Source organism: Triturus cristatus, chromosome 8, assembly GCF_964204655.1.
Source record: "Triturus cristatus chromosome 8, aTriCri1.1, whole genome shotgun sequence".
In the NCBI taxonomy this organism is placed as follows: Eukaryota; Metazoa; Chordata; class Amphibia; order Caudata; family Salamandridae; genus Triturus; species Triturus cristatus.
This window is the reverse complement of record NC_140591.1, coordinates 1,408,060,169-1,409,177,643: the sequence shown is the minus strand read 5'-3', so window position 1 is coordinate 1,409,177,643 and position 1,117,475 is coordinate 1,408,060,169. Positions and strand designations below refer to the sequence as shown.

At 45.4% G+C, this 1,117,475-nt stretch overlaps 2 protein-coding genes across 6 annotated transcripts; one reads left to right on the top strand and one right to left on the bottom strand.

The window, feature by feature from the left end:
* The first annotated feature begins 149,475 nt into the window (after positions 1–149,475).
* LOC146805832 (N-acetylated-alpha-linked acidic dipeptidase 2-like) lies at positions 149,476–918,218 on the top strand. 4 transcript variants are annotated; one of them, XM_085623135.1, is made up of 21 exons: positions 149,476–149,618; positions 173,780–174,100; positions 341,655–341,779; positions 395,689–395,806; positions 515,209–515,395; positions 619,072–619,173; positions 635,218–635,343; positions 638,121–638,307; positions 642,010–642,103; positions 679,289–679,387; positions 710,537–710,622; positions 751,469–751,588; positions 769,556–769,638; positions 811,891–811,954; positions 823,475–823,542; positions 840,514–840,605; positions 841,903–841,993; positions 852,191–852,455; positions 852,755–852,836; positions 884,296–884,388; positions 914,890–918,218. In XM_085623135.1, exons 2-21 carry the CDS (start codon positions 174,000–174,002, stop codon positions 915,077–915,079), a joined length of 2,373 nt encoding a protein of 790 aa, XP_085479261.1. In that variant the 5' UTR covers positions 149,476–149,618; positions 173,780–173,999; the 3' UTR covers positions 915,080–918,218. The 4 variants fall into 4 exon arrangements, with proteins under 4 accessions (XP_085479261.1, XP_085479259.1, XP_085479262.1 ...); XM_085623133.1 differs by lacking the exon at positions 149,476–149,618 and adding an exon at positions 173,503–173,635; XM_085623136.1 differs by lacking the exons at positions 149,476–149,618; positions 173,780–174,100 and adding an exon at positions 174,181–174,305.
* A 64,448-nt stretch (positions 918,219–982,666) lies between these two features.
* Positions 982,667–1,117,051, bottom strand: CHORDC1 (cysteine and histidine rich domain containing 1). 2 transcript variants are annotated; one of them, XM_085623132.1, is made up of 12 exons: positions 1,116,832–1,117,051; positions 1,091,160–1,091,209; positions 1,082,732–1,082,833; positions 1,073,518–1,073,574; positions 1,068,147–1,068,307; positions 1,066,026–1,066,129; positions 1,064,316–1,064,374; positions 1,044,188–1,044,258; positions 1,037,859–1,037,964; positions 1,031,760–1,031,879; positions 1,026,378–1,026,440; positions 982,667–983,714 (listed from the first exon to the last, which is right to left on the bottom strand). In XM_085623132.1, the coding sequence occupies exons 3-12, from the start codon at positions 1,082,750–1,082,752 to the stop codon at positions 983,556–983,558; spliced, it is 921 nt and encodes a 306-aa protein (XP_085479258.1). In that variant the 5' UTR covers positions 1,082,753–1,082,833; positions 1,091,160–1,091,209; positions 1,116,832–1,117,051; the 3' UTR covers positions 982,667–983,555. The 2 variants fall into 2 exon arrangements, with proteins under 2 accessions (XP_085479258.1, XP_085479257.1); XM_085623131.1 differs by lacking the exon at positions 1,082,732–1,082,833 and having other exon boundaries at positions 1,116,832–1,117,034.
* Between the last annotated feature and the right edge of the window lie 424 nt (positions 1,117,052–1,117,475).

Below are 1,117,475 nucleotides of genomic sequence, written 5' to 3'. Positions count from 1 at the left end.
AGTGGTTAGACATCGGTAGCAGCCACCACGTCCTCTCAAGTAACGAGTCAAGTACTGAGAGCTCCGAGACACTCCTACCCCTCTGCGGTCTCGGTGGTGACTGCTGGAGGGTGGACAGCATCACTCACACGCTTTATCACTGAGGCCTTGTGAGAACCACTTGATGGGGATAGTGAAATGCTACTTTGGGACAGAAAGTGGCAAGTGTTCTTTCAAAAAACTAGCCCGCTTGGCCCATAACCAGCCCACCCACAGAACCTTCCTTCTTCCCCTCGCCTATTTATGCAGCTTTCTGAAGAGATTTGCCTTCGGTAATTATCAAGTGCAGTTAAAGGAAATGTAAATGTGTGGGGGCGGGGCTGTGGTCTTTCTTCCTAAGTGGTGCTGAGCAGCCAGGCTGTTAATTTTAAAATTGTTAAAAGGCACTGAGCTACCTCTCTGTTAAAGGAAGAGGGAAGGTTTGTGCTCCACACCCCCCAGCACCATTCAAAGGGATAGCATAGGAGACAGAATTTTGAAACCAAGCTGTGTACATAAAGGCAAAATGTGCGTGTGAAATGGGTCCACGGTTGCAGCTTGACAGCCACCTGCCCCATAATGCCCTTCCTGTAAGCAATAAAGTGGCCCTTTTGTGACTTTCCCTATATTTGAATGTACCCCTTTTCAGTGCCCTTATATAGAATGTGCCGCTTTTGAGGTTTTCTCTTTAGCTATGAAACAGCTAGTTTTGTGCTCTGCTTGCGTGTTATAAAGATCTTCTTTTGGGGTTGCCAGCATATTGTTTAGCACTCCTATTATGACCTAGCCATATTTCACAACTAACCCCCCAATTGTTATTTACGTGGATATTGTGAGGTACTCCCTTTTGTGACGTGCCTCGATGCTACAATGCTCGCCTAAGTGACTTGCTTATATGTTGCACTACACCCCTATTTTCTGACTTGCGTGTTTATTATTTTTTTGTAGTAGGGATTCACTTCCCTGCTGTGTTTGTATGCTTGGCTTGTGTGTATACTCTGAGGCCAATGCGGCTACCTGCTTAATGTGGCCCTGAGGACGCCTCAAGGTACTGTAGAATGTACAGATGTCAACTTAAATGTACCAAAGCTCTGCCTGCACTCGTTATGAATATTTCCTAACCTCAGGTTTTTATTCACGCGGCAAAAACAGGCGAGGTTTATATTGAATTCTATTTATATGAGAGGCAGGGGATAAAAACAAAATACAAAGAATGTTGAAATACTGAGCCAACCAGTATTAACCGTACATGCCAACCCTCCCGATTCAGGCGGGAGACTACCGATTTCAAGGCTAGTCTCCCGCCTCCCGATTCCTGCAAGCAAAACCCCGATTCCTCTGGGTTTCAGCAGACAGGGCTTGGTATTGTGTAACTTGTTAATTCTTCCAGCAATAGTCAGAGTGGCGATGCAGGGGCTCTAGAAGGGGTGAAAAACCAACTAAGCCCCATTAACAAGTGAATGGTCTTTTAAAGACCTGTGAAGTACTCGGGGCGGCTGTGTGTGTGCCTGGGCTGCCACACGGGTGGGGGTTGGTATATGCACTGCCAGCAACCTGCCAGGCCAGTGAGTACAGAACACTTGCATCACCCTCTCTCTGCCTGTCATTGCGCTCCATACTTCTGAAAGGGAAGAAAAAAACGTGCATTTGCGTTTCAAATGTCCAGTCCTGCAGCAGCACACTTCCAAAGCCCGTACATGACAGTATCCCGATTCAAGGCCCCATTCTCCCGATTTTCTTAATAAAATCTCCCACTTTGCGCCTCTGAAATGTTGGCATGTATGGTATTAACAAACATGTTAAACCCTCCGTCTTGTAAAACGTACATAAGATTGATGAAATGCTGAGCTAACCATTACCAACTAAAACATGCTTTGCCTTCCTGGAAGACGTAGATAGACTGCTGAAATGCTGATCCCACGATGCATAACTAAAAGGACCCATCCATACCGCAGGACGAGCATAAGCAGCTGAAATGTTGAGCCAGTTTTAAACCACTGAATCACGTTGCACCTCCCACAAGACGCACTAGTGCTTCAGCTGTCTTTGCCTCGAGCCAGCAGCCCAAAGAAGTATCCTGGCCAGTGAGGCGAGCCGAGGGATTCCTTAAATTATCTGATTAATTTAATGACCTTGTCACCTTCACTTAAGGTTGCATGCCTCTGTGTAACATGAGCCCCGATTTCAGTAAATGCCCCAAGGGATTAACTGAACCGAAGCCATCGTGCTGCGTACGGTTCCTTTCCTAACACCAACACGGAGCCAGCAGCGATTCCAAATGAAAAATTTGCAAACTAGCCCCAGAGCTTAAATGTTGCACAAATAAAAATAAAAAAAAGAGTAGTGAATACGATTGTTGCATCAACAAAGAAATAGAGTGGTTTTAATTTGTAACAGAGCCATCAGTCGGGGGTTCAATCAAGTACCTTTCCTCAGATGTTAACGTTGAGGACTTTGCTCCCAGCAGAGAATGGACCCCCTGGAGGGACAAATGCGCCTCTCGTAAATGAAACTGGGGGCAGGAGATGAGGAGACTCATTGCACAGCTAGAAGCACTCCAATTAAGTGACCAGAAAGCAGAGCTGAATTGTGATCAAGGCACCTGCTGCAGTTATGTGTGCATCCGGCAGGCCCGATTCGAGTTAGGCGAATGCATAGATTTTCTTTTGCCAAAGGTGAGATTAGTCGGCATAGGACGGGAGCGGAATGGTGAGCAGCAAAGCTACGGACACTGGGAGGGGGGCGGTATGAGCAAGCATGGCCAGGGATAGCAGGAGGAGGGGGGAAGGGAGCAAAGAACACCATGAACAGCGGGAGGAGGGTGAGATAGTACATTGGAATTACCGATGCGTAGCTTGGGTGCTGTTTTGTACTGCTTTGGCAACCTCAAGTGGCCAAGCAGTGCAACAAATGTAAAAAATCAGCGATACTCGGTTTAAACCGGGTCAGCTGATTTGCAGCCGGTAGGGTAATGTCGAGCACAATCGGTTTTAACCGACTTCCGGACAGCCTACTTACAATACATCCATTTTGAACATCCTAGACTCGATTGCACTCTTACAACTAAAAAGCATATCCATCAAATAATTCTAAACCATGATTCAATGACAGCCTTATAACAGAAAAGAAGCAATCTGAGACTAGCTGAATGAGCATGGAGATTCTCTACGTCCATCAAACAACTAAAACGCTTAAGGCCGGTGAGAAACATGTATAATAAACGTATCAGGAGTTTGAAAGCTTTCATTTTTGAAATACGAAGATATTATAAGAACTCAACTAGATTTAGCCAGAAACCAACCTAAAAGACTTTTTGAGCTTGTCAAACAACAATCGAATAATCAACCTAACCTATCAATAAATGGAGTCAATGTAGTATCAAACTAAGAGGATTTTGCCTCCTTCTTCCTGGAAACAATAGAGGTAATCTAAAATGAGGTGTGGACAGAAAGGGATCTCCTGGTTCTACTGCATATCAGCCCCCCACATTTACGGTTAGGTGCACTTCCTGATCTCCGAGGGCACACCCCAAAAAACTATGTTTCTTGGAATACATTCAGAACCTTCAGTGAAAGCAACATTCACAACATCCTTACAGTGCTGAAACCCTCAAACCACTTCAACGACCTGTTACCTTTGAATATTTTAAGGGAGATCATATCTTCTATACTCCCACTTTGGACCAAGATAGAAAATACCTCGTTTTGGCAAGGCACTATCCCGGGCTACCTAAAAGTAGGGCAGGTTACCCCTATTCTTAAAAAAAAAAAACACTGCAGATCGCTCGGACCTTAACAACTTCCGCCCACTCTCCAACATTCTGACTTTGGTAGCACCTTGAAAAAAGTGTCCAGGTCCAACTTTGCAACCATATAGAACAGTTCCATCTTCTAGACCAATTCCATTCTGGCTTCCGTCAAGGCCACAGCACTGAATCGGCTCTCATACACATAGTGGACGACGCACGAAAAATGCTAGATCAGAACAAATCCTGCCTTCTTATCCTCCTAGACTTATCGTCCTTATTCGATATGGTTAAATATGACTGACTCGAACAGAGAATGGGGCTTTCAGGGTCTGTCCAAAATTGGTTCACCTCGTTTCTCGACAACAGAACTCAAAGAATCAAGGTTAACCAGTCCCTGTCCAATGCCACCCCGGTCATGTTAAAGGTCCTCTCTTTCACCAATTCTCTTCAACCATTTCATGGAGCCTCTTGCTGAAGTCTTGAATCCCTCCAACACACATTATCACATGTACACCCAATTATACGTGAACACTTCTTCTCCAAAAGATATAAGGGCCCTCAACACAAATCTACAAAAAAAAATGTGGCTCACCCACAACCACCTCAAACTAAAAGCCATCAAAATGTAATTCCTCCTAATCATCCCTCATCCAAGATTGACTTATGAATAAAGAATCTTAACTGCTCTTAACTGCTCACCACACATTATAGACTCCACAAGATCTCTGGGAATAACCCAGTAAGAACCAGAACATGAAGGAGCACATCAGTACTGCCATCAAAGGAGCAAACTACCAAATGAAGATTTTAAGGAACTTAAAACCCTTCCTCCCCCGGGATGACTTCAAATCAGTGGTCCAAGCCTTAGTTATTCCCAGGTTGGACTATGGAAGTACAACCCTCTGTGGCCTTCCCGGATCCAAGTTGGTGACTAAGGGCCTCTCTTCACGCTGCTGCTAGGCTCATCACAGGAACAAAAAGAAACAAGCACATCACTCCAGATCTAAAACCCTTAAACTGGCTCCCATATGAGGCAAGGATACAGTTGCAGGACCCATAGAGCATTACATTACAATACACCAAGGTACTTGGCACAAAAACTAGAATTATCTGGTGGATGCAGATTCTCTAGAAGCACCAGCACCTTGGTACTGAAACCACATAAATTCCATTAAAAGAAAGCCTGCAAGAGACCCTTTTTGGGTAATTCCCTGAGAATTTTGGACTCCCTGCCACCTGAATTCAGAATGATGCCCTAAATTGCATATTTAAAAAAAATAAGTTAAAATACTACTTATGTACAAATTTCTGATCTGGGTCACACAATTTGACTCCTGATCTACACCCTTGATTATTACTCAATTGCTTGACTATGTATAGTGCTTCATTGTCTTGCCCTAGGGAGGTAACTATCCTCAATTTGCGAAATTACACAGTCTGTACCGCTTGATTATGTTGTGGTTTGCTTTCTTGTTTCTTACTACCGATCATCTGTAAAGCGCTTTGATACACTCACGGGTCATATTTGCGCTATATAAAACTTTATAAATAAATGAATCCAATGCCTCAAACACTGTCTGCTCATTATCCAGACATGGGTTTCCAGTGTCTAGCTCAAGCTCAACCAACCAAAACACAATTCCTATTGTTTGCCAGGAATAACAAACAAAAACAGTACAAATATGGCTTAATGGCATGAACCTTGATGGCGTTGTACCCCAAATTTTGCAGACTGCCAAATCACATGGATTCACCCTGGATACCAACCACACCCACAAGGAATACATAGCCAAAAAAAGTACAAAGACAGCCTGGTAGCAGTTCTTCCTTCTAAAGAATGTGAAACTATATCTTTCAACTTCAGAACTGCTGTTCAGACCCTCCGCTTGCATCTGGATGGTGGTAACACCTTGATTCATGTTCTCCTAGTCTCTACACTGGCACCTCTTAAGGGCATCCTGCACGCCGCAGCATGTCTCATCAAGGGCCTGGAAAGACATGATCACTTCAACCTCATCCTGATCGAACTCCAGCACGATCTACAAAACCAACAGCATCATTTATAAGGCCATCACAAGCAGCACTTCGCAGCAAGGACTCCATCAGTCTGCCGACTAAGAGGTGGAAAACAAAAATAAAAACAAGGCAGCAGGACTTTTCGATCTATGCAACCACAATCTAGAAGAGCATCCCTGTATCCATCAGGACCAACCCACTGCTGCTCCAATTTAGGAAAGAGTGAAGGCTCGCCTCTTTAAAGAATGTTACATTCCATGCATTAACTGTCCACATCCTAGCTACCTTTCTGAAGACTCGTCTTTCTACATGATTGTCGTTATCCCTGTACAGTGCTCTGCTGACTTTACGCTAGGTTTGCACTATAGAAATTTTATGTACACCCATACATACACCTGAGAAAGTAACCAGGAAACAGAAGATACCCAGAGGAATCACAACCAACCATACAGACAACAGTAGGGAAAGAGGAAAGGAACCTAGGATGTGAGGGAACCGAAAGGGAAAAAAAAAAACAAGGGTGATGTGGTAACTTGTGCGTACTACTACGACTTGAAGATTAACATCAACAAATAAAATGTTACCAGGCATCGTCTGCATATTTGTTAGTCCTTTAAATACTGCTGTCTGCACTGAAAGTGTCTTGAATCTAGGATATGAATACAACCTATAAACCAGCACCGGGTTAGTGTCCTAGCATAGTGTAGGCAGCTACCATAGATTGAGACATTAAACCAAGATGCAAATAAATTAATAGACCTGTGAACTTTTACAGTTAGAAGGCACACAGGCAGGGTTCTTTCTAAAGGAAATTACAAGTTGGATAAAATTATATCTCCACAATGCCCTGTTCTCCAAACTCAACAACCACCATTTGTCCTATGCCTGATCTCATGTCCACAATCACCTTAAGATACACAGTTCCCTGGATCAGAACTGCAGACCCAATCTTATGACAAATTTGTTTGTTTGTAGTAACTTTACACTACTGATCTATCCATTACCGGATGAGTGACCACCATGGACCGGCTTATGTTTAGAATTGTTTAATCTAAACATTTATTACATTAATTCATAAATTGTTATTTTGCCTCCTTAACCATACTTTTTATGCAATTTCTTCAACAGAAATAAAGCATTTTAATATTGTGCAACATCATGCTTCTAATTCCTGTGCTCTCACACCGGATGAAAGTTCAGAATGAACATCAAAAAGACATAAAACCCAGACTGTGACATGGCACACACATAGGGGCATATATATGAAAGAGCTGTGTCGCCTTTGCGCCACGCAACAGGGCACAAGAGTGACACAACTCTTAAGTTTGATTTATCAAGCCATGCAAGGTCACCTTACGTGACTTGATAAATCTACAGTAACGCAGTGCAAATCGCTGTGGTGCATTACTGTGTCCCAAGGAGACATTCCATGGATGGAGAGTGGGTGTTCCTGCGCATCCACATGGATGTTGGCGCATTCCCAGATTTACCATTACTGTTAAACCTGGGAATGTGTCAAATGCTACAGCTCCCCAGGGAAGGTGTAATGAGGAGTTAAATCTTTATTTCTACCTGTCACTTCCTCTTTCAATGCATTCTGCAGCACAAATAAAAAGAGGAAAATGCCTCAGGGGTTTGTTTTTGTGCAGGAAGGTGTCCCTTTCTGCAACCCCTGAGGCATTTCCCAGGTGGTGTCCCTTCCTGCACAAAAACATTCTGCTTGCAACGCAGGCACCATTGCACCATGATGCCCAGGTGCCTGCGCTGGCGCTTGGCAGCGCATTGTGCTCCAGTGCTGGAAAATTACAGGAATGAGCTGTATATTAAGTACGGCGCATTCATGCCCTTTCTCTATCACGCAGCACAGCAAGGTGTCCTGCTGCACTGCGTGATTGTATGTTATATATGCCCCATAGTACAGAAACAAGAATTTCAAATATAGTTCCCATTTTTTAAACCTGGCCACTGGCGAGAGTGGGGACACAGCGGCTAGAATCACTGTGAATTATGGAAAAATAATCAGTTTGAAGAACTTCAGCGACCTGGGGTCTGGTTTCCAGGGGATGGTGTAGCTCATTCTAGCTTTTGGGTGTTATCGATATAAAATAGGCAACTGGTATGTTCCCCTAAACAGAGCATTTTGCTTGCCCGATAACCAAAACATTAGTGTCAAAGGCTTTATATAAGGAACTGCTCATCAAGACTCGATTGACAATAAACAGACAGGACCGGACTGGCCATAGCGGGCACCAGGCATTTTGCCGGTAGGGCGGCAGGGAGGGGCCGTTTTTGTTTCTGGGGGCCAGTTTTGCAGCAGTGCTGCAATATCTGCTCCCTGTAGCAAAAGCGTAGGAGCAGTGTTTCCCACCAGCTACCCCCCTCCCGTCTGCCATAATTGCCAGGGCTGGGTTGCATTCCCAGTCCGACCCTGTAAACAGACAGTTAGTAATGACTACCTTGTACTGCACATAGCACAATGTATTGCCCGGGGAGTACAGGAACAGGATTGTTAACAGTGTGCACTGGAGTATTTGCTTTATTTGATGGGATGGATAATGGTTTGACGGAACTAGAAATAGAGCAACAATGTTAAATATTGATTAAAAAAAGATGAATTGCTTTTGTAAACATCACAGAGAACACACCTGAAAAGGTGCTGAGAGGACAAAATGATTTATACACATTCTGAACACAAATCTGAAACCAGCATTTGCAATGCAGTAGGTCTCGCATTTGCTAGAGTTTGAGCAATTGGCACTGTAAATGACAATGCCTTTTATTTATGTGTTTTGAACACCTACAAGCGGTGTTTAAACACTCACTTTGTACTTATAGTCCTTACTTACGAGAAGCAACGATGGCATTAAAAGAGGTGCAGTTTCTGCCAGCCTCGCTTCTCGTAAGCAACGACTATGAGTCTATAGTCTGCACCCCTGGTCACCTTTCGGGGCTCCACCACTAGAGTTACCAAGACCTCTGAGAGACTCCACCTCTTCTCGCATCTGACCATTAGGATATGTCATGTATAGCTACATTTAGCAGTCAGTTTGTATAAAAGTTCAAGGCCCCCAAAGTTTTTCTTAGGTGCCAACTCTGCAGAACACAAGGCAGTATAGTTCTGATTCCACATCATGCCTTTTCTTCACCACCGTTTAGTTCCTTCTTGATTTCTTTTTTGCAGGTTTTTCATACCTATTTTTTCTCCATTTGTCACTGTTTCCAATATTTCTCATGCACTCTTTTTAAACTTTCCCCTGTGCTGTGGGCCAAAGCCTAATGATAAATAAACATGTCCTGTTCCCCACTAATTGCAACCGCCGGCAAACGAACACCAACTACACCCTAATCACGGTTTCCAAAGATTACTCCAGCCTGGCTTACCCTCAACTAGAGGACCATAATCCCTCTGAGCCTCCCTGTGTGTTCACACAAGCTCTCACACACCTTTCATGCAGATAACTTAGTTGTCTGGTTCAAAGTTATATACAGCCCCCCGTCTTGGAGACTGTCTTCACCAAGGGGGCAGTGGGGGCACAGCAGCGGACTCATTAACACCCAATGTGTGTTGCCATCACCTTCGGTGGTACGCGTGGAGATCCTAGAGAGGGCACATGCAGGCTAACAAACATCATATACACCCACAATACTATTCAACAATAAATTAACAAATCCTCCAGTATATTTGTGAATTGATCTGTCTAATAATAAACTGCGCACCTATTACCGCAAAAAAGCAGACGTGTTATTTTTTACCATTTATAACATATAAATAAATGAACCTCAATAGTTCTATCAATGATAGTTTAATTTATTTTAATTAATAAGATAATAAACATTTACATTAATTTAACAGTTGTTTTCCTTTTAATCAATGTTATTCACATAAACCACTAATCACCCAACTCCCGATAAACCCATAATCGGAAGCATACTGCGTATGTAGAATTATTAACACATTGCAAAGAATGAATTTACTATACAAATAAAGTTTAATTTAAAATTATAGATCTAATCAAAATAATATTTTTTTCATAAGGATTATTATATTTTATAAAACACTTCCCCAATGCACCTACAGTACTACACATCTAAAAAACAAAGTATAACATAAAGTGTAACATGTTGATAAAATGATACTTTTATAATTTTTACATATTTATTTGAAATTAGTTAATATGCCTTTAAAATAAAATACTACCGACCTCATCTCCAGCAAAACCTCAATCCCCCAAAAATAATGTATAAGCAAAAACTACATTGTTTAAAAACAATATTTTAACATATTTTTATGTTTAAAATGATAGCAGCATCTTTGCCATTTCCTTGCTCGGTGAGCCACGCAAAACATCGGAAAGGTTATTGGAAGGTTTGTCCTTATTTATAGTTTCAAGAGTGATTACTCATTAAACTTTACTGGCAACTGCCAAAATTAGAGACAGTTACATTAGACAATGAACAACAGGTTTCGACCTGGGGACCTATAGAAGTGTCTTGGCCTTCATCAGGTTCAAGTGAAAAGCTACTACAGAAGGTGAGTAACAACAAAGACGTGTGAAATTAACAAATAGCGGTGTGTAATACTGAACCATTGGTCCTGTAGTTCAGTGAGTACACCGCTGGAATCTACAAAAGTTAGGAAATTAGCTGCATCTGTCCTGGGCAATTTGCCAAAGGTACATACGCCAACCAGCCCGTCCTGGAGGGCGTGGATGCTGTGGGCATGTGTCGGTGGGACACAGCATTGTCTAATGTAACTGTCTCTAATGTTGGCAGTTGCATTACTAGCTTTCTGATTTTAACCCTGGCCCGTGGTAGCTGAATAAAGCTTGCCATAGCTAACCTCGTAGCCAGTTTTAACTCACAATTCCCTCCAGCACTGCACTCCTTCCTCTACACACCATGCTCACATAGGGTTTTAGAGTAACCCGCTCTTCCATAGAACATCCCTGTGCTCCTCCCTCGCAGCGAGGGGGTGTAGCCCGCATTGAGACTAAGCTCCCAACGCGAGGAGGAACCCCAAGATGAAGCATGACACCCTTGGTGTGTGAGGGGAACTGTCCTTAAAAGGGAACCCCCTCCTTTAGCGTGGCTGTCACATTTCACATGCCCCTCAGACTGACGTTCTGGACCCGTGAGCTCTTTTTGTGATGTTTTTTTTGGCTACATTAAACTTCCAATCGTTTTTAATAGGTGGACTAAGGTTATTATCATTCAGTGTGAGAATTGTTTTGTTGTATCTAGGTTCACAGTTGCTTTTAGGTAGATTGGCACCCTAGGGGTTGTTCTTCAGAGAGTGAGCCCTCTTTGCCGATTATGGGGTGAACAGTAGTTGAGTGTGAATAATGAAGTTGAGAAACTGCTTGTGACAGGGAGTCACATTTCCTAGATAGAAATGTCAAAGATGCTAGAAGTTCAGGTGAGGAAGGCAGGGGAGGTATAGCCGGAGGTGGTGCACTAGCTAAGGGGGTTATTACATTGCTACTAGAGGGTAAAGAGTGAGGTTGGTGGGTGAGCAGTAAGCAGGGGAGACAGAGTTTACAACGCAGGCAATACCATGCGGGTTGATAACGCGTCGTTACAACAACCGCGTTGTTACCATGCATGGCATTACTTCGTAAGTCATTTCAACAACTTGCGCTAGGTGGCGTGCAACACCAGGGAATGGTGTTGCACAACCCCTTCCCTCCTGTTGCACTAACTGGAGTAGGAATAGCAATTTATACTATTCCTAAGTCCAGCGCGCCACCTAGCACAAGTCGTTGAAATGACTTGCGATGTAATGCCACGCGTGGTAACAACGCGGGCGTTGTAACGACCACTTTGTTACCAACCGCATGGTAACAGCACGCGTTGTAACATCATACATTCAGTAAGCAGATGAGTAAAGGTTAGGCAGGGAGGAGGAGGAGTGTGGAAGGTAATCTGCATTTATAGGAGGAAGAGTGGGAGGGGATAGGAGCTAAAAGTGGAAGGAAATATGCTAGAAGCCTGCTGGGTAGAGTAGTGGATGAAATGGAGTAATTAATTGGGGGATGGCCGGTAGGAATATCAGGATGAGGTGGGATGAAGAGCGCGATGCGGCAGAGAAGAGTGTTCTAAGCATGGAGGGTTGCGGGATGGTTGATCAGGGGAATGTTTAAGGGAGAGGTAGGCAGAACAGTTGCTGGTGGAGTAAGTTAAGCAATGATGGGGTAGAGGTAGAGCAGTGGCTTTTGCTGGGTAAGAGTGATGCTAATTAGGAGGTAAAAGAGGAGGACATATTTGAAGTGGTGGAGAGAAATGAGGGTCCAGGCAATGTTGGGTGTACTGAGAGCAGGCAGAATTGATCAATGTAGAAGAAAATAGCCAGTAGGGATCATGTTGGTAAAGTGTGTTCCACTGAAATCAGGAATGACATTGATCTGAACACAGACCTCAGAGATTCAAATCAATGCTTTTCAGGAATACATTTTCTTTTTGTATCGAAGAGCAAATAAGCCAGTGATGATTTTAAAATTCCTGTGACAGTATCTGACGTTGTTGACAAAGGGCTGGGTAAAAAGACAAAGTCATTAAAACTTTGCAACTCTGCGAAGAGCATAATCGAATACAGAATTTCAGTCGGCTGATCAGATGTTTTATGGAAGTCTTGTAAACATGTATTTTCCATAACAATGAAAAGGTTCTTCAGTCGTACATCGATTTATCTATCCTCTAAAAGGAGAATTATACGAATTTAGTAAGGTTCTCTCAGTATTCAAATGAACAGGAAGCACAAAAATATAGACTCGACAATGTTGTGCACCACCAAACCATTATAAGAAAATTAGCAACTGAGTGTGTTTTAACACATCATATGCTAGACACATAGAAGAAAGCACTAATAGGTATTATGGGCCACGTTACAAACGCACGATATAATTGCGATATATGCGGCAACCTCTGTTACCGCATGCAAGCTACTTATGAGGTGTGGGGACTTTATCACATCTGGTAAATACCAGTTGTGAACAAATCCACATCCCCGGATAAAAAGGTAAAGTCTACTGAAATTCTCCAGGGGAAACCGAGATATGCAGATGCTTGTGCTGTAAACACCAAAATCTGCATGTCATGCCCCATTTTGCAGGCAGAGCTTGTAATGGGCTTTAATTATAGCTCTTGATGAATTCAGAACACCTTGGAGTCAGATCTTATTATGTGGGATAATTATCACACAGAACAGCTGGGCACTCATAATGAGACCCTTAGCAGTTAATCCCAGAGTGACAACATGTGACAATGTTGAATTTAACAATGAAATATCAGAAAGTCAAATACATCACAACAATGGTAGAAAATCAACGAAAGGTGTCTCTAGATGTGCTGCCAGCTTCAACGCTAATCGCAGTACATCCGTGTAGAAATATTAGAAACATATTCATAGTGACAAATTGCCATAGAGTGTTTGCAAACAGCAAGACAGGCAACATTGACTGAAATGTACTGAAGGTAAAGGAGTTCTTACTTGAATGCATTAGAACTATGGAACAACATTATTTGCAATGTCACAGATTAATGTAGTAGACATCATGACATTTTTGGACATGTTATCGATTGCAAAAACCAGACTTCTCTATCTCAACTTCCATGTGAATTGTGTCTAATGTCAGAAACTAATGGTCACAGCTGCCTAATCTACACATGGTGCAATTTACACACTGCGGACATCACTGCTTAGGTGCAACAGCATGCTTATGGGCTTACTTGAGACGAAAGAATTAAACAAAAATAGCCAATAAAGAGTGTTAAGTAAGTTTTTGCTACCTCTTTTAGTAATATACCTGCAAAAAGAAGTGCAAAGTCTAAAGGCCGGACAACCTCTTTTTGACTGCCGCTGTTTTCTTTCCTTCTTAGTGGAAAACAGTGCTTGCTCCAAACACGTTTTACCACTGTATTATGAAAATAGGACTTAGCAGGTGGTAATGTGTAACTACAACGTTAGGTGTTCAGCATTTATTTTGATTTTGGAGTGGTGTGTTCTGCTGTATTTTTTGCTGCATTGTTGTAATGTCATTGTCACACCTAATATTAGTTCTTTTGTAACTCTTTGTTATGATATGCCATGTTGTGTTTTAATTTGGTTTTTCAGGGTTGCTTTGTATATGTTAATATGTCATGTTCTTTGGCTAACTTTAAATATGACGTCAGAGGCTGCCATATATCCAGCCACTTAGCTCTCTCAGTGCTCACATTATGTGATACGACCCTTTATGTTTTGAACAGCACACCGGCAAGCAGTGTAGAGGGGCGTAAGAACACATATGCTTCAAGCAATTATATGTCTAAAGTGGAAGATTTGTTTGAGTGTTGTATCATATGCAGGAGGGATGAGGAATTTGCTGCACTGTAGAAAATGTAGACACCCTTGAGGCAGATGGACTGACGTGTTGACAATTGTTCTTGTAAAGAGACTTCAAATTAGAAAACGCAAAACTTCATATGAGTGGGCTATTCAATTTTTACAATAAACAATTCCTATGTAGAACTGGGATGCAAACCTGGGATAACGCTCATGGGATCCAGGGTATATGTATCAGACGGGGTTTCAGGGTTGGTACGCATCCCGCTTGTTGGTATGTCTGTGGGCTACTGCTGGCATTTATCAGGGGGGAGCATGAAGGACAATTGATAAACATCTTCCAACTCTCTATAACAGACCATTCCATGTTTGCTCTTACAGCTTTGCACATTCTTGAAGCCCCCCACCCTTCGTTTAAGTTTCAGACTGGTACAATTTGCGTGAAGAACCTGAGGACACTTTCAGTCCAGAGGCTTCAGGTCATTCACTTGAGCAGACAACAAACCAACATTCAAAACATGGAGAAGACTTCATGCAAAAGGACAAAAAAAAAAAAGTAATGTTTATCATTGAAGGCCACTTTCGAATCAGATGAAATGTGCAACGGATACAGTATTACATTCGTTTTGTGGACTAATCATCACATTCAGTCTTAGAAGTTTGTGTTAAACATACCGAAATGTTAACAGTACAGTGGAAAAAGATGAGTCTGGTCACATAATTGTATATATTTACAGGTCAAATTAAACAATGAACCCAAAAAGTTTAAAGTAAGTTTCGTAATTTTACCCGACAGTTTACATATGAACATAGTAACCAATGGGTTGCTGGGTTTTAATGTAAACTACCCAAGTCTCCTTTGCAGATTTCCCAGCCATTACAATGACCCAGCCAGTCGGCCATCTCCCTAAGAGGAACAACAAATGCAACATAGTGTGCAGTCGATAGCAAAACAGCTCACATGCTCAAAACAACTAAAATACATTCGTTCACATTGATAGGCTCTTTTTAAACAACCGTCAGTATGAATAGACTTCTGGTACTTACAAAATATGTTATTGACTCTGAAGGTGCAATGATTGTTTTGCATCGAAGTGGTGTGTATTTTGCATGGCGTTTATCTGTATACCATATAAGATATTTTTCACTGCTTCATTTTCATCCACCCAGCATAATACGACGGAAAAGGTGAAACAAATATTAATTTTATGTCAAAAATATTTTTGTTAAATTGTACAGCTACAGTGAATGTTTTAGGAGTGTAAATTATGGGTTTTTTAATATCTATGAAGCAAACGCAAGGATATGATGGACAGAGTGCTGAAACATTTTAGACACACACCTCGAGTCATAGATATGGGTTGAATCCATCATCCTTCTTTAGTTCACTTCCCCACCCCAGTTCATACACAGCTATATGCAAATCAGTCTTGACCCTGTGCCTCATGGGAACAGTCCAGCCCGAACTGCCAAGCCAGATCTTCCCTGAACCCGAACCAAGCATCCTGGGGCCGATTTCAGGGTAACACCCCTCATAAGCCAGGCTAGCTTGAACCCAGTGACAAAGTGAGCAACGGACTGACGTCTGGGCATACCCTGCCAACTTAGTGCAAACAAAGCAAACACAAGGAGATAATGGACGGAACGCTAAAACTTTTCAGACACTCACCCCCAGTCACAGATCAGACCTGGCTTGGCAGTTCGGTCTGCACGGCTCCCATGAGGCACGGGGTCAAGACTGATTTGCATATAGCTGGGTCTGAACTGGGGTGGCAAAGTGAGCTAAAGAATGATGATGGATTCAACCCAGATCTGTGACTGGGGTGAGTGCCTGAAAAGTTTCAGCGCTCCGTCCATCATCCCTTTGTGTTTGCTTTATTTAATTTGTATGCACTGTCCAGTTTACATGAAAATCTCTATAATCATCCCAATGTGTATATATTGAATAATTTACACCCAATGGTATGCTATAATAGTAAATTATGAATTTGAATTGCAAAACCAAGATCCACTTTACCTACACAATGCTGATTTATGATGTAATTGCTTGCTCTCCTTAAAAGAATGGTTTTAACAATTGCACCCTATGGGATTAGTATCTAGGATGAGATAATGGGCTCTATTACTTAAATATCAATCGTGAGCAGGACTGTCATACTCTATAAGAAATGCATTGAATACATCCTTTTCAAAAGATACAGAGAGAGATGCTCTTCTGGATGATGACTTATAATATTAGGTGTGACAATGAATACACAATAATAATTGAAAAGTATGACATTATTTAAATAAACACATAATTGCTACTAAATAGTTCGAATTAATAAAATGCTATGAGTGTGTCCCAAGCCTACATCTAACCTGCCTATAGTTGGTTCACGCATGCCATACATTTTTGAAGTTACTTCTATCATATTTTGATTTATTATAGGCGCTCCTTTCTTAAGTGTGTTGTCTCTTTTTCCTTACCCTATTGCAGAACACACCTCTTTCCAGTTGTATATTCAGATTTGTTATATTACGTAGCATTTGTATATTTGAACGTACACCCGCAGGTTTCTTGATGCTGAAAGTTAGAGAATTTTTTTTGGGGGGGAAACCATGGTCTATTATGTGTACATAAAAATTTTGAGCTTTTTTATTAAAAGTGATGTATGATCCGGATGCCACCAGAGCATCAGGAAGGGAGTTCCAGAGACATGCTGACAGTACAACACATTTACATCCAATTGAAGTTTTATGGAAGTGAACCTTGGAATATCGACAAGGTTAGAGGATGAAGAATTCAGGTTACTAGTAGGTGCGCATTTTGAAAACATAGAGCTGAAAAAAAGAGGAGCAGTTCCATTCAGACACCTAACGACAAAATATAAGGCGTTAAGTTGAATCCTTTGTGACTAAGCAATAAAATGGATTTTGCTGAAGACAATTTGGGTGCAGAAACAACCATTGCAGTGGCCTGATTTCAAATGACTTGAAGCTTCTGTATTGCTTCTTAGAGATTCCTAAATATAGAGAATTAAAATAATCTGTTCGCAAACCTACAATGGCCAAGATTACAATTCGCCTACCCTCTTCAGAGAGGAGAGGAAGAATAGGTGTCAATTTACGGAGATGTAATGAACAAGATGTTATGTTATGCTATGCTATGCTATGCTATGTTATGTTATGTTATATATATATATTTCTAGAGCACAACTGTGACCTGAAAGGTATGCTGTTCCTGAGTTAATAGACTACTTGCAACACCAACCACAATATCCGTCTATGTTGAATAGAGCCATGGTTTCAAGGCTTTCCTGAATAAAAGCACATCTTTTGTCTTGCGCAGAGAGGGAGGGATGGAATTCAAGGGAGAGGCAGTTCCATCTGAGAAGCTCTTATATCCACCAACGACGAGTCCTTTTGCCAAGACATAACCGATTGTGAGTGGTTCCTCAGAGTGGTCCTGAGTGAGTGATTTGTATATGATGAATGCAAGTTGAGGCAGTGACTTTTAACTCCTCCCAGAGGACAATTCCATATATAGCATTGAAGCATCATACCAAGGGGCAGAGTTACAAAAACGTTAAAGTTGAGGTGCTGATAAAGGAAGCACAGTGTCTATAGCAAAGTAATCCACTCAGTATAACTCTTGTGGTCAGTGTGCACCAAACCATCTTCTATTAAAACGTTTGTGATTTTTAAGGTGTTCATAAAATTGACATTGACAATTTTGGCCATGAGCGAGCCAACAAAATCATCCATTAGCTGTGATGGAACCAGACTCAACTGTACAGGCCTTGACGGTACATCGGATCATAAAGTGATTAGACCACACTAGGGGAATAATATTACCACAAGCTCCTCAAGAGCACAAATAAGATTAATTATGTGACCACTCTGGTGTGCAAGAACTGACATGCAAAGGAGACTGATAAGATTCTTTTCCTGACAATTGTTAGTGAGTTTAGCCAAGATGTTAAAATCTCCCAATATACATACGGTGCTGTAAGTCCCAATAAAAGCTCAAAAAAGGTCGCAGGTGCATCCGCAAAGCTAGAAGATGCACCGGGAGGACAATAACATAAGATACCTCTAATGGAGACTATGGGCGAGAGTGAGATAGAGAATCCTTACAATTTTGACAATGGAAAAGGACTTAAATTAATCTTCAAGCATTCTTTAAGGACCACTGATAGCATGCCACCTCTCCTATGAGGTCAGGTAGATGAAAGATTTTACAACCTGCAGGGCAAGCAGTAGCCAGATGTGGTGTTCACTGCTTTGAAGTCCAGGATTCTGTAATGAACAGCATGACTATATTCTCAGCATTTATCGTATTTTCACTGCATATTTAACCAGCCAAGTATCTGAGTATCTTTTCTTGAAAATCTACTCACTTTTTTGTGAACATCTTGGTTTTAAAAGAAATCTTGAAAGCAGCTTATTTTTCTAAAATTGGTGTGGAACTCCTTTTTGAGATGGGTGTCATTTATTAGTCACTGTGCTCATAGCAAATGTTCTACACTCCTCTGAGTTAGGCCTAAGTCTGTTTGCCCACACTACCACAAATAGAGCAGTAGTGTGGGCGAACAGTTTAGGTTTACATTGAACCCTGTACACTTCTGGGTGAATCTCTGGACTCTGTGCATGGTATAACTACCTAATGGTATACCATATACAGGGCCAGCTTCCTAAAACCACCCGTCCCAAACCAAAAAGAAGAGACAACTCAAAGCCCCTCCCAAACCCCCAAAAAACCCTTCCAGGGTAAAGTCCACCCCTACCAAGCCCCTCCTCCCAGCTGATATCATTGAGGTGCCTGGCATGCCCACTAGGTGCCCCTTCCTGGGGAGTCTTCCCTGGCAAGTTTGGGGCCCCCCCTACTGGTCACCATCCCCCAACAGCATGCATGTAAACTGGCCAATGGCCAAGCAAACACAAATCTTTTTTTAAAGTTTGGTATTGATCTTTTTTTAAATTTTTTTATTTAATCATTTTTATGATTAAAAAAACATACAATACAAACAGTTAAAACAAAAGATAAACAGAACCACAGTTAGTCACAGCGATTATGAGTATACACCAAAGAATATTACTGGGAGGGCAATGCATGATGCAGTGATTGATTTACCAGAGTGATACATATGCACTTTTGGAAACTAATTTTCTCATAGGGCTCCTACTGTTATGCCCAGTAGGAATGAACAGTGGAACCCGATATGCTGATAATAATTCAAAATGGTGCAGGAAAGGACACATAGTGCCTTGTGCGTACATGATGTTACCTTCCCGACATAACCTATAGTATCTGATGTGATTACCCACCTCTTCTGACACACACCCTATATGGGAATTGCACTCCTAGTGGATAATTTCTGGTTTTCTAAGTAGCTCTTGTGTAAGCCCCAAAAGTTCTTGGGGTGGTTTCGTGGGGGGAGCAGTTTGCTGTATAATTCAGACTGCGTATTGCAAAACAACATATCTCTAGACCATTGCGTCAGGGTTAGGGGTGGACCTCGTGCCCAGTGCATAGCCACCACTCGCATCGCAATCAATAACCCAATGTCTATTAGGCATCTTATATCCTTACGAACCCGTTAAGAAAAGCCCAAGAGATCTAACAGTGGATCTGGGGTCAGGGGTTCTCCGGTTATATCACTTAATTGTGAGAATATTGAAATCCTGAAGTTAGCTGTTGAGGGGCATAGCCATGCTAAGTGTATGGAGCCAGCTGACTCTTCACCACACCTTTCGCACTTATCAGAATCCCGCAGACTGAACCTATACAAACGGGCAGGAGTATGGTATATTCTATTAAGTAATTTAACCTGAATGAGACGATGTTGACCGTTCAGAGAAATGTGTTGTGTTGCCTGGCAGCCGTACTTCCAAGTGTCATCGTCTAACAGGACTTCTAAGTCTTATTGCCACTCTGGCCTGGCCTTAGTGTAGTGGTTCCTACAAAGTTCCTGCACTTTGCTGTACATAAGTGAGACTAGCCTACTCGGAGAGTCTGTATGTAGCATTGTAAAGAGGGGCACAACTTCCGGAGGTTCCAACAACTTCTTGCTCAGCAACTCCCGAAGTGCGCATCTGACTATATAAAAATGAAATATTGTTAGCGGTGAAATATCCTGCTTATTGGCAATTAGTTCTTCCCAGTCCTATCCCATCCCATCAACAAATAAATCTCCTATTACAGATATATCAAGGGTTTGTAAGGCGCGCACCACCTCTGGTTCTATAATGGTTGGGAGCCAGGCACACCACTCGATAGGTGTTAAGGGGGAGTATAGGATGGTGACAGCTTGTCGGTTTGTTAAATTATGCCAGGGGTGCGTGGTAGCATTTATTGAGACTAGAGTGCCAGTGCGTCGCTCCGCCGCACGTAACAGTGCCGTAGCCAAGTGGGAAGAAGATACCACTCCACTTTCTATGTGTAGATGGGGAGGGGAGGGTGTTGTTGTAACCAGTAGAAAGCAGGGGTGTAACACAGGCCCCCGCATCCCCTGCAGTGCGGGGGAGCCCCCAAGCTCCAGAGGGCCCCCTCAGCACTGCACTTTGGTCGGGAAGCTCCTGATAGAGTCCGGCGGGGGTCCCTCCACGTACCTTGCAGGGGGGCCCCCTCAATTATCGTTACGCCTCTGGTAGAAAGCATGCGAGCATTGTGCCACCCGATAATAGAGATCCATATACGGGGCGCCCAGCCCACCCATAGAGTAGGGGAGAGTCAGGACATCCCATCTTGCCCGTGGGTGTTTACCGGCCCAAGCTGATTTGACCTGTAGGGACTTAAGATGTTGGAAAAAAAGAGCTGGTAGGCCAATTGGTATGTTTAAAAACAGGAAGAGAAGTCTAGCTAACATCACCATCTTCATAAGGGATATCCATCCCAGGAGCGATAAGGGAAGCCAAATCCATCTATTTATATCTTCTTCTAGTCCAGCAATCGCTCAGCCATAATTCTCCTTAAATACTGTTTCTGAGCATGTATGCACTTGGATCCCCAGGTATCGTATCGGGTCTGTGGAGAGGGGAAGTAACTTTGTTTCCCACTCTCACTCGGGCCATTGGGGAGGTATAAAGGACTTCCACCAGACAAATAAAAAGGCCACCTAAACCCATGCGCTCTAGCACCAGCAGCATAAAATTCCACTCAACGGATTTGAAAGCTTTTTCAGCGTCTAGGAAGCTCGCTGCAGCTTTAATATCTGGCTAAGTGAGCTGGATAGCATCAAGCACTGTGCGTAGGTTGTGAGTTAATGTACACTCAGGGACGAATCTTACCTGTTCAGGGCCAACCAAAGACGGGATAAGGGGGGCCAATCGGTTTGCGAGGACCTTGGCAAATATTTTAGTGTCCACATTTAATAGGGACAATGGCCTACATGAAGCACAATCATGTGGAGACTTGCCAGGCTTTAAAAGTGTGACTAGCATGGCTTCACGCATCAAGGGTGGCATGGATTCGCACTCACCTATCTCCTCAAATAAGGAAATCATGTGAGGGGCCAGCTGCTCTCTAAACTCTTTATAGAAGGCCACCGTGAGACCATCTTGACCTGGTGCACTATTGGCACGCATTGATTGTAGCTCATCGAAGACTTCCCAGGCCTCTAGGGGTCTCATTAGGTACTGTCTGTGTTCGTCTGACAACCAAGGCAGTTTAATGTAGTCCAAGTATTCCAACATATTAGTATTTGTACCGTGGGATTTGGTGCTATATAATTCGGAGTAATAGCTCCTGAAGCGGTGAGCCACAAAGTCTGGGTCACTAGACTTCTCATCGGAGTCCAAACACATCTCCGTAGGGCCTGAGTTCTCTTGTCTGCATCTCATTATAGTCGCCAACGCAGTGCCGGGACATTCCCCTCGCCATATGTTCTCCCTAGGGCGTATTTCCCCAGGAGTTTAACCTCCCTGTCAGCCTCTTCATGGTATTCCTCCAGTGTGATTTTGAGTTCGTGCATAGCCTGTTTGCTACCTCCCTCAAGGGCCTCTCACTCCAAATCTGCCAGTTTCCTCTCTAGCGATGCTAGGCACCCTCTAATAGATCGCAAAACCCCAGAGTGTTTAGCAATAGCAATCCCCCTGATATAAACCTTAAAGGTTTCCCAGATGGTAGCGAATTGTGGGACTGACCCTATATTACTATAAAATAAAACTTCAATGGCTTCTGATATCTCAACCTGAAAGGCGTCATCTAATAGAGCATTTGGGGGGAATCTCCAGGTGAACGGTAGTGGGCGCTTTTGTGGACACTCAAGGTCCAGCAGAATTGGTGAGGGGTCTGAGTACGAGCGAGGGAACACCTCGCAGCTCCGTATGGCATGCCTCAGTGAGCCAGCCAGAAACCAATGATTAATTCTGGTGTATAGATTACAAGGGGCAGCATAGTGTGTATATCCCCCATGTCCTTAAACTGGGATCGCCATATGTCTACCAAACCCAATTCAACTATCGCATCTTCAATCGCCTTAGCTGCTAATGACTGGCGCCTAACAGGGCCCCCGGATCGGTCAATAGCTGCGTTTAATACACAGTTAAAGTCACCTCCCCAGATTTGCGGCAGAGAGGGTAGCTGGCGCACTATGTCAAGAAGATTTCGATAGAATTGTGGGTGATCAAAGTTAGGGCCGTATACATTTATGATGATAAATTCCATACCTTTTCCCTTGTATTTAGAGATAGTATATCTGGCCTCAGCGTCTGTATAGAGTTCTTCTAAGGATAAACCAGCCCTAGGGTTTTCCCATGTAAGTACCCCCGTGCATGTGTAGAGAAATCTGCAGCATGGAACGTGCCGTGTAACTTCCTGCGCGTTAACACTGGGTTGTCTAGAGGAAGGTGAGTTTTTTGCAGTAAAGCAATATCTATATTATGCCTGGCAAAGTACACCAATACTTTCCTGGTTTTATGATGGTCATTCAATCCCCTTACATTCCAGGTTAACAATTGCACTCTAGGAGGAGGAGCCTAGCGCGCAACCAAGATGGCCGCGTAGGTGCGAGGCTCCCGAGGACCTCCGTGACCTCCTACATAAATCCTGAAAATATCCTGTCCTAGACGAGGGGACTGTGTTGGTGAGCCCGAGCTGAGGTGTCACCCGTTTTCCGCTTCCAAATTGGACCTCGGACACCGGCGGGAGCACCGATTGAGCTTTGCGGCCTTCTCCACGCCGGCCCCCCGGATTGGAGTTGCGGGGCGATCCGGAGACAAAGTGATCAACAGCGGCGGGCAGGGCTGGGCGACTCGCGTACCCCGCACTTTCACTTTCGCTTTTGCACCCTCCTTGCTGTGTAGGCGAGGTTGGGTTGCGAGGCGGTGTGCGGTGGTGTGGCCTCGTTGGGGTGCCCTGCTGGCCCGCCAGCTGTGATCCGTCCTGCGGACCTGTGGTTGCCCCCCCCCGGAGCCCGTGAACTGATTTGTCGGCCTTTTCCGAGGTGATTGGCACGATTTGGGGACTGAAACCATGTCCACAAAGCAAGATGGCGACCGGGCAAAGGTGAAATCGACCCGTCGTGGCGCAGTCCATCAGTCCAACAGCATGGACCGCTACACCCTCCAGAAGGGATCTCCCGAGGTGCCGCGTGGGTCCCCTGAGGGCCCGACTGATGCTCCGGCGCTGCCCGCGGATCTGACCCTGCGAGATGTCATGGGAGCTATCGCCGAGATGAAGGCCTCGGTGGACCAGCGCTTTGACACACTGGCGCAAAAGATTGACTCGGTCCACGTGGATGTTGGCCTGGTGAGGGCTGATTTATCCAAGACCAACGACCGGGTCGATTCTTTGGCCCACACCACCTCGGGCCTTACAGCGGACGTGGCGGCCCTCCAAAAGGAGGTGCGCCGGCTTGGCCAGGCGAGCGCCCTGATGGATCGTCGACTGGAGGATTCTGAGGGTCGGGCCCGGAGGAACAATGTCCGCATTGTCGGGGTGCCGGAGGGACGTGAGGAGGCGGCGGCGGACCTGTTTGTGGAGGACCTGATTCTCACCCATCTCCAGCCCCGGGGGCTGAGCAAATTCTTTGCGGTGGAACGTGCCCACAGGGTTCCTGGAGGAAGACCTAAGGCCGGAGCCCCTCCGAGGCCTCTCATTGCCCGGATTTTCAACTTTCGGGACAGAGACGCTATCCTTCAGACTTCTAGGCAACAAGGACCGGTCAGACTTGACAATATGGACGTAAACTTCTATCCTGATTTCACCCCAGCGGTCCAGAAGCAGAGACTGAGCTTTCTCGGAGTCAAACGTCGTCTACGGGACTTGAACCTCAAGTATGCGATGCTTTTTCCAGCTAAGTTGCGGGTGGAGGTGGATGGCCGCACGCACTTTTTTGATCGTCCCGAGGCGGCCGGGGACTGGTTGGACTCCTTGCCCGGGGATCGGGGCCGGGGGGGTGGGGGGGGGGCGCGGTTGGAGGGGAGGGCTCGCCGGATCAGGACTGAGGGACTAATAGTGGGCCTCGCTCTGGACAACATTGTCGTCATTTTTGACTGTTCGTTAAGTCTCCCTCCTGTGGAGGTGGTACGGGGTCTCTTGGGGGCTCTCCCTCCTCCTCTGGGGGACTAGTTAGTTTAATCACTCATGGGGCGACAGGCACACTGCACTTTGGGGGGGCTGTTTGGGCTCATGCAGGGGTGCAGGGAGGGGGGAGTTCTGTTGGGATGGGTGGGTTGGGGTGGGGTGTTGTTCGTTTTTACCGCAAGGCAAACCCTTTATTGTATTGGTGTTTTTAAGGTGCTCTCGGGGGGACGAATGATGGCTTCTGTATGTGATGGGGGGTAGGGACCTGACTTTATTGTCCTGGAACGTTAACGGACTGGGGGATAGGATTAAGCGAGGTGTGGTCCTGCAGTATTTGAAACAACTTTCGCCAGATGTGGTCTTTCTGCAGGAGACACACCTTATTGGTAATTCCTTTTGTGCCATGAATCGGCGTGGCTATCGCTTGGTGGCCCACTCGGGCTTCACGTCGGGCTCGCGGGGGGTGGGCATCATGGTGAAGAACTCGCTCCCGTTGGAAATAGACGAGGTGCGCCATGATGAGAGGGGACGCTACACTGTCTTAGTGGGGAGAATGGAGGGTAAAGTAGTTGTCTTTGTATCAGTGTACGTCCCACCGGGGTTACAGTCTACGACTTTTGCAGACCTAGGGCGCCTCCTCCTTGACCTTCCGGGGGGGCTTCTGGTGGTTGGGGGGACTTCAATGCGGTGGTTTCTGGGACCGTGGATCGTCACCCCCCTAGGGACCTCCCTCGGGCGCAGGCGTGGCTGTCCGGCTTCTTAGATACACTGGGATTGGTGGACTGCTGGCGCTTAAAACATCCCACGCAGCTGCAGTACACTTTCCACTCGGGTGCCCATGGTAGCCTCTCACGGCTTGATTATGTCCTTGTCCCTGCGGCCTATGTTGGGAGGGTAGGAGAGGTGCGCCATTTGGCGCGGGGTATTTCAGATCACTCCCCGCTCCTGTTGCACGTTGATGTCTTCCCGAGGGGGGAAGGCAGGGTAGCTCCAATCAATGCCTGGTACCTGCGCGACCCCACTATTCGCGCTGATTTGATTAAATCCTTGCAGCGGTATTTCGATGAGAATGTGGGGTCCGTCCCTTCGGCTATCTCCCTGTGGGAAGCCTTCAAAACAGTTCTTAGAGGGGAGGCCCTCTCCTTTATTTCCCATGCCCGGAGGCGCGAGCAGGAGGAGGTGACCCGGGTGGAGGCCGAAATCGCTGAATTGGAGGGTGATCTAGAGGGTGGGGTGACGGATGCTGCACTACATGTCCTACAACTTAAGCAGGCGGCCTACAGGGCCCTCGTCACGGAGGCGGCCAGGGGCCTCTATAGAGAGCAACAGGGGCGACTGTATGATGTGGGTGATAAGGCTGGTAAACTGCTTGCATGGTTGGATAAAAAGGAGAGAGCGAGTCGTGTGGTCCCGCTGATTGAGAGGATGGATGGTGTGCGTGTCACCGAGCCAGAAGACATTGTCTCTTGTTTCGCGGATTATCTCCGCAAGGTGTATTCCCCGGTTTCTCCGTGCTCGGAGGAGGATTCCCATGCCCTGCTTAGGGATATCGCGCTGCCTTCCCTTTCGGTGGAAGACAGGGTGTCGTTAGATGCCGCTCCTACCTCCGACGAAATTGCCCTCGCCATACGCTCGGTCGCATCCGGCAAGGCCATGGGCCCGAACGGCATCCCTATCGAGTTGTATAAGCTGCGACCAGATGTACTGGCACCCCACCTCCGTGCGATGTTCCTGGCGGCCCACTCGCTGGGCTCCCTCCCGCCGGACCAACGTCTGGCTACAATCGTGGTGATCCACAAGGAAGGGAGACCTCGAGACCGGGTTACATCCTACCGGCCTATCTCGCTCTTGAATGCGGAGCCCAAAATCCTCGCCAGGGTGCTAGCCAACCGGCTGGTCGGCGTGGTGGGCGATTTGGTCCACCAAGACCAGTCCGGCTTTATTCCCCATCGCAACACGGCCCTTAATCTGCGGCGCTTGCACGGGGTGCTCGCGCGTGTCCCGTTTGTGCGGGAGCCGGCCATATTGGCGTCCTTAGACGCCACCATGGCGTTTGACACGCTCGAGTGGCCATACATCTGGGCTATGCTGGCGAAGTTTGGATTTGGCCCGGGGTTCATCAGCTGGGTCAAATTGTTGTATTCGGGCCCATTGGCGCAGGTGGTGGTGAATGGAAGAGTATCGGTCCCATTCGAGCTGGGACGGGGCACGCGACAGGGCTGTCCCTTGTCGCCGCTCCTGTTCGCGCTGGCCTTGGAACCCCTGGCGGAGTGGCTGCGGTGGCACCCTTCCATCCGTGGTCTCCGTTGGACCCCCGAGTATGAGGACCGCGTGTCCCTCTACGCTGACGATATCCTTTTGTACCTAGCCTCCCCGCGTAAATCACTGATTGTCCTGGTTGATGTTTTGCGCTCATTCGGCCGCAACTCAGGCCTTGTCATCAACTGGGCTAAATCATGTGTGTATGTGCTTTCCGGGGAGGCTCCCGTCCTCCCGCGGGGCTGTCCGATCCAGATTGCCTCACAGGGGTTTCGGTACCTGGGGGTTTACATTACTCTGGACCCGGAGGCCCGCTACGAGCGGAATTTGCTTCCCCCCCTCCAGCGCTTGAAGGAGGACGTCGCGCGCTGGCGGCGCCTGCCGCTTTCGCCGCTCGGCCGGGCGGCATTGTTTAAGATGATGTCGTTGCCACGCTTCCTGTACGCTCTCCAGAATACTATGGACTTAGTCCCGGCGCGCTACTTCCGTGAGGTGGAGAGTCTACAGCGCCGCCTGTTCTGGGACGGGAGGCCGCGTATTGCCCTGGCGAAGTTGACGCTCCCATGGTACGACGGGGGGATTGCCCTCCCGGATATTAAACGGTATTACTGGGCCTCCCAGCTAGCTGCAATTAATCATGGCCTTTACGGGCCCGCCTTAAACCCGGCATTTGAAATGGACAAGATGCTCCTGCCTGGTGGCGACTACAATCGAGCGCTCTACTCTGGCGCGCCCGGACCCCGCCTGACGGGACCTACGCGTGTCATGGTACGAGTATGGCACGCGGCTAACGCAGCTATGGGGTGGAAGGACCGTTTGACCCGGGCATCACCGTTGTACGCGTCTGAGAGATTGGGCTCCCTGTGGACCTCGAAGGGCTTCGAGAAGTGGGACACGATCGGCATCAGTAAAGTGGGGGACCTCTGGACGAGGGGGGGATTTAAAACATTCGAGACGCTGCAGACGGAGTTTCAGCTGCAGGGCAGTGAATACTTTCGGTACTTGCAGGTCCGTCACGCGCTGGGCTCAGTCTTCCCAGACGTCGCCTCCATCCCCGAGTCTTCCCCCCTGGAGGATAGAGTGCTGGATGGCCACGTTCCGGACAGCACGATTTCCCTTATTTACAAAAAATTGATTAATGACCGCTCGAGCTTGCTGACTGGCCTCCGCGAGGCTTGGGTTGCCGACGGGCTGGAGTTGGACGACGAAGACTGGATTTCCGCGGTGGCCTCTCCGAAGGAGGTGGCCATACCGGCTCGCCTTCGCTTCGTCCAGCTTAAGATACTCCATCGGGTTTACATGACGGGGCCAAGGCTTCTGCGTATGGGCTATGCTGAGGATGGGTTGTGTAAGCGTGGGTGTGGTGCTTTGGCGACTTTTTTGCATATTTTGTGGGAATGCCCGAAGGTGGAGCGATTCTGGCGTGGTGTGCATGAGGTCCTGCGAGTGGTTACGCATGTCGCGCTGCTGCCTGAAGCGAGGAGATGCCTGCTGAATGTGTGGGAACCAACTGACTACTCGGTTCCGCAGACGCGATGGGTGACTCTGGGATATATGATAGCTAAGCGTGACATTGCTCAACTGTGGGGATCCCAGAGGCCCCCGGCGGTGTCGGCCTGGAAAGAACACATGGATTGGTGCATGTTCCGAGAAAAGGTGGTGTATGTGGCGAGGGGTAAGCCTGGGGCATGGGTGAAAGTATGGGGCCCCTGGAACGCCTACCGCGGGGGTATCTGCGCACCACCACTGCTGCCTGCGGCCTCACCAGCCCCGTCCCCTTAGTTGACTCCTTTCCCTAGCCCCGAGCACGGAGTTCCCCCAGTCCTCGATCTGTTCCCCTTCCCCTCTTTAGACTCCTGTGGATGGCTGGGGTCCCCCATTCGGGGAGCACGTGCTGCTACTTTCGATTGCGGGTTGCCTTGCGGGTGTGGTTTTTGTGTTGTTTGTATAAAATGAAACCGTATTGTGGGGTCAGAGTGATGTGGCCCACGACGCTGATACCTCCTGATCTTGCTTCTCTGCAACGCCAAGTGTTTTTGTACGTATGTCATATGCTCCTGTCATTCTAGCGGCCGGCCGGAAGGTTGTAGGCCCATACTTGTATATTCTTGAGATTGCAATAAACGGTTTAAAAAAAAAACAAACAAAAAAAAAAAACAATTGCACTCTATGGCCTAGAGGTCGTGAAAGAGGGGGTCGGTTTCCCAGCTAAGTTCCTCTGGTGCCCACTGGCATAAATACTTGTGAGATTAGCATAAATACAATGAGATTCTCCTGGCCTGGTAAGGATGTCAGGCACCATACTCTCACTGTGACCAATTTAAAACAAACAAAAAAGAACGACACCGAGAGGAGGAGCCTAGCGCGCAACCAAGATGGCCGCGTAGGTGCGAGGCTCCCGAGGACCTCCGCAACCTCCTACGACTATCCTGAATTTATCCTGTCTCTGATGAGGGGACTGTGTTGGTGAGCCTGAGCTGAGGTGGCACCCGTTTCCCGTTTTCAAATCGGACCTCGGACACCGGAGTGAGCACCGATTGAAGTTTGCGGCCTTCTCCTCGCCAGACCCCGGATTTGCGCTGAGGGGTGACCCAGTGACAAAGTGAATAACAGCGGCGGGCCGGGCCTGGTGAGTCGCGTACCCCGCACTTTCGCTTTCGCACCCCCTTGCCGTCTCTGCAGGGTTGGGTCGCGGGGCTCTTTGTGTTGGTGTGGCCTCGCTGGGAGACTCAGCCTGCCCGCCGGCTGTGACCCACCCCGCCGATCTGGGGTGGCCCCCCCGGAGCTCGTGGCCCTGATTGCCTGCCCTTCACGACGTGGCTGGTGCGACTGGGAGACTGGTGGCCATGGCCACGAAACAAGATGGAGACCGGGCAAAGACCAAGTCGACCCGGCGTGGCACCGTCCATCAGGCCAACAGTATGGACCGCTATACCCTCCAGAAGGGATCTCCCGGCGGACCGCACAAGTCCCCTGAGGGCCCTCCTGATGCCCCGGACCTGCCCACGGATCTGACTCTGCGGGATGTCATGGGCGCCATTGCCGAGATGAAGGCCTCGGTGGGCCAGCGGTTCGACACACTGGCACAGAAGAACGACTCGGTCCTCGTGGATGTTGGCCTGGTGAGGGCCGATCTTTCCAAGACCAACGACCGAGTTGATTCTTTGGCCCACACCGCATCGGGCCTTACGACTGAGGTGGCGGCACTACAAACAGAGGTGCGCCGGCTTAGTCAGGCGAGCGCGCTTATGGATCGGCGCCTGGAGGACTCCGAGAGTCGGGCCCGGAGGAACAACATCCGCATCATCGGGGTGCCCGAGGGACGGGAGGAAGCGGCGGCGGACCTATTTGTGGAGGACCTGATCGCTACCCATCTCCAACCACGGGGGCTGAGTAAATTCTTCGCTGTGGAGAGGGCCCACAGGGTTCCCGGGGGAAGGCCGAAGGTCGGAGCCCCTCCGCGACCCCTCATTGCCCGGATTTTCAACTTTCGGGACAGGGACGCTATCCTGCAAGCCTCCAGACTGCATGGGCCGGTTAAGCTTGACAATATGGAGGTGAACTTTTACCCTGATTTCACCCCGGCGGTCCAGAAGCAGAGACTGAGCTTCCTAGGCGTCAAACGCCGTCTTCGGGACCTAAACCTTAAATACGCTATGCTCTTCCCAGCCAAGCTGCGAGTGGAGGTAGAGGGTCGCACTCACTTTTTTGATCGTCCCGAGGCGGCCGGGGACTGGCTGGACACTCTGTCTGGGGATCGTGATCGAGGGGGCGGGGGGTGGCGGCGGGGGGAGACGGCACACTGGATCGGGACTGAGGGGTTAATATTGGGCCTCACTCTGGACGAAAATGATGCCACTTTCGATTAAGCGTCTGTCTGTATAATTTCCCCTCCTATGGAGGTTGTGTGGGGTCTACTGGGGGTTCTCCTTCCTCCTCTAGGGGGTTTAGCTAGTTTTACTATATATGGGGCGACAGTCACACTGCACGTTGGGGGGGCTGTCCGGGCTCATGCAGGGGTGCAGGGAGGGGGGAGTTTTGTTGGGGCGGGTGGGTAGGGATGGGATGTTGTTCGTTTTCACCACAAGGCAAAAGTATCATTGTGTTAGCTCTATAGTGCTCTCGGGGGGACAAATGATGGCTTCTGTCTATGATGGGGGGTAGGGAACTAACTTTGTTGTCCTGGAACGTGAATGGACTGGGGGACAGGATTAAACGAGGTGTGGTCCTGCAGTTCTTGAAGCGAATCTCGCCCGATATAGTTTTTCTGCAGGAGACACACCTCATTGGCAACTCCTTCTGCGCCATGAATCGGCGTGGCTATCGCCTAGTGGCCCATTCGGGCTTCACGTCTGGCTCAAGGGGTGTGGGCATCATGGTTAAGAACTCGCTCCCGTTGGAGATTGATGAGGTGCTCCATGACGACAGGGGACGTTACACGGTCTTGGTGGGAAGAATGGAGGGCAAAGTGGTCGTTTTGTGTCAGTATACGTCCCGCCGGGGCTGCAGTCGACTACCTTTGCGGACCTGGGGCGCCTCCTCCTTGGCCTTCCGGGGGGGATTCTAGTGGTGGGGGGGGATTTCAATGCGGTGGTTTCCGGGACTGTGGATCGTCACCCCCCTAGGGACCTCCCCCGGGCCCAAGCGTGGCTATCTGGCCTCTTGGATACTTTGGGATTGGTGTATTGCTGGCGTTTAAAACATCCCACGCAGCTACAGTATACCTTCCATTCGGGGGCCCATGGTAGTCTCTCACGACTAGATTATGTCCTGGTCCCGGCGGCCTATGTTGGGAGGGTGGGAGAGGTGCGCCATTTGGCACGGGGTATCTCGGACCACTCCCCGCTCTTGTTACACTTTGATATTTTTCCGAGGGGTGAGGGTAGGGTGGTCCCGATCAATCCCTGGTACCTGCGCGACCACACCATTCGCGCTGAATTGATTAAATCCCTCCAGCGCTATTTTGACGAGAATGTGGGGTCCGTGCCTTCGGCTGTCTCACTGTGGGAGTCATTCAAGACAGTACTACGAGGAGAGGCCCTGTCCCTTATTTCCCACACCCGGAGGCGCGAGCGGGAGGAGGTGACCCGGGTGGAAGCTGAGATAGCCGAGTTGGAGGGTAATCTAGAATGTGGGGTGACGGATGCCGCATTACATGTTCTCCAACTCAAGCAAGCGGCCTATAGGGCCCTCGTCACGGAGGCGGCCAGGGGCCTCAGTAGAGAGCAACAGGGGAGACTGTATGATGTGGGTGATAAGGCTGGTAAATTGATTGCGTGGCTGGACAAAAAAGAGAGAGCTAGTCGTGTAGTCCCGCTGATTGAGAAAACGGATGGTGTGTGTGTCACTGAGCCAGAAGAAATTGTCTCCTGCTTCGCGGATTATTTCCGTGGGGTGTATTCCCCGGTGTCTTCCCGCTCTGAAGAGGATTCCCGTGCCCTGCTCAGGGATATCGCGCTGCCTTCCCTTTCGGAGGAGGACAGAGTGTCGTTGGACGCCGCTCCAACCTCCGACGAAATCGCCCTCGCCATACGTTCGGTCGCTTCCGGCAAGGCCATGGGTCCTAATGGTCTCCCCATCGAGTTGTACAAGTTGCGACCGGATACGCTGGCACCACATCTCCGAGCTATGTTCCTGGCGGCCCACTCGGTGGGCTCCCTCCCGCTGGACCAGCGTCTGGCTACAATCGTGGTTATCCACAAGGAGGGGAGACCTCGGGACCGGGTTACATCCTATCGGCCCATTTCCCTACTGAACGCGGAGCCCAAAATTCTCGCCAAGGTACTGGCCAATCGGCTGGTCGGCGTAGTGGGCGACTTGGTTCACCAGGACCAGTCCGGCTTTATTCCCCATCGCAACACAGCCCTTAACTTGCGGCGTTTGCATGGGGTGCTCGCACGTGTCCCGTTCATACGGGAGCCGGCAATTTTGGCGTCCTTGGACGCCACCATGGCGTTTGACACGCTTGAATGGCCATACATCTGGGCGATGCTTGCGAAGTTTGGATTTGGCGCAGGGTTCGTCAGTTGGGTCAAATTGCTGTATTCAGGCCCATTGGCGCAGGTGGTGGTGAACGGTAGAGTATCGGCTCCGTTCGAGTTGGGCCGGGGCACGCGGCAGGGCTGCCCCTTATCGCCGCTCCTTTTTGCGCTTGCCTTGGAGCCCCTGGCGGAGTGGCTGCGGTGGCATCCTTCTATCCGTGGTCTCCGTTGGACCCCTGAGTATGAGGACCGCGTATCCCTATACGCTGATGACATCCTCTTGTACCTAGCTTCCCCACGTAAATCACTGATAGTACTGGTTGATGTTTTGCATTCATTTGGTCGTAACTCCGGCCTTGTCATCAACTGGGCTAAATCGTGCGTGTATGTTCTCTCTGGGGAGGCTCCTATCCTCCCGCGGGGCTGTCCGATCCAGATCGCCCTGCAGGGATTTAGGTACCTGGGTGTCTTCATTACTCTGGACCCGGAGGCCCGGTATGATCGGAACTTGCTTCCCCCCCTCCAGCGCCTGAAGGAGGATGTCGCGCGCTGGCGGCACTTGCCGCTTTCGCCGCTCGGCCGGGCGGCATTGTTTAAGATGATGTCGCTGCCGCGTTTCCTGTACGCTTTGCAGAACACTATGGACCTCGTCCCAGCGCGCTATTTCCGTGAGGTGGAGAGTTTGCAACGCCGCCTGTTCTGGGACGGGAGGCCGCGTATCGCCCTGGCGAAGCTGACGCTCCCATGGTATGACGGAGGGATTGCTTTCCCGGATATCAAACGGTACTATTGGGCCTCCCAGCTGGCTGCGATTAATCACGGCCTATACGGGCCCGCCTTAAACCCGGCATTCGAAATGGATAAGATGCTACTCCCGGGTGGGGACTATAATCGAGCGCTCTACTCTAGCGTGCCCGACGCTCGGCTAACGGGCCCCACGCGTGTCATGGTGCGAGTGTGGCACGCGGCTAATGTGGCGATGGGGTGGAAGGACCGTTTGACCCGGGCGTCACCACTATACGCGTCCGAGCAGTTGGGCTCCCTGTGGACCTCGAAGGGCTTCGAGAAGTGGGACATGATAGGCATCAGCAAAGTGGGGGATCTCTGGATGAGGGGAGGATTTAAAACATTCGAGATGCTGCAGACGGAATTCCAGTTGCAGGACAGGGAGTACTTTCGGTATTTGCAGATCCGTCATGCACTATGCTCCGTCTTCCCGGACGTTGCCTCCATCCCGGAGTATTCCCCCCTGGAGGATAGAGTGCTGGATGGACACGTTCCGGACAGCACGATCTCACTGATCTACAAAAAACTGATCAATGACCGCTCGGGATTGCTGACTGCCCTTCGTGAGGCTTGGGTTGCCGATGGACTGGAGCTGGACGACGAGGACTGGACCTCTGCGGTGGCCTCCCCGAAAGAGGTGGCCATACCGGCCCGCCTTCGCTTCGTCCAGCTCAAGATACTCCACAGGGTCTACATGACGGGGCCAAGGCTCCTGCGTATGGGCTATGCTGTGGACGGATTGTGTAAGCGTGGGTGTGGTGCTTTGGGGACCTTTCTGCATATCTTGTGGGAATGCCCGGAGGTGGAGCGATTCTGGCGTGGTGTGCATGAGGCCCTGCGAGTGGTTACACATGTGGCGCTGCTGCCCGAAGCGAGGAGATGCCTGTTGAATGTGTGGGAGCCTACCGACTACTCGGCGCCACAGACGTGGTGGGTGACTCTGGGATATATGGTAGCCAAGCGCGATATTGCTCAACTGTGGGGATCCCAGAGGTCCCCGACTGTCTCGGCCTGGAAGGAACATATGGATTGGTGCATGTTTCGGGAAAAGGTGGTGTATGTGGCGAGAGGTAAGCCTGGGACATGGGTGAAAGTATGGGGCCCCTGGAACGCCTACCGCGGGGGAATCTGTGCTCCGCCGTTATTGCCCGATCCGTCGCCTGCCCCGTCCCCTTAGCCGACTCATCTCCCCGGTACCGGGCATTGAGTTTACCCAGCCCTAGTCCTGATCTCTTCCCCTTCTTGATACTCCTATGGACTGGTAGGGTCCCCCTTCCAGGGGAGCACATGCTGCTATTTCCAATTGTGGATTGCCTTGTGGGTTTGTTTTTCTGGTTGTTCTTTAAGTTTAAAATTAAACCGTACAGTGGGGTCCGGATGGTGTGGCTATCAACGCTGCTAACTCCTGTGCATCTTCCTCAGCCGCAACACACGCTCTACAATGTGTATCATATGCTCCTTTTGTCTGCTAGCGGCCGGCCGGAAGGTTGTAGGCCCATCTTTGTATATTTTTTGAGTTTTGTAATAAACGGTTTCAAAAAAAAAAAAAAGAATGACACCCAAAACAAAGATATCACCCCCCCCACCCACGCCATGAAAACCCAAACTCAGCATAGTCGATATCCCCCTTTCCCCCACCCATCACCCTTAAGAGAATAAGGCAACAGGCCATTTAGTGTGTAACACTCGGGGGCAGATGTTACCAAAGCACCACAAGTTACACCAGAAAGAACAGGCAGTATGCCATGCCATCAGAACTAATATGGCACATCAGAGACTAACAGATCTAACATTATTTCTCATTCCAGGTGAAGGAAACTATAACACTACTATCCATGTCGACCATGTATCCCCCAGAGGAGCAAAATGATCAATGACATTAAAAAAAAACCTCGGTGGCCCTCCCACGAGCCGCAGATACAGTCAGTAACCATACTTGCGAGAGTTCAAGTTGCTTCACTCCGCTGCACCATTCTTCGTAGGTCCGTTCAGTGAACACTGCCAGCAGGGGATCACCATTGCGCACCCCTCACAAATGGAGGACCCACCGACACTCCCAGGCAGCCGAAGATTAGGAGGCTCAGCAAATAGAGGCCCGCTCAGTCCTGTTCGTCCAGGCCCCCGCCAGACACCCCACCAGCTGCCTCATCGCGTTTTTCTGCTTCTGTATTCCGCTCCTCCTTTTTAGAAAAGTCTTTCAGAGCTTTTTGCTGGGATTTGGGGCCCGAGAAGATTCTGGCCTTGCCATTCAGTATACCTCTCAGCCTGGCAGGGTAAAGCATAGCGTATTCTATATTTTGATCACGGAGGCGGCGCTTCAGTGGGATAAATTGACGCCTGGCTTCCTGGACCTTCATGGTAAAGTTTGGATACAGGGAGACCGCGGAGCCCTAGTATTGCAGCTCCCCGGCCCGCTTTAGGGCAGCGTCCCTGTAGTTTAACAGTTTCACAATCATCGGACGTGGAGGGGCCCCCGAGGCGGCCGAGGGAGCGATGGGTGCCCTCTACTATAAACATTTCCGAGAAGGTTTTGCAGCCTTGCAGAGAGGTTAAACAATTCTCTGTAAACTGTTCCATATTGCCCATCGAGGTGGATTCTGGTATGCCTGTGATACGGATGTTGCTCATCCTAGACCTGGCCTCTAGGTCTTCTGCTTTCTACTGTAGTGCCACAAGCTCTTTAGCCATTTGTTTTTGGATCGAGTCGGTCTCCGATTGAACCTCTTCCACCTCAGACACTCGGCGCTCGGTCGTGTCAACCCGCTCTGCTTGTTTGTCTAGGCGCTCCAACATTCTGTCCATTCGGAAAATGAGAGAGTCTATTTTGCCATCGATAGTAAACTCTTTTGTACCATGGCGAACATCTGCTTAATATCACTGGGCTCTTCTTCTGGGGCATCTGCTTGGTCCTCCAAAGAGTGGGACCCCCCCTGTCTCTCTGGTTCTAGACCTCTTCTGGTCAAAGAGCAATATCATTTAAGTCTGGTCTACCTTGGCCATTATGCCACCTTTAGGGGTACAACCATCAGCTGGAGCTCTCTTGTGTTTTGATTTGAGGTATGTAGCACTCTTGAGGCCCACAACGCTAAACGCTGATTACCGTGTCAGTTGCTATCTCAGGCTGCGTCAGAGTTAGCTGTCCCCTTCCTGTTATCGCCAGTTAGAGTCCACTACACTAGTTCTCTTACTGCATTCACAAGGGGCCCTTGACTGGAGAGCGCCACCAGAGTAGATATGGTATGCTGTGCAGGGGTGAGTGAAATAGGTAATTACCTCCTCATCGTCTGGGCCGCCCACGGGCAGCGTTTAGCAAGAATCCGACTCCCCTACTAGCAGCAATTGGGCCCGTTGCAGATGGCTCTCAGAGTCACACAGGGTCCTGCCGGAGCAATGGTGCCATTCTCCTGGGGCAACCGGCCGCCTCCTCCACTGGTGCTAGGGCGAGAAAACTCAGCTGCAATTAGGGGCAAAGGGCTCGGTCTCAAGGGCGCTGCAGCATTGAAGTAGTTGCTGGTGACCGGGGCCCCCCAGCTCTTCTCAGCGCTCACACACCGATGGAGCTCACCTCTGAAGCGGTGGTGTGCAGCCCTCACCGTCCTGTCATCCGCTCACAGTGTGGTGCCAAAGGGAGCACAGAAGAGCCACCCTGAAGCGTGCCTCCACCCCGCACACTCAGACATGTGGCCAGCACCAATCATATATCGGGGGAGGCCTCAGGGAGAGTGTCGCACTGCAAGGAGCGGCCGACGGTGGCAGGAGCACGCCGCATCCGCCGCAGGTCGCAATGTCCTCGGCACGGGTACGGCAAGCTTTTATGGGCCAGGAGCTTCCAAAGCTGCGACTTCCAGCAGCTCTGGTTCCAGGTATCGGGCCAATGGGCGCGTCTGGGGTTAATGAGGTGCCGTATGTCAGGCGGCGGTGCAGGCTGTGATTGTGTTCTTCCCTCTATCCACGGGCACCCCTACAGCCGTGGCACCGGAGGAAAGCATGAGCTTTGCTCTTCTATCTCCACCCATTTGGCTTTGGGTTCCTGTGGCCAAGATCTCTCTTGGCACCTCGCTCAGGACCGCGCTGGTCGCGCGCTTGTTTGCTCTGTATTTTTAAAAAAACCTTCGTTTTTTGGATTTTGTTTCTTTTACTTTTTAGCCTGCTTCCCTGCCTCTAAACCATTTCTGGCCCTTACTTGCACTCTAACTTTGGTGAACTCCACCGCTGTTGGGCGGATCCGGGTTACCGGGAGGGTTTGGGCTGAGCGCCATCTTGGAGTGGGGAGTAGTGCGAGCGCCATCTTTGAGCGTCCAGGTCACCTGGGACGCCGAGACGACGCTATTTAGGGCGAGCCAGCTGCAAGGTGAGCCTGCTTTGGGTTCCTGTGGCCAAGATCTCTCTTGGCACCTCGCTTAGGACCGCGCTGGTCGCGCGCTTGTTTGCTCTGTATTTTTAAAAAAACCTTCGTTTTTTGGATTTTGTTTCTTTTACTTTTTAGCCTGCTTCCCTGCCTCTAAACCATTTCTGGCCCTTACTTGCACTCTAACTTTGGTGAACTCCACCGCTGTTGGGCGGATCCGGGTTACCGGGAGGGTTTGGGCTGAGCGCCATCTTGGAGTGGGGAGTAGTGCGAGCGCCATCTTTGAGCGTCCAGGTCACCTGGGACGCCGAGACGACGCTATTTAAAGCTCGCCAGACTAGCGCAGCGGTGACGCGCAGCGGTTGCGCCATCCCTGCGCCTGAGTCGTGCCAGAGTCCTGCCCGTCTGCGCTCGTCAGCGTCTCGGAGGCGGCCGAGGCGGGACTCTGGCATCTTGGGTAGGTGTGTAGGATGATTAGGTATAGTGCGGCCGCTTTATGTGCGCTCCGTCCCCCCAAGAGCGGTTGTATTTGTCTTTTCCCTGGTGGTCGACACCTGGCTAAAGGGTGCCCTGGATGTTCTTGGCGTCCCATATCATCTCCATCTCGCGCTCCCCTCTCCCTCCCCTTGGAATGTCAGTGTGCCTTGTTAAATACCAGATCCTTGGCGCGTCATTCCATGGAAATTTGGGACCTCCTTACGCTCTCGAAAATCTCCTGTCTTTTTTTGACAGAGACTTGGTTGGGGGCTGGCTCGGAACCTGACATCGCTAGTGCCCTTCCCCCCAACTTCACCATCTTAAGGAGGGATAGAACTGGAGGCAGAGGTGGTGGGGTGGCCTTAGTTGTTGACAAGTCCCTTGTCTGCACCTCTTATCCTGTAGATAATATCGCTGGTTGTGAAGCTCTGGGCTTTAGTCTCCAGCTGTCGGCTTCACATACCTGCACAGGAATTTTGATCTATAGACCTCCAGGGCCTCTAGGCTCGTTTTTCGAGGATTTACAGGTGGCACTGTCAGTACCCTGTGTGCGCTCGGCACACTGTGTACTGCTGGGCGACTTAAATCTGCACATGGACTCGACAACTGACGCCGATGCATCTAAATTACGGGACATTACCGAGATGCTCGGACTGACCTCTTTCATCGATAGTCCAACCGCACGTGAAAGGGCATACGTTGGATTTAATCTTTTCCACTGTGCCAATTAAGGTGTCCTCCCCTTTGCCGGTTCTATGGTCCGACCATTATTTAATTAATTTCGTGTTGTTAGCTGAGCACCAGACGAGTCAAAGAGCTCATAAGGACGGGTCTCGTCAAGCTAGAGCCTTTCACCTGGTGTCAGCTGATATGCTCGCTGACGCACTCCATGCACATCCTTGCATTACGACTGGGAACTTAGAAGTCGACCTGCCGCTAGTCCAGGACTGGCTTCGGACAAGATTCGAGGAGCTTGCCCCTCGGAAACCGGTCAGGACAGCCCCCTGCCAGGATTCCGCTCCTTGGTTCACTGCTACTCTGCGAAAAGCGCGCCAGGACTGCAAAAGATCTGAAAGGCTCTGGCGGCGCAGATATGCGCCTGAGGAGAAACTGAAGTACAGGGGTGCGATAAAATCCTATCACAGACAGATTGCCGAAGCTAAAAAGATCTACTTCGAGCATAGAATAGACCAGGCTGATAACACGAGCCGGGAACTATTCCGAATTGTGAAGGAATTCGTAGAGCCGGTGGCGGCCGCTAGGGTTCACTCCCATACTGAGGAGTGGATCAAGCAGCTTGCTGACTTCTTTGTGGACAAGATCCGTAGGATTCAGGACTCTTTCGATCGGGTGGGGTCCCTGGAAGTGGCTGCAGCTGTGGAAAGTGATCTGAAGGTCCTTCCATCCGCTGCAGCCGAGCTGGCGCCCACTCTTTCGACGTTCCCCCCGTTATCCTGCGAGTCCTCTCTGGAACTGCTTTCCCGGCTGAAATCTGGATCCCCCTTGGATGCGTGTCCGGCTAAATGCCTGAGCTCGGTGGCACCAGCTATTAACAACTTGCTGAACCCCTTGCTCAACATGTCTCTGAGTTCTGGAGTGGTCCCTAAAGAATGGAAGCATGCTCTTATTCTCCCGCTCATTAAGAAACCTCTGCTCGAACCTTTACAGTGGGCCAACTATAGACCAATCTCCCTCCTCCCTGCTCTGGCGAAGGTGGCCGAGAAACATGTTCAGCATACTCTTACCACCTTTATAGAGAATAACAAACTGCTGCATGACTCCCAATCTGGTTTCCGTGCCAATTACAGTACGGAGACAGCTCTTGTGGAGGTGACCGACGCCATCAGGGAAACGCTTGATCTTGGGGGAAAGGCTATGTTGGTCTTGCTGGACCTGTCGGCGGCATTCGACACCGTCCCACACGCCGGCCTCCTCCTAAGACTCAGGGAGGTAGGTCTGCGGGGGACGGTGTTGGACTGGTTTCAATCCTTCTTAACCGACCGTCGGCAGGTGATCTGGGCTCCTCCGTTCTCCGCGGAAATGCCTTCGCTAGAGGTGGGGGTGCCTCAAGGATCCATCCTGAGCCCCACCATATTTAACATTTATGTGGCCCCTTTGGCGAAGGTCGCTGAGGCATTTGGAGCCCGGGTCATCTCATACGCTGATGACACCCAGCTCCTGTTTACCTGCAGGAAGGGAGAGGTTTTTAATGGCGACAGAATCAGAGACTGCCTGAGTGCTGTTTTTGCATGGTTTCAGCACCAGAACCTGAAATGTAACTCGGATAAGTCCGCGTTGCTCTTTTTTGGCTGCGCTGAGGACCCTGGCTGGAAATCGTGGTGGCCTTCCGACATGTTCCCCCCTGAGAAACCATCTGCCCAAGTAAAAAATCTGGGTGTGGTATTTGACGACAGTCTTTCTTTTCGTCCCCACATCACGGGCCTGGTGGGGAAATGTTTCGGTATCTTGAAGATGGTGAGGAAATTTCTCCCACTGCTTTCCCTTCAATATCGCAAGAACATCGTGCAAGCACTTGTGGGCTCGCGTTTAGACTACGCTAACGCACTTTTCTCTGGTCTGCCTAAATATCTGGTATCCAGATTGCAAGTTGTCCAAAACTCGGCGGCCAGAGCCATCTTTGGCCTTCCACGGAGAGCCAGTGCCTCTCTACTGCGCGGTAGGCTGCATTGGCTGTCTATCCCTAGCAGAATTAGTTTCAAGGTCCTCACGTTGGCGTTTAAAGCCCTCCACTGCATTGGCCCAGCTTACCTCAGGAAGCGGATTGCTCTCTACGTTCCCCGGAGGAGTTTGAGATCTGCTGACCTGGCTAAAGTGGAGGTACCAGTGATCAAACGCGTGCGGATGGGAGGCCGGTCTTTCCAGTTTATGGCGGCCAGTTTGTGGAATGAGCTCCCTCTGTCACTCCGCAAGGCTAACAATCTTCTGGCCTTTAGAAAGGAGCTCAAGACGCTCCTCTTCTCCGCCTAACCAGTGGGCCTACAGTGTTTCTGCCGCTGGGTTTTTCTTGGTTGTGTTCAGGACTCTCTGTCAAAGCGCCGGGACACCCGTTCTGGGTAGCCGTGCGCTCAAGAAATATAGTTCTAACATAACATAACATAACATTTTGAGACAGGTAGCTACGTCGGATGTGATGATTCTTGATGAGTTGATATGATGGCTCGCGGAGCTCTTCGTTCACGCGGCCATCTTGTGCTTTGGCAAGCTCCGCCCCCCAAGTTTGGTATTGATCTGAATAAATCAGATCCTTTTGTTTGACAACACATGAACCGTGCCACTTTTTCTGTTATCATTGTGAAGTTACCATGTACTTTGTAATGTATGACTACAGGTTTGGCTTTTACATCTAGTTTGCTGGGCAATTAGCAGAGGTTTGTAAATCCTGTAAACGGCACTGGTGATGGTATGGCACAGGAGAAGGCTAGACATGTTGGATGACATGGAATTAGGTGGGATGTCATGTGGCTGGTATGTATACTTCTCTGGGGCAATGTTGCCCTCATTTGTGTTGATGATCTCGCAATGATGTAGGTTGGATATGTGTTTGATGTGTAACAAACGTGATTCCACCACACATGGAGGGAATTATGTAGGCCTAATGTTCTATGATTTGTAATGGGTAAATAACAACATATGTGTTTTGGACTTTCACCTAAATCATCACCTGTGTCACACAATCAGTGCCTGCTGTGTTTGCTTAGCCAACTTGCACTTCCACATTTCCCTGATTTGCATGGCTGTTGTTTAAGTTAATGTTAGTCCCTGATATACTTCAGTCATCTGCTAGTGTTCACATGGGGATATGGAGTCATGTGCTATGTTGACTGTGGACCAGGCCCTCAGGCTGTCAGGAGCCCACATGGTACAGTGAGTACTATCATGTGTGGGTATTTTATAATCAGACAGAACTTCTTCGAGATATCGGTCTTCTATAGTTTGAAGGTCTGGGAATGGCAGGTACACTGGAGCCTAGCATCTTCTTACTGTCCCAGATTATCTATATGTGTGGTGTTCATACATTTGGTATAGGGTCACAGTATCTGCAGTAACAATTGTGAGGAGAAAGCCAGATTAATCATGTGAACAAACAGTACTGGATATGCAAACAGTACACATCCATCCACGTATGTACTGACTGTCATCAATGTTTACCAATAAATACTCATACTGGACTCCGCATGTGTGAATTTCAGCTATGTACACATTGTACGATCTCAAATTGTATCATATACACCGACCTAATCTATACCTGCCGATAGGAGCATCTTATTTCCATCATCGCTGGGGTCAAAATTCAAAGCAGTAATCGTGGGGTCATCAACAGGAATGCTGTACAATCTCATTAATGAAGTGGTAGTTACAGAGCATTGGTTCACAAACACTGTAGACGTGGGCCAACATACTTGTAGTGATGGTGACACTGTAGAACTTTTGAGGAATACACTAATTTTAAACGCCAATATGGCGATTGCCTGACCTTGCTTATCAGATATTCGGAATCAACTACCGCCGACAGAAGTAGACCGCACGGTGTCACCTACGGCGGCACAGCCATTGGCTAACATTGTTGCATATGACAGTCGTGATCCAATGGCTGTGTCCGTGTATGCAGAAGACCGCTTATGTGGTGTACATGTACGTCATGGTGCGCAAAACTATTCACTTTTCTACTAACACTGCTGCTATCTACATCTCCTCAACTTAAGCTGCTGTTTGCCATCTCTGGGCGCTGTCATGGCACACGCTAAAGAGGTGAGGGCCCTAGCCTTCGCTCCAGAGGAGTTGGGGGAGCTTGTTGATGAGGCCCTTCCCCTATATGGCCAGCTCTATGGCTCACCAGAGAAGCAGGTAACTTCCTAACATACATACTTCTCTCTGGTAGACGGCATTGCTTCCTGTCTCACAGGCTATGATGGGGCTTTGGTTTCCAGTGTGTCATATGATAGTAATGAAGTACATTTTTGGTGTCCCTACATAGGACATATATGTAAGGGATTGTGAAGCACTGTACTCTGTTACTTCATGTCATCATTATGCCGTTTGTTAAGCTTTAGATCATTCCTGGGTAGCATGCACATTTCAATGCATGTGTTCAGTTGGTGGTGCCAAGTAAACCTTGTGTTACCAAATAATGGTAAAGGGTGTTAAATATTTAGAGGTTTACAGTTTGAACTGTGTATGTATACTATTAGGAGCAGGTAAGGATGATGTGAGGCACATGGACAGTCAAAATACTTACTCAGGCCAGATCTGTATGAGTCAGACTCTGCTTTTGGAGCAAGTATACCGCAATGGCCCCCTCAGAGTGCCATACAACTGTCATGTCACGTATAGCATGGCCCAAAGATGTACATTTCTGTATTGAAGTGCTGAGAATATGTTGTACATGTGGGATGAGTCTGCACTGCCTGCAGAGGCAAGGGATGATGAAGAATTGTGCCCATCATTGGCCACGGCAGAGGCTGAGAGGCATAGTCACTTTGGGCTGCACTTGTGAGTCACAGGTTTACCTCCCTGTAGTTCTGCTGATCCTTGGATGTTCTCAAAATGAGTCCCTTGCCCCTCTATTTATCCAGATTGCCTTTGCATGTTGTAAATTCTGTATGTTGTCAGAGGTCACCCCCTGACCTAATACTTCTTTCCATTGGTCCACATTGTGGATGTGTGATTGAATTAGGTCAGGCCATAAACTTCCATAGGTGTGTTGTAACTCTTCCCAACGTTATGCTTGCATTGTAGAGGCCTAATGCTCATGTGAAATATTGACTGTCCTGGAAGTTGCTTATGTGTGAGACAATCAACTTTTGTGGTTTTGCAGCTTGTTAGAAGGCAAAATATCCAACTAGGTATTCAAAATGTTATAGGTGTCATCCCTGTGTCAGTGCCACATATGGCAGGAGGTATGTCCTGTGATGCTAGTACCAACCACCCAAACTCTGTCACACATTGTATGGTATGCCTTTCTGTTTTCCACATAGCCATGCAGTACCAGAGTGGTATCTGTCAGTGTGACACATGCGAGCCCTTTCATTGTGACCTTAGTGTTTCTTATCAATCTGTAATATGGTGTCAGGCTGTATGTACTGTATGCATTTTGTAAATGGGCCTGGTGATTACTGGGTGTGTGCAAACATGCACAATTAGGTTTTTGCATTCCTCCCATTTTTTCTGTGTCTCTATCCTGTTACATCTCTATTTGATGGGCACGGGGAGACTGAGTGGTTTGCCCAGTGTCACGGGAAACCGGTTACACTGTCGGCAGCTCTGGACATAATGCCACATCCGCTCCACGTCATCTAGAAGTGTTAAACTGTGCGGCCATTCTGTTTTCTCGCTGATGCCTCACCCTTCACACTCAAAGAGTACATCTCTTTCAATTTCACAGGCCTTTAAGGGACAGTGCATGGAAGGAGGGGGATTTGCCGGGAAGAAGTGAACTTTTATCCTACTGAGGTGTCTGGCGCTATTTAACCAGGAGCCTGATGGATACATACTGGGCATTTTATCTGTCCACCACATAAATCACATTGTTTAAAAAAATTGCCTTCTCTACAAGATGGGCTTTGCACTACTTCCTCAGCTGCCTGATGAATTAGAAAGGCATTGCACTGTCTGTCCATTTGCCTAATCCACAGGTGGGTATTTACACTATTTGCCAAGATGGCCCGAAAATGTGATGGACTTTGCACTTTGTATATTTTATTAGATGATAAGTAAGAAGATGTTGCACGCAGGGATTTAAGTGGGCCGGGTCTCATCGGTGCTGAGCACCGGCAGTTTTTTAAAGGAGGCCTCGAAACATGTCCCTATCCGGCTCTGTTTTGTGCCCTGGCACAGGCTGTCCATTTTAAGTGGAAGCCTTTTCAATATTATATACAAGACATAGTTGCTGCTTATTTATCTTATGCAACTAACAACCATTGACAAAGCCAATAGTCATGACTTGTTGTAGGTATGATGTCACTTGTTGTATCATATATCTGGATGCAATAACAGAAACAGCAAAAAACAAGTTGGGCTGCACACTATGCTAAGCACAGATTTTGAGCTTACATGCTTTAAGCCACGCCCTTAATTACATTGGCCACGGCCCTTGGAGAGACCCCCCTGTTTTTTCATCCCACTTAAACCCCTGGTTGCACGGTTTTCACAAGTGGCTTGAAAAATGTGACAGACTTTCTACTTTCGATCTGCTCGGTAAGAGGACCTTAGCACTATCTCCGAAGTGGCCTTAAATATGTGAACAATTTGTATTTGCTACCTGCCTGTTAAGTAAGATAGTCTTTACACTGTTTCACAAGTGGCCTGAAAAAATGTGAAGGCCTTTGTACTTTCTATCTGTGAGTGCCTGCAGTCGGGATACTGACACAGATAGAGGCAGTGGCCCAGCGGGTAAGGGGGGTCCTCTTGAGGCCCATGATTTGACATCACCTTCATCTCAGTTGACCTCCAGTGGCAACTACCTGGGGTGTGGCAGACCCCACAGGACCTGTGTCCACAACATCCTTGTCCGCCACCCCCAGTTCCCTATCAACCCTCCCTAATGGTCCCCAAAAAGTTGTCCAACTCCTCTCCCACGTTTGTTTTGGTCCAGGCACCTCAGTCCCTCCCCCTATGCCCTCAGCTGCCCTTATTGAGGAGGCTATTGACCTCCTGAGAGACATCTCTGTTGGTCAGATTGCACTGCAGAATGCCATCCAGTGGAAGTCCAGCCAGATGAAGCAGATGTTAGACTACCGGGAGGGCATTCACAGTAGTGTATCTGGCCTACAGAGGTAATGTCAGGCTCTGTCCTTTTCACTAACCACAGCCATCCACCCACCCTAGTGTTCCACCTCACCTTCTGCTTTTTCCCCATCCCAAATCCCTTTACCCATGCTTGTCCAGAGCACACGCAGACTGAAGCACGCACTCACAACAGCATCAACATGCAACAAACACAAACCAAAACACAGCAAGAAGTCCAGGCATCCAACCGGTCAACAGACATTCACCAGCCCCACCACAAATATACCCACAGACCCCTCACCAACAGACACAGCCCAACATACCCACCACATCCACAGCATTTACCAACAAAACATGCAAATGCTAAATCTCACTCAAACAACAGACACCTACAACACAGACACAACATACATCAGACCCACACACACCTGCACCAACAACAGGCTCACCCAAACATCTACCTCCAAAAGCCCACCTCCTCAGGCTCCTAAGGAAAGCCCTATGTTCGACCTTGACCTTACCTCTGCCACAGCCACTCCCCCCACCCCCTAAAGTCATCCCAACCCCTCCCAATATGGACCCCAGCCCTCTCGTATAACATCATTGAAGTGCCTGGTCTCCCTGGCACCAAGGGTACATTTTGTGGTACAGCATTGCGCTGTAGCACATGGACATTTAATGGACTGGCCATTGGCCTTTAGTTTTGTTTTGGATTTCTTTAAGTCCTTTCAGTAAACTATTTCACAGTTTGGAAGACATGAGTTTTGCTAATACTTTGGTATTTATTTGATTTTCTTGAATAGTTAGTGCTGTGTGAGTACAGGTGTGTTTTTTTAACTTTGTTTTCATTATTATAATTGTTATATGTGCAGTATACATTACATTTGAACGCAACTGTGACACAATTCAATTTGAATTTTAGCTTGTACAACTAATGCAATTATGGCATTATCATCTTTTACAGACCCCATGCATTGACAATTGGCGTGTCATCGTAACTAACCCTGGGCGTAGTTCGCGTAGTAGCGCTACACGTAGCTACGCGAAGTGCACTTCGCACAACGCGAGATACGCGTAGCACTATGCGATCTGCGTAGTGCGCTGTTCGTGATGATTGCACAGTGCCGGATGCTTGTCCGCACTGTGCAATCATTGAAAACGGCATCTTGCACAGTGCGAGCTGTCATTTTCTGCCGCTCGAGTAGATTTTTACTCGAGCGGCAGCTTTCTCAACGTGGACTGGTAGTTTCTCATCGCGAGCGGTCGCGAGCATACACGACCACTCGCAATGAGAAACCTGACCTCCCCGCGTTGAGAATCTCGCCGGGAGGTTTATTTTCCACGCTCGTGATTGGCAACTTGATGTTACTGATCGAGAACGAGGAAAAAGTCTCGCCGGGATGTCATTTTGCTCGCTCGCGGTCGCCAACTTGATGTTGAGGACCACGAGCGAGCAAAAACTGCCAACTATGCTACGCTATGCGATTTTGCACTGTGCTACATGCAATTCGCGTAGCGCAAAGTAGTAGAAACTACGCAAACTTCACGAGCGTAGCATAGTTGACCACCCAGGGTTAATCGTAACTTACATGTATAATCTATAAACAGTTTGATGAAAACATAACTCAAAACAGTTTATCCTACCACCTGGAGCATTTACAGTAGATCTATCCGTCGCTACATGCATCGCACCCGTGACCTCACATTCGCACCGCATCAGCCCGTCTATCCATTTAGGCTGCGTGTAGTGTGTACCCAGTTTCCCATACCTTCCAATGTACAACGTTCACAGTTCAGATGGTGCATCATTATGTTTGGGGGCTGAATATATATCCGAAGAGTGAGCAGGAAAGGCATAGGGGAGGGAGGGGAAGGAGTGCATCACGTCATGAGAGGCAGGGGGAATGGATGCACACCACTCTGGGGGAGAGGGGCGGCAGTGGAAGGGGGAGGGGTGAGAGAAATAGTGTTTCTGCCATAGACATGTACAGGCTATCTTGGTAGAGAGCTGAGCGCCTCCCTTCTGTCCATGTACTGTAGGTTATCTACTATTGCCTATTCGTTATCATCCACAGGTTCGTCCGCCAGTGCCTCCAAGTGGTCTCCCCAGGCCGCGCGGAAGTCTGCTAACATTGTGTCCCAAGCCACCGCTATTGGCTGTTTTCGCAGCCCTATGACGTCTTCTCGGTGAAGCGCCACACTTCCCACTTCCGCTCAACACAGTAGGGATTGATACAGAGCTACTGCTACTGGGGGGGGGCAGGAGACTTCCAACGGCGCGTAAGTAGACGCTTGGCGACTATGAGGACCAAATCTATGTATCTAGACAGTCACAAGGCCTCATGGTAGCTGTAGTCACATCAATGTCACTTTAGCAACACTTGAGGAATGGTAACCTGCATGAGTAGTGTAGAACAGTGGTCGCATGGCAAACGAGTGAGAAAGAGCAAAAGGAGTACAGCATTTTGGTCAGAGTTTCAACCACAAGGCCTCATGGTCGTTGTAGCCAGTTCAATGTCATTTTAGCAACACTTGATAAATGTTAAGCTACATGACTAGTTTATATCAGTGGTGACATAGGAGACAAGTGAGAAAGGGCACGAGTTATGTGTGATAGAGATTAATAGGTGTGATATTGATGAGGAGGTGGTGTTTGAGAACACAGCTTAATGCACGCATCAATATCGCTTTAAATAATTTACAAACAAATGTCCATTTGTATACAGTGTGCCTGTGCAGTACCAATGGTTTTGCCTAGGAGGGCATCCTACAGATGTGTTTCGGATACTTGTTAAGAAACAATCCCAGCCAGAGTCGCTGTGTACGTGCAATTTACTTAGGGACCCCACCTCCTTAGCCTCGTCCATGACGGTACATCGTTTTGATAGGGAGTCAATTGCAACAGGTAGTTGTATGACTTACCACTGATTTAATGCACCTCAGTCTGGGTTTTGAAGGTAGTCAAGAAGGTAGAGCAGTGGCAGGATGTGCATGATGAACTCCATGTCGCTGGAAGACAAGTAGAGGTGAGTTTCAGCAATTTATCACTCACTTTTTCAGATGTGGTGGTTGGATCACCACGGTCACGCCGGCTGAAAAACAACTTGTATTTGGGCGAACGGTTTTACTGGTGGTACGAACCTCCCACAGACTCATAGGCCCACTACACAGCTGCCGTGCTCGGTGTTGGTTGGCGGTGTTAGCAGTTTGACAGCGTTCTTCAGAAAGCCAATAAGCCCATCTCGTAATACATATAAGAAAACGAATCATTGTATCAGCACTGGTTACTCAATACAGTGTCTGAGTGTACTTAAGAATTATAAATGGTCGTTTTCTGAATGTTGGAAACCAAGCTGTAAATGTCACAATTTTCACCAGTTCGTCTTTTGGTTCCATTACACACTGGGGACACTAAGCACTACTTGTTTGTATATATTTGGAAAGTCTCTTTAAAATTGATATAAACTGTGAATACTCAATCATATTGTACTCGGCCTCCTTTCTGTCTGAAATCCATATGACCCATTATTATTGCCATTGTGCTTTTCATTATCAACATAGTTCATTATTGTTTCCACAAGAACCTTTGTTTCTTGACATACAATATTTATCCTGGTTCGTTGTGAGTAGGGTTTCCCTTGTGTTTTTTATTACATCTCGTAATACGGCGGTTGAACCGCAGAGCTCACCGTGCTTGAACCGCCACCGTCGGTACGACGGTCCATGGGACTGCCAAACTCGTAATAAGCCCCTTAGTGCCTTAACGCAGTAATTGTATTCCCTGAATCATCTAATAGAGCTCTAATAAGGATTACTTTGGAAAGAAACCAGGCAACCCTATAGCATACTGTCACGTTCCCTAGTTCATGCAAAAGTTTAAAGGCCACCTGTTGATGGGTAATAGATACTTAGGTTGTGCATTATTGGTTAGGTACAATTACCATCCAGGGACCATAAGTCAAACAAAATACCTATATATGTGAAATGAAACATCAACATTTAAAATAAAGTTTTGATCACTACTTAAAAATAATATTTCTTTAATTATTTATTGATATTCCTACATTTTGATACATAACATAAAAACATTCATACATAATCCACATTAAAAAAAAATCATTGAATCTATTAAAACACATAAACAAGTTTTATAATTATAAAATAAATATAAATTCGATTACATTTAAATTGATAAATGTTAGAATTCATACTCCCAACAAAAGATGTCATTCCAATAATATAAATAATAAAATTGTCATCATTATTTTTTTATCATTGAAATAAATAAACCTAGAACATATAAATATACAAATAAACCTTAGTAATGCATCATAATACATATTTATTCTATTTTCATAATTTAATTATACATAATTTTGAATATTTTTATGTGAAATGTAAATTTAAAATAAAATGAAACAACTTATGAATAATGACAATATCCTTTTCAACACTAAAAGAACATAAACAATTATAAAATCCCCAAGAAAATGTTAATAACAATAAATGCATTCAATTAAAAATATGTAATACAATTAAATTGGAAAAATGTTAACAGTATTCAATTTAAATTTAATATATTTCCAAAATCTGTATAATTAAAATAATACTTTTAATATGTACAATAAACTATCAATATGTTAATATCCGTGGTAAATGAATTTAGTTTATCATTACATTAAATGATGTATGAAATATTTTTAAAACAATAATTTAATCAAATATATGTCCTTGTTTTACAGCATATCATAAAAATATACATTACATTTCAATGAAAATATTCACTTTTTAAAAGTTTCCCCACCCTGCTACTACAAAAAAATGACATATACATTATTTTTACACATTAATACAACTGAAGATAAAAAAATCAAATATTTCTAAACTAATAAATAATCTTACTAAACAAACAAATTAAAATAAATTGCTAAACACATAAAATCAAACACTCTACAATACAGCAATATTAAAAACAACACTTAAAATGATATTCTTAACTTTGATATTCCTGTCCACATTTTTTCATTTAACCCTTTCGATGCTCATGACGGAATGGTTCCGTCATGAGCATCGGTGCCCCTGTGCTAATGACGTAACCATTCCGTCATGAGGCCAGGGGCACGAAATTCCTCTACTGCAGACAGCAGAGGGATTTCTATGTCTACCCTGTGACCTCGGGAGCTGGGTAAGAGCTTCCCCAGCACCCGAGGGCCCCTCCCTGGTTTCTGTGCAATGACGATCAGTGCGCACGTCGCGCTGTCGTCATTGCACAGAAACCGAAACTTAAATGAGCCTTTAGGCTCATTTCAGTTTCACTTTCTACGTGCTCAGGGGGCTATCTCAGCCCCTTGAGCACATAGAAAGACGGAAGTGGATCGCTGCATGGGGATTGCCCCGGGAGGGCGATCCCCAAGCAGGGATCCACCCACTAGACACCAGTTAGGGGGGAGCGGCCCCTTGGGCAAGGGCCTTCGCTCCCCCATAAAGAAATGGGCAAAATTCAGTCTTTCTGCCCCCCCCGGGGGCATATGGGGCTGTAGCCCCCAATCTGCCCCCGGGGGGGTAGAAAGCCCACTAAACGCCAGGGAGTTTTTTTGGTGCATTTTTTTTTAGGGTGGGAGCTGCTCGAAACGGGCAAGCCAATGCCCCCACCCCCACCACCATTACAACCTTTCTGCCCCCCCTGGGGGGCAGATGGGGGCAGTAGCCCCCAATCTGCCCCCTTGGGGGGCAGAAAGCCCACTAAACGCTAGAGATTTTTTATGCACCTTTTTTTAGGGTGGCGGCTGCCAGAAACAGGCACACCAATGCCCCCACCCCCTGCCACCATTACAGCCTTTCTGCCTCCCCGGGGGGCAGATGGGGCAGTCGCCCCCAATCTGCCTCCCCGGGGGGGCAGAAAGCCCACTTGACGCCAGGGATTTTTTGGGGCAAATTTTTATTAGGGTGTGGGCATTGGCATGCCCATTTTGGGCAACCCCCACCCTAATTAAAATTTGCTCCAAAAACTCGCTGGTATCTAGTACGCATTCTGCCCCCCTGGGGGGAAGATGGGGGAATTAGCCCCCAATCTGCTCCGCCGGGGGGGGGGCAAAAAGCCCACTAGACGCCAGGGATTCTTTTGGGGCAAATTTGAATTAGGGTGGGGCTGTCCAAAACGAGCATGCTCATGCCCCCAGCCCTCCCCCCACAAAAATTACCGCCTTCCTGCCCCCCCGGGGGGCAGATGGGGCAGTAGCCCCCAATCTACCCTTCTTGGGGCAAAAAGCCCACTAGACGCCAGGGATTTTTTTGGGCAAATTTTTATTAGGGTGTGGGCATTGGCATGTCCATTTTGGGCTACCCCCACCCTAATTAAAATGTGCTCCAAAAAATAGCTGGTGTCTAGTATGCGTTCTGCCCCCTGGGGGGAAGATGGGGCATTAGCCCCCAATCTGTACCCCCTCAGGGGGCAAAAAGCCCACTAGTCGCCAGGGATTTTTTGGGGCAAATTTGAATTAGGGTGGGGGCTGCCAAAACGGGCATGCCCATGCCCCCACCCCCTCCCCTGCACAAATCACAGCCTTCCTACCCTCCCTGAGGGGCAGATGGGGCAGTAGCCCCCAATCTGCCCCCTCGGGGGGCAAAAAACCCACTAGATGCCAGGGATTTTTTGGGGCAAATTTTTATTAGGGTGTGGGCATTGGCATGCCCATTTTGGGCAACCCCCACCCTAATTAAAATTTGCTCCAAAAACTCGCTGGTATCTAGTACGCATTCTGCCCCCCTGGGGGGAAGATGGGGGAATTAGCCCCCAATCTGTACCCCCTAGGGGGACAAAAAGCCCACTAGACGCCAGGGATTTCTTTGGGCAAATTTTAATTAGGGTGGGGGCTGCCCAAAACGGGCATGCCAATGCCCCCACCCCCCACCCGCAACAATTACAGCCGTTTTGCCCCCCTGGGGGGAAGATGGGGGCAGTAGCCTCCAATCTGCACCCCCCACGGGGGGGCAAAAAGCCCACTAGATGCCAACGATTACGCTGGCTTTTTATGTGTGGAGGTGGGGGCTGCCCATTCTGTGGGGGTGGGGGCTGCCCAGAATGGGCATACCAATGCCCCCACCCCCCAAAAAAATAGCCACAGTGTTTCTGCCCCACTTGGGGGCATATCGGGGCAACCCCATCCCCCGATATTCCCCTCCAGGGCGACAGAAAGCCGACTAGGCACAGATTTGTTTTTAGCAATATGCCTACCTATGGATTTTGGGCCCTAGTTCAGCCGGCACATAGGGAAACCTAGCAGACCTGTACATTTTCTGCCCCACTTGGGGGCATATCGGGGCAACCCCATCCCCCGATATTCCCCTCCAAGGCGACAGAAAGCCGACTAGGCACAGATTTGTTTTTAGTAATATGCCTACCTATGGATTTTGGGCCCTAGTTCAGCCGGCACATAGGGAAACCTAGCAGACCTGTACATTTTTTAAAACTAGACACCCAGGGGAATCAAGGATGGGGTGACTTGACTGGCTCCCACCAATATCTGTTACCCAGAATCCCTTGCAAACCTAACAATTTGTCCCAAAAAACATATTTTCCTCACATTTATGTGGTGGAAAGTTCTGGAATCTGCGTGGATCCACAAAATTCCACCCACCACACGTTTTCAGAAATGTGTGAGTTTGGTAGGTTTCTCTAGAAGGCCGCCGAGCCCCGGGCCAAAAACTCTTGGGACCCCCCTTGCAAAACCATGTTGTTTTGTAATAGGTAATTTTGATGTCGCCTCAATAGGTTTTGGGCCCTTGCCTGTCGTGGGTACTTGACCCACCCACGCGAGTGAGGTATCATTTTTATTGGGAGACCTTGGGGAATGCTGGGTGGGAGGAAGTTTGTGGATCCACGTAGATTCCAGAACTTTCCAACACAGGAATTTCACAAAAAAGTGATTTTTTCAGCTAAATTTGAGGTTTGCAGGGGATTGTGGGTAGGAAAGCTATGGGGGGCCCACGCAAGCCATACCTCGCTGGACTCCCCCGGATGTCTAGTTTCCAGAAATGTGTGGGTTTGGTAGGTTTCCCTAGATGGTCGCCGAGTCCAGGGCCAAAAACTCATGGGACCCCCCTTGCAAAACCAGGTTGGTTTGTGATAGGTAATTTTGATGTCGCCTCAATAGGTTTTGGGCCATTGCCTGTCACGGGTCCTTGACCCACACATGCAAGTGAGGTGCCAATTTTTCTCAGAAGACTTTGGGGAACGCGGGGTGAGTGGAAATTTGTGGATCCACGCAGATTCCGGAACTTTTCACCACAGAAATGTGAGGGAAATGTGCTTTTTTTGAGGTTTGCAAGGGATTCTAGGTAACAGAACCTGGTGAGAGGCAGTCAAGTCACCCCACCCTGTATTCCCCTGGGTGTCTAGTTTTTAAAAATGTATAGAATTGCCAGGTTTCCCTAGGTGCCGGCAGAGCTAGGGTTAAAAAACTACAGCTAGGCACTTTGCCAAAAAAGGGTCATTTTTCACTGTGAAATTGTGGTGTGTCCACGTTGCGTTTTGCGCCGTTTCCTGTTGCGGGCACTAGGCCTACCCACACAAGTGAGGTACAGTTTTTCTCGGATGACTTTGGGAAACGCGGGGTGGGTGGAAATTTGTGGATCCACGCAGATTCCAGAACTTTCCACCACAGAAATGTGAGGAAAATGTGGTTTTTTGGACAAATTTTTAGGTATTGCAAGGGCTTCTGGGTAACAGAACCTGGTGAGAGGCAGTCAAGTCACCCCATCCTTGATTCCCCTGGGTGTCTAGTTTTTAAAAATGTATAGGATTGCCAGGTTTCCCTAGGTGCCGGCAGAGCTAGGGTTCAAAAACTACAGCTAGGCACTTTGCCAAAAAAGGGTAATTTTTCACTGCGAAATTGTGGTGTGTCCACGGTGCGTTTTGGGCCATTTCCTGTCACGGGCACTAGGCCTACCCATGCAAGTGAGGTACCATTTTTCGGAAAACTTTGGAGAACACGAGGTGGGTGGAATTTTGTGGATCCACGCAGATTCCAGAACTTTCCACCACAGAAATGTGAGGAAAATGTGTTTTTTTGGACACATTTTTAGGTTTGCAAGGGCTTCTGGGTAACAGAACCTGGTGAGAGGCAGTCAAGTCACCCCATCCTTGATTCCCCTGGGTGTCTAGTTTTTAAAAATGTATAGGATTGCCAGGTTTCCCTAGGTGCCGGCAGAGCTAGGGTTAAAAAACTACAGCTAGGCACTTTGCCAAAAAAGGGTCATTTTTCACTGTGAAATTGTGGTGTGTCCACGTTGCGTTTTGCGACGTTTCCTATAGCGGGCACTAGGCCTACCCACACAAGTAAGGTACTGTTTTTCTCGGAAGACTTTGGGGCATGCGGGATGGTTGGAAATTTGTGGAGCCACGTAGGTTCCAGAACTTTCCACCACAGAAATGTGAGGAAAATGTGGTTTTTTAGACAATTTTTTAGGTTTGCAAGGGATTCTGGGTAACAGAACCTGGTGAGAGCCAGTCAAGTCACCCCATCCTGGATTACTCTGGGAGTATAGTTTTAAAAAATGTATAGGTTTGCTAGGTTTGCCTAGGTGCCGGCAGAGTTAGGGTTCAAAATCTACAACTAGGCACTTTGCCAAAAAAGGATAATTTTTCACTGCGAAATTGTGGTGTGTCCATGGTGTGTTTTGGGCCATTTCCTGTCGCGGGCACTAGCCCTACCCATGGAAGTGAGGTACCAAATTTTTCAGAAAACGTTGGAGAACATGGGGTGGGTGGAATTTTGTGGATCCACGCAGATTCCAGAACTTTCCACCACAGAAATGTGAGGAAAATGTGTTTTTTTGACACTTTTTTAGGTTTGCAAGGGATTCTGGGTAACAGAACCTGGTGAGTGGCAGTCAAGTCACCCCATCCTGTATTCCCCTTGGTGTCTAGTTTTAGAAAATGTATAGGTTTGCTAGGTTTCCTTAGGTGCCGGCAGAGCTAGGGTTCAAAAACTACAGCTAGGCACTTTGCCAAAAAAGGGTCATTTTTCACTGTGAAATTGTGGTGTGTCCACGTTGTGTTTTGCGCCATTTCCTGTCGCAGGCACTAGGCCTACCCACACAAGTGAGGTACCGTTTTTCTTGTAAAACATTGGGGAACGTGGGGTGTGTGGAAATTTGTGGATCCATGCAGATTCCAGAACTTTCCACCACAGAAATGTGAGGAAAATGTGGTTTTTTTGGACAATTCTTTAGGTTTGCAAGGGATTCTGGGTAACAGTACCTGGTGAGAGGCAGTCAAGTCACCCCATACTGTATTCCCCTGGGTGTCTAGTTTTCAAAAATGTATAGGTTTGCTAGGTTTCCCTAGGTGCTGGCAGAGCTAGGGTTCAATAACAACAGCTAGGCACTTTGCCAAAAAAGGGTAATTTTTCACTGTGAAATTGTGGTGTGTCCATGTTGCGTTTTGTGCCGTTTCCTGTTGCGGGCTCTAGGACTACCCACACAAGTGAGGTACTGGTTTTCTTGTAAGACTTTGGGGAACGCGGGATGGGCAGAAATTTGTGGATCCACGCAGATTCCAGAACTTTCTACCACAGAAATGTGAGGAAAATGTGTTTTTAAAAAAAATATTTTAGGTTTGCAAGAGATTCTGGGTAACAGAACCTGGTGAGAGTCAGTCAAGTCACCCCATCCTGGATTCCCCTGGGTGTCTAGTTTTAACTAATGTATAGGTTTGCTAGGTTTTCCTAGGTGCCGGCAGAGCTAGGGTTAAAAAACTACAGCTAGGCACTTTGCAAAAATAGGGTAATTTTTCATTGTGAAATTGGAGTGTGTTCACGTTGTGTTTTGAGCCATTTCCTGATGTGGGCACTATGCCTACCCACACAAGTGAGGTACCATTTTTATCGGGAGACTTAGAGTAATTCAGATTTGTAAAGCAAATTACCTATTGACTTTCGATGCATTTCTGCCTTCCAAATGAATGAGAATATGTAAAAAAGAAGTCATTTTGAAAAATGACCGATAATTCTCATGCTAGTATGAGTATTCCCAATTTCGGAAATGTGCAAATGTCTACTGTTCCTAAACTCTATATTTTGTTTCCATTTCAGAAATACATAGGTGTCTTTCATACCGATTTTTCCATGTATACATTTTCCAAGAATAATTGCTATATACCCGGTACATAATAAAAAACCATTGCAAGTCGCTGCTCAGTTTTTGGCTCTGGGTTGGTCGGGTTCTTGGTGAACCTACAAGTCCTACATATCCCCACAACCAGCAACGTTCTAGCGGATGTAACGGTATATTGCTTTCAAAGATCTATCATAATTAGAAAAAGTTACAGGTGAAAACGTTGACACAAAAGGCTGTTTTTTTCAACTAATTTTGAATTTTTCCTATATTTAACTGTTAGTTTCTATAAAGAAACCTTGAAGGATCTACACAAATGACCCCTTGCTGAATTTAGAATGTTATCTACTTTTAAAAAATGTATAGCTTTCCAGGCTCCATTATTGCTTTCATATGTATTTCTACCATTAACTGGAAGGAGGTTGAAAGCGCACAAAATAGCAAGAATAGGCTGTGTCCCAGAAAAATGGCAAAACTGTGTAAAACATGTTGGTTTTCTGGCAAAAGTTTGTAATTCCCTTAACGCTGAGAAAATTGTGATTTCAGCCCCACAAACCCTTTTTTGATACCATTTGCAGGGAAAAACCCAGACGCTTTCACTTGCAGCAGTTTTTTCCCCATTTTTCCCCCAAAAAACAAAATGTAGCTGTATTTTGTCTAATTTCTGGGTCCCCACCAGAGGAATCCACAAACCGTTGATTCCTTTAGAATCCCCATGATGTTGGAAGAAAAGGACGCAAATTTGGCGTGAATGCCTTATGTGGTCAAAAAGTTACAGGGGCCTAAGCACAAACTCTCTCAAATAGCCAAAAAAAGGCTTAGCACGGGGGGGAAAGGCAGAGCAGTGAAGGGGTTGAAACTCAATATTCTTGGCACAATATTTTTGTATCACAATGCAAACACCCTCAAAATGCTTGCATATTGATGATCCTTCTTCAAATGGTTTGAATCCTTTCTATAAGACTTGGGAGCCTGAAACCCCTGCTGTAAAGCTTGTCTCTAATTTCCTTATTAGAGGCAAACTGTGATGCTCCTAGTCACCTGTAATGAAGAAATGATATAGCTGCTCAACTGTAAACCCTTATTACAGTTGAGTTCTGATATCATAATGCCTGTTTTCAGAGCCAAGGCAAAACCAAAGGGGGTGATGGACGTAGTGTTGAACATTGCAAGCACTCACCCCCAGTCAACTGATCTGGGTTTAATGCATCATCATTCTTTAGCTCACTCCGCCACCCCAGTTCCGACATGGCCATACGCAAATTAGTCTGACCCTGTGCCTCATGGGAACAGTCCAGCCAGAACTGCCAAGCCATGTCTTCGCTGGACCGGAAACAAGCATCCTAGGACCGGTTTCGGGTTCATAACCCTCATCAGCCAGGCTATCTTGAATCCAGTGGCAAAGTGAGCAAGGGACCCATGTCTGGGCATACACTGCCAACTTAGGGCGAACAAAGCAAAACCAAAGGGGATGATGGACGTAGTGTTGAACATTGCAAGCACTCACCCCCAGTCAACTGATCTGGGTTTAATCCATCATCATTCTTTAGCTCACTTTGCCACTGGATTCAAGATAGCCTGGTTGATGAGGGTTATGAACCCGACACCGGTCCTAGGATGCTTGTTTCCGGTCCAGGGAAGACATGGCTTGGCAGTTGGGGCTGGACTGTTCCCATGAGGCACAGGGTCAGACTGATTTGCATATGGCCATGTCTGAACTGCGGTAGCGGAGTGAGCTAAAGAGTGATGATGGATTAAACCCAGATCAGTTGACTGGGGGCGAGTGTTTGCATTGTTCAACACGCCGTCCATCATCCCCTTTGGTTTTGTTTTCAGAGCCAGCAGCCCAGTTACAATTACAATTACAGAAATGACAGAATCTCTCTGTAAGTTTCTACTCTTCTGAGCTACAGAATTTTTTTAATGTGACTAATACTAAACTGATTCTAATATATTTTTGCGACAAATATCTAACTGCTTTTAGTGTGTTTAATTTTGCACTAAAGATTTTAATTTCTTTTTCATGTTTACAAAAATATTAAGAGCACCACACCAAAGCTATAAGTGGTTTGTGGGAAGGGTCACTCTGTGTAAATCATCAAATATAGACAGGATGCACACCTTTTCCTTTTTACTTTCAAAACTTTTTCACTATTTTATCTGTTTTCTTTTCTTTGCGTGCAGACTGGGGAGTGCAATGCCCAAAAAGCACTCTTCGAACATGACACCATTTCAATGGGGCGACATCTCACCCCAACCATTCGCACAGCTTCATTGTGCCTACCTCGGCAACTAGTTCAAGAACATACTCCTTTTGAATTCCAACTTTATACTCCTTAATCTTACTCATTATTCTTCATTTCAACTGTGACCATGTAGTATAAGAGATAATGTAACCCCTGCCATACATTATAAGGATATTACAATCTACATCAGATTTCCATGACCATAGAAAGCAACTCTGCATTGATAGCACAAGGTGGATGAGAAAAGGTTGATAATGGTGGGTTTGGTATAGTATATTCAACAGAAAAGAACACCTCATTCATGCCCCCCCCTCCCCCTCCGCATGTCAGCACTAGCAGGTGAGCTTTGCAAGTAGTCGCAACCCAAACAAACCCTCCTGCTTTGAAGGGAAACCTACAATGAAAGAGACAATTTATTCTAAAAGCATGAGAAAATGAAGCAGTTCCCCTAAGAACGATCAACAGATCCATACCGCTTCCAATCAAATTAATTCTGCAACTGCCCACAAACGCAGCTGGCATCCAGAACAGTTTTCACCTCATAAGTGAAGTTACCAGAGATGAAAAAAATAATGGAGTGGTAAGCCAGGATATGTCTGTAACAAAGAAATGGGAGAAAGGCGATGGACTGTCTAGTGTACAGGCAAGTCCAGACAAGCTGCTGAAGGATTACATATTGCATTGACATGAAAAGAGCTGATCCAATGAGGAGGGAATTTTGGATGGTAGCCTGGGACATGAAAAAACAAGTGGAATGCTAGACAAAATCACATATTTGACATACGGGGGCTGGCTGACATTTCTTATCAGTGAATCTGTTCTATGTTGTTTTTGTATTGTTTTGGTCCTAGGTTTGTAGATAGAAATTGTGAACACTAAAGAGACCTATGGATATAATTTCTTGTTTATAAATTCAGTAAGAGAAATCCACTTCACCCAATCTTTTTGTTACTGAGTTAGAAAGCATTGTAAGTATTGCTCTTTACTTGGTCTGATAATCCGTTTGTGTACAATAACTGCAGGATATATTTGAAGGTACTCCAAGAGATGTCAAAAGATCTTTCCAGAATTTAGGGGCATATTTACAAGCCCCTATCGCCACCAGAGCGTCACTCTTTGCGACGTTCTGGTTGGGATACGGGCTTCGCCTTATTACAAGGCAGCATTAAGCCACTAAAAAGTGGCTTAACACTGCCTTGTAAATAAGGCACCCTTTCATGCTAAACTTAGCATGAAAGGGGAGTGCAATGGGTGTTGCTGTTGGCGTTCCACCGCAACACCCATTGATTTTGACACTATCCCATATTTACTAGGGTGGCGTAAATATGGGGCAGCCCCAAAAATAAGACGAAAAAAAACCTGGTCTTACCCTGGTGGAAGGAGGAGAAATGCTTTATTTCACCTCTTTTTTGCTGTTTCTATGTGTACTGCATTGTGCAGCACACACAGAAGCAACAAAACGCCATTGATTGGTAATGTGCAGGAAGGTGTGCCTTCCTGCACATAAACAACCTTTTTTAAAATGACACATTGCAACTTCTATGTGCGCTGCATTCCTGCAGCACACATAACAGTTACAAAACGCCATTGGTGATTGTTTATGTGCAGAAAGGGACACCTTCCTGCACATAAACAATATTTCCCTGCAACACAGGCACCCTTGCCCAATGCTACAGGAGTGCCAGCTTTGGCGCTACGCAGCTGCAAATAGTGCCAGCGCAGGGTGAAATGTAGAGCTGCAGTGTATCCTTGTAAATACAGAGCGTGCACTACTGCGTTTCTGAAGTGGTGAAGCATGGCGTTAAGCCAACAAAGCTAACACCGAGATCTGTCACTTCATTGTGAATATGCCACTAAGTGTTATATTACCGGGTTAGACCCATGTAGCAAAGCAGCTTATTTTCGTACATTGTCCTGTTTTACAACAGTGACCTTTTGCACATATTTGCGTGTGCGACAATGTTGGATTAATTTTCAGAAACTAACCTTGTTTACACATCTAGCAACGCATAACATAATCACAATGCCCTGAACATCATGTACAAGGCCTCTTCTCGCACTATATACAAATGTATTCTGTCTTTCACCCATGGGGCGACAGGGCTATCTACATATCCATAAATTCACTAATCTATACGCACATCGCAAGACTGCTTTCTATCTATAAAAAGATGAGCATCCCGATAGATTAGGAGAGGAGGCACTTCAGTTGACACCGAGGGTCCTTGCATGCTGATAATTTACCAAGCAACGGTCTGACATCTCGCAAGGGGCGTCCAGTTCATGACCAAGACAGGGTCCTTTGTTCTCTCCCATCAGGTAATGGGGTTGGATCATACCTAGATGGAATTCTTGCCTCCACATTGACACACACTCTTGGTACACTTAGGAGCTTATTTTGATGTCAGGCGGGCACACCGTTGCGGAAACGGGACTGACTGACCTCCGGTTGGCGATCCTAACTGCCTAATCACAATGCAACTGCACATGGTGTGGTAGCATACTCCTATTCCTCTATGGGAGTCCGTGCTACAGCCGTAAACCAGCCGTAACACAAGCTCCCATAGAGGAATGGGAGTCTGTGTTCATCCATGCACCCCATGGGAGGCCCTCATGTTGCCTGTCACAAGGTGCAGGGATCAACAAGGGGGCACCGCCCCCCAACCGGATGCAAAAAACAGAAGGAAGCCCTGCTAGGGGGCCCCAAACATGCTTTCTGACAGGGTTTCCATGTCGGAAAGGCCAGCAAGAAAATCCTGACGGAAATCGTGCATAACAATCCAGAAGGCGGAAATGCCTTCCATTTGGATTACGGGCCGGTTTCCGACTGGCAGACGGGCTCCTGGAGCCCGTTGGAAGCCAAGCGGAATGACCGGCCAGTTTCAATTCCGACCGGCTGTAACATAATCAGCCGGTCGGAATTAAAACCGACGATGAGTGTCAGAAAGCTTTCGACCTGAGGTCAAAGGTTTTCCGACAGTCATCGTATTCGGCCCTTTAGAGTAGGGTTTGCACAGTAGGAGTAAGTTTGGTTACTGCCTAGTTTTATATGCCTGCAAATATACATTGTTTTAGCACCATAGTTTAACTATATCTACTATTTATGCTTTTGGTACTTGTAATCAGTTTTAACTACTTCTGTCTATTATTCATTGCAGTACACTATTTTATACAAGAATAACAAACCACTGTGTATTCTCTGTTTACGTCTCTGAGAATACGTGAAAACGAGTGACTGAGCGAAAGGTTCTGGACTGTTTCCACAATATCTGACAAGGAAAAAGATGACGAACATGAAGAGGACGATGTAGACCGTGATGAAGCAGCTGGAAAAAAGAAGGTTGTGAGGTTTGGGGATTGCCCGAAACCATTTGTTTCCTGGTAAGGTTAGGGGGGCTTACGGCGGCACTGTGAGCTAACTGGTTTCTAATCCAACATATCCTATGGTGGTGTCCAGAATCAGTCTAGGCACCAAGCCCTTAGTTTATGTTGCCCAACAAATGTGCAGATCCTACAGATTAGTAGGAACTACACGGCATTTGGGGTAAATTGAGAACCACGTTCTGAGATGATCCCTTTTGGAATTTGCAGTGATTGGGTCACAATTGCAAATCATGTATATATTAAACTAGAGTGTCATTTTTTTTTTAAATCTTCAATTTTTGAAAATGTGCTTACATTCCGTTGGCAATGATACATCCAAAAAATATTATGAAATGAAGACGTAATATAGGACCAGAAGTATGTACATTGGATTTTCCAAAGGTGGTTGCTATTTGGGCACAGACTTTTAGTGAATCCAGTGGTATTTTAAGAACCGACCTATGTACAAATATGTCTGTTCACAAAGTACTGTTTTGCAGTGGGATGCAATTCAACCTACCTCATTATTATATATGAGGTTGGTCGCAAACTGTGACCCACTTTAAATCACTGCCATCACTGGTATGTGATTGCTTTTAAATAAAGCATTATTCTAAAACATGCATAGGGAAAACAGGATGTGTTAATAAAGATATGTGTGTAAAACAATTTTTTAAGAGAAGACATTGGTCCCATGGACCACTTACTACTCATATAAAAAGTATTTTTGGACCATTCACAAAGAAGACCCCCCTACCTATTTGCGAACGGGTTAATTATTATCTCCTTAGAGGTGTCGTTAAAATATGAATGTTTTGAGACCGTATTTCAGTCATAAAACATTAATACTTATTGTGTGCATGGGGTACCCAGCAATTTTGACACCCCAAAATTTATCTCAACAAAACACCCACCGTTTTGATGAATTGGAGACGGTATTAAGCCCTAATTTCAGGAGGCAATCTTTCCCCGATTTAAGGCACCACAAAACACAAGTCTTAAGAGGGCAGCAAAATCAAGGAAAAAATGGAGAGCATCCCTAATAGAATAGGAAAGGTCAGTGGGTTAGCCCCCAAATCAGAGGTTTTTATAAAAAAATTTTGCATATGAAATTAACAGAACTACAAAAGCACAGAAATACTAAACTTTATATTCCCTCAATACCTCAGCACTACATGAATATTTATTCTGGCTTCTCCATGCCAGCCCAAGATGGTGATACAAACTAGATACATGAACAACAGCAAACTATTAAGAATGAACAGGGTACAGTAAACTAACAAAAGAACTGTGAAAAGGTCGCTACAGTTTGAGCTGGGTAAAGTTAATCGAATTCAGCTTGAACAATGACATGAGCTCTGCTTGAATGTGAGCTGCAGAAGTAATAAACAGCAAGATGCGCAGGGGGAGAACAAGAGTGACAAGGGTGACATCCATTTTGATTAACATGGCTGCTAGGACCAAACCGAGGCCTACTGTAGTGATCAAGTCCACGCTGGTTGAGATGATTCAGAGAGGTTTTATTGATAGTTACAAGATCACAGGGAGTCCATAAGAAGATGAGATAGAGATCAGAGTAAGACCCCACCAGGAGCAGCAAGCAGGCAGCTCAGCCCAGTCAACTGTGACTCATTTGACTGACAACATTCCAAGCCATGTCATTACTGTAGGATTCTACAGGCAGAGCATGCATAACCATGAAGTCAGAATATAACATACCCCCTTTTCTCCCAAATAAACGAAAGAACAAGCATGACAGAAACAGGAAGAAGAAACCAGAAAAAGGAAAAACAGAAGAAATAAATGGAAAGAAAAGGAAAGGGGAGAGCGAGCGAGAATAGAACATATCAAAGTAAAGAGAAGAATGAAGCGAAGAAAATAGTCACAACCCATCCTCCCTTTTACAAAGAAAAGGAAGAACAAAGGAACAAGTTACAATAACAAAAAAACAACTTCGTCAATGTCAAGACAGTAAATGGATCATGACCAAAGAATCTTTGAACAGCATGTGAAAAACGTTAACAACAATATACCAAAATAATGCACAAATGTGCTAAAGGGACTAAGACCCAAAAGGTGAAAACAGACTGTAATGTGAAAATACTTATGACCAATGGACTCCAAAAGTGAGAACTTCAGGTCCTTGAACTCACAATGTAAAACCAAGAAAATCATTGTACAACTGAAACACAATACAGAGCTAGAGTAGAGAAGCAACACTATACCACCCCACACAATACACTTCTTAATATAAATGTTAAGATAATACTGAATAGACAGAATACTCGGTTGCTGTCTTTCAATCACCTATTTACTAAATAAGACATGTACGTGTGACTTTTCCTAACTTGGACATTACATTACATGATGTATACATTCACCACAATGCATGTTCTTGTTTTACTTAAGGTGATGTTTTTTAAGCTGATTGACAGTTTGTATTGGTTTATAAGTTAGGAAAAGTCACACGTACATGTCTTATTTAGTAAATAGGTGATTGAAAGACAGCAACCGAGTATTCTGTCTATTCAGTATTATCTTAACATTTATATTAAGAAGTGTATTGTGTGGGGTGGTATAGTGTTTATATCATCTTCGCAAAGTCCTCATGCATTTTTGTAATATTTTATGCATAGGTCAATGTCCCTTTGCAACTCATGTGTTTTACTGTCACTAGAGATATGTTTTGGGTGTACAGTTTACAGTCCAATTTGCTCCACGCAGAGTGTACGTTACGGGCGTCAATCCCATCCTCGTCGCCAAAAATTGTAGTGATCAAGTCCACGCTGGTTGAGATGATTCAGAGAGGTTTTATTGATAGTTACAAGATCACAGGGAGTCCATAAGAAGATGAGATAGAGATCAGAGTAAGACCCCACCAGGAGCAGCAAGCAGGCAGCTCAGCCCAGTCAACTGTGACTCATTTGACTGACAACATTCCAAGCCATGTCATTACTGTAGGATTCTACAGGCAGAGCATGCATAACCATGAAGTCAGAATATAACACCTACTTAACAAGAATCAGGGAAACAGCCTGAGGGGGCCTGATCTAAGAGCAGGGATGTGCTGGCGATTCATGCAGCCGACCCCCCCCCACCCCCATCTACGCCACTGAGAAAATACCAGTACTATTTTAAAGTTTATATGTGTAATTGAGTGGGATAATGCATTCTGCACATTGTTAATAATGCGCAAAAATATAATCACACAAAAATCTCTAAAAATACCATAAAGAATCCCTATTTGGAGAGGTCGCCCTAAACATGCCCCTTCTAGTAGTGATTCCTTATGGTTTCCTAAACCCATTTATCAATTCAATAACATGTTACTGAATCGCTAAATGGGTTTAGTACATTCGAAAACCACATTTTCTTGGTGCAAACTCTGCAATTTACTGACTCGCAGGATTGGCGACAAGAAAAGGCATTCGCAAACCCGCCTCATAGAATCCTGTCTTAACTGCATTCTGTTCCAGTTTGCTTCAAAGACTTCACTCAAAACCCAGTAGATTGGTGGTCGAGATATTCCGGCAACCATTATATCTGTTTATTGGAAAGACGCAGTCGCACAAAAATGTGACCAATGGAGGTGCAGCGGTTTTGCTATTGTTGAATGGTCCGAGGTCTGAATTAATTCACTAAAATATTTCTAAATAACCTGTTCTGAAGTAATTTTAAACAGGTTATCTTGTGAACTGTTGATTCTCTCTTACCACCGCACCTCTTGTGTCCCACCATTACTTTGCCGAAGTCTGTTTTCACTTCTCCGCATGCACATGCAAATTTCTCCGTCACCTGCACCGCACCACAGCAACATTGTCTTTAATTAATGACACGTTTTAGTACTAATGGGCCATCAAAATAAACACATATCTAGATATCGTAAACCGCCTTAAGCAATAGAAAATCGAAACTGTCATTCAATTTCAAAATGAACCTTATCGCCATGGTAACAGTAATTGGCAAATGCATTTGTTGTAAAACGCGGTAACGTTGGTGTAGAATAGGGAACGTGATGAAAGTATAGACTACAGTGCACAACACACCCAGAATAAGGGCACTGGGAACCACGTTTGTGTCAGGACACGAGAGAGAAACTGATTCTAAGATGCACGTCTTTCCATACACAAAAGAAAGAAAAGTAGACATCCGAGCCAAACAAGATGTTCTAGCATGACTGAGTGTGGGGCCGTTTAATCACATTAGTTATTTCTCCTTAACTGATTTATGAGTGTCATCGTCTGATAAGGGTGCATATGGATATAAGGACCAATAACTAGCATTATTGATTGCTTCCAAGGTCAATAGTGTTATTAGCACAGCCACATACCAGCTCTGTCACCACTGCCTTCTCATGTGTCTCTAAAAATTCAGGAGCCTTCTATTTTATATTTTTATTTGTAGCACCATCCCTCAAGGGTCCCTTGGCGCTAGGCTGCAACAAGTAATATAAGCTATGGAAACAAACGTGTTTTAAAGCCCTTTCTAAGCTGTAGGAAGTTTGTCATATGGGGGGGGGGCAGGCCTAGTGTAATGCGGCGCCGCCAACATGAGGGACACATCAGTCAGTGTTACTAGCGTGGGCCAAAGACCTCGAGCGGTCTTGCGCCCGTTTATTTATACCTTCGGGCGTGCCCGCCCTCCGGGTGCGTGGATGCGTGTCCTGCATAGCGGAACGGGCCGGATGGCTCCGTTACCACATCCCGCCAATCTTTCAGATATAGAGATCACTCGCTACGGAACAGTTCGGCTCTCTTGCGCACACCACGCAAAGTCCCTCAGTCTCTGATTAGGGGCCGGATTCGGCCGGAGGCCATACTGCTGGCTCCGAGGGACGTCTCCTCGTCCGGTCCCACAGGTTCCTTTTCCACTGGGTACCCCCGCACCTTCGGAGGACCCGTTCTCCCGTTCTTCCACGCCAGACGGTGGGGGCGTGCTCCGCTGTGGGCTCGCCTGCCCTCCGGACGAGCTACCCCCTTCTCCGGCATCCAGTTCCTCCTCCTGCGGGTCAGTCTCTCGTGGGGCCGTGGTGACCGGCTTGAACCAGGATGTGTTTCGGGTCACTACTCGTGTTCCTCTCTGGACCGACACCATGGTGCCCTGCACCCTGACTACCTCCCATACTTCCGGTTCAAACGGGGTGCGATACTTCCAGTTTGGATAACGGTCATTCATGATGACCTTGTCCCCCACCCGGAGACTCCTCGCCTGGGCCCTCTGAGCCCGACTGGCGTTCTCATTGGAGGTCTGCCTCCTGTCCTGAGCCGCACCTTGGTCCAGCGGCCGAGGCTGCCACGCCTGACTCGCCGGGATGTTGTCTTTGGGGGCCTTCCTGAACAGGAGGTGCGCAGGCGCGCACCGAGTGGTACAGTGAGGTGTCCGGCGGTACGCACTGAGGAACTGTGAGAGGCATTGATCCGCATCTTCCCCTTGGTCCACTCCTATCTTCAGCGCCCGGTTCATCGTGCGCATGAACCGTTCTACCTCTCCGTTGGCCTGGGGCCATTGCGGGGTGATCTTCCGATGCCGGACTCCTCGGGCTGCCAGGTATTCTTGGAACTCTCTTCCCTGAAAGGGCGGCCCATTGTCCGACCGGACTTCCTCGGGCAGGCCCATCATGGCGAATATGCGGTCCAGCGCCGCTCTCACCTGGCTGAACGCTGTGGAGGACACCACTTCCACCACCGGGAATTTGGAGTGCGAGTCCACTACCACCAAGGTGTGTCGCCCATCTGGGAAAGATCCGAAGTCCACACACAGCTTGGACCAGGGTTCTAGACACGGGTCTTCCGTGATCACCGGATGTGGTGCCGGCTCGCCCCCCGTGATGTTACACGAGTGACAGTTGCGGACGACTTCCTCTACCATGGCATCCATCCGAGGAAACCACACTTTGCTCCGTAGCCTGGCCTTGGTCTTGGAGACGCCTTGATGCCCTTGGTGAGCCAGGCGAACCACCTCTCCTTGGAGACTCCTCGGAATGATGAGCGAGGCCCCTCTCATGACCACTCCCTGTGGCCCCTCGCTGAGCTCACTCTGCGCCTTCCACACCTGTTGCCGAAAAACTCTCTCGTCTTCAGTGAGGGCTTGCACCCCGTCCAGGAAATTCCGCCAATTGCGGTTCACCAGCGTTTGCTTCACCTTGATGAGGCACTCGTCCAACTCCGTGGCTTTGCCAATGTCCTCCAGCGTGAGTGCCACCGGGCACGCCGCTTGTGACACCATCCGGACGAACTCTTCCGTGCAGCTCGCATCCGACGGATCTGGACCCGATTGGGCTGGGCCCGGGTGTCTTGACAGAAAGTCAGCAGGGTTATTGGCCCCGGGTCGGAAGACCACCTCGAACCGGTAGGCCTGCAGCTGGACTGCCCATCTCTCGATCCGTGGTGGGCCCAGTCGTGCGGTGCCAGCGAAGAGCGGGACAAGGGGCTTGTGGTCAGTGACCACCCGGAAGTCGTGACCATACAGGTAGAGGTGAAAATGCTGGCAGGCCCACTTGATGGCCAGCGCCTCTCGCTCGATTTGCGCATACCGCATTTCGGTGGCCGTCAGGGCCCTGCTGGCATATGCGGTGGGGACCCACTCCCGCGCTTCCGTCTCCTGCATCAGGACTGCACCCAGCCCGACGGGGCTCGCATCCACTACCACCTCTGTTTGCCTATGTGGCCGGAAATACGCCATGACCTTGTCGTCGATGAGCGCGTCCTTGACCGCCTGGAATGCTAGATCTTCCTTCGCTGCCCAGGTCCAGGGCTGGCCGCTCTTCGTGAGGAGTCGGAGTGGCTCCGACAAGGACGCGAGATTAGGGATAAATCGTCCGCAGTAGGTTGCCATCCCTAGAAAACTCCTGACCTCGGTGGCAGATGTGGGCCTCGGGGCTGCTCGGATCGTTTCCGCCTTCTTTGGATCGACTCTCAACCCTTCCCTGGACAAGACGTAGCCAAAGAACTCGACCGACTCCTGGTAGAAGGAGCACTTGGCCTCGTGCAGGGTAAGGCCACTGTCCGCCAGCCGCTGCAGTGTGTCTCGAAGATGCCGGTGATGCTCTTCCAAAGTCTTCGAGAATACCAGTATATCGGAGTCCAGAGAGAGTTTCCCGTATGGCATTCTGGAACACCTCCGCAGCTGACGAGATCCCGAAACTCAGCCGCTTGTACCTCCGTAGGCCAACGTGGGTGGAGAAAGTGGTGATGTTGCGGCTGTCCGGGTGGAGCTCTAGCTGATGGTATCCTGCGTTGAGATCCAGTTTTGTGAACCACTGGGCGCCGTTGAGGTTGGCCACAATATCGTCCATGGTGGGTGTGAGGTGTCTTTCGCGCTTCACTGCCTTGTTCGGGAGGCGCATGTCGACGCACAAGCGGATGGCGCCTGGCTGCTTGGGTTTGGGCGCCACAACGAGGGGGGACACCCACGGGGTGGGGCCCGACACCTTTTCGATCACCCCCAGGTCCTCCAACTTCTTCAACTCCTCCTCCACTCGTGGTCTCAGGAGGAATGGTATCCTCCGATGCCGGAGCGCCATGGGCCGGACCGTAGGGTCCACGTGGAGTTTGAACTGTTTCCCGCGCAGGCATCCAAGACCTCGGAACAGCATGGGGAAGTCCTTCAACATCTCCCTGGCGTGCAGGTCGTGCACCTGGTTCGCGAAGAACACCAGCGCCAGATCTTCAGCGGTGTGACAGCTCAGCAGGGTGCCCCGCTTTCCTTCCGCCACGTGGAACGTCGTGGCCAGTTTCCTGCCGTCACTAACGACTTCAACTTCGATCACCCCTCGCAGGGACAGTGGCTTGTCGCTGTCATATGTGAAGATCTGGGCCTTGGAGGGTCGCAGGGGTGGTCGTGGCGACAGCCTCTCGTACTGGCAGCTATCCATTACGTTCACCGACGCCCCAGTGTCGATGAGAGCGCTCACCGTAGACCCGGCCACCGTGATGTCACACATGGGCGGCGGCCTGCGCCTCGTGCCTTCTCTGCCAACGAACGAGACGAAGAACACTTCGTCATCCTCCGCCTCGCCCTCGAATTCCAGCTTGGTGTTGTCTCCTTGGGCGGTGGATTCCTCCAACGTCAGTTGGCGCACACTCGCCGCTGCACCTCGCGTGCCCCCAGCACTGCTTCGCACTCTTCCGCCTCTACAGACCTTCGCGAAATGGTTCGCCCGTCCACACTTCAGACACGTCTGTCCTCTCGCGATGCACCTTCCGCCTGGTGGGTGGTCTAGGCCGCAGTTACCGCAGGCGTCCCTCTGGGGAGCCCTCGTGGCTTCGCGCTGCTGGGTCGGTCGCCTCTGTAGTACATCCACTCTCTCCTCCTTGACTGCAGGCGCTTTCGGGGCCGCAGCCGGCCGGTTGAGGGCCGCTTCCATCGCGTCCGCGCGTGCATTGGATAGCTCGTGGGACCGGCCCAGAATCAAGATCTCGTCAAGGGAGATGCCCGGCTGCCGTAGGATGAGGCGCCGCAGTGGGACCGACCGGCAACCCTGGATGAGCTGCGCCCGAATCTCTGCTCTCTGGTCCGGTAGCGTGCACGATAGCGAGAGTTTGCGAAGGCGGGCATAGAAGACGTCGATGGTTTCCGTTTCTTCTTGTCGCGCCTGGCGGAGCTTGAACCACTCGAAGTCGGGGTTAGTCTGGGGGTCAAAGTGGCGATTTAGGGCCCTTATAGCACCCGCATAGTCGTTGGCGTTCCCTCTGTCTGGTAGGGTCTCGAAGAGGTCGTACAGCTCCTCGCCACCGTAGCACATGAGGAGAGATCTCTTGACTGTTTCATCCGTTTCCCGCACCCCAACAAAGTAGTGCTCCAACCGTCCGATCCATGAGCGCCATCGCACTGCCGCCGTAGAGGGGTCCGAAAGCTCGCTAAACGGAGGCAGCGGGGCTACTGCGCCATGTCCAGGCGCGGCGGGCGCTGGCTGCGCGGCCCGCTGCGGTGGCGGTTGCGGGGTGCCTCCTCCACTGGTGCTGGGGGTGGTCATGCCTGCTGCACCTCTCCATCACCACCCTCCTCTCTGGCCGTGGCTGCAGGTCCGCTCTCCGGGCGAGACCACTGTCTCTATCCTCCCCCGCCTGGGATGACTGTAGCTGCCTGGCTGGCGCTGCGCGCAGGCGAGACCACTGGCTGCTCCCTTCAATACAGCCTGTTCCGGTGGGCTGAGCTTCTCAGGCAGGCACTGCCGAGGACGCCCCTGCAGCTCTCTTCCCTCGCGCACACTTTCTCAGGGCAGGTGGGGGCCTTGCACAGCAGACGACCAAAAGGGCACTCCCCACCCCAGCCAGACACAGCCCGGGCTCGCGAGGGTCGATTTCCCCTCCGGGGCGAGCTTACCGGCAGTGGGCGGGCCGATGATCCTCCCCCAGGGCTCCAGAGCTTCACGAGCGGCCCTGACAGTCAGCACGAGGGCGCGTGTGACGAAACGCGGACTGTCCCGCCTCCGCGGACTGCTCGGAACGCCGACAGTGGGATCGCCGCACTGCAGGTACTCGGGAGGGGCGATGCGCGGGTGGGCTCCGCTCTCGTCGCCAATGTAGAATATGGGGGGGGGGCAGGCCTAGTGTAATGCGGCGCCGCCAACATGAGGGACACATCAGTCAGTGTTACTAGCGTGGGCCAAAGACCTCGAGCGGTCTTGCGCCCGTTTATTTATACCTTCGGGCGTGCCCGCCCTCCGGGTGCGTGGATGCGTGTCCTGCATAGCGGAACGGGCCGGATGGCTCCGTTACCACAGTACTGTGAATCATGTGTGTTAGGGAGTTGTAAATGTGAGGGGCTTGCACCTCGAATGCTCTGCCACAAAGAGATGGTTGGTTTAAAGAATTGAAGATGTGGAGCAAAGATATCTGGGTGGACTGTATCTGAGAAGTCTGCCTGAGATGGAATCAGGGACTTTCCCATAAAGGGAACAGTTCACTGTGGAGAGAGAGAGCCATACGCCTGTAGTTAAGAAGAGCATTCTCAGAAATGTGATTGGGCGACCCTCCCCCTCCATACCATAAAAGAGTTAGGGGCATATTATCCAGCACTGCGTTAGAATTATCGCCGCTTTAGCGGCAGAAAACTGTCGCTAGAGCGGCGATAATGGGCTTGATAATATGACACAGAGGATTCCCATAGAAGCCCATGTTGACACCAGAACATGGGCTTCTAGTGGAATTCTCAAGGGCATATTATCAAGCCCATTATCGCCGCTTTAACTGCCGCTAAAGCAGCGATCATTTTAACGCCGTTTCTTGATAATATGCCCCTTAATTCTTCAGTGCTGAATCTGAATACGTTCTCCTGCACGACTCTGGGCCATCCATGGAAATAACCTTCACCAAGTGTGAGAAAGCAGAACGCCACAAAGCAGAAATAGCTGGGTATTAATTCCGGCTAAGGGAAGTAGCAGTTAGGTCTGTGCTAATACGTACTTGTGGGGTTTTCAATTCACTTCTTCTTTGCCTCTTTAGCGATAAGCCCAGAGTGACGCCGCCAGACTGTGGCTGCTTGTTTCTGCAACCCTTAATGCTGGTGTAATTAAAGGCCTGCCCGTGAGCCCTACAGATACCTAATGAGATGGTGTCATGTAAGTGGTGGGTTGAAAGGTCATGTGGAGCGTCATCGAGTTCACAGAACTTCAGAAGACACACTTCTTTGGATCTCATGCTGGCACTTGAGTTCTCTTCTGCCACTACTTTTTGTGAAACTTTGAAAATAGCACTTTAACCACTGCATTCTGAATATATTGTAATCCTTCAGTGGAGTGTCCTGGAAACACTAAATAGTCTCTGGGGCCCAAATCCAGTCGTGAAGATAGGAAGGGGTTAACTTCTTTGTTGTCTGAGAGGACGACAGAAATGGAAGAAATTCACCTTCATTGTTTTATTTGGAAGAAAACCATCTTTTAGTGGGTGCTGCGATTCAGTGGTGTCAATCAAGTGTGGCGTCCGTAGAGGTGCAAAGGTTCCCAATCACTGTAGTTGGAGGGGTGCACAGTAGGATATAAGATTGCCATATTTGGGACCCCCCTTATGAGTTAAAATAATCTCTGCTGTGGTAGGGTTTGGTTTAAGAACGTTTCTAGTTAGCCAACTGAGAACTGTGAACAATGTTGCTATAATGTTTGCTGATTAAACCCCATCTCTAATCCTTAAACTGAAGTTGCTCTAGATGTTATTAGGATAAATAAAACATGTTCGTCAGTATGAAGCAGAGAAGACACTGGCCGAAGATAGGGGCATATCAGCAACACCCGGCGATAATTATCGCTCAGCGCTCTTAGCGTGAGGATAATTATCGCCGGGTAACGTGGATTTTTATCGCTGAGATAGCGTGCTATTAGCAACGCTTATCTCTTCAGCGATAAAAATCCTCATGCTAACTGCCTAATGTGAGATTATCGCTGGAAACCCAGCGATAATCTCACGCAATGTGGCGTTAGCTTGCTGATAGGGACTCACCAACTTAGCCATGGTATCCATCTTCCATAGGATATCATGGCTAAGTCAGTCCTGAAGCAGGCGTAAGGAAAGTAGCGATAACCAAGGAAAGTAGCGATAACAGGGGTTAACGCTACTTTTCCTGACGCTATGCTTCATAGCGTGGGGCTTGATGATAGGAGAAATGTCGCTTAGCGACATTTCTCCTGTCATGTTAGGTCAGGAACGCCCACTTTGCATCTCATTAGAGATGCATAGCTGGGCGTTAGGAATCCTGACGCTAAAGCAAGGTTTCACATGTTAGCGTGGCCTTGCTAATTAGGCGAGAAAATTATCGCCGCTTTTCGGCTGAAAACGGCCACAAAAGCGGCGATAATTTTTTACCGCCTGCTTGTAAATATGCCCCTTAGTAATGAATGAGGAATGCCCTGCCCAAGCCCTGAAGGGCTCCCCATCACACTTGCTCTGCGGAGACCAGTGTCAAACAATGACATACGTGTGCCTACCTTGACTTCTCACTTTCAATAATGATAGTACTGGACAGCTGGCAGATCTGCAAGTACAATATGGCAGGTGCTGGGCAAATTCTTAGATGCCTCCAGCGAGTCAGACGGCTCATTCAGTGTTGAGGAATCAGCAAATCTGCTAATTTCGAACAACAGAAAATAAATGTGTCTGCAGTGCAGAGGCATTTGAGTGACTTCTAATTGCCTGCTGGGTGGATTTACAACATTCCAAAAACGGGGAACAACCTTTACAACGCAACTTTTACAACGCACTACCTTTACAACGCATTTTTTACAACGCATAATCCATTACAACGCATGACATTACAACGCATACCATTACAACGCATTTTTAAAAACTACCTTTACAACGCATTCCATTACAACGCATACTACCATTACAACGCATACCATTACAACGCATAATATTACACTACACTATCCAACACTTACCCTACTGTTGCACCCCCTGGAGTTAGAATAGTAATTTTTACCCCTATACTATCCAACACTTACCCTACTGATGCACCCCCTGGAGTTAGAATAGTAATTTTTACCCCTATACTATCCAACACTTACCCTACTGATGCACCCCCTGGAGTTAGAATAGTAATTTTTACCCCTATACTATCCAACACTTACCCTACTGATGCACCCCCTGGAGTTAGAATAGTAATTTTTACCCCTATACTATCCAACACTTACCCTACTGATGCACCCCCTGGAGTTAGAATAGTAATTTTTACCCCTATACTATCCAACACTTACCCTACTGATGCACCCCCTGGAGTTAGAATAGTAATTTTTACCCCTATACTATCCAACACTTACCCTACTGATGCACCCCCTGGAGTTAGAATAGTAATTTTTACCCCTATACTATCCAACACTTACCCTACTGATGCACCCCCTGGAGTTAGAATAGTAATTTTTACCCCTATACTATCCAACACTTACCCTACTGATGCACCCCCTGGAGTTAGAATAGTAATTTTTACCCCTATACTATCCAACACTTACCCTACTGATGCACCCCCTGGAGTTAGAATAGTAATTTTTACCCCTACACTATCCAACACTTACCCTACTGTTGCACCCCCTGGAGTTAGAATAGTAATTTTAACCCCTATACTATCCAACACTTACCCTACTGTTGCACCCCCTGGAGTTAGAATAGTAATTTTTACCCCTATACTATCCAACACTTACCCTACTGATGCACCCCCTGGAGTTAGAATAGTAATTTTTACCCCTATACTATCCAACACTTACCCTACTGATGCACCCCCTGGAGTTAGAATAGTAATTTTTACCCCTATACTATCCAACACTTACCCTACTGATGCACCCCCTGGAGTTAGAATAGTAATTTTTACCCCTATACTATCCAACACTTACCCTACTGATGCACCCCCTGGAGTTAGAATAGTAATTTTTACCCCTATACTATCCAACACTTACCCTACTGATGCACCCCCTGGAGTTAGAATAGTAATTTTTACCCCTATACTATCCAACACTTACCCTACTGATGCACCCCCTGGAGTTAGAATAGTAATTTTTACCCCTATACTATCCAACACTTACCCTACTGATGCACCCCCTGGAGTTAGAATAGTAATTTTAACCCCTATACTATCTAATACTTACCTTAAATGTAATTTAATATAATGCGTTGTAATGGTATGCGTTGTAAAGGTAGTATGCGTTGTAATGGCAATGCGTTGTAAAGGTATTTTTTAAAAATGCGTTGTAGTGTCATGCGTTGTAATGTCATGCGTTGTAATGGATTATGCGTTGTAAAAAATGCGTTGTAAGTGCATGCGTTGTAAAAGTGTGCGTTGTAACGTCATACATCCTCCAAAAACGGCTTTAAGTTAGAGCAACCCCTGACTGTTTGCGAAATTTGCTGTGGGACTCTATGCGCAGTTTTTCTTTAGGGATTAGTTGGCAAAAAAAGATCTAAGGAACGACCCACAGGTCTATTGTCCCACCATCTACTTTGGCCAACTTGTCTCATCTTCAGCAAACACGGCATAAACATTGTTTTTTGGCCATTTTCGCTCAGGTTGTAAAAGAAGGGGCAAAAGAAGCAAATATTTTGTTAAAATGTGGCTTTCAACACCAGACGTAGCTTGGTCAAGAATGTATCTACTGGAACAAGGGCACCTCATGGACAGACTTGCTTTTCTGTAGAACTTCAGGAGAAAATGTTACAGACATTTGGCAGATGTTGTCTCCAGTACTTGAACGATTGACTTCATTCTGGTGATCAAAGACTAGGCAAAGACTTCTCTGGCTGCCAAGCACTCATGTCGATAATAACCTGTTTTCATATTATCTGAGATGCAAATTAGAAACGGAGGGCCAGATGTACGAAGATGTACGCAGTTTTTAGCAGACACAATTTGAAAATCGTCCAGTTTGCAACCATTAAAAAGGCTTGTAACATGTACCGAACTATTTTGTGAGTTGGTAACCTCTTACTGCCTCACAAAATAGGCTTTGTGGGTCGCTATTAGGAAGGCGCGTTTCAAGGGCGTCCCTTCCTAATGGCATGTCGAAGGGGGATGTAAGATTGTTTTGCGCCCGCAATTGCATTTACCACCAATTTTAAATTGGTGGCAAGGCAGTCACAAACAGGAAGAGTTCCCCAGGGGACCCCTTATTCTTTGTGATTGAAACTAAAATGCTTAATTTTTCTATTCTAAATGCATCCCGTTTTTCTTTCAGCAAAACGGGCTGCATAAAAAAAAATGCTTTTTGAGCAGTCACTGACATGGTGGTCTGTTGACCCCAGCAGGCCACCATCCCTGTGAGTGCCGGCCATTCCCAATGAGTCGAAAAATGAGATCTGTCTCATGAATATTAATGAAGCAGGTCCTTTGCAACCCATTTGGGAGTGTGTAGATGACCTAGAGAGTCAAATAATTAACTATATGTTTGTCACTGTGAAGCCTGTTTCAAGGTTCCCATTATCTGGCTGGTTTAGAAAGCATTTTGAGGATTAAATTGATAGCTTATTAAGCAAGGAAAGATAGAGACAGTCATGGCTAGACACGCTAAATACATTTGTTGGACTGGCCGGGAAATATGCCTCTAATGACAAATAGAGAGGTTGAAGTTCGAAATAAGCAGACGCTATAACAACATAGCAGGATGAGCCCTCTTTCAGCTGAGGTACACATATTGGGATTCAAGGAATCTGTGTGCTTCTTGCTCCTTGGGTGCAATAAATAAAAATAACAAAACAAGGAGTTCTGTCTTCACCATATTGAATGAAGAGCATACTGTACCCGTCTCATGGATAATGCGATCATATGCACTATTTTCAAGAGTATTAAAGAAAATGTATTTGTTGGCCATGTTTGTGGCAAGAAGAGATGTCCGCAATTGTGAAGCTATAGCTGCATGATGATGTGTACATGGCATTTGCCTTATTTTTATTAATCCTTGCTTGTAATGAGAGACATGAACAAGGGCTTTTTGTCAGGCAGGTAAGAGATTGCAGTGTTTTTTTTTTAATACAAAAAAAAGCTGACACTATTTTTCAGCAGCTACAGGCCTTTATGAAGTGTGGGATTTCAAACTGAGACAGGTGCTGGGAAAATATGTTGAGAAAGAACAAAATGGTTTTATTAAAAGCAGGATAGGATCTCAAGATGTTGCATGATGCAATTCAACTGGCTTGCTGAAATGGGGCACTAGTGGCTGTACCTAATCGTGATGCCAGACAGCTTTTGCTAATGTATATTATTTTAAATATGTGCTGCCATTAAGTTTGTAACTATTCTTAAGATGACCTACACTTACATACTCCAGCAAGGGGGTTTCACTTACTCTGGGTCCTTCTTTGGTTTGTTCTCCTTTTTACTTTGAATCCCAGTGAAAGTACAATTCAGACTTCTGAGCCAGTGCCAAGTTCTGACACCTCCGCGTCTGTTGCCTCACACAGGCAATGTGTGAACTTACTGATGTGTTTGTGGTCTATCGACACCAACTTATCTACATCCTCTCAGGGTATGCATTTCATAACTTAGTCTCTGCGTAGCCAGCCGAGCATGTCAATGTTCTCATCATTGCATAGCCACAGTGGAATGGACTTTGTCCCAGTGACTGTAGACAGGCACAAGAATATTCCGAGTGCGTGGACCACCACAAGAAAAACATTGATCACCCTTAGGAACACAGCAATAGTATGGAAGCCAGTAATGCAGACAGCCAGGCCCTCTGAGACACCTGTGCTTCCTTTCCCTCTTGTTCTAAGGCTTCTTACACATCCACCAATACTTGCCTCACTTATACAACAATGGTATCAGTGACTCTTTTTCTAGGCACAAATTCCCACCGCTGCAGTTTTCCCTGTTTAGAACATGAGGCCCGCATCCTTTCACTGTTAATAGCTTACTGGAAATTTTGGACGTACCAAGTATTTTTCAGTCTGACCACAGGATTGTAGCGTAACCGACAATATCAAATTTAATGCGGAATTGATGTCCAGATATGGCCGTGGATACTGTTCTTTTCAGGGAATCAGCAACGCCATGTAAAGGTGTGTGGAACCACCAATAGAACTCCCAGACTCATTCCACGATCCCTCTCACCTCAGGGGACATGTGACCAATACTTGTGTCATTGTTTGACACACAACAGTACAAGAAGGGGTCTGCCTCATAATTACTACCATGGCCCTCGTGAGTGAGTTGTTTGGAACTACCATAATACATCTGTTCATTGTCAAATCCAGTCTTCTTTTGCATCCTTACTATGCCAAAGATCGTCCTTTGCAACAGTGGATACGGTAAACTTGTGGGGAGAACATGGCGACCGCGTTCTGAGTTGCCGCTTGCACCCGGAGCTCCCCTCTCCTGTCCCGTAGCAGAATACCGCCTTACCTGGTCTCGTTGAGGTTTTGAGAGGTCGGAGGGTTTTTGGGGTCGCTTCTTTGCCCTTTTGTTGTTGGGGGTGCACCAGCCTGGAATGTGTTACGGTGCCTCTGGCTCTGGCTGCTCCTCCCGCCTGTCACGCTGAGACGAGGCTGCCCTGGAGCTTCAGAGGGGCTGCAGAGCGGCGGCGTGCGGGCTCCTCTGGGTCGGCGGAGGCAACGCCAGCAACAGCAGCTTGCTTGATCCGGTGAAGCAGGGCGGTAGAAAGCTGGAGTCTGTCTTCAAGGAGCTTGTTCCTCCGCTGTTGCTGTCATCTCTGCCTCCCCTGTCTCCTCTTCACCGGAGGGGATACTTTCAGAGACAGCGCCTGTGTCAGCGAAGGAGGCAAGACAGCTTGCGGGAGTACAGGAGAAACAGGTTTGCTCCCCTGAGCAGGGAAGAGCGATTTTGGAAGTTTTTTGGGGCTCAGTGATGGCCACAAGTGGGGGGGAAAAGAAAAGCAGTCTAAAATTCAAGCATCAGAAGGCTCCCCTAAATCTGTAACCTCCATTAACTGTACGGCTTTACAAACTTACCAATTAAAGGAAGAAGTATAAAACCTGGAAAGGTTAAAAGCAACTCCCTTGATAGTAAAATTAGGGTAAACCCGTCTTTAAGGTAGTATTTTTAAGTACTACCTGAAGTTCTTGATATCACGAAGAAGGGTAGCGCACTTAGTGCTCTGAGAGGGGGATCTAGTGGGCATTTTACGGCAAAACTATCAACTGTCAATATGGAGCCGGTAAACCCTCTACCCCCTCCCCCCCGGTGGATCCTCAGGTGGAACCTGTATCTTCAGCCTCTGATAATACATTTGAGATAGTTTTAGAAAAAGAGATCGATTTGGTGGCTCAGAGTTTTGTTGGAGCTGCTGGATTAGAGAGTGGAGGGGCAGAAAAAAGTCTTAAACTCCCAGAGACGGGCTGGCCCTCAGTAACCTCGCTGGAATCTCTTTTCGCTACACTGTCGGATGACATTAAGAAAGGCTTTTCTGTCTCGGTCTCAAACCAAGGTGAGATAAGGAGTTCCTGTGAGTCCCTGGAAAGGAAGGTGGACCTCTTAAACATCAGGACTGAGATGTTAGAGAAGACGGTTGGAGAATTGAAAAATAATCTCAGGGTTGCGGAGGTTGAGATCCAGGTACTCAAACGGGAGGAGACAGCTATCCGGGACCGAATGGAGATGCTAGAGAACAATTCTCGCAGGAACAACCTCCGTCTACTAAATATTCCAGAAGGGAAAGAAGGGTCTGACCTCAAATCATATATTATCTCACTGCTCAAAGAAGTTTTGCAATTTGAGGAGTCAGAGGTAACCCTAGGAATGGATATACAGAGGATTAATAGAGTTCCATTTAGAAAGAATCCTAATAGAGCCAAGCCAAGAAAATTTCTTGTCAATTTCCTTACTTATTCCTTTGAAAGCAAAAACATTAAGGGCCGGGGATTTCTCCTTCGAAATTCGCTCGGATCTTGCCAAGGTTACCCTTGAAAGACAATGGGAACTAGGCAGGAGGATGGACGATTTCAAGAAGCTCGGTGCAGTTGCACAGTTGAAATTTCCTGCCTTCTTAAAAGTTATGCACAACAATAAAATGCACAACATAAGATCAGTTCAGGAGGCAGATGAGCTGCTTGGTTCCATCAGTAAGGCAGTCCCATAGGAAAGTGCTATCTACTCTTTGGCCATGATCAGGCTGGGGCATAGGTGGGGCATACGGTTGACTCCGTTACTCGTGTCTTCCTCCTCTTTCTTCGGGTTAGGTGTAAGATAAGCCAAATAGAGAAGTATGAGTGGTGTGTGGAGTAAAAGTGGGGTGATTATTGCCTAGTTTTTTTCTGGTATATATATATTCCTCTTTTTTCTTCTTGGTAAGGGCTTAAGTATGTAATATTTGAATTTTTTACACGGCATCGGGACGAGATGGGTTGGGCAGCTTCGGGGTGCAACACCTGGACTACATCTGTCCAGATCTATGGGGGAAGGGTTCTCAAGGGGGGTCAGCTGTGTGGGTGGAGGGAGGGGGAGCACTGGGGCATAAAAAACAAAAATACCTCATTTGCTATATTTATACCAGGATTAGCTCAAATAGCTGTGATTCGATTCCGAGGGATTAGGTGTCGGTCTTTCCTTGGCTTACTGTTGGACGAGGGCCTCAGACTTAAGTTACCATGAAAGCACTCCAGATATTATCCTGGAATGTCAATGGCTTGCGTGTGAAGTCTAGAAGAGCTAGGATTTTGCAATATTTTAGGGACTCCCCAGCGCAGGTCATTGTCATCCATGAGACACATCTATTTAAGGAAGAGACTAATGAAATTTTTAAAAACCAAAAATGGGTGGACTCCTTTATCTGCACTAACCAGACAGCTAATATTAGAGGGGTTTTGATCATCTTTAAAAAACAAGTCAATGCCCAGATTATACAGCACAGGGTAGACCCATGCGGTAGATGGGTGATATAAAAGCTGATTTTAATGGGCATTCCTCTTACTTTGGTTGGCTAATATGGACCAAACCAAGGCGATCCTTCATCCCTCAAAACAATTTTTACGCATCTTTTAGACTTCCCAGAACCGGTTATTATGACTGGAGACTATAATATCGTTCTCAATCCTAAACTTGACAAATCTGCTGTTAGCAGAGCGGCCACCCCCTCTAGGTTCAGGGCGTATCTCCAGAAAATGATGGCACAGATGAGTATATGTGATATTTGGAGGGAGAGATCGGGCCAGCAGTCGGGGGTCTTATATTGAAACCTCAAATATCGGCACAAGTCAAGAATTGACTATATTCTGTTCAGTTATAGCCTAAGGAGCTAGGTCAAAGACATCACCTATCTGTCGTCCCATCTGTCAGATCATTCGGGAGCAGTATTAGATCTTGATTGGGAGCAGGCCTAGCAGTCGAAAATCTGGACTTTTGACCGAACACTGCTTCTGGAGGAAGAAGAGATTTCCTTTTTGGGCCAAGAAACTGCAATCTTCCTCAAAATCAACCTAGGTACAGCAAATATTACGGTGGTCTGGGATTCCCTTAAGGCCTTCTTGAGGGGTATTATCACTAGCAGGACAAGTTTAAGAAACAAAAAGTATAGGGAAGAGATTGCTTTTTTGGAGGCAGAAATGAAGGACTCCGAGGGTATACTAGAAAGAGTGGCCACCTTGGACAGATTACCAGTAAATTAAGAGAGCAGTTGGAGGGTCCCCTCAAATAAAGGCTTATGCTCAGATGGGAGGCAAGCAAGAGCGCTCATTTTGAGTATGGGGAAGGGGCTGGAAAGCTGTTGGCGTGGAGGACAAAGCAGATAGACTTCGTAACCAGATAAAGGAAATTGCTGCAGGGCATGGAGTAGCTGCTCTATCTTCGGATGAAGACATTGGTGAGGCCTTCTTTAAGTATTTCCAGGGTATATATCAAGAACATTTGATAGAGGACAGGTCTAAAATCAAGGACTGGCTGAATAGGACTACTTTAGTATCTATAAGTTCTGTACAACAGGAGGGCTTAGAACAGAATATTACTCAAGAGGAAGTGAGGAAGGCTATAGCTGCTTGTAAGAGAGCCAAAGCAGCGGCACCCGATGGGTTACCCGCTGAGGTATATTGGTCTCTGGGTGAAGCTATTATTCCTATATTGACACAGCTATTTAATAAGATTCTAGCAGAAGGTCTAAAGCCTCCCGAGTCTTGGGAAGATGCCACAGTCGTCTTGATCTTGAAACCTGGTAAAGATCCAGCAAGCTGTGGGTCATATAGGCCCATTTTGCTTTTAAATGCGGATTATAAAATCTTTGCCTCAATCCTGGCGGCTAGTGTGGGGTCAGTTGCCGGGGATATCCTTCACCCAGATTAGAAGGGGTTCGTTAAAGGCAGACAGTTGTCAGACCTCACTTATGGTCTCATAGGAGCTATTGACATCGCCTCCGCTTACTCACTTCCTCTCGCTGCCTTGACTCTTGATGTCACCAAGGCCTTCGACAGGGTCAATTGGGTTTACCTGACGGAAGACATGGGGAAATTTAACTTGGGCAAAACGTTTTGCCACACCATCCAATTGCTATATCAAGTTCCATCAGCAAGGCTGCTGGTCAATGGTAAACTGACGAAATCATTTAGAATCACTAGGGGTACTAGGCAGAGTTGCCCCCTTTCCCCTCTCCTTTTTGATATGTACATTGAGCCTTTTGCGCAGTGGCTTAGAGAAGATCCCAGTATCGTGCCTTTCAGGCATGGAGAGTGGGAAAGGAAGGTGGCCCTGTATGCTGATGACATTTTGGTTTTCTCTGCAGACCTAGAAACAACTCTCCCGGCAGTGATCGGTCTGGCACAGGAGTTTGGGCAGGTTTCAGGGTACGAGGTGAATGCCGGGAAGACGGAGATTATGGTATGGAACCTTGGGGGCAATCAACATCAGGTCAGCGCTAGTATGCGATACCTGTGGGTCAGAATTGTCCAGCACATAGCCAAAATTGCAGAAGTCAATTTAGCACGAGTGTCAAGGGAGTGCCAAAAACAAATGAAAGCCTGGGTTCACTTCCTTTTATCTATTCTTGGGAGGGTTAATCTAGTAAAAATAGTGGTGCTGCCAAAAATAACCTTTCTTTTTAACACTATTCTCCTACACTTTGACAAATCAGCTGTTGATAAATTACAGCAGGCTGTAAATTCTTTTATCTGGTCATATATAGAACTATCAGAATAGCCTGGAAGAAGCTGAGGCATAGGAGAGAGAAAGGGGGTCTTGCGCTTTCTGACCTACAATATTATGCCTGAGCTTTTCAGTTTTCGCACTCTCGAATGCTCTTAAAAATGCCTGTAAACACAGGGGTGGGAGGCATGTTGTTGGCTATGTTAAGGGGGGCCAATTTACCGGTGGAGGGATTTTTCTTTAAATTTGGGGAGCCAAAATCTTTCAAAAAGGTTCAATTAAAAGTCCTCCAAGCATTGGCTAAATCATGGGCCAGAGTAAAGCGCCTTGTTGGTCTTAACTACTTCTCTAGCCTAGCGCCACTTTGGGATTCACTAGGCGCACCGGAATGTCTTCAGGACAGGCTTGCTTTACCACTCAGAGAAGCAGGGTTGAAAGTATGGGGTGAGTTGGTGGTAGGGGGCATACCAATCTCATGGGAACAATTAAGAGATAGAGTGGGAGCGGGTCTCTCAAAATTTAAATACATCCAGCTGCAGAGCTGGGTCCCAGCACAGCAAAGCCAGAAAAACTCGATAGGCTGGGGCAATACTTTAAAACAACAGCTAGTGGACCGGCCAGCGGGGAGGAGGGAGGTTTCTTACTGGTATTGGACAGTGGAGGAGGCCGTGTATGGTGATTTTAAACTTGCAGACGAAACATGGAGCGAACATCTTCCAAATCAACAGTGTGAGCAACTCTAGCAGAATTAATTCAAGACTCTTTTCAGCATAGTAAGACGTGCTTGGTTGAGGAGAAACCATCTATTCACTCTCCACAGGGCCTATCATTCCCCTTTAAAGCTGTCTAAATTTTCAAATGGGTCCCAGGTTAGCTGCAGGAAGTGTGGACTGGTCGAAGTCTTAGATGTACATATGTTTAAAGACTGCCCGGTTATCGCTTTGTTTTGGGAAGAAGTTCGGAGGTCAGTGGAGGGTATTTTGGGAGTCCCAATCCAAATAGACTTGGCCCTTATAATTTTTGGACTTACCAACCAAGTCATTGGGTCTGCTAAATCTCTCTTATTTTATGCCATTTTGTTAGCTAGGAGGCAAATATGCAAACGTTGAATTGAACCCTCCCCTCCCTTGCATTCTGACTGGCTGACGTTGATGGTTGTGATATCTAAGATGGACCTGTCTAGAGGTTGTAGTGTGAAAAAGACTGCCTTTTGGGACTTGCTGTTGAAATGGGTTAGGGCTTGACCAACATAGGGATACATCAGGTCCTATGATTATGCCTCCTTGGCACTCTTCAGACTGTGTTGGGCACCCCCCCCCCCCTTACATATATGCCAACGAAGGTGTCCATCAGGCTCTTGTGAGCTTAGCAGAAGAGTAACCTCTTCCCCTCTTTTCTGGGAGTAATAACATCTATGTCTGTCAATGTACCTATAGGCTGAAAGTACCGTGAGTTTCCAACCTAATGCCTATTTCTCTTGGCTTGCTAAGTACTGGTACGGAAAGCTTGTTTGTTTATAAGTGGTCTGAGGCGAATGAGGACACAAAAAAAACTAGTGGATACGGTGTTCACCTCCTCACACTTTGCATCTGTTCTTACACTTGAATTCATTCATCGTAGATCATTGCAATACAATTTTACCTGTGGTAGATGCATTTACCTCCCTCTACATCACCTTGTCCACAGATTGCTTCCAGTTCAAAGGCCAGGTTGCTTTAATGACAGTATGAATCACCAGCTGTTCTTAGAAGAGCATTATAAGTTCTCCAATTTTCATGCACCTGCAAATAGGCATTTGGATGCCTTTACTCCACTCTTAGCCCCATCATCCACTATTAACAATCTACTTTTACTCTTTCTAAGCAGGCATTTGAATAACAGACTAATTGTGCATAGAACAATCTTAAACTGTTCCCATTGTCTCACCTGAACCCCTTGTTACATTGCAACATGTGGCAAAATCCACATCTGGAAGGATTTCTGTTCGTGATATCTTCTCACACTGTCCTGCATGTTATTGCGCTCTTATTACCAGCTTATCATCCTATTATATCGGAATTGGGTATTGTGCATAGAACAATCCTAATCACCCATCCTCATAACTTTGGAGAGACTGTAGGAACACTAACATTGACCTGTTTTTGTTCATCCCAACCCAAAAGGAACCAATAGTTGTACAGTGCGGCCTCTGTTACCACTACCACCTGATAATTTGTAGCTACCATGGTGACTATTTGTGTGTGTATCATGTGCTTTCAGATGTCATTAATGGAAGAGCTGTAAATTGTGCTCCCCTACCCTTATCCAGTTTATCTTACTATAGTAATGTATTTAAAATATAGAACTGTGAAAATGTGCATTGTGAACAATTATTGAAATTTGGTAGTTTTAATGATGCATAGAGTCATAACTGATGAAATAATGATATACTTGAAACTAATTTACTGAGTCATTTAGAAATGTATTTCACACAATGAAATAGTTGTGCCACATTTTTATTATGAGATGCCATTTTCTTTAGTATGAATGCAGTTTTAAGGTGTTCTGCTCATTCTGTTCAACTTTCTCCTGTTCATTTCCCCCTCCCAATCAGTGTCCCCCCATAGGCCATCTCTCCTCTTCTTTCTGTGGAACATCGAGTGAATGGCATCAAAGGTTCAAATGAAGCTTCCATCGTGTACCCAAAGTATCATATTCAAGGACTTCCACTGGAAGTTCCCCTGAAGAAGTGTTGGTGTTAATACAATGAGCTATTGTTTGTGCTGATCATCTCCGAAGAACCGCTGCTGTAAGAGTAGGTGGAAGATTTCTTACCATAAAAAATGGGTTATTGTAAATAATTACACAGTTTTAAAATATTACATTGCTGTTTCTGATTTGCCAATTTGCCCTAAGCCATGACAATACCATGCCAAAATCTCTATTAATTAATAGAAATATGATTTTCTTTGGTCTTGGTATTTGTGGGCTTATGCTTTTTATTTTTTTGGAGCTTATTCTGCTACTCTGGGATTATTATATGTTCATGGGGCTCATTAAATTTCTCTAGGGCATTTGCTACCTGTATTTGACTCAATACTTATTCTGCTGCTGCTGGGTTAATTTTATGAGACTTTGTCCATTTATCTTAGTTTATTCCTAGACTGCTAAATTGTAATATTCTGTATTTCTGGTTTTGTACCTTCATGGCTTTTTCATATGTTTTCCTCTGTGCCACATTTACTACACTTTCTGCAACAAATGTATTTTGCCCTATTTTTTTATCTTCAACTCAGTTATTAGAATTTCTCTTATTTATTATGTTTTACTCTGCTAAACGATATGTGTTTTCATGAGGGGTGTAGTCTGTAACCACTAGATCTATTGGAGAAACTGGAGCCGGGCTAATTAGGTAAAAATCGAGGAGGTCAAAATATTGGGGCGCAGATGATTATTGGGGTTCCGCTCCCACATTACCACTGCTACCTTAACCTTGAATATCTCTAACTTTTTTACTGAGGTGCATAAGAATTGTTGCATCACCCCTTTTCCGTTACCCTGCATTCTTCACTGGGAGTTTGGAAAACCTCTAACATGTCTCAAATGGTCCCATCATGCATGTTAAATGGGGACTCTGATACCGGATTAAAAAGAAGTCTGCCCCATCATGCCCTTGAAATGGACATTGTGGGCATCAAAGCTTCTTCATTCACTGGTTACTGCTAGGAATAATACACCTACAATGCACCATCATAGCCAGTGAAGTTTGTTCCTACCCACACCTGTGCAACCCACAGCTCCAAGTCAGATATTCTTTCCATCTTATCTTTTTTGTTCGTAAGTATGCCGTGGCCTGTAAAAGGATAGAAAGGGTAGTTGGATTAACATGTCTGAGTCTACTTTGTTTATTTCTTACCTACCCTTTAATGCCTTTTCTAGCCATTCCACATTTGAATTCTTCCCATTAGCAGTTAGTGCCTTCAGCTGCCCAATCCGCATCCACCTCACACTTTTTATCCTAGCATGAATATTTCATATGTTGTTAATGATCTCATAGTGTTCGCCATCTTCTCTGCGGCCATGGGATGGATTTGTAAGAGGGGTATGCCATCACCCTGCCCCCATTTGCAATTATCCAGTGGCACCTTCCTTTCTTCCTTCCCCTTTTACTTCCACTCCTTCTTGTATGATGTCAAAGCCTTATGGCTATCCCAGGGTGTCTTGCCAAGGACGAGAATATACTCCACATTGGTAAGTTACAGTCCTTGGGGCACCGCTCATCCAAACACAATGCAAAATTCTGCCATCTTTGAATTTCCCAAATGAATGGATCTTTATAGAGAATCACAGAAGGATGTGCTAATGGGACAGTATTTCTGCAATCTCAGCGCTTTAACCACAAATAGCAAACCCTTGTATTATGTAATCAATCATTTTTTATTATTTCCTAATTCAAATCATGATTTAACCTTTCCAAAGAAATGTGACTGGTATGCAAGGTACTGCTTTAGGTCAGTTTACAGTGCCAGAGTTCATCCATCAATCTGTTGAGAAAGTTATTGTTATGTTAAGTTATGTTATTGTATTCTATTACGTGCTGGCATCACCCTCAAAGGGATATCTCGGCGCTCAGAGAATACTATGGGCCTCATGTAGGTAGCCAAATACCGGTCGGTAACGGCCGATTTTCGGTAAATATGCCGTTACCGACCGGTAGTCAGACAAGTGAGATGTAGGAGTCCAAAAACGACTTTTCGGTAAATATGAGGCGGTAAATACCGAAAAATATTTACCGAATTCTAAAATACCGAATCAGATTTACCGAATACATACTTAACGAATCGGTAAATATGAAGTGGTAAATATGAAGTGGTAAAAATTAAAATGACATGTAGGAGCACTCGGTAATTAAGAAATCCAAGAAAATCGGTAAATAAGAGTCGGTAATTAACACGGATTGAAAGCAGGTGGTAACCATCAACAGTGCATATAAGCAATCCCAAAATGCAACTGCGTGGACAACATGGCCGCTATGTATGTCATTGCAAGGCGCCTACGTCTACAGGCAGCAGGACTGAGGGTTTGGCGACGGGAGGAACGCATCTACAGACAGCGCATCACACTATTCCAGCTGACTGATGCAGAGATACATGAGAGGTACAGGCTACACCCCGAAACCATCATGGACTTAATCAGGGACCTTCACCCACTCCTGGACGAGCCAATAAGAAGGGCGCACGCCATACCCCCACATGTGCAGGTGCTCTGCAGCCTACATCTGCTGGCATCCGGCAGTTATCAGGTGGTGATAGCTGCGGTGGGTGGTGTATCCCAGAGTTGCCTGTCACGTTTCTTCAGGAAGTTCCTGGATGCCATGATGCAGAGAATGCACCACTACATCAGCTTCCCCAACACACAGGCTGCACTGCAGAAAACAAACACAGACTTTTATCACATGGCACAGTTCCCCCATGTCATCGGCTGTATTGATGGTACACACATCCCAATCTGTCCACCAGCTGACACAGAGCACATCTACAGGAACAGGAAGTCCACCCACTCCATCAATGTGCATACCGATTTGAATGATTTTGTTAAGGGTCCTGTGGGTGGCAGAACCAAAAGGTGGGCGTATGCTATTAACAACGAAGTCAGGAAGTTGTCGCAGATTGAGGCGGCTTCCAGATTGAGAGCTATTGACCGAGCAAACATGGAGAAGGTTTTAGCCGTTATAGATAATAGCATTAGCACTCTCTATTCTAGGATTTATACATTAGACAATATTGTGTCTTCGGTTGTTGATATTGTGCATGATGATATGTCTGTGTTATATCATGGTCAAAACCAGTTGCGTTCTGTTATGCAGTTTGCATGGACGTTGCAGACGTTAAAGGCAGGGAGGGTCCCTTGGGACTATCTGAACACTACATCGTTATTCCTTCCGTTTAACCTTACTGACAAGCAGCGATTTATGTCCATGAAGGATGCTACATATTCATTGTTACATATTGAAAAGTTAGAACCGTTGCCTTTCTCTGTAGCGGAGATCAATTCAGCTACGTGGTTAGTACACGGATTGATAACTCTCCCTTTTGCGCTTTTTAAGTTTACGTCTTGTCTGAAACATTATGCTTTGGGTAGGTATGAACCGCTGGGCACCGCTTTCATACATGAGGTTTGGTCCCTCCCCTTTACGTATAGATGTACTAGGGACGGAACTGAGGTTTATTTGAAAGGCGAGGAATGTACCACAACACCAGACCATTCCTTGGTATGTAGGCACATTCAATTACACGGCGCATGCAATGTACAAGCCCCGAATTTGGCGTGCGTCCTACGAGGTATCCCAGTGCCTGTGATTACACCTTCTTTCACGCTGCTTGCAAACGGTAGTTATTTAATTTTGAATAATGAAGCTTGCTGCGGGATGTTAGTGGGAATCCCGTACATAGTAACTGTCTCGCAGAAAGTTGTCTGCTGCAATAATGTTCTTTTTCCACCCCCGCATGGGCGGCTGGATGTTTCCATCTGGCCTTCTATTCCAACCTTGAAAGCAGAGTTCAACAAGTTGAGCAGAATAAGAGCGCTATTGTCCCAAAAAGAGGTGCCTTTGACTTCCTCTCGTGAAACATTTGTCCTTCACGTTGCTAATACGCGCACTGAGGTACAGGCGCTTCTGAATACTGACCTCCCCCTGCATTTCGGCTCTTTGATCCAAACTATTTGCAATGCCTCGTCCACGACCGGCCTGGCTCATTTTTTTAAACTTGTGGGCTCGGGTCTCGTGACCTCTTTCCAAACTATTTTTGGTGTGATTCCGGCATTTTTTCATTCACTTTTCTCGAGCATCTTTGGAGGTGTCCCGCTGCTTCTGGCGCTAGTGGCAGGTGTGCTGCTTTTCCTTTCTATACTCCGGAATGGCTGCTCCTTCTGTGCCACACGAGCACCTGTGCCGTCTGCATCTTCTTCGTGATAGGATGCTTGACTTTTATGGTACTTTGCCATTGGCGACTTTGAGCCTGGCTTATGGATTATCCTTCAGGTATTCCTACTTCACCTGCGTACAACCTGTATTTCACTGCCTGGATTGTCCCTTTGAATGGCCTCTGGATTTGTGCTTGACCAACATGGTGTCTCCGGTGCCGGATTTCGATCGACTGATGAGGCCCTTAGTGTCTCACGAGTTGGCCTGTTCTGGTGTCCGGATTATGGCCTGTGGTGCGGCGCATGGTATCCTGGGTAATTGGGACATCTCTGCGGCCGCCTACGACTTCTTGGCTATGAGCTATTTGGAGGAACATTCCGGGTGCCCTCTGATTGTGCTAGAGGCTCCGATGGTTGGAGAACACGTATGTTCCTTTTCTTTACTTAATTGGATGGCTGAGACTTTTAGTGGCCCTGCAAACGATTTTTTGTTGGAAGCAGTGGCCACATATGCTGCCTATACATTCATGGATTAACTGGACTGTCGTCCATTGCGCCTGTGCTACTGGACAGCACCCTGGCGCAACGTTTATTTCTTTTATTTCTCTTTTTTCTCTTCCTGATGGTCGTTTTGAGTTTTTTTATATACTTGCATTTTTTTAAAGAATTCTATGCTGCTATTTTTTGTAGTTTCGGACTTTGGCGCAGCATTGGTTACGCCTTGTTCTGCTCTGACGAAAATGGACTCTGCGTTCTCTCTTTTCTTGCCTATTAAATAGTGCTTCGATCAAGGGGGCGTGTAGTGAGTTCTCCCTGAATACGTACATACATTGTTAAGTTAGCATAACCACGTTAAATGTTAGAAAGCCATCTTTTTGTCTTTGCACACGACACTGCGTTTACATGTTATTTCTTGAATAAACTACTGACTCGAGACTTGCTTCACACGAGAGCAATCTGTTGTTACCATCCCAAGCTCTGCGCAGCGACCTTGGTCTGTACATGGTGTGACAAACAGTCTGGAATATTACACAATGCATGTTTTCCACTCTAGGTTGATCGACCCACTATTTAGCCATTACACACGCGCAGCTGCAAATACCTGAAAGTTGTTGCTTTTAATATCACAGACATCATGTTTATTATTCAGACCGAAGACGAGCCTTCCTGCGAGAAGACTCCTGATGCTCCTGTGATGTGATTTCACTAAGCTGATCTTTGAGGTATGGGGTCCCCTATTCAAGCCTAAGAGACCTTCTATTGGCATAATAATAATATTAGCTTCTTAGTAAAGGGAAGGTGGTAGTATCCTCGGTATTTTCCGATTCGGTAAATACCACCTCGGTATTTACCGATTCGGTGAATTCCGATTCGTGATTACCGAATGTTACCGAATCGGTAACTGTTACCGAATTTTTACCTACATATAACTTACCGATTCTAATTTACCGATTCGGTACGGCTCGGTATTTAAGAAACGGTAAAATTTATTTACCTACATGAGGCCCTATATCTCATGAAGTTATCATTCACCAGCACATACATAGTTCGTGACCAAACAGACTATCTCTTAATAGCAAATGCCTCAAGGCACCTAGGAAACATCATTTCCCATCTCCCACAGATATATTTGCCAATGCTAGCCTGTGTTGGGGAATTCAATCAAATCAAACTTTATTCGGCTGAGATAAGACCCATAAAAGTGCATGTCAAACACAATTCATTAAAAGAAAACACTCATTAAGATTAAAAACACAATTAACATGTGCAAAGGCTGCTTGCTTTTAAATAAAATAGGCAGTTACAATAATCATAAAATCATTAGAAATGTATTAATCTATATCAACATCACTTTCTAGTGATTAGTGAGCATTTAATAAAATTGATCATAGCGTAGCACACCTCGGGGCTGCCTAATTGTTGTAAAAAGAAAAAAGCTTCCTTATGAGATCTGATATTAGTTCTGTGTAATGTTGGGATCAGGAAGCGTTTTCTATGGGCAGTGTAAAGCATGCAGAAGAAAATGTAAAGTGCATATAGTGCTCCGTCTAGACCTGTCATCACAGGGGCATATGGCAAGGGATTTAAACCACGATCCTTGGGCAGGAAAAGCCAACACGAAGGGGACTAGATTAAAGCGCAGCCTTATAAGGGGGGAGGGGGGGTCTATTCTGTTGCACTCAAATGTATAATATGCCAAGATAGCAGACAATAGACACAAGGTTTGCAATATCTTCGTCATACCTGTTTCTCCCTTTGAATGAGTGTTCCTGCACGCTACATGGACTGAGTCACCACTCCCACTGGTCTCGTCTCTCTCAGAGGTATACATTCTCCCTTTTGTCAACACCTGAAGTGTCCAAAAATTGTCCTGTGCCAATTTCCACCCACTAAGGAAATTCTCCTTGAGCTGTTTTTTTTTCTGTTTCATCTGCCTTTCTGTGCTCATGTACCCATCTTTGTGCTTCTGGCCTGTTCTCATCTACAGCAAGGAGACCTGCTTCATTCTTGGAATCTTTTTTTTCCATTGTCTAACATAAAGGTAGGACTTTTACATCACTCCCATTGAAACGTTGTTAACTGTTCTGTGCCCACTGTTTTAATGGACGTACTGGGGATGGCTTGAGAGAAATATTCGAAACATAACACAAGATTGGTCCTCAAGTGTATCTCCTTGTCATTTCTGAGGACACTTCTGTTCCTACCTATTGTGCCATACTGTAAAGACCTACTCCTCATAGGGATCTGATTTATTTTCTGCAGTTACTCCATCCATCAGGTAGGTGCCTTGGCATCTTGGTACTTCATCTTGGGCACATGTATGAACATTGGGTGTATTCAATTAGACTTGGCAATCTGGCAGCATGTACTGTTCAGACAAAAGTCTATCGAGGCATCATTGATTAATCACAAGAGTTTTTTCCTGCTCTGAAAGTGTGCTCCCTCTGCAACTGCATGGCATTTGGCTAACCCAGTGCCTCTCGCATTATACATGTTCAACTGCCCATTCAACATATTTGTGCTAGCGTGTGGTGAGATTTTAAGATCTTCACATCCTGGTTCCACACCAGGTATAGGCACTTCTTCGGGACTCAGACCAACAATGGGCTTACACAGAATGTTCTTTTTGTACCATACGCCCTAACTATGACATAAAACCATTATCATATATGTGAGGGTCAAGCAGTTTTGGACATGTTGACAGCTATAGAAAAGCCAGGGACCAAGGGCCACAGGTACAAGGGTACTGGCATAACAGAATTCAAAAGTTGACGGTACCTGGACCACCGCCTCTTTCAGGCAGTGAAATACTGCAGTGGGCTTTTCCCTCCACCATCAGTGCCACAAAGGCATAAAGGAGCTCCGGAAGCCTAGAACTCTCAGAGCAATTTAAAGGTCAGCTACATTTTGGTATGGGTAAGTTTATCATCAGATGTCCCTCAGAATTACTTTCAAGCCTAGCAATGAATCCTCTTCTTGTTAGCTGCACCGTCACACTGTTGAACTTTAGCTCTCTTCCATCTAAGACCTGGAGAAAATTGTATACTAGCTGCATGGTCAGTAATGTACTCCAAGGCCACTAGTGCATCAATCATTTTCTAGTTTTGTCTTCCTAACGTGTGATCCCCTTTCTTGAGTCTTTCTTAGCCATTCCTTGGTACCTGAAAGGGAGCTTGTGGTTCAGTATCAAGCCACTTTAATGAGAGTAAGACTAAAATCGGGTTGCTCTCTCTCACTTAATTTATTTAACATATTATAAACGTAATGAGCTTGGTAGGAATACTATTTCTTTTTGCTGTTATTGCCAGCATGTGCAATACAAATAACAAGAAAAAAGAAAACATGTTGATACTTTAACAGGCAGTCAAATTTTGAATCAAAAATATTAACCATTGGGGGCGTGGCTTGGCCCCCGAGCCGGATGGCGGCATACGGGTGAAGCTCCCGGCTCACCGTAGGGATTCGTTGTTTCGCGGTGCCTTGCCGCTCGGCAGAAGGACGGAACAGCTGCCTGAGAGTCGGCAGTATGTCGGAGAATGCCTGTGGACCTCAAAGAGACCCGTCTTTATGCGGTTCTTGAGCTGTAAGTCGCTGTAGCGGACCTCTCTTCAGCGCGGCCGCCATTTTGTTTTTTCGCGCGTATGCGCGCGTCCTGGCAAGAACTATGCCTATGCTTTTTACATGCCCATATGCCCCTTGTGACCGTTTTTAGATGTCTTTGGGCTGGTTTGTTTTGTTTGGAGGCTCATTCCATCGAGGCTGCATTTATTTTATTGACTGACTTATGAGCAAATTCTCTGTTCCTCCCTTGGCGGCCATTTTGAGCCTTCTTCATTATCACTATTGGTCTTACCCTTGAAGCCTTGAGGACTCAATAATGCAGTGCTTATCTGCCTCCATAGTTGATGCCATGTTTTGCGCTGTGCTCTTCTGAAAGTCTCTACGCCCTCCTCTTGGTTTTTTTTATATCACCCCTGCCTCTCGGCCTCTTGGAGTATGTCTGGGAATTCTCTATTTTTTTTTTTTTTTTGGACGGGTGCTTCTGCATTAGTCTGTTGATGCACTTTTTTGCTCAGCACCTCGCATTAACTACCGGTGCCGCCATCTTCCCTTTGGATACATTTTTTCCACTGTGTTTTGTTCTCCAATTCGTCTGAATCACTGCGAAGCGCGCAGAGTGTGTTTTATGGGCAGAACGAAGCCGACTCGGTCCTTTTGTTCTAAGCCAAAACGCATTTTTGTCAAGAATTCGAAAGTTTTTTCGAGTTCGCTAAACTGATAGATTCTTCTGTCTCTGATTCTAAAGACCCGGACTTTGCCATGGAGCCTCCGTCTGCTTCCTCCGGGAAGTCTAACACCAAACGCTTGAAAAAAGACCCTCCAACACCTCCCAAGCCGAATTCGCCAGTGTCTTTGGAGCTACTTCTGGAGGAAATAAGAGCTCTTCGTCCTTTCATGGAAGAGACTAACACTAAATTACAAACTTTAACAGATAATTGGTCTCAGCTTGAGACAAGAGTCTCCTCGGTTGAACAAAACATTTCCTCCTTCAAGGATACTTGCGTCACTGTTTCTCATCTTCGGTCTCAAGTCACTGTGCTTCAAAAACAAGTCGAGGACTTGGAAAACCGTAATAGGCGGAACAACCTTCGCATTTACGGCCTGGGAGAAGGTCTTGAGGGTGTAGACTCTATTTCTTTCTTCAGATCATTTCTTCCAAAGGTGCTCAACATGCCAGACGGAACAGTGCTCAACATCCAACGGGCGCATCGCTTAGGCAGTCTCCCATCACAGGCTTCATCCTCGTCAAGACCTAGAGGTGTTATCTTATATTTCTTGGAATACATGGATCTGTTAAAAGTCCTCTCGGCAGTACGAGCTTCATCGAAGATCACGTGGTCTGGTTCGTCCTTATTTTTTGCTCAGGACTATGCCAAGGCTACTGCAAATCGTCGTAAAGCATTCTTGAATATGCGGGCACACCTGCGCTCAATTGGAGCCAGATATGGTCTTTTCCACCCTTGTTTGTTCAAAGTTACCCACAAAAATAAAACAATTGCTTATGAAGATCCTCTGCGGCTACAAAGTTACATCAATTCCTGTAAACCGATGAATATGGATTCCTCAGGACATGCCTCCGGTTTCAAGGCCTGATATGACTATTTGCTACACCTATTATTTAAATTGTTGCCTCACATAATAGGCCCTGTCACTTCTTAGAATGTTCTTTTATCAGGTTTTTGGGTTCTGCTATTGTTGACCGTTTATAGATCTTAATTATAGATCGTATCTCCTGATTTGTTTTTTCTCATTACTGTTATGGATTTGTCTACTTATATTTATGCCAATGCTGATTCCAATGTTTCTTTTTCTGTTTTGCCTCTGCAGATATTACTTTCGTTCTTGTGAAGTCCTTCCGGTTGTCCGTCTAGCTGACCCCTGGATATGTCGTCCATCCCATGTGGTTCCACCCCCTCCCTCGTCTTTCACTTGGTCTTTTCATGTGTAGGTATGTTGCCATCCCATTGTTTCCAGTGCTTTTACGTCTTAGCTTCATCTTCTCTATTCCTTTCACATTTCCTTTTCCCTTTTACCCTCTGCGTTGTTTTTCTTTCTGCTTCTCGTATCTCACGTTTTAATTCCTTTTGTATTTCACTCATTCTCATTCTTGAGGTGGTTTATTCTCAGCTTCATGTGTTACTTATCTATCTCACTTCCTGTTTGCTTTCATCTTCTCTTATCATATCGCAGCTCCAGCTTTATTTCTTCCAATTTTCCTTATTATTATTCATCTGTATTATGCTCTCATTTTTCTCTCCTTATGATGGGACCTTGGTTTGTTTTGTTCTTTCTTAGTTTCTTTCATGACTTCTTCGCTGTATCTCACAGTTATTTCCGTATGTTCCACTTGTCAATACTCTGTTATGATGCTGAAATTGGTATCTTGGAATGTTAGAGGACTGAATTCCCCCATTAAAAGGCAAAGAGTTTTGACTCATTTAGCGAAATTAAATGCAGATATAGTTTTCCTACAGGAGACCCATCTCACGGAGATTGAGTCTTTAAAGCTAAAAAAGGGTTGGGTGGGGGAGGTATTCTATTCCATAGGCGATGGCAAGCGTAATGGAGTCATGATACTCTGCCGTAAATCACTTAATTTCACGCTTCTTTCAAAGGAATCCGATGCAGATGGTCTTTGGCTTAATGTTAAGTTATTGTTGAAGGATGCTCCAGTCTCTCTCTTTAATATTTATGGCCCTACTGGTGGTAATTCCTCCTTTTGGCTTTCAATTGCCCAACAGCTCACTCTCTGTATGGAGGATAATTTCATAATGGCAGGGGACTGTAACCAGGCTTTTGACCCTTTTGTGGATCGTAACTCTAAAGTCTCATTTGTTCCCAACAAACCACATAAATCTTTTGTTCACGCTATTACTCAACATACATTGCTGGATGCGTGGAGGCTGTGCAATCCTACTGCAAGAGAATACACCTTCTATTCCCCGGTACATCATTCTCAATCACGGATTGATTACTTTTTTATTTCTCATAATTTATCACAAGTACTCACAAAGGCAGAGATAGGACCTATACTATTATCGGATCATGCCCCTATTTTAATTGATTTAGATGTTTTACCTAAAGCTAACGGTCCTAGACGATGGAGATTTAACAACTCCCTTTTATTGGATCCGACATTTTCTTCTGCCTTCACTGCCTTTGTCGAGGAATATTTTTCCATGAACAATACTAATTCTTTGCCTTTTTCCACTATATGGGATGCTTTTAAAGCTTCAGCAAGGGATTTTATTTTACGGTTCATTGCCCGTAAGCGTAACAGTGCGCGCAAATGCGCGTGTTCTTTATTACAACACATCAAGAGACTGGAGCATTCTTTCTATACATCCAATTCAAAAGTTGCTCTTGATACTCTTATAAAAGCAAAATTACTTTTTAATAAGGAATCAACTGAAAATGCTTCATTGTATTTATTGAAGTCCAGTGCAAAATATTATGGTGGGAAGAATAAGGCAGGGAAACTCTTAGCTAATTACTTGAAAACCAAACACAACAAATTGAATATTAACTCCATTTATGATAGTAATTCTATTTTAAAACTTAAGGATGCAGAAATTGTGGATGAATTTGCCCTTTTTTTACCAATCATTATATGCTTTTGAAATAGATCCCTCCAATCAAATATTATCAACGTTTTTTGCCTCGTTACATACACCTCGTCATCACTCTATTGATTTGGCTTCATTAGACATAGATTTAACACAACAAGAACTGCTGTTCGCACTCCAACTTTTAAAAAAGGACAAAGCACCTGGATCCGATGGTTTCACTGTTGAATTCTATCTCCATTTCTCTAAATTGTTACTGCCTAAATTGTTCGCTTTGATGAACTCCTTTGCCACCAGGGGGCAATCGGAGGGTTCCTTCTTAGATGCTCACATATGTTTAATCCCTAAGGAAGGTAAAGATCCACATTTTTGTAAAAATTACAGGCCCATTTCACTTGTTAACATAGACTATAAGATTTTTTCTAAGGCACTCGCCTTACGCTTGGACCCCATTTTGCCATCCCTCTTGGGCAGGGAGCAGTCTGGTTTCGTGAAAGGCCGCGTCATTAGTGATAATACAAGATTGTTTTTCAATATTTTATCTAAAGCCCCGAAACTAAAGTGCTCTCTTGCAGCTATAGCTCTGGATGCGGAGAAGGCTTTCGACAGAGTGGAGTGGCAAAATCTTTTTTACACACTTAAGTGGTTTGGTTGTGGCCCTAAATTCATCTCCTTAGTATCCCTTCTATATTCAAATCCGCGTGCTGCTGTATGTGCAAATGGTCTCATATCTCCCTTCTTTAATCTGGGTAGAGAAGTGCGTCAGGGGTGTCCCCTTTCCCCTTTTCTTTTCAACTTAGCTCTTGAGCCCTTCCTCTCGAAAATACGTCAGAATCCACACATACAGGGGTTTCAAAGGCCAGACATTAATAATAAACTTGCGGCTTATGCAGATGACATTTTGCTTTTCATCTCCAATCCTACTGAATCCATCCCCGCTTTTTTGCAAGAAGTATATGCCTTTTCGCTGATCTCAGGTTATAAATTAAATAGGGATAAATGTGAAATCTTGCCTTTGACTAAATTCACTTTTAAGGCTGATTTTACTTCAACCAATTTTGCTTGGAGATCTTCCCATATCAAATATTTAGGCCTATACTTTAAGTCCACCATAAAAGACACTGTAACCCGTTGTATGACTAACTGTTTTAAAAAAATCTCAGAGCTTACGGCTAAGTGGCATCCCCTCTATCTCTCCTGGTGGAGATGATTAGACACTATAAAGATGATGCTATCCCCTATGGTTCTCTATACCATCTCCAACATCCCGGTTCCAATTCCAACTAAACTATTTAAATCCATTAACTCAGCATTATCTGCTTTTCTGTGGAATAATAAAAAACCCTGACTATCGACCTACAAGTTAACACGTCCTAAAACTGAAGGAGGAGTTAATTTTCCTAATTTTTCTTCCTACCATAAAGCATTTTTATTACGACAGGCTTCATACTGGCTACTTGATTCCACGGTTGATTGTCCTTTATGGACATCAGTTGAGCGTTCGCTCCTGGCCCCATACTCGTTCAAGGAATATCTTTCTTTTTCTCGCAAACCCCAAACACTTTCTACTCCCCTTTTTAAATTCACTTCTAAACTTCTTGGTCCTTTATATCCTCTGATGTATGACACTTTTGAATCTTTCTTAGCCTCCACTATTTGGCATAATAAAATCTTATTAATCCATAACAAGCCTTTCTATTGGAAAACATGGAGACAACGTGGTTTACTATGGACTCATCAGTTATTTTCAGAAACTGGCTTCGTCTCGTTCTCCTCGCTCCAGCAGTCTTATAATCTGCCCAACTTCTTTTTGCCTAAATATTATAAACTCCGTACCGCAATACTTGATGTATACACTCACCTTGACAATAACTCTACTGATTCTTCAACTAGCAGCCCTTCCGCAGGATTGTCTATTGTCCTGCGCACCAAACCCAAAGCCTCTGCTCTGTATTCTTTTCTCCAATCCGCAGACACACCAAGGCAAAAAATCCAAGATTGAATCCGCTTGGGAAATAGATTTTAATGAAATCTGGTCCTTACCAACATGGAACAAGATTTGGATTAAAATACGCAAAACTTCACGAACGGCTACTTTAACACAAACATTGTTTTATATTTATAACAGGATTTTGCTTTCTCCACACTCTTTACATAAAAGGCTTCCCACAGTACAAGCTACCTGTTGGTCCTGTACATCTCCTGACGCCACCCTTTTTCACATGCTCTTTCTTTGCCCTTTGGTGCGTGAATTCTGGATTCAGGTTTGGTCTTAAATTAACTTGATTTTTTGAACTAATTTCCCGTTTCTTATAAGGGACATTTTCCTGGGGAGCCTCTCATCAATATGGGACAGTTGTGAAACTAATGTTAAAATTGTGGATTTGTTAATAGCCGTTGCTTTTCGGCAGATTACGAGAAATTGGAAAGACTCTGCAAAAGTTTCTTATAAAGCATGGTGGAATGATGTATGTTGCCATCACAGACTAGATACATTTTTGCTTTTTCCATTTCATATGGCTACGAAAAGACTTCAGTTATGGTCACCTGTTATTGCCTTTTTTGACAAATGTGCTCTACAACATGTTTTGCCACTCCCATCTCAGCAAGAAGTGCTTAAACCTCCGTGATTCTTATTATCGTTTTTCTATTGTTCCCACAAAGTGTATGCTGTTTTACTCCTAAAATTTATTATGATGTATTTTTGTTTTATATTCTTATTGATGTATTTATGCTGGACGCCTCCACACTCTACTGTTTTGCTGGACACTTGTATCGTTTTTTGACACCTCTCTATTCTTCTCTTTAATAAAATTTTCTAAACTAATAAATATTAATCATTGTACATATTTTTATAGAATAGTAAGGGTGCATGTAAGCAGGCAGGTGTACTTGGAACAGATAGAAAGACCATTTTTTTATTTGAATGCACATTACAGGAAAATATTACTCTTGTTGATGCAAAGAAAAACTACTGTTGGCTTTGAATTACTTTAACCTGAATACATACTTTAAATAAATAAGGATGACAAAAAAAATTAAAAAGTAAAGAATGGAAATATTATTGAAGTTGTTATTCATATTAATAGGAAATGCCAATATACCTCAGCAAATTAAGTAATTACTCCTGGGAGGTGCATGAAATTCCAGATCACAGTTTAGAATCATGGAAGGCCTGACTCACACCTTATCTCTCCTGTGTGTTGAAATATTGAGTTTCATCAAGTTGGGTACGAGTAAGGCCTGTCGTTTAAATAGCTATGATTCTGCATAAATAAGAATTATATTAAAACTACTTATAATTTTGCTTTTACAATTTTTTTTAAAACTGATTCTCTGCCCAATGGTTGTACAATGGCTATCCCAGCCAGTGCCATCTTAAAGATTTTGGGCCCCCAAGGCAAGACATATTTTGTGGTCCCATGTTTGGAACAACTTTCAATTTTTTAAACCATTTCCTGCTAATTTAAGCAAACAATACTTAATTATATGTCAAACTTTCAGCAATAGGGTCTTACAAAAACAGTTGAAATATGTCATCCCAGGTACTCCAAAAATCTTTAAGATGACACTGGGTAGCGAGAGACAGAGTCAGAGGTAGAAGCAGGCTGAGAGAGGGACAGAGGTTTAGGTAGAGACAGAAAATACAGAGGTCAAATAGAATGTTCACTTTACCAGGGGAGGCCTTGGAAGGCGGGGCCCTGGGAAATTGTCGAACTTGCTCTAGTCTTAAACGTCTCTGGTCCCAGCATTCATTTTCTATATATTAAAGAGATCCTTTATCCAGAGGAAATCACTATTGGCTTATTTTAGAGTAATATTCAATGAAACACTGAAAGAGTGAATGTAATAGAATCCCGTTATCTAAGTTAATTCAATATTTGTGATATTTACCTAATGTGTTGTAAAAAAAAGGTAGCCCGAGAAGTATATTGATTAATACTCAGTTCAGCTAAAATGAGTAATATATTTATTTATAATTACAGAAGTCTTCATAAAACACTCGCTCACACACCACAAAGTATATTTATAATGCATACACAATAATTAAAGAATTTAAAATTAGTTACATTTGTGGCGCCAGTGAAGTGACCATAACCACCTTGTATTAAAACATGAAGTGACTGTATTTTTAAAAATAAAAAACGGGTTATTGGAATAAAAAGGATTTCTTTTGGGATTCTGATTCACTGTTTCAGATCAAGGACCTGAGTCTTTTCTATTGCTTTCAAGACTATCCCTAATGGTTGTCAATGACGTTTCTACCCCACTATGGATTCGGGGGTCTCCTCAGGACAGTCAATTCATGGGGCCTAGGGTCACTGGAGCCCCTGTAGTAAGCGCTGAATCACTTAAGCATAAATCTTCTTAATCACCAATAGCCATCACCCTTTCTTCCAGTAAATCAGGGTGAATATATATATGCAATAGAATCAATATCATGTAGAATGAAAATTCATTGTTTGATCCGCTGGGCCTCAAGATAGTGCTTCTGAAGGTGAACCCTTGGACAGGAATTCATCTGGTGTGAATTAATCAGTTATGTACTCTTAGGGTTCACAACCATGTTAATCGGATTGTCATTAATTATCAGGATCGCTTCTAGATAAGAACCTGATCCGTGTATACCAATGCGGTCCTACGGATGCATCAGATGCAACTTCCTTTCAAATATGAAACCCAACATGCGGAGTACCTAAATAAGTGGCTCGCCGCAGTTCCGGCGAAGCAGAGGCTCGTGATCGGAGAATTTGAATCACAAAGCCGTCGGAGAATTCCAATCTGCAGTGTCTGAGGAGAGTCACTGCTCTGACCCTTCCGGTTTTTAGAGGAAGTTACATCTGAGAAGCAAAACATTCTGTACTGTATTGCATGAAAAGTAGCGAGTATAACAGCACCATATCTACTAATGTATGGATCTGTGTCCCTCTCCCTGCGCCAGCATATTTTAAGCATCCTTTCACCACACACATACACTTGCACCATGGTGCCAAAGTGTGTGCATGATGTGTAGCATATATTTTGTACTATAAGGCTACTACTATTCATAGGCATACTTTACAACTGTTTCAATATTGTATGTGCGTGTTAGAATTGGGGTTTCTGGTTGTCAGAGTATGCACCCTGTACAAGCAAGAACCACCACTCTAATCAGTGAAAAGATAACCTGTGCTCATCCTCTGGTTGCTTGGCACAGAGTAGTCAGGGTTATCTAAAGAGGCAATGTTTAAAGTAGTAATAGCAACTCCAAGATAGCCTTCTTGGACCTAAACATCGAGGCAACAGAGGGCAAACTACAGACTACCACAAATCACAAACATACATCACGTAATTCCTTACTGCAGTTCGGTAGCTTCCACCCGAGGCCCTTCAGAGAAAACCTGCCTTACGGCCAATTTCTATGGATATGGCGTAACTGCAGTCTCACCAGAGACTACAAACAGCAATCCTATGAACTGGCAGATAAACTATGAGCACGCGGGTACCTGGAGAAGATAACCACTACCACCAAGAAGAGGGCCCACAACCAGCAGAGGGACGCCCTCCTAGAGGACACCACACGGGACAACACCATGACACGTTTGACCTGCGTCACCACCTACATTGTGGCCTCTAATCAAGTAGCCAAGATACTTAACAAGAACTGGCACATAATAAACAGTGGCACCATGAAATGGGAACGCCTACTATTGGCATACAAAAAATCAGGTAGCCTTTGAGACCGCCTCGTCTCCACCAGACCACCCATACCCAGAACGCCAGCACCTAACACTTTACTTAAAGCTTGGGGGTTCCCCGGCATTAAAGGTCACTACCACTGCGGTGACTGCAGTGTCTGTCACCTTACAAAAACAACTAAAAACTTGAGTCTGGAGAAAGGATAAACATGGCGAAAGCTCCATCACACTAACTGCAACTCCAATAATGTCATCTATTTGATCACCTGCACATGCTGCCTACTTTATGTAGGCATGACGAGTCGCAAAGTCAGAATCCGAATTGTGGAACATCGCAGCACCATACGGTGTAGAAAAAACATAAGTAAACTGACAGACCACTTCATCCAAGCAAACCACACCCCAAATGACCTAAACTGGACTGTAATAGAACATATCAATAGCCAGACCCATTCAAATGACAGGATCCTACTACTTAAGGAGCAGCGTTGGATCTATCGCCTTTCTACGAACGTCACAGGGTTAAATGACAACATACCCTGGAATAGCCTGAATCCAACCTGAACCAAAGCACCTTGCGTAAAATCTTCCTGCCTTACAAAAAGGCTAACCTGCACATCATATAATCACCTCAGTGTGAGCAACACTCCCTGTTTTAACTTCCAAATAGGCCACCCATAAATGAGAAATTACATAACCACCTTAGTGTCAAGAGCACCACTTGACCTAATAAAAGAAACATATTTTTTTCACACGACAGTACTAATCCAAGTGAATGTCTGCAATACACTCAACCTTTGTTCTCTTTTGTGATATGTTCCAAATTAACACGAAACATTCTCAGATTTGTTTCAAGCTACGATTAGTAGGCACACTTAAATTGAGAATAACAACACCTGCTGAATTTGGCTGTGCCTCTGGGTCTTTTATGAGTTAAACTTTAGTTTATTTTATTTTTTCTGCACACACAAGCACTCAACACTCCCACAGGGGTGTGTCTTTTCTCTATGTCTACACTCCCACCGGGGCGTGTCTTTTCTCTATGCCTATTCTCTCCTGCAGACTCTTCAGAAGACAGCCTAAACCAGCACCTGAACCCCATTGAACCAGTCACAGCGATTTCCAATTAACCGAACTCTCTGACACCTGCTGGAACCAGCAGAGTATTTAAACCACCTCCCAGTTCCACTCAGTCTACCACGGAGCTCCATGGCGGCTGAAGCAGGTACCGAGAAGGGTCCCAAACCTTGATGAAGTAAGTGGGATCATCCTAAGGGGGGTATGCTTTAACACTGCCTCTCCACCCCGCTGCTGGCATTCTCTCACAGCCAAGCATGCGGGTACATTTTAAATCGCTTTTGTCTCCTCTTTTAATTTTTGTCACATAGAGTGATACTACAGGTCGGGCCCCCACATGGAACTCATGAGGCACTTTCCGGATATTGTCTGAGTAAGATACTTTGCTTTTTTCGTGTTTCGTTTTTAAGTTACACGATGCACCGCGTTAAGCGCATCTTGATTACCACTTGGTACCGCGTAAATTACCAGGAGTCTATTATAACTAATTGCGCCACACCCCGTCTTCACTGTGCCTTTGACCGCATAAGAGCACGGACACTCTGCTCCTGAAACAAATATACCAGTATGTTAAATGTTTCTCTGTATGTTTGTTTGTCTTTTCTTCCCCACAGGAAAGCGCCACTAGAGGAAATTCTCCTCTCCCACATATCACACCTTAGTGCGTGTGTCACATATATGGTCTTTTAACAACACGTTTTTAGACCACTCACTTTGCACTACACATAGGTCCTGAAGAAAGCCATACCACTAAGAGAGCATGGCTGAAACATGTTGACCGACTAGGATATTGGAGTTACCTTAAGATCTCCTTAAATATCCGACTCGTGTTTTTATTAACTGCCAAGGGCCCACTCATTAAAATAGTAATTTTTTATACCAGGGACCTTTAGGACAGCTTTTTTAACATTCACTCACCTCCTTTCACTGCACTCTCATGGCACAATACCAGCTCCGCTGTATCCAGGTGTCGTAGCACACCCAAGTTGCACTCGGTGCCTTGGGTGGGGTCCGATGATGAAGCATGTCACCAACTAGGTTGGTGAGTGAGGGCCTGTTCTGCTTGGGTTTTCGGATCAGATAGAACTCGCTCATCAGAGCCTCACTAACCCAGCCAGAACGTTACCCCCTCCCTAGAACCTATTTACAATCCTACAACCACATATATCTATCACCTAAGGACAGGGGATTCCTACTATGCATACCAAGATCTCACAATCGGCGGCCTCGCGATCCCATACGGATCCAGACCTTTCTGCCCATACGACAGTATCACAAGTGGCGGCCTCGCGGTCCCATACGAACCCAGACCTCTCTGCCCATACGACAGTATCAGCACAATCGGCGGCCTCGCGATCCCCTACGAATCCAGAACTCTCTGCCCATACGACAGTATCACCAATGGCGGCCTCGCGGTCCCATACGAACCCAGACCTCTCTGCCCATACGACAGTATCAGCACAATCGGCGGCCTCGCGATCCCCTACGAATCCAGACCTCTCTGCCCGTACGACAGTATCACAAGTGGCGGCCTCGCGGTCCCATACGAACCCAGACCTCTCTGCCCATACGACAGTATCAGCACAAGTGGCGGCCTCGCGGTCCCATACGAACCCAGACCTCTTTGCCCATACGACAGTATCAGCACAATCGGCGGCCTCGCGATCCCCTACGAATCCAGACCTCTCTGCCCATACGACAGTATCACAAGTGGCGGCCTCGCGGTCCCATACGAACCCAGACCTCTCTGCCCATACGACAGTATCAGCACAATCGGCGGCCTCGCGATCCCCTACGAATCCAGACCTCTCTGCCCGTACGACAGTATCACAAGTGGCGGCCTCGCGGTCCCATACGAACCCAGACCTCTCTGCCCATACGACAGTATCAGAAGTGGCGGCCTCGCGGTCCCATACGAACCCAGACCTCTCTGCCCATACGACAGTATCAGCACAATCGGCGGCCTCGCGATCCCCTACGAATCCAGACCTCTCTACCTAGACGGCAGTCTCATACGACAGTTCATCCTATGATCACCATAACATACAAAAAGGGAATCAGTCTCACTATTCATCAGATCACACAAGGATTACCAGTTCGGGCATAGCCTGTTCTCAGGTTTGAGGGGCTCCTCTTTCCCTTATTCAGTTACCACTTACCTGATCAGGGTTAACATCTGTTCATGTAGCCACAGCTGACTAGAAGAATAGGCTACCCTCTTATACAAGAACACGCAGCACATGTTGGTTCACTACGAACTGGATACTTTATTACTCATTGCATACACAATCACATAACATTACGATATGACACATAACCTGCAAAGAAAAGTGAAAGATTAAGTTGTACACTCTAATAAGAAAGGGTCGACATCACCTTAGTAGTATGTAGCCTGCACTCAGTGGTCATCTAGGTTCCCTTCTCGTCTGTGCCTCGGCTCGCCTGGAATCACCCTTCTCCGAGTCACTGGGACCTCTTCCTTATCGGCTACTCTCTCCTCTCTGGCTATTCTGTTAGGAAAGCATCTGTCTCTCAGTTCTTCTCCGCCTTCAAGATGGCGTCTGTCTTCCCTGGAATAAGTAGTAGCTTTACTGCTAACGGCTAGATGCCGCCTACGGACTGAACGTGTAACTGCCTCCGACTTTCACTAATATAGAGGTGCATTTCCTCATGGAAAATTCCGGCCCGTAACCTGCCGCCCACCAAATTCTTGTACCTCCCCGTACCAAGGACACGTTCCCAGCCGGCCAGCCTGATGTAGTGTCTTCGGCATGAAGAAAATACAATCCTTCGATAAGGGCCGGCCTGAACCGGTTCTCTCCAAGCGAATAACACCTCATAACTAAAACATTACTCTTGACCTAGAAGAATCCCAAGCTGCCGGAGCAGAAAGAAAGATGGAGTCTCTCCCGTTTGAGGCCTACCAGGCCTGAATTCAGCACGGCTCCATGAAATACCCTCACTACAGGACAGGTTATCCCTAATACTAACGAATCTATCCCCTAGGCTATGTGTGCAAGCCCTGATCTATGGGGAAGAGCACAGAATCATGTCGAAGTGCCTAGTAAATAGGCTCCATTCACTACTCTAACCCCTAGGCTTGAATGGTAAGAGACTGAAGTCACATTCAATCATTTGTTAACACAAGAAGGCCAGGAAAATCGAGCAGAACATTTCACCCTTGACTTCAGTCTATTATACATTCATTAAACAGAACTAACATCTGTGGAAGAATAATATGAAACAAAACTAACTGATCTATGTCTAGTACCAGGTGTGCAGAATTGAAGTAGTGAAGGAATACACTGAATAAAGCAACAGATGGAAATCAAAATGGCGATAGTAATCAGAATACCTCCTAATATTTGACGTAAGAAATGCAAATCAGGTAACCAATTAAAGAGCCAGTCAAACCAGCCCTGGTCAATGTGTTTTCTAACTTCTTCTGTCAAGTCATGTAGCTTATTAATGTGAGCTCGAATGGATTGTGTATGATCAGACAAGTTAAAACAACAAAGACCCTCAAAATCAGAACAATCGTGTCCATGTTTAAGCAAAAGATAATCAATGGCCGCTCGATTTTGCAAGATAGCCCTTCGTTCACCCTGGGCGTCTAATAGCATGTCCGACAGGACTGTAGAAGTATTATTAATGGATTTCACCATCCAGCAGGCCATTTTCTCAATAGATTTTGCATTATAAACTGCCAAAGCAGGAACACCAATAATTGAAATAGCCAGGCTAAGGTATTCGGACTTAGAATATAAATGCAAAGATGAGTCACAATCCTCCTGTAACCTCACTGTATCTCGAATCACACGAGAGTTGGCATTCGGATGTGATGAAAACATGAGCAAGCTTAGTCTAGTAATGGCACAAGGGCCTCCAGAAATATTTGCGGGGACATATGGCCAGGAAGTATTACCACATGAGAAAAGCCATCCGGCAGGTAGTAACATCGTGCGATAATGACTGGGGGCAACTACCATACTCTTGCAAGTCATGTTATTCTGAACAGAAGTACATATTTTCGGTGTCCTTTGAAGGCACAAAGTTCGTTCATGAGTGGTGAATGAGGTGGCACCTTTCAATTTTAAACGCATACATTCCGAAATTGCACTAGGATTACACGTAAGGAAAAAACACAAATCACCTTGTGTGATATTATAGGTAACTATTTGGGACTGGATGGGGGGTATCGGGTCTGACAATTCAGTACACAAGGGGCAATACTGATGGGTAGCGAAATCGCCCAGAAGAACATTGGGGCGAGCGGTTGATATATTGAAAATGTGAGTCAGAGTCTCCAACGAAGCAGGGACAGCAACCAAACAAGTTGCCAAAATGTCATTCACTGATCTCATCGGTGTCAAGCAGAAATGAGGGGCGTTAGTCACCCGTTTCGCTAGTGAAGTCCAAAAGTTCGACGACGAATCCCACGCAGCGAAGGAACGCGACACTCGGGTTCTCAACTCATCCCGGGTTGATGGGATCCCTCCTCTCTCGTCGTAGCAGCCCAAAAACAGTCCAACGCCGACACATCCTGCAGCAACAGTCCAAAGAATGATCTGAAAGAGAATCAAATACAGGCATTATTCATTCTCGTAAGTAACATTTGTCAGCCGGGACTGCTTCCCAGCTATCTTTCCCTGGTCTCATAACTAAAATGGTATTATCTTGACCGGTTGCAATGACCTCTGCTTGTTCAGGGGGATTCTTAGGCGACTGCACCCAAACTCTGGCCCCAGGATTATCTGTGGAGCCAAAACCTTTCTGGCCTCGTACAGTTAGCAACGTTGGGGCAGTGCCTTTTACCATCTCACCACTGAAGACAGGCATTATTAGCAATTGAGCCACTCGGTCAGTTTTATGTATCAGTAAGTCAACCTCACTGCTATTCAGCAGGAGCACCTTAATCTCTCCCTGATAATCACTATCAATTATTCCTCCAAGCACCTGAATACCTTTTACAGCCAGCCCCGATCTAGGGGCAATTAATCCGAAATTTCCAGGTGGTATCTGAACACCAACACCTGTTTCAATGATGACTCGATCTTTACTTTTTATAATGGTGTCATCCATGGCATGCAAGTCTAAACCTGCCGACCCTGGGGTCGCTCTGCATGGAGCTAAAGCTCCGGGAGTAATCTCCCAGTACATCACAGTCTCTCTGATCTCATTAGGCTTTGCATCAACATTCGGAGGAAACAAACGCATAAGTGGGGATTCAGCATTTAGAAAAGGACGGTTATTCAAAATCAATAGCGCTTGAGGCAAAAAATCTCGCCAATTCTTATACTTGTCATCTGTTAATTTGCGCAGTTGGTCTTTTAGCAGGCCATTCAACCTCTCCACAAGACCCGAGGCCTGTGGATAATATGGTATATGAAACACCCATTCAATATTGTTTTCCACACAGAATTCCTGTACCAATCTTCCACGAAAATGGGATGCATTATCAGATTGAATTTGGAATGGCACACCATAATACATCATAATCAATTCCAATGTTTTAATAGTATTCAATTGGGTAGCTTGCTTACAGGGAAGGGCCACCAACAGGCCACTGTATGTATCAACAATGGTGCAAACATATTGACAATTCCTACTCATAGGAAGTGGACCAATGTAATCAATCTGCCAAATTTGAGCGGGCAATTTCCCGCGATGTAAATGACCTTTAACAATTTGGGGCACTTTGCGCTGCCTGATATGCTGACAAATGGGACAATGTAGAATAACATTTTTAATTAAATCTAAGGGAATATAAATTCCTCGATCAGCAGCCCACCTGCTAGTGGCTTTTTCTCCAAAGTGTCCTGCTTTCTGGTGGGCCCATTTCGCCAATCCCGCAATATCAGAATCTTGCGTGTCCACCACTGCCTCAGCAATTTTAGATTTCTCATCTGCAATGTTATGAAAGAATTTGTCAAGAGAGTCTATCGGGGTATGAGCATCCACATGGAAGATTGTAACAGTACTCTGTGGGAGCATTTCCCAAATATCCTGCCATAATTCTTTTCCCCACAATTCTTTGGAATGGATTTTCCAACTATGGGAATGCCAAGTCGGTAACCAAACTGCCAGTCCATTGGCAGTAGACCAAGAATCGGTAAAAATATGACATGTGCCAGGTAACTCTTGTTTCAGAACTTGATAAACAGCATAGAGTTCAGCAAATTGACTGGTAAATATTCTTTTTACCGAAACTGAATTTCATACGGAATCTTAAAAAATACAGTAAAATAGCTCAGAATAACAAGAGGCAGAATCCGTGGTATAAGAGGTTTCTAAATGGGCTTTATTCCATCCAAAATGGCCGACTCGAGTCGCGGCCTTCAGGTTCCGTCACCACGAGGGTTCAGGAAGTGAAGTACAATACTTTATTGACAAGAAGTAACTTTTATAGGTCATACATTTACAATGAAACAAGTGCAAAAAGGCGTAACAATTGATAAGATAAATTAACATAGTGATACGTAATTGAAACTAGGCGTAATAAGGAGCAAAAAAGAAACATGATTGGCTCTCATTATCTTACATAGGTGGATCTATACGATAATACTTAACATGGATGCGTGCGCAGCAGCATGACGTGTGATTGACGTGCAACTAGGGGGTGAAGGGGACTTGACATTTAGCTCTACATGTGGAGACGAGAAGTCTAGGGGGTCATGTCAACCTAATCCCAAATCATATCTAACATCCTATGTTTAGAGAACTATGTTATCCACAAGGAAGGACTCTCGGACAGAATCTATTCTATACTAACTGTATGTGCGTGTACAAGCGTCTAAGTGTCTATATGAGAAGCGAGGGGCAGAAAACTTTCCATGGCAACAGGGCTATGAATCACTTGCAGGAGGACGGAAAGGCTGAGTCCTTTGCTTGTGAGCTAAAGGAAATGTTTACCTAAATCACTAGACAGGAATGCATCGGCTGAAGAGCAAAATAGATAATTCGAAGGTGAAATACAGCTTCTTGGCAGGCAGGCGAAAACTGGCCGAGGCAGGCACCGTTAGCTGCACAGGGAGTAGGACAAAGTTCATGGATACAGATGCGAGCTCAAGCTGAAACTGTCAGAGACAGAGAGCAGGGAAAGGCTTTGAGGAAAGAATCGGGCCTACTTGCCTGAACTGTAAAAATGGAGTACCTTAGCCATATAAAGTCGGTGGCTTTTCATACTTAGGAATTGAATATCCAGCCCATTGATGGCGGATCTGACAGAGAACATGTCGACGGTAGACACACATATGTTTGCGTCTTGGAAACTGGAACTGGAGGGAACATACATGTACTTGTGACATGCACATAGAATCGTTGGGGTCCAAGATAGGGGACATAACTGATCAGGAAAATCCACATTTCCACATTCCCTCCTTGTCCCCTACTTGCCCTTCAAGAGATATCAATCTTCATTATTCCATCGATTTGCTCATGGAGCATCATTTCTTCTTCCTTCTTTTTCCGGCATTTTGAACGAGAACTTTGATATGGAATGCATGATGTGGCACACAGACCACAAATCGCTGGTCCACATTGCAGGCATAAACAACAACTGAAGAGCATAAGAAGGCCAATACCTAGGAAGGATAGAACTCTCCATCCCCAGGCTATCACACTCCAAAACCACCCGGACCACGTCCAAGTGCCTGGATTCTCGTGTATCTGGCTTACAATCTTATGAAGGCGTGTTATAGCTTTATATACAGATTGCGAATTTTCTGGTATGAATATGCAGCAGCTGGATCCGATGACCCTGCAAGCTCCGCCCCTATCGGCCAGGATGACGTCAAGGACAAGACGATTCTGGAGAACAACAATTCTCATCACTGATTGTTCCTCTGTCAGATTGCCTAGGGCGGTTATAGTCTCGTTTACTACAGCTTCAAGAGTCTTGGTGAGTCTGCGTATCAGCTTACTATTTGATATTGTACCTATATAGGGGAAGATACCTTTATTGAAATCTACATACTTGTCCCATGCCGTCTCAGTATAATCGACAACTGGGAGATCTCTACGCTCTCTTTTGTGTACTAAATGAACATTTCGATAATAATCAGGGGGAGCTAGGAAAACAGGTGGCAAAAGGAATGCTATGTAACAGGTACCATCCCAATCTAGAGGCAGACGCATATATGCCGTCTGACCACATATAAAGTAAGAATGGCGAGAAGCTCTAAATGAAGATTTCCCTTGATCACTATATTCTACTGTAGTAACGCATTTGCTATGGCCCATGTGTATGGAACCAACTTTTCTCACACATAATTCACCCTTAACTGGAAATACTGACATAGTGGGCAGAATTAATTCAACTTCAGATTTGACGTTCAAAATCATGAGGTTAGGCGTAAAATTACCTAATTTATACACTTCATTTTCTAAATCAGTTCCTGTTCTACTGGGGTGACCCTCCTTATTAGGGTGACAGACTTTGAATAAAACTAGATTCAGATTTCCCCATATTCAATGTTGTTGATAAACTGCTGTGTCTGGGTCTATGGAATTTAGTAAACTAAACCATGCTCCACAGGAGCCATTGTGTGTGAACGGATGTGGAAAGAAAGGCAGAACTCCTTTGTTATTCTGATAGGGAGGGAGTCGGCCACACACCCAACAATTGGTGGCATTACTAGTCTGATGGGAATGATGTAACATACTAATGAAGGTGTTATTGCGCAGCGCAAGTCTATAAGATAATTCATGTGGCGGTAGGTCACTAAAAGAATGTTCAGCAGTAATATTATAAACATGTCTAGAAATAGGATGATATATGTGCAAAATCACACTCGTAATGATTATTAAAACACTCAATAAAAACAGAATTAATAATGTCCTCACACAGTAGCTACGCAGTGATTTACAATACGCCTGTCGTTTCAACATTTCTCTGGTATTTTCTCTACTCAGGTCCAAGGGATACATGTCAGAGACAATTCAACCGCTTCACCTTGGAGAGGACTTAAACAATCAAATTGCTCGACTGTTTGGGCCTAAGTTTTAATTTATAGTTCTGAGAGTCATTCCTTTCAACAAAGGGAAGTTTTGAATCAGTCTGTGAGGGAGTGCAGGGCACAGTGTCTATATCCGAGGATAGTCCATGAAATTTCTTAACGTGACTGGAATGTATCCATCCTTTGCGGCCCTCCACTTTCACGGCTGTTCTTGTGGTCAGCAGGACTAGCTTCGGTGTTTTCCACCTGGGCTCCAATTGGGTTTTCCGATCGAAATTCCTCACAAACACCAGATCCCCCGGAGCAACGTCATGGGGTTTCACCTCAGTGTTGTCAGGAAAAGCTGCAGCTACCTGTGAACGACAAGATTGTAGTGCAGACATCAAGGAAGCCAGGTAATCTGTCAGCATATTACAATTAACATCAGTTATTTTACGTGGTACAGGCGTCCCCCACATATTTGGTGGTCTTCCGAAGATCACCTCATACGGGGATAGCCCTGTTCGAGAGTGTGCTACCATTCTTATGTAAAATAGTGCAACTGGTAAGGCTACTATCCAATCAACACCTTTCTCCTTACATATTTTAGACAATCTGATTTTCAAAATTTGATTATGTCGTTCCACGAGACCTGCTGCCTCGGGGTGTCGGACACAGTGGAACTTCCACTGATATCCCAACAGAAGTGAGACATGTTTCATTAATTCGGATGAGAAAGGCTGGCCGTTATCTGAATATACAACACGTGGTAGCCCGTACCGTGGGAAGAATTCTCGAACTAACTGTTTGGCAGTAGTCGGGGCCGTGTAATCTGATACTGGGTACGCCTCAGTCCATCGGGAGAGAGCGCAGACAACTACAAGAACATATTTGAATCCTCGACATCGTTCCATCTGGATATAATCCATTTGGAGCACTTCAAAAGGATGATCAGGGGTCTGGAATCCACCCTGTTCTACGGGAACACTTTTTCCCGGGTTGAACTGACAACATATCATACAGGTACGGACCTTTTGTTTAGCTGCTGCTCGTAGATGTTTATTGAACCAAATGTGTTGAATGCTATCTTAGCATAGCTTTTTCTCCTAAATGCGCCGGGTTGTGAATTGTAGCTATAATGGCTTGGACCATAGAGTCAGGAAGAAACCATACAGATTTCTCCTTCGTCATCCATCCCTGATCTGTCTGGATCCCTCCTAGTTCAGTCCATTTCTTTAATTCTTCTGCAGTAGCATGTGTCTGTATGTCAATTACGTCAAGTGCGGGATCCTTAATTGTCATACACTGTGTTGGTGTCTGAACTATTGGCTTTGTCATGTCTAATGTGCGATTCTGAGCAGTCTGTTTAGCTGTTCTGTCAGCTAAATCATTGCCTTGAGAAATGATATCAGTAACCTTCGTGTGTGCTTTACATTTCATAATCGATATAGCAGTAGGTAGATGTATTGCGTCTAACAAGGCATGAATGAGGGGTCCGTGCTGAATGTGGGCACCATGGGAGGTTAAATAACCTCTCTCTCGCCACAGTACGCCGAAGTCGTGTACAACTCCGAATGCATAACGTGAGTCAGTGTATACATTAACTTTCTTATTAGTGGCTTGAATACAGGCTTGTGTTAGAGCAATAAGTTCTGCTGCTTGGGCTGACAAAGTATCTATACAATTTGTCTCAATAACTTCAGTGTCTGTTGTGACTGCATACGCGGCCACTAAATCTCCTGTACTTGTTCTCATGCACGATCCGTCTACATACAACGTCAGGTCTGGATCTAACAATGGAACGTCTGTCAAGTCTTGTCTAGGTTTCGTCTTTATTTCAATGATTTCAACACAATCATGAGCTAGTGGGTCTGTTCCAATTACAGGTAATAGTGTAGCAGGATTCAATGTATTACACCGTCGGATCTCTATGTGTGGTTGAAACAATGTCAGTTCATAACCGGTAAGTCTTGCTATGGTCAAGTGTTGTGTTTGTGTTCGGTTCACAAGAACCTCTACTGCATGTGGTACTTGTACTGTCAATGGATGTCCTAATACTATGGCATCGCTTTGTCTGATTGCTAAAGCTGTCGCCGCCACTGATTTCAGGCATGCAGGCAAAGCCTGAGCTACGGGATCTAATGTACTGGAAAAATAAGCACATGGCTTGCGTGATCCTGCTTGATCCTGAGTGAGTACTGACAAGGCAGTACCTTCACGTTCTGTAACAAAAAGTGTAAAATGTTTGCTATAACATGGTGTTGCTAAAACAGGTGCTTGACATAAAGCTTCCTTTAGGCTTTCAAAAGCTTGTGTATGTTCCTGAGTCCAAGGGAGAACAGTCGATGTGGCTGCCTCCTGTGTGGTTAGCTGAATGAGTGGTTTTGCTAGAAATGCGTACTGAGGGATCCACTGCCTACAATATGAAGTGAGGCCTATAAAAGCCCGCACTTCCTTTTGTGTCTGGGGTATTGACATGTTAGCAATTAACTGGATGCGATCTGGTGTAAGCTGCCTTCCCTCCTTGGACAGCGAGTGACCAAGATAAATAACTCGCTGGACACAGAATTGCAGCTTAGAAGGAGACACCTTGTGCCCCTTGTCGGCTAGAAAATGTAAAACTGTCAGAGAAGCCTTTTCACATTCAGGTTCGCTTCTCGCGGTGATCAGCAGATCATCGACATATTGAAGCAGTGCAGTATTGACTGGCATGTGGATACTGTCAAGTTCTCGTTTCAGTGCTTGGCTGTAGATGCTGGGGCTTTCTGTGAATCCTTGGGGAGCGCGTGAGAATTTAAAGCTGCGCCCATTTAAACTGAATCCGAACAAATATTGGCTTTCCGGATCTATTGGGACGCTGAAAAAGGCATTCTTGAGATCAATTACAGTAAAGAATGTTGCTTCGGAATCAATTGCTGTCAATAATGATGATATATCAGGGACCACAGGAAATTGTGGTACAATGCACTTGTTTAGTTCACGCAAATCAATAACCAATCGGTATACTGGTGGGGCAGTAGGATCAGTTCGTTTAAGAATCGGAATTATCGGTGAATTACATACATTGGAGTCTGTTTCTACAACTACTCCCTGGGCAATTAGCTCATCAATGATTTTCAGCAAAGCCACTACAGCATCATGTGGTAACTTGTATTGTCGCATTCGTGGTAGTACCACTCCTGCTTTCAATGTGACTCGGTATGGTGTAATGTTCATGCAGCCAACATCCGTAGGGCCTTGTGCCCATAGATGTACTGGTAAAGTCTGTAGTCGGGGATCCATGTCCCTAGACACATAGTGACCTTTAAAATCACGTAGAAACAACCTTACTCCTTCCGGAGAACAACATATTATGGCTCCTAGTGCTTTCAGAGTTTTAATTCCTAACAGATTTTCTGGGCATGATTTAGTAAGCAATAAATCTGTAGTTCGTGTCAAAGGTCCTATCGTAAGTGGGAGAGGCTGTGATACTTCATTAACAATAGGTTTTCCTGAAAAACCAAGGGAAACATTTTGAGAGCCTGAGAGGGGTGCCCCTGGAACTTCACTACGTTTTATAGTTGTTCGACTTGCCCCTGTATCGAGTAAGAATTTTCTATCTTGACCTAATAATTCACTATGTACATACGGTCCTTCTTGATCTACAGGAATCTCGATGAGCGGTAAGTCAACTTCCCTCTCTAGGCTTGTTCATGCGTAACGCTGATACTCAGGATATTCATATTGTGCAGTCTGATACATTTGTCGTGTTGTGGTTTGTGTGGCAGTAGCAGGCAACGGTGGTGCAGCTGGCACAAACTGTATGGGCTGCTGTGAGGCTGGCATGGACTGTTGCTGAACTGGCATGGACTGTTGCTGAACTGGCATGGACTGTCCATGCTGCATAGCTCCTTGTTCATTCTGATCTTGTCTAACTAATCGTGGTCTCTCTTTTGCAATACCTGTAGCTATATTACGTTTCAGGACTGGACAATCGTGTACATAATGGCCTAGTTGTTTACAGTAATTGCAGGTTCCTTTTACGGGAGCTGCAGAATCACCAGAATGTGTCACACCCTTTTTGTGACCCTCTGCTGGTACTGTCTGAGAAACTAGCATTTTCATTTTTGTATCCTTCATGCGTCTATGCTCGTGTTCTTGTTCATCCCTAATTCTATTGTGATGATACTGTAACATTTGTAGCATTTGTGACGGAGTGTTACTTTGCCAGGTACTCTCGAATTTCAATATTCTATTCTTCACTGGAGGCAATGCATTTTCCACTAATTTTGTCACAAATAAATGTGGATATGAGTCACTACTTGCTTTTATACCACTGTTTATACCAAAACATTTTTCAAATCGAGCATAATAATCGCTTTTGTCTTCATCTTGCTTTTGTTTGCAGGCTGTGATTGCACCCCAATCTTCCTTTTTTGTAGTTAATAGACGTGGCAGTACCTGTACTAGTAAACCTGGTAACAGTTTAACTTTATCCCCGAGCCCTGAACCTGCAGTTCGGGCCCTTTCTTCCTCTGCTAATGCTGTCCAGTCTATCTTTTGGTCTCCCACTTCCCACTCTTTTTCTTTCAGTTTTTCATAGATGCCAGCAGGCAAAAGCACCTTTAATATCGTCATAATATCAGGAAAGGTGTACTCTCCCATTAGTAACATGTCCTTAATTTCTCGGTGGAAACCCGCTGGGTCTTTGTCATGACTAGGTACTACTTTCTTCATTTCTAATAATTCCATTTTTGATATGGGTGTGTAAACAAATACACGGTGAAACTCATTGTCTTCGCCTTTTATTGGGTGCACTTCTCGTAAAGGATTTTGTCTATCCATATAGTACGGCGTTCTTTCTCTGTGGGGCAGCGAGAGAGAATCCGGATTTACAAAAAGGACATACTGTTTACGTGACACTAATATCTCTTTAATTAGCTTGTTACTAGAACCTCTCCATCTGTTCGTGAGTAGTTCCGTTAATATATCAGGTAAAGGACCAGGGTCAGCATGTTGGCTCTTATATAATATAAGGAGTTGCTGAATCATATAGATTCCAGCTAAACGTTGTTCATCTGCACTGAGATTAAAAAACGTGTGTGCTACGGTCTCATCACCGTATATTTCAGGACTGTCAATCCAGTGAACAGCTGATCTGGCTAATTCTTGCTCATCCATGGAATCGAGGAGGTGGTAACCCCTTCGTTCTCGTAGTATTTTATCTGCGGCTTGAAACAAATGTTCAGGAGACTTCAGATTTATTACAGGCGTCGGATACGTTCTGCTATTATTTGGGCATACAGAGTGTATGGGATCAGAAAAACATCTAGCATTATTACAGGATCTTCCTCTGCCTACATAGGCTATGGTCTCTGACTGTCTTGCGGAATTCCCTGATTCGGACACTTCATCTTGCTCGAACTCGTCTGTTCCCAATCTTTCTTCATGAATACGCTCTATTTCTCTACGGATTTTTCGGCACATGGCTATTATACAATTTTGCTTATCGTGTCTCCCTTCTGATATATTCTGGCTCCATCTTGTAAGAATAAGCATTGCATTCGGGTCTACCCCCGGACGGTCTTGATTTCTGATCACACAGTTTATGAGGAAACGTAACAGTTCCCCCTGTATCTCTACTTTCTGGAATTCCATAGCTCTGTTAATACATCCTGGATCTCGTCCTGTTTGAACAAAATGGTATATGTTATCTAGATGCGTAGTCATTCCTGGTAACCTTGCTAAATACTCTGCGGCTCGCCTGATGCGTAATGATGCCAGGACCATTTCGTCCTCTTTACCAACCACCGGGTCATATCTACAATTTACAAGGAGTTCCTTAAGCGTACGTTCACTTACGAATTTAGGAGTACGTGAATGCGCTGATTCTTGAAAGACAAGTTTATTTATTCTGGGTGGTGTAAAGGTATTGCTAGCACCTCCCGTGGCCCCATCTGGGGCATCGGGTGTGAATGGGTTCGTTGAACGTGACACAGCAACTATGGGTGTCGATACCACTGTAGAATCGACTGCGGGGACAGATGTGCTTGCCGAAGCTTGTATCGGGACTTGCTGTTGCACGGGGTCGGATACCTGATCCTGACGTTGAACCCCTCCGCCAGACGGTCTATGTAGTGTGGCGTTAGTATACTCGGGAGCTGTGTCGTCTAGATATGAGGAAAGAAAAACATCTTCTGCGGTTCTGGGATGCCCCTTTTGATGTACCTTAATTGGAAATAACGGGGGTGGCAAGTCTTTTGGCATCCCTGGAACAGCCTTTGGTAGTCCTTCGGTTAGAAGGGGATACATACCATTCATAAGAGCATTTCTTCGTCTATTTACTTGTTCTGACTTCACTCGGATACCTTCCTCAATTAATAGATCTTCTTGAACTTTATTTGAACTTTCTTTACTCCTCTCTTCTTGTCTACGTGCTTTTTCTGTACGTCTATGAGATTCTTTACGCCATAACTCAACAGCGTCTTTCTGTGACTGTCTGACCTTTCTTTTCCATAACTCTTCCTCCACTTTCATGATGCACTCTGCATCCCAGGTTCCCGCTGCGGGCCACCTTTGACTTTCCGGCAATCCCTTGGTATAATCTACCCATAGATCAAGAAACAATATGGCATCTAAGCCATGCTTGTGGTACATAAAATGCCCTGGAGTGTCCCTAGGAGGAATAGGAACTGCTTCTTCAAGCACCCCTTTTCTGGTAGTAATCTGTCTTAACTTCGAGAAGAGCGGCATATTGACAACTGATCTGATACTTACTCTTGAATTCACTTAATACGAAAAACACAATAATGAACAGTGAACAAAGAACAATCATTCATACCACAATATGCAAGACATTTGAACACTTTAAACATTGAATATTAAACATTTTAACAATAACCGACAATGATGACAGTCTGCCTAACTAATCACCACGCTGAATTCTTGACAATAACTAAATACTTCGGAATACTTGATATACTGCTAAACAGTACATATACACTGCTAAACAGTGCAGACCGGATTTGTGTACCCAAATCCGTCTTGACCGGCACAACCTATGTGCGCGTCAACACGCCTCCTCGGCGATGGTACTCACCGAGTAGCTCCTTGAAACGGAAGGCCTCAGAGAATGGACAGGACTCGATAACTGCGGATAGCGGACCCTCTGGACATCGGGATTTCGAAAAACCTGGTGGGCTTCTGTATACCTCGGATCTTGCTCTCTCAGCTAGGCTCTGGTCGGGATACTTCGCACTTCTCACCGCCTCGTCTGGGTTGATCGCAGCCTCAGTCGCCCCCGCTTGACCGGAGGGAGCTTACAGGAAATCCTGCTGGTACGCGTTTATGGTCCGTCCAGCTGTGGCAGGAGACCGGGCCTGCAACGCACCGCCGGCGCGTGAGATGAGAAAGTGTCCCTATTCGGGCGCCATTATGTGGTAAATATTCTTTTTACCGAAACTGAATTTCATACGGAATCTTAAAAAATACAGTAAAATAGCTCAGAATAACAAGAGGCAGAATCCGTGGTATAAGAGGTTTCTAAATGGGCTTTATTCCATCCAAAATGGCCGACTCGAGTCGCGGCCTTCAGGTTCCGTCACCACGAGGGTTCAGGAAGTGAAGTACAATACTTTATTGACAAGAAGTAACTTTTATAGGTCATACATTTACAATGAAACAAGTGCAAAAAGGCGTAACAATTGATAAGATAAATTAACATAGTGATACGTAATTGAAACTAGGCGTAATAAGGAGCAAAAAAGAAACATGATTGGCTCTCATTATCTTACATAGGTGGATCTATACGATAATACTTAACATGGATGCGTGCGCAGCAGCATGACGTGTGATTGACGTGCAACTAGGGGGTGAAGGGGACTTGACATTTAGCTCTACATGTGGAGACGAGAAGTCTAGGGGGTCATGTCAACCTAATCCCAAATCATATCTAACATCCTATGTTTAGAGAACTATGTTATCCACAAGGAAGGACTCTCGGACAGAATCTATTCTATACTAACTGTATGTGCGTGTACAAGCGTCTAAGTGTCTATATGAGAAGCGAGGGGCAGAAAACTTTCCATGGCAACAGGGCTATGAATCACTTGCAGGAGGACGGAAAGGCTGAGTCCTTTGCTTGTGAGCTAAAGGAAATGTTTACCTAAATCACTAGACAGGAATGCATCGGCTGAAGAGCAAAATAGATAATTCGAAGGTGAAATACAGCTTCTTGGCAGGCAGGCGAAAACTGGCCGAGGCAGGCACCGTTAGCTGCACAGGGAGTAGGACAAAGTTCATGGATACAGATGCGAGCTCAAGCTGAAACTGTCAGAGACAGAGAGCAGGGAAAGGCTTTGAGGAAAGAATCGGGCCTACTTGCCTGAACTGTAAAAATGGAGTACCTTAGCCATATAAAGTCGGTGGCTTTTCATACTTAGGAATTGAATATCCAGCCCATTGATGGCGGATCTGACAGAGAACATGTCGACGGTAGACACACATATGTTTGCGTCTTGGAAACTGGAACTGGAGGGAACATACATGTACTTGTGACATGCACATAGAATCGTTGGGGTCCAAGATAGGGGACATAACTGATCAGGAAAATCCACATTTCCACATTACCCTCACCAGTTGTACTCAGCAATTTTTGTGTGATCGGATTATAGGACACTGCCTTCCAATGCCGTTTCGTCCCTATGAACCTTGCTGAACCATCCGTAAACCAGACATGGTTTCTGTCCTCTGCGGACAAATCATCAAAAGGTTTACCCCACTTAACAGGAGACTCCTGTACTAAAGGTACGGAACATTCACTCTCAGTTTCAGTTGATGGCGCCCGTGCCACCTGCTCATGCAAAGATGCAACTCCTTTTTGTCCCACACGTGCCCTGTCTTGTATATACCATTTCCATTTAATCACACTCGCCTCTTGAGCGTGTCCAATCCGGTGAGTTTTCGGCGAACTCATAACCCACTGCATGATAGGAATTTCAGGTCGCAAAACTATATCATGTCCCAAAGTCAATTGCTCTGTATCCACCAGAGCCCAATAACATGCAAGTAACTGTTTCTCAAAAGGTGTATAACGCTCACCAGCATCAGGTAACTTTTTGGTCCAGAAACCTAACGGTACTCTACTCTTGCCTTGTTTCTGCCACAAACTCCAATTCGCATAAAGGCCTTGTACAGACACATTCAAATCCACATCACCATCACATACAGGCCATAAATCCAGAGCATGCTGAATTGCTTCTTTTGCCAGACTGAACGCATCTTGCTGTGGTTTACCCCATTCAAATGCATTCTTTTTACGAGTGACCTGGTACAAAGGGGCCAATATTTGACTCAAATGAGGAATATGCTGGCGCCAAAAACCAAACAAACCAATGAAGCTTTGGGCTTCTTTCCTATTTCTCGGAACTGCAAAATCAAGAATTTTCTGTTTAACCTGAGGGATCATTTCTCGGTGCCCTTCATGCCAATTAATACCCAAAAATTTCACAGCCTGGGACGGACCTTGTAATTCATCCGGGTTGATTTCCCAACCTTTCTCACGCAAGCACTCAATGACTCTATCCAATTGGGTCTGAACTTCCTCTTGTGATTCACCTTGGATCAAAATATCATCAATATAGTGACATATCTGAATTTGTGGATGAACTGGTACCTCAGCCAGATGCTCTGCCACCAGCCGGTGACATATCGTAGGACTATGCACATAGCCCTGAGGAAGACTTCTAAACGTCATCTGACGCCCGTTCCACGTAAAACTGAATTGTTCCTGACACTCAGGGGCAATCGGAATCGAAAAGAAAGCATTAGCAATATCAATGGACGCATACCATGTACCTGGATGTTTCTGAATTCTTTCAATTAGGGTAATAACATCCGGTACTGCAACAGTCAAAGAGGGTGTATGTCTATTCAATTCTCGATAATCAACAGTCATGCGCCAAGAATTATCACTCTTACGTACAGGCCAAACAGGATTATTCCAAGCAGAAGTAACTGGGGTTATAACTCCTGCATCCACCAACTCCTGAATAGTGGTACTAATCTCTTCATGACCACCTGGAATACGATACTTCTTCTGACGAACCACTTTTGTCGCCTGAGGAACTTTTATGGGGGGCATTCTTAAACGACCAACCCGTACAGGCCTGGACGATATATAATGTTTAGTTCCAAATTGGTAACATCCATCATCTAAGTGCAAAGTCATTCCTTTCAAAATATCAATTCCAATTATGAATTCTAAGAGTGGCACCACTAATACAGAGTATTCTTTTCTAGGAATTCTACCTATTCTCATTTCAAGTAAGGTTTGAACTGCGGGAGTTTCCTTTCCACCTAATCCGGTAATTGTAAAAGGCTGACCTTTAAACTTCTTTGATTTTCCATGAATAAGAGTGGCCTCCGCTCCTGTATCTACCAATGCTCGGGCCCTTTGGATATTACGATGTCTCCAATAAATATCAATATCTACATAGGGTCTATTATCTCTGTGAGCCCATCTGTGTACTGGAGCTTGACCTATTTCCTAGTCCTTTTTATTGTGTTCTGTGTACCAGGATAAATCAGGATAAAGACTCTCACGGTTCCTAGGTATCGATACCTCCTGTTCATATCCATCTCCATTACGAAATGGATTACTGTTCCCTGCATTGTACTGCGGGTTTCGATCGGCCAATATGTGTCGATCCTCTCTCCTTCTCAACTCAGGGGATTGATCCCTATCATCTCTACGTCTGCTGTTAACATAATCATCTCTCCCCCTCTCTCTTTCCCCCTCTCTCTCCCTGTCTCTCTCACGACGGGGGGACAAATCGCGCACATAACGTCGATCATCACGACGATCAGAGCGCCCACGGCGGTCGTCATCACCGCTACCGTCAGAAAAACCACGATCACACTCAGTTATCCGAACACGCCGGGCACCCTCCTTTCGATCCAAGCCACGTTTGCGAAACATTTCCCACAAACGAGAAGTAGTCTCACCATCAATGTCCTCCTTCCGCACACCATCGGCCATAAGAGCAAAAAACATATCACGTCTAGTAAATTTATTTTCACCAGGAGTACGAGTGTCAGGCCGGGACTGCCGTTCAGGTTTAAACCACTCACCCAACTCACCGAGTTGGCGTACCGATTCCAGCACCACAGATAACATGTTACCAGTCTGATTAATCAATAAAGTCATCATGACCTGCTTATAAACCACAGGGGAAGAACGAATAATACGATTCCGCACAGAAGATGTCAAGAAAGCATCAAGCAACCGGTCAGCAGTATTCAGAAAAATTGCCGTTTTCATCACCTCCTCTTTGAGACGTTGCGCAGCATCGCGCAAAGTATACCACGGTTTGTCGTTCACAGGCCAGTCAGACTCAGTAGGATATTTTTGATTACAACCCTCAGTCGCCAATTGAAGCAAAGAAATTTGACCACCACCATTAAAGTTACGAAAATGATCCTGTACAGTAGAATCCGAACTCAAGGAACAAAACTTCAAACAATCGCCAGCATCCAACATAATGCCAGCAGCGCCCAGTTCATAAAGGCGCACCATCCATGTGAGCAAGGGCTCACCAACTCGCTGCCGAAATCGCTGCAAAATATCACTAATTTCTTGTTGAGTAAAATCCTCCAAAGAGTCTAAAGCAATACCATTCGGAGCACCGGGAGCCTGCTGCACCTTCCGTCGAAAAACTGGATGCGCCGAGACCGCGGGATGAGCATCACAAGGAGCTCGACCAGTACACGTAGAGGAACAATTAGTGGAAGAAGCATCGACCCCGCTCGAAGGACGAGCGCAATCACGGGGTGCACCATCAGAGGCGCAAGAAGCAGATTTACAAGCACGGCCGGAGCGAGAGGACTCGCGCTTGACAGACTCCTCACCCGAGGAAGGAGAATCACTCGAGTTCCAGATATTACCATCCCATTCATCAGGATTCCAATCCAGTCCGGCTTTCGCCACGACCAGACGCACCTTCCGCGTCGAAACTCGACCATGCCGATTCTTGTATTTATAACGAGCAATTCGCACAGCCGCCCTCTCGGCAATAGTTTGGTACGTCTCAAGTTTATCAGCAAGCAACTTATTTTGACACCGCAACAAAGTATGAGCATTCTGAATCTCAACAAAGTTCGCTTCCAAATCCTTATGCAAGTTCTGCAACTTCAACAACCTCTCATGGAGAATCCTGTACGCAGACAGAACAATCCAACCTCTGCGCCCTAAAACGGGAAGCTCATCACCCTTAGATACCGGCGCCTTCTGTAAGCAAGTAATCACATTAGCCGGCTCCGCCAGCTCCAAAAAAGAATTCCAATTCTCACTCAAACCAGTAGAATCAGCCCACTCACGGGCTAAGGCTTCATAAGGCATTGAATCCCAGCCGGGAATATCAACGGGCAACTTAAAAGTAGATTTCGACTTTCTAGAAAACATTTTTGAAAAGAAAGAAAAAGAGAAAAAGAAAAAGAAGAAAGAGAAAAGAAAATTACACGCAGGTAGATACAAATAATATACAAACAAAACCACGCACGCGCCGAAGGCAAACACAATACAACCACAACGCACACAGGTTTCGTAAACGGTTCGTGACGCCAAATGTTCTGCTTGGGTTTTCGGATCAGATAGAACTCGCTCATCAGAGCCTCACTAACCCAGCCAGAACGTTACCCCCTCCCTAGAACCTATTTACAATCCTACAACCACATATATCTATCACCTAAGGACAGGGGATTCCTACTATGCATACCAAGATCTCACAATCGGCGGCCTCGCGATCCCATACGGATCCAGACCTTTCTGCCCATACGACAGTATCACAAGTGGCGGCCTCGCGGTCCCATACGAACCCAGACCTCTCTGCCCATACGACAGTATCAGCACAATCGGCGGCCTCGCGATCCCCTACGAATCCAGACCTCTCTGCCCATACGACAGTATCACCAATGGCGGCCTCGCGGTCCCATACGAACCCAGACCTCTCTGCCCATACGACAGTATCAGCACAATCGGCGGCCTCGCGATCCCCTACGAATCCAGACCTCTCTGCCCGTACGACAGTATAACAAGTGGCGGCCTCGCGGTCCCATACGAACCCAGACCTCTCTGCCCATACGACAGTATCAGCACAAGTGGCGGCCTCGCGGTCCCATACGAACCCAGACCTCTCTGCCCATACGACAGTATCAGCACAATCGGCGGCCTCGCGATCCCCTACGAATCCAGACCTCTCTGCCCATACGACAGTATCACAAGTGGCGGCCTCGCGGTCCCATACGAACCCAGACCTCTCTGCCCATACGACAGTATCAGCACAATCGGCGGCCTCGCGATCCCCTACGAATCCAGACCTCTCTGCCCGTACGACAGTATCACAAGTGGCGGCCTCGCGGTCCCATACGAACCCAGACCTCTCTGCCCATACGACAGTATCAGAAGTGGCGGCCTCGCGGTCCCATACGAACCCAGACCTCTCTGCCCATACGACAGTATCAGCACAATCGGCGGCCTCGCGATCCCCTACGAATCCAGACCTCTCTACCTAGACGGCAGTCTCATACGACAGTTCATCCTATGATCACCATAACATACAAAAAGGGAATCAGTCTCACTATTCATCAGATCACACAAGGATTACCAGTTCGGGCATAGCCTGTTCTCAGGTTTGAGGGGCTCCTCTTTCCCTTATTCAGTTACCACTTACCTGATCAGGGTTAACATCTGTTCATGTAGCCACAGCTGACTAGAAGAATAGGCTACCCTCTTATACAAGAACACGCAGCACATGTTGGTTCACTACGAACTGGATACTTTATTACTCATTGCATACACAATCACATAACATTACGATATGACACATAACCTGCAAAGAAAAGTGAAAGATTAAGTTGTACACTCTAATAAGAAAGGGTCGACATCACCTTAGTAGTATGTAGCCTGCACTCAGTGGTCATCTAGGTTCCCTTCTCGTCTGTGCCTCGGCTCGCCTGGAATCACCCTTCTCCGAGTCACTGGGACCTCTTCCTTATCGGCTACTCTCTCCTCTCTGGCTATTCTGTTAGGAAAGCATCTGTCTCTCAGTTCTTCTCCGCCTTCAAGATGGCGTCTGTCTTCCCTGGAATAAGTAGTAGCTTTACTGCTAACGGCTAGATGCCGCCTACGGACTGAACGTGTAACTGCCTCCGACTTTCACTAATATAGAGGTGCATTTCCTCATGGAAAATTCCGGCCCGTAACCTGCCGCCCACCAAATTCTTGTACCTCCCCGTACCAAGGACACGTTCCCAGCCGGCCGGCCTGATGTAGTGTCTTCGGCATGAAGAAAAATACAATCCTTCGATAAGGGCCGGCCTGAACCGGTTCTCTCCAAGCGAATAACACCTCATAACTAAAACATTACTCTTGACCTAGAAGAATCCCAAGCTGCCGGAGCAGAAACAAAGATGGAGTCTCTCCCGTTTGAGGCCTACCAGGCCTGAATTCAGCACGGCTCCATGAAATACCCTCACTACAGGACAGGTTATCCCTAATACTAACAAATCTATCCCCTAGGCTATGTGTGCAAGCCCTGATCTATGGGGAAGAGCACAGAATCATGTCGAAGTGCCTAGTAAATAGGCTCCATTCACTACTCTAACCCTTAGGCTTGAATGGTAAGAGACTGAAGTCACATTCAATCATTTGTTAACACAAGAAGGCCAGGAAAATCGAGCAGAACATTTCACCCTTGACTTCAGTCTATTATACATTCATTAAACAGAACTAACATCTGTGGAAGAATAATATGAAACAAAACTAACTGATCTATGTCTAGTACCAGGTGTGCAGAATTGAAGTAGTGAAGGAATACACTGAATAAAGCAACAGATGGAAATCAAAATGGCGATAGTAATCAGAATACCTCCTAATATTTGACGTAAGAAATGCAAATCAGGTAACCAATTAAAGAGCCAGTCAAACCAGCCCTGGTCAATGTGTTTTCTAACTTCTTCTGTCAAGTCATGTAGCTTATTAATGTGAGCTCGAATGGATTGTGTATGATCAGACAAGTTAAAACAACAAAGACCCTCAAAATCAGAACAATCGTGTCCATGTTTAAGCAAAAGATAATCAATGGCCGCTCGATTTTGCAAGATAGCCCTTCGTTCACCCTGGGCGTCTAATAGCATGTCCGACAGGACTGTAGAAGTATTATTAATGGATTTCACCATCCAGCAGGCCATTTTCTCAATAGATTTTGCATTATAAACTGCCAAAGCAGGAACACCAATAATTGAAATAGCCAGGCTAAGGTATTCGGACTTAGAATATAAATGCAAAGATGAGTCACAATCCTCCTGTAACCTCACTGTATCTCGAATCACACGAGAGTTGGCATTCGGATGTGATGAAAACATGAGCAAGCTTAGTCTAGTAATGGCACAAGGGCCTCCAGAAATATTTGCGGGGACATATGGCCAGGAAGTATTACCACATGAGAAAAGCCATCCGGCAGGTAGTAACATCGTGCGATAATGACTGGGGGCAACTACCATACTCTTGCAAGTCATGTTATTCTGAACAGAAGTACATATTTTCGGTGTCCTTTGAAGGCACAAAGTTCGTTCATGAGTGGTGAATGAGGTGGCACCTTTCAATTTTAAACGCATACATTCCGAAATTGCACTAGGATTACACGTAAGGAAAAAACACAAATCACCTTGTGTGATATTATAGGTAACTATTTGGGACTGGATGGGGGGTATCGGGTCTGACAATTCAGTACACAAGGGGCAATACTGATGGGTAGCGAAATCGCCCAGAAGAACATTGGGGCGAGCGGTTGATATATTGAAAATGTGAGTCAGAGTCTCCAACGAAGCAGGGACAGCAACCAAACAAGTTGCCAAAATGTCATTCACTGATCTCATCGGTGTCAAGCAGAAATGAGGGGCGTTAGTCACCCGTTTCGCTAGTGAAGTCCAAAAGTTCGACGACGAATCCCACGCAGCGAAGGAACGCGACACTCGGGTTCTCAACTCATCCCGGGTTGATGGGATCCCTCCTCTCTCGTCGTAGCAGCCCAAAAACAGTCCAACGCCGACACATCCTGCAGCAACAGTCCAAAGAATGATCTGAAAGAGAATCAAATACAGGCATTATTCATTCTCGTAAGTAACATTTGTCAGCCGGGACTGCTTCCCAGCTATCTTTCCCTGGTCTCATAACTAAAATGGTATTATCTTGACCGGTTGCAATGACCTCTGCTTGTTCAGGGGGATTCTTAGGCGACTGCACCCAAACTCTGGCCCCAGGATTATCTGTGGAGCCAAAACCTTTCTGGCCTCGTACAGTTAGCAACGTTGGGGCAGTGCCTTTTACCATCTCACCACTGAAGACAGGCATTATTAGCAATTGAGCCACTCGGTCAGTTTTATGTATCAGTAAGTCAACCTCACTGCTATTCAGCAGGAGCACCTTAATCTCTCCCTGATAATCACTATCAATTATTCCTCCAAGCACCTGAATACCTTTTACAGCCAGCCCCGATCTAGGGGCAATTAATCCGAAATTTCCAGGTGGTATCTGAACACCAACACCTGTTTCAATGATGACTCGATCTTTACTTTTTATAATGGTGTCATCCATGGCATGCAAGTCTAAACCTGCCGACCCTGGGGTCGCTCTGCATGGAGCTAAAGCTCCGGGAGTAATCTCCCAGTACATCACAGTCTCTCTGATCTCATTAGGCTTTGCATCAACATTCGGAGGAAACAAACGCATAAGTGGGGATTCAGCATTTAGAAAAGGACGGTTATTCAAAATCAATAGCGCTTGAGGCAAAAAATCTCGCCAATTCTTATACTTGTCATCTGTTAATTTGCGCAGTTGGTCTTTTAGCAGGCCATTCAACCTCTCCACAAGACCCGAGGCCTGTGGATAATATGGTATATGAAACACCCATTCAATATTGTTTTCCACACAGAATTCCTGTACCAATCTTCCACAAAAATGGGATGCATTATCAGATTGAATTTGGAATGGCACACCATAATACATCATAATCAATTCCAATGTTTTAATAGTATTCAATTGGGTAGCTTGCTTACAGGGAAGGGCCACCAACAGGCCACTGTATGTATCAACAATGGTGCAAACATATTGACAATTCCTACTCATAGGAAGTGGACCAATGTAATCAATCTGCCAAATTTGAGCGGGCAATTTCCCGCGATGTAAATGACCTTTAACAATTTGGGGCACTTTGCGCTGCCTGATATGCTGACAAATGGTACAATGTAGAATAACATTTTTAATTAAATCTAAGGGAATATAAATTCCTCGATCAGCAGCCCACCTGCTAGTGGCTTTTTCTCCAAAGTGTCCTGCTTTCTGGTGGGCCCATTTCGCCAATCCCGCAATATCAGAATCTTGCGTGTCCACCACTGCCTCAGCAATTTTAGATTTCTCATCTGCAATGTTATGAAAGAATTTGTCAAGAGAGTCTATCGGGGTATGAGCATCCACATGGAAGATTGTAACAGTACTCTGTGGGAGCATTTCCCAAATCTCCTGCCATAATTCTTTTCCCCACAATTCTTTGGAATGGATTTTCCAACTATGGGAATGCCAAGTCGGTAACCAAACTGCCAGTCCATTGGCAGTAGACCAAGAATCGGTAAAAATATGACATGTGCCAGGTAACTCTTGTTTCAGAACTTGATAAACAGCATAGAGTTCAGCAAATTGACTGCTCTTACCCTCACCAGTTGTACTCAGCAATTTTTGTGTGATCGGATTATAGGACACTGCCTTCCAATGCCGTTTCGTCCCTATGAACCTTGCTGAACCATCCGTAAACCAGACATGGTTTCTGTCCTCTGCGGACAAATCATCAAAAGGTTTACCCCACTTAACAGGAGACTCCTGTACTAAAGGTACGGAACATTCACTCTCAGTTTCAGTTGATGGCGCCCGTGCCACCTGCTCATGCAAAGATGCAACTCCTTTTTGTCCCACACGTGCCCTGTCTTGTATATACCATTTCCATTTAATCACACTCGCCTCTTGAGCGTGTCCAATCCGGTGAGTTTTCGGCGAACTCATAACCCACTGCATGATAGGAATTTCAGGTCGCAAAACTATATCATGTCCCAAAGTCAATTGCTCGGTATCCACCAGAGCCCAATAACATGCAAGTAACTGTTTCTCAAAAGGTGTATAACACTCACCAGCATCAGGTAACTTTTTGGTCCAGAAACCTAACGGTACTCTACTCTTGCCTTGTTTCTGCCACAAACTCCAATTCGCATAAAGGCCTTGTACAGACACATTCAAATCCACATCACCATCACATACAGGCCATAAATCCAGAGCATGCTGAATTGCTTCTTTTGCCAGACTGAACGCATCTTGCTGTGGTTTACCCCATTCAAATGCATTCTTTTTACGAGTGACCTGGTACAAAGGGGCCAATATTTGACTCAAATGAGGAATATGCTGGCGCCAAAAACCAAACAAACCAATGAAGCTTTGGGCTTCTTTCCTATTTCTGGGAACTGCAAAATCAAGAATTTTCTGTTTAACCTGAGGGATCATTTCTCGGTGCCCTTCATGCCAATTAATACCCAAAAATTTCACAGCCTGGGACGGACCTTGTAATTCATCCGGGTTGATTTCCCAACCTTTCTCACGCAAGCACTCAATGACTCTATCCAATTGGGTCTGAACTTCCTCTTGTGATTCACCTTGGATCAAAATATCATCAATATAGTGACATATCTGAATTTGTGGATGAACTGGTACCTCAGCCAGATGCTCTGCCACCAGCCGGTGACATATCGTAGGACTATGCACATAGCCCTGAGGAAGACTTCTAAACGTCATCTGACGCCCGTTCCACGTAAAACTGAATTGTTCCTGACACTCAGGGGCAATCGGAATCGAAAAGAAAGCACTGCAACAGTCAAAGAGGGTGTATGTCTATTCAATTCTCGATAATCAACAGTCATGCGCCAAGAATTATCACTCTTACGTACAGGCCAAACAGGATTATTCCAAGCAGAAGTAACTGGGGTTATAACTCCTGCATCCACCAACTCCTGAATAGTGGTACTAATCTCTTCATGACCACCTGGAATACGATACTTCTTCTGACGAACCACTTTTGTCGCCTGAGGAACTTTTATGGGGGGCATTCTTAAACGACCAACCCGTACAGGCCTGGACGATATATAATGTTTAGTTCCAAATTGGTAACATCCATCATCTAAGTGCAAAGTCATTCCTTTCAAAATATCAATTCCAATTATGAATTCTAAGAGTGGCACCACTAATACAGAGTATTCTTTTCTAGGAATTCTACCTATTCTCATTTCAAGTAAGGTTTGAACTGCGGGAGTTTCCTTTCCACCTAATCCGGTAATTGTAAAAGGCTGACCTTTAAACTTCTTTGATTTTCCATGAATAAGAGTGGCCTCCGCTCCTGTATCTACCAATGCTCGGGCCCTTTGGATATTACGATGTCTCCAATAAATATCAATATCTACATAGGGTCTATTATCTCTGTGAGCCCATCTGTGTACTGGAGCTTGACCTATTTCCTAGTCCTTTTTATTGTGTTCTGTGTACCAGGATAAATCAGGATAAAGACTCTCACGGTTCCTAGGTATCGATACCTCCTGTTCATATCCATCTCCATTACGAAATGGATTACTGTTCCCTGCATTGTACTGCGGGTTTCGATCGGCCAATATGTGTCGATCCTCTCTCCTTCTCAACTCAGGGGATTGATCCCTATCATCTCTACGTCTGCTGTTAACATAATCATCTCTCCCCCTCTCTCTTTCCCCCTCTCTCTTTCCCCCTCTCTCTCCCTGTCTCTCTCACGACGGGGGGACAAATCGCGCACATAACGTCGATCATCACGACGATCAGAGCGCCCACGGCGGTCGTAATCACCGCTACCGTCAGAAAAATCACGATCACACTCAGTTGTCCGAACACGCCGGGCACCCTCCTTTCGATCCAAGCCACGTTTGCGAACATTTCCCACAAACGAGAAGTAGTCTCACCATCAATGTCCTCCTTCCGCACACCATCGGCCATAAGAGCAAAAAACATATCACGTCTAGTAAATTTATTTTCACCAGGAGTACGAGTGTCAGGCCGGGACTGCCGTTCAGGTTTAAACCACTCACCCAACTCACCGAGTTGGCGTACCGATTCCAGCACCACAGATAACATGTTACCAGTCTGATTAATCAATAAAGTCATCATGACCTGCTTATAAGCAACAGGGGAAGAACGAATAATACGATTCCGCACAGAAGATGTCAAGAAAGCATCAAGCAACCGGTCAGCAGTATTCAGAAAAATTGCCGTTTTCATCACCTCCTCTTTGAGACGTTGCGCAGCATCGCGCAAAGTATACCACGGTTTGTCATTCACAGGCCAGTCAGACTCAGTAGGATATTTTTGATTACAACCCTCAGTCGCCAATTGAAGCAAAGAAATTTGACCACCACCATTAAAGTTACGAAAATGATCCTGTACAGTAGAATCCGAACTCAAGGAACAAAACTTCAAACAATCGCCAGCATCCAACATAATGCCAGCAGCGCCCAGTTCATAAAGGCGCACCATCCATGTGAGCAAGGGCTCACCAACTCGCTGCCGAAATCGCTGCAAAATATCACTAATTTCTTGTTGAGTAAAATCCTCCTAAGAGTCTAAAGCAATACCATTCGGAGCACCGGGAGCCTGCTGCACCTTCCGTCGAAAAACTGGATGCGCCGAGACCGCGGGATGAGCATCACAAGGAGCTCGACCAGTACACGTAGAGGAACAATTAGTGGAAGAAGCATCGACCCCGCTCGAAGGACGAGCGCAATCACGGGGTGCACCATCAGAGGCGCAAGAAGCAGATTTACAAGCACGGCCGGAGCGAGAGGACTCGCGCTTGACAGACTCCTCACCCGAGGAAGGAGAATCACTCGAGTTCCAGATATTACCATCCCATTCATCAGGATTCCAATCCAGTCCGGCTTTCGCCACGACCAGACGCACCTTCCGCGTCGAAACTCGACCACGCCGATTCTTGTATTTATAACGAGCAATTCGCACAGCCGCCCTCTCGGCAATAGTTTGGTACGTCTCAAGTTTATCAGCAAGCAACTTATTTTGACACCGCAACAAAGTATGAGCATTCTGAATCTCAACAAAGTTCGCTTCCAAATCCTTATGCAAGTTCTGCAACTTCAACAACCTCTCATGGAGAATCCTGTACGCAGACAGAACAATCCAACCTCTGCGCCCTAAAACAGGAAGCTCATCACCCTTAGATACCGGCGCCTTCTGTAAGCAAGTAATCACATTAGCCGGCTCCGCCAGCTCCAAAAAAGAATTCCAATTCTCACTCAAACCAGTAGAATCAGCCCACTCACGGGCTAAGGCTTCATAAGGCGTTGAATCCCAGCCGGGAATATCAACGGGCAACTTAAAAGTAGATTTCGACTTTCTAGAAAACATTTTTGAAAAGAAAGAAAAAGAGAAAAAGAAAAAGAAGAAAGAGAAAAGAAAATTACACGCAGGTAGATACAAATAATATACAAACAAAACCACGCACGCGCCGAAGGCAAACACAATACAACCACAACGCACACAGGTTTCGTAAACGGTTCGTGACGCCAAATGTTCTGCTTGGGTTTTCGGATCAGATAGAACTCGCTCATCAGAGCCTCACTAACACAGCCAGAACGTTACCCCCTCCCTAGAACCTATTTACAATCCTACAACCACATATATCTATCACCTGGAGAGGTGTGGCTCACTGGTTAGAGGCGGCAGATCCGTAAGCAGAGAATCGGCCAGGGACCAGGGTTCAATTCCCGACGCAGCAGGGTCGTGGACCAGGGTCAAAACGGACTCGATAATTCTCGCCTCGGTACCTACTCTAACCAGGAACACACTCGGCAACTCTGGGCATTAGCTTGCCTCATCTCCACAACGGCCCCCCACATTCGCCGGGGATGCCTGGTTTCACCTTGGAGATACCCTGGAGGGACCATCTCACAGGGATAGCCAGGACGGGTTCCCCAGCGGTCTACAGCGCCAGGACGCCTCAGGGCAGCAGTGCGCTTTACAAGACACATACATACATACATACATACCTAAGGACAGGGGATTCCTACTATGCATACCAAGATCTCACAATCGGCGGCCTGGCGATCCCATACGGATCCAGACCTTTCTGCCCATACGACAGTATCACAAGTGGCGGCCTCGCGGTCCCATACGAACCCAGACCTCTCTGCCCATACGACAGTATCAGCACAATCGGCGGCCTCGCGATCCCTTACGAATCCAGACCTCTCTGCCCATACGACAGTATCACCAATGGCGGCCTCGCGGTCCCATACGAACCCAGACCTCTCTGCCCATACGACAGTATCAGCACAATCGGCGGCCTCGCGATCCCCTACGAATCCAGACCTCTCTGCCCGTACGACAGTATCAGCACAAGTGGCGGCCTCGCGGTCCCATACGAACCCAGACCTCTCTGCCCATACGACAGTATCAGCACAATCGGCGGCCTCGCGGTCCCATACGAACCCAGACCTCTCTGCCCATACGACAGTATCAGCACAAGTGGCGGCCTCGCGGTCCCATACGAACCCAGACCTCTCTGCCCATACGACAGTATCAGCACAATCGGCGGCCTCGCGATCCCCTACGAATCCAGACCTCTCTGCCCATACGACAGTATCACAAGTGGCGGCCTCGCGGTCCCATACGAACCCAGACCTCTCTGCCCATACAACAGTATCAGCACAATCGGCGGCCTCGCGATCCCCTACGAATCCAGACCTCTCTGCCCGTACGACAGTATCACAAGTGGCGGCCTCGCGGTCCCATACGAACCCAGACCTCTCTGCCCATACGACAGTATCAGAAGTGGCGGCCTCGCGGTCCCATACGAACCCAGACCTCTCTGCCCATACGACAGTATCAGCACAATCGGCGGCCTCGCGATCCCCTACGAATCCAGACCTCTCTACCTAGACGGCAGTCTCATACGACAGTTCATCCTATGATCACCATACCATACAAAAAGGGAATCAGTCTCACTATTCATCAGATCACACAAGGATTACCAGTTCGGGCATAGCCTGTTCTCAGGTTTGAGGGGCTCCTCTTTCCCTTATTCAGTTACCACTTACCTGATCAGGGTTAACATCTGTTCATGTAGCCACAGCTGACTAGAAGAATAGGCTACCCTCTTATACAAGAACACGCAGCACATGTTGGTTCACTACGAACTGGATACTTTATTACTCATTGCATACACAATCACATAACATTACGATATGACACATAACCTGCAAAGAAAAGTGAAAGATTAAGTTGTACACTCTAATAAGAAAGGGTCGACATCACCTTAGTAGTATGTAGCCTGCACTCAGTGGTCATCTAGGTTCCCTTCTCGTCTGTGCCTCGGCTCGCCTGGAATCACCCTTCTCCGAGTCACTGGGACCTCTTCCTTATCGGCTACTCTCTCCTCTCTGGCTATTCTGTTAGGAAAGCATCTGTCTCTCAGTTCTTCTCCGCCTTCAAGATGGCGTCTGTCTTCCCTGGAATAAGTAGTAGCTTTACTGCTAACGGCTAGATGCTGCCTACGGACTGAACGTGTAACTGCCTCCGACTTTCACTAATATAGAGGTGCATTTCCTCATGGAAAATTCCGGCCCGTAACCTGCCGCCCACCAAATTCTTGTACCTCCCCGTACCAAGGACACGTTCCCAGCCGGCCGGCCTGATGTAGTGTCTTCGGCATGAAGAAAAATACAATCCTTCGATAAGGGCCGGCCTGAACCGGTTCTCTCCAAGCGAATAACACCTCATAACTAAAACATTACTCTTGACCTAGAAGAATCCCAAGCTGCCGGAGCAGAAAGAAAGATGGAGTCTCTCCCGTTTGAGGCCTACCAGGCCTGAATTCAGCACGGCTCCATGAAATACCCTCACTACAGGACAGGTTATCCCTAATACTAACGAATCTATCCCCTAGGCTATGTGTGCAAGCCCTGATCTATGGGGAAGAGCACAGAATCATGTCGAAGTGCCTAGTAAATAGGCTCCATTCACTACTCTAACCCTTAGGCTTGAATGGTAAGAGACTGAAGTCACATTCAATCATTTGTTAACACAAGAAGGCCAGGAAAATCGAGCAGAACAGGGCCTTACTATAAACATAATGTGTTTCCCTTTCAAAACAAACATACGCTAGGAGCACCCACTCCAGAGCTAGTTCTCTTTGATAGAACATAAAGTATTTGTGCAACACACACACACAGTAACACAATGACAACACCACAAAAATACTCCACACAGGGTTAGAGAAATAGATGACATTTTTATGAGTAAGTACAAAACGACAAAAATCCAAAAGGTAGAACAAGAGTTTTAAAGAATAAATCAAACAGTAGTGCTTAGAAGCAAATAGTGCTTAGGGGTTACTTGAGGTCGGGCTTGATCGGGTTAAATCCATAGTTCAAGCGGACCGCGATGGAGGGCAGGTCATCTACAAGACTCACACAGGTCCTTCTGAAAAAGTACCTTGGATGGAGCAAGCTTCGACCATGAAGACTCAATGCATCAGTTCCGATGCACACAGGCAATAAAAGCTTTGTCAACGTACCCCTTTAGGATGTAGGTGCTGTGTCTTTGTCAGGCCGCGCTGTCTGTCATCGTCGAGCTGCGCATTCCATCAAAGCGAGGTCGTAGATTATCTCCTGTGTCTCCATCAAGAGGCAATGTGTTGGGTCCTATCAGGGCAAAGTAGTCACTGCATCCATTTTGATGGTTCTGGATAGCAGAAGTCACATTTCAAAGGCCCAGGACTGGATTAGTGCCACTTGGCAGGACAGGGCTGACAGATGTCGGGTCCTATTGGTGCAAAGTCATCTCTGCATCGAAATTTTGATGGTTATATACAGAAGAAGTCACCTTTCAAAGGCCCAGGACTGGATTGGCACTATTTGGCAGGGCAGGACTCAGAGATGGCAGAGTCTGTGTGCTATTGCAGGGTTGAAGAAAGTCTTTGATGGCTCTGAGACTTCAAAACAGAGGGCAAGCCAGTTTAGAAAAATAGCGGCAATGGGCTATGTTGATCTCTCCAGCTGCGGTCCCACAATGTGCCAGTTCTTGCAGTTGCACAGCAAGACCTACGTCGGAATCGGTGCTGTGATCTCGGAGTTCAGGGATCGGTGCACGAGACTCTGTGTGCGCCGATTTCTCCAGCCCCGGGCAGGCGCTGCGTCGGATTCTTCGGCAGTGCAATGACGATGCGTGGGAATTCTTCCCTCACTGCGGTGTTGCGTCAGAAATGGGTGCGGATGTATCACGCTTCGTTAGATGCCTCTCTTTTCCCATCTCCCAGCAGCAGGAACAACCTCCAGATGCCCAACACAGGAACAGGCACCTCTTGGCAGGTCAGTACTCCCAGCATGGAAGTTCAGGGGAGCTGGTGGTGAAGTCTTTCCGTCCCTGAGACTTCAGAACAGGAGGCAAGCTCTACTTCAAGCCCTTGGAGATCTTCTTCAAGTAAGATACACAGCACACAGATGTCCTCTCCTTGTCAGAAACAGCCACTGCAGGCCACCCCCAGATAGCACACAGCTATGGATCAGTTCTTCTCCTTCGCTTTCCCGGCTCTTTTCTTGGCAGAGGTTTTCTTAAGTTCATAGGTATTTTGAAGTTCTGGGCCCCATTATTTATTCCACATTTTCCTTTGTTCTCTTGTTGCAGAGAAACTCTTACCTCAGTCCAAACCAGTTCTATCCTCTCTGGCCCAGCTTCCTGGCAGAAAGTGGAGACAACATTGTCCAAGGCAGAGAAGGATTTTTCAGGTTCAGGGAAATCTCCTCCCACTACTATAAATGCAGCCCAGGTCTATTCTGCCCAGTCCAGACGCATTCAGGAAAGGCAGGATGCACATCAACCCCCCTGCTGTCTAAAGAGAATGCACATCCCCAGCCCCGGTCACTCGAAAGCCAGACTGTCAATCCACCAACCAGCAAAGGCACACAGGATGGCTAAGAAAGAAAATACCCACTTTCTAAAAGTGGTATGTTAAAACACACAATATAAAAATAATCTTTACTAAAAGATGCATTGTTATGTTCTGAGTTCAGGCATACTAAACTCAATCTTTCTATCTTGTCCCAATGAGATGTTATAAATAAACTCCCATTCTATCCTATGGAACAGATTGGCTTTCCAAAGTAAAAAACGAAATACACTGTATTTCACTATGAGGACATGGCACACACACCAGTACATATCCTACCTTTCACATACACTGTACCCTGCCCACAGGGGTACCTTGGGCCTACCTTAGGGGTGACTCACATGTAATAAAAGAGATCAACATGGCAGTAGAGACTGCACACAGACACTGCAATGGTAGGTTTGAAACCCCTTTGAAAGGCTGCTTGTGTGGGTAGCACAATCAGTGCTACAGGCCCACTAGCGGCATTTGACTTACAAGCCCTGGGCGCACACAGTGCATGGTACTAGGGACCTAGTAGTAAGTCAAACAAGCCAATCATGGAAACACCAATCCATATTCACAATTTACACAGCTAGCACATGCACATTAGCACTGATCAGCAGTGGTAAAGTGCCCAGAGTCATAAAACCAACACAACTGGTTCAAAAACAAGAGGCCCAAAAGCATAAAGTCTGGGGATAAACCCCAAACCAGTAGGGGCACTGATAAAAGTCACCCTGTCCTCCAGGTCAGGGGGGATACCCTGGACCTAGCCCTCCAACCTAGGGTCTGTGCCTGGCGACCCAGGATTTCTGGGGGAGTACACCAACCCCCTCCTTCCCTCCAAGGGAAACACACTCCTCAGGAGTTGTGCAAGAGTCTGACTGGTGCAGGTCTCCAGCCTCCTGTCCACCTGACAGAGCATGAAGACCCACCAGGCTAGAAGTGGCTCATCAGGGTCAGTCCTGGGGTACTCTAACCTCAGAGCTGGCAACCCCTGACCCACTGGTGCTTCCACTGGGGACTGCATCCCCCCTCACCCCTCTCTCTCCACCAGGCTTTGGGACTGGGTTTTCAGGCACCCGGGGCACGGCCCACTCACACTACTCTGGGACCTATCTGGGCTACCATAAACCTCTACTACCTCACTTGGTTGGGGAAAACCTAACCCGCCTCCTTCAGGATCACCCACTGATGCTTCCTCTGACTCTCTGGAATCCAGAAAAAGGTCTACCTCCATTGCAAGCTCCCTGGGGTCAGAGAACTCCCTCTCCACCAGGTGTTGGCATAGCTCTGGAAAACAGGGACTTAAATTATGCTCTCCAACAAATGAATCACACAGCCCCACACAGGTGTTAACCAAGCTACTCTTTGCCTCACCATCCAGTGCCTCGCACAAGTACCCCACATCACTCTCCTGAGACTGGCAAGACAGTGTCTGACTGTCTCAACCCACACTCCTTCGGATGTCTCCACACTCACATACCAGTACTTCTACCATGGGGGAACACCTCTCCCTGCACCTCCCATCTAGAGTCAGTAGAGTGTGCCTCCCATCACTAGGAATATGATCCCCTGTGCCAGTTCCCAAATCCACCACTGGAGCCACCTCATAAACCTAAACCCCCTGGTGTATGTTAATCCCCTCCGTGAAGTCTCTGGGTGTGTGTACTTCTCTCTCAGCACTAGATAATACCTTTTTGCTGCCACCATCTGAGCTGGAGTCCTCCTTGAGCCCAGCTACGCTCACTTCCTGAGTTACACACATTTCTTTTTCAGCTAAGGCTCGCTCTATCTCTTCGCACTCCTGGTCTAGCTATCCCAGCCTATGGTCATGAGCGCAAATCCGATTCATCCCCTCACGAGCCAATCTTTCCCATGTTTCCTCCTCGGGGCCACTGCCCTCTTGGTATTCTGGCTGGGGATCCCTCCCCCTCAGATACCTCCTCAGAGTCATCTGACAGTGTTTCTTACCAGCCTAGTACCTCATAGCTATGCAGGGCTGCCTCACGATCCTACCTTTAGGATCTCCTCTTCACAGGTAGCCCCCTCTCCTTGAAAACTACTTTTAGTTCCCTCATGTTGTAGATGTGCAGGTGCCAAAAGTTGATTCCCATTTTGACAAGGGCCCACAGGTGCAACAACTAACCAGAGTTCCAACAACTGAATTCCGAAGGGAAACTGGGAAAAATAGTATGTGGTTGTGTAATGGTCTGCACTGTACTAGTAGTGTACACCAATCACTGTATGTTAGGCACAAATGCAAGTCTTAATCCTCACCGCTGACCACCAATGTTAGAAATGGGGGTCTCTCTTTGGCAATGGTTTGCACCTTTGTCCAAGTAGGGACCCTTCTTCCTAGTCAGGGTAAGGGGAATACAGCAGTGGTAAAGTGCCCAGAGTCATAAAACCAACACAATAGGGTCAAAAACAGGAGGCCCAAAAACAAAACCTATGGGGATAAACCAGCTGGAAAAGCCAGGTCTAATGTTAAATCCAACTTTATTAGTGAAGAGGATTTATCATTACCATTCTACAGGTATCACACATGATGCTGCTACACCTTTCTAATCAGGAATTACATCTTAAAAGTGTCTTAGGACAATCCCAATGCTAGCATATGAGAGGAATAGGCCTCACAGTAGTGAAAATCAACTTTGGGTGTTTGCCAATACCAGGACATGCAAAACATAAACATACATGTCCTACCTTTTACGTACACAGCATCCTGCCATTAGAAGGCCTACCTTAGGGGTGACTCATGTGTAAGAAAAGAGGAGTTTAAGGCTTGGCAAGTGGTTTTAAATGCAAAGTTGAAGTGACAGTAAACTGTACACACAGGCCTTGCAATAGTAGGCCTTAGACAGGTTTGAAAGGCTACTTGTGTGGGTGGCACAATCAGTGCTGCAGGTCCACTTCATTTACAGGCCATGGGTATATGGTACACCACTGTACAAGCTACTTACAAGGAAACTTAGTACACCAATCATGTATACACCAATGTCACCATGTTTAGGGGAGAACTACATGCACTTTAGCACTGGTTAGCAGTGGTGAAGTGCTCCGAGTCCTTAGGTCAACAAAAAGATACAGCAAAAAGAGCAGCAGGCAAAATATTTGGGGGAAGACCAACATAAGGATGACAGGTCTAACAATGTGCTTTACAGTATAGCACACAAGCAAAGTAGGTAACAGGAGAAAAGAAAACTTTTTTCTAACGTTACGCCTGTCTCATGAAGGTGCAATTCTTTGGCACAAAGCCTTGTCTACCTTTCTTAGTAGATAGGGCTTTGCATCAAAGTTCATGGTTGACTGGACGGGAACGCCATCGTAGGCTCCCTTGGTACTAATTTCCGGGGTAGAACAGGTGTTTCCCTGGAAAGTAAATTGCATTTTACACTTTGAACTGGTTTGTGTCACACTTGTGATGCAAAACCGGCACAAAGGGTCAGAAAAACTAGGCCCAAGTTAACAATTGATCTACTGGACCAATTTTCAAATATTTGCTTCCCCTGAGTCATTCCCTGTTGTGCATCTATAGCCTTCTCAACTGCTCCAATCACTGGTTCAGAAACCAAGGGTCATATGTACAAGCCCCAATCGCCACGGGAACGTCACTTTTTGTGACGTTCCCATGGCGATAGGGGCCTTGCCTTATGTACAAGGCAATGTTAAGCCACTTAACGTGGCTTAACGCTGCCTTGTACATAAGGCCCCCTTTCACGCTATGGTTAGTGTGAAAGGGGCATGCATTGGGGGTTGCGGTGGGCGTTCCCCCGCAACACCCATTGTATTTGACGCTGCCCCCTATGTACAAGGTGTGCTGCCTTGTGCAGCACATATGGAAAAAGCAAAATGACATGGTTTCTTCATGTACAGGAAGGTGTCCCTTCCTTTACATCATCAAACCTTTAAAAAAATGCCATTTTGTCACTTTCATGTGTGCTGCATGAAGCAGCACACATGAAAGTGACAGAATGGCATTTTAGTATTGTTTATGTGCAGGAAGGGACACCTTCCTACACATAAACAATCCTCCCCTGCAAGCAGACACCCTTGTACTCTGGTGCAAGTGTGCCTGCGTTGGCGCTAAGTTGATAATCTTAGCGCCATCGTGGGGGGGAATCGCAAGGCTACCCCACATTCTTGTAAATATGGTGCAGGCTTGCGTTTCAGAAGTAGCGGAACGTGTTGTTAAGCCAAGGAGACTAACGACATGCTCCGCCACTTCCTTGTACATATCCCCCCCAGACTCTTGATCTGTGAAAGAAATATAGATCTTAATTTCTTCCATGGTTCCCTCCAATGAGGCTATCCTTGTATCTACATAGTACATTGAAAGTCTTTCAAAGCGGCCATAATCAGCTATTCTTTATAAGCACAGGTTGTAGTTTGGAATTTTGAGTACGGAATATCGATTTAACACATTTTCATTAGCAATAAATCTAGGTCCGCAATATCAATGAGGCATGCAAATATATGCAATAATTGATTTTCTATGCTGAACTCCATATCTACATACATTGAAGATGTATTTAAAATCAAGGTGCATATGCGTAGAGTTAAGTGATGGAACCCTATACCTACCTACACACACTTACCTCTCGATATTTTGGCTATGATATTGCAGTGACTCAATAATCCCTCTCTCTACTCAATATTTCATACCTCCACCAATATGGACACCTTCTGAGACCGAAGAGTGGCCTTTTCTCTCCTTGACAGCCCCTTGTAGAATGGACCATTAGGGAGAAGAAGTCCTCTTTATTCTTAACTCTTAAAAGTGTTTATTACATTTGGATGGCATGTCTGTGCAAAAGGGCAGTGAGCATTTTACTCTGTGTTCAGCAATATGGGCCCTGTCATCAAAAAGCGAGGGAAACAACACACTCTTACCTGGGTGTCCCATCCTTCTCTGTGTTGTCACTCTCATTCTGGAATTTGGCACCACAACACAGCAGAACTCCTGAGTTTACCTTGTAACTGTGTCTCCTCTGAGGATCTTGAACACACCTCCAGGGGCTTTCTGACACACCTATAACCCGTCAACACCCCAGAAGCTAAGTAGAGCCAGGCGATATCTAACCAGCACCGCCATTTTGATTGCCTCAGGAGCATGCTGTTTTTGTGTTGGTGTAAGACTTTGAAGTATAGGGGACACACCATGCCAGCCATCTAGGTATGGGCATAGTAACTGGAGGCGGATGTGACAGGTCCCCCCCCCCCCCCCCCCAAAAAAGAAAAAACTTTGAAGAGGAAACCATGAAACTGAACATTAAACAGTGGCAAACCGAACATGTCTCTCTGAAGCCTTGCTGCACATCATTTATTGGTTCTTGAAGTGCTGTAACCTGAGGAGTGAACTCTGAAGGCGCTCTATCAAACCTGCCACCTCACCTTGAGCCACCGTGGACACACAGTTTTGCAAATCATCACACGGACACCTGAAGACAAGGAATGATCACACAGTGAACCAAAAGATAATCTGGAAGCCATTGCCTCAGGTAAGTTTCCAGCTTGTGCATGCTTGATTCGCAGAGCAAGAATTAATTGAAGATTTTCAAATCATACAGGACTAAGAAAGCGGCTTAAAAGGAGTTCATTTTTGGAGATGGAAGGTTGGGGGAGTAGGGTAAGTGTGACAGTCCAGATGTTTAAAACCCCACACCCTTTCCATGGTACCTCCCGCTAGAAGGCACCATCTCACGTCTCTCGTGGAATCAAAGGGTGGACATTATGTTAAAGTTGGAAGGCCTGCTCTATGGCTTCTTTGTTTAGTTAATGATTTAATTGCAGTAAATAGGTTGTTGAGCTTCTCCTATATCGTATTGTTTTTCTTTGTCATTCCAGATGAGCCAGCAGAGTAAGAGAAAACGGGAAATGTTATTTCATGTTTATGTTATTGCTGGCTCAGCTGATTTGAGGAAAAGAACAATTTTAGGACAGACTCATCCCCCAATGACTGCAATCAAATAATTTACAAAATTAATATGTGTGGGAGTCCCTACAGAGTTTGCTCCTTAAATTACAGCTCTTCAGCAGGACGCTTTTGTGAAGTTCAGTATGATTTCATACAGGCATGTTCTGTTGCTTCAGTGTCAATAGAAACATTCTAAACTGAAAAGTGCACCCTTAATGATTACGCACATGTTTATGGATTCAGTTTGATGTAAGGTGAGATAAGTGTATTATTAACCTCCATATGTTGACACTAATTGAATATTAATAAATAAAAAACTGAACACAAATGACTGACTATTGGTGTTAAATTAAGTGAGAAAGATGTTCATGTTTTTTAATATAGTTTGAACATTTTTTTAGTTTTTTAATTTAATTTAATAGTTTTTTTACTTTTGTAGTACTTTAGCAGGTTGTGGGTTTATAGGGGAACAGGGTGCTTAATTAATTTTTAATTGATATTAATTATTTAATTGATAATTATTTGTGTTAATTGTATAAATAAAAACATTTTAATGTAAGAATTAGGTGTGGGTGGTGGGTTTTGTCTGTCTGTGCATGTCTATGAATTAAAATTATACTTTATACATTGATGAGATGTATAAGGTGTAATTCTAATTCACAGACATGTAAATAGGTTTCATGAATTGTCAATGTCTACGTACATACGTTTTTTGTTAAATGGCAGTGAAAAACAATGTATGTATATAGTTCCAAGATGGCCGAACTTTTTAGATCTTACCGGCACCGCTTCAACGAGTATTGTATCATTTTCTGATGGGTTTGAAATCGGGGGACCATTGTTATTTAAACACAGTTTGGACTTTGGAGGTTTATTACCTGACCCCGGGACAAATGAGACTAGCTCACCGAAACGTGTCGGACGTTTTTTGCTACGACATGTATTGCACAGAATAAATCCTGAAATTTGCAAATTGAAGATTGCGGTCTCTCTCTTCCTTACCCCAGGAAAACTGGGGTGGGAGTGAGGAGTAGAGTGTTGGTATATTAATATATATATGTGTTCAATTTTTAAAAATAAGTATAATAGTTATGTATATTTTTGCATTAATTAAATACATTTAATTTAAATTAGAATACAGTATCTTTTTAATATATTTAATGTTCATTATTTATGTTTATATATACATATATATAAAAATGATATTTTAGACAATGATATTAGTTACAACAATATTTGTTTTCGATATTTCTGTCATTTCCTTGATAAGTATAGGAAATCGATATTTTTGACTCCATATTTTTGTAGCACGAGTTTAGTGTTGTCGATAATATGTTGGTAAACCATACTCTCTCCTCCCTGAAGGCCCTCATCCACATAGCCACCTACCTCATTACCATCACCTTCCATGATGTTACCCGCCTAACTGCTGTCCAATAGAAGTATGAACACATCACCTTCAGTGATGGCACCGGCTCCCATTTTCCCATTGTGACATGTCTCAAGTTCAGAAAGCTTTGAATGGTACTGAGATCAGCCATCCCAGTAAACTAAACTTCCCAGCTCAAAACGCCCTCACTGGTCACAGGCTCAGCAAGCAACACCAACCCAATGCCTATGAAGATCCTTAGACAAATAAACAGGAAATCATAAAACAGGCCTTCTGCTACCCCTCTTCATCTGGAGCAGGCTGCCATTTCATCTGACATTAGCCCCCACACTCCTAACCTTCACAGAAGGACTGTACTTTTATGTGTCTGTTGCTCACCTCTGACCCACCGCTCCCTTTCCCTCTACTCGCAACCAACTTTTCTATATGTGTCTCCCAAGGCATATCACCCCACTCACTAACGCAAATTCAAGATTCAAGACTGACCGGTTCTAACCCCCAAAACCATACTTTCACTGACCCCTTCTGTGCCCCGATTCTCCATGTTTGTACTTTAGTGCCCCTCACCAGTATGCTGTCAGCTGCCTGAGCCTAAATAGGTTTAGATTCTGTATTTTATTAGGAGACTTGGAAATGCCCACGGCAATGACAAGGAAACCACGACGACCGTCCAGGTACCGCCACACAGGAACTGTGCCCTGACCCATGTAGCCACCCTCAGACACATCCACATGCCTTGAGAAGCACAACTCAGTTATTGCAACCCAACCTACCGCTGCATCAATCAAATCTTAGCACAGTCACTGTGAGTACCAGCTCGAGGACTCGGTGCCTATTAGCAAGTCAGCTCCGCAGTGTGCTAAATATAAGCAAAAATAAAAAAAACATAACCGTAAACATGTATGTATGTTATACTTGGTGGCTCGGTGGACTACTGCAGATGCAGCCTATACAGGGACCTGTGTTTCACATTAAGGTCAAAGGTTCAAACCTAGATGGCTCCTCTCAGCCTTTCATCCTTCCAAGGTCGAATAGATAGGTGAGCACCATTAAGTTGGTTCACAATAAACTGCTACTCAGAGCCAAGATGCCCTAAGGGGTGAACTTGTGCTTTAAATGCATTACGTGAGGTCACCGTACATTATTTGTAAAGTGGTGCGTGTTATCTTATATTTTCCTGAGTTATGTTATGCCACGCCATGTTACGTAACGTTATGCCATGTCATGCCATACTATGTTATGCCATGCCACGTTATGTTTATGCAGCAGTGAATTGCGATCTTTGAGAGGGCACATCAGTTAGAAGGAGAGCTGCCGCTGTTATTCATGAATTTTATTTTGTTTGACATTTGAGGAACAAGTCGGGCTGGCGTGACAATCAGAGGGCCTATCTCTGTCACAATCAGGTTCCGCAGCACTGAGGTAACAGCCTGCGGTCTGTCCCGTGAATGCATGAGGTGACAGCTGACTACACACCCGGATATATTTCCAGGCAGCGGAGGGCATGCGTGCTCACACTTGCGGCATCACCCCCTCTCTACGACCAGCTCCCACGAGAGAGTGTGTCACAGCGACCCTTCGTCTAGCACAAACTACTCCGCGATCCACCTCTTGGCGCTTACAAGGTATGCTGAATCTCAGAATGTCTGTGAAGCAACATTTAAACTGTTAGTAATCGATTGTAAATAGCTGGTTTGGCTTCTGACAGGACTCATATACTTTGTTCTCTTTGCGGGTGCGCCGACTTTTAACTCTGCGCTAGATAGCGTTTAAATGACACCGGCGCTTTCTTAAGTATTCACAACCCGCGGAGACGTAGTAAATGCACCGTGGGATCTAACGCAAGCAATGAAATTGGGATGATAGACACTTGGTTTCGCAGTTAAAACAGCCACTCCCTAGTGTGACGTGGGTCCCTCACAACCTTGAGCTCCGGTGCCACTGCACCTGCTGCTCTGTTGATAGCTGCGCCCCTGGGAGCACGCCTAGCAAAGAGGATGTTCCGCAGCACTAGAGCGAAACGTTATGTATAGCGCACCGCCACAAACTGCATTTTCTGGGCGCTTTGTGACTGAAAAGTATGGCAGTCGGAAGGGAAGGAGGGTGGCACTGTTCCATTTCTACATGGCAGGAAAACCGCTGAGGGGCCCCGGCAGCTCTGCCAGTTTGTCATTGCTTTTTTTCACAGCTTTTTAACAGTTTTTATAGCGCGAACTCGGCCGGAAGGTAATTGGAGGACTTTACATGAGCACCAGTTACATTACACAAGGACACATTCATTTCTTGGAAAGCACGGGGAGATTAAGTGATTTGCCCAGAATCACAGGATGTTGAGCAGAGGCCGAGACTCGAACCTGGTTCCCAAGCTCTAAAGTCGGCAGCTCTAACCCTTGCGCCACATCCTCGAGGAATTGTATTTATATCATATCAATCGAGGAAATTGTGCTCCATGAAAGTCTGAGCATTACTTGTGAGTAGTTGGGTCATCCTAGTCTAAGCCTTGTGTGTGCAGTGCACATACAGGCACAGGCACGTGGGCACACCGACACACCCACACATATAGACACACCAAATGATACACTGAGACACACCGATAACTACCCAAACACCCAAGTTTGGCTGAAGTCTGAGCGGGGACGAAGAAGGCGCAGGGAGGCAGAGTAGCACATTAAAGCCAAAAGGGGACAAAACAAAAAGGTACGTGTTATACTATTGTGTAGATTTAGGAAGGCAAATCGGTGCTGCTCGATTTTCAAGAATTAAAATACCGGTATACAATTACTAGCCCACTACTTGCTCAAATGGGCTGTGGACACGCCCTTCGGAACACTCAAAGACCGGTTTCTATGGAAATGCCTTGTAGCCGTGATCCGTAAAGAAGTAATCTGACAAACCAGTTAAACTACATTTTCCAGTTTTCTCGGGTCCAAACTGGAATGGGTAACACTGAGCCGGACCGAGCGATGGAGATAAAAACAGACCAATAGGCAGCGCTTGCGAATGCTTCATGCATTCATCACCGACAGAGTCACTGGCAACCCAGTTCTCTCCAAGGGACATTCATTGGAAGTCAACTTCAAGTCCTCAACTGGACTGGCCTACAGGGACGTCAGGCAGTGCCCCGAAGGTCTGGTCTGACGGGGCAGTGTGTGGGCCTTTTTTATGGTCCGGTTTTTAATGTTGATTTCCCTGGTATTTAAACAAACATTGCATGCAGCAAACTCACATCCATGCAGTGTTCCATACTTTGCAAAACACTTACACAGTGTCTATACACGTACTAAGCTGCCCTGATTTGCAAACATGCGCCACTTTTTAGCTACCTAATTCTCTAATTGGTAGGGTGACCACATCTTGAGAACCAAACACCGGGACATTTTGGTGTCTGGACCTATTTTCCGTCCGAGACCGACCTTGGCAGGAGATATGAAGGGGTGGGCCGGGGGGGGGATGAATTTCCCCAGCACTCTAGCAACCAGTGTCCAGATGTACTAAGGGTTGGTCCCGCCGCAAAAGTGTGATATGGAGGGAAGGGGGAGGGGGGGGGGGGTGTGTGAATTGGGCAGATAGAAGAAGGAGCGAGCAGCCTGAGGCGTAGCGACGTACAGACACTGCACCGTGAGTCGCGAGAGCCGCCCAGAGTCACAAGCGGAGGGATCCGTATATGCACCGCAGAAAGCACACCTCCCGTGCTGCCGTGCAGTTGTGTGGCTTTGGAGGGCAGCTGATTGTGGAGGGAGGATGCAGTGATGACATATGATACACCTCTTGTATTGTCGCTGGGGGCAGGGCAGAAAAAAAGGTCAGGCTAAAAATAAAACGGGGACGTGATATAGGTTAATTTGGGAAAAGGGAGTAAACAAGGGTGTAAACCGAGGGAGTCAGGAACATTGTCTGCCCTTGTCTAAGTGCAGTCAGGCTAGCTTAGACACGGTACCTCCGATATGAGGTTGTAATCAGGGCTTTAAGTGGGCCGGGTCTTACGGGGACTGAGCACCGGCAGTTTTTTTGAGGGGGCCTCGAAATGGGTCTCTATCGGGCTCTGTTTTGTGCCCTGCCACTGGCGGGCCGTTTTTTTTTCCGGACTGCAGTGACAGGCACATTGATGTGCGCGTGAGGAGCGTAGTAGAGGAAGGGAAATCTTTTATAGAGAGTCACTTTCTCTCTGGATTTCCCTTCTCTTTTTGAAACTCAGGAGCAGCAGCATTGTCGTGGTGTCACCAGGGCTTTAAGTGGACTTTTTAAAATATTATATACAAGCCATAGTTCCTGCTTATTTATCTTATGCAACTAGCAACCATTGACAAAGCCAATAGTCCTGACTTGTAGGTATGATGTGACTACTTGTATCATATATCTGGATCCCTTGACAGGAACAGCAAAATACAAGTTGGGCGGCACACTGTGCTAAACACAGATATTTAGCTTAAGTGTTTTTAAGCCACGCCCTTAATTACATTGACCACGCCCCTTTGAGAGACCCCCCCCCCGTTTTTTCATCCCACTTAAAGCCCTGGTTGGAATGAAACTGCTGAAGAATAGTAGGCGCCTGTTAGAACTGGGGGTCTCTAGTTGGCTGAGGTAGGTACCTTAGTCCAAATAGGGACCCTTGCTTCTAAGTCAGGGAAAGGAAGGACACCTTCTCAGATAGCCCCTGCTCACTCCCTCGGTAGCTTAGCACGAGCAGCCAGGCTTATCTCCAAGGCAAATGTGTAAAGTATTTACAACCACGCTCTCAGTAACCCAGTGATAACATCACAAATGGACTCTACACGAGTTTCATGAAAAAAACAATAATATGTTTATAAAAAAGACATACGATGAGACCACACGATAAAAATCCAACATATTCGTAATCGTAATATTTCACCTTGCCGGTTATTAGGCCAGCAAGCCCTTGTAGGTTCTTGCAATATTAATGAGGGATTCTCGATGATCCAATGCAGTCCTAATGAAATGCTATGCAGTTCGTAATGCAAGAATCAGGCACTTCGTAATGCAAAAATAGTGCAGTTTGTAATGCCAAAATAATGCAATTAGTAATGCAACAATCAGGCAGTTCATAATGCCAAAATAATGCAATTCATACTGCAACAATCAGGCAGTTCGTAATGCAAAAATCATGCAATTCGTAATGCAACAATCAGGCAGTTCGTAATCCAAAAATAATGCAATTCGTAATGCAACAATCAGGCAGTTCGTAATGCAACAATCAGGCAGTTCTTAATGCCAAAATAATAGACTCTGGCACTGATAGCGGTGCTCTGGATGGTCTCTATGCCACTCTTACTGACTCGCGGTCAGCTACTGCCAAAATATTCCCCCAACACTGTTATGGTGGAAAACATAGTGCAGCTCCACACTCCGGACCCGGTACTGCTGCTCCTCGGCAAGTACGGGCCGTGAAACGGACTTGAGCGGAGGCTCGCGCTGCAAAGATGGGAAAGGCAGAAAGTGTTTCTCTCTTAGCCCGCACCCCACGCCAGGCGGCGACACACGCACGCTCGCTGAGCGTTACCTGGGGGATACGATCTCACTCTCCTCTCCTCGGGGCTTGGGCCTCCGATGCGACTTCGTTGATCTTGGGCAGTGGAACTCGGACCCCCAATGATGATGGTTCGAGGTCTCTTCTTGGCAAAGGCAGGCTCAGGCCGGCGGCAGTGAAATCTCACAGCTCCTCTGGGGATGCCGGTCCGGGCCGATGGCAATGACGATTGCAGCACTTCTGGTCACGCTGTCAACTAAAGCAGAGAACAAGACTGCTCCAGGACACACAGTCATGGGGCAATTTCTCATGAAGGTCTCATACTGCAACAGGGCACACGCACACAGCGTCGCTGAGACTCACTTGAGCTCCGGGTGCACACGATAACAGGACAATCCTCACGAAGGTCTCAGGCTGCACAAAGCATACGCACACAGCCTCGCTGAGACTCACTTGGACTCCGGGTGTACACGATCAGGGGGCAGTTCTTACGAACGTCTCAGGCTGCAAAGAACATGCACACAGCGTCGCTGAGACACACTTGGAAACTTTTATGTTCCTCAGTTTCCACAACAGGGAGCCAGCTCTCCTCGGGCCCTTGGGGACAAGATACTTCAGGACACAGCACACTGCAAAGTCCTTTCAAGTAGGGGGACACAGCACACAGCAAAGTCCCTTAGCCTCTCCTTAGTTAAATCAGCAAACTGCAGGCCAGCCCCAGAGCACACAGCAATGGTCAGTCCTTCTCTTCAGTCTCTTCAGCTGTTCTTCTTTTGGCAGAGGTTCCTCTTGACCAGGAAGTATTTTCAATCCTTTTCAGTTTTGATCATTCCAACGTTCAGGGGTTTCAGCTCTCATAGTTATACCTCTAAATGTCTTTGAAGTCTTTGTGTTCAGGGGGGCACTGACCCCTGTCCAATCCAGTTCTGGGTGTCTCCCTGCCAGTGACACCTTCTTCCTTTGATCAGTGGGGGTCTGGATCCTCAATCACTCAGCAGGAGATGGAGCCATTGTTTTATGGCAGCAGCCCAGGCCTCTTCACCTCCAGGGGCTACTCCTCCCCTCTACACTCCAGATGCAGGTCAGCCTGTTGCTGTCTCACCTCCTCCCCTGGGTTAAGACATTCCCCAGAGCCTATCACATTCAAATCCAGAAAGTCAATCACAACCAGGCAGAGACACACAGAATTGTTAGAACAAAGAAACCAGCCACTTCTAAAAGCGCGGTTTCTAAACACACTATGCAAAAACCACCTTCACAGAAATATGTGTTATTAAATTGTGAGTTCAGGCACTCTAAACTTCACCTCTCCATCTTAAGCCTATGGGAAAATAGGCTGGAAACATATTACACAGCCTTCCCCATTCTGTCCTATGGGAAAGATGGCCTTGCAACAGTGAAAAACGAAATGGAGAGTATTTCACTGTCAGAACATGGTACACACCTCAGTACATGTCCTACCTTTCACATACACTGCACCCTGCCCAGGGGGCACCTTTGGCCTATCACAGGGGTATCTGCTGTGCATAAAGAGGGAAGGGTAAGGCCTAGCAAGTGGGTGCACTTGTCAGGACAACAAGGCAGTTAGCAAACTCCGCGCAGGCACTGCAGTGGCAGGCCTGAGTTCTCTCTTTAGGGCTACTTGTGTGGGTGGCACAATTAGTGCTGCAGGCCCACTAGTAGCATTTGCATTACCAGTCCTGGCAAACATAGTGCACTTTACTAGGGACTTTACTAGTAAGGCAAACATACCAATTATGGACAACCAATTACCATAACACTTTATACAGGGAGCACTTGCACTTTGACACTGGTCAGCAGTGGTAAAGTGCCCAAAGCATCTAAGTTGGCAACACCATGTCAGAAAAAAGGTCTAGGGGAAAGGCAAAAAGGTTTAGGGAACTTTAGCCAAAAAGGGCCACGTCCAACAGTGCCACTAGGCCTAGATACTGGTAGGTCTCCTTTTATGAAAGAATGGGTGCCAGTATCACTCCAAGCTTTGGAAAATGATGCATGATATTTTCATTCTGGAGCAAATGATTGTTTTTCACTGAAACAGTTATGTTATATTAATGTAGCTTATATAGCACACAAATCACCCCGGAGGGGAATCTCGGCGCACAGAAAGATTGCTGGCAAAGGAGACAACCATTTCTGTTTTGAGCAGTTTCCCGAATTTCAGGTGATGAGAGCATGTGCGCATGTGATAGGGTAATATTTTTCCAATACAGCGGAGCTAAGTAGGAAAAAGACCAACCTCCTATTCGGGCTTTTCTGATACGCGACCGATGACAAGTAATGCATTGCCGTAATCCAACCTGCCTATTATAAGTGCCTGTACCAATGCCTTTCTTGCTGAGAGCAGAAGAAAGAGAAGAGTTTTCCTCAGAAAGCGGCTAATGTGATAACAGGTGCCTGTAGTGGCCCTTTTCCCAGAGCAAAAGCCTTGCACTGCTTAGCACCATTTTGCATCCACTAGACGTTAATATGGCAGATCAGTGCAAATGCCCATAGGTTTTTGTCCCAAAGCCCAATCTACTAAGGGAGCCAGAGTGGGCTTTGCATCAAAAGGAATGCTTATTTGAAGGAGGTATAAACAAGGGGGAAAATGTGTTAATTTATCCCCCAAAAACACAATGAATGTGTGCTCAGCAACGGTGTGGGATCCTTCTCAGTGTGTCTATTGTAGGATTTGTACTGGAAGAGTATGCTTCCTGTTCAAGTCCGATACTCGATAGCGCACACTTACCTCTGCAGCATGGTACAAGGCTGCATGTCGCACAAGGCAGCTTTGCTAGAGCGCCAGAGCAGGTGATGACAGTTGCAGCAAGCCATCTTGGTATCCATTGTTCTGTTCTGTGCTTCCATCTTTGTGCAATGCAGTGTAGCAACTTTGGTTGCTGCACTCGGTTCTGTGAACATTTTTAAAATCTGGGCCTAAGTCTTGCTACTGGTGATTGGACCCTCGATCACTGCCGCCAGTTGGTTTTGCCACATTCCTTGGCTGGGGGAAGAGACTACACCCCCCAGCGTTCCCTGAACGTCCTGTAGGGCCCAACATACCTGGAGGGCGCCAGAGCACCATACATTGTAGAGAGGTGTCCTGCAGCGCAGGAAGAGGTGGGGTGGGGCCACCCCCTTTGGCTCGTTTTTCACTGTGCATCAGGTTGGAGGCTACCTGCCCCAACGTAATACACCACCCAGGACATGGTCAAGGTACTTTCTTTCTGTGACCTATTTTTCTGTGACTGCCACGTTTGACCGTTCCGCCTGGCTGTTCACTGGTGTTCTCTACCTGGCAACATTGTTCTGACATTTAGCCTGTTAAGGGGTTAAATGGTGCTTAAGGGTGCTATGACTATGGAAAAAAGAAAGGACCTTCCATCAAACCTCCGTCCCATTCTGCCGCCCCCATGTATCTACCAAAGAAGGTTTTCTCCATCGGGCGTCGGGGGCTGTATCTACAGAAATAGAACTTGTCAAAAGGAGGCTCTCACTGGACAGGGACATTTCCCATGCACCCCCTCATAGGTTACCCACTTGCGCCAGTTTGGAGGGGCCCCCTCATGACAGGGTAAAATGGGGGTTTGTGAGGAAGATCTTGGGGGGCACGAGGCAGAAGCAAAAACGGAAGGCTTGTGTATCCGCCCAGCCTCCTGCAGAGGCTCTGCTGGCAGCTCAACCTATTTCTAACTCATCTTGAGAGGAGGGGGGCTCTTCCCTCAGAAATGTTTCGATCAGGGACATCGAGACATTGTTATATTATAAGTTGGATCCAATCCTGGTGAGAATTTCCCACATTGAAGACAGGGCTTCTGAGTTATTTTCCCTGATGGTCAAGGGGAGGGTGGGGTGCGGGATAGGCCAGGAGCGGGGCTCATCTGCAGAGCTTCGGGGGTCAATTGATTCTGTCAGCCCTTTGAGGGATCCTGTGTGAACTTATGACCTCGGGTGCGCAGGCTCCATCCCAGCTGTATCAAAGCCAGGGCATGTGGGGGAGAATCGTAGGATAGGTGCTCCCCCCACCCTTTGGGCGATAAAAGGGGTAGTTTGAGCCCCGTGTCTCCTACCAACCTTGGGCAGTACAGAACTTTCCCCCGGAAGCAACCCCATATGTTATTGTCCTGGGAAATGTCCCCTTCCCCTCCAGCTCAATTGGGGAATCCTATCAGGAACTTAAGAACAAGGCTTAGCACTGGCTTAGCTCTCATCTCTCTCATAGGAGGGAGCTTGCAGTGTCGACTGACATCAGGTACACCAGGGATAGTTGCCCTACCTCTGTTTTTTTTTTTAGAGACCGGGTAGTTTAGCTCGCCCACCAGATTTTCATCACTCTGTCAGGGGGTCTTGCTCAGACATTGACCACCTTGCAGTTAGGCCGTCCCCCTTTGTGTCCACCACCAACAGATTTCTCCCCTTGAGAAGTGTGGAGTCCTGCAATTGACTGGATTTATATGATCCTTCCCAGTCTCGTAGGGCCCACAGTGCTCCCCTGGTAGCTCCAGCTCAGCACCCAAAGGGCCTTATGATGCTGTCTTGGAATATTGCAGCTCTTTCCTCGAAGTTTAATCATTCCAGGTGGGTGCAATGTGTTGAATCTTTTCACATAATTTGTCTCCAAGAAACTTTGGAAACTGATAACAGCTTCTTCCTTGAGAGATACATGACCTACTTTGAACCTGCTGTACCCTCAACGGCAGGAAGGGCGAAGTGGGCCTTAATTATGTTTTTTAGAATTGATCGAAGTGCTTATATTTTGGACTTCAATTGGCATGCCGACACAGTGCAGGGAGTACAGCTCTCACTGCCTTGCTGTTTTCCAATGGTTCTAATCAATTTTTATAACAGTAAGCAGGGGAGCTCAGAGTCCTTTGGAGATTCTTATCTGGATCATGTTTTGAGCTCTATCTCAGCTGTGGGTGATGGCCAAGCCCAAATTGTTCTTGTTGGAAATTTTAATTGTCATTTATGTAATCCTCCCCTAGACAGTGGTACCCCAACTTGCAGTTGTTTGTTGAAAGACTGTCTACAGTTTGTACACTCACAGGAAGGTAGGGAGCTAAATGAGCTCTTAGATTCTCACAATTTGTTTTTTAGTATGGAGAAACTGGGGAATTATTTTAACCCCGTGATTTGTCTGACTTATAAAGGGCGGTCTGTAGCTTGTTTATTGACTTATATTTGTTTCAGCGCCATTATACTTGCTTATCTCTCATTTTAATATTATTTTTAGCCCTTTTAGTGACCCCATCCCATTATTCTTAACCTTGGATAATGCCATGGGACCAAATCCACAGTCAAGGGGGGCCCTAATGAGGCGATCTTCTGTTGGATAGGGGTGATGGTTGAAATGGTCTCTGGTGGACCCTTAGCACCTTCAAGCTTCCATCTTTTCAACTTGTCTGTGTGAGATCAATATTTGTCTTGATAGTGATGCGGGGGTATTGGAAGCTCTTAAAGGCATAGCTGTGGGGGTTTGTAAATTTATGACTGTTACAGCTTCTAGCACCTGGGTGTCACAAAACCATAATTGGTTTAATAGGGTCTGCTCGAGACCCCTGGGCCACATGAAGGCGACTTTGAAGCAGTCACAGAGGGATGGGCATCTGATCAGAGATTGTAGGCGGGCTTACAAGCAGGCTCAAATGGCATGCAAACATAACCTACAGGAATCAGCCTCTGTGGAGCTCTGTCAAGCTTGTGAAACAGGGAACAGCTCTCTTTTTGGAGAGTTGTTAATAGGCCTTGCTTTGCTGAGGGCTCTGCTCCGCTCCTATGCCATCAGATCAACAGTGGGTGGATCATTTTGAGGGTATTTATAATCAGGGGGCTGGTGGGGGTGTTAAAACCTATGTTCTGCCCATCACCGTTAGTAACTGAGTGGTCTTGACTTTAGATGAAGGCACACAAGGCATTCTTGCCTTGTCTAGCAACAAGGCCCTGGGCCTTGACAGTATATCGCCAGATCTGTTCAAAGCAAATACAGAGGTCTGTGTGCCTATTTTAATGCGGGTCCTGAACGCAGCTGCACAGGAGGTGTCATTACCCTAATGGTCCACTGCCGTGATTGTTTCCATTTTCAAAAAGGGGATAAAGAGAAGCTGCAAAATTATCGGCCAATACCTTTATTGGATGCAACGATCAAGGTGTTGGGGAGGCACAGATGGTTGCATGATTGGGCAGAAGAAAATAATATTCTGAGCAACGTCCAGTATGGCTTTACGGCGGGGAGGTCGACTTCAGACCAATGTTTGAATCTCCATCGAATTATTAATAAATACGCCGTGGCCCGGTGTGAATTTGATAGGGTGAACTGAGTGAAACTCTGGGCCTTGCTCACTGAGATGGGATTTGATCCTAGTATTGTGGCACTCTTAGCTGATCCCCACTCAAAGACCTCAGCCTCAGTGCGTTTTTCTCAAGGTGCAGCATGTACTCGCTCATTCTTGATGAGCTGTGGGGTTCGTCAGGGGTGCATACTTGCCCCCTTTTTGTTCACCTTGTATGTGAACGGGCTAGAGTCTGCGCCTTTATCAGTTTCGGCTGACTGCCCTAAGGCCGGTGACAGATTTCTCCCTGTTTTATTAAATGCGGATGACGCGGTCCTTATGGCTCGTACTGCACATGGGTTGGATTTGCAACTGTCAAGTCTTTCATGGGGCAACTTGAATGTCCGTTAACTTTTCGAAGTCATACGTAATGGTAGTGGGCCCCAAATCAACAAGCATTAAGACTTTTAAGGTATCCAATTTTTCCCTGAGCAAAGTCAAGGCTTTACATTACTTGGTTTTTTTATTTGATGTTAATAATTGTTGGAAACCCTTGGTCGAGGCAAAAAGATCCGAGTCTGTAAAAACAATGGGGGAGGTTTTTAGTTTTGCATACAGGCTTGGCTCCAGGGTACAAAGGGATCTCCTAAAAATATATCAGGCCAAGGGCATTGAACAACTTCGTAATGGTACTGAGGTCTCGGGGTATGTCAAGTTGGATCGGATCCAAATGATGGAGAACAATTTTTTAGGTAAGTTGGTCCAAGTCTCCCAGTCTACCCCAGCATTTTCCATGCATGTGGAGCTTGGGCTAGATCAAATTTCAGACCTGATATTTTTAAGTCCACTCCTGGGCTAGATTAAGATCTGGAGCAGGGCAGAACTGAACTGAAGCTAAGCCAGTTGATTCTTGTGGACCGTTTTGCTCTGGATCAGGTAAATAGTATACCGTGTATAGCTTATGTTAAGGCAGACTTTTCTTCCGTAGGTAGGTCTGATATGTTTATGGACCCTACCTCTCTCTCTGTCCACAAGCTGGGGAATGGCAAAAAGATTTTTTCTGGAACACTCTTGTTTGGAGAGAGAAGGCTTAGAACTCCAGAAGCCATCAGTTAGAGGTCACGTGCTTTTAAAAACTGTGCAGGGGGTGGAGCCATATCTGGTCTTGGTTCGCTCACAGCATGACAGGTTTTTACTGGCCAGGTTTAGGTTCAATAAATTGCACCATTTCTTGGCAACCCCATGTGGGTGGGTTCGTTCTGAGGTAAGGGCATCCTGCGGCTGCGAAAATGTGTTTTTGCAGGATGTGCTGCATTTTATAATGTTTTGCTCTTATTTCAGCTGGCTGAGGAAGCATTTTTTAATCCCCTTGTTGAAATCTACTTCTAGAAATATGGAATGTTTCTGCTCTTAGCCCTGTATGCCTGCAGCTTGTCTCCAATACACATCTGGGGTGGGTGCCAGCTAGACTTTGTGCACTCCCTCTAGACAGCCATACACAAAGGGAGCTTAGGTGCGACTGAGTGGCCATCCACATCCTGATGGGCCATCCTGGGCAGGATGGCAGGGAGGAGCTGACACTTACACCTGAACAGGCTGTGTCATGTCCCCACACAAAGGGCTGCATACTCCATTGGAGTGAGTCTGGAACCAGAGCTGGGAAGGAGGACCTCTGTGCACTTCCAAGCCCCTCTTTGAAGTCACATCCACTTTAAAGGCACAACTGGGTATAAGCACTGGTTCTCTGACTTCACCAAATCAGACCCTACTGGACTTGTGAAGAAACTCTGTCAGGAGGAAGGACTGCTGCACTACTACCAGGACTCCCACTCTGCTGGACGGCTGCTCTGGACGAACTGCTATTCTGCTGTACTGCTCTGCTGCCTGCTACCCTCTGCCTTGCTGAGGAAGAACTGGACTCCTTGACTTGAACCCAGAGTGATCTCCAAAGGCATGCTAGCTTGCCTCCTGTTTTAAGACTCATGGATATCAAAGTCCTACCCCTGCTCCTGTGCCTGGTCCATTGGAAGTGGATCCAGGTGCTTGCTCTAGTGCAACCGACGCATCCTCTGCTGCGTGAAGCAGAATCGATGCATCGCCGCTGTTGCAGAAAGGCTGCCAACTAAGAACTGTTCTAAGATCCAACTGCAGCAAGAGCGCCCCAGTGATCTAAAAAAGCTGAAGGCCCTACTCTGAACATTGCAGTGCAAACAGTAACACTCTGAATAGGAGCACATCCAAGACTTCTTCCAAAGCTGGTCAAATCTGAGTATGTTCTAGTTCTGTGTTTAACACTTGGCATGGACCTAACACATGCCACCCTTCATAAGCTATGGCACTATCCAAATGCCTTTTGGAAAAAAACATAGGATCAACACTGGGGCATGAAACAAAGAAGCATCTTCCCAGTAACACTTACTTGGAGGTTAAGCCTTCCAGTGGATCAGAAGCTAAAGTCTTCCTTGAAATTTTCAGGAATCACAAATATCTTGAACCTTAGATTCAGGTTGTCCATATTCTGTGATTGGAGGAGGTTCAGGTGGTATTTAATGGTAAGGATCAGGCACATATGTCTTTGTCTGAGAGGAATGAAATTATATAAAAAAAGAGAGAGACCCCTTGTAATACTCAAGGGAATAGGGTACTCTTATAAGTATCAACTAGCAGTCCCTTGTGTCTAATATCGTTATTTGACAATTATCTTCCAACACATTTATACAGAAATCATTAATATTTATTATTTAAAAAACATGGTATACATCACATTTAAAAACACAATCTAAAATGGTCCCTTCCTGACAGTTAATCTAAACAGTAAATGTTTCCTTAGCAGCACAAAAAGGAACCAATTGGGAATATATAGGGAAGACCCAAATGCACAAATTACATTTTTACACAATAATCAAATGATACCATCATCCCGTTATGAGCCCGCATAACCGATAAAACACAACATAAAAAGACAGTACACTTTGTCATATATTGCACATCCTCTTGAACAAGATGTTTCCTCGTTATAATCGAAAATAACGAGTAAACATCTCTGCACGATAGTATCACCTGCACGCCACAGGAGAAGGCGGTCCATAGAACAGGGAGGAGCACCGTATACGTGGACTTGTTCCCCTGTGTCTGGACTAAAACACAAACAAGAATAAACACGAAGGAAGACGGTTGTAATACCGATATCAATTTTAAGATTCCAGTAATACGAGTAGAAAATTTGGATGGTTCTTCACAATCATAAAGGAAGAGCGAGCATAGATTCATAGCAGACTTACCCAGGATAAGAAACAATTGAGAGCATAAGAAGGATCGAAATATTGAACATTGAGTTGAGAAAACCCTCATCAATGGTCGTGAGGAAGATAGTGGCAAATAAATGAGCCCATCGAAACGCGTCGACACAAAAAAGGCACAATTCAAGGAATGGGTACCGACCTATAGAGATGAATGTATGAGTATCTCATAAGTGGTACAATTTTAGCTTTGTTCAAGAGGATGTGCAATATATGACAAAGTGTACTGTCTTTTTATGTTGTGTTTTCTCGGTTATGCGGGCTCATAACGGGATGATGTTATCATTTGATTATTGTGTAAAAATTTAATTTGTGCATTTGGGTCTTCCCTATATATTCCCAATTGGTTCCTTTTTGTGCTGCTAAGGAAACATTTACTGTTTAGATTAACTGTCAGGAAGGGACCATTTTAGATTGTGTTTTTAAATGTGATGTATAACATGTTTTTTAAATAATAAATATTAATGATTTCTGTATAAATGTGTTGTAAGATAATTGTCAAATAACGATATTAGACACAAGGGACTGCTAGTTGATACTTATGAGAGGAATGAAAGACAGGATGATTCTTCCAAGTGCAAGGTAACTTCAACTGAAAACCCACAGGGTTAACTTAGTGCATTATCACCAATGGCCCAAAACAATCATGGCTAATGGTTTACTGGTGATGTGTGAACTGGAAGAAACTGGGCAGACAACCAAACTTTCTTCTCAGCACAAAAAGAATGGGAATTTTTAATTTTGAAATGTCAGCAGGTTTATCATGACTTTGGAATCATATAAACTTTCTGGAATTAGTTGCATGTTCTTTCAATTTGCTCAAGAATTCTGTAGCCAAAGGAACAAAAGAATCCATTTAGGAAGAAAAAATGCAAAAGAATAATGATACTTTAATAGCAGTATGGGCAGCATTGTTATAAGACAACTTACAACTGGAAGATAGTAAAGCCAGTCATCCTGGGAAGTCCTACCGTAACATCACAAACAGTGTTACAGACTTTGATTAAATTGGTCTGTGTGGCCATCAGATTGAGGAAGTTATAAATTGTTTATTTTCTGATGTCTTGCATATTTTCTTCAAAAACTGTTACAGATTTATGAGTACCTCTTACAGAAATGATTGTGTGATATAATCAACGAAGGCAAAATATATCTTCAGAAAAACACGACATAATTTTTCAGTTGTGGTAATTGTCTACAGTGACAATTTTGATGTCATGTTTTAAAATTAGGGGAGAGGATGTGGCATTATGGCTAGGGCGGTCGACCTCAACACTGGGTAACCAGGTTCGAGTCTCGGCAAGGACGCTCAACAGCCTGTGAATCTGGGCAAATCACTTAATCTCCTTGTGCCCAACAAAAAAATGAATGTATCCTTCTGTAAGCAACTGGTGCTCATGTAAAGTGCTCTGATACCTTCCGTCAAGTTCCCGCTATATGAAACTCTGGCAAAAAAAAAAATGTAATGCTATTGGTAGAGTGCAATGGGTATTCAAAATGTTTCTTGGAGCTTTGGGATTTTGAGAGAAGAGTGAAAGACTAGTTGATGAATAACCACGTTTCAGGGCTTTCCCTAACATAAGATGGTCAAAGTTCTGAGGAAGAGAATTACATATTTTAGCTCCATTACTGAGATTGCTTAACCACGAGTTCTAGAAGTGTTAAATCTAAGAATGATAAGGAGACACGCATCTGAAGAGTGAAGACAACATATTGGGCTGTAGTGATTACATTTTTCTTGCAGGTAAATTAGGCCAAATCGATGGAAGGGACACTTGACTATACATATGGACTTAAACATGATCATTTGGCAACAATTAGCCAAAGCAACCTAGAATGCGCAGAGGGCGAAAATGTTCGATTAGACAGCTGCAAGGAGAAGAGCAGCTGAGTTTTGAACACGCTGGAGTTGGCTGTTTTTTTTTTTTCAGTTTGAAATGCTTTATTGAGAGAATTATGAAAAAGCAAAACAAAGAGACATCGACCAATACAAATGAGATTAACAATGTTGAGTTAAAGGTACAATAGGCCAATACTATCTAGTGGATAGACCAAAGAGCATTTGATAGATAGACCAAAAAGCATTTTTTAAGATTTTATAGGTAAGACGGGAGGGAATGAAGGAAGAAAAAGAAAAAAGAAGGGGGAAGAAAGAGAACATAGGAAAGGAAGAAAAGGAGACATTATAAGAGAGGTAGGAAGCAAATATGGCAAATAGAACAAACAAATAAGAAAATCAGAAATAGATTATCAGTGGAGTGGGGGAAGAGGTAAGCACTATAAGAGATATGATAAGGAGGACAGAGCAAAAAAGCACTCATGGAGGTTTGAAATTCTCAGAGGATAAATGTGAAGTGCGCGTTGAAGCCATGCGATTAAGGTATGTTGTGAGGGGTAACCAAAACAAATCTCTATTAAGGGAGGGAGTGGAGGAGGCAGCAAAACGCACATCAAGCCTATGGTGGTGACAAAGAGAGTTCCACCAGCAGTTTATGGATAGGCTATTGAGAGATTTCCAGTTAAAGGCTATGTGTTGAAATGCCAGAGCAAGCATAAGGTCTAATAGACCAGAACAGTCCGAAGGGATATCTAAAGAATCAGAAAGGCTGCCTAAGAAAAGAAGAGGAATAGAGTAGGGAATAGAAATGGAGAATAGGCGAGAAACATAAGACCAGACCTCACCCCATAGCTTAACAACAGGAGGGCAGAGAAATAAAAGGTGAAGAAGGTCAGCATCAGAGGATCCACATGTCCAACAATTAGTGTCATGAGTAAGGGAAAAACGAGAAATAGAAACTGGGGAGAGATATAATCTGTGGTATAGAAAAAACAAAGATTGAGTCAGGGAGGCAGAGCGGGAAGTTTTTAAAGATCTGGACCAAATCTTATCCCAAAGAGCAATTGACCAGTCACATCCTAGATCTAACTCCCAAGCACATTCCAATTTAGATTTAGAGCGGCTCGGAGAAGGGGACGAGAAAAATTTATAAATAAGAGAGGCTTTGGGAAGGGTGAGCAAAATTTGAAGGAGAGGAGGTTGGGAGATAGGAGATGACGACGAAGGCAGGGAATAGTAAACGTCGAGAATAAGAGTCATAAGAACAGTGAACTTATGCAAGAAAGATTGAGGGCAGTGAAATAAGAGACGGAACCTAGGAAATGAGCATGGAAGAAACCCATCAAAGAGCTGTTTAACCCATATGAGACCCTTTGTTCTCCAAGAAGACCAATAAATAGGTCTATTGTTTAGGAGGATGAGCGAATTATACCAAATAGGGGATTCTAAAAAGGATTCACGAGTAATAGGGGTAGAACGGACCAAAGAATTTAGAAGGGAGGAGGTATATCTAAATAGAGGAAGAGAAGTAGATGAACTCTTGGCAGAGAAATGTGTGGTTTCAAGGAGAGAAAACGGGGAGAGTAGCGAGCGTTCAATAGAAAGCCAAAGAGGATCAAAAGGAGAAGGTTGTGAGACAAGCTATCTAGAGGCTTGACGTAAAGAGAAGGCCTTATGATAGAGACGAAAATCTGGGAAATTGACTCCACCATTCGATTTCGGTTTTCGAAGAATGGATAAAGCAACCCTGGACTTTTTATTATTCCATAGAAAGACAGGAGTCAATGCGTTTAAAGTAAATATCTGGAATGTGTACGGGAAGCATGGAAAGAATGTATATGAGGATAGGGGATATCATCATCTTGATCGAATCAAGCCGACCCCACCACGAAAGATAAAGAGGATTCCAAGAGGATAATAATTTATCAATACGGGAAAGAGCTATAGACATATTCAATTGAATGGATGAGGAGATAGAATTAGAGAACCATATACCGAGATATTTAATTTTAGAGGAATTCCATGCAAAGCCAGTGGAGGAGAACTGATGGGAGAAACAGAATTTTGTAAGAGGAAGAATCTCAGTTTTGTCAGAGTTAATCTTATATCCAGAGACCTGCGAGAAGGAATCAAACTCAATTAATAGAGCCGGAATAGATTGCTCAGGGGCAGAAATAAATAAAAGAATGTCATCGGCATATGCAGAGAGTTTCAAATGTGTTTTTCCATACAGAAAACCGGAAATAGATGCATTGTTTTGAATAGACGTCAGAAATGGTTCAAGGGCGAGAACAAAAAGAAGTGGAGATAAAGGACAACCTTGACGGACACCACGCTGGAGAGGAAAATACGAGGATACATGACCGTTGACTAGTACTGATGCTTTGGGGGCCGAATAAAGTAAAGAGATAAGGGAGATAAATTCAGAACCAAAGCCATGCCAGCGCAAAGCAGCAAATAGAAAGGACCAATCCACTCTATCAAATGCTTTCTCAGCATCAACAGAAATAGCAGGAAGAGGAATGGAAAGAGATGTGACTTTATTTAAAACATTGAGGAAAAGACGAGAGTTGTCCGAAGTGAGTCTGCCCTTAACAAAACCGCATTGTTCCTTACCAATAAGGTGGGGCATAAGAGGGTCCAAACGTAGAGCAAGGAGTTTGGCAAATAATTTATAATCCACGTTGACTAAAGATATCGGACGCTGGTTTTTACAGAATTGAGGGTCACGACCTTCCTTGGGGAAAAGGCAAATCGTAGCTTCATGAAAAGTGCCAGCCGCAGAACCGAAAAGAAAGAAAGATTGAAAAAGAGATAGAAGTTTAGGGAGCAAAAGGTCAGAGAAATGCATGTAAAATTCCACAGAGAAGCCGTCAGGACCCGGTGCTTTACCCTTAGTAAGAGTCCTTAAGGCGCTATCAAGTTCAGTAATAGAAAGGTCATGCTCAAGATCAGGAAAATTAAGGTGGGGGGTGGAGGGGGCAGGGAGCCTATCAAAATAGGATTGAAGAAGTGAAGCGGAAGGAGGAGATTCAGGGGTATAGAGGGACTGATAGAAAAGTTGGAATTGGGTAAGAATGTCCTGTTCTGTATGAAGAAGTAGGCCATCTGAAGAGTAAATGGAGTCTATAGAGGTGCGCTCCTTACGAGTTTTAAGATAGTTAGCTAAAAGCTTACCCGACTTATTGCGACCCCCATAGTAATGAGCACTACTCCGAAGCAAAACTAAAGAGGCATTATCAGTAGTGGTTTTATTAAAGTCAAGTTTAGCACGTATAAGATCTGGCAAAACAGAATTGTTAGAGGAAGTATAGAATTTATGCTCTAAAGATTTAATATGAGCCAACAAGCCTTTCTGTTTATTAAGAAAGTGCTTCTTTTTTTTAGAAACGAAATCAATAACAAAACCACGGGCGGTTGCTTTAAAAGAGTCCCAAATAACATGAGGAGCCAAAGAGGGGTCAGAGTTAAGTAAGAAGAATTCCTTAGCAAAGGAGAGAAAAGAAGAAGAGAAAAGAGGGTCAGTAAGGAGAGAATTATTAAATCGCCAGCGAGAGGACTTAGGAGGTGCAGGAAGAAGATCGAGGGTCGTGACAATAGGGGCATGGTCAGAAATAACTATGGGTTCGATAGAAGAGGATAAGAGGTTCTGAGAAAGGGGTTGAGAAAGAAAGATATAATCAAGGCGGGAGAGAGAGGCATGAGGAGGTGAGAAAAAGGAGTAATCAAGAGTAGCAGGGTGTGAAAGTCTCCATGAATCAATGAGATGTGAGTGTGAAATGGTGTCGAGAAATTGTTTGTGTGATTTGTGAGGAGTAAAACGGACGGAAGATTTGCGACCAAGAAACGGATCAACAATCTGATTACAATCACCTCCTAAAATAAACATGGTATCTCTATGCTGAAAACATTTCGAGGTAATTAAAGGCCAAAAATTACAGTCAGGGTGAGTAGGGCCATAAACATTAAGAACAGTTAAAGATACAGAATTGATTAATAACTTAACTAATACCCATCGACCTTCAGTGTCAGTCTCTTGGGAAACAACCTTACATTTTAGTTTTTTGTGACATAAAATAGCAACACCATTTTTTTTATTAGAAGAGGGAGAGAACAAAACCGTACCCACCCAGCCTCTCTTCAACTTAAGCGATTCAGCCTCAGTAAGATGGGTTTCCTGTAAAAGGACTAAATCTGGGTTATAAGAAGCTAGGTGGGAAAGGATTCTCTGTCTCTTAATCGGGTTAATACAACCTTTTACATTCCATGAAATAACTTTGAAGGCAAAAACTGTAAAATCATGAACACAGAAAACAAGCCATAACAACAAGAGTTAAAAAAGAAGTGCCAATAAATACGTGAGAGGAAAGTACGAAAAAAAAGAAAAGCAAAAGGTACGTTTAAAAGGGAATAGGAAAAAAGATACAGTAATAGTACAAGCAGAGAAAAGGTAGAAATAGACAATAAGGGAAGCAAAAGAGAAAGGGAAGAAGAGGAAGGACAGGAAGAAAGAAATACAAGAAAAGACAGTGCATATCCAAAAAGGACGACTGAACGAAACATACCTGAGGGGGAGAAAAGGAAGATGACGGGGTTATGGAAGGATTCGACAAGAGAATGACCACCCAAAGCCAGGAGAGCCAGCCGCACCAGGGCGGGAAACGAACAAAACGAACCACATGGGATGGAGCGAAGTACACCAGCCAGTCTAGATAAGAGAGAAGATAATGCAAACAATTATACTAAAAGCATCAATATAAAAGCAAAAAATAAGTGCAAGAAGGAATACATATCAGCAACTAATGAAGAACAACGACAAGAGGGACAAACGGATGCCAATACAAGAACATTAACCGCAAGACCTGCAAGAAAAGGGGGAAAGAAAAAAAAAATAATCAACCATTAGCAGAATTGGAGGTATCCATGCCAGCATTAATTTGGATATGAATAACATTTTTGAGTTCGGCAGGATCATGAAAAGTCCAGGTCTGATTTTGATGGGTCACCTTGAAGAGACAGGGATGGAATAAACCATATCTAGCACCAAGAGAACGAAGAGGAGGCCGAAGATTCAAAAATTCTTTCCTTCTTGCGGCAGTGACATTAGAGACATCCTGAGAGAAGAACACCCTCTGGCCCATCCAGGAGACTTGGCGCTTGGAACGAGCTGCAGAAAGGACCAGAAGGAGGTCAGTGAACTTCAAAAATAGAATGATGACACCTCGTGGCTTAGTTGAAGATGAGGAATGAGGGCCAAGTCTGTGGGCTCTTTGGATACTTAGAGAAGTAGTAGTAGGGATGTCCAAAAGTTTCAAAAGAAAAGAGGAGAAAAACGCAACAGGGTCATCTCCTTCCAAAGATTCCGGCAGACCATAAATACGTAGATTATTCCTCTGATTTCTATTTTCCAAGTCCTCGGTATGTTGTTGAAGTGCGAGAACAGACTTTTCCAGTGAGGAAATACGTTGAGAGTTAGTGTGAATATCCGTAACCTGCTGTTCCATGGAAGACACCCGGCTGTCCATAGTCGCCCATTTCGCCTCAAAAAGCTGCATCTTTGTATTAGTCTCCTCCACAAATGGACGTAGAGCGCGAATTTCCTCCAGCAGTAGCTCCATAGAGATAGGAGACGGCGGCTTATCAGGAGGAGGAGAGTCTTGCTTCAAGCGCTTAGACGATGTAGCAGAGGGAGACGGCTTATTTAAGGCTGATTGTGGCGGAGAGGAGCGATTGGAAGCCGCTGTCGCCATTTGATCTGTGGATGAAGATTGTTCTGCTGTTGGGGAAGAAGAGGATGAGGGCGTAGAAGAGGTCTTCGATGGAACAAAGACGAACTTTGGGTTACGCAGCATGCTCATAGAGACCTGAGCGTGCAGAAAGTGTGAAACAGGACAAAAACACCTGTGCACCCAGGTAGAATGGAACACAGGGACCAGGTGGCCGTCTTAATCGGCAGGTGATTTAGCTGATACCCTCCACACTGGTCTAACTGCACTGCGCCTCAATGACATACAAAATAGTGATGATACTATGAGGTTCTTACTGATCTCCAACCAAATCCATAAAGACTTCCAGTGCTTCAGTAAAGAACAAGAGGCTCCAAAGGAGCTGATACCAGGAAAGGCATCGTATGGTGTTTAAGGACATGTTCCCCTATCATATATACCAGTAGTAACTCATTCCAGGGTGGTGTCACAACAACATTGCCCAATAGCAAGAATGGCTCCGTTGGAAGCTGGCTTGACAGGTAAAGTAAGCTCTGTGGTGCCTCAGGAGATTTACACAAGCGCCACAGCAAAGGAGTCCACACAGTAAAATCTATCGCAGTGTCCAAAAAACAGATTATTTACTTCTCAGGACCATCAGCGCAGACGGGGAGGACTCAGGGAGAAAGCAACGAGCAGCAGCAGAAGTGTTTCACTCAAGCGCGCTGGCATCGTGAGAGCGTCGCGAGAGAAACAAAATGGCGGACGCGCTGAGGCGTTTAGAAAATACGCCGAAAATAAAACGTGCTCCCAGACCTCACCAGATGCGCCTCACATTCCGACTCTGAATACTGCCGTGGAAGCCGGTAGCGGAGTAGAAAAAACCTCCGTAAATCATGCAGGTTCGCCCCGGTACGACGGAGCTCCGGATCTAAGCGGCCATCTCCGCCGGCGTCCAAGCCACGCCCCCCGGAGTTGGCTGGTTTTAACGGGACAGTTGTTCTTTTAATTGATGAGATGATCTATTCTTATTCCATGTGTTTTTAACTTGATGTGGATTTTAGGTACACATTGCATTGAATGTTGGGAGATTTGGGATATCGATTTTTTTATATTGCATGAAGTATTTTCGATGTACTTTTATGATTTGAAAGAAAATCGAATAAAGTTATAACTAGCCAACTGACTCATACAATCTGCAACCAAGATCCTGCAATTTTGAAAATTCTGATGTTCATCACTGTAAAGGTTTAGATATCATCGACACAGCTCATGAACTCCAAAACATAAAATAAAATCAGCTGAGCAAGCAGGCTGACAGAAAGATTAAAAAGAGCGGGGCCCTGAGGATCACCAGATGAAGGTGAAGCCGAAATGCACTAAATAGATTGCTTGATATATATTTGCTACATAGGGCTTTACACAATATTTTTCAGAAGATTGAAAATGTGTAACAAAACCTGTCCCGGTTGTAAGCAACAGATCAGGGGCCATCTATAGCTAAGGCTGCACAGCTCTAGAAGGCTTAAAATGCAAGGGTTTATTTTGAGCACAGATGAAGCTGACAAGAGCTATTCTTGGGAAACCATATGCTTGGATTGTAAAACCAAAGCCAAAGTAGCCTTCGCTCCTCCATGACCTGAAAGAGCAGAATCATGATACAGCTTCATAACACAGACAGAATAAACTTGGGGGCATATATTATCAAGAAACGGCGTTAAAATTATCGCCGCTTTAGCGGCAGAAAACTGCCGCTAAAGCGGCGATAATGGGCTTGATAATATGCCCTTGGGAATTCCAATAGAAGCCCATGTTATGGTGTCAACATGGGCTTCTATTGGAATTCTCAAGGGCATATTATCAAGCCCATTATCGCCGCTTTAGCTGCAGTTTTCTGCCGCTAAAGCGGGGATAATTTTAACTTCGTTTCTTGATAATATGCCCCATAGCTTGTTGGCTGAAATACTACCATTAATTTTGCTGAACGAAGGGGCATATTATCAAGGACGGCGTTAAAAATTATCGCCGGTTTAGCGGCAGAAATCTGCCGCTAAAGCGGCGATAATGGGCTTGATAATATGCCCTTGGGAATTCCAATAGAAATCTATGTTCTGGTGTCAACATGGGCTTCTATTGGAATTCTCTAGGGCATTTTATCAAGCCCATTATCGTCGCTTTAGCGGCAGTTTTCTGCCGCTAAACCGGCAATAATTTTAACGCTGTCCTTGATAATATGCCCCAAAATGAGTCTTCAAACAAAGATCTTCCAATTCACTTGTTTCAACTATTCTTGTACCATCTTGACAGAACCGATCCAAGGACGCATTCTGGAATGTAAGTAATAATGAAATCATAGTCCTGGCCACTTGAATTACACAGCAGGGAAGATCAAATTATGTGGCAAGAAATGGCAAATTATGCGGCGTAATGAAGCACATTTTTTATATTATTCCTTCCTTATTTGATTCAATGTTTTTACCAGGTTAGCACTGTCTGGGCAAAGGTTTCAACTCAGTATGAGTTTTAACAGCCAAATACACAGTAAGCATCAGAATGGACCAGTCAACTTTAACATAAGGTCTTTCGCTGCGCAACAACACGTGTCATTGTCTTTTTAGTAAATTTTGATCTGGTTGATCTAGGAACCTTTTTTAGGTAAAATCGGTAGATTATGCAGCAGATGATGGATTATGCGGCAAATCCATAATTATGCGGAAAACACAACGGCCGCAAAATCGCATAATTCCCGTGGCCCTGCTTGTAGGTGAGTCAGATCCTGCATCCCAGAGACAGAGACGTGGATGATTGCGCGAGGGAGCGTCACAAAACGAAGTCGAATGACCTAGATTATTTCCTGGTAGGGTGTTGTTTTTCGTGAACAAATTACTCAACTCGTTTTACAACATCGGTATGGATTTAAGGTAACGTCGTGTGTCGTTGGTGGCTCTTAGAAAACCTATTTGACCATTATCACACACCTCACACGCAGAGCAACAGCACGGAAACCTTCGTGCCGCGAAATATTTAAAACGTATCATCAGCTACATGTGAGTAGTTATTCGCTTTATTTTATTGGTCTTTAATGTCAGTGCACGGCGTGCAACGATTGTGAAGTGTGTGTACTCACAAGGGGAAGGTTGGTGAGCATCTGTTAACGAGTATACTTTCTAATCTCTTGTTTTGATTTCCAGGAGCAGAGATAACGCGACCTTTGCTTGGCAAGGGTGTAGCGCCTCTGAGAACTCGACGGAACGGGGCGCGAAGGGGCTTTACAAGCAAGGATCCGTCAATGATTGGCAAGCACGTCTCCCCTTGCGAAAACAACTGCACGGAGCGGACGAGTGCTGTCCTGCGCCGCAAACATTTACACAAGAGACATCAAGAAAGCTAGCATTCCACGTCAGAAGCGGCATGGGCAGCACGCACGAGGACGGCGTGGTCTACACAAACGCCTATCACGATACGGACTCCCCAGGCAGTTCTCTAAGACATCGCGAGACTCACTGTTCCAGGTAACACCTTTTGCTGAACTTTTTTTTTGTGGTTTCCGGGTCTGAAACCTATGGTGTGTTGCAGTGTCTGGCCGGTACAGCAAATAGGCCCGGGCAGCAATGTAAAAGTGGCCCCATTACAAATCGGATGGCTAAAAAATTGGCCCACTTTTGCAAATCAGACAGTTTTGAACCTGTAAAGACATGATGTGCGGGCTTTTGCAAGGTAAGGAAAACTGCATGCATCGGGGCTGGCTGCAGAGAATGTTTGTGACAGGATCAAGGGAATCAACAGTGAAAACTAGCCCCCCCCCCCCGCCCCCGGCCATAAAACAGGCCCACAAATATTCAGTAAGGCCAACACACTGACCAAAGCCTGCCCTTCTGGCACTGCCAGGTTGCCCTGTAAGCCAGTAATGCCCTGGTGTATGGGTGCCACTCAGGCATATTCTGACAGACCACTAGCAGAGATTATCGGGTTCATAGATTAAACACTTCTGGTTGAACATAACTAATGTGCAGACTGAATCTGGTTGGACTCTGGTGGACTTCTTTTCTACAGAAGTCCAGAACACCTAAGGGGGTTAGTTAGAATGTGTTTGATTAACATAAATGGAGAAGTGTAGCTCACTGGTTAGAGCAGGCATACCCTGAAGCAGAGGTCAGACCCGGGACCAGGGTTCGATTCCCGACGCGGCAGGGTCTGGAGCCCAATTGTCCACGGACTTGATAATTCTCGCTTCGGTGCCCACTCTAAGCATGAGTTCACACTAGGCAGCTCTGGGCAACTAGCTTGCTTAATCTCCACAACGGCCCCCCCGCGGCGGGATGCCTGGCTTTCACCTTGGGGATGCCCAGTATGGATTATCTCACAGGGAAAAACCAGGACGGGTTCCCAATGCAAGCGCTGGGATGCCCAAGGGTAACCGTGCGCGATATAAAACTCCTAATAATAATAATAATAATAAATGCAAAGAATGGTTACAATGGGAGTCTGCCCCCCTTTGAAATTGAACTCTCAAACCTAGAAAATGGTAATTAAGGGAGCACTGTATGGTGGACTAGTTATTCCTTAAGAAACTAGTCATTTGTGTAACACTGATCTCAAAATCTATCAATGATCCAAACTCCAAAAATTGAACATCAGTAATGATCCCAAAAAGAGCATCAGATTGTCATGTGTATTATTTTTGTTCTTTCTTTTATTGCTTTATTTCTTTTCACATTTGTGATGTATAAAGATTCAACCAACACGTTTCAACCCACAACCTGGGGACTTCTTCAGGTCTGTTAAAAAACATACAAAACAGCAACTTAAAAATCATGTAAACAACATAAGTACAAAAACATTTTTATGATACTCAAAGACAAAACATCCTCCAAGACAGTATGCCCAATGCACAATCTAAATAACAGTTAAGACAAATATTAAAACAATATAGAACAGTATATAAATGCTCACTACATGTATCAATAAAGTTTGTGAAGACACCAGAAAAAGAAAGACAATTGTACATTACACCCTTCATTCAAATGTTGCGCTCAGGAACCATACAATCAAATCAAAGGTACAGACAAAACTCACTTATTTCTTTTTTGTTTGTCCAATGCCACATTGATAGTTACAACTTGACTTGATGCTCAAATAGTGGAACAAATTTTTGTTTGTCGATATGATTATTATCTTTCAAATATAACAAGCCTGTGCTGAATTTAAATCAGAGAATGCCTTATACATGCTTCCATTTTAGTAATCTCATAAATTTAGCAGGTACCATAAAAACAGAAAACCAATGGACTCCTCAAAATGTGTTATTTGTGAAATCTCTAACCTAAGTCGGCTCTCAGCAACATCATCTCTTGCTTTATACGAGTTAAAGTTTACCCACAAACCATAGTATCCAGAAGGCTTCTTTTTTGAGCCTCCATTGATTTCTTTCACGTATTATCTGTTGACTTGTCACCTTTGCGTGTGCTGTGATGTGGTTGGACTGTGTACGCTTAGCAAATACGTTTTATATACCTGAGATGGCACTGCTGGTGTCTTGGATCACATGACTTTGGGATGACTTATTACTAATATTATTACCTTGATGCCAGAGGCATTTAAGCTATGGCTGTCTTGTATCACCTATGTAAGGACCTTCCAAATTGATAAATACTTTTTCTATATTACTTCTGGCATCGCGGTATGATGCACTAATGCTGGTAATCTTGCATGGTGTGGCCACTAATGTAATCTTGCCTTACTTGGTCACTACAAAAAACCTAAAAATATTAGTTGCTCTGGATGTTTTTCATTGAGCATAAGTAGTCCATATAATGAAAAAGGTCAGAGACCCCCTGCTCTAGAAAGTGCTAATGCAGATATTAGATAATTAGATGACGTGGCAGATATGAATTACATTGTGTTGTATTGTATTGTAATTGCATTTATATAGCGCCTACTACCCCTGACGAGGCGCTTCAATTTATTCTGCTGAAGATTTAACAAATTATCTGAAAAGAGACGCATGTTCTCCATGTGCCTAAAGAGAGCAGATTAATTTTATTTTTTATACACTTTTCTCCATTCATCATAATCCCAGCAAGAGTAGTGGTGATCCATGGGAAGTTAAATTAAAACATTTTGCAACTTTTCAGATCTCGTTCTAGGGAAGGAAGACAAAAACATTGCTTACTGGTTTAAACAATGCTGTATCAGCCTTTTAGTGAGATTTCAACCACATCTATATCAGAAGGCACTAAGCCTACACCTTGGATTCATTTGGAGTGATGCACACTTCCACCCCTCACCACAACCAGCACTGACTACATATAGTACAATATGTAAGACAAATAGCAGAAATGTAGAATGGCTCATGAGATAAGAGTGAAAATGGAAATACTGGATATCTCTCTTGATAACTTTATTTCGGTCAAAGACCATAAAAGTGCAAATAAAATACATACAGAGCACAAGAGATTAAAACAATACAAAACAACAATTGTTAGGAACAAGAATTAAACTCAAAAGTTATCAGAAGAAAAAATAAAAACAACCATACTCAATCACATATGTTATACAAAGATTTGCCTTCTGCGCCACATGCCATGTAGGAAGCGGGATACCGAAAAGACAACAAGGGGATGAGTATCGAAAGTCAAGACCCGACTGGCCTGCGCACAATGGCGAAATCCAAAGTTCCTACATTGTTGGATTAACCAACATTTCCTTATTTTAACATATGCAGGACAAAAAAACATAACGTGGGGAACGTCTTCACGTTTATGGTTACATACAGGGCAAGCTTCCCCATATGATTTGGACCATTTAGAGGTAAAAGACCTAATGGGCAGGCTACCATACCTTAGTTGGAGATACAACTTCCTCGCTAGGGGAGGTTGTATTGCATCTAGGAATTCCTCGAATCAGAGTTCCATTTTTACTAGGAGGAACTCAGCGGACAGCCTGCCCAGGGTTACCGATGTCTGCAGGGCTAACAGGTTCTGCCTCCTCAACTGGGTTTGGAATTCCAATTTCGGCAACCCCGGACAAGACAGCTCAGGTGTCTCCCAAAGTTGTGGGATACCTACCCGCTTACTAAGAGCCCTAATATGGAGCAACCATTGGATGTTTTTACTTTTTAGCAAGGGCCAAATCTCCAAAAACTCTGCTCTATAGGGAGCCAATTCAGGGACAGACCACAGACTCTTCCAATAGAGCATAGGTCTTGCAGCTACAAGCTCCTCTATCGACTCCAGCCCCAGATCGAATCGCAGAGGAATGAGTGGTGTGCTTAGAGGTAATCCTACCAAATTCCTCATAACATTCTGCTCCACCCTCAATAGATTAGATGTATTTTTATGGCCCCAAAATTCAGCGCCGTAGATTGAGGCCATTCTAGCTTGAAGTCGATAGATTTCAAGGGCCGGGGCAACCGGTTTAAGGTCAGATATTCTACGAACTTGGCTAATGCCCCCAATTATTTGTGTTAGCTTGAGGGCCAATTTGGAAATTTGAAAACCCCAATCAAAATTCTCCGTTATGGTTATGCCAAGGTAAACAAAGGTTTTGACCCTCTCCAGGGAACTACCATTGAGGACAGGGTTCGGGCGTGTTTGCCTCGGGGGATTGAAGATCATAAACTTTGTTTTATCCAAGTTAATCTCCAATCCCCGTGAAGCACAGAACGCCGCGAAGCCGTGCAGAATACGCTGAATGCCCGATGATGTTTTGGATAACAACAGAGTGTCATCCGCAAACATCAGAGCGGGCACTCTCCCGGTCACTAGTCTAGGAGCATCATTGTCGATTATACCAGACAAATGATCTACAAGACCATTGATATACAGACTAAATAGTGTTGGGGCCAAAACGCAACCCTGGCGTACTCCCTTCAGAACAAGGAAACGTTTTGAAAGGTCCCCATGCCTCCCACACCTAACCCGGGCATAATTACCTGTATGTAGTCTAATTAGTACGGCCAAGAGGTAGGGTGGGAGACCCAGATCTGTCAGGACCTTCCCTGGGCACAAGATCGAAAGCAGCCCGCAGGTCAACAAAGACAAGGTAGAGGCTGCCACCCTCCACACTTGCCGTTTTCCAAAATAAAACCTGCAGACGAAATATTTGGTCCAGGGTGGAAATGCCTGGCCTAAAACCTGCCTGGAGAATTGTCAATACTTCATTCTCCTCCATCCAAACCAAAATCCGATCCAGAATAATCCTGCCCATTAGTTTTTGAGTTGTATCTATAAGGCTAATGGGCCTATAGTTGGATGGGGATAACGGACAACCTTTCTTATAAATGGGAACGATCTCAGCTCCGAGCCATGTCCCCGGCAAATCAGTCCCTGATAGAATCTCATTGAACAAGACAACCAAATATGGAGCCCATATTTTGGGCTGGGTACGAAATAGGTCTCCTGGCAGTTTGTCCAAACCAGGGGCCTTATTGGGAGATAACCTTCCTATTGCTAACTCAACCTCCTTCAGGGTAATAACATCATGCCATTGAAGATGGCACACTTCCCCAACCTCTTTATGTTCCCTCCTCCGCCGGCCGCCCAAGGCCCCTATCAGTCGATACTCATAGCGGGAGCCCGGGGAGGCCGGCGGGTGAGGCACCCCGTCCTCCCCATGTTCCAAAACAGCCAACCCCATCAATCCTGATTCCTTAGGGAGTTTACTACTTGGGTCTGATATAATCTCTAATTCGACGCTAGCATATAGAGCTTCAAAGTGTGCCTCCCACACTGTGGATGCTATATTAGGGGCGCATACCCGGTCGCCCCCGCTAGTGCCTGTAGCAACAATGGTCCAAAAGGATTTGGTGTCCCTGCGCTTAAGTGCAGATCCGAGCTCCTCCCACATCTTATCCACCCAATCCTTCTTACCCCCTATAATTGCTTTTTTATAGAGAAGTCGAGAATTATTTATACCTACTTTATCTTGGGATTTAATTGATGCTAATAGCTCTTTTTTTGCCTTTCTACAGACGGCATCGTACATGGGGTGTGTCTTAGCCCGCGGTGGGTTTCCCACAACCGCGGAGCAAAGCACATCCACTAGCTCGTCTGCCAATTGCTTGTGAATTTTCACAGCTCTGCCCTTAGAGACATCATCCCCCATTTCGGAAATCAATGGTATGGCTATATTATATATTTTAGCCAGTTTAGTGGGGGACTCCTGTAGATATGGCCATTTTACCCTACGTCTATTGTTAGCCATAATGTAGGGCGGGATTACACTGGTTGCTTTGGGCATCAAATTTGTCAGCCCAAAACTTCCAACTTTCAATGTTAGTACGAGGGCATTGTGGTCACTATCATATCTGGGTACCACCCTGAACTCCAGCAGCCTATCCCAATATTTTACTTCCATCATTATATAATCGATGATGGAAGTTTGGCGTAGCCTGTTAAACGTAGCTGTCCCGGGTCTATCAGGCTCCATCCGCCCATTGCACGCCCGCATTGACATTATGAGAGAGAATGATTGTAATTGTTGGACCAATGGGGACCATGCCTTAACAGGGGGGATCTGTGGATCAGGAACATGCCAGAACTGATCTTCATCATCCTGTTCATCGCCAGGGGCTCAAATTGGCAATTGAAGTATCCTCCAATGACCAAAACCGTTGTTGGGTCAAGTGACTGTATAAAATGTTTTAGTGCATCCAATGCAACAGACTCCTGCCCACTCTTAACTGGTCTTAAATAAATATTCAGTATAGCCACCTGGGGCCTATTTTCTGGGGTTAGAAGTACACATTGGACGTCTGGGGAGTTGGTAGGCATTTGTACAGCCCTGACACCCAGGTACGTGGCCACCCATATTGTAAGCCCATCCGATGGTATCCCCCTACCCCCTGTTGTAGCCAGGATATCAAAGGTGGCAAAACCAGACATAGCGCTCTCCTCCAAAGCCCAGGTTTCCTGCATTAAACAGATATCATGCAAAGCCATGAAGGAACCCCACTCGGGCAAAAGCAATTTATTTTTCAGCCCAGCCACATTCCAGGACAACATTTTTATATTACCATCAGGTCTCACAGGATCGGATGGTGCTCGTTCCAAGCCTGGGTGAATCCCGACACCTGGAATTAGATTTCTAGGGTCAGATATCCTTTCCTTGGTCTCACCACAAAATGGTGGATCGTTAGGGGCACTAGACTCCACAAGTTGTTTTGGTGCCCCCAATTGCATCCCATCTTCGGGGATACGAAGATGGTGTATTCTTGTGTTCACTAGATCAGTGCTAGAATCCTTTCCCTCCACTTCATTGACTTGTTTATAAGTACTGTTAGCCATAGAAGGTATAGAGTAATGCCCCACGGGGCATCAATCCACCAACTCCAAGGTGCTGAACCTATTTTTTTGAGGGAATAGGGAAAGTAAGGGGATATGTGGGCTTGTGCCCTCCCAAAATGAAATTCCCTGATGGGTACTACAAGAAGGTTCGTTGTAAGCGCCCTGTTGCCTAGAACTCAGATCCCAACCTATTCTTCTCTGGGCAGTGGGATAAAAAGATGAAAGAGGCAGGGGGAAGATTTGAGTATTCGACCAGATTGGCGATCCATTACATATGTGTTCTACGGCACATTTGTGCCTAAAATTTATAACCACACAATTTCCTGTCAGAGTTTTAGGTCCTGACCCAATCCAGTCGACTCTTCTAACAAATACAATTTCTCCTGAAGAGCTAGGGGGAGAAGGCCTGTTGGATATCACTCTATACCTTGACACACAACTGGGTACCGATGTCTGCAGACCAACCTGATTACCTAAATACAAATGGAAGAACTTTTAGTCGCCTGCCATTAAATATGAGAAATCTAACTTCTGCAGTGAGAGGATATACCTTTAGATTATGTCTGTGTATCCAACGCTCTGTGTCTTCAGCATGAAGCCGACCTTTCTGAAACTGAAATAAAAGATATAAGTGATCTCTGAAATGCTGATTAAACTCCCTCTCTATTGACAAGATAACTTCCCCTAATATTATTTACAAGTGCCTCCTGATATGGAATAGTGTAATTTCTGAAATCCCTTAGACTCAACTGAAAGTAATTCATTTTTGTTAGTACTGTCTGATTCATATTCTGGGTGACATAGGTATCACCTACTGAACACCATTTGTGCGTTATATGGACATTCAATACAATATAATGATCTATGGTGATTTAACCATTTTAGTTCAGCTGTTGAGATTTTACCAACTGCCGGGTTACCTTTACAGTGCGGCTGTCAGGAACATACATGAGAAGAAAATGCTTCTGGTGAATTCATTGGAAGCATTTACCAAAAAAAATCTAACTTTTAGTATTTTTTGTTTTGCTATACCACCAGCATAGGCTAATGGTGCGAACAACTTTCACATTTGATCGGTGCCAGGAGGCATAACTCTCCCCTCCTCCTCCCAAGCACTGACCTCTCCAGGAGAGGCAACCCTCGAACGGGGACAATATCCCCTTTCCAGTGCTGTCTCTTCTTTGTGGATCCCTGCTTTGGGATCACCCTCAGAGTATGATCCCCAAGCAGGGATTCACCGTACTAGTCACAAGGGAGAAGTTCATGGCAAGTGGAACAGACACTTGTGCAAGGGTCCACACATCTCCTCACCAAGAGCAAATCTTGCTGCCCTCCCAGGGGGCCAATTCAGGGTTTTGCTCCCAAATTGCTCCCGGGGAGGGGTGGGGTAGAAAGCTCACTAGACACCAAGGACTTTCACTGGCAGTAAATAAAGGGAATGGTGCTACCTAGCCTGACATCACAGCATGCACCCACCCCAGCAGGAGCATAGATTCTTATTTGTAAAGCGCCAACATATCAACCCTAAGGCACCGGGGGGTCGTCAGGGAGATTAGGTGAGCTACTTCCCAGAGTCAAATGATGCTGAGCTGCCCCTGTCACTGGGGATCGAGCTCTGGAGTCAGCCGCACTGGCTGCTGCGCCACACCTCTCCTTCTAGGCATAAAGTCTTTCAGCTTCTCCAGGTAGGGCAAACAGGTAGGGTGTTTGATCCAAGTCTGTCCTCCTGGTTATAAAGCCCATTAGATATCAGCAATTTCTTTTTTCGGGGGCAGCCTCCTGGGCACAGCCAGTGCACCACACCCAGGGTAACACAGTCTTTCGGCCTCCCAGGGGTGGGGGGAATGCTAGGTGGTTGGAAGTTTGTGGCTCCCCACAGATTCTATTAGTTTCTACCACGTAAATATGAGTAATAGGCATGATTCCAGCCGCAGTTTGAGATTTGCAGGGCATTGTTGGTAAGAAAGTGTCATGAGATTCGCAGACATCACACCATCATGAACTCAACTAGGTGTCTAGTTTTCAGACATGTCTGGGTTTGGTAGATTTCCCTTGGTGGCAGCTGAGCCTGGGCCTAAATACCAGAGCTCCCCTATCGCCAAAACAAGTAATTTGTTTGACAGCAAATATTGATGTTTTTTGTGTCACGAGTGCTAGGCACTTGCCACACAAGTGGGGTAATGTTTTTCTCTGGAGAAATGTGTTAACAACGGATTTTAGGAATTTTGTAGACTCCTGCAGAATCCAGAATTTTCGGACATGGAAATGTGAAGAGAATGCATGCTTTATCTAAAGTTTGAGGTTTGCAGGCTTTGTGGGGGTAAAAAAACGTTGGGGATCCACACAAGTCTCGCCCCTCTGGTCTCCCCTGTGTGTCTAGTTTTCTGAAATATCAGGGTTCAGTAACTTTACCTGGATGGCAGCCGAGCCCAGGCCCAAACACTTCCCCATCCCCATCCCCAAATCATGTCATTTTTTACAGGAGATGCGGATGTCTCCACATTGGGAGGTTTTTGAGGCCTTTTGTGAGCACTAGGCCCAGCCCCACAAGTGGGGTAGCATTTTTATTGAGAGAAGTATGGACATACTGGGTGGTAGGAATTTTGTGGATCCCAGCAGATTTCAGAAGTTTATGTCACAGAAATGTGAGGAAAATGCATAACGTTGGCCAAAGGTTGAGGTTTGCAGAACATTGTTGGTAAGAAAATGTTGTAATATTCATGCAAGAAATACCTCCCTGGACTTCCTGGATGTCTAGGTTTCAGAAATGTCTGAGTTTGGTCTATTTCTCTGGATGGTGGCAGAGCTCAGACCCAAAAACTGCACCTATCTCTATCACAAAATGACATCATTGATTTGACAGGAAATGGTGATGTCTTTGTGTTTCGGTTTTGGGCATTTTGTGTCACAGGCACCAGTCCCAGCTGCACAAGAGGGGACGAATGTGAGAATGGCCGGTAGTAGGAATTTTGGGCATCCTTGCATTATGAGTAAGAACACCTCGTGGAGTCCACACAAGTCAGATCACCCTGGACTCCTCTGGCTGTCCAGTTTTTAGAAATGTCTAGTTTGGGAGGTTTCTTTGGGGGCCTGCTGAGCCCAGGCCCAAGTAACACAGCTACCCCTATTGCCATAACAGGTCACTTTTTACCAGGAACTATTGATGTCTCCACGTTACATTTTGAGGGTGTTAAGGCCCAAGTAACACAGCTACCCCTTTTGCCATAACAGGTCACTTTTTACCAGGAAATATTGATGTCTCCACGTTACATTTTGAGGGTGCTAGGTCATAGGGGCACTAGGCCTAGCAGCTCAAGTGATTTACTGTGTTTATTGGGAGGAGTACAAAAACACAGATTTGTCTAGCATTTGTTATTAAAAATGAAATTTCTCTCCGATACTGGTTTCCAAATGTAAACATGTGAGCAAGAAAGATCAGATTCTGCCAATTGCCCTCTGAAGTACATGATAGCATTGGTAAACCCAAATTCAGAGCTGCAAAAATATCCATTATTCCAAGTGTCGGCATCGAGAGTGCATTAAAAACATTCCTAGGTTTTTAAAAAATCCAATTTTTTCATTCATTACATGTTACCTTATTGTTGCATGGTCATTACAGAATAAAATGTAATTAGAATCTGCAGATTAGTTGTTGGCTTAGGATACCACATGTTTTTGGACAACCAACAAACACTGCAGATCCTCGTGGCCAGAAATATCTGATGGACGTAACAGTATATTGATTTTGTAAATTAGACATCTGGACAAAACATTTTTACTTTTCACCAACAGCGCGCTGTCAGGAAAGCTAGTGTCCTTCCACTTACCACAGACAGGCTCCTTCAGGTACTCTTTCTTTCACTTTTCGTCCCTCTCCTTTAACCTGCCGTCCCTCCTCATTCTTTTTAAAACATCCCCCCTACCACCGCCCTACTTCTCTTTAATACTCCTGCCACTCTCCTCCCAGTACAATGCTTATTTTTCGTTGCTATTGCTTGTTAGGTCGAGCTTGGTCAGTGCTTGCGCTGCTCTGCAAGGCATGCTGTATTGAGGTAGGGACTTGAAGCTCAGCCCACTCTCTTATCTCAGTTTGTAACCTCCCATGGCTACACCCCCTGTTACGTGTGTTGTTACTCGGTAGGCTTTAAATACAGCCTCTGAGCACTATTTTCTCAAATAGCGTTGTCCTGCCTGCTGTTGCAGGCAGGACATGCTCTCTCCTAATGCTTTTTTTATTTTTATAGCACGTATTTGCAATGCAATAGGTCATGCCTTTGGGAGAGTTTAAGCTATTGGCATTGTAAATAACCCTAGAGATTTTCTTTATTTACAATTGTACCTAGAGATTTTCTACATTTGCAATTGTACCTAGAGATTTTCTATATTTACAATTGTAAATGACAATGCCTTTTATTTATCTATTTTAAAAACAACACATAATTAAAAGGCATTGTCATTTACAATGCCAATAGTTGAAACTCTCAAAAATGCGAGACCTATTGCATTGCAAAGGCTTGTTTTTAGTTGTGGTCACTCTTCCTTACAGTTGCTTTTTTGGGCCCTCTGTTCTGCTCTACTTTCGCTCTCTTCTGTGAACAAACCTGTCCTCAGCAACCCTAGAAGAACTTTTTCCTTTCCCTGCACCAGCCACGGCCCGTATAGCACTTGGCGGGGCAGCGCGCGCAACAAAATTCGTTTTTTTTCCCCGTTACTTACCTGAAATCGTCCGTATGCCGCATTTTACAACCCCCCACCCTGCCCCTTCCCCGCCACACGTCACCGCCCCGGTAGCACGCCCTATACGGGCCATGGCTGCCCTGCACTGCAGCATTAACCTATTTGACATCGTGACCGAGTGGTACTTCTAAAACCCATACATCACAGTAGACAGAATGATGCCTACCTGTCCGTGAGATGCCTCGTTTCTCCTGTTACACTCCTAAAAAGCATGCATTGGCCTGCTGCTGGCGATCTGATGGTATTGGAACACTAAAACAATAACATGTTCCTTTTTCTGTAGCACCGGGGAGATTAGGTGATTTGCCCAGAATAACAGGATGTTGAGGCGACACCGAGACTCAAATCTGGTTCCCCAGCTCCAAAGTGGGTAGCTCTGGCTGCTATGCCACATCCTCGGCCCTCTGTTGCCATTAAGCAGGGTTCTGCAAAGTCAGTCGTGGAGGGCCGGATTCATGCCAGATTTTTAGCATATGTCCGTTTAGATCCATTTAGTTATTTTAAACTGGCATGGATACGGCCAGCCAGGACCGGCTTTGGAGAACCTGGCCATAAAAGACACTAAGCGTAGATAATCTGTGCTGCCACTGCCTGCCACTCACCGGGCTGTGAGCACCCTTGAATTTCCAGGTCACCCAAAAAACAAAAGACTTATTGTGAACTTACAATGAGTAGTCTTTAATTTTACAAGAAAGTTAGAACTTCAAGTTAAACACCAAAAATATGGGGCGAGACTTTTAACAATCTAAGCACAAACTCTAATAGGAAAAAAGGGTTTCATGTTTGACACCTGATATTCCTATTATGAATTTTCACTTTGAACACACAAGTACACCAATTCCCAATACACATTTAATTTTGTTTTGATGTTAATACATAATTTGCAATGATGTTGTTAATTTGTTTTAGATTCATCATATGCGTCCATCTTAAATTATTCATATCCACCTTGCTGGTGCAATAGGGCATATCTTTGGCTCAACAGCAGAGTCGTAGATACAGACTTACTTTTTAAATCACATTCAGCCCCTGGAGTGTGGACAAGTTAATAGTAAAATAAATTGAACTTCAGCCATTACGAATGAAAAATAATGCCATAATGCACCATTATCACTTAGAAAGTCTACCAGGCAAACTATGGGTGGTTTGCTACAGTCAAATGCACTGTCCATTCAATATTTCGTTTATCTTTTCACAATTGCACCCACTTTTTGCTCTCTAAATTTAATTACTGTTTATGTATTTGAAAGGTTAAAGGAACCCCCTGTACCTAAGTGTATGGAGTTTGTTTCAATGCGGTATTTTAATTCAAAAGCCTGTCCTTAAAACACCCAACCCCCAAAAGTATATTGGTGTTCGAACGGTTTTAAAATTGGATAGAATTTTATACTGGAAGTCATTTTTGGCATTGATTAGGTCTGCTCAGCATTATGAGAATTAAAATGAGAACAACGGCTTTTGTCCAGTCTTTTCCGAAAGAACGTGGTGTTCGAGTTCAAAACAAAAAAGATCGCAAACCATAGACAAGCCTACAAACCAAACATTCATCTTGGGGCATAAAAGGATGACAAAATAATGCTTTATTTAAATTTGTCACATTTTGTGTGCGCATTCGTAACAAACTAACAATTCTGCACAACAGCACTTAAGACGTGCTGTACTGTTCAACTGGCGAGTTTTCCAGTCCTGGCTTTCTCCTTTGAACAAAATAAGGGGCATATGAGCAAAAACCGGCGTTAATTATCGCTAAGCGCACTTAGCGCTAGGATACTTTTCGCCGGCTAGCGTGGATTTTTATCACTGAGATAGCGTGCTATTAGCAACGCTTATCTCAAAAGCGATAAAAATCCTCACGCTAACTGCCTAACGTGAGATTATCGCTGGAAACCCAGCGATAATCTCACGCAATGTGGAGTTAGCTTGATGATAGGGACTCACAAACTTAGCCATGATATCCACCTTCCATAGGATATCATGGCTAAGTCAGTCCTGAAGCAGGCGTAAGGAAAGTAGCGATAACAGGGGTTTCCCTACTTTTCTTGCCGCTATGCTTCATAGCGTGGGGCTTGATGATAGGAGAAATGTCGCTTAGCGAAATTTCTCCTGTCATGTTAGGTCAGGAACGCCAACTTTGTATCTCATTAGAGATGCAGAGCTGGGCGTTAGGAATCCCTACGCTAACGCAAGTTTTCACTCGTTAGCGTGAGCTTGCTAATTAGGTGATAAAATTATCGCCGCTTTTCGGCCGAAAACGGCCGCAAAAACGGCGATAATTCTATCGCCTCGCCTTGCTGAAATGCCCCTAAGAGATTTTCAGCAAATCACGTCTGTTTTTTATTGAGCTTCAGTTTCTTCGTGTACATATGTTGTGAGCACTTAGAAGCCCCGAGCACTTTCATTTTTAAGTTTTTCCTACTGTGCGCATGCACTGTCAGTGAAAGCTATTGTTCTTTAACAAGCTTTGTAGCCTGTAGGTTTCGCCTATGTGACATCTATTGGGTTTGTAAATTTTTTTTAGACTTGTTGCACATCAATGCAGACATTGACTTCGTTATATTGCTTTTTTTCTTTACGCCATGTAGCCCAGTGCTGCTGTGCAACATGTCTAAAATTACATCGACAAACCCAATAGATGTCGTATAGGCGAAACCTATTGGCTTTGACAGTGCTTGTTTTCACAGTTTTTCTTTCATTGTCTAGTTTCTTTAGCGAAATCATGAGCTATTCATACAAATCACTGCTTTCTGAATTTAGACTTTTGTATAGTATGCATAGTTTTCTAAATTCACCCATGAGCTTCATTCACAACTGTTTCCATCAATAACTGCACGCAGGTTAAAGTCAAAATAAATAATAGGAAAAATGAACTAGCAGTTCAAAAAAAGTGTAAAAAATGAATGTTTTTACAGCTCTGCTTGTTCCTGAAATCTGAAAAATTTGTATTTAACCACTACAAACCTTTTGTTGCCATTTTCTTAAAAATATGCTTTGTTGCACAGCACTCTTTTCCTATTTTTTTTTAATCACGGACAATTCAGCTATTTTTGTTTTTTCCCCCCTATTCCCTCCAAGGAAATCCACAAACCCTGCATACCTCTAAAATCCACAGGACCTGGAGTAAAAAAGACACAAATCTGGTGTTTATATGAGGACTTAAGCACAAAGGACCTGGAATATCAAAATAAGGGCTTAGCACCAAGGGTACAAAAGTGTCAGCAGGCAACGGGTTAAATATACAATACTTTCAGTTTCTTCACAAAAATCATTCAAATTCAAAACAATCTGAAAACAGTCCCTAAATTATTTGGCAAAAAAACTCTACTTTAAGAAATATTTCAGAGGTTGTCTTTTCCCAAATGACATTGCTTCCAAAATACTTCTTTGCAGAAAGACATATTCTCTCCAACATTAATTGCAAATCCAAGAATCAAGCACAAAGCAGTGGCTGGTAAAACATTGAACACCCACAAACGTGAAGCTTCTTGCCAAGCTGCACCAGCAGTAAATGTACCCCATCATTCTCGGAGAGTACTCAGTGCAGATGGACTTTAATCACTATGGGGCAAATGTACAAGGGGTTAACGCCGCTTTAGCGGCACTTTTCCAACGGTTTTGCGGCGATATTTTTATTGCCGTATGTACAAGCTGTTGCTAACCTCTGTTAGTGGCATTTTCCCAGCAAAAACGTTCATTCTAAAGATTGCCACGTCTGTTAGCGATAATGACATGCAAGGGAGGCGTTCCCGTGCAAAAACAGACGCTAACCTCACTTCGTGATATTTACAAGGGGATTCCTGAAGTTTGGAAGACCAAAAAAACTGCCTCTAACTGCAGTTAGAGGTCGTTTTTTAAGACCAGAAAATAGCTGGTCTTAAAAAGGGAGATTACACTTGGGGCCTCTTTCCAGCAGGTTTTGGTGCTGGACAGCGCTGCAAGCAATGTTGCAGCGCTGCCCTGCGACAAAACTACAGGGCAGGAATTCACACCTTTAATAATTTAGTGTGCATTCCTGGGCCTCAGTCATTCGCAACACTTTTCACTACGCCCTTCTTGCGACACCACGGATGTGCAGTATTCACTGGACAGTGCTCCATAACGCAAGTAATGGCAGATATGTCTGGAATCCTAACGTATCTGTCTGCGCTAAAGTAACGCATTGCTGCAGTCGTCACATGCATGACTCAAATCCAGCAATGCATGGGGCCAGCCTATACCTGTGGCACTGCTCCACCTTTACACCTGCCATAAGGCAGGTGTAAGGTACTGACGTAGTGCCGTCCTAAAATTGTCGCAGTGAAATCTGAGGGATTTCACTGTGCCACTCTTATGAGGCCTTGTTGCGTGGGAACGTACACCCTGGGTACATCATATCTGATGCAGGTATGATGTGGCACAGGGCTGCACAAGGTCACACATATCCCTACATACGTGACTTTGCAAATACGGCGCAATGTGGGGCTAGTTTTGCCTGGTCCATTCTCGAGGGGTGCCAGGGTGTCGGCGCAGTTGGAGATCCATCGGTGGCGGTTGCGCACTGTGGTGTATATCGTTTGTAAGCGTTGGTGGAGTGGTGGTGCTGAGGGAGTTGACAAGACGTTCTTCGGTGACCTTGATCCAGCTGCGAGGGGGGGCAATGATTGGGATAGTGTATGGTGGGCATGGTGAAGACGTGATGTACACTTAACGTAATGGGTGTGCTTTCAGAAGAACGCCAAGTGTTGCTTAGGGGTCTGACAAAGTTCTTGTTGTCCCTGATGGTTTTATCTCCAGTGGGGTGCACTGAGAGATCCTAAGTAGAATGTATACCCAACCAGTGTCTATGGGTGGGAAGGGAGAAATACCCTTTTCTTTATAGAGCCCTCAGTCACTCAAGTAGTGACATGCTTCATCATCGGGCACTCCCCAAACTCCTAAAGGTCGGGGTGGGCTCTACCATGTTTCAGATTGCACTTATGAAAAGGTGTTTGGGGCCATAAATTTAAAGATAAATTCCTCACCCACTCCTAAAGTGGGAATAGTAACATTTACATCGCCGCTATCCAACACCTGCCCTACTGTTGCAATATGCCTAGTATTAGTATGCATGTAATGTAATGCGATGTAATGGTATGTGTCGTAACTTCATATATTCCTTTGGCACACTAATGGTAAGCCTGCTGCGGGGGGGGGGGGAGGGGGAAACTGGACAGCTGGAAGATGGGAAACGCCGAAAATGACATTGGATGCGGTGGTGTGTTTCTAAGAGGTTGTCGTTAATATTTGAATGAGAGAAATCTTACCTCGAGGCCGGGTCCCTTGTCTTCTTTGCTCCTGCTCTCTTGAGTCTGCTTCCAGGAACAGGAAGTAGGCAGCCAGGCTCCCTCCCTGAAGCCAATCACAGTGCTGCAATGTGGCGTAGGGATTGGTCATTGGCACCGGGGCAAGGCGTTCAGCCAGGGTCTTGAGGGGACGGGCATGTTCTTCATGCATTCTGAACAGGACAGTGCGCATGACTGCTTTGGGTGGCCTGAGTGGGCCGATGCACTTGAGTGGGCATGCCACTCCACCCCTGCCCTGCTCCGTGAATGGAGCAGAACTACCCACCCTCCCGCCCGCAACGGTAACATAGCACGATTACATCCTGAAGTCATCATCATGTGATGATTTTTCCTCTTCTTGCACTGCTTGAAAGCAGTGGGGCGACGCTCTTCCTCCATAGCAGATGAGCCGCCACTGGAGGTGTGTCATCTACAGGTGCTAGGCCTGTGCGACTCGACCCCCGGACCCCCTCCGCTACGCGTGCCACCTTTTCCTTACCTGGAAATTGACACCGTGGCACAATCCGCTGCACTCTCTCCAAATCTGTGAATCAGCCAGCAGAAGCCTCAGCCAGGTGGGATTTCACATGCCTGGGTACAGCAGTCACCGACAAGTCCGCTGGTGAACCTCCCAATGCAGTTGATGCAGCAGGGCCCCCTTAGGTGTGAAGTTGCAGCGCTTCCGCCACACAAGTTTGGCGCAGCTCAGGGGTCTCACCCTACACAGCGTCTGGTCAGCGCAACATCATCCGGCCTGTGATGCAGAGAGGCGCCATCCCTCTATTGGTAATCCCCTTTGTGCACCCCAGTGTAGTGGTGGATCGTAGTATGCGATGCAGAACTCCCTTCATTGGTGCACAAGGGCGACTTCACAATTCACAGCTACAAGGGGCTCAAGGCGGTCTTCTCACACAGGTCAGCAACGTGTCTCTATGCGACCTGCCAGACTTCACCACCAGGCACGGGCGATCTCCATGCCTCAATGTCTACCGCCACGGCTCATCGACTCCACAGCTCCTTCGCATCCCACTGCAGGCTCCAGACACAGGTGAAGCGAGGCATCCAGGCTCCAGACGCAGGTCCAGGGAGGCATCCAGTCTCCAGACGCAGGTCCAGCGAGGCATCCAGATGCAGGTCCAGTGAGGCATCCAGGCTCCAGACGCAGTTCCAGCGACGCATCCAGGCTCCAGACGCAGGTCCAATGAGGCATCCAGGCTCCAGACGCAGGTCCAGCGAGTCATCCAGGTTCCAGACGCATGTCCAGCGAGGCATCCAGGCTCCAGATGCAGGTCCTGCAAGGCATCCAGGCTCTCATCCTGGTCATCCTGGATGTTGGCTGGCTTGAGGGGGTTGTTGATGTGTGCTGCACTTGGCCCTGGCTGCTACATTCTGCATTTCATTGTTTTTTTTGCCTATTTTCTATTGGAGGTCGACAATTTTTTCCAATAGAGGCAAAAAACCCTCATGTTGGGCCTACTAATGTGCGTTTTTTTGCCGCTAATAGGCCTTTAGTTGGTTTTCTCCCGCTAACGCCGGAATTCCTATCGCCATCACGCTAATGTTGGCGGCAGTTTTCACTGATGATCCCTGAAGCTATTGCCATGTAGCGACGTCTTGTACATATGTCGCTAAGAAGGCAATGTTTCTAAATTCTCGTTTGAAAACTAATATTTAAAGAAAAATACCTCTCAATGCAGCGGTATGGTACAACGCCCCTGAATGTTAATGAAATACACTTTTTTTGCATTTTGAAGAAATATAATCCTATTTTTACACATTTGTTGCACGATGTCCTTAAAAATGAAGGTGTTTGTTCCTACAGTTAAGTGATTCCACCTTAGTTAGTTCATAACTTCAGTTCTCCTGCAAGTAAATACTTGTCTGTTTATTTAACATTTTTTTCTGAATATTTGGCAGGCCGTGCTTCTGTTCACCAGAGGGGCACCATGCGTACTTTGAGTATCACTGTTCTAGCTCATCGTGTACCTTTTGCCATTGTAAACATTATTTCCTCGGGTAGTGGTTCGATTTATTTATTTTGCTGCGGACAGTTGTCTCCATCATATTCCCTTGCTTGCTATGTGGTCAAACAAATTCCCTGCTAAATCAACAGGAAAGTCATTGATAAAATGATGGATGTCTTTAAAATATGCCCTTAGGGTTCTTTTGTGTTAGGAAAGTAACCCAACCCAGCTGAGCCACACATCGAACCAGAGCCTTCCCGTCCTTTAAGGCCAGTTTGTTAACCTTACCAGAAGAGCAAACAAGCATTTGCAATGCAATAGGTCTCACATTTACGAGAGTTTCGTAAACGTGAGACATATTGCAAAGCAAATGCTTTTTTTTCTGTAAACTCACATTCTGTGTGCTGACTCATAGATCTGATGGTGAATTCACATGGTTGTTAGAATCCCGACCAATGGCCCTGTATATGGACCTGTAGATGATAAGGTGGGGAGCCCTTCTTACAAGGAAATGATAACATGTGTAGTCAAGAAGAGAGACTTTTGGGAATGACAAAATATCCATTTTATGTCACAGCTTATGAAAATATTGAGAAATTCAGCAAAAGTAAGCATTCCTCCCTCATACATAAACCTAAAATAGCAAATACTTGAAAAAAAAGTGTAAAAGTATTTTACTGATGTCTAAACTAGTCCCACACAATTACTGAAGCAAGTAGAATCAGAGTTGTCATGTTTAAGAATAATACAGAGGATTTAAAACAAGACTTAATTCAATGACTAGCTTGTGGCCCTTTGGGAATTTCAAAACATAAACAAATGTCCAGTATTTTTGTCTGGGAACTATGGAAACCCTACTCTCCTCGACAAGATGAAGAAGGAAAGTAATGGTCACCAACCCTTGTCTTTTAAGTTGTAAAGAACTTTTCTCGCGCTGTTTAGCCATGTTATCTTGTGACCAGCTTCGTGGCTTGAATTCCTAGAGAGGGCTTATCTGTATTACATTTGCATAGGACTCAAGTTTTGCATAGGACTAAAGTTTCCCAGGTTCATGCATGAGAAGCTCGTCCTGCCCAGGTTTCTGATTTGTACTTTTGGACTCGCAGAGTCCATTTATCCCTTTTAAGATCAGGACTACATGTTGCAGAAAACCAAAGGAAAAACTTTTTTATCATCATGGTGAGTAGTAATTTGAAACCAAGCAGGATTCATATCTGGGTGGCCCTATTGATTCTACAATGGACACACATGCCTGTTAACTTACTCTCAGAGAGCAGGTGTTTTCCCCTCTTTTTTAATGATATGCACCCTTTTAAAAAGGAACGTGCCTTCAAAGAATTCCATAATCGCACCATCTTTGCAAACATGCATCACGCTCTCCAAACTTTTTTTCTCCGTTCTGATGGGATCAGCCTCTTGCACATCTAGCTTCGCCCTCTATTGAGCTGCAGTAGGTTGACAGTTATGATTACCAGTTTTCCCATTGAAAAATACCACCAATTGTACCATTTTAAGATTTTATAAAGGCCTGCGCAGTATTGCTGAGAGCTTTGCATGAAATTGTTTGTTGTCATTCTTAACTTGGTCTTTCTGAATTTGTTTACTTTAATTATCAGTCAGGTCATTATGGCAGCGGTAGACTACATTTTAAAGTGTTTAACTCTTACATTTGCTGTTTTAAGTATGTACCAGTAGAGGGAAAAATATTGGCTTGGGTGATTGTGAAATTCAAGAGGAATCCATGTGGGCATGAAACATCACAGGGAAATGTGGATAATCTCAGATGAGAGCTTTATTGTTCTTGACAGCAATTAACCTCAGCGACAGCTCACATCACCGGTGCCTGCCGTCTCCAATCAGGGAGCTCGACCTTCAGTGCGGCAGCATTCTAAATCATCTCAAAGTGGGCGAGAACATATGACCTGAGGGGGAGGGTACAATCATCCCCTACAACAGAAGATACCACACCCCCCCCCCCTCCTCTACAATTAAAACAGAAGAGAATTAGCAAGACACAGAACAGGAAAACTCTGGATTACTTATTAACATACTGATCCAAATATTTGGGACGAAGGGCACCCCTACCACTCAACCTTTGGTGAGTGTTGATCCTCCCAGCAGCTGTTGACTCACAAGACATGGCAGAATCCGACTTGCATGACTCCACACTTTTGGGCGTGTCCCCATGCACCGTGGGAACAGTGCAACTTGCCACTCTGCCCAGATCCACCCAACCTGTATCTTGACAGTATTTCTGAACAGCTTCACAATTCTTGTGGGTTCCGCAAACTGTGACCAGTTTGGTCTCCCTGTCGGGACTCTGATCTTAACTAGGTCACCTACTTTGAATCGAATCTCTTTTACTGCGTGAGTTTTGTCAACCCTCCTCTTCCTATCCGCCATGGCCTTCCTTTCTCTGTCCCTCCATGGTGTCTCTTTGATTAGAGTGATCCACCCCTTGTACCATTTCACCACCCTGGTACCAATCTAGAGTTGGGTTTTCTAGCTCTCAATAGCTCAAATGGTCTCATGCCCGTGGTTTGATGGGGAATCAACCTGTAGGCCTCCAGACGTTTGACAACCTCGTCCTTCCAGCTCAACCCACTGGCCTTAGCTAACTGGATGCTTTCTTTGATGGTCTTGTTGAATCTTTCAACCATCCCGTTACTCTCAGGATAGTAGAGAGCACACAATTTGTGTATGATCCCATTGCACTCAAGGAATTCCCTCATATCTTTAGAGCAGAGTTGTACCCCATTATCCGTCAGAATGCTACTGGGTAAACCCTCACGAAGGAACACCTCCAGTAGAAACTCGACGACAGACTTGGTTGTGATTTCTGACACAAACTTTACATCAGGCCACTTGGAGTATAAATCCATGAGTAGTATGTATGGAGTGCGGTTTTCCCATGTCTATGGTCCTACTATATCTAAAGCTACATCAGCCCACTGACCTTCCGCCGGTGACCTGCATTGCATGGGAGGTGTGTGTTGTTTAAGTACCTTATCACTGGCGAATCAAGGTACACACTCCCTTATTTTCCTCTCTATCTCCAAATCCATATTTGTCCACCAATAATCCAGGCGTAACCTCTACCTTGTTTTGGTAAGGCCCAGGTGGCCCTCATGAGCCAAGTTAACTAAAACCTCTTTCAGGTTTCCTGGAGGAACTAACTTTGTACCACGGAAGACACATTTGTCCATGACGGAAAGCTCATCTCTGACCATCCAGTATGGCACGAGAGACTCTTCCCTTTTGTCTAGATCAGACCAGCCAACCTTGATCTTCTCACAAACTCTTTGAAGAAGTACATCTGCACTCAACTCCTCCTTCCATAGTTCTTCATCCACCGCCCCTTATGACACACACGTTCTCATTCCTCATCTCATAGTCCTCTTCCCCTTGCCTGTTTCCATCCTTGATCCATACAGGAGTTTCCTCCACAAGCCACGAGAGACAGTCAGCGGCTTAATTCCTCACCCCTGGTACATATTTGACCCCAAAGGTTTATTCTTGTAGGCTCACTACCCACCTCCTGATCCTGCTCGAGATGGCATCCAACCCTTTCTTGGTAAAGACTTCGACCAGGGGTTTGTGGTCTGTCCTTACGTCGAACTTCGTCCCCCACATAAAATCTCTGAATTTGTTAGTGGCCCAATGTACAGCAAGAACCTCTTTCTCGATAACCGAGTAGTTGTACTCTGCCTGGCGTAGAGAACGGGATGCGAACGCTATGGTCTCTACCCCCTTTTCACCCTCTTGGGTGAGAACCGCACACAACCCTTTTGAGCTAGCGTCAGTAGTTAGGATGGTCCTCCTACCGGTCATCGAACTCCCTTTGGCATGCCTCACTCCAGTCAACCATTACCCCTTTTCTGAGAAGATTACTAATCTGATAGGTGCATCTGGAAATGTTCTGAACAAATTTACTGTACAATTCAATCATACCCATAAAGGATTTGATCTCATCTTTGCTTCTGGGAGGGGTTAGATTAAGAATGGTGTTTTGCAACTATGTCTTAGGAAGAATCCATTCCTCCGTTACCTTATGACCCAGAAATTCTATCTCTGCGCACCCAATCCTACATTTCTCCCTCTTCACGGTAAGGCCTTGCTCTAGGAATCTCCCTTAGGGCTTGTCTGAGCCTACGTTCATGCTGTGCGTTTTCTTCTCCAAAGATCAGAACATCATCCTGGTAGCATATAACTCCCAGAATCCCTTTTAGAAGGTTGCTCATGATCTTTTGGAAAACGGCCACGGTCCAATAAAGTCCAAAAGGCATACGTTTGAACTTGTAGGCCCCCATAGGTGTGACAAAGGCTGTGAGGTCTTGTGACTCTGGGTGTAGTCTGACCTGATAATAGGCTGATGTTAGGTCCAGAGTAGAGAAGACCTTGGCACCAGCTAGTCTGCTCACCATTTGAGAGATGTTGGGGAGGGGATACTTGTCTACAATCACTTCTCTGTTTAACGCCCTAAGGTCTATGCATAAGCGCACCGCCCTATCTCATTTCTTAGCTGTCACTATGGATGCCGACCACTATGTAGCCTCCACCGGTTCGATCATTCCAAACAACACAGTTTCTCCAATTCCTCTCTCACAGGTTCCTGCATGGAAATAGGCAGACTTCTGACCTTGTCTGTCACTGGTTTTGCGTTCTCTTTGACTCTGATTTTGTGCACATAGTTCTTAAGAAAGCCCAAACATTCAGAGAACACCTCTTTGAACTCATCTTCAATTCCCTCACATGTTTTGCCCACCTCTTGTACCAAAATTTGCTGGTTCTTAATAGGATTGAGATAGATGCCCAGATCCTTCTGCGCTTGCCACCCGAATATGTTGTCTCCTTTACTTGACACATAGACCTTGGTTACAGCAACTTTATCCTTATAGCTAACTGTAACCCAAAAGAAACCTCTCATATATATGGTTTGGCCTCCATAGCCCCCCGGCCTGACATCCATTCTTTGCAGTTCCAACTTGCCTCTTGACACCTTCTCAAATTCCTCTGCGGAAATAATGGTCAGTTTTCAGCAAGAGTCAAACATGGCTTTAATCTCTGTCTCATCAATAGCTATGAAGTCTTTCGGGTCACTCACAGCCCCATTCTCAACTTGCTACACAATTTCATCACAGACTCGTGTTGTGTCAGCTCTACTTCTTCTTTTGTAGTTTGCATTACTCCTGCAGCAGGTTCTAAAATGTCCTCTCCTTCCATACTTGTTGCAGGTTGCCTTGAGCGCAGGGCACTCCCTACTATTTGCCCAATGGCCTACTTTGCCACACCAGTAGCAATTGCCTTTTGAATTCCAACCACCTTCGTTTTCCTTCTGATCACTTTTGGCACCTTTAACCACTAGTACACTTTCACTCTTACTCGTTATTTCATTTAGCTTTTTCTTCCCTTCGCTATCTAGTTTAATTTCACTGATACACTTCATCATGTGCTCAAATTGTTTAGCAACAATTAACACATCCCCCAGAGGTGGGTCATCTTTCAGCCAAACCTCTTTGCGTATTCTCTCTATCTTACACGTTAATAGAAACTGATCTCTTATTCTTTCTTCACTCCCCCCCCCCGAATTTGCAACTCGGGGTCAGTTTTCTTAGCTCAGACACAAATTCTTCTACTGTCTCGCCCTCTTTCTGTCCTCTTTTTCCAAAATGGTACCGCTCCATGATGGTGCTGATTTTTGGCAAGAAATGTATTTCTAGTTTATTTAAGCTTATTTCATATTTGTTTAACCCTATGGCATCGTTAGCATTCAATTCAGTGAGATGTTCTAGAATTTCTTGACCTTCTGCCTCTAGGTAGTGTAATAGCAATGCACTTTCCTTTCCAAACCCAGATTTGGACCACATACCACAGCATAGTTTTTAAAAACCTTTTCCACTTGATCCACTTCAGAGTAGGCTCCCCTGGCGTGACCAAGAAGAATGATGGAGGTGTAACATTCTGCATGTTATATATGAATGGTTAAACGTTTCTACCATGAAATAATTCAGAAACGATCTCCCTTCGTTGTCCCTTAGTTTTCAACACCAGCCACCGGTTACAATGCACACACCAACCCAATTTTACCAAAGTAAGTCATCCAGTGATAATGCGAAGACAATAGGCCTGCAGCAATGAAACAGCGAGTTAAACAAAAAAAAAATCCACTAGATGACGGTGTTGTACAATATCTGCACCGTGAGAGTTAAAATTTGCTCTTTGTTGTATTAGTTGAAATTAATGATTCTTATTCACCAACAAACACCTTTGCTGAGATGAAGAATTGTCTGTACGTTAGCACAATTTCCAGGAGACCGTAGACTCAAAGAAACAGGAAAGCAAAAGCAGAAAGGGAGGAATGCGTGCTCCTTAGGGGGAAAGGTTAACACTAAAAGTTCAAAAAATATTCTCAGGCTTAAAGCAAAACACGCTGTGCCAGTCAGAGTGACTGGCTTAGATCTTCTGTGGTGCCGTGCAAGTGTGCTCTGAAAACCGAAAAGATGCACAGCTGTGCCAGTCCAACACTCACTCCATGCGCACTATGGTGTAGAAGGCTCCTCACCGATGACACAAATGAAGTCCTGTGACAGGCAAAAAAAATCTTCCTCCACACAGCTGCACAAAACGTAGTGATTCTCTTAATTGTTGTACCCGCAGGGTACGTGTGAAGCAAAAGAAAAGAAAAGAAGATCTGAGCCTCAGGCCCCTTCTGCGAGGAGAAGCCGGGTCGGGCAGAGAGGTCGTGCATGCACGTCTGTTTATCTAGAAAGACACCTTAAGCGTAGCTTCCAGTTATGTGACTTAACCACATCTGGAGTGACTTTAACCCCACGTCTCACCAAACACGTGCTTTTCTTAGGGTTTTTTAGGTCTCGCCTGACCCAGCGCATGCGCTGGTCTGGCGAGACTTATTGAGAGGGCTCCAAAAAGTGCTACCAGGCCAGCCTAGAGCTACAGTGCATGTGCGCGGGCGCACGCGCCACGCTTTACCGCGATTACTTTCACTTTCGCGGCAGCAAGGCCGCTTTGATGTTTGATTGCGATCACTTTCGCGGCCGCACATAGCCAATAAGTCTCGCTTTTGGGACCTTATAAGTATTTAGTTATGCAACTGTTGCATGGCTATATACTTATAAGGTCCCAAAGGCGAGACCTATTGGCTATGCCAATGCTTGTTTATTTTGGGCCCTCTCTTGGGAGACTGCTGTGGAAGTTGTCACCCTGCTGGAACATCTGTCGTGCACACAAGCACTTCATATCTGTGTACACAAGTGTCCGGGATCTCTTTTGCTACCAGAATGTAAAAGCTCGTAATTTATGGCTCAAACATGTTGATATTTCTTCGAACTGTCTAAAAGCGGATCCACATACGGCCACTCAGTGTTTTTTCTCGCACCTTCATTAATAGTGTAACACTGCGTAGACTAGAGATAAACCTAACGCTACCCGACCGTATTTCCCTTCTTTAGAAATAGTTGTATTTCTTTAAAACGGGTAAACTGTCTTAGCAGGTTCTGTACCTGCCTAAACGCGGTATACATCAGGAACTGGTTGCTTACTTTCTCTCGTCCCCCGGCTCCTGTCCTTTGGGGTCACCGCACAGGCAGGAAGGTCAGCCATTGTGCCCTAGAAAGAGAATAAAAGCCCAGTTTATGCCTACGTCCTTCCTCTCTTGTTCCTCGACACCGGTTTCTCCAAAGCAAATCCATACCAAAAATTCCTCAACAAGCGACGTGGATAGCGGAAGTGGCTGCTAAATCTACCCCCACTGGTGTGACAGAGGGATGGTGGTGCTGCCCAGAGGCAGCGAGGTGGGGGAGAATGCTGCCGGCCTGTGCATTGATAAGACCCCAGGCCTCGCCATCTGGAGCGACAGCTCCCTGGTTCCTTTTCACGGTACCCATGCAGATGGGATCCCAGTCCTACCTCTGGAAAGGGAAAGCAGCAGGGAGAAAGAACAAGCACGATCTCGGTGTTTGAAAGAAAACAGATGCTCTTATCTGACGAGATGAGTTTGAAACTCGAAAATTGAAATGAAGTGAGTCCCGGTGCACTGGGACGGCAGACCATCTGTGCAGTGAAGAGATAGCTTGTGACTTGGCTCTGCCATTGTTTCAATTTACGCCATTCAATACAGTCAGCATTCCTTGGTGTGTGTGTATAGGGCGGGGCAGGTGACGCTGAGAGCTTGGAAGTTAGAGAGCAAGGAGGGGCCATCACACGCTCTATAGTGTGATGGCCAACCAATGTGTTCTCTGAGTGAAATCGCCGGGAGGGAACTAAGAACACAAAGGAGGGACATTTACAGAAATGCACCAGTAACAAGCTAGCATTTCTGAATGCCATATGAAACAACCAATGGCAATTGGTGGGTGGGCCAGAGCCCATAGAAGAGGATACCACAGGTCGATCGAAGCTCGACCTAAAAAGGACTCCCCCGTCTTTGTTCTATATCTATTGCTGCTAGCACATTGCTGCAGGAGTAGCATAAAGATAGGGTGTCCACATTTTGAAACCCAAAAACCATGGCATTCCACAAACATTGAAGTAAGACTACAATTCTGCATCAACCGAGTGGCACATAATGACTTAACTGAGAGCACTCACTAAAATAGAGAGCTGAGACAATGAGGCACTAAAAGCAATCAAATGTTACCCATGTTAGCATCTGTGTTAATTAAGTCGCTTTGTTATTATGACAGCTAAATAATCATGCACTTTAGAGCATGTAATCTTGCTGTACTCAGTTTTCAGAACCCAGTCTGCTTCTCTATATAGCACCAGGCTAATTAGGGAATGAAAAGCAGTAGGAATACGAGAGTGGTACGGATTACAGCAGCTTACATTTGGTTATCTTCAGGCAGAAATCTTCACCAAATACATTTCCACCTAAAAAAACTTTGATCAAACAACCCAGAGTTGGTGGAGAATTGGGGGAGGGATGGTGTGTGTGTGTGTTTCTTTACTATGTCTTACCATTAGTGCATGCACTCAAACATACATCAGTAGGGAATGATGTTTCGCTACTTGAAAAATACTCCGAATATCGAACAGCATATAAACTAAACATGACCTAGCTGGTTAAATGTTAACGATGTAGCCACGTTGTGCTAGTGACACATCAAGAGCTTGAATTTTAACCAGATTAAAGAATATAGCTCCACCTTTGGGTTAAATGTTATTTCAATGCCATTGAATCCTAGTAACATTACTTGTTCCATATACATTTTTAAAAATCACAAAAAGAAAATTGGCACACCATCTTGGTTATAAGAAAAGGCCTTGCACATCCTCTGAACGCAGATGCTGAGGGTTGGTTGGCATCTCAAAATATCTCAATAGTTTAATTTTGCAAGGCCTGGTATGCCTAAATCCTTGCTGTATTGTTATATGTTGGATTGTTTGGCCTTTTGTTAAACACGGCTAGGATGCTTTAGAGGTTTGCTTGGACATTTTCCATTCACCAGGGTGGCAAAGTTTTGACCACCACCACACTGGACTTCGACATTTTGGGCTTCCTTACCACAGTGGAGATATTGTACCTCAAAAGGGACTGTCTGCAACATACGGGCAGCTACTTTGTGTGTAAGTGTCCGGTATTAGTTTTGCCAGTGTACGTTTTATGTGGCAAAATTTCTGCTTGGGGTTTTGCTTTCACTACCCTTTTGTCTGGCCTCGCTAGCATGAAGGGTGGGCGCCTCCAGATAGCTTGGAAGACTGTATTTCAGACAGAATGATGGACGCACACAAACTGGTGACAGCGTCATTGGCAACAAGCCACAGCCCCTCACTAGAGTTGGCAAAACCTGGTTGATGCGTTTTTTTTCTGCAAGAGGTGTTGCAGGCAGCAATGTGGCAGGTGGCTGAACAAAACTCCATGGATCACGATACAGGAATCTCCTTGTCTTCAAACACGCATTTACTCCTGGCGCCAGTAACCTGGGTGTATCCACAACTTCTGTGGGAGGGGTAGAAACCGCCTGGCTCTGGATGTCCTTTTTAGGGTCTTAGAGAAATAGGGGTATTGGCAGTTCATCGGAACAGCTCCCCTCTATTTTCTGTTGTCAGAACTAGGCCATGTATGTGAGTTGACGGGGCTCCCTGGTCTTCGAACATTACTTGTATCGTATGGTTAAAACTGCTGTAGTCCTGTAAGATGGTGCTGTTTTGGTGGAGGTTTGGTGGAGGTTGGTGAAGGGTATGAAATCAGGAGGCACAATTCAACACAGTGAAGAAACAGGAAGTAGTGTTAGAGCAGGAATCGTGAATTCCTAGGAGCAGAGTAGTGATAGAGTGCCAAATGTATCCAACACAAACCCAAAGTTTTCACTGGGTACCAACAGGTGCAGTGTCCTGCCTCAGATGTCTCAGCACTCTATCTGCCTTAATTGAAGTAAAATGGAGATGCATTTTTTCTGCTCATCCTACCCCTGTATTTATGGCATCTCTTCTTTCACTATTTCTGCCTGTTCGGTTAGACTCTTCTCTTTTCTGTTGCCAGGGTATGTGACAACCCACCGTATAACGCCTGGTCAAAAAACACACATTTTCTATTTTTTAATCAACCACATTTGTTATTACCCTCTTCTTCTTGTCTCTTCGGTCAAAATCAGTTCTACAATGAATCGCTTAATTTGTAAACTCCCCTGTACTGCTAATGCATCTCCTCTTTTGCATCTCTGGGGTGCTGTTCTTATCGATCGAGCCCTAAAATGTGTTTCATGTATAAAGTCTTTAAATGTGCCCAAATCCTTCCCCTTTTTATCGCTTTGTGTCCTGTACATTTTTCGATCTCTCTTTCTCTCTGCTTCTCCGCTTTGATCCTTGTTCATCTTTCTAAGAGCACCTTGTGCCTCTATGCCTTGCATCTAAACCTTTTCACTTTTGAAGGGTTCTACATGTTTTTCTTGTATCTATAAATTCTATAAAACCTACCTGCAAAATTGAACTGAAACACACTAATCTTGTTGCTGACACTCTTGCTTAAATGTACTGCAACATTAAGGGTCATATGTACAATGAAGTGGTGGACTGTTCCTAAGGGGAGCAGGTTCAAGACTGATATGCGTATGGCTGGGTCCAAACTGTGGTGATGTGGCGATCAAATTAACAATGGATTAAACCCAGATCTTTGACTGGGGGTGAGTGTTCGAAAAGTTGCAACACTCCGTCCATCATTTTATTTTGTGATGTTACAGATAAATTTCAGCAGTGCACCAGATAATTACACTTCTATAGTGCATCATTAGATCTGTAAGTGAAAGCCCTTCCAGCTGTGTGTCAAGTGAGAGGGTATGGCATACTGACTAGAGCTCCCAACTTGGGAGCTTGGGACCCAGGCTTGAGTCTCAGCGTCAGCTCAAAATCATGTGATCCTGGGCAAATGCAAATCAGTTAATCTCCCCGTGCCTAGGAAAAATGCCTAGAGACACTCATGGGTGATTAGCTGTGCTATACAAATCCAAATATTATTATTATTAACTGGTAATCATCCAGTGTCAGGCTGGCAGCCTTTACTCAGAGCTAGACTAGACTTTGATCATATTGCATGAGACTGCATGATACTGAATATAGTATGCAAAATCATGCAAACACTTGAACACTTTGACAATTAGGGGGTTCAGTACCAAAAGCCTAATTCCAAGACACCATAGGGTGGAACCTTGATATGTTGCTGGTCTGCCTCTCTGTCTCTCTCCTATATTTTTCTTGGTGAACAGATCTCCTTGCCTGAACCAAATCTCTCAACTTAGCGAGTTAAGTTGCAGTCTTCTCTTCCAATTGTGTGGCTCGTAGTGTCTTAAATATTTGTATGTACAGTGGACTTCTTTCTTCGTCAATTAATTTAGGGCCTTATTTAGAGTGTGGAGGACAGGATATTCCATCACATACATGGCGGATGTCTTGTTGGTTGTATAACAAGTGCATTATAGCTGAGGCCCCCGGTTTTCCATTTAAATGGATTTTTGCATAGAAATAAGACGGAAAAATATTTTTACTTTGTCTGTATTTCTAAATGGAAACAGAAAAATGCCAATAAATATGTTTACGTTTCCTTCTGTCTGCGAGGAGAAGACGAGTCTTTCCGAGTGCAGGCGGGGAAAGGGCTTATCCGATTTCAGCTGAGCCCATAACAAAGGTCGACGTTAAAGGGCCATCAGGCCTCCTTTTGTTTAAGTATCCTGGCTGGGAGCTATGAATTTGGGGCGGGGCTGGGGAGACGCACACCTAAAAGCAATTGAGGGAATTCAAATGCACACAGTTTATCACTTCACAGGTGCTTAAGAAAGGCATGCTTTTGACTTTGTTCAGTCCCTGGATTCAAGAGATATGCATGCACTGTAGAAATGTCAGATGTGTTGGTCTTTCCCAGTATTTACACAAACAACAATTTAAATACCACTATTTTGTTTAATTTCTGTTATAGCGTTAATGCAGGGTGACAGAACGCTTTACATCTCACATTATACATTGACAATAAATCATATGTGTGTAAATCAATGTGTAGGGTGTGTTACATAAGACAGTGAGGGTTACAAGATCCTTCATAGCTCACTGTGCTATATTAGAAGGATTACATCTACGCTCATTCATGTGCACAGAAAAAATCTGCACTATTTGGGAAATTATTACATGAGATAGCCAAAGTAAGATTCAAGACTCCCACTTAGGCAATAATGCTAACAGGTGATTTTAATACGCATCTAATATATACAACGGATGAGAATGAGAATTTGGTAGTCACAAGAAATACTTTATTCGGCTAATAAAAGCCATAAAAGCAGACAGTTAAAAACATTTTAAGAGACTTTAAAAAGCAATCAATACATTGAGATAAAGGAATTGCACTTATCCCATCATACAAGTGTTGTGTGTCCGAAGGAAAATTACTTAGCAATTAAAATTAAAATTCATTACGGTTAATCAAGCAACCGATACCAATACGCTCATAAAAATACAACAGATCAAATGCCATAAATGTAATTTCTTAATACAGACCCACATAAGTAAACATTTTAAAAAAATACTCAGCAGTGCATATAATGGAGTAGACGTGTTTGAATAAATGTTGCATGAGTACTGCAGGGAAATCTTCTTTCTAATTCTTATGGCCCCTAGCAGGCAGCTTGCAACCCCAAAGCACACCATGGGGGAGGATAGCATCTGTAGAAATAATAATGCAGGTCTTACTTGAGCAAAGTGGGCCTCTCTAATTAACGGCAATATAAATGTTCTGTGGGGGGGGCATAAAATTCACAAAAAAAGATAAAATGCAAGGTGTCCTGCTCCGAAAAGTTATCAGAAGAACACGGCTTTAGAGCATCTGGCAAAGAAAATCCCTTAGGAAAGTCTAATATCCAGGGTACCTGGCCCAGCCAAAATCTAGTCAAAATAAAGCGGTGTTGCACGTTAGGAACCAGTGACAAATAGGGCTGTAACTGTGGGTACAAACTTACAGTGAAGTGCCTTCTCACTGTAGGCTTGGCTACTTACACGCCCTCTCTGATCGCCTGCCGCCTGGTCAGAAACTACAGGTTAATGTCCTTAATGGCTGACGGGCCTAGGAATCTTGGTTTTGTATACATATCAGGGCAGCCCATAAACTTCAGTTGCTCCCTAATATATTTTAGCCACGGGATACGTGAGGCCCCCTCATGAGCAATACAGTCCGCTTTGGCCAACTGGTTCAAAGTGGTGGCTGTGCTCAAGCAAATCCTCAGTCAACGTGTCAATGGTGCAGCGGCAGTATGGTCTGAAATGTACCCCATGCCAAGCTCTTCAAGCAAAATAAAGGCTGGGGTGCATAAGGGGACAGCAAGAAGACCACGCATTAATTTATTTTAAACCCCCTGGATGGCCCTTACGTCCTTGTAGCCCCATACATCACACACATATGTGGCCATAGGGATACATTTTTCTTTATAAACCTTAAGTAGGGCAGGTATTGGTTTAGACCCCAGCCTTGTAGCAAAATCCCACACGGCCCCAACTGCTTTGGTCAGTATGCTCTTTTTTAGCTATCTTTGCGTGGCCCAGGTCCCAAGGTAATCGAACAACAGCCCCAGATAGGAGAAGGTGGACACTTTCGACAATTCTATCCCCTTACAATCAAACTTGCATTTAGAGGCTGTTTTACTGCCCATAGTCATGGTATGAGATTTTGAGAATTGGTGGCTAAGTCAAGCGACTCCATAAACTCAATAAAAACATTTAAAAGGTTTTGAAGGCCAACAGCAGTCCTTGCAAACAGTACTTCATCATCTGCACACAATAGTGCGGTGATCAGTTTTTCCCTGATTGATTTCTTCTTCTCCTGGACTGCACGCTTATAGACCGTCCTACAGGCCCTAATCTCACTCTCGTCCCTCAGGGTTGGTTTAAGAACCAACATTAACTTCTTCTGCGCAGTGGAGCATGTGCCATCAAACGACCTCTTAACCTTAGGTCCCTTGCCCTTACTGGGACAGTTAAATTAATCGCTATCCGTTAGTTATAGTTTCAAAGGCATCTAGAACAGTTCTATCCTACGCATTGGTTTCCGTGCATGCGGATACCTCAACTGCACACTCCATATACAGGATATCTAAAAACCTTCCCTCACTGCAGTCTACGTGATTGGTCCTTGGTGCTGATATCATTGTTGGTATACCCCTACTCTCTACTTCAATAAAGGCACATGGGTACAGTAGTTCGAACATGAGGGAAATATGGTCACTGTAATTGCTCCAGAGAACATTAAATTTATAAACTGCAGGAACTAGGAATGCAGAGATCATATTAAAATCAATAATACTCTTGCACCCCCTCCCAGTAAAGAGTGTTCTCCCTCGTTTGCTCTTACCGATACGGATTGTTTGCTGAGAGAAATCCTTCTAGTAGTACGCCTGATTCTGTATGTTCTAAATGTGTAGTTAGTTGCAGAAAATCCCTGTAAATCTTAGAAGAGATACAAGTGAGATTGCATATTCTTTAGGAATCAAGAAAGCCCTCCATGGCAGCTAAGTGTTCTATTGCAGCGGATCTAGTAAAAGAATTGTAAAAGTTAACTACTAATAACGGGTAATGATTCCTAAAAGACAGATACACTACTAGCATGTGGAAAGACTGACACTCTAATTGTCTCGTCTTGCATCCTAGATCAAGAGAAACCAATAAAAGAAGGCCCCTCCTTGCTCATCCAATGTCAAGGGAATTGCATGTTTAACAAATGAAGTAAACCCATCCAGATAAAAACTCTCATCGGTCTCCCAAGTTTCTTGTAGGGCAATCAGATGCCCTCCCACAAGAGTCTTTCACCAAAGGACATCTTCTCTTTTTGTCCCTAGACCCGCGATATTCCACAAGAGTATCCTCCGGCAATCAGGGCCCACCCTAGAAGGTACTGTGATAGGAGGGGAAGCAGACTTCGGCGTCCACGATGCAGGAGCGTTATGAACTCCAAGGGGACATGGTCTAGATGGAAAAGCACTAGCGACTGGAGTGGGTGTTGGGTCAGAGTCTAGTTTCCTGGGTGAGGGTATAATAATAACAGTTGGTTCCTGAAATCTTACACCCTGAGGCTCGGCCTCGAATGATAGTTGTCAATCTACACTAGTACACTGTAAGCCTCGCAAGGGTTCAAATCTTTTGGCTAAAGGTTAGCCTGATCTTAAATTGCTAATATGGGTTGGCTTGTACATCCCAGGTGCCTAAAGCCAGGGACTGTTCGAGGAAGAAAGATTGGCAGGGGGATAAAAATACTGAAGGGGGACAATCCTAATTTTTGTTTTGGGGATACTCCTAAACTCACAGTTTATCAACACAATGACTTGAGCAGGATGACTCAGCTATCACACAGTCACCCTCAATGTTTTTCCCCTGCTTGCGTCCAACACAGCCCACACTTCTAGCCATGATGATACCGGGGATAACCGATGGCCATTCACAATATTGGCCTTATGTATCAGGCCCATTGTAGACTCCTTGCTCCCCTGTTTAATGGGAGGAACACCCACTAGAACTATAGCGAAAGGTGCTGATTCCAAGGGGAAATCTATAGTCTCCTGGCTGCCAACTTGAGGCTTTATAGGATAATTTTAGTCTTTATAACTTACATGTTAGGAGCCTTGGGCCTGAGAGGAGGTCCAAATATTGATAGTAAACACATAATCTAATATAAATATTGTTTCCTAAAAATAATCTGCAAACATATTGCTGCATTAGGAATAGATCTTCTAATATTAACTCAATTTTGGAAAAAATAGTTAGGGTGCAATACTTTTGTCAAATTATATTTAGGCCTCAATATTCTTCTTGCACCATACCTCTCAAAATGTTGTTCCATGAGCTTTGCTTTTGAAACAAGCTGGTCTGCAATGGTGCCAAAAAAGCTTCAAAGCTATGGATCTTTGAGGTGGTGTAGACTGGATTGAGGAATTCATGGATGATCTAATCTAGGTTCCTGGTAGATGATTTTACCAGTGATTTGTTGGGAATAAGTAAGTCTTTTTGACTTTCTTGATGGATAATGTGTAGATCCTGTTGTCATTTTATGTTATGCAGATTTGTCGAGTGTACTATCACCTGGGAAGGGTATCCTGGCACTGGGCAGAGGCGAGTCTAGCCACACCTAGGGCGTAGTTGGACTGCTCGAAAAGCCAGGCCTTCAGCTTCTTGCAGCATTCAAGAAGTGAGAAAGAGGCAGGAGCAATGTAGAAGAAGGCTCGACCACCAGATCTGGTTTTCTGTATGGGTGGGATTTGTGCAATTAGGAGTCCGGATGACCGGAGCTGTCTAAAAGGTTTAGGAAAGCAGGTGCGTTTGTTGAGGTTTCCTAGGTCAGTGTAATGTAGTGCCTTGAGTTTGAATTCTGCTCTTTTGTGGATGGGGAGCCAGTGGAGCTTCTTCAGGTGTGGTGTGATGTAAGTGCAGCGTGGGAGGTTGAGAGTTATTTTGGCCACCAAGTTCTGAGTGGTATGAAGCCTTCTGGTGAGTTTTTTGTTGATCCCGACATAGATGGTGTTCCTGTGGTCCAGCTTGGTTGAGACCAGGGAGTGTGTGATGGTTGTCCGGGTGCTGATTGGGAGCCATTGGAAAATCTTCCTCCTCTTCGGGGGATGGAAGCATAAGGCGGGGACAGCATTGACTTTGGCGGCCATTGTTGTCGATGTTCCTGAGGTTCTTGGCATGGGTGGGGGGGGGTGGATTTCGTTCCTAGCTCTGTTGCCACCATGTGGAGTCATACAGTGATGTGCTGTTCCTAAAGATCCCAAATTCAGTCTTGATGATGTTCAGCTTTAGACACATGGTCTTTATCCTGTAGGCGATTTCAGTCATGCAGGCATTGAACTGGGCATCATGTTCATGAGGGAGAGAATGAGTTTCACATCATCGGCATAGTATAGGATGTTGATGTCATGTGAGTGGATGATGTTGGTTAGAGGGATCATGTATGCCTTGAAGCGGGTCAAGCTCAGAGAGGTTGCAAGCGTTGGACGTGTTTCGTCCATTTTGATTTTTTTACTTGTTTATGGTGCAGTATACTGATTTCTGTCTCTAGTTTCTGTTTCCCTTTTATATACCACAGGTCTTGTTCAATGATTAGTGCATACAGACATACCAACGCTTGTTGTAGAACTGTTCCAATTCTGTCATTTGGCTGGGTGGTGAGATTACAGTGAGAGCATAGCTGAGTGCTCAGAGGTAGATTTGGTTCCACTCCTGCTCATTTTTGCTGTAACAATTGTTCTTTTGGGGAGGTTGACAATAAAGGAGATGAGGTGATGATCACTGCAGGGAGATGTTTGTGGCCAAGATGTGTCAAGCTGAGTATGTAGGTCCAGAGACAAGTTGGGATAGGTTGAGGGCTTCTAGGTTTTTCATTATGGACCTTGGATGTCAGAGATCTGGTCGGTCAAACCAGATTTTCAGCTGTCCCAGAAAGAATATTTGGTTGTGGGTTACGGCGATGTGAGGGTGGCATCTGCAGGTGCTCAATTGTTCAGTGAAGTCTTTCTTGCACAAGCATGGCATTGTTTATACTGAATTAAATACGTTCCTTTAAAGATGCCACAAATTATATGTCACAATATATGTTGCATTTTATTTCATAATCCCTTTGCAAGCTTTTACTTTGAAAGTGAAGAAGTGTATCAGACCCCACCCGTGATGAAAGATTTTACTATGCAATTAAAATAAACCTCTCCAGTGAGTATCATCGGAAGTGTGCCAACTGTCAAGCCTACATTCTTTGTCTCTAATCCTGTTTGTGGTACTGTTTATTTATAGACCACACCACAATTAGATTCCTGTTTAGGCTTCCAACCTTTCAGCTCACTGGATTCGCATTCGTTGCTTACGAGGAAATGGCTAAGCAGGGATGGTGTGCAACACAAGCAATCGCTGTCACTGTATGCTTACATGGCAAAGAGTGCATAACAAGGGGCGTAACAAGGCCCCCACAGCCTAGGGTGACCGGACGTCCCGGATTTCCCCGGGCATTCCCGGTTTTTGGACGATTGTCCAGGTGCCCCGACGCTTTACTTTAATTTTGAATAAACGTCCCGTTTTTCGGGACAAGTGTCAGCTCACCCTACAAAACAGAACTGTAACACGTGCTCAGCGCCTCTGACGAGTGAAATAACTCACGTAATTTATCTTTTTGATTCAGGCAGCACAGGAGGAGATCAGAGACATGCACCCAGCAAAGGGGAGGCAAAGCAGGGAGGGACCAGGGAGGGCAGGGCGGGGTTCCTCAGGGCGAAGGTCCTGCCATGACTAATGTTTTGTAAACTTAGCCTTGTAAATGTGTGTCTATATATATGTACATATTTACTTCTGGCATCTTCCTGCTCTGCCTGAAAGAAAAAAGATAAATTACGCTGATTCCAGACTTCACACACATACAATCGGGACAGGCCAGATATTCTGTGATCATTGGCACCCATTGGTCCTACTTCTATGGCTGGCCTGACCTGGTTTTTGCTTGTCAAAATGTAGTCACCCTAGCACAATGGTGGGGGGGGGGGGGGGGGGGGGAGGTTGCACCGTTCCCTTCAAAGGGGGCTCCCTTGGGCTGGCCTGCAGCAAGCAAAAACAAGCATTTGCAATGCAATCGGTCTCGCATTTGTGAAAGTTAGAGCTATTAGCGTTGTAAATGACAATGATTTTTAGATCTCTTTTTTGTCTGCAGTGTGGTAATTATGTAGAAAACGAGAGTTAGAGCTATTGGCTTTGTAAATGTAAATATTTTTTACTTATGTGTTGTGGAGTGATGTATGTGGTGTGCATTTGAATTATGTGGATGGTGATTATGTGTATTGGAATTACGTGGAGTGGGATTGTGTGTTTTGGAGAGTAATTTTGTGGTATGGTATTTTGTGTTGTAGAGTGTTATGTAGTAGAATTTAATTATGTTGCGTGCTATTGAATTTTGTGGTGTGATGTGGAATTATGTGGTGCGGATTTTATGTACGTGGAGTGTTATGTAATTGTGTTGATTGTATTATGTGCTTTCTTGTTGAATTATGTGGTGTGGAATGGAAATGTGTTGAGTTGATTTGTGTGTAACTGTGTGGCGTTGAGTGAAATTAGGCTGGTTGGAATTAAGTGGAGTGTGTTTAAATGGTGTGTTGCTATGTGGTATAGATTGGTTTTATGTGGGGTGTATTCATGTGGTAGTGATTAGAGAGTTATTGTGTGGAGTTGAATAATGTTGTGCTGAGTTGTATTATGTCGTAGTGTAATTATGTTGGGTGGTTTTGAATTGTGTGCTGGTGAATTGTGTGGTGTTGTGTGTAACAGTAAGCATCAAGTTATTCTGAAGGAAGGGTGGGTTTAAAGGAAGGATATAGGGAGGTAGGGTGGAAGAGATGTCAGAAGAGAGAGTAAAAGAAGGTAAGAGGTTATGGTGGATTAGAGGGAAGGATGTACGGTGAAATAGAGAGTGGAAGAGAAAAATGGTAGGAAAGAAGGGAGGAAGGAAGAAAGGAGGTTTCAGGAAGAAAGACAATTAAAGGACTTTGTGAGAGAAAAGAAGGAATTAGTGAGTGAGAAATAGAGGGAGCATTAGAGGAAAAGAATGGGTTAGAGGTGATGCAAGTAATGAAGAGAATGTATGGAGGTAAGGAAAGGTGAAAGGAGTGAAGGAAGGGAATGAGGGATGAAGGAAGCGATTGTAAGGAAGTAGCACCTGATGGATGGAAGGACATAAGGCGGTAGAGAGTGGCTACAGTGGAGAAGAATGAAAGTGAAAAGAGGACTAGATGATTGACTCAAAGAAAGGCAGGAAGGGAGTGGAGGCTGTTTCAGCGTCCCTGAAAAACTATAGTGAGTATGGATTGCTCAGCAGAATGTGCCATCCCAAGCAGCTAACATGCCTCAATACATGTTTGACTACAAAGTTGTAACCATTTGGAAGGGTCTACTCCACTTTTCATCTTTCTAAGCACCGTACGATAAATACCATTGAGTTCAGTAATAACACACATCCTTTGCAGTGCTGTGGAGATACCGTGTGGTGATAAATGGGCTGTGTTTTGTTTGACCCTTGTTATCTTTTTAAGTGTAATCTCAGAAAACTCAGGGCTATAAATAAAGGATATTAGTTGCCAGAACTATTGGTGTGTGCTTGCGAAGTTATGAATGTTCATACTATTTTCAATAAAACATTGTTATTATAATTTCAAAACATCAGGCAATGGGAATTTCGGGGCACTGATATGAGAGATTGTGAAAGCTACTTTCTCCCATGTTTCGCGTACCGCCGCCTGACTGTAGAAAGTGGCTGGTAGCTTAGAATCTGTATACTCATCCAGGCTTAAGTAAAGGGTCTGACTGTCAGTTGCTATCCCTGATGAAGGTGGATAAACAGAGTAATATTGAGGGAAGTTCGCTGGATATCCTATTGATGCAGCAGAGTTTACCAGCTCTACACATTCATACACACAACACTCATTTGGGCCCATATACATTCATACACGCAAATGAGCTGCAAATATCCATTGGTCATCAATTTTATTTTACCCTAGGAAGCCTTTACACCAGTAATCTTACCATTCCTGTCTCCTGAGCAAATGAACAGTTCGATAAGATCTAGTAGTAGATTAGAATAGGGAGGAAATACGATAATACATTTAACTTTTATTTAAAGAACCACAGACTCAGAAGGAGTTTTAAAAGTTTATCTGAATTAATAATTATGTGAGTCAAATCAATATACACATGAATATACCAGAAATCTCCATCAGGAAAAATAGTACAGTTAGCTTATAATCAGTTTGCATTAATAAGTTCTCACAATGACAGCACCTGAGGAGAGAAAGGACAGAGAGCATGCACAGAGCATTTACCCTGCAGATATATTTACTTACAATGGTGTGAGGACCCCGACATCAGAGAGTCAAGGATTCAGGACAGGTTCGGGACAGGGAAGGTGACCTCTTCTAGTGTAACGCCAGCGTTACACCCCTCTCTGGTGCTCCTCTCTCCGGCTCGGGCTCGTCTGGACCCCTTCCTAGATGTGCCTCCTCGGTTGTTCCGCGAATTTTCCCTAGTGTTGGATTCTTCAGTCAGATTGCAGCAAAATCGGGCAGCATCTCAGCATAGCATCAGCATCAAGTGTGTCTAACTATCTATAACTTACCTCTGTTATACCAAATTCAAGTGTATGATCCACCCCCAAATGTTTCAGTTCCATGTTCACCAGCAATTTGATTGGACCACGCAGTGGGGTGAGGACATCACACCATACCAAGCGCAATAATTTTCTTTTAGTCTATTGTCTAGTTCCCCGTCCCTTAATTTTAATACCCACAAGCTTTATTCCCACAAGCATTTCATATGTGGATCGATAAGGCTCTTTTACAATGTTGCTTCTCTTTCCTCTCGTTGGGTCAAAAGTTGGGTTCCCATGTCCTTGCTAGGCTTAGGGTTTGGCAGCCAGTCAATTTAGTTCACTTGTTCAGAATAAGCAGTCGTTTGCACATACGTGGAAGCCAAAAGGAAACAGAGACGCGTCCACTCTCCAAGGCCCAAATGTAAACTATTAATAAAGTCAAAGAAAAACACATTAGAATGCAAACTTATATGAATTCACTGTATACCACTTACTTCTACTCTAACCCCATTTACTTAATCAGACCCTCTAGGATGTCGCAATTTCGCGGTTTGCCGCGAAATCGGCACTTTTGTAAAAATGCTGAGATTTTTACATAAGTGCCCGCGAAAATGAAGGAATGCAGGGAAAAGCTGAAGCAACTCTGCTCAGCAGCAAAAGGATGCTCCGGCTAGTCTTCTAAACAGAGCCTCACCACGCCACAAAGAGCACACCCGTCGTGGCAAAACAGCAGTCCGCACACTCTCCCATAACATAAGATTAACAACTGCCAATAATGAGCACAAATAATTAGGGAACGGCAAAATCAAAAACCAAAGTGCGCGCCGTTCCAGGGTGCAGCGATGCTCATTTTGTGCAGCATCTTCCAAGGATTAGCTTTTCCTGCTTTCCATATGTCCCATCCCGTCCAACATCCTCCAGTCTTCTGACCTCCCTTTGCCCATTTTATTCTCAAAGCAACCCACAGCGCAGGCAAATAAAGCCGGGTGTCAAGAGCGAGGAGTGGAAGGAAGCAGGGGATGGGCCCTGTTACTACGGTGACGGTCACCCTCCTCTCAAAGGCTTCGCGTTCATTTTAGCTGTGTGTAAAGGGACCCGTGGAAGCTGGAGGCGGGCCTGCTATGTGTATTCAAAGTTGGGAAGGTATTTTGTAAGTAGCTGCTACATAAAGGGTGTCACGTCATAGTACAGCCCATTCAGGCTACGTGCTCCTAAAATTTAATGTATCTTAATTAAACACTTATACTGCCGACCACTTTGAGGGGTAAAGTCCCACATCATGGGATTATTTATTTTGTACTGATTTTCTATTTATTCTCTCAGTATCTTTTGTCATAGGTGGCACGAGTTTCGTGTCAAGCGTGTCACCGTAACTCTGTTAAGTGTGGTTTTTTTTCCAACCAATAGCAGGCTGCATTCTGGGACTTGGAGTTTAATTTTCACATTGCAAGTGTAGTGTTAAAAAGATCCCATTCTATTGGCTTAAACACTGCAGTTCAGGTTAAAGGCATATCCCAGGTTGCCTATTTCAAAGTGGAATACTCTGCTAAAACAGTTTCCATTGTTTTAAAGCTGAAAATGGATGATTATGAGTAAAATAAAGTGCCGCAAAAATGCCACTAAATTTCCATATTTGTGCCGCTAAATTTGCTGATCCATGCCGCAATATCCTGGGGGGTCTGCTTAATAAATCTTTCGCATTAATAGCTTAGTAGAACTTGCATAGGTTTCAGCTCAGCATGTGTATTAGTGCGTTACTTTAAAGTGGCCATATAAGAAGCTATTGCGCAGCTGCAAACATTTACCCCCAAACGACAGAAAACGTCATACTATGTAGATGTAGTAGACGCATGCGCAGAAGAATTCCCACTTTTCCGGTTGCCATTTTAGGACACTCGGGTTATTCATTAGTAAGGCACATAGGAAAGCGTTCCCTAGATACAATATGTTGAATGTGGTGCACTGTTAGTACTCACGGACAGGTTGATTATAGAGTTACAGGTTATTCGAGAGGATTGCATACGAGCAAGTTTCTTTTTATGCGAAACCTTGCTCTATCAATCCCCTCTCTCATGGCATTTTATGCCATCACTAAATTCTATTGAATCAGATGCCAACTATAGCATTCTACCATTTCGATATCTTCAAATCTTTTATTTCTTCCCTTATCTTTCTTAAATTGTGATCCTTTCATTCTTTTGTAAATATTTCCCTTCAATTTTTCAAGTCGTATTTCTTCTAATTTTCTTTTCCTACCTTTCTCATTCACTTCGTACCTTTTTCCACTGCATTTGCGACAACACATTATCATCAAAATTAGCAAAGTTATGCCCATGATTGGCAATAATATTTGACCTAAGATGTTTTTACCTATATTAGAAAAACAACTACTAATGGTGGAAAAGCTATTTGTTATTTTCTTCCATACACTGTCAACCTCCAGTGGTTTCAGCTCTTCTTCCAAATGTGCAATATTTTAAATATATCTTCCAATTTCTACACTTTTGTCAAGTATATACGTACAACAATGTTGCGCTTTCAGCATTTTACAGACTCCACCCTCTTTTGCCAATAAGATATCAAGGACAAGCCGATTTTGCAAAACCATAGATCTAACAGCAACTAATTCTGTATTGATCAGTAAAAGTCCTCCAGCAGTGTCAGTAGATAAATTACTGTTGACAATTGACAAATTTTTCGTGAATTTAGCAGAACCCCCACTGAAGGTATCAATGCACCAAATATATCACCTACTATTTCCGAAAAATGAGCTCTTTTATATCTTGTTAGTCCACTACAGTCATTATTGCTTCCAGTGATTCTTTTAACATGATAGACTTTAGGGAATACTGTTCTGAAATAGCAACTCCCATACCAGTGATCAGGTAACCTGTTAGAATGGGGAACCTCTGGTTGGCACAGGTAGGTACTTGTGACAAGCAGTGGTCCCTTCTTCTATTCAGGGCGAGAGAATTACCCCTTCAGAACAACCCCTGCTCACCCTATAGGTAGTGTGGCGCGAGCAGTCAGGGCTAAACTTCAGGGCACTAGTCAGTTAAGCATTTATGATCACACACAGTAAACCACAACGATCTCCCACAAACGGACACCAGGCGTAAGTTGTATCAAAAATATGGATGCTTTATATAAAAGTTTCTTTGTTACGCAGGCATGTACAAGACCATCAATAACGGCTGCGAAATGGAAGCCACCAGATGATAATTAGGCACTGTTCTTGTCTTTGGTAACTTATTCGATCACGAGCGCTTCGCAGGGCTCGGTTGAGTCGGTCCAGTCACGATGATGCGCAGTGCACCCGGGATACAGTGATACGGGGAAATCAGAACGTTGCGGACCCCGAGTCCGATAGAGAGTTCACTGTACCTGGGAACGTGCGATGGGCTTGGACGAGTCGTCTGGGGAGATGCAGGTTCTGCACCTCGCGGGTCTTCCGGATCGAGACTTCAGCGGGCGGCTCTCGGTAGACAGGTGCGGCCCAGGGCCCCCGACACGGACTGTGCGGGAGGTCACTGCGGAGGGCGGCACGGTCAGACTCAGGCTGGGAGGTGAAGCGGGGCGGCCGGATACGTTACGACGTACGGGCGGCCGTCCGAGGCTGGATTTCACTTCCCCACTAGAAATCCGGCGGGAGGGTGAGAGGGCACCAAGCGCGCTCCAGTAGCAGGCAGGTGACAGGGAAGCGGGATGGCCAGACTCGATGGGTCCAGAGCGACTCAGGTAGAGCGGGGCTCTCGGCGAGTGGAGGCGGCCAGGCTTCTGGGTGTCACGGCCCTAGGAGGGATGCGAAGGTGCGCAGGGCACTCCGGCGGGAGAAAGCACACGGCTCGAATTCTCAGACGAGCGGAGACACGGTGAACCCACTGGTCCTGGGGTTCAGTTCAGGGGGCAAGCTCTTCTTCCAAGCCCTTGGAGATAGTTGAAGAACAAAGTGCAAAAGTCTCTTTCAGTCTGTTTCCTCTCCTTCCTCAGCAAGGCACCTACTGCAGGCCAGTCCCTCAGGTCAGGGAAAGTTACTCCTCCTTCAGCTTCTTCCAGGTCCTTCTAGTCGGGCAGAGTTCCTTCGTGGTTCAATCTGGATCTGATTTCTTAGGAGCCAGGCTCCTACTTTTATACAGGGACTCTTTTGTTCTTTAGCGCCAGGGGGCCTGGGCCTGGCTCAGTCCAGTTTTGGAGCACTCTGTTGTGGTGACTCGGCTTGTTCCTTTCAGCAGCAGGGCAGAGACATCAGCCGCTCCACAGGGGGCGGCGCCGGCTTTGTGGTGGCAGAGCACAGGTCTATTCAAGAGTCAGGGTGTACTCCTCCCACCCATCCTGGTGTAATCTCTCTACCCACCACCTGGCAGCCAACCTGTCTCCTGGAATCCCCCAGCCCTGCTCCTGTACTGTTGCTAGGCAGAACACACACCCACAGCAGAGGCGGACTGAGATGGTCAGGCACGCAAAGGCTAACTTTCTAAAAGTAGCTTTTGCAAACCCAGGATATTAAAATAACCTTTACTAAAAGATGTATTTTATTATCCCGAGTTCAGGCATACTAAACATGACTTTCTACCATGCTCTCTGAGTCCACTGGGGTCACAGCGTGTAGCGATCCCAGCAGCCCATTCTGGCCTATGGAGAGCAGGTAGCCTTCAATAGTGAAAAACGAAAATGGCTGTAATTCACTATTAAGACATGCCACACACATCAGGGCATGTCCCACCTTATGCCTACAATGCACCCTGCGCTTAGGCCTACCAGAGGGGTGACTAACATGTAGTTAAGGGAAGGTTTAGGGACTGGTAAGTGGGGACACTTGCTCAGTCAGCGCGACGGTACCAGACCGCGCGCAGGTTCTGCCGTGGCAGACCCTAGACACATTTTACCCCGCTGCTTCGGTGGGTGGCACAAGCAGTGCTGCAAGCCCACTAGCAGCATTTGGATATACAAGCCCTTGGCACCCCTGGTGCACTCTACTAGGGACTGATAGTAAACCAAATAAACCAAACGTGGAAGTCAATTCACATAATACATTTTACCATAGGGAGCACTTGCACTGTGGCACTGAATGACAGTGGCACAGTGCCCTGAGCAGCTAACACCAACACAAAAACACATTGAGGCACAGACAAAAAATGGAAGGGTGACCCACGCCAATGGTGCCAGGTCTAACACGTGTCCCCTCCAGCTGAAAAGTGGGGAGAACTACCCTACCCCAGGGAGTTCTGCATCACTAAGGCGGAAAAACCTGGACAGACCATCAGCATTGGCGTGATCTGTGCCAGGGCGATGCTCCACCGTAAAGTCCATACCCTGTAGGGAGATGGACCACCTCAACAGTTTTGGGTTCTCACCCCTCATTTGCATCAACCATCTGAGGGGCCTGTGGTCGGTCTGAACCCGGAAGTGAGACCCAAACAAGTAGGGTCTTAGCTTCTTCAGTGCCCAGACCACAGCAAATGCTTCTCGTTCTATCGCACTCCACCTTTGTTCCCGGGGAAGTAGCCTCCTGCTAATAAAGGCTACGGGTTGGTCAAAGCCCTCCTCAGTGATCTGTGAGAGAACAGCCCCTACACCATGCTCTGATGCATCCGTCTGCACCAGGAACTCTTTGGAGAAGTCAGGAGCCAAGAGCACGGGTGCCGTGCACATGGCCGTTTTCAGGGTGTCGAAGGCTTTCTGACAGGTGTCAGTCCATATTACTTTTCTGGGCTGCTTCTTCGAAGTCAGCTCTGTCAAGGGGGCAACGATGCTGCCATACCCCTTGACAAACCTCCTGTAGTACCCGGTGAGTCCTAAAAAGGCCCTCACCTCCGTCTGGGTCTTTGGGGGCTCCCAAGCCAGGATGGTTTCAACTTTGGGTTGGAGGGGCGCCACCTGGCCGCTCCCCACTTGGTGTCCCAAGTACACCACTGAACCCTGCCCGATCTGACACTTGCTTGCCTTGATCGTGAGGCCTGCCTTGCGCAGCGCCATCAACACTTCCCAGAGCTGTTGCAGGTGTTCTTCCCATGTGCTGCTGAACACTGCGATGTCGTCCAGGTAGGCGGCGCTGAACTCGGTCAGCCCAGCCAACACCTGGTTGACCAACCTCTGGAAGGTGGCAGGGGCATTCTTCATCCCAAAGGGCATCACCCGGAACTGGTAATGCCCATCCGGTGTAGAGAATGCGGACCTCTCTTTGGCCCCATCAGTTAAGGCGATCTGCCAGTACCCAGACGTTAAATCAAACGTGCTGAGGTACCGTGCAGCCCCTAACCGATCGATGAGCTCATCAGCCCTGGGGATGGGGTGCGCGTCAGTCTTCGTGACTGAGTTGAGTCCTCGGTAGTCCACACAGAACCGGAGTTCGGGCGTGGCACCCGGCGCTGCAGCCTTTGGGACCAAGACCACTGGGCTGGCCCAAGGACTGCTGGAGGACTCAACCACCCCTAGAGCAAGCATCTTCGAGACCTCCTCTTTGATGCAGGCTCTGACCCTGTCAGTTACCCGGTAGGCCTTGTGCTTCACAGGTAGGCTGTCTCCTGTATCTACATCATGGACGCACCAATTTGTGATACCAGGAACCAGGGAGAACAGGTCAGGGAACTGCCCCAGCAGCTGGCGACAGTCACCCTGTTGCTCAGGGGTCAGGGTGGGTGAGAGGTTAACTCCATCCACTGATCCGTCTCGCTCTGAGGCTACCAAGAGGTCAGGAAGAGGCTCGGACTCCTCTTCCGTCCCATCATCGGTGGCCAAGAGCATGCCCACTTCGGACCTCTCCAAGTGGGGCTTCAGTCGATTGACATGTAGGACCCTTAAGGGGTTCCTAGGAGACCGCAAGTTCACCAAGTAGGTGACAGAACTCTTGCGCTCCACAATCTCAAAGGGTCCGGTCCACTTGTCCTGGAGTGCACAAGGCTCCACAGGGGCCAGGACCCACACTTTTTGGCCAGGTTGAAGCTCAACCAGAGTGGCGTTCTGGTCGTACCACCGCTTCATTTCCTCCTGGCTGGCTTCCAGGTTTGCCTCAGCAAGTTGCCTGAAACGCCTAGTCTGGTTCCGGAAAGCCAGCATGTAACTGTATACATTCTGGGGAGGTTTCCTGGGAGATTGCTCCCAGCCTTCCTTGACCAGACTAAGAGGTCCTCGTACGGGGTGGCCATACAGAAGCTCAAAGGGACTGAACCCTAGAGACTTTTGTGGCACCTCGCGGTACGCAAAGAGAAGGCATGGTAAGAGGACGTCCCACTTACGCCTCATGGGTTCCTCGAGACCCATAATCATGCCCTTCAGGGTTCGGTTGAAGCGCTCAACCAACCCGTTTCCTTGGGGATGGTAAGGTGTGGTGAACTTGTAGGTTACACCACACTCTTGCCAAAGGGACTTCATATATTTCGATATGAAGTTGGTCCCCCTGTCAGACACCACCTCTAGAGGGAATCCTACTCGTGAGAAAATTCCCATCAGTGCCCGTCCCACCACGGGGGCCGTCACTGTCCTCAGAGGGATGGCTTCAGGGTACCGGGTGGCATGGTCCACCAAGACCAGGATAAACCTGTTGCCCATGGCTGTCTTGGGGTCCAGGGGCCCCACAATGTCAATCCCCACCCGCTGGAATGGGGTACTGACCATAGGGAAAGGTTGGAGTGGAGCCCTCAGCTTCCTTCCACTCTTGCCACTTGCCTGGCAAGTCTGGCATGTCCTGCAGTGAGTGTCAGAACTCCTGCGCATTTGGGGCCAATAAAAGTGGGTGACAAGCCTTTCAAAGGTCTTGTCCTGCCCCAAATGTCCTGCTAACGGTACGTCGTGAGCCAGCCCCAGTAGGAAGGCTCTGAACTTCTGGGGTACCACCAGCGCACGGGCTGACCCAGGTTCAGCAACCTTAGGCTCTGAGTATAGGAGGTCATTCTCCCAGTAGATCAAGTGAGTTCCGGACTGATCACCGTTGGCCTGGGCTGCAGCCTGCTGCCGCATACCCTCTAGAGAGGGGCACTCTTTCTGCTCCCTGCAGAATTCCTCCCTGGTGGGGCCTCCTTCTTGCTGCCAATGGGTCAGCTCAGGCAGGTCCCCCAGTTCGGCTATCTGTTCCCCGGTAGGCTCCAGGGCATCCCCCTCAAGGTCTGCTTCCTCCTGGGCCGTGGGAACTTCAGGAGCCGGATTCCCGTGCCTCCCTTGCCCTCTCTCTAAGGCCGGTTCCTGGGCCTCTCCCTCAGGCTCCAGGGTTCCTTCAACACCCCTACCGGCTGCCATCGACCGGGTGGTCACGCACGCCCAATCAGGCAAGCCCACCATCCGCAGGTGAGTTGTCTTCTCCACCTTTTCCCAAGGGGAGCTCTCCAAATCGTTACCTAGGAGACAATCAACAGGCATGGCCTCTCTCACAGCCACTTGCAGAGTACCAGAGACCCCCCCCCACTCAAAGAGAACCTGAGCCATTGGACACTGACTCTCTGTGTTGTCGGCATTGACAACACGGCAGAATGCGTGCGGGACAACCTGCTCTTGAGACACCAGGTGTTGCTTGACAGCAGTCACACTGGCTCCTGTATCTCTAAGAGCCCCCACCCTCTTGCCATTTATGGTCACCCACTGCCCATACTTTTGAGTATTGGGGGGCAGCTGGGCCTCAGCGACCATCTCACTGTCTCCTAATGAGACTAGGGTCATCTGTACGGGATCCCCCGCCCCTTGGACATCTATCTCCCTCCCCAAGGCTACACTATTCACCTGCTTGGGGGGTGGAGCACCAGAGGGTGCTGGTTTACCATACAGGGGGCACTTGGGATCCACGGAAATGTGCCCCAGGTTGTTACACTTGTAACATCTGAGGGGCCCTCTTTGAACAGGGTTACCTGTCGGGGCCCCGGTCTGCTTCGGGGGTGGGGGTGGCTGAGAACCTTTCCCTTGGTTCCCTTGGGAATTACTTTGGGGCCCTCTGTAGAACTCCCTCTGTTTACCCTTGTCCCCCCCACTCTTCTGCTGGGGACCCTGAACACCTTTGGCGGGGCCTCCCACGGGACCCTTGTGGACCCTGGTGCTGATCCAGCGGTCCGCCTCCTCAGCAAGCTTCCTCGGGTTGGACAGCTTGCTATCGATCAGGTGTTGGCGTAGCTCAGGAAAACAATTATCCGACAAGTGCTCCCATGCAATCAAATCAAACAGCCCTTGGTAATCATTCACTTTGCTACCCTTCACCCAACCATCCAGCGCTCTGCAAAAAAAGGTCACATATTCTACATAAGTGGTACCAGGTTTCTTGGTGCAATCCCTAAACCTCTGTCTGTACAATTCAGGAGTCAACCCATACCTTGTCATAAGAGCCTCCTTCATGTGTGGATAGGATGTGTGGACATCAGAGGGGAGGTCTAGCAGTGTGTCCCGTCCCTCACTCAGGAACCTTCCCCACAACCCCGCTCCCCAATCCTTCTCAGGGACCCGGTGGGAGGACATGGCTACTTCGTAGGCCCTGAACCACTGCCCAATATCATCCTGCTTATAATATTCTTTGACTATATCTTTAGGAAAGTGCACCCTTGACTCTGTTGAATTGCTGCCACCAGAGGGTGAGTTGTCTAAACTCCTGGCCTTGAGATCCAACTCCCTCATTTTTACCTCATGCTCCATGGCCAGTTTCTGCCTTTCCATCTCCATTTGCAGTTTTGCCATCTCCACCTCATGTGCTCGTGCAGCACTCCTGTCGGCCATCTCCTCGGGCGACAGGCCTCTGCTAGGCTCAAAAACACCTTCTGGGGGTATCACCTCCCGTGCATTCTCGGGGAACTTTGATTCGTGCCAGGCTCTCAGCGCTTTTACGTACTGATCCTTGGTTGTTAGTCCGCTTTGCTTAATTCTGTACTTGGAGAGAAATCCTTTCAGGACATCATTTGTGCACTTCCTCAGTGCCTCGGGCTCCCAATCGATGTCATCCACTCCAGAGAATACAGAGGACGCTCCGGCTCCACCGACTGAGCTAGGCATGGTTCCTTAAGGTGGAGATTCTTCTTTAGCAACAACTGTCAATCAATCTGTGGCTGCGTTATAGGTCTGCTCTACGTGGTGATCAATAATTCACTGTATGTAAATCATAAATGCAAATTCGAAATCCCACCGCTGCCACCAATGTTAGAATGGGGAACCTCTGGTTGGCACAGGTAGGTACTTGTGACAAGCAGTGGTCCCTTCTTCTATTCAGGGCGAGAGAATTACCCCTTCAGAACAACCCCTGCTCACCCTATAGGTAGTGTGGCGCGAGCAGTCAGGGCTAAACTTCAGGGCGCTAGTCAGTTAAGCATTTATGATCACACACAGTAAACCACAACGATCTCCCACAAACGGACACCAGGCGTAAGTTGTATCAAAAATACGGATGCTTTATGTAGGAGAGTAGGGTCTGCTATCCTATGGTCACCCCAAATTTTTGCTTTTTGCTTCACTGGTTTTTGACATATTGAGGCTGTGGGCCTGCCAATCAGACCCCCAGCCTGCTGTTCTCTCTACTAAATTAAAACTATGCACCCTAGGTGCATAACCAATTGGAAGTGGATCACCCTGTCAGCCCCTGTACCAGTGTACACTAGGTACCCAGGGCATTGGTGTACCCAAGGCCTGCCAAGGGCTGAAGCATGTATTATGCCACCCCAGGCTTGGCCTAACAATTTGACACAACTGGCTGATCACTCAGCTGGGGTAAGTTGGTGTAATCACCTCTTACTTAGGTGTAGTATACCTATACCTAACCTTAAATGGGACACCTGGTAACCTATAAGTCACTCCTATGGCAGGCCTTAACAATCCTGAAGGCAGAGTGCTTGGTTCCATGTGAGATGGTGCTCTGGCATGAGCTGAGCCTGTCTGCAGTGGTCGGAACAACTTCCTTCTACTGTTTCCAGATATCGTCATACCATATACTCTTAAGTGCATTATGAACCTCGCGGTTAAATGCTATCTTTGGTTTGGCTTTATCAAAACATGTCGAGTAAGGTGTCATACGAATTGGAATACTAACCCCTCGCCAATTCTGGCGACGGGGTTAGCATTCCACCCTTCTAGAGGGACACGACATGTACAGTACCTGAAACCCGGGTAAAATCAGACATAGCCTCAGCTCCACAAAATGGATGCTGCCACCACAGACACAAGTCTGCCCTCCTGCTGCTGGGAGTCCTTCCAGCTTGGGAGGTGTGGACAAAGGGTTTCCTGCCAGGGGAGGTGCGTGCACCACCCCAGACAGGATTTTGTGTATTGGTCAGGTAGGGCTTGAAAGAAACCAGACATGCCTGTGGCTCACAAGGAGCCTCGGTGCATATGCCAGTTCAAACCGGTCCTGGGGCACACCAGTCCCGGGCCTGGGGCGAGCTGGACAAAGGATTGGGGGTGTAACCACCCCCCTTCCTGGTCCCACCCATAGGGAGGGACCTAGCAGGTAGTCCGGCCCCTAGAATCCGCTTAAAGGTAGGAGCTGTGTCCTAAGACTTCAGACATCCTGAAATCAACTTAACACTAAGAAGAAGACGGGAACTTCGACGCTCTGCTGCACAGAGGACTGAAGCCAATCTCCCCTGTGGTCAGGGAGTGACCACCTTGCTAACGCAAGCACCATCCAGCGAATCAACGTCTGCTTTGCCGCCGCCTCCCGCCGGAGCCCGAGCCCAGAGACTGACAAGACCTGGACCTCCAGACCTCTCACCGCCCGATCCACAGTCCCTGAAAAGAGGAGACCCGTGGAGGCACCGAGACACGTGGAGCCAGCCATCTTGGATCGACTACGACAAGCTGACAAGTGCAACAACCGAGGCTCCCTCCAAGTTGTGCTTTGGGATCTGAGAAGCCCAACTCTCGAGCAGCTTTTGCACCAAAGGTGAGCCCTCCAGCATCTCCACGATCTGCGTGGGGCCCTTCTGCATTTTGCCACTCGACGCGCCTAACCGGTTGCTGGCCCGCTGGCTAGTGGCCATCTTGGCGACGAACTCTACGAAAAACACCGCTGGTCTGGTTGCTCCAGACTGGCCCTTGCTCCTCTCCAAAGGAGCAATCCCTCTGACCTTGCTGGTCAGAACCAACAGCTGATTTCCGAATCCTCCTGCAATTGCTTTTGCCAAGGCTTGTTTGCTTCGACCAAGTCGCCGACACCGCCGACAGCGAGAGCCTGCGTGGGACAGCTCGTGAGCCGACTCCTGGACGTCGTCGACCTTCAGGGACCACGTGGCTGCGGAGACAAGCTACCCCTCATCACCTGTTTGCACCCGACATTGCCTGGTACCTACCTGGTGCCACGCCGGTCACTGGCTAGTGACTGTGAACACTGTCCCCTCTGCTTTCAGGTCTTCTGCAACTCCGATCCACCCTTGGATCCACCGCATCTCTTCCGGACCGACCGCCTGCAGCATCTTTGTCCCAGGCTCAACGGAACAGATAGAAGAAACCCGACGCACTTTGAGGCCTATGCACCCGCTTCCTGTGGGTGAGGTAAAGCTGGTACTCCGGTGCCCATGTGTAGTAATACATCTCTAGTGCCTGTGTTCCAAATCTTAAGTTCCTAGTCAACCCGGAAGATCTCCTTTGCAGTAACTTTGTACTTTTTACGCACCCATTGAAACCTATGGGAGCACGCGTGTGACTATTTGCTCTGCACACGCCACCCGTGGACCTCCTGGTCACTAACTGACGTTAGCTCCTTGTAGGCCCAGCGATTCTAGAGGCCCTAGGCCTTTTCCCTTTTTTGTTCGTGGTACTTATACCACTATTTTAGTATATGGTTCGAGTGGCCACCAGGGCCTATCCATATAAAGTGCAACTTCTATGTATTCTGTGATAATCTTGTTTGACGATTTGTGCTCCTGTGCTCATAAAGAGACTAGGGGTCACTTTGAGAAATAAATACATATATATTTTGAATATATATCTGTGTGGTGTCCTTTCATTGGTATAAAAGGGGGTTGCATTTGGTAAAACAGCTGGCTTAACACGCATCACGAGTTTAGCCTCAAAGACTGCTTAGCCTACGCTACCACTAGGGCAGCTAGTCCGAAAAGGTTGACTTACAACCACACCATAAGGGTTGCTTGGCATGGTACAAGGTGATCACTTTAACTAGTGAGCATCATATACCAGGCCAACTTCTCACATTGGTGAGCAGCGGTTGGATTTGAGCTTGCTGTGTTTTACCATTGTAATCTCTTGGTTACCAATTGAAAGATCACATAGGTACCTATAGGTACATATAAAACAAGATTAGATATACATAAGTTCTACTGAACTTAGTTGTTGTAGAGCAAAGGGAGTAGCACACCCTGACTACAACTACTAGATAGGTTTAGTAGGTAAATCCAAGTGTAGGTAGATTGCAACACATCCACCCACACTTAAGAGCAATGGCCGGGGCAGAGGGGTCCACTGTACCCATCTCTGTTGAGAGTGACCCCCAGAGGGCACCATCCAGCTTTGCTACCCTTAACCAGAATGAGCTCAGGCATTTGGCAACTCTTAGAGGCCTTAAACAGCCCAAGAACCCTACCTCTGCTGAGCTCAGAGAACTCTTACAGAATGATGAGAATCAGAGAGAACTCAGGAAAGCTTCCCAGTTAGCCCCCTTAGGGTCAGGAACAGGAGGCCCCCCTTCTGAAGATACTACAGAGGTACCCAGTTCCAATAGCCATCCCTTAGATGAGAATCATACTACAGGGGAGGAAAGTGGTGAGGATACAGAAAGTAGTGATGATGAAGGGAGAACTAGCCCAGTGCCAAGTATTATACTTGGCCCAGCTAAACTAAGGCTATTGGGGACTGACAATGGGTTCACCCCATTGGATCTCCCCAGTGGACTTAACACAGGGCTTGGGAGGCAAAGGAATCGCTCAGGTGACTCCAATGCTTCTCATGGCTCTAGAGGCTCTCAAGGTCACTCCAGGAAAAGGATGACCACCCCTCAGAGGAGGGAACATGAGGCCAGAATGCAGGAAGCCCAGCTGAGGATCAGGAAGCAGGAGCTAGAAGTAGCCCTGATGGAAGAAAAACTGAACAAGGCTAGGCAACCTAGAGAGAGTGGGTCTATACCCACTGGTGGCAGCATTGTCCCTAAGGACAAAGATAGAGTCTTTGATAATAGGAACCTGTCTAAGGTTGTGCCCCCCTACAAAAGTGGGGATGACATCCACAAATGGATAACTGCTCTTGAGAGAGCCTGCAAAGTACAGCAGGTTCCTGAAGACCAGTGGGCAGCAATCCTCTGGCTCTCCTTTGAAGGAAGAGGCAGAGACAGACTCCTCACTGTTAGAGAAGAGGATGTCAGAAATTACAGAGTCCTGAAGAGTGTTCTGGTAGATGGGTTAGGCTTAACCACTGAACAGTACAGGTTAATGTTCAGAGACACCCAAAAGACACAGACTCAGGACTGGTCTGAATATGTTGAATGTGCCACTAAGGCTTTGGAGGGTTGGTTGCTGGGAAGTAAGGTATCTGATTTTACAGGATTGTATAATTTGATGATGAGAGAACAGATTTTAAATAACTGTCAAAACCAGCAACTGCATCAACACTTGGTTGACTCTGATCTGACCTCTCCCCAAGAATTGGGAAAGAAGGCAGACAAATGGGTCAGAACCAGGGTTAAGCAAAAGAACCAAAACCAGGGCCAAGGGGGTGATCAGAAGAAAACAGACCAAAAGGGTGGAGATCAGAAACCTAAAGACCAGAAGTCTTCAACAGGGCCCCAAACTACTGCTAAGGAGGGTGGGTCCCAACAACAGTCCAAAAAGAAGAAAGAAGGTCAAAAGAAACCCTGGTGCAATCATTGCAAGAATACAACTCACTGGACTAGTGATTGCAAAAAGGGTGGAGCCCCCAACACTGTTGCCCCTAAGGCACCTGCTCCCAGTACTACTGTTAGCAGTGTTGGTCCCCAGACAAAGGGTGTAGTGGGAATCACTATGGGAACTGAAGGAGATTCTGACTTAGACAGAACCCTGACACAGGCAGTCTTGATCTGTGATGGGGACATTGATTTGTCCCTGACTGTGAGCCCCAGTAACCTGGGCAAGTACAGACAGACTCCTTTAATTAATGACAAAGTGGCTCAAGCCTACAGGGACACATGTGCCAGTGTCACTATGGTGACACCAGGCTTTGTGGACCCTGGACAGTACATACCAGGTGAGAACTACCTGGTGACCAATGCCAGCAATGCCACTACTTCACACAGTGTGGCAGTTGTTAACTTCTCATGGGGAGGGGTAACTGGCCTCAAAAGGGTTGTGGTTAGTGCAGACCTCCCAGTAGAATGTTTGTTGGGCAATGACCTAGAGAGTTCTCTATGGTCAGAAGTGGAGTACAGGACTCATGCAGAGATGTTAGGTATATCATCACATGTCCTTGCTGTGACCAGGTCACAGGCCAAAAAGTGCCTCACTGAACCTCAGGTCTTGGATCCTGGAACAATGGACCAAGCACCTACCAAGAAGAAGAACAGGAGGGTCAAGGCTGTGCCTTCCCCCCTGCCTCAGAGTGATGATCAGCCTTCCCAGGAAGCTGATCTAGAGGACCCTGAAGGAACTGTCCCTGAAGAGCTTGAACCTGATCAGGTTGAGTTTCTGGGGACAGGGGGACCTTCAAGGGCTGACTTGAGGCAGGCTCAGTTATCCTGTCCCTCTCTTGAACCCCTCAGACAGCTGGCTGCTGCTGAGGCTGCTGGGAATGCTCAAGGTACCCATAAAGTGTATTGGGATGAAGGGCTCCTTTATTCAGAGGCTAGAGACCCCAAGCCTGGTGCTACCAGGAGGTTGGTTATACCTCTGCAATTTAGGGGCTTCCTTCTTACCTTGGCCCATGACATTCCTTTAGCAGGACACTTAGGCCAGAACAAGACTTGGGACAGACTTGTCCCTCACTTTCACTGGCCTCACATGAATGAAGATACAAAGGAGTTTTGTCGCTCCTGTGTTACCTGCCAAGCCAGTGGCAAATCAGGTGGCACAACAAAGGCCCCCCTAATACCACTACCTGTGGTGGGGGTCCCCTTTGAAAGAGTGGGAATAGACATAGTGGGTCCCATGGATCCTCCCACTGCATCTGGGCACAGATTTATACTGGTGGTAGTGGATCATGCCACCAGGTATCCAGAGGCAATTCCCCTTAGGACCACTACAGCACCTGTTGTGGCCAGGGCCCTGCTGGGAGTATTCTCCAGAGTGGGGTTTCCTAAGGAGGTAGTATCTGACAGAGGTACCAACTTTATGTCAGGATACTTAACAGCTATGTGGAAGGAATGTGGTGTCAACTACAAGTTCACCACCCCTTATCACCCACAATGCAATGGGCTTGTTGAGAGATTCAACAAGACCCTAAAGGGTATGATCAAAGGATTACCTGAAAAGCTCAGGCGAAGATGGGACATCCTTCTACCCTGCCTTCTGTTTGCTTACAGAGAGGTCCCACAAAAAGGAGTTGGCTACAGCCCCTTTGAATTGTTGTTTGGGCACCCTGTGAGAGGCCCACTGTGTTTGGTGAAGGAAGGCTGGGAGTTACCTCTCAAAAAGCCTAAGCTAGACATAGTGGACTATGTACTTGGTCTCCGCTCCAGGATGGCTGAGTATATGGAGAAGGCATCCAAAAACCTTGAGGCAAGCCAGGCCTTACAGAAAGCTTGGCATGACCAAAAGGCTGTCTTGGTTGAGTTTCAGCCAGGACAGAAGGTATGGGTGTTGGAGCCAGTGGCCCCAGCAGCACTCCAAGACAAATGGTCTGGACCCCATACAATCCTGGAAAAGAAGGGAGAGGTCACCTACTTGGTCGACCTAGGAACTCCCAGGAGTCCCCACAGGGTACTCCATGTTAACAGGCTTAAAGCATATGTTGACAGGGCAGACATGGGCTTGCTCATGGCTACAGATGAGAGACAGGAGGAAGAGAGTGACCCTCTCCCAGACCTGTTGTCTCAGAACCCTGAAGATGGCTCAGTTGAAGGAGTGACCCTTGGAGGCAACCTCACTGCCCATCAGCAGACTGAATGTAGACAGGTTCTACAATCATTTTCACATATGTTTTCCTTGATACCTAGTCAAACTGACTGGTGTACCCATGTGGTGGACACTGGTGACAGTCTGCCTGTAAAGAACAAGCTTTACAGACAACCTGACCACGTCAGGGACTGTGTAAAGGCTGAGGTACATAAAATGCTGGAATTAGGTGTCATTGAACCCTCAGAGAGCCCCTGGGCTAGCCCAGTGGTTCTGGTCCCCAAACCTCACACCAAAGATGGCAAGAGAGAGATGAGGTTCTGTGTGGATTACCGAGGACTCAATGCTGTCACCAGGACAGATGCACACCCTATTCCAAGGGCAGATGAGCTCATAGACAAACTAGCTTCTGCAAAGTTTTTGAGCACATTTGACTTAACAGCTGGCTATTGGCAAATCAGATTAGCTGAGGAGTCTAAGGCCAAAACAGCATTCTCAACCCCAGGTGGGCACTACCAGTTTGTGGTGATGCCCTTTGGTCTGAAGAATGCACCTGCCACCTTCCAAAGGCTGGTGAACCAAGTCCTTACTGGGTTGGATGACTTTTGCGCAGCATATCTTGATGACATTGCTGTCTTTAGCTCCACCTGGGAGGATCACCTGATCCACCTGAAGAAGGCTCTTGAGGCTCTGCAAAGGGCAGGCCTCACTATCAAGGCTACAAAGTGCCAGATAGGGCAGAGTAAGGTTGTATATTTGGGCCACCTTGTAGGTGGAGGCCAAGTTCAACCACTGGAGAGTAAGATACAATCCATCAAGGACTGGTCCCCTCCAACCACCCAGACTCAAGTTCGAGCTTTCTTGGTCTTGACTGGGTACTACAGGAAGTTTGTTAAGAACTATGGGTCCATTGTGACTCCTCTTAATGATCTGACATCCAAGAAGATGCCCAAAAAGGTTCAGTGGACAGTAAGCTGTCAAAAGGCATTTGATGACCTGAAGGAGGCCATGTGCTCTGCACCTATCCTGAAAAGTCCTGACTACTCCAAAGAGTTTATTGTCCAAACAGATGCTTCTGAGTTGGGTGTGGGAGCTGTGCTGTCACAACTTAATGTAGATGGTCAAGACCAACCCATTGCTTTTATTAGCAGAAGGTTGACCCCCAGAGAGAAGAATTGGTCAGCTATTGAGAGGGAGGCCTTTGCTGTGGTGTGGGCCCTGAAGAAGCTGAGGCCATACTTGTTTGGCACTCACTTCAAGATTCAGACCGACCATAAGCCCCTCTTGTGGCTAAATCAGATGAAGGGTGAAAACCCCAAACTGCTTAGGTGGTCCATTTCCCTACAGGGGATGGACTTTACAGTGGAGCACCGGCCAGGTACTGACCATGGGAATGCAGATGGTCTCTCCAGGTACTTCCACTTAGGACATGAAGACGAGACTGGTCAAGGCTAGTTTAATGTCCCAGCGTTTGGGGGGGGGGTTGTGTAGGAGAGTAGGGTCTGCTATCCTATGGTCACCCCAAATTTTTGCTTTTTGCTTCACTGGTTTTTGACATATTGAGGCTGTGGGCCTGCCAATCAGACCCCCAGCCTGCTGTTCTCTCTACTAAATTAAAACTATGCACCCTAGGTGCATAACCAATTGGAAGTGGATCACCCTGTCAGCCCCTGTACCAGTGTACACTAGGTACCCAGGGCATTGGTGTACCCAAGGCCTGCCAAGGGCTGAAGCATGTATTATGCCACCCCAGGCTTGGCCTAACAATTTGACACAACTGGCTGATCACTCAGCTGGGGTAAGTTGGTGTAATCACCTCTTACTTAGGTGTAGTATACCTATACCTAACCTTAAATGGGACACCTGGTAACCTATAAGTCACTCCTATGGCAGGCCTTAACAATCCTGAAGGCAGAGTGCTTGGTTCCATGTGAGATGGTGCTCTGGCATGAGCTGAGCCTGTCTGCAGTGGTCGGAACAACTTCCTTCTACTGTTTCCAGATATCGTCATACCATATACTCTTAAGTGCATTATGAACCTCGCGGTTAAATGCTATCTTTGGTTTGGCTTTATCAAAACATGTCGAGTAAGGTGTCATACGAATTGGAATACTAACCCCTCGCCAATTCTGGCGACGGGGTTAGCATTCCACCCTTCTAGAGGGACACGACATGTACAGTACCTGAAACCCGGGTAAAATCAGACATAGCCTCAGCTCCACAAAATGGATGCTGCCACCACAGACACAAGTCTGCCCTCCTGCTGCTGGGAGTCCTTCCAGCTTGGGAGGTGTGGACAAAGGGTTTCCTGCCAGGGGAGGTGCGTGCACCACCCCAGACAGGATTTTGTGTATTGGTCAGGTAGGGCTTGAAAGAAACCAGACATGCCTGTGGCTCACAAGGAGCCTCGGTGCATATGCCAGTTCAAACCGGTCCTGGGGCACACCAGTCCCGGGCCTGGGGCGAGCTGGACAAAGGATTGGGGGTGTAACCACCCCCCTTCCTGGTCCCACCCATAGGGAGGGACCTAGCAGGTAGTCCGGCCCCTAGAATCCGCTTAAAGGTAGGAGCTGTGTCCTAAGACTTCAGACATCCTGAAATCAACTTAACACTAAGAAGAAGACGGGAACTTCGACGCTCTGCTGCACAGAGGACTGAAGCCAATCTCCCCTGTGGTCAGGGAGTGACCACCTTGCTAACGCAAGCACCATCCAGCGAATCAACGTCTGCTTTGCCGCCGCCTCCCGCCGGAGCCCGAGCCCAGAGACTGACAAGACCTGGACCTCCAGACCTCTCACCGCCCGATCCACAGTCCCTGAAAAGAGGAGACCCGTGGAGGCACCGAGACACGTGGAGCCAGCCATCTTGGATCGACTACGACAAGCTGACAAGTGCAACAACCGAGGCTCCCTCCAAGTTGTGCTTTGGGATCTGAGAAGCCCAACTCTCGAGCAGCATTTGCACCAAAGGTGAGCCCTCCAGCATCTCCACGATCTGCGTGGGGCCCTTCTGCATTTTGCCACTCGACGCGCCTAACCGGTTGCTGGCCCGCTGGCTAGTGGCCATCTTGGCGACGAACTCTACGAAAAACACCGCTGGTCTGGTTGCTCCAGACTGGCCCTTGCTCCTCTCCAAAGGAGCAATCACTCTGACCTTGCTGGTCAGAACCAACAGCTGATTTCCGAATCCTCCTGCAATTGCTTTTGCCAAGGCTTGTTTGCTTCGACCAAGTCGCCGACACCGCCGACAGCGAGAGCCTGCGTGGGACAGCTCGTGAGCCGACTCCTGGACGTCGTCGACCTTCAGGGACCACGTGGCTGCGGAGACAAGCTACCCCTCATCACCTGTTTGCACCCGACATTGCCTGGTACCTACCTGGTGCCACGCCGGTCACTGGCTAGTGACTGTGAACACTGTCCCCTCTGCTTTCAGGTCTTCTGCAACTCCGATCCACCCTTGGATCCACCGCATCTCTCCCGGACCGACCGCCTGCAGCATCTTTGTCCCAGGCTCAACGGAACAGATAGAAGAAACCCGACGCACTTTGAGGCCTATGCACCCGCTTCCTGTGGGTGAGGTAAAGCTGGTACTCCGGTGCCCATGTGTAGTAATACATCTCTAGTGCCTGTGTTCCAAATCTTAAGTTCCTAGTCAACCCGGAAGATCTCCTTTGCAGTAACTTTGTACTTTTTACGCACCCATTGAAACCTATGGGAGCACGCGTGTGACTATTTGCTCTGCACACGCCACCCGTGGACCTCCTGGTCACTAACTGACGTTAGCTCCTTGTAGGCCCAGCGATTCTAGAGGCCCTAGGCCTTTTCCCTTTTCTGTTCGTGGTACTTATACCACTATTTTAGTATATGGTTCGAGTGGCCACCAGGGCCTATCCATATAAAGTGCAACTTCTATGTATTCTGTGATAATCTTGTTTGACGATTTGTGCTCCTGTGCTCATAAAGAGACTAGGGGTCACTTTGAGAAATAAATACATATATATTTTGAATATATATCTGTGTGGTGTCCTTTCATTGGTATAAAAGGGGGTTGCATTTGGTAAAACAGCTGGCTTAACACGCATCACGAGTTTAGCCTCAAAGACTGCTTAGCCTACGCTACCACTAGGGCAGCTAGTCCGAAAAGGTTGACTTACAACCACACCATAAGGGTTGCTTGGCATGGTACAAGGTGATCACTTTAACTAGTGAGCATCATATACCAGGCCAACTTCTCACATTGGTGAGCAGCGGTTGGATTTGAGCTTGCTGTGTTTTACCATTGTAATCTCTTGGTTACCAATTGAAAGATCACATAGGTACCTATAGGTACATATAAAACAAGATTAGATATACATAAGTTCTACTGAACTTAGTTGTTGTAGAGCAAAGGGAGTAGCACACCCTGACTACAACTACTAGATAGGTTTAGTAGGTAAACCCAAGTGTAGGTAGATTGCAACACATCCACCCACACTTAAGAGCAATGGCCGGGGCAGAGGGGTCCACTGTACCCATCTCTGTTGAGAGTGACCCCCAGAGGGCACCATCCAGCTTTGCTACCCTTAACCAGAATGAGCTCAGGCATTTGGCAACTCTTAGAGGCCTTAAACAGCCCAAGAACCCTACCTCTGCTGAGCTCAGAGAACTCTTACAGAATGATGAGAATCAGAGAGAACTCAGGAAAGCTTCCCAGTTAGCCCCCTTAGGGTCAGGAACAGGAGGCCCCCCTTCTGAAGATACTACAGAGGTACCCAGTTCCAATAGCCATCCCTTAGATGAGAATCATACTACAGGGGAGGAAAGTGGTGAGGATACAGAAAGTAGTGATGATGAAGGGAGAACTAGCCCAGTGCCAAGTATTATACTTGGCCCAGCTAAACTAAGGCTATTGGGGACTGACAATGGGTTCACCCCATTGGATCTCCCCAGTGGACTTAACACAGGGCTTGGGAGGCAAAGGAATCGCTCAGGTGACTCCAATGCTTCTCATGGCTCTAGAGGCTCTCAAGGTCACTCCAGGAAAAGGATGACCACCCCTCAGAGGAGGGAACATGAGGCCAGAATGCAGGAAGCCCAGCTGAGGATCAGGAAGCAGGAGCTAGAAGTAGCCCTGATGGAAGAAAAACTGAACAAGGCTAGGCAACCTAGAGAGAGTGGGTCTATACCCACTGGTGGCAGCATTGTCCCTAAGGACAAAGATAGGGTCTTTGATAATAGGAACCTGTCTAAGGTTGTGCCCCCCTACAAAAGTGGGGATGACATCCACAAATGGATAACTGCTCTTGAGAGAGCCTGCAAAGTACAGCAGGTTCCTGAAGACCAGTGGGCAGCAATCCTCTGGCTCTCCTTTGAAGGAAGAGACAGACTCCTCACTGTTAGAGAAGAGGATGTCAGAAATTACAGAGTCCTGAAGAGTGTTCTGGTAGATGGGTTAGGCTTAACCACTGAACAGTACAGGTTAATGTTCAGAGACACCCAAAAGACACAGACTCAGGACTGGTCTGAATATGTTGAATGTGCCACTAAGGCTTTGGAGGGTTGGTTGCTGGGAAGTAAGGTATCTGATTTTACAGGATTGTATAATTTGATGATGAGAGAACAGATTTTAAATAACTGTCAAAACCAGCAACTGCATCAACACTTGGTTGACTCTGATCTGACCTCTCCCCAAGAATTGGGAAAGAAGGCAGACAAATGGGTCAGAACCAGGGTTAAGCAAAAGAACCAAAACCAGGGCCAAGGGGGTGATCAGAAGAAAACAGACCAAAAGGGTGGAGATCAGAAACCTAAAGACCAGAAGTCTTCAACAGGGCCCCAAACTACTGCTAAGGAGGGTGGGTCCCAACAACAGTCCAAAAAGAAGAAAGAAGGTCAAAAGAAACCCTGGTGCAATCATTGCAAGAATACAACTCACTGGACTAGTGATTGCAAAAAGGGTGGAGCCCCCAACACTGTTGCCCCTAAGGCACCTGCTCCCAGTACTACTGTTAGCAGTGTTGGTCCCCAGACAAAGGGTGTAGTGGGAATCACTATGGGAACTGAAGGAGATTCTGACTTAGACAGAACCCTGACACAGGCAGTCTTGATCTGTGATGGGGACATTGATTTGTCCCTGACTGTGAGCCCCAGTAACCTGGGCAAGTACAGACAGACTCCTTTAATTAATGACAAAGTGGCTCAAGCCTACAGGGACACATGTGCCAGTGTCACTATGGTGACACCAGGCTTTGTGGACCCTGGACAGTACATACCAGGTGAGAACTACCTGGTGACCAATGCCAGCAATGCCACTACTTCACACAGTGTGGCAGTTGTTAACTTCTCATGGGGAGGGGTAACTGGCCTCAAAAGGGTTGTGGTTAGTGCAGACCTCCCAGTAGAATGTTTGTTGGGCAATGACCTAGAGAGTTCTCTATGGTCAGAAGTGGAGTACAGGACTCATGCAGAGATGTTAGGTATATCATCACATGTCCTTGCTGTGACCAGGTCACAGGCCAAAAAGTGCCTCACTGAACCTCAGGTCTTGGATCCTGGAACAATGGACCAAGCACCTACCAAGAAGAAGAACAGGAGGGTCAAGGCTGTGCCTTCCCCCCTGCCTCAGAGTGATGATCAGCCTTCCCAGGAAGCTGATCTAGAGGACCCTGAAGGAACTGTCCCTGAAGAGCTTGAACCTGATCAGGTTGAGTTTCTGGGGACAGGGGGACCTTCAAGGGCTGACTTGAGGCAGGCTCAGTTATCCTGTCCCTCTCTTGAACCCCTCAGACAGCTGGCTGCTGCTGAGGCTGCTGGGAATGCTCAAGGTACCCATAAAGTGTATTGGGATGAAGGGCTCCTTTATTCAGAGGCTAGAGACCCCAAGCCTGGTGCTACCAGGAGGTTGGTTATACCTCTGCAATTTAGGGGCTTCCTTCTTACCTTGGCCCATGACATTCCTTTAGCAGGACACTTAGGCCAGAACAAGACTTGGGACAGACTTGTCCCTCACTTTCACTGGCCTCACATGAATGAAGATACAAAGGAGTTTTGTCGCTCCTGTGTTACCTGCCAAGCCAGTGGCAAATCAGGTGGCACAACAAAGGCCCCCCTAATACCACTACCTGTGGTGGGGGTCCCCTTTGAAAGAGTGGGAATAGACATAGTGGGTCCCATGGATCCTCCCACTGCATCTGGGCACAGATTTATACTGGTGGTAGTGGATCATGCCACCAGGTATCCAGAGGCAATTCCCCTTAGGACCACTACAGCACCTGTTGTGGCCAGGGCCCTGCTGGGAGTATTCTCCAGAGTGGGGTTTCCTAAGGAGGTAGTATCTGACAGAGGTACCAACTTTATGTCAGGATACTTAACAGCTATGTGGAAGGAATGTGGTGTCAACTACAAGTTCACCACCCCTTATCACCCACAATGCAATGGGCTTGTTGAGAGATTCAACAAGACCCTAAAGGGTATGATCAAAGGATTACCTGAAAAGCTCAGGCGAAGATGGGACATCCTTCTACCCTGCCTTCTGTTTGCTTACAGAGAGGTCCCACAAAAAGGAGTTGGCTACAGCCCCTTTGAATTGTTGTTTGGGCACCCTGTGAGAGGCCCACTGTGTTTGGTGAAGGAAGGCTGGGAGTTACCTCTCAAAAAGCCTAAGCTAGACATAGTGGACTATGTACTTGGTCTCCGCTCCAGGATGGCTGAGTATATGGAGAAGGCATCCAAAAACCTTGAGGCAAGCCAGGCCTTACAGAAAGCTTGGCATGACCAAAAGGCTGTCTTGGTTGAGTTTCAGCCAGGACAGAAGGTATGGGTGTTGGAGCCAGTGGCCCCAGCAGCACTCCAAGACAAATGGTCTGGACCCCATACAATCCTGGAAAAGAAGGGAGAGGTCACCTACTTGGTCGACCTAGGAACTCCCAGGAGTCCCCACAGGGTACTCCATGTTAACAGGCTTAAAGCATATGTTGACAGGGCAGACATGGGCTTGCTCATGGCTACAGATGAGGGACAGGAGGAAGAGAGTGACCCTCTCCCAGACCTGTTGTCTCAGAACCCTGAAGATGGCTCAGTTGAAGGAGTGACCCTTGGAGGCAACCTCACTGCCCATCAGCAGACTGAATGTAGACAGGTTCTACAATCATTTTCACATATGTTTTCCTTGATACCTAGTCAAACTGACTGGTGTACCCATGTGGTGGACACTGGTGACAGTCTGCCTGTAAAGAACAAGCTTTACAGACAACCTGACCACGTCAGGGACTGTATAAAGGCTGAGGTACATAAAATGCTGGAATTAGGTGTCATTGAACCCTCAGAGAGCCCCTGGGCTAGCCCAGTGGTTCTGGTCCCCAAACCTCACACCAAAGATGGCAAGAGAGAGATGAGGTTCTGTGTGGATTACCGAGGACTCAATGCTGTCACCAGGACAGATGCACACCCTATTCCAAGGGCAGATGAGCTCATAGACAAACTAGCTTCTGCAAAGTTTTTGAGCACATTTGACTTAACAGCTGGCTATTGGCAAATCAGATTAGCTGAGGAGTCTAAGGCCAAAACAGCATTCTCAACCCCAGGTGGGCACTACCAGTTTGTGGTGATGCCCTTTGGTCTGAAGAATGCACCTGCCACCTTCCAAAGGCTGGTGAACCAAGTCCTTACTGGGTTGGATGACTTTTGCGCAGCATATCTTGATGACATTGCTGTCTTTAGCTCCACCTGGGAGGATCACCTGATCCACCTGAAGAAGGCTCTTGAGGCTCTGCAAAGGGCAGGCCTCACTATCAAGGCTACAAAGTGCCAGATAGGGCAGAGTAAGGTTGTATATTTGGGCCACCTTGTAGGTGGAGGCCAAGTTCAACCACTGGAGAGTAAGATACAATCCATCAAGGACTGGTCCCCTCCAACCACCCAGACTCAAGTTCGAGCTTTCTTGGGCTTGACTGGGTACTACAGGAAGTTTGTTAAGAACTATGGGTCCATTGTGACTCCTCTTAATGATCTGACATCCAAGAAGATGCCCAAAAAGGTTCAGTGGACAGTAAGCTGTCAAAAGGCATTTGATGACCTGAAGGAGGCCATGTGCTCTGCACCTATCCTGAAAAGTCCTGACTACTCCAAAGAGTTTATTGTCCAAACAGATGCTTCTGAGTTGGGTGTGGGAGCTGTGCTGTCACAACTTAATGTAGATGGTCAAGACCAACCCATTGCTTTTATTAGCAGAAGGTTGACCCCCAGAGAGAAGAATTGGTCAGCTATTGAGAGGGAGGCCTTTGCTGTGGTGTGGGCCCTGAAGAAGCTGAGGCCATACTTGTTTGGCACTCACTTCAAGATTCAGACCGACCATAAGCCCCTCTTGTGGCTAAATCAGATGAAGGGTGAAAACCCCAAACTGCTTAGGTGGTCCATTTCCCTACAGGGGATGGACTTTACAGTGGAGCACCGGCTAGGTACTGACCATGGGAATGCAGATGGTCTCTCCAGGTACTTCCACTTAGGACATGAAGACGAGACTGGTCAAGGCTAGTTTAATGTCCCAGCGTTTGGGGGGGGGGTTGTGTAGGAGAGTAGGGTCTGCTATCCTATGGTCACCCCAAATTTTTGCTTTTTGCTTCACTGGTTTTTGACATATTGAGGCTGTGGGCCTGCCAATCAGACCCCCAGCCTGCTGTTCTCTCTACTAAATTAAAACTATGCACCCTAGGTGCATAACCAATTGGAAGTGGATCACCCTGTCAGCCCCTGTACCAGTGTACACTAGGTACCCAGGGCATTGGTGTACCCAAGGCCTGCCAAGGGCTGAAGCATGTATTATGCCACCCCAGGCTTGGCCTAACAATTTGACACAACTGGCTGATCACTCAGCTGGGGTAAGTTGGTGTAATCACCTCTTACTTAGGTGTAGTATACCTATACCTAACCTTAAATGGGACACCTGGTAACCTATAAGTCACTCCTATGGCAGGCCTTAACAATCCTGAAGGCAGAGTGCTTGGTTCCATGTGAGATGGTGCTCTGGCATGAGCTGAGCCTGTCTGCAGTGGTCGGAACAACTTCCTTCTACTGTTTCCAGATATCGTCATACCATATACTCTTAAGTGCATTATGAACCTCGCGGTTAAATGCTATCTTTGGTTTGGCTTTATCAAAACATGTCGAGTAAGGTGTCATACGAATTGGAATACTAACCCCTCGCCAATTCTGGCGACGGGGTTAGCATTCCACCCTTCTAGAGGGACACGACATGTACAGTACCTGAAACCCGGGTAAAATCAGACATAGCCTCAGCTCCACAAAATGGATGCTGCCACCACAGACACAAGTCTGCCCTCCTGCTGCTGGGAGTCCTTCCAGCTTGGGAGGTGTGGACAAAGGGTTTCCTGCCAGGGGAGGTGCGTGCACCACCCCAGACAGGATTTTGTGTATTGGTCAGGTAGGGCTTGAAAGAAACCAGACATGCCTGTGGCTCACAAGGAGCCTCGGTGCATATGCCAGTTCAAACCGGTCCTGGGGCACACCAGTCCCGGGCCTGGGGCGAGCTGGACAAAGGATTGGGGGTGTAACCACCCCCCTTCCTGGTCCCACCCATAGGGAGGGACCTAGCAGGTAGTCCGGCCCCTAGAATCCGCTTAAAGGTAGGAGCTGTGTCCTAAGACTTCAGACATCCTGAAATCAACTTAACACTAAGAAGAAGACGGGAACTTCGACGCTCTGCTGCACAGAGGACTGAAGCCAATCTCCCCTGTGGTCAGGGAGTGACCACCTTGCTAACGCAAGCACCATCCAGCGAATCAACGTCTGCTTTGCCGCCGCCTCCCGCCGGAGCCCGAGCCCAGAGACTGACAAGACCTGGACCTCCAGACCTCTCACCGCCCGATCCACAGTCCCTGAAAAGAGGAGACCCGTGGAGGCACCGAGACACGTGGAGCCAGCCATCTTGGATCGACTACGACAAGCTGACAAGTGCGACAACCGAGGCTCCCTCCAAGTTGTGCTTTGGGATCTGAGAAGCCCAACTCTCGAGCAGCATTTGCACCAAAGGTGAGCCCTCCAGCATCTCCACGATCTGCGTGGGGCCCTTCTGCATTTTGCCACTCGACGCGCCTAACCGGTTGCTGGCCCGCTGGCTAGTGGCCATCTTGGCGACGAACTCTACGAAAAACACCGCTGGTCTGGTTGCTCCAGACTGGCCCTTGCTCCTCTCCAAAGGAGCAATCCCTCTGACCTTGCTGGTCAGAACCAACAGCTGATTTCCGAATCCTCCTGCAATTGCTTTTGCCAAGGCTTGTTTGCTTCGACCAAGTCGCCGACACCGCCGACAGCGAGAGCCTGCGTGGGACAGCTCGTGAGCCGACTCCTGGACGTCATCGACCTTCAGGGACCACGTGGCTGCGGAGACAAGCTACCCCTCATCACCTGTTTGCACCCGACATTGCCTGGTACCTACCTGGTGCCACGCCGGTCACTGGCTAGTGACTGTGAACACTGTCCCCTCTGCTTTCAGGTCTTCTGCAACTCCGATCCACCCTTGGATCCACCGCATCTCTCCCGGACCGACCGCCTGCAGCATCTTTGTCCCAGGCTCAACGGAACAGATAGAAGAAACCCGACGCACTTTGAGGCCTATGCACCCGCTTCCTGTGGGTGAGGTAAAGCTGGTACTCCGGTGCCCATGTGTAGTAATACATCTCTAGTGCCTGTGTTCCAAATCTTAAGTTCCTAGTCAACCCGGAAGATCTCCTTTGCAGTAACTTTGTACTTTTTACGCACCCATTGAAACCTATGGGAGCACGCGTGTGACTATTTGCTCTGCACACGCCACCCGTGGACCTCCTGGTCACTAACTGACGTTAGCTCCTTGTAGGCCCAGCGATTCTAGAGGCCCTAGGCCTTTTCCCTTTTCTGTTCGTGGTACTTATACCACTATTTTAGTATATGGTTCGAGTGGCCACCAGGGCCTATCCATATAAAGTGCAACTTCTATGTATTCTGTGATAATCTTGTTTGACGATTTGTGCTCCTGTGCTCATAAAGAGACTAGGGGTCACTTTGAGAAATAAATACATATATATTTTGAATATATATCTGTGTGGTGTCCTTTCATTGGTATAAAAGGGGGTTGCATTTGGTAAAACAGCTGGCTTAACACGCATCACGAGTTTAGCCTCAAAGACTGCTTAGCCTACGCTACCACTAGGGCAGCTAGTCCGAAAAGGTTGACTTACAACCACACCATAAGGGTTGCTTGGCATGGTACAAGGTGATCACTTTAACTAGTGAGCATCATATACCAGGCCAACTTCTCACATTGGTGAGCAGCGGTTGGATTTGAGCTTGCTGTGTTTTACCATTGTAATCTCTTGGTTACCAATTGAAAGATCACATAGGTACCTATAGGTACATATAAAACAAGATTAGATATACATAAGTTCTACTGAACTTAGTTGTTGTAGAGCAAAGGGAGTAGCACACCCTGACTACAACTACTAGATAGGTTTAGTAGGTAAACCCAAGTGTAGGTAGATTGCAACACATCCACCCACACTTAAGAGCAATGGCCGGGGCAGAGGGGTCCACTGTACCCATCTCTGTTGAGAGTGACCCCCAGAGGGCACCATCCAGCTTTGCTACCCTTAACCAGAATGAGCTCAGGCATTTGGCAACTCTTAGAGGCCTTAAACAGCCCAAGAACCCTACCTCTGCTGAGCTCAGAGAACTCTTACAGAATGATGAGAATCAGAGAGAACTCAGGAAAGCTTCCCAGTTAGCCCCCTTAGGGTCAGGAACAGGAGGCCCCCCTTCTGAAGATACTACAGAGGTACCCAGTTCCAATAGCCATCCCTTAGATGAGAATCATACTACAGGGGAGGAAAGTGGTGAGGATACAGAAAGTAGTGATGATGAAGGGAGAACTAGCCCAGTGCCAAGTATTATACTTGGCCCAGCTAAACTAAGGCTATTGGGGACTGACAATGGGTTCACCCCATTGGATCTCCCCAGTGGACTTAACACAGGGCTTGGGAGGCAAAGGAATCGCTCAGGTGACTCCAATGCTTCTCATGGCTCTAGAGGCTCTCAAGGTCACTCCAGGAAAAGGATGACCACCCCTCAGAGGAGGGAACATGAGGCCAGAATGCAGGAAGCCCAGCTGAGGATCAGGAAGCAGGAGCTAGAAGTAGCCCTGATGGAAGAAAAACTGAACAAGGCTAGGCAACCTAGAGAGAGTGGGTCTATACCCACTGGTGGCAGCATTGTCCCTAAGGACAAAGATAGGGTCTTTGATAATAGGAACCTGTCTAAGGTTGTGCCCCCCTACAAAAGTGGGGATGACATCCACAAATGGATAACTGCTCTTGAGAGAGCCTGCAAAGTACAGCAGGTTCCTGAAGACCAGTGGGCAGCAATCCTCTGGCTCTCCTTTGAAGGAAGAGGCAGAGACAGACTCCTCACTGTTAGAGAAGAGGATGTCAGAAATTACAGAGTCCTGAAGAGTGTTCTGGTAGATGGGTTAGGCTTAACCACTGAACAGTACAGGTTAATGTTCAGAGACACCCAAAAGACACAGACTCAGGACTGGTCTGAATATGTTGAATGTGCCACTAAGGCTTTGGAGGGTTGGTTGCTGGGAAGTAAGGTATCTGATTTTACAGGATTGTATAATTTGATGATGAGAGAACAGATTTTAAATAACTGTCAAAACCAGCAACTGCATCAACACTTGGTTGACTCTGATCTGACCTCTCCCCAAGAATTGGGAAAGAAGGCAGACAAATGGGTCAGAACCAGGGTTAAGCAAAAGAACCAAAACCAGGGCCAAGGGGGTGATCAGAAGAAAACAGACCAAAAGGGTGGAGATCAGAAACCTAAAGACCAGAAGTCTTCAACAGGGCCCCAAACTACTGCTAAGGAGGGTGGGTCCCAACAACAGTCCAAAAAGAAGAAAGAAGGTCAAAAGAAACCCTGGTGCAATCATTGCAAGAATACAACTCACTGGACTAGTGATTGCAAAAAGGGTGGAGCCCCCAACACTGTTGCCCCTAAGGCACCTGCTCCCAGTACTACTGTTAGCAGTGTTGGTCCCCAGACAAAGGGTGTAGTGGGAATCACTATGGGAACTGAAGGAGATTCTGACTTAGACAGAACCCTGACACAGGCAGTCTTGATCTGTGATGGGGACATTGATTTGTCCCTGACTGTGAGCCCCAGTAACCTGGGCAAGTACAGACAGACTCCTTTAATTAATGACAAAGTGGCTCAAGCCTACAGGGACACATGTGCCAGTGTCACTATGGTGACACCAGGCTTTGTGGACCCTGGACAGTACATACCAGGTGAGAACTACCTGGTGACCAATGCCAGCAATGCCACTACTTCACACAGTGTGGCAGTTGTTAACTTCTCATGGGGAGGGGTAACTGGCCTCAAAAGGGTTGTGGTTAGTGCAGACCTCCCAGTAGAATGTTTGTTGGGCAATGACCTAGAGAGTTCTCTATGGTCAGAAGTGGAGTACAGGACTCATGCAGAGATGTTAGGTATATCATCACATGTCCTTGCTGTGACCAGGTCACAGGCCAAAAAGTGCCTCACTGAACCTCAGGTCTTGGATCCTGGAACAATGGACCAAGCACCTACCAAGAAGAAGAACAGGAGGGTCAAGGCTGTGCCTTCCCCCCTGCCTCAGAGTGATGATCAGCCTTCCCAGGAAGCTGATCTAGAGGACCCTGAAGGAACTGTCCCTGAAGAGCTTGAACCTGATCAGGTTGAGTTTCTGGGGACAGGGGGACCTTCAAGGGCTGACTTGAGGCAGGCTCAGTTATCCTGTCCCTCTCTTGAACCCCTCAGACAGCTGGCTGCTGCTGAGGCTGCTGGGAATGCTCAAGGTACCCATAAAGTGTATTGGGATGAAGGGCTCCTTTATTCAGAGGCTAGAGACCCCAAGCCTGGTGCTACCAGGAGGTTGGTTATACCTCTGCAATTTAGGGGCTTCCTTCTTACCTTGGCCCATGACATTCCTTTAGCAGGACACTTAGGCCAGAACAAGACTTGGGACAGACTTGTCCCTCACTTTCACTGGCCTCACATGAATGAAGATACAAAGGAGTTTTGTCGCTCCTGTGTTACCTGCCAAGCCAGTGGCAAATCAGGTGGCACAACAAAGGCCCCCCTAATACCACTACCTGTGGTGGGGGTCCCCTTTGAAAGAGTGGGAATAGACATAGTGGGTCCCATGGATCCTCCCACTGCATCTGGGCACAGATTTATACTGGTGGTAGTGGATCATGCCACCAGGTATCCAGAGGCAATTCCCCTTAGGACCACTACAGCACCTGTTGTGGCCAGGGCCCTGCTGGGAGTATTCTCCAGAGTGGGGTTTCCTAAGGAGGTAGTATCTGACAGAGGTACCAACTTTATGTCAGGATACTTAACAGCTATGTGGAAGGAATGTGGTGTCAACTACAAGTTCACCACCCCTTATCACCCACAATGCAATGGGCTTGTTGAGAGATTCAACAAGACCCTAAAGGGTATGATCAAAGGATTACCTGAAAAGCTCAGGCGAAGATGGGACATCCTTCTACCCTGCCTTCTGTTTGCTTACAGAGAGGTCCCACAAAAAGGAGTTGGCTACAGCCCCTTTGAATTGTTGTTTGGGCACCCTGTGAGAGGCCCACTGTGTTTGGTGAAGGAAGGCTGGGAGTTACCTCTCAAAAAGCCTAAGCTAGACATAGTGGACTATGTACTTGGTCTCCGCTCCAGGATGGCTGAGTATATGGAGAAGGCATCCAAAAACCTTGAGGCAAGCCAGGCCTTACAGAAAGCTTGGCATGACCAAAAGGCTGTCTTGGTTGAGTTTCAGCCAGGACAGAAGGTATGGGTGTTGGAGCCAGTGGCCCCAGCAGCACTCCAAGACAAATGGTCTGGACCCCATACAATCCTGGAAAAGAAGGGAGAGGTCACCTACTTGGTCGACCTAGGAACTCCCAGGAGTCCCCACAGGGTACTCCATGTTAACAGGCTTAAAGCATATGTTGACAGGGCAGACATGGGCTTGCTCATGGCTACAGATGAGGGACAGGAGGAAGAGAGTGACCCTCTCCCAGACCTGTTGTCTCAGAACCCTGAAGATGGCTCAGTTGAAGGAGTGACCCTTGGAGGCAACCTCACTGCCCATCAGCAGACTGAATGTAGACAGGTTCTACAATCATTTTCACATATGTTTTCCTTGATACCTAGTCAAACTGACTGGTGTACCCATGTGGTGGACACTGGTGACAGTCTGCCTGTAAAGAACAAGCTTTACAGACAACCTGACCACGTCAGGGACTGTATAAAGGCTGAGGTACATAAAATGCTGGAATTAGGTGTCATTGAACCCTCAGAGAGCCCCTGGGCTAGCCCAGTGGTTCTGGTCCCCAAACCTCACACCAAAGATGGCAAGAGAGAGATGAGGTTCTGTGTGGATTACCGAGGACTCAATGCTGTCACCAGGACAGATGCACACCCTATTCCAAGGGCAGATGAGCTCATAGACAAACTAGCTTCTGCAAAGTTTTTGAGCACATTTGACTTAACAGCTGGCTATTGGCAAATCAGATTAGCTGAGGAGTCTAAGGCCAAAACAGCATTCTCAACCCCAGGTGGGCACTACCAGTTTGTGGTGATGCCCTTTGGTCTGAAGAATGCACCTGCCACCTTCCAAAGGCTGGTGAACCAAGTCCTTACTGGGTTGGATGACTTTTGCGCAGCATATCTTGATGACATTGCTGTCTTTAGCTCCACCTGGGAGGATCACCTGATCCACCTGAAGAAGGCTCTTGAGGCTCTGCAAAGGGCAGGCCTCACTATCAAGGCTACAAAGTGCCAGATAGGGCAGAGTAAGGTTGTATATTTGGGCCACCTTGTAGGTGGAGGCCAAGTTCAACCACTGGAGAGTAAGATACAATCCATCAAGGACTGGTCCCCTCCAACCACCCAGACTCAAGTTCGAGCTTTCTTGGGCTTGACTGGGTACTACAGGAAGTTTGTTAAGAACTATGGGTCCATTGTGACTCCTCTTAATGATCTGACATCCAAGAAGATGCCCAAAAAGGTTCAGTGGACAGTAAGCTGTCAAAAGGCATTTGATGACCTGAAGGAGGCCATGTGCTCTGCACCTATCCTGAAAAGTCCTGACTACTCCAAAGAGTTTATTGTCCAAACAGATGCTTCTGAGTTGGGTGTGGGAGCTGTGCTGTCACAACTTAATGTAGATGGTCAAGACCAACCCATTGCTTTTATTAGCAGAAGGTTGACCCCCAGAGAGAAGAATTGGTCAGCTATTGAGAGGGAGGCCTTTGCTGTGGTGTGGGCCCTGAAGAAGCTGAGGCCATACTTGTTTGGCACTCACTTCAAGATTCAGACCGACCATAAGCCCCTCTTGTGGCTAAATCAGATGAAGGGTGAAAACCCCAAACTGCTTAGGTGGTCCATTTCCCTACAGGGGATGGACTTTACAGTGGAGCACCGGCCAGGTACTGACCATGGGAATGCAGATGGTCTCTCCAGGTACTTCCACTTAGGACATGAAGACGAGACTGGTCAAGGCTAGTTTAATGTCCCAGCGTTTGGGGGGGGGGTTGTGTAGGAGAGTAGGGTCTGCTATCCTATGGTCACCCCAAATTTTTGCTTTTTGCTTCACTGGTTTTTGACATATTGAGGCTGTGGGCCTGCCAATCAGACCCCCAGCCTGCTGTTCTCTCTACTAAATTAAAACTATGCACCCTAGGTGCATAACCAATTGGAAGTGGATCACCCTGTCAGCCCCTGTACCAGTGTACACTAGGTACCCAGGGCATTGGTGTACCCAAGGCCTGCCAAGGGCTGAAGCATGTATTATGCCACCCCAGGCTTGGCCTAACAATTTGACACAACTGGCTGATCACTCAGCTGGGGTAAGTTGGTGTAATCACCTCTTACTTAGGTGTAGTATACCTATACCTAACCTTAAATGGGACACCTGGTAACCTATAAGTCACTCCTATGGCAGGCCTTAACAATCCTGAAGGCAGAGTGCTTGGTTCCATGTGAGATGGTGCTCTGGCATGAGCTGAGCCTGTCTGCAGTGGTCGGAACAACTTCCTTCTACTGTTTCCAGATATCGTCATACCATATACTCTTAAGTGCATTATGAACCTCGCGGTTAAATGCTATCTTTGGTTTGGCTTTATCAAAACATGTCGAGTAAGGTGTCATACGAATTGGAATACTAACCCCTCGCCAATTCTGGCGACGGGGTTAGCATTCCACCCTTCTAGAGGGACACGACATGTACAGTACCTGAAACCCGGGTAAAATCAGACATAGCCTCAGCTCCACAAAATGGATGCTGCCACCACAGACACAAGTCTGCCCTCCTGCTGCTGGGAGTCCTTCCAGCTTGGGAGGTGTGGACAAAGGGTTTCCTGCCAGGGGAGGTGCGTGCACCACCCCAGACAGGATTTTGTGTATTGGTCAGGTAGGGCTTGAAAGAAACCAGACATGCCTGTGGCTCACAAGGAGCCTCGGTGCATATGCCAGTTCAAACCGGTCCTGGGGCACACCAGTCCCGGGCCTGGGGCGAGCTGGACAAAGGATTGGGGGTGTAACCACCCCCCTTCCTGGTCCCACCCATAGGGAGGGACCTAGCAGGTAGTCCGGCCCCTAGAATCCGCTTAAAGGTAGGAGCTGTGTCCTAAGACTTCAGACATCCTGAAATCAACTTAACACTAAGAAGAAGACGGGAACTTCGACGCTCTGCTGCACAGAGGACTGAAGCCAATCTCCCCTGTGGTCAGGGAGTGACCACCTTGCTAACGCAAGCACCATCCAGCGAATCAACGTCTGCTTTGCCGCCGCCTCCCGCCGGAGCCCGAGCCCAGAGACTGACAAGACCTGGACCTCCAGACCTCTCACCGCCCGATCCACAGTCCCTGAAAAGAGGAGACCCGTGGAGGCACCGAGACACGTGGAGCCAGCCATCTTGGATCGACTACGACAAGCTGACAAGTGCAACAACCGAGGCTCCCTCCAAGTTGTGCTTTGGGATCTGAGAAGCCCAACTCTCGAGCAGCATTTGCACCAAAGGTGAGCCCTCCAGCATCTCCACGATCTGCGTGGGGCCCTTCTGCATTTTGCCACTCGACGCGCCTAACCGGTTGCTGGCCCGCTGGCTAGTGGCCATCTTGGCGACGAACTCTACGAAAAACACCGCTGGTCTGGTTGCTCCAGACTGGCCCTTGCTCCTCTCCAAAGGAGCAATCCCTCTGACCTTGCTGGTCAGAACCAACAGCTGATTTCCGAATCCTCCTGCAATTGCTTTTGCCAAGGCTTGTTTGCTTCGACCAAGTCGCCGACACCGCCGACAGCGAGAGCCTGCGTGGGACAGCTCGTGAGCCGACTCCTGGACGTCGTCGACCTTCAGGGACCACGTGGCTGCGGAGACAAGCTACCCCTCATCACCTGTTTGCACCCGACATTGCCTGGTACCTACCTGGTGCCACGCCGGTCACTGGCTAGTGACTGTGAACACTGTCCCCTCTGCTTTCATGTCTTCTGCAACTCCGATCCACCCTTGGATCCACCGCATCTCTCCCGGACCGACCGCCTGCAGCATCTTTGTCCCAGGCTCAACGGAACAGATAGAAGAAACCCGACGCACTTTGAGGCCTATGCACCCGCTTCCTGTGGGTGAGGTAAAGCTGGTACTCCGGTGCCCATGTGTAGTAATACATCTCTAGTGCCTGTGTTCCAAATCTTAAGTTCCTAGTCAACCCGGAAGATCTCCTTTGCAGTAACTTTGTACTTTTTACGCACCCATTGAAACCTATGGGAGCACGCGTGTGACTATTTGCTCTGCACACGCCACCCGTGGACCTCCTGGTCACTAACTGACGTTAGCTCCTTGTAGGCCCAGCGATTCTAGAGGCCCTAGGCCTTTTCCCTTTTCTGTTCGTGGTACTTATACCACTATTTTAGTATATGGTTCGAGTGGCCACCAGGGCCTATCCATATAAAGTGCAACTTCTATGTATTCTGTGATAATCTTGTTTGACGATTTGTGCTCCTGTGCTCATAAAGAGACTAGGGGTCACTTTGAGAAATAAATACATATATATTTTGAATATATATCTGTGTGGTGTCCTTTCATTGGTATAAAAGGGGGTTGCATTTGGTAAAACAGCTGGCTTAACACGCATCACGAGTTTAGCCTCAAAGACTGCTTAGCCTACGCTACCACTAGGGCAGCTAGTCCGAAAAGGTTGACTTACAACCACACCATAAGGGTTGCTTGGCATGGTACAAGGTGATCACTTTAACTAGTGAGCATCATATACCAGGCCAACTTCTCACATTGGTGAGCAGCGGTTGGATTTGAGCTTGCTGTGTTTTACCATTGTAATCTCTTGGTTACCAATTGAAAGATCACATAGGTACCTATAGGTACATATAAAACAAGATTAGATATACATAAGTTCTACTGAACTTAGTTGTTGTAGAGCAAAGGGAGTAGCACACCCTGACTACAACTACTAGATAGGTTTAGTAGGTAAACCCAAGTGTAGGTAGATTGCAACACATCCACCCACACTTAAGAGCAATGGCCGGGGCAGAGGGGTCCACTGTACCCATCTCTGTTGAGAGTGACCCCCAGAGGGCACCATCCAGCTTTGCTACCCTTAACCAGAATGAGCTCAGGCATTTGGCAACTCTTAGAGGCCTTAAACAGCCCAAGAACCCTACCTCTGCTGAGCTCAGAGAACTCTTACAGAATGATGAGAATCAGAGAGAACTCAGGAAAGCTTCCCAGTTAGCCCCCTTAGGGTCAGGAACAGGAGGCCCCCCTTCTGAAGATACTACAGAGGTACCCAGTTCCAATAGCCATCCCTTAGATGAGAATCATACTACAGGGGAGGAAAGTGGTGAGGATACAGAAAGTAGTGATGATGAAGGGAGAACTAGCCCAGTGCCAAGTATTATACTTGGCCCAGCTAAACTAAGGCTATTGGGGACTGACAATGGGTTCACCCCATTGGATCTCCCCAGTGGACTTAACACAGGGCTTGGGAGGCAAAGGAATCGCTCAGGTGACTCCAATGCTTCTCATGGCTCTAGAGGCTCTCAAGGTCACTCCAGGAAAAGGATGACCACCCCTCAGAGGAGGGAACATGAGGCCAGAATGCAGGAAGCCCAGCTGAGGATCAGGAAGCAGGAGCTAGAAGTAGCCCTGATGGAAGAAAAACTGAACAAGGCTAGGCAACCTAGAGAGAGTGGGTCTATACCCACTGGTGGCAGCATTGTCCCTAAGGACAAAGATAGGGTCTTTGATAATAGGAACCTGTCTAAGGTTGTGCCCCCCTACAAAAGTGGGGATGACATCCACAAATGGATAACTGCTCTTGAGAGAGCCTGCAAAGTACAGCAGGTTCCTGAAGACCAGTGGGCAGCAATCCTCTGGCTCTCCTTTGAAGGAAGAGGCAGAGACAGACTCCTCACTGTTAGAGAAGAGGATGTCAGAAATTACAGAGTCCTGAAGAGTGTTCTGGTAGATGGGTTAGGCTTAACCACTGAACAGTACAGGTTAATGTTCAGAGACACCCAAAAGACACAGACTCAGGACTGGTCTGAATATGTTGAATGTGCCACTAAGGCTTTGGAGGGTTGGTTGCTGGGAAGTAAGGTATCTGATTTTACAGGATTGTATAATTTGATGATGAGAGAACAGATTTTAAATAACTGTCAAAACCAGCAACTGCATCAACACTTGGTTGACTCTGATCTGACCTCTCCCCAAGAATTGGGAAAGAAGGCAGACAAATGGGTCAGAACCAGGGTTAAGCAAAAGAACCAAAACCAGGGCCAAGGGGGTGATCAGAAGAAAACAGACCAAAAGGGTGGAGATCAGAAACCTAAAGACCAGAAGTCTTCAACAGGGCCCCAAACTACTGCTAAGGAGGGTGGGTCCCAACAACAGTCCAAAAAGAAGAAAGAAGGTCAAAAGAAACCCTGTTGCAATCATTGCAAGAATACAACTCACTGGACTAGTGATTGCAAAAAGGGTGGAGCCCCCAACACTGTTGCCCCTAAGGCACCTGCTCCCAGTACTACTGTTAGCAGTGTTGGTCCCCAGACAAAGGGTGTAGTGGGAATCACTATGGGAACTGAAGGAGATTCTGACTTAGACAGAACCCTGACACAGGCAGTCTTGATCTGTGATGGGGACATTGATTTGTCCCTGACTGTGAGCCCCAGTAACCTGGGCAAGTACAGACAGACTCCTTTAATTAATGACAAAGTGGCTCAAGCCTACAGGGACACATGTGCCAGTGTCACTATGGTGACACCAGGCTTTGTGGACCCTGGACAGTACATACCAGGTGAGAACTACCTGGTGACCAATGCCAGCAATGCCACTACTTCACACAGTGTGGCAGTTGTTAACTTCTCATGGGGAGGGGTAACTGGCCTCAAAAGGGTTGTGGTTAGTGCAGACCTCCCAGTAGAATGTTTGTTGGGCAATGACCTAGAGAGTTCTCTATGGTCAGAAGTGGAGTACAGGACTCATGCAGAGATGTTAGGTATATCATCACATGTCCTTGCTGTGACCAGGTCACAGGCCAAAAAGTGCCTCACTGAACCTCAGGTCTTGGATCCTGGAACAATGGACCAAGCACCTACCAAGAAGAAGAACAGGAGGGTCAAGGCTGTGCCTTCCCCCCTGCCTCAGAGTGATGATCAGCCTTCCCAGGAAGCTGATCTAGAGGACCCTGAAGGAACTGTCCCTGAAGAGCTTGAACCTGATCAGGTTGAGTTTCTGGGGACAGGGGGACCTTCAAGGGCTGACTTGAGGCAGGCTCAGTTATCCTGTCCCTCTCTTGAACCCCTCAGACAGCTGGCTGCTGCTGAGGCTGCTGGGAATGCTCAAGGTACCCATAAAGTGTATTGGGATGAAGGGCTCCTTTATTCAGAGGCTAGAGACCCCAAGCCTGGTGCTACCAGGAGGTTGGTTATACCTCTGCAATTTAGGGGCTTCCTTCTTACCTTGGCCCATGACATTCCTTTAGCAGGACACTTAGGCCAGAACAAGACTTGGGACAGACTTGTCCCTCACTTTCACTGGCCTCACATGAATGAAGATACAAAGGAGTTTTGTCGCTCCTGTGTTACCTGCCAAGCCAGTGGCAAATCAGGTGGCACAACAAAGGCCCCCCTAATACCACTACCTGTGGTGGGGGTCCCCTTTGAAAGAGTGGGAATAGACATAGTGGGTCCCATGGATCCTCCCACTGCATCTGGGCACAGATTTATACTGGTGGTAGTGGATCATGCCACCAGGTATCCAGAGGCAATTCCCCTTAGGACCACTACAGCACCTGTTGTGGCCAGGGCCCTGCTGGGAGTATTCTCCAGAGTGGGGTTTCCTAAGGAGGTAGTATCTGACAGAGGTACCAACTTTATGTCAGGATACTTAACAGCTATGTGGAAGGAATGTGGTGTCAACTACAAGTTCACCACCCCTTATCACCCACAATGCAATGGGCTTGTTGAGAGATTCAACAAGACCCTAAAGGGTATGATCAAAGGATTACCTGAAAAGCTCAGGCGAAGATGGGACATCCTTCTACCCTGCCTTCTGTTTGCTTACAGAGAGGTCTCACAAAAAGGAGTTGGCTACAGCCCCTTTGAATTGTTGTTTGGGCACCCTGTGAGAGGCCCACTGTGTTTGGTGAAGGAAGGCTGGGAGTTACCTCTCAAAAAGCCTAAGCTAGACATAGTGGACTATGTACTTGGTCTCCGCTCCAGGATGGCTGAGTATATGGAGAAGGCATCCAAAAACCTTGAGGCAAGCCAGGCCTTACAGAAAGCTTGGCATGACCAAAAGGCTGTCTTGGTTGAGTTTCAGCCAGGACAGAAGGTATGGGTGTTGGAGCCAGTGGCCCCAGCAGCACTCCAAGACAAATGGTCTGGACCCCATACAATCCTGGAAAAGAAGGGAGAGGTCACCTACTTGGTCGACCTAGGAACTCCCAGGAGTCCCCACAGGGTACTCCATGTTAACAGGCTTAAAGCATATGTTGACAGGGCAGACATGGGCTTGCTCATGGCTACAGATGAGGGACAGGAGGAAGAGAGTGACCCTCTCCCAGACCTGTTGTCTCAGAACCCTGAAGATGGCTCAGTTGAAGGAGTGACCCTTGGAGGCAACCTCACTGCCCATCAGCAGACTGAATGTAGACAGGTTCTACAATCATTTTCACATATGTTTTCCTTGATACCTAGTCAAACTGACTGGTGTACCCATGTGGTGGACACTGGTGACAGTCTGCCTGTAAAGAACAAGCTTTACAGACAACCTGACCACGTCAGGGACTGTATAAAGGCTGAGGTACATAAAATGCTGGAATTAGGTGTCATTGAACCCTCAGAGAGCCCCTGGGCTAGCCCAGTGGTTCTGGTCCCCAAACCTCACACCAAAGATGGCAAGAGAGAGATGAGGTTCTGTGTGGATTACCGAGGACTCAATGCTGTCACCAGGACAGATGCACACCCTATTCCAAGGGCAGATGAGCTCATAGACAAACTAGCTTCTGCAAAGTTTTTGAGCACATTTGACTTAACAGCTGGCTATTGGCAAATCAGATTAGCTGAGGAGTCTAAGGCCAAAACAGCATTCTCAACCCCAGGTGGGCACTACCAGTTTGTGGTGATGCCCTTTGGTCTGAAGAATGCACCTGCCACCTTCCAAAGGCTGGTGAACCAAGTCCTTACTGGGTTGGATGACTTTTGCGCAGCATATCTTGATGACATTGCTGTCTTTAGCTCCACCTGGGAGGATCACCTGATCCACCTGAAGAAGGCTCTTGAGGCTCTGCAAAGGGCAGGCCTCACTATCAAGGCTACAAAGTGCCAGATAGGGCAGAGTAAGGTTGTATATTTGGGCCACCTTGTAGGTGGAGGCCAAGTTCAACCACTGGAGAGTAAGATACAATCCATCAAGGACTGGTCCCCTCCAACCACCCAGACTCAAGTTCGAGCTTTCTTGGGCTTGACTGGGTACTACAGGAAGTTTGTTAAGAACTATGGGTCCATTGTGACTCCTCTTAATGATCTGACATCCAAGAAGATGCCCAAAAAGGTTCAGTGGACAGTAAGCTGTCAAAAGGCATTTGATGACCTGAAGGAGGCCATGTGCTCTGCACCTATCCTGAAAAGTCCTGACTACTCCAAAGAGTTTATTGTCCAAACAGATGCTTCTGAGTTGGGTGTGGGAGCTGTGCTGTCACAACTTAATGTAGATGGTCAAGACCAACCCATTGCTTTTATTAGCAGAAGGTTGACCCCCAGAGAGAAGAATTGGTCAGCTATTGAGAGGGAGGCCTTTGCTGTGGTGTGGGCCCTGAAGAAGCTGAGGCCATACTTGTTTGGCACTCACTTCAAGATTCAGACCGACCATAAGCCCCTCTTGTGGCTAAATCAGATGAAGGGTGAAAACCCCAAACTGCTTAGGTGGTCCATTTCCCTACAGGAGATGGACTTTACAGTGGAGCACCGGCCAGGTACTGACCATGGAAATGCAGATGGTCTCTCCAGGTACTTCCACTTAGGACATGAAGACGAGACTGGTCAAGGCTAGTTTAATGTCCCAGCGTTTGGGGGGGGGGGTTGTGTAGGAGAGTAGGGTCTGCTATCCTATGGTCACCCCAAATTTGTGCTTTTTGCTTCACTGGTTTTTGACATATTGAGGCTGTGGGCCTGCCAATCAGACCCCCAGCCTGCTGTTCTCTCTACTAAATTAAAACTATGCACCCTAGGTGCATAACCAATTGGAAGTGGATCACCCTGTCAGCCCCTGTACCAGTGTACACTAGGTACCCAGGGCATTGGTGTACCCAAGGCCTGCCAAGAACTGAAGCATGTATTATGCCACCCCAGGCTTGGCCTAACAATTTGACACAACTGGCTGATCACTCAGCTGGGGTAAGTTGGTGTAATCACCTCTTACTTAGGTGTAGTATACCTATACCTAACCTTAAATGGGACACCTGGTAACCTATAAGTCACTCCTATGGCAGGCCTTAACAATCCTGAAGGCAGAGTGCTTGGTTCCATGTGAGATGGTGCTCTGGCATGAGCTGAGCCTGTCTGCAGTGGTCGGAACAACTTCCTTCTACTGTTTCCAGATATCGTCATACCATATACTCTTAAGTGCATTATGAACCTCGCGGTTAAATGCTATCTTTGGTTTGGCTTTATCAAAACATGTCGAGTAAGGTGTCATACGAATTGGAATACTAACCCCTCGCCAATTCTGGCGACGGGGTTAGCATTCCACCCTTCTAGAGGGACACGACATGTACAGTACCTGAAACCCGGGTAAAATCAGACATAGCCTCAGCTCCACAAAATGGATGCTGCCACCACAGACACAAGTCTGCCCTCCTGCTGCTGGGAGTCCTTCCAGCTTGGGAGGTGTGGACAAAGGGTTTCCTGCCAGGGGAGGTGCGTGCACCACCCCAGACAGGATTTTGTGTATTGGTCAGGTAGGGCTTGAAAGAAACCAGACATGCCTGTGGCTCACAAGGAGCCTCGGTGCATATGCCAGTTCAAACCGGTCCTGGGGCACACCAGTCCCGGGCCTGGGGCGAGCTGGACAAAGGATTGGGGGTGTAACCACCCCCCTTCCTGGTCCCACCCATAGGGAGGGACCTAGCAGGTAGTCCGGCCCCTAGAATCCGCTTAAAGGTAGGAGCTGTGTCCTAAGACTTCAGACATCCTGAAATCAACTTAACACTAAGAAGAAGACGGGAACTTCGACGCTCTGCTGCACAGAGGACTGAAGCCAATCTCCCCTGTGGTCAGGGAGTGACCACCTTGCTAACGCAAGCACCATCCAGCGAATCAACGTCTGCTTTGCCGCCGCCTCCCGCCGGAGCCCGAGCCCAGAGACTGACAAGACCTGGACCTCCAGACCTCTCACCGCCCGATCCACAGTCCCTGAAAAGAGGAGACCCGTGGAGGCACCGAGACACGTGGAGCCAGCCATCTTGGATCGACTACGACAAGCTGACAAGTGCAACAACCGAGGCTCCCTCCAAGTTGTGCTTTGGGATCTGAGAAGCCCAACTCTCGAGCAGCATTTGCACCAAAGGTGAGCCCTCCAGCATCTCCACGATCTGCGTGGGGCCCTTCTGCATTTTGCCACTCGACGCGCCTAACCGGTTGCTGGCCCGCTGGCTAGTGGCCATCTTGGCGACGAACTCTACGAAAAACACCGCTGGTCTGGTTGCTCCAGACTGGCCCTTGCTCCTCTCCAAAGGAGCAATCCCTCTGACCTTGCTGGTCAGAACCAACAGCTGATTTCCGAATCCTCCTGCAATTGCTTTTGCCAAGGCTTGTTTGCTTCGACCAAGTCGCCGACACCGCCGACAGCGAGAGCCTGCGTGGGACAGCTCGTGAGCCGACTCCTGGACGTCGTCGACCTTCAGGGACCACGTGGCTGCGGAGACAAGCCACCCCTCATCACCTGTTTGCACCCGACATTGCCTGGTACCTACCTGGTGCCACGCCGGTCACTGGCTAGTGACTGTGAACACTGTCCCCTCTGCTTTCAGGTCTTCTGCAACTCCGATCCACCCTTGGATCCACCGCATCTCTCCCGGACCGACCGCCTGCAGCATCTTTGTCCCAGGCTCAACGGAACAGATAGAAGAAACCCGACGCACTTTGAGGCCTATGCACCCGCTTCCTGTGGGTGAGGTAAAGCTGGTACTCCGGTGCCCATGTGTAGTAATACATCTCTAGTGCCTGTGTTCCAAATCTTAAGTTCCTAGTCAACCCGGAAGATCTCCTTTGCAGTAACTTTGTACTTTTTACGCACCCATTGAAACCTATGGGAGCACGCGTGTGACTATTTGCTCTGCACACGCCACCCGTGGACCTCCTGGTCACTAACTGACGTTAGCTCCTTGTAGGCCCAGCGATTCTAGAGGCCCTAGGCCTTTTCCCTTTTCTGTTCGTGGTACTTATACCACTATTTTAGTATATGGTTCGAGTGGCCACCAGGGCCTATCCATATAAAGTGCAACTTCTATGTATTCTGTGATAATCTTGTTTGACGATTTGTGCTCCTGTGCTCATAAAGAGACTAGGGGTCACTTTGAGAAATAAATACATATATATTTTGAATATATATCTGTGTGGTGTCCTTTCATTGGTATAAAAGGGGGTTGCATTTGGTAAAACAGCTGGCTTAACACGCATCACGAGTTTAGCCTCAAAGACTGCTTAGCCTACGCTACCACTAGGGCAGCTAGTCCGAAAAGGTTGACTTACAACCACACCATAAGGGTTGCTTGGCATGGTACAAGGTGATCACTTTAACTAGTAAGCATCATATACCAGGCCAACTTCTCACATTGGTGAGCAGCGGTTGGATTTGAGCTTGCTGTGTTTTACCATTGTAATCTCTTGGTTACCAATTGAAAGATCACATAGGTACCTATAGGTACATATAAAACAAGATTAGATATACATAAGTTCTACTGAACTTAGTTGTTGTAGAGCAAAGGGAGTAGCACACCCTGACTACAACTACTAGATAGGTTTAGTAGGTAAACCCAAGTGTAGGTAGATTGCAACACATCCACCCACACTTAAGAGCAATGGCCGGGGCAGAGGGGTCCACTGTACCCATCTCTGTTGAGAGTGACCCCCAGAGGGCACCATCCAGCTTTGCTACCCTTAACCAGAATGAGCTCAGGCATTTGGCAACTCTTAGAGGCCTTAAACAGCCCAAGAACCCTACCTCTGCTGAGCTCAGAGAACTCTTACAGAATGATGAGAATCAGAGAGAACTCAGGAAAGCTTCCCAGTTAGCCCCCTTAGGGTCAGGAACAGGAGGCCCCCCTTCTGAAGATACTACAGAGGTACCCAGTTCCAATAGCCATCCCTTAGATGAGAATCATACTACAGGGGAGGAAAGTGGTGAGGATACAGAAAGTAGTGATGATGAAGGGAGAACTAGCCCAGTGCCAAGTATTATACTTGGCCCAGCTAAACTAAGGCTATTGGGGACTGACAATGGGTTCACCCCATTGGATCTCCCCAGTGGACTTAACACAGGGCTTGGGAGGCAAAGGAATCGCTCAGGTGACTCCAATGCTTCTCATGGCTCTAGAGGCTCTCAAGGTCACTCCAGGAAAAGGATGACCACCCCTCAGAGGAGGGAACATGAGGCCAGAATGCAGGAAGCCCAGCTGAGGATCAGGAAGCAGGAGCTAGAAGTAGCCCTGATGGAAGAAAAACTGAACAAGGCTAGGCAACCTAGAGAGAGTGGGTCTATACCCACTGGTGGCAGCATTGTCCCTAAGGACAAAGATAGGGTCTTTGATAATAGGAACCTGTCTAAGGTTGTGCCCCCCTACAAAAGTGGGGATGACATCCACAAATGGATAACTGCTCTTGAGAGAGCCTGCAAAGTACAGCAGGTTCCTGAAGACCAGTGGGCAGCAATCCTCTGGCTCTCCTTTGAAGGAAGAGGCAGAGACAGACTCCTCACTGTTAGAGAAGAGGATGTCAGAAATTACAGAGTCCTGAAGAGTGTTCTGGTAGATGGGTTAGGCTTAACCACTGAACAGTACAGGTTAATGTTCAGAGACACCCAAAAGACACAGACTCAGGACTGGTCTGAATATGTTGAATGTGCCACTAAGGCTTTGGAGGGTTGGTTGCTGGGAAGTAAGGTATCTGATTTTACAGGATTGTATAATTTGATGATGAGAGAACAGATTTTAAATAACTGTCAAAACCAGCAACTGCATCAACACTTGGTTGACTCTGATCTGACCTCTCCCCAAGAATTGGGAAAGAAGGCAGACAAATGGGTCAGAACCAGGGTTAAGCAAAAGAACCAAAACCAGGGCCAAGGGGGTGATCAGAAGAAAACAGACCAAAAGGGTGGAGATCAGAAACCTAAAGACCAGAAGTCTTCAACAGGGCCCCAAACTACTGCTAAGGAGGGTGGGTCCCAACAACAGTCCAAAAAGAAGAAAGAAGGTCAAAAGAAACCCTGTTGCAATCATTGCAAGAATACAACTCACTGGACTAGTGATTGCAAAAAGGGTGGAGCCCCCAACACTGTTGCCCCTAAGGCACCTGCTCCCAGTACTACTGTTAGCAGTGTTGGTCCCCAGACAAAGGGTGTAGTGGGAATCACTATGGGAACTGAAGGAGATTCTGACTTAGACAGAACCCTGACACAGGCAGTCTTGATCTGTGATGGGGACATTGATTTGTCCCTGACTGTGAGCCCCAGTAACCTGGGCAAGTACAGACAGACTCCTTTAATTAATGACAAAGTGGCTCAAGCCTACAGGGACACATGTGCCAGTGTCACTATGGTGACACCAGGCTTTGTGGACCCTGGACAGTACATACCAGGTGAGAACTACCTGGTGACCAATGCCAGCAATGCCACTACTTCACACAGTGTGGCAGTTGTTAACTTCTCATGGGGAGGGGTAACTGGCCTCAAAAGGGTTGTGGTTAGTGCAGACCTCCCAGTAGAATGTTTGTTGGGCAATGACCTAGAGAGTTCTCTATGGTCAGAAGTGGAGTACAGGACTCATGCAGAGATGTTAGGTATATCATCACATGTCCTTGCTGTGACCAGGTCACAGGCCAAAAAGTGCCTCACTGAACCTCAGGTCTTGGATCCTGGAACAATGGACCAAGCACCTACCAAGAAGAAGAACAGGAGGGTCAAGGCTGTGCCTTCCCCCCTGCCTCAGAGTGATGATCAGCCTTCCCAGGAAGCTGATCTAGAGGACCCTGAAGGAACTGTCCCTGAAGAGCTTGAACCTGATCAGGTTGAGTTTCTGGGGACAGGGGGACCTTCAAGGGCTGACTTGAGGCAGGCTCAGTTATCCTGTCCCTCTCTTGAACCCCTCAGACAGCTGGCTGCTGCTGAGGCTGCTGGGAATGCTCAAGGTACCCATAAAGTGTATTGGGATGAAGGGCTCCTTTATTCAGAGGCTAGAGACCCCAAGCCTGGTGCTACCAGGAGGTTGGTTATACCTCTGCAATTTAGGGGCTTCCTTCTTACCTTGGCCCATGACATTCCTTTAGCAGGACACTTAGGCCAGAACAAGACTTGGGACAGACTTGTCCCTCACTTTCACTGGCCTCACATGAATGAAGATACAAAGGAGTTTTGTCGCTCCTGTGTTACCTGCCAAGCCAGTGGCAAATCAGGTGGCACAACAAAGGCCCCCCTAATACCACTACCTGTGGTGGGGGTCCCCTTTGAAAGAGTGGGAATAGACATAGTGGGTCCCATGGATCCTCCCACTGCATCTGGGCACAGATTTATACTGGTGGTAGTGGATCATGCCACCAGGTATCCAGAGGCAATTCCCCTTAGGACCACTACAGCACCTGTTGTGGCCAGGGCCCTGCTGGGAGTATTCTCCAGAGTGGGGTTTCCTAAGGAGGTAGTATCTGACAGAGGTACCAACTTTATGTCAGGATACTTAACAGCTATGTGGAAGGAATGTGGTGTCAACTACAAGTTCACCACCCCTTATCACCCACAATGCAATGGGCTTGTTGAGAGATTCAACAAGACCCTAAAGGGTATGATCAAAGGATTACCTGAAAAGCTCAGGCGAAGATGGGACATCCTTCTACCCTGCCTTCTGTTTGCTTACAGAGAGGTCCCACAAAAAGGAGTTGGCTACAGCCCCTTTGAATTGTTGTTTGGGCACCCTGTGAGAGGCCCACTGTGTTTGGTGAAGGAAGGCTGGGAGTTACCTCTCAAAAAGCCTAAGCTAGACATAGTGGACTATGTACTTGGTCTCCGCTCCAGGATGGCTGAGTATATGGAGAAGGCATCCAAAAACCTTGAGGCAAGCCAGGCCTTACAGAAAGCTTGGCATGACCAAAAGGCTGTCTTGGTTGAGTTTCAGCCAGGACAGAAGGTATGGGTGTTGGAGCCAGTGGCCCCAGCAGCACTCCAAGACAAATGGTCTGGACCCCATACAATCCTGGAAAAGAAGGGAGAGGTCACCTACTTGGTCGACCTAGGAACTCCCAGGAGTCCCCACAGGGTACTCCATGTTAACAGGCTTAAAGCATATGTTGACAGGGCAGACATGGGCTTGCTCATGGCTACAGATGAGGGACAGGAGGAAGAGAGTGACCCTCTCCCAGACCTGTTGTCTCAGAACCCTGAAGATGGCTCAGTTGAAGGAGTGACCCTTGGAGGCAACCTCACTGCCCATCAGCAGACTGAATGTAGACAGGTTCTACAATCATTTTCACATATGTTTTCCTTGATACCTAGTCAAACTGACTGGTGTACCCATGTGGTGGACACTGGTGACAGTCTGCCTGTAAAGAACAAGCTTTACAGACAACCTGACCACGTCAGGGACTGTATAAAGGCTGAGGTACATAAAATGCTGGAATTAGGTGTCATTGAACCCTCAGAGAGCCCCTGGGCTAGCCCAGTGGTTCTGGTCCCCAAACCTCACACCAAAGATGGCAAGAGAGAGATGAGGTTCTGTGTGGATTACCGAGGACTCAATGCTGTCACCAGGACAGATGCACACCCTATTCCAAGGGCAGATGAGCTCATAGACAAACTAGCTTCTGCAAAGTTTTTGAGCACATTTGACTTAACAGCTGGCTATTGGCAAATCAGATTAGCTGAGGAGTCTAAGGCCAAAACAGCATTCTCAACCCCAGGTGGGCACTACCAGTTTGTGGTGATGCCCTTTGGTCTGAAGAATGCACCTGCCACCTTCCAAAGGCTGGTGAACCAAGTCCTTACTGGGTTGGATGACTTTTGCGCAGCATATCTTGATGACATTGCTGTCTTTAGCTCCACCTGGGAGGATCACCTGATCCACCTGAAGAAGGCTCTTGAGGCTCTGCAAAGGGCAGGCCTCACTATCAAGGCTACAAAGTGCCAGATAGGGCAGAGTAAGGTTGTATATTTGGGCCACCTTGTAGGTGGAGGCCAAGTTCAACCACTGGAGAGTAAGATACAATCCATCAAGGACTGGTCCCCTCCAACCACCCAGACTCAAGTTCGAGCTTTCTTGGGCTTGACTGGGTACTACAGGAAGTTTGTTAAGAACTATGGGTCCATTGTGACTCCTCTTAATGATCTGACATCCAAGAAGATGCCCAAAAAGGTTCAGTGGACAGTAAGCTGTCAAAAGGCATTTGATGACCTGAAGGAGGCCATGTGCTCTGCACCTATCCTGAAAAGTCCTGACTACTCCAAAGAGTTTATTGTCCAAACAGATGCTTCTGAGTTGGGTGTGGGAGTTGTGCTGTCACAACTTAATGTAGATGGTCAAGACCAACCCATTGCTTTTATTAGCAGAAGGTTGACCCCCAGAGAGAAGAATTGGTCAGCTATTGAGAGGGAGGCCTTTGCTGTGGTGTGGGCCCTGAAGAAGCTGAGGCCATACTTGTTTGGCACTCACTTCAAGATTCAGACCGACCATAAGCCCCTCTTGTGGCTAAATCAGATGAAGGGTGAAAACCCCAAACTGCTTAGGTGGTCCATTTCCCTACAGGGGATGGACTTTACAGTGGAGCACCGGCCAGGTACTGACCATGGGAATGCAGATGGTCTCTCCAGGTACTTCCACTTAGGACATGAAGACGAGACTGGTCAAGGCTAGTTTAATGTCCCAGCGTTTGGGGGGGGGGGGTTGTGTAGGAGAGTAGGGTCTGCTATCCTATGGTCACCCCAAATTTTTGCTTTTTGCTTCACTGGTTTTTGACATATTGAGGCTGTGGGCCTGCCAATCAGACCCCCAGCCTGCTGTTCTCTCTACTAAATTAAAACTATGCACCCTAGGTGCATAACCAATTGGAAGTGGATCACCCTGTCAGCCCCTGTACCAGTGTACACTAGGTACCCAGGGCATTGGTGTACCCAAGGCCTGCCAAGGGCTGAAGCATGTATTATGCCACCCCAGGCTTGGCCTAACAATTTGACACAACTGGCTGATCACTCAGCTGGGGTAAGTTGGTGTAATCACCTCTTACTTAGGTGTAGTATACCTATACCTAACCTTAAATGGGACACCTGGTAACCTATAAGTCACTCCTATGGCAGGCCTTAACAATCCTGAAGGCAGAGTGCTTGGTTCCATGTGAGATGGTGCTCTGGCATGAGCTGAGCCTGTCTGCAGTGGTCGGAACAACTTCCTTCTACTGTTTCCAGATATCGTCATACCATATACTCTTAAGTGCATTATGAACCTCGCGGTTAAATGCTATCTTTGGTTTGGCTTTATCAAAACATGTCGAGTAAGGTGTCATACGAATTGGAATACTAACCCCTCGCCAATTCTGGCGACGGGGTTAGCATTCCACCCTTCTAGAGGGACACGACATGTACAGTACCTGAAACCCGGGTAAAATCAGACATAGCCTCAGCTCCACAAAATGGATGCTGCCACCACAGACACAAGTCTGCCCTCCTGCTGCTGGGAGTCCTTCCAGCTTGGGAGGTGTGGACAAAGGGTTTCCTGCCAGGGGAGGTGCGTGCACCACCCCAGACAGGATTTTGTGTATTGGTCAGGTAGGGCTTGAAAGAAACCAGACATGCCTGTGGCTCACAAGGAGCCTCGGTGCATATGCCAGTTCAAACCGGTCCTGGGGCACACCAGTCCCGGGCCTGGGGCGAGCTGGACAAAGGATTGGGGGTGTAACCACCCCCCTTCCTGGTCCCACCCATAGGGAGGGACCTAGCAGGTAGTCCGGCCCCTAGAATCCGCTTAAAGGTAGGAGCTGTGTCCTAAGACTTCAGACATCCTGAAATCAACTTAACACTAAGAAGAAGACGGGAACTTCGACGCTCTGCTGCACAGAGGACTGAAGCCAATCTCCCCTGTGGTCAGGGAGTGACCACCTTGCTAACGCAAGCACCATCCAGCGAATCAACGTCTGCTTTGCCGCCGCCTCCCGCCGAAGCCCGAGCCCAGAGACTGACAAGACCTGGACCTCCAGACCTCTCACCGCCCGATCCACAGTCCCTGAAAAGAGGAGACCCGTGGAGGCACCGAGACACGTGGAGCCAGCCATCTTGGATCGACTACGACAAGCTGACAAGTGCAACAACCGAGGCTCCCTCCAAGTTGTGCTTTGGCATCTGAGAAGCCCAACTCTCGAGCAGCATTTGCACCAAAGGTGAGCCCTCCAGCATCTCCACGATCTGCGTGGGGCCCTTCTGCATTTTGCCACTCGACGCGCCTAACCGGTTGCTGGCCCGCTGGCTAGTGGCCATCTTGGCGACGAACTCTACGAAAAACACCGCTGGTCTGGTTGCTCCAGACTGGCCCTTGCTCCTCTCCAAAGGAGCAATCCCTCTGACCTTGCTGGTCAGAACCAACAGCTGATTTCCGAATCCTCCTGCAATTGCTTTTGCCAAGGCTTGTTTGCTTCGACCAAGTCGCCGACACCGCCGACAGCGAGAGCCTGCGTGGGACAGCTCGTGAGCCGACTCCTGGACGTCGTCGACCTTCAGGGACCACGTGGCTGCGGAGACAAGCCACCCCTCATCACCTGTTTGCACCCGACATTGCCTGGTACCTACCTGGTGCCACGCCGGTCACTGGCTAGTGACTGTGAACACTGTCCCCTCTGCTTTCAGGTCTTCTGCAACTCCGATCCACCCTTGGATCCACCGCATCTCTCCCGGACCGACCGCCTGCAGCATCTTTGTCCCAGGCTCAACGGAACAGATAGAAGAAACCCGACGCACTTTGAGGCCTATGCACCCGCTTCCTGTGGGTGAGGTAAAGCTGGTACTCCGGTGCCCATGTGTAGTAATACATCTCTAGTGCCTGTGTTCCAAATCTTAAGTTCCTAGTCAACCCGGAAGATCTCCTTTGCAGTAACTTTGTACTTTTTACGCACCCATTGAAACCTATGGGAGCACGCGTGTGACTATTTGCTCTGCACACGCCACCCGTGGACCTCCTGGTCACTAACTGACGTTAGCTCCTTGTAGGCCCAGCGATTCTAGAGGCCCTAGGCCTTTTCCCTTTTCTGTTCGTGGTACTTATACCACTATTTTAGTATATGGTTCGAGTGGCCACCAGGGCCTATCCATATAAAGTGCAACTTCTATGTATTCTGTGATAATCTTGTTTGACGATTTGTGCTCCTGTGCTCATAAAGAGACTAGGGGTCACTTTGAGAAATAAATACATATATATTTTGAATATATATCTGTGTGGTGTCCTTTCATTGGTATAAAAGGGGGTTGCATTTGGTAAAACAGCTGGCTTAACACGCATCACGAGTTTAGCCTCAAAGACTGCTTAGCCTACGCTACCACTAGGGCAGCTAGTCCGAAAAGGTTGACTTACAACCACACCATAAGGGTTGCTTGGCATGGTACAAGGTGATCACTTTAACTAGTGAGCATCATATACCAGGCCAACTTCTCACATTGGTGAGCAGCGGTTGGATTTGAGCTTGCTGTGTTTTACCATTGTAATCTCTTGGTTACCAATTGAAAGATCACATAGGTACCTATAGGTACATATAAAACAAGATTAGATATACATAAGTTCTACTGAACTTAGTTGTTGTAGAGCAAAGGGAGTAGCACACCCTGACTACAACTACTAGATAGGTTTAGTAGGTAAACCCAAGTGTAGGTAGATTGCAACACATCCACCCACACTTAAGAGCAATGGCCGGGGCAGAGGGGTCCACTGTACCCATCTCTGTTGAGAGTGACCCCCAGAGGGCACCATCCAGCTTTGCTACCCTTAACCAGAATGAGCTCAGGCATTTGGCAACTCTTAGAGGCCTTAAACAGCCCAAGAACCCTACCACTGCTGAGCTCAGAGAACTCTTACAGAATGATGAGAATCAGAGAGAACTCAGGAAAGCTTCCCAGTTAGCCCCCTTAGGGTCAGGAACAGGAGGCCCCCCTTCTGAAGATACTACAGAGGTACCCAGTTCCAATAGCCATCCCTTAGATGAGAATCATACTACAGGGGAGGAAAGTGGTGAGGATACAGAAAGTAGTGATGAAGGGAGAACTAGCCCAGTGCCAAGTATTATACTTTGCCCAGCTAAACTAAGGCTATTGGGGACTGACAATGGGTTCACCCCATTGGATCTCCCCAGTGGACTTAACACAGGGCTTGGGAGGCAAAGGAATCGCTCAGGTGACTCCAATGCTTCTCATGGCTCTAGAGGCTCTCAAGGTCACTCCAGGAAAAGGATGACCACCCCTCAGAGGAGGGAACATGAGGCCAGAATGCAGGAAGCCCAGCTGAGGATCAGGAAGCAGGAGCTAGAAGTAGCCCTGATGGAAGAAAAACTGAACAAGGCTAGGCAACCTAGAGAGAGTGGGTCTATACCCACTGGTGGCAGCATTGTCCCTAAGGACAAAGATAGGGTCTTTGATAATAGGAACCTGTCTAAGGTTGTGCCCCCCTACAAAAGTGGGGATGACATCCACAAATGGATAACTGCTCTTGAGAGAGCCTGCAAAGTACAGCAGGTTCCTGAAGACCAGTGGGCAGCAATCCTCTGGCTCTCCTTTGAAGGAAGAGGCAGAGACAGACTCCTCACTGTTAGAGAAGAAGATGTCAGAAATTACAGAGTCCTGAAGAGTGTTCTGGTAGATGGGTTAGGCTTAACCACTGAACAGTACAGGTTAATGTTCAGAGACACCCAAAAGACACAGACTCAGGACTGGTCTGAATATGTTGAATGTGCCACTAAGGCTTTGGAGGGTTGGTTGCTGGGAAGTAAGGTATCTGATTTTACAGGATTGTATAATTTGATGATGAGAGAACAGATTTTAAATAACTGTCAAAACCAGCAACTGCATCAACACTTGGTTGACTCTGATCTGACCTCTCCCCAAGAATTGGGAAAGAAGGCAGACAAATGGGTCAGAACCAGGGTTAAGCAAAAGAACCAAAACCAGGGCCAAGGGGGTGATCAGAAGAAAACAGACCAAAAGGGTGGAGATCAGAAACCTAAAGACCAGAAGTCTTCAACAGGGCCCCAAACTACTGCTAAGGAGGGTGGGTCCCAACAACAGTCCAAAAAGAAGAAAGAAGGTCAAAAGAAACCCTGGTGCAATCATTGCAAGAATACAACTCACTGGACTAGTGATTGCAAAAAGGGTGGAGCCCCCAACACTGTTGCCCCTAAGGCACCTGCTCCCAGTACTACTGTTAGCAGTGTTGGTCCCCAGACAAAGGGTGTAGTGGGAATCACTATGGGAACTGAAGGAGATTCTGACTTAGACAGAACCCTGACACAGGCAGTCTTGATCTGTGATGGGGACATTGATTTGTCCCTGACTGTGAGCCCCAGTAACCTGGGCAAGTACAGACAGACTCCTTTAATTAATGACAAAGTGGCTCAAGCCTACAGGGACACATGTGCCAGTGTCACTATGGTGACACCAGGCTTTGTGGACCCTGGACAGTACATACCAGGTGAGAACTACCTGGTGACCAATGCCAGCAATGCCACTACTTCACACAGTGTGGCAGTTGTTAACTTCTCATGGGGAGGGGTAACTGGCCTCAAAAGGGTTGTGGTTAGTGCAGACCTCCCAGTAGAATGTTTGTTGGGCAATGACCTAGAGAGTTCTCTATGGTCAGAAGTGGAGTACAGGACTCATGCAGAGATGTTAGGTATATCATCACATGTCCTTGCTGTGACCAGGTCACAGGCCAAAAAGTGCCTCACTGAACCTCAGGTCTTGGATCCTGGAACAATGGACCAAGCACCTACCAAGAAGAAGAACAGGAGGGTCAAGGCTGTGCCTTCCCCCCTGCCTCAGAGTGATGATCAGCCTTCCCAGGAAGCTGATCTAGAGGACCCTGAAGGAACTGTCCCTGAAGAGCTTGAACCTGATCAGGTTGAGTTTCTGGGGACAGGGGGACCTTCAAGGGCTGACTTGAGGCAGGCTCGGTTATCCTGTCCCTCTCTTGAACCCCTCAGACAGCTGGCTGCTGCTGAGGCTGCTGGGAATGCTCAAGGTACCCATAAAGTGTATTGGGATGAAGGGCTCCTTTATTCAGAGGCTAGAGACCCCAAGCCTGGTGCTACCAGGAGGTTGGTTATACCTCTGCAATTTAGGGGCTTCCTTCTTACCTTGGCCCATGACATTCCTTTAGCAGGACACTTAGGCCAGAACAAGACTTGGGACAGACTTGTCCCTCACTTTCACTGGCCTCACATGAATGAAGATACAAAGGAGTTTTGTCGCTCCTGTGTTACCTGCCAAGCCAGTGGCAAATCAGGTGGCACAACAAAGGCCCCCCTAATACCACTACCTGTGGTGGGGGTCCCCTTTGAAAGAGTGGGAATAGACATAGTGGGTCCCATGGATCCTCCCACTGCATCTGGGCACAGATTTATACTGGTGGTAGTGGATCATGCCACCAGGTATCCAGAGGCAATTCCCCTTAGGACCACTACAGCACCTGTTGTGGCCAGGGCCCTGCTGGGAGTATTCTCCAGAGTGGGGTTTCCTAAGGAGGTAGTATCTGACAGAGGTACCAACTTTATGTCAGGATACTTAACAGCTATGTGGAAGGAATGTGGTGTCAACTACAAGTTCACCACCCCTTATCACCCACAATGCAATGGGCTTGTTGAGAGATTCAACAAGACCCTAAAGGGTATGATCAAAGGATTACCTGAAAAGCTCAGGCGAAGATGGGACATCCTTCTACCCTGCCTTCTGTTTGCTTACAGAGAGGTCCCACAAAAAGGAGTTGGCTACAGCCCCTTTGAATTGTTGTTTGGGCACCCTGTGAGAGGCCCACTGTGTTTGGTGAAGGAAGGCTGGGAGTTACCTCTCAAAAAGCCTAAGCTAGACATAGTGGACTATGTACTTGGTCTCCGCTCCAGGATGGCTGAGTATATGGAGAAGGCATCCAAAAACCTTGAGGCAAGCCAGGCCTTACAGAAAGCTTGGCATGACCAAAAGGCTGTCTTGGTTGAGTTTCAGCCAGGACAGAAGGTATGGGTGTTGGAGCCAGTGGCCCCAGCAGCACTCCAAGACAAATGGTCTGGACCCCATACAATCCTGGAAAAGAAGGGAGAGGTCACCTACTTGGTCGACCTAGGAACTCCCAGGAGTCCCCACAGGGTACTCCATGTTAACAGGCTTAAAGCATATGTTGACAGGGCAGACATGGGCTTGCTCATGGCTACAGATGAGGGACAGGAGGAAGAGAGTGACCCTCTCCCAGACCTGTTGTCTCAGAACCCTGAAGATGGCTCAGTTGAAGGAGTGACCCTTGGAGGCAACCTCACTGCCCATCAGCAGACTGAATGTAGACAGGTTCTACAATCATTTTCACATATGTTTTCCTTGATACCTAGTCAAACTGACTGGTGTACCCATGTGGTGGACACTGGTGACAGTCTGCCTGTAAAGAACAAGCTTTACAGACAACCTGACCACGTCAGGGACTGTATAAAGGCTGAGGTACATAAAATGCTGGAATTAGGTGTCATTGAACCCTCAGAGAGCCCCTGGGCTAGCCCAGTGGTTCTGGTCCCCAAACCTCACACCAAAGATGGCAAGAGAGAGATGAGGTTCTGTGTGGATTACCGAGGACTCAATGCTGTCACCAGGACAGATGCACACCCTATTCCAAGGGCAGATGAGCTCATAGACAAACTAGCTTCTGCAAAGTTTTTGAGCACATTTGACTTAACAGCTGGCTATTGGCAAATCAGATTAGCTGAGGAGTCTAAGGCCAAAACAGCATTCTCAACCCCAGGTGGGCACTACCAGTTTGTGGTGATGCCCTTTGGTCTGAAGAATGCACCTGCCACCTTCCAAAGGCTGGTGAACCAAGTCCTTACTGGGTTGGATGACTTTTGCGCAGCATATCTTGATGACATTGCTGTCTTTAGCTCCACCTGGGAGGATCACCTGATCCACCTGAAGAAGGCTCTTGAGGCTCTGCAAAGGGCAGGCCTCACTATCAAGGCTACAAAGTGCCAGATAGGGCAGAGTAAGGTTGTATATTTGGGCCACCTTGTAGGTGGAGGCCAAGTTCAACCACTGGAGAGTAAGATACAATCCATCAAGGACTGGTCCCCTCCAACCACCCAGACTCAAGTTCGAGCTTTCTTGGGCTTGACTGGGTACTACAGGAAGTTTGTTAAGAACTATGGGTCCATTGTGACTCCTCTTAATGATCTGACATCCAAGAAGATGCCCAAAAAGGTTCAGTGGACAGTAAGCTGTCAAAAGGCATTTGATGACCTGAAGGAGGCCATGTGCTCTGCACCTATCCTGAAAAGTCCTGACTACTCCAAAGAGTTTATTGTCCAAACAGATGCTTCTGAGTTGGGTGTGGGAGCTGTGCTGTCACAACTTAATGTAGATGGTCAAGACCAACCCATTGCTTTTATTAGCAGAAGGTTGACCCCCAGAGAGAAGAATTGGTCAGCTATTGAGAGGGAGGCCTTTGCTGTGGTGTGGGCCCTGAAGAAGCTGAGGCCATACTTGTTTGGCACTCACTTCAAGATTCAGACCGACCATAAGCCCCTCTTGTGGCTAAATCAGATGAAGGGTGAAAACCCCAACCTGCTTAGGTGGTCCATTTCCCTACAGGGGATGGACTTTACAGTGGAGCACCGGCCAGGTACTGACCATGGGAATGCAGATGGTCTCTCCAGGTACTTCCACTTAGGACATGAAGACGAGACTGGTCAAGGCTAGTTTAATGTCCCAGCGTTTGGGGGGGGGTTGTGTAGGAGAGTAGGGTCTGCTATCCTATGGTCACCCCAAATTTTTGCTTTTTGCTTCACTGGTTTTTGACATATTGAGGCTGTGGGCCTGCCAATCAGACCCCCAGCCTGCTGTTCTCTCTACTAAATTAAAACTATGCACCCTAGGTGCATAACCAATTGGAAGTGGATCACCCTGTCAGCCCCTGTACCAGTGTACACTAGGTACCCAGGGCATTGGTGTACCCAAGGCCTGCCAAGGGCTGAAGCATGTATTATGCCACCCCAGGCTTGGCCTAACAATTTGACACAACTGGCTGATCACTCAGCTGGGGTAAGTTGGTGTAATCACCTCTTACTTAGGTGTAGTATACCTATACCTAACCTTAAATGGGACACCTGGTAACCTATAAGTCACTCCTATGGCAGGCCTTAACAATCCTGAAGGCAGAGTGCTTGGTTCCATGTGAGATGGTGCTCTGGCATGAGCTGAGCCTGTCTGCAGTGGTCGGAACAACTTCCTTCTACTGTTTCCAGATATCGTCATACCATATACTCTTAAGTGCATTATGAACCTCGCGGTTAAATGCTATCTTTGGTTTGGCTTTATCAAAACATGTCGAGTAAGGTGTCATACGAATTGGAATACTAACCCCTCGCCAATTCTGGCGACGGGGTTAGCATTCCACCCTTCTAGAGGGACACGACATGTACAGTACCTGAAACCCGGGTAAAATCAGACATAGCCTCAGCTCCACAAAATGGATGCTGCCACCACAGACACAAGTCTGCCCTCCTGCTGCTGGGAGTCCTTCCAGCTTGGGAGGTGTGGACAAAGGGTTTCCTGCCAGGGGAGGTGCGTGCACCACCCCAGACAGGATTTTGTGTAATGATCAGGTAGGGCTTGAAAGAAACCAGACATGCCTGTGGCTCACAAGGAGCCTCGGTGCATATGCCAGTTCAAACCGGTCCTGGGGCACACCAGTCCCGGGCCTGGGGCGAGCTGGACAAAGGATTGGGGGTGTAACCACCCCCCTTCCTGGTCCCACCCATAGGGAGGGACCTAGCAGGTAGTCCGGCCCCTAGAATCCGCTTAAAGGTAGGAGCTGTGTCCTAAGACTTCAGACATCCTGAAATCAACTTAACACTAAGAAGAAGACGGGAACTTCGACGCTCTGCTGCACAGAGGACTGAAGCCAATCTCCCCTGTGGTCAGGGAGTGACCACCTTGCTAACGCAAGCACCATCCAGCGAATCAACGTCTGCTTTGCCGCCGCCTCCCGCCGGAGCCCGAGCCCAGAGACTGACAAGACCTGGACCTCCAGACCTCTCACCGCCCGATCCACAGTCCCTGAAAAGAGGAGACCCGTGGAGGCACCGAGACACGTGGAGCCAGCCATCTTGGATCGACTACGACAAGCTGACAAGTGCAACAACCGAGGCTCCCTCCAAGTTGTGCTTTGGGATCTGAGAAGCCCAACTCTCGAGCAGCATTTGCACCAAAGGTGAGCCCTCCAGCATCTCCACGATCTGCGTGGGGCCCTTCTGCATTTTGCCACTCGACGCGCCTAACCGGTTGCTGGCCCGCTGGCTAGTGGCCATCTTGGCGACGAACTCTACGAAAAACACCGCTGGTCTGGTTGCTCCAGACTGGCCCTTGCTCCTCTCCAAAGGAGCAATCCCTCTGACCTTGCTGGTCAGAACCAACAGCTGATTTCCGAATCCTCCTGCAATTGCTTTTGCCAAGGCTTGTTGGCTTCGACCAAGTCGCCGACACCGCCGACAGCGAGAGCCTGCGTGGGACAGCTCGTGAGCCGACTCCTGGACGTCGTCGACCTTCAGGGACCACGTGGCTGCGGAGACAAGCTACCCCTCATCACCTGTTTGCACCCGACATTGCCTGGTACCTACCTGGTGCCACGCCGGTCACTGGCTAGTGACTGTGAACACTGTCCCCTCTGCTTTCAGGTCTTCTGCAACTCCGATCCACCCTTGGATCCACCGCATCTCTCCCGGACCGACCGCCTGCAGCATCTTTGTCCCAGGCTCAACGGAACAGATAGAAGAAACCCGACGCACTTTGAGGCCTATGCACCCGCTTCCTGTGGGTGAGGTAAAGCTGGTACTCCGGTGCCCATGTGTAGTAATACATCTCTAGTGCCTGTGTTCCAAATCTTAAGTTCCTAGTCAACCCGGAAGATCTCCTTTGCAGTAACTTTGTACTTTTTACGCACCCATTGAAACCTATGGGAGCACGCGTGTGACTATTTGCTCTGCACACGCCACCCGTGGACCTCCTGGTCACTAACTGACGTTAGCTCCTTGTAGGCCCAGCGATTCTAGAGGCCCTAGGCCTTTTCCCTTTTCTGTTCGTGGTACTTATACCACTATTTTAGTATATGGTTCGAGTGGCCACCAGGGCCTATCCATATAAAGTGCAACTTCTATGTATTCTGTGATAATCTTGTTTGACGATTTGTGCTCCTGTGCTCATAAAGAGACTAGGGGTCACTTTGAGAAATAAATACATATATATTTTGAATATATATCTGTGTGGTGTCCTTTCATTGGTATAAAAGGGGGTTGCATTTGGTAAAACAGCTGGCTTAACACGCATCACGAGTTTAGCCTCAAAGACTGCTTAGCCTACGCTACCACTAGGGCAGCTAGTCCGAAAAGGTTGACTTACAACCACACCATAAGGGTTGCTTGGCATGGTACAAGGTGATCACTTTAACTAGTGAGCATCATATACCAGGCCAACTTCTCACACTTTATATAAAAGTTTCTTTGTTACGCAGGCATGTACAAGACCATCAATAACGGCTGCGAAATGGAAGCCACCAGATGATAATTAGGCACTGTTCTTGTCTTTGGTAACTTATTCGATCACGAGCGCTTCGCAGGGCTCGGTTGAGTCGGTCCAGTCACGATGATGCGCAGTGCACCCGGGATACAGTGATACGGGGAAATCAGAACGTTGCGGACCCCGAGTCCGATAGAGAGTTCACTGTACCTGGGAATGTGCGATGGGCTTGGACGAGTCGTTTGGGGAGATGCAGGTTCTGCACCTCGCGGGTCTTCCGGATCGAGACTACAGCGGGCGGCTCTCGGTAGACAGGTGCGGCCCAGGGCCCCCGACACGGACTGTGCGGGAGGTCACTGCGGAGGGCGGCACGGTCAGACTCAGGCTGGGAGGTGAAGCGGGGCGGCCGGATACGTTACGACGTACGGGCGGCCGTCCGAGGCTGGATTTCACTTCCCCACTAGAAATCCGGCGGGAGGGCGAGAGGGCACCAAGCGCGCTCCAGTAGCAGGCAGGTGACAGGGAAGCGGGACGGCCAGACTCGATGGGTCCAGAGCGACTCAGGTAGAGCGGGGCTCTCGGCGAGTGGAGGCGGCCAGGCTTCTGGGTGTCACGGCCCTAGGAGGGATGCGAAGGTGCGCAGGGCACTCCGGCGGGAGAAAGCACACGGCTCGAATTCTCAGACGAGCGGAGACACGGTGAACCCACTGGTCCTGGGGTTCAGTTCAGGGGGCAAGCTCTTCTTCCAAGCCCTTGGAGATAGTTGAAGAACAAAGTGCAAAAGTCTCTTTCAGTCTGTTTCCTCTCCTTCCTCAGCAAGGCACCTACTGCAGGCCAGTCCCTCAGGTCAGGGAAAGTTACTCCTCCTTCAGCTTCTTCCAGGTCCTTCTAGTCGGGCAGAGTTCCTTCGTGGTTCAATCTGGATCTGATTTCTTAGGAGCCAGGCTCCTACTTTTATACAGGGACTCTTTTGTTCTTTAGCGCCAGGGGGCCTGGGCCTGGCTCAGTCCAGTTTTGGAGCACTCTGTTGTGGTGACTCGGCTTGTTCCTTTCAGCAGCAGGGCAGAGACATCAGCCGCTCCACAGGGGGCGGCGCCGGCTTTGTGGTGGCAGAGCACAGGTCTATTCAAGAGTCAGGGTGTACTCCTCCCACCCATCCTGGTGTAATCTCTCTACCCACCACCTGGCAGCCAACCTGTCTCCTGGAATCCCCCAGCCCTGCTCCTGTACTGTTGCTAGGCAGAACACACACCCACAGCAGAGGCGGACTGAGATGGTCAGGCACGCAAAGGCTAACTTTCTAAAAGTAGCTTTTGCAAACCCAGGATATTAAAATAACCTTTACTAAAAGATGTATTTTATTATCCCGAGTTCAGGCATACTAAACATGACTTTCTACCATGCTCTCTGAGTCCACTGGGGTCACAGCGTGTAGCGATCCCAGCAGCCCATTCTGGCCTATGGAGAGCAGGTAGCCTTCAATAGTGAAAAACGAAAATGGCTGTAATTCACTATTAAGACATGCCACACACATCAGGGCATGTCCCACCTTATGCCTACAATGCACCCTGCGCTTAGGCCTACCAGAGGGGTGACTAACATGTAGTTAAGGGAAGGTTTAGGGACTGGTAAGTGGGGACACTTGCTCAGTCAGCGCGACGGTACCAGACCGCGCGCAGGTTCTGCCGTGGCAGACCCTAGACACATTTTACCCCGCTGCTTCGGTGGGTGGCACAAGCAGTGCTGCAAGCCCACTAGCAGCATTTGGATATACAAGCCCTTGGCACCCCTGGTGCACTCTACTAGGGACTGATAGTAAACCAAATAAACCAAACGTGGAAGTCAATTCACATAATACATTTTACCATAGGGAGCACTTGCACTGTGGCACTGAATGACAGTGGCACAGTGCCCTGAGCAGCTAACACCAACACAAAAACACATTGAGGCACAGACAAAAAATGGAAGGGTGACCCACGCCAATGGTGCCAGGTCTAACATAACCTAAAATAAGCTTTGTTTCCACAAATATAATACATTCCAGGGAATACTGGATCAGTTCCTCCTTTTAGTCCCCAACCCCCAATTATTAAGAAGTTATGTTCACTTTCACTGGAACCAATAAATACATTGTTATATTCTGTTTTAAGCCTATGGAGACATATTTTCCCTTTCTTTTCAAAGTCCAGAGACATAGCTGCATGAGTCTTGCCAGTTACTACAAGGTCTTCCCTTTCAGCCCATCTAGGTATCTGAGGTTTCGGTTCAGAGGCTCTTCTTTGGAAATCCTGTCTCCTATTTTCTACTAAATTCAAAAATATCTTTTCTTCATCGTGCAATTTACAGGTTAAGTTGCGTTTATGTGCATCAGCTATATCTATTGTCTTAATTGTTAGGAAATATTCACCCATGAATTGTGAGTCTCTAGTACTAAGGACAGGGTTCATGCTCTTTAGCATGGGAACTTCTGAAAATATTACATCTACATTTGAATAATAATACTGCAGTTTTCCAGTTCTATAGAATAAACTCGCTAGTAGACTACATGGAATTCCCTATGTCAAGGGTAAATGATGATAAGTTACTCCCTCAGCTACTGAGCTTGGCAATTTCATACAAAAGTAGCAATCACTGACTTCCATAGTTTCTACATAATGTACTAAGAGATTTGCAAATACATTTAAATCAGTTTCTTATCTACAGTGTGGTGTAAATCTAGCTCATCTGGTGTTTCTAAGTGTACTTTATCTCCTTCAATATTTGCAACTTCTGTGTGTGTGTTAGTACTATTTTGTTTGTCAGTAACCATTAGATAGGGAATAGCTATTGCTAATATCACCTATATTATGAGGACTAATATTAAACTACATATACAGATCCTACAACTCTTTTTTTATAAAGCTTTGTTTTGTCTTTCCAGCAACATTATTATCAGACATCTTGGGCAAGAAGATTATATCTTCTTAACTTCAGAACCTTATATGAGATAACACCTTAGGTGCCTTTTCTCTTTCAGGTCGGTGTCACTTCTTCTTCAATTCGCTCAACATTCAGCTCTGCATCACTTTCTTCATTTAAGTCAAGATTTTCAAAGTCTTCAAGAATAACATATGTCCATTCAGGACCCTTGAACTTGTTATTCAATGTCTTCAATCTTTGACTCCTTCGCTTTGGTATTGCTTTGGAAGTTCCAGATTGACTAGTTACTTCATTTACTTGATCAGGTTCTTCACTGATTGTCTTAAGTCGATATCTCAGTCTCTTGATAATTCCTGGCCAATTATCACCTTTTTGACTTTTCATAAACTTCACTGCACTGCCAGGTTCTTCAAGACTCCTTTTATTTTTTTTAGATTTTGGCACAACTTGATCAGCTTCGTCTTCTGATTTCCTCTCTATCTTACCTTGTCCAGGGCTTATTATTTCAGCCTGTTCTGCCTGGATGGGTTCATCTACCTCAATCTGACCCTGTTCAGGATGGGTGATGTCTGTTTTTTCTTCTGTATCCTGAACTTGCGTTTCTATATCTATCTGGTCCTGTTCAGGTCCTTTTACCTTTTCACCTTCTTCTGCCTGAACGTTTTCTCTAAGTCCTAACTGTCGCTCCTCAGACTCCGGGATGAGGCTTTGAGTTTCTTCTGTCTGAGTATATTGTACTCTCCTTAGCTGTTCCTGCTCAGGCTCCCTAACAGTCGTTTCCTTACTTTCCTGAGCAAGTTCTTCTATACCTGTCTGGTCCTCACTCTTCTCCTGACTATCTAACTGTGTTTGACTTCTAGTTCTTATACGTATGTCAGGTATGTCCACCACTTGGATCCAGTTGTCCTGATAAGTGCTCAGTTGATCTTGGACAGCTACTTCAGGATCTTCTATAGGAAGTTCTTCAGCTGCACAACTTTCAGCATCATCAATTTCTGGTTTTAATTGTAACTCTTCTTCTTCAGGAGCTGGTACCCTTTTGGTATGGCTTGCATGAATCCAATTAGGCAACCCTGCACACTTTACAGCGGTTGAGGTAGTCAATATAACTTGATGCGGTTTATCCCACCTTGGTGCCAGGCACAATTCTCGAGTGTGATTCTTCACAACTACCCAGCCACCAGGATTCAAATCATGCGAGTGGCTCAGCTGTCTGTTGAACACGTCTTCCCCGACCTGATGAGAGATAGAACATACTCTGTCAGCCAACTCTTTGCAATACTCCAAAACCAAGTCATCAGTTATATTCAACAGCTTGTGTCCTAGTACACATGCCTGTGTCATTGCTCTTCCCATGAGTATTTCATGGGGACTCAATCCAGTATTTCTGTCTGGAATACTTCTGAGTCCCATCAGAACAAGAGGTAAAGCATCAGGCCATTCCAGTGGGGTGGATGCACCCACCTTTCCGAGTCTTGACTTGATTGTGCCATTCAATTGTTCTACCACACCAAAAGCCTCTGGACGGTAAGCGCAGTGCAATTTTTGTTCGGCTTTCAACGCTTCACAGATTAGTCGAATTAATATTTCATTATTAAAATGAGACCCTCTATCTGATTCAATTGTTACTGGAAAACCAAATCTAGGAATGAGTTCTCTTAATAAAAGTTTAGCCACTGACAAGCTGTCATTTCTTTGGGTCGGGTATGTTTCCACCGATTCAGAAAATAAACAAACTATGACAAGCACATATTTCAACCCTCGACAAGCAAGCAGTTGAATGAAATCTAACTGAAGTCTTACAAAAGGACCTTCTGCCTTTCCAATCTTTCCCATGCAGACCACAGTTTTCCTGCCAGGGTTCATTTCTTGACATATTAAACATCTCTGGCAAAGGCTCTCTGCTACATTCCTGAACTTTACGTTAAACCAATCTTGTCTGAAAAGTCGAATCATTGCATCCCTGCCCACATGTGTGTCTCTATGATGCATTCTAGCCATTGGTGCAAGCATACTGTCTGGCATGACTGGTCTGTCATCATAACAAACCCACACACCATCTTCTGTCCTTCTTTGACATCCTATTTTCACCCACTCTTCCTTTTCTCTCATGTCTACTGCATTCTGTAGATCTTTCATCTCCTCCCAGGTTCCCACTCCTGCAAGTAGCATAAGTTGGCAGCTGATTCCGCAAGGTTCGATTAACTTATTTAAGGCAATCTTATGCCTTGCACAGTGTTGGGCAACCTGGTCAGCATATCGGTTACCGGCTGTCACATAGTCATTTCCTGATTGGTGAGCAGCACACTTAACCACGGCCACCTCTTTTGGTAATTGAATTGTCTCTAGTAATTCTTTCACAAAAATTCCATTTTTAATAGGAGTCCCTGAAGAAGTCAGGAAATCCCTCTGCATCCACAGTTGGCCAAAATCATGCACAACCCCATAACCATATTGACTGTCAGTAAATATGGTTACTTTCTAATTTTTCCAAATTTTGCATGCCTTAATTAAGGTGATCAATTCAGCGACTTGTGCAGATTTGACTTCTGGTAAATAGGATGCTTCGACTATTCCAGTTAAGGTACATACAGCGTAAGCAGCACTTAATCCTCCCTCCTCGTGTCTCATGCATGAACCATCTACAAACAGCTCATGTTCTGCATTTTTCAAAGGTTCCTCTTGTATGTCAGGACGTGGTTTTGTGCTAAGTTCAGTTACATCAAGACAGTCATGCTCAACCTCATCCCTCAATTCTTCTTCGTAAGGATCAGGTAGTAAGGTGGCTGGATTAAGAATGAAACACCTCACTATTGTGACGTTTTCAGCTCCCAATATTATTCTCTAATATTTGGTCAGTCTACTAGGAGTGAGGTACTGTGTTCGGGTCCTGGTCAGTAAAATCACCACTGCATGAGGAACGTGCACCTTGACAGGGTGTCCCATCATAATTGACTCACTCTGCTCTATGCTTACACAAGTTGCAGCAACAGCTTTTAGGCAACCTGGTAACGCGCAGGCCACAGGATCCAAGGTAGCAGAAAAGTATGCCACTGGCCTTCTCATCAATCCATGTCTCTGTGTCAGAACTGAAAGTGCACAATTAGTTTACCCCGCTCATAGCAGAATAATGCAAATTCTTTTGAATATTCTGACATGCCCAAAGCGGGTTCTTCACACAAATACTCCCGCAATTTTCTAAAAGCTTCTCTACTTTCATCATCCCATTCTATAGGATCTTTTGCTCTTTTTCTGGTCATTTGTATCAGGGGTTTGGCCAGTAAAGCAAACCCCCCTACAATCCACTGCCTACAATATCCTACAACTCCAAACAACATTCTTATTTCCTTTTGGGTTCGTGGTAACTGCATTTGTCTTATTATTCTGATTCTTTCAATGGTCACCCTTCTAACTCCCCTTTCTATTTGATGTCCCAGGTATGTAACTGAATTTTTACAAAATTGAAGTTTCTCAGGGGACACTTTATGTCCACCTTTTGCCAGATGATTTAACAATGCAATTGAATCAGTAACACAGTCCTCTCATGTGTTTGATGCCACCAGTAGGTCGTCAATATATTGCACCAGGACTGACTCTCTGGGCAATACAAGAGATTCAAGGCTTCTTTTGAGAATCTGATTAAAGATAGAAGGGCTTTCTGTGTACCCTTGAGGCACACGATTCCAAACATAAACATACTCTTCAAATTTGAACGAAAATAAAAACTTGCTATCTGGATGCAATGGAATAGAAAAGAATGCATGACATAAATCAATCACTGTGAACCATCCTGCTTTCCATGGTATCTGGTAAAGAATCACAGCTGGATTAGGCACTACTGGGCAGCATGGTTCAACAATCTTATTAATCTTTCTGAGGTCTTGGACCACCCTATATTTCCCATTAGGTTTCTTAATGCCAATTATGGGTGAATTACAAGGCCTACTCATTATTTCTTTCAGGATACCTTGTTCGACCAATCGCTTTATTTCTGCTGCGACACCTGCCTTTACTTCCGGACTCATTTTGTATTGTCGGGTATTTGGGTAAACAGCACCTTCTTTCACAGTCACTTTTACGGGATCTACATTTGCCATTAATCCTATTTCTTTTCCAGTAAAATCCCATATTTCTGCATTTACAGTCAGTTTGACTTCTGCAGGTAATTAATTTTGTGTCATCATCGTATATAACTCATTTACTTCTGTTCCCTGTTTAGCCAACATGAACGTGTAAACTCCATCCTCATCTGGTGTTTGTATTGCAACACCATCCAGGGTGCAAAATATAGTGCAATTCATTTTGCACAACAGGTCTCTCCCAAGCAAGTTCACAGGGCTTGAGTTACAGACCACAAACCTATGCATTTCTTTAAAATTACCAATTCGCACCTCCAGGGGTTCTGTGATTGGAGTGCTAATCCGTTTGTTTGAAACACCTACAACTTGTATGTTCTCTCCCGAGAGGGGCAGGTTAGGAAAGTCTGCTGTTCTCACAGGAGACCTGGTAGCACCAGTATCCAGCAAGAAGGTAATATCATTTCCCTTTACTTTACCCACTATATAAGGACCTGACTGATCTACCGGTAGGGATGCGCCAAGTACGTACTCCCCTTCCTCCCCCCTCGGGCACTGTCATTCCTTATCATAATCAATCAGTGGGTCCTGCAGAAGAAACTGTGATGTTACAAACATTTTCTTACTACTTCCTTCTGGACATCCAGCTTCCACACTGTACTTGGCTTGACTCACAAAATTTGATTTAGGGGCAGGTGGCAATTGACTGAAGATCTATACCCTGTTGCTGATGACTCATTAACACCTCCTTCTGCCTCTGTGGATTTAAATTTTGATTCGGTGCATTATTAATTTGTATAGCTTTACACTCGTTCTTCCAATGTCCCAACTTCCCGCACCCATCACAAGGGAATTTTTTCTTTGGCTCGTCCCGATTTAATCTTCCCCGTGGCTTTCTCCCATTATTATCACCTTGACTTTGTGTTCTTCCTTGATTTTCTTACTGTTTATTTAATTGGAGCTCTTGCTGTTCAGCTAATTTTACTTCAGCCCACATTACTTTTTCTTCTAAAGCTTTTAGCTTATTATCAATTTCGTCCCCACAATATTTTGCATATTTTGAAATTTCGTCAATGGGCTTTGACTGCCAGCACAGCATGTGCTGCTTAATCATTTGAGATATATCCAATCTCAGGCCAGTCACAAATCTATACACAAAACGAGTCATGTCTTTATTTTCTAAACTTTTAAACCCACTATACTGTTTGAGCACCTGTAAAAGACGTTCATAATAGGCATGTACGGAGTCATTTTTCTCTTGGGTTGTCCTGTCTATTTTTACCCAATCAGTTTCTTTCGGGGGAATTTTACTCTTCAGGAACATGATCACCTGGTGATATTTTTTCATTAAATCCTCTGACGGGGCTCCTGTTTTTGAGTCTCTTGGATATTCCTCACTAGGCCAATCCACAGTAATCTTACATTCTGTCCACAAATCTGCAGGTCAAACACACCATCCAGATCCTTCAATAAAACTTTGGAAACTTTCACAAACCTCTCAACCTGTCTGTACCATTCCACTGGTTTCTCTCTCAATTTTGGGAAATCATTCGTAAAAGACAAAATATCTATTCCATGGCACATGTACGTAACCCCCTCTGGGTACTTCTATCATTGGATATAAACTTTCAGCTTTTTCTGTTTCCCTCATGACATATTCAGATGTCGTTCGATTTACGTGTGCTTCTTCCTTTTTCTTTGCCCATCTAACTTTCCATCTTTCAAGATCTCCCCACTTTTGCAACAGAAATAACAACTGTCTGATCTGCAACTTTCTTCCAGACACATTAATGTTTTCCAAATCCTTCTCAGAAAATTCTGCTCTATATGGTTTCTGCAACACCTTTGATTTCCCTATGTCAATTCCCATTTCCGAAGCCAAATTTTTCAACTTTTCATGGAATACCTTTGTATTTTTTGTAATGCTTCTACAAATAAACAGTAATTCTTCTTCACTGTATGCGTTTAACCTGTCCAGACCCACATTTCCAGCAACCATTTCTTCCAATTCTACTCTCAATTTAAAAATGTCTAATATTTTTGGCTGTGACTTTGGCTTTTCTATTTCTTGTGACCATCTCTCAATATCTTCTGGGGTTACTATTGTGGCACTTCTAGTTCCTGATGATGTTTCTAATCTAACTCTCTTTGAACAACTGGGCAAGTTTCTCTTCGGGGTTTCCATCATTGGCTCTCTTATGGGCAAATCCATCAATGATATTACTGATTCACATTCACTTGCTTGATCATCTATTATTACCTTTTCTTTTCTAGGTTCTATACTTGTGGTAGGCATTACAGGAACTTTAGGACAGTTTGATTTTTCGCCATATAATGGAACTACCGGGCCTATTGTCACTGGTATTGTCAATGCCTCGGGATGTGCATTTATCTGAGCTATTTTCTGAATCAATTCATCTCTATTCTTATTTATTGCTTCCCTTTCCTTTTCTTGAAGCACCCTGTCTGCGGTGTCATGTACTATCTGGGGAACCAAAGGGGTTCCTATTACCGGGGCACTAGGGGTCATTCTATTAAATCCATCATTATAAGGTGGAGGACGTTTCATCAATACGTCCTCTAAATACCCTTCTTCTGTATCCCCGCTATCTATCATGGTTAAGTGCTTGGTCTTCTCTGTACATTTACCTCCCATCTGCTCTTCTGATGTTAACACAGGATATAAACCTTCTGCCACCATGGCCTGTCTCCATTGTTTCATTTGACTATCTCTAGTCTCTCGGGGAAATTTTGGGTAATATTTGCTTAAGGTCCTGTTACTCCGTGGTCTGTCACGCTCAAAGGCTTCCATTTCCCATTCTTCTAAAGGTTCATATTGAGTCAATCTAGGTCTGGGTTCTAATTCATTCATTTGTGTTCTTAAATTGTACAATATTCTTCAATTAAAACTTCCGTACTCAGGGAATGCTAATATTCCATCATCTTTGGTGTATTCTACCCAATTTTCTAACCATACACAAGTATGATAGCCTCTCTCCACCATCATGTAAGATGCAGGCGTATTTGGAGAAGGAATGAGAATCCCCTCTCTACTCTCAATGGGTTTGTCCTTTTTGAAATAATTCTTAACCTTTTGCATAAAAGTCATTTTTCTTTTTTCTCCGTACATTGCGTGCTTGTGCCTGTTAAGGTACTGCTCGTAAGCAAACCCTATAAATCTTCTATCTGGTCAAGGCCCTGTTAAGGTTGGATCGTACATGCAATCTCCTCTATCTATTATTATTCTCTGGATCTCTATTTTGATGACCAATTAAACGCTTGCTTTAATTCCAATAATTCTCCAATACCAGCGCGTTTTCTATTCTGAGGACCAATCAACCTCTACTCTGCTCGCTCGCTCAGCCAATGCTTGCGTGTCTTTTCTGTGATGTCAGTATCACACTGCCTACTAACCCCTCCTTTACAATTTCGCATCAACTACACGCCCACTGTTTCAACCGATCCCAGCGCGGCTCTCAGGAAAGTCAGTGAAGCACCCGTGACTGACCCCTCCTTCACAAGGTAATGCGAAAACTTATTTTCTCACAAATTCTTCACACAAATTTAATTAATTAACAAGGTATAGACATTCGCTATTGTGTCTGACCCACTAATTCAAAGAATAGTAAGATTTATTTCACTGCGAGTAAAACCCTTCCGCTTACTCTTCACACACTACAAGTAAAACCCTTCCGTTTACTCTTCACACAAGCATCAGAGAACCTGTTACTCCTTCAGTATTACCCTTTCTAGGTGATATAATACCAAAATTTCACCAGCGAACTCGTCGCTACCAATTATTCTCACTTAACATACAAGAAATTTTCCCTAATTTAGTGCTTCCAGTCTTGCTTAACTTTCAGCACTTTCTCGATCCAGACCAATATCCTCACTGCAGTGTGGCTTCCACTCGCCACCCGCTATTCAATATTCCCGGGAATTTCCAGACAAAAAAACCCAATACATAACGGGTTTTGGTTAACCCTTTCGCTGCGGCGGGAATTCCGCCGCAGCGCTGAGGGGGGTTTGGGGGCAGCGCGGTGCTCATGACGGAACCACTCCATCATGAGCCGCGGTTGAGCTGTGCTCATGACGGAGTGGTTCCGTCATGACTCCGCCCACTGCGCTAATCGCCCGCACAGGCGGGGAATTAGCGCTGCGTGGGCGGCGCGGCCGCCAACGGCCGCAGCATGACGGAACCACTCCGTCATGAGCACACGGCGACCGTGGCTCATGACGGAGTGGTTCCGTCAAGAGCGGGGAAGGGGTTAAAACACAAATCAATAATTCACAATTTCAAATAATCTCCTCACCTAACTAACTATACTAACCATGCCTCTGCTACCAAGAAAAACTGATGCAGCGGAGTTTACCAGCTCTACACATTCATATACACAACATTCATTTGGGCCCATATACATTCATACATGCAAATGAGCTGGCAAAGATCCACTGGTCATCAATTTTATTTTACCCTAGGAAACCTTTACACCAGTAATCTTACCATCCCTGTCTCCTGAGCAAATGGACAGTTCGATAAGATCTAGTAGTAGATTAGAATAGGGAGGAAATACGATAATACATTTAACTTTTATTTAAAGAACCACAGACTCAGAAGGAGTTTTAAAAGTGTATCTGAATTAATAATTTTGTGAGTCAAATCAATATACACATGAATATACCAGAAATCTCCATCAGGAAAAATAGTACAGTTAGCTTATAATCAGTTTGCATTAATAAGTTCTTGCAATGACATCACCTGAGGAGAGAAAGGACAGAGAGCATGCACGGAGCATTTACCCTAAAGATATATTTACCTAGAATGGTGTAAGGACCCCGACATCAGAGAGTCAACGATTCAGGACAGGTTTGGGACAGGGAAGGTGACCTCTTCTAGTGTAACGCCAGCGTTACACCCCTCTCTGGTGCTACTCTCTTCGGCTCGGGCTCGGCCGGACCCCGTCCTAGATGTGCCTCCTCGGTTGTTTCTCGAATTTTCCCTAGTGTTGGATTCTTCAGTCAGATTGCAACCAAATCGGGCAGCATCTCAGCATAGCATCAGCATCTCAGCATCAAGTGTGTCTAACTATCTATAACTTACCTCTGTTATATTAAATACAAGTGTATGATCCATTCCCAAATGTTTCAGTTCCATGTTCACCCGCAATTTGATTGGGCCAAGCAGTGGGGTGAGGACATCACACCATACCAAGCGCAATAATTTTCTTTTAGTCTATTGTCTAGTTCCCCGCCCCTTAATTTTAATACCCACATGCTTTATTCCCACAAGCATCTCATATGTGGATCGATAAGACTCTTTTACAATGTTGCTTCTCTTTCCTCTCGTTGGGTCAAAAGTTGGGTTCCCATGTCCTTGCTGGGCTTAGGGTTTGGCTGCCAGACAATTTAGTTCACTTATTCAGAATAAACAGTTGTTTGCGCATGCGTGGAAGCCACAAGGAAACAGAGACGCGGTCACCCTCCAAGGCCCAAATGTGAACTATTAATAAAGTCAAAGAAAAACACGTTGGAATGCAAACTTAAATGAATTCACTGTATACCACTTACTTCTACTCTAACCTCATTTACTTAATAAATCTTTCGCATTAATAGCTTAGTAGAACTTGCATAGGTTAGTTTCAGCTCACCATGCGCATTAGTACGTTACTTTAAAGCGGCCATATTAGAAGCTGTTGCGCAGCTGCAAAGATTTCCCCCAAGCGACAGAAAACACCATACTACGTAGATGTAGTAGACGCATGCGCAGAAGAGTTCCTGCTTTTTCGGCGGCCATTTTAGGACACTCTGGTTATTCATTAGTAAGGCACATAGGAAAGCATCCCCTAGATATAATATGTTGAATGTGGTGCACTGTTAGTACTCACGGATTGGTTAATTATAAAGTTACAGGTTATTCGAGAGGATTGCATACGAGCAAGTTTCTTTTTTATGCGAAACCTTGCTCCATCTCAATGGACATTTATGTAAAAAGGGCATTGTTATGGCTCTATCACATCACACGTCATTGGGATAGACAGAAAAAGGATGGAATAAAAAGGGAACTGCTTCAGTAAAGTGTTCCAATACTTCCGAGTTTAATTGGCGTTATAGCGCTTTACATGAGCACCAGTTACAATACACAAAGACACCTTCATTTTTGGGAGGCTCGGATATTAACTGATTTGCTCAAAATAACAGGATATGGATCCGACTCAAACCTGGTTCCCTGGTTCAAAATTCGTCAGCTCTGGTCGTTATGCCACATTCTCTCCCCAATGTTTAGTTAGACATGGTCCAATCTGAGGGTCGCTCATCTATAGGTAAATGTAGCATTGTTGTGTAAATTGCACACATAGAATACGTGCAGTATCAATAGCGGTGTAAAAACAAGTTGGTGATTTTGTTGTTTGAAGGGCTGCAGAAGTCCAAATGTTTACAGGAATACCCATGTGGAGAACAGCAGACCTTTGCAAACTCCGGGTAGTAATCTTTATAGTTACATGTCTGTGAGAAATTCTTTGTAGAATTGCATGCCTCAAGATAGGGCCACCCAAAATTTAGATAGGAGACACGCAGAGCACTATTCCCTTTAACTACCAAAAGCAGAACTGACAAGAAAATATACCCTGCTCACGTGGGCGCATTAACTGTTGGCAGCCAGCACCTTTGTATGGCATCCACACCCAAAGCAGTCAGCTATTAAATGACCTTACAGCACAGTGTGATGCTACATTAAATGAATACGTGCAAAAAGAGATCGACAACAGCAGCTGCCACACCACCTCCATCAGTGCCGTGCTGAAACACTGACTCAAGTATAACACCAGGGCTTTAAGTGGGCTGGGTCTCACCTGGTCTGAGCACCGGCAGTTTTTTTAAGGGCCTTGAAACGGGTCTCTTTCGGGCTCTGTTTTGTGCCCTTGCACAGGCGGTCCGTTTTTTCCGGACTGCAGTGACAGCAGGCACATCCATTTGCGCGTGCTCACACTGCTCACTTCTCACTGGTGCATCGATGTACGCGTGCTCACACTGCTCACTTCTCACTAGTGGAGAAGTAACGGCATGACGCCATGCCAGGTGAGCCTTGTAGGGTAAGGGAAATCCTTTAAAGAGAGTCATTTTCTCTCTGGGTTTCCCCTTATCTTTTTAAACTCGGGAGCAGCAACACTGTCCTGGTGTCACCAGGGCTCCAAGTGGAAGCTCTTTCAATAATATATACAACAAGCAATAGTTGCTATAGTTATTTATCTAATGCAACTAACAACCATTGACAAAGCCAATAGTCCTGACTTGTTGAACGTATGATGTTACTTGTTGTATCATATATCTGGATGCAATGACAGAAACAGCAAAATACAAGTCGGGCGAAACACTATGCATTAGTTTATGTGTTAAGCCACACCCTTAATTACATTGGCCATGCCCCTTTGAGAGACCCCCCAGTTTTTTCATCCCACTTAAAGCCCTGTATAACACAGTGAACAGCAAGGCGCCACATTTGAGGTTTTTTGTGACAAAGATCTCTTCTGACTGCCCTCTAAATAAACCAGCAGCACTGCGGGCTAGGCCGAGGTGGTCAATAGAAACTAGGGACTGTCTGCAGTTACTGTTCTACTGCAGTGTGGCCCGCTCTGTGCTCCCCGACAGGGCCAAGTGCCAAACCAGGACACGTGACATCTCACTTGTTTACCAGGTGCACAGCAGTGAGCGTTCACTTCTGCGGCTTGAATGGCACTTGACAGGGAGTAGGCGCACCCCACTCTGCCCCAATGAAGAGGGACTGGATTGCTAAACAACGCAATGTTATACCACTGCCCTGCCAACATTTGTATGTCTGGCTGGAAAGATCATTACCACTCACTGCTAGGGTAACTAGAGAACAAACACAGGGTCATCATGTAAACACACGTGCAAATGACTGCAGCGAAGTAGAATGCTGGGCTCTGATTGGTGGTCACAGAGAGTCTGCAGTAGTTATGCACATTAAGTGGACGTTGATAATGAAAGTGGGCTCCGTGTGGCACCCGTGTTGATGATATGAAAGCGGGCATTTATAATAGTGAAAGCGGGGGCCGCGTGGCGCCTGTGTTGCTATTAATGAAAGCGGGCGCCACACTGATGATATGAAAGTGGGCATTTATAATAGTGACAGCTGGTGCCATGTAGCGCCCCTGTTGATATTAATGAAAGTGGGCATTTATAATAGTGAAAGGGTGCGCCGTGTGGCACCTGTGTTGATATTTATGAAAGCAGGAATTTATAACAGTGACAGCGGGCACTGTGTAGCACCCATGTTAATATCAATGAAAGTGGGCATTTATAATAGTGAAAGCGAGTGCCATGTGGCGCCCGTGTTGATATTAATGAAAGTAGGCATTTGTAATAGTGACAGCAAGCGCTGTGTGGCGTGTGTTGATATTAATGAAAGCGGGCATTTCTAATAGTGAAAGCAGGCGTCTTGTGGCGTCCGTGTTGATATTAACGAAAGCGGGCATTTCTAATAGTGAAAGCAGGCGCTGTGTGGCGTCCGTATTGATATTAACGAAAGCGGGCATTCATAATAATGTAAGCAGGCGCCTTGTGATGCCCGTGTTGATATTAATGAAAGCAGGCATTTATAATAGTCAAAGCAGGCGAGGTGTGACGCCTGTGTTGAAAAAAATGAAAGAGGGTGCTGTGTGGCGCCCCTGTTGATATTAATGAATGCGGGTGCCGTGTAGCGTCCTTGTTGATATTAATGAAAGCAGGAGATGTTGCCCCAAGATGCTTGGAAAGTGAAAGCGCAATGTGCGAAGCAGGTTGTGCCTGAAGTAGGAGAAACTCAATAAAGAAAAAAGTGCTTACAAAACTAAATAAGATGTACCGTGTAACAACCGAAGTAAAGGGGCCAGTTGCCATGGGATGTAACAAATTGAGACATGGCGGTACCAAGGAGGGACGAACAAGCCTCATAATAAATCAGAAGCCAGCGTTTACGAGGGACAATGCCACAAGCCAGTTAAAAATATGGGTGGAAAGTGGGCGGGGCTTCCACTGCATACTCTATTACAGCATGCCTAGCAGAGCAAGCAGCGCATGCGCACTGCCGCTAGGCTCGACCTAAAAAAACTCAGAAGTAGCAAGGTAGTTAGGGAATGGATAATGTGGCCACTCTTACCTTGCAGGAGGCACCCTGAGGTTTTGTTAAGCCATTGCGTATAACATTATTTAGGACTCTGTTATCAGTCTGCCCACGAAAACGTGCCTATTTGGATCAAGGATGCCCAGACCAATTACATTGAGGAACAAAAGTGTATTGCCTAACAGAACCTTTGTAAAACCTTAAATGAGATTAGGAACTATTTTTAGGGAAGATGATGGTCCCCTTCAGGCCATTTAAGGCTCCAGAAATATCACCAAACAAATCAAATCTTAAATCGCTAATATGCGCTTTTGGGATGGCACATCTTCAAAGACCCTGGCAGTTGAAGCCCTCATTGCATCATCACAACTTACTACGAACGCAAGACAAGGATAACGCATGGGCAATCTTGCTTGCAGGCCAGTGCAAGGATTACCATGCAGACTTGTGTAAAAATGTAGTTGTTTCCATTTGAAAAGTGACATTCATATTTAGTGCACTAAGTTTGGATTAGAGTTAATTTTAGTGGTGTATGTCATATTTGTCTTCTCTCTTTAATTGGAAGTTAGTGATGCAAAATTGCTAATCTATAGCTAAAGGCTCACAAAGGGACTGAAATTACAGAACGCTGGTCAACTTTTTAAGATGCATAAGTGCAAAACTGTACATGTATAAAGATGATACAAATGTGCTTCAGCACATGCAACTTTTTCCTCCATGAGAAAACTATTGTTTCCTGTCGAAAAATCTCTTCCTCTGTACCCCAGTACAAGTGTGTGTGTGTTCCCTACATCCACTTCTGAACTCCTGCCCCCCCCACAACTCCTACACATATTCCTACCCTCAAATTTGCATGTGGTATCTGAGTAGGAAATTGTAAGAGGTATGGGACTATCCCTACATTTATGAGTTTGTAGTTGTGGTTGTTCTAATACAGGCTTCTCGTACAAGTAGCTCGCGAGCTACTGTTATCTCTCCATCTACTTGCTTTGCTTGGTTGAATAATAGATGTATACTAAAACTGAGAGCTGTATTAGAGAGAGCGCAGAGCTGTGACAAATTTGGCCGCGCTCCATCATTTACAAAATGCAGGGATGCACCATATTTACAACAATAAGGCGCACCCCTGGGTTTTCCCTAGCGCTGTCGCTGAAATTAGCTGCCTATCGCCAATGGAGGCACCCTTGCACCATAGGTCAGGCAGTGAGTGTTTATGATTGTGCAGGAAGGTGTTCCTTCCTGCACATAAACAATCAATAATGGCGATTTGTTACTTCCATGTGTACTGCAGAATGCAGCACACATAGAAGTAGCAAATCTTCAATATTAAATGATTGTTTATGCACAGAAATGGACACCTTCCTGCATATAAACAATCGTTCATGACAAAATGCAGCACACATAGAAAAAACAAGAATGAGGAGAAATAATAGTATTTCTCCTCGTATCGCCATTCTAACGCCGGCTCTTGCATGGCATTAGTTTTTGGCGCTGCCTCAGATTCCTTGTAAATCTAGGCCAGTGTCTAAAAGCAATCGTTGTTGTGGTGGAAGCCCACAGCAACACCTATTGTATGCCCTTTTCAGGCAGATACCTGGGTGAAGGGGTACTTTATATACAAAGCGGCGTTAAGCAACAAAACGTGACTTAACGCCACTTTGTAAATAAGGAGCAGGGCATTGGAACGTCATTAAAAGTGACATTCCAATAGAGCAGTGCCCTAGCAAATATGCCCCCTAAGCTGATGTTTGGAGAAAAATGACAGAATTTCCCAAAAATATTTAAAGCTTATATTTGAGTGCTACATTATTTAGCATTGGAGCAACTCATTACTAATATTATCAACTTGGTGTAAGCAGCACTGGAGCTATGGTTGTTATTTATCATCAATATAGAGGCCTTTGAAACTGACAGTGTTTTTACATTACTGCTGGCAACCCTGCTTGATGCACAACGCTGATCACTGCTAGTAATCTTGCATCAGGAGGCCACTAATGTAATCTTCTTTGATGTGGTCACTATTACAGTATTAACAATATCAATAGCTTGGTCTGATTTTTTTTTAACATAAGTAGCTTTTATTACAGAAAAGGTTGAAGACCATTGTTCTAATACTACAGAAGGGTGGGCCACCCTGAAGTGCCTGAAGTCCCTCCTTTTATAGAATCTAATACCATATTGGACACAACTGTTTATTTTAAATGGTCTTAGGTTTAAGACAATTTGCAACCTTGCCCCAAGCCAGGAGTCGGGCTGTGAAACAGAATGTGAGAAAAACTATGTGAACAAGTAAAGCAACGTTGTCACTGCTAGATTGGAACATCAGGTTTCTTTAGATTAGAAACAGGAAAGGGTGGGATTGTGTCATCATTACATATGTGAATACAAAATACATTGACATAGGTAGTTAATGTCTGCGCATCATTATTGATAAAATATTTAAAATGTATAATCAGTGTTCTTTATGTTTGTTGCAATATATTCAGAGAGCTCTGTCTCCCTTCTTTCTGGTTGGACGCCAATAGCGAGAAATGTTAGCCTACAAGGTGGCACATTTTCCCGTGGATGCCTCAGTTGGTTAACGTATAGATACCACTGAATGTGCAAAGCTTAGGACTCCACTTGTTGGCACTTCATTTTTACTTGCTGCATGATTTGATTTCATGAGTTCGCCTGGGGTATGTAGATCCCTAATAGAGATGTCAGAATACTGATGCTACTTAAGATCAAAGTAATGCTATTGTGAGTACCCCATTATGGAGGTTTTGGATATCGATGCTAAGGATACTGTTTTTTTTTCTTCTTTTAACAAAAATATAATAGTATTAAATATCTAATACCTTTTTTTATATCGATTTTATGTTTTGTAGTTAATAATGTGCAATTCATGTTATTATTCTTTTTACAACATATTGTTTAATGTTTTTAATGTTGTGATCTATAGGGGTGATTTAACATGTAAACATGTTCTATTAGTTTAATCAAGATTATATATATATATATATATATATATATATATATATATATATATATATATATATCTTCGTTTGGAGTGGGAAGCAGTTAATGTTGTCGCGCCTGCCAGAGGCGCGTTGGAGGCTCTGTTCTACAAAGAGGCTGGAGTTTTACTGGCACCGTCTGCTACGGCAGTTCTTCGTTGTTGTCAAGGTATTGACATCACTCCGGCCCGCCAGGAACTGCAAATCATGCCATGGGCTGCTGCGCACAGCGGATTGTTACTAAACGATGTTGTTAGGTTTACTGAAACCATGACTCTCGGCCCGGCTGGTACATGCAGAACACGGCTGGAGTATTCAAGGGGACGTGAGGAAAATCGTGCATTCATTTTTTCAAGGACTCCTTACTCCAAAACTCAACGCTTTTCTTGTTATTACCAGCGCCTACAGAGGTTTTACTTTCAAGGGTCTCCCCCTAGCAACACTTACCTGAAAAACAGCATTTTGGGAACTGTAGTATCTTTACAAACCACAGTGCAGTTGCGAGCAGTGACCACTGGTCAACGGATTTCCGCCAATGGGGTTGACTTCTGAACATTGAAAAGTGAGGGAGGAGTTGCTTCTTGAACACAGCGGCATTTGAGAAAGGCCATAACGGCCGAAATGCATTATGCGTGAGCTGTATTGAATAAAGATTTCTCAGAACTTATCCCCGAGTGGCCTCTACCTCTTTGTTTGGAGTGGGAAGCAGTTAATATATATATATATATGCCCGTGAAGGAGTGTATCGGATATATATATATATATATATATATATATATATATATATATATATATATATATATATATATATATATATGAGAACAAAGCAGAGCCCACAGCTTCGGCATCCTTTCAAACTGACGCTTTATTGGTCTGATTGTCGTGGCAGTTAAAACAACTCTTTTATCCTTACGCGTTTCGGCGCCAAGCGCCTTGTTCACAGGTGAGTTGAATAAAGTTTATAAAGTCCAACTGGTCACATGGTCCTCGTTAAGACCACAATGCCCAGAATGCATCATTATTCAAATTAACAGCTTGGCTCACGTCATTTCATATTTTGCTTAATAGCATTAATGTTAGCCAATGTCTGTGTTGCCTTTACGATGCAAAAATGGAAAAAATAAAACGCACAGTGCACTTAGCTGCCACTCCAAAGTGATACTTGCTTGAAAGAAAAAGGACGAAGTCTGCCAGAAAGAGGGCAACCCCTCCTTCGTCTCCCTTTCTCACTACCAACACCAATGTTCGCGGAAGTCCAGTGAATGGTGTGGTGAAGAGCGAGTCAAGCCCCCTCCATTGAATATACACAAAAATGCTCCATTTTACCAGGGGCCTCCAACTCTGCAGGGCGGGCTCACGAGCAGGAATGGAGAATCCTGTTATTGGCACAGACGAGAACAAAGCAGAGCCCACAGCTTCGGCATCCTTTCAAACTGACGCTTTATTGGTCTGATTGTCGTGGCAGTTAAAACAACTCTTTTATCCTTGCGCGTTTCGGCGCCAAGCGCCTTGTTCACATGTGAGTTGAATAAAGTATATAAAGTCCAAGTGGTCACATGGTCCTCGTTAAGACCACAATGCCCAGAATGCATCATTATTAAAATTAACAGCTTGGCTCACGTCATTTCATATTTTGCTTAATAGCATTAATGTTAGCCAATGTCTGTGTTGTCTTTACGATGCAAAAATGGAAAAAATAAAACGCACAGTGCACTTAGCTGCCACTCCAAAGTGATACTTGCTTGAAAGAAAAAGGACGAAGTCTGCCAGAAAGAGGGCAACCCCTCCTTCGCCTCCCTTTCTCACTACCAACACCAATGTTCGCGGAAGTAGTTTTTAAAGGGGTTTTGGGTGAGTATATAACCAAATGATATAAATTGTTTTGTTTATTTTCTTTCTAATTCCTAATTACATTTTTATGTTTAATGTTTTTTAGGAATGTTGGATTTTATAGGGGTTTTGGATGGGGGTGTTTTAAAATAAGCTTTCTATTTAATATTTATTTTTTCTGTAAATCTTTTTATTGAACACATTGAATTGACATTGCACATTTCACATTTCCCAAGGAAGGGATATACATCATTTTCATGAAGATACCTCTTATCAAACGTTTATTGGTTACAGCAGTCCATTTATTCAACATACCTTTCTAGTTCTACGTTATCAGGGGAAAGAGGGTGGGAAGGGTATTACCGGTGGTTCACAAATATTCCCTCTATATGCATTCCACTTTTCCCATATTTGTATCAATTGTTTCGGGCATCCTCTTGACATATACACTGTTTTGTCCCTAAACATGCACCAGTCCATGTTCTTTTTCCATTCACCTAATGATGGTGCCTCTCTTCACCCCCATAGCCTGGCAATATTTCTTTTGGCAACCGCTTCCTCTTCTGTTAGGAATGGCAGTGTAATGTCGTATAACAGGGCCACTGATTCTTCCTTAGGAAGAGTGGAGTGCGAATTATATACATGCCGGTAATAGTTAGCAAACTCATTTGCTATTTCCTGGGTGTCAGTGAGTGTGTCTCCTGTCTCTGTTATTAGTTCTGTAACTAGTCGATTTGCATAGCCTCTTTTGTCCAGCCATGCCAACAGTTTTTCTGCTCTATCGCCCATTTCATATATTCCATTTGCAGAATTTTATCTTCTAGCCTCACCAGTTCTTCATTTTTTTCTTTCCTGGCGCCAGCTATCTGTTAAATCGCCTGCCCCCTAATCACTGTCTGAAATGCCTCACAAAGTGTTTCAGCAGATCCCACAGATCCCTAATTTTCCTGAAAATAATTCTCTATTGCTTTTGTCAATCTTGCTTTGATTATAGGGCTGGGGAGATACCAGGGATTTATTGGAGCTATTCTACCCACCTTGCCTTCCCCGACATCCACCTGTGTCCAAATCGGGGAATGATCTGATATACCCCGTGCTAAGTGTCTAATTCCTGTAATGTGACCCACTTGTTCTGCTGGGGTGTGGATGTAGTCGATTCGGGAGAGGCTATTATGGGCCCCAGAATGAAATGAGAACGGAGTCTCAAAAACGTGATGGATCCTCCAGGCATCCACCAAACCAAGTGCCTCAAGGAAAGTGAGGAGTACCGTCTGTGAGGACCGTAAGTCTCAGGGGGACAGTGGTCAATACAACACAACACCACCGAGTTAAAGTCCCCTCCCATTAACAGTCGTCCCTTGGGGAATTGTAATATTAGCTTACCCCGATCTCTGAACGTGAGTGCCTGCATTCCTGGGGGTACATATACAGATACTAGAGTGAGTGGAAACCCACTCCCACTGTCCCGCCACTGCCACGTATTGTCCCAGCTCGTCAGACCAAGTATGGGTAGTCACCAAAGGGAAGGATCGTCCGGTTATAATGCCCACACCCCTGGACCCAGAAGTAAATCTGGAGTGAGCGACCAGGCTATAGCCCCACCTGGTCAATGCCTTACAGATATTACCAACTAGATGAGTCTCTTGGAGCAAAACCACTTCAGGGAAATGTCTCTTAATAAATTGCAGCACCATACCCCTTTTGATCTTGCCCCCCCAATCCATTATGTTCCAGGACAGGTGTCTAATTCGTCTATCCCTTGATGATCCCATGTATAAGCTTATGAGGCCCGGCACCCTCAGGGGTCACTATTTCCGGGGTTGGAATGAGTCACTCTCCTTTTAGATCCAGTCCACATCTCATGAGGGCAAGCGACTTGAAACTTATTTTGTAAGCCCTTCACCAGTCTTGTGATGTGCTGTGCAATGCTGTCTTCTAACTTACAGAATACAGTAATCAAAACCCAACATCCCCCCTCCCTGCTCCCCTGCACTCTGGGCGTAGAACTACCCATGTCCCCAACTGTGCAGAGTGCCTGGCTCCCTAACATTAAACTAAGTGGAAATTGGGGGTGGAACATATTCCCCAGTGCCCCTTGCCCACATTTGTGAATACATGACCAATCAATCCTAGAAGTCGATCAGTGTTTGTGCAGCCACTTAAATTTTCCATCTTCAGAGTCCAGTAATGATGCCACTGGCGATGTCCTCCGATCGACCATGTCAGTCTCCAGCGTTTTCTTTCCTGCCCGGCCTTATCGATCGTCCGTTCGGAGACATGTGTCGTGTGGAGGGATACTCTTCACCTTCTTGGGGGTTGTGGTCCCTCACAGGCCTCTAACCATCTAGCCACTTCAGTGCCACCTCTGGTGTTTCGAAGAACCAAGTCTTGCCCTCCGCCTCGACACTGAGTTTTTCAGGAAACAGCATGGAGTAGCCTAGGCCTTTCTCCCAAAGTTGTTTCTTGGCATTCAGAACGGATCTCCACATTTATCTTGAAGTCCAGAAAGAAGGACAGTTCACTATTTTTGTATTTGATGGGAGGAACCGTACGGGCAGTTTGTAATATAATATCACGATCCTTGAAGTTTAAGAGGCGTGCCAACAGCGGTCTTGGGGGAGCTCCCGGTCTTGGTTTGCCACCTGGAACTCTGTGCGCCCTTTCCACGGTGAAAAATTTGGACAGGTTCTTCCGTCGCAAGTGGTTAGTGATGATGTCTTCAACAAAGAGGTCCACTGCCAGGCCTTCTGCCTTCTCCAGGACTCCTATTATTCGGACGTTGTTGCATTGCGATCGACCTTCGTAGTCTTTGAGTTTGTTTTCTGCCAGTTTGCACAAGGCTTGGAGTTCTCTGATTTCCTGTCGCATTTGCTTTGTTTCTCCGCCCAGCTCTATAGTAGGCGACTCCAAGACTTTGACTTTCTCGCCCATTTTCTGAAGGTCTGCTCTCTTGAGTATCACTTCAATAGTGACGGAGTCAATTCTCTGTTCCAGCGATGTAGGCACACCAGCAATGGCATCTATTATGTCTTACAGGGTTGGCTCACCACTATCCGATACCACCTCCCCTGTCACTTTTCCCTTATTTGATGTCACGGAGTCAGTTGGTTTTTCGGGCTGCAAACTTGTCCAATTTAGTCAGGAGCATATTTTTCGATCCTTTGGTGCCATACATCTTCAAGTTGGACCCTTCACGGGTACTGCCCGCCGCCTGTGTCCGAAGTGAACCACCTCTCCCGGCCAGGATTCCCCTCTGAAGGTTCTTATGATCCACCAGTAATGTGCACCATCACACCCTGCGATGTCCCTGACTACTATTTACGTCTGCAGCCATCACTCTTTTTCCCGAGTAGACCAGTTCTCTCAATCAATGCTGGGATCAATTCAAGCCTTAAACTCAATCCCGCACTCTCTTTGCAAGGCACTTGCCTGTGGCTAAGCTCAACTTGGGGATATGGGCTCCAGAAATCGCTCAAGGAACTGAGTGTTCCCAGGGGCAGCACAGTTTGTGTTGCGTGATGTTGTGTCGGACCTTGTTGTGGCCAACTGGACCGTATGGTCCATACTTGCTCCAAGCCTGTTTTATTGTAGCTCTATTTTATTCCACCCACGGGGGGTTATATGGCCGTTGTTCTCTGCTGCCTCGGTCCCTTATTTGGCCGGTGTGTTTGCCACCTATGCGCAACGCAGTTTTACCCACTGCTTAGTTACACTTGGTCCCAATCTTTGGCCCCCGTGATCCGCGCTTTCCCGGCGATTCAACGGTGTATTGCCATCCTGCATCAGCCGCGTTCTCACCGCTACTTCTTGTGCTGAGTTAGGATGGGCCACCACCCTTCTCGCATCTCTCCCGGTTCCGTCTCGCGCCCGGACTGACGTCGCTGCTGTCTCGGCCCTCCCCTGCTGGAGAGTCTTATTCTAGTCCACGGCTTACAGAACTCGCTAGGCCGCCACTCGATCCTCCCCTTTGGACCCCGTTCGGGTAGTTGCAACTCTCCGGACTCTTCACCGCTGTGTGCTACCAGTACGTGTTCAGTTTTGGTGTTAATTTGACGATTATGGGTAGGCAAAGACTGGGGAATCACAGAGCTTCATTAATGAGCAGCAATTTTGCTCGGCGTTCAAGCCACGCCCCCTCTGTTTAATATGCAAATATACAATTCAATTCCATTTTTTTGTTATATGTTAATAAAAAACCATTACAATAATACAAGATAATATAACCATTTTTTTTCTTTAATGAAAAAAAAAAATACTTTATAGTTATTTATCTGGTTTATCATTTTTTAAAACATCAATTTGGTCTTTCAACGATATAAAACACTAAGAACCCATTTAACGACTCAGGTGTTGTTATTTCATTATTCTTCAATAGCCATTGTCTTTCAGCTAGGTTATTTTAAAGTGCCATTGTGCGTGAAACTAGCAAGTTGGATTTTTATTTTGTTTATGCAGGATACCGGAGTACCAGATCGAAAAAAAATCCAGCAGCTATCTTCTGTCCTCAGACATCTGGTTATTTTATCGCTATATTAACTCACCATCTCATGCTGTCGCTGTGCCCTTGATGCCCAGTTTAAGTAATTTAAGTAATTTATCATGTAATTGCAAACATTTTAAGAGTTTACAATTTAACTGAGGGTCCGTAGGGTCAAGGGTTCTCATTATTGCCATTCGGCAGGAGCGAAACCCTCTCTCGTTGAATACACATTTAAGAAGTGAGAGGTGTCCTTTCCTTAATTCGCGACATATGCAGACCAAATGCGAAAAGTCCTCCTTGAAGGCGCCACATAGTCTGCAATTTTTAGGTCCTTTATATCTCCAAGAGGGTTTGCCCACTAAGAACGACAGTACTCCTAGACCAATAACCAGTAACTTTTGCTTTAGGTACACAGGATAAGTAAGTGTAAGATATACTGCTGGTTGATAGGCAGCGTATGTTTGCATTGTTATCCAGGGGTGTGACCGCCACAACCATGTATTCTTATCATCCATAAGTGAGTAAAATTTTTCTGCTTTGTTGATAACACAGCAAAAAATTGGGTGTGACAGATTTAGATCCCATAAGTCAACTGTGTTCGTTTTTTCCAGTGACGACAGTAGATACTTATTATAGCTCGAATTTGCGTCGTTCATCAATGACTGCCATAGAGCGCAGACTAAAAGGCTGGATCGATTGCTTAGTATTTTGTGCCATGATTTAATAGTATGTTATCTTCTTGCTATATCCTATTGTATCAATCCGAATTCCAAGCAGATTTGCGCAGGTGAAGCAGTGCAAGGAAGTCCAAAAACACATTTAAAAGTATATATTTGCAGTTTATCCAAGATTTGAGCATCCTTACAGTGCATTGCCATGCTTGCATGAGCTAACATGGAAAGCAGTTTTGCACTGATGATTGCTAGTAATGGATGGAAAAAAGGACCTTTCAGCTTTTTCCCAGGTGCACAGAATGCATATATTAAGGCATTATTTTGTTTGACCATGTACTGCTTGTGTGTTTGAAAATTAAAATTCAAACCTCTTCTGTGCTAGCATTTCCTAGTTTAATTTTCACTGGAATGCTGGATCTGGTCCCTAATGACATAGTTTTTGTCTTTGTTATGTTGATTTCCAATTTGTTGGTATTTGTAAATAGAGCAGCTTCCTCAATCTTTGAAGTCCTACTCTTGTGTGGCTCAGCAATACAATATTGTCTACATATGAAAGATGTGATATAGTCAGTGGTTCTAATCTTGGAGTGTGGGAATTTACCCCATCAAGCTGTGGGGATAAGTCAGGCATAAAAAGATTAAACAGGTGCGGAGCGAGGACGTACCCTTGCTTAAGGACCATAGCTGTGGGTATTCTCCTGGACAATCTTGTACCATCCGCCACCTTGATTTGGACCCATGTGTCTGTGTGTAATAATTCAGTAGCTCTTTAAAAACATTCTTGAATGCCCCATCGTCTTAATTTCACCCACCGGAGTATTCGATTTACTCAATCAAAAGCTGCTTTGAGGTCAATAAAGCAGAATTGCAGTTTTTTCGGTAGACGCTTGCACTTCTCCGCAATCGTTGTTAGTGTTAGCATGTTGATGGTGGTACCATACCCTTTCCAGAAACCCATCTGTTATGGTAGATTCAGGTTGTTAGTGTTGGACCAATCAATTAAATCTTCCAGTATTAGCAATGCATAATATTTGGCTTCTGAGTCGATAAACACTATTCACCTATTGTTCGCTGGATTTTTTCGATATCCCACCTTGAAGATTGGGCTTATTATTGGCCCCCTCCAGTTGTATGGGACTGTGCCCATGTGTTCGACCTCTTTAAATAATGCTGTTATCGAGATTGACCAATATTTAGGGTCTAGCGTGTATATTGCTTGCGGAATACCGTTTGAGCCTGGGGCACCATCACTTCTGCCAGCCTTGATGACTTTTCCCCCTCTTAACGGTGTATGTTGTGTGTGTTCTGAAAGGATTGAGCTGTCACACAGGGGCGATATTACTGAGTTATTTGTCCTGTCCATCTCGATTACTTTAATAATTTTGTCCACTGAATGCTGCTCTTCATTGGCAAAGATCTTTGTCAAGTAAGCAGCCCAGTCTTTTTCTGTGACATTTGAAGCATTTGTTGCACTCACTTCCCCACCAATTCCATTAATTTTTGTCCAAAAGGCCTTGGTATTTGATCGTTTGCAATTGTACAGAAGCTTGATCCAGAAATCTCCTGTTGTTTGTCTCCTTTCTTGCCAGAGATGTTTCTTGTATTCCCTTTGCAATTGTTTTGGTTTTTCCCATACAACAGTTTGTGTTCCGGGTTTTCTAGCATTCTAATCTCACTTCTCAGTTCTTTCCTTAATTCTCAGGTTTTCCATGTCACTTGGCGTTTAGGTGTTTTGCATCCTCTAGATACTATACTTGGAGCAGAATTTAACAACCGTATTGTAAACTCTGTCCAGGCTTTTATTGCATTGGGGGATGATGCTATACTGGCCTCCTTGATTGATTTCGCTTTGTCTCCTAGTTTTGGGAGTAAATAATGTGACTAGTTCAATCATTTTAGATTTGTTATTTTGCTTCCTCCACTAACTGCAGGTGCTAATGTGTGTCTCTCAGGGTTTAAATTGATAACTAGTTGCTGGATTGAGTGGTCACTGTCCATTGAACTTTTGATTCTGAACGTTCTTAGTTGTTGTAGTAACGGTAAAGAGAGAATGGTGTAGTCAATTATTGATCCTGAAGTTGGTCCATAGTATGTAAAGTTTGGAGGATTATCATCCAATGTTCTACAATTGACTACTCTCAGGCCGAAGTGTTCTAGGACTGTGACAGGTTCTTTCTCGACTCGATTGGCTCTCTTCTGCAGATGGTTTCCTTGGACATTTACTGACCAGAAGTCGTTTCCGGCTACTAGCTGCTCATCACCGTCTGGTGTATATATTAAATATGTATTAAAATTACCTGTTATCATGATATCCCAAGTCAGCGTGTTATATCTTATTTCAGCTATCTCATGTGTTAGTTTTTCAAATGTTGCAGATTGTTTTTGGCCGTTTGGGTGAGCATAGATGTTAAACAGGATTACCTACCTTGCCCAGTGGTATTGGCCAACCTTGAGTTTGATTATCTGTATGTTTGAGGTTGTCATTGGCAGTTGCTCTGATTCAGCCTTTAGGGTTTTTGATATATAGACAGACAGTCCCCCTTTAGACCTTCCAAATCGATTTATTTTTTTGGCAGCCACCTGATGAAGTAGGTGACCGAGCAATTGGAGTGGCCCTGACAACCAACTCCCTTGCAAAGCTATGATGTCATATTTGTCTTAGGTGTCTAACAATGCACTGTTTATAAGTTTCGATCTTGCACCGGCGATGTTCTAGGAAAGGATGCTAAGTGAATCATCTTTGAGGTTCCTTACTGTTTTTATTGTATATTTAAATATATATAGTTTATCATGTGGGCAGTTACTGTTTTGTTTTAGTATAAATATTTATTATATAGAAAATTTCTCAAAGAAAATAATTGTTTCAGTTTTCAATTTTAGTTTTGTGATTTAACTTATTGTGTTAATGTAAATGAATTTGCCAGAAATTGTTACTTTTTTATCAATCAATCAATAAATCTTTATTCGAATATAGAATATCCATAAAAGCACAGAGTAAAATACCAGCAAGAATGTACATTTTAAAACTTTACATAATTTAAAAACAATAAACACACATTTTAAAACAATAAACACATGGAAACCTGTGAGATGTGCAAAGCGACACAACAAATTCTTCATAAACTTGTGATGGGCTCAAAACTTATGACAGAGTTTATCATAGCATGCAGCAGCAAAATTTGGTAAAGTGCAAAAAGATTTAACAGATAGCAGCAAAATACGGTCTGGATACGGTCGAGTGTAAACAGCTAGCAGCATAATACTTTCAAGTGCGATCAAATTAAAATGTAAGGTTTAGGCCATAGAAAAAATTACAGCACTTTCCAGGGCGCCGACCAAGGTCCAAACTTAAGTTCCCTATCAAATAGGAGCAAGATGTAGAAAAGTGCAATTATATCTATCTATAAAGTGCTCATGGAGGCGCGTGAGCGGATTGCCATTTTCAGAAAAGTGCTGACACAAAAAATAAAGTTTTCACCATTAAGCTTAAGGATAGCCCTGTAGGCTACTTTATAGTCAGTTGTGGCCAGTGCCTTGAAAAAAGGGATCAGCAATTGTTTACTATATTCTTGATAAAAGTTACAGAAGAATAGAAAATGTAACATAGATTGATTCCCACGATTGCCGCAGGGCCAGAGCGTTTGCTCAAGGTTAATGTTAAAGCCTAAAGGGAAGCACAGTAAGTATTTTAAAGTGCCATCCCTAAGGCGAAAGAGCAAGCTTCTCTCCCAGTGACTAATATCTTTTATGAGCTAACTGGCTGGCAAATGTGAAGGGGGCAATCAGCTTCCACCAGGGACATATACCAAGCAACTGATGATTTTGGGAATTCCATTTCATGTCTCATATCACTATAATGTTCATATAGGGCCTCCTGAAGAATCTTTTTATTTATACCCTCCATATTGCTTGGGTTTAAAAAGATATGATTGAAATTCACACTAGTCAGACTTTCCCTGACAGCCTCCAGCCACGGTATATTGTCACATTTAAGGCAGTCAACTATATTTTCTCTTGTTAATGTTGCTGCTGGGTTTTGCCAAACCTTTAGACAAAATATGGCCGGGCGAGACCTGATATAGTCCTCTATATTAAACAATTTTAGATCCTTGTGACAAACAAAGCATGAGGAAGAAATCGGCGCCCCAAAAATTTTCCGACAAAATCTCTTCTCTTCTACCTGAATGCTACGGCAATTTGTAAGGCCCCAAACTTGTGCCCCATATGTTGCCGTAGGTATACACTGTGTTTTGTATATTTTCAGTAGAGATAGCACTACCTCAGTTCTTTTAGGTTGGGGGAGGCTCAAAATTGAGTTAGTAGCCTTTAGAAATTTACTCCGGCTATGTGCCAAGTGAGCTGCCCAGGAACCATTATCTGAGAATACTAACTCCAGGAATGGGAAAGTGCGAGGGCGGAGCAAGCATTCAGAACCTGAGATAATTGCATTAACAGGATGTTTTTTGGGGCTGCAGCTCATTACAAATGAATTCTTAAAACTAGTACAAAGATCTAAGCCGGCCATAAAATCAACAAAACCCCTAACTAAAGTGCGCAGTGCATTTGGGGTGCGGCCCATTAGGACCAAATCATCCGCATATAGTAGGGCAGGCAGTTTGTTGCCACTCATCATCGGGACATCGGTAGTCAATTCAGACAGCACATCATGTAGGTCATTAATGTATAAAGTGAATAGGAGTGGGGCCAGTACGCACCCCTGCCTGACCCCTCTACCAATAACGATATTCCCTGAGACCTCCCCATCCCTGCTAATCCGCACCCGTGCCTTCAGTTCACAGTGCAAATAAGCTAAGAAATAGACTAAAACCTTGTCCAACCCGTATTGTAAAAGGCATGACCATAAACGCGATCTATTAACAAAATCAAAGGCTGAGGTAAGGTCCATAAAAGCCAAATAAATGGGAGATTGCTAGGCTATAGTGTATTTGCCAATTATCAAATTTAGATTAAGGCATTGTTCCACAATTCCCAAATTACTTCTAAAACTTAACTGGTACTTGTTTAAAATATGTTCCCCCTCAGCCCAAGACCTAATTTTATTAAATAACACCCTCCCAAGTATCTTAAGTGTGTTGTCGATCAATGAGATTGGTCTGTAGCAGCTAGGGTTGGATCTGTCCCCCTTTTTAAAAATCGGGACAATAATGCTGGTCGATCATGTGCTGAGAATTTGAGTATTTGTTAAATTATTAAAAACATTGAGTAAAAGGGGCGCCCAAAACTCCGGTTTATACTTAATGAGATCTATGGAAAGCCGGTCGTGGCCGGGGGCCTTGTTACCTAAACTTTGGTTGATGGCGTCCTCAACTTCAGATATTGATATTTGAATTTGTGAAGCAGCATAAATGTCAGTGAGATCCTCACTCTGATACGGGGCTGTGTTTATTTTGGAAAAGTGGGCTTCCCAGGCTCCGCTGGTTATATTGTAGCTTAGAGGGGTAAGTGTGAGGCCCATGGATCTCATGTTCTTAACTGCTGCCCAGAAACCATTTGTGTTGTTGATTGTTGCAGCGCAGGCAAGGTTGTCCCAATGTTCTTTCAGGATCTCATCTTTCCGCTGCCTAGCCACCTGTTTGTATTGGTGCCTCAGTGATCTGACAAGGCTTGCATCCCTAGGTACCACTGTAAGAGCAGCACGGAGCTCTCTATTTGCCCGTGAACAAGCACTATTAAACCACTTAGGATTTTGATTATTATTAGATGCAGGTCTTGAAATCAGATGCTTGATGCCTGCGCATAGGTGGCTAAAAGCATTAACTGCCTCAGGATTGGGATCAATAGACAACAAACATGTTTCAACAGATGATCGGTAAGTTGTTAACATTTTTGAAAACAGGTTACTGTTATCAATGCCTTTCCAGATCACTCTTAAATTATCTGTCGAGGGTACTAAGTTACTGGCCCCAGGTTCTTTGACAAAATCCGGTCTAAGGGCAACCCTGAATATAACCGAGGTTGGATCATGGTCCACGTGCACAGTGGGTATAACCTCAGCCTTTCATAAAAAATCTTCGAATGAAGCCGATATGAAAACATAATCTATAATTGAGGCGCAGCCACAACCTCTATAGGTGGGGATTGGACAGCTGTTATTATGATTTATGGCCGCGATATCCATCACGTTCAGTAAATTATGGTTAAACAGGTGATCCAATAATTCTATCCCCCTTTTACACGGGTGTACTTGGAGTGGGTGGACGACAGCCAATTCATTTACTCTGGCAATCTTAGCGTTAAAGTCGCCACCCAAACAGATTCCAACCAATTTATGATTCTCCATTTGGCTTTGTATATCTGAAACAAAATTAAAAAGATTGATGAAATTCATGTTGGGTATAGTTAAAAAATCATTGTTATAGAAATTAATAAAACAAATTGAGACCTCCTGTGTATATATCAGGACTTGGAAATTATCGCTATTAGTAGTGATGGTTTTAGCACTGCCACCTGAGGAAATATTGACCCAGATGGAAAGGCCACCAGGGGGTCTTCCCTGTTTAGGAACAGGTGCGGTGACATTAAAACATTCAAACCCTTCAAGGTATAGCTCCCTTGTTGCCGAAGTCTCTTGGAACATTAAAATATCATATTTGTGGACCACCTTGACCCAGTCTTCAGAGCTTACTTTAGAGGCCAAGCCGGCGATATTCCAGCTTAGCACCTGGAGGTTTAGGTCATGTGCCTCCAGACCATCATTTCCCAAGGAAACCAGCATGGGTATGGAAGGGACAGATTCAATAGGAATTATGTTAGGCATCAGTCAATCTAGACTGTCTAGGCCTGATAGAGCGAAAAACCTATTGTGCGTCATATATGAAGAGATAACAGTTGTGGTTTGCCCAGGGTTTGGTTTATAAAAGAAGCCAAGAGGCAATGACCAAATAGGTGTGGAACCATTAAGTTCATTTGACATCAATATCGATCTTACAAGTGCCGGTCGGCGGAAATTGATGACAACACAGTCTCCCTCTATGATCTTAGGTGATGATCCAACCCAGCCTACCCTGCGCACCATAATGATATCCTTAATATTAGACACCCTGAACCCTTTATGTTTGGCCAGCCAATCAGTACTTTTATTACGCAATTGATCCCAGGCCTCAGATTGATTTTTCCCTATGGGAGGGACCCCTGCAAGAACCAAGACATAAGGGCAGGCTGCCGGTGGTAGGCTGAGGACTTCTTTGCTTGCCTCAGTGAGCCCGCAAACATTGTTCTTAATAGCAGGGGTCATACTCTGGGAGTTGCGCGCTAAGCGGACGTTATTTTCAGGGGCTATGTGGGTGGCATGGTCGGTTGATTGGGTAAGTGAATGTAGGCTATTAAGGACACCTGGCTTCCATAATGTTTCCTGGGCAGTGAGTGGTTTGGGAAATATGCATTCTTTAACTTTACGGCAGGTGTCACAGCAATCAGTTGGGGGAGGCTGCATGGGAGTTAGAGTTTGCTGTTGCACACTTGAGCTCATTACACTGGGTGGCTGCAATTTGGGAATCCCTCCCTGTTGGAGTAACAACTTGGGTGCATTATTATGCATACTTAATTTATTGGTTAAGGACTCTAACGATCCAAGCGCTTCCAAAGTATAGCAAAGTTCTTATCTACAAGCTCCCTAACACGCTCATACATAGTGTCTACAATGATATCAATTGTGGTATCCCCAAGTTTAAAGTGAGTAGAGGGTGCTGATATGGACTCAGGGTATAGATAGAGTGGTTCAGTATTTCAGAAGGTGTTAAGTCAACGGTGGCATTAACAGTTACTGTGTTGGCTGAAACCACTGATCCTAGAATCCATGAGCTTAAGGCGGTACATTGTTGTTTTAGGCGTGGGGGTTGTTTCCTCTTGGAGCAAGTAGGTTTCATAGATTTCCTTTTCTTTTTGGCCCCGGTAATTGCTGGGTCTGGGGAAACATTCACAGTTGCGGCAATGTCCTTGTTACAGGTCGATGCTGAAAAAACTGCTGCCACCCCGTTACCCTCGACGCCCTCTCTGCTTCCCAGGACCAATGTTTGCGTGTTATGATTAATTGATGAGCTCGGCATCAACGAGGGGCTAATATAGTCACCATCCTCAGTTAGGGGAGTGATCTGAGGAGTTGTTGGTCCCAAGGAGAGTCATCTCTCGGTTAACTCAATCTCAGTACTAACAATGTGAACGGCTCTTTCCAGCATACTGTCTATAGCAGTGGAAGTACGGGAGCTTGGCATGACGTATGATATCCCCAGGTATGGAGCTTATATAACTCACCACAGAGGAGCCTAAAGAGTGAAGGCTGTCAGAGGGGTAGCCCGGCCCAGCCTTCTCCGGTCTCTGACGGGTGCAGACGGGCCCGCCCTTGGCCCGGGCTTTGCCCGGGTGGGGTGCGCGTGCCATGTTGCGGGAGCCTGCGGGTCTTCTTAATGCGCCTCCGGGCGCGGGAATGGTGTCACAGTAAGCCCCACTGCCACCTGGGGGCTGTAGTTGCAGCACAAGCCGTTCCCCTCACAGCTGGATTAACGAGCGTCTCGTGCTGCGGTAGCCCGCGGGTCTTCTTAACGCATCTCCGGGCGCGGGAATGGGGTCAGGATAAGCCCCACTGCCACCTGGGGGCTGTAGTTGCAGCACAAGCCGTTCAACGGCTGGATTAACGAGCGTCCCCCTTATTTATATAATACTTTTGTAAGTTTTATTTGTCAAATAATATTACATTTTAACTTTAATAAGTAATGCACTTCTGATGTCTTAATTTTTGTTTATTTTATACATATGTATGTACATTTTTTCTGTTTCCCTTTTAACATTGACTAGTTTGGATTAGGAATAGTAAATCAAACCCCGTCCCTCCCACAGAGTCCAATTATTTCCTCGATGTTGCTTAGTTTAGTGTGTGAATAGTAACTCTCACTCTCATTAAGGGTCCAGTGCTTTTCCCAATGTTGTTTAGCACATAGTGGGAATACTAAACCTGCCCTCCCCAACAGAGTCCATTGCTTTCCCCAGTTTTGTTTCATTTGGGGTAGAAATAGTAAATGAAACTTCATCCCAGCGTCCAATGTTTTCACCAATGTTGCTTAGTTTGGAGAGAGTCTAGTAAAGCTGAGCCCTACAGACCCCAAAGCTTTCCCTAATTTTGTTTTCTTTGGGGTGAGACTAGTAAGCCCCCTCCCCCTCTCCCCCCCCCACCAGTGTCCAACATTTTCTCCAGTGTTGCTTGGTTTGGAGAGGGAATAGTATGTCTAACCTCCCCAGAATCAAACACTTTTACCAATGTTACTTAGTTTGGAGTTGAAACAGTAAATCTGCCCCCTCAGCTTCCCAGAGCACAAATCTTTCCACAGTGCTGCTTAGATTGGCGTGGGAAGAGCACATTTCCACCCTCCCCCAAAGGGTCCAATGCTTTCCCCAACGTTGTTTATTTTGAAGTAGGAATAGTAAATCTGACCCTCTTTCTCTACAAATATATGTTAATTTAGGCATGTATGTGTATTTAAAATTGTTTTATATGTTGATTTATATGTAATTATTTAACATTTTTAGCATTAAAAAAATTATTTGTAGAGATATTTAGTTTCAATTTTATTGTCAGATAAATGATTGATGTTTATACAATTATTTTAATCTGTTTGATTTATTTTGATAAAAATTGTTTTTAATGTAGAAGTTAAATTATGTTTTCATTTATTGTTAATTATATTGCAAATTTTAGAAATTGTAATTACAAGATAAATTAATTTTAATTATATAAAATATATTTTTGAAAAGTATTGCAACTTTTTAAATATAAAAGTATTTTTCATTAAGTACATTATACGTTTTTTACAATATGTATTGGCATCATATATATTTGTTATTTTGTATGCTAATTTTAACATTCTATATTATTGTAATCTATATTTTGATATTTTTTTACTGTAGATATAATTGTAAAGCAACAATAATTTGGATTAAATATGTTTGTTGATTATAAATATAGGGCTGTCAATTGTATTGTTGTCAATATGTGTAATAATCTGTTGTGAGCATACTAATGATGTGATTTTGATATACTTATATGGCTACCTGTCTAACCAAAATAAAATTTGACTTGAGTTTAGTAGTGACCTCTGAGAAAAGCTGAAGCTGGAATTTCTCACCCTCTGTGGAGAAACAGAGACTTGGTATTTTGGAGACCCAGTCCTTAAATCATGAAGAAGTGAATATTTAATTAGCCAAAGTTATAGCTCTTCTATAGAATTATGTTCCAAATTTGTTAAAGCACTGAGACCAGTTCCTCCTGATGATGCATAAGGAAATTCAGGGAAACAAATCGTATGCCAAACATCATTGGTAACATTATCCAGTTTGTCCACAAAAGTGTTTCTCAAAACTAAATATAGAAATATCAACAAGACTGACCAGCATCATCCCCTCCCACTCGAGGCAATTTCATCTTTTTTGACAACCTCATTTTGCCAAAACACACAGACATGGCACTTTCCAAATATTTGTAAAGCTGGGGGAGGTTTCTTGAGAAAGTAAGACAGTTGTTCAGTGGGCAGATCCTGTAAATTCCAAAGTTATAAAAATAAATTGTCCCTTGCTGTCTGTGGCAGTAAGTTTCGTCACTGTGAAGGGTCAGAGGGAAGTCTCTAAATCTGCTCCCTTCTAGGAATGCTCAAATGCATTTCTATTCAATAATGACCTTGAATAATAGTGCTCTTGTAACCAGACATTGAAAGTTTTCAACCCTGTGTCTCCTAATCTTCACAAAGAGACATATTTGATGCCCAACTCCTATTCCAGTGGAATGGTATAACTCTTCCTTCTTCTGTTCTGCCTCCTCTGACAAACATATTGACCTTGAGATAAACACACAAAAATCAAAGAGATGGGTTGGAAACTTCAACAGCATTGACCAGTCTGTGCTGAAATCCAAATCATTACAAAGTATTCAACAACCTCAGCTGAACTTGATGCAAACTCAGTTATAGAGAACTCCAACCAAGCCATGACTAAGGTGACTGACGAACTTGCCCACTGTATTTAAAAAAAGTCTGAAAAACAATAAATTAGCACAATGGATCACTAGAGAGTTGAGAGATAAAACAGGTGTCTACAAACAGTGGCCTGCCTTTGGCGCAGTTACAAATCATAAAGAAAAATATTTTTGACCTGCGTACACAGTGCAGGTCCAATAAAATCATGTCCTTGAGGCCATTCATCAGAATGGAAGTAAACTCTGAAAAAGAAAACTCTTCAGTTTTGTGAAACCAATTCATAATTTATAACCTCATATTCCAAAAAGAATTGTGAAAAGTATTCTCATTTCTTTGTTGACAAAGTGAAAATTATATCTCTGAATAGAGACTAGGAAATTTGACCCTCAACGGAAGGCTCTTACTTTGAAAAATGACCACCAGCAAAAGACTTTTCCCCACAAACACAAGTCAACTTGGTCTTCATTTAATATGTCAGTGCAATAAAACCTGGCTGACCCAATTTTTGATTTGAAACCATCCTCTACCTTCACAAATCCGATACCAGCCAAGAGTGTAAGTGAGCTAAGCTCATCCCTCACACATACTCCACCTGTGCTATCAATACCTCTCTAACAAAAGGCGTAATACTGGCAAGAACATGTTTCTTTGGCATCGGGTGTATGATCTTCTTGGTGCATATGAACGCCCTAATATCTACAGTAACAAAACCAAGATGCTACATTGTAGCTGAAAGCCTAGAGATGCTCCAGAAAATTATATCCAGCAGGTAGGAAAAAACTGGAGACCAGAAAAACCTTCCACCTGTAGAGGCCATCTAGGAAGGCAAAGAGCAAGGAAAAAACAAGCAAGAAATGGAGAAGGCGGAGATGCCACGAATCCAGCGAGAGAGCAATTAAGCAAGCACTTTTGCAATGCAACTAATCTTGAAATGGACTCATTTGGTATAGAGCCAAAAAGAATGTGACAATTCTGAAATTGGTTTGACCATCTTGGACTGGGTTATAATAAATGATAATTTATTAACATCACAGTATAACATATGGTAAAAGAAATATTTTTACAAGAAAAACACAAAGTTCAGGATACTAATTTCAAAAATATATTTATAATTATGTTCTAAGATGCTGTGTTAGTAGAATTTCTCCTGTATGTGACATTATCAACAAGCCTGCATGCAGGAGAGGTTGCTCCAGAATTCCCTGCACAGGCCCGAAATAGCCAAAGCGTACTTGAAGGAAACCAAGATCGTAGACGGGGACTCCATGGCATGTCGGGACCAATGGAAAATGAGCCGCAGACGGGAGCCCATGGAATCTTAATGTTAGTGAGATTTGTAAAGCGCACTGTTACCAAACGGTGTGCTGGCGCTAACCAATGATAGGATAAATAAACATGTATCTTTACCAGAAATCTGATACACTAAAAAGCACGTTTTTAACTCCTGTCTAAATTTAAGAAGGGAGGAGGCGGATCGAATGGATAATGGAAGTAAATTTCAGATTGTTGCGGTTTCTTGGTAAAAACATCTACCACCCCAATTCTTTCTATTAAATTTTGGTAGCACCATAAAGTTCAGATTAGCTGACCTAAGTATCCTATTAGGTATGTACCGTCTAAATTTTTGGCCTAGGTATTGTGGTCCTTGTTTATGCAAGGCTTTTTGGGGAAAACACAAAGCCTTGAACTGGATCCTCTCCTTCACTGTCAACCAGTGCAGCTGCTTCATGGTTTTCCTAACCGAAACATGTTTAGGAGTACGAGTTAAAACTCTGGCTGCAGTATTTTGCAGTACCTGTGGTTTCCTAAGCTGTTTGGCCCTAAGATTGAGCTAAAGACCATTACAATAATCTAGTCTTTACAGTACCACAGCTGATATGACCAGGTTTTTGGTGTTTTCTGGTGTATATACTAGAATCTTCCTAATTTTCCTTAGAATGAAATATGTGGATGATGTCAAGGCATTAATCTGATTATCAAAGGAAAGCTTGTTGTCTATAATCATCCCAAGATTTTTGGCTTTTCCAACTGGCTCAGGTAGTTTACCTAGGTTCACTGGCCACCAGCTAGGGGACCAAAAAGAGGGGTCATTACCAAACAGCACAACCTTTGTTTTATTACTGTTTAACTTTAAACAGTTAAAACTCATCCAATAGTTTACTGCTGACATACAGTCACTAAATTTCTTACTAATGGTGTGAGATTGATCTGTGACTGCTACAATAATTTCTGTGTCGTCAGCGTAAGAGGTTAATGTGAACCCAAAGGATTTTACAACTGGAGCCAGGGCTGCAATATATGTATATTAAAAAGGGTGCGGCTCATCGAGGAGCCCTGCTGTACTCCACATGGAAGCTGGACAAAAGAGGACTTTTACGAATCCATAGCCACAAATTGTGTCCTGTCTTCCAGAAAATATTCAATCAGACGGAGAGCTACTCCCTGCACTCATATTGCTGCTTACCTCTCCATCAAAATGGTGCGATGGACAGTGTCGAAGGCCGCCGACAGATCTAATAGAATGAGGGCGGCCTTCCCACCATTATCCAATGCTTCCCTGATTTCCTTTACCACTTTGATCGAGGCCGACTCGGTGCTATCTCTGGCTCTAAAGCTGTGTTGTGTTTCAACTAGCCACGTATGTGCATCGATATATTCCACGAGCCGTGTATTCATAGCTCTCTCTATGAGTTTGGCAGGGAAAGGTAGTAGTGATATAGGACGGTAATTATTAACGTCCTCTGGATCTAAATTCGTTTTTTTAACAATCGGCCGAATTGAGGCTGTTTTCCACATCTTTGGAAATACTCCTGTCTTAAAGATCAAATTAAAAATTCTACTACCTCTTGAGCCATTTTTACCACAGCCACTGGGCAGGGATCGGTAGGAGAACAAGATTTAGTTTTTGCCATTAAGTCTATTATTTGAGTTTTGTTCGGATCAGTGAACTTTCCAAAACTTGGCTCCCCGCCAGGTCAAACCGCTACAAACTCTGTGTCGGTAGTTAGTGATTTCACCTTAAATCTAAGAATACCTCCTTCGTTAAAGGTACTCTCTACTTTATGCACAAAGTGCATGGTGATCTTGTCCCATGGAGATTGATTTGGTAAATCTCTTGAGTGTGTGGAGAGGTAAAGAACAATACTGTTCTAAACAATTCCTTAGAGAAGTTCTTGACACTTTCTATTTTTTGGGAAAAGTATAAAGTTTTTTCGCTTCTAATTGCTTCTTTATATTTACTCAAAATGTGTTTGTATTTATGCCTCTCTACGGGATCATAAGCTGATTCCAATTCCATTCCTGTTTTTTACATTTATGTTTACCTTCTTTCAATTATTCCGAGTACCAAGGGGCTTAGGATCATTGCGCCGTCAGCGTAAAAAGCCAAAAGGGCCCTAAAGAGGAAGAGATTTGCTGCCTGGGGAGCCGTGCTCGGCCACGGCGATAAGGTAAAAGAAACACCCTAACAAATCCTGAAAACCAGACGATTTAAGAATCTGCATTGAAGTCAACAATCGGGTTTTAGATCTGTATACTGCACAGAAACAGTGGAGCTACAGTAGTTGATGATGTGCTGCTCACCCTTGACATAAGCACATCTTGCGTCTACACCCTCCTAGATCTACCAAGTGTTCGACACGGTCAACCATGTCTTGTTGTTTGAAATACTGGAAGAACCAATGGGGACTCAGTGACATTTCTAAGCTACACCTACCTCACAATTGTTTTTACACATCAAACTCACAAACTGTGTCTCCAGCTCATTGCAACTTATACCAAGAGCCCCTGTCTCTTTCAAACTTGTACATCAAGCCCTTATGCTGCTTTTAATTCATTGTCATGCTGATAACACTCAGCTTTACTTGAATGTCTCTTCTCCTACATACAAGCAGACCATTTGAAGGCCCTAGTGGATCTTAAGGCGTTCATGTCAGCACATCATCTGAAAGAAAAACCCAAATTACCTGAATTCCTGTTGCTCTCACGTCACGCTGCTCCACTCCAGTTCAGACTTGGCTGGATTAAATGCAGGGCCGGCGATAGGCATGGGCAGTGTGGACCGCTGCCCAGGGCCCCGTAGTCAGCCCTCCAACTTGGGGCCCCGCACCAATGCGACACTCAGACCATGGCATGAAAGGTGCCACCTTGCAAGTGTGGCATCTTAGGAGGCCCCCTCCCCTGGCCTCACTGCTATGGTGTAGCAAGGGGGACCCGAGGAGAGGGGGCCCCTCCTCCCCATTCCCAGTTGCAAACTCAGGTTCGTCCAGCAATTAGGCCTCCACCCCCCACCCACTCAGAGGCACAGCGGGATGCCTATTGCCCTGCTGATTAGCTCCCTGGTAGTATGGAGATAAGCAACCCTCACACGTTCAGCCCTTGATGAGGTGTTAAGAGGTGCTTGTCGGTGGCTGAGAGGGAGGGGCTGCAGCTTCAGGAGCAGGGGCATCTATTCAGATGCAAACAACCCTGAATGGATCAAGTCTATGCAAATTAGAGGGGCCCTCGCACGTTCCCCTTCTGCCCAGGGCCCCAAAAATCCTAGAACCGGCCCTTATTAAATGAATTTACTGGGTTGCAAACACTCCTTCATCAAGAGCACAAAATCACAGAGCTTCACCTTGACCTTGAACATCTCCATCCCACATCAGTGCTTTAGAAAGAAAGCTCACTTTCAAATCAGACTACTCTGAAGAAACAAAAGCCATCATCAACAGTGCTGCAGAGAGGAGCATCCTGTACAACGCAGGCAAATCAGAACTACAGCATTACACCCAGATCAATCTCTGTCATGAACATAGGAAGAAGAACCTAGTGAGCCATTGGACATGCATTTAGGAGGCACCACATCCTGGAGGAACATAATTAGCCACCATCTGTGGCTGCAGAGTCTTGTTCATCCATTGAGGATTAAGTTTGAGGGCCCCCTGGGTCCGTGAAGACTGGCAGAAGTCCCACCCACACACCCAGATCGTCCTGCACTTTATAGACGTGTCTACAGTGCTTCAGTCACACCTCCTCTGCCACTGCCCACTCAGCCACATCCACCACCCAATGCCCCACACTGTGACCTATCTGACCCATCCAAGTGATGGCCACCCAGCGTTTAGCCAGATGTCGTAACAAATGCAAGAACATAAACGCCATCTTCTGGCCTTTCTGCCTACGGATATCACCTAACAGGCATACTGCAGGGTCCGCAGTAACAGAAATCCGCACCATATCCACCACCCGAGCCACCACCCTCATCCAGAATGTAAGTACAATAGGTCATGTCCATGCCAAGTGTAAAAAAGAGGCTACGGAGGCCTGGTATCTAGGACAACTAACCAACCTACTAAGGGCCATTTAATGTGAGAGCACTGGTGTCACGTACGAGTGATGTAGAAAACGAAAATGTGTACTTTTATATCTGGCATTGCTCAATATAGGCTTCACCAACGCACACATTCTTGCTCATTGCGCATCCTCAAAATGTATCCCTAGGTCGCTATTCCATGCCGCACAGGAATAAAGTGCAAGACCGATTGGCTGCCATGGCTTGGTATAGGAGAGAGACGAAGTGGCGGCCCACCCCCCCAGTTCCAGAAAGTTCCGAAAAGTGAGTGACGTGCATGGAGCTGCAGGGAAGAATGGCCATATATCCCTGACTATAGCAGCAAAACTAGCATCCTGCAGGTACTGTCCTGGCCCTAAGCAAAAGCTGCCCTGTGCCGCTTCAAATGTAATAATTTCTTCATTGGGGAGCAAGTCCCCAGTGTCTCTCAACCACCCTCCTGCCTGGCAGAAACATCCACAGATTCCAGCAGCACTCGGAGTGCTGCTAGGTCCCACAAAATAAATTCCCTAGCAAAATGAGCCCTCCAAAGCACCACCCTGACGTTCCGTTCCCCCAAGGATGCTGCATGTCTGAAGAGGTATGGGACCCAGGCTGTGTCCCGACCCCCGCCATCAGCAGCTGGGGAAGAGATGGACCCCTTGCTGCATCCTGTTAGAGGGACTTCCCCCAGGTTCCTCCCTCCTCAAGTCAATGTGCAGCGTTTTGGATCTGGGAAGTCAAGTAATATTGTTCCAAGCTGGGAACCGCTGGGTCCCCCTACCATATTGGCTAGAACAGAAAGTCACTCGCTACTCTACTGCATCCCCTTGCCCAGATCAGCGAGGTAAGGAGGCAATGCAAGGAAAAGTGTCAAATGAGTGCTGCAGAGAGTTCAGACATTGTGCCAATAACACCATCTTGGAGACAGCCACCTGGCCCATGAGGGAAAGAGGGATGGAATTTCAAAACTGCTTGGAGGAGAGGAGGCCCTCAGTGACTCTCCCAATATTGTACTGCAAGCGTTTCTGTTTTGTGTGGGCCACCATCACCCCCAAGTACCGGAACCTTACAGGTTCCCAACAGAGGGGCAATTCTGGCAACCCTTCTGGTTCACGGGTGGCCAGCATCCCCAGAGGAAACACCAGCGGTTTCTTGTGATTAAGGATAAGACGCGAGATCTCCCTACGGTGTCCAGGAAGTTCAACAGAAGGGGAAAGGACTACATAGGGGCCGAGAGATAGAAAAGGGTGTCTTCAGCATATAGGGACACCAGGTGATCCACGTTCTCTACCCAAATCCTCCACTGAGCCATAACCTGTTGGATCTGAATGGCAATGGCTCCAGGGCCAGAGCAATAAGGAGCAATGGCAATGGACAGCCCTGGTGCATTTCCCCACGCACTAACCATGGATTAGAGCGTACATTACCCACTCACACCCTAGCTGTGGGACTGGTGTATAGGAGAAACGCCCAACCTTGAAAGTACTCGCCAAACCCCATCCATGTCAATGGAGACAACAGCAAGTTCTTTCTCACTTGCCTATACCTCATGCAGGGCATGCATTAGCTGTCATAGGTTCATGGTGGTAGCACAACCTGGAATGAAACCACATTGGTCCTCGTGATTGAACTGCGATATCACTGTATGTAACCGAATTGAGAGTGCCTTGTTGCATAGCACTTAGGTATCCTTGTTGATCATCGTAAGCGGTCAAAAGGTGGACAGATCAGATTCATCTGAACATGGCATTAGCATCATAAAGATGCAGTCTTCCTGCTTGGATGGAGGCAGCACAACAGAATCCCTGGCCTCCAAGTACACCCCCATTAAGTGTTGAGTAAGAATGTGGGTAAAAGCCTGATGAAATTTGGCAGGGAAACCATCACTGGCCGGTGCCATACCTTTGGGCAACTCCCGAGCTCCGTCCAGATCTCTTCCAGGGTGAGATCAGCCTCCAGATCTTGAACAGGGGCTAGCCTCAGAAGTGGCAAGGACGTCCGAAACACAGAGACGCACTCTGGGTCCGACGGATGCAGATTCTGATACTCCTGCTCCAGATGAGACTGAAGGATGTCGACTATGCTCCCTTGTGTGTAAACTTCCCACCCCTGGTGGGACGTATGATTAAGTATGGGGAGGCAAGGAATGTCCCATCTAAGGATCCAGGCCAGCAACCGGCCAAAGCTATCTCCCTCACTATGGAGAAATTGACTATACAGTTTTAGGGTGTATTTCTCCAACCTGAAACTTGCATCACCAACCTGCTGTTGAACCATCAATTCTCCCACCATCCCCCCTCATCATCCAGAGGAAGCCGTTGAAAAGTCGCCAGCTCATCCTCCTTCTGAATGAGTTTGGCCTGCAACGTACATCTAACCCTACTGGTGAGGCCTATGCAAAGCCCCCAGCTCACAACCTTAATATCCTCTCATTCAGTTGTGCAGGCAACATGTCGAGGACCAGTTAATCTCAAAAAGGTCAGCTAGCAGCGTCTCCCTGCCCTTGGTGTACTGCAGGATCTCAGGAGGAAGCGACCGAGAGCTGCCCCCCCTCATTCCATATCGCACCAGACAGGGTCATGATCAGACAAGTAGCAGGGCAGGTGTGTCACTGCAAGAACTCCAGAGCCGATTGAGGCAGTTAGAAAATATGATCTTGTCTACTGTGGGTACCATGTGTCAAGGAAAAACAAGTGTATTCCTCGAAGTGGGATGAAGAGCCTTCCAGATGACGCAGAGCCCCAAATGAGCAGTGAACTCCCGAATGAACAAAGTCATCCTAGATTTAGCATTAGGACATGGATGGTGCCTCTGAGATTGCCATCTAGCATACAGTTGGAGTACCCAGTCCACAGAACACGGAAGTCCAGTGCCAGAAAGAGGACGTCCCGCACCTTCAGGTAAAAGGTCCCCTCATCAATGTTAGGCTCATACGTATTGACAATGGCAACATCCACCCTGTCAAGTGTACCCTGTATCAACAGGTAGTGACCCTTTACATCCACCTCCTTATATGAAGGGGCAAAAAGGGGGGCGTGGTTTGGACGCCGATCGGGATGGCGGCGTGAGCCTGCAGCTCCGTGCCTAATCCCCGATATTTCTCCTGCAATCCGGCCAAAACGCGCCGCAGCTGGTGCGAGCCTGCCGCGTTGAGCACCGGGACGACGGGGGACGCCGCGCACGAGACGGCGGGGGCCCGAGCGAGGCACTGGAGCCGGGACACAGAGCGAGGCGACCGGCGTAGGCTGCACAAGATGGCGGCGGCCCCGGACCGAGCAGAGTAAACAGGCTCAGACGGAGGCTGGGGACCAAGGAACAGCCGGCCGAGGGTGCAGCTGAGCGGAGCCGATAGCCTGTTGCCCGGGGCTCCGGGACCACGGTGTTGAGGGGCGGCGCTGTCCGCCACAGCGGCGACGACGGATCCTGTTGGCCCCTCCCCCCTCGAGGCGCCTAACACGCACTATTGAGGAGACGGTGGAGCCGGCGCTGGACACCGGAGCGGGGCGCCTGCCCACCGGCGAATGCGGCCGCTGGACTGCGGAGGGGGCGAGAGAGCGAGAGTGGCAGAGGGGCTCCCGAACGCCTAGCGCCCATTGATGGAGGTGGACGGGGCTGACGGCCTGACGAGATAGTGGCGCTGGGCCGCAGAAGCGCTGCGGAGCGGTGGGCCCGAGGACCGCGTGGAGGTGCTCTCCTCCTGGATGTGAGGCTGATCCGTTGAGGTGAACTAAGCGGGAGCGACTCCGGCGCTGGAGCAGGAAAGTGGTGGGCCCGCGCTGTGCGCTATCGCTGAGTGAAGCTGCGGGGGACCCGCGCACTGGTGGCGGGTGGCCTTGGCGCAAGGACGACTGACTGGCTGCGAGCCGGAGGGCCCTGAGCTGGACGGCCGGGCCCTGGGGAGCGGACTGCCCTGAGGAGAGCACTGAGAACGGGGAGCGGGTGCCGGACCCTGCCTCTTCGCTCCCGGAGTGGACAGACGGCGACGTCGATCTGCCTGCTAGTGGGGCACGGCACTGGAACTGGTGCAGGGCGGGATGCCCACGAAGGGGGTCGCGCTGCATGTGCCCCCTAGGCACGACCGGGCGGCGGAAGCGGCCGCAGATGGAGGTCCCCAAGATGACCCGGGGGACACAGCGCAGGAACGGCGCTTAAACAAACGGCTGGATGGGATCCTGGAGGCCATCACGGCGACCAAGGAGGCCCTGCATCAGGACATAGCGCAGGTCGCTACTGGGCTGGGACTCTTGCGGGCCGATCATGCCAAACTGGCGGACAGAGTCAAAGACAACGAGGTGACGATCCGGGAGCTCAAGCCAGCGGCGGCAACCGCAGAACGCACAATTGCTGAGATCCTGGGCCGCCTGGCGACGCTGGAGAGGCGAGCGGAAGACGCCGAAGGACGCAATCGGAGAAATAACGTGAGGGTGGTGGGACTGCCGGAAAAAATTGAAGGGGATGACGCCGTGGCGTACATGGAGGACTGGTTCAGAAAGACCGTGGCCCCGGAGGGCCTCTCCGCCTTCTTCTCCCTGGAGCGGGCGCATAGGGTCCCGGCTCGCCCGCCGGCGCAGGGCCGCCCTCCCCGACCCATGCTGGTTAGGCTCTTGCACTATAGAGACAGGGACCTGCTGATCCAGAAGGCACGTGCAAATGGCCCCTTCCAGGTGGCGAACAGCTCGGTCACGGTGTTCCCAGATTACACGCAGGAGGTGCAGAAGGCCAGGACCTCCTTTCTGGCCGTCAAAAAGGAACTACGGGTCGAGGGACTACAGTACTCCCTGCTGTTCCCAGCGAAACTGCGGGTAATCCTGAGTGGGACGACCCACTTCTTTCAAACCCCTGAGGAAGCATGGGCATGGCTGGAGTCGTATCGGGCGGGCACGGCCCGGGGAAGGACGGAGGAAAAAGGGAGGCAGAAACCGACCCAGGTGCGGAAATCGCAACGGATCCGCAGGCGCAACAAACTTCAGGGAGCGGAGCGGGATGGACAGATGGCGGACGACAGGCGGAGGGCGCTGGCGGCGACGGCGATCATAACGGGCTCTCAGGGGGAGCGGACCCCAGTGGCCTCGGAGTCTGGCGAGGAGGCCGGGCAGTCTGGCGGAGAGACATCGGAGGTGGAAAGTTCCGGGGGGCCGGTGGTCACCCCGCAGACGGCGGATGGACTATTCGATGGGTAATGCGGATGGGGGGACCACATTGGTGACTCCGGGTTCGGACAGGGGGTCCCGGTGCTCGATGGACTTGCAGGTATGGTGCTGAGACATTCGGGGGATGCTGGGTGCGGGGCGGAGGGCTTGGCCTGCCCTAGGTCGGCTCTGACCACCCTCGAACGGCCCCTAAGGCCTTCTGTGGAGACGACCACAGAGTAAGGAAGGTTGGGTGGGTTATAGGTTTGGATGGGGGCTGATAGTGCGTTATTAGGTCCTGTTCTGGGGAGTGGGTGGGGGGGAGTTTGGGGGGTTGTTGTTGTTGCGGGGTTCTATTGCGCTGCTGTAGGGGGCCCGGGAATGTTGGTGTGCGGGGGGGGTACTGGTTACAATGGGGACGTTACCTAATTTAAAATGCCTCACGTGGAATGTTCGCGGCCTCCGCACTATGTCGAGGCGCCACAAGGTCCATGCCCATCTGGTGAGGCGAGGTGTACAAATTGCACTCCTGCAGGAAACTCATTTAACCCAACAGGAACTCACTGCGCTGCAGAGGAGGTGGCGTGGCCAGGTGTTTGGGACTACATGCTCAGCGTTTGCCAGGGGAGTGTTGATATGGATACGGGCAGGGATCCCATTTCAGGCTGAGACCCAATTGGTGGACCCGGGGGGTAGGTTTGTGGTGGTGAGAGGGAAGCTCTATGGTCAGGATGTGGCCTTATGCAGTATATATGCCCCCAACACGGATCAGGCCCGCTTTTTTGTTAGCTTGACGGGTTCCCTGGCGCACTTCCTGGCGGGCCCAATCCTGATAGGAGGGGACTTTAACTCGATCACTGATGTAGCACTAGACCGGTCGCATCCGCCACTGGCTGACTCGCCGGTGCGACGACTAGCGGCACACAGGGCGGACTGGCAGGAGAGGTGGGGGCTGATAGATGTGTGGAGGGAGCAGCATCCGGGACACAGGGATTATTCCTTCTTCTCCGCGCTACACGCGCTCCACGTTAGGATAGATGCCATGTTGTGCAGCAGGGACTTGGCGCCCATGATGGCTCACACGGAGTACCTCGCCAGAACGATATCGGACCACAACCCGCTGCTGCTGACGTTGCAGTGGCGGCGGCCGAGGTCGGCGGTCCCGACATGGCGCTTGAGGCCAGAAGCATTGGAAGACCCGGTGTTTGGGGATGCGATCAAGCGGGGCATAGAGCAGTATTTTACGGAGAATGAGGGTTCAACGGCCACGAGGGCGATGGAATGGGACGCCATGAAGGTGGTGACCAGAGGCATTTGCATGGGAACATTTGCGAATGTGAGAACCACTATCCTGACGGCCCTGGAGAAGGCGGAAGGGGTGTTGCGGGAGCTGGAGCAGCGTAGGCCTGAGCGACCAGAGTTGCAGGACAGGCTGCTTGAGGCGAAGGAGGTGGTAGCGACAGAAACTGAACGGCTGCGGGGCTTTGACTACAAGCGGTATCTCGTCAGAGTGCATGCGGAACGGGACAAGGTAGGCACGCTCCTGGCCAGATTAGCAAACCCGGAACCCCGGGGCTGTCCGGTTCTCAGTATTAGAACGGAGATGGGGGAGATGGTTTACTCGCAGGGGGCGGTGCTCCAGCGGTTCAGGTCCTACTATTCGGTCCTCTATGAGAGCCAGCTGGGGGTGGAGACCTCCGCGATAACTGATTATCTGGCGACTCTTTGCCTTCCCCGGGTAGATGCGGAGACAGCGATGGAGCTGGGAGGCCCCATTACGCTGCAGGAGATTCGAGTGGCTATTAAGCAGATGGCCCGAAACAAAACGCCGGGGGTGGATGGCCTGCCGATCGAGTTCTACTCGCAGTTCGTGGAGGCCTTGGCGCCCAGGCTCTTGCTGGTCTACGCTGAGGCCTTGGAGCTGGGGAGACTCCCACAGTCGATGAGGGAGGCCTTGGTGGTGCCGTTATTGAAGCCCGGCAGGGACGCCTTGGAGGTGACGTCCTATAGACCCTTGTCTATGCTGACGGTCGACTACAAAATATTGAGTCGCATATTAGCCACTAGATTATTACCGTACATGACCACACTGGTTCACGGGGACCAAGCCGGCTTTATCCCCACTAGGAGTACAGCATGGAATATTCGCCGCCTGGTCCGTATCATGGACAACGTCTGGGACCCAGCACAGCGGCCGGCAGTGCTCGCCGTGGACATCGAAAAGGCTTTCGACAGCCTCGAATGGGGATACCTCGATGCGGTGCTCGAGAAGTCCGGCCTGGGGGAGGGGTTCGGACGTTGGACGCGGGTCCTATACTCCTCCGCTACGGCCAGGGTGCGGCTGGGAGCGGTCGTGTCCGAGGCCTATCCAGTGCGCAGGGGCACACGGCAGGGTTGCTCGTTATCTCCCCTGCTGTTCGCCTTGGCGATGGAGCCTTTGGCGGCGCAAGCACGGACAGGAGCGGTGTACGGCGGGGTTCGCTGTGGGGAGGAGGAACATTATATATCCCTGTACGCGGATGACCTCCTGCTGTACCTGGAGGACTCCGGGGACGCCCTGGACGGGGCTGTGGAGATGCTCTCGCGCTTTGGCGAGCTCTCGGGCCTCAAGGTCAACTGGACCAAAACCTGCGTTTTCCCGCTGCGGGCAGGGGTCCCGTATTGCCCTCCCACTCGGGATGTGGTATGGGAGGCCAAATGCTTTACCTACCTGGGCGTCCGGATATACCACGACGTCGAAAATCTGTTGGACGGTAATGTAGGGCGTTGTATACGGGCTCTGAAGGGATGCATGGCCTTCTGGGCTGCCCTCCCGCTCTCGGTCCTGGGCCGGGTCGCGTTGCTGAAGATGGTGGCCCTGCCCCGACTGCTCTATTACTTCCGCACACTGCCGATATGGATCCCGCAGAGGATCTTTAAAGAACTAAGGTCGCAGATCATCAGCTTCCTATGGGGGACGGGACGGAGACGAGTAGCCCTGACGGTACTGATGCGGCCTAAACTAGAGGGAGGACTGGCGGTCCCCGATTTTGAGTTGTACTACCTGGCGGCGCAACTACAAGTGCTGACACAGAATGTGGCCAGAGTATTCCGGGGCCCGGAGCCGGGACGGGGGACGGGCATCCAGAGACATGTCCTGTCTTACATAATCATGCAACAGAAGTTAGACCTGAGAGACTTGTCCATTGAGGAGAGGACTCTCCGGCTATGCTGGCAGAGGAGCATGCGGAGAGCAAAGACGGTGAGACCTTATGCACCGGAGCTCCCGCTGGGGATGCTGACGGCGCTGCCGCATGGAGGCGATTGGTCCCCGCTAGCGGAATGGGAGGAGCTGGGGTTGCAGATGGTGGGGGACCTCTATATCGATGGGGCGCTGGCCCCCTTCGGGGCTCTGCAGGAGCAGTTTGGCCTCCCGGATGGGAGTTATCTCCTGCACGCGGCGGTGAGCGCGGCAATACAGAAACACTGGAGGAAGGGACTGGAGGAGCCCACTGTGGCGCTAACCTGCCAGTACGTGGCAATGGCGGCGGGCACGATCAAGGCGGTGACATGCCTACAGGCTAGACTGCTGCAGGAGGGGTTGGAGCCGCTTGCGGCGCTAAAGGAGCGGTGGGAGGAAAGCATAGGTAAACCCATTCCGGACACGGTCTGGAGCCACGTCATGCGGAGGACATGGAAGGGTAGCGGGAATGCCCGCTTTCAGCAGGTGCACTTCTTCATCGTTCACAGGGCGTATTTGACCCCGGGAAAGATTAGCCGGCACTTTAAGGTGCAGGAGGCTGCTTGCCCGCGCTGCTTCACACTGGGAGCTGAACTAGAGCATATGCTGTGGGGGTGCCCGAAGCTCGGGTCGTATTGGGCTGAGGTGGGAGAGATCTTGAATACTGCGACGGATAGGGAGGTCGAGTTTGATATGGGGGCGTGCCTGCTGCTCTGGTTCCCTCACACAACAAAGACAAAAGTGACGAGTAAATTTATAGACTTGGGGCTTATGTTGGCCCAGAGAGAGATTACGTGGCACTGGAAGTCCCGGGAGGGCCCATCGATCGGGCGGTGGCTCTCCGAGTTACTAAAATGGTCAGGATGTGAGAGTGAAGTCAGAAGGCGCCAAGCGATTAGGACGGACAATGAAGCGGGGCTGGAGTGGGTAAGGGCATGGGAGCAGATCAAGCAGGCCCTGCAGGATTGCCGGCTCGAGCGAGCGGAACGGGAGCGTGAGGAGAACGGAGTTCCTTGAGGCTGAGGACAATAGATGTACCCCAGATAGCTGGCACGAATTAGAGTTAGGGACCACTGGAGGGGCCCGCAGCAGCAGCAGTTGGGGGGGGCGGGCTGGGAGGGGGGGGAGTTCCGGCGGTGGGAGGGTAATGCTACACTGAGTTGGGTGAAGAATGTAGCTGGTGGGACAGAAAAGCAGAGGCTCCCATGGGGCATGCACCAGGCACCGCTGTGAGGCGATAGTTGTGTTCCATTGCTTAACTATCCATCTACGCCGCCCGGCCTCCGGGATGTGGGCTGAATGGCTGTGTGCGTTGCTAAACCGAGGAATATGACCGGAGATTGTAGGGGGTGCCGGTTGCCCCGATGGTTATGTTGCTGAAAATGTTGCAATAAAAAACATGTTAAAAAAAAAAAAAAATGAAGGGGCAAAAAGGACCACGGAGACAACCAAACAGGGACTCCCTTTGAGAAAGTCGAGTAATTGGCAGAATAGACTGGCCCCCTTCATTTCTTGTCCAACTTAGCAGCCTCCGCATCTGAGACATGGGTTTCCTGCAAGCAGGCAATATCCACATTGTGTCTCTTAAGAAAGGAGAGAACTTGTTAGCGTTTCTAATATGATCCAACCCTCATACATTCCAGGAGAGGAAACTAAAAGATCCAGGCTTACTCATTATTGCATAAAGCATGTATGAAGGCAAAGGTTCTCTTCCCTGCGACAAGATGGCAACAAACCCATCAACCAAACAGAACATACAACCAGTGAACCTGCCCCGGACGAGTAGGACTAAATCAGAATATCATACAAGCCTTAAAAGATCGATGTGTCAGGATGATAGAACACCTCTCCCCCCGCTAATACAACAGACACAAACCAGTAGGCACATATAGCTAACATCCTAAAAAGAGCACATCAACTGCAAAGAGTTAGCTTCCCGTATGTAGCACCCAGGCCCCAAGCGGGGACCGTCATATACAGGCAAACTTTCTTCCCCTTCAATGTCAGGAACAGAGCTGCACAGGGGACCCCACAATGGTACAGGTGGCACACACTTCTCAACAGGCAACCCCAGGCAACGGTAGCCACCATGGCCATCCTCCCCTGTGGGAGAGACGAAGACAGGAAAGTTGTCCCCCGTGGGCATAAAAACTGCAAATGACCATCAAGGAGGCATAGTGCCAGCAAAAAAAATACTCTACTGAGAAGGAGTGTCTGAGGCCTCGCCATCCTCTGCGGCCCCACCCAGCAGCATCTCCGGCACTTCCAGGGTCTATGCAGCATCCATGGTGCCATCATCCCAGAATGCGATGCATCCGGTGGCCCCCAACACCGGCTGGCCTCCACCCCTGGTTCTGAGGTGCCTCCACCCATGCCACCCACCATTGATGTGGAAGTGGTCTGCTTCCCTCTAGGGGTGTACCGGAGCCTATCTTACGTGTTCAACCAGGACCAAATTTCCTCAGGATGTTCAAAGAAGTGCAACTTCCCTGCTGCAATAACACAGAGCTTGGCCGGGTAGAGGAGCATGTCCTTAAGGTCTGTGGCGTGCAACCTCTTCTTCATCTCCAGAAAAGATTTGCGCCACTCCTGGACCTTCTGGGCATAGTCAAGGTAAATTGCAATGTTACAATTCTCAAACTGAGGGGAGAAACAGGCACCAGTGCTCTGTGCCCACGGGGCGTAAGGTGTGCCTCACCAAGTGTTCCAGGAATTGCTCCGCTGACTGTCCATCCATTCTCTCAGGGAAGCCCAACAGGGACACATTGTTCCAGCGGGAATGGCCCTCGACATCCTGAACCTGATACTCCAGTGCACTGGAGCCCACTCTCAGCTAGGAGACCTGCTGCTTGAGCTGACGGAACTCCGTCTGCAGGGAAATGATATTAGTTTCCGCATTCTCCACCTTGTCCGCAACTTTGCAAAAATCGGCTTGCAGCAGATGAATCTCGATGGAGACCCCTGCAATTTGGCCCCAAAGCGCTGTTCTTGAGCCTTGTATCGCCTCTAGGAGGGCAGCACATGATGGCTCCTCCTGGCGTTTCAGAAAATGCTCCGGGGTGGGCTGATGCTCTTTACAAGTGAGTCTGTGGGTGGTCTGGTGAGGGTCGATAGCATCCCCCTACTTCTGTCTATAGGGCCTATCCTTCCCCATATTGGAGGAGAGGAGGGTCAATTTTTCTGTTGGAAGCGCTCAACACAGTCCAGGGCATAAATTCCCCCAAGCCTGCATGGTCAGGCAGAAGCTACTACCAGGGAGAAGTGGCATGAGGTAGGCGAGAGAGCCAAAGCAATTGGGCGCCTTCCAGATAACCACAACAGTATCATCCGGCCAGCCAGGGACACCCACAGGTTGATGTATGTAGACAAACGGCAACCCCCAGGAAAGTCGGCCACAGGGAATCCACAGAGGGACACATGGAGCAGTAACAAACCAGGATGACAACCCCTGTCACAGTGTCAGTGAATTATCCACGCCTTGCCATATTCCATATAGGTACCCCAATATAGGCCAGGGTAACCTTTCACCTATATTCGTCCCTACACTACATACGTAACGGGCTGCTAGGACTGCCCCTTTTCCTAGTTACAGTACCTTTTACAGAACGTGGGGTTTTCCCTGAACACTAGTCTCATACATTATGCATGAGGAGCCTTGGATTCTCGGAAACTCAGCAGGACTACCATTGCCTGCATAATAACTATGTACAAGGTTCATTCCCGATGTCATCCTAAGTCTGACAGTGGCACAGTAAGGTAAAACCTCTGGGGATACCTTTGGGTATATAAACATCACATGTTGCTGAGATAGTTTGAGGAGATAACGACTTCCATGCCAAGACACTGACGCAAGACGCTGAGGTTCCTGCATGCATATACTCCAGCTCGCACTGGTCTGAACATCCCTTGCGGGGTGTCCAACTCGAGACCAAGACAGGGTCCAACAGTCTCTCACTTCAGGTAATGGGGTTGACTTTATCCTAGAAGGATTCTTGACTCAACACCTACACACATGCTAGGTACACTTAGGTACATCTAATTAGGATTACATCGTAGCAGTACGCATTTTGTTGTCATGTATTTTTTATACTTGCCTATGTTCATGATTATAGCAAAATGGTGGAAATCTGCAATCCCTTCACCTTCGTAGTGCTTCCAATCATTTATATCTGTTATTGTCAAGTTGTTGTTTCAGCACACCTATTTTACACTAGAATGACGGATGTTCAATATATGCCTTTTGAAAACGTCCATATCGTTTATTCTATGTAACTCTCTGAGTCTAAGTGAGCACGAGTGACTGAGCCAAAAGTATTGCGCTGTTTCCACGATTTTGAGGGATCAGGGTTGTCATGTTCGATAGTTGCCAAGAACTATTCTCTCCTTGATAAGAGGAGTTTCTAGTGGCACTGTGAGCTAGCTGGTATACAGGCTAACATACTCGGTGGGGGTGTCTTGGATCAGTCTGGACACCAAGCCCGCATTGTATGTTGTCTAAACGCGCTGATCCTGTATATGTTTTATAGGAACTACACGACACCACAAGTCAGCACCAGAAAAAGACACGGGATTAGGCTCAGAACATCCACACAGCTCTCCACTGCCACATGGCCTGACCAGGATACCAACAGTGACAACTCTCCAGTAGACCCCAGGTGCTCAACAGTCCAGAGCACCCACATACCAAATGAGTCCCTCGCTGAACCAAGGCCTGCACACTTCCAGGGCATTCCCGCCTTTGCCATCATGAGAAGTGACCTACCGGGCTAAAGCATCTGCCCGGAAGTTTCCAGTCGGTGACTGCAGACATTTCTGTCCTCTGTTTATTGTTGCAAGACCCCACCTAGGCTCCTCCAAATGCCCCACAGCAGCTGGGCAAGCTGACCTCTCCTTTAGAGGTCCTCCCTTTAGCCGACCTCAGGGCCCCCTCTGTGCTTCCTTGGCATGACTTCCCAGTGCACCCGGGGGCAGTACCCACAAGGCCTTCGGTTCCGCCTTTAAGACTCCGTCCCCCGGCCATCCCCACTCTCATCATCACAGTTTGAAGGAGTCCTCAGGTGTGGCCTGGAAGGCTCTCAGTCTGGCTCCCCTGGCCACCGATGGACTTTCTCTGCCTGTAGCACCGCCGGGCTCGGCCCGCTCAGCCGATCTAAGCACTTTCGCCATCAAGGGAGCCCGACAACTGTTGGGCCCCAGAACAGGATCACCCTGAGACAGTACAGGTGCCCCTACCTGGTCCCAGGGGTCATGCACCGCAGCTACACCAGGCCCCGGGCAGCACATATCATAGTCCTCATGCCGGGCCCCAGCTCTGGCTCTTCATTTGCGGCCGTGAGTCGCCAAAACACTCCTCCCACAAAGTCGGAAATTATGGGGATGAAGGATCATACTTAGGCAGCGTGATTTAATGGTTAGGTTTAGCAGGATTATGCAAGATTTAGAAGCGGGCTGAGGAGCTCGCTGTGGGCACGTCCTATCGCCCATCATGGCTGGCCACCTGTCCCCCCAGCACGGAGGGTTGATAGGCATGGTGCAAAGAAAGAGTACCATGCACATCACAGAAATGTCTGGTATGTGGCTATCTCAGAAGGATTACTGCTTTTGTCAAACACATCCTTTTGCTACTTGCAGTTCATAAGTTACATTCCTAATACGGCACAGTGACCTATGAACTGTCATCAAAGAGCTGCATGCAAACTGCATGGTATAATTTATAATGTTACGTTTTGTTCCAGTGTTTCATTATTCTAATGTTGCTATAAGGTTTTGTTTAGGTAGAAATACATTCTTTTTACTAAAAGCCAACCCCAACTGTGGTACGTTTTAAATCCTGAGTTTGTGCTTTTCGAGACCAAACAACCTTAAAGTACACTGTCTGCTAGTATGGACACCATGTAATCCTCATTGCTTTATGTAATATTACCTAAAGACTGGTTTATACACATATGAATCGTTGTCTCTGTATAATGTATGTGTGATCTAAAGTGCTCAGACACCCTACTGGTATGAGTAGCTATAAAATAAATTAAATGCATATGAGAGAGGGGCTATGGAGAGATGAGGGGCACTGTTGGAAGGTAGTAGTGAGGAAATCCATGGAGAAGGAAGTCATTGGGGGTGCACCAAAAAGGAATGGTGCACCGGCAGCACCAACGCTGGCCTTAGCCTATGTTATTATCTGGTAGAACCAGAGCCTTCTCCTACTCAGTGCTTGCCCCTCTTTTTCGCTTATTCTCCCTTCATGCCCACGGAAGATTATTCTCCCTGAGGGAGATTATTTGCCCTCTATTCCCTTCTTTAGTTTAAACCACTCTAGCGTCATATTGTATACCGTCTACAAATGATATAACTAATTGTAAAGTACTCTACTACCCTGGTGGGTCTGGCTTGCATTTAATGAAACCGTTATACCTAAATAAATAACTAAGTAAATACCAGTGGCGGCCGCCACTAAAAAAGGGTGGTCAGTAGGGGGAGCTCAGGGAGAGAGCGCGTGGAGGCACAGGTTAATAATAATAATGAAAAAACATGCCTGATGCCGCCAGCCGCCTCTTGCATCACGTCTGTCCTGCTGGCCTCTTCCTGGGTCTCACCAGCCCCTGCGACAGACTTCCAGCCAATCCCTGTGCTGCAGAGCAGCAAGGGGATTGGCCTGAGCGGGCAGGAAAGGCACTCCGCTCCTACCAGGGAGTCTGTGGGGTTTCTCCAGCCTGGCTGCTGAATGCAGCAGTGCTGGAGAAACCTAAGTGTGCATGTGTGTTTTGGTCGGCCTAAGACGACTGGTCAAACACACATGAGCACATAGGGAGTGCACATACACTCCTCCTCCCCCCTCTCATGCTCCGCCCCTCCATGCGCAAGCTGGCTCAGAGCAGGCAAACGAAAGATAAAACGATGCTAGACCATCGTTCTATTTTTCGTGCACTGAGGGTGCCGGGGCCTGTAAATCAAATGCTGCTGGTGGGCCTGCAGTACTGATTGTGCCACTCACCCATGCAGCCCTGAAAAGGGTTATCAGACCTGCCATTGTAGAGTCTGCGCGGTTTGTAACTGCCATGTCGACCTGGCAAGTGCATCCAATTGCCAAGCCCTAATCTTTACTTTTCTTACATGTAAGTCACCCCTAATGTAGGCCCACGGTACCCCTGTGGGCAGGATGCCGTGTATATTAAGGGTATGGCCTGTACTGGTGTGTGTGACATGTCCTGGTAGTGAATTACAGTGTGTTTCATTTTTCACTATGGAAAGGCTATCTGTCTCATAGGATAATGGGAGTTTACTTATAACATCTTATGAGCATATCTTCCCATTGGGACAAGATAGAGAAATTGGGTTTAGCATGCCTGAACTCAGAATATAAAAATGCATCTTTTAGTAAAGATGAATTTTATGTTCTGTGTTTGAAAATACCACTTTTAGAAAGTAGGCATTTTCTTGCTTAGCCATCCTGTGTGCCTCTGCTGGGTTTGTGAATTGACTGTCTGGCTTTGGAGTGACAGGGGCTGTGGATGTGCATTCTCATCAGACAGCTACTGGGGAGGTCAAGGTGTGTGCTTCCTTTCCTGGATGAGTCAGGGCTGAGCTGAATAGACCTGGGCTGTATTTATAGTAGTAGGAGGAGATTATCTTGCACCAGATTGGGCCTGGTTTGCCTTGGACAATGCTGTCTCCACCTCCTGCCAGTAAGCTGGGCCAGAGATAATGGAACTGGTTTGGGCTGGGCACAGGCACTCTCTGCCCAAAAGCACAAAGCAAAACTGAGTATAGCTATTGGGTCCAGACCCTAGAACTGTAGAACTCGCTGGAATCAAGGAACCTGCCAAGAAGAGCTGGAAGAACTGCCCAGAGGAGTACTGCAACTTTGCTGTGTTGTTGCTTTGGCCTGCAGTTGCTGCTTCTACCTTGGGCAGTGAAAGGACTGGTCTGAATTTTCTTTACTTATTGCCTCCTGTTCTGAAGTCTCAGGGACCGCAAAGTCTTCACTGACCTCTGGGTACCGCCTCTGGAACCGTGGTTTCAGTTGCAACAGAGGGGGAAAGTAACTGACTGCTGCTGGCTCCATGCCCTGAAGGCACCGCTGCATCTTGCACCGCACCCTGGTCTCACTGATGATGATCGCCGAGCTGTTGCTTGCACCGTGACCTGTGGGCACTGCACTCCGCACCGCCTTGCTTCATTTTGCCGTCCTGGTCTCACCGACGCCATCACTGACTTTGACAACCATGACCACACCGTGGCTTTGGGGCACTGCTCATAAGTCTTGCGACACACTGCCCCGTCCCACACCGCAGGCTGGACCAACCGACCGACGCCAGCTCCCCGCAAAGTGCATATTTTTAAGTACTGTATGCTGGTTTTTTATCGTTTTAGCCTTGTTTTGGATATATAAAGAATTGGATATTTTTCTAAACTGGTGTGGTGTCCTTTTGTAGTGTTTTCAGTGTATTGCTGTTGGTTATGTGCAAATCCTTTACACACTGCCTCTGAAATAAGCCTGACTGCTCGTGTCAGGCTACCAAGGAAGTGAGCAGGGGTCATTTCAGTAGTGTATCCCTCTTACCCTGACTAGAAGGAAGGGTCCCAACTTGGTTTTACGGTGGGGAAATTGTATTAAACAGTGTTTAGCAAACCAAAGGTCATTGAGTGTAGGGGTGTAGCCAAAGGTGTAGCTAAAAACAAAGAGCCTTATTTATGAGGAATTGGCGTAGGACAGCACTGCAAGTCTTCTTGCGGCGCTGTCAAATGTCAATGTGAAAGGGCAGGAATACACTATAATTATGAAATACGGTGCATTCCAGTCCTTTTCCCTTCCCAAATTGCTGCCTAGCACCAACGTAGGCAGAATTGTTTTTGTACGGGAAGAGGAATCTTCCTTCACCAAAACAATGCTGGGGGCGGTTTCCTATTTCTATGGGAGCTGCAGAATGCAGCACACATGGAAAGAGGAAAAAACAAGGAGAAATTAAAACATTTCTCCTCGTTACCCCTCCACTGGAGAGGCGTCAGTTTTTGGAGCTGCCCATGGTTTACGTGATTTTGTAAATATGGGGCAGCATCAAAATCCATGGACTTTGCGTGGGAACCCCAGACAAAGCCCATGGAACACTTCCTTGACGCAGAGTAAGGCAACACAGTGACTTGCGCTGCTATGTCTTACTGATTAGTCCATATCTATGAGGCAATGCAAAGCCATGCTGGGTGACTTTGTACTGCCTCATAGGTATGGTTGAGATGGTTGCGCCACCGGAGCATCAAAGAAAGTGATGCTCTGGCAATGCAAACTTCTCATAAATAAGCCCAAAATATTCTGTACGTTTTTTAGGTCTTTCACCTTCAGTTATCTACGTATAAAATAATCAGCAGTTTAATGAAAAATAAATAAAATAAGTAATTGCTCAGTGGGAAATGGACTGTAGTACATTATGAAACATCTATTAGTTAATGCACTGCAGCGGTCTGTGTGTAACCAGAGAACCAGAGAATTAAATCTTGATTGGTGCAGTGGAGAATAGTGATGTGTATTTTTATTGCTACAAAGTCACAGCCTGTGATGGAAAGCACTGTGAATACGTAAGTACATTTGTTATACTTGCATTACACACAGGGTAAGATACAATGCTGCAAAACGTGTGACTAGTTTTACAATAAAATGGCGCTTTTCAAAATGTAGGTTTTAATAATACCAGAGCGTATGTAATGCAGTTTTCTGTTTTTTTACATAACTGTCCCTTCAATACCTCTTTAGGGGCACTAAGGGTTGTGTAAATCAAGTTAAAATTAAAAGCAAGAACTTCCCAGCCCAGTAGTTAACTCTTTGCACTTAAACTAAAAAAAACACACTTCTTTGTCGTCACAAAGAGCCAGAACTGCCCCCAAGCATCCTTTACACTTGCAGATTACCAGCGCATTTGCCTTTCATTCAGGCAAGTAGCTGATAACGATCCGTCCCATGATGGCTGTCTTTTTACAGGGACAAGTGAAGCTGGGGAATCTGCAGCCCCCTTCCTAGGACTCCACGACCCCCCCCCCCCCCCGGGGTCACGCCCCACAGTTTGAAGACCTCTGCTCTAGAGGGCTGGGTGGAGGCGGGGGAGCAGTGGTGATAATCCAGTCCATTTATTGGGCAACTCATGTGGGCCTTAATCAGTGATGACTGCCCTCTGGGCTGCTCACTGCCATTTTCACTGCTCACTGCCTGGCTCATTGCTTACCCCCCACACCCCCCCCCCCATCCCACCATTCAGTGCCTTCTCCTATTCACTATTCAGCCTGCATCCCTCACTCCTCATACAATGCACCATTCACTGTCCAGCCTGTTTCATGATGATGATGTTTTAAGTGGGTCACGTCCTGCTGGTGCTCAGCACCGGCAGTTCTAACAAGCATTGGCATAGCCAATAGGTCTCGCTTTTGGGACCGTATAAGTATTTAGATAGGCAGCACAATATCCTTTGTGCAACAACATTAACTGTTGCATGGTTAAACACTTATAAGGCACCAAAGGCGAGACCTATTGTCTATGCTAATCCTTTTTATTTATTTGTAAAGGACAAGCAGTGCGATCAGGCTCCGGCTGCCACTTAGAGGTAGACAGAGAGAGGTGTGGAAAGAGAGAGAGAGGTGGAAAGAGAGAGAGAGAGAGAGAGAGGTGTGGAGAGAGAGAGAGGTGTGGAGAGAGAGAGAGGTGTGGAGAGAGAGAGAGGTGTGGAGAGAGAGAGAGAGAGAGAGAGAGAGAGAGAGAGAGGTGTGGAGAGAGAGGGAGGTGTGCAGAGAGAGAGGTGTGGAGAGAGAGAGAGAGGTGTGGAGAGAGAGAGAGGTGTGGAGAGAGAGAGAGAGAGAGAGAGAGAGAGAGAGAGAGAGAGAGAGAGAGGTGTGGAGAGAGAGGGAGGTGTGCAGAGAGAGAGGTGTGGAGAGAGAGAGAGAGGTGTGGAGAGAGCGAGAGGTGTGGAGAGAGAGAGAGAGGTGTGGAGAGAGAGAGAGGTGTGGAGAGAGAGAGGTGTGGAGAGAGAGAGAGGTGTGGAGAGAGAGAGAGAGAGGTGTAGAGAGAGAGAGGGGTGGAGAGAGAGAGAGGGGTGGAGAGAGAAAGGGGTGTGTAGAGAGAGAGAGAGAGAGAGAGGTGTGTAGAGAGAGAGAGAGAGAGGTGGGTAGAGAGAGAGAGAGAGAGAGGGGTGTGTAGAGAGAGAGAGAGAGAGAGAGAGAGGTGTGTGTAGAGAGAGAGAGAGAGAGAGGTGTGTATAGAGAGAGAGAGAGAGGTGTGTAGAGAGAGAGAGAGAGAGAGAGGTGTGTAGAGAGAGAGAGAGAGGTGTGTAGAGAGAGAGAGAGAGAGAGGTGTGTAGAGAGAGAGAGAGAGGTGTGTAGAGAGAGAGAGGTGTGTAGAGAGAGAGAGAGAGGTGTGTAGAGAGAGAGAGAGAGACAGGTGTGTAGAGAGAGAGAGAGGTGTGTAGAGAGAGAGAGAGAGAGGTGTGTAGAGAGAGAGGTGTAGAGGTAGACATGGACTGCAGGAGAATTAATTTCCTTGGATGCTGGGAGGCATGGCAAAAGCATCCCACTATAAGTTGCAGAACTCCGTTTGCTATTGTCCCCAGTGACTCAGCCATCATGCGTATTCTTTTACTCCTTGAGGCAAGCCTACGTTTTAGCATCTGCGAAATTTTCATTTTGGCTTTTTCCTGAAAATATGAAAGTTTACCTGGCATAAGGGAACGCTTTTTAAGTACTTACAAAGAAAAAAAAACTCTGAAAAAATAGCAGCCTGTTCTAGTGAGCACTGATCTAGGGCCACCTGAATGTACTTGCATGTGCGGACCGTTTATTGGATAAAATATGAAAACTCAGCTTCAGACGAAACTCTTAACCAGCACATGCAACATCCACACAGAATAGTAAGGAGCTGTGAACTATGACACGCCACGCCGAGGAGGCCCAGGGTGAAGATGCAACCTTTCTGCGGCCTTCTGGGCCTGTGCGCTGTTATTTTCCGAGGCCACTGGTGAACTTTGTGGAGTACGACGATCCATTTCATAGCACCAGTCCTAGATAACACCAATATTAGTGTGTGCAGGTTCTTCTCGGGACCGTAAGTCCAAGGTAATATTTACATTGGGTGTTCCATTAAACAAAGACAGCTGTACCCTTTCTCACACGTGGTTAAATATTAGAAAATGCCATACCAGCACCATAAGTGAAGGTGCCCTTTGTAGTCTTCTCTGTACCCTCCCTTGTGAGGCTGACGTCAGCTAGGCACTCTTCAGAGGGAGGCAACTTCACATGCCAGTGCAAAGACACCACACGCTGGGAAGCTCACACCCTGGGGAGTGGAGGAGGGAGGCTTTAAACAAAAGGCATTCGACGTCCGGCGTGATAATCACATCACCACCAAGTTGCCGGCGTGATAATCACATCACCACCAAGTTGCCGGCGTGATAATCACATCACCACCAAGTTGCCGGCGTGATAATCACATCACCACCAAGTTGGACCCTGGGCACAGTCCAGCCAAATTTTTAAAGCCAGAATGAACTTAACCATTGCCAGAGACACCCTCTGTAGCTTCCACTTACTGCAGTTTCTTCAACTCTCAGAAGCACAAGCAGGAAGTGGGATAAGGGAGGGGGTGGCAAATGGTGATCACTTTTGCGGCCGTTTTGATGTTCTCAGTGGCCGCGCGGATCACTGAGAACATCAAAGCCACCGCGAAAGTGATCAGCAGGCAGACAAATGGTGCGCGCGCCCGGCGCACATGCACTGTAGTTGGGGGCCCGTTTGCACTTCCAAATCTCGCTTTCTATAGCTCTCGCCAGAGCAGCGCTAAAGCGCTGGCCCAGGCGAGAACTAAAAAGCAGGTGCTGAGACAGGTCTTTTTCGGGCTCTCCATTTTTTTCCCTCAGGGTGGGAAAAAAAATCTTTACTCTGCAGCGGGCCCACCCTTCACTGCCTTTGAGGTAACTTCAAAGAGACTCGCTATAGTTCTCTCACAGTTTCATCATTTCAAACTGATGCATTTTCAATATTCTATTCAACGAAGCCATAGTTGTTGCTAATTTATCTTACACAACTAACAACCATTGGCAAAGCCAATAGCCCAGACTTGTTGTAGGTGTAATGTTTCTGGTTGTATTATATATGACAGAAGCAGCAAAATACCAGTCGGGCGGCACACTATGCTAAGCACAGATTTTTACCTTGTGTATTGTTAAGCCCCGCCCTTAATTACATCGGTCACGCCCCTTTGAGCGGCCCCCTAGTTTTATAATCCCAGGTAAAGCCCTGATGATGATGGCATGTGTGTCGGGCACAGTAAACGGTCTCTAGGCGCTGTAAATCCTGCCTCCTGCAACTAACTGATGAGTAGCCAGGAGAGTGAGCTCAGCCGAGGAGAAAAGTGCTGAGAGAGAACATGAATTTAGCAAAATACTTTTCTGGTGTAAAACACTGATTGGCCCAGGTAATTCAGTTGTGTGTGGAAATGGATGACTAGTTAACCAGGATGGACCCGGCTAACGATGTTTTAGCATCCATCTTGGCTGGGGAAGGTCCTTTCACTTTTTATCAGTAAACATGTGAACCATTGTGTTCGTAATTAGTTTAGATTAAATTATCGCGTTGTGTCTTGGCTTTTCCTATAAACTGATTCACTGACGTCAAGCACGATTCAGTCCCTGACACCAGGGGGCAGTTTCACTGTCTGGCAGTTGAAAAACGCACACAGTTCCGATGTATTTATTACAGTGATGACAGTTTCACGACAAGCAGAAAAAAAAAACTTTGGACGAGCGTGGCATAGTGGTCGAAGTGGTCGAGATCTGAGGCTCACGACGTGCCCGTGCTTTTTTAATTCAAGCACAACGGTTGTCCTACTTTTTGTGAAAAGGTAACCTAAATTCGTGTTTCAACTGAAGTGTAAGACAGGGTGTCTAGTGTCTGTGAAACCGAGGGAGGGGCAGACACCTAAACAATCGCGCTTGCCTGGGTGCCTGCTTTCCTGGAAGAAATGTAAATGTGCACCACTAGTCACTCTGCAAAGGTAAAGGGTTCTTGGGAGACAGATTTGGCTTTAGTTGATGGAATCACTTGAAGCTTCCTGATAAAACAGATATATTCATTTTTTTGTGGCATTGCACGGGAGGTATCAGCTGAGCTGTGAACCGTGTGCTTTTAAAGGACAGCTATAAAAATAAATTGCATTATGTACAGTTTGTGATTGACTAAAATCTATATTTTGGAAGCTCTTTTTTATCTTAAACCTTTTTGCATATTTCGTAGCAGCCTATCTTCTACCGTGTAAAGCAAATTTAAAATAACTTACATATTCACAGTGCTTTCTGTCACAGACTTGAACCTCATAGCACTAAACATATGCAAGTCACTATTCTCCATTGCTTCAACCAGGATTCCGTTTTGTGGCTCTATTGCACACATGCCACTATACCCGATTCCGATGGGAGACTCCCGATTTTCAAGCCAAAAATGGGGTTAAAATAAATTACATTCTCTCGAGTTTTCTTTGAAAAGTTCCCACTTCCCTGTCCTAAAATGTTGGCATGTATGCTATGGTTACAGACAAAGACCTCTGCAGTGCATCAATAGAGGTTTCGTAATGTACATAGTGCGTTTCCCTTAGATTAACATAACTTGTATGCATCTGTAATTTACGCTGTACGTTATATTATATGTAGTTACCTACCTGAAGGTGAAAGACTGAGAAAAGTTATAAAACATTTTGTCTGTTCAGCCACGCCTTTGACCAGCCGCCACACTCACTCACTCACCCCCCCCCCCCCCCCCCCGCCTCTATTCGCATAAGGTTCCCCTGCTTTTTATTTCATTCACTTTCACCACTGGCCCAGCAGGTGGCGGCAGGGAGCTTACATTTACCTGAAAAGACCTACATTAAGCTGCAGTCAGCACTCCGAACCATTCAAACAACCTTTTTGTGCTTGTGCAGGGACGCCGGAGCTGGCGAGGACGGGCACTGGAGCACCATACAAATGGCTCGCAGCAACACCCGCCGCGTCTGGTGTGTCGCCATCATAGGAGCCGTGGCCTGTTTCCTTCTGGGAGTCCTCATCGGTAAGTTAACAACTTCGCTGCTGTTTGCGTTTTCTTTACCCGCCGAATTCTAAAACTACATCCTAAAAACATATCCAGTTTTGGACTGAACGGGTACATAATTATGCTTTGGGAAATGTTAATACATTCTCTGGTTTGAATATTTTAGATGTCACTATCGCATCGAAGTGCACGTTGCACAGACGCACTCGTCCTGCATCCAGCAGGTGCTTTGTGTGCTCTTCCGCAAACTGGCTGCACCTGTTCGATGGCTGTATTGAGGCTTCTCTGACAGCACAGGCGTCTCAAGTCAAAGTGAGCAGTTTATCTCCTATGTTTTTTTTAACCTGCTCTTCAGCTGCAGGACTAGAACTAGGAGTTAAAACTCCATTGAAACCGGTCCAAATGTGTTCCCAAACCGGTTTCAGGCATTGGCTTCGGTACAGTATCACTTTGAATGCTGGGATTTTGTGAGGCGTTGAAAGAGAATGTCCCTGCTGCTGGCGAACACACTAGGAAGTGGCTACAGGTGTAAGGTTGCAAAAAAGAGTCGTGAGAAAAATAAAATACACCCACTCTTTGAAACATAGCACAGTGTGTGAGGCAAACGCGAAATGAACCCTTTCTAGGACTCCCACTGGAATTGTTCAGCAGAGCAAAGGTTCCCTTTTTCCTTTTCTCATTTCCATCTTCTTCTTTATTTCCGTTCTTCTTCGTTCTATCTAACCTCCTTTCCATTCTACTTTCTTTCCTTCTTTGCATTTTTGTTTCTCCCATCTTTCCAACACTTTCATTCCATTTGTCTCTACTTATTTTTCTTTGCACCTTTTATCCTCTCACTTTGGCGGAAATTAATTGGTTCCATTGCCAACCCTTAGCCGCCACCCCTCGCCTGTTTCATAGTTTATTCTTTCTTGCGGTTTTATTTATTTGCTTCTGTCTTATGACCTACGAGTCATAGATCAAAATTAAGACTTTCCGGATCCCTCCATTGGCACCCCCTGAAGCTGGTGCCTCTCTACTGCCTTGAGATACAAGATGACTCCATTTCACCAACCCCACGGTGATCCAGTCTTAGTTTTTCATTTAACAAGTTAAAATGTATTGTGCGAGCTGTAAATCAATCCTTTGTAGAAGAAAAGCCCGGGCACGCGTCATTCGCTTCTGGTGGCATGGGGTCATCGCCTCCAGACTATGGGCAGGATTTGCACTTGACATGTGGCCACTTGTCAGATGCGAGCAGCTGACGAGTTAATCAGTCCTTGGTTACATCAGTGTGTAATGTAAGCCACGAGTTCATGTGACTCAGCCTTTCATGCTTCTGAGGAGCAGAAGGAGATTACCTTAATTTGGGAGTATAGTAACATCTGCCATTTACAACGACTGCATATTTCTGGTATACAAGAAGCTAGCAATGTGTTTAGCTGTTTTCTTCAATGCTGACATGCGGTCTTCTTGGCCGTAGCAATGTTTGTGTGATTTGAGTTTCTGGTGACAGTGGTTCAGCTTCGTTGTTTGAGAGCAGGAGGTATTTTGTGGGTGTTTGGTTTTGACATTGTATTTTATTACATATGTAGATTGTTGTTCATACCACTTAACACCCCTCACCATCTGTTGAAAGCTCATAAGGAGACGGGTGGCACACTACACCGTACTGAGTGCTTGGTTGGAAGAAAATGTAATTGCATTGTGGCCGGCCTGTGTTGGAGTCAGTTTGGTGTCGCATATGATGAACAGTGCTGTGTTCTTATGCTGACATCTGTCACTGTGCTTAAGCTAGTAGGGATAGAATGCACAAGCTTTATATTAACTGATATATGGGCCCTTGTTACACAAACCGCACACTTTCCTTGTTTGCGCCATGGTGCACCTTTAGATGGGTGCGGCGTGCGTTAACAGGGAAAGTGAGCCCTATTAAAGAGAAGCCACTGCCTTCGGGGCACCCACAAATTTGTGCTGCCCTGGGGGCAGCACATTCAAGTGAAATACAAAGGGCCCGATTCCAATGTCGGGCGCACCGCAACCAACCAACTGTTGGTTGCGGTCAGCCTGGCATTGCAGTCTGCCCGCTGCACTATGGTGTAGCGGGCAGAGGGACCGTCCACGGCGCTTCTGACGGCCCACCATAATCCCCTTATGACGGCGGAGCCAGCCTCGGTTCCTCCATTGCGATAATGATGGCACTCCCCGACAGCCTTTTCATGTTGGGCTTTCCGACATGAAAAGGTTGTCGGAAAGTGTCTTTGGGGCCCCTAGCAGGACCCCTTTTTTCCCCTGGTCCTCTGCAATGGCGCCAGGGAACATCCTTGCACCGAGTGGTGTCTGCCATATGGTACAGGGATGTTTACAAACATCCATTTGTCAATGAAAACTTGTGCTACAGGCCTATGCCGCCCGCTGCACATGCATCCATTGACAAATGGATGTTTGCGACTGCCTTTGGGCAGTCGCATCGTAATACTGCAGTTGGAACCACCTACACAAGGTCGGGCGGTTACAGACCGCTACGGTGTAGGACAGATGTAAATTCACAGACATCATAATTAGGCCCTAAGTGGCTACTTCAAAGCTGCTCCGTGTTTCACTGTTTCACTGTGCAGGCAGCAACCCACCTACACTTAGAGGAGGGATTAGATATCCCTTTGCAGGCAGGTGCAGTGAGTGACTGCTCCCAACTGCAAGATGATGTGTGGGTGCTCCATGGGACCCCCTCTCCCTCCCCCAGTGGGCGCACTGACAGTGTGCCACCTTTTTGTGGTGCACTTTCAGCATGCCTCTTGACAGCTTCTTTGGCTTTGGATCGAAGTCCATAATACATTCCAGGCTCAGAGGCAAAGACATTCCCTCTTTGCCTGGGGTCATACCCCCATGCAAATAAGGGAATGCCCTCTTGAGGTAGCGCCTGCGCTACGTGTGCAATAGCGCTATCAGTATTACAGAAGGGGCCACATAATGTCTACGGCCCCTTCTGTAATTCCAAAGTGCCCGGGAGCGCACATGCCTGTTGAGCTCCTGGGGCACTTCCTGTAATACAGCCCTCGATTGGTAGGGATAGGATATATCTATAGCCTACATAGGAAAGCTTTTGTTGTCATGTGTGATGAGTAGCAGATTGTGCTTCTCGTATTGCTGCATCTTTTAGAATCTTTTAAATCTGGAGGGGAATAAACAAGAGAGATAGTTGTGGATGCAGTCATGCTTACCAACCAGGAGCGGGAATACGTTCTTGGGCCACTATGGTCCACATTCTAATGTCCTCCTTCCCTCTTCTTCTTTCTCTTCATTTTTTCTTCCTTCTCTCCTCCTTTTTTCCTCTTCACTACAGTCTGTTAATTGGTCATTACAAACCTTCATTATTCTTTTGGGAAGAGCCCTGTCTTTTTAGTTACTTTCGAATTCCAAGTACAACATTCATTTTATCTGTCCTAATGAAATTCTATAGTTTTTTTAGCTTGTAAGGAGGAGGTAATTCAGTGATGTGCTTCTTCTAGGGTTGGGGGGGGGGGTCAGTCAAGGTGCTTGTCTAGAATGGAGAGTCTTGTTGTTTGTGTGTCTGGAGCTTAACTTGGATGACGAATGAAACCTTCTCACTAATGTTCCTGTAGGCAATGCAGAGCATTTTGAAGGCAGAGCATTTGGCAATAAGGAGTCAATAAAGCACTTGGAATGCTGGCATGATGTGTTCCTATTGGTGAATGTACGAGCTTTAGTGTAGTGGTACTTCTTGACAAGAATAGCTGGCCCTTTGGTGAAGACCGTTTTATTTTAATTGAGAAAAGGATAAACGTGCATGGTGCTTCACAGCAAAGATGTGTCTAGGAGTTTGCATGGTGTATAAGGTGCTTGAGGGATTGTTGGGAGGTTTGTGTCCACAATCACTCCCAGATTTCTTCAGGTTATTTTGCTGGTGGGGGGTCCAGTTCTTGGTTCCAGATAGCTGAAGGTTTGTAGTTATTTCACTTTCCTTAGGATACAATCTCAGTTTTGTAAGAGTTCGGTCTAAGGTGGCTATTTTGCACCATTTGTTGATGGATCTGAGATAGTTATCAAGAACTAAAGAGACTAAATCCTTCCAGTTTTAGTTTAACATATGGGTCTACATCATACTTGTTGCATGTAAATGACTTGATCAGGCCCAGTAGCCAAGGGAGGTAGAAATTGTAAAGGAGTGGTAAGATAAATAACCCTTCAGGCCATGTCATCATGAACACGCCAAAGTAAACTATGAACTCTTTGTTCCTTGTTGGGACCTCATCCCTAAAGGGCAGGAGGAGTGGGTGGTCTGTACTGTGAAAGAAATATGTAGGATATTTCTTCTTGAGCAGGATGGATATCAAGTTGTTTTTGGAGGCAAGTTTATAGGGAGTTTCACAGGCAGCACTTTGCTTTCTGATGGTTTTGTGTGTGCTTCTTTCCAAATGAATATGGAAAATTGTCTGGTTGCTGCTATATATGAAGTATTGGCCAAGGGTATGTTGCCCAACAGCTTTTTCAATTCTTTTTGGCCTCTCTCCCTGTATATTTTGTGTGTAACATAAAATATTTTTAATTTGCTCCTCTTCCATGGGATCCGGTGGAGTTATTCTAGGGCAGATTTGGAGCATTTGCATTTATTTTTTTGCTAAGGACCACAGAGGTAATATTGCATTATTCCAGGTAAGATAGCACTACTGCTTTTGTTCCATTTAATGGCTTTTCTGATGGAGTTAACATATTTTTCTGAGCATGAGGGGTTGAACATGTCATAAGCCACCTCCTTGGATCCCAGGTGACTCCAATGGGACGGCGACGCTAGTTACCGAGACTTGCCCTCGGTTTACAGGAGGAGACACTGCTCTGGTTGCAAATTCCAGGGGTAAGGAGGGTGGGATGGAAATATGCTGTGGCTCGTCTACTCAACATCAACACTGCAGCAGGCATTCACACCAGTCTGATGAATGGCACCGGCAGATGGGATACCTAAAAACAAATAATACGGCTTTAGTTTATTATTAACTCTATCTCTTAAGGTATCGCCTCATGAAAGGTTTTCAAATTTCAACCAACCGTTAGTTTTGTTGTTTTGTCTTCATTTAGATTGTCCATAGAGGCTCTTTAATCAACATTTTCGAAATGGTAGTGAGTATGATTTCAGCATCAATCTCGCAAGCAAATTAGGACGGGGTTAGCTTCACCGTAGTCCTCTCTGGCAGAGCCCTGCCAGCAGTATGTACAAGTTGAGAAAAAACGTTGCTTACCTTTGTTTGCAGCAAGATGTTGCAACTGGGCTCAGTGCATAGTAAACTCAATAGAATCAACAAGGAGGGGAATGGTAGGGGCTTTTATAATGAAGTCCAGCATACATGCCCGAGAGACTATGTGTAAACAACGAGTATGCAGTTCCTATCAGAAAGAATATGACGGGTCATAACTGTAAGGTTGAAACCAATAAAACACAGGAGAGCAATCTCCTTGTTGGAAAAAGACCCTCACACACCTGACAAGTAGGTGTCTTGCTTCATCATCGGGCCTGCTCCTACTCGGGCCGGCGCTGCAATGCCCAATCAGGCGCCCGTGATGGGGCCTACTTCACGGAGATCTTTATTCCAAAGCCGACAGGTGAAGTGTGAGCAAGGGTCCTAGTGTAGGTGAATGTGAAGTGTAAAGTGAAGTTAAAATAGTCCAATCAAAATAATTTTAATGAGGTTGGCTATATCCCTAGTTAAAATAAAGAAAATCGCGTATAGTCACTCAATGATGTGCATTAATACGCTTAAAAAGAGGTCGACATGTTTCTTGCCCTACTATCAAATCGATGGCAATTCCTCAGGACCTATACGAGTACTACCTACACATTTTTTGGTGGTGGTCACCCAGCACAGCCAGTGTAAAGCGGCCACCTTTACAGCACCCTAAAAAATGTGGGGGTACCTTTGGTATCAACAAAGATTATCAAGTGTTAACCTGTAATATTAAAAACAGTTAGAACAGTCAGAAAACAAAGTAGTACAAACTTTTTTCAAAGATAGTCAATACTATTGGTTTCAAAATTAGTGACAGTGCATCAAACACATGCAAATGGCCCATGGGCAGTGACATGCTTGATGCATTCAAACTGTATTCAATCAATCTAAGAGCACTACGGTGATGAAGATTAAAATGATAAATTTTCGCAGTAGAGATAAAAATGGAAGGTCTAGCTGTTCCTAAATCAATAATACACAAACCACAAGAAAATCCTCACCCTCATTGAGTCTGTTCCGGGCCATAACAGTACCGGTCGCCGTCGACACTGAATTCTAGTGCCCTGATATATAGTAAAGTCATATTAGTTCTTGGGAACATACTGAAAAAGATCGGCAACGGTGATAAACCTCTAGATCGTGTTAGGTAAAGTGCCAAATGTATAAAACACCTTGGTAACAATCGAAGAAGTGAAAATCGCTATATGGTTGGACAGACACGTACATGGAGTTGGAGGGGACATAAGAGTTACTCCCACCCCTGTGAATGGTACAGAAAGCGCAGCGTGTCAGGAGGTGCGCAACAGGCGAAATTACCCGTGCGAACTGGTATGCTGCAACCAGCTAGTGGTATCATCATAATAAGTGGAAAATGCTTACTGTTATAGGAATCTCATGCCATGTTAGCGGGGAGTGCCGCGGACCTCGAAGTACGAGGGTGCTGATGCGTATAGTCGTGCCAATGATCACACGGTATTTTTTACTCACGGTTCCCTTAGTCGGATCACAGAGTTAATCCTACCCCAACGGTTCGGCCGGTCCACACGGTCTGGTCACCAGAGTGTAAAAACCCCGGTTCAAATGGGAGAGCAGAACGGGGGGGGGGGCTGGGGGGGGCGTTTCCCCAGGTCTTCCGGGTGGTTGTATGGAAAGCTAAAGCACCGAACATGAACGGCGCAATGATGAAAGGATAAACACGTGACCAAAACAGAGTCACTTGATCGGGGAAAGGACCACTCGTGAACTAGTGATCTGTATGGTGCGATCGCTATATATAATGGTTTGAAAGAGGTGACGGGGGACTGGAGAGCGTAGTTTACGATCAAACAAGTAGCCCCAATATAGTATATTTACAGGAAGGCATTAAACCCTCTAAGAACACAAGGGTAACAGTGGTGCAAAGAGGAAGTTATTAATATAACGCAATCAAAAGCGGAGCTAGAGGGGTCAATGATGCCGAGAATGTTATAAGAGGCATCTCATATATTAAAAACCACAGAGGTGGAAGTCAAGGATTGCTAACTGGTGTCAAAACCTACTGTTGGCAATGACCGAGCAAACGAGGGAGAAATTAGTATTTCGTCTAGGAGACAGCTTTTGTGAAAGACATATCGTCTGGAATAAATATAGTATAATATAATATATGAGATGCCTCTTATAACATTCTCGGCATCATTGACCCCTCTAGCTCCGCTTTTGATTCATAATATTGTTTCTTGTCGGAGACGGATCTATGGAATTTCAAGCACTGCGTGGTTTGTAAATCATGTTTCAATCTAGTCTTGAAATTGTGTGCTTATTTTAAGGCATAGTGTGTTATCCAAATTTTTTCTGATTTATTTTTTCCGATTTACTGTCACTGTTTATCTCTTTTAAAACAGAGTGTTGCCCAATTGCTTTGCAAAATACTTTTATGTCAGGTATATATTTTTTAAGCCTTGTGCGTTTAAAACGTTTGGGGTTACTGTTTATTTCTTTTAAAATGAAGCGCGTTGGTTAATTTTCTTTCGTTAACGTAGCGCTTGTGTATGTAAACACGGCTGTCAATCTTGGTATCTCCTCACATTTGCTGTGGATGTCACCACATCCAATCCTGACGTACTTCGATGACCTGTTTTAGAGATGGCAGAACCACTTCATATTTCATAGCGGACAGGCAGAAATAACCAGTCAAGAAGGCAGCGTCTATACGGCCTAACTGCAAGAGGTCAAAGCTTTGGTCTGTCTTCTCTCTTTTGTTCTGTTGTGTCACTTCCCGGTTCTGTCGCTGACCGCGGCCCCCGCAGGGGGCCACTCGGCGGTCGGCGCCTTAGTGGCCCCGGGGCCCCGGTCACCCCTCCCCACCCCCTCCCTACGGGGGGGGCGGGGACACCGACTGGAGCCCCCCCTCCGTTGTCAGGGCCGGAAGTGACGCGCAATGAGTTGTTATATAGCAAGTGTGCGGTCGTTCAAAGTTTGGTAAAGACCACGTAGAGCCCCAGGGCGTCAGGGCATTTTGACCGTGCAGCATTCGCAACGTTCAGAATAGGGCCGGTATTTGCACCAAAGTTTCCGGTTGGTTCCCACAGACTTGTCTGCCCCCAAGGTTATCCTCTAGGGGTAGAACTTGAGACTAAGGGGGCATTGCCTGCTTCGGCGGCACAAATAAGCGATAGCTACGCCGGGATGGAGTTACCATGCAGGTCCTGCCACCACTGGGTTCCCCCCAGGCGATGGGATCAATTTAGGTGGGACCTCGAAGTCTACGTTTCCTGGGAAGCTTCCAGCGGTAGGGCATTTAGCAACAGATAAGGTACCAGCGTGTGGGTATCAGATATCTGCTTTCCAGCAGCACCGTGCCCTGGGAGCACGCGCGTTGCCCTAACTCTGAGGCCCACCCAGAAGGGGGCCCGAGTAGCAAAACAAGTGAATAGGCTCCAGAGGCGAGCCTCCGGCCTTCAGCTGGGTGAAATCACCATCATTTGGAGATAGGCCCAGGTAAAATAGTGCTTTTCGTAATGCCTAGAGGACCATTGCGGCGGGTGGCACTCTCCACCGGAATCACTGGTCGCGTACTGCAGCTGCAGGAGACTGGGATCCTGGTTACGGACACTTTTACCGTTCTCAGGGGGCGCCGCCAGCCAGCATATGGGGGCTGCTGTCCCAATAACTGGGGTGTCAGCGGGGCAAACACAAGGGGACATTATGGTAATAGAACATTGGTCACGCCCAGGGTGCACTGAATCTCTACTTCAACGGAGCAGGAATTTGGCACCGCTGGGGATGCTCTGGGTTGTGGTGGGGGGCACCCCCCGCCACCCTCCTTCTGAGGAGCATGATGGGAAGGGCGTAGCAGGACTTAGTCAATCCTCAATGCGTGAACTTTACTGTCAGCGCGCAATGTTTAAGCCGGACAGATTCCCGAAGCTGGTATGCCTAGGGGGTTACATCACTGAGGGATCGGTAGGGACATAATTCCCAGAAGGAATAGGGGATGGTGGGCAGGGGCAGGAGTCGCCCCTTGCCCATGGTCACGCGCTGGCAGCGAGGAGCACTCCTGTGCTCCGGGTTTAGCAATCAGAGGGGCTGGCCAAAGGTTAAGTAAACCCCTTCTCGCCTTCATAGCCTAAGAGGGCAGGCCCAGAATTGTGAAGAGGGTAACCTGCCCGCATGGGGGGCGAATAGTTCTTGGCACATCTCCCCAGGCCCAATGGGTCCTTTATTTCAGCAGACCTTATTCCGATTAGGATAGCGTCTCGGGCCTTGGGGGCTTAGATGGGGCCATCTACAACACCAGGAGCTATAGCTCACTGGTAAGTCTTGGGTTCGAGTCCCGCAAACGCTGTCAAAGTGTCAGAAGTTGGCAAAATTTCAAACTCTTCTGTAACCAGGAGCCATAGCTCAATGGTAAGTCTTGTGCCTACGGTTGTAATGGTCTCACAGGACAAGGGTTTGAGTCCAGGAAACGCTGTCAAAGTGTCATAAGGTGGCAAAACTTCAGAATCATCTTTTGGGCCTGTGGATATAAGGGATCTCACAAGGTTTGAGTCCCGCTAGCGCTGTCACACTGTCATGAAGTGGCAGAATTTCAAACTCTTCCTTCTGCTAGGATGGTTCCCTTCCAGCTAGTCGCAGGAAGCCCTAGATAGGAGAGGTGGCAGGTAAGACTATAGCGGGTTGGTGGGGGGCCCTGGCTGCGACGGTGAGCCGCCTCCAGGGCTGTGGCGGAGTTACAGGGCGATCTGGAAGCAGGCCGGTACAAAGAGTACCTCTGCGCGGCACCAAGGGGGTGCCTGAGCCAAAACGAGGAGCCTCATGGGAGGTCCCGGAAGCCGTGTCGGCGCCCCGCTAGTCCTGCGGGCGGTTGTGGGCCTGAACAACCGGGGGCTTGCTATGTGACGCTCCGCCCCGAGAGGGGGGGCGTGAGTAGAATTACCAACGGCACGTGATCATAGAAAGAATCACCTGGAGGGCAGCACTTGCGGGCATCGCTCCCGCGCTGCCCGGCTCATCAGGCAGGCAGGCAGGCGACCCAGATGGTTGCCTGCCCTTGGATCGCCCGTAAGATAACCCACCCATTACATATCTTAGAATTATGTAATAAACCTGCAGCATTTGTTACCCACTTACAACTGTTTCTTGTGTGTCATTGGGTAACCTAATTTGGGGGAGGGGGGAAAGCGGGGTGCCCCTGGGGGTACTATGCCGACATCTTTCTTGATGGTTCAGATAGCAGCTGGCAGAGAAGTATTTTATCCTTTCCCAATCACTTAACTGCCGCAGTGGACTTTGTGACCTTGGAGCGCTGTATAGCAACAGCACCGACGTCGGTAGGAATGTTTGTGTTAAAACCTTCAATAATTTTAACAAATGATTTGCATGTTCCATTCAGCTAATCGTAGTAGGCGCATGCCCCTCCCAGTTTATTAACCGGACTTGCACATTGCCCTGGAATTATAGGGTCCTCTGCAGCAAATGTTTTATCCCACTGACCTTTCGTACTTGGATAAAAGCTTGTATTTTCTTTCCCTGTTGTGGATGTCTTTGATGTTTGCTGTCCTCCACTTACTCTGTTGTTGCTGCTTAGGTGCTAAGAAACGTAATTAATGAGTGTGAGTTTTCCATGGAGTTGCATCGTTCTGAAATATAACATACACTTTTTGTGAGGGTGAAAGGGTACATATGCTTGTGTGTTTTAGTATATTTATTTTCTAATGTGCACATTGGCAAAGGCCATCAAGTAGTGCTCCATTATTTGCATGTTCATTTTCAACACCAGTCTTGGGGCCCATTCACTGAAAAGTAGATCAGTGATTGTTTATGGAAACTCTGCGATGACCGCAAATCTGGTATGGACTGGTATAATTTAATTACTGTATTTACGTTTTGCTTGATTCGTCCGTCATCGGGGGCATATGTTACTTCTTATTCTGCCTCATATTTATTATTAAGTTTGATTTCTTATGCCATATTCCCACCTCTCTCATATGGCAAACTTCAGCACTACAAACCCAGTTTCTATCCCGTCACTTTTCAAAGTTTCCATCCCTCAAACCCACCCTCTCAGTCACCTCCTCTTCTTAGGATTTCTTCTGCATGCACAAAACCTCCCTTTTTGTAACTATGGCCTGCTCGCACCTTCTTTCTATCTTTCTCACACACTATTGCTGCTCCCGTCTCATGTTCAATAACTACTTCCTACACAAACTACCTATCCCTTTCATTCCTACTTTCTGCAGCTCTCACTACTATCTATTCAACATGTCACGCAATTCTACCACACAAATACACTACACAACTCCACACCACAAAATTGCACAACAAACAATTCCAAGACAACCGACATAATTCCACTCCCCACTACATACATCCACTACACTCCAAAACATAACACATAGGTAAAAAACATCATTTACAACGCCAATACCTTTAACTCTCACAAAAGAGACATATTGCATTGCAAATGCTTGTTTTAAAATTGAACAAGCATTCATATGTTGGCAGTCTAAAGGATGTTTTTGGAGGTGGTGTAAGTTTAGAACACAGTTTCTCATCTTTAAATGTAAGCTTACCTTGATAAAACAAACTACATGGGGAAAAACAAAACAGCTTTTGGTTAATTTTTGCCAAATCAGGCAGGGTCAAGGCACATCCAGTCAATCTATTGCTACACAGATAGTAGCTTGTATCACTTTGTTATCAATAAGCGAACAAAACCTCTTTTAAAAGGCCTAAGGGTCACTCAGTAAGAGAAAGCAGCATGGATTAGAAATATTTAACCCCTGAGAAATCTCTGTAAATAAACATTTTTCAAAGTACGCTCTTCACACTCAAGACTACGGTTTGTTCTGTTTCTTCCTGCTGCCCAACAGTAACCTGCTAGAAAAATAGCTTACAACTCTAACATTTAGGCGAGCAATGAAGATCCTACTATGCAGAAGAGGTGCTTACTTGCAGTAACCAATAAGGGAACAGGATGGGTATTGGAAAACAGATACATCACACATTTAACCACGAAAAAGAAGCATGTGTGGGGAGCTGCCAGTAGAGTATGTAATGGGATGGGGAAGCCCCAGGAGTCTTAGAGACAAGACACTTTTCTCAGCTTTCAATATACGCCTATGAAGCTGCATTTCGTTCTACATTTTATACATTTCACCCATTTCTTGTTCATCAGGTGCTGCTCATCATAAGGATAGACAGACAATGACTGTGATATTTCAATGCAAAGACGCTGAAAGGTTTACAATCCATTTTAGGATTCCTGAATTTGGGCAGAACATACATTTTGCAGAGAAAGTAAAACCTTTCTAAGACCTAATCAAACCTGATTTATCAGTCCAACATTGGACACAGGAACATACAGAAGTTCTCTGTTCCGTAAAAGCAGACATGATAGCCTCCAACACCTTTACACACGTGTAAATATCAAATCTCTCTCTCCCTCTCTCTCTCTCTCTCTCTCTCTCTCTCTCTCTCTCTCTCTCTCTCTCTCCCTCTAAATCTCTCTCTCTCTCTCTCTCTCTCTCTTTCGCACTCTGGTCGGTTTACATGCTAGCTATCTATTTCGGAGTTGGCATAGCCAATAGGTCTCGCTTTTGGGACCTTATAAGTGTTTTGCCATGCAACAGTTGATGTTCTTGCACCAGGGATATTGTGCTGCATAACTAAATACTTATAAGGTCCCAAAAGCGAGACCTATTGGCTATGCCAATGCTTGTTTCTTTTTTGTGGGTATGTTCCTTGGTCATCAGTAGCCTGTTTAATGAGTTGTACATCTTTGCAATACTGTTGAATCAGTTTTGCATTTATATCATCTGTTTTGTGGATGAGCCAAGTGGGTGATAGATACTATGTTATTAAAATTGAATTATTCTTCCTTTATGTATACAGCCATATATTTCAAACTAGCCAGGCCATTGGCAAGTTATTAAGTCAAGGCTGGTGCAAGAGCTTCTGTTTTTACAAAATTTGTTAAATAAATGATAACCTTTACAAATATCACCGCTGATAACACTGCAGAGTGAAAACCCTGATATTCAGCTCAGAATTAACCTGCAGTAAAAAGTGACCAACTTATCACTGACCGTGCTTAGTACTCTCAAGCTTGAGCTGGTTGCAAGCAATTCCCAGTGAATTCACCACCAATTCTGATCATGTGGACACTGCTTGTAAATGAAGAAATGTTGAAGATGAGAAAGTTATCCTGCAATCTTCGTCACTTAAATTATATTTCCTCCTCCCTGCACTTACATAATGATGTGATCAACCCTCTCCCGTGGTACCAGGAGACTAACCGATGCCAAATCAAATCTCTCCACTCCCCATGTCTTGCCCTCGGTTTCCAGATTTTACATTCGCACTTGGAGACAAAAGTATGAGGAGGACTACAACACATCCTATCACCACAAAGCAAAAAGAATTCAGGTCACAATACCTGGAGGATGGGAGAATTGTAAGGACTGAGACAAGCCAGGATAAGTGACGTAATGAAGATTATCCATACGTAATCAGCACATTTCCTCCTCAATCCTACCTCATCCCAGTTATACTCTTTGAGGATAAACCAAAGTGAAAAATCGTGACTCGGTTTTTAACCATAAAACACAAGACTCCAATGTAGTGCTATATTTTTCTATTAAAATAGACCTTTTACATTACTGGAGAATTTTAATAGGAAAAAACAAAGTCAGCCGCAAGAATTTTAGACCCAAAGTTCAATGATTTATGATTCATCAAATCCAAGTGGTAGTGTTTTCCAAACTATTCATGGACTGGCCAGGTTGCTGCTCGATCAATATCTCGGATAGAGGCACTTCCCTCTTCTGTACAGAAGGCTTCAGTTCTACAATTGGAGGTGGCATAGCTAGAGGTTAATGTATTTTGGAGGAACTGGGTGAAAGATCCTATAGTAGCCACTGATAAAACTTGTGGTGCCCCTTACAACGTATGGTTTTTATATATATTTTACATAACAATAATAGCACTTCTGTAATCGTGATTAAGCCAAAGATTTAAGTGAAATGATTTTGAATCTGCGGCAAACATCGCAATAAAGCAAATGTCACCCACTTTGGTGCTAAATGGCAACATTCGTGCAGATTCCATTATGTAGGGCCAGGCAAAAGGGGCATTCCAAAAGTGACATTTCCCATTTTTAATTCCATACGATATTTAGCTCCTCAGTATGTAACAAGCATTTGCAATGCAATCGGTCTCGCCTTTGGGACCTTATATGTATTTAGCTAGCTATGTAGCACATTAGACTGGGTGCTGAAACATCTACTGTTCTTTTAACATGGAGAGAAAGTAAGCACCAAACTGCGTGACACGCCAGGTATGAGAACGCATGGAGAGAAATATTGCCTTTCAGCGGGAAATGGTATAGTCCAAAACTCTGTTTCAATATAAAATCAGGGCCTTCAGGGGTCATATCCCTGAAAATACAAGATTTGAAAAAAATATTATTGTCTACGGGTGCTCGTGGAAGAAAATTTGTATGGACTGGAATCTAGAGCATGCGTAAGTGATTTTGGTATTTTACTGACCTCTGCTGGTCATTTATTATGAAGAAAGTTAAATAGAGACCGTTGTCAGAAAAATAATAAAAAGAAAGTCCCTCAGCAGAAAGCAATTCTGGTATTTTATTTACCTTTACTGGTCATTTTCTGTCAAGACAGTTAAATAGAGGCAGTTGAACAGAAAAAAGTCCCGAAGCGGAAGCAGATAAGTCCTAGGGTTGATCTTCAGAGCCCACTAAGTACATACCCATATAAGTGTCTACTAAAGTATATTCAAGAGGTCTCGAATGCTCGACCTAAAAATGGCGGAATAGAATTTCAACATACTTAGAATACATGTAGAAATATACTTAAGGAAGTGCCTTTGCTTGGTTTGGTGTAAATCTGTTCAGTAGTTATTGAGAAATGAACTTTTAGAAAGTGTTCCCATCTTGACATGAAGAAAGTGAAATTTACAGATATCTGGACCGTTAATTTGTGTCTCCTCTGCGGATCCACAAATCCATTGTAAAATTAAAAATACAATAAAAAACAAAAGAGGCACAACTTTGCGCAAGGGAGTTTTTTCTCTCATCATCCATTGCAGATTTTTGAATCTAGTCACAGAATTGTGAATCTGTTTCCCTATGACAGGCTAGCTGTCATAGAAAGAGTTCTGTGGCAGCCGTCGTTACCAAGAACTGAACACCATGCTGGGAACAATAAACATTAAAACGGCATAAGGGTGCAGAGTGAACTTACCCTGATCCCAGGCCTATATGTGGATGGGGTCAAAAGGACACCGCATGGCAATACAATTAATATAGAACAAATATTTTTATTTTAGGATTTGCGAATCCTTGACCCTCCCAAGGATCATCAGACTTGTTTAGGGGTTCAGGGTATGCTAATCTGGCACAGGAAAAGGAAATTATGCAAACAAATGTTAAAGTAAAAATCAAACATACATTTTGTGTACTATATCTGAATTTGCCCAAACCTTGCTGCATATGGCTTTTGATGGTGTGCAGCACTGGGTCGCCACCTCAGAGTGTAGAGCACTGGGTATGCCACACCATACAGCCAATCCATGCTTCGCACAGCCGTTAGTAGTGCATTGTGGTTTGGCCACCCATAGTGGGTTGGCAGTCCACTGTGGGTTGGACGGAGGGCCTGTGGCCAATCCCCGCTGTGCATGGCCAAAGGCTGTGCGCTGTATGGTTGGGCAGAAGCCTGGCCACTGAACATGGTCATAGGCTATGTGCTATGGATGTTAACTGCCCACAGTGCGCTGGGCGCAGGGCCACAACTTACCATAGCACCTTGTAACTGAATGCATTTCCCTGACTGGAGCACTGCACTGAGCCAGAAGTTTGGATAGTGGAACTTTTTTGCATTTTCTGGAGAAATTCGTGATACTGTAATTGACAAACTTTGACAATAACCTGAATTACACCTGCTGCTGAAGGAGACTTGACTGGCTAATCATCCAGGTCGTTGTACCAGGCTTACTAAGTTGTGACAGAGTGCCACTAAAGTGGCTAATACATTTATGAATGTCTTTGAAGCCGATGCCATTCCGAAAGGAAGAACTTTAAATTGCCAATAGAACAATTGAATGCTGAATGCCTGGTATTGCTGATGGGTGTAGTAGATCAGTATCCCTGGCAAAACTGCACTGGCTTCCTACAAGACAGAGGATTCAATTTAAGGCCCTTTGTATAGTCTTTAGGGCTCTCCATGGCACTGGCTCAGCCCCCTTACAATCCAAATTTGCCTGGTACACTCCAACCAGACAGCTTCGATCCTCTGACGCCAAACTGGTAGTCGTACCCAGATTCAGGAAAGTCAGAGCCGGAGGTAGATCCTTCGAGGTGGCAGCTGCCAGACTATGGAACACTCTTCCTATCGAGATTAGGCACCTCAACAAACTCCTCCCGTTCAGAAGAAGGATTAAAACTTGGTTATTCCCCTGTTAGTCTGCCTGTAAGCTCTCACTCCCTGTGTTTTTTCACTTCCGTCTCCTCTGATCTTTCAGCGCCAGGATGCCTGCAATGGTGACGGCCGCGCTTTACAAATTCTCAAAATAAAATAATAATATAGCAATTGTGGCGATCTATGGCTAACATCCAGCCCCCATCCACCAGGGAGAGATCAGAGGAATAATGCATTGCAAGGTTTTTATTTTGAAGTGATTTTTCTTTATGAAACGTTTCAGGACCTTCAGGATTATGATTAGTTTAAAGTCTCCTGACACTTTGCGTGCCAGGCATACTGAGGAGTAACGGCGGGCTTATCAGGGTCAAGCCTCATACTTCCCCTGGATACTCGGAGGATCACGTGCACTGGGGATTTTATCCATGACTCAGTCCATTACTGGGACAACTCAATTCCGGAAGGGACCTTAGAAATACTTTGTACTTCGTTTTTCTTAGCGTTGAAAAAGTCCAGGAGGACGAAACACGTGTCGGCTGCATTGATTGGGACAAATACTGTTTGAAATTCCATCTTCAAAGTAAAAACGTTGTGGAAGAACTCGACTCCTGTTAATTGGATCTGATCTTTTTCTATATAACTTTATCAAGAATTTACTTAATGTCATAAACTGGAGTCTGTGTGCTGGAGTGCATTATTTCTCTGTGGATACAGTCCTGCACTTTGGTAACAAGGTGGCTCCGTGCGCAGCACAACAGCACCACCGCATGCTTGAATATTGGGCGCTGTGTTATTTCAACTCATCCATGACTTTGTGATAGATGTGCAACCAATAGGGCGCAGCCACCAATTCTTCAAAAAAGGTCTGCTGATAGCTCTGATAAACAATATCTAACACCCTGGTTGAGTCTGTGATGCAATTTGCAGAAGTTTGAAAAAAGGAGATAAGCCTACTTCTACCAGTATCTCAAGGAGTGGATGTCATAGTCAGTACTGATGCTTGGGTTGAGTGCTTGAAGGACTGGAATACTGAGCACCATGGGAACAAAAACAGAGTATCTGCAACTTCCGACTCAGGTCATGCACAAGGACATTCTTAATGATATATTCAAAAAGAAAAAGAAAAGGACTCCGCTGGTTTAATTGTAGATTTGAAGGCTTGAATATGTTTCTGATTCACAAAGGCTCACCACAGGATTGGTTCCAACTAATTCCCAAGGAATTGAGACCCATGAAAATAAAGATAAAGAAGACCTACCTTTCAAAGCCATTCAGCTGGATCTGATGGCAGGCTTCTATTTTACAACTAGTGAAAAAGTGGATCACTTTAAAAATAGCGCAAGGGACAGCTGACAAAACGTTTGCCTGGATTTCCATACCATATAGCAGACTAGCACAGTCTTTTCCCACTTGAGCAGAAGCAGCAGTAGTTTGGAAGTCCTTGACTAAATACTGAAAAGAGTAGACTGCATAAATCTCAACTCCTATAGTCAAATTTAAACAAGCATAGCTTCTTGAGTATTGCTTCAATCCACTGGGTCTGCTACCAAACCTTCAAAGGCCAGAAGAGTGTCTAGTCAACATAGACAACAACGGTCCATCTTAATTTTAGCAGAAAAGTTCCGCTCATTTTTGGATAATGGACCGTGGATAAAACACAATTTGAGTAGCTCTGCCTTCTCAGGATTCTTCCACTCTCAAAAGAAAATTGTAGGCTTATTGGAATACTAGGAGGAGGAGGATAGATTTTTAGTTGTTGAAACATCCCTGAGCTGGTGCTGAAAGTTCTTCACCAAAGTTCAACTGACTGTCCACTTGATAACAGAATATTATGGCAAGTCAGATTCATGAAATAATTTATCTTTGGGAATGTGCTCCAGATTAGAAGAGTCCTCCTCATATTCTGGATATGACTAAAAAGAATAGAAAACTTTGCGGCCCACAGGCAATTGATGTGGAATTCAGCCCATTCTCCAGTAAGTGTTTTCAAACAGGAACATGCACCAACAATTTCAGAATCTCAGAGAAAGAAGAGAATAGTGTTTGGAACTGGTCTAATAGAACAGATAGACTAGCAGAGGCTGAATCCGTTCTGCAAAGCCTTCTGGAGGATTCCTTTTTCTCCCAGAAAAATGCTTCTTGTGCTACATCTTTACTTTTTGAGGGCAACTCTGATACAAAGCCCATGACAGAATCTGCTTCAGAACATATTACTGGAACTTTGGGCAGCTAACCTGGAATATTTAAGCAAGGAGAAAATCATCCAAAGTAACCAGCAAATAACTGAATTTAAGAAGGGAAGATGTGCAGCCCTATATTTTTGCTGTATCTTAGTAAATTATAGCATAGGCCAGCTACACACATTATAGCATTTATAAAAGCCAGGGAGTCTCCTTGCCTTAAATCAGGTGATTTTCCATCTTCCAGTGTCTCCTCATCTTAAGCCTTCTCCAGGAAAAATAAGACCAAGGAGAAAACGAGAAATAGTCCTCTCCCCCAAGAGACTTATCTGATGCCCTCAGAAAAAAACGGAGTGCTTTGTCATATTCTTTGGATGCTACATGGTCTCCTCAGCAAAGAACCACACTTGACTCACTGCTTAATGAAGACTGAGTATGTGTCAATGTAGGCAGCAAGCCCCCATCATCTGGATAAAACTATTTCCATGTAGTGGCTGTCTCCCACAGCAGCAAACTCAACTTTCCTCAGTACCTTCTATGGACCTGGGCACTAAGAAGTAGGGAAATCTCAACCAGAAACATGGTGATGAAGTTCAATATGATAACACCTGCCAAAATATTAGAGCACCACCTAATTATCAGTGGTTGGGTGTCGTAGACTTCCCTGCAAAAGGAGCCTAGATTGCTAGGGATACAAAAAAACTTGCAGAAAGGACATGGCCAAGCCAGGTCCCCCTGTGCGGTCTCTGTAGAAGAAGACCAAATAAACAGGATGCATCGTGGTCTTTCTTCCCCTTTTGATTTCAGGTGATGGGGAATTGAAGAGGGAGATAGAGGGGTATGGAAAGATTTGTTTTGTAATTGCTTAATTACATGGTACCTGTAGGGAGGTGTGGCCACATCATTAAGTAAGTAATGGGGTGAGGCAAGATTGATGCGGTAATGTTGCATGATGCAAGCCTTCAAGTGGCTAAGCTGCTTTCTTTGGAACATGGCTCCAGTGCTATCATTAACATCATGAAACCAGACCACAGGAGGGTACCTGTAAACCAAGTTGAGACCTAGGTGATCGTATTTATAGCAAACAACAATGTTCCAACAGGTATTATTTAAAGACCGTTTTGGAAGGCATGCACGTTCATTACAAAAGGAGGAGACAGGGAGGCATTAATGGTATAGCAACAAATGCAAAGTTTGGTCTGTATTTAAACAAAGTCCAGAGAAAACAATGATGACACTCTATTACTTTGAATGTACGCTAAAACCAGTATAGTTTTCTGCACATTTGTGCTTGTTTAAAACAAGGGGATCGGCACAAGTGACAAGTGAAAACAGCAAAAAAACGGCGTGAAGGGAATAGAATTGTCACCATATACAAATAACTTTTTTATGGTTTGCAATTCTTATGCAGAGAATTACATGGCGTAGGTAATTTTGATGAACCACGAAAGTTGCGCCCAAATTTGCGCTACGAGGTCGACAGCGTTTCAACCTGTATTCAATTCAGGTCATCTTCAGGCACAGGTTACGATTTAGTGAGTGCTGTAAGATTACTGGAAGCCAATTCGATTTGGAGAATGGAAAAGCACAATGGTCTAGGTGTGTTGTGGTGGAGAGCGGAGTCCAAGTAGAGGAGAAGACGACCGGTAGGTCACAATCACGTAATATCGAGAACGTGAATCCAGCAAGAGGGCACGACTTGATGAATGCATTGCCGGGATCCTATGGGGGAAGTCTGATATGTGGGGAAAAGGCCCACCATATCAGCCAGGATAGCCTGAATCCAGTGGCAAAGTGATCAAGGGACCCACTTCTGGGCATACCCATCCCACTTAGGGCAAAATGTGCTGCAGCAACAAATGATGGACGGAATGTTGCAGAGATGTGGGTCCCGTGCTTGCTGTGCCACTGTTTTCAAGCTTGCCTGGCTGATAAGGGGTGTTACCCTGAAACCGGTCCCAGGGTGCTTGTTTCCGATTCAGGGGAGACCTGGCTTGGCAGTTGGGACTGGACTGTTCCCATGAGCAGCAGGGTCAAGACTGATTTGCATATGGCTGGGTCCAAACTGGGGTGGTGTAGTGAGCAAAATACCAATGGATTTAACCCAAATCTCTTGACTGGGGTAAATATTTGATTCATTCAGCATTCCGTCCATCATTTTTTGGAAAGTGGCCATTTCTCTGCACTTACTGCTCTGTGTGCCTGGCAGCTTTTCTCCAATTAACATCTGGGGTGGGTGACTGCTACACTTTGTGTATTCCCTCCAGACAGCCACAACACAGGAAGGATAAGTGTTTCTGAGTACTCATCTACACACATATGCATTCTGGTGGCCTTGCCTGGGCTACCGGGGCTACCACATCACTTGAATAGGCAGGCCCCACACAAAGGACTGATTATCTCCACAGATAGCCTGGCAGACAGGATTGGGTTGAAAGGGATATTTGTGCACTTCAGAGAGCTGCTTTGAAGTCACCCCCCACATCAAAAGCACCTTGGGTATAACTATAAGGTCTCTGACCCCCTAAAATCAGACAGGACTTGTAAATTAAGTTCTGCCAGAAGACCTACAGTACTGCTTAAAGGACTCAACTGGACTACTGATCTGGTATGCCTGTTTTCTGGTTGTTGCCCTGTTGCCTCCTGATCTCTGACTCCGCTGAAGGAGAGCCAGACTCTGCCTTCACTCCAAGTGATCTCCAAAAGCCTGTTGGCTTGCCTCCTGTTGCTTGAGACTCAGGGCTATCAAAGTCTCTACCCACGCTCCTGTGCCAGGCTCACTGAAAGTGGCCTAGATACTTGCAACACAGATTTCAACATATTTCCTGTCTGCATGTAGTAGAACCGGCGCATCGACCTAGGTGATTGAGTAAAATCTGCACACTGCCTTGGAAGCAGTGCTCTGCCTCCAGGGATCGACATATCGGACAGCATATCGGCACTGCTGCACCTTGGTGAGATTGACGCCTCTCATCGCCTGCGTGGCTGAAAGCGGCGCATCACTCAATGCCTCTCGACTCATGCACCCATCTTCGGAACTGACAGATCGCCTACACTGCGTGGAGAAGATCAATGCATATCGCTTGTGACCATGAAATGTAACAACCATGTTTAACAGGGCCTGCGTGGATCCTGTATCCGCCTGGTGCTTCATTGCGGTTGGCCCGAAGTTTGACTTTGCCCTGGTCCAGCACTACCTAAAGTACTCTTTTTTAGTTATTCCTTTAAAATCCAATATCTAAACTTCTATACATTGGATTTTTGTTGTGTATGTCTTGTTTTGCTCAGAATATAATGTATTTTCTAAACCTGTGTGGAGTCTATTGTTGCGGTGTGTTCATTGTGCTACTGTGGTAGTGTTTTGCACACACACTTTACACATTGCCTCTTTAGATAAGCTTACAGCTCTGTTCCAAGCTACCAGAGTGTGAGAACAAGGTATCTTTTAGTGTATTTCTAGCTTACCCTGACTACAATGGTGATTTCTGCCTGGCCTGAGTGCATAACCCAGCCAACCAGGAATACCATTGCTAACATACAACATAACACATCCCCTTCCCTTCATACAATACTTAAATAGCACACAAAACCACAACAACAATAAAGACCCGAGAAAGAGGAACCCCAAATATAAAAAAGAAAAGGAATGATCCTACACAGTTGTAGCAAAATGATGAGAATCAATCTTACCAAATCATGAAGGTATGACAGTGGTTTATGCTTCCTTGCCGGTCTTGAACTTCCCACCTCACCATGTCTATCCACACCCCCTCTCTCGCCTCACCACAGACTTCACCCAAAGGTTTCAAAAAAAGCTGACCACCAAATTCATCAACATCATCATCACACACGAACACCACTCATTCCATTCCCCACACAAACCACCCTTCTGATCCCATCTTTTACCATGTTCAACCAATAATGAAAACGTATGTACACTTTTGACTTCAAATGGGCCTTAAAATTTCAAAAATCCACTCCTGATGCAGTGTGATCTGATTTTGACAGAATCAGCCACATTCACTCTGCTGTCCCTGCCACTCTCCAGGTTCCTAGCTACTCCTCTTCCATTGACAATCCAGCCTTTGAGCCAAGATGGACCCAATTTGGTACCAGGTACATGACTAATCATTTCTTCAAAAAGGAAGTGTGATAAGCCCAAACCATATCAGACTCCTTTCTAACCACATCACAATCATTGCCAACCACCACCTGAATGGTACTTTCGACCACCCTGTTGGCAAACTCCTTTATACAATCCCCAGGGAAATGACTTAACAAAGTGTGACTATGCTTAATACCATAGAACTTCAAAATCTTCACCATCTCCCCTGAAGTGAGGTAGATTCCATTATCTGTAATCCGAACCGGCGGCACACCTTCCTCAAAATTGATTTTTTCAAAAACGCTAATGATATTTGCTGTTGTAATCTCCATCAAGCTTCTCAATTAACCATTTAGAATGCACGTTCACCAACACCAAGACAACTCTCAATTCTAGTCTCCACTCGTTCAATAACTCAATAAAATCCATACATACCATACTCCATGATGCTCCTGGATCCATAATTTGACTCACAAGAGATTTACTTCCCACCTTTAATCTTTTCTCGCTCTCTTTACAATCACTACACCTTTCTACAGACAAACTCACTTGATCTTCCAAATTTGGCCACCAAAATTGTTCTACCAAACTCTTCTCAGTCTCCGACTGAACTAAGTGTCCTTCATGGACCAACTTAAGCAAACTTAACCTCAATACCAGAGGAGGTACAAAACGCTCTCCTTGCATCACCACTTGGCCTTCACACACTGACAATGAATGCAAGATTTTTGCACAGGGTTTTGCCTGTAACAGAACCACAATCTCCCTCTTACAGTCCCTATGAATTAACTTAATCACCTCTTGTAAGATTCCATTTCATGGTCCCACTCTTCACACGTAAAAGACCCCAGACCGCAATCACCAACATCTTGTACAGAAGCTACTGATCCTTCCTTTTCATTGTCAATTGCAGCAGCTCGTCCACTCGTTGCCAATTCAATGATAAATGAAAGAGACAATCTGCCTGGATATTTTTGCAACCCTGAATATGCAGAATCTTTTCCAGCATCACTAGGCAACAATATTCTCACCAACGGTTTGTGGTCTGTATGTAAAACAAATCTGGTACCCCACAGGTAAGTGTGAAAATACTCTACCCCACCACCCCCACAAGCAGCACTTCACACTCAATTCCAGAATAATACAAACGCCACTTTCTTTTATTTCTTGTAATAATCTGGGATAACACACAGTGGTGGCCAGCACGGATCAGGGGTGGCGGGCAGGGGGCAGTGGGTATAGGGAGAGGGGTGTAAAAAAAGAAGGAAAAAAAAGTACCTTGTTATTGCAGCATCTCTTCTCCGTTGTCCCAGCGTCTCTCCTCCGTCTTCTTACCACGTCTCTCCCAGCCAGGAACCCGAAGTATCCATGCTCCCCTGACCAATCACAAAGCTGAAACGCAGCATTGTGATTGTTCTGAACGCTGGGGTTCGGCGCTCAGCCAGGAAATGGGAGCCTGGGCGTGTTATGTACATAAAATGGCCCCCTGCAAATGGGTAAGAGTTCCTCTAGGCAGGGGAAAATGAGAGTGCAAACACTTAGGGCAACTCAAATAAATTCAAAATTGACATAATATGAATTTACATGAACATATAGGGACCACAATGCCATATTACAAACAAGTACACGTTTCATTTTATTCAAGCAGCATCATATAAATATTACATTTTGTAATACCCATACACGCGGCAATCATATCTTCATTCATTCTATAAGCATACTAAACAAAACAAGATACACAGACAAGGCAAGACCGGTATAATAAACTGATAATATCCAGCTTTTCTTAATGTATGAGAGACATTTCACCAAGGTCCAAAGACACTGATTTAGAACAAAAGAGAATTATAGAATGACAGTGGGTGGCTGAAACACAGATTCCTTTCTACAAGCGTTTCGGCACAGGGAGTGCCTTCATCAGAAAAAAGCCACAAAAGACACTTGCGTAGTACCTGTAAAAATAAAAATTGTATATACTGTCCCAACAATGATTAAATGGGTAGAAATAGGGATTTTAATGCTTTGTGTCTATGGACTAGCTGGGCATGTTGCACCCAGGTTGTAACGCAGCCTGGATGGAGAACATGCAAAGTGTGCATGACTGTTTTGCCGGCCCAAGATGGTTGGTCAAATAGTGATTGCACACTTACAGTGTGTACTCGCCCCCCCCCCCCCTTACTCCTGTCATCGGAGCAGCCCTGCCTAGCCCTGTAAAGCTGCTGCAGCAGCAACAAATAAAATGATAATAACATCAGGATATTATTACTTTTATCCCCTTTATTTCACTGCTGCATAACAGTGGGGCGACGCTCCTCCGCCTTAACGGAGGAGCCTAAACTGATAACGCAGCTCCTATACTGGTGACACTGGCATCCACTGTAAGAACAGACTTTAATCCAGTATCAAAAGTACTAAAATACCAGTTATGCAATTTTCACTTTTGATTGCAGCAAAACACCTCTGTTGTTCCTCACTGCAAACAAACATACAATTTTTCTTAACAAAGTCCTAAATCCTTCAGTCTAATCGGCAAAGCTTTCCACAAATTAGGAGTAGTATTCAAAAAGACCCATAAAAGATTTCCTTTGATGTTTCTTTGAGAGAAGGTACCAATTGAATGGCATCTAAAAGCTCTATCTTGAATGTATTGCATCAACTAAAATGGTATGTCCAAAATATTTAATCGGTTCCTCCAAAAATTGAATGAATGTTATTTATGCATTACATAGTGCTGTGTCTCAGACAGTTCTCACCTGGCTGTAAGCATCGCTCCGCAAGCTATGTAATTTGCATCAGTAAATTTTTAACGGTTATGTCTGACATATAATTGAAGAACAAGTTTTATGATTGAGGTTCGATCCCAATCTGTGATATTTCCAGGAAATATTTCGCATAATTGCATTAATTGAACTATGGTGACCGCAGGTATGGATGTATTAGTTTGGCAATCACAATAAAGCATTTATAACACACAACAGTTATTTACAGATTATCTCTGGTCTTCACACACTTTATCGAAGTGGAGATCCTGCAGCAATACGAAGTATTGACGATAACTACTCACACAGATTTCTGCCACTAGATTAAGGAATAATTTGACTGGCCTGTACGCATGACTATAATTATGGCTCCTGGTTTTATGGTATTTATTTTTTGAACATTTCCATCTGTATTTATCCATATTTATTTTGTGTTTTGTGTATGAATGAAGCCGTAAAACTGTACATTTCCATATTTATTTAACTGATAGACACGCACTCATACTTTGTCTTTCATGATTTAGCTATTTAAGCTACCAAATATTACGTAACAGTACATCCACTAAATATTAGCAGTATACCACTAATGTATGTTGAAATATGCCATTATTTAAAGTAATTTCATCTTGTTTTTTAATTTCTAATGCGGTCCATCTGCTCAGTAGTTGGGCTACAATTCATGAAAGACAGCACGGTGAATCACTTCAAAGAAGCACGATTTTCTGTATTTATCCACTTTTAAAAATAAATGCAGATAGAAAACACATTGTTTTCTGTCTGTATTTATCTGTAAAAATCCGTAAAAACAGAAAACAGGGAGCCTTAGTAATAATGCAGGTACACACTGTGCCGGTACACCCAATACTAATACATTGCACAACAGTGTCCAGTTGTCATATTAAAATATTTAGAATTGTTGGTACAATCTTTCATCAAGGCATCCATGAACCTTGGTTATACACAAAACTGACCATTACATAGGGGTCTGCAACCTCACAGTTGACAAATAAAGATTTGTTCGACCCATCCAACATCACCGCTCGCCAGAGATAGTCAGCGATACATTGTGGAGACCCTAACCATAACAAAAGAGGATTCTACCACGTGGATATTCTTCGACAAACAATTGGAGTGATACAATATATCGGCTTTCCAAGATTGAAAGTATCAGATAGGAGCGCAGTCAAACAAACATATGTTAGTGGCTTTACAGTGGTTCCCCGTGTTTAAGTAATGGACACAAAGTATAATTCAGGTATTTTATATGAATATGATTGTTTTTTTCACATAGTCTCCCGCTGACACCACTCCACCACATCATATATTGGTCAGGAAATTAATTAGAAAAAAAGTACCTGTGGCATATAAACAAATAAGTGGTTCAACTCCAACCACAACAAGGTTTGAATAGTCTTCGAGCAGCAGGTATTCATTTTGCTGTCACATTGTATACGGACGAAGAAAATATTGCATACTACCAACAGTGAATTTAAGTGTATAATAACAAAGAACTATACATTACCACCTCGGGTAGGTAGATTACTAATTGGAGGAGATAACAGTGAAGTGTATATAATTGATGTTCTGTCGCATCACTTTTAGGTGGCTACCACCAATGTGAAATGTGGGAGATTGAAATAAATAGAATGTTGATCTAGCCAAGGACACTGTACACAGGAAGTATGGTAGATTTGCACTCTTACAAAGTAGATGACTAGCAAATAGATTTATAATTAGGACTCTCTGTTTTCCATTTTTACTGATTTTTACAGCTAAATACAGACAGTAAACCATGTATTTACTTGACTGCATTTATTATTAAATGTGGATATAAAGGAGGTTAAAGATTTTTTTTTTTTTAAAGTAAAGGAGCTTAAACAGCAGTAGATATGCACAAGGCTGATACTGTATATTTTCATATAAGTGCATTGATTTGTCTTCTGCGGGTGTTGATATCACTGAAACGTGGCAGGCATTCAAGCATGACATCATATTTGTTGGTTAAATAAATGTGGAAATATACCAGTTTCAGATTTTTTTTCCCTCACAAAACCCATAATAAATATGGATAAATACAGATTAAGTTGACAAAAAATAAATACGGATAAATACAGATGGAAATGTCAAAAAAATAAATACCATAAAACTGGGAGCCCTATTTATAATTTAAGAAATATGGGCCCTCTTTTCTATTTTAGAATACAGTGACAGATGGGATAGTCCTGATGAGACCTGTACAGTTAATAGAGGGTTGATACTTACATGTGTGGTACGGTGTGGTCAAGCTCACATTCTGGAATTCTACTGGATATACAGACCATGATGGATGTCATTTTTATGGCAAACTTTAAATATTTTCACCACCCTCAGCCCTTAGGTGCATTTATTAATTCATCCAATGTGGTTTATGGAATTAAAGATCAAAGTGAAAGTTATTTTTTCGTGCAACCACAATCTGTATATGTGAATCCTACAGAACGACTGCCCAAGCTTACTCGGAGCAGCTGCGCGCCTTCTCATGGTGGAGGGGGTGAGTTTTGGGTGACGATTTAAAAGTGGGAATTGTGGGATTAGCCTAAAGAGGGTTCAATGAGTTTGAGAGGTCTAAACTTGGCTGGGGATAGAGTGGTTTAAGAGCAGCTGACCATGAGGGAATATATATATATAGAATAATGTGCTGAATGCATGGAAGAGAGGTGTGTGCTGCTTTGGTAATCGTTGTGGGCGGTTTCCATAGCCCTGCATTTGGCTGTCAGCCAGCTGGCTTGCTGGAGGGAAGGAAAAGTGTTGCTATGTGTTTCTGAGAAGGTTAAGAAATGTATGTACAACTGGCAAAATTAATATTTTTATCCACGGGAAGATGGCGTATGGAGCGAGCCAGCCAGGAGGCTAGTTTAGTATTCCATCGTGCTGTCCTCAATAAAATGGCGGACTGGAAAGAGCTTAGCTGGAACTTGCTACAGCAGAGGTACATTTTGTTAGGTTCGACTCGGGCACGTGAAGAAAATGATTTTCATGCCAAGACTCTTGGCAGGAATGGAGGGACGCTGCGTCATTGAGTGGAAGAGAGAAGAATGAAACCCGTTGAGTGCTGGCAGGGAAGTAAATGATGTCTACATCGGAGAAGTTTATCATGAGTGCCGGCGACAAGCTGACCACTCCAGGACCCGGTTAGGAGGTGGCTTCGGTATTCCAGGCAGTGTGGATTTGGAGAGATTAAACAGTAGCTTTTGCATTAAATATGTGGGCAAGTGGAGAGAATTACACCATTGGCATGAGAGAGAGCGACGCTCCAACTAAAACCTGTAAATATCGGAGATGGTTTGGGGGGAGGAAAACTTTTTCTTATTTGCATTGACCTGATATAGTCATTTTAAGGGTTATTGGGGACGTACAAGACGTATCATAAGGTCCACGTTTAATTACAGCCTTGTATGTGTTGCCCATTTTCATCTAATTCCCGCCATCAGGATACCAAACGTGTTGAAAATTACAGACATGCAAAAAACGGATGAATGCAGAAGCTGCCCACATCCGCCAGCCAAATACTGCCAAAAGAAAGTTTATTCAAGCATTTATAAAAGCCATTTATTTTTGCACCTGGATCTATTTTTTTTTTTTCTCTTCCTGCAACAATATTTTACGCTTTAGTCAGGCTAGCCAGCCTTCTTCCATTGCAGGAAAGACACCGCAAGGATGACTTGATGGATGTTTAGCGGACTAGTTCATAATATTCAAATAAAATGTGCACATAGAACTTGTAATTCATGGTTTAAATGCCGCAGCTGTGTTGCCACAAATACATCGCATTCACAACTGGTGTTCTTGCTACAATAGTGAATATCACAGCACCTTTGTGTGGATTTTCACCCCTTCATCGAGTGAAATCTTACCATTTTGTCCTTGATTCTCTCTGGTTAGGCTGTGGTGAGTTTGAAAAAAAGGGAAGGTGTGGGAGACAGGAGAAGGACAGAGGGGTAATGAGGATGGCAGGGCGCAGAGATGAGGCAGTGGGAAAAGGGAGGTATAGATAGAGATGAGGTATGAAGAGACGTAAGCTGAAGAGAGCAGTAGAATCAGCCACAAGGAAAGCTGCATAGAGGTAAGGTAGTCCAAGAAGTTTTTGTCGATGCAAAGAGAGTACTGATGGAAACGCAGAGTGAGAGGGATGGAGGGCAGAAAGAGAGGAGGAGTGACTAAAGGTAAAGTAGAAAGACGGAGGTGATGTAGAGAAAGAGAGGCAAATGATATAAGGAGGGGGAGAAAGTCATTAGGTAAAGCCAGAGAGGTGATGTGGAAAGCTATTTAAAAGAGTGAAAAGTGAGGTAGACACGGTCAGTTGAAATGGAGAAGGCACAGAGGGAGATGAGAAAGAGGAGCTCGTAATAAATTTAAAGGGAGGGAAAGGCAGCAGGAAAAGAGAAATATAGTGAGTGGTGGAAGAGGTGTAAAAGGAGAATTTGAACTGGTGGGTTAGTGAATAGAGGGTAAGTAATGAGAGAGAGGTAGGTTAGAGACGAGTAAGTGAGTGCGACGGTAGGTGAAGATAAACAAGGTAAGGAGATGGAAGAGGTTGAAGATGGAGAGGAGTGAGAAAGGTAGAAAAAGAGGTTTAGATGACGAAGTGAGAAAGTCAGAGAGGAGGTTGAGAGGGGTGAAGTGGCTGGTAAGATGCTGGAGATAGAGAGGCGAGGTAGAGAGTTGAGGCACATCGATGGGGTAGAGCTGTGGAGGCAAGTACAGAGTAGAAGAGAGAGGTGAGGATGGCTTGGCAGGGAGAGGGAGGTGGGATAGAGAGGGGTATTTGAGGGAGAAACGGGCTAGAGGGAGCTGAGATAGAAGGTAAATATGTACAGATACAGAGGGTGAGTTAAGAGTGAGGTGAAGTATGGAGAGAGAGCGAGAAGTGATGAAGGTATGTAAGGTAGAGAAAGGGGTAGCGGGTGGTAGAGAGACATGGAGGTAGTCATGGAGAGTGGTAGTTGGTGCAGAGGGAGAGAAAAGGGTGTGAATTTAGTGACTAGCAAAGTAGAGAAAGGGAAGGTAGAAAGAGGTAATGGATAGAGAGGCAAGTAGACAGGCAGAGGTACATTAAATGAAGGTATACAGAGAAGCAGAGAGAGAAGTATAGCGCATGATGTGATGTAGGGTGATAACAATAGATCAAGAGATAAGTGAGTAGAGAATGGTAAACTGAAAGGTAGAGAGTGGTATGGTAGGGACAGATAGAGAGCGACCAAGTCAAATGTAGTAGTAGGGGGAAAGGTAGAGGCAGAGATGGGTGGGAAAAGTCGTGAGAGAGCGAGGGACCACAAGGCAAGAGAGATGGCTCAGGGTCCTCCTGGAAGGTAGGAGACCTCGGCCATTGCTTATTTTTTGCCCATACCTTAAAGCAGCCCTGCACTCGGCTGACACAAGAAAGAGATGATACCACTTAGGGAGATGCAGAAAAGAGGAGTAGCACAAGAACTGAAACTTGGGTGGAACCTTGTAGACTAAGAGTTCAGTGAGCACCTTGTGTGCTTGCCTATGGTTAGAGACTTGGGATTAGAACCTATCTAACCTATCTAGTTTGGAGATGAAGAGGGGAGTGAACATTGCTAGCATGTTACAATTACGGAATAATTTAAAAAGACATTGCAGAGTCCCTGCACTATCTCAGGATTCAGGTCGCGGGCGATGTTCGTTCAAATACCGCAACACTGGCACTGGGTGTGGGTGGTGGGTATTTGACAACAATGTTGGACTTGTGACCTGGCTTTGTCAGTGATGTCGGGTGGTGGTTTTCAGATTTTTCTATCTGGCAAAATGACACCTGGGAGGAGAAAATGAGATCTTTTGGGAAAAGGTTTCCCTTGTATTTCATCCCTGTAGCTGGCCTACAGCCTTCTCTGAGGCCTTCCTTCATTATCTGATCCCCCTGTCTGACTCTGAATCTGCACCAGAAAACCAGGGGGAGGACGAACGGAAGAGATATTAGTACTAAATACAACCTGTAACCCTCCTTAGAGTAAGCCAAATTCAAAATGATAGCCTTTGCTGTCCGGATGCCTTTTAAAATCACGCTCATAGTACACTCCTAATATTAACGGGGATGAAATTCTCACATGGGTCAATATAATCTTACAAATAGTCTAGGAGAGATTATTTTTCCCCTAACCGAAGGAAGGAGAGATTGCCGTGATTACATGGCAAAGCGTTTCTTAAGTTGCCTCCGAAATGGTACCCAATGTTTTGTCCAATTCTTGTAGATAGACGTTTTTTCTCTCCCTCTACAGAGATAGAGGAAGAGAGGTGAGAGAGAGAGGATACGAGGGTAGAGGAGATGAAAGGAGACTAGGGTCTGACACCTGCTTAAGTGCTGGACTTTCAGTGGCCACTATGGTGGAACAAACGCCTCTGCCCTACTGGCAGAAGAAGGACGTCCACACTTCGAGGCAGCCATCATGGCAGGAGCCGTCTGGGAAAATCCTAGAGTAGCAATTATTTCATGACCTCAGAGCGTGGTGGGATTCTGGTCATTACATGAGGACGATGGAGAACAACCACAAAGTGTAGGTAATTTTCCATTTAAGTGTCTGACGTATTGTGAATTTTCTCCAAGCACACCAGAGAGATGGGTATGTCCTTCACTATGAGTCAACCATGGTTTGTGTGCGTAGACTAGCATGGTGCAATGGGGCCTAATGTAAGTAAGGAAAATGAGCCCTGTCTACCACTTGGGTACCAAATTATAGTTATAATTGGGATGTGTTATTGATAACTACACACCTGATTTATATTGTAATATTGCATGGACCAGGCGATACTGAAAATGGTTGTGAACGGCCACCCTAAATTGGGTGTCTGTTCGGACCTCATTTCTGTGGCATCTACATTGCCCATTTAATGTTCTCAAAGAACGTCTTTAACCAATACAGACTCCAAGATTTGTTTTTTGGTAAGTATTACTTTGCCATCCTACTCCACATTAGAAAACATCCTTCACAACGCGGGCATTGCATCGCAATGCGTTTACATCGCGGGCATTACAACGCATGTCATTGCAACGGCTTCCGCTGGATGGCGCTCTAACCTAACGAATAGTATCATTTACTAACACCTTCCCTACTGTATATAGACTGGAGTTGGAATAGTAAATCATACTATTCCCAAGTCCAGCGCCCTCCAGCGCAAGTCATTGTAACGACTTGCGTTGTAACAAACGCGATGTAAAGTACCACGTTGTAAATGTATGCGTGGTAACGTCATACATCCCTCCACATCAGCCCCCACACTGGACACCCTGCCCTACGACACTTTATGACCATTGTAGGGGTTGATCAAGTGAAAGTCTAACATGCTAGCGCCCCCCAATTAAAGAAGTTCAATCCAGTTTTTAAAAATGTCTAAATCCGAGTGAAATGCATCATATAAGAGGAACAACGTTCAAGTAATTGTTCTTAGCCTGGAAATTGTGAATGTACGTATAAAAGAGGACGATTTTTAGGCCTTTCAAAAGAGATGCATTTTTGCTGAAATATAGTAGCCGTCAGGTTTCTTACCCAGCTGTTTTTTTAAATGTACCTACAAGTTTGGGTCTTCAAATGCCCCATCTGACAGGAGCTGCAGTTCTCTAAATTTTGTACGTTTTGAACATATGCAGTAAAATCTCCACTGTGCGAAAATAAACATCTTCTCCATGCAGGCCACAGACTGGTTACAGTAAGGGCTCTGAGGGAAGTCTCAGAACACTGCCCCACTACATCTGATCTCATCCAATGACCATCAAACATACTCTCCTTGACATTCTCAGTAACTTAGCTACTATCTGAACGTTCATGTAAATCTAACTTGGAAAAAGAGGTTAAGGTGATGTGAGCCGACTCTCAGGGCCTTCTTTGTTTAGTGAGAAACTGACACATTTGAAGTGTGACCTTTACTTTTGAGATTACAAAGTTATAGTGTAAATTTACTGGCCTGTGACAAACCAAGGACGCTCTGGCAGTGCCCAGCTCCATCGTTCAGGGAGTACTCGCTGTTCTTCTGGCATGAAAAAGACAGATGCGCACTAATGATCAATGCATAACTCAGAAGTGAGTGGAAAGCCCAAACAAGTCTTGTCACTAGCATCCCACAAGGGATTGGTTCCACGTGTGCTGGGCGAGAAAAGTCAGGAGGGTCTTTCTCAGGAATTGCCAGATGTGTCATCCCTGTTCTGTACACAAAGACAACCAAACACGTAGTGCCTTACCACATGGGCCTTTAGATAGGTTTATTAAAATGGAACACGAGTGATGGCTGCGGGAATTAAGGTGTTGATCAGCCAAGGATGAGTGGCACCCCGAACCCACTGCCGTGAGCCCCAGAATAGCCCAGTGGAGCAGTGAGAGGTAAACACCAGGGAAGAAACATATTAGGGGCTGAGTCTGCAAGCCAAGGGTAAAATTATGGCAGCTGACATAGGCGAAAGAGACGGTAAAGCCCACTTTCCCTGACACCATCTGAAGTGCACATGGTAGCCATGCTTGTTACTGTGTGGATCTCCACGTCCATGAAACAGTGGTCTACTGAGCATCTACAGGACTATGTGACCCAGCTCAAACAAGGGTCACAGGCAATGCAGGGAATCTATTGGTGATCTTCGGGCACCAGTGAATTAAATGGACCCAGATGGGCCTTATGGATGAATGAATAGGGGGGTTTTGTAGAGCGCAAGGCTACTCAACCATGGGTCCCGGTGCTATGCGTGGCAGTAAATACCAAATACCAAAACTTAATAGCGTTCCCTAATAAACAGAGGACAAAAGCCACGTGTTCATCTTCCAACGGAAGACTTCCACTGGAACAAGGCTCCGGAGGTACAAAGGTAACTGGTTCCAGGCTTTAGCTGCTAGAAACAAAAGCACCATACCTCTGTTATCCATACATGTAATTCGAGGCATTACCACCAGAGCTGCCGTCACCGATTACATGGATCTGGCGGACAGTAAGGGAGGAATCTGTCTGCTAGATAGCAAGGACCGGCTTGAAACAAGGCTTGGTGAACCAGAGACCGGGTTTGAAAAAAACTCGATTCTGATTAGCCAAAGAAGAGTTCTTCACAAGGGAGCGATCGACGTCCATGTTGGAAGTGTCCGAATATGTATGTGCTAGCTAGCTGTACCATGAAGTACTTCAAGTAGTGGTCTGTGGGTCTAAGAAAATCTTGTTTGCTCTCTCGCCTAGAGGAGGTGGTTTTCTTCTTGAACCAGAGATCTCTTTCCAATCGTGGTGCCACTGATTCATCTCCAGTGAGCTGCAGCAGGGGCTCTGGGAGACAACATCTGTCTACCAAAAGGGTTTTTTGACATGAAAGTTTTTTAAGCTCCTTGTGTTGAGGGTTTATATTGTAGACACAAAGTAACCATGCGCACATAGTTACACACTTTGTGTAAGAAAGGACTAAATGAATAAGGGCTAAATGAAGCCGCTGGGGTCTAGTATTTCAAGTATTGTAGTTCATTTGGCACTTGCTGGTAAGTCTCTAAGATTAGTTGGTAAGTCAAAGACCAGGGGATCATGTAGCCATGTGCAGACGGCGCTTCCTGGACCCAGAGTTTTGGAAATATTGTGGGAGGAAGCAGGAAAGAATGACGGAAGCACGTTGCCAACACAAAAAAGTCACCTGCGCTTGGCAGAAACTTCTCAAAAAGAATATTTACTTCGTGCTAAAGTGCTCATTTATTGCGATCCCACCACCTGCACCTGTGGAGAGGTGTTTGTTTTGGCATTTCTGTGGGTGAAGGAAGGTTGTGTTCATTGGGACCGTGTGTGTAGCACCCATTTGGTTTTCACTGGGTAATGTTTTTGCGTGACCTTCGATTAAGGGGAGGGGGTGTTTGTTGGGTGTTGGGCTTTGTCACTGGAGGCAAAGCAGGGAGGTAAAAAGAAGAACAAAGACCTTGATTTTGCAGTTGAAGAAATTCTAGCTTATGGAAAAGTAGCAATTTAGAAAGAAGCACAGGGCAGCGAAGAGGGCAGGCATTATTAATATCTCTATCGAAAGATGAAAATGAAGAAGGTATGACGAAGAGTTGGTGCGGGTTGTGAACGGGTAGCTCGAGCACCCTAAGAGAAGGTAAAGGAAGTTAAAGCGAAGACTGTCAAACGCTAATTTTTGAAAACCAAATGTTTTAAAATTTTTAATTATTCATCGTTTTATGGTGAACACCCTGCCCCAATAAAGACAATTTTTATATAAAAATGATTTCTCTCCCCCACTCAAATTCTCTGCTACGAACTGGTTAGTGTTTCTTGACTGTTGGATGCATTTATGTATGCATGAATGTATGTGTATCTGTGGGCGTGCTTTGAATGGGTGTGTGCATCTGTATGTGCTTATGAATGGCGAGTGTATGTGTGGGCACTTGTGAGTGGATGGGTGCGAGTGAGTGTGCTTGTGGATGGGTGTGTGCTTTTGTGAGTGGATGGGTGGAAGAGAGAGTGTGTGTGTGTTTGTTTCCCCCGTTCGCTAGTTGTGCACCTCACCGGCTGCCACGGACTCCTTCAGTACCCTTTTATGTCATCTTAAATGCCTTTGTGAATTGCCCTCAAAACATCTAAAATTGGAATATGCAGGCAATATTCATGTATAATTAGTACAAGTAGAAAGGACCGTGTTTTCTTGGCCCGTCTACTAACAGGGGTGCCAATTCACAGAACTAATCTGAGATAAAATCCTAAACTTACTACTTTTGGTATTCACAGAAGGCATCTAGTAGTAGTAAAGTTAGGACTCCTAAATTTACTACTACTAACAGACAAAATCCTAACTTTACGACTTTTCGGTATTCACAAAAGGCATTTAGTAGTAGTAGTAGAGTTAGGAGTCCTAACTTTACTACTACTAAATGCCTTCTGTGAATACCAAAAGTAGTAGGTCTAGGATTTTATCTCAGATTAGTTCTGTGAATCGGCCCCAGGGAGTTGGGCGCTTTGAGGCAAATTCACATAGTACATAAGAGTACCCCTGTAGAACTGCTTAGCACAGTCGTAAACCCTTTTGTGAAAGTGTCTCTTGAAAATAAATTGGTGCAATGAGATGTATTAAAGATAAGCCCATTCGTGGACCTTGGTCAAGAAATGCATGCTGTGACATATGATTCTATGAAGACTGGAAGTCTTTCTAAGAGTGCACCAATGAAAGCCCCAGATGCCATTTGAATGATATCCAGCAAAAGGCCGCTGCTGGTTGATCATCGGTCACAAAGCTAGCAGTTCCACTTGCAACAATACTGCCCCTTGGTCTTATGTCTCAAGGAAGCTCTGGTACATGAAATCAGTAAGCATCATTAATAAATCAAAACCAAACCCATGATTAGAATTCATATTAAAATTAGCATTCTTATTATTTTATTAGCCTTATATAAATACTTTGTAGGGTTAACAGGTCACATTTTTTCATATCTGGCACACTCTGGGCAAATCATTCAAGCTGGGTCTGTGGTACAGCTAGGGCTTTATTTGCATCCTCTTACCCTTCTTCTTAGTGTGCTACCCTACAACAGAAGTACAGCGCACGTGCTGCAGTGTGCCAGTCTGTAACCGAAGTACCGCGCACATGCTGCAGTGTGCTAGTCTGTAACAGAAGTACCATGCATATGCTGCAGTGTGCTAGTTTGTAACAGAAGTACAGCGCACATGCTGCGGTGTGATGGTCTGTAACAGAAGTACCGCGCACATGCTGCAGTGTAATGGTCTGTAACAGAAGTACAGCGCACATGCTGCAGTGTGCTAGTCTGTAACGGAAGTACCACGCACATGCTGCAGTGTGCCAGTCTGTAACCAAAGTACCGCGCACATGCTGCAGTGTGCTAGTCTGTAACAGAAGTACATGCATATGCTGCAGTGTGCTAGTTTGTAACAGAAGTACAGCGCACATGCTGCGGTGTGATGGTCTGTAACAGAAGTACCGCGCACATGCTGCAGTGTGATGGTCTGTAACAGAAGTACAGCGCACATGCTGCAGTGTGCTAGTCTGTAACGGAAGTACCACGCACATGCTGCAGTGTGCTAGTCTGTAACGGAAGTACCACGCACATGCTGCAGTGTGCTAGTCTGTAACAGAAGTACCACGCACATGCTGCAGTGTGCTAGTCTGTAACAGAAGTACCACGCACATGCTGCAGTGTGCTAGTCTGTAACAGAAGTACAGCCCACATGCAGCAGTGTGATAGTCTGTAACAGAAGTGCTGCGCACATGCTGCAGTGTGCTAGTCTGTAACAGAAGTACCACGCACATGCTGCAGTGTGCTAGTCTGTAACAGAAGTACCACGCACATGCTGCAGTGTGCTAGTCTGTAACAGAAGTACAGCCCACATGCAGCAGTGTGATAGTCTGTAACAGAAGTGCCGCATGTGTGCTGCTATATGCTCACCTCTAATAGAAGCGCAATGCATGTGGTACGGTATGCTAGCCTGTAACAGAAGAGCAACACATCTGCTGCAGTATGCTAGCCTGTAACAGAAGAACATCATGCCTGCTGCAGTATGCTAGCCTGTAACAGAAGAGCAACACATCTGCTGCAGTATGCTAGCCTGTAACAGAAGAGCATCATGCCTGCTGCAGTATGCTAGCCTGTAACAGAAGTGCAGCATGCATGCTGCTGTATGCTCACCTGTAGCAGAAGAGCAATGCATGTACTACAGTATGCTAGCCTGAAACAGAAGAGCAACACGTCTACTGCAGTATGCTAGCCTGTAACAGAAGAGCAAGACGCCAGTTGCAGTATGCTAACATGTAACAGAAGTTCAATATGACTGCTGCAGTATGCTAGCCTGTATTGGAAGTGCAATACACCTGCTGCAGGATGCTAATCTGTACCAGTAGTGCAGCATGCTTGCTGCTGTGTGCTCACCTGTAATAGAAGAGCAACGCATGTGGCACGGTATGCTAGCATGTACCAGAACAGCAACACGTCTGCTGCATTATGCTAGCCTGAAACAAAAGAGCAATACGCCTGCTGCAGTATGCCAACTTGTGGAAGTTCGATAAGACTGCTGCAGTATGCTAGCCTGTAACAGAAGTTCAATATACCTGCTCCAGTATGCTAACCTGTAACAAATGGCAATATGCCTGCTGCAGTATGCTACTCTGTAACAGAAGTGCAATACACCTGCTGCAGTGTGCTAGCCTTTAACAGAAGTTCAATACGCCTGCTGCAGTATGCTAGCCTGTAACAGAAGTTCAATATGCCTGCTGCGGTATGATAGCCTGTAACAGAAGAGCAACACGCCTGCTGCAGTATGCCAACCTGTATAAGTTTGATAAGCCTGCTGCAGTATGCTAGCCTGTAGCAGAAGGGCAACACTTCTGCTGGAGTATGCTAACCTGTAACAGAAGTTCAATATGCTGCTGTAGTATGCTAGCCCGTAACAGAAGAGCAATGCATGTGCTACAGTATGCTAGTCTGTACCAAAAGTGCAGCATGCATGCTGCTGTATGTTTACCTGTAACAGAAGAGCAACACATGTGCTACAGTATGCTAGCCTGTAATAGAAGCGCAACCCGTCTACTCCAGTATGCTAGCCTGTAACAGAAGAGCAAGACACCTGTTGCAGTGTGCTAACATGTAACAGAAGTTCAATCTGCCTACTGCAGTATGCTGGCCTGTAACAGCAGTGCAACACATCTGCTGCAGTATGCTAGCCTGTAACAGAAGAGCAACGCTCATGCTGCAGTATGCTAGCCAGTAGCAGAAGGGCAACACGCCTGCTGCAGTATGCTAGCCGGTAACAGATGAGCAACACACGTGCTACAATGTGCTAGTCTGTAACAGAAGAGCAATGCATGTGCTACATTATGCTAGCCTGTAACAGAACAGCAACACGTCTGCTGCAATATGCTAGCCTGTAACGGAAGAGCAAGACGGCTGCTGCAGTATGCTAACATGTAACAGAAGTTCACTACACCTGCTGTAGTATGCTAACACGTAACAGCAGTTCAGTACACCTGCTGCAGTATACTAGCCTGTAACAGAAGTGCAACACACCTGCTGCAGTATGCTAGCCTTTAACAAAAGAGCAACACGTGTGCTACAGTATGCTAGTCTGTAACAGAAGAGCAATGCGTATGCTAGAGTATGCTAATCTGTACTACAAGTTCAGCATGCGTGCTGCTGTACGTTCACCTGTAATAGAAGAGTAACACATGTGCTACGGCCTGTAACAGAAGAGAAAAACGTCTGCTGCAGTATGCTAGCGTGTAACAGAAGAGCAACATGCCTGTTGCAGTAGGCCAACTTATAAAAGAAGTTCAATACGCCTGCTGCAGTATGCTAGCCTGTAACAGAAGTGCAACATGCCTGCTGTAGTATGCTAACCTGTAATAGAAGTTCAATACGACTGCTGCAGTATGCAAGCCTGTAACAGTATGCTAGTCTGAACAAGAAGTGCAGCATGCGTGCTGGTGTATGGTTACCTGTAACAGAAGAGCAACGCATGTGCTACAGTATGTTAGTCTGTAACAGAAGAGCAACACCTCTGCTGCAGTATTCTAGCCTGTAACAGAACAGCAAGACATCTGCTGCAGTATGCTAGCCTGTAACAGAGGTGCAATATGCCTGCTGCAGTATGGTAGCCTGTAACAGAAGAGCAACACATGTGCTACAATATGCTAGTCTGTAACAGAAGTGAAGTATGCTGCTGTATGCTCGCCTGTAAGAGAAGAACAACACTCCTGCTGCACTATGCTAGCCTGTATCAGAACAGTAACACGCCTGCTGCGGTATGCTAACCTGTAAGAGAAGTGCAACACGCCTGCTGCAGAATGCTAGCCTGTAACAGAAAAGCAATATGTCTGCTAGCCTGTTACAGAAGTGCAATGCTACCACGGGACTAGTTGTCGGGGCAAGAGAGCCCTTAATGTAAATATTTAACAATAACAAGTTTAAGAAATGCTGTAGAGGAGAAGGGAAGGAGAGAGAGGTAAACAGGCTAATAATGAAGGTACATTCTGAACACAATGTACCTAATTTATAGTGTTTGATTAGCACAGAATTTGTACTGCGCTTACTTTAGGTATTTGTTTAATGCAGTAAACGATTGTGTGTGTGTGTTTGTATGTATATGTGTGTATGTATATGTGTGTGTGTGTATGTATGTGTGTGTGTGTATATATATATGCTATTTGTATATTATACATTTTTTCATCGTGGTGAATTAATGGGGCATGTGATGGAAACATGCCACTGCATGTATGCAAAAAAAAACCAGTTTGGAGAGGGGTGGGAAAGTCCTTTATTGTTTTATAAGTACACAACTTTGGGGAAAATGTGTGTCAGAACAATTTCAGTACAGAGCTAAGGAGGCATTCAAATCCTGTGCTGTTCTTAGGTCTCCTTAGCTCTGCTGTGAAGCGGTCCTACTCACTCATGGCCTCTCCCCACTTCAATTTAGGAATCAGTTCATACTGAGCTGTCAACACTGAAATGTGTTTTTCTTGTGGGATCCTGGTTCCCCAAGACCTTCAGCTTTGGGCCAAAGCCTTTATCGGCCCTTTCCTCCATGTCTTTGCCACATGAAACCTTAATGATTGTCTGTTTTACTGTGGACGTCAGCTAGGGGCACCAAGAGGTAGCTACTCGAACTTGCTTTCCGAATCCCAGACATTACACTTGCAGACAGTGTTTAATTTGTGTCAGTCTGCACCTACACTCATTTTAAGAGACCAGGACTTATTTTTAATCATCAGGCTTTCATCCACAGCCACAGCCAAAGAGAGAGTCCAAAAAGGGAAAAACAAAAAGGAAGAGAAATATATGAAAACAGTGACCGAGAGAAAGCAGCACAGTCGCGAGACTCCCAAGACATATTTGGGCTCCAGCACTTATTGCTTTTATTTTTAACAAACTAAATACTGTTGCCTGCCCATCAGGTCAATGGACGTGAAGGTACCAGTAGGAAGAAACATTAGACGGGACTTTTAATGGCATAGTCTCTACTAATTGCATTGAAATCCCCACAAATTTCTATTTCAAATATTGTATGATGGCTTAACTGGATAAGGTCAAATTGCTTGAACCTCAGTTGAGGTAGGAGGAGGTACTGATTGTTTGGGCATAACCTTTCTGTCTTGTCTTTTGCCTGGTGGCCATCTATGATGGGGTCATACCTTAAACCTGCAAACTGCTGGAAATGTAGGTTGCCTAATGGATGATTAACTCATTTTTTGCCAAGCATGCTTTTCTACAGCAGCATACGGCTTTTATTATTTTAGAATAATATGCAGAATCCTGCCTTTGCTGTCTAAGGACTCGAGAAAACCAGTTGGCAAAGCACTCATTACGGCTTGCCTGGACCAGACCGCTTCCCTGTATTTACTTGCCTCTGAAAATGTTGTCCAGTGTCTTCGGATAGTGCAGATCGCTGCCGCTAGACTTCTAGGCATCCCATTTGGCAGCACCATCACTAGTCCCTGAAAGACCTCGATTATCCTCCAAGTCAGAAGCATATAATAATCATAAGTCTGTGTCTTGCCTACCGGGCTGTAAACGACTCTGCCCTGTACTACATTAGAAAGAGACGCTGAATTCACTACTCTTTCCATACCTTGGATCCTCGGCCTACATGACACGGATTCTCCCTAGGTTTAAGCGTTCCAGAACAGGGGGTAGAGGCGCCTTTTCCTTTCTAGCATCCAAGCACTGGAGCTTGCTTCCAGGTGATAACCCATCCACCCCAACTCTGCCAGCCTCTCTTTAAAAGCTCAAAACTTGATTCTTCGATCTCTTTCCCCTGCTGATCCTTTCTACTCTACTAGTCTAGCGGCAGGAAACCACTAGTAAAATACACTTTATAAAATCTATGCTATTGTCTTGCATGGTATATATGTATAGTATAAACTGTAAGCAGAAATTCGGAATCACGTTAACCATAATGCACCAATGGAAAACAATACCAACCCTATAAACTGGTAATCTCTCAGTGCGAGAGGTACTCCTACGTGGAAACCTAAGCAATTAAAGCCCATGGAAAGACACTATCAATTATTGAAGTAGGGTATAAGCTAAATTTTCCACATCTGGTTCACAGAGCCCTAAAATCTGAAAATTTGTACGATTTTCAAAGTGTTAACCACATCTTGAATGCAGTGGCGGCTCGCAGAGGGAGTGCTGCGGGGTGGTGGGGCGAGGGAGGGGCAGGTTGGGGGGTAGTGGACTCGGACATATGATGGACAGGAGTAAAGTAAGTAATTAAATAAAACTATTTACCTTGCGCTTGCTACATCGCCACACGGCTCACCGCCCCGCAGCACTCCCTCTGCGAGCCGCCACTGCTTGAATGGAAAGACTTGGAACTAATCTATTGCAATATGGGCATGGAAAGGAAGATTTCATAAACAGTTAATGTTTATGAACACTAATTGGAGACTGCAGCATAAAGAAGAGACTCTGAATGTTTTCCCCACAATGGGTTACTCTCCATTTCTATAGTATTAATTATAATGAAATATGCAAACATTTAAATTTCACATAACAAAGGAAATTCAAAGGCAGCGTTGGGTATATCTGCAAGAAAAAGGGACAGTCTGCTCGCCACAATAACCTGCCCAAAGTCTCTGGGATTTCCGAGTGAAGGGGGGTGCAAGTAGGCCGCTCTACTGGGTGACACTAGACACCCCAAGTTTTTAAAGGTGTTGATGAACTGCGTAGAAATCTAATTACAATGTTACAACGTGAGCTATCTAAGCAAACACTAATTGCTGATGAGCTTTCTATTGCAAATTGATTGTGCTGAATATTTGAAAAGTAATCCCAGCGCAACACTATGGCTTTAGAAAAAAAAATACATATCTCTGATAATTCTAATTAATTTTCACCTCTCTATGCAGAACAACGAAGTATACATGCAATAAGTATATCACTTTTCAAACTTATTTTTGTTTAGCTGACCCCTATTTCCCTACTCTCACGTTTGAAAAGTTGCCCACTTGAATTTGTGGGCGTGGTTTAGTGAAACAGGCAGAAGTTTTGCACTACTCTAGATTGTGCCGAATAGATGTTATGCTGGATGAATAGTTGGGGGTCAAAGTCAAACATTTGTTGTGCTTTGCAGACAGTTTTGCTTTCTTCTGTTGATGACAAGCCCTTGTACTGTGCACCCTAAGAAAGATAGCAAAGAATTGCCTGTAAGCTTTACTGCTGTGATTATAGACTGATGTGTATTGGTGATTAACTAGAGAGTAGGTTGCTAATAATGTTATGTCATGTTATTTAAACAAATCTGTTCAAAGCTGGTGAATAATATGCATGTCTAGGCATTAAGGAATCCACAAATGTGAGAAATTGCAATGTGCTTCCTTACAGTGTATCAGTTCTCTGCCCAAGTAATGCATTTTCTTGCAGGTCCAATGATGTTTTTTAAGACTTACTTGCTTTCGTGTGGCACGTGTGCGCATTTGATCACACTTGTGAGAATATGAGACTTCTTGGAGTTCAGATTTTGAGCTCTTTGGTGCACACAAATCTCAATGACTATGACACTCTGTGAGCAGTGATAATGCTTTAGTTCAGGTTTTCCCTATAGATACCACACTTTGTAGCATTAGAATAATGTTGTTATGCTTTAGTTATGGCTATCACCATCACACGTTGTATACAATTTGTAGACCTGCAGTCGGCAAGCGGTTTGATCATTTAAAACCCTTGTTCATAGTGTGGAAGTGGACTTTGAAAATCCAATCCAGCATAGTTGATCAGTAGTGCAATGACTGATTTACTGATAATATTTTCACATTTAAAAGACAAGGCTGTCTAGTGTTTTGTAAATTCAATTTTTCTTGATAATATAAACTCAAAGATATATGATTTGTCCCTGGTAAACCCTTAGAAAATTAATCAAAGACCTATCGGTTGATGCAACATATGTATTAGCTCCGGGGTCTTGGCTCTCCCCCACCCCCCCCCCCCCAACAAATCAATGACATCATGCTGAATGCCTGACCCACCATTAAGCTATGTAGGAAATCGTGTTAGCTCAGTCTTGTGATCCACCACAATGGATTCCACATTTTACCTCTGCTGGGCATTCCTTAGGATTATATGCAAGCTGCCGTTTCAGGTGCCTTTACTCAACAGCCTCCTTCTACACACATAAGGAGGATGCCTGGAAGTCCTGGAGATCCACGAAGTAGGGAACAAAGGGAAGATTTTCTCTGCTTAGAACTGTTGCATACCAACCACACACCACTGCTATCCTGTTTAACTGGCAGTCAGTGATATCAGACTTAGACGCAGAACCCACTGTTCGCAATCTGGCTTCTGTGAGTACATGTGCATCATTTCTGTTTCTACTCAGAATTCTAAATCAATGTGGATGAGTGGAATTAGCCAAGAATATCTCATAACCAAGGACCGAGTGACTGTTTGATTGTGGAATGAAAACTTTCCTAGCTAACGTAACGGAAAGTTTCAATTCTATTAAGGACTCGGACGTGAGGATTATGCCTGGCCCCTGATTGGACAGTGGTTTCCTAGATGAGGATTGGTTGTTACCATGTGTTTGTTTCTGTCTACTTTTTCCCTATGGTTCATGGGAAATGTAGTCATTTGTTAACATAACTCTGCTATGTTATTAAAGTGAAGAAAGAAGGCATAATCCTCGCCTCCAGTGCTGACATAGAATTTGTCCATACTGAGGATAACCCACCATAGCAAATTAATGAAAGGAAAATAATTGAATGCTCTGTAGGGAACTATGCATTATTTAATCGCCTTGGGTCAGAGAACACAGAAAGAGTAGTATTGATTAAGTGACAAGGATTAAGATGTGTTGGCAATCTACTCGCACTGTTTAACTGTCAGATTGCTTTAGTATGGTATTGGACCTCGCATACACAAATGATTGCAGGTTATGATTAAGTTATTTCTTTTAAATTTCAGCCCTTTGAATGGTTCTTTTTGGCACATCAATATTTCAATGAATTGCATATCAAAAATAACATCGATGTTTGACATTTGACATTTGTATTGGCTAGATTAAGGTCTGGTTGGCATGTTCAGTCACATTTGATGTTGACCGCGCTTCTCTAGAACAAAATATTTGGTTCAAAATGGCTTGCTCTGTTACATTTTAACAAAGTTGTAGTTTTGATTTGAGCCATGTGTTTAATAAATGTTTCCAACTCAATGGTAATTGATTACTGAATTGAAAATAGGAGTTGGCCAATTATTATCATACCACCGCATAACTTAAAATACAAAGTGGAACTAAAAATACAAAGTTGTCCATTAGTTCAGTTCAGTTCAAAATCTTTATTCAATCTTTAGAAAAAGATTATAAAGCATAAGATTAAACACAACCGTACATTATAGCTTTAAAAACAATTGTCATAAATTATAGATAATCCATCAAATAACATTCTCATTATGCACATATTAAAAACCAATAAAAGTCAATTAAAAAATCCAACTATTCATACATGACCAACTACAGATAAAATACATTGACCCATCAAACATCAGGCCTGCCTACCTAATTCCCATCCATAGACTTTCTGCAGCCTATGGCCATTTTCAGAAAACCACACACACTTTAACAAATATCCAGGCTGTTTAACGTTTGAAGATAGATTAAAGCCTCTCTACATTTCTGAAAGGCTAACGTTTTCAGTGTGGGTTTAAGACAGAGCTGAAAAAATTTGCAATAGAAACTGCAAAAAGGGTAAAATGCAACTGGGATTGCTCTGCCCTAGCATACCAAGTGCAAGGGGGCAATTAGCCATCCCAAAGCTTTGCCTCATCAGAGAAGCACGTTAAACACCAGATCGTTCCAGATCTAAATCTAAAATGAAGGGACCTCTCCCAACTCCCAAGTAAGATACTGTGAAGTGTCTCCTGTCGCAAGAGTTAAATAGTAATTACAAATAGTTTATTTAATATTAGCTTCTTGTATTCTCTGTGATGTACTACATTCGGTGTGCCTAGACTTAACCACCCTCTTATCGAATTTAATAACTTAACCAGGGGTACCAAATAATCCAGGGAGACCAATGTCCGCTAAAGATTTGCTGAAATACTTCAGCCAAGGGATGGAAAGCCCATTAAATTGGTTAAGGCAGTTCACTATTACTGCTCTGTTAAAACTTGCCTTCATGTTACTCCACACACTGACCTACAGCAGGAGAGGTGCCAATTTGATGATATCTAAAATACATTCTAAATTTATTTCAGAGCGCAAAATGAAATTAGCACTAGAAGGCGGTATATTCAATACCGCCTACAGATTCTGTTTTCTTCTGTCTGTACGGCAGTAGCGTTATGGTGTTCCCACACCCCATATTATGCTGTAGGGACATATTTCATTTTATATACTTGAAGGTAGGGGGGAAATAGTGGCCCTACCATCCTTTTTGGCTGAATTAAAAAGGGAGTCTGCCAGTCTTCCAAGTCTCAGACGAACTGTGTTTACTTGTGGCTGCCAGGAATTGCCTAAGGCAAACACCAAGCCGAAATAGCAAAAGTTCCATACTGACCTAAGTTGTTGCTCATTCAGTTTTAAGGCTGCCGCTGTTTTTCTACCGGTCCCACAAGCCATTATGTGGGATTTCCCAAAATTCTTTTCATGTCACGGGTACTCATGAATGACATAAAAGATTCTCCTAGGATATGCAGTACACAGGGTGTTCTAGCCAACAAAACTGTGTTGTCAGAATATTATAATGCTGGGACAGCAGAGTTGGACATTTTTGGCACATCCCCAGTAGAACTCAATAGATGGGTGTTCAGATCATTAATATACAAGATAAAAAGCTGGGGCCCCAACACGCACCTCCTGGCCTACCTCCATTGACTAGTGAAAAGGCATCCAATAGTTCCCCTGACTGCTGCCCGTATCTTATCCTAGTACCTAAATGCCCATGGAGACTGTGTAAAAAGTTGACTAGAGGGACGTGTACCCCTAATTTGATTAACATCAACCACAATTTACATAATCAAAAGTGGTTTACCAGTCAATAAAGGCAAGGTACAGTGGGCAGTGCATGGTGATAGTGTATTTACTCACTATTCGATGTAAATTGAAGGTCTGCTCCACTGTACCTAGCCCTCGGCGAAAACCATACTGGCAAGGTGATAGAATTTTGTCAGTGGCCCATGACTGCAATCGATTGAAGATAACTCTGCTGAAAACTTTTACAGAGCTGTCTACTAGGGTACTCTATCACCCTTCTTGGAGATCGGCACCATCGTAGAAAGAAACCAAGGCTCTGGGATCTTGCTACACAAAGAATTATTGAATACAGTCATAATTAAGGGGCTCCATAGATCCAAATTACACTAAAAAAGATCCATGGGGATCCCGTCTGGTCCCAGCGCCTTGCCACCTGCACTAAATTGGATTGCGCACTCTACTTCCTGCACAGTGACTTGAAGGTGGGTGGAGTGGGCAAGATGCTGTTGCAGTATACCTTCACACACTCTATTTTTCTCCAAATGGTATATATGGGTAGAATTCGTAACCCATCCCTGGCCTGAGACATTGCAGATTAGGAGTTGGTTAGGTGAAGCGTCTTGCTGCTGAAGCCTATTTACTGTTTCTGAAAATACCTTGCCGCAATTTTGGCCAGCTGTTTTCCAATCTTTTTGATACAAAGAACACTTCCTTTCCTTGATGGACAATTTATGGACCTGTCTGGTCTCCCTGACCACCTTACATCCATAGGAAACCCAGCCATTGTCTTTTTCAGGCGATAACTAGCAGCTGAACATCACATCAAACCATAGTGGCTGCTCTAAAACAGGTTTAAGGGGTTTCTACAGAAATTCTTAATGACGTCACACAGTTGAAATCATAAAATAAGTCAGCCCCTGAATAATTGCCTAAGCACCCCAGAAAAATCTGCATTAATTTATTCCAGCACTATACTAAAGTTCTACCAACAGTCTAGCAGACCTTATAAAATGAACAACTATTTCTGAGCGTTTAGCCGTGTTTTACAGAGCAATTATGATATGTTATGTTAAATTACTTTAATTTGGTATCGCACACTAATCACCCCTGCAGGAGTATCTCCGCTCTGAGAACTAATATAGCAGCCAACAGTACTGAAATTTAAACAGGTCAATCTTTGATAATTTTCTAAATTTAGTATAGTCCATGCACATGCGAGTCTGGGAAGGCAGCTTATTCTAATAGGTGGGAGCCAGGTATGATGAATATCGACCACCACACCGTGACCTAAGGATGCGGGGGATAGTAAGTAGTGCTTTGTCCTTAGATCGCAGTCTCTTCACTGGGTGATTGTGTTTAAGCCCCTGTTGTAAGTAGCCAGGCCCTTTCTTAAAAGTCAAACAACAGCTTTTATATACAATTGGCTTTCTGGTCGGCAACCAGTGAAGTGATCTTTAAAGTGGACTAGCAGCGGCTCTTGTGGGAAGATTGGAAATGAGCCATGTCGCTGTGTTTTTTATGACCTGCACTTTAAGACAGCAGTGTCTCATTTGTGGAAGCAAATAAGGAATTGCCAAAGTCAAGCCTACTAACAATTAGAGCTTGCACCAGGGTTTTTCTAGCTGCTAGCGGAAAAAAAGGAAGTGCCTGCCACAGGAGACGCATCATGTGGAAGCAGATACCTGTTATGGATAAAACCTGCTCCTTCATTGTAAGGAGTTGATCTATCTTGAAGCCTAGATTTTTTTTACTACATGACAGGGGGAGGGAGCACAGTCTAGTTCAGGAGGCCACCAATCGGGCGTCCACTGCTGTTGGACATTTGCAAATATCATTTTCTGTATTTAAGTAAAGATAATTGTCTGACATCCACTCTGCAATTGATTTCATCCCGTTTTAGACGCATCCCTTTGTTTAAGTCACATTTCGATCAAAGGAGATAATCAGCTGAGTGTTGTCAGCATAAGACAGAGTTTCAAGGCTGAAGGATTTAATGAACTTGGCAAGTGTGGCCACATATATATTGAACAGGGTGGGGCTCAGACAGGAGCCCTGCAGAACCCCCTTGTCATAAATCATTGTTCTAGACCTAAATGTCCCCAGCGAGATGACTTGAGATTGATTTTCCAAGAAGTCTTGAAACCACTATAAAGCTGTCCCATAGATCCCTGTTTCATTTATCCTTTGTGATAGTCTAGCATGCAACAGAGTGTTAAAATCTGCCGTCGGGTATAAGAGCACAAGCATAGATGGAGTGTTGACATCGAAAGAACATCTTATGGAGTCCAACACCGCACCAAGGTTGTCTCCGTGCTGTGCTCAGATCTGAACCCAGACTGAGATGTGTCCAAGATCTTATTTACTTCAAGGTAGTCTGACAGCTGTTTATTAATCAGCCCTTCCATGAGCTTTCCAAGGAGAGGAAGCAGATAGATGGGCCAGTAATTTGCAAGAACTGAAAAGTCCATTTTGGCCTTTTTGTTAATGGGCATAATCTGGGCAGATTTCCAGGCCAACTGCATTTTCCCGGTCTCTATTGACAGATTGAAGAGAGATTTGATTTCTGGCGCAATTAGCTTAGCAAGAACAGCAGTCCTTCTTTCACAGGCCAGATGTGTACCTAGGATTTAAGTCTCATGGTCCAATATTTACATATGGTGCCAAGTTTAAAGTAGCAGAAGGTTCTGTCGGTATCCACCCCATTCAGAGGAGTTTGGAAATTCTTGTTGTCCTGCCCTGGCCACAAGCTTGTCCAGGGGCACAACACATTTGAAACCCTTTGTGAGTGTGCTGAGGCAGAGCCTTTGTGATGTCTATAGATGGTAGGTGACGGCTCCTCCCTTCTATCAAAGCAGAGATGACCCATACTGCCAACAACTATTCACCTTTGTCTCACTGTCTGGGAGTAATACACATAGACCAATTGCTAGCTACACCTAGTCATATGACTCAGGATACAGGCTGCAGGCACCAAATGGTTGGGACAAGAAAATGGCAACTTTCTAAAAGTGGCATTTGCAGAATTGCGACTTAAAATCTGACTTTACCATTAATGAGAGTTTTAAATTACAATTCTTTAGACAGCAAACTCGACATTCCTACTTGCTCCCAATTGAAGTTATCACTATTAAATGTGATAAAGTAACCCAATGTTCTCCTATGAGAGAGGTAGGCCTTACAATAGTGAACAACGATTTTAAGAGCTTTTTTACTACCAGGACAGTAAAACTTGAAACAGCATGTCCAACTTTTTAAATAAACTGCACCATGCCCTATGGGCGATATGTAGCCTACTCTAGGGATGGCTTATATATGAAAAAGGTAGGTTTTCGCCTGGCAAAAGATTTATTTTGCCAGGTCAAAATGGCAGTTTAAAACTGCACACACAGGCTGCAATGTCAGGCCTGAGTCATGTTATACCCGACTACTTAAGTGGGTAGCACAATTAGTTTTGCAGACTCAATAGTAGCATGCCTCAGGTACATTTAGTACCCCTTTACTAGGGATTTATATGTAAATTAAGTGCGCCAATTGGGTGTAAGTCAATGTTACCATGTTTTAGGAATTCAGCACACAAACCTAAGCACTGGTTGGTAGTGATAAAGTGCAGAGTCCTAAGGCAAAAAAAAACGTGATCAGCAAAAATGGAGGAGTAAGGCAAACTGTTAGACCTGGCACCATTGGCGTGGGTCTCCCCTGCATTTTTGCCTTTACCTCCTGTGTTTTTGCTGTGTTGGGCTCCGTTTTGCTGGTCTAGATGCTTTGGGCACTTTGTCACTGCTGTTCAGTGCCAAAGTGCAAGTGCTCCCTTTTAGTGGTTCAATGATTGGCATATTTGATTTACTTGTCAGACCCTAGTATAGTGCACTGTGTGTGCCCAGGGCCTGTAAATCAAATGCTGCTAGTGGGCTACAGCACTGATTATGCCACCCACAGAAGCATCCTGTAAAATGTAACTCTGGCCTACAATTGCAGAGCCTGTGTGCAGTCTGGGACTGCCATGTCGACTTGGCAAGTGCACACACTCGCCAGTCCCTAAACCTTCCGTTTTCTACATATTAGTCACCCCTATGGGCAGGGTGCATTGTAAGTGAAAGGTAGGATATGCCCTGATGTGTGTGGCATGTCCTGAGAGTGAAATACTGCCAATTTCACTATTGTAAGGCTACCTGTTCCCATAGAACAGAATGGGTGTTTGTTTATAACATCTTATAAACATAACTGGCCCTGGGAACAAGGTATAAAAACAGTTTAGTATGCCTGAACTCAGAATGTTAAAATGGATCTTTTAGTGAGGGTGATTTTTACATACTGTGTTTGAAAATGCCACTTTTAGAAAGTAGGTATTTTCTTGCCTAACCATCCAGTGTGCCTCTGCTAGGTTTTTGTATTGCATGTCTGGCTTTTGGATGACAGGGGCTGGAGAGGGGCAGTGGCTCCAAAAGTCTGAGTCAGGGCTGGGCCGAATAGACCTGGGCTGCATTTAGAGTAGGGGGAGGAGATTTCTTTTACCTGAATGGGCCTGGTCTGCCTTCAACAATGCTGTCTCCACCTCCTGCCAGGAAGCTGCACCAGTGAGGACAGAACTGGTTTTGGCGGGGTACAGACACACTCTGCCTTCAGAAAACAAAGGATTTGTGTGTATAAAAAGTGGGGCCCAGACCTCAGACTTTTATATCACTTCTGGGAAATCAAGAGGAACCTTTGCCACGGAGAAGAGCTGGAGAAGCTGAGGAGGAATACTGCCACTGTGTTGTTCGCTGTCGGGGTTGACCTGCAGTGGCTTCTTGCTGCCAAGGAAAGGAGAAAAGGACTTTGCTGTTTGCTTTGTCACCTACTTGAGGACAAGATCTCCAAGTGCTTGAAACTGAACTTGCCTCCTGTTCTCATGTCTCAGGGACACAAAAATGTCCCCCCTTCTGTGTCACTGCATCTGGAACTGCTGTTTCAGCTGCCACAGAAAGAAATTGCAACACCGATGCGGGCGAGTGACGCCATAACCTGCACCGAAGCCGTGGGCACTGCTTGTTACGGGCATGACTCATCGCCCCGACTTTCACTGTAGGCCCGATGCCGGCTGACCCCGTGCTGCATCGACTCCGAAGCCGACATCGAGGCCGCTTCCTACAATGGAGCTGCGGACAACGCTCGTGATATCCACGACGCAACGTCCTGACTCACACCGTAGCCCCGACCTCATTGATGCCGGTGCTTCATCAACACAGAGCCGATCCTCGACGTGGGCGACCCCCGAATCCATCGACATCGTACCGGCGTAAGGGACCACGGCCATCGTGACATCACCTCCGCAACACAGTAAGGAACCAACGTCTCACCTCCCCTGCACCGCAGTAAGAAACAGAGGCCTCACCTCCCTTGGGGTTGTAAGGAACCAACGCCACTCGGCAGCAACTAAGCATCACCTCCCCGACGCCATGCACCATCTTTGCTTTTACCGTTTCCAAGGTACTGTTCCTTGTGGCCCCGACGCTGCGCACCTCGCGGTCGGTGCCGTACTTGGGGACTTTCATCTGTCACAACGTCGTTATAACTCCAGGTGGAGTCATTTGTTGCTATAAGCTGTATTTTAGTGAATAACTTATTTTTAAGGATATCTTGATAACTGTATTGTGGATTTTTGTTGTTTGGTCTTGTTTTGGTTTAGATACAGATTACTTATTTTACTAAACTGGAGTGGTGCCCATTTGTAGTGTTTTCACTGTATTACTGTATGTGTTAACAAATGCTTTACACACTGCCTCTGAGATAAGCCCATCTGCACCTGCCAAGCTACCAATGGGGTGAGCAGGGGTTATTTAAGGAGTGTATCCCTCTTACCCTGACTAGACGCAAGGTTCCCTATTTGGACAAAGGTACCTACCTCTGCCAACTAGAGACCCCCATTTCTAACACAAACACATTGGGGAAAGACGACCCTAAGGATGACGGGTCTAACATGTACTTTGAGTATGGTAAACATTTCCAATAAATATTTGACTTCCTTGTAAAGAATTATCATTAGTTTCTTCGACAACCCTCCTTTCTTGATTTACTAGAGTTGTATTTGCTTAAATGTTTTTTTGTTTTTTGTTTTTTTGAAGTATTTTAAAATGCAGCAATGTTGGTTGACTTTATCCATTCATCCTCAGACATAACTATACAATGAATAGAAGGGCTTTCTATATTTTTCTTTCAGCCAACTTCTTTAACAAATGACCCTCCGTGTGTAAGAAACCAAACAAGAAAAAGTGGTACAGTTCATGTTGGAGATGTAATGTTCATAGTTTGATCTGCTGGGATCCTCATTTCTAACATTCCTGTTCATTGACTGATGTTTCCAGGTGCATTGTCAAGGCCCAGTCGATCTAACAAAGAGACACAAACCTTAGAAAATCAGAGTAACAAGAGAGCACAATTAGTGTCTGAAATGAAGGCAGAAAATATCAGAATGTTCTTACGGTAAGTCTCCTCTAATACCTTTGCTGTTGAGTTACTTGTTGTAAATGTATCTGTTCTATGAAAGCAGTTGAAATCTTCTCCACAAGGGTTTACCTTTTTTATTGCAAATATACACAGGTGACAGTAGGGTGTCATAATTAAATACCACACTACTCCAAAAAATTGTGTTGTGTTATTTCAAACATATTAATAGAGTGGGCTGTCTGCCATTGTTGTGGCCTTGCAGTGTCAATGGGGTTTTGGCCCTGTTTTGAGGGTTCCATGGTACACAACAGCTTGGTTTGTGAGTTGTAATTGGAAGAGCCAGTGTGGAAGTAGTGGGTATTCTTAATGAAAACTGGATGTCTTGTAAGGTTGTTGGCTGGGGCCAAAAAAAGTTGAGACTAGATGCCTATGTGCCAATTGGGTGCACTCTCTGGCCCTCAGGTGTACTATTGATTTAAGAATACTGTTATATACTCGTGTTGCCTAGCACTACCAGATTACCCATATTGGGTGAATCATGGGAGACTGGAAGCACGGAGGACAGATTTTTGTCCTGGTGTGGCCAATTCCAACCCTAAGGACTGCATTATGTAGCCCCAGTGACCGGACCCTCACTATAATTTGCTGATGGTGGTGGTGTGCCAAGCCGTCATCAGCAGTTTTCTGCCTCTGACAGCGAAGAACACACTGCCTCATGCATGTGCAAGGTCATGCATGGTGGCTGGGAATAGGCTGTGGCACGGTTTGTCCCTTCTGCCCACTTTTGAAAACACATGTGTTTTGGACAATGTTCCCTCCAATTTCTTTCCTCTGTGTGCAGCAGAGTAAAGTCTCTGTGCACTGCAGTCAAGGCTATGTGCGCCAGGCACCCAACCGCGCATGTGGGTGCAGCGACAAATATCAAGTGGAGATTGTGTGAGTATTCATGTTAATTGCAATGTCAGTCATGTGCTGCAATTAACATGAATTCTTTCTCAGAGGCACACAATGTGCCCCGCAAGGGACGGCCTTAGAGCTGGTGGCGGCCTGTGCGACGATGTTTGTTGACACCCCCCAATGACCACCTCTGCCAGTGATTCCCTCACTATTACCCTTCAACAGTGCCCCTCAAGTCTCCATCACCACACTCTCTGAGATGCATTTAATTTGTTTTATAGCGTTACTCATACCAGTGTAGGGTGTACTTTACATTGCACACATTAAACAGAGACAATCAATCATAGGAATGAAATCCGTGTATAAGACATGTTACATATGACAGAGGACTGCAAGGTGTAGGAGTGACATGTCATTCATACTGGTAGGCAGTATATTTTGAGTGCTTTGTCTGGAGAAGCACAAACTCGGAACTCAAAATGTAACACCATGGTTAGGTTTTCTTCTTAATAACAATCGCTTTGTACCCAAATGAACCCTTATTGCAACATTAGGATAATGAGTGGCAAGGGAAAAAATCATAACCCTCTAATCTATATACCTTACAGTATGCATGAAGTTAGGCTGGTGGCTAACAACATAACTCCTAGTGTTGATGGCTTTCCAGCTGGGTTTTACTCAACATTTAGATTATCTTTATATTTTGGCCAAAGCACACAAAATAGACTGAGCACATTTTGGACTCTCTGAACATGAGGCCAGATTTACTTTTAAATTATGATCTAGAGATATACGGCACATCTTACTGTGAGGCTGGAAACAATGAAATCCAAATGGATCCACCCCTTCAAGTCATATTTCTTTAAAGGGAGACATATTTTGTTTTAAATGTTAGAGCTCTTTTGATCTGTTAAACCTCAATAAATTAAGTGCTATCTTTGACAAAGTTTTCTGATTGCAGTTTAGAACCATCACGGTTTATGTGCCTTAAAAACACTGGAGTGCATGTTGCAGGTACAGGGCCTAGGATGCAGGCTAACATGAGCAGGTAAAACAGTGCAGATCCAGCATTAAGAAACAATAATCAAGTTCAAGTTCAAAAGCTTTATTCGGTATGTAAAAATACAAATATATAAGCAGAACAAAACACATAAAATACATAGCAAACAAAAATATCTTGTACACTGAACATGACAGAAGACAATATGTAAAAACATTGTTAAAGTGCATAGTGCTTCCTTGAACAGTTCAGAATTAAACTTAGTTTACCAACAAAGCATCTACATTATATTTTTAACAAAGTGCAGGTTCCATATAAAGTGTCTAATATGTGCAGATGTGCAAAAGATGCTAAGTATAGAAACAGTACCAGAAATACAATGTTCATCCAGAGTTCACTCAAACTACAAAGTGCATATAAAAGTCTGAGCGATACCTAAATGTGCAAAGTACATAACAAAATATAACTAATCGACACAGACTATGGACTTCCTTATATTCATGCATTTTAGCACATAGGATGCCACAAAAAAACAGGTATCAGGACTTTCCAGAGTTGTTAAAAACTTCATTGCTGATTTGGTAGAACGTATCTTATGTTTTAAAAGGATAGGTTTTAGATAAAATTTCCTAAAATGACAATAAAATTTACAGAACAATAAAAAGTGACAGCAGCTTTGTTTTGAAATGTTATCACAAGGACACAGCATATTAGATTTGATCTTCATATCCGGGAATGAGACTAAATGATGCACAATCCCTAGCCTTAGGCGGGTTAGGACAAATCTGTGGGAGTTATAAGTCACAATCGCAAGATATGTCTGGAAACCTCTCCTTAAATTCAGATCAAGGTAAGAAGCAACAGTTATTAAATTACTGGACTGATTCTCTCTAGCCGCATTCTTATGTGCTAGAAACCTCAATTTTATATCTTTCTTTGGTATCAGTGCAGCTGCTTCAGGGTTCAGACGAATATTACAATCAAACAGAAGATTAAACCAGTAGTAAATATAGCTCAGCCATGGTATACGAGACAAATTATCAAGGTTCAAACAATCCTTAATGATTGTTTGTGTAAATACTGTCTCAGTTTTGGACCAGATGGAGCGCCAAAGTAACAATGGGCGTAATGCAGCTAGGTCCATGATAAAGTCAATACCGGCTTCCATATGAGTTAAAATATTGGGAACTGAGGGGGGGGCACATAGCAGTTTCTTCAAAAACTTATTTTCATCATTCTGTAAACTATTAACAGGATGGTGTCCCCATACTCCTGCCCCATATAAAGCGGATGAAATGGGACGGCGCGACGGAGATCCACGCCTCCACGCGCACCTGAGGACTCCCGGCTCCTGGCTCCTCCCTTTCCCCTCGAAGCTCTGCAGCTCCGGCGCGGTTGATGGCGGCTGACGGCGTGAGCGGCTGGCGCGTCTGAAACGGCGGGGGAGCAGCATACTGCTACTAGCTTGCCGTGAAAGCTCGTTTTCATCGTCTTCATCATCGTTTCTGGGCAGGGAAGCAGCTTGGTTCATGGACTTCGAGACGTGCCGCCTCTGACATAGCGTTGTACTTCGCAACATCGCAGCATCGCAGGGCAGCGTCCACAGTATTATTTTCATCCCAGAGCCGGTGTCTGTACCTGCGTCCAGCATTGACGCTGCGCCCGAGGGTCTTGGATGCGGCTGCTACAGTGAGAGGTGGCTGAGCTGCAAGCGCCAGGTGAGCTTCAACAAAAACGACTTAAAATTTCTTTTTGAACTTTTTGAACTCTCATATCTCAGAACTAGCTTATGGTAGCAGCATCCGGTGACAACGACATCGATTAAGGCCTATATTTGCTCTATCTGCTTTTGGGGATGGGGAAGCTGTTGAATACACGGAAGGCGAAGGCTTCTCGCATTCAGGCTAAAGAGGCGCGGAATGCCGCCAAATTATTAAATAAGGGGTGCCTCGGTGATGGTAAGGCAAAGGAGAGAAGTCACAGTGCAGAAAGTTCGGAAGAGCTCGAGGAATCTATCTGTGAGACTCTGTCTTCATCTCTATCTCCATCTTCAGTTTTGAAAGCTTCTCACTGCACAGAAATCGCAGGATCTTCGTTCTTTAAAGACGGGGCATCCACGCAGGCAATCCCAGTGGAAGGGGTTAAAGGCACTAAATCATTTCCTCTCTTTGAAAAGAAAAATGTCGTGTCTGCCCAAGTTTCTTCTGCTCTCTCTCCTCCAATTATTCACCCTCCTAATTCTTCACCTAAATTTAATTTAGGGGCACCCCCTATGTTATCTATGCCTTCTACGCCTTCGTTGAGTGATAATCCCTCCACACATCCCCCAACAACTATGGCGGATGCTACGACCACTAAATCTGTCTCTAATGTCTCTAATGGAGACCATCTCAGTCCTTTGCTTGATTTGGATACTGAGACAGTGGGGGAGATGAAGATGACAGTCAAGGATATGTTAAATTTAATCCTCGACGAGGTTAGAGAGCTGAAGAGGTTCCAGAGATCTGAGCTAGCTTTAATTCATCAACGTCTGGATAAAATGGAAGATCTCTTTTCCGCTTTCCCCGCTCGATTGCAAGAAGCCGAAACCCGCATTTCTAGTTTGGAGGATCAAATGATTAAGGCCAAACAGGACACAAATCAGCTCTCCCTCACCTCACGTGCTCTTGAATCCAAATTGGACGATTTAGAGAACTATAATCGTCGATCTAACCTACGCATAGTGGGGGTTCCGGAGGGTCTTGAAGGGCCCAGCACGCTGCAGTGGGTCACCTCTTTTTTGAAATCTAAAGTCATCCCTAATCATGAGGGCGACCTGACTATTACGCGAGCGCATCGCGTTCCCGCTCAGCCTTTCCCAAATTCTTCCCTTCCTCGAACAATTTTATTGAATTTTTCGGACATACGGATTAAGGAGACTATTCTTTCAACGGCAATTCAGCAAAGACAATTCTTCGTCAATGAAACCGTGAAGTGTCGTATTTTTTCAGACATGTCTGCGTCTGCTGCTCGTAGAAGAAAAGAGTTTGTCCAGATGCTACAATTATTTAAAGCTAAAGGAGCTCAAGCCACGATAGCACAGCAATCCAAACTCAAAGTTTTAGTGAAAGGCAAATTTTTTATGTTGTCAGATATTGCAGCAGCGCAGGAACTACTCCGGGACATTTCTAGCTCTTTATAAGGATAAATTTGGAAGAATTTGGGAAATTTATGGTCTTTAAGGACTTGGACTTGGATTTTGTTGGGTCTGGGGTTTTTTTCTTTCCCTAAATATAGACTGATAGTTGTGACGGTCGTGGTTAGATGATGTTTTTTTTTTTTTTTTTTTTTTTTTTGGTAGGGTGAGGGGAGGATCAGGTGCACAGGATGGAGTGCGGAGTCCAGGGGGTCCAGGGGGTGAGAGATGTCACCCGATTGGTAGGGGGTTGGAACCATTGGTCTGCGTGGGTTGGGGAATCTTAGCCAATGGTGGGGGTGGGGGGGGCGATTGGAGGGTAGGGTTTGGGGGGGTGGTGGGTGTGTTGTAGGGGTTAAAATAATGAAGTCTTTAGTGCTAGGTCTATTATTATGTTTTTTATTAACTATTCTATGCCTGATAGGTGGTTTTTTGTTTACTAAAATGAGAGATTCCTCCAGAAAATATGTAATCTATCTAAATACTGAGTAGTGACTGTTTGAAAATTATTTCTTTCAATGTGAACGGCTTAAATAACAAAAAGAAATTACGGGCCATAGAGCTTTGGATTAAGTCGGAAAATCCTTCGGTAATATTGCTGCAGGAGACTCATATCCCAAATGCAAAATTGGATCAATTCTCTATGTTTAAAAAATGGGCCTCATATCGTGGTTTCTCTTCATTTTCAGAGGCTCAGCGAGGGGTTGCCATATTTCTGAATAAGAATATTTATCCTGAGATCATACAAACAAATGAGGATGCATCAGGACGTTGGTGCTGGGCCTCTTGTAGAATAAAAAATAGATTGAGACCTATTACATTCGTCAGTTTATACGCTCCGGTAGACGATTGCTCCTCAGTTTATGAGGATCTATTTCAATCTTTACTGATGGTGACAGGAGATATTATTATTGGAGGAGATTTCAATCTAATTATGAATTTACGGCTGGATAAGACCACGCAATCTAGGAAACAAGTCAAACCTAAATCATTGAAAGTTATTCTTAACTATAAAAAAACTTTGGACCTTTGTGATCCATGGCGCACTCAATATCCGTCAAAAAAAGAATACACATGTTGGTCAGGCAGGTTTAAGTCTTTTTCACGGATTGACTTTTTTCTAGCCTCTAGACAGCTTAATATGTTGAATCAAAGGCCTATTCATAATGGGTTCTCAGATCATGCAATGTTGGTTATTAATTTTGCTCTGGATCCAAACTCAAAGACTCCTAAGCGTTGGGTATTCAACAAAACATACTTGAATGATGAAATGTGGGTAACGTCTTTGAAAACAGAGATCAATGATTTTGTATTTCGCAATGCCAACTCGGCCCCGATTAATATCATCTGGGATGCTATGAAAGCCTTTATCCGTGGTATAATTATAAGTAAAGATGCAGCAGTATTTAAAGCAATTAAAAGTAAAAAAGAGGCGCTGGAACAAAGAATACAAGCTTTAAACAAATTAAGACAGGCGAATTCATCCAATACGATCTCACATCAATTAGATGAAGCCAAAAGGGCATTAAGCGCACATTATTATGCTCAAAGCGAGGAGATTTTTCGCAGACATTCTCAAAAAATATATGAAGACAGTAATTTTACTGGGAAGTTCCTAGCTTGGCAGGTGAGAGAACAAGCAACGGCTAATTTGATCAGAGAATTAAGATGCCCAGCGACTCAAATAGATACAATAGACTCGATTGGGGTAGGGAAGATAATGCTCACTCACTATAATAAAATCTATAGTCAACAACATAGTATTGATCAAATAAAACTATCGGATTTTTTAGAAAATTGTGCATTGCCCTGCCTTTCTCAAATCGATCAGGAAGCATTGTTATGCCCTTTCTCAGTGGAAGAGGTAGAATTGGTGGTCAAAAACCTACCAAATGGGAAGGCTTCTGGCCCAGACGGATTTCCAGCGGAATTTTTTAAAATGTTTTTTTGCACTTTTTCAAATATTTTTTTGTTATTATTAAATTCGATGTTGGAAGGAGGCTCGATCCCGGACTCTTTTAGAGAAGGAACGGTGGTGAGTTTTCTGAAGAAGGGGAAGGATGCTAAAGACCCAAACTCGTACCGACCAATTACCTTACTAAACACAGATTATAAAATCGTTACTAAATTAATATCAATGCGCATGAATCAAATCTCAACAGAATTGATCCACCCGGATCAGAATGGTTTTATTCCAGGAAGGCAACTGTTTACAAACACACATTATTTAGTTGATGCCTTAGATTATTTTGAGACACGAGGGATCCCAGCATTGATTTTGTTATTAGATGCAGAAAAAGCGTTTGATTTGGTGGTTTGGGAGACACTTTTTATTATTTTAAGGCACTTTGGTATTCCCCATAAAATTGTAAATTTAATTCGAAATCTGTATACTATGGCCAAAGCAAATATTATTATAAATACGGTAATGGTCGGTACTGTTTTCGTTAAGAGAGGTACGAGACAGGGATGTCCCTTATCCCCAGTCTTGTTTGCGTTCTTTATTGAGCCCCTTGCGGCTGCAATAAGGAACTGTGTTAATATCTCTCCCCCTATTCCTTCAATAAGTAAGATCAAACTTTATGCGGATGATATTATGTTATTAATTAAACCTGAGCTTCATTCGCAAGTTAAGATGCTTCAGATCTTCGAAGAGTTCGAAGCCTTAGGGGGTTACCGGATAAACAAAAAGAAAACAGAGATTCTGATTTGTGGGAACAGAGATCCAGAAATACATCCCGATCTAAAGTGTTGCATTAATACTAAACCCAAAAGATATCTCGGGGTCTATTTCTCACAGTCAGTTACGGACTTATATATGCTTAACTTCGATCCCCTTCTTTCTAAAATCCGCTTAATGTTTACACGTTGGAATTCCCTGCCACTATCAATCCTGGGTCGGGTTGCCCTGATAAAAATGTCCATTCTTCCATTATTTAATTTTTTGTTTTCTACTATTCCTTGTTTTTTATCAGGAACGTATTTTTCCAAGATTGAATCTATGTTCTCTGCATTCGTATGGGCAAAGAAGCCTCCTCGCATAGCAATCAATACTCTCTATGCTGATTTAGATCAAGGAGGACTTTCTCTGCCAAATATTAGAGATTATTATAATGCCTATTTTATACAGTATCTGTCGAGATTTAGGAATCCAACTCTAGGTCAAAATTTGTTTATTAATTGTTTCTTCGATCTAATTTGTTTTGAAAATGAGCTACCCCCTCCCCCGCAGATTTTTAAATCCCCCAAATTAGTTCGCTATAAGATTCTCTTATGGTTTCTTAAAAAACGTACTGTTATGTTTAATAGATATTCACTCCCACTAGTTAATGCAACAACTCCACTGTCCAGTATTTTTCCATTGATAGGTATTAAAGGTAGATCGGATATAGTGGACAATTGGGCCAGAGTAGGATTTAGTAAAGTAGCTGATTTTTAAAAAAATGGAGGCTGGATAACTCCTAGAGAGATGGCAAGTCTTGTTCAGACAAATTTTTTGTTGGTTTTGTCATATAATACTATTTTTAAATTTTTGGGCCAACTTGATATTGAACAGCTTAATCAACCAACGCAATTGGTTAAAGATCTCTTGATAAATGAGTGTATAAAGAGACCAGGGGAATGGAAACGTTGCTTAGCATATAGTAGGGAAACGGATTTAAGTAAAAAAGTAATTAAAAAATGGAAGGAACAAGAAAACCATGTATTATCTATGAATACTTGGAAGACCATTAACCATTTTAATTTTAATATACTTCGGGGAGCTAATTGGCGAAGAATGTTATTTTTGGGGAAATGGTTATTATATCGTACTCCTGCTGCCATTTCCAAAATGTATTCAAACTATCCTTCAAACTGTTTCAGATGTACTCAGCACATTTCCGCTAACTGGTCTCACGTAATGGCTCACTGTACCAATATAAGGGAATTTTGGGACGATATTTTTGTGTTCTGCCAGATTAATTTCAAAATTACGCTCCCTTTTAATGAAAAACTGATACTATATGGTTTTGATTCAGATCTTAAAATATCCGCCCAATTGACTAAACTATTGTATATAGTAACGGTAGTTGCAAGATCTTTACTACTGCAAAACTGGCGGACAAAACAGATTCCAAGTAAATTAGAGTGGATACAGAAAATGAGGAGAGTAAGAAAGAGTGAACAAATTTATGCTCTGCGGGTGGGAGGTGGGAGAAAATTTGATAAAATTTGGGGTTCTTTTTTTGATTCGGACTGATGGTTATTTAGTGGATGATGTTTAACTTTATTATGTGAGAATCCTTTATGTTGAAGCTGTTTTTTATGGTATTTGATACTGTATATGTTTGACCAGCAATCCTTACTGTAACTAAAGTACTTCAATAAAAATAAAAATTAAAAAAAATAAAATAAAGCGGATGAAATACACCTAGCTTTGTAAATAGCCAGCATATCTTTCATTCTCCTTTGCCCTAATTTAGCCGCAAATCTAAAAATACTACTGGTGTTTCTATTCATCTTTAACCTCACATTCTCGTCCTCGTTAGTCCATTTCCCATCCCTAGAAAATGTTATCCCCAAATAACAGAAACTGTTGACCAATTGTATCTTAACTTTATCAATAAAGAAGGAAGAATTAGATTTCACCCTCTTTCCGCAGGTCATAACAAAAGTCTTAGTCTTATTGATTATCAGTTTCCTATCTTTGGTAAATAACACAAATCTATCTATAAGGCGTTGTAGGCCATTCTGTGTTCGTGATAAAAGAACCGCATCATCTGCGTATAATAAAATAGGAGTAACGCTTCCATCAATCACAGGGGCGTCTGAGGGCAATTTGCTTAAAATCGAATCAATTTCATTTATAAATACTGAAAATAAAAACGGAGCCAAGATGCACCCCTGGCGAATTCCTCTTGCAACTTTAAAAAAGGGCGTGCATTCTCCCATAGGACCATAACGTACTTTGCATGAAAGTCCGGAGTATAACCGGGCCAGAAAGTATACACACTCTTTGGGGGCGCCCAGATCTAACAGGGTGTCCCATAAAATATTGTGATCTACAAGATCAAAGGCGCTGCTTAGGTCTGCGAAACAGAGGAACAGATTACCATCCTTAGCAACAGTGTATTTATGTATAAGGAGGTCTAAATTAACGCACTGCTCCAACGTCCCCAGACCTTTCCTGAATCCGTATTGTGCCTTTGAAATTATCGAATTGTCCTTGGCCCAAGTCTCAAGTCTATTTAAAATTATTCTGCTCATAATTTTTATAGATGCGTCTAATAGGGAAATGGGACGGTAATTACTTGCCTCAGACCTGGAGCCCTTCTTGAAAAGGGGAATGATTATAGACTGGCCCCAGGAAATTGGCATCTGTCCCTCCACTGTTGCGTTGAATAACCTGGTCAGAATGGGGGCCCACAGATGTAACTCGGACTTATATAAATCCAGCGGGACCCCATCCGGGCCAGGCGCCTTGCCACCTTTGCTGTTACTTAGGCCCTCATAGACCTCGTCCAGGCCAATAGCCAGGGGCAATCTTGGCCAGGTAAACTCATTATCCTGATGGGAATCTAAAATTAACCTATCCGGGTTAAAAATATTTAAAAAATGATGCATCCACGATTTACAGTCAACGTGAGAAGTTATTTCAGGCACTATATAATTTTTTAAAAAAGGGCTGTTTATAGTATGCCAATATAATTTACTATCATTTATTTCGGCCGCAAAGCTGAGATTGTTCCAGGCCTCCTCTTGGAGAGCTTTTTTCCTCTTAATAAGTGATGTTTTATAAACAACACGACAATTTTTAATTATTGTACAGTTTCGAGGTTTGGAGCTCAACGCTTGTTTTAAAGCATGGAGAGCCTGAGTACAGCTTTTGTCAAACCAACCAGTGTTGATTTCTTTTTTCCCCTTATATGGTTTTGTAAGTAGGTTGTCAATTGTTTCATTAATTGTACATAGGTGGTCAAGTACAACATGCGAGTGTACCTCATCGCCAATACAATAATTTACCTCCATGTTGCATTTTCTTAAGACCTCCTCCAACAATTCATGTGGGACAACCTTTGTCCATTTAATCCTAAACCCATTAGGTCTTACTGCCTCGATATTATTAATACAATTGTTGGCATCCATGTTTTTGTAACCCCAACTATGCAGTGATAAAGAGATACTGTTGTGATCACTTAAAGTTTGCTCATTAACACACAAGTTGGAGTATGCACAATCATTAGACAGTAAAATGTGGTCAATATATGAGTTAGCTCCTCTTCCAGTAAAAGTTGGACAGTTTTCGTTAGTACTGTTTTTCGTGCAACTTAACATATCCAAGTCAAACTTAGCTAGCATCATATTTAGGGCGGTGCCATACGCACAATGTGGGAAGTGTAAACAATCGTTTTCCTCCGTATTACGGCATTCCCTTCTTAATCCACATAAGTTACTCGTGGCAAAAGGACAAGGACTTATATTGAAGTCACCCACCCAAAGGACGATCGACTGATGGCCTGAAACTGCCTGTGTCCTCACAATTTCTTTTTCTAGCTGAATCAGAATTTTACCTCTGTCGGCAGTGAATACATTATTATAAAAATTTATCAGCAACAAATCTTTCCCTTTGTCAAACTCTAGACGTAATACCTGAGAATAGACATCCACTGAAACACAACTTTTAATTTTGCAGGAGTTTAATTTAGTTGATATTAAAAGCAAGAGACCACCTTTGGCTCTTCCAGCGATCGAACTCACTGCATTCAAACTGTGTGCTGAATATCCCTCAATAAAAATAGGTTCCTCGCACCAAGTTTCCTGAAGACATATTATATCATACCCTATGTTAATAAAGTCCCTCCAGAAAGGGGAATCTAATTTCCTTTTCAAACCTGCAATATTCCACATAACAACGCGGTAACCTGTATTGGAATCACAGTTTGCCACTATACAATCGTTTACTCGTTCTACAAGGCAGGGATCTGAATTTAAAAGGGAGTCTGCGATGGAGGGCAAGGTTATAATCTTGGTCCGTTTAGTTCCTGTGCTCACCATAACAGCATCCACTTTATTAGATTCAAGTGGAGAGGGCGAAAGGACAGTCGCTACTATATTAGACAGGTCACAGATAGCTTGTTTATCGTTCGACTTCCTGGTATTATCAAACAGTCAGTCGTTTTCCTCCAATGAGGACAGGGCAGAATATCGATTAAAAAGGGGGAGGGTGTAATCCCTCTGCCTGCTAGATGGCTCATTTCCGTGTATATCCCCTCTATTAAAATACATCGGGGCTCTCGGTGGCAAGTTAGGAGGGCAACCAACCCCCCCCCCTAGTTAAACCAGGTTCATAATGCTCATCCTGTTGGGGCCGTGGTAGTTGCGAGCAATTCAAATAACTATAAAAATAACCCAGAGGTCTAGCAGAGACTGAATTAACTTGGTTGGGTAAGGAGGCGGCTCTTAGGAGGACGGTTGCCACGTGCTGTGGGTATTTAAAATTAACTATGATAAAGTCCCCTCTGGTAGTTTTCCTGCCTTCCCCTATCCAGCCAACTCTGCGGGTAGACAAAATATCGTTAGAAAATGCCAGCGGAAAACCACAGTTTTTGTTGAGCCAGGCAAGTGACTTATTTTTTAGAGAGTCGTGAGTTTCCTGCCTGGAGTTAAGCATACTAGAGTCGACCTCAGGAACATTAATCAATACCACTGCGTAAGGTGCACACTGTGGTGGGAGGTTAACAATATGATTTCTCTTGTGATTGATAAACCCAGCATCTCCCTCAGCTACAGGCTTCTGAATATTCTGTGGGCGTGTGCGTGCAGAGAATGATTTGCCTGATGAAGTGGCTATAGAAGAAGAAGAAAGTACTGGTATCGCAGTGGATGACGCATTTATAGGCCGACTTAACTGGCTGCTATCCCCCGGAGTCATAGAAGCTCCCTTACTGTAAATACCAGACAAATGCAAAGTGGGTCCCAAGGCACCATCTGTTGGATTATGGACCACAGAGGCCGAAACGGCCGGTTTGGGGGTTATCAAAGAGGAAGGTCGATTTTCATAAGAAGCCAAGAGACCCTTTAAACTGTCTACTTCTGCAGAGACTGAATTTAACTTCGCCAGCAAGGGGCTAATTAAAGCCTCCAGTTTGGACTCAATGATTGATACCAGATGTCCTATTGAGGCTGTATGAAGGAAAACCCCCTCAGCTTTATCATTCGTCCCCAATATTTCTTTTAACGAATCTGGTGTAACCCCCCTACTTGGTTGAGATGTACCCTGCTTTTTAGACTTGTGAGACACCACCCTCTTCACTGGTGCTTTCCTACACGCCTGCACTTTCCTCTGCATAGGAGAAGGAGTTGGGGTGGTTTTTGTAAAGGATGCTATAATCTGTGGGGGGGATGAGTCATTTAAGGAAATAGGTTCATCGATGCTTTCAACATTAACCAACATTAACCACATCAAGGGGTACATCGGCATTCACATCTACAGTGTCAGTGTCAGTATTAGCCCTACAACTTTCAGAAAAAGATGTTTCAGTATTAGGTGCTAATGTGTCCACTGGGGATACTTCAAGGCTCGATCTACCCAATGAGAGTCTCCGATCTTTGTTGATCTTATTTACAACTTTTACCAGGTAGTTATCCATGGTCCTCTTTTCTCCTGTGCCAGATTGGTTAGAAGACTTAGACTTCGACATCATGATGACAAATGCGATAACCTGTGAGACTGGTATATGCGTGGAACTGATCACTTACAAGTCCGTCGATAATCAAGGATCCGTAGCCCTGCCCTGCCTCCTCCTGCCCCGGACGGCCACAGACGGCCCGCCCTCTGCCCGGCGTCGCCCGCGCGCGTCCCGCGACGCGGAGGCAGCGTCGCTCTTTTAAGCGCCTCGTGGCGCGAACGGGACGTCCGCGGGTCCGGTGGCGCTTGGGATGCTGGGGGATGTAGTTTCTGGCTCTGTCCCCACTCTGCGGCCGCTGGTGTGAATGGCGGCGGCGGGGGACTGCAGGACAGCAAATGGTCAGCGCTGGCAAGGTAGGACACCAACAGGACACTCCACGGTGGGTCAAGTTAGACTGAGGGACCCGCTCCACCGAGGCAGCGTCGCTCAATAATCATTTGGTGATATTTGTCAAGCAACATCAAGTAGGAGTTGTTTTCAAGCACAGAACAGAGGCTTCGTCCAAGGATGGGTGTAGAACAGTTTGCCTTTTCAATAACTCCCCAATCCAGAGCCATGAGACATCCCGCCAGAGGCTCAGGCAGTGGCAAATAAAGCCATGGCTGGCTTTCCCCGCTAGTGGTGCCCGGTGCGACAATGTTTGTTGGCGCCCCCCCCACGACCACCTTCACCACGTATTCTGTCACTACCACCCTTTAACAATGCCCCTCATGTCGCCATAACCACTCACTCACTGAGATGCATTTAATTAGGTTTATAGCGCCACTCATACCAGTGTAGGGTGTCTGAGCACTTTACATCACACACACATTACACAGAGACAATCACACATGTGTAATCATAGTACAGTAAATGTTACATAAGACTAAGGACTAACAAGGTGTTGTCCTCCATTCTGGTAGACAGTATAATTTAAGTGTGCTTGGTCTGGAGAAGCACAAACTCCGAATTTTATACATAACACCATAGTTGGGGGTTACATTAAATAATAAGACTTGTGATATATATATATATATATATCCAGTTGAAGGCATCTGCCGAAACGCGCCAACCGTCCCTTTTGTTTTTTGCACTTGGTGTCAGAGAAAAAAAAAAGAAAAAAATATATATTTTAAAACTTGCCGTGCTGTGGAATCCCTCTGTGCCGTGGATATTTTGGTGGGGTCAATGCCAAGTTGTTCTGAAGATATATATATAATCTACTGGCGGTCGCCAGTAGATAGTTATAGTTACAACCTAGTTTCCATAGGAAATCTCAAAATTCTATTTTGAATATCTTTGGCGCCGGTTGACGAATCCTCGCGAAATTTTCAAAACTAATGGGGCGCTCCGCTCAGCTCCTACCCTGAAAGTCTTGGGGTGATTCGTCAAGTGGGGGCCGAGAAAAAAGGGGGGTCCCAAAACGCGTTTTCCCCATGCATTTTTCCATAGGACCTTTAGACACAGCTACAGCCCGAACGGCTGAACAGAATTACTTGAAATTTGGCAGAGAGGTAGCCATAAGGTCAAGGAAGTGCCTTTTGCAGGTCTGGTGTAAATCTGTTCAGTATTTCCTGAGAAAATAGCATTTAAAAGCATATCAATATCTATACGCGCGCACCGTGCGCGCACTGTGCGCGCACCGTGCGCGCACTGTGCGCGCACCCTGCCGTGCGCGAGCGCAATTCTGATTGGTTGTTAGATGTCGGTAAACATTCGAATCGGTTGAAACCAGGAAGTGTCGGCCGCCATTTCGTCTCTCGCAGTCTGAGGGGGTGAAAAACAAAGGTGGAGAACGTGAAAAGGGGGCAGAGTGGACAGTTCCTGACCCCCTAGCCTTGGTCAGGGGGTCACAGAAGGACCCCCAAGGGAGAAAAAAGCAATTATTATTTTTTTTTTAAATCGCGAGGTGCGCGCACTGCGAACCGTGGGCGCTCGGTGCGAGAAGCGCACCGAGTGCCCACAGAGCGCGCACGGTGTAAAACCTGAAAAAATTAAAAATAAATGAATACATAACTTATCATTTAAAAAACCTTGCAAATTCACTTAAAAAACCATAGGTTTCACACATGTTATAGTTAGCTGGACATTTCACTCGTAAAAAACCAATGAAATTCCCCCGTTATAGTTACTGCAGGCAACTATAACTCACGCGACCGCAATCCTCTGCTGATGACGTCAGATATTACATCACTGATGACATATGTGTCTTTCTGAAAAATAAAGAAGACATGGGTAAATAGGTGTCTAAATACAGTGATGTAATATCTGACGTCATCAGCAGAGGATTGCGGTCGCGTGAGTTATAGTTGCCTGCAGTAACTATAACGGGGGAATTTCATTGGTTTTTTACGAGTGAAATGTCCAGCTAACTATATATATATATATATATGTGTATATATATATATATATATATATATATATATATCTCAGAGAACTCTGGGTAGTTCTCAAGTTTAGGTGGAAAGCAGCTCCTGTATAGAGCACTCTCAACACCAGCGACACTCTAGATCTGCTCACCTTAAATGTCTGCTTTTCTGTCAAAGTTTTTAAGCATAGGATTAGCACAGTGCTATCCACGCCAAAATAGAAATGGACAAAGTCTTTTGCCATTTCTAAAGAAAAATCTTTAAGCATAGGACTAGCACAGTGCAGGTCCAGGGAAGACATGACTTGGCAGTTCGAGCTTTGTTCACCCTAATTTGGCAGGGTATGCCCAGACATGGGTCCCTTGCTCACTTTGCCACTGGATTCAAGCTACTCTGGCTGATGAGGGTTGTTAGCTCAAACCCGGTCCCAGGATGCTTGTATCCGGTCCAGGGAAGTCATGAATTGGAAGTTCGGGCTGGACTGTTCCCATGAGGCACATGGTCAAGACTAATTTGCATATAGCTATGTCTGAACTGGGGTAGCAAAGTGAGCTAAAGAACGATGATGGATTCATCCCAGATCTGTGACTGGGAGTGACTGTCTGAAAAGTTTCAGCGCTTCGAGCATCATCTCCTTGTTTTTGCTTTGTTCGCCTGTTAGACCTGGCATTTCTTGACGTGATTACCCCTCACTTTTTTCCTCTACCGCCTCTATTTTTGATGCTGTGATGGATTTTGTTTTACTGGCTTAGATGCTTTGGGCACTTTGCCACTGCTGATCAGTGTCAAAGTGCAAGTGGTCCCTGTGTAAAATGTAATGGTAATTGGTTGTCCATAATTGGCATGTTTGTCTTACTAGTAATGTCCGTAGTAAAGTAAACTATGTGTGCCAGGGCTGGTAATACAAATGCTACTAGTTGGCCTGCAGCAGTAATGGTGCCACCCACATAAGTAGCCCTGAAAAGAGATCTCAGGCCTGCCACTGCAGTGCCTGCGTGCAGTTTGTTAAACTGCCTTGTTGTCCAGACAAGTGCACCTACTTGCCAGGCCTTACCCATCACTTTTTTTTCACATCAGACAACCCTATTGTAGGCCCAAGGTACCCCCCTGGGCAGGGTGCAGTGTATGTGAAAGGTAAGACATGTACTGAGGTGCGTACCATGTCCTGACAGTGAAATACTATCCATTTCGTGTTTCACTGTAGAAAGGCCACCTTGCCCATAGGACAGAATGGGGAAGCTGTGTAATATGTTTCCAGCCTATCTTCCCATAGGCTTAGGATGGAGAGGTGAAGTTTAGTGTGCCTGAACTCACAATTTAATAACACATATTTTTGTAAAGGTGGTTTTTGCATTGTGTGTTTAGAAACTACACTTTTAGAAGTGGCTGTTTTTTTGCGTTCCAACAATTCTGTGAGTCTCTGCCTGGTTGTGGATTGACTGTCTGGATTTGAAAGTGATAGGATCTGGGGAATGTCTTCACCCAGGGGAGGAAGTGAGACAGCAACAGGCTGACCTGCATTGGGAGTGTAGGGGGAGGAGTAGCCCCTGGAGGTGAAGAGTACTGGGCTGCCGCCATAAAACAATGGCTCCATCTCCTGCTGAGTGATTGAGGATCCAGACACCCACTATCAAAGGAAGAAGGTGTCACTGGCAGGGAGACACTCCGAACTGGTTTGGACAGGGGTCAGTGCCTCCCTGAATACAAAGACTTCAAAGACATGTAGGGGTATAAATATGAGAGCTGAAACCCCTGAAAGCAGGACTGATCAAGATTGTAAAGGATTGAAACTACTTTGTGGTCAAGAGGAACCTCTGCCAAGGAAGAAACAGTTGAATAGACTGAAGTAAAGGACTGACCCTTGTGTGTTCTGGGGCTGGTCTACAGTTTCCTGATTTAACCAAGGAGAAGCTGAGGGACTTTGCTGTGTGCTGTGTTCCCCTGCTTGAAAGGACTTTGCTGTGTCCTGAAGTAACTTGTCCCCAAGGTCCAGAGGAGAGCTGGCTCCCTGTTGTGGAAACACAGGAACATAAATGTTTCCAGGTGTGTCTCAGCAACTCTGTGTGTGTGTGTGCTTTTTGCAGCCTGAGACCTCGTAAGAACTGCCCCGCGATCATATGCAGCCGGAGTCCAAGTGAATCTCAGCGATGCTGTGGGTGTGTGCTTCGTGCAACCTAAGACCTTCGTGAGGATTGCCCTGTAATCGGGTACACCCCGAGTCCAAGTGAGTCTCAGCGACGCTGTGTGCGTGTGCTTCGTGCAGCCTGAGACCTTTGTTAGGATTGCCCTGTGGTCGTGTACACTCAAAGCTCAAGTGGGTCTCAGCGATGCTGTGTGCGTGTGCCCTGTTGCCGCCTGAGACCTTCGTCATTGCCATCGGCCTGGACTGGCATCCCCAGAGGAGCTGTGCCGCCGGCCCGAGCCTGACTTTGCCAAAGAGGGACCTCAAACCATCCCCGTCAGGGGGTGCCCATGTTCCACTGCCTAAGATCAACGAAGTTGCATCAGAGGCCCAAGTCGCGAGGAGAGGAGATCAGATCGCACCCCTCAGGTAATGCTCAGCAAGTGTGTGTGTTTCACCGCCTGGGGCGGGGTGCGGGCTACGAGAGAAATGCTCTTGACCTTTCCCCACTTTGCAGCGCGAGCCTCCGCTGAAGTCCGTATTGTGACCTGTACTTGCCTAGGAGTGGCAGTACTGGGGCGGAAGTGTGGAGCTACACTTTGTTTTACATCATAGACCGTGTTGGGGGGCATATTTTGGCAGTAGCTGACTGCGAGTCAGTAAGAGTGGCATAGAGACCATCTAGAGCACTGCGATCGGTGCCGGAGTACATTATTTTGGCATTATGAACTGCCTAATTGTTGCATTATGATTGCATTATTTTTCCATAACGAACTGCCTGTTTGTTGCATTACCCATTACATTATTTGCATTACGACCTGCCTAATTGTTGCATTACGCATTGCATTATTTTTGCATAATGAACTGCATTATTTTTACATTACGAAGTGCCTGATTCTTGCATTATAAACTGCATAGCATTGAATTTGGGCTGCAGGGGATCATCAAGAATTGTTCAATAATACTGCAAGAACCTACAAGGGCATGCTGGCCTAATAACCGGCCAGGTGAAATATTACAAATACGCATATGTTGGATGTTTATCGTGTGGTCTCATCGTATATCTTCTCTATAAACATATACCTGTTTTTTTATGAAACTAGTGTGGAGTCCATTGGTGGTGTCATCATTGGGTTACTGAGAGCGTGGTTGCAAATAGTTTACACATTTGCCTTGGAGATAAGCCTGGCTGTTCGTGCCAAGCTACTGAGGGGGTGAGCAGGGGCTATCTGAGAAGGTGTCCTTCCTTTCCCTGACTTAGAAGCAAGGGTCCCTATTTGCCTAAGGTACCTACCTCAGCCAACTAGAGACCCCCAGTTCTAACATAGCCTAAGTTGGCAGGGTATGCCCAGACGTGGGTCCCTTGCTCACTTTGCCACTGGATTCAAGCTACCCTGGCTGATTAGGGTTGTTAGCCCGAAACCGGTCCCAGGATGCTTGTTTCCGGTCCAGGGAAGACATGACTTAGCAGTTCTGGCTAGACGGTTCCCATGAGGCACAGGGTCAAGACTCCATCCATCATCATCATCCAAGCACTCCATCCATCATCCCCTTGTTTTTGCTTTTAAAACTGTGACATACTTGCAAACATGGTGCCCCCAGAAGTAAGCCCTAGAGCCAGCCCTGAATATAGCAGGCCAGACCCACACAGACTACACAGACCACACGTGTGCTTGTAGATTTGCTACATTTCTTTTGGTAATAGAGCGGGCCAGATTGTGTGCTGCGCTCTTACCAAAAGAAATGCAGCAAGTCTACAAGCACAAGTCGTGCTTTCAGAATCCCCTCAAAGCGCACGTCATGCTTTTAAACTCGCGGTCTTTTATTTGTTGAAAGGACGCAGCTGCGGGACAGATCGTATGCCTTTGTTAAAGTAATAATTTTAATTGAAGCGCATGATGGGCGCTGCGATTAACATGAATACTTTCACGAAGGCGTACTGTATGTCCCGCAACCACGCCCTTTAAACAAAAGAAATGCAGCAAGTGCAGGAAGGCACTTGCTGCTGAACTCACCTGTGTGCGCTTCAAACAGCACACTGCGCTCTCGAGGTGAGATAGGTGCGCGCGCTTGCCCACGCGCATCTTAATGGGAAAAGTGGTCTTGGAGCTCTGCTGCAATGTGTCTGTCACATATGGGGGCCTGCCTTTCAGATGCACCACCCATTCCTTGTATGTGGCTGTAATTCAGTAAGAGTCCCCGTAAAGGGCTGGTGCTGGGCTGCAGATGGTGTGTGCTGCAGCGTGATTAGACAGTGACCCAGAGAGCCCACTTCACTCCAGGCCCTGACGGATGCTATCTCCTCTCTATTCACCTAATTATCAGTGTTCAGATGTGTCAGTCTAAATAATAAAATGGAAGCCAAACAATACTGGAGCACACAGAATCACCCAAGTCCAGGGGAGACTGCTTTGATTGGCAATCCACAATACCTCTCAGAAGACAGTCATTTAGGTATCTGGAAATCTGGGTGGCCCTGCTCCCTGATCTCACCTGGTCACTCACCGTCACCCTGCTGGTGAAGAGAGCCCGAGAAGACCTCCACAGATGTCAGACACTGCTGCTTAATTCCCTGATTCAAAATGATGATACTTCCCTGGTTCCTTTACATGATTCAAAACAGCCCATTTCTCTTTCCCCTGACCTGGTTTGAAGAGCTCGACACTCTGACCACTAAATTCCTTTGGGGCGGGCAGAGACCTAGCATATCCCTGTCCCAATGCCGGATTCCATCCTTCGATGGAGGTATGGGCATGACCAATCTATACCTAAACTACCTGGCAACCCACCTACTCACGCTGCATGACTGGTTTAATGGTGGCTGGTCGGATCCAGAATTCAGGGTGGAGCTGGGCAGCCTGGGCCTGCCCAAGATCTGGGCGATGATGCATGGGGGACCTATCCCCAAAACCTTACCAACTATAACACAAGTGGTTCTCCCAGCCTGGCGTTCCTCCCTGCGCCATACCCAATGGATGAATAAATTGACTCTGTACATGCCACTTTGGCAAGGGGCCTGGCTTCGGGAGTTCGGCAGACTAGAGGGATTCCGGACATGGGACCTCATTGGCATCTCACAGCTTGGGGACGTGTGGACAGGCGACCATATGCGCTCTTTCCAAGACCTGCAAACCTGTTATTCCCTACACCCCTCACAATTCTATAGGTATCTGCAGCTATGTCACGCCATCCACAGGCACGTACCAAATTGCACATCGCTCCCAGAGTATAGTCTCCCTGAGGCACAAACTATGACAGGTAACCTGGGGAAATGGGGTGTCTCTTGTATTTTTTGCCCCCTAATCAATAATACTCCAAACACACTAGACCGCTTAAGAAACAAGTGGGAGCAATGGATAGGACCTCTTGAAGAGGAGGATTGGAGAGACGTGTTGATGGCACCCAAAACTGTCACCACCTCAGCCAGACTCCGTCTGGTCCAACTATACTGTTTACACGCTGCCTACCTAACACCCAAGCGCCTCTATAGTGCAGGTTTGAAACCCACCGCATCATGCGTGCGCTGCGATCATGACCAAGCAGACTTTTTTCACATTGTATGGGCTTGTCCTGTCATTGCACAATATTGGGACTCCATAGAAAAGGAGCTCATGGAGGTCCTGGGCTGGGAGGTTCTACACAACTCATTAAACATACTCCTGGATTTGACGGATCCCAAGCTGACAAACCATTCCTTACTGCTGCCATAATGGTGGCCGAGCGAGACATTGCCGCTAATTGGACAAACCCTGTGTCTCCTGGCACAGCGAAATGGGGCAGAGATAAAGACTGGTGCGCAAGAGTAGAGAAACCGATGTTTGAGGCCAGAGAATGTCCAGCTATATACCATAAGGTTTTGGGCAAATGACTGGGGCAGATAGAATGAATGTATCTCACTCTAGGAACTGTGTGCACTATGTCGGTTTTTGTTGGGTCAGGTATCGCAATTTATTGTATTGGTTCTCGAAAATGGTAAAATCTGACATCCAGACACAGTGAGAGGATGTCTGGTGGTTAAGACAGCATGCATTTTCTGTGAAAAATACCAACCAGTTGGTCATGGTTGAGATTCTGGAGGAAAAAGGCTCCCTTTTACTGCCTTTCTAATTATTTTTACTGGCATTGAGATAAAAACATACTCCTTCATTCTTTGGATTTCAGGATCTTGTGTAAGGGATAGCAAACTGTCCTTGCCAGATTACTTCACAAGGGTTCGACCTTGAGGAAATGACAACCCAGAGTTTTTGAAATATAAACACCTTCACGGGGGTTTCTGTGGCTGACACAGTCTGATTTAAAATGACACAGCGTTACATAATGGTATTAGGAAGTCCACCCTGACTGCGGTTGACCAGATTCTATGGAGAAAACTCTGTATAAATATCGGTCACTTTTGTGCCATGTTCTGCCCCGAATACCAGCAAATTCATGACTCCCTGGTAAGAGGTTATTTCTTACCTACTGTCTTTTGAAGTGGATTAACCTCTGTGACAAGATTTAAGATGACTTGAGATCACGTCGAGGTCCTCTGAAATCCATCTGGGCTTTCGATATAAGGATATTTCTTTTTGACAAAGCCAAGATACGGTCTGCAATAAGCGTTTCATCCAGGCAGTTTGAAATTTGATTCTCATACCAAAAGAATGAATGTTTAATTTACAGGATCTTGCTAAACCTCTCCTCCACAGTTTAACACAAGCCCTTGCCCTCCCGATCCTCCAACAATTTCAGAGTGGCCAAGCTAAACCGATTGAGATATCTTAGTGCACCCTTTAAATGCATGACAGCAAGGATAACTGCAGCACTACCCAGCCTATCCATTCCCATTCACCGATTTAACCGAATATCTATCTATATATATATTCACTTAAAAAACCAAAGGTTTCACACATGTTATAGTTAGCTCGGCATTTTCCTCGTGAAAAACCAATGAAATTCCCCCGTTATAGTTAGTGCAGGCAACTATAACTCACGCGACCGTAATCCGCTGCTGATGACGTCAGATATTACATCACTGTATTTACACATTTATATACCCATGTCTTCTTCCTTTTTTTTTTAGCTATACATATATTTATTTATTTTTTTTCAGAAAGACACATATGTCATCAGTGATGTAATATCTGACGTCATCAGCAGCGGATTACGGTCGCGTGAGTTATAGTTGCCTGCACTAACTATAACGGGGGAATTTCATTGGTTTTTCACGAGGAAAATGCCCAGCTAACTATAACATGTGTGAAACCTATGGTTTTTTAAGTGAATTTGCAAGGTTTTTTAAATGCTAATTCCTAACTATAACGTGTGTGAAACCTATGGTTTTTTCAGTGAATTTGTACGTTTTTTTAAATGCTAAGTTACTTTACGCCGTTCGTGCCGTGCGCGCACGGTGCGCTTCGTGTACGGTGCGCCCACGGTGGGCACGCGGTGCGCTTTGCGCACCGCGCGCCCACTTCACGCAGTTCGATCCGTGCGCGCACGGTGAGCACGCGGTGCGCTTTACGCAGTTAGTGCCGTGCACGCACGGTGCACTTTGCGCCCACTTTACGCAGTTAGTGCCGTGCACGCACGGTGCACTTTGCGCACCGTGCACGCACGGTGGGCACGCTGTGCGCTACGCGCACCGCGCGCCCACGTTACGCTTAATGGGCCATGTACGCACGGTGCGCTTCGCGCACCGTCCGCACAAGGAGGACACATGATACGCTTTGTTGTTAAGGGTTTTGGCATAAATTGTTATTAGGTGATAAGCCATGCACGCACACTGCACTACGCGCAGCGTGCACACACGGGGGGACTGACATTGCAAGTTTATTTTTAAGGATTTATACCGTGCGCGCACGCTGCGCGAACCTTGCGGAATTTTTTTCATTTCGATAGTGCACGCTCACTTCGCGCACTCGGCGAATTACCGTAAAAAATTACATTTTTTTAATTGCCCTTGGGGGACCTCTTGGGACCCCTTGACCCCTGCTAGGGGGTCAGGAACTGTCCAGCGTGCCCCCTTTACATGTTTTTCTCCTTGGTGTTTCACCACCCTCTCAGTGCAAGAGACAAAATGGCGGCCGACACTTCCTGGTTTCGACCGATTCGAATGTTTACTAAGATGTAACAAATCAGAAGTGCGCTCGCGGACGGCCGAGTGCGCGCACCCTGCGCGCACGCTGTGCGCGTATAGATATATATATTGATTTAAATGCTATTTTCTCCGAAAATACTGAACAGATTTACACCAAACCTGCAAAAGGCACCAAACGGACGTTAGGCCTACCTCTCTGCCAAATTTCACGTAATTCTGTTCAGCCGTTCGGGCTGTAGCTGCGACTAAAGTCCCTATGGAAAAATCCATGGGGAAAACGTGTTCTCGGCCCCCGCTTGACGAATCACCCCGAGACTTTCAGGGTAGGAGCGGAGCGGAGCGCCCCATTAGTTTTGAAAATTTCGCGAAGATTCGTCAATCGGCGCCAAAGTTATTCAAAATAGAATTTTGAGATTTCCTATGGAAACTCGGTCCTAACTATAACTATCTACTGGCGACCGCCAGTAGATAATATATATTTGTGTGTGTGTGTGTGTGTGTGTATATATATATATGTATATATATATTATCTACTGGCGGTCGCCAGTAGATAGTTATAGTTAGGACGGTGTTTTTACCATACGGTTGTGGATTCGGACGGACGGGACGGATCGTACTTGCGCGTTCGGACGTCGGTTTACCGAGTCGTATATAATAACGTCCGGGGATGTGTCGGACACTTTTTCCGACCCGAGGACGTGTCGGGGTATTTTCCCACTGCGATTCGTATGGTGTTTTTTACATGCGAATCGTACTTGCCAGTTTGTACGGGACTTGTACGATTCGCACGTAAAAAAATCCGGATAGGATTCGTACGGGGAATATTTCTCCAGGATCGGAATCGACCCCTACATGTCTACTTTCTGGATTATACTGTGTTTTGTATAATATTGAGGGCATACAGCTGCCCCCTATACCACATTGTTCCAGTACACGATCATCTGTAAATAAAGATACACTGATGGATACTTGGTGCTTGTCACCTCATATCACTGCTAGCTTGAGGATAAACCCCCTCCTGATATATGTGAATATCCATTTTGTAATAGTTTAAAATTCAATCAAGAAAAGTTGTTTTTTATTTTTTTGCTTTATTTATTTTACAAACAAAAAATGCATCAGTCAACGTGTTTCATTACTTTATTAGTGGGACTTCTTCAGGGAAGTTGCAAGGAGTTGAAAGAAAGTGCAGCAAATTCAAAAACTTGATGCTTAGGTCAAAAGTTGATTGAAGGAAATAGTCGGTACCTAAATCGAACCAGTCTTCTATAGAATTAGCTCCACTTGAACAATATTTGTATATTTAAAAGTAAATCTGCATGTCACTAAAAGGAACCTAGGTTTCTAGATAATGAATATGAGGAGAAACCCTGCTGTCTTCTACTTCACTTTCGTCTCTGAGTTTATTGGGGGTACAGTGACTGCCTCAAACTGGATTTAAGTGATATATGTGGGAGGAACTAGAATTGCCATAGCAATCTTCTCACATACACACCCCTCAGAGCCCAAGTATAGTGCGTCGGATTCCTTCTGCCATCTCAAAAATGCCCAAATTGGGTAAGGGTGGCCTCGGGAACTTTTACCCCATTGGTTAGGGTATGCCCATCAGTCATTCCCACCCACTAGCTCATGCCAGCCATAAATGTGGCTTCTCCAGACACCCACGTGGGAAAACTACTGGGCATGTGGAAAAATAGAACCAGACTGAACCTGCTGTCAGAGAAGACCGACAAAGGACTAGACCTGCTCTCGCTTTTGTGCCCAGGACAAAGAAGTGGACGCATAAGATTCATAAGATTGCCCTTTTCTTCAAGCTACAGGGATACAGCAAGGTACAAGAAGCCTTTCCTGCAACTGCCCAGCAGACCCACGGCAATGGACCTTGGCCTGGACCCAGCTGTGTGGCCTCTGTCTGACCCGCTGTGAGCCTCTAAATGCCTCCTCTGAGGGCCTGGGGAGTTTTAAAAGTGCACTCATGTGGTTAATTGGGACTTAAAGGACTAAAGTCAGAAGATAAATTCTTTGCCCAGGACATTCCTGGTTGGTGTATCTGACCTGCGCTCCATTGCAGAAGCCCCTAGGCCCCTGCCCAGTGCGGCCATTGATTATCATTAACACTTTATGCTTCTTAGGGCTATTCCTACTTTATACTTCAAAAAAATCATATCTCTGGTTCTTCTTATTGTATTTTTGTCACCTTTGTGTCATTTTGTTTATTACATTGTACTTGGTTCTTCTAATTCCATTTGGGATATTTATTGTTTTGCATTTCAACTTTGTTACTGTTTTGGCACTGCAAAAATACTTTACACATTGCCCTAAATTAAGCCGGTCTGCTGTTTGCCATAGCTACCAGGTGACTAAACCCAGGTTAATTTAGTGACATCGAGGCGTCACCCTGACTAGGGTTGTGCTTATTCCTTGAGGTATGTAGTCACCCACCTCAAACAGTAACTTTATAGCCTGCAATATTTTTGAAATCTTGTAAATCCCTCACTAGACCAGACAGGATTTCTTTGGGTCATTCACCATCAAAATATTCATTCGCGAAGAGAACTATTTATGTGTGTCTGGTCCAAACTGTATCCCACTGATGCCCCTGCCAGTCACTTATGTGAAGCTGGTGGTTTAGTGGTAAGAGCAAAACAGTGTTGAGGCTGTGGACATTCCTAATGAGTACCCATATGTTGTTGGTGCTGGTTTGATGCATGCCCATTAAGTACCATTCTTGCAGCTGGGTTCCTATAACAAACCATATTCATAGAAAAGAATTTAGGTCCCAGTCCAAGATGTTTTAAGACACATCAAACGTACTAGTCGACCCTTCAAAAACTTTCTTGACATGAGCTGAGACGCCTATCACTGGATCTTTTGATGTCTGTTGTTTTTTGACCAGGTGGACATTTGTTTTGTGTTTGTCTCTCGGTGCCAAATCCTAATTAGTCTGGTTGAACCGTGCAAGGAAGCAGTGTTTTGAGTCTATTGGACAATGTTTACCTAGAATGTTTAGCGTCCCTATTAGAGAGCACTATGAGTCTTGTCAGAAGGGCGCAAATGTGGGTCTTTACCCAGTACCAAAATCACTGCAATAACAGCTTCCCCGTGGATGAGGTGGCCATTCCTTTTTTAAATTCTTTGCTTACGGCCCTTTTCATCTGTAATTATGGTAAACCTGATTGATCGTGCAAGAGCTTTGACTCACAGCCGATCAGGAAGGTAGAAATGGGTCACATCTGTGATTGCTAACTCTGTCGGTGAGTCACAGAGGCTGAAAGTACTTGTGGCATGTTCTAATTAAATCACACTTGTGAACGCCCATTTGTGTACCATTGTATGGAAAGGTAAACTCATCAGGATTTCCCTGGCCAAGTGCACAAAATCACCATATGAAGGCGCACTTGGTATGGCCAACATACAATTCCGTTACTTGGCTGCACAATTAACAATCATCAACAATTGTATTTTGGGGAGAGGGAAGACCCAACCTATAGGTTAGAACACAACATTCTTCACACAATGAGCCCACTATGCCATCTCTATCGAAATAGGGACCCCCCGCGTCTTTGCAGAGTCACAACTTTGACACTGACTGCCAGGCTCAGAGCCAAGAGAGAGATTGGAAGGCATCACAAGTTAACACAAGAAACCTCCCTTTGAATTGGAGACTGTCTTCCTTCTACCACAAGAGGACTTGGATGCTTTGGTTGAGATAACATTGGGATTTCTAAACTGATAGATGTTTGGAAAGCGGCCATATGAAATCCTTTACAGAACTGCAAACAGAATACCAAATGTACAAATCCCAGTTCTTTCCCTTACTACACCTTTGGTACAAGCTTGAACCCACATGTTACTGCCTAGTGCAACTTCAAAAGTTCTTCCTATTGGGGGCAACATTAATGATAGAACCCTTTGGTAGTGGGCATATATCACAAATATAATGCTCATTATTGACTATTTTCCCAGCCCCCTGCTCTCCATTTGTGAAGCATGGAATTCAGATTAGTGCCCACTCAATAACAATGAATGGAGGGAGGCCAAAATAATCCTCCATATACTTTCTGTATCTGCTAGGCTTCGGCTTATTCAGTTTCATTTTTCACTCAGAATATACTGTATTCCAGACTGACCAAACAATTTCAAATCCTCCCTTTAACTGATTTGAACCAGATGGCAATCCTCACAGGGCACTCGTTTCCACATTACCTGGAACGGCCCTAACATTTAACCACACAGGAAACAAATCCAGTAGGAAATTATGTTGGTGCTGTGTTGTCCTGTTGAGCTATCGCCCAAAATTGCCCTTTCGGGGATTATGTAATAAACAGTGGGTACATTGGCCCAACATAAGTTTATTGGTCTTGGATACCTCCTAACCAAAAGACATGGCAAACAAACTGAGGTTTATAGGGCCAGAGGGTGCTAGACTAAATGCAACCAGGTATGGGGATGTGGCTGTCATCATGTAGCTTGTATGACTCAGTTGATGCTGAACCTACATGCCTTTGTGTCCTAAGTCATTGGTTGCAACCCTTCTACATTTTTTAATCATCGTTTGTTTTATGGATCCATAACCTGACCAGAGTAAGGATGCTGCAGCTGGCAGGTTCATACTCAGATATGTATATTGTAGGGTAACCTGGAAAGTCTGGACCAACATATTTATACATTCAAAGTGTATAATATGGATGTTATGCATATACCAATTGTATTTGATTTCCAAAACAATAAAATGGAGAAACACAAATCGCACTTCTACATCATAGGTTCCAGATACAGGACCCAGCAGTGAGCCTGACATTTTCAGGCACATTGAAATATGTAGAAAGACAGCAGGCGGATAGTCCCTTTATAACTTTGTTTCTCTTTGCCTGTGCAGGCAGCTTGGAGATTGAACCACCCACCATGCTCATTTCTCTGTGTGCAAATGACAAGGCACTGGGTGTCTAAATGATGGTTACTTCCTCTGTAGTTTTCTGGTAAGCTCTGGGCACATTGAATATCTCATCTACTTTCTTCAGTAGGAGCTTGGGGGTGTTGTCCCTCTTCCTCTTAATGTAACCCTTTTTAAAATTTGTTTCAATTGTTCTAAATTTCAGAGTTTCTATCTTTTTGCTTCTTGCACCTCTAAGCATGTGCCTCCATAGTTGCCCACCCACATTCTGGTTGCCTCTTAGACGTCATCTTGGGGGAGTTTTTGCACTAGTGGTCGAAACTAGTTAGAAGGTGAGGTAGCTCAATTCGATGCGCTCTGCACATAAAATTACGGCTGCAGAGCAGACGCATCCAGCCGGTGCCCCGCTGGCATGACAAGGCAAGCTCATCCTTGCCCATCGGCGTACCACTAGTGGCCATCGCCAGATACTTTGCCGGTTCCCTGCGGAAACGCTGCAACACATATGTTATTTATCTGACTATTAAAGAAACTGAACGCCCTCTCCTGTACATATAATTTAACCTCGAGTATAGGCTCTATTTCATGCGTCCACTGCAAAGCCTGCTTAAACTTTTCAAATACTGAGGTCGATAATAATAAAGTCACTACATGCGTTCAGCCTTCCCTGAGAGCCACTCTTCTTAACATTCGCTCCGAACACAAGCACCCTGCTGACATCTATAATCTGCTTTTAGACTCGGATTATGGCATATTTATTTTATGTCGGAGACCTGTTTAAAGGAGGACTATACCCCAGATATTGAACTTGCTTTTCCAGAAAAATGTGCTAGTATGGACAGGAGGGGCAAAGTAGACGGTGTGGTGGCTATTGCTTTAAAAAACCATCTACCTCTGGCCTCACACAGAGAGCAGGGCATCTTTAATATTGTCAAACTCCTCCATTGTCCTGGAGACACCTACAGAAGATACTTAGTCGAACCATTTCTTATTAAAGTTTTCCTGGGAGTCTGCCAGAACTAAGGGTGACACATACGCAAACTTTTGGCTTGTGTATAAGGCCATGGAATAAAGCTGACGTTTCTCCGCTAAAGAGAATCCTAAATCGCTCGATACCTACTTTATCGGGCGACGTCAATGGTGACTAATGATAATTAGTCAATCAATGGCTTCTGGATGACGCCAATCATATCGCCCCCAAGCAGAACTACACCATCAAGAAGCAGAGAACTACCCCCTCAGCTCCCTGGTTCATGTCGGAATTAGGAGATGAAAGAAAAAAATGTAAACGATTACAGAGAATCTGGAAAAGGCTTTTGACACTGTTCCCCATGACATCCTCTTAGGACAGCTGTTTAACTGTGGTGTCAGGGGAGCTATGCTCGATTGGCTGACCTAGTTTCTTTCAGGAACAAGAACAATCGGTCTGGACAAAACCTCATCTCTTCAAGGCCAAAACTCTAAAATGTGAGGTTCCCCAAGACTCTGTGCTTAGCCCAATATTGTTTAGTGCGTACATGTCTCTACTGGCCACCCTGGTGTAGTCATTCGGCATCACTGTAGTTTCTCATGCCGATGACACCCAGCTGGTCTTTTCCTATGAAGTCAACTCAGAAATCTGCAAAGATACCTTCTCAAATTGTATGAGGGCAGTCTTAGGTTGGCTCAAAGAAAGCCAACTACCATGCAACCCAAATTCAGGTTGGGATGACGCCTGGCCCAAATATGGACCCATCCCCTCTTCCCCCACCTTGGCAGCTAGAAACCTATGAGTCATTTTTGATAATGATTTATCCTTTAAGACTCCGATCCACTCAGTTGTCAGAAACTGTGTGTGGATCCTCTAGTCTCACACGAAATTCCTCCCCCTTCTCTTATGGGAAGCCTGCAAAACCATAGTTCAAGCTACGATTCCCTCTCAGCTGGACTATGCAAATGCCTTATATCTAGGTCTACCCGCATATTTAATCCAGCAACTACTGATGGTCCAAAACACGGCAGCTCGCCTTCTTTTTTTTTTTTTTTTTTTAATCTGTGAAAATGCACTTCACTTCACCCTTCCTCAGCAAATTGCACTGGCTCCCTGTCACTAAAAGGATCACCGTTAAAGCACATACTCTAGCACACAAGGCCTTGCATAACACCGACCCCAGTTGTCTGAACAATAGAATTTCAGAGTATCAGCCCAGCAGAAATCTGCGTTCCAGTAAGGCCAACCTCATAGCAAGCCCCCACTTCAAAAAAGCTAGGCGTGGTGGGACCTCTTTTTGGCATGTACTGCCAAAATCTGGACCCGCCGCCGCTTTAGACTCAGAAGCATAGAAATCGAATCTGAATTTGGCAGAGCTTTAAAAACCTGTTCAACCAATAATTGCCTATCTGACTCTCTTATCTATTTCTCCTCAGCTCTTGGACTCTCAATTCTGAGTAGCTGTTTGTGCTATACAAATTCATTCATTCATCCAGTGCTCACAAACGTAAAAGAAAGTGCGGTGGTGCGTGACAAGTGAAACAAGTGCATCATAAACAAAAAGACGTATGACCTCTGACTCCTTCCATTCTTTAAGTTTGGGGGCCAAAAGGTGGGGTTTATATCCATCTATGTTCGATGATGTTTCAACCTTGTGTCATGAAGAGGTCATCATCAGGACAGGGTAGTGAGTGCTAAGTATCTTTCTCGGCCAAGTAGCTGCGTGGGAATTTTCTATACCAGTAGGGAGCCTTTCCTTATTGGGCCCCAATGAAGAAACTAAGGGACTCCTAGTCCAATGCTTGATTTCTAGTCATTGCCGCTAGCAAATTATTTGTTGACTGTCTGCTACATCTGAAGGACGCCCAGAGTGAATCAAAGGATCACACTGCGAAGCAATGGCATGCTCAGGGCCGATCGGAATCGGTGGATAACATTGTCCTCTATAAAAAAAGTAGAGGTTCTTGGTATGAGAATGAAACTGCAGTGAACCCGTGTGTTTTGATATATTGTATTGCCCCAGGTTCCTGATATATTTGGGCTCACCCTTGTTTTTGGTACAATTTATTTCTCTTGCTAACTTTGTTTCCTTCTTATCCTTCACATCCACTAATGTTCGGTGCCATCCATGGAGGTGATCCCAAAGAAAAACTATGTACCATACCATCAGACAGGAGCCTCTACCAAAATATTAGTAAAGCATCCAGTGCACGAGGCAGTCGTCCTTGGCATTGAAGGAGCTCCTTTCCCGATATTTGAAGTAAGTTTGTACCAGCAATATATTGTTGCAGATGGCTGTACTAATTTTTTGTTGAGGCCTCTGTCTGATATTATGGTACATATTTTTTCATTCGGACCACCTACCTGGATGTCACCGAACATTAGCTGTGTTTGGTTTACCCCATTTGTAGGTAAATGTTGATGCGTTTTGACACCAGTGCGCATCATGAATGAGGCTTTTTGCAGCTATAATGTGTAGATTACCATGGATTATCTTTTCTTCATTTGCACTGGAATTTGTACCCAACTGTGCACAATCATCTGGTAGTTGAACGTGGGTCAATGCCCATTTTAATCTTTTTAACAGTGATTGTATAGCGAGTGACTAAGGCACATTGCGTACTATATACAGTACCCTCACATGCTTCCCATTGTTGGCAGTAGCATGCTTACCCTTGTTTCAGCACGATAATGAGGCAGTTGCTTGATAACGGCACATGGTGTGCCACTTACATTCATCATTACGCGCTCCCACCTGATTGCATAAGTATGTAAGCGCTTCCAAGGCCATATCGGGCCTTTTTAAATTAACTCACTCATACAGGACTGTCACTAGACACAGCTCATTGATCTCACAAGCGTGGGCATCCTCCTTTGAGTGCCACCACAGGTATGCATGAGGTAGATACTGGGCACCTCCTTGTTTTAAATTTACTTAGAGACCCCCATTTTGTGTGCTTTTGTTAGGTTGTGACACCCTTTGGGTCACGTAAGTTGGTATATTTAAGTAGGATCGTGGTGATGATCCCTTCGCAGGACAGACTTTCCGAGGCCCTGACCGGACCTTGGCCGATTTTCTTGACAATTGCATGAAGTGGCACTCTAGGCAGTTTACACTCTCAATGGTGAGTAGTGTATAATGTTGAGGCTTGTTGGCTTTGTAATTCCAAGGTGGAGAAGATGCAGAACTGACATTTGTCTGTGGGTTTCTGTCTCCATGTCCGGCATGTTCTAAGCCAAAAGACTTAGTCCAGAGGAGACCCGTTCAATCTGCTTGGGTCGAAACGTTGACATTGTCTCCTTGGGCCATTTATCGAGTGTGATTGTCATGAATATGCAATGACAATCTATCAGATCTTATTCAAAATTGCTTGTTGAACCAGGGCGTACATTGTCTTAGATCTATGTTCTATATACTTTCACACACACTAGAGCACTACATCGTTTGCGCTTTGCATATAATTTTATATGGATGATTAAAGAGAATTTGGAAAATATACATCATCAACGAAACCGTTGCAGGCTTTTTGTTAGTCGGTTTGAACTGAGAAATTTGCTCTCTATTGTTCCAATCATTACATTTATTGCGGGACTCACTAGTTTAGAGTGTGATTTCCACCATCTAAATGATGCACTTTGAATACATATATAAATACTTACCCTGGTCCCCATGGGCCTAAAGGCTTGTTCTTCTAACATATCACACTAGGACCTAGGGAGAGCAGGTTATCATGGGAAGCTGCAGTAGATTAGTAATGCATCTGTGCTAGCCCATATAAGTAATTTAGATGGAGGCTGGGAGAAATACATTTCTTTACAGGGCAATAGGATATCTGTAGCTCCTTGTCCATTAAACAAGAACACATTTTCAAGAATTCCTCACCCCTGCAGCTCTGCCCACTTTTACTACGAGAGCTGTTATCCTTAATGTAGAGTTTATTCAATTCTGGTATTGTACCCAGAATCTGGAAGTCACCCATAATACAACCACTGCCCAAAAAAGCAAAGCTTGAGTGGAGATGATCCCTGAAACCTTAGGCACATCTCTGTACTACTGTGTTCAGGTTATTTGCATGAACAACTGTCTTCTGTGCAACTTCAAGCAATTGCAGAAAAATACAATCTACAGAATGCCTCAATAGGGTTGTCTATCTGGGTACAGCGAAGAACTGATTCTGACATCTTTGTTTGATGACTTACAAGTGCTGATACATGGTGGCAGTGTCTGTGTGGTGACACTATTTCAGCTGTCTAAGAAACCATATAATGTCTTATTATAATCCTTTCCAAGGCTCACTACTCGGGACGGTGCCTAGTTGGCTTAAGTAATTTCTAGTAGATATTAAGAAAGTGGTTTCTCTTCCACATTTTATGGCTGAGGCAAAATTGGTTATCTGTGGTGTCCTTCAAGAGACGGTACTATCAAAATGTATACAGGCAGTCTGAAACAAAACTGCTCCATCTGGCAGGAGTCTGATTGTGCGTGGCTGACGCCCAGCTAGTCTTATGAATTTCCCCATCAACAAAGCTCCCTCAGAATTATTTTGCTCTACATGAATGTTTTACCATTACCTGGTGGTAGAGGTCTTCTAATTTCTTAAAGCTTAATACTGCCAGAACTGAGGTACTTACCACTCTGGATGTCATCCGAGGAGTGAGGGAACGTTTTGACTATTAGTAATGGGTCCCAATCTATCAGCTAAATCTGAATGCAGTTTTGGCATTTATGCTGGTGTCATTCTTCTGCTGAGGTTAGGGAAATGTGAACTATGTCCTTTTTTTAAAATTAAAACCCTTGAAGAGAATCTGTAGCTTTATTCATCCTTGGTTCCTACTGTCACTAATAAATGTCCTAGTCCTATCTCAACTGGAATATGGTAACTCAGTCCACATGGCAGTACCTGAAAAGAAGTTGAACAGACATCAACTTGTGAAGAATGCAGTTGACAATCAAATAATTGGCTCTTGGGGTGCAGACATGTTACCACTCTTTACAGACTTCTTCATTGGTCATCTTTTTAGCAGATTGTGCATTAAAGCGATGAAGAATGTGCACAAACCAGGCTATTAAAAAAACAAATCACCAAATGTAACTGGTAAATTCCGACATGATGCCTTCACTTAGCCACCCAAGCCCTTCTTGATGTGCCAAAGGTCACAACAGTGACTTATTGCTATAGGTTTTATTTGTTGCAGCTGCTAGACACTGGACTTATGTCCGCCTCACCAAATGAGCTGAATTGAATATATTAAAGTTTAAAATTGTTTGAAAACCAGACATTTTGGAAAATAAATTTTCTTTATATATTAGGATTAAACTTTTAAGTTTATTGATTCATTGTGGATATCCTTTTCTTGTTATGCTGTGTGTCCCATATTGCACCAAGAGGCTTCTGCATAGGGGTGCTTTCGAAATAAAATGTACACAGCAGAACATAAAGATGCAAAGTGAAAAGTATCACCTGATATCCTTAAAAGATGTGGGTATGAATATTGTTTTATAGGTTGTTGTTGCTTGTCTAACTGGAATTATGACATTATTGCTTTTCAATTTAGAATTCTTAAAATTAAGTAAATTAGTTATAACTTGGAGAAGAGTACTGATGAGGTTAAGATGGCTAAGGACAGTGACACTACTTTTGAATTGTTTTTGATAGGGATCATTGGGGGTGCTTGGGCTAGATACGTATCTCTTTTTTAACATTTTACCCTAGACTTGGAGGTTGAGAGATGTGACAATAACAGAATTGGCATCCTCCACTCGACACTGTGGACCGGGAAATTCAACCTGATGTTGTCATTTCAAAACGACGGTGAGCCTCAATCTAGTATATACTTGTAGGAAACGGGGTTATTAGTTAAAGATGGTAAGAGTCCCACTCAAGAATTAAACTCAATACATTTCATGGTGAACTCAAAAAGTCACTAAATAAACCTGTGCTTAAACCTCTGGTAACTTGGTACAAAGCAGTCTGGCTTAAGTTAAAGGCAATGTGTGCATTTATTTATGCAGCAATCCAACAGTAATAATGTGAAAGTTCAATTTAAGAAAAATCCCAAACCAATTTAGAAAAATAAAGTATATTTTAATCCATAAAATGACAGAAACACGGCAAAAATCCAGGAAATGGAACTGGAGTTATGAATTTATAAAGTTATGTGTGAAAATAGCACCACAAAGTGCCACTTGTGAATATCTGGATGCGCTGGATAGGCTCAAAGTCGATGGAGCATGGGTCAGGTACAGGGACCACTTTCCCCCCGGTGAGCAGTTGTCCTTCCCAAAGTTCTTATGCAGGGTGCTAGCTGGAGCTTGGCATTGGTGGAAGCCGCTAGGGGGATCTTAGTGAGTGCAGAAGCAAGTCATTGCTGCAGTTTTGGCAGGCAACACAGGAAGTCGCTGTATGGTGCTAAGAGCAAGTCACCATCAGAGGTTCCTATTAGCGCAGTGGTATTCAAACTGTTTTATGGGAAACCGCCATAAACAAAAAGTTTGTGGTTAGGCCCCCCCCTTAAACTTCTTAATGCCAGACTGAGACAAGGGCAAGAAGACTTACTAAATTGTCAGCACATTGGAAATGCCACTGGGCGAAAGCCCCATTTTGGTTCTCTATCAAAGCCCCATCCAGACCTCCTCTGCAAAGCACCATCCTTACAACATCCCATCATGAACTCTCTGCAAATTAGCACCCTAACTCACTTTGCATAGTTCTCAAATAGGCATTGGCTTTAGAGCCCAGTACTAACCTCCTCTGCAAAGCTCTACCTACTTTCTCTGCAAAGCTCCACACAGATCCCATCTACAAAAGAAGTACCCGGGCCCCATTCGACAAAGCACAGTTCAGACATCCTTTACAGAACCTCACCACCGCCATTTTGAAAGACCTTATTTAGGCCAGTCTTTATTTATACCTCATTCTGAACCCATTTTCAAAGCATCATCCACCCTGCTAAACACCTAATCAAAAACCCCTCTTGAAATGCCCATCCAAAACATTTCTGCAAAGTACCATTGTGATGTCTTCTTCAAACCCACAACCAGCACCTATCTTCGGACTCCCATCTAGACTCCTATGCAGAAAGCTATAACATCCCCTCCCCCCCCCCCCCCCCCAGAGCCCCATATATATCACCTCTGAAAAGGCCTACCTAGGAGCACCTACAAGTTTTCATCTTGAAAACCCCTCTGCCCCACTCAACATAGCCTAATTCAGGCATCCTCTCTAAATGCTGATATAACCTCTGTAAAAACTCATCCAGGTAACCTTAAAACAGATTGGGTGCCCTATTTAAAAAACACATTACCTTTCAAATCCTATTCACTCCCTCTTCTAAAATGGCAGCTCCAGTCTCTGTTCTTGAAATCTCAACCCATCCCGTCATAAAATTCCAATTTGTATGCCCACGTGAAATCCCACTAGCCCCCTCTTAAAAATCATATTAAATCCTCATTGCAAGCCAAAGGCAGTGTCAGATCTCTGTTGTAACTAACTTACCCCTACTTTCAATCATACCTCCTCGCTGCTCTGAAGCAGTGGGAGAGCTGCCAGAGTGCTATACACAAACAACAGATAAAACTATTGTAAATAATAAAAGTTGCACAAAGTAACGTCAGCTACTGATGAGTTAAAATCCAGAAGGAGTCAATACAGATAATTATTTAGTAACAAGCATTGGCATTGCCAATGGGTCTAGCTTTTGGGACCTTATAAGTATTTAGTTATGCAGCACAATATTGTTGGTGCAACAACATCAACTGTTGCATTGCTAAACACTTATAAGGTACAAGGTTTATGGACAAGGGCTATGCACACACGCCCGCTCCACCCCTCCACCCCCGAAGCTGAGTAGATGGCACATTCTGTGAGTTTGAAAGACAAATTGCGGGGAAGCGCCGGAACATCAACAGTGACTACTGTGAATAAATATAGAGGCGAAACGATCTTTTTTCTTTTAGAAATACAGGTGATGGGCAGGAAATAAAGAGGCGCAAGTTCAGCAAGCACTTGTATAATTACTCGGCTCTCAGCATAAAAGGACAGGTCTATAGGCGTTATCCTACACCTAAATAGCACTTAGGTGCAGTAACAAACTGTGCAAGAGGCCTGCGGCACTAATAGTAATTGTGATTAAAGTTGTATTTATATAGCGCTTACTACCCCGACGAGGGGTCGAAGCGCTTTTCGGCGAGTAGCACTCTATAGTAAATCACCTTTGCTCTTTCCACAAGTTTGTCAGGTTGATACTCGAAGGTTGTTTATCCCTTAATACTGATTCACCCTAAAGGTAAGATGGAAGATAGAAATGACAATAATGCTGTAAACAATTAAACTGACGCTATAAAACGATGTAATTCTATGCACCAAAGTATAACAGCTCTGTAGATTATTTAAGTGACCCTGACAGGCCATAGAAAAGTATCATGCTCGGCACACAAGCGTTTTAAACGCAGGCACACAAAGCAAGACATGGGTGCTTCTAGGCACTATGTTGGTGAAGGCATTATTGGCTAGAGTCAAGCATATTAGACTGACAGAAAGACGCACATAACTTGTTGAGAAAGAGCAAAACAGACACATCCTTCAATTAATATGCCAGAATGAACTTCCCCCGTCGGTGCCCGCACTCAATAACCGGGTGACTTCGCTATGGAATGAAAGCCCTGCCATCAGCACCTGTCGACGAGGCGGACATTCCACACAGCTGAAATAACCAAAAGGAAAACAGATTCGGGTTTTGTGGGTCACAACAGGTTTCAGAAGGCTGCTTCGCGTCACTCCGTTCCCTGGATTCGAGGAGACCAGGGATTGAAAAGGGCTGCCGGCCTGCCAGAAGCGGACTTGAAAAAGATATTCAAAGGGCTCATTTATTTGACAGCTCCGCACATGTCCTGTAATATTAGATTCTCTAGAACGCTGCATTTTTGTCTCACAAAAGCAAATTTACGCCGGGGAGTTTTAGCCTCATTTAGTCAAATAATGGTAGTTTGCTTGTGAAGGGTCCAGTTCCAAGGCGCTTAATGAAGAATACCCTCTTCCTGTGGGAACGAGGGTTGCTTGTCTCCTTCGGGCGTGGAAGTGTTGTGTTGTTTCGGCTAGTCTGTAGTGTCTCTGCGGATGGTAAAAGGAGACGGACATAAGGTGTAAATGGGGATTCCAAAGTCTGAGCATGCCAGGGTTTTGAAATGCGACTCCTGTGCGAGACAAGAAATGCCTTATTTGAAACTAATTGACGACATTTCATAAGCAAGTATAGGCCCAGCTATGGCTGCGTTGCAATGGAAATACCCCAAACTGTTTCTGGAAACAACCTAGAAACGAGGGAGGAAAGCCGCTGCTCGACTAAAATTCTATGCATTTTATGTTATCAATGTATTTCTGCCTCTCTAAAATACCTATGCTGTGACATTTTTTTTGTTTGTGCAAATTTCAATTCATGCTTGAAATTGGAAAAACTAGTGCCATCTGCGTATTTTCCCGTTTGTTTTTTTTAAACGGTCTTGACATACAAACACCACCCGTGTCGATGCAATACTGGCCAGGAAGCAACACTATGCCGTATTAACTTCTATGTTGTCTATATTAAGTTGCTTTCTTATACAATGTGGGAACACCACCACCTTGTGGACAGTTGTAGTAACAAAGAGCAACAAGGAACCTATCGACTTCAGGAATGTGAAAGAAAGCTCTTGTATCTTGAAAGCTGATGACCCATGACGAGAGAGGAAAGCCATATGGTGCCTCTGCTCGTAACCGCGTGCCTGCGCACATGCACGCAAGCTCTAGGCCACGTGTAGCACTTTGAAAAGCCCCTTACTAAAAGTCGAGCAGCAGAGCATGCGCTGCTCTAGGCTCGACCTAAAAAGAGATTCCAACCACAGCAACCATTTTTTAATGCAGGATTAAGGCTTTGGACAGGCTGCCACAGAGACAAAGGCCATGCCTCTGAAACCAAGTTTAATGACCTCATTTTCAATGTGATTAAGCTTGACTAGTTGCTATTTGACACTCTTCTAGAGCGCATTGACTTTTGGGTATTGCATTGCACATCCATGAGGGTATGAAGGGATTTGCACAGAACATATACACATTGAGCAAGCATGAGTGGAAAATTAGCAGTCTTATAAGACTGACTTCAACTTTGCTTATTTATTTCATGTTTCTCCTTGTACAACTTATACTGATTAAAATACATTAGCGGCTACAAACGGACACTAAGCACGCAGCGGGGCAGTAAGCTGTATATAAAAACAAAACCAGAAAAAAATACAAAGTTTTGGTGCATAAAAGGTGTGTGCTTGGGGATACTGGAATAAAATGCCGACGTGCATCCTGTTTTTACTTCCAAGCAGACTAGAAGTCTGCAGACTGTTGAGAAGTGAATTGCAAAGTGCTTTCTCAGCATAATACTCAATCTCCCTGCTCACCCTCACTCCCTTACCTTGTTTCTAATATTGTTCCTGCCAAGGTACCTCGAGACCGAGCCATTTGCAGCACGAGCCAACAATAGGGCCAAAAACGCACAATGACTGGAACAGGCTAAAAAATATACTAAAGGTCGCTGCTAGTCAGTGCATTCTAGGGCTCCTGCACGCAGCCCTGCCAAGTACCACGTATTTGGTGTTAGACCAATGCATTTCAGTGTGGTGGTCTGTATCACTGCACTGAAATGCAAAGTCACTCATATTCGTGCATCCTCAGCTGCGCCAAGCGATGCGTCCCGGAGAACGCTAGCAGCTTGATTAATTATAATAAACCATTTGCGAGTCCGACAGGTAGCACGCGATGCGCCGTAAGAATACTTGCTAGACTTTAGGATGGGGCTGGCTGAAGCTGCTGCTTGCTACTATGTAACTGACACTTGTAGTATTCTTGTGTTGTAGTATTCTTGTAGATACTAAAGACACGGACACAGCGTCTAGTTGGTCAGCTTCTTTTATTAGCTCCTTCCTCATACAGGGCTAATGGCTAACTGCCGTCCCTAGCCCTCGGCTCCTCCCTTTCGCCCGCCCTGGTCTCCCCACTCAGGCCGGTCCTAGTGCCGAACATGTTGCCGTCATTACATCTCCCCCCTCTGTAAATAAAAAAACATAATATGACCAGCACAGCAGCTGTCTCTTCAAAGTTCCTCAATGAGACGAGACGGTTTTCTGATGATCCGTCTGGGGCGTGCTTGGTGTTCAGGGTTGTCACTCTCGCTCTCGTCGGCCATTTCCATCAATGCCTGACTATGGTGCGGCAGTGTTTCTGGTTCTCTCTTCTCTATTTTTGGGTCAGTCAGTAGTTCCTTAATTGTGGGTCCGCACTTCTTAAAGTACGTCACGTTCCTGGTGAGTCTTTTTCCCTCAGTCTCTGCAGTAATCATGGTTCCTTTTTGTTGTATCACCTTCAGCGGAACTTCATGGTATTTGCTGTCCGTCTTCCGGTGTTGTTCTTGTCGGGCCAGCACCCAGTCTCCTTCTTGTATTTGAGGGGGCGTGGCACGTCGCCGTCCATCTGCATAGTCCTTCATCTTCTCTTTCTTTATCTTGTCTCTGGCTGCCATCTCCTCATGGTCAGAGTCGGAAGGCTGTTCGTCCGCTGCCATCGTCATCATCGGTAGCCTGGTGCGCACTGGGCGTCCCAGCATGAGAGTGGCCGGACATTTGCCTGTGGTGGAGTGAGGCGTGTTTCGGTATGCTCGCAGTACCTCGTTGAGTGCCGTCTGAACGCTCTTTCCGGTGAGTTCTGCTTGCTGAATGGCTTTCTTTATTGTAGCCATGAAGCGTTCAACCATTCCGTTGGCCTGCGGCCACAATGGTGTAATCTTGCGGTGCTTGAAGTTAAGGTGTTGAGCAAAATCAGCAAAGTCGTGGCTGTTGAATGGAGGCCCGTTATCTGACTTCACCACGAGGGGAATGCCCCATGCGGCAAAGATTTCCTCCAGTATGGGTATGGTACTCGATGCTTTCGTTGACGAGCACAGTTGCGCGATGGGGAATCTGGAGTACTCGTCCATGATGACTAGGACATATTGGCCTGATTTTATGGGCCCAAAGAAATCAATGGCAGTGTGTTGCCAGACACCCTCCGGTAGTGGAGACATTTGTAGCGGTGCAGGGGGGCCCGAACGGCTCACCAGTTGACACTGCGGGCAGTCGTTCAGAGTTGTCTCTACCATCATGTCTAGTGTCGGAAACCAGACTCTCTCACGGAGTGCTCTTTTTGTGGCTACGATGCCCCGGTGCCCTTCATGCGCTAAGTTGATGACTCCTTGTCTCAGTTGTCGTGGTATCACTATTCTGGTGTCTCTTAACACAAGGCCGTTTGTTGCTATTGACAGTTCGTCGTGGACATGTTTGAATGCCGCCATTTCTCGGTCGTTTTGTTCATTGTCTTGCGTGTGTCTCCAGCTGTTTGTTTGAATCCGACGTTTCACCTCTTGTAAGGTGTCATCTGTTTGTGTCGCTTCACAAATGGCTTCCAGTGGAACGGCAGGAGGTCTCGCTTGGTCTACTACGAAGTGGATGTATTCATCCGCAATTGATTGTTCTGATCCGTTTGATCTGATGGGGTGCCGGGACATGTAGTCTGCTGGGTTTGCAGCTTTTCCAGGTTTGTGGATGATGGTGTAGGTGTATTCCTGGAGTCGGAGGCCCCATCGCTCTATTCTTGGTGGCATTTTTGCTCGTGGGTTACCAAAAATCGTGGTCAGTGCTTGATGGTCAGTCACTAGTGTAAAGTGTTTCCCAAATATGAAAATATGAAAATGTTCACAGGCCCAGACGACAGCCAGGCTTTCTTTCTCTGGCTGTGAATATGCTCTCTCCGTGTCTGTTAAACTTCTGCTGGCATATGCCACTATGTGTCGCTGATCTTCTTCTCTCTCATATTGTGCTAGGATGGCTCCTAGTCCTACGGGGCTGGCGTCCACTGTTATTTCTGTTTTCTTTTTTGGATTGAAGTATGCCAAGTTTTTGGCCGACTCAACCGTTCTTTTGATTTCTCGGAACGCCCCTTCGCATTGGGTGGACCATTGGAAATGTTGCCCTTGCTTGGTGAGCATCCTCAGCGGGTAGCTTAGCGTGGCGTAGTCGGGTATGTACCTGGAGCAGTAGCTGGCCATGCCTAGGAACGATCGTACGTCTCCCACGTCCTCCGGGCTCGGTGCGTCGTTTAATGCTGCTACCTTTTCTGGGTCTGGTTTCATGCCACTTCCGGAGAATATGTGGCCGAAGAACTTCAGCGTTGGTTTGTGGAATTCACACTTGTCTCTGTTGAGTGTGAGATTGGCGTCCATGAGTGCATGGCAGACCTGATCTAGCGCTTTGTCATGTTCTTGAGTCGTTGCGCCATATACGAGGATGTCATCACTGTAGTTTAGGACATGTGGAATGTGATGTATTGTTCTCCTGATTGCCTCTTGGAATATTTCCGCTGCTGATGATACTCCGAAGCTCAGTCTTTTGTACCTGAATAGTCCGAGGTGTGTCGAGAATGTCGTGATATATCTTGACCTTTCATGCAGTTCTAGCTGGTGGTACCCTTTGTTGAGGTCTAGTTTTGAAAATGTCTTGGCTCCGTTAAGGGACGTGATCATGTCGCTGATGTGAGGGCCTGGGTGTCTCTCTCTTTCTATCGCCATGTTAGGCGCTCTCATATCCACACATAGTCGTACTCTGTTAGTCTCCCCTTTCTTCGGGACTACCACTACCGGGGAGACCCATGGCGTTGGTCCCTCTGTTCTTTCTATGATCTCTGCTTCCAGTAGATCCTGCAGCTCCTTCTCCACCGCTTCTTGCAGGTGGAACGGTATTTTCCGGTGATGCTGTGCTACCGGTGTGACTTGTTCGTTTATGTGTAGTCTTATTTGGCAGCCTTTCATCTTTCCCAAGCCTTGAAATAGCTTGGGGAATTTTTGGATGATAGTTGGTTTGTCAGCTACTCGGTATAGGATGTCAACCAGTTTCAGTCTTTCTGCAGTGGCCAGGCTCAGGAGGCAGTCGGCCTCAGGCCCCTCGATGACATGGATATAGGCTGATATTGTGCGATCTTGGTACGACAGTTCTGTTGCAAATTTCCCAAGACACGTTAGTGGCTTTTTGGACATCCACGTGTATACTCGTACATGTGCGTTATCCAGCTTGGGAGGTGACTTCATTCGTTGGTATTCTGTCACGGGCAAGTAATTTAGTGAGGCCCCACTGTCTAGCACGAACTTTGTGGGGTGGGTACCAATTCTGATGTCCAATCTCGGGTACTCTTTCAGCCGATCAGGGTCGGCTACACAATAAACATATTCCTTTCTGTCTTGAGCGATGGGTGATGTGGATCGTGATTCTCTTGATGATGACCGTCGAGATTGGTATGTCCTGCAAGAGTGGCAGCTGGATTGTGACGACCCAGTCGATGAGTCTCGTCTATCCTGGACTGCTCTGACATGGTGACGACGGCTTGATGGCTGATGTTGCCGGTGTCTTCCTTGTTGATCACCTTTAGGTATCGCCCCGCACATGCTTTCAAAATGGTTGTCTCTGCCACACTTTCGGCATTGTTGCCCCAGTGCCGGGCACGCGTCGGCATGTGGGAAGTCGTATCCGCATCGGTAGCATTTGAGTTGTCTCTCCGATCGTTCCCTGGTGTGAGTTCTGCCTTTGTGTCCTTTGTTTGACTGGTGGTGATGTTTCTTGGATCGCATTTGTGGTGGTGATCTTCCATGCATTTGCCGAGACTGTATCCTGAATGCTTGTTCCCGTCTTTCACCTTTCCCGGCTTCTATTTTCTTCGCATGTTCATCGGCTTGTTCATCTATTCTCGTCATTTCTACTACCTCTTCCAGCGAGTAGCTTCTCTTGAGCAATTTGCGTCTCAGTGGTTCAGAGAGGCAGCCTTCTATGACCCTCAGCCGAAGGGCGTCTTCAGTTGAAAACTTGTCAAAGTCACAATATCTTGCCAGTCGTCTCAGACGTGTGACGAACGTCTCCATTTGTTCACCTTTCTCTTGCGCGGCCAGATTGAATGTGTACCGCTCGTAGTCCACGTTCCTTTTGTGTAGGAACTTGCCATTTAGTGCTTCGCGAACTTTGTCATAGGTACCAGATGACTCGGCGGGCAGTTCTTTTATAATTCGGCCCACTTCCTTGCCAATCAAGTTCTTGAGGGCAAACAGTTGTTCATCAAGGTCCGTCACTTTGGACGCTTTCATGAAGTCCTCGAAATCTTCTATCCATTCTTGCCATCGCGGGCCCATGCCCCCACCTGATTCAAGAACGAGTGGCTCGGGGCGGCGCAGGAATGAGGCTCCAAACATACTTGCGGGAGCTGGGTCGGGCATTGTTCAACTGTTATTGCTGATTGAACTTAGTTTGTTATCCTTTATACTCGCTAGTGCTTGTTTCTTGGTTTCGTTGCACTCGCCAGTGCTTGTTTGTTACTTCTGTTGTATTTACCAATGCTTGTTTGTTACTTCCATTGCCTTTGTCAATGCTTGTTTGTTTGTTTTGTTGCACTCACCCGTGCTTGTTTGTTATTTCTGTTGCATTTACCAATGTTTGTTGCTTCTGTTGCATTTACTAATGCTTGTTTGGTACTTGTTTGTCTTTACCAATGCTTGTTTGTATCTTATATTGCATGTATCAATGCTTGTTTGTTGCTTCTATTGTATTTGCTAATGCTTGTTTGTTGCTTTCGTTTCATTTACCAGTGTTTGTTTGCATTTTGATTCATCCGCCTGACTTAAAGATGGCCGCCGGTGGTTCTTAACAAGGGATCGGGCAAATCTCGTGCCTGATTTCAAGATGGCCGCCGCGAGAATCTCGTGTACAGCGAGATTTTGGCTTTTCAGATGACCGGAGACCCGCGCTCGTTCACGCTTGATTTTACTCAATATCACTCACCGGGGCTCCGCTTCTGGACACCGCTACCATGCCTGGTAGGGTTATTTTCTTTATTTCTGGGCACTGTTCACTGTTGCCGCCGGGGTGGGCTCCCGGTAGGCTCTTTCAATATCACCTGTGGTTCTCGGTCAGTCGCCGCCGGGGTGGGCTCCCGGTAGGCTCGTTCCGTCTCGCGCTCCAACCCCACACGCAGGGTGAGCAGTTCTCGGTCAGTCGCCGCCGGGGTGGGCTCCCGGTAGGCTCGTTCCGTCTCGCGCTCCAGCCTCCACACGTGGGGCGAGCTCCTGCTTTGTTGCCGCCGGGGTGGACTCCCGGTGGGCACTTCTGTCGTCGCGCTGTTCCTCGCTTCACGCACACGTGGAAGCTCCTTCGTCGCCAGTTGTAGTATTCTTGTAGATACTAAAGACACGGACACAGCGTCTAGTTGGTCAGCTTCTTTTATTAGCTCCTTCCTCATACAGGGCTAATGGCTAACTGCCGTCCCTAGCCCTCGGCTCCTCCCTTTCGCCCGCCCTGGTCTCCCCACTCAGGCCGGTCCTAGTGCCGAACATGTTGCCGTCATTACAACACTGTGACTGAATTAAAAAGTATTCACAGCACGGCCCAGCATACAGATAGAGACACTTTACTGACCGTCAAGTCAGTGCCTGCCAATCATGGCTACTTCTGACAAACATTCAGGCAGTTAATTCAAGAGTGTGAGTTTCTGTCAGACTCACTTATACGACAGTGGGTCCTGTTACATAGAGGGCTGCCGAACATGATGCGGGCTGGTGGCAGTTGAATTCACAGCTGCTGACTGTGAACTCCAATGAGTAGCCGCGGCAATGATCCTGCGACTGATCCGAAAGCTGACTGCAGTGGCCGGAGTGGTCAGGGTTTTGTTCATTTGCAGCAGCTCAGCTGCCCAGAGCATCGGGACCCCTGACTGCAGCTAGCTGAGCGAGCATGATGCCTGGCCAGCCACCACCACAGAGAGTGGTGAGCCTGGCAGCCCGGGCCATATAATTGCAGCTGCACTAGCGGCCAAAAAAGAAGCAAGTGTGCCTAGCGGCTTAGCCTTGAAGTGAGAGAAATAGATTATCCAGTTGCCCAATGCAGGTGGGCATACAGGGAAATGTATATTCCAAATCTGCATGCTGTACGCACACAATGCCACCCCGGACAGCACTTACAATGTGTGCAGCAAAGTGCTTTTTTCCTGTATGTCCAGCCTACAACATGCCTTCTCACTGGTGTATCAGCAAGGCAACTAACAACCCCTCAGCGGTTGTTCCACCTCATTGCACCCTTGCAGGCTATGCAGAACAGAAGACCAACTCCTCCTGGCGGCTCATATGCTGCCAAAGCAAATACACCAGGGTGGGTCAAGGCTCCTTTGCCTTCACTCTAGCGCCCTGGGAACACCGGCATCAACCCGCTCCTGTACAGACCACCTTCAAGGCCTGAGCCTTTTTAGGGCAGCCTAGTCCTTCGGTGCTACTGTTGTTCTCTTCTGTCAACAGCCGTAGTTCACAGGGGGGCAGCAACCCTTTCGGTATTCACCTGGCCCACCCGCTTTTACAGCCGGATGCAAGTGTTTAGAGCCCTTGTCACGGCACAGCTGATTGGCCTTCCAGGCAGGGCCGGACTGGGAACCGAAACCCGCCATGGCAAATTGCTCAACCGGCCCCCCCTGGGGGAGTGGGGTGTGTGCAGCCGAGATATTTGCGGTGGCCAGTTTCGGCCGATTTTATTACAGGGGGACTATATTGCCAACCCCTGGTAACAACAAGCATTTGCAATGCAATAGGTCTCGCCTTTGCATAAGTTTGAGCTATTGGCATTGTAAATGACAATGCCTTTTATTTATGTGTTTTGAAAACCTGCAAGCGGTGCGTAAACACGCACTTTGTACTTATAGTCGTTGCTTACGAGAAGCAAGGCTGGCAGTAACTGCGCCTCTTTTATTGCCAGCCTTGCTTCTCGTAAGCAAAGACTATAAGTGCAAAGTGTGTGTTTACGCACGCTTGCAGGTTTTCAAAACACATAAATGAAAGGCATTGTCATTTACAATGCCAATAGCTCAAACTTATGCAAAGGCGAGACCTATTGCATTGCAAATGCTTGTTTATGTTATGTTCTGGAAGCCCATGGAGCATGACTCATGTTTCGTCTGGCAAACCCAGCTGTCTTGCGAACTAACCGAGGAAAAATGATCAACTCACTTGAAGTTGTACATCCGGGTCCTGAGATGGACTAGACTTAGGTTCCGTTATTTTAAATGTGTACTTCAGTGGTATTTTACGCCATATAAGTTGCATAGTGGCCTGTGCCCAAGTGATTCTTGTTGGAGGTGTAAAAAACCAGCGTGTGATGTTATACATGTCCTCTGCTGGTCCCTTAATCTTGCTTCCTACTGATCTGCCACATGGTGGGCATTTCCTGAATCTAGTGACTACTTTTTTTCACGGATCACCTAGTTTGGCCATGCTGCACGAATATCTGACATTAAGTGTGTTACTCCGCACTGGGGTAAGTGGATAGCATCCCTCACTTACACAAATGTTTCAGTAGGACAGACTCTGGTGATATCATAATCCACGAAGCCTAAGGCTGTGTAGTTTATAAGTGTCACAAGAACTCTGAGATGGTAATATAGGACCATCTTATACACGGCACCCATTATGTAATTTATGTGTTAAGTGCTTGTTTTGCATCAGTTAGATTGAAAAGGCAGATTTCCTCAAACTGCACTAAACAGTGGTCACAGATCGTTATTAGAATATTTAGGCTTTGCTTTCTTTTCTTATAAATCATTAAAAAACAATTGCCAGTGTCGAGGGCCAATGGTTATAGGCGATTCCGTGACTGCATCATTTATAATCTGTAATATACGTCTATATGTTGCGTGAGCAAATGGATATTCTTGAGTGCATATTTAGATATGCAGCTTCCTCCTCCTCCTTCTTCCTACTTCACCTCACTCTCCCTGCTGTTCTATGCTTTAGAGTGACGTCATGACTAGAAATTGTATGGATTTGTGTAAAGCTTGCATGCAAGCTTGACTAATCCGTACTTTACAAGGTTTCCAGTTTTGTACTACTTTTAAAACTCCTGTACCAGTTACCAGTTGCGGTGTTGGCTCCTTACGTTCTCCACAAGCTTGTTAAACAGTGCCACTCATGCGGTCTGTTCATTGGCCATACACTGCCTGCCCATGGGTTCTAAGCTACCTTGCACAGTTCCAAGGCCCAGTCTCATCACACTGTCTATCCAAGTGCCCAAACATACCCTACATGATCTCTCCATGTGGCCCAGGCCCGTCACACAGTCTGTCTGTCACTCCTGAGACCTCATTAAGGTCAAGGAGCCGAGATCCCTCCCACTCTGTCCAGCAGTTCATCGCTACTCCACATCGTACATAATCCTCAAGCCCTTCAACACGTTGGGGTCCATGTAACCAAAGCTACCTCATACTCTCAGCCAGGAACATCTTAGACTGCATATAGCTATACTAGACGCTACTCACACTGACCGTTCATATGTCTCAAACTTAGGTAGGTAAACGTGCCAAGATGATGGGCAAGCAGGTTTTATATTTAATAATTTTATTATTTTAATTAACAATAGAGACACTTGAATGTAATGGTTGTACTGTGTTTAATACAACAAAGTTTTATGGTTGACATGGGTAGGCCCAGGACCGGCTTTAGGGCAGTGCGACTGGTGCGGCCGCACTGGGCGCTAGCCTGTGGAGAGGGTGCTGACCTCAGGGGGGCGCTGTGTTTAACAATAACTTATGATTGAAGAGATGAGGGGCACTTGTGCCCTGTGGAAGTGAGAGAATCAGAGGAGGCGGTCATTGGGTGTGGGGGCGCCAAAACTGATTGTCGCATCGGGTGCCACCAGCGCTAGAGCCGGCGATGGGTAAGCCTAGTCTTGTTTTCAATTGCACGTGGCAAGTGCCACCTTGCAGTGACTGCCTTGTCTTCTCTTACTCTGCTGTGCACCGGGAAATCTCTAATGTGGCCTTAATTATTTGATTAATTGCACAAGATAACATTTTTAAATGCATTATTTTGTATTCATGTTGTTCCTGAGGAAAGGATATAGGATTTCAATTGTATACAATTAAAGGCCTTTCCATCGGCCGAGCCAAGGTGTTGTTTATATTTGGAATGTGCTTTTGTTGTAGGGTACAATACCAGATTATTCAATAGATGTAGAAAAAGGCATTTTTCCATGTGATCTGTTTTCTGTTTTACTATTGGATAGAAATAAGCAACTTTTTTTGCCGAACCACAGTGACGCTACGATTTTTCTGTCAAAGTGTAGAAAAACTCAAGATTTGGGAAAGGAGCCAAGTTCTTACTATAGAGGCAAACTTCATGTAAAGCCTTATATTGTTTTGCACCCTCAATATTTTCCTATTCTTTCTCGCCTGCTAATTTGTCCAGTCCATAAGACTGTATGATCTTTGACTCCTATTGCTATGGACGAAACCATGTTCGGTTCTGACAATTTACGAGATAAGGACTCAGTTTCCACTGTAAATGCCGATTTACATGTATTTGCCTTATGAGTATTATTAATTGATTGACTAAATGTTATATTTTACCTTCTGTAGTGACTTACATTTTAAATAGACAGTCATGATTTGCACTTCGAACCTTGTCTCCTACGAATGTACCAGTGTGGTTTCTCTGGGTTTACATGCTTTTATGTTAAAGGCCCTGGTCTTTAAAAACTCATACATAGCTCCTATCCATCTATCGGCCCTCTTGCTATAAAAAGCACCATGAATGGGACTCAAGGCGTCTTGGTTGTCATGTTGATGTATTGAAAAAGCGACCTAAGAAAATGGAAAATATTCGGTTCCAACGGCAACATCCATCAAAATGAAATTAGCTCTTGTATCTCATCAGAGGTTAAAAGAATATCAAAATGCTAGAGTTGAGAAGTTACGCAGTCCCCCACCCTCGCTTATCGGAAGCGAGTATGAGGAGGTTGTATATCTGCTTTTCATAGCCATGGGAACGCGGGTGGGACCAGCGGGCACCCAGGAAGCAAATCTCGAACATTCTCCACATGGCGTGTCTGTCCTCTGGGACCCGCACCACGACGCCATACCTTGCAGTTTACCCTACCCCTGTCCATAGCTGCCAAGGTTTCAAATTGCTAATGTGTGGCATTTTCATAATTTCACTGTAATTATGAGTGACATTCAAGAACTATGAGTGACACGCTCTTGCAATCAAAAATCAACACCAATTTGAGGAACAAAAAAACTCTAATACGATCTTACAACTGCTTCAAAGCACCAGAAACAGAGGCCGCCACGTGCTTTCTCCTGCACCACTACATTTACAAGTATGTTTGCGGCAATTACTTCTCCACAACTGGGAAGAAACATGAAACTGGAAAGCTAGCACCAAAAGAGAAGAGGATGAAAGTACACTTCAAGAATCCAAGAGGCAAGATGAACTGTAGCTCACAAACTGGCCTAGAAACGCACTTACATATTTATAGTTTTTGCAAGATCCATTGTAGGCATGTTGTTATCTGTCTAGCACATTATGCAACTTAAGACGAAATTATTGTCCACTAGATTGTAATTACATTCTGACATACTGAGGGGCTGAAAGTATCGAGCAAGGGCGGGTCGGGTCAGGATAAAGGAGTGGGTTGCCTGGGCACCTTTGTCAATGGCTTGGACAATGTACTGAGGGCTGGGGTAGGAGCAGTGGCAGAAGAGGGGGTTAGTGTGGGCAGCAGTATAAGAGATGGAATGTGACCAGGCCGAGCCAGGTTCACCGCTCATCCATCGGCTGCCACCGAGCCTTTCACAGGCAGTTCTCCTGACGGGCAGCGAGCCACCGGAGGCATGTGGAGGGCACTCTGCACACCAAGTGCTTCCAGGGCAAGAGTCTGCCCGACAGAGACCGGGGCAGCCAGTGCCAGTGTGGGCGGAGGGAGGAGTCCCGAAGCAGGGGACGTGAATAAAAGGCCTCTACTGGTCTTTCACAAGCACAGTTCTGTCTCTCTCTATCTGCGGGTTTACGTACAGGCCAGTCTGCACGCAGTAGGTATTTCCCTAGGACACACGCAGCATAAGAATCATTTAAAAAAGCAAAGGCGCTTCAGAACTACTGTCATTCACACTCGCATTCGGGAGCCCAATAGATCTTCGCATTACCAAATTAACACACTGTATACACTTGGCGAGTCCCCGAGCCACTGCAATGGGTGTACCGCGCTGGTGCGGCGGCCGCCTTCTCAGTCCGGTCCTGGCCTCGGCAGCGTCACTCCCTCTGCAATTTGCTGTGGGGTGACGGTCATCATCATTTAACAATTACTGCAACCATGGTGGTTCTTGCAGTGCTGCCATGATGAGCTCCAATCACCTAACAACTTTCGAAAACGTGTATTTTGAGGGTCATTTCTTGCCCGCTTGGTGGCGTAATTGCTACCTGTGCCCATTCTAATTGGGGGCCGCACTCCGGTGGTGACTTGCTGTTCTCTACGCGATGGTTAGTTCAATGGTTCAGCGCGGCATTGGTGGGGGCGGGTCGCTTGCCCTCCCAGCTGAATGCAGCTTATTTGTACAAAGGCAGCTGCTACTGTCGACCTCTATATGCCCCTATTTATTTAATAGAGCGTCACGCGGCGCTGTGAGGTCATTCATTGCATTGGGGGTTGTGCCATACAAAGGTGCGGGTTGCAGGGGAAATACCCGCAGTTTAGGAGATTGGCGTAGATTTGCTCATCAGTTTTGCTTGTGTTGTAGTTAAAAAAGAATAGTGCTCTGCGTGGCTCCTATATAAATTTGGAATGGCCATGTCTCAGTGCGTGTAATGCTACAACGTTTTTCTCACAAACGTAATTATGGTGGCTATGAAGATTACTACCCGGAGGTCGCAACGGTCTGCCCTTCTCTACAAGACTTTTCCTGTAAACATTTGGACTTCAGCAGCCCTTTAAAAACAAGCACACCACTGCCTTTCTCCAAGGCGAAGCAGAAATGCCTCGGAGAAAGGCAGCAGCGCTTTCGGATTCTGGGGTGTGTTCTCCTCTTGCCATTATCTGGAGGAGATAATTAGAAAAGTAGCAAAAAACACGCCCCCGAATCCGAAAAGGACGGGGCCTGTTCGGAGAGACGAACCTCTTCTCCAATGGCTGGCCAGCATTCAAGAGGCCAGCCAATGGAGAAGAGGGGAGAAGAGGGGCGGGTTCAAGCCCCTCTTCTCCAAGTCATTAAATCTCGGAGCGAGACTGCGCAAGCGCAGCCTTTGAGCCGAGCCCTAAAAACGGCCCCTCCAGGGTCCCTAAACCGTCCCCCCACCCTGGTTGCCCACCGGGGAAACACCCGGTGCCCGCTACGGCCGGTCTGGCCCTGCTTCCAGGTATGCCTCTATCTAAGCCACTATATTGCATTAAAGATAATGGGGCGACCCGGTGTCCCTTCGAACCTGGGTAATAGTATTAAGAGAACAATTGGTCCTGTTGGGATTTACAATTGCTTAGGTTACTCAAAGAGCAAATACTTATTAACAACGCAAAAAACAATAATTCATGAAAGAAAAGAAACACACACACCAAAAATAGAGTCCAGTACTATATTCAAAAGCAAGTATCAAATACTAGTAGCTGTCACAATTCCAAATTCAATTGTAGCAAGGAACATTGGGTGACTGTGGTGATATGCAGTGATTAGTGATATAGACAGTACACTATATACAAGACGAATAAAGGTGCGATAAAAAGTAGAACAAAGGGGGCTTTTTTAAGAAGTTTTTGTCCTGTTTGTTTTGCACATGTACTATATGATCCGTTGGTGAGTTAAATCGTGATCATGAGGGCTGTGTGGACATATGTAGTATAAGGTGGCATTCTGTAAAGTCTCAAGCATGGTTTGATAATTTAATAGTGTGGTCCATATCCAGTATACATATATCAATTGACCTGCAGGTTTCAGCATTGTACAGGTGAAAAGAGAGGCAGCACGTGCAGCTGAACAGGGCCCAAACAGGATGCATGCCCCCGTGATGGGGCTGCCACGCATCAATGACACAAAACCTGGCACCAGAGCAGTGCTCTTTGCCAGCATCTCGAAGACAAAACCCTGGACCTTCTCTGCATTCTTCCTGACTTCAACATGGCAAAAGGTGAAGTGAAGATAAAGACGAAAATAACGGCAAATGTAATAGCAAAAATGAAAAAAATTGTCAAATCCTGTTAGGACAAATACATTATGAAAATAAATAATTTAGTATTTTCAAGAGATGTAATTATAGGAAATTTTAAATCGCCAAGGTCTCCCTGCCTCCTTCCATGAAATGACTCCAGGCAGTACCCCTTGGTGCATAGTACCATGTACCGATGCGTCCTCTTGTACCCCTTTGTGCATAGCACCATGTACCAATGCGTTCTCTTGTACCCCTTCGCGCATAGCACCATGTACCGATGCGTTCTCTTGTACCCCTTTGTGCATAGCACCATGTACCGATGCATTCTCTTGTACCCCTTCGTGCATAGCACCATGTACCGATGCGTTCTCTTGTACCCCTTCGTGCATAGCACCATGTACCGATGCATTCTCTTGTACCCCTTCGTGCATCGCACCATGTACCGATGCATTCTCTTGTACCCTTTCGCGCATAGCACCATGTACCGATGCGTTCTCTTGTACCCCTTCGTGCATAGCACCATGTACCGATGCGTTCTCTTTATGGGGTGTTCTGTACACTGTTTAACACAAAAGCCACTGTTGAAAAGCTGCCATGAGACAGCACCTGGGATATCCAGTTCTAGACCTGCTAGATGTTCTTTCCTAACTTTTGCACGCCAAATCCAAATTATTTATTAAGGTTTACCCAGCAAAGGAACTCAAGAAATAGTAAGAATATGCATTTTCAAAGATATCCCCCATAAGAGTTACTCCTCATCGAATGCTTTCTTGGTTTCTTGCTGGCGGTGATTGTAGACAGTAAGCCTCAGAGGGTCTCCAGACCCTTTCTGCCACCTTCGGCTACAGTGTGGAAATTGTGGCAGTTTTAGAATGTTAAGGTGATCAAGAAAACTACTTGCAGACCGTAGAGGAGAACTTTATAGCCTTTATTTTAAGAAAAGGCATTTGAATGATACTTTCTCTTCAAACAAAAGAAGAAAAGGTTTGCCAGTGTTGGCCAGTAGGGGCATTCTGAGGGGATCTGGCAGGCTCTTCAAACGTGTTCTAGTCAGCCTATCCCAAGTGCGGGATTTGTTTGGAGGGAGATGGTGCTTATACCTTGTCATGGTCCGCATCCTTTTGTGAATCCTCTTCATCGTTTGTTTTATTTCCCTGAATCATAAATGAGTGTATTGTGTAATGTTTATTTGTCATCTGACTGATTATATTTCAACCGTATTGTATCTGCCAAGTACAAATGAATTCCACTCATAACTATTCATTCTTTAAACACATTACCTCACCAGTCGATCAGCAGTTTTAGCTTTGCTCAGTTAAGTCCTGGAAAAATGAAATGCAGTAGGAATGCAATAGATGGTGACAACAGGAACTTCTTCATAGCCGCAATTACATCAGGCTGATTCTAATCTAACCATCAAGCACACTATTTAAACTCGACCCCGCGGTCTCACTCCCACATTCGGGAGGACGAGGAGCAACACCATAGGCTGAACACGGGACACCCCGCCTCAGACAGTAAGAGTATGAATGCTAATACTACGTAACTTAACCCCTCTGGTGGGTTACAGTATGAATGATTGTGGTTTTTTCCTGCGTGCAGGCGTGCAAGGGTCCATACTCTGGGCACTTATAGTCTGTTGACTATTATATTTTCCTTCTCTCCCTTTAGACTGAACAGGAGTGTCTCCTCCCTTCCCCCCATGTGGCAAGTAGTTGTTCCAATTAGGGTAAGCCTTACGAGAGCACTTTTTGACTCTCGATATGTTTGTGTACTCACATAGAGTGGCACATGTCACGTGATTAGTAACTCACCGTAAGGTATTACGCATGCGTGTATCTTTCCATTTAATGTTTTCATATCTTGACCCTTTTTCTACAGTTTTTTTCTTTACATTTGTTTGTTCACTCTTCCCTATAGGCTTGACAGCTGGAAGCCAATTAGGTAGTGGAGTGTGGCCCCCGCCACACCCGCGCAGTGGTACTTTCTTGCTACCTGTTGGTAAGAACGGAGCCCCATTTTGTAACTCTAGGTCCTGATGAATGCCTGGACCCGCTCGGGCCAACTAGGCAGAAACATGTCGACCTTGCACAAGACGGCTAGGGGACACAAAATACCCCACTCACCGTCCTTTTGTTTTTATTATCATATAGTTACTGGTCACAATAAATAATTTTTCTGGTAACTATAATGATTTTTAACCTCACGTTCCACCCCACGGGCCCCCACTCTTTAGTTTAGAAGTGCATCCCTGTCTCCAGGTGTATGCCCGCCCTCCATCAAACGAAGGTTTTGGAGGGTGAGGACTGGCCGATGATGAAGCATGACACCAGGTGGTGTGTGAGGCCAGTCCGTTACTTTTTGTGAGATGTCCCAACTCACAACAGTTCTAGAACTGTAGTAGGGTCACACTACTCTAGGAGCAGCTTTCTGTGATTAATATTTGTAATGGAGGCCGCTAACTCCTAGAACCCCGCGCCTTTCATTCCCCCCTCCACACACTGTGGAGTTCCTCTTGTGATTACAATTTATGTACAGCTGTTGGCTGTGGGAACATAATTAGGGGTACCATTCCCTCAGGATAGGGTGATGTTCTGAGCCGCATATCCTTCCGACCAGAACAAGCGGACAGACCCCTCTGTGTCTGCCCCCCGAACTGAAACAGTTTATTCCAAAGTGTGATAAATTATCACACTCCCCTTACCCTACTTGCACCATGGATACCGAACTCTCGTTCGGGGATGAGATTCTAGCAGAGATCCTCAACACACCATCTCTACTAGCAGAAACCATGGTCACCAACACGGTCAAAAACTCGGATGAATGGGAAGCTCTCTCTTCTAAGAAAAAAGAACAAATACGCACTGCACTTCATGGGGCATTTATGACGGAGTACCTCCGGAAGAACACGGCCCCGAGAGGCCTTATCGACACCAACGAACCAAGATTGTTCCTTAACAATAAGGAGTTCAGAATTAATTGGTCGAGCATTGCCTGGAAGTGTACAAAAGACTGGCTCATTCTTATTATTAACACCGCCAGACAACTGGCAGATGCCCTCCTTATCGAGATACAACAGAGTGAGGGTAAACTTAAGGCAAAGGTCCAGCTTTCAGCCTTTAAGAAGAAACTTGAGGAAATCAACAAAGATCACTCTGATTACAAAGAGTACCTTACACAGTCGAAACTTACGAAACTCCGGAAGGATGTACAAAAATTTAGTAAAGAAACGGTTTACCCTTGCGTCACGGACGAACACTATGATAAACCAGCCCCCCAACAACCAGGGAGAAAACAACGGTTCAGACCCACCCCCCAGAACTGGACATCCAGCTCTGGAGAGGAAAGAAGTGACAGTAGCGGTGATGAGAGCACAGGACCACAATTCCGAAAACCTATGGGCTACCACCATCCGATGATGCAAGTTCCACAACCCCAACCCCCACCCTTTGGTTTTTGGCCACAACCATATTACCAACCAGGGTTTGGCTTTCCACAAGGCCAACCGCCTTTTTTATTCCAGGGCCATGGAAGAGGGAGAGGCCGCCAAAAACGAAGAAACACGAGGGTCCAATGGGAAGATCAACCACAACCACCCCATGTAGTAGTAACCAGGAGCAGAGGGAGAGTGGAGATGCCCTCGACGAGCAGGGAGCAACCAACATAGTGAATATCAGTAAACACACACTCTCGCACGATGAAACAACCGTCCTTTCTAAATGTCTGGGGTTTGTTCCCACACCCCAAAACGACCCCTTTGTCTTACACATGGAATTGGCTCAATTTTTCCGCAAAATCAAACTCCGCGACTACTTCGGAGACACGGAAGAGGGCACGGAAATAGGAAATAAGTCAACAGGGCTGCGGAAAAAATCCACCTTCCAACCACCTAATCAGAATATTTCTTGCCACATACTTGCATTCGAACAGGCCGTGCTTAAAGACATTGAAGATATTGACTTCCGGAACACTCGTGGGTTTGACAACCTAACTGGTAAAGAGCGCACGGCCCTCACGAATCTAAGTAGTAATAAAGACTTAACCATAAAACCAGCTGACAAAGGGGGTGCCATAGTCATCATGGACAGCGATATGTACCGAGAGGAATGCCTCAGACTTCTCTCTGACTCCAACAACTACACCGTACACAGAACTGACCCTACAGGCCCACTGTTGTCCAGGATCAGAAGCATGGTCACAGAAGCGCTCAACAACGACTGGATCACCAAACAAGAGGCTGACTTCCTCGTAAATGAGGAACCTAGAATGCCCAAATTCTACACACTCCCGAAGATCCACAAAAACCGGACGCCCCCTCCAGGGAGACCAATTGTGTCCGGGATAGGATCTGCGTTAGAACCTCTATCACAGTTTTGTGACTGGTTCCTTCGCCCTATTGTTAAGGAATCTTCGTCCTACCTTAGGGACACGAAGGATGTCCTTTGCCTCCTCAGAGACCTCACGGTGGACACGACCAATGATTGGTTGATAACCATGGATATAGAAGCTCTTTACACGAGCATACCGCAGAGGCGCACATTGGAAGTGGTGGAAAACATCATCCTTAATAGAGAGTGGGATTTTTTAACCCCACAACATTTTGTGATGGAATGTGCGGAACTTGCGCTCACGGAGAACTTCTTTGAATTCGAGAAAGTCATCTACCACCAGATCTCTGGTACTTCAATGGGGAGCACTTTTGCCCCCAGTATGGCCTGTCTGTACGTCCCAACAGCTTGAGGACGACTTCATCCACAACCCACACAATCCATTCCTACAAAATCTCAGTCTTTGGAAGCGTTACATAGATGACGTACTGATAATATGGAATGGATCAGAGGAAGAAGCAATAAGATTTGTCCAGTGGGTTAACACCAAAGATGTACACCTTAGGTTCACCCACACAATCAATAAGAACCACGCTATCTTCCTCGACCTGGACATTACTATGAATAACGAGGGGATTACCACTAAAGTGCACAACAAGCCCACCGACAGGAATAGTCTTCTACTCTACGAGAGCTACCACCCCAAGGCCCTGAGACAGAACCTCCCGGTTGGACAATTCCTTCGAGTTAGAAGGAACTGCTCTGATATCTCCACATACAAAGAACAAGCATCCCACCTTGAGAAAAGACTTGTTGCTCGCCACTACCCCAAAAAAATGGTACGTAAGGCTAAGAAACGAGCAAGGAACAACCCTAGGGAAGCACTTCTGGAGGATATAACAAAGGAGAACACTGAAAGAACAGTATGTGTTACAACATTCACCCCTGTTTCAAACACAGTACAGAAGATAATCAAAAAAAGATGGAACATCCTGAACAGCGCCGGAAAACAGTGGGATCCCCCACTTTTTGCTTTTAAACGGAACAAAAACCTGCGAGACCAACTTGTTCACGCCACCATGCCAACCACAGAGGGCACGGAACAACAGAGGCTTTAGGATCAACCTCGAGTGATGGGACATTTCACGTGCGGTGGATGCACTTCCTGCAAGCTTACTACCAACACCAAAGAAGTCAACATAGGCACAGGTAAACCGTGGCAACTCCGCAAATTTAGCAATTGCAATACCGAGAATGTTGTTTACCTTCTAACATGCCCCTGTGATCTTCAGTACGTGGGCATGACAACCAGAAAAATCAAGGTACGCATCAATGAACATTGCAGCACCATAAGATGCAAAAAAACGAATACAAAACTCACACGCCACTTTTTGGAAAAACACCATAAAGACACTGACCTCCGTTGGACCATCGTCGAAGTCATGAACAGAAGCAGATTTGACCTCTCTAAAGCCCTTCATATTAAAGAACAACGTTGGGTATTCCGCCTGCGATCCCACGAGAAGGGCCTTAACGACGACATCCCATGGCTTCAACTGCATAGATAATCTATCTACCCATGTACATCTACCGTCTTTGACTGGAACCTGGCCACCCTTTCCCCTCTGTGCCATTGTCTATTGTACCATACCCTTGGTAATACCTTCTATGGCTACGATAACCGAACCCCCTTCATCTGTCTCCCATTGCGCCTCTAGGGCTTGGTAATATCGCCCCTAGTCCCCCCTTACTCTTAAACACAAATACCGAGAGACAGGAGCTGCTCGACAACACACTAACTCCACGCACGTCTCTTTGGCTTTTAGGTTCCTCCCCCCCCATCTTTGAGTCGCTCTTTCATATTTAACCAAGTTGAAGGCAACTTTAGCTCTGAGTGTTGTAGGGGGTCTGTTGCGGATCACTACCGTTGCATCACGCAATCCTCACTTCACCTTGACAACCCCCTACGCTCTCCCCGTTTCTACAAGCACTACGGGCTTTGCATGTTGGCCCACGCCCACTTCCACACCCTCGACTGGGCTTCGTAGTACGTGTCGTTGTTTACTTTCACTACGTCACCTTTGCGTTTCCCAGACAACTCAGGACGCGCATGCTCACACGTGACGACTTCCGTGGGCGGGTTCGCTGACTCGCCACCCTTATTTGGGCTCACGTTGCAGCCGGGACAATATGATTGGCCAATTCCAACGGCCATTGCACAACCAGGCACCGCGCTGCATGCATCCCCTTCACGCTCACTCCGGACTCCGGAAATAACGCACCAGGAACTTCTTCATAGCCGCAATTACATCAGGCTGATTCTAATCTAACCATCAAGCACACTATTTAAACTCGACCCCGCGGTCTCACTCCCACATTCGGGAGGACGAGGAGCAACACCATAGGCTGAACACGGGACACCCCGCCTCAGATAGTAAGAGTATGAATGCTAATACTACGTAACTTAACCCCTCTGGTGGGTTACAGTATGAATGATTGTGGTTTTTTCCTGCGTGCAGGCGTGCAAGGGTCCATACTCTGGGCACTTATAGTCTGTTGACTATTATATTTTCCTTCTCTCCCTTTAGACTGAACAGGAGTGTCTCCTCCCTTCCCCCCATGTGGCAAGTAGTTGTTCCAATTAGTGTAAGCCTTACGAGAGCACTTTTTGACTCTCGATATGTTTGTGTACTCACATAGAGTGGCACATGTCACGTGATTAGTCACTCACCGTAAGGTATTACGCATGCGTGTATCTTTCCATTTAATGTTTTCATATCTTGACCCTTTTTCTACAGTTTTTTTCTTTACATTTGTTTGTTCACTTTTCCCTATAGGCTTGACAGCTGGAAGCCAATTAGGTAGTGGAGTGTGGCCCCCGCCACACCCGCGCAGTGGTACTTTCTTGCTACCTGTTGGTAAGAACGGAGCCCCATTTTGTAACTCTAGGTCCTGATGAATGCCCTGGACCCGCTCGGGCCAACTAGGCAGAAACATGTCGACCTTGCACAAGACGGCTAGGGGACACTAAATACCCCACTCACCGTCCTTTTGTTTTTATTATCATATAGTTACTGGTCACAATAAATAATTTTTCTGGTAACTATAATGATTTTTAACCTCACTTTCCACCCCACGGGCCCCCACTCTTTAGTTTAGAAGTGCATCCCTGTCTCCAGGTGTATGCCCGCCCTCCATCAAACGAAGGTTTTGGAGGGCGAGGACTGGCCGATGATGAAGCATGACACCAGGTGGTGTGTGAGGCCAGTCCGTCACTTTTTGTGAGATGTCCCAACTCACAACAGTTATAGAACTGTAGTAGGGTCACACTACTCTAGGAGCAGCTTTCTGTGATTAATATTTGTAATGGAGGCCGCTAGCTCCTAGAACCCCGCGCCTCTCGTTCCCCCCTCCACACACTGTGGAGTTCCTCTTGTGATTACAAGTACAAATGAATTCCACTCATAACTATTCATTCTTTAAACACATTACCTCACCAGTCGATCAGCAGTTTTATCTTTGCTCAGTTAAGTCCTGGAAAAATGAAATGCAGTAGGAATGCAATAGATGGTGACAACATAATATGATATCAGCGAAGTCACTACCATATGTTATTCGTAGCTTGCAATTCTATCATATTGGAAAATAAGAATGGAATCCCCGTGCCTACTCCTCAGTGTAATTGTTGTCTCCTTAATTAGTGATTGTAGATTATTATTTGAACCTCGTGTGTTACTTGAATAGTTAAACCTCTCAAAAGGCTTAGCAAGTAGCTGCCTCAAACGTGTAGCCTCTATCGCGTGGTTCCCTATGCGTATACCGACGCATCCTCTTGTACCCCATGGCGCATAGCACCATGTACCAGCGCGTTCTCTTGTACTCCTTTGTGCATAGCACCGTGTACCGAGGCATTGTCTTGTATCCCTTCGTGCATCCCTTCGTGTTTCCCTATACCCTGTCTTCCCTTTCCTGGTTGGCCCGTCTTTCACCTGGTGACCTTAGTCATATGCAACTACCCATTCCTAAGGCTTTCTCCCAGGACATCTTATTTGGATATCAGAAAAGAAAGCCAGGGAACAAAATGGGTCTTAATATGGCAAATCCCCTTTTTGAACCCGTTATGAATGTGGAGCCAGGATACCTGAACAGGGCCGGACTGGGAACCCAAAGCTGGCCAGGGTGTGAGGGGTCAAGCGTGAAGCACTGCTGCTTAACAAAACCGCCCCCAGCACTGCTTTTGTTACTAGGGGCCGATATTGCAGCATCGCTGCAAAACTGACCCCCCCACCATTCCAAAACCGGCCCCCACCCTTGGAGCCTCCCAGGTAAACGCCCAATGCCCGCTACGGCCAGTCCGGCCCTGCATCTGAAACATGCCAAGGGTCGTCTATCAGCCTTCACTCATCACATCCTCAAACCTGCTCACATTATCCCCACATTAATCACAGAATTCACATTGCAACTCCTAGCAACCTCACGCACAGCATAAGACAGGATTCATTTACAATCCACAGATGACCAACCTCACCATGACCCCTAACCCTCACAAACACCAATGCATACTCGACCCACCAGACAACAGACCTCATCATAGGCCACAATCTTTACAAACTTTTCATCACAGTGACTCGGTACAGTCCTGACCCTTCGTGGCCTCCACCCTCTTGGGCTACACCACTGCAGACCAAAAATGGACTCAGTTCTGAAGGCCGCCCCCCCCCTCCCCCCCCACGCTAGCAATTCCAACCACTCGGCTCGTCTCCTTTCGCTTAACCAATAGTCGACCTTGCTACAACAGACTCCTTATCTCGGACTTGTGCAATCTTCTCGCTTGCCTCCATCTTCAACAATGACACAACCTACCGAGGAGACTTGTTTATTCCGGAGGTGCCGACCACTAAAGCTGTAAACTCCTTCATGAGTATCATTGGTTCCGTCCAATCGTGCATTTCTTACCACAGTCTGACAGTGTATAGGGGCCATCTTAGCTCATGGGGCCCTGACTTCAGTGCGCTCTACCTGCTGATGGAAGGGGTCCCAGGGCCCGGAGCGCGCGAGACCTGGGCATGGGAACAAAGTCGCACAATTTCCACTAAATCCTGCAAAAGAAAAGGGTCGATATGTGTGAGTTAGTCACCTGTAATAATTCTCTGAACTGTCGTGCATCCTGCCTGTCGGATGTGTGTGCTACAGGGGCGCACAGAAAAACGTGCAGTAAAATTCAGTGCATTCCTCATAAGCACTAGTAATGAAGACGCAGGGGAGACGTTTTGTACTGGAGAGTAAACCTACCTTTTCTTTCAGCTCTGGATGGCAAAGCATAAATAATAAATGCTTTCAAAACAAATGACAAGCAAACATGTCCACTTAAGATTTCCTGCAAAAATGTGAATCAATACATGAATTGAAAATATAAACTTGTTCTGCAGTGTAGCACGCGTGGTGCAGAATGCTGACACATTTCGATGCGATCAGCGGGAACAGGCAGTCACTGGGTAAAAAAAAACTCCATGGATGCGGTAAGAATGTGCAGTCCCTGGATTGTGATGATAACGAATGACTGTGTCAACACATCTGTGCAATGTAATCTACAGCCATAGAGCCAGTGTCGAGGTGAACATTGTCTTCTAAAGCTTGTCTTGGGCCTCTGCCAGGGTTGGACCGTAGCCTGAGAGGGGGCCTGAGGGGGGAGGGCTGGCAGGAGCCTGGCAGGACAGGGCAGCTCCTTAAAAAAGATTGCCACCCTTTCATGCATTTGGCACCAGATTGCTTTCAGAACAAAAGCGTATTTCATGTTTAAACGCCCTTGAACTCTGAATAGCAAGCTGAAAACAAAGACCTCCACTGTCAAACCTACTTCAAACCATTATTTAATTTTCATACGATGGTTGAAACCGCTCCTGCATGGTCATCTCAAGTAATTACCATCTACCTCTAGCAAAACCATTCTTTCCCAACTTTTGTCAAGGTATCCTTCGTAAAGGACTCCTTACCCGAGTCCATTTTGTAAATGTCCAGGTGCCGCAGCCATCTTTACTCTCGCCCTCAGGGCTCTTCCCGCTCATTAGTTCTCTGAAGTGGACTTGGGGTGGAATCAGGAGCTTGTAAGCAATCACTGACATCATGTGGGACACTAAGGCTAGTACAGCGACAGAGGGGGGCCCACAACGACACTAAGGGCCAAGACTATTGGCGATGGGGGCCGTCCAACCCAGCATGTTGCGGCCTCTGGACCGCCGCTCCACCACCAGGGAGCGCGGTTCCCTGGCGGCGGTCTCATGGCGGTCCGAGTGCCCAAGTCATAGTTGGCCGATCGGACCTCCAGTTCAGCTGTGGCTGGACTGCCACTGCCGTACCACCGCGAGTCTCGTAACTGGGCCCTAAGAAACTAACACAGAAGCACCAAAAATAAGACAAGAGCACCAACAACGGGGTACCAGCACTGTCCCTGCATACTGCTGCAGGAACTTCAATGAGCTATTGATGTGCAGATAGTGATAGCAAGCTTTGGCAAAGACAATCGTTCTCGCCTTTGGGACCTATTGCCTATGCCAATGGTTCTAGCCATGCTGTACTGCCTCCCCATTGATGTGCAGCATGTTTTATTATTTAAAAAAAATAAAAAAAAATAAAAACTATGTGGCATACCTGTCGTTTTGTAGGTACGCACACCAAGGGTGACGCTGCTAGAAAATGATATAAGTGCCTTTTTCCCATTTGTCGATCCAAGTCGTAAAGACTGCACACCTGTGAGGTATACGTCGGACACTAACACAGAACCCAGTTGTAACTGCGCCCTTTCTATACGCCTAATTAATCAATTCGTGAAAACGTTTTGAAGCTTGAAAAAGTAGTTGAAAACATTGTTTAGCAGCTGTTGTATAGTTTTTAGTAGAATGGAAAAGTATGGACTTGTTTCAGTATGTGCCCATGTTGTGTGAAAATGGTTTGTAGAGCTTTATTGAAAGCACGCTTACCTGTAAGATTGTGAGTTTTCAAACAGCGGCTGTCTGTAATGTTATTCGTTCACGTGGCTTCATCTAGAGATAATGTTTTTCTGCAGCCCATTGTAATTGAACTGCAGACCACTACTATAAAAAAGCGATATTGAGACACCCCACTTATACATACATATGTATCCACATTACAAGCATGATAAACTGCGCAGCCCTCCATGCGTTCAAACCTGTGGGCGGATGCTGCTGACACGGATCTTGAACACGCGTGCAGCGAGCACCTCCGGTGCTTCTGTATCAACCGGTGTAATTTATTCGTGTTAGTGTGTGAGAAGGGACATTTGCAAGCAGGGGAGTCGGCAGGAAATTAAAATACCCCCACTAAGAACTAAAGCTCTCACTGCACCCAGCAATTGAGGCAGGTGAGCCCTACCTTGCCTAGACCTGCTTTCTTGCCTCTTCCATCCAAGCATCTATGCATTCATTCTTTGACCCCTCCAAATGCCCACTGATATCCACTGTTTCACCTTTACATTACACAATTCACTCATGGATTCAGTCATCTTTCCCTAGTCCATTCAACCATCCACTCTGCCATTCATCCATCTGCCATCAATCTACTTTGTCATTCATCTACTCTGCCGTCCAACCTTCCATCTCTGCACTCTGCCATCTGTCCGTCCACTCTACCATACATCCACATATCCTGCCATACATTCATCCACCCTGCCATCCGTCCTGCCATCCATCCATCATCCATCCACCGACTGCCATCCATTTACTCATCCACTAACTCTGCCATCCATTCTCTCATCCTTTCACCCACTCTGCCATCCGTTCACCTGCCCATCCACCTATCAATCCATTTACTTTACCATTCTTTCATCTGTGTAGCCATCTGTCCATCCATCCCTTTACTCTGCCATCCAGTCACCTGTCCATCCACCTAACTATTCCCTCATCCATCTATCCACTCATTCACCCACCCACTCATTCGTCCACCCACATATCCTTCCTTCCATTCACCTTTCCTTCTATTCAGTAATCCTTTTATATTTCCTGGGTATATCATCCAGTGATTGGTTCTTCCTTGCTCCCTCTTGCTCTGGTGTTGACACTGTATCCTATTATGAGTTTTTGTCTGCGGAGTTGCAGACAGAAGATGCCCATAAACAACCACACTCTGCTCTAGCTGATCTCAATTAACAGACAGTACAGAGGTTTTTGGTGTGAGATGAGACTGCTTCCCCAAGAAGGACTGGCGCTGTAAGTGGACCGTTTACAAGGTGACGCTCTAATTCATATCCTGAGCGGAGACCGCCAGATCGATCTTTGGCCAGAGACGTTTTGAGGCATGGGCAAAGTGGGCTGTGGCCCAGGGCGCCAGCCTTCCAGGGGGCCCCCTGACAGAGCCAGCTCTGGTCTGCAGAGTCTTGCCATGATGACCTTGATTCTTTAAAAAAAAAATACTGTTTCCCTTTAATTTATTTTTAATGTGGGTGATGTGTGAGTCTATTAGGGACATTTTTCAGAGGAATGTTGTGTTTATTTTTCATGCCACGTCCGTAAAAACAAAAGTTTCTTTTAGATCAAGACAAGACCTCACATATTAGAAATGGGAGGCTGGCTCAGAGATTATTTGCTGCTGTATTTCAGCCTCCCTGAATATTCGATGTAAACACATTTAGAGTTTGCAGGAGCGTGCCGGTGCACTGTCAGTGACTTGACCAAAAAGGATCCTAAATTCAAAGCTGTTTCGAACAGGGGCCCCCAAAATCCGTTTGCCCAGGGCCCCCAAAATCCGTTAGATGTCTCTGTCTTTGGCTGCTACCATGTAGGACAAGAGGGTGGGGGCTAGAAATATAGAATGGGAGGCAAGCAACCGAAGCGAGTAGGTGAAGCAAAGCAGGGGGAAGAACCGAGGGGAAGAAGTAAAAGGGGGTCCGTGGGTGGGGGAAGCAGCATGAAGGTGGGATGTCAAACGGAGAGAGAGAACAATGAGAACGAGAGAGCGCAGACTGTGGGGGGAGAGAAGCACTGGATGAAAAAAGAATGGAAGAGGGAGTAAGAACACAAGGGCAGGGGCAGAAGCACAAAGGCAGCAATCGCAACGGATGTGGAAACTTGCACGAGAAAGACAGTAGCAAAACATACGCACTCTTGCAAAGTGCTTGAACAGAAAAATAAGGGCCTGATTCACAGAACTAACTTAAGACAAAATCCTAAACTTACTACTTTTGGTATTCACAGAATGCACTTACTACTTTTGGTATTCACAGAATGGATTTACGACTAAACTTTACATCCACACTCGGGCCGGAGATTCCGGCCCGGAGGTGGAGATTCCGGCCCGGAGGTGGGGATTCCAGCACGGAGGTGGGGATTCCGGCCGGTGGCGGGGATTTAGCCATGGCTGAAATCTCCACCTCCGGGCCGGAATCTCCACCTCCGGGTCGGAATCCCCACCTCCGGGCCGGAATCTCCGGCCCGAGTGCAGACATAAAGTTAGTAGTCGTAAATCCATTCTGTGAATACGAAAGTAGTAAGTGCATTCAGTGAATACCAAAAGTAGTACGTTTAGGATTTTGTCTTAAGTTAATTCTGTAAATCGGGCCCTAGGTATTTGCAATACAATCGTCTCACATTTGTGAAAGCTTGAGTTCTGTTTTTTAATTGTTTATTTGTTTATAGTGGAGTGGATCTATGTTGTTTGTAGTGGAATTATGTGGTTTGAATTGGAATTGTTAGTGGTGGAATTGTGTGGTGTGTAGTGTATTTGTTTATTGTAACTATGTGGTATGGGGAATAGAAAGGGGTAAGAGCTGAATAAAATAGATATAAAGTAAGAATGAGAGGGATAAGTAGTTTGGGTATGAAGAGGTGAATGAACTGTAGACAAAGTAGTATAAATACTGTGTGAGAAAGAGAGAGAGAGACGGGGAGAGAGAATGTTACAGAAGTATAAAGAGGCTGCAGTTGTGTATGTAGAAGATAGTGAAAGAAGAGGAGGAGAGTGTGTGTTCGTTGTTATTTTTTGAAAGTTATGGTATTGGAAGTGTGTCGAAAGATATGAAGTGAACTAATATTATAAATGCTGGGTTAGTGTGTGAGAGAGGAAGATAGGGGTGTGAGTATGAGAGAGTCCGTTGTACCCAGTACGAGAATGTAAAGGTAGGTAGTATTTGTTAGTAGGCTGTTTAGATAGGTTATAGGGAGTGTGAGGGGAAAGTGTAATTGTGAGATGAGAGGGGGTATTGGTAGTATGAGGGAGAGATTAGAGTTTCAGTGTGTGTGTTTGTGTGTGTTGGAGAGATGATAATGTTTGTTGAAGTGCGATGTAGAGATGGGTTGTATTTGTCTTGTTAGTTGTGTAATTGTGTGGTGTGTTGTAAATGATAATGTCTATAACCTATCTATGTGTTTTGTTTTGGAGTGTGGTGGATGTATGTGGTTTTGAATGCAATTATGTGGTTTGAATTGGAATTATGTGGTTTGTATTGGAAGTGTTAGTTGTGGAATTGTGTGGGGTGGAATTGTGTAGTGTGTGGTGTACTTGCGTGGTATGGTGATTAGATAGGGGTGAGTGCTGCCCGGAATAGATAAAAAGGAAGATGGAGAGGGTTAGGGAAGCACAAACGAACAGGCTGCCAGTGCTCTCAAAACCCAGAGGCAAGATTCTCTTACACCAACTAGCACCTAACCAGCCACTCGCTGCGAGTATGCCTTGGACTGGAGGCGGATGGCGTTTGTAATGTCCTGACCACGTGCAGACCATTGTTGTTGGCCAGTAGGAATGAGAAGGTCTGCTTTATCGTCGAAGCATCAGGTTTTCAAGGGTTCAGCATTTGACCATTTTATTAGCAAGCTGAGCAAGTAAGCTAAAATCCATAAATTTCAATGGCATCCTCCAATATTATTCACAAAAAAGAAATGACTTCGTGGGTCAGGCTACAAAAGTTACATCATTTAGTCATCTTTGTGTGCACAGCTACTGAGAGTAGCATCGGCCCATATTCTGCAGCAATTCTCAAATGCTTCCAGGAAGGTCTTAATGTAAATTCACATTTAAACTAAGAATCTAAAGAAGCCAGGAGCTTGAAAAGAAGGTAAAAATAGATGTGCTCAATAGATGCTGTCGATTCAAATCCAGCTAAGTACTGACTCCAAGATCGTGTGTAGCCTCAGAAACAGTCATTCAGTTATAAAAGGCCGCACGTCAGAGAAAGTCGAAAGCGGGCTTGAAGTAAAAGGTCCAGATCTGATAACCAGCGCAGGGGGTGAGGGGGTGGCATTTCTGCTCGGCAGTGCACAGCCCTGTTAAACCTATTAGAGGGAGCTGCAGCGAAGTCTACACTGTGGTGGCATTTCCAGGATGCTAAATTTAACAAAGTGACAGTTTAGTCTGTTAGCAATTATAAAACCCCAAACGGTTGGAGAAAAAAAAGAGGGCGGAACAAATTCAACCATGTATATAAACAAGACATAAAAAAAGCAAACGAATGCACAGAGAAATAAGACGCCGATGTTAACCGAGAATGAAGAATGTGCTATGAGCAGCCGCGGCCCGTGCTGGTAAGAGCGCGAGGCCGGGTGTGGGGGGACGGGGGAATTTTGACGGACGATGACGAGGAAAAATTAAATAAATCATTTTCTGTTTGTCGAAATCCCTCCCACCCGGCCTCACCGCTCTTACCTGCACGGCCTCGGCCGGCTATGAGAGAGAACACATAGAAAGAAACAGGGGGGGGAAGCAGACCGCCAAAAGATAAACAGCAGACAAATACAAAGAGAAAGAGAGGCGAATTGGCAACAGAAAAGTGGAAGAGCTGAAGAGCCCGACCATGCAGAAAACGTGTGCTATTCACCTGGGTGTGGACAACAAGATGGGAGGAAGGGAGGGCGAGTGTTAGTTAACAGGACATTTCGAAGCAAATCCCGGCTTCGGCTCAAAACATTGTGATTCTGGACAAATCACGTAATGTACCTAAGCTAGTTTGCGCTAAATAAAAATTGCAAAACAAGTTTCCAGAGGTATAGAAGTGATGTGACCTCTGCGCTGTGCTTTACAGCCCGTTACTCTGTGCACGTTGACATTCATGGTGCAGTGCAAGAGTTTGTTTCCATCTTTAGCATTCTCCTGACGAGTGCGGCAGATGGTTTGCTTCTTTTGTGCACAGTGCAGTGTTTCGCGCTGCACTCTCCCCACGAGCTATATTACCTTAAGACGTGTCATGGTTTTCAATAGCAAGTGCTCCCTGTTCCCTTATGGAACAAGTTCCTCAAGAGGCAGCAAGAATCTTTTGTCATCTAGTATTACCTTTAGCTTTAAAGTGCTGTACTTTGGGGTCTGCCTGTTTGTTATTCCAGGTCACTGCACGGCTGCATCTGGCATGTTTGGGACGCTCTAGCAACACAACTTCCAAAACCCCTAGCTACGTGGTTACTGACATGCATCACTGACACTGGGATACTGACACAAACACACTGACATGGAGACACAGACATAGGGACACAGGCAGTCATATTGACCCTTGGACACTGACATGGACATCTGGCACTGAAACACTTGCTGAGGAGCAATGTGGCCTGGGCACACACACAGAGACACTGATACAGGCGCACGCTCACACAAAGGCCCTGAAACTAACAGTGGACACTGACATTGGTGCAGACATTGGCACAGAGACCATGACGTTGAAGTAGTGACTTAATGAAAGTGACCCCAGGACAGTGACATAGGGACATGGGTAGATGGGGAAATAGGAACACAGACACTGATTCTGGGAATATGACTAAGAAAAACAGATGCACACTGACATGCATGCACCAAAGCTGACTTGGGGACCGTGACCCAGGGACACTGAAAAGTCTCCAAACACTTTTTGACGCCACGGCATTCGCGCGCTCTACAAATAATAATTCAAATCAAATCAAACACTAATGCTGAGATACTGGCCCAAGGGCACCAGCATGAGGACAATGACATAGGAGTATTACAATACATGGATACAGACAATAATACAAGGAAATAACAGGACAGAAGGGGACCAGCATGAGGACAATGACATAGGAGTATTACAATACATGGATACAGACAATAATACAAGGAAATAACAGGACAGAAGGGGCCCAGCATGGACGCTTTGGGTCCCTGGTACCACAGCAGCAACAAGGACACAAGTTCACTCCAAAGGAGACATGGACACTGCGGTACTTACACATGATTGCTGAATGGGGACATTGAACTTGTGATACTGACATAAGCACTGATAATAATAAATTGAGATAGAAACTCATGGATTTTTGTAGAGACTACACTAACACACGGACACAGGCTGGCGAGGGGACATGTAAACAGGGGCAGACCAACACTGATACAGGGACATTGCTATTGTGACCCTGAAAGGGAGACTGTAGGGCGGACACTGTGGCTGACACTGATATTGGAAGACTACCACTGCAGCAGTGAAAACGGATTCATGGACGATACATCGTCACAGGGTCTCTGATACAGACATTAAAAATACAGAAGGTCCCTGACACTGGGACAAGAGGGCACAGGGTTGCTGATGCATGGACACAAAGACTAGGCCAGAGAGACGGCCGGGAGGCCACAGATGCTTGGACCGTGGACATAAGAACAAGTAAGTCTATGGTCCCAATTAAACAGCAGTTTTCGTTAGCATCCCTTAGCAGCATAAGGGACATAATATTGGGAAATGGTGCTTAACAGCAGTACTTATCTAACATATATTCTTGAGATAACACAGCCTACCAGCTTCCACATGCAGGGACCCGCCCTCGGCCCTGCCCCATATAACCCCTTCACCTGTTTCGGTAAATGTGAATTCCGAAATACACCTTCTCGGTTTCAAGCCCTGAGGGAAGGCTTTCTGCTGTCACAATGCAGGAAATGAGGTTATCAGTCCGGTTAGGCCTTCTGCGTACAGAGGTTGCCAAGTACCAAGGCTGCCCAGATTTGAATCCTCCCCCTGTCTCTTTCGTCTGCTACCCTACTCTTCCTGTGCCTTTTTTTCACTCTTGCAGGTTCTTTTTCATACTTTCCCCCTTTGTCACTGTTTTCTATATTTTTCTTCCATTTTCTCCCCTTTTGCCTTGATTGGGGTCAGAGTCTGAGGAGAAAAATTAGTCTGAGTTCCAAAAAATGGAACAATTGCTATCCAACTGCTCGGCCAGCTCTTACTCCCTTGACTAATGGAAGTGGGCCCACCCCCACACTCCCTGAACTGTGCCCCCGCGCTCTAGGCTTGCCAAGTCTGCCTACCATGTTTGGCGATCCATTGGGCACTGTCCTGTAGGAGACCGGTGCTGTCAGTACAGTTCTGAGCGACAGTGGGACTAGAGCGTTGTATGGCTGACATCTGTGTACTCATAACTGTGCCAATCAGCACTCTAGGCTTACTGTGTCTACCTGCTTGCTAGCTGATGCATGGATTTTCTCTGCTCTGGAAGACCGGTGCCATCAGTTCTTGGTGTCAGTGTGGCTATATCTTTGTACGCCCAACGGCTGTGTACTCATAACTGTGCCCGTGTGCCTAGAACTGCTGTTAAAAACAATTTACTTATGGTTGTTAGTAAAATGTGCTTAGAAATCCAACTTTTGCTGTACATTTTCTCAACCGTGCCTTGGAAAAGAACACTCCTGCTCAGGTAAAATTTAATTTACGTTCTGTTCAGTTTTCAGCAATTTTACTGGCCAGAAATCGTAATTTAGCTAGGGCCAGCCAGGCCTTCTATTCCATCGGCCATTTCCCCGGTGGGCTGGGGTCTTTGGGGGCTGCTTTTTGAAAGCCCGTTGCAGCTCCTGGTGGCTCTTTCAATTTTTTTAGCTTCCTGAGGTTAGTTTCAGCAGGCACGGGGAGGCTTCACGAGAGAGAGGGAGAGATGAGGACGGTAGAGCGGAAGCAACCAGGGAGGGAGAAGAGAGAGGAGGGAAGGAAAGCGACAGAGAGCACCAGGAGATGAAAGGAAAGGGGCTGGCTTGAGCATTGTTCCCCAATCCTGCCCTGCATTTACCACACATTTTCTGATAAAATCACAATGTCTGGGTACTCTGTGCTCAAGAAGGCACAATTGTCTACTAATTATCACTAGCAGTTATAAATGTAGAAAAAAATACTAAGCCTTTAAAATAACACCGCAAATTATGTTGCCTTTAAAATCTCACCAGATGGTGGCATTTTTTTGGGGGTGGGGGAGAATCAAACCTCAGTCCAACCTCGAGGCCCCTTTATTGCTCTACTTATTGCTGGTGGCCCTGCCTCCCAAAATAGCCCCCTTTGGCTAAGGGTCTGAGTTAAGAAGTGTTTTCCAGTCCATGACACATAATCTAACTAGCTTTACAAAACACGAGCAATTGTAAAAGATTATCTCTGGCCTTTGTTACTGGAAGGCTCTCTATTGTGGACCTCGAACATCCACAGCTCTAGTCTGTCACAGTTTTCCAGGCTCTGGGCGTCGTTGTAGGCGGGCTGTAGGATCTACAGTCTCATGGTTGATGGACCTCTACACTGCAGAACCAGCTGACACGACAAAACACAATTCACCAGCTGGTCTTGCGCTGAACAAATCCTTCCCTATCTCTCGGTTCTGTGATAGAACTATCAGGTCCCACATCTTCTGCACACCAAAGCGCCTAGGTGTCCCCCGTGAGCTCTCCTTAGTTCGCTTGGAACTTTGGGAAGTCTTGGACATCACACCTGTCTTGACTTCCCAGTGTTGGGTTGTGTTGACCTCCATCCCACTGACATACATCGCAGAAATGGAAGCGTGCATTTTCTAAGATAAAACACTCTTTTAAATCTTTTCTTTGGTTGTGGAAACAAATGCGTTTAAATATTCTGGTGGCTTAATGGACTAATGCGTCCACTGTAGGGGCCTGTGTTTGACCTCATGGTCACAGGTTCAAATCCCGGCGGGTCCACTCAGCCTTTCATCCATCTGAGGTCGATAAAATGAGTACCATTGAGTTGGGTAACAATAAACATCTGTTATTCAGCCCCACGATACCCTTTGCAGTGAACGTGCGCTTTACAAATACACGTTGTGTTATATTTAAAAAGCATACTTGGTCACCCTGAAATCTTGATGGGTACAATCCCACCCAAGAACCCATTGCTTGCGTCAGACTCAGCTCCTGGATTCTGGGTCTGGGAGAGCCATGGAGAAAATGGTTGGGCAATGAAGATCAGTCGTAAGAGGGCAAAAATTGTCAAAGATTTTTGGAAATCAGTAGTTTTATACAATTACAATTTTGACATGTCTTAGAAATGTCAGCTACATATCTTTAATTATGGTGAATCTAATGTGTACAAACATTGCCCATGTCCTATGCCTAGTATCACTGTGGACAAAAATACTAGGCACAAGTGCAGACTATGCCCCATGCCCAGGGCACGGCTGCCAGGCAGTGGTGTCTAGAGGTCACAGGGGTCAGGGTACCTGTACAGGCCAGACACGGCCATGTATAATTTCTGCTATTGACGTATCTCTGGTGTACTGGTTTTATTTGGCAACTAGACTCCCATGTGCTGAATTAGATTTGGGACTATATGGTCTGGTGATTGAATGGTGAGGAGTATTAAGGTAATCAAAGGAAGACTTTTTTTTTACAGACACAACCATGCCCAGAGGTAACCATAAGGAAAGGTGTTTTGATGATAGGGCATTAAATATAAAGTCCGGGGTAACATGATATCATAGCAAACCATAAGTACAAAAACAAGCATTGGCATAGCCAATAGGTCTCTCTTCTGGGACCTTATAAGTGTTCAGCCATCCAGCACATTATCCATTACATTACCCATTAGCCATTAAAGACATCAGAGTTTGTGGTAAATCATCTAAGACATACTGGCCCTATTACTACCAGGCATTACTTAAAGTCCTTTGACAGTGTTTGTGCCTTTTCTTTACAAAACCTTTACTGTAATAAATTAAATAGATGAAATTAAAAAAAAGGAAGACAATGAGCGCATCTCGGATGAGGAGAAGATAAAAGTAATGGGCACCCTCTGCACTCAAGGATGCAGCTGCATGTCATGTTCGGTTCTGCTTAGCAACGCAGAGTGACTGTTCCTAAGGGAACACACGACGAGGAAAAACAAACACTGCAATTTTCCTCATCTTTTTTTTAAATGTGCCAGATCTTTAATTGGGCACCTTTCTAAGTGAAGCCTCACGAGTTCTGTTTTATGTAGTACAGAAGCACCATGATTTTTTTTGTACTAAGAAAGCTCTGTGTAAACGTGCTGTGACGAAAGTCCACTCTGGAGAGGGAAGATGGCAGCTCTTTGAGTCCAAGGGCAGGCTCAGACGTAGGAGAAATGAAGGATTTTCTCCGCCTCAAGTGAATGGACTTTAGGTATGTGAATGTGCAGGAAACACCATTTCTGATAAATGAGCTGAAAGGGCTGATCCGAAGTTCGCCTCCAGTTAGACTAGTTCCTATGTATTTATACATAACAACAGCAGACAAGGCCGGGCATTCATAAAGAAAATCTATGAAGGCGGGGTCAAAGGGACAGCTAAAAAAACAAAATATCCGGTCACTTTCTTCGGTCCTTCACCTTCAGGTAACGCCATAAATATTAACGCACATCTTTACAGAAAATTAAATGTAAGTTAAGTCAATCATTGGGAAATGCACCATCAGACATTCGGAAACCATTATTAGTTAAGGCACTGCACTGCAAAAGAGAGCCAAATAAGTATACCCTAGTTAGTACACTGGAGAATAGTGACTGGTGAATGTTTAGTGCTACAACGTCCCAGTGTGGTATGCAACAGAAAGCACTGGGAACATGCAAGTCATTATTTTAAACTTTCATTACTCACAATATAAGATAGACTGCTACAAAATGCGCATAATGTTTAAGGATAAAGTGCTTTCAAAATATAGATTTTAGCAATACCCAGACTGTGCATAGTGTAAAGATGTTTTCAAGTGTATTTTAAAAGCACACCCTTCACAACTTTTACGAAAGCTCTCCAAAAAATAAAATAAAGATGTGAGGGCCGGCTCTAGGGCGGTGCGACCGGTGCCACCGCACCGTGTGCTGGCTTCCTGGGGGCTCCGTGTTTGCAAGTTTATTATGTTTTTGAAGCACCTGCTGCATCGTTTCTTGCCTCAGGCTATCACCAGGCCTCACAAAAATGTCAAGATAACTTTAGTGCAGAGGGTTAATATGCCTGCTGAAAAGAACGTGTACCAAATAGATTACAGAGTGCATATAATGTAAACAGATCAGCAGGTTACTGCTTTAAAAAGAGACATCCTTTTATTACTTGCAATTTATAACTTAAAGTCCTAATATTCAACAGTAAGCTATTAACTTTCATCAAAGAACTGCATGCACCCTGCAAAGTATACATTAGAACATTGATTAATGTTGCATAAAGGGTTAATTTAGCTAGAAATCGATTCTTATTATTAACGAAAATTCCAACTATGCTGTTTCTTTTTCGACTCTGAGTTTGTGCTTCTCCACACCAAGCACTCCTAAACTATACTGCCTACCAGTATGGATGACATGTGACTCCTACACTGTTAGTCCTTTGGCTTAAGTAAACATTTTCTATACACTGATTTACACACGTATGATTGATTGTCTCTGTGTAATGTGTGTGTGATGCAAAGTGCTCGGACACCCTACACTGGTATGAGTGGCGCTATACAACTAATTCAATGCATCTGAGAGAGTGTGGTTATGGAGACTTGGTCACTGTTAAAGGGTGCTAGTGAGCGAATCCATAGTGGAGGTGGTCATAGGGAGGCACCAACAAACATTGTCGCACAGGGCGCCACCAGTGCTAAAGCCGGCCCTGCATGTGATCAGGAAGTGATTCCATCAATTGAAGCTAATACCGGCTTCTGATGCACACTCTAGACTTGAAGATTGACCAGTTGAGCACATTTACATTTCTTTCAGGGAGGCAGGCACCCTGGAAGGAAGGCTTGTTTAGCTGTCTGAGCCTCCCTCAGTTTCAGAGCTCAGGAGGCTCCCTACCAGACACTTCAGCTGAAGTATTTCATTTGTCAAAATTAACCGTCCTGGGACGGTTGTCTCTTCATACAAAGTTGTAGAACATGTAAGAACATTTTGCTGACAACCATGCTATATTGATGCCTCACTAGGGATTTTTTTAATTTTTAATTGGTGCATTAAACAATAAAGTCAGGATACCTGTTTATAGCCACAATGATTTGTACCCATCCCGCAAGCAACTAAGCTGTTTTCCTTCATAATGAGCCAATCATGCACAATGCATTCTCCAATATATTGTGACTCCTCCAGATACAATCAAGATTGTGAGCCTTTAAACATCATCCTGTCAGTGATCGGGTGCAAGAAAACACCCCATTTGTGCCAATCACACATCTATTGTTAAACAACAATTGAACTCATCTTAAACATTCCGCTTAAAGTTCATAATTCCCACATGCACAACCACACAAGTTTCAATTCAATCTAGCTTCCTTCCTGCAGTGCATATAGAGCTTCACCTGGATCCGTGTCAAATGCCGATAATACTGCATCCCGTGTCACGAGTGGTTTGGGAAAGCAAAAGACCACACTTGTATCAAGTCTGCTTTCATCCCTATCTCACGGCCGCCAAATCAAGGTAACACACACCTGTGCAGTTCTTCCAAGGGAAACAGTCACAACTCCAGGGAAAACAACAACACTACTATCTCACGTGGTCACCCAAAGCTTGTTGCATGTGAGCCTCACATATTAGTACCTCATTTGAAACAAACGGCATACCTCCGAATGACCCATATTTGGGCAGACACTGAAAGAACAGTGCTGACAATAACATCGCAAGCAATCTCAGCGAATATCTACACCTCAATAAATATCACTGGCACAAAGTATCCCATGCAAGCCCTGCATCACATATTATGGCCCTCATGCAACCCCCCACTAAGTTGCCGACGATTCTGATAGTTACATAATGAAGATTTATGTCCTATGTAAACCCAATCTATGACAATTCCAACACCAGCACAAAATAATGTTGTGATACACCATTGTAGTAGGTAAGACACCAAACCAAGTGCAGTTTGTCAAGTTGAGTTTATTTGTCCTCAGGTGCTGCGCAGCAGCCAGCTCAGAAAACCATCAGGCAGCAACTGGCAAAACATTTTAAAACCCAAGCTCCTGTATTCTAAGTGGAATACTCGCAACCAGAAAAATCATGGTGTGAACATTCCAATAAGCTTAGCATGAAGAACAGACCACTACATTATCCTCCTCCTCAATAACAAACAAGAAGAAAGAAAAGAAGAAAAGAAACTAAAACACAGAAAACCCAAAAGAATATGGAATATAAGAGAAATAGATAGAGATAACAAAAGAGATTAACGGTATCTGCTAGTAACAAAACGTTGTTTACTGCTCCTACGTAAACAGACCAGCGGAGGAACATTGGAGGACAAATCTTGAGACCGTCCACAATGCAAACCTTCGCTATTACACTTCCCAGACAGTTTAACAATTCTGGACACATTCCACCAATGTTTGTTGTTCACCCTGACCGCATTACCACAAACTTTATCCACAACCAAGGGATCAGAGAACTTTAAGTCCCCTTTCTTGCTGTGTACAGGGATCTTTACACGTACTACATCACCAACAACCAACGAGTGGGGAACACATTTTTTCTTGGCATCAAAATATGATTTTTGACGAGATTGCACTTGAGAACATTATCCCTTACGAGACCATCCACATCAATTACAGAGTCCATTTTCACCCACTTGGACATCCATCCAGGACACACTTTGGAACATGTTTTTCTTCCTTGTAAAAGTTCATAGGGAGACACTTTGGTAGAGGAGTGGGGTGTGGTACTTTAGAACCATAACATGGATCAAACAGCGTTCTGAACATTGCACTTCCAGCCAACGCCCTCTGCACACAGTTGTTCAGAACCCAATTCATGCGTTCCACAAGACCGTTTCTTTGTGGGTGATAGAGTGAACTTCTGGAATGAGATATCCTCCCCTTCCCGCAAAACCCTTTCAAATTCTTGGCTGACAAATTGTACACCATTGTCAGATACAATGGTGGAGGGAAACCCCTCACGTAGAACAAAATCTTTTAGAAAATCAATGACATTTTTCGAGTTAGGTTCATCAATGAAATGTACCTCTGGCCATTTTAAATAATAATCAATGGCAACAATCGCAAACCTTGAGGTGACTGGGAGCACATTGAAAGGACCAACAAGATAATGCCAATCTTCACCCAAGGTCCTGCAGGTAGTTCAATAGGTTGAAGAGGGGGAGTTCTGAAATTAAAACCTTTTTCAGCATTGGAACATACCACACACTCCTCAACAAACACGTCAACATCCTTGTCCGTTTGAGGCCACCAAAAATATTCTCGCAACCTTCTTTTGGTGAGTATTTTGCCCAAATGCCCCTCAGGAGCACCCTTGGCCAATCTTGCTCTCAACACTTCTGGAGGGTCTAATCTGTTGCTACGCATCAACAAACCATTCTCCACAGAAAACTTAATCAAAACCTTCACAAATGTTTGTAAAGAGTAAGGCGCATTTTTCTCTCTTGGCCAGCCATTCTTGACACAGTTAACAACCTGGCAGAGCAAAACATCTTTAGACAGTTCATCTCTCCATTCCCCTTCATTCACAGCACACATGTCATTCAAAACCAAGCTGGCAATGAAACAATTGTCTTCGTCGGCATCGTCAACGTCCTCAATGGGAAACCGTGAAAAAGAATCGTCCCTTCCATTTTTTTTTACCAGGAATATACAAAACTTCAAAATCCTACTGAAGTAACTTGGTTGAGAAACAAGCCATTCTTGGGGTATGTTCTTTGAGTTTATTCCCAGAGAGAATAGAAACAAGTGGACTGTGATCTTTAGGTAATTGGAAATGTTTGCCCTAAATGTAGGGATTGAACTTCCTGATCGCCCACCGGCATGCTAAAAGTTCCCTTTCAATCCCAGCAAATTCATCTTGGGACCACGCATCACCCTGGATGCATAACCCAACGTGTGTTCAGTCCCGTTAATACACTGGGTAAGAATGGCACCAAGACGGAGAACACTAGCGTCTACAGTGATAGTGCACATTGCATTAGGATCAAAGGGTTTAAGAATCTTGGGACTGACTAATTGTGCTTTTATCCATTCAAACACCTCTTGACAACGAGTATCCCAGACAAAAGCCACACTCTTTTTCAACATGTTAGTTAAAGGTGAGTAAAATTGACAGAGCCTAACAAATGATTTCAGGCCAACCTTATTCTTAGGAGAAGGACTCTCGACAACGGCTTTGACTAGACTGGGTCTGGGTTCTACACCATGCTCCAAAGGTACGTGGCCTAAATATTCCACCTTCTGTACCTTAAATACGCACTTTTCCTTCTTTAAAACAACACCGCTTTCTTGTACGACGTCCTGGAGATTATAGAGGGAATTCACTCGACTCACCATAGATGAAAACATCATCTTGGAAGACGACAACACCTTTTATTTCCTTGAGCATAGAAGACATTATCCTCTGAAACAGTGCTGCCGCAGAGGCCAGCCCAAATGGTATACAGCAGTACTGAAAAGAACTAATGGGCGACACAAATGCAGCAAGATGCCTAGAAGCAGGATCCAAAACCACCTTGTGATACGCAGGCTAAATCCAGCTTGCTGAACCACCTTGAACCATTAATCATAGACAACATGTCAGTGATTTTAGAGAGGGGATGAGAATCTATCCAAATGTTCTTATTGAGGCTGCGCAAGTCAACGCAAATGCGAAGATCACCATTCTTTTTCTTTGCAACAACCAGAGGAGAAAGCCAAAGAGAAGATTCAATCGGTTCAATAATCCCTTTCTGACACAAATCATGAAGTTTCCGTTCCAATTGATTCCTAACACCAAAGGGAACATTCCTAAGCCTATGCTTGATTGGTATGGCATCGTCTAATGAGATGTGTGATGCCCTTTATCCGACCTAGACCCACACCAAAAACCAAAGGATAGTGTTCAAACAAATTTAAATTAAAGTCAACAGAACGAACAATAGATACCTGATCCTTGGTTTCAGGTCTGAGCACCATTTTGAATAACCCTTGGTGAAACCATTCAAGAATGGACAAGCCTTTAATCGCCACATACACTTTTCTAAGAATTTTTCTGTCCCTAAATACAAGAATGTCTTCAAAGTATCCAGCTAGTTCAATCCTCCTTCCTTCATATGAAACTGGGGAACTATCAGGAGGTTCTAAAGGTCGTTAGCCCCAAATCTCACTAAGCAATTCCGGGGTGATCATTGTTATCCTTGCCCTGAGTCGACAAATAAACAAACCCTTTTCCCTCCAATGTCAATATCAACGTAATGATCCGCACATTCACAGATGTCACCCTCCGTAACATTCGCCTCACCAACAACCACAACAATGTCTCTCAGGTCATCCTGAGTCTTATTGCAACTGTGATCAGTACACTCCACCACAGACACATTCGTAACAGAAGAGTAAGAAGAAACCAGTTTTCCTCCTTGAGAGGATGTATTCCCACGCCTTCCACTTTGGTATACTTTCGCGAAATGCCGTTATTTCCCGCACACTCTGCAAACAACATTTATAGCGGGACACCCTCCACCCGACTTAAAGTGAGAAAGATTCACAAAACCGAAACAAACGTTTGTTTGTTTGAAAAATTTGTTATCAGGACGTTGCGCTATAGTGTTTTTTACATCCTTTGATCTAACAACCGTAACTGTATCATTTGTTGTGACTTTTTCATCTAATTCCTTAACAGAAACTTTTGACAGTTCAATACTTTTTGCAGTACAAATGGTTTCCTCACGTGAAGGATTACCCATGGACAGCAATTTTTGCTGAATATTCTTATCCGAACATTTACAAATGGACTGATCTCTAATTAACTGTTCTGATCCAGCAGAAAGGGGCAAATTAACATATCCTCCCTGCGTCACAGACCCGTCATCACGCTTACTCATTCACACACGCATTCATTGGTGGGGCCCATAACACCAACACTCATGCGTCTCACTCGAATCTGCACACAGGAGGAAGAGAAGCGCTGGACATGTGGGGGGGTACCTTATTACCTATAGAAAGAAATATTTACAGTATTTACATATTATACATCTGCACTTACAGAATCATAACTTTAACATCAAGGCACTCCACCACTTGGTCGATGGACCAATTAGTTGGCCTGGTTGATGGTGATTGTCAAGACCAGCTTAACCTCACTACAACAATACATTGAATTGCATAATTAATTGGCTCTAAAAGAATCACCAACACCTGAAATCATTTAAAAGATTTTATGTAATTAATTTGCATAAAGAAATTTATCATTTATTCTCTCACTATTAATTTTCACTGAGCATTGCCTTTATTCAGGACATAAATCAAGAAACTGTTTGATTAAAGTCACGAAGAGAAAATGTAGGTTTGCATTCATTATTCTCAAAATGGTTAAAAATCAATCCTTGGTCATGTAACTGACAAAGGGTTCCAAAAATGAAGGATCAGTGAACCATAGTTAAAAACATGCATTTAATTCTAAAGATTTCCTACACTAAAACCTTCCTACCCAGCACTAAAACCCCACCTTTTAATTAACCCTTGGCCTCCTCGACGACTGCTCTCACCCAGGCTAGTGTCCCGCAACGATCTCAAACCTACAGGGGTCTTCAGTGCGCAATCTGGCATTATTTCAAGCTCCCAGCATCTCTCCAAAGCAGCTTTTCTCCTCTGCCATCTCTGACACTAAACCAGAATTTTGGTCTGATATTTATACTGTGTTTGCTGGCTCTCTACCCTCAAATGTTTCAACTCTTGCAATTTCCCTTGCTCTGATTGGTCATGACAATGCAGTTCTCAGCTCCCAGGATGTCCATGAATAACAATGTAGTTATCAGCTCCCAGGATGTCCGTGAATAACTTTGTTTGACAAGCTGATAGATACAAATTCAACTGTCCCACAGTTCATTAGCAGGCATTCAAAGGTTCATTGGCAGGGATTCAGCTGTTCGGTGTCCGGGATTAAGCTGTTTCTACGTGGTCATTCTTTGGCAGGCATTCAACTGTTCTTCTTTGGCAGGCATTCAGCTGTTCTCGTGCTATCATTCTGGCTCTCAGCCACTCACCGGCATTCACACCAAATGGCCTCGAACATAGTCAGCTGGAGTTGCAAAGTTCAGTGGAGCACAAGACATGCACAAGGTTCCTCCAGCCAGATGATGCAAGCATTCTCTACTGCGCAGAACCGAGAAAAACGAAGCCATCTTGAAACTGGCTACCAGCCAAACTATGATAAACACACACAAAGAAAATGTGAATACACAGAAAATAAGTGTTTTCTGTCCCCCCACCCGCCAGGGCTAATATTTATCCCCTAAAAACTGTTACCTAGCAGAAAAGCATCACACTGCAAGCCATTAAAATGAAGCAAAAGCAGCATGTAATGCACAATGTACACTACAACATAGACATGCACTATTACACTACTTAAATGCGCAAAATAGATTAAACATGCGTTTTACACCATTAATTAATATGTTAATCAAACCTGTTAATGCAGAGCATTTCCCACATGTAATGTGTGTGTTTGGTTAATACACAGCAAACAAAATTAATATATTACTTTGTTATGGTGGGGTGACTGGTCTGAACGGGGTGCACACAAAATCGTCTGTACTTCACTCCATCAGTTCCGTAAAGGCCTCAAATTGATAGTCCGTGCTCAGTTTTCACAGAGCAAAGATAAATGCATGAACATCCTTACCATGTCTTTGTTCACGTTTGAAGAACTTGTCTGATCACTACTAAACTAGGTTGAACATCAAAACGTAACTCCAACTTCTTGACTGCTTCTACAAATTCATCTATGTCTTCCTTCATCTTGTGCACGTACCAAAGCAGGCAAATGTTTGAAGACAGACCTTCCTTCGAAACCTAATGAGTGAAGAAGGAGAATTTTTTTTCTTTCTGCCCTGTAATGTGAAGCAGCAATGGCACCTAAATAAGTGACAAAAGCGTCCTACCAATTCTTCCATAAAAGTGATGGATTTCATGGAGGTTCTAGAAAAGGTGGCGGTGGAGACAGACTGCATTGTTTCTTACAACCAGATGTACCAACAAACAAAAGGTAGAGCTTATCCCTAGAATTATTCTAAATATAACGGTTTTGCAAAGAAAAAACAAAAACCGATATGCAAAGGTTGAACCAAAAATAAGGCAAACTAAAGAACATGCATTTGGGAATTAGAATAGTGCAATAAAGGATTAAAATTCACTTCATCAGACTGGAAAAAGATTAAGTCCAAAGCTGTAATAAGAGGTAACGCTCCTACAAACAAAACATGACTAGTTGACACACCTGGTGTGTGTTTCACCGTAGTGAACGATGCGTGTTTAAATAACTCGTTGACACGTAGTGCAAAATGCGTGTTTTAAAACAATTAATTGACACACTTGGTGTGCGTGTCACTGTGGCAAAGGATGTGTGTATAAATCCTTTTAGGAATGCGTATCCTTGAAATGGCTCGTAGACACGCTTGGTGTGCGTGTCACCGTCAAATGAATATGCGCTTGAATGTATGTACGCTTGAAAGGATGAGTGTTTAAATCCTTTTTCTAATGCATATCCTTGATGTTTCCGTTGACACGCCAGGTGTGCGTGTCACTGTGAAAGCAAATTGTAAATAACTGGAAAAAAATTGTCCCTCTTGAACGTCTCGTTCACATGCCAGGTGTGCGTGTCACTGTGAAAGTAAATTGTAATAAACCTTGAAATCCTTCTCCCAGAAATCCTCTTTGTGTCCCACTGTTTTTTTTACCTATGTATCTCTAGTCGAGGATGAAGCGTGTAGACAGTTTTGCCAATCCCAAAATGGCCACAATGTGACGTGATATGGCGTGCGGATGATGTTCCGGATAAACACCGCTTTAAAGTACTTCTAATTTGGCGCCTACGCTGCGTGGCTACGCGCGTTGTGCAACTAGAACGCTGATCGTCCTGTAAGGGTTTCCTTGTTGATGTCACGTCAACGTTGTGTAATTACTTACTAATGCTGCTGCCACAACCTCCGTAAAGAAAAACAAACAGTACCTTAAATTTAGCTCGTAACGTGCAGTAGCTTCTCGCTTCTGATGATGAAAATAACCTTACAAGGTTTCATACGCCCATCGAAGGAGAACACAATTTGAAAGAGATGTCTGATGAATCTCGTGGGTTCTGCAGTTACCTGAAGATCGTCGCCATTAACAATGTAGTAGGTAAGACACCAATTGAAGTGCAGTTTGTCAAGTTGAGTTTATTTGTCATCAGGTGCTGCGCAGCAGCCGGCTCAGGAAACCATCAGGCAGAAACTGGCAAAACATTTCAAAACCCAAGCTCCTGTATTCTAAGTGGAATACTCACAACCAGAACATCATGGTGTGAATATTCCAATAAGCATAGCACGAAGAACAGACCACTACAACCATCTCAAGTGCCCATTGGTAATAAAAAAACGAAAACTTTGAAGTGCAAGCTGTTGTGAAACAGGCGCTGCCCCTCCCAGACTCTGCCAGCAGAAAGCTGGTTGTTGAAATTTATATTATTAACGCTTCTCTGTGGCATCCCTATTCCACGTAGCCTTAAAAATCAAATCCTGAAAATGACAAACTTACGAAGGCCAAAATCGGTGACAAAAATCGGAGACCGTGACAAGTTAATATAGAAGCATGCTAGTGTAATAATATCCCTAGTGGTTGCCATTTTGATGCCAGGCAGGATGTCCATATTTAATTTTCAGTTTGCGTTTATCTGTGTCTTTTACACAATAATAACAAGCAAGGAGGGGGGCAAACTGCGATGAGGGAGTGTGTGTGTGTGGATGGAAGAGGTGCCCTCCAAAAACAGCGAATGTGACAAAAGTGGCGTTCGGAGCCATGAAGAGACAGTTGGGAACCATTTAAAAACAGGGGCTGACAGAAACTAAAAAAGTACTGTGCATACACAATCAAAAATAGACAATAGTGAAAGAATACAAGTCATTGGTGCAATCCATGGAAGTCAACAACTGAGAAAAAAGGTGGGACAAGCAGGAACCTTTATTTAGTTAGAAGCAGCATTTTGAAAGGACACTAACAAAAGCCAATTAGAAGATGGAGGCGAGCTGTAAACCCCCTGACTGAATATAGCATGTTGAGAGACTGCTCATGCAGGCTCAATCTATAAACAGGGTTTTTATGTTTAGAATCCTACTTACAATCCCTTGGCAGTTGTGGTTTCAGCTCATATGTCACAGTAACAATGTTGCAATTATGAATAATTAATTTTTACATAATTAACAGGAAATACATTACTGCTGTGCTAATGAGCAGTTTAGAAAGTGTTATGCGGTGTTGTTTCCAATACACGCTTTCCTTTTCACAAAAAAACTGAAAATATAAAAACTATATAACATAACATGATAGAGCTGTGGTGATATTTGCATTACACTCGACTGCATGGTTTATTATCCTGTTATGAGAACACCATATCTTTTGTCATTAGCAGTCAGTATTTCCTCAAATTCTGAGATTTTTGCCAGTTTTCAGCATGGGCAAAATGAGAAACTAAAACTAACACTACTTGTTCTTCTCAATGTTCTGGAAATACATTGAACTCAGAATGATCTTCTCCTGAAAATATGGAAGAACCTCATAATGTCAAGCAAAATCCAAATTGCCCTTCATTGTTACCAAAATTGGATCTAGCAGCAAACACTTACAGCTCCCTTATACCTAAAGTGTCATTAAACCCTACAGACTGTACACATAAGTAACCTAAAAATGATCCTCCTCTACCAGTAAAAACATCTTCCACCTCATCAACGGAATTACTCCTAGAAGAGATCACAGCTTTGTGACCATGTACTAAAAAAAATAAGAGATTATAAACACTCGATGACAAATATACTCATCTTTTGGTTTTTATTGGAGCCCACACAAATTTAAATATTTGGGTCTCTAGTTCACAAATTCTGTGAAAGGTACAGTCAAAATTAACTTACAAGAAACTATTGCTAAGCTAAGCTTATCAATAACAAGATGGAACCCATTATTTCTTTCCTGGTGAGTACGTCTTGATTCTATTAACATGACATTGGTTGCTGTTTTATGTGCTTGATCTACAATTCTTACAAATATACCATCTTATTCTTTCAACCATGTGCTAAAAAAAAAAAAAAGAGATTACAAACACTGGATAACAAATAGACTCCTCTTCTGGTTTTTATTGGAGCCCACATAAAATGAAATATTTTGGGCTCTGGTTCTCAAATTCTGTGAAAGCGAAGGTCAAAATTAACTTTCAAGAAACTATTACTAAGCTAAGCTTATTAATAACGAGATGGTACACATTATTTTTCTACTGGCGGGGATGTCTTGATTCTATTGACAGTACGTTGGTTCCTGTTTTATTTGCTCTAGCTACAATTCCTACAAATATACCATCTTACTTGTTCAACAAAATTAATTCCTTACCCACATCTTTCTTGTGGAATAAAAGGAACTCACATGTCTTTACTGAAGGTAAAAAAGAATAAACAGTACAGTGGAGTTAACGTTCCGAATTTTTAAACTTATCACAGTTCTTCAAGTTTAAATCAATCCGCTTTTTGGCTATTAGATAACACTGATAATGATTGTCCTCATTGGTCTCGGGTAGAAACATTAGTTATTTCTCCTTTTTCATTTAAATTTGTATCTTTTTCACCTCCTGTATGTCACAATCCATCCTTAAAAAAAATTGCTGATTAATGTACCCTATACTATTTCCATGTCTCAATGATAGAGATCATTTCTTAAATTCCTCTATCTAGCATCAAATCTTATGAAAGTTAAAAATAGAACAATTTGTTGGCAACCTTAGAGAGAGAAGGTGCTAATATGGGTTCATCAATTATTTAAGGACAGGACAATACAGTACTATCTTTCTCTGAAGCGCAACATATATTTCAGATTCCAAATTTATTTAAATACCATTTTAACACATTAGCACAAATTTTATCTTCTATATATGCTAAACGTATGTTCACGAATGCAGTCACGATATCAGATAATAACTTTTTTGATACTCTTATTACAAGACCATCAGCATCCACACTATATCAAATTATTAGACATTCTGATAGTGAGAGTGAAACATCAGAGGTGGAACTGAAGTGGGAAGAAGATCTCAAGGTTAACAGGTCTGTTAATCTGCGGAATAAAGTTTGGCTCAAGATTCTAAAATCTTCATGAGCAGCAAACCATACCCAATCCTTGTTTTTCCGTATATAATAGACTTCTTATGACTCCTCAAATTTTGTCTTAGATAACTCTTGACATACCTACCACATGCTGGTCATGTGATGAGTGTAATGCCGACTATAGACTCTTAATAGTTAGTTGTCATTATACTCACCAGTTTTGGATTAAGGTTTGGGAACAGATAAATTCAGTTTTTCAATGAAATGTTCCTTTTTCCTTTGCTAACCTGTTCCTAGGCAGCTTATCAGAAGACTGTAGAGATTGCATGTTAAATGTTAAAATAGTTGACCTTATGTTAGCAGTTGCATTATAACAAATTTCCCAAAATTGTAAGAACTAAACATTTTTTTGTTTCAAGCTTGGTTGTATGGAATATGTTATAGCAATAGACTTGATATAGCTTATATTGCACCTCTCTTAAGTATTCTAAAAAGAGAAGCTTTGTGGTCTCCTGTCACATTTTATCTAAGTACTACTGTTATTTCGTATGTTCAAGTTCAAAATGACTTTACTCGGTTCAGGCGGACCATAAACGTTTAACATACATTCATAAAACTGTAAGAATTTCATGTCCAATTTATAAAATAATGTGACTCAAATCACTAAATGCTCAGAATTTAAAACATCTGAGGCAATTTTCGATTTCCTTAACAAACTAGGCCTACAACCTCAGAGCCCTGAACATCCAAACTCAAGACTCTCGGTTGCAGGCTGTGGTACCTTCTATCGTCTTCCCTTGCATCAGTGCATTAAAATCTTTTTTTTAAAACACTTAAAACATCATTTTCTTTTTTTAAAATTCATACCGTTTCCTTACGGACAATGCAATTCTCATATAATTTAGTACAGCAGTGCAAATGGCAACAGTAGACAAAAAGCGTAAAAAATTAAAACCATCCTGATAGGTACAAGGGCGAATTTCTCTTAGGATAGGGTTTAGGAATCGTGCCCTTGGCTCTTTATAGAGTGTGCAAAACAGCATAAAGTGCAGAGTGCTCTGCGGTGCTAAAGTATTGCAAGGACAACCAATAAGTTTCTCTTACTGTTCAGGAAAAGCCACGAGAAAGTGCAACGTGCAAAGACGAAATCTAGTCTTGAGAAAACAAAACTGTGCGTTAATAGTGAAGGACAGGTAAAATTGCTGTTGTGTGGGGGACTGTTCTGAGTGACATTGCATTGCATTGCTGAGTGCCGACAACACATATTTGACTCAGCGTAGTATGCTTCCTTTATAATCATTTTCATGTTTGTGTGAATACTAGCAGGGTTCCCCAAACCAATTTCGTTGAATTTTTCTCTGACAAAACAGAGCCATGGGATAGCCAGGGCATTATCAAGGTTAATACAATCCTTGATAATTTCCCTTCAGAACGTTAGGTCCTTTAACGTCCAAGTTTTAGCCCAGAGAACCAGTGGGGAGAAATTAATTTAATCCTCTATAAAATCCAACCCTACCTCAGAGTGGCAAAAGGCTGTGGGGGCACTTTTTGGGATCCTCAACAGTCTTTTTATAAACTTGTTTTCTAAAATTTGCAGCCGAGTACTTTTATGGTGTCCCCACTCTCCTGCCCCATAGGTTGCAACAGACAGGCATTTCGATTGGTATAAGGTGATCTATTTCGCTACCGGCTTGTGGCCTAGCTTACAAGTGAAGCAGAATAGACCCTCTACTACACGACTAGTATGCTGTACCCTTGCTGTGACAAGATGGTCCCAATTCAGTTTATTGTTAAAAACATTTCCCAGATATGTAAAATTGAACACCTTATCAATGGTCTTACCCTTTACAATAAATGTTCTAGTTTTAGTTTGATTGGGGCCACACACCATGATATAAGATTTAATAAAATTTACTTTTAGGTCCAATGTTAACAAAAAATCAGTAAAAACATTCAATGGTTTTTGTAGGCTATTGGCGGTTAAGGCCGTTAAGACGGTCTTGTCTGCGTACGACAACAAAGGCACCAGGTTACCTCCTATTCTAGGGGAGTCTAGTGCCTGCTCTATTAGGGATGCCTTTCAGCCATTTGTATACAGTAGAAAGAGGAATGGGTCCAGGATGCACCCCTGACTAACTCCTTCTGTGGAGACAATGGGCCTGGTCTTCTCCCCCCAGGGCCAAAACGTATTGCAACAGTGGTGGACGCGTGCAACCTATGCAGGAGGGTGATGAGAGCTTCCTCAATGCCCATTTTCTCCATCTGTGCCCACAATTCCTCCCGATTAACAGTATCAAAGGCACTGGATAACTCCATGTAGGCCAGGTGAATAGACCCCTTCCTTACCCTCATGTAGTTTTCCCATAATCAAGGACAAATTGAGGCACTGTTCATTTGTCCCCATCCCCCTCCTAAACCCATATTGTGTTTTGGACATAAACTCGGAGGTATCTGCCCAGGTCTCGAGGCGCGCAAGAATAACCCTCCCCAACACCTTTACGGTAGCATCAATTAAAGAGATAGGCATAGAGCAAGCCGGATCGTTCTTATTACCCTTTTTGTACACTGGTACCACTATGGCCTCTTTCCAAGTTGATGGGATGGGACCAGTTATCGCTGCTCTAAATACACTGGTCAGTAATGGTGCCCAAAGTTGAGGATTTCTTTAAAATAAATCTAAAGGGGCCCCATCAGGACCTGGGGCTTTCAAGCATATCCCCTTTGCCAGGGCGTCCTCGACCTCACACACTGTCAGGGAAGAGCTAAGTTGGTGTGCCACGATTGAATGTGTTGGCACATGTTTGCTTAGCTCTTGAGGTGAAATATAGTTTGGGTTAAATATGTTTGAGAAATGAAATTCACAAACTTCCACAGGTATCGTTGAATCCTTACCCCTCGCGTCTTTCAAAAATAGGGGCAATTTATGACCTCCCAAATGCTCTTGGTATCTTTAAACACACTGGCTCTCTCAAGGTCTTCCCAGGCTAACCTTCTCAGTTCATCTTTCCTCTGGTTGATTATGCTTTTATATGCCTGTCTCACATTTGTAATTGGGATTTGATCACGAGGGATTGCATGCAGAGCATTTTTGAGATCCTTTTGTACCCTTGAACACTCGGCGTTGAACCATTTTGTCTCCTGGACTTCCCTTCTTCCTACTGACTTTGTCAAGGTTTTGGATACATCCCTACAGGTTAGTTGAAAGCCCTGTATAACCTTATCTGGGGAGAGTCATGGTGTAGGCATTTCAGGATGGAGCTTAAATTAACCTTGACAATATCCTCCTTAAATTTGATGGGATTTATTTTACCCCATTTCAATGTCACGCCATGGTTGGAGATGTGTACTGGATGGAGTGGCCATCACCTTTCTCCTCATGGGCTATTACACATAGGGAGGCAGTAAGGGGGTTATGGTCGCTTGCGTTATTTGGTTCCAACTCCACGCTACCAACAAGAGAAGAACATTTTCTAGATATTAGCATAAAGTCAATCACGTTTTCCCTTCCTCCACCCGTATAAGTGGGGTACTGTATTGGGGGGGGCTACTGACCAGGGTGTCAACCAGGCACAGATCATTTACAACAATAATGGCATTTAAGGCCTCGCCCTGCGGTGTGTGTATAAAATGCGACAAAGGGTGCAATTAAAATCCCCCACCCAAAAGATACACAGGGGCTGCCACTTCCTCGCTATGTTACTATTTCCGCCTTGAGTGTCAATAACATCGCAGCTGTTTTGATCAAAAATGTTAGAATGCCAGTTGATCAGTAAAAGTTTAGCCTGAATCCGGTTGGAAATCAAAATGAGTTGATACCAGGAAGAATTAATTACTATCTCTGCCTTAATAGACCCATATTTGACTGAAATCAATGTCAGCAGCTCTCCTTTTGCCCTCCCTGCTGGTGAAGGGGTTGTGTGGACGATAAAAAAGCAATAGCCATCTAACGCAACATCATCCTTATACCATGTTTCCTGAACACAAATGATATCGAAGAACTTGACATACTCTAGCCAAACCTCATCCAATAATTTTGGGCGAATGCCTTCAATATTTCAGGAGATCATTCTAAGAGGGTGGGTTTCATGAGTCCTAGTCACTGTGTCCTCCCTGTTACTAGTAGTGACAAGCTTGGCAGGCGTGGTGACCAAGTCAAACTCCACCCCTCCTGGATTATGTGTGGGAGGTGAAATAGGTAGGTAAATTCCTGTCTTAATTTCATTTGTATTGGTATGGATATTGATTGCACTATGAAAAGATGGACCCAGGGAATTTTCAGCCAGCCTATTCCCTGCTATACTAGCAACAGCGTTAAGGTCTCTCCCAGGTTCACCGCTTATTATTTACATCTTGACTAATCTACTCAGATGGGCAGGTAGTCAATCTATATCTGTTAATCCAGAAAGCTGTTAAGCCTCAAAGTGGTTAGGGTGGAAACATGAGTAGAGCTGGGGTGGGGTATCTATTCTGAGGTGGCTGCCAGGACTGTTGTCTCTTAGGAGCCCCCTGATATCTAGGGTAGAAGAAACCCAAGGGACGGGCCTGTATCAGCTCAGTGGGGGAGTCTCTAAGATGTTTCAGTGCAGAGTCAGTGCACATCCTATCATTAAAGTTCAGCACTACACAATCCCCTTCTCTATTTTGAGGTGTTTTGCCCAGCCAACTCACCCGCCTTACCATGATAATGTGTTTGGGCCACTTTATCCCGTACCGGATTATGCTGGTTTGCTGATTTATAAATAAGGCTCTGGCAGCTTTTCTGTTGTCCAGGTGAAAGATACAGGACCCTGTCAAGATCAGAGTATAGAGTATACACTCCGAGGGTAGGTTTAAAATGGTATTCTTGCCTTGCCTGCTTTTCGGACCAGGCGCAAAATCAGTTGTGGGCCTTCTTTCTATCAAATGAATCTCTCCGCTAGACTGGCCTGATCTTAAAAGATTGATAGCCCCTCGCTCCCCATTAAAGATCCCATCTTGGCCAGGTGCCATAACTAGCTGGACCGTTAGTGCATTTATCCATAGTCGGGGTGAATTCATGTGATATTATCGCATTGTGTATGTTTGTTGGTCCATTTTTTCCAGCCCTCAGAAGCACTAGAGAATGCGTTAACTCCCCTTTCACCCACACCATAAGCTAGAAAGGGCCCACCGCTTGCTTAATTTGCACAGCTGAATTCCCTGTAGCCAGCAATCATTGACCAAGCTGCTCCTCTATACGACCCAGGCAGGATAAAATAGGTTTCAAAGATTCCAACACCACTTTACCAATTTGGTCTATCACCGTGTCTATTTCAGTCTGTGACCTAGTATTTCCTCCTCCACCACCACTCCGGGATCTTCCAGCAGTTCCTGGTGGGTTTTGCTTTGTTCTCTTGATCCTTGGCGATTGGGCCCTTACACGGGCCCATTAGATTGCTGCGCTTCCTTTTTCCCCCAGTTGTACTCTGAACCCGCCGGTTCCCCGTAAATAGACATGTAGCAGTTTCCACACACTCTGGCACTGCACCTGGGATGCCCTGGCTCAGAATTATAATGGTGTGTGAAAGTGGGGGTAGGGGTTTTGCCGATGAATCAGAGGATGTTGCAGATGTTGTTGTGTAAACAGTCAGAATAGTCAGAACAGCAGGTGGGGGGTAGTGGAACTAATGAGTCTGCATTCGGCAAGTTCAATTTCCTTGTTAATAGCCCCCACAGCTTTCTGCAGGAAGCCATCCAAAGTAGCATCGGTACTTTTGGCAACAGGTGTGGGTTTTCTTTTCCCCATAACAAAAGAGGACTTGTATGCACAAGAATGAACCGAAAGAAAGTGTTTGTTTTACCGCGAGGCCACACCTCCTGGCTGGGGCTTTAACCTGCGCATTGGCCGATGAAACCAAGAGGGTGGCCCAGCCTCCTCCGGGCTCCGATGGGCTCCGACAGGCCGGCCTTTGACCCGGGCAAGTCCCCGCGTGTCCCGTACTGCGGGAAGCCGCGCCTCCAGAGGTGTGTGAACTATGTTGCGTTGGCGGAACTCACCCGCGATGCTGCTGTTATGGTAGTCTCCACCGCCTCCTACGGTGTTTGAAAATCGGCTTTCCCACGCTGCGGGATGCCCCGGCTCCTTTTCTGCGCATCCAGGCGTGTGGATGATGTTGCGTTGGCGGAGACCACCCGAGATGCTGCTGGGAGTGGTAATCTCCCCCGCCTGCTCCGGCATTTGACAATCGGCTTTCCGATTATATTATGCTTTAGTTATGTATTTAATAAAAAATTTAAGCATGATTTGAGAAACATGCCTGCCCGTGCCTTGATGACAATGCTGATAATGAACTAAGAGGCAAGTTGGGGGGTAATGTGTATCCTATAGGTGGCTAAATTTGTATTGTAAATGGAGCAAAAGTTTAGTCTATTAAATCCAACAAAAGAGTTTTTGTACAGCAGACATGCACATTTGAAGGTGCTCTCATATGTGCTAATGAACAAAATGGCAGCTCAGTGAATTAAATATTTGCCCAGGATCACATCATTTGAAACTAGTTCATGGGTTAAGAGCATTACAATTAGGTCAAGTGTATTATTCAGGTCACTTGACCTGCAGGTCTAGAAACATTTTTATGAGTTTTAGTGGCCTGTAGAAGTCTATATGTAATCTAGGTATAATGTAATAGTTTACACTGTCTTTTATGTTAACGCATAGTACTGTTGCTCATTACAGAATGTTTAATATCAATAGTCTTTCTAAAACATAAAAAAGCTTGCATGTTCTACTTTTAAATACTACTACCCCTCCTTTTACGGGGAAAAAGCTCTTCTTAGGGCTGACTTCTTAATATTTAAAAGGAAGGTTTAGGCCTGTCAGAAGGGGTTATTTGACCAGTTGAATTTGCTGTTAAAACTAGCTCCACAGCTAGCCTAACGGTAGCAGGCCTGCTGTCATGTTTGCATTGTCACTGTAGTGGATAGCACAATGGGTGTTGCAGCCCAATGGTGACATTTCACTTACAGACACTAGGTACACATTAGTACCGTACACTAGGGGTTTAAAGGTAAGTTAAATATGCCAATCCGGAGTATGCCAATTTCTGCAAGTTGAAAGTAGGAGCACAAGGTTTCTATATCCAGCTAAAAGAAATCAGGGTGACCCTGCACAAAGGGCAAATTTCCAGCTGAGGAGATGGCTCATTATTATTTAGGGCTTCCTGGTCACCAGGTACCATCTTTCCCTTATGTACAAAGTTCTGTGATGGCAGCTTTATTCCTGACAGGACACTGTAGCTAACCAAGGACAATTTCAGTTCAGCAGAGAAAGGATGCTCAGATTCTGCTTTTGATGCATGATGTCAACCATAATAAATAACGAAGTTCCTTACTATAGGAAAGCAGTGTGTGCAAGAACACAAGCAAAAAGCATGTTGTCTGCTTCTACTAGTAGCCCACATCGAAGAAAATAACATGACCGTCAATATCAAGCACAGCAATGAATTACAGTGCTTAGGTTTTCTGAGCTACTTCCAAATAGGTTGTGATCCACAGCTAATGTAGCAGTCTGTATTGGAGCTGCTGCGGACTACTTCATATGCCCAGAGTCCTAAAACCAGCAAATATGAAATGCAGCACATCGTAAAAGACAAGAAGTCAGAAGCCAAAAAGACAGGAGAAACCATGGCAAACAATGCCAGGTCGAACTCCTCCCTTGATTAAACAAGGTCTTGAGCACCACAGTGACATAATCTGCTAAACTATTTAACAGTGGTTGATGAATACTGATGCATACCACATGAGTCAAAGGTTGTTTGTTGGTGCTAAACAGACTAAATTCAAAGATAATGTCAACAACATGGCATTTAGTGGTATGTGCACTCGTATGCACTACCAGCCCTCAGTCACCATCAATTGATCCATAGGTGTTACTCACACTCACTTCGCCTGTGCTCATTCTGTAAACACTCTACTTGGCCTCAACCTTTCCACAGGGAACCTCAACTTGCCCTGAGCACATTATATATTGCTGTCATTTGTCCCTTAGAGGACCTAAGAAGGTCAGCCAGCTCCTGGTGATACTTACCCATTCTTCTTCATTAAAAATTAATCTGAGATCGTTAGTTAGACATGTTTTATTACATGTTTGATCAAGGTACAGAAGTAACTGTCCTCATTGGGAAGGTTGGCAGACTGACTTAAATGTACTCGTCACTTAATTGTGGGTTTCTCACGGGGGGCGTGGCTTAACGCGCGACCAAGATGGCGGCGTTTTCGTGAGCGCCGTCAGTCCGCTGTTGCGGACACTCACTTTATCATGCTTTTCTGGTGATTTTCGGTCACCAAACAACTAGATTAAGTGGCGGAACACCCTGGAAGCATTTGGGAGTGCGTACAGGTGATTAGTGAGCCTCCCTGTGCTGAGAGAAGTTTGACGAGTTTTTGTCACGTCGGGATCGCAAAATGGCGGTCGTCAGGAAGGTTCCCTTATTTCAGAGCCTGACGACATAAAATCGGCTCGCTTGTCCACTTGAACCTCACGTCCATTTCCTCTGCGCTGCTTGAGGTATTGTCTTGCCCTCTTCTTGACCTCCCTTTCTTCGTTTTTGTCAACTCTGTAGGTCACTTGGTACTGCATCATCATCTTTTTAAAATGGCGGCCACTGACCGGCTTCTTCTGGAAGTTGTTTTCTACGTTTAATGTCTTACTCTCAGTTGACTGTACTTCAATGGTTGTCTTTCTACATGTTTGCAACATGCTTTTCTGAAATGTCTTTAATTTATTGTGCTGGTCATGATATAAATGGTGGTTGCTGATAGCCTTTCACCTGCACCACATGTTGCCTGCCATTTCAACACCTTTGGAGCTCATTTTGATTATTGCTGATTATACAGTATCTACTTTGCTTCATTCTCGGTAGCTGGAGGGTGCCTGTTATTTCCCAATGTGATTTTTACCTGGAGGAATATTTTTTACAGCGTGTCTACACTTTTTGGACTCATCTGCGTGCAAATTTGGTATTACGTTTGCATACTGGTTTGTCGCCCAGCTTCTGTTTATTGGGCATTACCACCTTGCTCTTCACAAAACAAAATGTGATTGTATTCTGTGCTCACCTTCACACAACAACTTTTTTTAGTCAACTTGGTGTATCTAACATACTTGCTTCGAATGACGGAGGGTATGGGCATTCCCTCCAAGGAAAGAGATACTAAAGGTCATTTGAAGAGGTCCAAGCAAAGGTCACCAACCCCGGATTCTCCACCTAAGAGTAGTTTGGATTCTGCTTCTACGTTAGACACGATCCTACTTAAACTTAACTCAGTTCATGATATAGCACAGAGTACAAAAATGAATACTGATTTACTTCAAATTGAGGTGGCGGCAATTCGTAATGATCTTAAAAACCTCTCATTACGTGTTTCCAATGCAGAATCTCGAATAAGTACTGTTGAGGATTTTACCAACAAACAAGCTAAACATGTCCATGGCTTAGAGCGCTCTTTGGCTTTCTTGAGGCAAGACCTAACTGAGCACGAAGACAGGAGTCGTAGAAGTAACGTTTGTATTTTTGGTCTTCCGGAGGGTTGTGAAAAATCTGCTCCTTCTGTGCTGGATTTTCTACTTTTACCTGGATCTCTACTGCTCTGAATATTTCCTTACACACGGACTTTGAAATAGAGCGTGCTCATAGAGTTCCCACCTTTAAATCTAAGTCTCTATCCTCTTTAAGACCGGTGATCTTTAAACCTTTGTGCCATCAACATACTGAGCAAATCCTGGCCCAAATGAGGTCAATTAAAACCCTACAATGGGAAGGTCACAGAATATCAATTTCACAGGACTTTGTCAGAGACACCGTCATTCGTCATAAGGGCTTCTTAAATCTACGTAAAAGGCTCATAGATATGCATATTCCATTTTCCTTTGCAGGTTCTTCACCATTTAGAATAACTTTCAGAGGACGCTCACAGATTTTTTTATGAACCCTCGGATCTTTCTACTTTCCTGGATAATCATCCTGAATCACAGATGGAATTTGAGTCTCTTCCTGGCATCTCTCATCCTTAACACCTTTTATGACCTAATAAGTTGGTTTCATGCTCTCTGTGTCTTACCACTAGTATGTGGTTAATATTGTTCCTGTGTTTCCTTGTTGTATGATAACGATATAATGTCATGGTTATTAGTTTTATATTGTTTGTTCTTTTTTTTTCCCACTAACTTTTTCCTTTACAGCCTTTACGGTCTTTCATATTTTTATGATGGATCCTTGAATTCCCATTCAATATGTAGGTGTTACTTCGGTACTATCCGGTAATTTATTGGTTGTACATGTGTCTGATTCACAGATGAATTGAATATTATTGTGTCTCTACTTTCCTTCCTTTCACTTTCTTTCTTACCATCTTTTTATTTGTCTGATCTACTCCAACCTCATTCCTGTTAGCTGTTTATTGGCTTCTCCACTTGGTGGTTTTATTTTTCTTAGTGTCTATAGATGGAATCTTTTTTCGATATGTCTATTTCTAGTTAGTTGGTCTTCTCCTGGTTTTTATCTCTCATAATTTTTTATGATACTTGATGTATAATAGATATATATATTTTTTTCCTTCTATTTTCATCATTCTTTCTCTTCCTTTGCTTGTCTATTCTTTTATTCGTGCTCCCTGTATACGTATTCTCCTTTTGCTTGACTTTTCCCTCCTCTCTTTCTTTGTTTGTCTGCTGGTGATTTGTTTTTTCTGTTTATTTATTATGCCTTAGGCTGCTACGTACAATACCTAATATTACTAATTATAATTCCACAATTGGATATTTACCAGACCTTAATGTCTCACTTTTCAATTTAGGTTGTGATAATATGTTGACTACTTCTTACATATGATATGTTTTTTTAAATGTGTATTCCTTAATATTTTTATGACACAGTAAGTATCTCTTCTTCCAATTTCCACCTTCTATCTCTTTCTTTCTTCATTCTTCTTTTGTTCATGTTCTTTGTTCATGTATTCTACTTCTCCACTTATTTATTATTTTGACTCTTTTTCCTTTCATTATGTTTGTATTTAAATTATGAATGACCTCTTTTGTAGAATTTGCTTTTAAATTCTTCATTTTCCATTTCCTATAGTATTTATTCCTAGATGCTATAAATTTTGTAGTGTTTGGTATGTTATGGTTTGCGACTTATAATGCTTTACATTGTCATTTATACTGCCTCAAACTGTTATTTATTATACCATATATTAGTATTTATTATGCCTTAGATTGTTATTTATATTACCTGATATTGTTATTTATAATGCCTTCTCTTGATATTTATCTGTTATTGTTGTCTCACCTTTCTATTCAGCATATATACTATGTTGATCATTGATCAAATATGTTATATATTTTTTGTAACTTGTATTATTAATTCTTATTAATGCATTATTGATAGTTCAGTAGATATTAATATTTTTCCATTTGTTCCGTCGCTTAATGCAATATTTATTTATTGTTGAGCGTCCTGCATTGTGTGTGTTGGCCTCTGTGGTTGCTCCTCTACGTTATTTCCCCCATGCAAATTGTCTATTACAGACATCCCCTGGTGTTTTTTTTTATTTTTTATGCTCCTTTTGTCTTTGGAGTATTTTTGTTCTTTCTTTTCTTCTTTCTAGTCTTTTCTCTTCCCCTGGGGACATCTGCTTCAGTATTTTATTTTTTTTTGCGTTTTGTTTGTTTTTCTTCTACACCTATACCTGAGGCTATTTTGGTTGTCTTTTTCTTTTCTTATCAAATGTTTTCATTTGTATTGTCTTATGTTCATCTATGGCAGGTTTAAATATAGTATCACTTAATGTTCGTGGGTTGCATCACCTTGTCAAAAAGGCCAAGATCTTAGACTATTGCAAAAATTTGTCAAGCGATGTTGTTCTACTTAAGGAGACTAAGACAGCTTATAAAGAAGCTTTACTTTTGCGGAAGGAATGGGTTCTTGATGTTACTTGTTCTGAAGCTTCTGGTAAAAAGAATGGGGTTGTGACCTTGATTTCCAAGAACTCTGGTTTGTCTATTGTTACTGCAGAGCATGACGCAAATGGCAGATGGTTACTCACGCACTTGTCCAATGGTTCAGATGATTTATATATCATGAATTTATATGCCCCCAACATCGATGATCCTCTTTTTTGACGTTCTATAGATGAAAAACTTTCTGATATTCTGCAGAATGCTAGAACATTTGTTGGCGGTGATTTTAATTTGCCCTTGGACCCTATTTTAGATAGACATTCTGCTTTTAAATTTCGTCCCCCTAGGGCGCATAAACAATTGCTTAATATGTGTTCTTTTCATCATCTAATTGACGCATGGAAAATGCCTAATCGTACGGGTAGAAATTTTACTTTTTTCTCCTCTCCACATTCTAGCTTCTCTCATATTGATTATCTCCTAGTTGATGCTACTGTTATAAAGCATACCATAAATGTTATGATCCATCCAAAAGTCGTTTCTGATCATGCAGCAGTTTCTTTGACTATCCTTAATCTTACAGATACGCGAGGCCCTCGCACTTGGCGCCTAAATACAGAAATTTTAGATGACAAGGATGAAGTCAAGGAGCTTAATGAAGAACTCCATAATTTCTTCAAAGAAAATGAACTTTCGGTTTATTCCCCAATAGTTCTATGGGATGCATTTAAATGTACTATTCGGGGTCATATTATCAAAAAAATGTCAAAAAGGAATAGTGATATCGGGAAATCATTGCAGTCTTTGGGAGATGAGATCAAAAGTAAGGAGATACTATATAGACGCTCTAATGACAAGTCTCTCTTACAGGACATCAAGAATCTAAAATATTCTTTGAATTCTTTAGTTACTAAAAGAGCTTATCTTGGTGTGCACGCTCAAAACTCTTGCTGTTTGTTATTACAAAATAGAGCCTGTAAGTTGTTAGCTGCCACCTTAAAATTTCAATAGTTCAAAGACATTTCATACTCATGAAATTCTTGAAGTCTTCCGTGATTTTTATGAAAAATTATACACTCCTAAAGATCTATATAACATTTGCGTATGTCAACAGTTTTTGAACTCGTTTCCGACGAATACTGTCTCCCATTCTGATATGATTGATTTGGGGAAATCAATTGAGATTGATGAGATAATTCAGGCTATAAAAGCTACTCGGTAAGGGAAGGCTCCAGGGCCAGATGGCTTGACTATTGCCTTTTATAAAACTTTTTCTCCCTCAATAATTCAATATCTCAAGAAAGTTTTTGACAATTTTGTTCTTCCTGGTAGGGTTTCTGGCTCCGCGGCTGAGGCTACTATTGTTGTGCTACTAAAGGATGGTAAGGATCATTCTGATCCTAAAAATTTCCGTCCAATTTCTTAGCTATAATTAAAGACCTTTTGTCTTCCTGGTCTCCTAAATACATCTCCTGGTGGGGACGAGTTCAAACTCTTAAGATGATGATAACCCTGATTATTAATTTCTTATCCTCTGTGCTACCTGTAAAGCTTTCTTCTTCCTTCTTCCATGAGATTGACTCACTTACTTCCAAATTTCTGTGGAGTGACAAATGTGCTGTAATCGCTTATAAATACCTCAGGAAGCCTTCTGTTCTGGGTGGTTGTAACCTGCTAGATTGGAATTGATATCAAATTGCATTTTTAGCCTCGCAAGGTACTCTTTGGTTCCTGCCAGACTCCCAAATTACACCCCCGTGGATGTTTATTGAGCGCGAGTTGTGTTCGCCTCTTTCTACTTCTTCTTTCATTACTGCTAAACTCGCTCTTCTCCATTCCCAGCATATTATTTTTGACACAATCAATGCGCTAAAATATATGGACAAAAAAGTATCTACACCTATTCCTAAATCAAGGTGGTCTTCTTTATGGTACAGTCCTAAAATTCTTACTGATATTGACCCTACTACGTTTTCTTCGTGGGCTGCTTGTGGTATTTGTTTGGTCAAAGATCTTTATGACTCCAATCATGACCCTCTTCCATTCTCTTTTTGGCTAAAGAATATAATCTTACTAATATGGATTTGTATTCATTTTTGAAGTTGAAGGTTGCTCTTTCTAAAGTAGCCTTTTCTAGATATTCGGTTGCTGTTTCACTTCTTTCTATGTGGTATCGTTCAGGCCATACTGCTTCGTGAATTTATAAATTTCTCTCTGATCCACTTCCCTCACAGTCCACAATTACATATGATAAATGGTCTCATTACTTTGAACCTGATGCTTTTAAACATATTTCACAAGAGACCTGGCAAATAATTGGGAAGTTATCGCTACATAATAAAATTGGCCATTCTCTTATTCAATCTAAATTTTTTACTTTTAATCTCCTTCAGTGGACCCCTGCTTGTTTATATAAATTGAAACTAAAGGATAGCGATCTTTGCTGGAATTGTAAATTGCAACCAGGTACTCATCAACATGTGTTTTTTTTAATGTACTTTACTACAATCCTATTGGAATTTAGTACGGAAACATTTATCACTAATCTTTAATATTTCGTTGGAGCTTTCTTTGCCATTGATCTTATTGGGTCCTTGGGCTTCCACTCTTCCTTTACCCCTTGACAATACGGACATGCAGCTCATGGATTTACGTATATCCACTGTTAAAGTGATATTAACAGAATGGAAATCTTTTCATCTATTGTCTTATCATACTTAGTGGGCGTGGGTATCTTATCTTCGTGGATCTCACGCTTTTGTTGAAGAGAAGCATTATTCCCCTCTATTTCTAGTAATGTATGGCGGTAACTAGATACTTTATATGAATTTGTCCTCTCAGGGATTAATAGCTCAGTATCCCTTTGACTCTACTCTTTAGATTGTTTTTTACATTTGAAGCAGATGTCCCCATCTCTTCTACTTTCCTCTTTCTTTCTTCTTTTTCTTCTTTCCTCCTTCTTTCTTCTTTTTCTTCTTTCCTTTGCTTTTTTTTCTTTTTTTCTTTCCATCTTTTCTTTTTTCTCTCTGTTTTTCTCTTTCATTCTGTTTTTTTTATCAGCAATTCGACTGGTGTATCATCTGCGCTTGTTTTTATGATAGTATTTATATTTATGTCATGTACCTAGGTTTTGTAATACCAGAGGCTCACTGTATAACATAACATATTTATCATTTCTATTTCTATATTGAGTTTATCTAGTCCAAATAATGTTATGCTTACCTTTTTTTTTATCCCAGTTCATTAATTGTTGATATGAATTCTGTTTTTTGACTCTGTAAATTCTTTGTTTTCCAATTATTTATTATCTAATGCTATGTTGAATTGCATTATACTATCACTGTTTTATCTTTTTTAAATAACAATAAAAATATTTGAACAAAAAAATGTGGGTTTCTCATTAGGTGGAAAGTGAAATCTTTAAATCAAGGTTATGTATTGTTGCTCAGGATGGCTGAACTATCCAGAGTATATTTGAAAAATAGATTTTAATGCTTTTGACAAGTTTGACATATATCAGCCATTAGATAATTTAGTGTATACTTCAAAAATGCATACTCTGTAATGTGGTGCAGGCTTCATCATCCTGCTGGCCTGCAGACTGTGCAGGTGGTGCAGAGTCCATGGTCATTTTCCCCTTGGTCTACAGATATAGCCAAACTCGGTGACTCCATGATTCACCCATAGTCTTGCCCAGCCGGTACACCTCGTTGCACGCTTGCAGCATATCGTTCTAATAAAGAATAAGATCCCCAATCACCATTCTGCCAGCGCATAACATAGTAAAGCGCATGTTCACCCAAGGGTATCTTGGCGCTGAATAACAGATGTTTATTGCTTCCCAACTCAATGGTACTCAAATTATCGACCTCAGAAGGATGAAAGGCTGAGTGAACCAGCTGGGTTTTTAACCTGTGACCATGAGGTCGAACAAAGGCCCCTACATTAGTCCACTAAGCCACCAGACCAGGCTTAGTCTGGGTTTACTTACATTCATGGGCACTGACCGGAGACTGAAGAGGGGCATTTAATTCTTTGTAGCCACACAGTTTGCTGCAGGCCATAATTCGAGGTACACAGACAGAGGTGTGGCTGGTGTTTGGGCTTCATAGTATCTGTGTGTTTCAGTGCTTTTCCTTTATCAGTGGATAGGAGTCTGGTGCGAAGCAAAGGGTCGTCCAGTCAACCCTGTATCGTCATCAGGGGGTTGCTTGTGTGCAGCGTCACTTTCCATAAACCAGGCATTTTGGTGAATTGACATCCATGGACCCCGATTGTCCAGGCCTAGTGCACATTGGGTGAAAGAAAGAAACTACCCCCCACACCTCTCAGTGCCTTCAGTCCCTCCATCCAGCGCTCTTTCAGTGCAGCCGGATCAAGGCATCCGCAAACTGGACTAGTGCAGAACATAAACACCACGGCTAAGGTGTGTTCAGTGCACCTCAACTTCTCTTGCAGGATGATACAGTGAAGCAGTAAAGAACACAAAATTCACAAATACTGTTCTGCCTGTACTGCCCCTCCCAAGCCTGCTATGCTCTCGGCTACAGCATAACATAATCCTAAGTGAGCCCCATACCTACCTGCCTTTCCAATGACACATGGATGTCAATAACTGGTAACAGATGCTTCCCTGGTCACCCTTTCCTGCCCCTGAGAGACACTGGCTGCCACTTGTCTTAGGGGAATTGAAAGCTGCAGCAAAAGGAGTATTCAAGCAGGACACTAGGAGACCTACTGTATGTGTTTGTAGGTTCACACTTTGCCCTTCCCCTATGTCCTCTTCAGTAAATACGAGCCTATCAGAGGAGTTATGGCAGGAGAGTGTTCTAACCCTGTGATGTGTTCATAGTCAGTGTGAATTATGTCACTTTCTACCACTGACATTTCTATGTCCATGTCAGTGCAAAATAAAGAGTATGTCTTGGTGCAACAAGATGCTGAAGTCACGGTTGTGCCTACTGCTTGTGAAGGACTATCAGCTGCAGCGGATAGTATTTGTTATTTTGGGCCAAACATGCTCACATTGAGTCCGCCTCTCTCACCTACAACTGGGAAATGACCAATGCATTCCAATTCCGTGTTTTTCCTCATCCAAACACAGATGGACTGACCAAAAACTTGAAATTCATTTGACCTCTTTCTTTCATGCAATCTCTCTGTTTTCATTCTAGGACCAGTAGTGGGTTTCATTCTCCAAATGTCCCAGTGCACAGTGCTCTGCTGCTCTTGTCTGGCACCCATCCTTTGTCTTAGGCCCGCATCGTTTCTGGTCTTCTTAATTTCCATCCACTTGGGATCCACACAAAGGCATGCTTCCTGGAAGCAGTGACTGCCAGTTGAGAGATAAAGTCCTGGGCCTATTACACCATACTCTATGTTGCAGTCATATTTTAGGATCAGATCAGATAATAATCTGATTATGTGTACATGCTGGCACTTTTCTGACAATGCTACTCGGGCAGTACCAATTAAAACGACCCTAGAGTGACATGTATGCACATTTTTATCACACACCTCGTGCAGTCAGCTGTCCGTTATCACAGTGCTTTTCATTTTGGGACAATTAGAAGTAACTGCAGTAATTCGGTGAAATTGTAGATTCCAATGTACCCAGTCAAGAAATGATTAGGCCTTTGTATCTATTTTGAGGCTGCGTTAGTAATTTGATGTTCGTTGTGGGCGTTTGTATCCACTTCCTCTGACGTGCCTTCCTATGAGGTCCCCATTTATGCTCATGAATTAGCAGCTACCTGCTGACCTGGGCTGCGCTCATTCCCTGCTAGGGCTGCTCAGGGCCTCCCAGTGTGCTCAAGAGTCATGTCCCTAAGACCAGTAGTACAATTCAGTGAAGCCTTCATTGGCAGGTCGGACATTTAAGGCCGCCAATGATATACAATGGGCTGGATTTATGTTCTTATTTTAAATGCTGCCTAAAATCACTGCATCAGGGCCTAGACTATTTACAGTCTTTTATTCGAGAAGTAAAAATAACTTAACAGATATAGAGCACAGCACAACAGTATTTATAGTTGTTTACTTTATTTGATAAAATGCAGGTTGGAAAATAAAATTGCCGTCTTGGCTCTGAGACCTCAAGAAATGCCCTATATTGGCGAGCTGAGTCACAGTGCACGCGATCGCAGGCGCAGCAGCAGAGAACTTGAAATTTGGATACATTTTTACTGTTAGAGGCCAGAGCTTTTCAGAGTAACTCAGCAATACCGATTAAATATTAACATTGTTGAGGTACAAAAAGCACCAGTTCCATACCTCTAACGTTGTGTGAAGGGCAGATTGTCTTTTTAGATGTTAATGCCAAAGTATGAGTCCCAAGGCCGACGTTTTGTTGCGATCTTACCGCAAATGTAGGAGTGGCCTTCCAAAAAGATGCAAGTGCCAAATATATAGTAATCCAACTTGGAAACTGTTAATGGTGGGATGGGCTTGTGTCCATCTACTCTGTGTAGCCCTCTGTTTGATCTAATTGAGTTTCAAGAAGCTGGAAGTGGGGTACAGTCATCTTCCTACATCACCATGATCTGTTATGGGTGATTAAGATCCTAGATTATCCCCAAACTTTCTTAGTTTTTTCTTTCCCCATAAAGACCCTCTTTTCTTCACTCCATAAATCTTACCAAGGGCCTCTGATCTCTTTACTTTCACGTTATCCTCGAAATAGCCAAACAATGATAGCTTCATGCCGCTTGCTGAACTTCTTAAGATCTTCCTTCAGCTGAAGAACTTTTTAAAGATGAATGGATACTGATCCTGAACACCTTGCCTCAAACCCTCAAGTATACCACAAACCTCCACACTTTCGAACATCAACTGAAGACGTGCATGTTTACAGACAAATTTCAATAATGTGTTCTTTGATTCTGAGTTGTCGTACAGACTTTTCTAAACGCCAGTAGAAAATAATAGATAGGCTTCTGTACAAATGGAAATCAAAAAGCCAGACTGGGACCGGATCAGTTCTAAAAGTGGCATTTCTATATTGGTAAAATGGTAATGTCAAATCCAGGTTTATGATTAAACAGTAAGTACAGCTTAAAAGGAGTTTAAAAAAATCCCCAATGCTAGCCTAAGGAAGGACCAGTGAAAAACGAATTTAGCTGTTTGTCAAAAACTACATGTCCTGCCTTTTAGATACACAGCATCCTGCACTTAGGGCCTAACTTAGAAGGGACGTATGTGTAATAATAGTTTAAGACTTGGTAAGTGGTTCTAAATGCCAAGTCACAGTGGCAGTAAACTACACACAGGCCCTGCAATGGCATGCCTGAGACAGGCTTGAAAGGCTGTGTGCTTGGGTGGCATGACGCTGCAGGCCCGCTATTAGCATTTAGATTACAGGCCCTGGGTAAATGATGTACCACTTTACAAGGGACTTACATTTTAATTTGCTAATTGGGTATACACCAATGTCAACATGTTTAGGGAAGAAGCACATGCACTGTAGCAATGGTCAGCAATCATAAAGTGTTCAGAGTCCTAAGGCCAAGATAAAGACTTCAGCAAAAAAGGAGTGAGGCAAAAGGTTTGGGGTTACCCTTCAAAAAGGGCAATTTCTAACATTGATCATATCTCTTTAGGTATTTCCTTTCACAAGAAGTGACTTATGTACTGTGATACATGTGAAGATGGAGATCAACAGATGATTAATATTGGGTCAAGCACCTCATTACCCAGTGGACCCAGAAGTGTGGATTTTGGTTTTGAGGCCTTCTTTTCCTCTTCAGATGTTCCCTTTTTCCCTACTACAATCACATTTTAATCAGAAGCAAGTTCTGAGGAATATGATGAATAATTTTCTGCCTCCTCTGTCAATTTCAGTGACTCACTATTCCTGGGAACAATTTGCAGGCCTCCATCCTGCCCATACACAGTGCCCCTTGCACTATCCAAATATCTATCAATTGTCATGCATTTTTCTGTCTCTTCCTCTCTTATAACCCTTATCTTTCTAGGTATTCCAAAGAAATTATCGTCTGCCCCCCCTCGTTTGTACCCTACCTACCCATCCACTGCATCCTGCCTACTCATTAATTCTTCGATGCTTTGGCGCACTCACCTCCACAACCCTTTGTCTCAAAGTAGGCCATAGGCTTTCAAATGTTTTACCTACTGAGTCTGTGCTAGACCCCCCCAAAAGTTTTCCTAGTGCCTTGTTTATATAACCTGAAGATTTCCTTCCACCTCTGCTTCTATTTCTGTCTGGCATATTCCTACTTCTCCCCAAATCCATTGATTCTCTAAAAACATTATATTTTCGCCACAGCTAAAAGAGGGCCACTGAGCACGCATTACATCACACTCAGCGTGCCCACCTTTCTAATGACCGTTGCTTTAATGCCCAACCCTTGTTCGTGAACCAGCCTTCCCCCACCTTACGACTGCCGCTTGCTTGGATACTGGTGCCAGTCGCGGCTGCTACCTTGAAGCAGCAGTAGGTTGGGTGGAGGGGAAGGGGCGGGGGGATTGGATAAAAAAAATACTTACTACCTGGTCGGCTGGCCAGCCGCCTCTGCCTCGCCTGTGTCCAATTTCTGGCTTCTTGCGAGAAACAGGAAGCGGGACGCACCAGGGCTCCCACGCTGCCCGCTGCCAATCACAACGCTGCAGTGTAGCGTTGAGATTTGTCTGAGCGCCCTGACAAGGCACTCAGCCAGGGCTGGAGGGGTGGGCATATTCTCCATGCAGACGATAATGCAGCCTGCTTTGAGAACAGGGTAGGGTGCACATGACTGTTTGGGCGGCCAGAGAAGGCCGGCCAAACAGTCATTGCACACTTAGGAGTGTTCTACCACTCCTACCCTGCTCTGCAGCCCGGCCCTCTCACGCAAGCTGCCGCAGCAGGAGGACACAATAAAATGATAATAATATAAAGTTATTAGCATTTTTTTTTCTTTTCTTTTGCTGCTCCTACGACTTTGAGAAGGAGCCGCCACTCAGTCTGGGATTTGTCAACCCTCTATTTCTATTTCCATTAAAAGAAAGCTGTTAGTGCACGTGATGGCATTTTCAAACAATGCTCCCTGTAAGTTGCAAAAGGAAAGAAAGCCGAGGGCCGTGTATTTACCCTAAATGCATCCATTTTGTATGTGTTTGTTAACCCCCTGTATGTATTGTTAGCGGGATAGAATTATCTCTCAAGTCTGAAAAAGTGTCTGGTCTGACAAATTAATTAGAAATACATCTGATACAATGTTTGTTCTGGCCAATTAATTATAAATAACAAGATTAATTGAACATTGTCACAGAACCAAAATCTTGATAAACAGTTTGAAAACATTCCCCCAAAGTATACATCTATTTCTCTGCCCGTCCTGGCCTAAAGAGGCCCATGCAGATAAATGAGAGAAAGGGGTTATCTTCTGAGCAGCAGCAACAGAGGAAGGAAGTAAGCTGCACCTTCTCTATTTTTATAACTTATTAGACTTTTGAGGAAGTTATACACGCTTTCCATGGCTGCTGATGCGAGTGGGGCAATTAAAGGATATAGCGTATTTTAGCCTCCATGACTTGACACAAAAGTGAAGACTTTAGTACTGTAATTAAAGCCCGCCACACAAACTCTACATTTGTTATTGTAAACGTCTAGGTCAACCAACACTGTTGTAAGATACACAATGAGACTTGGAGATAGTAACACCCTGGGCTCAGACATGTAGAAATGTATGTGAGCTGCACACGGATAATTATAATGTCAACATTGAGTGTGGAACTTCAAAGAAACTTAAAATATGGATGCATGGGAAAAACACACACTCTTTCTCATTCTATTTAATCTAATCCCGTTTAAACTAAAGGGAATCTCAGCAATGTTTAGAGGCACAAGCAGAGAAAGTATAAAATCTTGGGCAGAAGTTGCTTCGTAAAAAACGCAAATGGTTTTGTACATTGTACCATTGTTTTAAAGTTCCAGCATAGCTGCCATATTCAGAAACAAAATGCTGGCCATCTCAGAGTGATAAAAACAATGACATACAATGTATAATACAATTCCAAAGTAAGTGATCAGTCAACATTGGTCCAGGCATGATAAGCAAAGGGCCTTACACAGATTATGGATTGCTCCGTGCATCCATCTTCAAATGCTAAAGTTTATAGTCCATCACTCTTGTACAAAGCCGAGATGGCCAGCATATTGCTTCTAAACAGGGTGGCAATCTTGGAATTTTAAATCAATGATACACAATAGACAATACCATTCCAAGATGGGCATCCAGTTTAAAAATAGTATCCACAAAGGATCAGCACACTGCAGATGAGTGTGGGAGAAAACCTGTACCCCAAAATTTAAACATCCCCAAATGGTACCTCTTATATTTCTCCCGCTGCTTGAATTGTGTGTCCAGGCACCTACCCGAACAAAAAGTAGCAAATTAAAACAGTTTAGTTAAGTAATGAGGCCCACTCAGTTTTTGAGTTCTAGATCATAAAAAGTTGAAGAATTTTATTACAAAATCCAAAAAATAAACGTGACATAGTCAATGCGATAAAGGCTCTCCAATGTAAAATTATGCAAAGTATGTAGAAATCAGAAAAAGTTTCTACGTTTCAATGAGCAGCTTAACCCTAAGAAAATTGGGGAGCATACCTAGAAGCATAGGAAGTCTTCTCAAAATCTGTCTCACCCCTAAAATCAAGGGGTTCTTATACACAATTCTTGTATAGTAAATTAGAGAAGCTGCAAAATCAATGTGGAGTGAGCAAAAGTTTAATTACTTTAGCAAATGGGAACACAAGAAAAATAAACGTCATTACCATAACACACTGTGAAAAAAGAATTAACTCGGCTACATTGGCTTCCTGTGAAACAAAGGGTACGCTTTAAGGCCCTATGCACAGCCTTCGAGGCCCTTAATGGAATAGGTCCTGACCATTTGAGGCAAAAGTTCAAGTGGTATGTTCCCGTTAGGACCCTTCGGTCCGCAGGAGCAAAAAATGTCCAAATCCCCACTTCAAATAAAATCAGTTGGGGAGGTAGGAGTTTTATTACATGCACATCCAAGGCTTGGAATGACCTGCCATTCCACCTGAGGAATGCTGCAGATCTCCTCTCCTTTAGAAAGGGACTGAAGACCTGGTTGTTTACTCATTGACCTTCACCCCGTTGATGTACAGGCAGTACATACCGCCAGGACACCCCAGGGTAACCGCTGCGCTCAATAAATCCAATTAACATAACATAACATAAGCACCATCCCATTTCTAAAAAACCTCATTCAACAGCATCTATGCTAAAGTCATCCGAAGATATACTAGCTTGGTGCTTCCCGAATATTTTAGAACCTCAACTGAATTTTTAGAACTCCAAACGTTCATGACCCACCTAGCTTTATTGGACATAAGTTGGCAATTTTATTTTTTTATAATATAACTACACGGTCATTTACAGACCGCACATTTTCCATTGAAATGGCACAAAATTTGCACAGACATACAGTTTTACTATAAAGCTATAGTGCACACAAATGATCATGTGTGGAAACTATACTGTTTTTAGTGAATATTTATTATTTGTGCATCACCAAGCAGTGTCTTCATTCATTTTAATCCTATTAAAATCTTTGTTTCCGTCACACTTCAGAAGTACAAAAATTGTGCTTCATTTTTGCTTTCCCAACTGCTGAATATGTACACTTTATTTACAGGTATTTACATATTGTTGTGTTTTACAATAAAAAGTAATTCTCCAGCCATTCCTTTTTCACACTCCAGCAAGATTATTACATAATTCACTTCACTTTCTCTGACTGCAAAGTGAGAGGCGTTTGTAAACGCCAATCCTAATGTTAACAAACATTGGCAAATGCAATAGGTTTCACCTATGTGATTAGGTATAATTTTATTTTGTAAGATTAAAATCGAAATATGTTCACAGTTGTTAATAGAGGTCTTTTGATGCAAAATTACTCTGTAGATTATTGTTATTTAGCTACTACGGTAGTCTGCCCAGTTCATGCCTTCCCTGGTGCTGCTAATGCAGGAAATGGTGAATCTGAAAAGTTTTCAGATGTTTGTGCATCTTGAAAGAAGCTTGGCAAAAATAAATAAGGTAGAGTGCAGGAGACAAAGGGGTACAGAGCAGAAGAGGGAGGGACATGAATCAAGAGACAGTGGGGTAGGTATCAAGAGAATGGGGTAGAGAGCTGGAAACGGGCACATATGGGGATAAGAGACAGTGTTTGGAGAAGAAAAGGTAGATGTCTCGAGATGGGGTACAGAGAAAGATCCATTGAGTAGATAGAGAGGAATAGGGAGGAAGATGGGCAGGCAGCAAGAGACAGACACCTGTTTCTAACAAGAGCAGTTGGCTACGGAACATGAGATATGTAGGAAGAGAGAGCGTAAGGGGGTGGATCAAGGGACAGGTACGTGGAGCAGGAGACAAGGAGGATGACCCAGAGCATTAGAGAGCGAGTTATTGGGGTAGAGAGATGCACATACAGTGCAATAAGTCCCCACAACACACTGGCTGAGGCTTCCTCACCCAACGCAGCCAGTGGTGAAGGAGAGTAAGGTACCTCAACCTTTGCAAGCACACTATGGAATACTCAAGAATACCCTTGTTGAAGACCTGTGAGTGGGAAAAAACTGAGGGAGAAAAAAAGCAGTTTCATATGCTTCCAGCAATTTAGTCCGGTAAGGAAGATCTGTACGTCCGCAAACTGTGCAAAAAGCCACTGAAGTGATCCCCTGAGACCACAAGAGGTTGTTTTACACATAGAAGTTAAACCCCCGCAGAATTCTGCCACTAAAAGCCCAATCCAAGATGGAGATCTATTGGATTTGTCAATGTTATTTTTGACATAATGCACAGCAGAGCACGCTAAATGCAACATAGCATCAATTAAGAACAAGCATTGGCATAGCCAATAGGTATCGCCTTTGGGACCTTATAAGTGTTTAGCCATGCAACAGTTGCAGAACTAAATACTTATAAATTAGTAACTCAAAAGGCATGGGGAGGAGGGCAATGGGCAAGCAACGCAAGGGAGGTGTGGGGGATTTGGTAGGGAGTAGCAGTACAATGGAGAGCGAACGGGGGTGGGGGACAGAAGCGCGGATGGTGGGAGGAGGAAGGGACTGGAGCCACATGCACTCATATAGAGTGCATGTAAGAAAATAAAGAGCCTGGGGCCAGTGGAAATTCATTAGTTGCAGACAGGAAGCTTTACACACAGTGGAAGCGCAAGCTGGATGCACTGACCTATCAGAAGTAAGGAAACCAGAGTGAACAGGAAGCCAAGAAAGTCCATGTAATTCCAATATACAGTAAACAATACTGACTAGGGTCTGGCTGCCAGAAAAAATATTATATATTCACACATCCCCAGCCGCTATGTTGACTCAAGGAAAACCCTCACCGCACTCTCACCTTACCTTTTAAGTTACTCCTCCCTAGTTTACTTCTAACCTATTTTATACAACTTAAATTTGATATTTTAATGGAGGCCGGCCTAGTGGTCGGGTGGGGTAGTGGAGTGTATTGGATAAATAGCAAAGAGCGAATGTTACGTATGAAAGAGTCGTATAACAAACTAAATCTGTTTGGTACCTGGCAGCTCAATAACTAGTGAAGAATCTTTCACTTATGAAGCAGATAAATGATGAAGGGTATTTGCTATGTGCTTGGTAAGGTAGCAACCTGTGCTATATAACAAGACCATCAGTAAATAGTAAAAACATCAGTTATATATCTATATGAACAGGCAGATAGTAGTTGGCTAGACATCATGGGTTTTAATGTAACAACTTTATACCACAATCCTGCTATTTCAAGGTGCTACAAATAGTCTTTAGTTCATAGTATTTGTAATCGTGGACAGTTCAATTCACTGATTATACTGCGGGCAATACTACTGAAGAAAATCTGCTGAGTGACAAAGAGCAAGACAAATAAAGAGAAAATCTTCTGCTTTTTAGTGAGCTGATGCATAATCAGTAAAGTATATCTGCCAACTCAATTTATACGGAATACCTCTACCGACTATGTGGCATCAGAGTAAACATGTTTGAGTCCCGGCGTAGGCTCAACATCTTGTGAATCTGGGGAAAATCACTTAATCTTGCTTTCCTTCAAAAAAGAAATATTTTGAAGCTGAGGAATGTAATTGGTGCTTATTTAAAGCACTGATACCTTACGGTCGAGTTTGCACTATTAAACCAGGCTTAAAGGGTAAAAAAGCACTGACGCGACCAAACACTGACCCTTAATAACGCTTTTTACTTTAAGCCATGTTGCACAGCAGCCCGTCCTGCAGTGCAACAGGTAAAAAAAAAAAAAAAAAGCAGCGCGTGGGTTTTGGAACACAAGAGAGGAGGACTAGCTGGTGGGTGTTTTAGCCATGTTCAACATACGTAAATGGAAACATAAGAGCAATTTTGTGCCTAGCGTATTCTCTCCAGAACTGCATCAAGGAGAAAACACAGTTACAATCCTGAATTATTGTGAAGCGTAACAAGCACCAAAGGCTAAAGAATGGGGCCTTGACCTCCGACAGCATTTGTGTACTTTACGTTCCTTTTGAATACTCACAAGCAGTGCTTACTTTGGGCCGGTGGTTTCTGGTGCTCAGCACTAGCACTTATTTCACATCACCGGGACTGATTTCTGACCCTGCAGGTGGTGGTCTCAATATTAATTGTTCAACTTCAAAATAAAAAGAATAATATAACTTGCAAGGGTACTGACTGGTATGTCTTCATATGTTGGCATACGCCTGTCTAGGCAGGCTTGAATGTGTATGATCACTTTAGTGATAAAGTCATCACGCCTATCACGAATCCAAGAAGTCCTTAGCAATTAATGACTTACAGTTGAGTTCCCTTAGTCCGCTGCACTCTACCACTGCCTGAGCCTAAGCCTTCTTTTGGATAATTGTAGCTGTGGGTTGGCCCATGGCTGAGTTAAGGCATGGAAGGCTGGGAGAGCGCATTTTGAACTTGGCGGAGAGGGGTCCCAAGGAAGAATAGACAAAGTGTGGAGTTCGCACTTGCAGCCTAGTCTGAGCAGTATCGCCTGCACTGCTACTATCCTCAATGTGCTCGATGAGGCTGTGGCCCACCGCAACTTTTGTGCTCCATGAAGTTACACCTCCTGTATCGGTGTGCTGCCTCCCAGCAGGCTAATTGCTGAGCATGCGTGAGTCCAGAAGGCCGCATCAGCCGTACTCACTGACATTGGCACATTACGGCTAGGGACAATACTTGCTCGCAACTAACTCAGTTAGACCACCCCCATCCATACCTCCAACCCTTTGTGTGTTTTTGGCTTCTTCCCCATGTGACATCTGAGCATGGCCGGCAGTTTCTTCTTGACTGACCAACGTGAGTTGAAGCCTTCACTACACTATAGCATACTGGTAAACTTTCTTTTTGAAATAATCAGTCAAGAGAGTTAATGATCCAAGAAGGGTCATTGTACGTATCCTCACGTAGATCATTGAATGGAGCACTTGTCTTTCAAATACTAGTGATCTGCACATCACACTTTCAAATCCTGGCCAGGCTGATCCAGAATTATGTCCATTGGAAAGTCGGCAAATGAAGTCTTATTGGGTAACGTTAATTTACAGTGTCTAGAACTGTATGTAGTATGAGTGATTTGTATTCTGTTTGTAAAAGTGTGCAAATATTATTTTATGCTTACCAGTATATCTTGTAAAAAATCTACACAAGTTAATTTTGTGTTCTTCTGTGGTAAAGTGAGAGACTGTGCACATCCATCTGCTTGATTCAGTTTAACAATGATGTTCTTCCTGGGACATCAGGGAGCAACTTACAGGGCTTTAGGACACTGCGCTCACAGGGCAAGGATACATAAGGAGACTTAAAAGGGTGGCTTGTTTAGTCCATGGGATCTAGAAAGACTGTCTCTGTGGCTGTATGCATTTTAAGCGTGCTTGTTTTACATGGCCATGCACGGGATTCATTGCCTTTTTTGGTAAATGCAGACTCGCACAGCAGCCAGTTTACAAAGGCTACGAACTCCATGCACTGCCATGTAAAACAAGCATGCTTGAAATGCATGCAGTGCAAGCGCTGTGAAGGAAAAACATTAACCCCTTCGACGCTTATGACGGAACGGTTCCGTCATGCACGTCGGTTGGGCTGTGCTTATGACGGAACCGTTCCGTCATGGCCCCGCCCGCGCTCAGAACCTTCAGCACTGCGCGGAAATCCGCGCAGCGCTGAAGGGGTTAAAGCTGTGTAGCCACGGGGAGATTAGGTAAACAAGCACAGTGCTTGTAAATGCAAAATGTTAAAAAAAAAAGTACCACAAAAGCGGATGCAAGCAGTACTTCGGCCTTTGGGACATTGATAAGAAAGAGCACACAAAGAGCAACAGGAAATACTATGCAACAACCAATTGAAATGGAGGAAAAGTAAGTGGCAAGCACACGTACGAATGAAAGCAGGGGTGGAATGTAAGCCCCTTTTAAGATTTATAACAAATGCAAAAGATTTCACAAGCACAGCGCAAGCACTGTGCAGGCGAAACCTAAGAAGCATGAACAGAATTTGTCAGAAGACATAGCCTGACATTTTTACCTCTGTCTTTGAAGCAAATGTGACCTAATAAATAGAGAATTGATATTGCTTGGAGTTTTGTGGCCCACCAGAAATGGGCTTGCAACCCACAGTTTGAGAAACACTGTTCCAACTAGTATGAAACATTGAACAATAAAACTGTCAGCGGATGAACAGACTAGTGATCACAGCGGGGGCCAGAGGAAGAGAGGTTGACAAATATTTATAAGTCATAGACAACAGGGAAAGGTCCTTCGAAAGCAATGTAATCATAACAGTGTAAATAAACTACTACACTGCAGCTTAACTGTGCTCTGTGGAACCTGTGGCAAGAAGATGTGTGCGACGGAGATAGCCTCCATCTTGTTTAAAATTATGCTTTGCATGAAAATGTGGCATGACTAAAACACATTAATAAACACATTTCTACACATATGAAAATAGTTTCAATTACAATTGTCAATTCAGTGTATCTCTCTCTCTCTATAGGCATGTGTATGTGTATATATATATATATAATATATATGTGTGTGTGTGTGTGTGTGTGTGTGTGTGTGAGTATATATTTATATATGTATATGTATGTGTGTGTAAAATAAAAAAATAATAAAAAATTAAGGGACTGTCCATCAGCTCTGACACTGAAGCAGAATCATTTTCAAGTAGATGTGCCCCTGATCATGCCAAATGCTTTTATTCACATGTCATTAGAACCAGTGTCAGAAAAGGTTTAAATCATTGCTCCATGCAGTATGCTGTCTCAATAAATTAGTCTGGCTTACTGCCTTGATGTAGCTTTTCATAATAAACGCATCTGATTTATGCAATCCAACATAACATTTCCTAAATAAACAATCAGGTCTAAAGCCTTTAACATTTAACAAGATAAAAACATTTACTGTTGACAAAACAATGTTCAACTCCCCTAAGAAGGTTAACAAAAGGTTAGCAAATTACTGAGTTTCTCAAAGTGGTGAGCCAGAAATGGAAACAAAATCCTTGCCTACAGCAAAGGGGCTTTTCAGGCAGAGGCTAAATCTTAATCAGTATTTGATTGATAATATTTTTATTTTGACTCTGGCTCAACATGGAAGATGTTACGTGTTTGAAAATTAAAAAAGAATGGATCCGGTTTTCTGAAACATAATTCAGCGTTAGTTCTTCAGGGTTCCAGGACCTCTTTTCTTTTACACACAGAAGTTTTCTGGGGGAACTCCTCCAGCAGCTAACCACTTGAGAAAACTGAGCTTTTGATATCAAACAGCTAACTAGCTCCTCTGATTCCATTATAAGGTCAGTGTACAAGAGAGTGGAGACTGAGAAAGGACAAGTTTGACAATGTCCCCTTGTTAGGCAGCAGGGGTCTCAAGTACCAAATCTGCTCTCTTTCTGGATGCTAGCTGGTTCTCATGTGCCAGTGGATCATGCGAGGACTTTTGACTGAGGAAATACTGTAATCCCTAGAGGGTTTCCAAGCTGACCAATCTCACCTTTTCTAAACTGATGCTGTTTCTTTTCCCAGTCTTACAAAACCCCTCAAAACGTTCCCTTCCTCTTCAACTCTACCCACCACCGAATAACTCAGCCCAGTCTACTTCAAAGGTATCTTAGCACTGCCTGTTGTTGCTGTCTGGGATGCCCTTCAGACACATAACTACACATCATCTAATTGCATAATTCTCATCAAAGGAGCGAAACATTTGCGGTGCCCTTCATTGGCTAATGTACAGGCTCTTCCTGTTCCAGGCAATTTTGTGTTAGTGTGTGTCCTTTGAAAACTTGGCCAAGCAAATGTCTTATATGAAGAGTGAAAAGTTGGAGGTGGAAATCTTTAAGCACGAAACCTGCCCCGGGAGACAATGTTCTTAACCGCGCAATGCCTAAAATGGTTAATTTAAGCGTGATTGCAGATTTTGTTTTCAGGGCCAATTATTTATGTTTTAATGCTTATGTTGATCACTTTTACCAAAAACAGAATCCAAATCCATATTTATGTATTTAAAAATACAAATATTATGTCATGTACTGCTACTGTTGCAGATTTACTGCTGTCCTCACAGACAAGGGTATTAACGACCAGAATATTTCAGAAGTATGCTGGACTGTTGGCCACAGGACTTAAAGAATCTCTTGTACATTTGGTCACTAGAACTGACTTTATAGCTGGTTTTATAACTTTATTGTATTCATGAGAAAGTATTTGGATTTATTATCTTGTCATCAACACCTGTATCTTTCTGTTTCAATTTAGGAATTTTACACAGCTACCTCATCTAGCAGGAACTGAGCAGAATCTTATCCTTGCTAACCAAATGAAAGCTCAGTGGAAGGAATTTGGACTGCATTCAGTAGAGCTGGTTCATTATGATGTACTGTTATCTTACCCTAATGCAACAATGCCAAACTACATCTCAATTACTGATGAGCATGGATCTGAGGTAAAGATGCTTCAGAATGTCTTGATAAATCAGCAGCTGCTTAATAGTGAATAACGATTAGCATTTTAATAGTAGAATATGAAATGCAACATTTTGAGTGTTTTATGTGTACAGTAAACCTTTTGTCTCATTGCCACGATTTCTCTTGACCGCTATATAAATAGGACATTCTCTCTGGTATGCCAGTCGTGAAGTAATAGCTTACCATTACCCTTTCAGCCCCTCCTCGTTCCGGTCCTCAGAAACATGAGTAAAGATCAACTCTCACTAATGCACCACCTTGCTCTAGTACATAACTTTTCCCTCTTCTCCCCCTTTTTCTCAAATAGGCTCCTTATCTCTTCCGGGGATGGGGAGAGGGCCATGAAGAGCAGCTAGCTCCACCCATCCAAATTCTTCTACATGTTGTCTGAGTCTTGGCAACACACACTTTCCATCCAGGCATTGCCGGAGTTGGAAAAGAGATACAGTTCCCCATAGTTCTCCATAGTTCCCTATAGTTCCAACAATAGGCGTGGGGCCTCTGTTACCTCATTCTTGTTTTTTATCTCTATAGATCGGGATGGAGTTGGAAGAATGTCTGGAGGTGGTCTGTAATCCATCCTAGGAATCATCCAATGGAATCAGCCTAAAGTGACATCCAAGAGAACGAGCTATCATTTGAACTCTTACCAAGGATGGATATGGCTGCACATTGGTGCACTAATACTAGGGCGAGAGGATTGCTTAGCCAGACAGGGAACCCTTATGAATGCTCCCTTCAGTCAGCAGCTTTGGTTCTCTTCAGTAATTTTATAAGAGGCAGCTAAGTTATTGAGAGGGTGCTATATTAAGCACATTCCTTTGCCTGAAGCCATCCTAGCAGGTGATTTATGACCACATTTTGTGATGATCCATCCTGGGCAGCATGAAGTATCTGCAGCGGTCACCAGTTTTGATCAATGTCTTTGAACCTCATTGAGTGGCAGGAGATGCTCAGGGTAAGTGTCTCCTCCCACTCACAGACTTATGCTTCATTGTTTTTTGCAGCAATGTCTGTTTCAGGCATTCTGGTGGTCATATAAAAAAAACAGCTTTGACAGAAGCCTATGAGTTCTCGTCAGCTATCTGTGAAAATTGAAGCCTTCATAACGAAGAGAGCCACTGTGTCACACTTCCAATTACTACATATGTGTAAAATATCTTCAAACATACCATTAATCACAACCAAAATACTCATTATTCCATCAGCACTCAGTAGATTGGACTCCTGCAATAGTGTTTAAATGCCCTAGATTAATTGTGCGGGAACTACAGACACTGATGTCTTAGGTGTTTGGTGTAGTTGTAGAAAGCACACTTTCAAAAGGCACTATTTTGCTACATCTGAAAGCAGTGGACATGCTGAAATAGATGACAATCAGGCCTGAGCATTCTCATACATTACCCAATGCCCAGATCCAAACCCTAATTCGCTCTTACAGAGAATCTGTGCAAATCCGGCGAGAAGGGAAGTCTTCTTACTAGAGTAAGAGCGAGGAGGCTTCATTACCCAAATCCATGTTTAAACAAGATCTGTTGGCTAAGAGTCTGTTGGAGCATTCAGACACATTCTTGCTGGACCTTATTCTGTCAAATTTGTTGGGCAGACCTCTCTTACCTTTGACAATGTATGTTGCAGATCAATGGGGGAACATATAGTCCTCCCTAGATGAGGAATATCCAGGCCTACTGATGGCATTGCAGGATGGTGTCTTTGCAGAATGTACATCTCAGTCATTTGTGAATTATTTCCAGTCTTTTTCACAATTCCCCAGCCACGTAGCAACTGCACAAAACTGCCAGACAACAGGGCTAGGCTGTTGTTCTGGATTACAATTCATAGCTTTCAAAAATAGAACATGGTCTCATCAAACAAAATCTAGTTATCTTCATGGCAGGAGTACAAATGTGTTAAAGAAAGGCTACCTAATAAAACAGTCTGTTCCAGAGTGGGCCGGATACAAGGACCAGCCCTGGCCTGCTCAAAAAAGTCCATGGTTGCTTTGACGTCAAAGACGATGCAAGTAGCAGGGGAGGCGATGTGTCGTTGTTGATCATTTCTATGAAGGTGATGTGTCAGTTCCGAGCTACACCATGTGAAGATGTGTCGAGAGTTGAGATGTGGGAAGTACCAAAAACATGTGGCGCTGTCAAACCGCTGGGTTGTAAGCAATGCGAACAGCACAAAGCAATTTGTTGGCTCCGAGCAAAGTCAGGGACGCTGCGGAAACTGGAGTCCATGCACTGCACAGTCAGCGATGCCATGTCCGTGGCCAATGCAGCAGCAATGATGCATCGAGGAAGTTGCCCCGGTTCCGATTTGTGCAACATTATTGATGCGCGGATCCTTAGCAGTTGCAGGACTTTATACCCACTTTCAAGGACCCTGGAGTGGATTGGCACCACTTGACATCAAAAGACCTTCAGCAAGCAAAGTCCAGGTGATGTTGCACAGGAATGAGACGTCTTTGATATCCCTGAGACTTAGAACAGGGGTCAAGCCAGTATGCTCTTGCAGTTACTCTGGGTTCAAGTGAAATGGGTCCATTCCTTCTTTGGCATGGCAGAGGGCAGCAGGGCAGCAGAGCAGAAAAGCAGTTCTTCCAGAGCAGCAGCCCAGCAGTGTGTCAGTCCTTCTCGCAGCACAGCAGTCCTTCCTCCTGGCAGAGTTCTTCACAGGCCCAGCAGTGTCTGATTTGGTGGGGTCTGAGACAAACAGTAATTATACCCAGTTGTGCCTTTGAAGTGGAGGTCACTTCAATGAGGGGCTTTGAAGTGCACAGAGGTCCTACCTCCCTGTTCTGGCTCCAGACTCACTACAGGGGGTATGTTGGCAGCCCTTTGTGTGGGACCAGGACACAGCCAATTCAGGTGTAAGTGTTGGCTCCTTCCTTCCACCCTGTCAGTGATGGCCCATCAGGATGTGGATAGCCACTCACACACCTAAGCGCCCTTTAAGTGTGGTTGTCACGCACACCAGATGTGTATTGGAGGCAGGTTGCAGGCTCACAGAACTAAGAGCAGAAAAATGCCATCTTTGTAAAAGTGGCATTTGTAAAAGAGTAGGGATAAATTCATCTTTACCAGTTAAGAGAATTTATCATTACCATTCCAATTACAGGAAACTTGATAGGGCTACTCCTTCTCAATCAGAAATTACAGCCTATATGAGTAATAAGGAATCTCCCATGTTAACCGAAGAGAGGAGTCCGCCTCATAGTAGTGAAAAATACATTTGGCAGTTTTCCTCTACCTGGAGATGTAAAACTTAAAAGTACATCTCCTACTTTTTAATTACACAGCAACCTGCCTGGTGGACTACCCAGGGGTGACATATGTAATAAAAGGGAAGTTTAAGGTTTGGCAAGGGGTTTTAAATGCCAAGTTGACATGGCAGTAAAACTATACTGCACACAAGCTCTGTCTGCAGTGGCAGGCCTGAGACATGTTTAAAGTGCTACTTGTGTGAGTGGCACAATCAGTGCTGTAGGCCCACTAGTAGCATTTCATTTACAGGCCCTGGGCTGAGTGGACCCGCCGGGATTTGAACCTGTGACCATGAGGTCGAACACAGGCCCTTACAGTGGATGCATTTGTCCACTAAGCCATCCGACCCAGCTAGGGATTTATAGATAAATTTGATATTCCATTTGTGGATAAGTCAATCAAACCATGTTTTAGGGGAAAAGCATGTGCACTTTAGCACTCGTTGACAGTGGTAAAGTGCTCAGAGTGCTATGGCCAACAAGCAAAAATCTTCAAAATATGAGACAAGCAGGCAAAATGTTTAGGGAAGACTGGCGCAACAGACTTTTGTAATAGCTTTGAATGCAGGAAGCTGAAAAGCCCATTACTGATTTTAATGAAGTGAATCATTTTTAAAATAGAACTAAAATCAGGGGATGGGGGGCAATTTCAAGCAAATCTTTTCTTTGGTTTCTCCTGGTGCTTTCTGAAAAAATGCATTGATGTTCAAGATGCCTTTATGCATTTTCCAGTCAGACTTCATAAGAAATTCTTGTACTTGATAATGTTGTGGAACCTCTGCCACTTTTTGTTCAAATTTTTTTTCCAAAAATTCCCACCACTGAGAGAACTTTAGCCCCAAATCATCTCAATAATAAACCTAATACCATCTTCATTCGTAGATTATAGAGCTGTATGTTAAAGTATATATAGAAAAGATGGTAGTTATGCACTTTGCAGAAAATTAGTAATCGTAGTGTATTTTAAGGTGACAGTTATCATACCAGTTTGTATGCTGATGGACAGCATGGCAACAAATGACTGCATGGAGGGTGCAAAATCAACAAGCATTTGCAATGCAATCGGTCTCGTATTTGGGACCTTGTATGCATTTAGTGATGCAGCATATTATTGCAAATTAGTGCAATGTAGCTCTCCACTATAAATGTATCACTGTGTAAGCGCTCTGACAAATAATGAGATGCAGTCCCCTCTAAAATTCTATACCATGCAGTAGTATAGTGGCTAATATAAAGTACAATTTTACACCCATGGGGAGAGTAAATAGCGTGCAGAGGAGCTGTTGCCTAAGCTAAGCATAGGTTTTCAACTTGAGTGCTTTTAAGCCACACCCTTAATTACATCAGCCATGGCCCTTTGCGAGACCCCCCAGTTTTTCCATCCCACCCTGGGCAATTGTTTTCTTTTGAAGTATTTATTTCAATTCACCATTCGTGCAGAAATATGGACGGTCTACACGTTTCAGCGCTGTGCCTTCAACTGGACCATATATATATATAATATATATTTCGAAACAGTTGATTCCAAGCCAGAAAAGAATCCACACGAGCCCACTCGATCATCAAAAGCAGCTTTATTCTTCACAGGGCAGAAGAGGACGACGCGTTTCGACCACGTCCGTGGTCTTGGTCACATGACCATAGTCTCCATTTGCACCAGTTAAGTAGGGTAAGTGCACTTTTTTTAAAAGCATAGACATAAAAGAAATAAACAGCAAATTTGAATAATTGCAAATTTTGCGGAATTACAATTCCAGAGAAGTACAGAAAATAAATTAACAGTACAATTCTATTCATTGTATGTTTGTGACAGTGACCATGTGGTGAGTATGCAAAGGTGTAGTTTTATATGTGTTTTACACGTCATAGAGGACTAGTGCCTGTTGTTAAACTATGTGACCAAATATGGTGTAGTTTCAACATCATGTGATGGAGACTTGTTCTCACAACAATAAAGCGAAAAATGTGATGGAGGGTCTAGTGCCCTTTGAACATCTTATCCAAATGGTGACTTGGAGTCGGGAGAACTCCGGTGCTCGTAATTCTATCACTGGTGTGAGATACAGGTGAATTCATAGTGATGTTCCTGTATAGAATCAAAGAGACAGTTTGAATTAATGACATAGTTCAACACAACCATGGTTTAAGGACAAAGCTATATTTCACATTCACTGGTCACATGTAATTTCATTAATCCTGTACATTCAATAAATTATGATCAGAAAAAGACAAAAGTGCACATGTTTTTAGGGCGGGGGGGGTTTTTGAAGGGGGAGAGAGATATGGGCAGGGCATGAGTAGCCCACCAAGGTCTAACTATTTCAGTATCAATTGGTGTCTCATTGTAGGTGGGAATAAAGTTCCTCGTCCTGATTCAGGCCATCCGGGAATTTGGTGCCTGCCAGGAGGATGAGACGTGATTCGAGTTTGCGTAAAGAGGCAATACGGTTCCCACCTCTAGTATTGGGTTTGACTGTATCCAATCCAAAAAATTGGGCTTTGGTCCAGTCCGCCCCATGTTCCTTCAAGAAATGTCTTGCCGTGCTGTAAGTTTGGTCGCAATTCGTGATTGCTCGCCAGTGTTCTAGGATACGTTTTTTAATCGGAAAGGTGGTTGATCCGATATACCATAGCTGGCAAGGACATACTATTGCATACACCACGAAGTCAGTGTTACATGTAATGAGTTTAGGTATTTTCCAGAGCGTTTTCGTTCTTTTGAGTGTGACTTCTGATACATTATTGCTGTTTCTACAAGCCTTACAATTCCCACATTTCCGGAAACCCTTCATTTGCTGAAGCCAGCTTGTTTCTTTTGTTTGTAAATGGCTATGTACCAGCATGTCTCTGAGAGATGGACTTCTCATGTATGTAATAGATGGGGTGGCCCCTATTTCATTTCTCAAAATTGGGTCCTGTCTAAGGATGTCCCATCTGTTTTTGAGGATACTCCGCATCTGATTGGATTGACTGCAATATTTCGTTATGAATCTTACTGTTTTTTTGGGAGTGTTCTGAGTAATAACAGTCTGCTTGGTTTTGTTGAGAATTTCGTCCCTTGATTGACTATCCACTCTTTTTTCGGCCTGCAGTATCGCTTTTCTGGGGTACCCTCTTTCCTTGAATCTCATTTTCATTTCCTGCTTCGTTTTTTCATACATTGGGTTGGTACTGCAATTACGCTTAGCTCTTAGAAATTCACTATATGGGATTCCCCACTTGAAACTCGGTGGATGCGCACTGGCAGCATGCACGATTGAATTTCCTGCTGTTATATATCCGCCCTCTTCCCCACTCTGACTCCTCTGAGCATGCAGCCGGCCTTCACCTGCGCTGCCTGAAAGAGGCAGATACATTGTTTCCAACATTAGACGCACCTTTAAAAACTCTGGAAAAATTAGCACAACTTCCATCAGTGCTTTGGTTTGCAGGATGACTTGAACTTTGTCTAAAAACCGAGACGTACTTAAAATGAAAAAAAGCTTCAGGACACTCCTCTGAAATCCGGGACGGTCCCGGGAAATCAGGAACGTCTGGTCACCCTACCACAAACCACGTCCATACCACCACCACCACGTATGTCTTCAAGCGTGTTCGTTCTTACCACTCACACCGAAGCCCTTCAGAATAGCAAATTTAATAAAAACCCTTTGCGTCAGCCGCATCACCCCGCCCCTTGTACATCTCCTCAACAGGATTTCGGGCTTGGGGCCTGTGAAACTGGTGGTCCAGCTGCTGAGAGAACTGGAATGTCCCAGAACAGACGGCACAGTCAGGGAAGAGATGCAGAGAGTTCACAGTTAGAGGAAGTAGAAAAAGGGGTGCAAGCGACGAAAGAAAGGCAAGGGAGGGGAGGAAGAGTGAAGAGGGGCAGCCGAAGTGAAATGGGGTAATGGAGAATTAGAGCTGGAATGGGGAGAGGGGGTGAGTGAGTGTAGGAGCATAGACAGAATGAGAAGGCACGCTGAGAGCATCTATAAGAGAATATTATATATATGTACGTTAGTCAAATCAAAAAGGTCTACGAACACCAGACTTATTAAACAAAGGCAAAATACTCTATAATCTGTAAACAATTTGGCAGTGCGTATATGCAGATATGTGCTCAGGGTAAACATAGGCTACTTGTGTACAAGGTACGTACACAGATTATTCTGCACAGTATGCATGCATTTTGATTATGCTATGGAAATTGTACACATATGGCTGATGCTGTAAAGGAAACGAGTGCACAACTGGTTCTTCAAATGCTGTCAGTTCAGTACCTAAACTAGTTGTGAACGGGTGTCCAAAATTGATTAAAGAGGATCGGAGCTATACCAGATTTTCATGATATCCACTTGAATTTGGAGTGCATGTAAACCATCTATCTTGGAATCCTTCTTATATTCAGTGGTTGTCCTTAAACCTGGCATGGCTCCAGACCTTGTGGAGTAGCACTGTACATTGAGCTACATTCCTTTGCTGGGCTGGCGTACAAGTTACATGCTGAGCTGTGGGGCTAGTTCTACAGAGTGCGTGCCAGTGGCGGCTGGTGACATTTGGAAGTGGTGAGGCTTAAAAGTTGGGGCCCAGTGTTAATCGCAAGTAAGCGACCCCAACTGACATGGTGACATGGCAAATGGTGCGTTTTAAAGCAAATTTGAAAAAGCAGAAGGTTTATAAGGCATTTGTGAGACTTGTTTTTTGCGCTACCCTTTTTTCACAATCCTTTTCATTTTAGTTATGTAATATTGATGGCAACACCCCCACTCTGTAAATTGTTCCAGCACCACTGCAGCTTCCATAGCAGACCAGAACGATAGACTGATGCACTTCCATACTGGGACTCATGGTGCTGTCAGTACCTGCTGAACTTTCCATCAGGAACATGAGGCTCAGAATGGAAGCTGCACATCTGCTAAACCCGTGATCACAAGAGCAGCGAGCGCATCAAAGGCATGGCAGGGTTTCATTCCCCAACGTCTACAGCCTGAAACAATTGTTTATGTCCTGCAACCTGGATACAACTGTGTTTTACCGAAAACTGCCAAATGTAGGCAGTACAATGCAAATCATTTGTCAGGCATAAACCCAGGAATGGGTAAAAGTTCAATTAAATATAAATTCCCAGTAGAAACAATATAATAGCTGCATACACTTCCAGGATAAATGTAGAGTCAAGGACCAGAGTTCACAAGAATAAATTAATTATACAAGTATTAAACCACATGCAAAATAAGGGACATCTTTTGTGTTTAAATATCAAAACATTGCATCCCCAGAAAAGTGCAAATGTATGAGATGAAAGAGCACCATGGTCAGCTCTTTTAACAAATTAATTATGATATCTTTCAGAAACACAATGAAGAGCCCAACATGGTCCATTAGCACATGTTCTTTTCATGCTTACTAGCACCACAAGATAGAACGTTAACCAAGCTGATCCAGTTGCTGCTGACCCTGTGTGAGCTCATCATGCACAGGTCCTAAGTGGCCCTTGACATGCGTAACACCTTCAGACAGCCGTTCCAACACCGCAAACATTGACCTAGAATGCAAAGTGCCACTGACTTAAAAACCAGAAATGCCTGGCGGTGTTGCAACTAACATGCAACTTCTGTAAATATGATCAAAGCTCAGCTGCTCAACAGGGAAATTCCTTCCCCTAAAAATGTATTTTGTATCTGGCTCTCCCAGTGAAAAACACTGCAGAAACTGGTCTGCAGAATGCGAAAGGTTATCAAACCACTATCTCATCAGGCAGGGCCACTATTACTCGATAATGCTCTGCTCTTGTGCTTTATTTGCAGAAGACAAGATATTACTTAACTGTGCCGCCAGCTCTGAACTAATCAACATGGCGAGAAGCTATAGAAATACATTCTTACAGAGCCTGTAAATATCAGGGATAGCTGTGTTTTGATGGAATCCCAGCTCCGTCACTTAGTTCCCTTATCTGCATATATTGGAAGTGCTTAGAAAACTGCATTATAATACACATTTGCCTACTTTTCCATGCGTGGCTCGGGGTCAATGGCCGCTTATCATTTACCGCATGTCGATATTTGAAATTCTTGTAGCATTTCGAAATCTTGGTCCCCCCCCCCCCTCCCTCCCTCCCCATTTGACTAATGTAAATCGCAGGAAGCACAGAAACTGTTGCCTCCTTTAAACACCGCACCCCGTGTCTGTGCCATTCTTTAAATCAAACATGTTACCACTCCAAACATTTCAAGCGTGTATGTCCCTCAATAAGCGAGCATTGCCGGCAGCAGGCACATGCAGCATGAATCATGTATTTTCTTGTGTGCGTCAGCTACCCACCCACTGTCTATCCTCTGCATATCCCTCCAACCCTTCTCTCCCTCATCTTGACACCATTACCAAATTACGGGCAAACCCTTGTCTCTGCGCCCAGATCATCTGGTTTCCTATTTCGCCTCGACGTGGGCCTACAAATAGCAGAATGCTAAGCGTGGGTGGCCGAAAGGCGGACTGGCTCCAATTAGGATACGTGGGTGTTTGGCTAGTGGCTGTACCACACATGTCCAACAGGAGAAAAAGGAAGCTATACTTGTTAGCTCCAAATGTCATCAATATACAGCATTTTATTTTAATAACCAGCATCTTGTGCAATCGGAATCCACTGAGATGTTTAACATACCATTATATGCTACCAGCTGAATCCGGCCAGCGTACACCATTAGTTACTGGTGAGCTGAGGATTCCACCAAAGAAACATCCATCATTTCCTGCGTCAGAGTGATATGTGGGTGAGATTGAGCCAGAGAGCACAATTGTGAAGGGTGGCGGAAATGCAAGGGGCTGGCGCTTCTCGGAGTGAGTGCGGAGCTGCGAGCAGTGCTTGTGTTCAGGAATGCAGATGTATACCCTGCCTGCTGTGAGCAAAATGTGTCACCTCTTAAGCACCACTCCCTGGATAGGGGGGCAGACTCAGGCATTACAAAAAGGGTCATTAGTGGGCGGCCTGAGAATGCCGCTGCCCGCGTCCCACGCAGTGGGACATCAGCAGGGCAGCATTCTAGTGGCCGCCCGTCGGAGCCTTCCCCCCCCTTGCTGCCTCGCGCGCGAGGCCTACACCCACTTGGGAAAAACCCCTATCGCGTGGAGCTGGGGGCGGGGCGGGGGCGCGGCTTACTCCCTACTTAGTGGGCTCTCTCGCCCAGTTCCTCCTCTGTCTCCGGCGCGCCTCACCCTGCCTGGACACGCGTTCTCCCACCCTTTCAAGATTGAGCGTAGCTAATGAGGCTCCTGACGCCGTCTCGCCGGACACGCTGCGGTCGCTGCCCCTCGGTTGTCTCGCGTCCACCAGCGGTTGCATAAAATCTCCTGTTCTTGCTCATTGAGGGCTTCCTATGCAGAGACTGTTCTGACCCTTTAGCAGCCTGGCTCAGGGCGGATGAATAATGGACCTGTGCTTTTGCACCCTGGACCCCCAGAACAACATACACAATCCACCCTGTCTTTTCCCGTTCCATTTTCTTGTTTTTTCCGTGTACCCTTCTCTTTCATATCCTCCTTCTCTCCTGATGCTACTCTTTTAAATGTTCCATCATCCTAACGGCCTACTTCCCTGTATACCGTTCCGTGCCTTTGCACCAGTTACATTACACAAGGTCACAAGCATGATTTGGCAGGAGGAGATTAAGGGATTTGCCCAGGGCCCAAGCAGAACCATAGGAGGCTGAACCCGCAGCCTCAAAGTCAGTGTCTGTGGCCACAACGATATCCCCTGCCACCAACACTCCCACCCTTCTCCCATTGGACCTACTAAAAAAATAAAAATACACAGGCTGGCAGACATCAGACAAGGCCTCTGGCCCAGTTTACCTGACAGAAGTGGTAGGCTCAGCCCCCCATCCTAGTTTGGCTCCGTGCAAAACGATGAGGAGCTATCTATGCTGTGAACGGATATTCAGCACGTGCAGGATGCATGTAACCCGATTCTGTGACATCAGGTCACATGTCCTCAATCACTGACAGGCAGCAAGTAGTAACCCCACCCTTTCCCTACTCGTCACCTTGTGACGACTTGAGAAAGGGTGTTGCTGGCCTCTGCAGGCAGCCCCAGGAAATACAGGTCTGAGGCCCTACACGGCCGGGGCTGCTTGAAAATATGACGCTGCTGCGCGTCATTAGTGAGTGGTCTTTGAGACCTCCCCCCTCCGGACTGCAGGCCAGGGCGCTAGGTCAGCCCTGTCTAGCCTACTCACAGTGAAAACAAGCATTGGCATAGCCAATAGGTCTCGCCTTTGCAACCTTATAAGTGTTTGGTTATCCAGCACATTATCCTGGGTGCAACAACATCAACTGTTGCATGGCTAAACACTTATAAGGTCCCAAAGGCGAGACCTATTGGCTATGCCAATGCTTGTTTCAAATACTGTGTACCTTATTTTGTGGTCGCCTGCTGCAACTGTACGTTTTCTGCATATTTTCTACATATTATTCTTTGCAAACATATGCTCACCACCCTTAGCAGTATTTTTACTTTGTATACATTTCATTTCCATTGCATGGGCTTGCAAGACATAGATTTGAAAAAAAAATTTGCACTCTTACCATCCTTATTTGAAGCATTGCTGACATGTCTGTAAAAACGTGATTTCAATGCATTATATGAATACAGACGGATTAAAAAACACAGCCAGGAAAGTGAAAACCTAAAAGAGTTTTGGCATTAATCTAATCTAAATAATATGTACGCTATAAAAAGAAGCTTAAGCATTCATTTAAACAAAGCACTGTGTATTCTGTATAAAGGGACCACTGCACGGTCAGATCAGACCCCTCCTCTATGTTCTGCTTAAATAAATACTTTCAGTATGCCGGGAGCTTAATGGACTAGGAAAATAATTCCTTGATTGTTAAAGACAAATTATCCTTCCACGAAGTTTTTTTAAATTAAAACAATATTCCTAAAGCTAATTTTAATGCCAGAATCACTGCGTGCCGTCAAGAAATTATTCCAAAATGACAGTCAAGCATGAATTTGGAAGAAGCAGGCCAATTTTCATCCGTTCATCAGACTCCTAAAATGCTAAAGCATTTTAAAAGGAAAGGTTTAGCAAAGAACTGAACTGCTACACCTAATGGATACTGTTTATCATCATTTTCATGTTGTTTACCATATATATGCCTGTGTAACTTAGTATTTAATTACACACTGGTTAGTTCACGTCCACAAGTCTAACAGCAACAGTCCTTGTGAATTGAGAATTAATGAGAGTCCAAGAGGACTATGTAATTGTCTGCCTGGGGTGTTACAAACATGTTTCGGCCCCATTCCGTAGGTGTGAAGACTGGCCTCTCAACTGTACAGCTTGTTCTAACTAGATCATAGGAGTGTGAGGAAATTAAGTACGTGTGGATTAGTATATCAATTGCTCGTTTTAAAATCCAGAAGATCCAAGTATAATGTAGGTTTCCTCACTTGACCACATTGTGTGATCCTAGGCAAATTACTTCATACAGGAAATTAGCTCACTACCCAAATCTGACAAAAGTAGGAACATTGAGAACTAAGCTAGGGGCTTGTATACAATGAGATATAATTAACTGGACCTTTATATTTTATGTTCACAGTAGTATGTATGCACATGGCCACAGGAGGCAGGGATGGAGAGAAGTTAACAGTGCAGGGAGTCACTCATTCCTGGGGCAAATAAAGAGAAGATTAAAGTGCCATGTCCTTAAATTATAATATTATAGATTGATTCAGCCACGAACATTGGAAGAAATAAGCGATGCTGCACTTAATTTTTGACCACTGGTTCTGAGCCGAAACCTGTTGGCTAAAAGAAGGTGGGGGGTCAATGTACAGACGCCTTTTGAGACTACTTACATTGCACACTTCAAAAGGATGTGCGTCTTACCTTTTGCTTAAAAATTGCAATACATTTTAGTTTTTTGTTTTAGCCATCTCCCAGCTTTATAACACTCAGAATATATCAAAAGAGATGAAAACATGCATGGGCTTGTTGAAATTGACGTTGTACGAAATTTTTAAGTCTGTCCTCCTCAACATCAGTTACGTTTTCTTCAAAACTCTGAAAGTAAAGACTGCAAATGTTAAATAATGAAAAAAGGATTCTCCAAAAGTAGGTTTTGTGTAAAAAAAAAAAAAAAAAAAAAAAAATGAATCTCAGCAAAAACTCGCTTTTAGTGCAAGTATTCCCGTACATAGGTTTTGTAATAAAATTCTTAGGCAAACAAAGTTTTGGCAAGTTTAGGAAACCATTCCATCTTCATAAAGCTTGCAGACCAACAGAGTGATTTAAAGTTCACCCCGTCCTGCCTTTAAAGCACCAGCCGATGTTTCTTTCTTAATACTTATGTCTTAGTGAGTACGATTTCTGAAGAAGAGCCTGCTTTCTTCCTTAAAATGTGTTCACACACATCTATACTGGTGTGTATTATTTGTTTTGCCTGCAGGGTAGCTCAGTGAGATGAACACCTTGCTGCTGAAACAGGCAGTGGCCGCGAGTCAGGAGTTCAAGTTCCAACAACGTGAAAACATTTATCAGTCCTTTCACGGTCAGCAAAGGGAGTACCATTAAAATAGATAAAAGTAACATTTGCTGTTCACAGCTCATACAATTGCAGAAATGCGGTATACGGTGTTAACATAAAATACGTAGTTTTTTAAAAATTTAACTCTAAAGTGAAGCTTGCTGGTGAAAGGGCTGCAGATATTTTAAAGACCACGAGCGATGCCTATTATCTATTGCAGGCCAATTTACAAAACAGGCTCTTTTCAACCGCTGTCAAATTGTTGTGTGAATACACAAGGTTGGACAAGGCAGTCTCATCAATGGCGCCCAGAAAACACAGACGAGATAGATTTCCAGGATTACCTCCGAGGAGTACACAAGTTCCATTCAGCTTCTTTAAATGGAATTTATCTTATGTGGTTATCCGGAAGGTCTGGCATGGATTCTACCTCTTGGATGCTCGTAGGTCCCCTCTGGCTTAAAAGGACAAAAAACATCCTGACATGGAATGAATTCACAAGACATCTCTGGTTTGGGATTTCCTTAACCAAGCTTCACGCTTTGTTGTCGATCGAGAAATAAACTAAAAGGGAAATTGCCCCATGTATCCATCGGCAAAGCGCTTGAGAGCCTCTTTGGGGGTAAGAAGCGCTGGCATGCCTTCATTTCTGCAAACAACCAATTCAACATGCCAGTTTTTAAAAGAATGTCCTTTCCAATGCATGTGTTTGACCTTTGGTGAGAATGCGGTATGTTATTATTCTAAAACTTTAAGTATTGATTTTAAACCCACTTCCGTTTCACTTCCTTGAATGACTTTGTGGCATGTGATATTTCACTCTCTCCACAGTGCAGAGCACTCTTCACTCACCCCTCAGATCTTGTCGAAAGCAGTCAGGCTCTAGAGGCAATTCGTTCGATTGGGCCATGAACAGTGACGTTTTTAGTCCGAGTGTTAAAGGAAGTCACGAAAATATGAAAACACAATCTTGCACGTTGGCACCTATGCTGACAAAGTAGGACTGTCCTTTGTGGCAAATCCATCTTCGAACGAGTACCCCACAAAATCAAACTCCTCTGACTGCACAAAACCGCATAGCTGGGATTTAAATATCATGAAATAAAGCAAGCGTGTTCGACAAACCATGCATCAACAGAAACCCTATTATCAGGGCTGGTGCTACATTAAGACAACTGCAGACAGCAGCCTTCTAGTGCCACCACAAATAGCCACAAGAGTGCATTCGGTTGCAAAACATGGTCTAACAAGCGCGTGCGGAAAGCATTGGCCGCGTGGGCGCTGAAAGTTAAAGTGATCGCGATCCTGATGCACTTAATTACCCGTGATGGAGAAAAGACAGATGGTGGCTGCTCGCGTTCACGCACACCTGCACGCAAGCTGGAGGCCAGCAAAAGCCTCTGGTAGCACTTTGAAAACCCCCTTACTAAAAGTCGAGCAAGCAGCGCATGCGCTGCTCTAGGCTCGACTTAAAAAAAAAAAAACAACAAGATCAAATGAAAGCAAATCAATTCAGTGCCAAGCCAGCAACATAAATCCTATATTGCTACCAGAAAATATTAGAGATAATGAACAGCAGCCAATGCATGTTTCAAGGCATATGCTGCCTCTCCTGGGCTAAAACCAAAGAAAAGAAATCTATGAATGCAGAACTAATTAGATACATGACACTATACAGAGATTTTTTTTTATACTTCAATAACCTAAAATGGTAGAAATAAAATGTAACTCACATATTCACAAAATGCCTAAATCACCCAGCAACATTTTAAATCAAACACATGAAGACATTTGCAATACTTATAATGTGATCATGCAAGCAAAATATATATTGCAAAAGAACAATGACAGTTTCGTTTTTTACCTATTTGCATGTTGGATGGAGGACTAAAGAAATCTGTGGTATTTGAAATAAGATTAAAAGGTGCAAACACCTTTTGTTAATGAAAAAGAATAAAACACAACATTGACATTTATCTATCGACAGAGGAGTAAAATGAACAGAATGGCGACCAATTGTTTGTGTCTGCAGCTTCCTTAATATTTATTCTATTCATCGTAGTCGTAACAGCCCATTTTGGGGGATTTAGTGATAACTAATAAGAAAATGTTTCAAGTACATTACCCCTTAAAAATGGTGGAAGATAAAAGAGGTACGGTGTTCCTGGGTGGCAAGTTGGCCACCTGGTGAGTACCCAGAGTGGTGGGGAGGGGGGAAATACCTCCTTTCGGAACTAGGACCCTCACACACCCAGCAAGCTAGGTGTCATGCTTCATCATATGGGTCTGCCCCTCGTCGAGCCGGCGCTGCAATGCTCGACGGGCACCCATAAAGGGGCTCTTTATCGGAGATCTTTTGTTCCTTGCCGTATAGGTGCTATGGGTGAGGGGCCTGGTAAGATGTAGATGTGGTGTGTGGGTTAAAACAGGTAAGGGAATCCTCTATAATTATTTTTATTCTGGAGAGGCCACAACCTGATTAAAAAGTAAAAAGAAGGAGGGCGACTATTTTGTTTTAATCTGACAAAAATTACGCTCTACCCCTTAGTGGTCGACATGTTTCTCGCCGATAAAATGTCTCTAATAGATCAGCTGGCGATTCCTCAGGACCTAGTGACTAAATGAAAACTATCTACAGTGTGTGGTGTGGTTCTACATACCACTTCTTCTCTCGGTAGGATGTTGCCCCGGAGAAAAGCAGCCAACCTAGAGTACAAACAAAAAGGATCAAAAAACCAAATGGAGATATTGGTACATGGTCCTATTAATTCCAGTGGGTGTATTTCACCGTACACAACCTCTTTGAATCTATACAAGTGATAAAAAAATTTGATTTCATGCATATCACATTCTAAGTGTGCCTTAATTTGTATTTAGAATATAAAAACCACTGTGTAACCAGTTAGAGTAATTGAAAATTGCGGCTAGCAATTGAGCATGTAAACAGGAGCTAGTATTGCACATGAAATGTGCTCAAACGGATACTTCAGAGTGGACACAGGTGAGACTGCGCGGGGGAGGTATGGTGAATGGGCTCAAGTGATTTCTAGGCTAATTAGGCGATGGCTGTGAGCAGATTTTGCTAGTCCTTTAATGCAAAAGGAATTTCAGAAGAGCAATCAAGAACAAAACAGCAAGGGCTTAAATGTTCCCAGCCTCTTCCGTTCAAACTCCGTAGGCCCGAGGTGGATGTAACGTAGGGTCACAAGCCAACGTTTGGAGCTCAGTAAACCAGAAAGGACGAGTTCCAGGGAATGCGCGTGCCATTCTAGTATAAAATCCCAATGCTAACTTTACCTACCTTATAAACCTTACTGGTGTCCACGTCTGCTGACCATGCTTTTTTCCCATTTTAGTTTTAGCAAGAAAGGCACGCAGAAGTAGATGCCTGCTTGTGCCCTGGGGGGAACGTAGACTGTTTGCTAGTACAGGAGCACTGTAGTTGGTTCCTGCTTGTGTCCCGGGGCACTGTAAAGTGCATGCTATAACACAGCAATGCCGAACACACGCACTGCCTGGAAATTGAAAGGCAGGGATTGCGTGTGTGTGGCTGCTAGTTCCCGAGCGACGAGGCACGAGGGAAGTGGGCGGCGAGAAGGCATCGAAAGTAGTCTGTGCTGTAAAGGGGCCAGTAGCCATGGAAGGATACATATGACTGACATGGCTGTCATGGGGCGGGACTAACAATCTTAAAACGAATCCGAAGGCAGTATTTATAACCTAAGCCAATGAAGAATGTGGGCCGGAGAGTGGGCGGAGCTTCCACAGTATAGTGTATACAGCATGCCTCGCAAAGCGATGTAGCGCATTCGCGCTGCAATGCTAGGCGAGACCTAAAAAATGTCCGGAGTCAATCCATATTCTAGAGACACATTGGTGATCAGAACACGCTTATGAAGAGATGCTTTTTACCTTTGCGGTTGTAGAAGGCAGGTCAATAGCAAATGCATGTGTTGAACGAAATATATAAAATGTGAAATGAACATTCTTTTTTTTTTTTTACAACACATTTTATTGAATTTCCCATGGTACATAAGGGCCGAGGCCCTTCACATAGTTTATGAAGACACCTCAAATCAACAGTACCAATGAGTTTGCACAACCCATTAACCTGCGGAAACTGCAGGTAGAAAAAATGAACATTCTTGAGTGTTTTAATTGCAACCATTGGTAATGAGTTCAAATCACTCTACTACAAATAATGCAGAAGTTTTTTTTATCTCTAACTCTATCATACTGTAAGGCAGAAACCATTCTCAGGGGGATGACGGTCTTTCAGAGAAAAATGGGCAAATCAAAGATATGAAAAGACTCGTTTGAGGTCAGCAAATGTTATTTGTGAGGGCATTAGTAACAAAACCTGAACTATTCACTATCCTACATTCCATCATAAAAGCACAACCTATGTTACAACGTTATATGTCTGCATGATCATCCCAGGCTCAGCAAGAGGATTTGTGTGTAAAGTGTCTAACTTTGAATTTGCTGAAACACAAGCACAGCCCCTGTATCTCTCCTGGAGCTTCCTATCCAGCAGCTGCCCTGTGCAGAGAAGGTCAGCTTCTCCCCTCCAAGCCAGGATTATCATATTTCAATTCTAAAGACTTGAACTCCATGCAAAGCATGCAAGGGTAGAATTGTGATGGCCTACACTGCCCCCTGTAGGACTTTGAGGAACTGCACTTTGAAAGATTTTTGGATTCAGGCAAAGAAAACTATGAAGGCCAGTGATGAACGCACCATTTGACAGAAATTTATGTAAAAGCAGTGAAAAAAAATAATCTTATTGGGTAAGAAGGGGATCAGATCCTAACTAAATAGAAGAGAGCCTGGTGCATATGAACAAAGAAAAAAGAGCGAGGAGCTGTCTAGAATTCAGCTCTGTAGGAGGAAGCTGACTTAATGAGCGAGGAGAACGCGGGTAAGAGGCTGCCAACTAACACCAAGGTGCACAGGTTGAGCCAGCTCGGGTGGGTACCGAGCAGACTTTCAGCTTCAGGTGAATAGTAATTAGAACACGTTTAGACAGAGCTAAGCTCTGCACTGTTCTCAGTCGCTAAATGCACTTTAAAGGTTAATTGTGGAAATAGTGGTAAGGTGGCAGTCTTTGTTCGGTATGTCTTGGTATTAACGTAGCAGGCACATCACCTTTAGACTTCTTTCTGTAAACATCGTTTCAGTTTCCAGTGATATAGTCTTAATCTTAAATATATCAGCTAAAAGGATTTTGAGTTGAAAATAAACATTTTAAATGCATGAAGGTGTGATAGGTCCTTGTACTATGGGCCTGATTACAACTTTGGCGGTGTGGCAGCGGGGCTGCCACGCCACTGCCCTGCTGCTTTGGTGGTCCCACAGTGGTGCCTATCAAAAAGGCACCGCAATGGGAGGGACAAAGGCTATTCTTGCACGGCATGGACTCTGCATTCCATGCCGTGCATGAAAGGGGGTGCATGGACACAGGGGGGGTCATGCATCCCATGGCCCCAAGGACACGGGGTCCCCGTAGGGCCCCCTTTCTTTCCTCACCATCTCAGTTTTCATGGTCGGTTCACTGCCATGAAAGCAGTGGTGATGAGGAAACTCAGAATATGCTTGATGGTGCTGCAGAGGCACGGCCAGCATATTTCTTGGTCACACCGCCACACAGTATTGTGGACGTGGGACCACCTTACTCAAAATGCGGCGGTTGGACCGCCAGTGCGGTGGTTCTCGCCACTTCACCACGAGTACAGCAGTCCCATTGATCACCGTACTCGTAATCAGGCCCTATGTCTGTATATTTTGACATTTACTGTTTTTCTTTTTCATTCACATGGTTACATCATCTCTAATAAAATGTCATATGTTGATAGCACAGGTGTCCAGTTAGGAGTATAGTTATCTGGTTTTATAAAAACAAGATTTATTAATTAAGTGACTGTTCGTTTAAACAGTATTCGTTATCTAAATGAATCCGCTAATTAGTGTATATTTTTAATTAGCTGTGTTATCTATTTAATTCAGAAGCCTAATTACTTTAAAGTAAGTAATGGATTGAAACATCTGTATTTTTTGCTTCATGTTGAAGACGTTCCCTGACTGATGTATGAAACATTAATTTACACAGCTCATCTAATTGCTTTGTAGGGCGAATTATTATAAACTATCTGTAAAATGGCAGTGTGCATTTATTAGAGCGAGAGGAGGGTCAAGTGGGTCAAAGCTCCAGTGAAGTTTTAGATGAAATAGATGTCCCCAGTTGATGAAGATGGAAAATCTGTTACATCATTTTTTTTTATTGGACCGCTTCACAAAGCTAAATTTGGTTGTATACTTAAGTGTACACCGAATTTCCCTTTGTATGACTACTAGGAGTCCACAAAGGAATCCTGCAGGCATATATGCATTCACGAGTGCACATTTCTCCACCCCCAGAATGGAATTTCTACTCTCATAAGTCCCACTTAAGGCATGGTAAGTGGGCCTTCCAGTGCAAGGTTTGTGTGAGAAGCTGGCCTGGTATATGCGGAACCCCAAAGAACCACCCAAGGTGAGTAAGTAGGGACCCCACGGAGGACCGGTGCAGTGTGGGAACTCAACCACATGCGCCGTACAATTCAATGGGAGAGTGGCAGTTGCTGTTTTAAAGTTTAAGGACCCTTCTGAGTGGACTTCGAAGAAACCCTGTGAAACTTAGGACCCGTGGATATCATAGTACCAGAGTTATCTTTCGCAGGGAAGCGTGGTGCACAGGGCTGAATTGGCATCGGAAACCGCTGTCGAACTCAATGGAGGACTTCAAAGAAGAGCCACTGCTGGAAGGAAGAAAAGTGTCCGTTGGAATCCAAAGGTGGATTCTTGTTAAAGAGTGCCTGAAAGCAGAGGGGACAGAGTCTGGGTCACTCAGGAGTGAACAGGGGCCCGGTAGACTAATGCTCTGAGGGGGATATACTGGAATAAAGCAATCTTATCACACATTCTCGTGTGTGCTCCTGTTTGTATCGGCGGACACAATTTTGGTCAACGACGGTGTGTGTGTGTGTGTGTGTGTGTGTGTGTGTGTGTGTGTGTGTGTGTGTGTGTGTGTGTGTGTGTAAGTGTGTGTAAGTGTGTGTAAGTGTGTGTGTGTGTAAGTGTGTGTGTGTGTGTAAGTGTGTGTGTGTGTGTAAGTGTGTGTGTAAGTGTGTGTGTAAGTGTGTGTGTGTGTGTAAAATTTCCTTCTGCAGTGCAGCTAAGCGTCCAGCACACCATAGGGCAAAACTGTCTGCACTCCACAGCCAGCAGAGTAGGCACCCCAAATTGACACAATGGCTGGACGACTGATAAAGGTAAACTCAGTAAGTGACCTAATGACCCTCGGTCTGCGTGCTACTCCACCAGACCTGGGACTATGGGCTCACTTCTAAGACTTGGATATTTTGAAGGTTAGCCCTGAACTCCCATCTTCCACAGATAAGAGAATATTCCATAAATCTGCAACCCCCTTTAACCATTATGGTTGATACACCATTAATATTGAACACAGAGAATCTGTATTGAGCAGTGCCCAATGTGCACTTTCTTCCTTCCACTACTTGAAAATATTCAATCTCTTCATGATTTACAAATTCAAATTGCAAGTGAATCTGGAATTTCATTACTATCTTTCATTACGGAAAATCCCCCCCCCCACACTTATTTTGCAAATCCCGACATCTTAACATAATGATACCTGGTGCATACATTATTATCCAAACCATCATGTATGCAGTTAAGGGTTGCATTGATTTTAAGGATTCGTTTAACTTAGTCTATGATGGAACCTGGGATACCTAACGTCCAAAACTGTTTTTTCTCTACCAAAATTATTTTAACTTTTCATGTATTTTATTATCCCCCATGAGTGGACATTCTAGGCAAGATAATGTTGCGTGTGTCTATGGTTTTCTTTCTTGGGTGATTTGAACTCTAATGTCATTTATTCCACTGACACCCCACCTACTTAGCTTGTGAACTCTTTGGAAGCCTATGGCCTTCATAACATGATTAATTGTTCTTTGCATCAAAAATGTCATACTTTGTCTTTAAACTATCAAATAATATTTATCCTGTGAACATCTCTCCATTGACCTATATTGACTGCTACATAATCTCATTCGTAGTAGAGGTCCCACAGTAAAACATACCTGAATCCAAATGTCCCACTAAGGCTATCCGAGTTTGGATGAGAGCTAACATACCTAAGTTTCATGACCGGATTAGCTCCCTCTTGGCGCAGCAGCAAAGTTCTGCTGATGTTCACGCTTCTTTGGATGGCTTTACTAAAAATCCTTCCAATTTTTATGTCAGTAGGCTTCTTTTTAGGGTTCTCACACTACGGTAAACAAACCTGGTCATTCTTGGTACTTAAAGACTTTGAAAGGGGAACTGTTCCACCATTTGGCATCTACTTCTCTGAGTATGTGTGTACTCACATTTCCCAAGCAGACAATTGCTCTACTAAGCATTTTTTTAAACCAACATGTTGCACTAACTAACCTTATTTTGGGTTGTTGGTTGACTAAGATATGAGCCCTGATCAAGCAGCAACCACTTTGTGCGAGGCAGGCAAACCCTAAATTAACCTCCGGTAGCTTTGCACATAGCAGTCAGACTAAACATAGAGGCAATGTGCAAAGAAGTTTTGCAACACTTCAACCAGTAAAACTGTGAAAACGCCTTGCAATAAGATCCCACAACAGGCTTAGAAAAATAGACTTCAATGAATAAAACAAGACCAAAAGGACAAAACTCCATTAGTAGAACCAGAGTTCTTAAATTTTTAAGTTTATAGTGCAGAATAGTGCAAAAAAGCACAAAGCGCTGTTGTGGAATATCTGGTTGTACCAGACTGGGACAAAGTCACAAGTTCAGGCCGACCGTGATGGAGTGTGGGCCAGCTACCGGGTCCCAGTTAGGCCCCGTGACCAAAGTACCTTAAATCCTGGTTGTGGAGCCTTGCATGGATCTGCGTCGAAGATGCATCACACAGCAGAGGTGATGTGTCTAGTTTGAGATGCAATGAGCCTGCGATGCGAGGTCCTGATGGGTTGAGGGTCCTTTCAACAGGGCTTGCAATGCGAAGCCCGATGTTGAGGATGTGAGGCACAGCCGGGGCGATGCATTGGTTCCGATGAGCCATGACGCTGTGTTGTGGAGTGACTGCGTCGTCGTCAAGGCTGCCGTCGACAAGGGATGCAAGGAGCTGGCAACCGGGAAAGCATTGCACAGTGACTGCTCTGAAGGCAATGCATGGGTCTCAAGATGCAGGAGGCAGTGACGATGTGCGTCTTTTGAGATTTGTCCCATTCACACAACAGTGGCGATGCATCTGTTCTGCTCAGGGAGGTACCACTTAGCTGAAGAGATGAGTCAGTTCTGCTTGGGGATGCATAGCTCAGCATAGAGGATACGTTGGTTCTGCTGGTGAGCACCTTAGGCCCACTTCCAAGGGTACAGGACTTGGATGACACTTGCAGATTAGACTCACAGACCAGGAGGCCAACCAACTAGATCTTGGAGCCACTCTAGGTTCTGAGGTCAAGTGACTCGTCCAGTCCTTCCTACCCAGGCAGGAGGGCAGCAGGGCAGCAGGCCAGCACGTCATCGCAGCAAAGCAGGAGTCCAGCAGAGCAGCAACCAAGCAGAGTGGCAGTGCTTTAGCAGCACATCAGTGCCTCCTGGCAGAGTATCCACAGGTTCAGAAGTGTACTGTCTTTGTGGTGTCTGAGGATCAAAAGTTATACCCAGTGGTGCCTTTCGAGTGGCGGGTATTTCAAACACATGCCTTTCAGGATGCACAAAGGTCCTCTCTTCCTGTCCACGCTCCAGACTCACTACAGGGGGTATGCATCCCTTTGTGTGTGGACAGGACAGCTTATTCAGGTGGAAGTGAGTGTTTGCCCAGCTCCACACTCCCATCCTGCCTGAGATGGCCCATTGAGATACACCTAAGCTCCCATTGTGTGTGGCTGTCTAGGAGGAATACACAAAGACCAACCACCAACTACACCTAGCCAAGCGATCTGATAGAGGCTACATGTACCAAATGACTAAAGCAAGAAATGCCAACTTTCTGAAAGTGGAATTTTCAGAATTGTAATTTAAAATCCGACTTCACAATAAGCTTGGTTTTTTAAAATTGTGATTCTAGAGACCCCAGACTTGAAGGATTTATCTCTTCCCAATTGGAAATTACACTTATAAAATGTAATAATATAATCCTAATGTTATCCCATAGGAGAGATAGACCTTGCAGTAGTGAAAAACGACTTTGAGAGTTTTTCTCTACCAGGACATGCAAATCTTAAAAATATATGTCCTGCTTTTACATACATTGCACCCTGCCCTGTGGGTTGTTCAGGACCTACCTTACGTGTGACCTAAATGTATAAAAAAGGGAAGGTTTGGATCTGGCAAAAGGTTTATTTGGCAAGGCTGACATGGACATTGCAGACCTGAGACATGGTTAGAGGGCTACATATGTGGGTGGAGCAGGCAGTGCTGCAGGCCCAATAATAGCATTTAATTTACAGGTCCTGGGCACATGTAATGTACTTTACTAGGGACTTCTAGTCAATTAAACGTGCCATTTGAGTATGAGCCAATATTACCACGTTTATGGGAGAGAACACAGGCACTTTAGCACTGTTTAGCAATGGTAAAATGTGCAGAGTCCTAATGGCAGAAAAAACGAGGTCAGAAAATTGGATTAGGAAGACCACCCTGAGGCTCTCTGGTCTAGCAACTCACTAACATTTGTTGACACACTAGCTCTGTCTTCTGTTCTAAAATTTAGAATCTCTGCCAAGGCCTAAAAAATTCAGAAATATCTGAAACCCTTCCATCCCTCTTTCAATCTTTGCTCTCTCTTGTACAATGGAAAGCAGGACTCCTCACTCTCTTAAAATAATTACTGCACAGTCCCAGTATGTAAAGTTTCCACCCAACTACTTTATTTTGTTTTTTGGATTAAGTATTGTAAAGAATTCTCAAAAACACTTTCCGCTTATCCGAAAGATATTCAGTTGCCAGACCCTTGACAGACGAGTTTTTGCCCCGACTGAGGGACCAAAATTGGTCTTGTGATAGCACTAGATGAATTGTGAATGAGGAAAACATGCGGTGTGACCATATTGGATCTCTTTGCTTCCCCTGGGCATTGGTGCACTTTACATTAGCACCAGATTGTTACAAAAGGTCAGATTCATCTTTTGTTAAGCATCGGGATAATAAGTAATTTGCCCAGAATCTCAGGATGTTGGGATGACACCTGGGTTTGACCCTGGTTCATCAGTTCCAAAGTCCGTAGATCTGGCCGTTAGTCCACATCTCCTCCCCTATCCTTCTTACCAGAGGCAGTAAAGTTGGGATTTTGGGGATAGGGAATGCCTGGGTCACCTCGTTTTTAGAGGATCGTTCACAGTTGTTGTAGTTGTCACATTTCCAATCGGGTAGGCAAATGGTACGTTGCATGATTTCACATGGGCCTTCTCTGTTCACAAAAGTAATTAACTTGTATGTCAGAACCTGGCTCAGTTTCTAAAATAACACAGACAGACGAAAAAAAAAATTTTTTGTGCCTGCACTATAGCTACCAGAAGTCCCTGCCTGGTGGACACTGGGGCCGGGGCTACAACGATTCAAAGGGTGCTTATTTCTCCAGCAGCGTGAGACACGCTGAAAGATTGTTTCTGTACGTGCACTACAGCGACCAGAAACCCTTGCCTGAAGGACACTTGGGGTTGGGGTCGGGCTACAGCGCTTGAAATGGCACTTTGTTCTTCTGCAGCACTGGCCATGCCCAGGTATTACTTGGACGAAGACCGGTCCAAAAAAAAGGTGAGAGGAGTTGGCTAGGGCTTTCGATCTCGAATCTGGGGAACCGGGTACGAGTCTCAGCAATGACGCTGAACATCCTGTGATTCTGAGCAAATCACTTAATTTCCCTGTGCCTAACAAAAATGAATGTGTCCTCATGTAACTCAACTGGTTCTATGTAAAGGGCTCTGATACCCGATACCTTCGGGTCAAGTTTGTGCTGTATAAAACCCCATAATAAAAAAAAAGCAGACAGGTCTGCGCTCATCAGTGACCGATCAAGGCCGGACTGGGCCACCCCTCTTGGTTCTGGTCTTGGTCTGCGTCCAGACGATTCCTAACCCCAACCTGCCTGGTACCCCAGGTGGCATCCAGATGAATCATCCACCTTCTGCCTGCCCGTATGTACTTATGGTCGATGTACCACCGCTCAGAGACAATCAAGGAAAAATTGGATAAGCGTTAACTAATAAAGTCATCCATTGGAACTCTACGAATAGAGGTTTTGACACAGTTAATAGTAGCCAGATCTTCATCACACGGAGGGTGCTTTGGGTAGGTCCATCTATTAAAACCCTACCTGGAGACTTCAATTTGAGGAACACCATCTGTGTAAGGAACCTCCAAGCATATAGAAACTGTGATGTCATTAATCAACACGACTCTGCCAATGGGGTACTTTTACAAACCTCCCATTTTTCAATCCATTTATAACAAAAGCCATATCTTATGGCCCTTGCCCAGTTAGCTGTAATGGGCTGCTTTTACAACGAGGTGATACACTGCCCTTAAACAACAGCCATGAAGTCTTGTCTACTTAAATGACAAACAATTGACTTAATATATTATCCCTTGATTTAATTGCTATTAGCGGGAGGAACGACCAAGATTATACTGGAAATAGTGCTGGCGTGAACAAGTGTATGCATATCTGTCACCCGTCCAGCTCCCTGTTGAGTTGGATCGCAGGAATCCAAACAAAACTTGATTTACCGGATTGTCAGATGTTGATTGTGGAGTGTGATGTAAGCCTGATCCAGGAAACCTGGTCCACCGCCTGTTGCCAAGTAACAGGTGTGCATTTTATTGTATCCCAGCTACCCCTTTGCGCACTGGGCGGGCAAGGGATGGGCTATAATTTTTATAGCAATGATTCTGTGAATGTTGTTCAAACTAAATCTCAATCCTTATTCAATCTCACAGCTGCATTAAAGGGCGGCATGGCTCATCAGCACAGCAGTTTAATGCCATTGTATGTGGCGCTTTTAACTCCAAACTCTTCAACAGTCCCTCCAGTTCCGACTCCCACTGCAGGGGACCTGACCGACAGGCTTCATTTTTTTCATTGCGATTCAGCCAATATCCCATCATGCCATGGGCGGGGCTGTGCTTCTTTGAACAATTCTGCTCTTCTGTCACGTGAGGTATTGAGGCTTCTCTTGTGTGGTCAAATGTTGGGCATTAATTGTGGAGATCATAACCTCTTGCAGCTTAAAGTTTTCTTCCAGTTAGCGCTTACTTACGATTGCCCCAGCCTCTTGATCTTGTTGCCATCTCTCAAACATTGATTGAGTTCCTTCCAGGTCTACTCACCAAGAGGACAGACGAGCTATCATCCAGGTTAAATCGCTCTTACAGGATCAGGGCTCTGACTGCAGAGCAGTCCTTCATGGTTCGAGAGTCTCTCACCAGCGCTCTGTCTGGGGTGCACACATGGGGTGCACACCCATATATTGCTCGTGCTGCAAGCATGGAATCACCCCCTGTCGGAACTGCCAGTGGAAAGTGGGCAGTGCATGCTACTGACTCACCCAAGACAGACAGCAGCACCACAGTGATGTGACTCACTGTTTACTTCGCCCTCTGTGACTAGCCACCGCATGTACCAAGGTATATGAAACTAGGCTAACCTCTCTTAAAACAATACTTTACGTACCTGGTGCCTGCTACAGCTAATACGAAATACCTGTTAGTATCTCATTTATTAAAAGCCATGTAAGACAAATCAAAGTAAGTGCTGCGAAGTGGCCACAATAAACTGAACTGGACTGATTGGCATGGACACAGGTCGGTTTCTAGACTACAGTATTGGATATGAATATTTTCAGTCATGGAGGAGCAGTGGGATGAAGACATCACTTCTAGCAGCCGAGTAGGCAGCCCCCCTGGAACGGGGAGAGGATGTGACATAAGGACGAGAGCTGCCGTCTTTGGAACTGTGGAACCAGGTGGGCATCGGCTCACTATCCTGTCCTGTGATTCTGGGAATATCACTTAATCTTCCCGTGCCTTAAAAAAAAATGAACGTGTCCTTGTGTAATGTAACTGGTGCTCAGGTAAAGCGTTTCAATACCTTCAGGTCGAGTTAGCGCTGTATAAAACTACAAAAAATAAAAAAAGCTCCTTCTCTACAGCACCTGAAGCTCGAAAGAAAAGGTCCCCTGTTGACTCAGTTTAGTTGAAACACATAATCTCGTCTGTGCCTTTTAGGGATCTGTTGGGGTTAGCTGGTACATGGATCACTGTTGTCTTATTGGAACTTTAAGCAAAGTCTATCCTTAACATTAATCTATCCTTGTGGGAGCTATTGACACTTTATTAGTGGGGGATTCGGATTCTTAAGGCTCCTGCCATTTTAGTAAACATCTGCACAACTTTGTAGATTGTCTGTAACTAATGCTTCACCCACCTGCATATTTCTGTCTAGGAGGATGACTAGAAGTAGTAGTAGTGGGGAGATTAGCACTCTATGTGCAGCAGGATGGCACAACATAATGGTTATTATATATACTTTAACAACAACCATAAACAGGGTGCCCTGGCTGAAACCTCTAACACTGAAGAGGTTTCCTGGATGCTGCCTTTCAGGAATGTGTACTCCTTTTTGATATACACCTGTATAATGCTTTGCATGATACATCAATAAGGAATTGTAAACACAAAAAAGCACCTGAATGTTCCTTTCTAAATTATGTTCCCAGCACAACCTAAGATGCACCTCTGTGCTCAGTCCTCCCAGGCCATGCCCTATGGCTGTGTAGAGTGTGTGATGACCACATGGGGGGTTGAAGCTTGGTGCAGAGCCTGCTTAAATGCCAGGACCTAAAGCAAAACCAACACAGGACTAGGCGCTAGGCCTCGCCAAACGTCTCCCTCTGTTGCACATGATCTAATGTCTGGCCTATTCATTTGGTGTGTGTGTGTGTGTGGATGGGCCCGGTAGCTCCTGCGCAGGACGGAAGCCCTTGCAGGCTGGTCTGGGTGGGACAAGCCGGGTGCAGTGGGTCATAAATAATTCACTGAAACATCCAATCCCATTACAAATATCACTGATAACACCATAGTCCTATACAGCATAGAGCTACTAAATGCACAGTTGTGGATCCACAGCATGGATATAACATACGCCCTGCAGGCAAGCACATTTGTGCATCTTGAAAGTTATGTGGTGCTCTATTCACAGATCAGTATAGTTTGGAAAGCAGGTAGTACTCCCTCTTAAATAAGGCAAAGGCTCAGTGCACCTCATTTGAGTTGCAGAGGTATGTTTGAATGTAGGCTAAGGCTTAAAGCCAAAGCCTGTTTCAAAAAATTTGCGAGAAAGGATAAACCTTCTGTTCCCGGTGGATTATCCCCCAGTGAATATGTGAGTACATGCCCATCTTGAAGAGTTGTACTGCAGTGCTATGGACAAGTTCTATGTAGCGCAGACATTTATTAAGTGTGGGTGTGTTAGACCTGTCAGCCCTTTGGGTGGTCCCTCCTCATTATTTATTTTGTCCCACTTTTGCCTCAAACCCTGTTAAGATTTTTCCTTTTTGGGAACCACCAGACTTTTTAGTGTTGATGCAGTGTCAGGGAGCCATTTTCCCTACCCCTGGAACTTCTGTCTGAGGGCCTGAGATACAAAATGGTGGCCACCCATTGTCACCTGTGACATCACTGGAACCTACTAGTACCTTCCAGAACATTCTAGAACCCTGTGACAGTGTGAGGCAGGTTTGGAATGTTGGGAAGCCAGCTCAGAGTTGGCAGTTGGAGTTGGCAGTTGGCACCTGACTGGTGAAGGGAGAGCAGCACAACACTGAAGGAGGAAGGAGTGAGGCAGCAGGGGTGGAAACTTGTGCCTGGAGTGGGGTCCAGAAACCCACCCTTGATACTAGTCCCTACTGACTGAGCCCAGCCTGGAGCCCTGTGTGGGATAAAGTCAAGAAGAACCAACTCAAGGACCTGAACAGCCGGAACAGGCCTTGGAAGTAAAGAACAGCAAGTTCCTGACCTGTCTATTGGTATCTTCCTGGAGTCCGACGCCGAGAAGCCTAGAGACCTGGGGCCGGAGGTGAAGAAGCGGCGCTGACTGGAAAGCAGACGTCGTACCCGGAGCCGCCAGAGGTCGAGAGAGGGCGCCGACGGAGGTCGTGGAGACACCAGAGGTCGAGGAGGAAGTCACCTGAGGTCGAGTGTGCGGCGTCGACAGGGGAGTGAAGTCCATCCTCCGGAGTCGCCGGAGACCGAGGTGAATAGTACCGGAGGTCGGGAGTGGAGATCGCACTCCGGAGTCGCCGGAACCTGAGAAAAGGAGCACCGGAGGTCGGGAGTGGAGATCGCACTCCGGAGTCGCCGGAACCTGAAGGGAAGAGCACCGGAGGTCGGGAGTGGAGGTCGCACTCCGGAGACACCCGGAAGTAGGGAGATCGTGTCCCTGTGACGCCGGAGACCGACATCGAATCGAGGCTGCCCAGCGACATCGAGCCGAGGCCGCCCGCCGACATCGATCCGGAACCACCTCACGGCGTCAACAGGTACTGACATCGAGCCGAGGCCGTCCGCCGACATCGATCCGGAACCGCCTCACGGCGTCGACAAGAACTGACATCGAGCCGAGGCCGGCTAGCGACATCGAACCGGAACCGCCTCACGGCGTCGACACGACTCCGGCGGAGTCGGAAGTTCATAAAGAGGGCAGTAAGTGGAATAGAGGGCGCCTAAGGCCCTGTGGAGCCCTAAGAGACCATCCTAGGGGCTAGAGAGGTGTTAGGACCAGCCTGGGAGTGCCAGGGGTGGACTGAGACTGATACAGTGACCTGTGTGAGGGGTTGTGTAGTTTGGGAGAGCCAAATTCCTAGATTACCCTTGATCTACCTCAGTTTTAGCCTCAGCCTTATCCAAGCTAGGTGAGACACCCTCAGGCCATCCACATAACCACAAGCTGTGATTGGGCCAAATCAACCCATAGCACCTCACAAATGTGACCTGACTTGAAAGTGTACTGATGGCTTATATTTATTGAGAGTATTGTATTCTTTGTATTTATCCTATTTATTGTCTCACAGTATTTATTCCCTCACAGTATTTATTTGCCTATGTATTTTATGCACATCTATTTATTCACTGATTATTTATGATCTGAGCTTATTTATTTGACCTACCCTTTCTACAGAAGAAGCTTTGTGTACTGTAAGTGTGTTGTTATTTATTTAACCTGCAACTAAGAGAAAACAAGATAAACACAGATATATTTTTCATAAATTTTTACGGTGTAGTGTCGTTTTTGGAACGGATGCACGCATGGTTATTGTGAGGGTGTGACGTACGCTTAACACGGTGCCTGACCCCCGACCGCTCGAGCCAAGCTACCCCTTGTGCTGGAAAGTCCCGGGTGACTGCTAACCCGGTTGCCCGGGGTTTTCTAACATAATTGGTGTTCAGCGGTGGGATAGAGCTGTGCTTGCGTTCACTCGACAATAACTGTGGGTAGTCCATAGGCCTACACCGGGAGTTTTCTCACAGCGGACTTCCTAATTCTGAGTTTTGTTTTTTCCAAATTTACTCTGGTGGTGGGAGGAGGTATTATAAAAGGTACCCCCCTGCATAGCTTCTGTAAACACCTGTCTTCTTTAATCTGAGTGGGCAAAATGGAGTTTGTGTTAGAAGATGTGGAAACTTATACTGTGGCCCAACTCAGAGAGTTTTGTCAGCGAGAGGGGGTGTACTGTCCCCCAGGTGCCAAGAAGGCTGAACTCCAGACCAGCTTGAGGGCTTGGGGGGAGGCACGACGGGAGAGTAAGGCTGAGCAGGAGGACAGGGATGGAGAGCCTGACAGCGAGGGGGTTGGGTTGTACCAACCTGAGGTGGGGAACCTGTTAGCGGGGCCCAGAACCATTTCCAGGAAGGGCAGCACTGTCTCTAGCGGTGGCTTATCTGAAGCAGAGTTAACTGACCGGAGGGAGAAAAGACAGCTCACACGGAAGTTAGCGGAGCTGGAGAAAGAAAAGGAGGAACGGAGGATGGCTCACGAGTTGAGGCTCAAGGAGATGGATCTCCAGATCTTACGAGTCGGGGTACTGGCAGATCTCTCTGACTGATGGAGCAAGGGAAAGGTCAGCCTTCTCCACGCCCAATGGCCACTACCAGTTCTGTGTGATGCCCTTTGGGCTCAAGAACGCACCTGCCACGTTTCAGCGTCTGGTGAACCAGATCCTCACTGGAATGGAGAGTTTCTCTGCTGCTTATCTGGATGACATAGCCGTCTTCAGTAACAGCTGGGAGGATCACTTGCGTCACCTGCAAGCTGTTCTCCAGGCCCTGAGACAAGCTGGATTAACGATCAAGGCCAGCAAATGCCAGATCGGGCAGGGGTCGGTAGTGTACCTTGGACACTTGGTGGGAAGGGGAGCGGTGCAACCCCTCCAGGCGAAGATCGAGGCTATCATGGCCTGGGAACCCCCCAAGACTCAGACTGAGGTCCGAGCTTTTCTGGGCCTCACGGGATATTACCGCCGCTTCGTGAAGGGATACGGTACCATTGTGGCCCCCCTCACGGAGCTTACGTCCAAGAAACAACCTCGACGGGTAGTCTGGACGGAGGCTTGCCAGCAGGCCTTTGTGAGACTGAAGCAAGCCATGTGCGAGGCCCCGGTCTTAAGGGCCCCAGATTTTTCCAAGGAGTTCATTGTCCAGACGGATGCATCGGAACATGGCATTGGGGCAGTATTATCGCAACTCAATGAAGAGGGTCTGGATCAACCCGTGGTCTTCCTATCCCGGAGACTACTTCCCAGGGAACAGAAGTGGAGTGCAATAGAGCGTGAAGCCTTTGCAGTGGTATGGGCTCTGAAGAAGTTGCGGCCATACCTGTTTGGCTCGCACTTCCTGGTTCAGACCGACCACAGACCCCTTCGTTGGCTGATGCAGATGAAGGGGGAGAATTCAAAGCTGCTAAGGTGGTCTATCTCCCTACAGGGAATGGACTTTCAGGTGGAACATCGGCCTGGAGTGGACCACGCCAATGCAGACGGTCTCTCAAGGTATTTCCGCCTTAGTGATGAGAACTCCCAAGGGGTTGGGTAGCTCTCCCCACTTTCAGCTGGGGGGGACGCGTGTTAGACCTGTCAGCCCTTTGGGTGGTCCCTCCTCATCATTATTTATTTTGTCCCACTTTTGCCTCAAACCCTGTTAAGATTTTTCCTTTTTGGGAACCACCAGACTTTTTAGTGTTGATGCAGTGTCAGGGAGCCATTTTCTCTACCCCTGGAACTTCTGTCTGAGGGCCTGAGATACAAAATGGTGGCCACCCATTGTCACCTGTGACATCACTGGAACCTACTAGTACCTTCCAGAACATTCTAGAACCCTGTGACAGTGTGAGGCAGGTTTGGAATGTTGGGAAGCCAGCTCAGAGTTGGCAGTTGGAGTTGGCAGTTGGCACCTGACTGGTGAAGGGAGAGCAGCACAACACTGAAGGAGGAAGGAGTGAGGCAGCAGGGGTGGAAACTTGTGCCTGGAGTGGGGTCCAGAAACCCACCCTTGATACTAGTCCCTACTGACTGAGCCCAGCCTGGAGCCCTGTGTGGGATAAAGTCAAGAAGAACCAACTCAAGGACCTGAACAGCCGGAACAGGCCTTGGAAGTAAAGAACAGCAAGTTCCTGACCTGTCTATTGGTATCTTCCTGGAGTCCGACGCTGAGAAGCCTAGAGACCTGGGGCCGGAGGTGAAGAAGCGGCGCTGACTGGAAAGCAGACGTCGTACCCGGAGCCGCCAGAGGTCGAGAGAGGGCGCCGACGGAGGTCGTGGAGACACCAGAGGTCGAGGAGGAAGTCACCTGAGGTCGAGTGTGCGGCGTCGACGGGGGAGTGAAGTCCGCCCTCCGGAGTCGCCGGAGACCGAGGTGAATAGTGCCGGAGGTCGGGAGTGGAGATCGCACTCCGGAGTCGCCGGAACCTGAGGAAAGGAGCACCGGAGGTCGGGAGTGGAGATCGCACTCCGGAGTCGCCGGAACCTGAAGGGAAGAGCACCGGAGGTCGGGAGTGGAGGTCGCACTCCGGAGACACCCGGAAGTAGGGAGATCGTGTCCCTGTGACGCCGGAGACCGACATCGAATCGAGGCTGGCCAGCGACATCGAGCCGAGGCCGCCCGCCGACATCGATCCGGAACCACCTCACGGCGTCAACAGGTACTGACATCGAGCCGAGGCCGTCCGCCGACATCGATCCGGAACCGCATCACGGCATCGACAAGAACTGACATCGAGCCGAGGCCGGCTAGCGACATCGAACCGGAACCGCCTCACGGCGTCGACACGACTCCGGCGGAGTCGGAAGTTCATAAAGAGGGCAGTAAGTGGAATAGAGGGCGCCTAAGGCCCTGTGGAGCCCTAAGAGACCATCCTAGGGGCTAGAGAGGTGTTAGGACCAGCCTGGGAGTGCCAGGGGTGGACTGAGACTGATACAGTGACCTGTGTGAGGGGTTGTGTAGTTTGGGAGAGCCAAATTCCTAGATTACCCTTGATCTACCTCAGTTTTAGCCTCAGCCTTATCCAAGCTAGGTGAGACACCCTCAGGCCATCCACATAACCACAAGCTGTGATTGGGCCAAATCAACCCATAGTACCTCACAAATGTGACCTGACTTGAAAGTGTACTGATGGCTTATATTTATTGAGAGTATTGTATTCTTTGTATTTATCCTATTTATTGTCTCACAGTATTTATTCCCTCACAGTATTTATTTGCCTATGTATTTTATGCACATCTATTTATTCACTGATTATTTATGATCTGAGCTTATTTATTTGACCTACCCTTTCTACAGAAGAAGCTTTGTGTACTGTAAGTGTGTTGTTATTTATTTAACCTGCAACTAAGAGAAAACAAGATAAACACAGATATATTTTTCATAAATTTTTACGGTGTAGTGTCGTTTTTGGAACGGATGCACGCATGGTTATTGTGAGGGTGTGACGTACGCTTAACACGGTGCCTGACCCCCGACCGCTCGAGCCAAGCTACCCCTTGTGCTGGAAAGTCCCGGGTGACTGCTAACCCGGTTGCCCGGGGTTTTCTAACAGGGTGTTTATATCTAAAACTTCGTTAAAGATTTGAGGATTGGAGATTGTAGATTAATGTAGAAAGTGAAGGTGCCCCACTTAGAGGTGGTTTGTCTCGCACTGATGTTGTAATCATGGCTCTAAAAGGTTGTATGGCACTATTCCCATCTCAGGAACGTGTGTAGTGTACCTTACTAAACTATGGAGTGTAGTTCATAGGACAGTGAAGAATTTGTCTTTACAGTGGCAAATGTATACCGATCAACCTCTTCTCTTAAAACTGCGGGTTATGAGAAGTGTCTAATTCCATTAAGGTGAATAGAAAATTGTCCCCACCTGTAGTTTGTAGAATGTTTACAAGGCCAAAACCCTATTTGACGGCGCCACAGTTATTGTATGATGTGCCTCCTAAGGTCATCAATGATGACATTTGGGATGTCATCAGTGATGGCATGAATGAGGTAATTTAACATGTCATGAGTGATTTAATATGTGAAGTCATAAGCAGGGCTTGGCGGGGAGCAAGTAATAGTTACCTCAGTAAACTATAACTGGTGAATTTCAGTGCTTTTGGTTTAAACAATACTTTTTATATTATTACAAGGCCTAACAATAATGTCACTTTGGCCTTTGTTTTTCCATGAATTTCTAGGTGTTTTTTAATGTAAAGTTAGGTTTTTCCATACCTAACAAAACGTTTCTTTAACCATTGTTTTTTTCTGTGAATTTCTGGATTTTAGATCATATTCGCACAACTTCCTTGGAGAGACCTTTTGACCTTGTGTTGTATGTAGCAGGTTGGATGCAGCGTCTGGCCTGCGACCAGGCCTTACGCAAAACCCCATGTGGTCTGCCAATGACACTTTGCTGGCTAACACCCCAGGGTACCGCAACCACTCCCCCCTTCCACAGATACACACCCCACATTTTATTCTATGTGGTACCTTGATATTCCAGTGGGGCTTCACTAGGTCCTGCGGAAGTACTGTGGGACTCTTGTCACTAAAACTAGACCCCCCTTCACCCTCCGGGGCCAGTGGGTGCCCCGACCCTGCTCTCATACGCTTATGTTTTACAATCTCACAAGGACAGAGTCCCCATGCCCAGTAATAGCTGTCACAACATTTCTGTTGCAGCGAGCCAATGCGATTGCTCAGTACTGGTACCTCTTTGCTGTGTACCAGTAATTTTTCTGAGACTTGTTGCCTGACTCAATGGAAGAGTTAGGGAATGGACCATGGTGGCAGTGGAGATGCAGTAGTGCATGAAACTAATGAGGTATAGAATGTTACCCAGTAAAGATTCAGGGAGGTCACCCACTTATGGAAGGTGGAGACATGTACCACTTTGGAAACCTCAGTTAATGAACATGCCAGCCCATCCCAAACAATACAGTCTATAAGAGGACCTATAGCCAATGGATGCCAAGACCTCTTCACTCACCCAACCACTTCTTGATCATCACACTTTCATACCACTAATGGAATATTATTCCTCTTACGTGACTAATTGTCCTAATTACGAGATATAGATTTCTATCATAGAAGTAATGATTATATTCAAAGCTTTATTCGAGGAATATACTCATAAAAGCACAAACATACATTTAAAATACATCACATTAAAAATGTTCCTATTTATACATACTGTTAAAACAGTTGTGCATACATAAACAATAAAAATCTTTGGTGTACATTTACACAGAGATTACCTGTTACCCCAGTTATATTACATTAATAGAAATTGCCCTCCGTCTAATGGACCATGCCCACCCCAGATACTTTGCTGTACCCAGCGCAATAGGCATATCAGTGGTGGTGCAAATAATTTGTAGCGCCTCAACACCCCTGGTTGTCCCTAGATTTCTACAAACAGGAGCTAACCAAACTCTTCTCGGGGTGGCATAAGCTTTACACAGGAATAGAAAGTGACCTATATTTTCCTCAGTTGCACCACAAACCGGGCAGCACGAGGTGGTTGAACTCCTTCACCTACCCGTCAGTGATCTCAGAGGAAGGGCACCTGATCTTAACTGGAAAAAAAGCTTCCTATCCCCTGGGTTAGTAATACTGTCCCAGTATAGTTCCAATACAGGACACAGTTTGATTTCTAAGAAACTCCCCGCCATTGTGTCTGATCCCGTTCTACTCCAGAGTCTGCCATCTATCCAGTCCCAATATAAGCTTTTAATTATGTTTTTACTTGGAAAGGGTTCCCCAGATGGATTATCCCATAGATTGGAGAGGCCGAGGTCACCTAGAGCAGTCCTAAGATTTTTTAACCAGACTATTTTATGAAAGGTGTCAGCTTTAATTATGGCAAGGAACCCCTCTGCATAATGCCGTATCTCTGGGATAGTCCAGAGGCGTCTCCAATAGAGAATCGGGCGCAATCGCGCTCAGTCACTAACTGATCTTCTCCCTAAATCAAGACCAAGCGGGATTAATGGTGTACTCTGAGGGAGACCCGTGATTCCCCTAAGGAACCTATTCTCCGATATTTGCAAGGGGAGAAGCCTCTCGAAACCCCACAGCTCAGCCCCATATAGGGCAGACCCAATACCCTTGGCATCATATACTGCCAGGACTGGTTTTATAGGCTTTGATTTAGACTTTTTGTGTTCTACCCGAAGTGCCCCCGAAATCCGTTGATGCCTCAGGACCGCCTTTTCTATATGTTGAGACCATTTTAGATTGTTTGCTATCTGCACCCCAAGGTAGGTAAATACAGTAACCACCTCAAGCTCACAGTTGTTCAGAAGTATTTTAGGCCGGCATCTACGTTTTGGTGAGAAGGCCATCAGCTTGGTCTTGCCCACGTTAACTTCCAGGCCATGTTCCCCACAGAAAAGATCGAAGATGTTTAAAGCTCGCTGCAAGCCAGCCGGTGTTTTAGGCAAAATCAGCGTATCGTCGGCGAACATCAGGATCGGAACCCTGAGGCCCTCCAACGAGGGTGCATCGACACTGGCATCCAGCATCCGAGCCACAATTCCGTTAATAAATAGGGAAAAAAGCAGGGGGGCCATAGCGCACCCCTGTCGTACTCCGCGTTCAATCGGAAAGTCGGCAGATGATTCACCATTCATACCCCACTGAACTTTGGCGAAATTACACTCATGCAGCCTCATTATCAGAGTGAGTAACTCAGCCGGAAGGCCTATTTCGCTCAGAACTGCCCAGAGCTTTCTCCTCGGTACCAGGTCGAAGGCAGCCCGCAAGTCGACAAAGGCAACATAGAGGCTGCCCTCGCCGAGCACCACCGTCCCCCACTGCAGCAGAGCAAAGCGAAACACCTGGTCGACTGTGCTTGTAGCCCGCCGAAAACCAGCCTGATAAGGGGACAGGGCGTTGTTCTCATCTACCCAGTCCATTAGTCGATTTACCACCATTCTCCCTACCACTTTTTGGATAGTGGCAATCAAACTTATCGGCCTATAATTGGCCGGGAGGGACCGATCCCCTTTTTTATATATGGGTATAATATTTGCTCCCTTCCATAACTCTGGGACTGCCGTTCCCTTCGCAATAGCATTTCCCAAAAGGAATACATACCTAGCCCACCTTGCCTTATCGTTTATAAAAACATCAGAGGGTATCCCATCTAGACCCGGGGCCCTTCCCCCTTGGGCAGAGCATATTGCAACTTCAGTTTCTTTAAGGGAAAATAAATTCCCAGTGGGGAATACAGCTGAAATTACTTCCACATCCTTAAACTCGGTAATCTCAGCATATTGGGGTTTGAAATAATCCACCCAGGCACCCTCAGCGACATTATTGTCGGGTTTATGTGGAGTTCCACCTCTACCCCACTTGACAATATTCCAAAATAACCTGGAATCCTTAGCCCCCGAGGCCTCCTTTAGTTCTACCCAATACTTTTCGTCCCATGTTTTTTTTGCTAGCGATACGCTAACCTTGTAGTGCTTCCTAGCCTCGCTAATCGCTGCCCTGTCCCTATTCCTGATTGCTCTTCCCAAGCTTAGCCTGGCTTCCCTGCACTGATGATTGAACCACCTAGCTGGTTTGGGTGGTTGTTTCCTATTTATCTTGCGGGACCTCAAGAAATGCGGTTTTAAAAGGGAAAAGAGTTTATTGTGTATGTCCTTTATTTCCCCAGAACCTGGGATTACGGGGTTTGCAGCCTCCATAGCAGCGATTGCAGTATCCACCTCGGAACTTATAAAGTCCATAGATTCTGCATTCGCCAATACACTCGGCCAGTTAAATCTGCGCATGTCATTAGCCATGATAGGCATTGGGCCGTCACTTAATTGAGGGTTCCCTGATATGGCCATCCACCAGTTATGGGTCACACAGAGGGGATTGTGGTCACTTTCCAGTCTTCCCTCAATTTTCATGTCACATACCAACTGCCACAAATTGAGGCTGCAAAGGACATAGTCTATCCGACTTTGGTTATGACCATTGTCGAATGTACAGGCACCTTCCCTATCGCCCTTTGTCCTCCCATTTAGGGCTCTCAACCCATGTTCCAGGCAAATGGCATTCAGTTGTAATATATCTTTCATCCACCGCTTAACAGGAGCCAGATTTAAAGTCGGAACACCCCATTGCGTATCCTCCTCTTGCCCTAGGGGATCATCCGAACTATCCAATGGTTCGAAAGTCCTATTTAGGTCACCAGCTACTACAACTTTGTTACCCAGGGACTGCGATTCCAAAAAAGTGGACAAAGCCTCTAGAATGGGTGAACTCCCAGTGGTACTGCCCCTGGCATAGATGTTGTATATATCTATCCCTCCCCACTTTTCTGAGGCTATTCTTAGCATTTGGATGTCCTTACAACCCAAATCCACCACTTTGATTGTTATTTGAAGACATTGCCTTATCCAGATTGTAAGGCCTCCCATCAGTCGACCCCTAGCGCCTCTACTGGCCGGGATTGAAAAATATAAGTAACCAGGAAGAAATATAGGGTCACAAGCCCATGTCTCCTGGAATAAACAAACTTCAAAGCCATTGACGAAATCCATCCAGTTTTGGGACATCAACTTGCTACTCAGCCCCGCGATGTTCCATGAAAAAAACTTCCCTAGACTGGGGCCGTCTATGGGTACTGCTCCTACACAGGACATCCCAAAGTCGTTTGTTAAGATTCCGTCATATCCCTCCCTCTCTCGGGTGGTATCCTCAGTGTTGTGATCAACCTCCTGGGTGCCAACAGTGCTAAGTGTAATTAGTTCCTCATTTTCAGAGTCCCCAGAAATTGAAATACACTCCCCACATATTTCCTCCAAAACCACAGTCTCCCAACTAGTTCTCATTTCATTTGGTTCCACATTTTTAGTCAAAACAGTTAACACAGGCTTCCCACATATATCCCAACGGGTCATACCTTCCCTACTGTTCGTGGAATAGTCGGAATTTGGTCAATAAACCCACCCCGGATCTTTCATCACTTCAAAACGATTGTACGTTGGTCCATTATAAAAGTTGCCCCGTTGTATGGGTACAGTGAAAGGAACAAACCCTGGGGAGGGGAGATTGTTATAGCAACCTAGTTCACTGATCATACCAAATTGAACACCTGTTGGTCTTGGATAAAAGAATGTAAGATCAACAACACCAATTCCACCACTGCTTGTGCCCCAATTTTGCTTCGTGATCAGACGTCCCACCCTAGGATCTTGAAAATTAACAACTATACACTCCCCCCCCCCCCCCCCCCCAAGTGCTTAGGAGTACAACCTATCCAGTCTGTCCTTCTCACTCCAATAATCAGCCCGTCTACTTCCCCGGGCAGTGGACTATTTACCTTTAACCAGTGCATTACCTTGTTTTTTAGCATCTGGAAGGATTCTCTTTGCCCGGCCAACAAAGGTGGTACATTAGTAAGGACAGCCACGAAAGGATAAGAATCTGGAGTGAGATTCATAGGAGGTATCCTACGGGGTGCCTTCATCGGGAGGGTGTTAGGCAGGATAATGGCAGGAGCAGCAGGACCGGATGTTGGAATACTTGGTGGTAGTTGGGAACTATTCAATACAGTGTTATTAGTTTTGGAACTGTCATTGTTACCCCTAGCAGGAACACCAAGACGAGGTGTTGAAATGCTTGGTGAGGGTTGGGAACCATTAGATACAGGATTGCCACTTTTGGAGCTATCTTTATTACCTATAGCCACAGTATCAGGCAGCTTGTTTTTTTTAGTGGTATTATTACTTGGACGGTCCGACAAATCTAAATTAGTCTTGGGGATATGTCCCTTCGACTGAGGCCTACTTGCAATGCTGACTACGGGGGGAGGAGGCTCAGCGATGGACACACCACTTGCCTGACCATTTGGTTTCGGAAGATTGATACTATCCCCCATCCTAGGGTGGGACTTGATTAGGGATTTGGTGGAAAAAAAGTTATCTAGAGTAGCCTGCTCGAAATGATCTAACCGATCAGCCATTTTTTAACTCGTTCCTCAATAGGAGTCAAGAGAGACCTCATCAGCCTCTCCAACTCGTGGAGCAGGGGTGGAGCAGAAGATAAGGTCTCAGTCAACACCATCGCTGAGGGGTCATTCGTGTTAGATACAGGACTAGCCGGAACAACTCCATCTTTGACAATCTTAACCCCACCAGAGCCAGCCCTAATAGACTCGCAGGAAGGGCGTAGACATATTCCAACCTTCCTTATTTTTTTCGGATGTTTAGGAAGATAGCACTTCTTCGGGGCAGCACTTCTTTTATTACTTGGTTTAGTTTTAGCCACGTGAGTTGACACACTCGGTTGGGCAGTGGTCACCTGCCCTGTAGGTAAACCAGTTAGTATAATGGACGAGGTAGAAGGCAAAATGGGCACATCGTGACCCACAGACGAGCCAGCCAGCAAATCTGGTGAAGGGGGAAAGGCGTAAGGCGTTTCCAGTACAGCTGGCAGGGTTAGGGATGACAGGGGAGGAACCAATGCCGGGAAACCCTGAGGTGGCCGTTTCTCCAAAGGAATTTTAAGGAGTTCAATAGATAACCTACGCTCGGCACGCCTCTCCGCCAAAGCGATCTCTTTGTCAATATCTAGGGTTACCCGACTAAAGTATTTGTCTAGAGGACCCAAAGTGGCTGACCCCACCTCGGCCTGAGTAGAGATCTGGGCAGTGGTATTTAAAGGAGAAGACATACTTTGCAGCCAACGAGCTTTAAAAAGAACAATACTATATAAACAAACACCAGAGGTCTCTAGATACAGGGAACGTACTGTAACAAGTGGTCAGAGGGCGCAATGTCAGAGAGCGGGCCCAGCCCAGCCTCCTTCAGCCTGAGGAAATATGAATTTTATGATCAGTTATGTCCCCTATCTTAGACCCCAACGGCTCCATGTGCATGTTACAAGTACATGTATGTTCCCTCCAGTTCTAGTTATGAAGACGCAAATACATGTGCGTCCACCGTCAACATGTCCTCTTTCAGATCCGCCATGAATGAGTCGGATATTCCGTTCCTAAGTATGAAAGGCCACCGACTTTATGTGGTTCACTTTCCACGTTTTACAATTCAGGCGAGTAGGCCCTGAATTCTGCCATCAAGCCTTTTCCTGCTTTCTGCCTCTGAAAGCTCCAGCCCGAGCCCGCATCTGTATCCATGAACTTTGTCCTACTCCCTGCGCGGCTAACAATGCCTGATCCGGCCCGTTGCCTGCCAAAAAACTGTATTTCACCTTCAAGATTATCTGCTCCGCTCCTCATCCGATGCATTCCTGTCTAGTAGTTTAGGTAAACATTCTTCCAGCTACCGAGCAAAGGGCCAGGCCTCACTGTCCTCATGCAAATAATTCATAGCCCCGTTACTATGGAGGATTCCTGCCCCCTCGCATCTCATGTAGACACTTAGACGCTTGTACACGCACTAACAGTCAGTATAGAATAGATTCCGTCCGAGAGACCTTTCCTTTTGGATAATACAGTTCTTTAAACATAAGATATTAGATATGATTTGGGATTAGGTTGACATGACCCCCCCAGACTTCTGTCTCCACATGTAGAGCTAAATGTCAAGTCCCCTTCACCCTCTAGTTGCACGTCAATCACACGTCATGCGGCTGCGCACGCATCTCTGCCAAGTATTTCTGCTGACATTGCAGGATTCCTTTATGGATCCACCCACCTGTGACATCATGTTTAATGACGTTTTTAGTTTACGCCTATGTTTACGCCTATTTTCATTACGTATGTGTAGTATTATCTGTATTATCAGCTGTTACGCCTCCTGCATCTGTCTTAATGTAATGCTTTTCATATAAATATCTTTACTTGTCAATAATGTATTGCCTTCCCTTCCTGAACCCTCGTGGTGATGGAATTTGATGCCTATGGTTCGAACCATAATTCCTTTATAGAGGAATAAAGCCTTTCAGAACCTCTAATACCACGGATTCTGCCTCTTATTTATACTGAGTTATTCTTACTAGACTTTACCGCATAAAAAATAGTACCGGTAATAAAATATTTACCACAAGCCCCTGACGGCCACAGATGGTCCCGCCCTTGTCCCGGGCTTCTCCCGGGACGCTCCCGCGCAGCGGAAGTAAGCTCCACTGTTATAGATCGGACGTGACGCGCAGGGGGCGGGGCTGACAGGGAGAGCGGGCAAGGTGTTCTCAATCGGCCAGGCAGGGACTCCTGGGAGACTGAGTCCCTGCAGAAACGCTCGCAGCCCTGCCCAAGAGCCCCAGCACAACACAGACTGCACAGCCTCTCCACAGATTCCCCAGCAGCAATTCCAATGAAGTGGGACCCGCAAAGCGGGTCCGGCGAACAGTGGGCTCAAAAACAGTACAACAGTCCAAGGCCAAGAGTCCAGGAGCAAGGGTCCGTCAGACGCACCTTCAAATCAGCAAGGGATCCCGCAGGTAAGAGGCAGGCAGGCTCTTTAACACACTCTGTGCGCAGGGGGCGGGGCTGACAGGGAGAGCGGGCCAGGTGTTCTCAATCGGCCAGGCAGGAACTCCTGGGAGACGGAGTCCCTGCAGAAACGCTCGCAGCCCTGCCCAAGAGCCCTAGCACAACACAGACTGCACAGCCTCTCCACAGATTCCCCAGCGGCAATTTCAATGAAGCGGGACCCGCGAAGCGGGTCCGGCGAACAGTGGGCTCAAAAACAGTACAACAGCCCAAGGCCAAGAGTCCAGGAGCAAGGGTCCGTCAGACGTACCTTCAAATCAGCAAGGGATCCCGCAGGTAAGAGGCAGGCAGGCTCTTTAACACACTCTGTGCGCAGGGGGCGGGGCTGACAGGGAGAGCGGGCCAGGTGTTCTCAATCGGCCAGGCAGGGACTCCTGGGAGACGGAGTCCCTGCAGAAGCGCTCGCAGCCCTGCCCAAGAGCCCCAGCACAACACAGACTGCACAGCCTCTCCACAGATTCCCCAGCGGCAATTCCAATGAAGCGGGACCCGCGAAGGGGGTCCGGCGAACAGTGGGCTCAAAAACAGTACAACAGCCCAAGGCCAAGAGTCCAGGAGCAAGGGTCCGTCAGACGCACCTTCAAATCAGCAAGGGATCCCGCAGGTAAGAGGCAGGCAGGCTCTTTAACACACTTTGTGCGCAGGGGGCGGGGCTGACAGGGAGAGCGGGCCAGGTGTTCTCAATCGGCCAGGCAGGGACTCCTGGGAGACGGAGTCCCTGCAGAAACGCTCGCAGCCCTGCCCAAGAGCCCCAGCACAACACAGACTGCACAGCCTCTCCACAGATTCCCCAGCGGCAATTCCAATGAAGCGGGACCCGCGAAGCGGGTCCGGCGAACAGTGGGCTCAAAAACAGTACAACAGCCCAAGGTCAAGTGTCCAGGAGCAAGGGTCCGTCAGACGCACCTTCAAATCAGCAAGGGATCCCGCAGGTAAGAGGCAGGCAGGCTCTTTAACACACTCTGTGCGCAGGGGGCGGGGCTGACAGGGAGAGCGGGCCAGGTGTTCTCAATCGGCCAGGCAGGAACTCCTGGGAGACGGAGTCCCTGCAGAAACGCTCGCAGCCCTGCCCAAGAGCCCCAGCACAACACAGACTGCACAGCCTCTCCACAGATTCCCCAGCGGCAATTCCAATGAAGCGGGACCCGCGAAGCGGGTCCGGCGAACAGTGGGCTCAAAAACAGTACAACAGCCCAAGGCCAAGAGTCCAGGAGCAAGGGTCCGTCAGACGCACCTTCAAATCAGCAAGGGATCCCGCAGGTAAGAGGCAGGCAGGCTATTTAACACACTCTGTGCGCAGGGGGCGGGGCTGACAGGGAGAGCGGGCCAGGTGTTCTCAATCGGCCAGGCAGGGACTCCTGGGAGACGGAGTCCCTGCAGAAGCGCTCGCAGCCCTGCCCAAGAGCCCCAGCACAACACAGACTGCACAGCCTCTCCACAGATTCCCCAGCGGCAATTCCAATGAAACGGGACCCGCGAAGCGGGTCCGGCGAACAGTGGGCTCAAAAACAGTACAACAGCCCAAGGCCAAGAGTCCAGGAGCAAGGGTCCGTCAGACGCACCTTCAAATCAGCAAGGGATCGAAGTAATGATGAATTGCCTCTGAACTGTCTAGGGAAATTCTGGAAAGGCGGCATCCCTATATTGTTCTGCCAAGTAAGCAAGTAAGCAAACAGCTGAGAACCTCGAATAATACTAAGATTTTGATCCTACTGTTGGACATGGCCTTGTTAGGGGAATTTACCCCAAAACTTTTCACTTTCTATTCCTAGTCTTTGCTGACTCTCTCCACATGACCTTAGGAATCTGGGCACCTTCCCTTTGTACTGCAGGGGGAAGGTGCACTTGCCCACATTGGTCTGGGGGTGCGTACATGATGGGTGAGGTGCCGTACCGCTGTGCGCCCTGTAAACAGGTACACCACATACCCGGGGTGGGTATGGCACTGGCTAGTAGTGGGACGCAGCACTGAGTGTACCACCCCCGGATAGCCTGTCAACCCTGTATTCGGGTCTGATGGGTACCAGGCTGAGTCGTAGGCTAAAGACCAGGTGGGTACATATGGATGTTTCCTGGCAGGGAAGGAGGACCCTGCCCCCCAAAGGGGCTTCCCCGCTCTGGAGATCGGTTCCTCCCTTGGGATACTCCTGGGGTGTTGCCGATCCTCTTGTGTGGCCTAAGGGCCCTGATCCCTTCCTCACCATCAAAGTAGTGTGGAAGTGCGTACACCTTTCCTACACAGATTAGGAAGAGGCGCAGACACAGTGTTATGAACCATGGGCTGGCCTGCTGACACAGACCGGGGTGTGCGCACCGACCCTTCTGCTTTTTCGAATACGTGTTCAGCCTGACGTTGCAGGCTGGTGGATGCGCCCGGCACCTATGGCATTTTGGATAGGTGCTCGGCCTGCCATAGTGGACTGGGGAGCGCATACCGGCAACCCCCATGTTCTAACATCTAACATCCGGGGCAGGCCTGCATCCGCATGCTATCATCCATGGTGCTAGTGGCAAGGTGTCCATCCACCATGGCAGGCCGGGTGTGCTCAATTGTCCCCGTAAGGGAGTCAACCCATGTCCGGTTAACCCGGGCAGGATGGTGCACATCCACCAAAGGTGCTGGGCCTGTGAAGGAGCTTGTGGCCGGCCTGTCCTTGCCAAGTAAAAGCACATGTGCCCTTCCTACCCCTATTGGGAAGTTGCGCTGATTCGATATTGTGAACATGGGCCAATCTTCTATAGCAGACCTTGTGGGTGCGCACTTGCAACTATGATGAATAAACTCATGAGCAGCTTGTCATGGTAGGCCACTGTATGTGCGCACCCGCACCTATGGTGCCCGTGACTGCATGTGCTGCGTGCCATTGCACTCTAGTGCTGCACACTTGCACATCTATTTGTTAAATCAATGTCCAGTCTGCTGTGCAGACTCGGGCGGGCAAACTTGCACCCCTGGTGCTGGGAGCTGTGTGTCCAACTGCCAGTGCAGGGATGTGTGCGCATTAGCGCCCGTGCCCCCTGGTAGTGAGGAATACCTTGATAGGAATACAGTGTGTTTTCACTGCCGTTGAGACCTGCTCTTCCCATAGGTTAACATGGGGAAGTGGTTGACATTACTTCGGGCTGCAATAGTGGATTGTAGCAGAGCCACTCATGATGTTTCCTATCAATGTATTCTCGATGCCAAACCCGTTCCATTGGTAACAGGGGTTTTGGCATAATTCCCTTATAAATGCCAACTATAGAATACAGACATTTCTTTGCTCTTAACGTCTCGGCGACTATGGTGCCTGCCTCCAGTCGACACCAGGGTTCAGGGGTGCATATCTGTGCCTTCTTCAAGTGTCAGCCACAAACCATGGGCATCCAACGGAATGGCAGACCACTGCCATTTGATGGCCCAATTGGATAGATTGAAGATAGAGGATCTGACACTTCGCCTCTAGGGGCCGGATCATGGCCCCACTAAAGATTAAGATGTAAATTCCAAGGCCCCATGGCAGACAGGCCTACAATTTAGGGGAAACATCTGTGGTTCAAAGGAAAACCCCCTCAACCATCCCTAACTTCAAAGACACATGACAGTATAACTACATGTGCCATCCTTCAGCACGGTGTGAGATACGCTTGTGGGGACATGGGACCGGAGAACCCGGACCGCGTGGTGCACATTGCCAGAGATCTCTGGTGTGTACATGAATGATAACTGTCCCAATAGTGGCTGGCCTGGGTTTGGGCCTGCTGAAGTTTGGCGCCCTGAAGTGTGCTCTCCAAGGGCTTTTCTGCGGACCTACTGTTCTCCCGGAGAAAGATCTCCCACAAGGGACCTACACCATTCACTTGTGACATTTGAAGAGCAGTGCTCTTTCAAGTGCCCACATCGGCTACTGAGTCCTAACTGGTAGCTCGGTGTGAACGGGGAACTAAGAATTGTGTCTGGAGACCAGAGTTTCTAGTGCAGAGTCCAGAAATCTTGCCTGCATCTGAGACATGTGGTTCTTCTACTTCGGGGACCCTAAGCGTCTTGTTGTGGGCGAGTGAATTCACTAATTGCTGGGATGCTGCGTGGTCTGTTTCGTCGATTGTGATGCATCTGTCTGCATGCTCATTGTGTGCGGTGTCCAATTCACAGTGCCTCATTCTGCATCATGTAGCTCAGGTGAACTTGCGCCTGTGTGTGTGCGACTGGTCTGGTACTACCTATATCATCATGCACCAGATGTTGTGCCTCATTTCCAGGGAGGTGCGGAATTGCAATTCTTCGCTGTGTGTGACCGGAATTGCCTGGTCAACCTTCTCAATTTGCATGGGTCATTGTGCCTCATTTCCAGATAGGTGTGGAATTTGCAACTCATAGTATTTTAAATCTGTAGTGTTTGGTGTGACTCTGACCAATGTGCATTAAATGCTGTGCCTGGATTGCCTGGGGATGACCTTGATCATCATGTACCGATCGGGGTGCCTCATCCTATCGAGAAGCTCCCTTGTGTTGCTTCCCATTCATCGGTTGTTCCCTTTTTGACCCTCATCGCAGCAGACCAATAGTCTTTCCACACTTGGCCCTCCCGAAGACTTCTTGGCACCAGGTAGCAGCAAGAGCGATTGACTGGGTTGAAGGAACGCTTCCGAGCCCCCTCGGAAGTGGATCGAGAGACTGCGTGTCTCCTTTGTATTTTGAGACCTATGGGTGAACTTTCCGAGTGGCTACCAAACACCCCCTTGTTTATGTCTACCTTCTATTTAAAACTGCTACATATTCTCACCTGCTTCCCAAAGAACCAGAATGTGTGACTTCGGCCACATGCGGCCCAGTGTCCGGGAGGCTGGCTGATTATCTTCCATCCTGGGGTATAGGACAATCTGGGTGAACTAGAGTGTGGAGACAGGCTGCGGCCATGTAGTATGCACGGTGTGATCCATTTATCTGCTGAGTACCAGTGGCACCGCATTAGGGTGCTGAGTGGGTAGGTGTATGTAAACGTGTGCCATACAGACGGGTTGGTACCTGTCGTAGCGGTGCGGAGTGAATGAGTGTGTGTGAGTGGGAGTGATCATGTGCAGATTGCCTCTTATTCACAACACTGGCTGGTCATGCAGCTTTATTAGTTGATTTCATGCCAAAAGCACAATACATTTGACATTGGGTTTACCCCCGTGGCTCCAACCCGCGGTGCTGCTAAACAGTGTTCTATTTTCATGTATGTACATATTTTTGATATCGTAGGGTGCTCTCTCTCTCAATTGGGAGGTTAGATTAGGAATTATCCATAGTGTGTACACTATTAATATCATAACAATACGAGTGGGCTTAGTACTTCTAGTAATGTTTCCAAATGTGTTTTATGCCTAAACGTATATGATGTTCATGTTATAATGATCATGTGTGTTGAATATTAATGTTTTTACATACATCCGGTGTGAAGTCTCTTTTGTGAAGCTCAGTGTATTTATTGCAAATGATTGCTGTGCCTTTGCTTTACACATTGGGTCTGATAGAAGCTTGACTGCTCGGTGCCAAGCTACCCAATGGGGAGCACGGGTTGTACAGCGAGTTTAATTAACCAATGGTTAGGCAGGGTGGACTAATCAATATGGGAATTATTCCTGCAACAACCATTGGCCTAGAGGGATTATGCTTTTTCCTTCTAACAGCTTCTTTGCGAACACCTAGTCAGGAGAGTGTTAATTGCTTAGCTCCGGAGTTAATAATAGCTGGGATCCTGTTAATATGTTAACTCTAGTGAGATCATGATTAAATTTACTGCATTTGCTACAAATCTTTTGCAGTGATCCACCCCAAACCTTGAGATTGAACTGAATATGAATTAACAAGCATTCGAGTCCATTTTCGGTCGGTAACGGAGCTTTTCCAGGAGGAGGAGTCAGGACAGGAGTGAGGAGGACGCAGGAGACAGCGGGAAGTGAGCCCTCCACACCGCGGATCGCGAATCCGCATTAGGAGGCTTTGCGGGAGGCTGCAGGTAGCACCAGCGAGCGGGGCTCGGAACCGCAAACCGCAAAGTACCGCGGACCGGGAGCTGAACTGCACTGGGAGCCGCGGAAGACTACAGGAAGCGCCAGCGAGTCCCGGTAAGGCCCGGTAAGGCTCATTGACCCCCAGTGAGCCGCGTGGGAGCTGAATCGGCGGCAGAACAGGGCAGAGCCGTGGGGGTCAAGAACTGTGCTCCCAAGACCCCAGAGGCTCCAGGCCGGATCTTCCAGAGAGCCCACACGCCGCTGTGCTGTGGTGTGGTTTTGAAGTTGTTGAGGCTGCCGCTTGCACCTCTCTACCTCACATCGCCACTCGCCACTTGCCCACAGCCGCAGCCCGTGCTGCCGAAGCTGCCGTGAGGGTGCAAGCGACTCTCCGCTCTACATCGCTTCCTACTCTCCGCTACCCGCTCCTATCTACTACGCCGACAGATCATTGCTTCCAACCATTGCTTCCAACCTGTCGAACGTGTGGGGGGAGAAGTGCAGGGAAACAGCAGGAGAGCAGCAGGGGAGCAGCTGTGATCTCAATTCAATTTAGAGCATTGCATTGGCTCCGGTGGCGGCCCAGGAGGGCAGACATCGAGCCCGTTTGCGTGGTTGTGTGGGAGCCACAAGTGGGAGCCACAGGCAGCGAGAGCAAGAGTAGTGGGTGCTCCTGAGTTTTTATCAGTCTTCTCAGGAACTGAGGTCTGCCACGCAAGTAGGTGACTGTAGGTGTTTTGTTTTGTAATATATTTGTTGCAATGGCAAAGCGATTAAGATGCAAGGAGAAAACTGTTGGTGTTACAGGTGGCGTAGCGGGAACATTAGATGCTTTTCTGACCCGCGCAGAATCAGTTCTTAATTGTGAAATTCTGATGACAGAAAAGAGAATTTCCTTGGACCCTGTCTCTCTGCAAAGGAGGTCTTCTTTGGGACATATTAGCCGGGCGAGTTCCCCAAGGCAAGCTGTCCGAACGGTCTTGGTCTCTCATGAAGACTCCGGTCACTTCTACGCTACGGACAGTGCTACCGATGCCTTTCAACTCGTCAATAATGGGCCTATAGTCTCTATTTCTCCCTCATGCTTAGCGCAGTCACCCCCTGTAGATGAACAAGTGAGCTTGAGGACTATGCCTTTGGCTGCGCAAGTGGACGAACAATCTCTACCCTTGGACTCATCCCCAGTGCTTTCCTTTTCCGCCCAAAGATTTCAGGAACCAGCACTGGTACAAGAAATTGATGTGTCCCCTAGAGCTACGAGGGCTAGGAATTATAACATAAGACATAAGAACATGAACATAAGAACATGACCAAGAACATAAGACGTCCCCCGTTAAACAAAGGGGTGGTACAATTTTACGTGCCCCGGCAGTTAAGCGGATACGCAAGGTTCCACCTAAGGGATCAAAACAACCCTTAAAGAATAAATCTCTTTTCCCAGTGCCTGTCGCAGAAACCCATATAATTGAAATTTTGCAGTTTTCATCAGACTTGCAGTGAGTCCAAGGAGGGCAAGTCATAGTGTGTGGCTTTTTCCTCCTGAACATATCAAAAGGAGTACACTCATTATAGAATGCTGGTTAAACCTACACTCTCCTACCCCTTTGAGCATCACCTCCTTCCAATTCTTCTACTAACCTTAGTTAACTGAATATTGAATCTCTCAACCATACCATTGGTTTTTGGTTGATAGAGCGCACAATTCTTCTGACAATTTTTTTTTCCTCCAGAATCTCAAGCATTTCTTTTGAGACCAACTTTTGTCCATTATCCGAGTAAACATTTTGGGTTGCTTTCGTGAGCAAAGACACCTGAAATGTAAATACAGAGACCGTGGAAATAAGTTGCACAATCCCTACTTCTGGCCACCTGAAGAAAATATCCCTCAGTGCAAGTACATACACTGGTATTCGTCTCGACAGCACAGGTCCCACAATGTCCAAAGCTACCTCCAACGGGTAACTCCAGAAATATCATGAGTGCTATCTTTCTTGGACTTGTCACTTAACCTTCTACTCCAAATATTATCTGACCATGCTTCTTCCCTGCACATCCCAGCCACCAAATATGAACATCTTAATCCATTCTGCTGTGAACGTGTCGGTTCAAATCCCTTCCTCAACAACAATGTGAAATTCCAAAGTAAAGTAAGATGACACAGGAACAAAGGAGGTCCAAGACATTTTACCAATTGATTTCGTGTAGAGCAACTTCATCCATCTTATTGTGCTCTGCCAGCTGCCAAGCAACCGGAATCTCTTTACTATTTCACCTCCTTACATATCATGTATGAAGACTTAGAGAAATAATGTAAGTAAAGATTCCGCTGCAAGGGGAGAACACAGGCTGCATAATGATACCACAATGATGTTCTGTATGAGTCTAATTCATTTATCTTTTCACTTGACAGGTGAACAACCTCTTGCAACTTAGCATCATATTTTTATTGCATAGATGTTGCCAGTGACTGAGCACCATAGTTTATAGTTGTGGCTACAGAAACCTTGAGCTGTATAGACAATCTCTTCATCAATTCTTCCACAATTTTTACAACAAGAAAAGCAACGAGATAATAAGGCTTGCCTCAGCCCTCTGCATCACATGGTTTGCCATTGATGAGATAATCGGTCTGTCTAGGCTATGGCCTTTCGTGAATGGTTATGTTGACTCATATATGTTTGCACTAGGTGTAGATATCAGTGTTGATAATAGTCTTCAAGAGCAGTGATATGACATGCATAACTGAAACCCAGTTTGTGGTCTTTGCTGAATTTAATTTGCTGACCTCACAACATTTTGTTGATTTATGTTTTTTTTGGTTAGGAAGCATGTGCTATTTTGGATACCTTAGCTTAGCATCACATGAGTCCTGGTGGTTCTCACTTGCCATCCCTTTGCATTAATTTATTATACCTTGCTTTCACAATACTATGTTAGTGGATTGATGGCTGTTTTGTTCACAAAGTAGATGCATGTTTCTTTCATAACCGTGTTTTTTGAGGGTACTACTTAACTCTGCTAAAGCTGTCTGTTCAGCCCAGGGATCCTACTGCCAGCTTCCACGTTGCTGTAACCCAAGATGTTGGTTAATTATGAGAGTTTCTTTCCAAAGGTGGTTTACAGCAACTCATAGGAGCTGAGCTTCTACCAAACACTTACCCTAACAAAAAAATAACTATTGGTTGTACACATGGCTATTTACATTAACAGGATGCAGTGGCCTTCCTGGAAATAGCAACATTCACATTAGACGCCTTATTTACTGTCCTAATTAAAGCTGGAAATATATTACTCTTAATTGCACAAGGTGAAAGCACTTTGTGAAACATTACAATGTAATGCATTTGCTCCTTGAGGCGTAGATAACCACAGAAACTTTGTTCTCACTAGCTGTACCAGTTAAGTACTATATTTAATGCTGAAAAAATTCTTAACCAAATAGGTTCTTGGATCACATTTCGGGACTTTTCTTCAATGCACATGCAAAGGCAATGTAAAGCTAACAGGTGGCCCATCAGATGACGAGGAATGAATAAGCCCTCACACAGGTTGCACTAAGGTTTCCTTAAAAAGCCTGAGTCCAGTATGTGATTAATAATTATTTTTGCTTAAGTCCAATGATTTCCAACATTCAGATATCGAAACCATGTTACTTGTGGAAATATGCACGCTTCAAAACGGATGCTCCTTTGCTTCTGATTAGGGTAGAGTCTCTGCATCAAGATGGGATCTTAGAATTCCTCAGTCAGAACATTCTGTCCAAAAGACGTCCTCCGCTCTCCTGAGATGCATTGTTTATGTGCCTGATGAACAGATGGCTGTCTTCAAAGACATAATGCCTTGTGTTGGGATGCCTGTGCAAACAAAGATCTAGGGATAGATACAGTATGTCCGCCTGAAGCTTTTGCCTTGGATGTTCAGCATTATCGATGAGGCCTGAAGTCAGTTTAATTTTCAGTAAGAAAGCAATTTTATCTTCCTATAATCGATCTAACTCAGTTAAAGATGTTTGGGAACAGGATTAAGAGACTGAAATTAGCTTTATGAGGGCTGCAAATGGATGTCCATGCCCTGGGACCATGGAGGGCATGATTCACGGTTCTGTATGTGAGTTATATCTTTTCTTTGGATCAATGACGAAATATCGAGAAGGAGAATATCGAATTGCCAAAATATCGAAGTAAAAATATAGAATGCCAAAATATCGAAGCCCTATCTCCAAACAGGTAAGTACAAAAATATAGAATCCAAAATATCGTTGTAAAAAATATAGTCAAAATATCGAATTTTTTAAATGTCTTAAAATTAATGTAAAATTAATTAAATAAAACATATAATTAACTGAAACATACTTAAAAATACTTAAATAACTTTAACATTATTAATTAATTAAAATAAGTAAGTAAAATAAATAATACATATATATTAACATAATATTAATTAAAAATATGCAATATTTTTTGCGTAGGATAGCGGGCGGGTAAAATTTACTATTACCACTCCAGTAAGTGCAATAGTAGGGAAAGCGTTGGATAGCGGGAGGGTAAAAATTACTATTCCCACTCCAGAGAGTGCAACAGTAGGGAAAGCGTTGGATAGCGGGAGGGTAAAAATTAGTATTCCCACTCCAGACAGTGCAATAATAGGGAAAGCATTGGATAGCGTAGGGGTAAAAATTTAATATTCACGCTCCAGAGAGTGCAACAGTAGGGAAAGCGTTGGCTAGCGGGAGGGTAAAATTTACTATTCCCACCCCAGTGAGTGCAACAGTAGGGAAAGCATTGGATAGCTTAGGGGTAAAATTTACTATTCCCACTCCAGAGTGCAACAGTAGGGAAAGCATTGGATAGAGTAGGGCTAAAAATTACTATTCCCACTCCAAAGAGTGCAACAGTAGGGAAAGCATTGGATAGCGTAGGGGTAAAAATTACTATTCCCACTCCAGAGAGTGCAACAGTAGGGAAAGCGTTGGATAGCGGGAGGGTAAAATTTACTATTCCCACTCCAGTGAGTGCAACTGTAGGGTAAGCGTTGGATACCGTAGGGGTAAAAATTATTATTCCCACTCCAGTGAGTGCAATAGTAGGGATTCTTCACCACTATATTTTGGCAATTCGATATTCTGTCCATTCTATATTAAAAACTCGATATTCTGTCCTGGCGATATTTTTTATTCGATATTATGTCTGTTTACCATTTTCTTTCTATGTATAAACATGATTTAACCTAACTAAATAAATCCCAAGTATGCAGTCTTCTATGTGTTCTGAATTCACAGTAATCCTAGTCACCTGCCTTCCATCACTGTTCCGGGTAGGTGGCATGCACAGTTACGGTGGGCAGTTCTAAGTTGAATACATACTTGTGGTAATCTTATGTTAAATTTATGTACACTTGTAATAAGTGTGTGAACTCTGATCACACTCATTTCTTCATCATTTACATTCTGCTTTATTCCTACACACCATGTGGAGTGTAATGTCCCTTTAATTAATCTCTGAAATCCCTTCAACATTTTAACCACAATTTAAGGCACTGTGAATTTACAGTAAATTAAATTTTCTATTGTGTTGAGCTCATAAATGGGATCCACAAATACATGTTGGTTCTCAGGCATAATGTTCCAGTCTGGTCATCAAGTCAAGCCTGAACGCTGAGACTTAAAGCAGCCATTACTTGGCTTAATCGCTTATAATGTATAGGAGTACTTTATGTGTAAACCTCTGCATTGATTTGCTTGTTACATACACGTTTTGTCATCAGAAAGCTCAGGTAATAAGAAAATAACACCACTTCTTGCTTGTAATAATTTATTAAAAGAAGGGAGTGATGTCACAATGCCTTAAACTTCAGCAGAATGAAATGAGATGGCTACCCCTACCATGGCAATGTGAATAAAGCACAACCTCCCGGCAGGTATTCTGCTGGAAGGAGGGTGAAAAATAATCTTATATCCCTTCCACTGCACACCAAGTTGTCTTTGGGCATCTGTGCACCTTGTCTCTCGGATGGAAAGTATCCACCCTCTACTTTATCCCATAGAAAATTGCCAGAGCCGTGCCTAGGCATGATCAGGCCTCTGAGATGAACAGGAGCTGAATGTAGCTGTAGCTTATATCCAGGCAGCACACCCCATCTCATTCTCTGAAAAAAGAACATTGTAGAAGATGTAAAAAGTGGAATTACTTCTGAAGAATTTAGGTAGTATTTTTTTAAGGAAGCTACAATGAAGAGTTTGAATATGAAGCATTTTAATGTTTTTCAACTCTGAACCATTGTTGTGTTCTTTAGCAGTGTACATGTTTGTTTGGCTGAATATTGCAGTTCCCAAACTGCAAATAGATTTAAACCATGTCTGACAACACCAGCCATTTATGACTTCTTTCCTCCAACATTTTGCATTATTGGGCTTGTTGTAAAGAATGTATATGGAACAATCAAAGCCTACAACATGCTTGTGGCTACGATGTCTGGACTGGGTTAAAGTTTCAAACATGACACAGAACTGACACCGAACTACTTGCCAGCCATTAAGAGTAGATTGAAATTACCCATGTATTATACCCCCAGTTTCACTTAAAAAGGATATTGCTTTTGTGCAAGTATTTTGTTTGTTTGTGGTCCAGTTGCGCTGTTGTTCTTTTCACTGCAATTTTCCCGCTCTCCCCACTCCTGCAATTTTTCGCCCGATCTCCCACCTCCCACTCAGCCCTTCCACCCCAGTACTACTTATGGAGGACACTATGCTGCTGCAACGGTGGCGTGCCAGAGTTGCACCTGTCCACGCCTGGACCGCGCCCAGTCCCACAACCCCTGGCCCTCCCACCTTGACACCGGCAATGACCTCCTGCCCCTAGACCCTGGATGCCGCAACAACAACCTTTTCACTACCTCCCCATGATCAATCAAAGGGCCCTTCACGTGCCCCCACTGCCACGTCTCAAGCTGCACAGGAACATCAGCCCACACCGGCCCCCAAGCGTACGAGGTTACGAGCATCCGGCACCACTGGAGTGCATCCTACTCCACGCCCGAAATATGGCTCAACCCATTGCGAACCTCGACACCGCCTCGCCCATTGGCTAAAAGATGATACACAGAGACTGTGCAAACAGGCAAGGTGGAGGCATCGCCATGAACTTCATAGAAACCATCCTATGCACCATCGCCAATGATGACCCCGCACCCCGACTACAAATAGACACCATGACCACGATAAGAGGCACCCTCCATTACAGACCACCGGGACACCAACCAGCCTTCTGCAATGCCATCCCCCCGGCCATCGACTCCCAGCACTGCGTCCTGTTCGGTGATTTCAATTTCCACATCGACCCCAACGACACCAGCACCACCTACCTCCTAGAGAACCTCAACAAAACCGGCCTCACCCAGCTAGTCACTGAACCCATGCACAAAGCCGGACACACACTCTACACAATCTTCACCTCCAGGGACAGACCTAAATTCACCCAAAGCACAGAGCTCACCTGGACCAACCATGCCACTGTCCGCTTTACCATCTCCAGCAGAGCTCAACATACAACCACCAAGCACCACAGCGCCACTCACCGCAGTTGGGGAAAAGTCACCAAGGCGCAAGGGATCCAATCCCTTCGCACCACACAACCCGAAACCTCAGCAGATCTCAACCAGGCTGTCCAGAACTTTGTCACCTGGATCATCAAATGCACCAACGAAGTCGCCCCGCTGAAACCAGCTAAAGCCAACAAAGCCTCGAAACAAGCCAGCTGGTGCACCCAAGAGCTCAGAACCACTAACCGCAACTGCTACCGACTCGAGAAGCGATGGCAAGCTTCCAAGGACTCAGATGCCCACATAACAGCCCTCAGTGACTACCAGTGACATCAAAGAAGTCAAGAGAGCAACCATCACTGACCGAATCAACACCACGGCCAGCCACACAAAGGAACTATTCAAGAGTGTCAAGGAATTTGCTACCCCTCCAGCCACACAGAACACCATTCACCCCTCCCAAGAGCACTGCAACTCCAGCTTGGACTACGTCCACAGCATGATAGCCATGATCTACAACAACCCACCACCACCAGCCTTGTCAACCTCAAGCAACTAGCAATCACCATCCAAACTCTAACCACCTGGTCTCCGCTCACTGCACAGACCACCTCTAACATCATGTTGTCCATCCACTTCGCGGTGCCCACCGATCCCTGCCCCCCCACCATCTCTTCAACTTCGGAGCCAACTCTATCAAGAAGGACTCCCCAGCATCCTCAACACCTCAATCTCCACAGCAACTTTCCCAGATGGATAGAAACAAGCGGAGGTCGACCCCTCCTGAAAAAACACTTGGTCAGCCCAAGCGACCTCAAAAACTATTGACTGGTCTCCCCGCTCCCCTTCCCGGCAAAAGCACGTGAGAAAGCCATCAACCAACAGCTCACCACAGCGAAATGGTGACCCTGATCCTCCTCGACCTCTCCGCTGAGTTTGACACCGTCTCTCACCACACCCTCATCGGCAGATTCCACACCACTGGCATACAGCAAAACGCCCTCAAATGGACCACCTCTTTCCTCTCAGGATGCATACGAAGCATCTGACTGCCTCCCTTCTTCGCACCCAAGGACATCATCTGTGGCATACCCCAAGGATCATCCCTCAGCCCCACCCTATTCGACATTTATATGACCCCCCCCCCCCCCCGCAGATGTCATCAGATCCCATGGTCTCAACATAATCTCCCACTCTGACGACATTCAACTCATCCTCTCATTCACCGAGGACCCTACCAATACTAAAACCAACTTCTGCAGCACCTTGTCGACGTAACTGAATGGATGAGAGACCGCTGTCTCAAGCTGATCTCCGACAAAACAGAAGTACTGATCTTTGGGAAGAACACCCCGTATGGGACCACAGCTGGTGGCCAGCCTAACTTGGACCAACTCCCACACAGACAGACCAAACATGCAACCTGAGGATCATCCTAGCCAGCCAACTGAAAATGAAAATACAAGTCAACGCAGTTGCCTCCTCATGCTTCCACAACCTCTTCATGCTCTGCAGAATCTTCAGATGGATCCCTATCAACACCAGAAAGACCGTCACACAAGCCCTCGTCACCAGCTGTCTAGACTACGGCAATGTTCTCTATGCTGGAATCGCCAACCAACTACTCAAAAGACTCCAGACCATACAGAACACCACAGCCAGACTCATCCTGGACCTCCGCAAAGGGTTCACATCACCCTCACCTCAGGGATCTCCGCTGGCTCCCCTTCAGAAGAGATGTTAGTTCAAGATACTCATGCAAGCCTACAAGGCGCTAAACAACCAGGGACCATCCTACATCAACCATCGACTGAATTTCCACCTGCCCGTAAGAGACCGGCGCTCTGCCTCACTCGCCCTTGCACACACACCCTGTATCCATCACAGCCTCATCGGGCCGCTCCTTCTCCTACATCGCCACCAAGAGTTGGAGCGTTCTACCACTCCACCTCTGTACAGCTCCCACCCTGGCGGAGTTCTGAAAAAAGCTCAGGACCTGGCTTTTCGACAGTGTGAGCACCTCCCCGCCCAAATGCCACCAGGGGTGACAGTGCGTGCTCTAGAAATACTGACTGATTGATTGGAATTCACTTCAGAGACACTTTATAAAGCCTGTCTCCTTTTGATGTTGTACAGTTGCAGACATCCTGTGTGATTTGCAATATCCTTCAAATATATTGTTTTTGGTCCTTTAGTCTGTATGTGCTTGATTATTGCTGTCACAATTCTCGGCTTGGATTTTGATTTGTTGCTCGCTGCCAGTGAATGCTTAGCAACAGAAAATGAAGTGCAATAGTGACTAGTACAGCCCTTGGAGCTCCATCCTTCTCCTCGATGCATTAACTTTCAGTAAAGTTATAATAATAAGCTAACTTGTAGAGCGTATAGTTATTTCAGCTAAAGTGTCCTAGCGCCAAGGTCTCTCTCCCAGAGTCCAGGACAGAGGAACCACTAAAGAGAAACAATTTAAGTTGATCTGAAGAGCCAGGTCTTTAGCTTTTTTACAGAAGGATAGTTTGTTTTTTTCCTGCTTACACAAAAGAGGAGTAGAGTTCTTATCGGCCAAGAGGCAAAAGGAGAACCCTCTGATGCAAACCCTTTTAATGATAGACATACATCCCAGAGAGTCCCCAGCTGATCTCAAACTTCTCCTTGGGGAGAAGTGCATGACTAGAGGGTGCAGATACGGTGTGCCTTTATTGTGAAAGATTCTGTAACAGCACATGATTTTAAAGGATACTCTTTCTGTTGGACTTGGCCCTTCTTGCAGGGTTATCCCTAAACCTTTTGCCTCCCTCCTAGTTTTTTTTCTAACATGGTGTTGGTGGTTTTAGGACTCTGGGCACTTTAGCACTGGTTAGCAGTGCAGAGTGTGTGTGTTCTCTGCCCCCATGGGCTAATATTGGGAACCCCTCCCCCGTTATGGGATAACTCCTACATGAAATAAAATAAGTGTGTCATGTTTGGTGTGTCTGGAATGGAAATAATAAATGCTGCGCAATGGTGTGCGCAGATGTACTTTTAGTATTTTAGAAATGGCACTACTAAAAGTTGCAGTTTCTGTGTGCTTTGTGCCTGCCTGCCTGATGTGGATGGCATGGCTGTTTCTAGAAGTGACCGGTGCTGGGGAGGTGTGTGACTTCAGGGAGGCAGGGTCAGGCTGAATGGGAGGTCTGCAACTTGAGTAGTGGGTGGAGAAATCTCCTGTCCCTGAATAGGTCTATGCCTGCCCTGTACAATGCTAGCTCCGCTCCCCTACCAACATCCCTTCCAGTGCCAGTTAAGACTGGAACTTCCAGGACCCTTCCAGAAGCTTCTGCCCCCTTCTAGACGCAGGGCAGAAAGGTGTATAAATACAGGGGCTGTGACCCCATGTGTGTGGTGTTTATCTTGACTGCCAGGATGAACCGCTTGCGGGACCCTGCGTGCTGGCCCCTGTGCCACACTTTGCCCTTCTACCTTCTACTGGACTTGGAAGGAGCTGCGCTGGAGCCAGGACTGCTGCACTTCTGGTTTGCCATCCTCACTGCGTTTGACTGTCCCAAGGGATTGCTACTCTGCTGTGCCCAACCCTGCCTGCTTCCCTAGCTCCTCGTGAGCTCTATATTTTTACCCAGGATAAGAAATAGCGTGGATCCTGCAGCACTGTGCTGCCAAAGCGCTACGAGGGAATCCCGGTGAGTGGGATTCCCCCTGCCTGCTTGCCTAATCGCAGGAGCCTACCCCGCACTTTTATGCCTTTTTTAAAGGACAGCGGGAGCCCACCTCGCGTTGCACCAGGAAGAGCAGGTGCCCACCGCGCTTTATGCTTCAACGTAACGGGAGCCCACTCCGTATTGCCATCCTTCGCGGGTGCCCACCCCGCGTTTCTGCCACAGAGCGGGTGCCTACCCCGCGTTATACTTTAAATTAAGCGGGTGCCCACCCTGCATTGCCGCCGCACGTTAGGATCACTCGAAATCACGCCATGACCCATGACACGGCGGCTGCGATCGCGCGGCGACCACGAAGTCAGACAAGGTCGCGCGTGATTGTGGGCGGGGCTCCCGGATGGAAAGGGAAGCCCTGCGAGTTCCTGGGAGGGGATCCGAGAGACTGGGAGAGCCCCGGAGCAGGCAGCACCCGTACAGCATTCCGGGCAGGGCTCCCGCGGTGAAGAGGGAGAGCCCTGTGTACAACACCCGTGTGGCCAGAGGATCGGAAGAGGCCTGCAGGAAGCAGGGATTGGCGGAGACTTTGCTCCGTGAGGTAAGTGTTGGTATCTTGCTCCTGGGCCGCAGTGGTGAGTTGCATCGCCGGTGCCTGCTCTTCTTGAGCGGTCCCCGCAGGAGAGCGGGCCACTCCCACGTTGGGGACAAATGTGCATTAAGAGAGCCGCAGATCCAGCGCCATTTCCTCCGGGGGCCATATTTGTGTATAGAACCCACTGAGCGGGGCCCCCGAAGTGCCAGTGCCTCTTGGGCTGCACAGCGGCGCTACAGTTGTGGGCTGCTGCAACGCTTCTCTTTTCTTGTGGGCAGCATTTTTGACTTGAGAGCCCCAGTGTAGGGGCTCCCCAGGCGCCGTAGCGCCACATGCTTTTGAGTCCCAGAGGGGGGGCTCACCTTGGTCACAGTTGCACCGCAGGAGCGGGCAGCTGCAACCCTGGGCATTTCTTTCAACTTCAGAGTCCCGGTGTGGGGCTTCAACGTGCACAGTGTTGCCAGTGATTCTTTTCCTTTGGGGCCTAAGGTTACACAGCTGCCCCGCAGGAACCGGCAGCTGCAACGTAGTGGGCAATTATTTTAGGTGTTACTATGTGTGCATTACTGATCATGTTTTATGCCCCATGCCCATATGATTATGCCTCATGTTTTTACACTGATGAAGATGCCTAATGTCATACTATGATGCTTAGAGGATGCCTGATGCATATGTTTATGCCTAATGAGATGCCCCATATTATGCCTCATGTATTGATGCAGGATGTGTTTTACGCCTAATGGGATGCATCATGGTTATCATGTCTGAATGTGATTTATGCCTATTGGGGTCCTGCCTTATGATGTTGCATTTATGTTTATGAGGTTACCTAATATCATGCTATGGTGTTTTGGGTTCATGCCTGATCTAATGGGTTTAGGCCTTAGGCTAATGTGTTGATGTTAAGTTTATGATCTTGCCAGTAGGTGCTGGGTGCCCTATATTGATTACTTGTACTTTTGCGGTGGTTCTGGCAGTAACCCGATTGGCGCTGCCTTGTACACAGTCCCCTGTAAATTGCTACCTGGTGCCAGTTGGCACAGTGTATATATCTGTGATTGTGATTCTAATGTGTTGTTATAATAGAAAGGCTATTTTTATATAACCTTGTGTGGAGTCTCTTTTGTACTGTGCCTAGTGTGTCGCCGCTGTGTGTGTGTGTTGCGCAAACGCTTTCCACATTGCCTCTGGGATAAGCCTGACTGCTCGTGCCAAGCTACCAAGGGGTTGAGCAGGGGTTATACTTACGGTCTAGCTCCCTTACCCTGACTAGAATGGGGCTCTGGCCATTGCCCTAGCCTACCGGGAAACCCTGTGTCTAACACTTTCCCAGTGCAATTTCGAAGGATCAGTAGTTGTAGGGGAACGGCTTGGCAGATTTAACAACAGTCAAGCTGCTGCATTCTGCAGATGCTGGAGTCTCCTCAGTCGTGGTTGAGAGAACCCTAGATACAGTAGTCCAGTCTGGACATAACCAGAGACTGGACCAATGTCGTCCTGGCTGCTTCTGGTAGGAATCCGAGGATCTTTTTTAACTCTTTACTTGGGTACGGGTAGAGGCATAAGCAACTCTAGCCACCAGGCTGTGAACCAAATCTAAGGCTGCTTGCCAAGGATAAGAACCTCAGTTTCCCAGCATTTATCTTGAGATAACTGTGGTTCATTCACTCAGCCACTTCCAACAAGCAGGATCTAAGCAGAACCGCAGAATTGGGTGTATCTGGAGATAGAGTGATTATCAACTGCATATCATCGGCGTACGACACGATGTTGAGGCTGTAGCACTCCATGATATCGGCCAGGGGGCGCATTTAGAAATTGAGACGGGAAGGGCTCTAAAAGGTCCCCGAGGCAACCCTTGCTGCAGTGGAAAAACCTTGGAAGAAATAGGTTTTTGTGCCACCTGAATGATGCAATTCTGCAAGAATGGGGCAAGCCACAGAAGAGCCTTGTCACCAATTAGACAGTTCTATAGCCATTCAAGTAGAAGGCTGTGGGACACAGTGTCAAAGGCTGCACAAGCAATAATGTTTACTTCGTGCTGTACTGAGGATGAAAGCGAAAGACACACAATTGATAGACGGAATGCAGAACAAATCACAACATTCACCCCCAGTCAAGAGATCTGGGTTAAATCCATCATTCTTTTGCTCACCATGCCACCCCAGTTTACATCTGGCCATATGCAAATCAGTCTTGACCCTGTGCCTCATGGGAACAGTCCAGCCCGGACTGCCAAGCCAGGTCCTCCCTGGACCAGAAACAAGCATCCTAGGACCGGTTTCGGGGTTTCACCCCTCTTCAGCCAGGATAGCTTGATTCCAGTGGCACAGTGAGCCCAGGACCCAGGTCTGGGCATACCTGGCGCACTTAGGGCGAGAAAGCAAAAGACACACAATTGATAGACGGAATGCAGAACAAATCGCTACATTCAAACCCAGTCAAGAGATCTGGGTTAAATCCATCATTCTTTTGCTCACTATGCCACCCCAGTTTAGACCTGGCCATATGCAAATCAGTCTTGCCCCTGTGCCTCATGGGAACAGTACGGAAAATGAAAGCCTGATTGAGTCTTATGAAGATCTCTCGCCTCAATGAAAGCTGAGAGTCGTTGATTTATATATTTGTCCGCCGCCTTAGAGACGCAAGGGAGTAGTGAAATAGGTCTGACATTCTCTGGCTTTGTGAGATCATGTAGTAGCTTTTCTAAAAGCAGCACTATGGTAGTATGTTTCCAAGACTGAGGAACCTGTCCTGACTTGAAAGAGCTGTTATGGAGATCACATAGCAAGGGTGCTATTACCTTCAGACCTGCTCCAGATGGCGGGAAAAGCAGTGAAATGTAAATCCAGTGAATTTTCTGCATTAGTAATGAATGGGTCAATAACATGTATCAAAAACGTACTATTAGTGTAAAATAAATACATTTTTATCCTGTTTTTGCAGTCATGACTGTTAAACAAATGTAACTGGCGTTATGATTTTGTTATACACACGTTCCATTTCTGTTGTAGCAGTTATACACTGAGCGATATGCCATTAGTGAGCATGTTACATGTTCACAAAATTCTCTCTACTGCAACATTTTTCCAACTGCAAAATGCCAGCTGTTAATTTAAATGAAAAATAACCAGTGTTGGTATGTTTTAGAATATATAATATATATTATATAGAGTAGTGTACCCCATCACATTACAGTTTTGCAATACAAATTTAGGCCTTTAAAAGCACCCATCCTGTGGACCCTTGCCATCTATGGTATAGCATGAGTGTGTAACTTATAATGGTCCCACAATGTACACTTGAGGTTAAGGAGTTAACTATTTTTTACGGGAATTCTGAAAATATTGGCATACAATAATATACTTTCTGATTTACGAACATGCTTGTCATAACTTATAACGGGCAAGTTCTGAAATTATAAAAAAAATTGCAATAACTTACTACCTTCTTGTGGAGGAAACTTGAGAAGCCTTAGGCAGGTTCACCTGCAAGGATTATAGGCAGCATCTACATAAAGAGGGGAGCAAATGAAGGAGGCTGCTGTCTTGGTTAATTAAAGAGGTGAAGACCCCTACCACTGATATTATCTTTGAATAGATCGGACGGCAACAAGGCGGTGACAGAAGTAAATATCAATTAAGCCCTCCCATACTATCTAGCACAACTCTACAAATGTCCATCCCAGTTTCTGGATATACCTTAGTCAGACTTTTTGGGAGGAACTAGAAACTATAGGCTCCCAGTCAAGCAATCAGTGCAGGAACTCCCCAAGGAAGTAAATAGATGCCATCCAGGTAATGCCAAGAGGCAGGTCACCAGGGGCAAATGACTCCCCCGCCTCCCCCAAATTTCATCAGTTATTCCAGTCACAACTATCCAGAAAGACTCCATGATCTTTACAGTGAAATTAGGTCATTGGGGTGATCGCCGGACACTGCGAGAAGCGGTCGTTCTTATGAAGCTCAAACCAAACAGAGTACCAGAAGAGTCGCCATCTTTCAGACCCCTTTTCATGATTAATGTGGATGTAAAAATAGATTGCTATTGTTAATGGGCTACCTGGTACAAGAAGACCAATGCGACTTCATTCCAGGGTCAAACACCCTCATGAATACCAGAGGGCTAAATCACATGGTTCTTGCAACAGTAGACTCGGACATGGAGGGAGTCCTCTTGGCACACAATATCGAGAAAGCATTAGAGATACTCAACTGGGGTTACCTGAAGACTGTCCTTGAGAAAATGGCCTATATACTGAGTTCTGGAGCGGAGTTAAAAGATTAGACACATAGGCCATATGGTATGGGCGGGCAAGAGGAGTTGAGTAAGGCTGGAAACTGTGTTAAGATACTACTAGGCTGACTCTTGAGAGAGACAGCACTACTGAAGTGTCTCATGGAAGGTATTGCATGCATGGGAATTGGTAGTTAAAAGGGCCATGAAGTGCCCCTCCCCCGATTCTCCAGATCCTCACAGATCTGATGACTTCAACAAATCTTTCTATGTCCATGGCCCAATAATGGGAGAGGGGAGAAGGGATGCCTTTCACTGGGAGATCTATTCTCCTCTGAGGCATTTATCACCTTAGAAGGAGCATGTGGGGCTTTCAGGGTGGATTGAGGGCAGTTCTTTTCATATGCAAAACTAAGAAACACAGTCATACTGATATGGATGACTTCCCTGCCATCCTGGAGACTTTTACCACACTTGAACCTCTACTAGAGGCAGGACAGAGATGAAAGACAGTTTTGCACCAATACTCGCCTCAGAAAAGACTGAATGTGATTACCTCTGAAAGTCAGGCTGTGGTGGTAAGCCAACTTATTGAAGCCCCTAATGGATAACGAGTGGGAATCCTCATGTGCAGTGGTGCTGGAGATAGCTAGTTTTACATTTATATATTTCAATATCCTGCATCAGACATACCTTACACGTCTGCGATTGCACATGATATATGCAGATAGATCCCCCTTACGCCCAAAATGTGGATAAACCTTCCCTTTCGTGCAATTGTCCTAGAAATTCAGATTTAATGCTAACTTCTGGAGAGAGGTGGTTGCAACGCTGAGGCAGATCAATGCCACCCAAGTAGAGAGCACAGTGAAACAATGCCTGTTGGGTGTTAACCTTAAACCCAAGAAAGGGAAAAGGAAACACAAATTAGCTGTCTAAGATTTATTATCTGGAAAAATGTTTTATAGCAAGACAATGGCTCTTTCCCAGGGCCCTAACTGCATCTGCGTGGGAATGGGACATGCTTGAGTGGACCTGGGCCCAGGACCAGCACATGAATGAGGGCAGAGCAGACATGGGGGTATCAGAGAACTGGGACATTTGGGTGTAAATGATTAACACACTAACTTGACCCTGAGATGAGGATCACCAGTGAGCTGGGAACCCAGATGGTGAACACATGTTACAGGGATTCAGTATAATAAGACTGTTGTGGTATGCTGTGCTAATACCGGGATAAAAGTATCATATGTGTTTTTTATAGAAAAAATGTAGCATAATTAGAAATCCAAGATGCCGCGAGCTGCGGGATTTTGTCAAGTTTGAGATGGTCTTTCTTGTAATACTTCTCTATCTATGTTGCACTTAAAGAAAACACTTACTACCGTCACACCCCATTCCAGTTCCATTTTTCCATGGGGTGATTCCACCTGATTCAGCAAGCGATCCATTGCCAAAGCAGAATGTTTTTAAAATAAATCTTTGCCCATACATCCCTCCTCTACAGGGAGTGATCACTAACACGTTCCTTTTCCCACAGTCTCACTTACTTTATTTGTCTATCCCATGGTGGAGTACAACTCTGTTCAATTTTATTGGCTGAGGGGGGCTGTTATTTCATGAGAAGCCTGTCCCAAGGTATATGTTGGCCACCAAGTAGCCACTATGGCCTTTAGGACATTGCTCTGACTCCCTGGGACTGTGCAAAACTGTCTGTACTTTGCTCTCAGCATTCCTAGCTGTCCTTTGTCATTCTTTTTTTTTCCAGATCCTAAAGAATTCCGTGTCTAATTGCTGAGCTTAGAAAGTTTGAAAGTGGATGGCACGAGCCACTTCTCTTTCTCCCAACTGTAGTAATGTAACAACAATTAGGCTACTGGATACAACCAAAAATGAGGAACAGAGACGTGGCTCCAACTTTCCCTGGGGAGGAAACAAAGGGGATATAATCAGCTGAGTTTCTTGTCCTGAAAGGGTCAGAGGTCTAAAGTGATTGAACTGATTTGTTGAAACTCAACATTTCCAGATGGGCACTTTTAATACAGTTTACAATTGAATATGTATGCAGAATTGTTAGCATCTATTGTCCTTGAATGTGGCTGCCTTCTTCAGTCACTGATTTTAAATTCTTATTGTGTTGTGCTCATTAGTCCCAATTAGAATTCTTGCATTTGTCTTAAAATATTCCCACGAAGTATTATCTAAAGTACTCAATCCTTGTTAAGGATGATGCACATAGAGAGCACCACTCTACATTCCTTATTAAAGTCATGGATTCCTTCATTGGGGTGCTGCAAAGAGCGGCACCATCCTGGACAATTGGCTGATTCACTTCACCCTCTAACAAGGGAAACCTTCATAGACACAAAATACATTTTCAGATTGTATTGCCTGGTGGATTCATCTTCAATGACCTGATTTAAACCCAGGATTTGTAATTGTTAGAAATGGGAGTCTCTAATTGGCAAGTTGTTAACCTGTGCAAGTAGGGACCCTTCTTCCTAGTCAGTATAAGGGGATACAATACTGAATTAACTCCTGCTCACCCTCTTGGCAGCTTGGCACAAGCAGTCAGGCTTACCTCCGAGGCAGTGTGTGAAGCATTTGCACATAACATACAGTAATACAGTGAAAACACTCCAAAAGGACACCACACCAGTTTTAGAAAATTATCCAATATTTTATCTGTGCAAACACGACAAAAACCATAAAAGACCAACATACAGTAATCAAAAATATGCACTTTGCAAGAATGACTTTAAAATGCAGTTCTTTAAAGCTGGTAGCTCAGTCCGGGGCTACAGCGGTCCTGAAAACAACAGTATCCAATAGTCCCAGCCAACCGCATCAGTGTGGACCGACGTCAGTGTCAGCAGACTCGTAAACAGTACCTTTGGTTCCTGCCAACCGCGACGGTGTGGGCCGGTTGTGGTTGTGATGTGAAGCGTAGCGGTGTGGCATGCTGTGCCCTCAAGTCGTGGTGCAGGGAGTGTCTCGTGGTGGCCGTCTAGCGGCGTCGGTAAGACCAGGGCTGCAGTGCGGGCGGTGCTCATTGCGGTGCTGACAGGTCACGGTGCATGCGCCAGTGCCGGTTAATGGGAGCTGGCGGTGGTTGATCCAGGCTGCGGTGTGGGACAGGGCAGTGCATTATGTGACTTAAGAACAGGGCCCCCAAACCATGGTGCAGTCACGGGTATCGAGGTCAGCGTGCAGTGGCATTGTCGGTGAGACAAGAGTGTCGGAGTGAAGCGAGGCGGTGCAGAGTGCGGTGCTCTCAGCTAGTGGTGCAAACAGAGGCTCGGTGGTGGCGGCGGTCGTATTGTCGGTGGGACCAAGGTGGCGGTGCGAAGTGCAGCAGTGCCTTCAGGACACGGAGCCAGCAGCTGTGTCGGTGTTGGCTGCTTTCCCCCTCATTGCAAGTGCAACCCACAGTTCCAGAGACGGTACCCAGAGGTAAGTCTTTGCTATCCCTGAGACTTCATGAACACGAGGCAAGTTTTATTTCAAGCCCTTGGAAATACTCAGCAACAAGTGAAGAAAGTTTTGTCAAGTCTTTTCACGGCCAAGTCAGAAGTAGTGACTGCTGGCCAACCCAGCAAAGAAACAACACAGCAAAGAGGCAGTACTCCTCCTGTCAGTTCTTCCAACTCTTCTTCTTGGCAGGTTCCTTGATCCAAGCAAGTTCTAAGGTTATGGGTTGTGGGTCAGTTTCTCTTTGTTCTCTTGGGCAGAAAGTGTCTGTGCTCAGTCCAAACCAGTTTGGTTCTCTCTGGCCCAGCTTCCTGCCAGGCGGTGGAGACAGCATTGTCCAAGGCAGACCAGGCCCATTCAGGTGCAAGGAAATCTCCTCCCACTACTCTAAATGCAGCCCAGGTCTATTCAGCTCAGCCCTGACTCATCCAGGAGAGGCAGGATACACCTCAACCTCCCCTCCCGTGGCTGTATGAAGAGAATGCACATCCCCAGCTCCTGTCACTCCAAAGCCAGACAGTCAATCACAACCCCGCAGAGGCACACAGGGTGGCTAAACAAGAAAATACCTACTTTCTAAAAGTGGTATTTTCCAACACAGAACATAAAAATCATCTTTAATAAAAGGTGAATTTCTAAATTCTGAGTTCAGGTATACTAAACTCCATTCCTCTATCTTGTCGCAATGGGAAGATATACTCCCAAAATGTTACCCAGTACTTCCCATTCTATCCTATGGGACAGATAGCCTTCCAATGGTAAAAAAGAAATATGCTGTATTTCACTATCAGGACATGTCACACACACCTGTACATGTCCTACCTTTCAAATACACTGCACCCTGCCCATAGGGTACCTTTGGTCTACCTTAGGGGTGACTCACATGTAGTAAAAGGGAAGGTTAGGACTTGAAGTATGCTGTTCCTAATTACGAGACAATGGAAAACTAGGCAACCGTTTTTGCGTGGTCATGGGATGTAGGAGGACGGGGATTCCTCCTCTTGGAATTTGAGGCCCTCAAACACCCGGCTGGGTGTCATTCTTCATCATAGGGCTGCTCCTCATCAGGTCGGCGCTGCAATACCTGACGGGCTCCCTATGAGGGACTCTTTGGCGTAGATCCTTTATTCCAAATTGCCGTTTGGTGCCGTGTGGGTGAGGGGCCTAACCAGTGTAGATGAGTGAGTGGAGGTGTGTAATCTGAAGGAAGTTAAAACAGGTTTGGAAGTACCAACAATATTGTTTTTTAATCAATCGGTCTCCCAACCTGATTAAAAGAAACCACGGAGCATGTCTGAGGTTATGTCTCAGGTAGGGCGCTCTATTGTATGGTCTAGACGGCTATCGCTGGAACATAATGCTTTTTGCACCCCCCTTCAGACTCCTTAATCTTGCCAAGAGTCGAGTATGTGCCTCCATTTTCCTCTTAAGACAAATCTAGAAACTAGTCGGCAACAGTGCATTTTCACTTGGGGTAAGTCTCCCCTGAAGTTTTCCAGGAGTAGTCATCTTGAGTGAGGACTGACCATATTATACTAGTTGCCTGTTATATATCAAGTAACCAGCTGAAATTAATCCTACCAAAAGGATTTACCTACTGTAGGAAAGTCCTCCTTTTTGCTGTGATCACCACCATTTTTTGACTGTTGCTGGTGGTTATTGACTTTAAAAGTGCCCTGGGCTCTGCTAACCAGTCCCAGGGCCAGTGCTCCATCCTCTTTAGGTATGTGGTAATTGGTATAATTCTAATTGGCTAAAACAACCCACCTGCAAGCCCCTAGTATATAGTAAGGCATGTTGGATTGCAGACCCCAGTGGAATAATGAACGTAAGTGTGCGCTGCTGTGGAGTCTGGTGTCATTTTAAAATCAAATTGTGTCCAAATTCCACTGTGGAATTAAAAGTATTTTGAAACCAAAACTATCTTTTTATATCTTCATAAGTCACCCCTAAGGTCTGCCCTAGGTGCCCCAATGGTAGGGTGCCTTGTTATAAAAAGCAGAGACAATATAAAATGTTGTATGTGCCCTGGTAAGGAAACACAGCCAAAGTCATGTTTGTTTAATTGAAGTGCTGCTAGCCGTGTAGGCTAACATGTGAAGGCTGTATTAAACTTAAAGTCTGTCTTCTGATTGGAGCTAGGTTGCAATATCATTCAAAGTATCACAATAATGGTTACAATAAATCCCAACACCTTGCCAAAGTTGGATTTATTGTAACTATTACAGGAAAGTAGTTTTAGAACTTACTATCCCGAAGCAGCCCTGTAGCAGCCTCTTTTGATTTTCCAGCCTTTTACAGACTGAGCCAAGCTGCTACCTGAGTAGGTGTGAAGAGACCTAGGGCTGAAACAATACAGCCATTTGGTGGGAGGAGATTTGCTTCCTGGAGAAGCCAGGGAGAGGAAAGGGGCTGGGGAGATAAACTGGCTTCATAGGCAGGAGAACATATGTCACAGAACCCAGGCCAGACCCCACTTCCTTGATCCCCAACCAGATGGGAGCCCTCCTAAGTAGATTATGAGAGAAGCTGGAAGGGGAGTGTAGTCGGATGTAAGACAACATTCTGGGTTGGGTTACACAGACACAAACTCCATGAAAATAATTTTTCCATTTTGACTTTTCTCAAAACAGTGGATTCTGGGTCAAAAATATGCCACACTTCACAAGAAGTGGGCATAGCAGAGGAATGTAACTTTACCCCCATTGGTTGTGGTGCCCCCACCCCCCTGCCAGCAGTGAATGGAGAATAAATGCAGGAAAGCTACATGAGATCCTCAGATCACTGCTAGAAAAATCAGAAGAAGGAGGACCGCCCTGCTGGATCCTTGGACTGCATCACAGAAGGCTTGCACTCAAAAGGACTGTACCTGCTGCACTCTGAAGGCTACACAAAGAAAGGGCTATGCCTGATTCAAAGAGAAAGAAGTAGACTTCCTGATCAGCAACAGGTACAATTGAGCAGGAAGAAGTTACCTGCAAGCCCAAAGAGCGGATCACCCCAGTTGACCAGTGGTAACTGGATTTTTCCTGCACAGTGTGGGTGCATTGTGGGAAATTGAGTCCTTGCCACCAAGCGGCAATTCAGAGTCTCTGAACTCTTCACTGAAACTTCTGGACCCTTATTTTCCCAAAAGGAACTCAAACAACAATATCTGAAAGTTTGGAAACTTTTTACCAAGTTTTGTTAAAAAGCTCCAGGAGGAGACCGGCTCAACGTCTAGAGTCCAGCTGCTGTCATCAAACTGCAAACCAGCCTGACCATGCTGGTTTGTTCTGCTGAAAGCCCGAAGCTCCTCGCCATCGGCATCAAGGGCAAAGTCTTTCGGGGTCTCACCGAGGCATCGCGTTGCAGTAGGATGCCATTGTAGAATCGAACTCCGTATCCGAGGCACCAGAGGACTCAACGTCGAGAGAAAAGCTCCAAGGAAAAGACTAAGGTCCTGATTTAGATTCGGGAGATGGGTTGCTCCGTCACAATGATAGGTTATAATGGGATTTATATATGTCGGGGGACGGTATATCTGTCACCATTGTGATTGGGTAACCCGTCTGCTTAAATCTATCTAAATCAGGCTCTAAGTCCAAAGGTGAACTTTCGACTGGGAACTAGCACCCAACCTTTGTGACCAGCACTCCATTGTGGTTGGCCTAAAACTTTGACTTTGTCCCGGTCCAGCACAACCAGTTAGCCAGATTGCGCATTTTTTTATTTAATCTTTAAAAATGCATATTTTCCGTTCCCTACATTGGATTTGTGTCATTTTAGTGTCATTTTAAAGATAACAATATAATGTGTGTAAATTGGTATTGGATTTTTAGTATGTTGTGTTGTTTACTTATTTACTTTATTTACACATACCTGTCTCCTAAGTTAAGCCTCACAGCCTGTTTGCTAAGATACTAAGGATTAATTTATTGAGACTTGACTGTACGTATTAGTGATTGTAGTATTATTACTAGTTCAAGGTGAATACCTCCACCTACTAATAACCCATTTTCCTACACCAATCTTCAACTTCTCATCTCCAGGAATATTTCTTATGATATAAATACATAGGCATAAACTAAAGTTAGGGCTCCATAATGAAGTAAGATAGCAGAAAAGACCTTACCCCTGTTTTCAGCTCTGTGTCTTTAGTGCAGCACATTCACCCTTCAGGCGCAGATTATTGCAAGATGACCAGGCCATTATGACTACCCCAGCCAAGCATGAGGGGGGCATGATACAGCTTTCATCACTGGCTTCCCTGTCCTCCACCGTCAACAACAATAGCTAAAACAAATTAATGCAAATTAAAATATTACATCATGCGAGCAGTCAGTGAAGCCCTTATTTCTCATGCTTACTATAGCCCGAGCGCAAAAGAAACACAGACAGAGCTCCTTTTCTTCTTGCAAAAGACAAATACACCCCACAACTTATTTCATTCAAAATCATCCTGAGATAAAACATGGATTATAAGAGGAGACTATTCACTAGTTGCCTTTAGAGGGTCGTTTCTATTAGTTTGCCATCATGAATGAAAACATGTTGGACTTAGTGTTTTCTGTTCTCAAAGTAAAGACGTGCAGGCACCAAGACCCCCTTAAAGAGCAACATGAATTCTGGGCTGTTGTCAAAACTGCCTACTATGCAATATTTTGCTGTGTTTGCCTTTAATTTCACCAACCTAAACTTTATCTTCTGTCTTAATTTCATACATCTGTTGTTTGCTGCTACAGCATAACTTTGCTAATGCAGACTGTTCAACAGCGGCGTCATTTTCAATCATTGTTCATATGATTAAGATTATTTTGGTTATTTTCAAGGACACGCGCCTATATGTACATGCATATGTAATCTTTAAACAAGCTGTGTTTTTATTAAAAACAGTACGTTTGTGCTTCTCATTAACAACGCTAAGATTTCTAAGCCAGAAGATACAAAATGATGTAAAAGCGTATGTGTATGTATATATATATATAATCGGACAAGGATGTCATGTCCTACCATATATAACCTGCCATACTAACCACATCTAGCGACTGTATCTACCATACCTAACACACCATACTTAAATGATCAAACGTACCTCCCACAACGCGCTGCTCCCTTGACATGTTCAGAGATGCCTTCTTGGCATTTATTCAAATTTCCTGTTATAGAAAGGGCGGTATTGTTAGGATAACACATTAGCCTCAGATGCTCTGAGCAATTCCTGCAATAATGAACGGAGTTACATTAGTTGTCAGCTTTGGTAGACAAAACCTCAAACCACACCCAGCCTAATAAAGAACCAAGAGGAGATATGCAGTGCTTAATTTGTAAACAAATGAGTGCCAGTGCTCAGCAAGTAAGTAATACATGTATTTGTTCAATTAATTTAAATTGTTACAACGTAAATCTCACACAATGAGCAACCCTGCAAATATGAGCACAGTCAGCTGTGCATAATTAAACCCTATTTAAAAGTCATTGGCGTCAAATAATCTAATCGTCCAATATTTAGACCGTAAAAGCGCTAAAAATCATTTAAAAAGAAGAACCATTCGGTGCTTGCAGCATGTATCTGTTGTGCAATTGAGACATTCTAAGAGCGCCTAATCAACCGCCCGAAAAACTACATGCCAAGCCCGCATAAAGGCACTTGCAACACCGGGCAGGCTAGAGTGTACGAGATCCTTCGCTCAGGCTCTGGGCGTTTGTTAGTGTGCGGGGCCCTTTCATATACTGGTCATCGTGTCTCCGGGACATACCCTGTCCTTTTAGTCCATGGGGTGCACTTCTTTTGCCTGTGAACTGCTTGCGATGCCGCCCCCCAAATAGAAAGTGCTGGTTAGTGGCACAATATTCCAGATTCCAGAGTAGTGGGGACACACTACACGGTGCATCATACTGCTAATATGGTGAAGTTGATGTTAACGCTGTGCCACTCCAGCTACTGCAGCAAGACCTTCCAGCAGTAACTTAGTTATGAATTTCCCAAATTTTGCCAGATCTTTCAGGGTCTCAAAGTGGCAGAGCAGCCCATTGGCTTCAATACATGTAAGCACCGTGTGGGCTAAAAAAAAAACTTGTCTTAATAAAAGTATGACGTGCATTCAGAAGAGCCGGGCAGATACATGTTAGATATTCCATGGTTTCTTCTGTTAGATGGCAAAGTCTACATATCTCTGACACCGTTGTAACGTCCAACTTGCATGGAGCACTTTATTAGGTAGGTCTATAAGTCTTGCATGGAGAATCTACTGTAGCGTTACCTTCCTCGGTGCACTGTTCAGATAGGGCTAGCTTGAGCACTCTCTGCATGAACCTATGATCATCTTAATGTTGGATTTGGACTCTTGAATACTATTGATGTCTTCCTGCCTAGAGAGAAGCATCACTTGTTTCTTTGAAAAGGTTTTTTATAATGGTGGGATTGGGCTTTCTTCCCAGATTTCCCAGGCCAGATTCAGTGTGTAGTGTGAGGCTGACAGAAATTCAGTCCTTGGATTGTTCCTGGAGCAAAATATTTCTTTCAGGACCTGTGAGGAGTTGGCCTGGTGTATGCTGTTCACTAATTAAAGTGGGCACCTTGCACCAGTCCAGACAACCCTTATGGTGATTTAAGATGTCAAAGATAACCTTAGAAAGCTATCCAAGTGGAGAGCAGCCTTCAGGCTTAGTCTTGAAGGAATGTTAAGGAGCTTGTATTACCATAATGCAACCGTATAGGATTTGTTAAATGAAACGAGAACTACACAGTAGTTATAAAAATATGTATTTATTTATATAATACTCTACACTTCAACATGAAGATACTCACAAAGCACACAATACTGTAGCACAGAAACAATAGTAAATAGCACGAATACACAATGGGCTCCAGGGGGAGACCAAACCATATTCTAAAATAGTGGTAGAATAACCATGAAACGAGTCAAGACAGTGTCTAGAGGATGTAGAAACTCTGGGACCCCAAGGAACCACCCAAAGTGAGTAAGTAGGGACCCCACGGAGGACAGGTGTAGTTTGGGAACATGTCCGCGTGCTATGCACAATTCTATGGGAGAGTTGCGGTTGAAGTTTTAAAGTTTAAGTACCCTTCCAAGTGGACTGATAAGAAACCCAGTGGAAATTAGGAGGTTGGAGTGCCACCCCAACCTTGGATACCATAGTACCAGTGTTACCTATCCCAGGGAAGCTGGGTGCATAGGGCTGAAGTGGCATCGTAAACCGCCATCAAACTCATTGGAGGACTTCAAAGAAGAGCCACTGCTGGAAGGAAGAAAAGTGTCTGTTGGAATCCGAAGGTGGATTCTTGTTGAAGGGTACCTTGAAAGCGGAAGGGACAGAGTCTGGGTCACTCAGGAGTGACCAGGGGATCGGTAGAAGAATGCTCACCTATGTCGGGTGCTTCATGTGCGTTGAGGGGGTTCTTGATTCTTCAGCACCAGGAGCTGTAGAGGACGACTAGGAGCTCGATGCGAGCTTTCCCACAAAGGATGTCAAGTACTGATGAGTCGATGTCCGGATGGAGCACCAACAAGTCTTGGCAATGGCAACCCACGCAGAAGGTTGGAGAAGGTTACGGTTCGGACCAGCAAGGTCCAGGAGACTCGCCAAACATAGAGGAGTCAGGACAGGCCTGAAGCAACCAGGGGAGCCCAAGAAAAGCAAAGTTGACCCTCAAGGGAACCAACAGGCCGGAGGCACAGGAGTCGTGAGGGGACCTCAAGTAGTTTCACAAAGCAACAGCCCACGGAGCACTCGGTGCGAGGAGGCCGGAGTTCTTCGTAGAAAATGGTGACAGAGGTGGGGTTACTTGGAGCCCAATGCAATTGTTCTGAAAACGCCAACAAGCATATGCACTTGCAAATGTACGTGGTGCACAGGGGTACAGGTATTGCAGCCCCCACAAGGGATTCTGACCTCAAACTTGGTGAGATTGCAGCTCCAACCTTGAGGGATTTGGAAACCCACCTCCTGTGTTGCTGGAGCCTTTGGAGTCTTGAGGAGCTCAGGAGCAGCAGACCGGTCAATCGAGATGTGGTGCCTGTGGTTGCAGGGGAGTGACTCCTTCACTCTAAGGGAGATATCTTCAGTTGTCCTTGATGCTCCACAGTTCCAGCACGGAGCCTGTGTGCGCAAGGGCACAGACGATGCTTCAGACTGAGAGGGAGGCGAAGTCGGCCCAAATGAAGTCCAGCGAAGTTCAGAGTGCCCAGACGGTCGAAGTTCAGTGGTTTCTTGTTCAGAATCTTGTCCACATCGAATCTAGGGTCCTACAGCCAGGTAAACCCTTCTGTACCCATGGGAGAGGATTGGACCTCCCAGGGGAGGGTCTGGATAGTGGGGAGGTTACTCCCATGTCCTTTGTCCAGTTTCATGCCAGAGCAAGAGCCAACGGCTCCCAGGACTGGTTTGATCTGGACTATGCCCAGGGACACCAAATATGCACCTCATTCAGACTTTCGGTTGCTGGCAAGCGCACCCACCCAGCACCAATACACTAACTCATGTCTGGGAGGTGGTCACACCTCCCTGTGACAGGATGCCTTTTGTTCTGCCTTCCTTTGCTCAAGCTTGGCTCAGCAGCAGGAGGGCAGAAATGTGTCTCTGGTCAGCAGCAACCATTTTGGGCTGCCCGGGACTAGAATGCTGGTACCGGGAACAGCAGGGACCTCAAAAAGCTAGTTTCTGAGGGGTGGAATTATACCTCCCACACCGGTTACTGGTGTGGGGGTATGATTCCACAATGTTTGACACCAAACACGATATGGTTACTTTCAGACGCTTTAGAGTTGGTCATCACGCGGTCGCATAATGCCACTCCATATGTCGTAAATGGCTGCAGTACTAACAACCCAGGAGAATGTACTCCGTAGACTGCAGGGGTGTCCTGCTCATGCAGTGGCACCCTCTCACTTAGAACCAAGCACCCTGCCTTCAGGATTGTCAAGGCCTGCTATCGAGGTGACTTGTAGGTTTTAAGTGTAGTGACCCTTAGATATAGAAAACTTATATCAAAAGTGGTGGATGCACCATCTTACACAGGCTGTTATGGCAGGCCTGTAGTTCCATTTTGCATGACCTCTGATGGAAGGCCTCTTGGGTACCTATGCCCTGGGTACATGGGTACTGTATACCAGGGACTGACAAGGGTACCCCAGTATCCAATCTGGAGTGGAGTGTACCTAGGTACATGACATAACACTTTTAGGAGAAAGCAGATAGACTGGGGTCCTAATCAGCAGGATCCAAGTCAGACTAGTCATAAACAGTATCAAATGCAGCAAAAAGTGGGGTTATCATAAGAAGCAGGTCCTACTTTCCTACTGGACCTCTTTCTTTGTAGGTGCAGATGAGTTGTGGACTTTATGATGGTATCATACAAAGGCCCCCATGTTCTAGAGAGATTGTTTGCAGAGGCCAAACTCGAGGCATATTAAAGAGTTTCGAACATGAGATGGAATGCTGAAAATGCACTTATAAGGTCCGCACTGTGCCCTTTCCATTGTTGATGTCAAGGCCCAGGGGGAGGCTAGATGGCCACAGCTAATAGTTGGAAGAAGTTTAGTCGTCTTACCCTCCGGATGGCTCCTGTGGTCGGATGTGCAGATTTGAATTAAGCTTACATTGAGTGTAGGTCACTGCCTTTCCTTTCTTTCCAATTCGAGTGGCGTGCAGCTTCGAACTTCTATTAGCGCTAAACCAGACACCTAAATAGTTGTAATTTGAGTCACTTGTTATGTGTAAATTGCCTGGAGCCCATTGTAATTTGTTCTTTTTTGGGTATCGCCCAAAAGTGACAACCTTTGTTTTAGTGCAATTCCCAACCAATTTGTTTTCAATGTAATAGATATTGAGGGCATCCAGTGCTTGTTGCATCCGCCTCTTGTTATGATCCATGACGACCATGCTATCTGTGTATTTCATGAGTAATAGGCGCTTCTTGCTGATTTGGGGTATGGACAGGTTTGCAGCTTTCAATGATTGCCCAATATCTGCAGTGTACATATTGAGGAGCATGGGCGCCAGGACGCAACCTTGCTTTAGGCCTTTATCGGTGTGGACTTTAGGTGTTACTGTGTTGTGTGTCAGCTTAATTCTCAGCAATGTTTGTGGGCAAAGGGAGAATATTGCCTGCAGCAGTTTATTTGTAATTCCCCAGTTGGGTAGTTTGCTACAGACTATTTGCTGCTCGACCCCACCAAATGTTGCAGGGTAGTCGACAAAGCAAGCAAAAAGCAGGGGGTTGCTGGGTTGAGAGGCCTGATCCACCAAAGAAGCCAGTGCTTATTGTCATATTGTCAGAGGTTGATGCTCCTTTACTGAAACTCACTGGAAAAATGTCAAAACGTCCTTATCCCTGACCCTGCTTTCCAGATACTGTAGTATGGCACTGGCGTATGCTTTAGCTTCAGTGTCTAACACGGCAGTCATTCTGTAGTTTGCTGACACCTTTTTCAAAGACTGGGTGTAAAATTGATCTTTGTCTGGAATAGTGGAAGTTGTAAAGCAGTGTTGGTATATTGGGGCGATCACAAATCATAGTCCTCTTTGAATAAGGAGTCAGGGAGCCCGTTTGTTCCTGGAGCCCCGTTGCTTCTTATTCTTTTCAGTACTTTAGCCACCCAGTTATGGTCCATAAATGTCAGAGGTGAAGTATGGTTGCTATGAGGCTGACCCTCGGCCTTAGGGGATGTACAGTTCTGTTGTGGGATTCTGTGAAACATGGTCCAGGCAGAACCATTTGCAGCGATCCGAGGGTTACAGTGCAAGTTCGTGACATGACTGACCCAGGATACAGCTGAAACACCATTGCAATTATCTGTGGAGTGTCCCTTTAGGCTATTTATATATTTCCAGAAGTCCGCCTCAATAGAATATTTCAGTAATTTGACATGTAGCCATTGCTCCTCCACTTGTTGTTGCGTATGTTGCCATAGCAGCCTGTTATGCTGCATCCGGGCAATGGCTAAGATGTTCCAACGTCCTATTTTGCGAATGTTGCTGCTTGGCCTTCGTGAGGTTCCTCTTGCTGTCTTTCACAGCATTCCTGTAGTGGTGGTGGGGGAAGCGGTTTATTCCATATGTGCCCTGTGTTTACTTTTTGTTCCCTCTTGCAGTAGGTTGTGCAGAGCTGCCACCGTTTTAGGTCACTGCAGAAAGGTATTTACACCAGAGGTATGATTGCTGCCCCGTAACCATTTTGACATCCAGGCTGCCTGGTTCTTAGTATTTACCTTCCTCCATGTCAATCTTTTTGGGAGCTTATAGGTTTCTTCCCCCGTGAGGGAGCCTAGGACGTCTATTGTCTGTGCCAGCCGTGGCTGCAGTACGAATGTGGAAATTAATGGTAGTGGTTGCTAGTTTCCTGTATTTCAATTAAAAAGTCTGATAGCTGTGAGAAGAGGGGGTTGCTTAGGAACACATAATCTAATGTAGAGTCATTATTGAAAAACATTGGGAGGTTTTCCCTGAAGGCACTGTTTTGGGCTGAGGTTAGCCGGTAAGTTTTAAGGTATGTGTTTAGCATGTTCCCTGCTGCATCGGTCATTCCCTTGCCCGCCAGACTTTCTCTCACCCAGCGTGTGTTCATGTCCTCCAGCGATGAGTAACTCGCTGGAGGGATGGGCGTGGATTAGGTTGTCCAAGGCACGCAGTAGTTCTACCATCTTGTCTAATCTTGGACAGTCTATGCAGTTATAGTACGCATTGATTAGTAATATGGGTGTATTCATCCTATTTATCTTTATCCCTTGGAGATGCATTGCTATGGCCAAGTTAGTAGAAAGTCCAATTTTTTTCAGCTGTTATGTCTAGCGGCAGATTTCTGTAAGTGGAAATACCTCCAGAGGGCCTGCCTAAAAGATTTATCTTCTTGGCAGGGAGCTAAATTTCAGTAAAGCCTGGGATTAATAGTGATGCGGAAGCCCAAGTCTCTTGCAGGCACAGCATATCGCCACTCTGGGGAAAGGCTAGTGCTTCTTTGTTTGAGGTAGTGGACTTTGTCCCTGCGACATTCCATGAGATGACTGTGAGTGACTTTATTGAGACTGGCGTCTGTGGCTCGGTCTTGTTTTGTACTGAGGGAGGGCTAGGAGTGGTGAGCTCCTCCCTGCCGGGTGGAAACGTACCCTCCTCATTCGCATGATGGTGGCAGATCTGATGTATCGGATATAATTGTGTGAGTTGACATTGGATTGATAGAATCAAAGGAGCACTGTATTTTCAAGGTTGACAGGATGTCTTTGCAGCAGTCATGCGTTGTTCCTCTAAGTATACAGTTCTCCTATGGATTAAATGTCTGAGAGATGGCGGTTCCTGCCAACATGTGAGGATACCTTCCTCGGTGGGGGTCCTGTACCAGAATCCTCCAGCTAGCAAATTTGGTCTTCTCTGCCAGGATCATTTGGGCACGTTTTCTGCCCTTCCATGTTGCCAGGGTAGAGTATTTGAGATCACCAGTTGCGTAGTTGGCAAATGTCTTAAATTGGATGTGTTTTAAGTCTTCGGCAGTGTAGTGTGCTGTTGTTTGAATGTGTCTCATATTTGCAGAATGTTTGCCCTGTTAAAAATATCCATACTTCCACGCAAGATATATTCTGGAGTAAATTCCATGATATTACTTAACCGGTGGCGGCATCACAAGATGGCCGCCAAGTAGGCGCTCTCTGCTAGAGCTCCTGGGTTGGGGATCACCAAATCGGTTTAAATCCCCCTGCTAACCCCACCATTCATCCTCCTGCCTTTCTTCAACACACCGGATCGTCTGGATTCAAAATCAGATTATCTTCAAAGAGGATCGTCTCCCGACCAACGCGCCTTCTCCTCCCCTGCCTCGCCGCTCCCTGCCTGCAATGACTTTTCCTGGATCTGCGCAGGACGTGCCTGGATCAAGTGCTCCGGGGTCATTGCAGGGCTTGCAGCATCAACATAACCGGTGGCCTATGGCGGTGTCCGTGCTGTGATCTCGGCGGCTTGGATTGTCGCCTGGAGCCCAGCTCGCCACTCGCCTTCTTCAACTCAGGATCGTCGACCACCTGTGTTGTTCTCATCTGGGGCCTTGCAGGACGTGCAGCTTCCCCTTCGCCTCTAGTGACAAGGTGCAGGGCTCTGATCTGCGTTTACACCCTGATGAGTGTCGGATGAAGCGCCGGTCCTGTGGGCGCCTCCAAGCTGTGCCGCCCTCCTGCCGGTCCCTGCCCCCAGGAGCTGCGTTGTTTCCCAGCGGGTCCAATGGCACCAGGAGCCATGTGGCTCTGCTACTGGGCCCAGCCTCCAGCAATGCGCAGCTGCCTGCTGGTCTGAGCACCCGGGGTCGCGCTGTTCCACTGCAGGTCTGGGCCTTCTGGCCTTTCGCCCCTGGACCTGCCGATGTGCGAGCCCTCCGCTTGCACTTCCCAATTGCGGTGTGGGCCTTGGAGCCGCAGGCCTGTTTCTTCGTGGATTGGCCTCACCCTATGGCGGATTTCCAGCTCCGAGCCCCCAGGAATCGTGCTGCTCCAATCCAGGTATGAGCCCCCCAGTAATGCGCGGCTCCCTGCTGGACTGATCCCTCGGGATCACGCTGCTCCCCTGCTGATTGGGGCCTTCTGGACTTTGCTCCTACGGGTGTGCTGGCCCCCTACTTGTTCTTCACGGTGTGGTTTGGGCCTCGGAACCGCAGGCCTGCTTCCTCTTGGGTGGGCTCACCCTGTAATGGCTTACCCCGCTCTTAGTCATCGGCGGGCCTTGGAGGGACAAGTCTACTTGTGCCCCTGCTGATCTTTAAGGGCCCGTTTCTCTTACCGTTGCTGACCTCCCCGAACCCGTACCTTAGTGCGGTGATTAAGGCTGATTTGCAGTTCTAGCTGTTTGATATTTGGCGCCAGCTGGACCGGCGGCTTGTCCTGATTCCCTCGGCCGCTTTTTATGACCGACCTTTTGTTCTCCCACCTCATCCACTACAAAATGGCGACACCTGGTCGACTCAACCCCTGCTGCCTCTAACCTTAGCGGGCTGCTTGTATGCCGACGGAGGCGTTCTCTGAAAGCCCTGCTTAACCCCTCGCCTTCTCTCTTGTTGCCCTCCTGAATGACTTTGCTCCCTGAATGACTCGAGCACTAAGCACCACAATTAAACCACCGATGCATTGGGTCTATCTGATCTGCGCTGTTCCCTTGTAAGTCTGAGCCTACGAGCTTGTGCTCATTGAGTCGCTTAACCCCATGCTCGATGATCGGACTCGAGGTTTGGCCTCTGAACTGTGACGCCTCCCAACAAGTCCTTATCTACAGGGGGGAAAACATTACACCTTTCCCTCTCGGGGGCTATTTATTCATCTATCATTTTGACACTGTCCCCTCCGCCTTGGTGAAGCCCTGATTATCCCTGTATAGATGCCATGGTAAAGCCCTGGTCATTCCTATATAGGCCCCCAACAACTGCTTTGGCTCCGTTCTGACCACCGCCTGAAACCTAACTTGGCCTTGAGCCTGCTGTTCTTCTACAACCCCCCTGATGTTCATTTCTAAACCCATATTTTATTTTATCTATGTTTGACGTCTTTTATCATATCTGTCTGTAATTGCTTTTATAATCTACTGCCCTATACACACACTTCATATTCGCACGTTTATATATCTACTGTTTAATTGCCCTATACTCACACCTATTGCCCTCCTCCTTAAAATTCTCCCACCCCTATTCCACCCTCTACCATTCCCCCGTCTCTCCTCCCCTAACACCGACCCCCCCCTCCTCCCATCTCCTCCCCTTTCACCGAACCTTATACTTTCATAAGGCCTTTGAGGATTGCCTAATCCCTCTCTGTCTCATTACGAGCCGCACCGACCTGTCCCTCTCCTCTCTTGCTCTGACCCCCCACTCCTCCTTCCCCCACTGTCACTGTATACTCTTGCTCCTTCCCCTACCTCACCTTCCCACTCATCTCCCCTCTAGCACTGACTTCACTCCTGTCCTCAAACCTCTTCCCCCACTGTCACTGTATACTCTTGCCCCTTCCCCTACCTCACCTTCCCACTCTTCTCCCCTCTAGCGCTGACTTCACTCCTGTCCTCTGACCTCTTCATTGCCTGCCTTGCCCTCTCGCATATCTCACCATCACCACACTGACCCAGAATGCCCCCCCTCAACATACCCGCACCCTCCAAGACCCCTCTCTCTCCAAACACGGCCCTAACTCATGGTCCATTCTATACCCCCCAAATCTATCAAAAAACACAACAAACATTTTTAAACACAAACTCCTCATTCAAAATCCGGAAACACTTATCGTTGATAATCACATCAGCCTCACTTCCCTCATTAAAACCAACTACATCTTTTACCCTAAACGCCCCTCCAAATAGAAAAGAATCTTCCTACAATATCTCCCAGTCACCAACTCAACCAAAATTCCCTATGGCTTCAAATTATCTACCACCCCCTCACCTGCCTTTCATGGTGAAATTGACATCTCCATTTTTAAAACGGGCAACATCCTCATCCAAGCCGCTGAATTTTACCTCACCACATTTGAACATCACTTCAGCACTTTAGCCCTCAAACTTTACAAATCTGCTCCTAACTCTCCCTCCTCCCATCCACACAACGACCTGCCGGTCTCTCCCCTACATCTTACACCCCCCCATTCCTCCCCTACAGACTACTCCATCCTCCAAGCATTAACCCCACTCTCTCCCTCCACTGATATCTCTTCTGCCAACTCCACTCCTTCACAGACCTCCATTTTTCCACCCCCCCACCAACCTCTCCTCTTCCTGATATCCCCACTACACATCCCTGCTCCCAATCCCCCACGCACTCTAACATCCCATCTTCTCCCTGCCATAATACTCCAATTCTGTACCCCCTGCCTTCTTTCCTTTCCTCCCAACATGAATCAAATCCTCTCCACCCTGAATCCCCTTCCCTTCCATGCCACCTCCGGCCCCATCATCTTCCCCTCTGAAAACTTGTACTCACCCACAGAAATACTTATTGCCCCTTAACCCTGAGGATGTCCCTCTCCTTAGCAGTCATGCCCTTCTAACATTGCTTCCCTTGTCCCCTGAGGTCTCGTATCTCCTGTCCCCCTTCACACATCCTTTCACACCCTTAAACCGTAGCTCTCCTCCTACCCCCCCACCATCCTCTCACGAACTCCAATTTACAAACTCCTTTCCACAGCCAATACTGAACACCCCCAATCCCCCTCTTCCCTTCCGATAATGTCCCCCCTCACTCTTATAACCCAATCTCTACACAACATTGAATGCGACATCTCCACATTGTCTAGAGATCTCTCGTGTCTTAGAATAGATTTCAATGCCAATCGTACCAGAACCCTCCCTTTTCGGGTTAACGCCCCTTGGACTGGCCAAAAAAACACCACCAACTACAAACCTTGGGAGAACGACTCCTCTCCACTGCCGTATGTATAGACCTCTCCGCACCTCCTGCCATCTCTCCCATGCCGACATCACTGACCTATGCAACTCCTACCGCCCAAACTCACCAATCAATAATCCTCTACCCCCCTACTCCAGCATCCCCGTTAAATTTGGGAAAAACAGAATTCCCCTCTCTCCCAGACCCCCTCCTCAACTCACCATCATCCACTCTTGCCCTCCCCCAAATGTAATCCCAAACCTCTCGCCTGCATGCTTGTGAATTGTCGCTCCGCTGGCCGACATGCCACCGAAATTTCTTGAAACTATCCCTAGTGAATCCATCGACATTGCGTACCTAACAGAAACCTGGCTTAACGACCATTCTACGAGCACTCTTGACCTACTCTCCCCTCCAGGATATTCTATTCTTAGAAAAGACAGACTTGACAGAATAGGTGGTGGTTTAGCCATCATCTTCAAAGACGAATTTCAGATCACACTTGTTAACAATTCTGAACACTCCACCTTCGAATACCTCGAAGCTGAACTTAAAGTTCAAGGTTCCCACCCAATTCACCTACATAATATCTACCACCTTCCTGGAGATCCTCTACCCTTCGTTGATGAGTTATCCAATTTTCTGACACAATCCTCAATATCTAACTCTACAATCTCTTCCTTGGAGATCTTAACCTCCATTGGAATGATACCGACAACCCCACTATCACCCTCCTCACCAATCTTCTCGCGATCAATGACCTCATACAACTATGTCAGTCCCCAACCTACACCAAAGGAGCCTTCCTCGATGCTATCATTACCAATAAGGACCTGGCTTTCTTGACCAATATGTCCCCATCGACTGGTCTGACCATCATCTCTTACTGTTCACCATAACTGCTACGGCACCTCCCCCCACCAAAATCATAAAACCTATGAAACTGACCAGAAATCTAAACCTATCCCCCTGCAGTACTTGAGCCCAAACTCAATGCTCAACTTCTCCTTATCCCTCCCTCACAAAATGCAAATGAGCTTACTAAACACTTTAATAAAGCAGTCACAGATACCCTTGACCAATTGGCCTCACTGAAACTAAAAAATCAAGGAAATATCCCGTCCAAATCATGGTTTAACTCAGAGATTAACAAAGAAAGACGTACACTTAGACTGACAGAAAGAACTTGGAGACAGCATCCCTCTCCCTCACATCTGTCTCTCCTCAAACAAGCTAGATCATCCTATAAGAAACACATTTTTAACAAAAAGGCATCCTTCTTCCGATTTCAATTCGATCGGGCCAAAAACAGACCCAGAGAATTGTTCAATATTGTTCGTAACCAAACTTTCTCCACACCGCCTACACCGTTGACTTCGACGTCCAGATGTGAAGAAATTGCTCACTTTTTCTAGGATAAAATCGCGAAGATAGAACAATCCTTCCCCTCAACTCTGATCTCTACCACACCCCAAATCACTCCTGACGTCTCCTCTATAACGCTCTCCACATTCTCCACACCCCTTGATCACACTAATCACACTTCGTCCCAGCTTACTACTTTTCCCCACCTCACCTTTTCTTGCACATACCCTCTATAATACCCCCATAATCTCTCCCCGCACTTTCCCATAATTTCCCCTCTTGAAACCAATCACCCTAATTCACAACTAAAAAACAATGCCTCTTTGCATAATTTCCACCCTGTAACTGAACGTGATGTTATTAACATCATTTCTAAACTTAAACCGTCCTCCCACACCAAAGACCCCCTCCCCTCCAACCTAGTCCAAGACCGAAAACATATCAGTTCAGTTCAGAAAGCTTTTATTCGGTTTGCGTAACACAACCATATAAACTAAGCAATTATGTCTACATTTATAAATCCTCCTCGTGTATAATTGTTACAAACACAATATTTGTTAACATTCCTCCATCTAAATAATTGCTATAATACATATTCATAATAAAACATCAAAGTGCATTGTGCCTTTAAGGTGCCATGATCCAAATAAACAAATATCCAGTTGTATAGTTATTACAGTACATACAATTGTGCAAATTTGCTATAAAGTGACATATGCTAATGTGCAAAATTGCATTATCTGGCTAACTATTACAGTGCGTAAAGCTGTGCAAATTCGCAATGAAAGAACATCTACTAATGTGCAAATTCGCAATAACTAACCAACTATTACAGTATGTAAAGCTATGCAAGTTCGCTATAAAGTGCCATATGTTTATGTGCAAATTTGCGATAAAACAAAATTTTCAGAGTACTATCGATTTTCTTGCAACTCTGCATTTCATTATAAAAATGGCCACATAAAAACAGATATATGGGCTCTCCAATTTACATAGTAATCTCATAGCATTTACAGTTAATCGGGTATTATATTTTTTAAAAAGCGGTTTTAAATAACACTTCCTAAATGATACATAAAATTTACAGAAAAGTAAAAAATGGCAGCAACTCTGATTAGAAATATTATCACATGGGCACTTTATTTTAGATCGTTTACCCATATCCGGAAAGGCTACGAGATGGTGGACAATTCCCAGCCTAAGACGAGATAATACAAATCGATGCGAAGATCTTGTCACATCTTCCAAATACTGCTGGATCCTACTTTTAAGTTCAAGTTGCCTATAAAACACCAGTGTTCTTTGGGTCCCTGTTAGTTTGTTATCTCGTTCCCCCCTCTTAAAGGATAAAAAGGAATCTTTTATCTCTTTTTTTGATAGTGTTATTGGGTATTCGGACTCATCAAGAACATTAAAATCAAATAACAAATTATACCAGTGGCTAATATAACTTATCCACGGTATACGAGTACAAAAGTCCAACTTTAAGCAGTCCTTAATTATGGACTGTGTGAACTCAGTTTCACTCTTGGACCAAATAGAACGCCATAAAAGTAAAGGCCGCAAAGCAGCCAAATCAGAGATATAGTTAAGACCAGTTTCCCTATGAATCAATTCAGTAGAAGCTGAGACAGGAGCACTTAACAGCCGTTTATGGAAACTATTTTCATCTAATTGGAGTTGGTCGGCAGGATAATGACCCCATATTCCTGCCCCATAAAGGGCTGAGGAAACACATCTTGCATTATATATGTTCACCATGTCCTTTATCCTCCGGTCCCCTAATTTGGCTGCAAACCTAAATATTCCATTTGTGTTCCTAATCATTTTATATCTGATATTTTCATGTTCATTGGTCCATTTACCACTTCCAGCAAAGGTGATGCCTAAATAACAAAACGAGGTAACAGCATGGATTTTAAAACCATCTAAAAAAAAAGACCTTGATGAGTTTGATTTTTTACCACATGTCATAGTATAAGTTTTTGATTTATTGATTATGAGTTTCCTACCTTTAATAAAATCTGTGAAATTATTAATAAGCCGTTGGAGGCCTATTGGGGTACTGGATAATAAAACGGCGTCATCGGCATATAATAATATTGGTACTGCCTTATTTTCTATCATTGGTGCGTCTGCTGGGATCTGACTTAAAACCATGGCTATTTGATTAATTAATAAAGAGAATAAAAGAGGGGCCAAAACACACCCCTGCCTGATATCTCTTCTTACATCAAAAAAGGGGGTTCGTTCACCAGTTGGCCCATATCGTACACTACAGGATAGTTTCTCGTATACTCGTGCCAAAAAACAACTATCTCTTTCGGGGCACCAGATTCAAGCAGTACGGTCCACAAAAGAGAGTGGTCCACTAAATCAAAGGCGCTGCTTAAATCAGCAAAACATAGAAACAAGTTACCCCCTTTCACTAATGTGTATTTGTCAATTAACAGATCCAAGTTCACACATTGTTCAAGAGTACCTGGGCCTTTCCTAAATCCATATTGAGCAGAAGTTAAAATCTTGTGATCCGTGGCCCAGGTTTCCAATCTTTTTAAAAGGACTCTGCTCATAACCTTTATTGAGGAATCCAATAGAGATATTGGACGATAATTAAAGGCTTCAGAGCGGGAACCCTTTTTAAATAGTGGAATAATTAATGATTGTCCCCAAGATTTTGGGAAATTCCCTACAGCCGCAATATTAAAAACCCTCGTTAGAATTGGGGCCCATAGATCCATTTCATTCTTATATAGATCAATCGGGACACCGTCCGGGCCTGGTGCTTTTCCCCCTTTACTATTTATTAACCCTTCCTGTACTTCTTTCACATCTATTAACATAGGCACATGTAAAATCATTGTTTGATGTTGTGGTTAGGGGCACCTTGTCTGGATTAAAAATGTTAGTAGAATGTTCAATCCATTCTGTACAGTTCACATGGGACGTTAGTTCTGGTGTACATTTATCTCTTAAAAAGGGGCTATTTACAATTTACCAAAGAAGTTTGCTATTATTAGTGTTGGCTGCCAAATTTAATTTGTCCCATGCATCTGCTTGAAGTTCTTTTTTGTGGGCCAATATAACTTGCTTATATGCAACTCGCAACTCATGTATATACAGTTGGTTTTGGGGAATAGTCCTCAATGCCAATTTTAAATTTTGTAGTGCTAGTGTACATTTTGAATCAAACCACCTCAGACCTGTTTTTTTCAAATTCTTAGTGCTTTTGGTTAGTAAAATCATTATTAATCTGTTAATGTCCGAAAAAGCCTCAATCAAGGTATCAGGGAGGATCTCTTCACTGAGGAAATAATCAATTTCTTTCCTACAGTTTATAACCACCTCCTTTTGAACTTTGGGTGGGTCTACTCCAGTCCACTTGATTCTCGTGCCAATTGACCTAACAGGAAGAATATTTGAAATACAATCCTCAGTATTCACCAGTTTATTACCCCAATCTAAAATAACTATGGAAATACTATTATGATCACTCACCACCTGTTCGGATATCCATGAGTCAGTATAAAAACTATTTTTTGAAATTAAGATGTGGTCTATGTTACTAAAAGCATTCTGCCCAGTGAAAGTTGGACATTTAATATAACCCTTACTAAATGTACAGTCTAATAAATCAAGGTCAAATTTTGCCATTATCGTATTTAAAATCGTACCATATCTACAGTGGGGAAAGTGTAACAAATCATCATCATTCTCATTATTGTTACTATTAATTTTCATAAAACCACAGGTGTTAATTTGAGTTGAAAGACATGTTCGTATATTAAAATCACCTACCCAAAGGATAATGGCAAGTTTACCAGAAAGTGCCAATACCCTATCTATTTCCTTTTCCAATGCTTCTAATAAATCTCCCCTGTCATTGGTAAAGGTAGAATTATAATAATTAATTAATATCAAATCCTTACCCTTTGGGAACTCAAATCTTAATACTTGACTGTGGTTACATATAGATGAATAACTTATAATTTTACACCCAAGTATTTTGTTTGATATGAGCAGCAACAATCCTCCCTTAGCTCTTCCTGTTGTGGACGGTATCGCATTTAAACAATATGAAGAGTATCCTTCGACCACAACCGGGGCTGTACTCCATGTTTCCTGTAGACAAATAAAATCATTAGTGCAGGAAATAAAGTCCTGCCAAAAGGGGGTATCCAATTTTTTACCAAGACCTGCAATATTCCAAGTTATAAATGTGTAGCCCCCTTGTATTATTGGTTGCATTCTTTGGCTTGTGGTGGAGATCGTAGTTGTAGTCATATTTGCTACGGTCTCGGTATTCTGTGGCCCGACTTCTCGCTCATTAACATTATTTATAACAAAAGCATTGTACCCAATGTTATCATTATCTGGAATCACCTGCTTGGGGTTTATATATTTGCTAGTTCCGTTTCCTCTAACAACTGGCCTATAATCTACCCCGCTATCTATTCCATCGTTTAGAGGTACAACCTCAGGGCTCTCTCGTCAATCATTATTCTCCAATGTGCCCAGAGGTTGAAATCTGTTATACAGCGGGATAGAAAAACATGTAGCTCGGGGTACTAATGAGGGAATTGGGTTAATAATTGGATGATAAGTCTTTTGATTGGCGACATAATCACTTACAGGCAAATATCTATAAAAGAAACCCAATGGCAGTAATGTTGTGTTAAAATCCCAGCAGGAAGGTGGAGGGGCGTTAATTATGGATTTATACGCCCAACCTGGTGACCTAAAATTGATTATTATGCAGTCACCGTCAAAATTTTTGGGTAACGGGCCTATCCAGCCAACCGTTTGGGTAAGTATTATCTGATCGGCCTCAATTATGGGGAAACCACAGTATTTAGATAACCAATGCAAGGTTTTATTTTTTAAGGTTTCATTGGTTTCTGGTTGCCCTTCCCGTAATTTGGGTACATTAGAGAGAACAGCAACATATGCCCCGCATTCTGGTGGTAAATTAATGACCGCTGGTATGTGAGTAGTATTGGAGTTTTCTATGTTACGTGGCTTTCTTGCCTGCTCCAAGGTTTCATTCCTTTGGGTTCCTTTGCCATTTAAAGGCGTGGTACTTTCAACTTGAGATCATTTCTTTGGTTCCTCTGAATTTTTCCTATTATCTAAATTATTGGCAGTAATTGGACCTATGCTAGGATCGGCCAGTACTAAGTTTAACAAATTGTTAGTTGCTGAGTTCGTAGAGGCATTATTTGTTGTCGCATTAATCTGATCCCTTGGATTAACTGGTTGAGCTTGCGATCTATAGTTATCCAGGTACCCACCAAGTCTATGAACCTCTCTAGTCAAAAAATCTATTTTCTCGTATAGTGGCCGAATTATCTCAGTAATTTTCTCGGTAAAAACCTCCATACTAAAAGAACACATAGGTTGCCCATTGTTTGATGCAGCTTTCTGTTTTATCGACGTCCCTCTTGTAACTATATGCTTTCCTTTAGCTATCTTACTAGTTCCCTGGCCTACATTTCTCCTTTTGCTCCCTTTAGTTACATTCATAAGCTGGGGTGAGGAAAATGAGTTGGATAAATTTGGTGTAATTGAGATCCGGGGGCTATGTAAATTCTCTGTGTCAACCGTAACTATATCAGAAGTTATATCCGGTGCCCAGTCTGCAATAATAAATCCTTCCTCCCTAGTTGTATGTACCTCTGCTATCACATTAGCTTGGTCCCCACCCCTTGTACCTGTTCCCATTGAGATCCGTCTCTCAGTACGGTCTATTTCCTCCACCAGGGCACTGACTGCTTTAGTCAAGTATGTATCAATAGTGTTAGATTTTTTATCTATAGTAGGTTTTGTTCGACGTCTCGACATGATTGAATAATCAATAGGTATATGCTAAATAGCAGTATAGACAACCAGCAAATTTAAACTAATATATATGGGCATAAATCGCATTTGGCAATTACCTAACACACGTAAACTATTACGTTCTTACTCAGTTCATTAGTGTCAATAAGGGAGCCCAGCCCGGCCTCCTCTGGCCTCGGACGGCCGCAGACAGTCCCGCTCTTGTCCCGGGCTTCTCCCGGCGCGGCCCGCGCGCGGCCCGCGGGACGAGGTTCCGCCCAGACCTTTATGCGCCTCCTGGCGCCCGTTATCAGCGTCGGCGGCGTCCTCGTCTGTAGCGGGGCAGCTGGGGGATGGAGTCCAGATCACGCCGTGCATCGGAGCAAAGCCCGGCCAAATGGAAGGTCACACAGGGGGAGACAGCGGAGCCAAGCCCGGCCATAAGGAAAGTCAATCAGGGGGGCAGCGGAGCCAAGCCCGCCAAAAATAATTACTTTCAAAATAGTTCCACAAGGGCCTCCACGCCGCCCAGACCTTTATGCGCCTCCTGGCGCCCGTTAGCAGCATCGGCGGCATCCTCGTCTGTAGCGGGGCTGCTGGGGGATGGAGTCCAGATCACGCTGTGCAGCGGAGCAAAGCCCGGCCAAATGGAAGGTCACACAGGGGGAGACAGCGGAGCCAAGCCCGGCCAAAAGGAAAGTCAATCAGGGGGGCAGCGGAGCCAAGCCCGGCCAAAAATAATTACTTTCAAAACATATCATTACCCTATCTTGGACCTTGTGCTGCAGGGAGCTGCTGCTAGACATCGCCTACAGTGCGTCTACGGCGCGCGCACAGGGCTTGCTGCCGCCGCCGCTTGAGAGGGCGCACGCGATACTGGGATACGGGCACACCCGGGAAGATATGACCATTCCGCCCCACTCGGACGCCCCCTTCTAGGCGTGGAGGAATACCTCCCTCGCACGAGAGGATAATCTAGGACTGCGGACGCAGACACAGCGGACTCTTGGCCCCCCTTCCGACGGCCCCCTGGCCCCCCCTCCCCTCCCACCTCTCCCCCCCCTCCCTTCTTCCCCCCCCCCACGACCTGCTGCTCGGCGCGCCTCCCATATGGCCCAGCTATGCCCCGCTTGACAGCCACTGTCTCCTCCTACACTGCTGCAGAACGATCTCCACCTCCCCCCCTCCCCTCTTATTCTAGACCTCACCCGAGTTTTCGACCCTAGCCCTGACCCCTACGTTCATATTACACACACGGGGAGCAGTTCGGGGACTGGCTACGCTCCCTGACCGAACCCGTGTCCAACCACAGAAACAGTTGCTGGAAGCGTTACCCGACACCCCCGAGGCGCTGCCCTACCTAGCGCGCTCTATGTAGCACTGATGAGGCAGCACTGGCGTACACTACGCGCAGACGGCGGCTATGCCTGGCAAACGCGGAATGATCCACTCGAAATGTGCAGAGTCCCACGCCAGGCTTGCACAAGCACTCGGCGACCTGGGGAGCGCACCGCTGAAGGGATAATAGAGCGCCATGCGCCGCGCGCATAGGGCTGCGCTGCGAAACGGCACACTGGGCTTGTCGGATGTACACGCTGCTATGTGCGTCTTTGTGAGCTATACTGCAACCTCCTCGTCGCGCTCCAGCTTACGCCAAGAGTAGGCCACCGGGGCTCCGTTGCCCGGAGACCAGGGCATTTGGTGGGGAACCTGGTGCCTTGCGCGATTCCCCCTACGAGCCTAGGGGCTAATTGACGGCGCCGCACTGAGGGCTGGTACACAGCGCCCTCCTCTCTTGCAGGCAATGCGCTTCAGATGAGACACGACGAAATACAGAAAAGCACCATCGACCCACTTAAACACAATGTACATACCTGGTTCCTATGCATATGTTCAACTGTTTACCGCCGCCGGACCTCCGGGTTGTCGGCTAAATGGCTGTGTCTCACCATCTGAACATGTGTATTTTTGTATTGCTGAATTAACGCCTTGGCAAAGGACAGTACATTGTCAATTGATGCAACTGCGGTTAATAAAGGTTTTAAAAAAAAAAAAAAAAATTACCCTATCTTGGACCTCTATCATCAATACCTCCCTTGCCTCGGTTTGTGTCCCCACCTCCCTTCAACTTGGACAGATCACCCCAAATCTTAAAAACCCTACGGCCGATCCCAATGACCTTAACAATCTCCGCCCCATCTCTAAACTCCGTCTTCTTTCCAAAGCCCTTCAAAAATGTGTCCTACTCCAATTAGATAAACACATTGAAAGATTCAACTAACTGGACCCCCTACAATCAAATCAAAAGCCACACTAACATCTTACACCTTAACAATACCCTCACCAAGATTCAATCCTGGTTCCAATTAAATCATCTCAAACTTAACCCCCAAAAAACTGAAATCATTCTATTCTCCCCTGAAAACAACCACCTCCCCATTCAAACCTGGATCTCTGACCTCAATGCCCTCAACTGCTCCCTATTCCTGTCCAACTCAGTAAAATCCCTGGGTATCTCCCTCGATAATAGCCTAACCCTCAATGTGCACATCAAAAACTCGGCTAAAGGTGCCCTCTTCACTCTCCGTCATCTAAAGAAAATTAAGCCCTTTAGCCCAACTGAAGACTTTAAACTAGTTGTCCAATCTCTTGTCCTGTTGCGTATTGATTACGGCAACGCCATCCTCACCGGAATCCCCAAGATCCACCTTGCTCCACTTAAATCTGTGCTCAACCTTGCAGCAAGGCTCATCACCGACTGCAAACGCTTCGACCACATCTCCCCTGCCCTCAAAACCCTTAAATGTCTCCCCATCGAAGGCAGGTCCGCCTACAAAACCGCTTGCATTACACACAAAGTCCTCCACCAAAATACTCCGACATGCCTCGCCAACAAAAGCTGCAAAGCGGGCAGCACACGACCCTTAAGAAGCACAAACGCTCTCCACCTAGTCCCACCCCTACAAAAAAAGAAATCCACATGCCTTTTCCGGCATTGCCCCAATCATCTGGAATGCCCTCCCAAACGACCTACGATGTAACCCCTCCTACTCCAGCTTCAAAAAAGAACTCAAAATGCACCTCCTCAATAAATTTTGGGGTGTCTAACCTGCACCATAATGATCCAACGCCTAATAGACCCAAACTCGCCCTTTTCCCCTTCCAGTCTTTCTGCCCCCCTTTCATTTTTACCATTCTCTCTCCTCCCCCGCCCCATCCTCTTTCTGCCACATTCTACTGGCGCTGATTTCACTCTTTCCCGCTTCTCTCTTCCTCTAACTCTCTCAGTACTTTTACACTACCTTCCCTTCCTACCAAAGTTTCCCCCTTTGCCTCCCTCCTCCCTGTTGCTCGTCTAACCTCCCACCCCCCCACTGCCCACTTGCCTTTCCCCTTCTCATACCACCATTCAAAATCTGATCTCCCACTTCCTGGTTTTACTGATGTATATTGCCCTCGCTCTCTCTATATGTGTTTTGTGATGTATGTTAACTTAAGCTGTTTTTAGTTTTTTTAACATGTTGGGTTTTCATGCTGTTGATTGATTGTTCTATACTGTGACCTCCTTCTTACCCATGTAAAGCACTCTGATACCTCCGGGTCCAGCCAGCGCTATATAAAACTTCAAAAATAAATAAATACATAAATCACTAGACCCATCTGGGCTTATGTTCATAGTCGGCTCCAGGCTACCTTGGAATGGTTGATTCCGTTGAACATCACAAATGGTGTTCCCCAGTAAAAGGCAGCTTGGTGTTGGGTGTCTTTTGGGCTCTGTTTGAGTAGAAGCAGTTGAGGATTTCAAGTTTTGAGCTGTGCTCAGTGAGCTATCCGGCTGTCCCCACCAGGACCTCTGGGGCACCTGGAGGTTTAGTTCTGCAGACTGCTTCTGCTGCTTCTGCACTTGCTGGTGCGGTGCTCCTCCGGTTCTCTGCTGAATGAACACTCTGTGCGCTAGCTTCCAGTTATCCTGGAAGATTTGTTTTCTCCTGGGCTCGCTGCGCTAACTGAGAGAGTAAGACCTAGCAATCTTGGTAGTGCCTATGAGCGAGCAATGCATAGCTGGGCCATTGTCAGACTTCATCACTGTCATTGCAGTTGCATCTGGGGGCCTGGATTGCAGCGCTATTTATTTTCGGTGGGTCTTATTTAGTGTATCTTATCTCATCACGTTTGTATTGTAGTTGGTGGGCTGCAGGCAAGCAGTGGCCAAAGCACCTGGTTGCGGCTCAATTGGTGAGTTGATGAACTGGGTGGAGGGGGAGCTATATGAGCGGCAAGAGCAGGTGGGAGCACACAGGGCACCGCAAGCCACACCTGGACCTAGTTGGACCAGTTCCGCAGGCACGGGTCTCAACCTTGACACAGCAATACTATCCGCTGCTCTTCCCTCTGTGCTCTCCTCCTCTACCTAACTGTGTTGATAGGCAAAAACCAGTCTCCGGCTGGCATCGTTGGGCATCTTCTGGATTTCTCCTGTGCCAAACTCCTATAAGGTGTGACTGGAGGGGTCTGGCAGGAGCAAATCAAAGAACTTTATTTTTGATCACTATAGATCCTAAAAGTACACCATATAACTAGACTCTTACAAACAAGATTACAAATAAGACATAGAACATTAAAAATACTCCTTCCTGGTCCATTCCAATAGCAACACAATAGCGTTATAAGAATAACATCATTTTTTATACCAGAAAAATTCATTATAGTAGCAACACAGCAGAGCGATAAGAATTACATAATTATTTGTACTGGGAAACTTCAGCATACAATACTATAAAAACAACACTAATTCTTAATAAATATCTTGAGGGATATTAAAAGAACAATGTTCACATAAAATAGTACAAATTCTACGATACAGCTTTAGCAGGAACCATACAGTACAGCACAGGCTAGGAACTATCGGGGGAACACTTGGTACGCCTGATCCACATAGCCATTAGGAACATGGCTGTACAGAATACAATCATACGAGATGTATTTGTCTGCAGTATTCTATTCGCCTCATTGTACTTAATTACTCCCAGGTTTCTACATAAAGGGGCTATCCATTTGTATTGAGATTGGTTATACAAGGGGCAAAAAAATAGAACAGGCTCAAGTGACTCAAGTACCCCTTGGCAATAGGCACAATTTCCTCCAACCCTGTCTCCTAATTTGCACCATTTGCCATTAAAATTATTTACAGGTAGGCAGCCATACCTATACTGCAGTTTCCTTGCTAGCGGGGGTACAATTTCATCTATTGTAGCCTCAAATGACGATGTCAGTTTAAAATTCATAAAAGCAGTCGAAAGCGATCCTTTACGGTTCATTATCAAATCCGTCTCAATAGTGTCCCAGTATACAGCTTTGAGGCTGGATTTATTAATCTGACTAAGGGTTTCTGGTTGACTCCAGTATGCACCTAGTCCTAATTTCTGTAACAATTTCTTAAGTGTGCGCATTCACAGGATCTTGTCCACACAAGTTGGAGTCATTAATTCATGGAGGCCCACCCTATAGGATTCAAGTGCTGCAGTAGACCGTAGCCGGTGCCAGAACATGAGCATTCTAAGCACAATCTTATGAGCAATTCTTTTCTGGCCTAGATCTAAGTAAAGTGGAATCAGCTGGGTGGACACCGGAAGATTCAGCGGGGAGCTTAAAAAATGTTGCTCAATTACTGGCGGATCACTGGAGTTTGAACAACCCCACAGCAAAGTTCCTTTATCCTTTCCTTGGTTTAAACTGCAAACTGCAGGCCAGCCCCAGAACACACAGCAAGGGTCAGTCCTTTCCTTCAGTCTCTTCAGTTGTTTCTTCCTCGGCAAAGGTTCCTCTCGACCACGAAGTAGCTCCAGTCTTGTTTAATCTTGATCAAGCCATTCTCCAAAGTTCAGGGGCTTCAGCTCTCATAGTTATACCCTTCAATGGCTTTGAAGTCTTTGTGTTCAGGGGGGCACTGACCCCTGTTCAAACAGTTCTGGGTGCCTACCTGCCAGTGACACCTTCTTCCTTTGATTAGTGGGGGTCTGTATTCTCAATCACTCAGCAGGAGATGGGACAATTGTTTTATAGCAGCAACCCAGGCCTCTTCACCTCTAGGGGCTACTCCTCCCTCTACATTCCAGATGTAGGTCAGCCTGTTGCTGTTTCACCTCCTCCCTGGGTCAAGACATTCCCCAGATCCTATCGCTTTCAAATCCAAACAGTCAATCCACAACCAGGCAGAGACGCACAGAAATGTTAGAGCACAAAGATCCAGCCACTTCTTAAAGCGTGGCTTCTAAACACACAATGTAAAAACCACCTTCATAAAAAGATGTGTTATTACATTGTGAGTTCAGGCACACTACACTTCACCTCTCCATCTTAAGCCTCTGGGAAGATAGGCTGGAAAACATATTGCACAGCCTTCCCATTCTATCCTATGGGCAAGATGGCCTTTCAACAGTGAAAAACGAAATGGAGATTGTTTCACTGTCAGTACATGGTACACTCCTTAGTACATGTCCTACCTTTCACATTCACTGCACCCTGCCCAGGGGGTACTTTGGACCTACCCTAGGGGTGTCTGAGCATGGCAGTTTAACAAACTGCGCACAGGCAGTGCAATGGCAGGCCTGAGTTCCCTCTTTAAGGCGACTTGTGTGGGTGGCACAATTAGTGATGCAGGCCCACTAGTAGCATTTGCATTACCAGCCCTGGCACACATAGTGCACTTTACTAGGGACTTTACTAGTAAGGCAAATATACCAACCATGTACAACCAATTACCATTACACTTTATACAGGGAGCACTTGCACTTTGACACTGTTTAGCAGTGGCAAAGTGTCCAAAGCATCTCAGTTGACAGCACCATGTCAGAAAAAAGGTCTAGGGGCAAAGCAAAATGTTTAGGGAACTTTAGCCAAAAAGGGCCAAGCCCTACACCCTCGCAGATCCGATCTTGGAGATAGGCAAACACCTGTTTGCAGAACATTCTATGCTAAGAATCTATGAGGCTGCTGGGCCTGTAGTTCATTGGAAGTGCACGATCCCCCTTCTTAAAGATGGTAACTATTTCTGCCAACTTCCATGATTGAGGAACTTCAATCAGAGGTACACCTCTCATTAGTGGTTCTAGGATCAGCAGCAAATCAAGGTGGGTGGTGGGGCAGGTGGGAGCAAGCTGCACTGCGAGGGACCTACGTGACACCACCTCTGCCTATACCACATGCGGGTGGACCACAGGCACCAGTGCTCCCTTCCCCCCTGCTCGTCCCCTGGCTCCCGCCAGTGCTCAGCGGCTCAGTCACTGGGCTGAGTGTCGCTGTTGGGTCCCTGGTCCCTTGTGATGGCGTTGGAGTATCCTAAGCAGAGTTGGAGCTCAAAACAACCAAATGCGACCCGGCAACCTGGCTGGCAGCACAGCAGAGCGGGGTTGCAGTCCAGGCATGTGCAGTGATCTCCTGCAGTGGGCGGAGCTAGGCATTCCATTGCTCTGCTCCGAACCCCATGGCCAGTGCAATTGAATGTTCGCACGTAATTCCAAGACTGCATAGTCGAAAAATCACCTCAACCCTCTTTAATTCACTACCAAACACTCACTGCCACTTTATCTCACTCTTGCAGGCCATGTTCCTGTTTTCTTCCTTTATCACAGGTTTTCTGTCTTTTGCTTCCTCCATCTTTCTGCTTTGTTTTTTCCTTTCTTGCCCTAGGTGAGTGTCTGATTCAGAAAATTAAGTGCTGGTCCTCAAATATGAGTAACCTAATCGACAACCACTGGCTCAAATTAAGCACTGGAGATATGCTTAAATTAAAAGCCAGCCTAGAAGGCAGCCACCGGCGCAGAGCTAGCACCTAGCTCCAGTTTGACTGTTACTATGGATAAAGTGGATCCTAAATTGAGTAAAAGTCTACCTGCTCTTTCTTTTACTTGATCAAATAATTGTGGAAATGGACGTTTTCTGAGCATGCTACTGTAAATTACAGTGGAGATAAGCATAGTTTAGTCGATCTTCATTAGTGGGCTTAAAGAATAACCTCTACGGAAAGCACTATGGCTGAAACATGTCGACCCTATGATCACAAGCAACCATGCTAGGTTGAATTCTCTGGGCATGGTGGTGAAATTGTTTTTAACACTGACCTCTGGGTGTACCAATAAAATTGTTTATCAACACACCAGGGAGTTAGTTTTATCCTCACCAACACTTTCTTTCTTACGCTCTCCCTCCACACCCGGCTCATCACAGGTTTTAGTATATCTCGCTTTACATACAATAAAAATATCCTGGAGCTCCTCCCTCTCAGTGAGGAGGTTGTAGACCGTGCTGCGATCAGGTACGCAGTGCGTGGAGGTTCCCAATAATGAAGCATGTCACCCACAGATGTGTGAGGGAATTTGTCCCATAAAAAAGGAATCTCCCTACACTCATTCCACTCTTTTTCTGTCTTGACCCAGGGTGGCCTTTGTGTGTTATTAGAGAATAACCCCCCATGTTTTACATTACAGCCAACAAGTGCATTTCCTGGGGTTTTCTATAATCCCATAAATAAATTGGTGGAAAATTAAATACTTGGATATGTATTAGCCTTAAACTTTTTGATTTCCCTAGGGCCAATAAACCATTCCAATTTTTGTATTCATGCCAAAAATCTGTTTTTTCAGGGCAGATCATCAAGGAATTTCTTACTACGTATAAAGGGCATCTAATGATCATTGTAGTCTTAGCAGTTTGCAAAGGTGGCAAAAGGATACACAGCAGATAGACGAGGGACCGAATTGGTTAAAAAGTGTCATAACAAGCCTGCACCCCCTCTGCCATCATACTTTTTGTTTTAAACATGTTTTTATTATAATCTGTACAAAAGCAGGCACGATAAGAGACTTTCCACTTTAGAACCAATGCAATAACAGTGAAGGTTGACCAATTACCTGCAATACTTCGTGAATGATAAAACAACTTAAACAACAAAAGATTATAGAAAATGGTTTAGTGGCAGCAGGTAACTATATTAATATTTCTCTAATGATAGAGATCCACCCACAAACACACATGGCACAAAGGGGGAGGCAGGGGAGGATGGGGCACGCAAGGGCGGCAAAGAAGACTAGGGGGTGGAGGTGGGGAAAGGAACCATCGCGGCGACCCCAGTTCGCCATCAGAGCCACTCTAAGACTCACCCAGGAACACGCATCCATCTAGATCCAGATGTCCGGCTAGCACGCCAAACGTTTCGCTGGGGGGGGCCTCCGGCACTGGATTCTGATAGGCAGGTTGAGAACCGTCCTCTGACATCATACTTAATGAGGGATATGTGCATTTGTATCCATAATACTCACCACTGACATTGGAGCCCATTTAGGAATATGTAAAGGTACTCACAATTGCAACCAGCGGCTGTGGGTAGTCTAAAGCCAGCCATTTCCTTCATAATAAATATTGATTGATGGAGTTGAAATCTTTTGGTAATCACTATTTCCTATCGTACATAAAACGCATATTGTGTGTTATAGATAGTTTAGCTCTGTAAGCATGTGATAGAACTCTACCTTTGACCTTTTTCTTCTATATGATCACAGAACTCATTGGTGACTGCCATTATCCTGATATCATATGGAAGGGTTACTTCACATGTGCTGTGGGCCTGATTGCAAACGAATCTGTTTGTAACGCTTGTTTTATGGAACGAGTCTCTAAACCATGCATGCCTTAACCACGCGATTTTAGCATGCCTTTACAACTAATTTCGTTGTAAAGGTATGATTGGTAAAGGTTTATGCGTGGTAAAGATCACACCACAGCCCCCCCTACCCTGAGCCCTAAAACCCAGCCCTGCAATCTGCTTACCCCAGCCCTGAAAACTACCCTGACCCCCTACCCTGAGCCCTAAAACCCAGCCATGAGGCACAAAAAACTACCCCGGCCCCCCACCCTGAACCCTAAAACTGGCCCCCAGCAGTGAAAACTGCCCTTTTCCTCCCCCCTGAGCCCTAAAACTCGGCCCCCATCCATAACGAGCATTGGCATAGCCAATAGGTCTCGCTTTTGGGACCTTATAAGTGTTTAGCCATGCAACAGTTGCATAACTAAATACTTATAAGGTCCCAAAAGCGAGATATATTGGCTATGCCAATGCTTGTTTCTGTTTATTACTGCTCTGCAGTAATGGCGGCGCACGGGTGCCACCATTACTACTTAGAAGTAATAAACGGGAAAAAAAAGCGAAGAGAACATCAAAGCGGCCGTGCGGCCGCGAAAGTGAGGCGCGCCCGCGCACATGCACTGTAGCTCTAGGCTATGGTGGAAGCACTTTTTTGAGCCCTCACAAAAAGTCTCCCCAGACCAGCGCATTACCTGGGTCAGGCGAGACCTAAAAACTACCACGACCCCAGCCCCCCACCCTTAACCCTAAAACCAGCCCATAGCCCTAAAAATTACCCCTCCCCAGCCCTACCTACCAAGCCACGTCCCGGTCCTTCCTGTCCCGATCCTTCCTGTTCCTCTCCCCGCCCATCCGCTCTGCATCTAGAGCGCTGACTGCCTTAACCACGCATATGAGTGGTTAAGGCAAGCGTTGTTCTGCTTGCATTGACACGGCATGTGTGGTTAAGCCCGTGTTGTAAAGGCTGTTTCCAGTTTGTAACAAAATTCAAGCTTCGAACTCCGACCTTTTGGATTATCCGCCATTATTTTCCTGCTTATAGCTTTTATTTTGAGCACCAAAGAGCTACATTAAACTGTGCTACAACGTCTGTGATATATGCAGGCATGAGACTGTGTTTTTTCATCTGTAGTGGAGAAATATCTTGGAGCATGCAGATAATTTAAACTTGCATTTTTTTTTTTATAGATCTTTAATACCTCCTTATTCGAGCCACCGCCTCAAGGATATGAGAATTTTACGAATATGGTGCCACCCTACAATGCTTTTTCAGCGCAAGGCGATCCAGAGGTAAATATAAAAGCAACAAAAGTTTCTACAGATATTATCAATGTTGCTTCTAGAATATGGGAAGAACCATTTGGTACTGATGTCCTTTCTTAAATAATCCACACATGGCAAGATATTGGAATTGACAATTATGTGAAAGTTCTCCTGAAGTATTGCAATTGTCAGATGGTCACTTTTCATTTAATCATTATATCTGCCTACTAGATTATGTGATGGACAGAACTAATACCCATTAGTAGCGAAGAGAAAGAAACACCAGGAAGTACTTGCATGTGATAACTGCTGCTCAGGAGCATACCTCATTTTAATGCTTAAACATTTCTAAAAGTTATTCGACATCATTATCACAATTTGTTACAACTTGTTTGATATCTTCCATGCTGTGAGTTAAATGTTTATATTCAAAAGCAGATGTAGCAATGCTTGCGCCTGCCACCAACAAGGCCACGCCGGGCCAGAACGACAACTCCCGCAGCAGCGAGTGTGAGGCCCACCCAATTTCCAAACCTGGTTGGAAAGCCTCACCGGCAGACAAAAGACGCTCAACCATGTAGATGCGGCAGATCAGCTGTAAGACAGAAAGTGCATGGAGAGTGCATGGAGAGTGCAGCGCAACCAAAGGTCCACAGTGCGGGGATTACAGTATGACCACCATCACGGGGGTCCTCCTCCATCACAAGCTACTTGATCCCGACTGTGTGAGGATGCATGTAAGAAAAGAGAGTGATACACTCTTTGCAATGTTGGAGTGACCCCCAGGGTATGAATATGCACCCCCAAATAAGAGGGAATCCAAGGTTAGATCTCATGATTGATGGATCTCTGACTGGAACAGCTTACCTGGTACCATGTTGCTATCTGCATCCATCTGCAGACCTCTCACAGAGGATGATGCATCTCCTTCTATGATCAATGGAAGTTCTCACTCCTCCATTGCTTCCTTAGATGTGTTCAGAAGTTTAGGAACTGAGGTCCTGACATGTTCTTTATGGAATGTAAGCCCCTACCATACCAGCATCAAAATCATTTGCTGTCTTTTTTTTACTATAACTAGGGTTAGCAGTGCATCACGCCAGTTAGTTTACAGATGCACTTTCTTAAGTGAAAATGGTGCCTGCAGGGCATCTGTGTTGTGGTTGCATCCATTTTTGGCGTGCCGCCCGCGCCCTTGGTTGTTTGCAGTGCTCATCGGGTATTTTGAACTCATCAGTGTCTGCAGCCTGCTTTTCAGACCACGCCTCACATGCTCTGTTTAAAAGATAGGTGGTTTTGTTTCCACTTCACCGACCTTCTCTCTCAGGTGAGGCAACTGTCTGTTTGCAGGACCCCTGCATTGTTTCAGAAAGTATGAGTATCCCAAGTAGCTTTTAAACCTTATGCAATCTTAGATTGCTTGTTTTCCTAGCATCCTCTGCAGCAAGACCTCTCCTGCTATACAAAATGTAATATGTTAATCAGTTAGTGGATTTTGCTTACAAAGTACTATCAAAGGCAGGTTCACAATTTAGAGGCAGGAGCAGCTGGTCTCACGGAAGAAGGGGGTGGGGTGAGGGGACAAACGTATGACAAAATAAACAAAGAAAAAGAAAATAACTTATCTGCCGATCACCGCTCTTCACCTACCTGCTGTGTACGTACTAAGGCTCCCAGACTCCCCACGGCCAATCCCATAGCTTCTCTCATGCTACCCAGCATGAGAGAGATGCTGGGATTGGCCTGAGTAGGCTTGTTTTCCGCTCTAAAGAGGACTGGGAGCCTACACCTGCTGTTCTCCACCTGGCAATGCAGCTCGGGTTAGGGAGATGTCAGTGCGCATGATGGTTTGGCCATCCTGTGCTCCCCACCACTCCCCTTCCGGGCCTGCCATGGCATGGCCTCGTCTCCAAAGGCTCTGCTCCGACCAGAGTAAAAATAGAATGATAATAATACTGTTTTATTATCATTTTATTTTTCCTATACCTCAGCTGGCTTTTGGGGAGGGGGGGGGGGGCATGCAGCTCCACCATAGCGGAGGAGCAGCTGCGTTTAATAGGTAAACTGAGCTGAAAAGAATAGTAGCGAAGTTAACTTTCTGTTTATTATCTTATATGTGCCAGACATCATCTTTAAGTGCATTTGAAAAAAGTATATATATTTATCTTTGGGACTGCGGCCATTGACTATCTTACAGGTGCTGCTTCAAATAATGTGCCACTCAGCATTAAGTATGGAGTGAGGAAACCCTTACAGCGTGCGAAAAGTGACATCTGTGACTGACTAAATCTAGAGTCCATTTGCCAATAGAGCAGACCAATTGAAGCCACGCGCTCAGGAGGCACCAATGATGGCATTTCCTTTTGATGCTCAGTGGTCAGGATGGCCGGGGTGGAGTTAGGATGCTTGGGAGAGTTTTCCACAGTTGAGATGAGATTGGAAGTCACCATTTTCGACTTTTGGAGAATAGTACTGTGGAAATGTTAGATACCACAAAGTATGTATCTAGAAAACAAGGGCGCCATTTTGCTGTTAAAACTGACAGTGGGAAGCCCAAAAATGTTTTCATTAGTGGCTAGAGATCTCACCAAAGACTGGTTACTTTACGACTTAAACCATCCTGCTTTACCCACTCCACTGGTTGCATCTGCCTGGCTGTAATGAGAAAGATGTCTTTACCTTCTTGGCGGACTCCACAATACTGGCCTGCTTGCCAGAGTATTGCACAGAGCTGTTTCAAGCTCCTTCTTTAAACATTGGTTCTAACATTTTGCTCCAATGCTCATACCACCCGTCTCCTCCTGTCCCACAGGCCTCATGGTGTTCATGGTCCTGCCACTGAAAGCAGTCTGCTCCGGTAGAACTTGGGCCCATTGGCTGGTGAGTGTCCAAGGTCCTGAGATGAAGGAAGCTGTGATCTGCATAGAAGAATTTACGGTGGACCAATCGGAAATGAACAGTTCTTGTGTAAACAAAGTTGTGTTGCCACTGAAATTGGAAGAAATGGTCTAGAATAGAAAAAAACCTCTCACTGGAGTAATTGAAGTTTTTAACATAGCAGCCTTACCTAGCTTTTTGGCGGGAGTATCTGGCTTCAGTGGGTGGGATTCATCATGGCTCTCCTTGAGGTGCCATGGCCAGTTATTAACAGCAGGATTTTCCAGCTGAAGATTTTCGACATCCAAGAGGAGTCAAGATGTGAAGGCTAAAACTTTCCACAGAACCAGCAACAGACCTCAAACCAACAGCGTCCACCTGTTTCTCGTGCACACAATGGGCCTATTTCACTTTCAAAAGGATGGCAAGCTCTTTTTTTACTTGTTTCACCTTAATATTGGCCAGCTTTATCAAACACGTTCCCAGGAGGCACTTTTTATTTACTTTGTAATTTTTGTATTCAATCAGTCAAAATACTTTAGACAATCAAGTCCATTAAAGTGGCAAGTGCCATAAAAAAGATTAAAAGAAGAGTCATCACAAAATTTTAGCCATATTATGTTAAAAATATTCGGCACATTACAGCTTCTAATCAATTCATGTAAGGGAGATGGTTTCGAGCACATATTTGATAAAAAAAAATATATGATGTATTGCAGCACTTCTTATAGTGAGCATAACATGATAGTCAATGTGCTTTTCTATTACCATATAATTTAAGCACATCATTAATAAACACAGAATAAAAATGTTTAGGAGTGGGAGAATAGAAATTAACACATTATTTCTATTTCTCCGCGTAAAAAACCTGTGGTCTCAATAAAACAACAGACTTCCTGGCTGCATAATTTATACCTGTGACTCTAAAAATACAGCACTCTGTGAGCTGTTCAGGAAAACGCCCAATTTCCCTGGGAAAGCCTCTCTGGCAGCGTTGGAATAAGTTTGGCAGTGACTATTTTCAGCATCAACTCAAAGGAGTAATTATGTTTTTAAAGATTGCTCGAAAGGCAGATTGTAACGAAGCTAATTTCGTTTTAAGTGCTGTAACTTTTGTATTACAACATGTGGCATTGTTCTGATCACATTTTTTTTATTTTAAATACTACTGTTTTTGCTTTCTCGTTTCCTTTCTAAATGTATTGCAATTTTTCAAGTTGTTTCCCGTATACCATATGTATTTTCTTTAGGGAAGGTCTCACTGTTTGACCCATGCTACAACGAATGAGCCTTTCTGTCCTCACAGAAACCAGTTTACTTTGAGTTAGAGCATTTGTATCTAGTCGGAGCTCATTCACGGCTCGTATTAAGGGTGAACCAAGGATTCTTTAGAGAAACCAGTTTATCTTTGTAGTTCAGATTGATTGGCCCATGTCGGAGCTCATTCACGTCTCACGTTAAGACTATGACCTCTTTCTCGAATAGCCCAACACAGTAATTCCCCATGGTCATTCACAGATTGGTATTGCATTTATATAGCGCTTACTACCCTTGATGAGGCATTGAAGCGCTTTATGCCATGCAGTACGCAAGTGATTCCAGGTAAATTCCCCACTTCCTTACACTCTTAATTAGTAACTTTATTTAAACAAGCATAGATCTCACTTCTGCAAGAGCTATGGGCTTTGCAATGTGTTTTAGCCATGTTGTATAGCACCGTGGCTGCTGTTTAGCATGGCTAAAAGTTAGTGGCGTAGAGGAGAGGGGTGTGTAGTGTCATATAGTGGAATGGCATAGAATGTCATGTATTGTAGTGGCATAGAGTGAGGTCATGTAGCGGCCTACAGTGGAGTGGTGTAGAGTTGAATGATGTAGAGTGCATTGGAGTAGAGTGTTGCTGAGTATAGTGGTGTAGAGTGCAGTGCTGTAGAATTTAGCATCGTACAATGCAACATCATAGCATGCCGTGCATAGATTAGAGTATTGTATAGTAGAGTGCAGTGGTGTAGAGTGTAGTGGTGCAAAGAGGAGTGGTGTAGAGTACAGTACAGTGGTGCATAGGAGAGAACAGTGTTGTAGAGTGAAGGGGCATAAAGTGCAGAATGTAATGTGGAGTGCTGCAGAGTGCAGTGGCATAGAGTGGAGTGATACAGAGCAGAGTGGCGTAGTATGCATTGGCACAGAATTCAGTAGTGCAGGTTTGAGTAGAATAGAGTTCAGTGGCTTAGAGTGTAGTGTTTCAGAGTAGGATGTCATAGGGTGCAGTGGTGTAGAGTGCCGTAGAGTTCAGTGGCATTGAGAACAGTTGTGCAGAGTAGAGTGCAGTGGCCTAGAGTAGAGTGACATAGAGTGCAGTGGAGTAGCATATAGTAGCATAACGTAGAGTAGAGTGGACTGGTGTGTACAGTTCATTGGCGTAGAGTCTTGCAGAGTGTAGTGGCATTGATTGCAGTGGTTTAGAGTGCAGCAGCATAGAATTCAGAGGCATACAATGTGTTTCATAGATTAGAGTGGTGCATTGTAGAGTGCAGTAGTGCAAAGTGGTGCAGTACAGTAAAGTGGTGCAGAATAGAGTGGCATAGAGTGCAATAGTATAGAGTGGTGCAGAGTAGAGTGGAGTGCTGCAGAGTGCATTGGCATAGAGTGCATTAGTGTAAAGTGGCATAGAGTTCAGTAACAGAGAGTGCAGTGTTGTAGTATGGCTTTGTAGAATGCAGGGGTGTAGAGTCCAGTGGCATAGACTACAGTGACGCAGACTACAGTGACTCAGACTACAGTGGTGAAGACTGCAAAAGGGTAGAGTGGATTGGTGTAGAGTGGATTGACGTAGAGCGCAGAATGGCATGGAGTAGAGTAGCATCGAGTGCAGAATGGCATGGAGTAGAGGGGCTTTGAGTGCAGAATGGCATGTAGTAGAGGGGGAGTCCAGTGCAGAATGGCATGGAGTAGAGTTGTGCAGAGTAGAGTGGTCTAGAATGAAGTAGGGTAGAGTGGTGTAGAGTGCATTGGCACATAATAGAGTGATGCAGAGTACAGAAGAGAGGCGTAGAGTGCAGTGGTGCAGAGTAGAGTGCAGTGGTGCAGAGTAGAGCGCAGTGGGGCAGTGTGCAGTGACCTGGTGTAAGGTGTAGTGGGGCAGAGTAGATTGCAGGGGCGTACAGTGGTGAAGAGGGGAGTGACGCAGAGTGGAGTATGCATGGTGTGGTAGCACACTACCATTACAGACAACATATTTTAAAATTGAAATGACCATTACATTTGCACAGGCATACAGTTTTACTAATAAATCTATACAGGGCACAAGCAATAATGTGTGGAAATAGCATCACCTAGTGTATTGATTTGTTTTGATCATATTAAAGTATTTTTGTCCAATACTCTTCAGAATTAACAAAGCATTTACTTTATTTGTGCTTTGCTAATTCTGATGTATTTCGAAATACCTACACAGCTCATTTAATTGTTGTCCTCTACCTCCAGTATCCAGTAAGATTGTCACATAAATCCTGTACCTTTGAAGGCAGAGAAAGAAAAGTAAACACCCAGCTCCCTCGGAAGATGCAGCCTGACATTTTGACCTCTGTCTCTGAATGCACAGCAAATGTAACAAGATAAGAACAAGATTTACAGGCCTTTTTACAGAAAGGAGCATGTGTGGAAGAATACTAGGAGAGGTAGTGTGAAAAGGCTTTGCTCCTTGGGCGGGTCGAACAGAACCTGGACACCCTAAAACCAATAAAGCCAACAAATAGAAAGCTAGAAAATGTGAGTTACAAATCAGGCTTACGGTTTTCAATTTTTACTGATTCCTAAAGATAAATACAGACAGAACACAATGTGTTTCCTACCTGTATTTATTTATAAAAGCACAGAAATACTGAAAATTGGGCTTCTTATGAGAGACTCTCCATGCTGTCTTTCATGAACCCTAAGCAACAGCATGGAGAGTTGAAAACACAGGATGAGATTTCCATAAAATACAGTCACATGTTAACATATATTTGTAGTATAACGCTAATATGTACCCATGAGTGGAGTGTTTTCCTATACGCAGCTGCTTAATCTGATAAAACGTGACAGGCATCCATGTATGGGTGCCTGTCCAAGAGGTAAATACACGTGGAAATCTAGCATTTTACAGCTACATGCATTCTCAAAACACAAAATAAATACGGATAAATACCAATAAGATGGCCAAAAAATAATCATGGATGAATACAGATGGAAACGTTAAAAAAATAAATACCATAAAACCGGGAGCCCTAGTTACAAACCACAAAGCCAATGGTAAGCAATGGTCGGAATGCAGGGAAGCTTTCTGAATGTCCTCAAGATGTCTTTAGCAAACCAGACAGTTGGGTTGTGTGGTAGACTTCGAATTAAAAAGGGCCTATTACTTGACATTTAGGAGTTGCAGAAAAATCCTGCGGTTTTTCTGTATACCAGGCAACATCTTTACTTTCATGTTCACTCTGCATCCGATATATTTCCTTTCTGCTGAAGGCTGCAAGCAAAATTTTGAATACATCAGGTGACATTTTTACTGGCGCGTTAGAGGATATGTCTGTTTTAGTGTCTGAGCTAAAACAGGAGTTCTGCCTTTGGCATGTCTGAATATTACAGAAATCAAAAGACTCCGAGAGCACAGCTGCTTGGATCTTACAAGTTGTCTGAAGCATCCCAGATGGAACACTTTTTGTAGCACAGGTCAGCAGTAGGACGAAAATCATCTCCTTGCTCTAGGCTAGGATACAGGATGAAAGACTTCCTTTTTCCGTAAAAAGTTGAGTAAGCATTTTTTGAGAAACTTCTTTTAAGGACTGTCATTCATGACACGGGTAGAAAGATCGGTAAACATTTTATTTTATTTATTTATGCAGTCTTGTGTAACCCCAATATGGCCCTCAAACGTTAGGGCGCTTTACAGTGTGAAGTGATACACCAAGAACAGTAGAACATAAGAAAATACTCCCTACAGAAGGACAAGAATCAAAGAAAAGCACAACTAATACTCAAAACATAAGAAAAAAAACATGAAGAGGGTTGAGAGGCAGGTGATCCAGTGCTGGGCCAACACTCTTACCATCGGTGATCCAATAGATCTTTTTTGCTGATGGAGAGGTTAAGGGAGTTAGCATTTAATCAAACAAATGTAATTAACAGTGTAACCCATTTGGATACACAATAAGGACCGGGAATCAGTGCCTATAGTTAAGGTTTATTACAGATTAACAATCAGGATAAGATCAATACCATGCTGTAAAGGTACAGAATAGCAACTGAATAAACCAAACTCCTAAACCAGTTCAGGCATACCAGTATAAGACAAAGTCAGAGCAATACTGAAGATTAATAACAAGATTTGATGCTCAGAGAAGAGTTTCTGATCCTCTCCTATATACGAGTGAAGTCTAAAATCATTCAATTCAAAGTCCAAACTAATGTAGAGGGTTACATCTAAAGGGATCTCAAAAATCAAAGAAATGTAGAAAAATAGGATAATGCGGGGAAATTGCCAGAAGGTGTCAGCATTTCAGAAGCTCGGTCAAAAGTCTACTTGGCATAGGGCTATAAGTGTTGGCCTAAGCCACTCTAAGCAAAGAGTCAAAGGCAATAAGCATAGAGGTGTCCAAAGGAAAGTGCTCAAACCTCAGACAGTGAGAACATCAGTTATTTCCACAAGAATATCCAAATCAACACCCCTGGGAAAGATAATGTTCTTGAGTACCTGCAACTATTTGCAACATTACAAACAGAAACTGTCAGCTAACGCTTGGCTCTCCATGTTCCGTGTCAAGGTGTTCTTCTCAGACTCTTTATCCTAATACAGTGTTAAATCTATTCTCAAACTAACAAATCAGGATGCTGTACCTGCAAGGAAAAGAGACGCAAGCAGAAAACTGAAAACGGTAAAGAATTACGGGCATATGGCAATTTAACATATTAAGTAAATGGTGCACTTTTAATATGCATGTGCACATATAACCACAAATGAATGGAACATTTCAGTACATTAGATTCATGCTACACGTTGCATAAAGATGAAATAACTGGAATACATGTGTATAAATGTGACTTGGAACTACATTATAAGTGCATATATTAAAACATTAGTGCACATGTTACATAAAACTTTCTAGTTTCTAAATTAAATACATTTTAAGAGTGTGATGACTGTTTTATCACATTCCTAAGACCTTGATCTATTTATTAAGATTAAGGCTCACAGTGTATATAATTCTTTAGTTCTACAGTGTACGCACTTCAGGAATTCATCAAACGCATCACTTTACATTAATAACATTAGGGCACACTGAATATCTAGTGCTAAGTGCACATATGTTTTGCGTATTTGTGACGTGTAAGGGTAGAGGCAAAATGAGTATAAATATTGGGGCACAGACCCCAGAACTTTAGAATACTTCTGGACTTAAGAGAACCTCTGCCGAGGAGAAGAGTTTGGAAAGCTGAAGGAGAAGTACTGCCCCTTTGCTGTGTGCTGTCCGGGGTTGGCCTGCAGTGGCTGTTTCTGCCAAGGAAAGGACCAAGACTTTGCTGTGTGCTGTGCATCATGCTTCAAAAAGATCTCCAAGGGCTTGAAGTGGAGCTTGCCTCCTGTTCTGAAGTCCCAGGGACACAAAGACTTCACCACCAGCTCCCCTGCTCCAAAGGCAAAAACAAGGGAATAGGTTCTTAGAGTCAAAACATGATGAGAGGAGGACTAGAGGTAGATTGAAGTTAGGCAGTAGCATGAAGATGTTTCTGAAACAAGGAAGCTTTTAGTTCCTTTTAGAATTTAGATATATTCGAGAAGGTCGGAACCCATTGAATGTTTAGCCAAGTTGTCTAGGAAGGCAAAAGGAAGGCAGGCCTAGGTGTGAACTACATCTGCCAGTTACAGGGTAGGAATCCTTTGAAGCTCAGGGAGGGGCAGAGCACAGCTAATAGGCCATCATACTCAATGAAAAAAACACTTTCCCACACCCGGGTCCTTTGACCCAGAGCATTCTATATCTTACCACAGCGAGGGCCATCTCAAGGCACATGACACTGGAAAAAAGGCCCTTTTGGCTTAGGTAGAAATATGGCAACTTTCTAAAAGTGTCATTTCCACAATAGTAATATAAAATTCCACTTAACTATTACGTTGGATTTCAAATTTCTATTTATATGAGTTAGCGAATCATTTTTCTAGCTGCTCTAATATAGTTTAATCCAGCGTTTTCCTTTGGGAAAGCAAACCTTGCAACATTGAAAAACAAGTTTACAGGTTTTTCTCTGCCAGGACATGTAAAACTTAAGTACACATGTCCTACATTCTAAATAAAGTGCACCTTTCTATTTGAACCTTTAGGATCTGCCTTAGGGGTGACAAAAGTATTGAGAAGGACAGTTTAGGCCTTGCAAAAGGTTTATTTTGCTAGGTCGAAATGATAGTCTAAAACTGAACTACAGGCTGCAATGGCACACCTGAGTCTGGGTTTTAAAAGGATACTTTAGTGGGTGGCACAATGAGTGCTGAATGCCCACTATTAGCATGTAATTTACAGACCCTAGGTACAGGGACTTACAAATAAATTAAATGTTCCAATTAGGTGTAGGCCACTTTTTCCATGTTGTTTTGGTCTTGGACCATTGGGTGGCATCAGATTGTACTCCTCTTAAATAAGTGGTTTAAAGCCTGAGGTTTAGGCTCCTCATGCCCATGAACAGGTCTGCTCGTGGGCAAGAATCTGGCACCTCCAATGACTTCAAATGCAAAGTTCCAGTGATACCAGCTCTTTGTGCTGACAGTAACCGGCAGCAATGACCTGCAATGCAACAATGTAGTCTCGCTACAGCAATGATTGTCCTTGATGCTTGGCGGGCTGTTTGTGCTTCAGCGATGACCATCCGTGATACCTGACCTGCTCTTCGCTCCACAGCGATTACAGTTTGTCGTGCTTAACCGGCTCTTCAGGGCTACAGAAATGACCGCCTGTGACCCCCGGCCTGCTTGTCGCACTTGTAGCACATGTACTGCTGTGTGGGACATGTCCCGATAGTGAAATATAGTCTATTTTGTTTTTCACTTTTGAAAGGCCATCTGTTCCAGAGGATAGAATTTGAGTTTATTTATAACATGTTATAAGCATAATTACCCATTAGTACAAAGTAGAAAGATGGCGTTTAGTATGCCTGAACTCAGAATATAAAAATGCATCTTTTATAAAGATGATTTTTATATTGTTTCTTTGAAAATACCACTTTTAGAAAGTGGGTATTTTCTTGCTTAGCCATCCTGTGTGCCTCTGCTGGTTTGTGGATTGACTGTCTGGCTTTGGAGTTACAGGGGCCGGTGATGTGCACTCACTATGGACAGCTACTGGGGGGCAGGAGGGGTGTGCCCTGCCTTACCTGGATGAGTCAGGGCTGTGCTGAATAGACCGGGGCTGCATTTAGAGTAGAGGGAGGAGATTTCCTTGCACCTGAATGAGCCCAGTCTGCCTTACACAATGCTGTCTCCACCTCCTGCCAGGAAGCTGGACCAGAGAGGACAGAACTGGTTTCGACTGAGCACAGAGCTTCTCTGCCACAAGAGAACAAAGAGAAATTGAGTATAAATATTGGGGCACAGACCCCAGAACTTTAGAGTACTTCTGGACTTAAGAGAACCTCTGCCGAGGAGAAGAGCTTGGAAAGCTGAAGGAGAAGTACTGCCCCTTTGCTGTGTGCTGTCCGGAGTTGGCCTGCACTGGCTGTTTCTGCCAAGGAAAGGACCAAGACTTTGCTGTGTGCTGTGCATCATGCTTCAAGAAGATCTCCAAGGGTTTGAAGTGGAGCTTGCCTCCTGTTCTGAAATCCCAGGGACACAAAGACTTCACCACCCGCTCCCCTGAACTTCCTTGCTGAGAGTTCTGACCTGCCAAGAGGTGCCTGTTCCTGTGTTGGGCCTCTGAAGGTTGTTTCTGCTGCTGGGAGCTGGGAAAAGTGAGGCAACTAGAGAAGTGTGACACATCCGCACTCGTTTCCGACACAACACCTCTGTGCGGGAAGAATTCCCATGCATCACCTTCATGCCACTGAAGAAACCGACGCAGCATCTGCCCGCAGTTGGAGAAATCACCGCATGCCGAGTCTCATGCACCAATCTCCGAAGTCCAAGATCACCACACCAACTCCTACACAGGCCCTGCTGTGCGACTGAAGAACTGTCGCATTGTGGGACCGCGGCTGGCAAGATCAAAACAGCACCATTGCCTCTGCATCGAGAGCCCACGCATCTCCAAATCCCCATGCATCGCACCGGGGCGCCAAGTCTACAATTACGCTGGGGCCGCAGTAAGAAACCAACGCATCACCTCATCTTCAGTAAGGAATCGATGCATCACCTCCCCTGTGTGGCAGTAAGGACCCAATGCATCACCTTACCTGCGTGTAAGGAACCGACGAACATAAGGTACAGACTCATCACCTTACCTGTGGTGCTTTTTGTTTACGATTTTGACGCATCCAAGGTACTTTGTGTTGAAAGTGTCCCATCTATAGTTTGCTGTGGACAGAACTGTTTTTACCTTTTAAAAGACCTACCTTGATAAATGTATGTTGAATTTTTGTTGTTTTGGTCTTGTTTGGTTTAGATAAAGATTAATTATTTTTCTAAACTGGTGTGGTGTCCATTTGTGGTGTTTTCACTGTATTACTGTATTACTGTATAGACCTCCATTTTAAACAATCGCAAAGGGCCCCCAAAATACTGCTCAGTGCCAGTGTAGTCTGTGCTGTTTTCTTAATTCTTTGTGACAATACCCAATTATATGCTATAGCGACTATGATGACTGTAATATTAATGCCTTTCTGTGAACGCCTGTGTCATTCCAGTCAGTACCTTAAGTCACAGGGCTTTTGGCCATAAATGAGTGTCCTTAAGGAATATGTAAGATTGTATGTAATGTTTGTGTTGTGCAAACCTAGCTGAAAGACAGCAGAATGCAGTGCATGGTCAAAGTGTGCTGTACAGGGTCAAAGTGTGTTGACTTGGCAATCCTACTGATGCACTGTACAATCTGCATGATGATTTGGGGAATAAAGCTAAGTGTGGTAGTTTACTGTGTGCCTCCAGTGGCACAACTTTTTTATTATAGCTTGGCAATTCTATCTGAAATCTGAGTGGTGGACTCCTGAGGATCAGGAAGATGGGTAGAAAACACTGGGAACCAATGAGTAAACTGAGACATAAAGTAGGAAAGGTGACACCGAGACACAGCAAATGGGGTTTGGAGTCTAATGTTATGAAGGACATCAAGAACAAGCATTTACAATGCAATGGTCTCGGCAATATTATAGGTAGAGCTATTGGTATTGGTCATTATTTTTTTTATCATTTTTGTATCCCTAAATAAATGGCATTGTCATTTCTATTGGCATTTGCTTTTTTTTCATATGTGATACCTATTGCATTAGCAGAGAGAGAGTGAGGTAGTGAGATTGAGAGAGAGAGTGAGGTATTGAAATAGAGAGTGAGGTAGTGAGAGAGAGTGAGGTAGATAGAGAGTGAGGTAGTGAGAGAGAGTGAGGTAGATAGAGAGTGAGGTAGTGAGAGAGTGAGGTAGTGAAAGAGTGAGGTAGTGAGGGAGAGGGATGTTATGAGGTAGTGATATATAAGCATAGAGTGATGTTGTGATGTAGTGAGATAGAGAGGTAGTGAAAGAGAGAGTGAAAGTGAGTTAGTGAGATAGAAAGAGTGAGGTAGTGAGATAGAGAGTGATTGAGGTAGTGAGTGAGAGAGAGTGAAGTTGTGAGGTTGTGAGCTAGAGAGTGAGGTAGTGATGTTTTGAGAGAGAGAAGATGTGAGGTAGTGAGATAGAGTGGAGTAGTGAGGTAGAGAGAGTTATGTATTGAGAGAGTGAGGTAGTGAAACAGTGATGTAGTGAGGGAGAGGGATGTTGTGAGGTAGTGAGATGCAAGCAGAGTGGTGTTGTGATGTAGTGAGATAGAGAGAGGTAGTGAAAGAGACAGTGAAAGTGAGTTAGTGAGATAGAAAGAGTGAGGTAGAGAGATAGAGAGTGAGTGATGTAATGAGTTAGAGAGAGAGTGAAGTTGTGATATAGAGAGTGAGGTAGTGAGATAGTGAGGTAGTGATATAGATAGAGGGGAGTACTGATGTATAGAGAGTTATGTAGTGAGAGAGAGTGAGGTAGATAGAGTGTGAGGTAGTGAAAGAGTGAGTTAGTGAGTGAGCTGTATTTTCTGACGTAGTGAGATAGAAACAGTGAGTGATGTTGTGAGGTAGTGAGAGAGAAAGATTGAGGTAGTGAAAGAGAGAGTGAGGTAGTGAGGGATGTTGTGAGGGATGTTGTGAGGTATTAAGATAGAAACAGAGAGTGATGTAGTGAAGTAGTGAGATAGAGTGAGGTAGTGAAAGAGTGAGTGTAAGTGACTTAGTGTATTTGAGAGAGAGAGTGAGGTAGTGAGATAGAGAGAGTGAATTAGTGATTTAGAAAGGCAGGCATTTTTAAGTTCAGCTCTTTCCTGATAGGAGAATAACATCTCCTTGTGATGGCATTGATCGGTTTAAAGTTCTCGCTCAAACTTTCAAGGTGCCTTAAAGGGTAACCTTTTGAAAGGATATGGGTGTATGCGTTTTTGGTCAAAAATGAATCCTGGTTAGAAGCACCCACGTTTCTTCTTCTGAGCAGTATCAGGCATTGGAGAGCAGCGTCCTGTCTCCTCTGAAGAGCACAGCTTTCTGGCCCAGTCCCTAAAATTCTGTCATCCAAAGTACTGCCAAAGAGCAACCCTCAGAATTGTACAAATATTTTTCAAGGAAGGCTCAGAACATTCCTGTTGGGGCGGGGGGGGGGGGGGGTATGTCCTCGCGCTAAAGACGTCATGTTTTCTACTCTTTTATGGTACATCCGTCACCACACTGCAAGGTAAGAGGGTATATCTATAGACCTTACTCCTTTTGAAACCAGCTTTCCAAAACGTTTCATTTTTTTTCACCAAAATGGTGGGACAACGATACTAAAAAGATCGGCGACTACATCTCTGACCCCAGCAAGAAATGCAGAGACATCAGAACCTAATTCTAGGGGCCCGTTTGAAAGAAATACTGCAAACTCCAATACTTTAGACAATTTGCACTGCCTCTCCCCAGCTTCAGATCCTGCCCTCGCAGAAGTATAGCGCTTGCCTTCCTTTCTGCCGCAATACACGCCTAACTAACCATCTGGCGCGGACGCTATAAATACAAACTTCTTTTGGGCCCAGCTCTGCTTGACTCTAGGTTTTAACTTTTTGAAATCCTCCCGTTATGTCTCATTACAAGGTTTGTTCAATTGTATTTGCGAGTGAAGGGCTGGGGCCCGAGACGCAACGCGCAGGGTGTGTACTTCAGAATCTGCCGCGCCCCGGACCTGTGCGCGAGTGGGCAAAGTCTACCCACCTCCAGCCACCGAGAACCCGGTGAAAACTTATCACCTCGCCACGGAGAGGATTACTGCACTCCCATGGAAACCAGGCGAAGAATTCCGCTGGTTTCGACATCAGAGAAAAACAAGAAGATCCTCACGGCCAGACGATAGCTACAAAATGGCGGATGGAAGCTTCAAAACTTTTTCGGCTTCGGGGGCGTGTTCCTGCTGTTCTAAAAAGGGCGTGGCTAAAAAGTGGAAAGAACAGCACGGAACACGCCCCGAATCTGAAAAAGACGGAGCCTATTTGGAGGGACGGCTCTCTCCTCCAATGGCTGGCCTCCGTTTAGGAAGCCAGCCAATGGAGGAGAGGCAAAAAGAGAGGCGGGCTAAAGAGCCACTCTCAGAAACATTAAATCTCCGACTTCCGGTTCTGCCTTCGGCAGACCGGACGGTCCTCGACCTAAAAATGATGAAGCGTAGACTGATGAACAACCATTAAGTATTGTATGAAGCTATTATTTTACAACATTGTTCTTAAAAAGTTATCTGCTGAATGCCTTATCATGGTGTAATCATTCAGAACTATACACACTCACTTTAGCATCTTTATTCATATATCATCACTCTTGTATCCTCACTTTTGTATTTTCAGTATTGTATCCTATGCATTGTAGCCCGACTGTTTTCTAGTTGATCTTTTATTCTCATTGTTATATTTTCATTGATGCATCCTCACTGTTGTATCCCCTCAGTGTTGTATCTTCACAGTTCAACCGTCACTGTTTTCTTTTTCTAGGGTGATCTAGTGTATGTGAACTATGCCCGGACAGAAGACTTTTTCCAACTTGAGCGGGACATTGGGATAAACTGCACTGGAAAGATTGTCATTGCAAGATACGGAAAAATTTTCAGAGGAAACAAAGTAATACATTACCCATATACAAGTCATTCCTCTACTAAGTCCCATTGAACTTATTTTATAAAACATTCTTACCTGATTCATATATTTACACTATATCCTTAATGTGAAAAAAGTCTCAAACCGATCACAGAGCCTTCTCTTATTGTAATAGAGTATGCCATAATACACTGATCTCTTTAAACGTTTGAACATTGAAATTGATTATAGACACCTAATAGAATTAATCCTATCATGATTATGGTACAGATACACTGTGAATATGATGTGGTTTTTTGTTGAATGTACTACTGCCACATGTTGACAGTGTTCAAGCACAAATAATGAAACTCACAGGTGATGAAGTCTTCAGTGAAAGAAACTACAGCCTCCTGGTATCTGAAATGTAAAATAGAAAACACTAGGTAGTAAAATCTGCTCAGTTGGTGTTAATTGTAGATTTCACATAGTCCTATGTCTCATGAAACCTGTAGCACACAACATCATATAAGGGATAAAATGAAGGTGAAAATACAGCACCTTTCCACCTGGTCTTTCTTGCCCACATTCAACCGCCACCCACAGAGAGGAGTGGCAGAGAGCCTATTGGCCAATATCTGGGAGACCAAAGCTATTGAGGTTTAATGCCAGATCAACACCATTTGGTACACATCAGGGATGACAAGTAAATGAAGGAAAACCTCAGATGTTAGAGTGGCCCACACTTATTTCTAATATTCCAACCACTTCCAAACGCTCTGCAATTTCTGGAAGAGCAGGTTTATCTGGTACAGTCAAAGGTATCCAAATATGACTGGAGAGTAAGCAAGTCCATGAAATACAAAAGATTGAATAGATGGTGAGTCCTGCAATGGAAGAATGTTAAAAATGGAACCCTATGTCCTAGTATAACTAAGAGTACACAGAATTGTCTCTTTTAATTTAGACCTCCTATTTTGACACAATCAAATTGTGGAGACAGATGACCAGTAAATCTAAACGACTGAAGTCCGCAAAACGCTTCTTTTTTTATCAATTACACATGTCTGATGAATCTTGCAGAGCACCCAAATCTTAATATTAAAAGCACGCAAATGATGTGATCTTAAAAAAATAACAATATCATCAATATTAAGCATATATTGTAATGGATAGTCTTTAATCATTAACATAAATGAATCTTGGACAGCTTGAAAGACCCATACAGTTGGGATTGTGGAGGAATAATATTCTATATCTAATCAAGAATTTAATGCTTGTTATTGTCAGAAAAGGAGTATTAAAACAACACAAGTGAAAAAAGACCACTCTTTTTAACATATAATCAGACACCATTAAAAGCTATTACCACTTCTACTAAATGTTCTTACCCAAAACAGTTTATGGATTCATTAATGTGTATTATATCTTATATTTCAGTGACTGAACTTTGCAAAGGTCTTTCGTAAACAATAATTGGAAAAGCCAATAGGTCACCAGCCATTTGGTTTTGCATGCTTATTATGTCAAGGGTTTAGCAAAACTCAAAACAGAAAGTCTTTTTTGGCCTCAGAAAGAACACATTGCAGTACTGCTACTTGCAACTTACAGAGAACTACTTTTTGTGTGCATATGCTCCTTTTAGAGGGGCAGAAAGCAGTAATTCACAGTGAAGTTAGCCAATGGATGAAGTTGCTGACACACTGGCTGAAAACCCCTGTAAGTAGGAATATTATACATATCATTTTAGCAAAATGAAAATGTCTTGGCTAATGCAGGCCTAAATTGGGCACAAGACTTTCATGAGTTTTTGCCCATTTATTTTCCCCTGATTTCTTTAGAATTATTCCGAACTGGCAAAGAAGTACATAAAAAAGATGATTGCATTACCAATTGCTCATGATTACAATGGTGGCACGTACTGCCTCTAAATTCTAAGCCATGCATGGAAAATTAGTGCACGTTCCTATGGAAAAGGAATACATAATGAGATATTTTTCCGTTGTAAATTGTGAATCTTGCAAGAAAGTTATCCAGTAGTTACGTTTTTTAAAAGGGTGTCATTTACCTGAAGCTGCCGGCCGCCTCCCGAGTCTCATCACTCCTGCTGGCCTCTTCCTGGTCCCAGCAGCCCCTGGGACAAACTCCCATCCAATCCTGGTGCAGAGCAGCTCGTGGATTGGCCTGAGCGGGCAGGAAAGACGCTCCCCTCAGTTTATGGAGTTTGTGGAGTTTCACCAGCCCGGCTGCTGAATGCAGCTGGGCTGGAGAAACCAAAGTGTGCATGTGTGTTTTAGTCTTCCTGAGACAGCTGGCCAAACACATATGCGTACTTGGAGAAGGCAAAGCACTCTTCCTCCCCTCGCCCATTCCCTGCCTCTTCATGCACAAGCTGGCTCAGAGCCGGCAAATGAAAAATAAAATTATGCTTGGGCATAGTTTTCTTTTTCGTTTGCTGGCTCTGCGCCTGGCAGTGGTGCGGCGCTCCTCTGCCAATGCGGAGATGTAGAAAGGATGTTTACTATTGAAACAGTTGGCTATGCTTTAGAGTTGTAAGTAAAGAAACAATGATGCGTTCTGGATGTAGTTGCTGGAATGGAAACTTCAGACATGAAAATGAAATGAAGGGTCACACTGTGAATGCTTGTACGAGAAGAAAATGTGGAAAACAAAACTCAAATTAGACTTTTAGGGCATATTTTAGTAAATCCTATTCTTGTGTTGGGTAAATATTGTTTAGCGATAGTATAAGGACAAACTCCAGCATACAACTGTTCTTTCAGAGAGATTTTCAACCCATGTACTTTGGTCTGCTGTTGCAGGTGAAGAATGCAATGAAAGCTGGAGCTATAGGAATCATTCTTTTCTCTGACCCGGCGGATTACTGTGCTCCAGGGGTTGAGCCCTACCCGAATGGCTGGAACCTTCCAGGAGGCGGTGCTCAGCGTGGGAATGTTTTAAACCTGAATGGAGCAGGAGACCCTCTCACTCCAGGGTATCCAGCAAAAGGTAAGGCTGAAAGTCCCAGCTTCCACATATTTCTACATCACTGTAAACATCAAACAAGGATTTATAAAGGGCACATATCACCTGTGAGGGTCTCAAGGAGCTAGAGTTGTTATCTGCTTCATGATGATCTGTTCGTTCAAACAGCCAGGTCTTAAGTCCTTTCCTGAATTGACGAAGCGTTGGCGTGGTCCTAAGGTGCAAAGGAAGGCCGTTCCAAGCTTTGGCTTTCAAGTGTTAGGAGCGTCCTCTACTGTTGTCTCGTGGATCCGGGGGGTTTAGCTGCACAGAAGAGGGAGGCGGATTGCAGGTGTCTGGTTTGTTGGTGGAAGGTCATGCGTTTGTTGATGTATGCTAGTCCTTTGTTATGCAGGACTTTGTATGCATGGGTCAACATCTTCAACTGGCATCTCTTCTGGATCGGGAGCCAGTGTAGCTTCTTGAGGTAGGGTGTGGTGTGGGTTTGTCTAGGGAGGTCGAGGATGAGTCTTGCCGCTGAGGTTTGTATTGTCTGTTGTCTCTTCAAGAGGTGTGCGTTGACTCCTGCGTAGAGTGTGTTCCCGTAATCCAGCCTGCTGGTGACGAGGACCTACGTGACAGTCCTGGTGTCGACTGGGAGCCACATGAATATCTTGCAGAGGATGCGTAGGGTGTGGAAACAGGTGGATGAGACTGAATTTACCGGTTTCTTCAAAGATAGCTTGCTGTCCAAGATGATGCTGAGATTGTGGGCGTGGTCTGTCAGGCGGGGGATGGGCTGAGTTTAGAAGGCCACTATGCATCATTCCATGGCGAGATGTTCCCAAGTATGAGGACTTCCGTCTTGTCAGTGTTGCTCTTGAGGCAGTTGTCCTTCATCCAGTCGTCGACGTTCATCATACATCTGTAGAAGCTGGCTCTGGTTGTGGAGGAGTCTTCTGACAGCGAGCGGATGAGCTGGGTGTCATCGGCGTAGGCAATTATGTTGATTCTGTGCAATCTGATGGTGTTTGCCCGAGGAGTCACGTATGTGTTGAAGAGGGTGGGGCTGAGATACGAACTTTGGAGGACACCACTGATTAAATTCTTGGGTTCAAAAGTGAATGATGGGGGACAGATTCTCTGGATTCTTCAGGTGAGGTATGATGTGATACATTTGAGAGGGTCTCCCTGGATTCCAATTTCAATGTGGTGTATTTTGTTGATCAAGATGTGATTGGAAACGGTGTCGAAGGTGGATGACCGGTCCAGGAGGATGAGGGGTGCGTTTTTTGCCATGGTCTAGGAGGGCCTTGATGTCGTTGGTGGCTGCAATCAGAGCTGTCTCAGTGCTTTGGTTGACTCAGAATACGGATTGAGAGAGGTCCAGGAGGCTGTTGTGTTCCAGGTGTTTGGTGAGTTGCTGGTTGATTGCCTTCTCAAGAACCTTTGCTGGAATGGGTATCAGGGAGATGGGCCGGTAGTTCTTCGGTTCTGTTGGGTCAGCAAATAGTTTCTTCAGAGGTGCCTCACTTCAGAGTGTTTCCAGTAATCAGGGAAGCAGCCGAGGGGATGGAAGTGTTCTTAAACTCATCGCCAATCGTCTTGCTTCCAAGGTTTAAGACGTGGTGGGGACAGGGGTCTGTGGGTGCTTCTGAATGCACAGAGTTCATGATGGAGATTGTGGCTTGAGTTGTGCGCGTGTCCTCATGGGTGAGCAGGTGTTCAGTGTTTGTGTTCATGGATGTAGGTAGACTGATGCTGTCAGCGGCGGGGGTTTGGGGTTTGATGTTTTTGAAGATGACTGAGATCATGTCAGGTCTTTCAGATTTGTCTAGCTTTATGTGGGTGATTGTGCCAGTGCATTCTGTGATCGACTGGGAGAAGTTCTTTGCAGCCTTGTCCGGGTTGGATGTTGTGTCTGGGAGGTGGGAGTTGAGAGCGTTGTTCCACTGGTCTTCTGATATCTTTTTTTCCAGTTGCTGCGCGTGATGCTGGGCGGCATGGTGCCAGTGTTGGTAGGTCCTGAGATGGTTAAGCGGAAGCTGAAAGTGTTTGGTTCAGGTGAATTGGGAGACTTGGCTATCGCTGGACATGTCCTGTAATGTTGGCAGGGTTGGTAATAAGTTACTTGAGGCCGATGTTGCTCATGTTTTCCAGGTCAGTTGTGTTGGTGTCCCTGGGGTCGATGAGGTGGAAGTTGAGATCCTCTAGGAAGATGTAGTGCTCATGGCGTTGGAGAAGCTGGGGCATGATCTGTAGGCGAGGGTGTATTTGACGGTGCTTTTTCCATCAGTGTGGAGTTGGAAGTTGAGAAGCTCCATTATCGAGGTTGAGTAGTCTGAGGAGGTCGTGCAGCTGAAGGTGTTCTTGTAGATGATGGCAGTTTCACCTCTGTGTCTGTTGGCACCATCCCAGTGTGTTATCTTGTAGCCTTTGGGGGTGGTGATGGCGCTGTCTGGTACAGAGGCAGGGTTCAGCCAGGTCTCTATGGGGAAGATGACATCTGGGGTGAGTGGTGAGATCGTGTCCCAGATCTCCGTGGCGATTGTGCTTTGAGTAGAATGCAGTGGAGTTGTGCTGTGGCTTTCCTGTTCGGCATGGTGGACGCAGTCATGTTTGCAGTGTCTCTGGCATTGTTGGTTGCTTCGGTCTTGCAGGTGAAGCGGCAGGGCTGGCAGGAGAATGGTCCTCTAGTGCTGCGTGGAGATGTGCAGCAGGAGTTGCTATTGTCGATGTGCCTGGAGGTCAGCGGCAGTGTAGCTGTGCATGGTGGAAAAATTAGGGTTCTTGGCGCTGGGTGTGGTCCGGGCGCGGATGGGTGCAGACGGGCTTTCCTTTAGTGCGCCTTTGGTGCAGCCTTGCTGTGGCCTCCCTTCAGTAGGTCCTGGGAGGGATGCTGGGAAGTGGAATTCGCAATGGGCGGGAAAGCAAGCAGCAATGCGGGCCGCTCGCAGCACAAATACTAACGAAAAGCACACATTACAGCAAAATAACCACGCTCAGACTCAGAATAACAGTGCACAGAAAAGAAAAGCAGACACAAGAAAGTTCCCAAATGGGGGTCAGTGGCTGTTTTCTTTGTATGCGGTACCACTGACGCTGTAGCTGGATGTGGTCAGTCCCCTGTGTTACTAGTCTCTTGAACGTGTAAAAGAATCAGTCTAAACACATACATACCTTGTGCTGCAAGGGAAACAATGTTGGCTTTGTAGTACAGTATAACCATTACATAGGGCATTTCTCTTGATTAATGCCCTTAAATGTTACCTTCTGTCTGTCATAATGTTCTTGTGCTTGAAATGGAAAAATTGATGACTGTCCGTTAGTGCATGTCCATATAAGAAGGAATAGAAGAGAAAACATTCTTAATGGATAGATTAATGATAAATTGAAATCCAGGCCATCCCAGTTTCTCACTGCTTTGCTTCTTCCAAAATGTTTGAAGAGCTAATTCTGTAGGTGCAAAGCAAATGATCTGTGCGAGGTGACCAGTGTATTGTGGCAGGACAAGCTTGGGGTTTTAGAAGTCCTCATTCATTCATTGTGAAGTGCACTGGGAGTTTGACATTTGTGATATATTTGCTGTAGACTCTAATATCTGTACGTGTATAAAACTCTAAAATCTGGACCTAGTTTATTTACAATAGATCAATAGTTTGCTTTAGGAAACATATCATACATTTTCCAGTGCTTGTAAACATCAGTTTGTAACTTTATAATGCTTGCATACCTCTTCGTTAACAGAGTACACCTTTCGCTATAGAGCTGATGAAGGGGCGGGCCTTCCAAGTATCCCAGTCCACCCCATTGGATATCATGATGCAGAGAAACTTTTACGGTGAGCCAGCTCCCATTGTTTGCTTCTCAGATTCTGTGCTGTCAGCAAGAGAAACAGGTTGTCTAGTTTTGAAGATTAGAACACGGCACCGTGACAATTACCACGAGAAACATGCAAGGTAATGAAAGTGAGATGTCGACTTGCGGTCAGTCTCTTTAATAAAAAAAAAAGTAATCTGACAACTACATCAGTTCTAAGGAAATGCTACTCTTTCTCCGGGAACTGATGCAACAGCTCACATCAGATATCCGCCTTTCTTTCGTACATAAGCTGCGAGTTTTAGTCAAAGGGGACAAAATAAGTGCTCTCCATCTAACTGAGGAAGAAAAGAGTGCAATAGAAGTTCCATATTAAATCTACATTTATTCTCCCTGTATCAACCCTGGCAAAGAATGTCGAAAATGTTTTCTGTTTTGACTTTGTGGGATGAGACTTTTTGAAATCAATGAGGTTTAATTTTACTGCTAATTAATGTAGGCATAGCAGTGGGCGGGGCAGGCCTATGACATGACTATCATGCTACACAACAAAAACGTGATAAGCGGAGTGTTGGCTGAATACAGGAAGTGACAAAAATAACAGTGACCACAAGATGAGATGTTTTTAGTGCAATATTCCTAGAGAACTGAATGCTCAAAATAGTAAGGTTTAATTCACAAGTGTCTTATTCAGAGATAGGAAGCTAAACAGATATAGACTACATGTAAAACAAAGTGCTTTTCAGGGATCTAGCGGTAGCCATGTTTATGGAGTTTTATGTCCTTGTTAGACCAAGCAACATTTTTGTACATATGGAAAGCACTGCCTTTTTTGAGGGTCAACCGTGTTTCCTATATTGAACAAATAGAGCAGCTCATATCTCTGCATCATTTCTTGATGCCACAATATAGATCATAATCCTAGTGGCCTAAAAAGCACAAAAAAACCAAAAGAACTCAATAGGCAGGGCGAACTTCTCATAGTACCACAAGACGTCTTTGGGCGACTTGGATGCAGAAATGAGTGCACAATAGCATGGTGTTTTGTTGCCACAGGGCCATCTCTTTAGTTGTATGTACTTAACAAACAAACTTTGAGGTCTGGACTGTTTCTGTTTGAGCCTACAGTTTTCTTAAGTCATGCCACAGAAACGTCAATTTACTTTGGATTTCTTCTTTTTTGGGCAGTGCTGCACATGTGCCTCATCTTGTTCAGGTGACCAATAGTTGTGTTATATCTACACTGTGGATTGTTGTTTAACTCTCCCGGAAAGTCCTCCAACTGTAAAGAAGTGTCACAGGAATGATAGATGAGTCATTCCCTCTTCTCCTCCTCACCGGAGAATCATGAGATGGGCAAAGCTCCATTTTTACTTAACACTCATTAACACTAATTGGATTAAAATTGTCCTTTAACAAAAATACAAGCTTACACGCAAACCAGATGTCTCCGGGTATGTGCCTAAATCTAAAATTGCCCACAGACAATGCTCCAAGAAACAACAAGAATATCAACCAATCCATTCATAGTTTGTTCTTATTATCCTAAGGTCACATTTGACCTGCTTATCAAATGGATATATATTCCTCAGTGCCGGCACAGAAACCAAACTTTTGTCCAAATTCAAGTATTGCTCCACTTTATGTTCAATATCCATGGCCATTAAACACTCACTTCAGGCAATCTGGGGAAAAGATAGCCGGCTTGTATAAAATGGAGACCAAAGGCTATGGGAAGTCTCACCTTTAAAAATCTCCAGGTTTCTTTTCACTGTGCATTAGCCTTGACAGAATAGTTATACTGGACCTACAGGCATCTAAATCACCGGAGGCTTTCAGGAGAGGGCATATTTGACTTCCCTGTTCTCTACTCTACTCCACTCCCAGCTGACTTTGATGACCATGTTTGTGAGTGAAGAGACTTGTATGCCCCAGTCTGTACCAGTACTGAGTGTTGGGTGCAGAAGCTCTTCAATTCAACCCCACAGCCAAGGACCTAGTGCGAAGAGCAGCTCGGGCACCAGAATGTCTGGACAAAGTTCAACCTGACCGAAAGATTGTGAGATTTCAGAAAGCTAAGTGCAGTGCCAAGTAGGTATTATCTCCTAACAGGCAAACAACAGGGCTCAAGTGGATTACGGTCCCGAGAACCATGGTCATTCGTCACAACAATCTCCTAAAACGAGTTAACCAAGGGGCAGCTTTAAGCGAGGTGCAGGATTGACACCACCAGTACCTGGCACCTGTGGAAACTGCTTGTCCAACTAGGGTCGATCCTATGGAGCAGCACCAGTGTACAGTGCAAGAAATTAGACCTGTTTGAATGTTGCATTGCAAGATACAGTCCGGACCATAGAACAGGACCTGCTCCACTGGGTATCCTCCACAGCTGTCCCCAAGTCCTCCTGCCAAGTGGCCCTGACTGGAAGCGGATTTCGGGGCCTGTCAGTTATCAGGCCCTATACAAGTGCGACACCAGACGATGGCGCCTCCCAATTACAACAACCACCGGAACAATAATGACGTAATCTGAGCAGCTGGGAACGCAGGCCATATTTCACTAGTTATTGCCACTATACTATCATAAATAAAAAAATTGTCCACGCCCTATCCCAAAGGTCTCCTGAGCTGCTTCAAAGGTAATAATGTTTTCACCTTGTTCAGGTCCCCCAAGATCTCACATCCACCCCCTGTCAGGCATTGACATCAGCTGAGTCCGAAAGTGTGCAAAAGTCTGTAAAGTCCTAGAACTGAAACTCCTGAGCAAAGGGAGGCCTCTTCAGTATTATCTTGACTGCACTCTCCCAGAGAGAGCCCGTACTTCTAATAAGGTAGGCTGCTGGTGACTTGGCTCGACCCCACCCCGAGAACAACAGCTGGGAGAGAGTGACATCACATGTCTCATCTGGCAGGAGCACTTTCTCCCCTTCAGACAACCAATGCACAGCATGTTGCAGCTGGAATGCCAGGTAATGCATCTTCAGCACGGGTACCACCAGTCCACCCTCCATAGTGGGCAAGCACAGATATTCAGGCGCCATCCGGCTCCTGCCACCCGTCCATAGAAGCGTGGTGAGAATAGAATGCAATGTTCGAGGCATGTGAGCTGTAGATAACATGCTTTGCATACTCCGGCCATCTAGTGTTTAGTCCGGATATTTGCAAGTTGTTTTTGTTCAAAGAAGTATTTGCAGTCACGAGGTAAGGTGACGCCTTCTTTCGGTGATAGTGCGCATGGGCATCAACTTCATTGTTAGATTGTTTTCTTCCATCATCGAGTTCGGATATGTATTGCTGCACTCTGCTTCAGAATCGTTCCTCTGGTTCCCCTCGGTGCGCAACGCACTCTACCCTCGACAGTATTGTTTTCTAACACGTTTCCTTTACTCCGCGGTTCGACTCGATCATCAATAAATCTCCATTTTGATCGGAAGATTTGCGGGCGGCCTTCTAGCCTATCCGCGTCGGTCCGGTTCCTTGTCGACGGAACAGACTTCATTAAACTTCTGCCCCCTGTGCCACGTGAAGTATCCGCGTACGGACTTGCATCAGGTGTGTAACTTGTGCTTGTCTCCAGAGCACAAAGAACAAAACTGCAACGCATGCCGATCCTTCAGATAGAAGAAAACTCTCTGTGATCGTCAGGCTTGATGTTGAGAGATGCAGCGACAGCAGATAGATGACACACCGGATCTCTTCGGCAAAGACTCCAAGCAAGAGGTGGTCTCAGCAGCTGAAGAAGAACAGGCCTCAACTGCGTCTGACTCCGAATCAGAGTTGCAGATTGTCCTTGATGACTATGTGCAGCCGGGACAAGGGGACATGAGTACAAACCGTCCCTAAAAAATCTAAGTCTTCAGCACCACCTCTCCCTCCAGGCCAAGGTTGGCACTGAAAAGAGGTTTCTGATGCTCCGCCTTCCGGCCCGATGGCAAAACACTCAGACAAGCCTTCCAGCTTGGGACCGAGTTGGCCAAAATCCACTTCCATGCCAAAACCTTTGGGCTTTAAGCACAAAATCGGTTTGGAGCAGAAACAGTTCGACGCCGAAAACGAAGAAACATTCCTCCGAGCTGATATCTTCAGCGCCAAAAGGAAATTCCAGCTCCGCTCTGAAAGGTTCGGTGCCGATAACTTAAGAGCTGCCTGTAACGCAGCCAGATCCAAACATAGATGTTGTACCACCTAATTCGGATCCGAAACAGAAGAAACTCTATATTATTCCTGCCACAGGGCATATTCATGCTAAACTGCCATCCAAGCATAAGCTTCCTGACGACGACAGCCCTTGTAAAATTCTATTGAAGAAGAAAAATGTGGGTGCTAGTCCTTTCCACACACTACCATCTCCTCCTCCTCCCTCTCCACCACATCTTGATCCTTTTCACATCACACCTCATCAGTCTCCTCTACCTCACTTTCTATTTATTTTTTATTTTGTGTTTTATAGAGCGCAAACTTGACCTGTGAGGGTATCAGAGCGCTTTACACGGTATACAGTGGTGGACAAACAAAACGTTTAAAATGCAGAGCTATACAAAATCAAACAATCAAAAGGATGGCAAGGGGCCGGGGTGCTGAGAGCATAGGGAAAAAGGGGATACAGGTGTATGGTTACAATCAAAGTTAGAGTCAGTAGAAGCAAAACAATGGTCCCATATATTCTCGGCGGGGAGAATAGGTGATCTGGGGAAGGAGCGATAGTCTTAGATTCATCTGGCACAGTGTGGTGGTTGTGGTCAGGCATCAGATGAGGAATTTACCCATGAGGAAGGGTTTGGCCTGCTTCTTGAAACGTGCTAGAGAAGGGATTCTTCTGATGTCAGGTGGGAAAGAGTTCCAGATTCTTGGTGCTGCTCCAGTGAACGCCCTATTGTAGGTTCTTTTTTTCTGAAAGAAGGCAGGATGGAGTAAGAGGTTTCTAGCGGACCTGGAGTTCCTGCTTCCTCCCGATACCACTAGTTTCTGTGCCAGATAAGCAGGGCAGTTTGTGTATGGAGCCCTGTGTGTAATGCAGGCCAGTTTCAACTGAATTCTGGCCTCTAGAGGGAGGCAATTCAGGGCTTTCATATGTGGGGAGATGTCGAATTTCCTGGTGCCTGTGAGTAGTCTGGCGGCCGCGTTGAGGCAGGCTTTTAGAGGTGCTAATGAGATCTTGAATAGTCCTGTGAGGGTGGAACAACCATATTCCAGTCAAGAGACGACTAGTGCTTGCACTGCCATTTTGAGGTCAGTAGCCTCGATGAAAGGTTTTAGTTTCCATAGGTAGCTCAGGTGGAATCTGGCTGCTTTAGCCATTGAGTTAATGTGGTCCTGCATGTTCAGGTTGCAGTCGAGGATTATGCCCAGGGATTTGGCTGAGTCCACAATTGTCGGCGGGCAGTTCAGGGCTGTGATGGCCTTAATCCACACCTGAATTTCCGGGTTGGCTTTTGAAGGGCAGATTAGGAGAAATTCGGTTTTCCTTGCGTTAAGTTTGAGTTGGTTATTGGCTAGCCATTGGACGGTCAGTTTCAGGGTCTCATTCAAGAAAAGGATCTCCTCGAGCGAAGAGATATTGATGTATATTTGGGTATCGTCCGCATACATATGGTAGGAGATGTTGGCGGTACGAAGAACTTCGGTGAGTGGCTCTAAGTAAAGATTAATGAAGGTGGGGGATAGGGTTGAACCTTGGGGAACTCCGACTGTGACCGGGGTAGGAGCTGATAGGTTGCCATTGATGAGGAATCTCTGAGAGCGGTTGTGGAGGCAGGATCTGAATCATTCTAGGACCACGCCATCCAGACCATCCTGAATTTGAGGAGTTCGAGTAGTTTTTCATGGTAGACCGTATCGAAGGCGGAGAATAGATCGAGGAGGATTAGAAGGCAAGTTTTGCCTTGGTCTAGGGCTTGGAGGGCGTCATCCACGATGTGGAGCATAGTAGTTTCAGTTCTGTACCCAGGCCTGAATCCAGATTGGAAGTCGTCAAGTAGGTGGAAGTTGTTGATGTGCTGACTTAGTTGCTGTTGTACACACTTCTCCAATACTTTGGCTAATAGTGGGATATTGGCGATAGGTCTGAAATTGTCAGGGGAGGCTGGATCCAGTGATGGTTTTTTCAAAATAGGGAGGATTTGGCCGGCTTTCAAAGGGTCCAGAATCGAGCCCTGCTGTAGAGAGACGTTGATTATTGCAGTCCAGCAAGGAACAATGGATTGGGAGTTGGCAGCGAGGCAGTTGGCGGGAAGCGGTTCATTAAAGTGGTTATTTGGGTTTAAGGTAGAGAGGATTTTGGAGATAGAGCTTTCGTTATAGTATTCAAAGTCCTTCCAGCTGGCTTGATTTTTAGGTGAGGCCGGGGGGGGGGGAGGTGTGGAAAGGGGGGGTGCGGGGGAAGGTCAGGAAGGGGTTGAGAGTAGGTGGCGGTACTGAGTTCAATTCCTAATGCCGTGATTTTATCAGCGGAGAAGGAGGAGAATTCCTCTGATGATATTAGAGATTTGGGTGATTCTTTTGGTGTTTTAGCCAATTTATTAGATTGGTGTTTGACCAGTTCAAAGAGCTTGCGGGGTCTATTCTTGGCGTTCCCCAGTTCCGATCTAAAATATTCTTTCTTGGAATTGAGGATGTGCTTGTTGTAGGCGTTTCTCGCCTGGCAGAGGTGTTTTAGATGCGTAGCAGAAGGGTGTTGTCTCCAGATTCTTTCAGATTGCCGTAGGAATCGCCTCTCCATGTTGAGGGAACCAGGGGTTTCTGTCTTTGATTTGTGCTCTTTTTAGTTTTAGAGGGGCAAGGTCATCTAGAATGTTTGAAATGGACGACGAGTAATGTTCATTGAGGTTGCTGAACGTGGTTATATGCGAGGGGGGGAGGTCAGATTTGCAGAGAGCCTCCAGTTTCATAAGGTCGAGGTTCTTAGTGTCTCTGGTCCAGCGTTTCGGAATCACCGGTTGCGGTGTCTTTGTCTTGTGGGACCTGGGTAAAATGAAGGCGATAGAGTGGTGGTCAGACCAGTCACATGGGTCTATGGAGATAAGTTTGACTGAGGATTTCTTGGAAATGATCTAGTCAAGGCTTGAGCCAGGGTTTGGTCAGTTAGGAGGTCTTTGATGGGGTTGACGTAGGGATCTTTGGTGTCATTCCAGTGTAGGTTGAAATCACCCAGGAAAATCTCTGTGGCATTGGAGGAAATCTTAGTCGTGATAATTTCCAAGAGGTGATCGGTGAAAGAGTTGTTGATGCAGATGATACTGATGATGATGATGATGATGACAGACAGTTACCAGTATGTACTTAGAGGGATTATACAGTTGATCGTCCACAGGATACAGACCCAGATCTTTACCCTACCAGGCCATCTCCACCAGATGACAATTTGTCATATCAAGAGCACATTGCTAGAGCAGCACAATACTATGGGGTGGAGTTCCATAAAGAATCCTTAAAGAAGGATTTTCAGACTCTAGGAACACACAAGTCCAGTCAGACACTACCTATGCTCAAGGGTATGTTGAGGCACACAGAACATGTTTAAAGATCCTGTATGTGCTAGAATACTCACTCCTAGAGTAGATCAAAAATACAAACTTTCCCCAACAGATCCTATTTTCATTAAAGGTTAGTTACCACTTGACTCTTTAGTAGTATCTAATACGCAAAAGCAAACGAATACGCAAGCGTCGGGGGATGCTCCTCCCCCAGATAAAGAGTCAAAGCTTATTGATGCTTCTGGCAATCGTATAGCTGTGCAAGCAGCTAATCAGTGGCATATTGCTAATACCCAAGGCCTCCTAGCAAGATACGATAGGGCCCAATGGGACGAAATGGAGCAGTTACTACAGTTTCACCCAGATGAGCATAAGGCCAAAGCCCAGGATGTAGTTCAAGAAAGTAAACTAATTTCGAACGCTTCCATTAGATGCGCTCCAGATGCAGCCGACACTGCAGCTAGAGAGGTGAGTACTGGCATCGTGCTCTGAAGACATGCCTGGTTACGGATTTCAGGGTTCAAACCTGAAGTCCAACAATCCATTTGCAACATACCTTTTGACAAGAAACATATTTTTGGCCCTGAAGTTGAACAAGCGCTCAAAAAAGTTAAAGACACTGATGTAGCAAAATCGATGGGAGCGCTTAAATCTCCTGCAAATAGAGGTCCTTTTGGTGTTCCTTTTACAGGGGAAAGGTCCAAGTCCACAGGATCAGACAAAAACTTTTCTCCTACTAGGGGAGTTACCAATCATCTTTTACAAGAGGATTCTTCAGAGGAGTTTATAGGGGAAATAGTCCCAGGGGCAGAGGTAAAAACACCACACCACGCAATTCCCGTTTTTCAAATAAACAGTTATTTTCCCACACTCTTTCCGACTATTCCACAACTGTAGGAGAAAGACTTAAAGGCTTTCTCACCATTTGGAAATCGATAACAATCGACAAATGGGTGCTTGGAATTATCCAACATGGTTATTGTCTGGAGCTTACTAACAACCCTCCAACATTCCACCTCGGTATCACAAATTGTCACCAGACCACCAGCACTTGCTTCAACAAGAAGTGCAATCTCTATTACTCCAAGGGGCTATAGAACCAGTCCCATTTCAGTACCAAGGGTTAGGAGTTTATTCCCTTTACTTTCTAATTCTCAAAAAGGACGGCTCACTGAGACCTTTTCTAGATCTCAGAGAGTTAAACAAATTCGAACTGTCAGAGCTTTCACATGGTGATTCTTCAACAAGTACTTCCCCTTTTATAGCAGGATGACTTTATGTCTACTCTAGATCTAAAAGATGCCTACTTTCACATTCCAATTCACCCGGCTCATCGCATATACCTCAGATTTGTGATAGCAGGCAAACATGGATTACACATCCATTCGTTTACACCTAGCAGCAGTAGCTGCATACTTGCAAAATAGACAACACTTCTCTCTATTCAGAGTACCAGTAATTAAAGCCTTCTTGGAAGGATTAAAAAGGGTGATACCATCAAGAGTTCCCCTGCACCAGAGTGGAACTTAAATATAGTCCTTACAAGGCTAATGGGTCCACCTTTTGAACCAATGCATGAATGTCAATTACAATTCCTCTCACGGAAGGTTGCTTTCCTCATAGCAATAACCTCACTAAAGAGAGTTGTTGAACTTCAGGCATTAACTATACAAGAGTCTTTCTTTCAGCTTCACAAAGATACGTAGAAAGAACCAAACAATTTCGAAAATCAAAAAGCAGCTATTTGTTGCTTTTTCTCCACCACCCAAATCTAAGTCAGGTATTGCAACATGGATTGTAAAATGTATCCGAACAGGTTATGCCAAAGCAAAAAGAGCTTTGATAGTACCCCCTAGAGCTCATTCCACTCGCAAGATAGGGGTTACTATGGCCTTCTTAGGGAATATTCCTCTAGCTGACATCTGTAAGGCAGCAACATGGTCTCCCCTTCCCTCCACCTAATGCGTCACATGATTTAATCGCCTAAGATTCATTGTGGTATTAAGCCCTGGAATAAAAGCACACTGACATTTGTGTATCAGTTTCATGATCACCCGCCGCAGTCTAAGGGCAAGTACCTTACACAGTACCTTCATGTCTGTATTAATCATTGTAAGCGGACGGTAGGCGGGCGAATAAGAGGCATGTGCCCGGGCTTCAATGCTATGGATATACAGCCCTTCCACATAGATGGAAACAGGACACCATGCTCCTGAGCCTCGAGATGCACCTCTAACAATCTCTGCTTAAAGTCCAGGGCATGCTAGAACTCAGCCGGGAATCCATCGCTTCCCAGTGTCTAACCCCCTGATCACCTCAACTGTGAGTTTTGTGTCTAATTCCTTTGCCGTCACCTTCCCCATCAGCGGAATCAGTGAACTGGTCAGAAAGTCAGTAATGCGCCTTTGTCAGGTCAACCTGGACAGGTCCCAAATGCTCCCTGAAGGTCGCCACAATGTCACCCTGCTTGTATGCTTTCCAACCCTGTATGGTCCTAGGATGCAATATAGGGTCACGTGGCGTCTCCCTATGGAGCACTCAGGCCAAGAGTTGCCCAGCGGTGTCTCCCTCCCTATATAGCAACTGTCTGTAAGATTTCAGAGTATAACTCTCAAGTCAATCTCTCACCGAGGCAACCTGACGTAAAATCTCTACCTCATCCCCTTGACCATCCAAGTTGTCCAGAGAGAGCCGCTGTAGCTCCGCTAATGCTTCCTGGAGAAGCTTCTCCTGTAAAACCCGAGCCCCCTGCTGGATAATCCTACACATCGTCCCCGGAAGACTGATTTCATGGCCTTCCATTCCAATGCCCGACTTTGAGTGGAGGCCCAATTAATTCAAAAGAAATCAGTCAGGGTGCCCGCTTGCGTATCCCGGCCAAAAGTGTCTTGAAATATTTCAGGTGGGAAATTCCACGTGCATGGTGACCTAATGCGACCATCCCATTCCAACAGACATGTTACCGAAAGATAATGGGATAGGTGAGTTCCCTCCAGCACTTTGGGGGCCAGGCGAGTAGACAATAAGTCTGTTAAAGGTACCATGCATTGTTGAAAAGCAGGTATACTCTCGCTTTGTCGTGTGTGACTCCCTCCATACACCGCACAGCCCCAACCCTTCCATAACCACCCGTAGATTGGACATCATCATGGGCTTAATGGTTTTCCATGGTGGGTGATGGTCAAGCAAACCATCTAAAATGCAGTTGAAGTTACCCACCATGTCAATCTTGTGACAACCGCCAGGGACAACACATCCCTCAACGTGGAGTACGAAGACGAATCATCCACATTGGGGCAGTAAGTGTAACAAAGGCCACGTCCACACCATTCAACCTGCCCTGAAATATTATACACCGCCCTTCGATATCCACCTCCATATAAATCAATACAAATGGAACCCCAGGGGCAATCCAGATCAGCACCCCCATAAGAAAGATGAGTGGTTAGTTTAATAGACCTGCCCTCTCCATTTCCTTGAAATTTTCAAAGCCTCAGTGTCCGAGAGGTGGGTTTTCTGGACACAGGCTATGCTAACACTATGTCACTTAAGGAGTGACAACACTCTATATTGTTTCTTATAGGACCCAGAACCCCGCACATTCCAAGAAAGAATTTTATACTTGATCGGGGCAGCAATCTACATCAAACACGTTGTGCTCCCACCACGCACCCCCATTTCAAGGTGGCAACTGACTCCAAACTGACTCCAAACACCTGTACAACTAATAACCCAGAAATGTTCCCACCATCCCATCCCAGACAAGTAGCATTAAACAAGAACCATGTACATGCCCATAGAAATCGATGTGACAGTATGTGTGCCCTCTCTCCCCTATCTTGCACCTACTCCAATACTCTACACCCCACACTCAATAAGGACTGACCCCCCCCCCCCACTGCACAGATCACAGGATAGAATGGGTTTACCTTCAGAGCCCTCAGTTGTGACTATTCTCAAATCCAAACAGCTTTATTCGACAAAAGTCATAAAAGCGATACAAAACAGCACAGGTGCACAATATACAATAGAACAGTCTAAAAATGTTACTATTAAAATATGTACATATTCTCATATGCACACAGGTGCCAAGGAACATTCCCTCGCCCGCAAATAAAATCCCACCATTCTCCACTCCTGACCACCTCTACGGCAACACTCTCATAATAGAGAAGTATAAGACCCAATCGTACACAGTCAGCCCTCCATCCCCAGACATACTGCAATCTGTTGAATCAGTAACTCCAAAGTGGCAATCCACTTTGCAGTCACCACCCAGCATGCTCCAAAACAACACTGGATACACTCCAATGGAAGTTTACTCTTAAAGCCGGCCCCACAATGAGGGCCCCTTCCCTCAGTTATCAGTATCAGGAACAATGTCCCCAGTGTGTGTTGGAGTTTCTGAGCTCTCAGGTTACTCCACCTCCCCCAGCCACTCCGGAGTCTCCAAGTCCTTGGTGCTATCATTTCAAATTACGACTTGGCCTGAACCTGCCTCAAGAGTGCGAACTAGTCCCAGCTTGGTGTCGCCTGCCTCCTTCCTCCTGCATGGAATGGCTCAACCTCACCCAGGGGATGCCCCCGGGTTGCTACCTCCATGTCCAATCACTAGCAAACATCCTCAGGCGTACAAAGAAGTGTGACTTTCATGCCTCTATAACTCGCAACTTAGCAGGATAAAGTAGCATGCACCACAGTACCATAGTGTGGAGCCATTTCTTGACTTCCAGGAAGGTTTTACGGCGCTCCTGTACCTTCTGCGTGTAGGCATAATAAATTGCAATGTTCCTACCCTCAAACTGTGGTGTCAGTGCCTCCCTAGCTGCTGGCAGGATAACATCTCTGTCGCGATAATTCAGCAAGCGGGCAATTGGTGCCCTCAGGCGTGCCCTCAGGAGGATCCAGGGATCAGTGAGCAGGCTTGATGATAGAAGTGCCTGCGAGTCCTGTCGGGCGCAGTTCTGGCTTCACCCACTGTTCCAGGAACCACTTTTCAGACTGACCCTCTGCACACTCAGGGAAACCAAGGCGCTGTGCGTTGTGCTTCTCAATCTCTCCTCCGCGCCCTGCACATGATCTTCGAAAGTGCCAGTGGCAGCTATCAGTCATGCTGCCTGCTGTTTGAGTTGGTGCACTTGCATCTGGAGGGAAGTGATGTTCGATTCTTCAGTGTCTACTTTATCTGCAAACTTATGCAAGGCCGCACGGAGCAGATTCACCTGGATGGAGACGCCTGCAACCCGCTAGTGTTACCCTGGACCTCTGTATGGCCTCTACGAGGTCAGCATGGCGACGGTTCCTGCTGATGTTCTGGAGAGCGCTCCATTGTGCCCCGATGCGATGTGTATGGGTGACCTGCTGTGGGGTGTTTTACTGTGTGATGGTTTTACCCTCTACCTGTCTTTGAAGTCTGTCCTTTCCCATAGGGAAGCTTGGGCAGCACGAAGTGGCGATTCTACACTCTTCACTCCCGGAGCTCCACCAAGAAGCGTAGACTCCAGGAGCGACAACAGGAGAAAAGGGGGAGGGCAGCCTCCCAAGGTCCAAGTAAGTGAGTCCCAAAAGAATCAATCCATAGATCTATGCACGCCGTGGACCTCTGGGACCTACTCGACACGACAGCACCTGACGTCGCCTTCCTCACCGAAACCTGGATGAACGCCTCCTCAGCGCCCGACATCGCCACAGCCATCCCAGACGGATACAAGATCACCCGGAAGGACCGCATCAACCAGACGGGAGGAGGCATCGCCATCATACACAAGAACACCATCCGCATCTCGACTAACTCCGATGAAACCTTCACCGCCGCCGAACACCTGCACTTCCAGATACACACTAACCCCAAGACCACCCTCCGAGGCACCCTCATCTACAGACCCCCGGGACCACGCACACAATTCAGCGAAGACATCGCAGACTTCATCAGCCCGTACGCCCTCCCCTCCGCTGACTACATCCTCCTAGGGGACCTCAACTTCCACCTGGAGAACAACAACGACAGGAACACCACCGCCCTGCTGGACAACCTCGCCAACCTCGGACTCAAGCAACTGGTGAACACCCCCACCCACTACGCCGGCCACACGCTTGACCCCGTCTTCTCATCCAGCAAGTACATCTCCTTCAGCCACGCCACCGGACTCCACTGGACCGACCACAGCTGCGTCCACTTCAGCTTCAGAAGAACTACGACCCACCACCACCCGCAACAGGCCCCCCGCCGGAGCTTGTGCAAGATCACCGCCGAGCAGCTCACCGCCTCCCTCAGCCAGAACCCTCCAGCGAGCACAACGGACCCCAACGAAGCAGCCAGCAACCTCACCAAGTGGCTGATTGCTTGCGCCGATGACCTCGGACCACTAAAGAACCCTCCCAGCAGACCCGGCAGCAAGAAAACCCCCTGGTTCACCAACAAACTCAAGGAATCCAAGAAAAACTGCCGCATCCTCGAGAAAGCCTGGCGGCATGACCAGACCACAGACAACAGGACCGCCCTCAAGCACGCCACCCGAAAACATCATCAGCTGATCCACGCCACCAAGAAGTCGGCACTCAAAGAACGACTTGACAACAACGCCCACGACAGCAAGGAACTCTTCAGCATCGTCAAAGAGTTCTCCAACCCCAGCGCCGGATACAACGACATCACTCCATCGCAAGACCTCTGCAACTCACTCACCTCGTTCTTCCACCGCAAGATCGCCGACATACACAACAGCTTCGATGCACAGACAACGCACCCTACCACCGAACCAACGCCCGCCACCACCACCCTCTGCAACTGGACCCCGATCAGCACCGAAGACACCACCCACACGATGAGCTCCATCCACTCCGGATCTCCAACCGACCCCTGCCCACACCACGTCTTCAACAAAGCCGACGCCATCATCGCACCCCATCTCCGGGACATCCTCAACTCCTCCTTCCACACCGCCACCTTCCCGGAGAGCTGGAAACACGCCGAGCTGACCGCCCTCCTGAAGAAACCAACGGCAGACCCCACCGACCTCAAGAACTACCGTCCCATCTCGCTCCTTCCTTTTCCGGCCAAAGTCATCGAGAAGACCGTCAACCGACAGCTTGCCGCCTTCCTCGAGACAAACGGCTCCCTCGACCCCTCGCAGTCCGGGTTTCGGGCCAACCACAGCACCGAGACCGACCTAATCGCAGCCACGGACGACATCAGAACCCTGATCGACAACGGGGAAACAGCGGCCCTCATCCTCCTGGACCTCTCTGCGGCGTTCGACACTATCTGCCACCGCACCCTAGTGAAGAGCCTCAGCGACATTGGAATCCGACAGAAAGCACTGGAATGGATCATCTCGTTCCTCGCCGGAAGAACCCAGAGAATCCGCCTCCCCCCCCTTCAGATCCGAGGACACCAAAGTCATATGCGGCGTACCACAAGGATCTTCACTCAGTCCAACCCTCTTCAACGTCTACATGAGCCCCCTCGCAGCCATCGCACGCCAACACAACCTCAACATCATCTCCTACGCCGACGACACCCAGCTGATCCTCTCCCTCACCAACGACCCCACCACCGCCAGAGCCAACCTACACGAAGGGATGAAAGACGTCGCCGACTGGATGAGGAACAGCCGCCTCAAACTGAACTCGGACAAGACGGAGGTCCTCATCCTGGGATCATCACCCTCCGCCTGGGACGACTCCTGGTGGCCCCCGGCCCTGGACACCTCTCCCAAACCAACAGACCATGCACGCAACCTGGGCTTCATCCTGGACTCCTCCCTCTCGATGACCAGACAAGTCAACGCCGTCACATCTTCGTGCTTCAACAACCTGCGTATGGTCCGCAAGATCTTCAGATGGATCCCCACCGAAACCAGGAAGACCGTCACCCAAGTACTCGTCACCAGCCGACTGGACTACAGGAACACCCTCTACGCCGGAACCGCAGCCAAACTTCAAAAAAGACTCCAACGCATCCAGAACGCCTCCGCACGACTCATCCTGGACATCCCCCGACACAGCCACATCACCGGACACCTGAGAGACCTGCACTTGCTCCCCGTCAGCAAGAGAATCACGTTCAGACTCCTTACCCACGCACACAAGGCTCTCCACGACCTGGGCCCCAAGTACCTCAACGACCGCATGACCTTCTACACGCCCACCCGCCAGCTACGATCGACCAGCCACGCCCTCGCCACCGTTCCACGCATCCGCAGAGCCACCGCCGGAGGAAGATCCTTCTCCTACCTGGCAGCCAAGACTTGGAACTCCCTCCCCACCCACTTTCGGCGAACCCAAGACCATCTCTCCTTCAGGAAGCAGCTCAAGACCTGGCTGTTCGAGCAGTAACATTTCCCCTTCCCCCAGCACCTTGAGACCCTCCCGGGTGAGTAGCGCGCTTTACAAATGCTGTGATTGATTGATTGATTATGGGGGTCAATGGAGCAAATGCACCCACCTGTGTTTTTAGGAGCAGTTCTACACTGAGCGGCACACAGCTGTGACAGAGCCTCCAGCAGGTTGGGGGTCCTCTTCGATCACACCAAGTTCTGTAGCGCTGCCGCGCCTACTAGTTCCTCCAAATTCCCAGGTGTCCAGAGGGTCCATCCACCAACAACCATCTCCCGTGGTGGCCTCCAATAGACACGACTCACCAGGCTGAATCACCTATACTTCCGGTGTCACTCCTAGCACATCAGGGACAGTCTGGCCAGCCAGCCAGTTGCACGAAGGCAGAAGAAAAATCCCCAGCACACGATAGAATTGTCACAAAATTATCAAAGTACGCACTGTCAGCACAAATTAACACAGAGAAATGAGTTCTTGTTCTTGTTTCCTCGGATCTTCAAACAACCGACACGTGTTTTGTCGCTTACATGGGAAATCGTCCCGCGACTTTATCAAGGCTATCTTCTCTGTGTGTCTCTCCGTTTTTTATGGTGATAATTCCAACCCACAGTGGGGTTCTGTTTTCATAGACGTCCACTGTCGCAGTATATATATCACCAAATGAGTTCTGGTGTGTCACAAGAATCGTGATTCGTAGTCACCGGTCTGCAGATGTCTTCCCCTGTCTCTTTCTAAGTACCTCAGGCCCGCCGGCCTCACCGCTCTCCTCCAGCCGCAGTGTCAGAAGGCCAGTCAGGGTCGCCACAGGCTGTCCAGGGGCAAAGATAGAAGCCACATGGCTCAGATCCATAACGATCAATTCCCACCAGGCCAAAGGATTTCAATGTTCAGTCCCTGCCCCCCGCCCCCCATAACACAAGGGGCCAGACACAGCACCAGCCAGTACCTGCTAACAGGAGTCTCCAGGCTAGGGTCAGTCAGTAGTGTTCAAGATAAGGCAAGGGACGTCATCCTCAAACGCTGTGTAGTACTGTGTAGTACTGCTGAGGCAGGCCTTTCGCATGCGGAGGCAGAGCTGCGGAAGCCGTTCTCACACAGTCCCCCAGAGGCACCGCCAACTGCCGTGGCCTCCAAGGCTCATAGATGGCTGTTCCCAAGGGCTTCCAGGCCAGCTCACATTGCTCAGTTGCCCTCCCCGGGCTCAAGTTGCAGTAGCGACTGCTGCCAGGTGGGGGTGGTGGGATGCGGGGGGATGAAAAAAGAGCACTTACTTGGGAACGGCCGGCTGCCGCTTCTCCTCCGTCCTCTTCATCTTCCTTCTTCGTGTCTCCAGTCCCAGCAGCAGGAAGCAACGGGCCTTCCAGGCTTCCCTAAGCCAATCACAATGCCACAATTAAGTGTTGTGATGGTCTGAGCGCAGTGGTTCGGCGCTCAGACGGGGAGTGGGAGGCTGTGCATGTTCCCCACCAGGCTGTGCATTACAGCCTGGTGGGAAACATGCAAAGTGCGCATGACTGTTTGGCCTACCCAAGGCAGCCAGACAAACAGTCATGCACACCTAAAGAGTGCAACCACTCCTCTCCCTCTGCTCTGGCCAGCCCTGCCCTGCATGAAACCGAGTCACTGACTGCAATAGGAAAAATAAAATGATAATAATGATACATTATTATCGTTTTAGTTTTCCTTTTTAGCAGTGGGGTGATGCTCCTCCACCTTAGTGGAGGAGCCACCATTGTTAAGTTGCTTTCGCAGGAGAGTTTGATCATCGGGCATCTGCGAACTGCCACACTGCACTACAAGGCCTCCCGTCAGTGCTCAAGGGCGCCTCAGACTCGATGTTCCGAAGTTCGTGGCAGCAGTGCCGGGGCAGCTAGTTACCGCCTTCTGCCACAGTTGGTGGCCTGTATGTGTCCACAAGCCCAAACACCCGCTGTTGGGGCTCTCCCCGGGGCCCCCTAAGCACCGCAGTATGCACGCGGCTGCCAGAGCTCTGCAGGCCGCGATCCGCCCGTGTATGCATCTGAGGCCCAAGGCTCGTTAAGGGACTCCCCATGTTGGACCCGTTCACCAACAGTGCACAGCAGTGCATTCCCCACGGCCTCAGGGCAAGAGACCCTCAATTTCGTGCAGGATGCTTCAGGATCAAGCAGCAGGGAGATGGAGCTCCCTAACAGCACATCTGGTCTGCCATCTTGCTGGCCACGCCCCTCCCCCTTTGTTTGCCAAATTACCAATAGATTCCACAAAAGAAATTCCTGAGATAACAGTATTGCAGAAGAATTGTTCAAAAGTGAACTCTAATGACTTATACATTATATCTCAGTAAAGGTAGTTGGTGTCAATGAGCCTTCATTAGATCTGAGAACAGATGAGTAGGAATTGGATTAGTAGATTGTGTTTAAAAGCCATCAACTAGAAATCCAGGCTCGTGAGTGGGGCCCGAGAGGCCTGCATGAGAACTACCCAACTGTAATGGTCGAAAGACTGATTATCAGTCCATTTTATGATGGATTGCACATGGTTTATAGAACTGAGACAAGAACCTCTCTCTCCTCTAAGGTTTTAGAAGTTGAAATGCAGCCCAGCTGTTTATGTTGTTCACCATGGGGTGATGCAAAAAAACCATTTATGATTACAGAACGTAGTATTGAAGGACTACTCTTTTACAAACTCTTACATACCTTTGTAAATTGAAAGAGGGCACACTTCTTTCTATTTCTTCTAATTGTACAGGAATATTTCCAGAACATTCCCATTTAATCCCTCTTAGATGCTTCGTAGCCAATTCAAGAATATGTAAAAGAGTAGAGCAAGAATTCTATTTTTCGGACTCAAAAAATTCCTTTGTGAATAATCTGGTACCTGTTAACAGATCAGTTACAGACCATTTATCATGTAGCAAACTGTACTAGTGCAGCAGTTGCAAAACATAAATGTATGGTTCTGAAGACTTGTGCCTTACTACCTTAAAGCAATGCAGTGAGGCATGGTACCCTCTTTTTTCTAGAGGTTAGGCACTTGTGAGAGTTTTTGTGCTGTCTCATTTTACCATTGAGGCATTTAAAATAATAATGTTGTCTTTTTTTTCCTTTGGTAATGTTTTTTCTCTGCATCATTCAAAAACTGATACCGTGAAGAACAGCAATTTCTTTTATTGAAAACCATATGTGCTGCATCTACCCGACATCTTTAGGTTCACATAACATTTGCTAGAACAATGAAAGAACATGCATGTGTAATATATGCAGTGTCCTGTTGGACACGTTCTAGTGTCCCAGCAGGCATAAGGTTACCAGCCACACCCCCCCACACCCATTCACCACAGGCATCTCGAGTGACGTGTACCTGCTAATAAAAGGGCCCGAGTGCACATGCTCTTGTGCAGTTCACCAAGCATACACTTTGTGTCAGTGTCCATCATTACTTAGCATGTGGGCCTAGGGCCCACACCTTCACAATGGAGACCAGGGGTTATAACTCCATGCCGTGCTGCCATGGAGGTCACCCCGTGTATGAAGAGGTGATAGGGGATCCCTGCTGCAACTTGCCCATGAAGCGTGTGAGCCACCCAGACGAAGGTAAAACCTGGCCTTGTCGCTACTGCTGCCACTCACCTACTATGAGGCTGTGAGAGCTGGCGAGCACTGACCTGAAGCCCACGTGGCGCTATAGACAAGATGCAGATGAAGGCTGCGCTCTGACCACCAGGTAGCGTCTGGGCCCATGCCATGCCCCTACCTGATGAGGCAATGATTAGCAGCCCCCGCCGGCCACCATCTCTCCCGAAGGGTTAAGAGAGCATTGACCATGCCTGCAGACACCGGAGGAGGTACAGTGCCAGGCAAGTGGCGCTGCAGCAGACAGAGCTCCTGCCATCAATCTGTTACCCCTAGCAGGGGGGAGAGACACGAGGCCACACCAAAACCGTGTGAAGCCCCTGCAAGTGAGCAGCGCACCACGAAGTGTATTAGAAGAGGTACTGCCGCCCAGGGAATGGTGTCCCCCAGCGCGAACCCTAAAGTGCTGCCCCACCCTATAAACAGGACAGAGCTGTGGGACAGTGCAAGACATCCCACTGACTGAGCCTGCTGCCAGCAGTTGTTGGCACCCCGAACTGAGAGACGCCCGCACTCTCAGCCCTGCCCTACCCGTTTGCCACTGGGAAAGAGTGAGCCGGTGGCCCTGCCAACTCTGAGCACGGCCGAGAAAGCGGCCGGAGCGACCCCTGTCTGCCTTACGGCAAGATAGAGGAACAGCCCCATAGTGTGAGGTAGACTGCCATGGCCTCAAATGTCAGAGTCAGCGCCATAGTCCCATTATTGGCAACACACCCCACCCACACCACAACAGAGTATGCATGCATAAATAAATAGACAACACAACTTTTGTTTGGGAAAATATTGCTGCGGGTTTATTCCATACAAAAGTATGCAATATGGTGGGTTATCTTACAGGCGATCCAAGGGCAGGCAGCTGTACCAACATATGCTGCCCTGCCCGCCTGATGAGCCAAGCACTGTGGAGAATCCAATCAGCGCTACCCTTATGGGGGTGATCCCCTTACTGGATCACGTGACACATTGGTCCCTTATTACTCACGCCCCTTTCAGGGTGGAGCGTAGCAAGGCAAGCCCCCGGTTGTCCAGGCCCACAACCGACCGAAGGACTAACGGGGCGCCAACGTAATTGGTCCGTGACTCTCCCCTGAGGCTCCTGGGATTTGGCACTGGCACCCCTATTGTGCTCTTGCAGAGGTACCCTTCTGTACCCATATGCTTCCAGATCACCCTGTAACTCCGCCAAAGCTCTGGAGGAAGCCACCATCGCCTAAAGACCCCCCCCCCCCACCAACACAGCTAATTTCTCACCTGCAACCTGCTATTTCCAGGGCCTCCTGCATATCCAAGAGAAACAGATCCATTCCCACCTGTGACAAGTGAACCCCATCCATATCAAAATAGCCCTTCACCTTTATTTGGATCAGCTCATGTCTGATAAAACCAAAGCCCCTTTGGTCTGTGAACTTGCGCATTGCACTATTCACCCTTTTGCGTGAATGTTCCACCACCTCACTTGACCTTGCCCCATGCCAAACCATGCGCGACACTATTTCAGACCAAAAAAGCTCACATTGCCCCATGTATTTGCTGATCTCCCCCAAGTCAGTCTTCATTGCTTGTAAGAGTGCACCCCTGCCCATGGCAGTGAGGTCATTGCCTCCTAAATGGATTATCAAGATGTTGGGGAAAACCAGCCTGTCCTTGCTCCAACCTGTTCAGGAGGCTGCTCCATCTCATCCCGGGGAAACCCCACCAGACAAACTTAGTCTGTGAAAATCCCTGCATCCATTTCCTGCGTGCGGCCCACTGGGCCAGTCTGGCGACAAACAAGTGGCCGATCACCCACACTTGCAGTCCTGGCAAAATAAATGGATGCCATTTTCACACACTTGTTTTAACATTCTTGGTGTTCAAACAATGCGCTAAACATGATACTACTGAAACTCACTGCACACATAATATACAATTGCCATCTTGTCACTGTGGTGTAGGTTCAGTTTACATATCTGACACAGTCAAGGGCGAATGTAGCGTTCAAAGCAACGGGACTCCCAGTGTCCCACCTTCTTTATGCTTTCCTGCCCCATGCCCGCCTTGAATGCTGCTATGGCTGCCCCGATCCAAAAAGAGTGACTGGAGTACTTCCTGTCAGGACGGGCAAGGCCAGCCTGCTCAAGGCAAGCGCCCATGACCCTATCTATTTGGAATTTCGTGAGGGGCACCTGGTCTGCATTTATCAGAAAGTAACCCTTGACATTGGGGTGAACCGCCAAGTACTCCTTGACTCAAGAAACTGGGCAGTACCTCTGATCCCCCCAGCGGCATCAGGACTATGTCCGCCACCCACCCTGCTTGGTCCGTTCTGGACCTCCTGATATGTATCACCAACCTATCCGTCACTTTTACATCTTGGCTGCATAAGGCATCCCCTGACAGATCTGTTTTGGCCCTAGCCACCAGTTCACTAATTCGGAATGCCCCAAAAAATGCAAGGCAGAATGCAGCCACAAAGAGTTGTGCCTCAAAATGTGAATGGGTGACCTGGTCTACTGCTTCTAGCATGCCCTGGAGTGTGTGGAAGTCAATGGGTGCCCTGTTATCCGGAACCCTGACTTCCTCTCTGGCCCACCCTTTTTGAGCCGCCCTGATCAAGAAAGACTTGGTCTGATCCTGCCTCCTCTCAGCTTCGTGTCATGGCTTACTGCTGCCAAATGACCACAAAACCAGGAATGACTCTTCCCCTGCCCTTTTGCCCACAGTACAAATGATTGCACTCTCTGTTCCAAGGAATGTGAGGCTTGTCCCAGTGCCCTAGAAATGCTCTGGAAAGTGGTGAGATGTGTTTTGTGTTTTTTCCTGGTCCCTGGTGCCAGAGAACGTTCACCCATCGCTCTCAGTTGCTGTTCCATTGTAGAATTCACCGTAGATGTGCTGGGAAAGGGGTCATCGCCGCTCTCGCTCGTGGCCAGGCCTCCCGGAAACGGAGCCACTGAAAGCGAGAGAGAGAGCGTCAGCAGCTACATTCTTGAACCCCTCAATGTGTCTTGCCCTAAACTCCACATTGCAGCGCAGGCAAGCCCTGATTAGCTCCCTCAACAGACACAGCACCAGGAGGCATTTGGCTGTCTGCCCGTTGATGGCTTGCACTACCGCCATATTGTCGGACCAGAATACAACCCTTCTGGCTGACAGCCCTTCCGGCCACAAATGTAGGGCCACCAATATGGGGAACAGCTCCAGGACAGTTATTTTTGCTGTTATGTTTCTTTTACGCCATGCATTCGGCTACTTTTGCGCCCACCATTCACAGTCCATTATAGCACCAAAGCCATCCCTGCCTGACGCATCCGTGAAAAGACAGAGCTCTGGGATACCAGCCCAGGGGGATCTCCAAATGACTGTTCCATTAAAACTCAGCAGAAACTCATGCCACATCAGGAGGTCCTCCTTCAAACCAGTCCCTATTCTGACCATATGATACTTTTTGTGCACCTTGGCTGTGGCCCTTGCTAGTCTCCTTGCAAAGACTCTGCCCGCTGGTATCACCCTGGCAGCGAAATTCAGCTTCCCTAAGAGGCTCTGAATGACACCTAGGGGAGCCTTGTCCTTGCCCAGGATTGCCTGAATGTCCAGACGCAAAGCCTGTACCTTCTCAGCCGGAAGCCTGGACACGCCCTTGACAGTGTCCATCTCGATGCCCAGAAAAGTGAGAACCTGCGCTGGACCCTCAGTTTTACCAGGTGCCAAAGGAACCCCCAAGTGCCCCGCGAGTTCTTGGAAGTGATGCAGAGATTTGCTGAAGTCCAGAGTCCCCGCTTCCCCTATGAAGAGGAAATCGCCCAAGTAATGCGTTACTCCCCCAGTGTTGTATGACCAGATGAGTGCCCACTGCAAGAAGCTGCTTAACACCTCAAAGTAAGCCCAGGACACCGCCCAACCCATCGACATGCATTTGTCGAAGAAAAATGTGTTCTGCCACTTAAAGCCTAGCAGGTGGTGACTCTCTGGGTGGACCAGCAGCAGGCGAAAGGCCGACTCAATTTCCGCCTTGGCCAGCCAGGCCCCCTTCCCTGCTCTCCTGACCATATCCACTGCCACGTCAAATGAACTGTACGAGGCAGAGTACGTGCCATCGTCCAGCCAGTGGTTGACTGAATTGCCTTCTGGGTAAGACAAGTGGTGTATCAGGCGGAAAGACCCAGGTTTTTTTTGGGGGACCACTCCCAGGGGAGATACTCAAAAATTCCCAAGGGGGGGGTGATCGAATGGCCCTGCAACCCTCCCCAGAGCGGTCTCCTTCATGACCTTGTCCTGACGTTTGGGAGCTCTCTAGCTGACCTTAGGTTGTCTGCATCCCTGCAAACTAGTGGGCCTTGCTATGGGATCTTGAACCCATCTATGAAACCATCTGCCAGAATCCTGCTGTCCTTTGTGTTGGGATACGCCCTGAGGAGGGGGAGGAGTTTACCAATAATGATTGGTGAGGGGCCCTTAGCAGAAGAAACCTTGACATGTGTAGTGGCTGATGCGGGGGGAGTGAACTAGGCCCCCCGGTGTGGGGTGAGGCTGGGGGCAGGCAGGCGGGGAGGGGAGGTTCCGTTATCTGACTCGGGTTAGCTTTCCTGCCTGCCAGCAGCTGTGGAAGGGCACTCTCGCTTGGTGCTGCATGACACTGCTGGGTGACTGGCCCCACACTTACTGCAGTTGTGACCAAACTTGCACACCTTTCCCCATGAGCAGGACCCTGCATTGTACAATCTGCACGTGCTGGAGTTAAATCGCTTGCCCTTTCTTCCTTGACTGCTGCTGCCTCCCTGGCCTCCCCGAAAGGGCTGCTTGAAAGGGCGTTTCCCTGATTGCTTCTGTCCTTTGGAATTGCCCTGCCCTTTCTGACTCTTCGCGGTCCCCTTGTTGTCTGGAGTAAACTTTCCCATGTGCTCTACCCAGAGCTGGATTTCCTTTTGGTCCCACCCCAAGTCCGGACACATTGCTATTTTTTTTCGGAAATCTTGGTCGTAGTTACACCACCAATACCCCCCGTCTTTTCTGCCTCATTATGGATTAAACGGGAGTACTGCCACATCGTGGGACCCTGGTCTGGGTGTTTCTCCATCATCACTTCTGCTAGAATAGCCAAGGCCTCCCTCCAGTTCTGAATATTTTTCTCAGGCCAGGTCTGGAATTTCACCTTCTTCTCATCGTCTTCCCCCCCCCCCATCTTTCTAGTGTCTTGTCCATCAGCCCCATGCATTAACAAGGTAAAAATGTCCAAAAATTCCAGTCTCCAAATCCCTTCCTTAGCAGCCAACGGCACCTCCCAAGCCAACGAGCAGCGTCCTGTTGCTAGCGGTGGCACTGTGACGAGCGGTGGCGGTGTTGCTGCCGATGCTCCTGCCTTAGCTGCCTCTGCTGGTGTGGCGGGATTGTGGACCTCTAGGGAGCTGCAAGATGGGGGCACCGCCCGGTCTGCCGCACCAGCACGGGGGGGAGGGGGAACGACTGCTGATGTTACCTGTGGGATGGGTGCAGCCAGCGGTTGGCCACTCGCTGCTGGGTGGCCGCTACCAGCCGAGGCGCTCCTGGTGCTGAGTCCTATTGTAGGCTGTGACAGGTGCTCACTCTGTGCCACTGGCGATACCCCAGTGGCTGCCGACCCCGGAGGTTTTTGTGAACTTGTGCTGCCAGCCTGTTCCCCCCCCACCCCCAAACTTGCACAGTGGACGGTGGTCCCTCCTCCCTAAGCGCAGCGGCCACAGGCGTGAGTGGTTGTACAGTATTACGATTTAAAGTCAGCCAAGATGCTCAACATAGAGTCCATCATCTTACCTATTTTATCAGTGTTTGTGTCACTAATTTCGATGGGATTTAAGGGGCCGGCCGGGATGACCGCGGGCACTGCATCTCATGGAGGGGAAGTCACCCTGACCTTAGGTGCCGGGGGCTCTGCTGGGAAGTCTTTATTTGTCGGCCGGCGAGACCGTTTAGTCCTGTTGAGTCCCGACTCAACTGGCCCTCTTATGGCCGCAACAAGCATGTCCTCTACTACTTCGGAGCCTCCCTGTTAACGGGAGTCAGGCATTCCTTTTGCCCAGGACACTCCTCTAGCCTTTGCCATTTCCATAAAGTCTGCCCATATTGCCTCCTGCGACATGCCGGATTTGGACACTTCCACTGTGGTAAATTGCAAGAACAGGAGGGGGGGATCCTTGGCTATCCATGCCTCCGGACTGTAGTACAGAAACCTCTACGCATGTCCTGCAGGGATAAAGAATCATAAATAGATGTCCCGCTGCGGGCTCCTTTCCCCCTTCTCCCTTGCCAGAGTCCATTCCCCCTGCGTTTGCCAGTACTTACTTCTGTCCTTGATTCCTGGCTCAACCTAGCCTGCTGAAGCGATTTCGGCGATTCTGAAGAAAGATAAGCACTTGTTACAGGTATGGCTGACTGGCGCGCGCTGCTCGGCCCCTGTTTCCTGAACTCGCCCTCCATCCCTTCTTTACCCGCAGCTTTGCTTACCCAACGTTTCCTTTTTTTAAGTTGAGATTGTGCTGCCCGTGCTTGCAGTGAAGGGACCACTATTCGCTGCAAATAAAAACAAGGGTTAAGACTCCTCGCTGCTAATGTGGGGTCATAACCCGAGGTATCGGGCCGGGGGGCGGGGGGGAGCAGGGTGATTGGGGGGGGATTGTGGTCTTGTTTACCTCCTCTAAATCGGTTGTGACTTGCTTCTGCCTGAAGTGACCGTCTACCTAGCGTATGTTCCACTTTCCTGGAAAGAACAACGGTTAGCACGCCCATTCAGCATGATTTGGTGCCCCACAACCCTACCCCCCCCAACCTCGGCTGGGCCCAGCGCTACCACTCACTGATTCTGAGTCGCTGTGGAGGCCCTGTGGCCCTTGTCGTCCTTCCGATCAGGGCATGGGAGTTTAATCTTTAATACCTTGGGGATAAAATGACAACCGTTATTTCTCCTAAAGGCGTTGCCTCCATGGTGCCCCCCCCATATTGGTGTGCACCTTCGTGATTTCCATGCAAGTCATCACGAACCAACCCATGCTTGCCTACACCATGCGTACCCACACTTTGTCTGTTACCCAAAACTCCCCATTAATTGCCCACTGTGCCTTGCATGCACTGTCCTATTTGCTCTGCAGACAGGTGCAACGCTCCTTCCAATGCATAAATCACAGTGACATCATGCCTACCAGTCAGGACAGTTGGCTTTGTCTAATGATTGTTTGCTATATCAGGTGACCCACATGCTTGTACCCGCAGCTCCCTCGCTGCAGTCAGGCCTCACCTCCAAGCGGATCCAAGGAAGGAAATACAGTTTGCCCGGTCAGACATCGGCTCCCCTGCCTGCATTGGGTCACAAAAAAGCGCAAAACACAAAATTGTGCTCCCCTGCCAACCCCCCATGAGCGAGGGAGATGGCTTCCCGCTTCCGTTCGCTTCCCCCATGAACCAGCGGGGCCCATATGGCAATGTCCACACTCGTAGCTAAAACTCCCGGCGACAACGGTGCGCATCACGCCTTCTGGGTCATCCAGGACTAAATGTGGCAATTACGGGCGCACGCTGCCACTTCTCTGCCCAAGTGACGCCGATCAAATCCTGGTTAAGCACACTAAATTCCTGTCTGAAAACCCATTTAATTTCCTGGAGCAAAGCACTTTCCCCGGTTGCATCCTCCTAACCCGACCCCCTCGCTGTCTCCAAACCACAAATGCCCACTGACCCCGCTATATTGCAGCAGTGAAGCTGGGGACACCTTGGAGGCGTTAGGGCTGCCTCAGTGCGGCCGCGTGACAGAGACGAGGGAGGAGGGGGACCCTCACTAGGGCTTGGCAGTCGACGTGCTGCCTGCCGGCCAGCACTGCGGAACGTGAGGACTCGCAATGCCCTCCTGCCCTGTGACGGGGGATGACCGGAAATGCCGTCCCGCCCCACCTACCGCCGGCTGATCATCCGGATCCGAAAACGGAGCCACTGGCGGCTAGAACAGGCTCCGTGAGCACTGCCTAGCGTGCCTCGATCCAGCATAATGACTCTGGCACCAGCGGAGCCGGGGTGTGCAGACGACACCGCGCCCCCCCATAGTACCCCTAGGGGCACCCCGCTGTCCCCCTTAATAGGTTACCCAATGACACACACGAGACAGTTGGTGTTGGGTAACAATGCTGCAGGTTTATTACATAATTCCAGAATATGTAATGGGTGGGTTATCTTACGGGCGATCCAAGGGCAGGCAACCAACTGGGTCGCCTGCCCGCCTGATGAGCCGGGCAGCGCGGGAGCGATGCCCGCCGTTGCTGCCCTCCAGGTGATTCTTTCTATGATCACGTGCCCTTGGTAATTCTACTCACGCCCCCCTATCGGGGCAGAGCGTCGCATAGCAAGCCCCCGGTTGTTCAGGCCCACAACCGCCCGCAGGACTAGCGGGGCGCCGACACGGCTTCCGGGACCCTCCCATGAGGCTCCTCGGTTTTGGCTCAGGCACCCCCTATGGTGCCGCGCAGAGGTACCCTTTGTACCGGCCTGCTTCCAGATCGCCCTTTAACTCCGCCACAGCCCTGGAGGCGGCTCACCGTCGCAGCCAGGGCCCCCCACCAACCCGCTATAATCTTACCTGCAACCTCTCCTATCTAGGGCTTCCTGCAACAAGCTGGAAGGGAACCATCCTAGCAGAAGGAGAAAATGAAATTCTGCCACCTCATGACAGTGTGACAGCGCTAGCGGGACTCAAACCATGTGAGATCCCTTATGTCCACAGGCCCAAGACTTACCAGTGAGCTATAGCTCCTGGTGTTGTAGATGGCCCCATCTATGTCCCCAAGGCCCAAGGCGCTGTCAGCAAAGTTCAAACATTGAGGATTGACTAAGTCCTACTTCGCCCCTGCCATCATGCTCCTCAGTAGGAGGGTGGCGGGGGAGTGCCCCCCCCCCCACAAACCCAGAGCATCCCCAGCGGTGCAAAATTCCTGCTCCGTTGAAGTAGAGATTTAGTGCACCCTGGGCGTGACAAATGTACTATTGACATAATGTCCCCTTGTGTTTGCCCCGCTGACACCCCAGTTATTGGGACAGCAGCACCCTATGTTGGCAGGCAGCGCCCCTAGCGCGGTAAACGTGTCCGTAAACCCGGATCCCAGTCTCCCACAGCTGCAGTACGCGACCAGTAAATCCGGTGGGGGGTACCCGCAACCGCAATGGTCCTCTAGACATCCGGAAAAATGCCCTATTTTACCTGGACCTATCTCCAAATGATGGTGGTTTCACCCAGCTGTAAGGCCAGAGGCCCGCCTATGGAGCCTATTTAATTGTTTTGCTACTCGGCCCCTTTATGGGTAGGCCTCAGAATTAGGGCAACGTGCGTGCTCCCAGGGCACGGAGTTGCTGGAGAGCAGATGCCTGTTACCCACACGCTGATACTTAATCTGTTGCTGACAACAACAACAACGACACACGACCCAAGCCCCCCTTCAGCAAAAGGTGGAGACGAGGGACACGTGGTCACGTGTGGTCAGGATCGGACAGCGCGACCCTTGCTGTAAATAGCACTTTTTTAACACGCGAACTCGACCCGAAGGTATAGCAGCGCTGTGCATGAGCACCATATTTACACCCATATTCGGGCACGGGAGTGAGATCATATGGCGATATTCACTGATTTACACAGCGTCACACACCCAGCGCGAACTCGATCCGAAGGTATTGGCGCGCAGTTCCTGAGCACCGTATTTACATACATAATCGGGCACGGGGAGATTAAGTGATCTGCCCAGCGTCGCAGCGCGACTCGCACGACTCTATATGGGGGATGTCCGTACGCCCCGTGTCTACATACATGTTTGGGCACGGAGTGGGATCATGAGACGCCAAAACTCGCGACCCTCGGGGGCACAGGTGGACCAGGCCCAGCAGCACGCATGCATATCTGGGCATGGGGTGATCAGTGATTTGCCCAGCGTCACAACCACAGCGTGAACTCGATCCGAAGGTTAATTGTGCGCAGTTCGTGAGCACCGTATATACATACATACATCGTCGGGCACGTGGATATTAAATTATCTGCCCGGAGTCACAGCGTGACCCGCCCGAAGGTATTGGAGTGCAGTACATGAGCCCCGCATTAGCATACCTATTCGGGCATGGTGGATTAGTGATTAGCTCAAACCGTAATGCGCGCAAAATTATTAGAGCACCGGACACGAGCACTGACCAAATAACCCATTCGGGTGGAGGGGGTGTCGTAATGCCCGGAATCACCTGATGCTCGTGAATGTGGGCACGAGCAAATTCTTGTGAATAATACATGCACTTGTATCATGTGTCTGCATTATAGGGAGCCAGCCCATACATGTTGCATATTTATCTAGCGTGAACTCGACCCGAAGGTATTGGAGCCAAATCTTGTGCACAATGCCTGCGCTTGTATCAAGTGTCTGCCTTATAGGAAGCCAACAGATACATGTTGCCTATTTGTATAGCGCGAACTCGACGCCAAAGGTCTTGCAGCGCTTTACATGAGCACCGTATTTACATTACACCATGCCGGCACGGGGAGCGTGAGCGAGTCGTACCATATAACACGATCCCCGTGCCAAATCACGCGAACACCGCACCAGATTAACCATTGAGGTGCGGGGGGTTTAGTAATGCCTGCAATCGCGTAATGTGAACAATGCATGTACTTGTGTCATGTATCTGCCTTATAGGAGGCTCGCAATTACATGTCGCATATTAATATAGCGCGAACTCGACCGGAAGGTATTGGAGGCCTTTACATGAGCACCGTAATTACATTACACCTTCGAGCAGGGGTTGCTTAAGAGAATCATACCATATTACACGCTCCCCGTGCCGGATCACGCGAGCACCGCACCAGATTATCCATTGAGGTGCGAGGGGTTTAGTAATGCCCGCAATCGCGTAATGTGAACAATGCATGCACTTGTATCATGTATCCGCCTTATAGGAAAACAATAATACATGTTGCATCAATATATACCCCCATCCGCGTGGAATACCGAAATTCCTCCAAACCTGTACTGTGCGCGACAACCCTAGAGCACCGGGCACTAGCACCGCCCATTCAGGAGTAGGGGGTGTCGTACTGACCGGAATTACCGAGGATGGGGCGCGACACCAAGGCTTGCAGGCCGCGCTCTTGCCCTATGGCGCGATATTAACCAATGCCTGCCATCTGTGTGATACTACGCAAGCGCTGAGCTCCCCTTATGGTGATCCGGTGCACTAATACAGCCGCCCGCTCCCCTCAGTACTTACGAAGACCAGGCCGCAATGCCCCTGAACACGCGGCCCGCTGCATGACCCCCCCGCCCTCAGCGGCAGTGTAGCCTACAGGGGGGGGGGGCGATAACCTATTCATCCAAGCAGCGACCACGAGGCTGGCACCGCCCGCGACCCCCGGGGACCCAGGCAGCCCCGTTACCAATCTCATAGCCTAATTATATAGCGCGTGCTCGACCCGAAGGTGACTGAGCGCTTTACATGCCAAGATAATCTTAAGTGATCATGCACTGGCATCATGGATCTGCCTATCTAGGCAGCCCCCATTACCTGTTGGACCCAGGCAGCCCCGTCACCAATCTCATTGACATAATGATATTGCGCGAGCTCGACCCGAAGGTATTGATGCGCTTTACATGGTGCCGTATTTAACCTCCACGTCAAGGCACTGTGCGCTCCGTTCCCGAGTACAATATTGTGTGATCAGGTGTCTCCGCGCAAAACCTGCGAGCCATGCATGCCCTGGTATCATGCATCTGCCTATATGGGCAGCCACGATTACCTGTTGCATATTTATGTAGCGTGCCATCGGCCCGACGGTATTGGAGCGCTTTACATGAGTGCCCTATTTACGTTACACATCCAGGCACTGGGCGCGTAATTAAAATTACGACCGTACACGATAACCCGAGCACCACCCCCGAATATCCCTTGAGGTGCAGGGTGTTTAGACCTGGCCGCAATGCGGACGCGATCCCGCGGGCCGGGACTGATTACCCTAACCAGCCCCCAACCCGCAGCTTGCCACGGCTACCCCTTGGCCCCGCTCGCCTCAGCCCCCCCACAACAACGGATGCGCTGCCCATGCGCACGCCGCCACTGCATGCGCCCCCCCCGGCCTAGATGCCGATGTGAAAGGGGGGGGGCGATAACCTTCCCAGGGAGCGCCGCGGGGGCTGCACCGCCCCTGACCCGCGGTGTCCCGGCAGCTCCCCACCTAGCAGTGCTGGTAGCAGTGAGGGGGGGGGGGGGGTGGATGGGACCGGGAAACCCGCCATCGCCTAACGGTTCCCACCCGGCGCAGGGTATGCGGCTTAATGGCCGGCTGCCCCCCCCATCGTTCACTTGCTCGCCATGGCCTGGCCGACGCCCTGGCGTCCTTCTGTCTTTCTCAGGACGACGATTCAGTGCTGACCGGACATCAGTCACAGGTTTATCACGAGTATTCCCCTTTAAGTGGAGATGCCGCGGGCCTCGTACATATCACTGCCACTGTTTAGACCGTGCCCGCGAAACCCTAGTTCGGTGCAGCGGGGATGCGAATGGATCGCCATACCCAAACCACTTCCATGACTTAAAGCTCTCACCTTACCACCCTGCAAACCCCTACTTCTTCACCGCCAGCCGCATGGGCCGGGGCTGGTGTAGACCGCAAATTATTTACGAGGCGAACATGAAGGTCCCTTCCGGGCACGCCACGGAAAACAGGTGTAATTAAAACCCGCGAACGCTCTTCTGCCCACGCCCGCCTATTAAACTACCCATGCCCCTGTCTTGCGCCCCCTCCGCCCGTGGCCATCCTCGCCACAGGGCCCCGTCGACCTGGTACTGCCCAGCGACAGGGCCACGGAAAAGAGGTGTAATTAAGACCCGCGAACGCTCTTCTGCCCACGCCCGCCTATTAAACTACCCATGCCCCTGTCTTGCGCCCCCTCCCCCCGTGGCCATCCTCGCCACAGGGCCCCGTCGACCTGGTACTGCCCAGGGACAGGGCCGGGGCAGAGTGGGTGCTGCAAGACTCACCGTAATCTAGTAGCGCAGTGCGAAGACAACAAGCGTCGTGGGGGCCGGAATCGCAGCGAGGAAGGCGCGGACGACGGACCGATGCTGCTGCGGCCAGGTAAAAGGCGAGGTGGGCGACAAAGAGGTCGCCAAGAAGGGTGGGGGAAGGCTAAATAGCCTCCCCCTCACACCAGGGCCAGGAAGTGACACGCATTGCGTGTCACTTCCGGCCTAGCCAGAGGAGGGGGGCTCCGGTCTGCGTCCCCGCCCCCTCCCCCGGTGGGAGGGGGTGGGGATGAGTGACCGGTGCCCCGGGGCCACTAAGGCGCCGACCGCCTATTGGCCCCCTGCGGGGGCCACGGTCAGCAGCAGAGATGGCGTCCCGTTGCCCCGCCCTCACACGCCCTGGCCACCTGCTTGCCGTGAACGCCCCCGTGATGACTGGGCCGCTATCCGTGGCCACGCTCGGCCCTGCAGTTCATTCCAGTCGATAATGCACTGCATCACTTATTGCGGGCCGTTCTCCCTACGTGGAGGGTTGTTGCAACGGGGGGGGAAGGGAGGTTGGGGAGCATCGTTCCACGCGACGCGTGACCCGGGACCATGGGGTACCACCCTGCGCCGACAGGCCACATGCAGCGGCGTCCTCCTGCACCCTTGCCCGATCCCATCCATGAAGGAGGAGCGGGAAGGGCCTGAACGCTGCAACCCTCTACTCAGAAATATCCCAACTTCATTGGAGCCTGACTCTGGGCCAGGGGAGCTGTCTACCCCGTCTCCTAGCGACTCCAACCCAGTGCTATAGCCGCGTGGTGCCGGGCAGTTTGGGGATGGGGGAGGGCTCACGGACTAACCACCTTAAGCTCAGCCAGGCGCTCGGTGAACTGTGCCTATGGTAGTCTCTATAGTGCCAATATCGGCAACAGTTATGACAAAGCACATAAGTACATAAGTGCATAAATAAAAACACACGACACTGTAATGTAAGTGGAGAAATATTGCTGCAGGTTTATTAGCATAACCAATATGCAAACAAGGTGGGTTATCTTACGGGCGATCCCAGGGCAGGCCAGCCCTATGCCGCCTGCCCGTCTGATAACCCTAGAGTCACCATGGCAACGCCAACTGGTGTATACCAAATATTGGGAGGGTCCACCCCTCCCATCCGTGGACCACCAGTCCACATGCTTCACACGCCCCCCCGTGATGGGTGGGCGGAGCATAAATGGCAGCCCCCGGTTGCTCAGACCCACAACCGCCTTTCGGTTAACGGGGCGCCGTCGTTCTTCCAGGGGACCCGCTAAACCTCCCTGGGTATCCTGGCTTAGCACCCCATGGTGCTGCTGCATGCTGTACCCCTTGGTAAGTGCAGACCCTGGATCGCCCTGTAACTCCTCCTGCAACACAAAGTAACACTGTTAGAAAAAACCTGCCCCCCCCTTTTGTCCCTCCGGACGCCGGGTAAGCGGAGGGGCGGGCAAGGCGAACGAGCGGACAAGAGGACGAGGAGGGGGTGGAGACAGTATAAGTACCCCTGTCTCCTGCCCGCCCTCGCCGGAAACAGATATCTGTTGGGGTCTCCCCCGGACTAGCCCAGGGACTCGACCTCCCACCCCTGTGCCTTCCTGTGGCACTAAGGCGGCTGCGCGACCCCCCCCGGGCAGCCTTACATACATCGAGCTGCTAGTTACCGATCGAGACGCCCGAGCGAAGAGGGGCTGGAATCATCAAATCCCCTATACCCTGCCCCCCGTCCCGCTGCCCCACCTGCACGGACTGGCCCCGGCACCACCAAGCCTAATGCTGGGCCTGGACCATCCTATGCCGCGGTGAAGGGGTCCCCACGGGGGTGGCAAGATGTGGGACCGGGGGGTCTGGGGCATTGCCTGCACTCACTTCGCATAACGCGACCTCAGGACAGTGTGGCCAATGGACCAGCAGCACGACAGACGGCATGACAGACGGCGTACCAGGCGCCAAAGAGGACCCAAAATGGAGGGGGGAGGCCTAAATACCCTCCCCACCCCACGGCGTGCCGGAAATGATGCGCCTAGTGCGCCTGGTAAGGGGAATCCCCCTAGAGTCCTGCATTAGTAGGGGGGGGGGGGAGTGCCCAAATGGCACTAAAAGGGCTGCCCTTTTAGGGTGGCCCCCTGCGGGGGCCGCGGGCAGCCGCATTTACCAGGGGTGAAATCCGACCATGAAGAGCATCGGGTGAAGGCTGGGGCTGCGCCTGCCCTACACATGGCCCAACAACTGCATGTCCACCCCAGCATGGCTCCGCAGTGTGAGAAAGCCTACCTGTCACCTGAAAAGAGGCCGCAGTGTCCCTAGTGGTGGTGCACGGCACTGCACCCAGCACCAATGTGAAAATACACAGGAGGCATCGCTGATGAGGCTCGCATTTTCTAGAAGGATAACTGCCCAGTCATTCCCAGCGTGACTGCATCACCCTTTAAGCCTGCACTCCAGCAGAGTGACGACACACAACATCAGAGAAGATGCTGCGAGTTAAGGAGAAGTTTACAGTGTCACATACAGGCCAGTTGTTGTATTTCACTAGAACACAACAGTCTGCAATAAAATGGTCCTTCCAAACACTCATGCCAAGCAGAAGACGCCTGGCATCATAAGTGCTTGTAGTGCCCTGTGCTCCCAAGCAGCAACAACAAGTAGACTGACCAAGACGGATGCCTATTTCCTGAAGAGGAGAATGACTGTGTACCACAGCAAAGAAGACCTGCTAGACCACTAGCAAGCCTCGAAGAATACAATGCGCTGCACACACGAAACTCCCTAGCGCTGTCTGCTGCCACCGCAGTCAGGAAGTCAGCGCCGCATACACCCTAGTGGTGAATGGCCACCACCACAAATAAGGAGAGCAGAAGCACCCTCACAGAGACCAGGCAAGTTACACAAAGATCCTGGTTGCCCGCCATGTGCCCGCAAAAGATGCTGCACATGCCCAGCGCTCCCCGGAGAAACGAGGGGAGTAAAGGCCTAGCATGGCTGAGTGCAGGAAGTGAGCGTCTACATCTCAGCTGCAGAAGCACAGCTGCTCAGTGGCCCAGAGACTATGCAGGGAGTGCCCCCAACACTGCTTCAAAACTGCGTCACACATCGGCCTATTACAGGCATGAGGAGGGCTACACATCTCCAAGTGGCAATCTGCCACCATCGCAACACGAAGAGAATGTAGCATGATGCCACATCGTGAAGAAAAGAAGAGCGACAATCCTGTCAACCTGAAGAACCGGACAACCACAGATGGGCTGGAGAGATCAAAAAGGAGATAAGAACGCGGACTCATACCACTACAAGAGTGCACCAGCAGACACAAGACAGCCACCAAGGCGGAGCGACGACCCTAGAGACAGTTCAATGGGAGAACAACATGTAAGCTGCCTGCAAGCGCAAACTGGGTCTCTCCCCCTACGCTTCCCAGTGCAGCTGTCAGTTACCGGGCATGTGCAGTTTGAGTCAGATGGCATCCCTGCTTGTGACCGCAGGTGCCAAGGGAGAAGAACGGCACCAGCAAAAATACCATGCTACGTGGCAGTGAAGTCCCTCCAGTCACCCTCGCTCCAAGCAAATCATTACCACCTGTCGTCCAGGTCTAATGGCAACCATTTCATCATTGCCATGTGCATCATCCAATCCAGTGAAGGAGCAACTCATCACCAGGGGGGAGCCTTACACCTGTAAAGCACCAAGAGACCAAGGCACCCTTATCAAAGTGAAAGACCAAGTGTCCAGAGACTATCTGACAGCCTATTTGAACCTGTGTCCTGTTGGCAAGCACAATAACCATTGTGTCACCGACCATGGCAGTTGCACAAACAACTTCATTGTGATTCTGTTAGTGATCCTGCAGCGGCCCACACGCAGCCCTGCACAGTCCACACGTTCCCGTGGCAACCCCGCAAAAAGGCCTCAAGGGCATTCCTGCACTAACGTATCCTGGTACGAGAGATGGTCTGGAAGCTGCTCCACGGACAAGGTACCGGGAGTCACCGGGGCTTCAGAGGAGAACGTCCCAAGCATCTTTGACGCCATGCCAGTCCTGGCAAGACTTGTCATCACAGTGCCCAGATCCTCCAAGAGAAACTTCTGCAGCATGGCTTCACGGATGCTCCTGATGCACCATGTTTGAACTGTTTGATACAACATCATCACCACGAGAGCCAGCAGGTCCTTCCAACAGTTCGGAAGTGGACATTGATCCAACGGACAGGCTGCCAAAGAATCTGGACTCCGCCTACACAGTGTTCGTGCCCAGTGGTAACGGGTTAAAATATAAAATGTGCCGAGACGCCCGGATGCTCCCAGCTGCACCTGTCCACCGTTGTCCTGCAGACTGCCTCTCGAGACTGTGGTGTTTTAGTTGTTTCCATTTCATCCCACAGGTTGTACTTTGTTTTGTTTTAATAAAGTTTGGGAGGAATGTAGTGTCTGGCTGGACACGTTCTAGTGTCAACAGGCACACGTTTACCAACCACTCCCCTGCAGGGCTGGACACACACACACACACCCCACACCCATCCACGAGTGACGTGGGTCTGCTAATAAAAGGGCCCGAGTGCACGTGCTCGTGGGCAGTTCACTAAGCATATACTCTGTGTCTGTGTCGATCATTACTTAGCATATGGCCTTAGGGCCTACAACTTTACAATGTGATGGAAGGAAGGAATGGTAATGTGTATATGTGGTGTCTGACAGAGGTAATAATGCAGTGAGCACGCTTTTCGAAGATTGCAAAAAAATCACGGAAATTATCAAGCTTTTTATTTTTTCAAACAGTAACATGGGAGGAGCCGCCCCACCAGACAAGACCTGGAAAGGAAACCTGAATGTTTCATACAGCCTAGGGCCTGGCTTCAGTGGTGACTTTTCAACAAGGTTAGTGTAATCACTGTTTACATATACTGTCATATACTGAGGCAGCACTCAATCGAATATACAGTGTTCGTGTCGCCTTTGTGTCCCGTGGTGAAAGAAGTTGCTGTTGGTAAATATGTTTTTGCTTGGTTGGTAGCTCTAGGTGTGAATGGCGTGTGAAAATCGGAGATTCACTGTATAAGTATGCCATGTTTACCAGCTAGCTTTGGAGTTGGCAAGCCTGCATTTAAAAAAAAAAATCCTCAAACGGAAGAGGCTTTAAAAATGTAAAAGTAAAAATGATGCAAACTAAAGCTGGTGTGTATATGCATGGAAAAAATAAATAAAAACGATCTATCGCAAAATTAAATATGAAAAAAGTGAAATGAAAGCAGGGACCTGGACTGACCCATGTCCTCATGCTTTATGCGGTCGTGTGCATATATTGTGACTTTTTTGGAACACAAGAGAGTGACAGCCTTAAACTGGTTCTAGGCCAGATCTAAATGTATGATGTTGTTCCTCGGCTGATATCCTATATTCCTTCGTCATTTGCGTAGAAGAACAATGTTTTGTAGCTTTGTTACACGTTCCTGTTTTTTGAGATGCAAACGAAGTTTTGCCTGTGTGTCGTTGAACAGAGTGACAAATTGTACACGAGGCAGTGTGACACAGCCAGATGAACACAAGAATGATGGTAATGTAAAGTGGCTGAGCGACCAATGGGCACCTGGTACAGCGCACGTGGCACTGTTGTTCAGAGCACACAGTGCAATGTTGGTAGTAATTATGTCCAGCGTAGGATGTTGCAGTAATCGGCCATCCTTGGCAATGTTCTGGCCAGCTCCACCTTTCGCCTACTACCACCAGTGACCTACCTTCCCACTGGAGGGAATTCTATATCCATTTATGTTGCCCAGACAGCAAATCTGTCCTTCAGTTGTTCTCCGCGACAACCTCCAGGGTATGTGTGCCATCAATCACCCAGTAACTCTTATGCTAAAATTTATTTTATAGTTATCAACCTCTTTAAGTAAGTTGGATGTGATTTCATTAATGTGTTTGGTGTGGTAATCAGTGACATTATTTCAAGCTGTATCATCAGACGCTGTTGCAGAACCGTAAACAGCAGTTAAAACCCAGGTATTACCACGCAGTGCCTTTACCACACGTCATTTACCACACAGCGCCTTTATCATGTATGCCTACACCATGAATATACCTTAACCATGCATGCCTTTGTCTTGCAAGGTAAGTATATTTACGGTAAGCGTCTGTATGAGAGTGACTGTGTTTGTGTGTGTGTGTGTGTATATATATATATACTACAAGTCCCAGAAGGCTGAAAATGATGACGCCATAGGAGGGCTATAATCAGCGATAGAAGGGACTGCCTCCTCTTGCATCTGCTCGGAAGCCCCCGTGAGCAAGGAGCAAAGGAGCTCCGAAACGCGTTGGGGAAGGTGGAGGAAATATCTGTGAGCGTTGCTGTTTTGTCCAAATAAAGAACTCGGCTGTGAAGGCTTTGTTTGCTTGCCCTTGAGTGCGTCCTCGAACGTCAGCGAACATATGGGAATCTACTACCGGCCGGCTTGGGTCGGGAGGACAGCACCACCAGGAAATTAACTATGGGCTGTTGGTGTCGGATACACGGACACAGTCATAACAAAAGGGGAAGTCGGAATTTATTTCTTAACGGCAACGGGACCGGAGGCCCTATGCAGGGTTTGACTGTATTGCTTCCCAGGCAGAATCCAATCAGGATAATATTTTAGCATTAGGACTACAAGTCCCAGAAGGCTGAAAATGATGACGCCATAGGAGGGCTATAATCAGCGATAGAAGGGACTGCCTCCTCTTGCATCTGCTCGGAAGCCCCCGTGAGCAAGGAGCAAAGGAGCTCCGAAACGCGTTGGGGAAGGTGGAGGAAATATCTGTGAGCATTGCTGTTTTGTCCAAATAAAGAACTCTGCTGTGAAGGCTTTGTTTGCTTGCCCTTGAGTGCGTCCTCGAACGTCAGCGAACATATGGGAATCTACTACCGGCCGGCTTGGGTCGGGAGGACAGCACCGCCAGGAAATTAACTATGGGCTGTTGGTGTCGGATACACGGACACAGTCATAACAGAAGGGCAAGTCGGAATTTATTTCTTAACGGCAACGGGACCGGAGGCCCTATGCAGGGTTTGACTGTATTGCTTCCCAGGCAGAATCCAATCAGGATAATATTTTAGCATTAGGACTACAAGTCCCAGAAGGCTGAAAATGATGACGCCATAGGAGGGCTATAATCAGCGATAGAAGGGACTGCCTCCTTTTGCATCTGCTCGGAAGCCCCCGTGAGCAAGGAGCAAAGGAGCTCCGAAACACGTTGGGGAAGGTGGAGGAAATATCTGTGAGCGTTGCTGTTTTGTCCAAATAAAGAACTCGGCTGTGAAGGCTTTGTTTGCTTGCCCTTGAGTGCGTCCTCGAACGTCAGCGAACATATGGGAATCTACTACCGGCCGGCTTGGGTCGGGAGGACAGCACCGCCAGGAAATTAACTATGGGCTGTTGGTGTCGGATACACGGACACAGTCATAACAGAAGGGCAAGTCGGAATTTATTTCTTAACGGCAACGGGACCGGAGGCCCTATGCAGGGTTTGACTGTATTGCTTCCCAGGCAGAATCCAATCAGGATAATATTTTAGCATTAGGACTACAAGTCCCAGAAGGCTGAAAATGATGACGCCATAGGAGGGCTATAATCAGCGATAGAAGGGACTGCCTCCTCTTGCATCTGCTCGGAAGCCCCCGTGAGCAAGGAGCAAAGGAGCTCCGAAACGCATTGGGGAAGGTGGAGGAAATATCTGTGAGCGTTGCTGTTTTGTCCAAATAAAGGACTCGGCTGTGAAGGCTTTGTTTGCTTGCCCTTGAGTGCGTCCTCGAACGTCAGCGAACATATGGGAATATATATATATATATATTTATATATATATATATATGTGTGTGTGTTTTTTTGTTTAAGGTGGGCAAGGGTATTGGGTGGTAAGGGTATTTTGGGGGTTTAGGGGTGGGCAAGGGTATAGTTTGTTAAGGGTATTTTTTAGGGTTTGGGAGTGGGTAAGAGTATAGGTGGCAAGGTTAACACACATTTGCAATGCAATAGGTCTCGCATTTACGCGAGTTTGAGCTATTGGCATTGTAAATGACAATGCCTTTTATTTCTGTTTTGGTTTTTAAGACATAAATAAAAGGCATTGACGTTTACAATGCCAATAGCTTAAACTTGTGTAAATGTGAGACCTATTGCATTGCAAATGCTTGTTTTAGCTCTATGTGCGTGAAATAAGGAGAGACTTCAATGACATTAAACAGGTTCCCAAAAGAGCATTTTTACTCTGCCCCCAAAACGAACAACAAAATTACTTTTGAAAGGCAGCACCCATTTGAAATAACGCTACGGAAACAGGAAACCAATGGCTGTCCAGGAGTTTCACCAATAACCAATAATCGAATAAATTTAAAGCAAGTCACCAAAGGGAAAACAAAAAAAGCTAATTATTTTTAACAAAAGCCTGCGACACTACAAAAATAATATTAGCAATGTCCAGAGTTAAGCGTCCCAAAATATTGACCTGTTTAAATTTTCCACAGATTACAACTACATTCATGAGAAAACAATCTTTTTTCAAAACGCTTCCTCAATGACCTTTTTTCCACAACATGCTGTAGAAGAAACACATTCTGTCTCTCTCGTACTGTTCTTCTGCACCTCATGCCCTCTGAAAAGAGAGACGAGGGGAGAGACAAGTGACGTGCATGCACCACCAGACTCTAAGGGCCAAACTGCTAAAACGTTCCCAAAATAAATTACACTTCAACCTACCGATGGAAACATGTTTTATATAGGTAATGCTCCGAAGGGGCAAATGTTGGTTCATTATGCCAATGCACGAGAGGAAAGTTTTTTTTCTGTGCCAGTACATGTCAGCGACATCAGGAGCTAGTTGGTGAACCCTAGAGTGTCTCCCGGGTCAGCCCTGGACAAATGATTGTGTGTGTCCCTGGGCAGAGACCAGGCCTCTCTGAAGTCCTCATTAAAGTTACTGCAAGTGGTCTGGTGTTTTAAACCTTTCCCACACCCTCTTTAAATGACATGTGCGCCGTTGTCGCCAGAAATGGATAGTTTAGAAAGTGTCTCCAGGAAACGCGTGGCACCAAAAGGGGCGAAAACTTTCGCCTGCAATGGAGACACCGTAATAAAAAATAATAAAAATAAAAATAAAAATGTAGAAAGGAAAAATGGCCAGCTTTTACATTCCGGAATATAAAAGAAATATGCATCAAGATTTGTAATGTTTCCCTGAAATACTGTGATTTAAAAATAAAAGCATCGCTTTACCTGTCGGCCGGTCCTTGCAGTCTCCCTGTGTGCTGTGAGGGTGTCTGGCAGAACCCTCTGCCCTCAATGAGAGTGGCGTTACTCGGCACGGGGCTGGCACGGTGGTGGGGGGGGGGGCTGTGGTTTTGGGGCAAGGGGGCTACAAGAGATGTCAGTGTCTGGGCCCGTGCACAACCTGACAGGGTATGAGGAGGTGTGAAGACCCCTCTGTCCCGCCTGCAATCCCTGGAGCCCCCCTCGAAACACGAGCTGAGCTGCAAGTCTCGACTTGTCCTCAGCACCGGGATCCTTTACACAGCGTTCTCCAATGCACAACCGGTGGGCACCGGCAGCAGTTCAGGAATGAGGGGCGGAGATGGGGGCCGGGAGGAGGGTGCACCCAAGGGATGTGCAGCATCAAATTAAACTTAATGGGCCGAAAGCAGATGCTGTACACATTTAAAAATAACCCGCTTTTTGTTTTTAAAAGACACACGGGCGCCATTGCGAGCCACACATTTTAAAAAGAAGATGCACAGGCGCCGTTACCATCGTGCCGCGTTGTCAGAAATAAAACCATACACTGTTTAAATAAAAATAAAAAAATAGGGTAAAGAAAAGAAAGGCGCGGGCCGCTATGGGTGAACCAGGCGCCATGGTGCTTAAAAAACATACCAATGAAGTAGACAGTAAATGAAAATATACGGCCCTGCAGCGAAACGAAACTGTACTTGGTCGGTGCTGCCTGCAATAAACAGAAGTGGCGTCTGGGGAGCGTGAGCCAATAATGACCGAGCAACAGAGGAGTGAGCCAATGCGCAGTGGCAGGCGGGATTACACTCCAAATACTGTTTACTTCAGGTCTTGCGACAGTGCATGCGCTGTCTAGGCTCGACCTAAAAACAAGGTTGGGTAAAATAATTATTAAAGGGAGGGTTGGGAGGTCTCCTTAATAAAGAAAAAAGCTAAATGCATAATAATGTACAAAAGGGAAGATGGGGGATCTCCTCCTAAAAAATTTTAAAACAAATAACACTGATTTAAAATTGCTAATATTATATATTTTAAAATTATTTTTATTTATTTTGATTTTTGTATATATTTAAGTATGTAAGGATTTAACTCACGTTCTTGCGTGGTAATGCATGCTTTGTGCACCAATCAAATGCTCTGCCAGTACCTCTATGGTTTCACCCCCGAATTGTAGTACAGAGAATAATCATCACCTCGATAAATTGTATGCCACCCAAAAAGCCATTTCCATCACTGAAGCAGTGGCGGGTGGCGGGTGGGTGTCCCAACCAGAACAGTGGCTTGGACACTCTAGCGATCTGGGTACCTTAAGTCGCTGACCAGACATATTTTTATATGATTATCTTTTGACTTGTGTGTTCAAGGCCTTTGTTTACACTGATCTCAGGAGAATATTGCTATAGTCCATACTGGCGCCTTCTCTTGGAAGAGGTTAACTTATCGGTGGCTTCCCTTCCTGGATTCCCTATAGCATGTATGTCTGTCCCACCCCTCCTTAACAGATGATTGCATATCCAAGGGGAATTACAAGATATATTCCTTGGCTTTAAACACTCCAGTTCAGGTTAAACTTAAATGTCTAAATACTGCAGCTCACCTACAATACCTAAACATAGGCCTTAGGACCACAAGAGTGTGTGTTGCTATCTGCGAAGCCTCCTTTACGAGTCGAAAAAGTCCTTTGACTCTTAATGTTAATTATTATGACTCATAATGAATATCATGTATGTGGGGATACTTAAAATCACAGCGTTGACATGTTGACAATGCGCACGAGGGTTGACGATTTGCTGTCCTGCACAGGCCTTAATCTGTGCATTTGTAGCCATTCATAGATGGTCGCAAAAGTTACACTGACACATTAATTTTCAAGGGGCATGAGGATTGGTGATCGTCAACTAATATAAATTTTTCTGTACAGCGGATTAGTACATTAGCCGCATCACAAATGCAACGAAAGTTACAAAAAGTCGATGCGCCATTCGCACCATGTTCTTGAGACCTGGCCAATGAGACATCGGGCCCTTGACAGGCGGAAGTGTCATGGCGAGGACACTTCCATCTGATACCAAGGAATGAGCAAGTTGCATTTTGGTCGTTGCCCACATGACCAATCACACTTTATAAATCCAAATATTATAAAAATAGACTGGAACACTCTGACTCATGTGTTAGAATAACCCTTCTAAAGAAAGGAAAAACTGTGCAGTTCGGGTATAAATCCCAGCTTTCTGGAAAAAGCGTGCCATTGATGATAAATCCATCCCGGGCGAGGAAGGTTAAATATATGGAAAATTACAGATGTGGGCGGGTATAGCCAACACAGTGACCACAGCCAAAGAAGAAACAATAATAACACATAATTATCCCAGCATAACAACCTAAATTAGTTACACATGCATCACATCTCCATTACATGAAGCATTTCTCATATTTCTGAACTTTCGGGGCCAAAAATGATTCTTGAAAAGACTAGCCACTGACTACATGAAACTTTTAAAATAAAATAGAACTTTTACTTGAATACCCTACTTAGCAAATCCTCAAATTTGGGTTTATTGCTACTTTGGTAAATAACTAGCTTATGGTGTACATCAGTGCTGGCCGGTAATTTTGGCCAGGAGGGGGACGGGCAGGCCACACACGCACAGATATACAGTCAATCACACCCATGCATTTGCAAACGTGCACACACACACGCCCATTCACTACACTCACTCACAACAAATTCATACATTTATACATACACACAGGCATGCACCAAACATTCAAAAACATAAAACTTACCTGCCCTGCAGCTCCCAGAGAGGAAAGCCTCGAGGGTCCCAGACGGGTTGGGATTGTTGCCTTATCTCATTGGCTGCCCTAAAGAGGCAGGAGTCCCTCACTCATCATAGAGTGGGATGGGGTCAGTGACAAGGCCGGGCAGGGAACCAAAACCGGCCCTGGCAAAGTGCTTAGCTGCCCCCCACCCTGGGTGGTTGGGAGTGCGGCCGATCTGTGTGCCAGGGCCGGTTTCGGATGATTTTGTTACTACAGGGCCGATATTGCAGGTAGGCTGCAAAAACGGCCCCCAGGGGCCCGAAACTGGCCCCACCCTGGTGGCCCATCGGGGAAATGCCCGTTGCCCCCTACGGCCAGTAGTCAGTGGTCAGTGAGACATGCTGACCTCATCCCACCACACTCTGTGACGAAGTGTCACTGATTGACACTCAGCCCTGGGCACTTCAGGTCCTAAAACTGAAGCGCCCAGGCCTGAGGCAATCAGTGATGTTCCGTCTTGTCACGAGGGGGAGGGCCTCGAAGCACTTTTACCCGGCTGAGGTGGTCACTCCCACACAGCTGTGAAATCCCCAGCAAGCCAAAGTTCAGCACAGGCAGGCAGGAGCCTGCGCAGTTAGCACACGTCTAGCTCATGGCTGGCTGACCTGTCAAGAGTGTCTGTCAAGCTGACCTTTGCTCACTCTGCCAGACACTTTTCTTCTCCAGTAAAAAATGAGGGGGCGTGGCCCCTTTTTCCATATAGATGGGCCGTGGGTGGTGTATATATCTCTAGAGCAATGCGTCTTATTCACAGAAAAGTAGACCTGCGTTAATGAATTAGGCTGTTTGTTTTGCTGTATTATATTGCTCCAATTTTCAGTCACTTGAAACACTGAAGGGGTGGTCGATACAGGTTCTTGGTTAGATGCTACATGTGCGATTAGGAAGGTCAGGCTTTTTCTTGGTCTAAAAGCAGGCAGCATGTTTGAAGGATGTTGTATCAGTGCTCAAGAGCACTGGTAGTCACTGAAATTGATTTAACCTATCGCACACAAAAGGCATCCAGCAATATTCATCGGTCCCTGTTCTCTGTCATATGACTGTGTGAACAGCTCATGTTGCAGTAGTTTCCTGAAGATGAGACCATGCCATGTTTTCATATGGAGGGCATCCCAAAGCATTTGACCTTGTACGCCAAAGAACCTCCCCTTCTAACTGCCATTTGAACTTGGGTTTCCAGTTGGTCTTTGTACTGACTCAACGGAATTCCAGGTTGGACCATGGTGTGTGGCCAGAATTTTGCCTGTATGCTAGGTCTTTCTTCAGGAGTTCTTTGTTTATGGTGCATTGAACTGTATATTTGGTCTTGGCTTCAAGGGTGGACCCCTTTCTTACGGTTGAGGGTCAGACTTGCTGTCTGATTTCTTCTGGTAAGATCTCTTCATTGACTGCCTATTAAGTAGTGTGTTCTCTTCAAATCCCTGTATCTGGTCCATCGTACTCTGTGTCAAGCCAGTCCTGTCTATCTTGCTGACAAATTTCTCCTTTAATGACCTGCTAGAGCTCTGTGCTCGGCATTGACTGTCCTGGTGGCAGTGCTCCGATTTAAATACTCAAAGAAGGGTGGTAAGACATTTTTGTACTTAGCTGCTAAGGCTTGGTATCTACTTCCTTTGAACCTGTGGCTCCTTCCTTCGGAGGAATTTTTCCATTGTAAGCTGGAAACTTAGCTCTTTTCCTCCATCATCTAGGGAACTCGCTGGTATAGTTTGATTTTAAGACTTGCTGCTAGACCTAGCGCCAGGACAGTCACGGAGTGGCCATGTACTTAATAAAACTCTTCATTCATATATTGTGTAGCCTGCAGGGCCAAGACTTGAATTCTGGTTCGCTCCACCCAGTACTTTTGTTGAAGGAGTAGTGGGACTTTGTGGAGCAATGATAATTAGTAATTGTTTTCTCTTACAACAGCCTTTATATATGGGCTAATGAGAAGTCTTAATTGAGTTCCACGTGACTTATGTTTTAAGCTGTTATGTTATCTGTTTTTGTAGACTGTTACTCTCACCATATTTTGTTGGAACTAAGTATTCAAAAGGACAACTCCTCTGGCCTAGAGCATGGAGGAGAATGATAACAAAAATCAGAGCTGGCAGGACCCAATCATAAAGCAGGGTTTTAAGTTTCCTACAAAAAAGCTTGTTGAGGAAGTGCATGTAGATTCAATGGAAGGTGTAATTGCAGGCTGTTAGATCTTGGGGTCTCTAGTTGGCAGCTGGAGGTACCACTGTCCAAATAGGGACCCTTGCTTCTAGTCAGGGTAAGGGGGATACACTCTTTAGATAACCCCTGCTCACCCCCTTGGTAGCTTGGCACGAGAAGACAGGCTTATCATAGGCAATGTGTAAAGTATTTGTACCAACACTCACAGTAACACAGTGAAAACACCACAAATGGACTCCACACCAGTGTAGATAAATAAAGTACTTTTATATAAACTACACAAGATCAAAACGACAAAAATCTAACATACACAGTTCAAGACTATGGTTTCAAAAGAGTTCTTAGCTTAGCGACAAAATAATCCACATTAGCGTTGATTTTAGCCAACAGTACCTGGTGATGTGATAAAAGTTCCTAGCGGCGCTCAGGTGTCTAAAAACAAGCAACAGCGTCAGTCCTGAGACCCTGGGGAGGCGACGCGACAACCCCGCTGCATGCAGCGGGCGTGTGCGACGAATCCGGTCTGTATGGGGAGTGAGGCGGTACTTGTATGGATTCCAAGGTGTCGCTTCTCCGGTAGAATTTTACTCGCAAAGACACGATGCGACGATCTTCGATGGCTCTGCGAAGATGTTCGCAGCGACGAAATGCGATCCGCTAACAAGCGGTGCGACTATCTCACCAGCGCCGGCAGGTTCTGCGACGATACTCGCAGCGACGGGAATCTTCCCGCTCCGGGGGCGATGCGCTCCGAAAATGAACGCGGCGTTGACGTTGCAGCGGCGACAGGCGCTGCGACAATCTTCGCGGCAACGGAAATTTTTTCGCTAAGCCGGCAATGCGTGAAAAAGTTGCAGATCTTTTACTTCTTTTCTCTTGGTCAGCTTCCCAACAGCAGGCACAACTTCCAGAGGCTCACAATTAGACCAAGCACTCCTGGAAGGGCAGAACTCACACAGCAGAGTTCAGGGGGAAGCTGGGGGTGAAGTCCTTTTGTTCCTAGGTCTTCCTAACAGGAGGCCAGCTCTACTCAGGCCCTTGGAGATTCCTTCAAGCAAGGGGACACAGCACACAGCAAAGTCCTTCCCCTCTCCTTGGCAGCAAAGCAACTGCAGGTCAGCCTTACAGCAGGTCAGTCCTTCTTTTTTAGTCTTTCAGCTTTCTCCTTGGCAGAGGTTCCTTCTTGATTCCAGGATGATCTAAATTCTTGGGATCAGGGTCCCAATATTTATACCCCAAAATCCTTTGTCCTCTGAGGGCAGAGGTGCCTTTGCCCAGTCCAAACCAGTTCTGGAGCACTCTGTTTACATGACTCCTTCTTTCCTTTCACAGTGCAGGCCAGAAACATCAGACGCCCCACAGGAGGTGGATCCAGCATTGTGGAGGGAAAGCACAGCCCTGGAGCACTTAGTTGACATGATTCCTTCTCTCCTTTCACAGTGCAGGGCAGAGACATCAGACGCACCATAGGGGGTGTAGCAAGCACTGTGGGGGACAGGCACTGTCCTATTCAGGTCCCAGGTGCAACTCCTCCCTCCCATCCAGATGTAGATCTCTCTATTCAGCCCTGTGCTGGCTCACCCTGTCTCCGGGAATTCCCCAGCCCCCTGGAATTCCCCAGCCCCTGTCACTTAAACTCCAGACAAGGAATACACTACCTAGCAAAGGCAGGCTTGGATGGTTAGACAAGAAAATACCTTCTTTCTAAAAGAGGTATTTTCAAACACAGAATGTTAAAACCAACTTCACTAAAAGATGTATTTTATCGTTCTGAGTTCAGGCATACTAAACCCGAATTTCTACCATGTTCCCTGAGTCAGTTTAGGATTATAAGATGTAATAATCAAACTGCCCATTCTGGCCTATGGAGAACAGGTAGCCTTGCAATAGTGAAAAACGAAAATGGCTGTAATTCACTACCAGAGCATGTCACCCACACTAGTACATGCTCTACCTTTCACATACACTGCACCCTGCCCAGGGGGGTACCTAGGGCCTTCCATAGGGGTGTCCAATGTGTATAGAAAGGGAACTGTTAGGCCTGGCCAGAGTGGACACTGGTCAGAGCAGCATGGCAGTTAGCAACTGCACCCAGGCACCGCGATGGCAGGCCTGAGACACCATTTTAGGGCTACTCATGTGGGTGGCACAATCAGTGCTGCAGGCCCACTAGTAGCATTTGAATCACCAGCCCTGGCACATTTGGTGCACTTTACCAGGGACTTCCTGGTAACACAAATATGCCTATCATGGATAACCAATTACAATAACAATTTACCTAGGGAGCACTTGCACTTTGACACTGATCAGCAGTGGCAAAGTGCCCAAAGCATCTAAACCAGCAAAAACTAAATTCAGCACAGCGTCAAAAGTACAGGAGGTAGAGGCAAAAAAGTCAGGGGAAACCATGCCAAAGATGCCAGGTCTAACACAGGCCTTTTTAGGAACCACAGAAAAAGCATGGTGTTGCAGAATTACAGCCTTGGTCTCAGGGATTTGAAGCAACCATTGTTTGTTCCTTCACAGAGTATGCTGTGGCATATAAAGAGAAAATTTGGGGCCGTGTCTAGGCCCACACAATATGGACCGTGTTGATGTTTGTTTCCCAGCAGATGAATGTCAGTTTTATAGCCATGTGGATATCATCAAGCTTGTCAAGTAGAACACAATTTCAATAATTTAAACATTGGCTGAAACCCCAGACCAACATAACTTAGGAAAATGTTTAAAGTATTTAGCAGTAACAAAACAGCATAAGAGTCAAAACATAACAGAATAAAAATCTAATAGAGCGAGGGGAAACATTTAGGTTCAACTTTGTTTTATTGGCATTTGCATCAAAATTGTACAAACATTTTGCAGTAAAGATATAGGTAAGGACATCGGATTATAAGTAGATCCCATCGTATTAGCAATGCTCTTCCAGTAACATGGCAGCAATCATGCCCCTTCTGTGCCTCTGGATTGGCTGCCTGAGGGGAAACATTTGGGGCCTCATGTAGGAAGCCAAATACCGGTCGGTAACGGCCGATTTTCGGTAATTATACCGTTACCGACCGGTATTTTGGCTTTTGAGATGTAGGGGGAGAATTTCATGATTCGGTATTTACCGAATCGGTAAAATTACTGAATCGGTAATATTACCGATTCGGTAAATTTACCGATTCGGTAAATACCGAATCATGAAATGAGATGTAGGGGGAGTGTGTGGTGGGTGTGGGGATTCGTTATTTACCACCAACTAAAGGTTGGTGGTAAATGACGAATAGGTGAAAAAAAGCATTTTTGTGCACGTTTAAGTGTGCAATGTGGCAGACATACATGCCCTTAGGGCATGTATGTGCGCCACATGTGCACACATGGCCGAATCAGGGGTGCAACAGGGTGTCAATGTCACACCCTGCCACCCTTGCATGTGCTCCCCCATTACCGAATCGGTATTTACCGATTCGGTAATGAGGCATACCTTCCCATCAATGGGAAGGTATGCCTCATTACCGAATCGGTAAATACCGATTCGGTAATTACCAAATTTTTCCGATTCGGTAATATTTACCGACTCATTACCTACATTGCATTTACCACTTCATAAATACCGAATCGGTATGATTCGGTATTTATGAAGTGGTAAATGCCAGCCCACCTACATAAGGCCCTTAATGAGCAAAATGACACCAAAAGAGCAGAAATCCAATAAGGGTAACCAGATCTAACAATGATTACAGCTTTAAGGCAGAAGCACTAAGAAAAAGTAAAGCACCAATCAGTAGTCACTTTTCACATTTGACTGGGACCCAGGCGTGATTTCAGGTTGACTGTGATGGAGTGTGGGTTGGATACATATGAAGTGGGTTCATCCCAGTCAAAGATTTTACTTTCTGACTAAGTCTCCGAAATGGGAGGCTAAATACGTCCGCATGCGCAATTGCAGGCTGTATCCGCCGATGTGCTCTCAGTCAACTGGACGAGGTCCGACTTGGTAGGGTCATCTGTTTTGCCTTCACCCTCCTGTGTTCGGAACCCGTTTTTGTTGGCTTTTAGAACTCTGCACACTTTACCACCCCTATCCTGTGCCAAAGTGCTTGTGCTCTCACCTTTTATACATGGTTAAATTGGTTTAAATCCAATTGGCATATCTAATTTCCTTGTAATCTCCTTGTAAATTGGTCCAAACTATGACTGTAAATTAAATGCTACTAGTGGGCCTGTAGCGCTAATTGTGTCACCCACTTAAGTAGCCTTATTAACATGTCTCTGGTCTGCCAGTGCAGCTTGCTGTGCAGTTTTAAAGCTGCCATTTCGACCTGGCAAGATAAACTTTGTGCCAAACCTAAACCTTCCTTTTTAATACATACGTCACCCCTAGGGTATGCACTAAATAGGAAATACATAAGTTGCATATATTTTAAAAGTTGGACATTTACTTTTAACTTTTACATGTCCTGGTATTGACAAACTCTTAAATTCGTTTTTCAGTACTGCAAGGCCTACCTCTCCCATAGGATAGCATTGGGTTACCCTGTTACATTTAATAAGAGATAACTTTCATTTGGCAATAGGAAGAAATGTCGAGTGTGGTGTCTAAAGAATTGTAATTTAAAACCCTATTTAATGGTAAAGTCTGATTTTAAGTCACAAATCTGAAAATGTCACTTTTAGAAAGGTGCCTGCAGGCTGTATCCTGGGTCACATGACTATGGGGAGCTGGCAGTTGGGCTTTGTGCATTGCTCCCCAACAGATATGGCCCATCCTACCAACACATATTCTCCCTTTGTCTCACTGACTTGATGAGGAGCAGAGCTGTTACCCACCACACTTGCACATCACAAAAGACTCTGCACTCAGCATACTCCCAAAGGGTTTCACACTAGTCATTTCTGTCCCCAGACAAGCTGGGCCCAAGGCAGGGATGTAGAAAATTCCAGACACCTCTATAGGGATGAACTCTCAAAGCTTGTCCCACTCCAAAGTGGGTAACAGATATAAGTAGGGGACCCTCATACCTAACTCTTCAGTATATGTCTGGACCTGTGGAAGAGTAAGAAGAAGGACTACCGTGCTGATATGTTGCAAGAAGGACTGCTACTCTGGTGCCCTGCTGCCTTGCAGCCCTGCTGCCTGAGTGAGAAGGACTAGACCTGTATCTTTATCCCAGGACTCTCCAGAATGACTCCCATGGTCAGTTGGCGGGTCTCCCTATCAGAGCCTCAGGGACAGAAAAGGCTCCAACTGCCCAAACCCTGCACTGGACTCTGCCTGCTGTGAGTCCTGCCCCTCAAGTGGTGCCACCCCATTGAAGGACTCTTGGAAATTGGCCTTAAGGTGCTCTGCCAGCCCAAGTGTGGTCTTAGCAGAACCAGTGCAGAGCTACGCATTGCCTCGCAGCTCTGCATCGGAACCACCGCTGACCAATGCATACCCGACGCAGAACTTCACAGCTCCTCAGAATTGCAATGCCTGACACATCCTCGACATCGCATCGCAGCCCTGCAGCACCTTGAAACGACCGCTGCGTGATGCATTCTAGATGCATGTCCTCGCAACGCTCCGCAACCAGAATTTAAGGTACTTTTTTCAGCAGAGCTAACTTGGTCCCTGTATTCGGTCTGCGCTCCATCACGGTCAGCCTGAAATTGTGACTTTGCCCTGGTCCAGTGCAACCAGATAACCATAGTTGGCGCTCTGTGCTTTTAAGCACTGTCTCTACTTAAATCTTTCAAATTGCATATTTCCGGTTCTGCTGAGAAATTTTTGTTTTGGTGTCATATAATTTATTGCATTTTACTCTATTTTTCTACATTGGTGTGAGATTTTTCTAGTGCTATATTTTCACTTCATTACTGTTTTTGTGCTACTTAAATACTTTACACATTGCCTCTAAGTCAAGCCTGACTGCTTTGTGCCAAGTTACCAGAGGAATGAGAACAGGCTTATTCAGTGCTTGCTTGTGTCAGGACTCTCTCTTTGAGGACCTCAGGCTGATGGTTTGGAACGATGTGAAAGCCCTTGAACCTACCTCTTGACCATCTTACTCTGCCAGTGATAAGGGCAACCCTTTCTGGTAGCCATGTTGCCCCCAATATGCATAGCGCCTAAGCAGATAGTGCCCTCCAAAAGGAGCCCCTAGGAGGAAAAACTGCAAAGGGAAAAAACCTCTGATAATGATGGTGGGCTCCTGATGGTGAAGGCAAGGACCAAAGGACCCAGCAGACTGGAACCGGACACGGGTACCACCAGAAGCGCAAGCAGGAAAAGGAACCACCACAGAAGAGAAAGCACCAACAGAGAATGGGTGAAATCAGCAGGACAACCGGAGCAGCTAAACTGGAACGTCAACAGGAAGAAGGTATCAGGAGTGTGGAAACACACCACCAGCAGCGAAGAAGTGGTGCAACGCAAGGAAGAGAGAAACCCTACTCCTTGTATACCCCCAGGATAGGAAATTACATCAGAAATTAAGGCTGCCAAATTTGATTGGGAATGGAAGCCTATGAAGAATGAGACGGCAGCCTTGATGGGTTTGTTACTAGAAAACTCCTTTTCAGGATTTCTGGGAAGGAGAACTATGATGGCTTCCAACACAGCCCCCAGGGACGGGAGCACCCAAAACAACATCAGCAGGCCAACTGCTGTGAAGATTCACCCCCAAACAACTACGGCGACCTACCAGCGCAACCACCACCCTGCAGGTAATAGCACAGCGTGCCCTGCTGCATAGCAAAGGACGCAAGAGACGTAGTCGGGCAGGCCATGGGCCACTTTTCAGCCCGCGGCGTAACAGCTTGTTTCACCTTGATAAGAATTATAGTTGCATCTTGAGCAGGGCTCCACCCCTCTCAACCAGTCACCTAATTTCCTACAGCAATAAGCCAATTTTGCCATGTTTTAGAGTTCCAAGAACATGCTCTGGGGCCCAGAGAGTAGTGCCCTAGTGTGCAGCGTTCACAAACCACCAATACCAGTCAGCAAAAAATAGGAGGGAGGATGTGAACATGTAAAAAGGAAGCACTTTCTCAAATTCTACATTAGTGTGAGGAGTCATTGGGGACATGCCCAATACATTGACATCACAGGTGAATATAATGCTGTTGACATGACAAAGTTTTCAACTCTAAATCTAAAATTATTTAAATACATTCTATAACAGAGACGGGCAGTTTGAACCTTTTGCCGTCGGTGTCATAAAGAAATATAGCTACTAGACTTCGATTACTTGGCACATTACATCCAAATTTTTCAATGGACAAATATATTCCAGATTTGTTTTTTATAATGGGGAAACACACATTTACTCTATATAGGGTCAAGGGTGGTGGCAAGCAAATTTTCTCCGTATTTTCTAGGTACACATGTGTATGCAGTTTGCTTTACTCTCCTGCTTATCGCACAAGGAAGAAAACATAGCGAAAACGGAAGTTGGTGGAGTTTTTACCAGTGGCTATGCTTCAGACTGTGTGCTCTTAGGGGATTTGGCACAGAGCCACAATACACCCTGCAAAACCTAGTGCAGTGTAAATTCATAATTGTACTTTCTTTGACTGACCTGTGCAAAGCTAATATTTGCAACTGTTGGCTTGCACATATCACGTTCATACACCATAGTTGCACCAGGCATTCAATGCAAATGTTGAAAATGTTAGAGCAATAGTGCACTCAGTGACTTATACAACCGCAAAATTATAGGGCTTCATCATTGACAGCACAGTTTCATTTGAACCTCCTGTAAATAAACACTCCTAAAGTATACATTTTTACTTACATCAATTAAAAAAAGAATAAACCATCTGCTCTCAAATGATCGACTCAAGGCTGCAGCTTATGCACCTATAATCTATCTGGCCTCCTGTCGGAAACACTGCAACTCTTTAAAGCAGCTACACTCCACAGCCTGACTGACTTTAGGGAAAAGAAAATTTGATGGCATCTATCTTCCCTATCCTGAAAGATCCCACTTGAGGCTAGAATCAAATTCGAAATATGCTGCTTCACGCTCAAAGCCATCCATATGGGCAAACCGAGCTATGTAACAGCATTGTTAAAATATCCTAGGATTCCAGAATCTCACGAAATAAGGACTTGCTCACTATCAGACACCCAACATTCAAAACTTCCCTGGCTCAAAGACGATCTTCTTCGACCGATGCACCTAGTAGCTGGAGCTCCCTTCCTGTGCAATTCGGATTGGGGTGCAGCCCGAGTAAATACCAATGGCTGAGATTAATTCAAGAATTCTATCCATCGTTTTTTTGTACACTTCAGTGTATTGTCTTAGTGGGAAAGGTATGGCCCAGTCGTGGCTCCCGTGCACACTTAGTCACTGGAACCAAGCTATACCTGGCTGATGAGCCCTAATAAGGGCGAAACTGGTCTTGGGTTACTTGTGTTAAGTTCAGTTCTGGACTGGCAGTTCGGGCTGGGCTGTTCCCATTGGAGCACTGTCCAGACTGATTTGCATATGGCGAGGTCTAAACCCAGGTGGCAGGATGTGCAAAATAACGATGCACTGGGATGCAGCTCTGAGCAGATACTAGCAGCTTGGATTATTTCACACATTCCATCCGCCAATTGTTTGTATACTTAAATTCGGATTGGCAGCAGGCATCCTGTCGCTCAGAAGGAGGCTACCGCTCCACCGGTTCAGTAAATCCCTAGGTCAAGATCTCCCTTGGTCATGTGTCCTTGCACATGAGGTTTATGAAATCAACACTATTGTAAATGATTACCCCATACTTTTCAATGCCTTTCTGTTCCTCAAAACTCACTGTCCGCACCAAATTAATTTTCTAGTAACTCCCACTCAGCTTACTGTTCCTCCTTCCCTCGCGTCTCCCTTCCCTCAGCATGGCCCACTGATCCTCCTACAGTTCAGCTGTTCATCATCTTATTGTTGCTAAGAATATCTAGTTTATGTAGCTGCAGTTCTGTGTAAAGTGTGCTAGTACCTGTTCATGAAGCAGTGCTATAGATAAACACTGTAAATATATGAATATTCCCTCTAGCCCCATTATGAAGTTCACAATGTAGAACCAGGAGGCCCCGAGTAGTGGTATTGGCTTCCCCATTTGATACATTTGTGCCATCCTCCACAAATCTAATTACCAATGCATGCCTCATTTCCCTTTTCTTCAAAACATTTAAATGATTAGAAGCAGCTAGTCTCCAATAGTATGTTCTGTATTCATATATGTATGTGTAAGGAATCAGTAGAGCACAAACACAACCAAAAGGAAGTATAAAGCAGTAAAGGGTCAAAGGCAAGAATACGTCCGGGGAAGCTGGGTTCTGAGAGGTGGATTATTGCTTTGCTATGATGTGGTGTTCTTTAGATAGGTGTGTCTTCAGCTCTTTGGTAAACTGGAGCAAGGTTTATGCTGTTCTTATGGATACAGGGATGTTGTTCTAGATTGTGAGTGGTCTGTTGTCTTCTTTTTTCTTTTTGGGACTTCATCGTCTGTGGTGTAATGGTGTCCTAGCTGTTGGTGAGCCTAGAGCTGCCAGAAGTTGTGCTTGTCAGCCTGATAGGTGGGGGTGTCATTCGTGATGGCTTTTTAGAGAATGCAGAAGGTTTTGAAGATGGTTCAAGCTTGTATGGGTGGCCAGTGGTGTTCCAACAGGTTGAAGGTGATGTGGTCATATTTTTTCAGATTGTTGATAAGGCATACTAGGGCATGTAGGACGCCCTCAAGGATGCCCATTGTGGCGACTAGGAATTTAGAGAGCAGTGGATTACGCCATATAAATGCAAAAGTATGAGGGTTTGGACAGCAGTTCTGAAGTTGGTTTCTGGAAGGAATAGTTTCAGATTTTTCAGTTGACAGAGCCGGTACCAGGCAATTGTTTTTTGTGGCAAGATTGGTGGTGAGAGTGAATCAGAGTTATTTTACTGGGTGAAAGTTGGGGTTCAATCTGTTCAAGTTATTGTTTTTCATACAAATTTGACTAGTTGTTGCATGCTGCTTTTTCAAACAATACGAACTCTGTCTTAATGGGGTATTTCTTCAGATAGTTGCTTGTCCTCCAGGTCTGAATGAGGTGCAGGCAGTGTTTAAGGTGTTGGACGTCTGGAGAGGAGGATATTTTCTAGCAGAGTTGTGTGTCATTGGCGTATTGGTGGATTTAGATACTTTTATCAGTGAGGGCCTCCATACAGGGGCTCAAGATGTCATCAGGGTCCGGTGTGGGTTTCTTCAGTATGGGGAGAATCTGGCCTGGCTTCAGAGATGAAACCTTGAGTGATGGATGTATTGATGAAGGTGAGTTGGCTTGAAAGAGCCTTTCCAGAGATGACTTTGAGGGCTGAGTGTAAGATATTGCCATTGGAGGTGACATTGAGAGAGTTGAGGATGTTGGTGAGGTCTGCAAGAGATGGCTTTGAGAGATGATTACTGTGGGTTGCAGCACAGAGATGTAGGTGTCTTAGGAAAAGCAGATGTGATGTAGTTGACAGGTTTTAATCTTCAGTGAAAAAATACATAAGTAGAGGATGATTGCATTGCACTTGTCTCTGAGATTGGCCAGGCAGAGGGTCGATGCAATCCTTGATTCTTTTAAAGAGCTTTCTGCTTCTGTTGGCAGTTTCATTAATGGTGTTAGTATAATACTTTGTGTGGGCTGATGTGATAAGTTTTTGAATAGTGGGTGGAAGGACTTCAATAGCAGGGGGTATTTGGGAGTTCTGTTTTTTGGTGGAAAATGTCTTGCAGGTGAGGTCTTTGAAGTACCAGGATGTTGTTGGGCTTGGCTTGTTTTATTTGAAGAGGAGTCTACATACAAAGGGCGAATGAAGGTCTAGCAAATACAGTCACAGACCGGTTAAGTAGATCACAGGGTATGCAGTTCTTAACCAGAGATGAAGCGATCAGGGGTACCTGAGGCGTCAGATTGGGGTATTTGATCCCTCAGGAGCAAGAGCCGTCACACACCCAGATGGGTGTCATGCTTCATAATCAGGTAGCTCCTTGCTGGGCCAGCCCTGCAGTGCCCAACGGGCCCCACTGGGGGGGCTCTTTGTCGCAGCTCTCTTGTTTATGCCAATGTGAAGAGTGAGGTGCAGTGTAAAGTGTGCTAAGGTGAGTAGATTGGTGTGCAGTGAGATTAAACTAAGGGATAACTAAGGGATAACCAATAGGCAATTTAATGGTGAGTTCCCTTGTTAAAGATAAAAAGCAATGAATGGCTAGAAATGGATGCAAGAGTCCACACTAGTTCAATGGGTGAGAATTAAAAGTAGGTAAACCTGTTTCTTGCCTATTTAATGTCATACTGATCACGCCAATTCATCAGGACTGGGGTCCTTATTTGCTCTAAGTTGGGTCGATAGAGGGTGCAAGATGTATGAACCGTACCCAACATAAATCACAAGTGTACGTAGTATACCCTCAGGGTTAAGAACCGATCGGCATAGAAAGTAAACAATAAATAAAAATGCATTTATATTCAATAGCATGCTGTGCAATCAGAACTGTGCATTCCAAGGTCATTTCCACCCTGGTAGACCAGCTATGGACTGACCACACAAAGAAGTAACCGTAAGTCAAATAACCACACAGACAAGCACATGTAAAGCACGACAGACAAAAAACCCAATGCACAGTTCAAGTGACATGACCAAGCCAAGTGCCTGTGTATAAATCGAAGAGGCTTACCATAACAGGGGGAATCCTATACCCCAATTATGAATGGCAGAGACAAACGCTCAATGGCGTCAAACACCTAAAGTAACAAAATGATAAGTGTTCACTGAGATTCGAGTAAGTAAAAGACAGGGTCATAGGGAAGCTGGTCAATGGAGGACAACACTCACAGTTTGTCGAGAAAGCGATTTGCAAATGACCTGCCAGGATCTCTGCCACCACGGAGGTAACTGGTGTGTAGAGCTGGTGCATAATTTTAACAGCAAACAGCTCATCTCACAATAGTCAAGTTTGATGAGTATTACTTTGGTAGAAGATCATTTCTCTAGCGCTCTCTCAAGTCAACTTGTGAAATATCAGAGTTTTATTATTTTCTAATGGGGAGAGGCTATGGCATTGAAGTAGCAAGTTGAATCTAGTTATTATATAGCCTTGCTTACTCCGTACCTACCATGCCTCATTTTTATTTATTAAGCACCCAGTCCATCTGGGCCCCAAGGTACTACTTAGAGGTGTTGTTAAAAGTAGTCTTTTAAACATGTTAAAGGGTTTACATCCCAGATCATCAAACATTGTAAAACGGCACACCCCTCATGTTTAATCTTTTCACCCAGGCCCCACAAAATGGCAACTTTATTTCTCACATTTATTCCATAAATTATTACATATTATAAGCAATCTGAATAATTTCAGTAGGGCTTGAGGCCACACCCTCTGCCAATATGATGAAACCATATATGCAGGAATGCTTTTCATATTATCATGATAAATAATATACAGTTTAAAATATCGAAAGCAAATCATTTCACATGGGATCACTGGGTAGGGGGAGGGGTATTTTAAAAAAAGGTCAAAAAGCAGTGTTCCGTTACTTTTTAGTTTTAATAAATGCCTTAAGAAAAAGTAGAAATACAGTACGGACCCATGTAACCTCTCTTTCAATTTGGAAGTCCTTCATTTAAATGCAAAGCTGCCCGGGTTAGACCTATTCGTAAAAAACGTACGGCTGACCCTACAAATCTGGGAAACTACAGACCAATATCATTGCTTCCTTTTCTCGAGAAAGTCAAAGAGTCTCTGGTAAACCAACAATTAGTATCTTTCTTAGAAACCCATTCCCTTTTTGAACCCTCCCAGTCAGGCTTCCACGATTCTCATAGCAGGGAGTCAGCCTTGGTGGAGTCCACTGACACAATCAGGCTTGCCTTAGACAAGGGGAACTCTGGTATGCTGGTTCTCCTTGATCTATCGGAAGCTAGTTTCAATACCATCTTTCACTCAATCCTAATCCAGAGATTGGGGGAGATTGGTGTCAGTGGGAAAGCTTTGATATGGCTGGAGGACTTTCTATTGTAGCAAACCCATACTGTACAAATGGACCTCTACAATTCCAGATCTATGATCCTGGATAAAGGGGTGCTGCAGGGATCAATTCTGAGCCCTACCATCTTTATGTGGCTCACCTGCCCAAGGTTATCAAGTCATGGGGTTCTGATACGATTTCATATGCTGATGACACACAACTTGTCGTCACTAATGGACCCCAATCCGGAATTTACTAAAATGTAATTTTGAAATTGAATGTTAAAAATGTTGTCCTGGACGACTGCCAGTTTCCTTCAGCTTAATTTCAGTAAGACAGAATTTTTTTCTCTTTGGGAAGGCACATGCAGTCTTATCAATCGATTGGTGGCCATTTGAACTGGGACTGTCTCCCATCACCCAAAAATGGCGAAACAATTCAGGTGTTTTCCTGGATGACAACCTTTCCATCAATGAGCATGTTAAATGAATTTCTGGGACATGTTTCGATGTGATATGCATGCATAGGAAAGCCTTTCACTTGAATCCTTTTCTAAAAAGGAAAACCCTGGTTCAAGCGTTAACAGTGAGCCGCCTGGATTATGGGAACTCCCTCACGGTTGCAATGAATGAAGTCCTTTGTTCTATTTTTTCTAGACTTAAGGTGGTACAGAACATGGCAGCTCGCCTTTTCTGCAATCTTCCTCTGCAATTTCCCTCTGAACCTCAATTACTTTCCCTCAACTGCCTGGCCATAAAAAAGCATGCACTTTTAAAATGTTTGAGTCTAGTCTTTAAATCCTTGCATGGTTAAGGACCATATTATCTTAAAAACAAGTTGCATCCATATATCCAGGCACGTCCATTTAGATCCAGTGAGCTATTATTGCTACACCCCAAGCGCATTCATTTTGGCCCCCAAACACTGGAATCAGTTACCCTTACAGCTATGTTCTTGCTCAGACTTACCCTCTTTTAAGAAATCTTTGAAAACCTGGCTGTATGATCTTTAATTTTCTCATTGAACTGTGACCTATGCAGGCTGCTCAAGCGCCGAGAGATCCCATCAGGCATGATTTGTGTGCCTAACAAATCCATAAAATAAATCAGTAAATTGTAAATAAAATCCAAAATGTGTGAGGACCTTTAGAGAACATAAAATAATTTTGAAAAAAAAATGCTTTCTATTTTTTCCTTTTCTTTTTTCACAATTATCATTCCCAGCTGCCAGTTGGTCCCACGTCGTGTGACACCTTCAGTCAGTCCTGTTGCCAAAAGCGCTTACCATGCTTGGATTTTGAGCCCACATTTACAATACTAAATGCGTACTTACAATTCTCAAAAGGAAAAGCCTTGTTGGCTTAACCCCTTGCATGCCCTTGACGGAACCACTCCGTCATGAGCCACGGGCGCCGTGTGCTCATGACGGAGTGGTTCCGTCATGCTGCGGCCGTTGGCGGCCGCCCCGCCCACGCGGCGCTAATTCCCCGCCTTTGCGGGCGATTAGCGCAAGTGGGTGGAGTCATGACAGAACCACGCCGTCATGAGCACAGCTCGCCCGTGACTCATGACGGCGTGGTTCCGTCATGAGCATAGCGGCGCCGCGAACCCCCCAAACCCCCCCAGCGTTGCGGCGGAATTCGCGCCGCAGCGAAGGGGTTAAATTCCATTACTGACTGGCAGAGTTGCAGGAGACTTAGGCTACTTGGCACCTATAAACATGTTTAACATTTTACACATTGGTCGTATGATGAGTAATCCCATTTTGAAGTGCAACCAAAAACATAATTGCCAGCACACTATTGCCAGACATTTCATCATAAAATATCTAGGGCCATATGTAGGTAATTTGTATTTACCGATTCCTAAATTCCTTATTTTACCGATTCGGTATTTAAGAATCGGTAAATAGAATGTAGGTAAAAAATCGGTAAATTTTACCGATTCGGTAATATTCGTTATTACCGATTCGGTATTTACCGAATCGGTAATAAGGCATACCTTCCCATTCATTCCTATGGGCCTGGAGGCCCATAGGAATGAATGGGAAGCCATTCACTATTACCGATTCGGTAAATACCGAATCGGTAATAGGGGGAGCATATTCAAGGGTGGCAGGGTGGCACATTGACACCCTGTTGCACCCCTGAATCGTGCATGTGTGCACATGTGGCGTACATACATGCCCTAAGGGCATGTATGTCTGTCACATGGCACTTTTAAAAAAAGCCCAAAATTGCTTTTGAAAAGGTATTCGGTATTTACCATCAACTTGTAGTTGGTGGTAAATAACGAATCCTTAAACCAAAAATGCACTCACTTGAGTGCTCCCTACATAGGATTTAAGGATTCGGTAATTTACCGATTCGGTATTTTACCGAATCCTTCAATCCAGCCTCCTACATCTCAAAGGGCTAAATACCGGTCGGTAACGGAAAATTTACCGATTTTCGGCCGTTACCGACCGGTATTAGCCCACCTACATATGGCCCCTAGTGTGTCACCTTTTATCAGAGTTGAGGGGTGAGCTGCTACGGGTAAACTGAAGATCTCCTTTGACAACTACTACTAGACATACCTTAAAACTGCTCCTTAGCTACAGCAGAGTAGCTCACAGTTTCTCTTTTGTCATTCAAAGTAGCACAGCACGATTTCAGTTTGCCTTCTTCATGGATGGGTTAGTACTTCTCTTTTCCAAAGTGTTGCATCCCCTTCACAACTATTCATAACCTATCAGAGGTTCCATACTGGTCTGTTTATGTCACGCTTTTAAAGTCACTTATGTTGGTGGTGCAGTTTCTGTGCCACATTACTGTGGCTTTAAGTAATGTCTGTCCATTGAAAGCAGTACAAAATCTCTGGAGAGCATGCAGAAAGGTGAATTTTCCTACAACATTTTCTGTTACAAATTCGTTTTTCCACCTTGTGAAAAATAGTCAATTGAGATGCTAGTTATGGTTGCTTGTGTGATTGTTGCAATGACATAAACGTGTCTATTAGTATTGTCATCTGTAGTTCATGCTGGAGAAAAGTTGAAAGGCAGGCTGGTAAGACCTTTAGCCAGTTGGTGTCTTGTGCTGCCTGAGTTTTGTGTGACTATGGTGTGTTTTCCTTGTCAGGACAGGTTTTGATGTAGCAGGATGGACATGCTTGCTGAGATCAGGCTAAGGCAATTGTGCTGGTTCTATGAGTGAGATGAGTGGACCCTGCTCTTGTTGTTGGCTCACGGGAGAGAATAGATTACAAGGTACTTTCAGGAATCCTGGGCCTATGCCAGTCACCATTTATGAGCAGACCCATTTTGTATTTGGCTGCTATCAATTGCCTTAGTCCCTGGCTGAAAGATATCGGGCCTGCTTTTACTGTGTGCCTGTTAATTCTTTATTGACAGGGTAAATCTGTTACTGCCCCTTCAGGAGTTCAAGTGATCTCCTGTCATTCCCTCAGTGTTTTAACAAACCTACCTTTGCTTCTTATAGCATCTACTATCATCTCAAGCCTTGAGCTTCACACTTCTCAAATGAGGCTCATGCCTTAGGCCATTTTGTGAAGCAGATTAACGCAAGAACTGAAACCTCTTCCATACAGCTATTGAGGTGTTCATTAACATTGAAATAGCTGCTTGGTATGTGGTCAACAGCATATAATAGAATAGAATGTAGGATTTGACTCTCATACACATTGTCAAGAAGTTAACATCTCATTCAGCAGTAATAATAACAAACACTTGTGTTGGCCTTTAGTGGTCATTTTTCCTTACGATTTTATATGTCGAGTACTCACTGACCATAGCATGTCAGCAGAAAACTAAACCCGAAGAAGCCTGTTTTTTCACTTTCTGGTTGGATTTTCTAAATGTTCTAAATACTCAATGGGAGATTCAGTGTGAAAGAGTTGCAATATATGGACTACTTCCAATGAATTTTGGAGGCCAAGTCGGCATAAGTCAGGCAGATTTACCACATATAGTAGAATTTGGACTTTCAGACACGTAGAAGTGGGTTAACTTTCTGCATTTCGTCCGGGCACACTGTTATGTCCCGTTCTTAAGGAGATTGGCACTGACGCGCCTCCAGATGGTGGGGAAAAAGGGTTTTCATGCACGACTGATGGTGGAGGAGATACTTGAGGTGCTGCGGGAGCTGCCCAGGGCCAAGGCACCGAGGGGAGATGGGTTCCCGTCGGAATTTTACCAGATCTACTTGGAGAAGCTGGCGCAACCCCTATTGCAGGTTTATGAGGAGGCTTATGAGAGGGGAATTCTGTCCCCAACTATGCAGGAAGGGGAAATATGCATGCTTTTGAAACAGGGGGGGTGCTGGTCAGGACTCGGCGGCATATCGCCCGCTAACTACGATCAACTTGGATTTTAAAATACTGTTCAAAGCGCGGGCAAAACGATTGGCCCCACATATGCCTCACCTGATACATGAGGATCAATGTGGGTTCATACCCAGCCATAACACAGGCGTGAATGTAAGGCGAGTAACACATCATGCACAAGGTACAACGCAAGGATGAGGAACTGGCGCTAGTGGACGTAGACCCCGAGAAAGCTCTTGATACAGTTGACTGGAGAATATCTACAGGAAGGTGACTGGATTCAGCCCTTGGTTTTGCCAATGGGTCAAACTTCTTTATACTGAACCAAGTGCTTGGGTACGAGTGGGCCTGGGCCGGTCAGAGATGTGGATATTGGGGCGAGGCATGCGTCAGGGCTGCCCATTGTCGCCGCTGCTCTTCGCGCTGTCCATTAAACCTCTAGCAGTTTGGGCTCAAAAGGATCTTAAATGGTGGGGAATACATACAGGGGGGAGATCACAAGTAATATCATTATATGCTGACAATGCCATGTTCTACATCACTTCCCCTCGCGATGTGATACCCAGGCTATTGCAGCTCCTGGAAGACTTCGGAGACTACTCCGGATTGCATCTAAACAAGCATAAGTCCAAGCTCTTCCCACTGGGTGGATTGTCTGTATTGCCACCGAAGCAACTTCAAAGTCATGAATTGCGATGGGAGATGGGGGTATTTCTGATACCTGGGTATACAGATGGCACTTGAGGACTCACAATTGCTACACCTCAATATGAACAGGGTGATCTAAGCACTAAAGCGATCAGTGGCCTTCCGGAACACTCTGCCTCTCTCCCTCATGGGCAGGCTGGTGGTGTCTAAGATGTTGGTTCTACCGCATTGCCTGTGCATGCTCCAAAACTCGTTGTGCAATATCCCCATGCGAGTGTTCCCTATACTGGGCTGGCCGTCGCAGTAGAGTTGCCATGAACCCTTTAACCCGACTGTATGAGTAGGGCGACTGGAAGCCCACAGGTTGGATTTATATTACTATGCAGCTCACATCAAGTGACCCAGTGGCTGTATGAGGAAGACAACTGGAAAAAAAGACTACTGAGGGGGCGAGTTCACCCGGACAGGCTCAAAACGGCACTGATGGCGGGTGCGGGCACTTCAGGCGACATGCCCTATGTGGTCAAACAGACTGCAAGAATATGGCAGTTGTTTGTAGAACGAATGCTAAGGCACGCACCGTTTCACCGGGAACTCTCTAAATGGATTCTTGCCTCAGTGCGGAAAATGATGGACATTGTTATTCCAGCCATGGAGGGAGAGGGGTTGTCGAGTACTAGCAGACTTGTTTCCAAACGCAACTTTCATCTCTTATGAGCAGACCAGTGAGTGTTTTGAACTGTGTCACGGCCAATATCTACAGTATACCAGACTCTTGTTTAGGGTGACATGGCTCACATATTTCAATGTCCTGCCGACAACACAACATCTGGATAAAATGCTCACTTGTGGTTCTGGGCGTCCATTTATCTCTCTCCTTTATAACGCCATGAGGGTCGAGACAGTGGGCCCTCCACCCAGAGCTCGGGCCTCCACCCAGAGCTCGGGCAGCATGGGACGGGGATGTGCCGGAACCCCTTAGTGAGAAGAAGTGGAAAGCAATAAGTACATTCACACATACTGTATCTTGCAATGTGTGCTTCAAGTTGATACATTTTTACTACTTACACCGCACATAGATGACCCTAGTGAGACTGCACTGTATCGACATGGACCGCTCAGATGTGTGCCCTCGATGCAGCGCAGAAAGGGCGGATTTTTCGCATCTAGCATGGGGATGCCCTGAGGTGTATCTAATTCTGAATCCGTGTGGTGGAATTGGTGAAAGGGGGTACAGGCTTTCGGGTGGAGACAACACCACTACACTGCTTACGTGAACATATTACAAAACCCAATTAGCTCAAGATGGCTTATAAACTCTTGCAACTCTTCCTGGTTTTAGGAAAGCGCAGGGTAGCAGTAACATGGTTGGGAAAGCGTACCCCAACAGAAGATGAATGGGTAAGGGATGTGCGTAAGTGAATGCTGGCTGAGGATGCCCACATTAAGGCCAGTAGGAGGGATGAAAAGTTAGGAGAGGATCTTGGGACGTGGAGGGTTATGTAACTTGTTTTTAAACCCTGATGCAAATCTAAGTGGTCAATATGACTCGGATGCAAGGTAACCTACAACTGAGGAGGATTTGAGCTGATGTCTCTGATATTTTAAAGACAAGCTTTTAGACACAAGATAACTGGTAATGCAATAGTGATAATGTACTACCTACATATTTTGCACTTTCCGGTGGATCCCATCTCACCGCAGTGTTTGTAATTGTATACCTATTCTGACTTTCTTGAGAAAAAGATGAATAAAGGTTATAAAAAAAAAAACTTTCAGAATTTAAGCAAGGAGAGCTGCACTATATGTAGAAAACACTAAAGCAGGCAAAGATGCCACTTTACCAAAGACTCTTCATAGTCTGAATTGGGTGTGTTTAAGTTGTTACTGCCCTACTTGATGCATGAGTCTACTTGACTTGAAAACCTATTCGACCCCTGCTCTTTCCTATGACATACATTTGATTAATTGTTGTCCAATTTCAGTATTTTGATGTCAGGTTTCTAATATCTAGTAAGTGTGACATACATATTGTTGTCAAAACACCTTTCTGTATTACTATATTTGGAACACTTTGAAAAATCTGGTTTTGATTATAACACAAGTTGTGACATATTATTATATTTAGTTAAACTTAACTCACAGTCACTGTCTTGTGTGAAAGGTGGCGTGCACTGTCATTAACACAGTATGTGAGATAATGAAGGACTCAGTCATTAAGCTAGGTGAGGTGGAATGAAGGTAATTGGTGAGTGCACAATTTATTTTCTGGTTATGAAGCTTTATCCAAAGCATGCCATATTGCTGGGAAGATGTATTGTTTTTTAAGTATGCTACTGAAGTGTCATCATACATTACTCCTTGTTTAACACTGTAAAAGTATATAGTGGGTAGTGTATACTGGCGTTTCACATTTTATACATTTATAAGTGTGATTTTGTAAGTTTGTAATGATTAGTCATATCCTTTAATTTATACAAATGATGTAATGTTGAATTTCATGTTTCAGATAATGTAATGTGTGATGTTATAAAAGATCGCAAGTGCCACCTGAAGGGGTTTATTTTCTGTCTTTTTAGGTGTTGGTTGTATGCCGTATTTAACTCGCATCCAGCAACTATTAACTAAATTATTTTCTAGTTAATGCTTTCTTTAGTTTTTAGCCATTTTCACCTCGTTTATTAACAGATTTAGCTTTTCATTGACAACCTTTTGTATCCTATATAGACTTAGAGTGGGCTGTATGTCTGCTCCGTGGTCATAATTTGCTGCCTTCCCTTGTCTGTTTCAGTTCCCTCCTCCTGATTTGATGGTTGCCCTTCTTATTCTTGTGTTTGTCACACCCAAGTAGAATTTCAGTCTCACCATGTTTTGATTGGATGACTTGTATCTTTCCACTGCTGAGGTCACGGATTGCATTGTATGATGGACTGTTTTCTCTCCCTCTGTCTGTCTTTACTCGTCCCCCATGCTTTCCGTTCTTTTCTTGCCACTTCCTGCTTTATTCAAAATGTACCCCTAATTCCCACTAAGAGACCCTTGCCATTTGCTCCAACTGCCTCCTGCTGCTGCATCAGTGGGTGACCATCTTTGAATGTTTTTCCTTCCATTTAAAAATGAATGCCAGTCAGGCACACAACTGCCATCTTGAAATGCTTTCTAATTTACATTGAGCTCACTTTCCAAGATGGCCAATGCACATACATGGGTGTGCACACAGCTGTCATCTTGGTGTGCTTTTTAAGTGAAAACCAATCCAAATGGTCACCATATGTGTGTATGCAAGGTAGCCATCCTGGAATGCCTTTTCTTAAACTTTAAGAAAAACTATTCCATGATGGTTGCCATACATGCTCACACACTGAATCCTCTGGATACAAAAACAAACATTGGCAAAACCAGTAGTCTGCAGTGCACTGCCAGGGAAAAACCCATTGGCTTTGCCTACGTTTGTTTTGGTCTTGGATGGATAAATATCAGTTTACATCTGATCTGTATTGTGAATACTGAACTAAGCTGTCCCATATAAAAGAACACCTGAAACAATGTTACACTTTTATGACCTGCTGTAGTTTAGTTGAGGATATATAACTAGCACATAATTGTCACTCACATGTCTCAATGTGGAAGCACATCAGCAGCTAATTACCAAGAATGGAGCAGGATTACTAAAAAAAAAACAGGTATTACATTTCCAGATGATATATATTGTATTTGTTATTTTTTCAGCAATCACTTCTCCTTTTAGTTGCTTCATATCATTTTAATATAATTGACTTTTCAGTGTGAGACCTTGATCCCCTGAGCTACCTAAAAGATTGTCTTACTTCCCTTTAATTTATGCAAGCCATAACATTGTCTTTTCCCGCTTCTTTTTTAGAAAGGTCAAAATGCATGTCCACACCAACAACAAAGTAACCAGGATCTATAACGTAATTGGTACAATCAGAGGATCTGTAGAGCCAGGTCAGTTGCACTTCATTCTACCACAGTTGTCTTGACACAGCAGGGTCTTTGCAACCACTGAATGTTGCAAGGTTGGCCTGTAAATTGTATTGTACAGGGTTGGCCTTTGACTTTGATATTACTATGTAGGGCCTGATTTAGAGTTCGGCAGGTGGGTTTCACTGTCACAAACGTGATGGATATCCCATTCGCCGTATTGCATGTGTATTATATCCAATGCCATTTGTATACAACGTACGGGATATCCAAGTGGCATTGGATCTAATGCACTTGTAATATGGCGAATGAGATATTCATCATGTGTGTGGTGAAGTAACCCCTCTGCTGAACTCTAAATCAGGCCCATAGTTTGAGAACCAGCAGGGGAACCGGCCCCAAAGTCTTTAAGAGAGCCAAACCCGCATTTGCTCTTTTTAATTAGTAATGGTCAGTCTACCCTTGAGTACAATGTAAAAATGAAGATGCTCTGCCGAACAATACAGTAATTGATAATCAATATGCAATCTTGTTGCACCAAGCCGACTCCATATGTACATGCTTATACTTACAGGTAGCCTCAGGTAGGCTGAAAGTGTTGATCGTTGCTCGTATCACTAACTTGTCCTATTGGAGGCATCCTCTAGTTTTGATTTCTTCTGATGCCCATCGCAAACCCCTACAGGCCAATATCTGCCATTGTGTGAGTGAAGGAACTCCCCTGACATTCTGTCCTTCTCTAGCCTGCCCACTGTCTCATTCTGTGCAGGGTCTCAGTGAGGGTGGCAATGAACCTTAAACAAGAAAGTGATATATATATTTTTTTTATTTATTTAAACGTTAGTAAAGCACAGCATTCACCCAGCTTGGCGCTATCAAATTGTCACTCCGAGGCTTCTCTAGGGAATTGCAGATGGGGAGCTGTGTTATGCTTCGGCTAAGTTGGAAAAAGTCATGTCTTTAGGTTTCTGCTAAAGCTGTGCAGATTTGTGTGTGTTCTCAGGGTAATTGGTAGCTTATTCCAGATTTGTGCGGCCTTCACTTGAAAGGATCTCCCAGCAATCCTTGTCTTTTTAAAACTAGGCACACAGACCAGGCTGGCTGAAGACGATCTTGGGGACCGCGAGGATTTATAATAACAGAATGTATTTTGTATATAAATGACCCATTGCTGTGCTGCCCCATTGGAGCAACAGCCCCATTGCTTGCTTGGCTGTCTCCCCAGTCTGAGCATGGCATCAAGGCCTCTCACACCATCTTTTATCCAATCAGGTTTGAAGACTGGGAGCAGGGCCATCACAAAAAGGGTCAGAGCAGGCATTGGGCACCAAGACCTGTGTTATTTCTAAAGCATGCCTGCTCTATTTCTTAATTATGTGGGAGTTAAGAGGGTCTATCACTAGATGGGGCTAGATAACTGATGGCGAGCTTTCTCTTTTACCCGAGGGCATATTTTATTTTATATTTACAACTAAAGAACCCAAAGAGACCAAGTATCTAGCTTTCTAGTGGATATGGCTTGTATTTTCAGTTCAACTTAATAAAAGTGCATCATCTACAAAGAGATCAACTGGGTCTTTAGTATTTCCTTTTTCAGAGACTTCAAGGTCAGTCTCAGTTATCTACAACATCATTTAAATATAGGCTGAATACAACTGGAGCCAGACACACCCTTATTGGACTCCTTTATTGATCTCAAAACTATCACTGCATTCGCCTTTGAGACCGTAGTGAACTCTGGGAGTATTGCATGTCATGTCTTTTTAACTATGGTGGATTTGAAGCAAATCATATAAAGGCAGACTACGTGGACAATTGTTCCTTTCCATGCCCTGGAACCAGCTTGTACATCTGTCGAAAATTGTTACCATTTGTCCATCCTTACAGCTGATTTAAATAGACCTTCTAGAATATTTTGCCAGCCCCATCTAATAATGAGATAGGCCTAATATTAGGCAAATCTTTACTTGCTTAAAAGACCTTGGTTAATATGCGTTATCAGCACAATAAAGATCTATAGGTACAAGGTCAGTACCAGCAGCTTTGTTTGCTGTCATACCCAGTAATGACGTTTTACCTACGTAATCAATCTAAACAAAGGATGGGCTGTTCAATCAGAGCTCTCAGTCTTGGCTAGTTCTCTTTATTTTAGTGATAGTACCCACCCCAGCCTATAAGTTCCTCTCCTTTGCTCCAGTATGATATTCTTAACTGTTAGCTCCACCTAAACTGGCATAAGTGATTATTTCCCAAAACTTCTTTTAATCTTTCTTTGTAGCTGCTTCTTTTTGATCAATCCATAATATCTGCTAGACCTTCAACATTTTTCCCTTCCGTAGATTTAATGACTTGTTTCTAATCCACTGGAAGTGCCATTCGTTTAGTAAGTTTATATGGTGACGTACTAATGCAGTCAAAACACTGTAATGTTTCCCGGCTCTCTAAGTCACAACAATGTTAGTCATCACTTTTTGGCTTTGAATGGTTTGCATTGATGGGGAAGGACCAGAATGAATTTATTTTTGAAAGCATAGACTGGAATGAACCCAAGGCTAAATCTTCCTCTTAACCAGTTGTGGCTAGGATCAAGTCAGCCAACACAGAAATAATGACAGTTTATTATTTTACTTCCTTATGATACGTATGTGTAGTTCCACCATATAGCTTTCCTATTATTGGTGGGAATAGCCTCAAAGTAATACTCAAACCAGCTCATTTCCATAGCTGCTCTCAGGGCATTACTATTAAGTATGGAGCTTGTCACTAATAGATCATAGTCACTCTCCACTCTTTTAATGATTGCCAAAGAAAACCTAACGTCCATGCCTCTGCATTAATCAGGAAATAGTTGTTATGGATGGCACTAGAGCCACAACTAAATGTATCATGTGCTGGTGAGTCAGATGTAGTAAAGCAGTGGTTCTCAACCTTTTGGCTTCTTGAAACCCCCACTTAGTCTTTACTGGAACTCTGGAACACCCACTGAATCGTTGTTGGAATCCGTGGACTCCCCACTTAGTCATTACTGGAAACCGAGGACCCTGGCCTAAGCATTGTCGATGATTTTAACCGCAAAACAATACACAAAAAGTGCTGAAAAAAGCATAAATGAAACAAATACACAAATGATGACACATTTTATTTAATTCGCAAACACATATGAATAATAAACATCAAAATGTAAAATTTAATTGAAAGGCTGTAACTTTTCTAAATTGAATTGAGGCCACTCATCGTCCATGCTATATTCTGTTTGATGCACCTGCACTGCTCCCACGAATCAATCTGAGGATGCTGATTTAAATTTTAGCCTCCAATTTCAAATTCCTTAGTTATAGCAGCAAGTGAGAGTATTGTAATCAAAATCCTCTGCATTTGTCCTTCCTTTTGATTTGAAGTGATGGGTTCTGCAAGTCATCTGTTTGTACACTCTAATTAATAATATTGGATTTCAATCCACCTTTGGAAAAGTTTTGGTAAATTGCAGTCATTGGAAAATAGTATTTTCCCTCAACAACTACACAGTCTTTCCCCTAGGCGATTTCAGCCTTAATGTCACTGTCACAATTGAACAACCACTGGTCCAAGAGAGTAAGAACACTCCACGTCATTTCTCCTTCTCCATATCCAATAACGAATTTCCAACTATTGGATCTTTCCCAGTTCTTTCCCCCATCTGCTGGACCTCAGATACCTGAAAGTTAATGAATTAGGTGTCAATCAATCAATTACAGTTAGTTCTAAAAACTCAAAAGTGTGGGTGCCTTCCATGTTGCTGCCCTGTGTACTGTTGGAGGGGGGAGGCTGGGTGGACAGGGGATACGGAGATTGGGTGAGAATTTGTCATTTTAATACCTAAGCTTGTTGTTATGATACATGCTGCTTAACGTCACTTCGATTCTCTTTAATTTCCTATATAACAAAGAGCTTCTAAACAAAAAAATGTTTGAGAGCCTTTATCCTTTGTATATGTCGACTTTTTTCAACTTTGACTCAAAGTAGTCCTCAAGGCAAGTGGGAAAGTGCTTGATGAAGAAACCTGTCTATTGGTTTAATTGATAAGCTTCTCCTACGAGTTGAGAAATATGACCGCAATGATGTGTACTTAAAGTGATGCTGCTTTAGAATAAATAGCCAAGCAATTCTCACTGTTTTTCACAATTCACAGATCTCAGTTCACTACTCCCACGCCCACTCACGTTTGCATAGTAGTCCAGCAAATCCATCAAATAGCTCCAAGAGTAGTTAAAAGCCATTGAAGGCATGTACGACCATCCCTTGGACCACCTAGAGCCTGCTTGGACCTGAATAGGGTCAGCATATGGAACACTACCAGTAAACTTTAGCCAGGCTCCGCTGTAACACAGTAAGACAGTACAATGTGGTGATATTGCAGTTTAAAGAGAGTAATTTGTCATTACTTAAGTGGTTGGGGTTTAAGTGCTACCTGAGGTCACCCCTATCAGCTCCCACAGGTAGTGCACAAAATAGCAAAATGAACTACTCCTCCCCCCCCCCCCAGCCAAAGAGCTCAGGGACCAAGATACCTAAGCAGTGTTCTGGTCTCCACCTTCCAACTGCATGGTAAACATATGCATGCAACACTGTCCAACTCTCCGATGTTCAGACTTGTTCAGAAGATCAGCCATAGTTTGCTACCACTGGTTCAGTCCCGCCCAGTGCTTAATTTGACAATGCAGGTCTTTCTCCGTTGGTGTCTATGAGCCTGTATACCTCATTGCCTCATCTGGGAACCAATTACCCCCTTCTACGATTTCAAACTCAGGGTAATAGGACAGGGTATTGATGTGAACTATAAAATCAAAACTCAGCAATGCAGAAAAAGAACAATAAATCATTGTCTAGACAGTGTTCCATCTTTAAAAGGAAAAGTGTTGTTATTGCTCCTTCACACTGATTAAAAGATTCTGGGGATACCTATAAGACACTTCCTTACACACTCAGATCAAAACGGCTTTATACCAGGTAGAAGCACATTATGGCAGATTTGTAATCAATCCCTGACGGAGGGCACAGTACCAGCGTGCTGGAAGCAGGCATCAGTAACGCCGCTGTTAAAGAAGGCGACACTAGACCCAGCATGCATGAAGAATTATAGGCCAATCTCATTATTACCCTTCCCAATAAAAATTCTGGAACGAGTGGTTAGTAAGACACTCTCCCAGTTTCTAGAAAGCAACTACGTTCTAGACCGGGCACAATTTGGATTCCGTCCAGGCCATGGTACGGAGTCGGCCCTGGTGACCGTTATGGATGACCTGCGAATGCGAGCAGACAGGGGACAGTTGGCCGTTTTGGTCCTTCTCGACCTGTCTGCCGCATTCGATACGGTGAACCATGGGATCCTTTTGTCCAGACTGGAAGAGGTGGGAGTGACGGGCACTGCCCTCAAGTGGTTTCACTCATACCTATCTAACAGACAACAGGCGATTGCTCTTCCTTCCTTCCGCTCAAACTTTTCCAACATACCGCAAGGTGTCCCACAGGGATCGGCAATAAGTCCCATCCTTTTTAATATATATATGATCCCCCTACCTACAATTATAAGATCTCATAATGTCAATTTAGTCAACTACGCAGATGATACTCAGCTTATCCTGTCTTTAGAAGGCGAGCACTCAGTCTCCGTAACAGATTTCCACGCGTGCCTGCAGGGTATAGCAACTTGGCTTAGGGAGAATTCCCTCCAATTTAACTGTGAAAAGACTGAGATCTTATATTGTGCAACAGGAAGAATCCCCCCCTGCTTCCATATAATTTTTGGCCAACCATGGCTGGCACACCAATGACTCCCAGTACTGCTGTACGTAACCTGGGTGTTATGTTCGATAACAAACTGACGTTAGAGAAACACGTCAATAAGACAGTTGGGAGCTGCTTCAGCCCGATAAGAGCTCTCCGAAAATTTTTCCTGATGTTCTCATTGGAGGCAAGGACACTGATAGTCCGAATCACCATTCTCGGTAGATTGGACTACTGTAATGCTCTGCTTCTGATCTCTCCACAGTATTTGATTGAGAGATTGCAGAGAATACAGACAATGGCTGCAAAGCTAACTCTGGGACGACCACGCCGTTCCTCTACCTCGCAGGCACTTTCGGATCTACATTGGTTGCCAGTCCTCCAGATAATCCAATTTAAAGCCCTCTGCCTATTGTTTAAAGCTCTACATGGACAAGGGCCTAAATCTCTGCAGGAAAGATTCAGGTGGTATGCTCCCCCTCGGCTGCTTCACTCTTCCTCATCAAATTTGGTAAGGGTACAGAGAGTCAGGAAAGTTAAATCAGGAGGCCGGGCCTTTTGCATAGCAGCCCCCCGACTCTGGAACACACTCCCACTGGATATCAAACAGATAGACAATCTGACGCAGTTCAGAAAAAAGATCAAAACCTGGCTATATCCTCGGGCCCTCCACCAAGCCTCCTGCTAATTCCGTCTGGCAGGGGCTCCTTTTTCACCCAGTACACACTCTAACTTAGCGCCAGGTTACCCGTAGGGTGTCAGTAGCGCTGTATAAGCAACTATAATAATAATAATAATAATAATTTTTAAACCTGCAACGCCTATTTAAGATCATGGACTGGACGAAGTGGCATAAAGTCCATCATTGGACAGCATCACTTGATATTGAAAAAGCCTTTGATACTTTGAGTTGGCCATGCCTTTTTTCTGGACTTATTAAGATGGGAGTGGGGCCAGGGTTCTCGGAAGTGGGTGTCCCTGCTCTACAAAGACCCAATGGCATGGGTATAGACAGGTACCGATCTTTCAGAACCATTTGCAGGTTAAAAGGGAACCAGACAGGGTTGCCACCCACGCCCATATTATTTGTACTAGTGATGGAGCCGTTGGCATCCCTCATGCGAGATAAATGCCCTGATTGGGACATCACCATTGGCTGGCAAACCCATAATGTCTCATTATATGCTGACCACGCTCTGATTTACTTGCGGGCAAGTGATACCAATGTCCCCTTGTTGGTGGACCTCCTAGATGAGTTTGCAGATGTCTCAAGTCTCTGGGTCAACTTTGACAAGTTCTCCATGCTCCCACTGCTAAAATTATCAGGCAAACCAGTGTCCTTACTGCCATCCACCCATCTCCCCTGGAGCACAGACACAATAAAATAATAAAATATTTGGACTGAGCTGCTGCTATCTCCCATAGGGAGGATTACGATTTCTAAAATGTTACTACCACCCAAACTGCTATACCACTTTTCTACCATACCGGATGCACCCACCTCCTTGTTCTTCAGAGAGTTATAGGGGTTACTTACGACCCTGATCTGGGGAACTGGATGGCCCAGAGTGGCGCTGGAGAAATGATATGCCCAGATAGAGGTAGAAAGACTAGGGCCCCCAATTGCTAGTTATATTTTGCTGCTGCCCAGTTACCATAGTTTACGCTTTGGCTAGCAGACACAAGTAAGCCTGTGCAAGATAGATGAATTAACAGACACTACACTTCCGTATAGTCTCATGTATGGATGAACAGTGTTGGGGGAAACAGCTGTACTTGATGATTCTCTGCTGGTGAGACTGAACAGATATCATCATACAGAAACATTACCACTGTTATGCTGCTGACTAATGGGTGTCTCATGCATGTGAGGCATGCACTCAGGGGAACCATCCGCTCAGTCTGTAGAATCTCCCTGGCTCTAGCGGAGAATATATGTGTCACTATCATGTTCTGTCGTATTTCTTTTGTTAACAGGATTGCAAGAGGAATGGTAACTTGAAATATGCCCTTATGGGGGTCTCAAAGAATTGTAGGGGAAAACGAAGTACCCCAAAGACCTACCAAAGTGGGCAACTTACTTGGTACATCCAACCTGTTCCTGTTACCTGTGTGGTGACAAGTGATTATATGCTCACCAATAGGGTCTAACCCTAAATGCACATACATGGTTCAGATGCAACATGTAAAGCTTTTCACAGTCGACAAGGTTATGCCACAAGGCTTTGTCATGACATTTACAATGTAACATGAGCAGCCTAGTGCCTTTATCATCACATTTAAAAGTGAATAGAGTTGGCTGTAACATGAACATAAACGGGTTTGCCTAGAAAGGCACATCAAATATTTTCGGCAGACCCAAAGTATACATTGATATGAACATAAAATCTCCATGAAATGCTAAGCATTTATTGTGGCCGGACCTAAAAAGCTGCCTCTGCACCAAATCCCCTCCTTTTGAATTTGTCAGAGAAGTCTCAATGGAAAAAACCTTCCTACTTTATTTATCACATAGGTCACAATGTAAAACTCCTTCCTATTGTATCTGAGAGAAGGTTTTCACAATATAAAATTCCTTGTTATCAAATTTGTCATAGATTTCATAATGTAAAACATATTCCCAGCACATTTATCAGAGGATTCACAGTGAGAGCCCCGTCCTATAGTTTTTGGCAAGGTGTTCAGAATATAAAACCATTTCCGATTGTATTTGTCAGAGTTCACTATGTAAAGCCCCTTCCTATTGTGTTTGAGAAATCGAGCTCAGGTGAACCCAAGGCAGTAAGAGGTTACTGGCACCAATGTTCTCAAAGGGGGCTGTTAGACCTGGCATAGTTTCCCTGACTTCTTTCCTTCAGGCCTCCTGTTTTGCTGACATTGTTTTTGCTGTCTTTAGGACTCTGGACACTTTACATCTGCTAACCAGTGCAAAAGTGCATGTGATCTCTGCTTAAAACACGGTAGCATTGACTTATCCACCATTAGCACTTTAAATGTACTTATAAGTTCTTTTGTAAAGTGCACTACGTGTGGCCAGGACCTGTAAAATTATATGCTACTAGTGGGCCTGTAACAGTGATTTTGCCACCCACTTAAGTAGCCCTTTAAACATATCACATGCCTGCAATTGCTGAGCCTGTGGGTGCAGTTTTAAACTGCCATGTAGACCTGGCAAGTTAACCTTCTTGCCAGGCCCAAACCTTCCATTAATACATAGAAGACACCCCTAAGGAAGGCCCTGGAAAGCCCAAGGGCAGGGTGTATTGTATTTAAAAAATAGGACATGATGCAACACTTCTCCAAGACTAGGCACTCTTGAATGGTTCCCCCCAGACTACGAGCTCTGCAGCTGTTTGAAGACTCCCTGGAGCCTTTCTCTAGGGATCCAAAACCGGAATCCCCAGATCGACTCACCTGAAACAGACATGTGTTTTTACCCCCTGAACTCCTGCCTCCTTCCCCCTTAGGGAAGTCTCCTCTGTTTGCTTCTCCTCATCTGTTCTTTTCTCTTTGTTTCTTTTCTGTTTTATTCTTACAGCATAAGATGCTTCCTTTAAATGGTGGGAATGTCTTACCTATGATAAGGCTAAGCATAACGTGTCCCTAACGAATGTATGGCTGTGTTAACGATATGTCTACTCACAAGACAATCGGACTATGGAATAGCTGTTGATCCCCAGTTCTCTCCAAATGTACTCCCTCAGAGTTGGGACTACTGTTTCACTGAATGAGATCTGGGAGGGTACCACGCATTGTTTTTTCTCTAAGTTACCACAAGTTGTAGGGGAGGGATTGATACTCTTTTACACAGTCTGGCCTGCATTTCTTGTGGGTTGATTCCCTTCTGATGTTTTGAGGGGAAGCTTGGTCTATGTTATTATTTTGCCGCTTCTCTTACTTGGACACGTGTCCTCAATTTGCTTGGCCTTTTGTTTCTGGTATATTTTCAATAAAAAAGTCTTTACAACAAAAAAAAAATTGAACATATATTTTTAAGTTTTACATGTCCTGGTTGTAAAAAACTCCTAAATAGATTTTTCTTTACTGCAAAACCTATCTTCCCCCATAGAATAACATTGGGATTACCTTATTACATTTTACAAGTAAAATTTCCAATTGGGAAGAGACTGAATCCCCAAGTTTGGTGTCCCTGGAATCACAATTTAAAATCACAACTTATGGTGAAGTCAAATTTTAAATTGAAATTCTGAAAATGCCACTTTTAGAAAGTTGTCATTTTTTTACTTTAGCCATTTGGTGCATTCTGCCTGTCTCTGAATACACGTCTGTGGTTTGGTGACAGCTGGGCTTTGTGCATTCTCTCTAGACAACCACACACAAAGTGAACATAGGTGTGGCTGATGGGCCATCCACTTCCTAATGGGCCATCCTGGGCAGGATGGGAGGTAGGAACTGACACTTAAGCCTGAGCAGGCTGTGTCCTATCCCTACACAAAGGGCTGAATATAACCCTGTGGTGATTCCGGGGCCAGGGCAGGAAGGGTAAGGACCCTATGCACTTAAAAGGCCTCTCTGTGAAGCCTCCTCAAATTCAAATGCACAGCTGGGTATAAGTACTGGACCTCTAACACCACCAACTCTGTACATTCTGGACCTGTGGATACTCTGCCATGAAGGACTGCTTTGCTGCTACAAGGACTGCCTTCCTGCTGGACTGCTACTCTAGTGGACTTCTGCTCTGCTGACCTGCTGCCTGCTGCTCTCTTGTCTGTGAGTGAGAAGGACCGGACCTGCATCTCTCACCCCAGAACGGAAGTGTCTCAAAGGACTTGTGTGCTTGACTCCTGCTCTGAAGTCTCGGGGGCATAAAAGACTTCCACTCACCCTGCTAGAACACCTGGACTCAGCCATCAGTGAGTCTTGCCCTGCCAAGTGGTGCCAATCCAGTTCTGGGCCCTTGGAAGTGGGTATAAAGTGTTGATGGAGCATTGATGCCAATGCTCTTCTTGAACCTGCGCTTCTCCATCGACATTGATGCATTGCCACTGCTGCGAGGATCGAGGGCATCGGATTGCCGGTACGACATAGCACCTCAATTCCTGATGCGTTTCAGACTTTGCGTGGCTCGGAGCTGACATGTTTCCTATATCCAGAGGATCGACGCCGATGCACCGCCTCCTTTGCTCCTCAGCATCTCATCCTCTGTCGACACAGCTGCAAATAAGGGTACTGTTTCAGCAGCCCAAGGTTGGTCCCTGTATCCGACCTGCACTCCACCACGGTCAGACTGAACTTTTAGATTTACCCAGTCCAGTGTGACCAGATAGCCCCAGTTGGTGCTTTGTTTTTAAGCACTACATTTCAGTTTATTCTTTAGAAATTATTAACTCTGGTTGTACTTATTGGATTTTTGTTGTTTTGGTCTTTGTTTGTTTAATAAAGTACGTTCTGTTTTTCTAACCAGGTGTGCCATCTTTTTGTTTAGTGTTTTCACTGTTATATTGTTTGAAGTGCTGCACAAACACTTTATAAATTCCCTCTTCAGTTAAGCCTGTCTGCTGGTACCAAGCTTCCAGAGGCTGAGCACAGGTTTAATTTAGGGTGTGTATCTGACTTACTCTGAATAGGATTGAGATTCCTGCTTGGACAGGGTGCTACCTCTGCCAGCCAGAAACCCTGTGCCTCTGTACCCCTGACTCTCAGACCGGAGGCCAAGTGCCTTTAATAGCACGTTTCTCTAAGGGTAACAAGGTAGAGTTGTACAGGCCTGACTCGGGGACGTGTTAAGGAACACAGCAGTGCACAACATTAATGTTCAATAAATCAGTGTCCTTTGCATTCCACTTTAAAAAGGGAAAGTAATTTGATGCGCACTCAACTAAATATAATAATCAAAATTAAAAATATTTGCAATAATTCAGTTGACATTACACATTGGAACCCCCTCCTAGCTGGTACTTTCTAACCAGGGTGCAAATCATGTCATTCAGTATGTAAAATGAGAGGCCTATTGCCTTTGTCACCACATTTAATAATCAGTAAATCAAGCCTCTTGGCCGTAACATGAATATAGACATGGCCATGTAATTTCTGCCTAGATAGCCCTTACACAAAAACAAAACCCCAGCTCTCCTGCCACCCCGAAAACATATATGCACTGAGCCCAAAGGTTCACTGATCTACTTTGGGCACAGTGCGTATATGTTTTCGGAGTGACAGGAGAGTGAGGTTTTGTTGTATATTGACTTAGTGTGGAGAGTGTCCCATTGTTCTCCTTTTCTCCGCTCGAGCTCCTGTTTTGTCTTATTCCTGGAGAGCCCACTCAAACAATTTCTGCAAACCCAAAGTATTATTTGACATGAACATTATCTCCCCATCTGGAGCCACCCAACTTTTACTGGGGTCAGAGTGAAAAGGAGTATTTGTACTCACCCATTCTATTTTTCAGAGCATTCACAATGTAAAACCCCTTCCTATTGAATTTTACAAAGGGTATTACAGCATAAACCCAATTGCTGTTCACAATGAACAACCCACTCCTTTTGTATTTATCAAATCGTTCAAAATGTAAAGCCCCTTCCTATTGTGTTTGCTGTGGAGTTGTTAATGTAATACCCCTTCCTATTGCAGTTGTCATAGAATTTGCAAAGTAAAACACCTTACTATTGCGTTTGTCAGAGTTCATGATGTAAACACCACTTCCCGTTGCATTTGATAGAGGGGCCAAATGTAAAGCCCCTGTCTATAGACCACGGGGTTACACAATTCAAAGTCCCTTCTACTGTATTTTACCTGGCTTCTGCATTAGCAAATACTTGTCAACACACCATGATACAGTGCAATAACAAACCACCCATATGGCATTTTGGCATTAACATGTGCTTTTTACAATAAATAATTCAAGCCATATGCCTTTGTTAAATCTTTGCATAATAAGCAAATCTGACCTACAGCATCTGACATAACTTCTCCTAATGTACCCATGAGGCCTACAGCCCTGTTACAGTAACCAAGTGAGGTCTACCTTATTGACCAGAATATGTGCAATACAAGCACTCGTTCTCGTGGAAGCACACAACTTCTGCCCAATGAACTCCAGTGGGGAGTAAGATCAACATGTGAGTGGTGCCACATTCCCTCTGCCATTAGTGCTTCTAAAAGCACTTTTACTATTGCTCACAAAACAGTGATGCAGCTACACCTGCATCGTCAAAACAGACCTTCAAATAAACATTAGGATGAGCTGGTGGGAACTATTTTGATTGACTTGATTTTATGTGGTTTTAATATATGTAAAGAATGACTGGTAACCAACAAGTGGCTTGATGGGGCTGAGCAACCAATGATAGAAACCAGGAGTTACAAGAAACCAAACAGGAAGAACTAAAAGCCAGCTCAGCTGAATTTAGCAAAAGAGGGTCTTTCAAGACTTTGTAAGGACCAGATGGTTGTTGATTTTTCCAAAGAGGCAGCTTGTTTTCAAAGCTTGTGGGCTAAATATCTAAAAGTGCAAACACGGGAGCACTCCCCTTTAATCTGAGAAATGCAAAGAAATAGGAGGTTTTCAGATTTTAGTGATCTGCCTTGGGTGTACTCTCAAATGTCTCGCAGCCATATACCTATGAATGGACCAATAACAGAGATGTACATTTAATAATTGTTTTCAACTGTCAGCCAATGCAAGTCACAGCAAGCTTTAGAGACAGAGCCCTAGTTGCAAAGATGTACACCATACTTACAGCTGCACAGTTGCAAGCAAGTATCTGAGCAGACCACGGTACAAACTATTACAGTAATGCAGTTCTGAAATTATGCACAAGGCAGCTGTGAAGGCAGGACAGCAGTTTGGTTGCAATGGAGGGGGACTCTGCCTGCTGACCATCTGAGCAGGATTTAGCTCCCCGCTATGTGTCTCAACTTATTTCATCTTATGTTTCAGGAGATGGTCCTCAAGTTCCGTCACTCATGACAGAACTGTTTGTGACAAGGGAGAATAAGATTCTACTGTTTTTCTGCTCTCTAGTTCATTTACAGAGGGAATAGGGGGTCTATTTACTGGCCACGCGGATTATTGTATGCGTTTACACCAATTCCTCTAATTTCCTGAGCTCTCAGAAAGATTCAGAATGACCAAGATCAGATTTTGTTGGTGGTCCTGTGTTGATCCGAGACTCCTGGTTCCAAATTTTGTCTCTGTTCTTAATCAGCCCCCTGTTCTTGTGGAGACATCCCTAAAACAACTTCAGTTGGGGGTTTGAAGCATTCAGAGGAGGTCTTTATATGCTCTGGGGTGTTCTTCACACGTACCTCAATTCATCCAGCAATGTCCGTGTCCTGAAACACTGAAAATTCACTCCAGGAATTGGCAAAAATTTTAAAGTGGATTTTTTTTTCAAATGACATCAGTCTGCTACTTGTGAATTAATCCGAATTCTCGATTTTCGTAGAGATGGCTTTTTACTAGGTTTTCCGGTCTGTCCACAAAGGTGATATTTATGCCAATTTTGTCACAGCGTCAGATAGGTGAAATTGGAACCTTGCTTTGTGACCAGCCTCTTTAATATTTTCTTGGGGGCATATTGGTCCTTCATCCATCCCCTTCTTTTCTTTCCAAAATTCTTTGCTTTTCAACCTTGATAAAAACCCTTCAGACACAGGGTTGTCAACTAGTGTGTGAAATGCTATTAAACAATCACATATATGATCCACCGATTCAGAGACATTTGAAATACATGTGCAACCATATTCACGTACAGTTGTTCAAGCTGCCCATATGTTCGCTAACTCTGTTAAAACGCAATCGATTTTGCAGATCCTCCGTTCATTAGGTCTCCAACTGGTCGATGAGAATGGCAAAAAAACGAGTAGCCTTGGAAATGTCTCTTGGCAGCCTCGTGCGTAAAGTTGGAGGGGGCGTGATTTGGAGTCATGCAAGACGTAAGCATGATAAACGGATCCATTCTTTGTTTAGTCCTGCATAGTCTCTATTATCACAACCAAAGAATTTTCCAATTTGATCAGCTGTGTGACTGCATGTGGAAAGCTCTCCAGAAGGGAGTTCGACACAGAAAGAGAAGATTGATTCATGATTGTTATTATAGGGACACGTCACACTCATCACATCTCATGAAGTTACTGCAGTTATCGATTTCACAAGCCAGTCTATAAAAATGATCCGCATATTGAATGGCGGGTTTCAAACTCCATTGGTCCGATAGGTTAGATTCTGGCTTGTGAGCCCAAGAAAGTATGTTGTAGCGATAGCGTTATCATGATGGAAATGCTCCTGTCTTTGCAATCCATGTTTAAGGGGTACCATACGCTCCCCTTCAACACGAAGAAATGTGTATATTTTGTCTATGCGGTTCCAACAATGTCTGTCGGTAACGATGGAGCATTTGGCCAAGCCGCAGGGTGGGTGGTATCTTCATCCTGCTGCCCCTACTCTCCAGGCACAGCCACATGATGAGCCCCTGAGACAAAATTGCACCAAGGGCACTAGAAGTAGGGCTGTGGCAGGTACTGCAGCACCCCCAGACCACTTGGAGACATTTTCGAAGGAGAGCGGGAGCTAAACACCGCATTAAACTGTTTGCGCTTGTAGCCTTGTGTGATAAACGAAATTCTAAGGGTAGGCACGATTAAGCAAGAGTGATGGTGCCCACTGAAGACTACTACTTGTACTTTTTCATGTGCATCTCATGTTTAAATAAAATGTTCCATACCCTGAGGTTTTGACACTTGCCAGGAGCAGTTAAATGATGAAATCAGAAACCATTTGACAAACCTGTCCTACTATCCACTGATGTGCAAAACATGTCCTATCCACCCTACTAAAGATTTGAAATCTTTAAATGAATATATTCAACATTTCAAGCACTAATAACGATTCCCACCTCTTAATGTTCAAATGTGATGGCAGCAAATAGTTTGAGTAGTGTGAATACAGAAATTAGGCACATTCGGCCTACTTCGTGGAAAAAGTAGTACATTTGCATCCACACTGTCACCTAGGCACAGTTTCTGATTTTTTAACTTTTGGGAATTCGCTTACTTTCCTAGTAGTATGCCTTGAAAGTTGTGCCAGGCACCGGTTTGCAAGCCTTTTGAGGGGATGATGCCATGTAACATCTGCACTTGGTTCCTAAGTCAGCGTCTGTAATTCTGCATAGTGTAGGGTTACACACAGGGAGAATATAGTGTACTATGCCAGGACACACTGTCTCCTTTTTTTCACTCCACAGGAAAACATTTTTTCCTATTGAAGAATCCCTCCCTCCAAACCCCAAACACCTCTGTGGGTGTTAAGTTTCCCTCCTCATTCTGAAGGGGAATACATTTCTGGTCCTTTCGAAGTGGGAAAAGGTTGCATTTCACTCCTGAATGCTTCTGAAAGTGCATGTATGTGAGCATTCGCAACCTTAGATGGCCAACCATGCCATCTAACACCCACTTCCCACACCTTCTTTGTAATATACTGAGGTTAATGTCTCCTCACTTATGATGGAGAAATCCACCGTAGTAAATCAATTGAGACGATAGAAATCCTATTGTGAATTTCTTACAGGCATCAATGGAGATATTTTTGGCCATAAACATTTTACGGTTTAAGCCCAAAAATACATTTGTGAATTGAGCCCAATAACTGCAGTAGTGACACAATCTCAGACCCACAAATGACTATGTTGTATGACATCATAGTCTAATGTGATGCCATGCTGTGTTGACCGACTTTTATCTCTGGTACTTTTGCTCAGCTTAAAGTATTGTTGGGCCTGCATGGAAGATTCATGAACCCACCAAGCCAGCCATTACCTGGCAAGCAGTTGTAAAAGCAGGTTCAGTCAGGTATGACACACAAGTATAGTTAAGTGCATGACAATTTCCCAAACACATACATAGTATGTTACAAAGTGCAGGCTGTGAGAATCGTTCCCATAAATGAAAGAAAGATGTCTTTAGTTGAAAAACTTTCACAATGCGTACACTAACGTAGTCGGTAAAACCATCAATAGTGCATAGTGCACGCCGGAGGCCTTTTTAAAAGTCTTGTGGTTGTAAATATCATCATGAATGGACCTGCTCCTACCTGTACTGAGATCATGCCTGGGCGTAGTTCGCAGGGTTCCCGGTCGCAAGCGGGGAAAAAACTCCGCTGCACATCGCAAGCTGAGTTTTCTGCACTCTGCAAGCTCCACAGAGTGCAGAAAACTCCGCGAACAGAGCGAAGTTCTACGCGCAGGCCTAACTGAGATCTGTGATTCTTTAAGAATTAGACCCTTACCACAATCCTCCACTTTAGGAGCTCAAGGTAAAAAACAAATTAGAATTGTCGCTGTAATATTTAGGTATGTCATCTGTGGTGTTCGTCTGTTTCTCTGTGTGAGGATGTGTGGGGCCAGTGCAGCTTGCCATACCATCAATTACACTCAGTTGTTGGTTTGGATCTGTTTCTGATGCTCTCGCCCTGACCTGCTGACTAACTCCTTTAACATAGCGCTCTACCAATCAAGGGCTGTTTGTTCGATGCCCGAGTTGTTCATGGGAGGACTTCAATAGTTTACGTAACACATTAAATACAGATGTAGTAGCTACGAACAATTGAAATGTGTTTTTACTTCGTATCTTAAATGTGGTTAGGAAGGTTTGAGAAGCCACGTTTAAAAATATGCTGTTTACAGCGGCGCTTGGTTACACAACAGTATCCTTAAATACACAGCAATTGCACAGCACAAGCTTATCATACCTGACTTAGATTTGATTTTGTGAGGTGATGGAGGGTCAGAGTGCTCCCTTGGTTGGCAAGGGAAAGACTGAGAGCATTTCTTACAAGGAAAAGTGGCCTGAAACTCTTGCATTTGCAGGTACCAACCCTGCCGAGGAGCAACCACAGGAGGGCCTAGCCTGGTGACTGTTCTACAATGTCAGGGCTGCCTGACACAATCTCTATTGCGTTTGTGTGTGTTGGACTATGTGGTATTATATGATACTTACTGCTAAGACAAGTTTCAGCTGAGGCTGTATAATCGAAAAAAAATAACTCCAGCAAGACTGCTGTTAACAAGGTTGAGCGACTGTCCGTTCTGGTGCGGCCAGCACTCTGGGTAGTAATTAGGAGTCATCGCCCACACCTGCGGCAAATAATTATACACTCAATTATCCACCGTGCAGTTATGGGTGTGACTCACAGGTGAGGGCGCATAACACAGGGCCGGCGCTTTACAGCTACGTCAGGTAGGTATGGGCAGTAAACCCATTAGCTCCTGCCTTACTCCTGCGACTTCCTCTACCCAACACAAACAAGCATTTGCAAAGTAATAGGTCTCACATGTTGTTTAGAGTTAGAGCTATTGGCGTTGTAATAGAAATGTTTGTTATTTTTAGCACCCTTAAGTGACCTGAAGTAATGTCTCACAGCTGCATTTATTGTTTTTGAAGGTATTTGCATTACTTTATATGCAGTAACCTGGAGATGAAAAAGCAACTAAGTAATTACACTTTGACCTCGCCCCCTGGCAATCTGGATCAGTTCACATACTGCTTTTTTAGGCACTTCAAACACTGACTTCATTCAATCTTCCAGAAAAAAATTAGCCAAAATTACTTTTCAGTGTCAGCCACTGAGATCAAAAAGGATTAACATAAAATGTAATAAGCTCAGATGTTATTGTTGTGATTTACACAAGCAGGGCTACACCGCAGAAATGTGAAGATTGCAAGCTCTATGGACTGTCTATTGTCAGAGGCAATCCTGATTACCTTGTTCAAGGTTCGCATGAACCTTTCGACTTCCCCAATGGCTTGGAGCCATCTTGGAGTAATCCTCCGGTGTCGAATGTTCAAAGACTTGAGTTACGTTGTCAGTTCTTGCCCTTGAAAAGGGGGTCCATTGTCCGTCCTCAGCTCCTGGATTAGGCCATGGATTGCCATGACTTTTTCAAGCTTGGGAATCACCTCGTCAGCACTGAGGGATGACATAATTTCAACCTTAGGATATTTGGAATGGTCATCAATGACTACAAACAGGTGTCGGCCATCAGGCAGGCTGCCAAAGTCTAGACTGATACATGACCAGGGCTAAGAGGGCCTGGGTTCTGTAATAATGGGAGCGGGACGGGGAGCGTCTCCAGTTACTTGACATGATAGGCAAGATCGAACCGTGGCCTCCACCAACTCGTCCATGAGAGGAAACCAAACCTTGGTCCGTAATCGTGATTTAGTTTTGACCATCCCCTGGTCTCCGATGTGAGCTAACTGAACGACCCGGGCCGTGAGGGCTGTCGGAATGACCAGTCGGTGTCCCCTCAAGAGGCATCCTGAGGAGACCTCTGTGAGCTCATATCGGACATTATATAGGCTGTCCATGATCTGCTGGGCCTCTACAGTCAGAATTTTCCACTCCTCTCTAGCTCGGTGCCACTGACCATGCTTCAGGGCTGCCTTGGTTCATTGCAAACAGTCGTCCTTCTCCGTCTCGGTTTGCAGGTCGTTCATGGAAAGAGGAAGGGGGCAAGACCGGGCTGGACACACCTCACGTATTCCTCTGTGTCGGTGGCCTCTACTTGCTCCTGCTCCGTGGTGGCTCTCGGATGGCGCGCGAGGTAGTCCGCAGGATTCCGGGGATCCTGGCTGATACTCCACCCGGCAGTTGTAATTTTGGAGCTGCAGCATCCCCTTCTCACTTCAGGGTGGCGGCTTGGAGGAGGTCCCCGAGAAGAGAGCGACTAGAGGTTTATGGTCAGTCGCTACCACGAATGGCTTGCCATACACATATAGATGAAAATGATGGCAGCCCCAGTGTATCGCAATGGCCTCTTTTTCGATTTGCGAGTATCTTTACTCCGTGTCCGTGAGAGACCGACTGGCGAATGCCACTGGTGACCAGTCTTCTTCCGGGCCTCGTCGCTGTAGCAGCACAGCCCCCAGTCCTGTGCGGCCGGCATCAACAGCGATCTGGGTCATCTTCCGGGGATCAAAGAAAGCTAGGGTAGTTGCTTCTGACAGCGCTCCTTTGATGTCATTGAAGACCTTGGCTTGCTCTTTGTCCCAATTCCATGGTGTGGAATCTTTCGTGAGGTCCCTCAGCGGCTGAGTGAGTGTTGTGAGGTCGCGAATGAAGCGCCCACAATAGTTTACCTTTCCGAGGAAACTTCGGACCTCTGTAACGTTGGTGGGGGCCACAGCGTCCTTAATGTCACAAACCTTTTCCGGATCTGGATTCGCACCTTCCGCCGAGAAGATATATCCAAAGAACTGTAGCTTGGTCTTTAGAAATTCGCACTTCTCACGATGGAGGGTCAGTCCAGCATCTTGGATACGGCGAATCACCTGAGTCAGTCGTGCGTTATGTTCCGGGATTGTTTTGGCATGCACCACAATGTCATCGCTGAGATTTATGACTCCGGGTATGTCCATGATCAGTTCATGTATCGTGTTCTGGAATACCTCAGCCACACTTGATACACCAAAGCTCAGGCGCTTGTATCGCCAGAGACCCACGTGAGTTGAGAAGGTGGTTATGTTTCGAGAGGAGTCGTCCAATACTAGCTGGTGATACCCGGACCTCAGGTCTAACTTGGAGAACCAGCAGGCTCCCACCATTTTCCCTATGAGATAGTCTATGGTCGGGGTGATATGTCTCTCCCTCTTAATGGCAGCATTTGGTAACCTCATATCCACACAGATTCTCACTGCGCCCGGTTGTTTTGGTTTTCTGGTGACGACGATTGGGGAAACCCACGGCGTGGGTCCCGAGACCTTCTCAATTATGCCAGCAGCTTCTAATTTTGTTAGCTCTTCCTCCACTAGAGGGCGCAGGTGGAATGCTATCCACCTGTGGCACAAGGCCACTGGTTGTACTGTGGGGTGAATGTGTAGATGCACCTCCTTGCCTTTGAACTTCCCAATCCCTTCAAAGACATTCACAAATTCCTTCAATATGTGTTGGACTGACTCCTGGAGCACTCCAAACGCGAACTTTACAACCCCCAAGTCTTCAGCTGCCCTGCAACCTAATAGCATGCCCTGTCCATCTTCCGTGACGTATACGTTGGTAGTGATTGAATGGGCACCGTGGGCGATTAGAGTATTGAATTTGCCTCGCATCTTCAGGGGTGAGTCTTGGCCATATGTGAACACCGTGATGCCCGTGTGGCTGAGTGGGGGTGCCGAGTTCAGAGTCTCATACAGGGCAGAGGCCATAATGTTGATGGTGGCACCAGTGTCTACCACCACTAGGATGTCCTGAGAGCCTACCTGGATACTACATTGGGGTAGTTGCCTGGCTTTCCGAGTAGCTGTTCCTATCATGTGTACTTTGTGTACTACGCGCTCCTCCTCCTCCTCGTCATCGTCCATGTCACTGGATCCTTTCTCTTCTTCTGGGACCATGATCACCACTTGACGAGGTTTCCGATATCTCTTTGATCTGCAGACCTTTTCGAAATGGTTAAATCGCCCACATCCTGAGCACCGTTTCCCTTTGGCTGGGCAGTCCGCTGCCCTGTGAGGTGGTCCTCCACAGTAACCGCATGTTTTCGTCTGCCCCTCAAACGCCGTTCCTGCTTCTTTTTTTGTCCAGCGATTCGTTGATTTGGTCGTCACGACATTCACGGGTTCCGTCTTAACTGGAGATTGGAGAGCCGCCTCCATATGAGCCGCCCGGGATTTGGATAGCTCCTTTGTGTGCCCTAATGTCAGTATGTCCTGTAGTGGCTTCCCAGATTCCTCCAGGACTCTTTCACGGAGCTTGGCAGATGCACAGCCCTGGATGATCTGTCCCCTAATCTCCTCCGTTTCGTCGCGGAAGTCACACGTCAACGCCAGGTTCTTGAGACGAGCGTGAAATGTGTCAAGGGACTCTTCCGGGAGTTGGCGCGCCTGCCGGAAAATGAACCGCTCATAGTCCTGATTGGCCATTGGCTCAAAATGGCCATTGAGAGCATTTATCAGGGTGTTATGGGTCTTTGGCGTGGCTTCGTTGAGCGTCTTGGTTATGTTATGGATGTCTTTACCCCCCTAGATGCAGCAGCATGGCTCTTTTCTGATCTCTGTGTACCTTGGTGGCTTCAAAGAAGATTAGCAGCCGTTCCACCCAGTCTTTCCATTTGGGGGAGAGTGAAGACGGGGATCCTTCCACAATAAATGGCTCTATTGGGGGAATTGTGGCCATGGTAGCTCTCAGTGGCTAGCGACTTTCTAGTGTTCCACACCCTGGCTGCTCACGTGTGTGTGTCCCCTCATCTTTTGATCTGCTGTTTCTCTCCTTTACCAGTAGTTTAACAGCCTCCCATGGGGTCACTTTGTATGGCCCCTGCTGCAATGTCCTGCTATGCTGGCTCTTCTGGGGAGTTCATTGGGGGGCAGGAGGGTCAGTTGTTGGCAGACCTCTCCTTGCTGCAGTCACTGATATGCAAGTCAGCTGGCACTCTCTGTGCATAAGGCTCCCTGGCTGGTGCTAAATTAATAGCGCTGTCCTCTGTATTACCTCCTTCAGAGTGTCATTCTTTCTAGCGCGCTGTGGCAGTCACTGGTGTTCCGGTTTCTCTCCCCTGTGTGCGCTGAGCATATACGCGCCGGGGTAAACAGCCGCGATCAGCTAATTAAACACCAGGCACGACGCAGCGCACGTGAGGCAGCGCCTGTGTGCACAGGTGCGCGCGCGGAGACTTCGGGAGCGTAGCAGCTCACCCTCAGCGGCAGTCTTCACCGGCAATGACCCAGCGGGAGTTCACCTCGTTACAGGGCAGAGAAAGCGATACGCCTCCGCACTTCCAACACCAGCGCACCGTGGCACGAGCACCACAGGGCAGGTAGGAAGCCCCCCCCCCCTCCCCTGCGGCCGCCACTCGGTGCGCGAGAGCGGGGCACGCCCACTCCTCGTTGCCAAATGATGTGTCGTGAGGATCGCGGAGCTCGCGACCTCACGGGGTGATTGCACTCGGGTTTACGGTGGCCTGGCGCATGTAATAATCACTGGAGCCGGGATGCAGTATCAGTGGTCACTCTCGCCGTTCGCCTAACTGGCGTACGTACGAGCGTCACCCATTTATTTAACCTCGGTCACATGACCCTACGTGGAGTGCCTGTTACGTCACAGGCACGACACCACAGGAGATAAACTGCTATGACACAGAAGCAGTTTAAAGGCAGCCAGACCTAACTGATCGATCGATTGACGCAGTGAAAATCAACCAAAGATGCACAGGAGTTAAGGCATAAATCAATCAATGCAAACACTTGCAAGCGCGATGAATGGGCGGCCAGGGCAGCCACAATTAGGGTTTTCCTGGCCAATCAGTGCATGCTTTCAGTGCTGAGCTCGGCATACTTATGTTTGGTATTTAGACGTTTTGACACTGTGACAAGTTACCCTTGCTTAGGTGTATGTCTTCCTGTTTAGGACTGTAGCGATGAACGGAAGCAGAAGGTAAGGAAGCTCTAACAGATGCTTGTTCCAAACAAAAGCAGCTGATAACAAAAGAGCTGCTGACTGTACACAACACTGACCCTTATAACAGGTTTTACCCTCAAAACGAGAGCAACTCTGTGACACGAGCATAGCCATAATGCCTTGCACTGCCTGACTATAGTGCCGGCTCAGATGAGACACCACTCCAGCAGCGGTCGCTTCGCGGGTCCACAAATGTTAGTCCCATCACCCGAGCAGCAGCGGGAACTGGCTGAGCTATTTGAAACTTGATCACTGCAGCAGCTCACCTATAGGTGTGTCTCAGTAGGAGACATGAGTCTCTCCTTGTCTCATTGGGCAAAATCACACTGACTCTCCTGACGTCAGTGCGCCGACGTGGGATGAAAGGGTTACATTCAAGAAGTATGCGCATCGCTACTCGTCCCAGTGGCAATACTCCATGGGAGTTAACTTCTGTGGAAAGGTGGGGCATAAAACACGAATCGGCCATTACCACACGCGCATTTTTAAAGGACAGACACAAAAGCCAATCATAAGCAAAGGAGGAGTCAGACTACACAAACTAGATATAACAGATCACCTACAACGCAAGCGCTGTTTAGGTTCGACCTAAAAAGGCAAAGGCGGATTAGCAGAAACATGTAGAGTTATGGACTGAAGTAGGTGCTCCCAGGATAGTTCCTTCCCAGAGCTTTAGCCGTGCCAGAAAAGGACACATTTATGGTGCTACTGCACCGGTGTACATTTTGGTCAACTTAGGTAAGAGAAGAAATTCAAACCTGCTGCTGTCCAAAGGTGAGCGCTGCTTTGCCTCAGTGCAGAGCTGCACCCACAAGTAAGACAGACGGTGTGGAGCAGAGGGAAATGAAAGAGGACAACAAATGACAGTAAAAAAAGAAACAAAACCAGAAAGAAGGCAAATGGGCCTGTTGAATAGTGTATGTAAACGAGACATACTGCATTAATATGGAGCTGGGACTGCAAGAAGAGTTATTGCCCACAAATGAAGAATTCGATTGGTTGTCCAGATCTCAATATTTGTTTTACAAGAGCTATTAGCATTGGCATATTTCTGAGTGACTCTGTGTATTAACGTAAGTACTTTGAATGAACCTGGATTTCTTAAACAACACCGAGTGGTATCTTGAGCTGCCCTTTGAATATCGGTCATTACAGTGAGCAAACCCTGAGTGAATCTGTTTTTAGTGACTTAGGGCTTTCTAAACTCAGGGTGTTAGTAAACCTAAAAGTGCAGCATTTTAGCAGAAAGAACAATAGTGCATCGTGTGCTCACTTTACAGAGTCCATTTGAAACATTCAAGCATAATACAAAAAAAATCTACCAACATCTTCAGAGAGTGTGCTAGGTATTTCACATAACAAGGATTGTTTCTTGAGATTTATGCTAAAAATATTATCATACAACGTTCTTTATTTTAGTAAACAATTATCATGAAAACCCATTTCTACCACACAGAAATCTGATGTCAAGTTCTGAGACCTAGTAGTCTGTGGGTATGATCGATACCCAATGTATTTTGGACAATTGGCTATAGCACAGTATTCTTTGGAGAATTGATCCTTGCATAGTAAAACTTAGCTGCATTATATCTATTTGAAGCAAAATATACATGGTGGCAATACAGTATTACTTATGCTATATAGAAACCATAATGCGAAATGCCCGCAGGAATTATTTTTGTGTCGTCGTATTTGTGGTGTGCATCACATCTACAGTGGCTCGCGATTCAGATTTGCACAGTTTGGTTGCTCCACGTATTTATTTCTCTGGTGCATTGATGTTTCAAATTGGATGCAACACATATTTGATCAGAGAAAAACGTTTTGAGATGCAGAGGGCTACTACATCTGAGCAATTTTGAATGTTTTATGTCACAAGGTCACTATCAAACTGTCATTAGTCAAAAAGATAAATTAAGATCTGCCTTTAACATAATTAAGGCTCTAATGCAGCTCTCCGATATATGCTTTTTGGAATTCCTTAACATGCCATTTTGATGGAACATGTGCTCACTTTACATGACCAGATGCCATCATGGCTCATTGTGCAAATATATTTAGAAATATGTGTCCAATTGCAACAGTGAATCCCATTTCTATAAACAAGTGTCTTTGGGTGTCTGCCACACTATCCAGCTCAAGGATTTCCACTCATTATTTACCCTTGATTATTCAGTAACATTAATTTTTTTTTTTTAAAGAACATGAGTTAGTTGGCTGACACCACCAGCCAGGACACCCACTCTAAAAGTTGTTCCATTATCACTCGCTGCAGCGGGGTGGATGGCTAGACCTACCACAGTACCTCACTACTGGATACGACTGACCTTACCCAGCACCGCAAGGAGCAAATGCATGACAAAGGCTCTACCCATGACACAATCATCTCCAAACACAACATATTTTCCCTTCACTCCATCCTTCCATCAGACTGGACCGATCTTCATCTAATACTGCTCCAACTCAATCTATATATCCATAGGTCCGCTCCAACACCAGCCATCTCAAGCGCTGGGTCAGGAACATCCACCGAATCCCACAGGCTGAGTTAGAAGCACATGTTCATTCCCAAATCTAACCCCCTCCAGGCCTGTCCTGGGCAAACAACCTTACTGACAATCACAACACGAAAATGGCTGAACTCATTGTAGAGGTCGCACCTTTTAATCTTAAGAAGTCAAAAAGTATCCCCTCCAGATCCCGGTTTAACAACAACCTAAACAATGAGTTGCGCCAATTCCGTCTAGTGGAAAGAACCTGGAGACAGCATCCATCCGAAACTAATCTCTTGATCCTCCGGGACGAACGCCAAAAATACAAAACTCATATTTTCAAAGAAAAATCCTCTTTTTTCCGGAAACAACTAGACCAGTTCAAAAACAGACTTAAAGAACTTTTTTTGTTTTGTTTAAGCTTAAAGAACTTTTTAACCTCATAAAACAACAAACATTTTCTGTCCCTTAACTGGCAATTAACAACTCGACCAAACACTGTGACGAATTTGCATCAGTTTTTCTCAAAAAGTATCCAATATCAATCTCGCCCGTGAGCCTCTGTCTTTGCTCACCCACAGCAAGGATAACCATGCGGAAAGGGCCCCCTTGAACATCACTCCTTTTATGTAGATCATCTCTCTTCCTCGCCAACACAGCTCATCCAATTACCAACAAAGCTCTCAAACCTCAACTCCCTACAGCCGAAAAACAATGCAATCTGGGACAAAGTCAAACAAGACTGTGTTGAAGAAGTTCGCAAAATCCTTGCGAACATGAAACCCACATCATGCATATCAGACTCTCTCCCTTCAGCATTTGTAAAAAAGCTCAGCCACATCAAGGCACTTTCATGGACTAATATCTTCAATTCCTCACTATCAAACCGCTCCATGTTGGCCACCCTCAAACTCCTCCAAGTAACCCCCTCATCAAAAAGCCAGACGATGACCCAAACAATCTCAAATACTACAGACTCATAACCAACCTCCTCTCCTTGCTAAAACTATCGAAATACATGTGCTTTCCCAACTCAACGCCCACATTGACAAATGCAACTTACTGGCCACCTATCAGTAATGTTTTATGAAAGGCTGCAGCACAGAAACTGTCTTACAATCATTGACAATTTTCACAGATCTCTGGACGAAGGACAGGCCTGCCTCCTAGTCTCCCTGGATTTATTTGCCGCCTTCGACACTGTGAACCATGAAATTCATCTAAACGCCTTCTCGAAGAGAGCAGGCATCAATGCAACGGTCCTTTAATGGTTCACCTCCTTCTTAAACAAATGCACACAGCTCATCAAATTCAACAATGAAATCTCAGTTGCAACCCCAGCCTCACAAGGTGTCCCACAAGGGTCAACCCTGTCCCCTACTCTATCCAACCTCTATATGGAACCTTTCGCAGTGATCCTGAAACAAGCTGGAATTGCCTACAGCCTATATGCGGATGACACCCAACTCTACATGAAAATCTCATTAGTCAAGGACAACCAGCACCTAAACAACACTCTGCACACAGTTCACTCATGGCTGACGAGCAACCACCAGAAACTCAACCCTAGCAAAACTGAACTCCTCCTCATCCAACCTAAATAAAAATCCCTTCCGTAACTAATTGGCTCAACTGTATCACTGCACTAAACCGCAAACTGTCCATCTCTAACGTGGTCAAATCCCTAGGAATTACACTTGAGAGTCACTTAAGCATGAAGGAGCACATTAATGCCTCTGCAAAAGGTGCTGGCTATTCACTGAAACTCCTAAAGAAAGTCAAACCCTTTATAGCCAGTGATGACCCAAAGTCTGTGGTGCAAGCCCTCATCCTCCCCAAGCTGGATTATGGCAATTCAACACTAACGGGTGCCCCAAAAACGTACCTAGCCCCTGTGAAAGCAACACTCCACTTTGTCCGCCCTGATATGTACTTTGTAAACCTCACAATTACCACCTTGTAAACATTGTGAAGCGCTCTTATGCCTTCTCGTCAAGTTTGCCCTATATAAAACCCTACAAATAAAATAAATCAGGCTGATGGGAGACTTTCCTCTTCAAGCTGCAGACGTTTGTTGCATTTTCACATGTAAAAAGTCCCTGCTTGCAGATGGAGACAGGCTTCTGTCATGGCTTGTGGGCAAGGCAGCTTGACTTGAAAACAGAAGCTGTTGAGACATCAAATCAGTTGTTTTACCATAGTTTAGAGTCACATCATCCCTCAATTACAAACCAAGTAAGAATGGGGACCCTGGAGAAGTGGCTGGAAGTTGCATAGGACAGTTCATAACTGTCTCATACAAACTCAACTCAGTTGTTCAGTTAGAAATGGCTTAAATTGACCAGCGTGCCAAATGTGGAGCATCAAGCCACTTGATGCCAGCTTCTACACAAATCCTAGATATTCTGTTCTCAAAGGCTCATTACACCTCTCACATTTCCACAGAAACTGAGGGTGGTAAACACTCTGAAAATGTTAGCATTGTTTTCAGTATCGCTTAAACAAAGCAACACAGGACACTTCACAGGTGTTTGCCTTCAGTAATGCAAACTTCAGTAGGCTCCATAACATTATGGTAGATGTAGTGTTTCTTTTATTGTATTCATTTAACAGTAAAACACTCACTCATTTTCAAAGGGCCTAAGGTTCAACAGCATTCTAAGTCTGCACCACCAATCAAAGTTGAATTCCTCTGAAGAGCTTTAATGGCACAAAATATTGTCATGAAAGTAACTTAGTGACAATTAAACTGCTTAAATGAAAGAAGGTTAAAACGCTGGTTACAATGGTTGCTGCAGGGAGAGTGTGAGACATCGAGACAGAATATGAAAGAAAAGGAGAGAGAGTGAGAGAGAGACAGAGACAGAGAGAGACAGAGAAGGAGACAGAGAGAAACGTAGTGGGACATGCAGGAGTGAGAGACAACAAGTCTACCTTTAATGTGCTAAATTAGTGGTCCCTAACTTGTGGGCCAGGGACCCCTGGTGGTCCGCAACGCCTACTCCGGGCGTCCGTGACTTCTAAAATTAGAGAATGTTAACTGAATAATAAGGTTTATATTAATGAAGCAAACTGTAAATGTGAAGGTATTTTAAATGAGAGGCTGCAATTTAAGTTGGTATCTTCATATTGATTGGTAGGAGCAGTGTAAGGGTATACAACAGAATATGGTATAGACAATTTGTGACTTCCATTGGCCTAAAACTCTGACTTTGTCCCGGTGATGTGCGACCAGATAGCCGCGAGGGGCGCTTTAAGCTTTTTGGCGCTAGGATCCATAATGTTTGATTTTAAACATAGAAATATACTCTGTTATAAATTGGTATTGTATTTTTATTGTGTTGTTTCTTTTTACTTATTTACTGTTTTGGATTTTATTAAATGCTTTAGACATACCTGTCTCCTATGTTAAGCCTGACCGCTCATTTGCCAAGCTACCAAGGGTTGAGCAAGGATTACTTTATTGAGACTTGACTGGACCTATTAGTGATTGCTATTGTTACTAGCTGAAGGTGAATCCACTCACCTAAATGCAGAGCAGTCAGCTTCTTTTAAACCATTCCAACTCTCCAGATGTGGCCAATGTAATATATAAGCTCCAGCCAATAAATGATGCCCTTCTACAAACAAAGCCTGGATGCGTGACATCCAGTCATTATCCTCATAGCCAATCACAAAAACCTCTGAAACTATCTCTTCCTGTTCTGCTTGAAGTGTGAGTTATGAGTAATTTTCATCATTTATTAATTAATAATTCCATTGGTTCCCTCGTGTCTGCTGTAAAAATGTCCACTTTGGCCCATCTTACTCCCTTTTATTCTTCACAAACTTTGCATGAACTTACTTTTAATTATTGTTGCTAATGTGTTCCTTTCTGAAACTGTGTGTATGCTAAGCTCTCAGCCCAGTTTCTCCTGATATAGTGAGCCACCCTCAGCTAGAGCGGACCACTGGCCTTGAGGCAAACCTGACTTTATTCCTTCTCTACTCCCCACCCCCACCCACCGCCTTTTCTTGATGATTTCCAAATCCTGCCATTACCCCCAGCTTCTTGGAAACAGAATTTCCGCTGAGGCACCTGCGTGCAGCGTTTTGAAACGTGTGGTGTGGCAGGGTTCCAAAGGCGACGGATGCTTCTTTCGAGTGATCACTAAGCCACGCCCTTACTGTTTTCTGCGGAACCGGAAGCCTGAAACCAGTGTTATCAGTTCTTTGAGAGATACTGGTACCCGCAGAGTTAAATATTGTGCTGTCAGCTGCTCAGCACACACGAGAAACTAAATAAGTTACATTGTTCCCGGAATATCTGCACCATTTCCTGGTATGTACAGATGGCACGTGAGAAGCATATCTGATAGGTCATCTTCTGTGTAATAATTCGAGTTTGTAAATGTCCTTTGGTTTGCTTTCGTTAAATTCAGCTTGGTGTTCTCACCTTATGGTGAGTCTCCTTTAATATTGATAGAGCAGTTCTCAGGATCGCACCCTTTTTGTCAACCAAAAAGGCCTTCTGATGCCAGAAGATGACTCCTCGACAATAATATATATATGTAAATGCTGCTGCAATAGACAAGGACAAATGGACTGGGACCCGACTTCAGAGAACAGAATAAGCCGCCCCCTGCAAGAGGTGGCATGATCCAACCTCGGATGTTTGCAAGAATATCTTAGATGTGCACTCTTTACAACTTGGACCACAGAATCTCTTCATTATGCATGAGGTTCAAGAATTTGGACGCCAGCAAGTGCAGTAATTGAAGCTGGTGCAGCTGCCACGTGAAGTGTGACACTGCAGTGCCTGTGTGGGTAGTTTGGTGCCGCGCTGCTGGGAGCAGCAGTGGTGCAAGAGAACCTTCTGGATGGATGGTTAGGTCTGTGATGGGAGGCCGCATTGCAGGATTTGTGATTGCTAATTTATCAAAAGTAACAAATGGCATGTGAATTGGTGAACTTCAAGTATGCCTCATACAGAATCTGACAATCTTTGAGGAAAGGTGCCTTCAGAATGTAAACATTATATACCTGCTCTGCGACCGTAGCACCATAAACACCTTTTCACAACTCACTTTCCCAAACTGACATGGTCTGTGTCTGTCCCTTGTCTGGAAACTAATGCTCTGAACAGGCCCATCTTAAAAATGAGGCTATTAGCTTGACGTATGGTATGGTATTTTTACCTAGTGCCGCATTTTTAAATTAAGATTTTTTTTTGTTGTAAATATCTTGTGTTGTGCATATTGCAGTTCGATCTATCACCAGTAACCTGCCTGCTCCTCTTTTGAGATGAGTTTATGAATTGATGCCTGGAAAGAAGTACCTGCAAGTGGTCCTCACAGTATAGATACATGGAGGTTTGCCACATGACAGCTGGTCTTCTGACACTAGCCGCTTGTCTACAACAGCACCGTGATTTCCCTGCCAGCTCTGTCTTCTCCGCTCACACAATTTCCATCACTTATGATTGGTTACTAGGCTCACATAGCCCTCACCTTTGTAGGGCTCCAAGAAGGGTGTGAACCCTTTCACCATTTTTGTCTCATTTTTGCATCACTGACCCCTGAATCTAGCTCTCTTGTCGCCCCACAGCTTCTTACGGGTCACTTCCAATTCGTCTGTATGGCTCCGTTCATGCCTCTCACCACTGGTGGCCTCTGACTGGGTAATCGGTCCAAGGTTCTAGTTCCCCCCTCAACCCCCATGATATTCCCAAAATTATTCTACCCACATGTGCATCTCAAATATTGAGAAATGTTTGAGCCGCCAACAAGACAAGAACGAACAGCTGGCAGGGAACCTTTATATCCCTATCCGATTAATATGCCTATTTCATGACATTGTTGTGGGTGGGAGACTATTGACACCAAAGAACCTCTGTTCACCTCTTCAAAGAAAGCAATTCCCCCTCACACTCCCCCCTCCCAAAACACTGGGAATGCACCTCTACCCCCTCTCAGTAAAGGACCATGAATGGTACATGTGGACTGCCCTGTGTTCATTACTACTTTGCTTCAAAGAAATGTGTGTACTATAAAAATAATTTTTCGCACACGCATCCTAGGCCTTCCTGTAGTTTACGTGGAGACTTGGCTCGGTCGGGTCCTATTAATGCTCTAGCGGTACATCTTTGAAGGGTGTATTGAGTTAGATAAGCACCTCTTCAGCTGGGTCCATTTGTTTTCTTTTCTTTAAGATATGGAGCAGGAGCACGTGCTCACGACTAACAATGATGCTCAGAGTTCTATTAAAAACATAACTACTATATATGACTCCGAGATCAACTGCATTTATGAGACACATATTTAATCCCGTGGGGAGGTGTGATGACTACACTGACAAGAGCCTGAGGAGATTGAGTAGAGGGGCTGCTGGAGCTCCAAGGCCATGGATTTCTCTTGTGTTTTTCTTTATTGGAAACTGAAATTTTGATGCTGAACACAAGTTATGTGATTTTTTTTTTTGTATACTTCAGTGTAATGCCCTAAGTGAACCGGGTATACCCAGATGTGGGTGTCGTGCGAACACTGCCACTGGAACCACGCTATATCTGACTGATTACCTCTAATTAGGGTACAACCAGGATTGGGTTGCTCGTGTTTCAGTTGCAAGGAGAAACTGTCCTGGAGTTCAGGCTGGACTGTTCCAATTGGATCAGGGTCAAGACTGATTCGCATATGGCTGGGTTCAAACTGAGGTCGCATAGTTTGCAAAATAACAGTGGGTTAGGATCCGACCCGAGTAATTACATGTGGATGAAATTAATTCAAGCATTCCATCCATCACTTTTATGCATACTTCTGTGCGACGCCCTAAGAAGGACAGGTATGTTCAGATGTAAGTCCTGTGCACACTGTGCTACTGAAACCAAACAAAACCCGTCTCATGAGGATAAAACTGCTCTTGGGTTGCTTGTGTTTTGGTTCAGGGATGACATGGGCTGGCAGTTCGTGTGAACTGTTCATATTGGGGCAGGTTCCTGACTGGGTTGCATATCAAACTGAGGTGACATGGTGTGAAAAAAATAAATGAATTGGAATAGGGTCCTGAGTAATTACTAGTGGCTGAGATCCTTTCAAGCATCCCAGCCATCACTTTCTTGTAGACTTCATCATTTATCTGCACCCGAACCAAATGTGGTTCAGTGTAGTGTGCATTTGACCGCTATGACAATGACCCTCTGCGTCTACTCCCTAATTGTCTCTGGAATCCAGAACGTAGCCTTTGGCTACTGCGAACATAATCCTTTCTTGGACTCTATTCTGACCTCTGTGATCTATGATCCTGCCAACATGTTCACTCTCTCCACTGTAACACAAATTACACCATGTACTTCACCTTCCAGTAGCCACATTTTGAATGCCGGAACATGCCACTGCATCTGTGGCTAAATGTTTCTCATTGCCTCACTAAAGCCCTGTTTATGTGGTCAGATGCTGACCTTGTTCATACTGAATGACATTCCCACCAGTGTAAAGAGCTGAGTAAGACTCTGCCTTCATTCTGCCGAACACACCACCCTGCTCTCAGACCAGACAATGCATTTAAGCTACCCCCACGAATGCCATCACTGATTTATTTACATAAGAAAATTCAGAATGCACCAGGCTCTTGAAGTAGACTGCTTTGTAAACACATAAAAGCCATAAGTTTAAATGGTCTTTCTACTATCTTTTGAAAACTTAGTAGGAATAAAAGTTATAACTTTTCAAACAGAAGTACACACACTGGATAATGTCATTCCTGCATGTTATCTTGATGTTCACTAACATCCAACCCAGCAATTGTGAGCCTTTGCACTTGTCTTCCCTACCCTCAGAAGGTCAAATCGTAGCAACTATAGACATATCAGTGTGTCTGACTTGCCTGCAATATAAACAGTAGGCACCGTGGGGCCTTTATTCCATGCATGCTAAATTGTGAAGCAGAACATTACTGTAGTCACTTCACCCAGAGCATGATGTTTTCAAAAGTAATGTAAGCATCAGTGATCAGATGTGGCTTTGTATCTGTTGTATGGATCTCATTAGAGGTGCTCACAAACTGTTTAATCTGTCTGCAGCAGGACGCTACAAATAACCGCGCCATTTTTGATACAGACTCATTTGCTACCTGGGTCAGGGCAGTGTAAAGTGGGTCAGTTTCTAACTCTCCAGGCTTTTTAAAACCCTCCCACTTTTTAAAAGCATCTCAGAGTGCCCAATTACTGCAATATAATTTACATTGGACTAGCAAAGAATCACATGAAAAGACTACAGCGGGTGCAAAATGAGGCTGGCGGGTTATGATCTTTGTTCCGAATCAAGAAACGACAACACTGGTTACAGGTGGAATTAAGAATTCCATTCCAGTTTCTATGCTCCATTCACCAGACCAGTTTTAACATGGAGGATTCAAAAAGAAATCTTTAAAATGCTAAAGCTTGGAAGCCATCTTCACAACAGAACCCAAAAACCTGTAAATCCGGAAACTTCTGAAAAGTGAGCTGTTCAAGTTACCATCCTACTTAGAACCTGAAAAGTGATGGTAGTGACTGACGAGTACTTATTTTGTCTTCAAATTCGGTTGGCATCTAACCACTCAAGGCCTTCTTATTGACCACTATGTGGCCATTTTATAATTTAAAAACCTGCAAATAAAATAAAGAAACCAACACAAAACTCCAGATTTAACCTTGAGTGCTGGATCCATCATTACAGGAGAGTCTGACACACTCCTCTAAGCCGAGGATGCTAGAATTGAGCACTAGACTTCAGATGTGGCCTCCAGTACTTTGCACATAAAACTTTACCTTTTTGATAGAACACAATCTTTAAGATGATGCTCCAGAAAACGGCGTAACATTCAAGCTGTGGATTCACTGCCTGGCAAATTACTCCAAGGATGGTCACCAGTTCTGGACACAATATACTCCAAATAATGGCGCACAAAGAGCCGTACTATGGACATTAGTCAGCTGCGTAGTTGGTGCTGATAATAATGAACCCTATTTGCATGTCTTCCTAAAGGTCACGCATGATGCCTAATCCATATCAGATGAAGTAGGTAAATGGACAAGTTTGACGCTATGAAAGGTGCTTTCAGACCTATTCGCATAGGATTCGACCATTTAAACAAATCAAATCAGTGCTCAAATTGCGAAAGAATGAGTGCCGGTACCCAAAGCTCTGACCGTGGCACGCCCAATACCAAAGCTGAATAGTCTTGCCTCTTTAATCCAGTGCCAGACATCCCATGGCCCTTTATCTGACTCCTGCAGGCTCCTGCTCTTCTCAGTTTATGACCCTTTTTCTGTCTTTATTTTTATTCGTCTTTCCCATTTGTTTTTCCCTCTTTTGCTCTTGGTAAATGTGTGATCCAATAAAATAAATGGTGGACCCCAAAAGTGAATGCCGATGACCCCCATTGGCAACATACAGCTCAATTTAAACACTGCAAATGTTTATCTTACATAAACACTTTTTTGAAAAAAGAGAACCCTATTTTATTCACATTTTACAACTGAGCATAACTTCCATTCCTTGATATTGAGAGCAATTTTTGGATGATCCACTTTTTGCTAAGATTAAATGTGTCCCTTTGTATGTGCTTATATTCAGCTAATGTAGGCCAATAGTCATTTGATTGATGCTGTGAATAGTGCAGCACAGGCACTTGGGGCCTGATTTCTATTTTGGTGGACAAGATACTTAGTCACAAACATGATGGATATGCTGTTCAGCTTATTACAAGTGCCATAGGATATAATGCACATATAAACCAGGCCCTTTGACCTCATAACGAGTGGCCAGAAAGTTATGTTGCACACTTGATTTTCTTAGAAGGGATTGTATGGGAAACTCCAGGTGAAGGCATGCAGGAGCTGTCATGGAAATACTGTTCCCACATGTTATAAACAAAAACATGTGATCCCTATTAATTACCCCCCACAGGAATCACCATGCCCTGGTAACGATAATTCCAGACCAGGATAATAACGTAGATTTATTGGGACAGTCATTATTAGGGCGATAGTCTTTGCTGACGCTATTCATTTAAGTGTTTCTGGATAGATTTGATATAATAGTTTTACAAGAGACTTTTCAAACAAAGCAATATGTAATGCCTAATATCGAGGTTATTATTAACTTTATTTCATTTATCATCCATCCCCCCCCCCCCCCCCCCCCCCCAAAAAAATGTATTTTTTTACAGTTTAGTTGCTAGCAGTAGAAATACTGGTTTTGAAGATGGTGCGTGCTGGCAATTATGAATTATATATAACTATAACCTCTTGGCTTCAATCCATGCTCTTCTCGCTTGTGTGAAGTTGACTGAAAAAGCCAAAGGGATGTGATTAATAAAAGGGGGATTCAATGGAGATACCCACATCAGACAGAGAGTAGTACATGCTTAAATTCGAGCCATTCGTGCCTGGCGATGGCAGAAAAAGTACAGCGGTGAGAAAATTGACACAAGAAAATAAACTAGCATAAGCGAAAGAAACCACTGACATTCAGGAAAGGAGAGCTGTGATGCTAAAAACTTTAGAGTTGAGAAACATGAAGAACATTGTGGTTTTGGGCTTATCCCACACTTTAATTCACTATTCATATCCCACATAGTAACTGACAAGTACCACTCTCCTACATGTTCTCCGAGCTTCCTGATGATGATGTTCCAGGGTTTGAATTATTACCAGAAAGATCTGTCCTTGCAGAATCTGCTGGATCTCATAAACTGACCCAGGAGATGCCTTGGCCACACGGCTGACCCCAGGAACTCATTAAAGAGATGTGAATGAATGAATGAATGAAAGACGATTTATACTGCGCAGACTAAGCCCAAAGGCATCAAGGCACCTAACAATACGATCAAAAACACAGAGCCCAGATCACAGATATGCCTTGACAAAAAGCCAAGTGTTAAATGCTTTCCTAAACAGGGGGACAGAAGGTTGAGCTTTAATTTCAATGGGGAGAGCATTCCAAAGCTTAGGAGCTAGATGAGAGAAAGACCTTCCTCCCTACCTGGCTCTCCTAAATCGAGGCACAGATAGGAGGTTCTTTCCTAAAGAGCAGAGATTTCTAGAGGGGGCATAGGGTACTAAAAGGTCCTTGACCCCTCCAGCTCCCCGGCCAGATATCGCCCCATACGTAAGGTTGAGGATCTTAAAAGTAATCCTGGCAGAGATAGGGAGCCAATGGAGGCTCTTCCTGACAACAGTAGCCGAGGAAAGCCTCGGGCATCAGTCACAAATTTGGCAGCCGCGTTCTGGACAATTTGTAGCCTTTGCACCAAACCCTTGTCTAAACCAGAGTAAAGGGCATTACAATTATCAAGCCGTGACACGGTAACCCAGCAGGCGCTTATGACCTTGCATCTTGTGCTCTAATCTTTCTGAACCTTGGCTCGCATTTGAATTGAATTTTAAATCATTCCCGTTTTGTGCTGTGTTTAATTTTACCTCATTTGGATTTTCCCTGTTTTTAATTTCCACATACTTGCACCATAAAAACTTACCTTGCTCACCGCGATATGCGCGGGTCCCCTGCCCGGTTGACTGGACACCCAGGGCCATCTTGGGGGTAGATAGGGACGGATAGCGGGTGCCATCTTGGGTTGCGCTCTAGCTGCTAGGCCGTCGCGCTAAATACCTCTACTTAAGGCTATGATGCTTGCGCGCAGCGTTGGCGAGCAGCAAGCGCGTTGTACGCGCGCCGGAGTCCACCAAGGACGTGCCGGAGGACGAACATGACGCTAAATCGTCCACATATGGTGAGGCCAATTACGTAAGCCTTTCTTATACGTATAACGATTTAGTTGCCCTCAGACCCCCTTGCCTATTCTGTCATCACTCTTTTTCCCCGGATGCGCTTCTTAACTCTCCGGGTTGTGATTGCTACTTGCCATTGCGCTCCTTGCCGCTAACGGCTGGCTCCCCTGCTAATTCTATTACTATGTCTGAAGCTCCCCCTACAACTATAAATGAGAGCGGTTTCCTTATTAACGTGAGATCATTGGTGAAGAATAACATAGCTTTCAGTGAGTTTGTGTCGGTTGGAAAACCCTCCTGGGTGTTTCTAACGGAAACATGGGCCTCGGAGTCCTCCGGTCCGGATCTTATAGATGCCATTCCCGAAAGCTACACTCTTGTAAGACTGGACCGTGTAGGGCGTAGAGGAGGCGGGCTGGGGATTTTACATCAATCCTCCCATTCCTGTTGTACCACCCCGTTATCTGCTCCTTCAGATTCTTTTCAGGCCCTACATTTTATAATTACTTCTGCTATCTCTGCCCCTTTTGCGGGCATTTTGATTTATAGACCTCCTGGACCCAGAACTGAATTTAGTCAGAATTTACTCAATCTTTTAGAACCTTATTTCGGTTGTGAGCATCTGATGATCATGGGGGATTTGAATTTTCATCTAGATAACCTTGATTCTAGGGATTCCCTCTCCCTCGTGGACTGGATGTCTGCTTGTGGCTTCATCCAATTGGTCAAATTCCCAACTCACAGGGCTGGTCATATCCTGAATGGGGTCTTCTCAAATGATCCCAGGATTTCTACGGGGGACCTATTCCTTTGGTCTGGTCCGACCATTTGGCCGTTCCTCTGGAGCTTCAGGGTCCTCCTGCTATTTCTAGGCCCCATAGTCATAGTAGAAGAGAACCTAAGCGGAACTATAAATTGATTTCCAATGAGACTCTGGCTCCTCTGATTCCTAATAGTAAGATCACCAACGTCAGAGATGTCAGCTCGGCGGCTTGTGAATTGGTCTCCTCCTTGTGCAGGGCTGTGGATATTCTGGCTCCTGTTTCTCTACGTTACTCGGCTAGGAAGAGTCCTTCGGCCCCCTGGTTTACTGACTCTTTGAGACACCTAAGGCAGGGCTGTAGGAAACAGGAGAGGCGATGGAGGGCGAGCTGGGACAACAAAGAAAGGGAGAAACATAAACTTTCTCTTAAAAGGTACAATGCGGAGGTAATCAAACAAAAGCAGGAGTACTTCGCTAAGTTAACCGCCACTCTTTCGTCCCCCAAAGATCTTTTTCGAACTTTTGATTCTCTGTGTACATTGCAAATGCCCGATCCTATTGTCAGCTCTCAAGATCTCTGTTACAGGATCGCTCAGTTCTTTCACTCCAAAATAGCCGATATCTATTCTGCCCTGGAAATGCAAAGGGCTTCTTTGCCCACCGCTTCTACTCCTCCTACACCCGGCTCTGGAACTGAAAATCGGACCTTCAAGGCGAGTCTGTCTAGCTTTCCTCCGCTTGCCCTAGGCCAACTGGACATGTTGCTGAGTAAAACCAGGTCGGGTTCGCCTTTGGACCCTTGCCCTCTCAAAGTCTTCAAGGACTGCAGGGAAACCTTATTGCCCCCCCTTCTGGACATTATGAACAGGGCAATACAGGCGGGTGTGTATCCGGCCATGTGGAAGAGGGCGGTGGTTAAGCCTCTTTTAAAACAGCCCACCCTAGATCCTGAAGTCCTAAAGAACTTTCAACCTATTTCACTGCTCCCGGCACCAGCTAAAATGCTTGAGACCCACTTAAATGAACATCTGATGGCCTTTCTGGATTCCTTTGGGCTTCTCGATCAGGCCCAGCATGGTTTTCGGAGGTTTCATAGTGCGGAGTCTGCCCTTACAGTCGTGCTAGATAACATTCGCAAGGAGGTGGATCAGGGCCATACTACTCTTTTGGTCCTCTTAGACTTGACAGCAGCCTTTGACACCCCATCCCCAGTGACTTTGACATCTCATCTGAGGGAAATGGGGGTGGAGGGCTCAGCTCTGAGTCTTCTGGCCTCTTTTCTGGATCAAAGGGAACAGAGGGTTAAACTAGGAAAATTCCTATCTCCATCCCTGCCTGTCCTATGTGGGGTCCCACAGGGTTCGGCTCTTAGTCCTACCCTTTTCAATATCTATGTGACCCCACTTGCCAAGCTAATTAGATCTTATGGGATGGAGGTGGTGTCCTACGCGGATGACACCCAGATCATGGTGTCCCTCTCACACCCTGGCAATTCCTCGGCTTTCAGCTTCAGGAACTGCATGGAGGATGTAAAATGGTGGACATCATTACTAGGACTGGGTTGCAGAGCTGCCTTGTCCTATGCCATTGTACTAGACTATGAAGGGGAGCATTGTTGGTGCCAATTCATAAGAAAGGGATGGGTTGAGTCAGCCAAATCTAGACTATTATTATCAGTGCGTAGCGCTTGCACAAAAGTTGAATTAAAACCTCTTGCTGAACTGGGTCAATTTATTTGTTTTATTGCCAACGTCACAACCAGGCTTTAGAGAGTCTCCTTCAACTACTCACAGATGCTGTGGGCCTATCGGAGCACCCAACCAGGGTTAGTCTTCATTATTTTATTGTTGTTATGTGGACTTCAAATCCACTTTTGACTTAGTAGATAAATATTGTGGAGCAAACTGAAGAAACTTAAAATTCAACTCGAGGAGGCTTGCAATTCAGCCCAGGCTATGGGCTGCAATTCAGCCCAGGCTATGGGCTGCAATTCAGACTTTGAATAACATCATTTGGGTTTGTGTTTGGATCTCCCACAGTGAGAAATTCACTCAGTAAATGTTATGAGTAGATCGAAGTATTTAATACGTGTATGATAGATCGACTGATGAGTTTAAGTGACTAATCACATTATTTATACTGGGGACTTTACTTCTTTCGAAGGTGACTGGTAGATAGAGGAGGGGGCTTGTTCACTAGCAAAGTTCAAGCTATGTGGAACAATTGTGTACATGACATTTTATTGTTTTTAAATTGGAAAAATTGAGATCTATGGCAATCGGCCCTCCGATTAGGAAAATAGAGTTTTGAATTTAGTCCTTTAATAATTCTAATTTGATGCATCTAATGTTTTTGAGAAAAATAATCGAATTCATAATATTTTAACGGAGTTATTGAATAGGTCCAAAAGTATTATTACAAAGTTTTATATTTCAAGTGATTTAATGGATAGGAAATTTATTAGAAAAATAGTATGCTTTAATTCACCAAAAACATACATTTGGTCTGAAAGAGTTTCTCCTTTCTCTGTTAGACATTGAAACATGTATTCTTATTTCGGAATTGTAAGACTGTGTACATGGATAATAGTAGGTTTAAATCTGCTTTGCCTCGTTTATCAAGTTCTCATTCCTATTCAGACCAGGCCAGAAATGTGATTCATTATTAAAGGTGTATGTTTATGTCTACAGATAGATACATCATTTTGGGCGGACATCGAGATTCCTGGGTCTTTGGAGGTATTGATCCAACAACTGGAGCAGCTGTTCTACATGAGATAGCACGAAGTTTTGGCCATCTTGTAAAAGAAGGTATGGTAGGTCTACTTTTTAAACAAAGAAATCATCTGTTGCTCCAGCAAATACATTTTTTAAGCATGTTTATGATTAGGCTAGATTTTCAAAGATGGGATTGAGGATAAAGCAAAAACAAAACGTGCATCAGATGAATGCTAAAGCTCTACCTACTTACTACCATGCCCATAATGCACTAGTAAAATGCATCAACACTGTGACATAATGGATCCGAAGTCACATGCTGTGTATGAAAGATATGTTCCAATACCAATTTTATTTACCAGATGTATTTCTTACGTTATCCACGAGAAAATAATGCATACTACATGTTTAAGTGGCCCAATCATGTTGGTGGTGTGTTAATTTATTCATTTTTCATCTAGTGAAATATGATCTGAACAGGCATTGGCGAAGCCAATAGTTTAGACTGTTTCATAAGTGAAGGGGTTTCTTTATTGATGCGTTGTATGTGTGGTTTTGGAGATGAATGGAAGAATATATATGTGAGTGCATGAATGGACGGCTGAATGAAAGACAGTGCATTTATGGGCGGGTGAATGTTTCTATGAATAAGTGGGTGACAGTACGTGGGTACTTAATGGATGAATAGATGCATGCAAGAATAAATGGTTCTGTAAGTGAGTGGATGGATAAATGGGTGTGGGTGTATGAATCAATGCTGACGGATAAATGCAAAAAGAGTACATGAAACTTGTAGGTTGAGGCCTCAAACTGCAGTAGCAATTATGTTATAAGCATGCCAAGAATTACCGCCATTGTAGGTATTCAAGCATTAAACAGAAGTGGGCACCATTGTGCTATGAATCTCCACGATTTGTGAAGACTTGCCTGCATTATATATGTTCTGAGGTTATCTGAAAAACAACATGCCAGACCTCGTTTGTGGGGCCCCAGATCAGACTGAGAGGGGCTACCGAACCCCAACTGTGTAGGCTGAGATTGTTTCCCACTTGTGTAATGGAGTCCATTTACTATGGCTCTGCAAACCTGGCCATGTACACCCTTTCCACACTTGACTCTCAGGCTATCGATCATGAGCACTCACATGCTTCTCATGTAACCAGTGTGGGGGCACAAGCTCGAACTCAGCAATCATCCGACAGAATCCAGCCCTGGGATTGGTTCTTGTTTTTTTTCCTGAAGAAAATTCACTTTTTAATCTCACAATAATACTTGATACTATACATTTCAATCCAGCATATAGGGCAGGAATCTTGGTCTCAAATTTCTTGTGGTGCTCAGGCATAGTCCCTCGTAGGCCATAGAGGGAGCCCTTGTCCGTCCCTTTTGCTGCCGACTGTAGGGATCTGATGCGTCTTGTAGGTCTGGGTGATTCTGTGCGTTCCGAGTTAGAAGATGAGGCTCACTCTGGCTAAGGAGTCAGAGGCAGATCTGGCTGGGCGTATGCCGGCACCACAGTTGTTGCAGGCCTACTGGCCCCGGTGAACCCCATGGCAAATGTAGCCCTAAATAAGTCAGCATGAACCGCACTGCAGTTGTAGCCCTGATAGGGCTCCTGTGAACCTCATGGCAGTTGCAGCTCCTGACTGGGAAGCTGCGATCCTCACAATTGCTGTAATCCCTATTGGGCTGTAATCATTCTCCTTACAGCAGTTGAAGCCCTGAGGCCACGGCCGTACTCATGGCAGATGCAGAGGTTCCTAGCAGGAACTGTAAACCGACTGAGAGACCCTCTAAAGCACAGGTTAATCTGGCCTTCACAATCCAACTTTCTGCCCTCTCTGGGTGTTCCACCAAGCCGAAATGTGCTGGTTTTGCCCTCTTGACAGTCCCTCCTCCTGCTGAAACAGGCGAGCTTCTAGGCGCCGGGGAGACCTCCAGCTCATCCTGAAAAAAGTGCAAATTTAAGGCAATGTCGTCTCATGCCAGGGGGACTAGCTGTCAGGCAGACACCAACCATGGTCACTAGTCATAAGGAACCTGGAACTGAAACAAATTAGGATGGCTTTGGTCTCCCTTTTATACACAATCTGCAAACAGTGGACCTGTATCCACTGTCTCAAACTCCCGAACTGGTTTGAGGTGGTTCTCTTTCAAGTGTTCGATTCAGGATGCTGTCCAGACAGAGTCTTTGTGTAAAGTGATGCTTCTCACAGCAGGTAGCACTGGGGCTGTCTGCTCAATGAAGCATCCATAGTATTAGCACATATGCAATGCTTCTTCGCCTGGCTGTCATCAGCCTCTCTTAAGCAGTAGTTTGGGTCTGACAAACGGGCCGGCCTGACACAGAAACCTTCACAGCTTGAATAACACTCCAACCCTTCACCCTGCCATTCACAAAATCGCAAAAACAACAGTTGATGGACAGAATGAAGAACAATGTCATACATTCACCACAGTACAGAGATCTGGGCCTAAATCCATCGTTTTTTTGCTCACCATGCCATTCCAGTTTGAACCCAGCCATATGCAAATCAGTCTTGACCCTGTGCAAACTGGAATGGCATGGTGAGCAAACAAATGATGGATTTAGGCCCAGATCTCTGTACTGGGGTGAATGTATGACATTGTTCTGCATTCTGTCCATCAACTGTTGTTTTTGCATTTGTCACCCCGAGTGGGACGGGTATACTCAGACGTGAGTCCCGTGCTCTCCATGCCACTGGAATCAAGCTATCCTGGCTGAAGAGGGGTGAAACCCCGAAACCGGTCCTAGGATGCTTGGTTCCAGTTCTGGCTTGGCAGTTGGGCTGGACTGTTCCCATGAGGCACAGGGACAAGGCAATTGAATGTCATGCATAACATCCAGACAAATATTTGTGTCTTTCTACACTTGCACCACTGGAAAATCAATCTCCAAGCCTTCTTGAAGTCTAAAACATATATATTAAGTAAAAATGTGTCAAAAATAAGCAGTCACAATAACAGCTCTTCACCTTCCCAACATATTGGTCATGTAATGCTAACCCCTCCCACAAGTTGGACACTTTTACACAGCTACAAGTCATACACTGCAATGGAAAGGATACAGGTGACTGTGCTTCTCGAGCAGAGATGGAATCAGTATGGTGTCCAGATTCCATAAAGCTCGAGAAGGACGGAACTTGGGACACCAGCTGTCCGTGCCCGTTGCCTTCATGGATTGCCTACTATACATTGTCTTCAATAAAGGAGTTTCTTCTTTTTTTTTTTTTCTGAAGAATTTTTATATAGCGCAAACTTGACCCAAGGTTATCAGATATCAGAGCGCTTTACATGAGCACCAGTTGCATTACAGAGGGACACATTAATTTTCTATATTTTTATTGGGCACGGGGAGATTACGTGATTTGGCCAGAATCACAGGATGTTGAGCGTCGTTGCAGAGACTCGAATACGGTTCCCCAGTTTTGAGATTGACTGCCCTAGCCGTTAGGCCACATCCTCTCCCCAACCTACCTACCTTCCCAGTCTTTGCTTCATAACATTTGGTTATAAAGTGGATCCGTTGTTAAACTATCGGTGACAACTTGTCTGTTACTTATAGCTCTCATGTGATGACTCTACCCCTGCACTGCTGATCTGAGAAGGAAAACATTTTTAGGAGTCCATAAACAACATACGGTTGTAAATATAGTCGAATTGCCCTCTGTAGGGTTCCAAGTGACATCACAGACAACTCGAGCTTCGTCTTCACTTTCAATGATGTTACTTGAAAGCCCTCAGTGGAAAACAGCTTTATTTGCAGCTACATATCTATACTTCTAAAGGTATTTAATGCAGGTAGGCTTACAGGACATAGTCAAGACTTTGGATGCACCATGTGTTGGTCAGCGAAATAGACAAATGACACCACAAACTGAATTATAAGAATTGCTCATCAGTAGGACTTCATAACAATTGGTGGATACATTAAAAAGCGATTGATGGGGTGATGAAATAGATGTTTTAGAGACACTGTAAAGCATTTTGTGTATCAGATTAGGGTTGTCAGACTAGCTCCCCAAAACAGAAATTGGTCCATATAGAGCCAACTGTCAGGGTTACTGCTCATCACAAGTTAATTGGACGTCACATATATGAATCAGTCTACCCCACTTCTGTCATTCATAACACTGGCACAGAAGAATGACTAAATGCAAACATCATAATTTGGAAGAAAACATTTTGCATTGGAGGTCAGCCTGTTTAACTTTGGAGCTAAAGTGTTAATTGACGGTATGTGATGTGGTGGAGGTAAGTAGTTGAACAGTGGGCTGGGGCATGATAGTAGGTGGTTTCTTTTTAGAATTAGTGAAAAATTGTACCAGTTTAAAGCATTTATTTTGTGGCACTCAGATTTACACAAAAATACACACAAATGAAGTTTCACTAAAAAAAGGATGATGATGAATATACAAGTTAAAATGTGCTCTTATTTCACCTGACCTTTTGCAGCCTTCTCTTCCACCTGATATTCTCTTTCTCCACGCCTGCCCTAAAAACTTCAAATTCCTATTTCTTATATTAGATACTTTTTAATGTACGTTTATTTCTTTGTACAGTTTTACAAAATCTGCTCCATGCACTCGCACAAGCTAGCACCAATAAACCCTCTTTTCGAATTTCTATGGTTGGATGACCTACTTTAGATTTCTTGGTATTGCTCCCACATGAGCCCCGGCTACCTCTGCAGTGCTCGTGACCCCAGAGATGCTTACTCTGCCAAATATCACACTTTTTTCCCTACAGCCAGTTTGTCCCCTCTTCCACTTCGTATCATAGCTGTGGCTATTTATAAGAACTATAAATAGCAGCTGTTATTATTACACATTGTTCTCCAGTTATCAGCATTAGAAAGATAAACGACAGAGTTGGCCTTGGCATGATATGAATGTGTGACTTGAATAGCATTCTGCACGTCAGCTATGAGCCACCAGTTGGTAGATCCCTCTTGTCTGCTATACTGTGCTCTGTCGCACACTGTGCATCCTTGCGTATTTTGTGTGTTCATTCATTTGGAGTATTCTCACCCACCTTGTTCCCACATTTTCTCATGGTGTTCTCACCTACTCTGTGCCTCTTGCACATTTTGGTTTCCCAACAATTATTTGCATCCTCGCATATTGTTGTGTGCACTCGTCCAATCTGTGCCCTTATCCACATTGCACTTCTTTCACGCAAGGCGCTCTTATACCTTTCCAGTTGTGCGTTGCACTGACCCTGTGCACAACCTGACAGCGTTAGACCTGTACACAGCCTCCTTCTCCTAGCTAAAGTTCTGGAAGGCTGTGTGGTGAAACCGAGGACACTTTTTATCATTGAAAATCATCTAGTTAATGACCTTCAGCCTGGCTTCAAGCCCAGCTGCTGTACAGAGGCTGCTATGTTACAAATAGTAGATCTACATCATGGATGAAGGCATTTCTTCCTCTTATCCTCCTCAGGCTGTCAGCAGAGTTTGATATGGTCAAGAATGCCTCTCTTTAAAATCATGGAAATGTAGAAGGTGATGCGTGGCACATTTCTGAGGCTTTTTGAGTCATACCTGTCCATTGACTCCTAGCAAATAAAACCAGCGAGTCAACTATCGAGTGCTTTGCAATTTCAGAAAGGCCCCCCCAAGATCTATTCTTTCTCCAACAATCTTAAATTTATACATGGAGCCTCTATGTATGCCCTATTCTGAACCAATCAAACGACTTGTTTCACCTCTGTCCCAACAACACTCTAGTCTCTTTGAGTCTCCTCTCCTGAAGACTTTTTCAAACTAGCCAACACTTTAAAGTTCCTACAGTCCTGCATGTTTTACCACCACATCAAACTGAACCAGATGAAAACAAGGGATTTCCTCATTTCACCCCCTACATGTTCCAATTCAGTCACTGCTGGATGCAACACACATGTTGCATTGTAAGTCTGTAATTGTGGAAAACGCCAAAATATGCAGTTGCACATCAGTGGCCTAGCTAAAAGTGCACACTACCAAATCAAACTTCTACAAGGAATGAAGGCCATCATTCCGCCTGACAACATCATCATTCCGCCTGACAGCTTCAGGTCTATGGTACAAGCTCTAGTTCTCTTGAATATCGACCATGGTATTTCCGCGCTAACTGTAATTCCCAAAATCCACCTTGCTCCCCCGAAAGCTTCCCTCACTGCAGCCGCGCGCCAGAAGATCAGACCATTTTATTTAAATGTTCCTCTCTCACAAGGTTTCCCATAGTACTCTAAAGAATATTCATATGGACTTACATTGTCCACAGTGCTATCCATGCAAGCTCTCTCAGCTGTCCTGCTAAGAAAGTGGTAACTTCTGGTGGATCAGGATCACTCCAGAGCACGGATGCTCTTCTCCTGAAACCGCTGTTGTAAATTGCAACTTCGATGTGATTAAGCATTTACTAAAGACATGAATTCTCCTCCCTTACACATGTTCCTTTTGTTATGTTGACTGAAGTCTGGACTCCATTTTGTATTGTCATGTCTCCACGTGCTCAGCACGAGAAGAGTCTTATCTTTGTGTTAGTTGCTCTTGTAATCTGCCTAGTAACAGTCTATAAATAGTTCCTTTGTCCGTCCGGCGCATGCCCAGACTTGACCACATCTGTTATCAGTTAGTCCTTGCTTGACCATGTTTTCGCGGCCTTAAGGAGTATGTCAGCTCCGCCCACATATCGATCTAGTATTGCAAATGTCCATAAAAGGTAACATTCCTCGTCTCATGTCATATCCTCCCACTTATGAGCCCCTCTGTTGTGTATAAAAGGGGACCGTGTATGTAAGTTCTTTGTGCTACTCTATGCAATACTGAAGGGTATTGTATGGATTGTAGGACCACCCTTAAGGGTTAATAAACCGTGTCTTTGTACTTTGCAGTTTCCGTGCCAACTTCCTTATAGGTTTCCTTACAGGAGAGCGAACCCTTGCGTCCTGCGGGCCTAGCTGGGGCCTGTATTCATCAATTGGCGCCCAACGTGGGGCTCATCGGCGACTCGGATGCTCGAAGGATTGGTCGCGACGAAGGTGAGGAATTTGGCCGGGGATGTGATCACTGCCAGAGGCACTTTAGTCCTGGCATCCCGAGGTTTTTCTTCCTTCCCTTCCGAGCTGACCATCTGGGTGGCGCCGGTCCTCGACTGAGACCTCTTCTGTCGGTTCTGCCGTGACAGCCGTTTGGGCGAATTTCGGAGCTTGGCAGTTGGAATCTGGACTCTTGATTGGTAAGAACCGTTGTACGGTACTTGCTCCGAGTTTTTGAAGCCTGGGTTGGCTATTTGAGTTTGATTTGTGATGACCGGTCATATTTTGTATTGATTGTTGTGAGAATATATGCGTTGCAACACATATAGGCAGGTAATGTGGAGATATTTCTCCGGAACTGTGTAACTTTGACCAGCACAACGTTTAAGTGCCATTTTTTTGATAATACTGCATATTCTGCATTATTTTTTGAGCATGCCTGCTTTTAGCGCACTCCGTAAGTGGTGCTGCTGCTTTGGAAACCGGTTAAACCTCGAGGAATCTGCTCCAGCTCCCCCAGAGGGGACTCCTAATAGGGATATGTATGTGAAGCATGGTCTTTCCTCCATAATGTACAGCACAGTATGGAGGAAATATACCAAGAAGGATCCTGAGTTACGGTGGCCGTTGTATGGATCGTTTGATATACGTAAGATTGAGTATGTGGAACAGTGTATGTGTAAACGGCGTGCGCGTCAAGACATGTTTGAATGTGTGCGACTATGGGTGAAGGAAGTGCGTGAGCGAGAGAAACGCGAGAAAGCGCTGTTTGATAAAGAGCAACGAAAGAATGATCATGTGAGAGCGCAGGAAGCAAAGTGTCGGGAGGAAAGAGAACAGATGGAGAAACAAGAGAAAGAACATAGGTTACAAGTCTCGGGTCAATATGCTGTTCGTCAGCCACTTTATCCTGTCCTTAATAATCATGACGATGATTTTTATTTATTAGATCGTTCTCCGCCTCCTTATGTTGGCGCGTCTGCCCCGAGGCCACAAGATTCTGGATCGGGTTCGAGTAAGGTAGACACGCGGTCCATGTTATCGGCCGAGCGAATGGGTGAGCTTCGACAGTTTTCCTATCGTGCATGTAAGGGCAAGTTATCCCTTGATGAACTGTTGGCTTCTTGGGAGTCGTGGCAGGATAGGGAAAGGCTGTATTTCTTGGGACACTTTTCTGATGAAGTGATTGCTGCCTTTCGGAAATATTCCAGTGTCTTTGAACCTGCTGATGTGGTATTAGATTCTAAAGCATTGCGTAATGGTGTTTTCTCTCCCTCTAAGGCGCCTGAGGCGGTTCGGCGACTGTTTGCGTTGCGGGATGCGGCAGCAGACCTTAAAGAGAAAGCGCGCCAACATCTTGAGGAGGAAAAGCGGTCGGATTCGCGTACTGGAGGCGGCCATTCATCCACCTCTCAATCAGATAAGAGCGATCCAGTGCATGCTAAACCAATGCGCGAGGCGGCACCTTTGTATGTTCCTCCTAAAGGAGCGGGGACTAGCTCGGATATTACCTCCGCCGATGCTAAGGGATATTTTGTGTATAATTGGGTCTATACTCCCTGGCACAGGGCTGACGTCATGGCATTAAAGAATGCGTTGCCTGATCCCCGCAAGAATCCAGCGGCCTTTTACGAAGAAGTCGAGGGGGCCTTGAATTCTTGTATTATGACTTTAGCCGATATAGATTTGTTCTTCGGGCTTATTCTACCACCAGATATGTGGCGATCCGTGCGGAAGGTGGATGATGTTGCCACTTTTAAGGCTCGATGGTCTGAACTTGAGGATGAGGATAGGGAGAGAAAGCCCGCGCAGAAACCACCTCAGATTATCTTAGACCTCCCCACTGCTATTCTGACTAAGTTGAAGACCATCATTCCTCCTAAAAAGATTGACTGGAATATGCTAGCCTCGTGTAAGCAGAAAGCCGATGAATCAGTTGCAGATTTCTTTACGCGCTTTGAGGAGACGTTCCATGATTTTAGTGGTCAGTCTCTTACGGATGATACGGGTCGGCACCTTTTTGCTGACAAATATGTGGCGAATCTATTACCGGCAATTGCAGCTCGCCTCAAAGCGAGTGAAAGTTCTTGGTCTACTACGACCCCGACAACCCTCCTGACTATAGCTCAGTACTATGAGCGCCAGGAGCTAGAAGCGAAGGGGCAGGAGGAAAAGAAATCGAAGGATTTAAAAACGAAGGTGATGTTAGCACAGGTATATGGTCCGCCCCGACGGGGTGTAAATAGAGGTAGGGGAGGATTTTATGGTCCTCCCTCGGGCCGATCTGATCTGAATAGGAATCAATGTGCGTATTGTAAGCAATCGGGGCACTGGGCCAGAGAATGCCCAGCGTTGCATGCTTCACGGCAGGGACACAGTCAGGGACACACTCAGGGCGGCCCGAGAGGTAGAGGGGGTTTCTCGAATTTTAGAGGGAATTCTAATGATCACGCTCGTTTTGACCTTGCTGGGCAGCAACGAGATAGGTCAAATGTTTTTGATCGCCAAAATCAGTATCAAGTGTCGGGGATTGACCGTTCTGGGTACCATGATTCTCAGCATGCATAGGAATGCGTTGGATGGGGGTTGGAATCAGTCGAGGTGCCAGTTGATCAGAGGGGTCCTTACGTATCAGCTGAGGTTCTGGGCTCCACTGATCAGTTTCTAGTGGACACAGGAGCGACTCATAGTGCGCTGTCTAAACAATTGGTTCCGAGGGCTCCCCCATCTGGCTTAATGGTTACATCGGTAGGGTTTGATGGAACACTCTCCCGAAGCCCTCTTTCGCAGCCCCTCACATTTCAGGTTAATTCCTTCTCTGCACCCTGTCCGTTTTTGTTAGCTCCGAACACGCCGGATAATATTATGGGCCTTGATATGCTGAAGCACTTCAGAGCTACGATCCGGTGTTCCCCTGCTGGAGTGCGGGTGATATTGAATGACAATTACCCCCTGTCTGAACGGATGTGTGTGGTTACAGAAGATGCTGTGTTAGCTGCCCTCCCCCGTGCTCTGTGGGCCACCTCGGATACTGATGTGGGACAGATGGTGATTCCGCCTGTTCACATTAGTGTCCAGGAGGGGGCGGTGTTACCACGCCTTCCCCAGTATCGTATTTCGCAGGAGGGGGAAGAGGCTCTTATACAGATTGTGCAGGATTTGATTAAGGTGGGAGTGGTGGAAGAAGTTCCCTATAATGTTTGTAATAGCCCGATTCTACCCATTCTGAAAAAGGATACGGATGCAAAAGTCTATCGGTTTATCATTGATTTGAGAGAAGTAAACAAGATCGTGATACCTCAGTACCCAGTGGTTTCGGATATCACGACGTTGCTTACTTTGGTCCCGCCTACGGCGACCACGTTTTCAGTTATTGATTTGAAAAATGCATTCTTTTCGATTCCCATTCATCCCGATAGTCGATACCTTTTTGGTTTCACTCTCAATAATAGGTCTTACCGATTTTGTAGAATTCCCCAGGGCTATACGGAAAGCCCTAGCATCTACAGTCAAGCCTTGAAAAGACAATTGGACTCCTTTGTTCTGCCCGAGGGTGTCGCACTCATTCAATATGTCGATGACATCTTGCTGGCGGCTGACACCCCGGAGTTGTGTGAAACGAGTACGTTGTCCTTGCTTTCCTTTTTGGCATCCCACAATCACAAAGTTTCTCGGAAAAAGTTGCAATTCTGTAGACCAAAGGTGACTTATTTAGGTCACCTTTTGTCTAAGGAGGGCCGTGCACTCACATCAGACCGTGTTCAAGTGATTCTGGATACACCAACGCCGTCCACGCAGAAGGACGTGCGCGCATTTTTGGGTCTTGTTTCTTTTTGCAGGCAGTGGATATTAGGGTTTTCGTACATAGCCAAGCCATTATTAGCTCTTTTGACAAAAGATACACCTATCCCGCTTCCTTGGACGAATGAGTGTGATACTGCCTTTCAGAAACTGCGACAGGCCCTCTGTTCAGCACCAGTATTAGGGACTCCTAATTATACCAAGCCTTTTTCGCTGTATGTGCATGAGAAAGATGGATGTGCATTATCAGTTTTAGTGCAGATGCACGGCGACAAGCAGCGCCCTTGTGCATATTTTTCGGCTGTACTTGATCCTGTTGCTCGAGCATTGCCTGGTTGTTTTCGCTCGGTTGCGGCGACAGCTGTGTCAATACGCCAGAGCGAGGGAATTGTGTTATCTCATAAGCTGTTGGTATTAGTCCCCCATGCTGTTGATGCCCTGCTTAATCAGACAAAGACGCAGCATTTGACCAGTGCCCGTTTAACGGGATATGATCTGACGCTTTTGGCTCCTCATATCACGTTGAAGAGGTGCGTGACGTTAAATCCTGCCACATTGCTGCCATACCCCGAGACTCGGTCTGAGGCACGAGAAGCACATGATTGTATCCTTGTGACCGAGGAACAAACAAAGGGTCGTATTGATCTCCAGGATACGCCCTTTTCAGATGTAGATGGAGAACTGTGGGTGGATGGGTCATGCCTGAAGCTACCAGATGGTACGACTTCGGCAGCGTATGCGATTACCACATTGCAAACAATAGTGGAGACAGCACGCATACCACAGAAATCAGCTCAAGCAGCGGAACTGATAGCATTAACACGAGCATGTGAGCTCAGTACAGGATTGTGTGTGAATGTTTATACAGATAGCCGCTATGCCTTCGGAGTAGCGCACGATTTCGGCCTGCTCTGGAAGGAAAGAGGGTTCTTAACGTCGCATGGAGTACAAATAATGCATGGGGAGTTAGTTCATAATCTTTTAACTGCATTGACATATCCGAAGAGAATTGCCATCATTAAATGTAGCGCCCATAGGAAAGTAGTCGATAAAGTTGGAGAAGGGAATGCGTTAGCAGACCGGGTGGCGCGGGAGACTGCGATGCAGCCCGGTGCTACTGCCATGTATGTAGTGAAGTCACAAGTAGAAAGATGGCATGATGCGAAGGAAGAAGTGCGAGAAATACAGAGGACCGCTTCTGATAAAGAACGGGAGCAATGGTCCAGTGAGGGAGAATTGGATGATGAGGGTTGCTGGAGAAATAAGCAGATGGATCGATGGAAATTACCCACAGCTTTTGTACAACCTATGGTTCAGATGGCACATGGGCTAGCACATGTTGGAGCTTCCGCAATTGTAAAATTGCTTACCCAAGTCTGGGAGCATCCAGAGATTGCTAGCACGGCAAAGAGAGTGGTGCAGACCTGTATGATCTGCCTGAGGTACAACCCAGGAAAGGGGACTCGGACCCCAGCAGGAGGGTTCGTAACGCCTACTGCACCCTTTGAGGTTTTACAGATGGATTACATTCAGCTCGAGCGTTGTAACAATTTGAAGTATGTTCTAGTGGTGGTGTGTGCCTTTAGCAAATGGGTTGAGGCCTACCCTACGAAAGACAATACTGCAATGACTACCGCTAAGATGCTGTTGAAGGAGTTCTTCCCTCGATATGGCGTTTGTAGACTTCTGTGGAGTGATAACGGGCCCCACTTTATAGCGGATGTTATAAAGTATGTTCTGAAGGGTCTAGGCATCACCCAGAAGTTCCACGCAGTATTCCACCCTCAATCTGCAGGACTAGTCGAGAAGTATAATGGTACACTGAAGCTCAAGATCGCTAAAATTCAAGCTTCAACGTCTTTGACTTGGCCAGATGCTTTACCGCTGGCATTGTTGTCAATTAGATCGGTACCGCACTCTCGAATCGGTCTTACACCGTATGAGATTGTCTTTGGACGTCCAATGAATATTTGGGGTCCACCAAAACCTAAGACTGTGTATGATGTACCGTGTGTAATGCTGAATGATTATCTGGCACAGTTAACGGATAACTTGGTTTCCATTCATCAACAGGTCCGGGAGGCGCTCCCTGATCGGTCCACCAGCGAAGGACATAGTCTCCGGCCTGGAGACTATGTCATGTTGAAAATCTTCGGCAGGACGAACAGCCTGGAGCCGAGATGGGTTGGCCCTGAGCAAGTCTTACTGGCAACGAGGACGGCTGTGCGAGTTTCCAACAGAAAGAATTGGATCCATTCCCTGCACTGCCGCAAAGTACCGCCCGGATTGGTGGAGCCCGCTGTACTGACCGATCAACAAGAGATTCTGACCACAGAGAAAGGCCGTGCTGTGGAATCGAACGACGCTGAGGAGCTCTTTCCGGACCACGCGACTCCTGGAGGAAGGCGATATCATCTGAGGCCAAGAAAGTGAATCCTTCAGTATCGGGACATGTTGTCAGAACGGCCCTTGGGTTAGTGAAACGGAGAGCCAGTGAGGCAAGGGGGGGGGGGGATCAGCCCTGCATTAGTGTAGCGACACCCGTCTTGGCCCGTTGGTGAAGAAATCGACCGCTGCCCAAGGGGAAGAGTTCTGACAAACCCTTAGTTTCAGGAAGATATTGATTTTCTATTTTGACATGGAGAAAAAGAAGATCCTTTGTGCAATAGGTTTTATGCTCACAGTAGCTATTGTTGGGATAACCACATGGTTTGTGGAGAATGTGACTCCTGCCCGAGAGTTGCTTGTGTTGACCACTCCAGTGCCTGCGGAGCACTATTTCTATACCCTTCCGTATCAAGAATTGAAGCATCGTCAGTCCTATTTGAATAACACTTTCATCCAGATGTTACATCATACCCATGTTGCCACCAATGCTACGAACTGTTGGATATGTGGTATGATGCCAGCTCATCAGAAGAAGGGAGGAACGCCATTCATACCTCTTCCTTTCTCTCATAATGGCTCTTGTAGAGCATGGTACACTTTGCTTTTTGCCACTCGGAAACCCACAGTGGGACGATTACTCTTCAGACTCAATAAAGAATGTCATCAGGATAAAGATGGATATCCGCAAGCGAATGGGATAATTTGGGAATGGGAAGAGTATCGACCAGACAATGAATCGATTCCATATGTTTTCACGAACACCAGAGACACTGTGGGAAAAGACAGATTTGTGATTCAAGTGGCACAAGCTCAAGCGGACCTGTGTGTCCAAAGTGTGGGTTATATTCCTGTCGGTGTTAGTGATTGTATTACCATATTAAACATCGATGGATTGAATAACAGTACTTTCTTAGCATCCCATAATACGTATTTTGTGTGTGGAACTAAAGGTTATTACCGTTTGCCAGCAGGTTGGTCTGGAGTATGCTATGTATCATTTTTGTTACCTCCTGTATTTCTGGCACCTGCATCCTATCATAAGGATTTAAAGTTGTTAAATAATGTGACTGTAAATAGGTATAAACGTACTCTATCAATTGATGATGTGGATCAGACTGACACCAGTTTGCAGCAGTATATCGACTTCAATTTAGGATTGTTTTTCTTCGTTGGAGCTGCCCTAAATAGTAGGAAAGTTCGAAGATTAACACGAGTGGTAGAGGCTGTGACAAACCAAACCGCTGCTGCTCTTGGGAATCTTACGGAAGAATTACAGATTACCAGAATTGTTGCATTGCAGAATCGTATGGTGTTAGATGTTATGTTAGCTGATCGAGGTGGAGCTTGTAAAATTATCGGAAGTAGTTGCTGTGTGTTTATTCCTGATCACACACCTTCAGTCTATAATGCAATCAATAGGTTGCATAAAATTGCAGCTGAAATCCATACAGAAAACGGCACTTGGTCCTTTTCTGGATGGTTTTGGGCATTGATCACTGCTTGGGGTTGGAAGGTTTTGACTGGCCTCTGCATAATTATAGCAGTTCTCTTTTCTTGCTGTATCTGTATTCAATGTGGTCCCTTGCTCTGTTCCGTATGTGTATCATTTTGTATCCCCGATAAAAAAGCTATTGCCAATGTCACTTATCAGAAACGTTTAGCTAAGGAAGTAGAAGAAATGATGATAATCGATATATATGATGATTATTCTAACAAGCCGGATGTCTTCAGTAAATGCTGAAAGGGTCGTCTGTTGTAAATTGCAACTTCGATGTGATTAAGCATTTACTAAAGACATGAATTCTCCTCCCTTACACATGTTCCTTTTGTTATGTTGACTGAAGTCTGGACTCCATTTTGTATTGTCATGTCTCCACGTGCTCAGCACGAGAAGAGTCTTATCTTTGTGTTAGTTGCTCTTGTAATCTGCCTAGTAACAGTCTATAAATAGTTCCTTTGTCCGTCCGGCGCATGCCCAGACTTGACCACATCTGTTATCAGTTAGTCCTTGCTTGACCATGTTTTCGCGGGCTTAAGGAGTATGTCAGCTCCGCCCACATATCGATCTAGTATTGCAAATGTCCATAAAAGGTAACATTCCTCGTCTCATGTCATATCCTCCCACTTATGAGCCCCTCTGTTGTGTATAAAAGGGGACCGTGTATGTAAGTTCTTTGTGCTACTCTATGCAATACTGAAGGGTATTGTATGGATTGTAGGACCACCCTTAAGGGTTAATAAACCGTGTCTTTGTACTTTGCAGTTTCCGTGCCAACTTCCTTATAGGTTTCCTTACAGGAGAGCGAACCCTTGCGTCCTGCGGGCCTAGCTGGGGCCTGTATTCATCACCGCCAGCCTTCGAAGAACTCTCAACCAACTTTGTGGTAGCAGACCCAGAGTCTGGGACTCCATCCCCAACCCCTAGTAGGATCACCTCTTCTTTTAACTCCTTCAAAAGAATACTCATTATCCTACACTTGCAACACCATCTCACATTGAATAATCTGCATGATGGTCATCTCAGAACTGAATCTGCAGAAACATCTGGACACAGGTTACACACCTGCAGTGCATGCATGGAAAGGACAATAGACTTGCCTTCCTGGGCTTAGCTGGGATAGTGTCTTTCTGCTCAGCGGAGCACCTCTTTCACTTGCCATCGCACTGATTTGTTCTGTTGACTGTGGAATGATGAAAGGCTAAATAAGCCCTGACGAGTTGCTAACAAGTGATTTGCAGTTTACGCTCAATCTGCCTTGCGCACCTACGGGGTATCTTGAGAGCTGGACTCAGTGGAGACAAAGTAGTGGATTGAAACCACTTGGTGGCTTTGTCTGATTTCGTTAAACACAATCTTATTTTGGAATTATTTTAGAAAGACTCTTAAGAATTCACGAAGAGAAAGAATTTACTCAGTAGCAATGCCTCAAAACAGGAATATTTAATAAATGTATCAGTGCATTAAGTTGGTAATACACGGTAGTCTATTGCTCTGTTAAGCTGAATGTATTAGACACAGCAAAGAAAACCACAGAACACCATGTAAAAAGCAGAGTCGCAAAGTCACTGGCACGACTTTACGACTTTGAGTGGAATCACAGCCAGTCATCACTGTTAAATCCAAGCATCAACATTTTGAGTTTGTTTTCCTCTCACCCACAACCCTCTCATGCAAAGCAGCAATGTTGTCGTTGCCATGTTGTCTTAAGCTGCCATACACAGATTTCTAGATTTCCTCATAACTGTTAACTAGTACTTTCATACCATGTTGTACCAATTATGTTATTTGCATCAAATAATCAGAGTGACTAAAAAACTGCTATTCTAGTGATCACAACATGTGTATCAATGGAGTCTAAAAGTATCTTTATTACCTATTTGGCAATGTCCACAAACAGTAACAGTGCTGAGCCAAAAACAGGATGGGTGCATAGATGTTACAAAGTCTGTGGCTAGAATACCCTAATGTGTGTTAAGACTCCAAGAATCAAATGAAAATTATTTAAGGCTATATTTTTACCCTTTTAGTAGTAGTCTACCCTTCATGCTTAGTAGCCACATATTGTATGTGTCTTCAATCAAAACAACCACACATTTGCTAGATGGAACTGGTATTGGCAAACCAAATAACTTGGTTAAAGTGTCCCTGGCTCAAATCTGTGGGACAGGGGCTGATAAATATCTAACCCGAGGGAAATGATGGGCAGTGCAACGGTCAATTCTTTACATAGACATTTAAACAGGGGTTACCTTCGTAAGGGAGGTTTTGGGGGCTGTCAACCTCAAATTTCCCAATTAAAAATCAGGTGGCCACAGGGTGAATGTGTTGGGCGACCAAGGTTCGGGGTGGATGATCTGTTGCCATTTTGAGCCAAGTGTTCTCTTTTGTGAAACAGTCCACATTAGAGAATGTTTTTAATTTATAAAATGTAAAAAGAATTCTCGTGTTTGACAGGCTATGTATTTAAAAAAATGTTTCTTTTTTATTTGTATGAAAATCAGATTTAGAGATGAGGTCCATCCCTCTATGCACTTTCATTCAATTGTCAATTAGGGTTTGACAAAAACTACAAGGTACCGAAGCAATGGCATTGGCTTCAAGAGGAATTAGATGTCTTTAGTGTTGCTAGAGTTTGAGGTCTGTAGCTGAACCCGAAGCCTCCTCACTAGACTCCTGCCAATCAGAATGGTCCTTCATATGAAGGGACGCACAGAACAGACTAGACACACAACAAGTTTGTGCAGAACCATGTGATCATGTGTTTGGGTATGTCTTCACATGAATGGACACTTTGTATTGTACACTTTTTCCCTCTCTCTCTGTAATGCAATTGTACAATTTTAGTGACCTGGTGACATAAAAAACATAGACTGCCCTCCTTTCCCTGGTCCATGATGATTAAGAATTAAAAGTGATGACGTGCATGTACTGTTGTGACATCAAAGGCAAAACTAGGACCAAGTAATGCCTATTCTTTACTGAGAGCACTGATATTCTCCAGGAAGTAACTTAGGAAAACATTTAAAAAATTGGTAATGTAGATCCTCATAACAGGTGTACACCATATATTTTGTATTTGCTTTCTGCCCATGATGACTGGTCTCACTCCAACACCCCTATACCAATAAAGTGTGTTTCTATTGTGCCTCATACTAAAGTACTGCATTTATAAATGCTGTAAATAAGAGGTGTTACTATGATCCAGTCTAATAGTACACATGTTACTGATGAATTGGAGATTGTCTAATAGTGAATTCTTCTGTCAGTGCAATGTAAAGCATCAGCCTCCGTGCCATTGCTGATTGACTTGGCATATGTTGTTTCAGGGTGGACACCTAGAAGAACTATTATATTTGCTAGTTGGGATGCTGAAGAATTTGGACTACTGGGTTCAACTGAATGGGCAGAGGTACGTTAAGACTCATTTCTTTTTTATGTAATTATGTTTAATAATGTAATACTATTTTTTAGGTCTTGACATACCAACAACTACAGCTGTTAGTTGTTGAAGACGTATTATCTACACTACAATAAAAAAATAAAGTAGAATCTAGGTCAGCCCGTTGATCAAGATTGGATGATTTTTCTTGTCTATCTCACTTCCCTGCTTCTAATCAATACCTTCCCTCCAAATTCTTCTATTTATTCTGCCCCTGGAGCACTTCTCTTTTATTTTTATTTCTTTATTGGCATTTTCAATCAAAAAGTCTTTATGAATAGTACGGGATTCAGTAATATTCACATTCATGCGGTGGTGCAACAAACATCTTTATAAGTTGACATGTAGTAGATTGTGTTTGCAAATGTCACAGTGTTTTGGGGGCCATAAAGGGGCATCTAATAAAAGGGAATAAGAACAGGATAGGATTTCAAACATTATATCTCAGAGAGAAGTAGCCAATTTTATAGCACAACTATAAAACAATCAAAAGTACTAAAAGAAAATCAATAACTCCTAAAACTGTCTAGCTGGCCCTACCCAATGCAGCTAACAGAAACTAAGAGATGATAGGAGCATGTCATAACATGAGAGATGTAGTTTAACAAGTGTCTCTGGGAGAACAAAGGAGCAAAGGGAACCTTTATATACTTCTGTCCAGGAAAAATCTGGGCCCTCTCTGGAGTTTGCAAAACACATGAATGTGAACGTTTAAGCCAGTTTAAGCCAACTAACGTATCAACGCAGTCAGCCATCTGACCTTGTGAATTGGGGTCAGGATCTGGCATGGAGGTGAATTCGAGCTATCAAACAAGTTTACGACGTAGGTGTCCCACAACGCGGCCCCTCCCCCTCCCCACATCTTGAGCTCAAGCATCATGGCATCTGCTTTTGCCAGGGCCCATTTATGAGTCCGCTGTACCCACTTCATGATCGTGGGAGGGTGAAGGGCCTTCCAGTTCATTGCAATGAGTCACTTGAAGAGGACCAAAGCCAGTTCATCGAACTTCAAATAATGTTTAGTACGTTTGGTGCGTTGTGTAATCTCCAGAAGGCAAAGGAGTGGGTCTGTTGGCAATTGATTATCAATCATGCACGACACCTGTTAGTACCCGAGTCGAATCATGCATGAGCGGGGGGCACTCCCAAACCATGTGTATGAGCGTGACATCCGTGTGGCCACAGCTCGGGCATGCACGAGACACAGCAGGGGACACAGCAGGGAATATTTTGTGGAGGCAATGCAGTGTGAGGTAAGTTTGATGCACATAATTGAACTGAGTGACTTTTAGATGGGCATTACACGAAACTCGCTTCACCCACTCCATAGCCATGGACCTTTGCTTGGAGGTCAATTCCGTGCCAATGGAATCCTCCCACTTAAGTTTGACCTGGGCTAAGGGGTCCATGTTTCCCACCTGTAAAGTCACATAGAGAACCGAAATCGTCCGATGGCCCAGTTCATGCTTCAAAAAGCATTGTACTCCCAGGTATAACAGTGGCTCCACTTGTCCTAGCAGCCATACGTCCTCAATGACCACCATAAGTGCATTGTATGTTAGAAAGAGACCCGCACCAAGTTCATACAACAGGCCCTGAAAAGATAACTGGATTCCATCATTGTATATATCACCCAAATAGGTGATTCCTGCTTTTTGCCATGGGGAAGGATCATGGACAGCCAGCAGAGATCTCAAAGCTGGCACGTGCCAAATGGCCATCTGAGGCGCGTAAGGGGTCGGTGCTCACCCCGGCTGTATATTTTGCCTCCAAACGAGTTTAGCAACTAGAGTGAGCAGACCCAGTTGCCTAGCTGGTCTTCCCGGCAAATCCAGCACGTCTACATCCCTCAAGTCTGCTCGAACTATGTTACTTTCCATACTTCCATCTCTGGCCATCCAGCGCATAGGCCATTGCAGTTGGGCCACTGCAAAATATAGTTCCATGTCTGGAACCCTGAGTCCCCCCATGAGCATGGGACGTTGAAGCACGGATAGTGAGACTCATTTCCGAGCAGGTCCCTAAATAATTTCACACTCCAGGTTCCCCAACGATCGGAAAAAGTACCTGGGCGGTATCATTGGCAGAGTAGCAAAGAAACATAGAAGCTTTGGGAGAATTAGCATCTTTTCCACCGAGGCCCAGCCCATGGGTGAGAGGGGCAACCAAATCCAAAAATGCATGGACTGGTGAATCAAGGCCAAGGCTTTATCATGATTGCCGCCTAAGAGGTCTTTGTCATCATGGTATACATTTACCCCACGATAACGTAAAGTGTTGAAGTTCCAGGGGCGGCGCCCCACTTTTGGCTCTTCTCTGCGTTCTGGTTCAATCCAGCGCAGAGGAAAAATACAAGACTTATCCCACTTGACCTTGAGGCCCGTCCTCTCCCCAAAGAGATCAAGCAGGTCATAACGGGACGGTAGTGATTGGGCATGATCCCTGAGTACATCAACACATCGTCTGCGTACAAAGATACCATGTGCCAATCCAGTCGCACCCTAACACTCCAAAGAGGACCTCTAACAGGCAGCAGGACAGCGAGTGGTTCCATGGCAAGCACAAAAAGCACCAGGGATAAGGAGCACCCTTGGCAGGTCCCTCTAGCTGTAAGGAAAGACCACGAGATCTGACGGCGAGTGCGGACTCATGCCATGGGAGCCATATATAAGAGCTTGTCCCAACCCAGAAAGTTAGGTCCTACCCCAAGCAACTCCAACACCTGAAACAGATAAAACCAACTAAGGGTATCAAATGCTTTCTCAAAATCCAGGGGGCCGCCACCGGTAGGTCGGCCTTCCCATTCATCGCATCTATAATATGGCACATCCGTCTGAGTTTAAAGTGCATCGCTCTTTGTGTCACAACCCCACATTGGTCAGAACAAACCAGGGTGCAAACCATCAGGAGCAGTCTATTGGGTAAGGCTTTACTCAAAATCTTGTAGTCAATATTTAACATTAATAACAGGCGATAAGAACTCGCCTCAAGGGGGCCCCTGCCCGGCTTCGGCAACCTCATGAAGAGATCCCGGCAGGACTCTGTTGGTGTGCCTCCCGGTACATATCCAGTAGACATAAGAGTGGTCCCAAAGGTCATGTGATACTCCACAGGGAACCCGTCTGTGCCCGGAGTCTTATCGCAGGCCATCTGGTGGATTGATAGGTTAATCTTCTCTATCTGAAGTGGTTGCACCAGGTCCAACAACTGCAGTGGGGTCAGGCGGGTAAGGGGTGCTGCCAACAAGTAGTCCAGCACTTGTGCCGATGAGGGTCCTCGGGGAGAGGAATACAGTCTCTCATAATATTGCGCAAACACCTCAATAATGTCCGCTTGCACATTTTTCCAGCATTGTCGTGTAAAGCGCCCACCAGGGTCTTGGGAATCTCTGACCTCAACAACCATGCCAACGCGAGTCCCGGTTTATTGCCTTCAGCGTGCTAGCGAGCCAAGGATGCTTTATAGTCTTAGTCACTTAGTCTTCGTACCTCTTCCTGATATTAGCGGTGCAAGGCCGTCAGTTGGGGCGCACTTCAGGTGCCGTCACTGCCTCGAGCTCCGTGGTGTGCAGGCGATTCTCTATAGTTTAAATACTATGGGTGAGAGACGATTTAACTCCTCATGTCATGGCAATGCAGTGCCCCCTCATGACCACCTTCAAAGTGTCCCACTCAAAACCCCTGGAACCCGGCGATCCAGCGTTCTCATCAAAATACCGGGAGAGGTGCGTGGCCACCGAGTCTCTGTACACCTCATCTTGTAGAGCCTCCATCTCAAAGCTGCCAGATCAGGACAGGAGCCCTTGTCCCCCCCTCTCGAAATGTAACTAAGAGTAGATTGTGGTCAGATAATTTCCTGCCCAGGTATTCGGAACTATATATAACAGGCTAACAATCCACATCACAGAAGAAGTCATTTAGTCTGGTATGGACCCAATCATCCGGAGCATAGTATGAGTCCCCAGTCTCACCTGGGTATCCCAGTCGACAGACATGATGCAAAGCGGACATCATAGACCAACTTTGAAAGTGGTTTGTTGCCTGTGTTCCTAGAGTACCTGGAAGTGGGGGTATGGAGCGATCCAAGGCAGTGTCATGTATGCAATTAAAGTCCCTTCCCCACAACCCCAGGGCTTGGGGGTCCAACAACATGGTTGGGGAGAAGGAGTCCAAGAACATGCCCTGGGAAGTGTTAGGTGCATAAAGGGACTCAATGGAAAAGGGGCTGCCATCCAAGGTACCCTCCAGAACTACATAACGGCCTCCCTTATCAACAAGGATTCTGGACTTCACGAAGGGAACCTCCGGAGCGACCCAGATAAAGACCCCTCGAGCATAGGCTGAGTATCCAGTACTGAACACTTGCTCACTCCAGCGTCTATTCTCCTTATTAAGTTCCCTTGTGGTCAGGTGAGTCTCCTGGAGACAGGCAAAATGAATGTGTCTATGCCGTGAATAAGCATATATCCTATGTCTCCCAGCAGGGTCGCTATACCACGTTTTTCCAAGTTAAAGCATGAAAGGTGTTAGCCATGTATGCATACTACAATCTTTGGGATGCTTGGGACCCATATTGCACCCCCCATCTTGGCTGTTTATCCATCCAGCCAAAATATAACAAACAATCAAACATGTTAATAAAACAACTCCCCTATCCCAGGTCTGAGCACCTACTGGTCCCATGCTACAACCCCCAAACAGTACAACCGGTACACAGCAGTTAAATCATGTCCATACAGAGTGCTCAAATAGGGAACAGGCCATGTTTTAAGTGATAACAATGTTCAATATGTTCGTGCTGTAGGCAAAGTGCCTGGGATAGGGATCTGCATGTCCATGTTGGCGTCCTCTGCTTGCTTGAATAGGAAGCTCTAACCAGGTGCCAGGTCAGAGCATCCGCAGCCTTCTGGGTGGAAGCCCCCAGCTCTGGGCTCTGTCACATAGCCCACCATGTCACTTGGAGCCTGAAGCAGGGTCCCGCAGGCCCAGGGAGGCCTCCCCTGCTTGTCCAGGATAAGAATCTCTAACCGAGCCCAGGGCCGGACTGGGAACCAAAACTGGCCCTGGCAAAGTGCTCGGCCCCCCCATCCCCACCCCGCAGGGGGTTGGGGGTGCCGCTGAGCTCTTTACCAGGGCCGGTTTTCGGCCGATTTTGTTACAGGGCCGATTTTTCAGCTATGCTGCAAAAACGGCCCTGTAACAAAAACGGCCCCCAGGGGCCCAAAACCAGCCCCCACCCGTGCGACGCACTGGGGGATTGCCCGATGCCCACTACGGCCAGCCCGGCCCTGACTGAGCCCCAGGTCAGAGCCCCGTGGGGCCTAGGTTTGGAAGACCCAAACCCTGGTGCTCCCTTCTCCGGCCCACCATGTCACGAAGTGACTGGGACACACTGGCTCATGAAGGCCCCTCCTGCTCGCTCAGGAAAAGAAGCTCTGACCGGGCTTGGGTCAGAGATCCGGCGGGCCCTGGCTCTGGGCTCCCTTCTCCAGCCTGCCATGTTGCAAAGTGCACGTTATGGGTTACCGGAGGATTGGGCAGGTCACCCCTGATTGTCTGGTGTCAGAAGCTCTGACTGGGTCACAGGTCAGATATCCATGAGGCCCCTCCCTCCCATTGCCTCTATATTGATAACCAACTTGGTCTTTGAGAAACTGGGCCTTGGAGTCCATGCCCCTTCCAAGTTTGAGCGAAATCTTTTTTCAGAAGTCACGGTGCGACTAGATTGCCTTCCTTGGGGTCTGGGCATCTGGCCAAACTGTTCCCTTGACATCTGGATGCACGCAGTAAATTCCTACAACCCGCCCAGATGGCGGGCTGCCCTGGAAGTCCAGATGAGTGCTCACTTGAATCTTAATGCCCAGACAGGGCTCCATGAGGTTGTGTGCATTTTCTCCGACGGCTCTCCTTGCCACTTTTTGTGCACAGATTACAAGAAAAGGAGGTAACCTTCCTCTGGATTAGGGAGAGGGTCCCTGGAACCCCCTTGGTCTCCAGTCAATTTCACCTGTATGCCTGTGGCCTGGGCAGAGCTCCCGGGTCCCGCAGCAGCTTAAGTCTGCAGCGATCAGTTCCCATTGTCGAATTACAGTGTTTATTCACTTTTGTGTGGAATATTTTTTGTTAACTTCCTCTGGCTGCAAGCATTTACAATACTTCTACTAAAGTTATTCACTTTGTTCAAGCCCCATTCACTGTCAAGCTAAGATCTCTTCCCACAGAAAAGGCAGATAGCTTCTAACAGTATGCTTATATGGTTGCTTTTTATTACTTAGTTGTGTAAAGCAGATGCTTTAGCCTTTAAACATTTGTGGCATTTCTTATTCATACCTCAGTACCTTTCTTTGCACTTTATAGGCATTATCAGATTAATTTTTTCAACTTAATCTGTTTGGTCATTATGATCAAATTCTAAATGTTGTAATAAACATTGCACGTTAAAAATAAAGTTAATATACAAGAGCTATGATATATTTTACTACTAAACAGGCAGCCACAAGTGCAGTTACCTTGCTGACAGCAGGGTCATGATTTGAATGGTGTAGCAGGTGCAGTGGCACCAGGCCAAAAAGTTGTCAGAACTCCTCTAAGCACATAGTATTGCTATATTTGACCACCAAACCGGCAGTCACATTTGCATGGTATAATGAGGACATGAGATCGCAAAGAAAAGAATGTAAACAGGCAGAAAGAAAGTGGAGAAAACTCTATGACGAAAAGTATAAAAGAGCCTTGAAAATACAACTGGGCCTATATAAAGAAGCAATTGCCAAGACAAAAGCTGAATACTTTGCAAAAATTATTCTGTAGGCGCCTAACGGTGCTAGAACTATTTTCAATATAGTGAAGGACCTCTCAAACTTGCTTGTGTGAATAACAAGATTAGAGCTACACAAAATCTATGTGACGATCTCTCAGTCTACTTTGATGAGAAGATCAACAAAATCGTTGGGGTCTAGAATTAAACAAAGAGACTGGTGTGGACAATGAAAATGATTCATCCGTACCAACGATTCTGGAGCACTTCCAGATCCCACTGAGGAAATGTTTAATGAACTAGCCTTGAGTGTTTCCTCTGGGTCACCGCTCGGGACTCTCCCGCAGTGGATATGGAGAGAATTCAACTTAGAACTCTTCTCCCGGCTGCGCCAAATTTGCTGCCAATCACTGAGTAGCGGAAAGGCCCCAGACTGCTGGAAGCAGGCAATGGTGACCCCATTACTCAAGAAAGCCAAACTTGATCCTCTATGCCCGTCTAACTATAGGCATATCTCCCTGCTACCTTATCCAGTAAAAATTCTGGAGTGGGCAGTTAGTAAATCTTTCTCATTTTATAGAAGATAATCACCTGCTAGATGAGGTTCAATTCGGGTTCTGTCCTGAGCATGGAACAGAAACGGCTCTAGTGACAGTCCTTGATGATCTAAGAATGAGAGATGACACTGGCCATTCGGTCATATTAGTGCTACTGGATATGTCAGCCGCATTTGATACAGTGAATCACAGCATCCTGCTAAAAAGACTCACGGATATTGGAGTTAAGGGTCTGGCATTAAAATGGCTTCAGTCGTATCTGTCTGATAGACAGCAGGCAGTGACCTTTCCACCCTTCGTATCCATGAAGAGCTCCGTCCAACATGGGGTTCCTCAAGGATCGGCAATAAGTCCGATTTTGATTTAATATATACCTGCAACCACTCATCCCCATTATTAAATCCTTTGGAATAGAATTAGTCAATTATGCAGATGACACGCAACTTATGTTCTCGATGGATGGGAATCAAGCAGTTTCCTTGGACAGGTTTCATGAGTGCATGCAAAGTACTGCTATCAGGCTTAGGAATAACGATTTACAATTCAATGCAGATTAAACAGAAATTGTATATTGCACTACAAATAAAACATCCCGTCCACTTCCTTTTGACTTCCGGCTCACCTCTACAGATAAACCGCTAATTCCAGCTAAAACAGTGCGTAGTCTGGGGGTGACGTTGGATAACAATCTGCAGTTGGACTCACAAGTTAACAAAACAGTTGGCACCTGCTTCTCCCTTATCAGAGCTTTACAGAAGGTTCTTCTGTTATTGCCAACCTCCGCTAGGACACAAGTGGTGAGGAGCGTTATTCTGAGCAGGTTAGACTATCGTAATTCCCTGCTTCTTGGAGCACCAAATTCTCTGATACTGAAACTGCAGAGAATCCAAACATTAGCGGCAAAGTTAGCTCTCAATAGGCAGTGTAGGTCTTCTACATCTTTAGCTCTGAGGGATCACCATTTGTTGACGATCCGACAGAGAATACAATTCAAATCACTCTGCATTGTCTCTAGGGCAGTACACAGGTTGGGACCTAAACGACTGCAGAGTAAATTCACCTGGTAAATTCCCTCAATAAATCTTCGCTCATCAACAGCAAATCTGGTGAGCACTATCAGATTTAGAAAAACCAGGACTAGAGGCTGAGCTTTCAGCTCTGCAGCTTCACGGCTGTGGAATGAACTCCCGATTGATCTCCGGCAATCAGAGAATTTGCTGCAATTTAGGAAAAAGCTGAAAATCTGGCTTTTCCCGAGAGAGGAGTAAAATACAGCTATTGCTATTATTGACCCGCCCTGACACCACCCTCCCCCTTTCCTTTGGTATGGTCGTATCTGTGCACAATGACTATATGGTAATCTCCAACGCCAGGATACCCGTTGGGTAACAGTGCGCTATACAAGTCCAGCTTACATTACATTACAGTTACCTTGCAGTTTAAAAGGACTTGATTTGAATGGTGCAGCAGATGCAGGGGCACCCTGGGGCCAAAAGCTCTAGGGACCCCACTAAACCCAGATTATTGCTACCATTTTAAACAAACAAGCTGTCACAAGTGCTGTTACCTTGCAAACAGGGTCATGATTTCAATGGTGCAACATGTGCAGTGACACCAGGACCAAAAGCTCTAGACACGCTACTAAACACCTAAAATTGCCACAAATTACTACTAAACAGGCAGTCACAAGTGCAGTTACCTTTCAGACAACAGGGTCGTGATTTGAATGGTGCACCGAGTGTAGTGGCACTGGGCCCAAACGTTGTCAGACTCCTCTAAACACATAATATTGCTATATTTGACTACCAAACAGGCAGTCACATTTGCAGTTATCTTGCAGTTTAAAGGGACTTGATTTGAATGGTGCAGCAGGTGAAGTGGCACCGGGACCAAAAGCTATAGGGACCCCACAAAACTTGCTAACATTTTAAACTAAACACCAGTCACAAGTGCCATTACCTTGCAGACTACAGAGTCATGATTTCAATAGTGCAACGTGTGCAGTGACACCAGGACCAGAAGCTCTCTGCACGCCACTATAAACCTAAAATTGCCATAATTTACTACTTAACTGGCAGTCACAAGTACAGTTACCTTGCAGAAAACAGGGTCATGATTTGAATGCTGCAGCAGGTGCACTGGCACTGCGCCCAAAAGTTGTCAGAACTCCTCTAACCACCTAATATAACTACATTTTACTACTATACAGGCTACAGGCCGACAAAATTGAAGTTATCTTTCAGGTAAAAGGAGTTTGATTTGAATGGTGCAGCAGGTGCAATGGCATCGGGGCTAAAAGCTCTTGGGTTTCTACTAAATGCATAATATTGCTAAATTTTACTTCTAAACAAGTGCAGTTATCTGGCAGGCACTAGGACCATGATTTCAATAATGCTGCAGGTGCAGTGGCACCGAGGTCAAAAGTTGTCAGAACTCCTCTAAACACTATTTGCTATTTTTAACTACTAAATAAGCAGTCACACATTCAGTTACCTTGCAGGCACTAGGGACATGATTTCAATGGTGCATCAGGTGCAGTAGCACCGGGGCCCAAAGCTCTAGGAACTCCTCTAAACACCAAATATTGCAATATTTTACTACTAAACAGGCAGGCCCATGTTCAGTTACCTTGAAGGCAATAGTGTCATGATTCGAATGGTGCAGAAGGTGCAGTGGCACCGGGCCCAAATGTTGGCAGAACTCCTCTAAACTCATAAAATTGCTATCACATCAATGAATTCTATTATTCCCCCCTTTCATTTCATTTTTCAAAATGTTGCTATTACTTACCCACTATAGTGCTAGCACAATATATCACCTTTTTTTACATAGACAAGTCATAACACTTTAACAGACTTTCTGCAACTTATATTGCACAACTACTCAGTAAGCTACAACTTACAACAAAAAACTGCCTATCATTAATCACGTAGGCGAATCCTAATGCATTTACCAATGCTTATTAAAAATAAGGCATGGCACAACCAGATAGCCGTCCTTCGAGTCTAGGCAACTGGTTGTGTGCCATGCATTCCTGTAGGCTGGTCAGATGGCCAGGCTGCCCTTGAAGTCCCGATGAGGGCTTAGTTGACTTTTTGATCCCAGCCAGGGCAAGAGAGGTCGGGTGGGTTTTCACTGGTGGCCGTTGTGTCACTGCTTAGGCACCGATTACAAGAAAGGGAGGTACCCTTTTTCTAGATTAGTAGGAAGAGTGTTCTTGGGGACTCCCTGGGACCTGGAAGTTCTCACCAATGTGCTGCCTCTGTCAGTGACAGGCTTTCTACGCAGTTCACTGGGTCAGTCTTCCGAGCCATGCTTGCCAGAGAGAAGGCAGACATATGAAACTGACATCCCCATACAGATGGTTTAGCCAGCACTGTACTTTTATTGTGATGGGTGGGCTATTCTGCAAGTCCTGATGAAGGCTCATTTGACTCTCCAAGCCCAGCCAGGGCTCCATGAGGTCAGATACATTTTCTCCAATAGGACCCTTTCATTTGGTGTACATGGATTACAAGAAATGAAGGTGGCCTTTCTCTGGATTATTAGGAACAAGTTATGCGGGGCACCCGTTGTCCTCTAGTCTTTCTTCCCAGGTGCTACGAGGGCCAGCCCCAGCCCACCCTGGATTCCAAGGGGCCTGAGTCTGTGACTGCCTTCCAGCCCGATGGCTCTTTCCTCTCAGCCTTGACTCCCAGAGAACAGACAAGGATGCAAAGCTGATAACCAAATGCAGGGCAGACTGTTTAGGGCCAGTTTAGCCAACACTGTACTGTGACTGATTGGGCTCACTTGGGCCTCTTGTGGATGAACTGCTTGGCCAGCCTCGGCTGTTGTTTTAAGCAAAGAGCTTCCGTCCTGTCTCGACTGTCTGATTCAAGGTTCTTCCTTTTGTGAAGGCCACTCAGCAGAGCAGAGGTCAAGCAGCTTGTAAAGTGGTCTGCAGAGAGTGGATGGGGTCAGATGCTGCTATTCCAGATGCTGGCTGGTAGTCTGGGTCCGTGTGCCTGTTTGTTGCCTTTCTCCTCCCAGTACAGTTCTGCAGCAGCTTGGATTGACCGTTCGGTGTGATGGCCCTGGCTGCCCAATTTGGGACACAGCACCCCGTGTCTTTCTCTGGCTGCTTTATGGCCTGTATCTCCCTTTTGTTGTCACGGAGGAGGTTGCTGGGCTAGTGTGATAGCCCTGTCCCCGCAGCCCCCTGCATGCAAGCAGGGCCTCCCAAAGCATGCTCCATAGGGTATGAAAGTCGTCCCAGGATGGGCACACTGCTTCTCCTCCCTTCCAGCAGGTGTGGCTACCTGGTTGTTCTTGCCAGTGGCATATGCTTGTCTCAAAGATTAAGCCATGCATGTGTTAGTAAACATGGCCGGTACAGTGAAATTGCGAATGGCTGAATAAATCTGTTATGGTACCTTTGATCGCCCCATCTGTTACTTGGATAACTGTGGTAATTCTTGAGACAATACATTTTTTAAGAACGCTGACCTCCCAGGATGCATGCATTTATTAGACCAAGGCCAATCTGAGCTTGCCTGGCCACTTTGGTGACTCTAGATAGCACTACGCTACGCTCTCGTAGTTTGCGCTACTTCGCACTACGCGAATTGCACGTAGCACAGTGCAAACAAGCGTAGCGTAGTACAGCGGTCATTTTTTGCTTGCTCGCGGTCCTCAACATCAAGTTGGCGACCGAGAGCAAGTAAAATAACATCCCGGCGAAACGTTTTCCTCGTTCGCGATCAGCAACATCAAGTTGCCGATCGCGAGCGGGGAAAATAAACCTCCCGGCGAGATTCTCAATGCAGGGAGGTCAGGTTTCTCATTGCGAGTGGTCGCGTATGCTTGCGACCGCTCACGATGAGAAACTACCAGTCCGCGTTGAGAAAGCTGCCGCTCGAGTAAAAATCTACTCGAGCGGCAGAAAACTACAGCGCGCACTGTGCAAGAAACCGTTTTCAATGATTGATTACTAGTTTAAACAAGGTGTGCACCTGACCACTTGTTTTGATATGGTATATTTGTGCCCCCTTCGATTGTCTGCACCCGCATTGTGGACTGAATATATAGAATTAGCACCATCTAGGAGGTCACCTGGCATTATTGAGACTTACAAAGCTTATCAGCTGGAATCATCCTTATTGCACTATAATATTGAACTTTCATTTACAGAACACTGTTTATGTGAATAGCTCAACTAAAACACAAGTTCATTTCTTTTCAGCATGCTTTTACGATGTTTATGTACTGATACTTCTTTATTGTTATTTTCATTTTCACCGCAATTTTGGTCACAAAAATGATTTGAGTTTAATGTTAGAGCTTGGTGGGCGTGATGTAAGGTAATGCTGGGGTTAAAGTAATTTTTTCATGTATATTCAGTGGAGCGGAATTCACGGTCACTTGTTTTTGATTAAATTTCATGGCATGTTTAAAGGGATGGGTTTTACCTGGGTTGCTCAGAACAGGTTATAACTGACTCGTTCCTCTCCTGCACAATTCTGTTGGCTGTATGGATGATAGTTAAAGTGGTCACGCTGCTGGCTACAGCACAGACACATTGAAAATTCTGATTATCCATCTGTTGTACCGTGAGTTTGTTTGATTTTTGTTTGGCTTGTCACAATTGGTTTGTGTACATGGCACGGTTTAGAACAGGACTCATTCTAAGCATGGTGTAATGACACCTTTCAGCACCGCACATTTTTCTGTTTTCTGCAAATACAAATGCTGGTTTAAAGTGAGCACGGATTTCGTGGTGTGGTAGGCTGTAGCACGATTTGGTGATGGTTGTGATGTAATTACTTTATTGATTGCATACTTTGCATGGGTCAATGGTATATTTATTTTATGTTTATTAGGTTATTCATGGTTGCTAATGGGCCTCTTTTATATTGCAGCTATCTCAGATGAAGGGCTAGTTGCCCAAAATGCATTGGGTGAATGTCTGTATAGATATCCAGGATGTAAAGTGAATTCTAAAGTGTTGCACAAATTAAAATTTGGAATCATGCTACCTCTGTATGAACTTTGGAGTATTTTGGAATCAAATGGATTACTTTGGATTACTTGATTGAAAATTGGTTTCCCTGTTCGATTTTGCCTGCTTATTGCTATATGGCAGTGCAGCTTGAATCTGGAGCGTGACAGTGCACTAGTTAATTATGCACTTTCTGGGCTTACTACGATAAACACAGAAAATGGGGAGTCGGGGTGCGATTCCAGAGAGGGAGCCTGAGAAACAGCTACCACATTCCAAGGAAGGCAGCAGGAATGCAAATTAGCCACTATTGACTCGAGGACATAGTGACGAAATATAAAAATAAAGGACTTTTTCAAGGCCCTGTAATTGGAATGATTCACTTAACAAGGATCCATCAGAGAGCGAGTCAGATGTCAGCAGCTTAGGTTATTCCAGCTCCAACAAAATATATTTAAGTTTCTGCAGTTAAAATGCTTGTAGCCGGATCTTAAGATCCGTATGCCAGAAGGCGAGCTACCACCTGTCCCAGCACCTGTCTCCCATACCTCTTGATGCTCTTGACTGAGTGTCCTGGGGGGTCCGCAGGGTTTACTTAGAAAAAATGCATGTGTTCAAAACAGGCTGATCTCCTGAATACTTCAGGTAGGAATAATGTAATAGGACGCTGGTTCTATTTTGTTGCTTCCACGATTAGGAGGGACGGCAGAGGGCATTCATAATGTGCCACAAGAGGTGAAATTCTTGGATGGCTCAAAACATACCAAAGTGAAAGCATTTGCAAACAATATTTTCATTAATCACGAATGAAAGTCGGAGGTTTGAAGACGATCAGATACCATTGTAGTTTGAACCATAAACAATGCCAACTAGCGATCCAGCTGGGTTATTCTCATGAACAACTGAGCTGTTTCTGGAAAACCAAAGTCTTTGGGTTCTGGGGGAGTATGGTTGCAAATGTGGACTTTAAAGAAATTGATGAAAGGGCACCACCAGGATAGGAGCCTGTGGCTCATTTTGACTCAAAATGGGAAACCTTGCCATGAAATAAAGAGGATTGACAGATTGATAGCTCTTTCTCGATTCTGTTGGTGGTTGTGCATGGCCGATCTTAGTTGGTGGAGCGATTTATCTGGTTAATTCCAATAACGAATGAGACTCCTCCATGCTAACTAGTTATTTAACTTTCGGTGGTTGGCGTCCAACTTCTTGGAGGGACAAGTTGTGTTCAGCCAATGAGATTGAGCAGGTCTGTGATGCCCTTAGATGACCTTGGCTGTATCAATCAATCAATCAAGAAATGTATAGAGCGCGCTACTCACCTGTGAGGGTCTCAAGGCGCTGGGGCTAGGGGGGGCGGTGCTGCTACTGCTCGAACAGCCAGGTCTTGAGGTGTCTCCTGAAGGTGATGTGGTCCTGGGTCAGATGTAGGTGGGCGGGGAGGGAGTTCCATGTCTTGGCGGCCAGGTAGGAGAACGATCTTCCTCCGGTGGTGGTTCTGCGGATCCGTGAGATGGCGGCGAGGGCGAGGGTGGCAGAGCGGAGCTGGCGGGTTGGAGTGTAGAACGTGAGGCATCTGTTGAGGTATTCGGGGCGTTGTGGAGTGCTTTGTGTGCGTGGGTGTGGAGCCTGAACGTAATTCTTTTGTTGACGGGGAGCCAGTGCAGGTCTCTCAGGTGGGCGGTTATGTGGCTGTGTCGGGGGATGTCCAGGATGAGGCGTGCGGATGCGTTCTGTATGCGCTGGAGTCTGTTCTGAAGTTTTGCTGTGGTTCCTGCGTATAGGGCGTTTCCGTAGTCCAACCGGCTGGTGATGAGGACCTGGGTGACCATCCTTCTTGTTTCGGTGGGGATCCACCTGAAGATCCTTCGAAGCATGCGCAGGGTGTTGAAGCATGAGGAGGAGATGGCGTTGACTTGTTTGGACATGGTGAGCGAGGAGACCAAGATGAATCCTAGGTTGCGTGCGTGGTCCGTGGGTGTCGTGGGGAGCCCAGCGCGGTGGGCCACCAGGAGTCGTTTCAGGCAGATTGTGATGTTCCCAGGATGAGGACCTCCGTTTTGTCTGAGTTTAGCTTTAGGCAGCTGTATTTCATCCATTCCGCGACATCTTTCATTCCTTCCTGGAGGTTGATTCTGGCGGTGGCTGGGTCTTTGGTGAGGGAGAGGATCAGCTGGGTGTCGTCGGCGTAGGTGATGATATTGAGGTTGTGTTTGTGTATGATGGCGGCGAGGGGGCTCATGTAGACATTGAAAAGGGTCGGGCTGAGTGAGGAGCCTTGGGGTACGCCGCAGATGATTTTGGTTGCCGCGGACAACGGGTGCCCCGCATAACTTGTTCCTAATAATCCAGAGAAAGGCCACCTTCAGGGAGGGAGGCGGACTCTCTGGGTTCTGTCGGAGAGAAATGAGGTGATCCATTCCAGGGCCTTTCCTTGGATCCCTGCGTTGTGGAGGCAGGATCTTCGAGTTTGGTGGCAGGCGGTATCGAAGGCGGCAGAGAGGTCTAGAAGGATGAGGGCGGCGGTTTCCCCGTTGTCGAGCATGGTCCTGATGTCGTCGGTGGCTGCAATGAGGGCGGTCTCGGTGCTGTGGTTGGCTCGGAAGCCTGACTGGGAAGGGTTGAGGGAGCCATTTGCCTCGAGGAAGGTGGTCAGCTGTTTGTTGACAGTCTTCTCGATGACCTTCGCTGGGAAGGGAAGAAGGGAGATGGGCCGGAAGTTCTTGAGATCCTTTGGGTCCGCTGTGGGTTTCTTCAGTAGGGCGTTGATCTCGGCATGCTTCCAGCTCTCTGGGAAGGTGGCGGACAAGGAGTTGTTCATGACGTTTCGGAGGTGGGGTGCGATGATGGCGTCTGCTTTGTTGAATATGTGGTGAGGGCAGGGGTCTGATGGTGAGCCGGAGTGGATGGTGTTCATGACGTGGGTGGTGTCCTCGATGCAGACGGGGGTCCAGGTGCTGAGGGTGTCGGTGGGGGGCGTTGGCTCGGTGGCTGGTAGTGGGATCTGGGCGTCGAAGCTGTCGTGTATGTCGTCGATCTTGCAGTGGAAGTAGGTGGCGAGGGAGTCGCAGAGGTCTTGCGAGGGTGGGATGTCATTGGAGTTGGCGCTGGGGTTGGAGAGTTCTTTCACGATGCTGAAGAGCTCCTTGCTGTTGTGCGCGTTGTTGTCTAGGCGTTCTTTGAAAGCGGTCCTTTTGGTGGTGCGGATCAGTTGGTGGTGTTTGCGGGTGGCGTTCTTGAGAGCTGTGAGGTTCTCTGTTGTTTGGTCGTGGCGCCAGGTCTTCTCGAGGGTTCGGCATGATTTCTTTGTGTTCTTGAGGTCGTCTGTGAACCAGGTGGCTTTCTTGTTGCTGGGCTTGCCGGAGGGTTTTTTTAGTGGTGCGAGGGCGTCGGCGCAGTCACTGATCCACTGTGTGAGGTTGCGTGCAGCGGCGTTGGCATCAGTTGTGTCGTTTGGTGGGTTCTGGCTCAGTGATGTGGTCAGCTGGTCAGTGGTGACTTTGCTCCAGCATCCGCGGGGGATCTGTTGTGGGCGGTGGTGGGACGTGGTCTTCTGGAAGGTGAAGTGGACGCAGCTGTGGTCTGTCCAGTGTAGGCCGCTGGTGTGGCTGAAGGAGACGTTGTTGCTGGCGGAGAAAATGGGGTCCAGCGCGTGACCGGCGAGGTGGGTGGGGGTGGTCACCAGTTGCTTGAGTCCGAGGTTGGCGAGGTTTTAAAGTAGGGAGGTGGTGTTCTTGTCGTTGTTGGTCTCCAGGTGGAAGTTCAGGTCCCCCAGGAGAATGTAGTCTGCGTTGGTGAGGGCATGCGCACTGATGAAATCGGCGATGGCTTCGCTGAATTGTGTGCGTGGTCCCAGGGGTCTGTAGACGAGGGTTCCTCTGAGGGTGGTCTTGGGGTCGGTGTGGATCTGGAAGTGTAGATGTTCGGCAGAGGGGAGGGCGTCCTCGGTGTTGGTCGTGACGCTGATCGAGTTCCTGTGGATGATGGCGATTCCTCCTCCGGTTTTGTTGATGAGGTGCTTCCGGGTGATCTTGTAGCCGTCCGGGATGGGTATGGTGATGTCGGGGGCTGAGGAGGCGTTCATCCAGGTTTCCGTGAGGAAGGCGACATCCGGTGCAGTTGTGTCGAGGAGGTCCCAGGGTTCGATGGCGTGTTTGTGGACGGAGCGGGTGTTGAGAAGGATGCACTTGAGGTGGTTGTTGTTGTTGCATGGTCCGGGGAGTGGGGTGGCAGTGTGGAGGCGGGTGAAGTTGCACGTTCGGCAGGAGAAGGGTCCGTGGGTGCGCTTCGGGGTGGCTTGGTAGCAGGTGGATGATCGGCCGGTGTTGAGTGCGTGGAGGGTGGCGGTGTCGTAGCTCAGCCTGGTTGTATGGCTCCTGCGGGGGCCAGAGGTTATTGCGCTGGGCGCGGTCCAAGCGCAGACGGGCTTGCCTTAGGTGCGCCAGCAGTGCGCCTGCGGCGCGGCCGCACAGCGGCCTGCATTATGAGGGTTCGAGGGAGGGAGGAGCAGCTGGGAGGGGGGAGCGGGAGCAAATCGGGGCTCAGGGGGCGGGGCCGCAGGGGAGGCAGCGGCGGGAAACAGACACGGGGCAGACGCGGGATTGGGGAAAGGGGAATGAGCGGCACAGACAAGGCAATACAGAATAATGGGATACAACAGTGGGTAAAAAAACGGCACAGACAAGGCAATACAAGTTGGGAAATAAAAACAGTGGGAAAAGCAAAGAAAGATAGAAATCAAGACAGCAAAAAGAAAGACAGAAATTAGGGAGAAGAGGCACAGAGAAACAACAGGTACCACTGAAGGAGACCCACCACTGGGCCACCAGGGATCAAACTGGCAGGCAGCAGGGCTCAGGGGCACGGCAGGAGCAGGGTGTGCTTCCGCGTTGGGGAAGCGACCTGGCCTGAAAACAGGGTCAAGGGCCGCTACACTGGATAGATCAGCATGTGTCTGCTTTTTGCCAATATGTGCAGGTGACCTACTGAGCCCAGTTTATGATAGGGTTGGGGTTTGCAATTATTTCCCATGAACGCGGAATTCCCAGTAAGTGCAGGTGATAAGCTGGCGTTGATTAAGTCCATGCCCTTTGTACATACTGTCCGTCACTACTACTGATTGAATAGTTTAGTGAGGTCCTTGGAGCGGCCCTGCAAGAATTAGCAATTGCTCTGGTGGAGCACTGAGAAGACCATCCAGAAGGATGAAAGGCAGAGTTGGCTGTGGTGCTATTTGAATCTCAGCCCTGTAGCCTGCATGCAAGTCTCCTCACTATTACAGAATTTGCATGAGCACACTGAGCTATCTTCTCCTCCTGCAGCCAAACTGTGCCTTTCAGTTTGCTGTAAAGAACTATTATTACGAAATCTCAAAATGAGGGTGGTTACGATTTTAAAGGTTAAGATGATGGATAGCAACTTATCGTTTTCAACACCTCCCACCCGGAGAACAGAACGTTTTTTTGCGCGCCCAGCTGTCTCATCTTCTCCATAGTGCCAGTTGATCCCAAAAGCCTTTAAATGCAATTGTATAGGCAGCAAAATATTTTAGACTAATTCTTTAAGCTAGCCTGCAGTTAAAAGTTACAATATAAAGTGGGAGGTAGCGAAAGGGACAAAAGTGACTTTAACCCGTTCGACGCGCATGACGGAACGGTTCCGTCATGCACGTCGGTTGCACTGTGCGCATGACGGAACCGTTCCGTCATGGCCCCGCCCGCGCACGGAACCTTTAGCGTGGCGCGGAAATCCGCGCCGCGCTGAAGGGGTTAAAAAGGTCACATGCTTCAGTAGCTGTTTATATTTGCTCTCCTTTAAATGTTTGCAGTTACAGAGCTAAAGGAGATGCTTGTTAATACTGTAGAAAACTGAGAGTTAGGAGGGAATATGAAAGTCATTGGAACATCTCCAGTGGCGTAACACAGGCCCCAGCAGCCGCCACGGTGCCTGGGGGGTGGGGGGTGGGGGCTCCAAGGGCCCCCCTCAGCACAATACTCTGGCTGGAGAGCTCCTGATTGAGGCTGGAGGGTGCCCATCCACATACCTTGCAGGACGGCCCCCTCAAGTTTTGTTACACCAGTGAACACCTCGGTAACAAAACAAATGGTGAGTGTGCAGTAAAAGATGAGGACTGGAGAGGGAGGTTTAGCATGCAGGGAGCAACACAGAGGGAGGGGAGGAAGGTGGAGGCGAGCTGGTTTGCAGGGGTGCAGCAGATAACATAAAAAGCGACGTGGAGTGTGGAGGCAGAAGTGGAAACATAAAAAGAGACGTGGAGTGTGGAGACAGAAGTGGATGTTTTGCAGTAGAACGCACATGAGGAAAAGATAAACATGGAAAACCAGGATTGTTTTGCATGGGAGAAATGGAAAGGCACATGACAGAGGGCAATACCGAGAGCAGGGGCAGATAAATATAGGAAGGAGAGAGCAGAAGAACACTTGCACTCGCCTCGAGAACTTAATCTAAAAGAAAAAGTAGTGCTTGAAAAGCAAGCAGTGGAAGCATAGAGGACAGCCAATCAAAATCAATGGTAAAGAGGCTATACTCCATCAGAGGGATAAACACATTGGGACACGAATAAGAAGCAGCTTTATGAGAGTGACTGAAAGCCAATGATAATCAATGGGTGGGCTCTAAGCCCACAACATTTCTAATCCAACTAGACAGCTGCGCTGTCTGGTAGACTCGACCTAAAAAGGATAGATGCACAGACCTCCAAATGATTATCTGTGCATATCAAAGCAAGTGCATAACTATAGTGGATGGCAGTCAGCAATGAACTACCACCTTTCAAGCAGAACTGAAGGCAATGTTGAATATTCACCCTGCAGTATCACTAACTCTCCAAAGTCTGGCTATGAGGGGATACCATATTACCTTTCTTGGGCTCCCAATGTGTCAAAACAATAGACATAGCTCACCTCACAATGGGAACACAATGGTCTGTAATAAAGCCCATTCAGGAGTGTAATTTTGGTGCTGTGCATAGATATTATGGGAGTAAAAGAGATCAGAGATGTGTTAGGGTGCCAAGCCATTGAGCCTTCATGTTGACAAACAGCCCATTTAACCCCTTCAGTGCCCCGCCCTTTCCCCGCCCTGTGCCGGGCGTTGCATTAGCGGGCGGGGTTCATGACGAGATAGTCTCGTCATGGGCACAGCGCAACCGCGCTCCATGACGAGACCATCTCGTCATGGGCACTGAAGGAGTTAAACAGAACCATGGAGAGATGATCTCTGTGACAAAGTGAGTGCAGACTTCCTCATGCAAAACATCTTCTATTACAAGTGGAATATTGCATAAAATATCCCTAATTTCAGTTTCTAAATACTACTACTGCTGAGGCAGTCACCCCAGGCTCTGGAACAGTTATTCTGTGTGCCAAATCTAAAACCAACAACCATCTGCTCTTTCAACAAGAGAAAATAGAGCAATATTTCTAACAGTGAGGACTACATTACAAGCCTCTAACAGCACTCTAACCAAAGGGGAATCTGACATATTTAAGTGCTCCTTTAAGAAAGTATTTAGATCAGCAGCATAATGTCAGAGTGCCCGTATACCACTTATTGTGCAGGCATCGCGACATGGTTCATGCCAGTGCACATGTTTCCTCTGCTTCCATTCTGAAAGGGCACTACATCCATGGTCCAAGTCCCCCCCAACACTGAAGTGCCCGGACTCCACACCTTGTGAGTAACGAGTATAAATGCAGTGAAAAGTGCAGTCTGCAGTGAGTGATGAGGTGCTGATGAAGTACAACAAGGCTACCTACAAGTTCTGAGTGCCCGTTTGACAAAATGACCTCTCACCATTTTTATAAATAAAAGGAACTATGTTGACCACATTGCGAACTAGCGGAGCATAACCCTCGACATTTTATTGGTCAATAAACGCCAGCAACCCAGATCCAGAACAGAGAAAATAATGAAGGGGCATCAGAAGTGACTGAGCACCCAGCAGAAAACAACAAATGAGAATTAATACAGCACTTTGCACTGTGCACATTTTGGCGCAAACAGTTGGATGGATGTTTGGCTCTGAGCTGACACAACAATCAATACATTTCAATAATGTGAAGCAAGTTAAGCGAAGAGTATTAAATGTGCAAACCATGAAGGTTTATTAAAAGATTAGCAATGTTACAAACTCAGACCATCAAATGAGTTGTAAATATATAGCCAGTACATGGATGCATTAGCAAATATGTGTTAAAACCAATACAAAAACATAATTGAACGCAAAGACAAACTGCCCTAAAGTTGTCTCAAATCACAGACAAAAGACTCAGTCTCCCATGTAGGAAAACCCTACACTGCAAAAGTAGGAGTAAATTGGGGAAAAATCAGAGAAATCGGGATGAAAGGTGTTTGCAAGGAAAATCCCTTGAAAGGCAGTAAGTATGAATCGAGTAAAGCTTCTTCTAGAAAGGGAAAAAGACACCATCCGAGAATAAGTCTGCATTCCACGCGATAAAAACATTAGTTTTCTACATTTCGCAACACCTATCCATATTTCATATGAAGGGCACTAATGAGGTTAAAGTACACGTTGGTAAGACAGTCTCCTTATTATCACAAGCTAAAGTGCAATGACATCCCTCTCTGCGCCCTTCAAACTCCAGTTATCTGCAACAGAAAAAGATACATTTGTTCCAATATGTTCTCTCCCAGGGGCTGGTTTCTGTGTGCTCTGAGGGTAAAGCTAAACATTGACATGAAAAACCCAAATAAAAGATACACAGTTTTAAGTTGGTGATACAGGGTTTCTCCTGGAATGAAAAATAAGATACAGAACAAGAAAACATGTGGCAGACTACTGTAGGCCATTTTGAAAATGCAGCATAAATTAACTATAATCATTTAAAACATACATTTGAGTGCTAATATAGTTATGTATACAACACATTTAAACTATGAAAAATGTATTTCAGGATCATTGAAGAAGCTGTTCCCCATCTAGGGACATTTCCCTGAAGAGCATCTCCCACAGCAGATACAACTCGGCTCACTGGGTGCCAGATCATTGATTGAGGCCTAGAGCAGCCAGTGTGTCCATCAGGGGTCTCCAAGGGGTAACTGCCTGACAGACAACCGTGCCCACTTTGTAACCTCAAGCGGGGACCTCTAATCTCATGCCACAGAGCCCAGTATGGTGCCAGAAAACCATCCACCGCCAGTCTTTGAACAGTCTTCAGATCTCTTGAGGTGCAGGGCCGCAGTACCATGTAAGGCAATTCAGTGTGCGAGCAGTTTCTTGGGCTATTTGTGGGCATGTTTAGGGTCGAGCCTGGAAGAGCATGCACTAGCGCATGTGTCTCGCTTTGGAGACACTTTTGTAAATAGAAAAGGGCTTGGAGGCCCGGACAATGCTCACCATTTGTTGGCTTGCATTTAACTCTTCTTTACAGCTTCGTAATCCGTCAAGGTAGGTCTAACATAATTTCTGTTCCTCTCTGTGAAGCAGGGACTGAGCACTGGTTGATTCAACTTAATAAGTGTCCATCTGCTGCTCCTGATGCGATTGAGTTACTCTTTTGTTCTTTTTAACTTTTATTGTCCTGCAAACAGAAGGTGTGTGAATAAAAGCCCAGCAGGACAAACAAAATTGCAAAGATTTATTTTCTCTAGTTAACTTTCTTCTATTTTGACAAGTCTTCTTTTCTCACTTTGCACTCATGCTTTCTTTTGTTTTTGATTGTGGACGCTGTTCTTAAAAAATAAGGATTATGTTATTGCAAAGCAACATTGTTTCTTTCTTATGTGTAATTTCCCAAATGATTCTTTAACACACAATCCACTCCACTCCAATCTGTCGCAATCCACTCCACAGCAATCCACCTCACTCAATTCAATCCACCCCACTGTATTCTAAACCCTCACCCCAATCCAGTACAATCCAATCCACCCTACTCAATCCTCCCAACCCACCCCACTCCAATCTAAATAAATCTGCACAATTTCAGTCTTCTGCACTCCAATCAAAAACAATCTTCCCCACTCCAAACCAAAACAATCTGCTCCAATCCAAATCAATCTGCCCCATGCCTATCTACCCAACTAAAATCTGCCCCACTCCAACCTGCCCCACTCCAATCCAAAACAATCTGCCCACTCCAATCCACCCCATTCCACCTCACTCCCTTCCAAAACAATCTGTCCCACTCCATTCCATCCCACTTCAATCAGCCCCACTCCAATCCAAAACAGTCTGCCCCACTGCAGTCTGCCCCACCCCAATCCAAAACAATCTGCCCCACTCCAATCCACTCCACTCCAAAACAGTCTGCCCCACTCTAATCCGCCCCACTCCAATCTGCTCTACTGCAATCCAAAATAATCTGGCCACTCTGGTGTGCCCCACTCCAATCTTCCTCCCCACTCCAATCTTCCTCCCCACTCCAATCTTCCTCCCCACTCCAATCTTCCGCCCCATTCCAATCTTCCGCCCCATTCCAATCTTCCGCCCCATTCCAATCTTCCGCCCCACTCCAATCTTCCGCCCCACTCCAATCCTCTGCCCCACTCCAATCTACCCCCCTCAAAACCTATCCACCTCACCTTAATCCAATCCACCCCATTCCCCCTCCAATCCACCCCACGCCAATCCAATTTGTACAGTCCACTCCAATTCAAAGCAATCTTCCCCACTCCAATCTATCCCACACCAGTCTGCCCCACTCCAATCCAAAACAATCTGCCCCACACTAACCACGCATGCAACCTGGGAGTCATCCTGGACTCCGCACTGTCGATGACACAGCAAGTGAATGCCGTCTCCTCCTCCTGCTTCAACACCCTCCGCATGCTCCACAAGATCTACTGATGGATCCCCACCGGTACCAGAAGGACAGTCACCCAGGCCCTTGTCACCAGCAGACTGGACTACGGCAACACTCTCTACACAGGAACATCAGCCAAACTCCAGAAACTACTACAACGCATTCAGCGTATGCGAGTATCTGCACGCCTCATCCTCAACATCCCCCGCCACAGCCACATCACAGCCCACCTGAAAGACCTTCACTGGCTCCTCGTCAACAAGTGGATCACCTTCAAGCTCCTCACCCACGCACACAAAGCTCTCCACAACTTCTACACCCCAAAACGCCAGCTTCGCTCCACCGACCTCGCCCTCGCCACTGTCCCCCGCATCCGTCGAGCGACCCTCAGCAGCAGATCGTTGTCCCTCCTCGCAGCAAAAACCTGTAACACCCTCCTCATCCACCTACGACAGATCCAGGACCTACTGGCCATCAGGAGACTCCTCAAGACCTGGCTGTTCGAGCAGTAGAAGCACCCCTGTGCCCCCCCCCCAACAGCGCCTTGAGACCCTCACGGGCGAGTTGTGCACTCTACAAAAGTACTGATTGATTGAATGTACTCCAATGTGCCCCACTCCAATCCAACTTAATCCGCCCCCTCCAAGGCATCCTACTCCAATCCAATCCACCCCACCCCTCTCCAATCCGCCTCACCCCAATCCAATCCACCTCATTCTACCCCACTCCAATCCACTCCACATAAGTCAAAACCACCCCACACGAGTCCAATCCAGACAAATCCAATCTACCCGGCTCAAGTCCACCCCAATCCAATCAACCTCACCCCAATCCAATCCACCTCACTCCAATCCAATCCAATCCACCTCACCCCCATGCAATCCACCCACCCCAATCCAGTTCACCCTACCGCAATCCAGTTCACCATACCCCAATCCAATCCACCCCACTGCAATCCAATCTACTCCAATCCACCCCACTCCAGTCCACCCCACCTCAATCCACCCCATCTCAATCCACCCAACTCCAATCTAATCCTCCTCATTAAGTCCACCCTATCACCTGACTCCACTGCAGTCCAATCCACCCCACTGTACTCCAAGCCAATCCACCCTACCCCAGTTCAGTTTACCCCACTCAATCCAACCCAACAAGCCCATCAGACTCCAATCCATCCTACTCCAATCCTATCAGCCCCATCCCAGTCCAAATCATCCAACACCACTCCTCTGTAATTCACCTCACTCCAATCCACCCCTCTGCAATCCAATCCATCCCACCCCACCCCAAACTAATCTAATCCATGCCACTCCAATCTACTGCAAGAATAATAAAGTCATTTGTACAGTGCATGGCTACTTTGCACTGAAGTGTCCCAGCACTAGATAAACTGACCCAAATACCCGCCCAAAGACCAGAGATGAAGCCTGGCCCATTAAGCTAACCTAAACAGAAAAGTCTTGCCGAACATTAGTTTTGAAGGTTCCTGCCTTATTAACAGAGACAGGGAGTGCCAGTATTTGGCTTCTAGAAAACTAAAGGAGCAACCTCCAATCTGCTAGCAGAGACACAGCAGATCATAGCCTTCTTGTAGATACTAGAGCTTAAAGAAAGGTTGTAGGTAGCCAGGCCTTTTTTTCAGAGGATCATTTGACAATAGCACATAGCTTTAAAAGTAAGTCATTTCTCAAGTGGTAACCAGTGCAGCTTTGAAAGGGCAGCTCCAAGAGAAGACCGCCTAGGAATATTCGATAGCAGGCGACCTGCTTAATTTTTTATGCTCTGATGTCTCATCAACCGGGACTGCGTGACTCCCTGATAGAGGACATTACAGTATTCCGGCCTTGAAATGACGAAGGCCTGGCTAGTGTTTCATCTGGCAGCCTCAGGGAGGAGTCCAAGAATCTTGCTAAGGGATTTTAAAATTCCGAAGCACGTGCCTTCAGGGCTGCGATCAGACTATCAAAGGAAAGCTTGGAATCAAACCAGATGCCGAGGTTCTTGACTTTCAGCTTGGGAAGAGGTAAAGGACCAAGCATGTCCGGCCACCATGCAGAGGACCAGATAGGTCCCTGGTTACCTAAGATAAGGACCTCCCTTTTTCCAGCATTTATCTTGAGACAACTGAGGTCCGTCCACTGGGCCAACTCCGTCAAACAGACCCTTAACAATGCAGCAGTGTCAGTTCCAGTTTGTGATAAGGTAATAATTGCGTATTATCAGCGTACAAAATGATATTAAATCCATACCGCTCGACGATATCATCCAGGAGGCTCAAATACAGATTGAATAATGTAGGGCTCAGGTAAGAGCCCTGGGGCACCCCCTGCTGATGTGGGAAAACCTGAGCTAGTAAAGGTTTTAATGCCACCTGAAAGGAACGATCCCGCAGAAAGAATGCTAACAAGGAAATATCCCCAACACCACATGCCCACGCCGTTCAAGCAAGAGGTTGTGGGACATGGTGTCAAAGGCTGCACTAAGATCTAACAATAGCACTGCCACTGTATTACCCCTGTCCATGATTGACGGAGGGATTCCGAGGCTAGAAGCAAGGCCTCTGTGCTAAACATGGGGCGAAAGCCCAACTGAGTCTTATGAAGAAGCTGTTTTGACTCAATAAAGATGGAGAGCTGCTGATTTACACATTTTTCAGCCACCACTGAAGCAACAGGGAGCAATGATATTGGACTGAAATGTTTAGGCCTGGACGGATCCAAACAAGGTTTCTTTAGAAGAGGCACCACAGTGGCATACTTTCAGGGATGAGAGACCCTACCTGCTACAAACGAGCTGTTCAAGAGTTCACAAAGCATAGATGTGATCACTGACCTTCCTCATTCTAGAACCCCTGGAGTAACAGGGTCAGAGGGAGAACCCGACTTCACTGCTTCCAGCAGAGAAGACATCTCCTCAAGTTTAGTGACTTCAAACGGGGATAACCCTGAGCTATCTGGCAGCAGTTCAAACTACATACTGCAGCATGGGGCGTTCCTGGACACCTCAAGGATCAGAGTAAATAGATGCAACCTTATTAGCAACAAGCATTTGCAATGCATCGGTCTCGCCTTTTGGGCCTTATATGCATTTAGCTATGCAGCACATTAGCCTGGGTGCTGAAACATCTACTAGTGTTTAATATGGAGGGAAAGTAAGCACCAAATTGGGTGACAAGCCAGGTATGGGAACACATGGAGAGAAGTATTGCCTTTCAACGGGAAATGGTATAGTCCAAAGCTCTGTTTTTGCTATAAAATCAGGGCCTTTGGGTGGTTAGTTCATTGAAAATACAAGATTTGAAAGCAAAAATGTGATAATGCCTTAAATAGATTACGTACAGCAGATGTAATTTGTCCATATGAAACCATGATGATCTAATACCAAAAAGCAATCTAGTGAAGAAGGCCTAGCATTGTAACTTTCTCTGAAGAACGTAACATCTGTCATAAGCCAGTCCGGGGACTTCAGAGTGTTTTTCAATCTCCAGTACCTTCCGTACTTTACTCAGTTTGCAAAACCTGTCACAAACCACAAGAAGTGTAGCTCAGAATTGTGCCAGCCGAAACCAACATATCAAACAGGGACAGCTGCCCAAAACAGTTGTATGTTGGAATAAAACTGGCAATAGTGCTACTTGAAAAATAAATAGGTTTCAACTTCTTCCAAAATAAAAGTAGATCACTGAAAAGAAAGTAAGGGACTTATAAACTATAACAGAGCTTGAAAGACCTTATTGCAAAAATATTTTTTCACGCTAAAAAAACATACCTGGTTACATTAAAACTAACCACAAAGGAAAATGCAACTAAAAGTTGTACTTTTGGTGCACACTTGGTCATTAACAAATTCTCTTCACCCAGTAAGCAGTTTATGATTGTGCGCGTGGGAATCTATTTCTGGTTAACACGTATTAATACTAAATTTGAATCCAAACTGTGCTCATGTTTTAGAACAAAAGCAGCAACGCGCAGCAACATATTTAAAAGACGACATGAAGCTGCGAGTCAATACCTTTTGGCTCTTTTCCCACGTAATTGAACAAGTCAAAATATTTACTCTGCACCACTCCCCGCCAGCGGTCAACTGCTGCACTGCTGAGCACAGCCGCGACCAGAGTGTGCTGCTCTTCATGATTCACTCATGAAGAGCTCTAGAGCAGTTTCTGTCCATCGGGAAGAATAAAAGCCTGCTTGGAGCTGGCTTAACATGTCACAGCTGTCCACAAAAGGCTGCATTTGTGCCACAGCCCACAGTGCAGGAGGAAAGTGGGGAACACGCTGCAGTATGCAGTCATTCCATTGCCAGCATCGAGTTCCCAGGTGCAGCCCGCGATTCCCTCCCCCCCATGGTGTCCTGGTGCAGTATGCCCACGACGGGACACAGGTGACAACTCGCACGCCTCCCTAGTTGACTGACCCTGGGTCCAGGGGCCCTCCTCACCCCCTCACCTTCAGCAGCTCCCGCAGCTGGTTGGTATCCAGTAGCAGCTCCTCGAGGCTGCAGCAATAGGTTTCCTCGGGCATGACCAAAAGCGAGCAGTGCCACTTGTTGATTGTCTCGACATGACGGTTGCACCGCCAGAGGGGAATACAGTGAAACAACCCCGGTCCGGAGCAGCGTCTGCGGCCCCCAGCTTCTCGTGGGGAGCTGCGCATCCCAGACTACTAACCCCCAGCCGGGATCAAGCATCGGGAGCCGCAGCTCTCGCATAGTCCTCTCACCTTCACAGTCGGATGCAAGCTTTAAGGGACCTCATCACAGCACTGCCGATCGGCCATCCAGGTATGCCTATCTACGTCACGGCTCTCGTCTCCATTGTCCCAGATATCTACTCACCTTCGGTCAACAGCTGCGTCCCCTTGACTTCCTAGACACCTCCACTGTGATCAATTTAACGGTAAAGGGGGAGGGGGGCATGACTGTCTGTGTGGCTGTGAGGGAACACCAGTATCAGCCTGCTCTTGCACTGACCACCTTCAAGGCCGGCGCCAAAACAAGCCGTGTTCTAATTGGCGGAGTGTATCCCTCTGATAGCCACCTGGGAGGGGGAGGCGGGGGTGGCGGGAGAGGAGGCAGCACACAGTACACTGCGCCTGTGCAGTCCCGCATCAGGGAGGATCCACATTGCTAACGACAGGCATCTTTGGGTCAGGCTTAAAACAATCCGGCACTGCAGTCTGCAGAGTCGCCAGTGAGTGTGTCTACGTGCCTCTGGCAGCGAACAAAAAAGCTAATTCTATGCCGGATCCCTACATGACTCCTAGTGTTCCCGGATGCTCGAGGCTTTAATACTAATATGTAAAACAAGATTACGTGCCTGGAAACCCACTCTGCATAAGCTCAAACGTTAGAAGTTTTTCGAAATGCGTGTTTGCCTCAAAGTGAAAAAAAAAATGTCAACTGTGTCAATGTTACGCTCACGCGCTTGCCTGCAACTAAAAAACATTACAGGAGCAGTGGGAAGCTGAGCCCTGATTGGACCCGGGCCGGTCACGTGCCCCAGAGTTACATGGTCCGGAAGGAAAAAGGGGGTCCTTTTTGGTGTAAATCTGAACTCTTAATTCCGTAATATATCACGGTACCTCGTAAAACTGACACCAACACGTCCCGGCCCACAAATCACCCGGCCGGATTATGAGTTAACTGTATTATGCCTGTATTATGCCAATGTCCTGTTCTCCAAATACCAGGCTACCGGGTCTGTCTTCCCGTCCTGGGTCTTCCCCGAGCAACTTCTTGCGCCTTTGCCTCTAACCCCCAGCGGCCGGGGGCTTATGCGCCGGCCTCGTAGGGCGCTTACATCTCGGGACTTTAAAGCAATGGGAACAGCCTGCAACCCCACAGCACCCCGGGGCTCTACCCGGCCAGCTACGACCTGGAGGAGGCATCCTTCAACATGCAGAGCTCTCCTTTTGACCAGAACCTGCCCATGATGTGCCCGGCAGGTGACCCCTCGAAGCAGAGCGGCAGCGCCAAGGAGCACCCGAGCCGGGAGCAGGAGCTGAAGGGAGGCAGCAGCCTACGCATCTACCCCTGGATGAGGAGCACAGGTGAGGGAGGGGGCACCAGGCAGGACTTGGGGAGTCTGTGCTGGCGCGGAGGGGCCGCCTGCAACGCAAGTCTGGCCGCGCAGAGCGATTTTCAAGCAGCTGCTTCTCAGGGAGGTGAGCGCAAAACAACTTTACAAGACGGAGGAAAGTAGCCCCGAATATGGTGACTCGCTGGCAGACATGGCGACTTGCTGCCAGGCAGGGTTAATGCAGATCACAAACGCGAGACCGATGCATTGCAAATGCAAATTCTACTCTGCTCCAGTTAGGCTCGCCCTCTGCATTCCGTAAAGCCGGCCAGGAAGAGAGCACGTCATCGCGTGCACGCTGTTGTAATTAGGCTGCAGGCCAGAAAAAAGTGCTGTGAGTAAAGGGGCCGGTAGCCTTGGAAGGATACAAATGACGACATAATCGTCACGATGCGGGACTAACAAGCCTTATACCAATGGGAAGGCAGCATTTACTGACCTAAGCCAATGGAATAGATGGCCGGAGAGTGGGCGGAGCTTCCATGAAGCTTTTACACTAAAGTGTATACTGCATGTCTCGGAGAGACAGCGCAAGCGCTGTCTAGGCGAGACCTAAAAAACTGAGCAATCAGTGTTACAGCGCTCCTCTGTCGGCAGAATAGCCGCTGACATTTGATCCAAAGAAAATAGGGATTTAACAATAGAAAACATCTCTTGAGTGGAATTTTGGGCCGCCTTAATTTTGCCGACATAGTCACCTTAATATGCCTGTGGTATACCTTCAGGGCTGCCTAATAGTTGGCCTTATCGGTGGATTCAAAATTCCTGCGCTAGACGCACTTTAGGCATTTGCAGTTCTTTTTGTAATGCAAATGGATCATCACTAAACCATTCCATCAAGGTTTTAGACCTTTTAGTAGTGTGGTCAACCATTGGTGCAGTTTGGTCGAATGCCTCAGTTATCCAGTCTTCCATCTGTGAGTTAACCAGATCCACGTGCTGGTACAGGCTAGGACGAGTCGAGACCAGAGCCTGAGTAAAGTTAGCTGTGTTCACCTTTGCCGTTTTCGAATCCTTACTGACTGGCCTTGGACAGGTATTGATAAAGTGTTAGCAACAGGGACCTAGATTGGTATGGCAAAATTATCAGACCATATAAGGGAAAAAGGGCGATCCACTGATAAACTAGTTGGGTTCGAAAAAACAGGATCTAAATTCAGAATATAACCCAGTTTGTGCGTGGAGACATAACCAATTGAAAGATTTGAAGGGATTCCAGATCTGCAATCAGATAAGCCACCGCAGGACATGTGATGTAATTCAAGTGGTAATTAAGGTCTCCAATAATCATAAAATTAGAGTAGCGTAGGATATAGGATGGCAGGAGTTCTATTAGAGAGTATATAAAACAGGGTGCCGAACCCGGCGTCCGATAGATTTAAAGTCCAGCTAAGGTAAATTTGTTCGAAAAGGTAAGGGAGAAGAATGCTGCCTCACATTCTGAGACAGCAAATGCACCCTCCCCGCGCGACTGCCCATCTTGTCTAACAATTGCATAGGTATGTGAGATAGCAAAAAGTACGTTAGGTGATGAATTCTCATTCAGCCAAGTTTCTGATAAAAACACAGCACAGCATTCAAGAGATAGTCCGTTAAGAAGTCAAACGTTTCTAGCTTGTGCTTAGCAAGTGAGTAGCAGTTTAAGGAAAATAAATGAGCTACCCAAGGGGGATGCGCAGTCTCATGCCCTTTAGTGTCCAGATCTGGCAAGGTCAGCGGAGAAAATTCACATTGGCCGCAGGAGGGGCTCGCCTGTGTCAAGTCCAATAAGTGACACTTGATTGACACTGTAAGGGCCATTGATCTCAATTCTCTGAGTATTGTAGACAGTCTGGATTGCCACGACCAGGGTTTGTGTCCCCTGGCAACTTCCAGGCATGGATGGGCACAGACGGGCTTGCCTTTGGCGTCCCAGCAGTGCGTCTGCGAACCGGCCCTTTTTATATATAGGGCCGGCATCGGGAGGTAGAGCACAGCACTAGACCACTAACTGCCCAAAATGGCGGATGTTGCAGAACACTGTGCAAATCCCTCTTACAGTGCAAAAGTGCAAGCAGCACAATTCCTTCAAGATTCCCCCACAAACAATTACCCCATCACTTAAAAATTATTGAAAAGCAATTTCCAGCAAACCATTTTAAGAATACAGCATTTGTCAAAGTTTATTTTCACGTGGGTCGCACTCCGCTGGTCTTTAGCAAGTAGCCCCATAGGATTCTGGATGATAGAGTAGCAGCGGCGAGTACACCTATGCTACAAAGTGTAATAATAAATGCATTTGTCAAAGTGTCAGGCTCACTTTATCAGTGGCGTCCGCGCACCGGCCCACTTTTTATAAGTGCTGGCACCCACCTCTCCTCATTTCAATCCACCCCACCCCACCCCAATCCACTTCACTCCATTCCAATCCACCCCATCCAGTCCACCCACTCAATTTACCCCACTCAATTCAACCCACTCAATCCAATTAACTCAATCCAACCCACTCTCCCCAATCCAATCCACCCCAATCTACTGCAGCCCAATCCACCCCATACCTCAATCCACTCCAACCCACTCCACTCTACGCCACTCCACTCCACTGTACACTGATCCACTCTTTGTCACTGCATTATTACACTGCACTCTACGACACTCACTGAACTCTTCTGCCCTCTACTCAACTCTACGGCATTCTACTCCCCTGGACTCCATTTTACAACACTCTACTCCAACAAATCCTGTCTACGACACTCTACTCTCCATTCCACTCAAGGACACTCCACTGTACGGCACTGCACTCTACGACACTCACTGCCACTGAACTCTACTCAACTCTACAACACTCTACAACACTCTACTCCCCCGTACTCCACTCTACAACACTCTACACCAACAAATCCTGTCTGCAACACTTTACTCCCCCCCCTACTTCACTCTAGGACACTCCATGCCACTAACTATTAGCCCCACTGAACCATAGCCACACTGGTGTACAACATGGCATCGCACAATAAATCACCAACCACCACTTGCTTGTTAACAAAAAAGGCCACTTTATTAAGACAGGTGCCAAATCATAATTTTCTGCAATGCAATAACTTTCCAAAGTTTGTCTTCAAATCTCCCCAAACCTACCCCCAATGTAAAAACCCCACCCCTAAACAGAATACTGACCCCTGTGTGCATTTTCCCCTACTTCTCATTTCCTGTTCACGTGACTGCTCCCCCCCCCTCCCCCGTTGGAGGATAGGCTAACCCGCTCAAGGCTGCCCACCCCCCCATCAAAACCCCGCCTACCCAGGACACTATCAGGCCTGAAAAACAAACTAAGAAAAACCTGTCTTATCGTGGCAAAAGGAAAAAGAACATCGGTGTAATGCCAACACCAATAAAAAAGTGGGGAAGAAAAACAATAGCTATGAAAAAACAAAGAGGGTGGGTGGGTGGGACAAAAAGTGCAAACCAGCCCCTCCTCCCCGCTCCCGAGGGCCCAGTGATTTTCCCGCCCTTGCCTCCCCCTACTTATCACTTTCCCCGCGCCGCGCGCCCACCTAATCAAATCCCCTAACCTGCACCTGGGTGGCCGCTCCATTATGCGAAGCCACCCAGGGGGAGACCTGGCTCGCGCCCTGCACCCCCTGGGTCCCCCCTCGCACAATAAATCACCAACCACCACTTACTTGTTAGCAAAAAAGGCCACTTTATTAAGACAGGTGCCAAATCATAATTTTCTGCAATGCAATAACTTTCCAAAGTTTGTCTTCAAATCTCCCCAAACCTACCCCCAATGTAAAAACCCCACCCCTAAACAGAATACTGACCCCTGTGTGCATTTTCCCCTACTTCTCATTTCCTGTTCACGTGACTGCTCCCCCCACTCCCTCGTTGGAGGATAGGCTAACCCGCTCAAGGCTGCCCACCCCCCCAGCAAAACCCCGCCACCCAGGAAAACCAACAGAGTTTTCCTGCCCCACCCATCAACTTGGTGGTAATGCAACAAACCCCTTTTCAAGAGCACCATATCTGTTCCTTCCAAATTTGCGCAATCAAATCACGTAACTCCAGCAGGTAATATGCTTGCCCCATTGTAGATAAATGTACCCCATCCTCACGAAACAGATACCCTTCGGTGCATTTTATGTTGGGATGAGCGAGGACCCGCACCCCATGACCCTCACAAAAGTGTCTCATAGTACGGTTAACCTTCCGTTTCGCTTTTTCCATAGCTGCATGATGCCGTGCTCCTCTCCAGTGCAACCTTGTAATGAACTCTGTCCAGATCAACTGGGTGCTCTCCCAGGTAGCCTGGAGGACCTCCAGATCATGTTTCATCAACTTTATTAGCGACAGCCCTGACAAATCAACCAGGTCATTTTCACCCAAATGAATAATGAGCAAATGCGGCGGTCCCCTTCCAGAGCACATCGTGGCCAGCACCGGAAACAAACCCTCCCAACGCATTCCCCCTTTGCCTTTCCATACCACCTCGTGGCTGGCACTGCGCAGTCCAAGGGAACGACCACACATCTGTTGTTCGGCATAGACTGCAGCCCATTTAACGAAGGAGTGTCCTACTATCCATGTTGATTTTTTCGAACTTACGGGCCCCGGTGCCATACCTAGACAGAAAAACAATGATTAACCAAAGAAAACGAGGAGCTATGCAGAGACTTTCCGAACAAATTTCTCACAACATTTGGACTTCCATCTCCCAATACGGCGTATGTCTGCCCAGGACCACCCCAACCTGGCCGCCTCTGTGGCTGCCCCGATCCGAAAAGAGTGTGTCCCAAAACAAAAAGGGTTTTCTCCCAAAAGAAGAAGTACCTTTCTCATCACCGCCAGCAACTGGGCCACAGAAATAGGTTGCCCCGAGGCGTGGCAAAATACAAGACCCAGAGCAAAACCCCTAGAAGCCTTGAAACTTTCCCATTCCCGACAGGACAGCATAAACCGTCCTCACTTCTGTTTAAGAAAACCCATTTACCCCTGCCCAGCTGATCCGTCTTTGACATTCTCAACCACAGACTCAACCTGTGCCCCTCAAGAAATACCTCATCACTGCGGATACCTGGCCTATGACGCAGCCCAAGCTGTTCCGAAGCTCTGAAAGCCCCAAAAAACAACCATAAGAAACATAATCTAAACAGCCTGCACTCAGACTCATCATAACATACCAAAGGTATCTGCCGCAGCATTCTTTGCAGCAAATCATAAGTTACCGCCCTGCGTAACTGTTTCGTCCCCGCCTGCACCCTGCTTAAACCTTTGAGGACCCTTTTCACCAAAAACCCCTGAACCAGATCCCTCCCCCACCACAACTGCCCGTAAAAAGAAATCCCCGCCAACTTGCCAGAAATAGTAGTATGTGTGAGGCCTTTGTCAATCAAGTGTAACACAAAACCTAGTACCAGATGAGCATCGGTCCAACTCCCCCTAGTCTCAGCACACAGTTTACCATAGCTCAAGAACTCTCTCCACGCCTGCTGATAGCTCCGTCGTGTAGAAGCCGCTATGGAGTTTTCCACGAAAGCGACAAGTCTCAATCCCCCCACTCCCAGACACACTGCGGGATTGGAGTCTTGGTGTGTTCCGCCCCAGGGGCCAGCCTGCGAAATCTCGCCCACTGTAAACGAGACAGAGAGTCAGCTATACTGTTATGCGCTCCCGGGATATGACGCGCCTTAAACACAACATTGAGCTGTAAACATTTGAGCATAAAAGCGCGCAGTAAGCGTAAAACTCTCAAATCCCTGGCTTTCTGCTTGTTAATCAACTGTACCACCGTTAAATTGTCAACGTGGAAAAGCACTGAACGATTCTGAAACTCATCGCCCCAAACATATAGGGCAACCAAAAGTGGAAAAAACTCTAGAAAAGCAATACTGCGACCTTGCAACATCCAATGACGTGGCCAACTCTCAGCGCACCAACGGCCTTCCCAAAAGACGCCAAAGCCGTGCGCACCAGAGGCATCCGAGTAGATCTGCACTTGCCAAATCATGTCTTCGTCCGCAAAAAACAAAGACACACCATTAAACTCTGCTAGAAATGTCAACCATATAGCCAAATCAGCCCGTGTAGCCGCTGAAATACGCACTCTGTGGTGAGGAAGAAAAGCCCCAGACATGGCCATGCCCAACCTCCTGCAAAACGTTCTCCCAGCCCGGACCACCCTGCATGCAAAATTAAGATAACCCAACAGCTTCTGCACCTTCCTGAGCTCCAACTTGCGCTCTTCAATCACAAAGGACAAAAATGCAGTGATTTCCTGAACTTTCACAGCTGGCAACCTTGCTACCATAGCAACGGTGTCTATTTCAATACCCAAGAACACCATCGTCGTATTAGGACCCTCTGTCTTATCCGGGGCCAATGGCACACCCAGCTCCTGCGCCAATTTATGAAAAGACAGCAACGCCTCCTGGCACTGAACTGTGCCCTGAACGCCAATGAAAAGAAAATCATCCAAATAATGACAAATGAGGGCATGACCAGTAACCTGAGTGAAACGCCACTGCAAAAACGTACTGAACAGTTCAAAGAGGGCACAAGATATAGAGCAGCCCATAGGAAGCATTCGATCTACATAAAAAAAACCCTGCATCTGCATTCCCAAAAGTTCAAAGTCAGAAGGATGAATGGGTAACAGCCTAAAAGCAGATTGGATATCACTCTTGGCCAATTGAGCCTCCCTCCCTGCCGATCTAACCAAACGCAGGGCATCATCCACAGAAGCGTAGGACACACATGCATCGTCAGGCGATATGAAATCATTAATGGAGGAGCCCTCAGGCCAAGACAGGTGGTGTATCATACGAAACTCCCCTGCTTTCTTTTTAGGGACCACCCCCAGTGGAGAGACAATCAAATTGGGCATAGGACAGCTGGAAAAAGGACCAACAACTCTTCCGGCCTCCACTTCACCCTGCAACTTCAGCTGAACCACCTGTGGCAACTCCTTAGCGGACTTCAAATTATCGGACCACCTACCCAGTCTCGGCCCCTGGTAACCTATTTTGAAGCCGTCCTTGAAACCCCAAAAAAGTCTGCTGGCGGCCTCGACATCTGGATACTCCTGCAACCATTGTCCCAAAATCTCCAACTTAACCGGAGTAGGACCCCTTTCCTGCAAACTGGAAAGCATTGCCCCTTCCCCTCTGCCCCCTGCCCATGTCACCGAACCGCTGGCCAGCGAAGCATTGCGTGAGGGGATGTCTTCCACCACACTGGGAACACTCATGCTTATATTGGCAAAACTGCCTATTGCAGAAACCCCTGTTGAAATTCCAACAGGCTCCAAAAATAGGGGACTGACCTCTGCCCCGAAACCCCGCCCCAGGCTGGGCGGGACGAGCGGGAAAGGGCCGATAAGAGATAGGTAAACCACTAGCCGTGTGCGTAGTAGCAGGCGGCTGAGAAGACGCCATCCATTGTAGCCACAGCTCGGAATCCACATCGCCCCAAGGTCTGTCCTGAGACACACTTAGACGAGCTCTAAACTCATCATATGACAGCCATGCGAAACCCCCAAAGTAACTCTGAGCCTTCCGAATAATATCCATGTATTCCCCCCAATGCCAATAGACCTGGTTGCTTTCGGCGGTTGACCCCTTGGCTGCCAAACCGACCACCACCCCGTCGTACCTGTAGACAATGGAGCTGATCGAAGGCTGCTGCCTGGCCGGTCCACTTGCTTGCGACTGGTAGCTGCCAGAGCCTGTTCCTTTGCATTGTCCGCACTAGACGTCTGGAAAAAACTAAGCACATGTGGTTGCCCCAAACAACCCCTCTGACCCTTCACAGCTTTCCCCACTCTTTTCCCCACATCACCATCCTCCAATTCCTCACTGTCCACCTCCATATTCCCCAAAGCATCCAAAACACCAGAAGGTGCCCCACTGTACCCCATCTTGTCCAAAAAAAAAACACTCCCCGAACCCAAATGCCACTGTGCATCCGTGTGAGCAGAGGGGTGACCTAACTGAGAAAGGAAATCCGCTCCAGATCGCCCTCCCGTAGTAGGCCCCCCAGACAGAGCCGCAGTGTGCTCCATCCGTCTGGATCGCTGGCCGGCCGCAAACCGCGTGGCTAAAATCGGCATATCTTCCTGAAAGCCGCTCAAACCCTGTGGTTCCTGCTCACCCACTGCAAACTCTCCATCTCCCAAAAACCCACTCCTGCCAACTCCCGGGGCACCCCCACTGCCCACCCAGACCCACTGTCCCTCCTGGGAATCCGGTACCCTGGGTGTGGAAACCCCTGACAAAGGAAGAACACCTGGCTTGTGCCCTGACACACCGACAGCTCCCCGCTCCGCAACCTGGCCGCTGAACTCACCCTGCGAAACCAGGGGGCATGCGCCTAATACTGCAGGCGATCTGTCCGGCAACTGCGGGTAATCCACCCCTCCCTGTTCACTCCTCGGCCCCCGTGGCCTCCTCCTGCTTGGCCTGCCCTCGTCCCCACCACACCCGGGGCCCCCCCCACGCCCTGCAGTGACCATATCCCCGATGTCCCTCCAGAGGGGCACTCAGAAGTGATGACCGTATTAACGAGCACAGGCAATGCTGGTGCTGGGCTCAACAGAAAAGTCTGCCCATTTAACTGCACCAATTGTGAATTGCTCTGCCACCCCACCCCCTCAGACCCTGACAGCGGGGGGGTAGCTTGCTCCTGAACCGGCCCGGGGGACTCCAGCCCAATACAACTCTTTGCCCTCCTTCCGCGTGTAGCACGCATAGGCAGCCCGCCGGCCCTGCCCCCAGCGCTCCTCCCACGAAGCCCGGCCGATGCAAGGGACCGCCCCCGCCTTCCCCGCACTGTAGCGCGCCTCCCGGCCACAGCAAAGCAGGCGGGCGCACGTACCTTCAGCAATGCGGACACCTCGTCGGAAGGGCCAGCCTGCGCCTCCTCACCCTCAAAACGGGCCGGTTCCAGTCCCACCTCCGGACCCTGCGGGACCTCAAGAACTGCTGCTGGCCCCGGGGATAAGCAGGCCGCCACCGCCTTCACAACCCCACTGCTGGCCTTCCGCGGGGCACGAGTGAGGCCCACCCATGCCTGTCCAGCAACTCCCGGCTTCAGCAGGTCGCTTCTGCCTGCTTCGCAGAGCACCCGGACCGCCTCCTGCACCGCCTCCTGTGACGACATCCTTCCGACGCAGGCCTACGGTATGGCAAAATGGACAAAAAGTGCAAACCAGCCCCTCCTCCCCGCTCCCGAGGGCCCAGTGATTTTCCCGCCCTTGCCTCCCCCTACTTATCACTTTCCCCGCGCCGCGCGCCCACCTAATCAAATCCCCTAACCTGCACCTGGGTGGCCGCTCCATTGTGCGAAGCCACCCAGGGGGAGACCTGGCTCGCGCCCTGCAACCCTGGGTCCCCCCAAACCGCAATGCCAAAGTCAATAGCTCTTGTATAAGCAAGACCTATTGGCTTTGTCAGTGCTTGTTTTCTGTGTATTACCTCAAACATTGCGTGCAGTTGACCATATCTTGAAAAACATTTACACAGCTTTTCTTTACAAGTTCAAAATTGAATTGACTTGCACTTTTTTAGCTCTCTGATGCGGTAGCCAGGCAGTCGCCGGCCTGCAAATCGCGCGCATACGCCCGAGACGTCAGGCTTGGTGCCAAAGCCAAGGGGAATCCCCGTGCACGGGTGGAAAGTTCTGAAATTTAGTCACACGAGTGACAGTCTGCTCTGCTTCTGCCCCTCTGCCAAAACCCAGAGCACCCCGCCCCTACAAAGCTTGCTATTCATTCTGAAAATTAACGAGGTTACTTACGGTCAGTGCAACAATTGTGCTATGAAACTTTCCCCTCAAAAACTGTGCAGCTAAATATGTGATTTAAGTTAATATGTCAAGCTCTTGCATTCTACGGAGAAGTGGCAAATTAATACTCTCCTGATTGCCTGAGATCGACTCATTATTAATAGATTCTAATTCATTGATTTTATAGACCTTGCCTGCCGCGTCTTTCGTGATTTTCATTCAAACTTCTTCATGGCAGTACTTGAGTAAAGTTTTTGATTTTCTTTACTGCTTTCTATCGCCATCTACTGGGCAGAGACAGTACTTGCCTTTCACTAGATGGAGTGAATGCACCCGAGTGGTAGTCTGGTTTATTTAGTTTGTAAATCATCGCACGAAGGAAGCTGAGTTCCTATGGATAATAAAATAAGAAACCAAGGCTTAATGATCTATAAACAGCCTGAAATATCCAGTGTTAGTCAACATTGTGGGTTTAGGAAGTGTTATGAAGTTGCAGCTGCATCCGGGTTTGTGTAATACAAATACCAGTGTTATCGTAAACGCTAATAGTATTTTATGTAAGGAACTTGTATATTATAGAATAACTGTCTTTATTCTTTTATCTTGCCTCTTGGAATTTATTTTGTAAGTATGATGTAAAAAAAACTAAAAACGAATCATTTTTTGTATGCGTTGAAAATGTTTCATTTCCGTAGGAAAATCATTTCACTTGTCTTTGCATGCATTTTGTGTATTGTTTCTCTGTATCTCTGAATCTCATCCCACCCTACTATAGTATGAAGTAGTTCACCAGGCACAAAATCCAGATATGTTTGTGCATGAAATGTGTACCATCTGTCTCTTGAGGATGAATCCAAACATCTCATCCACATATGTCATGTTAAACACTCGCTTAAGCAATATAGCATTCTGCCAAAGACAATAACGGTTCTTAAAAGACCACAAAACCGAGTGATATGTCTGAGCCATTGGCAAAGACCTATATCAAGGGTGAGGGCTTTTATTATATAGCCTTATATTCTGTGGCTGAGGGCTGTACAAGTCCTTAAAGGTCTCTGATATCATCATAGGCTGGATAGAGCTTCTGCCATTACCTCTCACCAACTTCTTCGAGAGGAAGCCTTTTGGTCTCCACTCACCAACTATTTATCCTCACATGTAATGTGTAATAAAGACAGTACTTTTGTTTTTTAGCCACCATGAGTATTGTGATTTGTTCTTTTTATAATGTTCATATTAGGATATTATATTATTATCACTTTATCTGAACTTTTACAATGCCCATTATTGGATTTGCTTATTATGTATATTTGGTATGGATGTTGATTTCTTTCTCTTTCTTTTCTTCTCTCTTTTCTCTCTTTGTTTATAAAATGTAAAATGCTAATTTACTAAGGTACCTAATTATGTATTACTGTTCCTAGTTTTTCTTTTTGACAATAGTAAATATATCAGGTTTTCATTTTACTATGGACATACATATTGTAAACTATCTTTTGTAATTTTCCTATAATCGTTGTAATGTTGTACCTTTTGTTCTTATTTACTTCAATAAAGCTCTTTAAACTAAAAAAAAGGTCTTTAACCAAAGTGTGATGTTCAGATGTTATGTCTGAACATATAATGCAGAGATGATGGAATGTTAAGTGGATGTATCCGTCTCCTCCTTCTCCACACAGAGTTATAGGTCTGAGCCACAGGCGAGGGCCTGTAATGATTGGGCAAATAACAACTGGTATAGCCTGAGGCAGAAAGGCTGGAAGACTATTCGAACATTCCACTCGCTAACAGTGGAATCTCCTAAATTAAAAAGTAGGAAACAGAAAGACAAGCTTTGAAATGTTGGAGCAGAAGGCTTAAACCAAACATTATTGTCCCTGAACCACTCCATTGTCTTCAATGGAGCTCCCAGCATTATTATGTTATAATGTAGCCTTAAGGTGAGGGCCTTTAACAAGGGAGCGGGCATTTAACGGCCAGTAGAGCCCACAACGGAGGGCTCTAACGCTATTTAACATTCTGCCCGGGACAGCATAAAGTTCTAATTTGTAATGCAAAGGCCTGAGGGGGTTGAAATCCCCACAGTCTCTGTGAGGCCTTGGTTCTCAGCAAGAGCTGTGCACAACATAATTGGAATGTTGCTGCACCGGGCTTCTACCGGCCATTAAAAGCCTGTTGTACTCCATTGTTTTTAACAGAGCTCCCAACATTCCAATGTTCTAATTAATGTTTACCTTTTCATGGCAAAAACATCAAACCGTAACAGTTGTATAGTACTAAAAATGTTAAACTTGTTTTTATTAACAGGAAAAAGCTAAAGTCCTCCAGGATCGAGGGGTTGCTTACATCAACACTGACTCTGCTATAGAAGGTACTAACAACTATGTTCGGAACACCATAGATATTTAATTCTTGAAGTGTGCTGTGAATGAATGATGTTCTCCTAAGATAAAAACTAACTTGATTAATATTCATTGCGTCCAGCAACTTGCCCTCTTTTTAATATTAACTAATTGGGCTTTCAAATAGCTTACTTTTTTTTCTTCTTCAGAACATGATTTTTGTATCCTGATCAAGCAATCAATCGATTTGTTAGCATCGGTTGTTCTGAATCTTCTGTGCTATTTCAACTGTTGTTTCTACTGCGTATAACATTTTGCTTTTCACATGGGATAACATCCTTAATTATGGCATTAAAATTTCACAAACCACTGAGGAGTGCCAAGGTCATACAGAAGATAAGGGGTTGTAGGACGAATTCTGTAGGAATGTCACAGAATCCTGTACTAACTTGTAAAGTCCTTTTATTATCCAAGACCTCTTTGATTTTACTCAAATTACATGTATACTATTTTTACTTACAGGGCTTTTCAGCCACTCCTCTTCACCTATTCGTCTGTTATTGTGTCATTCAAACTTTCCTTCCGCCCACCATAGCACCAGCGTGAGTTGGTCTGCTCATATCAGCCATTGACTGACTTCACTGTGAGTGACAACATTATGCTCATTGGATTGATAAGTAAACACAAGAACATGATGGACAGAGCGCTGAAACTTTTCAGACACTCACCCCAAGTCACAGATCTGGGTTGAATCCATCATCGTTCTTTAGCTCACTTCGCCACCTCAGTTCAGACACAGCTATATGCAAATCAGTCGAGACCCTGTGTCTCATGGGCACAGTCCAGCCCGAACTACAAGCCATGTCTTCCCTGGACCGGAGACAAGCATCTTGGGACCGGTTTCAGGCTAACAGCCCTCATCAGCCAGGCTAGCTTGAATCCAATGGCAAAGTGAGCAGTGGGACCCACGTCTGTGCATACCCTGCGTAACTTAGGGCGAACAGAGCAAACACAAGGAGATGATGGACGGAGTGCAAACAAAGGAAACACAAGGAGATGATGGACGGTGTTCCCATGAGGCACAGGGTCAAGGCATGGTGGGCAAAAGAATGATGGATTTAACCCAGATCTCTTGACTGGAGGGTGAATGTTTTGATTTGTTCTGCATTCTGTCCATCAATTGTGTGTCTTTTGCTTTCTCGCCCTAAGTGCGCAGGGTATGCACAGACGTGGGTCCAGGACTCACTGTGCCACTGAAATCAAGCTATCCTGGCTGGTGAGGGGTGAAACTCTGAAACCGGTCCTAGGATGCTTGTTTCCGGTCCAGGGAGGACCTGGCTTGGCAGTTCGGGCTGGACTGTTCCCATGAGGCAGAGGGTCAAGACTGATTTGCATATGGCCAGGTCTAAACTGAGGGGGGGGGGCATGGTGAGAAAAAGAAGGATGGATTTAACCCATATCTCTTGACTGGGGGTGAATGTTTTGATTTGTTCCACATGAAGCGGATGCGCAGCGGATCAAGTAAGCCCTGCGGACGGTCCTCTTACTCATTTAAAAGCGCATTGTTTTTTAACTGTTTTGCGTTTTTAGCTCTCAGTTATCACGCTACGTTACCTTTGTTCTATTCTAGGCTACTGCACATTCCGTTTTTAGATCTTTTAATTATTGTAATGTAAGAAAACATTTTATTGCTCATTTGCACATTGCCCTACCTCGCTGCCTTTTCCCATCACACCCTGGTCCGTCGTGGCTGAGTGTAAATTGAACGGAGAGTAGCTGTGATCACTAGGAGATTTCCGATAGGCTTGCAGTATTTACTTTGCAACTTCCGGTGGTGAGCGGACTAGTTTTCCCCCATCACACTATTTAAAAAACACATGAAGCTGACACGCAGTGGGCGCGCCACTGGCGCGCCTAAAGCAAGCCCTTCTGTGCCCTGTCTGCGCCTGGACCATCCAGAAGGTCCGGAACTCTCGTCCAGTGAAGCCCAACCCATTGCAATATACAGGTAAAGACCTTTGTGATATATACAACCCATGTTCTGGCACAGATTGCAAAAGATGTATCCTAGATAATGATCCTGTGCAAGTCAGTTCACATGTAAGTGTGGTTTCTCACTCCCGGCCCAACAAACAATTATACCAAGCGGAAAAATAGTCAGCCAGGCATCCAAAGATGGGCAGAGATACCCTGTGGCTTAATTAATGTAAGGTCAATCTCCAAACATAAATATGAAATAGCAGATACTATCCTGCAATACAAATTGGATATGCTATTTCTTACTGAAACATGGGCAGACTCGGTGTCAAACCCTGACTTTGTGGTCGCTGTCCCACAGATTGGATAGACCAATCAAGAGAGGAGGAGTGCTGGTGGTCATATACCGTAACATTTCAGAGGCACCTTTTCCCCAGCCTCAGACCCCCACTATGAAGGGCTCTATTTTGCGTTGGAATATTAAACAAAAAAAACATCAAGGGCATGCTGGTGTACCGCCCCCCAGACCCCAGAGCCAATTTCACTGGGAACTTAGATTCACTACTGGAACCTTGCCTCTCCACAAAAGAGTTCACGATCCCGGGCAATTTTAATATATACCTCGAGGAGCTGTTAGATAAAGATACAGCCAGACTTGTGGAAACTCCAGGTTCACTAGGATTAACACAGATGGTACACAAACTCACCCATGAGGCTGGACACACACTCGATGATATATTCTCCTCATTATTAGGTCTGGCAATCAAGGATATCTATCCTTTTGTATGGTCTGATCACTCATTAATCCTATTTGATTATACAGCTCCTACAACATTAGAGGCTAGTGCTTCAAAAACACAGCAAAGTACCTATAAAGCCGGGAATACGATAGATAAAAATATGCTGGAAATTCAACTAGAGCATACACGGCCGACCTTGAGTTCGCATGCGGACCAGGGAGCTGAGGAATACACAAACTGGCTTAATGATGCCTTTTTAGGGCTACAGTGCCTACTTGTAAAAATTCAGGGAACCGCTGTCAACCATCAGCCCCTTGGTACACTGAAGATCTGCGCCAAGAGAAAAAAGAGGTCACAGACTAGAAAGGCGATGGAGAATGAAAAATGAGGCAGCAGACAAAAATAATTACAAACCTGCATTAGCCAATTACAAATCCCTGTTGTTTACTGAAAAAGGGACGTTTTTCACCCGTCAGATCGAGCAAGCCAAAAGTTCTGCCAAAGAACTCTTTGGGGTAGCAGAAAAGCTCACCACCGCATCCAGCAAAAACTACAGAGTAGTCAACTCCTATGTGATAATTTTTGCAGTGCGTCCAGGAACAAAGTGAATGACATATATAACATTTTTAAAACTACCACCTCCACCAAGTCAGCCAAGGACCCCCTAAGCACAGAGACAGGAGCAAATGTTTTTCTAAATTTCTCACAGCTATCTAGTGAGCTTGTGGAAAAACGAATTCAGGAAATCGAATCGGGTTCTCCATTGGACCCCTGCCCTCCTGCAGTTCTGAGGAACATTGCAAGGGAGGTGAGCCCAACACTGACAAAAATATTAAACAACATGTTCTCCTCTGGCATCTTCCCGGGTATTTGGAAAGATGCAGTCATTCTTCCACTAATAAAGAAAGTAAATCTGGACACATCAGTAACAAGTAACTACTGCCCGATTGCCAGGCTGCCCTTCCCAGCAAAAACAGTGGAAAAAATTATGAATAGCCAGTTAACTGAATTCATTCAAGAAAACGATCTACTAGATCCCTCCCAGTTTGGCTTCCGCCCAGGACATAGTGCGAATACGGCACTAATCAAGGCCACTGAGGAGGTCAGAGCAGTAATGGATAAAGGAGGTGTGGCTGTTCTGATTCTCCTGGATCTATCAGCGGCCTTCGATACCGTCCATCATGACACCCTGCTACAGCGTCTGGAAAAACTGGGGGTAAAGGACCATGCTCTGTCTCTATTTTAATCTTTTCTTCAGAATAGAAGACAGACCGTGACCCTGGATAAGTTTAAAGCAACCCTATACATACTTTCATGTGGGGTCCCGCAGGGTTCGTCCCTGAGCCCATCCTTATTCAACATTTATGTGTCGGAATTGGCTCCGTTAATCCAACACTTCGGTTTTAATTTAACATCATATGCCGACAACACTCAGATTGTGATTGCGGCGCATAAAAATCAAGCTTCCCCTGCTATGCAGTTTCAGAACTGCATGAGGGAAATCAGTAGTTGGATGGGAAGACAATGCTTCAAATTGAATTCAGATAAAACTGAAGTAGTGATCTTCAGCAACCTTCATCCAAGATAGGATGGATTATGGTGGCCAGCCGAAATGGGAGAACCTCCAAAACCGGTAACAAAGGCAAAGAACCATGGGGTTCTGATTGACAATAAACTCACATTCTTCCAGCACACCAATGCCACAGTTTCAGCTACATCTTACTTCATAAGGAAATTGAAGAAGATCTTGCCCTATATTTCCACAGATTCCAGGAGGACGGTGGTAACCACACTAGTACTATCAAAACTAGACTATTGTAATGGCCTTTATCTCGAATTACAGAAATAACATCTGAAAAAACTTCAGATGCAGCTGCCAGGCTCATACTGAACTTATCAAAATATCAATCAGTTGCGGAAGACATTATGAAACTTCATGGGTTGCCAGTGGCCAAACGTATTACGTTCAAAGCACACAGAAACTATGTGGCTGGCATTGTAAAGGGCATGGCCATATGGAAGGTCACCCCTGCAATTCATTGCAAATGCCACAATTATAAAAGGGCATTAATGACTGATAGAAAAATTATATTTTACCTTAGACTGTGTTTGGTACTCAATTTGAGGTCTTTAATGACTTGACAATGGCAGGATACCAGTGCCATAGACTACACATGCCAACACTGGCAAATGACTTTAATTCCTGGTAGTAATAGAGCCAGTATATCATAGATGATTTACCACAAACTTTGATGTCAGGAGAATGTACTGCTTGGCTAAACATTTATAAGGTCTCAAAGGCGTGACCTATTGGCTATGCCAATGCTTGTTTAGAGATTGAGACCTTAAAAGCAAGCTCATACTCTTGAACCGTGAAGGGGTACACGTCGTAGGTAATATTCAAGACAGCAGAATAAGGCCAACATGGCTAGATCATTCATCAGAAGTTGCTTTAAAATATCTTGAATGTAACGTTGTTCACTCATCTACTCAAGCATCAGTTCCTAGTGGACCATGTCTCCATCATAACCGACCTCTGGAAAAATTCAGAATCTATACCCAAAGATGATCATTTAGGTGGAACCAAGCCCTGTCCACATTGTTGGGTTTCTTCATTCTAACTAATTTTATGTGCTCTTTTCTGTTCTGAAAAGTAACTTGTTTTAGTAGACTTAATTGGTATTCACCTCAAGCCATCCTATTGAAGAACGTTCGATCCTTTTGCACTCTGAATTATACCAGTCACATACTGAGCTTTTACATGTACTGCCTGAATGTTTAAGTATTTAAACATTGGTGAAATGTACTTATAACCTCAGGATTTATTATAATTTGTTTTACTGATGTTGTTTCCAACAAGGTTGTTTTTACAAGAGGCAAGGCTTCATTTATTCAGTTTGACCCAATCAATTCAATTTGAATACATTCCTAGCATAAGGCGTGGCCATTGAAAATGCTTGCTACATTAATTATTTTAAACTTTTTGGAAATCCCTGGAACCAGAAAGGATCTATCAGGGTGTTGTGAACTCGAATCCACTCCTCCATATTACATACTCTTTTCTACTGCTTTTAGCATTGTCTCTGAATGTGGTTTTCTGGCCATGCCCAGTCAGTGCTGGTGGCAGTGTAACATTCTCTTAGTGATCAATAGCTGAACAGTCATTTTTACCTGTTTATGGAAGAGCATGAGTAAAGTAAAGTTCCACTAATTCGTCATGGTTAGGCCCTGTAAAGACATCTGTGTGTAAATGTTGAGCATATGTGCATGCATGGGGTATGGTCTCAGGACTCCATGTTGTTTACGAGAATGTATGTATGCTGTTAGCAGTGGGCTACATTTTGGATTGTCCCTGGTCCGATGTGTCACAAAAAAGAGGTTGAAAACAGCCCACAGAGATTGGAAGTGTACTGCCTTTATTCAGAAAAAGTGAGTAGGGATGGACACAGGACTGCGTTTAGAAATCCTTGGTGACCTTTTCAGCATGGTATTTTGGTAAGTCCTTCCTGAGTAGTATGGAACCAATCAGCAGAGACATTTGCTAGTGAAAGAGACGTTTCATGGTAAAAAGACATAGTACTTTATTTTACTTAGAGTGACCCATCCCAAAAGGCTCATTAGAGCCAGGTGCAGTGCTTCACACTTGCTCCTGCTTGGAGCCAGTATCATCATTACATGCTGTGAGTAACCATCTCCTTGAACAAATAACATGTCTGTGCTTCAGAGGAAATAGGGACTACAAAAAGAAAGTAGGCTAAACAAGTTTCTAAACACAAAGTGCAGCTACGTTCCCTGTCTGAAAATACCATTTTAACGTGGGTCCCAAAATCCCTGCTTTGTTCTAGTTCAAGCTGCTTCACTGTCTTGGAAGAATAGCCGCCGTGTTCCTTGAGTGTCTCCAAAGGTGTTTGGATAGTACTTCATTTCTGTAAGTCTTGCTGTAAGAAGCTGTGGGCCTGCCAGTTGCTCTGGCAGGTGCCTGCCTGCCTGCCTGCCTGCCTGCTGAACGTGGAGACGAGAGAGCCTTATCCCACAGGAGTCTGCCTGCCTCTGGAAGAAAATCCAACTGCCTGGCATGGAGTGGGGAGTGACATAAAGTAAGCAGAGGAAACATGTGAGAGTGCAAAGAAGACCTATGAAGGGCCCAGGATACCGTGGTCATTTCTGCTTATTCTGATCGGTCATGTCCGACTCGCCTTTGTCAACTGTTAAGTAAAAACTTCTCAATTTGAAGGCCGCTGTAGAGAAAGATGTAGACTTCCTGTTCTGCTTCTACCTTTGTTGCATTTCAGCGATTAAATTGGTGCAACAGACTTAAGGAGCAAGATCCCTTCACCACAACCACTGAAGCATACAACTTCAGGTGTTCTTCATTGGACACCTGCTGTGCCAGTAGGCTGACCATTGAGAGAAGGAGGCTATGTTGCCCCAGTGAGTGCAACAGCTCGTCCCAGGCCCCATCCATCCGCACTCCCACACTTGGTAATGCTGAGTGTGCACCGCATCAGGTTGTTCCATACGCCTGAGACATTTGCAATGAACCTTTGTTAACCGAGTTTGGTGGGGCACTTTATTGATCATTGCTATCCGCAGCATCCTTCTTGGTTGAAACACTGAAAATCTTTGGCGCTCAATGGGGATTGATAAATGTTGAAGCCTTCCTGCTGGAACCTCCAACATTCAAACAAGACCCTTTTAGGATATACAGATTCTCTGGCAGTGCTCTGGAACTCCCTAACACCAGCTCTTCTCCCAAGCTTGAGTTTTGCTGCATTTAAAAAGGATCTTAAAATCTTCCACTTTGAGAGAGACTTTGGAGTAGGCTATGATCACTTCTCCGCATCCCCAATCTATCCAAGCTGCCTGACCTTTCTCCCCTGATTCAAACTACTGGATCAGTGCATTGTCTTTGTTGCGTTTCTGTTATTTTTCATGTTGATTGTTAACCATATTTCTCTTGTGAAGCACTCTGATGCCCTTGGTCCAAGTTTGCCCTACATAAAGCCAGAAAAATAAATAGTAGGACTGGCCCTAGGACACCAGTGAAAAGCGATCTCAACTGTAGTTGGGGCCCAGTAGCCCTGGTCGGCGCTGTGGCCCTCCCCTCCCAAACATGGTCTGAAACTTCACATTATCATATCTTAAAAATTACCCTAATGCTTTTTCTCTTACTACATATAAGCTTCCTGTCGGATTTATTCATGCTATATTTGTATCTTGCTTTTTCCCGAGCTTATAAAACCTTGAGGATTTTGTTACAAAAATAACAGATAACCTGTTTCTGTGCAGATGTCACCGACATTACATAGCTCTCAAAATATAGAGAGCTCTACTTGCAGAGTAATGCTAGCAATTAAGTCTGTACAGAGTGGTTAATAAGAGTGATCCGTGCATTAGGCATAAGGTAGCAGGGGTGCAAATTCACCTGAGGTAGTAAGAGTAAAACGCCAGCTTCGGAATGTTATTGAACAAGTCCAAGAAAGTGGAATCCAGTATTAGCGTAAGATCATTGTAAATTGGCTAAGGGATGGGTACAGTGGATTGGAGTAAACCTTTCTAACAGGTGAATGGGGCCTTAGTTATGAGAAATACAGAAGGGGTATGTGTATGGGCAGTGCATATGGGGTCTTGTGGAATACTTGCTGCAGAGATCATTGATTGTGGAAGTGCACTTTGAGTGGATCCATTTTGCAGTGACCGCTTCGCAAATGAGTCAAAACAAAATGTCCATTAGTATGGTACCAGAACATTGTGGCCTGGGAGACTTTCATCTCATTGAGGCTCGAGATCTATGACCATCAGACAGACCTGAACTAAGATTATAAAGTAAGCTACACCGAAGTTTCTGTGATGGCTGACAGTGGTCCTCGTTATCTCGTCTCGTCTTCAAGCATGAAGGTTTACAGCGCCGGATGGCTTAAGCAAGTCAGGAATTTATGATGCGCTTGATCCTTGGCTTAAGAGTTCGCTTCAGTGTCCTCTTTGTTGGCCATCTTGCAGCAGTGATGATTTAATATATTGGGGTACACCACAATTTCTTGAGTACACACGTCAGTCGGTGCAGGGGGCAGCACTCCATTTCAGTCATTGGAAAGAAGCAGTAATGTGTAGGACTTATACCTACTACTCTATGCCACTTTCTAAAAATCTCTGTGTTGTCAAAATGGATAATCTGTAGGATTATCAGCCCAATAACCAAGTGTTCTGGAAGTCCTCCTTAATAAACATGTGCTAGCCACCGGGCTCGCTCTTTTGCTACGCAGCCCATGTGACTGGTCTTTCCACATAATGGATGGGCGTGTGCTTCCTTTTCCAGGAATAATGGTCTGTATTCAAACCTTTCACTATCTTTATCACTCACCACCGTCACATTGGAAAATAACTGTTCTGTGTCACGCACTATTGTTACACTGTTACACTTGCAGAGTGTAGTTTTGCCATCTTTGTAAAGCAGGAGGCAGCTTGTTATAAGGTGTTGGATTCTGCACTGTACTGCACCACTGCATATAGCTGCAAAGTTAAGGTATAGTCACCGATCCTTTCATTAAAAACTGGCAACTTTTGGGTTTTCTTTCTGCTTTTAAATATGTTCTTTCCTTCCTGCCACTGATGATATTCAAGTACTTGCAGTTACCTAGAAAATGACATTTGTTATTGACGGTGCAGTGCTCAGAGGCTGGCTGTGCCACCACATTCACATAACTTGTTTTGCTGCATGAGCAATCATAATACAGCTGAGTCAGCAAATGGGTGTTGTTTAGTTGGCAATCTTTGTTGCATGGGAACCACCCTGCTGTTCTCTTCTCATGTCCACATGATCTCCTATTATTTTGTGTTAGACCCAGCATCACAGAAAGGCATGGCTCTGTGAAATCTACCCAATTATTACCCGGATAATGAGTCCAGTGAAGAAGGGACGCTGCAGGCCGTTGTACCCAGTACTACCTGGTATCGCCACAAGTGTGCCTGTTGTTAGGTTGTTCGCGTCATTCACGTAAACTGATTTTTTTCTGTTAAGTGTTTAAAGGAGTCCAAGGGTTTTGTGTGTTGTGAATGACTTCAATCGATCGTGATTATATACAGTAGTGGTATTGGTAACCCCTATATAACCGCATTTATTACACCTTGCGAGGATGCCATAGAGCCTGCAGCTGCTTTGCTAGGCTTCCCCACCTGAACTATGGGAAGCAGAGGATATGTGGCTCTCCAGGCATGTAGCCTCCTCAGAACCAAGGCATGTGGGGAATAGGCTTCTGCGGTGGTCAGCATTTGTTCCACATCCCCTTAATGCCTGTAGACCTGAGCTGCCTGCAGGGTAGTTAGTGCTGCAGAGCCACTCCTACCTCCTATGTGCCTATCCTTGCCTCTCACACTTATGTACAGACTCAAGGAGTGTAGAGAAGTGGTATGTGCTCTAGAGCTGCTTCCCCCCAACTGCCTTTCCATGAGTTGTTACAGGTCCAAACGAAGCGAGGAGAGCGTGGTCTTTCACCTCATACTAGCTCTCTTCACAACCTCAAGGGCTATAGAGGAGAAGAAGATGCGAGGTAAGCAGATTAGGTATGTCTGGGCTGGGTAGCAATTGAGCGAGTGCCGTGGCTAGCACATGTTTATTGAGTAGGATTACAAGAGCAATTGGTTATTGAGACTGAGAGAGAAGTGATGGTAATGGCAGAAGATTGAGTGATTGCATATTTATTTTCTAAGTTTGTATGTGGATGCAGGGGGGAGATTGGTGGGGCTGAAGGAAAGAGGAAGAACATTGAGAGCCTCATAACAAGTTATCAGTTGTTTGGTGCTGGGACATCAGGGGCAGGATCTCCAATTGCAGTTGCTAGGAGTGCACCAAATAATGGACACTGCAAGTTTTTCCACCTGGAACCTGGGGATGCCTGGTCCTTTTCCGCATGTCATTCTTCCTTCCCGACCAAATAATGGATCCCTTTCCTTTACATTTGACACAGGCTCCTATGGTGCTTTGGGCGGGCTTTGCCTCTGCCCACAGTTACACCGGCTTCAGGTCTGTACACTGTGAAACGGGGACTGGTGTTTCTGGATTTTAGATTACCAAATCTACACATCCCGGATTAGTCACCCCAGGTTGGGAAACTGCGGGTCACAAATGTGCCTGAGATGTTTTATGATGTTTTTTCAAGGAGTGAGGCATATGACCGTGAGCAGAAAGTGTTAGATGGCCAGCTTTGTTTTTCAAAGGGGGGGGGGGGGGGGGGGGGAACAAGCAGGGGGAAGAGAATGACACTGTACACCAGGTACTTTAAAATGGCATTGTTCTGTGTATTTGCCAAGGGCTTGGTCAGTCAAATGTGATGAATCCGGTTTCCAGAGCTTTAATTAACCTTCTGATAGAGTAGTGAAATTTCATTCCTAAATATTGTCAAGTCCTTGTGTTATATGTAACTTACTTATGACTCTGTTCTCTACCCTTTACCTTGCTTGTTAATGGGTGCATTTATTGTGGGTTAGGAATAGATGTGAAATGGACATTTGCAAAGTGTTTTGTTTCCAATTTGAGGTTGCAAATGACGTAGAGAAATTGCGCTTGGCTCTTGCTCTCCAAGATATCGCACAGTACATCTCGCTAAATATTCCTGTTGTTACTAAGCCACGGATAAGTGTACATATTTGTGTAAAAATATGTATCAAACAGCGGTTTTACTGCAAAAAGTTATAGTTGTATATGTCTTGCATCTGAGTATCCTGGAGTACAAAATGCCATCCTATCATTTTCACTAACTGTTTCAAAAGATATTTTTAAATTGCGTGCAATGATAAGTACATGTCTAAACTTAAAAAAACTATATTTTCTTTCAGGCAACTACACTTTAAGAGTTGACTGTACACCACTACTACACAAACTGGTGTATGATCTGACAAAAGAGGTAAAAAGCTTGAGTATTGCATGATTTGCGTCTATTTTTCCAATTAGCTCACAGAAGCTAGATCCTTCTAGACACTTGCTGGCACACATCCTTTGCAACGACTGAATATTGGCCTAACCATCTGAACTGTTTTAAGTCTTTCACTAAAGACAATCCCTGTTATGGCATCCTTAGTTCAGGTTCTCGTGCGATCAGGTACCGTGCTTTGTTCCTGTGTATAATTTATACTTATACATATTTCTTTTTATTTTGAATCGATGGCAGGAGGGCTTTAGCAACTTTGAATTTTTTATTAAAATGCAGTGCTTTACCTACAACTAAGAAAGCACCTCGATGAAGGCCTCATCCCTGAGAATAATAAAATTGAAGATTGGGTCAAGTAGTAAATTTACAGTTGAATCGTTTCTAGGGATGGTGAGAATGGAATGATCAGCCACTGTCAATAAACATGTCACATACAGCATGTCAGACATTTGTCATACCCTAGTCCAGGATGCAAAGAATACAGAACTCCTTTAGGAGATTGGTTGACTTCTCAGGATATCCCTTTATTTTTTTCCCAATTGGTAGGTGGTGCTGAAGGCCAGTGCATGCCATCAAACCATGGAGGGTGTCAGAGGACCGCAAGTCAAGACCTGTGGTTGGCTGTGTTGAACAGGAAGAACTTGGTTATAAATAGGTCAGGCCACAACTAGAAGGAATACCAATGATTACATGAATGATAAAGAAGGAAGTCTTTTTTTCAGAGATTTCAGGAAATTGGGGCATGGCAGACAAATGCACCAAAAGACAATTTAGCTTTAAACACGCATTTTCAAAGCTAGCAGGACTAGTGCTGGCCACTAGGCTTTTGGCAATATTAGTTTTATAATGTCATGTTTTTTTACAAAACCTCATCTATATAAGTACAGCATACAAGAGCACTGAAAGCCAACTAGAAAGCCACACAAGCAGGACATATAGACCACATTGGTTAACAAGTGTAAATGTAGTCCTCAATTAAGATATATCATAACGTGACCTACAGGAGTGCCGTTATAATGCATTTTATTGATTGCATACTTTATAAAGGACATTTTCAAATGGATACAATCAGCTATGCTGTGACATATGACATCTCAGCGGTCAGGTAAACAAAGGCCAGCCCAGAAGGAATTTACTCAGTGGCGTAGCAGTCTGCCCCTTGTGGCACAAGTTTTGAGGGCAGCGGCCTCCACCACTCTTACGTGCAGCCGGCAAACCCTGGGACCACCAGCACCTCCAGCCCCCACTCGTACGGCCGCCGCGGGGCAGCAAACACTGGGACCACCATGGGCGGCAAATGGTCTAGCTACGCCACTGAATTTACTAATGGATTAGGAGGAGTCAGGAACTGATGAAGCTGGAATGTACCGTGTGCTTACATCAAAAGAAATAAAAAAGCATCCTGCTATCATATCAGGCTCTAAGCACAAAGGCAACACTAACTTAAATACTTAAAATCTGCCACTAAAAAAAAATGCATTGTGTGTGGATATGCTTCTTGTCAAAGAGCAAAATGCAGTCACTCAAAGTGAATTTAGGCAGTGGCTGAAGCAGGCTGACCCATTGCCCCGTGCTGTATGCTGTAATGTGTGGAAGCAAAATATAAAGAACACAGCAGGAGACCACCGGAGGAAGGGAGCCAACCGAAAGCCTCTTTGAGTAGGTATACTTTACATGTTATTTTAGTAAAATCAAACGGCTTAACTAACACCTGTTGGACCCGGCCCTTCTGGCAGGTTCACCCCGAAACTTTTTGCTTTTTATTGGTGACTTGATGTAGTGATATTTGGTTTCTGCACACTTTACCGCTGTGTCCCAGGGTAAAGTGCGTGCGTGTTGTGGGGTTGGCCTGCCCTCCCATAGGAATGCATGGGGGAATGTATGTGTCCTGGTAGTTCCTGATGCGTGGGGTGTGCAGGCCCGAGTTTGGTATGTGCGGACTCGTGTGATTGAATGCTGCGCGATGATGTGTGCGGCGTGCATGTACCTAGTGTGGAAGTGCCACTTCTGGAAGTGGGCACTTCGGTGTGCAGTATGAAATGTGTGGCTTGTCTGGCGATTGGCTGGTGGAGGTCATGTGATGGACTAGGGAAATCCCCAGAGTCAGGAGGAGCCACCCAGTGGTGAATGGGGAGTTTAGTATACTGATGGCTGGGGAGGAGTACACCTGGGTCCTGAATAGGACAGGGCTTTCCCCACACAATGCTGGCTCCGGCCCCTGTGGTGCGTCTGATGACCCTAGCCCTGCCAGTGAATAGGGAGAGGGGCTGAGCAAAACAAAGTGCTCAGGAACCTGTTGTAACTGGTTCGCCCCTTCCCTGCACCTTCAGACAAAGACTTTTACTGTATAAAAAGGGGCTGTGTCCCCTTACAATTTGTTCTCTGGCAGGATCCACTTAAGGGGGGGCCTGCTGCTGCTGGGCGCCAGGAGAGACCGCCACTGGGGACTGCCTCCCTGCTGGAGGGCCCTGTGAACTGGCTCTGGGCCCAGTCTTTGCCCCCCTGCTCTTTGAAGACTTTTTGGCTGGACTGGCTATCCCTAAGCGCCTGGGAGCGCTTGTATTTGCCTTATAGCGCTAGGAGCGCTTTGTTTGGGACCCCAGTGCCGAGGAGCGTGTTTCTTGGCGCTTGACTACAGCCTCCAGCGCCTGGAAGCGCTTGGTTTCTGACAACGGGTGCCCACCCCGTGTGCTGCCGGTGTCACGGGAGCCTACCCCGTATTTGGGTGCTTGTTGGCGGGTGCCCACCCCGCTTAGCCGATTGTTCCTGTGGCGGGTGCCCACCCCGCTTATTTGCGTTTATTTCGAGGGAGCCTACACCTCTTACGGCCGGAATAATCACCGCTGCAGCCCGGGCCGAAACCCAGGAAGTCAGGCAGCCTTCTTCGGACGTGGGCGAGACTTAAATAGGAAGCGGACGGGAGCCTACCCCGCGCTCCTACCGCCGGACGAGGAAGAAGAAGAGACAAGTCCGGAGCGGCCGGCTCCGATCCGTGTCCCGGGTCCCAGGAGGGGGCCCGGGGGGAAGGAAGGTCCGCGCCGCGGAGGAGACACCCGAGGAAGGAGACGCCGCCTCGTGAGCATAGAGGTGAGTGCGGCCGTCCCCGTGGGTTCCTCCCCTGCCTCGCGCTGGGTCTCCAATGGCAGGGGCACTTCTGTGGTGCCTGAGCCAGGCACCGAGGCGCTAAAAGTACCGGGCGGCCCCGGAAGGCAGTGGGCCGCGCCCACGTGGTTGGGGGCAGTGGTTCAGAGCCCCGTGAAGGCTCCAACGTTGCCTGGCATACTGTGCCAACCAGAGCGGCCCCGGAAGGCAGTGGGCCGCTCCAACGTCCTGAGCAGGACTCCAACGTCGGGGGGGTGATTTTTAGTTGCCCAGGCCCCAGAGAGGGGGCCCCCACCTACTTGTACCGGCGCATTGTTTGTTTAGAGCGCTGGTGCGCTCCAACGTTAAGGGGGCAGATTGCTGAGAGCAGAGGGGCTCCAAGTGCGGCAGATTGGGTCATTTGATTTCAAAAGGCACAGTGGTGCCCAGGCTCATTTCCCCAGCTGCCCAGCACTTAGTGGGCAGCTGCAACGTTTAGGTTGTGTACAGTGCGCCCTGGTTTGCGCAGGCGCGTCCTGACTCTGCTGGACACCGGGTGTCCTAGCCCCGACAAGGCCGGTTGGCCTAGGGACTGCCACAGGTGGTGGCTTATGTGAGTTCTTGCGCAATTGTGTTTTTCTTCCTAACACCGCTGAATGTTTTATGCATCATGTGTTTTCTTTCATGACACCGCTGAATGTAGTTTATACATCATGTGTTTTTCTTCCTAACACCGCTGAATGTTTTATGCATCATGTGTTTACCTGCCCGGCACCTCTGAATGAGTTTACGCGTCATGTGCCATGTTCTACACCTCTAAATGTTTTATGCATTATGTGTAATGTGCGTTTACCCCTACAGGTATTGTGATACGTAGGTGGTTGTGTTCCCCTGGTACCGGTGGTACCAGGGAGGTTCTGAGTCCCTGCGCGATAGTCTCCTAAGGTGGTTAGGGTTGCGTAGGTGGTACTTTCTTGTTACCAGTAGTTACTGGTTGTGTGCTATACATGTTATTTTTGTGCTACAGTAATTTTATATTTTGTGCTAGGTTCTAAAAGTGCTAATTCCCGACAGTGGTCCATGTGGCCCTGTCCCCTGTACATATAATCCCTTGTAAATTCTGCCCGTGCCTGTTGGCACATTGTAAAGTGTGTGTTTTTATCTAATGTGTTTTGGTAACACAGAGGTTATTTTTATAAGAATACCTTGTGTGGAGTTTCCTTTGTGGTGGGCCTTGGGTGTTGTTGCTGGGTGCGCGCGCAAACGCTTTACACCTTGCCTCAGAGATAAGCCTGACTGCTCGTGCCAAGCTACAAAGAGGGTGAGCAGGGGTTAGCTTTGGCGTGTAACTTCCTTGCCCTGACTAGAGTGGTGGTTTCTGCCTGACTTTGGCGCAAGCCTTAGCCAACCAGAAATCGCCAGTTCTAACAACACCAGATCTAAAAATAGGACTTCTTCGTATATACGCTACACTTTTCAGAGGATTTCTCAATCACAACTAGGGAGGCTAGAAACGTGTACATTTCACAGGCACTTGTGCACCATTAGCTGGATTTCCTATCATACACAATCCTATTTAAATGACAAATGGTCCATGTGAAGCAGGAGAGCATTTGCCCCATTCACAATCCATACTGACTTCTGACTATATATGTTACTAGAATATGACATTATATATTGCCTTTAGAAGCATGTTGGTTTTATCCATCCTCTATGGATGTTGCCTTCTTCAATTGACGATTGGATTTATGTTGGCAGCTCAATGTTCTCAGGTGGTCTTCCATCTTACTGGGGTCACATGCAGTGTAATTCATAACATCTATGTCTACATAGTCACACAAGATATAACTGCACTGCTCAGAGAGCAGATTAAATTATTTTCAATGTATTGGCCCTACCAAGATCCCCTTATAATATAAAACATGGTCTAGAGAAAGTACAGCTATTAAGGGTTGCCCATGAAAGTTTTCTATTCTTAAATAGAAATCCCTAAGGAATAAAAGTAGAGGTAATAGAGATATTCCACGGGATACCACCGTTCACAAACAATGGAAAGAACAGTTCATTATCAATTGAGTAGTGTCTGATTGCAAGCCAGTTCTCAGTTTATTATTCCGGAATGTCTCACATTTGGTTAAATTTCAAAATAGCTGGTTACTTCTTTAAATTCTATCACATACCAAGATGTTGAGGAGGTAAGATTCGGAAATTAACCTCTCTGGGTTCCCATGTTATAGGATAAAAGTGCCCTCGCCCACTAATAGTGGCATGCTTTATCATAGGGCCTCTACCACACACCCTGTGTAACCATCAACAGGGTCGGAGCATGGGCAGAGTTAACCACGCACGCATGCGATTAGGTTGTTGTTTTTGATGTATTATATGATGCACCACATTTAGTGACTTATGATATTGTTCCTTGCTCGTCTCACTCTCTGCGGGGTATTGTTGTTATGTATGATATGTAGATCTGCTTACTTTTTGAAAAATACAGAAACGCATTTATAAAAAAGAATTAAAAAAGGGGTGGAGCAATGATTTTTGGTTTTTTTAACTATCATTTACAATGCAGTTTAAGTGATTAATGGTTCAATGTATGGTTAAAACTACCACTCATAAGTAAATCTAATTTATTGTGGGTCTCCTAGGTAGTGTCAAAAACACCATAAGATGGTCTCTCCAAACTGTCTGTAAGCATGTTCCGGCCAATCGTTAGTCGTCACTTAGGGTCGGTGGCTTTCTTCAGGACTAAGATCCCTACATTCACTGTCATCGTCAATCTCAATCCTGTTCGGTAGGGAACTGTGAAATGATAATATCATGCAGTGACCTTACTTGTCACCTATATTCCTAAACCCAGGGTTCTTCTGTAAAACAAATACACAACATTGTCAATCACATGCATCAAGAGGGTGAAAGCATGCACTCCACACATTCAAACATACAATTTGTGATCTGATATTTTTAAAGTAAATCATGCCATGCACTCGTATTAATTCTGCATACAAAAACACAAAAAAATTGTGAGGCACCTCTAAATGAACTTGTGAAAACATAGGTGGAGTCTGAGGTAAATATTGAGGTCATAAGTTTACTCCACTTGTATAGCCTGTCTCTTGGAGTTAAATAGATGTAAAGAAATCTGATGTTTGGTATCACCCATGTTTTCTACTTCGTGGATCACCACCTGCTCAAATGTTGCAATGTCGGGTGGAAGTTGCGAGAGGAAGGGTACAAAAGAAGATGGGGCGTAATTCCATGTCACACTGATTAGTGGATCCCAGGGCTTCTTTGGCGAAAATTACCTTCAAGCATTTTTTGCTAAAAAATTCAACCAATTCACATCACAGTGAAAAACATCTACCACATTTGTTGGGACAACCCCCAATCTCTTGTTTAACACAGTCACCTGCTGAGGAGACAAGGCAATGTCTGTGATGTTCATTATTATACTCCTTCTTTGCTTGTCCCGGGCATAAAGTCCCATATCCTGCTCCATGTAATCCTCTGATTGAGATCCTCCCACTGGATCTTTTTTGGATCTTTGTTTGACTCTTCCTTCACCCTGCTGTCTCCCTGAAAAGGGCTAGAGGTTGTGGTGGAACTGGAACGGCTGCATGGGGGGTACATTGAGGGCCAACCAAACCCTGGCCCTGATAGGGGAGGATGAAACATTTGTGGGTGTCCCTGAAAGGAAGCCTGACCTCTCCCTCTTGGTCTGGACTCATAATCACTGATGTCACTGCCTGAACTCGAGGTATCCACTGGCTTTATGCCTGGGTGAGATTGTTTTTCCCCCAATGCATATGATAGATGTTTTTCAATTGCAATGTGAATTGGCTATATTCTTTAGAATACACTCGAAGGTATTTTTCTGCCAAAGAAGCCCCAGGATCCACTAATCAGGGTGACAAAGTATTGCTCCCAAAATCTACCTTTGTACCCATGCTCTCGCAACTTTCACCGGAGATTGATGCATTTGAGCAGGTGGTGTTCCGTGAAGTAGAAAACATGGGTGATATCAACCATCAGATTTTTAAAAATGTATCTAACTCAGAGAGACAGGTTATACAAGAACTGAGACAAAACCCTCTTATAGTGATATAGCCTGCAGATAAGGGATGAGCGATAGTCATTTAACCTAAGGAGGCATATGAATGCCTGCATCTTCTCTCTGACGGAAGTAATTATCAGATACTGACAGGGATCCTACCCCAGACTTACAGAAAGAGATAAGGACCCTAGTAGAGGAAGCAACCAATAATAACTGGATCTTGCGAAATTAGGGGGCTTTTCTCTGTAAAGAAAAACCTATTATACTATATTTTTACACCCTACCTAAGGTACAAAAACCAATTAGCCCCTGCACCTGGCCGCACTAATCGTGTCAGACAAAGAATCTGTCCTGGATCCACTCTTCTGAGACTATTTATTCAGACCTCTGGTAGAGAAGATGCCTTCATATCTGAAAGATAGCTGAGATGTCTTGAATGCTATTAAGGATCTCTCATTTGACCCCACACAGAAACGTTGGTCGGTCTTCATAATGTTTCCCTTTATACAAACATCCGTCAAGAAGGTTATGGGTTATTGAGGAGATTCCTAAAAAAAAATTGGAAAATTCAATGAAAAACTGTACCTTCAATCCCATGGGACTTCCATGGAAAGCACATTTGCGCCGCCTCTGGCCTGTTTATAAGTTTCCAAGTTTAAAAAGGATTTTATTTATTCACCACATAATCCGTTTGAGACCAAGATCAGACTATGGCATCAGTACATCAACAATGTCCTTCTAATCTGGCAAGGTGACTCAGTCTCAGTTAAAATGTTTTGGACTGGCTGAATTTGAGAAATCCCTTCCTACACTTCACGGCTTGAATTTCCAGCATTTCATTTCTTTTTCTTGATTTGAACATTATGGCTCATGATGGGAAATTTACTACAAAAGTGTACCACAAGCCCACTGACAGAAATAATATACTGTACTCTGAAAGTTTCCATCCTAGGTCCCTGTAGGATGCTAGCTTTGTATATGGTGCACACATTTTTAAGTGATGCACCTTGCACCGACCCAGGCAACGCTTATGGTGATTTTAGTGGTCTTAGATAACAATAGAAAGCTCTCTACATGGTAGCTGTGGAGAGCAGGCTTCGGGCTAATCCAGGAGGAGTGTTATACAGCTTGTTTTACCAGGTTAATCATTTAGTGTAGGCTAAACAAAAAGGAACCACACAGTGTATATATAAAAATATGTCTATTTATTGTCCACAAGCTATCCCACGTCGGTGTCCGGCGGGAGCACCAACAAGTCTTGGACAGCGACAACTGGCGTGGAAAGCAAAGAAGGAGCAGCATTGGGACCAGCAAGGTCCAAGGGACTTGCCACAAGCAGGGGAGTCAAAGCAGGTCCTGAGCAAGTATGGGAGCCCACTGGAGCAGAAAAAGACCCTCAGGAGGACCCACAGGCCAAGGGCACAGGAGTCACAAGAGGATCTCGAGCAGCTCACCAAGAATGAAGGCCCACGGGGCAGAGGATGTGGTGAGGACGCAGTACTTGGCAGGAAGAGATGCTGGAGGCTGGAGCTTTTTGTAGGCCGAAGATCTCTGGAGAGCAGAGCCAAAAAGCCTTGGCAACGGCAATGGACACGGTGCACAGGGGTTTGGTCCCAGCAGTTCCAACAAGGGATACTGGCCTCAAAATTGCAGAGAGGACAGGCCAGGCCTCGGGAGTTGCAGACCCACCACCTAAATTGCTGAGTCTTTCAAGGTCAGTGGGACGTCAGGAGCAGCAGACCAGTCAGCTTCATTGTGGTGCCTGCAGATGCAGGGAAGTGACTCCTTCACTTCAAGGGAGATTACTTTGGGTGTTCTTGATGCCCACATGTCTGGTGAAGATTCCTGGAAGAAGCACAGGCAAAGACAACAAAGAAGGCTTGCAGAACAACAAGACCAGGAGCAGCAGGAGTCTGTCTTGATGCAATCTTCATTTCAGGTGAAGTCCATCTGCCCAGACGGTCTAGGAGTGACGTGGTTTCAGACTTGAGTCTTGCACAAGACAAATCTAAGCAACCACCCGCAGGTAAGCCCTTAAGTACCCAATGGAAAGGGTTGGAACGACTCAGGGGTCCCTCCCAGAGAAGGGGCAGGATAGAGGGGAGGATGCTCCCATGTCCTTTGCCAAGTGTCACACCAGAGCAGGAGCCCAGGGATCCCTGAACGGACTCAAACTGGAGTATGCAAGGAAGGCACCAAATGTGACTTCAAAGCAGTCTGGTGGCACTGGTAAGCGGCCCTACCCCAGCCCAACTCACTGTGCCCTGTCTGGTAGGTGATCACACCTCCCTGTGACAGGAAGCCTATTGTTCTACCTTCCTCAAGCATGGCTCAGTAACAGGAGGGCAGAACCGTGTCTGGGGTCGGCAGCAGCACAAGCTTGCTGTCAGACCCTGAAAGGCTCTAACTGGGAGTACAGGGTGGTACCTCAAGGGAGCCCCCCATTACATGGGATCATACTTCCAACAATAGAATCAGTGTTGGGGTATAATTCCAACATGTTTGATGCCAAACACGATCAGGTTCAGTGCAGCCACTAAATAGTTAGACATCTCGTGATGACTGATGTCCACTATATAAATTAAAATGGCTGACCGTACTTACAAAGCCAGGAAAATCGACTACTTGGTTTGTAGTGGTGTCCTGCTCACGCATGGAATTCCTCACACGTATAACCAAGCACCCTGTCTTCAGGACTGAAAAGCCTGCCATGGGGGCGACTTATAGGTTTTAAGTGTAGAGACCACAGATATAAGAAAACGTATATCTGTTGTGAGAGGTGCAAGCCCCAACTCACAAAGGCTGCAATGGCAGGCCTGTAGTCACAGTTTGTGGTCTCTCATGGGTGGCACGATACATGTTGCAGCCCATACGAGACCTCTGGTGTACCTATACCCTGGGTTCCTTAGTACCATATAGTAGGGACTTAAAAGGGTACAGCAGTGGCCAATTGTGGAGGTACAGAAGTATTTATCATGGTCAATTTAGGGACGAAGTACAGTGAATGGGGTCCTGATTAGCAGGATCCCAGTCAGACAAGTCAAAACATACTGACACCTGGGAAAAAGTAGGAGTAACTGTGCTAGAAGGATCCTACCTTCCTACAGTTGCCTTAGACAGAATTTGCCATATGGCCAATTCCTTTATCTATGCATAAATTATACTAACATTGACAATTTCAAGCAGACAAATTTAGCATCAAACTTAGGGACAGACATTACCCAGATCAAGCAATTTCCTAAGCATGAAAGAGAGCGAGAAATAATATTATGTAGGCATTACTAAAAACAAATGAGTGACCACAGCCAAATAGAACCATCTGTGTAACAACCTTCTGGTCAGCTTCAAATCACATTAAGAGAATTGTTAACAAAAACTGGCATATCTTACATTCGAATGGATTAGGGCTACAAAAACTCATTGCAACTTAAAATATTTTTTTTTTCACAACCATAAAAGTACGCAGATCTTTGCTCAGTAAAACTAACTAAAACATAGAGCATCACAATAGCACATAGAAGCAATAATACATATATATAGTTTCGCAAACATCCTATAAAATAATAATGGCTAAAAATATAAACAGATTAAAAAACTATGAAAATATAATAAGATAGAAATAGACACAAGGCAATAATTCTGGAAACGTAAAATGAATTAACTTTACAACATCAGCGATCTAGAAAATGCCTATCGTTTCCACTATAGCTAATAGAGTAGATGGGGTCCGGGTGTCTTTGTCCTCAAAATGCCACTTAAATGGACTAACATTTCAAATGTTCGCCACCATACCTGCACTATAAGCTAAAAAAGTGCAACCTTAGCTTTCTCCCCTATATACTCGGGTAAGCAAACAAAGAAGCTCAGATCCTTACTAATATACCTGAACATTAATTGGCCAAAAAGACTATCCCAGTGCTCTATCTCTGATGGACAAGCTCCAGTGAAGATATTTTATAACCGCACAGATAACGGACTGGCTATGCTCAATGCGAAGGAGCCTAAGAGATGTGTGGATCTGTCTACACACCAACTGTTTACAGAAGGGGATAATCCAGAATTTTCTAGGCCGTGCATAGCTAGGACAAAATAAAATAAAATGGGACAATGGTACCTCTGCCCGGCAACACAATGGGCAAACAGTACTTAAAGCTGAATAATTGATCCATTTAGCTTGAACAGTGAGCAAAGGCACAGTGCCATAGCAAAATTTAATGTAGAGTTGTCTAACCCTGGGGGGATGGATACAATCTATAAAAGGTTCAAAAGCAAGGTCAGGCTTAAAATCTAAAAAAATATAGGTTAAGGACCCTTAGTTAGCATTTCTTATTTCATTTTCAGAGAAGTGACCCCAGTAGACTTCCTTCAGGGTGTTCCTAGGTAAACATTGTACTGAAGGAGGGGGTGTAGACAAAAAATCTCCCAGGCCATGCTGGGTTAATGAATCCTTTACATAACTTATCCAATTGATCTTACCTGAGGTATGTCATGGAACCACTTCTTGGAAAAGCTTTGTAATAGTCATCCAGGGCTGGGGTATATTTAAGCCTACACCAGTGCATTAACGGTCTTAATTGTGCTTTATTGACTTTTGGTGTAATGCCCATATCATGTCGTAATGGGACCAAGGGGTATTTGTAGGAAGACTGGCTAGACCTTTAAGGAAAGAGTTCTCGGCTACTCTGAGTACTCTGAGTGCAGACAAATTGCCATTGCCCCATAACTTAGCCCCATAGACTGGACTTCCTTCTGCCTTAGCCCTGCATGCCTTAATTACAGGGGCTATACGTCTAACTCTGGATGACCTATATTGCCTTAGGATAGCTGCAGCATGCTGGGTTAGATTCAGGACACTCTTTTTTAATCTGGGGAGACCATGACATAGACCCAGTTAATTGTATTCTTAGGTAGTCAAACTCAGCCACCTTTTCCAGTGGTTTACCATCCGGCTTGACCGTGCCCCTGAAGAACCTATGTGGGCTGATGGTCATAAACTTTGTTTTAGAATGATTGATCACCAGCCAATATCAGCACAGAAAGCCACACACCTATCTACCAGATGTTGCAAAAGAAACCTATGTTTTTATTTAAAAAGAACGCCAGTATTAGAAACAGTTTGGTACGTCCCAGACTTCAGGAGAATAATTCTATATTGGAGCCAGGAGTTTGGAATTTACCACCGGTAGCGATACACCATGCATGTGGATCTTGTGAAGTCTACACCTCACAAAAACCACTAAGACTGTTTGGGTGGGTTGTAGATAACTTTGGGTCCGAACGAGGCATACAATTGTAATCTATCTCATAAGCTGCCCCTGCAACTTACTATATGTGGGCATAACCACTAGAAAGGTTAAGATAAGGATCATGTAGCATAGAAGTAATGTGAAATGCAAAAGAACATTGACTAAACTAATGACACATTTCCTTGAGATGAATCACTCCGTGACCGACCTAACATGGGCAGTTCTAGATAAACCTAACATTCCATACAAAGTGAAGGATAAAAGATTTTCTGTTTTAACGAGAACAACAATGGATTTGTAGGTTGCGTAGCCATGTTAGAGGATTAAATGATGATATTTCATGGCACCACCTAAATTACCTGTGAGCCAATTACCATAGCAGACAAGTGACCTATCCTATTTCTATTTAGAGGATGTCTAGATACAACAATATATAAATTAGTACAGGCAGATCTGTCATGTTTTCTACATTAGTATGGGTGATAACACTGAGGAACCTTGGCAGGTGGCTAAAAAACTGCTGTAATTTTGGGATATCCAACAGTTGATTGTATTTCTTTTTACTTAGCCAATGACTTTATTTATTATTAAGGAGAGCACAGTTCAACCCTAATGCCCCTATTGCACACTTTTGAAAAGGGTGAGGGTCTAGACTTTGAGCCACGTTATGCACTGACGCCATCATGTGTTGGAATGCGATGCAATACTCATTGGTGTTAAAGATGAATGTGCCAAGGCTTTCTCATGATCATCAGAGGCTCAGAGAGCGGTATCCTGGGTGTCTTTGTTCCCTCGGCGAAGTAAGTGGGCGACTGAGATTTTTGGAACTGGTCAACAAAGATTATCACAGATTATGCAGATGCTGTATACTTAAGTAACCACTTATGATGCATTTAACGTATACAGACTGATATCTGAAGCGGGGCTGAGATTTTTGGCAACAGGATAATAATCATTTCAGACCAGCTGGTATGCAGTACATGAAAGTTAGCTCCCATGATTTGTGTAATGCATTCAGCTCGCTATTTTGAAAATAGAGATTTATGGACACAAGTCTTTTTTTTTTTTTAATAAACTTTTCTGGATAAATGTTAAAAAAGGGTGTTTCAAGTTGACAGAGGTAGGTACCTTTGTCCAAATAGGGACCCTTGCTTCTAGTCAGGGTAAAGGGGAAAACACTTCTAAAATAACCCCCTGCTCACCCTCTTGATAGCTTGGCACGAGCAGACAGCCTTATCTCAGAGGCAGTGGGTAAAGCATTTGTGAACACATACAGTAATACAGTGAAGACACTACAAATAGACACCACACCAGTTTAGAAAAATAAGTAATCTTTATCTAAACCAAACAAAAATCCACAATACAGTCATAAGAATATGACTTTCAATTTGTAGAAATAGTTCAGTTCAAAGCAAATTGCAGATGCGACACTTTTCACACAAAATACCTTGGATGCTTCGTGCACACAAACCGAAAGGGCAGCAGGGAAGGTGATGCGTTGGATCCTTACACTAAGGGAGGGTGGTGCATCTGGTCCTTGCTTGGGGGGAGGTGATGCGTCGTTTCCTTACTGCTGTACAGGGGAGGTTATGCGTCTGTTCCTTAGCGGAGAGGAGATGATGTGTCAGTTTCTTTCTGCGTGGGGAGGTGATGCGTTGGTTTCTTACTGCATCCCCCAACGATACGACAGACCTGGTGCCTCGATGTGCTGCAACGATCCGGGATGATGTGTGGGTTCTTGCAGCCGCACAGCAGGGTTTGTGTCGGAATCGGTGTGGGGATCTTGGACTTCGGAAATCGGTACACTCGATGCGGCGTGCAGCGATTTCTAGAGCCAAAGGCAGGCGCTGCGACGATTTCTTCTGCAATGCATCGGAAACCGGTGCAGATGCATCATGCTTCTAGTTTTTGCATTGCATTTCCAGCTCCCAACACCCAGAACAATCTCCAGAGGCCCAGAACAGCTACAGGCACCTCTTGGCTTTTCAGAACTCCCAGCAAGGAAGTTCAGAGTAGTTTGGGCTGAAGTCTTTGTGTGCCTGAGACTTCAGAACAGGAGGCAAGCTCTTCTTCAAGCCCTTGGAGATCGTCCTCAAGCAGGGGACACAGCTAACAGCAAAGTCCTTTTACCTTTCCTTGGCAGAAAGTAGCCACTGCAGGCCAACCCCAGACAGCAAACAGCACAGTGGCAGTATTCCTCTTCAGTTTCTCCAACTTTTCTCCTTGGCAAAGGTTCCTCTTGATTCCCAGAAGTCTTGGGTCTGGGCCCCAATATTTATACTACAAAATATTTTGTTCTCTGGTGGCAGAGAAGCCCTGTGCTCAATCAAAACCAGTTCTGTCCTCTCTGGCGTAGCTTCCTGGCAGGAGATGGAGACAGCATTGTCCTTGGCAGATCAGGCCCATTCAGGTGAAAGGAACTCTCCTCCCCCTACTCTAAATGCAGCCCAGGTCTATTCAGCCCAGCCCTGACTCATCCAGACTCTCCGGAGCCACTTCACCTCCCCGGCCCCTGTCACGCCAAAGCCAGACAGTCAATACACATCCTAGCAGAGGCACACTGGATGGCTAAGCAAGAAAATACCTTCTTTATAAAAGTGGTATTTTCAAACACAGAATGTACAAATCACTCTCACTAAAAGGTGCATTTTAACATCCTGTGTTCAGGCATATCAAACTTTATTTTCGTATACTGTTCCCAGGGGTAGTTATACTTATAAAATGTTTTATAAGCAAACTCTGCATTCTATCCTATGGGAAATGATAGCCTTGCAATAGTGAAAAACAAAATTGGCAGTATTTCACTATCAGGACATGCCACACGCATCAGGGCATGTCCTACCTTTCACATACAATACACCTCGCCCACAGGGGTACCTTGGGCCTACCTTAGGGGTGACTAGCATGTAGGAAAAGGGAAGGTTAAGGCCTGGCAAGGGGGTGCACTTGCCAATTCGACATGGCAGTACTAGACTGCACACAGGCACTGCAATGGCAGGCCTGAGTTACATTTACAGGCTGCGTATGTGGGTGGCACAATCAGTGCCGCAAGTCCACTAGCAGCATTTGATTTACAGGCCCTGGGTGCACACAGTTCCATGTACTAGGGACTGACTAGTAAATCAAATAGCCAATTACGGAATCAACAATTTACAAAGGGCGCACTTGCACTTTGGCACTGACCAGCAGTGGACAAGTGCCCAAAGCAGCTAGACCAGTAAAACGAATTCCAACTCACAGCAAAAACACAGGAGGCTAAGGAAAGAATACAGGGGAAACCCACACCAATGGTGCCAGGTCTAACAATAACATTTATACATTGTTAAAAGAGTGTGCGAATACAGGGCCCCGCTCCCACCCCGGGTTCAGAGATAGCATACAGAAACTAGGGTAACTTATGACCTCAGTATTTACCTTTGACTTCACCTATGTTCTCACAAGTTTGTATAGATGCCTCACGATTTTGCAGTATTTTTACACATTGAAATAATAGGAGTGCATATAGAAAAATTCCTGGGTTCAGGAATATAGGTAACAAGTAAGGCCGCTGCATGATAGCATTTCATAATTCAATAACGAGCGGGACTGACTGAAAGTGAATGTAGGTATCTTAGTCCTGAAGAAGACCACCAACCCTACGTGGTGACCTTTTGGAGAGATGGTAGGGTAATAATATCCGGAGACTATCACATGGTGTTTTAACCCTACCTAGGAGACCCAGAATAAATTAGATTTACTTAGGAGTAGATGCTCGTAAGGTAGTTTTCTATACATTTAACCGTGAATCCCTTAAACTATATTGTGATTTATTGGTTCCATATCATTGCTCCAACCCTGTTGATCATTACACAAGGTTTGAAGTAGCAGCTCAATGCCGAAGCATTTCCGAATATTACCTCCTCAACGTCTTGGTACATAATAGATTTATGTTTTGCAAGAAAGGTTGAGGAATTGTCCCTCTTGTCTCTTTGTTTGTGTGTATACTTCTTTAAAAAGATTTTTTTCTGTATGGCTGCAAGAGAAAACATCAGTCAAATGTGATGAATCCGGTATTTAATTTATGTTTTGATAGAGAAGTGAAATGTCATGCCTAAATACTGTCTAGTCGTTGTTTTTAAAAACTCTCTAAAATAGAAGCTAATGGGTCCATGGAAGAAAGCAAAGAAAGTAAAATCTGTAAATCTCAATCTGGGCTCAGGTTGTGAAGGGAGGGACTCAAAGACATATCTGGTCTTTAGTTTGGCAGTATTTGTAGGACTCCATTGCTACAAAGGTATATTTTAATCTGACTGCAGTTGATGGAAGAGTTGGACTATCTGGCTCTTAATTTTAGAACGTCGAAAAAGTTTTAGAATTTTAAAAGCCTTGAAACAGCTGGATATCTCTTGCAACCATATGTTTTCTTTACACTGTGGACCCTATCAGATTTGTTTAAAATGTTTGAGCTTTCTGGCTATGGTATCCATCATACCCTGACGTGTGGGTTATAAAGCTCAGTTGAAGCTTGCCACAATACAGTAAGATTACCCATTTAGTGCATTAAATGCTATTTTCTTTTTTTTTCAGATTGCAAGTCCAGATGAAGATTCTGAAGGAAAATCTCTGTATGAAACTTGGCTTAAAAAGTCTCCTTCCACCGAAAATAAAGATCTTCCCAGGTAAAGTTTAGACTGGTTCTATTCTTTATATGAACACCACATACTGATTTTTTTATAGTACTTTGTTTACAGATCGTTATTTCTTTGTAATTGCAAATGGAGTATGAAGAAAATCTAACCTTTATTGGGTGCCAGATTTAAAAAATATTTACACTGGAGACTGCAAAGCTGCATTGATAATGTTTTATTGAAGCATGGCTCCCCTGAATGCTGCTATGTCTTGCACATAGTGGTATGACTGCCACCTGTAATTTCATGGCATTTCAGTCAAACTGAAAAACATAAGACAAGATGGAAAATGGACACTAAAGCGTGTTTTGAAGGGTTAGAAGTGTATTACAACATTGGCAAAAATGTTAAATGTGCTGAATGTTAAATGTTATGTCTTGCTTCATACCTTTCAATAAACTCCAAAAGATTTCTATACCCAATTTTTGCTGGTAGGCAAATTTGACATAGTAAATCTTCTACCGTTTTAAGTGTGCTAACTATGTTAGCATAACTGTGTGCATTTAATTTTCATGAACATATAGATGTACTACCGGTGAAAGTAAACAAAATGAAGGTTTTGCCAAAACTGTTACATAAACGTATTACCTTTCATGATATTTCGATGTTTTAGGGAAAATGCAGGCAACCATACCCAAAACACACAACAGTGTTTACTTTTTAAGGTTTTGATTGTTTTTCACTAAAATTGTTGTTATTTAATCTTTCTAAAAATCAGATCTAATGTAAATATTAGGAAATTAAGCATAATTGCAGCAACTGACCCAGATTCTAAACTCTTGGTTGCATATATTTCTCAGTTAAACTATAAACTATATCAGTTAACTTTCCTCTTGAAACTAAAAGGCAGGGAATATTTCTCTTAAATGGACTTTTATAGGAGAAAGTTATGAGCACCTTGCATAATTTGTGTGTTTGTCTTAATATAACTTCAGATTTTTTTTATGGCCTTTCTAGATCGGGAATTCAAGGAGTGGGTAGCAATACATCTATTGCTGCCTTAGCCTTGACTGGGTTTTTACAGATGTTTTTCTAAATCTTTCACATGCTTACCAGTCAAAATTCATTAATTTTTACCATTTTATTTACATGCAAATTTATATCAATATTTATTTTATTGACCATGTATGTGTGATTCCTAGTGTGGATAACATGTCTCCTTTTGAATCAGGTTATACAAGGGGGTAAATCATGTTTTTAAACAAACAATCATTAGAAACCACATACATTTATTCTGTTTGTATTGTTGGCATATTCCTGTTATATATGTTTTTCTTTGTTTATGCAGAATAAACAAATTGGGATCTGGGAGTGACTTTGAAGCATACTTTCAACGATTGGGTATTGCAGCTGGCAGAGCTCGATACACAAAAAATTCAGTAAGTTATTTGCAGTTTGCTTGGAGATTTCTTTATTGGTGTGTGCATTTGTATCCTTGTGGTAAATGATTTGAGAATTTACTACACTTGTCCTTCAAGGATGTTTTGTTATCTGACATTTTATTTTACTTACTTAGAAGCTGTTGAGAGAGGTGGTCCTTTATTTTGGTATGTAACATATCAGTAGCATTCACACAGTCTGTTAACGCCAGATAGAATGCATCCTGTTTACATGCAATAACATAAACAATATCTTATATATTAATTCATGCATAAGCTCTACATGGGCAAGAGGAATGGGGATTCTTATTTTGTTTTTAAAATATAGGCAGGAAAATGTTTTTTTTACCATGATATTTTACCTATAAGTACATGCATGCTTTTCATTCTATGCATTGTGTTCTTTAGAAATGTAAGCTTGTTTTTGTTGCTTGCATTGTGTTCATAAATGTTGCTTTAGGATAGCCGAGTAAGGCTCTAGAGTGTTAAATGCAAAGTAGTAATTGCTCATCGGTGAAGATAATGTCAAGGATGCATGAACCAAATGGCTAGATCTTGTGAATTGTTGATGTGCTGATACAGAGAGTGAAGAGAGATTTAGCGACTGATTACGTTTGGCAGAGCAGAAGCCTTACCAAACGTTTGTTTTGCCTGCCTCATCTGGAGGGAAGGCAAATCAGATCTAAGGATTTGCACTAAAAGAGATCCACTGGAGCAAACTGTCACCTTGGTTGTTCTTCCGACATAAGACTGCCAGGTCATAGTGATTCAACCTGCTCGATTTAGAGCAGGGGTATCATCACTACATTTCCCTGCCTGGGACTGTCATGCCCATTTAGAAAAATGGACCAGTGCTCCCTGCTCACTCCACTGGGCAAGCATTCAGACTTCAAAGCAGAAAATAGGACTGGCAGTCCTGAGCAGGAGGCCATAGACTCCTTTGACATAGCGGGGCACTCACCAGGGTCTAAATAACCCTGTTAGTGCTGGATAAATACATCCTGCTGAACCAGGTATTGAAATTTCCAAACATGAATAGATTGGTTGTTCTAGAATGATTAAGGAGAGAGTGTGCACATGCTTCTGCAAAGGTTAGACTCGATGAGGAGCATCTATAAATGATCTTGCAGAAGGCTGAGTTTGGCTTCAGGTTGCCATTCCCCAATAAATATTCCCATTATACTTCAGAGAAGGAGGTGAATGCTTGAAGAAGCAGCAAACAGGGCTGGTAGTCCTAAGCAGAGGGCAGAAGAGGCAATAAACTCTTTTGGAATAGCGGGCCACTCAACAGGGATTTAGCATAGGGTAACAGGTAAGATAGTGGGGAGAGACTTTGGGAGCAAATCAGACAACACAGAAATTGCATTAGGGCAAAAGTAAAAGTGAGAGCACACCTGGAAGATGTTGTCATGGGCAGGGTGGAGGAGAAATAAGGAGAAATATATTAGAATGCTCAAACAATGCTAACTTTGAAGTGTGAGTTGAATAATAGGAAGCAATTTGATTGGCAGAAGTACATGGGTAAATGTAGCAGGTGGGCTTTAGTTAAAGTAGCAGAAAGAAAGCTTAGGGTAGGAGGACGGGAGTCCAAGGATCTCCCTGAGAAGTGGAAGTGAATGCAAGCATAAAAAGTCTTTGCTTTAGAGTTGAGGAAGATACAATGTCCAGTTACAAGTCTGGTTGTCAAGCACCTATGCTAGTAAGAAGGCAAAATTTGTGCAGGAGAGGTGGTCCTCTACACATCACAAAGAGATACATTACATAAGTGGTTTGTGTCGTGCACTGGCAGGGAAAGTAAATCGGAGAGTTTGAAGAAGCAGATTTTAAAGTGACAGGGTTCAGAGAAACAAATGCACCCAAGCATGTACTCAGTTGAAAAAGATAATACATAAGGGTGTTAATAAGAGTTGATATATAGCACCATGATGTTGATAACAAAAGGCTAGATATGAGTAGAAGCCGGGTACTGAAGCCAGAGGGGCAGAGCTCAGACTCTGAGATGAAAGTTCAATTTATAGCCTGACAGAATAGCTCAGTAAGGTAAACTCCCACAATTTCCATCCTAAATCTAAATTGAGAGGAGTTTGATTTGGAGAGGCATAGTTCAGAAAAAAACACTTGAGACGAGCAAAATTCAGAGGAAAACTATTTAATTGGCTTAGTTGTGCTGTTACTGGTAACACATTTCTCTTGGTATTGACTTGCTGCTCTGATTAGCTACTAAAGAAAAAACTTTGGAACTTTTAAGGAATGCTATGTTTGTGGATGGGTCTATTGACTTATCAAAACGAGGCAGTTTTTCACAATAACCCACCAGAATGTCTGTTTAAGGAATCAAAATTTTGATGATCGCTGCTAATATATGCCACAAGGCTCCAACCTAGTACTAGAATTTGCCTGAAGCAGATTTATCACTGGTAAATGTGAGAGTTTTATTTATTTATTGGTCGGACTTGTATAGCGCATAGCTGCCCCAGAGATGGGGCGTCCCAGTGCGACCAAAGACAATGAGGGTGGCTAGTGAGAGGGCAGGTATGCAAAAGTAGGGAAAATCCAGGTCTTGATAGCTTTTCGGAAAACCAGATGACTCTGGATCTCTCTGATCGAAACAGGAAGCAGATTCCAGAGTTGCGCCGCAAGACAACGGAACGAGCGGCCCCCAGCTCTCGCTCTCACAGCACGAGGGACACTTACTAAGGCCTGATTGGCCGATCAAAGAGGCCGCCGAGGCACATAAAGCTGAAGCAACTTGGACAGACCCAGGGGAGCCTGTTGAGTGAGGATCTTATGCGAAACACACAGAGTTTTATATTGGATTAGTTTCCAAACAGGCAGACAATGTAACTTGGGCAGGACATGGGAGACAGAAGCAGATCTCGGTAGTGTCACCAGAATGCGTGCCGCAGCATTCTGGATCCTCTGCAAACGCTGAACGCAAGACTTATTGGCCCCAAGATACAATGAATTGCCATAATCCAGTCTGGACAGAATTGTCGCCTGGATAATGGTCTGGCGTACCCTAGGGGGTAAGAAGCCAAGTATAGGCTTCAGGCCGCGCAGTAAGCCAAAGCATGTCCCTGCCACGGCTTTAGCTTGTGTATCAAATGTGAGTCCGCTATCGATCCAGACCCCCAGGTTCTTAACAGCCTCTTTAGGCACTGGGGCTGGTTTAAGGCTGTCTGGCCAACACTGCTCGGACCACAGGTCTCGGTCTTTCCCAAATAACAGCACCTCAGATTTACTGGCATTCAGTTGAAGGCAGTTATTAGCTATCCAGCCTGCAACCTCTACCAGGTGCTCTTTAAACCTTCCTAAGCTGGTGGTGTTTTTTTTTTAGAAAAGGCGATCACCAATTGGGTGTCATCAGCGTATGACACCAATGACAACCCTCTCCCCCTGGCCACCTGCGCAAGAGGTTGCATACAGATATTAAACAGAAGAGGGCTCAGGATGGAACCCTGAGGTACCCCCTGTTGCAAAGCACACCTCTGACATTGAAATGGAGGCACCCAAATCTGGAAAGATCTTCCCGTCAGAAAGGCTCGACACCAATTCAGAGCCCGATCCCTCACTCCAATGTCATACAAGCGCTTCAACAGAATTTCGTGGGAGACAGTGTCAAAAGCGGCACTTAGATCTAGAAGAACCAAGGCCGCAGAGTCACCAGCATCCAGAATCCCTCGGATTTCCTCTGTCACGGCCAACAGAGCAGACTCTGTGCCGTGGCGGGCTCTAAAACCATTCTGTGAAGGGTCAAGAATTGCATTCTGCTCAATAAACTCAGTAAGAGTAATATGCACATGCAATTCCACCAATTTTGACAAAAAAGGAAGTTGTGAAATAGGGCGATAATTTCCAGGCTCGACCGGGTCCAGAGATGGTTTCTTCAGCAGGGGAGTAACCTTCGCATGTTTCCTTGATGCTGGTACTGTAGCTGAAGCCAGAGAAAGATTAACCAGTTCCAAACATACTGGCAAGATCGTCGGAAGGAATTGACAGAAGATGTTCGGTGTCAATGGGTCAGTTGGTGAGCCTGATTTGATTTTCCTGCAAAGGATCTCCAGATCTGCCAGGGATAACAGAGGAAAGGATAGCAGGCTGTTTGGTCTCTGGGAGACCGGGACATCAAGCCCGATCTTCCTGCCAGAACTAAAATCCGGAGGGAGACTTTGATATATTTTTTCAACCTTGTTGACAAAATATTTGGCCAGGTCATTGCACTGACTATTGGATGAAATAGGAGAGATCCCGGACACACCACCATTCTTCATACTCTTGAGCAGGGAGAATATTGTCTTAGATGGATTAGAACTCGCTAAGATTTTTTTACCAACATATTCAGCCCTAGCTCTCCGAATTAACTTATAGTAATGTTTAATGACCATCCGATAGTTGGTTTTCTCTGCTGCATCATAAGAGTTGAAAACATAACCATGTTCTGATGGATATAATCTATGCAATGTGTCCTCCAAATCATCTGAGTTAAAGCCATCCACAGACAGGTTTGCCAGAAGTGTGTCTAACAGAACGATCTTGCTCCAAGAACATATTGTTCCAATGACCACCACTCACACAGTGGCCTCTAACAAAACTTAGCTCATAAGTAGCAGCAGGACCACCTATTTTCATGCGGAACAAGCCAGCAAATGTGATGTTATTTCCCTTACAGTGCTCCAAGACCGTTCTAGCCCACCTTTATTTTCTATCCAAATATTTATGACTGGGAGCCAAAGCTACTCCCTGTCTAATTGTAACAGGCAGCCTCAATTCAGAAGAGGTTTATGATTAGACAATCAACTCTTCTAACAAACTAGGTTCTATTGATTAAATGAAAGATGGATCTCCTGAAAGAGAATGGCATAGGCCCTTGCGTCTCTCAACGTAATCAAAGCTGCATCCTGTTTCCTATGCCCAGTGCTCATTCACCTTCTACCCAATGAAGTTCAAGATACTGGAAATATTGTGCCAGGCTACAGTGCTTCTTCAGAACTTTGGTCTCCTGAAGCCTTGTTTCAAAGCAAAACATTGATTAACCCACTCTCCTCCTGTGCCCTGCAACTCACACATTTGATTTATGTGGCAGATTGTTTGGCACTATCACTGCAATCACCCAGAAGATCAACCAGGTAGATACTGCTATTAGAAGGAGTCAACTGGACATTTCTATGTTGAACAGATTACTTAAAAATGTGCAGGATTCACTTGTGGGGTGTGGCAGGGGTCTGGAGTTGGTAAACAATATGCTTTCCGGTAGCATGGGAGGTCAATTTTGAATGTACCACCAATATTGTTTAGATTACTTGGGGTAATCCCTGTTGAGCATAAACTCTAGTTGCTCATTTGTTACAGATGGCATTGAAGTATGCCTCCTCCCCTACAGACCCTTACACCCCTAGCTTCATATACCAATTTTATTAATACTACATAAATCAGTATTCAGTACAAAAGGTGGTCAGGCCTTGTCATATATACTTGCATAAGTTTGTGTACTTACTCTTTATTTCCACACAATATTATCATAGCCTCTCTAACATCCTTTGGATTTAAGTATTTTATGACAGGTCTGTGCTAGGAATAACTTCAAAACGTGTGGTAGTAGTGGGTGCGGGGCAGTGTCGGCTGGCGACTCTTTAAAGTGCTGGGGTGTAAATGTTCGGGGCAAAAAACAGATGAAACTTTTGAAATATAGAAGGGTAAATTGCAGACTTTAAAGCTAATTTTGTATTACCATATGAAAAAGCTTCAAGCCCTAATTTGAAAAAGGACTTTGTCATTTTTCTGAGGGAAAACTCTTGTACTCACGGGCCAAACCTGACATTCAACCTTACGCCATGGACCTGCCAGTGGGACACTTTTCTCAGCCCCTTGAAACTCTGGAACTCTGCTGCGAAAGTTTTGAAAAGTTTCCAAATGTCTTTTGGTGCATATTCATTCACAGGGATACATATCCAAGGCCCCTGGGACCTCCAGGAGAGCGATCAGAGGCACTGTGTTTGTCAGGCAGAGGTCCCCTTTGAAGTCCAGCCCAGGTCCATTTGCTAATTATCACCTGGGATTTTTCACAGTAATGTCCTCTTCAGCTGTTTTTTTTTTTAATATTAATTGAGCCACGCAGGGATCTCCCTTATGATCTTTTGAGAACTTTCTGTCCATGGATTTTAAGTGGAAGGTGGTCCAAACTCTTGAGGTGATTCTCAAAGATCACAGAAGCCAAGTGCAGCAGGTGCAGACCATCTGGTATCTTTTTGCAAGTCCAGCAGTGTTCTGAGGATAGCTGGGTGAGGATGTGCCATCCTGTGGTTGGGGGACACCCTCAGACACTCCTAGCTCCTCTCTGATCAATGGAGGTGCTTAGGCCCTGACCTTTCTCTTATTTGAGTAGTTCCTTGCCTTACTGCAAACAGGACCAAAATGCCATGTGTCAGAGCATTTTCGAGATGATGAAGTCTTCAGTCACACTAAACGTGGGTTCTGAGGGCTAGCTGTATGTTTCTGTTGAGTGTATTATGGTAATCCAAGTGTTGTGCCACATTTAGCACCAAAATCTATATTGAAGCAGGTAACAAACCGAGAGAGAGGGTAAAGTCTGTTGCCACATGTTTTAGGGGTCCGAGCACATATTTTGGCCGCAGGAGAACAGTGCCACAGTATGCAGAGTCCTTATTGTTGTTTAACATTGCAGTGAACATGAATGTGGGCAACACATTATTTAGAACGAGTGTCAATAAAAATAGATTCACATATTTATATTTACAGTGTGGAGTACACAGTCTGTTATTATCACATTGTTGTATAATTGACTTGTGGCTTTTAAGAAACTACTGCTGGAATTTAGAATCACTTTTGAAAGGAAACTGGCTGAGGTCATACCCACCAGGTATAGTTACTGTTTGACTGTTTCTCTCACTACACAGTTCTAATCCCTTGTTCTCTGGTTACTATTACTGAAACTATTATTGATTTCGTTCTATTATTTAATCATATTACTTGCCAGGGTTATGCTCAGTGCCAATGAATGCTGAGTCCAAAGAGCAGCCAGGCCTGGTAAGTAACTCATAACTCCTGTAACTAGCAGGTGCTCTGTGGGACCTGCTGGAGTGCAAGAAAAATGGCAACTGCTGTCTTCCACTTTCCTTGTGCACAATACAGTCATTGATGCTGTGCATAAGGGGAAAAGAAAAGCATTGCCATAGCATACATTTCAAAATAAAGCCACATAGTAATTGGTGATGTCCTACAATTCTCCTGCCCCTGCACTGCATTGTAAGCACAGCCCCCAGGCGACGAGCCAGCCTGACCCCCAGAAACAACCCAGGCTTTGCTCTCATGTTGTTTATATTTAAAGCTGCATGAGGACTGTTTGGGGCAGGTGAACCAAACACTCAAAAGGAGACCAAAGGGCTGTGCTGTGTTCCCTCTTCCTTTTTTTGAGGCCTGAAAAGCCCATGTCAGTTTAGCCAGAGTCGGGATCTCTCCAACATGTCTTTGGCCCTGCTGCCTGAGGCTGCCATTGCCAATCGACACTGGATTGGCCCCACCCTGCCTAGCTTCACCGCCCTGCCTGAAAAACTAACGCGGCAGCCAGGGAACAGGGGAAACAGCAATTTTCACGAAACATTGGACTTTAAATATAAACACTCCTGGTGACTCACAGTGAGGTTCAACACCCCAATGGAGGAACCACTACTGTTGCAGGGCACTAATTATGGCAAGGATAGGAAAACGTATGCATACATAATCTACCTTTTGAAAAGTAGTACAAGGTAAGGGAGAAAGGTGCCTAAAATGAACCCTATATGAATACCCTCAAGGGGAGATCAGGTATTAGAGGCAGGTTTTTAAAAATCTTTTTTAATTAATTGTAATTCTTTTTTTTTTTTTTTAAAGTTCAAATTTGACCTAATATAATCATCCAGATGTCAAACAGCTAAGCACAAAGATATATACATAGACAAATCTGTAACCGAAGAAACAGACTGTTGGTGGTGGATTTTAGTCTTGGTTCTTCAGCAGAGTTTTTCCAGAGAAAATAGACACATATTACACCGAAATGCTGTAAGAATCATATTCCAAATCCTTCAGTATGTTTAGATGAAAATAAAGCTATAAATGTATAAATCTATACTTTTATTTTAATGTCAATTCACCTCTGGCTATCAATGCTAATAAACCTAGTGTTAGGAACTCCAAACTGACAAGTTTTCTTTAAATTGACTGTTTTACAAGCACAGAGGACGCTGCAGTATTAGTTTTAGTTGAAAGAAAAACAAATATTGAAGATTAGCATGTATAACATTAATAAACATACAGAAAGTAGTACTGTAGTTATAAGATGTAATCCATGGAGATCATGAAAGAGCATAATAATAATAACTTGCATATATTCATATTATAAAATATTGTGAACTAATACTTTAAGAAAGAAACAACATGTATATGGCTACAATATGAACTTAAGAACTAAGATATTGTAGGCTTATAATACATTAGAGATGTGTGTATAAGAGTCGAGAGTAAACCACGTTAGCGTTAAGAATAGTAGAGTCATTACGAGGACATAATAGTGAATATTGACCACATCGTAGAAAAATTATGCAATTCAACCAAACTTTAGCAGATAGTAAGCTTGCATCTTTCCAGTTGGAAGTGATTGAGTTAACTACTGTAGATATGAGAAAGTCAAAAAGCTTAGAATCACCAGTTGTTAGTAAATGTGGAAGGGCCTGAGATTTCTAGATACGTATGTTAAATTATAAAGGAGCTTGTAGTTTAAAAATCTGTAAAATAATATCCCCTACTTCTATGTAAAAGGTGAAATAATAACAGGACAATCATACAGTTTATGCTGCAAACTTCCAAAATGTGTTTTACAGTGCCAGCAGTTTGGTGTGTCAGTTAGTTTTACCTTAAACTCTTTAGCTGAACACCAAAAGCATTTGTATAGCAGGTGTATATTAGTTTGTATCAGAGTAGCAGGGAAGCACACTGCAATGATACACAACCAATTTAATTTCGATTGTATAATAGAAGGATTATGCAAGCCCGAAGACCATCTGTGGGCTAAATTAACAAAAAGGATTGAAGTAATGGTGAGTTTTTTATAAACTTTGGAAGCAATATGACCTGATCTACTAAAAAGGCTTGGATAAAATTCCATATTAGAAAGTTTAGCAAATTGTAGTAAATTATTATGAGCATCTAAAATGAAATGACATATCAGTTCATATTTAGAAAAGTCAGATCGCGGTAAATGGTATTTTGTTCTTAATTCTGAAAAAGAGTAAAACCTATCTTCTTGACAAAGGTCACTGATATATAAAATGGCAGTTTAAATCCACAAATTCTAGAAAGATATAGGTTTATTGGTCTTTATGTTTGGGTTGTGCCAAAGTGAGACTTTTTTAAAGATCGGATATTAATATCAGACTCATCATAAAAAGAAAGTAATGCCAATTTAGTGTAATATGGACAAAAGCTCAGCAACAGATTTGTATTTGAATGGAAAGTGGTTTATTTAGAAAATTGTTTTCACCAGGATTTGAGGTAAATAAAAGGTAGTTTTCAATTGTTAAATAATTTAACCTAGTAGTGTGTGCCTCTTTCCATTAGATTTTAGGAAAGCTGATTATCAATAAAATGATTTTCAATTGATTAATATATGAGATCATTAGTTTTGAAATCTGTCTGGTCTAGTGCTTGATGTTTCTTATATTTGATATTTTCTTTTGAATGAATCACAGCCAATGTGGGTGATACATTGTGAGATAGACCTGACAAGTGTTTATGCTAGATTAGGGTGTGGTGATTAAACATAACAGGAACATTTTGCTGGATTCGCCTACATTCAGTGGCAAAGTCATGAAAAGAATCTGCGTAGCTAGTTCCAATTACACACCCCAGTAATCCTGAATTTAACTAGGGGGCAGGAATGATAAGAACTTTCCAAATGTATGATTTTTGTGCCAAATGATGTCTGAAAGGAAAGCACTTTCCAGACAGTGAATGCCTTAGATTTGAAATGGAGCGGTCTACCTGGGGATTTTCACTAAACGTTATTATTGTCGCTCACGTAACATTAACTACCTATGCAGATAATTACAAGCAATAGCCTTGCATCAATCAACAACACTGTTTTATTTATAACAGCTAAGGCACGTACAATTATTAATGTTTTCATACAATTTTCCCTTTCTCTAGAAAACAGATAAGTACAGTAACTACCCAGTTTATCACACTGTGTATGAGACCTTTGAGCTGGTAGAAAGATTCTATGACCCAACGTTTAAGAAGCACTTGGCAGTTGCACAGTTGCGTGGAGGACTTGTTTATGAACTTGCCAACTCCAGGATCATCCCGTTTAATGCACAGGATTATGCTGAGGCCTTGAAAAGTTATGCTGACAGCATCTATAAAATTGCTCAGCAGCATCAAACACAACTTCAGCAATATGGTGTATCATTTGGTAAGTATTGGCATGCAGTAATCCAACAAAACTTGTCTAAAACTTTTTCAGACAAATTTCACCATAAATAATTTTTAATCACTCATACTCACCGAAATGGCCATAGTGTTGATGCTAGTGAACTGGTTTGCACCTGCCTTGTGCCCTGGTATGCTAACTGTTGCATAATCTGTCTATTATTGTGCAATTAGCAGAGAAATGTATGCATTCGGGTTCTCAAATATTAAGCTAGAGACCCTCCTTTTGTCTCTCTTAAACTTTACATCATTTTAACACTTCAAAATATTTTACTTTTCCAGACTCACTTTTTTCAGCTGTGGAAAACTTTACGAAGACTTCCATTGAGTTCCATAAACGACTTGAGCAGCTAGACATGAATAAGTAAGTTCAATCAGTTTTCAATCTTGTTATGGCCCTCAGTGGTCTGAACTGTTGTGTTGTTTCTAATTATTAAAACAATCACGTCACACGGGTTCCTCCATGTCCTTTAATAATGTAGCTGAATCAGAAATGAAAATATAAATTAAGAAAAAAGCAAACTAAAATCAGTGAAGACCTTCTCAGATATATAATCCTGGAGTGTTTACCCAGAGTTAGAAATGCTCCGCCCCTTACTAAATTTCTCAATTTAATTAGATTAGTGGTAATATGTTGGAAGTACCCTCCTGGTGACAATGTACAGATCTCTCCCTCAGTCAGAAGGCATTCTTCAATCAATGTGCTCATTAATGTATTAATGTTCCTTGTGAGGAGTGTGCTGATGAGTCCAACTTATCCTCTGTTTTCTTGTTACAAAACTTACAAAGATTACCTGTTCTCTAGATTTGTCCTGACTGTCCCCAGTGTTTCACAGTCTTTTGAGAATTAGTCATTTGGAAATTATGTGCTATGCATAACATTTCCATACACTGCCTCGTTACTTTTAGAATTATAGATGGTAACAGTGAATAATGAGGGTTGTTTTTCATGTTCTAAATAACATCAAATATACAAACGAGCAAAACTCGATTTGTCCATGATGTTATTCAGAAACCCGGGGTGAAAAACATCACTGTTATTTAGTTTTACCCATGTACAGTTCTATGTTATGTATAGCCTTTGCACATACATCCACCCCATAACCAAAGGGTTCTTGTCATCCTACCCCACTGCCGTCTGTACATAACCTCACCCTGTCCAAATTAAAAAATAAATGCACGACCAAATGGCACACACGCCAACCTTCACCACTCTCTGTGCTGCCCAAGCAGCCCCCAAAGCTCCACTCTCTGCTCTTCACTCTCACTTAAGCAAGGAGCCAGTGCTGCTCTGACAGTGGATCTTGGAATGCTACTGGTCAGCGCAGCAGGTTTGCCTGTCTGGTCAGGTCTGCAAACACATGCACTGACAGGAGAATTTGACAGTTGGCGCAAGCACAGCACCTTGCCTATGTTCATCCACAGCTCGCAGGTCTGGAGAGACCCAGGATAGGTCAACAACGGTGCATGATCCTACCAGCTACCATTCTGATGCCTCGCTAGGGTTTGCACAGAACAAGGCGTGGAGGGGGGAGCACAGGTTGATGCAAGCACTCCCTCATGTGACATACCAACAGTGGACATCAACTTTTGTTTCCTACTGTGTTTATGCCCAATCAGTAAATAATTAGATTTTGACCTGGGTATCATTGCCTAAGGATCTCTGTAAATGTCATACTTAAAGATTCTTTACTAGGAAATTGTGCCAAGGATAAGCGAATTGTGGGCATAGGTTTTTGCCCTGAGAGTGCCTGAATAGTCCAGTAAGCTGGTGGGCAGCTTCGTTTTAGCAGCCATTTAAGATGATTTCAATGGAGACGACTGTAGACTGTTTTCATGGATTGCTCCCAGAATATGCTCATGAGGCATATCACTTATACACCTCGTGTCTCCCCCCAGCCCTATCAGTTACATTGCAAATTGTATTGTGCCCAGACATCCTCCGGGCTTTCCTTGGCAAATGAGATGGCTTCATTGTATTATACCCTATACTCCTTCGTTCCTAATTCCCTTCTCATCCGCAACGTTGTTAGGGAGAGTTAGCCTCCCTGAGAATCTGGAGCAGGACTTGTGGTGCTTATCCTCCAAGATGGCAGTGCAAAATAAGATAAGTTGTGTTGATGTCCTGACAGGTTATCTAGCAAACACGAAGTGTACATATAACCTATACCAGGGGTGTCCATGCCAGTTTAGTCTCTCTTGCACTGTGGAGAAGGAAAGATGCCCTTTGTGAAGGATATTACACAGTTCGGTGCATACACCACACTGTTTCTCCAGGAGTGGTACTTATCAATTTTAGTGAGAGAGTTAGAAGTTGTCCATCCTCTTCACCTCTCTGCTTTTGAGATAAGCACACTGTGAATTGACTGACAAATATCCGTTATTTAGCCCAAAAAAAACCAAAGAGTTTGGTAGGAGCTCATAAACAAATGCTGAGAAGTTTCTCTTCACAAATTCAGATTCACTTACAAAGTCAGAGAAGTGAAACGTGTGTGAAGGAGATTTGACGCCTTTGAAAAGTGTGAAGGCATAAATTACAAGGATGAAGATTTTTCAGGGAATTAGTGCTGCTTCCAACAACAGACTAGATATATGCTTTATTTCATGGAGTGGAAGATATGCAGATCAGGCTAGATGAATTGATCTGAAGTTGGAGTGAGTAAAATTGATAAACTCATGAAGCACTTGTGTTTTAACTTAGGAAAGTAGTAAACAAGAGGCAAGAGTTTGCTGTCTTGTCTCAGCATAGCCATGTGGACATAAATGGCCTGTGGGAGAGGCCTGATACTTGGAAAATAAAAGAATGTGTGCAAACACTTGTTCTGCTAGTTTGAGGATGGTCTAATAGGTCATCTTGTAGTGTAGTTCCTTAATACCCTTCATGTAGGACCTGCACTGTTTATGGATAGCCTAAACTGTGGGTCTGGTGGCTGACTGACTCTGTACACCCCCGCCGAGTATGTTAGCCTATTTTTTGCATTAGCTAGCTCACAGCGCCACTAGAATCTTCTTCTATCAGAGAGATTAGTTTTGGGCAACCTTAGAACACAACAAACCCTGGTTCCTCAGACTCGTGGAAACAATATACTACTTTTCACCCAGTCAATCGTGCTTGCTCGTTTTCTCTCAGAGAGACACACAGAAGAAACAGTTGCACGTGTTTATAATAAGAATTTATTGTACCGTTCTTCTCATGCAAAATATGTGTTGCTACAACTGTAACAGAGTAGCAGAGATATAGAATCAGCAGTACAATGAATAAAAAGGAATAGTACAGCTCTACCATTTTTCAATAGTCATGAACATATACATGAATATAAAATGCATTTATAAAAAAAGTGCGTACTCCTAAGATGCCGGTCTAGATGTACCTGAGTGAACCTAGCATGTGAGTAGGTGCGAAAGAGCTAATAAGCCTAAGAGCCTAATAGTCTAATAGCCTAAGAGTCTAGAGCCAAGAATCCCACTAGGATTTAGTCGAACCCCATTACCTGAATAGTGAGAGTGTGGGACTTCGTCCTGGACTTGAGTTGGACACCTTGCAAGGGATGGTTAGACCACTGTCAGCTGGAGCGATGGCATGCAGGAACCGCAACGTCTCTGGTCAGTGTGTCGGCCTTGAAGTGTCGGTTCCCTCCTGCTTACTGATAGCAAGAGGTGCTGTATTTATACAGTCTATGTGCGTGTGTTAGCCATTGTTCAGTATGAGGATGACGTTGGGGATTAAACCTCCCAGCACATGGTGAGCCAGATTTTGATTAGAAGTCCTGGCTGGGAGACATAACATTATCGCTGCCTGCTACAGCAGGGGACAAACACTGCAATACCTCGCATAGCACGTCAAGTGTGCATTGATAAAACTCCTCGCTACCAGTAGCTGTTGTGAAGGTAGCCGGTGCTGAATTCAATACCTCAGTGCCAATGCTGGAGCTGAAATTCAATTCAGTTGTGAAAGGCACCTGCGGTTCCTCAAGAAAGGCATGCGTCAAGATGGGAATACGCTGGGGACATGCATGTGACCACATGGGTTCCAGCCTAGAGTATAAGTCCGCTGGCGTCTCCGTGCCAGGTGTCAGACAGATGTCCAACTCGCATTCTCCTGCGCAGAACAGGCATCGGAAGACCGGTACGATGCAGTTATCAAAGACTGCATCAAAGACTAGTCTGAAGGATAAGAACCAAGAAGCACTTAGTTCTCGTAGGCGAGGTGCACCCAGATGTTGTACCATGCGCTCACGGTAATATCTCTCTGGGAGAGCTTTTGCAATCTCGCTGGTGGATGGTCCGTCCTTTGCACAGCAGGTAGACGATAATCAGGATTCTAGCTACAGCGAGCAGCATCAGAGGTAGACCACTGAAAATGCTTCCAAATACGGAGTGTATAAATTTAGGAATAACTCAGAGGATTGTCTGGAAAGTGCCAAGGAATCCTGACCCTATAGTCTTAAATAGGTGTATAATGCCGCTTGTATCTGACATGTTAAAGATACGTCCCACAATTTCTATGAAATGTAGGGGGCAGTTGGTACGAATAAGTGCCTGTATCTCTGTCGAGGTTCTTGTGACTTGGAGTTCAAAGGTTTCTCGAGCGGAGGTTAACGGCACGGTCTGCTGTAAAAGCATGGCTTTCATTCTGCTCAAAGCATCAACCTGTATAGTAGAAGCATTCTGTGAAGGCCATAGCGGCGCCTCCCTTACTGTATTTGTCGGAGGAAACAATACTTGCATACAGAAAGTAACCCTGGTGTTCACGGTGACCAGATATGCAATGCCCGGGAGCATCCCACAACAACCTTGATCGCTCAGCATCAAGTAACTCCCATTCGAAAGTAACTCAAATGCTGGCGTGACCACGGTAGCTGGAGTTCCTTTAACGTGGCAAGACAGATTCACAATTGAACCATTACAAGCTCTGTGCAAAATAATATCTTGGTACATGAGAGAACCGCTTAAAGCGCTCTTGCAGTTAGTACCACTAAGAAACACTTCTCGATCCCCACTCCGGCATCAATCTACATGGGAAATCCCAGGATTTCTTAATGTATTCTTTACCCAATTTTTCATATCTGCCTACCTGCCTTTGCTTAAGGCACCAGTGAAACTGAAAGGACGTGACCGGTAGAGTGATATTGCCATGAATTAGCCACTCTGTTGATGTTAATTCAGCCACTGTGAATTGTAGCCGGTCCAGTTTTTCAATTTGCAGCATTGTATAATTTGCTCCCCTTTGTGTCATTCCTATCTGTGAATCAGTTAGATTGTATTCTGAAAACAGAGGCGTACTGTTTATAAAACGCCAAGGCACAAAGCCTGCACGCAAAGATTGCAGCGTCCAGCTCAATAACAGAATAGAACGTAACTGTGATTGGCCGTGTTGTAATATGGCAAAATCTCGATCCAATATGTCATAGCAGAAGATACAATGAATGTTGCCCAATGAATACATTCTGGAGGTCAAAGTTGTTAACCCATTATCTACCACAGCACAAGCTTTTTCTAAGTTTATACGGTCTATTTCCTGTATTCTCTCTGCGGCGTCTTGTTGGGAAATCTTCCAGATTTCATTATAGGCAGCATAAATGCCTGCAAATATGAAACGTATTTGACGTTGTTTCCTAGGTCCTAGTAAAAAGTCCCTAAGATCCATGTCATGTGAGAGTAAAGATAAGTGTTGTTTCACTTCTGCAAATGTTGAGGTTTCTAGCCAGGCTTGGCACAACTTCCCAACACTGTAGGATGTCACTACCCCTGGATGTTCTCTCTGTACATAACGTGGGTCTGGCCTGTGCATACTGAGTCCCTTGGTGATGTTCAGGAACCTTTTATGACATGTGTTTGTGTCTAAGGGCCAAGCCACCCACTCCTTCCAATTTGGGTCTGATCTATTGTACTTTAGTATGTCATCAACTGTTGCCCCTTCCTTTATAAAATAATTCTGCCACCCATGTGTTGGTGTAGGTAACCTTGGTGTGTTCAGGTCCTTTATCTTGGCTATTCCAAGACAGGATGTCTGTTGCACAGTCTCATTTAAAAAGATCATCTGCTGCATGCTCTAAATAGTGTCTGTGTACCCTGGACTTGCCAATCCCTTGAACCCCAAATTGAGTTTGAGTCAATATCGTCTTTCCATAGGCACAAACCCTGTTCAGACAATTGGGCTAAAAAGGAAGCAGAGTAAATCTGTTTAGTTTTTGTCAACATAATTTTCAGTGCTGATTTTGATGCAACCTTATAGTAAAATGAGGCTGGATCTGTTGTGTTATACCCTGAAAAATATGCAAATTTCTGTACAATTCCATGTGAACTCGTTTTTGGTGGTGTTGGTCAAAGTTCCCACTGATGGTACTCAAATACATTCCTAGGTGAAATGGAGTTGTGCAGGAAATGATGACCAAAATGTTGGTAACAGTACAATTTGTCATAGTCTGAAGAACCCTCTAACATTTCATTATTAGAAAATGCAGCAGTTTTCTCTAAATCAGACAACATGTTATTTACTGTTTCAGTGTCCCAATCATCAGAAATTTTACTGGAGGTAATGAGATCACTTAATGATATTTTAAATACATGATTAATTTTTAAAAGTTCGGTCAGTCCGAATATGTTGAAATCAACCTTGTCCCATACTATAACATCAGGTATAGGAACTAACTGCTGTAATGCTCACTGAAGACAAGTCTCTTTGTTCATGTTGTGATGATGTATGTGGATTCAGTAGGATGTTGACCTTTTGGGCTGTGGAACTTCGTTGAAGATAGTGTCCATTGATAAGCATACTAAAAGTCAATACTAAGCCGAGCCATAAAAGAAAAAAAATATCCCAGAAATTACCCAGAGTTCAATCCAAGGTGATACCAGTTATGTCTTTTGAGGAAAGAGAAGAAAGTTCTTTAATTCTTGCTTGAATGGTGTTTTGGCTGGCATTGTTTCCGGCTCACTTGGATCCAGAGAAAACGTATCAAAGTTAATAAAATAGCCAGAAGCAGTTCGATCAATTGTTGGAATGGCATCCGGATTAGTTCAAATGTTATTTTCCTCTCGACGAGGCAAGTTGATGTAGACGTCTGTATTAGGTCTGATTGTAACTTGTGAATTATTCCTATTTTCATTTTGAATTTGAATGTCTGGTTCAAGTGGAACAAGTTCCAGAGCATTGTTGCTTAGACCTTCATTCCTTACAGGTGGCTCTTCAAACGTGATGAGTCTTTCTGTTTGAACCTCTTGGATTGTAGCTAGAGGAGAGCGTCTGCTACATCCGAGTCCACTAGGCCTACTGTTTAGTGTGGTTTGATTAAGTCGATTGAGACCAATCTTTTCTCCTTTTTTCCGGCAAGAGGTGGGAGCAGCTCAGCTCTTGTTCCTTGTACTGCAAGGACTGGTACAGGTTTTCTGTAAGAAGGTCCAAATTCCTTTTTGTCCGCAATTTTCTCTCTGACCAGATCCCCGACTTTTGGGATCCAGACAGGTCTTTCAGTGACTACCTTGACTTCCTCAGTGGCGGACATTGCTTTGTCTTGTCCTGGGTTCATTTAGATCCTGTAAAACAGCCAAACGATCATGGATATCAAATGGTTTTTCATCCGCCACTGCGCCTTCACAATCAACATCAGGTACCCACATTCGAGTCCCAAAGAGGACCTCATATGGAGTGACACCTCCTAGAGAGTTTCTTGGCTGGTTGTTTAATGCCCGCTGAACTCCATAAAGGTGTGTGACCCAACTACCGCCCTTGCCTAATACCCTAGCTGTTAAAGACTGCTTTAAGTCCCATTTTTTTCTCTCCACAACCGAATTTCCCTCAGGATGGTACAGAGATGAGAACCACAATGCTACTCCATTCCTTCCATGGCCTCTGTTAGAAATGGGGGTCTCTAGTTGGCAATGGCTGGCCACTGTCCAAGTAGGGACCCTTCTTCCTAAGTCAGAGTAAGCGGGTTACACTCTTTGATAACCCCTGCTCAACCCTGTGGTAACGTAGCACGAGCAGCTAGGCTTATCTCAGAGGCAGTGTGTGAAGCATTTATTATCATACACAGTAACACGGTGAGGAACACTACAAAGGGACACCACACAAGTAGTTATAAAAAATAAGTATCTTTATATATAGACTTAACATAAGACCAATAACTGTAAAAAGCCACAATACTAGAAAAATAGGGTTACTCTTGAAATGCTGCAAAAATAGTTCAAAGTATGCAAAGAGGAGTTCAGTTCAAAGCAGTGGTCTCTGCAACACTTTTACTTACAAAGTACCTGGATTCTGTAGCAAAACAACCAAAATGTCGCAAAGGAGCTGTAGCGATGATTTTCCTCACGCGAGACCAGCGATGCGTTGAATCCTTGCCCCAAGGGAGGATGAACGCTGATCTACAGAAGTGTGCAGGACAAAGCAACAAACTTCTTCACGCTAAGCCGGCGATGCGTTGAAATCCTTGCCGCAAGGGAGGATGATGCGCCGAGCCTGTTGCGTGTGCGACCCTGTTGCGATGAGAAGAAATGGCGCTCCGCGAGGAAGCGACGATCCGGGTGCGATGCGGTGAAAATGGCGGACGCCCGGCGTCCGCGCTGCGATGTCGTGAAGCGATGAACACGATGCGATGATCTTTGGTTAGCGAGCACTTGGAGGCCCGCAAACGTGCGATGCGATGATCTTCGTGTTAGCGAGCCTTTGGCAGCCCGCAAACGTGCGATGCGATAATCTTGATGTCAGCGAGCACTTGGCAGCCCGCGAACGTGTGATGCGATGATTTCCGGTAGCGAGCACTCAGCAGCAGCAGCGCGATGATTTTTCGTACGCGCTTCAGCTGCGGCGGCTCGGGCGTTAGCGACGATTTTCAGCACTCTCTTCTCTGTAGTAGAACTAGAGGCCCTGGAACTGACAGAAGCCTCACCTGCAGATAGAAATCCTCGCTGGGAGGAAACAGGAGGCTGATGGTGGAGTCTGATGTGCCTGAGACTCCAGCAGGAGGCTAGCTTTCTTCTAGCCCTTGGGTGATTGCTTTAGCAAGTTGAAATAAAAGTTCTCTTCAAAGTCCTTTTCCTCTTCTTCCAAGTCCAGTAGTAACCACTGCAGGCCAATCCAAGAAACAGCACACAAGCATAAGGACAGTCACCTCCTGCAGATTCCTTCAGTTACACAGACAGAGGTTCTTCTTGTTGTCCAGGAGCAATACAAATTGTAGGGGTTTCAGCACAGATATTTATACCCCAAAAGTCTTTGTCCTCAGAAGCTACAAGTCACTGAACCCAGCCAGAACCATTTCTGCCCAGTCCTGGAGAACTTTATTTACCAGGCTGCATCCTTCCTTTCAGAAAGAGGGGGTCTGCCATCAGACGCACAGTGGGAGGTGGAGCCAGCATTCCCCTTGCCAGGCACAGCTCTATTCAGGTCAAGGAGCTACCTCTCCCCATACTCCAAAGCAGATCTCTCTATTCAACCCAGGTCTGACTCAGCCTGCCATGTCCCTCCAACACCAGACAGCCAATACACATAACAGCAGAGCACTCTGGAAGGCTTAGGCAAGAAAATACCTACTTTCTAAAAGTGATATTTTCAAACACAGAATATAAAAACAAACTTCACTAAAAGATGTATTTTAATATTCTGAGCTCAGGCATACTAAATTCATTTTTCTACCATGTTCTTTGGGTCAGTTAGGACTATAGAATGTACTAGTCAAACTGCCCATTCTGGCCTATGTATAACACGTAGCCTTACAGTAGTGAAAAACGAAATTGGGTGTAATTCACTACCAGGACATGCTACACACATCAGGGCATGTCCTACCTTACACATACAATGCACCCTACCATAGGGCCGACACACATGATGCCAAGGGAAGGTTCAGGGGCTGGGAAGTGGGGGCACTGCACAGCCATGATGGCAGTTCTGGACTGCACACGGACGCTGCAGTGGCAGGTCTGAGACACACTTTACAAGCTGCTTCTGTGGGTGGCACAAACCAGCGCTGCAGGCCCACCAGCAGCATTTTGTTTACCAGCCCTGGGCACACACAGGCCACGCTACTAGGGACTAACGGGTAAATCAAATAAGCCAATCATGGATATACCAATTCACATGTCATATTTACATGGGGAGAGCATATGCACTTTAGCACTGATCAGCAGTGGTAAAGTGCCCAGAGTCATAAAGCCAAAAAACACAGGTTAGAAAAAATACAGGCGGAAGGAAAAAAGTTTAGGGATGACAGTGCAAAAAGGGCCATTTCCAACAGCCTCTTTGTAAGCCCAAGAGATAAACGCAGGGAAGCGGTCAGAATGTAATGTGCTAACTGCGTATATACCGATAAAGACTCGCAAATCTTTTATAACAGTTCGAGCGACAGCCGAACGCTGAGGCCATACCCATAGGAATCTCGAGCAGTAATCCACTTGAAACATGATATATCTGTAAGCCCCGTCCATTTGTAGGGGGCCGCTGTGGTACAAGTACACAAATGTGAGAGGTTTGTCTGACTTTAGTAATGGCGTCTGTGCCAGGCGTGTAATGGTGGAGCCTTTCATCTGCTGGCAGATGTCGCATTTCAAGACATAGTCTTTAATTTGCTTAGTTAACCCTGGCCACCAATAGCGCTGGTTCAGTAAAGAAATAGTCGCTGTAATGCCTGTGTGCGCAGAGTCAAAACCCTCGTGTGCAGCTACTATTAGACCTTGCCTACGATCCATATTTGGTATTACTCTATCCCCCACTCCAGGAATCTGAGCATATGGAATGTTTTGTGCATCTAACTTGTAGGAGTATTTGAGTGGAAACGTTTTAGGTACTGCTGTGCTGCCTTTGCGTGATGCGATGACATCTACCATTATATCTCCGTCTATTCTCATTTTTGAATGAGTCAGCGCAACTACGGAAGCCGTGCGAACAGTCCCCTTTGCGGCTTTATCAACCAATGAATTCCCTGCAACGTGTACGCCAACACATTGATGACTCAGTGGATCACTTGAGTCCTCGGTAGCTCGGTTTTCAACTCTGCTACCTGTTCCCATAGCATTTTTTGTTTAATTGTGCCACCTTTTGCATCTTTGAACCCGTTTTGCTCCCAATGCTATAAGTACTCATTGTACGACTGTACACAGTCTAAAGAATCCCACACGATAAGTGTGGGGAATTCATGATCTGTATTTACAAGTGCCAGTATCAGTGCTTTTAATTCTGCCAACTGAGCTGTGCAGTCTCCTAGAGATTTTGTCTTTGTGCAACTAGGATGGAACTTGCCATCATGCATGCGACCTTTAACGATAGCACATGTCGAACATTATTGGTGCTTACTTCCAATAGCCGGTTGCACAGATCTGTCAGTATAAATAATATATTCATACTGATCTAGAGGCAAGATTTCATTTGGTAGAGGATATTCTTGTTCGTATTGCAGGAATGTTTGAATTTTTAAACTTGGATGAAATCTGTATTCAACATCTGTTGAAGTAAGAGAATTAGCCCATTGTATGCATCTTGGATGTAACTCTTTCGCATTTGGGATGATGGCCTTTGTAACAGCTTCTAAAGCCGGTACTGGACTAACGACAATAATACGTTTCCCTTGAGCCAGTGCTCTTTCTCTTGCTACGGAAGTCTGAACGGCTGTCAGTATTTTTTCTATTGAAGTGAAACGCATTTCTGCATTTGTGTACAGGTGTGATTTGTATGCGATTGTTACAGTTTCTCCTTCATTACAGGTCAAATAAGTGTACCCACATTGACCCGCAATTACTCGTATCACCAAGTGGCGTACGTTTATGCGTGTTTGGAAGTGTTTGGAAGCAATCATGTCTTCCTGGAGTAAACAAAGAATATTAGTATGTTCTTGAGTCCAATCTATGGCTGAAATGTCAGGTTTTATTAAGTCATAGAAAGGGTTTACCCTTTGTGCATAATCTAAAATGTATGTCCTACCGAAATTTAGGAATCCTAGTATTGATTGTAATTTTTATAATGATTTTGGAGGCTGGAGCAGTGCACACTTTTCTAGAAAGTTAGCTGCCAGACTTTTGCCTTCACTTGACAGCTCATATCCCAAAAGTAGGACATTGAGGTGGGCTTGTTTCGATTTTTTTAAAGTTGTATTTGTAGCCTTCTGTGGCAAATCCCATAATAATGGTGCTTACCCTGGTCAAGTGCCTCTCCAAGTTGTCATCTGTCAGATAAATATCATCCACATATGACAACGCTTGGGGGCGGAGCTTGCCGAGGATCATGGCGGACGCCTGAGCGCATAGCTCCTGGCATCAACCCTCAAACGATCCTTCATTTATCCTCTGCTCTGCATAGCTCGAGCGCCTACACGCGGGGAAACCCTCCCGCACCGGACTGCCTCGCCTGGGAACCCCGGAATACCCCTACAGCGCAGTGGGGAGTTGGAGCGGAGAGCGGGGCTCGGTCGGGCGGACTGGGCTGTCATCCCCGACCTGCCTTGGGACCTGCCCCGGTGTGCGTCGCTCGACGTGCGGTCACTGGCGAGGGGGAGGACCCGTACCCCCGGGAGCGCCGACCGTGGTGGAGCCGGTGACGCTAGGACGCGGACGACACCCGGTGGGGCCCAGGAGACACGAGCACCAGTGGGGGACGGGGGCTGAGAACTGCCGGATCTGCCTCCCCCCCCCCCCTCCTGAGTCGGGCCTCAGCCAGACGGACGGGGACCTTGCGGAGCACGTGGAGCCCTCGCGCTTCGGCACCTGCCGCTGGCCCCCCCCCTCCCTAGCCCCCTCTGGGAGGAAACCGGGCGGGCGCCCCCACACACGCAGCCCCAGCATTGGGAGGACCCGAACCCCTGCTGTCTCGGGGCGAAGTGGCGTGACGCCGCGGCCGCCTGGCGGACTGGCACTGGAGCTTCGGCCGCGGCCTCCTGGCGAGCCCTGAGGAGCCCGGCGGGGCGTTGGGGAGGCTCGGAGCGCGCTCCAGACGACTGCCGGACCAGTGTGGAGAGCATTGCAGACCGAGACCAGTTGGCCCCCTTCGGAACGCCGGCCAGGAATCAGACGGCGGCGTGCGGCCTGGAGGGGCAGGTGGAGCCTTGCTGGAGCGAACATAGCTGCCCCCTTGGGGGAGACTGCCGGGAGGCGCCCTCCGGACATAGGGCAGGAGCGATTGCTGGGCGACGCGGCTTGGCTGCGCTGGGGGGCCTCCGGGCCTGTGCCTTGACGAGAAACGGCTGAGCCCCCTCCTGGCCTCGTGGTGGTCGCCGGACGCGGGAGCCTCCGGACGGATACCGGGGCCGGCCGTGCGGTGCTGAGACCCGAGGGAGTGAGGAGCTCCGGAATCAACATGGGCAAGGGGGACAAGACCCAACCGAAACTGTCCTTCGACCCGCGCAAGACGAAGGGGCCTGATGTCGCGGCCCCGGCGCCGCCGCCCGGTGGACCCTCCCCGGAGACCTCTATATGTGCGGACATTAAAGAAATGTTGGCGACCATGGAAAAGGGGTTGCAGGGCAGTCTGGCGGAGATCGGCACCAAGATCGATGCATGGACCGCATGTCGGAGAGGGTGGACAAGAACTCAGCGCGCCTGGACGAGTCTGAGAACAGAATAGCACAAATCGAGGAGGCGCAGACGGAATGGGACTCGGACCGCAAACACTTTCGTAAACTGCTCCAGGTTATACAGGACAAGTCAGAGGACTTGGAGGCCCGCTCGCGGAGGTCTAACGTCCGCATCACGGGAGTTGCTGAGACGACGCAGACGGGGCAGATGGAGCCCTTCGTTGAAAAACTGCTTCGCACTCTGCTGGGTGAGGACGTGTTCTCGCCCATGTTCGTCGTGGAGAGGGCCCATCGCTCGCTGGGACCTCGCCCCAGGCCGGGCGCCCCTGCGAGACCTATCATAGCAAAGCTGCTGAATTATAGGGACGGGGACACTGCCCTGCGGATTGCGAGAGAAAAAGGGAAGCTGCAATTCGAGGGAATGGACATCCCCATCTACCCGGACTTCACGGCTAAGGTGCAGGAGGAACGGAGACAGTTCGCCCCCTACAAGAAACAATTGCGCGATCTGGGGCTGGACTACGCGATGCTGTATCCAGCGAGGCTGCGGATCAACAGACAGGGCCAGTCGCACTTTTTCACGGACCCGAAAAACCTGCAACGATCCTTGAAGGACTGGTCCAGGGGTCAACGCAGTGGCTCGCGGGAACACGTGGGCGTTGGTGCCGGGGCCTCTGGCTTGGAGGAGCAGGACTAGCCGTCGGGAGCCGCCCCCCCCCGGTGGACGGCTGCCCGGCGCGGATCTGTGGCCCCCTCCTCCCGGGGGCGTCTGGGTCCCTTGAGAGTGGCCTGCCTACGGGACCTGTGTGCGGATGGAGGTGATGGTGACGGCCCTCGACGAGGTCGCTGCTGGGTGAGATCTTTCTAAATTGTGGAGGGCGCCTTCCTATTGTGACACTGGACCTGGGGGGGGGGGGGGGGGTTTCGCTAGCAGTTGCGGACTACCGCCAGCGCGGTGCTTTGGGGTCTCATAGTTGCGGGGCTCTCCATAGGGGGGGTTCTATCCGGATGCGGAGATGACCTGTTTCTGCCCCGGCCAGCGGCTGGACTAGATGCCCAAGCATAGGCTCCCTGGGACGGCCGGGTTCGGCCTGCTGACGCGGGTATTGCGCCCCTGAGAGGTCCACTCAAGAGCCCACTAGAACTATTGACTGGGGAACATCACCAGCTCGAGCCCAGCGGACAAGTGAGGGTAACGGTGCGGGGGGTGCGTCTGCACAGCGGTGTCCCGACAGGTAGGGACGTTCGATCCCCGGTGGCCGCTGCCCCAGCGCTGTTAAGCACGGGTGGCCCTCTTGAGGGCCAATTTGGGGAAGTTATCTCATGTTTGTTGTGAATGGAGGTTGGGGGGTGGGGATGGGGTCCTGTCTGGCCAGGTTGGGGGTCGTCGGCTGTGGGAGGGGGGGCTGGGCGGTTGGGGAGTTGTTTTGGGGTTGCAGACTGGGAAACGCACGGTATGTCGAGGAAAGGGTCTTCTGCTATGTTCTTGCGCGCCCGAGATGTGCTGTCAGGCGGTGATAGTGGGGGGGGGGGGTCCTCCGCTGACTCTCCCCCTATGGAAGCTATGAAGTATGACTGCAGGAATGCCTGAAAGTGGAGAGCTGACGGGGGATGGCCGCGAGGTGACCCTCAGAGCGCTCACATGGAATGTGCGGGGATTGAACGACTTTCGCAAATTGCGCAAAGTACTGAACTACTTCAATAGGCACAACATAGACTTGGCACTCATGCAGGAGTCTCACCTCCCACTCACTAGCAAATTGCTCTCCCACAGGGGTCTGTCTGGTTGCGGCTTGGCGGCAGGCTTTACTTCACACTCTAGAGGGGTGGTCACATGGGTGAACCCGCGATCCAAACTGTCGTTGCAGAAGCTGGCCGCTGACCCGGACGGACGCTACTTGATTGCTAGGTGTGTCGGGAAAGGTCATGACCTCATTGTGGTCAATGTTTATGGTCCCAACTACGATACCCCGGAGTTCTACACCGCACTCGCTGCGCAGTGCAGGCGTCACGCCCAGGCGCGCATGGTGTGGGGGGGCGATTTCAACTTCATATTCGACCCGACCTTGGACCGCTCCTCGAGGCGGGCCCGCCGACCGGCGGCGGCTGCGGTGTATATGCAGGCGGAATTGACCAAACTGGACATGGTAGATGTCTGGCGGCATAGAAGCCCCGAAAAGGCAGGTTACACACATTACTCGGCATACCACGATGTGCATACCAGAATTGACTACTGGCTGGCGTCCCGGACGCTCCTAGCGGCTGTCAAGCGATGCAAGGTTTTACCTCGAACTCTGTCAGACCATTCCCCCCTTCTCCTGGTATTTGCTGCCCCGGGCACACGATTGCCGCCGTTCACATGGCGGATGCCGCCCTACTCCTTGCTGGACGAGGCATATAGGGGGGAATTGGCGGACGAGATTGACGCTTTCTTCGCGGCTAATCTGGGAACCGTGCAGAGCTTCCAAACGGTATGGGACTCGTTTAAAGCCTACATTCGCGGCGTGGCCATGGCCAAGCACTCCGGTGTTCTCAAATCCATACGGCAGCGTATGAGAACATTGGAGACGCAACTGGCTCAGCTGGAGGAGCAGCACAGGGGGTCCACGGACCCCGAGGTGGCCGCCCAGATTCAGACGTTAGTTTCAGACTTCAACAGCGAGGCGGACAGGGAAGTGCAGCACATGGGCAAATACGCTATGGCTCGCACCTATGGGGAGAGCGAGCGCCCGGGCTCCCTACTAGCGGGGATACTCCGTAGTACCAGGCGGCCCTTAGTCGTTGACGAGCTGGTGACAGCATCTGGGTCGGTGATTACCGACGAAACGGAGATAGTGGAAGAATTTCGGGGTTACTACGCGGGGCTGTACACAGCAAAATCCTCCCAAATGGAGGAAGAGATAGACGACTACCTCAGTTATATAAAAATGCCCTTCCTGTCAAATTCGCAGAGGGAATTCCTGGCGCTGCCGGTGCAAAAAGACGAAATCCTGGAAGAACTGGGGGGCATGAGGGCGGGTTCAGCCCCGGGCGCGGATGGGCTAACGGTGGCGTTCTACAAGGCCTTTCAGGATAAACTTCTACAACACATCATGACCCTTTTTGATGATATCTGCCAGGAGGGTAGCATGCCGGACTCGATGCGGGAGGCGCTGCTCGTCACCATTCTGAAACCGGGGCGGCCCTCGAACCTGTGCGGCTCGTACAGGCCGCTTTCCCTGATAAATGTTGACGCCAAGCTGTATGCAAAGGTCCTTGCTACGCGTCTGGCGTTGCTGGTGCCGGAGCTGGTGGCCCCGGAGCAGGCGGGGTTCATCCCGTCCAGGAACCTCACTTACAACATTCGCACAGTCCTTGGAGCCATGCAGCATGTGCACCCGGGAGGTAAAGCCTTGGCGATTTTCCTCGACATGGAGAAGGCGTTTGACTCTGTCGAGTGGCCCTTCATGGTGAGAGTCCTGAGGAAACTAGGGCTGGGAGAACCGTTCATGCAGATGGTGGGTGCACTATATTTTAGACCCACGGCCAGGCTGCGCATAGGGGACCGAGTCACGGACGCCTTCGCTGTCTCCAGGGGTAATCGGCAGGGGTGCCCCCTCTCTCCCCTCTTATACGCTCTGGTGGCGGAGCCGCTGGCGTGCGCTATGCGGGAGTATCATCAATTTGAAGGTATCAACTTCCCCTCCTATCGGATTTGCATTTCTACCTATGCGGACGATACGTTGCTCTATGTCCGCAACCCGGAGGAGAACCTCTCCTCCGTGCTGAGAGAGGTAGTCTGGTTTGGGGCCCTCTCGGGCCTCCAGGTGAACTGGAATAAGTCGCTGGCGTTCCCACTGACTCCGCTCACAGTGCCGTTCCCCATGGAATATCCCCTCCAGTGGACAACTGACTCCGTCCGATACTTGGGGATCCAGCTGCACAAGGACCCGGAGGTCCTGCTCCGGGAAAACTACGGGGTAGCCTACTCCAAACTTGTCGACGACGTAGAGGTGTGGATCAAACTCCCTCTGTCGCTGATGGGCAGAGTGGCCATCATGAAAATGGTGGTTCTGCCGAGATTTCTGTTCCTCTTCGCGAACATCCCCATTGTACTCTCTAAGGCTTTCTTTGCGCAGCTGACCCAGACTCTGGTTCGGCTGGCCTGGGGCGGTAAGCAGCCCAGGGTGCAGTGGAAGGTTCTGACGCTCCCTTACGAGATGGGGGGGCTTGGGGCCCCTGACCTGGAAAGGTATTATAGGATAGCGCAGGCGGCCCACCTACATACATGGGTCCACGCCACCATGGATATACCGCACGTGCTGATGGAGCAGCTATTTGCGGAACCGCTTCCCCTCCCGGCTACTGTCTTCCAGTCGGTGGACCGCAGGGTGGGAACATTGGACTCCCTGAGGGCCACGAATCATGCATGGCATGCGATTCGGAGGGCGCAGGACTGCGATCTACTGTATTCCCCGCTGATGAGAGTGGAGTGGGCGATCTGGCTCCCCCCACTGAGGGACGCGGGGGTGAGGCGTGCACTGGGCGCCTTGGGCATCGCCAAACTGGTGGACCTGTTCCAGGATGGGGTGGTTAAAACGTGGGAACAGATTTGCTCGGCCCGGCCTGGGGCTACCCAGCTCCAGCGTTTCCAATTCCATAGGATCCGTGGTGCGCTGGCAGCCCTGCTGGGGCCGGGCCTGGAGGAACCGCCGGAGGTCCCGGAACTCACATATGTCATCAAAACGGTGGCCCCAGCCAAACTCGTTTCGACTCTCAAAAAACTTGGGGACCAGCACCGGGCGCTTGAGTGCTCGGCGGCGCGACGGGGGTGGCAGGCCGACCTACAAATGGAAATAACGGACGAGATGTGGACCTACTGCTACTCTAGCACTAAAAGGGTGTCGTTAAACGGTAGGCACCGACTGATACACTTTAAGTTCCTGCAGCGGGTCTATTACACCCCAGAGAGACTACACAGGTATGGGCTTCGCCCATCGGCGGAGTGCGAACGCTGCCATGTCCCGGTAGCGGACTTCATACACATGGCCTGGCACTGTCCGGGTATAGCCCGGTTCTGGACAGCGGTGTTCCTGGAACTGAGCCAGATACTAGAAAAGGACATACAGCCTAACCCGGCGCTGGCGTTGCTGGGTTTCTCCAGGCCACTTCCGCAGGCGCTCAGACGCCTGACGGATATAGCGCTTCTAATGGCTCGGCGAGTTGTGGCGTCGTGCTGGATGAGGGGGCCGCTCCCCACTAAAAAACGCTGGGTCAGAGATATGCTGTACTGCTGCACGCAAGCGGAGACATATGGTGAATTGTTGCCCCCGAAGAGCCGGCCCAAGAACTTTTGGGGACTGTACAGAACATATCTGACGGCCGGGGAAACCGAGGGGGCGAACCTGGGAGCGCCACAGGACAACGGACTTGATGCACACGGCGAGGCGGAGGCAGGTGTGATACTGGAGAGCACGCAGGCGGACGCCTGACTGGATGGTGGGTTGGCGTGACGCTTAGGAGGCGAGCCTGTGGGCTGAGTGTGCTGCGGGGCATTACCCGGAGGGGTGTGGCATGCTTTGAGTGGAATCGCGGGGGAGATGGAGAGTGGATGCGGAGTGGACGGCGAACTGAGAGTGGAGCGCTGCTTTGCCCGCTTAAAGCCGGACGCAGGGACGCCGGATAGGACAGTACGCAGATGCGAGTGTGATGAGACAACGTGCGCGGGGTGGGTGGGATGGGAGGAGGGGAGTTGGGTCTTGTTTAACAGAAACTCAGGGACTGGCTCAGGTTAGCTGGTGAAGGAGGTTGCTGGTGGAACCGCCCCACATACATGATGGTCTGTAGCGGGGTCTGAGGGCTGGTGCTGCCACTGATATTTGCGGTATAGGCAATGGGATACTTGGTGGGTAGATCCCCCTGATACGCCGCCGGTCCTCCAGGATGTCGGCTAAATGGCCGTGTACCTGTATACTGCACCTCCCTCTTTCCCCCCCCCCCACCTCCTGTGGATCAGGGGGGGTGACACATTGCTATGTGACTTCCTGCTGTGCTGACCTGTCTGCTTACTTTTTGTTAAATAAAGGTTTTTGAAACTTAAAAAAAAAAAAAAATATATGACAACGCTTCTTCATCAAATTTTTGAAGTAACTCTGTTACTCTTGCTGAAAATACACCGGGCTGTTTTTATACCCTTGTGCTAGTCGACAAAATTGTCGCTGGGACCTTAACGCACTGAATGCCATCAGATACCTGCTTTCAGGCACTATATTTTGGCAGAAAAATCCATTTGAGATATCAAGTGTGGTTTTGTATTTTTTGCGCTCAATGTTCTTCATTAATGCGGCACTATGTGCGTTTTGGACAGCAAATGTCTTTGTGCATGAGTTTAAATGTCTGTAATCTAAAATTAGACGATATTTATTGTCAGGTTTAGAGACGGGAAACAAAGGATTGTTCATTGGAGAGGTACATTTTTCAATGACCCCCTGGTATTCAAGTTGATCTAAGATCTCCCTGACCTGTTTTTTAGCTTCTTGCTTTATTGGATATTGTCTCTTAGCATTAGGTGAAACTTTTAACGGAATCACGTGATAGGTTGAATTCTCATCCCACCCAGCGCGATATTTGTACAATGCTGGAGCTTGAGCTACTGCCCACTCCTGTGCATATGTATGTTTAAGATGAACGGGAACGTGGTTGGAAAATGCAGGAAAAATTATACTTTATCCCCTGGGGCACTCCATTACGAATGCAGGCGGCCAATCTTGTTCTGCGAACAGGATGTCATAACCAGATGACAAGTTCTTCCAAAAAAGACCTTTTACTTTCCTGGGCTTGTCCCCCTCCATCCGGAGTGTTATTTCATATAACTTATGTGGGACGCTCACCCTGGTGTCTGGTATTTCCACTGTGATGTAATCATTCAACTTCGCGGTCACCAGAAATTCCTTCAGGTTCTGGCGAGCTTTTGTTACTTCTGCCGCACTGTCTAGCATTGTCAGAGCCCATTCCCCGTTCAGAAGTTGTGTCCTCAGAATTCTGGGCATGTCTGATTTTCAGACCAGCAACTTTCTTTTTCTTAAATTGAGGTTTTGAGTTTTGCTTTATCTTCTTTTTTAGAAGTAAAGTCTTGAGTGCGCTGCTTGTCTCTGTACTGTGTGCGCTCCTCTCTATTTTCTGACCGTCCTCTTTCGGAGCTTTTCTTTGTTCCCTGAAAGGAACGGGAGGAACATGTATCAGTATCTTGATACCTGCCAGGTTTCCTAATATTATCCCTATTCCTAAGGTTGTACCTCTTTTCAGAGGGCTTCTGTTGAGGAGACCTACCTCGGACTGAGATCTCTTGTCTTTAGAGCTTTTTTTTTATTATCCCACTTCTTTTTAAAAGAAGTAGGTGTCTGCTTAGAAGTGTCCTTTTCAGGACTGCCCTGCAGTTGAGGTTTTAAAGCTTTTCCCCCCAAACTAATTCTTCGTATACAGTTTCAATTATTTTGGGTAGTTCTGCCTCCTGTATTAACGGGCCGGCCTCCCTTAGGCGTTGGCGGATTGCCACTGATGCTGCTTTCCCTTTAATGTTAGCTAGTATTATGGCTGATACCTGGTCGTAGTTATTTAATAACTTCATCCCTAAGTTTAGGGTAGGTTCTGCTCCGAAGTAATTTTGTATTTGTCTTAATACATCGGGTATTACTGCTAATGAAGGAATACCATGAGTTCTGGTATATATGGCAGCAAAGACTGTACCCCTAGAGGGGCAATCCTCTAACTGTGGTGTAATCCCCATGGACAAACAGATTGTTTAACATTCTGTGTTTTTCAAATGGTGTGGTATTTGGGAATACTGCTTCTAACTGGGTTATTTTCTGAACTAGCCAGAAAGGAATTTGTTCACATTTTGTGGGCACTTTGCCCATTACCGCCTGTAATGTTTGTGGAGTAATTTTAGTACCGGTGCTCTGTGTAGGAGCTGCATTTGGTGTAATTACTTTTGGTTGGACCGCTAGTGTCCTCAAGACAAAGTGTTTCATATTTCTGTAGAGTTTTATCAACTCTTTGTGTTAAACAAGCAGTTAATCACCTAGCATTGTGTCAATGTCAGGATGTGGTGCATAGGTCACTAATATCGGCCATGTTGCTCCTGGTCTTCCTAAAGGATCAAGACTTGCTCTTGTGTGGGGTAGGGCACCATTAAACCAGAAAATATGTTCCCGGTAGGTAAGCGGAATCTCAAACTCCTCAAACGGAGTGTAGGCCGCTGGAACTTCACGTGTGTAATAATGAAAAGTTTTTGTTACAGCATCTGCTACTGGGAATGTAACCCAAGAGTAGAATACCTCTGTTTTGAAATCTTCATGTGCCTCTATCACCAATATTACTGCACTTCCTCTGGGTGGTAACCCGTGTTTGACGAGTTTAACTGTCAGAATTTGTCTTACTTTGGCTGCAATTTGTATTGCAGCTACATCTTCCTCACCAGACTCATTAAGTCCCTTGGCCAGATGGTTTATTGGGTTTAAGACTCCCTCTTCGTCGGTCTCCGGTGTTTTGTTGGAACGGAAAACATGGCGGCCGCAGGCTAGTGCGGTACGCACGTCTCGTCCGGAGCTCCTGCTCCTGCTTTACTGTTTTTCTGTCTTCGTGAACATGGTGAGCCGGTGTGAGTTAACCTGAACCTGAGCGTGTCTTATATTTCAAGTCTTGGATCTCCGGACCCCCGGAGCTTTTCAATACCACGAAGACTTACGAAATTTAAAATAACGCATTTTTTGGTGGCAGCAGTGGCGCACTAAGCGGTTCGGCCTCTCGTACGTTTCTTACAAGCGGGGACGCAGCAGAGAAAAGTTACCATTACGAAGGGGTTCAGCATCTGGTGTCTGGTGGTTTGGTACCGGCACCAGGGCTCGGACTTTGGTTGTTCTTGTGGAGGTTTTTCCCTCAGCGGACCTCGAGGCAGGAGCTGATGTGCTTGGCCCCGGTGGAGAGACTCCACCCCCCCGCCTGCCTTCCGAAGTGGAGACTAGCAGCCGTGGAGCTGAGGAGAGGTCGAAGGGCGGCGGCTCGTGGGCTCCTGCAGAGATGTTTGGCGGGGGGTGCGGGAAGTGGGGGGGAGAACGCCACGGTGGATGCCCAAGGCAACGCAGGGGCCCCCATAGTTCCTGGTCAAGAGGTGCGTGACTCGGAAAAAGGGGGTGGGGGAAGCCCGAGGAGGTGGGGGCAAGCACTAGGAATAATAAACAACGGAAAATACTCGGGGAGTCTCCTGTAAAAGGCAAAGGGAAAAAAAAGGAAAAATTGAGAAGCGCGCGAGGCTCAAAAACTGGCGCAAAGGCAGGCCTGAGAAATTCAGAGGTGGAGAACCCTCCCAAAATATCCAGCTCAGTGAAAGATCAGGCTGAAGGAGGTTGGAGCTCAGATTATTCCAGTGAGAAGGACAAGGGGGAATATCTGAGTAAGGAGCCTGGAAAAAGAAGAAAGGGCAAGGATAAGAGCAGATTGAACAGTGTGGTGCGGGTTACCCCCTCCCTTCGCTCTTTCTTCAAAGTGCTCCCCCAGGTCCTGGTTATTAATCCTGAAGGATCTGGTAACCCAATAAAAACGGCAAGTATGGCTGAAATTAATCTGCCTGAACTAAGTGGTGGCCCAAACAAGGGGGGACACATAAGTAAGTCTCTTCCCCCCATAATGCCCTCGCCCCCACAGGATCTACAGTACCCCCCCTCTCTCCCCCTGTCCTTCCCACCGCCATCCCTACCCCCAATTCTACTTCTGCCTCTACCTTTACCTCTACCGTTGCTCCTACCGGCAGTATTGATTCAAATCCAGCTTATGTACAGGACAAGGGGGCAGTAGGCTTTATGTCGGATACTTGCATGGAGGGTGGAGGCGGCAGAGGGGAAGGGGAGTTAAATAACTCTATTGAAACTATTTTGACCACCATGTCAGCCATGAGGGAGGAGATTAGGAGTGATTTCGCAATATCTAAGGCAAATCAAATTGAAATAAGAGCGGCTTGCGAAATACTGGAAAGGAAAGTGGACGTACTGTGTGACAGAACAGAGTGTTTGGAGGGAGAGGTGGGGGTTATAAAAGCGAAGTTGGAGGTAGCTGAGGGTAAGATTCAAACATTACGGAGGGAAGGGGAAGCCTTGAAGGAGAGGGTTGAGTCGCTTGAGAATTTTTCGCGGAGGAATAATCTGCAGATTTTGAAAGTCCCTGAGGGTAGAGAGGGGGAGAACTTAAAAGCGTTCGTGGTGTCACTTTTGAGGGACTCTCTAAATTTGGATGAAACAGCAGAGGTATTGGATAATGACATACAGCGGATCCATCGCGACTCCTTCCGCCTCAATGCTGGGAGAACTAAACCACGCAAGATTCTGGTACATTTCCAAACATACTTTTTGAAAGACATTTTTTTGAATCTTGCTTTAAAATCAAAGACACTCAAGGGCCCCAACTTTTTGTGTGAAATCAGGTCAGACCTCTCTAAAGTGACATCAGATCGGCAATGGGAACTGGGCCAGAGGATGGAAAAGCTCAGGGCGGCAGGGGCCACACCCAGATGCGATTCCCTGCCTTTTTGCGGGTAATGTATAATAATAAGATGTACAACCTTCGATCCCCCTTCGAAGTGGACGAATTCTTAGGAAAAATGGGGGAGAGCTCAAGGGGGAGAAGTTAAAGGATTGGGCCAGCTGGATTTTTCTGCTTCTCGCTTTTGTCGTTTCCTTTTTTTCCTTTCTATAGTCATGGGGTAAAGCACCGGGTTGGATAAGGGGGGTAAGAGGTTTAAGTACCACTCTAAAAAAACCCAAAAGACACAAATAATAAAAACAATAAAAAATATATATATACATATAGGGAAAAAAAAAATATTTATATATATGTACGGAACATATAAAAATATCGTCTTTAAGACTTAGGGTAACTAGATACCTATCGGAAAGTTAGCTCGAGCATTAAAAAGAGGCTATAACCCATAAAAGAATCTTTATACTTTACAGTCTAAATGCTATTAACTCATGTTTTTTATTTGGTGGGGGTATCTCGTTGCTAATTTCTTATTTTTTGTTTTCTTTAAGTAGTCTTTGAAGTAAGAGGGGGGTCCATGAGAGAAGAACTCGGACCCGCAGAAATCATTTCCTACAAGTCACCATTAGTTTAGTGAAAGGGAGTAGGACGGGGAGGGGAGACGTAAACCTTGCCACACATCTGGCAAGAGTTAGGAAGGAGGGGTTTTCCAGGGGAGAGGGGAGGGTAGTAGGGGGGCCACAGGGGGTAGGGGGGAAAAGCAATACAATTCCTCAGGAGTCAGACCTCACAAAGGTTAGAAATTCAGTCTGTCTTATAATCTTTCTATCAGTAGAGAATGGGTTTATCCTAGCTTGTGGCAATATTATCTCCATGGGAGTGGAAAATAGTGCAGGGAGACGGCCTAAAATGAGAAAGGAAGAAGAGAAGAGGAGGGAAAAATAAAAAAAAATAAAAAACCCTATATAGATGACCTCTATTAGGTTTTTATCCTGGAACGTCAATGGCCTGCGTGTAAAGAGCCGAAGGCATAAAATTCTACAATATTTGAGAGATTCTCCTGCGCAGGCCATCGTCATTCAGGAGACCCATTTACTAAAAGCAGAGATCTCTGAGATGTTAAGGAAACAAAGTTGGGTAGATACGTCCCTATGTACGGACCAAACCGCTAATATAAGAGGGATACTAATAATCTTTAAAAAACAAGTAAAAATTCATTTCTTGGATTGTAAGGAAGACCGCAGTGGGAGATGGCTAATTTTGAGAATTGTATTGGAGGGTATACATTTAATATTGGTAGGATACTACGGGCCGAACCAAGATGACCCCTCCCATCTGAAAGTAATTCAGAACCATCTCATACTCTCACAGGACCCAGTTATTTGGGTCGGTGATTTTAATATTGTGCTCAATCGTTTGTTAGATAAGTCTTCCAAGTCAAGAGCACTCGTCTCATCTAAATCAAGGTTGGCTTTGCTGGACATAATGGAAAACCTTGGTTTAGCTGATGTATGGAGGGAAAGCTCAGGTAATAAGTTGGGGGTTTCTTTTCAAAATTTCAAATATAAACATAAATCAAGAATTGATTATGCCCTTTTCAGCTATACCTTAAAAGATTCTTTAAAAGGGCTGACTTACCTTCCCTCACATATGTCAGATCATATGGCTATCATATTTGATCTCCAAGGGGCCACCTACAAGAAAGATTCCCCCTGGTCTTTCGACCGTACGATATTATTAGAAGAGGAGGAGATTCATTTTTTGTTATCAGAGGTAAAGTCTTTCTTAGAACTAAATTTGGGCTTGGTAGACATTAACAAAGTTTGGGATGCCATGAAGGCATATAAGGGGGCTGCATAACTAATAGAAGGAAAGTTTATCGGGAGAAAATACAAAATATTGAGTTGGGGTTGGCTAAAATAGACCAGCAGCTGGGTCCCAACATGGCATCTTCGGGGGCGGCAGAAAAGCAGTCTAACTTGAGACGTCAGCTTGAAAGCATATTACAAGAAAGGTTAACTAAAAGATGGGAGGCAAGCAAAATTTCCCATTTTGAATTTGGGGAAGCGGCGGGAAAAGTCCTGGCATGGAAAGTCAAAACAGAACAGGCGAGAAAGTATATTAAAGAGATCAAACGAGTAGGAGAGAATATCATTAGGACTTTGGATCGGGAAATAGGGACTGCTTTCCAAGAATTTTTTCAAGAAATATATAAGGAAGAGGTCAGGGACGACCCGGAAGTCAGGGAGAGGTGGCTAAATAATATTGCTTTACCTTCTATGCAAACATCACAAAGGGTCTACCTAGAGAGGGAGATTTCAGAGGAGGAGGTGGGAAAAGCGATCGGTCATTTGAAGAAGGGGAAAGCGGCGGGTCCGGACGGTTTACCCGGAGAACTATATCGAGGGATAGGCCCTGTCATAATTCCAGCATTGACGACCCTTCTCAATGGCATTTTTTTGAGAGGGGAGAATCCCCCTGACTCTTGGAACGATGCCACGATAGTTCTTATCCCAAAGCCAGGGAAAAACCTTTTGGAGTGTGGGTCTTACAGGCCGATTTCCCTTCTAAACAATGACTACAACATTTTTGCATCTATTTTGGCACTAAGATTGGGGGAGGTATTCGGATCGGTAATCCACCAAGACCAAAGGGGTTTTATAAGGGGACGCCAGCTGGCCGACCACACTCGAGATCTGGTAGGGGCGATTGACATCGCAACCACATTTTCCCTTCCACTGGCTACCTTGACCTTAGACGCCACAAAAGCCTTCGATAGGGTCAATTGGCCCTATCTGGTGGAGGTGATGAGAAGGTTCGGGTTGGGGAGGTCTTTTGTCGGGTTATTGAGAAATTGTACAGGGCCCCTACAGCTAAATTGCTAGTCAATGGCATTTTAACAGACCCGATAAAAATTACCAGAGGCACTAGACAGGGCTGCCCGCTCTCGCCGCTTTTATTTAATCTTTACATAGAGCCGTTTGCTCAAGTGTTAAGAGAGGAAGTGGAGATTCCTCCTTTTGTATTCGGGGAATGGGAGAAGCGGACAGCGCTTTATGCGGATGATATTTTGGTTTATACGTCAGATCCGCAGAGAGCTTTTCCGATGGTAATTAAAAAGGCAGGAGAATTTGGGCAAATCTCTGGCTATGATATCAACGACAGCAAAACAGAGATTATGTGTTGGAACGTCCCAAATCTACAGTTAACAGCTGTAACATCCATGAGATACCTGGGAATACGTATTACCCAAGAAATAGGAAAGCTGGCACAGACCAACTTAGATCGTGTTGCCACGGAATGCAGGAAACTTTTGAAATCTTGGTCGTTCCTGCCACTCTCGATTTTTGGGAGAAGAAATTTAGTTAAAATGTCCATTCTTCCAAAGTTTACTTTTATTTTTAATTCTATTCCCTTGTCTTTTGAACGAAAAAAACTGGAAAAAAGTCAGCGAGAAATAAATTCGTTTATTTGGAACTTTAAAACAGCTAGGCTGACCTGGAAGAAGTTGAGAAGGAGGAGGGAAAAGGGAGGGCTGGCTTTGCCAGATCTGTTATATTATGCATGGGCATTTCAGCTGACTTACTCCAGGATGCTTCTTAAAACTTCCGCAATGTCATCTTTGGGGGCTATGTTCAGGGCTATGTTAGGGGGAGTAGATATCCCATCGGATGGATTTCTATTTAAGTTTGGAGACATGAAATATTTCAAAAAAGTCAGATTAAAGACCTTGCAGTCAGTCATATCAAACTGGGTCCAGATTAAAAAAAAAGTCGGGTTACACTTTTACTCCAACTTCGCCCCGGTGTGGGTGTCTCCTGGGCTGCCACCTTGTATGCAGGACAGTTTAGCAACCCCGTTAAAAGAGGCTGGGATTCTTAGATGGTGAGAGTTATTGGTGGATGGAAGGGTACAAGATTGGGAGGTGTTGAGGGACAAGGTGGGTACGGCCTTCTCTAGGTTTAAATACATACAGTTGGACAGTTGGGCACGAGCAGTAAATAGGAAAGGACCTCAATCGGGGAAATATAGCCAGTTCGAACAACAACTGGTAGAAAAGCAAGAAGGGGGTAAAGAGGTGGCAATATGGTACTGGTCTATGGTGGAGGAGGCGGATGGGGATTTCGCTTTGCCAGACAAGTTATGGGGAAATGAGTTGGCCCTTCAGTGTGAGGACTTATGGATGAGATCCTTTTCTTTTCTCTATAAAACAGTGAAACCAGTTTGGTTAAGACGTAATCATCTGTTCACTTTGCATCGGGCCTACCTCTCACCCCTAAGGCTTCCCAAGTTTCTTTCAGGGAAGAAATGTAATAAGTGTAATTTGGGGGCAGCTTCAGATACACACATGTTTATGGACTGCCCTGCCATTAGGCTGTTTTGGGAAGAAGTAAAGGTCACCTTGGATTCGATTTTAAGTATATCGTTGAACATCACTCTTCCGCTAATAATTTTTGGATTGGAGGAAAATGTAAACGGACAGGCAAAGTCTTTTCTTTTTTATTCCATCATCCTAGCAAGGCGACAAATATGTAAATTTTGGGTGGAAGCTAAAGCTCCATCACACGCAGCTTGGTTAATGTCACTGTACAAAACCTCAAAGACTGACTTGGCCAGATCATGTCGTAAAATAAATCTTTCCTTTTGGGATCTGTTAATAAACTGGAGATAGGATGACCGGGGTTTTTTTTTTTTTTTTTTTCTCTCCGGGTCCGATGATTATGTCAATTAGTCTCCAGAAGACCTTGGGAAGTGGTCTCTCCCTCTCCCGTACGTAATCCAGGGTCTGTCAGGTTGAACACCATTGACTGGAGCTTCTCCGTTTCCCACTTAAGAGGTTGGTCTCCCACCTATCAAATAAATCGTGTCCGGAAAAGGCCATGAAGGAGGATAGATCGCTAAATTACTTCAAGGCAGACACGTGTGGTGGTTGGCGTCTCTTGTGGATGGAGGTAATGGCAAATGAGGACAAAAGAAAAAAAAAAAAAAGACTACCTCTTCGTCATCCTTCGTTTATAGAACACAGACTAACTGTCCAAGGAAGTTATGTGAAGGTTTTATGTACAATGTTTGGGAATATTTCCTTCAAGCTTGAATAACCAACAGTCAATAAATAGGATATCTCGCCTACTCAGCTGTGGCCGAGTTTTTTCCCACTCACTCCAGACGTCTGAGTTTTGTAAGTAAGGTCTCTGAGAATAAGCATGACTGAGCTACTCAGATTCTACTGTTAAATAAGTGCCTAACCACATTGGGCGCCATGTAGTGTAGTTCCTTAATACCCTTCATGCAGGACCTGTGCTGTTTACGGATAACACAAACTGTGGGTCTGGTGGCAGACAGACTCTGTACACCCCCGCCAAGTAGGTTAGCCTATTTTTGCATTAGCTAGCTGGCAGTGCCACTAGAATCTCCTTTTATCAGAGAGATTCGTTTTTGGCAACCTCAGAACACAACAAACCCGGATTCCTCAGACTCGTGGAAACAATATACTACTTTTCACCCAGTCAATCGTGCTTGCTCATTTTCTCTCAGAGAGACACACAGAGGAAACAGTTGGGCGTGTTTATAATAAGAATTTATTATACCGTTGTAGCAGCACATATGTTTTATATGAGAAGAACAACTGTAACACAGTAGCAGAGATATAGAATCAGCAGTACAGTGAATAAAAAGGAATAGTACAGCTCTACCATTTTTCAATAGTCATGAACATATACAGGAATATAAAATGCATTTATAAAATAAAGTGCGTACTCCTACGATGCCTGTCTATATAGACGTGAGCATGTGAGTAGGTGCGAAAGAGCCAATAAGCCTAAGAGCCTAATAGCCTAATAGTCTAAGAGTCTAGAGCCAAGAATCCGGCTAGGATTTAGTCGAACTCCATTACCTGAATAGTGAGAGTGTGGGACTTCGTCCTGGACTTGAGTTGGACACCCCGCAAGGGATGGCTAGACCACTGTCAGCTGGAGCGTTGGCATGCCGGAGCCACAGCGTCTCTGGTCAGTCTGTCGGCCTTGAAGTCTTGGTTCCCTCCTGCTTACTGATAGCAAGAGGTGCTGTATTTATACAGTCTATGTGCGTGTGTTAGCCATTGTTCAGTATGAGGATGACGTTGGGGATTAAACCTATGTGCGTAGATAGGAGAGGTGAAGTATGCCTCCTGGAGAGTGTTCTCACAAATTATTCATATGTGCTAAGGGTGACGTCTTAGCAATATCAATCAGGCAAAACCCACCCTCATCATGGAACTAGGCGAAAGGTTTAGTCCTTAAAAGGTGTCAGTCCTTATAAGGCGTTCAATCCCTATAAGGCATTCTGTCCTTATTTGGAGTTATGTCCTTATAAGGCTCGTTCATATGAAATGAAGGTGAGATGATGTAGGGAAAGAGTACGATGTTCTCCAGACCTATATTAGGGTACCGATATGAAATATAAAAATCTCCATTTCTAGTTATGGGAGGACATAGGTTCCTTGGTCATCAAAGTACTCCAAATATGCTCTGTTGTACTACACACAACATTTTTTTAATTAAAAGTAGAAAGCTGAACTCTTTTTATGGGTAATACCATTGGAGATGGTATAATCGAGAATATTCTGCAGTGTTTCTATAGAAATTCCAGCCCTGCTGCCCAGAAGGCAGGTCGATCTTATCACTGAGTCAAGATCACTTTATTAGAGAAAGAAGTGGTGTATGCCATGTTGTGGTCTGCTGAACTTCATGTGATGAGAAATTACTATTCTTACTTTCCTCAAGGCTTGAAATCAGCATTGGAGCTCTCCACAATGATCTTAGCAATGATCTTAACAATCAGAGGAACTTCTTTAACAAGTGCCCAAATTAGAATGTGCCATGGCTGTGCATGTAGCAAGCTTGATGACCTTACGAGGACATGAATGATGAAACATGATATTTTTTGCTTTTTGCTATATTACTTAGCTCATCGATCCGGAGATAATAAATGTGCTCTGCATATTGTAGTTTCACTTTTGTTAGTTTATAAACAAGTCAAAGTCTGGAACACTATTCTCCACAAATGTTATCTTACCATCACAGCACATCGGTGAACATGCAGCAGTTTTCAAAGTAAGTGGTTACGTTCAAAACAATTCAATGGCTCGGTGAATTCTGCTGAGCAGGATGCAGAAAAGAATTTCATATATACTTTTGCAACAGATTACTGAGTTTCTCAACAAATTCCTCCAAGACCCCTAGAGACTTATCCATTACTCAATCTTTAAAGTCATGCCTCGCTGAAAAGGACCCAACCCACCCACAAAGCAAAGCTAAGTGGAGCTCTGCACCCAAAAGTGATTATTCAGGTCAGTCCACACACCTGTAATATGTTTAGAGAAGATCAGACATACCAAAAGTAAATTCTTGTGGTCCTCCACTCTGAAACACAGTTGATCTGATTTTTACATCTTAACCAATCCATTTGCTTTTCAGGGGGACCAGAAAATAACCCTCTTTAGACCCACCTTCAGGGTCTAGTAAACATAGTAGAACCGGTCCCAAATTAAAGTGCCTTTACCTGTATTATTTTCATTAGGAATTTTCTCAGATACACGCTAGTTCTGGGTTCTGATTTTCATTAGGCATCTTTTCAGACACACACTAGTTCTAAGTTTCTGGTTAAACATTAAATCGGAGTATGAAAACTGAAAAGGAATTACTAAAAATGCTTTGATGAATGTGATTTATTCAACTTCAAGTTATTATTGCATTATCACAACTGTATGCAGCATTTTAAGGCATTTAAATAAAGGCTAAATTTATGTTAAGCAAAGTAACATTTCTTTTTATACAGGATTATTGATCTACGAATAATGAATGATCAGCTGATGTTTTTGGAAAGAGCTTTTGTTGACCCACTTGGTCTTCCAGGCAGGAAATTTTACAGGTAAAAATTTACTCTATATTTGCAAAAATGTTTTGGTTATGTAAATTACATATGAGCATCTGCAAAGACCGCAGTTCTGTCAGAACCTTGTTCATTATGTGCCAGGATTTTTGTTACACCACAGAAGATAAAGAGGGTCTTGGAATGCACAATTTGTGTTGAGATCTAGTTGAGAACATCTTCATATTACCATCGAAAGCGATGGGTTTGTCAAATTGACACATAGGGTTGAAGCATTAATAGTTTTTTCTATACATCTAGGAAAGATGATACATGTTGGTTAAGATGCAGCATTGAAAGAAAAGGAAATTCCCAGTTTCCTATTTTAATACTTACATAATGATTATAAAATTGTGTGTGGCTCTAGTTCTTTAGTGGCACACTTCCCTGACTGTATGTAAACATTTCGTAAAGGTTGCGATAAAAAAGGTAAATTATGAAAAACGAATGGTTCTGATTGGGGAATTGAATACCACTTATTAATATCCACGTACGGATGTTTTCTGGAAATTGGATAGTAATGGACAATTTTTGCAATCATGGAGTCACTATTTTTCTGAAAAAATGCAATACAATGATAATCTTGGGAACAAGATGGTTATCTACATGGAATATACCAGAGTCAGTATTATAGTCTAGGTAAAAAATAAAGGAGAAACAATGCATATATGAAGTATTCATGGTATATTATGGGGCCCACAGGTTGTATGATATAAATGAAGGATACCTGAAAAAATTGAATAATTACTAGGCAATACAGCAGCTACTTAAATGTATTTTGTATGTCTATGCAACCTTGCTGCCAGCCATAATTTACAAACTTTTGAAGACACCATTGTCTTCTGGCATCAGAGCTGGAAGTAGTATTGAAGTCATAGCAAAAATACTTTCTGAAATAAAAAAGTCATGGCAAAAATAATGATAGTTGGTTAGATTTCTCTAGGATACAGCTATATCAAGTGGGTATTCTGATTACATTTCCCTGAAAAAACATCAACATATGTTTAGTTCTTCTGAGAAATACTCTTACTTCATTTGTTAGACTACATTGGAGTCCCATGAAGCTCTGATTTTGTGAATATGTTACATTCCGTACCTTTTCTCTTGTGTCTTTCCACTGTACAAGCATAAGCAACATAGAATAATCTTGCAATATATTGTCATCACACAACACATGCCTGTCCGCCATTTTTTTTTTTTTTGGGGGGGGGGGGACTCTAGAAGATACCAGAGTCTTGGGCCTCCCTTCCAGACTAGTACCATCTAATTTTAGGCTCCTCTGTGTTGTCTGTTTTTGCTTCCTGTGGTCTGCTTACAGCTATATTTAATTGAAATATTCTCTCTTTATTTGTATTTTGTCTGTTTATTATTGTTTTCCTAATTTATTCTTGGTTGAAAAGGAGAAGATGGGGAAAGTCAACAGGTGGCACCACCATTTCTCCTAGACATGCACTATTTTTCAGATGGGTCAATGGTGGCAGTCAGTTTTTAAAGTTCATGAACACCTGCCCATTATGTTGTTGGCAGGCATGGGAAAGGCTAGCCCCTCACAAAGAAGCATGCCCACTTTGTGCGCTGCACTAAAGTGTGGCATTGCATGATCCCAATGAGAGGTACAATACTGATGGGCGGATGGCCCGTGGAGGGAGATGGTAATCCTGCAGTACTAGCATATAATAATTCTTAATTGTTACCACTGATTGACAAAATTGTTATGTATGGTTTCAAGTGGAACCAATTAGTGTGAATACCAGATTGTAAATCCAGTTATTCGCTCTCATTGCACAGAAAAACAAGTTATTTTTCACTGTTGTCATGTTGCAAATGAAAGTGCTTACTTACCACATCTATCTCCACCGCCCACCAGTAGACTTTCAGAAATGCATATTTCCACATACCTGTCCTGCAGGTCCACAAGCACTACTTGCAGTTCACGGTGAGCCAGAAGCATTTTTAGTTTTAAGTGCTCCTGTTTGACCTCACCAGTTGCCTCGGGTGTTCACAAAAGTGATTGATGGTGATAGCCACAGCACAACTTTGGAGGTCAGGGATAAGTCTTCCCCTACTTCAACGACTGGCTGCTGAAGGCAGGCTCGCCCCAGGCAGTTGTCAAGCACCTCAAGATGACAGCAAACCTAAAGTCATTGAGGATCACTATCAACATGCCAAATTCACACCTGACTATGTCATTGATGTACCTGTTCATCAGAGCCATTTCTGGCTACTGTACGGCTTTGTGACTTTCACCCACAGCGAAGAGTCTAGGTCAATCAAGCTATAATACAAATGTTTCGGCCTTAGTCCTGGATCTCAGTATGGATGACTCTGAGGCTCTTGATGTTGTTGGCCTTCTGCATCCTACTAGCCAAACATACCAGGTGGCACATGTGGGCTCTGTAGTGGGACCTCAAATGCCATTGAACACATCAGGGAACTCTTAAGTATTGTATCCAAGTTCCAGAGGAGACTGCAAAAGATCTTCTGTGGCAGTCTCAGATGCAATACTCCTAGGTTGTAGAGACCATCTGAGAGACGTGCAGATCAGAGGCCTCTGGTCTCCAATGAAAACTTGAGTCCACATCAGTTTTTTAGAGTTGAGGATGATTTGCTTGGTATTGAAGGCCTTCCTACCCACCATCAAAGGAAGACTAGTGCAGGTGCTCACATACAACACCATCACACCAAGTAGCATGGGGTGGGGCCCTACACACTGTGCCAGGCGGCCCTGCTCATCTGGAAATAGCTAGGCCACCCATGGATTTCTCTAGTGGTAGGCCCAGACCTGGGCCCTTTGCTCACTTTGCCACTGGATTCAAGCTAACCTGACCGATAGGGGTCTTACCCCAAAACCGGTCCCAGGATGCTTGTTTCCAGTCCAGGGGAGACCTGGCTTGGCAGTTTGGGCTAGACTATTCCCATGAGAATAGGGTCAAGACTGATTTGCATATGGCTGGGTCTGTACTGGGGTGGGGAAGTGAGCTAAAGAACGATGATTGATTCAACCCAGATCTGTAACTGGGGATGAGTGTCTGAAAAGTTGCCCAGACGTGGGTCCCTTGCTCACTTTGCCACTGGATTCAAGCTAGCCTAGCTGATGAGGGGTGTTACCCCAAAACTGGTCCCAGGATGCTTTTTTCCAGTCCAGGGAAGACTTGGCTTGGCAGTTCAGGCTGGACAGTTCCCATGAGGCACAGGGCCAAGACTGATTTTCATATAGCTGGATCTGAACTGGGGTGGCAAAGTAAGCTGAATGATAATGCTAGATTTATCCCAGATCTGTGACTGGGGGTGAGTGTCTGACGAGCTTCAGAGCTATGTCCATCATCTCCATCATCTCCTTGTGTTTCCTTTGTTTGCCCTAAGTTGGCAGGGTATGCCCAGCCGTGGGTCCCTTGCTCACTTTGCCCCTGGATTCAAGCTAGCCTGGCTGATGAGGGGTGTTACCCTGAAACTGGTCCCAGGATCCTTGTTTCTGATCCAGGAAAGACATGGCACTTGAATTTGGGCTTCCTTTCTATATGGGCACCCATTGTTAGCCACTGCACAGTTGTCGCTAGAGACTTCTGACCTTGAAGACTGTTTTACATTGGCTAGACCTGTGAGTGAGCTTCAGGTTCTTTATATCAATCCACCATATTCTTTCCAGATAAGTTGGTTTTGAGGACCTGTGCTTCCTCTCTTCATGGATTGTCATCTACATAAAGGTCGGCTACGCACTGGTGAAGAACCAGCAACCAGAAGGCTTGCAGGCTCATTCCATCAAGGCCACTGTGTTGGCATGCGGGGTACCTGTCTGAGACATTTTTCAGGTGGCTACGTGGGGTTGGTACCCATGTTCACACAATACTACTGCCTCAACAGTAAAGTCTGTTGAGAGATGCATTTTGCCTGCTCAGTCCTGCTGTACTTTTTGATCTGAGTCAGTTCACAGACCCACCAACTGGGAAGGTACTGATATGGTATATATTCACAATATGAGCAGTCTTTGGTAACAAGTTACTTCAGTAGCAATATTTCTGGTGGATACTGTTTCTAACTGCAGATTCCTCACCATTCCTCCCACCTGCCCATTCTTTGGATTGGATTCTTGTTCCTTTTAAAATGGTCCCTAGTCTAGAGATCTGAACCCTGGTGCATGCCTATCTGCTAATGGGCTCTGCGTCTGAAGCTACTGACAGCCCAGAAAGCAATGACATCAGTGAGCATGTGTGGAGCTTATATGTGGCTCTTTACAAAAGAAATGCTATACTTGAAGGCTTCATGTGCTGAAAATTAATATAAAGTATATAGCGAATGTTTGCATTGCAGATCCAGAACAGCGGCACAAAGGTTTTCCTGGTATTGGGATTTCCCTTGCTGTAGCTTATTTGCCTCTAGATCAAGGAACAAGCAGTCCACAAAACCAAGGCATGGTTTGGCAGTTCGGGCTGGACTGTTCCCATGAGGCACAGGGTCAGACTGATTTGCATATGGCCATGTCTGAACTGGGGTGGCAGAGTGGGCTAAAGAACGGTGATGGATCAAACCCAGATCTGTTGACTGGGTGTGAGTGTTTGATTGGTTCTGATGCTCCGTCCATCACCACCCCCTTTTGTACTGCTTTGTTCGCCATAAGTTGGCAGGGTATGCTCAGACGTGAGTCCCTTGCTCACTTTGCCACTGGATTCAAGCAAGCCTGGCTGAAGACGGCTGAAATGCCAGAAACCGGTACTAGGAAGCTTGTTTCCGGTCCAGAGAAGGCATGGTTTGGCAGTTCGGGCTGGACTGTTCCCATGAGGCACAGGGTCAGACTGATTTGCATATGGCCATGTCTGAACTGGGGTGGCAGAGTGGGCTAAAGAACGGTGATGGATCAAACCCAGATCTGTTGACTGGGTGTGAGTGTTTGATTGGTTCTGATGCTCCGTCCATCACCACCCCCTTTTCTACTGCTTTGTTCGCCATAAGTTGGCAGGGTATGCTCAGACGTGAGTCCCTTGCTCACTATGCCACTGGATTCAAGCAAGCCTGGCTGAAGACGGCTGAAATGCCAGAAACCGGCCCTAGGAAGCTTGTTTCCGGTCCAGGGAAGGCATGGTTTGGCAGTTCGGGCTGGACTGTTCCCATGAGGCACAGGGTCAGACTGATTTGCATCTGGCCATGTCTGAACTGGGGTGGCAGAGTGAGCTAAAGAACGGTGATGGATCAAACCCAGATCTGTTGACTGGGTATGAGTGTTTGATTGGTTCTGATGCTCCGTCCATCACCACCCCCTTTTGTACTACTGTGTTCGCCATAAGTTGGCAGGGTATGCTCAGACGTGAGTCCCTTGCTCACTTTGCCACTGGATTCAAGCAAGCCTGGCTGAAGACGGCTGAAATGCCAGAAACCGGTCCTAGGAAGCTTGTTTCCGGTCCAGGGAAGGCATGGTTTGGCAGTTCGGGCTGGACTGTTCCTATGAGGCACAGGGTCAGACTGATTTGCATATGGCCATGTCTGAACTGGGGTGGCAGAGCGGGCTAAAGAACGGTGATGGATCAAACCCAGATCTGTTGACTGGGTGTGAGTGTTTGATTGGTTCTGATGCTCCGTCCATCACCACCCCCTTTTCTACTGCTTTGTTCGCCATAAGTTGGCAGGGTATGCTCAGACGTGAGTCCCTTGCTTACTTTGCCACTGGATTCAAGCAAGCCTGGCTGAAGACGGCTGAAATGCCAGAAACCGGCCCTAGGAAGCTTGTTTCCGGTCCAGGGAAGGCATGGTTTGGCAGTTCGGGCTGGACTGTTCCCATGAGGCACAGGGTCAGACTGATTTGCATCTGGCCATGTCTGAACTGGGGTGGCAGAGTGAGCTAAAGAACGGTGATGGATCAAACCCAGATCTGTTGACTGGGTGTGAGTGTTTGATTTGTTCTGATGCTCCGTCCATCACCACCCGCTTTTGTACTACTTTGTTCGCCATAAGTTGGCAGGGTATGCTCAGACGTGAGTCCCTTGCTCACTTTGCCACTGGATTCAAGCAAGCCTGGCTGAAGATGGCTGAAATGCCAGAAACCGTTCCTAGGAAGCTTGTTTCCGGTCCAGGGAAGGCATGGTTTGGCAGTTCGGGCTAGACTGTTCCCATGAGGCACAGGGTCAGACTGATTTGCATATGGCCATGTCTGAACTGGGGTGGCAGAGTGGGCTAAAGAACGGTGATGGATCAAACCCAGATCTGTTGACTGGGTGTGAGTGTTTGATTGGTTCTGATGCTCCGTCCATCACCACCCCCTTTTGTACTGCACAAAACCAACAGCATCATTATCCTGGTGATCTAGAAGCGTGCATTACACCCTATGCTACTCGTTCTGCAGCAAGTTCAGCTATGGGAAGACTGCACTGTTGTACTGCCTAGTTTACTGTTCTGACTTCAGTATCAAAGCCTCGAAGGTTGTAAGCTTGTTGATGTACTGCATTAGCCTCCATTGACCAACTATCACTGCCTTCACATTGGCAGATGTGTTGTCTTTTTTTGCATCACAGTCACTGAGATGCTTGTGCTGCACAGGCAATCTTTGCAAACCTTAGAATGTGGAGTTACAAGGGGTTGGTACCCCCTGCATGAGAGCATGTTAATAGATTTTAATAGATCACTGACAGACTGTCAGCTGATACTAGACTTTATGTTATGTTATGTTAGCCGGATTTGTAGAGCGTGCAGCTGCCCCAGCAAAGGGGCGTCCCGGCGCTATGATGGACAAGAAACCGGACACAAGCAGTACCAAAGGACACGGCCAAGATAGCTCTAGGAATCAAGAGGAAAAAGGAAAGTTTTAACGGCCTTCCTAAAGACTAGAAGTTCATCAATAGCACGGATATGGACAGGAAGAAATGAAATGAAATGAAATGAAAATTGTTTTTTATATAGCGCGTGTTTGCCTTGGCGTCTTAGCGCTTACTGCCATTACATCTGGATCAGATAGACTTACGATTTTGTAGGGATACCTGTGAAAAGCCATGTTTTTAGTCCCTTTCTAAATTGTAGTAAATCGTTTTGCATTCTAAGATTCAGCGGCATGGTATTCCAAACTTTAGGAGCCAGGTGGCGAAAACTTCTGCCCCCCCACTTCAGAGTCCTTACTTTTGGCACCACAAGCAGGTGGGCTGACGCAGAGCGTAAACATCTCAATGGGACATACCGTTTACAGTATTGACCTATCTGTGACGGTCCTAGCCTGTGCAGGCTCTTATGTATCATGCACATTGATTTAAACTGAATCCTCGCGGTTATGGGCAGCCAATGTAGCTGTTCGCGCGTAATTTGACTAAGAGGGCTGAATTTAGGTAGATCCAGTAACAGTCTAGCAGCAACATTCTGCAGAGTCTGGAGCTTTTGGATTACATTTTTCTTGGCTCCAATGTAGAGTGAGTTACAATAGTCAATTTTTGACAAGATCAGTGCTGTTGCAACCATTTTCCTCAATGGCATGGGGATAAACGGAAGGACTTTTCTAAGGATTTTAATAGTGTAAAAGCAGGAGGAGGTTATACTATTTACCTGGTCAATAAGGGAGAGTTGGTCGTCAATGAGAATTCCAAGGTTTTTTACCTTCTTTACTGGCTGGGGGCAGAGTCCTGCTGCTTCCGGCCACCAATTTGAGTTCCAAAGAGACATGTCGCCTCCAAACGTAACTACCTCCGTCTTCCCGGTATTCAATTTCAGGCAGTTATTTTGCATCCAGCAAATGATCTGACTCATACAGAACTTAAAACGCTCAGCCACAGTCTCTGGATTTGTGGCTAAAGAGATAATAATCTGTGTGTCATCAGCATAGCAAACGGCCTCAAAGCCATGTGAGCGAATTAATTTAGCCAGAGGAGAAACGTATATGTTGAACAGGGTAGGTGAAAGTGCCGATCCCTGAGGTACTCCACATGGCATTACAAAGTGAGAGGATGTATGCTCATCCAATACCACAGCTTGCTTTCTATTTTTCAGATAGGAATAAAGAACATCTGCTGCTTTGTCCCTTATCCCTATCTCCGCCAGACGCTGAAGGAGAATATGGTGATCCACCGTATCAAACGCGGCGGATAAATCAAGCATTACCAATATAGCCTTTCCACCTTGATCTAGGTGTAGACGTAAGCTTTCGGTCGCAGCAATTAATGGAGACTCAGTGCTGTGGTGTGGCCTGAAACCGTGTTGAGCTATATCTAGTTTATTATTGTCTTCTACAAAGGACCGAAGTTCCTCATTTAGCACTTTTTCAAATACTTTTGAAGGAAATTGTAGGCTGGCAATGGGACGATAGTTGGCCACTTCAAGAGGATCAAGGGTGGGTTTTTTGATAATGGGCCTAATCAGAGAGTTTTTCCACTCTACTGGAAAATACCCAGATATGAGGATATTATTCAAAAGAGAGTTCCATAGCCTAGCAGCAAGCACTCTGAAAGAGCGGCCGCCGGCCCTAGCCCTCTTAAAGCGCGGGACTGTGACCAGGTGAAGCCCTGAGGATCTTAAAGACCGCAGGGGTACATACGGCGAAATAAAATGCTCCAAAATCTGAGGGGAGGAGTGCTTTAGGATTTTGAACGGAAGGCAGAGAGACTTAAACTTAATCCTCTGAGCAACAGGGAGCCAGTGGAGTTTATAGATGTTTTTTTTGGCCGAACAGAATCTCGGCAGGCCAACCAGAGCCCTGGCGGCAGCGTTTTGAACGCGTTGAAGTCTAGAAAGTTCGGCCAAATTAGCTCCCAGTAAAAGGGAACTCGCATAGTCCAACTTAGACAAAATAGTAGCTTGTACAATAAGCTGTCTGGTTGGGGCATCAAAGAATTTAAAAATAGGTCTGAGCCTACGAAGAGTCCCGAAGCACATAGCCGCGGTTTTCTTAGTGTGAGAGACAAAACTAAGTTTAGAATCCAACCAGATCCCTAGGTTTTTTACCTCGGAGGCAGGGAGAGGAGTAGGACCGAGCTCGGATGGCCACCAATGATCACCCCAAAGATGACTCTGCCCGCCAACAATGAGCACCTCGGTTTTTTTGGCGTTCAATTGTAGGCAATTATCTGTCATCCAGCGGGCCACCGAGCTAATTCCCTCACGAAACTTAGTAACCTCGAGGTCGGAAGCCCCACTTATTGCAACCGCCAGCTGCGTGTCGTCAGCATAGGACACCATAGTCAGGTTCCAACGCTTGGCGACAGCAGCCAACGGCTGCACATAAAGATTGAAAAGTGTGGGGCTGAGAGCCGACCCCTGTGGAACACCCTGTGCATTAGGATAGGGTTTAGATTGGAAGGGAGGGGTGACAACCCTAAATGTGCGGCCGGATAAAAACGAACGAAACCATTCAAGTGCCACGTTATCGACACCAGCCTCACCCAAACGCTGTAATAAAATCGCGTGGGAGACGGTGTCGAACGCGGCGCTAAGGTCAAGAAGCACCAGAGCCGCCGTTTGACCAGAATCAACCAGAGTTCGCAGGTGGTCGACCATTGAGAGCAACACAGTCTCAGTGCTATGGCCAGGTCGAAAACCATTCTGTGAGGGATCTAAAATATTGGCAGAATGGAGATGGTTGGATAGAATAGCATTGACGTGGGCCTCGGTCAATTTTGCCACCCACGGAAGAAGGGATATAGGACAATAGTTCTCAAATTTTAATGGATCCAAGGCAGGTTTTTTAAAAATAGGCATCACCTGGGCTTGTTTCCAGCTGCCAGGAACAGAGACTGACGTCAGGGAAAGATTGACAAGATCGCATAAAGGCGGAAGACAGAGTGACGCAGATTCTCTGAATTGGGCAGGTCGTAGAGGATCTGTAGGTGAACCTGATTTGACTTTCGCCACAATTTTATTAAATTCCTCCATCGAAAGCTCTGGAAAAGAGCACAAAGACATAGTTGTCTTCAGGCCAGATTCCACCTTCTCCGAAGATGCAGATGTGCCAGGGAAAGAACGGTAAATGGCCTCCACCTTTTCCACAAAAAAGGCGGCCAGGCCCTCACAATGCGAGGCCGAGCAGATCTCAGCGACTGGGGCTCTACTGGCTGTACAAATGTCTGAAATGTGTGCAATTTCTGCGACAGATAATCACTTTGTCATGGTCTTGTTTTTCCTTTATGAGGAAGACCTGCACGATCAGGTTGATGCAATGAGCAAAATGGAGCACACAGAAGTATCTGCACCTGAAATGGCAGAGATAACATTATTGCTATTGTCATGGCAATTAATCCAGTCCTGACACAGCTTGATTTAAGCCATTCTTCGACTGAAGCAATGAATACTTATAGGACCGTACCTTGTGCCACAGCAAACGCAGCGCCACGCAGAAGTTCTTTTCTGGCTACAGGGCTGGGGGACAGAGCCGCTGGTAGTCTCCCTCGCCGCCTCCTACTGCATCGAGGCCGCTGTGGAGGAGGACTACAGCCCCCAGCAGCCCTCCAGTGACCCGCCCACATCCGCCGGAAAGCGCGCCCGGAGGCGCTACTTCAGCCGAGGTTCCCCCGGTGGAGCGGGGGGATCGTACCTTGTGCCACAGCAAACGCAGCGCCACGCAGAAGTTCTTTTCTGGCTACAGGGCTGGGGGACAGAGCCGCTGGTAGTCTCCCTCGCCGCCTCCTACTGCATCGAGGCCGCTGTGGAGGAGGACTACAGCCCCCAGCAGCCCTCCAGTGACCCGCCCACATCCGCCGGAAAGCGCGCCCGGAGGTGCTACTTCAGCCGAGGTTCCCCCCGCGTCGCGGGACGCGCGCGGGCGTCGCCGGGCTGAGCCCGGGCAGAGGGCGGGCCGTCTGTGGCCGTCAGGGGACGGAAGAGGCCGGGCTGGGCCACCCCCCTTGATTTGCTGTTCGGACAAGCACTCTCCTCATCTGGAACAAAGGTTAGTGTGTGCATTTATTCTCCATGGGGAAGGCATCTGCAAACCCCTCTGGTCCGGGCCCTAGGAGTCCTCCCATTATCACGTCGGCCCTGGAAAGCATGATAGAAGATGCTTTTCTGTTGGTCACGTCGGAAATTGAGGCCACCGAACGGAGACTCTCACTGGGTCAAAATACCCTTATTAACGAAACAGTCGATCTACCTATGTCCCGTGGTGCGGTTAATATTGACTCTCGGACTCCTGTGCCGCTCTCACCTAACATAATAGTTGCAAACCCCACCCAACATAAAAGTTCATCTGGACTTATAGAGGTCAATCAGTTTGCCACCCCCATCATTGAAATAGCTGACTCACAGCAGGAAATGGATGCTGTTCCCATCACCGCTAAATCAGCCCCAGCTTCCAAGACCACTGGGGGAAAAAGGAAGAGTGGCATTACTAAAGCTCCTATTGCCAAAAGGAAACAACCCCCACGCAACAATAAAACCCAACCCACCCCTTTGAGTTTGTGGACACGTGGGAAATCTATAGCAAACGCGGGATCGGTTAATGTAAGCACACACTTACAGGGCCCAATCAATAGTACTGATGCCTCATCGACCATTACCGCAGCCACTAACTCATCGTGTATACAAACACAAACTGAGCCAACACTTGTACATGGCATGCCGGGACGGCCAATTGAAAACTTAATTGATACTATTGTGGACTCAACTTTTAATCAACTGAAAAGTCTAATGGATAAACAATTTAATCTTATTTTTAAACGTCTGGATAGACTGGAAAGCCTAGTTAAGAAGGAAGATGCAAAAAGGAAAGGAACTTTTATCATCGATCAATGCAGGGGGGAACGGTTACTGAAAGACATGGAGGCCACCAATAAGGGGACTCAAGAAGGAAGTGGCAAACGCACCTTAACTGCAGTAGATAACATATGTGATAAATGTGATGGCAGAAGGGCGTGCTTGCCCAGCAATTCTGCATCAAGCAATTTGGTTAGCACACCATCTTTGTCATCAATGTCTGTGAATACCAATCCCCCCGTCTCCCCCCACATCCAATAGCAGCCGCCCCGAGATAGTACCACCCAATCTAACTACACTTACTAACCATGAGTCAATCATCCCTACCCGGCCTATAAAACATGCCACCCCGGTACTTAATCTACCGCCAGAGGCATGTCCTTACGTTTTAATTTTAGCCGGAGTACCACCTCTAAAAGAGAACCAAAGTGAGTCTTGGGATCAACTCAAGAATAAGTGTATTGATTGGCTATGTAGGTTCAAGGGGGTGGGCATGGAGTCTGCTAATGCAATCTTGATGGTGAGACGGGTGGGATGGGTCGGTCCCCTGACGAAAAATATTGTGGGTGACTGTATAGTCATAAATTTCAGGTACCCCCCCTTGGAAAAAAAGATTCTAAAATGTAACACTATTCACCCTAATACTGCAACGGCTATAACTGCCTTACCACTGGGCTTCTTCTACAGACCACCTCAAAGTAATCATCACCTTATTTTACCAACTTATCCCGTACATAATCGGTTCAATGTTCTGACCGACTTGGAGGGTCAGGATTGACTCTCGTGCAAATTTTCAAACACTGCATCACTGCCTAGGGAGGTATCAACAGTTAATCGGGCTATGTCCAATCCCAGTCCCACCGAGAACCCTCAAGTGGCTAGCTTGGTAGAGCGTATCTCCTCAAGTACTTCCAATTGTACTCACATGCCCTTTGCCCAACATTTAAAAATATTAAGTTGGAACATCGCTGGCCTAAAATCAAAAATGAACATAGTAGAGTGGACTAATATGGTCAGCAATTTTGATGTTCTAATGTTCCAGGAGACCTGGTGCACCAGCAGCTTGCTACTTGAGGGTTTTGTTTGTTTTAATAGCACTGCCCCAATCCCTGAAGCTGGTCGACCCAGCGGGGGCTTATCCACATGGATAAAGATTACCGCAGGATGCACCACTAAATCCTTATGGACAAACGATAGTCATCTCCAGGCCACAATATATTCAAACGGGATTACGTTATGTTTTATAAATTTTTATAATAATGATTTTAAATCACTCCCGAATAAGAATTTTATCATTTTATTTGATTTTATCGATGATTTGCTAGCAGGCAATAAGTTTGGGAAATTGGACGGCATCTGCTTAGGGGGAGACTTTAATGCACACTTATATAATAGAATGGAGAATACCACAGCCCCATCCCACGCGACTATTTCATGCAAAAGAGGGGAAGAACTGTTCAACTATTTATCCTCTAGGGATCTAACCGATGTAATGGCAAAAGCCGGTGGATCTCCCGATACCGACCAGTTGCCCACCTATACAGGTCGTGGCTGTTCTTCCACCATTGATTATGTTTTTATATCATCGGCCCTTGAGAATTGTCTTGTTAAAGCTGAGGTCCTATCAACTTGTTACAGTGACCATAACCCCATTTTGACAACGATCAAATTTGTCAATAAATTTACTAAAAGGAAAGAAATCGGGGCAAGGGATTTGGCCGTATCCACCGACAAATGCAGAGTAATTTGGAAAGGCATTAACAATAAAATCTTACTTGAACGAATTATAAAATCTCACCCTACAATTGTGGAAACATGCTTGTCCAGCGATTGCCAGGACACAGAGATTGTTGAGGCTTTTGTTGGCCTATGTTCTGCCATCAAGCAGGAAATTTCTAAGCCCATTAGACAACACAATAAGAGCTATAGATGGTTTGATGGGGCCTGTTCACGGGCCAACCGGGACCTGCGTAAGGCACTTGCCGATAAACCTCGGAACATGACACTGGTTAAGGCCTTGAGAAAAAGCTATAAACAAGCCACAAAATCACGCTCAGATGAGATTTTAAAGGAGAGGTGGGATTCACTGGCACGTACCGCAGCACTGAAAGATGTGACTGGGTTCTGGGGCGAAGTAAAAGCTCTGAGGTCCATGGGATCCAATTTAACCCCCATCAACTGTAATATACCAACTAAGTCATGGGAGGAGCATTTTGCTAAAATATACACAGCCCCAGTAACAACTACAGATCCTTTCTGTACAGATATCAAGGTTGCTATTTCCATCTCCGAAGTGGAAGATGCCATTAATCAAAGCGCAGGGAATAAAGCCCCTGGTCCTGATGGACTATCAATTGATTTGATTAAATCTGAACCAGATTTTTGGTCCCCCTTGCTGTGTAATGTCTTCAACAATTTGTCCAATACCAAAATTCCTGATACTTGGTCAAGTAGTGTTATTGTACCCATCTTTAAAAAAGACGACAGATTAAACCCTAGTTGTTACCGCCCCATATCTCTAATAGATAACACACTGAAGATTTTGGGCAGGGTGATTTTTAACAGAATCAGACTTTGGGCAGAGGAAAATCACATTCTCCATCCCTGCCAGCTGGGATTCAGAAGCAATGTGGGAACAGTTGAACAATGCTTGAATTTAAACCTCATCTTAAGTAAGTACACCGTCGCTAAAAAAGTCCCCCTGTATTTGGGTTTTATGGACTTATCGTCAGCGTTTGATTTCGTAAACCGTTCGAAACTCTGGGATATTCTTTTAAATTATGGATTAGATGAGTCACTAGTTAATTTTCTGGCACACTTGCACAGAGACCTAAAAGCACGAGTTAGGATAAATAAGGAGGGAGAGGTCTCCGGGGATATTTTAATTGGCAGAGGGGTCAGACAAGGTTGTGTCTTGGCCCCTCTACTTTTTATTCTGTATATAAACGAATTAAATAAATCCCTGTCTAATCTTTCATGCGATGTGCCGAATATCAACGGCAACTCACTCCCAGTACTTTTATACGCTGACGATGCGGTCTTGATGGGCCGCACACCCAAAGCACTACGCACTTTAATTACGGGATTTGTCTCTTTTATGGCTGGTTTGGATTTGTGTACCAACTTTAAGAAGTCATATATTATGTCTTGCGGGCCCAATAAATACCGTATTAATCACATAGTTTCTGGTGATAACATCTTAAAAAGCACAAGAACTTTCCCGTATTTGGGCTTGATTTTTTCAGAAACGGGCTCTTGGTTGGCACACGCAGCATACGGCAGAAACAAACTTGCCAAGGCAGTCAATTCAATTATTAGCCTACAACAGCCAAAGAGGGCTGAGGTTATGTTGCCCCTAATACAAATTTACAAATCTCAATGCTTACCAACCGCAACCTATGGTGCCGAAGTGTGGGGGTACGCCAATAGCAGTGGCATCCAAACTGAAGAAAACAGATTTTGTAGGAAGGTTCTGGGGGCCCAAATATCTTCACCCACCTACATCTGCCACAAAGAGCTAAACCTGCACTATGTTGAGGATTTCATCAAATCCCGGCCAGCTCTTTTCTGGTTGAAGATTTGGCAAAACCCGGCAGCAACCTTAACACAGAAAATAATCAGTGATTGCCTTAAGTGCGATAGGGGTAGGTCTATACCATGGTTGAATGCTGTAAAAGAAAGCTTATCTAGTGTGGATTTGGAACACATCTTCTACCATCACCACAATGCAGAGAGCACGAATATCAAGACAGTGAGAGAGCTACTATATGACTCATTCCGAAGGGATCGAGAACGCTCAGAGTTTCTTAAACCATCAATAATTAGATATATTTCCATTTTGTCCTGTCCGGGATATAACATAACCTCCCCACAGGAATATTTGAAAAGAAATATCGGTAGATGGAACAGGAGCATTCTCTTTCGCCTTAGGGATGGGAGCATAAAATACTCACTTTGCTTTCCACTTGGTTTTAATAAAAATCTTGAACACTTGCCCTGTCCCTGTGGTAATGGTTTAAAACAAACAACCTTACATTTTTTGCTTTTTTGTAATTTTTACATTCGATACACAAAACAGTATTTTATCCCCTATTTCAGGTCACAAGCTATCACTGACCATAAACTGGCATATATCGAAATATTACAGCTAGGAAGCGATGAGATGATTTTCAGAGCAAGCTCATTTTTGCAGTCGGCGATACGCTCGCGGAATACGATGGTTACTACATAAGACTGCATCCATCAGCTGTCCTTGTTCACCTATGGCCATCGTTAGATTACCACATGCCTGGCACATCTATTGATATTGTTAGTCTGTACATCTCCTCATGACCCTGATTATATGTCTGGATAAGTTTGATTTATTCGAATTTGGGTGGACAACTTGCACTAATATATTTAGAACATGTTTTTGACTGTTGCTTGCCAAAAATGATATAACTGTTGATGTTTACATGCTACACGCATTGAATATACTTGCACTTTATTTGCTCCTCCTGTACTTCTCTGCCTATACCTGCACTTAGAATTTTGAAATTGCTCTTGTTTTTATCACTGTTTTTAAGCTGTATTTATATTCTTTTGGTGTTGATGAATTGTACTTTTATGGATATTTTTATCCGAATAAAGACCATTTGACTTTGACTTGACTTATAGGACCGTGATAGCTGTATGTGTTATGCTGCATGGTGATAGACTTCTTAAAAAGCAGTACTGGTTGTAGATGCCCTTTTATTAACCCCGTTAAACATGACCCAGAGTTTGGCGGACAGGCTACTCTGTCACAAACTTGATGCATATACAGTACACCGTATTATAAGTACATTATATCCAATGGCACTTGTAATATGGTGGAGGGGATATCTGTCATGTTTGTGATGACCTCTGTGGACTCATGTACCACCATTGTTAGACCTGGCACCTTGGCGTGGGTTTCCCTTCCACTTTTTGATGGTGTGCCTCGATTGTTTTGCTGGTGTTGTCCGCTCAGGGCACTGCGCCACGGCTAATCCGTGCCGCAGTGCAAGTGCTCCCTAGGTAAGGTGTACCTGTAATTGATGTCCATGATTGGGTTATTGGATTCACTGTCAGTCCCCAGTAAAGTGCACCAGGGGTGCCAGGGCTTGTGAATGCCAATGCTGCTGGTGGGCTTGCAGCGCTGGTTGCGCCACCCACGGAAGCGGACTTGTAAAATGTGTCTAGGGTCTGCCACCGCAGACCCTGTGCGCGGTCCGGGACTGTCGCGCTGACTGTGCAAGTGCCCCCACTTGCCAGTCCCTAAACCTTCCCTTACCTACATATTAGCCACCCCTCTGGTAGGCCCACGGGCAGGGTGCATTGTGGGCATAAGGTAGGACATGCCCTGATGTGTGTGGCATGTCTTAGTAGTGAATTACAGCCATTTCCGTTCTTCACTATTGAAGGCTACCTGCTCTCCATAGGCCAGAATGGGCTGCCGGGATCACGCCAACGCTGTGACCCCAGTGGACTCAGAGAGCATGGTAGAAGTGTCAAGTTTAGTATGCCTGAACTCAGGATGATAAAATACGTCTTGTAGTCAAGTCTATTTTAATATCCTGGGTTTGTAAATACTACTTTTAGAAAGTTAGTGTTTACTGACCTGACCATCTCAGTCCGCCTCTGCTGTATGTGTGTGTGTTCTGCCCAGCAACAGTAAGGAGCAGGGTTGGGGAATCCCCAGAGACAGGTTGGCTGCCAGGTGGTGGGTAGAGAGATTACACCTGGATGGGTGGGAGGAGTACACCTTGACTCTTGAATAGACCTGTGCTCTGCCACCACAAAGCCGGCGCCACCCCCTGTGGGGCGGCTGATGTCTCTGCCCTGCTGCTGAAAGGAAAGAGCAGACTCACCATAACAAAGTGCTCCAGAACTGGACTGAGCCAGGCCTAGGCCCCCTGGCGCTAAAGAACAAAAGAATCATGGTATAAAAGTAGGAGCCTGGCTCCTAAGAAATCAGAATCCTGTTTACCACAAAGAACCTCTGCCCGACTAGAAGGAGAAGAAGACGCCGGAGGAGCTGGCCTGCTGCTTGCCTTGCTGAGAGAGGAGAGGAAGAGACTTACTGAAAAGACTTTGCTACTTTGTGCTTGAACATTCTCCAAGGGCTTGATCTGAGCTTGCCCCCTGAACTGAACCCCAGGAACAGTGGGTTCTCTGTGCTTCTTGCTCGTCCTCCAATTCGAGCCGTGTGTGCATCCCGCTGGAAAAGAGACTGCGCCCCTCATCGCCCCTCCTAGGGCCGTGACACTCAGAAGCTCGCCTGCCTCCAACCCGTGAGAGCCCCGCTCCGTCCGGAGCCGCTCTCTGTTCCCGGGCCAGGCCGCCTGCATCCCTGTCACCGCCTGCCATTGGAGTGCGCTGAACGCGCTATCACCCCTCCTGCCGGAAGCCGTCCGACGACTGTGATCTACGCCGGGTCACCCAGCTGCACTAACCGTGCCCTGCGACCCCGCTTCGCTATCCCCGGACTTCTCAGGCCGCGCCGCCCCCGCTGTGGAGACCCTCCTGCACCGCCGTGCTAAAGGGTCGCTGGCCGCGCCTGCCTACGTGCCCACACCTGCTGATTGAGGACCCAAGAACACTTCCCAAGCTGAGAGTCGCACCGACCTGTGCCGACTCTCCTAATCACGAAAGAAGTCCAGTATCGGGCTCGGGGCCCGCAACGCCTTATTTCCCCGTTCGCAGGAACCGATCTCTGTGAGTACTGGAACTACGAGTAAAGAGACTACGAAGTATCCATTTGAAACTACGAACCAAGAACATTTGCCTGCTGTATAACCTGGTGGCCTAGCGACAACGTTATTGGTCTTGTGATAAGTCTGTTGAGATATATATACCTTATTTTTACATAAAGAATCGTATTTTTATATATATCCAAGTCTGGTGTCCGTTTCTGGGGGGATTGATGTATTTACTGTGTGTATGATTGTAAGTGCTTAACCAACAACGCCTGAGGAATCGCCTTGGCTGCTCACGCCACGCACCTAGAGGGTGAGCAAGGGTCATTCGCGAGGGGTTATCCTGCGCCCTGACGTGGAGGAGAGGGTTCCTGCTTGACACAAGGGCAACCTTGCGCCAACCAGAGATCCCCGACTCTAACATTGTTGGCAGCGGTTTGGATTTCGGATTTGCACTTGTAATTTGCATACAGTGAATTGTTAATCACCAGATAGTGAGAGCAGACCAAATAACGCAGCCACAGGTTTGTAGTTGTTGAACTTTGTTGAGACATCTGCCATTACTGCAACCATGCCTGGCTCACACTCCGCTGGGAGAGCACTCTCTGTGATTTCTGGAATCGATGAGGTGGATTGGGAGAGACTGGAAGGCTACTCGATGGAGCAATTGAAAGGCTACAGTGTAAAATTCCGAGTCCCCCATGCTGGATTCAAGAGGAGAACCCAGTACGCCAAGGCGCTGAGAGCCTGGAAGGAGTCACGAGACCCACGGAATGCGGGGGACATCGTTCCACCCGACAACCTTGAGGAGCCCAGCAGAGTCCGGTCGCCAGAGGAGCTGGCAGACAGGGCAGCAGACAGGGCGCATGCAATGGAGATGGCAAAGTTGGCAGGACAGATGGAAATGGAAAAGCAGAAGTTGGCCCTGGAGGCACAACAACGCCAAATGGATCATGATATCAGATTGAAGGAGTTGGAGCTGAAGGCGAAAAGTTTGGACACCGCTCCTTCTGGTGGCAGCACTCCACCAGCGCAGGTAGAGTCCAAGGTGTACATCCCCAAAGATGTAGTAAAGGAGTATTTCAGAAAGGATGACATAGGGCAGTGGTTTAGGGCCTACGAGGTGGCCATGTCCTCACACCGGGTCCCTGAGAAAGACTGGGGAGCGGGGTTGTGGGGAAGGTTCCTTGCTGAAGGGCGTGACACACTGTTAGATTTACCCTTAGATCTCCAAACCTCATACCCCCATATGAAGGAAGCTTTAATGACCAGGTATGGGTTAACTCCGGAGCTATATAGACAGCGGTTCAGGGAGACGAAGAAGATCCCTGAGAGTACGTATGTGGAATATGTGACCTTTTTCTGCAGAGCGCTGGATGGTTGGGTGAAGGGTAGCAAAGCGAATGATTATCAAGGGCTGCTTGATTTAATTGCATGGGAGCACTTGTCCAGTCAATGTTTTCCTGAGCTACGCCAGCACCTAATTGATAGCAAGCTGTCCAACCCGAGGAAGCTTGCTGAGGAGGCGGACCGCTGGCTCAGCACCAGGGTCCACAAGGGTCAAGTGGGAGACTCCGCCAAAGGTGGGCAGGGTCCCCAGCAGAAGAGTGGGGGGGACAAGGGTAAACAGAAGGGGTTCCAAAAAGGCCCCCAAAGTAATTCCCAAGGGAACCAGCAGAAGGGTTCTCAGCCTCCCCCACCCCCGCAGCAGAACGGGGCCCCGACAGGTAGACCTGTTCCAAAGGGGCCCTTCAATTGTTATAAGTGTGGTGATCCGGGTCACATTGCCTCTGATCCTAAGTGTCGCCTGTTTGGTAAGACCGCACCCACTGGTGCTCCACCCCGGCAAGTAGCTAGTGTTAACTTTGGGGAGGAAGTAGCAGTCCAGGAGGATGGGGGTCCCGGGCAGATGACCCTAGTCTCGCTAGGAGACAGTGAGATGGTCCCTGTAACCTACCTGCCCTCTAACACTAAGAAATATGGGCAAGTGGTGACCATCAATGGAAAGAAGGTTGAGGCTCTTAGAGATACGGGAGCCAGCGTGACCTCGGTGAGGCAACACCTGGTGTCTCAAGAGCAGATTGTACCCAATGCCTACTGTAGGGTTGTCAATGCTGACAACGTAGAGAGTCGTTGTCCAATGGCTCAAGTTCCCTTTGAGTGGGGGGAGGTCTCTGGTACTCTACAAGTCGCTGTGAGAACTGACATGCCTGTAGATTGTCTGCTAGGGAACGACCTGGAGAGCTCCCCTTGGGAAAAGGTGGAGAAGACCACGCATCTGAGGATGGTGGGTCTACCCGACTGGGCGTGCGTGACCACCCGGTCCATGGCAGCCCGTAGGGGTGTTGAGAGGGTCCTGGAGCCTGAGGGAGAGGTCCAGGAACCGGCCTTAGGGAGAAGGCGCAGGAGGCGCGGGAAACCGGCCCCCGAAGTTCCCACGGCCCAGGAGGAAGTAGACCCTGAGGGGGATGCTCTGGAGCCTACCGGGGAACAGATTGCCGAACTGGGAGATCTGCCTGAGCTGACCCATTGGCAGCAAGAAGGAGGTCCCTCCAGGGAGGAATTCTGCAGGGAGCAGAAAGAATGCCCTTCTCTCGTGGGCATGCGGCAACAGGCTGCAGACCAGGCCAATGGTGTTCAGGCCAAAACACACTACGTGTACTGGGAGAGTGACCTCCTGTATTCCGAGCCTAAGGCTGCTGAACCTGGGTCAGCCCGTGTGCTGGTGGTACCCCAGAAGTTCAGAACCTTCCTACTGGGGCTGGCTCACGATGTGCCGTTAGCAGGACATTTGGGGATGGACAAGACCTATGACAGGCTTGTCACCCACTTTTACTGGCCCCAAATGCATAAGAATTCAGATTCCTACTGCAGAACCTGTCAGACTTGCCAGGCAAGTGGTAAGAGCGGAGGGAAGCATAAGGCTCCTCTGCAACCTTTCCCTGTGGTCGGTACGCCATTCCAACGAGTGGGTATTGACATTGTGGGGCCTCTGGACCCCAAGACAGCCCTGGGCAACAGGTTCATCCTGGTCTTGGTGGACCATGCCACCCGGTACCCTGAAGCCATCCCTCTGAGGACAGTGACGGCCCCCGTGGTGGGACGGGCACTGATGGGAATTTTCTCCCGAGTGGGATTCCCTCTAGAGGTGGTGAGCGACAGGGGGACCAATTTCATATCCACATATATGAAATCCCTGTGGAAGGAGTGTGGGGTAACGTACAAGTTCACCACTCCTTACCATCCCCAAGGAAATGGGTTGGTTGAGAGATTCAACCGAACCCTCAAAGGCATGATCATGGGCCTGGACGGTCCAATGAGGCGTAAGTGGGACGTCCTCTTGCCATGCCTGCTCTTCGCTTACCGAGAGGTGCCACAGAAGTCTCTAGGATTCAGCCCCTTTGAGCTTCTGTATGGTCACCCGGTAAGAGGACCTCTGAGTTTGGTGAAGGAAGGCTGGGAGCAATCTCCCAGGAAACCTCCCCAGAATGTATATAGTTACATGCTGGCCTTCCGTAACCAGACTCGGCGTTTCAGGCAACTTGCTGAGGCAAATCTGGAAGCCAGCCAGGAGGAGATGAAGCGGTGGTACGACCGGAATGCCACTCTGGTAGAGGTTCAACCTGGACAAAAGGTGTGGGTCTTGGCCCCAGTGGAGCCTTGTGCACTTCAGGATAAGTGGACAGGTCCATTTGAGGTTGTGGAGCGCAAAAGTCCTATCACCTACTTGGTGGACATGCAGACTCCCAGGAACCCTTTGAGGGTCCTACATGTTAACCGCCTTAAGCCCCACTTAGAGAGGACCGAAGTGGGCATGCTGCTGGCCACTGATGATGGAATGGAAGAGGAGACCGAGCCTCTTCCTGACCTCTTAGTGGCCTCTGAGAAAGATGGGTCAGTGGATGGAGTTAACCTCTCACCCACCCTGACGCCCGAACAACAGGAAGACTGCCGCCACTTGCTGGGACAATTTTCCGACCGATTCTCCCTGGTGTCACAGATTGGTGCGTCCATGATGTGGACACAGGAGACAGCTTACCTGTGACGCACAAGGCTTACAGGGTAACTGACAGGGTCAGAGCTTGCATTAAGGAGGAGGTCTCCAAAATGCTTGCGCTAGGGGTGGTTGAGTCCTCCAGCAGTCCTTGGTCCAGACCCGTGGTCTTGGTCCCAAAGGCTGCTGCGCCGGGAGCCACACCTGAACTCCGGTTCTGTGTGGACTACAGAGGACTCAATTCAGTCACGAAGACTGACGCGCACCCCATCCCCAGAGCTGATGAGCTCATTGATCGGCTGGGGGCTGCCCGGTTCCTCAGTACGTTTGATCTAACGTCTGGGTACTGGCAGATCGCCTTGACCGATGGGGCCAAAGAGAGGTCCGCATTCTCTACACCAGATGGGCACTTCCAGTTCCGAGTCATGCCATTTGGGATGAAGAATGCCCCTGCCACCTTTCAGAGGTTGGTCAACCAGGTACTGGTTGGGCTGGATGCGTTCAGTGCCGCCTACCTGGATGACATCGCAGTGTTCAGTGCCACCTGGCCTGAACACCTGCGCCACCTCTGGGAAGTGTTGATGGCGCTGCGCCGAGCAGGCCTCACGATCAAGGCAAGCAAGTGCCAGATCGGGCAGGGTTCCGTGGTGTACTTGGGACACCAAGTGGGGAGTGGCAAGGTGGCACCCTTGCAACCCAAAATTGAGACCATCCTGGCTTGGGAACCCCCCAAGACGCAGACCGCAGTGAGGGCCTTCCTGGGGCTCACTGGGTACTACAGGAGGTTTGTCAAGGGCTATGGAACGATCGTTGCCCCCTTGACAGAGCTGACTTCGAAGAAGCAGCCCAGGAACGTGATTTGGACTGACACCTGTCAGAAAGCTTTCGACACCCTGAAGACTGCCATGTGCACGGCGCCCGTGCTCTTGGCCCCTGACTTCTCCAAGGAATTCCTAGTCCAGACAGACGCTTCAGAGCATGGTGTGGGGGCTGTTCTTTCACAGATGACTGAGGAGGGCTGGGACCAACCCGTAGCTTTCATCAGTAGGAGGTTACTTCCACGGGAAAGTAGGTGGAGTGCAATTGAGCGAGAAGCATTTGCTGTGGTCTGGGCGCTGAAGAAGCTAAGACCCTACTTGTTTGGGTCTCACTTCCGGGTTCAGACGGACCACAGGCCCCTCAGATGGTTGATGCAAATGAGGGGTGAAAACCCGAAGCTGTTGAGGTGGTCCATCTCCCTACAGGGTATGGACTTTACGGTGGAACACCGTCCTGGTACAGATCACGCCAACGCTGACGGTCTGTCCAGGTATTTCCGCCTTAGTGACGAGGAACCCCCTGGGCAAGGGTAGTTCTCCCCACATTTCAGCTGGAGGGGACACGTGTTAGACCTGGCACCTTGGCGTGGGTTTCCCTTCCACTTTTTGATGGTGTGCCTCGATTGTTTTGCTGGTGTTGTCCGCTCAGGGCACTGCGCCACGGCTAATCCGTGCCGCAGTGCAAGTGCTCCCTAGGTAAGGTGTACCTGTAATTGATGTCCATGATTGGGTTATTGGATTCACTGTCAGTCCCCAGTAAAGTGCACCAGGGGTGCCAGGGCTTGTGAATGCCAATGCTGCTGGTGGGCTTGCAGCGCTGGTTGCGCCACCCACGGAAGCGGCCTTGTAAAATGTGTCTAGGGTCTGCCACCGCAGACCCTGTGCGCGGTCCGGGACCGTCGCGCTGACTGCGCAAGTGCCCCCACTTGCCAGTCCCTAAACCTTCCCTTATCTACATATTAGCCACCCCTCTGGTAGGCCCACGGGCAGGGTGCATTGTGGGCATAAGGTAGGACATGCCCTGATGTGTGTGGCATGTCTTAGTAGTGAATTACAGCCATTTCCGTTCTTCACTATTGAAGGCTACCTGCTCTCCATAGGCCAGAATGGGCTGCCGGGATCACGCCAACGCTGTGACCCCAGTGGACTCAGAGAGCATGGTAGAAGTGTCAAGTTTAGTATGCCTGAACTCAGGATGATAAAATACGTCTTGTAGTCAAGTCTATTTTAATATCCTGGGTTTGTAAATACTACTTTTAGAAAGTTAGTGTTTACTGACCTGACCATCTCAGTCCGCCTCTGCTGTATGTGTGTGTGTTCTGCCCAGCAACAGTAAGGAGCAGGGTTGGGGAATCCCCAGAGACAGGTTGGCTGCCAGGTGGTGGGTAGAGAGATTACACCTGGATGGGTGGGAGGAGTACACCTTGACTCTTGAATAGACCTGTGCTCTGCCACCACAAAGCCGGCGCCACCCCCTGTGGGGCGGCTGATGTCTCTGCCCTGCTGCTGAAAGGAAAGAGCAGACTCACCATAACAAAGTGCTCCAGAACTGGACTGAGCCAGGCCTAGGCCCCCTGGCGCTAAAGAACAAAAGAATCATGGTATAAAAGTAGGAGCCTGGCTCCTAAGAAATCAGAATCCTGTTTACCACAAAGAACCTCTGCCCGACTAGAAGGAGAAGAAGACGCCGGAGGAGCTGGCCTGCTGCTTGCCTTGCTGAGAGAGGAGAGGAAGAGACTTACTGAAAAGACTTTGCTACTTTGTGCTTGAACATTCTCCAAGGGCTTGATCTGAGCTTGCCCCCTGAACTGAACCCCAGGAACAGTGGGTTCTCTGTGCTTCTTGCTCGTCCTCCAATTCGAGCCGTGTGTGCATCCCGCTGGAAAAGAGACTGCGCCCCTCATCGCCCCTCCTAGGGCCGTGACACTCAGAAGCTCGCCTGCCTCCAACCCGTGAGAGCCCCGCTCCGTCCGGAGCCGCTCTCTGTTCCCGGGCCAGGCCGCCTGCATCCCTGTCACCGCCTGCCATTGGAGTGCGCTGAACGCGCTATCACCCCTCCTGCCGGAAGCCGTCCGACGACTGTGATCTACGCCGGGTCACCCAGCTGCACTAACCGTGCCCTGCGACCCCGCTTCGCTATCCCCGGACTTCTCAGGCCGCGCCGCCCCCGCTGTGGAGACCCTCCTGCACCGCCGTGCTAAAGGGTCGCTGGCCGCGCCTGCCTACGTGCCCACACCTGCTGATTGAGGACCCAAGAACACTTCCCAAGCTGAGAGTCGCACCGACCTGTGCCGACTCTCCTAATCACGAAAGAAGTCCAGTATCGGGCTCGGGGCCCGCAACGCCTTATTTCCCCGTTCGCAGGAACCGATCTCTGTGAGTACTGGAACTACGAGTAAAGAGACTACGAAGTATCCATTTGAAACTACGAACCAAGAACATTTGCCTGCTGTATAACCTGGTGGCCTAGCGACAACGTTATTGGTCTTGTGATAAGTCTGTTGAGATATATATACCTTATTTTTACATAAAGAATCGTATTTTTATATATATCCAAGTCTGGTGTCCGTTTCTGGGGGGATTGATGTATTTACTGTGTGTATGATTGTAAGTGCTTAACCAACAACGCCTGAGGAATCGCCTTGGCTGCTCACGCCACGCACCTAGAGGGTGAGCAAGGGTCATTCGCGAGGGGTTATCCTGCGCCCTGACGTGGAGGAGAGGGTTCCTGCTTGACACAAGGGCAACCTTGCGCCAACCAGAGATCCCCGACTCTAACAACCATCTTCTGTGCCATTATCATCATCATCACCTTGGACTACTTCGGATACTGGATCCATCTTTCTTAGATGCTCTGTACATTTAATTGCATTTTTGTTTCTCAAATGGGCCCCTAGTGCCAAAATGTCTGCCCATCTCCCCACTACCCACTTCAATGAGGCAATGTGTACAGTCTGAAAAATGTTCCTCCTTCCTACTTGTGATGTAATTCCTAACTGCAAATAAGGTGTGTTTTAAATGCCAAATATAGAACCTGTTGTACAGCTGGAATCAGTTGACTTAGGATGGGCTGGGGCTGAGGTAGGGGTTGCTGTTGACATTATTGGCTTGCATGAGAAGGGGCAGTCGGTGGTACGGTAGCAGTATCAATAGAAGTAGACCACCTCAGAGCCACTCTGTACTTGAACAATGACATGTTCATCATCTTCGCTATGATGACTTCTAGCTTGACTTCTGTTAAGTTTCTAGCTGTGTTTTCAATGGCGGCATTTGGGAGTCCACTTGTTGCCACCCTCTTCTAAATGAGGGCCTGGCGAAGTTTTTTTTGTTGTGAAAGGAGATGTTAAAGATAATTATGATCCTGTTCAGCTCCTACCTTATCAGGTTTCTGTTCTGTTTGCTAGAGCAATTCTGCCTCACTTTGTCATAACTGTTGTCAGCTCAGCACTGTGGGAAAGGGGCTTTTCCCTGATGAATCATTTATTGTGGTGATGGTAGATGAGATCCAGGACCACTTCCAACATCTCGCAGTCCAGAAGTGGGTGTAACAGGTATGCTGTTTTGCATACTTCTGCTAGTAAGATAGGGGCTTTGATGCTACACTGTACAGTGTTGGTGCTCTTTGCATAGGTGTCAGATTTATCATAGGCCACACTCTTGGCAGACACTGATCTCTTCAGTGCCATCTTCAGTTCTTCTTGGTTACCGGAGATATTTGGAGTCAGGAAATGGAGGGAGAATGACTAGACTGCCTCTGAGTTATGTATCGCCTACCTGCAGGCATGAAGAAATAGTTGGGAAGACTCTCAGACTTGGCTATTGTACTTGGTTGTGCAATAACCAACAACTATAAAATGTTTATTCACCAGCTACAAACCCTTCTTGAAAAGCTGATATTACAGAAGTCTTCATAATTCTGGTTTGATTGTTTGAAACCAGTGAGTCTGACCTACCTCCCTCCACATTCACAGAGGCATACTGCAAACAGATCAGAGAGGCCAGTAATAAATAAACTGGTATTAAATTAGGAACCTAATTGAATCTTGTGGGCATGGACAAATAAATGTCCTTCCTGTAGTACAAGAACAGGAAGGGCCTGCCGCATAGACATTGAAAGAGCAACAGGAGGACTTAGAAAATGATACAGAATTCTGCAAAAATAAAAACGTGGCATCCACGCAACACAAAATACCACGGCCAGCAGATTAATATATACAAGAAATTTGGGAGAGGGCATGGGGAAAAAATCAGTAATAATATATAGGGATCAGTTGGGGCCCATGTGGCCCCAAGAACAGCATCAGATAGACTTGCACACAACGCACTACAAAGAGCATAAGGCATCACACACACCACCAGAGTAAAATGGAGTGGAGTAATTTTTGAAAATAAGTGTAAAATAAGGGGCCGGACAATTCCCCTGGAGGCTTCCAGGACAGCAACAGAGATAATGGGATGGCAAAACAACATTCTGAAAAAATATTTTGTGGCATGTACACACTAGGTGGTTGACAAAATGGCACGCTAGCACATGGCAAGAAGGAAGACGGGTAGGACAAAGAGAAAATGGGTGCCTTCAGTTGAGATTCTTTCCACCAAACATCTGGATTAAAATTGCACAAAATTCCCCTGCTTTAGGCAAGAAATCTGAGTTTAGCTATACACCCCTAATATGAGACTGTGAAAAATCCATTAAAGCCAAGACTAAAATCTGTTTCCCACAGGCGTTCACAAACTCCTAAAGCAGCAATGGTGAGAAAACAGCAACCGGGAGACTACCAAAAAGAACTAAAAATAATATCAGTGACCCACAGACTACTACAAGACCCCAAACAATTGTAGAACATTTAGAATACAATCAGCAAAGAGATTTATGTTGTATCCCTAATACTTCCTGCAGAAGGCTTTTAAAAAGGGTATAAGCATGCCTTAATCGCCCATCACACAAACACGCACATACACTTATTATTTGTCTAAATGACCTATAAGCATGTGACAAGGAAGGAGGTATAGAGAATAAAGGGAACGTGGCTCTGTACCCTGGTGTGGCCCGAGTGATTGCCAGTGGGTGAGATTAATTCACACATTCCTTCCTATAACTGCTGGTTCCAGTAGATGCCCTAAGTGCAATGGGTGAGCCCATTTGTGTGTCCCTGGCTCACTGCACCACAGGTATGAAGCTATACCTCACTGAGTAAGACACCTTAGTAAGACAAAACTGACCCCGGGATGCTTATTTTCCCTTTTGGTGTGACCTAGCCTGGCAGATCGTGCTGGACTGTTCTTTCTGGAGCAAGGATAAGGCTGGTCTGCATAAGGGTGGTCCCTGTCTGGGATGGCACAGTTTGCACAAAACAATGGACTGGAATGTGTCGCTGTGAAATCACCACTAGCTGAGATTCATTAGAATATTCCTTGCCATGAATTTGTTATTTGTTGCAGTACACCCTCAACACGATCAGCCACATGCAGGTTAGACAATGCACAAAAAAGCACATCATCTGACATGAAACGTTTCCCCACCCCAAACCCTTAAGCCTCCACCCCACACCCAGAAGGGCAACTGTAAGAATGTAAAAAATCAATTAATATGACCATCAGTGGCCAACAGCAGATAGGTACACCAGGCAAAACCGTAAAGCAGGACTATATCACTTAATCACTTATTCTGGACAAAAGCCATGGACAATGAAGAGATATAAACCCCTAGGTCTCCACCACCTAATACAGCACCAAAAATGGCGTTTACCCTTACAATTCATCATGCCCTCTTATTTCATATTTATGGGGTATCTTTGGGGTCGAATCCCCATGTTCTGTGTTCCCCAGCTACAAACAAATTGCAAAACACTGGAAAAACAATTAGAGGTATTTCATACGCCATCATCAACCATTATCACATCAAATAGAATTCTTGTGCATAGAACTTTAGGTCTTTATTTTCCAGTGGTGCAAGGAATAATGCAGACAAAGTATGAGTGATGCGTTCCCTTTAGTATCTCAGTTGAACTCCATCTGTAAAAAACAACAAAAATTCAGATTTAGCTTGAAAAAATTCTTTCCATGGTCTCTTTAGGCTAAAATCCACTTAAATCATTATCATTACATGTACCGTTTCAGCAAGACCAAAAAGACAAGTAATGCCACCCAGCATATGCTGTCAGTGCTGATAACTCAAGACACATGGCATATATCAGTTTTGAGGAATCCAGTGATATACTTCCCCCAACAATTGGGACTAACATGGGACTTTGCTCACGTAATGAAAGAATTAGAAAGGTCTACAGAGCAACACAAATAGATATCCAATCATAAAAAGTGAACTCCTTTGAAAGGATCGGCTTTGCAGATTTGTCAGTGCATGAATAAAAATATCCTCACTTTGGTTAAAGACATTTAGGGCCCGATTCCGATGCGGTTAGGAAGGCCTCGGATCGGAACCGTGCCTTTCCGACAGAATCAGAAAGTTTTCCAACCAACCGAGTACGATATGAGTTAGGCGTTCGGAATATCCCAATCCGAACCTGATAGCAGTTGGAATGACCGAGCCATACGGAGCAGAATCGTACGTCTCTACGGGCCGTGTTTCCGAACAATTGAGTACGATGCAGGATTCAGACAGCCTTTCCGAATCGTGGTGTCCGACTCGAATCAGCAGCCGGAAGTAGGCTTTGGGGGCCCACAGCGGGCCCCTCTGCATCAAGAGCCTTCCCAATCGGGCCCGTGGTGGTACCCATGGGTCCCCACTTACCAGCCATGCACAGTGTGGCAGGCCCCAGAGGGTGCCCTCTACATTGTGCCTGAGTTTTCCCAGCCACCCCTTTCTTCAATGGGAGCCTATGCATTCTTCTGGAACATAGGCTCCAATTGAAGTCAATGGAAGTCCAACCAAATCGTATCTGTAAGCATCTGGATGCATCGTACTCGGTCGGTCATACTCTCCCGAGTCAGTCGGAAACCATTCCCAAACCGGTTCGGTCGGAATGATTTACTAACCGCATGGGAATAGGGCCTTAAATAGTAAAGTATGTGCAGTATGAAAATTGAGACTGCTGTTTTGGTTATTATGCATAATTGCAATATTTTGGATTGAGGGCTGACAGTTTTCAGCCACTGTCCTCTGTGCATATGTTTGAATGTCATTTGAGTTAGTTAATTGGAGTTAATACGCTTTTAAAACATTATACTGTGGAAAAGGTACTTAGAATATAAATCCAAAGAGCTTAAACGTCTACTAAAGCTAACATGATAATTGAAAATTATTGGAAATTGTTGTCAAAATCCTAATCCTAATTATGCAGCTGTAACACTTCTGTTTATGCTTTCTTTTTTGCATGTACAGGCACATCATTTTCGCACCCAGTAGTCACAATAAGTATGCAGGAGAGTCGTTCCCTGGAATCTACGACGCCATGTTTGATATTGTGAACAAAGCTGATCAGTCCAAAGCCTGGGAAGAAGTAAGGCAGCAGATTTCTGTTGCAGCATTCACTGTGCAAGCTGCTGCAGGAACCTTGGAGGAAGTGGCGTAGGACCATGCAGTGCTGGAAACAACACAGATTAACCCGATACTTGAGAATCCATTCAAATCACCAGGACCAAAAATTGTGCGAACACTTGTGACTGACCATTCAGTTGAGTTTGGACAAATCCCTAATCCGGTACTTTCATGTCTACCGGGCTCAAAATTATGAGACTCTTTGCTTTCATCTCTTGCTGCTTTTACAGTTTTTAAAAAGTGATTATTTTGTATAAAAATATTTTTTGAAAAATATATACAGATTAAGTTATAAAAAAACGATTCTGTTGACACGGCTGGGATACATAAGTAATGTATATTTAGCATCTCTGTAAGCTGACGTAATTAGTTTTTTTTGTGTTTAGGTTGAAGGTATTTTATCTGGTTTATAAAAAAAAGTCATCAGTGTTGACCAAAGTGGCAATAATTTGTTTGGATTTTTGATAATTGTTTAATATTCTACTCTCTCGAGGCCCAGAAGGCTCTTTGTTAAAACCTGGGGTTGAGGCACACCTTGCATCTTTTTTATTCATGGAGTGGTTTTATATTTATGTTAGGTTTTTGTGAAATGTGGTTGATTACAAGAATAATAATTGTTCATAGTTTATTATAGAGATTTTCTATAAGACAGGACCTTTGACTGCACAGTCTAGGGCCAAGATTTATCATTATTTGATGCAGTGAAATGCTGCAAATCAACTTTCTGCGCGGAGTCAAATTGAGAGGGCAGTAATGAGCCATATCCATCAAAATATAGTGCATCCCTGCTCTCTCCCTGCACTAGCTCCATGTCTGCTGCCTAGCACCAATGTAGGCACTCTTGCACCATGGTGCAAGGGTGCCTGAGTTGTAGGCAGAATTATTTTTGTGTACACCTTCCAGCACAAAAACAATCCTTAGAGGCATTTTCCTCTTTGTAAGTGTGCTGCAGAATGCTCCAGACTTAGAAAGAGGAAACAAGGCAAAATAAAGCTATTACTCCTCGCTACACCTCTATCGTAAAGTCGTATGATTTTGATGCCTTCCCAGGATTACCAGTCTTAATGATTAAATCTGGAAATGTGCCACAAAGCATGTAAATGCTTCCCGGCGAAGATTAGCGCAGGGCAGAAACTTGCGCTGCCTTGCGTTACTCCAGATTTGCCAAGCAACATAGGGCCACTCAAGGTGGCCTTGATTGGCTTGGTAACACTGACTTTGCGTGATGCAATGGCAACACAATTCTTCAATAAATCTGGCCCTCGTTGTGCTCTTACTACTGGTAGCACTCAATTTGCTACCATCACAAAAAACCTTTTTGCAAGAGAATTGAATTCTCTCACATCCCACAGATTCTCTCCTCCAAAATTCCTTTTAGCAGACGTTTTAACCTTTTTGTTTTTTTAAACTTTGAGAATTCATAAAGCTATCGAAATCCTAAAGTTTGAGAAAACTTCAACAAAGGAAAATTCTTCTGTATCTTCATACAGATCAGGCTGTTAGTTGTGTCATTTTAGTGTATCCCTGTTGCCTTAGCTCAATTAGTATTTCAGCTCACCATATACAGCAACACTTTGATTTTGTTGACTATGTTTTGGTTCTATCCATTGAGTAGTCTTAAGCGTATTGAAATAATCATACCTGTGGTCAGATATGAGCCAGTTCACATTGAATGTGAAAAATTGCTGTATTAGTTTCTACATTTCAGATAGACCTGGTCTTCTAGATATGATCTTAGTATTATTATACCTGTAAATGTATCTGTAATGTGCCATGCTCCGATACTTAGACCATTATTAAATGACATATTAATAATAATAATAATTAGTAATGCAAAATCTAAACAAGAAAGCATAACATATGACAGCCCTTTTAAAATGGTGCTCACATCTACAACATCAGATTTATTGTAAATATAGTGTTATTTATTGTGCCTTTGAGGAGCATATTCAACATTGATTGTTATTTTGCTCAAGTATGTGTAATTGACATAAATAAAAAAGTTCTCAACCATGAAACTTTCTATCCATTGGCTAGTGTGAACTCACTAGTTGAATGTCAAGGACATTTAAAGACATGTGGTGTCTTGGTTTTATTATTCAATATTTCCATTACTCTTTCGTTAAGGCTCAAAAGTGGAGTTGAAATATAAAGAACGAAAAGCACAATAGAATTCCTGATATCACAATGTCCAGCCCTCCAACAGTGGCAAGGGGGCATTCTTTGTAAGAATTACTCCTGAGCCCAGTGGCCTCTTTTGTTCCTTCCCAGTAGATAAATGTACATGAAACTTTCTGTTAGCATTGTACTTGTTCCATAGGTTAGTGCCTGCACTTTTGATATCGATTGGACTTGTAAACCGGGCAGCTATACAATAGCATAAAACTGCATTTTGATTGGTCCCCAGCTAGTTAAGATCTACTGGAGTAAGTTATAATCCTTGTTTCCATGACATCTGTCTGAGGATCAGAAAGTTCAAATAAAGAGCTAAACTTCTTACCTAACATGCCAGTGCTGGGAGGTATTTGGCTGGGCTAACTAGCTTTAGAACCCCTCACTTCCCTATGCAGTAGGTTGAATATGTAGATGAAAATAGTTCTTGTCTGTTCTGGTATAGGTTCTAAAGAAAACAGAGGCCCCAGCGCTAAGGTTTTCAGGTACAGCAGCACACACCAAGCACCGGTCCTGATGAGAACTGCCAGCAATAAGTTTTAGACGAGTTCAAATAAGCTGCATAACACATTTAGAGGCTGGCAGGAATAGAAAATGATGAATTACACTGTAAGGCTAGAAAGGGATGCATTTTGTTACCAACACCTCATCCATAGCCTCCTTCCCTGAGCCCAGAGGGGGCTAGCATGAGGTGTTTGAAACGTAGCCCATTTCTGTTCCTTCCATGAACTATATAGTTATATCTGAACTGGTGTAAAAAGAAGGCACAATCCAATATTTTCAATTTATAGTAATGAAATACGTCTATACTGTTCATATGAACAAAATGTGTATACTATTCTATATGTATACAATGTGTTATGGTTTTTCACAGAACATGTATGAGCACACATATGGCGATATTCACTAGAAATTGAATTTTTATGTAGGATATGGATTTTTGTACCATCTGTATATTTATCTCATGGCAAACAAGAAAAATAAAGAATAGCCTGATTTCATATGTGTTCCCGTAGTGTGCCCAGGTTGGTATAACTTATATGAATGTGCGTACCAAAGAAAAATATGCATGCAACAAACAGTTGACGCTTGTATCTGCCCTGAGAAAAACATTAGTTTGAATCCTTAACCAGTGAGGGGTATTGTACACGTATAACATATAAGAGGCACAACCATGTCTATACAAGGTGAAATCCCATCTTGCTTTGTTTCTTATAACATGTATATGAGGCAGTCAGTCTTGTAAGTGCTGCTATCCTCCACTGAAGGGCTGCTTTGACGAATGTGAGTCAGACCTTGTGGAGACCTGTGAGTATCCCATTTCCATATCCTGCCCATGAGAGAAACGTAACCTGTATTACATTTTTGCATCTTTCCTAAGCAGTAAATATCAGATTTTTCAGTTGGTATTACTTATGGTGAAACACTTGTTATGGGTATCAAGAATGTGCTTTAAATCCACGATGAGAGCTAGGAGTTTAGCCATGGTGAGCAGTTTAGACTAAATACCAATGATTGTTACGTGATCCATTGAGATTGTGAGTAGCTCTTGGCTGACCTTGGGGAGAGGTGCAAATTATTCAGTTTTTATCCATTAAGTTTGATACATCGAATTCATCCAAGTGTGTTACATCGGAGATGCAAGAGTTCACAGGACTCGGACTGTCTATGGGATTTACTTCTAGTATCGCTGATTGAACGAAACTTCATTCTTATGCAGTAGGTCACCAAGTGGCATCACATACAGGCTGAAGAGTTAGGAACACAGATCAAGCCTTGAGATGCTGCTAAAGGAGACTGTGTGAGATCAGAGAGTTACGTCCAGATATACTAAGATACTGGTTACAAAAAGTAGTAGCAAATTGCAATATAACAGTTTCTAATATTGCGTACTAATCTATGTACTAATAGGCTGGTTCACAAAATAAAGAGTCCTAGGGGATCACAGAACAAATTTCCTAGTGATTATTATTTGGCAGGTTGCAATATATGAACCCCTACAATTTGTACACTCACAGGTTTGGGGCCTGCTATGGACAGAAGACCACCATCCTGTGATTGCATTTCAAAATTGAAACTTTGTTTCATTTTCAAAGCAGCCCGATTTCCATAAACGAACCAAGAAACAAGGTTGTTTTTAAAAAACGTTTTTCAATATCAAGAACTACATTGAGAGTTGGCAGTTGTCTCGTGGACTACTGCAGTGAAGGTGCCCAGAGGGGATGCCCTCTTCTTTGAAAATCATTTACCACACCCAACTTGGGAGTCAGTAACTTATTAATGGTTTGCAACCAGAGTTACGGCCCTAAACCATTGATACATAGGAATTTGATTCAGTATTTGGAAGGGAAGCGCAGAACACTTCCGTTTCAAATACAGATTCGATGACAATTTCTACACCCATCTTGCAAAAAGGTTTTCCAAACAGTAAAGTGTACTTGGTAAATAAAAAAAAAAAGCTTTTTCTTGGATCTAGTTTGCAGACTCAGAGTTTGCAACTGGTAAAAAAACTTGTAAATCTGGCACCGAATTACCAATTTTGACCCATTGGAATAGGCTTGTTACGTATTTTCTGAACCATTTAATAACTGTGATTGAAACTAATGCATTAATAGAGGGACGGCGAGGAGAATAGCATGATCAATTGTGTCAACTGCTGACGAGATATCTTGAAGTACTGAAAAGCAGGTACTTTCTTTTCAAAGCGGTAAAGAGCACCATCATCTATCCCGAGGAGGCTAGTTTCTGATTGGAATGAGCCAAGAAGCTGATGATTGGGGATGTAAACACTGAGTTGACTGTGTCTATATTTCTCAAGTCTTTTTTCATGGAATGCTCATGGTGGGTCTAAAATTCCCATTTTCCCACATCTTCCTTCTTTTCACTCGTACTGGCCTTCCCTAGACTCTTCTCCAGATCTTACTTGTGACACTGATTACATGCCCCCTTTACCTCGTCACTGTGTGTGTGTTGCCCAATAATACTGGGTCCTGGTAACAGTTTCTCCTTGTGTCTCTTGTGTTTATTTTGCCTTTCAGCTGTGAGGGTCCTCACCCATTACAATTCTCTTTATACTAGATTTACCCTGAAGCATTCTTCTCTTTTCTCTTCCTCGTCTCCCAGATGCCCAATACCTTAGTAACAGTCCTCAGGTGACTTGTCTCCTCCTTACCCTTTGTTTACCAACTGAAGGAATTATTTGGTCTCCAACCTGGCTCTGTGTGCTCTGGCATTTTTAGGAATGCACTACCCATGCACGTGCCTTCTTTCAACTCCACTTCAGTGTGGCTGTAGCCTGGGGAGATTTCTGGAAATGGTGTGTTCGATTCTTGGGTTGTTAATTTGGGGTGGTGCCTCTATGGCTGCAGATATGGCTGGGGGATGGACTGGTAATTACTAATAGGCTATATTTAGTGCCTGGTGGTTATTTGGACAAAGAGATGTGAAACTGCTAGAGAGAATGTACAGCATGTGGGTCAGTAGGTAGGTCCTGTAAAAGGAGACTGTGAGGTGGAATGTGGTGGGCATTCTCTGCTGGATGGAGGTAAGTGATAAGGTGGTAGAAGCGGTATTAGAAGTGAAAGTGTGTGGAGCGGTGCAAGCTAGGGGACATGTTGCAGGAATTCTGCCCAAAAAAAGACTGTTGTGTAGGATTATGGGACCTTAGTACATAGGGACTGTGTCATCCTACCACCTTAGTACCCATGAGCCCAGGACCGACTAGCTATAGTGTCTCACTTGCTCTCCTACTCACTCACAGAGAAACAAATGATTAGACACCCCAGCACACAAGACTTCTGAATCCCTTAGGAATCGCGGTTGCAAGACACACCCTTTTGCTCGCACTCTTCTACTTGTCCACAATAAGATCTGCCAGAGAGACAAACAAGTTTAAAATGTTTATTTTAACTAACGTGCTCTAATATGCAGTATACATTCCACAACAAGCAGTAAAATGCATAATACAAATACGGTCAGCATAGCAGTTAGTCCATAGATCATCAAAGGAGATGTCATTATGAAAAGACAATATAGCCTAACCTCCCTCCCCTTGCATAGAAGTAGTATTATTATATATTAGAAGATATCTGGGCTTTGCCTGCAAACACCATACCTTAGCCTATAGATGGTAGATCTACATCATAGGTGCTAGCTCGTTCTTCTCACTGGAAAGGTCCCTCTCCAAGTGTCTGCTACCTATTTGTGTATTCCAATAAGACCAAAGTATGTTGTACCAAACAACAGCTGCATCAGTATGTTTTGTCTAGTTGCTAAGGCCTAGCCAGAACAAAACATGGGGCATTGTTGTTCGACCTTGCTTACAATGTTCAGACAAAATCCCAGGAACCTGCAGAGTGTGAACACAGCGATGGGTTCTCATGTGAAAACAGCAAAAGAGACAGTTGCAAAGTAAAGTCTTGTAGTAACATGTGCAAAGCAGCGAGCAATCTGCAGCGAGCTTATGCTAACTTAAAGAAGACGACAATGTACCCATGGACCATGTGACAGACATAATGGAGCTGGTCTGGACATGTGACAATGTAGGGGTGTTGTGTTGACATCTCAATGTGACTGGCATACTCTCATTGGAGGGTCGGCAAAGGTACATTTGGACTTCCATTTACTAGTAATATTTAAAAGCCGTATTGAATCATAACAGACTGTTTTTGTTATCTGCTGATTCAGGCTGCAGCCCCGTTTTCTTTATGAATCCCTTCATATTCTTTCCCTCCTCCCCACCATTACAATCATCTAAATAACTTTGTGGTGTACTGGTTTGATCATGTGCTTCTACTGTGTGATTTAGAAAAGGTGGGACTCGTGGTGTTATTTTACACTATGGACCTTTAGTGAAGCTGACTGTTCAATGGTACCTTACATACCAGGGTGTTGTGGCACACAGTCTGTTAATCATCTTTTACAATATTAGGTTGTCTGTGAGGCTGACTGAGGGAGACAAGGGTAACCTCTATGTGGTATAATCTGCTATATATCTATGGCCTTAAAAATAGTAAATCTAACAGTGCGTGTACATGCATACCTTAGCGGTGTAGTCTTTGTTCTGGAGTCATAAGTGTTGTAGGGCAATATTTTGCGGTCACTATTGTGGCAGAAAAAAATCAATTTATGTTCTTCTCTGCCAATGCAATATACTAATTGGGAAGAAGTTAACACTTCTATAAGCACATCACACAACACTGATCACTCATGTGTTGCTCAACAAGTAATGCGCTGCTTGTGGAGCTGATAAACATGTGGAAAACTATGATGTTTAAATTATCAGTTCCCAGAAGTGGGACATTAACAAGATACTAGCAGACCTAAAGTGCCTAAATGAGATAACAGAAACATAAACTCAGAGAATCCACTACTTGTCCATTTTGCTTAGTATATTTATTCCATGCCAGATAAGGGCTCTAGTCTACCACAACTAGCAATGTCCACATGGGGCAGTTGCTAAACCAGAAAAATCCCTCTTATTCCCCTTGTCAAACACTGGATACTGTAAAGGTTTATCAAATCTCCTACCTGATTTACCAGGGAAAGGGCGACCCCTCCCAGTACCCACAGGGCCACAATGCACCTGTCAAGTGTCGTCTTCAGAGGTTCCCTTTTTATGAGGAAAAAGACACAAAGGGCAAAAATATGTCCGATTGAATGAAGATGATGAATTAATGCAGGTGTTGGAATGAAATGCACCATAACAATGCTGAACCAGGTTTAACAAAGAGCACAGAATGGAACTTCCAGAACTTTTAATCCAGACAGGAATCCAACTACAACAATAATCGAAGATAAAAATTTTAACTAGTGGGCGATGAATGTGACGCAAAATAGGAGAACAACTGAGCTGCAAGTCATCCATCTCCCCCTATCAGTGCCTCCGTACAGCGATGTTTTAAGGCATGGGTAAAGTGGGCTTTGGCCCAGGGCCCCAGCTTTACAAGGGGCCCTCTGACAGAGCCAGCTCTGTCTGGTCTTGTTCTGATGACCATGAACAGTTCCCTAACATATTGTTTTAAATCCTGTTTTCCTTTAATTTATTTTTGATGTGAGTGATATGATCATACAATATCAGTAAAAAAGCATGTTTTAGATCAAAACAGGACCTCGCATATGACAAATAGGAGGGGGTCAAAAATAATATCTGCAATAATATAAGTGAGCTGCTGCTGCATCATAATATTGGGAAAAAAAGTCACAATCCCTGAACATTAGATGCAAACAGATTTAGAATTTGGACTAGTGTGCCTGTGCACTGGCCAAAGAGGGCATGAAAGAGCTGAAACTGGATTATAAATTCAAAGCTTTTCCCCCAAAATCCTTAAAATTTCCCTGCCTCTGTAAAGCCCTTCCATAAATATGGTGTGTGTTTCAGATATTTATTCTATACGCATTGCAAGTAAAGTATCAAACACTTAATATATAGTATACCAAAGTATGGTTGGTGTCCTTTGTTTATGTTTAACAGTGGATATTGATTTAAGTGTGTCTCAGACCGGCGCCGGCTACCATTGACAAAGGCGATAGCTGAAACGCGTCTGGTCGTGTGAAGAACCCATTAATAAACCCTGGGTTATCCATTCCTGAGAGTGCTTGGTCCATTTTCTGTGCCGTGAGCTGTGGATTGCTGATCCGTGCGGTTTCCGTCACCGCACTACTAAAGCACCCGATCGAGAGTGCAAGGGAGTTAAGGCGGGGATTGAGCTTGATATATATATGTATATATATATATATATATATATATATATATATATATATATATATATATACTGCCAGTAGGTAGTTATAGTTAGGACCAAGTTTCCATAGGAAGAGCATTTTTTGTTTTGCTTATAACTTTGGCGTTGTTTGATGAATCTTCATGAAATTTTCCAAACTAATTCTTTGTTCAAATTAGCTCCTTTGTTGAAAGTTTGGGGGTGATTCGTCAAGGGGGGTGAGAAAAAAGAGGGTCCCAAAACGTGTTTTCTCCATAGGAAACTTTAGACAAGGCTACCGGTCGAACAGGTGAACGGAATTACCCCAAATTTGGCAGGGAGAAGGGTCTTGGTCTAGAAAGCACGCTTTTGTTTATTTGGTGTAAATCCGTTCAGTAGTTTAGGAGAAATATCAACATTTACAGATATCGATATTTGCTGAGTTTTAAGAAAAACAAGGGTACCCCAATACGTGAACCTGGGGTGAAATATGCGGTAGAAAAACAAAAACAATGGTTCGGGTGTGGCTAAAAGGTCCAATAATAAAGTGATCCTAAGGAGAGCACGTATGGTTAGAGAGTTGAAGATTAATTATTTTAAAGGAGCAAAAAAATTAATAATGTACATAGGGACATAAGTCAGCTCATGTGAAACATTTATTTCCACAACAATAGAATTCAGGTGCTCACACAATAAGTGAAAGAGGCGTGACTTGCAGAGTGATGGTGAAGTTTAAAATAAAGGCATTGCATTGACAACAATAGTGTAAAACTCCTCAAGCAACTTTATAGAATAGGAAGAGTTTTGTTGTAAAGGGTCAACGGTGTTTCGATCTCAACTGTTCGAGATCATCATCAGGACATATAACGGGTGAGCAAGCTGAATTGATGCAATTATTCGTAGCACAAGGAAGAGCAATTGAGGGCTTCAGAAAACAGCTGAGGGTAGATGAGTTCACCCAGATCAATTCGCTGAAGGTACGAGTGTGAGAATATCACGTGTGTGTAAACTTGAAAGGCAGGGTCAGCTGTATAAGTTGCGCGTAATGATGTGCTGCCACTACGTTTAGTTAAAGTCACTCCCAGTTCATATTTGGAAAGTCTTGGGAGAGGAGCTCAGCGGGTCATGCTGCTTGGGCTGTTCACGTTTAGTGAGAGAGCTCATTGCTGTAAAGTGATTTGCTGTAGTTGCAGTAGGATACTGGCCGCTGTAGCATACCTGTGTAAGTAGTGTTAGTATGCGTTTATACTATACAGGGAGTGGGAAGCGAACTACTCTCCCCTACCGGTCTGAAGACTCGAATGCAGTGTTTTAGCAAGCAGGAATAAAGAAATAATCGTAAAGAATATAATGCAGAATGTTGCAATGCCACAGAAGACAAATGGTGAAATCAGGAGTGTCTAAGAACGTGGCTGTGTGTAATAAAGCGATGGAGTCTGCAAGTTATATAAAAAGTGTCTTAATTTAAGTGCCATAAATGGACCCACTGGTGCAAGAGCTAAAGCATCCAGCTGAGGCAAACTCCAACCGCTTCTGCTGTATTCAAACCTAAGCTCCTGCATCAGTGAATTCCACATTACATGTTACAGTTCCATGTGACATAAACAATACCTATTAGACATGAATGACTCTAAATTCTATAATGAAAATAAAGGTAGGATACAATTACCACATGTATCCTTTAAGAAAAAAAAAAATATTCCAAAATGTAATCATCAAACTTCTTAGGTACCCTGGTACTCCTTTTTTGTAACACAAAATTATCAACAACAGAACAGTCGGCAATCTCTTCTACAGTAGATTCAATCTGGTGCGTGTCAGAATTGGTAATAGTTCTACTCACATCGGAACTTTGAGGAGGAACACAAACATTGCGCTTCTCAGAAGCACATTCGGTAACCTTCTCTTCAAACCATTCATTATTGTCTTCAGCCCTTTCAAAAAAACATTCTTGTGCAAGAGTTAAGTCATCGAGCTGAGGCAAACTCCAACCGCTTCTGCTGTATTCAAACCTAAGCTGCTGCATCAGTGAATTGCACATTACATGTTACAGTTCCATGTGACATAAACAATAGATATTAGACATGAATGAGTAAATTCTATAATGAAAATAAAGGTAGGATATGATTACCAGACTGTGCCAACTAGTTCCTAAACAATGTTGTGTTTTTTTATCTTGATCGCCAGCTTGTGAGCAGAGGCTGAGGATGAGCTAATTTGTGTGAAAGGGCTTCGTGGATAACAAGCAAGCAGAGAGACGTGTGCACAAAGAATAGACATGGTTTCAAAATGGATGTCGGGCTTAGGCTAATTTAGCAAGTAAATAGCGTATTTGCATAGGCCATACATCACCCATCCCTGGTTAGGCTGGAGACGTAAGGGGCAATAATGAAAACAGAGTTCAAATGCCTGAGTAGACTTAGAAAGTTATTATATGAAAATAGTTCAATTGAAGTGTATTAAAAAGAATTATAGGAAAAAGTAAAAAAAGTTGGAAAAATCAATCCAAGGATATCGTGAATTTCTTACAAGTCTTGGAGATTGCAGTCCGGAAGTTCTTCAGCGGCTTGAGATGCGTAGTGTTGCAAGAGGCAATTGTTGCCATCATGTGAGAAAAGCGAAGCTATCCAATTCATATCCTCGAAGGGACAGTAATGTTCCTCGAATGTTGGAGCGTCAATTTCAATTGGCAGGCAATCTGTGATGTTGTCAAAGGTCGCACGTTGCTGGAGATCTTTTGCAGCTGCGCAGAAATCCCATTCCACCAGGATACCTTTTTGCGTTTCATCCGCCATTGCTCCAATGCACGAACAATCATGTGTTCATGGTTTTAAAGATACTCCATTACCTGCTGGATATCGGGAGCAATTTTTGGGATGTTGGCAAGGCATAGATCCATTCGCCAATCGAATGGGCAAGTTTTGCAAAAAAAAAGATGGTTGTACGCAGATTGCATATGTGTAAATAAATGTCATGTTGTAGCTGGCTCTGATAATAGATAGAGGCAGGCAGCCGAAAAGTTGTTCCATTTTTTCACGGTATTGATGTAGCTTTGCGTAGAGGCGTATTCAGTCGGACATGATTGTTACCACAGGGAGCGCAGCCATTTTTTACAAGCAAAAATAGTAGTAGGATGGCCGCAAACAGAGCAAGAATTATGGGCACTGTTCCTGTTATTCCAGAGATGATCGAATGAATGAAGTCTGGTATTATACCAAAAACAGTTTGAAAGCCTGTGACAAGGCTGGAGGAGACCGTGTTAAAAACAATGTGCCAGAACTTGAGTTTCAGATGTGTTGAAAATTGTGTAACAATTCACAAAGTTTAATGTGAGGTTCGTATTTAAAAGGGACTGTATTTTACTTGAAGTTCGTGCTATCTGCAGTCGATAACTTTCTTTTGCAGAAGTGAGGGACACTTCTGTTTGAAACAAAAGCGCTTTCAGTTTGCTCAGTTTAATGAAATCTGTTTTCAAAGTAGGTATTGAAGGCCAAGTTGAACTGTGGGAGTTACTTTGTGTGGGTGTGAATAGACATTGCCACAGGAAGTTACTCTGTTTGAAACAGTAAGGACATACGGTATGCCAGCTCACATTCCGTAGCAGTCCATGTTATTAAGAATCAGATAACTGCTGTTACAAAGCTGTGTGAATGTTGGTCTGATTGTGGGAGTTGGCGTGCTTTTAGTAAAGCACGCAAGATTGGGGGCTGTAAGCTTAAAAGCATCGTGCAGTTGAACATTCTTACATAGTAATGAATGACTGCCATTGTGGTCGCGCTTTTCACCTGTGAGAAAAACTTCTGTATCCTCTTTAAGACAGCGATATGTAAATGGGAGAAACCACTGCGCTACCTTATATAATCACATACAACATGACAAACAGCATGTACACCTAGCAGACACAACGACACTACGTACTGTGGGAACCGTGGCTAGCCATGTACACAAACCAAACATGACATGGCACCTCTGCCACACAATGCAGAATACAGGGAGAGATGGGAGCAAAGTATGTGCGAAGGTGGCAAGTGATTCTCGATTATAAAAGTATACAATGCAAAGTGTTGAAGGGATGTGCCGGAGAGACTTGAGTATGCAGAGAACAGACATGTACATGTCAACATACACTGATAGTCTATTGAGTGAAGTGGACAGTGGACGCAACCATGATAGTACAGTCAGTAGGGAAGATTACGAAAACAGCACATACATGCCCCCCCCAAATCTTTAGCGTAGTGGTCTGGTTCAACGTACGCAAGGCTAGCGTAGGGGTATGAATAAAAGGGCCGTTTCTCTGGGTGTGGTTCTCTTCCGGAATGGCAAACGTGTCTGCCAGATCTGCACAGCTTCCACCACCACAAGGCTGACGCCGTGAGCGAAGGTGGGTGCGTGAATGTTGCTCTCAGCCTGCTGGTACCCAGAAACCGTCATGGCCGCTGCGACGCACATATGTCCCACAGTTCACCTTTAGACACCATCATATGTGAAAGAGGGCCCACCACGTGCCGACGGAAGCTCCTGGGCCGAGGTCTGCGAGCTGGGAAGGCTTCTGAGATCAACGCTGGCTACCGCGACACAGGCACACAGTGCCCAGCCTGAGGCCCAGCACCGTGGAGTGCTCTGTATACTAATAACACAGTAGTCCAACAGGTACCAACAGTGGAACGATGTCTTGATCCCACAATGGACGATGTTAGAACTGCATCTGAGAGTGGAGATGAAGGTACTGCGTTCGACCAGGTGCAACCAACTCTAGGTTCCAACAGTGGAACGGTGTCTTGATCCCAGAATGGATGATGTCCGATATTACCTGCTGCTTGGTTTTCACAGAACTCCCTCCGTTGAGGTGCATCACGCTCTGTGCTTCCGTAGCTAACTGCTGCACATGATTATTGGGCTTGGTTGACTGTAGTCACTGGAGTACACCGCGGTACAGCAGGTCCGAACAGTGAAACGGGGTCTTAATTCTATGATTGAGGATGTCAGAAGTTAAAGTCTGTGATGATTTCTGTGTACCCCCTCCAATCAGGTGCAACCAACTTTGTGCTTCCGAATCCAACGGCACGTGGCTGTGAGGCGTTAATGACCACTGCCTCTGGCCTACACTGCGGTCAGCAGGGCTCACAAATCAGATTGAGTGGTGATTGTTAAATTACGGAATCCAGTAGGCAACTAACTACAACGTCTATTGAAATATACACAATATCCTTTTAGTATACTTGCTTGAAGAACTGTTTTTTAGATGAGTTATCGGTTTAGTACAATGACCAAATTTTTCTTGGTAGTGGAAAAGAACACTGAATAACAGTCTACACTGTGGGCAGCAGAGATCGCAATTCGAATTGTTTTGATTTATTTATTGCAGAGTTTTTTTGTAAGTTATGTTGTTGTATTTTGTGAATAGGAAGTGAGAAAAAGTATTGATGGATGTCTGTGCTGACTACTGCCTTCAATTTACACTGCAGACAGCAATGTTCACAATTCAGATCGAGTCGCTATTGTAGATAACACAGTCCTGTAGGCAAATGACATTGCTGCATGTAGTGATCAAGTCCACTCAGTTGAGGTGATTGAAAGAGGTTTTATTGAAGATGGTACAAGATCACAGGAGGATTAGAACAAGACCAGATCAGGATCAGTTCAGGTCCAGAGGGAGACGCCACCAGGAGCAGCCAGCAGGCATCTCAGCCCAGTCAACTATCCCTTCTCTGACAGACTCCCCAACATTCTGACAGCATCATCACATTAACATTCCACTTGTAGTAGAATAGCATTAGATTAACATTAGCAGGATATAACATATCCCCCTTTCTTATACGGGGAAACAAAAAGCTAGAAACAGAAGAGAAGAACCTGAGAAAGTGAAAACAAAATGATTATACAAAAGCAAAAAGAACAACAATAAAAGAACATCCATCAAAAGAAGAGCAGTGTGAGAACAACCATAGAAAGAAGAGCAGAAAGGAAATCAAACATAGAAACCATCCTCCCTTCTTACACAATAGCGAAGAAGCATCAACGTAAGAGAAAAGGATAAAAGAAAGCACAAAAGACTCCCCCAAAACGCACCCACTGGCCAGAACAGGAATGAAATGGGGCTGAAAAATGGAAAACAAACAGAACACAGGGCTACAGGCTGCGACAAACGCAAATGAAGAAAACACGACAGAAAAGCAAAGAAAAGTACAGAGTCCACAAGAGACACAAAAAGAAGAAAGAAACAAGGAAGATGAGGAAAAATAAGGGTGATTCCCCATCTAAACACCATTATCATAAGGCAATGACAAAATTGTAATACAAAGATAACAGTGCAAAAATAGCAATAAAAATAGAATATCAATAGAACATACTTAGCAATGAAAGCACGAAAAGCACTCAAATAGGGTATAAACCTAAGCTGAATATGTGAACTAGAATGCATGGGTGAGAACCCATGACTAATCTCTTGGGATAGAGATGAGTTGTGCACAAAACTGGGAATGCTCCCCATACATATATAAGTGTAAGGACAAACTTTGTGTGGAAAAACCACACCGTGCACTGTAGTAATGTAACTGTGTTAAAACAGCACATATGAGTAGGTACTCATGACATATTCCTAACAACAGAAGAAATATTTGGGTAAGAACCCATGGTAATGCAAAAGGACTGTAACCTTTGCATGAATTCCCTGTAAAAGGGTAGAACTGACAGTGTTTGGGTCGGAACCCGCACTAATGCAATAGGATTGTAACCTTTGCATGGGTCCTCTGTGAGAGGGAAACAGAATAGTGCACATGTGAAAATTGTATAAACGTACAACAAACAGATGGGAGTAAGGCCCATAATGTACACCCTGTGAATGTATGGGTGGGAACCCATGACTTACCTCTTGGGAAAGAGAAGCACAAAAGATGCAAACGGACTAAAACTGTTGCACAATTGCCCTGAGCGTAACAAAAAAACCTAGATTGAAAAGGAAGTCGCTGTGAAGCTGGGACTAACTCCCACACAGGTGTACAATAAAACAGCACCCTTAGGACAAACACTCAAAGGGTCAAGAAATGTGCTCTGTGTGAATGGGACTCGTACCCATCCGCACGCCCATTCCCAATTGAAGGGAGTAGAGCTTGAATGCCAGCCACTAGAAAACTAAGGCGTCCCTAATGAAAGAGAACAGAAGATGTGGCATGCCTGCACAATAACATACACCCTTGCGTAAGGGAAGCAGAACAAGAAAAATGCGTAACTGCAAAGATACAAAATGGGGAAAACATGCCAGCATACATGAAATGTATTCAGAAAGAATGTGCTACACAAGAGAGGCAATTACACATTTTGCCAAGACTGTGACATTTTACCTAAATCAAGGAATTCTGCAAACTAGCAGCAAAATTGAATACTATGCAAAAATAGGTAAAATTTAAAACCAGGCACCCAACAAAATTTGTAATGAGTGGCGTAAACTTGCAAAAAAAATACTTCAGATGTGCGCGTCACCGCAGAGTAGTTGGTCTGATGACACGCTCAGTCTAGGTCTTTTTGCTTGGAGAGACAAAATCCTGTCATCGAAAGTCATGGATACCAGGGCTTGCACAAAGTACTTTGCAGCATGTCTAATTGAAGATGGAACGAAAGAGATAGTTTTGAACTCACCACACTGCCTGGAAACCAAATACCATGTCAATGTCCTGGGCAGCTGATACACGCGCCCGATGTCATGCTCGACGTACATGACGCTGAATCAGATGTGATGAAAAGCCATGTGATGAAGAACCAGTCCGGTGCAGTTGGCATTGGGACACGCTGCATTTCTCCCTGCATATTTCCATAATGACGAGCTTGTCTCCTCGCACAAGAAAATTGAGAGCCAGCACGTTTGTGTGCCATAAAATTTAAATAAACTTTATAGACAAAGGTTGGCAAAGTAGCAACAAACTCCGGTGGTACCTGCATGCACTTCCGCTACAATTGCGCTGAGCCTTGTAGAGACTAGATTACTGCCAAACAAAAGATGGCGGCGCGCACAGCGACGCCGTGCTGGGTGGCTCACGGCACGCTCCTGCTGCCAACACGACTGTCGAGAAGAAGCGAACTCTCAGGACGTCATGAAGAGATCTTGAACAACTGCGCGCGACAAAGACAAGGTAAGCCACTCGAGCCGCATTTGAATTTTGAATCACCTCACAACTGATAAAAAAAAATATTTCCCTCGCAGCAAACAACCATTGGTAGAAACAAAGATGAAAACGCTCTGCTCTCCGTGTATGTCCCCACACTTGCCACATGTAAAAAAAAAACGGCGAAAACACCAAAGAGCCAAGTAATTGAAAATTAAAACAGGACAAATGGGAACATGCCTATGCAGTGCTGGCAGGAAAAAGCGTTCATAATGTCACTCATCCAATTCCTCAGAAAGACAAAGTCTTGCATCTTAACACAGTCATGGATGATCCTTACTGACAACACTGGAGACAAAAACTGAAATAGCCACTGGTTACCTTAGTTAATGAGGCACTGTTGCAGCGTGGCTTTGTAAACAATGGTTGAGAAATAATTTCTTCTGGCACATGTAGACCGCTTTGATGATGAAATACAGCATGCTTGGAGAAGAGTTGTCTGTTGAAAAACAGGACAGCAAACAGGGCTTTTGAGACTGGAACCGGCACTTGTGATGCTGTGGGAACAGCAAGCAGAGGCAGGGGCTGCTTATAGACTTGAACTGGCACTTAGCATTAAGGGTGACCGATGGGAGGTCACTGGTGGGGTCAGGAGTGTGAGTTGAGAGCGGTGCCAGCTTGAGTTGATTGAAGATTGATGAGGTGGAAGTAGCAGGTTCTTTAAGTTCAAATCGTCGCCAAAATTCTGTAGTGATCAAGTCCACTCAGTTGAGGTGATTGAAAGAGGTTTTATTGAAGATGGTACAAGATCACAGGAGGATTAGAACAAGACCAGATCAGGATCAGTTCAGGTCCAGAGGGAGACCCCACCAGGAGCAGCCAGCAGGCATCTCAGCCCAGTCAACTATCCCTTCTCTGACAGACTCCCCAACATTCTGACAGCATCATCACATTAACATTCCACTTGTAGTAGAATAGCATTAGATTAACATTAGCAGGATATAACACTGCTGTGCGTACTGTCCGCACTACGCATACGCATCATCGCAGGCTCCGCATACGCTTTTTGTTGCTTCGCGTACTGCAAACACGACAGCTCAAGTCAACGCCATGTGGCTGTGGGCCCTTGCTGACCGCTCTCTCTGGCCTACACTGTAGATAGCAGTGTTCACAATTCAGATCGAGTTGCTATTGCAGATGATACAGTCCTGTAGGCAACAGACATTGCTCCTAGTATGGCCCGCCCGCAGCACAGATCATCGCTGGCTGTGCACATGCTGAATGCTTTTGATGTGGCTATCTGAGTGCGCTAGAACTGATCGATCCTTTATGATACAATCTTTTTGTCTATTATTTCAGATCTACTGCCTGTATCTCAGTATACCAGAAGTTATGGTTCTTTTATGATGGAATCTTTTGGGTATTATTTCACATCTACTGTCCCTACCTTACTGCAGAACAAACTATTGACCGTTTTACTACTGAATCTCTGTGTGTGATCCAATGATTACTGTTGTAGTTGATGCTAGTAGCAAACATTCCGTGAGGGCTGGTTTACACTCACCTCACACGCATTCAGCACAGACGTCACTGGATATGTGGCCCTGGTAATAAAAAGGAGTCGAGTGCACGTGCCCGTACCCACTTCCACTATCTATCTGTGCCCGTGTGTTCATTATCTATGCATGATACTGCCCCTGGGCCGTACCGCATTACATTGTGCTGTGGACAGCGTATGCAACCACGTTATCTCTGGCAGTGGCGAAAACTTTGGTTAAGTAGCTTTTAGGTGCATGGCTATCATAGGTGGAAGGCTACTTTACAGACCATGAATATTGATGAAGAGGATGGTTGCATGTCGTGTGTAGTGTAAGATATGTGTACATAGCAAAATGTTTTCAAAAAAGCTCTCTAAGCAGAAGAGGTGTGTCTCATCAAATGCTGTAGAGAGAATGACTAAAATGGGTGGCGTTCTCCAACTGCTACAATGGGAAATGTTATGAACTAATCAAATGCTTTTTTTTAAGGTCACATGACAATCGCGCAACCAGCGCACAAGGAGACCGCACCCGACGCAATTTTGAGAAAATATATTTACCATAATATAAGTTTATTACAGTTAGAAATATATAAATGTTTAAAATATTTTAGATTATCACTTGCTCTCATATACACTTTAAAGTTATTTTGGATATAGTTTTGAGACAAATAAGGGAATGGTGTACCCAGCGCAACACCATATGTCTATGACGTAGCACAGGGCCTGGCAGCGTGCACTCGTCGCATACGCAACGCGCAGCGGGTGCGACCTCACACGTACATGACATAACACGCGGCTTGGTACTGTTTGCCGGTTGCATACCAAAGTAGCGCCTGGTGCGACCTCATACGTATATGGTGTTACGTGGGACGCGGTGCCACGAACCCGTCGGATACGAAATGCGCATCATTTACGAGTTTAGCAATATGGCGGATAGGATTAGCGTGCTGATGGAGCTTGGTACACTACCGGTACGGGACTCCAGTTTTCTAAAAAAAAAAAAAGATACACATTTTTGTTTTGGAAGATATAAAACACTACATAATTTTTAAAGTAAAAAAACAGGATAATAGAGTTCCAAAATATTACAAAAAAAGTAAAAAAAAAATATAGGTTTTATAAATAAAAATGAGGGAATGGCGTACCCGGAGCGACACCATACGTCTATGACATAACACATGGCCTGGCAGCGTGCACTCATCGCATACGCAACGCGCAGCTGGCGCGACCCCACACGTACATGACGTAACGCGCGGCTTGGTGCTGCGTACCCATCGCATACCAAAGTAGCAGCTGGTGTGACTTCCTACGTATATGATGTTTTTTTTTAATTTAAATTCTGTTTATTAGAATTTTCAACCAAATCAACAACAATAAATGCAGCATTTATCACAGAGGTATCTATTGTAGTATGAGCATGTAGGCAACTTGTACAGCATTGCACCACAATACTTCAGTGGGCCTGGTTCCCTTCCTATCTCTAAGGCAAGAAAGTGGACACGACAACCATTCCCCAACACATTTGACCGGGCCCTCCAGTTCCCCCCCCTAACCTGCTCGCACTCTAACAGATATTAGCACTTCCATGAACCTACCCCCGAAGCTAATGCCCTACAATCTTCCAACCCAGACAGCCTATATTTACAGACATCTTACAAAATTCCTACAACCTATCCCCCTGTCTCATCCACTCTCCTCCACCCCGAACACATGGTCACTTGCTACCTAGTCCCCCCTCCGATGGGTGTTCAAGTAAGTAGCACTTTAACGGTGCCCATATGTCACGGGGCCTGGAGGCTCTGGGCAAGAGCTCAGAATATATCAGAGACTGTTCCTGACAAGTCACCAGGTCCGCTATCCAATCCTTAAATTTCGGAGCCCTCCCCCTTCCCCACCTACAGGCCACCCTCCTCCTAGCCATCAGTAACACCACAGCAACATACCTCCGGTGCACTGCCTGGATCGGCTTGACATATCCCAACAGTGCCATCAGGGGCGCTGGCGCCACAAGCGTATGTGTCATATGGGACACTGCCTCAAAGACCTGTCTCCAGCACTGTTGATCCCCCGGGCACTCCCAAGCCAGATGCATAAAATCCGCTGCCGGCGCCCTGCACCTGTCACAAAAATCTGAATCTCGCAGATGGAAGCGGTGCAGCTTGACCGATGTGTAATATAATCTATGTAAATATTTATAGTGGATCATGCGAAGCCTACTGCTGGCAATTATTCTCTCCGTTTGCTGACAGCAAAATTCCCACTGATCGTCCGGGATGGTCATCCCCAGCTCCTGTTCCCATCCCGCCCTGGATTTTGGGTCCGCATACTCCCGGTGCGCGTGAACAGTCCTGTAAATCAGAGAGACAAGTCGCACAGTCGAGGTGCATTTAAGCATCCCCTGCAGCCAACGTCCGCGGTTCCCCCGGGAATGTCGGTGTGAGTGAACGTATACCTTCTCTCAGCCGCACATAGATAAATCTGTCCAGTGGGGTCTGCTGTATACCTTGCATCATCTGCTCGGCTGTCCGGAATTTCCCCCCCCGAGTATAGATCCCCCCAAGTCCTTATGCGTGCTCGGTCTCGGAAACGGTGAAACAGCGTCTCCTGCAGTTGAGGCATAGTCGGATGATACGTAAGTGGTAACGCGGGCGCATAAAGCATGGGAATTCCCATAAGGAGCCCGATCCGACGCCAAGCTTCCGTCGTACAAGTGACCGTTGTAGGGCAATTTTCTCGGGGCGACGTAGGGGTGAAGATCGCACCATCCAACGGTATCGGGTGGGCCAACCAGTGCTCTGCCGCTACCTGCGGCATGTATTTGGGCTGCGAAACCCAGCACCACGCATAGTGCGCCTGCGCACTAAAATAATACAGCTCGAAATTCGGTATCCCAAACCCTCCACGCGCATATGGCCTCGTCAGTACATGTCAATGCAGTCGCGGTTGGCGGCCCCCCCAAACCAATCGCGTCAGTTCCGACCGAAGGGTACCAAAAAAATGTTTCCCCGGATAGAAGGGGATGTTGAGAAAGAGGTACAGCAGTTGGGGCAGGATCACCATTTTTATCAGTGACACCCGACCCGCCATTGACAGTGGCAGGGTGATCCATCGCAACACGCAGTCCGCTATCCGCCCCATCGCATTGCCGTAATTCAGCCTCATTAGTTCATCCCTATCTCTAGTCACTCGCACCCCAAGATATCGCAATTCCTCGTCGCACCACTCCAGTGGGTAGTCAGGTGCAAATCTAGTCGTTGCCGCCGTCAGTGGGATCACGCACGACTTGCCCCAATTGATCCCGATGCCAGATAACTTTTCGAATACAATGAATTCTCGCAGAACCGGATTTAGGTTCTCCTGCGGGTGTCTAATATACAACGTAATATCATCAGCATATAGTGAGATCAAAATCTGTCGCAAATTACATCTTAGCGCCCGCTCTCGGTGATGTTGCCTCAACTTCGCCGCCAGCGGCTCCGTGACTATTGCGAAAAGCAGCGGGGAGAGCGGGCACCCCTGTCTCGTACCTCTCGTGATCGTTAGGGGGGCCGATGTATGTCCATTAATCATTATTTTAGCTACCGGCTGAGTATATAACAACCGAATCCAGGAGAGGAACAGGGGTGGGAATCCCATGCGCCCCATCACCCCAAAGACGTTGTCCCATTCTACCGAATCAAACGCCTTTGTGGCATCAAGGAAGACTGCCGCAATCGGCAGGTCAGGTGAGACATTATTAAGGATTGCAAATAACGTTCGTAGGTTATGGGACGTAGCCCTACCTGGTACAAAGCCAGACTGGTCCGGAAGGATCAATTTATCCAGCAGCAAACTCAGGCGATTGGCGAGCAGCTTAGCCAGTATTTTGGCATCGCAATTCAGAAGAGAGAGCAGCTTGTAAGAATCACATGAGCACGGGGATTTCCCCGGCTTCAGTAGGGAAATCATAAGCGCCTCTCTCATGGACGCCGGGAGCGAGCCCACCTCAAGCGACTCCTCATATACCTCCCGCAGTACCGGGGTCATTATATCAATATATGTTTTATAGAACTCTATAGGGAGGCCGTCCGTACCAGCCGCTTTACCGGCTGCATCCCCATAATTGCCTTCCGCACTTCGTCCAACTCAAAAGGCGCACATAGGAATTCCCGCTGCCTATCAATTAGCCAGCCAAGCGTGACTTCTCTCAGAAAGCCCTCCAAATCCAACTCGTCACGTCTGTGGGAGGAGTATAACTGTTTGTAATGCATTGTAAATGCCGTGAGTATGGAGGCTGTGTCTCTGTAGGTGCCCCCCTTCTCATCCTCCACCTCTAGGATGCAATTGGAGCCTCTGGGTGTCCTGATCAGGCCTGCCAGCACCTTCCCAGGCCTCCCTCCATCCCCATAACTACGGGCCTTCCAGTACTTCCCCCTAAAGCGCGTTTCCCTCTCTGCCGTGGAGGTATACTCTGTGAGCTTATCCCGGTATCTCCCCTGCACATCGCTAGACTCAGCCCTCGCCATCTCAGCCTCCAGTCCGCGCAAGTCTCCCTCCAGTTTCCCTAGTGTCCGCAGTATATCTCGGAGCACACCATGCCCCTTGGAGATGCAGAAACCTCGAATCGTGACCTTAAAAGCCTCCCATATAATTTTCACACTATCCACCGATCCTTTATTCCGTCTGAAGAAGTCCTGCACCTCCTCCCCTAGTTCCTCCCAGAACACTTCGTCAAGGAGCATAGAAGCTTGCATCCGCCAGCTTGCACGTGGTACCTGTAAATCTGGGGACGATAACGTAAGTTTTACAGGGGCGTGATCCGAATAAGTTCTCGCCAGATGTTGCACCTGGGTCATCGCTGGCCCCAGGTCCCTGGACACCAGCCAATAATCTATACGCGACCAAGAGTTTGCACGGGAAGTGAAATGCATACCCTCACGCGCCGTGGGATGCAGATGCAGCCAGGCATCCAATAGCCGGTAGGTTTCTATGGTGTCCCCAATTATTCCAGCCGCTCTGGTGTAATGGTGCGGAGCAGGGTGGGATCTGTCTAGATTCAGACAGTATGTAACATTGAAGTCACCTCCCCAAATGAGTTGCTGGGAGCCTACTTCTAATATCTTAGCCCATAACGATGAGAAAAAAACAGGGTCGTCTACACTAGGCCCATAGCAGCATGCCAGCGTCAACGAAATGGACCCCAAGCGCCCCCACATGAGACAAAACGGCCCTGTGGGTCCAACATCTGTCCCCCAGCATGAAAGGGTACCTGCTTCTTTATTAATATGGCTGTACCTCTCGCATATGATGATTATGAGGAGAAGACCCTGTGAGCCACCCATGCGCTCGCAAAGCGTCCCTGTCCTAGGGGAGAGAAATGCGTTTCCTGCAGCATAGCAATATGCGTGTGATGCCTGTCCAAGTATGCTAGCACTTGCCTCCTCCTACGCGCATCTCCCAGGCCTCTAACATTCCAAGTCAGGATATTCAAAGTGTTCGTGCCTCCCTCAGCCATAGCCCTCACTGCTACACATTCCTAGTTTTGCCCACCATTCCCTGCTGTTTGGTTCAAGTAGTCTGCATACCCGTGGATTCCCCGTTCCAGAGTACATCCTAATCATACCCTCTGCATGTCTCTCCTTGCCGCAAAGAAAATAAAACCGACATAACATCACAACCCGTGCAACTTCCCCCCCTCCCACTGTAGCACCCCCAACTTGCCAGCAAAATGTAACCTCCCTAACCCACCCATCCGCCTTAACTGAACCAGTGTTTCTACAGCACCCTTACTCAATGTGTAGGTGCTTTCCCTGGGGTAATGCCCGCTGGGGGCCGCAATAGGTGGACACCCAACCTCCTCCTACCTCCCCAGGTCTTCCACCCATCGGCGGGACCTAATGGAGCCAGAGGGTCCCGGAGGGGTCATTTATCATTCCCAATCAGCCATCGGACCTCCCCGCACCCAACACACCCTGACCCCTGAACCTTATCCATCCGGCAGCAGTGCAGTGTCCAGTCCGCCCGTGCGGCGGGGCCTACGACCACAGATCATGAGTCTGCATCACTGCACCTGTCCACCTCTCCTTGTTGCGTGGGGCTGCGACCATCTCCTCCATGCCCTGAGAATTTGACCCTCTTGAGGAAGTCCTCCACCTGGGCTGGTGAGGTGAAGAAGTGTTGTTTGCCCTGATGCGTTACTCTGAGCTTCGCTGGATACAATAATGCATAGTCAATTTGTGCCTTCCGGAGCTTGGCCTTAACGTCCATAAACTTGCGTCGTTCCTCCTGCACCATTGGAGTGAAGTCCGGGTAGATCGCGAAGGAATTGCCCTCATATGACAGGGATTGTTTCCCCCTGGCTGCTTGTAGGGCCACGTCCCTGTCTCTGTAATTTAACAGTTTCGCTATGATTGGGCGGGGGCTCGCCCCCGGCTGCGGCCTGGGTCCCAACGACCGATGGGCTCTCTCCACTATGAATTGTCTTGATAACACGTCTTCTCCTATAGTAGCGAGCAACATCCTTTCAACATATATTTCCAGCTTCCCGGTGTTGGTGGATTCCGGAATACCTAAAATGCGAATGTTGTTGCGCCGACTACGCGCTTCTAAATCTTCATTCTTCGTCGCAATGATGTGCAGGAGATTGTCCATGCGCGCCAGTTGCGTGCTGTGTTTTGCGGTAGTATCTTCGGACGTGGAAATGCGCTGCTCGGCTTCCTGAATCCTGTTCTCATGCCCCTCCAGCTTATGGACTATGTTATCCATTCTGGATGACATCTGTTCCACTTTCTCCACCACCGTGGCGAACCCCTGTCTGATCTCCTGCAATATGCTCTGGGTGTCCGCAGCCGGCATCTCACCGCCCTCCCGACCCTCCAGCTGACCTCTAGGATGTGGATCAGCTTTACTGGACTGGCTTCCGCGTTTCGCCGTCTCGAAGCTGAGGTTCGTCTGTTTGGTGTCCGTTTTGCCCATAGCTCCGCGTGTCCAAAACCTGCGGGCGGGGTGAAGCTCCCTGTTCCCTGCCCAGCTGACCAGTTTGGCTTGCTCTCGCCTGTGCCTTCACCCCCGGGTGCTGCTCTGCTTACTCGCTGGCGACGGCAGCTCTTTCGACGCACCGCTTGAGTCCTCCATCCGATGTGCCCGTGGACAGCAGGGGGGAGGGATGGTAGGCGGCAAGACCAGTACCGTTATCACCCCCTAGTGCCTGGCCAGTGTCCCGTCCGATGTGCCCTGGGCCACCACTGGATGCGCACCCCTCCGATCCCTACTATGTCAACGGCTACTCTGCATGCAGCTCAGGAGGTGGGGGGGGCACGTCCCCAGCTACGACTGCACTTTGCATCCAGAGGTCTCCATTAGTCATGCGTCAGCAGCCTCCTCCACTCCGGTTCCGAGCTCTGCAATTCACAGCCAGTCCTCCCGGGGGGAAGGTCGATAACTCCCCGCTCCGCTCCCCCGTGTCGCCACCTGTCCGCAGCCGGCGCTGTCCGCCACTCATGCGCCCCAACGGCAGGCTATGTCCTTGTGACTGCCTCACAGTGCTGTCTCTATTCCGCGCAGGCAGGTCACTCACCGCCCCCACTGCTCCGGGGTGGCCACCAGTCTTCGGACGCAGCCTTGCAGTGTTCGTCCAGGCTGCCACAGTCACTGAGTGCAGACGCAGTCAACGGCCTTATCCCTCGTGGTGAGCCCCGCGCTCGCGTAGATCGCGCAGCCGTCGCAGGCTATCGCTCCGGTTCGCCGCTCCTTCCCGGTCAACTTTCTCTGCCGGATTTTTAAAGTTCCACCGCTCCGATCAACACCAAAACGGCAACGAGTGTGCCTCACGTCACTATGGGGCCCTGAGCACCAGGGTCGACGATGTCCGCGGCGTTGGAAAGGATCAGTACAGGATAATCACTCCGGGAAACGGGAGTCTCGCTAAAGCGCGGCCATTCCGTCAGTGCGCCACCTAGCGCCCCCTCCTTCCTACGTATATGATGTTACGTGGGACGCGGTGCCACGAACGAGTCAGATACGAAATGAGCATCATTTACAAGTTTAGCAATATGGCGGATAGGATTCGCGTGCTGATGGAGCTTTGTACACTACTGGTACGGGACTCCAGCTTTCTCAACAAAACAAAAAAAAAAGAAAGATATACATATTTTTTTGTTGAAGATATAAAACATTACATCATTTTTAAAGTTAAGAAAAAGGATAATAGAGTTCCAAAATATTACAAAAAAAAATTTTGAAAAAATATAGGTTTTATAAATATTAAAATATGAAATTAACATTTAAAAAACCTTTGAAATTCACTGAAAAAACCATAGGTTTTACAGACGTTATAGTTAGGAATTAGCATTTAAAAAACCTTTGAAATTCACTAAAACACCATAGGTTTCAGGGATGTTATAGTTAGTTGGACATTTGACTCGTATAAAACCAGAGAAATTCGCCTGTTATAGTTAGTTGAGCTAACTATAACTCACGCGCCCGCATTACACTGGTGATGACGTCACATATTACATTACTCATGACATGGTCAGTGACATCACTGATGACATCTCAAATGACATCACTGATGACATCATCCACGTGATAATCTGATGCACATACTGATGCCCTAATATAAACTTTGATACTCTCAATCTAAAATACAGACTACTATTTTTTAAATCAATACACACAACAATGCCAGATACTACATACCACCCACTATTTCCTAGGTCTACACACACATCCAGTCACTTATACATGCAGTTAATTATCAATACAGTACAATAATATGTACTCATACACCTATACATACAGTCACACTCCTCCACTCATCCATAGTTACTCACACATAGTCAGTCATGCAAAGAATCAATCACATACCCATTTACTCATGTATATAGTTATACATACCAACTCCGTTATTTATACACACCACACCACTTATTTATGCAGATACTAATGCATACTTATTTTGTTATACAATCACTGATACAATCAGACACTCATTTATACAGCCACTCTTCAAATAACGTACTCTAACGTGTCGTCATTCATATACTCCAACACTCACATATACTGCCTTAAAACATATGTAGTTACTCACACATATATCACTGATACATTCATTCACTCACCAACACACCCATACACACATTAACTCACCCATACAGCCCTTCCCAAATGCACTTTTGAATCCATACAACCAGTGAATCACCCACTCAGACATCTATGCACAGAGTCACACACCCCCCCACCCACCCACACAGACACTCAGGCACCCATACAGATACTCGGACAACAAATCAATAACCCATATAGACACTCATGTAGCTACTCACCAATTCATGCACCCGCTTACACACCAACTGAGAGACTAATACAGACTTTCACACAGTTTAGTCACTAACCCATGCATTCAGTAAGACACGTTCAATCACTCACTTATACCGTCAGTCATGCACCTACTAAATAATCCATTTAGGCACTTGTAAATCCACTCATTCTTCAATACACCTTGGCATAGATATATATGAAAAATATTTAAACTTTACAGAAGCATACATTCACTGGAAGATGTCATCAGTGATGTCATTTGAGATGTCATCAGTGATGTCACTGACCATGTCATGAGTGATGTAATATTGGACATCATCACCAATGCATTGCGGGCATGCGAGTTATAGTTAGCTCAACTAACTATAACAGCTGAATTTCACTGGTTTTATGAGTCAAATGTCCAACTAACTATAACGTTCCTGAAACCTATGGTTTTTTAGTGAATATATAGATAGATGTAATTCAATTCACAGGCTACTTGAATCCAAAAGTAAAGTGTACTTTTCTGAACTATCTGCTGTATATTTTGAGGAGTATTGTGCTTAATCCAAATAGATTTCACTGCTCAGGAAGGAACAGAATGTTCTTTGTTTTACCAGTGTGGTCAAAAGAAGTATCCTTTAGTGATAATGTGTTGGTATTCATAAACTGTAGCTTGTAGCAGTCCTGAAATCCTGTAGAAAGAAGTCAGTAATTTGTTTGGACCTTGTTCCCATTATTTACCCCTCAAATCTCTTATCATACAATACAATGCATCTCTGTTTTGTTTCCCTTCCTTCTCCACTTGCCTGTAGAAAGAATGGCTAAACCTTTCAGGATTTGCCTTAAAATAGTGCCTGCCTCCGTGAATTCCCAGTCTTTCCACCCCTGCTTTATATACTAGAAACTAGAGGGAGGACCTGCCTACTCTTAGGGAAGTTGTGCATTGATTGGTGCTGGGTGGAAGGAAGGGTAGGGGGCATTCAGAGTGGAATGTTTGAAGGCTCTACTTTAACCAGTCAGAATGGCTTATCAGCCTCACTGTCTATGGTCTAGAAAGGAAATGACATTAAATAAATAGATCAGCTTCTTTTTTACGATTCAGGGCATCGGGCGTTAATCAGTGGAAAGGCCACCATGCTTTGAAGGGTTAAGTATAAGACTAGCTGTACCCACATCTTCAGAGACATGGAACTCTCCAGGCTTGAGAAGAAGCAACCCACGTTTGACATACGTCTTCCCCCGAGTTTCCATGCCCTGCATACTCCATGCATTACCCCTCCTAGTGACTGTTTAAAGGACAAGGCAGACTGAGCAGCAGATTTGTATTCTGATTTCATTTGTGGCTGTCATTTTCCTTCAGTATTCTAATGAGGGACCTGATAGTCCGCAAAAGGTTTCTTCTTAGTTAGAGGTGATATTCACCATACATGCATTCACATTTTTTCAAGCATGCCATGCATACAAACTAGACCTGTCAATACTACTCCGTTTCGTATTTGCTAAGTGATCTCCTCAGGCGTCATGGAATTTAGAGGGAGCGGACCTTATTGTCAAACATTCGCCAAAGGTCAGTGTCCACCTAATCGGGTCCTCTGAATCCATGTGAATGCATGTATGTGAAGATCGACTAGACCTAAGAGGAAACCATATTTAAACTATCACGTCACCTATTAGAATACTGAAGAGGGATTGCATAGTTGGTCCCGGGGAAAGTGGATTTACCTTCTTGGGCACACAAATGGCTGGAACATGTAGACTTGAAGATGTTAGAAACCATTTTAACCTCTAGCAATATAACTTCTTGATTTTAACCTTACCACGGGACCATTTTAGTAAATGTGTGGTCTTTAACATAAGATAGCACTAGGTAACTTTAAATTAAGATCTCTTCATTACATAGCAAGAGTGCTGTGACTTTAAATATTGCTTTTCATCCTTTCCCTTAGTCACCTGTTCCCTGCTGCTCAACCAGTATGAATGTGAGTTGTGGAATGCTGTAGTGTTCGATGATGTAACGGAATGATAGAGTGCCTGGTGTGGTTGAGAGAGAGACAGCTGGAGCGTGTGGGCTGAGAAGCAAGGATCCTGCTCCTGGTGGAGCTGCTACTTATTTACCATCTTGATTATCCTGCAACTAATCTTAATACACCTTCTTCCTATAACCTACTCTATAGCTACTTGGACTTCCTTTGGATTGCAACAATCACGACGATTTGGATAAAAAACCTGAGTGTTGTGGAAGATGAAGTGTATTTGAACCTGCTAAGCATGGGACTGAAGTAAGGAAACCTGAAGTTTGAAGGAAAGAAACACCCTGGTTAGCTCCACCAGTGACCTTTACCATATGGACAGCCTGCCTCGGGCGTTTGACCTTCTTTACATCAAGGGATCAGATGAACTTATTGCAACAACATGATGCCTGATTCCTGTTTGCCCTGTGTGTTATTACAAACTTTAATGTGTGTGGAGGCACAAGTAGTTGCTGAGCTCTGATCTCCTCTGAGCGTTCTACTTTGAACTTAGGTGTGCCACCTGCGTGTACTTGGAGGCGTTTATTTTAAAGTAACCAGAAAGGTTGTGAGCTTTTATTACAAAGCTTAGGAGCCGGCTGCGGGACCAGCTACATTCAAATCAAATGTTTTACCAGAGGAGCTGGTAAAGTTTGGTGATGGGGCCTTGCCAAATTGTGTGGCCAAGTTGCTGTTACGATGGTGCTGCATTTGACTGGGCCACAAAATAATCGTTCCTTGCGGTTCCCGCACCTCTTACTGTTGCCAAGGGCTCAACTCAATGTGCTGTGAGAACATCAGCGGAGTCTCTGTTGACATCCAAGAACGCAAGCTGTCCCAGGACATTTTGGGAGCACGCACACGCTGTGAGCCACTGGACACTGTTCACTCCTGTGCGCTGACATCTTTGTTTTTCAGCCAGCAGGCAAGCCTGTGGTTGGGCTTCAGGCTGCATTGCCCAGGCTGCTGTTTTGTCCGCTCACCTGTCCCAGTGCTCTGTGGACAGCACGGGTAGGGGAGGCCGGTGACATGAACCACCACCAACCTCAGTCGCCGCAGCTCTCCAGGGGATAGCAGCTCAACAAACCGGATGACATGGGAATGAAAGCTGGTGGCACAAATGATCCTCTGAGGCAACTCCAAATTCTGTCATCAATGGTAACGTGTTGTGGCTGATGGTCGCAAGACATGGTAGATGACACAAGTTGGAGTTCAGAAGCAACCTTTCAGTTTACAGTGCAGCGTTTTTTTATTGTGTTGGTTACTGATGATAGTACTTTATTTAGAGTATGCTTATTAGTGTACTTTATGAAAAGTAATTGCTCCTGGAACAAAAGGGGGGGTGTAGTAGAGATCCCTTGTACGATGTGAGGCTTTGTTGTCTATCCTTACTCCTCTAGTTGTTGGATGGAAGGTGGGAGAGGGCATGCAGTGTTACTTTTCTTGCTGAGCGTGTTGCCACGGTTTTGTCTTATGCCATACGTGATTTCAGCCTAAGTATGTTTGTTTAATGCAATTTGAATTTTCTGCAGGTATGCGGTTTTTTTCTTTCTTTTTTAGTGTGTTGTTATTTATGCTATGCTGTTTTAGTATGCTATCATTCATTTCTTGTGTTTGGGGGTCTAGTGTGTGGCACTGGTTATGCAGAATCTTAAGAAGTTACTGGTCGTGCACTGTGCTGTTGTTTCACCTGAGACTTTCGGTCCTGTCAGGTGTGTGAGTTGTGTGCACTGTGGGGTTGTGTACCCTGTGCAGTTGTTTTACCTCAAACTTTCGATGCTGTCAGGTGTGTGAGTTGTGTGCGTAGATGGGGTCATGTACCCTGGGAAGTTGTTTAACCTGAGACCTTTGGTCCAGTCAGGTGCTATGTGGTGTCCGTTTTGGGGTCGTGTACTCTAGGGTTGAGTGTAGGGTCTTGTGCCCTAAGTAGTGCGAATTTTCCTGTGGTGTGCAGAAGGGGGTGAGTTAGGGTGTTGCACCTAACTGGTGTCCTCAATTCTCCAAGTCCTGCATAATATGACAATGCTGCAATTTGTAATGTATTTAGTGTCTCTCTATACCTCTATTTATTTATATTGACTATCTCCTTTTTCCAATTGTCACAGGTTTGGTCTCCTACATTAGGGACCCAAAAGATTTCCTGAGGAAAATCCATGGCATAAGGTGTGAACCAGGTTTTTTAATCATCACATTAGACATCACAAGTCTAACATTTCACACCAACAGGGAATCAGGGTGGTCCTCCCCCTTCCCCCCTCCCACTTCTTGGCTTCCTCCTCCATTTTTGTGCTGATATCATTTGTTCTGGGCGTAGGACTCTGTGCACTTTACCACTGCTAAAGTGCTGGCGCTTTCGCCTAAACGCATGTTAACATTGGCATATTTAACTTACTTGTAAGGCCCTAGTAAAGTTGTACTACATATTTCTCTTGTGGAAGAAGCCGTGCTGTTAAAGACCTGACCATCCCACCTATAACATGCTATCCAACAATTTGGATCAGTTCTTAAAACAAACTTAAAGCCCTTCAAAAATTACCTACCATTTTGGGTTGCCCATAAACAAAACCAACCCTTTTTCAGTAATGGCATAATTATGTTCAGGTTCTCTCAAAGTCCTTGACGCGTACAGCAGTACTTACTCAATCCCCTTGACTTTTTTCACCAACACCGCCCTCAAGGCCAAGATGGCGTATTCCTTGCCAGCTACATATGAGTGAAAGGAGCTTCCACCATTTCAATTTTTGATTTATCAAACGTTGGTTACTGATCTGAACTCCTATCCAATTTCACTTGTTTTTTAGCAATCGTCTTAAAGGATCAACTTATGTAGCATACTTCTGGGGAAACTTTGTGTGAAGTTCAATTAACCCAACAAAAGGCAACAACTGATCTTTGGTTTCAGTTGCAAAAGTCTCAATATTGTTCGCATATGATTTTTTGGGGTTTTATGCATTCCGCTGAAATTTCATAGCCCAGATACTCGACCTTTTTACACCTGAAAATCACATTAGGAAAGCCTCTGAGGTAAACCTTAATCTCCAACAGACTTAATGCCACTTGCAGATTCTTATCATGCTCCTCTTAGTCTTTTCCAAACACTAATGTTGTGTTGGAAAGCTACTGCACTAGTAACTCACCGAAATGTCTCTTTCATAAGCCTTTGAAATACCGACACAGCGCTTGCCAAACCAAAAGGCATTTATAAAAACCGAAATATTCCTTCAGGTGTTATGAATGCAGTCCTGTACCTTTATTCTTCATGTAATTCGATCTGATGATATGCACTTGTGGGATCCACCATTGAAAGCACTGTGGCTTCCGCAAGTATGAACATAATCTCATGAACATTTGGTAAAGGGCGTCCATTGACCCAGATCTCATCCTTGAGACTGCTTAAATGATGCATAAATGCAATTATTCAGAACTCTTTAAAAATATGAAAACAGGAAAACCATGTTGGAGATTCTACTATCTCAATGAATTCCTTATTTATAGTCCCTTTAATGTAACCTTCAATTTGTTTACGGATAGGCCAAAGGAACCTTTCTAACTCTCTACTCCTAATAGAACTGGCATTATCCTTTAGAATAATTTTGTGCATGAATCCCTCACATTTTCCTAATCTCTCCTAGAACACCTAGTAAAATGTTTTTTTTTAAAACAGACAAAACCTCACACACTGAGTATACAGGTGGTGAAACATGGGAACAAAGCAAATGCCAATTTCTTGTTGGCGAGGTCAATCCAGAATTGCATCACCTTTAACCTCTGTGTAAATCTTTCCACAGGTTTATATACCCTCAAATTCCAAATCAGCCCAAAAATAACCAATCAAATCACTTTTGTACCAAGTATATCCACCGGGTTTAACATCTAGAGGAAATAAATATTTTCTGTCCTCATCTCCATCAATAATTATCTGCCAACGATACTAATTGCACTCACATGAATCAATCAATATGTAATAATCAAAGGGAATGGATCACTTGTAGCTGGCACCAGGGTTCGGATAGTTGTTGCCGATATTGGTAAAAAACCCTCATTCACGTAAATTAGTTCGTGGGTGGTATATCTTGGTTCTCCGCCTTGATATTTAGATACGTGACAGCATCATCATCGGGTTTTTCCCATGCTTCCTCCAACCCAGAGGGAACCACTGGCCGTTCCAGTAGTGATCAGGGAAAAAAAGTCAAAAATGTGAGAAGTGCTCAGGTGTTGTGATAGGTTAAAAAATTCCTCTGGCTTCCTATATTCAATTTTATTCCATTAGGTGCAGGGAAAAAAGATAAAAAACAGCTAGTTGCAGAAAGGATAGGTGATGTATCCGCTGCAGTTATTAGTCTGAGTGATCGGTCGACATGTTTCAGCCCCTAGAGTGCCCGAAAGGGTCAGGGGGCTTTCTTCAGGACCTCAGGTGAAGTGAAATTGGATGGTATCCAATGTCTGTTGGAAGTTCCTAAGTTAATCACTAGGACTTCTGTAGGGTTAATACCTATGTATAAAGGGGGAGGAGGAGAGGTAGACACATGCGTCCTGAGTTAGTATGGTTTTATCCAGTGTCTAGCTGAAATCATAATACATAAGCAATTATAAATGGCAAATCTTTGGATACATATTGGTACACATCTTTCACCAGCAAGTGGAGATTCGAACCGTCTATATCGTAGACATGTGAATTAAGAAAAATGAGAAGTCATGATTTAAAAAGTTAAGGTTTAAAAGTTAGCACAGATAATGTTATTAGTAGGAACATAGTGAGAACACATTTTCTTGTTGTGAAATTAGTTGTAGCCCTTAGATAATAATGAAATTATGCCCAGGACGTCATTAAACGTAAATATGACGAAGTCGAGGGAGAGCTGTCTCCGTTCAGTGTCAGTATAACATAATGCTAGGCACGAAGAGGTGTAAACCTCTGGTCGTGTCAGGAAACTAGAAAAGAAAGCCCTAGAAGAACTCAAATCACATCCTAACATCGTAATCAAACCAGCTGATAAAGGTGGAGGCATAGTGATTTTAAACAAGGAGAACTACAATGCACAGTGTCTTGAGTTGCTGTCTGACAATAAGTTTTACAAAATAATATCTGTCGATCCAACACCAAGACTGTTTGCACCTACTGTTCTGTGTTCCATTTATTTATATGCATATTATCCCTAACATTTATTGTCACACACCTACCATGGACTGACATGAACCTGCTGGTGTTTGTTGTTTCGGAATGGGGTCACTCCACCTCCTAGCAGTCATCAAGGATATTGCGAGATCTGAATTCTTGCACGATGCAATCTTGGCGGTCAACTTGGGAAAGCCAACCCCTTCCCCCACCCCTATGTATACCGCACCCTTCTTATCTCCATGCTTTTCAACGAAGATCAGCAGAGGCGGACCTGCAGCTGCATTCAATAAAGTGGCAAATAAGTAAAAAAATCAAATCATGGCAATACATGCGCAATGAGTGCATGCCCACGCTCAAATCTGTGACGCGGCAGTGCTCTTGTATGTTTTAGTGTGTCTAATGTAAAGTAACAAAGCATATTATTTTCTGCATGTTCGCGCTTTATGTGAAGCAATAAAAAGTCTTTTACTTGACCACACTATGTGGTGGGGCTAAAACATAGTTTATTTTATGTACGTTTTGAAGAAAAAGTTTGCGGAGTGGTGAAACACATTGGGGCACATCTACAAGGGCTTATCGCCCTTGGAATGTCACTTTGTATGGCGTTCTGGTGGCGATAAGCCCTTTACCTTATTTACAAGGCACGGTTAAGCCAACGCCGCCTTGCAAATAGGGTTCCTTTTCAAGCAGCATTTAGTGTGAAAGGTGCGAGGAATGGGTGTTGTGGTGGGCATTCTGCTGCAACATCCATTGCATGCGACGCTGCCCCCTATTTACAAGGGTGGTGTAAATATGGGGCAGTGCCAAAAATAAGACCAGGGAAAACCTGGTCTTAACCTGGCGAAATGAGAAGAAATGATTCATTTATCCTGGTTTTTGCTGTTTCTATGTGATGTCCGTTATGAAGCACACATAGAAACAGTAAATCGCAATTAGTGATTGTTTATGTGCAAGAAGAATTCCCTTCCTGCACATAAAAAGTTGCAACTTCTATGTGTGCTGCACAAAGAAACACACGTAGAAGTTACAAATCACCTTTATGGATTGTTTATGTGCAGGAAGGGACACCTTCCTGCACATAAACAATCATTCCCTGCAACGCAGACACCCTTGCCCTATGGTGTAAGGGTGCCTACGTAGGCCCTAGGCAGGTAAATTTCGTGCCAGCACTAGGGGAAACGGTTTTAAACTGACGGAGCGCGGTGTTAGGAATTTTGGAGCTACACCGCGCTCCACTGGTTTATTGTAAATATGCCCAATTGTGAGTTGTATGTATAAATATGATGCAAAAGCCTGGCACTTACAGGTATACATTTAGACTCAAGGAAGTGCATGAAAGAACCTGGAAAAAAAACCTATCCGGACTTTCTGGCCATGGTTAGACTAATGTGAATTTATGCAAGAACATATTTTAAAGACAAACATCCATATTCAGATTGGCATTGACAGTGAATTGAACTGGAAGAAATTGCTATGTAGTATAAAAAAAGAAAAGCATTTCAGTGCAACATGTGTGCATATGGCCTCAACATACAAGACATCCGTACAGGCTCCACCACAGATTGAGTGGAGTCAGGTAACGCATATGGAAATGCCACCAAAAACCACAGTGGGTGTATCTGAACAATCCTATCAATTCATGACCTGTAGCTGCAACCCCAAAGAATGGTTAGTACTAAAAATACATACTCATAGTCTTCCTTTTCCCCGCTCACAGGCCAACACATACCATTGTCTTTCTTGACTAATGCTTTATATCTGTGTTGTAGCTTATTGCGTTTCTGCGCAGCAGAGATAGTAGAGTGGATGCAGTGGTAATCCCACATTCAAAACACCTAAATCCCTCATAACAAAGGTTGAGCTACCGCAAACCTCTGGCACATTCCTGTCCTTTCACTTGTGTTGGTGCCCTTTTGGCAGCCTAGCGCCAGCGCAGGCACCATTGCACCATGGTGCAAGGGGGCCTGTGTTGCATGCAGGATTGTTTTTGTGCACGAAGGGGCACCTTCCTGCACATCAAAACAATCCTGGAAGGCATATTCCTCTTTCTATGTGTGCTGCAAAATGCAGCACACAGAGGAAGAAACGAGTAAAAATAGAGCTCTTTCTCCTTGCTACGACTCCCTTGGGATGGAATAAGTTTTGGTGCATCCCCAGGTTTACAGGTTCTTGTAAATCTGGGAATACGTCAAAATCCATGGGAGTGGCATGGAAGCACCAATGCAAAGCCTACCCAGGGCAGATTAATGCAAATATTTGTGCCGTATTACTCCAGATTTCTGAAGCCACTCAGAGCCACACAAAGCGCCTTTGCGTGGCATCAAAAACCTGACTTAGAGGTTTGTGTCACGCACGCATGTACCATGTTGTGTGGTGCAAACGTGAATCAAGCGTTTCATAAATGAGGGCCATCGTTTTTACAATACATCAACTCTGGTTACATGAGGATACACTATTTTACTACATTATTTTACTTATAAAGCAAAGAACGTAGATGCTTGAATAAGAAAATCACCGCTGCCCAACAAGAACAGATGGGGAAGAGGAGAAAGCAAGAAAACAATTCAACTATTGAAAGTCACATATAACTAAAAAAATCAACATAACCTGCTACTCTGAACCCTAAAGAGAACTAGTGGCAAACCAAGGGCAGAACCATACAACAGCCCATATAAAGTAAAGCATTCACAGCACTCAGAAAATGGCAACAAATCCCAACACAATTTCTAGCCATTCGAGTGTGACCAAAAACGTTTTCCCCTCCACCTCCATTCTGTCTTAATGGCCGACATAATGAAGCCTGCACTCCCCTGGCATCAACTTCTCTTATAACCATCAGCAGGGTTCCTTTCCTCAAGAGTAGTCAGGCTTTAGCCCAGGAGAGTAAAACACAATGAATTAAAAAGTCATTTGTAGAATGCACGCATACTCCAAGGAGTTTCCGGCAATAGAGAGAAAGGTTACCTGCAGACAACAAGGATGGACGTTTAGGAAACTTGCTGGAAAAGGCAGGATTTTAACCTCTTCATTAAAACCAAACGTTCAGGGATAACACGGATTTCCAGAGGGAGTTTGTTCCTGGCCCGAGATAAGAAAAGGATCTTCCACCAATTCTGGCCAGGCAGATTTTAGGGATGCTGACTAGATAAGACTAGGTTGACCATAAAACCCTGGGAGGGGCATAGACACAAATCCTCCTCCTCCGATACACTGCTCCTTTCTCATGCAGGGCTTTATGAACAAGGAGCAGTATCCTAAAGCAAATCCTCATTTGAATGGGCAGCCAGTGGAATGATTTTAAATGAGGGGTAATAGGGGTTCTAGGCGCAAGATTGAGGACTATTCAAGCTGCCACATTATGGACCACTTGTAGATGACTCAGGAAGACCAAATAAAGAACATTTCATTAGTCAAAGCTGGAAGTAATCAGGGCCTCGATTACTGTTTTTCTAGTTTTGACAGAGAAGAAGTAAAACATTTTTAAAAGTGCGTAGCAGTCCAAAACAGATGCCCACCAGAGCCTAAATTTGGGGTTGCAACGACAGGGCACTGTCAATTTTGACTCCTAAATTTTTTTACCGAGCTCTGATGAGTGGCACAAGGAAGGACACCCGGATGGCATAAACCTGCAGAAGAGCCAGAAAACACAATCTCCGTTTTATCTGGATTGCATTGTAGTTGATTAATGGACAGCCAGTTGAACACCTTAGTGACCAGCCCATCGGAGCGTCTTTCCTGTACAGAGTTTGCAAGCCCATCTTCCTGTGCCATTCGGGCATGCACAAGACAATTCTCCCACACCTGTTAAGGATACGATGCCTGGTTTAGTTTAGTTCTGGTGAGCAAACATTAAGCCTTACCCACTAGTTAATGGTTTGTTGCCTCCTGTAACTCAAGAAGTTCACTCAGCAGTTTTTCCACGACTTTTTGGGAGGGAATCTGTAGGAATATTGTGGGGGGACTCCTAGAATTCTCAAATGTGCACTCCTCTGTACAGTTTTAATCATTTCTATTGAAGAATCTTTTTTTAGCTGACTCCAAAATAGTGTTTTTTTTTTTTTTTTTAGCCCAGCCAATGTTTTCTTGCCTGCCTTTCTTTTTCCGGTGCTTGGACACTGCTGAACACGTTAATTACCTCTGATAAAGCTCTTTCTAGCCGATACTCTAATAGCAGATTTTTCACTTTTACAACATCCTCAGGCACCAGACTGGAACTGGACGTTTTATTTTTATACCAGTGCTCCTTCACGTTGGTAGTGCTCAATTCATCTGCTCTGTATTCAGGGACGCTGGCTACCCCGAAGATGTCCTGCTGGACCAGCCACCTATCTCGTTACAGAAATTCCTGGCAAAGAATCCAGGACCCCATAATTCCCCAGGCCCCACAGTCTGCCCTAGGACCCACATTCTGCCCTGCTTGTTGCAGTACCACATGGTACATGTGTCCTTGTCTCAATAGTGGGCAATCATAAAACTAGAGCTTTAGCTGCCCTCCAATCTACAAGCGCAAACAAGGAGCTTTCTTTAGGTGGTGGTCCAGGTGGAGAGTCTTTCAAGAGATGTGTCTAGCCAACTGGCATTTTGGAGGTCTAAATTCAAGCCATCATGAGAATGGTGGGTGGGGGCGGAGAGGTTGTTCACTTTCCTGTCAACGTAAGTGTCCAGAGGGACATAAGGTGCGTCCTTCATTCCATACAAATAAGATTCTAAGAAAGCCTCCGATAGTACTGGCCTTTTGCCAGAGGTCTTGGATTACAGCTGGGTGCAAAACAACCAGTTGGGTTTTGTGATTTTGCAGTGCCACATGGGCCTGGAGTGTGCTGTCGGTTCAGGATCAGAGAGGGGCACAGGGAACAGAAGGTGCACCAGAGGGAGCACAAATCGTACTAATGTTCAGCAGCATGGCCTCTTTCAATGTTCTGTGCTGTGGTGATAAAGACAGCCAGAGAATTTCATTGCGCACTGGGACCAAATTCAGAATCTGGTCAGATTTTGGTGGCGAAGAGGAATGTGATTTGTATCTTGATGCACGTACACTTTCTCAGTATACTTCAAGTGGCTGGAGGGGGTCAAGTCCTGCTTGGCCTACTTCACCTTATGTCTACACTTCAACTTACCAAAAGACTTCAGAAAGTGGATATTTTGCTGGAGCAGCTTGTGACCGGATCCACCACTGTGGTCGTGACCTGGAGCAGGAGCTTTGCTTCGAACCCTAACCTCTTCTTATGTTCATCAACTTTTGCTTCAGTGCCTGCTCCTGACTGCCTTTGGATGCATAGGTGTGCACTTGTTGTGCCACTTGGAAGTCGTGGCCGAAGCCCAAGCACCACAAACACACCATGTGCAGAGTTGTGAAAGACATCTGCTTCTTGCAGTCGCGGTATAACCTGAACCCTGTTGTTTCCAGTGTGGAAAACTGAAGAGTTTGCGAGTGGAGCTCTAAATTGTTGTCACAGGGTGTGTAAAGAAAGGAACTGATGTTAACCCATAGATTGAGGCTTATGCGTAGCTCCCCTTTTTCACTTCCAGGCAGTATGGAGCCACATGATGCTCCTACTGGCACACAGGAGCTGTTATACAGATCTACTGCCTCAAGCTGATTTGGTTTTTTGTGTGCGATCCAGAACTGAATTTCATCCAGTCTGGTGGGACCCTTTCCCGTAACAGCATTCATAGTTACAGGACTAATTGCAGGCACAACAAACTGTGGCTGGACAGCTTGAACAGTCCTTGCTGGTGCACTCATTATTGTACGCACGACAAAGAGCGATTTGCATCTATATAGTCTAACTAGACCAGTATAGAAAGCACATAAATCACCTGTATATAGCGGCGCTCATGTTGGGTATGGTGTATAGTTGGCTAGTGCTAGCCATGTGGCCCCCCCTTATTGCTTAAAGGGACCTAGTCATATGTTGTTTCATGTATGTGGTAGGGTACCTTGGAACCAATTTTGATGTTCCTGATATGTTAATGGTATTTCTAGATTATAAGGTCTGTATTGGCCTGGTAAGGCAGCGTCTTCACAGGAGTGAAATAGTTGTGTGTTGGATTGAGTGCTGGAAAAGTGACCAAGGAGTAGAATACTTTAGTTCTATAAGCATTGTGGGCCTCAATCACAATGGTAACTGCTTCTCCCCCATTTTGTAGCACATTAAATGTGCTGTAGCATGAGCTCAGCAATTAGCCTGTATATTTATCTGGTTCACCATTGTAGTGACAAAGGCAGAGGAAATAACTATAGTGGGGTATCCTTTTAAACGCTTAAGCTTGAACAACCTACAGCCAAAAATAGGTGCTTCTTACAATGCTGAGAAGGATTTGTCCCTAGTACCACAGACATCTCTGTTAAAAGGTGACTAGCGGTACCTAAGGCACTTACAAGAACTACTTAGAAGACCCGATAAATAAGTACCTGACCTACGAACGTTGGTGGCGCAATGTTATACAGTTTCCACTAGAAAATGTAGGATTGCGTATTAGGACGTCAGAATGCAGGAAGTGGGTCCATGTACAATCCCTAGTTAGCTCACAGTGCCTCACTTGAACCCCTAAACTGACCAGGGTAGCAGATGATTTTGGCAACCTCAAACAGGACACTGATTTCCAAGGGAAACGTGGAAACAGATCTTACCCCTTTCATTGTCTACTCATGCATGCCCTTGGTTAAACACAGGAAAGATACAAATCGAGTTTTCAATACATTTATTAAAAGTACCGGAATTCTGCACAGAAAACTGCAATTAAGAGGTTGATTAAAAACAGTAACAAGCATTGTGAACATGGCAAAGAGAAAGATGTCACTTACCTGTAATCCTAGTTCTCTTCCATGGGAATCCTCATCAAAGTCATAAGCACTGAATATTCCCGCCTACATGCGGGGACTCAGGAGCACATATCAAATATAATATATTATATATATAGTCTATGTTAAGGGCTAAAAATGCAATATGTACATAGAAATTTCCTTTATTAATCTTCTTACCAGACTCAAGCATTTCTGTATATCGGAAAGAGCATTAAGTTAAAAAACAGTCTTTTTTTAAAGAGAAAACTGCAAGGGAATGTAAAGGACTTGTTAGCCAATAGGCTGCATTAAAAGCACAGCAAGTGAATACTGACCTTCCGGACCTCCTGTATCCCATCATGCCCCAAAGGTGACAGTTAGGACAGTACTTGTTTACAGTGACATGAACAGAACACAGACATGTAGGAACTGCTGCATGCAAGATTTGTCTGGGGAGGTGGGCGGGTTGCTTACGACTTTGACGAGGATTTCCCTGCATGAGACCTAGGATTACAAGTAAGTAACCTATCCGTCACTTCCAGGGGATCCTCATCAATAGTCATAAGCACTGAATAGAGTAGCAAACCCATCCCATGCACCTGCGGACGAGTCAAGAACAAGCAAAAGCAGTTATCATCATTGTAATAGATTTCTTAAGGAGGCTTGTTCTACTTGGGTGTCTGTCTTAGACTCTGAATTTAGACAGTAAAGACTTGTGAAAATATGGACTGATTTTCAAGTAGCCACATAGCAGATTTCGGAGATGGGAACATTCCTTAGTAGGGCTGATGTTGCTGCCTTGCCCCTTGTAGAGTGGGCTTTGGGTCTGGCAGGCAATGGTTTGCTGGATAACTGGTAGGTGAACAGGATACAAGAAACAATCCATCTAGAAAGGACTGCTTAGAGGAGGCGATGCCTGTCCTCATAGGGCCATAATTAACAAACAGAGTCAGATTGTCTTGGTCTTGTCTAAATCAAATTTCTAAACTCTCTTAAGATCTAAAGAGTGTAACGCTCTTTTCACAGGCGTGGAAGGATTTGGAAAGAACGTAGGGAGTGAAATCGTCTGATTGATTTGGAAATCACACAGTACATTGGGGAGAAAACTCGGATGAGTTCTCATTACCATCCTGTTAGCATGTTATGCTATGTTAACTAGATTTATTAAGCGCACATTCACAGAGCGGTCTCTTGGGGCTAAAGCTACAGAGGCAACCCTAGTTATACGCTCTTACTGGTTAATCATAAGCTACCTTGAACAGCCAGGTCTTCAAGAGTTTCCTAGACTTGAAGTAGCAGGAGGCAACCCTAATGTCAGATGGTAGGGTGTTCCAGATACAGGGGGGCCAGTGCAGATAAACTGGAACAACCCAACATCTTTTTATTAAAAGAGGGGATGGACTATAAGTTTAAATGAGAAGATCCTAAGTTATGGCCAGGTGTTTATTTGTGGATGTGGGACGAGATAATGGCCGGGCTGCAATTCTGTAAGGATGCAAAAACAATGCAGCAGGCTTTATCCTCATCGCTGCTTATGACCGAGTGGTTCCGTCATGTGCGTCGGTCGCGCTGTGCGCATGACGGAACCACTCAGTCATAGCCCCGCCCGCTCAATGGAACCTTCAGCACGGCGCGGTAATCCGCGTCGCGCTGAAGGGGTTATAGACTGAAAATTGCTCAACTGGTAACCAATGCAATTTCCGCAGCAAATGGTGAGATATGACACTTGCGGGGAAGTCTATTTTAAAAACCTGGCATCTTAATTCTGTATCAATCGCAGTCTACCAGCTGGGCCCTTAGGAAGCCCCAGATAAAGAGTGTTAGCATAGTCAACTTTAGAAATAACCAGTGCAATGACAGCTTGTTTGATAGCCTCAAAGGAAAGCAATCTCCTAATCTTTCTAATTTTGCGGAGTTGAAAACAGCAAGCGGAGACTGTTGCCCCCAACATGAGATTTCATTGACAGCTTTGAGTCAATCACAAACCCAAGACTTTTGACTAACTTCTTGGGCTGGGGAGGGGACCCCATGGAAGGGGGCCAAAAAGCAGAATTACACATATCTGGCTGCTTATCAAAGATAACCATTTCAGTCTTGTCTGAATTCAACTTCAGATGATTATCATTCATCCAATCACGGAATAATACCATTGTATTCTGAAAGAACACTTTTCGATTCCAAAGAGTCATCGATGGAGAAAATCAATTGTAGATCATCCACATAATTGTACACCTTAACTTGCATTTCGTCCAGGGTACACACTCTTTAATATATAGATAAAAGATTAAAGAGATAAGGGGAAAGGGACGATCCCTGAGGAACTCCACAGGCTAATTCAACCTTTTGGGAGCAAAAGGAAGAGAGCTTGACTAACTGCAAGAGATCTTTCAGGAACAAGATAACCGTTTCCCAGTGCCTTGGAGCACTGCCCCGACACAGTCCACCAAAACTCCATGGTAGACCATGTCAAAGGTCGCCGATAGATCAAGCAGTACCAATGCCTGGTTGGTCCATCTGTCCACAGCTTCCCGTAGATTGTCCACCATTGACCGTATGACTGACTCCGTAGAGTGAGCAGATCTAAAGCCGGGTTGGTGGGGATTAAGAAAGTTAGTTCTTCTAAAAAAAAAAGCAAAAACTAAAAAAAAGAGCATGTAAGCCTGCCACATGCGCTTCAAGTACTTTAGCAAAGTACGGAAGAAGTGAAATGGCGCCTGCGCGAGTTTCCGTGCCGGCTGCTTGAGCTGATCCTCCTCTGTCCCGCAGCTCTACGACATGCTGTGTGCTACCGGCGGTTCTTGAGAGCGGACCATTTCTTCTTTGTGAAAGGCGTTCTTATTGAAGGAAGAAATTGTCGTTCGTTTCACCTTCCGTGCCCTGATATACAGGGATGCTGAGAAGTCTGCGAAGTCTGCAACGCCGATACCGAGTTAAGGACTGATGCTGGAGGCGATAGCCGCTGCAGCCGCACTGTGGAGGCCACGAAGAGCGTGGTGGGCGGTGACTGACACAGGTGTACCGGCTTGGCTTCGCGGCGAGTATTCCGCCAGAGCAGAGTTGGATCGACTGCAGAAAGGTGTAATGGCCCCAAAACAACCTCGGAAAGCCCGCGGCCAGGAAGCAAAGACTTCTATCTTAACAACTAAACAAGGTGAGAGAGATACGGGCGTTCATCCACAGTCAGGGAAGGTCAAGCAAACTATAATTACATTATTTTCAAATACCGAGCAAAAACGCCAAGGGTTAATAACTAATGAGCTTCAAACAGATAATACCCCCTTTACACCTCGGCTTGAAGTCTCTGCTGTAGATGATGTTTTAAAGGGTACAGGAGACGATAACGTATCAAAAATGGCGAATTATAATGAAATAAAAGAAAAAGAAAAAGAATCTCAACGTTTATCACCCTCAGAGACTGAAAGTGTAATCCCCGAAGAGTCTGATAGGGTCATGCCGCCAGAGTTTGAATCCGGGGATTTTTTTTCTGTCTCAGAAAACTCTGCCTCCTCCTCTGAGGATCTGGCTATGCAATATACGAGACAAATGTCTATTGAGGGAGAAGCTGACTCCATTGACGATGAGGTGAACGCTAGCGGTGAGCTTGGGGAAGAGGATACCCCCATTACCGTTAGAGGTCGCGATACATCTTTAGTTGTGGGCGCTGGTGATTCTCAAGATGGTCAAGCGACGGATATTACTCTCACCACAATATATCAAACTATTTTGAGCCATATGGATAAAACCGCATTAGACAGTCAAAAGATCCAAAATTCCTGCCGAAAGCTACAGGGCTCGATTAGAAGACTGGTCAAAGCACAATCAGACTTTGGAGAACGATTCACAGAAGTTGAAACGCGAATATCTAACATTGAGGATGATTTGTCTAAGCAAAAAAAGGCTACTGAGTTTTTGAGTAGTAATAGAGATGATGTGCTTTGGCGAATGGCTGACATGGAAAATCGATCTCGCCGCAATAACTTAAGAATAATGCAGATTGCTGAAGGCGACGAAGGACAAGATCCACGGAAGTTTATAGTAGATCTTTTCCAGAAAGCGTTTCCTAGTTTAAGTAAATGGGATTGGGACCGAGAAATTGAAAGGGCACATAGATTCCCTTTTAATATTCAGTCTCGTCCCGGGCAAAACCTAAGATCAAAACCAAGACCGATTCTGGTAGCTTTCAATAGCTTCCGAGCTAGAGAAGATGTTTATTTGCAAACTCGTCTGAACAGTAAAACCATGGCGGAAGGATTTACTTTTTTCACGGTACCTGATTATTCCAAATATACAATGGATGTTCGCTGGCAATTGAGACAGTTGGTGGACTTATTTAAAAAAAAAAAAGGCGCGCAGGCTTATATTATGAACCCCCCGCAAAACTTAAAGTAATTTACAACGAAAAAATGAGATTTTTTACCAATGTCGCCCTAGCTAAAGAGTATCTACATTCTCTGAAGGACCGCTAAAAGGATATTGTTTTTTGTTTTCTCTTTATTTCTGACACGGAGCATTTTCATAATAACGTATGGATGTGATACTCTATGATATATCATGTTTAGTAATGTCTTGGGAGTTAGCCTTTGATTAGGTTAGAGAGTCAAAGATCTCTAATTTAGATAGACTCTGGTGACACATAGCAGGAAGGGGTTTCCCCCATGGTATTGTTTTCCTTTGTAACAGAATAAATAGAGCTGTCGGAATCGACAGAGGGGCTGACGCTCATCCCCATCCATAGGACTGGGTCCTAAAGCCTCGATTAAGGGAGGGGGGAAGGGGACACTGGGGTTGGGGAGGGGGAAGAGGGGGAGGGGAAGGTGGTGGGTTTGGGGTTGGGTTGGGAATAAAGGGAAAAATTCCTTGGCGGTTCCAAATGGTAGTTATGAAATGAATGTTTTTGAACGATGTACTTATGAGACGAAATTAGTCTTGTATAATTTTCAATCTGGTTGGAATAATACTGTATCTTGGATATTGATTTCGATATTGATTTTGAGAATAAGGTTTAATGTCTCGCAATATAAAAATTTGTTCTTTTAATGTATCGGGGCTCAACTCTAGTAATAAAAGACGGAGAATAGCTGCAGAAATTCGCTTTATCCAACCTGATATTCTCTGCCTCCAGGAAACACATCTCTCTTGGGATAATAGGTTTCTTATAGCGGATCTTGGCTATGTGTTGAATGTAGCTTCTCAACAAATCAACAATACAAGAGGGGTTATGATCCTTTCTAGACCTGGATATTGTATAGTGGGCCGTAAACTAGCTGATAAGTGGGGTAGATGGGTCATAGCTGAGGTCACAGTACGGGGCAGGGTTTTTACAATCTGCTCAATATATGGCTCTAATGCGGATGAAGCTGAAGTTCTAGAATTATTAAATATAGAGTTAGCTAATTGGAGAGCTCCGTTAATCTTATGTGGAGATCTGAATATTAATTTAAGTACCACGGAACTAATGAGAGGTTCAGTATATTATCAGGGACGGAAACCTCGGGTTTTTAAAGCCTTATATAATCTAGTTAATGATCACGGCCTGGTGGACATATGGAGTAAAAAATATCCCTCCCTTCCAGGCTTCACGTATTACTCTGCACCACACAAGAAACTCGTTCGATTAGATTACTTTTTCACATCTTCAACTATTCATACACACATAAGGATACAGACTTTTCCCAGAGTTACTTCGGATCATTCTCCTCTCATGATTGATTGGTCATGTTTGGCCGAGATAAATACTATGAGAAATTTTTCATTCGATAGGAAGCTCTGTCTTAACGAACATTATAGAGGTCATATGACGAAGTGGATGAAAGAATTCTTTAGTATTAATTTAGGGTCAGCTAATATTGCAATAGTTTGGGACACATTTAAAACCTGTTTTAGAGGAGAAACGATAAAATTTGGATCATACCATCAAAACAAATTACGATTACAAATGAGGGAGTTTTATCAGCAACTAGAGCTAGCGGAAGTTGGTCTTGCTAAGGCTTTGATAAAAAACGATAATTTAACTCAAATATCGCTTATGGAGGAAAAAATTGCACAATGTAAAGCGACTATAACAGGAGTTTGGGCCGAAGAGATTGCCTCTAAATATTTGACAAATAAGAGACATATCTACGAATATGGCGGATCCATTGGCCGATCCTTAGCCTTGAGATTAAAAATGAAGTCTACTTCTCGTATGATCACGAGATTACGGGACCAATCTGGGGTGGTCCGGGAAGATCCGACGGAAATTTTAGATGTGTTTCACCAATTTTATTCAGAACTTTACACCAGACAATCAAACTTCACTTCGGTCCAGATTCCTGATGCCGCTGTTGTAAATCAATTAAAAGATGTAGAGGCAGATACTCTAGACAGCCCTTTCACCCTGGAGGAATTAGAGGAGGCGGTTAGGCAAATACCAAATGGAAAAGCAACCGGCCCCGACTTTATCCCTGGGGAAGTATATAAATGCTTCTTTGAGCCACTGAAGAATGTATTGTTAGCAATGTTCAGGAAGGCACAAACGGGGATAGCACCAGATACATGGAACGATGCTTCCATAGTTATTTTCAGTAAAAAAGGGAAACCCCCTGAACTACCTGGATCTTACCGTCCTATATCTTTGCTTAATTGCGATAGTAAGTTATATTCCAAAATGTTAGCTAACCGTATATCTAAAGTCATATCTTCACTAGTAACTATAAATCAGCATGGTTTTATACCTAAAAGAGGAACGGTATCTCACATTAACAAAGTTATTACTTTATTTGATTTTGCAGATGTCGAAAAGATGGATTTAGCTTTGATATTGCTTGATGCTGAAAAAGCTTTCGATCGTGTAGAGTGGGTGTATTTATGGGAAGTCTTGAGAAGGATGGGTTTTGGGGAAACTTTTCTAACGGCAATTCAGGTATTATATAATGCACCAATTGCTAGGATTACAGTTATGGGTTTAAAATCTGAAAAGATCAACATTACTAGAGGAACAAGACAAGGGTGTCCCTGCTCCCCTTTGCTTTTCGCTTTATATATTCACCCCTTTATTATTAGTTAACAGAACTCCCCATATATTAAGCCTTTTTCAGCTACAGGCATTTTATATACCGTATTTGCTTATGCAGATGACATCGCTATAGTGACTACTGACCCTAGAGAGGCCATGGTGGAGATCGAATTATTATCTAAAAATTTTGGAATAATGTCTGGGTATAAGTTAAATGCTGAAAAAACCCAAATTCTCTGTACAAAGAACATACAATTTAATGACTCTCGGGTTACAAATGAGGTTACTTATTTAGGCATTCAGATTAAAACCCAGATGCAAGAGATTGTTGAAAGTAATTGGGAGGTGACTATAACCCAAATTAAAGATTCATTAGACAGATGGAATAGACTTCAATTATCAATAATTGGAAGAGGGAACATAATTAAGATGAATATTTTAGCCAAAATCTTGTATGTATTTCGAAGTATACCTCTGGAATTTTCACCCAAGCATATACAGCAATTACAAAATATATGTGGGAAGTTTGTCTGGTCTCCTGGTAAACCTCGTAGAGCCATGAAATGGCTCTCGTTACCGGAAGAAAGAGGAGGCCGGGGCTTGCCTGATTTTCTCTGTTATTATTATATTTGCTTTTTACAAAAAATGGGCTATCTATTGACAGGAGAATCTCCAAAAAATGAGGCGGATGCCCCTTCCATCTTTTTTTTACTTTTAGGAGAACAGGCGAAAGGTTGTTTATTAAAAGAACTAGAGGGTAACTACTATAAACATACAAGATTTAAGGTATTTGCTGCAGCATTTAAAGTCTGGAGAAATGTTAAGAAAATGATTAAACTAGGTAAAATCATATATTATACCCCATTTGATGCCAATAAAATACTTCCCTCTGTGTTTTGGGACGACAATGTTAAGATTTGGATTAGAAAAGGGATTTCAAGAATTGGTGACTTATATGATACAAATGCAAAATTTCTAACTTATGCAGAATTAGTGGATAAATATCAGCTTCCACGGATGCTATTCTTTAAATATCTTCAACTTCGCGACTTTTGTTTGAAAAACCAGATTGACGCTCTCCCTAATAACTTAATTGAGGGGATCCGTCTGCAAAAAAGAATTGGCCCACTTTATGCGATTTTAATGGAACATAGGAACGATGATATTCAAAAATATAACCACTATTTGATTAACCAACTGGGAGATTCTCAAATTGAAATAGTGGAATCACTATGCTTCGCTAAAAAAATCTGTCTGGCAGCCAATCTAAAAGCTCAGGTTTATAAAACGATTTTTAGGTTATACTATACTCCTAAACGTATGGCAACTTGGGGAGATAAATACAATGGTAAATGTTTTAGGTGCGGAGATCAGGAAGCTGACATGCTCCATATTTTTTATAACTGTGCAAAACTTTCGCATTTTCTTGCGGATATTGAAAGATTTATATCGCTGGTACTGGCTTGTCCTTTGAAGATTCCCCCTTCACTTATGATACTGGGCTGCTGTCAAAAAACATACAGCTATCAGATCTTAAAAGAACACCGGTATTTTCTATTCCTTGCAATGACGGTTGCCCGGGTATGTATTGCAACAGAATGGTTATCACCTGAACCTCCTACTTTTGAATTTTGGAGAGCGAAGTTATATCGGATTTATGAAATTGAAATGCATTTGTATCTCTTGAAAGGAACAAGGAAGAAATGTCTGGGAATGTTAATATGGGGAGCCCTGATGAATTTTCTCTCTGATAACACTAGTACATCGTAGTATCTGTGATTCGGCTTTTTTGTGGTCTGCTGCTTTGTCAAGTCATGTCTTTTTTTTCCTTTTCTGAAGTCAGCTATGTATGTTTATAATAATGGAACTGTCATGGAAATAAAAAAAAAAAAAAAAAAAAAAAAAAAAAAAGTGAAATGGGGAGATAACTTTTCAATTTAGTGTTAAAGTCCCCAGCTTTCTTTAACAAAGGCACCATCGTGGCTTCTTTAAAGACCATAGGAACCAAACCACAGCTCAAGGACTGATTTGAAAGAGCTGAAGCTGTTTTAGGAAACCGACTGAAAACAGTTTCTAATATCTGCGGAGAACACCGTGCAAGGCTCTTTGGCACAGAGAGACTGAATCTCGTGGGCTCTGCGTGCCAAAATATTAGCTATCAGAAAAGCATCTTTCCAGGTAAGGTGTTGTAAGGATGCCTTATAAATCAGTTCAGAAGGGGAACCCATGAGTTTCGAAAGAACCACATTCAGTTCCCAAGGAGGAGAGGCAGAAGATTCGGTGGGAACACCTTCTTCAATCACTTTAAGACATTCTTCACTACAGGAATTTGGAAGAATGACATCTGTGTAGGGGACTTTCTATAGGCAGTAATGGTTGCGAGATGTACCTTAATAGATGAGAATTGCAGACTAGATTTTGCTAAATTTAGAAGATAAGGTAATATAACATCTTCTTGCCCCATAATTGGATGGAGTTCATTTTGAACACACCCCATGTAAAATCTCTTCCACTTAAAAGCGTAGGAGCGATCGGTGGATGGCCGTTTGGACTCCCTTAAAATGTCCATGCAATCCTGCGAAAGGCCTAAGTGTCCATACTGCAGGAATTCAGAGGCCATGCTGTCAAGCTAAGAGAGTGAAGGGTGGGATTGTAAATCTTCCTGCCTAGCTTGTAGAGTAGATCCGGTCTTGTTTGCCGTCTCCTGTGTGGTCTTGTGGACAGGTGGAGATCTGGGTGCCACCACCGGTGAGGCCAATCTGGAGCTATTAGGATCATTCTGGTCCTGGCTCTGTACAGTTTCTTGATGACCGTCCGGATCGGGGGAATGGGGGAAAACGCGTATTGAAATGTCCCAGACCAGTTTATCAAAAACCCTTTGTTCCTGGTTGGTAGAACCTGGATGCATAGTTTGGGCATTTTTTTGTTGCTTCCGTCAGCAAACAGGTCTAATTGTGGCTGCCCCCATTCTCAAAAAATGTCTCGTACGATGTTTTGCAGAATCTAGTCATGCATTTCGGCGAAGTTTTGGCTGAGTCCGCTTGTGTTTTTAGGACTCCTAGCAGGTGAATTGCCGAGATTGTCAACTTCCTCGCTATGAGCCAGTTCCAGATGGCCTGCTCTTCATGGGATAGGGGCAGACAGCGAGTGCTCCCTAGCTTGTTTAGGTAGTGCATTGCAGTTGTGTTGTCCGTTTGGACCAGGGGCACCCTGGTTTGAATGGATGGATAAAAGGACTGGAGGGGTAGATGGACAGCCCGCAGCTTGTTCATGTGGTATAGTCTGTAGGACACACATGTGAGCACCCCAGCCCTGGAGAGAATCATCTGTTATGAGTGTTTGCGTCAGAGTGTCCTGTTGAAATGGGACACAAAACAGACTATCAGTGAGACCACCACAGTAGCAATCGTTTTGCAGCTCGTGACATGGTGAACTTCTTGTCCCAATGGTGTGTGAATTTATTTCACTGATCCTCCAGATTATGTTGTAGCAAACGCATGTATTCTAGCATTGGGAACAAGGACTATACATGATGCAATTGATCCCAGGAGTGACACTATCTGTCCGGCCAATGAGTGCAGCGTGTGAAGGAGGTTGGCACACTTCAGTGATTGAGGAGAAACTCACCTCCGAAGGACACACTTTTGCAATTTTCGTGTCCAGGGTTGCACCTAGGTAGTAAAGTCTTTGAGTTGGAATCTGGATTGATCTTTCGACATTGACCTGGAGGCCTAACAATTGAAGGGTCTCAAGGCAAACGTGGTAGTGTTTCTTTGTTTGACCTGGAGGGGAACTTTTTACCAGCCAATTGTCTAAGTATGGGTATACGAATATTCTTTTGTAAGGCTGCTGCTATGATGGCCGTGCAGTTTGAGAACACGCGAGGGGTTGATTTAAGGCCAAAAGGCAGCACCTTGTACAGGTGATGCTTGGATGCCACTTTAAATCGCATAAATGCTTCCGGGCGAAAGGGATGCGGAAGTAGGAATCCTGAAGCTCGATGGAACACATCCAGTCCCCCTGTTGGAGCTGGGGGTATATCTGGTGGAATGTTTAAGATGCGCTGCTGCACCTATGGCTTAAGACTAGTCAGACAATGCCATGATGAGCATCTGGCACATATACCATGTGAATATCCGTGTGCTGCCAGGTCAGAGCCATCTGCTGCTCAGCTAATTTTGTTAGCGACCAAATCACCTTCTTGCAAGCCTCGAAGTCCTGTCTGTCTTCCCTGGGAAGTTTTTCTTAAGATCTGGTTAGAGTCCCAGAGGCACCTATCGTATTGTACTAGTAATGCTGCAGAGCTAGACACCTTCATGAATGAGGCCGAGGCGCAGAACATTTTCCTGCCCAAGGAATCAATCTGTTTACTGTCCTTGTCCAGCAGAACGGATGATGAAGCAGCAATGGAGTGCGACTTGTTGGCCACGGCTACAATGACTGAGTCTGGTGGTGGGTCAGTTCTTAGAAATAAAGGGTGTTGATCCGGAGCCATATATTTCTTTAAGATTCTTGGTGGAGCCACTCAAAAGTAGGCTGGAGTAAGACAAATGTCCATGACTGGCTGGAGCAGACCTGGAACCAAAGGTAGGACCTATGAAGTAAAGTCTCAAAAATGACCAATGAGGGTGTAGCGGGTGCTGGAATACAAATGTTCAGCTTGGCACCCCCTCTAACCAAGACCTCATTAAACGTGTTTAGGTCATCTATTGGGGAAACTCTCACTGATGGAGTGTCCATGTTGGTGAGTAATCCCTCTCATGATCTGGTGGATGTAGACCACGTACGGGATCTACATGGGCAGTGATGTGAGCGATACCTTCTAGATCTTTGGACAGGTGTAGAGGATGTTGTTCCGGCTCTGCGCCAAGATCTACTCCCTGTCCATGGCTGGGTTATGTCTAGGAGGGGTCTCCCTAGGTAACCTGGATCTCGTTAGGGACCTAGGAGAGATAGCCTGTGCCTGGCAGGCTGGTGGAATCTTGGCTCATAGCGATGGCTTTGGAGACTGTGTCCTCGGGGGAGAGGAGTTTGCAAGACAAATGCGTACCAGATAGGCAGAATATACAGACGGAGTGGAAGTCTATCTGTGCCTTCTTAGTGTCACAGGTAGGGCACTTGACAAGAGGACATTTTTGACAGGAAAGTTTTTTAATTCCCGTCAGAAAACAATACTTCCTCACTCTAGCTGGAAAAAGATGTTGAGTTGAGCAGAGAAAATGTAGTTTTGTAAAGGAATTTTTGACATAAAGATCCTCACTGAAGGAGCCGGAATAAATAACTGACTTGTTACCTTTGGGGCATGATGGGATACAGGAGGTATTAAAGGCATGGTGCTAGTGTTCACTTGTTATGCTTTTAATGCAGCCTATTAGCTAACAATGCATTCCCTTACCGTTTTCTCTTCAATAAAGGCTGGGTTTTTTAACCTTAAGCTCTTTCTTTCTGAATTATAGAAATTCTTGAATCTGGTAAGAGGTTTATTAAAGGAAAACTCAATGTAAATACGGCATTTTAGCCCTTAGCATAGGTGGCATAGATGGATATATATATCTATTAAAGTACTACATACATGTTTTATGCTATACATATATATTGTATGCTCCAGGGTCTCCGCACACAGGTGGCAATATTCAGTGCATATGACTTTGATGGGGATTCCCCTAGAGGAGAATGAACAATCCAACCACAGCAGTCTGATTTCTAAATATCGATATATCCCTAACACAAGCTACCCCTACTCTGAAAGCATAGTGGGTGTACCCTTCTGCCCAATCTCAGAGGATAGCCTGAGACTCCCACAACTGAATGAGTGTGTCTGAAGTTAGATTAGAAATCCCTCTCTAAAAGATAAGCATGGAAGATCAGCAAAGCTCCATGGCGAACACAACAGCAGTTCCAGAAACGTTTTAGCCGGAGAGCCCCCTCTAACCCACTAAGGGAAAGTGCACTGTTTATATACTAAAGCTGTACAGTTCTGATGCAAAGATGTGTCTGGATGTTAGAAGCTGTCTCCGAGGGGACAACGCATGTACCAGGATATCACATTCCATGGACCATATTTATGGCCAAGTCAAGCAGTGCAGCGTAGCAAGTTACTCTGCTGCACTGAGTGACAGGAAAAGGAGGAATGTGTCGTATTGAAGTCAATACCTCAAATTCCTGCCTTTTCCCCTGCTCTGGTGCCATTTTGGCTACCTCGCGCCAACACAAGCACCCTTGCACCATGGTGCAAGGATGGCTGCGTTGTAAGGAGGATTGTTTTTGTGCAGGTGGGGCACACATGGAAAGAGGGAAAAAAAAAAGAAAAATATATTTCTCCTTTTTACGCCTCACTTGGGGAGGCGTAGGTTTTCGGCACATTCCCAGGTCTACCACTTCTGGTGAATCTGGGATTGCGTCAAAATCCATGGATGTTGCGCGGAAACACCCATGCAACACCCCTAGAAACATCTCCCTGGTTCATTGCATTACTCGAGATTTATGAAGCCATCAGGGCAATGGAAGGTGGCATTACGTGGCTTCATAAATCTCATTTTTAATTGGTGTTGCTCTTGCACCACGTTGCATGGTGTAAGAGTGACACAAAGGGGAATATTTATGAGCTCCTATGTTCCTAGGCTTGAATGAAGTGTACTGATTGTGTCACAGTAAAAGCTGTTCTAAAAACAAGCATCATGTGCAGCATTACTTTGAATCATATTGCAGAAATAAAATATGTAAAAGGTAACAGGGCTAAGACGAAGTCTGCTAAAATGTGTAACATATAAAACTAAAAGAGGACCCAAAGTGGGCAAGAGGGCTTCACCACAGAACAGTGCTACAAAAATCTCCAAATCCAGTCTGGCGCCTGAGAATATTGGTGCAGAATCTGCTGTCAGAAGTATCCATTAGAATAAGGAAGCACTTAAATCCTGTTTGTTTTAATATAAACAGTCTTTATTGCTTCTTTAGTGTTTATTTTCTGTGACAGGCCATTGTGCTGAATTAGTGTTTGTTATTTTCTGTGACAGGCCATTGTGCTGAATGGATCTCCCAAAGTAATCAGGCACCTCGCTCATGGCAACACCGTATTGCAATCCCAGGCAAGTTATCTACTCAGAGTCCTTGCAGCCCATTTCGTGCTTCCACTCTATTGCACACAGAAGTGCACTGTAATCGAGGAGGGGCAACATAACATTGCAATACGTGTGCCCCTGAAAGCTCAACCTCAGGGAGCTGGATAAATAAACAAAATGATCGCAGTTGTATGGAGGGCAAGCACCATTTTGTTGAAGTACACAACTTATGCCCATTCAAGACATGCACTCCTGGCTCCCAAGATGTGGGCGGAGTCAAAGCCCCTCTTCTGGTGATTCTCACATAATTGTCTGGAGACAGCTGTGCTGTCAAGCCTGACCATAAAAAAGCTACCCATAGAACTGATCACCATGATGAAGACATGAGGGTCAAAGTTCAAACCAAAAGGTGAAAATGTTGCACAGATAATGCTCAATCACCTGCTGCCCATGCATGACGTCTATACAGCATAGTCCACACTTCGATATAGACTTAGGAGGAGAGTTACCAGCACTGTACATTAATTGACTAAGGGATTGAAGAGGCTGAATCCAAATGGTGTGCAGATTCTTATATTTCCCTCCTAGTGATTGGTCTTGAACACTGAAACACAAAGAGAGGCTCAGATTCTGCATGAAATTCAGATTAACACACCCTGGAACACAGGCACACTAGTGAAAACAAGGGCAAATAGCACACGTTTGCATGCATTCGAAGAGCACAGCTGTATAATGTAGTGTACGACTTTGGGAATTCACAAATGGCATTTACGAGTACTATCTTTATGTCTGCAGTAAGGCTGGATCTCTGCCCGAGTGTGGATATAAGGATAGACTCGTAAATGCCCTTTATGAATTCCAAAGTCATAAACTTAGATGTTTGGTTTAAAATAAAGACCAAATGCCTAAGTTTAACTTTCTGAATCGGGCCCAGAATATTCACAAATTCAAGCTAGCATAAAATCCCATTATGGGCATACACCTGGACTTGAAGTCAAAATATAATTACCTCCACAGCCTTCTGGTATATACAAGAAAAAACAAATACACATACAAACTGAAAGAAAGTGCGTTTACTTCTTAAAACATGTCAATAACAAATAGTAAAATAAACAGAAATACCTGATTCATAGAAAAAATGTAAGACAATGAATGGGTTACACACAGGACAGTTAGGCGCTGCCTTCAAATCAGAGCGTATTGAAGCTCTTTTTAGTCAATGTACAAATCCTGTATAACAGCAAACATATTCGTAAGGAGAGAAAATCAAAAGGCAGAGTCACAATGTTTAAATAATGGTAAGAAACAGGATCTCACATGCTAAAAGTGGAAGCAACCGGTTCCAAAAGTATATTACCTCAACGATCAAAAGGCGCACTATAAAATATTTTTCATATTTACTACATGGATGCAATTAGCTATTCGACAAGGGACATGCCTCTGAACTTACAGCATACATATTTTGACATGTCTGGCTTGTGCCAGTAGAAAAATAGAATATACATTAAAAGCATCAGTCTTATATAATGCCCATAGACATCCAGTGATAACTTGCTCACATAAGTTTAACAAAACAAGAATAATAAGCATCTACAGTATTCTTGGTTTGAAGCTCCAACGCCGCTTTCTGTATAAAGGTGACCTCTGTCAAGTGTGTGAGTAAATTATGGCAACAGATCTGCCATGACAAATGGAGGTGACCTGCTGAGCTTTTCACTGAAAAGCTGATAATTTTACAACAAAATGAAGTGCTCGTGTAACACGGGCAGTGGAAAAATTATATTGCATAAAGCACTTTTGCAATAATTTCATTTGAAGCATAGTTGTGATGAGTAGATGCTACATCACCGAGGTTATCTCAGTAGCTGGACTTGCATGCTTAAACATGATGAAGCAACAGCAGTCACCTGTCCAAAATTGGATTTTCCCTTAAATATAGCAACCAAGTAGAGTCTTAGACCTTCCTACACTATGGGTATTTTCACATAACTCCTAAGCGGCAGAACATCAAGGTGCATGGGCCAGCAGCCCTCTGGAGGGGGAAAAAGGGGGCACCATGGACCACCCATACATCCACCATGCAGGCGGGTAGTCACTCACTGCACCCGCCTGCAAGGGGATCTCGCTCCCCTCTTGGAAGTGCAGGCGGTAACCCGCCTGCACAGTGAAACACGGAGCGACTGCTTCAAAACCGCTCTGTATTTCACTTGAATGCGCTGCCTCCAGGGGAGCACAAGTTTGGGGCAGAGCATTCATCCTAATACAGCACATTTTCCTTGTTTGCGCCAGGCGCACCGTGTGAAAGATGCGCCCGTCGCTAACCAGGAAAATGCGCCGCATTCTAGAATACAGCCCCAGGCAGGACTATGTAGAGCTAGACTGAACTAAGCTCCTGGTTCAACGGATACGGACTTGTGCTATTTATGAATTCAAATGCAAAACCAATTATGCAGAACTACGATTACAAATAACATTTCATCTGGCACTGATCTCCAGGTAGCAAATCTCAAGTATAGGGCAGTTCTCATAAAAAGCATCAGCATCTGATTTTCCTATGGCAGGCCTATTAGCTTGACGGGCAACCATGCAGGATACTGTCCATGTGGATATGAACTTTCAAGGAAAGCAAACCAGCATGCAGAGTCCGATCATTAAGAAAAATCTCTTTTGACTGGAGTATTTTAATTTTCATCAACATAGCTTCAGTCAGTTTTAGTACAATGATTGAGTAAAGACCTCTCCACCCAGAATTAAGTTTTAGACAAAAAGCTGAAAGAAATTAAGCTAGGTATTGTCAAATTCTGAATTTACTCTGGCACGAAAGGAAACACAGGTTCTCACAGCAATTTGTTGTACTCTCAGCATGAAACTGGCTGACATAATGGGGCACTTTGAAAACAACCCAATAGGTAATGTATAGCATTATGTGCTCATTAATTTGAAAAGCATCGATGCAGTACCCAGGGGAATATATGCTTCACAATAGGTGAAAACCCTAAAGGCTCTCAAGGAAATGAAATAACAGGGTACACAACAAACATAGGTGGGAATAAGACTTACAATACACAATATGGCAGATAAATAGTCTTTGAAAGAAGAAAATTGAAGAAAAGTTTATAAAGTATAAAATGTTAAGGCACTGCCATCATTTCTTTTTTCTGTACACAAGATATGGAATGTCTTCCAATTAAGTGATTGAACATCCTGTGAAAGGGCTCACTACTTCAAGATGGTCATACAATTTGTGGCAAAATAAGAATTATCATAGTTTTGCCCTGTTTCAGTTAGATTATGGACTCGAGCGAAGGATGGATCGGAGGAACAGCACGGGAAATGACCTGACCACTCTATCGAAATCGAATTCTTCTTTGGGCTCTGAGGCGTTGGAGATATAGTCCCAGCATTTTCCATACAATTCATTGGCAAACAAGCAACTACCTTCCATTACCCAAGCAGTAACGATGCGTCAGACTAGCCAGGCCTTTTTATTCCACTTCTACTGGTCCAGAATATGACTGCTAGACTTGTCTGCTTTGTATTTCCAGTAGTCAGACAGATAGCTTTCTGTGATGTGAATATTCTGATGTAGAAGCCGCAGCAATATGGCCTGTGCTTTCTTTATTGTACAGGTTTGGACTTTGCTCCTCCAGTTTGTTTAGTCGATACATTGTGCGAGAATCTTGATGTAGCTTGACCATGTCAAGGTTAGGGCATTGGAGAGCCACAGAGATCACTCTCTTTTCCAGCATAATCATCTAAAATACTTGCTCTTCCCTTGCACACCCATGGTCTTATTTGTAGGTGCTTCTCCTGTCATAGCCCAATTCCTCAAGCTCAATAATATATGCAGGTTCTTCCTTCCACTGAACCATCCTATTTCAGCTCACAAATAGATGAGAAATTCCACATAATGAGGCCCATGACTTTAAAATAGGACAACATGCGAAAGCAAAAGTTACAAGTAAAAAAAAGCTCTGCTGTATCACTGGCTGCATATATCTTGTCACAGCAAGCATGTCCTCCTTTGCATATTGTATTTATTAAAGTAATGCGAGCAGTTCCACAAGAAACTCTTTACGCAACAAGAAAGGAGCTGTATGTAGGCCAATGTCAGATGGGGTGAATATACATATAGTCTTATTCACATCATCTTCAAGCAGGACAATAATCAGTTAATCTACAAACATGACATTTTACAGTACTGGATGTTATTTTGAGCAATCTCCTCAATCTTTTCACTCACGTTTGCATGAAACTCCGTTTCCAACTCAAAACAAATATAATGGCTTCATTAAAACCCAGTATGCACCTTTCCCGCTGTTCATTGAACTGACTGGAACAAAACAAGTTAACTTAAAATTTCTGTTGTAGATAGGGAGCAGAGACTGCTCTAGCAGTTGTTTGCTGTAACACCCTCACAGATCAGAAACTGGAGTGGAGGGATGCAGGTTGGAAAAGAGAAGATTAGAGCATCACTATTCAAGACCTTTTTAAATCCTTGCCTTCTGCCTCTTCTTTGATAAAATGGTCGACATGTTCTCGAAGCGTTTCATCATATCCGCCTATCAAGAATTTGTTGCCTGTCGAGTAGCCGCTGAAGCCTGCCACACTTTTTCCCCAGTAAATTCATGCATACTTTTTCAGAGGGCACTGGTTTAGCAGAAGCCGAGCGGTTGATTTCTTTCTCAAACTACAATCACATCAAGTGGAGGGCTACCAATACAGAATAGACTCAAATCATGAATTCTATATTTTCATCCGGTTTCCTTTTAGTGGACCACATGGGTGATGGGATCAAATAGGTGTCTGGTGTACTCCCTTGTACAAGTAGTCTTTGACGAGCAAAACCAATAGCACAGCTTGAGGCTTACGTCTTAGTGTCTTAAATATCACACATCTGGACAAGAGGAGGGATTGTGTTAATGTTAGTTTACACAAAGTCAAAGGCATTACTACATGAACACAGAGGTTGCAGACAGTGGTGTGGAAGGAAAGTCTCCAGAGAAGGGGGGCAGAATCCCACTATTAAGTGATGGTCATGTCAGTAGCTGGTGTTCTGTGTCTTTGATAAGAATGATATTTGGAATGGTACGTTGTCCGAGGAGCAGAACATTTTCTGCCTTCCTACTTAAGGTCATTCTTCCCTTTTGTGCACACATTCTTCCTCATAAATAGCTTTCAAAAATAAACATGTTAAGTATGTAAACTGCATTCAGATATACATCAGGATATTCTACTGTCTATTAATATTTAAAAATCCATGACAAACAGCATTATTATATATGCTGCTGTAGTTCAATCCATTGAATCGTACAGTATCAAGTTTATAAGTGGAAGGTTTCACAAATTTACAGGATGGTAAAGTATCTATGCATGAGGCGTTAGTAATTTCCTAATATCCTACAATAATTTACTACGCATAGATAAACAGGATGTAAAATAGGTGGATAATGACTAACAGAAATTCACATATCCATACAACGAGAATACTGAAAAAGCAGGTGAAATAGAGAGTATCTTAAAACCTTGGCGTAACATGCATCTCTAGGTGTGTAAAGTAATTAACGTTGGTTACTTAATGTTCAGGTGTAACCCTTACTATAAATCTAGTGGATGCAAGAAATTAGATTCACAGGAAACACACATTTCATAAAATATTCTTATGGGGGGAGGGGGCAGGGAAGTAATGCAATAAAAAAAAAACAGAATATGTTTCACCAGGCAACGCAAAATCTTCCTAATTTCACTATAGTTGACTAGCTAAATAAAAGGAAAGCTGTTCAAATAGAACTGCTTTTAACCATGCAAGATTCTTACCCTGCCAATGTTCCGTCACTATAATTGTATTGACAACTACGCAGTAATGCCAATGTAACAGGATTTATTGTGAAATGTGTGATCATTGCAAGGCAATTAATGTCCAATTATCAGAAAATCTACACCCAAACATAATTTGTCTGTAAGCAATCAAGGCAAACGAACTAAGGACATTTTCTACCCATTTGCCACGTTTTCAAATGGTGACAAAATGAAAAGGCATGTAAAGGATTTAAAATAAAAGGAAATGTATCCAGAAGGAATGACAGAGCGCTCTTAAGGAGGAGTTCTACTAAATGAGCAGAACAATAACCGGAAAAACACTGATTTATTAACACATGCTACTATTCTTCTAACACCACGGACATCCTATATCCAGAATAGGATGGGGTATGCACCATATCACATAAACGAAAATAAAAGGCATCCACTGCACAGCCTCACGCCCAGACTGTCACAACATGCAAGCACGACATCACCATGTTAGATTCTTAAAACTCCGCGTCACATGAACTAATACACACATGGCTATGTAACGGAGCTCGTGGGTCTTTATTGAGGAAACACTGAGATGCAAGTGTCCTGAGAACTTTCTATTACTTTCCCACCATGCACACGTCTCCAATCTTGCCCCTTGTGCAGGCAGGGCATTTTGTTAAGGCTGTAAAACAACACTTGAAGCCCCTTGCGTCCAGACCACGACTAGCTTCTGCAAAGTTCCCTGTAGGGGTCTAGATGGGACAGAGGAGCAGGTGCTGCTTAAAGCCTGGCTGTCCTCCTTTTTTCGGGAATGATATGAGAGGGTGGCACTGGAAAAAAAAAGAACTGCAAGAGGCATGAAGACGGACGTTAAGTGAACAGAGAAGTTACCCCTGCAATCATATAGGATCAGCTGGAGCCTAAAATAAAAGAATACGGAGGAACACTTTACTTACGTTCCTTCTCTCCCATACCGACTCACTCCCAAGACCAAGGCCTCATCACAGCAGAGAGGAAAATACTGACCGAAGACAATATCCAGGCCCCCACCTTACCACAGAATCTTAGGGAAAGATGCCACATGTTTTAGATTATCTTGTCTTGTTGCACCAGAGATCACAATATCATCCCCGACTGTGGCACCTAACAATGAGCGTTTCATTCCAGCCTCAATAGTTGATCTGGGTAAGGCTCCATTAGTGTTGATCTCCGTCGTGTCAGATTTTGCACATCGAGTTTACCATAATATTAAGAGTAATAATCATTCAGCTCTTAAGTCAACCTGAGGAAAGGAGCGGTTCTTTGGAGCAACTGTAGGAAGCTCATACAGAGGTGCTGCCGATGCCGCTGTGTAGACTATCCTAAACCTAGTGAAAACAAAATTTCATCCTATTAGCGCTCACATTACAACTTTCCATTTGTTAACAACTGATGTGGTTTCTATTGAAGGCTAATTGGGCAGAAAAGGAGTGCCAGGAAGGTTCATCACCTTGTTAAACTATAATATATATACACAATATAATTAGCAAATGCAAAGAAAGACCACTGCCCAAGAAGCCTCTGTCTTTACTGGTAATCCAGAATGCGCTTCATGAGACATTGTCGGGGGAGAAGTTGTGGAAGGCACAGACTACTCATTGTTCTAGAATGCCTAAATTCAATATGGCCACTTCAAAATAAAGAGAAACAGAATCAAAACGCTTGAAAATATAGCTCATTATCTAATCTGGTAGAATTACAGTCTTCTAATGAAGGATGAGTTAAAACCTCCTTAAAAAATCTATGACTTGTTTGAGACTAAGAGGGCAACAGTGCACCAGACAGTGGCTGAGAGGATCAGATCGAAAAATTGTGCTATACTATGCAAGAAGACTGGGGAAACCTGTGATTGGCTCCTGACAGGGCAGGGCCCAAAACAAACTCTGAAACACACTTTAGACACCCAGTTTTCAGAATGATGGCAAAATGGTGGAATGACAGAGACCAAACAGAAGAGTTTTGGGGGTAAGCTGACTGGACAGCCATTAAGGAACAGCTGCCAGGGATCTAGCACAAAGACTGCAAAAGTCCAAATTGGCTTAGGGTCTTAAAATGTAATCTTTTTCACGTTTCAGCAGGCTCACATGCTATTCTCACTCAAGGGAACATAAGTAGATTGTCAAAAATATTCAACAAACTTTCAATGTATTAAAACCAAGTACATCATTCAAAGTTTTTAAATAAAGCAGTTATAGAGCAGGGTACACAATAAGGGATATTTGTGCATTAGAAGTCATTTCAGACTCAATATTTAAAAAGCACTGGCAAAGCCAATAGGTCTGGAAGCCGGTTCGACATTTACATTTCTTAGTTTTATTAGAAGCATAGGTGACCTGAACGTAGCAGCAATATACTTGCAATAAAAAATTGTAAATAAAAATACATAACAATCGCACCTTATTTTAACAGAATGATATGGGGGCTTCCTAGATCAGCTATGGAAACCCTTCTAGTTTTAATGCACATCATAGGAAATATGATTCTTATTGGCACCAAGAAAAGGTATAAATAACTTTCAATTGACGGAACCCAAGAACAGGTTAAACACACATAAAAGCACTAGCATGTGGTATCATCCTTTTTGGTGAATGACTACATATCACCAAGTAAATGTCATCACTCAGAGTTCAAGGAAGAAAATGGCTGAAATGAGTTGATGCTAACGTGGTTGGAAGCAACATATGAAATAGACCATTTTACCGTGAGTGCTTTCCTAAAGCCCTTCTGGGTATGTATAAAGTACTTATTAATTCTCTCTGATTTTTTTTTTTAAATCACATTAGGCTGGCGAGACAACTAAAGAAAGACCTAAAAAGGAAATAGCAATTCAGGAATCGGGAAATGCAAGCTGAACAAGAAGATGAAGCCCATTACACATATCCTTTCAATCCAACTTATGAGTCGAACTATCCTAGTTAAAGAGAAATACAAAATTGCTTCAGTTCACATTTCCCACCTTGAACCGTGCTAGGGTACAGCTCAACCCCATTTGCTGTCTGATAAGACCACACAGATCATCGGTCACTCATATCCTCGTTGTAGGGTGAATTTAGCTTCAAAGGACAGTGAGTATTTATTGCAGCTGGAAGACATGACTTTGGGCTGGATTGCCTCAGCACTTACAGGAGAAGGGGAAAGATGCTTCTCATAAGGTAAAAACTCAATTATGGCACTGACAGTTATGGGAAAGGAAGCACCAACTATTTACACATACTAGCATTCTAAACCAAAATACTTTTTTAAAGTAGAAAACTTTTTGAACTGTGTTTTCTCAAACGTGGTCAGTCTGATCTTTATGCCGAGTGTCCTAGATGTAGCTTTATTTTATGTTACAACTTTCCACCTCATTTGCGTCCAGAAGAGCCGTTACTGGGGCGTGGTTATGTACCTTTTCATTAAAGTATTGAATCTCAAAGGGGCTGGTAGAATGGCTGCAAAGATATCCATAAAGACTGCAGTATCGTGCAGCTGACAAGTTTGATTATTGGAATGCACCATTATATTAAATAATGGTGCATTCCATTCCATTTCTGGGTCAGGGATTACTAAAATCTTGTTACATAGAACGTTTATACTCCGCCAGAGAAAAAATATGGAAAGTGATAACCAATCAATGGTTGTGCTCCGATTACGGAACCACAATCATAAGTTCTTATGCACTGGAGAGTTCAACTCATATTCATCTATGGAAGATTCGGAAAAAGAGAAGTTGACTAACGGATGAGACTTGGGAAACTTTAAATGAGAACTGACCAATACAAAGATCTTAGTCCGGTGGACCAGATCGACTACATTTTGCGAACAGCCTCTGAGCTCTTTAAGGTAAAGTGCATCCCGGTAACCCAATACAGAAGTAGAATCAGATCGAACGGTCACTCTGTCATTCAGAATTATATAATAATTGCAACAGAGCTATTTCAATTTTGACAAACATTTGGGATTTTAAAAAGAACAGGAAGTGACTGCTTCCACAGATAATTAGGCTATAAAATAGTAATAAAGGTAAGTCCCAGTAGAAGATGCCTGCAATTGTAGGACAAGAAGGATCAAAGCAGGTTCACTGGTTCCCAAGGGTACTTACGGGTTCACCAGTTCTGGAAATTAAGTCATACATTGTACCTTTTACAGGGAACGGACTAAAGGAATTGTTTTCATTCTTCCAGTAGGAAAATGGGTTAAAATAGTGACAGACCTAGTTGACTACGGCAGAACAGCAACATCCTATTTCACACCCACAAGTATTATTGCTGGAAAGGAGGGGGGGGGGGTGTCAAAACCTTGACTTCTAAACAGCTTCATGGCATCCAGACGCACGAATGCTATGAGAGCTGAATAATCTTCCAAACTCCTACGAAAAAAAGGCAACAATTTCTTTAATGAGAAAGTGGTATGTTCGACAGCAACGAGAAGCAACCAAAAGGCATAGCCACACCTTTTAATCTGTGATTAATATGCTCAATAACCGAGCAGCAGGTAGTTTGGATCAGGAGATTCAGGATTGGCAATACACCACATAGTACAGGGAGAGGCAATCTTGTTACATATCCATCAGCTAAGATCAGAGAGATTATATTTCTTTATTACTCCACTACCGGTAGCCCAACGGTTGAGTGAAACACTTTCAAAGTATGTTATGCATCCAGGTACTCATCAAAAGAGAATTCTGTCAATATAAATTAGAGAAAGTCTAACTCCATGCAGAGCTCTTGCTACCTGTCTAAGGTTGTACATTAGAAGTATGCGGTGAAGCAGAATCAATCAAAGAGGTTTAGCTGGAGGACATTAATACTTTTAGTAAGAGCTCCTCCAAGAGCTGCTACAAACAAGTACTTCATGAATGTCACAAGTGTGGCTTTTCAGTATGCTTGCTCCACAACTACCTGTTGCCAGAGGGGTATTTCAATTTGTGTGAAATACAATGGGACGAGTTGGGAAATTAGCGTTTGGAGATCGGAATTCCAGAAGAGTTCAGAAAGCGATTATTATTCCATGTAGCTTTCATTTAAAAAAAAAAAATATATTGCTGTCTTTAACAATAAAACACTGATGGCACTAACAACCCTGACATGATCTGCTTGGATCAGTTACTAGAAAATGAGCAATGAAACAAATGGGCAAAACCTTCAGAAAGGGAATCTATAGGCAGGGTCATTTCACTCTCAGCAGTACTGTTCGGTCTGGACAGCAGTGCAAAGGTCCTTGGTCCCTGTGGGAATCTCTAGTTTATGCATGAAGGAGCAGAGCAGTTTAGAAACGCATACAATAATCGGCACAGCAATGCAAGGAAGACCAGGATTAATGTGTAGCACCACCGGGTCTTTCCTGGGAAAATTTAAATGTACACAAATTCTTCCCAAACGTTAACGTAAAGCATCTCAGAGTTGTCCACTCAGGACCGCATTGGATTATGAATGGCATCTGGTAAAAAGACATCAAGCTTTAAAGCCTTACAAAAAGAAGTGTTCTCCTTTTGCAAAAAAAATAAAGGACCTCGCAAAACAAACATGAATATAGACCGGTGTGGATTTTCACTTCGCGATGATAAACTATATGTGCTCTGGATCCATTTTATGTAGAACGCACACCATGCATCTACCCATATAGGTGGTTACAAAGTGACAGAGTTGACCAGATTAAGAAGGAACATGGGTGTCTAAAATCGCCCAGACATCTTTGTTGGATATTCACAAGTGCCTCTGACCTGTGAATGCGGATTGATGACATACCACACACAAGAGGAATGGCATCTGGCGCATTGTATGAGCTGAGTTATAAGTTGTGGACCACATTTTAGGATAATGTAGTAATCCCCACTGTCTCACAGCTATGGTTAAAGTGTGCATAATTAAGGAATTTACAATATAGTATTTGTACCCTGAAACTATTTTTGTAACAAACAAAACTACCATTTGTCAGTAAATTGTGAGGGAAGTCTAAAGACAACACTTGTTTTTCAGAAGATCAGTTAACATTCTCAAGAAAAGAAACTATTACATAAACTAACATTTAACAAGCCAAGCCATACTACAAACTGAATAATTTAATGAAATACTATTTATGTTGAATGTTCAAAACCAATACAAGTTGGTCCAATGAATGACAACGTGACAAGAGTGCCCGAAACATAAACTTTGAAGCCATGCCGATGTTTTTTTTCTTTAAATATAAAAATGCAACTCTACAAGGGTTAATGAATAAGCTCATTGAATGTCCTGCAAAACCATGCTCTGCAGAAGTCATCTCGTGAATGCAGAGTATGGCTTTTGAAAATTAACTACAGGGGAAAAATGAATAGTGAATTGTAATATTAACAAGAGACTGCCTTTCTTCAGCCACAAACTGTACACATTGTCGTGCTGGTTTTTAACAGAGGGAACATTAACTTAAACAGAATATACAAAGAATGAAAAAGTATTAAAAACCACTTTGTATTTTACTCTAAACAGTGGCATTTGAGCCCCACCACCACAATGTGCAATTTACTTCGGTTTGATGTTCATATCACATCTCTCCTGCAAACATATCATGCTGACCTCAGATGTAGTAAAACTATTTTGCCTTTGAAAATTAATTTTAGAGGTCCCTCTCACAATAGAAAGATAAAAGAATAAAGGAATTCATACCACATACATATTGTGAGCAACAATGCCTACATGCAGATCCCCACACTGAGAATTAGTCACATGCCTATTTTTGGTAAAAATATTCTGTTACTTTAATATGTACATACGTTTAGATAACCACATGTATGATGCAGGCAACACTATGAATAAATATTTTACAAAAAGGTTTGAGAAATCTACTTTAAGCAAAATATTTCAATATTCGAAAAAAATCTGTTTCTCAAGTCAAAAATCATACATTATATGACCATTCTGTAAGACCTTATACAGAATCAAACACAAGAGCACTTTTCATTGTTGATCATCAACAATTAAATCACTTTGTTGTTTCTCTGCTACAGGAGGCACTGGCAGGTCCAGCCTGGCCCATGTCATGGGTTCAGATTTTCTCAGAGTGACCTCAATTTTTGTAGCCGTCATGCTTACATTACTTCTGTTCACATCAATTACCTGAAATAAAAAAAAAATCCAAAGTATGTTCCAATTAGTTGAAGGAAATAACCTTTTGTCACTCCACTCATTTGAAATGTAATATTTTTTGACATTATAAGATAAATAAATACACACAGCTTAGTGCCATTCTTCTTGAAAGAAAATTTTTCCAAAAATATTTGTGCCAAGCGGTAATAGGCAAACCACTGTGGGATGTCCTATGGCTACCAAAGCAATCTCGGCCTAAGAAAGCTTATGCCAGTGAAATTCTGAACACAATCATGAAAACATGGCAGAGTATTGACACTAAACTAGGGCTTACGACTTACCCTTCCCCATTCACTGTGACTCACCAGAACCCAGACTTTACTCAGAAAACAAAGGGACAGCCTTCCATAGATGGAGAAGGAGACTGCCTTAATCTAAGACAAATGTACGGGAGAGCTAGCGTAACATCCTTTCGACAGTGTAAAGCCAAATTCAAGATTGCTGAAACAGATAGACTAACCTATATGTAACTAAGCCAATGGGCGTCACTCCCCAAAGTGAAAGAGCAATGAGACAGCTCACCTCTCTTGGGAAATACATTAAAACTTCCCAAATTTAAAGGCGTGATCGCAAACATTTACGAAATTTAGAAATACAAAAGAAAAACCGAGGCAATGGAGATTTTAAAGATGATGGGAAACAATGATGGGAAGAGACATTTCGGAAAGAGAATGGGCACAACCGGGGAAAGATATAAATAAGGAACACAAGAGAGTGGGGCACAGAGAACAAATATACAAACTGATGTATCTGGTACTTAATGCCACATCGGCTCGAACAGATCTACTAAATGTACAAGAGAAGTGCTCGAGATGTTTTAATGGGGTGGGAAAACTCCCTCCATATATGGTGGTCATAGGATAGGCCCTTCTGGAAGAAAATTCTGTCCCTTAACCCTTTTGATGCGCCCGTCGGCCAACAGTCGTTGCGAGCACTACCTCCATAGTGCTGCGGACGTCTGTTGGCCGACGCGGCCCCGCCCGCGCAAGAATTTACCCTCACCGCGGCGGATTTTACGCTGCGGTCAACGGGTTAACAAACAAATACCGGGCTACACTGTCGACGAGGACCTGGTATTGATTCTTCAGGGACTCGTGGATCTCTGAACATGAGGCATGAACAAAGGACTAAGAACACTCATTGTAGGAAAGTAGGGTCTGCTTTTATGGTTACCCCCACTTTTTGCCTGGTGCTATGTTATTTCTGACTAGTCTGACTGTGATGCTGCTAGTCAGGGCCCCAGTCTCTGCTTTCTCCCTTAAAATGTTATGGTTAGTACTTCTGTATATCACAGATTGGAGATTGGTGTCCCTAGTATATGGTACTAAGGTACCTATGGCATAGGTACACCAGGGGTCCCCCATAGGCTGACGCATGTGTTATGCCACCCATGGGAGACCACTCAATTTGTAACTACAGGCCTGCCATTGCAGCGTGTGTAAGCTGGTGCTAGCACCACTTATGAAAGATCTAGGTTTCCCTAAATCTAGGGTCACTGCACTTAAAACATATAAGTCACCCCTACAGCAGGCCTTTCCAATCCTGAAGCTCGTATAATAAATGGGGTAACCCAAACAAAAGTCCTTGGACCTGGGTGTCGAGTAGTACAGAAAACAGTGGTCCTGGACCCTTTTCACATAAATTGCTTTTGTAGACAGTTACCATTCAATGAAGACTCAGAGCATACAAAAAGTCATGGTTACATAAAACCGAAATGGTTAAGGTACTCAAATGCAACAACCATTGGTTTCCAAAAAAAAAACAACAACAAACACATGTATTTATTAATCACAGACTTAAATCAACAGACGGTAAATATTTTTCCTATTACTGTAGCTTAAAATAGAAGAGGGTTGCTCCAAAGAAACGTGCAAAAAGGGGGTGCTCAAGTGTGAAGTGAGTGAGAAAGGAGGGAAAGGAATCCCAAGCGGAATCAGAAGGCAAAAATTCGTAAAATTAGGATAGTGATTGATAACAAATAATCAATCAATCTCCATGGACTTGCCAGAAATGTTTCATTATACAGATATTTGTTCAGCACAAGTCACAAACAATGAAGAGATGTATCATCCTTAGCAAGATAGGGGAAGGGACATGTGGTCCAGGCCTGTAGGTGTCGACGTTTCAACCATACTTGTGGGCAAGGGAGGGTAATTGTGACCTCTGCCTGCATGTCTTCTTCAGGATAGGGGGAAGTAAAGCAACCTATTCTGGATGTTGGTGGAGATAGATCCTGGTATGGCCACCCGCCTCAATGTTGCGGTTAGGTACCAGTTGGCTCCTCAAGAGTCCATATGGCATGAAGAAGTGATCCTTATCCGCATACATTAAGCAGTGTAGGGACCGAATTAATCAGTATACAAATCAGGGATTCAATCAGCAACTTTTACAGCACGTAGCGAGGTCCTCTCTCCGAAGACGCACAGTCAGGGCAGGGTGCTTGGTTTTAAGTGTGAGGGTGCCCCTGCATGCGCAGGTCACCCCTACAGCCTTTGGAGTCCATTCTCTCAGGTTGTAAGCGGGACAGCCATATAACATATAGATGGGCACCGCGTCATTACGCGATGACCATCTTGAAATTGTCTGCAACGAACCTGATTGTGTTTGGTTTCAAACATGTTGGAATCATACCACCCACACCGTAAACGGTGTGGGAGGTATGGTTCCAAGTACTGTAAAGGCCCTCCGTTAGGTCCTCAGTGCTCCCGGTACCAGTCTTTTAGACCAGGACAGCACAACATGGCTACTGCCGACCAGAGATACGATTCTGCCCTCATGCTGCTGAGCCAAGCTCGAGCAGGGTAAGGCAGAACAATAGGTATCCTGTCACAGGGAGGTGTGACTACCTCCCAGGTAGGGTTTAGTGTATTGGGGCCGGGTGGAAGCGCTTGTCAGCGCTACTCAGTCTGCTTGAGGAGCACATTTGGTGCCCTCGTAGCATAGTCCAGTTCAAACCAGCTCAGGAAGCCATTGACCCCTGCTCTGGCGTGAAACTGGACAAAGGAAATAGGAGTATCCTCACCACTGTCCAAGCCCTCCCCCGGAAGGGAACCATAAATCATCCCAACCCTTTCCCTAGGGTACTTACGGGCTTACCTGAGGGTGGGTCCCTAGATTCGTCGTGGAACATGATTAAATTCAGACACCACTTCAACTTCGACCGTCTGGGCACTCAGGACTGTGCTCTGGGTATCAAGGTTGCAACCGGGAAGACTCCTGCTGCTCCTAATCTCTTTGCCCTGCTCGTCTGCTGCAACGTCCTTGCCTGTGCTCCATACAGGACACTTTCCACGGCCTGTGGGCATCCAAGACAACTGAAGGAATCTCCCTTGAAGTGAAGTAGTCACTTCCCTGCATCTGCAGGCACCACAATTAAGCTGACTGGTCTGCTGATACTGGGCTCCCACAGACTCCGAAAGGCTCAGCAACACAGGTGGTGGTTCTCCACATCCCTCGAGGCCTGCCCTGTACTCTCACCAAGTTTGAGGCCAGTATCTCTAGTCGGAGCCGCAGCAATCGAACCCCTGTGCATTGCATCGATTTGCCGTTGCAAAGGCTTGTCGACTTCCTTCCATCAATATCTTCGGGCTCCAAGTAGACCCAACCTCAAGCATCTCCAGTGACCAGAATCTTGGACCACACCGCATTGCTTGCCTGCTTCTTTGGTAAGCTGCTCGAGGTTCTCTTGCGACTCCAGTGCCTCTGGCCTGTGGGTCCTGTCGAAGGTAATTTTTGAATTCTTTGGGCTTCCCTGATTGCTCGGGCCTGCCCTGACTCCCCTGCTTGTGGTGAGTCTCCTGCACCTTGCTGGTCCCGACGTTGCACCTTCTTTAACTTCCACGTTGGTTGCAGTTGCCAAGGCTTGTTGGTGCTTCCGTGGACACAGACCCCTCAACATCTGATGTGGGACAGCTCGTGTACAGCTCCCAGTCTTCCACAATGTTGCCTGGTCCACACAGCTGCAGTTTCAAGGTCACCGTCAGCTCACCTGCAGCACCCGCCATCGGTGGGCGTTCGTCTTCTGTGCCTCCTGGTCACTCCTGAGTGGCATAGACTCTGTCCCCTCTGCTTGTAGGTTCTTCACATCTTGAAACCATCTTAGAGTTCCACCGGACACTTTCACCTTCTCCAGCAGTAGCAGCTTTCCGAAGTCCTCCATTGGGTTCAACAGCGGTTTCCGACACTACTTCACACCTATGCACCCGGCTTCCCTCGTGCAGGTATCCTGGTTCCTAAGCTATCCACGGGTGAAGTGGCTCTCCTACCCCTTGTTTTCCACAGGGTTTCTTAAGGGTCCACTGGGAAGGGTTCTCTTTCTTTAAAATTACAACCACGACTTACACTTACACGTTGATTAGTACGGAGAACGCGGTTTTGTTCCTACACTGCACACAACCTCCGTGGGGCTCCTAGATACACCCCTGGGTAGTTTTCATGGGTCCTTGTCATTTCTAAGTCCTCCGAGTATTGTCTTGTCTCGAGTCGTGGTTCGCATACCAATATTTTAGTCTATGGTTTGGTCTCCCCATGGGGACCGCGGTGTATTCTGCCCTACTTACCTGTTTCTATTGGGGCTATGAAATATCTGTATGCGTTAGCGAGTGTCTTATAATAAATACATATATATATATACATATATAAATACATATATATATATATATATATATATATATATATATACATACATACATATATATATATATATATATATTTTTTTTTAATCGGTGTAAGAGGTCTCCAGGACGCGTTTCAGCCCTTCCCACGGGCCTTGATCACATGACACAGTGTAAGAGTCTACATTGGTTTAAATAGCATGGATTTGCAGATGTAATCATTGGAGCATTTAGGCATACAAAAGCAATTGAAATGGACGAAAGATTTATAGTGAACTACAAATCTGTCGGTCATGTTCACTCCATAAAGTTAATTTTAAACAAACATAGGTTAAGAGAAGCCTAATATAACAAGATCAATCTTCATAATAATCAAGGCATGGAGTACAACATTGTTACAGATAATGCATCAGTAAAAGCGTTCATTTGAGAGTCCAAGTCCATCGTAAATGACATACAAACTGCAAATCTTTATACATAGAAACACACAAGAGAACGCGCATTAATTAGTGCAAAGTGCGAGTTAAAAATTTAAAAGAGATTCTTTTTCCAGACAAGTTATGGCACTAAATGATCAGGGAAAACAATATATATATATATATATATATATATATATATATATATATATATATATATATATATATATTCACAGAAAAAACCATAGGTTTCAGGCACGTTATAGTTAGGAATTAGCATTTAAAAAACCTCAGCAATTCACTGAAAAAACCATAGGTTTCAGGGGTGTTATAGTTAGCTGGACTTTTCACTTGTACAAAACCATTGAAATTCCCCCGTTATAGTTAGTTCAGCTAACTATAACTCGCGCGCCCGCAATGCACTGCTGATGACGTCACATATTACATCACTCATGACATGGTCAGTGACATCACTCATGACATCACTGATGACATCTCAAATGACATCACTGATGACATCACTGATGACATCATCCAGTGAATGTGTGTTTTTCTGAAAAATAAATATGTTTTATATATGTATATCTCAAGGTCGATGGAAGAATAAATGGGTATATAAGTGTCTAAATGGATGATTTGTTTTTGAAAAATTGATTGTGTAACTGACTGATTAAGTGTATCATAGTGAATACATGGCTTAGTGAGTAATGTTTAAATATGTAAATATCTGTATCAGTCTCTCACTTTGTGTATAAGTGGCTGCATGGGTTGGTGAGTAGCTACATGGGTGTCTATATAGGTTATTAGTTGGTTTTTTGAGTATCAGTCTGAGTGTCTGCATGGTTCGGTGGGGGGTATTACGTAGTGCATAGGTGCATGAATGAGTGACTCACTGTTTGTATGTGTTGAACACAGCATGTGTGCAGGACTGTATGGGTGGATGAGTGTGTGTATGGGTGTGTTAGTGAGTGAATGACTCTCAATAGTGTCTTTATGAGTAACTACATATGTTTTAAACTAGTATATGTGACTATTGGTGTATATATGTGAGTATATGTGAGAGTGAGAGATTGAAAGAGTTCCTGTATGAATAAGTATGTGTTTCTATAAGTGATTGTTTAAAAGACTAAGTATGTGTAAGTTTCCGTAGAAGTAAGTGTGGTGGTGTGTGTATAACTGTATATGCAAGTAAATGTATGTTTGATTCTTTATTAGCATGAGTGACTATGTGTGTGAGTAACTCTATGGATGAGTGGCATTGTGTAACAGGATGTATAGGTGCAAGAGTACATATGATGAGTGAGTACATGTATGAGTGACTGTATAGGACTGTTGGTGAATGAGTGGATGTGTATGTGGATCTTAGAATTACTGAAGAGGTTGTTGTAACTGGTATTGGTATGTCCATTGTTTTGAAAATTTTAGTCTCTATTTTTGAATGTGTGTATCAAAGGTTATATTAGGGTGAGAGGAGGTCTGCCACTCTATCACAAGGATGATGTCATCAGTGATGTCATCAGTGATGTCATTTGAGATGTCATCAGTGATGTCATGAGTGATGTCACTGACCATGTCATGAGTGATGTAATATGTGACGTCATCAGCAGTGCATTGCGGGCGCGCGAGTTATAGTTAGCTGAACTAACTATAACGGGGGAATTTCAATGGTTTTGTACAAGTGAAAAGTCCAGCTAACTATAACACCCCTGAAACCTATGGTTTTTTCAGTGAATTGCTGAGGTTTTTTAAATGCTAATTCCTAAATATAACGTGCCTGAAACCTATGGTTTTTTCTGTGAATTTCAAAGGTTTTTTAAATGCTAATTTCTAACTATGCCTACAGAGATAGGACATGTGAAGAAAGAAGAAAAAATGCACAGAAAGAAACAAAAGAAGTGCAGAAAGGACCAACAGAAGTCCTCAAATACGAAGATAAGTGCAGGAAGAAGGATAACGTGCAGAAAGAACAAAAAGAAGAGCAGAAAGAAGCCTTGTTGCAAAATCATCCTGTACCCTCAACTTTTTCAGACGGATACTGGTGGTAACTGAGTCTGACTAGCCAGTCCTAGAGCCAGTGCTATGTTAAAAGACACTTAGAATACAGTGAAAACACCTACATACACTAGGGAACATTATGCGTTGGGGTCCCCCTGTGATTAGCATGACCTCCTCTGTAAGCCCCTAGTACATAATAGGGCATGGGGATTAAAACTACCTCTTAAAACAGGCCACAGGGCGTTTTTGCACACGTTAACTCAGGCCCCGTCCCCTCCCTTCACCACTGTGTAAACACGCCCTGTGTCCATTTTTAGTTGGGAGATTAAGTTCATTTGAATCCTGAGGGTCCCTAGGGTCCAACTAGCCCACTAGGTACCTCCAGTAAATGCCACAGAGCTGTGTTGCAGAGAGGTGTAAAAAGTGGCACGGCCTGGACCACCTCCTTGCAATGCAGCTCAGTGGCGCTTACTGGAAGCACTTGGTGGGCTAGTTAGCCCCCAGGGGCCCTCAGTATTGAAGGGAAATTATATCCCCAATTTAAAACGTGCCATAGTGCGTGTTTGCACACGTCACCTCAGGCCCCGTCCCCTCCCTTCACCACTGTGTAAACGCGCCCTGTGGCTGTTCTAAGTTGAGAGATTAAGTCCCCTTGAATCCTAAGGGTCCCTAGGGTCAAACTAGACCACTAGGTACCTCCAGTAAGCGCCACAGAGCTGCGTTGCAGAGAGGTGAAAAAGGGGCTTGGCCTCAGAACACCTGTCTGCAGCGCAGCTCCCTGGCGCATACTGGAGATGCCTGTTGGGGGCGCGTTTGCAGAGTGCTGCACGGAGGGGGCATGGCCTCCGGCACGATGCCAGTCTTTTATTTATTTTAATTTTTTAAGAAGGGGGGCTGTGTGGTTCCCCTTCTTATTCTAATTTATTGGCCCTGATGACCCCATCCCCCAGGGCCTGTCTCCTAATTATATTTTTTTGACCCCAATCCCTAGGGCCGGCCACTGTTTTTTATTATTTTTAAAAAATATTTATTTATAGACACACCTAGGACATGCTGGACAAACCGTACGTACCTATCACCATGACGATTTGCGGGATATTCATTAAAAGGCGACTATGCATGCAATGAATCCACGTGGAATGTATTTACACTACTAGTGAAGCTTTGACATGTCTGATGCCCTACCGTGCCTAATCCCGGTAGACACCCTTGTCGTTTATTTATACAAACATGGGTAGCTATTGACGGGCAAATTTAATACACATGCACACCAAGCCATTCAAAGGGGATTCGACAAAAATTCGACCAAAACTATGCAAGAAACCCCCCTCACGGTTAATAAAACACACATCCACTGCCGGATGTGTAATACTTTTTATTTTACTCTCTGGAAAGGGGACGAACATCACTTGAGAGTCACAGCGCGCTCCTGACAGAGCCCAATGCTGTGTTACACCCACCATTGCCTGCCGAGTGCCACACACCTCTGTGTTGTATTCCACTAGCTAGTGCATATGCTATGACACTCTCTAGCCCATGTGCACTGTAACACCACCCCGTGAATATGTCATGCCACACTTGTCTTCGCACGGGTTATATTGCCCCATCTAACGTGCCTTCCTCGATGCCTATGTTATAACGCACAGTGCTATGCCATACATATTACAATCTGCGATCCATATCTGTGTCACAGTGCATATGCAACGTTACACTCCCCAGCACATATTTTATATTACAACTTTAGAGACTAGTTAGGTTACACAACACTGCCCTGTGCATATTACACTCCAAGGCGCATATCGCATAGCACGCGCTAGTGCCTGTGCTATCTCGCGCTCTCCAATGAATCTGTCATTGCGCACAATGTATTGCATATTATATTTCACGCCCGGTTCATCTTATATCACACTTTTTGGTGCATAGTTTATACCATACACTATATCTAGTTTTCATTTTCAATCGTGCTCTCAGGACTATGTTCTATATAACACTGTGTTCACCTACCCTTTTCACGGGCATTACATTTTGCGATAGGGGGTGGAGGGTCAGGGGGTGTTTCTGCCAAGTGAGCCCGGAGTCACAGTCACAAACGTCCTCTTCTTCCTGAATAAAAGTGAGATTATGCTGCATACTTGTTCATATTTTAAGTAGTTCGCACAGACTCAATGTTTTAAAAACAATAAAGTTCCTAATACCCGCCTTCTCTGAACAGTTAGCTTGCTGCCCCATCCCCCTCCTCCCTATCCTCTGTTGTGTGAATCCATGGAATAGCCTCCTCCCTCCTGCCATGCATGGTCTGATGTGCTGCCACTGCCCTCAATTTAGTATGATGTACCAGTCCACTCCTCCTGCCCTCCATTGCCCAATTCTATGCCCCATCATTGACCTCCTGCTTAAACTCTGTGCTTAGCTTGCTGCCCCTATTCTCCTTCCCCCTGCCCTCCGATGTCTTTGTGCATGCCCCTGCTCCATCCTTTTTGCCCACCATGTCCCATGGACCTGCCACTCCTATCTACTCTGAGTGTTCTGTTGAGCTGCCACTCCCCTCCCACCTGCCTAGCATTGTCAGATGACTGTAACCTGTCCCTGCCACCTCCACCCTGCCTGTCCACATGCCATGCCCCTATCCTCGTCCTCCTGTCCTACATGGTCCATTGTACTGCCACACCCTTCTGCCCTCCCTGGTCTGTTGTGCTGCAACTGCTCCTCCTGCCTGCCCCGTGTGGTCTGTTGTGAGGTCCCTTCCCCTGAACTTTCTTGTCTGTGCACAGGTCCTGACCCTCCCTTCTATCCTCCATCGTCCTTTGTGCATGCCCCTGCACCCTCCTTCTTGCCCATCATAGCCATTGGTCTTCTGTGCTGCCATGGCCCCTCCCACCTTCCCTGTGTGGTCAGTTAGCTGCCCCTGACCCCCTCCCACCTTCCCTCCATGGTCTGTGTGTATGCCATCACAGTCTCACTGTTGCTCTTCATGGTGTGTCTTGCTTCTAGTGCCCATCCTGCCTGACCTCCATGGCTATCTTGCTGCTCCTGCCCTGCCCCCTTGCCCCCAGCCCTCTGTTTACATGTGAAGACCCCTACTCCCTCCCTCCTGGCTTGTCTGTTCCATTGTAATGCCCCTGATCCGTCCCTACTGCCCTTTATGGTCTGTAATGCTGCAGCTTTCTCTCCTGTCTGTCCATTATGGTCAGCTAGCTACCATTGCCTCTTGCCCCTCTGTTCTCTGTTGTCCATGTGCATGGTCCTGTCCCCTCCCTCTTGCTTTCTATGGATTGTTGTGCTGAACTCCCGTCCTGCATGCCCTGTGTGGTGTATTGTGCTGCTGCAAACCCTGATGCCTGCCCTGCAGGGTCAGTTTGGTGCACCTCTCCATGTCCCTCTTGTCCTCTGTTATCCAAGTCCATGTCCCTATCCCATTTCCTTCCATGATCCAATGTACCATACTTGCGAACATTTTGAACTTGGTAAGAGGGAGATTTTGAAAAAAAACTGGGGTATTGATTTTCCCCTTTGAGTTACATTGAAAAAGAGGATATTGTAGACAGGAGACAGATCAAATAAAGCCCATTTGAGCTTAAAAACATTGGACGTTTCCTGGCTGAATCGGGTCTGTTGGCATGTATGGTTGTACTACCATTGCCTCTTCCTTCTGCCCACAATGGTCTATTACATTGCCACAGCCTTGAAGGAGGGTAGATTTTGTATCACAGGGGGCCCCTGGCCCGTTCTGTCCACACCTGAAGTATGAGACCCTTGTCCTTGCCCTGCCAGCCGCATTTGTAGGCCGTATTAAATTGACCAGCGGGTCCTGTGTTGCTATATAATTATCCTGAGACATCCTTACCACTCAGCCAGCATAAAACCCCTGTGTAGGCCCTTCTGTTCAATATGTAGGCCTCTTTGTTAAATTGACCATAGCTCTGCAATTTTAGTGTATAGCAGTCTGAAGGCAGGTCTGCGAGGCCTTCTGCTCCAAACTAGTAGCCCCCACCCTACCCGAGTGCTCCGTGCTCGGTATCAAAGTTCAACATCCCACTGAAGCTGTCGACATACAGTAGGCTGCATCCTGGACTGGTACTTGCTTCCTGGGCAGGTTTCCCGCTTTTAAGGAAGTGGCAACCGCAGAGCGTCAAGTTAGGAGAACTGAGGAGATTTTGTACATGAATATATTGAATTCCCGTACAATACCCATTATTTTCTGCTTGCTCTATGGAACTTACGATAAGCGATTGGCCTGAGAGACTGACCTTTTCACCCAGTCCATTGTCAGCATTAAGTGGGTAAATGACGAAATGTCTGGTAAAATCTGCAGACGAAGCTTTTGGGTAGCATACGTAGGTAGATGTAGCGTGCAAAGGAGCCCACAAAATGATATAAAAAGGGAGCACCCACAGATATCGACGGACTACCTCGCCGTCTGTATGTAGGTTAACAGGCTGTGAAGGTTTTCCCCAAGAGCTGGGAGCTCTTGTCTTCCTTTGCTTAAAATGTCTTGCTCTGCTTTGCTTGAAGTATCTTATTCTATTTTACCTATATGAAATGTCATGTTATGTTTAACCATTGTTCTCTTTACTTTTGCATTTAAAAGATTTTGTATTGTAATTGCAGGAATGCTTGCTCTAAGAGTAAACGTGAGTGTTCCTAGGTAACATTTTCCTTGGTGTAACTTGTTTCTCATGATGCATTTATAGATGTGTTTTCTCTCTCTCTCTGTCAGTACATTAATTGAGATACAGAGAATATCATGACAGCTGTATGATTATCTGGATTCTGTATTTTGTACTTTATGTCTCTATTCTGCGGTTTCTTTGAAGTTGTATCTTCTCATTAAACTGCCATTGTATTCTGCCACCAATTCCATGTCTCATATGTCTGTTTTCTTCATTTTTGGAGCAAGCGTTCCTAGGCACCCCGGCTCAAATTAAGGTGCCCCTTTTGTCCCTGACTCACTCTCCTGCTCAGTTCTGTGGTGGCTCCCGGGGCTCTGGGGACCGCCTCTAGCTTCCTTGACCCGTAATAGATCTTCCCTCCAACAGCCTCTCTTGCAAGTCCTGTATTGTTGGTTTGTTGCCCCTGCCCCCCTTTCCACTGCCCTCCATAGTCTGTTGTGCTTCCACGGCCCTTCCTGCCTGCTCAGTGTGGTTAAATTGTTGCCTTTGCACTCTCCTACCTGCCTTCAATTTTCAGAGTCCATGCCCCTGGCCTTTGCCTCTCAACAGTATCCCAATGAACAACTAGATTGCTAACATTCTATATTTATTACAAAAGTGTGGAACGCCTGACATCATCTTGATGTAATCAAAACTGTAATACCTAGAGCATTTCCTTTAGAAATTACATATATGAGAGGGTCTTATTGGCATCAAAATTATGGTTAGTGCTCTAAAAGACTAAAATAAGGACATTTTGTCTGAGTTTTCAAATAGCGACAAAGCACTTTTAAATTATTTGTTATCTTTATGTTTTTTTATCCAGTTGACCACTTGATTAAATGTTGCACTTAGGGGAGAGGATGTGGTGTTACTTCCAGAACTGCAGACTTTGCAACTGGGGAACCAGGTTGAAGTTTCTGCTTCAGCTCGACATTCTGTGATTCTGGTCAAATCACTTAGTCTCCCCATGTCTACAACCAAAATGAATATGTGCTTGTGTGATGTAACCAATGCTCATGTAAAGCACTCCAATACCTGACAAGTCTGCACTATATAACACTGCAAAAACACTAAATAATAAGTGTTTTGCACACTTCTGTCATTGGGCTATATTTGGGCTACATCTGGGTGATTTTGGGCTACATTTGGGCTCTTTTAGCTCCGGTGGCCATCTTGGGAGATTTATTTGTTATGAAGTTTCCTAATTTCCTCATGTACTGCAGTCTCCTCAGTAGGAAATGCTTTCAGTTTTTTACGTTGATTCCATCATGAAGGTATTCAGATATGTCACACATTTGCCATAAATTCTGAATGTTAGCACTCTAGTTGCTCATTAGATCACTGTAGTAAAACTACTGTTCACCATGGAAGTCTGCTCCTGGTATTAAAAGTGCATGTTTCAGTCTGCATGTCAGAATTTTTTAATGAAATAGAAGAGGATTTGAGAAGTCACTCAAAATGTGCCCTCATTTTCTTTCTTCAGCATTAATGATAATTTCTATGGCAAAATGAACCCTCTCATTGTGTTCCTTTTTAAATTAAATGTTTTAAGTGTTACCAGTTTATTCCAATCAAGATGGCTTCAGGTGTGCCATACTTTTGTCATAATGAAGACAGTAAGCGCTCTAGTTGTTTTTAAGAACATTCTGGGACATTCTGTCATTGGGCTATACTTGGGCTACATCTGGGTGATATTTGGGCTACATTTGGGCTCTTTTGTCTCTGGTGGCCATCTTGGGAGACTTATTTGTTATGAAGTTTCCTAATTTCCTCATTTACTGCAGTCTCCTCAGTAGGAAATACTTTCAGTTTTTTACTTTGATTCCATCAAGAAGGCATTCAGATGTGTCACACATTTGCCATAAATTCAGAATGTTAGCACTCTTTTTGCTCATTAGATCACTGTAGTAAAGCTACTGCTCACCAGGGAAAACTGCTGCTGGTATTGAAAGTTCATGTTTCAGTCTGCATGTCAGAATTTTTTAATGAAATAGAAGAGGATTTGAGAAGTCACTCAAAATGTGCCCTAATTTTTCTTTCTGCAGCACTAATCATACTTTTTATGGAAAAATGAACCCCCTCATTTTGTTCCTTTTGAAATTAAATTTTTTAAGAGTTACCACTTTATTCCAAGCAAGATGGCTTCAGGTGTGCCATACGTTTATCATAGGTAGGACTGTTAGCGCTCTAGTAGTTCTTTGGAACACTCTGGGAAGCTGCAGTAGAACACAAAGGAATCAACTGACAGTCTCTGCCCTTGTTGGATGTACATGTTTTACTGAGAATGTCAGACTTCATTCTCACATGACTGAGAAAGATAATGTGAATTTACAGAAAATAAGCTCTCAGTTTAGCTTATAGATCACCTTCCAAACCTCTGTGGTAAAAGCATGAGAAAATATTTTTCTCTCAATCATGATATCCCAGCAGAAGGCTTTTTCACATGGTGAAATCACCTTAGAACATACCACAATTCCTAAAATGAGTATGGTACCATCAACAAATGATTTATAATGTAACTAAAGTCTTAAAACCTTCTATTAACTGCAATGCTTTTTAATGAGGTGCTATCATGTATATTGGTCCCAAGATGGCTGCCAACACTTCTTGGATGAAGTGCTGACAGCCAATCAGATCTCAGGATGAGATGTGTGGTTAGGCTCCGCCCACATATATATATGCTTTTAAATGCTATTTTCTCAGGAAATACTGAACAGATTTACACCAAACCTACGAAAGGCACTTCCTTGACCTGAGGACTACCTCTCTGCCAAATTTCAAGTAAATCTGTTCAGCCGTTCGGGCTGTAGCCCTGTCTAAAGGTCCTATGGAAAAATGCATGGGAAAAACGCGTTTTGGGACCCCCCTTTTATCTCAGCCCCCACTTGACGAATCCCCCCGAGACTTTCAGGGTAGGAGCGGAGCGTAGCGCCCCACCTATTTTGAAAAATTCGCGAGGATTCGTCGACCGGCGCCAAAGTTATTCAAAATAGAATGTTGCGGATTTCCTATGGAAAAGGGGTCCTAACTATAACTACCTACTGGCGACCGCCAGTAGGTAATATATATATATATATATATATATTCCAATCGAAAGCACTCCCAATTGAAAACACCACTCGCAACGTGATTTTCTCCATCATTTATTGGCAGGCTACAGAGTAACTGACGCGGCAGTTTCAGCAGTTCATGCGCCTCTCTTTGGCCATACGCGTTTCAGGTAACTTCTCCCTTGTTCACTGGCTAGGCTTCATGGAGACCAGGTGGGCAACAGTGACACCGCATTTGCAGCGTGATTTTCAAGCCTTCCATAGTGGGCGTGTCTTTTCAGGCATTGTGGTACTTGTAGTGTTTGTAAAATACCCCACCAACTCGCTCCTGTAAGTATCTCTTACCCGGTTGGGTCTGCCTTCTGTGCCGTGTAGCGACTCTGTTGTTCGTAGTCCACCAACAGGTCACGTTGCTCCTAGGCACCTTAATTCGCAGTGCTGCGGACTCGCTCAGTCGGCGATGGGGTGTTTTCGCGACCTGGAGTCGGCCGCTATACATTCCAATCGAAAGCACTCCCAATTGAAAACACCACTCGCAACGTGATTTTCTCCATCATTTATTGGCAGGCTACAGAGTAACTGACGCGGCAGTTTCAGCAGTTCATGCGCCTCTCTTTGGCCATACGCGTTTCAGGTAACTTCTCCCTTGTTCACTGGCTAGGCTTCATGGAGACCAGGTGGGCAACAGTGACACCGCATTTGCAGCGTGATTTTCAAGCCTTCCATAGTGGGCGTGTCTTTTCAGGCATTGTGGTACTTGTAGTGTTTGTAAAATACCCCACCAACTCGCTCCTGTAAGTATCTCTTACCCGGTTGGGTCTGCCTTCTGTGCCGTGTAGCGACTCTGTTGTTCGTAGTCCACCAACAGGTCACGTTGCTCCTAGGCACCTTAATTCGCAGTGCTGCGGACTCGCTCAGTCGGCGATGGGGTGTTTTCGCGACCTGGAGTCGGCCGCTATACATTCCAATCGAAAGCACTCCCAATTGAAAACACCACTCGCAACGTGATTTTCTCCATCATTTATTGGCAGGCTACAGAGTAACTGACGCGGCAGTTTCAGCAGTTCATGCGCCTCTCTTTGGCCATACGCGTTTCAGGTAACTTCTCCCTTGTTCACTGGCTAGGCTTCATGGAGACCAGGTGGGCAACAGTGACACCGCATTTGCAGCGTGATTTTCAAGCCTTCCATAGTGGGCGTGTCTTTTCAGGCATTGTGGTACTTGTAGTGTTTGTAAAATACCCCACCAACTCGCTCCTGTAAGTATCTCTTACCCGGTTGGGTCTGCCTTCTGTGCCGTGTAGCGACTCTGTTGTTCGTAGTCCACCAACAGGTCACGTTGCTCCTAGGCACCTTAATTCGCAGTGCTGCGGACTCGCTCAGTCGGCGATGGGGTGTTTTCGCGACCTGGAGTCGGCCGCTATACATTCCAATCGAAAGCACTCCCAATTGAAAACACCACTCGCAACGTGATTTTCTCCATCATTTATTGGCAGGCTACAGAGTAACTGACGCGGCAGTTTCAGCAGTTCATGCGCCTCTCTTTGGCCATACGCGTTTCAGGTAACTTCTCCCTTGTTCACTGGCTAGGCTTCATGGAGACCAGGTGGGCAACAGTGACACCGCATTTGCAGCGTGATTTTCAAGCCTTCCATAGTGGGCGTGTCTTTTCAGGCATTGTGGTACTTGTAGTGTTTGTAAAATACCCCACCAACTCGCTCCTGTAAGTATCTCTTACCCGGTTGGGTCTCCATGAAGCCTAGCCAGTGAACAAGGGAGAAGTTACCTGAAACGCGTATGGCCAAAGAGAGGCGCATGAACTGCTGAAACTGCCGCGTCAGTTACTCTGTAGCCTGCCAATAAATGATGGAGAAAATCACGTTGCGAGTGGTGTTTTCAATTGGGAGTGCTTTCGATTGGAATGTATAGCGGCCGACTCCAGGTCGCGAAAACACCCCATCGCCGACTGAGCGAGTCCGCAGCACTGCGAATTAAGGTGCCTAGGAGCAACGTGACCTGTTGGTGGACTACGAACAACAGAGTCGCTACACGGCACAGAAGGCAGACCCAACCGGGTAAGAGATACTTACAGGAGCGAGTTGGTGGGGTATTTTACAAACACTACAAGTACCACAATGCCTGAAAAGACACGCCCACTATGGAAGGCTTGAAAATCACGCTGCAAATGCGGTGTCACTGTTGCCCACCTGGTCTCCATGAAGCCTAGCCAGTGAACAAGGGAGAAGTTACCTGAAACGCGTATGGCCAAAGAGAGGCGCATGAACTGCTGAAACTGCCGCGTCAGTTACTCTGTAGCCTGCCAATAAATGATGGAGAAAATCACGTTGCGAGTGGTGTTTTCAATTGGGAGTGCTTTCGATTGGAATATATATATATATATATATATATATATATATATATATATATATATATATATATAGTGTGGTTCTTTTTCACTTATTCTATATCTATAATGTTATGTTCTGGTAAAACTAGCGGCTTTACACTCCTTCTGGACTAAGTCTGAAGGCTGCTCTCCACAGCTACCACTTAGAGAGCTTTCTAAGGTTGTTTAAGACCACTAAAATCACCATAAGTGTTGTCTGGATCAGTGCAAGGTGTCCAATTACATAAGTGTATATCATATACTGAGCCAGCCTCTCACACTCGTCCAACATCTTTTAACAGCCACAAAACAACTCAGCTCCAGATTGGAAAAAGACAGAAGCGTAGAGAAAAACAAGTATTAAATTCCTGGAGCAGGATCTTTCCCTTAGAGAATTGCCACAATTGATAAACGCTTAAAGACATGTACAAAGACTATAAAGTCGTAGAAGAACATAGAGCTGGATTACAATCTTGGCGGATGGGTTACTCCGCCACAAGCGTGACAGATATCCCATCTGCCATATTACAAGTTCCATTATATCCTATGGAACTTGTACTACTGCGGACTGGATATCCCATATGCCAAGGTTGTAATCAGCCCCATAGTTTTCACTCTAGCAGAATGTCCCCAGATTTCTGAGAAAAAAACAGCTTGCATTTTTAGAAGCAGAAGATACAGAACAAACCACACAGCTATACGTCCTTTAGATGAAGGGTATTCAACCCTGGAGATGCATAAAAAACGTCCCTGATGTTGATCTGTAATGGGGTCTATGCAGTATTTTGAGACACACTTCACATCAGACGTAAGCAGGACTGCTCCACAGAGTTTGGATGAAAAGGGGCAAGTGAAATATGTAACTAATATGAAATCAGACAGCAGAAGGGGAAAGCACATGGTTACTACATTATCTCTGCAAAAAACTATGAGAGATTCATCAAAAGTAACACTTTGCCTTCGCTTCAGCATTAAGTGCCAGTGAAATTAATTCAGGACAGCTAACCTCGCTGAAATTAATAACTTCGCTATAAGCATGGTCTCAAAAAGATGACATTTTAATTTTGTTAAACCTAAATTGGCAACCAATCTAGGGAAGGTCTCCTAGTCGAGAACAATCAAGCTATCCCTGAGACTCCACTACTTAAGTCTAAAAATCCTATATCATTAGGAATGCGTGAGTATCACTGGGCTGTGGTGGCAGGAGACATTGAGGTGTCTCTCTCTCACTCTCTATCTCTCACATGTATGGTATGTGGGTCTGAGTATTGGGGCCAGAGGGGATCTGTTGGAAAATGGCCCTCTGTGAAAGGTCATCCCAAACGTTTTGCCTTCCTCTTCTACCAACCTTGTTTTTGCTGGCTTTAGGACTCTGAGCACTATCACTGATAACTAGTGCTAAAGTGCATGTGCTCTCTCCTCTAAACATGGTAATATAGGTTCATAGCCAATTGGCATATTTAATGTACTTATACGTCCCTAGTAAAGTGCACTACATGTCTCAGGCCTGCCACTGCAGACCATGTGTGTGCAGTTTTAAACTGCCATGTCGACCTGGCAAGTGAAACCTCTCTCCAGGCCTAAACATGCAACCTTCTTAATACATATAAGTCAATGCTAGGGTAGGCCCTGTACAGTCCAGAAGGCAGGGTGTAATGCATTTAAAAAATAGGACATGTACTTTTAAGTTTTACATGTCCTGGTAGTGAAAAATTCTTACATTCGTTTTTCACTACTGCAAGCCTATCCCTCCTGTAGGATAACATTGGGATTACCTTATTACCTCTTAAGTGTAATTCACAATTGTGAAGAGGAAGACTTTTCAATTTTGGTGTCACTAGACTCACAATTTAAGAATCACAACTTATGGCGAAGTTGGCTTTTGAATTAGTTTGGCAAATGCCACTTTTAGAAAGTTGGCATTTACTTACGTTAGCCATTTGGTGCCTGCTGCCTGTCTCTGTTCAGTCGGTGTTGTGTGCAAGCTGGGCTTTGTGTAGTCCCTTTAGACAGCCACACACAAAAAGTTTAAGTCTCTGATGGATCTTCACGGGAGGGAGGAGCTGGGCACAGCCTCACACTTTCACATGAATAGACTGTCTTGCCCACAGACAAAGGCCTGCACACCCCCCTATAGTGAGTCTAGAGCCAAAGCAGGAACGATGGACCACTGTGCACCTCACAGCTTCTTTGAAGTCTCCCCCACTTCAAAGGCACAACCGGGTATAACTAAAAAACCTCTGGCATCATGACTTCATTACACTTCTGGACCTCGGACTACTCCGCCAGGAAGACGAGCTGCTGTGAAAATGAAAGGAAGACTACTCTGTTGGACTGTGGCATTGCTGGACTTCTGCCTTGCTGTGCTCTTGCTTAGCTGAGCTGTCCTGCTGCCTGCTGTTCTCCTGCCTGGGTGAGGACAGGACCTGCATCACTTGAACCCAGAGTGTTATGTTATGTTATGGTGATTTCTACAGCCCTCGATTACCCACAGTTGTCCTGGTGCTGGATACTTCTCTTTAGGCAAGGCCAGGGCAGGCAGAGTTATTTTCTCAAAAAGCCAAGTCTTCAAGTCCTTTCTAAAACGCAACAGATTATTAGCATTTCTCAAATAAAAAGGTAGCTTATTCCAGGCCTTTACAGGCACCGAAAGTGAAGCTTCGGCCGCCCCAAAGGGCTTTTTTTGTTGATGGGACAGCGGTCAATTTCGCTTCTGACAATCGGAGCGTTCGCATTGGGGTACACCATTGAAATTGCCTTTTAAGATAGTCAGGCCCCTCTCCATGCAGAGCTTTAAATACCATGCATAGTGATTTAAACTGAACCCGGTTCCCAACCAGGAGCCAGTGCAGTTTTTTTATCACGTTGGAGATTGGGGCAAATTTGGGGGTACCTGTAAGGAGTCTAGCCGCGGCATTTTGGAGCATCTGAAGCTTGTGCAACAGTTGTTGCTGTATGTTTAGATATAAACTGTTGCAGTAGTCCAGCCTCGATAAAACCAGGGCCGTTACCACGGTTTTACGACAGTCTAGCGGCAGAAGATTCAAGATTTTTTTCACTGTTCTTAAGACGTACCCTGTTTTGGAGACTACCGCATTGACCTGGGCTCCCATGGAAAGTTTCTCATCTAACAAGATCCCCAAATTTTTCACCTTCTTAGCTGGGATAGGGAGAGACCCCAGTGAAGTCGGCCACCAAGAGGGAGTCCAAAAGTTGGGGTTGTTTCCAAACAACATCACCTCGGTTTTATCAGAGTTCAGCCTCAGGCAGTTACCTGCCATCCAACGTCCGACTTCTACCATGCATGACTGGAAGCGCCTATCCAATCCAGTTTCCTTGCCAGGTAGTAGTGATACCACAATTTGTTTATCGTTTGCATACGAGGTGATCCCAAACCCGTAGGCACTAATAACTGGAGCCAAGGTAGAGACGTATAGATTAAAGAGGGTCGGGCTTAGGGAGGACCCCTGCGGGACGCCACATGGTTATGAAAAGGATTTTGAATGACATTTGCCCAGAGCTACTATCTGGCTTCTGTCGGAGAGAAATGAATTAAGCAACTCCCAAGCTTTGCCCTCTATGCCGCATTTTCCTAGACGGTCCATCAAAATCCCGTGATGGACCGTATCGAATGCGGCTGAAAGATCTAGCAGGATCAAGGCTGCCCTGCCTCCCTTGTCCACTGCTGCTCTGATTTCCTCTGTGGCTTTAATCAGGGCAGACTCAGTGCTATGTCCTTCCCTGAAACCATGTTGGGAAGAATCCAGCATATGAGTTTTCTTTAAGGCACTGAGTTGTCTATTCATCGCCCTTTCTACCATCTTCGCGGGAAGAGTAAGGCGGGAGATTGGCCTAAAGTTATTGGGATCATGAGGGTCAAGACTGCGCTTTTTTAAGAGAGGTAGAATGGAAGCCATCTTCCATTGTTTAGGAAACTGTCCACCTTCGTACATACCATTAAAAATGGGAGTAAGACACCGTGCAATAGGGACAGGTGCCATCTTAACAATTTTCAATGGGCATGGATCCAAAGGTGAGCCAGATTTAACACCTGTTAATAGCTCCAACGTGTCTTGCACCATCAGTGGATTAAAGTCCTTCATGGTCCCTGCCGGAAATTTTGAGTCTTCCAACTCAGTAACTTCAGTCGAGACGTCCTTTATTGGGTCACAAAGGTTTGAGAATATATTTGTAACCTTTGTTCGAAAGAACGTGGCGATCTCTTCGCAGAGATCCGGGCTAGAGTGGATGGTGGATGGCCTTAGAATGGCCAACTTGGAGACCGTAAGAAAGAGCTCTCTATAGGAGTTCTTGGCCGATTCTATTTGGGGTGAGTAAGATTTCTGCTTGGCCAACCGTACCGCTTGCTTATAAATTTGCAGGCTGGATTTATATAATACCTTCTCAGTATCGAGATACCCTTTCCTCCAATTACGCTCCAGTCGTTTGCATGTACACTTTTGCAGTTTTATCTCCTCTGTGTACCAAGGGGTCGAGGGAAGATCTCTTTTAGGAGTAATTTACGGGGAGCTAGTACTTCGCATGCCGGCGAAAGCCATCTCGTATATGAGGCTACTGTTTCTTCAGTTCCCAGTGTTATATGGGTTGCTGAGGAGATCAGGACTTCATGCAGGGTCCCCGCCTGCACCCTATTCCATGCTCTAATTTCAATCTGGTCTCTCGAATCTCTGCCATTAATCTGTTGACTCTTCAGATTGAGATTAAACAGAGCCGCAGCATGATCAGACCAAACCAGGGGCAATAAACCCACAAAGGACAGGCCTGGGTAATTGGAAAAGACACCATCCAAGGTGTGACTCGCTTGGTGGGAGGGTCCTCTAACATGCTGTGTAAGATCCGCGGCTTCCATCAGCTCCAACAACCTAGCTGTCTCCAGGTCATTAGAGAGTTCCAAATAGAAATTAAAATCTCCAAGGATGGTGTATGAATCACACAATAGGGCTTCTTCCAGTAGATTCCCCAGTGAAGGGAAGAACGAAAGTCAGGCTCCTGGAGGCCTATATAGTAGTGTGCCCTTGAAGGAATGGTGATGTGTTAGACTAAGGTTAAAGGAGAGGGCTTCACAGGTAGGCAAATTTACAGGTTTAAAAGTTCCCTGAATAGAATTATGGTAAATGATTGCCAGCCCACCTCCTTTCCTATTTGGCCCATTAAGGACCTCGCACTGGAAGCCAGGTGGAGTGGCTTTAACTAGGTCTGGTCCAGACGCTTCGTCCGTCCATGTTTCCGTAATAAATTCTAGCTTTATACCATTGTCCTCCATCAGATTAGCGCACTCCATGCTGTGTTTTACTAAGGACCTGGCATTAATCAGAATACAACTAATAGTTTTAGCCATAGAGCCGGCCCGTGAATCGAGGACCTTCTTGGTCTTAACCTGTTGGTACAGAATCTTGGAGAGCGTCATATTACAATTTGAGCAGGACCCAGTAGATATAGAAAGCCCTGAGTCCATAGCCAAGCAGACGCAAGCAGCATTACTTAAAGACCCTTTCAATTCCAGTAAAGCCTCTCTAGAATAGGTATATTTTAAAAACTCTCCTGGTATCACTGATCCAGGGGTTTGGGCGCGGTGCGCGACCCGAGCGCGGACGGGCCCAGACGGGCTTGCCTTAGGTGCGCCCGCGCCAGCGTCTTCCTAAATAGGCAGGCGTCTGAAGAACTAGAGCGATACCAAGGGCTTGCCTCCTGTTCTGAAGTCTTAGAGATATCAAAAACTTCACTACCTGCATCTGGACTCTACAAGCTGGGAGTCCACCCTGTCAAGTGGTGCCACCATAGTCCTGGACCCTTGGAAGTGAGGCTTAAGGTGCTTATACAACCAGAACCCATGCTTCCTCATCGCAACAGGAGCATCTTTGCCTTTGTGTAGGTTGGAAATGGCACATCTTTGCATGGATCGGAACTAGCACATCCTCATCGAAGAGTGGAACAGAGTCAGCGTATCGCACTCGCAGCCAGTGCATCACCTTCGGAATTGATGCATCGCCTGCTGCAGGAGCAGTAGCCCCACATTGCCTTCGGACCCAGCGCATCACACTCAGTACCGATACAAAACCGCTTTTGCGTGTAGAATTTCAACGCATCTCACCCACTGCCTGGCTCAACACCGATGCATCGCTTCACTTACACCTCGCATCTTCTTTGACGTTGATGCAGGCCCGGATCGAGGTACTTTGGTTCAGCAGTGGGTTCCTGTATCCGGCACACGCTCCATTGTGTTCGGCCTGAACTTTTGACTTTGGCCCGGTCCACCACGACCAAATAACCCACTTAAGCGCTTAGTGCTTCTAAGCGCGATTTTCCATTTATTCTCTAAAAATTCACATCTCAACTTCTACTTATTGTATCTTTATCTTTTGGTCTTGTGTTATTAATACAATTAAGCACTATTTGTCTAACCTGGTGTGGAGTCTTTCTGTGGTGTTTTCACTGTGTTACTGTTTGAAGTGTTGCACAAATACTTTACACATTGCCTCTTGCATTAAGCTACCAGAGGGTGAGTACAGTATAATTTAGGGTTTGTTGCGACTTACTCTGACTAGGATTGTGGGTGCATAGCTCTGCCAACCAGAAACCCAATTTCTCACAGGATCTATTGTGGATGCCCTTGATTTTACATGGCACAACCTGGACGAGGAGGAGGAAAGAACAACATTCCTAGACAGTGGAAGCCTACATTCCTATGGCTGAAGGGTGGAAATTCAGACACTGCAGTGGAAGAGGATGGAGACAGGGCTTCAGTTTCAAATTCAATGAGGGACTTATTAGCAAATGACTAGTGATTATTTCTGCTTGAGCATTACCATTTACAAGATGGAGGAGATACTGCAATTTCCTTTGTTCAAGGTGAGGAACGTTCTAGTTGGGGCCAGTCATTTTGTCTGTTCTAGAATATTGCTATAGGAAAGCTGAAGACAGTCGGGTGCAGAAAATTCACACTTCACTGTGCCCCCATTTTGGATACTCCACCTTAGAATCACTTCATACAAAGGCTGTGTCTGAGGTACTGCAGAAAATTACATATGAAAAAGAATGATTCCAAACTGGTTCTGTAAGTCTTACCCAGGAAGGGCTCTGCAGAGTACCGTGTGAGCAGGACTCATGTCTGCCTAAGAGTCAGTTGGCCAAAGGTGAGGGGACATCACTTGTAGCAAGCACATCCTGCTGGAAGACTTGGGAGCTGGCCTATTGTGCGTAGAAGAGGGAGGGAGTATGCCTGGACCTGCAGGAGGAAAGACTGTCCAGAAAGGGAAGTCCTGCATGTTCTAACTGAAGGAAGCGCCCTGAGAAAGCAGACTATCACAGACAGCAAAGTGAAGCAAGGGTTGACACATACTGTTAGGGGGTTTCTCAGCCTCTCTGAGCAGACTTTAGCAAAAAATAATCGTCACTCTGCTTACGACCAACCCACTGTGTGCCCAAAAGACTGGTGCTTCCGCAACTGAGACATGTTTCTGCAGATGTGAAAAGCCCTATGTGATATATTTATGATTGTAAGATCATTATGTGACATGGATTTCAGAACACGGAGTTGGAATATATTTCAAACACAGCAGGCAGTTGCCGGAGTGACCTTTTGGGATGAGGTGTTAATAAAGTATCTTCTGTTATCTACTACATGCAGGTTGTGAGTTGAATACCACGTTACACTGGCGATGATTGTGGGATTAAAAAAAAAAAAAAAAGGATAGAACACCTCAATTACAAGGAAAGAGAGAACCGGTGCGTGAGGAGCAGTTTAAAAACCGAGGGAGAAAGAGAATTGAAGATGAACAATTACTTCTGCAAGTGAAAGGAGACTGTCGGCGGACTCAGCGACGCTGGTTAAGTGGAAATCAAGGTGTTCAAGCATTGCGACGATATTGGAAAGTGAGGCACAATGCGCAGGTATTGTGGGCGTGTTTCGGTGAGGCTGGAGGAAGAAGGCCTGTTGTGTGGTCAAATCCCTATAGAAAGGCATGTGGCGTGTTTACATGCGGCCATTTGAGAGGATTGGGCTTCCCAGCCTATTGTGCTTTGGAAAGTACGTTAAGCTTAGTGTACGGATTCATTTTAAGACACGCACTAGACTTCAGGAATCAGACTTTGTGTATTTTACTGCAACAGCGGCCATATTAGTGGAGGAAAATGTAAGATGAAATTGTGCTATTTATACATATAGACCATTGAAAGATGCAAAGCGGTGGTAGGCACACCATTACAATTCTTTTCTTTAACAGCAGTCTGTTCTATTTAAAGTTCACCTTTGGATTTAATACAGCTGCACGGTGATAGGCACACCATTTTATTAATAAGTGTGTTGATCCCAGGGATTTGTACATGGTAAAAAACACCTAGTGGATAATTGTGCTTGCACCACGGTGATAGGCACATCATTATATTGTAGTTTTTTTTATTATTCAGATGTGCTGATGTACAAGAATTTATTTGGGGGACTCACTTTAGAGTGGTCACAGACAATAAGCAGTTAAAAGATTTTTCAAAAGAAGGGTATAGATTTTACATCTTCAAGGATCAGAAGATGGGTGGCAGCTTTGCAGGATTTTGAATTTGTTGTGGAACATGGACCTGGAGTTAGTAATCGGACGGCAGATTTTTTTTCTCTAGACTGGTGGGAGAGGTAGGAGAAATTGAATTGCTGGAGGATGCTAAATAAGAAGAGTCATTTGATGTGTGCGAGATCACAACGGGATGCGTCACTGAAGGGATGTGGAAAAAAGAATTAACAAAGGATGAGGAGTTAATGGATATTGTAAACAAGCTATAGTTGGGTAAAAACTGGAAAAACTGACGAAAATATGGGCTAATGTATTTGATTAATTGACTATTACTGAGAGGGACAAAATTGATATCTCCACATTCTTTGAGGGGGAGATTAATTGAGGAAGCAAATCAAGTTTACATGAGGAATTGTAAAAACCAAAGAAAGGTTAAGAAGAATTTCTAGTAGCCAGGGATGGACCTGAATATTGAACATATAGTTAGAGAGTGCATACAATGCATAAATAGTGATAAGGTGTTGACATCACAGACAATGCCAATGGTATGTCGGGAATTACTAGACAGTCCATGGTAAGAAGTGTCCATTAATATTGTGGAGCCATTAAGAGGTGAACAAAAAAACAGTTTCATTGTTATGATGGATTTGTACTCTAGATGAGTGGAAGTTCCATGTATAAAGGAAATAACATCAGAAAGTGTGGTTAAATTGGTGCAGGAAGTATTTAAAAGAGAAAATTATTCTAAATCGTTATCTGACAAAGGGTCACAATTTTGTTCCAAGACGATGGAAAACTTTCTGTAAGAATGTGGTATAGAACATAAAAAATGTTCAGTAGATCATACAGAAACCAATGCAGATGTAGAACGGTTTAATAGGGTGATAAAAGAGAACATACATTTACCAAGAGTAAATTCTTTAAATTGGACAGAGGAGTTACAGAAATGTATCACTGCATACTGCATGACACCACACTCTCCTACATAAACATCTCCCTTTGAATTGTTCGACACGAGATCCCCAAGTACGGTATTGTGTTCCAGGTGGGTGGATGGATTGAGGCAAAATGATAAAATTCAGTGGGTTTGGGGTATGGAGCGATCAAGAATTGAATATGCAAGAAACAAATTAAAAACATTACGATGAGCGGAAAAGAGTAAAGTGTATTGAGATGTGTAGGGGACTGGATGTGTGTTAAAGCTCCAGTTGGTTGTATGTCCTGGTCTAAGTAAACCAAACCCATGCAAATATTGAAATGTTTCAGGAATGCGGTAAAGGTCATGGATGGAAGCGTGTGGAACTAGAGTCGGTGGTGGTATTGAAATTGCGATTCTCCTATTACCATGACTAGAGAATCTGGATTTCATTATCGGACTAGAGGCATTTAATCACCATGGAGACCTGCAGCAGCTGATCGCTCGAGCCCCCCCCGAGCAACAGTTGGTCACTTCTCGATTACGAGCAGCTGCTGCCAACTTCACTTCTGTCTGCATTTTTACAATTGCATAAAAAAAAGGGAGGTTTAAACATATGGGCATGGAGGAAACTCTGCCTCGAAAAGGGACACTTCACATCTGATCAATCAAGGGTTTCTACTAACCAAGGTCTGTGAGTGTCAAAGCCCGTATTTTGCTTTGAGTAGCTTGTCTTTTCAATCAAGGTCTGCAAAGTGTTAAAGCCCCTATACCGTCTTAGAGTGTCTTGTCCACCAGTGCTATCTCCCGAAGGTTGAAAAACAAACAAAAAAAAAAAAAAAACTCTTGTTTCTAAGCCAGCTTATTAATTATCAGCGCTATGTCTGACATCGACTCTGATGGCGCTATTGCCCCCATTTCTAGCAAGGATACTGAAGCCTTCAAGAAAATAATTCATAAGGAGATGAGATTCTGCATGCTAGAAACCTTAAGTAAAGTCATGGCTTCAAAGAGGTCCCTCCATACCGAGGACGATGATATTACAGAGAACCAGAGCTCCCAAACCTCTGAAGACCTCATTGAAATAAAGGGAAAAAGTCAAAAGAATAAAAATATTGAACAAACAACCCCCAGGAGCCCTATGGGAGGTCCTAGCACCTCAACTAATTCTGGAGGTCATAGCACCTCAATTATTAATGGAGGTCCTCGCACCTCAAACTCCCTGGGTGTCCTCAGCGGCACAACCTATACTGATGTCCTCAGGGGCACAAAACATCTGGTTGTCCCTAGCGGCACAAAACATCCAAGTGCTTAATATACTCAATACGATCTGGGAGATAATGACTTGCAAAGACGATGAAGCTTCTGACATATTTGACGAATATGTCTTAGACTTGGATGAGGATGACCAAGAGTTTTACAACCAACTGTCTCAGGACGAATTCTCATCCTTGTCAAAAGACAATATCCTCAATCCCCTGGGCGAGGAAATGCTCTTCCCACCTAATATAAAGCATCCGAGAAGCTCGGAATGGTGGCCTCAGGATCATGTGGCCAAATTCATAAAGAAATGGCTCAGAAACCTGTTGGAAAAAGACACTCTTAATATACTCGGAGCCGAATGCTCAAGACCCTCCATACAAGACCAGATCTGCCAAACCCCTAACCTGGATCCGGAGCTAATCAAATTCCCCTTTAATCTCGGCAGAGACCCGAGAAAAGGGATGGAAAGATCCCTCAAGGGGTGCCAGGACCGCCTTATTGATGTCCTGGGACCTCTAGCCAGGATCATCGATACTGCTGAGGAAAGCCACATTAAAGGCACACCCCTGGATACAGAACAAATCAGGGGATGGAGCCAGAGAGCCTTGATACTACTGGGCAATGCCAACGCCAGCCTCAACGCAGAATGGAGAAGAGTTTTGACCCAAATTAACCCAAAGCTGAGTGACATGGCAGATAGAGAACCCTCTCAGAACCCCAAATGGTTACTCTTCGGCGAAAACCTAATAAGAACATTACGGAAGTACATCTCGACCTTTACGGCCTTGGATAAGGCCCAACAGAATAGGACGTGAGTATTCAATCCTAACCTTTTAGGTAGGGCCGGAAGAAGGGACCTCTCTTCTGGCCGCTTCAATCAAAGGCCCTACTCAAGAGTCCGAGGCTACGGAAGAGGTTACCAACCCACCAATCGTCCCCAAATAGGGAGAGGCCATTGCAGCGGAGGCTTTAGATCACGCGGAACCTCCAGCAACACCAACCCCCAAAGTGAGTACTCCAACGCCTCTTCCTCCTTCTTTCCCCCAAAAGGTGGGAGGCAGACTAAAGTTCTTCTATCAGAATTGGAAATGAATTACTCAAGACCCATGTGTACTAAACACTGTCAAGGGCTTCATGATAGACTTTATAGAAACTCCTACTCAAACTTATTTCCCCGAGAGACATCCCAGACAGACCAACAAAAAATAGTAGAGGAAGAAATATCCTCTATGCTTCAAAAAGGAGCAATAATAGAGGCCCCACTGGAAGCGTTGAGATTTAGAAGTACATTCTTTCTCGACAAGAAAAAGGACAAGGGCTGGAGACCCATTATACACTTAAGGGAACTCAACAAATATCTGGTTTACAGACATTTCAAGATGGAAGGCATCCATCTCCTGAGCGATTTGTTACTAGACGGGGACTGGCTAGTCAAACTAGACCTAAAAGATGGATACTTTACCATCCCTATGGCCAAGGTCTACCAACCCTTCCTTCAGTTCATGGGGGAAAACCATCTGTACCAGCTTCAAGCCCTCCCTTTCGACCCATCTTCCGCCCCATGGTGCTTCACCAAACTCATGAGAACAATCGCCTCATTCCTAAGAGAAAGGGGTATTCAACTAATCGTATGCCTAGACAACATCCTTATAATGTCCCAAGACCACACTCAGAAAATTCAAGATTTGAAGACAGTAATGGATCTATTAGAAAGCTTGGGGTTCTTTATAAATCAAGAAAAATCGATTTGGTCTCCATCCAGAATCATGGAATTCTTAGGTTTCACTGTAGATACAACAAAATGTCTCCTTTTACTCCCTTCAAAGAAAATAACCAAGATCAGGAAAGAAATAAGACACGTCCTGAAATAAGAAACCCTAACCTTGAGAGAACAAGCCAGGCTGCTGGATCTCCTGTCTTCCTCCATTCAGGCCATTTTCCCGGGCCCCCTGAATTATCGAGCTCTTCAAAGGGTAAAAGTGAGAGCTCTAAGGTCCGGCCTTTGGTACGGAGATCATGTTTTCCTAGATCAGGAGGCCACATCAGAACTGATCTGATGGCTAGAGAATTTAGATGCCTGGAACGGAAAATACATTTTTGGTTTAACACCAGAATTTGTTTTAGAATCAGACGCGAGCCTTCATGGCTGGGGAGCTTGCCTCCTCGATCAGAACACGGGCGGTGTCTGGTTGCAGGAGGAATCCTCTCACCACATAAATTACCTAGAACTGACAGCTGGTCTTTACGCATTGATGGGCTTCAGACATTCTCTCCAGGGCAGGTCAGTTATTCTAAAGATGGACAACATGTCCGCAGTAGCCTATATAAATCGTCTGGGGGGCACCAAATCTGCGGACCTCTTGAATTTAGCCAAAAAACTTAGGATGTCCTGTCTGGAACACAAGATCACCCCAAGAGCGGAATACCTCCCTGGAAAAACATATCTGCGGACTGGAACTCTAGGTTCCTTTTAGATCACAGCGACTGGAAACTCAATGTTTCTGTGTTCAGGTCTCTCAACAAAATATGGGGCCCTCTAGAAATAGATCTCTTTGCCAGCAGACTAACCTTCCAATTGGAGAAATTCTTCAGCTGGATGCCCGACCCGGGTGTTCTTTCTGTGAACGCATTTCCCCAGTGCTGGAAATGAGCCAAAGCATACACATTTCCCCCCTTTGCCATGATCCAGAGAGTTCTACAGAAAGTGAGACAGGACCAATGCTCCATTGTTCTAATAACTCCCTTCTGGCAATCTCGGGCCTGTTTCCCCACTACTCTGGAACTAGCTTGCAACATTCCCTTTTTAATTCAGACACAAGTGGATCTTCTAAAACATAGGTGGAGGAGGTCACCCCCTAGTACTGGTGGGGAATTTGAACCTTCTTGCCTGGAGAGTGTCAGGAGATCCAATGAAGTCTTAGGGCTTTCTTTACTTTACTTTGATAACTTTATTTCGGTCCGAAGACCATAAAAGTGCAGATAAAATACATACACACATAGCACATCAAATAAAATAATAAATATAGGTATTTCACTTATTAAAAAGGGAATTAAACAGTAAGTTATCAGACGTATTTCAGTAATTTAAATTGGTTTAAAACTTCTCCTACGGCGCCACACACCATAAAGGAAACGAGAGAGAGCAAATACAATAGGTGGCGAGGTATCATATTTAAGAACTCTACATGCCTGCACGCAATGTCTAAAACCCAGATTTCTGCATATTGGGATAAGCCAAGTTTTGCGTATATTACTATATGCTGGACAAAAGAATAAAACGTGAATGACATCTTCTCTAATATAATTACATGCCAGACGGGATTCATTTTCAATTTTGCCCATTTCGAAGTAAATGACCCAATTGGTAGGGAGCCATACCTTAACTGAGCATATAGTTTCCTTCCAAGAGGAGGTTCGACTACATCAAGGAATTCCTCCCACTCCATTTCGGATTTGACTGAGAGGAACTCAATAGAGAGCCTACCATAGGATGTTGACCGTTGAATTGTGCTTAAATTTTGCTGCCTCACCAGATTTAACAGCTGGGCCCTAGATATTCTCGGGCAGCTCAACTCAGGGGTCCCCCATAACTGAGGCAAGCCTATTTTAAAAGAAAGAGCCTTAATATGGGAAAGCCATGGAATGTTTGTTTTTTATCTGTTCCCAGACCTACCGAAATTCAGCTCTAAAGGATACCAGCTCAGGTACTGACCAGAGCCTCCTCCAATAGAGCATGGGTCGAACAGCTGCCAATTTCTCAATAGACTCCATACCCAGGTCCATTCGCAAGGGGATGAGTGGTGTACTTTTCGGTAGGCCCACCAAGTTTCTCATAAAGGCCTGTTCCACCCTCAGAAGGCTAAATACGTTCTTATGGCCCCAAAGTTCGGCACCATAGATAGATGCGGTCCGAGCCTGGAGGCCATAGATCTCAAGGGCAGGCGCAACCGGTTTGGAGATCGATGCTCTTTGAAACTTACCAATACCCCCTGCTATTTGTTATAGTCTAAGGGCGGATCTGTTAATTTGGTGGCCCCAGCCAAAATCCTCCAGCAAAGTGATCCCAAGATAAACGAAGGTTTTGACCCGTTCCAACGGAACACCATTCAAAAGAGGGTTCGGGTGCGTACGCCTCGGGGGATTAAAGATCATAAACTTGGTTTTGTCCAAATTGATCTCCAATCCCCTCGAGGCACAGAAGCACACAAAACCATCCAGGACGCGCTGGATGCCCGAAGATGTTCGGGATAGCAACAGAGTGTCATCCGCGAACATCAATGCGGGCACCCGACCGGTCGTCAACCAGGGAGCATAATTATCCTTTACATCATTTAAGGTATCGACAAGGCCATTGATAAATAAACTAAAAAGGGTAGGGGCCAGAACGCAGCCCTGCCGGACACCCCTAGAAACAGGGAAGCGGTCTGAGAGATCCCCGTGTCTCCCGCACCTGACCCGTGCATAATTTCCAACATGCAAACGGGTCAGGATAGTAAGCAGGTATGACGGAAGGCCCAGATCAGCCAATACCTCCCACAATTTTTCCCTAGGGACTAGGTCAAAGGAAGCCCGCAAGTCCACAAAAACAAGGTAGAGGCTGCCACCCTCAACCCTTGTAGTTTTCCAGAAAAGGACCTGGAGCCGGAAGATTTGGTCCAAGGTTGAGATACGGAACTAAACCCAGCCTGAAGGGTAGACAGTATTTCCCATTCCTCCATCCAAGCTTGTATCCTGTCCAATATGATTCTACCCATTAGTTTTTGTGTTGTATCTATCAAGCTAATGGGCCTATAATTTGAGGGGGTAAGTGGGCATCTCTTCTTGTATATGGGGACAATCTCAGCCGCCAGCCAGGTGTCCGGTAGATCAGACCCCATAAGAATCGCATTGAACAGGGTAACAAGATATGGCGCCCATTTTTTTGGCTGGGATCGGAACAGGTCCCCCGGCAGTTTGTCAAGGCCTGGAGCCTTGTTTGGGAGCAACCTAGCTATTGCAGATTCTACCTCCTTCAAGGTGATGCTCTCAGGAGAGTCAGAGGGGGACAGGCTCAGTCCCGACCCTCCACCCAAGGCCCCCGCCAGTCAATACTCATGGCGGGGGTCTGGGGCAGGGGGCCGGGCAAGTGTCGCGTTTCCCTCCTGTTGGAGCCCTAGGGCTAGCTTAGGGCCTAGACATAATGTGTCATCATACTCCAAACATGCGTATAGCGCCCCGAAATGTGCTTCCCAGGCTGAGGGTGCAATGTTTGGGAAGATGGCTTGGAGCCTGTACTAACAATGGTCCAAAATGTCTTTGCGTCCTTAGTCAGGAGCGCACTTCTCAACTCTTCCTACCTTGTTTCCTCCCAATCCCTCATGGCTCCCTCAATTGCCTTTTTATAAAACAAACGGGACGACCTAATTTCTAAACTGTCCTTAAGTTTAATTGCAGTAAGGAGATCCTTCTTGGCATTCCTACAGATAGCATTATACCATGGGTGCATCTTACCCCCACCTCTTCTAGACCTACTAAGTGGGCAAAGAACATCCCCCAACGCACTGGCCAGCTGTCTATGAATTTTTACAGCATGACCGTATGAAGACAAATCGGCCATCTCAGCTATCCATGGGATAGCAAGCTGGTACAATTCACCCAGCCTAGAGGGGGAATCCTGAAAATGAGGCCATTTGAGCCTGCGTCGATTGTTCGAGACCATAAGGGGCATGATCATGCTGGTAAGACCCGCTTCAGGGTTAGTCAGCCCAAAGCTCCCCGGCTTCAATGTTAGGACAAGGGCATTATGGTCACTATCATATCTCGGTTGCACTCTAAATTCCAACATCCTATCCCAGTGCCTTACTTCCAACATGATATAATCAATGATGGAAGTTTGTTCTACCCTTTTCAATGTAGGGAATCCCGGACGGTCAGGGTCCAATCTCCCATTACACGCCCGCAAAGACGTAGCAAATTAGAGTGATTTTATTTGAAGGACCAGCCGGGTCCATGCCTTGACAGGAGGGATCTTTGGTTCCGGGATATACCAGAGCAGGTCTTCATCATCCTGCTCATCCAGATCAGGGCTAACCAAGGGCTCAAATTGACAATTAAAGTCCCCACCAACAATTATTATGACTGATGGGTCAAGTGTCTAATGCTTAAATCGTATCTGACTCCTGCCCACTCCTAACTGGCCTAGAGTAAATATTTATTAAGGCTATTTTTGGTCAGTTCAGGGGTGTCAATAACACACATTGAACATCAGGGGAGTCAGTTGGTATTTGGGTAGCTTGAACGCTCAAGTGGGTGCCTATCCAAATTGATAGGCCACCAGGTGGGCAGCCTCTGCCACTAGTTACTGCCAAGATGTGAAAAGTTGCGTAACCTGGGCTAACACTCTCCTCTAGGGCCCATGTTTCCTGAATCAGGCAGATATCATATGCTGCCATGAAGGTACTCCAGTCAGGACTAAGTAATTTGTTTTTTAACCCCGCTACATTCCACGAAAGAATTTTTAAAGTTCCATCATCTACCTTACCAGTATCTTTTGGAATCCCGGTTACCATAGTTGAAGAACCATCACAGGTAAGAGTCTCTGACTGACCTTTCCTTTCCGTTTTATCTAAACTAGGAGCTCCCCCCCTACAATAGTGGCTCCCCGCGGGTGCTTTATATCCCCCAATTCACTCCTTCTCGCCCAATTCAAGGAACTGGGTGGTATACCTTCTGCTGGGGTAAAGGTTTTGATATATCCCTCCAATACAATTGAAGGGGTGGATGTTTCACTAATGTTATTCAAAACTAGTTCCTTGTCGGGTGAGCGTCAATCTACTTGGTTCAGTACACTAAACCTATTTCTATGCGCAAAGGATGACAGAGGGGGGGGGAGTATGAACATGAAGGTCCTCCCAGCTGATTTGCCCCTGTTGCACTCTAGGTGGACGACCGTTTTGGCCCTGATCAGAGATGGCACTTTTACAGTGAGCTGGTCTCAGATGGGGCATAGGATAAAAATAAGACAGGTGGAGGGGGAGGATTTGGGAATTTGATCTAGAGGGAGACATACTACAAATATACTCAACGGCGGCAGTGTCCCTAAAATTTATAACTACACAATTCCCTGTAATAGTTTTAGGTCCCTTCCCAATCCAGTCTATTCGTCTTACAAAGAGTATTTCCCCAGAAATATGAGAGGGGAGAGGTCTGTTTAGATTAAGCCACTGAATACACTTATTTTTTAAATCAGTATGGCCTTCATTTTTTCCCTGGCTTAAAAGTGGTACCCCCGTTAGGACTACAACATACGGCAAAGATTCTGGAGGAAGATCAATAGTTTGCAACTCCGATGATGTAACTAAAGAAAATGATGGCTTTATATTTGTTGGGACCAAAAGATCAGAAGCCCCCCTTACCAATCTATGTCTTTCATATCCTGATTTCTCATCACTGGGAGTGACTTTTTCTTTAGGAGAAGCCAAAGCAGGGTTCCCAATTACCTGGGGGTCATCAGCAGCTAAATATGTACATAGAGGGGGGGGGGGGGAGGGGGGGGGGGAAGCGGTTTCCAAAGCTGGGTCATTGTTAGTGGGGGCCAATAGTGTTCCTTGGTTCCTAGTGACACTATCAACTACTAAGGCAGTCCTAACTTGAGAAACCGTACCGCCAGCCTCACTAGAGGCAAACTTCCCATGTGGGACCGTTGGAGGCATTTTCCCCAGGTCCATATTATTAAGAGTGGAGGCTAATCTATCAATCCTAGATGCCAGGGGTTTAATATATTTGCCAATAGTCTGATCCAGGAGAGACTGGAAATCAGCTACTAAGCTAGTAACCCACAGCGGGAGTCCCACATTTACTGGGGAAAGGCCGGTAGTAGCTAGTACAGAGTCGTGCTTAGGCCCTATGTTTTTATTTGGCTTTTTTACAGGTCTCATTTTCTTGCCTCTAGGGCCCGGTTTATTTAGTATGATAGCATTTGGGGAAGATGGAGGTGAACATAGGGATAGATTGCTGGCTTTAGCATCTATAGGGACCTGGGCACAGGGTAGCTCAGCAAAGGATGACGTAAGAAACGAGCTTACGTCAGGAGGGTTTGTTACATCTGCTGAATAGTCCCCTGCTTGCTCTACCAAGGGGGCAGCAGGAGTAATTGACAGCCTTTGCTCTGTATTTTCAATTGCAGTTACCACTACCCCGATGGTTTTTTGGAGCATCTGGTCGATAGCCGTTAACGTAGGGAGGGGTTGGGTCTGGGCCACCTGTTGTCTCGTCACGGGGCGGGAAACTGCTACCTTTTGACTTTTACCCATTATATAGGATGATTGACAAAGATAAACTAATCCTACAGAGCCTTTGCTAAAAAGCCCAAGGGAACAGTAATAATCAGTTGTAACAGTACCTTTGGGTAGATGTCCAGACTATCAAAGGTGTCCGATAGCAATGTTAGGGGGGTGGCCCTTGTCCCGGGCTTCTCCCGGTGCATCCCAAGCGCGTCCTCGCGGACGAGGAACCGCACACGCCTTTAAGCGCCTCCTGGCGCACAGCAAGCGGCGTCCTGCCGCTGAGGCTTCTGGAGCTTGTAGGCAGGCGGGAGCAGCGGAGCCAAGCCCGGCCGCGAGATGATGTTGCTGGCAGCAGGGGGGCTGAAACAGGCAGATTGAAGAGGTCCCAACCAGCAATGGTGAGCAAGCGGGAACAGCGGAGGAACAGGGACACCGAAGGAACAGGAACACCAGTTAAAGTCAATTGGATTGGTCAGGTTGATTAGTAAACCCCAGCCAGCCAGACAGTACCTTTTCTTGAGCACGATGTTGGTCTATATGACATCCGGGATCGAAGATGAAAATAGCATGGTCCTGCCCGGCCTCCTTTAGCCTCTGACGGGCACAGACGGGTCCACCCTTGGCCCGTTGACCTTTAAATACGTGCGCCTCAGGGCGCAAAGATGTCGGTGCGCGCTCAGGAGGTAGCGCTGTGGGTTCTGGGGCTACGAGTCCTGGCCCCTAGTAGATGGCGTGGCAGAGTGGTGGCAAGTTGCACAGTACTGGCATCCTGTTTCTATTCCTTTTCTTCCGTTGTGCAATCTTGTAGGAGGGAATTTTTGTCCCAGAACCTAATTACCAATGCCACCTAAACACTGACAAAAGATTTAAACTGTGCCTTTCCTCAAGGGAAAGGTGCAGTGAGTTAAAAGTGAATGGTGTCTGTATAATCTGGCCCTTTTTAGTGTAGGTACTTGTACACTGGTCTCTTCTCAGGTCGTAAGGTGTCTGCATCTAACTCACACCCTCCTTGCGCACAGTTCCGACCTGTACTCTGTGATGCACACCGAAGTCCTCTTCCAGCCTCCAAGTTCTGCCAGAGTGCCCGTACTGCGTGCAATGCAGGCTTTCCTCGCCTGCCTGCCCGGTGGGAGCTTCCTTCACACTGGAAACCTCCTGCGCTTGTGCTGTGTCTGCCAAATCCAGCGCAACCGGAGCACTGAGCCACTGCCTTGCGGCCCCTGCCGAGCTCCCAAGCTGCCAGAGCCTAGCAGGAGTCCCGGTCTTGCAGTCCTGCAGACTCCACCGTGGCTGAAAGCCCGCCCAGGGCCTCCACACCGCCAGCCAGCCAGGCCACGCCGAGAACACCGAGACCGCTAAGCAGGAGCCACGAAGTAAGCTTAACCTCGCCAATTATGTTTTTTTAACACCAGGACTAAAGACCGGCTGACTGCTGCATTATACACCGCATGCACTGTAATTCCGCAGTGTCTTTTCTGTCTAATTCCGTTATTTTGTGGGCATTTTGCAATCACTCTTCCAGACCTCCGCAACCACGTCCTAGGTGGCCGCCATGTTTTCCACCCTTTCGTCTACAGCTGCAACTCTCCTCGAGTCATGGGCCCCAGGTACACACTACAGGTACAACAACATATGGAGAAGCTGGGTACGTTGGTGCCTGGTATGAACCTGGATTCCGTGGAGGCACCTATTGTTGACATAGTAAACTTCCTTGTAGAACAGTTCGAAAGGAGTCTCAGCTATATAACAATCAATTGTTATAGATCGACCATCTCCGCAGGCCATGCCTTGGTCAACGGTAAAACTATAGGTAAGAACGTCATAGTTTGTAGAGTTCTCAAAAGTATGAGACTAAGGAGACCTCCTAAACCCAAACATTTGTCTCTGTGGGACGTTAAGTTAATCCTAGATCTTTTCACCAATTGGCCGGTTAACACTTTCTTGAATAGAAAAAGCCTATCCATCAAGCTCGCAACACTGTTATGCTTAATATCTTGCCGAAGGGTTTCTGATGTCAAAGCTCTTTAAATCAAAAATAGATCCTATAACATGTTTGGAGTCAAGTTCGAGCTAATTAGAAGAACAGACTATGTCCGATTCTATCTTCTATCCACGCTTTGATTTATGCAAAAAAACGTTGTGTGGTAGATTCCATGAGAGCGTACGGCTGCAGAAAGAATGGAGTTAGTCCTCCGGGTGTTAATCAGTTACTTATATTCTTTGTTAAACCTCACAGAGCTATATCTTCGGCTTCCATTGCCAGATGGGTTAAAACTGCTATGAATTTAGCAGGTATTGATTTAAAGAAATTCCAAGCACATTCACTTAGAGGTGCTATGGCCAGTAAATCTTTCTGGTCTGGTGGTAAGTTGGACGACATTCTCAAAGCTGCCGACTGGTCTAATGCTACGACATTCGCGCACCATTACTGTAAACCAATAGAACACATGTCTAATGTTGTCTTACAAAGCTACCAACATGCATAATGGTAGCCTCCGGTCTTGTAATGAAATTGCGATTCTCCTATTACCATGATTAGAGAATCTGAATTTCATTAAAGACACAGAGGCTAACATTATCCCACCCATCCCTTCCCTTGGAAGGCTGAAGTTTACATTATATTTATTCTCATTCCTAATACCTTTTATAGAAAATGTTTTTTGTATTGTCTTTCAGTTTATGTAATAATTAGCTAATTATTTGATAACATCTTATTGTTTGTTTACATTGCTTGACTCTCTATCCATTACTTGAAGTACGCATATCTCTCTTTTCAGTTAACCTCTCATAACTTCCTGATGTTAATCCTTGGATCCTTCCTCGTTCATCATTCTCCTCTGTTTTGCGACGAGTTTTAAAGAAGCGTTTGGATGTCTAAAATTTGGGACTTATTTCTTCCTCACCACATTTAAAAGAGGCAGATTGTAGTGGGCTCATGCCCATTGTATGTTCCTAATGTTCTGTTGTGGAACCTTTTTACTTTATGATGTATGCGGCTGCTTGGACTGTATTAAAATAAATATGCATAATGGAAGCCTCTAGTCTTGTAATGAAATCTGGTACAGTTGAAGATAAGAATTTGAGATCAGACCTCCAGGTTCAAGGGTGTGGAGGAAAAGTGTAAATGAGATTATTATAAAAAAACAGTCTGAAGATTGTAGAAGAAGCACACAACGTTGTTTGGTTCCGTCATATTTAAAGGTCTATGTGAAATAGAATTAAAGATTAGTTTAGATTATCGTTTACATAAAATGGATTCTTATGTTATTGTCTGTGCTCACGATTTTCCAATTTCTGTATTGTTATTCATGTTCTATATTGTTTACAAGTTGTAGCAAAGATTTTATCGAAAAGAGGGGAAGTGTGATATCTCCACGATTGTAATAAAATGATGTCAAATGGAATTAAGAACACAGAGCTGGAATGTATTTCAAACACAGCAGTTGCCCGAGTGACCTTGTGGGATGAGGTGTTGATAAAGTATCTCCTGTTGTCTACCACATGCACATTGTGAGTTGAATATATTACCTTACACCCTAAATGATCCAGAATCCACAGATGCCAAAGATAAGCCATTACAGACGGAGGAGGCAACCATCCCTGTAGAGCAATGCTGTCAAGTAGACCAGCCACACTGACTTCATTATGTAGCCCCTGTTCCAACATGAAATCGCATCTGTTGCACCAGCATAAGTAAAGCTAGTACTACGAGTTTTGGTACACAAACCGCACCCACAGCAAGCACCACTAGATCTGCAATGCAAACAGCAGATAGAAGTAAGGCTTAGCGTCCAATTGGAGAAAGAGCTTAGAACATCCAAACTAGTCTGCAGTGTGGACTTGAGACTTTTTGCGAAGTAAACACAAAATACAAGCAGAGTCTTGCTTTTGATCAGTGGGGTATTTGAAGTAATCAATGCCTATGCCCACAGTATAGTGGGGACCGTAGTCATTTAAACATCTCTTATAGCTGAGAGAGAGAATATCAGAAAGAGGCTGAGGGTTTAGTGCCTTATTGAAGATGGGAAGTGAGATTTCACCATGTACCTCCATTCCTTGTTGTGGGCTCCGGTGCTGGGGAACAGAGTGTTGACTTAACTTGATGCTCTGCCGCTACCCTCGTTGACGTGGAAGAGGCAGAGGCCCTGGGTTCCAATCCAGGAAATTAGGGCAGTAAGAAAGAGGATGGCCAGGGAAAGGTTCCGGGTTCCGATGGGTTGCCTCTGGAGTTGTATGCGGTGTATGTTGAAAAACTGGCATCCAACTTGTAGAGCTGTACTGGGCGGCTAAGGAGTGTTGGTTCTTACTACGGTCCAGGAGCGAGGCACTGGCAGTGCCACTTCTTAAGCCTGAACGCATGCCTTTGGAAATTAAGGCGCATCATCCACTGTTGTTGCTGAATGTCGACTATAAAATCCTGAGTCCGGTGCTGGCAACCCGTTTGTTGCCTCATACAACTGCTTTGATTCACAGGGATCAGGCTTGCATTCACAGCCATCAATATTCATAGTAATGCATGTGCTGCAGGATGGGGACAGAGTAGTTATGGCGTGGACACTGAAAAGGCTTTTGAGAGCCAAAATTGGGCATTTATGTATACACTGAACTTGGGGAGGGGGTTCGTGGTTTGGTAGAGACGATTATACTCTACCCCCACTGCGCGAGTCAAGGTGGTTATATGTGACATGTACACAGAGGGTAGGGGGACCAGGTAGGGCTTCCTGCTATCACCACTGCTGTTTGCTCTCGTGGTGAAGCCTCTGGCTTGTTCGGCACGTATAGGGATCGATTTTGATGGTATGCTATGCCATGGGTCATGGCATCATATTGCGTTATACAAAGTTTAAGAGTAGTAAAGTTAGGATTCCTAACTTTACTACTCCTAAACTGAGAAAAATCCTAACTTTAAGACTTTTGGTATTCACAGAAGGCATTTAGGAGTCCTAAAGTTAGGACTCCTAACTTCTGTGAATACCGAAATGAGTAAGGGCCTTCTGTGAATACCAAAATGGTATTAAGTTTAGAATTTTGTCTTAAGTTAGTTCTGTGAATCGGGCCCTTGGTAATTATTTTCCATTCTGGGGAGTTTAAATCATGATCCTCATTAATTCATGGGTAGAGAGCAAATGGAATTTTGGCACAGGTATATTCACACAAAGTTAAGGGAACAAAGAACAGGAGCTTTAAGAGAGTGGCATATGTATTAATTATTTTATACTCAGTGATTTCATTCACTGTTGAAGAAAAAAAGTCCATGAAGCGTTCCCATCCCCACCATTTTTCTTTTGTCTCTTGAGTTTTCCTTAAGGGCTGCACATAAGGAGCGTCCTGTCCCAATGAAATGCAAAACCTTTAATGTAGTACCCAAAAGGAATATCCTAGGAGCACCAAAGGACAGGGGAGACCAGAGGCTGATCCACATGTGGTCCCCACTTCGCCTGATTTACCGAGATCCAACTGTTGTCAGCATTTGAATAGTTTGTGGGTGTCACAGCTGCACCCAGAGATGTTGCCTATGGGCCCCTCAGTGTAAATTAAGTCAGGTGACCTCTGTTAAAATTAACCCTTTTTTTGTAATAATGTGTTCAATAACAGGAGTGATTGAAAACATGGAAATTTCCTTTCCAATAATTATTGTGGACAAGACTGAACTCAATCAGCTTTGGTGCTCCTGTCATTAGATAATTCTGAACAGGTTTTTAATTGAGAGCTTGAGTTAAGATGGAAGATAGCCACCACTAATTACAGAGGAACAGTCCTTCCCTTGCTACATTTTTCTTTCTTCTTCTTTGACTACAGGAACTGTGCACAAGGGGGAGGGGATTACATAAGGCATCATGCCGCTGCAGACCCCTGGAGAAGCTACTGAAATGTGTCATAGGAACAGACCTACACAGTGCATTTTGGGGGCTGTGTAAGGACTTCTCTACTATATTCTATCTGAGGAGGTAGGTTCTCCTCAAAGAGAATGGTGTTTTTTTCAAACTCTATAGATGCACTGGTATTGCTCATCATTGGGCTTCTCCTGAAACTCCAAAGACTAACCACATAAGCTAGAGCTCCACTGCAGCACTGGAAGAACTCGGTGTACACAAACTGCGATAACCACACTGCGGTTGTTTCCTGAATGAGGAGCTGTGTTCTACTCATTTTCTCAAAGTTAGCACTAAGCCGGTTGGCCTGCTTTAGGACTGCTGGGTAGCCTTGCTGCTTTTGCTGACCTTGCTTGCAAGTAAACTTTAAAGAGCTCAAGGTACCTAGAGACAAGGACAGAGTGCCAAGAGCCTCTCTAATCCTGACCTAAGACCAGATCCATCCACCAAGCGACTGTGAGGTACAGATGACACTGCATGGTGAGCACCCTCCTTTCTTGAGCCAAAAATTACTTAGTGGTGCCAAATGGCTAAAAGAATATTTAACAGAGGATAAATTAGGTATTAAATTGTGCTAGACTATATAGTAATTATAACAGGTTTTAATAAATGCAAAGTAAATTGAGGTGTGATAAGTCAAAAACAGTTTGGCTAGTTTTACTAAGTGAATGACAAATTACTTACACCCCATAAGATTACTTTCTGATGAAATTCCTTTTCTCCATCAAATATAATATGGATTGTTACCTGAAGGAGAAAAAAGTCAGGAATGTGATGAATAATTTGTGCATGATTTATTGACAAACACAATTTAAAAAAACAGATTAAAAAAACTGCTGCAATTATTCAGTTTTATTAAAAAGTTATTTTGTACTGTGAGTTACTAGTTAACTATTTAACTGCTACAGAAATTTGGAGAAGTATGAAATAAGCCGAAGGGAGGGGACATGGCAAGTTCGAAATCCGGCAGATCATTGATCAGTTGTCCTAACACAGATATTGTACTTTAGTGACTTGGGGTGGTGCTACATTAATGGCTTACCTTATTAGAAAAGAAGCAACAATACGCTTTTTGGCTGACTGTACTGTTGAACTGCCACTGTGAAACAGCCTACTTAAGATTGTACTGAAAGCCTTATTGTCCAGGTGGCACGTGTCCTTTGCCTTGTTCAGACACAGGCAGAAAGCCAAAGTAGCACTTATATTGGTTAGAAATAGGAGAAGGCTCTGTGCTGGCAGGGAAGTTGGCCAGCAGAAGTTGATGGGCTCTTGCAACCATGACCATTGGGTAATCCCCATCTGAATATCACAGCATCCAATAAGCACTCCTTACTGCGGCACTCGTTTTGCTCATTTCAATTATGTGATATCTCTTTAAATTACCTGTACCAATATATTCCTGAGGTGCTTCTCCACAAAATCCCAGGCCATATCAAGATCCAGCATCTTAGAAGTATAATGGTTTCAGAGAACATGGTTTGAGGCACATCTGGATTCTTTACACGTCTTTATGAACTCAAATATACTTTTTGTTAAGCACACTACCATTGGATTAGCTTCGTATACAAAAGCCATATACTGTTGAGCTGTTAGTATAACGGTACTAACCTCTTTATATTTAATAAACGCATAAAAAGTTCTCAATTTAGAAAATCCACTGTTTTTATACAACACTCTGAAGTAATGCATTTGCCAGAGGTAAAGATGTATGCAAGCTTAAGAATTTCAGTGTACCTGAAGTACCTCAACTGCAACCTCAAACTCACCTATATTCTACGATAATAGGCATAGAAGGGTTGAAAGCAGCATATTTATCTACACTATGAAGTTGAGGCATCAATAAACACCAACACACAAGATTGAGTCTAAGAATGCATAGGTGCAGGTTTGAAGGTGTAAAAAGGTTTTTGAATCATATATGCAGGACAGGCCTATTACTTGATCCTTGCATTGGAGAGTGGCCTAGCTTTTAAAACGTTGCCTAAGTTATGTAACTGGATTATTTTGCTACATTGCTTGTGCACGACTAGTACATGTATATAATTGATAGATGGTATTGCGAATTAGTGGAGTGTGTAGACTAAGATTATTTTAGCAGAATTAATTTTGGATTGCCCCTGACTAAGTGGCAAATAAGATGGGGAGTGGTTAACTGCCAGACTGGCATTGTGCCATGCTGGCATACCTGAGGCTTTTGCGAAGCAACAGTCTCTGCAGTGAGGAAGGATATTCAGCGGGGTCTTGCCTTTTGTCCCTTTCTGGAGCATTCTCATAAGTGTGGTTTAAAAGTTTGAGGAAGGGAATACAGTGGTTAATTTTGCAGGACACCATTAACTTTGCAGGTCAGGGCCTGCCTTTTAATGTCCGAGAGGTACTGCTCCCAAAAGGTTGATAGCTGTACGGTGTGAGATTTTCACTTTGTAATCATTTTATGGGTGCTCTTCTGGGACACTTCCATCGTCCGTCCCTTGCTACTAAACTATCATCTGAAAACAAAAATTGACTGTTCTGGAGAAGAGAAATAGCTGCAGAACAGTGAACGGGGAACCAACTACTCATGTCTGGAAAAGTATTTTAAGAGAAGGGCCGGAATGAACCAGACAGATTTGTCCAGGATTTCTTATTGACCACCGTAAGTGGCACTCCACAGAGCATCAGGGAAACATCTGAGTCCTAGGACGGGTGTCCCTGACAGCCAGGATCTTAGGAAGGATATATCACCAGAAGACGTCTGGAACCAATTGCTGAATAAGGGCTGCGGTCTGCTTTCAAAAGAAGTTTGTCTGGCCTGCTGTGAGAGGAATGTGGAGATCAAAAGATGCGGGCTGAACTTTACAAAGCCAGCTTTGCCTGCACACAAGTCATCTGCGATGCCAGAAGCAGAGGAAGTACTTATCTACCATTGAGCATGCCCTCCAATTACGCTGATGGACCTCGAGCGTTACAGTACTTTTTTCTTTTCATAATTAAAGGCACTGAAGTGGAAACTGTTAATAGTTATTGTGTTCACTGTTGATTTTCAATTCTTTTTCTCCACACCCTGAGTAAGCCTTTGACTGCTTGTCTACCACCATGAGGGTCAAGTTCTAAAGGGGAGTACTCAACTTATGAATACGGCCAGGTCTGGTCCAGGGACATTAGTGGTAAAAGGATGCATCCCCAAAACTATGTGCCTTGGGACCCTCCGAAGAGTCTCCAATGCTAAGCATCTCGTAAGTAAGGAGTGCACAACACAGATTCCTCAGCACCACTGCCAGTGGTCAAAGTTTTATTTGCGAGGGTACGGATGGGCATTGAAGAACAGTTGGATCATCCCAATACCTCAGGCAACATGTACATTCTTATTGTGTTAACCTTGACTGAGGCAGTTTTCCTCAGAAGCCCTCGTGGTGGTCTGTGGATTATTGGAAATATTCACCAAAATTGTTTTCCCAAAAGACTTTCTTCGGGTGTGGGCAATTGATGAGCGTCAAACTGGACAAGAGGGCCAAACTGGATATGGTTTATAGACTGATGCTTCCCCTCCTCTTACTGTCCTAGCACAAATGTATGGTTGGTCATTTTAACAAAAAGCTCAGAAGCATAATGGGTACTATACAAGCTCCACTGCTGTGGAAGTGGGACATCCTCGTACTTTGTTTGGAAAGGAGACATCCTCCCACTCTGTTGGCTTCTTGACTAACTTGCAACACAATGGTGTAGCCTTCTGTCCCTGCAAGTTCTTTTTTGCATATACTCTCTCTGGGCCTCATGCATTTGAAAAAGTGGGTGGGAAAGTAACCAAAGGTCTCCAACAGGTGATGCAATAGACTACATGCTAGACTTCCATGAGAAGATGGCCCAGCTCATGGATAAAGCAAATAGCAAGCTTCATTAAAAAAAAGTAGTACATTCAAAGGAGGGAAGAGATGAGGATTATGGAACCAGTAAAGCTTTACACTTTGGAGAATAAGTGGACTGCCATCTTAAAGAAGATGAATGTGGTCAACTACTGAGCTGACTTTGGTGACATAAGAGCATTCTTTTGTTTTCCACATAAAATGACTCAAGCTCTATCATCAGGTGAGATTGCAGACATCCTTGCTTACGAGCAAAAGTAGGAGGAGAGCTGAGGGGAGTCTCTTCACCCATCTGATACCCAAGCAAAAAGAGAAGTGTAAGTGCCCGATACAGTTCTTCTTTACACGTTTTCCCTAATCCCATGCCGAGGTACAGCAAATTAGGCTTGTCAAACTGAAGACACATCAAATATCAGACAAAAGTCCAGGAACACATGAAGATTGTTGTCACCAAGATGCAGGATCCATTAATCCCTTGTAAAGTCCATGCACCAGTCCAGTAATACTCTGCTGAACCAGGGGACGATTCAGCTCAGCTTCTTTGTACATTACAGAGGCCTCAATGTGCTCATCCAAGAAGGATGCACATTGGTTTCCTGGACCTAACTAGTTATTGTGGCCACTAAATCACTTAGTGTTTTAAGATGCTATAGAGAATGTGGCCAGAAACTATCTATTACAGACAAATAGGAGATTAAGAAAGAACGAAAGAAAAAAAGAAAAAAAATAAATAAGGTTACGTTTTGTGCTTTTCCTTAAAAATGCCAAAATTGAAAGAGCTAAAACAGAGACAGCACTCCCATCAAATCTTTCTTTTTTAAGCAAGGGACTGAAATTCATAACTACTAGCAAATCGTAGATTCTCTGTGGTGCAAACGAGGTTACCCCATCCAATTGCAGTGGCGCTTTACTAAATGGGTGGTTGAAAGCATTGTGGCTAAGCTCTTGCTTTTCCAAAAGAGAGAGAGAGAGAGAAGCAGCAATCGGCTACTTTCAGTCCTATCACCAACAAACAGCAACCTTTCTCTGGCAGATATGGAAAAATAGGGTTAGGTATTTTTTCTGATAATAGCCTGCTCCTACAAATTTGTTTCAGCACATTTTCTGCATCAAATTGTACACTCTGGCTCTATATCGCCAGACTCAGAAAGACAAAAGCTCATCTCTTTTGCCAAGACGTTGTGTTCCAGAAGTCTTCACTTTCACCAAACACCAATATGCTCATTTTTTTGCATTTAGAATCAACCAATTTCACATGACCTACTTCTTGATCCTCTGTAAACTCAGTTTTACCATCAATGCTGAATTCGTCATTAAGTTAAAAATTAGATATTTACTAGGCAAACGTATAAAACTGAAGGGCCAAAGAGTAAGATGTGATGACCAAAGGTGCCACAAAGTTTGAAAAGGTATGGTGAAAGTGCAGCGTCTTGGTGGACACTACAGTCCTGGTGTTGAATGCCATAGAGCACAAAGGATGCATGGAAACAAGCCAAAATGGACCAGCTAGCTCAATCTCTTTTACTCTTAAAGCATTGTGCCATAAACAACAGAGTAAAATGCCAGTGACAGTTCTGATAAAGTCAAGGCACTTGCAAATGGGCTGATATCATTCCATGCATCAATTAAAACCAATTATGTACTTTGTGCAGACCCATAACAAAACTGAGCATGATCTAAAATGTCATTGCTGTCAAGAAAAGAGTAAAGCACTAAGCACCAGGAATACTTAACGAGAAATGTTATGTTGTTTAGAGTAAACATTCAATGCTTTTTCTAGACAATGAAATTTGAGTAATATTTTAGTTTACTCTAACCATACTAGTAGTACAGATACACCAACACCTTACAAAGCAAGGAAAAAAAGAGGTAAAATCCATAGTAAGATTTTGTAAATTCCCCAGTGAAGCCTAGTACATGTTCGCGTTTGAAGAACAGAACTTCAAGTAGTTAATTTTTCTGAATATTCACTTGGGTTCAGAAATGGGTGAAAATAAATAAACTTTACAGGTAAATGATGAATTTAAGCCAAACAACTGAGCATTTGATTTAGTATCTTCAATTAAGTTGCATTGGATTCTCCGGTGTATTAACCACAAGGTACTCTACTTGGTTATTATTTTTCAATACAGTGTAAGCATTTGTACTATTATATTCACAAACTCGAGAGAAGCCTTAGTGACCTTTAACATCTACAGTTATTTAAGTGACTAAACCAAATACATACCACTGAGCTGTTTGCTTCTACATAGCTGAGTTCTGGAATAGCATTTTTGGCATATATTGTAACAGTTACTACTCCTCCAGTTTGGTGCCAATCATGCCTGCATGGGACAACCTTTTTACCCTGAAAATAGAAGTAATGTTAGAAACTAAAGATGCACAAAGAAACACACACTGTTTTTGCTTTGTATTGAAAAATATTAGGATAATCACACAAACAATGCATGTATTAGAGAGCACAGATATTTGCTTTTGCTTAAGTGTAACACATTTTCTATTTGGTATTCAATACAGAGAAAGCAGGCAGCTCCTAAGAGGAGAGGAGGCCACTATGGCCCTCCTTTGGATGAACCTTAATCCCCTCCACTCCCTTGCCATGTTCACCAGTGGTGAAAGGGATGGCCATTGACTTGAGCGTGCATGCACTACAGTGCTGATGACAACGTTTTTAGGGATACAGTACCTTCAACCATACATTATAAGGATAATGAAAGTCACCAAGGAGTACTATGGCCATATAGACACAGGACGCCACATATAGAAATACAAGGTGCAATATCCTTGTTATGTATGGTTGAAGAAAGTTAAATCCTTACATAGTGCTGTTGCATCACTTTCTGGCCCTCCCACATCCATGCCTCACTCCCATTCATTCCAAAGTTGCTACGCGAGTCTGTGTCATGCATTAGATCTTTCTATTCTTCCATTTTTAGCCAATAGCATTAGGCCTGGTGGTACTTTTCAGCTACAGTTTACAGGTAAAATCTAACATAAAAGTCTCAGCTTTCAACATATTATCATGTAAAAGCCACAAATTGCTGAATGCTTCGACTTGGGGCCTCTTCAAAGATATGGCACAGCAGGTTCCTAACACCCAACATTTTAAAAATATATTTATTGGGCAGACTATAAAGCAGTATAAATTATTATAACCACAAATACTTGTCCCTCATGACACATCCCCAAAGGCACTAAGCCAGGAATCTTTGTAAAACCATGAATAGCAAACTCTTGCCGCTTCTTCTAGGATCTCAACTGTTTCCCCATAGCCTGAGAATCTCCATATCCTGCGTGGATGTCTAAAACTTGGAAAGAAGTTCTTACAAAAACAAAACTTTAAAGGCTTAAAATATTTTGAGAGAATACTGGGCACAATAGAGAATGGGCTCTGAAACAGTGGAGCAACAGAAGACCAACAGAAGTAAAAAAGGAAAAGAACAGAGAAATCTGAAAATTAGTTGAGAATTGTATTAGATGATAAAATGGGGATATACCGGCTTATAATGATAAATGAAAGGTTGCAATGCAGCCCTGAGCGATTGCCAGTGAATGAGATTAATTCATGCATGCCATCTATCAGCTTGTGGTAACTGTAATGAAAGGTGAGCCTTTACAGACATACCAGTGCCTTTTAAAAGCTGACCTCTATAGCGATAATTTAGCTTTCGACCAGCATACAGCTATAGACTACATTGGGGATAGCGAAATCAACTCACTAGAACCACACATAACGGCACTAATGGATAGGGATGTGGGCAAAGAGGAGATAGGGGCTGCCATTAGGGCCCTACCCTTAGGGAAAGCAGTTGGCGAGGATGCTATTCCTCTTGTGTTTTATAGAACGTTTGGAGAGATCCTCGATCCGGTCTTTTTGAAGTTGGTCAACGATATATTGGAAGGTGGGGCAGCACCCTCCTCTTGGAAATCGACTAACAGTCGTTTTTCTCAAAAAAGGAAAACCATCAGAGGAAAGCGGCTCTTACCGTCCGATTTCTTCCATTAATCATGATGCAAAGATCTTCTCTAAAATTCTTTCCTTACGGTTAGCACCATTTATACATTTAATTGTAACGGATCAACAACACGGCTTCGTCCCTGGGCGGGATACGACGACACATATTAACACCGCAATTGCCGTGTTTGACGTCGCCTGTCAGATGGGGGGTAAAATATCAATGTTGCTTGATGCCGAGAAGGCCTTTGACAGGGTTACCTGGGGGTCTCTTTGGTCAATAATGGCAGAAGTAGGGCTCGGTCGGAGGTTTATCACCGCAGTTCAGAAATCGTATATAAACTCCACGGCGGCAATTAGGCTTAATGGCTTAACTTTATCCTCTTTTAGCATTCAGAGGGGCACGAGGCAGGGGTGTCCCCTATCCCCACTCCTGTTCGCAATTTACATTGAGCCTTTTATCCGTCATCTATTACATAACTCGAGTATTATCCCGGTGTCTTTCAATAACGAACGTCTTAAAGTCACAACATCGCGGTCTACACTATTAATCCTATTGTGGCAATGGGGGAGACTATTGTGGAGGCACGGCGATTCGGGGCTTTCTCGGGGTACAAGCTTAATTCTAATAAAACTCAAACAATAACCAACTTTGAAATCATTCCTGACACATTATCTCTAGGAGTTACTCGAACAGCTACATATCTGGGGGTTAACCTTTGTAGTCAGACGAATAAAATAGTAAAACTAAATTATGAACCTTTACTTAAGAAGGCTGCTGCCGACCTGCGCAAATGGCACCAATTGCCCATCACAATTTGAGGGAGATGTAATATTGTTAGGATGAACATTTTGCCAACATTTTTATATCTTTTCAGGGCGATCCCATTGAGGGTCCCCTTTTCTTTCTTTAAAAAACTCGATAGTATTACTGGCAGCTTTATTTGGGGTTACAAAAGGTCTAGACGTGCTATTAAGTTTTAGAAACTGCCTTATGAAAGAGGTGGTTTTGGACTCCCAGACTTTAAGCTATACTTCTGGGCAGCCTTTGCCAGTTGATTGCAGAGTTTGCTTAAAGGGTCTGGTATGTCTCAAATGTGGTTATCATACCAGCTGGCGTGTGGGCTAGAGTACAGGTTTATAGTGTGTAAGATGTCTCACCCGAACTACTTCAAGCGGGTCCGTTTTAAGATAGTGGGACAAGCAGTCCGGATCTGGCACGATATTGTAAGTGTATACAATATTCCGGAATTTCACGAACTTGCGTATCTAGGAGGCAATCCGCGACTAGGAGCCCTTTTTGATGACTTAGTCTGGAGAAGCTGGCAGCATTGCGGAATCACTCAATTAGGGCAACCATGTGACTCGGATGGCTTTAGATCTTTGTCTTCTCTCAGAGGCGAATTCGGAGTTCCGTATAATTCATTTTTTAAATTCTTGCAAGTACGGGACTTTTTCATCAATGGAAAAGGCTTAGTTGCTCTTAGTGGACTTAGTAAGGCTGCCCGTTCATTACTACAGGTAACTGGCAGGGGCTGTATAGGGAAAATCTACAAGAATCTTTTGTTGGAGTCAAGGGATGATGGCGTCCAGGCTGTAGTAAAAATAAACCGATTTTTTGGGATAGCTGTGAGTGAAGAAGATCTAAATAGCTCTCTGAATACGATCAACACTGCAGTTAGCTCTATAAACTTAAAACTCCAACAACATTGAATGTTGTTTCTTCTTTATTACACACCTGAAGTCATTACAAAATGGGCTACGACCAATTCTTCACCTAAGACACACTGTCCCAAATGTTTACTTTATGCAGCTGATATTAGACACATGTTTATTACATGCCTGAAATTGAACACGTACTGGGTTCAGGTAACTGAGGAACTGTGTAAACTGGCAGGTAGGAATATCGTTATTTCTGAGAAGGAGATACTCATGGGTTTAATAGATGACTCTGGCCTAATATCTAACACTTTTTTCTCCATTATCATGGCCTGTTGTCGTCTTGGTATCGCAAGGGTTTGGATTGAGACGAAATGCCCGACACTCACGGAGATGCGGCTGATACTGAGGGGGGTTTATGAGATGGAATTGGCGCTCACCAATGTGCTAAATTTGTGCTAAATTTGAATGTACTTGGTCTAGCCTTCATTGGGACTAATCAAATATTGGTGTTTTGTTAACACCTTAACCTGCAAGTCGCTTGCTGGCTATGTTATATTGCCGGCTGTGTGCTACAAATTGTGTTTTTTTTTTGTTGTTTTTTTTATTTTATTATTTATGTAAAAATGTAATTGTCATTACTGTATTCGCAATGTACTTGCGATTGGTGTCTGCCTTTCTGCCCTCATGTCTCCCCGTCTGTTGATACCATGGTTTTCTTTTCTCCACTGGCAAAATAAAAAATTTAAAAAAATAAAAATAAAAGCAATACGTTGAATACAAAACTGAGTTTGCCTGAACTGCTTCCAACAGGCCTGCTTAGCAATAAAGAACTCGAAAAGGTCAGGGGAACAGGGATGCTGATTGCAGATTTACATTCACAAACATCTCTATTACTGAAAAGATGAGAAAAAGGACTTTTAATTAAAAAAAACACGCAAGTCCTTTTTGGAACAAAGCACTAACAGAGCCAAGAGCCTAGGTTTTGCTACATTGAAGATAATATGTGTGCTTCGCCAAGAAACTCCAACATAGACAAGAGCAGTTATCAAAGTTCCAATACAAAACAAAGGTGCCCATACTAGTGAAATCTTGCACAAGCAGTGTTGAAAATTGCGATAGTTAATGAATGCTCTTCCCTAACTCCTTTGCTAGGTTGGCAATATTCAATAGATCTTTTCTAAATTCTCCTGCAGGTGGGTAGACTCGGAGGCAAACTCTCTACTTGAATGGCAAAGATTAAGGTGCCTTTTAACCAAGGGAACCTTTGGTGCCACTCATGATGGTTTGGAAACAACATCACATGTAGGTTGCCCCTTATATTGTCAACTGATGTCAGTCTCATTGCTAACCAAGACTTAGCCCAGCCGCCAGTAGATGGGGTAGATTACTGCCTCCGAGACCGAATGCCCCACAGGAACCACTGGAAACTGGTCTGGATTATTTTGAGAGTTGAAATTCGGCCTGAAAACGGGAGCACATGCCCTAGATAGGTGTCACTTTCGGGTAGGACCAGGAGAAATGGTTCTGAAAAAGCTTAACCAAGAGCTCCTTGAGAAAAAAGTCCTTCATTGCAAAGCATTTCTTGAAAACTCAAACTTGTTGAGCAAGTGATACCTGGAACTCACCTGGGGCTTATGAAAATCCCATGTGAATTGGTGTGTGACCTACATTCTGGAGCCTAAGGAGGGCACAATGGTTCGATGTCTGTTAAACCACTACTATAGGCATGGAAGGCTGAATATCCTTGAATACCACTCTTCTGTAAGGTTCTGAGACAGAGTGAACCCTCAGGAGATCAGTGAGGATTCTTCAAACTGCTGTGCCTACAGTCATTTGGTGTGAAGGGCAAACGCCTTGTATCAGCCCTAGTACAATGGTAATGGACTAACAAGCTGTGCTGGTACCAGGGTGATGTAAACGTGTTCGAATCTTGCTGTACTAAAAGTGCTGTAAAACGGTATGCACACTTTAAGGTTCCATGTATAGTGACCTCTGACAGCAAAGGCAGTGTTCTCAACCATGCTCCAGTGCAAGTAATGCAAGACCCATTTTAAGGATATACCAATGTAAGACCAAATGCTCCATGGGCACATTCAGGGTAGGAACTCTGGGCCTAAAGCGATGTCCCATTGAACTTATACTAGCACCTAGAACCTAAACAAAGAGGATCTCCCTTGTCGGAATCTAGAAATCACATAACTCCTGTAGACACTGCACAACAGCCAAATTTATCTTTCAACAATTGTTTATGGCCCATGCAAAAAGAGCGTTACACCACAGAATGCTTGATGTGGTGCTTTAACTGAATCATTTAAGGTAGCATAAGTGTGGGGGGGGGGGGGGAGAACTAAACCTTAGAGAAGTGAAAAACACTTTATTCACAATCCCTGCCACCCACAACTGGGGTAAAATGAAAGTATTGGAACCAAAGAAGCAAACATGGACATACACACCCCGTTCCCACCGGCCCTCATTACCGGAGAAATCGAAAAACTGTATTTGAGAAAATTCATACCATCGATTCTGTGAAGAAGAGGTTTGAAGTGCTGACCTCTGCTGTATAACGGGGTCCTGAACTCTCAATATCATAACTGGACATTGCAAAGGAATGGAGTTAAGGTAATGGGATGCACCAGCACTAAATTCATGTTTTACTGTTACATAACCTTAAAACAACATTTTACAAAGAGCACCGAGATGTATACTTACAGCATCTTTTTTAACCCACATGTGCTGTCCTGAGGTGCAGCCTTCTTGGGATAAAAATGTGTTAAAATCAGATGTTTTTCTTTTGCAACAGCTCCAAAATTTCATCCTAAAAAATATAAGTGATTCTTTTGTCAAATAAATGAAGCAGGCCTTATTTAATACCAAAGCCCAGGAAACATTTTTGGATTTATTAACTGATAAGACAGGTCATTTAGGAGAAGAGGTTAGTTGATCAAAACTATCATTTCTTAGCTTAATATTAGTAGGTACAGTTTGTGGCTTAGACATAAATCAAGATATCAGTCTGAGACCGCTCTTTATTCAATGTAAAAGTGGTTTATGCTTACCGACAATTATGTGAAACTCCATTTCTCTAAAAGACAACTGCATAGCGATGGTGTAACTAACAATTGCAGCCAGTCCACAGCCGAGACTATCCAAAATGACATTACATTTTGCACACTAGAGCACTACTATGTCTGTGTATTGGGTACTGATCTTTGGATGATAACCAATGTAAAGACATGATTTCCAGGCCACTACTTAGACTGGGTGGGAGACATGGGAAGCACAAGTGATGGAAAAGAAAACGTTTGTGGGAGGGCATGACTAGCTGCCATAGAAAACTAGTGCTCCCCCAGGTTCACCACCTCGCCTTTCATTTAAAACAAGGATGTTCAACATTTAAAACGTATTCTCTAACCTGAGCGACATGGAAATCTGATCAATGCCTGAATTTGTATTGGTAAAAAGTGTAATTTATCAAGCGATAGGCAAGTTTTCAGTTTTGGTAGATGATGCAGTTTGTTTCAAAATTACATGAACTAACTATGACCTCCAAGACCTTAGAGAGGAAACGAAAATGCAAGGTTGGCGTATTTCCAGACCAAAGAATTTGAGCTGGCTTTAGCCAATATTGAGTTCAAAGATTACAATCGTCAGAGATAATATCTTGCTCTTTGGAATGCCATGAGGAATGGAAAAACAGTTCCAATATCACAGATAGGAACGGCCTCTTTTTGTGTGGCTACCCGCTAGTTTTTCGACTGATCCTACGGGTTTTTCGATTCGGAGTGCACAAAGGAGTGTTAACCTGACCTCGGTGCCAATGCCCTGAAAGTGTATGTCGAATTGGCTGTGCCCAATTGGAAATGGCTAACTTACCTGTATGTCCTTAGAAAATGGTACCCTGGTACTTAGGGCATATAAGGTTGAGAGGTACGCCAGGTCTTGCATACTTCTAACCTACTGCAGTGACACTTAACTAAGCTTTCATTGAAAAAGTTTTTAAGTGTCCAATTCGTTGACTTTGCCAAGGCTTGTTCGCGTTAGAGTGAAATTACTTTGATTTATTATTACTTGTAAATTCGATATCTCCTGAACCCTTGGGTGGATCTCTTTAATACTAGTGTCTACATTCTTATAAAAATACAGTCTATTTTTATAAATTGGTGTTAGATTTCTTGAGTGTTGTGCTGATTTCTTCTTCAATTGTTTGGTGCGGTTTAAAAGATTATCCCTTGTTTCTCTATGTAGGCTTTGCTGCTCAGTGCCACAGCTACCCAAGCTTGAGCTAAGGGTTTGACGGACTAAACCGAAGGGTCTTAAGGGGGGTTGATGAGTATTACAAGGTGAGGCTGTACTGCCACACCATATAATACACATTTCCTCACAATCATCAATGCATTATTGGCAACTAGAAACCCTGAATACAGATGTACAATATCCTCTTAAAATAACAAGGTCTACAAGATAAGAATGTGCGCATCAAATGGAAACACTTATTTCATCAAGTTATCATATGGCAACGAAGGCATCAACATAGTTATTTTAAAAATACATAAGAGGTGGGCTCAATCCATTATTAGGGACAGAAAATATAGGTGTCACAGGACATTAACAAAATTACAATGCAAAATCACAAAGGGGGACCTCCAAGAGGAGCAATTCGGGATGGGCAGAAAAAGCCTGGCATTCACATCACAAACTTCCCTCCAGATTCTTTCTGCCATCCATGGTCTCTTAAGAAATAGGTCCACTCACCCACTGTAAACAAGCTATTCAGTTTCACAAGGCCCTTGTACTGGTGATAGCACATTGTGTGAGTATGCGGTGGATGACTATTCCCCGGTTGCAGACATGAATAAAGTCAGCTGCTTCCAAAGGCTGATTGCACAACCTGTGTGGATTACATACAGAGCCAGTGGTGCTGCAAGGGTGCAATTGACCCAAATGCAAGTGAGGCAAATTGGACCCCTTCACCCCTCGGTTGGTTATGAAGAGACTTCTACAACTGGGGGTTACACAAGGGCACCCTCACACACTTGGGCCCCGGTGACACTGCACCTGCTGATAGGCCTCTCAACTAAGCATTAAGCCATAAACTAATTTTAGCTGGAGCAAGAGGAGGATGAATGGAATACAGCCAAACCGATCCAGAGGTTATCAGCAGAAAGCTCCAGGAAAATCCCAAATGGACGAGATTCTGGTCCACTATTTAGCAGAAAAAGGGAATTGGTGTATTATGCACATGGACGTGTTGGATATGACACACTAGTGCCAGATAGCAGCATGTAAAGCTATGCTCTAGAAGTAGTTTCTGGTCATACCAGTAGGTGGTAGGATAATCACCAATGATGCTGAAGTGACAAAGGCATAGTAGACTTAACCCGCAATGCACCGTGAAGTAGGTGAACCACCCCTCTCCTTGTCATCACAGACAGTGTTTCCCATCCTCGACTTTAAACCAACAAATCATTGGTATCATGTGTTGGTCTAAATAACTAAATGGAAGCAAAGTAAGTCGACAACACCGCAAATGCATTTGGGGTCCGCATTAAGGCCCAGGACTAGAAACAATCTGTGATGGCACAGTGAGGATGTCATCCAACTGCGAAAGATGGCTTTTAACAGGAAGCTACAAACAAAAACTTTTAATACTGTTTTTTAGAGACGATTTCTTAAAATAAGACTAACCTACAAAGCAATCTGTGTATGCACATACTGTAATAAAAAGAAACTTTTATAGTGATGAGGTTTTCTGAAGGGCCACCTTTTTAGGGCAAGAACCCTTGAGCACTCACATTTTTTATGTTTCATGTTCAAATTATTTTTCCCCCTCCATTTTCTTTTGTTTTATTCAGAGAAATAAACCAAAATTAAAAAAAAAACATTTGAATCAGAGGTATCAATGTCTGTAGCACATCTGTAATACAATACAATATTTAATTACTGCACATTTTGTGGGCAGGGGTTACCCAGTTAGGAGTGAAACAGACCAAGCAGGGGTTACTGGGCTCAGCCATGGGGGTTGAGGCCTTTCAATCCTGATGTCCTGTGGCCTGACCTACTATGGATCAACTATGAGAAACTGGACCAAGCACTCTTTCAGAACTTGTCTCTCAGTAATAGCGTGGTTTGAGCAGTTCAAGGCTCCTTTTGGGGGAGGTACAGGAGTTGAACACAGGCACACAACTCAAAATATGCGCAGGAGCAAAAAATGATTGTCCAGCCAAATAATCACTTTTATGAAAAAAAGCCCTATCTGGCAAGCAAGTACATTACCAACCCCCCCCCCCCCCCCCCCCCACCCGGGGCCACTAGACCGAAATCAGCCTTACCGGCACCTGCAGGATCGGAGTAGCTGGAGTGCTTGGGGGCGCCCACTACTAGGGTGCTGGAGCGGCAGCAACTGGTTCAGGTGAGTTAATTGCACACTGCTCAGGTGGCTGCTCTGGGCGGTCCTAGAGTTCTTCACATGCGGTCGTGCAGCCATAGTGAACGTTGGCTCCTCCACACTGGGTATGTTCTTTGGTCTGTCCCACAGTGAGGAAAATGGGGAAGTAGTGCCAAGGTCCTGACGTTGATTGCCTGTCACAGTGCAGGTCTGTAGAGCCCCCCAAAGCGACCTTTCTCCGGTGACGATACAAACAAGTTCACCCTTCTGCCTTGGTCCTGGTGTCCCTCTTTGACACAGAGGGTCACCATCTCTTCACTGCACGTGGACTCTAACCCAATTAGTACAGCAGATTCCTTTATTGCGGCCCCTCCTGGCATGAGGTTGCCAGCTCACCATCGCACACGGGCTACAACCCACTCAGCCACCTCTGGCATAAGGGGTCACCGGTCTCTTACGGCGCACTAACGACAACCAATTCACCACAGCGATGCTCACTGCTCACTTCACTGCGACCAATACTGGCATATGGGGTGGGTCGCTGGTTTCTCACTGCACATGGGCCATGACCCATTCGGCACAGCGATGAGAACAGCGGCTCTCCTCTGGCATACGTGTGTCGCTGACTTTCCTGCACACGTGCAATGACCCGATCGGTGCAGCAGCCGTCTTCTCCCACCTCGGAAAGGGAATCCACTCGACTGGATTAGCCACTCAACCTCGCTACCTCCAACACTCTCCTCTTCTCAAACAGCAGACTGGTCTTGGCAAGCAGCCAGGCGCTGGTGATCCAAGCTACGTGATTTTAGACTACATGGGGGATGTCCCCCCACCCAGCTGCGACGATAGCAGGCATCGGCCCACAGTCTTGGTTACAGGCAGAAGTCTTGCAGAGTTTCTCCTCCTTGCACAACCTGACTGGATGTTTGACAGTTGAAAATTAGGAGGTCTTAAGCTCCTCCTCTTAAAATCCATTTCCAGACCCCAAATGTTATTTAAAGTCAGAGTCTTTGAAGTTTATGTTGGGGGTCTGCTTCCTTTCAAAGTGCCCCTTTCCTCTGCCCTCTCTTCCTCAAGAGAGCAGTCTGTCACAGTAGGAGCAACACCAAAGGTGATAGCCCCACAACTAAGGACATGGGAGTGACTAGAGTTCACATCTGGATGTCAGAGAGAGTGATATGAGTATCAGAATGTTAGCCCAGGGCTTCAGCCATACTCTTTATGATGATCTGATCAGCCCAATCTCCTTCCCGAGACGTAACCAGGCCCCTTTCTTGCGAACTCCGAATCAAAGAGCACTCTTTGAAGGGTATCTGGGGGGGAGCCGGTCTCTCCCTTCTCCAGAACGTCCTACCTAGCCTGCAGGAATGCAGCAATACACAAATCCTCTATCTCCTCTTCTCATTTTTAACCAAGCAACCCTGGGTCTGTAGAGCTACCCCACAGCGACCTTTCTCCTCTGGTGACAATCCCAACAAGGTCATACTTCGTGGGACAGAGAGTCACCATCTCTACACTGCACATGGGCTCTAACCCAATCAGTAAAGAAGATTCCTTTAATGCGGCCCCTCCTGGCATGAGGTTGCCAGCTCACCATTGCACACTGGCTACAGCCCACTCAGCACGGCAGCCCCATCTGGCATAAGGGGTCACCGGTCAGCCATACTCTTTATGATTATCTTATAAGCCCCATCTCCTTTCTGAGACGTACCCAGGCCCCTTTCTTGTGACCTCTCTCTGAATCAAAGAACACCCTTTGAAGGGTATCTGGGGGAGCCTCCCTTCTCCAGCGTGACCAACCCAGCCTGCAGGGATGCAGCAATACACAAATCCTATCTCTTCTCCTCATGTTTCACCAGGCAGCCCTGGGTCTCCCAGAGTCCTCCATGCATTCACAGGCACACATACATCCAGCACATGCATAAAGCATACATGTACTGCACAGCGTTAGATCCTTCATGTATTGTACTACTCACAGGTGCACATACAACCAGCACATGAATAAATCAGAGGCACTACACAGTACTACATTATCCCTGTATTTTACCACTCACAGGCATACATACATCTAGCCCATATACATCACACATGCACTGCGCAGCACACCAAACCGAAGTAGGCCAAGGGTGAGTTAAGCACACAGCAGAACTTCAAATGAGTATGCTGTAGGCCTAACTCCAGTGACACAGGTAAAAAGAACCAGTTTACCCCTACTGATCACTACACAGCATGCTGCCACTACTGCGTTCGTGTTGCTTAAATCCTGGTAAAGCAGCAGCCTTCTACATCTACGAGGGTAGCAATTTGTGCGCCACTCCTGGTCTAACAAGATCGTAATTCATGAGAAAGGCCTATGTCATGGAGCGCGGACACATAGGGTCTGCATTTGCCTATGGCAACAAAAATCAGCAATAGGTATCCAGACATCAGTACAGCTGCAGCACTCGAAGCAGGGTTCCGTGGACTTTTCTGTCCCAACCACACAAACAATATAACTTTCAATATCTATTACCTGACTGGGCACAATGCATACCACAGTGCGCGGACTAAGTATTCTGTTCTGTTATTTCAAATGGTCCCATTATTATTATTTTTCTTTTTAATTTACCAACATTCAAATTAATTACCAGAAATCCTATCAATGCATACATACCCTTCATGGAAAATAGGCACACCAGAATGGAATGTGCACAGTTCGTCACTGCTCTGTGGCCCTTCAAATGTCTACAAGGAAAAATAGTATGAGTAGGTGACTGACTGATAATATCGAATGTAACAGCAATTAACTTGGCTTGAATTACTCAAGATGCTTAAGAACCTGATAATTAAGTTACGTACCTTTGGTTTTTGGTGAATACTTTATCTACCTGCTGATTTCTCACCTCTTGGGTCTAATCCAGGTGCCTGAATGGATATGGAAAAGATGAAGCAGATATCCTGCACCAGCAAGTGGTGCCAAGGCTGCAGTACCTCCCAGATTTGTCAGGGAGCCACATATGGTACCACCTCAGCACTCCTGTCAATTCCCTTCCCACTTTCTATCTCCTTAGAGGCAAAAACAACACTGACGAACCATTTCAAAGTATGCATCAACACACCACAGAAGGGGGAAGTGGGCGGGGTTGTAAATGAATCTGCAAGTAGACCTAACAGAAACGCCATTATACACCTGCAACAACAGGAACGGACAATAAAGCACTCACTGTTGGACATATACAGCTGCATGAAATCACACCTAGGGAGGCTCGAGTTCAACTAGACCCATGGTGCCAGTGACAGGTGCAGGAGAACTATTTCAGTATTTTAGCTGGAAGAGCCAGGTTTTCAGCTCTTGTCAAATGTCTACAGGCAGCTCTTTCCAATGGTTTGTGCCAAATACGAAAAGACACAGCCACCTTGTCAAAGTGAGGAATAAGTGAATGTCTGTGCTGAAATGAAGTCTGTTAGAACTTGGGGTCTCTAGTTGAAAATGGTACACACCTTTATCCAAATAGGGACCCTTGCGTCTAAGTCATGGCAAGGGGATTACACTACTGGATAACCCCTGCTCACCCCCTTGGTAGCTTGGCACGAGTAGGCAGGCTCATCTCAGAGGAAGTGTGTTAAGCATTTGTGAACACATACAGTAATACAGTGAAAAAACTACAGACTGACACCACACCGGTTTGTATAAAAATAAGTATTCTTTATATAGACTTATCACAAAACCACAAAAGACAAAAAATCCACAATACTGGAAATCACAAGTAATACTTCACGATGGTAGAAGTAATTCAAAAATAGGTAATTCACTTAAAAGTCTTTAGCAACAGATAACCCCAACGGTCGAGGTGAAAGAGTTCCCAAAGTACAGTGCCATCCGAGGTGCGCAGCGTCGGGCCCGGAGTCAAAACAGACCCCACAGGACCGTACCTTGAGAAGCAACAACAAATACAGCTCATGGCGTCTGGGAGATGCGATGTCATCAGTGCATTGCAGCGTCGGTTCCTTGCTTAGGGGAGATGATGAGTCGGTGTCCTGGATGCTAGTGCAAACAGGGGAGGCGTCGGTTTCCTGACCGGAGAGGAGGTGACGTTACGAGGGTGCCGGTACCACGGTTCCTTTAGAGTCGCCATTCGCTGGCGTTCGTGTTGCAGATTCCTTCCGTAGGGAATGAAACAGCATGTTCCAGAAGCAAGCCAACAGAAGGGGTGAAGTATTTTGTATCCCTGAGACTTTGGACAGGAGGCAAGCTCGATTCAAGCCCTTGGAGAACTGTTCTGCAAGATGATGAAGTTCCGTAAAAGTTCCTTCTCCTTTCCTTGGCAATTAAGACACCACTGCAGGCCAACCCACAACAGCACACTGGCAGAGGGGCAGTCCAAACTCCTGCAGCTTTCTTCGGTTCTTCTGCTCGGCAAAGGTTTGTCTTGTATTCCTAGAAGTGATCTAAAGTCTTGGGGTCTGGGCCCCAATATTTATACTCAGAAATCCTTTGTCCTCAGAAGGCAGAGGGTCCTGTACCTAGTCCAAACCAGTTCTGGGTGCATTCTGCCAGTGCACAACTTCTTCCTTTGTCAGAGTAGGCCAGGGTCATCAGACGCACCACAGGAGGTGGAGCCAGCATTGTGGAAGGCAGGCACAGCTCTATTCAGGCTCCGGTGCTACTCCTCCCACCACTCCTCAGGTAGATCGGCCTATTCAGCCTAGTGCTGACTCACCCAGTCTCCTGGAGTCCCCCAGACCCTGTCACTCACAAAACCAGACATACAATACACACGCTAGCAGAGGCAGGTTGGATGGTTTAAGCAAGAAAATACCTACTTTCTAAAAGTGGTATTTTCAAACACAGAATGTTAAAAACCAACTTCACTAAAAGATGCATTTTATCATTCTGAGTTCAGGCATACTAAACTCGAACCTCTCACTAGTTCCCCGAGTCAGTCAGGATTATAGGATGTTATAATCAAACTGCCTATTCTGGCCTATGGGAACAGGTAGCCTTGCAATAGTGAAAAACAGAATAGGTTGTAATTCACTACCAGGTCATGCCACACACATCAGGGCATGTCCTTCCTTTAACATAAAACGCACCCTGCCTGTAGGCCTACTGCAGGGGTGACTGATATGCAGAAAAGGGAATGTTCAAAGGTAAACTTGCCGAGTCGACACGGCAGTCCCACACTGCGTACGGGCTCTGCAGTGGCAGGCCGAGTTACACTTTACGGGCTGCTTCGGTGGGAGAGAGAGGGGGGAGGGAGGGAGAGAGAGGGAGAGACGGGGGAGAGAGACAGAGAGAGGGGGAGAGAGAGAGCGAGAGAGAGAGGGGGAGAGAGAGAGCGAGAGAGAGAGCGAGAGAGAGAGCGAGAGCAAGAGCGAGAGCAAGAGACAGAGAGAGGAGAGCGAGAAAGAGAGCAAGAGAGAGAGAGAGAGACAGAGAGAGAGAGAGAGAGAGAGAGAGAGAGACACACACAAATGGCCAAAGCCTGAATTGTCAATCTGATACTGGAATCAATCAAAGCAGAATTGTAGCCACTGCAACCTAATTGTGTAAGATTTCCGGGCTGCAGCCAAGAGAAAGTGTCAATATCACACCTCCAAACTTAGGGATGTCAAACCTAAAGGAGTGGCTTTACCAACTCTGAAACTGGTGTCAGGCATCTAAGTGGTACAGTTGGGACGGTATCTTTCCAAGAGGGCATGTGAGATATTCACAGATTTTTCTGTAAATCAAAAATGTGTATTGTAACCTGCCTCAAGACTTAAATGTGTTCAGGATTGGGTTAAGGGGGATAAAAACCTATGTATTTTTTCTGTTTCAGTACAGAAAGTTGACTAAAGATTTTTCCTTTGCGATGCGATCTTCAACGGGAAAAGTAGGTTGATTTTTTGTGATTATAGTAACAATGGTGCCAAGCCTTCTCTTCATAATCTTACCCACAGTTTACAAGATCACGTGTTGTTAGTGAAGACATTACATGTGCAATGAATATGGCTTTTTTCAAGGCTAGACTTCAACCTTAAGATTCAGGTGGCGACAACGAAAGAACTTTAGAAAGCAACCAACATAAAAATGCATAAAGGGTGAAATTAAAGCCAATGACCCAGACACCTCTGGGTATTGGCTCCTCGAGGAAGAGAAAATAAATTGTGCCACTTAAAGCTACACAAGTGAAATGATGGAAAGAAACTGGAAAAGTATGCTGCATGGAGAAGCTTCAGGATGAGGATGGTCAATTATTGTTTTGTTGTTTGTAAAACGCTGTGGTTGGGGGGGGGGGCTGTTGGTACCTCAACAATATGAAAAAAGAAAATATTGGCAAATAGCAAAAATATATTTGGCCTAAAAAAGCACACATTTCTATAGTACGCTCTGGCACTGAAATTACTTTGTGTACGATGTGCACCTTGCGAAAGAGAAAAACGCTGCTGCGCACATTGAAATTACTGAATTAAAGTGGTCTTACTCATTGCCCCGTGCTGTAGCGGGAGGAAGAAAAATGTGACTGGCACAACAATTGGTAGACCAGGCCCTTATAACAGGTTTATCCCAAAACCTTTTGCCTCCTATTTTTCTGACCCTGTTTTTGTAGGCTATAGGATTCTGGGCACTTGACCACTGCTGACTGGTGTTAAAGTGCATATGCTCTCTGTATAAATTATGATATGATTGGTTATCCATGATTGGCATATTTGATTTGCAGGTAAGTCCCTTGTAAAGTGCACGGTGTGTGCCTGGACCTGTAAATCAAATGCTACTAGTGGACTTGCAGCACCGGTTGTGCCAACCACATGAGTAGCTCTGTAAATGTGTCTCAAACCTACCACTGAAGTGTCTGACTGCGCAATTGTAAAGTGCCATTTTGTCCTGGCAAGGGCACCCATTTGCCAGACCCAAAAATTCCCTTTCCTTCCATGTTAGGCACCCCTAAGGTAGGCCCAAGGTACCCACAAGGGCAGGGTGTAGTGTATGTGAAAGGTAGAACATGTACGGGTGTGTGTAACATGTCCTGACAGTGAAATACTGTTTATTTCCTTTTTCACTGTTGAAAGGCTATCTGTCCCATAGGCTTATCATTGGGGTTACACTGTAACATTTTTACCTGTGTAACTTCCCATAGGGACAAGATGGGAAAAGGAAGTTTTGACTCTCTGAACCCAGAATTTATTAACGCACCTTTTGGTAAAGGTGTTTTTTAAATCCGGTGTTCGAAAATGCCACTTTTAAAAAGTGAGCATTTTCCATCTTTACCTATCTGTGTGCCTCTGGCTGTTTGTGTATTCAGCGTATGGTGTGTGAGTTACAGGCGCTGAGATGTGCATTCACTCTAGAGAGTCACTGGGGGAGTTGAAATGTGCCCTGCTTTGCCTGGATAACTCATTGCAGGGCTGAATAGACCTGGTCTGCATTTAGAGTGGTTGGTAGAAGGAGTTTTGCTTACACCTGAATAGGCTGTGCCTCCTTTTGCACAATGCGTCTCCGCCCCCTGTGGTCATGCTGCACCAGGGAGGACAGGACTGGTTTACCCTGGGTTCAGAGAACCGTGCCACCAAGAGAACAAAGATATTTTGGGGTGAAAGTATACCACTTACAACCACAGGGCTTTAAATTACTTCAAGGAACAAGAGGACACTGCCATAGAAGAAGAGCGGAAGGACTGTGTGAGGAGCACTGACTTTTCAGAGTGAGGGGTGGGTTGGCCTGCAGTTGCTGATGTTGTCTGTGGTGCAGGAAAAGGACTGACTCATTTTGCCCTGCTGTGGTATCCTGCTTGTGAAGAGTCTCCAAGGGCTTGTGTGTGCTGGCCCCCTGTTGGAAATCTCAGGGATACAAAAGACTTCAAGGAAGATACCGCTGCTCCTGTTTGGAGTTGGGGAAAGGACTAGATTGTTCTTCACCCTGTTATCAACAAGTGCCTGGGGAGTACTGTGAATTTGCCTGAAGAGAGCTTCCTCCGCACATTTATTTTGGGCCAAAGAGAAGGCAACCTGGCCAAAGTGCTTTCTGTCTGTATGTGGAGCGCTTTGCTTTTCACTAAAAGCTGAGGAAGCGCTAGAACGAAATGAGCCTTAAGGAGTGCGTGGTGAGTGCTTCTCTTTCCTCGTATTTGTTGGTTTTCCTACCCAGGGCCCGGCGGTCCGCTGTGTCATCTTTTCTTAAAGTTAGCAGTCGGGGGCTCTGCCTACGATGCCCCGGCTTTTGAGGATCGCTAGGCCAGAGAAGCGCTGGTCGCAAGGGTAGCCGTAGCAACCAGGGTCCGTGACCAGAGACCCAGAGGAAGATTATGCTTAGGCTTTCCTGTTTTCAGTTTCTATTTTTGGTAAATTCTGGTGGTGTTTTTTCAGTGTTTTCCAGTGATTTCAATACTTCAAAAAAACAGTGCTTTTCAGTAGTTACTCATTTTCGCGCCATAAAAAACAACTGAAACAGTGTTTTACCGGTGTTTATGGAACGCTTTTTTTTTATCATTGCTTTTTCCATTTTTCTTCTGAAATTGTATACTGCTCTATATTTCAGAAACTTATACAGTCATGAAATACTTTCCATTGTCTTTTCATTCTGCAGCAAAGGTTTAACAAGCATTTGCAATGCAAATGGTCTCACATTTATGCGCGTTTAAGCTATTGACATTGTAAATGACAAAGCCTTTTATTTATGTTTTAAAAACAAAAACAAAAATAAAAGGCATTGTTATTTGCAATGTCAATAGCTCAAACTCGCGTAAATGCGAGACCTATTGCATTGCAAATGCTTATTTTTTAGAAATAAACACATCTTGTTACGACATGTTTTTTTGTAGCTGTGTTTCTTCGCCCCATAATTTTTTTTGTTTATGTGGACTTTTGTTGCAAGGATATGGTATAGAGATTCCAACTTTGAAAATGGGAAAACATGTACTTCAGGTTTGTTGATTTCAAATGCAGTTTGTGCCACTTCGTTTGTGTGTGTGTTTATTTTGTAATTAACTGTTTCATATCTTACAGCGCGTTAATTATACCAGTAAGTTTTTTTTATTCTTAATATGCAGTCCGTGTGACTATTGTGGGGCACAGTTCCAGCTCAATAAATACGAAAGTCCAATGAATCAATAATTGCCATAACATTTTTTTTACATTTTTGGTTGATTCTTACAACGAATCTATTCAATTTAGAATTTTTATTGTCTTCATGGCAACTTATATTCAGCTGTTGATTTTTATTCTCTAACAACATCGTGGAGTGCCACAAATAATCATATTCTTGCTGCAATACCTTCAACTAAATTTGACTGTATATAAAATTAGTAATCAACATTGGAGCGCTTACCATCTAAGTTTTATTCCTACACAAGCGGACCTCTGTGACAAAAGCAGAACCCACTCCAATCTCTCTCCTGCAGGTATGTTAATTACCAGAGTTATCCATTCTTGGCACTTTTATTGTTGCCTGAAAACTGTTGAATACAATGACCTCTGCAGTGCTTTTAAAACAGCTGCACTGCTACAAAACGGGCTCCCCAACCGAGGGGAGGGAGTCACTGTTACTTGGCCTCTTTAATGTGGGCTTTATTCGCAGATGTCAGGAGCCCTTTGGTGCGTGAGGGGGTGTGAGCAGTAGGGGTCAGTGAGATTACCCTCCCCATGTGCCGAACAACACTCCCTGGCAGGAGTTCGTTAATTTTACTAGCAGGCTTTTTCATTCTTAAAATGCAGTGCGTGTAACTGCATTGTGGGGCACAGTTTCGATTCAATGGATACGAAACAAACATCGAACAGTGTGTGGCATTACAGACAGAGCGGATACATTTGCAAATAGAGAAACACATTTGAAACTCAGCGTCACCCTAACATTTTGTGATCTTCCGCAATTCGCAGTCTTAAAAAACTCATTCACTGTGGCAACTCCAACAACATTACAGCGCTTGATAAAATCTTTTCTCACTAAAGAACCAGCCAGCCATGGCTTACTTTCCGCTTAGGCCTTTGATGTGCAAACAGCAGACGCGCAACACCCATTGGACTCAAAGGGCTTCAGCCCCCCCCCCCCCCCCCGTCGTGTGTGGCAGCCCGGGATGAGAAGCTTCCCGGCGCACACACAGCCGCACCTGAGCACTTCACAGGTCTTTAAAAGACCATTTGCATGTTAATGAGGCCTCGCTGTTGTTTCACCCCTTCTAAGAGACCCTGCAGCTCCACTCTGCCTATTGCTTAAAGATTCAGTTCCCGCCCCCCCCCCGGAAATTTGGCTCTAGTTTTGAGTTAGGTGCAAAACAAAATCAACAGACGTTGGGAAGTGCTAAGGAGGCTAGCTTCACAGCTGACAGAATATGTGATTCGTACCTCAGGCCATGTGTGACACAAGCAGCCAGTCCTGGCCATCAAGAGACAGTATGATGGCGTTTGAAAACTAATACTGGCACAAGGCAGTGCAAAACTACAGGTCCCACAAAGCATAGTGAGAACAATCAAATGATGTAACTCAGTCGTTTATAAGTGGCGATTGGTGCACTTGTCTGTGGTGAGGGCACGGAGGGCGTAGCTGGGGATGAATTTGACAAAAAAACATGTCCAGGAGAGGTGTAATCTAATGTAGTCCTGAGCAAGCAAAAGTAAAGGATGAAAGAGGAACTGTAAGAGAGAAAGAGGTCCTGAAAGGGCGAGGGAAGCCTTCCCAAGACGCCTCACCCACCTCCAATCTCTCCAACCCCACGAGATACTGGTTCTGATGACCCTCTGAATGTCTCGGCTCCTTCGCACATGCTGGCTTTTCACAAGTTTGTTCTCTAATTAACTTTGATTTCAAAAGTCACCAGGTGCTTAATGCAATTGCAGTGAAGATACTTGCTCCATCTCTGCTCTAGTATACCAACATCCCACAAAGTGTGATACACCAGAATTGCCTGTCTGTGCCAGTGCTGAACATAATGTCTTTTTTTAGCGGCCTCTATATTTGTACCCACGACTGAATCACGGCAGGTACATATAGAAACTCACAATTATGAACAGTTCTAATGCAATAATCCTCCATCTTATCCAGATTCTTAAACAGGGCATTGTTAGGTCTTTCCTTCAGACAACTTTTAGGTCTCTGTTAATGAAATACCTCGTGTGAACCGTGTCAGACACACAGTGTTTCTTAGGATCGGTTCGCTTTCTTGTCACCCATTTGCTTGTTTGTCATTCAATCGCTTTCCTTCCTCTTCTACTGTGTCGGTCCCTGGCGGACGCTTCTTCACCATCATGTTCACTGGATGACTTCTATCCTACCGCTGTTCACGTTCAGAGAACGTCCTCATTATCCTTCAACGCTCCGTGAGAGTGCATCTATTTTCGTGCTTTCTTCCTCGTTTTCTGTTTCCCCCCTAAATGCCCACCCCGTGTGTCTTGTGATGCTTTTATCCCGTCCATTCCTTCCACTTTCCCTGCTGTTTTTGCTTTTTCTCATTCTCTCCCTACCCCCAACTCCTCCGTTCTTCCCTCGTGCACCTCTCCTTGCTGTCATTTTACCCAAGCTCCGAGTGGCGTCCACCATATGGGCCCTCACAGCATCACGACACCAGCGCGTGCACATCATCACGCTAGGTTTTCATTCAAAGACTTTCTGCGCTCAGCCCCGCCCCCAGGGGCTCTGAGAAGGGGCGAAAGAAGAACAAAGCCTCGTTATGTAAATGGTCTTTTTAAAGACCTGTGAAGTACTCGGGTGCGGCCGCAGTCAGACAGACGGCAGACCACAACAGCTCCTCTCCCCCGTCAACTATGAAAATCAGTGACACTCGGTTTAAACCGGGTCAGCTGATTTTCATTCTGTGTGGTACTGTCAGTTAGAGTCGGTTTAAACCGAATTCCGGACAGCCTAATTATGCTGCCTCCGGTAGAGGAGAAGTCTGCCGCTGCCTGCCCCCCCAGTTAGCAGGGACCATGGCTTACCTGGCTGAGGGGAAGGGTTTCTGCAATGGAACGGTAGCGCGACCGGCAGTTGGAAACCTGCTGCTTCCCTCAGTCACCGGGATCTCCATGTGACGTCACCACCAAAAGTCGATATGGCCGCCCCAGCCACATCGGGCCAGCGTGCAGGCACCTTGCTGAATGGCACCTCACGCCCCCGAGACCAGAGAAGAGCTACCCAAGTAGCAAGTGGGAGTCTGTTGGGGATCGTGTCAGTGCGAGGCTTGAGACAGACCACGTGGCTGCATTGGGTCTGACGCAGTTGCTCTGCACTCGCAGGCAGCTGCAACTGGGATATCGGACTGTGGAGGACCGAGCGAGGTCTTCCCACTAATGGCAGCAGGGCGTGTCTGCCCTCCCCACTTTGGAGGGGCATTTTTCACAGTGCCACCTCTCCTGTGCCGGCAGCAGCTGCACCACGCCTTCGCGGGCAGCTGCACTCCTCAAAATTGGCATATATGGGGGACGGAGTGAGGTCGTGGTGACCGATGTGCAACCTGACTGCTACATTCTATGACCCCATGTCATTCTGAGGCTTTACTGGCCAGAGTAACAAGTGTTATGTGCAGGGGCAGCATGATCTTTGCTAAGTTGTTCGCACATGTGGTTTACGTATAGTACAAGGAGTCTGTGGACTAATGTGCCAGTTAAAAGTATGTACTTTAGTGCGCTGTCACGTTTATTACCAGTGCCTTATGACAAGGTGACTATTGGGTTATGTGCCTATGGTCTGATATGATTTACATAACATACAAAGTGAGTGTGGTCTAAGGTGTTTTAGCTCTAATGGCAAAGTGATTTATAACCTCTATATTTATGACAATTGCCTAGTGGCAAAGCAATTTATGATCAATGCATCTCTATGACAAGTGCCTAGTGGCACAGTGATTTATGTGATTGTGGTCTAATGTATTTTTATGAATAATACAAAGGATATTTTTATATAACCTTGTGTGGAGTCTCTTTTTTGTAGTGTGCCTAGTGAGTCACTGATGGGTGTGTGCGTTGCGCAATCGCTTTACACATTGCCTCAGGGGATACACCCGACTGCTCTGCCAAGCTACCAAGGGGGTGAGCAGTGGTTATCTTGGGTGTGTAACTCCCTTACCCTATCTAGTTGTGGGTTCTACCTGGCTTAGGTGTTTACCCTAGCCAACCAGAAACCACATTTCTAACAACAATAGACCAATTAATCAAGGAGTGCGTCATCATCGGCAGCACTATTCGATCTTCATTGGCTGCCTGTCCAGCAGCGGATTCTTTTCAAGGCCTCGTGCCTTGTTTTCAGGGCTGTGCATGGGCTAGGACCTTTGCCGCTCCAAAATCTTTTCTCCTGGTATCAGGCCGCCAGACCTTTAAGATCCTCCTCTGCGTTTTTGATAAAAGTTCCTAAAATCAACAGAGTGAGGATGGGCGGCCGCGCTTTCAGCTTTGCAGCCGCTAAGTTGTGGAATACCCTCCCTCTGTCGCTCAGGAGTAAGCAAGATCTAACCTCCTTTAAAAGAGATTTAAAGACCTATCTCTTTTCAAGAGCAATGTAATGTGTTAGATCTGATGAACTGTTGAAGGTCAAGCGCCAGGATACCCTTGGGGTGGCAGCTGCGCTCAATAAGAACGTAATAATAATAATAATATATAATTCACTTAAAAACCATAGGTTTCACACATGTTATAGTTAGCTGGACATTTTCCTCGTAAAAAACCAATGAAATTCCCCCGTTATAGTTAGTGCAGGCAACTATAACTCACGCGACCGCAATCCTCTGCTGATGACGTCAGATATTACATCACTGTATTTAGACACCTATTTACCCATGTCTTCTTCCATTAATCTTTAGCTATACATATATTACAAATATTTATTTTTCAGAAAGACACATATTTAATCAGTGATGTAATATCTGACGTCATCAGCAGAGGATTGCGGTCGTGTGAGTTATAGTTGCCTGCACTAACTATAACGGGGGAATTTCATTGTTTTTTTACGAGGGAAATGTCCAGCTAACTATAACATGTGTGAAACCTATGGTTTTTTAAGTGAATTTGTATGGTTTTTTTAAATGCTAAGTTATGTATTTATTAATATTTTTTTTTCATGTTCTTCACCGTGCGCGCACCATGCATTGCTTTATGGGAGGTGTAGTCCTTTCTTTTCCCCAAAATGGATGCGCTTTTAAAATTAAATGCAGAAAGAAGGCTCTCACATAAGCCCGTGGAGTCCGAGTACGACTTACCTGTTGGTCACTCCCCACTGAGCGCGATGTAATTAGCGGCCGTCCTGCAGCTGAGTCTGCACCACCCCGGAAGAGGGGGCCACAGAGCTCGTATATGAGGGGCTCGGAATGTGGGGGCAAAGGACATGGAATTCATCAGCCACGCTTTCCAGTGGCTCATGTGAGAGCCTTATTTCTGCATTTTATTTTAAAAGCGCATCCATTTTGGGGAAAAGAAAGGACTACACCTCCCATCACGCAATGCATTGACTCATTCAGAGCAGCCAATCAGGGGCATGCAATATCGTTTTAAAAAGGGAAGGTGAGCCAACATGCGCTTTTCGACTGCATTATCCTTTGAAAAAGAGAACTTCTCGAAACGCGTCAGGACTGCAGTCTCATGCTCATAACTCGCTGGCAAGTGTTGCTGTTTGACTGATATTAAAGGCTGTTTGGGGAAGCTATCCTTTGTCCGAGTGCGACTTACCTGTTGGTCACGCCCCACTGAGCGCGATGTAATTAGCGGCCGTCCTGCCGCTGAGTCTGCACCACCCCGGAAGAGGGGGCCACAGAGCTCGTATATGAGGGGCTCGGAATGTGGGGGCAAAGGACATGGAATTCCTCAGCCACGCTTTCCAGGGGCTCATGTGAGAGCCTTATTTCTTCATTTAATTTTAAAAGCGCATCCATTTTGGGGAAAAGAAAGGACTACACCTCCCATAAAGCAATGCATTATAGTTTTAAAAAGGGAAGGTGAGTCAATATGCGCTTTTCGACTGCATTATCCTTTGAAAAAGAGGACTGCACGGTGAATTCAAATTGGCACTTCGTGTTTTTTGAGCAAATTTTGAAATCTTCCCTAGAAAACTTTGTTTTCAGTGTCATTAATACAGGCCTATTCAGTGCGCACATACTAAATGTTATTCCACAGCTTGCTGGCATACCCTGGCAAAATAAAAATAAACATTTCACCTTACTTTCACCGATTTGAATTTACTGCGCAGGCACATGCAAATGACTTTCAGGCTCCGTGAATCATTCAATTAAGGAGCCTTTAAAACAACATGGTCATTTCTGGAAGCAGTTTTCATTTTTCCCGTGAACCAGGCTTGATGGCAAAGCTGAAACGCGTTAGGACAGTTTATTTGTTTGCTGGCTACCGAAGGACTATATGTAATAAAGCATCTTTACTCCATGGAAGGCTTCAGTGGCTTTTCTTTGATTGGTAAAGGTTTCTGTTGGATGTTTAGGCTGGGTGTTCCGTGCCTGCCACACTGAAACCGCCCTGCTAGAGTCCGAGGCCCCTTTCGCGGAGCAACTTTTGATGGGATATTATATCTATCCATCTATCTCTAGATATATATATATATATACACACACACACACACACACACACACACACACACACACACACACACACACACACACACACACACACACACACACATCCCGTTTTGGCTTATGGTTGGAAAGCAGGATGTATGTGGAGATATATGAAGCAGAGGATGTGTAGAGAGGCAGGGCCAGACTGGGACAGAAAATAAGCCCAGGTACCAAAATAGAAGTGAACCATTTAGTCCATTAGATTGCTAAAAAGTTGTCCATATTTACAAATTGGGGCAGTTTTTAATTCTGTTTAAGTGTTTTTCAAGGTATGGAAGACTGCATGGAGTTGAGCTTAATGCAGACAAAGTTTGTGAGAATATAATTATAAATCACATGTGAATCTGGGCCCAGCAGAGCAGAAAACAGGCCCACAAACAGTCAAACTATGGCTTACACGCCGTCCAGTCAGACCAGTCCCTCTGGGGGAGCAACACAGAAGAAAGACAGGGTCTGTAGATAATGAGTAACTAGTTTTAACATTGTTTTCTGCCGATTTAGTTCAGACAGTAAAGAGCTCCTACCTGGAGTCTATGGCTAATTCAGATCCAAACGTTAGGTCAGTGAATGCCCCATACATTTGTCTCCAAAAGGAACAATGCTTACCGTGTGGACAAATAATCGTAGGCTCCTAACAGAAACAAAACGACCTACCACTGTGACTGGAAGCCTCTTCTGGAACGGTGACTGGGAAGGGGGGCACTGGGGAAGGGGTGCCAGAAGTTGGAAGATACTCCGAATTAATAGATAGATTTGAGGAGTGAGAAGGGGTGGGACCTGAAAAAAAACCAACCCCCAAGATCTATGACCACCTTGTATGGTATTACAACTTTGCGTAATATACGGAAATGTTGATGTACCGGTTTGATCTGGTAGGCTTGCAATGATGCCTAGTGGAACCTAGATTTGGAGAGCACCACTTTTGCCCACCTGCACTCATGTTACCTGGAGAATGTAAGACAAGCTTTTCAGGGGATTCCCCAAGGTGGGGACCATGATTACTTACCTTGTGTTGACATAGCCATGGATATATAGAAGGCACACCTAACCCGGGGACATGCAGGAAGCACGGCATGGTTAAAAAGGTTCTTCTTAAATTACGTAGGGCAGTTGGATTTCCGAAGACACAGGGTAGGCCATTCCAACACTGGACCCCCATAACTTGCCTGTAATAGCCCTTCCATTAAACTAAGTGAGAATAAGCCAATTCTTGCCCCTTGATGTCAAAGGATGGCAGTGGGGGTAGGAAGTCCTCTCGGATATCCACTGGACCAACCCATTTCTATGAACAATTTTATAAATCTGAAAAGGAGCCCATAATTTAATCCAATAGGCAATTGGATGTTAATGAAGCCTGCGAAGGAAAGGGCTAACATGTTTCCAACGATTGATACCTGTCCCAACCAAGGCGGCCATATTGTGCATCTTTCGAATAAAAACAAGTATTATTTTAGTTGCATTAGTGTAGAGGGTGCTACAATAATCAAGCGGAGGAACGGACTACAGCTCGAGCAATGGCTTGCTCCTCTTCTCACGAGAGAGATCTGAATTTTGTTTTTAATCGAGTAAGAACATTGCACATCAGCAGTCCTTTAAATGGTCAGGTATTTTGCGGTACTGAGTAAGGAATATGCTACTTACCAGTATGCAGCTGTTCTTGGCATGTAGAGCTGCAGAGTTGTACACTTTGCATAGATCGCCATCTGGTGTTGGGCCCGGATGTTTGCAGTTTGTTTTTGTTCTTTGGACAGTCTTTGGAAGTCACGAGTTCGGTGACTCCTCCTTCGGTCCGTACTGCGCATGGGCTTCGGCTCCATCCTCAGATTGTTTTTCGCCAGCAGGGAAATGATGGAGCGTAGTAATAACAGTGAGAAACCCATGTGTGTTGTATCTAAATAAGATAGACTGGAACGGATACAGGTAGCCGGGGAGGCGGGTGGGCGTGTACAACTCTGCAGCTCTACATGCCAAGAACAGATGCATACTGGTAAGTAGCATATTCCGTTCGAGGCATATGAGCTGCAGATTGTACACTTTGCATAGATTATATAGCAGTACCCAACCTTAGCGGCGACCATCGGTATCCGTTGCAGCGGTTTGAAATAGTGTCTTTAGTACAGCCTGGCCCACAGTAGCTTGTTGCTTGGAGTGCACGTCTACACAGTAATGTTTTGTGAAGGTGTGCGGTGTTGACCATGTGGCTGCTTTGCAGATGTCATCTAAGGGTATGTTCCCTAGAAAAGCCATAGAAGCCCCTAACTTTCTTGTAGAGTGGGCTTTAGGTGGAACAGATAATGTTCTTTTTGCCTTTTGATAGCAAATTTGTATGCACTTTACAATCCACCTAGCTATCCCTGATTTAGAGATGGGGTTGCCTTTATGCGGTGGAGAGAAGGAGAAACAATTGTTTAGTCTTCCTGAAAGGTTGCGTTCTTTGTACGTAGTACAGTAAAGCCCTCTTAGCATCAAGTGTATGTAGAGCCCTTTCCGCAATAGACTGAGGTTGCGAGAAAAAGACAGGTAATTCCACCGATTGATTGAGATGGAAGGGGGAAATGACCTTGGGCAGAAATTTTGGATTCGTACGAAGTATCACTTTGCTGTGATGTATTTGTAAGAAGGGTTCCTGTATAGTGAACACTTGTATTTCGCTAAACCCTTCTGAGGGAAGGGATAGCTACTAGAAAAGCGGTTTTCCAGGTGAGGAACTGTAGCTCACATTTATGCAGTGGTTCGAAGGGCGGACCCATTAGCCTTGTAAGAACTACATTTAGATTCCATACAGGAGAAGGCGGTGCCCTGGGTGGAATTATGCGTTTAAGGGCTTCCATAAAGGCTTTAATAGCGGGCACCCTGAACAGTGATAAATGCTGTCTGTTTTGCAGGTAAGCAGCAATCGCTGTTAGGTGTAGGCGTATGGAAGAATATGCCAGGGTACACCTTTGAAGATGGAGCAGATAGCATATGATGTGCTGTATGGATGCATCTAAAGGGTTGATTGTATTGTTACGGCAGTAAACAACAAATCTCTTCCACTTTGCGGCATAACATGCTCGAGTGGTAGGACGTCTGGCTTCCCTGATAATGTTCATGCAATCAGGGGGAAGATTAAGGTATCCAAATTCTAAGATTTCAGGAGCCAGATCGCAAGGTTGAGCTGCGCTGGGTCCGGGTGTCTGATTTCTCCATGGTTCTGAGTTAGGAGGCATGGGGACAGGTGCAGTTTTTGGTGTGGTACCACTGAGAGCTGTAGTAGTGTGGTGTACCACGGCTGCCTGGCCCATGTTGGGGCTACCAGAATGAGCGTGAGGGAGTGCTGTTGCAGTTTCCTGACCACTAATGGAATTAGTGGGAGAGGTGGAAAGGCGTATGCAAATCTGCCTGACCAGTTCATCCATATCGCATTGCCTTTGGACAATGGGTGTGGGTATCTGGCGGCGAAGCTTGGGCATTTTTTGTGTTCGTGGGTGGCGAAGAGGTCTATCTGAGGATGCCCCCACTTGTGGAAGAATGGGCGAAGAACTTGTGGATGCAGTTCCCATTCGTGATTTGTTGCGTTTGTCTGCTGAGCAGATCTGCCATGGTGTTTTGTATGCCTGGGACGTGCTGTGCCAGGAGAAAGATGTTTTGTGGAATTGCCCATCTCCATATGCTCTGGGCTAAGCGGGAGAGCTGGGGAGAGTGTGTCCCCCCCTGTTTTTGAATATAATACATTGCAGTCATATTGTCTGTGCGAATGAGGACTGCTTTGGCTGAAATCTGTTTTTGAAAGGATTTTAGGGCTAGAAAGATCGCCAAGAGCTCCAGATGGTTGATGTGGAGCGATTTTTGCTGTGGCGTCCATAGACCTTACATTGTGAGGTGTAGGAGGTGCGCTCCCCAGCCGGAGAGCGATGCGTCCGCTGTTAGAATTACCTGAGGAACCGGGTCCAGGAACGGCCGCCCTTTGGAAAGGTTTGTGGTGTTCCACCACTGCAGAGAGTGATGGGTGCGGCCGTCCACCAACACCAGATCCGTTAGCTGTCCCTGGGCCTGGTTCCACTGTCGTGCTAGGCACTCTTGGAGTGGACGCATGTGGAGTCTTGCATGGGGCACTATGAAAATGCAAGATGCCATCATCCCTATTAGCTTCATGAACACCCTCGCTGGGAGAGAGTGCTGAGCAATGAACGTTTGGCGCAAGGCTTGTATTCTTGCGATCCTGGCTGAGTTGGGATAGGCTATACCTTTGGAGGTGTCTATAGTGGCCCCGAGATATTGCTTTGTGTGAGATGGTACGAGGTGGGACTTTTGGTAGTTCACCGTGAAGCCTAGCTGGTGGAGCAGTTGGATGGTGCTGTTTGTATGTTGCACACATTGGTCGTAGGACGCGGCTTTTATCAGCCAGTCGTCTAAGTAAGGGAAGACGTGAATATGTTGACGTCTGCGGTGTGCTGCTACTACAGCTAGGCATTTGGTAAACACCCGTGGTGCGGTGGTGACCCCGAAGGGGAGAACCGTGAATTGGTAATGCTGACCGTCCACCACAAACCTGAGGTACTTCCTGTGAGAAGGGTGTATTGGAATATGAAAGTATGCGTCTTTCAGATCCAAGGTAGTGAGAAAGTCTCCCTGACAGAGGAGTGGGAGGACTTGTTGTAGGGTGACCATGTGGAAATGGTCTGAATGTATGTATGCATTTAGAGGCCGGAGGTCCAAAATGGGCCGGAGGGTCCCGTCTTTTTTCGGTATTAGAAAATACAGAGAGTAGACCCCTAAATTTTGCTGATTGACGGGGACCTGCTCGATAGCGTGTTTTTGGAGGAGGGAGATCACCTCCTGTTTGAGCAGTGTGGAATGTTCCTGTGACATTGGACGGTGCCTTGGTGGGATATTGGGTGGGGTAGATGTTAGCTCGAGACAGTACCCTGACCGAATAATCTGGGTCACCCATTTGTCCGATGTTATGGACTCCCAGGCGTGGATAAAGTGTCGCAGTCTGCCCCTGACCGGAGTGGGATGGTCTGGGGGGAGCGAGGGGAAGGCATTGTGCGGGCGGTGTGGCAGAACGGGTGGTGTTAGTTTTGCCCCTGCCCTTATTGTTGTTGCCCCTGTATCCACCCCTTTGGCAGCCCTTTGAGAAGGTGTTTTGAGGAGGGGACTTGTAGGAGGTAGAGGCGCTATCGGTGGAGTAGCCTCTGCCTGTGCTACGAAAGGACGAACGCCGAAAGGAGCGTTTAGGGGTCTGGGATTGTAATGCCCCCATAGACTTTGCTGTGTCCGTGTCCTTTTTCATTTTCTCTAATGCATTGTCCACCTTTGGCCCAAAGAGGTGTTGTTGGTCAAAGGGGTGATTTAGTATGGATGCCTGGACTTCTGGCTTGAACCCTGAGATCCTGAGCCAGGCATGACGGCGAAGCAGGACACTAGTATTTATGGCTCTAGAAGCAGTGTCTGCTGCATCGAGGGCACACCGACCTCCATCAGGTGTGTAACCTTTGCCTCTCTCCAGAACACGAAGCCAGAGACTGCCCCGCCTGTAAGTCTTTTCGATCAAAAAAGACCATCCAGGATCGAAGAGCTCGACGCACCATGGCGCACTCATCGACCGCGGCTCCACCGGACATCTTCGGAGACGACACCGGGGCTTCGGGGCAACAACACACGAGTACTCACGACCCTCTGCGCCGGTGTGATGTCCTCCAGGTCGGAGTCGTCGGCCTCAGAAGCGCTGACGATGTCTTCCTCCTGCTCGGTGTGTTGTTGCCCCGAAGCCCCGGTGTCGTCTCCGAAGATGTCCGGTGGAGCCGCGGTCGATGAGTGCGCCATGGTGCGTCGAGCTCTTCGATGCCGGATGGTCTTTTTTGATCGAAAAGACTTACAGGCGGGGCAGTCTCTGGCCTCGTGTTCTGGAGAGAGGCAAAGGTTACACACCTGATGAAGGTCGGTGTGGGGAAATTTAGACCCACATTTTGGGCACTTTTTGAACGGAGTCCTTTCCATCGGCCGGGACCGGAGTCGAGGAGGGCCCGAAGGCCGGTGCCGATGTGTGGAATCGAGAAAAGTACCTCTACGAGAGATGAAGAAGCTCGATGAACGAGGATTTTCCGTCGAGGCTGGAACCGTAAAAGTTCGAAGCCGGAGCACGAAGTATCACATCCGAGCCCGATGGCGGAAAAAAACAATCTGAGGATGGAGCCGAAGCCCATGCGCAGTACGGACCGAAGGAGGAGTCACCCAACTCGTGACTTCCAAAGACTGTCCAAAGAACAAAAACAAACTGCAAACATCCGGGCCCAACACCAGATTGCGATCTATGCAAAGTGTACAATCTGCAGCTCATATGCCTCGAACCATCATTTCTTTAAAATGAAAGGGAGAGTAACTGCACCTCTCAACACTTGTGCAATATTTTTTAAGGGAGAGTACCGGAACTTCTCAGGAGCAAACAGGTAGAGTAAAGAGTGAGTACCTGCATTTTTATATTTCTATTTAAAGCGCTGGAGCCTCGCAGGCTTGGCCCACCCCTGATTGTATACTAACTGGGCTGCGCTTGGAGGCGCTGAGGCGGTGTACGAAAGGCAGCGGGTGCCTCGACACGGCACTCCTGCTTAGAAATGTAACTGTGTAACATTGTGCTATACAACTGGTGTGCACGTAGAGCGCTCAGGTCTACCTCGGGCTATATATTATGCAAAAAATAAATTAAACTGCCGGTTCTGCTGAGGATTGGGGAAGTCCAGCCCGATCTGGTTCTCAGGCGGCAGCGAGCATTTAACCATGCGCTGTCCTGAAACAGACTATCTGAAAACGGAGAGCTGCAGCACCAACTTCTCTTTGAAAGGGGGGAGCACTAACACCAGTTCTTTCGCCCTCCAGCGCTTTGGTAATTCCCCGACTAAGGGGAAGTCAGCCATATACATGCAAACAGTAAAGCAGTAACAGAGCAGGGAAGAAATTGTCCCCAAAGAATAGATAAACAACCATAGCGTAATGATACAGTACTTAGTCCCTGCTCTGTGGGAGGAACGAAAGAGAAAAGGAGGGACAAATAGGCAGACTGACCTCTACCTTCCAAGGATTTTTATAGGACATTGAAACAAACAAATGAAAGCAGCGGGCGGAGTTTAATCCCACACAGCATTATATAACTATATAGTAAAGTATATACAAGAGGTCAAAAGCTCGACCTAAGACTTGACAAATTAAAAGTAATGCAGTTATAGGTGTTTTTTACCAAAGTATCATTGAAATAAATGTATTTTGATAGATCAGAAGTCCAAAACTAAAACTTAACTGTACCTTTGAGCAGCCCCCATTTTTACATGATGTTCCGATCTTTATTTCTCCACTGTCATTGCCTGTGGAAATGAAGCAAACTTCTTAGAACTTTCGCAATCCAAATAGGTCAAGATAGAACTTGGTTCTAAAGCACAAAATAATTGTATTACCAAAAAAGAAACACTCGTCAGAAAATATCAACTGGTCTGGTTGCAAATATTCAAGAAACCATTCAGCAGATAAATAGGAATCTCATAGTTCTGCAGTGGCATTGAGCCAGGTTACGGAAGTGCATGAGCCCCATCCTAAAGAGCAGTGTGGCATTGGATAGGTGAATTCTGCAACCTCGTCCCTGATAACATCGGTTTATCAGTAGCGCAAGCACAGAGAAGAGTTGAATTTTTTTTTACAAAAGCCACTAGACACCATAAGGCCCTTGCCCGGCTGCTAGAATGTACAATGCACTTCCCAATCTCTTTCGGCCAAGACTGCAGTCACAAAGGACTAATCGTGACAGCTTCTAAGAAAGCACTTTGGACTGTAAGCTACTTGTGAATCCAGAAATTAGTACTCTGTGAGCAGGTGCTGTGCTTGGCTATCGGTCCTATATGGTTGTTTTGTATTCCCGATTATATGTCTATACCCTCCTCGTGCCAAGTACAAGTTATAATGTAATGCGTCAAAACATTAAATTTAAATGAGGAAATTAACGCTAATGCAACTGACAGTTCGATTCTTTTATAAACGACCACAGCACAATATTTTTGGGGAATCACCTGGCTGCTTTAAGTAGATTTTTTGGCCCACACCACCCTGCAATGATATGCCTTGACCCTGCTATCTCTTGAAAGTCACACCTAAAACATAAGGTACTTGGCAATTCAGTGAACAACATTTAGTACCTAATTTTTGTGTTACAATGACAGCAGGAATACTGGTTGTGAAGACTGCTTAACTGGCCTTAGGTCACAGAACTAGCCTTACACCAACTGTGTCATAACTTCCTGAAAATCCCACACATCCCCACCAAACAACAAAGGTACCATTCTCATGGTAACCAGTGGCTACATGACTACCAAGGTGACAGATCACAAGAGGCAGAACAAACTAGGTGGGCAGCCCACTTTCTGGGCAGAAGACGCAGGGCTAGAGGGAGGAGTTACAAAGGTTATGAACTTCGATTTGGTTGAACGCAGACTCTAATTCGAAGGTCTCCAAGGAGATTAGTTCAATGGTATGCTCTTGCAGTCCGAAAGAACAGAGTTTGAAAAGAAATGCCAGGCTCCATACTGTCGGATTGGAGTACCTGCTCCTACTGCAGATTGTAGCATTATAAGTGCTGTACTACAAAATGCAAAACTAAGTGAGTTAAGAGCTAAGATCATACAAAAAGGTTCCTCTGCTGGCCACCTGTCAGATGCCTTGCATTAAAATTTGTTTTGGAATAAACAAAAAAATGAATGATTAAATATTACTGCTCCGACCATGATTCATGGCAGACTAGGTAAATCTAAAGAGAGTATTGTAATATTCCTCATACCTATCCTGTGGATTAGTAAAAAAAAAAAGTTAAGACTGAACTCTTTGAGACACTGTTGTATTATAAAATGCTTCATTTCCAAATATAGGAACCTTGCAAATTACCATGCTCTGAGCGTATCCATGTGTAAACAGCTTTTGAACTTCTTAGAAGAAAACATAAATTAAATGTCTCTTATGAGAACGTCTTACCATTCTGCTCTTGCTCATTCTCTGTGCACAATTTCAGTTTATCTAATGCTTGCATCAGCGAAGACGATACTTTGAACTGCAATCTTGTGGAAGGCTCATCTGGACTGAAAAACAAATACATTACAAAGAAATCATCTTTCAAAGTAAAACATCTCTAAATATAAAAATAAAGATCAACCTAATAAGTCATATTCCACAAATTTCACAGTATTTCTTAAAACAAAGCTGGCAGGGATTCACCGTTTCAGAACTGCATAACTGACTTGATTAAGCAGGGTTTTTTTTAATGCGGATTGCCAGCAGGTGTAATACGCCCATTCTTCATACAAGGAAGGTGAGAAAGACCAATGTGTACAGATTCATGAAGGATGTGGAAGCGATTAGCAATGTGGCTATTCCTAGAATCCCTGTGGCCTTCAACTCCACCACTATCCTTTCTTGTATCCCCACTAATGTTTACAGCGACTGATCTGTGCTCTGCCTTGTTTTCCATACCCATTCACTAAAGAGACAATTGCTCTTCGCATTCTCATTCATCCGATCTCAACTTTTGTGGTGGAGACTTTCTCTAGGCTTTGCCGAGTCTCCTGCGATCTTTTGTCAAGCTTTAATGAAGGATTTGGACACTTTGGCCTTACATGGTGGCTCTACTCTAATGCAGTACATTGAGGATTCATTGTTGACCTCCTCAATCAATGAATTGGCTAAGAAAGAAGGCTTCAAAAGAAAAATTGCAATTTTGACTCCCAATTTGTATAACATGTTAGGCTTCTATGAGCCATCCAGAGTGCCAGGTTTTCTTTTGCACAGCAAAGTATTTTAAAATCAGATGATGTAGAGGAATGGCTTAAACAGTTTCAAGGTATGCTTACTTTCCAGGATGACACACCATAGGCCCTCAGACATACCTCATGCATAGCCCACATGACAACTGATTTTCACTAAATGCACACGGGACATAGCAGATCCTCACAAGAGGTACTGTGTACATGTTCAACTCACCACTCTATTGCAAAGGATATTTCCATAGCAAACCACTAAGTAGGAGAAGTCACTGTTCAAACAAATCTGTTAGAGTCTAGTCATGGCCTGCTGGGTTGTTTACAAGTCTATCGTCCAAACCGACTGCAATTTCTACTAGGCTAGTGACAACAGATCATAGCCTCTCATCTCCGAAAGAACAAGGAATCTTTAGATACTTTAAGAGGAATCCTGCATACAAGGTGAATAAACTCCTAATCATGGCAATGATTATCTCTGCTCAGGTGAAGTCGAAAGGGTAGAAAATACTGATTCTGAAAGGCTTGCACTCATCTCAAAGCTGGGCCTCTTTTGGAAATACAGAGCACATCAAGCCTTTGTGCTTCCTATGCACTGCTCTCAGTGTTACCAGAGATCTGCCTGACACCTTACTAAGCCTTTAAGACACATATGCCCGGCAACTAGAGGCCAATATTGCAAGAAGATGGATCAGTCTCTATTGTTAATCCATTGCTTATCTACACAAAGAGGTAACACTTTCCAGCATTCTCTAGCCTTGCAGCAGGATAACCACTTATTTAAGGTACCAAAGTATGTTAGACCATTTTATCGCGATCTACAAAAACCTAAATATTGTCATAAAAAGGAATGACATCTGAAGGTAGGCTAGGGAACGAATGATGAGTGGGAAATGAAGTAGGAAAGAGAAATGAAAAAGTAGGAAACGGCAAACCAATTGACGAAAACAAAAGAATGAAAATAAGCAAGAAAGTTCAGAAAAAAGAAGAAACACAGAAATAATGAAGATCGTAAAAGGGAGTAGTTGACATTTTTGGGACCTCAGTAATTACGAAAGAAAAGAAAGGGAAAACAAGAATAAAATTAAGGGAAATTTCTTTAGAGGTAAACAACCAGAAGCAAATCTGGAAATGTCTAGCAAAAGAACAGAATGGGGTTAAGGACAGTAAATGAAGAATGTTCAGCAAGAGAAGAGAATGGGACTAAAGATGATTAAAGTGGCAGTAATTAGCTGATTTTTGTTAGGAAGAGAAAAGAGAATGTTGAAAAGATGCGGGCACATAGCATTAGCTATCCCAAAAAAAAGATACCTATTCACCAAGCGGATGACTAGTTACATACCTGGGCCTTTTGATCAATTCCACTGGCTTTGGAGCGCGAATAATATGCTCCTGGAATTTAGGTTTCAGTTCAGACAACTCTTTTTTCTCAGATGTTATGCTGACTTCTGGTTTTACTGGTTCAGGGGGCTTTTCATGGTTATGAGGACCCTTTGTACACCCCTGCATTAAAAAATATTTATGCATAAAGCAGACATTTAAAACAGGTTTTTTTCTTCTCTTTAATCATACTACACCGTAAGGCTAAATTTACACACTCATTGCAACCTTATTGGAAAAGAAAATAAATATACAGAGATGCACCAACTATAAATGTAATTAAAACTTTTTTTTATATACATGTAGAAAGCGGGGTGGTGAGTCCTGTGCAGTTAAACTTTATCTTTTATTTGGTCAGCAGTGTCAGATTAAAAAAAACACAACAGAAAATAGCATGGGAAAGTTCCTGGAACATTTTTAAATAACAGATTTCATGACACATCCCTATCTTTTCTCAAAACAGAATGTGATATATATCTATTTATCTCTATCAAACCAAATCCTTTCGTTCTTTTAAGATTCCCTGATAAATGGAAACAGGAACGGACTCCACTTTCTTGTGCGATATTTATTTCTTTATTGATTAGTGCGCTGTGCCGCCATGACGCGTTTTGGCTTATATATACGTAAGTGCCAATCGGTTACCAACGTTTTAATGCTCATTGTACTCTACCTCATGTTGTGTACCACTCCTTTTGGTTCCTAATGTACAGGTCTAGTATTAATATTCTCTGTATATTGTATTTTGCACTTGCACTTTTAATGTCTCCGACCGAAATAAATAAAGTTGAATGATGATAATATATATACACACAATACTCCCATACTCCCAGTACTATACCTTTTGCCCAAACTACATAAAGATCCCATAAGACCTTCCGGGCGTTCGATTGTGTCATCAAGAGGCAGTGTAGCAGAACATGGATCGAAATACGTGGACCATTTCCTCAGAGACTATGTCATGAAATTACCCAGTTAAATCAGGGACACTTAAGATTTTTTGAACAAAATACAAGATATGCAGTGGGAGGAAGATTCCTTGCTTATCACTTTAGACGTACAATCTCTGTACACTATTATCGATCACCAACAAGGGTTGGAGGCATGCGCCCATTACCTCAATACCAGACCAGTTAGATTTCGTGAGCACAGTCAGTTGTTGTTGGACATGATAGAATACTGTCTGACCAACAACATCTTCATGTTCAACTGCATTCTTTACAGGCAAATCAACGGGACAGCCATGGGATCCTGCTTTGCTCTCAGTTTTGCTGGGAGGAAGACATTTTAGCAGATCCCAATCTGTCCGGTGATTTTGTACATGTGTCGATGTGGTTAAGGTACATCAACGACCTTTTCATTGTATGGAGAGGTTCTGAAGACGAAGCTAACAAGTTCATTGATAAACTGAATGCCAACAATTGCAATCTGGCAGCATCAGTAAGAGCAAAGCAGAGTATCTGGACGTTAGTCTTGAGGTTAAACAGAGCCAGGTGCACACTGCCTTGTTCAGGAAGGCCACAGCAGGGAACAGTGTGCTACACGCCCTCAGCAGCCATCCAGAGGCTCTTAAATGGAGTATACATTATGGCGAGCTGCTGAGGGCGAAAAGAAACTGCAACACTGAGGAGGCTTACCAGCGTGAGAGTAAGGCCATGATCGAACTCTTCAAGACAAGAGGGTACCCTTATTGGTTACTTAGGAAAGCCAAAGAGAGAGCAGATGGTATAGAAAGAGCCCAGACCATCTCTGAAATGACTACCATGCCCAAGGATGACACTGAAGACAGTACGAGAATCATCATGATATACAGCTCAGACTCTAGAGACAAACGCATTTTGGACAGGAACTGGGATATTCTCAAATGTGATAACATCGGTGACAGCATCCCTGAGAGACCTAGTATTACATACAGGAGAGGCAGGAATGTTAGGGATATGTTAGTACACAGCAACATCACCATTATCCCAAGAGGTACGAACATGGCCTTAGTGGTTTCTTTCCGTGTGGCCACTGCAAGGCCTGTAGGAACAGCACATTTCGTAATCAGGCTACCTACAATGGTGTTAATAAGAGCATCTCACAATTCCTAACCTGTAGCTCTACTTTCGTCATTTATGCCTTTGAATGCCCTTGCAATCTCTGGTATACAGGCAGCACTACGCTCATGGCAAAAAAAAACGCATATTAGAGCACAGTAGAGTGATAAACAACAATGATGAGAAATACCCTGTAGCTCGATACTTTCGAGAGAAACACTACTCTAATTCATCTCTCATGGGTTTTTTTCATTTTAGAACAGATTGCCAGGAACACCAGAGGAGGTAATCGGGTTTTAAAACTCAGACAGAGAGAGAGTCCAAACTCCTTGTTGAGTTCCAAATCAAGACACAAATGAAGATGAGGAGCTAGCTATACATTTGAAAGAATTTTAGATTTACCTGTACCTCACCACGTTTGATCCCCTCTGAGACTTATCTATAGATTGCCATACTTACCAGTAGTCTCACCTTCTCTCATTTTTTCGATCTCTTTTTGCGGTCTTCTTTGACCTGTTTTCAACCTTTTTTGTCTTTTTTTCAACCTTTTTCCCCCTCATGATCTCCCTCCTTTACCCTCTTCCAGCATGTGCATTAGAATGGAAAGTTACGATTTGTTTTTAAATATCACAGTTATTTGCATTGTTTTACAATGCTAGTTCACTAATTTTTCTTTCTTGTCTTATGCTCTTTGCTGGAGGAAAGGGAGGGGCCCCAGTCACCTGTATTCACCAAAACTGGCCACCTACCCTTTTCCCCTGGATCTCACCATCACATTTTACCACTTAGTAACGTTTTGACATGTTTTGTGGCATAATATTTAATGTTATGCAGGGCTCGATGTCACGGGGTAAAAGGTGGGATTACAGCTGGACCATAAGGGCACTTGCCCAGTATTGTAGACACATTGCGTGTCATATAATTTGGAGTCTATTACTTCTACCAGTCAGACATAATACCGATGAGGTCATGCCAGCATAACGAGTACTTGTCGAACATGGTCAAAGTGTCGGCACAGACCCTCGACAACTGACTTTTGTTAGCTATCCTGCAACATTCATTTGTTTGTATACTTTACGACATGTTAAGTAAGTGGGCTCACATTAGTCTGTTCATTCACTGCTACCCGCAGCTATTAATTTGCAAATGACAGACATATTATGTGATTACATTTATGTATAGGAAGGTTTTTTTAATTTTTTTTATATCTCTCTGCAATTTGTAATGTCTATCCATTCAATTTTGCAACTTGTCACTAGCGATTGAAGGTATTGTCCGGTGCGCGCTATTATTGTTCATTTTAACGACAAGGTGATAACGTTTTATTTGCATTGAATTCTGCTTCTCCACGCTGGCTGGTAGTGATTTGACTACGCATGCGCACATACATCCATACCGACTATCAAAGTCGCCTTTGCGCTACCACAATGCTTACAGTTTTTTGGTTGTAAATGTACATTTCTCATTTGCAAATCGGGCTTAAATTCTTAACTACTGTAAGCATTACGAGCTTTTGGATTAGATTGTTAGATTACCATACAATGAAGATTCCAACATGTCTGCCAACCATGGGAAGTAGTCCACACATCAAGGAGTCCTTTGTTTATGTTAATGTCACTTTTGTCTCTTTATTTGTTGCCTTTTCGACTGGGCACATTAGACATGAACAAGGCTTCTAAGGGAGCTGAAACGCATTGTGTAATAAAACACTTGGCGATTTATATTTTTGTACTGAGTCTATTAGTTCTGACAGCGTACGTACTAAGAGTGGATTCAGAATTTAAATGCCGGTGGGCTTCGCCGGCGTGTACGCCACCTCCCACGGGTCCCCAGCAGTCTGGTAGGAGCAACAGGAACATATATATATATATATATATATATATATATATATATATATATATATATATATACACACATTTTTTTTTTCCTGGGATTAAAAAAAACAAAATCCAAACGCGTAGTGAATTATTTTGTTCTCTATTTATTTCATGCCAAAAGAAGGAAAAACAAAGAGCAGCCGACACATGTTTCACCCGTATGGCTAGCAAATCAAGGGCTTTTTCAAGGCGGATTAGAACAGGATAGACATAATCTGCACAGAACTTATGTATACAAATCATATAGTTACATGTTGGACAGGATCATCATCAGATCCAAAAGTATAAATTTTTAATTATAAGGTAAAATTATCACATTTCATGACATGTCCCCAAAGCTAAATGACCCAGTTTAGAACAAAATAAATCGGTATATTATTTTAGTTTGTAATCACCTGCACATAATTCTTCCACCAAAAATAGGTTCCTTCATGCTTGCTGCCATGAGATGAGAGGTAGGCGGCCAGGGTACAATCTATACAAAGTACTGACATGGCAATGTTTTCTATGAAGGCCAGAGCTGTCGCAAACATTTTTGTAACGTGGCTGCACTGTTCTTGGGTACCTCAAGTTTCAAGAGAATAATGTGACTGCAGAAAGTGAAGAGCTCTAATCCCTGCAGAGTAGAATCAGGTGTTTCGATCACCAATCTTCTGGAGTAGGGTCAATCGTACAGTTGTTTAAATTGCCATATCCGGTTTTGTTTGATCTGAAGCATAGTCCTAGAATGGTGCTTTTAGTACAAAGTACTTTAGTAGGCTTAATTTGAATGACCAGATTATTTCTGGAAAAAGTGTTTCCTTTAATTGGCATATTTTAAAATCATAACTATTGCCAGCCTGAAAACATGGATATTCTAGAAAAAAAAATCCTAGGACCCACAATTTGTATGGAGACAGCCTAACAAGTATGGTTGCAGTGAGAAATCCTTGATGGAAAATTATTATTTTTGTATCGAAGAACCAAATATCACACCTATGAGACACCATGACATAATGAAAAATCAGGTTTTTGAAGAGAACGACTGACAAGCAAGCCAGCATGGGCTTATGCTTTGACCCGGTTCTATTGCAAATACTACAATTATTCTTAGAAAAGGGCTATATTGTTTCTTGCAATGGGTCAAGGCATAAACTCATTTCATTTGTTTAAGAAGTGCCAATAGACAAATTTAAAGTGAAAGTCACGTGCACAAAACACATAGGATTCTGTCACAAGATGAAACTCAAAAAGGTGAAAATATGCAAACAATGTAGGGTTCAACAGAGAGAAAAAGAATTTCTCATGTGGGCTGTGGTGAAACGGACAGAAACGTAATTTAATTATCCTCCCATTAACACAAAGCAGATTTGAAATTAAATTACAGCACTATATTAATTGTTCTTCAAAGCTCAAAAATGGAAACACTGACACTTACCACAATGCTCAAGAAATCAGAAAAATCCGTTGTCCTTTTCTTACAACACGACCAGCCCTATAATAACGAAATAAACAGATTATCCAATTTTCTTAGGCTGTATGTGATATATAAATGCTAGATAAAAGGCTTAAATTCTACGATAATTATCCACTCTTGGAGCACTCATTTGTCTAACTGTGGATTGCTTTGCTTAAGTCTTTCAGCCTGAAAACACACACTTACATTTGCAAGACATGAACACACAATTTCCTATACTAAGGCAGTATAAATGTGACAGCTTCCAAACATGTTAGAAAAAGGACAAGATATTGATGAGTTACCAGGGGAGGCTACTCTGTAATGGCAGAGGAGCGTCGTCCCACTCGTCAGCCAGTCACAGAAAAATAAAATGAGAATGAAACTTCTGTGACTGGCTCTGACATCGATGCAGGGCGGGCCGGCTAATGACAGGCAGGTGGTGGGCACTTAGACGTGTGCATATATGTTTGGCCGGCCGTCCAAACATACATAAATACATACATACATACATGCGCTCTTCTATTTCTCCAACCCACCTGTGTTCTCAGCCGAGTTGGAAAAAAAGCCGGAGGCTACACAGCAATGTCTGAGTGGCAGAGCAAGCCACTCAGACCAATCCTGGCGCTGCTCTCCCAGCAGGAGAGCAGCATCAGGATTGGCTGAGGAGCCTCTGCCTTCCCAGAGACTGATGGGAGAGCTCCGAGGCAGCGGTCTGCGTCGGAGGCTGCTGGCAAAAGGTACATTTTTAAAAATTATTATTTTCTCTTCCCTGTCCACCCCCAAACCCTTCCCCGACCCGCCTGTCTGCCCCCTCACATTCCTGTTGATGTGGCCACCATTGTTAGTTACCTTGATTAGTTACTGGTAAATTTATAAACTACAAGTTATTAAAGATACTTAGGTTGCCAGTAGTTGAGCCAGGCACTGCTAATCTCCATGCACCTCCGGAAACTTGACGAACATGTGTAATGCAAGTGAGTGAAAAGCAATGCAGTTGGTAATATAGGAGGTTTATCTTGTTCTCTCAGACTAACGGTGGAATCGACTGGTTACACTCATGCATCAAGCAAAAAAGGCTTAGCTTACTCTTTGGTAAATGCATAAGGTTTCGCCTATATGATTAATACTTTTTTTTGTAAATGTTAGCTTGTTGAGCAGTTGTTCAATACAAGTTACTGAAACTTCGTAAAAGCGTTATGACTTCTTTATATACAGTGCAATTAAGACCAAAAAATTGTAAAAGAAAAAAACCAGCATACACGTGTTGTAAAAACACACAATGCTTCTACAGACAAAGTTTGAACACACACAATATACTTACTGTACAGTCACCCAAATACATACAACACAGAAAAAAAACATGCACGAGCAGTGCAATCTAAAACACATCATCTACACTATACTGTAAACATATAGCATGCACATAGCCATATCATTCAAGCAGACAATACGGTTTAAAAACAGTGTGCAGACATGTGCTAAACACACAAGGCATGCACACGCAATACACTCTAAACACAGCAGGCACGCCTAATCATCAGATGCGGAATGCATACAATCTATGCCTAGGGGACATCTGACCACATCATTTTGTAAATAGAATGCACAAATAAAATAAACTACAGAAACACAACCTTCTGTCCACCAAGTGGCATGTATTCACCATATCTCGTGCATGGAAAGCCTACTCTCGTAATACACTGTACACAAGAAATTGTGATCTGTATACCATGTATTAAATTAATATGGTGTTAATCTTGAGACGGCGCAGACCCGATGTAATGCTCACAAGCCGTAGACACAATATATTGTACACAAAATGCAAGCACGTTATACTGTACATTTACCATGCACACAAGAGACACTGAAGAAACAGCATACTGAAGTTTTAAGGCATGAATACGCGAAATGCAGATTATGCGACACATGCATGAGATGAACACAAGTATTTTGTATTACGGTATACTCCACAGACAATGCACACAAACATAATTGGGCAGACAATGTGCACTTACACTATACCTAGGCCTGGTTCGCGTTCGTGGAGTTTGCAGGGTTTTCTGCACTCTGTGGAGCTCGCGGAGCGCAGAAAACTCCGCTTCGCGTTGTGCAGCTAAGATTTCTCCCCGCTCGCGATGGCAAATTCGGGATCGCGAACGGTAAGTTCGCGAGCTGCCGCTCTGGTAAAATTTCTACCGGAGCGGCAGGAATACCAGCACAAACTGCAGTACGCACTGCACTCCGCCACTCGCGGAACTTCGCAGAGTTTTTTTTGTAACTTTGCGGACTACGCCCAGGTTTCTATACCAGGTTTCTATACCACACACAGTCTGTACACGACCGATACAATATACAGGCACGACATCAAAATACCTGTACATGAATAGTATTCAGTAATCCATAATAGTAGGCTTCTAGTGTGTTCTGCTTGTCACGCTAAATTTGTTTTTAATTCCTTTTAACTGTATATTTGTAAATCATGAATTGTCTGTTGTAGCACTGAATTTTAATCTGCTTTGAAAAAATAGCTGCTTGCATTAGCATCTAACACTCCGCACTTTACTAATTCAGGGCTCTGCTCCCTAGAGGCCATCTTTTTTGTGCCTCACGTTAGCTATAGTTAGCACTCAAGCTTTTTACGCTGCGGCTCGGCTCACTATTTTAATGAACCGTGAGCGGATGCGCCGATGGCGCGCTGAAGGCGCACCAAAGGCAAGCCTGTCTGTGCCAGTCCGGAACCAGGGGCCACAAGCCCTGGTCCAACAAATACAGTGAGACGTATCTACACTGCTAGACACCTGTATGAGCTCCGGCCGACCCCTTCCTCCAAATGTAAAGCTTTTAAAATGGATGAAGCCCTCTCTCACTGCAAACATTGCAGGTTATCCTTCACCTGCCCTAGGCAAAGTAATGAGGACAGCGGAAATGTCCGACAAACACAGTACAACAGAGAACTTAAACTTTGCTGAGCCACCAGGGAAAACTACATCAAAAAGTGCACTCCCAGACTATCAGGATTTCACTATTTCAACATTAATTGTCGATCACTCCCTAAAAATAAAGATATTTTTTAATCTTCTGACTAATAACCAACCGGACGCTGTATTTATAACAGAAACTTGGCTATAAGATAGCTCAGGTCCTGACCTGACAGCAGCACTTCCATCCAATTACTCCATTATCAGGAAGGATAGGAAGCTAAAGTTGGGGGGTGGTATAGCGATTTATAAAAGCACTTTTTATTGCAAAATTGACGATTTTTTGGCCACTGATTGTGAAGCTCTACTATTCAAAATCATGCTCACACTGAAGTTCACTTTTTCTGGCATTCTGTTCAACCGGCATCCGGGCCCAGCTGGGCCTTAGGCATCATCTTTCCCTGACCTAGTTACCCCTTACATTCTGAAAGCAGCCAACTTTACCATCTTGGGCGATCTAAATCTACATTTAGAAGACCCTAAATGCTCCAAAAAGTGTGTCACTTATTGCTGATTTAGAAGCATTGAACATTCGATTTTGTAATTCAGGTCCGACCCATATGGCAGGCCATCTGCTTGACCCTATTTTCTCCAATCTGTCTGGTCTCAGTTGCACCCCTGCCCTTCCCTTATGCTAGTCTGATCATTTCGCTGTTACTTTCTTGCTAAAAGTCTCGCCTTGTCCTCCTATAGTCTCTATGGGGCCTAAACAACAAGTTAGAAATTGGGCAAAACCTGATGTCTCAGCTCTGAATAAACTTTTAATTGACAGTAGACCAGAGGTAGTAATGCTATCTACAATGGATCTGGATTCCATCCAAACCTGGATCTTACAGGCAGTTAACACATGCCTCCCTCTGTCTAATAAACACTCCAACATTCATCAACCACTTGCCCCTTGGTTCACTGATAGACTTAAGGTTGAAAAATCTGGCTGTAAAACCCTTTAAAGACACTGGAGATAAAACTACCAGATAGATGCCAAACTAGCATACAAAAAAGCCTTAAGTGAATATTACATTCTCTATAGAGCTGCTCGAGCTGAGTTCTTTTCAGATAAATCTCTCAAGCACAAAACTGCTCCAAAACTCTCTTCAAGGTGGTCAAACAGTTATCCGACTCGGAAACTCAGACCACTCCACCTGCTCTTACTGGTACTCAATGTGAGGAGCTCGCTCAATACTTTGTGGATAAAGTTGTAAAAATACATTCTGCACTGTCTAGCACTAAACTACAAAACCATCCATCTGATTCTGAGACCTCCTTCAATGCTACCAGTGTCGGTAGGACGGAGGCCTTCATTGACATTAAACCAGCCAATAATCTGGAAGCCTGGTCTCTTTTAGATTTCAGCTTAATTAATAGCCTTTTGAGAAATATTACATCTGGATCCCCCCGTGATATACTTCCTATTTCTGTGATGAAACAGCTGGATGCTCCATTCGCTCTATAATTAGGAACCCCCTAAATGCTTCCCTGCATGAGGGCCTATTTCCTTCGGAATGGAAACATGCTATGGTACTCCCTCTTTTAAAGAAAGACAACGGTGACAATTCTAAGCTATCTAATTTCCGTCCCATCTCGCTGCTTCTGGCCTTCTCTAAACATGTCAATTCTCAGCTGACCTCTTTTGTTGAGTCCCAGAAATTTCTTCACGCCTCTCAATCTGATTTAGAGCTGGTTTCTCTACGGAATCTAATCTACTTGGGGTCACCGAAATGCTGAGGCACCAGCTGGATGAGGGAGACACGGCAGCTGCTGGAACTCAGCGCTGTGTTTGATACAGTGTCCCGTGTTGTTTTGCTGAAAGCATTGAAGTTCTGGGGCCTAGAGGGTTCTGCGCTGCAGTGGCTTAGCTCTTTTCTAACGGACCGTACTTTTCAGGTCTTTTCTACAGCGGCCAGCTCCAATTCCTATGTATCACCCTAAGGTTTGCCTCAGGACTGAGTCCTTTGTTGGTCTATGTCCGTCCGTTGGCAGATGTTGCTGAGGAAGCAGGGCTGTCCCTTTTTAAGTCGAGCGTGAGCCAGCGCGAGAATGCGCTGCTATGCGAGACTTCTTGTATACGCTCACCTAACGGGTAGCGCATAGAAGCCAAGCCCACTCTCCGCGCATGTTTGCCATTGGCTTGTGTCATTGTCTGTCCTAAATGCTGGCTTCTGATTGGTCAATCCACTTGTTAGTCCCTCCTAGTACCGCCTCCTCTTCATTTGTCACCTCCTATGGCGACTGGCCCCTTTACTTAGTTTGTTACACGGTTCGCTATTTTTTTAGACTAAGCACTATTTTGTTTAAGGAGGCTCTCCTCCTCAGGCATGACATGCTTTGGTGCATTTTTTAACCCCCCCTCCTGTTGTCCGTGCATTCTTCCCCCTGCCCGCCCTCCCTCCTGTTTGTGTCTTCAAAATGCCCCCGCCTGCAATCCCTTACGTTGTCTGTGCCTTCTCCCCCCTCCCGTTGTCCGTGATGCCAACCATTTACAATGCAATAGGTCTCGCGTAAATAAGAGACCTATTGCATTGTAAATGCTTGTATTTAAACTGCAATAACGTGTTAGCATACTGTTGTACAAGAGGCTTTGAGACCCACGGGGCTAGTGATAAACCATATACGCCTCTTTCCTTCTCCTGCCGCCACCTCAAGCCGGGTTGATGGTCGCATAGCGACCAAGGCCCCCGCTGCTTTGACAGCTAGCGTCGGGCACACTGCATGAAGCAGCAGTCCGGAGCAGAGTCGAGCTCCCACACCGTTAATCAAGCAAGGAGGGACACTTGGCAGCCCTGTCTGGAGCTCTGCTCTGCTGGCTGAGCGCACGTCATGCCCGGTGGGAAGCGAGGGAGGGCCACATGCTTTAATGTCCTAAAGTGGCTAAGAAAAATCATATGGATGATACCTCTCGCGGTGCAGAAAACGGTGGTTCATGCCCTGGTCACATCTAGGCTGGATTACGGTAACATCGACTGAAGATAGAGAATCGAATTAAGTTCAAAGCTCTATGCTTCATGTTTAAAATCAAAATTGGAGTGTCCCCGACATATCTGCAATCGCTGGTACAGCTCTATCTTCCCTCACAACCTTTGCGTTCTGCCCAACAACTTAGGTTCACCATCCCCAAAGGCAAACTTTCTTGTATGCGTGGCCGTTCTTTTTCTTATCTTAGTCCCACTCTATGGAATTCCAAGCCTCTCACTTTCCGCGAGGAAACCAAGTATGGTAGATTTGGTAAAAGTCTGAAGATTTGGTTGTTTAATCTTCGATTACCTGTTCAGTTCTTCTTTTCATACCGGTTGGCGCCGGGAAACCTCTTTGGGTAGCTGAGCGCCTTACAAATTTAGTTTAATAATAATAATCCATACATTATACTTTACCCATACACAGCTCATACATAAAATATAGTGTACACATGTGTGCATTCGCGTGTGCATACACTATTCAGAAAATAAACCGAATTGTCATAATATGTACTCTGGAAACTATTCTCTAAAAGCTAATACTGAACATCATATGCTGGGCGGGGAATGCTAACACACAACATGCAGGAAACACACTGGATGCGCTTGGACAAGGAAGGCATGTGCATCGCCTGCACAGTTCTTAGACTCAGCATAAAGGCGGCAACCAGAGCTACATAAAAGGAAGTTCCTTTTATTTTGATGTGCACATATAGCTTGCGTCCATAACAAGTTATACCATACCTGCCACAGCGGACCAAGTCTGGGACCGACAGGAAGCTAAACACCCCCACCAGGATACTGTCCGGGAGGCAGACAATCACCACAGCTGTCATGTCTGTACAGGAACACAGATTCGAGATACCTTTCAACTCCTCCTTGCTGTGCATCAACATGTCCGCCATCCTGGCGCAGGCTCGCTACTGTTCCTCGTGGAAGATTTAGGTGGACGACACAGGGTTCATATTTAAATATTAAGGCAGACTGCATCAAGATTGGTTTTTCATTAAGAAACGGGCTAGTACGTTGTGAAAGTGTCACAACTGACCTCGAGGCGCGCTGCCAATGCCCATATGTGGCGTTTGGTTGGCTTCATGTGACTACGGTGTCCTAGAAGTTTAACGAAGCAGTGTCACCAATGCCTCGATATAAGGGAAGAAACACTCTAGGCAACAAGTTAGGGGTTTGAAAAGTAATCTCATGTGACTGCTGCCTGACTCCAAGATGGCGACAGTCCGAGACGGGGATGTGTCGAGGTGTTATTAAAGTAGTGCATGGGAGGTGGGAAAAGGGCTGGGGAAGCAACATGAGGTTCTGAGACAAACTGTACAGAGCCATGCTCTCAGAAGTAAAAATAAATAAATAAATACATTTTTTTTAAAGTACAGGGTAAGTGCTGTGCAGGCTTAAAAAAAAAGTGCCACAAAGCGTATCAATACAGTGGGTGCCCGGAGAACGATATGAGGAGCAACAGGAAATAATATGTTACAGCCAATAGAAACAGAGAAAAAGTAAGTGGCAAGCACAAAAACAAATGAAAGGCCTTCTAAGGTTTATATTAACAATAGATTTCACAAGCACAGCACAAGTGCTGTGCAGGCGAAATCTAAAAAGGAATGCAAGGTTTAAATTTTGCGATCATTGTCATGGTTGCATTAAAATCTACCAGGTATTGGACACTAGCAACTACCATATTTAAGTCTACTTTTAGACAAAGAATATGCTGCAACTTTAACTCTGATTAGTAAAAGATTTATTATTAGCATATGTATGCCATAACATAATTAACAGTGAAATAATTAATACAAAAGTATTACAAGACCTTAAAAAAAATAGCAGTCTTAATTCATTTAAAACCATTACTTTCCAGAAATTAATTTTGCAGTACATATTGATGCATAGATCCTCATAACTGCAAAAGCTCTCAAAGTTCTGGAGGGATTTATGCATTTCGTTTTGTGTACACGTCTGTAATACTTTGTCGTCCGCAAAAGGAAAAAAATACTATCTTTTTGTTGCACAGCTTCGGGACATCTGGACTTCCTCTCAAGACTCCCTATTGATAGAAATTCTTTAGAGTCATTCAAAAAGAAAAACATAAGCACCACACCCACCTAAGGATAAAATAGCATCCATGCTGTTACTGATATAAGACAGGGCAGTGTTTTTGATAGGTACAAAACGATACTGGGGAGAAATTAGAGACAAGGTAAAAAAAAAAAATTAAAAAAAAAAAAATGCCTTTTAAGTTTTGTCCCCACTCAAATCTTCTGAAGATCTATATTCTTTCTTTAGCAATTAAATCAACATTATATGGAAGGGGCTTTTGGCTACTGTTAAAATGGTTACCTCCATCACATGCTATGTTAGCAGCAGGTATGTCTAATCTTTAACAGCACCTAGCTGATAAAGTAAATTTCTTACAAGTTACAACTTCTAGTCAGTGACTTTTTAACAAAATGTAAGCTTCTAAATGCCTTATTCGAACCTGTACCAGCACTGCCAAGTTCAACCAGTATTGGTCTACTCATATGTTAATTATAGGTCTTCCTACATTAAATGCTGGGATAATAGGACGTTGTAGCCCTTCAAAACACCCTGCTTAAAATCAAATCCTGGACGTAGCATTGACAATCTCCCCATCCTACGAAGCCAATAGGACGGACATTCACTAACCAGTAGATGACCAAATTGGCAACAATAAACACTGCCTACACAACATCATTTTAACATGATTTTTAAAATGTTGAAAAGCATTCTCCAAATTCGACACTTCTGTCGGGAAATCTCTTACTTTGGAACATTGCAAGGAGTCTTCTTGGATGGCAGCAAAACAAGTTCTAAAGGTCACCACACTTTAGAACTTGATCTTGAAAACTATCATTCAGTTTCAGAAGGATAAATTCAATATTTGGTTTGGACTGAGTCAAACTGCTATTCCACAAGTTAACAGGCATTTTGCTCAGTTGGATGGGGTTCCCTAGGATGGGTAGGCGGTAAGAGAGGCAAGTGAACTTTTACTTCGGCGCTTTAAGACATACAATTTAGAATTTTCTTTTGACACACTCAGTTGAAAAAAGACAAATGTCTTGTTCAGTCGGTTCTTGTACCCAAGACTTCTGTGTTTAATTATAAGATATTTCAATATCACAAATAAAATCCTTTAAATGGAGTCTGCACAAACAAAGATGTGTGCCGAGTGTGCAAAAGAAGTGAAAACGACAAACAGTTTTTGGACGCAAGAGGTGATGAAAGTGCACATACATGATACTCCCTTTGGGCCATAGATTTTCAGACCTGTCGGAGAAAAGCAAGGGCGCCTTGGGTATCTAGTTCTAAGACAACTTCATGAGCATGGTTCCAGACCTAGAGAAACAAGCAAATGAACATGCTTTTTTAGTAGGATTGTACAGAGGAACTAAAGAGAGTCTGCAAGTCAGATTCACATTCGAGTAACTCAAACAGAAAAGTTGTTCAGTTGTGCAATATATAATGTAATTTTCTCTAGATGATAACACTATCCTTCACTGCAGTAACAATATTATTTTCAGTTTATTTTTAAATTTCCATCAAGGGAATGTCCATTGTAGAAGTTGAGAGAAACACCACCAATTTCACTTTGACTTTTGCCAACATTTAGTGGATTGACTGTGTTGGTGGTAGTAGCAGTACAGACTAAATATTTGTGTTATACAAGGGCATCCTTAATTCCCAATGCCACTGGTTTTATGCTGCTGCTTTCACCTTTGGTTAATGTGGACTAAGAGTGTGTGAAAATGGGAAGTTCTAAAACATGGGTACTCACAAACTTTCTCACGGGGGCCCAAAATAAGAGTCTGGTTTGGGCGAAGAGCGATGGCCCTGCGGGTGGGGTGGGGTGGGGGGGGGGGGGGGGAGGACGATGGTCCTGGGGGTCTAGGGGTTGTGGGGGGTGAAGGCTAGAATGAAGAAAAAAAAAAAAGAATCAGCACCATTAAAAAAATATATCTCCATAATCGTTCAATGGAGGAGAGGCAAAGACGTATGAGAAAGCAGAATATGTTGCCTTTCTCCAAGTTCTGGTGAGTTTTAAGGCGTTATGATGACCCTTAGTTCCTGCATATTGAAGTGAAAACGAATAGTACAGTAGTCATTCCACACCTGGGTCAGCCGGAGGATCAACCTCTAGATTAGGAGTGTTGGTGAATACTAAATCCAATGTATGACCTGCTATATGGGTAGGACCTTCTATTTTTTGGAGGAGTCCTAAAGATTCCAAATCTGCAAGCGGGCGGATAGTATGTGGATCACAGATTTTATCCACATGGTAATTAAAATCTCCAAAAAGCAGGAAGTTGTCCGCAGCTAAAATATGCGGGGCAAGCCATTCCATTAACTTGGTGCTAAAGTCTTTCTTTTCATAAGGAGAGCCCCCCCAATGCTGCCTTGAGGTAGTTTCTAATTTAAAATTAATTATCTCTAACCAGTTAGTAGAGAAAGAACCTAAATTATAATTTTTTGTGGTTCACTTGAGGCAATAGCACCCTACCCACCCCAGTTGTCAGTCTGTCTAATTTTATTAGATTATAGTCGGCCGAAAATGCTATTGCAATACATTGAGACACTGCAAAATGAAGTCATGTTTCAGTTATAAAACATAAGTCTGGTTTAGCAGAATCTAATAAATCCTTTAGCTCAGAAGCATGTTTCAGAATATAACGTGCATTAAGATAAAGATCATGTAGCCAAGATGGAGCACGCCTAAAGGTTTCAGATTATGTACAGTGCTCTATATTTTAAAAACCTTGCCCTGAGATACATGAGGGCTTGTGCTTCGTTTGTGAGGATGAGGGGAGTCAGGTAAAATTACAAACACTTTAATGTGAAGGACCTTCTTGAACCAGTAATGGACCCCGCTGCAATAGTAGCTGGGGGTTGTTCTCTTTATCTCAATAAGGTTCCTACTGGTGTAAAATAATCGAGGCATGATTGTTCTTCAATGATGCAGCCTTGATGGTGGCGTCCAGGCGTGGACTGGCTTGCTTTAGATGCGCCTTCTGTGCGCGTCCGCCGTCGAGGCACCGACTAAATAGCCATTTGGTAGCCCCTAAGTAGATTAGACGGCAACACTAGACCATCAACTGACCAAAGATGGCGGTGGCTGATTCTATACCGCGTTGACTGAGCTAACTCGATCACTCTGATCGGTCCCTTCGCTCAATCGGCACTTGCTGTGACGGACCAGGGATTAGCACCAGAGAAAGAGGAACCCACAGGTTGAGGGCAGAAAAAAATCTCAGATTAAAACTGTAACGGACGCTCCTGTGCCAAAAATACAAAGCAAAAGTAAGGTGAAGAAGCCCTCCCTCTACCGGTAAAATATCTTTAAAAAATAAAAGCACAACAGCATAGTTTATACCAATAATGCTGGCTGCACAATTAAAGTTAAAACAGCAACCGCTGCGCATCTGCATCGGGGCACCCATTAAATAACGTTTTGGTAGCCATAAAGCAAATTAGATGGCAACACTAGACCATCAACCAACCAAAGATGGCGGTGGCGGACGCTATGCCATTTGACCGAGACAATTCGATCACTTAGTGATCTGTCCCTTCACTCAATTGGCACTTGCTTTGACGGACCAGGCATTACCACCAGCGAAAGAGGAACTTGCAGGTAAGCGCAGAAAGAATCTCAGACTGAAATTGTAACAGCCGCTCCTGCTCCCAAAAAAGCAAAGCAAGGTTAAAAAGCCCTCCCCCTACCAATAAAATATCCTTAAAAAAAATAAAGCAGGACTGCAAAGCTTATACCAATAATTTTGGCTGTACTCTTAAAACAGAGACCTGAAACTGCACTTTAAAAGCTGATCCAGATGCAAGTCTGTAAGCTTACTTCTGAGTTTACTCTTTCCCAGTCCCATTGTGGAAAACAAACTTTTCACAAACATATGTTGACCCAAACATAAAAATTACTTTCTGGGCCACTGGGAAAAAAGAGGAAATTTGTCAGAAGGCACAATAGTCTAGAATTCCTATGGTGCAGGTTACAAAAAAGATTCGTTGAGAGCTGAATTGTGATGTATGTCAATCCATTCTATTTCTGCTTCGCCCTTTTCATGCCAATAAATTCAAAATGTCAAGATTTCATGCACTCACTATCCAGGGGCTCTGAATTGAGAAAATCGTGTTTTGATCTCCCCAGACAATTACTCAAGACATGCACCTAGGTCTAGCATTGACAGCATTTTTTTTTGCATTTGGAAACCTCTGCGTCACAGCCAACAGTTTTGGGAAGTGGGTGAAGTCAGCATCATTCAGTAGTTCTGAGTGGTACAAGCTTACTTTCAAATGAGCAAAATACCATTCATCATGGAGCCCAAAAGCTGTTTGCCTTGCAGTGTCAAATCGAGAGCACTGAAGTGTGTGAATAGATATGTAAGAAAATTAAGCATTATAAGCCATTTCATATCCTTTAGTTCAGGGAATGAGTGACATCTACTATTTACAGTATTCAATTTCAAGAAGCAAAGCGATGAACCGTTCCAGAACTTTCCCTTTGCTTGGCCATCGCATGTCAGTGTTCACCAAGAGGTCTGTATGATCAGCTTCAGAATCCTGCAGCATTGCTTTAAAAAAGTCTATGGTTAAGGGCAATGGCACACACAAAATTAAAAATTTTCACTGCAAGTTTTAGGACGTTATTCAGTTCTCTGTGCTTTAATTTTGTGCACTAAACTTCTTGATGAATAATGCAGTGGTAGTTTATCCAAGTCTTTCCAGTGAGCTTCTTTTCAAGCAGAGATACAAAGCCTCGGTCATGGCCTACCATGGCAGGAGCCCAATCAGTTGTGATGCTGACAAGAGTGTTCAATGGTATGTGATCTATTTTAAGTAGTTGCAGATGCTGTCCAGTATATCTTCTCATCTTGTGTGCCCTTGCAGTGGAAGAAGGCATAGAAGCTCTTCTTTGGGATTCATTGATTGGTCCAAATACCTCACTCAAACTAATATCTGGGCCAAGTCTGTGGACTCATCCATGACAATGCTGAAGAACCATGACTCTCCAACTGCTTTGATCACCTGCTCCTGGAGGTTTTCTCCCATTGCCTCTATTCTGTGTGCACACTTGGAATCCAATAGTTGTAATGTGCAGATTTTCTTTAAAATGCTGGCTTTATTGATATAGTTTTAAAATAAAATGAACTGAAAGTAAACATTTCTTCACCAGCTCTGCCTCTGCGAATATGTTTCTTATGTTTGGGAAGCAAGTAGAATATTTTGATCAATGCTTCAGAAACAGCCTCAGATTTCTTCTGGCAAAGGAAGAGCTTCTGCTGGGAAAGAAGCAACTGCTTTAACAATGCCACTTTTCTAGAGTTCTCAGAATATCCTGAGTGTCGAGCTTTGTAGTGACGTTATAGGTTATACCTCTTAAGAACATTTACTTTCCCTTTGAAAAGCAAATTGTTTTCCCTTTGGGGCATCTTCCTGTGCTACCTGGAATGCCCAGTGTTCACTCTGTAAGGATCTGGGTGGTTTGCTAGGCTTAGTAACTGGGCTGGAGGCCATTGCAGAGCTCTCCAGCTGAATTGTTACTGTGCAATATATAACTAGGAATCAGATTTTCTGCCTCAAAAACGATCTACTGACATGCCTCCCGACCGATGGACCGCCACTGCCTCACAACCGAAACCACTTCACGACAGATGGACCGACACCACCTCACAACCGATGTACTGACAATGTCTCACAACAAAAGGACTGGCACCTCTGGCCCTAGACAAAAGGGCCAATGATTTATCTTGCTACAGACTTCTGTGAGCAACACCAAAGTAATATTATTTGTTTAAAGATACGCGACGTGTAAAAAGTGAAGCATGCATATTGTGATTAAACATTTAATTGATAACGCACATAGTGGTTTTGGTCCATTCCCAGAGAAGCATGTTTGAAAATGGAATTTTTGCAATTATGCTTGCAACTTGCCAGCTATCATAGGGCCGTTCATTAGATCCAGACGTTTTATGCCATTTTAAAAGTATCCTATGAAGAGAGTTTTGCATTGTTCTTAGTTTAACTCAAAATTATAATTTTTCCTCAAGAAGACATGATGCTGTACGAATTCTAGCTAAATGCTCTTCTGTAACTTATGGGGGTTGCAATAAGCGTTTTAAGCCAGATCTAATAATTGTTCAAAATGTTTTTGTCAGGTACTGCCTTGCTGAGTCATTTATTTCTGATTAGGATGTGCACCACTTTAATTTATTTGCTTATTTAGGAAGATGATAACTGTTCTTGTCCGGCTCGCTACGTTGATTTTATTATGGATGCATCTAATGTGTTGAGCCACAGATTCCTGCATGGTAAGGGGTCTCTAATGGGTTTTTAGCATGGTACTATTAATGCATTTACTGTAGTAGCCTGTTGGGACTAGTGTAGAGGCAGGTTCAGGATGGGGATACACTAGGCCCAAAATAGGGATATTCATGCAGCAGATGCTGGTTGTGTAGTTGTAATTTCCTAAGGCCACCAATGCATGTGCTGCGTGTGACCACTGAGCTAAACTAATACAGCACGGTTTGTAGAAGACTGCATGATGTGGCTTACCTACAGTGGTCTGGGTGAGAACCGGGGTGGGCTAACTGATCCAACAATAACAGTGCAGCAAAGAATCTATTCTGTTTTTCTTTATATTTTGCAACAAAAGCTAACAACTACATTTTAAATACTTTTAGGTGATATGGGCAAATCAGCCAATACCCACGAAATGCCAGCAGCAGGGCAGTTCACCTTGCTCTGGTTCCATCTCAGCCTCCCCACCTCCTCGCTTTCTTAGCTAGCCCTTACATTGAAGAGCCTGTAATGCTAAACACCTTCAGTGCGGGGCATCTTTTTAGCCAACAGCCCACATGAAAAGGAAACTGCACATCCCAGAATGCATTTTACACTACTGAATACCAATGTATAAATATTAGTTTTGGAGAACATATTACACTTGAAGGGTGTTCCCTGATTACATTTTAAAGGAATTTTGGTAATTTCCACGTCCACTACCATGGGTGCATTTTGCTATTGGAATTGAGTTATCCAATATCAGTGTGGTAAGCTGTGGTGTTGTTATGTTCTCCCAAGTACAGTAGGACAATTGAAAACCATTTGCCATCTCTTAGTGAGCTGGCAGCATGCAATTCTAATTTTTATTTTTGGAGCTTAGCCAAGGATATACCCTCCATTGTTATTCTGAGAGTGAGATAAACAATGGAAGCAAGATAGAGATCTGGCATAAAATACTCTTCTGGCCAGGTCTGTCCTATAGGGCACTCTGGCAGTGCCAGAAGGGTTGGTCTGACAGTTCAGTGTGTGGATCTGTTTAACTGATGCGTAGGTGTTTACTGTTGCTTACCCGGACATTACCACAAACCTTGCCTGCAGCACCACATATACGCACATTCTCCCATGCCTTGCAAAACACATATAAAACATGTCTTTACATGTTAGAAGCTGCCCGGCTTAAAAATGTAGGCCATTTTTTTTAGCTATCCAGTCCTGTGAAAAGGGCTACTTTTATTTTTGTGCACGAGCCTGATTTCAGTCCCAGTCTGACCTGGTTTGTGGCTTTGTAAACACAGCCCTTGAAGATGCAGCATTCGTTTGACATCGGCAAAGTGCCATACAGTGGTGCTTGTGAAGGAGCAAGGTCGGACTACCTATAGGCGTGTGTTTGCAACTGAAAGATGCTGCAGGTCGCATGCTTGGGCAACAAGCATTGACATAGCCAATAGGTCTCGCCTTTGGGACCTTATAAGTGTTTAGCCATGCAACACTTGATGTTGTTGCACCAAGGATAGTGTGCTGGATGACTAAACACTTATAAGGTCCCAAAGGCGAGACCTATTGGCTATGCCAATGCTTGTTGTCACAGTGAAGAATGATATAAAGAATAAATAGTGCTCTGGTGCTATATATGATATAATATACATGGGACTGACAGGGATAAGATTTTTTTTAAAACATTCTTATCATGAGTGTTGTGATCCACAATCAAATTAAAAATAGTCCACATTTGTGAATTGTTGATGCTTTGACTCGCTATGCCAAATAAATCAGAAATGGGTCATTATATGGAGAGAAGGCGACACCAAAGGAATTGTGGCACTAGTCTTTTACTACTAGGGAGTATCTAACTCAAAGGGTACCTCATCTGCCTTGTTTAAAGGGTACGGGTCTGTCTAAAAAAAAAAAAAAATGTAAAGGAACGGAAGCGAGTCAAGTTCACAACGCACTACACTATAGATGTACAATATGATAACCAGGTCTTTAAGTGGGCAGGGTCTCACCGGGTCTGAGCACCAGCATTTTATTTTGTAAAAGGGCCTCGAAACGGGTCTCTATTGGGCTCTGTTTTGTGCCCTGGCACAGGTGGTCCATTATTTTTCCGAACTGCAGTGACAGCAGGCACATCGATGTGCACTGCTCACTAGTGGAGAAGTTACAGCATGACGTCATGCCAGGTGGGCGTTGTAGGGAAAGGGAAATCCTTCTAAGTCATTTTCTCTCTGGATTTCCCTTCTCTTTTCAAAACTCAGGAGCAGCAACATTGCCGTGGTGTCACCAGGGCTGTAAGTGGAAGCTTTTTCAATATTATATACAAGTCATAGATGCTGCTTATTTATCTATGCAACTAACAAACACTAGCAAAGCCAATTGTCCGGACTTCTTGTAGGTATGATGTTACTGGATGCAATGACAGAAACCGCAAAATACAAGTCAGGCGGCTTTTAGCTTGTGTGTCTTTAAGACATGCCTTTAATTACATTGGCCACACCCCTTTAAGAGACCCCCCAGTTTTTTCATCCCACTTAAAGCCCTGATGATAACATTCTTTCACTGTTGCCCATCAATTACAGCCCTCTGGGAAACGAGTGGCTAACAACCTGGGAAATCTATGGTCAAATAATGCTGTCACAAGCATCGGTATTTGTGCATCTAAACACATGCCTTGACTGAATAAATCACAGGCCCATACAGCACCAAGCAGGTCTGCGAGCGGCGAGGAAAGAAGCAGGCTGGCTGGATCCAGGTAGGCCCCCTGCTGCAGTCAATCGGGTCGGAGAGTGCAAGCTGCAGACAGCGTCAGAAGAGCAGGCTGCGGGCAGAGACACTGAGGGCAACAAAGGAAGCAGGAAGCTTTACGAAATACCCCCAAAAAGTCAGCTGTGAACATGCCATAGCTGACTTTTAAAGGGCCTTTGCTTCCCGCCAGTGACGTCTCAGAGGCTCTCCGTAAACACAGAAGACAGTCGCTGGAGCATGCACACTGAAGCTGAATTCTTTAACCCCTTCTGTGCCACGCCCTTTCCCCCTCCTGTGCCGGGCGTTACATTAGTGGGTGGGGTTCATGACGAGATAGTCTCATCATGGGCACAGCGCGACCGTGCTCCATGACGAGACTATCTCGTCATGGGCACTGAAGAGGTTAATACTCCAGCATTCTTGTTTTGCGTTTACTGACCATCTTTTGTGAAACACCAGTACATTGACTGCAAGGTCTGCCGGGCCGCTGGCGGCCGGAACTCGGAGTACCACGGTTCAAAGTTTTCCATTATTCTATGTTGGGAAGAAATATGTGGGTGATTTAGTTGTCCATAAACAGCGAGTAGTTACATCTTACCCTTCCTTGTCAAACAGAGGAATTCTTTTGGACACATACCTTTAATGCATCATGAAACACTGGCACACCAGGATGATATGTACAAGAATCTGAAACAAACAAAAACAATTACTTTACAAAGTAATAGTAAACATTCTAATCAACCAGAAAAAACAGTATGGTTAGACTGATAACAGAATACACAGGGTGAAAAAACAAGCAAATTCATATTTGTTAGTGCAAAAGTATTTGCAACCAATTTCACTTATCAATCTTCTTTCTATACTCTAGTCATACCAACAGCACAAATCTGACTTTTCTTCTAATAACTGTAATAGTCTTCACCTAAAGCATCACCTTTTTGATTGTTCCATCCTACATCGAGTTCCTCCACTCTCCGGCATATCAATGAGCCACAAATGCAGCCACTCACAAAAACGTCTTGAGCATTGCTCAATCTTTCTTAATAACATTAAACAGGGTTACTAGAGCCATTGCATCTCAGTTCCACCTTTAAAAACAAAAGATTATACACAAAATGCTGCAGGAGATATTGGCTGTCATGATATTTCTCTAACTTTATCCTTCTTATCCTAATTATTATCTAGCAACCATAAAGGGCTGTACTTCAATTCTGTTAGTTTTTTTTTTTTTGTTCGCCCTCTAAACTGCCATTTCATCTCTCCCCTACAATGTCCCATAGAAGACTAAAAGTAAACGTGGCTTAAAAGCAAAACTGAATTGCATGCAAACTATATCACTTTTAGATGAGGGAACCACAATAAAACATTAACTCCATAGCGGTGAGCGTTATGCTTTCTATCTCTGCTTTATACTCCAACAGCACCCCAAAGTTAACAAGCATTGGCATAGCCAATAGGTCTTGCCTTTGGGGCCTTAGAAGTGTTTAGCCAGAGCTATTGACTTTGCCAATGTCTTTAAGCTGTGCTGTAGAGAAGTGTGGCTGCTGTGCAGCTTGTTGAAAAGTTTTAATAAGAAAGTGTCAGAAGCATTTTTGTTACCTTATATATGACCAAGAAGGCATTATGTACAACTGAACGACCATATTGAAAAAAGTATTTCCAATAAAAAATGTCCTCAGTTTTCTTTTGTTCTTGCAATGCTGGCAACTTGTTTCTGCCTATTCCAATGGCTGTTTGTTAAAGCTTTTTTTTTTAGGGCCATAAACAATCGGAGGGTGAAGGTTGGGAACTAATACTTGTATTATAAGACTAGCAGCGGCCAGACGCTAGGGGAGAATCAACAGATGCCAGATTCCGAGAGCAGGCTGAGGTTGTGCTGAGGGATGCGGAGGTTGTAGTGGTGGTGGTGACTGGTGATGAGACTATGCTGAGGTGATGCTGAATGTTACTCAGGTCTTGCTGAGTGATGATGATGTGGTGGTGTACTAGTGCAAAGGTGATGATGAGCGATACTGATGTAGTGCTGAGTGAGTGAGGCCGTGGTGGCCCCGAGTGAGGCCATGGTGGCCCCGAGTGAGGCCGTGGTGGCCCCGAGTGGGGCCGCGGTGGCCCCGAGTGAGGCCGCGGTGGCCCCGAGTGAGGCCGCGGTGGCCCCGAGTGAGTTACACTGTGCTTAAAAACTGTTGTGTAAGGGGGAGCGGATTTCCTTGTGAAGCGCTTTAATGCCCTTGGTTCAAGTTTGCGCTATAATTATGCGGGACAGGCAAGCGTGTGTGGCCTAATGTAATCAGACAATATCAGGTGAAAGTACTACGTATTTACAGCTCAGGGAGTGCTTCTTCTTATGACAAATCTCCTAATATCACACCTGTTGCGGCTAGGGCTGCGGATGTTAGAACTGGGTAACTAGGTTAGAATCTCGGCTCAGGCACAGCATCTTTTCATTCCGTGCAAATAGCTTTGTTACACTGTGCTTAAAAACTGTTGTGTAAGGGGAGCTGATTTCCGTGTGAAGCTCTATAATTCCCTTGGTTCAAGTTTGCACTATTATTATGCAGGACAGGCAAGCGGGTGGGGTCTAATGTAATGTAATTAGACAATATCAGGTGAAAGCACTAAGCTGTGTGTAAGCGCTAAAAGGAAATAAAAAAATAAAAAACACACGAGTGGTGCGCGCGACAGCGGCAAAAGTGAAAGCAGCTGCAGCGCGAGTGTAAGGGTGCCCGCGAGTCAGAGAGGACAGCCAGATGGCGCAGCCCGATGGCAGTTGTGTGCGTGCCTACGCGCGTAACCGCAAGCTTTAGGGCAAAAGCTTGTGGTGGGATTTCTGAAGCCCACTGTCTCGCCAGGCCAGCGCATGCCCTGGCTCAGGCGAGACCTAACAAACCACTTTTCCCATGAGAACATAGCTTAGCAGAAGTACAAAGAACAGTCAATCACAATCATTCCACTTCATAAGGTCGCCTGTCCAAGTAGGCCTTCCTCCTATCTTGAGATTACAGCAGCCTTAGCCTTATTTCCACCCACTACTCCTGTTTCGGCTCCATTCATGCATAATGTAGAGGACAGTCATAAAGCATTGCTCTGAGGATGGGATAATACTTGACTCTGTGTCCTTTTTAGGTCGAGCCTAGAGCAGTGCGCATCCACTGCTTGTGAGACTTTTAGTAAGGGGCTTCAGAAAGCTCACCACACGCTGATGCGTGCGTTTTTGTTTTTCTTGCAGGCTATTGGGCTTTGCGTGCGTCTTTCTAAGAAAGACAGCACACAATTGGGCAAAGGCGGGTGCATGTCCCGCCTTAGCTCCGCCCAAGGCCTATTGCTTGCGGTTACCCGCACGGGCCACATCGGTTTTCAAATATTGTGCACAGATGCGTGCGCGATAATGCAAAAGAGATGTCTCGCTGTGGCGCGCACAAGCAGTGTAAAAAAAGTCTTGTGTGTGAACAGCAGGAGACTGTTCCATACAGAAAATGTCAAACCGGGATATGTTTTCTGCCAAAATCAGTCTCCTAATAGTATCTCATAAGACATATTAATAGGAAAGTGCGAGCTTGGGTAAAACAAGCGAAGTGAGACACCACAAACCACATTTCTCGAACAGCTTATTTTATTAAAACTCTCATGCAATTTCCAAAGAGAAAATCATCAATTTCACCCACTCATCGTATCAATCTTAGTTCCATCTCTACAGACTGTTAATTTAATAGCAGGGCTGCGCCCACACATTTCCAATGTGTAACAAGTACTCCATCCAACACCGAACTCTCAGCACCACCTCTGAATGTTAGAGATTTGATAAGTTCTATCCATTTCTCATGCACCCAACTGTTACACTCCCCCTACCCTTCCGCTCACAGTGTGCCTCATCACACCTTCAATCCCAAGTGTGCACGAGTGTGGACAAAATGTGCACCTTGTCCAGGGCCTTGTTCATATAAGAGAGTTGATGGGTAGGCAGTCACTGTCCGGCCTCTTATGTGGCTTTGCTGAGCTTTGATCAGCTGAGCAAATTGCGGCGTGGAAACAAAAGGCTCTGGAATAGCGGCCTGTCAGCTATTGAGGTCCAAACGCTTTCAGGCAATTATTGCCAATTGGTCATTGGTAATTTAAGGGACATCAAATTGTTCTGGTATTGATCACGGTGATGGAGCGTTTAGTATTTTCAGTGCGGTGCTTCACGCTGGGAACACACACTTACCGTGAAATAAAAGCGAGGCATATCGAGGGAGAATGAGATTGGCCCTGAAATACTGGAGGATAAAGCACTCAGCCGCAAAAACAGGCACTGCTCGGTGTTCTCCCCCCTCCCCATCCACCCCGCACAGATCCCACCGCCGGCTTGAGTATTTTTTTATGTGGAGGGTTCAGTGAATTTATGTGCATGAAATCTACTACCTTCTTATCACTGAAGTCAGATCTAGTCCATTCCTTATCAATCCTCACCTCCTGGTTCGTTTCTACTGTCAGTGAAGTCATAGGATTTGTGGGGAGACAGAGTGGGAGGAGCAGGGCTGCTCATCTTGTTTCACTTAGATCCTCAATATGCAATGTAGCAGTTATCTGGGGGAAATGGATTTTCCTAATGAATTTGCTACAATCATCTTTGAATGCATTTTCGTGTGCTTTTTAGAAAATGCATTCTAAGGTGGCGGTGCCATTTTTTAAAAACTTTATTCTTCGTTTACCATTCCGAGATGACAAACACCCGTCGGAGGGGCCAGGGAGGCAGGTCCGATGCCCTCGGGATATTAATGGCGGCCGTCATCCGTGGAAATAAGGCATCACTTGAGGGGCTTGGCGCCCTCTGTGCCCATCACTATGGAGCCCACATGTGACCCGCAAGACAGCAGCTAAAAGTGCCTGCAGGATCACACCAATTTCACCACTACCCCATCCCCATACACACTCCCTTCTCTCTCTGTCCCCGCCCCATCAGCTCCCTGACGCGCACCTTCATTTTCTGACCCTCTTTCCACACTTCCTCTGTCCTCGGTCTTCTTTACCCCTCCCCCATTCTCCCCCTCCTCCGTACCAATTCATTTCCCTTCCTCTCTCCCCATCTTCTCCTGCTCCTTCCTCTGCCCTCGCACCCCCGCCACCCCTTCTTGTTGCACACACCACCCTCTCATGCCTGCTCGCGCCTAGCAACACGCAGTGTTCTTTGTAATATTTGTAAACTGGCAGCTTCTATGCTGCATGGCTAACCACTTATATGGTCCCAAAGGCGAGACCTACTGGCTATGCCAACGTTTGTTCAATTCTACTCTTTCCTTCGCACTAGCTAGGATTTATTTTTATCCTGCACCAGGACTTGAGGCAAGGATTATGCTAGTTCAAAGCTTTCTCACTTTGAGTGATGCCACATTCCCAACTGGCTTAAAGTAGAAATGTTTGATGGCTGATTCGGAGTACCAGTCCACCACCTTCATAAATATCCTCCAGACGAGCCCCCAAGGCAAATGCTTTACAAGGCATGGTGCTTCTAGCTGAGTGGGCTCGAAATATGAATACATCAAGACCTGCCTCTCTCACCTCACCCATCTTGTGAGTATGGGAGATGAGTAAAAAAAAGTTTCTTCAGTGCAATTAAGAGTTGTTGGACTATGTAGGGTCTGAATTACTCTCATATACCTGGATATGTTGCACAACACACAGTTTGGCGAGTTCCAAAATTCAGGGTAGGATATCACCACGGTATTACCCATAGTACATCAAGACGCTCTGAAGTTTACACAGTGAGGCATAAACATTCAACTAGAGATATCCAAATCTATAATATCCGAAACGCATTTACAAGAAACCAGGCATGGTAACATGTCTAGCTTACCTTGAAAATTCCATCCTCAAAAGAAATTTTTATGCTGCCAAGAAATAATTTCAATACATGATTAAAGTCCTACATGCACAAATACTTTGGCACCCTCAAGAGTCTACAAACTAAGAGGTGTTCTACAAATACGCCATCAATAAACACATGGCCTGTCGTAATGGCTGATCTGAATAAATTCACTGCCCTGTAAGCTCTGCATTTTGTTGCAGCCTCAACAAACTAAGATGTGGAAAGCTCTGACCCCATAGGATTAAGACTCAGTTCCACATATCAAGAGGTCCATCTCTGTCAGGTCGAGCAAGATTCTTTGATGGTGCCATCCGCAGAAGATTTACTAGTAAGGCTCTCAGCCAGTCCAAAAAGGCCCAGGATTGACCATTATTCTCTGTAATCAGCTACACCATGAGCTGTAGAGATCCCTCCTCTACCAGATGACAATGCCCAGCAGATTCCTAGGAAGTTCTGAAGAAGGGGGAAACAGATTGATAAATCCCATAAAAGTTCCATCAGAACTGGGAAACACGTTTGCGATCTGCAAATTGGGGTCATGCGATGTATGTTCTCATCTTAAAAAGTACAAAAATGCCATCTTACAAACTAAGGCAGCCTACTTCTCCAACAAGATATTGACCTCAACTAACAAATCTGAGGAAATCTTTGCTATTGTTGCCGAGCTATCCAAGCTTCATAGAGTCACGGTGAAACCTGCCCCCACTCAAGCATTGTGTGACTCACTCAATACATATTTTATTGAAAAACTGAATATCATCAAGACTAGCATACCTGCTAATGCCCCCACCAAAGCTCAACCATCTATGCTCAGGAACCCTCACTCACTGGAGCAGTTTCCTCCAATCACCAGGGAAGCCTTCTCAAACCTACTAAGGAAAACTGAATCTGGCTCTCCATCGGATTGCTGCCCTCCAAACACATTAAGGGAAGCCTTCCTCACATGTCCAGACACCCCTCTTGCGCTTTTGAACAACTACCTCATCCAGGGCATTGTCCCAAACGTATTTAAAGAAGAGGAAATTGTTCCAATCTTGAAGAAAGCAGGGGCAGACCCTTTAGCTCTTACGAACTATCACCCCTTTTCCCTAATCCCCTTTCTAGCCAAGGTCCTGGAAGCTCACGTGGCAAACTGCCTCAACTCCTTTATTGAACAATACCACTACCTTGACCCACACCTGGTGGGCCTCCGCCCCTCCCATTCTACAGAGGCAGTCATTTAGACAGTCCTAGACGAACTAAGGAAAGGAGAAGAGAATATAGCCCTGCGGCTAGAGCGGTTGACTTTGAAGCTGGGGAACCGGGTTCGAGTCTCGGCAACAATGCTCAACATCCTCTGATTCTGGGCAAATCACTTAGGGCCTCATGTAGGTAAATAAATTTTACCGGTTCTTAAATACCGAGCCGTACCGAATCGGTAAATTAGAATCGGTAAGTTATATGTAGGTAAAAATTCGGTAACAGTTACCGATTCGGTAACATTCGGTAATCACGAATCGGAATTCACCGAATCGGTAAATACCGAGGTGGTATTTACCGATTCGGTAAATACCGAGGTGTTATTTACCGAATCGGTAAATACCGAGGTGGTATTTACCGAATCGGAAAATACCGAATCGGTATGTACGGATTCGGTAAATCAAATCACATGACTTGACGAAACAGCTAATCCAGTGCAACGACAGCCCACCCAACCAGGAAGTGCCCACACCCAGGCAGGTGTACATAATTAGCCGAAGTGGCCACACCCAGGCAGGTGTACATAATTAGCCGACCCTGGAGAAGCTTGGAGTGCAGAGGAGAGGCAGGGAGCCGTTGCATGTGCGAGCGGGTAAACGAACAGCATGTCCAGCCAGAGAACACAGAAAGACGGAGGGGAAAGGAGGAGGAAGCTGAAATTTAGCCCCAAGGAACTCCAGGTGCTGGTGGAGGAGGTGGTGAAGCAGCACCAGAAGCTGTTTGGAAGGCAATCCCTGCAAGTGCCTGAGGCCGAAAAGCGCAACATATGGCTGGCCATCCAGGCGCAGGTCAATGCTGTGGGAGTGACCCACAGGGACATTGAGGTCCTCAAAAAGCGCTGGTATGACCTCCGGATTGTAACCAAGAGGAAGATGGGCGACATCCAGAAGGAGGCCAGCCAGACCGGAGGTGGAACCAACAGGGCACCTGCCCTCACCGAACTGGAGGAGGTGGTGGCGGCCACAATCGAGCAAGAGAGCGTCGTGGGTCTTGGGGACGCCGACAGCTCTGCCAGAGCCGCAACACACCAAGGTAAGACGAAAGCACAGCAATGTAGCCCCCCCTACCCCTATCCCACATCCCCCATTGTGAAACGAGAATCACACTGCAGTCCACACGTGTCAGTGCAGACAGGCAATGCATTCCGGGAGATGTAGTCAGGGCAACACTAACCATGACGTAAATGTTACAGGGCAACAAGGCATGTCACGCACTCGAGGCACAAGGAGACAGGGGACATATTGGAATGTGAAATGATTTATTGTGACGCATGCAATGCAGCCCTTCGGGGACACTGAGCCAATGTTGTATTTCTGTCCACAGATGTGACATCATGCAGGACAGGGCATGCTGCAGGAGAGACGGCACACCGGCCACATAAATCACCTCTAGCCAGCACCAGTTCAGACCAGGGAGCAGGCCCACTGGCAGCCGCACCACCAACACAGCCAGCCTCGCCGCACACAGAGCCAGCATCACCTCACCGAGAGCCAGCATCACCACCACCAGAGCCAGCATCGCCACTCATGTTCGAATCACCGGCCACATCTCCGCTTGCAGGTGTGAGAATGAGGAGGCGTCCAGCAGCCAGGCTACGAGCCTTAGACACCTCGTCAGACGACAGCATGGGCCCAGAAGACCGCACCGGGCCCCAGGAAGGGAGCCATGCCACTGTGCCCCACACCTCACAGGCAGCACAGACGGAAGCAAGAGGGCGCCGCAGGTCGCGTGTCCAGAGTCCACCAGCACCCACTGACGGCCATGGTGTCTTCTTGGGGCTCGAGGGCCAAATGTTGAAGCAACAGCGCCTGCAATCAAAGGCAGTCATGTCAGTCCAGAGGCACATGCGGGTGATGAAGACAACATTAGTCAACATGGACACCAACATTAGCGGCATGGCTGCGGGCATTCGGGACATGTCCCAGTCAATCCAGCAGTTGTGCAGCAAATTAGATGCTGACATCGAAGCACGGCGCCGGGAACGCCAGAGAAGGGACACTACCAGCAGGGCACTCAACCGTCTGGCAACTGCGACTTCTCTACTGTGCCGGCGCTCTGTGACGATGCAGGAGGGCCTAACACAGTGCTGCAGCGACCTGTCTCGGGGGATGGTGCAGGTGACAAGTGCACTAGGGGTGCTATTGACTAGTCAGGCGTCGACAACTGCTGCAGGGGATGCTGCGGAGAGCATCGACACCAGCAGCAGCATCACACCCCCCGTCCCAGAAGCACGCAGGAGCAGCAGGCGTTTTGGGGTTGGCTCCAGTGAGGATGCACAGGCCGTGCAATCCACCACTGCAGCGCGTATGCGCAAACATTGATGTAGCCCTGCTTAGCCACTTCCCATTGGGTGACGTAACCCTGGACATACTCCTTGTATAGATGGTATATTGCCAGATTGGCCTGTTCATGTGTTCATGGCGTGGTGCCACATTAAAACTACGTCAGGACTTCTCACAACTCGCTGTGTCCCCTTACTTACTCAGAAATAGTTGCATGTGATATCTGCCCGTCTCTCTCTCCCATCGATTGCAGTTGGCACTCTAGCTGCGTTGCCCTCTGGCTGGCCTGACTCATCCTCGTTGTCCTCAAAATATGTCAGTTCCACATCTGTACCTTTTTTCGTGGCAAGGTTGTGCAGCATTGCACAAGTGGCAATAATCTTGCAGCAGGTGATGGGTTTGTACTGGCGTGCGCCTCCGCTCTTGTGCAGGCAGCGGAACCTGCTCTTCAGTAGTCCAAACGTGCGCTCCACCACATTGCGTGTTGTTTTGTGTGCCACGTTGTATCGTCTCTCACTCTGGGTTGCTGGGTGTAGGTAGGGAGTGAGGATGAATGACCGGCATGCATATGCACTGTCGCCTGGATGAGTAAAAGGGAACCATCAGTAACATGCCTCTATGCACTATGATTTGCAGGTTTCAAGGGGCGTCACTGTTACTTACCTAGCAGGTATCCCTCTCCGAATTCTCCGGCACTCAGTCGTGTGTAGATCCCACTATTCTGGAAGATGTAAGAGTCGTGGGTGCTCCCAGGAAACTTTGCAACAATATCTGTGATGATGTTCCCTGCATCACAGATCACCTGCACATTGATGGAGTGGGTGGACTTCCTGTTCCTGTAGATGTGCTCTGTATCAGCTGGTGGACAGATTGGGATGTGTGTACCATCAATACAGCCGATGACATGGGGGAACTGTGCCATGTGATAAAAGTCTGTTTTTGTTTTCTGCAGTGCAGCCTGTGTGTTTGGGAAGCTTATGTAGTGGTGCATTCTCTGCATCATGGCATCCAGGAACTTCCTGAAGAAACGTGACAGGCAACTCTGGGATACCCCACCCACCGCAGCTATCACCACCTGATAACTGCCGGATGCCAGCAGATGTAGGCTGCAGAGCACCTGCACATGTGGGGGTATGGCGTGCGCCCTTCTTATTGGATGGTCCAGGAGTGGCTGTAGGTCCCTGATTAAGTCCATGATGGTTTCGGGGTCTAGCCTGTACCTCTCATGTATCTCTGCATCAGTCAGCTGGAATAGTGTGATGCGCTGTCTGTAGATTTGTTCCTCCCGTCGACACACCCTCAGTCCTGCTGCCTGTAGACGTAGGCGCCTTGCAATGACGTACATAGCGGCCATGTTGTCCACGCTGTAGCATTTTGGGATTGCTCATATGCATTGTTGATGGTTACCACCTGCTTTCAATCCGTGTTAATTACCGACTCTAATTTACCGATTTTCTTGGATTTCTTAATTACCGAGTGCTCCTACATGTCATTTTCATTTTTACCACTTCGTATTTACCACTTCATATTTACCGATTCGTTAATTATGTATTCGGTAACTCTGAATCGGTATTTTGGGATTCGGTAAATATGAATCGGTATTTACCGCCTCATATTTACCGAAAATTGGTTTTGGGACTCCTACATCTCACTTGTCTGAATACCGGTCGGTAACGGCATATTTACCGAAAATCGGCCGTTACCGACCGGTATTTGGCTACCTACATGAGGCCCTTAATCTCCCCGTGGCTAATAAAAACATGAATGTGCCCATCTGTAACAAAACTGGTGCTCATGTAAAGCGCTCCGATACCCGATTTCTCGGGTCTAGTTCGCGATTTATAAAACTTTTTAAAAAAAAGAAGGGGTGGCTGACAAGGGCACCACGCATGCCCTGGTACTTCGATCTCTCTGCAGCATTCGGCACGGTCGACCAATAACTTCTGGCTAACCGTGCCAGTAACGCTGGGATACAGGGCCTGGCTCTTAAGTGGCTCATAACCGTTCTAGAGGATCGCTCTCAAGCTGTACACCTTGCCCATTTCTCTTCCCCCAGTGTTAAATTGACATGTGGGGTGCTGCAGGGTTCCTCTCCTTCACCGCACCTTTTTAACTTGTACTTACTTCCCCTTATTCACTCCCTAGGCAAAAGGGAGGTTTGCACCTTCAACTAAGCCGACAATCTCCAACAGATCTTTGACATTGACAAGTCGGCTGTCTCCATTTCTAACTTCCAATCCACCATGCATCATATAAGCAGCTGGATGAACTGCAGCCACCTGAAACGAAACCCAGATTAAACAGAACTGATCCTAATTGGTGGGCCATCAAACTCCTGGAATTGTAACTTACTTCTGGCCGACTGAACTGGGAAATCCCCCCCCCCCCTTTCACCTTTCAGTTCAAACAAAAGCGTGGGCATCACAATTGACAGTGACCCGTCTATGAAATCCCAGATTGGGAAGGTGGTTTCTTCCCGTTTCTTTCAGCTTCGAAAGACTCTTTACCACTGAAGCCCTGAGCCATGTAGTATTGGCTTTAGCCATCTCTCATATTGACTATGCCAACTCACTTTGGTATACCAGCATATCAATCAAAAAGACTACAACTGGTGCAATATCAGGCTGCCAGACTAATCTACCACCAGCTTAATGGCACCATGTCACCCCGTTGATGAAGAGACTACACTGGCTCCCGGTAGTCGAACGTAGCGCATTTAAGCTGGGATGCATCACCTTTAAAGCACTTCATGGCAAATGCCCGGTGTTTGTATCTTATTGGGTGCAGCGATACTACCCTTCTTGGGATCTTAGGTCTTCCCACCTTAATTGTCTAGCTATTCCATCTTTTAAACGCAAGAAACTGGGAAGATTAAGATTTGCGGGCTTGGCCCCTCAATTTTTGAACTCTCGCCATCTGGATATCAGATCGTTGACATCTTATTCTCAATTCAGGAAACTTCTAAAGATCTGGTTGTTCCGCCAGGCATATGAATTAATCACTTGGCGGTAGTGTCCCTTGGACTCCAGCGCCATGAAACCGTATGGTGTACGTGCGTTTTAGAAGTATTTAACATAACATCTGTCTCGCAGAAACGCATCCATCTCTGCCAGCTGATAGTCTAAACAGGAGGCAAATAGATCTGAGCAAAAAAGGACCCCAGCGCAGTGGTGGTTTTTCTATTATGGCTCTGTCCTTCTAACGTGCAGGACAACTGAAACATTTTTATTTCATTGTTCAAAAGGATTACCTATGAAGTGAATACATTGGTGCCTGTCTGCCTGATCCAAGGTCAAATTGTGGGTCAAAGAGCAAGGCACTGGTAGGCTAATCGCATGCATGAGAACGGTGCTGTGCTGATGTAATTATTCAGGGCTTACCTTTTAACAGCCAAATTCCCATAAAGAGATGGGGTGCTGCGTTGGTGTGAAGAGCTTATAAATACAAGCATGACAGGTATGGGAACCATACCTAATTTCATAGTTTAGAAAGCCAATATTATACATGTTCCTTTTATAGAAAATGTTAACAGTAATGGCGTAAGTGACTTAAAGATAAACTGTTGACAGCTGGTGTGACCTGTGGGTCAAGATTTGGAACCCCTACGTGGACAAATGAGCTTTTTATCAAATCGAGTCGGAGAAACACTCAGCAACTAATTTGGAATTAGTGACTTAATTACAGCAGTTAGAAAAAACTAAATATGGTATGAAACAACATACCACTAAGTTATTATTTAATGCAGGTTGGATGTATTTGTGCATTAATTACAAATCTCAAGACTGATGCTATTTAATACTAGTAAGTCTCAGTGTGGACACTATACAGTGCCATTGTTTACGCTGCTTTGTACATCTCATGTTTGTTTTTTATAATTAATTATAAACTCATCCGTAAAGGCTTCCTCTTCCTTTTTTGACCCTAGCACTCTGATGGTCTGATGCTGCAGTTTACACTTTCAGACTCTTGGACTGATAGTAGTAAAAATATACACACAATGCGCATAGCTGGGCCGACAAGACACACTCTTGTCATCTAACCATGCCCGGTTAGTGTATTTAAGTGCTGTGAAGCAGAGGTTTGTTTGAGTACAGGTGGGTCTTCTCAACTGTCTCATAACTTCTATGGAGCACTGCATGCCAATGCTCCTGCAGACAGAAATGTCAAACATCATACTTACAGTGTGATTAACAGGACGTGGGTCAATCAGGCCCTGTGCTGTCAGTCACACTGTATGTGTGATCAAGGTTTTGCAAGCAGGAGTGAAGAGTGTGCTTGGAGTGTCCTTGAAGCACTGGTGGTACAGGAGAATGAACTGAATCCAGGCCTGTTTAGACAGCAGAAGACATGTTAAAATATCTTCCTGAAAAGTGCGCGTTTGCGTGTATGTGTGTGACTGTTAAACATTGCTGAATACAAGAGTGTGCTGGCTGGCTCTTGGCACTTCTATATTTGGTGGCAATTCCAGATATTTGGGGCCATCCATAGAAGGATTAAATCCACGCTGGCTGAAAAAGTAACCACAGCATATTTGTAGTAATTCTTAGCATTTGTCTGAAAAATGAGCAATTTATTCCACTATCTGACCCCATTTTTTCAAAGTTTCCAAAGAGGTAGAATGCTCTTGCACCAAACTTGAGAGAATTGAGCGCACTCAGCTTGCTGACTGATATTCAGGTCTTATATTGCACCGCACGACTTTCAAAGATCATCAGCCACCACTGCCCCAGCGATACAGGAGTGTCTGAAACTTCTGGAAGGAGCTTCCATGAACAAGCATACTGCAAATGCCCGGATTTCCAGTCTGCTGTCTCTGTCCCCCCTGGAGGTACTCTGCTGTGAGTGCCACGGTTTTCTCCAGGCAAAAATTCCAGAAATCAATTGCCAAATCGAAGAGAGCTTCCAATCTTGTTCCCCCAGGTGGCTTATGCAATGCACTGCTGAGATATTGTCCATCGTCAGTAGCACACACCATTGCACCTTGCAGTTTGTCCGGCATTTGATGGCTAAAGACTGTCAACAGTTCCAGGCAGTTGATATGTAAGCCAGCACCTCTTCGGACCACCTTCCCCCTGTAGGGAAACTGCCGCATCTGGTAACCGAGCCCGACCTGCCGCCATCCATTACCAAATCTGGGGCAGCCCAAAGATCGGTCCATTCTTCCAAGTCTTCATGTTTTGGAGCAACCATAGTACCTCTTCCTAGGCATCCCCCGAGCAGACTATCAATTATAAGTACACTAGCCCTCTCCCCAAAGGGAAGGTTTTTAGACGCTGGAGAAACAGTAATATAAGGGTCCTAGGAAGATGGCCCAGATTGACAGCAACAGGAGACCAATGAGGTGGGCTACGTGTTGAAGGTGGGGCATCCTGAGGTTTCCAATTGTCTTGTTGGGAAGCTTCCAGATCTCCTGTAAAGCGTAGATGAAGTCCAGGAAAGTTATCTACTGTGACTGTGCCCACTGCATTATATCTTGGTTGATCACGAAGCCCAAATCTTGCAGAAGAGATGCAGCCATCCATAGATGCTGTCTGAGCCTCCGGATTGACTGGTCCATGTTCAGAATGTCATCGAGGTAGAAGGGAGGTCTCACTCTCCTCGCTTTGAGGAATTCCATTACTGGGTATAGCAAATTCATAAAGTACCAAGCTGCTGAGGCCAAGCCAAGGTGAGCGGCCTGAATTTGAAGACCAGTCCCCTCCACTGTAAGGTAGGCGTCCTTCAGGTCCAGACACATCACATTGTCTCCTGTTCGGAGATGGTCTCCGAGGAGGTGGATCCCTCCATCGTGAAATGATGGTACACCAACCACTTGTGGGATTCACTGAGATTTATAAAGGGGCAGTAACCCACGTCTTTTTTTGTAACCAGAAATATGTTGCTCAGGAAACCAGACAGACGAGTTATTAAAGGACTACAGCCTCTTTCTCAAGTAGTACACTGACCTTCTGACTGACCAGCTCAGACTTGGAGTTCAAGAAGAGGATCAGCGTTAGTCTCTGCATTTGCTTGGGTGAACTGTAGTACTCTAAATGGAATCCCTTTATTGTCTGGAGTAAAGAGGTCATTGGATAGTTCTTGCCATTTGTGCACAAACAGGCCCAATCTCCTCCTACCTGCACCTCAGAGGGAGAGCTCAAACTTACCAGAATATCCTTCAGTGGCATAATCAGTTCCCCTGAAGGACTCCCTGCATCCACATCCTCAGCTGGCTTACAGGGATGAAGAAGCAGCTTAAGCGGTTAAGGTTTTACCACTGGCCTCTCTTTGATGGTTCTTCCCATTTAGGATCTTGGTTGGGAAAACAGCAGGACAAGTGCACTCTTCCTCTCTGGCCATCTGTAAACCTTCTGTCCAAAGATCTTTTTGAGCTACACCTGAACTTTACATACGGATGAGAATGTGGAAGCATATTTTCTTAGTTCCTTAAGGAATGGATCCCAAACAAGCCTTCTTAGACCACGATGCTTCTTTTGAGGCAGGACATATCCCCCAGCTAGGAGTCCACTTTGATGACAAGAGATCTACGTCTTTTGGTTGAAGTCGCTCAATTTGCATTTCCCAAGAATATGACTGCTCTCTGAACCCAGCCTGATAAAGCTTCCGGCTGTATAAGAGACAAGGTATTTGGCCTCCTTGGTCATCTCCAGTATATTCGTGAGGGGACCCCCTTCATCCAGCAACTTTTCCTGGCATGCCAATATCCTTCTAAGGGTTCTTCACAAATTTGCAGAGGAAGGTGGCCGTCATACCATCGATCTCTGGTGTTGCTGCCACATGGCCTTATAGAAGTCTACTGAGGCAGCCAGCCACATAGTGTGCCAGCTTGTAAGCCACTCCAAAGACCTGGGGTGTAAGACATTTTCACCGTTCAGCATATCAGAGGGTATCATCCTATTGGCCCTAGTCATTCGGCCTAAGAAACTTTGGGTCAGGAATAGCCTATCAAAGGCGTCTTTCCCCATCGGCTGCTCCCCTTTTCATTTGGCCTTGGCCATACTCTGGCCCTCACACACACAAGTTTTGGGGACCCCTCTGAGGAGACCTAGGTCTTCCCTTCACTTGAGGGGTTCTGAGTGGCCAGCAGAATGAGTTGCTTCCCAAAAAGCTCCAGGGCACTGGCTACCACTTGTCACTGAGGCATCAACTATCTCTGAAATACTATCATCCCAAGGGATGACCTCCATCTCCTTCTCGTAGAATTATGAGGCCCTTTCCATGAGGTTTTTGTAAGACTGTGCCACAGTAAGTACAGTAGTGGTCTCAAATAGGGAGTAAACTGTTATATTTGCATTATTTCAGCCAAGTATATATGGGAGGGTACACCGGGCCTTGGATATACACCCTTAGATTAACGAGTTGTACTAGGCTTGCACTGTGTCCTAGTCATGCTTCTATCATAAGAAGCAAAATACAGTTCCTGCCTTGGGCATACTCTGCTCCGCCGCTCCAGGACAAATCTTCTATGGCTCTGTGCTGCCAAACAAAAAAAAAGCAGAGTACAGCAATGGAAGGAACGAACGCAACAGTCTTTTGGGACCGCATCTACGACCCATGAGGTCAGAGGACCAAACTACACAGCATGCCCATTCAGCATCCACTGTGGTCCTCAGCCTCTTACAGATAAAGGTAATTTCCTCTTGTGCTGTGCTGCCCTCAGACTGAGGCCTCACAAGCTGTACCGCCTTTAACAGAGCATTAAACAATCATTACCAATCTGTGCACCTAAAGAACAAACCACCAGCAATTCTGACAAACAAACAAAGCCTCAAGGGGTAGGGGTACTTATCTTGCTCCTGAAGCAGAGAAGAAAGAAGGGAAACTCATTGGACAGATGACCTCATAGAGTAGAACGATTATGATTGGCTGTTCCTTGTACTACTGCTTTGCCGTGGTAAACTCAGTTTTGTTATGATTGTTAGCCTTGTGCTTCTGTAAGAGAATAAACTGGAGACAGAGTCACAGTCTTTGCCTCTGGCCAGGTAAAGAATTGGAAATCTGATTAGTTGCAGTTACCCACTGTCAAAGTATAAATGAGTACAAAAACAGATTTTAAAATGTGGCAGCAGCACCTATGTGAGGGTGCATTTGAAAAATGTACAAGTACATCACCCAAAAAATATACCACATTAGGGAACATATTTGTCTGTTTTCTATATTTGTGTTTTTGACTTGTGGTTGTGAAATTATTTATGTCTGCAGCATAATTAGGCCCTTTAGTGAAATAACCTAGTAACATATAATGACTATTATAAATGTTGTAATTTGATATCTATCAAATATACATTATGCATTGTACCACAAGAAGAATATTAGCACTAAATTGAACTTACTTGCTTGACAGCAAGTCAAACATGGCTGATGAGGAGGTGATAAGGAGCTTGTACTGTTTAGGACAGAGTCCCTGTGGATTTTGCAACGGAAGTTAGTGTAAATAGGCCACAATACAGATCATGGGTTTCAGCATTTTTAGTAGACTAAGACGAACAATCAAAATATTTTTCAATGAACTGTATTTTCTATATGTACAATCTGCATCTGGTCTAAAATGGAATGCTTTCTTAGAATGGATAATATAATGGAATGCTTTCTTAGAATGGAAAAAGTATAAAAGGTTCATATTTGCTGCACTTTTCTTCAGTTGGATGGCCCACGTTTAGCATTGCATAAGATGGAAGATTAGGTTATCTTGCACGGGGGAGACCAGATGAAGTGAAGAGGAATGAGACAGGGCTAACTTTAGAAATTCAATGAGCACCTTGTTAGTAAGAGGTGGCTGATAACTTCTTCTTAAGGACTGCTATATGAGGAACGGTAGAGGAAAGACTGTAGTGTTGTTCAAGGTGAGGAGTTGCTGGGCAGCACCTGGCACTTTGTCTCTGGTTATTGCTACAGAACGGTTGACAACAGCCAGGTGCAGAGAACTCATGCTTTATTGTGTCCCTGTAATGGATATTCCTGCTTTGAGCCAGCCTCAGTGCCAGTTGCTGTGAGAACAATCACTTCTCAAAAAGGTTGTGTCTGAAGAGCAGCCTGAAAATGACATTTGAAAGACAACCCACCCTAACCGGTTGTGAAGACTTAGACTGTGGAACCACATCCAGTCTGGAAATTGTATATAAAAGTAGAATCCAAACTACCCTACTTTTTTTTACAGTCCCAAGCAATGTTCCCTCTAATTTTTTTCCTCAGTGTGCGGCAGTGTAGGGTCTCTGTGCGCTGCAGTCATGGCTATGTGCGCCAGGAACCAGACCGTGAGTGTGTGCAGCGCCAAATATCACTCCAAACTTTTGCTTAAAAATCTGAGAAGATGGTGCATTTCCACACATACAGTGCCACGTTAAGGGTCTTAAGGCAGATTTGCAATTTGGATACACCCGCCATGACATGAATTGGTTACACAGGCAAGTACAATTCAGGTTTAGAAAAGCACAAGACTCCAACGGTGGTGCCATCATACGATTTTACTAAAGAGTCTTAACTAGAGCACTGTTCATTGGGTGGGTAAATTTTGAGAGCCTACACAATAAATTGTGGAATGGAATCTTTTTGCTGTAGCCTGCAGCGTTCATCTTCATTTAGCAATTTCAACTATTGCCAAATACTGCGGGATACATTGCTTATTTGTAAAACAATAAGTGCCGGGGCTCAAAGCTTAGCTCAGAAGATGTGCATTGTTTTCTGTCTGTGGCCCTGGATGAAAGTTTGTCGAGGAAAAATATGTAATGGTCCTCAGGGTGCGGTAATGATGGAATCCACAAAGGTTCAGTGGACTCTGGTACCCCAGAGTTGTCCCTTAGAAGGTCTGGAAGGAGAGCTATCCCACCTGCTTATGTAGGGGAGTATTTAAGATATACTCTTTACATATTAAGAAACATGCAACACGAAACCTTTTTCGCATTTATCTTTTCCCATATATATATTTGTATTATAAGTTGCGGGTCCAAAAACGTATATGGCGCCAGCGGATCTTAGACTGGTGCGGATGAAGGACGCCTTCTTGGGCATTTGCTAAGTTTTTGTGCAGGCACTCCCGTGGCACACATTTGCGTAAGCACAAAGGATTGTGTCCGTTTACTTTTCATCACAAAGGCCCTTCATGGCATCGCAAAACCGTGCAGCTCCCCACGAGCGCCAGCACACCTGTTAGTGCATCAAGGGCTTGATGTCTTAGACTACTGGAATTTTGCAAGATTTATTTGGAAGAGTGAAGTTACAACGATCAAATAATGGTTGGAATAAGCCACCTGCTACAACATTCTAGCGCATGTCATTATTGTGGCGTTCCCCTGTTTAATTTAGAGCATTGCTACATCATTGACCGGAACGTTGAGATATCATTATAGCTGTTCTGCCTCGTCTGTCACATTTGTTACATTCTCTGTCCCCTCGCTTCTGTCAATAACTCGACTAGAGATCATTTAATGATAATTGTAGCCCCCTATAGTGTTGTCATATGCAATATTAGAACGCTGGGAACTTGAGAGCTTTATGGAGAAAATGGGAATGTCAGCTAGTGGTAAACTGTATTAAAAAAAAAAAACCTGCGCCTTGAAAGTTCTAACGCTGTAATGCGTAGAACCGCAGAGGACACCCTTTTGAATTGCTAATGTGCCCTAAAGCCAGGGAAACGATGTGGCTGGGTTGGCGGTAGAACATGAATTGGTGAAGTTGGCGGTCTGACTGCAGGCCGGGTGAGTGCCTCGAATCTTCACCACATCTAGCCCGACGTCCTTCCCAGCCATGGATCTCATTATTAAAAAAAACAAAAGAAAGTGACCTTAAATTGTGGTAGCCTTCTAACCTGCCGCAAGAGGCCATGTGGACAGTTTCTGGTCCCCTTCCTTAATTTTTGCTCTTGCCTACAAATTAACCCTAGCATGGCGAAGCAAGGCTTTAGTTAGCGGCTTAGACCATAGCGGCAGGTTTGAAGACTATATCTTATCTGCTGTGAGCTTAGCCAGGTGGCGGTAAAGAATGCTGCTGTGATGTCCTCCTGTGCCATTGGGACAGATTGGCATAGCGTAATAAAAAGTTTCGTCTTGATATGTAATGAAAGAAGAAGTTGAAAATAGTGTTTGTAGGTGTCAAAACTGTCTCGACAAGTATTGATTCCCCAGTGAACGAAATCCTCTGTACAGGAAACATAAAGCGTATTTTGGATACTTCGATAGTGCAGAGATGCCTAAAGGTTTGTAGGGCCTGGAAAAGCTGCATACGTTGAAACTGGGTGGTAAGACGAGGTGTTGTTCAGGTCAACGCTTTCTTGGATCGCCAGGCATTCAGGGTTCATCTCAAAGTGAAACTTTCTGTTATATTCCGTAGCAAATGGATACCCAATGGAGTGATTAGCGTGCTCTACAAATACTTATTGATAGTTCTTGCGGGAGGTCTTTCACGATGCGTGACCCCTGGTCGAAGGCCATCGTCTTGTTAGGCTCGTAGATGTGAACTGGGGAAGAGTTCCTTTGTTCAGGGGGACTAAAGGCGTTGTCATACATATGGTCTTTGATCCAACATTTAAAGGTAGCTGGTTGCTACTCCTTTTGTTTCCACGCTTGCAACCTTGCCTGGTCGCTTCTCATGCATCAGCAATCAGTGTGACTCTTTCGGCAGATTGACAGTTCATAATCTGGACCAAATATTCTGATTGAAAACGGTCTTCCTGCACAGTCTTATGGAACCTGCAGTTTTGTGACGAGTTTTCCCAATTTTCCCTCTTGTAAAGCACTGCAGTAATCAAAATGAGTGCAAATAGCACTTTGCCTCTGAACATGTAAATCGCTTTCAGATAGGAAGTGGAACATCTCGCAAAGATATTTTAGGATGAAACTTCCAGAAAAATCCTTCTTGGCTCGAGCATCAAAATCAAGGCAGTGAACACGAATACACAGTATGATGTGAAATCAGAGCGCAGGTGCGGCTTTGCTTCGACAGAGTAAGTGCTCTGGTGATTCAGTCTGATCTGTAGTAAAACACACTCTTCGCGCAGTCTGACTATGCATAGCCATCTTGAAACAGTAATAGTGCTCATTTAGTGCAGTAAACTGTGAAAGTAACGCTAGATTGTCTTTGCTGTGAGTTTACCAACTGGTTCCCTTAATTTTTCAATAAGTAAAATTGTGTTTGTTGCTGGGAGCCAAAGCACGAAACAAAACCATGGCTACGCTCTGTTTACCTTATTGAACTTTAACACTGTAGTCCTCTGTCTGTTTCGGGAGCAGAGAGCAGGGAATCCGTGTGTGTCAGGAAAAGGCAGGCTGAATGTGATTGGTTGCTGATTTCGATTATGCAGATTTTTAAAGCAGTGAGTCACCCAGGATCTACTGAGAATGCTTTATTGCGAAGAATGCATCTGCCTGTGCATCTTTAGAGTGTTATTCTTATTTTGTGGAGTTATACAGCCATATCTTTTTGTTGGAGTTGATGATGCCGAACCTTTTCTTACTGTACGTAAGAATGGTTTTTACTTTTTCTGTCCGTGTGAGCTGCAGTCGTCTGAAATAAGACTATACGGGCAGTGTTGCGTTTATGCAGGTGCTGTTCGGCAATGATGACCGTTCGTCTCTTCCTTAAAGGAGAGCTGGAGGAAGGCAACACAAAGGTTCACAAGTATCCCCGCAGTTGTGCACAATTAAAAAAACAAAAGCAAAGCCTTCAACACGACGTGTGCTTTAGCACACGTCGTGTTTGACACTGTGCATTACTTTTCTTACAATGCACAGCTGCGGGGCTGATTGGGACCCTTTGAGTTAGTATTCATGTTAATCGCAGCACCCGTGTGTGCTGCAATTAACACGAATACTAATTCAAAGGATCACAATCAGCCTCGCAGCTGTGCACTGTAAGAATCGTCGTCTCCTGCAACGAGCAAATGGCAGTTTTTCGCGCCGCTCGCATCTTAAAAGCGGCGGCGCGAACGGTGTCGTGGGAGTGCGCGCTAAATACAGCACACTGCGCGCTTAGGGTGACTTCTGTGCGCATGCGCGCAGCTTATTGGGAACAGTGGTCCCAAGTTGTTCTTGACTAAGGAAGGGAGTGATTTATAGAGCACTCAAACTTGACAGGTAGTTTTGCAGAAGCAAGAGGACATCATTTCAAGTCTGCAATTTTCGCTGGAGGAGCTGAGGGTGGTGTCTGAAGTTCCTAGAATCCTACCAGCCTGCTGAGAGAGAGAAGGAGAGTGCCTGGCCTTGCAGGAGGACAGGCTGATCAGGAGGAGAAACCTGGCATATTCTTGAAGTGAGGAACACCCAAAGAAAGTGGACTCTCTCCAGAGCGCAATGACAGCAGTAACCCATGCCGTGAAGTTGGCTCCCTGGTCGCTCTGTGCAATTTCATGGCATGCTGCATTTAAGACTGTACCTCAACCGCTACTCGTGTCACCTGGAAGCTGTTGGCTGAGAGATGGGTACTGCTGCTGCGATAAGGAAAGAGTGCATCACAACACAGCGATAAATCTTAATCATCCCAGAGGCTGCAACTGTCAAAGGACTCGAGGATGCAATTCTCACACCAGGACATCAACGAAGATGGTCAGAAGAACCACCGCTCCGGAGACCAGGCGTAAGACAGACTTGCGCCACCGATTACCTCGAAGACCATTTTCCAGAGCAAGTCTCATGGCGTAGCCAACATCTAAGAGCTGATGCAGTGAGGGCAGGAGGAGATCCTCTCCCATCGCACTGTGAAACTGCTAAAGAAGCCAGCAGGTAAAAACATGGGGCCGCGCCTGCACAAGGGACTTAAGCCTGAAAATGCACATACAAATCTGCTGTGACTTGACTAAAGGCGACACTCAACTGAAGTTCTGCACTCCATCTGTGAGAGAAAGTCAGCTATCTATATCTGTGTCTAATCCTTGCCTGAAACCTGTGGTGTACTCAGACTATAGATATGGAGCCTTGAACGGAGTGTGAGGAAAGAGGGAAAAACGGAAAGACACCAGGAAGGACAGGGTGTAGCATCTCACTTTCTATCAATACGTAGCCTTCTACCCTGTACGTCTCCTCCATTAATTGTGTTGTGTTCAGTTCTACGGAATGATTAAAGTACTTTCTTTCTTCATGAAAAGGTATGCAGTGGGTTGTACATTAAGTTATTGTGTCTTTTGGTTGCCTCTTAAGTTCTGAGCACCTGCCCCTCAAACTTCCCTGAGAAGCTTGTGACTACTCACCCTCGCTACCCTAAGAGTAAACAGCCTAAAGGGTTGTACCTGCCCAGTGTGCAGAACCACAGTAGGACAGACCACAGGGACACCAAAGACGAATAACCTCAACCACCATGGATGGAAACCAAACGGGTTTGGACAAGCATCTACAGATAAAACATCAAAAGCATGGGGGTCCTGGAAAATGAGCAGAGGGATGCCCATCATTCCTCCGACACTGTGGGATCCCATTGACCTTACCATCAAAGGTACAGGTAAGTGCCCTGTTTCTACTCTCTCTCTTTTGTCTGTTGTTTAGAATTGCCAGATATGGGTAGGTGCTTCTGGCCAATTTGGAAAAGGTGTGGCCAGAGCAGTCTTTGTAGGCCAACAAAGAAGCTTTAGAACACCTTGCGAGCTTTGGAGTTGTGGGTTAATCCACTGCTCAGTCAAACACAATGATACAACTCCTTGTGAAAGACTGCCAGAGAAATGTGTGGCCATTGATCTGTATATGGTAAAACTGAGCTTGCACATTTGACTGCTGGGCCACAGATGGTGGCTTGGACCGTGGTACCGATAATCACAAGAAGCACTGAAAATGCATTACCATAAGCTTAAAATTGGGAGAAAATATATTGCTTTAAACAGAACGGTTATCTTATTTGGACCAAGATTTCAGACTATCAAGCGACTGGAGAGTTTGTGTTTTCTTTGTTCGATTTAAATTTTATACATAGTATTTATTTTTGTATGCAATATAGCACATTTCTTTTGAAAAAGAAAAGTATTAATTCAATTGGTAATTTCATCATGGAATATTCCTGTGTTCGTCTACAAAAGTCAACCCTCACACCACCTCCTCCAGTAAGACTTCCAATGCCCTATCTCGCTATTGAGAGCCAAGTGCTAAAGGGAAGTACTTGGTATGGTATTTGGACCCAATGGTACAGTTTGTAGTCTTCAATTGCCCTGTGACACCTGAACTAAGTCTCACTCCAGAGGATAAGTAAAGGAAAGACAAGCAGAAGGGAGAGAATCACAGAGGTGTAGTAAAGCACAGGGGTAGTGCGAGTAAGGAAAGGGAAATAAAAGTTTAAGGGAGGACATCATAAAGGACAGAAAGTGAAGGGGGAGGAAATCGCAGGAGCGAGAAAATGAGCAGAACGCCGGGGCGAGAAAGAGAGCAGAGCGCCAGGGCAGAGCGCCGGGGCGAGAAAGGGAGCAGAGCGCCGGGGCGAGAAAGTAAGCAGAGCGAGCGCAGGGGCGAGAAAGTAAGCAGAGCGAGCGCAGGGGCGAGAAAGTAAGCAGAGCGAGTGCAGGGGTGAGAAAGAAAGCAGAGCGAGCGCAGGGGTGAGAAAGAAAGCAGAGCGAGCGACGTGTGCGAGAAAGAAAGCAGAGCGAGCGACGTGTGCGAGAAAGGGAGCAAAGCGACGTGTGCGAGAAAGGGAGCAAAGCGACGTGTGCGAGAAAGGGAGCAAAGCGACGGGGGCGAGAAAGGGAGCAAAGCGACGGGGGCGAAAAAAGGAGCAAAGCGACGGGGGCGAAAAAAGGAGCAAAGCGACGGGGGCGAAAAAAGGAGCAAAGCGACGGGGGCGAAAAAAGGAGCAAAGCGCAGGCACAAAAAAGGGTAGAGAGCGACGGGACAAAAAAGGGTAGAGAGCGACGGGGCGAAAAAAAGGGTAGAGAGCGACAGGGAAAAAAAGGGTAGAGAGCCACGGGACAAAAAAATATTTTAAAAAAGGTAGAGCGCGACGGGACAAAAAAAATTAAAAAAAGGGTAGAGAGCGACGGGACAAAAAAAAAAGGGTAGAGAGCGGCGGGACGGAAAAAAGGGTAGAGAGTGATAGGGCAAGAAAGGGAGGAGAGTGTAGGGGCGAGAAAGGGAGGAGCAGGGCTTTAAGTGGGCCAGGTCTTTCCAGTGCAGAGCATCGGCAGTTTTTAAAAGGGGGCCTCGAAACGGGTCGGGCTCTGTTTGGTGCCCTGGCACAGGGGATCTGTTTTTTTCTGGACTGCAGTGACAGTAGGCACATTGATGTGCGGGTGCTCACACTGCTCACTTCTCATTAGTGGAGAAGTTACAGCATGAAGTCAAGCCAGGTGGCAAAAGAGACAATTGATGGACGGAATGCAGAACAAATCGAACCACTCACCCCCAGTCAACTGAACTGGGTTAAATCCATCATTCTTTTGCTCACCATGCCACCCCAGTTCATGACAGGTGAGCGTTGTAGGGGAAGGGAAATCCTTTAAAGAGAGTAATTTTCTCTCTGGATTTCCCTTCTCTTTATGAAAAGCAGGAGCAGCAACATCGTTGTGGTGTCACCAGGGCTTTAAGTGGAAGCTTTTTCAATATTATATACAAGTCATAGTTGCTGCTGATTTATCGTATGCAACTAACAACCATTGACAAAGCCAATAGTCCTGACTTCTTGTAGGTATGATGGTACTTGTATCATATATCTGGATGCAAAGACGGAAACAGCAAAGTGCAAGTTGGGCGGCACACTATCCTAAGCAGAGATGTTTAGCTTGTGTGTTTTTAAGCCACGACCTTAATTGCATCGGCCACGCCTATTTGAGAAACAGGGAGCAAGGGTTAAAGTGGTGGAACAGAGCAGACAGGGTAGGACGGAGATAGGAAGAGTTGAGGTTGGGTAGCATCCTACTTGGGGTTCAGGGCGGAGACTAACGGAGTAGGAACAAGGTCCGAGAATGAGTGGTTATATCAAGAAAAAGAGATGAGTAGAGTTCACGACGTATAACCCTGGTAAGGTGAAAAAAGTCTTTCACTCACCTCCTTTATTTTGCTCGGACGTGTAGCGCTGCCCACAACCCTTGTTGTAGCACAGCAGTTCCATGGTCCAAGGCGCAGCACAGAGAAAACCGACTAAAGAGAACCGATACGAAGCACTTACAACACCGATGTCAGGTTACCGGCACCGACCCGGAGCGGGCGCGCATGCGCCACCTTCCAGAGTCACTTCCGCCATTCAGAGCATAGAAGCTCCAAACCTGCATCCTATTGGCTTAGAGTCAAAGGGGCGGAGCTTCCCGGTTAAAGTTGACAGGGAGGGGGTGGCGCGGACGTGTTCACAGGAAGGGCCGAGAACAGTCTAGATGAATCTGGCAAAACATAGTCTGCAGGCTTTAGGAACGAAGCAGTTTACGCTAGCAGTGTCGCGTTTGATGTATGAGAGTTAAGGAAACACAGAGTGCTCGCGCGCAGATACCAGTGCGTGCAGCTTTGACGGATGCATATTGTTGTGCGCTATACATAACGAATGCGCCAATATTTAACTTTCTATTGAACTGTATGAAACTACAGAGCTCGTCTGCAATTTGTCCTTAGAGAAAAGTTCGTTCGCTAACCGAGTAGACGAGTACTTTCACACAACTCTAGCACAGGCTTGTACAGTTTAAATGTTGGTCAGCTTACCT

Excerpts from the sequence above, each read along its gene's own strand:
- LOC146805832 (XM_085623133.1), top strand. Across the intron at positions 710,623-751,468 it reads CAGAGGATCTGTAGAGCCAG|ATAGATACATCATTTTGGGC; the intron begins GTCAGTTGCACT and ends TTATGTCTACAG. Across the intron at positions 852,837-884,295 it reads GAGCAGCTAGACATGAATAA|GATTATTGATCTACGAATAA; the intron begins GTAAGTTCAATC and ends CTTTTTATACAG.
- CHORDC1 (XM_085623131.1), bottom strand. The coding sequence starts at position 1,116,895 with ATGGAACTGCTGTGCTACAACAAGGGTTGTGGGCAGCGCTACACGTCC. Across the intron at positions 1,091,210-1,116,831 it reads GTCCGAGCAAAATAAAGGAG|ATTCTTGTACATATCATCCT; the intron begins GTGAGTGAAAGA and ends TGTTTGTTTCAG. Across the intron at positions 1,066,130-1,068,146 it reads GAATTGATCAAAAGGCCCAG|TCCAGATGAGCCTTCCACAA; the intron begins GTATGTAACTAG and ends TTTGTTTTTCAG.